The 1,153,433-nt window shown below is 45.2% G+C and overlaps 6 protein-coding genes, 3 long non-coding RNA genes and 2 pseudogenes across 19 annotated transcripts; 7 read left to right on the top strand and 4 right to left on the bottom strand.

The window, feature by feature from the left end:
- Nucleotides 1-46,601: 46,601 nt before the first annotated feature.
- Nucleotides 46,602-70,175, top strand: TVP23A (trans-golgi network vesicle protein 23 homolog A). Of its 2 annotated transcripts, XM_074322579.1 has the most exons (8): nt 46,602-46,909; nt 47,140-47,219; nt 66,220-66,364; nt 66,894-66,983; nt 67,172-67,300; nt 68,338-68,466; nt 69,116-69,175; nt 69,927-70,175. In XM_074322579.1, the coding sequence occupies exons 1-7, from the start codon at nt 46,901-46,903 to the stop codon at nt 69,173-69,175; spliced, it is 642 nt and encodes a 213-aa protein (XP_074178680.1). In that variant the 5' UTR covers nt 46,602-46,900; the 3' UTR covers nt 69,927-70,175. The 2 variants fall into 2 exon arrangements, with proteins under 2 accessions (XP_074178680.1, XP_019569628.2); XM_019714069.2 differs by lacking the exon at nt 69,116-69,175 and having other exon boundaries at nt 46,725-46,909.
- Nucleotides 68,397-88,671, bottom strand: NUBP1 (NUBP iron-sulfur cluster assembly factor 1, cytosolic). Of its 2 annotated transcripts, none has more exons than XM_019714065.2 (11): nt 88,579-88,671; nt 88,396-88,500; nt 85,835-85,968; nt 79,645-79,713; nt 77,413-77,445; nt 76,759-76,849; nt 75,944-76,098; nt 72,961-73,071; nt 72,538-72,640; nt 71,057-71,140; nt 68,397-68,535 (listed from the first exon to the last, which is right to left on the bottom strand). In XM_019714065.2, the coding sequence occupies exons 1-11, from the start codon at nt 88,595-88,597 to the stop codon at nt 68,429-68,431; spliced, it is 1,011 nt and encodes a 336-aa protein (XP_019569624.2). In that variant the 5' UTR covers nt 88,598-88,671; the 3' UTR covers nt 68,397-68,428. The 2 variants fall into 2 exon arrangements, with proteins under 2 accessions (XP_019569624.2, XP_019569625.2); XM_019714066.2 differs by lacking the exon at nt 68,397-68,535 and adding an exon at nt 70,047-70,333.
- On the top strand, nt 88,495-140,681 carry TEKT5 (tektin 5). Of its 4 annotated transcripts, none has more exons than XM_074322577.1 (10): nt 88,495-88,694; nt 94,112-94,159; nt 100,973-101,219; nt 104,881-105,938; nt 108,907-108,990; nt 109,611-109,681; nt 113,997-114,140; nt 118,437-118,659; nt 136,374-136,528; nt 140,305-140,681. In XM_074322577.1, exons 4-10 carry the CDS (start codon nt 105,363-105,365, stop codon nt 140,516-140,518), a joined length of 1,467 nt encoding a protein of 488 aa, XP_074178678.1. In that variant the 5' UTR covers nt 88,495-88,694; nt 94,112-94,159; nt 100,973-101,219; nt 104,881-105,362; the 3' UTR covers nt 140,519-140,681. The 4 variants fall into 4 exon arrangements, with proteins under 4 accessions (XP_074178678.1, XP_074178679.1, XP_074178677.1 ...); XM_074322578.1 differs by having other exon boundaries at nt 105,242-105,938; XM_074322576.1 differs by lacking the exon at nt 100,973-101,219.
- A 40,392-nt stretch (nt 140,682-181,073) lies between these two features.
- Nucleotides 181,074-191,002, bottom strand: LOC109439100 (uncharacterized). Of its 2 annotated transcripts, none has more exons than XR_002136458.2 (3): nt 189,773-191,002; nt 183,463-183,716; nt 181,074-183,157 (listed from the first exon to the last, which is right to left on the bottom strand). It is a non-coding gene; the product is annotated as an uncharacterized LOC109439100 (long non-coding RNA). The 2 variants fall into 2 exon arrangements; XR_012493176.1 differs by lacking the exon at nt 189,773-191,002 and adding an exon at nt 184,001-185,505.
- On the top strand, nt 187,262-220,863 carry EMP2 (epithelial membrane protein 2). The gene is made up of 5 exons (XM_019719311.2): nt 187,262-187,415; nt 207,832-207,968; nt 210,265-210,355; nt 214,251-214,397; nt 217,298-220,863. The coding sequence occupies exons 2-5, from the start codon at nt 207,891-207,893 to the stop codon at nt 217,483-217,485; spliced, it is 504 nt and encodes a 167-aa protein (XP_019574870.1). The 5' UTR covers nt 187,262-187,415; nt 207,832-207,890; the 3' UTR covers nt 217,486-220,863.
- Nucleotides 220,864-233,601: 12,738 nt separating this feature from the next.
- On the bottom strand, nt 233,602-287,651 carry ATF7IP2 (activating transcription factor 7 interacting protein 2). Of its 4 annotated transcripts, none has more exons than XM_019719313.2 (11): nt 287,556-287,651; nt 266,464-267,320; nt 265,277-265,401; nt 261,657-261,791; nt 260,503-260,601; nt 254,893-255,035; nt 240,998-241,068; nt 239,634-239,695; nt 239,135-239,204; nt 235,731-235,816; nt 233,602-235,118 (listed from the first exon to the last, which is right to left on the bottom strand). In XM_019719313.2, exons 2-11 carry the CDS (start codon nt 267,308-267,310, stop codon nt 234,705-234,707), a joined length of 2,052 nt encoding a protein of 683 aa, XP_019574872.2. In that variant the 5' UTR covers nt 267,311-267,320; nt 287,556-287,651; the 3' UTR covers nt 233,602-234,704. The 4 variants fall into 4 exon arrangements, with proteins under 4 accessions (XP_019574872.2, XP_019574871.2, XP_019574873.2 ...); XM_019719312.2 differs by having other exon boundaries at nt 287,552-287,646; XM_019719314.2 differs by lacking the exon at nt 287,556-287,651 and adding an exon at nt 287,205-287,538.
- LOC109439102 (small ribosomal subunit protein uS15) lies at nt 268,063-268,487 on the top strand (annotated as a pseudogene).
- A 398-nt stretch (nt 287,652-288,049) lies between the features above and the next one.
- On the top strand, nt 288,050-758,824 carry GRIN2A (glutamate ionotropic receptor NMDA type subunit 2A). 2 transcript variants are annotated; one of them, XM_074322873.1, is made up of 15 exons: nt 288,050-288,176; nt 352,176-352,300; nt 411,113-411,303; nt 412,705-413,136; nt 607,723-608,315; nt 647,981-648,095; nt 685,768-685,973; nt 691,713-691,881; nt 691,993-692,146; nt 696,792-696,917; nt 700,598-700,827; nt 707,112-707,272; nt 725,970-726,157; nt 750,236-750,474; nt 755,480-758,824. In XM_074322873.1, the coding sequence occupies exons 4-15, from the start codon at nt 412,723-412,725 to the stop codon at nt 757,277-757,279; spliced, it is 4,395 nt and encodes a 1,464-aa protein (XP_074178974.1). In that variant the 5' UTR covers nt 288,050-288,176; nt 352,176-352,300; nt 411,113-411,303; nt 412,705-412,722; the 3' UTR covers nt 757,280-758,824. The 2 variants fall into 2 exon arrangements, with proteins under 2 accessions (XP_074178974.1, XP_074178972.1); XM_074322871.1 differs by lacking the exons at nt 288,050-288,176; nt 352,176-352,300 and adding an exon at nt 409,677-410,523.
- Nucleotides 758,825-948,974: 190,150 nt separating this feature from the next.
- On the top strand, nt 948,975-997,352 carry LOC141569480 (uncharacterized). Its single transcript, XR_012493172.1, has 3 exons — nt 948,975-949,187; nt 995,303-995,427; nt 996,131-997,352. It is a non-coding gene; the product is annotated as an uncharacterized LOC141569480 (long non-coding RNA).
- A 38,895-nt stretch (nt 997,353-1,036,247) lies between these two features.
- On the top strand, nt 1,036,248-1,036,555 carry LOC109438770 (thioredoxin; annotated as a pseudogene).
- Nucleotides 1,036,556-1,092,058: 55,503 nt separating this feature from the next.
- LOC141569461 (uncharacterized) lies at nt 1,092,059-1,136,928 on the bottom strand. The gene is made up of 6 exons (XR_012493137.1): nt 1,136,448-1,136,928; nt 1,115,605-1,115,672; nt 1,115,089-1,115,270; nt 1,111,778-1,112,911; nt 1,106,504-1,109,337; nt 1,092,059-1,092,173 (listed from the first exon to the last, which is right to left on the bottom strand). It is a non-coding gene; the product is annotated as an uncharacterized LOC141569461 (long non-coding RNA).
- Nucleotides 1,136,929-1,153,433: the final 16,505 nt, after the last annotated feature.

Here is a 1,153,433-nt window from a genome sequence, read left to right on the forward strand (position 1 = left end):
AGAAACATACCCATGACCTTGTTTCCTCTCCTGGCCTCAGTTTTACCATCTATCAGATGGGAGCATTTACATTGTTCATTTAAATGACACAAATAAGAATTGCCACTTTCTGTATGGCTGAGTGGCTCCTGCCTCACCAACTCTACCACAGGTAACAACTATAAACTCTGGGGAAAAATATGAAAAACAACTACCTTAAGGCACTGGAGAGTGACCAGAGCAGGCAGATACTAGAAGGGAGTCAATGCATGGAAGACAAGAATATCACTGGTGAATTCCCAGCTTATGAGTTTAGCCTGAAGGCAGGTCTCAATCACTGCTGTGCCAGGCTACTCACACTCTTTTAAAATATGCAAAGTGTTATTGCCCTGAGGACTACTAGAGGACAGAATTTGGGGTGACAATAGCTGCTGGAAAGTGAGGGTGGAAATTCCAGCCAAGCAACAGAGAAGTTCCTCCAAATACTGTGTCTAAACTGCCAAATATCTGGCTGACCGATGAACCATGTATGCATTAATGGTCAGACTCCAAACAGCTCAGCTAAGGCTAAAGGAACTGAGTGAGATTTGAGGTGCAACATACTATGGGTGTGGGAAGCGGGTAGGAGACTTTGCATTCGATGCTGGCCAAGTTAAGAGCCTGCTAAAACAACATGAAATAAATAAACACTGTTCCTATTGTAACACAATCCAGAGTGTTATGAATCTATCATTCATGAGGCGCAGCACACATCCAAAATTACTTGACTCTAAAGAAACATAAAAAGGGAGTCATTTGCAAAAGAGAAAGACAGTCAATAGACACTGACCTAAGATGACCCAGATGTTGAAATCAGCAGACAAGGAGTTTTAAAGCACTGACTATAACCATGACCCAACAGGAAATAAAGGAAAACCCGTTCATGAAAATGAGAAGATAGGAAATTTCAGCAGAAAAACATAGAAACGACTTAAAAATTACCAAATGGAAATTTTCACAGGGAAAAGTTGAAAGTCCCTGGACAGGATTAACAACGAAATGGAAAATCATAGAAGAGTAACTTTAAAAAGGAACAGTAGAAATTATTTGATGTGACGAACAGAGAGAAAGATGGAAGGGAATGAGCTTCAAGGATCTGTGAGACCATGTCAAAGGTCCAATATATACCTATTAGGAGTCACAGAAGAAGAAAAGAAGGGATGGGACAGAAAAAAGCCTTAGAGAAATAAAGCCCAAAACACCTCACATTTGGTGAATGTGAAACAGATCCGTAAACTCCAAGCAGGATAAATATAAGAAAACTACACCGAAGAGCATCCAAGTCAAACTGCTGAAAACCAAAGATGAGGAGAAACTTGCACAAGCAGCCAGATCAAAACAACACATTACATACAGGAGAGGAATTGAATAATCACTGACTTCTCATTAGAAACCATGGAGGCCAGAAGACAGTGGAACGATATCTTGGAAGAACGAAGAAGGAAAGACACTGTTGACTCAGATTTCTAAATTCAGTGAAAATATCCTTCAAAAATGCAGGAAAAATAGATATTTTCAGATAAAAGAAAACGAAAGAATATGTTGCAGCAGACCTGCACCTCAAGAAATGCTAAAGTAAGTTCTTTATGTGGAAGACAAATGATGTCAGTTAGAAATGCAGAGCTACAAGGAGGTTTGAGGAGCACGAGAAATACTAATCTCTGGGTAAATATAAAAAAATATTCTTTCTAAAACATAATTGCTTAAAACAAAAATTATAGTATTGTCTTGTGACTTAAATATATATTATACAATGCATATGCTGACTATAGCATAATGGATGGTTACTGGACCGATACAGTTGCAAGGTTTCTAAATTTTATATCTAGTGGTGCAATGTTACCTCTATGTAGGTTGAGAGAAATGGAAAATGTGTATTATAATCCCTTGGGCAACCACTAAAACATAATGCAAAAGGGTATAGCTAAACAGCAATTAGAAATTAATACAGACTTTTAAATGAGATGAACTCTCAACTCTAGGTTTGAATAAGCCATGAACAAGATCATGACGTTATAAACTTTGTGCATAAAGGCAGAAGGTGAAATTCCAAAGCTCTTCTTACCTAACAAAGTGTCCACACTTTGAAGCAAACAGAGACATCGATGCATGTTATCCCCAAAGCAACAAATTATCAATTAAGATAATCAAAACCGCATACTTTGTAGGCATTAAAGCTCATAATTTCACAGGGCAAATCCATCATTTTTGCAGGCTGGGTATCTTAAAAGACTCCTTTGTACAAACTACACTTTAAAGAATAGTTTTATAATCATAAAACGAAGTTTTGTAATCATAAAGAATAGTTTTATAATCATAAAATGAAGGTTTTCACACAGGTCTTCTCTCATAACAGAAGAATAGGGTGGACACTCGTGTAAATGTTCTCAATTTGATCAGAACTAACTTTGTGACGCAGAACAGCGTCTGCTTTATTGCAGCTAGAGGGGAAGAGGACACTTTTGCCCCCTTTCCCCTCTTTCGCTCTGAGATTTCTTTTCCCAGCAGTCAGAAGACCATGCAGTTTCTTGGACAAGACAGTAATGCCCATCAATTAGCCCTGACAGAAAAAGAGATTTGAGGAGCTTAAAACTTAGGAGTTAGGAAAGACGGGGCCAAAAGAGAATTTGAACAGATGGAATAGATGGTACATAATCTTCAGCCGTGGCTATGGAGAAGCTGGCAGGGGGTCAGTTGCTGGGACAGATAAGGAACTTGTCTTCTTAAGTACCTCACCTCTGTGGCACTTGAAAGAGAGGACCAGGCCTTAGACCCCATCCCAAGCCTCCAAGGTGGGGATAATGGATAATGAAAGAGCAAACATTGGGCACACAGAACCAGGGATAAGAGTTAAGTGCTCCTGGTCACTTGTAAGCCTACCTTCCTGTTTCCCGTCAAGCAGCTGCTCCTCAGTCATGAGTTTTGTCAGAAAAACCTGAACGCCAGCCTCCACTCAGCCACTGACTCACTGTGCCACCACAGGCAAGGCATTTCCTCTCTCTGGACCACAATTTCGTCACCTGTAAGACGAGTGGTCAGATTACATGATCCCTACGATTTCTTTCAGTTCTGAAATAGTACCATCTCCAGGGATGTGTTGCTCAGGTGCAGAACCCACTGGCCTCAGAATTCCATGACATTCTCCTGTGACCAGTCATGAGTGCGGCATTTCCCCCGTCCCTAGTCATCCAGGACCCCTGTGTGATTTTATTTCTCATAATCACATGCAACCTGCACTCTAATTCACAGATATTTTGCCTTAATCTGGCTTATTCATTTATCATAAAAGGAACTGTGATGTTCCCGTCACAGTTGGAAAATCCTATGCCACACCCAGGAATAAGTAGGCAACTGCGACAAACACATGGAGAGTAAATGGATACTACAAACATTTACTCTTCTGCTTGTTGAAGGTTTTGACCCTGAGGTCCAATTTCTCTTTGTGATGAAGTGGGTTGGCAAGTGTTAGAGAGAGGTGTTCAAGGTGAGACTAGCACCAAAGCTGAAGTGTCTACATCAGCAAACGAGTAAAAAAAAAATTAAACTACCAGAAAGGATGTAGAAAAATGAGAACTCTCCTACTTTCTTGGAGAGTAGGATGGTGCGATCACTTAGGGTAACAATTTGGCAATACCTATGAAGATGGGAGAAGTACATACCTAGCATCTCCACTCCTGGGTATATACCCCAGGGAAATGCTTACACATATGCCTAGGACACATGAAGCAGTACTATCTGTGATGGTAAAAAATAAACACAAGAATAGACATAAATGCCTTTTATAAACATTCTGAAATATGTGTGGCTTTAATAAATTAAATGTCATGGACCCCCTTGAAGTGAAGGAATTTAAGGGTTAACATGAAGCTAGACAAATCAATTACACACTGGGGTGTAGTCCACATTTTAAATGTTTCCTGGTTGAGCCTTTATAATAATTTCTCCTTCTATTTCATAACAGTATGGTGTTACACATAAAAGTAAATCCATAAGCTGCTAAATCCATGAGAGTGTTATATTTCCAAGAAGACCAGTAAAACAGGTTGCCAAGGGCTCTGCATTCAGCTCCTCTCGAGGCGTTTTCCTCATGGGCTCAGCTGGTAATACAATCTCCACCCCTTCTGCGGCATTGGTCATTCATGGTCGCCCACCTGTAATTCCTTCCAGAATCATCACAAATTATGTATCATTAGGGCTATCTGACTGCACTCACACAAAAAATGGAAAATTTTAGAGAAAAGTGCTATTCACCTGCTTTGTGTATAGAAGGATAGTGTCTTCAAATGGTTTCTGATGGACAACCCCACACTAGTAAAACGACCAAATTAAACCTGCCTGGTGGACAGCAGCTATTTGGAGTAGAGTGAGATGTTGGAAAGTTTGAGTTCCATTCCCAATTCTGGTTATGTGCCTTAAAAGTGTTTGATTACTGTTATAAAATTGGACGGTTTTTGTGCTAACAGCAAATGTCTATATACTGTATCTGAGGCTTAAGAACGCCTATCTCGGAGAGGAAGGCATTATAATATTTATGAACAGTAACAAATGCACTGTGTATGCTTATAATTTCATCTTTGAATGTTTGTGACTTGATTAGCTTTCTCCTATCTGCTGTTACTATGTCTAGAGTCAATTAAACCCGTGTGGTGTTTTGTGTAACTATTGACTTTGGCAGCAAGAAAATAATGTGTAAAGCAAGATTTTATGATTACAGAATCAGAATTTCTGAATTTTATCATTGAAAGTTGAAATGTAACACATAGAAGCAGAAACCAATAAAAGAATACAGACATTTCACTGACTATAAAAGAATCACCCCCCAAGAACCTAGAAACAACTTAAATATCCTTCAAAAGTAGAAAGGGTAATCAAGTTGCAATATACGTATTCCTACAATGAGATCCTATACGATAGTTAAAATACACGAAGTAGGGCTACATATGTTAACGTGCCAAGCTCAAAAATGTAATGAGTGGAAAACCAACTGCAGTCTGAAAAGAACTGTCTAGGAGTGGGATACATACGAGGGGAAGATGGGCCTAAAAACGACCAACTGTCATTTCAGGAGACTGGTGATTTCTAGAGCAAAGCAGGTGTGGAGGTGGGAGGGATGAAGGGAATAGCGTCAGGGAAACAGTCACGGGGGACTTCACTAAAACTTTAATGTTTTATTTCAGTAGCGAAATTGCGATTACATAGCTGTTCATATTCTTCTTTATACCTTCTTGCATGTCTAAACCATCCTATTCGGCTGAGTCATATGAAATTGCTGATAGCTGTCTGTTTTAAACTACAAAAATAGCCAGTTCACTTGGTGTGACCTAATATAATGATAATGGTGAGGATAAAGAATTGAAAGGGGACCGGCTTTCTTGCCCCGCGATCCACTGTTATTTAAAGCCTATAGGTAAATGCTTCCTCGCCAGCTACCTGGTTACCAGCAGGGTGATGACAGAGCCACACTTTGGAAAACACTGATTTCATGAATGTTGTCATGGTTCTGTCACAAATCGAGACCTGTGGTCTTGTGGATGAGAAACTTGTGGTCTGAGACTAGAAGCAGAGGAAAGAGAGGGTTTTGGGGGGGTCTGCAGAGAAGAGGCAGTGCAACTGGGTCACACGCAAAATGGTCATGCTCTGGGCCCCCAGCTCAAGGTCATGACTCAGGTAGTTCTTGAGGTCACCTACCTGCTGAGTGAGAGGTAATCACCTTCTATCTCCTGCTCTCTGGTTTGGAGGTCAGTGACAATGTATTAAAATATTCAGATCCCATTTCTTGAAGCAGAGTAGTGGGGAGCTAGGCGCTTTCTGTACATGGTCTCATTGTCACCAATGGCACCCCAAAGCATTAATTATCTCCATGAACGGACGAGGCCCTGAGATGTGACATCACAGACCCTGAGCGGGAACCTGGGGAGGAACACCAGGCTGTGCGTTTGCAAAAGGAGAAGAGGACCTGGTTGCTTCCTCCTGAGGGGCCAGCAAGACCAATTTCCTAGCTCCCTGGGCCACGTGAACATGGCATGGCTGGTCCCTGGGAGCCGTGTGTTTGCCCACAGACCAGGGCAAACCGGTTGCTGAGTCTCAGCCTGAGTCACCTGGATCACCACTCAGGGACGTGGGCCGCTGCCTTTGCGTGGGTTTTCCCCCCAGGCACGTGGGGCTCATCCCTGGCTTGTGACTGCAGAGGTAACGGGGAGAGTGGGTGGGGACTGGCGTGCCATCTACAGAATGAGGACACAACTCGCTCGCCGAGGCTCATGTGGGCCAAAAGTGGGAGTCAGGAGACCTGGGCCAAGTGGGATGCTGGAGTCGGCTCCACTGTCCCCCCTCCACCACCACTACCATCTCCCCGGCAGCATCACCACCTCCACCATCACCCTCTCCACTACCTCCATCATTCATTCCCACCATTACTTCCATAATCACCATGACCTTTACCACCTTCGTCATTATCATTCCTACCATTTCTATCATTTCCACCTTCCCCACCTCTAGTCTCGGCACTTCTCCTAGCTCCACTGTTATCACGACCATCTTCACAAGCACTGTCACCTCCACCAGGTCACACCTGCCCCACAATGAGCCCTGTTCCCACCACAGTACGATTCCTATTTCTGGTACCATGTGTCCTCTACTTCACCTGAGAAATCTCTATACCAGCCTATACGGTGGGTATTCTTATTATCACCAAGACATAACGAAGCTTGAAGAAGATTCAAAACAAGATCTATGTGATTCCTCTTGATAGTCTTAACAAGGAGGTGTTGGGACTACTTAGTGACATTGAATTTGACCCAACATGAAGATGCCTGTTTCTCGCAGTGGGTCAGTACTGGAGATGCAGGAGGATCAAACAGTTTTCTACAGGCGAGTTAACACTTACAAAAGGCCTTTGGGAATCACAGGGACTTGGGCTCAGACACATCAGGTGTCCTGCTCAAGGTCACACAGCCAGTCACTGCCAGGATTTAATCAGAGAGTGTCCACTGTCAAAGTCTACAGGATCACAAGCTTAATCTCTGCCTTAGTCAGAGGTAAGGGGCTAGACGTTTCTTTGCAAACTATCAAGGCTCTGGCAGCCATGGAGATGCACCAGTCAGCTATCTTTAAGAGAAGACTTAACACGGCGTGTGCAGTCAGCTGACCGCTTCCAGCTGTGGATGCCTCTGGACTCTGCCTCAGTTTGTGAGTTCATGCCAGGTGCTTCCTAGGCAGTCCCTGGGCAATGGCTGAGCATGGCCGTGACACAGGGACTTGCCATTTCTGGGCAGTGTGGGATTCTTCCATGGGCAAGCTACATATCCAGACTCCCTGTTGACTTGGCTGAGCCGTCTCACAGCTGAACCACAGTCTGAGGCTCTTTCTACATAATCCTCTTATCTCCCCCTCTCTTTTCACCAGTGTTATACCTGTCTGCTTATTTCTGTTCTCTCTCCCCTTTATCTTTCGGAGGCCTAATCCCCTATACATATCTTATACCCCAACTCTATCTTGGTGTCTGCTTCCTAGAAGACCTCAAATGACACAAAGGTATAATTTGAACCATCATAACACAGGGAATTGTCTTCTTTCCTAGCCTTAAGGTCTGACTTTAGACACACACACTCTTTAGCCCTATGGAATGAGATAACTGTTTGGATATACTGATATAACTGTTCCCTGTAGCAACTACGAAATTATTATAAATCGAATGCAGTGTCATCACACTGCATTGATACACTCCTGGCCCATGCTTACTGAAAGGAAGTTGTAGACTAAGACGGAGTGGCTGATTTCTTGTTAGTACATATGGATTTTAATTCTTGTTCTCCACGTACAAACTTGACCATGACCTTCTACTTCTGTGTGCCTTAATGCCTCCATTTCCGCATCTTTGAAATGGTGTCAATCATCCTAAACTTGCAGGGCTGTTTTGAAGGCTAACTTATTTAAATCAGCATAAAACAGGTACATGTGGCCTGACACATAGCAGGCACCCAACAAATTCATTCATTTTTTTGAGTGCCTAACCCATGTATTAGCCCTGGGAATACAGCAGTGAACAAAAAAGACAACAATGCCTCATGGAACTTACAGGAGGAATTAGGTTTAGCTTTAGTTAAAGCTAAATCTGAATCTTGAAAGTATCTTAACAACTGGAAAAAAACAAATAAGATAAGCCTGTCCTTTGAGAAGGGAAAAATATGAGTGTAGAACTATAAGTAGGAAATAAATTTTAGTTAAAGGAAAACCAGGAAGCAATCATTTGGAACTTTTGATACCCAGTGCTGGGCAGTAAACTAGCTCTGCCCTGGAATTTTAATGAGGCACAGAATGAATTGTCCACGTGGTCTAGTTGGATTTAGTAAGCTAAAGTCAAAGGTTGCAGGTCAGAGTGCATTTTGTTACTTCTTATGAAGCCCCATGACCACAAGGTTCAAAGAGATAGATGTTCTTTGAATGTAGAGTCTGTTTTTAATTCTTCAAGTTACCATTTTATTATTTATTTTTAACTTAATAGTATCAGAGTATTTAATATTTATTATTAGTAGTAGTATTTATTACTTATTACTATTTATTATTTATTAATAAATAATAAAATAGTATTATTTATTTTAACTTAATATGGTCAGAGAACGTAGTGACAAATGGTGTTTGTTAAGGCTGATTTTACTATTTTGCTTATGGTCAATTTTTGCAAACATTCTATGTATGCTTGAAAAGAATGTGTATTACTCCACCTATGGAATGTAATTTTCTACAGATTCTTAGATTGAATCTGTTAATTGTGATGTTCATACATTATGTATCTGCACTGGACTCTGTCTGTTCAATCTATCAATTAATGAGAGGCAAATCTTAAAATGTCCTAAAAGGATGGTGGACTTGTCAATTTCTCCTGCTAGTTCTGTCAATTTTTGCTTTATATTTTTTGAGGCTGTGTTATTAGGTGCATTGAAGTTTAGAATTGTTACATCTTTTGATTGAATTGAACATTTTATCATTATGCAACGATTCTCTTGACCAGTGACAATGTTTTTACCTTAAAGTCTATTTGTCTCATACTAATATAGTGATACCAGCTTTATTTTGATTATATTTATCTGGTATGTATTTTTCCCATCATTTGACTTTTCATCTCTGTTGTGTCTTTCAGTTTTAAATACAATTCTTGTACATATTATATCCAGTCAAAAATCATTGTCTTGTACTGGAGAGTTCGATCCACTTACATTTATTGTAATTAGAGATCTATCTTTAGATAGTAATATGACTTGTGCTTTCTATTTCTTTCTTTTTCCTTCCCTCCTTTCTTTGCTTGTTTTGCATTGAATTTGTTTTTTGTTTTTTCCTTTTTCCTATTTCTCATTCACATTTTGGCATTAACTTGGAAGTTACACACCCTACGCACATTCTTTTAGTGGTCTCTATAGCTATTTTAACATAAATACTTAAAGTCTAAATCTAATCTATACTTTTACCTTTTCCCGAACAATATAAAAACCTTTAAATACTTGAACATCAATCATTCCCTCCTAAGGTAAATGATACTATAATCTAATCCTTTAGTTCTAATTCCATATTAGCCATTATAATTGTTCTACAGTTAATTTTTGTTTCAATTTACTTACATATTTACCAATATCTTTGTTCATCACTCCTTTTTGAATCTTGGGCCTTTCAGTTGGGATTTTCCTTCTTTCTTAAGTATCTTTTAGGATCTGCTTTAATGACGATTTTTTTTGTTAATAGACTATTTTTGTCTGAAACTACCTTCCTTTAGGTATTTTTCTTAAAAGATAATTTTGGCGATCACAAACTTCTAAATTGACAGCTATTTTCTCTCAGTACTGTTTTCTCACTTTTTTTCTGACATCCACGTTGCTGTTAAATAAAAAGTTGTCAGATTAACCGTTATTCTTAACAGATCTGTCCTTTATTTGTGTCTTCTTTTGAGATTTTTCTCTTATGCTTTGTTGCTCTGTAGTTTCCCTTTTTTATCCTCTTAGGATTCAATGAGATACATATAAGCAAGATTTAGTAACTTTCAACAGTTTGGGAGATTTCTCAGTGATCATATCTTTGAATATTACCTCATTCCCATTTCTTTATTATTCTGAAATGCCAATTTGTTTTATATTAGTTCTATTACACTGCTCTCCATGTCTTTTATCATATCTTTCACATCTTTCTTAAGAACAAGTGACCCAGAAAACATAATGATCTATTGTTTAATCTACTAAGCTTTAATTTTCCATTATTATGCTTTTTGCTTATGAAAGTTCTTTCTGTTCTTTGCGAAGTATGTTCAGTTGTTTATAGCCTTTTGTTCCTGTTGTAGCAGGTTATGGAGACGATGTGACTGCCCGTTTGATCTGAGAGCTGGCCCCTGGCCATCGGAGGCTCCTTACCCCTACGCTATGTTTGCAATGTGTGCTCTGCTTGCCTTCCCTAAGCTGCTCCAAGGACACAGCCTTGAGATAAAAGTGTGGTGTTGAGACTCTCTGGACTGGGTATGTGACTGACCCCAGTTAAAGGCGTGTCTGAACTCAGTGAGAACTCCATATAAACTTTTAAGATTTGGCGGGCAGGTGCGCAAAACTCTTTGTCTTCCAGTCGCCCAAGCCTGGTAAGTAAGTTCCCTTGCTTATTAAACCAGCCACCTGCCAATCTGGCATGGTCTGTGTTTTCCTTTGGTCTCTCCCTGCCCTTTGTGTATAAGGGCTGGTTTCAGATTTCACCCGGGATGCAAACCAACAATTCTCGGATTCTTTTTTTCAAGCTTCTCTTTTAATCTTTAAATATATTCAGTGGTCTTCGAGTCAATGTTTAACAACTTGCTCTTTCTCCAAAAATTTTTTAAATAAACAAACAAACAAACAAACAATAAATACCCTAATTTATAATGTTTGCCAGCTTCCACGGTGTAAATACACCCACCATGGCCAATCTCAAGCTACCGACATGATATCGCTGAATATGGAGTTGGGAAGACGCTCACCACCAGCTCTCGCGAGCTGGCAGGAGCTAGCTTAAGCAAATCACTGATTTTAAACATGTTTGTATTTATATTCTGACATCGGAAGTCTATGGGTCTGCTTCTACTGTCTATTGTGTCTACTCGTTTCCACTCATGGTGCTATGCTTCCTTTTCTGCGTGTGTGATAGTTTTGTCTGTGAGCTGTTCAGTTCTTTAGAACTTTATTATAGGTGATCTTCGAATCCTAGTAAAAAATTAAGTTCCATTAGCGACTGACTGACTTCTACTGGGGACCGTACTTTGAACTTGTACCATCTTTAAACTATTTGCTTGAGAACTTTCTGACTACTTAGGTAGCGTGAATTCAGGCCACAAACATGAGTGAGGACCTCCTAATGATGACAAATTCTCAAGTGAGACTTTTTTCTCTCCCTACACTCAGCCCTAAGATTGAGACAGACAAGTTTCATAAGCTGTCTTTTCTGTCTCACTCATCCTTACAGAGAGCGTGTAATTTTTTTGGGTCCAGCTCTATGAGGCATCTATTGGTAAATTCTCACCTTGACTGGGCCCTAGTGTCCTGCCCTTACACCTTCTGTAGTCTGTAACGGAAGTTCAAATTCTCCAGAGTTTGAAAGAAAACCTCAGGACAAAACTGGCTTTGGTGGGTGCTCACCACCCAGCATCCCTGACTTCATATCTCTGGGGGACTCTGTTGACCTTTGTGCTAGATCACGAAAAATAAAACTAAGAATGAAACTAAAAATTTATGATTATTCCAGCAAAGTGTTTAAAAGATGCATTCGAGTATTTTATCCAGCATTTCAGTTGTTCCAGTGGGTAGAGTATTAGGGGATCTAATCCTCCATAGTACGAGAATTAGAAGTCTCTTTATTACTTCTGTTATAGAATTGAATTCAAGATAAGTGAAATTTATTAAATGTCTTTCTTAGTCCTCCTCTCCTTTGAGCAAAGTCCACTGTTCCTCAGACTATAAAAGTTTGGCATAATACCTAATAGTTGAGATAGCCACTATAGTTACTATGGTTCCTTCTGGAACTATGTATGACAAACTTGCATTAAATAAAAAAACTTCTCACATGAAAATCAAGCTACTTCACTGTGATGCAGCATCTGAATCTTCTACACATGCTCAAAACCAAGCTCACTGGCTCAAAACCTGCTCCTGCCTCTTTGTTCCCTGAGTCAGCAAATGATAATCCTTCCACCTGGGCCGCCAGGTCAGTGACCAGGAGTCCATCTTCCTCCTGTACCACGTCCTCCCCTTCCATGCAATGTGTTCCAGAGTCCTTTGACCGTATGGCCATTGTATTTCTGGAGTCTCTCATCCACCTTCCTCTTTCACCTTTGTCCAGGCTAGATTATAATTCTTGATTTAAATCTTCCCCATCATCTCATCTAGCCTCCTTCATCTAATAGCACATTATTTGACAGTTAATCTTCCTGACAATCCTATGAGGAGCTACTGTTGTTATTCCCATTATACAGATGAAGAAGCTGAGGCTTACAAAGGTTAAGTGAGGGTCCCAGAGCTAGTCAGTGGGTGAGCCTGACACCATCCCATGGTCTAATCTGGAGTCTAGATCTTAGCCACCACTCTCTAAATGAGTTTTCCTTCCTTCAGCCTCACCTCCTCTAATTTGCTCTCCGCTCACAGCAGCTAGAGGGATCTTTCTAAACTGCAACACTGACCATGTCTTGTCTCAGCTCAGAACCCTCCAGTGGTTCCCCAGGGCCTGGGAACAGAGTCAGCTTTTCAATAAGGCTCATGTCTATAGCTTCTGCAGCCTCATGTCCCATTGCACAGAATTGCCCGACTCATTCCCTCTGCTGCTGTCACACTGAAGCCCACTCAGTCTCTGAAGGGAAGCCATGCATCTCCATCATTCTGTGACTTCAAATCACACTATTCTCTAATGGCATACAATACCTCTTCTTCTTCACTTGGTGAACTCCTACACATCCTTCAATACCCAACCCACATGTAACTTAGTAGAAGACTTTCCTGACCTCCCCTAGGTAGAACTAATCATTGTGTGTCCTTCACTCTATAGTATCTTTGCAGGAAATTCTTGATCTCTGACGATCATTAGGACCAGAAAAAGGCAAATTAGAACAGGACTAAAGTTTCACAGTAAATCAGGGAAGAAAGAAAAAAAAAAAAGATTTGATTGACACTCCACATTAAAAAAATGAAACTAAAATTTTATGGACATTATTCCATCTTTAGCTAACAAAATTACAATTGCAATTCTGTACCGATTCTTAGACTAAGCAGAGGATGACGCTAGGGCTGATATATGTATTTTTCTTTTTGGCGTAACCTCCTGACAAAAAATTTGTTTGAAAGCATGATATGACATCCTTTTCTTACAGGTGTCACACCATGATCATACAGAGAGTCAGTTTTGCAAAAATATACCCGTAAGATGCTATCAGTTTCCCAGCAGGCCTTTCTCAGTATTTTCATAATGAAATGATTCTCTTTTTTAAGCACCGGTCCTGTCTTCTTCACATCAATATCTTCTTTAGTTGTTTCTTGGTCTAAGACTTGCACCAGTCAGATGTTTATTTGTCAATAACTTTGGCGTACTTCTAGTAGTTCTCCCACGTCATTTACATCAACGTCAGGAAATTCTGTAACTTTGCAAGGATAGCAATTTTATTTTGCAAAGGGTTGCAAAGAGACAGGCTGACCAACACTGGAGAAAGAGGATGTTGATGGGATGGACAGAGCCAGACGGCGTTTGGCTGGTCTGGTTAATTCTATGGGGCCAATGTCAGTTTCCTGGGTCTGATAAGGCACTTTAGCTACATGAGATGTTAAGTAAAAACTTAATAAGTGAATGAATGAATGAAGACGTGAATAAAGAATCTAGAAGACTGGGTTTCTAATTTGGTCCTGGCAGGGCTAAGCCCTGGAAGGATGGGACCAGTGACATTTCCTGTAGAGATGATTTAGTTTGAGTTTCGGATATGATGAGAGTTGCCACAGTGGGTGGGAAGCCTGCCCCAAGGATATGCTCTCTCTGCTTGCTCTTAGCCGATGCCCACATACCTCGCCTGGCTCCTCTAATCAGTGAGGAATGCTTGGGAAAGCCCAGTTTTGGGTGAAGCCACTTCCACTGCCCCCTGGAAGGTGCCTGGAAGCTAAGAATCAGGGCTTTCACACTGCCCAGCCTGAGGCGCAGTAAGGGGGTTTTGGAGTTGGCCTTGTTCCCCTGGGAACTAGTAACTCATCTTCAAAGTGGTATCAATTCCTGCACTATCCTTGACTCCTTTCTTCTCTCTAATACTGGTAAAAAAACAAATTCTGCTACCCACATGTAGCCCCTCTTCCCAGAAGCAATTTAAGGGAATTTTCTAACATCATACTACACATACCGCTAAGCAACTTGATTTTCACATTTTTATCTTAAAGTGTCTTTCTATGTCCATGGATACAAATCTCCTGCGCTCTTTTTAACAGCTCTATAATATTTCACGGAATGAATATATCATTGTCTGCCTAACCAATTCCTCTTAATGAGCGCCATTGATGTGGATTTGTTATTGTTACAGACAACGCCGCAATGGTCATAGCCCTCGAAATGCCCAGATGTTACTGCCTAGGGCCAATGTGCCCCCCAAAATGTTGCATCTGTTCTCACACTCCCAACTATAGCACATGGCCGTGAAGCCATGTCTTTTGAAAGAAAAAAAATATCCCACTACCTACAATGATGACGCTTACCATATATGAGGTGTGATCAAACGATAGGCTGAATGTTTAAATAAAAAAAAAATTATTACCGTAAAAGACACATTGCCGTTAATCCCCCTCAAAACACTCCCCCTCACTTCGAACACACTTATCCCATCATTCTTGCCATTTTCTGAAGCAGTTCTGGAAGTCCTCTTTCGTGAGTGTCTTTATCATGACAAGGCTCTGTCACACATCGCTTCTGGTACGGCTATTTCTGTCAAATAAAAACATTACCTTGTGTCCTCGTCCTTATTTCCCAAATCTGACACTGTGCGACTTCTGGCTCTTCCCCAAAGTCAAAATGACCATGAAAGCAACATGTTTTGAATGGATTCAGGACATCGGGGCGGCCATGACAGCGTCACTAAAGACACTCACAAAAGAGGACTTCCGGAACTGCTTCAGAAAGTGGCCGGAATGATGCGATAAGGGTGTTTGAAGCAAGGGGGTTGTATTTCAAGGGGGATTAACGGTAATGTGTCTTTTATTGTAATAATTTTTTTATTTAAATATTCACCTTTTTTTTTTTTATCTCACCGCATATGAGAACCATGAACCTCACTTGATAATGAGTTTTCTTAGCTATTTTTGTTCTACTTCCAGCAATCTCTTAACAGTCTCGTGGGGACAATGCACCTGGTTACCGGCATTGTATTCTTATCATTATTTATTTTACAAACATTTAGTGCAAGTCCATGTGAGATGCCAGGTGGGGGGTGGGGCTGGCAACTACGAATGAGAAAAGGCAGCCCTCTGAGGTACTTGGCGCGTCTGCACATCTCACCCCAGCCCCAGCTCCACCTCCCAGCTCCCTTTCTTTCTATGTTTTCCAACTTAACGAGATATAATTAACATATAACACCGTGGAAATTTAAGGCGTACAATGCGTTGATATGACACACTTATATCTCGTAATATGATTGCCGCTGTAGGGTTGACTAACACCTTCATCATGCCACATAATTACCGCTTGTTTTGTGGTGAGAACCTTTAAGATCTACTCCCTTAACTTTCAAGTATATAGTACGGTATTATTATCTATGCTCACGGTACTGCACACAAGATCCCCAGAACTTACTCATAAATGGAAGTTTCTACCCTTTGACCCACATCTCCCCATTTCTCCCCACCCCCAACACCTGGCAACCACCATTCTACGCTCTGTTTCTATCAGTTTGGCTTTTTTTATGATATCCACATGTAAGTGAGATCGTGCAGTATTTGTCTTTCCCTGTCTGACTTATTTCACCTAGCATAATACCCTCTAGGTCCATCCATGTCGTTGCAAATGGCGGGATTTCCTTCTTTCTTATGGCTGAACAACATTCCATTGTACATATGTTATGTCTTTATCCATTCATCCGTTATGGGACACTTAGCTTGTTTCCATGTCTTGCCTACTGTGAATAATGCTGCAATGAACATGGGTGTGAAGAAATCTCTTCAAGATCCTGTTTTCATTTCCTTTAGATAAATACCCAGAAGTAGGACTGCTGGATCATATGGTAGTTCTATTTTTAATTTTTTGAGGAACCTCCATGTTGTTTCGATCGTGGCTACACCATGTACGTTCTCAACAAGAGTGCACAAGGGTTCCCTTTTCTCCATATTCTCACCAACACTTGTTATCTCTTGTGTATTTTACGATAGCCATTCTAGCAGATGTGAGGTGATAGTCTCTCTCAGCTCCCTTTAAAGCCAAACTCCTGGAAAGCATTGTCCACAGTCCTCTGTCTCAGATTCCTCTCCTCCTATTCTCTGTAACTATCCTGCAATCAGGCTGTCACTCCTCCACCCACTGAAATTGCTCCAGTCAAGGTCACTTGTGTCCATGCTGTTAAAACTAATGATCACATCTAACTTGAAAAACCAGCAGCGTTTGGCACAGTCCGTGACTGTTTGAAACACTTCCTTCACCTGGAGTTGCTTCTCCTCCTATATTATCTTCTCTCCGTTGCCTCCTCCACCCAAGGTTCTGTCCTCAGACCTCTTCTCTTCTCTAGCCACATTCATTCCCTGGGTGATCGCATCCAGTGCCGCGGCTTTAAATGCCATCCATATGCTCTTGACTCCAATATTTATATCACCTTCCCAGACCTCCTCCGTGAACTCCAGACCTGCCTGTCCAACAACCCTTGCATCATCTCCATGTGGGTGGCCGACAGACACCTCTAAGGTAACACACTCACACATGGTCAGGTGCTCAATATCATTAGCCATCAGGGAAATGCACACCCAAACCACTTTGCAGTCACTAGAATGGCTGTCATCAAAAAGACGGACAATAGCAAGTGTTGACAAGGAGGTGGAGAAACTGGAACCCTTATCCATTGCGGGAGGGAATGGAAAATGGTGCAGCTACTTTGGAAGACAGTTTGGCAGCTCTTCAAAAAGTTACAGAGAGTGATCATGGGACCCAGCAATTCCACTCCTAGGTATATGCCCAAGAGAAGTGAAGACATGTCCACACAAAAATGGGTACACAAATATTCATAGCAGCATTGTTCAAAATAGCCAAAAAAGTGGAATCAACCCACATGTCCATCAATGGATGAGTCGATAAACAAAACGTGATGTGTCCACACCATGGGCTATTATTCATCCATGAAAAGGAATGAAGCACTGAAATACGCTGCAACATGGATGAACCTTGAAAACATTATTCTAAGAGAAAGACACTAGTCACAAAAGGCCACGTACTGTATGATTCCATTTCCATGAAATGTCCAGAATAGGCAAATCCATAGAGACAGAAGGTAAATTAGCAGTTGCCAGGGGCTGGGAAGAGAGGGAATGTGAGTGACTGCTAATGGGGTTACTTCTGGGTCCATGAAAATCTTCTCAAATTAGATAGTGATGAGAGTTGCACGATTTGGTGAATATACTAAAACCCACCGAATAGCACGCTTTGAAAGGGTGGATTTTAGGGTTATGCGAATTTATCCCAATTTTTAAAAACAGATGTTAAAACTGCTTTCAGATTTTAAAACAATGTAACAAACTCACCACTTCCTCCTCCAAACCCTACGCGGTGGCCACCTTCTTCATCTCTGTTGATGACAGTTACATCTCTGATTCCTCCCACCATCCCATCCAAGCCATCAGAGTGTTGGCTTTACCTTCAGAACACATCCCAAACGTGACCACTTTTGAGCCACTTCCGCCATCTGTGTCTGGGCCACACACACTTTTTCCTGCACACAATGTATTCTCCATCCAGCAGGTATCTCTAAGGTAAGAGTCAGGTGCTCTTCTACGAGAGGCGGTCTCTCCTCTGCTTGGAAAAGCGCAACCCCTCACTGTGCCTGTAAGGCCCCGCGACAGTCCAGCCTCCGCTCTCTCTCTGACCCCACCTCCTCCCCGCCTCCCCCTGCCTGCTCTGTTCTAGCCTTGTTCTCTACCCCAGGGCCTTTGCAGTTGCTGTTCCCTCTGCCTGGAACATACTTCCTCTCTGTTATCCATATGGCTCTCCCCTTCCCCACCCTCCTTCTCGGCTTTATTTTTCGCCATAGCATGTGTCTCCCACGTGACTGCCAGCTACACAGGGACAGGGTTGTTTTCCGTCCTGTCCACTGTTGAATCCCTAAGACCTGGCACCTACTAGATGCCCAGGCAATGTTGGTTGAATGCACGAATGAGTGAAGTGTACCCAGGGCTGGAGCACCTGCAAGAAGACAGGGACCAGGCAGCTGCCAGTCTGGAATATGTTCAGGGCTTACAAGAGTTCGACACCTATTTTTTCACACAACAGCCTTGTGAGATAGGCAACTATCTAATCTACTTTCACAGAGGAACTGCAGTTGAGAGCTAAACACTTGGCCGAGTACCTAGCACAAAGCAAGCCTTCAATTAATAGTAACGCTGTTGTGTGGTTTTTACAATTTCCTGTCCCTTACCATTTTAACCACACCTCAGTTCATCCCACCCCTTTCACCAGTATCCGCCAATCAGACACAATGCTTCCCGACCCAGGCACAGCGCTTGGAATTCCCCTCTCCTGGCCTCACCCTCATGAATCCACTACCTGGAATTCCCTCACCCTTCCTCTGTATTGGTCAAAAGCCCTAAACCACTTCACCAACTGACTTCACATCTCCTTCCTCCGGGACGGCTTCTCAGATTAACCCTCCCACTGCTCACCACTTTCAGATTCTCCCCGCCCCTGCTCCTTGTCCACTTGCAACTGCTGACAACATCGTAGCTTTGCTTGAAAGTTGACATCTTACAAGTGTTTTCACAGATCAAATAGTACATGTTAGGGAGCCTGGTGAATCTCTCCCCAGCTGTGTGACCCTGAGGAAGTTAATTGACTTCTCTGAGCTCTGGCTGTGAAATGGAAGCAGAAATAAGTCCCTACCTCTTAAAATGAGACAAGGTAAATGAAACAACTTGGCCAAACACATAGTAAGAGTCCAATACAGATTAGTATTATTAATGATTATTGTTATTATTTCAAAATGATCCTGCAAAATAGATACTTTGATCTCCATTTTACAGAAGAGGCACCTGAGAAGCACATAACGGTGTGATTTGTGCACCTCACAGTAGTGAGCTGGAACTTCGATCCAATTTCCTGCCTTTCTGTTCTACTTCACCATGCCGTTTAGGTGCTGGTATTTTACTTGACACTCACTGGCGCTTGTCTCATGTATGAGTTTTGCATCATTCTCAGATTTCAGGTTTCATTCAATAGTGACACCAGTGCCCTGGGCTTCCCAGACCTTCATGACTTTTGAAAACACACTCATCTAGGTTTTAACACTCCGCGGGGTGGGGGTGGGGGGTAAAGCATGTTGTCATTTCACAGACAGGAAAACTGCAGTTCAGAGAAGCAAAGTCACTTGTTCATGATCTCACAGCAAAAAAGTGGAAAAGTCATCCTTAGAACTGGCCCAGCTTTCACCCTTCACCAACCACATGCCTTCTTTTTTCCCCCTCCCTCACCAAAAGGTTCTGCATTCAGCAGGCACTCAGGGCGTATGGAAAGCTGCCACCTGCAGAGTGGGTGACCATAAACAAGCACAATGACCATCCACAGAGACACTAAGGAAAACCCGAGAAGGGCAAGAGGGGGGAGCTGCTGCCTTAGACCTCCTCAGCCCTAGAAAATATCCTGTTCCCCAAGCCAGCACCCCTCCCCTTCTGCGAATTATCTGGACAGGGCTGGGGTAGGGAATTCTAAATATCCAATATATTTGGGGAGACAATGTTTCAAAACTGAGTTTTGTTTGTTTGTTTGTTTTCATGCAACTTCCTCCCAGGAGGGAGTAACCATAGGGGTGAGTTCTCCTTTCCAAATAAATACATTAATCTGCTTCTCTAAATCTGAACTATGTGGGGAACAAAGATTCACCCCAATTCCAGCAAAGTGCAGCTCCTGTCATCTAGGAAGCAGCCTCGCTTATTGCCCACTGTTCTTTAAACAAGCAAACACATTGCAGCAGAACCTGCAAACTGGTGTGTGTCGGGGTCGGGAGAAAGCGTGGCTGGCCTGCAGGTGAAAATATTTTATCGTGGAGGGAATGTTCTCAGAGAGGGTGTTATGGGCTGACTCGGGCCCCCTCCCTAAATTCATATATTGAAGTCCTAGCCCCCCAGGACCTCTGAATGTGACTGTATTTGGAGAAGAGGGTCTTTAGAGAGGTAAGTAGGTTAAAAGGAAGTCATTAGCATGGGCCCTGATCCAATGCGATTGGTGTCCTTGTGAGAGGAGATCAGAACACAGAACATGTGAGGACAAAGGGAGAAGGCGGCCATCCGTAAGCCAAGGAGAGAGGCCTCAGGAGAAGCCAGCCCTGCCAACGCCTTGATCTTGGACTTATAGCCCCAGAATGGTGAGAAAATCAATTTCTGTTGTTTCAGCCACCAGTGGGGTGGTGCTGTGTATGGCAGCCCAAGCAGACTTGACTCATTCACATTGCCTCTTCTCTCCTGATGGTGTTTGAGTTTGTACCTAGTAAAAGGCTACTTGTGCAAAGTAAAAAAGGTACTTCCCCCCGCCCAATATTTTTATTCTGGTAAATCCACATGACATAAAATGTGCCATCTTAACCATTTTTAAGCGTACTGTTCAGTGGTATTAAATACACGCATTCACATCGTTGTCCCAGCATCTTCACCATCCATCTCCAGAACTCTTTTCACCTTGTAAAAATGAAACTCTATACCCATTAAGCAGTAATTCCCCACTCACCACTTTGCCCCAGGCCCCAGGAACCACTATTCTACCACTATATCTGCCTCTATGAGTTTCACTATTCTAAGTACCTCATATATGTGGAATTCTAGAGTATTGGTCTTGTTGTAACCATCTTATTTCACTGAGAATAATGTCCTCAAGGTTCATCCACGTTGTAGCGTATGTCAGACTTTCTTTCCTTTCTAAGGCTGAATAATATTCCGTTGTATGGATAGACCATATTTTGCTTATTTACGGATAGACCATGTTTTGCTTGTTTACTCAACCATGGATGGACACAGATTGCTTCCACGTTATAGCTCTTGTAAATAATGCTGCTATGAACATGGGTGTACAAATATCTCTTTGAGACACTGCTTTTAATTTTGGGGGGGTACCTACCCAGAAGCAGGATTGTTGGATCATATGGTAATTCTATTTTTAATTTATTATGAACCGCCATACTGTTTTCCACAGCAGCTGAACCATTTTACATTCCCGCCAACAATGACAAGGGTTCGAATTTTTCCACATCCTCAGCTTCACTTGTTATTTCCTTCCTTCCTCCCTCCCTCCTTCCCTCCCTCCCTCCTTCCCTCCCTCCCTCTTTTCCTTCCTTCCTTCCTTCCTTCCTTCCTTCCTTCCTTCCTTCCTTCCTTCCTTCCCGCCCGCCCTTCCTTTCCCATTAGTAGCCCTCCTAATGGGTATGAGGTGATATCTCATTATAGTCTTGATTTACACTTCCTTACTGGTTGGTAGCGTTGAGCACCTTTTCGTGTTTTTATTACCATTGTATATACTCTCTGGAAAAATGGCTCTTTAAGTTCTTTGCCCATTTTGGATTGGGTTGTTAGTTTTTTTATTATTGAGTTTTAGGAGTTTTCTATATGGTCTGTATATTTCTCCCTTATCAGATGTGTGTATATGATTTACAAGTATTTTCTCCCATGCTGTGGGTCGCCTTTTCAATCTGTTGATAGTGTTTTTTGATGCACGTTTTAAAATTTTTCATTCAGTCCAATCTGTTTGCTTTTTTCTTTTGTTGCCTGTGCCTTTGGTGTCATACACAAGAACTCACTTCCAAATCCAATGTTGTGAAGCTCTACGTTTTCTTCCAAGAGTTTTATAGTTTTAGGTCTTGCATCTAGGTCTTTGACCCATTTTGAGTTAATTTTTGTAGATGGTGTTAGGTAAGCGTCCAGCTACATTCTTTCACATACAGATAACCAGTTTTCCCAGCACCATTTGTTGAAAAGACTTTCCCCATTGAATGTTCTTGCATCCTTTCAAAAATCATTTCACTATATATATGAGGCTTTATTTTGGGGCATTCTAGTCTATTCCATTGGTCTATATGTCTATATTTTTGCCAGTACCACCATTTTGATTACTGCAGCTATTAAAACTGGAATAAGTTTTAAAATCAGAAAGTGTGAGTCCTCCAGTTTTGGTCTTTTTCAAGATGGTTTTGGCTCTTTGGGGTCCCTTGAAATTCCATATGAATTTTAGGATGGATTTTTATATTCCTGCAAAAGGGTCTGTTGGGATTTTGATAGGGATTGCATTGAATCTGTAGATTGCTTTGGGTAATATTGACATCTTAACAATATTGTCTTCCAGTCCGTGAATGTGGGATATATTTCCATTTATTTATGTCTTCTTTCTGTCAGCAATGTTTCGTAGTTTTCATGGTAAGAGTCTTCACCTCTTTGGTTAAGTTAATTCCTAGGTATTTATTACTTGTGATGCTATTTTAAATGGAATTCTTTTCTTAATTTCCTTTTCGGATCATTCATCGTTAGTGCATAGAAATGCAACTGGTTTTTAATGTGTTGACTTTGTATCCTGTTATTTTACTGAATTCATTCATTGTAACGCTAATCATTTTTTTGTGTGTGGAACCCCTAGGGTTTTCTACATAGAAGGTCACAGCATCTACAAACAGAGATTAATATTACTTCTTTCTTTCCAGTTTGGATGCCTTTTATTCTTTTTCTTTGCCTAATTGACCTGGCTAGAACTCCCAGTATTATGTTGAATAGAAGTGGTAGAAGTGGCCATTCTTGCCTTGTTCTGATCTTAGAGGAAAAGCTTTCAGCCTTTCACCATCGAATCTGATGGTGACTGTGGGTTTTTCATGTATAGTTTTTATTATTCCTAGTTTGTTCAGTGTCTTTATCATGAAAGGTTGTTGAATTCTGACAAAAACTCTTTCTGCATGAAGTGAAATGACCATGTGATTTTCTTTTCCCTTTCATTCTGTTAATATGACAATTACATCGGTCAATGTTTGTATGTTGAACCACACTTCCAATCCAGGAATAAATACCACTTGGTCATGATGTATAATCCTTTTTATATGCTGCTGAATTTTGCTTTGGTTGAGGATTTTTACATCAATGTCCATAAGGGATATGGGTCTTTAGTTTGCTTGAAGTGTCTTTGCCTTTGGTATCAGGCTTTAAGGAATGAGTTAGGCAGTATTCCCACCTGTTCAATTTTTTAGAAAAGTCTGAGAAGGACTGGTGTTAGTTCTTCTTTAAAAATTGGGTACAATTCATCAATGAAGCCATCAGGTTCAGGACTTTTCTTTGTTGGGAGATTTTTGATTACTGATTTAATCTCTGTATTAGTTATAGGTCTATTCAGATGGTCTATTTCTTCACAATTTAGCCTTGGTAGTTTTGTGTTTCTAGGAATGTGTCCACTTTATCTAGCTTATCCAACTTGTTGGCATGTATTTGTTCATAGTTATTCTCTTACAATCCCTTTTATTTCTGTTGGATTGGTAGTAATGCCCCCATCTTTCATTTCTAATTTTAGTAATTTGGGTCTTCTTTTTTTCTTAGTCCATCCATGTAATGGTTTGTCGATTCTGTCAATCTTTGCAGAAAAACAATTTTTGGTTTCACTGATTTTTCTCTAGCCCCATTTTGTTTATCTCTGCTCTAATTTTTATTATTTATTAAAATATTTACTATTAAAATATAATGCTTTTATTATATCCTTCCTCCTGCTAGATTTGAGTTTCATGTATTTTTCTTTTTCTAGTTCCTTAAGTTGTAAACTGGTTGTTGATTTAAGCGCTCTCTCTCTCTCTCTCTCTCTCTCTCTCTCTCTAATGTAAACAGTTATAGTTACAAGTTTCCCCCTTGGCTCTGCTTTCGCTGTACCCCATAAGCTTTGGTAAGAACTACTTTTGATTCTCCACCTCATAGGACTGCCAAACGTACCGCTTTCAGGGTGCTTTCTCACCACATTCATTGGAGCAAGCTATTTTAAGAACCTCCATTCATCTGCTGCTCTGTATCCTTCAGTTCCAGGAAAGTTTCTTGCATTATCTCTTTGGTAATTTCCTCCCTTCTGTCTTTTCACTTCTCAATTTCTGGAACCCATTTTAGTTGGATGTCAGGCATTCTAGATCCAGCCTCTCATTATTTTACGTGTTTCCTCCTGTTGTTTTTGCATCTTTGTCTGTTTGTGCTACTTTCTAGGAAGTGAGGTAGAACCCCAATAGCATTTCTTCTTGTTAGTTCTCAGAAATCCTCTTTTCCTGCTCTGCTAGCCAATTACCATCTTTAGCTTTTATCTTCCAAAACTGTGTTGATTTCTCTTACCTGCTTTTATTCCCTCTTCCATTCTTTCTCCCTTCCTCCACCCCACCCCATCAATTCCTATATAAGTTATGCTGATAAAGTGAAAGGCCTGTTCACAGAGCTCTCCCCAGAAGAATGGGTAAAGAGGCCCACATGCCCACCTGCTCTGGTTTCCTGCCCCCACAGCCTGTCTCTTGCTGCATATATGCACAGAAAGAAATGAAGAGAGAGTGCAGTGCATTGAATTGTGTTGCCCCAAAAGATATGTCCAAATCCTAACCCCCAATACCTGTGAATTTGACTTTATTTGGAAATAGGATTTTTTTGTAGGTGTTGTGAAAGATCTTAAGATGACTCAGCCTGGAGTTAGCGTAGGCCCTAAATCCAATGACTAGAACCCTATAAGAGAAAGGGCAGAAAGATTTGAAACATAGGGACTCAGGGGAAAAGACCATATAAAGATGGAGGCAGAGACTGGAGTTGTGCTGCCACAAGCCAAGGAACACCAAGGATTTCTGGCAAGGAAAAACTGTCACCTAGAACCTTCGGAGGAAGCGTGGCCCTGTGGACACTTTGATTTTGGACTTCTGGCCTCTAGCACTGTGAGAGAATACATTTCTGCTGTTATTACCCACCATTTTATGGGAATTTGCTATGGCAGCCCTGGATGCTAAAGGTAGAGCTAGATTCAAATTGGTGTGACCTTGAGCCATTCACTCTACTTCTTGATACCTTAGTTCCCACCTTCAAGAAATGGAAAGCGAGACAAGAACGTCCTCTCACAGGGCTGTTGGATATTATAACAGCATGCCACAGGACCCCCTGGAAGGGTGCTGAAACCCAGATTGCTGGTCCCCAACCCCAAACTTGCTGGATCAGTAGGGTGTGGTTGGGCCCTGAGAACCTGCATTTTAAACAAGTTTCTAGGTGATGCTGACGGTCCCAGGAACACACACATAGAAACATGGCTGTAGAGGATCCAAGAACTGGGCCATTTAGCACAAAGTAAACTCCGGAAAAAACTAAGAAGAGCTAAGAGAAGAAACAGAGGGAACAAGCAGGAAAGCCATTGGATTGTGTGTTGGGAGGGGGTTTAGTAGAGGATTAAAAGAGTGGTTTTCAATCAGGGATGACTTTGCCCCCACAATGGCAATGCCTAGAGGCATTTTTGATTCATATAACGGGGGGATGGGGTGCTGCGGTCTAGTGGGTGGAGGCCAGGGATCCTGGTAAATACCCTTCAGGTATTTAGGGACAGGGCAGCCCTATGACAACGGATCACCTGATCCTGAATGTCAGTGATGCTGAGATTAAGGAACATGAACTTAGACCACTGGTTCTCACATCTGGCTGCACATTAGAATCACCTGGGGAGTTTTAAACGGTATGACCTCAGCCCATTAGCTCAGACTCTCAGGTATGGGACCCAGGCACCTGGTGATTCCAAACGAGCAGCCACGGTGAGACCCACTGACTCAGAGTTGAGAGCAGTAGTTTTCCACACCAAGATCTCGCAGGAGCCGTGTTGAAAGCAGATTCTCAGTCAGTGGGGCTGGTCTGAGAGTCTGCATTTCCAACAGGTGGCGCCTGGGATGAGAGCATTGGATACCATCCCAGGGGCTGTGGGAGTCACTGGGAGCTAAGAGAATGCTGGAGAAAAGCTTCTAAATCCTTTCTCTGCCTTTTGAGATGTAAATCTACCACTCCACACTGTTTCCTCCAGTGTTGTCTTTTTGAAATACACACATTCAAGAGCTGCTCCCTCTCCAGTCCCTGTGGGAGAAGGGCCTGATCTTGTGGGCCCCTTTGCTTCCCTGAGCACTGCTGCCTCGGGTCATAAAGACAGCAGAAGCTTGTTTTTCCTCCAGACAAGGGACTTCGATGAATGAATCCAGGTCGCCCAGTCACAGGGACAAACCCCCTCCCCACCCCTCAATGCCTTTCCCTGAGCAGACCCCAGCCTTTTATTTAAGGGGAGCGAGTCCAGTTCTCTGGCTGATTGCAACACCATGACTGAATAAAACCTGTCCTCATCCCTTTACCAACCAGTGTCCGGTTTTGTTGATTATTGGTGGAGGGAGCCAGAGGAATAACAGCCTCAAGCTCCATCTCATCCACCTTCCCACTTTCTGTCTGGATCCTCATTGGCCAATGGAAGCCAGAGGGCTCTGGAGGCTGTCCATCCCCCCACCCCCGTGAAGAGCAGGTGGGGAAGGATGCAGCGGGGGTGGGGGGGGACCATCTGGAGAGCAGCAGAAGGGCTTCCTCTGGAGTCTCCTCGCTGCAGTCTAACAGTCGGTCGTGTCACGTCATCGCCTGATCTTAGCACCGTCCTGAAAAGGCCCCACTTCTGGAGAATGTGTTCCCAAGGACCACACCCCCTCTGCCACTCAGCTATCTCAGCCACACTGAGACATCTGGGCTTTCGGGCTGACTTCTGATATCAACCTGAAGATGCATCATTCATGCCTCTCAGGCCCGCAGGTTAAGACTCTGAAGTTATTATGTCTGGCCCAAACCCAAATTTCAGCCAAGAGAAGTAGCAATCTAGTCCAAACCCCAGCTTTCAGTTCCAGGATGACTGTGGAAGCTTGAGGCCAAGCTAAAACAAAGGACTCGAAACGTCTCCTGATTCTGCAACTTTAGGAAACCCCCTAAAACTCCCAGTGGGTGACTGGGGGCTCTAGGTTTGGGGGTGTGGTTTCCCTCCTGGCATGTGCCCAGCCTGAGGCCCACCCAGCCTCCCAGTCTTTTTGTCTCCTCCTTCCGAAAAGGAAACAGGACTTTCTTGGAGAGGAGGTGGGAACAATGGGCTGCCCCCTTCATGGGGTGGAGAGTATTCTAAATCCAGAAAGGAAAACCAAACTTCGCTGTTAGAAGGTGAGACAGTGGTTCCCCTGGAGAGAGGGAACTGAGGGGACCAGCTGGGTGCTGGTTGTATAGGACTAGCTCAGTTTATGAAAATGCATTACATTGTACATTTATGATTTTGCACTTTTCTGCATGTATGTGATGTTATGCTACCATTATTATTATTTTTTTTAATTCAGTAAGGCTTTGGAGAACAGTCTGGCAGTTACTCAACAGGGACAAAAGGGACATAGAGTTACCATATGACCCAGCAATTACACTGCTAAGTAGTTACCAAAGAAAAATGAACTTATGGCCACACAAAAACTTGTACGTGAATTTTCATAGCAGCATATTCATAATAGCCCGAAGTGCAAACGACCCAAATACCTGTCAACAGATAACTGGATAAATCCAATGTGGTCTATCCATGCAATGGAATATCATCTGGCCATAAAAACGGAACGAAGTACTGATACCTGCTTCAACATGGATGAGCCTTGAAAGCATTATGCTCTGTGAAAGAAGCCAGACACAAAAAGACAAATATTGGGTGATTGCATTTATATGAAATACCCAGAATAGGCAAATCTATAGAGACAGAGAGTAAATGAGTGGGTGCCTAGGTCTGGGGGGAGATGAGGAGGTTGGAGAATAACAAATGAGGGGTACAGGGTCTCTTGGCTTAATGAAAACGCCCTAAAATTGATTGTGGTGGTGGTGGTTAGACAGCTGTTTATATACCAAAAGCCACTGAATTGTACGCTTTAGATGGATGAATTGCATGGTGTGGGAGTTATATCTCAATAAGGCTGTTATAAAAAATTCAGTGGGGCATCAGCGGTAGGAAGGATCCAGACCATCAGAAAGAATACTGACAGGGCTACACCAGTGCCGACCAGGTGACCCCAGCTATCAGGCCAACACAAATGGTCTGTTGGCTTCTCGGACCTGGGAAGACTTGGGATTGCAAACTGAGGTCGAGAATCTTGAATGTGGGAAATGCAGACAACATGGTGTCCAACCCATTGGCTCCCTAGAAAGGGATCCTGGGATATGGATGTGGGTGGAAATCGTTTATTTGGGAAGGGATACCAGGAAGGAAAGGGAACCAGGACAGGAAACGAGCAATGGAGACTCAGTCCCACCTCAGGGCGAGGGAGCGGGGTGTTTATACTCCATCCCAGGGTTGCTCCTGGGCCCTCACTGCCTCCCTCTCACCAGGCACAGGCTGAGAGCCCGCGGGTGAGGAATGGCTGGTGTCCGCAGTGAAACACTAGGCGTGTGCCACATGAGTACCCAGGGAAGTGGGAGGGCAGCTCTCAGGCACTGTGGAACGCTGGGTAAGCCCTGCCCCACAGGCCTCAGTTTCCCTATCTGGGAAGTACACAGAGAAGGTGATGAAGGCAGCGTTCTCCACACTGTACCCCTCGGGGGACACTGGCAATGTCTGCAGACATTTTTGGTTGTCACAAGTGGGTGGCGGGTACTTCGGGCATCTAGTGGGTAGAGGCCAGGGGTGCTGGTAAACATCCTACAATGCACAGGATGGAATTCCATGAGAGAGTTATCCAAAGTGTCTGCGGTGGAGAAACCTGGGCAGGGGGGAGCTAAGAGTGAGTTCCAGCTTGAACACGCCAAGCCCTGAGTGCACCCAGAGAAAGCTGACCTGGTGCCAGTCAGAAATAACAAATCCCTCAGCTGGCCCAGGGCCACAGGCTGCCCAGCTCCAACCCTGTTTAGACCTTTTCTTTTCCCACCCCCATGACACTAGAGCCCCCCCGATGGGCAATGTGGACAGAAGCTACGACCATCGCTAGGGCCTGGAGCTAGTCCTAGAGGCCCCCACTCCTCACCTGAGCCCCAGCTTTTGAGGCAGTGTGATTCAGAGACAAGAGCAAGCTTTGGGTCACACACACCTGAACTCAAGTCCCAGCTCTGCCACTTACCAATGGAACCTTGGTCAGTTTCTTGACCTCTCTGGGCCGGGGGAGAAGCAGCCCAGCTACAAAGTAGCACGTGGGCTTTGGAGCGTCTGCCCTTGTGGCTTTCAGGTGGGTACTCATATGGAACTCTTGGTTTTTCTGTGGCTAGCCCCTTAATACTGAAGGTCCCTCTCTCTATCTGGCAGTCCCAAGACCCTCTTCATCATGGCCAGCTTCTGCTCCCCTGGAGTCTGGATGACTGTCTCGTTACGAGGTATCCCCAGGCATGGGTCATGGAATCAACTTTTAGCTCAAACCATCCCAAACATCACCCCACAGTAGATGAATACCCATCTAGGCATTTTTGCAGGATGCAATGTATGAGAAAAAAATGTAGGTAGGGCTGCTATAACAAAGACCAGTGTAGAAGTGTATTTCTCTCTCATGTAAAAGTCCACGTATAATGTCATCCAGAATAGGAAAGGTGATTCCATGGTGCAGAAATCCAGAGACCCTCTCTTACTTGGCTTCGCCATCTTCACTCATGGCTTCCACCTCATGACCCAAAATGGCTGCTCCAGCTCCTGTTATCACAACTGCATTCCACCAGAGGGAAAGGCATAACCCCAAAGTGGCACAATTGACTTCTACTAGCTTGGTCACATGACCACACTAACCATAGGTGAGGCCAAGAAAGGCCGTCTTCAACTGACTGGGGCATGAGCCAACTAAAAATTCTCTTTCAATGTAAGAAGACACTGGGGTCAGCTAGTAGTTTTTGCCACATCTCACAGAAGAACAGAGAAAAATTTAATTTTATTTGTGTGCCTGGATGAAGACTCAGACCAAGCGGTGTGAGGAGAAGACCCCCAAACCCTAACAGAGTAATGGGCAAGAGGCTGGAATAAGGAAGAAGTACCTTTGGAAAAGCTGTCAATGTTTTTCTTTTGTTCCTCAACACACATGCATCAAGCATTAGCTCTGTGTCCAACTAAAGCAGGTACTCGGGCTGGCACAGAAGTGGGGAAACACCTGGTTGTTTCCAACTGACATCATTATCAATTTCTTGCATGTCTTTATTCACTTGACCTCTATTTACTGAGCACAGACTAATGTCAGGCCCAGGTAAGGATACAGAGAAGGATATAAACCCAGCCTGACCCTGAAAGACTCTCACAATGAATCTGCAGTACCCACAAGCCACACGGGAAAATCCTTCTGTTAGAATCATGCCTGCTGGCTGGGTGGTGGCGTATGGCTCTGCCCAGTCTGAGCCCCGGGGCCCGTGCCCCCACCTATGCTGTTCTGCTGTGCTCCCCCCTTTCTGACATCCAAGGCCTGGAGTAGGCACCTTTGGGCCTCTCCTAGAGGCAGTGGCATCACCTAGAAGAACTGCCCCTTGGCATCACCTAATCTTTTAAAAATGCTACTAGGGTCCCACCTCACACCAATTTATTCAGAGTCTCAGGGTGGGGCTGGGTGCCGGTCTTGTGAGAAAATGTCCAGGGTTGAGAACTCGTGGGCCTGGAGAGAATGAAGCTGTACCAAGGTTAATCGGGGATGAATTTTTGTCTTCTAGATCAGGTGGGAGCTGAGCAGGAGTGGACAAGGGCCACTGGACTGGGGTTCATTGGTGTTTTGGGGGGTTCATTCATCAGGTATGGATAGCGGGCCTATCATGGGTCACGCACTGTCCCCGGGGCTGGAGCGGGGTGCGGGAAGGGGACAGTGAGGGCCTGCTTTCATTCTGGTGGGGGACCAGACGGTAAACAAAGATGCCACCTGGACACTTTCAGAGGAAGATGCGAACTGAGTGATGTGCCGAGTAAACTGGGGCATGTGGGGTGCAGAGCTGCTCAGATATTGCATTTGTTCCCTAGAGCTGCCATAACAAAGTACCACAGGCTGGGAGGCTTCACACAACACCTCCCACGGTGCTGAGGCCAGAGGCCCGAAATCAAGGGGTGAGAAGCGTTGGTTTCCTCTGGAGGCTCTGAGAGAGAACGTGTCCCACGCCTGTCCTAACTACTGGGGGCCGCCATCGGTCCCTGTCATCAGTTGGCTTGTAGATGCATCATTCCAGTCTCTGCCTCTGTCTACACGTGGTCTCTCCCTGTATCTTCACATGGCTTTCTTCCTTCTCTCTGTGTATATGTCTTGGATATATTTGGGGTGGACCATGGACAAGGCTGGACCTCCTGGCACCCAAGCAGGCGGGGTCTAGGCCTACTGAGGTCTGGGCATTCACCAAAGTATGACCACACTTGGGATCTATCTGGGAAAACCCAAGCTCTGCAGTTCCTCAGCTCTCTAAGAATTCAGTTCAACGTTCCGATGTGAATGCTGAGTCAGCACCATGCTGCCGGTTACAGGGAATAAGCAGCCGTAGCTCTTGCCTCTCAGAGCTCTGAATGAGATGACCAGCGACCCTAAGGCTGGGTGGACGTGGCCAAGGTACCCCAACGACTCAGTCCTGGTTTCTCAGACTCACCTGGTCTTCACGCCTCTAGGACGCGGCATCCATCATTCATCATTTCAGCTGAGTTTTCTTTTGGAAAAACCCCCGCTATGCAGGGAGGCCTCACCCTGAACTTGATTGGTCCAGGCATGGCCACTTCTGCCTAAGGGACTCAAGACCCCGCCCTCTGCTCCCACCACAGCCAAGGGGGCTGTCACTCAACGTGCTTGAGGGTCCTCTGCACATGGGATCTCAACAGTCACCCCACGCCCTTCTGACGCGACGAGGCCAGGTTTGTCGGCCTCACTTTGTCAGATGGGAAGACGCTGAGGGCCAGAGAAAGGAAGGGAGCGGCCGGTGGTCAGAGCTGGATGACACAGAGCCAGGCCCTTCGCGGCCAGTGTCTCCACTCCACCCTGGACCTCCACTGCCTGCATCCCATCCCGTGACACTTGTCAGACAGTAACCACATCCTGTCGCATCCTGTTTACAGCTCTCCAGAGGCTTCCCATTGTCCCCACAATACAATCCAAGCCGAAGACTCAGCAGGACATAGCCCTGTGGACCCCAATGTGGCTCCTGCCACCTGTCCTGCCTCACTGATGGGAGGCCACACTGCCATTCTTACATGCTTACTCCTGCCTTGGGGACTTTGCTCTTGCTGTCTCCTTTGCCTGGCCTGGCATGCTCGCCACATGTGGATGTCTCTTTCTCTCTTTCTCTTTCTTTCTTTCTTCTTTCTTTTTCAATTTTTTATTTTATTTTAGTGGGGAACAGTGTGTTTTTCCAGGACCCATCAGCTCCAAGTCAAGTCATTGTTTTCAATCTAGTTGTGGAGGACGCAGCTCACTGGCCATGTGGGAATCGAACTGGCAACCTGGGTGTTATGAGCAACATGCTCTAACCACTGTGCCAACCGACCACCCTGGACATCTCTTTCGTATCCTTCATGTGGCACTTCCTGGAGCAGCCACAGTTGGTGTCCCACGAGAACCTCTCAGCATTCATGGTTCCCATGCCTGCAAACACCCTCCATTCTTTGCAGGGGACACTCTCCCCTCCAATATTCGTAAGCCCAGCAGTGGGCTGGTAAATCCCCTAGGAGCGCCCCACCAATGATTTTCAGGACTTGGTGTCTAAACGCCCCAGTGCTTTCACCCCCCCAGGTGGGTGGGTAGCTCTGAGGCTCCTCTTCTATGAAGTCTCCTGGAGGTCCCCAGCAGGACTGAGCCCCAATTGCCCACAGGTCGTCTGCTCAATAGCACACCCTTAACCAGCTCCCTCCCTTCCCTGTCTCCCAGCTCTGTTTCCTGTGATCCCCTCACATCCTTGCCTTGGAGTCACCTTCTGGAATGATTCGCAGCAAGATACATCCTCAGGGGCCTTCCCTGCCGCCCTATCAATAGCGGGTTGATTGTAGCCCCAGAAAACACACGTCCACATCCTAACCCCTGGAACCTGAGAATGTGAGCTTATTTGGAAAAAGGGTCTTTGCAGATGTGATCCAGAGACTAGTAGTGTCCTTATAAGGAGAGGAGAGGACACACGGAGAGAAGGAAGAAAGCCATGTGAAGACACAGGGAGAGGCCACGTGTAGACAGAGGCAGAGACTGGAATGATGCATCTACAAGCCAACTGATGACAGGGACCGATGGCGGCCCCCAGTAGTTAGGACAGGTGTGGGACACGTTCTCTCTCAGAGCCTCCAGAGGAAACCAACGCTTCTCACCCCTTGATTTCGGGCCTCTGGCCTCAGCACCGTGGGAGGTGTTGTGTGAAGCCTCCCAGCCTGTGGTAGTTTGTTACGGCAGCTCTAGGGAACAAATGCAATATCTGAGCAGCTCTGCACCCCACATGCCCCAGTTCACTCAGTACGTCACTCAGTTCAGCATCTTCCTCTGAAAGTGTCCAGGTAGCATCTTTGTTTACCGTGTGGTCCCCCACCAGAATGAAAGCAGGTCCTCACTGTCCCCTTCCCGCCCCCCGCTCCAGCCCCGGGGACAGTGCGTGACCCATGATAGGCCCGCTATCCATACCTGATGAATGAACCCCCCAAAACACCAATGAACCCCAGTCCAGTGGCCCTTGTCCACTCCTGCTCAGCTCCCACCTGATCTGGAAGAAAAAAATTCATCCCCGATTAACCTTGGTACAGCTTTATTCTCTCCAGGCCCACGAGTTCTCAACCCAGCTGCACATTAGAATCCCCTGGACATTTTCTCACAAGACTGGTGCCCAGCCCCACCCTGAGACTCTAAATTGGTCCGAGATGGGACCCCGGCAGCATTTTTGGAAGTTCTAGGTGATGCCAAGGGGAAGGGATGGCTTCAGACATCTGATAACACTGGATACCCATTTATCAAGGGTTTGCCATGTGCCACACACTGTGCAAAGCACTGTATGCATATGAGGAAGGATGGTTCTCATTCCCGTTTTACAGCTGAGGAGCTGCAACCCTAGAGACATTAATTCACCTTGTGGAAGATGCTGATAGATATCCATTGAAAGCCATCTTCTCCATCTTTTATAAAAATAGGGTTGTAGTCAAGCACACAACTGGACTGCATTTCCCAGCTTCCCTTGCACTTGGCTGTGGTCATGTGACCAAGTTCTCTGCAGTGGCATCTCTACCTTTTCTGGGTTCTTTAAGATAGTTCCATCTACCTCCTCAATGTTCTCCTTCCTCTTCCAGTTTCTGGGCATGGAAGACAACAAGGTCTCAGGGCATAGTGGGAACCACCTGACAGAAAGAGCCTGGGTTTTTCCAAGCGGAGAAGAACTGCCCCACCAGCTTCAACACCAATCCAGGGCCATTAAATGAGCAAGAGGTACATTTTTGTTATGTCAAGGCTTGGAAAATGTAAGGTGTGTGTTACAGCAGCCTGGCCCAGGCGATTTCGCAAGGGTCCGCGTGTGGCAGAGCAGAATTTGAACCCGGCTGTCAGACTCCAGGACTGTGAGCTCTGACTTGCTCTGGTGTTTGGCCATGAGGTTGGTTCCACAAGCACTGATGCCCCCAGCACATCAAGCTGTGGTTAGTTCTCTCACTTTGCTGTCTGCAGCCACGCTTGACTGCGGGTAGGTTTTGAGTGAGGGGTTCAGCATACTGCCACCTCTGCTGCAGAAGGTAGAGCCAAGGCCATTTCACTGCTGCCACTGTCTCTGGGGCTGGACAGGGCACAGAGACTCCTGGTGGTGCTGCCAGCCAGGCTGGGACTCCTCACTTGAACCGTGATGCTGTCAGGACGAGGCTGCCATCCCCCACCAGGCCACCCGCCCCACCCAGACAGCACTGTTACCCCCTCTTCATTCTGCTCCCAGCAGGGGACCCTCAGCAAGTCTGCCTGGTCCCCCAGGCACATTGCACACAAGCACGGAAGTGCCAAGCTGGCAGGGTGGGGACTGATTTGGGCATTGCTGCTCATGTGCCTGGAGCCACCACTGCTCCCCGCCCCCAGGCTTCGGTGCTGAGGCAAATCCCCCACTCTTGGACCCTTATTTCCTCCCCGTTATCCCCATTTCTGGCGCCTCTTCCCGCATACAGATGCTGCATTTCACGAGTTGTGTTTGGATATAACTGAGCACCCACAGGGAGGGGTTTCAGAGCTGGGGGTTCTGTTTCTCCCAGGGCTTCTCAGCCCCCCACAGGTGTGGGGGCTATGCACACCTCCACTGCTGCCAGTCCTTGCGTGCCAGCTGGGTCAGGGTCCACATGGATTGGGGCTGAGTGGCTTTGGTCCACCCCTGTCCCCTGCAGCTCCAGACCCAGTTAATGTGGTTTGCACATAGAGAAACGAAGGCACCAAGAGGCCAGGGACTCAGTTAGGGTCATTCCTCCCCAAACAAGTGGGTGGCAGGTGTGGGGTGAAGGTTCAGCCCTCAGTGCATCCAATGGATGGTGGGCAGCAGGTACCCACACCCCTCGGATCCCTCCCCACCTTCCTGCCCTCGACCCCACAACACCCCCAATGGCACCACCTGCGCCTCCTTGCTGAGGACCACCCTCTCACCTTGCCTGTGTGTTCCCAGAGCCAGAGCACCTGGGAATCCCTGTCCCTGCTGGGACAGCCACTAACCGATGGCTGATGGTGGGGGAGTATAAATACCCCACTCCCTCACCCAAGCAGAGACTGACTGATTCACTATAACCTCCTCTTATGGGTTGAATTGTGTCCCCCATCCCCCAAATCTGCACACATTGAAGTCCCAACCCTCAGTAGCTCAGAATGTGACTGTATTTGAAAACAAGGTCGTGGCCCATGTAATTAGCTATGGTGAGGTCACACTGGAGTAGGGTGACTCGTGTCCTTATAAAAAGGGGAAATGTGGGCACAGACACGCACACAGGGAGCATGCCCTGTGAAGGTGGGAGGGAGGCGGCCACAAGCCAGGAGCTACCAGGAGCTGCGAGAGAGGCTGGAACAGATCTTTCCTTCCCGCCTTCAGAGACAGCACGGCCCTGCCGACACCTTCATCCTGGAATTCTGGCCGCCAGAACTGGGACAAAAAGTATCTGTTTAAGCCACTCCACTTGTCATGGCAGCCCTAGGAAGCTGCCACACCTTCGGTGGGACTTTTCCTGATATCACATGCCTGTGTGGCCTTCCTCCCCCACAGTATACGTCCTCACCCTCCCCGGGGACACTGCCAGGTACCTCACGTTCGCCTGAATCATTGTCACAGGGTAGGGTCTGCTTCCGGGAAATCCCATCTAAGACAGTGGGTTCAAAGCTTGATGGAACATCACCAGGAGCAGAGAAACTGCAAATGGGCTGCCCGGTTACCGGGTCGACTGAACCCCATCGAAAGGGGGGCAGCCACTGTTCAGCTCCTGCCATGCGGGGTGCAGGCTCAGTGTTGCCTAAGCTTCCAGTTTCTCAAGAGAAACCAAAAACGTGGATCTCAAAAAAAAACCACCCGTGACATCTGAGTTTTAAATATTGGCAATTAACTCCATTGACTCCATTTGTTTGTCTGTTCTTTTAAGCGACTCGGGTCCAACCCAAACAGGTCTGGAGACCAGACGTGGCCTTTGGGCCCACGTTTTGCAAGCTCAGGTTAAGAGCTTGGCCGGGACTACACACCCCAACTGTACTTGGTGACAAGAGCTCTTAGCCAGGGATATACTCGTGCTTTTACCACTTTTGTTGGCAGTGTGGTAAAAGCATCTGCTTTTTAAGCAGTGTGCATCTGCTTAGAAAAACAAAACACCTCTCCAAGCCTCCGTCTCTTTTCCTGTGAAATGGGTACCATCTCGCGCACCTTGCTTACCTCCTGGGGTGGTCAGGAAGGTGGATGGACATAATTTCTTTAACAAACAATGTCCTGAGCATGTGGGCAAATGCTAACTCTCTGAGCCTCCCACCAGCCCTCCGCAGGAAGTGCCATAACCATCCCCATTTCATATACAAGAGAACTGAGGTTGAGAGGTTCAGCAACTCCCTCCCAGCGGACAGGCAGCCACCTAAGCCTGAGACCCAGGCAAACTGACTGCCCAGTCTGTGCTCTTAGCCACTGCAAGTGCCTGCCTGTCAGCTTGCATTAAAATAAAACACTCTACACACTGCTTTGTCTTTGCTTTGCTGCTGTTGCTTCTTTTTTTTTGGTAAATGGATTGGGAAGGATGGGTTGGTGGCCGTTGGTCTTCTCCTAAGGTGCACTCTCTCAGACAGCAGCTGTCGCTCCTGGGAGGAATCGAGCGTCTGTTGACATGGTTGCACAGGCTTCCTGAACCATCTGGACAGAGGCCAGTGTTGGGCCAAAACAAACCGCCACCCTTTCTCCTCAGCCAAGCATTTCCTGTAAGTGACGGCTCTCTGCCTGCTGGCTTGCAATACTGCCTGGCTGGCAGCCAGGGTATATGTGGGCGCCTCCTCCAAGAGGCCAGAGCCAGCCCAGGCCACCATCCCAATGTGTGTCTGTGGTGTGTGTCTGAGGAAAACCTGGATCCGGACCCCTGGGTGGGAACAGGCCTCTGTCCTGACTGGAAACGTCCTCATCTGTACAACTGGCCGGGTCGCTCTCTGCACATCTCTCCATTCTCTCACTCACCAGGCAGGTGCCCAGTGCCAGCACTGTGCTAGGTGGACAGAGGGGCACCTGCTCTTATAGAGACAATACCCTAGTGGGGGGAGCAAGACTGCTACATAAGAAAACAAGACAGAGATCTGGAAAGTGCTAGAAAGAGGACAATACATGTCTAGATGCCAGACCCTACAGAGGGACTGAGTCATTGGGTGGGATATGAGCAGGAAAGGCGTCTCAAAGGGAAAGCTCATATTTTCAGTCTTAAAAATATCTGGAGGGCAGGGGACACAGCAGGTGCAAAGGTCCCTGCTGGGGGGGGGGGGGCAAGGGGATTTCTGGAAATCTTAGAGCTTGGTCAGTGTTACCAGAGCATGACGATGGTGGAGGGAGAGGTGGGTCAGCTTGGCAGGTCCCCACCAAGCAGGGCCTGGGGAGGGCATGGTGGTGGGGGCCATCTTCTCTAGTGGGGGGATCACCTGACTGGACCTCCAGTTCCTAGGTGAGAGACCAGCATTGTAATCTTCTAGGCACTGGACTCATGGGCGAGACCTGCCAAGCTTCCGCTACTCCCAGTGGATGTGAGCTGCAAGAACCACGGCCCACGCTCCCAGCTTCCTGAAGAAAGGTGCAGGCTTGCTGTGGGCATGACATTCCTGCCCCTTGTCCCAGCCCTTGAGCAGCAAGAGGCTTTCTCTGACCCACGTACCCACTCCTCTTTGGCCTGGCGGATGCGTTTGCTGGGAGGCCCGGCAGGGCACATCAAAGCGTGGCTGTCCTTTCTGTTTCCTGGTGTGGAATTTCCCTCCCAGGGAAATGAACGGCCAGTTGGCCTAGCAAAGGCCTCCAGCACCAGGCAAGGGCAGACTGGAGAGGGAACCAGTTTCCAGCACAGACAGGAAGTATCACAGGGCTGCAGAAAGGGGGCCTCAGCTGGGATGGGCAGCCAGGACAGACCACACAGAGGGGACAGGAATGGCAACTGCAGCGAGGACAGTCAGGGCACAGCACCTCTGTGCCAGACACAGGACCCAAACCAGTCCATTAATCCTCACACGGCCCGACCAGGGAGGAGATCGTATCATTAAGACACCGCCAGTGGGGAAAGATCTGATAACCAACTAATTCCCAGGCCATGCCCAGCTCCCAGCCACACACGTTCTGCTCCTTATTCTGAGGGAAAAGGGCAGTTGGCACAGAGGATGAGGAATCGAGGGCAGGGTGTGTGTGATCAGAACTGGGGCTGGTAAAGGCCCTGAGCTGCTCCCGTTCCCCCATCAGGCAGGGTGGCAGCCAAAGCCCCCAGGCCTGTCATTCCCGGGTCAGCAGCCACCGCTCACCCTCAGCCCGGTACACGCATGGGTGGCACTCCCTAAGATCCCGCCAGTCCCTACGATCTGCCCATCTGGCAATGGCCCTGCAAGTCACCTCAGGTAGGGTTGCCAGATCTAGCAAGTAAAAATAGGGGAGCCCAGTGAAATTGAACTTGAGATAAACCACAAATAATTTGTTAGTATAAGTACATACCATGCAATATTTGGGACACATTTATACTAAAAATAATTACCAATTGCTTATCTCAGATTCCAATTAACCTGGGTGACCTGTATATCCTCTGGCAACCCTGTGACTCCAGGCCAGGGTGCACCCAGGCCCATGAGGCCTGTCACTGCCACCCTGGTGCTTGGGCAGCTGCCCCTGTCCCTCCCACCTCTTGCAGAAGCTGTGCCCATTGCACAGTGATCCTTCCACCTGTCCTCTCCACGCTGGCAGCCAGGGCAGGGCACCCAGGAAGACAGTGCAGAGGGCCAAGAAAAGAAGGTGGGGCCCTCCGTGGGCTGCCATCAGGGCTCCCATTCACCTTACTGGGGGCAGGTGGTGCACGGGTGAGCCCTGGGTTTCTACCCAGATGGACCTCAGCTGTGTCTGGGCCTCCATTTCCCCATCTGTGAGATGGGAGAGAACCGCTGGCCTGCACATTCCCAGGTCCTTTGCTCACTCATTCACTCATCCGTCTATCCTGTGCTGGATACACTGGTCCAGGCAAAGGGGTGCAGCACTTACAGGGGTACAGCAAGACACATAAGGCACCTGCCCTCTTTGGGCCAACATTCAAGTCGTAGATGGATAAAAACAACCAAAAAAATAAAGTCACAAGAGCATTTTGAATAGTGCACTACATGCCACCAAACAAAGCTGCCCTGTCCAGCCTGGGAGCCGTGAGTCACGATGGAGCCCTTGAAATGGGGTGAGGCCAAAAGGAGAGCAGCTGTCAATATAAAACACACACTGGGGTTGGAAGGCCCAGTAGGAAAAATAAAGTAAAATACCTTTTCATAATTTTTAAATCGCCTACATGTTAAAACAATCATGTTTTAGATATAGTGGGTTCAAGAAAAGTATGATTATAGTCAATTTCTCCCGTTTAGTTTTACTTTTCTAGATGTGGTTACTAGACAATTTAAAATGACACATGTGGCTCACATTACATTTCTATTACTAGAGAGTGATTGGATGGGAATTCGAAAGGAGGACAGGAAATGACTCTGAGCCCCAACATTTTAAAAAATTGTATGCACAAATTTAAACAAATGTAAACAGCCTAATAAACCCCCATATACTCATCCCAATTCAAAATTCTCAGCTCAGACAGCCTATCTTTTTGCATTGATACATTTCCTACTTCCCGCTTCCGTATGATTTTGAAGCAAACCCCAAGATCTTATCATTTCACCTTAATATTGTGGTATTTAGCTCTAAAACTGGACTCTTTTGAAAGTCCACAAGCAATTCCACTCCTAGGTAGGTACCCAACATGTCCACACAAAACATATGGAGTGTTTATAGCAGCATTATTAATTATAGCCAAAAGGGACAAGTAGTCCAAATGTCCATCAACGGATGAAGGGATAAACAAAATGTGCTACATCCATATGACGAGTATTAGGAATGAAGTACCAATACAGGCTACAACATGGATGGACCAGGCAAACATGCTCAGGGAGAGAAGTCAGATGCAAAAAACCATGAATTGTATGATTCCATTTATATAAAATGTCCAGAATAGGGAAATCCAGAAAGACAGAAAGTAGCTTAGTGGTTGCCAGGGCCTGTGGGGTGATTGCTAATTAGTACAGTTTCTTTTTAGGGTGATGAAAATTATCTGGAATTAGACAGTGGTGACAATTGCACAACGTTGTGAGTATACTAAAAACCACTGCTTGTTACTCTTTGAAAGGGTAAATTTTATGGTATGCGAATTACAGTAAGTCCTCACTTAACATCAATAGCTTCTTGGAAACTGTCACTTTAAGGAGAATGACGGCTCATGAAACCAATTTTACCATAGGTTAATTAATATGAAAAAGAGTCAAAATCCCACAGCAAGTTTCTGGTCACGAAACCATCACCAAACTGCTAAATAAAGACCCAAACCATTTCTAATATTAAACATCGAAATCAATATAAGCTATACATAAACTTAAGAAAGAGGGATAAAAACAAGTAAAATCACGATTTTCCAACATGCTTAGTTCAGTTCAAGGTCATGAGATGGGGGGAGTCTATCTCAGCAGCTCAGGGTGCAAGAAAGGACACACCTTGCATAGGACACCCTTCCATCGCAGGGCCAGACATGTCCACACTCAATCTGACTGGGACAATTGAAACACAACAATTCACCTCACGTGCACGTCCTTAGCGAGTTCCCAGAGAAAACCCACGCAGACACGGGGAGAAAAGGCAAGCTCCACACAAACAGTGACTCAGGCTGGGAATCCATTTTTTGTCTCATTGATGTTATAACAAAACGACGTTGCACGAAACGATGTTATTCGAGGAACCGCTGTATATCTCAACTTTTAAAAGGCACAATATCATATCATGCCTTAAAACATGAATAATAACCCTCAGTATTATCCAACACCCTGTCAGGGTTCAGTCTCTGATTATCTCATAAAGATTTTTATAACCTAGTTTGTACGAATAGCATCCTAACAAAGCCCATACCTAGCATGTGAATAAATCTTTTTAAACCAGAAGGTTCTTCTCTCCAATGCTTTTCTTGCAACGTGTTTGTGGAAGGACCTAGGCCCTTTGCATCTTCCCACGCTGCGTTCTGTTGCTTCCCTGGGTGAGAGCCTGCCTGTCACCCCACCTCACCCCACCCTCAGGGGCAGGTGGAGAGATGGCTGACAACTTGCCAAAGAAATAGTGCTGCCAAGTTGGGCCTAGGAAAGAATCAGGACGCCAGGTGAATCAGAAGGGCTGGGCCTTACAAACTCTTTGCTGATTGAGTGGGGGTGGTTGTCAGAGAGACCAGGAGGTCCTCGACAAAAGCGTCCCTTCCCATGCTCTCCTACCTTTCCACTTGGCACGGATTACGCAGAGCCCTTCCAGCCTGCAGCCAGGGCTGTCCCCGGCCCTGTGAGGCAGTGGGAGCAGGAAACCTGGGAATGTGCCCTCAGCCAGGTGGCCTCCATCCTCGCCCTCCAGGTGGACGCTGGACTCCCCTGCTGGCCCATAAGGCTTTGCGGGGGCGGAGCGGCTGCCCCCTGCAGGCTGGCTCCCGTGATGCTCTCTGCTAGTGTACGCTAGCCAGGTGCACCCATTCTCAGAGGCTCTCAGGGCCTTTGTACCTGCTGTTTCCTCTGCATCAATGCTCCCCCACCACACACACCAATTTTTCACAGGGCTGAGAAGGTGGAGGCTCCAAGCGGCCCTTCCTGACCCCCTCCCTAATGTCCCACCCAGCGTGAGTGAAGGACCCAGGAGTGTGCACGATAGCAAGGTGAACCGGGTCCTGACGGCAGCCCACGGAGGGCCCCACCTTCTTTTCTTGGCCCTCTGCACTGCCTTCCTGGGTGCCCTGCCCTGGCTGCCAGCGTGGAGAGGACAGGTGGAAGGATCACTGTGCCATGGGCACAGCTTCTGCAAGAGGTGGGTGAGAAGGGCAGCTGCCCAAGCACCAGGGTGGCAGTGACAGGCCTCGTGGGCCTGGGTGCACCCTGGCCTGGAGTCACAGGGTTGCCAGAGGAAATACAGGTCACCCAGGTTAATTGGAATCTGAGATAAGCAATTGATAATTATTTTTAGTATAAGTGTATCCCAAACATTGCATGGTATGTACTTATACTAACAAATTATTTGTTGTTTATCTTAAGTTCAGTTTCACTGGGTTCCCCTATTTTTACTTGCTAGATCTGGCAACCCTACCTGAGGTGACTTGCAGGGCCATTGCCAGATGGGCAGATCGTAGGGACTGGTGGGATCTTAGGGAGTGCCACCCATGCGTGTACCGGGCTGAGGGTGAGCAGTGGCTGCTGACCCGGGAATGACGGGCCTGGGGGCTTCGGCTGCCACCCTGCCTGATGGGGGAACGGGAGCAGCTCAGGGCCTTTACCAGCCCCAGTTCTGATCACACACACCCTGCCCTCGATTCCTCATCCTCTGTGCCAACTGCCCTTTTCCCTCAGAATAAGGAGCAGAACGTGTGTGGCTGGGAGCTGGGCATGGTCCAGCCGTGCCAAGCCCTCGAGACTGCCTGCCCCAGCTGTGATCCAGGTTCCAGCATCCAGCCATGTCAGTTCACACTCAAGCTCCTGCCTTCCAGTCCAGGGCTTCTGGGGTCCCATCTGAGGGGAAGGGCTATGCACAGTCCTCTGTCCCAGCTGCCATTTGTCCTGGGTACATGCAGTGTGGGCCCCACAGTACATGCTCAGGAAACAGCCAAATGAGCTGGCTGTGCAGCTCCTGTTCCCCCATGAAAACAGATGCCCCTCAGCAAAAGGAGTAATTCCAACATGAGGCTCACGTCCAGTGTTCTACACAGCCCATGGGGTTCCTAGGATCCCAGGCCCCTCTGTTGATGACCACAAATCATTGTCACCAGGGTCACTGTTTTCCAAGCCTCTACTCTGAGGAGATTGTTATACATGTGTTTTCTCTAGTTGTGGTATCATCCCTGCTGGGTAGGGGTAGGTGCAGCCCCATTTTATAGATGTGGAAACTGAGGCCAGAGTGGTGAAGTCCCCTGCCCAAGGCCACTCAGACAAGGAGTGGTGGGGCCACAGTCTAAGCCAAGCCTAGATGTTGACCTCCAAGGGCCACCCAGAGGCCAGGGGCTGCCTGAGCCTGGAGCCCCTTCCCCGAGGTTGTTCTGGCTCCAGGGCCACAGCTCAGAGATGAAGCTGCTCCTTACAGCTCTGCTCCCCAAACCCCTCCTGGGCAGAGGGCGACTCATGTCAGGATCGCAGTGGCCCATATTCAGTGGTATCAGTGTGAGGGGAGAAGGTCAGTGTTTCCCAAAAGTGTCTGATCCCAAGAATTCCCCAGAGTGCATTTAAAAGCAGATTCCCAGGCCCTGGGCCTGGAGATTCAGGAGCCTGAAGCAGGGTCCTGGGATCTGCCTTTTAATCAGCAGCCCCAGATGAACCCACTGCAGCTGGTTTCAGAGCCAATGATGAATTCCCTGCAAAATTTTCAGGCACTCTGCCCACCCCCACAGTTCTGCAAAGACCCCACAGAGGGCCATCTGGGTGTGTGTGCAGAAAGGACACTTTCTCCCAGGAAGGGAATGCTAGACCTTCCAGGTCTGGCCCCACCATCTGTATCCTCAGTGTGGGGACAGAGCCAGGAGTGCAGTTTCCAGGCTCTCGGCCTCACGTGGAAAGGTGCTGGCTCAGGTAGTAAATGGCCATCAACTGTGATCGAATGGCCATCAGCTGTGGCTAGTTGGCCGTCAGCTGTAACCAGTGAGCCACTGGCCACTAATATAACTGCCATGGCTATGCTAGCAGAAAATGGGGGGCTAGCAAGAGCGGATTGCAGAGAGGCGGATTGCAGCTAGCAAGTGAGGTTGGTTGGCAGAGAAACGGATGGCAGGTTGTGGATAGTGTGGCTCCTGCTTCCTGTGTCTCCAACCCAGCCACCAGCGAGAATATAGTGGTGTGACTCCCCTATCTATGGCTCCATGGGTGTTCCTTTTTGGCCTTGCCATATCCTGCATTCTTATGTGGGGAGCGGGACCAGAGACCCCACCCGCCACCCTGCATGACACTCAGCCTGTGCCCCAATGTGGATAGTTGGGGGGGGAGAATAATATAACCCCGCGTTTGTGGGGTGACCTCCACATGGTGGGATCTGTGGCTGTTTCTTGAGGCACCCCCAACCCAATGGCTGACAATGACAGTTTGTCCCCAAAGGGGGCTTCCAAGGGGACTTTCCTACCTCTTTACCCCCTTGGGGACTCTCTGAGCCCCAACTTAACAGATACCAACAGCTGGTGATTCTCAGGGTAGGAGAAAAAGCCCCTAAATATTCTGCAACGGCTTCTCACCTCCACCTGTCCGCCCACTCACCCCCCCCCCCCCAAGCAGCTGGGGCCCAGCCTCTCAGAGTGACACTCTTGTGTGCCTGGAGCTGGCTTTGGGCTGGAAGAGCCAACAGGCTTTTTTAGGAAACCAGGCTTTGGTGGTTTAGATCCGTACAGTTCAAAGGGTGGTCCAGAGGCCAGCAGCGTCAGCATCACCTGAGAGCTTGTTGGAGCTGCAGCATCCAGGCCCCAGCCAGACCTCTGATCCCCAAAGATGGCATTCTGTTGGCAGGAGAAAGCACACACCTGGCAGGCCTTTTGTGGGGTCAGTTTAGGGAAGGAAGGGGGGAACCCACCCAGGGAACAGAGCTTAGGCAGTTTTGTGCAGTTCTGCTTGCTACTCCCCTTCCCGCCCCCCACCCCGGGCACATCCCAGGCTGGTCACCCCGTCAGGGCCAGCAGTGGGCGAGTTGTTGTAGGGACCAGGCCCACAGGCAGCTAAGCTAGCAGGCAGTCAAGGTCTCTGAGCTCCATGGGAACGCTGCTTATCAGAAAGCCAGTTCTGTACACTAGCCAGCAGTCAAGGTCTCCCGGCTTCTCGGGATGCTGTGTGCGTGACAGCAGGCCTGCAGTGCCTGCCGGATGACTTCTCCCATGCAATGCTCTTTGTTTGCTGTACCCATATGACCTTGCTTCTTCTCTGCCTGGGTGCGGAGTGCTACCCCTCCGGCCGGCAGCCACTGGAGACTCTCCCCCATCAGTAAGTCTCAGTAAACCATAAACTCAGCCACCTGATGTGTTCCTCGGGCTTGTGGCTTCTCAGGCACACATCTTGGAGCAATACAGACCCTTTTCTGGTCACCAAGGATGGGGGACAGGCCCCTACTGCCTGTGGCAGGACTAGGGGCCTTGGCATTGAGATGTTCAGCCTTCTGCCTCTGGGTGGGAGGTCAGGAGAGGGAGTGGGCAGAAAGGAGGGGAAGTGACCTTGTTCTGGGCAAGGAAAGACTTTCAGGTGGAAAGCCTCCTTTCCTGGGAGATACCTGGGAAGGTTTTACATCCAGAGACACTATTACTGCCAATAATCGTTATTCTGTGTTCAATATGTGTCTGGCACCCGGATGAGTGCAGCTGTCACTGTGGTCAGCAGTGGTTCCCAAGGTGTGGCTGCAGCAGAGTCACTTGTTAAAAGGCAGATTCCGGGGTCCCACTCTAGGACTTCTGAATCTCCAGGGCCAGGCCTGGGGATCTGCTTTTACTAAGGGCCCTGGGAAATTCTTGGGATCAGAGACTTTGGGAAACCACTCACCTTCTCCAAACGCTGTATGAAGGTGCCCAACACAGACATTCATTCGTTCATTCGCTTGCTCATTGGACATTTATAGAACATTTATAAAACATCCACCTCATTCACCCCCCTCTCTTCTTCCCGGGATCACTGTTCACGGTCCCCAAGTCCGCCTCTGAGCCTGAATCGTCCCCTCCCTGCTGCAGCTCGGTCTGTGCCCTGGATCCCTTTCCTCCTGAGCATCTGCTCTTTCTCTCTCAGGCCGGGTCCCCAGTGAGCCCCTGGGCCCGGGGACCTTCTAAGCCCCGCCCCGTTCAGAGCTGCCGAGCCCACCTCCCCAGCCCGCGACTGCGCTCTGGGCCCCGCGCGCCCCGCCCCCACCGGGACCCGTTCGGAGGTTGCGCTGCGGGTCTCAGGCTCCGACCCTCCCGCCACCAGGGGCCAGCCGAGCATCCTCGCCCTTCGGCGGCGAGGGGCGGCACCGGCGCCTGAGGTCTGGGCTCCAGGTGGGCTCTTGGGAGAATGAAGCAGGTAGGGCCGGGGATGCTGGGAGTGGAAGGATGGTGGTGAGGAAGGGAGGAGCCTGCGGGAGCGCTCGGAGAAGGGGGGGCGGGGAGGAAGGATGCGCCAGCCGGAGCCTGGGCCTGGGCTGGACCCCACATGAGCAGAAGGGTGGAGAAGGCCAGGAGTCACAGCCTCAGGGGAAGGGCCCGCCAGCGGTGGGGGTGGGGTCTGCCACTGGCCTTTGGTGCCCCTGCCAGGCCCTGATGGACGACACTGAGGATGTGTCCTTGGACTTTGGCAACGAAGAGGAGCTGGCCTTTCGGAAAGCCAAGGTCAGGTACGTGGAGACTGGCTTTGGGGAGACACCCCCCAAAGCTGCAAATTCATCCATTCACGTTCACTCACGTATGCAGTCGCTCATTGATTCAGAATGTGTTCAGCACCCAGTGTCGCCTGGCCCGCGCTAGGGGACATACCCCGGACAGACCAGACAAGGCCCCTGCCCTCTTGGAGCCTGCAGTCTGGGTGGGAGGGGACAACATTGAGCAGGCAAACGAAGACGTTAAAAAGATAATTAGCAGGAGAAGAGCCGAGAGAAAATCAATTGGGTGATGCAAGAGAAATTAACTGGGGAAGGCTGCTTGCCTTCGCGCAGTCAGGGAGGGTCTCTCTGAGGAGGTGACATTTGAACGGAGACCTGAATGATGAGAAGCAGCCAGTTGTGGGAGACCTGGAGAAAGAGTGTCCCACGTGGAAGGGACAGCAGGTGCAAAGGCACCAAGGCCATGCTGGAAGGTCAGAGAAAGGCCTCTGTGTCTGCAAGGTGGTGGGAGAAGAGAAAGAGGTTGGCGGGAAGCTGGAGAGGTGTCCAACGACTGGAATTTTTATTCTAATCACTGCTTCAGCACTAGCCAGACAGACGTAGTGTCCTGGGTCAAGTCACTTGCCCGCTTGAGACCTTCAGCATCCCCCAAAGCGGCAGGACCCATAAATGTGATTGCTGATGACCCAGGCAGCTGCCACATCTAGAAACATCCATAGCTTAGCCACACTCACTCACCTGCTTCTGCCCCATCTCTCCTTCCAGCCTTCTAGGCATGGGGGCCTGGCACCTAAATGCCATTCCTTTTAAATTCTCTGATTCAAAGCCAATAAAACCCCAGAATGGAATAGGACAGTATTAATTTCCAAGGGCCACCGTAACGAATTACCATAAACTGGGTGGCTTAGAACAACAGAAATTTATTCTCTCACAGTTCTGGAGGCCAGAAGTCCAAAATGGGTTTCACTGGGCTGAAACCAGGTGTCAGCAGAGCCACACTCCTTCTGGAGGCTCCAGGGGAAAATCTGTTCCTTGCCTTTTCCGGATTCTGGTGGCTGCTGGCTTGGGGCCCCTTTCTCCATCCTCAAGGCCAGCAGTGCAGCATCTTCAGCTCGCTGCTCATTTTCACGTTGTCTTTTGCTCTGCGTGAAATCTCCCTCCCTTCCTCTTATGGGCCTACTTGTGATTGCATTTAGGGCCCACTGGGATAATCTGGAATAATCTCCCCATCTCAAGATCCTTCATCATATCTGCAAAACCCCTTTTGCCATGTGCAGTAACATTCGGTTCCCAGGGATTAGGACCCAGATCTTTTGGGGGGGCCGTTATTCAACCTCCCATAATGACCAATGATTGTCTTTCAGGAAAGACATTGTAAGAGAACTGGAATCCTGGGGAAAGAATCGTATAGAACATCTAAATTTGTGTGTTCAGTCTTTCATGAGCACCTCCTTTATGCCCATCTCTGGGCTGGTGGCTGGGGAGACGCCGTATAAGGCCACGCCCCCTGCCTTTATGGAGTTGCCCAATCTAGAGCAGAGATGGACAGTCACGACACTGCTGACATTCTGGGCCAGATGCTTCTTGCTGTGGGGCCGTCCTGTGCATTGCAGAATGTTCAGCAGCATCCCTGCCCTCTACTCACCAGCATCCCTGCCCGCTACTCACCAGATGCCAGTAGCATCCCAGCAATAATGTCTCCTGACACTGCTAAATGTCCCCCAGGAGGCGAACTTGCCCCCAGGGGAAGACCAGTGGTGTGGGGGTGTAGGCATGCCCCTGGCTGTTACAACTTGGGGTTTTACGTGCCGTGATAGGCACAAGCTTGGGCACTGACCCTGGTCAGCAGAGGAAGTGACAGCTGAGCTGAGACCTGAAGGATAAAGGATGGATGGGAGTTAGCTAAGCAGGGAAAGAGGGAAGGGGCATGACATGCAAAGGCTTAGAGATGAGAGTGGGTCACTAAGTGGGCTGGGCAGAGGCTGCGGCCACACCATGAAGGGCCTATAAGTGAAGTTGTGGAGGTGTGCTGTCCACTGGAACTTTCTATAAGGATGGGAATGTACTACGTCCGTGCTGTCCGATATGGTAGCCACCAGCCCCGTGTGGTTACTGAGCACTTGATATGTGGCTCATGTGACCGCGGGACAGAAACTTGGATATTTCATTTTAATTTTAAATAGGCACATGTTGGGGAGCACCGTTCTGGAGCTGGGATTTGTGCAGGGCGGCGCCATGATCAGAATCTTACATGGCTCTACAGAAGGAGACGGGGTGGCAACACAGCATCTGCATGTCATCGGGAGATCAGCCCCGACCCCACACAGTTCCCTGTGCTCTGTCACCTGCATGGGCCAGGTGCACTCTGAGTCGCCTGGAAGCACAGAAGCTGCAGCCTCTATTTCCTGCAAACCTTTTTTTAAAAATTTTCTGTTTTTGTTTAATTTTCTTTGCCTGCAAACCTTTTCTATGATTCTGTTCGCTGAGATCCATAGCCTGCTTGCCCGCTCACAGTTCCTCCAACCCAGGGGCCCTTCCACCCAGGTCACTCCCAAGCTGGCCTGATGTTAACCTTTTATTTTACTCACAGTGACCTTGAACAAGTCAGGGCACCTTCCAGGTCCCGTATGTTCTCATTTGTAAAATGGGGATATTAGCTCCATCATAGGGTTGTGTAAAGAGGACTAAATCAGGGGACAAATGTATGTAACGAGACTCATGGGGCCCCCCCTAACAGCTCATATGGGCTTCATAAATGGCACCTGTTATCTGGCCATAAGTGGGACTTCCGTGTCCTGTGTCTGTGGGCAGGACTGGGGAAGAGGCATATCTTCAGTTGGAACAGGATGTCCCAGTGGGGTTGTCCTTGGAGCTGGAGACCGACCCTCGGGGAAAGTTATGTTTATGCTTTCAAGGCACCGTCTTCACAAAATTCATTTGGACTCAAAGTAGGGTGATCTCTTCTTGCCCCGGACAGATCCGTTGGGTCTGACTTTGGTCTCGATTGTCAAGGCCGGTTTTATTGACGCGGTTTGGCCAGGGTTTCATGGTTGGTCCTCATTCAGCCCAGGGGGCATCAGATGAGAAGAACGCTGTCCTCTGGTCGCAGGTGTTAGTGGGATCCAGGTCCCAAGGCAACAAGCACATGGAATCAAAACTACCCCTGCAAATCCCTAATTAGTCTGTCCAGGAGAATAACATTTTTTCCTTTCAAGAAGTCTTTCACTGTCAATTTATCTTCCCATGTTGGATACAAAAGCTGTTTCTCAAAATGAGCCACGGATGCAATTGTTGGCTATGTTTTAAGGGAAGTTATATTGAAGGAAAAATAATTGTAGCAAACATTTAACCTAGCACTTACTATATGCAGGCAGTATTCTAGGTGTTTTACTTATAATTATTCATTTCGTCTGTCCTACAAACCTATGAAGTAGCTTCTATGATTTTTATCAGTTTCAAGATTAAAGAAATTGAGGGAAAGAGGTTGCAGAGTGACTTGCTCAGCATCACAGCTATGAAGTGGCAGGGTGGGGATTTGAACCCTTAGAGTCTGGCTCTCGAGTTCGTATATTACCCTGTGCTTAGGGGACAGCTCTGCTGTGGGACTAGCATTTCCAGGGATTCCATCTTATGCTTATTCTGGGGAGTACTTTACATTTTCCGTGCGTCAATGAGAATGCGAAATTACTTCTGCTATTTAGAGCACGCTTTCTCAGCCTTGGCACTGTTGATATTTGGTGCTGGGTAAATCTTTGTCGTGGGAGCCGTCCTGTGCATGTAGGACTTTAGAAGCATCCCTGGTCGCTGCCTACTAGATGCCAGCAGCACTGCCTTGCCCCTCCCCACCGACCCCCGACCCCCCAGCTGTGACTCCAGACATGGCCAAATGTCCCCAAGGAGCAAAGTCGCCCCTGGTTGAGAACCCTGACTTATACTCTCTTGCTCTCTGTCTGGGGTTTGGATTGGGATCAGTTAAATTTGCATTTGAAGGAATTCAGAGCCTTCCTGACACCTCTGTGTTTGGCACAGACCCCTGGGAAGCAGGTGGGCAGGGGAAGGATGGGGGGCAGGTGAAGGTACAGAGGGGCCTGGTGACCAGCCATTATTCTCAACAGTCAACACAAGCACATCTCAAACTGTGACACACAATCTCACGCTCCTACGCTCCTACGTGCCCAAGAGGAGAAATTTGGCTTTTTTTTGCTGTTGTTATTCCAGGAAGTCTGTTTGCCTCAGTCAGTGAGGACCCCTCACCTTTTGAGGTTCCCCTGGCCCCAGTGATTTTTGGGAAACAAGTCACACTGCCTCTCCCCACTCTAAAATCTGTTTTAAAAATACAGGAATATAACAACATAAGCAGGTCTCACCAAGAGCTGATTATTTAATTTTAAGGAAGGTCCACGATTACCAAGGAAAATAACCCGCAGAATCGGGGAACTAGACAAATTTCAGTTCTCTTTGATTAAGACACGGAATTACATATTTTGAAATTAACTCCTTCCATTTACAGCTGCTTAACTTCCCCTTATTTATATTTTTTCCTTGTTAACATGAAATTGGTTGCATAAGCCATCCCAACAAACCGATCACTAAAGGGAGATTTCTGCTGAACTATGACCCACACAATCAAGGAAGTGGTGACCAGAAGGGGACGTTGGTCAGGTTCCTTGATTGGACAGCTTGACTGCGCGGACCTGGAGGGTTTTAGTCACTCATTCATTTATTCCCGGTTTGACGCTCTTGACATTTGGGGCCGGACATTACTTGTTGCAAAGGCCGTCCTGAGCATTGCAGGCTGTTTAGCAGCGTCTCTGGCCTCTACTCACCAGATACCAGTGGCAGCACCGCTGCTTGTGACATTCTGGGGGGGCCCCCAAATCAACTCCCCTTTGAGAACCGCTGGTTTATTCTTTTGTTCACTCATTTATTCATTAAATCAACAAAAATGTTCGAGGACCTCTGTGTGCCAAACACTGTGCAAAGGGACACAGGAAAACCAAACAGGCCTGGTCCCTGTCCTCATGGAGCTGACATTTTAATTAGGGGGAAGGCAGTGAACATATATAAGCAAATCTCTAAATATTAAGGTAACATCAGAGAGTGGTAAGTGCCACGAAGGAGAATGTAAGAAAAAGGGGTCAGGGGGTAACTTTCAATCATGGAGGGCTCAGAGGAGGTCTGAGGAGGTGCATTTGGATTGAGACCCAAATGCGGAAGAGGAGCCAGGTATGGGAAGAGCCACAGGAAGGGAGTTCTGGAGAAACAACAAGTGCAAAGGCACTGAGGTGAGGCATATCCTAGGGATTGTTGGAACCAGGCCAGGCTATGGGAAGTGTGAGAGGGAAGAGGAGACACACTGGAGATTTGTGAGAGGAAAGAGGTGGAGGGCTTTGGAGATGCCAGTGGGGAACTTGGGATTTTGTTTGCTTTTGATGGGCAATCTTTGGAGAGATCGGAGCGGGGGACAGGTATGATCTGGTTGACACTTGAGGAAGCTGCCTGTGACCGCATGTGGCTTACAGGGCAAGCATGGAGGCAGCACAGTCTGTTCGCAGGCTGATGAGGGGGCCAGAGTGCGAGATGCTGGTGGCTAAACTCCAGGGACACACATGGGAACTTGACTTATAGTGACCTTTGTCCAAATTCTGCCAGCTGCAGGTCTGGGACTTCTGAGATTGGGGGGAGATGGTGAAAGGCAGTGGGTCCCAGATGTATGTCTCGGCGGTCTGCTTTCCCAGGGGAGCTCGAACGAAGGGCCTAAACGTGAGGTTCTCTATCCCTGAAGATGCAGCAGGTGTTGGGATGGGTGTGAAAGGCTTCTGCTCTGTGATTCTGCTGTGCTCTGAGTGACTGGGAATATTTTTCCAGGTTGTCCATTTCTGGATAATTAGGGAATGCTCACAGTGGTGTTTATGTGTATGAGTGTGTGTGTGTGTGTGTGTGTGTGTGTGTGTGTGTGTGTGTGTGTGATGTTCATTCAGGTGGGGTAGGTGTTGATACGAGGCGTAGCCATATACTCTGGCATGCAATGCCAATGGTATTTCCTTAGGAAGCACCAAGTTAATCAGTTTGGATTGAAATCCAAGAGAAAAATCCCCGGGCCTGGCCCTTTCCCAGCCTTAAGGAAATCCACGCAGGGGAGCAGCCTGGGGGTGTTCCGTGGCCCGTGACTCACTCCTTACTCATTACTGGAGCAAGGAGGCTTCCAGAATGACTCAGAAACAGCCACAAATCGTGTTAATGGATCCTCACATTTTTCCCAAATCTCAATACAGATGTGTCTCTCCCCTGGATTTTAAAATACTGTAGAATAGAAATTGCAAAGGGACAGTCAGCCCCTAACTCCAAGCCTCAGATATACTCTTAGATGGGGAGGTATTTTAAATGAATGTGAATTTAAAAAATTGGAAGAGATCACATTAGAAATCTGACTCGCTCAGACGAGAAGCCACACAGACAGAAGGCAGAGTGGTGGTCGCCATGGGCTGTGGGGAGGGAACAATGGGGAGAAACTGCCAGATGGGTATGGAGTTTCATTTTGGACTGATGGAAACATTTTGAAACAACAGTGTGAAGTACTAAATGCCACTAAATTGTTCACTTTAAAATGGTTAATTTTATTGATGTCAATACATTTTTTTGTTGTATTATTTTTTAGACTTCCTTTTTAAAGCAGTTTTGTGTTTGCAGCAAAATTAAGGGGAAGGTACAGAGATTTCCCAGATACCTTCCACCCCCTTCCCACACATAGTCTGTCCCATTGTCAGCGTCCCCCACCAGATGCAAGATTTGCTACAATTGATGAACCTACATTGACACATCATCACCCCAAGTCTGTAGTCTACATTAGGGTTCACTCTTGGTGTTGTAGGTTCTATGGGTTTGGACAAATGTATAATGATATGTATCTACCATTACAGTATCATACAGAGTAGTTTCACTGCCCCCCAAGTCCTCTGGGCTCTGCTTATTCACTCAGTCCCTGGTCTCCTTAGTTTTGCCTTTTCCAGAATGTTGTATAGTTGGAATCATACAGTATGTAGCCTTTTCAGACTGGCTTTTTTTCACTTAATAATATGCAATTTTAAAATCCTTTTTAAAAAGTCTAGATGGCTGACTTCTTTTGAGAAGACATTGGAGTTGGAAGCGTGGGCTGAGTTGAGTTGTGGGACCTGTCCCTTCTGGGTGAACTCCAACCATCAATCAACCAGGTGACTTATTTAGGAGCCCAGCTCAGTCCTATAAACAGCTGAGTTTGCAGTCCCCTAGCCCCACCCCTCAGGGACAATGGGGAGTAAACATTACTCCAACAATAGCATTTCTATACTTTCCAGGAGTGCAAGAAACTTTGAGTTGGAATTCCTCTCTAATGCTGTGGTTTGCTCCCCAGACGTGTTGAAGCCACCCCCAGGTGATGGGGGGGCCTGTCTGCGAGGACCCCGCCCTGGGGGTTAGGCTGCGGTGGCCATCCAAGGCCATTTACCCTGAGGCCCTGCGTTCCTGCTCATCTCCAGCCTTTGTAGACGCTTCACTTTCTGCTGCTTAAATTTATCCTTTAGATCGTTTTTAGATTCATTTTTACTTGAGATATAATTCACACACCATAAAATTCACCCCTCCGAAGTGGACAACTCAGTGGTTGTTAGTATATTCACCTAGATCTTAATCCTCCTTACTGCATCCCCGACCTTGGGCGAGGTCCCCCTCCTCTTAGCCCCCACAGACCCCAGGTCTGATGACCAGCTGCTGTGTCCACATCTGGGGTTTCTTAAAATATCAGCATGGATGCCCTGCCCTGCTCCTGTAACTGAAGAGTTAGCGCCTGGGACAGCAGGGGCAGCCGATGGGACCCGGCACCATTGTCCCTTCTGACTGGACAGTGGCCATGCCATGTCAGTTGTTGAAAATTTCGATCCTGACTGCTTACCCCATTGACACTTTTCACACTGAGCTGAAGTTGCCCGTTTGCTTCTCTGCCTCCCCCCGGAGAATGGTGACGCCTGTGAGGGACGGACTTCGTCCATTCTGTTCATGGCACTTGGCCTGCATCTAGCACAGTGCCTGGTGAATAGCAGGTGCTCAATAAATGTCGTGTCACCACTTTAAGCCAATGAATCCAACTCACCTATTGCTTCAACAATTTTGAAAATCAATTTCAGACATTTACATGTTGATTGTGAACTTAATTCTATGTCCTTGGACAATTTAAACTACAATTTCAGTTTCAGCATTAGTCATTGTTTTGGGTGCCAGATTCATCTGCAAACAATAAATATACATATACGGCAATTACAAAACTTTCTGCTTTCATCATGTCAGGGATTTTTGGCTGATGAAACCCCAGATGAAAAACATCATAAAACACAGCAACAAAATACCTTACGTTGGAAAATAATGTTTTGAATCAATGTCCTTAAAAGAATTTGAAAAAACTCTTTACTTTGAAATAATTTCAAACTTACTGGAAATAGCAAGAATACTACAAAGAACTGACACACGTCACTTTAACTCACCAATTGTCAACACTTTGCGGTGTGTGTTTTCTGAGAATAAATTGCACGCGCCATGTTCCCTTACCCCTACATGCTTCAAGGTGTATTCTAAGTACAGAACATGCTCTTATGTAAGCAGAGTACTAGTGACCCTGAGACATTTATCTATAGTCCGTCCGTATTCCACTGTCCTTTTTTTCCCAATTCACAATCCAGTCCAGGCTCACCCATTGCATTTAGTCCTTCGGGAACAGTTCTCAGCCTTTATGTTTCACGACTTGGACAGTTCTGAAGAGTAAAGGCCTGCTATTTTGAGGCATATACCTGAACCTGGGTCTGATATTTCTCAGGATTAGATCCCGGTTATGGTTTTAAGCAGAAATACTGTGGAAATTATGTGTTCTAAAAGGACATTTCCCCCCCAAGCTCTGTCACTACCAAAAGTGGCCCAGAAGTGGCTCTTTTTTTTTTTTTTTTCCCTCCACCTCCTCTTACCTGCACCTCAGCCCCTAGGTTTTGGTCTTTGATTCTCTTCACCACCCAAAGAACCCAGGGCTCCTTAGAGAGGAGCCACTGCCAACTCTTGAGGAGGAAAGAAACCAGTCTGGCTGGAGCTGAGACATCCTTTTGTTACCAGAAAGCACAAATATATATTTTTTAAATGTCACAGACTATTATAAAGAATGAAGACACCAGTTTAATGGGGCTCCCGCAGGCCAGGCTGTGGTAGTGACTAGTGTTTGCTGAGTGAATTAATATGATTTCACTCAATTCTCCCATTAAATACCAGTAAGTCGAGCTCTTTGTTTCTAAGATGCTAACATTTTAAAATACCATGGTTCTGTGATAGCTCTTGGGGGTGGGAAATAAATACCATATTAATATTTGCAACCATTAGTGGGTGCAGTCTGATTGCAGACGCATTAAAGTGGTCAAAAATGAAAATGCAAGCAAAGACAGGATTCTCTCCATTTTGCAGATGAGGCACTGTAGCTATCGGGAGCTAGGGAACAGACCCAAGTTCACACAAGAGCTAACATTTGATGCCTTCAAATCCTAGCAGCTCTTCAGAAACAAAAACACGTAAACAGGTGAATTCTACTTTCTACTTCTATTGCAAAAAAAAAAAAAAAAAACCACCCAAAAAACAAAAACAGCCCACTCACAGCAATGGTGCAAACAAACAAGAATCCAGGTTCCTTACCTGGATCAACCTCACCTGCTCTATGTAATTTCCTGTTGGCTGACTTCCGCTCCAGCCTTCTGGAACGTCAGTCCTTGGCTTCTCTGCTTTTCTTCTCTTCCTCAGTTAATAACTCCGAGTCTCCTGTTTGAAAGAGGTGAGTGTAACTGCAGCTGCCCTCATGGTCTCCCCCACACCCAAATGTCTCCAAATAAGTCTGAGACTCTTCATTTTATCACCTGGATTCTTGGCGGAACCTCATGCTGTCCTTCCTGCCCTTGGAAACCACCTGACAAACCATAACATGGGTTATACAGAGTTAAAACTCTTCAACATTACAGCCTGTATTAGTTAGCTACTGCTGCATAACAAATGACCCCCAGACTTAGTGGCTTCAGATAACAAACGTTTATATCTCATACTGTGCCTGAAGGTCAGGATCTGGGTTTAGCTGAGCTGGGTGGTTCTGGTGTGTTCTCCTAGTGCCTGGCTCTCCTCAGTTGCGACTCTTGAATTCATTAGGGGTTGTGGCACGGTGGCATTCTAGCATTCCATCTTCATTTGTGAGCTGAAGTTATCTACAAAGAGAAACTCTCCCCGCTTCAAATATTTAGTCATTGTAAGATATACTTTATAGAGAAAAGGCATAATAGATGCTTGATTCTTACCCTTCATGTTTTCTGTTTTCAAGTAATGAGGTCAGCCCCAGCACCCCCCACAGGTGACCACTGAGGGCTTCGTTTAAGCATCACATGACTCATGGATTAAGACATTCTTATTGCTACCCAAATTGTCCCACCTTTGCCAGTGGGAGCCTCTTCCAGCTGGCTTCTGAGTCTTTCTGCCCTGACTCGTAGGCTTTAACAGCTTCCTCGCTACCTGGGGTGTGTCGATGTCCCAGCCTCAGCGTGTGCATGTCTCCATCTGCACCTGGAATGGCCTTTCCTCCAAGGAGCCCTGGCTCCTTGGGAGAATGGAGTTTAGAAGCCACAGTCTGGGTTTGTCTCCTGAATCAGCTCTCTGGCTCTAGGGCTAGAAGTGCATCAAGCAGGGCCTCTGATCTTCTCTTGGCCACGTTTTTAGGAGTCACAGTTGTCATTGAGCACATGTCCCTTGCAGGTGACCTGTGGGAAACTCCAGGCTGAGATTGATGAGGACTTTGGTTCTCATGCTTATTCTGCCAGGAGAGCAGCTGCTAGCCTATAGGGTGCCTTCGTGCAAACTAGAGAAGACGCCCCTCGGGCAGACAGTTCCCTCCAGGACGTGCAGCTGGAGGGCGGTGCTGCCACCCCCACCCCCCGGGGCAGGTCACTTCACCTTTCTGAGCGACCTGAGTCCTCACCTGCAGAATGGCTCTCTGTCCCCTTCTAACCTCACTTATTTTCTTTGTCCCATAGCAGTGTTATGGGTTGACTTGTATCCTCCCCACAAAAGGTATGCTGAAGTCCCAAGCTCTGGGACCCCAAAATGTGACCTTATTTGGAAATAGGATCATTGTGGATGTAATTAGTTAAGATGAGGTCACACTAGAGTAGGGTGGGTCCCTACTCGGATATGACCGGTATCCTTATAAAAAGAGCCACGTGAAGACACGTGGAGAAGGCCATGTGACCACACAGGCAGACTCTGGAATGATGTGGCTACAAGCCAAGGAAGGTGGGAGAGAGGCCTGGGACAGAGTCTCACAGCCTTCAGAAGGAAGCAACCTGATGAGTACTGTGATTTTGGACTTCCGGCCTCCGGTCTGTGAGAGAGATTTCTGTTGTTTTGTGTTCCCCGGTTTGTGGTGCTTGTTACAACTCAGCTTTCCTCTATTCCCTCCTCCCTGCGGGTAGTGCCGGCAACAGCAGCACCGGCATTTTCTGGGTGCTTATTCAAACGCAGACTCGTGGGTCCTCCAGACCCCCTAAATCAGAATCTTCATTTTAACAAGCGATCGGTGATTTGCTTGTTAAAATACAAAAGGAATGATCACTCCCCAGCACAAATGCAGTTATTTCTGAGAATAGCTGGCATTTATGGCACCTTTGCTGCTGACCACCTTTACATGTACTATTATTCTCAGGTAATATTCCCAGCAACTCCATGCAGTTGGCACTGCCACCAGCTTACACGGCCATGCAGCCGTGTACTACACTACTCTAGGGAACATGACTGAATGGCGCCCCCTGGCTGTGTGCACTGCAGCAGCCCTGACTCATCGTCCCATTTTACAGATTCGGAAACTGGGACACACATACAGTGAGGTTAAGTCACTTGCCCAAAATTACACAGGTCCTCAGTGCGGGAGGCGGGGTTTGAACCTGGGCAACGGACAATTTTAATGTCTGAACTTGTACCTTGGACCCTCTATTCACCGACACACACACACACACACACACACACACACACACACACACACGCCTGGCTCTGCTGCCTTCTTTCCAAAGGAGGGCCAGTGAAGGCAGCGTCTCTCCTTCCCCCGTTTCTTTTATCTATTTTAAACTGTGGTAAAATACACATAATGTAAATTTGACCATTTTAAAGTAAGCAGTTCAGTGGCATTTAATACAGTCACAATGTTGTGTAACCACCACCACCATTCAGTTCCAGAACATTTTCATCTTCCCAAAAGGAAACCAAAAGCCATTAAGCCGTCAGTTTCCATTCTCCTCCCACTCGCTTTTGCCAGCCCCTGGCGACCACAAATCTGCTTTCTGTCCCTATGGATTTGCTTGTTCCGGACATTTCATATGAATGGAATCATACAATACGTGACCTTTTGTGTCTGGCTTCTTTCACTTAGCAGAATAGTTTCAAGGTTCACTCAGGTTGTCGCATGTATTCATTCCCTTTCTTCCCCCCTGTATTTTAAAAATTGTGGTGAAATACGCGTCACACACACATAACATTTACCATTCTAACCATTTCCAAGGGTACAGGTCAGCGGCATTAGTACATTCACGTTGTTGCGTAACCGTCACCAGTTTCCGTGTCCTGAACTTTTATGATCATCCCAAACTGAATCCCTGTGTACGTTAAGCCATAACTGTCCCCTCCCCTCCCCCAGCCCCTGCTGGCCTCCTTCCCACTTTCTGTCTCTATAAATTTGCCTATTGTAGACACCTCCTATAAGTGGAGCCGTGTACTACCTGTGCTTTCGTGCCTGGCTCCTTTCGCTTAGCCTAACGTTCTCAAGGTTCGTCCACGTTGTCACAGGTATCAGAGCTTTGTTCCTTTTTGTGACTGAATACTATTCCCTGGTACAGAGAGGCCACATCTGACTCATCCACTCATCTGTTGATGGACACTTGGGCTGCTTCCACCTTTTGATGATTTCAAGTGGTGCTATGAACATGTATGTACAAGTTTTTGTTTTGAGTCCTGCTTTCAGGTCTTTGGGGCTCCCATTTCTTTTGAAAATTCTGGGTCTTAAGCTAAGGAACCGGGTCCGTGATGGCAGCAGCAGGAGGACGTGGTCTGTAGCTGTGCCCCAGGGAGAGAGGTGAGGACCCCGCACAGGACGTAAGTTAGGCGGTGCAGCCAGGGGTCCACTGACTTGTCCCTGAGGATTCACTTTCATTGGACAGGCTGAGCGTGTCCAGCCTCTAAAGTCGGAATGTTTCTTTAAAAAAAAATAAAGAACAGAAACAAGAGGGAACACTGTGGTGACCAGAGGGAAGTCTGTTCTTTTAGGGTCTCTGCTTTCTTATGTGGGTTCCTTTGGTCCCTTTCTGCTTTGTTCCTGGAACTGAGTTTATCTTGAAAATAGAACAGAGGGGGAGCTTCTCAATTGTAGCAAGCACATGAATCACTTAGGGTCTTGTTAAAATGAAGATTTGGGCTCAGGAGTTCTGGGGTGGGACCACTGATCCTGCATTCCTAACAAGCTCCAGGACACCTGGGAAGCTGGTGGGTGGAAAAGAGGCTGAGGGGCATAGGTGTTGCCCAGGCTGTCTCCCCTTCACAGTGGGGGTCCACTTCCTCCCACATCTTTATAGTGGCATGTGGTTTTAGCAGAAGCTGTTAGCAGAAATGCCACCTGACTAAGTGGGTGTCAGGGCTGAAGGAATAAATAGTAGCACCCTACTCATGACAATGGAGCAAACCATGTCTGACAGAGGTCATTCAAAAAGAGCGTCACTGGTCAGGGCTTTTTCTCACTTTCTCCTGTTCTCAAAACTCTTGCTGGCCTAGCATTGTAGCTATTTTATTTCCTGGAAGTCTCAGACATCTGAGGTCAGTGTGCTCCCATTTTACAGATGAGTAAGCCAAGGCTCTGAGTAGTTTAATAGCTTGTCCAACATCATGTATGCAGCAAGGATGGGGTGCAAATGTGAACCTCGGCTCTCTGGGTTTCACTGTACCCATGTCTAGGTAGGGGCCGGGGTGGGGGCCACGTGGGCATTTGTATGCCATATACAAACAAATTTGTATTACATATTTGTATGTAAGTTCCAATATAATGGTGGCCCTTTTTTGCAGAGGGACTGGTAAGTCCAGAAGAAAGGACCCGCTTTCTGGAATTTTCCATGTATCCAACTGTAATGACCAATTACTCAATTGGGGATTTTTAGGTCAGAATTTTTTCTCTTTTTTTGACCACAGATGGACCCCAAGAAAATCAACCCGTGAGCTTGGTTTATTCTGAAAGGCGTCTTTTGCCTCAATACAAACTTGAGACTGCCTCTAATGACTTCTTTATTTTTCTACTTTTGAATTTAAATTTTCATAAAAATACAGAGAACAATACGCCGGAGTTCCGGTTGCCCAGCTTCAGTTGTGATGACACATGACCAGCCTGTGTCATCTCTACCCATCCTCTTCCCGCCCCCACATTACTTTGAAGCAAACTTTAGATATCCTTGCAGATGCTTTTTTTTTTTTAGTGGTAAAGTAAACCGAGGAGGAAAGATACTTTCTTTAGACCTTTGCCACAGGGAAAAGCAGAAAGCTTTTCAGGGTGTCTGAAAGATGATGGAGAATTTAAAGTAGGGTGATGAAGAATTCAAGCTGAAGACAGTCTTAAAAAACCATAGTACAGTTTTCAAAGTAACTTAAACAAATAAAGGGCAAGTTTGAAAGACAATGTTAGATTACTGCTGAATTTATGATTAAATCAACCTCCCCGCCGCAATCAAACCTGCCTTAAAAGCTTGTGGTGAAGGGGGTGTGTGTGCCTGTGGGACGTCCTCCCCGATTTCACGCTATGTACTCCGTCTAGACAGAGCACCCCCACTTCCACCCCAACCTGTGTCCATTTTTTGAGTGGTTTTAGGTTTACAGGAAAACTGAACAAAAGGTAGAGTTCCCATAAGCCCCAAAAAGTAGAGTTCCCATAAGTTCCCAATTTCCCCGGCTTACTAACATTTTACGTAACTCATAATTTGTCACAACAGATGAACCAATACATTATTATCAACTAAAGTCCACAATTTGCATCAGGGTTGACTCTTGGTTTTAGACACTGCAGGTTTTGACAAACGAATAATGCCATGTGGCCACCATTATAATTATCGTGCGGACTAGTTTCATTGCCCTGATAATCCCAGGCCCCATCTCTTCATCCTCCCTCCCCCATCCCTTGGCAACCACTGACTTTTTTACTATCTCCACAGTTTAGTTTTTCCCAGAATGTTGATATAGTTGGACTCATGCAGTAAGAAGCCTTCTCAGAGCGGCGTCTTTCACGTAGTCATAGGCATGTAAGGTTCCCCCATGTCGTCTCATGGCTTGATGGCTCATTTCTTTTTAGTGCTGAATAATATTCCATTGGGTAGATGGAACACAGCTCATCCCTTCACCTACTGAAGATGTGACATTTTAGTTGCTTCCAATGTTGGACAATTATGAATAAAGGCGCTGTAAACATCTGTGTGTGGACATAACGTTTTCAACTGATTTGGGCAAATACTGAGGAATGCGATTGCTGGATTGTATCACATGTAGAATTTTTAGGGTGACTTGCAAAGACTTTTCTTTGGTCCGTGGCTTCCATCAGAATTTTTTTTTATTGAGGTGTCGTGTACATACAGTCAAGAGTACTCACCTTAAGTGTATACAGTTTGATGAACTGTCATACGTGTGGACACGTGAGGTTAAGATACGGAACATTCCAGCACCCACAAGGGTCCTTGTGCATCTTCCCCGTCATTGCCATGTCAACCATCCCGAGATAACGCTCCTCTGACTTCCAGCATAATCCACTAGTTCTGCCAGGCAGGCAGCTCCCACCGTAAAGCTTTTGACAGGTGACTTTTTAGGGGGGAAGGAGCCTTTAGTGGCAGTTTGTTTCATTTCGGTTTGTTTGGAGTGGAGCCTGATTTCATCCCCAAATTGTTCTTGCTGGTCTGGAGCAGGGGTTAGTACTTTCTGGATAAATATTTTCAGCTTTGCAGGCCAGCGGATGGGTGAGCATGGCTGTGTTCCAGTAAAACTTTATTTACAGAAGCAGGAAATGGGGCCAGATGTGACCCTTGGGCCACATGTGACCCTTGTGAATCCAGTACAGAGCAGTGCTTTTCCTTTGTGAAATTCACATCAGTCCCCACTCCAAATCTGAAGCCACGTCTTGGCACAAGAGTAGCCTGTGCACATTTTAAGGCCTCCTCGTGTGGCTTTCATTCACATTCCAGGTTGAGAAGCTTCTGTATTTCCCTCCAAGGAGAAAGACAATTGGAGCCCTGCACCCAGAACCGTGAACATGGATTTAAACTTAAACAGAAGCCCATCGGGACTCTCTCCACCTTGACAATACTTTGATTAAATAGTCTCATTTCCCCCTTTCACCATGTGTCATTCTTTCCTCCTCTCCTGGAGATTATAGGCTTCTGCCTGTCGGGGTGGAGAGAGCCGGTTGGTTACCGAATGTAAATGCTCTGTGATGAATATGAGGAATGAAGGAGGTTCTTCAGTGAAAGCAGAGGGGCTGCGGGAAGATGGAGAGATCTGGAGTCCTGGGGGATCTTGAGATGAAAAGTCTGCCCCGGCCCAGCGAGTGAGAGAGAGAAAGTTGTGGTCAGAGGGGGATTTTCCAGTTTGGCCCCCTCTGGAGGCGGAACAGTTTCGAATGACTCTGGGGGCTGAGATATTAATAATAGCGGCTCACAATTACTGAGCATGGTCTGTGTGTTTCAACCACTTCATATGTGTGTGCCACCGTCACTTGATTTTTGAAAATATCCTAGGAAGTGGCTACCATTGGCATTCCCATTGCACAGAAGTGGAGACTGAGGCATCCAGAGGTTATGTAGTTTAGGGAAGGCCACGGAGCTATTCAGGGGTAGGAACCCTGGCAGCAGGCACCTCTGTACTGCTCACCTCTCAAGGGGCGACCAGGTGGGGGCCTGGGAGGGTGAAGTGAGGAGCCAGTGGCATTGAGAGCTGGAGGGGACTGTCGGTGTGTGCGCCCTGCGGCTGCAGAGGTGGCAGGAGAGAATGCTGTTGAGGACAGAGGACCCCATGGCAGTAGAGTATATAGGCTTAAGTCATAACCTTCAAAACTCAAAAACCTAGAAAACTAGTCTGAGACTACATTAGTGTCAGCTTGGGGCAAAGGCTGGGCAAACTCCAGAGAGGGACTGAATAGGTTTGGAGGATTGCCCAGAGAGCGACCTACATAAAACAGGATTAAAGCAATATTTGAAATGCAACAGGCATCCTTTCTGCTTGCTTTGGGCTTTGTTGGAATAACAATAATAATAATACCTTCCATTACAAGTTAAAGAAACAGTTAACCGGGACTCAACGAAGCAGAACTTCCAACAATTGGAAATTTTTCTGCATTTTATTTCAGGAAACCACAGCTGAAAAAAGTGGTGGGCAGGAGATTTATTCGAATGCATTGACTTCCAGGTTTTACCCTGGATCAGGTACACTTGAGTCTATTTTTTTCAGTCTATTAATATATTGTTCTACAGAAAGAAAAATAGATGTCCCAGTGATCCTTACCAAACTTGATGACAAGTTTTGACACAACAAATACTTGCTGAGAATCTTAAATTCCAGGCACTGTTGGGGATATAAAATTATCTAAAACATGGTGTTTGCCCTCAAAGACTTTCAGTTATAGATTCATTTATCTTCAGCATAAAGGGGCAACATTGTATGAAAACAGTTTGTTGAAAATCATCAATAAGATTTAAGGCAAAAAAAGGTATAATAGACTCCCAAGGGTCTGATCTTCTGGAACATTCCAGATGTGGAAGTTCTATGTGATCACGTCTCATTTTTACATGCTGGGTAGTCCCCAAGCTGGCTTTTCATCCAGGCTGCTGGGAGAGCTCAGTTTCTGGAAAGCACAGATCAGAAATATTCCGGAGAATGGCTGGTGTTTGGGCATGTCCCTTTCTTCCTGTGGGACATTAGGGTACATGCAGAAATCACTCCAAATTCACGTTCCCTTGGGAGTCCGAAACTGCACAATTCTATAGGAGCCCCTAGTTTGCTTATTCTGACCACACTCTTTGGGAAAATCCAGCAGGCTCGTCCCCCTGCAGGTTTGCTGACTGCGTCTTCAACATCCCAGATGCTGCAAGCTGGTGACTTGTGGGCCGGGAGAAAACAAAGCCTGTAGTATTTTATTAACATAATTAGTCACCATCATTTAAAAATCCAATTTCCCATTGCAAGTCTGGACTTCTGGCTTCCTGTGAAAATACTGTACCTGGCAGCACGAAGGGGAGGTTTGCAAAGCACAGTCACCGCTCTGGAAGGGAGGCCTGCCGCTCCCTCCTCTTCCTTGGCACTGGGTTGGTGCTTTAACTGCCATCGTCATCGGGCTTGCACTGTTGCTTCATGATTGTGCTTGAGTGTTTTTCTCTATCTGCTTAGGACAATGAAAAGCCATCTTCCCCTGGGTTAAATTTCATCATTGCAGTGCCACTTGTTATGAGCAACGACACATTAGACCTGCCCCTCATACATCAGGCTCCTCTCCCTCCATCCAGGAGCACGTGTTCCCTGATGACAGGACAGCACCGACGGGTTGCAGGACAGCACCGACGGGCTGCACGTGGCCTCGCTGCTCTGTTACTGGGGAATAACCTCACCGTTATCTTTAGGGAACTGGTCATTATGGCTGGTAGTTGGGAAAGCAGTGATCACTGTCACGCTGCACTTCAAAGGTGACCCAGTTTCAAAGAGGGCAAGTGATATTTGGAATTCAATAAGGGGAAAGTACGGGATTCTTCGAAAGGGAGAAAACAAAAGGCTAGTGTAGCAATGACTGTTGAGGGCTAATTTACTATCCTTGGAGCTGAAGCCTGACTGAGTTTGGCCTGAAATGCGCAGAACATGGAAAGTCAAAAACCACGGAGGGAGCTCAGCCAAGGCCCTTTGGGCCTTTCCGGTTCTCCCTTAGGCACCCCTTGGCCACCTTTTTCCACCTGTTTTTCCGAGTGAGTGCCATCGTCACCTATGTGTGCTGTGACTGGTTCAGCAGAAGCTTTGTGGGCTGTTTTGTCACCGTGCTTCTCCTTCTGTCCTTTGACTTCTGGTCTGTGAAGGTAAGGCCCCTCACCTGTGACACTACTGCTCCCGAGACACCTGGGCTGTGCTTCCAGATGGTGACTGTCCCAATGCAGGTAGCTGATTTGGGTCAAGAGATACTTTGGTTGAAACTGCTAATACATACTTAAGAATACTGAGCCAGAGTCACTTAAAATTAAAGGGAAAAGAAATATATTGTTCGGTGTGAATAAATGGCTTCTGGGTCTACCAATTATCACAGTTGCAAATATGTACCATATGAGGGGGACAAGTCCACATGGGTTTGGATTAACACTATGTAAATATTTAAATATTCTATATATGAATATATACAGTTTGGGAGTCTTCACTTTTTGAAGTGAGCATAGTTAAAACTTAGAAGCCTCGAAAACTGATTTGAGAAACCCCCCCAGTTCAATCCTCGCCTTCTCTGCTCCCAGCACAAGTTTAACCTGAATTGGTGACTTTCGTTTGATTCACCCATAAAAGCGAGAGGACCCTTTTTACCTGTGGCGTGCTTACAGTCATTCTGTCCATTTTCCTCAGAACGTAACTGGACGGCTCATGGTAGGCCTCCGCTGGTGGAACCAGATAGATGAAGATGGGAAAAGCCACTGGATTTTTGAAGCCAGAAAGGTATTCTCCATTACCAGTCAAACCAGAATGGAAAAAATGGCTGTGGGATGTTTCCGTGGTTTCCTTCTGGGCTTTGGGTGGATGTGATACACGCCCTAGACGGAGTCTACTGTCGTTGGTGCTCCGGCAAGTAACAGAAGCACGCGCAAGATCAATGAAAACGACAGCCTGAACCCCTTCCCACACAGGTCTCTCCGAGTGGTGCAGCTGCCACAGAGGCTGAGGCCCGAATATTCTGGCTGGGCCTCATTATCTGCCCCATGATTTGGACCGTGTTCTTCTTCAGCACCTTGTTCTCCCTGAAGCTAAAGTGGCTGGTAAGGCAACTCCTTGACTCTGACGTTGCTTTGACATCCGTACAGATCCAGGGGTCGCAGGAGTAGGTTTTCCTTATTCATTAATGATTGAAAGATGGACTGGAAACAGCTTTATTGAATTAATTCGCATACCATGCAATTCACCCATTTAATGTGTACAATTCAATGGCTTCTAGTATATGCAGTTATGCAACCACCACCACCATCTATTTTAGGATAGTTCCATCACCCCAAAATGACACCCTGTACCCTTCAGCCATCACCACGTCCCTCCCTGCCCGTTACCCCAGCCCCTGGCTCCCACTCATCTTTCTGTTTCGATATGTTTGCCTCTTCTGGCTATTTCCTATTAATGGGATCCTGCAGTATGTGTTATTTTGTGTCTGGCTTCTTTCACTTAGCTGAACTTATTTTCAAGGTTCATCTGTGTTGTAGCAGGTATCAGTACTTCTTTCCTTTTTAAGGCTGAGTAATATTCCACTGTATGGCTATACCACATTTTATTTAGTCCCATCTATCCACTGAGGGACATTTGGTTGTTTCCACCTTTTGGCACATACAAATAATGCTGCTGAGAGGTTTTAGAAAAGGCATATGACATCCTACCTTGGACAGGGAACCCTTCTTAAGTAGGAATAAGCTAGCCTTAAGCGGTCAGAAGTTTCATTTCAGAGGTACCATATTTTGTTGCCATTAGGTGGTTCACTCAATGAGAGAACAAAATATCCATAGCCAGTATCAGTGACAGTGTAATTAAAAGCACGGGCTCCGAAGTCTGGATTCTGACCCACATCAGCTCTGGGCCCTTGGGCCACTATCATTTCTCTGGGTGGCCTTCAGTTCCCTCCCTGTAAAATGGGATGCTGATGGCAGGGACTTCTCGGGTTGGTGATGGTCAAAGGTGTCCATGAGTATTTGTAAATGCTCAGTAAAGGTTCGCTGTTACTACCAGGTGGAGGCCAGAGCCCCTGCTACTTGGTTTGGGAGGAACGTTTCAATATATGCTCTCAGAAAACTCACTTTTGCTTTGCGCGCAGGCTCTCGTGATAGCCGGGATTGCTCTCCAAGCTGCTAATCTGTATGGCTACATCCTTTGTAAGATGGGAGGCGAGAGTGACATCAGCAAAGTCACAGCCAGTTTCCTGTCCCAGACAGTGTTCCAGACGGTGAGTTACTGAAGTCTAACTCCTGGACCCTTGCTTTCCAGACACGCAAGTAAGGAGACCTGTTGGCATCTGCAATTTTTGATGTTTTCTGTATCAGCCAGGCTGCCACTGTTAATTTCTTTAATTGTGGTAAAATATACGCAACACAGAATTTACCATTTTAACCATTTTTACATTCGTGTTGTGCAACCATTACCACCACCCATCTTCCCAAACGGAAACTCTACACCCATCAAACAGTAACTGCCTGTTCCCCGTCCCCCCAGCCCCTGGCAACCACCTGCCTACTTTCTGTCCCTATGAATTTGACAATTCTAAGGACCTCACATCAGTGGAATCATACAGTATTTATTCTTTTGTGACTACCATTGTTATTTTTAAGTGATTTTTTAAGACTACAGAATTAAGAACCATAAAAATTTTTTTAACTTCGCATATATTTCTAAAAGAGATCTTTTAGATTTGCCCAGGCTCATCCTGAAATGGTTTGAACCACCTTAAATTTGCACAGTGCTACTTTACACCAAGACATTGAGCAACGAGCTCTGCAGGCTCTTGGGACATTGTGGGTTTGCTCTGGCCTTGCATCAGCAGAATCAAACCACGCACATGTGGGAACCAAAGGGCATGGCTGACTTTCCCCTTGCAGGCCTGCCCAAGCGACTTTCAGAAGCCTGGCCCTGAGGGGCTGGAGATCCACAAGTGTTAGGTAAGAGGCGGGATCACAGCAGGGTTCTGGACGGTGCGGGCCGGGGGCTTCTGAAAAGTGCAGCTCCCCTGGGCTCAGCTGTGCCTGTGGTCTGGGCGGGCTTCCCCGAGTGGCCGGCTACATAGCCACACAGGAACCAGGCTGAGCATTGGGTGTCCCCGGGGCTTTGCGACCTCATTGCCCTTTAGAGGGGTCCCACCTTCCCACACTGGACACATGCAGATTCGACCGTATGTGCAGGTATGAAGCGGGTGGAAGGGAAATGAGAGAATGGGAGGGAAAGAACAAGGGGATTTGCCCACCATTCTACTCGTATGTCTGGAGTAAGATGGAAAACAGGAATTTACTCTTCCCTCAGCTGTCTCAGTTCCTGTGCATCTCACACACGGTGAGCATCTCACAGCAATGTGGATAATTTTAGAGTTCACAGCTGTCTTTCCTTTTTATGTAATTAAAAACAAAACAAAAACGGTACATTGTCTTGTGTGACACTGTAAATTACTGGCTATAGTGTATATGATTGTACAGGGTATAGACACAGACCCTCAATTCTGTCTACGTGGGTGATTTAAGGGCTTTTCAAGGGTCTTCTGACTCCACCCAGCTGCATCATATGCTTGCTCTCAGAACAAGCCCTAACATGAGGATCTATCACTATTTTAATTTTTCTTAGTCTGTGGACTATGCTGTTACGACCGTGAGTGTGTGTTTTGCAGTGAAGCCACACACCGTCCCTTTGTTTCCTTTTTAGGCTTATCTTCAGAGGCAGCAGGGGCTGAAGCCAGAGGTTCTCTACTCAAATAAGCTTCCAGGAGAGAAGAATTCCACAACCCACAAGCCATTGGTTATTCAGTGAAGCAGGCCTCAGGAAGAGGTTTGAGGAGATGTTTTTATTTTTAAAACGGCACATTTGTAAAGAACGCCCTTTACATATGTTCTAAAGAAAAGTGTACAAATATTAAGACGATTAAAGTGTCTCTGAAAAAGTGAGTTCACACCACACCAGTCTGGTCCCTCTCTGCCTGTGACCCCCACTCTGTCCCCGAGCTGGTCAGGTTGACTGGACATGCTGCTTGCGTCCATAATGTTCCCCCATGTTTCAGGAACCAATGAGGTTCTCTTCTTTTGGCTGATGGAGACTACAAAACTCTTGGATTCCTGGAAAACAAGATGGCAGGCAGAGGAGCTCTGACGGCTCCAGGGCGCGTCTAGACTGAGGTGGAATCCCCAGGTGGCTTAACTCGCCACAAAAACCCATTTCTGTTGCTGCCCTGCATCTTCGAAGTGACTGGAGTATTGCCCACTGCCCATCGTGGTTATAGGCACCAGCTAGAGGCCTCTCCCTGGTCCAGTCGCAGATCAGGAAGCCTGGGAACGGTGTCACTTAACCCTGACGCCGTTTTCTCTGGCAAAAAGAACCTGGCACAAAGCAAGACTCCAGCACTTTTTAAACTACTGACACCTCTGCAGCAAATTCAAGGCCTCCGATGGCTGCCCGTTGGCAGAATCAGGCCTGCACGTGGGTTTGGTTTGGCTCACTGGCCTTTTTTGTCCCCCTCAATCAATTTTCTATTTACAGTTTAATTGAGATGTATTTCTTATGCCATAAAATTCACCTTCGCTGTGTCTTTTACACGATGACTTAATTCACAACATTGACGTACTGGAAGATTTCTCCCAGACTCCTGCCTTCCTGGGCTGAGGGCGACACTCCAGGTCATCCCAGACCCCACGACCCCTGCCGTCCCCAGCCGACGCTGCGTGGCAGTGACTGTTTATGATCTTAAATCAAATCTTCCCACACCCAGCCTACTTAGCTCAGTTACGTTACTTCCTGGCTCCACAGCCATCTGAATTCACAAGACTCACATAAACACTTACTTTGAATTATACTTCTGTAGGCTAATGTGGCTGGCGAGTCTGGCGCGTCAATCAGAAAGGACCGGCCTTCATCACAACTCTTCCCTTAAAGAAACAGATGAAAGAAAATTAAATCCCTGAAGAAAGCACAGTGGCAACATGGCCTTGGGGTTCTTTCTGTGCTTCTGACGTTAAGATCTTGAGCCCACTGCACTCATAATGAAGAACAAAGCCAGGAAAGAACACTGGGGGGTCTCAAAAGACCTCACTTGTCTCCCCTCCATCCAGCGGGGACCCCGGCTAGCATTTCAACATGGCTCTGACCCTCCCCTGCCCAATGGTCTTTAGTGTGTGTGCCTACGAGACATCTGGGTGGTATATGGCAAATACAGGCTCAAGGGTCCCACAAAAAACGGATTCAGCAACCTCTGGGTGGGCCCAGGAACCTGCCTTTTAAAAGATCAGTGCGTTCTTTTGAGTAAAAAGTTAATAAATGCACATGGTGAAAAGGCATGGAATACAAAAGGTTATGCCATGACAGTGGGTCCAAAAGAGGCCACCAGTGTTTCAGATGTCTGTCTAGAATGTATGTGTATAACTATGGCATACGTATGCACATACATACTCGATACTAAAAAAAACCCAAAATGAATAGGCGCATCCAATACCCATGTTCTGCCCATTGCTTTTCCTCGAATAATTTCATCTCGAAGGTCATTCCACATTGCTATTGATCTGCCTGCTAGTCTTTCCCAAGACCGTCCACTCCAGCGTCCTCTTATGATATGCAGGTTGTTTGTAGGCCATGTCACCTCAGCTCCCAGGTGAGCACGAGGCAGGGGGTGGGGGGTGGTCTCGCCTCCTCTGTCAGCTCTGCCCACCCCAATCCGGGTGCCCCTGCGGGCGGCCTCCCACCGTCCCTCCCCAGACGCTGAGCACTGCTGGAGAAGCAGGCTCGCTGGTTCCACTACCCACAGCTGCTCCCCAACCTTAGGTGGATGCTGGTGCGGCCAACCGTGGAACTGGCATTTCCTAGACTCCCCAAGTGCACTGCCCTATGGGGCAGGGAAACCTGAGCGAGGGAAGGAGCCCGGAGTGAGAAGGGGATGGCAGGGGTGCAGCTACCATGGGGACATGGTGCAAGCAGCTAGGGAAGCCCCTATGTTCACGGGAGCTGGACCAGGTCTGGGAAGTACAGGTCCCAGAACAGTCTCCTAAGGGTCCCTTTGTTCCTTTCCTGGTACCCCCCGCTGCCTCCTGGCATCTCCCCGACCAATCTCTCCTCTACCCTTCTAGGCCCAACCCAATCACCCATCCTCCCTGCGATCTGCCTGCTTCCTCGGCTACCTGCCCACCTGTTGCACTGCTTCTCTGAGCTGGAAGGTGAGCTCCTGGATGGTGGGCCCAGGAGCCAATGCCCCAGTCTTGAGTTATGCGGTGTGGCTGAGCGGGGCGTGAAGGCCCCCCTTGGCGACAGAATCGGGCTGTTTAGACTCACCTACCTATGTGTGGGTCCAGAGGCACTTTGCCAAGTAGAGGAATCTTCAGATCCTGGCACATGACCTCCGCACCCCCGGTCGTTGGCGGGAATATCTGAGATTCTTTCTGTGAGGCAAATTAAAAGGGGGATGCATCATAACTTTGTTTTAGAATCATAAGAATGGACCACATTTTAAAGAAACCTAACATGTTGCGTACGGCAGGGTTTAAATCCCTCGTGAACCGTATGCAACGTGTTAAAAAAACCCACGGTACTCTGAATGGGAAACACTAATTATCACAAGGGCTTGCATGAAATCAGCAAGAGAGGATTTTAATTATGATCCCATTTCCAGGAATGATGGGGAGGGCAGAGCCAGCTGCGCGGAGACCCCTTCCCATTTCCTCAACTGCGGGAGGAGGGCTGGGTCAGACCGTACGCTCACCTTACACTTGGGGCAGATGAAACTGCTCATGTTCTCCACCACCCCGATGATGGGCACCTTCACCTTGTGACAGAAGTTGATTTCTTTCCGGACATCCTGGAGGGCCACCTCCTATCAACGTTCAAAAGACCAGTTGTTTCAAAGTCAAAGTACAAGAAAGGGAGCGTTAGTGTGGCTGAGGGCAGTTGCAGTGCTGTGGATTTTCTATCATGAAGCCTTAGAGATGTGCGCCATTCATTTAGTAAGTATTTATTTAGTGCCGACTATGGGCTAAGCTCTGTTCCGGGAGCTACTTCCTTCAAAACCCCAATAGAATAGGGGCGGCCGGATGGCTCAGTCGGTTAGAGTGTGGACTCTGAACAACAGGGTTGCCAGTTTGATTCCCACATGGGCCAGTGAGCTGCGCCCTCCACAATTAGATTGAAGACAATGAGCTGCTGCTGAGCTTCCGGAGGGGTGGCCGGGTGGCTAGAGGGCGAGCTCTCAACAACAAGGTTGCTGGTTCAATTCCCGCATGGGATGGTGGGCTGCGCCCCCTGCAACTAAAGATTGAAAACAGCAACTGGACTTGGAGCTGAGCTGCGCCCTTCACAACTAGATTGAAGGACAACGACTTGGAGCTGATGGGTCCTAGAGAAACACGCTGTTCCCCAATAAAATTAAAAGGAAAACAAAAAAACAAAAACAAAAACCCTGAAAGAATAAACCTGAACAGCCAAACGTCAAACATCCAATGAATCTACGAAACGTGACTTTTAACATAGCTGGATGTCTACTTTCTCGTTAACACACTACGCTATGCCAAAGTATACACTATTTTCTAGGTCAGGGGATGGCAAACAAGGGCCTGTGGGCTACATTGGGCTGGCTGCCTGTTTGCGTAAAGTCCTTTGGGAACGCAGCTATGCCCGACCCTGTACATAATTGTCACTTCTGGTAGCTTTCGTCCCACAGTGGCATAGCTGAGTGGCTACGGCAGAGACTGTATGATTCCCAAAGCCAAAAATATTTACCATCTGGGCCTTTACAGAAAAAGTTTGCTGAACTCTGATCTAAATTATTATGAACACAAACAACCTGATGGAGAAAATGAGAGATATTATCATCTTTGGAGCATGTCACAGTCACTTCTGAACTCTCTGCACTTTACGGTATGAGTACTGTGTATAATCGGTGCTTTGTACCCTCCCTCCTCCCCATTCAATGTTATTGCAGACACGTGTGTCCTAGCTTGCTGTTGTCAAGTATGGCTACTCCTCAGCATGTGTGGCTTTAACATTCCTGGGTTCCCAAAGGATCAGAGCTTCGAGTCATCTATATTTCTGAGACACACAGTTGGCTCTCGGCCTCTTGGAGGCCGGGGTACAGACAAGGCATTTAGCTAGAAAGTAAACTGGCTACAAATTAGTCTGTGCATCTCACTGCACCTCTGTGGTTCTCTCCTTGGGGTCCTGTAATAAAAGCCTTGCAGCTTCATCGAAAATGACCGTCCCCAAAAGCCACCTGCCTGTGCCTGTGCCAGGTGTGAAGGGCTCTGAGAAAGTAGGTGTCTCTTGCCTGAAGCCACATTTTCCAGAGGGGTTTTGTACAAAGGGCACACGTGTGGAGCACGCTGCCATGGCTTCCTTCCTGGAAAGGGCCAGCATCTTCTCGGTCTGTCGCCTTTTCTTAAACCCTAGGGAGACTCCATGTTTCCTTTCGCAACAAATGTCATATTGGAGAAGCTACCTTGTGCCGGCTACATTTCCGTTGTTGTTTCGCAACAGACTTTTATTTTTAGCGCAGCTTTATGTTCACAGCAAAATTGAGCGGAAAGTACAGAGACTTCCCATGTGCCACATGAAAAACCTTTCCCACCATCAACATCCCGAGTGGTACATTCCAACTCGATCGTTTTCCTTTTAGGTATTTTCGGTGGGACCTACTCTTGATAGTACTGCTGGTCTAGAGGGCCCCAACCACTTTTTAAAAATTCAGTAGAAAACACTCCTAAGGATGAATCCATCTTCTTTCCACCGCCACCCTCGGGCCATGTGCTCCCAGCCCCAAGCCACATAAATGGTGTCCTGCCCCTCGCATGCCCCCAACATCTTTCTCCACAGGGTACCAGAGTGAGCTGACAGACACGAATCCTGTCCTACCAGTCCCCAAGCGTGGCCCCGTCACGTGGCCTGCTGTGCCTGTCACACCGCTGGCAGCACAGGTGTGTCCAGCACCCAAGCTCCTCAGTGAACCATGTGAGCCATGAGAGAGGACCAGTCTACACCATGGCGCCTGGCCCACGTAGTAGGTGCTCAGTGAGGGTGAAAGATGAGGGGTCCCACTGACTGGTTCAGAGGGAGACGAAAATATACCCCCTTTTGGGTGGCTGGTTGGCTCAACTGGTTAGAGCGCGGTGCTCATAACACCCAGGTCCCTGGTTCGATTCCCACATGGGCCAGTGAGCTGCACCCTCCACAACTAGAGTGAAAACGAAAACTTGACTTGGAGCTGATGGGTCCTGGAAAACCACACTGTTCCCTAATATTCCCCAATAAAAAAATAAAAATAAAAATAAACAAACCCCCTTTCTTGTGCTTCTTAGGAGTAAAGAGAGCATAACTGAAGAGAATCATCTGTTGGTTTCTTGGGACCCTTCAGAGCAGTGGCAATAATACTAAAGCACGTCTCAGACCCAACTGCATTTGTTCCCTGTTGGATCTACTAAGTTTCCTCTCAGCACGGCCTCTATGTGGCTGGCATGGAAGGAGCTGGCCAGGACCAGAGCAGCTTATCCAGAAATCCCCGTCTACGCCCCAGGCTGGTTCTGTGGAAACCTGGGGAGCCTTCCTGAACTGCTCTGAAACACAATGGAAGCAGCACGGTGCATTGTGGGGACCCGAGGGATGAGCACGGCAAGAATGACGTGACCACGAGGACAATCTGAGTTGTAACAGCACCGGCACGGCACAGTGTGGACCCGGCGCCCTCCGCACGCGCTCACCTGAGGGGTGGTGATGACCACCGCCCCGTCGATGTGGGCCCCCGCCAGGTACTGCACTACCGACAGATGCTCGTCCGACGTCCCGGGCGGAGTGTCCACGATGAGGTAGTCAACCTCTCCCCAGTCCACATCGCGGAGGAACTGCTTGATCATGCCTGCGAAAAAGAACCTGCCTGAGGCCTTTTCTCTTCTCCCGCCGCTGTTCTCAGGACACCTTACAGAAGCACAGTGTGACCTCTATTACGGTCGGTCTGGACTGCAAAGCAGTGCTGTGTGGCAGCGTCTGGAGACAATTCTGGTTGCCACGACCAGGGTCGAGTACTAGTGGCATCTAGCGCATAGAGGCCGGGGTACCCCTATAGTGTAGAGCACAGCCCTCCCCTCCCCTAACCAACAATTATCTGGCCCAAAATGTCAATAGTGCTGAGTTTGAAGAACCTTGCCCCAAATGACACTGGCATTGTCACCCTAGGTCTCGGTGCCCAATCTATCTGCTATCAGTATTACTTCACACACTTCTCTCTGCACCAATAAGCCACTACAAAACCACAATACGAATAATTTCAGGGTTATATAGGTTTTCAGAAGAGAAAGAACCCATAGTAGATACTAAAATTTGTAATGGGAACTGGTATTTCTATTAGCTATCTTCAACCAGTGAAGAAAGAGGCACCTGGAGACTTAAAAGTACTGCCCTACGGAGCCCTACAGGCAGGGTGACTGCGGTCACCTTGACAGGACCGGACGCAAAGGAAACCCACAGCAGTTCTGCCCTCGGAAGAATGCAATGAAAGCTAGAAAGCAGAGTGGCCAACCGTTTTTCTTTGGTCCCCTCCAGATAACGGCGTCATCGGGACTGCTGAGCAAGAAACCCACCGACATCACCCCCAGGTTGTCTTCTAGGAACTGGAGAGGATGAGGCAAGAAACATTTTGCTTAAAAGCCATTTTGGGGGCAAATTTACCATGTGATCTATGAGTATATTCACTCTTTGAATCTTCAAATCACTTTTTTTGGGGAAAAAAACAAGCTTACCATACTGAGGGAACAGCAAGAGGTACTACTTATGGCCCGATGACACTCACCTTGGCTGGAGTGAGTATCATCTCCTTAACTATCTTAACCTGGGTTGGCAAACTATGGCCCCCGGGGCAAATCTGGCCCACCATCGGTTTTGGTACATAAAGTTTTATTGGACTACAGCCATGGTCACTCATTTACATATCACTGCTTTCAAGCTATAATGACGGGGAGAGTATGGCCCACAAATGGAGGCTATTTACTGTCTGGTCCTTTACAGAAACGGTTTGCCAATCCCTGGCCTTAATTGTATTCCCTGGGCCTAGAAAAGAACCTTGATAAATATTTGTTGACTGATGAACTGTGTTGCCAACCCACCACACAGCCACTATGCACACACAGACCATAACCCCCTACCTGGAAAATAAGGCACAGAGGTGAAAACTCACCACGGGAGACCAGCCTGAGCCACTCTGGTGAACCTGCGTGAAAATGGGCATCAAAGTTCATTTGTAAATTCGGCGCCCTGGTTACACTTCATACACCAACTTTTCACAGCAAGAAGGCAGTTTTATAAAATACAATTCATTGTCTACAATTCTACCACTAAACTCTTAACAGGGAGTGAGCAGCTAGGGGAGTAATGGAAACTATAATTCAATACCCTTTCCCCCCACCTAGCTGGGTTATTTTGAAACTCTGTTTAGATATCTAGTCAAAGAACCAAAGTTACCTGAGGTCAAATATAATCTGGGGTCTGAGGTATTTTCAAAGAGTGACAGAAATTGGTTGGGGGTTGTTGAGCAAAATGCAGGTAACTGTGGAGTAGTGAGGTTGCCTCTAAAAGTGCAGGAATGAAGGAAATACCTTTAGTGAGCCAGGTGATACAGCACCTGCCCTGTCAGTGGCCTGAGCTTCAGCTCTGGCCTGCTGACCCCAGGGGGGCAAAAACTGGGAGGCGGGGTGTCAAGGGGAAGCTCACTGGGGCTACTTCAAGATTCAAACTCTTTCCCGCAGTAGGTGTTCAACTCAGCATGGCTGCTTTGTCTCAAAGCTAGAACTTAGGCAAATCCCAATTATACGTTAATCTTAGAAATTAGAGCAATGCGGGAGCCAAAAGGGAAGGTCTATTTCTCCTGACGAAGTCTTACTTTTTAAAAAAGCTCTATTAAGATGTAATTCACATACCATACAATTCACCTATTTAAAGCGTACAATGCAATGGCTTTCAGGATAGTCACAGAATTATACATCCATCGCCACGATCAATTGTAGAATGTTCTCATTACTCCAAGAAGATACCCTGCACCTCTTAACTGTCACCCCCAATCCCTACACTTCCCTCCAGTACTAGGTGACCACGGATCTACTCTCTGTCTATAGATGTGCCTGTTGCAGACATTTCATCACAATGCAATCATATAATATGTGGTCCTTTGTGTCTGGCTTTCTTACTTACCCTCGTCCTTTACGTCACTGGTCTTAAAAGAGGGGTAAACATGATGACCCAATAGTGTAGGAAAATAAACTAGTGGAAACTCTCACCACTTAAACATTTCGATTTTTATAAAATATTTACGTACTGGTCCAGTGACTAGTATATGCGTGTAACTTACAAGTAAATAAATGCACACTCCTACTGTGGGCATGTGCTGCAGAGCTTGTTACCCACGGGTGTGTGGCCACAGACGCTTGATCCTGCACTTGACCTGACCCTGCGTGGCCTCATATCCCTTCCCAAGCCCTGAGCAGAGCCCGTCAAACAGGCCCCACTTGCCTCTGGCTACTCTCCACCACCCGCCCCCCCACATTCTACCCCAGCCCCACTGGCTACTTTGCTGAGGACATGAGGACACTCCCCTCAGGGCTCCTGTACTTGCTCCCTCAGCCAAGAAGGTTCTTTCCCAGCTCTCCACAGCGGGGTGCCCCAGACCACCTGCTCCCAAAGAGCAGCTCTCCCTGCCTGCCCTGCCCCACCCTGTCTGTCCCCTTCCCCTGCTTCAGTTTTTTTATCTTCATTTATCATCTGTCCTTCCCCATGAGGGCTGGGGTCTTTCTCCGCCTGGCTCACTATGCACCCCAACACCCAGAATAGTTCCGGCACTTAAGAACAAACCCATCCTGACAGCCCTGGCACAGCCTAGCCTCCAGCCCACCTTCGATGCACCGCCCCTGGAGAACCCTTCCCTGGTCGTCTTCTTCCCACTCAGAAGGCGACACCAGCACCTGCACGGACTCCGGGGGCCCTGCCCCCACCCCCTACACCCGACCCCACGTCACTCGCCTGCTTCACAGTCTCAGTTCCCCAGATGTAACCACAGGGCAGAAATATTCCCTGGCTTCCAGGGCACAAACCCCCAGCCAACCCTGGTCTAGCTTTCCCAGTCAGAACTAAGCTTTTGTACCTTACTTCTGCATTTTACTTGCTGTTTCCCTTCCCCTCTGAGAAGGCATTGAAACCAGCACTTCTCAAATGGTTTGGATGAACTTTATATATAATCCCACCCCCCAAATGCACAGCTGTTGGTCAGGTAGACAGACGGACTAGCGAACATTTACCTGGTTTCATCGTGTCCCCATAAAAACACATGGGCTCTGCTGACCCCTTGGTTTAGGCCGAGGGATTCATAACATGTTTTCTGCGAGAGACCACTTTCTGTGTTCTGTAATACGGCTCTTACCTGTTCTCCTTCCAGTCCCATTATCTTTGGAATTGACGGCCCGCATATATCAATGTCTAGAAGAGCCACCTGGGGAACAAGAAGACACCAGAGCACTGACATAACTGAATTCACAAGCCTCCTGATACACACAGGTAGGAGGGGCACAGGATTGGAGGAAAAGGAGGGAGAAGACGGAAAGAAACTGGGTCAAATGTGGACCAAGTGGAATCTCACGAGGGAGAGTTACAACATTTATCCTCCCGGCCCCTCCCGGCCCTAAGACGCCTAAAGAAAACTTGGCAAAGTACATCAACACTCTCCACCCCCAAGTCTGGCCTAGCTCCAGGGTGATCTTATGGACCTGGGTGTCAGGTCACTTGGCAATTCTGGGCTTGGCACTGTTTAGTTGGCCCTTACCATGTACTTGGGGAGTGGGGATCGTGATCTCTGCTCTACAGAAGAGGAGCCTGGGGTTCAGAGGGGCCCAGTGACTTGTTCGATGAGTGAGGAGCAGAGCTAGGACAGAAACCGAGGTCTCCCAAGTCAACGCCAGGGCTCTCTGCACCACCGCATGGGGCCTGGTGAGGAGGGCCAGGTGGACCCTCCAGCTGAGCTCTGAACAAGTCCCACTTCCCTGCGATCCTGAAGGTTAGGAATCGATTAGGCTCAACGTCCAGAAAAGAAAATGCAAATAAGGAGGACATTTAGAAAAGCTCCGTGCTAGTGGCAAGTGCCGCCTGGGATGACTCCCTCCACCCCAGACACCCTGCTCTCCCCATGTGATGAATGAGGTCTGAGACGGCCTTCCAGAACCTGCTGGGGAGACAGCTGGTACTCATCTTGAAAGCTCTGATGTCCTGGATCCAAAGTGCAGCGCCTTTGGGTAACTTTTTAACTTGTCCCAAATTCGCATCTTGTTTCCTTCTTCAACCCTCTCAACAACCAACAACCTCCTACTTCCTCACACACACTCGCAGACCCGTGGTCAGGCAAGCTCGCCATACATTTGACCGGCCGTTTGCTTCAAGCGCCCTCTGCTGGACGACGCGGGGAGTGCAACAGAATGACAATTGGACAACCTCACATCCTTGGCCTTTCCTGAGCTGGATACTTGGGGACAGATGCGTTAATAATCCACAGACATTTTACAGCAGAGCCCCACGATTTAGGCAGGCTTCTGTCAATACTCTCAGCTTTCCAGCCTGGTCTCCATGTTCTTTTGGGAACAATTTAATCCGTTTCCTTTTGAGGCATTACACTCCCCACAAACAAGAGGGTGAATCTTTCAGGGAAACGATGCAAAGATGCAAGACACAGATCGCATGCACTCACTCCCATGGTGGGACCTGTGACACGTTCCTGCTATCAGATCTCTGGAGTGGCCCTGTGTCCTGTCCCTTCCAGACTGCCTGTTGATCCTGTCACTATCCCCGATATCTGTCTAGTTAATTCACTTTCTGCTCAAGTGAAGCCAGAGCACCCTAGCTGAGAGAAAGCTGCCTGCACTAATACTCACCAGGGCCTCTGCAGAAGGCCCTAAAAGCCTGATGGGAAGAAGAGGCGCCTTGCCACACCTCTCCCAGACAGAAGATGGAGCAGGCTGGATCCCAACTTCCCCTTAGGAAGAGGTCACGGGGAAGTGGCTCCAGTCCTACGTCTTGGCTCTCCGAGGCTGTGTCACTTCACACAAACTGCTTCTCCTCCCCCAGCCCCATCTGTCTGAGCTTCTCATCTGTGAACAAGTGTTTCGGGGATGGTTAGGCCCCTTCCACCTCTAGAGTCTACAAGCCCCAGAGATGGGCCTAAAAGCTCTACAGTCCTGAAGGACCCAGCGTAGACCTTTCAATGGTAAGAGTTCACCTTTCAGCTCACAAAGCATGATGGTAAATTGGTAGTTTATGGGCGTTGGTGACTTCTGCAGTGGAAAGATGGCACACGATTCTTTGATAACAGCTCAGGGCTCCTCTGCCTCCCTTCACCACAACTTACACATCTTCCATGATTAGTCAGGGGTGTTTCCTGATTTTGCTGCCTCAATTCAAGACCTTTTGCAAATGAGTTATCAGACACCTGCCTGCCTTGAGCTCTAACACTGAACAGCCTTGCTCAGAGTTAGCACTGAGCTTTGCCACACGGCAGGCAGGAAAAGGACAGGGCGCTTCGCCGCCCCCCAACCCCCCCACCCCGTCCTGATGAGTTTAGGGCAGGGAAGAATGTGTGCCTCTTGACTGTAATTAACAAGATACACTGAGTGTTTACTATGTGCCGACACTGTGCACCTTTTGGAGACAGGGATGTGTTCAGTCACGAGTTAGCTCTGCCGGAGGGAATACACTTTCCTGAGTGCTGACTTACTTCTTTAAAGCACCACTGCATAAAGAAAGCGAGCTTATCTAGCCATATTTATTTCTACACTGGATGTGTGCTTTCCTTCAGCATACTGCAAAGTCTAGACATGTGTGCAGTGGGGACTTCCAAACATAATTATATGGAAGGGTAATTATATGTCAATAGCTGTCTATTCACACGTGGTTCCTTAACTGGCCTGGTTAAAGCCCATCTCCAGAGAGCTGTGGAGAATATGCTTGACAGCTTCTAAAAGCAACGATTATTCTGGGTAATCTGGATAATCTGAGAAAACATTTCTTGGCCAGCCAAGTGGCCAGTACAAATCTGACCTTCAAATGGCAAGAGACTGTTGACTAACAGAAGAACGAATTGACAAGTATATATTGAATCTGCTCAACACTGCGCTTAGGTAGGCTAGAAACTCATTATCACGAGAGCAGAAATATCACCCCTCCACACTCGTTAGCGGAATAAAGCAACAATGATGAGGGACACTCAGGGACACATCACGCACCGTGTTAAGCACTTTACATTACACGCATCATCTCACTCCGTCCTGAGCCCACTTTACAAATGAGATAACTGAGGCAGAGAGAGCCTAGTAATCTGCCCAGGGTCATAGCAGTGGTGTGGGCGGAGCTGGGCGGTCCAACTCCAGAGCCTGTGTTCTTGGCCTACCCGCACTATCCTGCCCCAACACTCAGATGACTCCGCCCTCTTCTCCCAAAGTTGGGAGGCCCTGCTTCTTCTGTCTCCACAACTTTGCCCTCATTTGTTCCCTGCCATTTTTTCCAGCCACTGCCCTAACTGGACCCTTGTGGCCTCTCATGGAGAACAAGCAACACCTCCTGGCCGACTTACCATTAGCGTCTGATGTCCTCAATCATACCCTCAGCTGGCTGTCCAGCGATGTTCCCATAGCAACACTCAAATCGTGCCTCTTTCCTGTCCAAATGTCAGACCAGGTCACCCATAGCCTCCATGGTCAGGGTCAGCCTCATCCTTGGCTCCCTTCACTGGAGCAGCCCCCCCAGACTGCCTGCCGCTCCACGTCTGCCCTGGAGGTTCCACATCTATACCTTTGCCTGAAGCCCCCCACTCATCTGTCCCCATCACACCTGAGCCCGCCTTCTCCAAGCCCAGCTGTCCTCCCAGAAGTCTCTCCCTTTCCCCAAATCCCTAGAGCACATCTTGGACGATGGATACCAGATTCCAGAGAAGCCCACGTCAGCCATGTAGGCCAGTGAATAGCTGCACGCGTCACAAAATGATCAGAAGAGAAATGAGGGACAAAGGAGAACTGAGACCCAGTAGATGACAGGGAGGCCACACTGCACAGATCACCTAGTCCAGCCTCTTCACTGTCCCAAGAAGGCTGTGGCCTGCCCAAGGTTTCAATCCTCCAAAGATGCTCTTGCCCAGCCAGCACTGGTGCTTTTGGTGTTACAAACCAAACCAGGGGCCAGCAAACTACAACCGGAGGCCAAATCCAGCCTGCCACTTGTTTTTGTACAGCCCACAAGGTTATTACACTTTTAGAGGGTTGGGAAAATAAAAATGAAAACACTACTTTTATTTTGTGATGTGAAAATTATATCAAATTCAAATTTCAGGGACAATAAAGTTTTATTTGAACGTGGCCATGTTCACTGTTTGGATTGTCTTATGGCTGCTTTCATGTTTAAGGGCAGAACTGATTAGTTGATGCAGAAACTGTCTGGCCTGCAAAGCCTAAGTTTGCCATCTGGCTCTTTACATAAAAAAATTACCAACCACTGAAGCAAACTCTAATTTTTAATGCAATGATTTAAGAAATGTAGTTCTGGAGTTCTTGCATACATACTGGTGAGGTACCTCAGGGGCCACTGTGTGTGTGTGTGTGTGTGTGTGTGTGTGTGTGTGTGTGTGTGTGTTTATGTAAGGCATATCAGAATGCAGGGCTTGATCTCCACTGCCCACTGTTGCTGGCTTTATTATTTTTTTCGTGGAGGAAATTAAGTCTCTCTCATGTTAAGATCTTAGGGTGAGGGGCCGGCCCGGTGGCTCGGGCGGTTGGAGCTCCGTGTTCCTAATGCCGAAGGCTGCTGGTTCGATTCCCACATGGGCCAGTCAGCTCTCAACCACAGTTGCCAGTTTGACTCCTCGACCCCTGCAACTAAAGATTGAACACGGCACCTTGAGCTGAGCTGTTGCCGAGCTCCCGGATGGCTCAGTTGGTTGGATGCGGGCTCTCAACCACAAGGTTGCAAGTTCGACTCTCGCAAGGGATGGTGGGCTGTGCCCCCTGCAACTTGCAACGGCAACTGGACCTGGAGCTGAGCTGCGCCCTTCACAACTAAGACTGAAAGGACAACAACTTGACTTGGAAAAAATCCTGGAAGTACACACTGTTCCCCAATAAAGTCCTGTTCCCCTTTCCCAATAAAGTCTTTAAAAAAAAAAAGAAAACCTTAGGGTGCTATTTCATACTGAAGTAGAATGTTTATCTTACACAAGTAGAAAGTGCTGAAATTTATCCAGCTTTTAGAGTTTTAAAATATAATAGACAATGTGTGGCAGTTTTGAAATTTCAATATTAAACAGACCTCTACAGGTCCCTTCCAGCACTATCTTTTAAAAAGAAAAGCAAACAAAAGTGGAGGACCATTTGTCACGAGTTAGAAAAAAAAACATGAAGTGAAAGTGTTAGCCCTCATAGATGAAAATAACTTTTAATATTCAAAATGCACGGAGAGAAAGCCAATTTTCAGAAGTAAATCAATGCATGAAAGAAGGAAGGCACATGCAAAGACCATGGAAAGACCTGAAACGGTCACAACTGGCTTTCAACATGAAAATAAAATAGTTTCTACCTTACACAGAACTCTTCTGCAGGCCCTCAACAGTGCTCTGATGGAGAAAACGGCATTTAGTTGGCAATGCAGTGACTAGCAGTCTCTAACCCAGAACGCACACAGCGCCAACACATTATGTCCACAGAGAGGTCCCATTTCAGGGGTCAATGCGCTGGCAGTTGGGTTCTAAGTTGGGTTTACCCATGTCACTCTAGCACTTCTGATACATACATATATATATAGTTTTTTTAATTGGAATTTTGAGCAAAATTTCTTTTTGGAGAAAAAGGTAGAATGTGTTCTATGTTAAAAAAAAAAAAAAAAACCCACAAAAATTGAAACCCACAATAGTCATGGTTTTATTAGGTAGAAAACGATAATCACAGTGAATATTAGGATATCATTTTGTAAGGTCCAAGCAAAATTATCATGAATCCCGATAAATAACCTAATGTATTTAAAAAATCACAGGTACTGCAAATTTCCATTTGACCTTTTTGGTAAAGAGTCTTTTTCTTCCTCACCTTACCATCCCTTTTGTTAACACTGAGACCAGAGGTCAGCAAATGTTTTCCTCAAGGGCTAAATAGCATTTTAGGCTTTGTAGGCAAATCAAGGATACTATGTAGGTGCTTATGTAACAATCTAACACAACCATTTATAAATGGAAAAGTCATTCTTAGTTCACAGGCCATAAAAAGACAGAAGATGGGCTGGGTTTGGCCATGAGTTGTAGTTTGCAGACCCCTGGCCTAGAAAAAAGCAGAAAAGGGTAGAGAAAGAAGTCTGAACTTAACGTAATAAATCATCAGCAAGCTAAGAGAAATGTACACCTGCCATCCATTTTCATAGCTGCAGAACCCAATGAAATACTTCCTTTCACTGCTTGACTGTTTCATGCTTCCTCCTCTGTGCAGGGACTAAAATCAAAGAGGCCGACTCAACTCAGTCTAAGGAAGCATTTCTCCACACGCCATCATGAGCCCTCAGACAGGAGCCTCTCCCAGTTTTTCCCAAGGTCCCACCTGTGTGTTTTCATCCTCCGCCAGGGCATGAGCAAGGTGGGCGCTGAAGGTGCTTTTCCCAACACCGCCTTTTCCAGACAACACCAAGATTTTGTGTTTCACGGTCTTCATTTTCTCTTTGATTTCCTCTATAGCTGCAAAGAAAGCAGTTCAGGTGATGACACCCCTGACTAAATCCCAAATGTCACTCTTCCAATGGGCTAGGAGCTATGTCCTTAGGGCTGTTTTAAGGGATGATGTGTGAAATACCACCTACTCAACGGGAGTAATAAGTGCTACAAAGACAATAAGGCTATTATCACATCTGACCTTTTATTTGTTGGTTTACTTATTTGTCTCCCCTACTGGAATATAAGCTCCACCAGGGTGGGACTCAGAAGTGTTCACTACTTTATTGCCAAATCCCAAAGAGAGCTTTGCATATACAGTCATGCGAAGGGGACACGTGCTGAGAAATGTGTTAGGCAATTTCACTCTGCGAACATTGTAGAGTGCATTTACACAACCCTAAATGGTGTGGCCTGCCACACACCTAGGCTGTATGACACAGCCTATTGCTCCTAGGACACACGCCTGTACAGCATGTCACTGTACGAAACATGAGGTTACGGCATGCACAAGAGAAGATGATGTCATCAAAAGATAAACGTGAGATGTATGGGGCTGCTACCTGTGTCACACACGTACTGTTTTACAGCAAAGTTTTTTTATAAGTAGAAAGAGTACATTCTAAAACAATAAAGTATAACATACAGTAGCAAATACATAAACGAGTAACATAGCTGTGTATTATCAAATATTATGTACTGTACATAATCCTATGTGCTGTATTTTTATACGACTGGCAGCACAGTAGGTTTGTTTACACCAGTCTCACCACAAACACGTAAGAAATGCTTTATGCTATAAAGTCAGGACAGCTATGTCACGAGGCGGTAAGAATTTTTCAGCTCCCTTATAATCTTATGGGACCGCTGTCATATATGCAGACCTACACTGACCGAAACTTCGTTATGTGGTGCATGAATGTGGCAGTGATTCCCAACCTGGGGCAACATCTGCCAGGGACATTTGGCAATGTCTGGGGACATTTTTGGTTGTCACAAGGAAGGGGTGCTCTTGGCATGTAGTAGGTAGAGGCTAGGGATGCTGCTAAATGTCCGACACTACTTAGTACAGCCGCCCACAACACAAAATGATCCAGCTTCCAATGTCAAGTGCCAAGGTTGAGAAACCCTGACAACACAGCAAGCACGTGACAAGAACCTGTCATGGAGGGCTACCACTTATCACACACTTGCTGTGCTTTCACTATTTCACCTTATTTCAAATCCTTCAAACAACACTGTGAGGTCACTATTTTTCTCCCCATTATTGATGAGGAAACAGAGGCCCAGAAAGGTGAAGATTCTTGCTTAAGGTAATACTGTTTGCGGGACCCAAGAACCAAACCCAAGTCTGTCTTCGAACTCTTTCAAAATTCTTCTCCCTGCTTTTCAAGTTCCTTTTAGTAGGTTCCCAGAGTCTTCCCCACCATCCAATTTGTCCCTCATAGCACTTTTTGCTGTGATGATTTATTTGCTTGCTTACTTGTTGACTGTGGGTCTCCCCTATTGAACCAACACCCACTAGAGCAGTGACCTCATCTACCTGTCACCGCTGTATCCCCAGCACAGAGCACTGTGCCTCGGAAGGAGACTGATTAATACATATTTCTGTCGAATGAATGAATGGGAGAATCACTCCTCAAAAGGAAGAAAATTCTGTCCAAAGAAAGCTCACCCAGCTAGGATTTAAGCCCAAACTCCCTGACTTCAAAGTTTTATACCTTATTACGTCTGCTGGTGGCCTCCTCCCTACCTTGTCACTTAGTCACTCAAACCTCTGGCCAGCTCCTCAATCCAGCCGACTTTCTCCCATGCCCGGTCTCTCTTAAGCTTTGCACTGCGTCGTTAACTGATTTCAGGTTTGTTCTCCAAAATGTGTCAAAAATCCACAGAAAATAATTACAGGATTTATACTTTTAAGTAACTACTGTTAAGGTGCTGCATTTTATTAAAATACATGGTTACTTTAAAGTATGAAAATTTCCTACTGTTATTCATTCTTGAAAAACACAAAAATACAGAAAAATGTACATCTGCTGTCCTTGCCTTCCTTTCTGGAACACTGAGCTCATGGGGTCAAGTCGAAGGCCACGGTCAGCGGCATGGAAATATCATTCCTCTGCAGACCAACGTAGCAGCGAAAATGTTAAGACCTCTTTTGACTCCAAGCTTGTCACTGGTCCTCAGCACCCCTATCCCGCCCCTTTTCTCCGAACCAGCCTTTTAAAGACCCAGCCCCCTCTGGGCCCCGCCCCCTCTGGGCCCCGCCTCTGTCACTCATTCAAGTCCCGCCCCTCACTCCTACCGACTTTTCCACGTTGTGCCTCCTCTGGCCCCGCCCCGGTCACGCATCCTTTAGGTCCCGCCCACCGTCACCGCCCTATTTCCGCCTACGCCCCGCCTCTTCCGGGCCGACGCCTTTTACTTCCCGTTCAGGCCTTGCCCCTTCTTCACCTGGGTCCGGAGCCGCGCCGACTCCAGAAGTGCATAACCGCTGGTTGGGACACCCCTGACATGCGGTCCCTTGTCCCGCCTGGTCGCTGCCGGTCCCGGGACAGTCTGCGCAGAGACAAACTCACAGTTAGAGTAACTCCTGTCCCTTCAGCCCCGCCACTCACACACCCTCTGCGCACTCACCGTGGGGCACCTCCTCCATTTTGCCGCCGTAGTCCCCGGAACCTACGCGGTCACCGGAACCCCTCGTTGCGTATTTCCGCTTTGTGGCACCGACTCCAACCCTCCAGCCGCGCGAAGTAAGTCTCGGAGATGTGCGCACGCGCGAACCTTGTGTCGGGAGTTGGGGGTTATTTCTGTCCCCGTTAGAACTGCTGCCGGTTTTAAGTACTTAAGCATATGTCTCCTAGAAACAAAGGCGTTATCTTACATGAACCTCCATACCGTTTTGATACCCGGAAAATACGGTGGTTAATAACGATGCAAAATTATTAACCAGTATGCATTTTATATTCAAATTTGCTCAATTGCCCCCAATGAGACTCCCACACACACCCTCGTACTGGATCCAGTCCAGAGTCGCACCTTGCTGTTTGTTCCTCTCTTTAGTCTTTTTTTGATCCAGAACAGCCTTTCTCGACCCTCACCCCCTTTTCTATTTTTTTGAGACATTCATACATTTGAATAGTTCAGGCCGGTTGTCTTTGAGAATATCCCATAATCTTGATTTAATTCCTCCCATCGTGATTAGATAAAGGTTGAGTCTTGGGCAGAACACACTTAAGTAATGTGCTGCACTTGTATCACATCAGGAGGCACAGAATGCCAGTTGGTCCCATTGTTGGTATTAAAAAAAACAAAATTCAACCGAGTCCATTTTAAAGAATCTTACGGGCTATCGTCAGTGATTCACGAATCATCCCATTTAGCAGACAGGAGACCTGAGGAGCTGTATAAAAAAAAAAGACGGAGATAGAAGGGAGCCGGTCAAGGAAGTGACACTAGCAAAAAGTTGTGGCAAAGTCACTGTCCTTCAGGGGACGGCAGGGGTCTTTCGAGCAGGTTACCCCGCTAGTGCTGACCAGGTGACTGGTTTAAGATTCCATTCCTGGGAGAGGCGGAAACTGTAATTAAGTCTCCGTTTGGTGATGTGAGGCTTAGCGTACATGCTCCATTTGGGGCCAGTTGTCCTGTTTTTAACATTGATAAGTGAAGCTTGATCCCTTGGTAAACATCACGTCTGCCCTGTTTTGCCAACGAGTGGTACCCTTTTCCATTTGTAATTAATAGTCTCTCTGGGGTGAGTCGATGACCATGTTCATCAACTTTTCCATTCAGTGGTTTTAGCACCATTCTTGCCTGAATCAGTTATACTGGTGTTGGCACAATAGTGCTTTTTTCCAACTCTATCTTTATCTATTTATTTATTAACTGGCATCCCTCTGTAAATACCAGCTCCCACCCCACCACCCCCTTTTTTGGAGAATCACTATGGATTCATGATTTTTTAAAAATTTTTGTGTTTTATAATGCATTATCACTATTCTTTCTGGTCAATTCTCCCCCCCACCCTACCCCCCAAACACACAGACTTTGAGCAGGGAAGCCTCTACACGCCAACCCCTGTGTTTTGGATACCAGTCCAATTTCTTTGAGCCCTTTCTCCCTTTCTGACACATTAAGATGTTCCAGGCTCCCCCTCTACTTTCCCTGCTTTAGCCTTTTCTCCCGGGAACCCAGCTGAGTGTCCCACAATTCAACTCACTTCTGACACTTCCCAGAGATAGCGTCAGGTTCTATAGGTTAAGGGCTCAGTCCCATAAGATTGACCCCCCCCACACACCCTCACTTCAGACACCAGGTTGTTACCTGTGCTTCTGACAAGCTATAAATTGGGGGTTCCAAGGACCCCCCTCCTTGGGTTTAGGGCATCAGTTGTAAGTCCAGGTTGTTACCTGTGCTTCTGACAGACTGGGTATACATCAGCGGTTCTCGCCTGTTTGGGTTCCATTAAGTTGCTAGAGCGGCTCACAGAACTCAGATAAACATATTACTTGCTAGATTACCAGTTTATTATGAAAAGATGCAACTCAGGAACAGCCAGATGGAAGAGATGCACAGAGCAAGGTATGGGGGAGGGGGAGGAGCTTCCATGCTCTTTCCAAGGACACCACCCTCCCAACACCTTCACATGTTCTCCAACCTGGAAGCTCACAGAACCGCCGTCCTTTGGGTTTTTACGGAGGCTTCATTACATATGTAGTCATGATTAATTAAATCATTGGCCATTGGTGATTGATTCAAGCTCCAGGCCCTCTGCCCTTTGGTGTGGGGGTGGTTGGGACTGAAAGTTCCACCTCTGCAATCAGCTGGTGGTGTCCTTGGCAACCAGCCCCCATTCTTAAGTGAGGGCCCAAAGTCACACATTAGCATAACAAGGACACCTTTATCACTCTCAACACTTAGGAAATTCTAAGGGTTTTAGGAGCTCTGTGCTAGGAATTGGAGGACAGGAGAAGACCAAAAATATATTTCTCATTATAAATCACAATATCACAGCATGTTTCAAAAACTCAGGGTTAGGGCAGATTACACAGATTACAGTTTAAGGTCTGAACACAGATTACGTGTTCAAATCCTGACCCAACCCTTATGAGCTGAAAACATTGGGCAAGTCTCCTTCCTGTCTCCAGCCTCGTTTTGCTCATCTGTAAAATGGGGATAATAAAAGCATTTGCCCGTGAGGTTGCTGTGGAGATAAAATAATTTACTTTATGCAAAGCACCAAGCACAGAACATCCAGAGAACAAAGCTCCGATACAGGCGTACATTGGAGATATTGCAGGTTCCGTCCCTGACCACTGTAATAAAGCGAGAATTGCTGTAAAGTGAGCCGTAATCATTCTGCTGGTGGAGGGTCTTGCCTTCAACTTGTAAAAAACACAACATCTGTGAAGCACAATAAAGTGAAACGCAATAGACCCATCCACCTGTACAGTTGGTAGGGTTGTAGGTGACACAGTTGCCGAGATGAGATTCTGCACCCTTATTTACAGGTGGGGGAACTGAGGCCTCGACAGGGAAAGTTGCCCCAAATCACACATCAGGTTATTGGATGAAACAAGACTAGCACGTGGGTCAAACTAATTAATTAATTGGGATGCTGATTCAGCAGAACAGCAGCATTTTAAACACATGCAGATGGTGAAAACAGAGTGTACAGGGGTTTCCTGCAGTTCTGTGTTTAACCACTCGATGGCACTCCTCCCCTGCATATGAACAAAGTCAGGAAATGGGAAAAAATTTAAGTTTAGGAATAGAGAATTTTCTATTTCTTCCCTTAGATCCAGCAAAAAAAAAAATCTAACAAAGAGTTACATACACCGCAGTCACTTAATATATAATTGAGTCGGAAAATAAGGTTCAGATCTGTTACATACAGAGAAACCAACTCGTGTTGGTTAAGAACACTAGGTGCTGCGTGTAGGTCCCAGCTCCCCATTTACGAGCTTTCTGCATTCATGCCTGTTTCCTCCTCTGTAAAATGGCAATAATAATAATAATTACCTCTGAGGGTTGTCTTTGGAAGGATTAAATAAGTTAATATGAGTAAAGCAGTTTTTAAAAAGTGCCTGGCCCATTTGAGCCCTCTATAGGTGTCCACAATTATTTATTTCTTAAAACAACTTTGTTGAAACCATCACCACTATCAAGATAGTGGACACGTGTCATCCCCCAAAGTTTCCTCATGACCTTTTGCAAACTTTCCCCGGTCCTCGTTCTCAGGCAATCACCAATCTGTTTCCTGTCCCTACAGATTAATTTGGATGTTCTAGAATTTTATGTAAATGAAATCTTAACAGCATGGGGTCTTTTTGATCTGGCTTCTTTTACTCAGCATGCTTATTTTAGATTCATCCATGATGTTGTGTGTGAGTTTCATCTCTTCTGGTTGCTGTGTAGTATTTCATTATCAGAGTACACGACTTGTTCATTTACCTCTGGATGGACGGTTGGATTGCTTGCATTTTGGGGATGTTAGAAATAAAGCTGCTATGAACATTGTTGTACAAGTCTTCGTAATGACATATACGAAGTGTGATCAAAAGACACTGTGAATGTTTAAATAAAAAAACTTTATTGCAGTAAAAGTCACATTGCCATTAATCCCCCTCAAAATACGCCCCCTCGCTTCGAACACACTTATCCCATCGTTTTTGCCACTTCCTGAAGCGGTTCTGGAAGTCCTCTTTCCTGAGTGTCTTTAGTTGCGCTGTTGTGGCTGCCTCAATGTCCTGAATCCGTTCTAAATGTTTACCTTTCATGGTCATTTTGACTTTCGGGATGAGCCAGAAGTCGCACGGTGCCAGATCTGGTGAATAAGGTGGATGAGGACACGCCGTAATGTTTTTATTTGACAGAAAATGCCATATACCAGAAGCAATGTGTGACACAGAGCTTTACCATTGTGATCAGGAAATATGGTGAATGCTGCTGCCGAGTGCCATCCAACGGGAAGGCAGGGATCTTCAATATGGGAAGTGGCACATCCAACCTGAGTAACAGTGTGTGACAAGCTTCAACTTATTTGGTGCCATCAGTTGGGTGTGAGCTACAGTTGAGAGAGAGTGTGTTTTAAAGTGTGCCGTAAATCACACTCCATCATGACAATGCTCCGTGTCACACATCGCTTCTGGTATGGCAATTTCTGTCAAATAAAAACATTATGGTGTGTCCTCATCCACCTCATTCACCGAATCTGGCACTGTGCGACTTCTGGCTCTTCCCCAAAGTCAAAATGATTCAGGACATCGAGGCAGCCACGACAGCGCAACTAAAGACACTCATGAAAGAGGACTTCCAGAACTGCTTCAGAAAGTGGCAGGAACGATGGAATAAGTGTGTTTGAAGTGAGGGGGAGTGTTTTGAAGGGGATTAATGGCAATGTGTCTTTTACTGTATATATTTTTTTAATTTAAACTTTCACTGTATTGTTTGATCATAACTCGCACTTTCATTCCCTGGAGTAAGTACCTAAGAGTGGATGGTAGGAAACTGCCGAACTATACGCTCCCACCTGCAGTGTGTGTGGATTTTAGTTGCTTCGTATTCTCTCCAGCAGTGGGTAATGGCCAGTTTTTTTAACATTCTAATAGGTGATAGTGGTCTCATTGTGGTTTTAAGTTGTATTTCCCTAGTCAGAATTATTTGCTCATTTGCTATCAGTGTGTCTTCTTTACCGAAGTGTCTCTTCAAATCTTAAGCCAATTAAAAAAACGTTTTTGGTTTTTTGTTTTACTGTTGAGTTTTGAAAATACTATACATATTATGAATGCAAGTCTTTATCAGTTATATGTTTGGCACGTATATTCTATTCTGTAGCTGGTCTTTTCCTTCTCTAATGTGTTTTGAAGAGCCATTCTTAATTTTGATGAGTCCAATTTCTCAATTTTTTTCTTTTATTTATTGTGTTTTGGATATCATATCTAAATCTTTGCCTAACACAAAGTACTCTTGGCCTAACAAGGAATTTCTCTTATGTTTCCTTCTAGAATCTATAGTTTTAGACTTACATTTAGGTTTATGACGCATTTGGAGTTAATTTTCATATGTAATTTTTTCTGTATGATGCAAAGTATGGGTTGGGATTCATTTTTTATATGGACGTCCAGTTGTTCCAGCACCATTTTTTGAACTGACTATTCTTTCTCCACAGAAATAACTTTGCACCTTTGTTGAAAATCAGTTGACCATGAATATGCAGGTATGTTTCTGGATTTTTTGTTCTGTTTCATTTGTCTTTGCTTATACGATAGCCAGTACCACACGGGTTTTATAATAAATCTCAAAGTCATAAGGTCTAAATCCTATCACTTTATTTTTCTTTTCAAAGTTGTTTTTTGGCTATTTTAGGTCCTTTGAAGTTCCATATGAATTTTAGAGTCACTTTATTGATTTCTACCCCCAAAACGCCTGCTGGGATTTTGAGTGGGTTAACCTTCAGTGTGGGGAGAACTGCCATCTTGACAGTATTGAGCCTTCCAATTCACATACATGATACATCTCTCTAGTTAGGTCCTTTTCAATTTCTCTCAGCTATTATAGTTATTATTTTTCTGTTTCATTTTGGATACTTTCTATTGCTACGTGTTAAATGTCTTCAATCTCGCTAATCTTTTCTTCCGCAATGTCAAATCTGCCTTGTTATGGCCTGAATGTGTGTCTGCCCGCCCCTCCCCACCCCCCGTCCCATCCCCAAATGCTTATGTTGAAGCCTTGACCTGCAACATGACGGCATTAGGAGGTGGGCCTTTGTGAGGTGATGAGACTTAGATGGGGTCCTGAAGGTCTCATGTAAGGATCAGTGCCCTTATGAGACACCAGAGAGCTTGCTCTCTCGTCACATGAGGAAAAGGCATGTGAGGACATAAAAGGTGGCTGACTGTAGCCAGCAAGAGAGCCCTCACCAGAACCCAACCATGCTGTCACCCTGATCTGGGACTGCCAGCCTCCAGAACTGAGAGAAATGGATTTCTGTTGTTTATAATAGGCCACCCAGTCTGTGGTACTTTGTAATGCAGCCTGGGCTGGCCGAGACATGCCTCTAATCCCATTTTGTGTAGTTTTCATCTCTGCAAGTTCAATTCAGCTGTGCTTTTTTGTTTGTTTATTTTTTATCTTCCATGTCTCCACTTGACATGTCCAATCTTTCCTCTAGCTTCCTGAACATATAGAATGCAGTTATAATAACTTTGTAGATGTTCTTGTCTACTAATTCTATTGTCTGTGCCATTTCTGGTTTGGTTTCAATTGTTTGATCCCCCTCCCCATTATGAGTCGTATTTATCGGCTCTTTTCATGCCTGATAATTTTTTATTGGATGCCACACGTGAATTTTACCTATCGAGTGCTGAAAATTTTTGTGTTTTTACAAATGTTCTTGACCATTTTTTCTGGGACGCAGCTGATTGACTGGAAACATTTTTATCTTTTGGGATCTTGCTTTTCAGCTTTGTTGAGTAGGACCAGAGTGGTGTTAAGTCTGGGGTAATGTTGCCCTAATCCTTAGGCAAAACCCTTCGGGTATTTGACTTGGTGCTACACAAATTATGAAATTCTGCACCGTGGTTGGCGGGATGGGGCGCTATTCCCAGACTCCAGGGAGCTCTGGGGATTGTTCCTGCTAACCCTACTGGGTGGTTCTTTCCTCAGCCTGGGGTTGCTTCCTCACAGGCGAGCACTGATCATGCTCAGCTGAAGACCGAGGGACCGGTCTGCAAGTGTCCAGAGCTCTCTCGGTAGTCCTCTCCTCTTCCCTCTCTGTCCTTCAGACTCTGGCCACATTGGCGTCCCCCCTTCCCAGCTCTGTCTCCCTAACTCAGGAAGTGCCCTCTCCCTGCACCATGGCCTGGAAACTTTGTCCCCATGGTGAGCTGGGGCGATCGTAGGCCTCACCTCATTTGTTTCCCATCTCTTAGGGGTGACTGTCCTTCACGGTCTGATGTCCAGTATCTTGAAAGTCATTGTTTTATTTTGGGGGGTTGTTTCAGACAGGAGAGTACAGACAATCCCTATTATCCCATCTTGACCAGAAGTGGAAGTCCTATTAGGTCACATATATATGTATGTATTCTGTATATTATGTGTAACATATAGAGTACTATGTGTTACTATATATAACATATATGCTAAGTATGCTGGGGGTGCCAAAAAATATATACACATGACTTGTATTCATCTTTTGTTATTGGTGTATATTATTACAATTTTAATACAGTTTTTTCCTTTCTTACAATGTGTATGCATTTTTTGGCACCTTCTATATACTAAAATTAAAAAATATATACATATCATTCTGAAAAGCTTCATCAAAAAGTAAGTTTCCCTCTATGCCCCGCATTCCACCCCCACCCTCACCCAAAGGTAATCACTGCACTGGTTCCTGTGTATCCTTCCGGAAGTATTTGTGTGTACAGTCGGCCCTCTATCCACCAGGTTCCATATTCGAGATTCCACCAACCACAGATGGCAACTTTTTGGAAAAAAAAAGATATTCCGTTATTGCTGACGTGTACTATATAGTTAGGCCTGTGATGGCTCGTGTGTGCCAATTTTTCTTTCTTGTCATGATTCCCTAAACAATACAGTATAACAACTACGTAGATAGCATTTGCATTGTATTAGGTGTTACAAGTAATCTAGAGATGATTTAAAGTACATGGGAGGGAAACATTCCAAGTGATGAAACGTAACGCCATACGACCAAGATTGCTCTACCCAGCAAGGCTGTCATTTACAATTGAAGGACAGATGAGGGGCTTCCCAGACAAAAATACCTGAAGGAGTTCATCACCACCAATCCAATATTACAGGGAATCTCAGAGGAACTTCTTTAAGATGGGAGGGGGGTTAAGGACGGGTGAAAGGGGAAGGGATTAAGAAGAACAAATGGGTTGTTACACAGTAGTCGTGGGGATGTAGGTTATAGCATAAGGGATAGAGTCAGTGATATTGTAATAACCAGGTATGGTGCCAGATGGGTGCTAGACCTAGCAGGGCGATAGATGGGAGTGGGGTTGGGGGCAGGGTGATAAAGGTGAAGCCATTAAGAAATACAAATTGATAGTTAATACAGTATGGGGAATATAATCAACAATGTTGTAAAGATCATGTAAGGTGCCAGACGGGCACTGGACGTATCAGGGGGATCACATCACAGACTGTGTAGATGCCTGACCAATGCACTACACACCTGAAGAGCTGAGGTAGAATAATATCGAATGTCAACTATAACTAAATACCTAGGTACATATAGTCATGGGGTGTGACTATAGGGAACATAGGGAAGACAGTCGACAGTACTGCAACAGCTATGTACGATGTCAGGGGTAGCAGATTGGGGGGTGGGTTATCACTTTATGGGGGGTTTAAATGTCTTGACTATTACATTGCTTTGTACACCTGAAACTAATAAAAAAGTTTAAAAATAAAGTACATGGGAGGATGTGCGTAGGTTATATGCAAATTACGCCATTATATGTAAGGTATTTGAGCATCTGAGCATTTTGGTATCTGTGGGGGGGGGTCCTAGAACCAATCGCCTGTGCACATCGAGGGACAACTGTATAGTTGCGATACATACAAGCTGCCTAAGTGGTGTCATTCTGTATAAACTGTTCTGTATCTTGTTTTCTTCAGTCACGTCTTAGAAATGTTTTCTTACTAGCAAGTACAGATCTAACTTCTTCTTACGTTGCAGGGCATTGAATGGCTGTGCTGTCCTTTATTTAGCCATCCTGTGCTCAGGGACATCTGCTTGGCTCCACTTTTTGTTCACTGCTGCAGTCAGTATGACAGTGAACACACACATGCATGCATTTTAGCACACATGTATGTATGTATCTGAAGGGAGATTTCCAGAAGCATTGCTAGGTCATTGGATACCAGCCACAGAGAGCGCTAAGCACCAAAAAGAGAGCTTCTGAAATTAAAAAAAAAAAAAAAAACTTGATTGTAAAATACACTTTTTGGTTTTCAATGACACAAACCAGCATGGGCGCTGAATAGAAAGCAGCTGCTTTGTGGATTTTCTCTCTCTTTCCTGCATGTGTCCGTTTTGCTGGGTTTCTGAGCACTGCTTGGAGTCACAAATTTTGGCTGCCAAGAAGGCCCAGGTGAAAGGTTCCTGCCTACCCACAGGGGGCACCCAAGGAATGCCCGCTGACTTGATGAGTAGATTCCATCGCTGCCCAAAGTTCTGTCAGACAGCGCTGCTGCAGCCATCACCTGACAGTCTCCAGGCCTTTCTTGTGTGGACTGATGGGTTTCTCATTAAGTTCATGGGCAGAGGTGGAGCCGTCCCTTCACAGCCATGGAAGTCAGGCAGCCGTCTCTGAACAGCAGAGTCCAGGCAGAGACTGCGATAAAATAGAGGCAGTGCAGTGCTGAGCCCGGAGCCTCCAAAGTCTGGGAGGCAGAGCTGGGTGGAGCTTTGGGAACTCCCCTCTAGGGGTCAGTCAAGTCTCCCGTCTCCCCAGCCTCCCCTACTCCACTTCCCACAGAGATTTCAGAAAGAGGATGCATTTTCCAGAAGCATGGTTTAGGAGATTGGGAAAAAAAAGTCTTTCAGTGGTGGACGAGGGATCTTTAAGCAGTGATGTACCTGGTATATTTGACACCCAGAGTGGATAATTCTTTTAACACACTCCTCCTCTATACAACATTTCCAGAATAATTACGTTCCTGGTTAGTTTTTTAGTTTTGATACAATTGACAAATACAAAGATTACATGCTCAAAAGGCCATACTTTCCACTTCCTAAATTTTCAGAAGTTGAGTCCTTGAGTCTTCTGGACTGAGTCATCAGGTTTTACTGTTCCTGTTTGGTTGAGCTGTGGACAACTGTTCCCAATTTATCTTTCTCATTCAATGGCATCTGAAGTTCTATCACTTCATTCATTCATCTCTCCATCCATCCATCCATCCATCCATCCATCCATCCATCCATCCACCCAGGTTTTCATTCATTCAGTAAACCCAGTTTTGTGTACCTACTATGTTCCAAGTCCTCCGCTAAGAACTGTGGGTATAATAATGAGCAAAATCACACGAGGTCCTTTCCCTCGTAGACCCTACTTCAGGGCCGTATCACTCCAGGTAGGAATGGACCAGCCTCCCCCAGGGGCTGGTGAGAAATGCCAGTCCCAGCCCTACTCAGTCAGAATCTGCATTTCCGCACACTCCCCAGGTCATCTGAAGCCAAACTGACACGTGTGAGGCACAGATCACATCAGGGCTGGATGGGCACTTAAGTCTGGGTGAGACAGAATATCGTTTTTTAAGACTTAAATGTATCATAAATGAAGGAGACCTTGGGAAAAGCAGTGGTTTAGGAGATGCTCCAACTTGCCGCTTCAGCCCTGAGTCTCTTCACATTTTGGACACTCCACAGCACCGTGCTTTTGGCTGGCTGTCTTATCACCCAGCATTCTTTTATACTGCTCACTATGGAGGACTGAATAATTGCCCCCCGAAGATGTCCACATCCTAACACCCGGAACGTGTGGGATGTTGGCCTTACGTGGCCAAGGGGACTTGCAGATGTGATTAAGTTACAGATCTCCAGGCAGGGAGATTATCCTGGGTGATCTGGGGGGGTCCCATGTGATCAGAAGGGTCCTTTAAAAGGGAGGCAGGAGGCTCAGAGGGGAGAAAAGATGCTGGGTTTGAAGATGGAGGACGGGGCCTCGAGCCAAAGCATGTAGGCAGCCTCTGGAAGCTGGAAAGGCAAGGAGACGGATTCTCCTCCAGAAGGAACTAGTCCTGCCCACACCTTGATTTGAGCCCTTTAAGGCTCTTTTGAGAATAAGTTTGTGTTGAGAATAAGTTTGAAGCCACTAACTTTGTGGTGCTTTGTGACAGCAGCCACAGGACCCTTACTAAACCCACAGCACACGACTCCAGATTTCACAGGATGCCTTGTGCTTATTATCACAATCAAACCGTATCTCTCATCATCAGTCTCACTTTAGAAAATGTGGACATGGAGCCTGGCTTTTGCAGTTCCTGGCTAGGTGACCTTCATTTGTGAAGCGGGGAGCGGGCGGACTAACTCGGGGCTTCCACTGAGCTCCGTGGAACCCAGGACTCACAGAGAAGGGCCCCCGCCACCTGTGCGCCCTCCAGCCCCAGTGCCCAGGGTACTTTGTAACACGTGCCCTGCCTCTGTGGGAGGGTTTATTTGAAGACAGCCTCCCACATCAGAGAACATGTCGGAAAACCACTGCATTTTAAAAACTGTTTATAATGTTGGGGAAAAAATAGAAACCCAACTTCACTGAGCTGTCCTCTGAGTTCCCTGCCAGCCCCATTGGAAGTACATCCAGGATTTTTATGTGGCTCTCCTTTCCCCCATGGGAAACAGTGCGTTACCCTAGCCATTTCCGGAGAGCCACTGTGTACCCTCGGCAAGCAGATTCACCTCTCTGAGCCTCAGTTTGCCTGTCTGTGAAATGAAGGAGCAAATAATGCCCACCTCCCAGTGGTAGCGAAGGATAAAATGAAAGGCTGTGGCAAAGTGTGGTATAAGAACGCTATCAATAGCAATTGTTGAACACCTACTATGTGCTCAAGAACCTTGCTGTGCCCTTATTTGGTTCTCACAGCTCCCATCTCAGGGCGGCACAGTAAGCATCATTTTCCAAGCTGGGAGAGGGGGCAGAGCTGGGACTCCAGGCCACCTCTGCCTGGACAGCACTGACCAGATTTCCCTGTTTTCTTCATCACGGGAGCCCCTCAACCCGTGGTCACTGACCCAGCCACTGACATTTTTGTAAACAGGCTGAAGTGGGAGGACAAGTACTTAACAAGTCTGCGAAGATGGATTCATTAGTATCAAACCTCTCCCCAGCTTTCCACCCGACATAGATTCTATGGGGAAAAAATGCTTGAGTCATATATATGTATGTACGTATACATATGCTTGAGTCTTATGTATATATAAGTATATATACATATATATGTGTGTATATATGTATACATATGAGGTCTGACAATTAAGTTTATGAACTCATCCTAGAAAAAGTGCTGCACACCTCATTGCTGAATATCACTACGGTCACCTTCGAAGTACTCCCCTTGGGAAGCTGTGCACCGACGCCAGCGCCTAGTCCAGCTTTCAAAACAATTTTGGAACTCTTCTTCTGGAATGGCCAGCAGAGCTGTCATCGTATTACCCTCGATGTCCTGAATGTCATCAAAATATCTTCTTTTCAGTATTTCCTTTGTCTTCAGGGAAAGAAAGAAGTCATTGGGGGCCAGATCAGGTGGGTACGGAGGGTGTTCCAATACAGTTATTTGTTTACTGGCTAAACACTCTCTCACAGACAGTGCCATGTGAGCTGGTACATTGTCGTGATGCAAGAGCCATGAATTGTTGGCAAAAAGTTCAGGACATCTAACTTCTTCACGCAGCCTTTTCAGCATTTCCAAGTAGTAAACTTGGTTAAGTGTTTGTCCAGTTGGTACAAATTCATACTGAATAATACCTCTGATGTCAAAAAAGGTTAGCAACATCGTTGCAACAAGTTCGCAAACTTAATTGTGTGTGTGTGTGTGTGTGTGTGCATATGCATGTGTGTGTATGTATACACTATATATGGCAAATATATATATATATAGTTTGGGCAAAAAAGGTGCATTGTAATAAATCTAACTGAAAGTAACCTCACAGGGTGCTGTGATCATAAATTTCTAGCTGGGCAGGTCATGGTGGGTAGTCACGCCCCAGGCCTATAACTTCTTTAGTAAAAGGCTTCTCTTTGCCTTAAGCCAGCCCTGTCCATTGTTTCTGTGCATCTAGGTTCACACACCTTTGAGATGCCACAGTAATCCTCTTTTTCAGACCCCTCTTAAGCTTTACCACCCTCAAGAAAGCACATAACCTTAACTGTCCTTAGTCCGACCCCCGCCCTGCTTTCTCCCACCTCCATGTAATCTTCCTCGCCTTCCCGCCTTAATTCCAAATGTCAGAAGAACCGGCAAAACTGTCATTCTCCAGAGCATTGCATATCTTGCTTCCCAGCAATGACGTCAGTTTGGCGCATAAAATCTTATAAAAATTCTCTCTAGGTCTGGACATTTCTTATGTTGACAGTAGTATTATATATGCAAAGTCAAAAATGAGGACTCCGAGATCCATTCTTTTCTGCAAGGAGTCCTGCCTTGCTTAGGAAAATCAAGCCAGAGCCCCAAAGGGCTGAAAGGCAGGCAGGTTAGTTTCTCTGGTGACAGTTTCACTTTGTGGATGGCTGCCTTTCTTTAGGGTTTGTCCTCGCACATTTCCCCAGATCATTCAACAAGTGACCTAGAGCCCAGGTAAGCAAGGCCACAGATGTTTTCGTCCTGCTTCGAGGTGTCCCTTCTGGAAGTCACCATGGGACCTATTTTACCAGTCTCTGGTTTTTTCCTGAGGCCCCACCCCCCTTCCACCGCAGCCCTGTAACTGACGCCAGGCGGGGGGTGAGGGGCCTTGGTGTTCATGTCTGAGCTCCCCACACCTGCAGCGCCGGGCTCCTGACCAAGACAAACAGGCAGGAGCAGCCACCCCTGACTAATGTTCCTCAGTGTCTGAATCAGAAGCCATCGCCAGGGTTCAAGGAAAACCCCGGCTGCTCCCCGCAGGGACCCACAGGCTGGGAAAAGCTTTGGGACAATACCCACACACACAGCAATCTAGTAATACAGTACATATCTAGAGGCCCCAGGAGGGAGAAACCTTCAAGACAATACATATAAAAAATATACATGCGCTTCCATCTAGTAACTTCCAGAAGTTATGCTCAGACATGCCCAGAATGTTTGTGGAAGGGTACTGGTTGCATTTAACATTATGCTAAGGGGAAGAGGCTGGGCTCCGAGGACTGCAGACTACATTCTCCTGGTTATATGGCATCCCCTGGGGACAGAGCGCCCATTAGTGGTCGCTCCGGATGGGGGCAGAGGGAACAGCGCAGAACAACTTCCTGGGTGATGGAAGTGTTCTCATCTTGAATCTGGACGGTGGCAATGGTGCTGTGTGCCTGTCAGAACTCAGGAGCCCGTGTGCTGAGAGGGTGAATTCCGCTGTGTGAAAACTGTCCCTCCATTAACCTGAAAGAGATGCACGTGAGAGGCCATGTAGGGAAGTACTGTTTGTAACAGCAAAAGACATGAAATAACTTAGATGCCCAGTCAGAGAGAATGGCCAAAAGAACAATAGTACCTCCGTGTAAGGAGGACCACGCAGCCACTAAAAGGAAGAGAGTTGTTTGTGTCCAAAGTGAAATGCTGTCCAAGAGCTGTGGTTATGTGGAAAGTGGTGTATGTGGTATTTACCTTTATGTAAAAAAAGATATAGATTCATGTGTGCTTGTACATGCATAGAATAGCTCTGGAAAAATACCAAAATCAGACAATAGTAGTTATAGCCAGGGAGACTGAAAGGAGCTAGGGGTGTTGAGAAATATCTAAATTTTTAAAAAAACTTTTATTTAAGTGTGCTTTTCCAGGCCCCATCAGCTCCAAGTCAAGTAGCTGTTTCAGTCTAGTTGTGGAGGGCGCAGCTCACAGTGGCCCATGTGGGAATCGAACCAGCAACCTTATTGTTAAGAGCATTGCACTCTAACCAATGGAGCTAACCAGCTGCCCTGAGAAAATCTAAGTTTTACTATATACCCTTAGATATTGCTCACATTATTTTTGCCGTGAACATTTAGTGCTTAAAAAGTACCCTGAGTGTTTTTGGTGCATTTCTTCACTGCCTTCAGTATGCTGACACTCCGTACGTGCGATGTCTCACCTTAAAGGATCCTTCCTGCAAGGTGAATGTTGTAGGTACAGAGGGGGTCCAGATCCCACCCTGTTTTCTTATCTCACCCTATAAGGTGGGTGGGTCCAGGCTTTCCTTATAGGATCACTGTGGAGATTAAATAAAGGAGTATATGTAAAGCGTCAGGTCTGAGGATGGCACTTAATATTATTTCCCTCTGCCTTAGTCCTCTCATATCCACTCCATTTTTCAGTTCTGGTTTTAGACAAGTGGGGAGAAAATTCCCACTCACCATCACGTTTCACTAACAAGGATCGTTTGAGGGTCAGATTCTTTTCTTTCCCATTTCAAAAGGGGAGAAAGTGCCCACAAATCAAGCACCCCTCTTGTTCTCTACCTTGAGATTTCATCGCCACTCCCACAAGATGAGGAGGAAGGGAAGTTTCTTGATGGGATGAAAATATTGGTATAGGACAGAGGGTTGAACACTTTTCTGGAATAATAAAATTCTCATTCTCGGTGCCCATTCATTCCTTCAGCGGTCGCCTGGCACTTAGTGGTGAGCCGAATGGACGTATGCCTCGTGCAGCTCCCAATCCCTCCCCACTCTCCTTTATTATGGTCAGACTTTTTATTTTTTAACAGGACTTTATTGGGGAACAGTGTGCACTTCCAGGTCTTTCTCCAAGTCAAGTTGTTGTCCTTTCAGTCTTAGTTGTGGAGGGCGCAGCTCAGCTCCAGATCCGGTTGCCATTGGTAGTTGCAGGGGGCGCAGCCCACCATCCCTTGCGGGAGTCGAGGAGTTGAACCTGCAACCTTGTGGTTGAGAGCCCGCGCTCCAACCAACTGAGCCATCTGGTACTGGCCCATATGGGAATCGAACCGTCAGCTTTCGGTGTTAGGAGCATGGAGCTCCAACCGCCTGAGCCACCGGGCCGGCCCCTATGGTCAGACTTATTGAAGTAGAATTTATATAGAGTAAAATTCGCCCTTTCTAGTGGCGAGTCCTACGGCTTTTGACAAGTACCTTGGTTGTGTAACCCCCATCACAATCAAGACACAGAACGGTACTATCATCCCCAAATTGTCTTGTGCTCCTTGTAGTCAGTCTTCCCCCCACCCCCAGCCCCTGGCAACCACTGACCTGTCTTCTGTCCTTACGGTTCTGCCTTTTCCAGGTCATCTAAATGGAGCCACACACGACGTGGCCTTTTGAGTCTAGCTGCTTCCACTTAGCTGAATGCATTCGAGATGCATCCGTGTTGTTTCGTGTGCCCAGGGTTTATTCTTTTTGGATGCTGAGGAATAGGACATGCTGTGGATGTCCCGCTCTGGGGCCACCTTAGAGACAAAGACAGAAGGAAAACAACTAACCTTGACCACCCTGGCCCTGAGCTGATTGTGTTTCCTGGAGCGGACTACATTACATTTTCTCTTGTGGGCAGAGTTAGGTCTGGAAAGGGAGATACGATGGTTACAGAAAAGTAGATAAATGCCATTCTTTGTACCTCCAACTCTAAGGGCTTTTCCATCCCCCAGGCTTTATGACAACAGTACGAGTCATAGAGGTCCGGCCAGTCCCTCAGAGAAGCTCTGTCCACTTGCTGTGGTGCCTTGGGCCCGTGGACAGAGTTCTGCCCGTGTGGGCTGATGAGAGAGGATGGAGTTTCTTGGAACCACTCAGACCGCCAATTACTGTGGCCCCAAGAGGGCCTGTGGCTTCAGGGCGCTGCCTCCGGCTGCGCCAGCCCCGGTAATCCAGGAATGTTACCAGCCCTATTACCTGCCTGGGTACCGCTACCTCAACTCGTGGAGACCCAGCCTCTTCTACAAGGTCTCCAGCGCCCAGACCTGCCAGGGTGAGGGGGCCACAAGCCACAGTGCCCTGACGCCGCCCACCATCCTGCCCTCGCTCCGTTCCACGCTCTTCTGTCGCTACAACCCCCGCGACTGGGACCAGTGCAACCAGCAGCAGATGCGCGGGGCCGAGGCCTCGCGGCAGTGGGCCGGCCGCGTGCGGGGTGACTGCCTGCGGCTCATGCACGACAAGGAGCAGCTGACGCACCAGATGCAGGAGGGGGCCTGCCGGAACCTGGCCCAGAGGCTGTCGGACATCGGCTTCTGGAAGTCCGAGCTCAGCTACGAGCTGGAGAGGCTTCTGAGCGAGAGCCGGAGCTTGGACACAGTCAAGAAGCGGCTGGAGTGCGCGGCTGACGAGGTGAACTGTCCGCTGCAGGTGAGTGTGGGCCGGGGACGGGCTGGCGGCCGCTGGCATTGCAGCCCAGGCACCTCCCTTCCGTGAAGATCACGGTCGCTCTGAGCTGCGTCACCCTCTCCAATCAGCTTTTTAAGGTAAACAATCAGTTCAGTGTAATCCCAGTCAAATCATGGAATCCCCTTCTCCTTGGGGCTCCATCAAAATGATAAGCGTTTCATGAAGACATTACGAGCACGTATGTGCCTGCGTGTGTGTCACGGTCTCTAGGGGACGTACTTAGAAGGACTGCTTTGCGTTGCCTGGAGCTCTTAATCCCTAACATACTCTGTCATTTACGTGTTTATTTACTTACTGGTTTTCTCCCTATAGTAAAATAAAGGTGCCATGAGGGCAGGGACTTTTGTCGGCTTTGTCACCAGCTGTGAAGTACCAGCAAGTCCAGGCTGGTCCACACCTGCCTGTTAACTAGACCAGTGTCCTCAGTGTCTTCCCAGCCTCACGCAGTGTGTGGCACACAGTAGGCAACTCAATAAATGGAAAATATCTGAACGCGGACATTCACACTTGCTCGGTCTCCTGTCATATCCTGGGCCAGTAAGGACGGCTTTTGGCTGCATGTAAACAGATATTTGACTTACAAAGTCTCAACCCAATAGGAATTTCTTTTTCTGTCGTATTGAGAATTCTAGAGAGAAGCAGGTCAGCTGCTGCAGCCTCCACTTGGTGCGGGAAGGGAGCTGACGACTCTTTTCCTGCTCAGCCATCCTTAGCGTGGAGCTGCAGTCCTGTCTCGCAAAGAGGTTTTGTGTCTCCAATTGCAGCTCCTGCTTGCAGGGAGCGTTTTGATCTTCTCATTTGTGGCAGGTAGACGGGGGTAGGACAGAGGGCAGATGTGCCACCTGTGTCTGTCCGTTTTTGTGGGGAATATCAGTTTTCCACAAGACCCATCATGTGCTTCCAGTTGTAGCCCTTTGGCCAGAACTCACCTGCGCTCCCTGGCTGCAGAGGCAGCTGGATTAGCGAGTGTTTTCCTCTGGGTCCTGGAGTGGACAGGGGGTGAGGAACAGGCCTTACTCGCCTTGTGTTGATGGTCTGCTGCTCTCTGGAGTGTGTGGGGACTCAGAACCTCCTGCAGACATCTGCAGCTATGTCTGCTCCATGTCAGGCGTGGAGGTCCTGCCTCCAGGTCCCCCGGGAGCCTTGGTGCTGGGGGGATCCTACTGTTTCCCTACACCCCCGGGTTTCTGCCCTGGGAGGAGAGTGGGCAGAAATACCACTCAGACCCAGGGCAGCATCTCAAATCTGTGCTCTCCTCTCCCACTGTCTTCTCACTCCCCCAGCCTGCCTGGGAAACCCAGCTCTGCTCATCGCATGTGGCCTCCTGGGACAGCTACAGGGTGGCACAGGGCGCGGACACATCAGTTCTATCTGCTTCATCTCCAGGGCTACCTCCTCAGTCCAGGCGCCTCTCACTGGACAGTGGTGACTGCCTGGCCTCCCCCCCTGCCCCCCCCCCCAGCCCATTTCCCAGACTGCAGCCACAGGGCTGATTTTAAACATTAAACTGGATCTTCCCACTTCCCTGCTAAACCCCGAGTGGCTTCCGAATGCACCCGGTTAACATCTAAATTCCCGGTCCCAGCCACTAGCCCCTCCCGGCCCACCCGGCCCAACACTCCAGCCTCGCTTCCTCCACTCCGGTCCCCGTGGCTTCCTGTCCGCCACTCCTCCTGCCTCGGCCTCTGCACCTGCTGTCCCCTCTTCCTGCCACTTATTCCCATTCATCTCTGCTGCTTCTCATGGTACAGGTCTCGGTCTGTCACCTCCTTAGCGATGTTCTTCCCGAGACCCTGACACCCTTACTCCCCACCTCACAACCCCTTCACCCTGTTTTCATCACAGTCAGAAATGGATGCGTTTCTTTATGTGTTTACTTGTGTGTGTTCTCTCTGCTCCGTGAGAACTCCAGTACAGCAGGGACCATCTGTTTAGCTCATTGCAGTATCCCCAGCACCTTGACCGAGGGAGACACAGAGAAGGGGCTCAGGAAATTGTTGTGGAGTCAGTGAATCCCTCCCTCTCTCTCCCAAGTTCCCGGATGTACTGGCTTCCTGACATCAAGATGTCATGCTCCCCTGTTTCCTTGTCACTCCCGCCGCCCTTTGTGACATCATAGGTTGGTGGCTCAGCCCCCATTCTTGGTTCTGTTGCAGGAGCTCCCTGAGCTGCCATTTTTGTCTTCTGTTCCGCTCTGCTCGTGTCCCCACATGGCTGGGTGGCAGGGTTACCTGAGTCTTGGCCCTAGTCACTTTCCAAAACTCTCCCCCCTTTTAGAGATCTCCAAAAAGGAGTTTTCACACCCAGTTGACCCTTGGATAACTAGTGCGTTAGGGGCCCTGACCCCTGCAGTCAAAAGTCCACGTGTAACTTTTCCCTCTAAAAACTTCACTGCTAACAGCCTGCTACTGACCACGAGCCTGACTGACAACATAAACAGTCGATTAACACATCTTTTGTTGTATGAATTATATACTGTGTTATTACAATAAAGTAAGCTAGAGAAAAGAAAACGTTACTAAAAAAATCATAAAGGAGAGAAAATACATTTCCAGTATTCATTGAAAAAAATCCACTTCTAAATGGAGCCACGCAGTTCTAAGCCACGTTGTTCAAGAGTTAACTGTATATTCATTGATGATATTTATTGACAGTATTCTCAGCGCTTTGCACTTGTCAAGCTGATGTAACCCGCACAGCAAAGCTATGAGATCTGCACCCATATTGCACCCTCTGCAATCATGACATCCAGTCCCCCACCTCTGAGGGAGTGGGGGGGCAGCAGCCCACCGAGATGCACAATGGTGAGGCCACATGAAGCACCCAGGTTTCCCAGGGATGAAACAGATCATGGCCCAGACAGATGTGAAGGCTCAGGGTCTATATACTACTGCAGGGAGAACACACAGTTTCCCACTGCTCCCTACAGGTGACCCTGGAGTGTCTGTACCATAGAGAGAAAAGGATTGGGATCGATCTGGTCCATGACAATGTGGAGAAAAACCTTATCCAGGTAAGGTTCCGCCTGGGTCTGCCCAGGTCCCCGAGGGAGGAGGGAGGGCCAGCTGGTCAGAGAGCTTTCTGAGCTGCCTGTCAGGAACATGTGTCACGCCATGCAAAGTTAGGGCTCAGAAAGCCTGGCTGGGGGCCTAGGTTGCAGTTTAGGTACAGGAAGGGAGGAAGGAAATCATTTGACCCTCAGTCTTTTCATCTCCAAAGTGGGTACCATTATCATAATACCAATAAGTAATAGTAAAAGTTAGTGTTTATTGAGCACCTACTATATGTCTCACTGTACCATTTTGTGTGCTTTATTCAATTTAATGATGAAATAATCTATAAATGAGTACTTGGTACATAGTAGATGCTAGATTTTCTTTTAATCTGGAAGTATATAAAAAGAGAAGAAAGTGGGCAAAGAATGTGGAACCTCCACAATTGACCCTTAGGTATCTGCCCCTGGGATCATGTGGGTTGAGGCAGGAAATGGGCCCCACCCTGACATTCCACCTTGTGGGGTTGAGGGTAGGCAGTGAGAGGTGAGAGGTGGGGACGCTGGCCTGGGAGACAGGCTACTGTGAGATACTGTGAGCTTCTAAGGGGCACCCCTCTTTCTGATCTTTTTCATTGCAGGAGTTAGATTTGTTAAAATGTTGCCAAGAACAGATGAGAAAACTAGCTCAACGAATTGATATCCAAATGCGGTAAGGGCTGCTTTCTCTCCTTCTTGGAGTTTGTTTTGGGTCCCCCAGGTTTGGGGGGGGCAAGCCAGGGGGACCCCCTGGCTCTAGGTGGTGCTTTTGGTGAATGGTGTGCTGGTAAGTGTTTAATAATTCTGTAGGAAAGGAAAAAAAAAAACCCTGGTGTGTAGCATTTGCCGGTTCCAGGGGTATAAATGCTACAGCCAAGCCTGACATATGATCTCAGTGAGTCAGCACATCCCTGGCTGTTCTTGTTTGCAGTGGGGGCCTCGACAAAAGAAATTGGCCTCACCATGGCCCCTCTTCACCTGTGGCTTCCTCATTCAACTTCTGAACCTTGGGAAATGACAGAGAAGGGGTGGCATTAGGCATCCAGGTGAGGGCCGAGGCATCTCCAGAAGGGAGCTGGTGGACGCCTGAGCCAAGAGTCTTCAAAAGGGAGCAGCTTTTAGTTCTTGGAAGATTATGTAACTGATATCCTGACAAGCCAGGAAGCTCCCCCATAATTAAAGAGAGGCTTGAGTTTTACAGCGCTTGGGGCCCACATAAGCCCTTGGCACCCAGCTCTCCCAGAGACAGCCTTTCTGCCTGGGCACTTGCCGAAAACTCTTGCAAGGCACGCTGCTCTGCTGGCCTCTGCATCTGCTCAGATACAGACAGCAAGAGGCAGACTGGCAACCTTGCCAGGGCTGCCCCTTCTCACTGTGTGAGGCATGTGGGCACCTAGATGAAATGCTGAGGGGCCAGACGGCTGGCAGATAGGCTCTGGGGATTAGTGCCCTGGCTTGCTGTACCCCAGAAGCAGCAGTCATACCTCTCCCCCGCCCCCCCCCCCCATCAGCAACCCCTCAACTCCACTGAGACACACTGGGCAGTGTGGAAAAGCCACCGGTACATCAGAGGGCATGGTCAGAGACAGATGAGTCGGGAAGACCCTGGGAGACTTCAGAGGAGGGGCTGTTGGAAATACAGCAGTGGTTGAAGCGACAGTTGAGTGATGAAAGCTGGGTTGAATTCTGTCATTTATGTGCCTCTGCCCTGATTTCTGACAATTCCACCTGCCACGTGGACTATTGCTTGCCTAATATTTGTCTATAAATTAATTCATTTAAAAACACACACACACCTTAAATATTTACTTGTATTTAAACAGGAATGTGTGGGCAGGCGAATGTCTTCATTGTATTTTTCTTGCCTTCTTTTTATGATCATTTATTTTTGGCAAGAGAGAATGGTTTCCTATTTGTGGTTGACATAGGGGTATGACAAAACCCTGTGTTGGGGTGACAGCAGGACTAAAGTTTGGGGAATGAGACAGTTTGAACCAGCAGAGTGAACAAAAGCGCAGACTTGAAATTGGGGAGCTGGACCCTGGATGAGATATTCTGAGACTGGGGTGAGAGAAGGCTGCTTGTGCAACCTCAGGTGGTGAAGGAAGAGGGGGGCGGGTTGGGAGAAGCAGAGAGATGGACGGACACAGGCGCACCAACGGGGAGATGCAGAATGAGCATCAGAGGGAGAGAGAGAGACAGAAAAAGAAAGACATGAAGCGATCAGCAGAGCGAAACGGGACAGGGAGAAGAGGGACAGAGAGAGTCACAGATGTGCCAGCTGAGGTGAGTTAGAGACGGAGAAAATCAGAGATGAAGAGGGACAGATGAACAGAAAGAGGAAAAGAGAGAGGCAGATGCTGGGATAGACACAGGGGAAGCCGCTGAGGCAGAGGGCGGGAGGGAGCGGGAGCAGGTGGAGGGGACAGTCCCCTTCGTGGGGACCACAGGCCGAGCACCCTGGGTATAGGTGCTCTTGTCAGAGGATGCCTGTCACCTTGCTGGAAGGCAGCTCCTGCAGTTGGGGCAGCCTAATTAACCTAGACCTGGCCAGAGCCTCCTTAGCGGGCAGAACTCAGTGTGTCCTGGGCCCCTTGGGGAGGCCGACCCGCTCAGGTGGCCGCCCTGGCATGAGCATGCCTGCACTGTTGACTCGTGGTTTTCTGGGTGAGGCCTGAGGCCTCCATCTGGGCCGGACCATGTCCTCACCTCACCAGGTGCCCTAACAATGCAGAAAAAGCTTCCTACCTGGGCAGGAGCCAAGTTCCGGCTTTCCTGGGTGGGCCGACAGCCTGGAGAGCCTTGGGACTGGCCGGGCTCTCCGTCATGGGCCGCGGAAGGGAGACAGGGGCTGCGCTCTCTGTCCTCAGGTGTCTTTAGCAACAGCCAGGAGGCTGGACTAGCTGACCGGGAGTTCTGAGCCCCCAGGTTCCCCTCTAATGCTCTGGCATGTTTCTTTTCTGCATTCTGGTCTTTCTTCACTTTCCAGCTCATTAGGCAAGACAGAGCCCCATGTCTTCATGGCTCTGCCAGTTCAAAGGCCCCAAGGGTCCCAGGATGGTTCCTCCTGCCCCAGCATGACCCCCTGAGTATCCTGATAGGTGGGGGCCACCGTCAGGATTTAATTTCCTTGCTCTTGGCCTGCTTGAAACCCCTCACCGGCTCCCAGTATCCACAGCAGAAAAAGAAAGTGGCAAAAAGATAGAGACAGACAGGTGGGGCGGGGGGGGGAGGGAGAGTGGGGAGACATGCCCTAAGACAGAGAGAAACCAAGAAAGATGAGGCAGGAAGAGAGAAAGACAGAGAGAAAGGGAGAAAGAAAGAGCAAATGAGAGTGTGCAGAAGGGGAAAGAGAGAGACCAGTGTGAGAGGCATCATTCACTTTAGTTGCTGGCTGGACATCAACTCTCTTAGACTTATTCCCTTCTCTGTTCTCTTTCAATTTTTCTAAGTACTTGAAGGTGAAATTCCCACTCGATGCTTTTGTGTTTTAACACTGACTAATCTTCTTTCAATCAAGAGAGAAACACAAAAAGCTTCAGGCTTAAACCTTCTAGAGAAAACAGATTCTAGCTAGGATTCTGTTAGTGCTTACTTAGTATTTATGTTTGAGGTGACCTTCTATTAATGGTTTTCCTTTAAAGACAGTGATGGAGATTTTCCTTTTAAAATACATTTATTTATACTTTAAAAGTGATTTAATAAGAAAAGAAAGTAGCAAGTAAATAATAGTATAGGCATTTTGGGAATATGACAGGAATCATAAAAGTGGTTCTCCAATGTCTAGGGTTTGGCAGATAGTGGCCTTTAAGTCTGAGCTTCTCAGCCAGGATACTTGCCCTATGGGTTCAAGTCCTGGACCTGCCCTGTTATCCTCTCCTCACCTCTACTTGGCCCCTCACTCCACCCAATCCCTGACTCCCTCTAATCCCTGACTCCGCCCAACCTCTGACTCCGCCCAGTCCCTGACTCCCTCTAATCCCTGACTCCGCCCAATCTCTGACTCCGCCCAGTCCCTGACTCCGCCCAACCTCTGACTCCGCCCAGTCCCTGACTCCACCCAATCTCTGACTCTGCCCAGTCCCTGATTCTGCCCAGTCCCTGATCTGCCAACCTTAATGAGCTGCTTATAGGTCCCTAAACACCTGAAGGTCTCAGCTCCTCTGCTTTTGCACATGTGGTGTCCTCAGGTTGGAATTCTCATCCTCCCACCCAACTTTGTCCATAATGTCTGCTCCTATTATGAAAACCCAGCCCAGACATCTCGCCAGGAAGCCTTCCCTGACCACCCCTTTACCCTGAGTTAATGGCTTTTTCCCTTATGTTACTTTGTATCCTTTAAAAACCTGCACAGTTGCCCTTACTATTCTGTACCATATGTAGCTTTACTGTATTTATTTACACAAATCTGTGAGCAATTCAAAGGTAAGTGACTGGGTCTTAGCCTTGTCTTTTCCCTTCGTGCCGGGCCCAGGGTGAGACACAATAATTTATAAACTGTTTTAAATGAATACTAGGCCTTGTCCAAAGTATGAATTCATATCTTCTAAATCATCCAGTCAGCAAACTACAGCGAGAGGGCCAAATCTGGCCCACCACATGTTTTTGTAAATAAAGTTTTATTGGAATACAGTCCACACCCATTTATTCACATATTATCCTTCCAAGTTAAGTAGTTGCTACAGAGACCATATGACCCACAAAGCCAAAATAATTAGTATTTAACCCTTTACAGTAAATGTTTGCCCACCCTGTTCTAAATGACAACGGGTCTGCTTGGAGTGGGGCAGGCCCTGCGTCTGTGGCGGGGGCATGAGGTGGGAAGAGGGCTGAGAAGCCACTGGGGTGGACAGAGCACCGTCCTGGGAGTCTAGAGACCTGTCTTTCAGTAGTGGCTCTGCACTGACCTCGCATGGGACTTTGGGTGAGGGACTCTGGGTAAGTGCACAACCCAGGGACAAATCCTTGACACCCCCCCTGCCCCCCAGGGATAACCGAGATGCTCAGCATGCTCTAGAGAAGGACCTCGAGGACAAAAACTCGGCCCACTTTATCGACGAGAAGTGCCTTAATCTGAAGAACACGTCAGACTGCATCACCTTCTTCCATGGCGTGGAGAAAGTCGATGGCTCGTAAGTGCTGGGCTCTCGGTCCCCATCTGGCCATGCCCGATGGGGATGGGGTTTCTGAGTCTGCTCCTGCCAAGCAACCTTCAAAGGGCTCCGTGTACCAGTCAAGTGAGAGGTGGTGTGGTTGGTTGGGGATCCTCGGTTGCAAGCCACAGCATACAATTCTGGCTAAAAGACTTAAGACAGAATTTACGGGAAGGCTGCAGGGAGCCACAGACTCAGCAGGGGGGAGGGTTGGAGGGGAAGGTTCTGGCAGCTTGAATGAGCCAGGAAGTGGGAGCTAATCAGCTGTTGTCAGAGCACCACCGCCTTCCCACTCCTGCCTCACTTGCCCAAGATACAAATTCCAGCAAGACAGAGCAAGCGATTGGCTCAGTGAGGGTCACACTGCTGCTGGGCCAGGCGTGCTGGGGCACCTCGGTTGGCAATTCCACCCAACAGATTGCACAACAGGGTGGTTGTAGCCTTGGGAAGAGGAATTCAGGCTCAGCTGGGAGAGCCTGTTGACGTCCACTCGGGTAGTGCCGGTGGTGGTTTAAGAGTGGGTTCTGGAGCCAGGCTGCCTGGCTTCAAATCCCGCCTGTATACTAACTCTTGGGAAAAATTGCTTAACCCCTCTGGGCCCCCGTTTTTTCATCTATACCACTGAAATAATAATAGTGCCCACCTCCCAGAGTTGCTGTGAGTATAAAAAGTGGCCATGTGAAGTGCTGAGCCTCGTGTAGGGGAATAACAACAGCTAACATTTATTGAGTGCTTGCTGTATAACCTCATTTTCTGGTCCCCACAGCTGTGTGATAGGTGCCTTCTGTATGCCTGGCACTGTCGTGGGCATGTCACAGTATCAGTATCACAGGACTTGGTGAAGAACTAGCATGCTTTCCCAGTTGGTAGTTTGAAGGAGAGGCAGACAGACAGACACACGGGGACGATCTAGGGTATAGGCAGAGGGTGTAGCGTCTGTCTTGGTCCCTTTATAAAAAATCTCTAGCACATAGAATTGTCCTCGGCACATAGTAGGTGTAAAATAAATATTTGTTGAATGAAAGAATGAATGAGGGGCGGGTAAGAGAGGAAAAGAAGAACGGGGGGGGGGGGGGGGGGCGGGGGGGGAGAGAGAAGGAAGGAAGGAGTTTCTTGGCAGTTTCCTGGCCCACGCCCAGGGTCACTTTAGTGTATATGGAAGTATTGAGAGGATCCTTCGGGGTTTTCAGCAGTGACAGCTCCTGGGGAGCTTTCTTTCCTGACAAGGTTGCCTCCCCCAAGGCGCTGGCAAGGTGAGCAGAGCTTCACGGAGCTCAGCGCCCTCAGCACAGCTGCCCACCGGGACAGGGAGTCCGCAGGGTTTCCTTCCCACCCAGAGGCCTCCCTGAAACCTGGGTGGCCAGGCTGGCTGGCAGCGACTCCTACCTCCATGTTCAGGAGGGCCTGACATTTAAAGAACCTCCACTGCTGTTTGTGATGACTAATCGTTCCCCAGATGTCCTAGCTCAGGGCTTTTATTTGGGATTTTCTTAAAGCAGGGCCATGTCTGGGCAGCTTAAAGGACGTTTGAGGCTCTGAATTGCAGTGTTTCTGTTCACTGCAGTTCTCATTGCCATCGATTAACCGATGATGATGGTGGTGATGGTGGTGATGGTGATAGTGGAGGCCTTTTACCTGATGTTTGCTATGTCCCAGGCACTGAGAGCTTTACACACAGTGTCTCACGAATAATGGACATTTATTGAGCGCTTACTATTGTAACATATCATTATAGAGGTTTCACATTTAGTCACTCAACAACCCCTGGGGATAGGCACCATTATTGTCCCCATTTTACAATGAGGAGCCTGAGGCTCAGAAAGGTGAAGTGACTGGTCCAAATTCATACAGCGAGTAGCAGAGCCATGATCTGAGCCCACATTGGACACTGGGCCTGTGTGTGTTTTTGTCATGGCAACTTCCCGTGTCCAACTTCCCGTGTCCCCAACAAAGCCTGCTGTCTCTGCCATCGTTTTTTCCTTTTTTTAGCAGACAAGGCTGAGGTTTTTTTGTTTGTTTGTTTGTTTTTTATTGGGGAAGGGGAACAGAACTTTATTGGGGAACAGTGTGTACTTCCAGGCCTTTTTTCCAAGTCAAGTTGTTGTCCTTTCAGTCTTAGTTGTGGAGGGCGCAGCTCAGCTCCAGGTCCAGTTGCCATTGCTAGTTGCAGGGGGCGCAGCCCACCATCCCTTGCGGGAGTCGAACCGGCAACCCTGTGTTTGAGAGGACGCGTTCCAACCAACTGAGCCATCCGGGAGCTCAGCGGCAGCTCAGCTCAAGGTGCCGTGTTCAATCTTAGTTGCAGGGGGTGGAGCCCACCATCCTTTGCGGGACTCGAATTGAACCCGCAACCTCGTGGTTGAGAGCCCACTGGCCCATGTGGGAATCGAACCGGCAGCCTTCGGAGTTAGGAGCATGGAGCTCTAACCACACATTCCTCCCACCTGCGAGGGGGCAGCTGCCTCTGACAAATTCACCCCAGAGACAATGTGATCAAGCCCATTATTTTCTCTGTGGAGTTCAGCTGTCTCCTCTAGAGGAGACAGAGGGCTGAGAGGTTGCTGCTCATGACATTGACATTCAGCATCGGGGTCTCTGTCTGCTGGTCTCTATCTGCTGTCCTGGGCTCACCTTCTCTTATCTGATGCTGAGTAGCTGTGTGACCTTGGAAAAGACATTTCATCTCTCTAAGAGACACAGGTCTTTGTTGGATGGATCAGACACAGTGCCCTGTCCCATGTCCAGAAGCCTGAGACCCCTGTTTCTTGCTTGATTTTAACTTTTGCAAAAGCCAGACAAAACAACTATGTATTATATGTGTTTTTCAAACATTTCTATTGATCATGCAGTATAAGAGCATTTTAAAAACATCTGAAAAGAGACTTGTATTTCAGATAATTCAGTCTCTTTTTTCCTACTGCCTGAGAATAAAAGTCAGCTTTATTTAAGAACTGCAGACTTCTTGGCTAGAAAAGGCCTTGAAAAGTGATCTAGTGTCATTTACCTGGGAACTGAAGCCAGCTCAAAGAAATGCATGTTCCTCCTTATCAAAGGCTTCCCAGAAGACAAAACTCGGGCTTGTTGGTTGCTTTTTGCAGGGGCTTCCATATCTACAAGAGCTATCTGTTGTCTACACTGAATCCCTTGAGTCACCACCTCCAAGAAGCCTTCCCTGCCTGCCCTTTCTGGTGTAGCCTGTGTCTCCATTCATCCCCTAGATTCAGTCCCTGGCTGCCTGCTGTAGAGCAGGCTGCCCTTTGCAGAACACCTCTCTAGTTCTTTGATAATCTGTTTCTAGTTGGGTTCAACCAGTAGGAGGGACATCATCAGGAGACAGGGAGGGAAGGAAGAGAAAAATGTTGGGGCTTTATCGCCCTCCCTCCTCTCTCCCTCCCTGTGATCCTCCAGCCCTGCTCCTCTCCTACCTGTCCCTCTTCTCTTGCCCGTCATAGCTGGGGTGGTGACAACTCCATGCAATTGCTAATCCATGATCACCTCCACACTCTCTGAGTATAAATCCCATTTGTTTCCTTCCGCGACTTTGAGTGACACATAGTGGCCTCACTGCATTGGTCTGTCCTCATCATCCTGCTGCTAAATTCCTTCCTAGAACGTAACCACGTTAAACATCTGTGTTGATTGCCTCTGTCCCTGCCCTGGAAACCTATCGCCACAAGGACAGGACTGTTAGCGCTCCTCTTGAGGGCTCCCTCCCAGGCGCCTAGACGAGGCTTGGCCTGTGGTAGGTGTTCAGAGAACATTCACCGAGCAGATAATTCAGTGTGGGGAGCATGGTCACAGTTCACCCCTGAACTGAAGGGACCCCGCAGCCAGCGTCATGCCCCCCTCTGCGTTTTTGGTGATGATGGCGGAGGAAGTGTTACGGAAAAGAGCTTTTTGGGGGAATGTCTCCTCTTACAACTCAGCAAGGGTCCTTTGGGAAATCAGCTGCTGTCTCTAGGCTGCAGTGGCCTCCCCTGTAAAATGAGGGGTTGGATTAGCCTGGCGGTTCTCAGCTGGGGGCCACTGTGCCTCCTTCCCCAAGGGACATGTAGCAATCCTAGAGACATTTTTGGTTGTCACAACTGAAAGGGAGGCATTGGTGTCTAGTGAGTAGAGGCCAGGGAAGCTGCTAAACATCCTACAGTGCACAGGGCAGCCCCCCCCTTCCAGAATGACCCCCACCCCAATGTCAAGCGTGCTGAGAGATCTCTAAGGCCTGCAGCAAACCCCTGCTCCTCGCCTGTGTGAAATTCACCTTCGTGCCTCTTGCAGGGTCTCCGTGCCCGAGACCTGGGCCAAGTTCAGTAACGACAACATCAGGCACTCTCAGAACACGCGGGCTGACTCCATCCGGCTGCGGGAGGAGGCCGTGAGGCTCTTTGAGACCTTGTCAGACCAGATGTGGAAGCAGTTCACCGACACCAACCTGGCCTTTACCGCCCGCATCGCCGAGGTGATGGATGTGAAGAATAAGCTGCAGACGCAGCTGGCTAAGGTCAGTAAGTGGGACGCACCTGACACCATTGCCACCCTCCCTTTCCTCCTATGGTCTCAGCAGCTTCTGGCCAAGCTGCCCGCCCCGCCCTGCTGCTGAAATGGTTCCCACCCGCCCCCATCCCTTGGTCTGTGAACTTGTCCAGTCCAAAAGGGGGCAGGGCTATGACCTTCATGGGAAGATGCGAGCATCTAGGGGTAAATTCCTTGCTTACTGGAAAATGGAGCTTGGAGCGTGGCTGTCACCACGGCACCGAAAAGGCTGTTGATGGCTCCCAGGGCCCTTCAGTCCATCCGAGGGCCATGTGGCTGAGCATGACCCGCGAAGGTGGGTGTGGATGTGGGAGCCCCAGGACCTGAGTCTGAGCAGCTCTTCTCCGCTCACATCAGCATCTTTGAAAAGTGACCTTTTGACCCTCGAAGGCTTTAACAGCATCAGAACCCGCCGTTGAGGGGTGGGGTGCTTTTGAATTTGAGGCGTAAAAACAACTGTCTGGTTGTGGCACTGTCCCCTGTTGCTCCCTTATTCAAATCTGCCCTTTTCACCACGTCCTTATTCCTGTGTGTCAGGCTGTTTCCCACCTGGGGGGGCCCTCTGCATGGAATTTGTCCTCCCTGCTCCCCATAAGTTTAGAGACCAACGGGGTGCCAGAGCACCACTCCTGACCCAACCTTGTACCCCCACTGTGTAGGATGCCGCCTGGCACACAGTAGGCACTCCTTACATCTCTGTGCAGCGAATGAAGGGAATCTGCAGTGATGACTGTTGAACTGATGTTTTTTAAACAATGATGTATGAATGAGTGAATGCTTTTCATTTCAAGCATTTTCTTTCTCTTTTTGGTAGGGAAAAATCAAGTTTCTATTGTGGTAAAACACACATAGCAAAAATGTTTTGCCGTTGTCTTAGTCCACTGGGCCACTGTAACAACGTACCACAGACTGGGCGGCTTATAAACACAAGAAATGTCTTTCTCACCTTTCTGAAGGCTGGGGAGTCGGGATCGAGGCGCCGGCAGATTGGGTGTCTGGGGAAATCCCGTGTCTTGGTTCATAGATGTCATCTTGTCATCTTGCTGTGTCCTCACTTAGTGGAAGGCGTGAGGGAGCTCTCCGGGGTCCCTTTTAAAAGGGGGCTCGTCTCATTCCTCAGCCTCCTGATGAGTCACCTCTCAGACACTCCCACCTCCTAATACTATGACAACGGGGATTAGATTTCAACATGTGAATTTGGGGAGACACGTCAGTCAGTCCATGCCAACCATTAGCGAGTGTGTAGTTCTGGAGTGTTAAGTACCTTGGCTAGAAGGTGCAGCCATCACCAGCATCCGTCCCGAGGACTGTTGTTCCTGCCATTAAACTCCATGCCCCTTAAACGGCAATCCCCAGTCGTCCTTCCCCAGCCCCTGGCAACCACCGTTCTGCATTCTGTCTCTATGAATCTGACTACTCTGGGTACGTCATTTAAGTGGAATCATGCAGTATTTGTCCCTTTGTGACTGGCTCTTTTCACTTAGTACAGTGTCTTCAAGTTTCATCCATGTTGTATCCTATGTCAGAATTTCCTTTTTATAAGGCTGAGTAATAGTCCATTGAATGTATAGACCATATTTTGTATGGTCCATCATTCATCCATTGATGGACACTTGATTGCTTCCACCTTTTGGCTGTTGTACAAGTGTTTTCTTTTAATGAGGTATTTCATTTGGTGGATCAAATGTAGTTCATTGTCACAATGTTTCATGGCATTGAGTCTGAGGCCTGGAGATGACTTGGGAAGGGTCCTTTGGTGGGTCTTGGTGGCTCATCTGAGACAGGGAACAAGAATTCCTGCTTGAGAATGTTATAATTGTGAGGATTAATGAGTTGTTCTCTGTGGAGTTCTTAGAACAGGACTTGGCACATGGTAAACACTCAATGAAAAGGTAACACGTATTATCACTGGAAAGAAAACGAATCTTTCGGGCAGGGGTAGGGAGCAAAACCTTTCCCTTTCCGAATTTCTCTGGGGAAGTTTTGAATTATTACTAACAGCCTCATCACTGCTGATTGGAGAGTTTTTGGAACCACGAGAGTTTTTATTAATAGTCATTATATAATCACCAGCGGCTTTGCAAATAAGCCGGCGCCCGTTTGAAATCCACCAAACCCCAACACGACACTGTCAACACTGCCTGAGCAAGAACTCCTCTTCTGGTGAGGGCCTGTGTCACACGGTGCTTTTCTAAGGTAATAGAAGAAGGAGTTGATAATAATGAAGATAAACATATAAGAGCCATTTCACCTTTCAGCAGTTTGCTTCAGCTGGAGGATTTGAAATGCTCCCTTTAAAATGTTAACTGTTAATTTTTGAGCTTGGCCTGATTCCCCATGGCAAGAAGCATTTCTGGAAAATTCTAGGTCCCCATCCTCACCTATGCCACGAAGCAATTAAATTATTGCCCAAGTGGTCATAGGAATCCACTTTGAAAGGCCAGGTCTACATGGCATTTCATGAAGACTTTGACTCTCCCAGTGGTTTGGGGCTGCATAGACGGCCTTAGCTGTCCACCATGATCCTGGGGTTCCATCCCCAGAGCCACACCCCAAACCTTTTAACTTGTCCTGCGTCCTCGTCCTTGCACTTTGGGGTACTCCTGGCCCTACTGACCACTGGTCACTTCTCTGAGCTGAGGCAGTTGATGACCACAGAGGGGGCTGCTGCCTTTGAGAACTGACCCCTCCTGAGAGCCGGGGCCCTAGGGGGGACGATAAGCATAAGTCCCATCTGCATCCAGTTACCCTTGAGTGTGCCTTTTAGGGGGAGGACTCAATGTGGGAAAAAGATGCACAGGCTTACGGGGAGCAGCGATGGGGGAAGGGACGCTGCAGTACAACAGCTCGTTGTAAGTTGTGGGAACTCGACCCTGGCCGAGGAAACGACAGTAGGTGGGCTGCATGGACGTAGCATTAATATCACTGAATCACACAATGAGAACGCTTTCCCTTCTTCAGTCCTTTTCAACACTTGTGATAATCTCAAGAGGAAAGCTAGAATGCCCCCTCACCTCTTTTGTCCCCGCCGGTCTCCCTTGTAAACAGACAACGTGGACCTCAGGCTGAGAACTTGGGGCAGGCAGCAGTATCCAGCCAGAGTCGAAATAACATGGTTTCACTTTCATCTCGTTTCACGCATTTTTATGGTTCTTTCCACTTACGGCAAATGATGCTGATTTTTCCATTGATAATAGTGATATCAAGTTTTATTTTTAAGTAAATGCATTTCAGGGTTTTGTTTAATGAATTGATTTGAAGAAAAGATGGTTAATCACGTTCCAAGTGGTGTGAGGGACTATGGCAGGAGTGTGAAGGATGATGGTGCAGGCCTGTGTGTCACGGCACGTGTGTGCAGGCATCACCAGTGTCGCCCGGGGACTGCGGCAAAACGCAGATCCTGGCGGAGCAGGGCTGGGGTTGGGCCTAAGAACCTGCACTTTGGACTCGCTGGTAGGAAGTAGCCAGAGTGCAGGTTGTAGAGTCCTTTGGCTTTGAAAAACATCTGAGTAAGCAGCTGTCTCCTTCCCCTCTGTCCCGTCCTCTCCGTCCTCTTCCCTCTTCCTTCCTCTCTTCCAGACCCAGAGTACTGGGAGAACCAAATCCTTCCAAAAGGCAAGCCTGGATCATCCAATTCTAATCAGATTTTCTCTAATTGCATTTTGCTTCTAAGCTTCTAAGCCCAGCCCAGCCATTCCTCCTGCGAGGGCACAGGCCAGCTTTACCCCGTCACACAGAACGTGCCGATGCAAACGCCCTCTGGGGCTTCTGTGCCCCCTCAGCCGTGCGGGTCCTTGAGTCACATCTCATCCCATATTGCTCGTTAATGTAGTCGGAGCCTTGGGAACTGGGGGCTCAGGATAAGCCAGAAGCACAGCCTCCAACAGGTCATCAAAGCTGCAGATAAGGTGGATTTCTTTGCTTCCCCTCAACGGCTCACCCCACGCATGCTCTGTGTAGTCTTTCTTATAGTCAGAAGCAGCAAACAGGAGGCGCCAACTCCTGCCCTACTGCCTGCTCCACCTGGAACTCTCCCATCTCAGTCGGTGGCCTTGACTTCCAGATGCTTCCAGGGGCTTCCAGGGGTTCTGACTTTCACTTGCTCAGTCCCAAACCTTGGAGTCCACTTGGGTGCCTGTCTTTCTGTCCCACCCCACATCCACTCCATCCGTAAATCTGGTTGTTGCTACTCTCAGAACGTCATCACTTCTCACTCCCTCTTCTGCTCAGCCCCCACCCCAGCCTCTTGCCTGGGTTGTTGCCGTGGTCTCTGTTTGCTTTTGACATTGCCAACCGATTAGCTGGCAGCTAGTTAAGAGGGCATTCGACCCTTGAGTAGCCCAACTAGATTTACAGAGGGAAGAAATTCAAGTACTTCGGTTCTTCAGAAAACCTTGAGAGTTTAGCTGGAGAGGGCAGGCAGCCGACTCTGTCTGGGTCATGCCTGCCGGTCCCTGAGGGTCACTGCCTTCACTGTGGCCGGGCTTATCTACAGCCCAGCCCGGCTGTTAAGAGGTTTTCCTCAGCCCCCGTCACCCCTGCAGCCATGGTGCCTCACGAAATGCATGGTGCTCACCGAAATCCAAGTGAATGTTGATTGTGTGTTTCCAATCAGAGGATCAACACTAGTAGTGCATGAGGTGAGCTTAACCCACATATTATTTGGCCCCTCACGTTTTTCTTTTGACAGCTTTATTTCTACTTGAGACGTCATGAGCTGCACGTATTTCTGGTGTACAATTTGAGAAGTTTGCACATACTGTATATACCATGAGGCCACCACCTCACTCAGGGTAGTGAACATATGAGAGGTTTCCATGTGCCCCTTTGTCATCTCCTCCACCTGTCACTCCCTGTTTCATTCCCGACACAAACGCTGATCTGCTTCCTGTCACTATAGACTAGTTCGCATTTTCTAGAATTTGCTATACAGGGAGACATACCCTATGCCCTCTTTTTTCATCTAGCATCTTTCAGCATAACTGAGATTCCTAGTTTATTCCTTCTTATTGCTCAGCAATATATATGGTATAGATATTATAGGCTAGACCCTAGCAGCTGTGGGGTCCACATACCACTTGTTTATCCATTCACCTGCTGATGTTAGAGTTGTTTCCAGTTTGAGGCTGCTGTGAACATTTGGGTACATAAACTTCAGATTTCCAGAATCTCTTGAAAACTCAGTAGCTCTAGCAACTCTGAGCCCACTTTTCTACAGGGGAACAGCGGGCAGGAGTTGAGTGACCACTGCATCTCTTGGACCCAGGCTCTCCAGTTCGCCTGCATTCTCTCCTCCAGGGCCCACTTCACTTATTTGCAGCACTCACCTGGTTCCAGCAGGCTTGTCCATTGGCACAGTCTGCTCTGTGCATCAGATGAAATGCAGGAAAGCAGATGTATAATAGCGGCCAGGCTATTATGCTGGAGAGAGTTTCACAGAACCCAGAGGGGCTGTGAGTTTTAACCTTGAAAGGCTTTGCACTTACGCTGAAGTTTCTTTGGGGTTTTGACTCCCAAGTGGTCATTAACAGCAGCAGAACCACCCTTTCCCCGGGAGGCACTGCCAGGGCAAGGAGGCACAGTATCTGAAGGGTTAGGGCCCACAGCCGGCCAGTGATCAGAAGGCCCCAGCGCCTGCCGCCAGCCCCTCTGTTTGTCCAAGGAGGTCTGGAACCCATTGTGGAATGGGAAATGCTTTTGTGCTTTGCAAGCAGCCGGATTGCGTCCAGCACCAGTGCCGCAGCCAAGCTACTGACTGGCTCTGGCTTGTTTCTAAAACTGGCTCAGCCCAGGGGAAGTGGAGCCGCCCTCCCTTCCCCGTGCCCCCGTGGACCGTCTGGTGAGGAGGGGCAGGGGCCAGGCCTTAAACACATTGCGCCTTGGTGAGAGGGTTCTTTTCAAGTTCTTTCCAACTGTCCTTCTGAGAATGTCCAGGAGCAAGACGCTGTGATCCAATGTGTCTGTAACCTCTGTTTCATTTGCTGTCTCCCTTTCTAACAACAAGGCATCAAGCCTCAGGCAGGCTCTGAACCTTTGAAAGAGAATAGAACCTAGTTAGAATTCACTGCTTTTTTCCATTTTCTGTATTGTAATGGTACCCGCTAGTAATGGCAAGGGATACTACCTTTCTTTCCACTTCCATATAGACGTTCCATTTCAAATACATTTGTCAGAGGCTGAAAAGGGAGTTGATTTGAAAACAAACAAACAAAAACATTAAATAAGTGTACAGATGGCGTGTGGGTTTGGCAAGCTCCCTCTCAGGAAAAGCCTCAGGGTGGCATGTGGTGGGTCTCTTAACCTGATGGTCACCTGAGTGCCAAGAGGAATCAAAGGCTCTCCAGTGTCACATGGGCTCAGGTCTCATCGTTGTGCCTGGGGACACCCAGCATGAGAGGGTCCATGACACCCTCTCAGGTGGTGGGGGGAGTGTGTCATCAGTATCTGTCCACAGCGGCACTCACTGTGCCAGATCAGAGAGGAGCTGCTGGAATCAGGGAAACGGAGCCAAAAAGTCCAGAGCTGGGAAGGTAGCCAACAAATGCAGGAAGTTGGAGGGACCAGACAGGAGGGGGCGGGAGAATGAAGAAGGGTCAGCATGGTGTGGGTGGGGTAGGAGGCACAGTACAAATGAGGCTGTACTGAGCTCATTTGGTGAATGCCACTGATTCTCAAAGAAGCTGTTACTCCCCTCTTCCCACTGTGCTGTACAATTGGCGTTAGCCAATCATATGCTTTGACTGGACGCTCTGGGCAGGGCAAGCACTGGGATTGGTTCCTGGGAAGATGAGAAGAATATAAGATGCAGCCTGGCTGAGGCAGAGGGCAGCCTGGGCACGGCCATGGCCCAGCAGTCTCCTAACATCTTCCACTTGTCACTTGGGTCCTTGGCTACTTGCCTGCTTGGGACCTGCTGCCTAGCCTTGCCCGTACCCCTGGCTTCTGCATTTCCTTGCCTCATCCTGGTCTAGCTACCCTTTCTAACTCAACATTCTCCATCCCCCACATGGGAGGCCCACGGTGCAGTGCAGAGGGCTGGGTTCCGTTCTGGCTCTAGCACTTTCTGGCTATGTGACCAAGGTCAGGTTGCCGTGCCTCAGTTTCCCCCTCTTTCAAATGGCAGTAAGAATGATTGGCAAATATTTGTTGTCACAATAAGAGCAGCAGCCCCAGTCACCTTACTATTGGGCTTCATATTGAATATTAGGTACAAAGATGGCAAAAGGCCATGTCTGATTTATGACCTGCTGAAGGGGCAGGACAAGCACAGTCACTGAAAGAACATGGAATCTGGAGTCCAAAGACCAGGGTTGACTTTTGGTACAGCTGAGGGATCTCAGGAAAGCCATTAACTCCGTTGAATCTCAGTGTCTTAATCTAGAAGAAAGGAATAGTCCCACCAGCTGTGAGGTTTGAATAAGAAGGTAAAGCTGAGCAGGTCTCAAGCTGGGCCGCACAGTGGACTCACCCAGTTGCCCGGGTACCATCTGTAGCGATTCTGGTTTAATTGGTTGGGATGTGGCCTGGCATCCAGGCTTTTAAACTCTCCCCAGCCAAGAGTGACAGCCAAAAGGTTAGAGTTCAGCCCAGTGGTTCTCCAGCTTTGGTCCTTGGACCAGCAGCAGCCTCACTTGGGAACTTGTTAGAAATGCAGAGTCTTGGGCTCCATCCCAGACCGTCTGAACCAGAAACTCTGGGGCGCAGCCATCTGAGTTTTAACCAGGCATGTAACCAGGCAGGTGTGTCTCCCACGTGTAGGCGTGTAACAGATGCCTGTTAATTCCCTGCCTCCTTGAAGCAGATATTTACTTTGCGCATCCTGTGTACTAGACTCTGAGTCAGGTGCTGGGATACACATGAATGGATCCCTGCCCTCAGGGGGCTTATGTTCTAGCGAGGGAGACTGGTTTAAACAAATAAGTCACTGCACAGTTAAAAATTGTGATGTGTTAAAAAGAGATCCTCGACGGCCTGATGTAGACTGCTGTGAATTTTCAGATTCATGCACGTGTCCTCTCTAGCACGGAGCCCCCTCCTGTTTCCATCCCCCGCCAGGACTTTCAGGACCCCTGACCCCAGACGGCCTCTCAGCAGCTGAGATTTGTATTGGCCTGGCATTGTCGGAAGGCAGCTGGCCACCTCTGGACAGAAACAGCTGGGAGCAGAAACCTCTGGAGGCAACATCTGTCCTCCAGAGCAGTAGTTCACACCCGGGATGAGTTTATTCCCTGGTGGCATTTGCCAGTGTCTGAGACATTTTGGTTGTCACAGCGCAGTGGGGGAATGGGGCGGGGGGACAGCACTGTGCTACTGACAGAGTGGATGCTGCCAGACACGACGAGGCACAGGATGGCCCCACAGAAGTTGTGGCCCAACAAGTGCCACGTTTGGGACACCCTGCTCCAGAGCATTCATGTCCTGAATTTCTGGCGAGGTCCCTCTGGAGCACTCACTCCTTTCCTTGTTCTCCTTGCTCCTGGGCATGGCTGCACTTGAAAACCTTCCACCATTTGACCAGAAAAAGGATTCTAAGCTGCCCTTCCTGAACTGGCGAAGCTGCGCTGAGCCAGGCATCTCCTTGGAAACCTCTTGGCTTCGTGCAATTTGGAAAACAATAAATTTGCAAGGTTGCACAAAGCATCCAGAAGCCGAAAGCCGGCTGGAACTGCTAAATCCATTTTTTCCCTCCACATCAAAAATCATTTCCTGGCCTTAGAGGCTTTCTCTGCTGTCACAAGACAAGACGTAGGCAGATAGTTTTACATGGCAAACTATCCTGCCAAACACATCCCCTCTTTCAAAGGCTTTTTGGGGTGGATTTCTATTCCAGCCAGGAGTATTGGTGCACTTTTCCGCTGAGCCAAGCTTGGTTTTATCCGAGGCAGTCCTGGAATTGTCTTTTACACTCCAGACTTGGCAAGAGATCATTTCCAGTGCGGACCTCACCCTTTCCCCACACCAGGGCCTGGGGTTTGCCCTCAGCGGGTCCCCAACAAGGGCTGAGGGTGAATAGTCACAGTCTAGTTTGCCATCCTGCTGCACATAGGAGAAAGAATTTAAACTTCCCCATAACCACAAAAGACATATTAGCCTTACTATGTGCAGCCAGAATTCCAAGTGCTTTCCTTAGGTTAACTCACCTTCCCTTCCTACAGCCCTATGTAGAAGGGATCATTATTAGCCCCATTTTACAGATGAGGAAACTGAGAACCAGTGATGTGCCAGAAGTGGGTCCAGCCCTCCCCCCACCCCAGCTAGTAAATGGCAGAGCCAGGATTTGAATTTAGGTGTCTTGCTCCAGAGTTCGTCCCACCGGCACAGCCTAATAATGACAATAAGAATAGGTAACATCCAGCTCAGTGATTCTCAACGCGGCAAGTTTGCACCCCAAGGGACATTTGACAATGTCTAGAGATATTGCTGGGGTGCTACTAGCATCTGGTGGTCACAGGCCAGAGATGCTGCTAAACACCCTCCAGTGCACAGGACGGCCCCCACCACAGAGAGTTATCTGGCCCAAAATGTCATTAGTGCCGAGGCCGAGGTGTCCTGGTCTCCTGGCATTGCGGTTTGATTTTAAGAAGAAAGTAAGGAAGAGAGGGAGGAGGGGAGGAAAGAAGGTAGTAAATACCGTGTGTCCCTGAAAATAAGACCTAGCTGGACCATCAGCTCTAATGCATCTTTTGGAGCAAAAATTAATATAAAACCTGGTATATTATATTACATTATAGGTATTATTATATTATATTATGTATTATATAAGACCCGGTCTTATTTAACATATGTTAAAATAAGATCGGGTCTTATATTAATTTTTGCTCCAAAAGACGCATTAGAGTGATGGTGCGGTGAGGTCTTATTTTGGGGAGAACACGGTAGAATGCTAGATGGACACGTGGGTGGGGGGATGGGTAGATAGAAAGTGCTGAGGTTGAGAAACCGAGATCTCTGTGTGCCGGCCACAGTGCTGAACACGGGCCCCTAAATCAGTGCTCACGGTTCACCCTCCGGGGTAGATGCTACCACTACATGGATGGGGAAACTGAGGCTCTGAGAGGTCTGGCGAATGGCTAAGGTCACATGCTCTGCAGTATGGTCCTGGCATTTGAACGCAGGCTGGCGGGTCCTAAGCCTTTCTTCTAGGAGGTTCCTCCAGATTTAGGGGCTGGGACGATTGAAATGTGTGCAGTTTGCCCTCACATAGCACACTCCATCGGTTACTGGTGCTCCCCGTTTTGCGTGTTGTAAACGCCTGTGACCTTGTTCCTTCTGCGTCTCTCCCCTCCCCTGCCCTCTGTGAGCCCGCGTCCCATCTGCTCATCATCCAAAGAGCAGCCAGTGAGATCTGCCTCAAACTACAAATCCGACCATGTCCTTCTCTGCCTTAACACTTCAATGTGCATACGATCCCCATGTTAAATCTTAAAACACAGCTTGTGTTGGTAGGTCTGGAGTGGGGCCAGAGCTTCTGCGTTTCTAACAAGCACTCAGTCCAGCAACACTGGTCCACGGGCCGCACTTTGAGTAGCAAGGTGCAGCCTTGTATGCGTAATGGGATCAGGACTTCCTCTGCAATGGGCTACAGCAGGGGTCTCAAACTACTGGCCCCAGCGCCAAATGTGCCCCGCTCCTGCCTGATTTTGTAAATAAAGTTTTATTGGACCACAGACACCCCCGCCCCATACGTTTATGTGTTATCTGTGGCCATTGCATTACAGTGGTTAAGTTGAGTCGTTGTGAGACCATGTGGCTCATAAAGCCTAAAATACCTCCCACCCAGCCCAGTACAGAAAAATGTGTCCACTGTGTAGCATATCTTCAAGATGGCCCAGAAGGCTGTGTATTGGGACTCCAGCCATCTGAAGGGGTTGACTTGAAGACTTACACACACACACACACACACACACACACACACACACACACACACACACCCATGCCTGCAGCTGACGGGTCTCAGGCTGATCTCAGGGGCCATGACTCTGGACATGTGTGGAAGATTGACGTGCCTTGGGGCAGATGTAGAGCGGGTTACCTGTCCAGGTGCACTTAGAGCAGCCCAGCCAGAGAGGAAGCACGGCCTTGAGCCCCCATTTGCTGGACAAGGAAACTGGGGCCCCACGCAGCCTAGGGCTCTGAGTGGGGCTGTGAGTTGCACAGCTGGTTTGTGTTAGGGCTTGGCTAGGAACTTGGGTCTCCTGACTTCCTGCCCAGGGCTTCTACCTCCAAGGCACCCTGCGTGGAGGCCCCTGTGGCTGGAAGCTGCCAGGAGGGGGATTGGTTAACAAAAAGAACTTCGGGGTGTGTGTGTGTGTGGGGGGAAGGGTGGGGGGGCGCCATAAAGAGAAAGTCCCTCCTCCACCGCACAGGCCACCCCTGCCTTGACCCCTTACACCCAAATAAGTGGGTTGATGGAGGTGAAGTCCAAGCCCTGGACTGGGAGGTCTGCGGGAGTTTAAGCTGCCTGCAAAGACAGATGCCATGAAATGAATCTGAGTTTCCTGTTGTCTCACATTAAAAAAAGAAAAGACCAGTGATCCCAAGGGAGAAATCTCCTAAGAGCCTGAACACTACAGGATAGAGGTTGGCATAGGATGCAGAAGAGCCCCGTGGCACATGCCAGGCCCCGGAGGGAGCTCTTTACACATTATCTCATTTAATCCTCACAGCAACCCTGTGGGTGAATTGTTATTAGGCCAGTTTTCCAGACAAGAGAACATGTGCCCCACAAAATGCCTGGCTCAGTAGACGCTGAGTACACGACTGCGTGAGGCACAGAGAGGTGAGGGGACCCCGTTCAAGGTCACACCATGGGGAAGAACAGGAGCCGGAATATAAACCTGATCTGTGTGATCACACAGTGCGCTGAGGTGATCTGTCCCCCCCCAGGCCATCCCCCTGTGCGCCCCCTGCTGGCATGTGGGAGGCTTGGGACTGCTTCTCCTCCGTCTCGCAGCCTTGACTGGCAGGCAGCCTGCAGCGCGGAGCACAGAGCTAAGGCCTGGGGAGTGCGTGCGGTGGGCGCTGTGCTCCCACCACCTCCTTCCCTGCTGAGTTCCAGCTCGGCCAAGGCTGCGGAGACTCCTCCCATGGGGTGACCCCCTGGGCCAATCCCCCAGCGCCCCGCCCAGCCACTCGGGTGAGCCAGGCTGAGCCCTGCGGGGAGGAGCCTCTCTCCCCCCATTTGGCTTTGTGGGAACAGAAAGGTTAACGTCTCTGGGGACTGAGGAAGGGGGGCGCTTCTGAGGCTCAGGGCAGCCTGTTTGGAACTCAGGGGGCAGGGATGGGCGGAGGGGAGGAGAGAGGGAGGGAGGGAGGATGGAAGAGTCACTACCTGGCCAAAGGGAAGGTGGGGAAATGGGCATATGACTTTCTTGTAGTTTCCAGGGTGTGTGTGGGAGAAACGCACACACATGCACAAATGCGCACACACGTGCTTTATGAAAAGCGGGACGAGGCATCGTTGCTCTGTGTTTGACTGCACAGGAGTGTGTGGTTCACCGGCTGTATGCCAGCAGCGAAGGAGTTTCTACTCCCACTGAGGTTTCCAAGATCTTGTCCTAGGCGGTTACTGCCTCATCTCTGCTCTGCGGTGGGAATGGTTATGAATCTGGTTTAAATCACTGTCTTGCCGGAAAGGCTCAGAGAGCGTAGGACACTTGCCTGTGGTCACCCAGCTTGTTTGTGCTGGGTCTGGGATTTGGAGAGACCCAGGCAGTCTAATGCCAGCGTCTGTACTGGTCTTAACCCAACCCCCGTGGTGTGTATTCCGTCACCCAGGGAGCAAGTGTTCATTGAGCACCTACTGATGGGTCAGTTACAAATTAGGGTCCCCAGTGGCGGCCCTGGGTGAAGCTATCCTACAGGATATACCCAGTGGGTGTGCTGGCATATGTGGGTGGCAGGCAGCCTCTTACACTTGGGGCTCTTCTCCCCGGGGAACATAGTGGAATTTGAGGTCCAGGGAGCTGGCTGACCTGGAGCTCAGAGCTCGCTGGGCCAGGATGGTACCTGGAGCCTGTGTTGACACTGAGCAAATCCTTAGCTTCCACCTGAGCATGAAGGTCAAGGCTGCTGTCTCTCCAGCCCTTGCCCAAGGTCAGCGCGTGGTCTCTGCCTCCTAGCCCTTGTCAGTCGCATTCCTCAAGCCTTTAGAGCAGGGGTGTCCAAACTGCAGCCAAATGCAGCCCACAATCCATTTTTTATTGGACCGCAGCAAATTCCAAAAATATATTTAGTTTCCTTCAATAAACCAGGTGAGGCAATACGTACTTCACTTCAACAGCCGAGTGAGTGGCCCGGCTGTTTGTGTATTTTACCGCATATGGCCCTTGGTGAAAAACGCTGAAAAAAGTTTGGACACCCCTGGTCTAGAGGCTGAGTCACAGCGCCCCAGGCTTCTGGAGGTGCATAGGCTGGTAGGACTGGGGTGGGCAGCAGGGCTGCCCCCAGGACAGAGTGTGTGTGTGTGTGTGTGTGTGTGTGTGGCTTTCTTCTTCCTTCTAATGAAGAGGACCCTGGCTGTGAGTGACAGGCTGGACGAGGGGTTACGGGAAACGTTTCTGGCAGATGATACACCTGCCTGAGCAGATTTGCCTTGGGTGTGAGTCATTGATTGGTTCTAGAACAGCCAATTCTGGAAATCCCCTACTGTTCTGGAAAATCCACAGGCAGGCTCGCTCAAGAAATGCCAGTGGGGAGGTGGGGGGTGAAGAAATAAGCAACAGTTGGTTCCAGCCTTCACCTCCCCCCCCACACACACACACATCCCGCCAGATGCCAACCGTGAGAAGATGGGAGGCAGGGCCTTCGCGATGTGCTCTGCCCCTCAGCATCCTCGCTCTGCCTGTCGCCACCCACCTGGCTCCCCAGTTGCCCCTTGTTTCTCTCACCTGCTATATCTTAAGTACGGAGGAGACACATAACGTTATACGGGGTTTCCGAAATTCAGTCACTTCTGGGCCACCTTCCAATTTTGCCATAGCCATGTGCCACGTCGGCTGTTATTTACTTTATATTTCTGTTTAAATCGAGTCACTGAAAAATGATAAGTCATTTAAAATGTATTTATATCTCTTCTATCAGTGGAAAACCAGTAAACTTGCCCTAAGTAGAGGGTAACTAGAAAGCTACATATAAGGAAAGCAGAGCAAACTGGTTAAAATGTAGCCGGAGCTTGTTCAGTGCAGAAGCCTCTTGATTCCACAGCTGCTCTCTGTCAGTCAAGGGAGATAAGCAGGTGTTAGAGAGGCGGTGCCCTCTATAGGCTGGCAGCACACTGGACTTCCATCCTGGAAGTGGTCAGGAGGTGTGGAAAATAACTGATACATTTCAGTTTTCCAGAAGCTTCCATGCATTGTGTTGCTGTGTCCCTGCTTGTGCGGGAGTTCCTGGAGAACTGAAATGAACAGGTATTGGATGCTTCTTAATGTGGCCGCATCCCTCACCTATGTCCAGCACACTACGTACATCCAGGATGTGTTTTTAACCGAGTGGGTGGAAGGAACTTGAATTTCTGTGATGCTGAAGAAAGCACTGTTGGAACCGTAGTGAGGGCTTGTCAGTGATTAATAAATGTTTGTTTCTACAAAGATGCAAATGACTGAATGATTTACTAGAATGTAAGCTCTAGGAAGACAGGGTTTTCCGTCTGTTCTGTTCACTTCTGTGTCCACTGCCCAGAGCAGTGCTTGGCACTTAATAGGTGCTCAGTGAGCATTTGTTGAGTCAATGAGCAAAATCAATGAATCCATGAATTAATGAGTGAGTGAATGAAGAAATGATTGAGCACATGAATGATTGTCAGTTTTTTCCCTAGATTCAAGAGACAGGCCTTTTGTAAAGCTGCAGGCCTCCACTGAGGCTGGCCAAGCCTTGAGATGGGAGCCAGAGGGTGGAGAGAGGAAACAAAAGAAACCAAGAGAAGCACAGGCTCAGGGCCCTGGCTGGGGCATCTGAAGGTTCCCCGAGCAGCAGCCCGTACTGGCAGATGGCTTCCATGGTCTGGGCTGGGGCAGGGCTGAAGGATGCAGCTAAACGCTCAGTGATGCTCCCTCCCCCACTCCAGCAATGAGCCCCCCGCCCCCCAGTAAGGACATCTAGATGGTACAGCGTGGGGCTCTTTTCCCCATGGGCAGTGTGGTGCCAAGAAGCATTTTTCATCTACAGAAGGCTTGATTTTCTTCTGTATCAGTTATTTTCCAAACCTGCTTCCTGAGCTTTGCATATCTGCAGCACCGCCCACCCCCCACCCCCCAAAGGGCAGGTGTCTGAGGAAAACCTCCAGGGTATCTAAGAGGTGTCCCCCATAGAGTGTTTATATGTCAGCTCACGTGCTGGGCACAGAAGATTTTGGGGGTAATGTTCAACCGTCGTGTTGCCAGCATCACTCTGGTTCTGTGGCTGGCTGAGGACCAGGTGAGGGGTCGGCCTTCCTCCTCGGTGGGCTTGGAAAGGGGCAGAGCAGCCTCCCCCCCCCGCCCCCCCGTAGTTCTGCGCCCTCATCTCAACCCCAGTGGGCAATGGGCATCCATTTGTCCTCTTGAAGTCCCAAAATGCTCTTTGTAGGCTTTTTTCTTACACTAATAGGGAAGCCAGGACTTTTAATTCTTTGGGGAAAAAATGTCTTTTAAGCAATTTCTTGGTACCTACAGAATATGAACCCAACCCAGCTAAAATAGTGATTGCAGTACCTGTTATAATTTGTGACTATTTCATAGCTCACGAAAAAGGGGAAAAATGAATGTAAAGCCCTTGAAGGCGGGGACTGGGTCTTATATGGGGGGTGGGAAAAAATGTACACACATGACTCATAGTCATCTTTTGTTATCGCTATATGTTGAGTATTACAATTTTAATACAGTTAAATACAGTTTTTCCTTTCTTAAAACGTGTATCCGTGTTTTTGGCACCCTCTGTATTTGCAGCCCCCACCACTCAGGAGCACTGGTGTGTTCAGGTGCCAGCAGTTTTCCCTGCTCTCAAAATCTGAGATGGACAGGACCATATACATATTAGGGCACCCTGTTCTCAAACCTTACTGTGCGTGAGGACCAGTGGGGCGCTAGCTAAAAATCCAGACTTCCAGATCCTACTGTGATCATTCATTCACTCATTCATTTATTCAATAAACGTTTATTGAGCTCCTGCTCTGAGTAGAGTCGCCAGATTTAGCAAAGAAAATTCAGGATGTCCAGTTAACTTTGAATTTCAGATCACGCAGTAGTTGAGACGTACTGAAAATGCTTTTTGTCAATCTGAAACTCACACATAACAGGCATCCTGTATTTTACCTGGCAGCCCTCAGTCTGCACCAAGCACTGCTCCTGGCAGTGGGGATACAGGGTGGACGAAACAAAGCCACTGGCTTCTCGGGGTGTACGTGCTAGCGAGGGAGACAGACAAGCAAACAGCCGATGGAAGGGTGTTGGGGGCACCGTGGCAGGTGCCACTTCGAGGCTTGTCAGGACCAGAGCACATGTAACCTGGCCAGTGGGTCCTGCCAAGTCTGGGGGGCATGCTGGCACCACCCACCCACGAAGACCCTTCTCATATCAGAGGGGCATGAAAACTGGAGCTGCTCACAGATCTAGGGCCGCTGGTGATGGTGGGAGGAGAAGGGGTGTTTCAGCTGTAGTGAGGTGACGTCGTTCAGTACTCTCGATTCTGTGTGTGCTTAAGGTTGGTTAAGTGTAAGGTCAGGTTCCTCTGGGAATGGACTGCGCTGGCCTGTCCGTTCTTTATTCGTCCTCTGATTCTTTTATTATGGAAAACTCCAAACACGCAGAAGTAGAGACTTATATTAAAGACCTGCGTATACGCAACATGTATATCAGCATTTTGCCGATCTTTGCTTGTGATTGACCTTTTTCTGATTTTAGCTTTATTTTCTATTGACATATATCAATCTCACAATAAAGGGTAAACAAAGCTTGATGAATTTTGAGGATGATTTTCTTCCCTACGTGTACGCACGTGAAACCTCCACCTAGATCAAGATGGAGAACGTTCCCAGTCCCCAGCGGGCTCCCTCCTGTCCCTTCCTGTCCTCTGTACTTTGATTTGTGGTGTAGAGCACAATGGTGGCATTATAAGGAGGGAAATACTGCTACAGATAAATAGAAAACTTTGAGTTTCTCTTCCTCCCCTTCTCCCTTTTTCGTTTCTCCTTCCTTTTTTTTTTTTCTTTCCTAGTTAATTTACTGAACTAGTTTTTTTTTTTTCTTCCTAGTTAATTTACTGACCTAGTTAATTTCCTGAACTAGTTATAACTAATCTACTGAACTAGTTATAAGGTAAACTCTGGATTGTAAAAGGATGTAGAAGAACCCAGATTAATTCAGGTAAAAGTGTGTTTAGAAATTCGCTGTTGCTTGGATTATCTGTGTTGGTCTTACAGGCCTGTCTCCCTCCCTTCCTGGCCTCCCTCCCGCTGAACACTAGTGGGCTAACTCCAGTGGATATTGGAGATTGACAGCAAAACCAACCTCGGCACCGGCCCCTTCCCAGAGTTCACAGGGTCCTGGTTGATGAGAGGAGCCGAAGCTGCTTTCCCAAGGTTCTTAGGAAGAGTGAGGCCCCTGCCCCACAGGTGTTTAACGGTGGGAAAGGAGTCATTTAAGCAGCTGCCCCAAGGCTGAGCTGATTGAGCCCACGCCTCCATGATTCCGGCATGTTTCCCCGCAGACGCTGCAGGAGATCTTCCAGGCGGAGAACACCATCATGCTGCTGGAAAAGTCCATCATGGCCAAGGAGTGCCCGCTGAAGGTGGCACAGACGAGGCTGGAGTGCCGGACCTGGCGCCCCAACGTGGAGCTGTGCAGGGATCCCCCACAATTCAAGTGAGTGGTGCAGACCCAAAGGGGAAGAGGTGGGTTTTGCGAGCTCCCAGGGAACTTAGGTCTGAAAACTGGCCTCTCCACCAATCAGGAGGTCTAGTCCCACAACTCAACAGGGCACTGGGCGAGGGTCTGGAGTTCTGGGGGTCCCACTGATAGCCTCCCATCACAGAGAAGGCCCTCCCCTCTGCACTGCAGCCTTCTCAGCTGCCTCCACCAGGGATGGTTCTGTAGCGCTGTTGCATTCTGGGAACCCCCTAGCTTTCCCTCGAAAGCTAAGGAGAGAGACCCTCTCAGGCCAGAGACGTGCCCTTTGGCCCATGGTTGCTTCAGCCTCTCTCTGTCTGTAGGCTCCCGTGAAAGAGGCACCCAGCCCACACCTCACTCACTCTCCATCGCAGCCTTTGTAAAGTTGTCACTTGTGAGCCACTAGGATAGCCTGATCCCACCTGTCCCTTTCAGCTAAGGAAGGGCTGTTTCTGTTGCTAAAGGGCCTCCTCACAGGAGAGGGGTGAAAAGCTCAGGCAGCCCCAAAAACAGAGTGTGTGAGCCTGGGGTAAGAGCTTGGATGGGACGACGGCCAGGCAAAGAAGAAACGTCAGACATGGGGGATTATTTTTCCATGACGTGATGTGTAACTTGGCAGGCCACTTGGCTGTTCTGTTCCCTCCATGTTACGGCACCGTATTCATTCTCTTTTGCTGCGTAACAAATTCCCCCACAACTCAGTGGCTTGTCCTCTTGAACCTAGATATAGAGAAGAGAGATGAAGTAAAGAGAGGGAGGAAAACTATTCTGATTGAAAATGCTGGGTGGTTCCATGTGACGGTGTTTGCACGGCCCCAGTTTATGCCTGAGATAATGGGAAACAAGCTGGGGGCGGGCAGGGACAGCGTCTTGAAAGCCTGGCTTCCTGCTCCTCCGCCTGCTGCGGGCCCGGAAGGTCTCACCCTGGAAGTGGGTGCGGTGCGGCCAGGGTCCTGGGTGAGTGGTTGGGGGAGGTGCTCCTGGCCCTTCCTCTACCTGTCCCTGTTTCTCAGTTGCTCAGGTTGGGCTCCGGCCCCCCTGGGCAGAGGGCTCTGATAAGCCCTTTGTCTACACCACGGGACTTAACGGGTTTAGGGGAGTGACCAGATGTTGTCCTAGAGGACCTTCTGCTCTTGGACAAGCTCCTTGCCTCCTGGTCCATGAGCTGTGCCACTGAGAGGGGTCGACAGGGGGCATGGATGGGCATGTTTGGCTCAGGAGCCCCAGGCAGCACGTGTGCACGTGTGTGTGTGTGTAGTATGTGTCTGTGCATATATGTATGTGTGTACACACTGTGCATGCATGTGTGGATGTGCGTGCGTGTGCGTGAGTGTTGGGAGTGAAGCAGATAACGGGACTCAAGCTGTCTGCATTCTCTGGCAGCTGCTTTGCCTCCTTGTGCTTTGCCTTCCTTGCCACCCATTCCCACCTCTGGGTCTTCTTTTTCCTCGTCCTCCTGCAGACGGCCCCTCTTCTCCTGACTCCCTCTAACTGCTCAGGTCCCACCCCTGCCCATTCCCCAGGATGAATGCCCATTTAAATTTGCATTTAAAGTGAAATAAAATTTAAAAGTCAGTTCCTTATTCTCACAAACCACATTTCAAGTGGTCAGTAGTCCGTGTGGCTAGGGGCGACTGTATTGGACAACACAGAGCAGTTCCGTCACTGGAAAGTTCTGTTGGGCAGCGCGGCTCTAGAGATCTCCAAGGAGAGAAGGGTTTCCAGGCCGCTGCTGTCACCTCTCCCTAGCTCGGGGTGGCCACAAGGAAGCTCACCATGCTGTCAGCTCAGGTCCTTGCAACAGTGCGTCCTCCCATCCTGGGCACAGCTTCATTGTCGCTTCCCCCCGAGGTGCGCCCCATGGGACAGCCCCACCATCACAGCTCACATGACCATGAACTGCGTGGCGTAAAACAGCAGATACTAATTCTCTCACAGTTTTGGAGGCCACACATCTGAAATCAAAGTGCCAGCAGGGTTGGTTCCTTCTGGAGGCTCTCAGAGGGTCTGCGCTGTGCCTCGCCTGGCTTCTGGAGGTGGCCTCTAAATCCAGGATGACCTCCTCTCGAGATCCTTAACTTAATGACCTCTGCAGAGACCCAATTTCCACAGGCACCAGGGGTTTGGACTCAGACACACTTTTGGGGGGCACTGTTCAATCCGCTCAATCTGGATCTCGAAATAACCCCTAACGTCTGTCCTGCCTCCACTCTTACCCCCTTCTAATCAGATCTTTACATAGCAGCCTGGAGTGCAGTCCAAAATTCTCATCAGCGTATCATTCCCCCATGTCAACCCCCTCCCCCACTGGCTTCCCAGTGCACTGGGAACAAAATCTGAGCCCCTCGACTTTGCATGTCCTCTTCTCTCTAGAACCTCCACTGTCCAGTTCCACAGCCACCAGCTGCCTGTGGCTCTTCCATTTACATTGAAAAGATTTGAAATGAAATACAATTAAAAATTCAGTTCCTCGGTTGGACATCATGAGTCTCCTGAGCCCCAGGTGGCGGGTGGCGGCCATGTTGGGCAGGGCAGGGACAGCGCATCGGCATGGCACAGAGCACTGCCACACAACACGTCCCTCACGGTCTCACATGGCCGGCTCCTCTCGCCTCTCTTCAGCTCCCAAGTGTCCTCCTCAGAAAGGCCTCCCTGGTGCCTTTAGAAGGTTCCACAGAAGCAGAGCTTCAGGAGCAGGGGAGTGGGAGTCAGCATAGGGGGCCCAGCTTCACACTGGTCCCACGGGGGACTCTGGAGCATGAAGGGCACCAAGGAGCTGGTCCCACCTTGAGGCAGGGGGTGGCCTTTTGTGACCCTGTGTCAGTGAGCCATCGTCTTTGGAGAAGTGTGAACCTATGAGCCATCAGTAGCCAACACTTAGAGCAGCTGGGGACAGTTGCCCGAGCCAGTGAGGGGGGCCTGAGCAGTGGACACTGCACCTGGCCATCTTATCAATATAAGATGGATAAGATGGCCGTTACCTGGTGTGGTTTTTTTAAAAAAAATAAAATACACATAACATAAAATGTACCATTAGTGATGTTTAAAATATTCACAGTGTTGTACAACCATCCCCACTGTCTGCCTCTGGAATGTTTTCGTTGATTTCACCCAAAAGGAGATCCCGTGCCTATTAGCAGTCACCTTCCCTCCAGCCCTTGGTCACCACTAATTTACTTTCTGTCTCTATGGGTTTGCCTGTTCTGACATTTCATAGAAATGGAATCATACGACATATAACCCCTTACGACTGGTTTCTTCAAGGTCCATCCGTGTTTTCACATGTATCGTGCTGCATTCCTTTTTATGGCTGAATAATATCCCGTTGTCTGGATAGACCCCCTTTTGTTTATCCATTCATCTCTGCATGGACGTTTGCCTTGTTTCCACCTATTGACTCACGTGGTGAGGGCTCCAGAAGTTTTCGTACAGGTATTTGAGTGTCTGGTTTGAACTCTCACAGGCAGGTAGGTGCCCAGGAGTGGAAAGGCTGGGCCGTACGGTAAGTCCCGGTGAAGTTACAGGAGCAGCCGGATTGCTTTCCAGAACATCCTGTCCGCTTCTCCCTCCACGCTCGTCACCCTCCGTAGCTCTGTTGTGCGTTCATGCTTGTCTTTGCTCAACGGCTGAGCCTTGCCTGTGTGGCTCCCTGCAGTCTCCCAGCGCCTGGCACAGTGCCTGGCGCGCAGTAGGTGTGTGTGTGTGTGTTGAACAGCGGGCTGAACTGTGCTTCCCCTCTGCTCTGGCCTCAGGCTCCTGAACGAGGTGTTCACCATCGATGACACTCTGCAGACCCTCAAGCTGAGGCTGCGGGAGACGCAGAACACGTTGCAGCTGCTGCTGACGACCAAGTGCCAGCTGGAGCACGAGCTGGCCATCAAGGCGAGCTCCCTGTGCATCGACAGGCAGTGCATGGGCATGCGCAAGACGTTTCCCAGCACCCCTCGCCTGGTGGGCTACACCTGAGCTGCCGCCGCCAGCCCTCGGCACCCTGCTCCGGGCCCGTTCCTCACGCAGCATAAAGTTTGAAAAGGCAGAAAAGCTAAAGAGTCATTTTTCTTCCTTTCCTCCTATCATGGAAACGTACATGTATACACTGAGAGTCAAATAAATGTGCCTAAACCAAAAATCCTGGTGCTCGTTTCTCGCTGCAGAACCGGCCTCGTGGCAGACGGTGACCCCTTGGGGACAGAGCATTGCGAGGTGGTCAGCATCCCCAGGAATGGAAGAGGCCGCATTTTTAAAAACCTGTCTGTCCCTTTAGGAGCACCGTGTAGACACCAGAGCTGAGAGACCAGAGCCCGCCTGTCACTTAGGAGCTGTGTGGCCTTGAACAAGCTCCCAGCCCAGCCTGAGCAACAGCGTCTATACAGTGAGGTGAGTCCAAGTTGGAGGTGACTGTCAGCTGTGTGGGACAGTGCAAAACAATAGGCGCTGGAGTCAGAAGTCCTGGGGTTAAAACCCAGCTTTGCTAGAGGGGGTGTTTTAGAAGTTGCTCTGGGAGAAGGAGGTGGCAAAATCAGTTCTGTGGTTGGGGCAGGAAGACGCAGGTAGGGGTTAAAATAAAGCCATACGAAGCAGTAACGTTGCTTCAAAATGTGAAACGTAGAATTACTATACAACCCAGCAGTGGTACTCGTGGATATGTAACTGAGAGCATTGAAAACAGTCACTCAAACAAAATCTTGCACACGAAGCTTCATAGCAGCACGAACCACAATAAGCAAAGGGTGGAAACCACCTAACTGCCCATCGCTGGGTGAGTGGGAAAATAAGACGTAGTCTAACCGTGCAATGGACTAGTACTCAGCCATCAAAAGGGAACAAAGCCCTGATACCCGCTACAACACGGATGAACCTGCAGACAGCATGCTCCTGAAAGAAGCCCGACACGATTCCGTTTGCATGAAATGTCCCGAACAGGCAAATCCATAGAAAGAGCAGATTGATGGTTGCCAGGGAGAGAGGAACAGGCAGTAACTGCTTAGTGGGTACAAGGTTATATTTTGGAGGCCTGCGCTGTTTGGGGACTAGATCGAGGTGGTTCCTCACTGTGTCTTGAACAGAGAGGAAGTTGAGGCAGAAGTGGGTGGGATTCCCGTGAGAGGAGTAGCGTGGTCAAAGGCAGGGAGCTCGTGTGGAGGCAGAAGCTCTTGGAGAGGCGTGTGAGGCTCTAGGAGGGTCCCGAGGCCACATCACGGATGGCAGATAGTTTTGACTTTCGTAAGGTCTGTGTTTCCCAAACTTCATTCACATCAGTGCTTCCGAGGTGTAATGTGCGTAGCAAGGTCACCCGGAGACCTTGTTAAAAGGCAGATTCTGGGTCGAAAGGTCTGAGGTGGAACCTAGATTCTGAATTTCTAACCAGCTCCAGAGACGGCCCAGAGACCACACTGCGCGTAGCAAATAACACCTCCCCAATTTTGGCCATAACCGAGTACCACCTTTACCGTTATTCACTCAATCTTTTAAGTTACTGCACTTTAAAAAAGATTTCCGATTTATTTTAAAGGCAATTGACAGCATGACTGCAGTCAGGAAGCCTGCTTTGCCTACGGTTGAACAAAACAAAATATTGCTAATGTCTGGCTAGGGAATATTATCTGAAACCTTCTCTTCTTTTGTTCAAAAGGGAGACCAGCCAGTCTTAACGAAGAGTTAAAGGGCGCTTAGCATCCAGGGGAGACTCTCCTTGAGGTAAGTTTGCTTGAAAGACGATGGAACAGTCACTGTACAAATGAATTTCAGTGCTACTTAAGGCCTGCCTGCACATAGTCTGGAGCCCACCGGTTCCCGGAAGTGGCGATGTGAGTGGCCAGATTGGTATTTTAGAAATAATCCCTCCATAAGGAGAAGGAAGGTGGAGGGAGGTGGGGAGACCAACTGTTAGAATTTCAGGCACAAGACACAGGACCTGGATTAGGACAGGTGCTTGAGGAATATTCCTGAGGTTGGAACCAGAATCCTTGGAGTGTGAGTTGTAAGGGGCAAGTGGGAGACCAGGTGAGGCAGAGACGCCAGGCTTGGGCAGCTGCTTCCTTAAGGAGGGGAGTGAGAAGGGTGGTAAAGGCAGAGAGAAGTGGGCTACTTCCCGTTCATGCAAGGAGTTTGAATCATCGCAGAGGGATGTCCTGGTGTAAATATCTGAAAGGCAGGTGGAAATGGGGTCTTAGAGCTCAAGGGGCTGCAGGAGAGACCCAAACCCTCAGCAATACATGGGCTGGTGCAGGGGATCTGAAGAGTGAAAAAGGTTCCCCTTGGGATGTGATGCTGGGTGGGCAGAGGACCAAGGGCGGAAGAAAGGGAGCATGGAGAGAGGCAGAGAGCTTGGCAGAAGCAACGTCGAGGGGATCTCGGGAACAGCTGTCAGAGTGGGGATGTTGAGATGGAGAATAAAGAAAGCCCTTGGCAGCGGGCATCCGAAGCAGGCCATTGACCCGGACACCCATGGGTGTCCACTTTTGGAAAGCAAACTGGCAACATGTGTCCAGAGACTTAAAAATACCCCTTCCACGTATGAATGTCTTTCTTAAGACGATGCCATTAGAAAACTATCCCAAATGCAGACCCAGAGGTGTGTTAAGGAGCTATTTATCATAGGAAGCCTCTGAAAGTTATTCAACAGTTGAGAGAAAAGCTAAGTAAAGTATAGCACAGCCAAGTTGAACTAGGAAGCTAGAAACAAGATGCTCCCCAAATACTTGGATGCCAAAGGAATATGCTTGTGAGGTTAAAGGATACAGGAAAAAAGATTGCATTGAAATCTACTGGAATGTTAACAGAGTTTAGTAAGCAACTGCTGGGTTCTTGTTTATATTATGAATTTTCTACAGTGAACATGTGTTCCTTTGTTAGGAGGAAATGCTTTTTTAAATAGACTTTTTATTTGGCAGTGGTTTGAGACTTAAAGAAAAGTTGCAAAGACAACATAGAGCCTTCTCATGTACCCTTCACCCACCTTCCCCTGATGTTGACATCTTATATAACCGTTTGTTACGGTGCATTTGTCAAAACGAAGAAATGAACATTAATGCATTGGGTAACAGACCCAAACTCCAGGATTTGTTTTTCCACTGGCTTCCCTTTTTCTCTTCCAAGATCCAATCCATGGTGCCACGTTTCCATGTAATTACTAGTCTCTGTCTGGGACCACTTCTCAGTCTTTCCTTGTATCTCATGACCTTGACAGTTTAGAAGAGTACTTGTATCTGCAGGTATTTGTCAAATGTCCCTGAATTGGGGTTTGTCTGATGTTTTTCTCCTGATGCGTCTGGGGTTACAGGTTTGGGGGAACACCACAGAGGTGACGTGCCCTTCTCATGCCCTCGTACCAGGGTGTTCATGATGTCCCTAGGTCGTCACTGGTGATGTTAGCCCGATCGTTTGCTTAAGGGGGTGACTGCCCGGTCTCCACTCTGCAGTTTCAGCTTTTCCTTTCCACACTCTACTCCTTTAGAAATGAGTCATTAAGTCCAGCCCACACCCAAGGAAATCAGGGATTAGGAGGCAGAGTATTTACATATATTATTTGTAATTCTTCTAGAGGAAAAATATGTCCCTTCCCCTTATTTGTAACTATCATTTCTTTGTATCAATGTGTATGTACTCATGAATATTAATATTAATGCTTTGCATTATAATCCAATGCTAATTTACATATATTGTTTATGGTGTTGCTCAAATTGTTCCAGCTTGGCCATTGGGTGCTCTTTCAGGTCGGTTCCTGTGTGCGTTTGACACGCACCCATCCTTTTGGTTTGTGATCACCCCCTTACTTTCTGGTACTGTAGGGTGCTCCAGGCTCATCTTGAATTTTTTTCCTGCACCAGCGCTACAATCAGTCATTTCTCCGAGGTTCCTTTTATTAGAAAACAGTATGTAGAAAGCGAGGTCTGGGAGGTGGGTGTGTTCATTGTTAAATTTCTTTTCAATTTTTCTTATTGTAGTAAAATTCACATAACATACACTTTACCATCTTAACTGTTTTGAACTATACAGCTCAGTGGTATTGGATACATTCACATTGCTGTGCAGCCATCACCACCACCCATCCCCATAATTCTTTTCATCTTATAAAACTGAAAGTCTATGCCCGTTAAACAATAACTTCCCACTCTCCCCTCCTTCCGGCCCCTGACAACTACCATTCTACTTTCTGTCTCTATGATTTTGACTAAGTACCTCGTATACGCAGAATTATATACCGTGTTTCCCCAAAAATAAGACCTAACCCGAAAATAAGCCCCAGTTAAGATCGTCAGCCAGGTGGACACATTTCGTACGTTATGACGATGTTCCAGAAGAAGATGACATGACTGTATTTGAATATATGTAGATTGTTGTACATGAAAAAATAAGACATCCCCTGAAAATACGCCGTAATGGGTCTTTTGGAGCAAAAATTAATATAAGACCCAGTCTTATTTTCAGGGAAACATGGTAGTGTTTGTCTTCTTGTGACTGGTTTATTTCACTTAGCATAATCTCCTCAAGGTTTATCCAGGTTTTAGCACATGTTAGAATGTCCTTTTTAAGGCTGAGTAATATTCCACTGTATGGATGGACCACATTTTGCTTATCCATTCATCCGTCGATAAACACTGGCTTCCACATTTTAGCTCTTGTGAATAACGCTGCTATGAACATGGGTTTGTACAAGTATCTTTTATTTTTTAATTTTTTTTAAGATTTTTTTTTTTTTAATTGGGGAACAGGTACAGGACTTTATTGGGGAACAGTGTGTACTTCCAGGACTTTTTTTCCAAGTCAAGTTGTTGTCCTTTCAATCTTAGTTGTGGAGGGTGCCGTTCAGCTTCAAGTTGTCCTTTCAGTCTTAGTTGTGGAGGGCGCAGCTCAGCTCCAGGTCCAGTTGCCATTTTCTAGTTGCAGGGGGCACAGCCCACCATCCCTTGCGGGAGTTGAGGAATTGAACCAGCAACCTTGTGGTTGAGAGCCCACTGGCCCATGTGGGAATCGAACCAGCTGCCTTCAGAGTTAGGAGCATGGAGCTCTAACCACCTGAGCCACCGCGCCGGCCCTACAAATATCTTTTTGAGACCCTGCTTTCAGTTCTTTGGGCTGTATACCCAGAAGGGGCATTGCTGGATTGTATGGTAATTTTATCTGTAATTCTTTGAAGAACCACCATGCTGTTCTTACTAATAAGAGTTCCAGTTTCCCTGTATCCTCGTCAATGCTTGTTATTTTCTAGGTGTTTTTGTTTTTGTCATTGTTTGTTTTTGGTAGTAGCCATCCTAGCGGGTATGAGATGTTCTCTTATTGTTGTATTGATTTGTACTTCCCTAATGATTAGTGATGTTGGGTGTGCTCATTGTTAAGAAATTTTTTTAATAAGGAAAAAAAGAGAGGCTGCTGGGTTTGGTGCCCAGGAGGCTTTGGATGGGCTGTAAAAAGTGGTATAGCTGGGTGATGGGGCAGAAGACAAAGTGGAGGGAACGGGGCTACCCTGAAATTGTAGTCACTTCCGTGCCCGTAGTCCCGGCACACAGTGGGTGTGTCCCACAGTACTTTATTCAGCAAAGAGTAAGTGGACAAACAAGTATAACACATGCGTGTATATCCACCTTGGACTGGTGGGTTATTTTTGAGTTTTAGGAGGAAAGGGTGTGGTGGCCTTTGGATGTGGGTAAGGTAAACCTCCCACCCATCTGCTGTTTACAACTGAGGGACCAGTAATGTGGGATCTCACTGTGGCTCGCAGAAGCTGGCACACTGAGCACAGCCACGCAGGGTGTCACCCCTGCTGTAGCCCAGACAGGAAATCCTAGAGTCAACTGCAAGTGCGGGCTCCCTGCCAGGCCTGGGAACACATTGGGAGAACTTGGAGGACCTCCCAGTTGACTTGCTTTCCTTGTTGGCTCAGGAGGGGTGCTGTCCAGCTGGCCCCGGGGAACACACCGCTCCCTAAGCGGGGTGTGTGACTGTGTGTGTGTGTGCGTGAGTGTGTGTGCACACGGGCGTACAAGCATGTACTCACGCTTCTAGCCTTCTGCCTCCATGGCCTAACCGAGCATTTCATCATTTTTTCAGAAGACCAGGTTTGTGCTAGAAACCCAGCAGGCTTTGGAGGCAAAGTGAGAAATGCCAAGAAAGGAAAGCGCTGAAGATGTAGGGACGGGCAAGGCTGATGGGCATATGCCTCGGTCTCAATCTGTAGGAAGCCTTCAAAAATACATTGAATTCATTGCCAACATTTGAATAATAACTTCTGCCTCAAAATATGTATTTTTTGGCTTCTCTTAAACATGGGATGACCTGGCCGCCCTGTGCCCACGTCCCCGTGTGGCTGAGGCCCTGAGCCTGCGGCGCTCACTTTGCTCCAGTCCCCACCACGCCCCGTTGCCACACACCAGTCCTGCGTCACTCACATGTGGTGCCTGATGACCCTGAAGGCAGCTAATTGTCTCCTCCGCCTTGTTGAGACTCCCTGAAAGACCCTTTGATCCAGCCTAGAAGATTGAGGCCCAGGGGTTACAGAGGAGAAGGGACTTCAAGGGGGGTCATGCAGCTACAGAGGAGGCAGCTTTGGGGTAGGGACCAGGTCACCTGACTCCTGTCCAGCTGACTTCCTGTGATGCCGTGCTTCTTCCTGTGTGAATTGTTCAGAGTTAATTATTGTGCCAGACGCCAAAAGGGACTCTCTGTCCTTGCAGTCCGTTTCCCAGTTGGGGTGCGTTAAAAGAAGGGGCATGGGGGCTAAGATATAAAGGCTGGAGCTGTTAGGGGCCAGGGTGCTTATTAATTTGAACACTAGTGTAATCTCTTTCCCAATTCCATTTCACTAATTCATCAAAGTCTAGGAAAAAGCATAGTAAAACTTCAGTAGTGACGCTCTAGGAATGCAAAAGTCCTGGGGATTTTTCATTTTCTGGTTAAGGAAGGGGATCCAGAAGGCCCCCTTTTTTTGGTTTGAACTTTAGAATCACATGATGTTTCTCGTGTGAGTGGATGAAAGGGTAGATGGAGCTGGTGAGGTCTTCAGGAGGTGAGACTTCCAAGGCCTCTCTGGAAAGCCCCATCCAGGGAGGCACTGGCCCTCGCTCGCCATCACACAGCAAGTCGGAGGTGGAGCCATGCTCCCCGTTCTCTGCAGAACTCCCAGGCCTGCTGCAGGAAGCCCTGCTGCAGGGTCTCGCCCGGTCAGGAGAGCTGAGGGGGCAGATTGAGTCCGTCTTTGCTGAGCATGACCTTGAAGACCCGCGAGTTGTACCTTCTGGTCTAGGCATGAAGGTGGCCGTGGATTAGGGAGCACAAGAGAGCTGTCCTTGGAAGCCACCGTACTCAATATGAAGGTGTTTTCATGCATTCATTCATCCATTCATTCATTCATGTCTTCATTTGAAATGTTCACTGAGCTCTTGGCACATGCCAACACCTGTGCTGGGCATTGTGGCCCCAGCAGGGACACACCAGGCCAAGTCCTGCCTTTGTGGAACTCACAGCCACAGTTGTTTGTCAGACGTCCCAGGGGCAAATAGTTCTGTTTCACTGAGGGGTTAAATGAGATTTTTAAAAATGGGCTTCAAACGTATATACTGTTCTCTTGTAAAAGGGAACTTGCGAGGCCTTCTTTTATTCAACAGCCAGGTCAGAAGAGGCACCTGGGTCTGAAATTCCCTGAAGGTGAGCTCCGCCTGCTCCACGGGGACCCATCTGCCCTTTGCTCTACCAGGCAGCGTGCACAGGCCCTGCTCCACCCCAGGCCTCTGCCGCGGGTCTGTTCACTGAGTCCACCCCAGTCCCTTCACCACAGGCTTCCTCCCATAGCCGTCTGTCCCGGCCTCATGGGCCTGTAAGTGATGCATTGCAAACTGCATGTACTTAGTCAGTAAGATCAGTTTTAACGTGTGTCCGGCCCAGAAACCGTATCCACAGTAGAGACAGTGAACGAATCCGTTCCCCCCAAAGCCTCCTCACTCCCCCTGTTGTCCCTCCCTCAGCTGGGCATCACTGGTTTGCTTTCTGCGGCGGGAGATTAGTTTGTGGTTTCTAGAATTTTCAGAGTTTAGTGCAGTCAGTGTAACTGTTTGGAGATGCTCCCCTGTTGTTGCAACAATAGTTTTTGGGTTTTTTATATTTTTATTGTTGAGTAGTCCCCTGTGTTTCCCATTATAATATGAGTAAAACCCAGACCTCATTCTATAAACCTGCAGGGAATGCTCCCTGCGTCCCTCCACAGCCACAGCCCTGTCATCTCCCCACTCACGATGCACCGGCCATACTCTCTTTGTGACCCATTCCTCAACACACTCAGCTGATGCCTGCCCCTGGGCCTTTGCACTTGCTGTCCCCTCTTCCTGGAATACTTTTCATTGACCGCTCTTCCTCCCCTCCCACCTCCGAGACTCTCCTATGACCTTGTCTTACATACTTCACAGCACTTAACACATGAAATCCACAAGAACGGGATGAGTGAATGAGGGAAACTATAAGCGACCATAAATCACTTCTGTCATGATGCTTAGGTGTAAGTTAAAAGCGCTGCTACAAACTCAGTGAGACAAAGATAGAATTACCATCAACTACAGAGCTTGAAGAAACCTCAGGACATCGTGTAAGATGCCCAGACTGGAACTGAGTGGTGCATTTGAATCCCCACTTCAAGAAACAGTGACTTGAGACTCGAACCCAGCTCCAGGGCTCTCTTTGTCCCCACTGCCTGCTGTCTTATCCTCAGAAGGCCTGGCTTGATTCCCTGGGGATGATCCCAGAGGGAGACCTTGAGCCCCCAGCACCCCTGTCCCTGGGTTCCTCACCCCCACCCCGCACTCTCCCCTCAGTTGTAGGTTTCACGACGTCCAGCTCGTGGTCCACACAGGGCTCATCAACATGAGGAGACTCACTCCCCACTCTGGGGGCTGGACCCGACCACCCCAGGGATTGGGGACCCTGGACATTTAGTTTGTTCAGATACTTTCCCAGCCTCTAACATCAGCAGGGCCTGGAGCGCAGTCTCCCCTTTCCTAGGCACCTCTTCCCCTGCTTCAATCCCACTCGGCGCCTACTCACTCCCACTGTCTCCCACTCTCAGGCTCCTGTATCTCCCTCCTGACAACACCACCAGCTTCCCCTGCCCAGAAACAGTGCCACCACCTGTCCCTCCCTAAGTAAATGCCACCCCCCACTCTCCACCCCACCTGGCAGTCCGCTTTGATTCCTCTTCTCTCACATCCCACATTGAATCCATAAGCAAGACCTTCATAATCTCTTCTGAACTTGACCGCTGCTCAGCTTCTCCATGACCCGCTAGACAAGCATCCACCGCCTCTCACCTTGGTGAGGATGGGGGATGAAGATGACTGGCCCCACTTACAGATGCCACCAGGAGAGAAAGGGCCCCAAACAATGGACACAACTAATCATCTGTGAGGCAGATGGGAGTCGGCGACCTTTCAGAAAAGGTCATTTTTGAAGTCACACAGACCTGAACTGGGAAGGTTGCCAAACTTCAGGGAGCCTCAGTCCCCTTATCTGTATAATGGTCGTCCTCTGTAAGGATCCCTAGGGAAGCCTCGGAACTAGGAGAGGGTCCTTGGGCCCACGTGAGCATCAAGACACAGGTAGGAAAATCATAACGCATCTCAAACAGAAGCTAAACTGCGATTTAAATGTTTGTAGATGTGTTCACCCGGTACATTATTGAATTGGTACTGGCCTTCTGCCGTGACCAATTTTTCTTGACAAATCCTGAAAAGAGGACTCTTTCATGTGGGGAAGGGGCTTCTTAATCAGTGTTTAAAAGGGGTGGTGGTATAATGTCATGGCTAAAAGCAGGGCTTTCAAATTAGACCTGGGTTCTAAATTTCCGCTCCCTACTAGCCGTCTTGCTCTCGGGAGAGCCACGTAACCATTCTGAGCCTTAGTTTACTCATCCATAAAATGGGGCCGATAATACTTTCATTGTTAACCAAACACCCTTTTGTAGGGTGATTGTTAAGACTAATCTGACTCTGCATATAAAGGTATCCAGTAGTATTTTTAAAATAACACCTCACATTTATTGAGTACTTTCTGTGTGCCAGGCAATATTTTAAAAGTACTATCTGATTTAATCATCCCTCAGCCTTGGAACATGGGTTCTATTTATCCTATCATTTTATGGACTTGGCAGTTGAGAAGTTAAAAACTTGCCCATTGTCACAGTGAATAAATGGCTGCTGAGGCAGGACTAAAGTCCAGCAGTGTGACTTCAAGGTCTGAACCTAACACCACAGCCTTCTAAATATAGGAAAAGCCACTGTTTAGGGTGGACCTTGAGTCCAAGAGGGGTCTGGCAAGGCCACTGGCAAAGGCCAGCCCCAAAGGGTGGTCTAAAGAGACAGAGGACCCCATAGCCTTATGCACCAAGCCCCTGGCTAGGAGAACAGCATTTCTCTGTTCTCAGCTAACAAATAGCATGAATAATAATGATGGTTGGAGAGAACATCTTGAATGCTTGTGAGATGCCATGTGCTTTACCCTCTATCTCAGGATCCTTTAAAGGAGCTGCTATGCTTGTCTCCACTTTACAGATGAGAAAACTGAGGCACAGAGAGGCTGGGTCACTTGCTCACAGTGACACAGCTATGATGAGCTGGCACTAGCCCCCAGGTGGCTCCCCACTGGCACTCCCACCCCCCCACACACCCACACCCACACCCACACGTACCAGCCAGCATCAGGCAACAAGGCACTGGGAGGGAGGCGGCTGCATTTTTCGCTTTGCCCAGAAATGTCAGTGCGTCACCATCACACAAAGTCCTGGCTGTTTGCTCCTGTGGTTCCTGGGGTGCTCTTGACAAGTGTCCCCTCACGCAGACTGAGGGGGAGGGGCAGGAATGGGAGGCAGGTTCAAAGCACACAATTAAAATTCCTGAGGAACTATGTGGAATCCTTCTATTCCTCCCCTAAAAACACACAGAACATTCTTGGTCTCTATGTATTGGGCTGGGGGCTGGGCTTTCAGCCTCTTGCACCTTCTCTGGTCCCACGTGACCACAGAAGGGCTGCCGGCTGGAATTCTCTGTGTCCCAGAGACAGCCAGCCGGTCCTTCCTCCTCCCCACCCAACTATGCTGCTTGGGATGCCTGGCGCTCCTCTGGGGGCAGGCACGGGTGCAGGCACCCATGGGGAGCAGATCCCAGGATAGCCTGAGTGGGAGGTGTCTGAGGGGCTGCTGGCCTGGTCCCTCCCCTGCCACATACCTGGCGGGCTTGGGCCAGGCTGTGTGTGTGTCCTGAGAGGAGTGCAGCCCCAGGCTGTTGGTGGTCTCAGAAGAGGAGGGAGACCGCCAGCTGAGGGTGTGAGTCAGAGAACTGGCCTTCCTAAGAGGTGTGTGGCCTCCTATCTTGATAAGGGGTCATCCTGATGTGGGCTGAGAAGCGGCCAGTGAGCCCTGACGTCCTGGCGGGGCAGAACTAAGACACTTCCACCCAGGTCCCCCTCACTTTTTGGCGTCTGGGGGTAGGAAGGCATGGGGAGTGATTGCTTAACAGTCTCCCCTGGGGGTGAGGGAAATGTTTCGGAACTAGTTAAAGGTGATGGTTATACAACACTGTGACTGTACTAAACACCAACGAATTATACACTTTAAATGGTTAATTCGTGAATTTCACGTGTGAATTTCATCTCCGTTTCTGAAGAAGGAGAAAGAGAATCAGCTATGGCTGGTGCAGCCCAACCCATTCCCTCCTCCTTCCAACCTTGTGTGTGGAACATTGCCATTAGATCCCAGAAAACATATCAAAAAATTGGAAAATAGTTCGAAATTTTGTGTAAAAGATCGAAATACACATCCAAATGTAAGAAGCCCTTGCGCTTGGGAACCTGTGATTTTAGCGTCCACTCAAGCACAGGGGCCACACAGCAGGAACCCAAGGGCCTCCTCGCATTTTGCTCCTCGCTTGCCTTACCTCGTCCTGGCCCTGCCCCTGGTCACCTACACTGTTTCCTGTCACCCCGTTTCCCTTCCCACTTTCGCCTTCTCTGTGGGTCAGCAGGAGAGTTAAAAGCATTCACTGCAAGGGGTCTGGAGCCCCTCTGCCTGGCTTCAATCCTTGCACTGTAGCTCTCTCTCTGTGTGACTGGGCAACACACTTAACTTCCGGGAGCCTCGGTTTCCTCATCTATACAATGGGGACGATGCTAACAGTTTCTGCTCACAGGGGTTCAGCCAGTTATTTGGGATAATGCCTATGAAGTGCAGGCTGCAGAGACTGGTTTGCAAGCTGGTTGTGACTGTTACGTGGTATTGCTTGTCCGGTATCCGTTAGCGACCCTCAGCCAGGCACAGAACTCCAGGCTAGGGGGACCCTTCAGAGGCCTTGTCAGTTGATCCACACAGACTTAGCAAAAAAGTGGAGTGAGCTTGGTGATAGGGGTCCTCACCGCTGCCCCTGGAACAAGAGGAGGGGAAGAGAGTTCGAGGCCCCCAGGAGGGAAACGAAGGGGCCGAACCACCGTTGGAACAGAAAGATGCAGAAAACGCTGGTGGGATGTGCCTTCTCACCCCACTTTCCCATCCTGGTTGCTCATAAACCCCAGTGTACTTGGCTTTTACACAATTGTCCCAAGGGCGTTTTCATCAGTTCACTGAATGGGGGACAGTTCTCCTCCCCTATTTCCCTAGATTCCAGGAACTGGTCCAGGAGCTTTAAATCTAGTGAAACAGAAGATAAAGATGCTGGGGGTGAGGAGAGGTAGAGGCGCCCCTGGGTTATGGAGGTGGTGAGCCTGAAAACTGTGGAGGTGGGGATATTGCAGACCAAGAATCAACAGTGGCCCGGCCCTGCCCCCTCTGACCCCGCCCCTCAGGGTTGTATGCAAATGAGACTCAATCTGTAGCCCCATCCCCACACCCCTGAGTGACGTCAGGGCACCTGGCCTGCTCGGTGCCAACCCGTGCTTGGCAGCCCAGCCCCCATGAGCACTGCCCACATTTCCCCACTGCCTCCTCCTACCCACCAGCCCCTGCAGGGTTGAGGCGCTGAGGAACCCCCTGCTCCCCATCTGGCATGTAGACTGCTGGGCGTCGGGATGGTGGTGGGAGAACGGGCTTAGTCAAGTCCGGTACAGAGATGAGGAGCGTCCCCTGAAGGGTTGAGTGTATGCTCTTCTGCATTGCCCTTGGCAGGTGACTCCAGAGGGCAGAGGAGGTGGGTGGAAAGTGGGGGTCCTGCACTGCCTCTTGAGGGGCAAGGGAGGAGGGGGTGAACCTTGGCGATGGACTAGAAAACAGATTGTGGAGCTGCCCACCGGCTGCCGAACCTGCGGGGACGCCAAGGTGGGCACAGCTGGTGGGAGGAGCGGAAACCAAGTCCGGAGCCTCTGGGCTGCCGAGGCAGGCCTGCAGGCTACCTGGGCCATCCCTCCTCGCCTGCCAGGCGTCCACGGAAGGAGGCGGTGGAGAAAGAGGCCTGGTTCTGCCAAAATCTGGCCCTGGGCCTGTAAGGCTCAATGTGCATCTGCTAATGGACAATCTCTTCAAAGCACCGGTCACATCAGCCCCTCTCACACAGAACCTCCCAGGGCTCCCCCGCCACCCCCCCACCCCCCACCCCCGCCCAAATAACTCAGACCCACCTGTCCAGCTCCCTCTCCCTCCCGAGCCCCAGCCACACTGGGCTTCCAGCTCCCACCACAGGACCATTGCACACGCTGACCCCTCTCTAGGAACGTGAGTTCCTCCCTGTTTCACCCAGCGAACAGCCTCGTGCGTTAGCTCCAAGCTCTCAAGCCAGTTTCCCAGGAAAGCCTCAGCTGATCTCTCTGACCAGTCCTCAGCTTCCTTCCTTCCTTCCTTCCTTCCTTCCTTCCTTCCCAGTGTGGAGCTCCTTCTGGAAATTCCTGTTTTCTTGAGCTTATGTTTCTAAGCTCCCTCAATAATAAAAATCATGTGGACTACGTTTTAAAAAATGCAGATTCCTGAGCCTAGAACCAGATTCCCAGCCTAGAACCAGAAACACCAGGAGAGGGGGCTGGGCACTGTCTAAGGAGCCCCTGAGGTGGGTGGGCGGTTCTCTCCTTCTCTGTGATGGATGTTTGCACCCTGTCCCCCAGCTCCACTCTTGCGTGCTGGGAGGCGGGCCCATCTTTTTCTTTATCCTTGCAACTCGTCCTCCTAACGCCGAGTCTGACGCATGATAGGGCTCAAGAATTATTTGGGAAATGAATGGATGACTATAGAATGAATGGAATTAGTTCCCGTGACTAACTCCAGTCACAAAGCCAGCACCCAGGACAACCCAAGAGGGATTGACATGTCCCCGGGGAATTCGAGCTGAGAGAGAATGACAGGGTATTAATAAAACCCAAGCTGGGGTCTGAGATAGAGATGAGTTTGAGAAGGGGACCCTGCCTGTGCCGTGCACCCCCAGCAGAGGACAGAAGAGTCCTGGAGACCATCCTGAGGTCGCTACACCCACCCCCTTTGGGAAGGCACCTTCCCCCTCACATGCATGTAGGCAGAGGAAATGTTTGCACCTGTGGGGAACTGAGGACCCAGAGAGAGGACAGAGTAACAACAACAACAATAATAATAGGAATTAAGGTATGCATTTTTGGCACCCCTATAATGCTAGGCCCTGTTCTGGGATTACACAAGTTAGCTCATGCAATCCACTAGCTCTTTGGGCACAGGCAGTACGCTGATTTCCTGCCCTGCACCCCCTTCCTCTCCCTTCCCTCCTAAACTCCCGCCAAGTGTTGAGCTCTGAATTAGACCCGCTCTGGCCCTCCTTCCACCCTGCTGTGTCCCGGATTTCAAACGGTCCCCCTCCCTGCCAGTGTCCCTGTGAGCAATGCATGCAGGATTTGGGGCTCTGAAAACATTGCCACTGCCCTGGGGTGGGGGGGGGCCCTTCTGTCTGATGCAAGAGTGTAGGGGTGAGGGGAGGAGGGATTGGGGTGCAGCAGAGGGAGCCAGCCGCACCCCAGCTCTCCTTCCTGGCTTCCCACCCTGCAGCTGGCACCCACGAGGTGGCAGCTTTCATGTGAGGATTTTGAGCTCGGCACGATGCCCGCAAGGTTCACTTCTGAGGGGGCAGGGAATGGAAAGAGAGGAAGGGAGGAGCCAGAGCTTTCCCCGTGCCCTGCCCAGGCTGGGATGGACAATATCTTTGGGATCAAAACCCATCTGGGCCACACCCAGGCCTGCGGGGAGTCCCTCCCCCTTGATGAGGGAGGGGAGGGAGGGGGATGCGGAATAGGGGTGGGTGGGAGGCGCCAGGAGTTGGAGGTGGGTTGCCCTGTAGTCTCTGGGACCCGAGGGGTTACTAACAGGCCCCACCCCCCCAGAAGACAGAAGGGACATGTTTCAGGGCTGGGTGGGCTGCGCTGACACTAAAGGCTTGTTTGCCTGCCGCCCACACTCACTGGGAATCGCCTGCGTGGCTGGGTACCCCGGGGCTGCCACTTATGCCAGGGCCTCTGCCAGTTGGCTCCCCTCCCCTTCCTTGCCTGTGTCCCTGGAGCAGCTCTAAGAGAGCCCCAAAGGGCAAGGACCTCTGGGTGGTGACCTTTGGGGCAGGGCAGGGGGGACCAGGCTGAGCCAGAACCCCTGCACTTTGCCAGGACAAAGAGGTGAAAAGGTCTGAAGTCTCCAGACTGTTGGTGGCCAACTGGGTGACTCAGGGGTGGGGAGTGTGTGGACAAGCTGGGACTCGTTCCTGCCCAGGGCTTCCTGGGGTGGGCATCCCCCCCCCCAGACCAGGAACGCTCATCCCACTCTTGAGCGCGGCTTCCAGAAACAATCTTAGCTCCACCATTCCCCTTTCCAAACCTGGCCCCCAGCTCTGGTGGGTCCAGAAAGGAGGCCCCTTGGAAATCCTGAGTTCAGGATTTCCAAAGGAAGCAGGCAGTAAAGCATTTCTTTGGCAAGGAGTGCATCTGTATTGGGGTTCCATGGGTCCAGGGGGTGGGATGTGTTCACATCCATGAGGTTAGAGTCCTCCCGGCCAGGTGAGCTGGAGCAGGCTGGACAGGGGAAGGGAGGGCAGGTTGGCTTCCTGGATTCTGACTTTGCCCTTGTGGTCTGTGGGTCTTAAGCAGAGCTGGCTTCGTGGGCATGTGACCTGTGTAGTCAATCCCCCAGGGCCCCGAATTCAGAACGGCTCTGTGATTTAATGCTCCGCCGGCACCACCTTGAAATTCTTACTGATGTTGAATAAGGGCCCCTGCATTTTTGTTTTGCACGGGACCCTGAAAATTACAGAGCTGACCCTGGTCTTAAAATTCAAGGAAAAAGTGGTGCCTCTCGAGTTTCTATTTAGGGGGAGCTTCCAAGTGAAAAGCTGGTTGGAAGTGAGAGCTGGGCAGCTTGTCCTGACGCTAAACTTGAATAATAATAATAATAACAATAAAAAGAATACTCTTACAGTGCTTACTATGCGCCAGTCACGGGTCTAAATGCTGTATGTGACTTAGTTCATTTCATCCGCACAACAGCTCTGTGTGGTCAGAACTATTAATATCCCCATTTTACAGAAGAGGAAACTGAGGCTCGGTGAGGTTAGAGAAGTGGCCCTGTGAAAGCTGCGCAGTTTGACTCCACAGCCCTTCACCTTCTGCTAAAGATCCCGTTCACTTATATTTAAAGTGGGTTTCTTATAGACAACATGCAGTTGGGTCTTTCTCTTTTATTCACGCTGACAGTTTCTGTTTTCTAATTGGTATATTTATACCATTCACATTTAATGTAATGGTATAGTTGAATGACTATCTTCCATTTGTTTGTATTCCGTGTATTCTTCCTCTTTTAAAACCTTCCCTTTTTCTGCCTTCTCTGTTTTTGTTTCCTATTATTCCAGTTTTCTCCTTTTTCAGCCTATCAGTTCTACCTCTACATTTTTTTTAATGGTTTCCCTAGCGGTTTTGCAATAGATACTTACTAATCTAAGTCCACTTTTAGATGGCATGATCGTACTTCCCAGAATCTTCCCAGTTTCTCCCTCCCCTCCCTTCCTACATGACTGCCATTCATTTGGTGTATTCATATGCTACAATCACCAAACACATTGCTGTTCATCATTTATTGTTACTCTTTTCCTGAATCCTCACAACGACCATATGAGGTGGGGCCCATTTTACAGGGGAGTCTTCAAAGGCACAAAATGTTTAACAAAGTGCCCAGGTCACAGCCAGCAAGTGGCAGAGCTGAGCTTTGAGCCCAGACATCTGCACTCTGCCAGGCAGGCCGCCTGCCTTTGTTTAGTGGGTCTGTTCCGTGTCATTCGATGGAGCAAAGTTTTGTAAAGAGACTTCTATTTTTCTTTTATATGGTGTTTTCATTTACTATTATTCTGGTCAGTGTACTATTATTATGGGGGGGCTTAGAGGGGCCAATGGAGATGGGGAGCCAGCAAAAGAATTTGGGTTCTGGTCTCATCCGTTGACTCCTCCTCAAATCTCCCCCACCCCCACCTCTGCAGGTTTAGAGTGAGAGGGAGGTGCTGGCAGTGCCCGCCCTGTGGCCTGAGGTGCTGGGGACCCACCACCACAGGGAGGTTGCAAAACCTCCCTACAGAAGAACCTGAACTCTGCATTCCAGGTTGTTCCCTGGTGACCCAGGGATGCTCGTGGTCCTTAGAAGGAGGACGAGACAGGCATTTTGGGGACCCTCCCTGCAGGAGCCTGACTTCCTGAGCCAGCTGGGGGGCAGTCCCTTTCCCCGGGACAGGCAGGAAGGAATCACTTTCTGTTTGTAAACAGTGGCCATGCCCTGCTGGCATCCTTCCTTCCTCCCACCCTCCCTGCACTCTGCCTCCTTAGGCAGGGAGAAGGGACCTGGCCAAGAGGCCTGGGCAGAGGTGGGCAGGACAGTCCTCCCCAAGCTTGTTGGGTTGATTTTCCAGGCAGAGGGGATCCCCCAGAAAGGGCATCTGGAGTTAGATCTGAATTCCTAGGGTAGACACAACCCTAGCTAATCTTTGAGGGGGAAGCCATGCTAGAACAGAGGGGACCTGAGGACCCCTCTCCCCCAAATGCCTGTGGAGCTGGGCTGTGGGGCACACAGTGACAGGCCAGGAGGGTACATGCCGTGGTAAGCATCTCGTCGTCTGACCAGCATCTGTCCTTCCTTCTGTCCCCAGCATCTCAATTTCCCTTTAGGACCTACCCTCCCCCCTTTCCTAGTGACCTCCCCCCTCTGTAGACCAGACCTGGTCAGTCAGCTTCATCCGGCTGCCGCGTCGGTTCAGGCTGTCTACTGAGTGACCCCGGGACTGCCGAGAACACCAGACCTCTATTTGCTGAGCTATTGAGCTGCTGACAGCCGACTTGCCTGCCAACGGGGAAAACTGAGCCTAAAGATGATTTTTAAAATGGCATTTCAAATTAGTGGGGAACGAATGAATTATTCACTAAATGGGACAATTGGCTACACATGTAGGGGAAAATTAAGTCAGCTCCCTTCCTCCCATCACAAACAGAAATAGATTCCAGTTGGATGAAAGGAAAAAAGGATTAAAAAATGAGTGTAGTGGAAGAAAATGCAGGATAATACTTTTTCATAAATTTGGGAGTGGGCAAAAGAATGATCTTCCTTGGCATGACGTAAAATCCAGAAGCCACCAGAGGAATCTTATTCCCAAACTGGCAGAATAAAACAGAAATCTGTGTAGCCGATGATACCATAGAAAAAATGGAAAGGCCAGTTGTTGCAACTGACAGATGCAAATACCCTTAACTACAAAGGGGTCTGCCAGCCAATAGGGCAAAAGGGAAACCACTTCAACCCAAACTGGGCAAAGGACCTGAACAAGCAGGTCACAGAAGAATAGTCAGCCCGATTGTTGTTCACTTCGAGAAATATCCATCCAAAGGTACACCAGAGGGAAGGGATTAGAAGTAATGTTATGTATGAACTGTCAAAGGAATGGAGAATATTTAGCCTAGAAGGAAATAGATCACTGTCCAATAAAATATAATGTCAGTCACATATGCAACTTTAAATTTTCTAATAGCCATTTAAAAAAAAAGCAAAAAGAAACCGGTGAGGTGAATTTCAATATTTTATTTAACCCAAATAATGTCATTTCAGCATATAATCAGCATAACAATTATTTATTGATTTTGGTACTACATCTGGGAAAACTGGTGCGTATCTGACACTGACGGCACATCTCGCGTCAGGCCAGCCGCATTTCAAGCGCTTGTGGTAGATGGTTGGTGTCTACCACACCGAGCAGCCTGGTGTTAGGGCTGAGAGGGTGAATCACAGACCTGGGGCCACGTCCTGGCTGGCTTTCCCCCTTCTCAATGGCCAAATGGCTTTCCCATTTGCTGGCTGTGTGACCTTTTTCATTTTCCATGTCTTCATTTGAAAAACGGCACTATAGGGCAGTGTGGGTTTTAAATGGAATCCACATATGGCGTCCAGCCCACTGGTTGGCACAGAATTAAGAGCGTAACAGTTGTTTATGTGGAGTTACTAATAATTACCAAAGAGCTGATAAGTCTGGCCAATATGTAAAAAAACAGCAGGGCGTGAGATTTTAGTTCAGCATAAGAAAAAAGTCCACGCCTGAGAGCTACACTGTCCAGTATTGGAGCTGCCAGCCCCACGTGGCCATGGCGCACCCGAGTAGCAGGTCCGATTGACAAATGCTAAAGTGCGAAATACACACCCGATTTCCAAGACGCAGAGAATGTAAAATATCTCCCTAAATTTTTTTAATGTTGATTATATGCTGAAATGATCACATTTTACAGATTGGGTTAAAGAACATATTAAAATTAATTTCACTTGTTTCTTTTTACTTTTAAAAATGACATTCATAGTCGCTTCTCGGCCTTTTGGCTAAGATCAAGTGTGAAAATGCCATTAATGTGTTCACATACTTCTGTTGGGTAGCACTGATTTAGAACGGCGCAGCAAGGGGCTGGGAGGCTTTGGTGAGTAGTGAGGCCCCTGTCCTGAGACTGTTTCAAGCTGAGGATGGCTGAGTGGAAGGCGGGGATGGTGCACAGTGACTTCAGAGTTGGAGATTTGTGGGTTTCTCCTAGTCATGCAGCTGCTTCTGGGGTCACAGCTAAGGGTGTAGCTAACTGTCAGCCCTCACTCCCCGGCAGCAGGACCCAGCTCTTCCAGACGAGTCCCGCATGACATACTATTGGCTCAGGGAACAAATGACTGGCCAGACGGAGGACCGGGCCCTGCTGCCTCTGTGTCCTTGTGGTGTCGGGTCAGCTTCATGCCTTCTCCATTCTCTCCTGCTCCCAGACAGTGTCTGGAGGGAGAGCCCCCCATTGCTCTCTGCTCAGCCCAGATCCTGGGCAAAGCGCCCACGTGAGGGAAGCTCTTGGCTGCCTGGATACGTGGAGAAGCCCTTAGAGTAAGTATTTCAGCAGATGTGAATCTGGGAGCAGCTGTTTCCACCATCCCAGCAGCCAGACAGCTTCCTCCTTGCAGCCTGTGTCTCATCCAGGAAGGGTCAACCCCGTACCGCGTGTGGGCTTGCCTGATGCAAGCCAGGCAACCAAGCAACGGCGTGGATTTTGCTTAATCCACAACCAGCAGGATGGTGTGGCAGGAGTCCGAGTCTGTCTTCTCTGTTACCATGAGATGTCGGGCAAGTTCCTGCCTTCTCTGGGCCTCAGTTTCTTCATTCCTCAAATGAGGGGGACACCAAGTAGCCCTTCCAGTTCCTAAATTCAGGCATCATTTGGTTCATCAGTGTCAGCCCCTCTCAGCTCTCGTCTTTAGCATCCTCTTGTTTTTCATTGCTGAGTTTTCTCTGTCCCACCTGGATGATGCTGACGCCGACGATGGCACTAATAATAAACCACAGCTAGCGTTGGTCAGTGTCTCTTTGACACATATTAAACTTATTCAGTCCTCCTGCCCACCTTACGAGATAGGACCGGTATTATCTCTGTTGACAAAAGCAGAACTGTGAGCCCCTTGTATTAGTCGGCTAGGGCTGCCATAACAGAGTGCCACAGATGGGTAACTTCAACAACGGAAATTTATTTTCTCAGTCTGGAGGCTGGAAGTCCAAAGTCAAGGTGTCAGCAGGTTGGTTCCTTCTGGGGCTTCTCTCCTTGGCTTGTATGTAGACGGTCGTCCTCTCCCTGTGTCCTCACATGGTTGTCCCTCTGTGTATGTCTGTGTCCTAATCTCGTCTTCTTAGAAGAACAGCAGTCCTACTGGATTAGTGCCCTGCCCCCAATAATCTCTTTAAAGACCCCGTCTCCAAACACAGTCACATTCTGAGATACTGGGGGGTTAGGACTTCAACAAATGAGTTTGGGGCGTCACGATTCAGTTCATAGCACCCTTTAAAGGCAGGGAGACCCTGTTTCTCCTCTCCCCCTCACAGGACTGGCCCACAACAGAGATTCTCAGATGGTCTTTGTTGAAAATCAAGATGAGGGAGGATGGAAGGGGGAAGACTGAGGGGTTAGGGGGATGAAACGTACCCCGTCAGGGTTCTCTAGGTCCACCTGACAGTACTGGGGGTGGGCTCAGCCCCGCTTTGCCTCTGTATGTGCCGACAGCCTAGATGGGGGAAGTGGCCAAGTGAACAGAAATTGCCTCCTCATCATAGAAGGGCGCTGCTGACTCCATTGAGGAGGGTCAGGAGGAGGCACCAAAAGGATAGCAAGAATCCTAGGCAGGTGAGAGAGGTTGGGAAGGGCTTCTGAGCAGAGGGAACAGCAGGTGCAAGCTGGTAGGTGTGACAGAGTGTCTTGTGAAGGGGGCTCAGGCAGCATCGAGGTCAAAGCTGGGGACAAAGAGACAGGAGGGGGCAGTCCAGGCAGAACTTGAATGCTAAGGACTGTGAACTTAACCCAGAGCTCCAAGACAGTGAGTGAGTCAAGCAAGGGGGTGGAGGGATGATTGTACCACGTTCACTGCATGGCGTGTGGGCTCCTGGCGGAGCCATGACTGCCCCCCAACCCCCCCCCCACACTCTGGTCCTTGCTATGCCTCCAGCTCACTCACAGCCCTTTCTTCCCCTTCCTCTGGGAAGCCAGGGCCCCTTCTCATCTGTTGTTCAGCCGGGACCCTGACTCATTCAGCCTTTCAGTCATTAGTCCTGAACAATCACTTTGCAAACACAGCTTGTGGGCCCAGAGTTGGGGAAGGCTGTGTCCCAACCATACGCAGGCAGGATGTAAATCTCCATCTTCGCAAGCACCATGCTTGCCTTGCTGGGCTCCCCACACCTGGTGGAAGTGGGCCAGGAGGCAGGCTCTCTGGTTGAGCCTCCAGACCCAGAGACTCAGAGTGGCCTAAATGGTGCTCCCTCTGTGACAGAACGTACCCTTTCTGCTTTGACTGATAACATGGCAGCAGTAATAACAGCAAATATTTACCAAGTGCTTACTCCATGCTTACTTTGCAAAATTAATTTGTTTGCTCTTCGCAGCAACCCTTTGAGGAAGGGACTGTTATTATCTCTATTTTACAGATGAGGAAACTGAGCTGCTGAAGTCACTTGCCCAGGGCCACTGCTTGAGCTGCTGAAATACAGGAGAAAGGAAACCTTTTGCTGAGTATAGACTAGGAAAGCTACCTCTGGCTTGGAAATAGTTATACCATCAGTTTCTGGTCAAATACTTCATAAAAATTAAAGGGCCCAAGCTGGCATCTCCAGTTTTTCCACAGAAAGCTCAGACATTTAGAAATTAGATGCAATATTTAAATTGAGAGATTTATAGAAAAATCTGGCTCCTGGCTCCCTCTTGGAAAATTAGAAATGCTGGCTCCCTGGGCCCATGTTCCCACACAGCAGCAGTTGCCCAGGCAGACCAGCTGCTGGAAGGGGACGTCTACCCCTTCTGGTTACACTGGCTGGGTCCCGCACTCATGGTGGCTGTTTGTCCCGGTTTTGGGGGCATTGAGTTTGCCCCCACTAGATAACATAGCCATGGAAAGCAGTGTTAGAAAATGCTTTAAAAATTGACTTCGATGCCACATACATGGAAACTGAGTCCCAGGAAGGCAACTGCCCAGGCTCACATACCATGTTTCCCCAAAAATAAGACTGGGTCTTATATTAATTTTTCCTCCAAAAGGTGCATTAGTGCTTATGTTCAGGGGATGTCGTCCTGAAAACCCATGCTAGGGCTTATTTTCTGGTTAGGTCTTATTTTCAGGGAAACACAGTAGCTGAGTACACAAAATCTATGCATTTTTGTATGTGAAATGTCATTGTCTCTAAATATCACTTGGGGAAGTAGTAAAAATGCAGATTCTTGGGCCCCATCCCCAGAGGTTCTGATTCGGTATGTCTTCCCTGAGGTCAAGAATCTATGTTCTAACAAACATTCCTCCACGACACACACACACACACACACACACACACACACACACACACACACACACGGGATCCCCTCACTGGTGGTGCTTGGATCATACATGGAGAAACACTGCTTTAGTCCCTGAGCACTCAGACTAACTGGATGGCACACTAGCAAACAGCCCTGAACCAGAGTCCACAGCCCGAGATTTTATCCTTGGTCCTGAGTGGCCACGACAAATCCATATTCAGCGTATTGAATGTGAACGTCTCCCAACACCGAGACCATACACAAGGCTTTTCTTCCCAGAGCACCTCGTCAGGGCTCACACAGCTGCATTTCAGGGCCTGGAAGCTTTAAGGACTCCTCAGCCCCTCCCCGTCCATCCTCACCCTCGCTACCTGCCCCACCCCCACCTATAGCTGAAGGCGCCAGGTCTGTGTGGAACCTGTTTCACTGCTCATTGTGCAGGTTTGGATGAAACAGACTCTGAGGTGGGACTTTAGAGGAGGGAACCTGGGTGCAGGCCACTCCAACCCCTTAGGACACAGAGGGCTGGTTGTGATCACATGAAGGCTTGCAGATAAGCGGTCAGACTTACCAGCCTGCTCCACTGGCAGCTGGGGTGTGGCCGCGTAGACAGGCAGGGAAAGAGAGTTGTCCTGTTCACACTGCATTTACGAAGAATCACATTGGATGTGTGAGTGGAGGGGTCCCAAATTGCAAGCTCCCTGAGAGGTGGGGCAGGGCTGTTGCACACAGGGGGCAGGTCTGGGCCACCAGCTGGAGAGGAGAACTGAAGATACCATAGGGCCACCTCTCTGCAACCCTTCTCTTGTTCTGGCTGCTCTTCATGCACAGGTATAAATCCCACCACAAATAAATTACATTTGTTCTGCCCTTCAGGGCTACAGACCCACGTTGTGCCTAATTCCAATCCTCATGAAAACATCTTGGGAGAGAGACTATAGTTAGCCCCATGTCGTAGGTGAGGAAACGGAGGCCCAGAGCTCATGAGGGGCCCTGCAGAGGGTGGCTGCTGGATTTTTAATTAAGGGAACCAAGATTCTTTTATGTCTCAGTGAGTTGATTTCCCCCCAAGACTCCTTCTCGTCCTCTGACTCCCAGCATCGGGCAAAACTCCCTGTGTGTCCCAGGAGGTTTAGGTAGTTTTGAACCTTAGCGTAAAAGACTTAGCAGTCCAGGTGTTAGCTGCAATGCCCAATATGGGGGGGCTCATGAGCCTCACATGGCCACTGAGCCCCTGAAAAGTGACTAGTGCAAATCGAGATGTGCTCCAAATGTACAATACACACCGGCTTTTGAAGACTTAGTACAAAAAAAAAAAAAAAAAAAAGCAAAACATCTTAATTGATATGTTTTATCTTGATTGCATGCTGAAATAATATTGAGGATCTATTAGGTTGAAGAAAATATAATATTAACATTAATTTCACCTGTTTCTCCATTTTTTTTTTAATATGGCTACTGGAAAATACAAAATTACCTATGTGGCTCCCATTTTATTTCTGTTGGATAGCATTTCAATCACTTTCTTCCCAGAAGGCCCCGAGCTCCTTATGCAAAGTGTCCTAATTGTACCGTAGCCACCTTTATGTTACCGTCACAGGGAGGAAGAGATGGGTAACGCATCTTCACTGACCTGCAGAGCCCAGGTCGGCAAAACGTCACTAGCATTTCCTCCTTCACCCTGATTTCCTCTTTGTGGGCATAACCATAGCAATTATAAAAACTGGAACTGCAGTAGTCGCTTAGGGTTGCTGTAACAAGTCATCACCATCTGGGTGGCTTAAAACAACAGCAGTTGATTCTCTCACAGCCCTGGAAGTCAGACGTCCAAAGTCAAGGTGGTGGCAGGGTGGGTTCCTTCTGGAGCCCGTGAGGGAGAATGTGTCTCTCGTTTCTGGTGGTGCCCTGCCATCCTTGGTGTTCCTTGGCTTGCCGCTGCTTCATTCCAATCTCTGCTTTTGTCATCACATGGCCTTTCCCCCTGAGTGTTTCTGTGTCCACATTTCCTTTATAAGGACACGACTCATTGGATTAGGAGCCAGTGAGACTTGGTCTTCATTACCAACAAATTACATCTGTAAAGACCCTATTTCCAAATAAGATTACATTCTGAGGTTCTAGGTGGGACCTATTCGACTAGGGCAAAAGAGGTCTTCTTACAGGTGACCTGTTTGGGTGAATAAAATAGGCAAACGGGGAGAAGCAGCACCGTGGGTGAGGCTCCTGACATGGGTTTATGCCAGTTCTTTCCATGACCAATGGGTCACTCTTAGAATGTCTGGGAGGCCAGTCCTGCCCCAGAATGGCTGTGTGGGGGCAGCCCCCAGGAACGGAAAGTTGGGAGACTAAACGGTGCCTTTTTGGGTCTGCCAGGTACTGGATTCTAAGACCTGCCCTCAAAAGTCCCCCATGGCTTGACCGTGAATATGGGAACTTGTTACAGCAACCCTAAGAGACTACTACAGTTCGTTTTCACAATTACTATGGTTATGCCCACAAAGAGGAAATCAGGGTAAAGGAGAAAATGCTAGTGACGTTTTTCTGGCTTGGGCTCTGCAGGTCAGTGAAGATGCAGGGCTGGCTGCGTCTCTGAATAGCTGGGCCTCAGGGATCCCAGATCCACTCTAGTACCGTTAGTCAGCCATCTTGGGCTGGGGACGTGCACCTGGTGGGGATCCTCAGAGCCTCTCAGTCTCCAAACTCCCCATGGGGACAGGGGCTGCTCCCAGCTGCAGGAGCCCCGCCAGCTAACAGGTGTTATTTCCATGCCAGACTCAGAGAATGGGGTCCTGGTTTTCTCTGGGGCTGGTGTAACTAAGGCTGACCCTGGGACCTGCTGTGCCCCAGGGGCTCCTGTGCTTCTTAAGGAAGAGGGAAAGCTCAGAGAGAGGCAGAGGACACGGTCCCCAAACCGTGCAGCTGGACACCTCAGCTACAAGGAAGACCCAGGCAGAGTTGAACTGACGTCCCCTCTATTTCCCACCGAGGCTGTCGGGGTATTTAGTCCTCACGACAGCCCTGGGAGGGAGATGCTGTTGTCTCCATAAGTTCATGAAAGGTCTTGGTTGCAAGTAGCAGAACCCACTCTGGCTAATTTATGCAGAAAAGGGTTTAGGTTGCATTCTGAATTCAGGCTGGGGAGACAGAAAACTGGGTTTGTATGGTCGATCGCTAGAGATAACACGTCCTACCGGGGTGCTCTAGCAAACATGCAGCTGCCCTAGTAGCAGAGCTCCTGCAGACACGAGCCCAGCGGTGCAGCCCACAAAGATCCAGTTGGCTCTGCCACCTTGTTCACCAAAAGCAAAGACAGTGCCCGAGTTGACGACCTCCCTACCCTATTTGCGCGGATGTCTTATGTGGCTGCATCTGGTTTATGATTCAAGTTTGGGGTCCTAGATACAAGGGGGCTGTGAAACTGACTTCTGACTTCTGCGTTAGCGAGTACGGGCTCAGATCATGGACATTTCCCCAGAGACAAAAAGGTGATTCGAAGATGATGGGCAGTCGTGAGTATGAGAAATGCCCTAACACTCCACTTAACAGATGAGAAAACAGAGGCACAGAGGGTTTGAGTGACTTGCCCAAGGCAACTCAGCTAGAAATGGTGGCGGTTGGCTTCAAATCCAGGCTGTCTAGCTATAGAGCAAGATCTCACGTGGACAGGGAGGATTTGGAGAGGCAGGGACAGGAGCGGGGAGAGTTCATGGCAGGTGGAGAGACCTGTGTCATCATCAAAGGCCCAGAAGGACGGACGACGGCTGCTTGGAGGAGGACCCAGCATACTTCACATCCTGCTAAAGCAAAGTGCAAGGAGAGATGGCTGGGAGCCTGGGCAGCGAGCGCCCATGAAGTCCCACCGCATGACACCCACCTGGTTACTCGATTCCATCGCCCAGAGTGGCCACGTGCCTGGGTTGGGGTCTCCAACATAGCAAATCATGAAGGGGGCGGAGGCTCCCTGGGTGGCCTGCTCCCATGGCTCAGCCAGCCCCCTGTCCCCTGGCAGACCCCAGCAGGCCTCTCGGAGCTGGAGGTTCTTGGAGTCAGGTTGACATTGATGGTAAACAGAGACATTCCAAACCTGGAGGAATTGGAACAATGTGGCCACCACGGGCTGAGGGCTAGGAGGTGACGCCGGACAGGGCAGGGTTCCATCCAGGCCCAGCTGCAGACCCGGCATGGCCTCGGCAAACACTCCGAGTGCCTACTGTGTGCAAGACGTAGAAGGAGAGGCATTCCTGAGCTCCCTGCCCAGAAACCGTGGCAGCCGGCCCACGGGCTGCGGGGTCAGCCCCTCTTGAAGGAGTGGGAGAGTTTCGATGAGATCTCCTCTTCTCTGCGTCTCAGGCTCCTTGAGAGCTCAGGGAGGGGCTGGGTGGGGCAATCAGAGCTGCCATCTCCCTGAACGCGGGGCAGGGACGGTATCGCCACCCCGCCCCTGTCAGCAGGGCCTGCCGCCCAGAGGACTGAAGCCAGCTGTCCCCGGGCTGAGCCCAGGGCCGAGAGGTCCTCTGACCCTGCTTTCATATCATTAGAACGAATTCCTCTTGAACTGGAGTCTGAACCACAAGGTACAAGACAAACATCTCGAGAGAAGTTTAAGGACTCCAGGCCACAGTGGTACTGGTGGTGCCAAGCGCAGAGTAGGGCAGAACTCTCCCTCCTCTGGAGAAGGTTCCTCTGAATTGTGGGAGGGTCCAGGAGATAGATTCTGGGCTGGGGAAGTGCCCCGGCACCCAGCCCTGCCGTCCTGCCTCTTGCTGTTTTCTTCTGATTCCCGCCCTGGCTCTCGTCTGTCCTCCTGTCTGGGGCACACAGCCCGAGTACGTCAGGGTCTTACCTTGCTGGTCCCCCCATCACTCCAGCGCCCAGCCTCTGCCCGGGTGCCTGGGGCCTTGAGCAGCCATACCCACCCAGCCGTCCGCTCATTGGTGTGTCTGGAGCAGTGCCACGCGCTCATGAAGAGCATGGGATGTAGGATTTAGAAATCTTCACAGCGTTAGCCACCGCTGTGACATGCAGGCACGTGATGATTTCTATTGCATGTTAGGAAAGTATGGGTCCCTGATGAAAATCAAAACCAGGCAAACAAACGGGTCCTTCACTGCAAATGGTGTGACAAGCACTGAGCTCCAGGAATCAGAGCAGGAAAAAGATGCGCCAGGATACTGTCAGAGGGCTGGCGGCCTCTTCTCCTTCCCTTTGTGTCTCTGAGCTCAGATGCCTGGCAGTATGTGGGGGGGGGGGGGCTTCAAAGCTTCCCTGAGGGGCAGGGGGTGGGCGTGGCTCTGCTGAAGTCTGGGGGACTCTGTCGGCTGTGCCCAGGATGCAGAGGGGACATCCAGCCCCTCTTGACCAGTACCCCTCCCTCTGCAGCCTCCTGGGTGCCTCGCTGAGACGCATTCATTCCCACGGATTTGCCCCAGGCGCTGCTTTAGGCCCCAGATTGACAGGCCGGGGACCTCCTGCAGCTGGTGTTCTCAGCGCTGCGTGGGCAGTGTGGCGCTTAGAGGGTGATTTCAAGGTGGGAATAAAACAGGTCGATGTGCTAGGGAGCCGATGGGGTGGGCTTGGGGAGTGCAGCATATTTAATGGGGGACAATATGCCATCCACAGGAAAGGGTGGTGGGATTTTAGACAGCTTAACAAGGCACAGGGGGTCTTCCCAGAGACCATCAAGGAAAGAGGAGGACAAAGAGGAGGGAGGAAGGAGACAAAGCAGTGTGCCTCAGGGGACTCAGCTCTGCCCAAGTGCAAAGTCGGCCTGGCCTCTGCTTGCTTGCTGCCTCTGTGAGGAGAGCAACAGGCAGGGCAAGATCGTCCCCCTCACCTGCTCCCAACCTCCCAAGTGCAAGAGGAGGCGAGGTCCTGCCCACAAGGGTCTTATATCCTACGGCCCCCAAATCTCACCCCAGGCATGGGGTGGGGTCTATGGAATGGTGTTATCGGTCTGTGTCAAGTGTCCCAAACTCCTGGCCTCGCCATCCCTCCTGCCTGCAGATCACGGCATTCGTGAGCTCCTCTCCACGCCACGAGCCCACGTGAGTTCTGAGATGCACGGAGACAGCGATGGGCTGGCCATGCTCCATGCCCACCTGTTCGCACCCATCCCCTGGGCTGGTCTGTCCTCTGGCCTCCAGCCTCACCCTCATTCTCTCTCCTTGGAATTTGCCTCCTTTGCGGGTGCCCTGGGAAAGCCTGGTTCTGAGGGCTGAGGGCCAGGACTCTGCAGCTCCTTCTTAGGCTATAGTGAGTGTATTGGTTTTCTGTGGTGCGTAACAAATTCCCACAAACTTCGCAGCATTAAACAACACACATGTATCGGCTCCGAGTTCTGTAGGTCAGAAGTCCAGACGCAACGGGGCTGAGTTCTCTGCTCTGGACATCAGGAGGCTGAAATCAGGCTTTTATCTGGAGGCTCTGCGGAGAATCTGCTTCCAGGCTCTCCACTCAGTTTGTTGGCAGAATTCAGTTCCTTTTGGCTGTTGTTCGAGGTCCCCATTCAATGCTGGCTGTCAGTGGGGCTGCTCTCTGTTCCTCGTGACAGCTACCTGCCTTCTCCCGTGGCTCCGCCATCTTCAAAGCAGGCAGCAGCTCACTGAGGCCGTCTCAGGCCACCAGCTGGACAAAACTGCTTCTAATGGGCTCGTGTGATTAGATTAGGCCCACCTTGACAATGGCCCTTCCGATGAAATCAAAGACAACTGATAAATTCCTTTTGCCTCGTAAGGTAATGGAACCACAGGAGTGACAGCTCCTACATTCACAGGCTCCCCTATATCTAAAGGGGGGATCATACAAGGACTAGGGTCACCGGGGGCCATTCTTTCAATTCTGCCTGCTTCACAGCAGCTGGTCCCAGATGTGCCAGGCAGACCCCATCTGAGACCTCCACCATCAGGGCACGCTGTGCCAACCTGGCCATCTGGAGTCTTGGTTCTAAGCTCTGTTTTTGCCACTAGCTGGCTATGTGATCTTGGGCCAGTCACCTTTCTCTGGGCCTCAGTCTTCCTACCTGTACATTGGGGAGATTGGACTATCAGAGGGTCTCCACTGTGACTGCCTTTTGGAGTAAACTGGGGGAGCTTTTCAAAACTATAGTGCCTGTACCCCATCCTCAGGGACCCTCAGTGGCTTAATCAGTCCAGGGTGGGGCCCAGACAAGGGTTCATTACAAAACCTGCCCGGGAGATGGACACCATAAGTCAGGGCTAAGAAACACAGAATTAGAAACTTCCCAAAGCACAGGTTTTCACCCTCTCTGCTCATTAGGATCCCCTGGGAAGATTTTTTTGTTAAAGACCAGTGCCCAGGCCCCACCGCAGAGCCCAACTGAGTTGGCTGGAGGTGAGGTCCCAGCAGCAGCATCTTTTAACAGCTCCCCAGGGTGGCTAATGTTCAGTCAGGTGATTATAATTCCTGACATCCTGTGTTCTCCCCCAGGCCACCTGGTGGGATGGGGACAAGGAAATGCCAAAGGGAAGGAGGAAGCAGGGACACAGGCAGGCCTGCATTCTGGGTCAGCCCCAGACTCCTTCGTGGCACTGATTTTCCTCCTGAGCCCACTTCACAGGACCAAGGATTAAAAGCCATCATGTCCCTGAGAGCTTAGTGCAGGGCTCAGCAAATGGCATCAAACCCAAACTCTTGGAAGCTCCATGGGGCAAAGGGCGGCAGGTGTGAACTGATCAGACCTCCACTGCCCTGAGAAGGCCTCTGGATTCCTCTGCCACTGGGATCTTAGTCCTGGAAACAGGCCCCCCTCCCCGCTCCACCCCAGCGTGGCCCTGCTTCCTTCTGCACCATTTCCTTCCAAACAAAGGGCTTCCCCTTTGGGAGGTTATCAGTGTACAGCCCAGGGTGGGCAGGGCCGGATTTCTGCGCTGGGCTCTCTCAGGACCTGGGAAGGACCAGAGGATGGGGCCCGGGTGGGGCTGCGTGGGCCTGGGTGGGGCTGCGTGACCCCAGGCTGATCTGGGAAGAGAGCTGCAGGCAGGGCTGCTTTAGCTCTAGCTGTCTGCTCAGGGCACCCCAGATGTAGGGAGTTCACTTGCCCTTTGGGACTAATGCAGCCTTGCAAACAGGGACCAGCCTGCCAGCCAGCGGGCCATGCTCTTCAATTGGTCTTGCCCAGGTGCCTGCCTACATGCCCTATAGGGAGGACTGGTCTCTCCAAACTCACCATTTCTCAAGAACTTCACAACTACTCTCTCCCCTTCCAGCCTTATCCCCTTTAATTTGTTTTCCTCACAGTAGCCAGAGTGACTTTCAGAAAACATGAGTTGAATCGATCATCCCCTGCTTGAACTGTTCACGGGCTTCCTGCTGCCTCGAAGATCAAATTCAAGCTCCAGCCACAACCTGTGAGCGCTGCTTAATGTGATCCCCGCCCTGCCTCTCTGATGCCTCCTCTCCCTCTTGCTCTTTCTGGTCACAACAGCCTCCTCCTTTTCCTCAAGCACACTGAGCTCCTTCCTACCCCAGGGCCTTTGCACTTGCTACTTACCCCACTATGTGAAATACTCTTCCTGTGGCTGGTAATTCTTCTCTTCTGCCTGTCACCCTTCCAACAGACCTTCCTAGATCGTCCTGCCGAAAACCTCAGCCCCTCCCCTATCACTGTCTCTGTGTTTCTTCCCAACACTTACCACTGTTAAAAGTGTCTTGTTTATTGATTTGGTTTTTTTCTTCCTGGCCTGTCTTTATCCCTAGCAAGTAAACTCCTTTTTTAGTTTACTTGCTGGCCTGTTTACTGCGAGTTCCTGGGCTGGGAAAATGCTCAATAAGTGTTGACTGAGTAAATGAAGAGAAGAAATTGACAAAGTTTCAAAGCATGAAGTGTGTACACAGCACTGTAGGGTTTAGAAATGCATATATCACCATCCCAAATGGAATACATGCCAAGGATTGTACTAAGTGCTTGAAGTATATGAACTCAATCTTCCAGCCACCCTAGGAGGTGGGGAGTAGTGGTATTGTTCATGTTTTACAGATGAGAAAATGAAGGCACAGAGAGGTTAAGTGACCTGACCAAAGTCACACAGCTGGTCCAACCCAAGCATAGTGGTCTTTCTATGAAATGTTGTCTATGGGGAAATGTAAGGTATGATACAAACTGCTTAGCTGGGTTGGTTGCACAAGACAGAGAAAATTCATTTCATTACACCCCCACATGGGTGTAATAAGGCTGCAGAGGGCAGAGGGCAGGGGAACAAGGGATTCCCTCACAAACCCTAAAAAACAGCAGAATCCTGTGGTGAGATAAATTACAAGCCCCACTGCTTCCTGCCACCTTAGACTCAGTTTCCCCATTTCCAAAGTGCAAAGGGGATGGGATGGTCTTGGGCATCTCTCCCTATTTTATGATTCTCTTAAGTGACAAATGAATGCCACCAACAGATGTCACACAAACTCCATGATGGGGGGCAGGGGAGATGACACTGAGTGGTACGCAGACAGCAGGGAACCATATGAGGATGTAGGTCAGCACGTGGGAGCTGCAGTGGAGCGGAGGGCACAGCTGTCATTCCTCTGGCACAGTGTCCAGACCCCCTTCCTCTGCAAGCAGCAGCCCACTCTCCTGTGGGAACCACCCCCTGGCCTCGCATGCAGAAGCAGGGGAGCAGAGCTTCCCCTCCAGCCCCCTACTGGGGTTTGGGCTCACTTCCCCCAGTTGTGAGTCAGGTCACCCCAACACCAGGGAATCCCCGTTCCTAGCTTCCAGGAAGGAGTGTTTGCTTTGCTTCTTTGTCAGCAACACAAAGCCTTTGAACACCTGGACCCGAGGCACCTGGGCGGTGGGAGGATGAGAGGACAGGCGGCAGGCGAGCCGGGTCCTGCTGTGCGCCCGTCCAAACGGATCCGGCTGGCATGTGGGTGGTGCAGTCCGACTGGTTGGGTGAGTACAGGGTGTGGGCTGGCAAGGGTGCCAGGCAGTGAGTTGTGACACCCCCACCCTGGAGCCAGGGAGGCATTCTAGGGAGACAGCTGGCCTCCCAGCATCTCTCCAGCCCCAGTCAGCGCTGACTCTGGGTTTGGGATCATCAGCTCAAGAGATCCAAAGATGCCCCGGCATCCTCCCAGGAGCCAGGGAAGTGCTGGGCCGAGGTCACTTAAGCAGGGCTTCCTGAGGGTACCTCACCACCTCATGGTGGAGGGCAAGCAGGAAGCTTTCCCGGGCTGGAATGGAGGAGAGTTGAGTATGGTTGTTAACAGTCTCAAGCCACAAAGACCTTTGAGTCTTGGCTCTACCACCTACTTAATGAGCCTGTCTGAGCCTCGGTTTCCTCATCTGTAAAATGGGGATCCTAGTACCTACATCCTCATGTTGTGAGGATTAAATGAGCTAGGGCATGTAAGGGGACTAGCACTTAGTACAAGCTCAATAAAATCAGCATAAGGAAAAGGAGGAGCTTAGAGGGGAAATACAGAGGACACTCTTGCTTTTTCTCCTGGCAGAGTTTCACTTTCCTTGCCTAAGAAATGCAGAAACGGGCCCCACCCCTCTGGACCCTTCCAGTTCTCTGTCCTGTCTCTTTAGAAAGCTGGTGGATAATAGCTCCAGAAAGAGTTAATGCTGATTGTAGCTAAACTGATAATGCCTCAATGGGGTTCCCCATCTAAGAACATTTACATTTTAATCAGTGACAGCTTGAGAAGCCAAAGGAATGTTTTCTGGACAGCCCAGGGTGTGGTGGGGGAAAGAGAGGGGGATTTGGGCTTGGGGGCTTCCTGGGTTCTCATATGTCTCCAGAGGGCATTTGTATCCAGCCCTGAGTGTATTAGATGAGTGGGCACTAGACACAGTTGGAAAGAGGAAAGACAGGAGACAGTAAAGCCACCTAACACGTTTTCTTGGGGATCCTGTGACCTCCTCTGGGGGGGGGCTGCAAAGGAGCAAGATCGACAGATAACGCCAGGAAAAGGTCTGGGGGCCGCGCATGGGAAGAGTCTCCAAGACTCGCCCTCTCTTCCTCTGCTCTGTGTCCTTGTTCTTCATGACCTAGATTTGTTCCAGAACGAGGCTCCCTGACCTTGGTCCGCTCAGTACCGCCTTCATCGTCACCGTCCTTTCCGTAGCTCTTACCTGTATTATTATTTCAAAGGTTGTTCAACTGTGGTTTGTGGGCCAAATTTGATTCCATGTCTGCTTTTGTAAATAAAGTTTTATTGGAGCATAGCCATGCCCATTCACTTATGGATCAACTTTAGAACTGAATAGCTGCGACAGAGCCCGAAAGTATTTACTATCTGGCCCTTTATAGGAAAAGTTTGCTGACCCTTGATTTTACTTCATTTAAAAAACAAAAAAATCAACTTGTGTTTTTGACTTAAACTTATTTAAATGAAACTTCATCACTGCTATACATTGAAAACTAGGCTCCCTAGCTATGAATAGAAGGGCACTAGAAAAATAAATGTGATGAGAGCAAAACAATGTTTTCCAGTTTTACCTCGATGCGCTTGCCGAACCAAACTTCTGAGTTGAGGCCTGAGTGCTCTTTCTTTAGAATGGATATTATTCTCTCATTCATTCAACAGATTATTGAGCACCTACTATGTGCTATGCATTATAATGACTTGCCCTTGTGGGGCCTACTGGGTGCAAAGTACTGTTCAAAGCATTTCATGTGCGTTAACTTGTTAAACTGTATAGCTCTGAGGTAGGTAGCATCATCCCCTTTAACCAGATGGGCAAACTGAGGCACAGAGAGGTTGGGAAATTTGTGAAAGTTTCCACAATTAGGGAGGTTGTTATGGGCTAAATTGTATCCACCCCAAAATTCATATGTTATGTCCTAAACCCAGTGTCTCCGAATGTGACCGTATTTGGAGATGGGGTCTTTGGAGGGGTAATTAAGGTTGAGCTGAGGTCAGCAGGGTGGGTGGTATCCAATATGACTGACATCCTTATATGAAGAAGAGATTAGGATACAGACATGTACAGAGGGAAGATGAGGTGAACACACGGGGAGGAGACAACCATCGACAAGCCACGAAGAGAGGCCTCAGAAGAAACCGACCCCGGTGACACCTTGATCTTGGACTTGGAGCCCCTGAACTGTGAGACCATCTATTGTTGTTGTTCGAGCTGCCAGTCTGTGCTCCTTTGCTATGGTGGCTGATGAGCCACAGCGGTGCAGACAGAGCCTGGATGTGGACCCAGGTACCCTGGAGTTCCTGTCATAACCAACAAGCTGTACCTGTAGGTGTTACAGGCCTCCTAACACCCAGCTGACTCTCCTTGTGGTCATCAGAGAATAGCATTCTTCATAATCCACTGTGATTCATTCCATGGCCATGTATCGCCAGAAACCATCTTCAGAGCTGCCAGGGGGTACGTCCCTTGCTCTGGGAAACATTACCCTGACCAGTTAGGATCAGCCAGCATCCATGGCACCCCATGGGTCCATTGATGCCCAGCGGTCGGCTCTCCCAGACCTTTGCCGGACAGCTGAGTGTCTTCAGTTTCCCCAGGCCAGTGCTCGCTTCTACTGATCTCCTTGGACCTGACCACCCTGTGACCTCACGGTGTAGGGCGAGGCTTCTCAGTTTACTGTGTAAGCACACCTTGGGGGGGGGGGGGTCCTGTTAAAATGCAGATTCTGAGTCAGTAGGTGTGGGCGGGGCCTGTGATGCTGCCATTTCAACAGCCTCCTGCGTGATGTCCACGTTGCTGGCAGGGATGGAGTGGGGTTCAGGAGCTGGCTCATGCGGAGGCTTCACAGACGTTGTGGGTTCGCCATACGTCAGAACCTGGTGGTTGGAGAGTACCCTTGGAAGTGGGAGCATTTAGACGCTGTCATGCAGGGTGTCATGCAGGGTCTCAGCTCCCGCTCCCCACATAAGAACGCAGGACATGGTGAGGCCAAAAAGGAACACCCAGGAGCGATAGGTAGGGGAGTCACACCACTATAGTCTCGCTGGCAGCTGGGTTGGAGACACAGGAAGCAGGAGCCACACTATCCGCAACCTGCTGTCCACTTCTCTCTGCCAACCAACGTCACTTGCTGTCTGCAATCCGTCGTGCTAACTGCAATCCGCTCTTGCTAGCTCAGCCACAATTTTCTTACTAGTCCCCATTTTCTGCTAGCGTAGCCACAGCAGTTATATTCATGGCCAGTGGCTCACTGGGTACAGCTGACGGCCACCTAGCCACAGCTGATGGCCATTCGATCAGTTGATGGCCATTTACTACCGAGTGAGCACCTTTCCACGCAATGGTGAGAGCCTGGAAACTGCACTCCTGGCTCTGTCCCCACAGATGCCATTTCAAGAAAAAAAAAAATAAAACCTCCTTACTCAATCTTTCACCAAAGGCTCATTTGCCAGCTTTATGGCCCCCACCTCTGGGATCTGCCATGCAGGGGCCCTGGGATAAGCGACAGGACCATCATCTAATACACTTTTATACTCCTGGAGCCAGGAGGAAGCTTGGCATAGCTTCTTCAGTGCCCTGTGGAACTGGGGCGAGCGAGGAGGACCCTGTAACTGCATGGGGACGGGACGAACTAAAACTGCTGAGTGCTCAGGACCTTCTCTTCCAGGGAGCTTACATTCTGAGCTCTGACACTCCAGCCTCCAGTCCGCTGCGTGATCCTGGACAAGACTCGGGCATCCAACTCCGTCTTGAAGGATCCCCCACCTCCAAGCTTCAAAGACACCTCTTCAGAGAGACCTTTCCCCTTTGTTCCCTCTGACTATTCTGTTTCCGACCACTCCCTCTCCAAGTCTGTTGTGTGTCTTACAAAGCTTTTTAAATATCATGATCACTGATATTTTTTCACTTCCTTAATCACCGTTGCCACAACTTGTCATTATGTTTGTTTTCTTTACTTATTTATCTCATGGCTCCTCGATCAAATTGTACTCTCCACTGGGTGGGGGAACCGCGTCATTTTCATTCATGCATATTTCATTCAGTTGCCCGCACGAGTCTGGGTCCTGGCCCTTGGGGGGCCCTTGTTAATAGTTGCTGGATGAAGAAATAAGGACAGCAGTTCTTCTAAACTTTAATATGCATGTGATTTACTTGGAGGTTTTGTGAAAATGCACATTCTGATTCAGTACGTCTGGGTAGAGCCCGAGAATCTGCATGTTTCGCAGGTTCCCAGGGGATGGTGACGCTGCTGGTGTAAGGACCTCACCTTAGGTGGTCGTGGCCGAGGGAGTCTGTCCTACTCGGCAGCCAGTCCCACCATCCACTGGCCCCGCTCTCATTGCTTACTACCTAGGAGAGGGTGCAAGCTTTTCAGAAACAAGGAAGGGATATAAGAAAGGATCAACAAAGAAGGAGAACCGATTGCAGGAGCACAGAATGAGTGGTGCTCCAGGAGCCCGGCTGAGCAGAGCACACTGGGGCATCACGGCCCACATGCCCAGGCTTCTCTAGGACTGGGGGAGAGGGGTGCTGGGGGAGACGGGTGCTGAATGAGGATGGTCCCACCCTGCCTGCCCACAGCGGCTCTCCCAGCAAGAAAATGGGCTATTCCAGGCCTGGAAGAGTTAACCTTTGCCTCTCTAGCTTGTCTCCATTCTCAGTGCCAAGTTCACTGTGCACGCAGGAAACACACCTGGACTGGTTCTTCCAGTGGTGGGTGCTTCACATTGCCTCGGTGACAACATCTGTCCCCCCCACCCAAGGACGCACATAAAGCCCTCTCTAGCAGCAGAGATGTACCTGAAGGACGGGGTACTTCAGCTGAGCTGACGACACTGTCCAGGGGCCCACCTCTGTGGGAAGGTAAGCTGGCCCTCCAACAGCCACGATAACAGCTCACCACGTGCTCAGGGTGTCAGGAGGCTCAGTGACGATGAACACGTTTGGTTAAAGGACTAATGCAGCGTTTCTCCAAGTGTGGTCCACACACCACAGGCATCAGAATCACTTTGCAGTTGGGGGTGGGGACAGAGCTGATTGCACATGCAGAGTCCTGGGCTCTAGCCCAGACCTGTGGTTCTAGCCCCTCTGGAAGCGGCGCCCAGGAATCCGCATGGTTCATAGGTTCTCCAGGTGACTGCTGTGCTTTCACCTTTTACAATCTCTGGGCTCATATGTTTGCTTCTTCCTCAGTCTGTATAGTGTTTAATATCCTTTTGTGGCATCTCTATTGTGTGCATGTCTTTGATCGTCAGCTGCCTGATGTCCGTTTGGAAGCCAGATAGAGGAGATACAGGAGGCTTCATACACAACTAGGTGCCCCAGGGAACCACTCCTGCCCTTTGATGCTCTTCTTGCTAACGAAGCCACCAGAAAAGTGCAGCCCACACAGCTGCTCAATGACCCTTCTTTGAATTCAGCCAACTGGTCGCCGAGTCCAGCCCATCCCCACTCTTTAGGACACATCTGCATCCTCAGACCCTCCAGTGGACCAAACCGTGCCCTGCACACGTGGCCCCCAGGAAAGTGTCCGTTTCATCTGAACCCCACACACTTCAGACCTCTGTACCATGTTATGTTCTTTATACATCTCCCCGAAGGGACTTCTGGGTCTCCTTTGGGTTGTTCTTCTCCAAGACCTGTGTCCTTCCAAAGTCTGAGTGGAATCTTGGATCCAAAGTTACTATCATTTTTCACTTCCTAAATTCTCTGCCTGAGACCAGGCTTGCCCTCCTCAACCTTCTCCAAGCAGCAGTCACACCCTGTTGCTACCTTTTTGTTTGTTTATGCGACTTTATTAAAGGACACTAAACCATTTATTAGCAGAGTGGCAACTTGCATCATTTACTCAGTGCTAAATTAAACAGTGTATTGGAAGCTAGATTAACTGACAGCTCCAGGCCTCCTAACAATTTAAATGAGATTTACAAAACGTCTGAGACCCTGTTTTGGAACGCAAAGGGTGTTTGACTTCCAGATTCCATTCTCTGTGGCACAAGAACAGGTCATTCCTTTGTTGACACACATAAAATACGTCACATTTTCTGCTCTGCTGATGCTATAAATGCAATACCAGCCCGCCGACCATATCAGGTTATGAGCATAAAGGATGCCGTGTAACCTCAAAACTCTACCCGTGGAAGGCGCAAACAGGAATGGCCGCTGCTAGGATAATGCTGCTTCCTGTCATGTGACAGGTGAGCGTCCATCTCCCTCCCCCTCAGACGATGTCTTCAGCTTCTTAGAGCCATGAGGGCCTGTGCACCCCACCACCTAGAATGAAGCCCCCAGCCCCACCTGAGCCCCACCGCCTTCCCCAACCTCATCCTCTGTCCCCTTTCTAGCCACTGGCTTCTTCCAGACCCTCCTACCCACCACATACCACCCCCCAAAAAGGTGTTTGAACCAAGTGCTGTTTCCTCCACCTGGGCCTCTCCCTTCCCTCTGGCCAAGCCAACGCCTCCTTCAGGCCTCAGGCCTCGTTCCCTCCCCGACGTCTCTGCCTGGCTCAGACCCCCCACTGCAGGCTCACCCAGCTCCCTTCTCCACACGGAGTTGAGTGATTCCTTCATTAATCCATTCTAGTGAGGGTGATGTGATTGTGCCTCTGTTCCCTGGGACAGTTCCTATTAATGATGATTGTCCCCCTGCAATTATGAATAGCACCCTCTTTCCCTCTCACAAGTCTCCTACTCCGGATTATATGGCCATTGCAATGGGAGTCCGCCCCCCCCGGCTGGAAGATCCATGAGGACACCAGCTGTGTTTCTGCTCATCACTGCCCAGCGCCTGGCTCCAGAGAACTTGACTGCTTGTGGCCTCGCCTTGAAAGTCACAGAGCATCACCATATTCTCTCGGTCGACTGGACGCCAGTCCATGAGCCTAGGCTCTCAGTGAGCAGAGTGTCAAAGAACTGGCAGGCATCTTTCAGACCAGCACACATCTCCAAGGACCTGCATTTCATTCACTCATTCTTTCATCAAATATTTATTGATTCCAGTACTCCCATCTCGTCACATCGTTTGCAGATGACACAAGTTTCTAGCTGAGAGCTCGAGGGATGCCACCGACAGACTGTTCACTTGCCTGGCCTGGGATGGCACTTGCCTGAGGAAGGGACATTTTTCTTCCTGTTCACGAAGATGCTGTCTGTATGCCAAGCTGTGTGCGCTGAGAGGACACCTTTCTCTAAATCATCCGTTCAGAAAGGGCACCTTCTCTCATGTTCATACAGGCACTGTGAAGACTAATGGAAATGCTGACGGATCACCTACTATGTGTCAGACATCGGTGACAGGGCCACGGGCAAGACAGAGGTGGACTCTACTCTCAGGGAGCTTGTGTTCTATCGGGGAATGAAGACAATGAGTAAGAAAGCACATGAATAAAAGATTTTACAATATAATTACCGATTGGAAACAGTACCAGTGGGACAAAAGCCCTTCTGCCGAGCACCTTCCCCGAGCTGGTTGCCAGAGACAGAGGCCAGAGTCTGGAGGGCGAGGCAGTGTTACCCAGGACATGCAGGGGAGGGATAAACAGCAAACAGAAACGAGCTGTGTCCGAAAGGACTTGAATCCCACAGAAGGAGGGAATTCCAGACTATTGGGTGTAAGGACTTTGAAATCAAGAGTGTCATTTGCCTAGAATGCCTTCAATACCTCTGGCCTGTGACCATGGGGACAGACAAGAATTTCTAAGTCTTAGCCCCTCCTCCCTGCCCTGTCATTCTTTGAATTTTGAACTGTGGGACCGAGGGGGGGGGGGGGGAGAGAGGCTTCCAGTGGAAAGAGAAGACATCCCTCCCCGTACCCCAAGACCCATAAGGATTTGCCAGTTTAGCCTGAGTCCTGAGGTTGGGGTTGCCCGACTAGGCCAAGGGTCAGTGAGCTCGGGGCTGTTTCCATGATCTGATAGCCTAAGAGACAACCCACATGCACAGAGATACCCAGGGATCTTGGGAAACCAAACCAGACCAAGGCCGTATCTGTGTCAAGCAGAGCAGTGAGGACTGACCAGTGTCGGTTAGTAAGTGCCATGAGATCGAAGGTTTTTTGACACGTTTGTTCACTGCTTCACTCACGCAGTGTCTGGCACATGGGAGAGTCACACTAGGTATACGTTAAATGAGTCATGGGGAAAATGTTATTTCCCCGAGCGTGTAGTAGGGAGGCAGGGAGGGAGGGAAGGATTTGGGGGGACAAATGAAAAATATCTAGGAAAGCACAAAGGAGGCTGTCATGGGCGGAAGGAATAGTACTGATGATTGTGTCCTGGGACGTTATCACTCACAGGGACTTCTCCTTTCCCGTTTCAGAGTTAAACTGTACTCCACTCTTTTCGGAAAATGAGCCAAGAGCACTGGCCTCGACTCGCCTTGCCACACTGGCAAACACCTGGGGACTTTCTCCTGCAACTTGCCAAGAACATCTCATGGTTCTCGGGGGCTCCAGACGTCTGGATGGTGAAAACCCCGGTAGGAGCAAATTCCCCTGCTTCCTGTTCTTTCTCACTGTATTTTGGGGAAACTGAAATCTGGGAGAACTCTGAAGCTCTGTGCCTATGGTGCCAAACCTGATGAAAATCGGGAGCTACCGTAAGCAGCCAGATGTTTGGGGTCACCATGGCAAACATTTCTAGCACGGGAAACACCCTGACAAAACCCCTGAGGTTGGTTCTACTCAGTACGCTCGCCTTCATTACGTGTGTTACCTTTAAAAGACATGAAAGCCGGCTGTTGGATCATTATGGGCTGTATCTCCAGAGGTCTGGGGATTCTGTGGCCGTTGGCTTTGGTGATTAGTGTGGTGAACTCTTGTACTTGCAGGAAGTTTCGCGACAGGGAGAAGCGATGCGACCCAGAGCTCCCAGCTTTACGTGGGAGGACACCAGGGCTTTTTCTCTGCTGGAAACCGTTGTCTCTGTCCCACCCCCAGCCCAGTCTGTGGAGGTGGGCGGCAAGGAGGAAATGGTCTCAAGAGACACCATACTTCTCAGGTCCCACTGTAGGAATTCAGGTTTCTAGAGTCTTCGTGCAGCAGGCACTGGGGCTTTCCCCGCTGTCTCTCTTATGGCAGGATGGGCAGCCAGCAGGGCCGTGTCTACATGTGCTGATGGCAGGGCCTTTGCTTTGGAGGATCCTGCCTCACATCTGGAAGAGGAGCCCAGAAAACTGGTTGCGTATGAGGCTTTTGAGTGTGTTTGCTCTATTCCTACATCCAGAAGCATTTAGTGCTGTAAGCCAAGTTCAAAGATAGAGGTGAAGTGACTTGCCAGCATAGCATGGCTAGTGGGAGATTTTTTTGCTGCTTGGCTTCATGACTTGCTTTGCCAATGAAATATGAGCCTGCAGAAACTTTTAATAGCCAGTGTGTGGTTCATCCTCTTAACTTCCCACTTCCCCGAGACCAGCGTGGTCTATACAGAGGCTGCTCCATCGGCCTGCCTCCTAAAGATGATATGGGCACATGGTCACAATCAACCCGTAATGGACACACAATATGAGCAAGACAGATCAACATTGGTTATAAGCCAGAGAAATTTGTTACCGCAGCAGAAGCTCGCCTATTGGGACTAATACAAAGGCTACAACTAGAACCAGCCCCTCCTAATCTCAGTCAGTGGAGATTCGTTTTTTTGTTTGCGAATAGTTAGCTATTGCTGTGTAACAAATTACTCCAGGATTTAGTAGCTTAAAGCAACACACATTTGTTATCACAGGTTTTGTGGGTCAGGAATCTGGGCGTGGCTTACCTGGGTCCTCTGTCTCGGGGCCGCTCACAAGTCTGCCGCTGAAGTTTAGGCTGGAGCTGGGGTCTCATCTGAGGCTCAGCTGGGGAAGGAGCTGCTTCCAAGCTCATGGTTGTTGGCGGCATTGGGGTCCTGAGGGGGCGCTGCTGGACTGAAGGCCTCAGTTCCTGGCTGGCTGTTGGCCAGAGAGCTTCCTTCCCTTCTTTGCCACATGAGGCTCTCTAACATGGCAGCTCACTTCACAAAAGCATGCAGGCCTAGAAGGCAATAGAGTCTGCTAACGACGCAGAAGTCACAGTTTTTATAACCTAATCATGGAAGTGACATCCATCATTTCTGCCTCCTTCTGTTCAGTAAGAGCACGTCATTATGTGCAGCCCAGTCTCAAGGGGAGGGGAGCCCACACGGGGGTGGACACCAGGAGGCAGGATCATAGGGGGGCCATCTTAGCAGCCCATTCACCAATTTGTTGTCAAAGGAAATGGCTATTGAATAGGAGGGAGTAAAACCGCTGGCACCTGTCAAGATTAAACTGAGCCACCAACCAAAAGCAGCTTTCAGTGGCTGAACCACATTTGCATTTGATCCATCTCAATCCTGACTTTGTGGATTTCGATCATGTTTTCTTTGAGCTCTCTGTCCTTCTTGGTGAGAGTCTGCGTCTTCTTCTCCGTCACATATTCTGCTACAGCTCCAAGTTCTGTTAGGTCCTTAAGGTTGGGACTAGATTTGCCCCCAGGCATGGACACCCCTAGTCATTCACTCTTTCTAAGAACAGGAAAGGGGCAACAGGAGCAGGTTGCAAGAAACTGGCAGAACCTTAAACCGTTCAAGCCAGGAAGGACACAAGAGATTACTGCATTCTCAATGCCCTTCTCAACCCACCCCAAACAGCGCCCCCAACCAGGCTTCTCCTGGCCTTCAGATGTCTTCCTTACAGTTCTTTCTCTCTCTCCCCGTGTAAGATGATCCTTTTAGCAACCAGTTACTACTGTAAAACAAACCACCATGTTGCCTCAGTGACATGTAGCAATAGATATGCATTTCTCTCTCATTCACGTGTCTGCAGCTTGGCTGGAGCAGCTCTGTCCCAAATGGAAGATCTGCAGGTCACCTACGGTAGCTCAGATCCCCGTCTTTCATTTTTCTGGGGCCAGTGGGCTACCAGAGGTATTATTCCACTTATGGAAATGACAAAAGCACAAAAAGGCAAGCCCTACCACCCAAGCACATTCCCAGCCTGTGCATGTATCAAGTCTGCTAATGTCTCATTGTCCAAAGCCAGTCACATGGCCTAGCTCAAGGTCAAAGGGGGAAGGATGCTCCAATCACCTACATCTGGAGTGTGAATATATACATTACTATGGAGGGTGAAGAACTGGGACCAGAATTCAATTGAACACTCTTTCTTTTTCCCCACACAATGTTGAGGTTTCAAGCTTATTATGAACCACCAGGAGGGGGATACAAGCAGTTAGAGGGCAGATTTCTGCCTTGAATCTTACTGAAGAGACAGGTGTATATTTAAAGAGAGAAAACTAAGAGGCACACCTGGCAGGTGAATGACACAGGGAGGTGGGGCTCTGGAGAGGGTTTTAAAACAAGAGAGAGTGGCAATCCATCCATTCCTTTCTCTGGGTCCTGGAAAGGCAAATGGTGTCTGGCCAGGTTCTTCCCAGGGTGGGGCACGCCCCACCAGTAGGCACGCGGGAGGTGGTTTTAGGTGACAGAAGGAGAAGGCATCGCCTAGTTTTGAATCACAGACTGAGAATGCAATTCCCTTTCCCGGTGATCTTGGCAATAGTTCTGATTACAAGAAGGAGAAAGTCTCCTGGGCTGGCGTGTCTCTAACACGCTCTTACACCTGCTGCTGTCCCTTTTTAATTGATCCTAAATGTCAAGTTCATGGCCTCTTGCAGGCAACGGTATCTGACTAGAATGTACTAACACCGTTTTCTTTGGGTAGTGTTTAGATTTGTAAGTTTGTCTTCTATTTCTGGTAGATGGCACTGGTTTCCTGTTTACCATAATGATATGGGGCTTCCTTTTAAAATAAATAGAATTAAATAAACAGAGTTGATTTAAAGGAAAATATTACATGAATGCTAATTCAGGTGCCGTGTGGATATGGCAGAAATAATGGCTTGACCATTTGGTAAAAAACTCTGTAATGGCAAGAGGAGAGTGGGCTTTGCAGCAGTGGGTGTGGGTTCAAATCCATGTTCCATCTCTCACACAAGGCCTTTGTGCAAGTTTCTTAGCTAGTAGCTTCTCAGAGCCTCAGTTTCTTCGTGAGCTATTGTGTTACATTGATGGTAATGTTTGTAAAGTAACTGGTACATAGTAAATGCTCAGTAAATGGCAGGACTGCTCCAGCCCCCCCCCCACCCTACCCACCCCCGGATTATCCACTGTGGGAGAGCCTTGTGGGTGTTCTGTCCTCCAGGTGGCCATGGAGAGGCAGGGGCCTCCATCCCTGCTGGTGTCTGGGCCCCGCCTGGCCCTCGGCTATTGCAGCCAGATCCCTCTCTCCTCCTTTATATGGGCCCCTGCCTCAGTTCAAATGAACACCTTTCTGCCCCCTCTCCAGCCCTACAAAGAATCTCTCGTTTGGGAGATGTATGTCTTGATTAGCCACGGAATTTCAGAATTAAAAGAGATGTGACACGGGAGACACTGGACCAACTGGGAACCTCAGGACCTGAAGGGGTAGGGTGGCCCTTTGGAGGGGGTCTCAAATCTCCTAAGGATCTCGAATGTAGACCCAGGAGTCTGTCCCCTTACAGAGTTCCTAACAGGATTCAAAAAAGACAGGTATCAGAAAAGTTAAACATCGCATCCCAGCTGGTCCAGATACTGAGTAATAAATTAGTATTTCTTCAAAACATTCCTAATTCTCTTCTTAGTGGCACAAATCTACTGCCTTATTTTTTGGTTGTGTGCAACTATCATTAACCTGATGAAACCTTAAAAATATACTATAATATGTTGTGGCCCTGTTTTGGAATTTCTTTAATTTTTTAGACACTGAAGTCTCCTCTCCTTCCCCTCCCTCCCTACCTACATGGGGCTCAGACCCCTCTGGCCGCCTTCTACGTCCCCCTCAAAGCCTCCAGGGCAGAGTAGCCTTCTCAGTTTCCAGATGGGGAAACGGAGGCTGGAAAGAAAGGCAGTTCCTTGTATTTATATGTCATATCCAGGGACAGTAAATTCCAGGACTGTGGGTTCAAAGGTATTTACCACTTCCCACCAAGACTGGGTTCCTGGTTGCCCCGACACTTCCCACCAAGGCCAGGACTCTTTATCAGAGAAAGTTAACAGTAGCTACTGTTTACTGAGCACTTACTATGTGCCAGGCACTGTGCATGCAACAACCCAAGGAAAGTGGTCCTATGTGACTTCCATTTCCAGAAGAGGAAACTGAGGCAGGAAAGATTAAGGACAAGATCACAAAATTAAGAGCCAGAGAAGGGGTCCTAATACAGAGATTCCAGGACCCAGTTCTTAACCTTTACCCTAGGGAAGAGAAGAAGGGAGGACAGGGAAGGCGGGCGAGCTGGGAACCTGTAAGGGCGCGCGCCGCGAAGGGAGGCGTCCAGCTCCGTGGAGTTTCCTTCCCATTTCTCCCGCTTTCCCCAGCTGCGCTACCGACTCCGCCCTAAACTTGGCGGCGCCGCGCTGGGAGGCGGGCTAGGGCTGGGGGCGCTTCCCAGGCTCTGGCTTTTCCCTCCTGAGCACCCCACCCGCCTCCAGCGGCCCCTCCCACTCCGCTCTCCTGGCTCCTGACATCACGCCCCGGGAGGCGGGATCCGGGGAAGTAGGGGAGCGTGGGGAGGAGGCTCCACACCGCCGAGAGGGAGGAGGGAGGGCGCGCAGTCCCAGCCCAGAGCTTCAAAACAGCCCGGTGGCCTCGCCTTGCGCCCCAGCCCATCGGTCGGTCCAGCCGCCAACGCCGGGTGAGTTGGGCTCGCGCTCCGGGTCCGCGCGCACACGTCGGGGGGGCTCCAGGCAGCGTGCGCCGGGGCAGCGGGGGCACGGGCCCTGTACGTGCTGGACCCAGGGGGTTCCCTGCAATTTGTCGGGGGCAGAGAGGCGCCCCTCTCTGTCGAAAATCCGCCGTTCGCCCGCCAAATTACGAGGGCGCAGACTTTCCGCCGGTGCCGCGCTCGCTTGGGACCCCGAATTCCGCCTCCCCACACAAGGGACAGCGTCCTTCGCCTTGTGCGCCGGGACGGGCGGGAAAAGTTTGGGGAGGAGTTAGGGCGTCTCCCTTCGCCCCCGCCAACTTCACTACGGGGCTCTCGGAGTCCAGGGCAGCCACCTCGTCGCATGAGGGTCCCCGGCGCTTCGGCGCATTGCTCCCGGCCTCACCGAGCGGACGGGACTGGCGGCGCCCTGGCTGGGTCAGTGGGTCATTCCGAGCAGCGCACACTTCTCTGCCGGGGCGGTGTCTCCTTTGCGCCCCCCAGCGGCAAGGAGCGACTGTTTTAGGTCGGGGGCGGTGTAGGAGCCTCAAGGCGCTGGTGGGTTGAGGTCTCTCCCCGCCCCACTTTGGTGGGACTTGCGGGGCTTTGAGGGTCCCACCCATCGGTTCCAAAGAAACAGGGAACTAGAGCTCAGGGTGTGGACTCTCCCAAATCCAGGATGCTAAATACACTCAGAGGAGGTCCTAATTGGGGGCTGACGTGGGGACCTTATAAATGGGGGCTGCTCTGGGGCACCTGGACCTGAGGGAGACCCCACAGAGCATAGCCGGCCCTCCAAGTCACAGAACCGTCTCCTTACTCTGGAACAAGATTGACATCCCAGTTTCAAGTTTGGGGAAAGGGACACTGCCCCTCCCAAGCTCCAAAGATGTGTGTGTGTGTGTGTGGGGGGGGGACCTTTTAATTTATCTGTGTCTAAAGTGCAGAGAGCAGCCTGAAAAGTGACAGGCAGAGTAAAGTAAAGGCCTTGGAGAAGAGCTTAAGAAGCCTGCAGCCCAAATACTGGATGGTTCCACTTACATGAGGTACCTAGAGTAGGCAAACTCATAGGCACAGGAAGCTACCAGGGGCGGGGGCAGGGGAATAGGGATTGTTGCTTAATGGGTGCAAAGTTTTTGTTGGCGAGGACGGAAACATTTGGGGTATAGATAGTGGTGGTGGCTGTATAACATTGTGAATGTATTTAATGCCACTGAGTTGTACACGTACACGTGGTTAAACTAGTAGGTATATTTTACCACAATTAAGAAAGAAAAGTCTTCAGCCAGCTCTACACTTCAGTCTGAATCAGTTAGAAATCCCAGGGGCCGCTCACTGTTGATGGCCACTTCTCCCTGGAATTGGCCTTGGGATGGGGAAGTGCAAAGAGGATGAGGAAGGGACAGGAGCCTGGTTTTCCCAGGAGTCCAGAAGCGGCAGCAGTGGAAACCAAAGCTGGTAGAGCGTGTGCAGTGAGCCAGGGCGCCCACGCTCTCCAGTTCTCCTGGGAGCCTCTCACTCCCAGGTGGGGGGAGCTGGGCCAGACACTGAAAGTCAGTTTCTCAAGGTCACTGGGCTAGAATGCTAAGAACCAGATTTTGAACCTCCATCTGCCTGCCCCCACGCCCTCTCCTTTTCTCCACTTGGAGATGCCCAGGTGGGCTGGAGGGACTGGGGTGAGACCCTCCTGGGGACGTGAGGGCCCAGATACCCGCAGTAGCCTTGGCAGATGCCAAACCCACAGCCGAGGGAGGTAGTGAGGGTGGCAGGAAGGTGCAAAACCTGTTTTCCCACTGCTGGTTTTTGGATCTGCCACCTCTACCCTGCTGGGGAATGGGGAGTGGGGGTGGGGGTGGGAGGCCACACAGCCTGGAGCGGTCTCTCTACCTCCAGTGGGCAAATTTCGATGCGCTTGAAATCCGGGGACAGGTGTTTGTGTTGGAAGCCAGCGAGGTGGCCAGCGGGGTGGGTGAGGGCCGGGCCAGGCTGGGAGACTCCCAGCTGACACTGCACTGCCCCACCCAGAGGGGAGGGGCCGTGCCCTCTGGCTGGCAGGGCCCCAGAACAGGGCATAGCTCAGGAGGGGCTGTCAGGGCTCCATGGCATCTAAATGGACAGGGCACATCTATTCAGTCCTTTCCGCCACCCCCTACACACACATACACACACACACACACACACACACACACGTAATTTATCAGGCCCTTTCTTCCTGGAATGGAAGCGAGCATTTCACCTACTTTCCTTTCCCTGCCTCTCACTACTGTCTTCTCACAGGCGCTAAAACCACACACATATGTGCACACTCTTCAGTTTGCCAGCAACAGGTAATTCACAGGGGTGCTTACCTGGCTAATTTTTCATCCTAGCCACATGCTGACGCCCCGTGTCCTCTGCGGTCTTCCTGCTTGACGGGGGCAGAGTGAAGGCCACCCTTTGTCATAGTCAACCCCGCCAGACATGACCAGGAAGGAAAGTCTGTTGAGACAAAAATATATGAATTCCTTTCCAGGCCAGATGGGATGGCGGTGGTGTGCTGGCTGGTTGGCGGGATTTGTTTGGGAGGCAGGAGTCCAGCCACCTTCCTGGGGGGCAGAAATTGTGTGTGTGTCGCAACATGTGGCCGCTGCCCAGCTTGTGGACAAGTGGGGCCTCTGACACAGGCTCCAGGGCTGAGGCAAGGTGGGGGTGGGCTCTCCAGCCATGGGGAACTCCAGAGCGAGGGTGGTGGCAGCCCTCAGCCGAAGGTGTGCTTGGGTCCCAGGCATCGGGACTGGGGAGCAGAGCCCTTTTAGAAGAGGCAGTTAAAAGGTCGCTGATGGGCCGCCTGTGTGGGAGGAGGGGCTTGGGACCGTCTTACTTGGTTTGGAAAAGCAGGCGATTGGCAGCAGCAGCTGGAATGGGGAAAGAGTGCAGCTGGCACCATAGACAGAACTAGAGGCCCGACTCTTGGTTGTTGGCTTCAGCTTGTCCTGGGAAGCAGTGGGGACAGGGGTAGGGGTGGCGGGAAGAGGAGGCTCCCCTTCTTGCCCCAGGAGTGGTAGAGTCTGGCTTCCTGCAGGAGTTACTTCAAGACTGCAATTTCGCAGGACCAGCTTTGGCGGGAATCGCCAGATGCATCTGGGTCTTGTTAGGGACAGGCCGAGGGGGGGAGTCTAAAAATATCAGAGGCAGAGCTGCCACCCAGTGTGAGTGCTGGGCTGGTAACCTGATACCCACGGCGGGGCTGGTTGTTCTGTACCAGAGTCCCTCGTGCTCTTCTTGGTGCACACCCGGAAGGGGCAAGCAAGAGCGCTCTGCATTCAGGGCAGCCATGGGCTAAGAGCGGAGAATTTCAGGGTCGTAACAGCCTTAGAACATCCCAGTTTGACAGCTAGGCACATGCAGAGAGGCGGAGTGACTCACCTGAGGCCACCCAGCAAGTTGGCTGCAGAACCAGCACTAGATCTGGGTGGAGGGACTCACTGCCGAGGAGCTGGGGAGTGATCAGTGGGTCCAGGGTCAGGGAGCCGTCTGGCGTGTGTCATCCATCTCGGCAGCTGATGGGAGAAAGACGGGCAAGGAGCGATGCTCAGGTAGTGGGGTCACTTCCCATTGGGCATCCAGGCGCTCGTAGGCACAGCTGTCGTGCTGTGAGGATGCTGACCCATCCTGGGCAGGATGTAGGGCGGGGGCGGGGGGGGCTGCAGGAGACGTCTTCCCGTTTGAAGACACTGTTGGCTTTGTGCACGCGTCTCTCCAGTGCTTAATGAGTAGTTGTTGACCTGGATGATTGCATTTCCAGGGCTCTCACCTTCCTTGGGAAGCGGGGCTCTGTTGCTGTCAAAGGGGACTAAGGGCCATGAGATCGCCCCAAATCGATGACCAACGTGGATGGCAGCAGGCCTGGTGATGTTCACACAGCAGTGTTGGGACGCAAAAGGAGAGATGAAGAGAAAGGGGGAAGTAACCTAAACACTCTACATAGCCATCAGTCATCTTATAGAACAACTCACAGAAGTTAAAAAGAACCAGGTTCATCTATGTGTACCAACATAGAAAGATCTGTAAGACATCGTTGAATTAGTGAAAGGGGAGGTAGCAACACAACAGGTGGGAAAATACGCTATTTATACAACAAATAAAAACTAGCTGTATTTCCTGTATATTCGTGTAATTCATATGTATTATGTGTATGCAGAGAAAAATGTCTGGAATAGATTGATGTGGTTGTGTCTAGTGAGGTGGGAGGAACTGGGACGGAAGGAGTGGGCAAAGGGGTTCCAGTCTCACCTGCAGCAGAGAGAACATATTCATGAGTTAAAGGGGTGCCTGAAGTTCAGTAACAATAAAATGGCCTTCCCCGAATTCAGTAAACAGTGGGAGTTCTGCAGGTTTGTGGGTGGGGAGCTTCAGGAGATGGGTGTCATTGTGGGGGCTCTGTGGACAGAGACCAGGTAGGGGGTGCTGTGCAGCGATCCAGGGACAAGTCATGGGGACTTCACTCATGCCATCTGTCCCCCATGGAACTGTCCCCTTGGAACATCCCCCTATGGACGTCTCGTGAGCGTAACGGGTTCCCGTCTGGGTGCCGTTAACAGACTAGTGGTGGTCTGGGAAGAGGGGGGCAACATGAGTGCACGTGGGGTGCGTTAATAGGGCCATCGTGAGATCCCACAAAGATGTCCAGGAGACCACTGGGCATGGGAGTTGGGGCTTTGAGGAGATTTCAGAGACACATCAAGACCTGGTCTGGAGCACTTGGGTTTGTGTTTGAGAATGGGCGGGAAGGACTTAGATTTTGCGAGTGTTCTCAGTAGCCGTAATAATAACTACCATGCTATTATTAGAGCATTTAGAGCATCTGATACTTATTACTAAAGCACTACTGGACCACATGCCTTACATCCTTTATCTTATTTAAAATGAACAACCCTAGGAGGTAGGGACTCTTATTATCCCTGTTCTGTACGTGAGAAAACGGAGTCTTCATTTTGCGTAAAACCACACAGTTGCTGTGTTCACATTCGAATCCAGATCTTGGGGACCCCACAGACGCTGCTCCATTTGGTGGACCCCATCGTGTCCCTCTCTTTAAAAAACAGACATCTGTGTTCCCCTCTGGAAACAATCCTGGTCCTTTGAGCCAAGGAATTCCTGTGCTGCTGCAGATGGTCGGTGGGTGTCCTGGAGGCCACCTTCTCCTTCCAGAGTCAGCTATCAGCACTGAAGTTCCCCTCAGCTGCTCTGTCACAGAGAACAGAGCCACCATACCCTGGCCCAAGCTGTCTTGATTCTCTTCTATTTCGGGTGCGTGTGGAATGGAGAAGGGCATTCTGGGAATCCTGCTTTAGGCGGGAACCCTCTGACTAAACGGTAATTCAATCCCGTTATTTCTGGCGGTCTTTGTTTTAAGCAAGGCCAGGGCTGCTGGGCACGGGGACCCATGTTGAGTTGCTGGGTTGTCTCAGCATCCAGCAGGGAGCGATGGATGCAGGAAGTGCCCAGTAAACCTTTGTCACGTGAATGCCTAAGAGAGGGAGTCGCCTTGGGGTCTTCACCTCTGACCCCAGTGAGGAGCCAGCTGGAGGTTGCAGGAGTGGGAAGGGGAGAGGTTTGGGGAACCCGAGGGATCACTGAGGCCGGGGCAGCTGCTCCCTCTCCCTCCTGCTGTTGGCTCTGCCTGGAGCAGCGTCAGGCCCAAGTGGCGTGGTCAGTGTCCATTTATATCATCATGACCCAGGGTCACATTCTTCTAGGGCCGGAGGCTTAGTCATCGACTTGCCCAGTGTGGCCCGCGCACCCACAGTCACTTAGAAACCCTTTCTATAGCATGCAGGCCATGCTACGGGCTATAATGCGCTCATATTTATTTAAAAGTGGATTGCGAAAATGTCAATCCCTTGGCAAGCAATACTGATTTTCCATTTATGGCACAATACACATTTAAAAATTGATCGAGTTAAGCTAAGGCGTTTTAAAGACAACCCTGGGTAGCGAGCGAATAGTACAGGTGGCACACAGACAGGGCAGAAATGATAATGGTGGTGCTGTTGACACGGTTGGTGTCCCAGCCAGGTCCCCTTTACTGGATGATGTGCACCCCCTCACACCCCAGCTGCGGTGAGTGTTAGCTGCTAAGGACACACAGCTTCCCCTTCTCCTGAGACTTTCCAGAAGCCCCTTGCCTGGCGGTGGCTGGGAAGTGAGGCTCCTCTTCCCCTGGGAGTGTGAGGAGACGCATGGAGAATCCCAGCCGTCACCTCCTGTGACCACCTGTCACCTCCTGCCCCCTCCTGCCCGCCCGCCCCAGGCTTCCTGGTGAGGCCCGAAAGGTTTCCACTGGGTGCCAGGCGTGACCGAGCACAAGTCCCTGCCCACGGTGGGCATCCTGTCTAGAGGGACAAGACAGAAAAGAAGTGAACTGACATCGGTAAGAAAATAGCCAAGGATGTTCAGTGATTTGAAGAAAAGAAAATGGGGGTCACTTAGATTGGATGGTCCAGGAACGCTTCTCCGAGGAGGGGACTTTGGAGTTGAGGCTGGATGGAGAGGAACCAGACACCCCAAGACCTAAGAACTTTCCAGAAAGAGGGAAGTGCTCATGGAAACATCCTGCTACCCTGACTGTTGGGAAGAAAGAAGGAAGGGGCACTGGTGTGGGGCACTCATCCATCCCTGAGAGTTCTGTGGAGCACTCGGTGAGGGCCGGAACCTGTGGTTCATATTCTCGTGTCCTCAAGTGACACCTGCTGTATACTGTGCCTACTCAGGACAGATGGCTGGGAGACGGGGTCACATGCTCTCCACCTCTTGGGCATCCTGGAAGGAGAGGCTGGCTCAGTCTGCGGCCCTGGGGTGGGTGGTCGGTTGAAGAGGTGGCTTGGCGGCTTCTTGGCCCTGTGGGGGCTGGGAAGGCTCCGCGCTCAGAAAGGCTCAGGGCCCAGGTTCCTGACCTGTGGTTTCTCCCTCCCGCCCACCCCAGGGGCCTCAGAGGGCTCTCAGGTGTCCCTGTGTGTCAGACCCGGGATCGGCGGAGGTATTGAAATTCCAGCCCCCAGTGAACTCAGAGCACCCCCATTTGATTTCTTTAATCCCTTTTTAAGTGAGTTCTTAAAACTGTACAATTCAGTGTATTTTTGTATATTCACAGACACGTGCAACTATCACCACAGATCATTCTGGAACATTTTCATCACCTCACAAAGAGACTCTGTGCCCTTCCGGTATCATCCGCCTATTTTCCCATCCCCCTCAGCCCTAATCAACCACTAATCTTTCTGTCTCTATAGGTTTGTCCGATCTGGACATTTTATATAAATAGAATTACGCGCTATGTGGCCTTTTGGTCTGGCTTGTTTTCACTTCACATCACGTCTTCGGTGCTTTGTTCCTTTTTATGACCGAATCATACCCATCATGGCTATAGCCCACTGTGTTTATTCACTCATGAGTTGATAGACATATGGGTTGTGCCCACCTTTTGGCTGTTGTGAATAATGCTGCTGTAAATATCCGTGCACACGCTTTTGTGGGACGTGTGTTTTCAGTTCTCTTGGGTTCATACCTAGGAGGGGACTTGCTGGGTCGTATGCTAACTCTGTGTCACTGTTTGAGAAACGGCCAGACCGTTTCCAAAGTGGCTGCCCCGTTTTACATCCCCACCAGCACTGTATAAGCGTTCCAGTTTCTTTGTTTTAATTCAATGCCCAGTCCTGCCCTAGTTTCCTAAGAAACTTCCACTGGTGGAATTCCTACAGGTCTAGAGCAGGTCCTGGGTGGAGGACGGGGGCGTCTAAGTGAGGCCCCACTAAAGGTTCTGGGACAGGCTGGGCCCAGCTGAGTGGGCTGGGAGGTGGACGAAAGGGAGGGCTCATGCTCTGGTTTCCTGGGTGGGAACCACCAAAGACAGAATCCGAACGAATGGGTTACTGCAGGGTGGGATTCACGATGCTGGAGTGATTTTAGGTGGCACTGGACATGACATCAAATTGCTCAGGGACAAAGTGGCTCCCTTTTCAGTTGTCTTTTAACTTTCTGGTTCCATCAAGGGGTAACTCTGAGTTGCTGCTAATGTGTTTGATGCTTCTCTGACTAGTTTCCTTTCTTTCACCAGACAGGGCAGGTCTTCAGCCCAGCCCTGTGGCGGACAACAGTGTTGAACCAGAATTTGTGAACTTTTTTTGGGGGGGGACATGGGGGAGCTATTTATTTTCACAATCTCTCTATTTGTGGCTAGTGATGCTGATTTTCCATTTCCAGGAGCCAGAAGATTTCTTGTTAAAATACGTATATTTCTGTTAGAGAGTGGATTTATTTAAAGTCAAAGAGGAAGTAAAATCCTTCAGTGGTACTCGAGAAGGTGGTAGGCGAACGACTGAAGTTTGGAAAACGTTGTTCTAAAGTTTAAGGCCCTGATGTCAGATGCAGTGTTGGAGGCAGTGAGGTCCCCAGGCCCAGAGCACAAACAGATGGAAACTGGGTGCTGTAAAAATAACCCAGCAGAGGCTGTGGGCAGGGGCCGTTCTGCCCCACCACGCAGCTGAGACTGCATGAGTCCCCGATTCTCATTGTGTGGGGTCACTGTCCCAATTCCACGGCTGGATAGTGTCATAGCTGCAGACACGTCATCAGAGGTGCCCCGGTCAGAAGGGGGTGGTGTTGGTGTTGCCTTCCTTGCTAGCAGGGTGACCTCACAGGACCCCAGGGATGCTGGTGGGGAAATGGTGTGATTCCAAGTTCATGGGGCTGGCTCCCCAGCTGGCTCGGCTTCTGCCCTGGTCTTGAGTGTTTCACGAGAGGAAGCACTTCCTGTTAGTGCCCCGAACCCCCAGTAAAGGGGCATGACCTGCCAGCTCTCAGGTTTGTGAGTCTGTACGGGCTGGGTACCCGACGGAGAGATGCTGTGTTATTCAGTGTTCTCAGAGCAACAGGACCAATAGGACGTGTATTAGATAGAGAGATTTATTTTGAGGAATTGGCTAACGTAATTATAGAGGCTGGTGAGTCCAAATCTGCCAGATAGGCTGGCAGGACCTAGGGAAGAGCTGATACTGCAGTTCAAGGGGGAAGAGCAGCCTTTCTGTTCCATGCAGGCCTGCACCTGATTGGGTGAGGCCCACCACACTGTGGAGGGCAGTCTGCTTTTCGCAGAGCCCACCAATGGAAATGTTAGTCTCAGCCAAAAAGCATCCTCCCAGACACACCGTGGCCCAGCTATGTTGACATATAAAATTAATGATTACAGATTCTTCCGGTGAGCCAGGCACAGAGCATTAAATGAAGTAGAATCCCTTTTAAATCATTCCCTTTTATATTCCCTGCCAACCCTTCAAGGAGAAAAATCTCAGTTTTGTGTGAATATGTCTTTAAAACTTCCCAAACATGTGTGACATCCTGTTTCAACAGAGAAAGCTGGCTTGAACTCTCAGCTTCCAGCAACAGCCGTTTCTAGCTGGAATCTAATAACATTGTTTTGTTTTCTTTGTATTTCTTTTCCCTAGCGCCACCTATTTATGGCAAGCAACCTGACTTTCCATTTCAGTCCTGTTAGAAGGTTTCCTTTTATAAAAGATGTGAGTTTAAAAAGTGAGTAAGTTGCTAGTAATACAGGTGTTGCACAGAGACACGAATTCTGAAGGCGGTGCAAGAATGACTGATTGGGAAAGCATCGACGTAAGCATAGCAGGGACCGTGCCTGAAATAGCCCCTAACTGTACCCACACGCCGAGCTGCCTTTTGTCTGTGTGCACTTGGTTCCCCCCCTGGAGACCGCTCTAGTGGTTTGTTTCCATTTGGTGGCTGCCACCTGAGAGTGGTGGCAGTGGACAGGAGAAGAGAACGCTGGCTCTGTGGAGAGAAGGGAGGACCTGGAATGGCAGTTCTAAGGAACTCCTTGACTGTCACATCGGTCGTAGTTGGTGACATGCAGATGCTGTTCTAGGCACATGTGCTCTACTATCGCCCAGCAGTCCTAGAAGGTAGGGGGACCATTGTCATCCCCATTTTACAGAGGAGGAAACTGAGGCTGTAGTCCCGTCTGGCTGTGTGGGCTCTCGCCATGTTTTGTACGCGTTACTTCCTAATGGTCTCCCCTTCATCCCCTTCCCGTGTTAACTAACACAGGAGTGGAGGCCTGGCTTCCTGGGCCTGACTGAGTTGTGCGCAGTGATTCCGGGCCCCTGACTTGCTGGCAAAATCCATCTATAGAAATGACAGCTCTTGTTACTTCTGAAAGCTTAAAAGGCTATTGAAGTGAGTGCCCCTGGGGATTACCTGAGAGTCACTGATGCGGGGTGTTCTGTAGAGGACACAGTATTCTTGACTAATGGCTGTGAGGATGGGACACCTTGAGTCTGAGCCCTGCCTCACCCCATGCTGACATGTTGCAAGCCTGCAGGTACCCTAACTACCAACGCCTGCCTGGGGTGTGGGTGTGCCGGGTGCATAATTACTGGGAGCTCCTAGGATGACAGCTGCCAGCAGGGAGCTCTTTAATTGAGGGGGCCAGCAGCAGTCACCGGCAGAACAGTGGTGATTAGCTCTTTTGCAGAAGCTGCCCATATGAGCAGGCATTCCACAGGTCTGTGCTGAGTAACCTTGGGCACTAGGGATATGAAGCCTGGCAATTCTGTCCTTGAACTTGGGGACTCATGCAGCAGTATTTCCCCTGTATCAGTCCGTGCTGGCTGTGTAACAAACCATCCTGGAATACAGTGACATTAAATAGAAAACGTTTATTTAGCTCATGATTCTGCAGGTGGGCACTATGGGCCGGGCTCAGCGGGGCTCTGTCACGTGTCTGGTCGGCTGGTGGGTAGGTGGAGGCTGGCTGGTTTAGGGTGCTCTTCGCCTGAAGAGCTCGTCTCTGCCCCATGGTGTCCTGCCCTCCAGCGGGCCAGGCTGGGCTGGTTCACGGCATAGCTGAGCACAGACAGACAGGAGGAGCAGGAGACCTCCTGGGGCTGGGGCTCAGAACTGGCAGTGTCACCTTTGCCACCTTTTAATTGATAAAAGAAATCACAAGGGTGGCTAGGGTTCAGTGGGTGAGGAAATAGATCCTACGTCTTCATTTTGTTAAAACCTTTTGCAGGTTTCCTTCCTTTTCAGTTTCCTGGAAGAGTTTGTAGAGAGTTGGTGTTCTGCCTTCCATGTTTGGCAGAATTCACCAGGGAAGCCCCTCGGGGCCCAGAGTTTTCTCTTAGGTGGGGAAACTCCTTTCCTTACTGCCAAACTTGAAAGAAGAGCTTAGCTCCATTTCTTGACTTTTTAGCTCGTTAGCTCCTTGAAATCTGGCTCCTTCAGGCGTTCATTCAATACATTTATTGAGCACCATGTATACGCCAGGCCCTGTTCTAAGTGCTGGGAGAACCATCCTGTAAACACATACCTGGTCCCTGACACTGTAGCAGGAAAGAGGGTGAACAACTGCAAGTGAACAACTGCAACGTAACCTTCAGGGCGTGAGAGGTGTTACCAGGAGAAAAACAAAGAAGGGCTTTAGTTTACACTACTACAATTGTTACCACGTTTGCCAGTGAGCTCATTTTCTGTCCTGGTGTTTTTTCTATTCTCCCCTCTTGGTTTCTGAGTCTCTCCATCCATTCTTGTCTTTCTCCCCACCCTGTGCCCACATCTGTCTCCTTTGTTGGCTTTTTCTCCCCCATCTTCTCTCTCCCAGCGCTTTCTCTCGGAGTAATATTTCATAACCACCAGTGGCTTTGTCGCCTGTGACACTAGATTTCTGTTCCCAGCTCCTGTTTCTTCTGAATGACAGTCCCGCCCATATTTCCCAACTGCCCGGCACGTTTCCACCATTGTCAACCAGACGTTTCTAAAACCAAATGAACTGTTTCCCTCCTTTTTCACATGCTCCCTCTGCTCCAATCCAAGAGCATTAGTGAAATCAGCCTCCTCTCCGGCACAAGCTGAGGGCCCCAGAATCCTCTGCCCCCCTCGCCCGCACCCATCTCCTGGTCCTGTTGATGCCACCTGCTGGAGTTCTTGATCTCTGTCTTCCGCCACCTCCCTGTCCTTGTCCGAGTCCAGACAGACCCTCGTCATTGCTCACCAGGGCTGTCCAGCAACTCCCCCAGTTTGCTTCCTTCTAATCCAGCCTCCTGACTGTGGAATGTTTTTCTTGTAGAGGTGGATCTTGTTACTTTCCTGCCTAAAAACCTTCTTCATCTCCCACTGCGTCCAGGATAACACTCAAACGTCCAAGGCCCGTTAAGTTCTCGCTCAGCGTGGATTCTGGCTCAGCCCCGGGCCCTGCCCAGCACACACCCTACTCACACTTGTAATGCTTCTGTGCCTCGGAGCACAGAAATATTGTGTGTGTGTGTGTGTGTGTGTGCCTGCCTGTGACACCCTGCCCCCACAGCCCTGACAAACTGCCCATCCTCTGACACCAGCTGAGGTGTCACTTCCTTTCGGAAGCCTCTGACGCTGCCCCCATCCCCTTACAGGGCCAGTCACCCCTTCTCTGTGTCCTCACAGCACACATCATCACGTCATGTTTATTTATTGGTGCACACTTGTTCTTCTTGGACCCGCAGCCCCCAGGGGCACGGAGCCTGCCTTACTCATCTGTGTGTCACCAAGGCCTGGTATGTGGTCGGCGTTCGATGAATGCTCATTGTGTGAATCACTGTACATGGGAAAACGATGAACAATGAGCCCAGGAGACTGGGCTCTGAGCCCGGCCTCCCACCCACTAACTGGACAAGGCCGCCAATCGCTTCGTTGTGACGTCTCACCTGCAGGGCGTCCTCGCCCATCCTTACGCCAGGGCTGTCGCCTCACCGGCAGGTGTTACCCTGTACACAGTGAAGGGAGGCACTTTCAGGACTCAAGGGTGACTTCATGTTCTCTGCTTCCCTTGTCCCCAGCCTGCTTCCCAAAGTGTGTCCCACTTTGTGGGGCCTGAGTAGTGACACATAGTGATGGCCAGCATCCGAAGCCACATGTGGCCCCAGGACTTTGGACCGGTCTCCTGATCAGGCCTTAAAGTAACAGCACCCTAAAAGGGAAGAGACATTCAGATTTAGGCTGGACAACACCGTGGTTGCTCTGGTGCCTGATTGCCTGAGTTCAAATCCCAGCTCTAGCTTTTACTAGCTGTGTGGCCTTGGGGAAGTCGCTTAACCTCTCTGAACCTTATTTTCTGAACCTTATTACTGTAAAATGAAGCTAATTATAACACCTACGTCATAGTATTTTCATGAGGAATGAATAAGTTAATCCACGTGAAGCGCTTAGAAAATTGCCTGGCACATACCGGGCAACAAATGTTGGCTATTATTATTGACGTTGTGGCTATTATAATTCCAATGGCCTGACAGACCGAGGGCTGAGCAGGCAGAATCATCCTCTGTGGCTTCTGCCCTGGAGCATTGCCACATCCCAATGTCCTGTCTCTTGTCATTTCTAAATGAAGCCAAGTGTTGGTCCAGTGCCCAGAAGCCCCAGCCACAGTGAACAGGAAGCTGGGCAACCCAGGGCCAAGGGGCTTCTGCCATCCCCAGTGCGTCTTGGACGCCTAGCTATTCCAGTCTGGCTGCTGTCTAGATACCAGGGCAGAAGGCTGAGCTGACCTCTGCCTTCCTGAACACAGAGTCCTTCCCCAGGGCTCAGCGCCCAGAGCCTCCCTGGCCCAGTGGGCTAGGGCTCTGTGGGCAGAGCACGTCTGGGTTGCGGGAACCGGCCAGAACCTCCAGATGCCAAACATCTCAGGTCTGTTTGGAAAGGTTCACACCTCGGGATTGTCCTTTTGCTTACAATTCCAGGAAAAGGCTCCAACTCTGGCTGAGAATGGGCCGTGGTTTAAATTGTAGGAAGAACTCCTGAGGGTGGGAATAGAATCGGGTGGGCCGAGGGGTCATCTTAACAGCGCATTCTCTCCGTGGGAAGGCAGCTGGCTCGCTCTTGTTCCCTTGCACATAAAGGAGCGTGCGTGTGCCAGAGCAGCTTCCTTTTAGCAACAGCAGGCAGGGGCTGAGCTCCCCGTGGAGATTTGTGCTTTTATGAAGGAGGAGAGGCGGTGACTGTACGCTGCCAGTGGCAGGCCTGTGGCCTTCTTTCTGTCTGTAAGGCCCTGATGGTGATGTCCTGCCATCAATGGCACATCAGACGTTGCTTCTGTGGGATGGAGGGCCTGGGAGTCCCAGCAGGACTTTGTCTATGCCCAGGGTTAGATGTCACACACACACACACACACACACACACACACACACACACACACTTCAGGCAAACACTGGACCAGGGCATAGCAGGACAGCACCTCTGCTGAGGAGGCAGCGAGGAGATGGCAATTCTTGGTGTATCCTGTTTGCTCTCTGAGGTCTGGGTGGGCATTTCTGGGAACACTGTGCCTCACCTGTCAACCAGCAGCCTTTAGAACTTGAAATGCACTGAGCCACAAATACCCCATTCTGTGTGCAGAATTTCTGCGGCCCCACCTACACCTCCCAGTACCTCGCCCCCTCCTCTCCCCCCTGTTCTTCCCCCCCCTCCTCCCCCCTGCTGGGTCCAGTTCCTATGCCCAGAGGAAGCGGAAACCCATTTGCTGCTCCTCCTATTCCAGTAACTGACTCTTTTTCCTTTAAAACAAATTTGAGTCGTAAGCTCTAATATCCTGCGCTCAATATCAATCCAGTGGTTACTTTATAGAATGGGGAGTTTGTAGGCCTTCAGTCCAAAGGTACTTTCCCGTGGTTCTTCCATGCTCCTAAGTCAAGGTCGGGATGGGGGGCCGGTGTGGTATTGTGCCAGATCCACCTGAGTTTCTGGGTGGGAAGGGACCGTGTTGTGATAAATTTAGAAAACAGAACTGAGTCCATTCTACTAGGTCAGAATGAATCCTTTTAGTGATGAAGGATCCAAAATCCAAACCAATGTCAGCATCGACCAATGAAGACAACACGTGCTTCAGCCTGGCCAGGGAGCTAATCGGCTCAAAAAGGCAGGACGCTCTACTTTTGGTACCAATGAAGCGTAGTTCTTCATCAGGCCCTCTTTTTAATGAACCCAGTCAGGCCTCAGCTTGAGCCAGTACAGAGAGATGCTGCCTCCCCAGATCTCTCCTGCCTGGTGCAAAGCTTGAGGGAAATCCAGCCAAAGCAATGGGTACAAAGATGTCGTAATGCTGCCTGTGCCCTCGTGCCTGATTTTAATTAGACCGCCGTGTGATTTTCGTTAGGCCCCAAGCATGTGCGCAGGGGAGAGGGTAGTAACAGAAAACTGTCCTGGAGTTGGAGTTGGAGAACCAGGCGTTGGGGCCCTAGCTCTGCAAACTTTGGCAAGTCACCTGAAGCCTTTCCTTTCTAAGCCTTAGTCTTCTGTCTGTAAAACAGGGGTAATGATCTCTTGCTCTGTCAACTTCACAGGGGTTGATGTGAAGACTGAACACAAGCCACGCTGTGTAAACTGCACCTTTAATCATAACTTTCTCCAACACCCAGCCGGGAGTTGTCTTTGGTTCAGTATCTCCAGAGAGGGCCCCGCGAATCCCTGAACAGGAGTAAAACACGAGTGTGGGTTGTGGGAAGGACAGGGCACCCCTGGGAGGAGCCCTGGGGATGGCAGAGGCTGGTCTGCGGAGGCCAGAATTATACTTCTGGGGAATCTCAGGGATGTTAATAAGTCGAAGGATGACATCAAGTCTTGTCCACCCACCCTGGCCGTGCATAAGATTTGGTCCAATCCTTTCCACCCCCTGAAGGCCCTCTGAAGATCAAGGCTGACACAGTGTTAACAGTATCCGGTATGCTTTGTAGTATATCAGATTTAAATTAAATTTTATTTAATTTAATAAAAATTAAAGTAAAATAAATGTCCACATCCTTTAAACCGGCACCTTCATACTTCTAGAAATCTATCCAAAGACGTGCAAACTACACTGGCAGCGTAATTTGGCAAAAAGTCTGGAAATGACCTAAATAGGCACCAGGAAGGCCCCAGTTGAGTAGCTTGTGGCATAGCCACACAGCGGAACACTACTAGGCAGCCACTCGAAGCATAAGGTGGAGGCCTATGCACTGGAAAGGAATGATCGGTGACGGATATTATGGTGGAAAAGGCTGGGTTGGCTTAGCTCAGATTTGTGGCCAGATGAGTTTGCTGTAGCTCTCAGTGCCACAGCCCTACCCTTCACTAGCCCGTGGGCCCCTCCAGCCAAGGGAAATTGGGGCTCTGGAAGAGCAGACACACTACTTCCTGGTTTAGGAGGGGATGTGGGGGAGGGCAGAGAGCTGCACGGTAGCCCCTTGATGGCTGAGCGCCACCCACCCAGGAAGTAAGCCCTGGATGCCTTCTCCAATCAGGAGTGAGAGGTGGGACATGAGGTCGGAGATGTTTCACTGGTGCAGCTGCCTGCACAGGGAAACAAGAGTGGGGTGTAAGTGTTCCTACCTAACAGATATCTCTGGACAGAGACATAGGAAACCAGGAACAGTGGTTGCCTGTCAGAAAGGAACTGGGAGACTGGCCTTGGGAAGACTGGCGTCAGGGAGACCTATTTTGGTATAGAGATGCAGGAGTACAGGGTCATTTCTAGTCCTTCTTCATGAGATTGCCTCCACTTAGGAATAATTTCCTCTGAAGTTTCTGGTGCGGTCACTAGATCTGAATTCCAGATGTCAGTATAGGAGAGTACTTTTCCCCGAAAATAAGACTGGGTCTTATGTTAAGTTTTGCTCCCAAAGATGCGTTGGGGCTTATGTTCAGGGGACGTCTTATTAAAAAATCATGCTAGGGCTTATTTTCCGGTTAGGTCTTCTTTTCGGGGAGACACAGTAAGTAGGTGACATTTACTTCTCTATTCCCAAATTTTCCTGGGTGCCCAACAGTTGAAACCAATCTCTAGCCACCTTGTATGCCCTCAGGCCTTTCTCTCACACTGGACTCAAGACCTTCCTCAACCTCTTGTGAAAACTTGCCTTTTTCTCTGCAGGAGCTTATTCCTTGTCTGCAATGCCAACTGAAACCACTCCGGGGTGTTAAAGCAACGCTTCCCAGACGTTAGGCTTCTGAGCACCATCCTCAGGGTTTTTGCTAGCCTGAAGACCACCTGTCCTTTTATTTACATAATACTTTTCGTAGAACATCAATACATTTGTTTTAAGGAAACTTTATGTCACTACTATAAATGGTATTACTTCCTATAAAAAGAACCTTAAAATAAACATTATAATTTCAAAACAACATTGTTAAATTCTAGCTACACGTTATGGCTTGCCCGAAGTTCTGCCTTTTGTTGTTAAAAAAAAAAAAAAAAAAAAGGCACCTGTTAGAGACAGACTAGCACCAAACTAGGTCTTTTTCCTTCATGGACGCAGAGGATTTGAACGGGGGCTTTCTCTCTGCTTGGTTCGAGTTACCGGCTGCCCTATCAGTGGACCATTCCAAATCATGCCCTGTAGCATTTGAATTACGGACTTTGGGAAAACCAAGTTAAAGCCTTTTTTTTTCCTTTTCTAGAAAGTCTTAATTGTGTGTCCATAGGCATTTGTGTCATGTGAGCTGGACAATATATGAAGCCATTACCACCCTGGAGTTTATGGCCCTGCCTGATGAGGTTGGCATTTTGGCATTCCAGCTGGTATTAAAGCAGCATTGCATTCACTGTGGTGCATGAGCCTGTGTGTGTGTGTGTGTGAAACGCATCTTTGGAGGCAGCGTATGATGATGGCAGCTAAGGATGACGCAGGCCTAAACAAAGGGGGATTTGTCCTTTTTAAAAAGAATTGGAAGAATCTATGAGCTGGTTTGCTGGGTTCTTCCAAGTGGTGAGGCATGGAATCGCAGCTCGGACCGCCCGGACTGGGCTCTGCAGCTGCGTGGTTCCTGGCTCATTGTTAATGAGTCCTGGGACTCAGAGAGTGGCCTTGGTCAGGGAATGACGAGTGAGAATGAGCACGGTGCAGCGAGAGCTGACAGAGAAAGGGTGGCGCGTTTGTGCAGTGCAGCTCTCTAGGTGGGAGAGTTGGGATGAGAAAAAGCCTTTTCAAAATGATTCTATTTCAGAAATATCAGTGGATGCTCAAACTGTTGGGTGACATTTTGATGAGAGATCAGATCTGTACATTGTCTAAAATATCTCTTCACACTGTGCTAAGTGAAAGAAGTCAGACTCAAAAGGACAATATTGTAGGATTCCATTTCTGTGACTTGTCCAGAATAGGCAAATCCATAGACAGATAGTGGATTAGTGGTTGCCAGCGGCTGAGTGGTGGGAGAAATGGGAAGTGACTACTAAATGGTTACAGGGTTTTCCTTTTGTAGAGATGAAATGTTCTGGAACTAGATAATGGTGATGAAGATGCAACATGGTGAATGTACTAATGTCACTAATGGTAAATTTTATGTGCATTTTACTATAATAAGAAACACCTCCCCACACATAAATTGCTTTTTCGTTACAAAGATGAAATATGCAATGGATAAATCCGGTGGCTTTTAACCAAAGTTAGCATCGTCACTAATGGGAAGACTGACATCTTGTGCCTCCTGGTGGGAAACGCCGAGAAGGACACATCACCAATGGAGTTCCTGCCGAAACATCATTCCCTGAATCCAGTCATCAGGAAGCAGCAAACAAATTGAGAGACATCTGACAAAATGAAAATACTCTTACATAACATCAGTGTCACAGAAGACCAGGCAGGCAAGGCTGAAGAGCCATTCTAAAGGAGACTGAAGAGAGATGACAGCGAAATGCAATGCACCATCTTGGATTTGTCCGGGGTCAGAAAAAGGAATAGCTAAGGACATTATTGGGATATTTGGAGAAATTTGAATGTGGACTGTAGATGAGCTAATAGTATTATGTGAAATTTCTTAATCATGATCGTCTTACTGTGGTTATGTAAGAGAACATTCTTGTTGTTGAGACATATATACCAAATTATTTAGACATAAAGAAGTGTGGTGTAGGCAACTTACGCTCAGATGATTGAGAAAATGTGTGTGTGTGTGTGTGTGTGTGTGTGTGTGTGTGTGTGTGGAGAGACTTAAAAAATAAAATGAATCCACTTAAACCTGGTACTAAATGTCATTGTAAATAGTGAAAACAGGGTCTGTATTTTCATAAGTGAAACTGAAAATTTTATGTTCTACAAAACTTCAGTAATAGTAACTTGTCACAAATTATTGGAATGAAAGAAGAATGAATCAAGTGTTCATTTGGGGGACTGGTAGCGTTCATTCTTCCAACGAGGTCGATTGATGTGACATCTTCACTTGACATTTGCATGTCTTTTGACCGAGAGGATGGTCCTATTTGTTCAAAGACTTTGCCATTTTTTCCCCCAGTGTCACTTCTAATCCTTTGATATTTAAGTCATTCTTTTGAATGCTGTTTTTTTCACATCATCCCTGTTTATCTTTTTCCTCTTTTATTGCTGACTAGTCCAGTTCGGACAAGTCTTTGCGTGTTAATGCCTTTAGTGCCTTCCGGGCGGTTCTCCATTGTCAGTCACATCAACTTTGTACGACCCTAGTTCTCTTGCAGGATTTCCATTTTCACTTTGCAGTCGCTTCCTGTTGTGTATTATGCAGACCGTCCAGCCATAGTAAAATATTTACTCTGAAATCTCAGTGGTTTAACATTCAAAGGCTTATTTCTCAATCACAGTGCCTGTCCAAAGTGTGTGGCTTCAGTGTGTTGTGGCTGCACTATCCCAGCTCTTTCATTGAGGGGAGGAAGTATGGAGAAGTTACACCTGCTCTTCCACCCGGAAATGCTTCCGCCTTCGCAATGACACACACCTATGTTGCTTACAGCCCATTGGCCAGAAGTAGTCACAAGGGCCAACTTAACTGCAAAGGAGTCCGGGAAATGCAGTCTTCCTGTGCCCAGAGGGAGGAAAATGACATGGCCGCTGTCTGCCATGCATCTGTTTGCATTTTGTGGTCAGATGTTGTTCAAATGAGGAGAGATATTAAGAGGAAGGGTGTTTGAGTGGAGATTCATTTTATAAATGGTCAGATCATTAGGAAATATTTTTGTGTCGTGATCACTTTTGCTTTGTCATGCAGCAGGGACCGTGATAATGAATTCTCCACTCCTTTGGTTCTGTGAGGTTCCCACGGCATTGCCCGGTGGGTGGGGGTTCCGGAACAGCATTTTAGCCCACACAGAGCTCCCCCTTCCTGCCCCAGTGCCCCTGGCAGGCCCAAGAGGTGCGATGCTTTTCTGAGTTAGAGTTTAATTGGTCCTTACCCCAACACACTCACAAGAAATATTTGGTGTCTGGATGCAACAAACAACAGCTTTGAAAAGAAAGCCAGACTTTGATCAAGTCTGTCAGGCGAGGAAAGGTGGGAAGAGCTGCTTTTGATTTTCTAAAACCCCCATTAAAAGTTGCTTGTTTGTCATGTTACTTTTGCTTTGTCATTGACAAGTTCGAATGTCTCTCGCCCCGTTCAGCACTTCTCTCTGTCTCTGGAGTTTCGTCGTGACCCCTCGCCCCACCGCGCCCTGTGAAAATGTTGGTGCTTCTGGCCTTCATCATCATCTTCCACATCACCTCTGCGGCCTTGCTTTTTGTCGCCACCATCGACAATGTAAGTTCCCTTTTCTTCTGACCGTCCCCAAACCCTGGATCCTAAAGTCAGTGGAGAACTCCCCCAAGGTGGTTATGACTTGGGGTTGTCCTCCCTCGCAAGCCATGCTCCTTCCCTCAGTCCAGGCCTGAGGGCTCTGGCCTAAGTGTCGGGGTTCAGAACATCCCATGTTTAGGTCCCCCCTCATCCCTGATGTCCCCACAGAGCCTGGCGTGATATCGTGGCTGTAGGAAGCCCTCTGAGGACGCCCTGCATTCAGCCCTGCTGAGCCCAGTGACTCAACCTTGGCACTGTTGCTGTTTGGGCTGCATCATTCTTTGTTGCGGGGGGCTGTCCTGTGCATTGCAGAACGTTTAGTCACATCCTTGTCTCTACCCACTAGATGCCAGCAGCACTCCCACCCGCAGTGTGACAACCAAGCATGTCTCCAGGCATTGCCAAATGTCCTTGGGGGGCAAAATCCCCCTCGATTGAGGACCACTGCCCTAGGTTCCCCAGGTGACCCGTCCCAGATGACCTCTGCCCGCCCTGCCTCCTTACTGACAGGGTCCCTTGTTGTCAGCCCACCTGGCCGTGCCCTCCCCAGCAGAGCCCATGCTTAGAACTTTCCTGACTCTGCCCGTGCCCCCGTGGGACATTGAACTCTTTCCCTTTGTATCTAGCTCTCAGCCACACGGCAGGAATGCGTTTAGTAAATAACCTACTGACGTAGATTAACATCCGTCCCAACAGGAAGTAAAGCTTTTTACCAGAGGTCCTCTGTGGCCCGTACCCCGACCCAAAGTCCTGGCTTCAGTGCTGATTATTTCAGACTGCGGAGACATTTAGAGTTAGAAACACGGCTCAGAAAGCCAAAGAGTACACCTCCTGAGTGGCCACCAGCTCTGTCTACACGTAGACTCCCGTTGAGTAATCCTTGTAATAACATAGAGCATCACACCCCCTGTCACTTAGACGCTCTGGCCAGGTCCTGCTCTAGGCCCACTTACGTGCGTCATCTTAGTTGAGCCTCACCTCAAGTCTACGGGATAGGTCCTCTCCTGGCACTGATTTATGACGAGAGAACTGGGCCTCAGGGCAGTGAGGGCGCCTGCTGGAGTTTACACTGCAGTAAGTGCCAGAGCGGGGGTTTGACCCATTCCAGCCCTCCTGGCCATAGATCCTATAAGGGGCAGCTGAGTGCAGTAATTGGGTTCCTGCAGAGTCTCAAAAAGCTGCCACGAGTGGCCTGGATAGGTGGAAGCATTTGCACCCTGCCATAACCCAAAAGGCCCACGCTCAGTGAAATACATGGTATTGAGAGTTCTTTTAGAATCTCCTTTTTCTATTTCTTGCATCTGGTCCTTTGGGAACCTGAAAAGGTTGCAGACATAGTGAGCGGGGTGTAGAGAGACATGAGGGGCAGAAAAGCCACCAGCCGCAGTACCAGTTAATCTGTGTGTTTGTGTTACTGTGGCACTTACTGAGAAGACACACGTGGGCGTTCTTGCCCATCAGTGAGTCAGGATATTCATTCTGAGTTAGGAGTTGTGCGTGGCACTGTGGCTGGGCACGCAGTGGGAGCTCAGTGGACATTTGTTGACGCGATGGATGGGTGGGGGAGATTCCAATCTCTGGGGGGATGGAAAGCGGAAGGACGGCCTTTTGGAGGTAGAGACAGTGGAAGCACAGAGAGAAATGAAAGCATTTGGACCGAAGGCAGGAGAGTCTCTGATCATTCATCCGTATCAGGCTGCCCCCCAACCAGATTTTATTCTTTCATTCATTCCCCTCTGCCGTTGTCCCTCTGGTTCTTGTAGGATTTACCACTGTCTACTTATTGCCACCAATCGAGCCTCATCTCCTCTCCCCCACCCCACCAGGGCCTGGACCATCTCTTACTTTACTCACATCAGCAGCCTGGGCACTACCTGGGTGTTCATTCAAAATGCAGAATCTCGGGCCCCACCCTAGACCTCTCGAATCAAAATCTGCGTTTTAACCAGATCCCCAGGCGACTCACGTGCACACTGCAGATTGAGAGGCACTGGTCCCGACTATTCATTTACCACCGTGCCTCCCACCCAATTAGGAGATGGTCCTCTCCTGGTACCTTTTTTTTTTTTATAGCTTCCTTCTTTTTCTTTTTAAGGAGGGTGCAGCTCACTGGCCCATGCGGGGATCGAGCTGGCAACCTTGCTGTTATTAGCACCAGGCTCTACCCAGCTGAGCTAACCGGCCACCCCTCCTGGTCCCTTTTTTGATGCTTTCACAATTAACGATTGACCTTCCCTTGTGTTTCCGTTTTGTGTTCCAGGCCTGGTGGGTAGGAGATGAGTTTTTTGCAGATGTCTGGAGAATCTGCGTCAACAACACAAACTGCACAGAAATCGGTGACGGCTTTACAGGTGAGTGTGAAGCTGGTTGAGAAGCACCGAGTGAAAAGAGAACGCTGAGCGGAAAGGCCTCCCTGTTCTCCGACTCCTCGCCTGCTCCTTCCCTCCGCATACTGGGGGCGGCCTGGCTGGGGGCTGCGTGCAGTCAGCTGGGGACCGGAGGGGCCACCCTCCCCCAGCTCCCATGGGCCCACCCTTCTCCTCTCTGTTTCTTGGCCAAGCAGAGCTTCCTTTCTCATCCTTTCCCAGCCTCCACCCTCATCTAGAATCTTCTCCCCGATCCTCTTTCAGCCAAGCCTCCCTTTTACATAGGCTCAGAGACCTAGTCGATATTTGTGTCACTTCCCCCCATCTCAGCGGCAGGAACTCAAGAGCCACGTTGGCTCCTTTATGAGCTGTGTGACCTTACCTTGGGGCATTTCACTTGAGCGCTGGGACTCTCAGTGTCCTCAGCTGTAGGTGGAGATAATAGCAACGCACCTGCCTCTGTATGCAGAAGGGCTTTGCAAATGCAGGAAATCCCATGGAAAATCATGCTACCTCCTAACTCTCCTTCATGCTGGAAAGGGTGGTTCTGTTTTCTGGTGTAGAACTGATGGAAGAGGCTCTTTGGGTCCCACTGCCTGATAAAATCCTAGGTGCCCAGTTAAATTTGATTATCTCTGATACGCCACAAATCATTTAGTTGGTTAGTATGTCCCAAATATTACATGGGACATACTTATACTAAGACAGTATTGTTTATGTGATAGATTTAATGGGCACGGATTTGTGTTTGTTTTTATTTGTTTGCCAAATCTGGCAATCCTATTTAGGAAGCAGGGGACCCTCCCACCCCTTACTGGCTCCTAGAGCCTTACCATTCCGTCAATAAAAGTATCAACATTTATAAGAAAAGCAGCAAAAATACCAATAGGAGGCATCACTTACTGAAAGTTTACCGCAAGGCATGGGGCTAAGTCCTTTCCACAGTGGACCTCAGGCCTATCCAGCAGGGACCATGGGCCTTGTTTTAAAATGGAGAAACTGAGGAACGAACAGAGCAGAAACTCAGTCACACAGCCAGGACTAAATGATGGAGCCAGGATTCCAGTCTAGATGTGACTAACTGTGCTCTAAACCAGATCCTGTGGTCGCTGCCACCTCCCTTTAGGTCTGTTTATCTGCCATGTTAACTCTCGACCCTGGAAACAACCATTCTTCCCTGTGCTCTGGGAGCCCTGGCTGTCACCAGCGTGCCTGGTCAGCTGGGAGAGCTGGCTGTGCTCCACGGTAGTGTTTCCAAGCCTCTATTGTTTGCATTCCGTGTCCCTTATGTGGAATTATTTACCTGTTATTTTTCTTTGAAATAATGGAGGTTGGCAAACTCCCAGCTAAATTCGGTCCATTGAGCTAAGCATGGCTTTTACCTTTTTAAAGAGCTGTTAAAACAAAACAAAACAAAAAAGTCAAAAAGCAAAACAAAGGAGAACATGCAACAAGGAACGATACGGCCACAAGCCTAATTTACTGTATTGCCTGTACAGAAACAGCAGTCGACCCCTACTTTAAAATAGTTCACTTTTTCCTTCCATCACTTTATTTTAAAGGGAACTTTACATCCCTACCATAAATGATAAGCTGGTATCACTTGCCTTAGAAGAAGGAAAACTTTTTCAAAATGCTACATTGAAAATCAAATGATGTTATTAAACAGTCACCAGACATGCCAGCCGTGACGGCCCTAAGCCTGTTTCTGGTTCTCTCCTTGTTAGAAACAAAACCACCACCAAACCCAGATAGTAGCAGGTGCTATAAAAGCGCCAAGTGGAGAACTCCTTCCTGAGGTTCGTAGGCATTTAAACAAGAGCAGAGCGAACATCCCATCGGGTGGGTTTTGTTGGTCGGTGCCCTGGTTGGACATGCTGTGCCCACCCCCCTAACCTTGAGGAATCCTTTTCTAAACACGTGCCCGTCTTTTTTCCTAAAGCCACGTCTTGTCGTTCTGGCTGGCGTAACAACCCCATAGTCTGGATGGCTAAGACAGCAGATGTTTCTTTCTCACAGGTGTGGCTAGATGCGGGGTCTGGTGTGGCTACTCCCGGTTTGCAAGCAGCCTGGTTCTCGTTATGTCCTCACATGGCAGAGAGCAGAGACAGGAAGCAAGCTGCTGTGTCTCCTCTTCTAAGGGCACCAGTCCCTTTCCTCAGGGCCCCGCTCTCATGACCTACTCACCTCCAAACACCGTGACACTGGGGTTAAGATGTCAACATACGAAATGGGTGGGGGGACAAACATTCAGTCCACAGCAGCCTGTGTTCCATCACCTGGGGTACCAGACTCCTGGCGTCCACCCCAGAACAACTGTATCAGAATCTCAGGCAAAGAAGCCCAGGAGTCTAGTTTTAATACCACCCCCCCCCCCAGGTGATTCCTGGGATCGGGCAAATTTGGGAAGCACAGCTTGCAACCAGAGGGTCAGTCATGGCCCACATTGGACTTGACACCCCACCTCCCATGCCTGATCCCAACACCGCCGGAGATTCCCATTGATTTCATCTCGATGTGGCCTGCCGGGTATTTTTATAATGGAGCTATAATTTGCAAGCAAGACATTGCTGACTTAAGGTTTCTCTCAGTTCAAAGTTTTGACAATTATGTATCTATCCACCTAACCACCATCCAAGGCAAGGTAGAGAACATTGTGTCACCCCAGAAAGTTCCCTCAGGCCCCTTTCCGCTCAGTTCCCACCACCCCCTGCCCCAAGGGCAACCACTTCTGATTTCTGTCACTATCGTTTCCTTCTGGCTGTTCTTGGAATTCGTATGATGTAGCCACTCAGTGGTGTGTATTTGTGTGTGTGGGTCTGGCTTCCTTCCCCACCATAAACAATGGGGGCAGTGGCTAGATGCTTTCCAGGTGGTCTTCATGTACAGCCAGAGTGAACTAAGAGCCATTGCTCTAAACACTTCAGTAAATACTTAAAATTATGACGCCCTCCAGTCACTTTCAGGCAAAATTGCAAAAATGAAAAAAACGGAAGGCTTTCCTTAGGTTTTCCTTTGCAGCTTTGGACACTGTCCCTTCACCCATCTTACCTGTGTCCTGCTGATGACATCCTGCCCTTCCACAGGGCTCCCTTTTGGGGGCACTCCCTAAAATCCTTCCATGCCTCGTTCACTCCACTCTCCCACCCTGTTGAGGTGGGAGCTACTACTACCCCCATTTCACAGGTGGGGAAACTGAGGCCCATGCAGGTGGCTCCAGTCCCTGCACTCGACCCCTTCTGTATACCTGCTGTGCAGGGATCCAGCTGTGTCCGTCCCCATGCAGCTCCCTCCCCCAAGACCAGCTCATTTCCCTGCTGAAACTCCCCAGTACCGAGCCCCAGCCTCTCAGCCCCCCTCTCTAAGGCTGATCTGAGAAAACCTCACTTTGCTTTTCCTAAGTAGTGATCACAAGGTTACTCCCTTATGCATATATTTCCGGAAGAAGGTCACTCGGTTTCATGTGCCCCAAGTCCCTAAGAATCCCTCCGGAGGTCTTGGTAAAGCACAGACCCCCACTCCTGACCCATCCCGACCTGAGCTCTTGAACCAGAATCTGCCACATTGGAACCTGAGAATTTGTCCTTTAAAAAATCCCCGATGCGAGAGCCACACACTGGGGCTCAGTGACCCAGACCAGGAAGAACGCAGAGCAGGTGGTTTTGCTGTTTCCCAGATAAGGGCATGGGCTGGTCTGTCAAGTGCACGCATGGACACTAGAGGGAGGGGGAGACTCCTGGGCTGCCCTGTGCCTCATACGTGCAGATGGCAACCCGATGCCCTGCACTTTCGTCTCCTGTCACCCCGACTTGAGCTGTCACTGCACCCCCGGGACCCGGGCCTGTGGTGCTCAGTCCTGTGCTCCGCTGCTTTCCCACAGACTACGCCACGATGCAGGCGGTTCAGGCCACGATGATCCTGTCCACCATTCTGTGCTGCATCGCCTTTCTGATCTTCCTGCTCCAGCTCTTCCGTCTCAAGCAGGGAGAGAGATTTGTTTTAACCTCCATCATCCAGCTCCTGTCATGTAAGTAAAACAACGGGTTTCCCTTCCCGACCACCCGTGGGTGGAAGCCAGGAGGAGGGTGGCAGGTGTCAGGACCTGAAAGGAGAAGCCGGCTGCTGTGCCGTGGTGCCACCGTGGGATGTTTTACATTGAGGCGTCTGGATTTAGTTAGGGGGTCAGGGACGGCGTCCTTCCTTAGCTGGGCTCTGTAGGCTGAACAGGAGGTGCTGTCTAGAATGTGCTCTCATGGCAGAGAGGGGAAGGAACAGTGTGCCAGGCAGAGGGAACAGCGTGAGCGAAGCCCTGTGATGGGGAGCCTGAGAGCTGGCCGGTGGGGCTGGAGTGTAGAGATGGGGGGGCTGGAGTGTAGAGATGGGGGGCACGGTGGGAGCTGCACCAGAGAGTCAGGGGGACTGGACTCCCTGGGGTGTTGTAAGCCTTGTAGGATTGGGGTTTTTTGTCCCAAGCTGGTGGGAAGCCATCAACAGGTTATTTTTGAGGCTGATTGGTGTCAGAAGTGCCCCCTTTGGGCCAGGCCTTTGCGGGTGCTGGCAGTGCAGAGATGAACAAGACACAGCCTCAGTCCTAAAGGAACTCAGAGAAAAAAGGTGTCTCAGAGCCCTTCTTTCTACTTAGGAATTTTAGCAGGGCTGAAGCTGGATGGAGACTTATGCCCCAACGCGGTCATCTGTGGTTTCTCACTAGCGTTGAAGCTTCCTGGTGATAAAAACCGGAAGCCCCTTCCATTGCACTTTCCGGGATTTAATGAGCAGCTTGATGAGGGTGGGAAATCTGGGCTTTATAGCTGACCCACTGCTTGGTTCCAACCACCACCTTCTTCCTTCCATCTACCTCCCAGACTTCGCTCCCCCCAGCTCGGGGTCAAGTCCAGACCTACCATGGCCTTAGCATGGCCCCAAGGCACGTCACCAGCACACTCGGGTGACCAATCCGTCCCAGTTTGCCTGGGACTGTCTCCGTTTTAAAACCGAGAGTCCTCCATCCCAGGAAACCCCTCTGTCCTGGGCAACGTGGGATGGTGGGTCACACACAGCACCCTCTCAGGGCACTTTACCTGCTCAGCAGGGCACCACACTACAGGGCAGACAGTGAAAGCATTTCAGGTGTGAACGGCCCGGGAAGGTCACTGGGTCCCTGAGCCCCAAATCCACAAGGATCCCTTGGGGACCTTTCTAAAGTGCAGACCTCAAGGCCCCGTCTTGACCTCTTGAATCAGAATCTGTCAGGCTAGAGCCTGGAATTTGTGTTCCCACCCAGGAGCCCAGCACTTGGGAGCAGTGACCCAGACCCAGTGAGGCCAAGAAGTGTAACACAACTTGCTCAAGGGCAGCAGTGAGGGGGCATCTGCTCGGTCCTTTACTTTCTCTGTATCCCAGTAGGAGGCACGGACATCCCACTACTCACCCCATTGTAAGAATTGAATCCCAGCACTTAACATGCAGAGCGGGCACTTGGGGAGGTCCCCACTGAAGTTGACTTTCTGTCATTGTCTCCGTTTGTCTGTCCACAAGGCCATTTAGTCAAATCTGATTACCTTGGGAAATGCCCCAGATTTTGATACGACAGCCATAGCCTGCGTTTCCCGGCTACAACTCCTTTGTTCCTTTTCTGGCCCAAGGACCTGCCCCTGCTCTTTCTGCCCCAAACCTGCAGTGTTTAGACGCTGGATCCGTCAGGGATGTTCGGGTGTGAGCAACAGATGCTCTAACTTACGTAAAAGACCGGATGCTGGGGTGGCTCGCCAGAGTCTAAGGAAAAGCTGAAAACCAGGGCTTGGGAAGAGGATTCAGCCGCAGAAATGGGTGGGCAGTCACTGCAGGGAGCTGCTGGCGGAGTCAGAAGACTGACTGCTGGAGATACAGGTCTCTGGGAGCAACAGTCCGTCCCATCAGCAGAGATGGGCTGGGTACCCTGATTGTCAGTCTCACCTGCCAGGAGAGGAAGTAGATCCCCCAAGGAAAACCACGGTTCTCAATCTCACCCTGACACTAACACAGTGGTACCTTGGTTTTCTAACGTAATCCGTTCCGGAAGACCATTCGAGTTCAGGACATTTTGAGTTCTGAAACATTCGAAAACCGAGGCAGAAAGTAATGCAAAACGGATTAATCCATTCCAGACCTTTAAAATCAACCCATAAAACTGCAAATTTAGCATGAATTTTACTATCTAATGATACCATAGATCCGTAAAATTGGTGGCATTCGTAAACCGAAATGTTTGTCAACAGAGACGTTCGAAAACCGAGGTACCACTGTATCTGTGAATGTTGGTGGTTCAATTAGGAATGCTTTTGGCTGCAAGTAAGAGAGAGTCCGATTAACAATGACTTCAGCCATAAAAACTTTTGCCTTTTGAATACAACAAATAACCAGGGGTTGGAGGGTGCACAGTGGGTTGGGCAGCTCAGCAGCCTCACCCAGAACCCTCACACTTTCCATCCTTCTATGCTGTCATCTTCAGAGTGATGACTTCCTCCTGGTCCCCAAAAGGCTGCTGCAGCTCCAGACACTCCACCTGGACCTAACAGTATCTAAAGTAGTAAGAAGGGAAAGTGCAGAGTTGAGTAGTTGGTGACAGAAACCATACGAACCCATAAAGCCTAAACTACTTACTGTCAGGCTGACCCCTCGCTTAGACCAATTAGGATGGATCTTCTGGGCCGGGTACACAGCTGCCCAAATAAAATAGTGTTCCGCTACCAAGAATGGGAAGGAAAAGGGCGACTAGAGGCAGTGATACTCTGCTGCAAAGTATTCGTTGCAATCTTTCCAATAGGCTAAAATAAATGCTTATGATAATAAAAGCTGAAGTGGGTCTTCGGCTCCGGCCATTGTCCCCTCAGGTACCTGGGACACACTGGTCTGTGGTTTATTGGCATCTTGGCTTTCTTCTGACAGGCCTGTCCGTCGTGATAGCAGCTTCCATTTACACAGACCGACGCGAGGAACTTCACCGCCAAAACGCGCACCTCTATGCGCAGACCTTGGAGGGCACGTACGGCTACTCCTTCATCCTGGCGTGGGTGGCCTTCGCCTTCACCTTCATCAGCGGCCTTATGTACCTGATACTGAGGAAGCGCAAATAGACATCGGGAGCTCGGCCACTCGCGCTGCAGTACAGAATCCACATTCAGATAACCGTTTTTGTATATAGTCATTTTTGTGTGTGTGGTTTTTCTAGCAAACGTATTGTTTCCTTTAAAAGCCAAAGGAAAAAAAAAAAAAGAGAAGCGTTTTTGCATTCTTGAGATCAGAGAATAGACTGAAGGCTGGGATTCAGAACTGCCCGCCCGTCCGGAACGCTCCACAAGACAAAGCCAAAAATCCAGCAGTGCTCAAATCCAAAAGTTCTCAGCAGGGTGTTTCTTAACCACCGGGATGGGATGTGATGACAAGAGACCGAAAAAGCCTGGTCTGGGGGGACATCTTCCCCTAGGTTTGGGCCATGCCAAGCCCCCCTCCTCTCAGCTTCCCTTCCCAAATCTCTCGGTGTTAATGGTGGAAGGTGGGGTGAGAGATGAAAGCTCCTCAGGTGTTAGCCAGGTTCCATGTGAGAAGCAGGTATGGCCCCTGGTGTTCTGTGTAATCCAGACAGAGCCCCCACCTGCCTATAATGGGCAGGGTCCAGAAAGTGCCGCCCAGATTGGCAGACAGCGTCACCTGCCTGCCTTAGGAAAGGTGATCTAGAACCTGGGGGTCAGATGTGAGCTCTCGCTGATGCAGTGTCTCAACCTGTGGCCCCTAGCGCTTCTTGTAAGATGCAGACTCTTGGTTCCCACCTAGACCTACAGAATCTGAGTCATCAGGGGTGGGGCCCAGCAGCCTGCATTTCTAACAAGCTCCTTGGTAAGGCTTACGACGTGCCTTAAAGTTGGGGACCGTAGCCCCAGGGTCCGGGGAGCAGAACTCTCTCACAGTTGTGAAAGGTCTCATCAGGTCAAGGTGGGGAGGTGGGTCTAAAACCCACTGCAGGCCAAAGCCCTGGCCTCCATCAGTTCTGAATCCTTCACTGTCTCCCACAGCTGCTTACATCTGGACCACCCAGACTCCAGTTCCAACCACGCACCCCCGATAGCCAGACACCCTGGTGGGGCGCAGCTTTCTTCCCACACTTAAGTCAGAACGCCTCTGCCTTCTTTTCCTGCCCTGCCCTCTAAAATGGCTGGCCTCTACTAACCCCATGTCTAGAGCCTTCAGGGCCCCAGCCACCATTCATTCATTCGTCCATTCATTCATTCATTCACTCAGTAGCATAAGTTATGGAATTCTGTGTGTACCAGACACAGTGATACCATGTTCAGACAATCTCTGTGCTTATGGGGCGCAGTGTTTAATGGAGGAGATGGATTATAAACCAGTTAGGAAAACTAATTACAAACTGTGATGAAGGCAGCAAAGAATGCAACTTAGGATTGAAAAGGGAGGCCCGTGGGCTGGGAGGGGCGTGCCTATGCTCACATGTCCTGGAGGCACTCAGCTCAGTCTAAATACGCTCGCTCCCCGTGCAGCTGGTACGTCCTGGGCCGTGTCGTCTGTTCCACCCGGAGAACATTGACTTCTGTGGGGCGTCCCCAGGGTCTTGAAAGCCGGGGAAGCAGTGAAAGGAACCCGATCACCACGATTCTGACGTCAGTGGGCACCAGTGTCACCTGGGCGAGGGGGCCGTGCCAGGGTGTGGGTGAGCGGTGCTGCAGATCGTTCTGAGAAATAGGGCTTTGGGGAGCTTGTCTTTAGGGGTGCACCATAGGGGTGTGGCGGTGCAGGCGACCTGGGGAAACGCCCTGTGGAGGAGCTCTTGGTGCCTCACTGCTTTTTCCTCCGCCGTTTCGAGCGTGCTGCTGGGAGGTGTGCCGGGCCCGTGTGGGACCTGCCCGCCTCGTCTCAGCGCGGGTGCGACGTAAATGCTTCTGCACTCGACCTGCTAAGTGGCGTGATGATTTGCCCTCGGCCCAATCCTTGTGGAGCTGGGAAGGCATCTGTTTTGAGTAGTTTCAGGGCCACCACGGACTCCTCTTTAGGGCAGGTCTAGGTGAGCTGTCCACCTACTCATTCAGTCATTGATTCCCCATCTGTGCATATTCAACAGAGTCCTCCATGCTTACTGTGTTCCAGGCACTGTGTGAGGCTCTGAAAACGGGGGAGCAAACCCAGACATCCTCTCTGAGACAGGAGACCCTCCCCACGGAGAGGCCACCAGCACAGTGCAGGCTGACATCAGGCCAGTGACGGGACCCATTGCCACCTCGTGCCTTGATGGAAAGCTGCCACTAGGCGTGTGGTAGGAGTCCGGGTCACATCCCTGGGGTTTGCAGCATGCTACACGAGCCTCTGGAGGAAGGTGGGTCTAAAGTGCCCTCAGCTTTCTGCCCAGGTGGGTCTCTATAGTTTCCTGGTGGCCACAGTGGAAACAAACAACCCTTTTGTTTCACAACCAGAAGTCTGGTAAGCCTAATCCCCAAGCAATGCATACATTTCCTTCCCCGAAAACTTCAGGGGTCTGTGAGAATCTGAAAGGACCCCGTGGATTTTCCTGGCTCGTTGCCACTACTGTACCACATTCACTGCCCACTTCCCTCTGCAATGCCAAGGTTCCGTGAAACATGAGAGCTGCCTTTCCCTGCGGTGGGACGTGCACTGGGGAGGAGGGCGAGGTGATGGCGTGAGGGAGAAAATCCCCAAACTTCTTACCTGTGGGCAGAAACCAGCCCTCACTCGGTGCTTATCGTCAGTTACTCAAGAACAAAAACAGAAAAGTAGCCGAGACATCCAAGAAGCAAATATTAGGACCAAATATATTACTGGTAACAACTGTGTTTGAAGGAGCTGTAGTTTGCGCATTTTAGAACATTTTTATAAAGTACTGTAATTCTTTCACTGAGGGGCTCTGGATGGAGACAGACTAACTCGTTTTGTTATTTGCATTAAAATGACTTTGGGTCTCTGTTCAAACGAGTTTGGAAGATTGATTTGTTGCTCTGAGTGAATGTATATATTTATACCTGGATACAGGGAAATTGGAGACCTCCCCCCACTCCGCCATTCTCTGCTGCAGGTTGTATGCCTGCGTCCGTAATCAACAGGCTTAAGTCCTACTATGCTCTGTATTAACTGTTGACAAGGACACCTGGACCTCCAAGCCCGTCTGTAAACACACTAAACACAGTAGCTTAGATGGAAGCTGTAGCATCATTTTAAATCTGCCTGGGTGGGGAATTACTAAACTCGCTAATAGCTGAAAGGTTACTTACAATACAGCATGTCAAACAGTTTTGTATATTGGGGGAGCCGTGGTGATGGAGAAATGCTAGGGAAAGGCCTAGAGGTTAAGTTGAAATCTTGGTTTGGGGACAAATGTGATTTTAGGGTAGTTAGATACTTTCTACTTAATGTGCCTTTAAAACAGTCCATTTTCTATGTTTTGTATAATCTGAAACTGTACATGAAAAATAAAGTTTAAAACCAAATTGCCCAGAGCAACAGCCTGTATAATGTTCCCAACGTCTAGGGTAAAATGCTGCCTGTGGAGTGGCAGGGTCTCAGTCCGTATCTCATCAGGAGGACAGTGTGTTTTTGATGGCGAGCAGCTGACGTCTGACAGTTGTTGCTGGGACGGGCTCCTACTTCCTCTACCCCTTTAATAGGCCAGCTTCCTGGACACAACCCCCCAGCTGCACAGGACCCCACGCGCAAGGCCCCACGCCTGGTTAAGGATCTGCTAGCACTGCCTCAACATTCTTAATATTTCAGCAAACAGCCCCACGTCTTCATTTCACAATGGGCCCCGCAAATTAAGTAGCCGGTCCTGTTCTTTAGTCTGTACTTAATGAAAACTTCTGCTTTGAAGGGTTGAGTGATGGTGAAAATAAGGCTTATGTTTACAGCACACTCCACTAAAAAAAGAAAAATTCGGCCAGAACGAGAGAGATGTTTACTTTTTACCTAAGGAATGCCAGAGGTAGTAAAAACTGTCAGGGAACCCATGTTTCCTCGTCTCCACACAGGAGTAGCAAACTAAAACCTTCCGGGGTCATTGTCCATTATTTGTGTTTCTGGGGGTGTTTTTGGTCTTATGTGGCAAATGGATGATGGTTACCTCAGAGGACTGTTTTATATTTCTTCCATTTGGGAAATTAGCCTATCATTCATTCATTCATTCATTCATTCATTCATTCATTCACCCATTACTTGTGACCTAACATATTTTATCCTGAAGAATGAAATTCTAACCCTGGTTTAGGATTTGCCCTGCCCAGCCCTGCAAATCTCCAAATCCTTGGCATTCTCCATCAATTGCGATTGCAGGCTTCAGGCAGAAAGAATCTCAGTAAAGCCATGTTTTCTCCCGTTTTTTGCCATTAGATGGAAGATCTTTGCCCCAAGATTGACTTTTTCTTGTAGGAACTTACTGAGGAGTCTGAGAACCTGAGCATGGGGCCATCCTGATGTGTTCCTACAACTTTCTGATGCTACAACATCCACAGGTATACGGTTGGTATGAAGTAGAGGGCAGTTTAAACCAGGGTTAAACTATGGCCCACCATCTGACTTTGTACATAAAGTTTTATTGGCATACAGTCCCACCCACTAATTTGCATATGGTTCCTGGCTGCTTTTGAAGGCAGAGTTGAGTAGTTGCCAGAGACCATATAATTGCTAAGCTTAAATTGTTTCTTATCCAGCCTTTTACGGAGGAAGTTTGTCAAACCTTGGTGTAAACCAAATGTTTTGTAAGAGCAGTGCCAGGGGCCACTGCTCCCCAGCCTGGAATGGTGGGTCCTCGATGCCCTCTCCCCCGCCAATTCCACATGAGAGCGTCTGTTGCTTGTAGCATCCAAATTTAGTATTAGGGTTCTTAGTTGCAAGCAACAGTGACGCCAGCTGATTCAGACAGAAAAGGTCAGAAGTCTCAAAGGAGTTTCACCCCCAACACTGGGCTGGGCTGAGCTGGTTCCTTCTGGAGGTTCTAGTGAAAGAACATTTCCTCCATTTGGGAGCATAGATCAGCCTTCTCCTGCTCCTAGAGCCCACCACATCCTTTGGCACACAGGCCCCCAATCCATCTTCAAAGCCCGCTGCCTCCCTGTCAAAAGGACTGTGATTACTCTGCCCTCCACCCCCGAAAATCCAGGATAATCTTCCCATCTCGAGATTCCTAACCACATGTGCAAGGTCCTTTTGTCATGTAATGTAACATATTCATTAGAATGTGGACATCCACCTACCATGACGCCCCCTCCAATCTCATCTTTGTTATATAGGTCCCTTTGGGGAGGACGTAAGTAATATTAAAAAGTGCAAACGTCCTCACTAGTGTAAGGGAATTCAGGTACGTGCTTGGTTCCTCCCTTGTCAGATTTTCCAAGTCTCTTTCTGAACTGGTTTCCTCTCTCACGCTGGTCTTGTAATGCTTCCCAACCCAACAGGAGATTAGAAATATGTATTTTGGTTTAGCCACACCTGGGTATGTGATCACGTGCTTCCAGCCTCCAAGAAAGCCCAGCACGCTTGTGCTCACCCCCTCCTGACCGGAATTCCCACTCTAGCTAGTGGAGTTGCAGGGTCCCAAGACTCCAAGGGATGAAGGAGGCCTCGTGCAACCTGGCCCCACAGGCCGCAGACGTTATGTCTGCGTGCCAATTACAGAGCATGTCTGGCTTGAAGGAACTGAGGTTTCTGACTCCTCACTGATGGGACTGGGACAGGAGCATTTTTTTTTTTTTTAAGATTTTATTGGGGAAGGGAAACAGGACTTTATTGTGGAACAGTGTGTATGTACTTCCAGGACTTTTTTCCAAGTCAAGTTGTCCTTTCAATCTTAGTAGTGGAGGGCGCAGCTCAGCTCCAAGTCCAGTTGCCGTTGCTAGTTGCAGGGAGCGCAGCCCACCATCTCTTGCGGGAGTCAAGGAATCGAACTGGCAGCCTTGTGGTTGAGAGCTCACTGGCCCATGTGGGAATCAAACTGGCAGCCTTCGGAGTTAGGAGCATGGAGCTCCAACCGCCTGAGCCACCACCAGGCTGGCCCCAGGACAGGAGCTTTGATTGGTCTCTTTCTGTTCTGATCACTGCTTTGCTTGCTCCCACCCAGACCCAGGGTCTGTTTCTGTGACGAACGAGATCCTCCCTGGGAGGCAGGGGCCTGCGATGTCAAACGCAGGGGCTTCAGTTCCAACCCGACTCTGCAATTAGGAGCTGAGAGGCTTGGGCGGGTGTGTGGACTCCTTAAACCTGTGCCCTAATCCGCAAAGTGGGGGTAAGGCTTAGCTCCGAAGGTAGTCTATTCTGTCTCCCATTCACCCTGAGTTTGTTCAGCACCTATTACTCAACAGGATGAGGGGGGCGAGGTGAGGATGGGAGCAAAGAATCGAGCCCATGAATGTGAGTGCAGGCCGTAGAACAGAGGATGGTGTGTGTGTGTACACGTGTGTGAAGCAATTGAGCCATTTAGGGCACAGATGGAATACTTGTGAAAATCCAGATTCTAGACCTGTTAAATCTTTAAGGGCATGACTCAGAATCTGAATTTTATAAGCCTTTTAGCTTATTCTGATAATCACAAAAGTTGGCAAACCACTATTTTAAGGGATCAGACTTATGTGCATAAGTCATACGGGTTTTCATTTTATATTTGGAGGTAAACATGGAACAAGAAGTATTTTATACCTGGACATGTGTATGAATTTTTATTCCTCCCTCCAAAAACTACGTATCCAAAAATTCTTTCCATGCATTTGCTGCATTTGCTTGATGGACATGGGAAGGCCAAGTGGCCAGAAAGTGAAAGAGCAAGTGACACTACCGCCCCCTAGTGGTGGTGTGTGGCAGCACAACAGAGCTGGAAAGCGCTGTGGCAAAGATTACGTTCTTGCACATCCAACTTAACCAAATCCAACACACGATAAAAGCTAATGTGAGTTATTTCTCATTACTTTACAGTTTAATCTATTACAACCAGAAAATTGCCATGTACCTATTTTCACTGAGCTCAATTTATTAATTTTCAGCCATGTGATTTTTGCACTCTTGCTTTCAGTTTCTAGGATATTACTACATTGAGATAAGACTTACAGTTTGCAACTGGATGTCAGAGTAGAATTTACTGTTCTTACATGAGAAAAAGGATCTATTTTCAGTGCAAAACCACTTTGAAATCATTTTAAAGAACTGTATTATGAAAAGTGCTTATGAATATTTCCTTTAAGAAGTTTTCCTTGTAAGAGCTCCATATTATATGCCGGGCCCAAATTGGCCCAAATGACATTTGGGGCCAGATCATTCTCTGCTGTGAGTCCGTTCTGTGTGTGTCAGATATTTAGCAGCATTTCTGACCTTCACCCACTAGATGCCAGTAGCACACAAACTTCCTGAATCGTGACAACCAAAAATGTCTCCCGGGCGGCCAGTTAGCTCAGCTGGTTAGAGCGCGGTGCTCATAAAACACCAAGGTCGCCGGTTCGATTCCCACATGGGCCACTGAGCTGCGCCCTCCCCGACTAGATGGAAAACAACGACTTGACTTGGAGCTGATGAGTCCTGGAAAAACACCTCAGTGTTTGTAGAAGGACAGTAGTGTAATTTCACCAGGGGCTTGGACACATGCGAGGAAAGGGATACATGTGACGTGACCTTGGCACAGGGTTACCTTAAATAACAGATTGTTTTTGTGGGGAGGGGGTGCGGGCGGAGAGGAAGTTAAACTGCCATGACATGTCACAGCCTAGTCCAGAAAGGAATGGTGGGTTAGGGTGTGAGGGAGAGACGGGAGTCCATCCACCCAGAGGGCACCCACCTTCCCAGTCGGATCCTGAGTTGGTGATGGGTTGGGGTATTGACAAGGCTGCCACCACCCTCTGTCCTCTGTCCTTTCAGTTGGGTTTGGGTTTGTGTTTTCCTGAAGCTGTCTTTTCCTCTTTGTCAGCCTTTTGTCCTGAATAAAGGATGCTGAAAGCCCCCTAGACATGAGAATAAGGTGTGACATCCGGATGGTGAGGAAACAGCTCCCTAGGACTCCAGAGACAGGATCCTGCTGAGCTGGCTGCCTACATTCAAATCTGGTCCCAGTGATTTCCTGCTGTGTGACCTTGGGCAAACTGCTTGATGTCTCTGGGCCTCTGCTTCCTTTAAAATGGAACAGCCTTGGCAGCAACAACAGGGGACATACAGTCAGGGCTCAGTGAGGGCTATTAATCCCTTACTATTGTCAAGTCATTGGGCCGAGGCCACCTACCAAGTAAATGGAAGATTCAAAGCCTGAAATTCGATTTTCTGACTCCAGATCCTGGGTTCTCCACCTCACCACATGCTGGGAAGCTTCTGAAGCCCAGATCCCACAGAGCTTGCCCTTTCGTTGATCTGAGGAGCAGTGGTCCGGGTGTGGAAGTTGTTAAGGTTCTCCAGGTGACTAACGTGCCGCCTGGGTGGGTGGAGAGCCTGTCTCTGCTCTGTGCTGTGACTCAGGTACAATTGCATAATAGACTCATGCAGTATGTGACCTCCTGTGACCAGCTTATTTCTCTTAGCGTAGTGTCCTCCGGGTTCATCCATGTGGTCACATGTAACAGGATTTCCTCCTTTTTTATGCCTGAATAATACTTTTTATGCTTGAATAATTGCATACACGTACCACATTTTCGTTATCCGTTCACCTGTCGAAGGATGTTTCCATTGTCCCCACCTCTTGACCCCTCTTACATGAGGAATCTAAAGTAGTCAGATGCGTAGAAACAGGAAGCGGAATGGTGGTTGCCAGGGGCTGGGGAGGGGCGATGGGAAGTGCTCACTGGGCACAGAATGTCAGTCGTGTAAGGTGAGAAGGTCCTAGAGAGCTGCTGTGCAACCTAGTGACGGTGCTTCACCACGCTGGACTGTGCAATCGATTTCATGTTATATGTTTTATTTTTTTTTTACCACAATTTAAAAAAAAAATGACAGTCAAGGTCAAAGGGGTGGTTCAGGGAACAGCTGAAGGCTCCAGGGTGGGCAGAGGTCACAACCAGTGGGAATAAGTCTGAAGGAGGTGGTAACTGAGCTCACCTGGAGAGAGGCTTTCAGGGAGGAGAGGCTCCAGGGAGAGCAGGAAAGGGTGGAGCCAGCATTCGAGCCCCTGCCCCAGCCCAGGAACGTTTCCCAGGGCATAGATGGGAGGCCCACGCCAGGGTTCAAGAGCGTCTGCCCCCTTCAGCTAGAGCTTCGGACTCCCAGCCTCCCACAGTTGCCTCTGCTAGTCAGAAGGTGTGGCCTGCCAGCTCCCGCCTCCCTGCTTCTGGGTGAGTTGACACAGTTACTAAAGTACCTATTAAGGGGGGGGGGGATGACTCAGCCTCCAGTTCCAGACTCCATCTTGCTTGGCTGGTTTTCTGGAAAAGGAGGCAGAGAGAGCCAGTGGGCAAAAGGCAGCAACTCGCTGCAGCTCAACTGGTTTCAAAGGTAGCCTCGAATTTTGTTTCATTGTATGGAAAAAAATCTTTGTACCTTGCTGGGGGGAGAAAAAGAGTTACTTAAAGTGCGGGGTCCAGGGATTTGCTCCCTTGGAATTGCCTAGGACGCTCTGCTGAGAATACAGATTTCTGGGCTGTGCCCCAGGCTTGTAGAGTGGGTCCCTCAAAGGGTGAGGTACAGGAACCTGCCATTTTAACAAGCTCCCCTGGAATTTGGACTAAACGATGGTGGATCACATGTGGGGATATTTCATGGGGCATTTAACCCTGTACACCTGGCCAGGCAGCACAAAGTAGGAGGTGGTGATGGCCCAACCCACCTGTCTCACTGAACTCAGGTGATTTGAAAGTGCAATGACCTGACTTTGTTTAGGCCAAAAATAATAAATTTTAAAAAGAAGGGAAAGCTTATCTCTTACGGTCTATAGGTTTTCAAAACACCTATTAATCATGTTGACGTGATGTTTATTGCTTTCTTTGGCCGTCGAATATGCAGTGCCCCTTGCTTTAGTAACAAAACCCCAAATTCCTTTTGGAGAGTCACCTCTCCCTCCCTGTGGGCAAGCTGGTGGGCAGGTCATCAAAGTGTCCGGTGATGTGTGACCCGAGGCAGGCGAATCAATGTTTCTCTGCCAGGCAGCTGGGATGGGGAACCCAGTTGGCGTTTATTCCCCGAGTAATTGCATCTTATCAAGTCGCCATCAGCCCCTAACCCTTTACCTCCTTGCCCCTCAGCTTTCTCTAATCTGTGCCCCAGTTCTGGGGCCCACCCCACGTCTCCCCCATAAATCTCCCTACTGCTTAAGTTCTGGTCCATTTGACAACTCTGAAGGTTTCTCTCTTTATGTCTGCATGATGCTACAATGTTCTGGAAAGCTTCCACCTGTGTTTATCTGTCATGGGGAGATGGGAATTGCTGAGGTGATGATGGTAACATGACTTATTTCTATGCTATTCATTTTGCCACGTTCAACTTAGTCCATCAGAAAAGCTCCACATTTTCATCACAGGCAACATAGAGTAAGTTGCTTCCATAGTCTCACTGAGTTTTGAGTCTTTTCCCACTTGCATTGGGTTTTCAGCTTAAACAAACTACCTTTAGTCATTCAAATCCAATTTGATGAAAGGGTAAAGAATGAATGAAGGAAGTAAGGAGGGAACAATTCACCTGACCATAATATCCCTCTGCAAGGGCTCTTGTTTCTAAGCAGAGCTGAAGCTCTAGAATCCAGAGCACAGTTGGGGAGAGCTTCTGACTCTTAACTTTAGGAAAGCCCACTAACTTCTAAAGCAATTCTAGTTACAATCTGTGAATCAAGTAAAGAATCAAACTCAACTGAGAATCAGTGTGGAGGTCTGGGAGGAAAGAACCATGGTGTACTACAGTATTGTGACAATAAATTGGCTTCAACAAAAAGGACCAAACGCAGTTTATTCAATTTCAGAGATGTGGAAACTAGGCATGACTGCCACCCTCGTGGCCATTCTCCAAATTGTTTGTTCATTCAGGTCTTTTAGGGATGAATTTGTGACATTGAATGCAGGTCAAACAAAAACATTCTAAAGCCCTCCCCATTTGGCTGTTGACCTTGACTGTATACATTTCTATATTCAATTAAAATCTCAATTATAAACCAAAACACTTTGGTTTGGTCTGGTCAAATAAAATTTCCTCTTTTTTTTTTTTTTTTTTTTTAAATCAGCTATTCTCTAAAGAAATTTTTTACTGAGCTAAAGGCGTTTGTGTTAGGCACGGCTGGAGGAATGGGTCACGGGAGACCAAAATTGGTCTATTAGAATTTATTTGGCGTGTTTGAGCAGTGGGAGGTCGGGTTAGAAAAGACCATAACCTCCCCGAGCAAGAGGGGTATGGAGGTTTCTAAGGGGAGGTAAGTAAGGCCGCTCTCCTCTTCCGTGCTTCAGGGGCTTTTCGTTGTTCATCACAACTGAGGGTTTGGGGTGTGGCTGTGTCCCCTTGCTCCATATCCTGGTTCCCGTGCCGTTGTCCGGGAATGTTCAGGTCCGTTGATCATGGGCTCCTGTGTGAAAAATACAAGCCAGCAGGTACAAGCAAGGAGGAAGTAAGGCAAGATGGCTTCCAAGATAAGATGGTTTCTTTTCAGCACTTGCCGGGCAGTTTCTCTAGGCCTAAGGTGGTTTCTGCTCCTGGCCTAATTGTCTGCACATATCAAAGCCAAATGAGATATGAACAGGAGTTTGCAGCGAAGAAAGTAAAGTTTATTTAGGGAATTGGTGCCAAACCCAGAGACACAGGTGAGCTAGCGCTCAAAGACCTGGCTCCCCAATGGCCTCTAGGGGATGGGTTTTCTAGGGGAAGGTCATTAATCAGGGTAGTTAAGGAAATTGGCGTCGTGGGTGCTACCGATTGGTCAGGGCTAGGGTGGGAGACAGGTGATCATTGCATGACGTCCTGAGGTCAGCCAGGCGGTGGCGTTCTGTCTGGTTTCGTGGGATGCGGTTGGTGGGGCCATCCCACTTTCAGGGGGCCGGGGCTGAAACATAACGGAGGTCAAGATGGTTTTTGTTTGGCCGAAACTTTGCTCTAGTTTGGGAGCAGGTTATTGTATCTTTGTCACGGTCAATAGCCCTGAGGCTGTATATTTTAACACTGACCAGAACCTCATGTCCAAAGGGTTTTGTGATTCAGGGAGTAGATGTGCCGTATGTGCAAAGGTAGAAGGTTCTGGTTGAAAGAAAGCGAGTGAGTCTGGTTCTGTTAGACTGAACAGAGCTAGTTTGCCTTGAGGGAAAAGTCATACTAAAGAAATGCAGTTCTTGTGCAGTTACAACCTCCGCCCTCCAGTCTGGTCCTGTCACCGTTTGGATTGAAATGGTCAGTGGCTCTCTATTCCTCCCAAGAGAACCCCCCAACCTCTTAACATGGACAACAGTCTACTAGCGTTCCAGGGGCTGTTGCTGCCTCATTCATGAGCCCCAAATTTAGTGGCTTAAAATAAGCTATTTTCACAGTTTTGTGGAGCAGGAATTTAGGTAGGGCTCAGCTGGGCTGTTCGTCTGCTCCACGTGGGGCGTTTAAAACCCAGGGTCCACTCCAAAGATGGCTTCCTCTTACTTCACGGGCACTGACAGATGGTAGTCCACCCCCAAGCCCCTGGCCCTACTTGTAAAATGATTGGAAATTGTTCCTCTCAAAGAGATTTGATATCCAGGTGTATGGATTATTTCATTGTCTGTCTGGAAGGGCTTGCTTATTGACTAGTGACAGACTGAGTTTTAACGAAGTTTTGTCCTTTTTCCCATCTAAACAGCTAATCAGTGAAGACCCCCTCCCACCTATTGTAATTTTGATGTGTTTGGATGCTTGTATCCCAGCAGGTGGGGTTCTTCACCCCAGTGCAGTTCTATCACCCATAGTTCCCACTGCAGGGAAGGAAACCCTTTTCTTCCCTCTCAGGTTCTGTGAATTTGCCAAAAGACACATTAACAGGTGAAAAAGCAATAAAAATTTAAAAATTTTTGCATGCACATGAATTCAGAGAAAATAAGTGAACCCCCAAAGAAGGGGTTAGACCTGAGGACTTTAGAAAAGGGGGTGATCAATTATGGGGAACTGACAAAACAAAGGGCAAGGATTTGGGGTTCCCAGAGGTGGTGATACAAGGTGTAAAGGGGAGCAGGAAATGCACAATAAGTAAGGGTTGTTTAGTAGGGTTTGTTATGCAGACTCATCTCTGGTCTTCCTGGTACTGGAGAGGGGAACACTGTTATACAGGCAAATTTATGTCACCCTTACAAAGAGAACTTTATGCCCTGATTTTAGGCGGAGTGAGGGACGGTGGAGAGCTCTTCCGGTGCCTTCTGTTTCTCAGTTGCCTTCAGCTCAACATTATCCTTATGTTGGATGGCATATTTTGGGGTGGCGTATTCTGATCCCCATCAACATGGAGAAATTAAAAAATCAAGTAGCTGCATCCTCCCTGCTCCCCCAAATCTCATGAGGCTGAAAGGTAGGAACCGATTGGATTGGTTGGATTTGTCTGCATTATAGGAATGTTTTTGGTTTGTTTGTTTAATTCTTTTACTCCCTCCACTGGATTTGTGGTAATGGGTAATGTGTCAACATGTTGGCTGTCTCTGCGCTGTTGCCACTTCAGCTGCCATCGGCCAGTTCAAGATAAGGCCTTGATCTGAATTCACGATGCTGGGCCCATCTCTGTGAGGGCAGCCCTCTTGAGGTGCCTGAGGAGGTTTGCGTCTTCCTTATTGGTGGGCAAAGCCACCTCCCAGCCAGGTGTGTCCAGAGCACCTAGGACCACCGTCCTCCATGGTCCACTGGCCAGGGGCCCATTGTCATTGTTTTGAACAAATCGTGGTCCCCAGTGAAGAGTGACTGCATTCGTTTTCCTAGGGCTGCTGTAACAACTTACCACGAAATGTGTGGCTTAAAACAACACAAATGTATTTTCTCACAGTTCTAGAGGCGAGAAGGCCAACATGAAAATGCTGGCAGGACCGGGCTCCCTCCAGAGTCTCTGGGGGAGGGTCCTCCCAGCCTCTTCCAGCCCCGTGTTCCTTGGCTTGTGGTTGCATCACTCCCGTCTCTGCCTCTGTTTTCATGCTGGGAATGTGCATATATGTGGTGATTTTTGAAAGGAGTTTCTTCTATCTCCATGGCCACCTCTGAGTGACATGCCATCTCCTGCCAACGCTCTTGCTCTAGTAAATTAGCAGTTACCTGGGAAATATGGTATTTCTCATTCCCCCGTCCCCTCGCAAGTTTTTTATTTTATTTTTTGCTTTCTACCATTTACTACTAAGGACTTGCTTTGTCCTCAGTACTTTGTTGTCTCATTAATTCCTTACAAAGGCCTTGCATCTACCGGGTTCTTGGTCTCATGCAGCAGAATTAGTTAAGGTAAGAAAGAGGGAGAGAAGAGGGAAGGAGGGAGGGAGGGAGCCTATTACAAAATGTAGGAGTCAGCACTGCCTTTGTCTCACACATTGAGAAAAAGGAGGTGCAGAGATGAACTACGTTGCCCAAATCACAGTTAGTGTTGGAGCTGGCTTTCAGACCCAAGGGTCTGTTTGTCAAATTCATACTCTGTGAGAACAATGTGTGAGACGTGTCACTTCCCAGGACAGTGGACAAGCCAGTGCCCTACTCAACTCCCCAGATTGAGGGGGCTCTTTCCCTGCATGGGGACTCCCCACAGCCTTAGGGAGGGAGCCATTGACCCGATAGGACAGGAATCCATTACAGGGCTAAACTTGGCCGCGTGTGGAAGGGCTGGTGGGGGGGGGGGCATACACACTGTGCCCTCTGGGTCTAGTTTTGAGCCTGGAGTCACGAGAGGTCAGCTAGGTGGCAGTCGGGAAGGGAGGGTGGATGTGTCTGAGAGCAGTACGCACTGGAAATGAGTCTGTCACCACCGCCACCCTTGAAACGGTGGAATCACGGGCCTCTGGAGATTCACCGAGTGGCACACGGCCGTGGCCTGTGCTTGGACAGGCCGAAGGAGTCTGGCTGCAGCTCAGGAGCTGTGGGTCCACGAGCCAGTCGTTGGGCAGCTGTGCACAAGCCGCCATGCTCCGATGCTCATGGCCACCATCCGAACATAACATACGACTGGTGCATCACTTCTGCTTCTGAAGCTCGTGCAGTGTCTCGTAACCAGTGCCAACCTTCAAACAGCCAGGGAAGGCCATCCTGCGAAAGGCAGTTCCAGCCTAGCGACATGGACACGATGCAAAGTCCCCACACCTGCCTGTGTCAGGAGCAGCAGAGTGCACCTCTCATTGACCCAGAATGCCAGGGGTTGGCTTTCTTGTTCACCTTGCAGTGCAACAGCTGCCCTGGGAGAAGCCAATCAGATGTGTCTCGGGTGCTGATTCTGAAGCCACAAGGCAGCAAGGACAGTGGTGGCTTCTTCCTGTCCTTAGTCCCCACGAGGCAGCGCAGTATGGTGTATACAATGGGGACCCAGGCCCAGGTGCTGGGTTTGAATGGGCTGGGTCTCTGACTTGGGCAAGCTAAGGTCTCTGGGCCTGTTTCCCCATCTTTAAAATGGGCTGAAAATGTCTTAACATAATCGTTATGTGGTGGAATGGGAATTGCATCCCTCAGGTTTGAAACGTAATGGATTTGCCGCCGTTTTTTTTTTCCAGCCTGTTTTCAAAGCTTGAGTCTCCCAGCTCCCTGGTGATTCCATGAGCTGCCCCGTAGCCTTTTCTCAGTCTAGTCAATGTTTGCTCCTGAGTTTGGTCCCGTTACTTGAAGGAGGCACACAGGTGTCCTACCAGGAGCACACGCAGCGTTTCATGGGGTGGGGTTTTGCTGTGTGGACTATGCCCTGGAGCTTTCTGGTCCTCAGGCTGGCTCTTTTGGTGTCACTGACAGGTGACAGCGGAGAACCCTGCCCCTCCACCATGAGTGCTTTTTGAGCCACTGGCTCTAAGAGGCTTGCTCCCTTGTCTGATTATTGTGAAAGCTCTTTTGATGAAGACTTGTGTGCCCATCAACACTGCAGATTTGCTGGCTGGGGATGCAGCGTCACTTTGGTGATGCCCACGATCAGCTTGTGTCTGATCTTTGGGCTTCGCTTGAGCCAGTGAACATCTGGTCTACGTCAACCCAAGGTACAGTCCTCCCCGAGGGAAGCCGTCCTGGCTGCAGGAGGGCCTCCATTCCTCTGAGCCCAAAATAGGACCTCCAAGGGCAGCTCCTCATTAAACTCAGTTCCAAATCTGGCTCTTTCACTCGTCATGTTTTAGAAAGACACTGGAGGCTGAAAAATAACAGCTTTATTTATGACTGAAGATGTGAAAGCATCCACAAAGTGCCAAGGAAAACCATCCCTTGTTCATTTTGAAAAATCTCAGTGCCTCTGAGGCCTGAACTTTCACTGTGTCCCAGGAGAGAATGCGTCTCTCAAACAGACTGCCTTGCACACTAACCGTAATTTTTCTGTTTTCTCAGCGTCCCCCCCGTTTGTCCCATTGGGCCCCGACTTACACCTGTCAAGTCTATTCACTCGTTGAGGACCTTGTGCCAGCCACGGCATCACCTCAAGGCTCCCTCCGACAGAGGGAGCACAGAACACCTCTGCAGAGCCCTTTCGTGTTAGGTTCTTTCTTCAAGTAATGATGGAAGCCAGGAAGTGAGCAAAGGGGCGCGTTAGGGAATCAGCAAACTAAAGCCTTTAATCTAAGGCAGACGATTGCATCTTCCTCATCTGAAATAGGGGGTTGGATGCTTTTATAACAGATGGTGTATGTTTTGTATACACAGCACACAATGCTTAACTCATTTTATTATATGTGTATACAAACAGATTGAGGGAAAACCTCCAGATTAGTTCCCCAAATGATTGACACAACAGGAGGTACGGCACAAATAGCCCTTAGAATTTGAACAGAACGGGAAGACATTTACTTTCGTAACACCTTGGTGGAGCTGCACCCTTGGGACCCCCTGGCCCAAGAAAAGTGCTGGTTTTTCCTGTACCTACACTGACCACAAGCGGGTCACCAAACACTGACTGTCAACAGAAGAAACGGTGGCTGCTTGAATCCCAGGGCTTCCAATAGCAGCAGCAGCTCTACCGTCACTAAAGGGATCGTACCCAGCACATCTTAGAGACATGGGTCCGTGATAGTTTTTGTTCTGGAACATATCCATTAGAAGTACGTACCGAATGCAAATCAGAGATTCGTGAGACTAGAGGCCACCACAACTCCGGGAAGAGGGCTGTCCCTGTACAAAGGACTCACAATCTTAACTGGATCTTTATGACGGCAAATAATGTTAGAGGAACATTGTAAACAAGACAACTTAAATACGAAAAACAAAGCAAAATGTAGTACGACATACAGTTAAAGAAGATTTTCTTTTAGGTAGGGGTGTCAGAAAACCCAGGGATCGATTTTATATCACAAAATGGTCCGTATCGCCCAAAAATGTCTTTTGATTGGACAGTAAAATAATATTTGTTGGAAGTTAAAAACTGAGATAAAGTACAGGCCATTGGGAGTGGTAAAGCTTTAATTTCTCCAATTTTCTTCCAAACCAGCTTGTTATTAGCGTTCTCGTGGCACAGGAAGAGGTGGTAGCTTTCCACAGGTGCGCACCTTGGGTTGATTTTGGCTATGTTCCAGGTCAGGGCGATGCCCCGCGGTCTCAGCACCCGCTTTACTTTGAGCTCGGGCTTCTGGGGAGGGAGTGTGTCTCGCGTCTTGTCCACCAGCTCGGGGAGTGGTGCTGGTGGTTCAGGGAGAGGGGGCAGGTGCTCAAAGGACTCAGGAACCTGAAACACATTGATAGAAAGTTAGTGAGATGAACTGCTAGGTTCTAATTACTTGAAAGTGGTCACCTGCAGTTCTACAAGCTGATGAGTTCACATTCCTCAATCCATGTAACAAAACCCCAAGAACAAAGTATGCTTCAAGAATGTGTGAGGCTGGATCCGGTCTTTTCCAGCTTAACGTCTTTTGGAGTAAAGACTTCTACAGACTGGAATATCCTATTCCAGAACGGGTTAGGTCCCAGACATGTTGGATAATAGTCCATCTCATTTCCGAATTGTATTCCTACACATTGTGCTAACTTACATGCAACGTGTGAGGGTACGAGAACACCCATTTCCCTCCATCGTCATCAACAGTGGCTATTACTCTTAAAACAAAAATCTTTTCCAATTTGTGGAGAAAAATGGTATTTGTTTTAATTTCTGTATCTTCTGGAAAAATCAATTATATTATTTTAATCGCACAAGTAGACTCACAATAGCACATTTTAAAAAGAACATTAAAGTGTTTTCTAAACTGAAATATGACCCAAATATTTCTTCATGAGCAAACTGGGTACTTCCATTGCCACTCAGTTGGAATGACAGTCCCCACGCATTTCGTATCAGTACCTGGGCTGCAGTTTGTGCCACTGGGGTTGTCTCTTTTGAGACTGAAACAGCTTTCATAGGAGACTCCAGGGTGGATACTGGGCTTTCTGTGAACAACACAAGGTTTAACACGTTAAACTGATGTGCAATAATCAATCCCTTAGCCTTTAAGCCAAGAATACTTTATGTCTTGGGTGGTGATTAAATGTGAACTAAAATTACAAAACTGAAATAGCAAAATAAACTTTTGATAAAAGTTTAAGATCCAAAGTTACCAAATATAGAGCATTTTCCTTTAATGTGACAAAAATTCCCCCCTTAAGGTAGTTAAGTCATCATGAAACTGGGAACTAGGAAAAGTTACACAGGGGAGGGGACTCCTGCTCCGTGGCCTAAGGGATAGATTCTGCTCTGGTAGGGTCACCAAGGATGACAGCAAACACAGAGCTATTTACAATCCCGCACGAGTATGTGAGACCACAGTTCTGGGAATTCAAGCTAAAAATCCCACAGGCTGGGGTTAAGAAACCTCTACTGTTTAGGTCTGTGTTAGCCTAGGGAATTAGGAATTGTGGACTGCGGAAAGGAAAGGGAGGGAGGAGGGACAGAAGGGAGAATGGAAGAGAGATGGAGAGAGAAGAAAAGAAAAGGGGGAAAATAGGAAAAAGGTGGGTGTGAGGAAAGAGAGGTTTAGTAGATTTGAGAGTGGCTGGAAAATAACTGGGAAGAGAACATGTGGGGATGGTAAGAAACGGGGCTTCATGGTGGAAAGTAGGAGAGCTGAGTAGAATGCTAACTTCTAAAAATCTCAGAAACTGGAACATATCTAATAAGTAGTAAAAAGCATTTTAGATTCATTGTGCATGTAGTGATATAACTGTTTAATATACTTTATGAATCTCCCCAAATGAAAGTTGTTATTTGTATTTTTTCTTTTGACGGACAAAAGGATAATTAAGAGTCTGCATTGTGTTTCAAAGTTAATTGATTAGTCACTTTATTTACTGGTGTTAAAAAACCTTTTTAGAAGAGGTGATGACTTTATGATTTTTACTTGTAAGAGTATGCACAGCGTTTTTAAACTGGTTTAATTAATTAGAACGAGATTTGTGAAAGCATAATCTGTAGATTATTCACCACACAAGAGCTGATACAAATAACCTTTAAATTTTCAAGTGAACAGTTGCATACAAAAAGATTCTAACAAACACGACTTTCCATAACTAACATTTTTTCTTTCAACAGTTTGTAGAAGATAAAGCTAGAAAAATTTGCAGGGTCCAGGTCATTAAGGATTTGTATATCTTGTTAAAGAGTTTAGATTTTATCCTAAAGACAAAAACATAACCAGATTTGTATCTAAGAAATAATATTTTAGTGGCAGCTTGGAACATTCATTAAAAGTAGTAAGTTAGGGCAGAAATATTAATTACTAAGCTATGGCAATAGACAAGGTTAAAGGTGATGAAATTCTGAAATATGGAAAAATATGAACCAAATCTGTTAGCTTTCTAGGACACAGAACTGGTGATGGGCTTGAAAACTGACTACGCAGTCAGTTTTCAGATCAGATGAGGCAGATCTGAGAGTCAAGTGACTCTTCCACTCTGGCTTGGGAAACGGGATGAGCTGGCGATAACCTAATTCATCCAGTCTGAGAATATGGGAAATGGTCCAAGTTTGACCTGACTCTTATTCAGGACTGGACATTCTACAAGACAGACTCCTATTACCATGAGTTAGCATCACAAATTAGCTGGTGTATCTTTCCGATTGCTAGATTTCAAACAAGCCCCTAAGTTAGGGGCATAACTTATTTATTTTGTTAAAACACTGAACGAATGTATTCTCTTTATTTTAGCGTATCTCAAATCCTATATCATGTAGTTTAGAGACAGTTGAGTAATCCTAATCATTAAAAAGTAACATTACTTCATTATGGACTCCAATTCATTTTTCAAATATATATTTTTAATCTTCATCTTGAAACTGGAAATTCAAGGGTTTTTAAATTCTATCATGAGGTATCTGGAGATCCCAATGGTTCCTACCCTTGTTGGATCCACAGTTGAAAGGGGAAAAGGAACTGGATTACTTACTTCCTACACTAATCTCCATTTTTAAATAGTACATAATTTACTAATGCTAATTAGTGGAATTCAACCGTTTCATCAAAAAAGTACCATAAACTTTCAATTGCAGTTATTAAGAGATGAAACCTTATGCCTGATTACCAGCCCAGGGACTGTCTTTTCCTTTTTTTGTGTAAATCTGAGGAGGGCACCACTGTCACTCTCCCTTTACATTTTCATGTTATGCCTGTGAACCCCAAGAAAAAGTCATCTATTGAGATGGATTTGGACTCCCGATGGTTAACTGGGCCTAAGTTCAAAATCAGTGTCTCGTGACCACTTACTGACAGGGCCTCTTACGTCCTCCGTGTGCAGGGAAGAACCACAGACTGAACTCTCGGTTTCCCACACTGTGCCCGGCGTGCGTGTTTATGCCACCGGAGTCGACCTCTACAGAGAAGTCCTTTTACTCTGTCAAAGCCATGTTATCTGTCACCCAACTGATAGACTGTGACCTGCCCTGACCAATAAGAACTGCACAGAATGTCCCCTTATTGGCATTTATACCGACCGATCCACTACAATTAGGAAACCTCATTTACATGAAACAGACTAACATGGAACTCTGGGTGGGAAGTTGTCCATAAAAGACAGTCTCTCCTTTATCTTGCTGGAGCATGCTTTCCGTTTCTGCCAGGGGCTGCGTATTCCTGGTTTGCAAACTATTAGTTGAATAAAGTCTCTCCTTTTTTGCTCCAGTGCCTCTTGCTGGATTGTTTACATACCCTAGCATCCTCTCACAACTGCTACTATTGTGGTTAAGGAAGAAAACATGTGTGCCACAGGTGGAAAAGAGATTCGGAACAGCCCCAAACAACCCAGGTGTCTCACCGAGTGCATGGATAAACCGTTATGCATTCATCCCATGGAATACTACTCAGCCATAAAAAGGAATACTACTGATACACCCAACTTAGATGCCCCCCACGGGGAATGAGGCTAAGTGATAGCAGCCAATCTCAGAAAGGTACACAGTGTATCATCACATTCATATACTGTCCCTGGAATAGCGTCATTACAGAGGTAGGAACAGATGACTGGTTGCCAGGGCTTAGGGACTGGGGGCAGGAGACAGGTGTGGCTGTACAGGGGGAAGCATGAGGGAGCCTTGGAGTGGTAAGACAGCCATGTCATTTGATTGTGGCGGCAGTTCCACGAATCTACATGTGATAAAACTGCATTGAGTTATAAACACATACACAGTAATACACTAAAACAAACTGCATAAACAGGTCAAGTATGTTTTGAGTTGTCACCCTTCCCTCCTTTTTAAAAAAGAAAGAAATCCTTTACCTGTGTTGCAGTCTGATAAGCCTTCTTTTGTCAGATCAATCACTGAATCAAGTTTCTTCTTCTTTACAGTCTGAAAAGTTATGTTAAAAAATATTTTGCCTCTGTAGCAGAAAATGTTTTTTAAAAATAAAATACATATTTAAAATTACTATATAGAAGCTAGACATTGAACATTCTCTGGGTCTTCATGGTTAATCTAACTCAACTATGAAAGAGAAACTCAGGAAATACTGTATAGTGTCTGAGAATATGACTACGCACAGTCTAAGCAAGTAAATTTCGTAAATATCTGTAAAATAGGTCTGTCAGGAGCTGTTTGCTTGTTAATGTGTAAGCTAGACTGGAACCTGGCTATGCTAACTAGTTAGACATTAATTTCTCAGAGAAAGAATCTCCCAAAGAATGAATAACAAAGTTTAGTCATCCAACATGTAGCCAACACTCAAGTTCCTAGGTAACATATTCAAATAAACATTCAAAGACAATATTTTCTACCTACCATAACTTCAGTCTCAGCATCAGGTGAATTGCTAGCATTTCCTGATGTCATTTTTCCAGTATCTGAAAGAAAATTATTAAAATATGAATATTTGACAAATTTATTAAACTATTAAATATTTATGGACTTTGTAATATATAATGCTGAAACGCAGTAATAATGGGAATGCTAATTAACCATTTATTATACAATAAAAAATTAACTCAACTGACTTGACCTATTCTGAAGACTGATGAGCAAGTTAAATGTAGTTTGAAAGATTTTGTCCTTCTGTGACTTTACAACTATATTTAATGCTTTTTTGAAAATCCATCTGTAAATTAATAGCATTTCAGGAAATAAACTTGAAATGTACACATTTTTTATTCACAGTATCTTTGGAGTAGGCTATCTGAGATGGTTGGGGAGCATTCTTCGTAAAACCAGCAGAAAGCCTCAGATAAATGCTTAATATCCCTTCAACTCTTTGATTCACAATGTAACTCCAAACCAGAGGAGCTAATAATTAAGTAGCTGTATAAGTGAACACAAAGCTTTCTGAAATTAAGATGCAAATACTCTAATATATAGTAAAAAATGAAAAGGAAATGAAGAATTTTGAATGAGAAATTATGGGCCAACAAGATAGCTATTTTGAGAGGAAAGTTATTATAAATTTAAGGTTAAAGATTTTTTTACATAAGTGTGATAAGACAGAAACTCTAAAGAGCAAGAAAAGTACAGTGGTACCTCGGTTTTCGAATAAAATCTGTTATGAAAGACCATTCGAATTCTGAAACGTTTGAAAACCGAGGCACAGTTTCCCCATAGAAAGTAATGCAAAATGGATTAATCCATTCCAGACCTTTAAAATCAACCCCTAAAACTGTAAATTTCGCATGAATTTTACTATCTATTGATACCATAGATCAATAAAATTTATGGCGTTCGTAAACTGAAATGTTAGTCAACGGAGACTTTCGAAAACCGAGGTACTACTATATTATGAAAACACCAAAACTTAGAAATCAAAGATACTAAAGAATGCCCAAACTTTAACTCTTAAGTATACTAAACACTTAATAGATAAAACAAAAAACAAACCATTAACACAGGCCAAACAAGTAAAAATGATGTATGTGAAAGGTAAGTAGTTTTATAACTTACAAAGTCTTAAAAAACAGTAAAAAAAAAAGGGCAAAAATTGATAAACACAAGGTTAAAAAAAAGCTCAATTATATTAGATCATTTATTCACGTAATATTAATCAAATATAAAAACATTTTTGAGAGAATTTTATTAAAAGATAACATTCAAATCTCTAAACAAATACTGATTTTAAGCTTTGTAATTTGATAGATCGTATTTTAATTGACTTAAGATACCTGTTAGATTTGATGTAACTGCTGTTGTCAAACTAGGGCTTTCCACAGAAATGAACATAACATCATCGTTACTAAAATGATAAAAAAATAAAAAAATAAACTGAACATGTATTATTAGGCTTAAACATACAATCAATGCTTAGAATTCTAACTTAACATTTCATAACTGACATGTTTTAATCTAATAATTGGGGGCAGAGGAATGGAAACAAAACCAAATACCCAAGAAACCCCATGTATTACCAATTAATTACATGATCAAAAGTTCATGGATATCCAATAATAATGGACCCTAAAAACTCAGTAGCGATCCACTTACAATGATCAAATATACAATCTATAAGCATACAATATACATAAATGTACAAAATATAAAGTCACTCTAGCATATATACTTGCCTTCAAGAAAATGAAACGTGTAACTGAAAGGAATCCATTAAGACACCTGGACTCTTATAGATACAGGGCTATAACAAATAAAGCTATTAAAAAATTCTGCGACTACATTATATAATTATGGTGGCAACATCTGCCACATTTACTAAACTGAGGCGTTGATTGTCAATGATACTGATTATGGTCACAGAATATCCCGAGTCAGAAGACTGTCTTCTCCCATTTGACCCTGATACTACTTTTAGGAGTTTGACATTTAAATCAAAATGTTAAAGAAAATCTTGACACAAATTTCATCAAGCCAATAAAATGACTAGATGAATTTTCTATACACAGGTTATAGCATTTTCTTATAGATGTTTTTAATTTTAGCTTCTGTATTTAGGTCTATAATCCATTTCAAGCTATTTTTACATATGGTGTTAATAAGTAAGGTTGAGGTCCACTTTCCCCTTCTGGTTATTCCAGCAACATTTGTTGAAAAGACACTCTTTTCACCCTTAAATTACCTTGGCATCTTAGTTGAAAACCCATGGACTATATGTATACTCTCTAATCGATCCATTGATTTGTATGTCTGTCCTTATGCCAACACCATTGTGTTACTTTATAGCTTTATAATAAATCTTGAACTCAGGTAGTTTATGTCTCCAATTTTTTTCTTTTATAATGTTGTTTTCCTCTTCTAGGTCTTTTGCACTTCACACAAGATTTCAATCAGCTTGTTACTTTCTACAAAACATGCTGCCAGGATTTTGATTGAGATTGCATTAAATGTACAGAGCAATTTGGGTGAAGTGACATTAATAATGAATTTTATGATTATTGAATATGGTATATCGCACCACATATTTAGGTCTCCTTTAAATTCTTTCAGCAATATTTTGTACTTTAAAAAATTAATTAATACACTTTTTTTATAGAGCAGTTTTAGGTTTATAGCAAAATTGAGTGGAAAGTACAGAGGGTTCCCATATACTCTGTTCCTCAGCCCCCAACTCCCCCACTATCAAAATCCTGTACCAAAGTGGTACCCTTGTTACAACTGATGAACCTACAATGACACATCATCATCGACCAAAGTCCATAGTTTACAATAGGGTTCGCTCTTAATATTGTACATTCTGTGGGTTTTGACAAATGAATAATGATATGTATCCACTATCGTAATATCATACAGACTAGTTTCTCTGCCCTAAAAATCCCGTGCTCTGCCGATTCATCCCTCTCCAGTAACCCCTGGCAACATTTCATCTTTTTGTCTACATAGTTTTGTATTTTTCAGAATGTCATATAGTTGGAATCATACAGTATGTAGCCTTCTCACATTGGCTTTTCATTAATAATATGCATTTAAGTTTCCTCCATGTCTTTTCATAGCTTGATAGCTCATTTCTTTTTTAGCAATGTGAATATTTCATTATCTGAATGTTCCAGTTTGTTTATCATTCACCTGCTGAAGGACATCTTGGTTGCTTCCCAGTTTTGGCAATTAGGAATAAAACAGCCATTTTATAGGATTCCATTTTCTCTCTTTTCTTAGCATACCAATTACACTTCTTTTTTTAAGGGTTGCCCTATAGTTTGCAAACACATTTACAATTCAAGTTCACTTTCACGTAACACTATATTGCTTCACAAGTAAAAGTACCCTATTAACAAAGTACTCCTAATTCCTCATTCCTGTTCCTTGAATCATTGCTGTCATTCATTTCACTTGTACACAAGTACACACACACGTGTACACACATACACACACACAGACACACTCTCAAACACACGTGCTATTATTTTGAACTCTTATCTGTTAAATCAATGAATAAGAAAAATCAGTTTCTAATTTACCTTTGCTTATTCCTTCCCTGATCTTTTCTTTATGTAGATCTGATTTTCTAACACATCATTTTCCTTTGATGTACTTTTTATATGATAAAATAATTTTTTATATGATAAAAGTTCTCTGAAGAATTTTCAACATTTCTTGCAAGGCAGGTCTACTGGCAACAAATATCCTAAATTTTTGTTTGTCTGAGGAAGTCTTTATTTCTCCTTCACTTTTGAATGATAATTTCACACAGTACAGAATTTAGGTTGGTGGTTTTGTTCTCACGGCACTTAAAATATTTTACTTCACTCTTCTTGTCTGCATAGTTTCTAAGGAGAAGTCAGATATAATTCTTATCTTTCCTCTTGTAGAGGTAAGGTATTTTTCCCTCTGGCCTCTTTCAAGATTTTATCTTTGATTTTCTGAAGTTTAAATATTGTATGTCTAGGTGTAGGGCTTTTTGTTTTTTGTATTTATCCTGCTTGGTGTTCTTTAAGCTTCCTAGATCTGTAGCTTGGTATCACACATTAATTTGGGAGAAAGTCTTAGTCATTATTGCTTCAAATATTGCTTGTGTTCCTTTCTCCCCTACCTCTGGTATTCCCATTATGAGTATGTCACTTCCTTTGTAGTTGTCCCAAGTTCTTGGATATTCTTGGGGTTTTCTGTTTGTTTTTTAGTTTTTGTTTGTTTTTTCATGTTGGAAGTTTCTGTTGTCATATTCTCAAGGTCAGTGATTCTGTTTCTATTCTACTAATGAGGTCATCAAAGGTATTCTTCAATTCTGTTGGTATTTTTGATATCAAACATTTTTTTCTTTAGAATTTCCATCTCTACTTACATTATCTACCTGTTCTTGCATTTTCTCTACATTTTCCATTAAAGCCCTTAGCATACTAATCATAGTTTTTCCAAACTCCTGGTCTGACAATTCCTGCCATATCTGACTCTTGTTCTGATGCTTGTGCAGTCTCTTTGTTTTTTGCCTTTTATATGTCTTGTAAGTTTTTTGTTGAAAGGCGGATATATACTGGGTAAAAGGAACTGTAGTAAACGGCCTTCAGTAATGTAGAGTGGTAAGGTGTGGGGGGCGGGGAGGCATCACTAGTCCTGTGGTCAGGCCTCAGCTTTTCACGAGCCTGTGGCCCTGGAATGTGAACTTCACTAGTGCTTCTCCGTGCCCCCACCATCTTAGGTGAGACAGGAAGGCTAGAAAGGAATCAGGTACTTCCTTTCCCCCAGGTAGGTGAAACTCGGAAAATAGTTTCTCCTTAGGGCACGGCCTCATTAAAAAAGAGAGAGCTCTGGTGTGTTTCAGAAGGCTCCTTTTACCTTCCCCCTGCTGGAAGCATGAGGGGATTTTTCTGTAATATTCACTGTGAGGACCTGGTAGAGCTTCTGGAGGTAAAACTCACAACACTGTGGGGGTCCACCACTAACTGCCTTCCCCCACCCCCAGAGTTTCAGATTTTCCTACCTCTGCACCAGTTCCTATGGTTTCTGCTTGTGAGTTTCTGTATCAATTCCAGTATGTTGTGATTCTCAGTTTCTCCAATTTTGGGAGCAGTGGTTTGATCTGTGACCCTACTTCTCTGATGGATCTAAGAAGAGTTGATATTTTCAGTTTGTTCAGCTTTTTACTTGTTGGAATGGAATAATGACTACTTACATGCTGTACCAGAAATCTGAAGCCTACTTTGCAGTTTTGAAGTTATGTCTAATAAATATTTTGGCCTACATTTTATCCCTATGTATACTGTTCTTTGATATTAATGTAAATGATATTTTAAATTTCAAATTCCAACTGCTTGTTGCCTGTGCATAGAAACACTATAGAAAAATAGTATGATATATATTATTTATACGTATATATGTATATCTCGTACACACAGTACAGAGGTAGTATGATAAACATACACATATATACCTTATAGAGAAACACAGAAAAATTTTTATATTTATCCATATATTCATAATTACCAGGATTCTCCTTTACTGTACCTTTGCATAGATCTAAATTTCCATCTGGTATTATTTTCTTCTGCATGAAGAATTTCCTTTAACATTTTTTGTACTGCTGGTCTGCTTCTGATGTATTCTTTTTCTTTTTTTAGTGTGAAAAAGCCTTTTTTCCCCTCGTCTGAAGTATATTTTCACTGAGAGTAGAAATTTGAATGGACAGTTTTTCTTTCAATGTTTTAGAGATGTCTCTCAATTTCAATACTTTAGCTCACAGCAAGAAGTCTCCTGATCTTAATTTTTGTTCCTTTCTAAGTAATGTGTCTTTTCTCTCTGGCTGCTTTTAAGATTTTCTTGTCAACACTGACTTTCAGCAATCTGATTATGTGGTTTTCCTTTATGGTTCTTCTGCTTAGGTTTTTTTCACATTTATGGTTTTAGAATTTTCATCAAATCTGGAAAAAGTTTAGACAGCATAGTTTTCTGATCTCCTTAACCCCTGCCTAGTGATACTCCAATGATATTAATATATATTACATTAGACTGCTTGATGATGTTCCATAAGTTGCTGATGCTTTGTTCATTTTGTTAGTCTCGTTTTCTCCTCATGCTTTTGTTTGAACGGTTTATTGCTATTTCACTGATTAAAAAAAAAATCATCTGTTCTGTTGTTAACCTTATCCAATATACTTTTCACTTTAGTTGTTGTCTTTTTCATCTCTGGAAGTTCAATTTGGGTTGGTTTTTCCTTTCATCTTCCATTTCTCTCACCATGTTCACATTTTTTACTATATTGCTGTACATGAAGAGCATATTGATAGTAACTGTTTTATGTAGTTGTCTAAGTCCATCAACGTATTATTTTTATGTATGTTTTAAGTATTTCAGTTTTCTCCTTGTTGTGGGTTATAGTTTATGCTACTTTGCATGCCTAGTCATTTTTGATTAGATGTCAGACATTGTAAAATTTACACTGTTGGATGATGTTTCATTCCTTCAAAGAGTGTTCTTCTGGTATGCAGTTGAATTATGCAGGATTAGTTTGATTCCTTGAGTCCCTTTAGTTTTAAGGGGTAGGCCCACTGCAGTCTTTAGGACTAATTCAGCCCCACTAGCTATACCCATCTAAGGACTCGACCTATTGCTCCATGATGTTGTGAGTCTCTTCATTATAGCAAGTAGGAAAGCAAACTGTTCTGAGCCCTGTGCAACCTCCAAGAAAAGTCTGGCCTTCTTCTTTTCGAGGGTTGTTTCTCCAGCCTCTTGTAGTTCCTACTTTGCATGTATGGATGCATATTCAGCCAAGATTCAGCGCTCTCTCTTTATGCAGTTTCCTCTCTACATTGTATTGCCTTACAAATTCTAGCCAGCTCAGACTCACCAATCTCTGATGTAAATGCAGCAAGACCAATAGACTGGGCTTCTCCTGCCCCTGCTCTTCAACCTGGGAAATGCCTCCATTTAGTAAACTGGGCAACGGTAGGGTTTCATTTGTTTCCCTTCTCCCAAGGATCACAGTCTTGTGCTCCCTGTTGAACAATGTCTGAACACAATTTTCTTTTTTAATCTGGTTTTCCAGTCGTTTACAACAACAACAACAACAAAATTCCTGTAGCAGTTAATAGGCAGAGGGCAGAAGAAGACATTTCTTATACATTCATTTTCATTTTGTGAAATCCACTTTTTTTTCATGTACATTTTAAAATACAGATTTAGTTCAATGATATTTTCCCACGTCAAATCTATCAATAAGAGATTCTGACAATAGCCATTATTTCTAAGTTCAATAAACAAAAACAAATGTTCAGATCTAAATTGTATTCATATCCTGGACATTATATAGCAACAATAATGAACAAATTATTGCTGCTAAGCAACAGCACGGATGACTCTCACAACACATAATATTGGGCAAAAGAGGAAAGACATCAAAGAGTTCATTGAATATGATTCCATTTATATAAAAGTGGAAAGCAAACAAAACCAACTTAAGTTAGGATGGTAGTACTTAGGTTGGTGTGGTAGGTGTGGGACTAGTGACTGGGAATGTGGCATAAGCCAGATGTTTTTGGTCTGGGTAATATTTCACAATGTATTTGCTTTGTCAAAATTCACCAAATAGACTTATTGTTTGTTTTCAGTAAGTATTATGTTAATTAACTTTATTAATAATTCTGTGTATAAAGCTGTTAATCTTTATCCTGAGAAATCGATCTATAAATCTGGAAACTATTAGGTTGGTGCAAAAGTAATTGAGGTTTAAAAGGTTAAAAATAATTGCAAAAACTACAATTACTTTTGCACCAACCTAATAATTGGAATTCCATGAGCATTTAAAGATATGTCACTTTCATGAAACTGTTCCACTGACTGCTACCAATGATGGCTCTTTTTTAAGTGAACCATGTCTGGGTGGAAAACTAAGGACACTGATGATTTTCATGGTCATCTGGATGTACTTAATATACATTTTTTATTTGCATTTTACCTTGGAGAAAAATTTCTGTGTCTAAAATTAGTAATTAAAATTCTCCAGGTAATATTATAATACAGTAGTTGTTTGTTTTGTTTTTTTAAGTACTATATCTTTATTTTTTTTTTACCTGAATTTTTTTTTTAAAATTAGTTTCAGGTGTACAAAACAATGTAATAGTTAGACATTTCACCCCTCACAAAGTGATGATAGCTCCCCCGCCACATAATGTAGTAGTTTGACAACAAGAGTTCTGGAGTCAAAATTGTCTGAGTCTAAATCCTGGCTCTGCCATTTACTGGCTGAGTGTTTGGGGCAAGAAACTCTGCCTTGGTTTCCTCATCTGTAAAACAGGCATAAGTTTATTATTAAGATTAGATGATGTTAACAAAGAATAAATAGGAAGGAGCCCATGCAAAACAGTAGAAAAAAATTTTTTTTTTTTTTTTAAGATTTTATTGGGGAAGGGGAACAGGACTTTATTGGGGAACAGTGTGTATTTCCAGGACTTTTTTCCAAGTCAAGTTGTTCTTTCAATCTTAGTTGTGGAGGGTGCCATTCAGCTTCAAGTTGTTGTCCTTTCAGTCTTAGTTGTGGAGGGTGCAGCTCAGCTCCAGGTCCAGTTGCTGTTGCTAGTTGCAGGGGGCGCAGCCCACCATCCCTTGCGGGAGTTGAGGAGTTGAACTGGCAACCTTGTGGTTGAGAGCCCACTGGCCCATGTGGGAATGGAACCGGCAACCTTCGGAGTTAGGAGCACGGAGCTCCAACCTCCTGAGCCACCGGGCCGGCCTGGAAATTTCTTAAAATACTGTGGCTGGTAACTGTTTTTTCCTCCTTTGTATCTCTGTAAACATTTCTTCATGTGAAATTCAATGCAAGACTTATTTTTCAGACAATATTAATGTTTCGCTCAATCAACACTGGCGAAGTGGTCTGCTCTCGGGTGCCTCAGACCTTGACATTTTCATCTTTGGAAACGATTGCACATAAAGACATTTTCTTCCTATCTAAGCAAGTTCCTTCTTTATCAAATATGTGTTCTGGTTCATAAGCCTTCTCTTCTATGAGCTTCTTCAGCTCAGTGGTTATTGCCTTTCGCATTTTCCTTCACATTTTAAAAAGAAAAATGCTTAAACTTCTAAATCCAATCATTATCACAGACTTATAAAGTTAGTAATGGCATTAATTCCTTGAATGCTTAGGGTGTCAGACAAAACATTTAAACCTCATGGCTTTCTCTAGATTCATAATAATAAGGGGAAAAACATATTTCTTTGATATATTTTTTGAAAAGTTCCTTTATTTTCTTAAATATTTTTTAAATTTTTAAATAAATTATATGTATAGAAAAGTACATAAATTGCTACATAGAACAACTATGATGGAGCCCCTCCCACACTTGAACAATTTGAGAAGCTATATTAAAATTTTTCTTTAAGAAATAAAAAATTAAAATATCTGTTTGAAGACATTAGAAAGCTGTGATGGAAGCCAGGACTTAAGGAACTAAGATCCCAGAGAGGAGGAAGGTATAGAGAAGTATGATAGACATTTGCCACTGGTGTTCCTCTTAAGACATCTGTCCAGTAAGCCATTCAGGAATACTAGAAGCCAAACAGAAAGTGGCTGAAATCACAGTGGAGTGCATGGGGGAGACAAAAATTGGAATATAAGACCAGCAATAGAGGGGAGCCACAGGAAACCCCCCAGGCTTCTTGGTGGAACTCTTGAAGAGCTACACCATAGGAATAGGAGAAAATCAGAATAGACTGAGTCTTATTTATAAAAACTGCAAATCAGCCTCAGTTCTGCTCAATTTCCTATTGCATTGAAATGTTATAATATTTATCTACTGCTATGTAACAATTTATCCCAAAACATAATGGCTTAAAAAAAAATAAAACATTATCTCACAGTTTCTGTGGTAAAGAAGTAGGGAGCAGTATAGTTGGGGGTTTGGGAATCTGTTGCAGTCAGGATGTTAGCTTGGCAGGGGCTGCACTCATGTGAAGGTGTGACGGGCTGGAGGTTCTGCTTCCAAACGGCTTCCTCACATGGCTGTTGGCATGGTGCATCGTCATCTGGGACTCACACAGGTTGCTTGATGTCTTCAAGTCACCTATGCTTGTTGCCATGCTATCATAGCAGTTAATGTGCCCAGAACAAGTAATCCAAGAGAAAGCAAGGAAGCTACTATGTCTTTTAAGATCTAGTTACATAATGTCACTTTTACCATATTCTGTTTGCTGTCACTAAGTACAGCCCATGAAGGGAATTAAGCTCCACCTTTTTAAAGGGAGGACTATCAAAGAATAGGTGGGCATATTTTAAAACCATCAACAGAGGCTGTGACCTTCTCTGTGCTGCCTGCCAGAGTATAGGATGAACCCACTCTGATGGGAGATAGCATCATTTAGAGCCTCTACAATTTTCAATATACAATGTCCAAGATTCAAAGGAAAAACTAGCAGATATAATAAGAAACAGGACAAAGATGAAAAATAGCAAATAGAAACAGAGCTCAAAGTAACCCAGATACAAATCTTAAGAAATGGATCAGAAAATCAGTGATAAAATGTGTAACAGATGGATGACAAAATGAAGAATTTCACCAGAGAAGTTGAATCTATAAAAAAGAATCCAACGGAGAGGGAAAACTGAAAAATTAAACAAAGTGAAATTAAGAACTCAATACATGGGCTTAACAGCCACTTGGACCTAGCAGAAGAGAAGATTATAAAACTGAAAAGTAAGTTAATAGAAAACATCCAGACCATAGCATGGAGAACAAAAAAGATGGAGTGTACAGCGAAGCAGGGGAGAAAAGATAGAATGGTGTAGAAACAATATATGAAGAGGTAATTGCCAAGAATTTTCCAAAGATGAGGAAAGATATCAAGCCACAGAATCAAGGACTATAAACCCCAACCCAGATAAACTAAAAAGCAAAACAAAATAACTAGCACCATACTGATGGAAACCAAAGATAAGTAGAATATCTTAAAAGCAGCTACAGAAATATAGACATTTTTTTCGAAGAAGCAACAATACGACTGCCTAACTTTTCAACAGAAATTATAGAAGTCAGAAGACAATGACATCTTGAAAGTGCTGAAAGAAAATAACCCTAACCATAACCAGGATGTTAAAATATCCTGTAAAAACAAAGTCAAAATGAAAGTATTTCCGGACAAATAAAAACTGACAATTTATCCTGAGTAGAACTGAAAAGAAAAGTAATAAATGGAGTTCTTCAGGCAGAAGCAAAATTATCCCAGATGGAATAATGACTGTACAAAACAGTGGTATTATTTTGTGAGGTTTAAGGTAATGTAAAATTAAAATGCATGAAAGATGGCAGGAAGAGCAGTAAACGGAGTTAAAATGTTCTAGGGTCAAACACTGCCTACAAAATGGTAAAAGTAGCAATTCATATTAGACTCTAATATTACAATCAAGAATCCCTATCATGATCTTTAGTATAACTTTTAAAGGAATAATGAAAGAATGTATAATTAACAGGTAATGGGGAAAGGAAAAAAAAAAGATTAATCCATAGGAATTCCAAAATAGAGACAGACACACAGAGGAGGAAAGGACCATAAAATAGATAGGACTGTAGTTACGAACCCATATGTTACAGTAAAATTATATTAAACATAAATTTTCTAATTAATAGATAATTATTTTAAAATTGAATTAAAAAATACATGTTCAGTTTAATAAATAAGTATAGCACCCACACAGCCACCACTCAGGTAAATGCATTTTAAATTATTAGCACTTCAGAAACCTATGTGTCTCTATCCTATTTCATAAATCTCCAAAAATAGCATTTGTGGTATTAATTTCCTTGTTTTACTCTTTAGATTTACCATCACTTTGCTTTCCTAAATAATATCCTTTTTTTTCCTGGCTATTTTTGAACTTCATCTGAATGGAATCTCACTATTCTTTTGTGTCTGCTTTTCAATAATGTTTTGTGGGAGTAACTCATACTGTTGCAAGTGACTGCCATTTGCTTTCATTAATGTACAGAATTCTACTACATGAAATTACTGCAATTTATTTTTCTTTTCAACTGTAGATGGACATACTTTTCCTTCCAGTCTTTGGCGATTACAGAAAATGCTGCTAAGGAACATTCCTATACATATGTCCTGTTGCAGGGCTGTGTATACATGTCTCTAGGCAGGGTGTATGTCATAGGTTGGGATATTCAGATTTTCAAAATTTCTAGATAATGCCACATTTTTTCTAGTTTTAATGTGGTAAAATTGATCTTTTTTTTTTTTTCTTTTATGGCAAGGGGTTTTGTGTCTTAAGAAATCTTTCCTTAAGTTCATGAAGACATTCTATGTTACCGTCTAAAAGCTTTATAATTTTCCTTTAGATAGTTCCTTAATCCTTAACATGAGATTGATTTTTATGTATAGCCTGAGACAGAGACCCAATTTCTTTCATATTTCCCCCAACATGAATAACAAATTAACACCATTTACTACAAGTCAATCATTTACCAAATAATCTGCCATACTACTTCCGTCACATATCACATATCACATATGCACAGGTTTCTGGACTCTGCTACACTACTCTATTTGGAAATATCGCATTATTCTACACTTGCCAATACCACATTATCCAATTACTGTAGTTTTATAATGTTCTGATACCTGATAGCAAATTCCTTTCATTTTGTTTCTCTGTTAAAGGATATCTTGGCCTCTTAACCTATTGCATTTACATATGCATTTTACAATCAAATCAGCTTGTCAAGTCCCATAAAGTTACACACTGGAAAACTGACTGAAAACATTTCATAATACTGCATTGTTCAAACCATAAAAATACTACTTTTCTCCATTTAATTCTTTTTTAATACCTCTCAGTTTTGTAATTTTCTTCAGAAATTACTATATGTTCTGTTAAATGTATTCCTAGGTACTTGATGTTTGGTGATTTTGGAATTCTTAAAAAAATCATTTCCTAATTGTTTATATCTTATATATAAAAATACAATTCATTTCTTGTATATTTGAGATTAGCAATCTTGCGAAATTCTTGTTAATCCTGATAATTTATTGGTAAATTACTTTGGATTTCCTACATACATACCATCAATCATCGAAGAATAGTAATATTCATTGTTACTTCTTTTTGAATCCTCTATATTTTTGGTTTTCTTTCATTATTTTTGCATCAGCCAAAGTATCGAGTATAATGTTGAAGTGGTGACAGCAGGCATCCTTTTATTTTGTACATCAAAGGGAGTTATTCCCAATATTTGACTATCAGATTCGCTTTTAGAGTTTTTGTAGGTTATCAGATTAAGGAAGTTACCTCTGATTCCAAGTTTGCCAAAAATTTGTTTTTAATCATAAAGATATATTATCAAATCCTACATTTATTGTGAGCTGATGATTCTTCTCCAGGCAAATTACATTAATTGATTTTTCTGTTGTTGAACCAACACTGCAGCATTCCTGGGACAAAACTTGACTTTTATGGATTGTTGAACTTGGTTTACTAGTACCTTATTTAGGATATCTGCATCTATTTCATGGGTAAAAGTAGACCATAATTTTCCATTTTTGTAAAATTTTTACATTGACTTCAATATCAGAATTACACTAGATTTCAGTATCTAGTCTCATAAAATGAACTGAAGAATACTCCCTCCTTTTTTATTCTTTGGAATACAGTAAGTTCTCACTTAACATTGTCAATTGGTTCTGTAACTTTAAGTGAAATGAATGTAAGGAAATCAATTTTACCATAGGCTAATCGATATAAACAAGAATTAAATTCCTGCATCTCACCAACATTATAATGAAACAACATTGAATGAAACCACATTATTCAAGGACCTGCTGTAGTTTGTTTAAAACTGGTGGTGTTTCTTCCTTAAATGTTTTATAAAATTTACCATTGAACCCACCCATGAGGGTCAAGCTACACATTTGTGACACCTACTCTCACACTCACCCCTGGGCTGAGAGTTTGAGAAACTGAGCAACTGCCTGGAACAGTTTCATAAATTTCAGGTTCTTTATTCATTATGGTGGAGTGAAGGTGGCTGGTTCACATCACAGAGATAAGCCACTTTTTCACTTTTGTCCTCAGTATTTTATTTTCCTTTTTGTCACTGAGGTTTAGCACATACATCAAGTGCTAACAACAAAGACTCACTGAAATGTGACTCTTGCCTTCACCAACTAAATTAAATGCCTTCTTCACAGTAGCTTCTCACTTAAAACTGAAATGTGGGCCTCAATACCATGGAATATTAGGGTTTTTTTCTAATTTCCAAAGATTCAAAACTGCACGTATATTCCCAAATACCCACAATCTACTACTGCAAATGGTGTTGATCAGTGCTGCGTCTCCGTTATCTTATAGCCTCTGTGAGTATGCAGTTATTTGGGGGAAAAGGTGTTATTCTTCGAACAATGGCCATCATTTAATTCACTTATTTTTGCTGATATATTTTCCTCTTTTTAAAAGCTGAGGTATAATTTAACATATAAAAGTAAAACCATAGCACATTTTAAGGAGTAAATGTTAAGAGCAAATAAATAATATTATAAAGCTCCAAAACTGTTGAGAAGCACCAGTGAGGAGAAAGTAATTCATCAAAATGCACCCCCACCTCCTGAACGTGAGTCTAGGCCAGGATAAACAGTCATGTTTCTTTGTTCAACTAAACTACTCCTTCCCTACTAGCCCCAAATCCTTTAGACTAGTAGGTCGGAGATTAGGTGTCTCAGCTGCTTTATGACTCAATTGTGCAAATAATTGAACCTGTTCACTCTAATTTGAAGTCACCATGATAGTACTTTCAACATGTGTAATTTTAGGGACTTTTCCCCTCGTTTTACTTACTTTCCTAGTCTTACTCTTCTGTGTAATTTTTTAACCACTGTGTCACAGTGCTTCGACTTTTCCATGTGTAATACTGGAAACCACTGGCGTGGCCCAGTTAATCACACCAGTCACCACACCAAAGATGGAAAGCATCACAATGAAAATCTGACACCTAACCAATTCAAAATTGCATTTAGTACTGTTTAAACAACAATGATAAAAGCTTTGGAGAACCAAGCCATTCCTCCATTCCTATATAAACTTCATATGATATGAAGCTTTAAGCTACTTTATGTCTAATTGAGAAAAGGGTATATGTTTACCAGTGTCTATGTATATGTGTAATAAGTGTATGCATTTTGTGGAAATGCCTACCTTTCAGAAACAGCCTCATTGTGATCCTGTGACAAATCAGTCTTTTCACTTGCTTTTCCTGAAGGGTTAGAAGATTCAGAGTTCCCAGAAGTCTTTCTTTCATCTGGACTATTATCCAAATTCAGAGTCTCTGAATTTGCAACCTGTTAAATGAGTTGGGAAAAAGCAATTGAGGGGAGGGTTACCAATTGTGCTCTTCCACACAAAATTGATGATAGGTAAAATTTCACTTGGAAAGTGTTCTCAAAATAGTCTTGCATAATATGGCAAAACATACATTAAATTATATGTATTTCAATAGCTGATGACCATGATTGCTGTTCTCTGTCACAAAATGAATTTTAAAAAAAGAACTTCAAAGAAATGAAAATGATAGTACAAATCAACTTCCCAGATTCCATGGAAAGAAGAAAAAACAAACATCTAAGTACTTAGACACATTTTATTAGACTAAGTTTTAGGAACTAATAAACATTAGAATTTAACAAGGAAACTTTTAAATTTTGTTATACTTTTGGAAATGAGTGAAGACTAGAAATAAATAAAATTTCAACCTGCTCTTCCATTAAATGAGTTTTGTTTAAAACTTTTAGTCCAAGCTTTGGTTGAGAATGTGCAGTATTTAAAATATATGTATATATTATACACAATATAAAAGGATCAGTTGATTGGCCAACTCATGGGCTTTTCTGATGAACAAAAATGCAAGTACACAAAGGCAGAATTCTGAAATGTTATTATGTTACATGTACAGAGTTTATATGCAGAAATAGGTTCAAACAACATTGGAAAACAATAGCAAAAAATACTGGCATTCTTTCAATTCCAGGACAAGGTAGCATATAATCACTTTTCCCTGCTCCTCCCCTCTAAAGCACAATTAAATACCTCGGAAATAATTCAATGGATAATCATATGCCTGTGAAAGGTGGAAAGAAGAGAGAGGGCAGACTTCCTGGGGACCTCAAGACTGAGGACAACACTACAATGAGTTCCCTGAGTTGTCTTTTTATTATCCGTATGTCCTACCCCTGGTGCCAGAAAGGCAGGGACCCCTCCTTCTCAAACCTAGAGTAGGGGTGGCTAATCCCTGACTCTATACCTGCAGAAATCAGCAGCCAGAGTCATTGCAGCCATAATGTCAGCTGGGTCCCCACCTGACACCCGGTTAGTAGTGGCCCTACTTGGCTGCAGTAGCAATGCTGGCCCAGCCCAGCCAGGAACCAATGCCCGGGACGCCACACCTGGAAGAGCAGCAGGCCGAATCACTGCAGTGTCAGTGGAGCCATCATCCCACTCTTGGGACAGGGGTGGGTGTGGACTACTGAAGCGTCAGCAGTGTCCCTGCTCCACATCCGGGGCAGCTGCAGACCCAATCTACTGCACTGGCAACGACCAGAGGCCAAGGTTTCCTGGGCTTGCCACCGCATCTCTGGGGAGCCCAGGCAGCACCAGCTGGGACTGAACAGGAGATCCAGGGAAGCCAGAAGAAGGAAGCCAACCAGGATAGCACTGCAAAGACTTTGAAGAATAAATTGTCATTGGAACTCGAACTCACAAAAGGAGTTCAGGGCCTACACAGTAAATCTAAACAGGTTAACTCCTGCTGACAGAGTGTCAAATGCCGAATCTCTTCAGAGAGCTCTCTGTGTTACTCAACACTTGGACCTGCTGATTTTTCCAAGGCACTAGCAAAAGCTTGTCCTGATACACTGTTGCCTTTCTCTCCAAATCATGCTTTTCTGACAGTGAACCTCATTATTTGAGGATCTTTTGCAATCTGGATAAGCTCAGAATTTCCCAAATCAAGTCTTCCTGGTTCCTTTTTCCTAAACAGTTTTCCCTTCAATTTATTTCTTTCCCCTCACATTTTACTATAAGAAGCAAGAAACCAAACCAAACCTTCACAACATTGCTCAAAAATCTTGTCAGCCTAATGAAATTCCAAGTTCCTCACTTACAAGTTCTGTTTTCCATAGCACTGTAGGACACAATTCAGCTAAGCTTCCTCCACTATGTGACAAGAACCCCTCTTTCTCCAGTTTCCAATAACACGTTCCTCATTTACTGTTGAGTCCTCACCAACTGTGCTTTTAAATGTCCATATTTCTACCAACAGTATTTTTTATGAAGATTGAGGTATTCTCTTAGACTATGTAAGTTTTCTCTAAGGTGCTCCTCATTTCCTTGTGAGCCCTCACTTGCAGCTTCTAACATCTACATTTCTACTAAGAGTCTGTTTAAGGCAATCAGGACTTTAAAAAAAATCATGCTTCTCAATATTCTTCCAGCCTCTACCCATAACGCCATTCCAAATCTACCTCCACATTTTTAGGTATTTGTTATAGCAGCACCTCACACTTCCTGGTACCACATTCTGTATTAGTTTCCTGAGGCTGCTCTAACAAATTACCACACACTGGGTAGTTTAAAACAGAGATGTATTCTATCACAGTTCTGGAGGCCAGATATTTGAAATCAGTTTCACTAGGCCAAGATCAAGTTGGTTGCAGGACTTTATCCCTTCTGGAGCCTGCAGGGGAGAATCTGTTTCCTGTCTCCCAGCTTCTAGAAGCTGCCAGCATTCCTTAGCGCGTAGCCCCTTCCTCTATTTTCAGTGCTGTCATTCCAACCTCTGCTTCCACTGTCCCATCTTTCTTCTGCTGTAACATTGTCTCCTTATAAGGACCCTTATGAGTATTGAGTCTCAGGATAATCTCCCCACCTACAAGCTTCTTTTACCATGTACAGGAAGATATTCACAGATTCTGGGGATTAAGTCACAGATATCTTTTAAGGGCCATTATTCACCACTATCAACAACCTTGGCACAAATAACACAAAGGTGACATTTATAGAATATTACAACCAATATTCTTTTCAAGTGTACATGGGACATTCCCCAAGGGACACTGTATTTTGGACTGTATAAGTGTCAATGATTGTCAAGATTGAAATTTTACATGGTATGTTCTCTGACCAAAATGAAATTAAATAGCAATAAAAATTACAGGTTTTGCACTCCAAATTCCCCCTTTTGCAAATCAAATTCACCTTTTTGCAAATCAAATTCATCCTTTTGCAGATCAAATTTTTCCACAAAAATGTTTCCTTAATCTTTGTGAAAAAAATAAATGCAATACTAAGTTATTGTTAAAATTAAACATTTTATTGCATGTATTTAATAATAAACAAAATATTTATATTTAACATCAGAAATACTTATTTACTTATAGCTTCATTTATATATAACAGTTTTCCTGCTGCTGCTCGTGGTAATTTCATACACATATTCATAAAATAATTACGACAATCTGGAGGAGTAATAGTTGCAATGAAATGATTAATAGTATCTACTAAATGTTCATGGTTTGATGGATCAGCCAAAATATTTCTTGCACAGAACTTAATTTTTGAAAAAACTTCTTCAATGGGGTTCATCATTGGAGAGTATAACAGTAGAAATAATAAAGTGTGGCTTGTCTGACCAACAAGATCATGCACTTCCTGGGTTTTGTGGGGGCTTACATTGTCCAAAACAAACCACACTTCTCCAGATTATCTTCATCCAATTTCTGCAATATTCTCTGATGAAATTCACAAAAAATATTTGAAGTAACCATAGAATGTACGATTACTTCATGCCACACCATTCCCTGAATGTTTATTGCTGCAATTAGAGAAACATTTAGTCTTCTAACCGTTGGCACAGTCACACAAGCTGGTATTATTACTTTCGATCGTGCCTTCATTTTTCAAAAATTAAGTTCTGTGCAACAAATATTTTGGCTGATCCATCAAACCATGAACATTTAGTAGATATTATTAATCATTCCACTGCAACTATTACTCCTCCAGATTGTCGTAATTATTTTATGAATATGTGTATGAAATTACCACGAGCAGCGGCAGGAGAACCGTTTACATAAATGAAGCTATAAGTAAATGTTAAATATATTTAACATTTCTGATGTTAAATATAAGTATTTTATGTTTATTATTAAATACATGCAATAAAATGTTTAATTTTAACAACAACTTAACATTGCATTCATTTTTATTACAAAGATTAAGAAAACATTTTTGTGGAAAAATTTGATCTGCAAAAGGATGAATTTGATTTGCAAAAAGGTGAATTTGATTTGCAAAAGGCTGAATTTGGAGTGCAAAACCTGTACCAAGAAAAGTACCAAATGTCTGAAAATTAAACACACATGGGTTATTTCTAAATAATCCATGGGTCAAAGAATAATACCATAAGGGAAATTGGAAATTATTTTGAACTGATGGAAAACAAAAATACAATATATCAAAGATTATATTATAATCTCTGCACTAAGAAGTGAAAAGATGCTTAGAAGGTGCTTAGGAAAAAGCACTGCTTAGAAGGAAATTTATAGCTTTAAATGTTTTCCAGTAGAAAAGAAGGTTAAAAAAATCAATGCCCTTTCTCATAAGAAGCTGGAAAAGAACAGATTATATTCAAGGTGAAAGGAAGAAAATAATAAAAAACAGAGAAAAGACAAGTGATAGAGAATTAATAAGATTTTAAAAACTCTGGGAAGACTGATTAAGGAAAATAAATATAGCTTACGAGTATCAAAAATGAATAGACTATATCACTACGTATCTACAAATATTAAAAAGGGAATTTATCAATAACAAATATTTTATCAATACAAATATTAAAAAGATAAGGGAATTTCTTATGCTAAGAAATTCAACAACTTAGATACAATGGACAAATTCCTTGCAAAGATAACTTACAAAACTGATACAAGATGAAACTTAAAAATCTGAATTGCCTTATACCTATTAAATTAATTGAATTTTCAAGAAAAAGTCTTCCTACAAAGAAAGCTCCTTGTCCACATAGTTTTCAGAGGTGGATACTATGAAACATTTAAGGAAGTAATAAAAATCTTACACAAACTTTCAGAAACCAGGGAACAGACTACTTCTAAATTCATTTATTGAGGCTAGCATAAATACGATGCCAAAGTGCATAAAGACACTACAAGAAAAAATACTCGTGAATGTATATTGAAAATTATATTTAAATTTTTAATAAAAAGATAAATACACTAAACTCTACTTAATGATATATTTTATAATATTTTATAAGTGTATAACTGAAATATTTTATAAGTGTACATTACAAAGTACAGTTTGATGCAAAATACATCTATGCACAAATATAACAAATATAAAGATGTAGTAGGGATGAATAGATTGACAGATATCGGACAAAAATAATTAAAATAGTAAAGGTATAATTTAGGTGCTGAGTATACAACTGTTCACTGTAAAATTATTTCAACTTTGTTGTATATGTTTTAAACTTTTCATCCTGATAAAATGGTAGGGAGGAGGCCCATCTAGGCAACCACAAATCACGTTTCTACTCACTATAAAAGTAATACAAGTTGCGTTTACTTTTGGCTACCTAAGGGTGTCTTCCTCAGAGATAAGTCACAAGAACATTCTAAATATCAATTTATTGTCTTTTAAGCCTTCTGTTCTAGTTTGGAAACTATTCATTTCTTATAACCCAAGTACTTATAATGTGGGTCAACTAAGTTATTAAAACACCTATGTGTTTATACCAACCTTACAGGCTGTATTACTGGATGACACATTTGGTTCCAAACAGTTCCTTTGAGATAACAATACTTTTTTAATACGTCTTTGAACTTTTGCTATTTTTGCCTAGAAGAGAAAAACAAATAAACATGGCACCAGAGTACTAAATAATACTATACAGAAATGGAGGGAAAACTATTTGCCAAAGTAGTTTTGTGAGACTCAAGCATCCACCGAAATAAATGAGAAATTTTTATATAAATCAAAGATTTAAATCACGTTTGATGCATCCATTGACTGATGAATAAAAAAAGCTGTTACACACACACACACATACACACACACAATAGAATACTACTTAGCCATTAAAGAGAGATGAAATATTGCCATTTGTGACAACATGGATGGATCTTCAGGGTATTATGCTAAGTAAAATAAGTCTGACAGAAAAGGACAGAATTGTGTAATTTCACTCACACAAACGAAAAAAAAAGAAACCAACCAAACCAAACCAAACTAAACTCTTAGATATAGACAACAGATTGGTGGTTACCAGAGGGGAAGGGGGCTTTGGAGGAGGGCAAAGTAGGTAAAGGGGTCAAATGTATGGTGACAGATGAAAACTAGACTTGGGTGGTGAGCACGCCACAGAGCATACAGATACTGCATTATAGTGTGTACACCTGAAATTTATATAATCTTATACACTAATATCACCTCAATTAAAAAAAAAATCATGTTTGATGCTTGTATGACATTTTAGAATGGAAGATAAAAACATCAAAGTTCTAACTGGTCCGTAATAAAATTAACGTTGATAGAAACACCGGTCAGCAGGTAACCTTAGAAGAGGATAACAGAACAACAGCAACAAAAACACCACAAAATAATTGAAACAGGTTGTACAGCTCTAATACAAAATATATTTTGAATTAAAAGCAACTACCTATGTATTAAGCCTGTCAACTGACACAGAAAGGCTGATATTTCTGAAAGTATTTGTCAAGGGCCAATATTGCTGAGATATAATAAATTCTATTACCTATAAAATCTGGTACATCTGGCTTGTGGCCAGGGATCATACTTAGGTCTGCCTTTGTTTTCCTGTTCTAACATAAAATATCACCAAATTCTATTTTTTAAAAAGACTCAAATGAAATCAAATGAAATTAGAAACTTACGAAGAGTTCATCAGCTATTGCTTCATGTTTATTCCTGCACTGTGTCTTCCAAATGCGTTCGGTCAATTCTTTCAGTTTGTTATCAAATAGTTTGTAATTTATACTACAGATCTCCTGTCGAATCAAATGTTTGACCTAGAATTTTAAAATAAAAACCAAAACACCCCATGTTTCAAATTTAAAAGCAGTTTTATTTTCTACTTCCTAAAAATAGCTTTGCTCTTTTCTGGATTTACTGTAATCACTAAAATATACTTTATATTATGATGTTTATGTTTTATATTACTATACCAGTAAGTTTTATAAAAGTTGAATATCAAATTCAACAGAACACACCTAGTATTTAAATATATGTGTATGGTAGAAATTAAATTTATTCTCCTAGGGGATTTTAGTTTTCTATAGTTTCAGTTGAATTCCATAATACATGTTAAAGGAACAATAAAAGCCTATATCCCATTTATATTTTTTAATGACCACTACTGAAACCTAGTATTCCATAAAAAGAACCCTACTTATCTGAAAACCAGAGCCCAATGAAAGTGGTTGGTTGGTCTGTGGTAGATATGGAGCAAATTATGAAAGTTTGAGCCTTGACCTTGCCATTAACAAGCTATGTGACCTTTGGGAAGTCACAACATCTCTGAGCTTCTTTTTCCTTGTCCACAAATGGTAGATGATACAATGTTGAATGAGTGACACTCAGAGAATTTTTATAAGAAAAAAAGATCACACGCAAAAGAGCTCCATAAGATGGAAAACACGGAATTAATATGAAGGAAATAAATACACAAGATAATCTCCTTTACTTGCAGAGTTTTTTTAGGGGTGACTTATTGTTAAAATTGAAATAAGCCTGGGACAATAGGTGGTGAATAATGTTACCTGGCATAATGCATGCTATTTTAACAGATCATAGTAGCTATCATATGAAACACTGATGCATTTCATTATCTGGCTGATTTTTAGAAAATAGACTGGCCTATTTTCAGGCAGCATAATTAATCTCAATGCCCACTGAGGTGAACAGCCCTGCTGAGCCATACATTCAGAAACATCCACTGTAGTTATCTGCTCAGTGTGTATCGTCCTGTAAGCAACTTTCCTAACAGAGTTGGTAGTCTTTCTTAGAAACAAAACCTAGCACAATACATTTAAAGTATTTATTAGTAATCACAACTTTCCCCTAATATCTTGCTTCTTTGGTGCTCAAAATTGGAACATAAAGTTTCTATGGTAAACTCTTTTATGCTGATATCACCTGGATGATTAGTCATATTCAGTAATTTTGATTATTCCCACGGTTTTTCCTTCTCATTTTGAATTGTTCTTGTTCTTCAACATTATTAGACATGATTGTCATTATTACTTTAACACTTTGAAATATTTGATTAAATTAATAAGTGCTTAAAATATGTGTATTATATAAGTAAATGCTCAGAAACACATACTATTTTTACTGACAGTCATTACCCATCACCCAGGTGCGGTTTTTACAGATTACTGCATGCTTGCCAGTTCACTGGCTGGGGTCAACATGCGAAGCTCATACCCAGATAAATCTTGGAGAAACATATCCAAGTGTTTTGAATATGGGGATACTGTTTTGCTAACAAGCAAAGATCACACAGTAGAAAGCTCAGTAATAGGAACCACTAATGATTCTTATGAGGTAAGTTTGAGAAAAGAATAGCCTAAAACAAGTCTTCAACTATTTGTGAGCTCAAGAAATCACTATTTAAACAAGTATGCCTGGTGATTTAGATGGTGGCAGACTCTTAAAACTCTGTCATTTTGGACTAAATCACCCAAGGGGCGATTCCTCTTGGTTAGGGCAGACATTTGTTCTGATTTAGTGGTGATGTTCCTCATATAGAAGGAAGACACAATAACCTCCACCAAATACCTCATGAATGTCTTCTGCCGATGGTAATATGTCCAAATTATGAAACCAGATGGATGTCCTAGATATAATTTACAGATGGCAGCCAAAGTTGCCTAAAGATTGGAGAAGACTGGTGGGTAGAGTGACTAACTTGGATCTTAGAAGAAAAACCCCTCTACTTCAATAATTTAATTGGAACCAACTAGGCCAAGATTCTTATGAAACCTCAAAAGATAAGAGTCAACAGCCCCAGGACCCTCTCAGTAGCAAAGAACAATGTCAGAACAGGAGGCCTTATTTTAACTGGGATTCAAGCAAGAAAAACAAAGATGTTGGTTGTTTATAAAATTTACTATTTGGACAGGAATCAAAATATCAAGTGAGGGAAAGCTAGCTATTTCAAGTTAGGTAAAAAGATAGGAATTAGCTGAAACCTAAGTTGTCTCTGGAGAACGTTCAAGAAACTTCTGGGTAGGGGATGGAAGGGTAGGGGGATAACAAAATAAACTTCATTCCCTAAACCTCACTGGGAAGGACCATTTCTGTGTCTAAGTACTTTGTGAGGCAGATAATAGTGAATGAAAACCCTGATTTTTCTATGCCAGTGAGATTAAAACTTTCAAAGATTAAATTTTGTCTTTGTATGGCCTTATCAGAACTTATTTCTGAATTCAGCTACTAATCACTGGAAATAAGCTAGACCTATCTTAAACTAGATCCATGCTAACCATAATCCTGCTACCACTTCCCTGCAAAAAAATAGAACATTTACATATTTTTAAATTAATGTCTCTTTTGGTCTTCCGAGAAGAAAACAAGAGGTAGAAAGGGAAAAACTGTTCATTCATCTGTTAAGCTGGTTCTGTAGGAGTCTTTCAAAAAGGTTTCCAGTTATAATTAAATACACATTCATGTAATATGTAACTATATAATTGTAATGGTCTATTTAAGAAAACAGTAGGGTTTTTGTTTCTGATACAGTTAGCAGGATAGTTTGAATTGGGACATTTTGTTTCATTACAGCTGACAGGCATTAATTTACGACTTAAGATTTTTAGTTGTGGCTTTCTAGTGGTAAATAAAGTAAAATAGCAAACATGATCATCAAAACCGGACCTACTAAAATTGAAGTTCATTCTCAGAGTTGATCAGACATGTATGGAAACTGTAATACAATAAGATGAAATGAGGCAAAAATGAAAGCAAAACATGCATTTAATAAAGCTATAAAGGAAAATGCAGCATATCTGTGTAAATTTACACATTAGGGCAAGTAAACCTGAATGTGTAATAATAGGACTTTGTAATGAACTTCGGGATTGTCTGGGCCTGTGAAGTATTGGTGAATCATAAGGTCTACAAATAGCTATAGATGTAAATCAAAGAACCCCACGAGCAGTACAAAATATTGTTCAGCAAACCTCAAGGTTATGCAGTATCTGACTCACAAAGAAATTTGAATGTAATATTGACTGAAAAGCCCCTTCTATTTCTACCATAACACTCTACCCAGGTTACTAGCATAGGATCATTCTCAAGAAACTAGCTGTATTTTGGTAATGCAAATCCTTGTCTTTCTCTCATACCGCCATCTGCTAATTCAGTTTTCATAAACCAGCTTTGCATCAAGTGAAGGTCATATGTACTGTCATTGTGGAGATCAGTGAACTTTATCATTTTTTATTAATCAAGAGTAAAATTGTCTAAAGCAAATAGTTAAGCCCCAATATTTTACCTGTTCCAACAATGCTGTTTGCTTTTCCAGAGCTACACAAATATTTTCATTAATTTTCTCTGACGTTTTCAGGCGCTTAACATTTTCTTTGTTTTCTGAAAACATCCTCTTCTTTTGACTATGGCCTTGGGGAGATGGAAAGATCAGAGATAAAAATATTACTTCTAATGAAGGAAACAGGGGAATTCTCTAACTTAGGGACTCTCTAAGCAAATGGAAAAACTAAAATGTGACCATAGCAGCATTTTTTAGAAAATTAAATTATATAAGAAATTGTGACAATCTAATTTAAAAAAAAAAAAAAGAAGAATATCTAAGGTAGGATTCTGGTGTCAGATACACATTCCCTTCAACCTCATTTAGTATACATTTAATACCTATTTAATACCAACAAACCTAAATTATAGCATTTAATCCTCTATTTACAGCTATTTAAGTGGTATTATAATATTTTTATAGGCAGTTACTTAGACAGTCCTACATATTTTTAATAGGTGACACTACTTTTAAGCAATTTTAAATTCATCTTGTTAAATGATCACTCTGTAGCCTAGACAAGAACATACAATTTATCCTATGAAATCAGTTTATTCTTATTTCATTAACTTACAAAAACATGCTACTACTAATGAAATATACTTTTACTATTTTAATGATTTTATAAACCTAGACATTCATTGGTTGATTATTTGATGCATTTCTCTCACTCTACACACACATGTGCGTGTGTATGTGTATATATTCTTACCTATCAGCTCATACTTGATGTGATTTATAGGTCAATTCTATGTCTTTCCATGGGTTCACCAACAATTAAAAAAATGCACTCTCTATTTCAACTAGTCTTCTATTAATCTAATAAATAAAACCTCAAAATAAAATATGCAGATGAAATAAACCAAACAATTGCCATTAACCACCTTTTCATTTTTTGTACTCTAAAGGGCAAGTGACTGATTTCTTCTTTGCCTGAATTTTCTTCCCTTTGGATATGTAGGATACTGTCACCCCTCCCCACCAAGAAAGGTTCAGAAATAAGACACTCTGAAATAATTATTGTTATTATTTACCTTTTTCCTGTCTACATGTACTCTACTGTTTCTATATGAGACTACTGAGACTATAAAATCCCCCAAAAGAAAGTGACTTTTAAAATTTCTCCAAAACGTATACAAATATACACTTACTATTATTACTATCCGTGTCAAGTGACGACAGGCACGCTGAGTCCATATTTTCACAATTTGAAATGCTGGAGGGACAGGTTCTGTCAGAGTCTTCACTTTTCAAAATATCAGTATCACAGTTACTAGTAATGACTGAATTCACCAACTTAGGTCTTTTATCAACAAGCACAAAACAGGTGCCTGAACTTAAAGTCAAAATGTCGTTTTGCCTTTTACCATGTGACGCAGAACTGGAGTTTGTTTCTAAGTGGGAAACCATCTTGTCAATTCTGTTATCATCCAAGGTATTGATTTCTGTAGACTTTGGCATTTGAACTATACCACCCAATACACTGGGTGGATGACTAATTGATTTCAGATTACAATCCTCTTCGTGTTGTTCAAAAAAGGATCTTGTTACATTTGCCTGACATTCACAATGGTTTTCCAAAATGTTTTGTGAACCTTTTGCCTCTTGTGTAGACAGTTTCCTGGGAGATTCTATTGTTTTACTTGGCTTTTGGTAAGGGCACACAACTTGTTCTTCAGTGGATTCCAGTCTTGTTTCCAAATTAACAATTTCTAGTGGTTTTACTAAATTCTGAGATAATACTTCACTTTTCTGTGAACACACTGAATTTTTGTTAGAGTCCAATGAGGGAGCATCATTTTCAGAATGTCTACATTTGTTAGTTATGACACCAGTATTGGAATTCTGATTACCACTTGAAATATTTCCACTTGCTGCTGTTTTCAGTGCTTCAACATTCTTTGACTTATTCAGAATCTCTACTTGCTTCCGGCAACTTGCAGGCATTGTTTTTTTGGCTTTTAATATCTTCCGTTTACTTCTATCTGGACTCGCCATCTTTCATGTCCTAGAATTTAAGATACCATATTTAAATGCATTTCTCAGCAGACAAAAGCTAGCATTTATTTACAACATTAAAACAATGTTGAGACTATCTCTCCAGATTTGGATAATTATTTTTATTGAAAATTACTTTCATTTTCATCAGTGTCACTAAAAATGTACAAATAATTAAAACTTTTTTCTATAAATCCAAACTATATAAGTTTTTATTATACTGCTAGTGAGCCTCTACTTGATACTTAAGCCTGATAATTTATCTGGCGACATTTTGTAATATCACCTCACTGCTACAATCATTAACTTCTGTTTTAAATAATCTAAGCAGGCCATGCTTTAGATAATCTAAAGATTAAGTTGCATTTCTTCATAAAAACAAAAAACAATGTTTTGCATAGAACATTCCGTTTTGTACACATAGTGGCACCTTTTTAAAATTTTCCTAATGTTCAAATTCAAACTTCCAAAATAAATGGTACTGCAGGAGTAATTTCCAATAGTTAAGAATATAAAGTGAGTACAAACATATACAATATGATGCCAGTTCAAATAAGAAAGCCAATTTAGGCTTTATAATGCTAAATTCTTAATTATTTCCCATAATTTAAAAAAAATCTACATAGAGAACTATTTTAGTATTTATTCTCAGTATCCACATCACCTTTGATCTGAACCGCAGGTAGGTAAACAGTTTAAAAGGAAGGAATTCTGATCTTTTCTGCTGCCTGTCCCTCAACATTATAGATCACATGTGTGATCCTGGTAAAGGCCTGTCCCACTCGGCTCTGCTCTATCACCTGGCTGAAGTTGACGTCTGATGACAAGAAGGAGCAGATTTATGAAGTGGCCAAAAAGGGATCTGACTCTCTCACAAATCAGTGTGACCCTGAGAGACTCACATGGCACTGCACAGTGACAGGCAATTAAGATCTTGGGAGTTCTTAAGTCGAAAGCACTTCCTCCTGATCTTGCTGAGAATCTCTACCATTTAATTAAGAAAGTTGTTGCTGTTCGAAAGCATCTTGAGAGGAATTGAAAGGATAAGGATGCTAAATTCAGTCCAATTCTGATGAAGAGTTGTATTCACTGGTTGGCTTAATATTATGAGACCAAACGAGTCATCCCTTGCAATTGGAAATATGAGTCATCCACAGCCTCTGCCATGTTTGCATAAATTTGTCTGTGTACTCAAGCAATAAAATCATTGTTTAATTGGGAGGGGGGTAGGAAAGAATACTGTGAGACTCCCGGTCAAGATGGAGTACGTAAACAATGTGCTTGCTTCCTCCCAGGACTACATAAAAATTCCAACTTATAGAACAGTCATCACTGAGAACCAACTGAAGTCCTATAAATAAGGATATAAAGAAGAAGCCATGACGAGACGTAAACAATGTGCTTGCTTCCTCCCAGGATTACATAAAAATTCCAACTTATAGAACGGCCATCACTGAGAACCAACTGAAGTCCTATAAATAAGGATATAAAGAAGAAGCCATGACGAGACGTAAACAATGTGCTTGCTTCCTCCCAGGACCACATAAAAATTCCAACTTATAGAACAGCCATCACTGAGAACCAACTGAAGTCCTATAAATAAGGATATAAAGAAGAAGCCATGATGAGACTGGTAGGAAGGCAGAGACGCAGAACAGGAAGGAACCACATCCATATGTGGAAATTAAGAAATCAGAGAGATTCTCTCCGCTATGGAGGTTCCGCCAAAGGAGTGAGAGGTCCCAGCCTCACATTTGGCTCCCCAGCCAGGGGCAAAAGTGCTGGGAAGAGGAAGTCCCCCCCCCATAACATCTAGTTGTGAAAACGAGCAAGGACTGCATCTGAGTGAGACAGAGAGCTGCTGGAATTCCAGGAGTTCCTCTCGAGGGACCTGTACACAAACACACTTGCTCACAAACTCACTTATTCTGTGCACCAATACAGAGACAGCAGCTTGAAGTGTGCCAGGGACATATGGAGAGGAACTGAATTGACTAGCTTCAAGGAGAGGTCTGGAGGGTGAGGGGTCAGGGCAGCTCTCTGAGTGGGGATAGAGGAACATACCTAACATAGTTAAATGTCATATATGACAAACCCACAGCTTAATCATACTAAACGGTGAAACCCTGAAAGCTTTTTAAGATCAGGAACAAGATAAAGCTGTCCACTTTCACCACTTTTATTCAACATAGTATTGGAAGTCCTAGCCACAGCAATCAGACAAGAAAAAGAAATAAAAGGCATCCAAATTGGAAAGGAAGAAGTAAAACTGTCATATATTTGCAGATGACATGATACTATATATAAAGAACCCTAAAGAATCACCAAAAAAAACTATCAGAACTACCGTGTTTTCCCGAAAATAAGACCTAGCCCGACAATCAGCTCTAATGCGTCTTTTGGAGCAAAAATTAATATAAGACCCGGTCTTATTTTACTATAAGATTGGGTATAATGTAATATAATATAATATAACATAATATAGCATAATGTTGGGTCTTATATTAATTTTTGCTCCAAAAGATGCCTTAGAGCTGATTGTCTGGCTAGGTCTTATTTTCAGGGAAACACGGCAATAACTAAATTCAGTAAAGTAGTAGGACACAAAATATTAAGAAATCAGTTGCATTTTTATACACCAATAATGAACTATCAGAAAGAGAAATTAAAACAATCTCATGTACAATTTCATCAAAAAGAATAAAATACCCAGGAATAAATTTAACTAAGGAGGTAAAAGACCTGTACTTCAAAAACTTTAAGACACTGAAAAAGGAAATTGAGCAAGACACAAATAAATGCAAGATATATTGTGCTCATGGATAGGAAGAACTAACATTGTTAAAATCTCTATCCTACCTAGGCAATCTACAGATTCAATGCAATTCCTATCAAAATACCAATGGCATTTTTCACAGACCTAGAACAAATAATCCTAAAATTTATATGGAACCCTGAGCCAAAGCAATTTTAAGAAGAACCATGTTGGAGGTTATCACACTATCTGACATCAAACTCTACTATAGTAATCAATACAGCATGGTTCTGCCATAAAAATAGACACACAGATCAATGGAACAGAATGGAGAGCTCAGAAATAAACCCATGCTTATATGGTCAATTGTTCTATAACAAAGGAGGCAGGAATATAAAATCGGGTAAATATAATTTCTTCAATAAATGGTATTGGGAAAAATGGACAGATACATGTAAAAGAATGAAACTGGATCATTTTTTTACACCATATACAAGAATAAACTTAGGGTAGATGGGGAGAGGGTTGATAGGGATCAAATATATGGTGATGGAAGGAGAACTGACTCTGGGTAGTGAACACACAATGTGATATATAGATGATGTATTACAGAAGTGTATACCTGAAACCTATGTAACTTTACTAACAATTGTCTCCTCAATAAACTTTAATAAGAAAGAAAACAGAAAAACAAAAAATTTAACAATTTAAAAAAGATAAAGAATAAATTTAAATTGGATTAAAGCCTTAAAGTAAGACCTAAAAACATAAAACTAGAAGAAAACATATGCAGTAAACTCTTTGACATCACTTTTGATAATATTTTTTTGGCTATGTCTCCTCGGGCAAGGTAAATAAAAGAAAAAATAGACAAATAGGACTACATCAAACTAATAATTTTTTGCAGTGAGGGACACCATCAACAAAATGAAAAGACAACCTACTGAATGGCAGAAAATATTCACCAATAATACATCTGATAAGGGGTTAATATCCAAAATATGTAAGGATCTCATACAATTTATCACCAAAAAACCAAACAATCTGATTAAAAAATGGGCAGATTTCTCTAACGAGGACACATAAAGATGAATAGACTTATGAAAAATGTTCAATATCACTAATTTGAAAAGATAGAGGCACCCCTATGTTCACTGCAGCATTATTTACAATAGCCAAGATATGGAAATGTCCATGAATAGAAAAATGGATAAAAAAGATGTGGTACATATATACAAGGGAATATTACTCAGCCATAAAAAAAATGAAATCTTGCCATTTGTGACAACATGGATGGGCCTAGAGAGTATTATACTAAGTGAAATAAGACAAAGACAAATCGCATATGGTTTCACTTATATGTAGAATCTAAAAAACAATACATATGGGGGCCAGCCTGGTGGCTCAGGCAGTTGGAGCTCCGTGCTCCTAACTCCATAAGGCTGCCGGTTCGATTCCCATGTGGGCCAGTGGGCTCTCAACCACAAGGTTGCCGGTTCAACTCCTTGAGTCCCGCAAGGGATGGTGGGCTCCGCCCCCTGCAACTAAGATTGAACTCAAAAGTGACTGTGAACCACCAATGTATCCTATTGAACCTATACTAAGTATATCCCCAATCACAAAATGCCTGACACCATTTTACTGCCAGGTGACACAAAGGTAAGGATAAATCAATATGAAGATAAACAGCAGTCTTAAATAACTACAGTTAAAACATCTTACTTTTACAAATCCTACAGAAACATCCAACCATGTGAACACATTGCTACGGTACTTTCTCAGGGCCTTTGGATAAAACCCAAACTAGTGAAAAGCCCTAAAATTTTGAGGTAAATATGCCTCTACATATGATGTGTTAATATATAAAAGATATGCAATATTCATTAATTATAAAGTATAACAACATGCTGAAAATACTATCTTTAAACCACCTACCATTCAACCAAATACTATCAGTAAGTCATATTTATGTATGTTTACCATACCGTACCCCGTCTGTCTTCCCCATTTGGAGATAATCTGTTTTCTAAAATTTTGAGTTTATACTTCTATTGCTGATTGTAAATTACAGTTTCATTATAAATGTCATGTGTAAACTACACACAGCTTAATTTTACTTGTTTTTGAGAAAACTATAAAGGTTTCCAATACTTGTTTTTTCACTCATATTCACAAAATTCATCCATTTGTTTGTGTATAGCAATAATTCATACACTTCCATGGCATAATAATCCATTGGGTCAATATAACAAAATCCGTATATCCAGTTATCTATGAAAGATATTTGGGTCATTTCCAGTTTACTCTCTCTCTCTCTCCCCTACCATCACTGCTGTGAATATTTTTGTTTCAGGGTGCATATCTGTAAGTATTTCTTTTTTAAATTTGTTGGGGGTAACATTGGTTAACAATACTATATAAATTTCAGGTGTACAACCTTATATCACATCTGCAGAGTCTATTGTGTGCTCACCACCCAAAGCCTAGTCTCCTTCCATCATCATGTATTTGACCCCCTTTACCCTCTATCCTCCCCCAACCCTCCTCCTCTCTGGTAACCACCACTCTGTTGTATCTATGAGTTTGTTGTTCATTTGTTGTTTTTTGTTTTATATCACACAAGTAAAATTGTATGATTCTTGTCCTCTTCCGTTTGACTTATTTCATTTAGCATAATATTCTCAAGATCCATCCATTTTGTTGCAAATGGCGGTATTTCATCTTTTTTATGGCTGAGTAATAGTCCATTGTTATACATACACTACATCTTCTGTATCTAATCATCTGTGGAAGGATACTTAGGTTGTTTCCATGTCTTGGCTATTGTGAAGAATGCTGCAATGAACATACATGTACATATATCTTTATGAAAAAGAGTTTTCAAAAATTTCAGGTAGATACCCAGAAGAGGGATTATGGAGTCACATGGTACCTCTATTGTTAGGGTTTTGAGTAACTTCCAAACTGTTTTCCAAAGTGGTTGTACCAATTTACATTCCTATCATCAGTGTGCAAGGGTTCCCTTTTCTCCACATCCTCTCCAATGCTATTTTTTATCTTATTGATGCCCATTCTAACATTCATGAGATGCTAATTCATTGTGGTTTTGACTTGCATTTCCATTATAACTAACGATGTTGAGCATCTTTTCATGTATCTGTTAACTATCTGTATATCTTCTTTGGAAAAGTGTCTATTCAGAGCCTCTACCCATTTTTTAATCAGACTGTATTTTTGTTAGAGTTGTATGAGTTCTTTATATATTTTGGATATTAGCTCCTTGTTAGATATATCCTTTACAAATATCTTCTCCCATTTAGTTGGTGGACATTTTTGCTTTGTTGGTTTCTTTTGCTGTGCAGAAGCTTTTGAGTTTGATATAGTCCCATTCATTCACTTTTCCTTGTACTTCCCTTGCCTTTGGGGTCAAGCTCACAGAATCCCCTGTGAGACCAAAGTCCATAAATTTAATGCATGTTTTCTTCTACATATTTTATTATTTCAGGTTGTATATTCAAATCTTTAACCCATTTTGAGTTAATTTTTGTGCATGGTATCAGACAGCAGTCGAGTTTTATTTTTTTGCATGTGGCTTTCCAGATTTCCTGCACCAATTTCCCTTATTGAAGAGACTTTCCTTTCTCCATTGTATGTTTTTGGCTCCTTTGTCGAAAATTAGTTGCCCATATAAGTGTAGGTTAATTTCTGGGCTCTCAATTCTGTTCCATTGGTGTATGTGTGTGCGCGTTTCCTGCCAATACAATACCATTTTGATTATTGTAACTTTGTAGCATAGTTTCAAGTCAGGGAGTTGTGATACTTCTGGTTTTGTTCTTTTATCTCAGGACTGATTTGGCTATTTGGAGTCTTTTGTCATGCAATGCAAATTTGAGGTGTTTTTTTTTTTTTTTTCTGTGAAAAATGCCACTGGAATTTTGATGAGAACTGCATTAAATCTATATATTGTTTTATGTAGTATGGCCATTTAATGATGTGAATTCTTCCAATCCACGACCACAAACTATCTTTCCATTTCTTCGTGTCTTCTTCAACTTCTTTCAATAATGTCTTGTAGTTTTCAGTGTATAGGTCCCTTCACCTCCTTTATTAAATTTATTTCTAGGTATTTTATACATTTTGTTGCAATTGTAAGTGGGTTTTGTTGTTTTTCTGATATTTCATTGTTAGTATTAGGAATGGATTTTTCTATATTGATTTTGTATCTGCAACTTGTATTTGTTTATTATTTCTAATAGTCTTTGGTGGAGTTGTTAGGATTTCCTATATATACAGAATCATGTCATCTGCAACTAGTGACAGTTTTGCTCCTTCATTTTCAATTTGGATGTCTTTTCTCCCTTTGTCTTGCCTGATTGCTCTGCTAGGATATCCAGTACTATGGTGAATAACAGTGGCGAGAGTGAGCATCCTTATCTATTTCCTAATTGTAAGCATTTTTTGCATGGGTTTGTTGGGTGTATACAAATGTAAGGTATACAAATGTAAGGTATACAAGTGTTCAAATTTTCCGGATATCCAAATTATTTTCCAAAGCAGTTTACCAATTTATATCCCTACTGGCAATATGTAAGAGTTACCACTATCCACATTCTCTTGAACCCTTCAATATACTTGGATATAGATATGTATCTGTTATAATTTGCATTTCTCTAACTACTAGCATTTTTTTCATATTTATTGGCTATACATGTTTCCTTGTCTTCAAAATTCCTGGTTATGTCTTGCTAATTTTTTCTATTGGGTTGTCTTTTCTCATTTATTTGGACAGCTTATTATGAATGATAATCCTTTGTCAATTCTTTGTTATATGAGGTACAGGTATCTTCCCTCATTTGGGGGCTTGACTTTGCTCCTCCTAGTTTTAATATAGACAAGTTCATTCGTTTTTGTTTTGTTTTTTTCTTTTATGGCTAAAGTTTAAACTCTCTTCTTTGAGAAATCCTTACTCCATGGTAGTGGGTGAAATAGTGAGGCCTACTGGTGGTAGAGAAACCTTCTTCTGGTCCAGGTTATCTGAGGGTATGGAGCTGTACCACAGCTGTGAAAGGATAAAAATATATAATAGGAATGTGGATCTCAGAGTGAATGTCTATAGGCTTACCATAGAGATAGTGTAGGTTCAGTTCCAGACCACTGTAATAAAACGAGTATTGCAATAAAGCGAGTCACATATTTTGGTTTCCCAGTATATATAAAAATTATGTTTATACTATACAATAGTTTAAGTGTGTGATAGCATTATATCTAAAAAAATGTACATACGTTAATTAACAAATACTTTGTTGCAAAAAAAAGCTAACTATCATTTGAGCCTTCAGTGAGTCGTAATTTTTTTGCTGGTGGAGGATTTTGCCTCAATATTGATGGCTGCTAACTTATCAGGGTGGGGGTTGCTGAAGGGTGATTTGATTGTGGCAATTTCTTAAAATAAAGACAAAATTAAAATTAAGTTTGCCAATATTGATTGACTCTTTCTTTCCCGAATAATTTCTCTGTAGCATGTCAAGCTATTTGATAGCATTTTATCCACAGTAAAACTCCTTTCAAAATTGGAGTCAATCCTCTGAAACTCTGCTGCTGCTGTATCAACTAAGTTTATGTACTCTTCTAAATCCTTTGTTGTCATTTCAACAATCTTCACAGCATATTCACCAGGAGTAGATTCCATCTCAAGAAACCACTTTCTATGCTAATCCATAAGAAGCAATTCCTCATGCATTAAAGTTTTATCATGAGATTGCAGTAATTCAGTCACATCTTCAGGCTCCACTTCTAATTCTAGTTCTCTTGCTATTCCTACCACATCTGCAGTTACGTCTTCAACTGAAGTCTTGAGCCCCTCAAAGTCATCCATGAGGACTGGAATCAACTCTTCCAAACTCCTGCTAATGTTGATATTTTGACCTTTCCCCATGAATCATAAATGTTCTTAATGGCATCTTAAATGGTGACTCCTTTCCAGAATGTTTCCAATTAACTTTGCCCAGACCCATCAGGGGAATCATCATCTACGGCAGCTATAGCTTTATGAAATGTATTTCTTAAATAATAGGAACTGAAAGTTGAAATTATTCCTTGATCCATGGCTAAAGATTGGCTGTTATCTTAGCAGGCATGAAAACATTAATCTTGTTGTACATGTTCATCAGAACGCTTGCGTGACCAAGTGCATTGTCAATGAGCAGGAATATTCTGAATCTTTTTTTTTTGTCCCCTAAGCAGTTCTCATCAGTGGGCTTAGAATATTCAGTAAATCATGTTGTAAACAGATGTGCTGCTATCCAGGTTTTGCTGCTCCATTTATAGAGCACAGGCAGAATAGACAGCATAATTCTTAAGGGCCCCAGGATTTTCAAAATGGTAAATGAGCATTGGCTTCAACTTAAAGATACCAGCTGCATTAGCTCCTAACAAGAGAGTAAGCCTGTCCTTTGGAGCTTTTAAGCCTTCAAATCAAGCACTGACTTCTCTCTAGCTATGAAAAGTCCTAGATGGCATCTTCAAATATAAGGCTGTTTTGTCTACATTGAAAATCTTTTGTTTAATACAGTGACCTTCATTAATTATCTTAGCTAGATCTTCTGGATAACTTGCTTCTTCATCTTATATTTTTATGTTGTGGAGACGACCTCTTTCCTTAAGGAACTTTTCTTCTGCTGTCCTCATCTATCTCAGCCTTCAAAGAATTGAAGAGAGTTATGGCCTTGCTGTGGATTACTCTTTGGCTTAAGAGAACGTTGTAGGTGGTTTGATCTTCTATCCAGACCACAAAAACTTTCTCCATATCAGCAAGAAGGCTGTTCCACTTTCTTATCATTCATGTGTTCACTGGAGAAGCACTTTTAATTTCCTTCAAGAATTTTCCTTCTGCATTCACAACTAGGGTAACTGGCACAAGAGGTCTAGGTTTTAGCCCGTCTTGGCTTTTGATATGCCTTCTTCACTAAGCTTACGAATTTCTATCTTTTGATTTAAAGTGAGAGTCATGTGACTCTTCCTTTCATTTGAACACTTCGAGGCCATTGTAGGGTTACTAACTGGCCTATTTCAATATTGTTGTGTCTTGGGAAATAGGACCAAAGAGAGGGAGAGAAACAGGAGAACGGCTGGTCAGTGGAGCAATAAGAACACACAACATTTATCAATTAACTTCTCTATCTTACATGGGTATGGTTCGTGGTGCCTCCAAACAATTACAATAGCAAAATCAAAGATCACAGATCACCATAAAAAAACATAATAATGAAAAAGTTTGAAATATTATGGGAATTACTAAAATGTGACACAGAGACAAAGTGAGCAAATGCTGTTGAAAAAATGGCGCCAATAGAGTTGCATGAGGCAGACTTGCCCCAAACTTCAAGAAACACAATAAAGTGAAGCACAATAAAATGAGGTATATGCCTGTAATAGGAATGCTTGCTCAGACTAAATTATTAAAGTTTATAAACATGAGATAATTGGTTATAACAGTGTGCAACTTGCTAGATGATAAAAGGGTGCTGAGGAGAGGTACTTCACCTGGAAAACATTTGTATTCAAATATTTAGGGAAAACAAGTAAAACTGCAAGTAAAAGGCTCAGGGAAGTTAAGTACTGGTAACTGTGTAAAAGGTGAAAGGACAGTTTATGTGCTGCAGTGGAACTGAGTGAAATTTAATTTAGTACTGGGAGGACAAAAAGCAACAACTTAGTCTCACTTGGGGATCCTTGGCAACACCAGAACTATTGACTCTCTTCAACCAGCTTGACTCCTTTGCTGTCAAATAAGCCACATTTCATAGAAATCTTTTGAATCATGGTACAACCCTAGAGCACAAGGTTGGAAAAATAAATCATCTAGGTTTTCTCAAGTTTTAAAGATTTGTGTTGTATAACTTAAGTCTTTAATCCATCTAGAGTTGATTATAGCATATAGTGAGAGGAAGGGATCTACTTTTATTTTTCCCCTTAGATGTATAATTCATTGATGGTATCCTGTTAATATTAAATTTTAAAAACATAATCTAAAACTTTAAAAGTATAATTTAATCTGTTCCTTCCACCTAATTGATGATATAACTCCTACTGAATACACTGTTGTCTATCCCAGCAATGTTTTAGATGTCTCCTGTAAAACTTACTGAAAATAACCTAATGAATCTGTCTTTTAATGGAATTTAATCCAATTAATTATAAATGGCAAATTAAAGCTTTAATTTACATTTGGTTTTATGTCTTCTGATTTTTACAACTTTGTTGCTGTTTTATTTTTTGTTATTTATGTTATCTCCATTATTACTTTAATATGACAATGTTATTTTTCTTTAAGGTCTACACATACTTTACAATTCCATGGATTCTAGTATACTTAAAGATTTTCTAAAAGCATTCTTCAGCCAACATTTCATTAACCACTGAAGTCAAGAGTGGAGCAGTATTATTTGAGTATACCTTATTATTAATATTTTTTTAAGGAGGGCGCAGCTCACAGTGGCCCATGCTGGGACTGAACTGGCAACCTTGGTGTTATTAGCACTTCGCTCTAACCAAATGAGCTAACTGGCCACCCTGAGTATACCTTATTTTTTTTTAAACTAACTTTTCCTTACTCTCATCGTTACCTTTTAGTGTCTTTTTTCATTGAATTTAGAATTTTACAACCTAGATTGTACCTTACTTTTACATTTTACACACACACACACACACACACACACACACACACTTTGCAGAATAACTTTGGATATTTACATTCTGCTATAAAGCCAAATTTGGCTATTATGAATAATGCTGCTATGAACATTCATGTACACATTTTTGAGCAGACATATGTTCCTATTTCTCTTGGGTATATGCCTAAGGATGGAATTGCTCAGTCATAAGGTAACACTATATTTAACCTTTTGATGAACCATTGGTCTGTTTTCTAAAGGGTCTGGGCCAAGTTACATTCATACCAGGAGTGTATAAGGGATCCAATTTTAACCTTTTCATCAACACTATCTTTTTTACTAAAGCCATCTTGATGCCAATGTTGTGGTAGTTTATTGTCATTTTGATTTGCATTTCCCTGATGGCTAATGATGAGCATCTTTTCATATGCTTATTGGCCACTTGTATATCTTCTGTGGAGAAATGTCTATTCAAATCATTTGCCCACTTTAAAACTGGGTTATTTTCCTTTTCATAATGGACTTACAAGAGGTCTTTATATATTCTAGATTTAAGTCCCTTATCTGATATGATTTACACACTTTAAATCACATTCTGTAGATGTGTATTCAATTCCTTGACGGTATAGTTTGAAAAACTGGCATGCTTGATTTTGATAAAGTCCAATTTATTATTCATTTGTTGCTTGTGCATCTGGTATCATATCCAAGAAATCACTGCCTTTTCAAGGTCATTAAGATTTACCTGTTTAAAAAAATTTGTAGTTTTAACTCTGATTCATTTTGAATTCATTTTTGTATATAATGTGCCGTAGGAGATCCACATTTATTCTTTTGCATGTGGACATACAGTTGTTCCAGCATTATTTGAAAAGGCCATTCCTTCACCACTGAATTTTTTTGGAATGCTTGTCAAAAACCAATTGACTATAAATGTGAAGGTTTGTTTCTGGATTCTCAGTTTTATCCCACTGATATACAGGTCTGTCCTTACGCCAGTACCACACTCTTCATTACTGTAGCTTTCTGGTAAATTTTGAAACCAGGAAGTGTGAGTCCTCTAGTTTTGTTCTTCTTGAAGACTGTTTTGGCTCTTCTGAGTTCATTGAATATCTTTATAAAATTTAGGATCAGATTAACAATTTCTGCAAAGAAGTCAGCTGGGACGTTAGAAGGGATTGTGTTCAATCTATAGATCAATGTAGGGAGTGTTGCTACCTTAATTCGATCAAGTATTCTGATCCATGAACGTGTGGTATCTTTCCATTTAGACCTTTATATCTTTATATTAAACCTTTAATTCCAATAATATTTTGTAGTTTTCAGAGTTTAACTTTTGCACTTTTTGATGCTATTGTAAATGAAACTGTTTTTCTTCATTGCATTTTTGGATTGTTCATTACAACCCTAATATAGAATAGAATTCTGTATATTAATCTTGTATCCTGCAACACTGTTGACCTTGTTTTTATCTCTAAATAGTTTTTTGTAGATTTCTTAGGATTTTCTACATACAAAAATCATGTCATCTGTCAATAGTCTTATTTTATCCTTTCCAATCTTGATGCCTTGTATTTCATATTCTTGCATAATTGTCCTGACTAGAACCTCCAATTCAAAGTAGAATTGATGTGGCTACAGTGGACCATCCTTGTCTTGTTCTTGATATAGGGGGAAAACCTTCAGTCTTTAACCATTATGTATGATGTTAGCTGTGACATTTTTACAGGTGCCTTTTATCAGCTTAAGGAATTTCCCAACCATACCTGCTTTGTTGAATTTTTTTTATCATAATTTTTTTTTTTAAATCTTTTAACAGCTTCCATCACTTTGTTCTTGTTCTTCAAGATCATAGCTATGATGGAATGGGACATACCTGATGGGCAAGCAATAACTATCATTGATTTTCCACCTTCTTAGTCCTTAATCACTTTTAATTTTGTTACCAGGCCAGTCACTCAGTGTGGTCACTTACTGGCAACATTATGAGTGGATTTTGTGTGCTTTTAGGGATGAACAAAACAACATGAGATTATATAGAGCACAAGAGAAATCATGCAGTTAAGAGACGTAGTAAACACAAGATGTATGAGGCTGGTGCCAGTGTAATATACCATACTATTTTATAGGAAACCTTTTTTTATAAGTAGAAAGGATATACTCTAAAATAATGATTAAAATTATAGTATAGTAGATACATAAACCAGTAACATAGCCCTTTATTAATTATCGAATATTATGTACTGTACATAATTGTATTATACTTTTACACAAGTGGTAGCACAGGTTTGTTTACACCAGCATCACCACAAACACATATGGAATGTGTTGTGCTATGACATTACAATGGCTACAATGTCACTGAGCAATAGGAATTTTTCAGCTCCATTATAATCTTATGGGACCACCATCGTATATGCAGTCCATCATTAACCAAAGTGTTGTTATGATCATCTAAATAGATATGAAAATGCATTTGATAAAATTAAAAACATTCATGATAAAATCTTAGCTAGGAATAGAAGAGTAATTCATTAATCCAATACAGAGTATCTACAAAAAAAGTATAGCGAAAGTCCTATTTAGTGGTGAAACAGTGAAACTCCACACCCTATCCAAGACTGGTAGTGAGAGAAGGATTCCCACTAATAGCATACCTACTCATATCACACTGGAGGTTCTAACTAGTACGTTAAGACAAGAAAAACAAAAAAGGATTAGCAAGAAAAAATTATGGCATTATCTACATAGAAAGTAGAATCTGTAACTTACTAGATTTAATAAGCGAATTTAATGAATTAGTTGAAGATATAATCAATAAAAAAGCACTGACTATATTTCTGTATAATAGGCAGAAAAATTAAACTTTAAAATGATGTCACTTGCAAAGCATTAAAAAAAACTAAAGCCTAGGGCAGCATAGCAATAGAGGAGCAAAATGAGATATACAAAACAAAAACTAAAATGACAGCCAAATTAAACAATATCAATATTAATGTCAAATGTGAATGGATTAAACAATCCAGTCAAATAGCAGAGATCGTCAGTCTGGAGGAAAAACAGCATCCAAATATATGTTGTCTACAGGAGACTCACATTAGATTGAAAGATACAAATTTGCTGAAAGTAAAAGCATAGACAAAGATATATCATGGAAATAGCAATCATAAGAAAGCTAGAGTGGCTATACTGATTTCAGACAAACTTTAAAACAAAAACCATTACTAGAGGTACAGAGGGACGTTTTATAATAAAAGGGTCAGTTCCTCAGGAAGTGATTAACAATTATAAATATATGTACACCTAATAAAAGCACCAAAATATATGAAGCAAATATTGACAAAAATTGAAGGTATAAATAGACATTTTAACAATAATAGTTGAAGATTCCAATACAGCTTCACTCATTTTCATAAGAGATAAAAAATCTAGGCAGAAGATCAGTAAAAGACTTAAAGAACACTATGAACCAAATAGCCCTAAAAGACATTGTAGAATAAGGATATAAAGAAAAAATATTTTTGTACAGATGTACAATGCATTTGTGTTTTAAGCTAAGTATTATTACAAAAGTCGAAAAGTTTGAAACGTAAGTTTATAAATTAAAAGTTATAGTAAGCTTAGATTAATGATTGAAAAAAATTTAAATAAATTCAGTGTAGCCTAAGTATACAGTGTTTATAAAGTCTACAGTGGTACACAGTAATGTCCTAGCCCTCACATTCACTTACCATTCACTCACTGAATCATCCAGAACAACTTCCAGTCCTGCAGGATCCATTCAAGGTAAGTGACTTATGCAGGTGTACCATTTTTTATCTTTCATACCGTATTTTTACTGCAGTTAACCTTTTCTATGTTTAGATACACAAATACCATTGTGTTACAATTACTACAGTATTCTATGACATTAGAATGTACATGCTGTACAGGTTTGTAGCCTAGGAGCAATAGGCTGTATTATATAGCTTAGGTGTGGTTTGTGTAAGTGCACCCTTTAATGTTTGTACAATGACAAAATCATTGAGCGTTTCTCAGAATGTATCCCATCGTTAAACAACTCATGACTGTAAACTCATTTTTTCAATGAATTTGTATCATATTCTTTTAAAATATTAACTTATTGCTGGAATAAAACTCCCTTAGTCATGCTGTGCCTTTCCCTGCCCACCACGTTCCTGGATTAAATTTGCTAACATTTTGTTTAGGATTTTTATATCAATGATTTGAGAGAGAGGAGTCGATGCATTTCCTTTATCAGGTTTTGTTATCAAGGTTTGCTGGCCTCATAAAACAAACTGGAAAGTCTTTTTCAGTTCTCTGAAGAGTTTGTGTTTGCAAATGGTATTACTTCTTCCTTAAATGTTAGAAATAATTCACCATAATGCCATCTGGGCTTGCAGTTAACTTAGTGATTAAGGTTTTCAATTATGATTGAATTTTAAAAAACAGATTCAGGACCCTTCATATTTTCTATGTTGTTTTCTATTAATTTTAGTTGTTTTTCCATTTCGACACAGTTTCAGATTTTTCAACAGAAATTCAAATTTATAAAGTTCTTCATAATATTTGTAATATCTGAAAGCCTTTAGTGCTGTCTTTTTACTCTTGATATTAGTGATGAGTTTTTCTCTTTTTTCTTGATCATTCTCACTAGAAATTTACCCATTTAATCAATACTTTCAAAGAAATGACTTTTGGTTTTATTGACTTTCTGTTGTATATAGTTTTCCATTTCATCATTTCCTGTTAGTATAATTCCATTTTCTTTGGGCTTGATTAGTTGTTCTTGTTATAGCGTGAGATAACTCTGATGTTTAATTTTCAGTCCTTTTTCTAACTTTGTATTTAAAGCTATAAATTTTCCTCCAAGTCCTGCTGTAGTTGAATCCCACAAATTTTGATAAACCCTATCATAAGTATCACTTGGTTCAAAATATTTTCTAATTTCCATTGTAATTTCTTCTATGATTTATGGATTTCTTAGAAATATATTAATATCCAGGCAATTGCAAATTTCCTGTATTTTTGTTGTTGAAAGCTTAATTCCACTGTAATCAGAGACTATTCATCCTCTGAATGATCTCAATCCTGTAATATTTGTTGAAGCTTGCTTCATGGTCAATTTTCCCGAAAGCTTCATGTACTTGAACAGATCATGTATTTTAACATGGGAACAGTGTTTGTCAATGCCAACTAGTTCAAATTTCTTAGTTGTGCTGTTCACAATCTTCCAGCTATTAAACAGGAATGTTAAGAGTGGCCCACTATGATTGTAGATTTGTCTACGTCTTTTAATTCAATCAATGGGTATTTTTTTTCCTTATACAGTTTGAAGCTGTAACATACTGATTGAGTTTATTTTCTCTATTCTGTGGTGAATTGGTTTTCCTCATTATGAAATGTCTATCTCTAGCAATGCTTCTTACTAAGGTAGTATGTTAATACATTATAAATACTAAATAAAGAGAAATCCTTGTTATATTTGGAAAAAAAATCTATTGAGCCAAATCGTTTTTTTACTGTTACTTTTTCTAAAACGTAAGAACTTAAAAACAACAACAACAAAACTTGAACCTAAGGTAGGCTATATAACTTGTTCAAGGAAACAGTTCAGAGCTAGTATTTGAACCCATGATCTTAACACTCCAAGAAATCTCATATCACAAGTACAAATCAGATAAGGTATTAAGAGACAGAGTTTACCTTAAGGGGTGTATAGTAGTCAACAAAGTGAAAAAAGTTGACCAATTAATACCATCTGGCACGATTTCATAAGCATAATCTAATCCTTACTACTCTAAAGGTGGTCTATGGACCAGTAGCATCAGTATCTTCTAAGTGCTAGTAGACTACTGTCTTTACTTTAAAAACTTTTGTCAATGTAATGCATAAAATGAAGTACAAAATGCTCATAATGAAATAAAATAATTGCTTGTCGGCACTCCTTAATACCTAGTTGCAATCATTTTTAACTAATTAAAACTTTTTAAAATCTCAGTATTTTTAAAAAATAATGGTCACACTAGTATTTCTTGAGTTACAAATTTTAGCCATTATCTATCATGTTCCTATACTTAGAGATGAGGATTTAGCCCTTTTCTATACCCATACACCTTTCCATCACATTTGCAGTTTAATCAATACTTAAGTTGTTATACACAAATATTCTCTATATAACCAGATTATCATGATTGCATTATCTTTCCTATATTTTGTTTTTCCTGAAGCTATCGAATTTATCTCCTAATTTCCTATAATCCTTTACTTTTTTTTCAAATTCATCAGAATTACCATATATCAACATTTTCCCTTTTTCTCCACTTCTTCATGTTTAACGATCACCTCTTCAAGAAAGTCTTCCTCCAAGAGAACTACTTCCTTACCTAAATTTCCCATTATAAATATGTATTTTCAGTCATGAACTTTGAGGAGAGATGTCTCATTTATTTTTTATATCCTAAGCTAGATGCCTTTCATATAGAAGCTTTATTAAATGCTGCTTAAATGAATACTCAATATAAAAATGAACTTCTGGAAAGTGACACAGGTTTATTCTTTCCTTAATAAGGAGTACCAAAACAGGCCTCAGCAACTTTTGCCATAGCCATCCCATAAGCTATTTCATATCAGCAGCACTATACACAGCAGAGCCTCAGAGGTATACTAATGGTACCACATTTAGTAGACACATACAGTGGCTGTATATAATTAATGATTAAATTTAGAAAGATTTGCATATAAACATCCCTTACTCCCTAGAACTTTAATCAGGAGTTCAAAAATTGAAATTGTATCTGATTATTTCCCCTACCCAAAGAATGGTAGTTATTTCTCCTAGATACTGCCTGACTACAATCTTTCTGTCCTGAGACTGGTAAAGCTGAAGAGGGATAAGAAGTTACCTGAGTCTGTAGTAATGCATGTTAAAGGTATGGGTTGAGGTTTAATAAAGCCTCAGAGAACAGAGTATTTAAATGATGTAAGAATATGAGATAGAATAAGATAGAAGAATATGGCTTTTTGCATTTTATATTTAATATAATCTCAACTTAATGAGAACTAATACTCCTGTGCATTTAAAGTTACAAAGTTTATTATTTTTAACAACTATCCAATATATTACTTAAAATATGGTTACATCAAATGAAATACATCTGTTCATACCCACTATAAAAGAACTACATGATATGCACAGACAAAGATGCAGGGATCATGCAGTATTTTCATACCATAATTAAAGATATTAAGCAGCAAGGAAGTACAGTGGAATTGAAGGCTGAGGTACAATATAAGGACCAATAAGATAAGCAGAGCTGAAATTCAAGATGTAGTTGGATACACCAGTTCTTACAACACAAAGCATTTCCAAAGACACTGTTAATGCATTTCTGTTGAGGCAGAAGTCAATTTTAGGATGTAGTCTGTACAAATCTGCAGATAAGACTGAGTTAAGTAGATTAATTTGATTAGGAATAGACTCAACGTTTGTAAAAAAGCGAACTGAAGGATAAACTTTGATGGCATACATCACAAAAGTTGAATTCAGTATAATTAGTCCTTCATTCAGGTGCTTGATTTTTGCATTTTCAATAGCTTTCCTGTGACATCTTTATCTTGAATGTTCTTCCCCATTTGTTTTGTAAAGTTATGTCGAAGGTCATTTACTGGCTACAAGTGAATATATGACAAAATCATCATGAAAAGAGTATTAAATCCCAATCTAGAAAAGTAGTCTCTTTAAGTAGATATGATGTGATTCTTCAAATTAATTTTTCAGTACAATGATCTTTTTCTAGACCTTGGCCAGGCATAAGTTTTCAGAGCAGTGAAAACTGGCTTGTCACAAAGCAAGCAACCTGTGCTGGCTTCTGTTAGCAACTTCATCTTCAACATAGTAACATGGAAAGGATGAGAGTCAGTTTTCCACGCATAGCAACATTTTCGAGAGACAAAACAAAAGAATTGCTTCCTCTGTACTGGACACTTTCTTGAACTTGCCGAAACAGGAGAAAGTAGGTAGGATAAGGCGATACAAAGGAAACGGTCTCTTTGATTTTTTTTTCCCTCCCTAATTTATAAAAATGAACTTCTATGTTAGAGAATCATCTCGGTTTGTACTCGGTTTTCATTGTTAAATTACAGCATCGCTGATACCGGGCGGCTCAACAGGTACACATGACAAGGGTGTGCTTCAGATTCCATCATTAAAAAAAGACATTTTGGCGTATTGCTCAGAACTTTGTATTATCCCTGATGTTCTAGTGCCTGCTTCCTCACAGCATATACCAAGGAACGCCTCCCCGCCACCTGGTGAAATCTAGCTAACTGTTCAGGCACCAGATTCCTCAGATAACTATGATTAAAACCACTCAAGGAAACCTGGCAACAGAACACAAGGGGCTGGGGACTACATTTCACCGTTAACGCGTAAAAATAGTCCGGTCGAGCCCCAAGGTTTACTTACTTGGCAAGTAGAAAAACCTGGGGAGGTGTCCCTCCGCGGCCCAGACTCCCACGCGGGACCGCTCCACGCGGAGCCATACACCACTCCCACTTAACCCAGCGATCCGCTCGGTAAGCGGTGTAGACGCGCGTCCTCTCGCCCTTCGCGAGCGGCTCCCCGGCCAGCTCGGCGCCCCGGTGCCTCCGCGGACGGCTCGCAGCCAGCGCTGCCGCAACCGCCCTCCGCTCCGGCGCAGCGCTCCGGGGCCCCCGTTCGCGGCCGGCCCTCGGAGAAGCGCGCGGCCCCCGCTCAACCGCCGAGCCGCTCATCCGCCGCGCGCCCGGGGTCGGCGCCCGTCCCCCACGTACCTACCGCGGCAGCGGCGCCGCAGGGACTCGGCCTTTTCTCTCTCCGCAGCCGCTTCCAACAGCCACCGCCGCGCACAATAACACTCCTGAGGGGGCTCGCTGAGGTAAGTCTCCCTGCGCCCACCCCCAGGGACTCCGGACCAATAGCAGCGCGAACGTGCGGCCTCCCATCCAATCAGAGACGATGGGGTGGAGGGGGCGGGAGGCCGCGCGCTGGAAGTTGGCTGAGGGGCGCACAGAGTTCGACTCGCCTCAGGGCTTTTTCCCGTCGGTTCTCTGGGCCGCCTCTCCGGCCACGCGCCTCAGGGAGGCCTTTATGTGGAGTGACTCGTGTGAAGATGGGAAAAGTGTCCGAGAATCATTCTTCGTAAAACTTTTATTTACAAAAGAAGGCGGCCCGCCGGCAAGGCACGATTGACCAATCCGAATTTTTACAATAGTACATTAAAATATCATTCGTCTTGATGACGGAGTGTTTTTGGGTCACTCAAACTTTGTGACTCAGGCGAATGGTCCCGGCCTGCTGGTGTTTTCTTGCGTTTGCTCAATTGTCCCAAGGACCCGCCATCCTAGGCCTCATCACATTCCGTGAGACCGACCTGGCTGCCGGGTGATCGCCGTCTTGGTGAGTCTCATGCCGTCTCTAAATAGTAATTGAGTACCTCGCCTTGGTACGTGCAGGACATATGGCCGTCAACTATTCCATAAAGCCCTCCTCATCACGGAGGGTAGAGCTGCCTGCCTTGCACTATAGACTACGAGGAACATGAGAGAAGGCCAGACAATCTACAAATCCAGGTCATTCACCCAATAACATACTGTAACCCAGTGGGTTCCCAAAATATGGGCCAGGGGATCCGTGATGGTCTGTAAGCTCACTACTATTTTGATACTAGGAAGACATTGTTTGCCTTTTTCGTTCTGAGGAGTGCTCAATGGAACTTTCCAGAAGGTTCTGGGAAATTGGCATGGGAGATTGCAACGGATTGAACGCAGGAACAGATTATGAGAATCTAGCTGTCCTACGTCAAACACTAAGGACATTGGCAAAAATGTACAAATACCAATCTTTGCACAGTTTTTGTTTTGTTTCAGAAAGTAATTTTGAATATAATCGAAAGGTATATATAGGGTTGCTGAGAAAGAAATGGTGTGGGAGAGGAGAGAGAAGCGAATACAATTAATTCTTGAACAACACGGTTTACTTGGATTTTTTTCACTTGACGGTTGTAGTACATTTGACCCTTGTAGTTCAGTTGATCCCTGTATTTCAATTGATCCATGCAGTTCAAACCCTCATTGCTCAAGGATCAACTGTAAATTGGAGCCAGATATGGAATTTGGATTTGATTCAGTCAACAGTAAGTAGCCTTTAGAAATGTCGTGTCTATTTAGGGTAATAGGATAACTTGCGTGTTATTTTAATAGTAGTAATAATTGATATTTATAGGGCGTTATGTTAACCAAGTACATTGCATGCAGTATTTTCCATTTCTATAGTTGAATCTATATTCAGAGCCATGCTGGGTCATTTATTAGTCATGTGGTCTTGGACAAGTTAGGTCACCTATTAGAACCACGATGATCTTATCTTTAAAATGGGAATAATAACAATAAATCATTTATTAAGTTCTTAATTGTCTTAGGCACCGCACTAAGCACTTATCCATCTTATTTAAATTAATTCAGTAACACACTACATGAAATATTATGAATTGTCTCAATTTGCTATTTGATTTTTTTTAAGAAATGGGATAACAGAGATACATCTACTTATAGTAGACACTTGGTGTATGGTAATTGTTATTAGTAAAATTGGTAAAGCTGAGTAACATGAATGATCTTGAGCAAATCTCTTAGCCTTTTGATTTACAATGTTGTTTTTGTTTGTTGTTTTCTTCCAATGAGGATTGTGGTAGGCAGAATTTTGACCCTCATGGTCTTTGTTCCCTGGTACTCCTCTCATGGTTATATTATATTACCATAGCAAAAGGGACTTTGCAAATGTAATTAAGGTTGCTAATTAGCTGACCTTAAGATAGAGAAATTAGCCTGGATATTCCAGGTGAGCCCAATGTAATTACATGAATCTCTAAAGGCAGAATAGCAAGTTAGAGAGATGCAACAGATAGGAAATTATAGAGATTTGAAGCATGAGGATTCAACCCATAGGTGCTAGTTTGAAGAAGGAAGTGCACACGTGAAAACTGCACTAAAGAAATGAACTCTGCCCACAACCTGAGCAACCCTCAAAGCAGATTCTTCTCCAGAGCCCTGGTGGTCTGACACCTTGATTCCAGCTTTATGAAACCCTAAACATAGTTCCCAGCTGAGTCCAGTGGGCTTCTGATTTGTAGAACTGTGAGATAATAAGTGGGTGTTGTTCTCAGTCACTAAGTTTGTGGTAATTTATAACGGCAACAGTAGAAAACTAATACTGTTATAGCATTTATTCTCATATCTTTCTTAGCTCTCCCTAACGCAGGGTGGAATCCTGGGAACTACATTTCCCAGAGGTCCTTATGTTCTGGATTCATTTATATTTTGCCAAACGGGATGCACTTCCTGAGATTTGGAAAGTGGAAGAAAAACATAAATTATTGTTCTGTGATTTTTGCTTGGGCTTTGGCTCTCTTCCCTTCTAGTCCCTGCCTCAGTGGTGTAAGGTAGCTGTGACAATCAACAGTGGTTTTCTGAACTTTTCTGGCCTCTGAGTGGTGGTAGCAGTAACAGCAACAGCAACTTCCCTATTCTCTGGAGCACTGAAGCAGTGGCACAAATGAAAACTAATGTGACAGTAGCTCATTGTTCAGACTGAGTCTGAGTTGTTCCAAGATTTGTGCCTGAGAAGCTGCAAGCCCAAAGAACATACCAGGTGGCTGAGTGCAGGACATAGGTTTATTGAGACTTACTGCCAGGGGAGAGTCCCTGGTGCTGGCTGGCCGCACATAGGCAGAGAAGAAGCAAGGCTACACAGATACAGCAAACAAAGAACATTCCGTGAGAGAAACCATCTGGCAGACCCTGATGGCCTGCTCTCATGCACACAGCGTCCCCAAGAAACCGGGAGACTTTGACTGCCAGCCAGCTTACATAACAGGATGTCTGATAAGCAGCGTCTCAAGGAGCTGGGAGACCTTGACTGCCAGCCAGATTACATGACCGTGGGCCAGGTCTCTACATCTTACCCCCCCACCCAATTCTTGCAAGCCAAAGATGTGCATTGTAGCCAAACACTACAGCAACAATATAGGCAAAGGAATAATCGTAACAGGCCCAGGAGGAAAGCAACAATACCCTAAAATGTTAGCTGTTAGGAGGGGACGAGAGAGGCTAACTAGAAAAGGGGTCGTATGTTAACTTGTCTATTGCCTTAATATGTTGTTGCATTTGAGTCAAAGCATAACTTCTGTTAGCACGTAGATAGCACTCAGTTCCTGTCAGGGCACAGGTGCCACCTTGGGCCACAGTGAGGATATCTAAGGCCATCCTGTTCTGTGGTACTACCTTATGTAATTGGGTACTTTCTTTAACAGGGTTATACCTTGTTGTGCAGAGGTAAGGGCTCGTGGGGTATTATTAGAGAGGACAGGATTTGTTGCTCTAAGTCAGGGGTATCGAAACTTTTTTCAACTTTTTTTACCAAGGGCGATATGCGGTAAAATAAACAGCTGGGCCAGTCACTCAAGGTGAAGTACGTATTGCCTCACCTGGTTTATTTAAGTAAACTAAATATATTTTTGGAATTTGCTGTGGGCCAATTAACAATGGATTGCGGGCCACAGTTTGGACACCCCTGCTCTAAGTCAATAGATGCCACCTGTGGGGGCAGAGCCCCAGAAAGTAGTTTCCAGGCTCTCAGCCTCACATAGAAAGGTGCTGGCTCAGGTAATAAATGGCCATCAACTGTGATTGCATGGCCATCAGCTGTGGCTAGTTGGCCGTCAGCTGTAACCAGTGAGCCATTGGCCACTAATATAACTGCGGTGGCTACGCTAGAGAGAGGGAGAGGAGAAGAGAGAAAGAATGGGGCTAGCAAGAAGATGGCGGCTGGGCTGGCAAGCGTGGATGGCGGTTTGCGGACAGTGTGGATCCAGCCTCCAGTGAGAGTATAGTGCCGCCAGAAAGAATATAGTGGTATGACTCCCCCATCTATGGCTCCGTGGGTGTTCCTTTTTGGCCTCACCATATCCTGCATTATGTGGGGAGCGGGAGCAGAGACCCCACAGGCCGCCCCGCACGACAAATGGAGCAGCGAGCAGGGTCTCCCGCATGACACCACCTGAGGAGAAAAGATGGCCAGAGGGTAAAACCACCATGCTGTGCGGGCTACGTGGTATCTGGCCTTCATTGCATCCCAATGGCATGGCAATATGGGAAGGATCTTTCTAATAGTTGCTGGTAAGAAGGGCCTGCCGCAGGTACACCTACCGGTCCAATTATATGGCAGATATGGCCATCCATGTGTGCCAGAGGTCCATAACCAACCCCAAGGGGAGACGTAGGCCCCAGTGTGCTTTGATGTATTCTGCCAACCCAACCGTTAGTAGTGATATTAGCGTCCAGTTGCAAAGGGGTGTTGGCGTCCACCCCAGAACCTGGGAGAGGTCAGCACTATGTCTTTGTATGCATACAGATTCAGGGGCGGTGTATTCTATCTCTGTGGCACTCAGCCAGCCTAGTTGGTCATGGATGGCATAGCCCAGTACTGGCCATGTCTTATTGACCTGCTCCCTAACGAGGGCGTAAATGTGGGAGTGAGTGATACTCTGGGAAACAAATGGATGACATTTTCCATAGAGTTTTCGTTCTATGATACAATATTGTTATAGTTGGATGCCCAGTATCGGACAGCATCCCATTCAGCCCAATTCCCTGCCCGCAGGCGCCATGGCAGGCCTGAAGCTGATGACGGGGGCAGGTTTGAACAAACCCAGCAGTCCGTTTGATTGTAGATGTGCACCACTGCTTGCGTCCAATCCAGGAAAAGGTTCCCTGTTACACGGATGATGAAAAGTTACGTGTTTTCTTGGGACTAGCAGCGAGAGCTCTTGCCCACCCAATAAGATACATGCAGTTTGCTCAGTAGTAGGTAACCCATTCCTGGAGAGGGTTGTCTGCCAGGCTTTGCGTACCAAGTTCTGTCTCCCACAGAAGTGGGCTCCGGGATTTGGTCTACGGTCAGGACAAGCATAATAACCGTCTGTAGGGTCACGCGTCGGGAGCCCTGGGTTTTCGTGGGCCTGGGCTTCTGAATAGTGACATGGGAAGGGGTTTTAAAGACAGAGGTTGGGGATATTACTAGTCCCTGTTCTATACCAATACCCCATGGGCTAAGATCTCCAACCACTGAGGCCTCATTTGCCAGCGCCATGGCCAAGGCACTGTGGTGTCCCCATGGGGAGGTCTTGGGACAGCAGCAAGAAGAGGTTGTTTTTCTTGGGTGGGCCGGTCCAGTGGCTCAGGTGGTTGGAGCTCCATGCTCCTAACTCCGAAGGCTGCCGGTTCAATTCCCACATGGGCCAGTGGGCTCTCAACCACAAGGTTGCCAGTTCAACTTCTCAAGTCCCGCAAGGGATGGTGGTCTCTGCCCCCTGCAACTAAGATTGAACATGGCACCTTGAGCTGAGCTGCCACTGAGCTCCCGGATGGCTCAGTTGGTTGGAGCACGTCCTCTCAACCACAAGGTTGCTGGTTCGACTCCCGCAAGGGATGGTGGGCTGCGCCCCCTGCAACTAGCAACGGCAACTGGACCTGGAGCTGAGCTGCACCCTCCACAACTAAGACTGAAAGGACAATAACTTGACTTGGAAAAGAAGTCCTGGGAGTACACACTGTTCCCTAATAAAGTCCTGTTCCCCTTCCCCAACAAAATCTTAAAAAAAGAAAAGAAAAAAAGAAAAGAGGTTGTTTTGGGGCCTCCCTGGGGCATGAGACTGTGTGGCTCAGTCACTTGAATTCGAAGAGCCTGACAGGTCCCAGCTGTCAGAAAAGCCTATGTGCTGCGCCTTTCTCTTTGAGGGGAATCGTTGATGAACCTGAGGGCCCAGTGCAGCTTCTGGAGGGAGCCAGTCTCCATTTTCAATTGTTTCTTTAACAGGCCATTGAATCATCCCACCAGACCGACAGCAGTTTGATTGTAAGGTATGTGAGATGTCCATACCATGTCGTGTTGTTCAGCCCAGATCTGGGTAAGGACTCCAGAAAGGCATGTTCTAGTGTCGCTGTTGATACGTGCTGGGAGCTCGTCAGCTGTGCTCAGGCGTTCAAGTCCCCTAACTGTGCTCCTTCGTGTGGCCCATGTGCTCGGGAAGGCCTGCAGCGGTCAGTGGCTGAGTCCACACAAGTCAGGGCATATTTGCAGCCCTCTGAAAGGGGAAGTGGTCCTATACAATTGACCTGCCAGCGACGGATGGGTTCATGTTCTCTGCCAGTGGTGGTGTTGACTAACCCATGGAACATTGTTGACAGACAGCTTTGAGGTCTTCTGCTGACACGTGAAAGGTATGTTGTGTAGCTAGTTGAAGGCGAGTACGTCGTCCTCGGTGGCCCCTCATTATGTAGCCGTTGCGCTATTTCTTCTTTTGGTGTTAGCTGGGCCCAGTGCAGGTGGGTGGGGCTGTCTGCCTCATGATTTCCAGGTGGGGTATTTAACCCTGCATGAGCTGGGACATGGGACACTGTCAATATTTTCAGCTGTACCGCTGCCCATGTGTCTTGCCATAAGTTCTTGCCCTACAGTGGTCACTTTGCAACCATCAGTCATTTGCAGCCCAGGCAGAGAGCCATAGAGTGGGGCCCTTGAAGACCGCCCAGCTGTTGGTACACAGAGTGACATTGGTTGCTGCTAAGACAGTCACCATCCTTGCTGCCTATAGTTTCACACATTGGCTGCTTTGCCCTGTTCTAGTGTCTCACCGTAAGACATCAGTGAGGAACTGCACAGCAGCGGAAGTCCACAGGGACGGCTGCCCAACTGCAGAGCTGTCTGTGTACCGGGCATCTAGTTGGATTGTTCCCCGTCCTTCCTTTACGGGGATGGTTGTATGTCCATATCGGGCTGTCAGCAGAGAGGCCGTAGTGATGTAGGTCAGGGGTCCCAGGACAGCATGCATTTCCTCGCCGAAAGGGCTGCTTGTAAATGTGCTCCACTGCGGTAAATAAGCATGCCATTTAGAGTCAGTTTCTGTGTAATGCCTGGGTGCATTTTCCGCAGAGTATCTTGAATCCACTCAGCGATCCGGAGGGAAGTCCTTACGATGACAGGGACCTTACGAGCTGGTGAGCGGCTCACATGTTGAAGGACGAGGGATACAGCATAGAGTTGTTTCTCGATGGGGCTGTACTGGTGTTTGGCTCCTTTCCATAAGTGCAACCAGAAGCCAAGAGGCACACGATGTCTGTTTCACCATCGCCACAAGCCCCAGCCAAAACCCTCCGTGACACTACACATCCAGTTCACAGGGCACATCAGGTTGAATCATGCCCAACGTCTGCACCTACCTGTTAGCCCATGTTGCTGTGACGACTGCCTCAGTATGTTGGGTTTCCCAACCCCCAGGTACCCCCTTCTTAACCAGTCTATATAGTGGCCTAAGTAAGGATTTGGGCCAAGTGGGGTATGAAGTCGCCAACAGCCCAGGAAGCCCCCAAAAGACTGTAAGTGGGGAACAGATGTGGGGAGGGGAGAAGCTTGTATTTTGTCAGTAACTGCTTCTGGCATGACTTTTGTCTTACATACCACCCAAGACTTTGACAGAGAACCCAGGCCTTTGCCCTTTGGTACAGTTCACCACCCATCCTAGTTGCTCCAGGTGGGGAATCAGCATTCCAGCTGCTTTTTCTAGATCTGTAAGAGACTCACAGGTTAACATTATGGCACCGGTGTACACTGACGTGCACTGAGACAGGCCTTTGCATGAGGGAAAAGTTTTTCTCCCCTACTCTGCCTCAAAAATATTATTTTAAAAGTATTTAGCTAGATCAAATAAACAAACAAACAAACAAAAAAACCAAAGATACTAATGTTGGTTATATAAAAGCTCAATTAAGTTTGAGTGATTCAGAGACAAGTAACATATTAGAAAAAGAGAGGATAATTATTTCTGTTTTTCCAACTGAAAAATTCATTATCAAAACAAAAAATTATTTGATATTGGGTCCTTAGCAACGAAACTCTAAAAAGGTAATTGAAAAAGAATGGGAAACTACATATTCCTCTATATCATGAAAGCACCTTTATCCAAAAACTATTTTTGTACATTGTGAATTCATAATCTATTTCCTCTTTTGAAAACAAAAGAAATAATGCAATTTTAACTTTTCCTCACTGAAAAAGTCAAGAAACAATGACCAATGTAATGGCAATGGATTCCCGTAGTGTTCAGTATGTATATTATTTCCAAAAGCTCTAGTTTTTTGGAGACATAGTTGATTCCAGGTCTGTGCAGGAAAGCCCAACTTAACCTGGAACATCTATATTCATGAGAAGGAGAACTAAATTTCTCTTAAATGGAAAAATATTATAGAATTTATGGGCATATTTTAATAAAACTACCACAAACCTATTGATTTTGATCTACCCAATTATTATCTATATGCATCCTTGTGAAACCTAAACCATATAGAAGCATATTTTATACAGTAAAAGTTAAAATCTGCTCTTCACAACTAAACTTACCCACACCGTCACTCTAACCTTCCTAGCATGATTTTACAGACTTTTTCTTATTTGCACACACACACAAACATACACCTATACATAAGCACATACTAATTTAGAGTTTTGGTTATTACATAAATGGGCTCGGCCTATGATTCTATTTATCAATCAAAACATAATATGTCTTGAAGTTCTTTTGATGTCCACATAGAACTAGCTTATTCTTCTTAAAAAGTGCACTATATTCCATTGTGTCAGTGTACAGTAAGTTATTACTGGTCCACATGTCCAACTGGAGGATAGAGGGTGATGCCCCTTCCTTTTTACTTTCTTTCTTTCTTTTTTTCAAAGGAAGGTGCAGCTCACAGTGGCCCCATGCAGGGATTGAACTGGCAACCTTGGTGTTATTAGCACCGGTGCTCTAACCAATTGAGCTAACCAGCCATCCCCTCCCTTCCTTTTTTCTATTAGAAACATTGTGTCCTCCTAGTTCTATAAATTAAAGACCTAGAAGTGAAAAAAAAAAGCTTTGTTAAATTGCAACTGTATTTTAAAATTTGACGTAATTACCAAACGGTGGATTCACAGGGATGTTGTTGCAGGAAGAAAGGACAGACTTTTATCAGTTAGGATGGCTCATGGGAAGGGGGAAGATATTTATTGAGAGAGAAATATAGGTGGGCTTTGGTGACATAAGGGAACATGATGAAAAGCTATCAGGAATCTGTCTCCTATCTATGCTTCTCTCTCTAGTCCATTTTTCTCTGTTTTCCTATCCATACAACAGATAGATGATTACTTCAAGACTTCAATAACCCTGTTCAAAAGACTCACCTAGACTAACTGGAACTCCAGATTCCAAAAAAAAAAAGAGAGCCTCCTTGGCTCAGGCAGGGTTTGGTGAGTGAAAGGTGGGGAAGGGTCTTGCAGTACAAACATGGCACCTCCCATTGCCAGGACGTACCCTCAAATTACTTTTAAAATATCAGAGTTAAGGGTAAACTGTATCCGAAGAAAGGGCATTGTTGTAATTTGACGGGGAAAAAAGAAACATCATAAATGTTCATCAAATTTACTGCTCAGAAAACTAAGAAAGAGCCAGATTAAGTAGATTAAACGAAATGTGTAGGACTTAAATTAGCGATTGCAAAATAGTGTTTCTTTAACCCTCCCTAGTGTAGTGACTAAGAGCTTGTGGATTCAGAGTAAGTGGAACGTGGGAGGCAGAAACTCAGGGTTACTTAGTGCTGACAACTCCAGCCGGCCTGTTACCTTTGCTGCAGTTAAAAAAGGAAAGGAAATGATACTGTTTTCCAGCAGACGGTGGGGTAAGAAGTGCGGCCTGCCCCTCGCCCCCCTTCCGACGCTCCACCTGAGCTAGAGGGTGAGCGGAGGTCTGGGATGGCTAAGGGGGAACTACTGTAGTCTAAAAATATTTTTAAGTGGAAACATTTAACAATGTCCACCTCTATGGGATAAACTCGAACAGTTGCTCTCAAGCATTGGTCTGTATGGTGGTGAGGGCAGCAGGACAAAAACGAGGGGGTTGTTTGCAGCACATCTGGTTCTATATTTCTAAGCAACTTGGGTGCAGGACTGTAGTTGTACCATATTGCTCTCTTAATGATAGAAATTGCACCATCATTTCTGAGAACTCTAGAAGCACGAAGGGGTTCACCACACCGCTGAACTTTAGGAAGTGGGTGCGAAGCTATCCAGTAGATACATGTGGCCTGTAAACCCAGTGGTTATTTCGCTGGGGGCTCACGACATGTCCAAGAGAGGACTCAACCTGGAGCAGCCGGGACTGGGTTCTTGTGTCCATGCACAAAAAAATTCAGGAGTGAGACAGATGCAGGAACGTGAAAGTGATTTTTTGAAAAAGAAAGTACACACCTGAGAAGAAAGTGCAGGTGAACTCAGGAAACGAGTTGTGCCAAGGAAATCATAAGTTGCACTGAGGAAGTCACGATTAGGGATTTTTATCCCTCCAGGGATAGGAATCGGTGACGTTCCATTGGCGTGATTTATTTGTCTCCTTCCAGAACCCACCATTTCCCGCTTTTTCTTCCTGATTTGGTTTCTCTGGAGCTGTCATGGCGTCAGATGCGTGATGGGAATCGTAGTAACTGCAATGCAAATGAGATTACAATGACATTTATAGTTACCTAAAGGTCAGGTCCCCTTCATAGAGATCAGCCTAGCTGGATGCGACTGCTTCTTGTTTGTCTCCAGCTGCAAATACTGGGTACAGTCACTTGTTCCTTTGTGTAACCAGTGAGGCACCTCGTGTTGTACCCTGCAGAGAGTGGTCAATTTCCTAGGATCTCTATCCTGCCATAGAGGTTTTGGGGTACATGTTAGAAGCTTGTGTTCTTTTGTGGGTTTGTTTGTTTGCCTTTGGTTTAAAGTTAACTTATTCTACTTTACCTAGCAATGACCTATAAACTCGTGAAAAGATAGATGCTCAATATAGTTGGTCATCAGGGAAATGCCACATAAAACCATGGTAAGATGCCATTATATACTCTCTAAAATAGCAAACATTAAAAAGACAACACCACATGTTGGTGAGGGTGTGCAGCAGCTGGAATCTTCTACACGGCTGGTGGGGATGTAAAGTAGTACCACCGCTTTGCACAACAGCTTAACGGTATTTTATATTTATAAAATTAAACATATGTTTACGAGGTCAGATAATTATGTTCTGAACTCATCCTAGAAAAAGTGCTGCACACCTCATTGCTGAATATCACTACGGTCACCTTCGAAGTACTCCCCTTGGGAAACTGCACCGACCCCAGCACCTAGTCCACCCTTCAAAGCAATTTTGGAACTCTTTTTCTGGAATGGCCATCAGAGCTGTCGTCATATTACCCTTCATTCCTGAATGTCATCAAAATGTCTTCCTTTCAACATTTCCTTTATCTTCGGGTAAAGAAAGAAGTCACTGGGGGCCAGAGCATGTGAGTAGGGAGGGTGTTCCAACACAGTTATTTGTTTACTGGCTGAAAACTCCCTCACAGACAGTGCGGTGTGAGCTGGTGCATTGTCGTGATGCGAGAGCCATGAATTGTTGATGAAAAGTTCAGGTCGTCTAACTTTTTCACGCAGCCTTTTCAACACTTCCAAACAGTAAGCTTGGTTCACTGTTTGTCCAGTTGGTACGAATTCATACTGAATAATCCCTCTGATATCAAAAAAGGTTAGCACAGCGTTGCAACAAGTTCGCAAACTTAATTGTCCGACCTCGTACTCTAGGATCTTCTGATAGTCTCAGAAGGGACAAAAATATGTGTTCCCTCTTACAGCACAGATAGTAAACTTGGTTAACTGTTTGTCCAGTTGGTACAAATTTGCAATGAATAATCCCGCCGATATGAGAAAGGTTAGCAATATTGTTGCAACGAGTTCACGAGCTTAATTGTCAGACCTCATGTCATTACCACTCAACAATTCCACTTCTAGATATCTGGCCAAGGGGCCAAAAATAGCTTTGTGCCCACTTCCTAAAGTTTAGAGATGTGGTGAACCCCTTCCTGCTTCTACAGTTCTTAGAAATGACTGTACAATTTCTATCATTAAGACAGCAATATGGTACAACTATCGTCTTGCACCCAAGTGTATCAATAATCAATAATATCGATTGCTATGCACAGACTGTCTTTAAATAAGCTCGATACGCAAGACACACCACCACAAGGCGAGCACTTAAGAGTAAAGGGTTCATTGAAAACCGAAAGTGACAGCCGAAAAAGAGAGAACGAGAGAATAGTGTATCATACCACCAGGGCCCAGTCAATTAGAGTCACAGAAGCCGCACCGGCCCTTCATCAGCACAAGCGAAATATCTTGCAGCAGCAGAGGCAGCCCGGGGAACAACTGTGCCTGCCCCTGTTCTTCTGGGCTTCCAAGGACTTCACTAACGACAGTGACAAGGAGCCAATAAGCATTCGTGTCAGAAACACAAGGAACTGGTCTCGGATCTGGCGAGGAGCCGGGGCCAGTCCTTGGTATGAGATTAGATGTGTTGGAGCTCGGCCCAGTTACGCTAAGGCGAAGGCCAGGCTCCACATCCTGTTGTTTTCGTGATCCTGGGGAGGATAGCCAATCCTCCCCAGTCCTAGCAAGTATCCCAGCCACTGTGAGAGTTTACATCCCCAAATGTCCCCAGACAGACCTTCTTATATTCTATCCCTTACAATTCGGCCCTAGGGCTGTGTGGGGGCATAAGCGTAGGTCATATATAGGTTTCGAAACATGGATGCAGTGTACACTTTTTGTATGCGATAATACATCCAACAGTTACGTATACATAATAACAGTAAAATGCTCACAGTGAATAATAGGGGAGTGAATATTGCATTAAAATCCTTATGCGTGGTTGTGTTGGTGAATAGAAAATCATACCAATGATGATTGGAAGGAAAGTACAGCAATGCTTGGAACTGCCAAACTTTTGTGGTTAGTAGTAGCTGACAAATACATGGTTACATTTCTTCCTTAATTCAGAAGAGTGAACTCTAATTAGTTTGTCTTAACCCTCACTTCCTTTTTTCCTAGCCAAAAACAAATAAACAAACAAAAAACAAGAAAACATAAAAACCCCAGCAACAACAATAATAAAAGCCTCAACAGAGCTCTTTAAAGAATCTTCTATAGGGCCCAAGGGAACTTTTTTTCTTAAAGATTTTTATTAAAAATATAATTAACATCTGATATTACACTAGTTTCAGGGATACACCATAGCTATTCAACATTTGAATACCTAAAGAAGTGATCACCAGCTACCGTCTGACACCATACTATGCTATCCCAATATTATTGTTTTCCCTATGATGTGTATTACATCCCCATGACCTATTTGTTTTATACCTGGAAATTTGAACCTTTTATTTCCCCTTCACCTTTTCCCTACTTTTAAAATAATAATAATAATAAAAAAATTTAGTTACAGTTGGCATGCAATATTATATTAATTTCAGGTGTACAGCACAGTGGTTAGATACACAATTTAAGAAGTTATTCCCCTGAGGAGTCTAGTACCCACCTGGCACTATACATAGTTATTATCCTGCCATTGACTGTGTTCCCTGTGCTTCACTTTACATCCCTATGATTATTTTATAACTACCAATTTGTACTTCTTATATCCCTCCACCTTTTACACCCTGTCCCCAACCCCCTCCCATTTATCACCCCAACAAATCATAGTTATTACAATGTTATTGACTGTATTTCTTATGCTGTACCCTACATCCCCATAACTACTTTGTAGCAACCAATTTGTACTTTTTAATCCCTTCCTCTTTTTTCACCCATGTCTCTAAACCCCCTCCTCTCTGGAAACCATCAAAATGTTTTCTGTATCTATGAGTTTGTTTCTGTTTTGTTTGTTTATTTCTTTAGATTCCACATATAAGTGAAATCACATTGCATCTATCTTTCTCTGTCTGATATACTCCATTCAGTACAATATGCTCCAGGTCCGTCCATGCCACCGCAGATGGCAAGAACCCATTCCCTTCCATGGCCAGCAATACTCCATTGTATATATGTACCACCTCCTCTTTATCCATTTTTCCATCAATGGACACCCAGGCTGCCTCCACATCTTGGCCGATGTAAACAGTGCTGCAATGAACATACGAATGCACACGTCCCCTTGAAGTAGCGTTTGGGTTTGTTCAGATAAATACCCAGAAATGGGATTACTGGGTGCTTCTTTGTCTCTTCTTATAGCCTTTGTTTTAAAGTCTATTTTGTCGTATAAATATTGCTACCCCACCTTCTTTGTTGTTTTTTTCATTTCCATTTTCATGAAATATCTTTTTCCATCCCTTTATTTTCCTGTCTTTCAATCCGAAGTGAGTCTCTTGTAGGCAGCATATTAAGCATTTTGTTTTCTTATCCATTTAGCTGTCTTATGTTTATTGAATGGAGCATTTAATCCATTTACATTGAAAGTAATTGTTGATAGATATGCAGGCTGTTAACATTTAATTCATAATTTTTTTTTTTTTTTCTGAAAGAAGTGCCTCTAACATTTCCTTGTCATACTGGTTTGGTGGTGATGAGCTCCTTCAGCTTTTTCTTGTCTGGGAAGCTCTTTATCTGCCTTTTGATTTTAAATGATAGTCTTGCTGGGTAGAGTACCCTTGGCTGTAGTTCTTTGCTTTTCATCACATTGAATATTTTGTGCCACTCCCTTCTGTCCTGCAAAGTTTCTGTTGAGAAATCAGCTGACAATCTTATGGGAGCTCCCTTATAAGTTACTAGTTGCCTTTCTCTTGTTACTTTTAGGATTCTCTCTTTGTCTTTAACCTTTGCCATTCTATTATAATGTGACTTGGTGTGGGCCTGTTTGCGTTCATTCTGTCTGGAACTCTCTGCGCTTCCTGGGCTTGTATGTACTTCCTTCGCCAAGTTAGGAAAACTTTCGTCATTATTTCTTCAAGTAGGTTCTCAATCCCTTGCTGTCTCTCTCTTCTTCTGTGATGTCATGGTTTCCCTGTGGTGTGAATGTCCGTATGCTTAATATTGTCTCAGAGGTCTCCATCCTCATTTTTTTGGATTCTGTTCTGATTGGCTGTTTTCTGCTTCCTTGCTTTCCAATCGCTGATGTGATTCTCTACTTCATCTAGTCTGCTGGTGATTCCTTCTAGTGCATTCTTCACTTGAGTTATTGTATTCTTCACTTCTGACTGGTTCTTTGTCTGCAGTTTCTATGTTCTTTTTTATGCTTCCCATCTCTTTGTTGAAGACCTCACTAAATTCCTTGAGCAGCTTTATAACCATTGTTTTGAACTCTGTATCTGGTAAGTTTCTTGCCTCCATTTTGTTTAGTTCTTTTTCTGGAGTTTTCTCTTCTTTCATTTGGGACACATTTCTTTGTTTCCTCATTTTGGCTGCTTCTCTGTGTTTATTTCTCTGTATTAGATAGATCTGCTATGTCTCCCAGTCTTGGCGGTGGCCTTATATAGTAGGTGTCCTGTGGGGCCCTGTGGCACAGCCTCTCTGGTCACCTGCTCCAGGTGTTCTGGAAGTGTCCCTTGGGTGTGTTGTGTGTGCCCTCCTGTTATAGTTGAGCATTGATTCCTATTGGCACAGTAGTGGGTGGGATTGACCCTTTGGCTCATTGGCTGTAGGGTTTGACCACGTTCACAGCTTACGGGCTGCTGTGCAGGAGGCTTACCCATCAGAGTGGGATTCACCCCAGTGGGCTTTAGTGCCCTTTGTATATGCCACTGTGGGGCTAATTGGGCGGTATTCTGCTATGGTCTGAAGCCAACCTCCAAGTACGTTGGTTCTAGGGCCTCTTGGGAGGGGCTCCAGTACAGGCACAGGTCACCCACTGCCTGTCACTGTCCAGGGACTACCTGGTAGGTGCTACAAAGTGATCCACGGTCGTTCGCTGCCTGTGCTAAACCTGGAGGCTCACAGGAAAGGCTACACTGTAAACTGAGGTCATCTGCCACCAGTACCAGGCCTGGGGTAGCTTTACAAAACGCCAGGACACCCCAAGGCCTGCTACCACCTGCCAGCGTCCTTAAGGTTCAGCCACTGATAAAGCCTCATGCGATACACAAGTTGGGTGAGGCAGGGTCTTAGGGACGCCCTAGAGTCGAAGAGTTGTGGTCACCAGGTTAATGTAGATTCTGGTTTGGTGCCAGTGCTAAGCCTGGAGCTACTCAGCAAAAGTCTCAAGAGCACACTGGGGCCAGTTGCCACCTGCCTGGGGCTTGGGGACTAAGATAGTTTTCCAAGAAAGAGTGCAATGCGGGTCGGGCTGGCTGCTCTCCGAAAAAGTGCCTCAGGCACTGGGGGAGTTGGGTGGGGCTGGGTCCCAGCAGAGACAACTGGGTGGAGCAAGCAGAGCTTATCAGACCAATCAGATTCAGATTTGGTCATGTGGGTAGAGGGCTCAACTCAGGAAAGATGGCAACCAGCAGCTTAGGAGGATGACCCCACACAGGGAAAACGGCAACTGTCCTCCAGTCCTGGCCCCACAGCCATGCACCTCAGCTGCCCCCTGTATGACTCCAATGCCCCTCCCCCGCGTCACCATCCCTCTACCACAGCCCAGGGTGAGTCCCTGCAAGTGAGTGAGTCTCTATGTGGGCACTTTCACAGGATGTCTGGGTTTTCTGCAGCCTACTGTCTCACCTGGATGTTTGGAATTCCCACTGTTTTTCACAGCCAAATGTCGGTGCTTCACTTCCTGGCACCAGTAGTCCAGGCTGTGAATCTTGTGTGGGCCTGGGGTCCCTAACCCTTCTGGGGGGAACCTCCATGACAGAGATATCCCTCCTGATTCTGAACTACCACATGGAGGTTTGGGGCCAGTTTGTTTCCTGTTTCCACCCCTCCTACCAGTCTCGATGTGGCTTCTTCTTTGTATCATTGGTTATAAAACCTCTGTTCATCTAGACTTCAGATGGTTCTACTGGTTGATTGTTCTATAATTTAGTTATGATTTAAATATGTTCACAAAAGGAATCAGGCACAATGTTTATCTACTCTGCCATCTTGGATCTCCCAAGGGAACTTTTTGAGGCAATGGAAATATTCTGTATCTTTACTGTAGTGGTGACTACACAGGTGTATACATTTGTCAAAACCCATCAAACCCATCAAACCGTACTTACAATAGGGGAGTTTTATTGTATGCAAGTTATACTTTATTAAAGTTGATTTTAGAGAGGAAATTATATACTTTAGGTAAATACAAAGGAAGGGGCACTTTGCACTGTTTCAAGAATGCAGGAAACTTATCAGAAAGGATAGTGTTGGAGCTGTTACTTGAAAAATGAGTGTGGTCGTTTCAAACAAGGTTTTGAAATTTTGTGACACTCCTCCCATCAAGATTGGTGACTGGTGACCTATCACTACTGTCAACGCAGAAAACATCCAGCCTAAGAGAAAGCTTATAAGAGTTCACTTGAGCCAAACTGATGAAAATTGCTGGGAAGCAAAGTTTCAATGGATTGAGAAATTGTTCTGGAAAATGGCCGTTTTGCTACTTATTTTATACATTAGACTCAAAGGAGGAGGGTTACATGAAATCCATTGGTTGTAGATTAAGGAAGTAGGAGAAAGCAAAGTGGGGAAATCTCTGGGATTGGATAAAAAGCAAAATGGAGACACACACACTTCTTTTACATTGGTGGGTACAGGATAGTTAATAGCATTTTACAGCACACGGAGATGGTATTTGGGGAACAAGATAACAATGAGGGATTTTGTAGTTTCCTGCTCTGGTGTGATGGGTTGTGCCCTCTGGGGGGTCCGGAAAAAGGGATTGCTCTGACATTCCAGGGGTATGTTATCTTAGATGCAAACAGACGATAGGCTCACTTAAGGTAGAGATTGACCTTTGTCAAGGAAGCTACAGGCCAAAGATGTGACTTCCCACCATAGCCCACCTTAGTTAGGAATTTTTCTGTTCTCGCCATTCTATGTGGTTATTTTCAGTCTCCTGAGCTTGTCAGGTTTAACATGTGACCCCTTTTCCGTCCACACTACTTAACCACCAGAATGAGGTGATTTCTGGGCCCAGCTTTAGAAATGAGCAACTTCCACTTCCTGCCCCTCAGATACTTTCCCTTGGAGCCCAGCCACCATGCTGTAAGGAAACCTGAGCAGCCCGTGGAGAGGGCCAGGCAGAGAGGCGCATGTGGAAAGGCACTGAGGCCCCCCTCCCCCCCTCAGCTTCAGCTGAATTCCCAGCTGACAGTGAGTCTCAACTTGCCAGCCATGTCAGTGAGCCATCCTGGAAATGTGTCTTCCAGTGTCAGTTGAATCACCCCAGCTGATGCCTTGTGGAGCAGAGATACGCAATCCCTACTGAATGCTGACCAAACAGCAGATGTGTGAGCTAAGTAAATGGTTGTTTAAACGTTAAGTTTTGGGGTGGTTTGTTGTGAAGCAATAATTGGATCAGTTTAGCCAGATAAAAAGGGTGGAAACACGGCAGATATTCCAGGTCAAAACCAATTCCAGTATCTGCCACAGGTCGACACTCAAATATTCCAAATCCGTAAGTGGAAATCTACTCCAGAATGCAGAATTTTTTGTAGTGGCTGCTCGCTCGTGGGCCACAAAAGAATTCACGAGTCAGATAGAAATATATAAGATTTATTAAAGTAAGAGGAGGGTCGGGTGGGCAGAGTCTGCTGGAAACTACTGCTTCCAGTCTTTGTTTGGTCTCCGGAGTTTCGTATTTTCTAACCAGGATGTAAGTGGCTTTGGCCTGTAGTTGGGGGTAGGGGAAGGTGCGCTTAAGCTGGTTATCACAACCTTTGCATCCGTTATGTAGATTTAAGTTGGAGCCAGGAGTGGACCCCATACAGATGCAAAATCTCTCCCTAGTCACAGGTCTAGCTAGCAGTGAGCAGAAGTAAAGAGAAACATTGAAACTGGTCTGCATAGTAAATGTATAGGAAGCAGAACCATTAAGAGGCAAAGAAAGAAAGCTTTTAAAAAGTCCCAAGCAAAATTACTTACTAATGTAAATTATACCAGAGATCCAAATCTCAAAATAGAAGATTTAGTGCCACCCTTACAATCTGTCTCATCATTTTTGATTTTACAATAATACAGTACCTATACCATATTTTCATAACATTCCCAGTGGGTAATGCAAAATATTAATTCCTCTGTAAGAAATATAGAAATATGCACACTAAATGCAACAAATTAATACATAGCCACAAGTCTATGGATTTGCAGCAAAATAAACTTGCTGCAAAAGAAAAGTTTTGGTTGTTTAAACTATTTTAGATTTTGATTTTGAAATCGCTCTTAAGAGATGATGGATAGACCTGTAGTTTGGCCTGCCTAGAAGTGGGGAAGAAAAGGTGTGGGGAGAGAGAATGTAGGAAAGGTAAACGAGAGTAAAGAACAGTCTTGGAACTTGATTTCCTGGCCTGTGAGCCTGAAGTTTATCCCGTGGATATCAGGGAAGTAGGGAAGTGCCTGGTCAGGGGAATTAGATTGGCTTCATAAAGCATGGAGTGGATGGGCAGGCCTGAAACAGAAAAATGTTGGATGATGGAGGGGACCACGGTAATGGTGGCAGTGGTGACGGAGAGGAGAGAACTCGTCTTTCTACGTGGCAGGACCCAGAGAAATATTTATCCTACACATTGGGGTATTTGGAGAGGCCACTACTCACAGATTGAGGCCACTGGCCCTGGGGGCATGTGCCCCTCCTCTCCCAGCTGTCCATTGGTAACAGCCCACCCTGACCAGGTCCAGGGCACAGCAGTCTTCTTGGCCCGCTGGCTGGGAAGCTCAGGATTTCAGAGCTATCCAGGAAGTAGAACATACCATGCTTGGCCATTATTTGATTTTCAGTGAGAGAGAAGGAAGAAGGCTAAATCAGGGGTGACACTCGAGTTTCTCTTTGGAGAATCGGCTGGATGGCGGTGTCACTCTTGCCAGGACTCAGCAGGATGTTCTTGGCTACAGGGTCGCATCCCAGGTGAGAGTTTACTGAGCTTGTCTTCTTTATCACGAAGGTGGGAATTGAAGCCTTGGAATTTGTGAAATTGGCCAGGAAGACTGTTTCCAAGAAGGGAAGGGACGGGAGGGGTGAGGAGGTAAAGGAAAGGAGAAGAGGCACCCTTAGTTCTCTTCATGTGTCAGAAGTCGTCTGTACAGGCCCAGAAATCTTAATCAGACCTTACCTCTTCACAGACCTTCTCCATCCATTGATCAAGCTGCTGAGGTTTGCAAAGTTTAACTTTCAGATAAAGTTCATTATAAATAAATTAGAATTCTCCTGCAATACCTGGCCTGCAGGCAGGCTTTGGTGTGAGGGCAAAACCCACCTTTGAGGTGCAAAAGGCCCAGGAAACCAGAGGAATCTCCCCAACCTGTCAGACCACTTTTTTTTTTAAGGTGTACAAGAAAAGGTCGGAGTCCCTTCCGGAGGGAGAAGTGGGGGGTGGGACAGGCTATTGGTGGAGGAGGGGGAAAAAGAAGGAAGTTTTATCTTTTAATTCTCTATACTTAGGCACTTTTTGAAAAATTTTATAGGAATATATTGGTGTATTACGTCTGTAAATGTATAAAAGTGTATACCATATAAAATAGATCCTGGCAACTTTTTATGATTTGCTGTACAAGATGACTAATGACAGTTGCTGTGACAGTAATTGTTGCTATACTATGTTTCCCCGAAAATAAGACCTAGCCGGACCCTCAGCTCTAATGCGTCTTTTGGAGCAAAAATTAATATAAGACCTGGTATTGTATTATATTATATTGTATTATATTATATCAGTCTTATATTAAAATAAGACTGGGTCTTATATTAATTTTTGCTCCAAAAGGCAGTAGAGCTGAGGGTCCGGCGAGGTCTTATTTTCGGGGAAACACGGTATCTTGACTCCTGATGCACTGATGAAATGCACAGTCCTTCCTCAGTTTCCCTTTCAGTAAACTTTTCTACCTGTACAATTGCCTCAGGTGACTGTCTTGAGTAGAGGCTGGGAAACAAGGAACGGTGCCTGGGTGAGAACAGCAGGAGAGGCAGCCGCCGGGTAAGGTGATCAAGCTTTCTTTTGGCACCTTGGCCTGACAATATTCAGCAGAAGGAGTTTTGAGAAAACAGCAGAGGCAGCAAGGTCACTTTGACCTACTTCCCCCGCCCGCTCTTCTCTGAAGCAGCCGTAAAACTCTGGTGAGAGCTGCCTTCCCTATACCTGGAGGAAAGGAGTAGCCTTATCTCTGGAGACAAAGCGACTCTGAGAAGAATCCTAGCGAACAGGCTTTGCTGTTCCCCGTTTACTACAATTACCTCAGACTCCTTAACCTGCCACATTCCTCCAGGGCTGTCCACTCTTCATCACACCTAGCATAGCGGGATACAGGTCAGTTGCTTTGGGTCTCCATTTCCTTATGAAGGCTCCCCTGTCACAAAAAATTTATATTAAATAAAATGCTTTTCTCCTGTTAATCTTTGTTGGTCAAATTTTAAACCTTGCCAGGGACTGACTCTTAAAAGAGTCGAAGAAAACTCTTTCCTCCCTTACACCTCTTTCCCTTTCCTTTTTTAGGATGTCTTTTTTTTTTTTTTTTTTTAATTGGGGAACAGTGTGTTTTTCCAGGACTCATCAGCTTCAAGTCAAGTCATTGTTTTCAATCGAGTTGTGGAGGGTGCAGCTCACTGGCCCATGTGGGAATCGAACGGGCGACCTTGGTGTTATGAGCACCGCGCTCTAACCAGCTGAGCCACCCGGCCACCCCTAGGATGTCTTCTTGAAAACATAACAGGCTCCATAAGAGGCCAAACTTTTGATTTTGCAATGTGCAGTTGTGGGCTTTCTGAACCTTAGTGCCTCCAGAGCTGATTTAGAAGTCTCTCACAAGGGAGATGGAAACAATCACAGAGATAAGTAGTGTTCATTATTCTCTCTTCCACTTTTGTGTGTATATTTGCGTGAAATTTTGTTCATACTTTGGGGTCACTTCCGTGTTACCTTCCATGCATGTAAATACTATTAACATCATGCTTACTTGATATTTAATTGTGTTCTCATATTGGTGTGTAAGGGTCTTTAGTTGACGGGATTATTTTATTTCCCCCCCAAATTGATAGACAAACTCTAAAATAATTAAAAGCAAGACTGTCAGGAAAAGTCACACAATAAATATTCAATTTAAGTGAATCGAGCTTAGGACAGTGGCAGAGTACCAGCAAGAGTACTGTAATGGTTGCCCATGATTCTGCCCCCTTTCCAGTCACTGACCTGTGCTCAGTCCGGTCTGAGCTTGAATGGGAGTGTAGGGGAGCAAAATTTGCCGCCCTAAAATGCGTCTCTTTGGCTTGAGTGTTTTTAAGGAGCAGAAGACTCAGGAATGTTTCTTTTTACCTCCCCCTCAACTGCCTAAAGGGAATTTAGATAGAGGGCCTGTTCCAGAAAGTTATTATCAGATAACTACAGAGAATGTGGTCCATGTGTGGAGGGCTGTGGGTGCCTAGGCAGGGCCAGGAGCTCAAAGCCCTTCGTTGTGTCCGGTTGTCTCTCCATGGCATGGCAAACATTTGCCCTTTTCATCTGCCTGTGAATCGCTTTCCTCCCGTGTGAAGTCCCAGACCCCGACCCCCTTCTCCTGAGCTCAGGATGTTATATAAGCTTCAGGTACCTGGCTGTCCTTAGAGCCCTCATGTTCTTATTGAGCCTCCGTACATAGGAAATTAATTCTTTTCTCTTGTTAATGTGTTTTCTTTTTTTTTTTAATTGGGGAAGGGGAACAGGACTTTATTGGGGAACAGTGTGTACTTCAGGACTTTTTTCCAAGTCAAGTTGTTGTCCTTTCAATCTTAGTTGTGGAGGGCGCAGCTCAGCTCCAGGTCCAGTTGCCGTTGCTAGTTGCAGGGGGCATAGCCCACCATCCCTTGCGGGAGTCGAACTGGCAACCTTGTGGTTGAGAGGATGCGCTCCAACCAACTGAGCCATCCGGGAGCTCAGCGGCAGCTCAGCTCAAGGTGCTGTGTTCAATTTTTTAGTTGCAGGGGGCAAAGCCCACCATCCCTTGTGGGACTCGAGGAATTGAACTGGCAACCTTGTGGTTGACAGCCCACTGGCCCATGTGGGAATCGAACCGGCAGCCTTCGGAGTTAGGAGCGTGGAGCTCTAACTGCCTGAGCCACTGGGCCGGCCCCGTTAATGTGTTTTATGTTAGAGTATCAGAGTAGCCAAAGAACCCAGATTATCAGAGCAGCCAAAAGCCTAGAAGGGTAGAAGTAAAATTCTTCCGCCCCGACAGGAGGCAGGAATCTGCTATTCTTCTAGGTCTCGTTTCCAAAGTGGTGCTTATAACAGAATGAGCATCTTGTTGCTCTCAGTGTGACAAGCAGCCGTTTGTGTTTGGCGTGCCTCTAAACACAAGCCAAGCACTTTGTCGGGTGTGCATGAAAGTACCGTCTAATCAAAAGTTGGAGAAAAGAGTTTCTGTGTTGATTGTTTTGAGAGGAGATGTCGGTCTCCAAGGTGGGATATCAGTATGTAACCAAATGTGGTCACCATCGCAGGGTCTGCTTCCAGCACTCCTGGCCCCTGGGCATACTTAGGGTGTTACCCTACCTACTGCCTGCCGGTGAAACCACCAAGAATAGTCCCAGGGCCTAGTGGGTCCTGTAGAACACCTGTCTCCTCTCCAAGCCATGCAGACTTCTCAGTCTCAGTTATAGATTCGGTCAACTACACTCAAAGCGTATGCCCACCAGTAGAAACACCTCTGACTATTCTGCCTGTCTAGACAAATAGCTATCTCCAGTCTGCCTTTAGTGAATGTAATCTTCACTCTGGGGTGGCCATTCCAAGTTCCCCGGGACATTCTCCCAGGATTCACCTCCATCTTTGGGCCTGGAAATGGTTGTTGTACATGGTACATGATTCCACAGCTTCACGTGGGGCTTCATTTCTGGGTTGGGAAATTAATGAACTGGTGAGTTCCATATGGGGTTTTCATCCCGTTAGACCAGATAGCCAGTGAAGTGGCTCAAGCCTTAGGGTACAAGCAAACCCATCTGGATGTCTTGGTCGGAGTGCTCTTAGACAACAGAATTGTTCCTTTCCATCTGCCGGCTGCCCAAGGGGTGAATCGTACTCTGACCAAACTGTTGTGTTCAGCTTAACACTAGGGCAAGGTAGAGTGATCAGACTCCTATATATAGAAAGAGGTAGGATGGCTGGCTGACGTGCCCTGATCAGCAGCCTGGAACCTCTTCTTTTGTCTGCTCTGGGATCCCTTGGTCCACGGTTTTGGGGAGGATGTGGGGTGTTATTCATGACCTTCCTTTTCCGACTTGCTTTTCTAACCATCTTTCAGTGTCTCCTACAAAGCCAGAGACTAGCATCGCCATTCTTATGGGGTCAACAGGTCCAGGGACAAGTCTCCTAGTGGAGTAGGATGTGACACATAGAAGCTATCCTGGGAAATTGGGGTGGACTGAGAGGCAAGATTAGCTTGTCTGGAGATCGCTCCCCTGTAGAATGGCCTCCTAGGGAGGAAGTTGGCTTCCTGTGGAAAGAGTCTGTTTGGGTTGTTGAAACTGGTTAAAGCTGAGAGTGAAAAGAACAAACATTGTGGTGGAACACTGATGCAGTAGAACAAGGCTGACGTGGTATGTTGTAGCAAATGGCTCTATCCACAAGACTAGGACCACAGCCCAAGACATCAAGGGGAGGCTGGTAAGCCCAGAGGCTGGGGTTCACCTCCCGGGCTGTTATCTGGCTCTGCTAAGTCTGTGTTCTGCCTCATGGCAGTGGGCATTGTAGGGGAGAAGGGTCACACCCCTGCCACTGCTCATCCCCATTATTTCCTCCAATAAGCACCGTTCCAGGCTTGGTGCATGTACTGTCAGCCACCCATCCCATCTGCTCAGTCATGCCCATAAAATCATTTGTCACTTTCATCCTGCATTCCTGGCATTCCAGAACCAGCAGAGACCTAGCTAACCTTTTTTATGAATGAGAAGTGGTCTGAGCTGTTTCTTCCAAATAAATTCAGTAACATAACAGTGAAAAGAGCATGTTCATGTGGCAGCAAAAAAAGATTTAACAGAGGAAAAGGGCACAGGGCCAGATGGGTCATTTGATGACTTAATAGAATAAAACCGACTTTGTTTCATTACCTGCATATTCTAGGAAGAAATGAGAGGCAATATGTGGTAAATACAGGGACAGCATTTCTCCCTCATTTACATGTTATATGAGCAGAAGTACTTTTGTAAGAATGGTGATGTATTTTTCAAGATTTAACAATCTAGTTTAATTGTCTTCTGTTTCCTTTCCCTCCTCCCCGATTCAATTGCTCTGTTTTTCCAAGGTTTCAAGCATACCTTGTTAATCTGGTTAATTGCTGAACGCAGACTTAAAAGAAACTGTTTCAGCCCTTAGACCTCTGGATGCTGATAACCAGGTTGCAACTCTCTTGCAATTTTCCACCAGATGACGCATAAATTGTCCCTAAGACTGGGTCCAAGATAACATTATCTTGAAGCAAACCAGACCCCCAGAAGGAGTTGTTGTTGTTTTTTTTGGACATACAGCACCCAGGAATCACCTAACTCCCTCTTTCCTTTATTCTGTTCCTTCTTACGTGCCTATAACACCTGGCTATTCTTGGAAGGGGGAAAGTGGTCTTTGAGACGGGAGTTCGCCGCCTTCCTGGAATGCCGGCATTTTAAATAATCCTGCTTTTCTTTCCACCAACCCTCGTCTCCCGAGCGTCAGCTCATGAGCAGCAAGCAGCCGAACCTGAGTTCGATAACACTTTTACAAAGTTTTCCACCAACATTTAAATTTTTTTGTTCCAATGTGTTTTAGAAGGCAAAGGTACAGTCTATGGAATTTCACAGTTAAAAGTTAAACCATTATATCATGAAGTCTTATTGCTTGCTGCCTAGTACCCATTCCTTCCCATTGGTATCAGTCCACTAAATTTCCTTGAACAAAATTAGCCGAACAATTTAGGTGGGACTGATCCCACCAACATACAGACTCAGAGGTGGTACCTGATCGGTTTACAGCAATCCGCAAAAAATAGTTTCATTCCCCGGGACTCGTGGTTATGTGAAGAATGTATGTGCATGTGACCAAGTTTGGGCCCATGAGAATCAATGAGATGCTAGCAAGTTCTAGGAAAGAGGTTTCCTCACTTTTCCAAGGAAAATTCAGAGAAAGAATTTTTAATAGGGACAAAGTGTGTAGGTAGCCCTGGAGCTCCTGGCAGCCGTTTTTGGATTACCCAGGGAGGCAGAGGTAGGGAGGAAAAACTTCCTTCTGTCCTTCGAGGATCTGTTGCTGAGCTTAAGAATTAAATTAAAATAAGACAGATTAACAGGAGAAAAGCACACATATTTTAAGTCATATTTTTATGTGTACATGGCAGTCTTCAAAAGGAAGATGAAGATGCGAAGAGGCCATTCGGACTCAAAAGCTTACAAAGAACAAGAAATTGTGGGGGAATTTAACCAGAGATAAAGTGTCGCGGAAAAATGTTGGAGACCGAGAAACGCAAGTGGCACGCAGAGAGCAGGGAGAACACAGCTTTATTTCGCTGGCGGGCTCAGCGGGATTGGTCCCAAAAAGACTGAGCACTCACTGGGGTCGGGCGCTTTGTTTTATAGGGTTAGGCCTCCAGGTTTGGGAGAATTCGCGCCATTGCTATTGCAGCGCTGAGGGATTGGTTAAGACTGGCCGGGGTTCTGGGAGGTCCGTCCCTAACAGCTGTGATCGCTTGAAAACTGCTCTAACGGGAAAGCCTCTAACGGCTGTGCTCGCAGGAAACTGCTCCGATAAGATATCGGAGGAGGGAGGGGGACGGGAAAGCCTCTAAGGGCTGTGCTCGCAGGGAAAAACTGCTCCAACAAAAGGGGCTTGGGCTAGGGGCAGTAAATTGTGGGACAGTGACTAGGAAATATATGGGTGAAACTAATGGAATATAAGGGTTATGTTAGTAGGTTGGTTTGGACAGATCCATTTCAATGTTGACTTCCAGTCTTTGGTAATAAGAATGTTCCCTTCCTGGTGCAGAGAGGGCCCCTTTCTCGTGGAAAATTTTATGAGTTGTCTTTAGGTAGTAAAGGGAGGTCAGAGAGCCGTCCCTGCAGCTGCTGCTTCTCAAGTGCCTTCAGCCCAAGATAATCAACATGCCAAATTGCATATTTTGGGATGGCATGTTCTGAACCCCTTTATAACCTTAGTTTGAACCCAATTTTAGAGAAGGTGAAGAGTGTCTGCAAGAAATCGGGTCATAGGTGACATGGATGAGCTGCTATATCAGGTCTCAGCGGAAGTCTGCTCTGCTGCTGGGCTTATTGATTGTGTGAGGCAATACATTCTCATTATTGTTTAGGACAGTGAGTATGGCTCTTCATTGCTTGCTACTCAGGATCCTAAGAGATATAGCCATTATGTTTGATGTAACGGTAAGGAAGCCGCTAAAAACAGACCAAGGAAAAAGCCAGAAAGACCAGGAAATTATGACTCAAATATGGATGTGTGCTGTTGTATCTGTGTTTTATTAGAGTAAAAAATGCCGCAAATAAAGTTGCTTGGTACGGAAGATTTTATATATTATGTGTTCAACAGGCTTTAGTTTTCACAGTGGTGTATTTATCCGAGAAGCCAGGATGTGGAAAGTGGCTGAGGATGTAAAGAGGCATATGTGTTGAGAAGATTAAAAATTGTCCAGAAACTGAGAAAAGGCCAAGTTACTCTGTGTAGTTAAGTGGTAACAAACTTGAGCAATTTGTTGACTGAAGTGGAATTTGTTGTTTGATGTCTTTGTTAGTTGGTATATCTGACTAACAGCCGTGTCTCTGAAGTTAGAATTGGTCCCAAACAACTAATAAAAATCATGAATTTTATGGTCTAACCATCTTTAACCAGCTTTGTGACTAGATTTACAATCTTTAACCAGGTATTTCTTTCTGGAAAATAATCTTGCAATATAATCCCCCCCACCCTATTTTTTTCTATTAAGACCGCCCTCTCTAAAAGTTAAAAACTATTCTGTGTCAGCAACCTTTTGCTTTTTTTTTTTAATTGACATATAATTGACATATAACATTATATTAGTTTCAGGTGTACAACATAATAATGCAGCATTTGTATACAGTGTGAAATATTCACCAGACTAAGTCTTAACATTGGTCACCTTACATAGTTTCTTCTTGTGATGACTTTTTAAAGATCTACTCTTACAACTTTCTAATATGTGATACAGTATTATTAATTATAGTCACTAACTGTACCCCATGACTTATTTTATAACTGAAAGTTTGTACCTTTTGACCGACCGCTCTTTCATTTCTCCCATTTCTTCCATTCACCCCTTATCCCCTCCGCTCCCCCTACCTCTAGCAACCACAATCTGTATCTATGAGCTTGGTTTTTTGTTTTGTTTCTGTTTTTTGAGATTCTACGTATAAGTGAAATTATACTTTATTTGTCTTCCTGTGTCTGACTTATTTTGCTTAACATAATGCCCTCGAGGTCTATCCATGTTGTTGCGAATGGTAGGATTTCATTCGTTTTCAAGGCTGAATAATCCTTTTGCTTTTGCTGGTTCCTCTTGCTAACGAGTCCACTGTAATGTTGACACGTGATTTGTAGTAGTTTGTAAGAATGGCTGCAACGGTTCCTCCCCTCCCTGTATGTGTATATGCGCGTTTGCCACAGGATACTCTTTGCATCTAAAGGTAGAGCCTCTTTCTCTTCCCCTAAATTTGGATTGGCCTGTGACTTGCCTTGAACAATATAGAATATGGTGGAAGGGATACAGGGCAACTTTCTTGCCCAGGCCTCAAAAGGTCTTAGCAGCTTCTGCCTCTGCTCTCTCGGAATGCTGGCCTGAGACCACCATGTAAGGAACTAAGGAAGTCTTTGGAGCCTGTGATGGGATGAGAGGCCATGAGGAGGACAAACAAAGGTGCCTCGGCTAACAATAGCACCGATTGCCAGACATGTGAGTGAGGTCATCTTAGACCATCCAGCTGAATGCAGACACATGAGTAACCCCAGGTGAGACCAGCCAAAAGAATTGCCCAACCATTTCACAGAACCATGAGAAATCATAAATCATTGCTATTTTAACACGTGTACGGCGGGGTTTAAATCCCTCGTGAAGATTCTCGTGATCCGTACGCAACGTGTTAAGCCACTAAGTTTTGGGGTGGTTACTAGATATGATTAAAACCTGAAGACATAAAACTGCCTGCTATTCAGTGTAATCTATTCTCTCAGCCCTTTAGGCTCCGAATTTCCTAGTTGAGATGACAGGAAATGTGGCCACGTCATGAGAATGGTCATCGGTATAAATAAAACCAGGTTTTGAATTGCAGTAGTCTCCTCTTTTTCTCAGGGGATACATTGCAAGACCTCCAGTGGATGCCTAAAACTGCGGATAGTACCGAACCCTACACACATGCTTCTTCCTACATAGTCACGTGCCGCATATGACATTTTGGTGAACGATGGACCCCATACACGACGGTGGTCCCATAAAATTATAATGGAACTGAAAAGTCCCTATAGTCTAGTGATGTCACAGTCATAATGTTCAGTGCAATGCATTACTCACGTGTTTGTGGTGATGGCTGGTGTAAAACAGCATGTACTGTCAGGCAGATAGACGTGTGGCACATACAGTTATGTATAGTATATAATACTTGATAAGGATAATACATGACTATGTTACTGGTTTATGTTTTCACTGTGCTATCCTTTTTATCATTATTTTAGAGTGTACTCTCTTTAGTCATAAAACAAGATTTTCTGTAAAACAGTTTACCGTGTTACCCCGGCAGCAGCCTCATACATCTTGTGTTTACCACGTCTCTTGATTGCATCGTTTTCTCTTGTGCTTGATTTAAGCTTGTGTTGTACAGCAACATGCTGTACGACTTGTAACCGAGGAGCAGTACGCTGTCCCACATACCCTCTGCGTGTCGTAGACTACACCATCTAGGTTTGTGTACGGGCACTCTAATGCTCACACAACGACGAACTCACCCAACAGTGCATTTCTCAGAATGTATCCTGGTCGCTAAGTAGCACATGACTGTACATACACACCTTTTTACTAAAAGGAAGCACTTGACAGCTTCTCTTTGGCATGTCCGAATCGCCATCATCACCGCGTGTCAGTGTCGTTACTAAATCAAATAAGAGTCACTTGAACACAAGCACTGAGATACTGTGACAGTCGATCTGATAACTGTGATGGCTACAAAGTGACTGGAGGGCAGGAAGTATGTACAGTGTAGAGATGTTGGACCAAGGGTGGGACAGAGTGGGAGGGCATGAGATTTCATCCCGTTACTCAGAATGATGCACAATTTAAAACTCATGAAGCGTTGATTTCTGGAATTTTCCATTTAACATTTTCAGATCATGGTTGACCGCAGGTAACTGAAACCATAAAAGCGAATAAAGGGGTCTGTGCTGTACGTGTTGCTTCCTTGTGCAGAAAAGACTGGATGGATTTTCACCAAGCTTGGAGGGTGTGTTGAAGATGGTCTGACTAGTGTAGGGGAAGAAAAATACCTTGACCCCTCTATCCATCTTAGAGTCTCTGGCTGGAGCCCCGGTAAATTAGACTGACAAAAGACAGGTTAACAAGAGCAAATCAAACAGAAGTTTATTTGCATGTGCGTCGCGCACACACATGGAAGTACCCAGAGATGGGTAGCTTTAAGGGTGGTTAGAATTTGGGGTCTATATTCCTAACTTAGTAGGGAAAGAGAAGGGGGAGAAAGGGTATTTATGGAAAAGCAAATGACTTTTTGGAAAGATAAATGGGCCATTAGGAGACTGGATGGGAGACAGGCTAATCTTGTGAGAATGTCTGTTTCGGTGTGGTGGCTACGTCTCATCTCGGGAGAATAGACAGGCTGCTGGAGAGCAGACTTGGGACAATTGAGGGGTTTCTTGTGTTTGTTTTGTTTTTTGGTAAATAAGGGATTTCAGGAATGCAGATGCCATCAACTGAAAATAATTCTTTTTTATTTTATTTTATTTTTTTATTGGGGAACAGTGTGCTTCTCCAGGATCCATCAGTTCCAAGTCAAGTCGTTGCCCTTCAGTCTAGTTGTGGAGGGCACAGCTCAGCTCCAAATCCAGTTGCCATTTTCAATCTCAGTTGCGGGGGTGTACAGCCCACCATCCCTTGCAGGAATTGAACCGGCAACCTCACTGTTAAGAGCTCGCGCTGTAACCAACAGAGCCATCCGAACGCCCCAATAATTTTTTTTAATTAAAAAATTAGTTTCAGGTGTACAAAACAATGTACTTTAGACATTTCACCCCTTGCAAAGTGACAAACTGCCTCCCCCAATCTACTATCCCTCTGACATTGCATATAGTTGTTACAATTCCATTGACTCTATTCCCTATGCTGTACTCCATATCCCGTGACTATATATATTAAATTATACTTGACTTTCAATATTGTTCAGCTTCAGCTCCAGGTGTACACTGCAGTGGTCAGGCATCTACACCGTCCATGCAGTGGTCTCTCTAATAAGACAAGTGTCCATCGGACACCCTACAAAATCTTTACAACATTGTTGATTATATTCCCCAAACTGTCTTTCGTATCCCTGTGGCAATACTGTAGTTACCAACTGAAAATAATTTTTATGCCAAAGTGGCATATTTTCGGGTGGCCTATCCTGATCTCCTTTACCTGAAAAATATAGACTATGAGGAAAAAATAGAATTTCCCTTTGGGAGGCCTTGGAGGGTACCTCAAAGAGTTGGTTAGTAATCCTTCCAATAGCTGAAATTGAGGTGCAAGAAGAGGATCCTGTGATGGCTGGTTGGCAAAAAGTGGGCACGTGTGCAACAGAGTAACGCCCACCGACCATTCCCTCTGTAAAGCGCACGGCCAAAGCGCGGCATGCTGAGGCCATGGCCAGCAGGCCTCTATACCTCAGTGTTCTCGTCTGTAAAAGGGAATTCTGCTTTCTCATAGAGTTGTCTTCACGTTTGACAGAGACTCTGTCTTGGATTGAACTTTAGTTGGTCTCCTGTGAACTCTCTTCCCAGCTACGCCATGACTCTGCACTTCTGTCTTCTTTGCATGGGCCAGATTTTAGCAAGAATCCTGTCAAGTCAGTTTAGCTGGAATCTCCTACCCTCGATATCCCATTACCATTAGTATCTGACCAAATTCCCCCCTGCTCCGCCCCTTAGCCTGCCTTCAGCAAGAACCCTGTTAGGTTGGTTTAGCCAGAATCCCCTGACCCCTGATGTTTCCCCTTAGCCATTTTCCATCCACTGACCCCCACCCAGCTCCTGGGCTGTATATTCCCACTTACTTTTCCCTGTTATATTTGGAATACAGTCTGGTTCTACACTGAGGTCTCTTTTCCTCTGCTGTAATAGTTCCTAGGTAAAGTCTGTTTTTGCCACTTTACTGTCCAGCTCTAGGATTTCTTTGACGGGGCTAAATGGGTTATGGTATGAAAAGCACTTAGAGTAGTGCCTGGCACATAGTAAGCCCTGTGTGTCTTAGCTTTATTATTAATTTTGAAGCCTTTTACATCAGTTTCCCAACTATGCGAGTGGAGACACAGCCCGGTTATCAAGGTCCAAGAAGCAGCTGTTGACAGGGCTTAGGGATCCCTGACCCCCCTCACATCTCCCCCACACACACCCCACTTCTCTAAGTTTCTCTTTCTGGGAACGCACAGACCCACCCCACCATTTCTTCCTCTTGCCCAGGGAATGGGGTCCTGTTTTCTTTCTCAGCCCAGGCTCTGAGTGTTTACTTATCTTGTTCTATAGTGATCTCTCTCTTTCCCAAAGCCACGTGGTATTTTTCAGCTCCTTATTCCTGTTTCAAGGGGTTTTATCTGCCCCACTCAAGGCCAACCAGTTTTGTTATCCTCAGAGACATGCTTGTTATCTATTTGCCCCTTGCAGAGCAGCTGACCCCTAAATAGAATAAATTCTCATGCAGCTTTAAGGAAAGAGACTTGAGAGAAGTAGGGACTGAGAAGGTATAAACTTGGGGACCCCTCCTATTAAGTCTTTGAAGTCTGGGGTCAGAGGGAAAGCCAAGGACTTTATAGTAATTCTATATTCCTTTTTGAGTTTTCAGCTGACAGGGTCACAGATTTCTCTCGTCTCCCCAAATTGCCCCCTTTTCCCAGCACCCTGTTTTTGACTACAAGTATAGCTGTACACAGAAAATCAGGATTGATAAAAACCTATAGTTATGACCATTGTCAATAACCAGTTCTGGAGAGTCTCTGTGGGAAGAGCCTCTAACCAGATGAAAAAACTTGCCTGCACGTAGGAATTCAATAGTGGCCATTTCAAAAGCAAAGTCTGTAGAAAGATATTACAATTGAAGAATGTGCACCACCACTACCACCACCACCACCACCACCAACAACAAGTTTAAAGTGACTTTTTAATGGCAAAGGACAGAAACACAAGCCAGGCTGGTTTAAGTAATAAATTTGACTCACAGAACTGAAAAACCTAGAGGCAACGTATTCAGGCACAATTGGATCCAGTTGCCCAAATGATATGACCGTATAACCTTTCACTCTCCCTCTTCCATTTATTTTTTTGCTGGCTTGACCTTTATCCTTCATTTTATTCAACAAATACCTATTGGGTTTCCATGTGGCAGGCACTGGGAGGTTCCAATGACTGAGAGTAACAGGGTCCTCATTCTCATGCGTGTCATGTTCTCTTAGGAAAGGACAATGAAGTAGTGAATAGCGAGATACATACCATACTTACAGCTCTGATGAAAACAAATGAGGCGCTGAGACTCGAAAGAGCAAGGGCTGGGGGAAGACATGATATCCAGAGTGTCAGGGAAGGCCCTCTGCAGAGGTGAGATTTTCTGACAGCTGATGGGGGAGGAGAAGTCAGCCATGCAAGTTTCTGAGGGGAGAGCATTCCAAGTGGAAAGAATAGCTACGTGGGAGTAGACAGAACCTTCCAATGATGCGAAACCGGTTCGGGGGAGCTGCTACAAGGCAAAATGGATGGGAGAGCTCGGGGCCAGGTTATGGAGTTAGGCTAATGCAGGGAGACGGCATCGATGGGTGTTGTAAAAGGGGAGAGACTTACATAGATAATGATTTCTCTTGTTGAAGATGGTGCTTGTTGCTGCATGAAGAATGAAATGGAGCAGCGTGGAAATAGAAAACTTTCCTGATTATAGTAGCAAAAGGATGTAAGGATTTCCACCCACCTTGCGATGTTACAGCAGAGGCTGACCTCGCCATCACGGTGCAGTTGTCCACTCTACAAACGGGGAGTGGTCGTCATAGCAACAAAGAACACACAGTTCGTCATCCGACCCCTGTCAACAGACAACAAAAAGTGTGTCACATTACGCAATTTTCTTGCTCACCGAGTGTGGCTTTTCATGTTTATTGACTTGGGACAATACAGCCATTTTTCAAAATGTCAGAGGCCATTATCTTAAACATTCAGGATCCTAGGAAAGCTACTTGTTCTGTGAGCAGTGCCTGAAGTCTCCTTCTAATTATAGCCCTTCTGAATTCCTTGTCCTTTCCTTTAAATAAAGTGTCTAGCCATATGTTCAAATGAGTAGTATTCTAAGTTTTATATCTTGCCTCATTTTCTTGGGACTCTGTCAATGTCAGAGCTTTTTACAGTGTTACTGTAAAAATGTACTGAACCTTGGTTGAGAAAACTGGCTTTGCTGCAGATTTTTAAAAGAGGTTGTGTGGGAGTCTTTGACCTGCTTGCAAAAATAGTGAAATCAGGCCTTTCAACTAATTCCCTACCTAGAATTGAGCTAGCTTTTTCAGTATTTGTGTTGACTGTTTTGCTTGGGTTTAAACCCATTTTTGTTTGCAGTTCAAAATCATCTCATGCTTTTAAAAAGTAAGGTCATAAATAATATTTCACCCAGCTGGAGACAGCAGGAGTTGGAGAGAAGTAGGGTCTAAATAAGACATACTGAATATATATGAGAACGGAAACTGACATAATTTCCTGTACATGAATTAAACCATCCTGGAACCAGGAATACTTTTCCATGCTTATATTAAGGAATACAGAGATCGCGTATAAAACATTTAGCTGTTGATTCCAGGAAATACTTGCTCCTGGAAGATAAGATTGAACCAGCAAAGATAGGTTACTCATCAAGATTTGCTTCAAGACTTTTGAATCACTGGGCTTACCTACCCAGAGCTATTAGGTCATAAACTATGTCCAATACTAGATGGCTCCCTACCTTGTAAAACCAACATTAAAATTGTCAAACCAAGGCCCCAAAATCCTACAAATACTCTTTGGTAATGAAGAGGATCAGAATGTGTCAGCCCCAAATAAACCACTTTACTGTAGGGATTGTTTTGCACTGAAGTCAATTAAGAATCAACAAAAGCAGGAAGAGTTCTCTCTCCCTCCCTTTACCTGACTTGAAATCAGGGCATAAATTTCCCTTCGAGGAACGTGACCTCCTCTCCCCCCAGTACTAGGGAGAGAAAAAGCGACTCTTATAATTATAGAGCAGGAGTCTACACCAAAATGAATTTGCATAAACAGACCTTACTAAAATAAATCTTTTCTCCCATTAGCTCTCTCTAGGTATGTCCTAGTCATCCCGCCACAATTCATTGTCCCTTCAAGCCCAAACACTCTTTCTGTTCTTAAAAGGGTATATAAGCCCCTGAGTCTGTTTCTTTGAATTTTCATCTTTTCTATGGACTCTCATACATGTAAATATTAATAAAAATTGTGACCTTTTTTTGTTAATCTATCTTTTGCTATAATAGTTTAATTCATAGGGTCCCCAGATAAAGAACAGAAGAGGGTAGAGAAAAAAATTTTCCTTCCCAATATTAATTTCCCCATTTTGAGATACTACCAAGACCCTGTCAAGGTAATTGTCAAGTTCTTTCTTACTGCAGTGAATCCAATAAACAGCTTTGCTTCATGAACAGATTTTATTGGAGGTCCTTGGAGAATTGATAGCCAGCTTTTATATTGTGTGTTGTGTGTGGTGTGTGTGTGTGTATATGTGTGTGTGTGTGTTATAAATGCAATAAAACTGCCACCAAGATACAGTGGTCCAAATGATATGATTGAATAAAATGTGGGGGTGCGTTATTATGAGGATAATGAATCTTCCTTTTGCACAATTCCTCTTTCCATCTCAGTCGTGATCCAATGGCTATGCTTACAAATATGATCTAGCCTTCTAAGCATGCTCAAAGTTTATACTAAAAATGTGGTGAATTGGTTGCAGAAACAACCATAATTCTTTATGTTTTCGTCTAACAGCCACTTTACAGTGTAACTTAGCAGCTCCTGCCATCAAGAGATAGAGTCCGTTTCCCCAGCCCTTTGACCTGGGCTGGCCTAATGATTTGTCTGGGCCAATGGAATGCAGCAGGATTGAGGGTGTGTCAATTTTGGACCTAAGGCTTAAGAGGGACTTTTAATTTTTGCTCTTTCTCTTGGAACCCTTACTCTCTCATTTGAATAAGCCTAAGTTAGCCTGCTGGAAAATGAGAGACTATGTTGGGAAATGAGTGAAGAGATTTCAGCCTATAGCCAGTCCACCTCCCGTCATGTGAGAGCCCAACCTAGATCAGCAGAGCCACCTAGTCAACTCACACCTGACACAGGTGTATGTATGAGAACAGCTGAGATCAGCAGAGCCACCTAGTCAACTCACACCTGACACAGGTGTATGTATGAGAACAGCTGAGATCAGCAGAACCACCCCACTGACCTATATAGACTCTAAATGCCTGTTGTTTTAAATTGTTGAGTGTTGGTGTGGTTTGTTATGCAGCAATAGCTAACTGATACATACAGTATGACAGACAATATTTATTGCTTCAGAACATCTATTTCCCTTTCTTCTTCCCAGATATCAGAATGTAAGTTTCGTTCAGATTCCTTGACCTCAGAGAAGGTAGGCAGTGGCCAATCACAGTGTCCCACGTTTCGGGTTGCATCCCTGTGGCCACTATGATGAGTCAGAGATGAGCATGTGAATCAAAGATGTGTCTTAGTCCATTCAGGTTACTATAGCGGAATACCATCAACTGGATGGCTTAAAGAACATTCATTCCTCACAGTTCTGGAGGCTGAGAAGTCTAAGGTCAAGGTGCTGGCAGATTTAGTGTCTGATGAGGGCCTGTTTCCAATCATTGTAGGCCCAGTGCTCACACGGCAGAAGAGAGAGGGGAGTTCTGGGGCCTCTTTATTTATTTATTTATTTATTAATTTTTTTTATTAGTTTCATGTGTACAAAACAATGTAATAGACATTTATCATTTATATCCCTCACAAAGTGATAACTCCCCTCCCCCAATCTACTACCCCTCTGACATTGCATACAGACGTTACATTTCCACTGTCTCTATTCTTAATGCTGTACTCCACTTCTTGTAAATATATATATAAACACACACACGTATATATATATATATACACACACACACATATATGTACATATATGTACATACATATGTATGTATATATGTGTATATATATGTATATATATATATAAAGTTATACTTGACATTCATTATTGTTCAGCTTGGGACCTCTTTTATAAGGGCACTAATCCCATTCATGAGGGCCCCACGCTCATGACCCAAAGACCCCACCTCCTAATACCATTGCATTGGGGTTAGGATTTCACTATGAATTTTTTAGGGGACATAAACATTCAATTGATGACAGTATGTCAATCAGAATTCTTCCCTTTTATATATGGAGGCTAGAAATGAGAAAAATGTAATATGACTGAGATGGGGGCTAAGTTAGATTGATCTGTCTTAGATTAAAGCATGGAAGATGAATTTTCCATCTGAATATTTTGGGGAAAATTCATATCTCTGTAATAAATTTACCAGAACAGTGACTGTCACCTCCTTCAACATACAAACTGCACAGCAAGTTAATAGTGAGCCCTTAGACTTCTGGGAAGAGAAATGCTGTATTAAAAGCAAGATAATATATTCTCATTTTTATGGCTCCCACTGAAATTTTCTTTTTTGCATGGATAAGAACAGTGGAAGCAATGGGTGTTTATAATGGGTGGGAGAATCAGGTTAAATGAACTCATCTCCAAGGAGATTTAAAGTGCTTTTGAAACCCTCTGTGATATAGCATGTTATGCATTTTCTTTAAATTCTATCATTCTGGATCCTGTTTGCCAACTTGTTATCTTGCATCCATATTTTAGGCTAAAGCTCCATCTTCTGGAGAAGAAATGACATATAACAACTGCTCTGCACATTGACTAATAGTCAAACTTGATTTGGAAGTTCCTGAGATGTCTTTCTTAGCCATCTGAACGATTTCTCATTGACAACTCATTTTTTTCCCCTTTGCAAAGAGCATCATCTCAGCGGGGCAGTGAAGCTAGATGTAAGCTATTGCCTCCCCTTTCTCAAAGAGAGATTCATAGCCTAGTTTCATCTTTATGTTTATAGTTTCTGCAACAGGAGACTGGAATAATTAACCCTTTCCCTGGCACTTCTTCCTTTGATCCCTCATATCATTGAATAGGTACTAGGTATTAGTTTTTCCTCTTAAGAGAAATCAATTTCTCTGCAGCTTTTGCTGTATTTTACTCATGTGGTCTATTCTGAAGTTCCTTCTTGAATGCAAATCTTTTAAGAAATATTGTACATTAATGTCATATTTTGAAGAGGTTAAAAAGTGGTCAACTTTTCTGTTTTTTAATAAACAATATTTTAAGAATAGTTTTAGATTTAAAGAAAAATTGTGGCTGTAGTACAGATGGTTCCCATACACCCTGCACTCTGTTTCCCCTGTTACTGTCTTGCGTTAGCATGGCACATTAATGAACCGATATTGATCCATCATTGTTAATCAAAGTCCATACTTACTGCAGACATCCTTGGTTTTTACCTAATGTCCTTTGTCTGTTCCAGGAGCCCATCCAGGACATCACTTTACATTTAGTTGTCACGTCTCCATAGGCTCCTCTTGGCTGTGACAGTTTCTCAGAACTTTTTTTTTTTCTGATGACAGTTTTGAGAAGTACTGATCAGGTATTTTATGGAATGTCTCTCTGTTGGGATCTGGCTCCTGTTTTTCACACGATTGGACCAGGGTTATGGGTGTGGGGGGAGGGAGATCATAGAGCTAAAGTGACATTTTTATTACATCACGACTTGTGACTGTTGACGCTGACCTTGAGGTAGTGTTTGTCAGGTTTCTCATTTAAAGTTGCCCTTATAACTTGAAAGTCACTGGAAAGTCTCTCTGCGACCTTGGGTCTCTGTTTTGGGGGAAAGGGAAGCAAACTGCTCTGAGCGTTGTCTGTTTTCACTGGGCGCTGCCCTGCTAGGCTGCTGTTGGCCCCAGTGGAGAGAAGCAGTGAGAATGACGGGGTGCATTTGGTTCAATCTACTTTATGCAGCCATGGGGAAAGGGTGACCTGGAAGACAGGAAAAAGGGAATCAGGAAGCCACAGTTGGCATCTGTCTCCAGGCTTGGAAATTCTTTTGTACCAATCACCAATATTCCTAAAGGTTCTTTGGGTGTCTTTGAGGAGGAAATGGAAAGGGACACGCCAAATTCGGGAAATCTGAGTTCTACCCTAAAGATTCAGGATGCCTTGGCCAAAACAGGAGTGTGGAAGAAAAACAGCAAAATGGAATGGATATTGTCAAAAGAGCAGTCTAAAATAGAGCCGGGAGGCCTCCAGGAAAGTGAGCTATTACACCCACTCCATGTGAAACTGAACTTTTGAACTGAGCTAAATCACAATGGCTACATCCTAATAGTTCCTGGAACTGGCTCTGCATCACTGAACTCTCTATTAAAAAATAAATTTTTCACCTAGCAATAGACATAGCGATTAATCGTTGTGAACCCCTTTGGAAGCCTCCCTTTTTATGTCTTTATAAACTGCCCCTTTCTTTCCCCTCAGAACATATTTGGGGTTTCTACTCAAATTTGTGCCCCCAGAATTTCAATTCCTAAAAGACTCCCCAAATAAAGCTTTTGTTAGCTTGACAATTCTTGGTCAAAACTGATCGACAGTAGCCTTCTCTGGACAGGTGGAGAGGATACTGAAAAATATTCATTAAATCACCTACTAAATGACTTCACACAGCTCATGTCACTGAATGAACTAGGTAACTCTTTGAGGTAGACCTTATGCTACCACTAATAAAACAGCAACCATAATGACAAGATTAATAAGACCAGCAGTTGTGTATCAACTCTTAACTGTGTGCCAAGAATTGGGAATTCAAAGTGACTAGATCCATGCCTTGGAAATTTGAAATCTAGGTGGGAAGAGAAACAAATAGACAAGTTGTGGTATGATAAGAAATATATTTGGGTTTTGTCACCTGTTGCTGACACAGAGCTCCTAAAAACGCTTAGAATTTCCTGAGTGACAGGAGTGTCATTTTTTAAATATTTAAAATTTTTTTTCCCAATTATAGTTGGCATACAATATTATATTAGTTTAAGACGTACAACATAGTGATTAGACATTTATGTAACTAACAAAGTGATCACTTGGATAAGTCTAGTACCCATCTGACACTATACATCGTTATTATAGTATTATTGACTATGTTCCCTATGCTGTACTTTACTTCTCTGTGACTGTTTTCATAATTGGCAATTTGTTCATCTTATTCCATCCCCTTTTTCACTCAGGCCCGCCCCCCCCGCAACCTTCCCCCTCATTTGGAACCATCAGTTTGTTTTCTGTATCTATGAGTTTGTTTTGTTCATTCATTTTGCTTTTTATATTCCTCGTATAAGTGAAGTCATATGGCATTTGTCTTTGTCTGACTCATTTCACTTAGTGCAATACCCTAGAGCAGGGGTGTCCAAAATTTTTTCAACATTTTTTACCAAGGGCCATATGCAGTAAAATACACAAACAGCTGGGCCACTCACTCGACGTGAAGTACATATTGCCTCCCCTAGTTTATTTAAGTAAACTAAATATATTTTTGGAATTTGCTGCGGGCCAATTAAAAATGGACTGCGGGCTGCAGTTAGCCCGCCGGCCGCAGTTTGGACACCCCTGCCCCAGAGGGTCTATCCATGTTGTCATAAATGGCAAGATTTCATTTCTTTTTTATGGTTAAGTGATATTCCATTGTATAATGTACCACCTCTTTATCCATTTGCTATCGATGGACCCTTAGGTTGCTTCCATATCTTGACTACTGTAAATAATGTTGCGAGAACATGGGGTGCATATGTCTTCTCTAATTAGTGTTTTGGATTTCTTCAAATAAATACCTAGAAGTGGAATTGCTGGGTCCTATGGTAATCATATTTTTAATTTTTTTTTGAGGAATCTCCTGTTTACCATAGTGGCTGCACCAATTTCCAATCTCACCAACAGTGCAGGGGGTTCCCTTTTCTCCACATCCTCGCCAGTACTTGTTGTTTGTTGGTTTATTGATGATAGCCATTCTGATAAGTGTGAGGTGATATCTCATTGTGGATTTAATTTTCATTTTCCTGAACTTGGGAGGGAAGGCAGAGCTAGAGATTGAGCTCTATAAAAACTCTTGAAGAGTGGAGTTCAGGAAGCTTCTGGGTTGGTGAACACATGGAGCTGCTGGGAGGTGACATAGCCCCAGAGGGCTTGGAAGCTCCACGCACCCCTCTCCTGTACCCGTACCTTGCCCTAAGCATCTCTTCCGTGTGTCTGTTCCTGAGTTGTATCTTTTATAATAGACTGGTCAACATAAGCAAAGTGTTTTCCTGGGTTCTGTGAGATATTCCAGTCATTATTAAATCTGAGGATGGGGTTGTGGGAACTGATAGATACCAGTTAGTTAGAAGTACAGGTGGCCTAGGATTTGGGGCTGGCATCTGAAATGGGGGCAGTTTTGTGGAATGGAGCCCTTTTAACCAGTTAGTGTCAGGATGGAATTGAATTGTTGGACCCCGGTGTGTGTCAGAGAGTTGGTTGGTGTCAGAAAGAAGATCATACAAGTGGGATGGGGAATAAAGTGTTGTGAGATGGAAACTCCAGGAGGCCAGGGAGCTCAGGGGAGTTGAAATTTAAAGGGCAAGTAGTGAGTTACTATTCTACTCAAGAATGTAGAGGAAGGCTATTTCAGGGAAAGGAAGCATGTAGACAATCCTTGTGCAAACACTGTTAATGTTAACAGTTTCAACATAACAGCATGACAACATAACAATAATTATTTTCCAGGTAATGAAATTAATGAAATATTGGCATTATAGCATTTTGTCCCCAAAGGAACCCTATGAAGTTTATAGTATTGGTTACCTGGGTTTTTCAGATGTGAAAGTTAAGTCTCAAAGAGGTTAATTGCATTAGATAGCAAGTATGTGACACTACCGTTATTTGAAACCATTATGGAAAGGATAGTAGCTTTGAGTCAGATAAATCTGGATTTATTTCCTGGTCCTTTAAGCCTCTTGGAAACATCTGAGCCTGAGTTCCCTGATTTATAAAATGGGGAAATAATAATAAGTCATCTCCTGAAATGAGGATTAAATAAGGTAAAGCAATCTATGTGGTGCCTGATAATAAAATCAATGCACGGCAGAGATAACATTAAAAAAATGATGATGTTGCTTGTATCAGTCAGCAATTGCTGAGTAACAAAAGCAACAAAGTGTCTGTGAGCATACAACAGTAAGCATTTGTTTCTCAGGCATTTGCGGGTTTGGCTGGGGGGTTGATGAACCTGGCTCATTGGCTCTGCTTCAAGCTGTGCCTGGTCTAGCTGGGTCTGGCTCCTTGCTGAGATTTGAGCTTAGGTCTTCTTCATGTGTGTTCATTCTGGGTCCCAGGCTGAACTGGCAGCAGCTACCTATGAGAAACCCTTTCAGGGTGATAGCAGAACTGCAAGAGGTGAGCCCAAGTGTGTAAGTGCCTTTCAAACCTTTACTGATGTGTTGTTTTTTTTTCAATATCACCAAGCAGTTTTCCAGTTCTCAGTGGACACTGAGTGGATGCCCTACAGTTTAAATCAGTTCTGACACAATCTGTCTGGAGATAGCATCAGATTCCACATGTCAAGGGTTCAGTCCAAAAATGCTCCCCTCCACCCACCCATCCAATCATAAGTCCAAGTTGTTACCTATGCTGGCTGGCTCTTCTGACTGACCATCTGTAAATTGAAGTGAGGAATAGACTGAAGAAATAAAATGGAGTCACAATGGCCAAATTGTTAAATTGTTAACATCAAATAGGCTGAGGAATGAGGAAATGATTATTCTGATTTTAACTGACTCTAGAAACTTAAACTTTTGCACTTTTCAGTTGTGCATCAGTGCCTGGATATACGTTAACTCCATAGATCACCATCTGAACAACTCAGGAAAGAATGTTCCATTATCCAGACCACTGGACACCTGAAAGATTGCCATCTTGGGCTAATCCAGAGGCTAAGCATACAGAACTGATTCTTCTCAAGGATGTACTTTTTACTATAAAACTCGCAGACTTTTCTTGTTCCTTTGGAACACTCCAGCCTAGTTGTGTTTATGGTTTACAAACCCTAAGACCCTTGAATAAATCTTTGTCATTTACGTCTAGCCAAAGCCTCCTGACTCTTGAGCTTGTTCAACGGGAGGTTCCCACTAACCCCTCCTTGGATTTGATTAATTTGCCAGAGCAGCTTACAGAACTCAGGAAAATAATTTACTTCCTGGAGTACCGGGTTATTATAAAAGGATGTAATTCGGGGATAGAAGAGATGCAGAGGGCAAGATATATGGGAAGGGAAGCAAAGCTAACATGCCCTCTTTGGGCATGCTACATTCATGGGTTCACCAGTCTGGAAGCGCTGTGAACCCCCTAGTTCAAGGCTTTTTATGGAGGCTTCCTTCCTTAGGCATGATTAAGTCATTGGCCTTTGGTGAAGAAAATTTCATTCTTTTGTCAATGTTTAACCAGAAATAAATTTGACCCTCTGTGATGTTTAGTTCTCGGTGTTATTTGCATTGATCATTACAGCTCTAATATTAATTATTAATTGAATAAAGGAATGATAGTTTGCATTTATTTCTTAGTCACTCCATGAGGAAATTGTAAGCTATTTTATAAGGCAGAGAGATAAAGAGAGAGAAATGGAAGGAGAAGGGGGTCAGGAAGAAAAAATTTTCCTCTACTCTTCTAGTTTCTTTCAACTGGTCTAATAATTAAAGTGAGATGAGACAGATTAATGAGAGAAAATAACCAAATTTAATTACACATGTATGTGTGGAAACCCAATCTACGGAAGCGATTCCTAGATAGAAAGGTAAGATGAGGTATATGTGACAGCCTGAGCTAAGGAAAGAGGGAAGGCACTCGAGTCTTCAGAGGGGAGGAGGGCAGATTGGAGGATAAGAGCAGAGGTTCAGTAATTAGAAATTTGTCCCGCCCTGTATATACATAGGTCATAAAAAGTTATTTGTGGCATTAACTCTTATTATGGGCAAGGCCCCGATTTGAATTCTTTAAGGCAGAGGTAAATGTTTCTCTTGAGCCCACAGAGTTTCAATTGCCTTCAGCTCAAAATAATCCACATGCCAACGCACCACATTTTGGGGAGGCCCGTCCTGAACCCCTTCGTGGGAAAGGAGTGCAGAAGGAAGGAAAGGCACAGAGTGCAGAGGGAGATGGGGAGGGCAACCAGCACACTCCAGAACTCATAGTGTCTCTGATTTAAGGAGCCCTAGATCTATTTTCAAGACGTCTCAGGACCAAGTCGGCCTTGGTGGTTCTAATTCTCTTTAGAAGAGAAAGAACAGAACTTCAGGCAGACAGATTTGGGCTCCAGCCCTGGCTCTGCTGGTTAACTCCCCGCTTTGTCCATGGCAACTCACGTAACCTATTTGAACCTCAGTTTTCTCATCTGTGAAGTGGAGCTATTATGAGCTTGGGCAATGTTTAGCTCTAGAATAATCATAATGCATCATATGATATAATAATTTATTTCTGGTCAATAGACTCCTAAAATGATCTTCTGTCTTGAGAACTTGCAGAAACCCTACTTGTGGTTTTATTCTTGTGGCAAATCTGTATGACCAGTATGCTAATGGAGTATGGTGTGCTAATAAATGTTTAACAGCTTGCTCTCTATGGGAAATAAAGCCTTGATTTGTATCATTGGCTAATTTCTGTGGTGTAAGTATTTCACCACAGCCAATTTCAAGTTACCAATATCATGGACTGAGGAGTTGGGAAGAAATGGGCAGTTGCAACCCATTATGCAGGATTTCTGCCACATATTATTAGGTTGGTGCAAAAGTAATTACGGTTTAAAAGGTTAATAATTGCAAAAACCGCAGTTACTTTTGCATCAACCTAATAGATACAATACACATAAATAATCTCAAGAGCACAGATAATAATAAAATATAGTGAAGTAACTAGAAACTGATAAAACTGATTATTTATATGTAAATATGATCTATAATTTTTATAATTTTATCATTTTTGGTAGTGACCATGTTTAACAATCAGCTAGCAAAATTTCTGAAAATTTGACTGTCAGCTCTTGTGAGCCAGTTGGAATCAGCTCCAGCACGTCATTGCTTATACGTCCCTCTGCCTCGTCTCCTGGCCAATACATCACTCAGTGCTGTTGATTTTATCTTCTAAATAGCTCCTTTAATCAATTCTCTTCTCCCCATCTTCATTGCCACGTTCTGACCCTGTCCTGCCTGGATTGCTGTAGACACCCTTCTAGCTTTTCACTTTGCACATGCGCCTCTAACCCCCACCCATTCTTTCTTGGGACTCTAGAGATACCTTTTTTTTAATCTTTATTTTTCAGAGCAGGTTTAGGTTCACATTAAAATTGAATGGAAGGTACAGATATTTCCTATATACTCCCTGCCCCCACAAATGCACAGCTTGCCCCGTTATCAGAGTGGTACATTTATATAGTCAATGAACCCACGTTGGCATAATTAACCAAGGTCCACCGTGAACATTGGGGTTCACTCTTGGTGTTGTACATTCAATGGATTTGGACAAATGTAATGATGTGTATCTACCATTCTAGTGTCATAATTCAGAAACTACAGAATAATTTCACTGCCTTTCAGCCATGACTTTGGCACATGCCAGTTTGCATTTCCTAATTGCCCTTCCTCCCTTTCTGCACCCGGCTAACTTGCATCCTTCTTAAGTATCATTCCTTCATGGAAGCCACCTCTGCTCTCTCTGTTTGGGTTAAAACCATCTATCTGAGACCCTTCCACTCCGTGCAGATGAAATGAAACATTTGTTTGTGTGTCTGATAAATGTCTCCCATAGTTGACAGTAAGTTCATTTATTTATTTAATAATTAAAAAATGTTCAATTCCAGTTGACACATAATAATATATTACTTTCAGGTGTACAATATAGTTATTGGACTTTCATATAAGTCATGAAGGGATCGCCCTGATAAGTCTAGTACCCACCTGACACCATACAAGTTATTACGATATTATTGACTATATTCCCTGTGCTGTACTTTACATCCCCGTGACTGTTTTTATAACTGGCTATTTGTATATCTTGATCCCTGCCCCCTTTTCATCTAACCCCCCCCAATTCCCCACCCATCTCGCAACCATCAAACTGTTCTCAGTATCTGTGAGTCTGTTTCTGTTTTACTTGTTTATTTTTATTTATTTCTTTAGATTCCACGTGTAAATGAAATCATATATTGTCTGACTTCCTTCACTTGGCATAATACCCTTTTGGTCCATCCATGTTGTCACAAATGGCAAGATTTCATTCTTTTTTATGGCTGAGTAATATTCCAACAGTAAGTTACTTGAGGACCAGGGATCAGGTTGATTTTTGCTCCAGCACCAAACACCGTGTCTTGCACGTAATACATACTCAATAAATATTTGTTGAGTGCATGAATGTTGGCCGAAGCTAATTAACTCTGAATCTTATAGGTCTGGATTTCTTTTACATTATTCCAGATGTCACCGTCCAAGGCCTGACAGTCCCCATTCCAGAACATCTCTGAATCTTCCTCTTTGGTTAAGATGCATCTTAACTCTTCTTACTGGAGTTTATGCCTTTTGCTAACTTACGTTCTCTTACAAGGATTATTCGGCTGAGATAAGAGACAAGAAATTAAGAAACTGGGGGTGGGGGTGTTGTTGTTTTTTTGTTTGTTTTTGTATTTATATTTCTCCTAGATTGAATTTTCTAGAAACATGATGAATATTTATAACAGCATTAACCAGCTCATCTTTCACCAAATGCCGGCTTTGCAGGCATCGCCTGGATCACACTACCCTTCACTCATTCTTTCTGAGTCATTTGGCCAGTAATTACCATCTAGGATTTTGAACGAGAAAGGAAAACTGCCATCTTTTTTTGATATAAAGCTCTCATTTGCCCAGTGTATTAAAAAAGACATTATCCAGAGTAGGAGGAGTCACTGGAGTTGTTAAACACTCCACGGCGTACTTTTTGCACCAGTTCCGTGGTTCTTTGGGGGCAGGCTTTAATCAAATTGGCAGAGGGCTGTAGGATATTAATGTCGGTGGAAGATTTGATCCATTATCTCCTTGAAGTGGGAGGAGAAGATACCATAACGCTGCCCAGCTGTCTGAATGAATCTCGTGGTAACTTAAATGAGAAGGATTGAACAAGTCCCCTGTATAGAGGATGAAATTGAAGACCTTTGAGGGGCAATCCCTGAGTGTCTTCCCGCTGCTCGTAGGTGGTTGAGCTGAGACTACAATTTAGGACTCCTAGTTCTCAGTTCAGATTTAGGAAATCTCAGGTCAGGGCTTCCCTTTCTTTGTCTGAAGGATCCAACTTTTAGATGGAGAGTGGAAAATCCATCTGTATCCAGATGGCACTGAGTATATGGGAGTGTGACTGTATTGAGGGACTGAAGAGTTCTTTATTCAGATAGATGGCAAAGACACTGGGCTTCCTCGCCTGAGCTGGCTGGAAGGTTACAGTAAAACTTCTCTTCTAGCTCAGAGGAAGGTGCCGAGAGAAAGGTGATGGGGAGACAGGAGGATTCCTTAGAGTATTATCTTCTCAGATGTTTACTTTTCAAAAGGGATGAATCCAGGACCTTTGAAAACCATTTCTGGGTTGTAAAACTGTCAAGGGGCTTACTTACCTCTAAGAGATTTATAGACATACCAAAAGGTTTTGCAACTGCTAGGTTTCTCCTGGAAATGTTCTGGCAAGGGGAAGAGGGAAATGGCCTCTTCACATTTCAACAGCCTCGAATTACCAAATGCCTCCAAAACTTTAGGAGTGATTAGAACAGAATAAATAAAATTTACAGTTGTTTTATTTTTCTTCAGTCTATTTTTTTTAAACGAAAGTATCATTATAGAGGTAACAATTTCACTGTAAAGAAATTGCGGTAGTAAAGAAAATTATAAGGCAACTCAAAATCACCCTTTGAGGTTCACTCTAAAAGGTGGAACTAAATTTGGGACTGCTTGGCAATTATGTAAATATCGTGTTATAATTAACAATAAACTCTTTTGTATTTTCCATCATCAAAGGCAGCTCAGTATAATTGAATCAAGGATATACCAAATGAAATATCATATCTAGACTAATTGCAAGAGAACCAAAGGAAGCGATTATAATGATCATTAACCTCCTAATCACCACACCAGCATAACACTGTTATTTTCATAGCAAAATACCAGTGAGTGGAAGGTTCAAGGAGGAAGATGTCACAAAATAAAGAGCAGTCTAAGAATTAGAGTTTACCCCTTCTCTTTTCCATTCTTCTCAGAGATTCAGTCCCGCATTTCCCACCTACCCCACCACCACCACCAACTAACCATCACGCTTGCCTTAGTTTTTCCTATCTCTGATCCTTACACTGCTAGTAGAATGACTGTTCCATCTGGCAAATCAGACTATTCGCATTTCTTGCTCCTCTGCTACTCATTTGTCCAATAAATATTTACTGAGCACCTATTATGTGCCAGCCACTAGTCTAGGAGTTGGGGATACAACCGTGAACAAGACGGGCATGGCCCATCTTGACAGTGCTGTCCTCTTGACTTTCCTACTCCTTGCCCCCCCTCCTCTTCCATCCTTACCCTCGTTTCATTACTTGGAGCCTCAATACAAACACCTTTTTGTGATTTATTTCATCTTTGTATTCCTGTGGCACAGAATGGTGGACCACATTTTGTACATTCTTTTGCAATGAATGAATGAATTCTCCTTTACTGAAATTATTTAACCAGAGCCTGGATGCTAGAGCTGTTGCAGGGGAATTAAAAAAATGCTTGGAATCTTACCATTTTTATCTATGTTGGATTTTTTCCCCCTGCTTATTAAGATATGAGTCAATATAATAATAAAATCATTGCTGAAATACGTAAAATAGGAAGTGAAACTCCTCCACATCTCTAACCTCTAGAAATAAATATAATTCACAATTTGATGTGTACTCCTCCAATTTGTTCTCTTTTTATGTAGCTATATATACACACACACCTACATATGTATATTTATATCCTATATAATTAAAAAATGCAAATAGGATTATAGTAGTCAACTGAATCTTCAACTGCTTTTTCCCCCCATTTGATAGTATATCTTGACTTGAATTTCCCCTAGATTCCTTTCCAACTTGGAATTGTATGCTTCTGAATCAAAGCCAGAAGCTCACTCATTTTTATTAGGTAGTTCTCATTATTGTAAAGGAAATACATCTACATGGTAAGTATAGAAGGGAATAAAATGGAATATAAAACCTCCCTCCTCTTCACGGCCTGTTTCCACTCTCCCAAGTTAACCATTTTTAACAGGCTCCTGAGTTTCCTTTCAGAAATTTCCAGGGCAAGTAAATATATATATTTAAGTAGATAAATATTTACCAAGTTTCCCCGAAAATAAGAACTAGCCGGACCATCAGCTCTAATGCATCTTTTGGAGCAAAAATTAATGTAAGACTCGGTCTTATATAGTATAAGAGCGGGTATAATATAATACCCGGTCTTATATTAATTTTTGCTCCAAAAGATGCATTAGAGCTGATGGTCCGGCTAGGTCTTATTTTCGGGGAAACACGATATGTACATACACATATATCCACAAAAGAAACTCACCTTTTTCACTTGTTATATCATTTAATGGAAAGAATTCCAAGTATTTAACAACTTTTTTCTTGGTCAAATTTCTCTTACAGAAACCTCTGGCAAATCAGTACAATCACCAGTCTGGTCTGGATGTTGTAAAACACTACCTAGCTATGGCACAAACTGCTTGTCATTCTCTAAAAGCCATTCTCCTCTTCTCTATTGAGGAGTCCGCCAGTGTTTTGCTGGACAGGCTGCCTAGAATGAAAACTACGTTTCCCAGCGTCCTTTTGTGATGTGTCCGTGTTACTACATTTTGTCCAATGGGCTATGAGCAGAAGAGCTTTGCACAGCTTCTAGGTTATGCCTGATAGAGTAAGATGTGTCCCTTCCTTTGGTCATTCTCCCCTTTCTGCTGTTTGGCATGTGGAGCTTGAACCATTGGAACAAGGACAAAACCTTCGAGATGAAAACAATAAAATAAAAGGCTCCTGGGTTTGTGATAGCTTTGCTAAGCAGAACTAATATAGGGAAGGGGCATGAGGACCATTTTGACAAAAGAAGGAACTAGGAGGTTGGATTCCAAGCCTACTATGTGCCACCAGACATAGAACTCAGGCAGATGTTAATTGGTCACACAGAACAGACCATCCAAAACCTATTGAGCAAAGAGATTCCATTGTCATGGCGATTCCTGTAATTCAACCTATTACAAACCAGCCACAGGTTGTGCCTTAGAAAAGTTAAAGGTAAACCTGCCCCTATTCTTCTTGTACTTTGCAGAAGTTAAAAATAAACTTAGCATTGTTCTTCTTCCCTTCTTTTCCCCATAACAAGAAAATTTCCATGGAAACAAGAAACACATGTAAACCGTACCCCATGAGTGGAGGGGGTCTCTCTTCCACTGGCGATTAGAGACTGTGCCTCCCTCTGTGACGTGGACTTTTTTTTTTTAAAGATTTTTTATCGGGGAAGGGGAACGGGACTTTATTGGGGAACAGTGTGTATTTCCAGGACTTTATTGGGGAACAGCGTGTTTTTTCCCAGGACCCATCAGCTCCAAGTCAAGTTGTTGTCCTTTCAATCTTAGTTATGGAGGGCGCAGCTCAGCTCCAAGTCCAGTTGCCGTTTTCAATCTTTAGTGGCAGGGGGCGCAGCCCACCATCTCATGCGGGAATCGAACCGGCAACCTTGTTGAGAGCTCGCGCTCTAACCAACTGAGCCATCCAGCGGCCCCTCCGGAAGCTCAGCTGTAGCTTATTGTTTTCAATCTAGTTGTGGAGGGCGCAGCTCACTGGCTCATATGGGAATCGAACCAGCAACCCTGTTGCTCAGAGCTCACGCTGTAACCAACTGAGCCATCAAGCTCTGGAGTGGCCTTTTCTTACTTAGTCTCTGCTAAATCAACTTCCTTTCACTTTAAAGACTATATCTGCTCACATTTGAATTCTTTCCTGTGTGAAGCCAAGAACCTTCGTGGCCCAGAGCTTCAATCTCCACTCGGGGGATTCACTCTGCAGGTATCAGAACCACCAAAACTGCCTGCACTGTTTCAGGGGGGGAAGAGAAACATATGTTCTTCTTTGCTCTTATAAGCCACTGTTATTTGGAGTTTCTTCTATACCAGGCGAGTGTCTGTCCTTACAATGAGCATTATTACAAGGTATTATTTCCCTGTGCTAAAGCCCATTTTCTGAATCAAAGGAAACACCAGGATTAAGTTCTGAATGTTTTACCATGATGGTTAAAATTATTCTGGGGAAATGAATTCTAAGGGGAAAAGGTGAACGTCAATAAGGGGAGAAATACAGACATGTAAACATTTTCTCCTCTAACTTCATCTTAGTTTCCTCTCCAGAAAACAAGGGCAGGACCACAGGGGTCCTTTGGAACAGAAGACTATTTGCTTATGGTACATTTTCCAATTAGCCAGCAGCAGATTTTCTGCTCGTTTGCCTCTGAACATGATGACTTTTCTTAAAGGCATTTGACTTTCCAATAGTAACTGAGGTTAATAGAGAAAGGCAGTGAGAAGAAGACATTTTAAATAGAAGAGCGGCCGAAGCAGAAAGGGTAAAGATACCTGGTACAGAATCTTCCCTGTGGTCTGTCTGCGTTATGAGTCACGTCCTTGAAAGCTGGAAGGAAGCTAATGTTCCCGGGTCCTGACCGAGTGTCAGACTTGAGTGTGACCTGGTGACATCTTGGTCCTCACCGGACTTGGGAGTAGTAGGGCGAAGGGACCACAGGAAAGCCCCTGGGTAGGGATAGTGGGGGTTCCTTAAGGGGACCAAGAGCAGGGTCTTATTGTCATCGAGAACAACACTAGGGAAGAAATTGTTGACCTTAAACAAAAAGTCAGCCAGACATTTTCTCCAGCAAAGATGGGTTTATTCGAGAACAGCAAGGAATTGCAGTTGGGTACACGCAACCATGGCAAACCACATACAAGTCCCCTAAAATAAAGGGCAGGAAACTTTTATACGGAGGAAGAAGACATTGGGAAGGCTGTTCCAAAGAGTTCCCCCTGCTGTGCTTTGGAATAGACATAGGCTGTGAGAGCTCCCCCTTCCGGCCCCCCTACTTCATTTCAGATGAGGTTTCTGCTTATTAATTTTTTTTACAAGGTTCAGACTTTCTGAGGCTTTAGAACCATGGAAAACTTGGATAAAAGGCAAAAAGATGATTACAGCATGCTAGAACGTTTTTTAACAAGCCCACCTAAAGCTTATTTGACTCTCTAGGGGAGTGCAAGTCTATTTGCACAACTGATAAGGGCTCAGGCATCTTATAATTTTATAAAATTAATATGGTGTGATGACATAGCCTTGCCATTATTTTGCTTCCCCCTTAAATGAGTTAAATAAGAGTTGGACACATACATGCATGCGATCTAGTTGAATGAGAATTAAAACTTTTTTTTTGGAAGAATTATGCTTTGATGGAGTGTGAGGTTTGGCCTCAGGCACCTGGTTTCGAGGACTAGATCTGACACTTATTTCAGCTCTGTGATCAGGAGCGTGTCATTTACCTACTCTCAGCCTTACTTGCCTCATTCATTAAAAAAGGGGATAAGAACAGAACCAATTTCAAAGCGTCACTGGGGTGACTGACCACAGGAAGGTTCTCAGTGGCTCCAAGTACAGATTAGGGAAAGGCAGTTGTGTGTGCCAGGAGTTGTGTGAGACAACGAGGCACACAGCTCCCTACCCTCCCTGTTTTTTGAGGCTGCATCTACCTCTTCACGGTAATAGGAAGTCTTTCTTATAATGCCACTCAGGAGAAAGGAAAGAGGCCCTTTTAGCGTGAGAAAGCCGAGGTGTTGTGAGGAGACCACGCCTGCCTTCCTGCAGGGTCTGTTTTGTAGATGGTTCCCCTTCAACGGGATCAGAGGCCTCTTTTCTTCCTTCCAAACCTCTGCCCCAGGGGTCCCAAGTCTGCTCCACATCTATTCTAGGCAGCCAGATGCCAGGTAAGCACTGAAAAATGGCCCAAGGCAGAAAAGACCTGTCACAGGGGTTTGGAGGTCAGAGTGCTCAGAGGAAAGACTCTGCCAGGTAGGTTGAGGGACGGCCTTCTTTGTGGGAACCCCAAGACAAGGAGGCCATGCCGGAGAATGATTCAAACCCACTCACTGAGAGACCTGAAAAATGCAGGAGTGGGCCTCTAGTTCCTTTTCTCTATTTGCAGAAAGTAGAGGGGAGAAAAAAAGATTTCCCCCTATCCCACTAGATTCTTCGCTGAGACACCCTGTAATAAAAAGACGGATTAACAAGAGGAAACCAAAATTATTTTTGCAGTACGTTAGTATGGGAGCCCCAGAAAACTCAAGAAGGGACCAAAGCAGGAAGCTTTTATATCTTTTAGACAAAGAGGCAATTTGTGAATTGACAAGACAAAGGGCTTTGGAGTAGGGTTAGTAAACTGGTGAGACAATAACAAGGTTGGTTTGTGTATATAGCCCTTTTGGCCCTAAATTCTCTGTCTCTGGTGATAAGGATGCCTTCTACCTTCCTGTACCAGGGAGGGCACCTTTCACCTGGGTGATTGGTCTTCTGCTTTCTGGGGACAGAGGAGAGTAGGAGTGTCCTTCATAACACTGGCTGTTTCCCAAGTACCTTTAATTCAAGATAATAGACCGAAGTGGTATATTTTGGGGTAACATACTCTAAGCCCCTACAAAAGCAACTGGATCCTCTGGAAAATAACTTTACATTCCTTGGATTTGAAACCATTATTATTTATTATTGTTGTTGTTAAAAGAAAATTTCGGATCTAGTTGACATTTATTAGTGTTGACGTAAGACACGTCCAAACCCGTACAGAAGTTTAATGAGTTTGAGTCAAACCGATGACAACTGCCGGGAAGGAAAATCTCAACGGATTAAGAAAATGCTCCCGAGAAGGGCAGTTTGCAGCTTATTTTATACAAAGGAGACGTAAGGAGGGTTACGTGAAAGCCATTGGTGGTAGATTAAGGGGTGGGAGAGAGCAAAGTGGGGGGAATCTCAGGGATTGGATAAAAAGTAAAATGGAGAGATCGATGCTTCTTTTACTTGGTGGGTACAGGATAGTTAACAATGAACGTTACAGCACATAGAGATGGTATTCCGGGTGTTGCAGAAAACAGCGGAGACCGAGAAACTCAAGCGGCACGCAGGTTAGGCCGGCGGGCTCAGCGGGATTGTTCCCAAAGACTGAGCACTTACTGGGGTCGGCGCTTTGTTTTATAGGGTTAGGCTTCCGGGTTTGGGAGAATTCGCGCCATTGCTATTGCGGCGCTGAGGGATTGGTTAAGTCTGGCCGGGTTCCGGGAGGTCCATCCCTAACAGCTGTGATCTCTCGAAAACTGTTTTGACAGGAAAGCCTCTAATGGCTGGGCTCCCAGGAAAACTGCTCTGATAAGATATTGGAGGAGAGAGGGGGGCGGGAAGCCTCTGATGGCTGGGCTCACAGGGAAAAACCCCTCCAACAGGGGGACAAGACAACAATGAGGGGCTCTGTAGCCTGGAGCTCTGGTGTGGCGGGTTGTGCCCTGAGGGGGCCATAAAAAAGGGACTACTGTGACATTCCAAGGGTGTGTTATCTTAGATGCAAAAAGACAATAGGCAGGCTCACTTAAAGTAAAGATTGACCTTTGTCAAGAAAGCTACAGGCCAAGGATGTGACTACCGGCCATGACCAGCTTTTAGTTAGGAATTTTTATGTTCAGACCATCCTTTGTGGTTAATTTCCGTCCCTGAGTTTGTAGCCTCCCCTGAGCTTGTCAGGTTTAGTATATGGCCCCTCTTTCATCCACTCTCGTGATTCATGAATCAGGAAATATCCATTCTAGAAAATAGAACGGAGTTCTGAAGATCAGTGCAAAACAGCAGGGTTTTTTGTTTGTTTGTTTCTTTTTGTTGTTTTTTTTTCCAGATTTTTTTTTATTGGGGAAGGGGAACAAGACTTTATTGGGGAACAGTGTGCACTTCCAGGGCTTTTTTCCTAGTCAAGTTGTTGTCCCTTCAGTCCTAGTTGTGGAGGGCAGAACTCAGCTCCTGGTCCAGTTGCCGTTTATAGTTGCAGGGGCGCAGCCCACCATCCCTTGCGGGACTCGAGGAATCGAACCAGCAACCTTGTGGTTGAGAGCCCACTGGCCTGTGTGGGAATCGAACCGGCAGCCTTTGGAGTTAGGAGCACAGAGGTCTAACTGCCTGAGCCACCGGGCTGGCCCCAGCAGCAGGATTTTATAGCCCAAGGTAAGCAGGAATAAGGAAGTTATAGAGGGGGCCAAAGTCACTTTTCTGAGTTCTTGCAGCTAGGAAGTAGAAGAGTTGGGATTTGAACCCATGCTGATTGCTCCAGGCATGCTTTGTTGACTATGGTGCAGTTGAAACTGGACGGCATCGGAATCTGGGGCTTGTGCTGCCTGCACCACTCTGCCAATAGACCGACACAGGAGTTGGGCCATAGACCAAGCATCTATTATCAGAGCACTGTGGTCTGAGAAGGCAGCGGTTTAACACCTCCAAAAGGTACCTTCACATTCTCAGACGGGCTGGGGGACTTAAGGGAAAATCTGGGCGTTCCTCCAGAGGCTACATGATGGTTCGGGGGTTTGCATGGAGCCTTCCCTCTGGAAACGTGGCTCTCCAGTGGTGTCAGCAACCCAGGAACAATGATGGGAGAAGCCGGGAAAGAATGCTGGACCATAGAGATTCTGATCAGTCAGCATAAGGGTATTAATGATAAGTTTCAGGGTAATTTTCTAAAGCAGGGAACTGGGACGGGGACATTCCAAGCTCAAGCCGCAGGGGGATGGTCTATGACTAAGCTGTAGGTGAAGGCAAGGTGAGGTGGGGGACACGGCGAGGCCTCTACTATGGGGGTCCCAACTGGGCCTGCTCAAAGTCATACAAATACCATGTGTAAATTCAGCTATATTCACTCAGGGGAAGAGAGGGAGGGAGAAAAGGAAGGAGAGACTTTAAAATCCATGTGGGGCATTCCACCCATCAGTCAGGAATCTGCACTCTGGGTGAGTGTGCAGTGGGGAGATATGACCCCTGGTCCCCTGTGCACTCTCAGGCCTCACGAGCTCTCCTGGTATGGGCAGATTGCTGTATATGAAGGGAGGGTTTTTTAGGGTACATAACCTGCCCCTAAATGCAGCTCCCCCACGCCATCCAACGCCTCACCAAGGGAACAAGTGATGGTTTCTCCTTTTACTTAGTGGAGGTAAAGCTATGCTGGCTGGGCTGGACCTCATTCGAGCTGATACAGGATAGAGGTCGCCAACTGGAGCCGTGGAGGGTAATTCTATCTACATGTGATATTCTCCTTAATTGCTGACTGTAAAACCTTGACTCACGGGGCCCAGGCTGGTGTGGTGGTGGCAGGGAAGCCCCACATGAGTGAATATTCTGAGATTTCCTGGAAGATACAGATTCTTGCCTGGGTGCTAGTGAGTCCTGGCAATCAGTGTTGGCTGGAGCAGCCACTGTGGGGCTGAGCAGAGCCCAAAAGGCTTGATGCCTCGATTACCACTGCTTGGTGGGCAGTACTTAAGCACGCCCTTTATACTGTGTGGGATTTGTTCTTGGATGTAAGGGTGCTGCCAGTTGGATCAACACAGGGTCCTTCTGGCCTGGGGAGGTGGTTTTTCACTGTGATTCATTCAATTGGATGAACACAGTTAGAGGGGTTGCTGGCTGATGGCTCTACCTTTTCAACTTCCTTTGGGATTGTTCTAGAGAGCTACAGCCAGGCCCCGAGCACAACCCAACTCACCCATCCTTCATTCTGTAAGCCTTCAGCATTGTACACTGTAAAGTAACATCCAGCTCCAGAGTCTGGCCTCCCTGTTTGTTTATCTCGTGTAAAACTCTAGGACTAATTACTGGGAGTCAAAGCAAACCGCCCTGAACATAGGATGTTAATGACTGAAGGCGGGATGACAGCAGACTAAACAAAGCTAGCAGATTGGGGGTCCCTCAGGCTGATGGAATGCCCTCTGGAGCTGGGGTGGGGCGAGAGGCAGATCCATACCCTTGAAGCCTCAGGGCTCATACCAGCTGGTCCCATCGCGTAGCAACTACTGTGAGCTAGTTGCTGTGCTAGGGTTAGAAATAATGTGCTGGCCCTACAGGAAGAGTCTTCCAGTGGCCGTCTCCCTCCTCTGGAGGGCAGGTGTCCAGGGAATGTTTTCACAGCCTCATCTTAACACCATTCTGCTAAGCAACAGTCTGCTTACTTCTCTGTTCCCTGAAGTTGTCTGCAAGTTCTTTGCGACAAGAGAGCACTTGTGTACTCTCGTCTCATAGCATCTTGTTTGGCACATGGTAGGTGCTCCCTAAGTCTAAATTAGATGTCTTAGTCTGTTTGGCCTGCTACAACAAAAATACCATAGACTGGGTGGCTTAACAAACATTTTCTTAAAGTTCTGGAGGCTGGGAGTCCAAGATCAAGGTGCTGGCAGATTTGCTGTCCGGTGAGGACCCGCTTCCTGGTTCATAGTTTCTTCTTGCTGTGTCCTCACATGGTGGAAAAAGGAAAGGGAGCACGAACATCAAGTGCCCCACATTAGCTGAGTACCTGAAATTCTGCCATTATTGACTCATTCCATTGGGTTATGTGTCACGTCCAAGAGCTGCGGGATTCAAGAAGGGCAGCGCAGGGTTAAGCAAGACAGCAGCCAAGAGTAGAGTGTAAGCGGTGCCGAGGGACTCAAGTCCCAAGGACTGAGCCCCGGATCGGGCCAACGCGAGCTTTATTAGTAATCACACAAGGAAGTAAAACTTGTTTTTTCCACAGTCTGTGAGTGACGTGCCTGACTGCTGTTTTCCCCGAAAGTCCCCATTGTGCTCCAACACGTACTGTGGCTTCACACACGCACATGACCCCAGGGGATGGAGTCAGTGTCCCGAAACCATCTGATGAGGGCGAATGACCCATGTCATTCCATGGGGTCTCAGTGTTCCAAGACACTCCCTTGTGATATCACGGGATAGGCGCGGGGTGGTGGTGGTGGTGGAACAGATGGTTCGGCAGCTGTAAGGCAACAGTTAAGCATTGCAGTCTTTCAAGGTGCCTCTTAACATGTAATCTACCTTAGTGACAACAATGCATTCAGATCCTGTGTCCTTAGTTATTTAATTTTGTGAATTTATTTAAAATAGGTGGTATATTCCCATAGTTCATAGCTGTGAGTGGTAGATAACCCAGCATCCTGACAATCCTGGATGCCTAAGAAAAGGAGTCTCGAAATAGAGAGGGATGGAACAGGAAGAGAGTGAGATGGGAAACAAATGGGGCTGTCTTTGTCACTCTGCCGTCCTGTGGTTTTCCTCCTCCTCTGTGTCTATGTCATATTCTGTGGTTAATTAACAAAACAGAACAAAACAAAACACTTGACTGTCACACCAAAAGTTGTTGGTATCACGACGTGATTTGACAAGGTGGGACACCTTTATGTTAGCCATCTACATAGATTCCTAGTTGATGACTACCGTGTTTCCCCGAAAATAAGACCTCGCCGGACAATCAGCTCTAATGAGTCTTTTGGAGCAGAAATTAATATAAGACCCGGTCTTATGTTAGATAAGACCGGGTCTTATTTTACTATTTTACGCATTAGAGCTGATTGTCCAGCTAGGTCTTATTTTCAGGGAAACAGTATTTAGTGTAAAGATTCAAAATAAATCGGTTTAATGCAATGGCAATATGTTTTGTGTTAATGAACGATTTTGAAATTGGGGCTCCATGGATGGGCTTCTAAAAGTCAGTGAATCTACCAGAATTTATAGGCTGCATTGTGTTTATGTGTGGGTATGTGGATGTACAATTACATAATTTAATTTTTTTGAGAAGAGTGTTCATTCAATTCTCCAAGTGGTCCCTAACCCCAAATTATGTTAAGTATTCCTCCCCACCCCCAGCACTAGACTGTAAAGTCTGTGAGGTCAGGAACAAGCCAATCTAGTTTCTTTCTCTATTCCGATCTCCTAACACAGTGCCCGACGCAGAATTCATTAGTCACTTAACAAATACTTGTTGAATGAAGAAAAGATGAACCTTAATTACTTTGAGCTTTAGTTTCCGCCGCAGTAAAATTGAAGAGTTGGCTGAATTGTCTCTGAAGTGTCTTCCATTTCTGACCTGTAGTCCCAAAGAAGTGAAATGTGTGCCCAAGAGAGCAAAAGCTAGGGCTCCAGCGCCTGGTCCAGGGCTCTGGTACCTGCAGTACCGGGAACTCTTCCCCTAGGCCCAAAGGTTTCAATCTGTTGAAAGTGTGGTTTCTTTAAGAGTTATTGTCTGGTGTGACTGAGATGGTCGGTCGGCAGGTGCCTACAATTAGGTCCTTTGGAAAGGCAGATACAGGGTGACATGGCTGGTAGACAGTTGATGTGTTGTTTTTCTGACCCCTTCCAAGGAAGTGGCATCCTAGTTTAGGGGGACTTGGCTGATTTTTTTTACCCCCAACATTGTCCAATCACTCCTATTCCAGAAATGAGATGGCTTTGTTTTCCACTGATCACAGTGGCAAAGGTGACACTGACCCCAGAGCTGGTACGTGGGTGTGTGCTCTGTTGGTGTCATTTAAAGTGGGTAAGGGAGAATCACTTGGCATTATGGGTCAGAATTTTAACGGTGCGTACCTTTTCTTTGCTTTCAAAATGGTAGTTTCCAAAACAATTTCAATTTCCAAAGTTTTCTTCCACTTTCAAAATTTCATGTAATTTTCACTTTGGGGAAATTTCCTTAAGAAATTTGTGTTAGCATAAAGCGTTGACGTGTCAAATCAGACTCATGTGAATCATACATTTAATCTAACACTAAGCCTAACCAGTGATTAAAAGTTACAAGTAAGACGTAGGCACAAACGTTGCATTCCTTTAAGGAAGAGCCCAAATCTGTCAGCTGTAGCTTTCTAATTGTTCTGCGTTTGTTCTGGATTAATCAGTGAGTCCCCCGTGATGGGTATGGATCGTCCTCAGAGGAAGCAATTTTGATTTTATGGTTTCCCAGTTTTATTGTCCATTAATTATATATAGACACAAATACCTGCCTGATTACTTCCTGTTCTATAGCAGGTAGATCCCCACAAATCCCAGGTTATCACAATAAGTAATCTAGACAGGCTAGGCACAGCCTGCTGGAAGCGTTTTAGAGATAAGATCTTCCCGGTCTCTTTCTGCTAGTAAATGCCTTTAGCCTGTTTTCCAGGAAGTCTAGTGGAGGTCATTCATTTCCAGGTGACCCCTGGCTGGGATGGAGTGAGTCATGGACTGTTGTGACTCCTTCCTTTCCAGAAATAATCTGAGAAAAGTAATATATAGGAGGGTGTTAATTACCGTAGCTCTAAGATGATTGTTAAAATGTAAATCTTAAAAAATGTTAACAAGCATAATTCTCATACAAATGCATAGTCAACACGTGTGAGAGTTTCATTTAACTTAAAGAGGGAAACAGCAGGGTGAAAAAGATGGTCCAAGAAACTGGACAAGTCAGAAGTTTTGTTTGGGGCTCATGAAGTTTGTGGTGACTGACACATCGGAACGGAGAGGTCAAACAGGCAGTCGTGTATACAAACCTCAAATTTAGAGATGGGAGATTAGAGACATAAATTCATGAGTCAGCAGAATACCCTTTAGATGGTATTTAAAGTCCTGGAAATGAATGAGATTTGCTAGGGAGTTGGTTAAATTAATTACTCGTAAAAGGGGTTAAAGTGTCAGTGAAAATAAGTTTATGGTTTATTGTGGAGTGAAAAAACATGGCGTACAGAACATGACGCATGATATAATTCTGTTTAACCCCCAAAACCATTCGGTGTAAATAATGAAGGTGGGCAAGGCGTTCATTCACCCACCAGTTAGCAATAATAGTCTGATATTTCTTTCACAATTGTCAGAGAATGAACAAAACCAACAGCAATGCTTATATCTCTTGCATTGAACACGTGTTGAGATTTCTTTAGAAAACACTTTTGCGTATGTCTTTCATGTAATCCTCAAAAATACCTTCTCAAGTGGGGGTGGGGTAACCTGATTGCACCTCTGTTCTCTCATTGCTGAGGGAGGATCTCCCACCCTAAATAGTATGAGATTGCCGAACACTCCACACTCAATACCCCACAGATGAGACAGACAGCAGTTTATTAGTCGCATATACTCAGCCCAGCGGAGGAGGAGGACACCCCATATCCTGCAGGGCCACATGGGGTTATACTCAGGAACAGAGTGAACAAGCTGGGGGACGGGGGCAGGTTTCATAGTAACAAGATGGTAAAGTGATCCGTGGTTCCTGTGGCAGGACGTCATGAACTTGTTTGAAGAATTCTGTGGGCTGTGAAACCCATTAGGTTGAAGACGAGGTGGGGTGCAGCTGTTCCAGCTGACAGGAACTGGCCAGGTGGGGAACCATTCCCCCAGGTGGGGACATACTTGGCAAGAGCAGGGGAACTCACAGATAGGCGTTTCTGTAAAGAATATCCATTTTACAGATGAGAGAACTGAAAGAGAACAAAGACACGGGCCCAACGTGACCCAGGGACATGTTATAAATATCTGCAAACATCCATGAAAGCAGAGAATACGTAAAGCCTTCTGTAGCCGTCATAGACCTGTGCCGTCCAGTATGGCACACACTAGCCACACGTGGCTATCTAAGTGTAAATTAATTGAAATACACTTTAAAAAAAACGTAGTTTCTCAGTCTCACGAGCTACATTTCTGGTGCTCAGCAGCCACGTATGGCTGGTGGCTTCTGTGTCACACAGCTTAGATACAAAGTTTTCCATTGTTACAGAAAGTTCCATTGGCTGGTGCTGTCTTAGATTTCACAATGATTAATATTTTGCCTGTTTTATTCCCCTTTATTTTATGCTATGGGATTTTCAAGCAACTTCCAGTCAATGTACTGTTTCACCCTTATCCAGTTGAATATTCATCTCTGTAGAATAAAGGACATTTTTTTTATATCACTACAGAGATCACATTGAACAAAATCAATAATAATTCCTTAATCTCTTTAATACCTTATCTGTAGTTCAGTTTTTGAATTGTCTTCATAATGCCTTTTTATAATGGGTTTTTGAATTGGGATCTGAATAAGATCCACACTTTTCATGTGGTGGTTACGCCTTTTGAATTTTAGAGAATCAAAAATTTCCCTTTTCTTTTTTCTTTTCTCCGCCTTTCCTTCCTTCCTCCCTCCCTCCCTCCCTCCTTTTCTTCCTTTCTTTCTTCCTGCCATAAATTTGTGAAAGAGACCACTCCCAGAATGTTTTAAATTTAAAAGCTTGTTTTTCTTTACTGACAGTCTCCTTGAAGGGCAGGCAGTGGGGCTCTCTCTGAGTTAGGTTTCAGAGAAGTAAGTGAAATTCCTCCAGGGTGGTGGAGAGGTGACAGGCTGTCAACTCCTTGGAAATAGTACATGTGTTAATCGTAAATCAAAGGTTTGGCTCCTGAGGCTGAGGTGGGGGCAGGGAGAGAAGGACATTGATACCCTTCGCAATACGAACCCTTTGCTGCACAGGGCCAGCAGACTGGGCTGCTGTGGGGTGGGGAGGAACAAAACTGAGTTTCCTGAAAAGAGGGACTTAGTTCTCCAAGTTCACCACTGTATCCTTTGCACCTTGAAGAACACCTGACCCATTGGGAGTGCTCAGTATTTGTTGGATGAATGAATGAATGGCGGAATGAATGAACCTCTCTGGCTCAGATGCTTCCTTTGCATGGGACGGAGGACCCCACCTCCCTGCAGTGTGTTTGAAGGATTCAGTGATTCAAGTGCGTTCGTTCCCTTGCCTTTTGAAAGTGAACTCTCTTTGACAGTAGTGATTTTACATTTTCTGGATTTTTTCTGAGACTGTCTGGATCAGTGTACTGGGTCATTGCTCTTGTAAGTTCAGTGGTGTTTACACCACTGTATTTGTATTTCTACACCTGTGTATTTGTAGTATTTCTACACCTGTGTTCATAGCAGCGTTATTCACAATCTCCAAACGATGGGAACAACCCAAATGTCCAATGATGGATGAATGGATAAACAAAATGTGGTCCATCCATACAGTGGAATATTATCCAGTCTTAGAAAGGAATGAAATTCTGACACATGTAACATGAGTGAACTCTGACAACATAATGCGAAGTAAAATAAAGCAGACACAAGAGGACGAATATTGTATGATTCTACTTACATGAGGTTGTCAAATTCAAGACAGAAAGTAGGACAGTAATTGCCAGGGGCTGGAGAGGAGGAGATCCTGTGATTTATTGTTTAATGAGTGCAGAGTTTCCGGTTAGGATGATGAAAAGTTTTAGAGATGAATAGGGATGATGGCTGTACAGCAGTGTGAATGTATTTAGTGCCACTGAACTGTACCCTAAAAGATGGTTAAAATGGTGAATTTTGTTATGTATATTTTACCACAATTAACAAAAAAGAAAACAACAGCGAAAACATTTGGCTTTAAAAGAACGAATTGATTCAACTGATATGTGTTGCGTGTTAATGTGTGCCAGCACCATACTAGGCACTAGAGCAGGACAATTCCTTCACAGAACTAGGCGTTTACGACAGTAGGCAGATAATAAAGAGAAAGCCATGGATGTGAAACTATCATGCAAAAGTCAGACCATTAACGCAGAGCCTTTTTGTCACCTGCTGCGTTAGGTCTGAGTGGCAGTTCTGGCCATTTCTCCCATGATTATGTTACTTTCAGGATAGCAAGCGATGTCTTTGGTTTATTCTTCACGAATTCAGAAATGCAGAGTCAGGTCATGTGGCTTCCTTGCTCAAAGCCTGTTGGTGAGGTCTCATCACGATGGAAATAGAACCAAAGTGCTTCCCCTGGTCTGCCAGGCCCCATGGATCTGCCCAGCCACAGCTCTGATCTCATTTTCTGTCACTTTCTCCTTCTCAGAGGGCTGTGGTCCAATGTCTCCTCCTCCAAGAAGGCTTCTGGGAATGAATGGTTGCAGCTCGTCCGTCTCCATCCTCTTTCACCTGGGGAAGCCAGGGGAGAGAAGACCATTGAAGAAAGACATGGTGAGTCAAATCTAGTAAGCGTGCGCATTGGTCTTCCTGGTGGTATTCACCACAGAAAGATAAGCGTCCTTATCGGTCACACAGGGCCCTGCTTTCAGCGGCCCCTGCACGTGGTTTAACACTCCGCAGGCACCGTCTTGAAATTCTGAATAATATTTGAACAAAGAAAGGGCCCTCATTTTCGTTTTTCCCTGGGGCTGCATTATGTGGCCGGTCCTGCTCCTTATTTGTGGTGTGGCATGCGTTTAGCAGGCTATACCTGGTTGGTTGAGTTTGCTGATGATGAACTTGGAATGAATGGATTTATGGGAAGTGTCAGTGTCGACCGTGTAATTAGAGTATAAAACGGAGGTGATGTATCACTGCACTAGTCCTGCCTGTGGCCGGTAGTCGCCATGTGTGTACATCTGGCCAGCATGTGTTTTAATGCACAAAGAAGTACAAAGGGAGTCGCACAGGCCACTTTTGGCGAAGAGTTTGTTATGGACTGAATGTCCACCTACTGCCGAATCGTAGGTAGATGCCCTAACCCCAGGGTGACTCTGTTTGGAGTAAGGACGTCATTACGGTTACAAACATGCACACAGGAGAGGTTCCGTGAGCACACAGCGAGATGGTGGCTTCCTACAAGCCAAGAGGAGAGGCCTCAGCATGGAACCTACCTCTCTGGCACCTTGACCTTGGACTTCCCGGTTTCCAGAAGTGTGAGAAAGTCTGTTGAGTTTAAGCCACCCAGCCTGTGGTATTTTGTCACAGCACCCCAGCTGATGAGATCACCTCTGAATCTTGTGGGACTGATTTGACAGTCCTATCCTGTGTCTTCTCACCTTCCCTTGATGACATTATCAAAACTAGCCCTTCTCTCCCCAGTCACTCTTCCTCCCCCTCTCCTGCTTTGTTTTCTTCAGTCCATTTATCACTCTCTGATATATTAGATGCTGTGTTTATTTCCTAGGGCCGCCGTGGCAAACTACCACAAACTGGGTGGTTTAAACAACAGAAATGTATGGCGGACCAGCCGCCACGAGTCGATCAGTACCTAAATGGGGGAGTGGGAATGGATAAAAAGACACTCACACAAATGCTGATGCGGCCGGTCTTCAGTGATGCTGAAGCCTCGAGTTTATTTCCCATCACCAATATATACCGTTTGAGTGCGTGCAGTTTAACAATGAAAATATGCATTACCTCAGTGAAAGTAAATCTTTAACTTTTACATAGAAACTATAAAATCACTGAAACTCCCAAAAGTAATTATCCCATGATAGAATCTACCAATTATCCAGATAGCCATCAATCCTCAGTGTCCGTTCTCACCACATACCTCAGCAACTTGTAAGCACCCTCTGGGTGCAGGCAGAGACAATGCCTTAGGAGCAGAAACAGGTTAAGCATTAACCGAGCCATTCTGTAAGGCTCAGAGTTACTTGCAACCATGGCTCCCCACAGAAATGTATCCGTTCACAGGTCTGGAAGCCAGAAGTCCGAAATCAAGGTGTCGGCAAGACCACTCTCCCTCTGGAGTCTCTAATGGAGGAGGCTCCTTGCCTCTTCCACCTCCTGGTCGTTGCCGGAAATCCTTGACAATCCTTGGCTTGTAGATGCATCACTCCAATCTCTGACCCTGCCTTCACATGGTCTGTGTCCAAATCGCCGTCTTCTTATCAGGACACCAGTCATTGAGTTAGGGCCCAACTGAATCCAGCATGAGCCCATCTTAACTTGACTATACAGATAGAGCTCTTATTTGCAGATAAGTTTGCATTCACAGGTACTGGGTGTTAGGACTTATCTACCCATTGCAGATGTTGGTTTAGTTTTTACCTTCCCTACTCCTCTCTAGGATACAAGCTTCCATGCAGGCAGGCCTAGTTGTCCTCTCTCCCTGCCTCTAGCTCCAATGCCATGAGCAGTGCTTGCTATACAAAGCAGTTGCTCAGCAACAGTTTGTTGAATTACTATATGACTTTAAAATTCTGATTCAGACATTCAGATGAAAGGTGTAGCATTGACATATCTCCAACCCCACTCTTACTCCCTCAGTTTGGGACGGGTGTCCTAGAAAACAGCAACGACCTTGTAAAAGCCTTGGAGGAAACGGTCCACCTAGGGAGTTTTGAAAATGTTCATCCAGAACAAGAAATAGCTTGTCGCAGCTGATGCATTGTTATTAGTCTTTCAAGAGCAAGCAAGAGTCTCAGAGATTTTTGTGTTTGAATGTGACAAAATGTATTTGTACCAAAAAGAAATGAAACCCACACAGAGATTTAATGTCTCCACTTGATCTGCACTAATGTGGGAAAAATTATTTAAAAATTGTTTTTACATGTCACATTCTCATTGACAGGAAGGATATCAGAAGTGTTACTATTAATATAGTTTTTACAAGTGTTGGCCTCTGAGCCTCACCCAAGTCCGATTATCTCGTCTTTGTCTTCCCCCATAAGATTCATGGCATTACACCTCAGAATCGTTATTACCATCACTCTGCTGACCTACCAGTCTCATCAATAATCCTGGTTGAGAATATAGTCAATAATGTTGCAACAGCTATGTCTTGTGCCAGGTGGGTACTAGACTAATTGGGGGGATCACTGCACAAGTTACATAACTATCTTACCATCATGTTGTACACCTGAAACTAATGTAAAATAATATTGAATGTCAACTGTAACTGAAACAAATAAATAATTGAAAAAAATAATCCTGATATAGCTCAGAACAGAGAAAGAGCTATTTAATTGCTTTTCAACTAACAGAACTTGAAGTTCAATTATATACGCTATATCTCCAGCTTTTGTGAGAACATTTGACCAAAAAAGCATTTTTTCTGGGGCTCGTTGGGTGAATTTACCTTAAACTACATAAGGCACCAGGACCTGGAGTTCTTGGAAACTGAGACCAGATTTAGGACCCCCACTGTGACCTTCACTAGCTGTTATGGCCTTGGGCAAGACACTCAGCCACTATGAACCTCAGTCTCTTCCTCTGTAATGTAGGGACTAATATCTGCTTTTCAAATTAAGCTAGGGTTTGAGATACTACAGGTGAAGTTCTTAGTCCAGTGTTTACAAAGGGATCAGGTAATTTTTTTACAGGGTAGGGAGTGAGGCTGGGAATTTGGAATGTATTTTGGAATTGATTCATTAAAATTATGCAAGTTGGGCTGCCATCCCAGAAGATTTTGGTTTGTTTTAATCCTTTTTGGCAAATCCAAGAAGCATGAAAGAAGGCATGAAGGGTAGATTTGGTAACCACCTCTTATTGCTAACTGGTAACTGTTCTTGCCTCCCATGTCATTTAGAGCGTGAGGGGGTGGCAGTTAAGCACCGGCAGGAATCTGGGGCGTCGACATGGACTCTTTCTGTACCTTTCATATGCCTATCAGATAATGAACTCCAGCATTAATAGTAGAAATGGATAACTGAAGTGCATGTTAAAACTCTTGTTAGAAATAAAAATAGCGGTCGGGCTGGTGGCTCAGGCGGTTAGAGCTCTGTGCTCCTAACTCCGAAGGCTGCCGGTTCGATTCCCACATGGGCCAGTGGGCTCTCAACCACAAGGTTGCCAGTTCGATTCATCGAGTCCCGCAAGGGATGGTGGGCTCCGCCCCCTGCAACTAAGATTGAACACGGCACCTTGAGCTGAGCTGCCGCTGAGCTCCTGGATGGTTCAGTTGGTTGGAGCACGTCCTCTCAACCACAAGGTAGCCGGTTGGATTCCCACAAGGGATGGTGGGCTGCGCCCCCTGCAACTAGCAACGGCAACTGGACCTGGAGCTGAGCTGCACCCTCCACAACTAAGATTGAAAGGACAACAACTTGACTTGGAAAAAAGGCCTGGAAGTACACACAATGTTCCCCAATAAAGTCCTGTTCCCCTTCACCAATAAAATCTTTAAAAAAAAAAAAAAAATAAAAATAAAAATAGCGTTGGTGATTACTGCAAATTACTGAGGCTGTGGAATGGAGTGTTCAAACTATGGTCCACATGCCAGCTCCTGCCCTTTCTGGCTGTGTGTCACGGGCCCAGTCCCTTTACCTCTCAGAGTGTAAGGGGCCGTCGAGTGAACTCCGAGTCTGGAGGCTTTGGCTAGAAACAAATGACAGGATTTATTCATGGGTCTTCGAGTTTGCACACTGGAAATGTAGTTAGGAATAAAGCCAGTAATGGTCAAGGAACAAAGGAAAATCCTTCGTTTTTATAATGTAACTGAGAGAGAAAGGAGCCCTGCCTTCTTAGCAATTTGATTGGCCCATTAGGCTGAGTTAACTACTATCAGTAATTATGATGCTGCGTTTCAGTTGGTTGTCAAGGGGGGCATTTGGCAGTCTGGTTACGTAGAGGTTTTCTTTGAGGAGGTCTTACCTTTGGCTGGAATCCAGGCACCGACGCATACCATGCTGATGAGAATCTGTATAATGTCTAACACAGGACTGGAGAGTTATAGGAAAAGTTTAAACATCAAAGATAAATTTATTGTTTTCCCTCAAGCTTCAAGGCTGGTTAATCATTTAGCGGTAAGGCTGGGAAGGGAACCCATTATTTTCCCCTAACTTCACTCTTTCCTCAGGGCTCATCCATAACATGGGAATGACACCAGGGCCCACTTCTTAGGCTTGCTGTGAAGATTAGACAGGTCTGCCCTTGTGAACCAGCCGGAGCAGTATCTGCCCGGCAGTGAGCACAGGGCAGATGCTAGCTCTCTCTCTTTCAACTAAGCCTCTCCCCTTCCCTGTTGCAAAGTCGTCTGTGCCTCTGGAGCAGTTACCGCCGTGGTTTATGTTGCTTTCTGGTCATCCAGATGGAAATTTCAGATGCAAACAAGGTGGGCATTAGCCTAAACATATGCTTGGGAAATCAGAACCTGGAACTGGGTTGCGATAGCTGGTTGTCTTGACTTTGCTCTAAGTGCCAGTGGACAGGGCTGCCACTGAACAGAACTCCAACTTGGGAAAGATTTAGTTCTTTGGGATGTCGGAGCTGTGGCCTCTGCAGGGACAGATGCTTCTTTGGATGTGAGGAGTGAGGCAGCTATCCCCATGGGTGACGTTTGCATCATAACTTCACTGCACGCAAGATGGCGCAGAGATTGCCACATTTCTTCATTTTAAAAATGAAGTCCCTTTGTCAAGAGTCCCTAAGAGCGTGTTTTCTTTTTCTCTTCAGGCTCATTTTAGAGTGAAAATAAAATGTTTGCAATTAATTTTAAATGAAGATGAAGTCACTGTGAACCATAGAAGCCAGGAATGTGTGCTGAGCCGTTCCTGCCTTTCAGTCAACCACTTTTGTGTTGCCGTCCCAGGGAGGGGCTATGTTTTCCAAAGTATGTCTGGGGGGCTCGAGTCCTAGGGGATGTCCATGCACAGTGGTCCAGAAAGGTTGGGAAACACTAGGTTAAACACAGCCAAACTGGCTTCTTTAATTAACAGGTTCATTCACATAGATACTCATTTCACGTAGTCATTTATCACATGCTTATTGAGTGTCCATTCGGGTCAGCATTGTTTGAGGAGTGGGAATACCGTACCATATCATACCATATTGTACTATAGTGCGGCTGACTCGGTCACTGATGTCCTAGAGCCTCAAGTCCAGTAATGATGATTGCAGGACTTCTCAGAGCCTTTATGAACTGAACATGCCTAATGTGCTCAAAAAGGAATGGGATAGCCTATATTTTCTGGCCTGAAATACCTTTGGAGGAGAAATACCTTTTGATTTAGTATTCCTTGGAACACACCTTTAGGAAACTCTTGGGTTGGGAGTGAGTTGCTGCCTCGTGGGCACCATACCCATCTGTAAACCTTTGGGGTGCTCAGAGATGAGGAGGAAATGCCCAAAGCGGCAAGTCCCTTCTTAGAAAGCAGGCACCCCCCCTTCTCGTTCCAACCTACTGACCTTCTTTTGGTGAGAATGTGCAAGACCCTTCCCAGATGCCAGTGGGAGTGCTTCAGATGCGAGTGAGAAATAATAATAGAAGCAACAGTAGCTGATGTTTGTTGAGCACTTAATGTTATGTCCAGCCTTCGGCTACGTGCTTGTTTCCTTAAAATATAATGCCAGTGACAGCTGACACTCACTATGTGTGCATTTCACACGAATCATTGTATTTAACTGTGTTGACTCCATGAGGTTAATACATTATTACCCCTACTCAATCGATGAAGGAACAGGCACAGAGAGGTGTAGTCGTCTGCTTAAGACACCCAGCTGGAAAGTGGCAGAGCCGAGACCGGGTAAAACGGCACAGCCCATTACTGTAACTCAGGGGTTCTCAACCAGGGGTGATTTTGTCCCTAAGTTCCGGTCGGCAAGATCTGGAGACAGTTTTCTTGTAACTAACTGTGGGTGGGTAGCACCTGGTGGGTGGAGGCATAGGACACTGCTAAACATCCCACATGCACAGGATGGCCTCCAGTGACAGAATTATCAGCTCAAAATGTCCTTAGTGCCAAGGATGAGAAACTCTGTTTGAGCCAACACATTATAGAGGTTTTAGTTCCACCCGAGTACCTCCCAAGTTAGCAGATGTGGCACGTGCACACTCTAATTTTAATCCAAGCCAAGAGACATGCTACACAAAGGGTATAAATTGCCTTTATGGCCATCGTTTGGGCCTTTTAATTTCTTTATAAACTTTTTATTGCCACAGCCACCTCACACCGCTGACCCCAGTCGGCTGTTTCTCAGCCAAGGGAAGCTACTGCAGCCAGCCCCCACCCAACTGGTCTCTGGGGCCTCCTGACAACCTCAGGAGAAACTCCAGCCTCTCAGAGAACCCACAAAGTCCTTCCTGTCTGATCCTCTCGGTCCCAGTTCCAACCTCAGCTACCCCCCCTTTCCCCCGGTGCCCCTCGCTTGCTCCCGACAGTATCACCACTTCCTGTTTGCGACCCTGTCCTTGCTGCAGGCTGGGGTCTCGGATGCAGGCTGCCCTATGTCTGGACCCCTCCCCAGGCCTCTTCTGCTTTGCAATCTCAACTCCTTAAGATGTTACTCAAAGATCCTCTCCTCCTCGACGCCGTGCTGATTTTCCCAGGAAGAGTGAATTGCAGGGTCTTTTGTGTTTTCAGCTCCTTGGACGTAGCTCTGGGATTCATGGTTGCGTTATAACTTAGTGACTTATCTGTCTCCCTGTCCATCTGTCTGTCTGTCTGTCCCTTGACCTATGGCTTCTAAGCCTATCAAATGTTCTGGCGGGGTTGTTAAGAAACTAGAGCCTTCACCAATGCATTTTGACACAGTAGGTTTAGGAGGAAGCTCAGGCATTTATTACATCCTTGGGGGTTCTGAAGTACCCTAAAGTTTGAAAACCACTTCATGTGTTTACATTCTGTCGTCACTCAGATTTTGGCTCAGGCGTCACCTCCTCAGGGAGGTTTTCCCTGACCACCCCTCATACCCTTGCCAGTCTCTTCCATGTTACTTTGTTACTTCCACACAGGGCACTCCCCATCGTTTGACGTGTTTCTTGTTTATTTGGACAATTGCTTGGTAAACAATATGGCATGGTGGTTAAGAGCCTAGGTTCTTTGGGGTGGCCAGTTAGCTCAGTTGCTTAGAGCGTGGCGCTTTTAACTAGGTTGCCAGTTCGATCCCCGCATGGGCCACTGTGAACGTCGCCCTCCACAACTAGATTGAAACAACTCTTTGACTTGGAGTTGATGGATCCTGGAAAAACACACTTAAAAAAAAAAAAAAAAGCCTAGGTTCTATGGTCTGGGTTAGGGTCTTGGTCCACGTGGTCCTTACTAGTTGAGGGATTTGATCAAGTTATTCTACTGTTCAAGTCTCAGTTTCCTCATCCATAAAATGGGGATAATAACAATATGTATAACATAAAGTAGTTGTGAGGATTAAATCAGTAAGATGTGCGATGTGCTTAGAAGAGGGCTTGGAGGCTAATTAGCCCTCCATACACATTAGGGGTTATTATTTATTTATTGTCTGTTCTCCCACTAAAATGTAAGCCTCACAAGGGCAGACACTGGGACTGCTTTTGTCACTGCTGTACTCTCAGCCCCTAGAACAATGCCTGGCATGCAGTAGGAACTCAGCCAATAGCTGATGGATGGATGGATGGATGGATGGATGGATGGACAGACGGATGGATGGACGGATGGGTAGATATAGATGGATGGATGGATATGGATGGACGGATGGATGGATGGATGGATGGATGGATATGGATGGATGGATGGATGGATGGATGGATATGGATATGGATGGATGGATGGATATGGATGGATGGATATGGATGGACGGACTTCTGGACTTGAGTAGGAGCCCCTTGAGGGCAGGGGACTGTGACTGATCCGTCTCTTTATGCTGAGCACCTGGCATGGGACTGGCCCAAAGCAGGTACTCAGCAAATGTTTGTTGAATGAATGTGTGAATTCGTGAGCAAGGATTAGGTAGAAGTACATTGGTGATTTGATGGAACACACACGCGCTGGGGATGAGCTGTAAAGAATTCTTGATAGATAAATTTTTGAGAAAGCTCATAAAGAATCTGAAAATTGAGGGCATTCCAAGCAAAGGCCCAGCTTGAACAAAGGTTCGCAGGCATAGAAATGTGGGGTATATTGTGAATAGGTTGTGGGCAGCCCAGTTGGCTGTGGCCAGAGTGCCGGGAGCTGTCCAAGGGAGCACAGTGGTGAAATGCCCGACTCCCGGACAGGTCAGCCCTGGTTTTCAACCCCAGCTGGGTGGCTGAGTTGAAAGTTGTCATATAGAGCGAGTCTCTGTTTCCTCACCTCTGAGGCTCGTCATGTGGATTAAATACAGTATAGATAATGTGCTTGTCACATTGTATTAATTTCCTCATCAAATATATATTGAGTACCTGTTATGTGCCGGGCAGGTGCTGTCACTGTTCCAGGGAGGCCTGCAGCCCCCACCTGGCACGTGGTAGAGCTCAGTATGTTTTCTGTCGTTACCGCTGTTACTCTCACCCGTGGTAGTATTGCAGTCACGGTTGGAAGAGGCGGTTTGAGGATTTATTACCGGGGGCGTTGCGTGCCAGGCTAAACGGCGCCTCGGGATGTGGCCCTGTGGACCTCATCGGATTTTTGTAAGAGGGAGGGTGGTGATACGCGGTGAGTGCTGGGGTATCAGTGTGGCAGGCGGGTGTAGAATGGATGCAGGAGAGCAGGACACCACATGTGTGGCATGTCTATGAAGAGACTTTTGCGCCAACCTGGAGATGAGGAAACGTGGGCTTGAACCGGCCTGAAGGCTGTGTGTCTGGGGCCTGGGGGAGAGGACGACGTGGACATATTGGCTTGGACAGGACTGGCTACAGGGAGAGTAAGTGAGTCAGAAACGACACCCCGTTTCCAGCCTCGGCGCTGGGAAACCAGTGCTGCGTCCAGAGTTAGGTCTGGGGAAGACTCCTCTCCCGAGGGTATGTGATGAGTCAGTTGGGGGCCCACTGAGTTTGGGATCCTGGCAGGTCACCTAAGAGGAAGCACAGGGGACCAAGGGGAAGGTCAAGAGAGGAGACTGGAGAAGAATCCGCAGAAACACATTTATTGAGGGCCTGTGAGGTGCCGTTTCATTAATTCAAGAAATAGGCATCTCGCGCCTCCTATACGCAAGCCCCATGCTAAGTGTTGGGTATGGAGTGATGGACTAAACAGAGGTGATTCTCGCCCTTGGGGAACTTCCCCCTGTAGTAGAAGCAACAGAGAAAAGTGTACCGAACATTTTATAGAAGGAATAATAAAGGTAAGTGCTCTGAAAGAAGCCACAATAAAGAATAAGATCCAACTTGTCTTACCAGGGTCTGGATTTTAGGCTTAGAGCGACGGGAAGCCTTTGGGTGGGTTTTAGTGAACAATAGGCAAGACCTAATCATTTATGTTTCAAGATCATCCTGGCTCCTGTACAGAAAATGGTTTAGCGTGGGGGAACAATGGAAACCCTCTGTACTAAACACCCCATAGGCATTCATGCAAATCCCACAATCGATCCCATTTTACGGAGGTGGTAATTGAGGCCCAGAGTGGGTAAGCAAGCTGCCCAAACACACACAGCTAGCAGGGTGGGGGAGTTGGGATTTGGTTCCAGGTGGCATTGATGCAAAGTCTCCTGCCGTAGGGAGCAGACTGTCTCCTTAGGCTCTGCCTTGTTCTTCATCTTGTCCCAGCAAAGTTCAGCTCAGGGTAGGAGCTCAGTAAATGTGTTGAGTGGAAGCGTGCAGGAGTGAGTGAACCTGAACAGGAAGAGAAGGACCCAGAAGAGCGGAGGGAGGAGGGAGTTAGAATAAGGTGTGGTGGTCATCAAAACTAAATGCTTCCAGGAGACACACGGGACCCCAGCAACGGTGCTGGGCTTGGTGAGTGGGACTCATTATGACCCTGGCTCGAGCCGGCTTGGGTGGCACAGGGAGGAAAGCCAGATTGCAGTGGATTAGGGAGTCAGGGGGTGGTGAGACTTGCTCTCCGGATTCAGCCACGGCAGCTGGGGCTCCCCACCCACAGGTGTGGGTTTGACATGCGGCAGGAACGCGTGCGCCCACACATGCCACACGTGCAGGTGGGCGGGGGAGGTGGTGGGGGGAGGACAGGCGGGGCCGGCATTGGGAGTGCACAGCCTGGAACGGAGAACAGAGCGGTGTGGGCTGCCTCGGGACCACGTGTGCCCACATCCACGCCAGCTTGGGTGGTGGGAGTGGAACTCTGTGCAAGGCGCTCGCTTGGGGTCTGGGCTACTTCTCTTTGGAGATGGCGGTGAGAAAGGGAATGAAGGGAGAGAGAAAATGGCTAGCGGGCAAGGGGGCCAGCCCCGAGGGCTTTTCCACAGGTGGTAGTAGAAGTAGTAATGTACACTAGCCAACGTTTATTGAGGGCCTACTGTGTGCCAAGCACTGTGTAAAATGTGCTTAATCTCAGCCTTAAGAGGAACATATTAAGAGTATTATCCTCACATTGTGGGTGGGGAAACTGAGGCCCAGGTCGAGTCACTTGACCACATCAGTCCCTAGTAGCACTAAGTTAGAACTCGGGATTGACAGGCTCAAAGCTCATGCCCCGAGCCCCTAGCCTCTTTTCAGTTCTGCTGCCTTCACCCAAACTTGTTGAAGTGCAGACATCTTCCTGGGATTGGTGACACGTGGGGTTTGCACTCAGGCAGACCTGGGTACCAGTCACTGCCCAGTGACTCTGAGTCCGTCTGATTCCATGTAGCTCCATTTCCCCTTCTGCTAAGTGGGGATACGGAGAGACTTACTTTGGGAAGGCTGATGTGAGAAGCAACTAGATAATGACAGTTCATTCCTTCTTTCAGTCATTCAACAACGGAGTTTATTGAGCAGCTGCTGTGTGCCAGGCGATATGCTAGTTGCTGGGAATACAGTCATGAACTAGACTACGTGTGAGCTAATGGAGCTTAAATCCAGTGGAGGGCGATGGATAATAAGTGAGTAAAGAAAGTAACTGGATAATTCTGAATCATAACAGCTGTTAACAAAGAAACTAACACAGGGTAATGAGAGTGAGAAAGCATCCTGGCTGGGGCCATTGCGATCTGTGGAGCAATTGGCAGTGGTTATATTGATGTACTGGCGTCTGCCCCAACCAGAGGGACCCAGAAACCTCAGTCCAAAGATGTTGGACCCTGGGGAATCAGATCAATGGTGCGTGCTTAGGTCTGGGGATTTGGGAAAAGACTACCTGCCCTTCCGTTAGTTATATTATCCTTAGCATGAAGAAACAGAGGCTCAGAGAGGTTAATAATCTGCCTGAAGTTCCAGAGCTAATAAATGATGAGGCCAGGAATTGAATGTGGACAGTTGGATTCTGGAACCTGGAACCTTCACCAAGAGACTGCCAGAGAGAGCAGACCTCTCTGGTTCAAATGCAAACATCAACCCTGGGAAGAGTAATGCATGGGGCCATTCATGGCTATTGCATGAATTTCAGAGTAGGCGGGGCCCTTAGTAGCCATTCAGGGGTGTGGAAGCTGGAGATAGGAGAGGAGATGTCCCTTCTCAAGGTCACAGAGCTAGGCAGCCAGGGAGCTGGGTTCGGAGCCTGAGGACAGATGTCTCTACAGGGTATGACACTGTCGGTCTCCAGCATTTCAGGTGGCACTTGTCAGCTGATCACCCTGGCTCTGTCAGCCACGCTGGCTGTACACAGCGGCGTCTTTATGGGCATGGACATTTTTCTGTCCTTTATTCAGGCAAAACTCATTCCGGAATTTGAGTAACTTTGCATCTGGGGACACGCTTCATGGAGGCCCCAGCAGTTGAGTTGGCTCTTGCTGGGTGACCATGACTCACTTTTATCGCTGCCCTGTAGCTTTCGAGCCTGTGCCTGCTGCAAATAACCTTGCAGGAGGCTCCAGCTGCCCTGGAAGGTTGGCGCTCCCCCATGCTGTCCTTCGACCCCTCTGCTGCAAAGGTGGCATCCAGCTTTCCCATCCCGTGCCCCCCTCAACCTCCCTTCTGCTCACCTCTCCTCTGGTGTCTGCAGTTTGTCGTCTCCTTGGGGAAGGAAACTCTCCATCATTTGGGCCTGGGATGAGTAACTGGTACTTAGAAGGAAAATAGACGCCAAACCTATCCATACATTTATCTGAGTTACACCGTTTTTTCACACCCTGTCTTCACGTGGCCCAGAGCCTTCCGACATGCTTTCTCAAGTCCCATTTTCCACACCCCTCCCTGGGTTGGAGTCTGGCTGGGGACAGGAGAGACCCAAAGCAGGTCCCGTGGCTTTGAGGCACCAGAGGATGGAACTAATCAGACAGAAGCAGAGGTGACTCCCACAGATGGCAATGACACCCAGATACTGGTAGGCAGCCTTGGTTTCAGCTTCGTCCGGGCATCTGAGTTTCTTGGGGTCTGGAACTGATGGTGCATTCATCACTGATGGTCTCTTACTCATTCGACCACCAAGTAATGAGCTCCCCCGCTTGTTGCTGGTGATGCTACAGTGAGCAGGCCACGCAGGGTGCCAGCTGTCATGATGTTCATGGTGTGGATTCTCTAGTCGGTCAGTGGGAGAGCTACTCCGTAAATGGTAATAGCAGTTGTTACTGATTACTACCTTTGTGACAAGGGCTATGCGAAGAGTGGGGGTAGAGAAAAAGGGGGACCTGACCCGATTTGCGGGGTCTTCAGGAAGTGTGTCTTCATCCCAAGTGTTCTGGGCCGCTCCCTGATCCTGTCCCCTCACACATGCCACAGAGGCAGATGGAGATGAGCCCACAGAATCATGGCAGCTGTGGTGACGTAAGCGGTCAGCCCTGTTCCCCAGCAGGTCTCTACTGTGGGTTAGCCAGTAAGCGAGCACGTTTGCCCCGTGCGAGGTCTTAGAACTTCCTTCGGGATGTGCCTGGTCCTCACAGTAAACGTGAGACGGAGTCTCTGTTCCAGGTGCAGACTGATCGTACTGGAGTGTTTCTCTCGCTCTCCCATCCACCCATCCATCCACCCACCCACCCATGCATCGATCCACTTATTTTATCTTTCCGCCTCCCCACCTCCACCTACTTTTTAAACAGTCAACCTGAGTGCTGGTAGAATATCGGCCAGGGTTATTCACACTTGGCGTGCTGACAGCTTGGGCCAGCTAGTTCTTTCCCAGCCAGGGGCCGTCCTGTGCCCTGTGGGGTGTAGAATACTCCTGGCCTCCACCCACTAGATGCCCGTAATGCCCCACCCCTCCCCGAGCTGTGAGAACCAAAAAATGTTGCCACGTGTCCCCTGAGAGGAGTAATTGCCTCAGGTTGAGAACCCCTATTTCAGGCCATTAACTAACCCCCACTCCCAGCCCAGACCACTAGTCTCACATTTGACCTTCTTTCCCAGGGAAGTGACTGGCATGGACCCAGCTGCCATTCCCTTAGCTGGTCTCAAACACTTCTTGTTCACATGAAGATACAGAGGCTCCAAATGGGTGTCGTCTTCCACTGGGCTAGGGACAGAGCCACGCCCGCTGTCGGGCTGAGCTGACCCCTGGGTGGCCTTGACTCATCTGCCCACACGGCCTCCTGTCCTGGCCCACGGTCCGGGGATGTCCCCTGGGATTTATGCACCTCTGAGACTTTCCCACCTACTGTTCTCCTCAGTCCCATGCCCCTCTCCCAACTTTCCGCCCTCTCCGGGAAGTTTGTCATTCCCCCTTGCCTCCTAAGGAGTGTTCTTCAGATTTCTCCAACTTTAAAGGGCGTTTATGTGACCACATAGTGTTCTCAGTAGAAAATTAACTGTAGACTTACAGAGTCGTGGAGCTTAATGGGACTTAGGCAAGAACCCTGTATTTCATGTATGTGGGTGATATCTCTGCGTGGGGCCTCATCCAGCCCTGAGCTCGGTTCCTTCTGGGTCTTTTAGATAAAGTCCAGACTCCCTCCCCTGCCCCACCCGACCTCACTGCCTCTCTTTCAACACACAGTTATCTACTAAAACGATTTTCACCTGCCAGCCTCTGCGCTAAGTACAGCACGTCCGTGAATAACGTTGTGTTGTTTCGTTCAAAGGTGTTTTGTTATAACGTTGATGAGATGCTGTATGGTAGGAACTTAGCTCCTGTTTATGTCAATTGGCCTGTGGGAAAGTCAGTTATTTCACTTAAAGTCACAGAACCTATTGATGACAGTAAGTGAGGACTTACCGGATTGGCATTCAGAGGTATCCTTACATTCCTGAGGCGTATAGTCTATTGGCTATCCACATATCTCATGTTCTTTCTCCTAAAATGCTCTATCTCCTGATGCACCGCCAATTTAAGAATGGCCTTTAGGTGGTGAAAGAGAAAGACGTGAAGGAAGGAATAAAGAAAGGAAGATAGTCTATATTAAATGTACATCCTTGAGATAAGAAGTTTCAGAAACATGAAAATAGGACGAACTTTGATTTTGGGGGGAGGGCTGAAAAAACTATGCCTGTAGCTGCAGAAAAGCAACAGATTTAGTAACACCGTCCCAAAGGTCCAGTAGGTGGGGCCTTAGGAAAGTAGGTGTGTTAGTTTGCTCAGGCGACAAACTGCGTGGCTTGAAACAACAGAAATGTGTTGTCTCACGTGTGTTTCTGGAGGCTGGACGTCTGAGATGGAGGTGTTTGCAGGGCCACGCTCCCTCTGAAACCTGTAGGGGAATCCTCCCTGGACTCTTCCTCGCTTCTGGCGGCTGCTGGCAGTGTTTGGCGGCTGTCTAGCGCCAGCCTCTCCCTCTGTCATCACATGGCCATTTCCCCGCTTGTGCGTTTCTGTCCAAATTTCCCTCTTGTAAGGACACCAGTCATACTGGATTAGGCCCCACTCTGCTCCGGTGAGACTTCCTATTAACTAATTCCCTTTGCAATGACCCTGTGTCCAAATAAGGTCACATTCCGAGGTCCTGGGGGTCAGGACTTCACCATATCTTTTTGGGGGACACAATTCAATCTCCCCAACAGTCGCTCTCCATCGTACTCTTCTTGTTCCTGCTTGTGATGGTCGCTCGCTGTCCTCTCACACTGTTCCTTTTCTTACCTCTCCCCTTGCAGAAAGGTAATCCAGTGCTGAAATATCTTTTTCTTTGCTATTTTGTGAAGCACAGCTTGCTCTTAAACTAAGAAGCCCATTGTACGCTTTTCCTAGGGCTGCTGTAACACATTAGCACAACCTTAGTGGCTTAAAACAACACAAATGTATTGCCTTCCTGTTCTGGTCGGAGCTCCAAAATGAATCTTTTGGGGCTAAAATCAAGGTGTCGGTGGAGCTGTGTTCTTCTGGAGGTTGCAGAGAAGCATTTCTCCTTCCTCATCTTTCCAGCTTCCAGAGGCTGCCTCTGTTCCTTAGCTCATGGCCTCTTCCTCTGTTTTCAAAGTGTATCCCTCTGCCTTCTGCTTTCTTCCTCACATCTCCTTTTTCTAACCTTCCCACCTTCCTCTTGTAAGCACATCAGGTCCACCTGGATAATCCAGAATAATCTCCCCATCTCAGCTACATTTGCTACGTCCATTTGCCGTATAACGTAAGAGATTTACAGGTCCCGGGGTTCAGGCTGTGGTGTGCCCCTCTGTCTTTCCCCAGCACTTGACCTTCCGGAGGCTCTCAGGATGGACTCCTGCTCACCAAGGACGCCTTCCTGGGCCAGCAGAAGGGTTGCCCCCATTTGAACCAGACCAGCGGTGCTGTTAGTACTCACGTAAATCTGTCTGCCCTGCCAGACTTTAGGCTCTGCGAGGGCAGCCTTGTCTCGGGCACCTAGTGCAGTGCCTGGCACATAGTAAACCCTTAACACATAGTCATCAAAACGAGACCCAGGAGTTCTGAGTTCAGGTCACTGTGGGACCAAGAATGAGTTTTATTCAACCTCTAGGAAGTTCAGCTGCCTCCTCCAGAAAAGTGGGTGGTAGAGATACGTTTTACCTTCATCACCGGTATTTCAGTTTTTTCTTTCTCCTGTCTGTCTGTGTATCTATGTGTCTATCAATCATCTATCTATCTAGTTTTCTATCTTGCTATTTTTTCTATCATCTGTCTATCTATCTATCTATCTATCATCTATCTATCTATCTATCTATCTATCTATCTATCTATCTATCTATCTATCATTGAGAAGCACAAGTGAATGGATTATTTGAGAGGCAGCTTCAGAAGGAAAGAGTTCAGAAGTCAGAGTAGCCTGGCTGTGATCATGATTCTGGTATTTTATTCCGTGTGACCTTGGGATAGTTACTTAGCCTATAGGAGTCTCACTTTACTCATCTGTGAGAATGGGGGTGCTACTAATACCAGCCGTTGATTGGAACTGCGTAGGTAAGGCTCACAACCAGGACAGAGTAATGGCTTTAAAAATGATAGCAATTTGCTATTATTAAAGACCTCCGACATGATCAAGTCCATGACAAATGCTTTTCCTTTATCGGAGACCTGTTATTGGCCAACGCCATGTGGTTTACTTCCTATTACCCCAAACTCCATCTCTCCGTGAGTTCCATATTCCTCAGCACTTGTCTGTTCCGGAAACTTGGCAGGTAGTCTGTGCAGTTATTTTCAGAGGAACGAGTGGGTAAGCTCAGCAGCGTCTCCCCCGGAGTGTCTGTGCCGGGAGCATGAGTCGATGGCACATCTGCTTTGTGTACGACAGCCTTGCTCTCCCCCGGCAGCACCCCCTCCTCAGAGGCAGAGGCAGCAGGACCCAGGCTGCTTCCTGCACGCCCCTCCCCTGCCAGCGGGGTGCTTGCTGACCCGCCACTGCATAGTCTCGGGGGAGGGAACCGGCAAGTTGGGCTTTGCTTCCCGGTGGCTGGATGCAGAGGAAGGTGGTCAGCACTGGAGGGTCAGAGGCTTTGGAGGGGCTTGAGAGCAGGGTTCAGCAGGTTCTCTCCTAACCTACAGCCCAAGCTGAGATGATGATGAGAATGGAGCATCCACACCCCCCGGCTCAGCCCAGAATACCCGGCTGGGATCACTTGAACGCCCCTTGCTGTCCTGCTAGGTGCCCAGAGGCTGCTTTGGGTCTAAGGGATGTCACGGGCGGTGGGGAAGTGTGTGCTCTTGCCACTCTGCTGTGGCAGGAATGAGGACTGTGACCTTGGGGCAGATGTCTCTCCTGCCCTAGCGGATCAGCTGGGGAGGGGTGGTCAGCAGGAGAGCCTCTGGCCCAGCAGAGACCTTGGGCGTCGGAGGGGTCTCTCTCGGCCCTGTGTCCAGGCCTCTCACCTGCGTTTCCCGGGCATCGGTCCCACTGAAACCACTTTTGGTTCAGGGCCCCTGGTACTGGATTCCCCTCTCTGTCCTCTCTTTCCTGCCCTGCCCTTTGCACCCTCCACACCCCAGTCCTGCCTGCCGTCTTGTCTCTCACAGAAGCCATTATGGCCGTTCAGGATGCTCCTCTCTGACCATTCCCAGCGCAGCCCACGTCACAGGAGCCCAGCAAGTCCATTCCTCTCTCCTTAGGGCAGGGAGGGCTCAATCTTCACAAAACACATGGTCTGAATTCTAATGACTGTTCTCCAGAGCTGAGTTTTCATAATTCAACAAATAAGCAAACAAACAGATTGAATCAATTACCTTAACTTGTATGGTAGTCTGTTTCTTCTTTTTTTTTGTTTGTTTTGTTCTATTTCTTTTTTTTTTTATAACTAATGAGTGTTGAATTTTTTTTTTTAATTGCGGAAAGGGGACAGGACTTTATTGGGGAACAGTGTGCACTTCCAGGACTTTTTTTCCAAGTAAAGTGGTTGTCCTTTCAGTCTTAGTTGTGGAGGGCGCAGCTCAGCTCCAGGTCCAGTTGCCGTTGCTAGTTGCAGGGGGCGCAGCCCACCATTCCTTGCGGGAGTCGAACCGGCAACCTTGTGGTTGAGAGGACGCGCTCCAACCAACTGAGCCATCTGGGAGCTCAGCGGCAGCTCAGCTCAAGGTGCCGTGTTCTACTTTAGTTTCAGGGGGCGCAGCCCACCATCCCTTGCAGGACTCGAGGAGTTGAACCAGCAACCTTGTGGTTGAGAGCCCACTGGCCCATGTGGGAATCGAACCGGCAGCCTTCGGAGTTAGGAGCATGGAACGCTAACCGCCTGAGCCACCAGGCCGGCCCTGTTTCTTCATTTTGCGGGAAAAGAAACCAAGGCTTGGGGAAATGACTTGCGCACGTTGGTGTGTGGTTACTAAACAGCCAGGTCAGGATTGGCAAGTTGGCAGTCTGATGCCAGAGCCTCTTGTTTAGAAGTATTTGGTTTAACCACAGTGCTTTCCTGCCTTCCTTGTGGCCTTGGGCAAATCAGCCTCCATTTGTCCTGCTCTTCCATGGAGATAACACCTATCTTGCAGGGTGGAATAATAGCAATCGTTGTAGTAATGATGCTGATGAAGGTGGTGAATGCTCACATATTGCCCCCTATTTGCCTCCTTCTAAGAGTCGTTTATGTGTTGACAACAGTCCTCCACACGGGCACACTGATAGGATTAAAGGCGATGTGTGTAAGGCAGTTATAACAGTGCCTGCTGCACCGTGGGCTATAAATGGTGGGTCTTATTATTGTTGTTGTTATTAACAGGGATACGAAGTGAAGCTAAGCTTGGGTCTGAGAAGCCTCGTGAAAACACTGCCTTAATCAACCCCGGCGTCCATGTTTTAGAAGCCGTTCTAGCCTATTCTCTCCAGTTTGGCTGTGGCATTCTCTTGGTACCTTCCCAAAGATAGGCATTCCCAGACAGTTAGCAGAGAGAAATTAGTTTTCTCTTCAAAGCATTCCGCTCTCGCCCTTGGCCACCATTTCCTTCTGTGTGTTGGGCAACAGAGCCTCGGAGGGCAGCGTGAATCTGGGGCAAGGCCAATACATCACTGTTTTCTGCATTAAAGGGCCCTGGTGCTTCTTAATGGAGGAACCGGGATGAACCAGCCCCCAGGACAGAGGAAGCTCTGGGGCCCACAGCCCCGAGCACGTGAGCAGCACGCCTCTTTCCCTCGGAGCTGCTGCGGCCTCCCGAAGCGCAGGCCCCCCCTTCTGCAGGGTGAAATCTGGCACTGGGGAGGCACCATCCCACCGGTCTCTGAGTGCCAGCTGGTGCGCTGGGACCAGCTACAAAACTGAGTGCTTGTTTCCTTAGGCTTGGGTGGGAGGGACTCTGGGCCTCCAAGGCAATGGGAATAATAATAGTGGTGTTGACGAGGACACCGTACTATTTCGTGAGTGTCAGACTAACTGTCAGGCACTTGACATTCATTGTGAGATTTAACCCTAAAACCACCCTGAGAGGTGGACGTCCTCCCCCCATTTTACAGACGGGAAAACAGAAGCGCAGATGGCTTGACAGATGGTGTGCCCAAGATCACGTGGCTGCCAAGTAGCCAAGCGAGGATTCCAACCCAGGCCTAACTCATGACAAACTGGGGGGTTCTCACAGTTCAACTGCATAAAGGGCGCACTGTCCCCCAAAATGTGGTAGCTCCTAAGAGCATGGGCTCTGCGTCAGGCCGCGTGCGTTTGAATCAGGTTTTCCCTACTTCCTGACAGTTTGCATAATGCAGCCTCCATTTCCTCATTTGGCGAACGGGGGTAATGATGGCCAACAGGGCCTCATTCAGAAACCATGGTGATGAAGGTTAGATGAGACAATACAGTGCTCCGTGTCTTGGGACATAACTGGGTTTCTCAACCTTGACACCACTGACATTTGGGGCTGGATCATTCTTCATTGTGACGGGCTATTCTGTGCACTGTAGCATCCTGGCCTCTACCCTAGATGCCAGTAGCACTTCCCAACACCAGTGGTGACAACCAAAAATGTCTCTAGACATTGACGCAGGTGCTCAGGGTGGGGAGAAATTGCCCCTAGTTGGGAATCACTGATACATAGTAAGTGCCCAATACGTGATGGGCATTTTATGATTATTATTATTCTGACTGGGGCTTACACTGCCTCAAAGCTGGTCTGGCGAGGAAGTCCTGAACCATTTCTGCGGCCAGGAGGGCAGCCTCTTGAGGAAATTTGGAGTTGTCCCTGGCTGGGGCTGTCTGATTGGAAAACCATCCCAGACAAAGAGCTGTGCTTTCTCCTTGGCCATAATAAGCAGGTTTTTTTCTCCGAGTTCCTTTTGGGGGATTATTTAAAAGTACCAGGTTCTCTTGTAGCACAATAATATTTAACCCCTGGGACTTCCTTTAGTTTGGGTCTCCTATCGTTTTACGAATTCAGGCAGAAATAACTGAGCACGCATTGTATGCCAGACTCTTGCAACACAAAGGGGAATAGCTAACACTTAGTAGGTCCTTAAAGTGTGCCAGCAGTGTTCTAAGTTTCTCCCAGGTGGCATCACAGTTCACCCTCACAGCACCCCGGTTATCACCCCCATTTTACAGATGAGGAAAATGAGCCTCCTGTCTGATTGCACAGCCAGCAAAGTGGTGGCCAGTGGTTTATACCCAGGTGGGTCTGGCTGTGGGGCCGCTTCGATAGTCTGAATTGGATGCGATGTCCTGTCCTGAGTGAGCGCGCAGCCTGGAAGGAGAACCAGACAAAGGAGCAAAGGGGCAACGAGAAAGGAAGCCCAGGATATTGGGGAGACTGAGGGTGGAGAGAAGCATCTGAATCAGTGTGGTCAGGAAAAGCATCCCCCAGAGGCAGGCTGAAACTCAGTCTTAAGGAGCACGTGATGTGTGGGACCAAGGCATTCTAGCTGCAGGGACAGAATGTCCCAAAGTCCTCATGTCTAGACACAGAACAATACAACACGTGTGGTGAACTACAAGTGTGCTGGAGCCAAGAGTGAGGCAAGGAGTGTTGGGGATGAGAACCGAGAGATGGTACCAACTCACTTGTGTGACTGAGGAACTGCATTTTCAATTAGATTTAATTTTAATTAATAAAACTCAAATTTCAATAGTGGCTACGGATTGAACCGCACAGCCCTGGAGTCTTGCGGTGCCCAGCTTGTGTGGCCGTTAAGTTGTGGCTTTGACTTATATGTTCTTGGGAAAACCAAGTGGAGAAACTAGAACATCAGAGAAAACTTTTATGCGCTGAAAAAAAATCCGGGATGAACTGGGTGGACAGAAACTGCTTCAAGTAAAAGGATAGCCGGTATATGTTGGTTAAATGGAAAGAACAGAAAAAGCTAGTGCGTTTAGGAATGTTGACCGGAAAGCTTGGCACAGACAGAATTGTGCCAGGAGACCTGAGCGGGACTTATCTAGGTCACTGGATTGGGACCACTGGGTCACACAGCTGCAGGAGGCGTCCTCCATGTCACAGTCGGTGTTGGAGTTACCATCTGAAGCAGCGCTGTCCGCCAGCACTTTCTGCAGAGATGGAACTGTCCTATGTCTGCACTGTCCCTTATGGTAGCCACTGGCCATATATGGCGTTGAGCCCTTGAAATGTGGCTTGTGTGACTGAGGAATTGCATTGTAAATTAGACTGAATTTTACTTAAAACTAAAATTTCAATAGTGGTTACCATTTGAACAGCACAGCCCCGGAGTCTTGCAGTGCCCAGCACGTGTGGCTGTAAGTTGTGGCTTTGACGTATATGGTCCTTGGGCAAACCACTTGCCTTTCAGAACACTGTTATTTTTCTTTGTGTCATCAGGAATGCTACCGTGAAACATGCAATGGAACACAGTACCTGGCGTCTCAAAGATAATTAATGGATCGAATGATGTGAAAAAACAAAACAAAACACAAAACAGCCACCAAATGAAACAACGAACAAACTCAGATGAGCAGACATCAAGACACTCAGCGCGCTTGATATCCACAGGACAAAAAGTATTGGCTGAGTGGCATTGATGGGGGTGGGGGAGGTGCGGGAACCTGTCTCTAGCCACATAGGATGACCTGCTAAGTCATGGTCTCCAACTCACACCACACGCACGCATCTATCAAGTAGGGTGGTGACAATTTGTAAATGGAATTGCTGGCCCCGGGTCTTCACATTCTTTGACCTGTGCCTTTGTTCCTCCCACGTATGAGGCAAGAATACCCCCTTGATTTTGGGTTTGGTCATATGATTCAATGTAGCCAATGGAATGACAACACGTGTGATGCCACCAAAGGCTTGCAAAGTGCCTATGCGATGGGGCTTGCCCTCTGCACCTCTCTCACCATCATGAGAAGACCTTGCATGAGCTCTTGTCCACTGGTCCCAGAGAGAGGATGAGACACAGGTAGAACAAAGCCACTGCAGCTCCAGCTCAGCCCAGAGGTCACGAGTGAGCTCAGGCTGGATCAGCTAAATCCACGCGACTCACAGACATGTGAGCTAAATGAATTCCTTCCGTCAAGTGTCACTAAGATTTTGTAGTTGTTCTGTGGCAGAGGTTAACTGATACATAGCTGTTAGTGATTTGGTTTGAAATGCCCTTATTTTCCCTGAGTATTTGAAATTCCAGTATTTAGGGGCCGATATTACCATCTTCTCCACCCTGGTTTCTCTTCATGGCATTTACAAGTTAACTTTTTTTTTTATTTTAGGAGCAATACACACTCTTTTCAGGAAGTGGTACAAGAAAGAAAGAAATTTTAATGATTAAGTGTAGTATCAATCCCTAGAGATAACCACTGTTAACGTTTTGCAGATACATACAGAGATAGATAGATACATACCTGTACATGCACACCCCCACCTGTACATGGGATCATATTATGTAGAGATCTGTGTTCTGCATTATTGTATTTAGTTCAACATTTATATACATCAGCAGTTCTCCACATCCTTAAATATTCTCTAGGAACCCGAATCTTAGCAGCTGCATATTAATATTCTATAGTATGGCTGTATCATATTTTATTTAACCATTCCTTACTTTGGGACATTTCAGTACTTTGTAATTTTTCATTATTACAAATGATGCTGCATCTTTGTACATAAATCTCAGTGTGCTCCTATGATTGTTCCCTTAAGGCTATTTTTCTACAAGTGATATTCCCTGGTGAAAGGGTCTGAACAGTTTTAATAAGGTATTGCCAAATTGGCCCCCTGAAAGGGCAATTGATAGCCCCCCCCTCAGAGTAGGAGACGGGTTGGTATTTGTAATTTATAAGGACACATGGGAAAATTTCAAAGCAGACAGACTGGGACAAGGAGCAATTTGAGTTTGTGGCTTACACAGGACCATCAACTTGGAATCAAGTGGCGTGCCATTAAACGTGACCTTGGGGACTCCCCGTATTCCTGGCCTGCCTGTCACCTCTAGCTGTGTGACTTCTGGCCGAGCGTGGGTCGTGCTGGTTAGGGAAGGTAGACACAGTCTGATGTTTTCAAGCGCAGGGGGAGGGCGCTGCAGGTGTCTTCTTCGCTGAGGGCACGTGCCTCTGTTGAAATTCCCTGTCACCCTGGAGGGCAGACTTCCATCCATCCACTCCAAAGATCCATCACTTTGTAATGCTGACACTTTGCCAGTCTACTTATTCTCGAAAATCCCAGATTTCCTCATCCGTAGGAAGAGGGAAAAACTGGGATTTGAACTGGCAAATCATTTAGCGAAAGGGCTTGACACTTAGAAGGTACTCTTCAAATACGAATTTTGTCATTTTGTTCCTAAAGAGGAACCGGGCCTACTGTAAGGTGGGAAATGGTTCCAAATTTGCAGTCATTTACAAGCTGCTTCTTTGACTCCTGTATATCCATCCCAGTGAAATTGCCACAGGTTTGTGACAAAATGAAAAAGAATGTTGTAGGCACTGATTAATAGAGACACATCCATCTCTAAAGACTTGTCCTTTATTACAAGATAATATACTTTTGATTTATTACTTATTTTTTAGAGCTTAAAATTCTTTCGTAAGTGAGTTGTAGAATTTTGTTCTGGTCATGGCCAAGTAAGTGCCAGTTGAACTGATTTCCCCACACATAGCAAATATAAACTCTGAAAAAGAAACAAAAACCAAAAACCACCCATCTCCCTCCAGGCAGATAGTGGTGGTTGAAACTCCAGTAAAAAACCTGCACTCTTTCTGCCTGAAGAGCCCGAGGACAGAGTAATGGACAACTGTTCTCACAGGAAGGAGAGGCGGAGATCAGGGCCTCAATTCTGGCTGACTTGCCCAAGTCTCCGGCTGACTTCTAAAGCATTCTTGCATGGGGCAAACCCTAATCAGCCAGATAAGGCTAAAGAGATGAACTGAGAATTAAGCTGCTGCCCAATTGGAAGAGTTTGCAGTTTGAGTCTCCTAAAGTTAATTGTCTCCTCAAACAAATTTAAAAATCAACACTACTTGGGGGAAATAGAACAGAATCCAGAGGCTTTACAACACAACACTCAAAATATCTAGGACACAATCCAAAATTACTTGAAATGCAAAGAAATAAGAACATGTGACCCATTCTCAAAAGAAAAGACAATCCATGGACACCAAGTACAAGATGACTCAGATGTTGGGATTACAGAGCAGGAGTTTTAAAGTAGCTATTGTATCTGTGATGTAAAGGAAAGTCTACTCATGATAAATGAACAGATAAGAAATCTCAGCCCAAAATGGAAATGATTAGAAAGAAGCAAATGGAGATTCTAGATCTAAAACATACAATGTCTGAAATAAGACATTCCCAGAAGGGGTTAACAGCAGAATAAAGATGACAGAAGAAATAGTGAATTTGAAAATAGATCGATAGTATTTTTAAAATATTAATCGATATACTGTTCCCCCATTTTCCTTTCTCATTCCATGACCCTTCCACCCCAATTGAAACACATAGCTGGGCTATTTCTAGGGGCAGGGATAGCACAGTATAAAAAATATATGGGACCAGATATTCCCAAATGGTTAGAGTCTGAGAAGTGTGGAGCTTCTCCCTAGAGTGAGGGGAGGGGAGAAGAGAGGGGCGTTGAGGAGAAATAAAGGTGCATCTGGAGAAAGGTCAATACAAAGGGAGCTATGGAAGGTCTTGCACCATCGATTAAATGTCCCAATCCAGAAGTGACACATACCACTCTGCTCACAAGTCATTGTGTGGAACTAGTCATGTGGCCTCACTCAATCACAGAGGGGCCAACGAGTGTTATTCCACCATGAGCCCGGAAGGGGGAAAGCTGAAAACATCTGGTGAAGCAGTGCTGACAATAGCACAGTAGGACCCAAAGCTGCTCCCCTGGGATTACTACAGATGCTCTCCCAGGGTCTCCCTGCCCCAGAACCTCCTCACCTTCAAGCCCTCTCCATCCAGTCAGCTCTCCACAACGCAGACTGACCACTTTTCAGAAGGCCATTATACGGGAGAAAGTGGGATGCTCCAAAGTGACACAGGTCGTTGGCTTTGTTTGGATCTCTTCTAAGGTGAGTGTGTTTGCTTGGTCTCGCTGGCCCAGACCCTTGCTGACCTGCACGTCTTTAGAGTAGCCAGTTCGCTCTTTCTCTGTCTTTTGCTTTCTTGGCACATGGGAGGTTTCTTCCGTTCAGCAGCCACAGAGATTCTTCCCTTATCCCAAGAGATCTTGGAAAAGCAAACCCACTCTTTGCTTCACCACTCCAAGATGCAGAATGTAGACAATATTGTAGGGACTGTCGAGTTGGCAGGGAAAACAGGGGTGATGGAAAATTTCATCCAGGCCGCACATCTCTGCGTCTCTTACCCATCTCATGTCTTTTGTCCTGGTGCACAGTATTCTCTTGGCACAGGAAACAATGTCTGGCTTCCCCAATGTACCATGGCTTATTCACTTTGCATAAGCTCTTAGCTCTGCTCTGGGAATGTCCTCCTCTGTCTTCCATGTGGGCTCCCACTGAAGTAGTCACTGAGAAAGATTGTTCAAACACCTACTATGTGCTAGGCAGTACCCTCGGTGCTGAGGATACAGCAGTGAGGAAAACACAGACTTCCAGGCAGAGAATTCCAGGAGAGTAAGTGCTGAGAATGACAGAGAGAGGATTCTGGGAGAGAGAACAGTAGGGATGACCTAATTTGGATGGAAGTGGGTCAAGGAATGAATCCTTGGCTGAGCAAGAGGCATTGAAGCTGAGGCCGGGAGTGTGGGCAGAAATTAGCCAGCTAAAGAAAGGAGAGGAGCTTCCCAGAGAGGGAGAACATCATCTGCGAGAGGCCTGAATCAGAAAGAGCTTTGTGCTTTTGAGGAACAGCCAGAACATTCTGAACGAGGCGAAGGCCACATGTCAAGGCTCAGCTCAGACACCCTCTCTTCTGGGGAACCTTCTCTGACCCTCCGTGCTCTTACAGAACTTGGTACATCCTTCCTTTATGGACTCTTATGTCGGCATCACTTGTTTATGCAATCCAAATGCCAGTCGGCGTTCCCCTGTCCCTCGGAAGCTCATTTTGTCACTCAGTAAGTGTTTATTGAGCATCTACTATCTGCCAGACTGTAGACATATTAGTAAAGAAGATAAAGTCCCTGCCTTCATGACGCTTATGTTCTGGAGCCAGAGAGATAATACACAAGTGAACACATGAGCCAATCGTGCAAGGTCAGATGATGGTTAGTGTTCTGGAGAAACGGATGTAGAATTATGTGGTATCGATGGAGGGGGGAGAGGCTGACGTACATAGAATGGGGAGGGAAGGCTTGAGTGATGAGGGGCCCCAGCCCTGGGAAATTCTGGGAGTTGAGAGAGGGGTCTAGGCTGAGCAAAGAGCCAGTGCGAAGGTCCGGGGATGGTAGCAAGATGGGTGTGTTCAAAGGACAGAAAGAAGGATGTACAGGGTCTTGAAGGCCTGGATAAGAACTCTGGATTTTGTTCTAAATGCAGTGGGAAGCCATCAGAGAGGTGACATGATCTGGACTCGGGGGCTTTATAGCCTTCCATGTTAAGACTTCTGCATTGCGAAAGCTCACTCTGGCTGCTGGCAGGGAATTGGCAGTGGGAGGGGGCAGGTGTGGCAGCGGGAGACCCCTTAGAGGCTACCGCAGCTTCCCAGGTGTGCACGGTGCAGCTGGCAAACTTGCCGCTAGCGTCCCCGATCCCATGGCCTGAGATGGTCCAAAGCCCTACCCGTGTTTTCTCAAGGGCATAGTTCCTCATGGTCTCCTCCACCTCCAGCTCCGGTGTCTGCGTGCTCGTTCGCTGACTTGCTGGAGAGGTGAGGCATCACGCCACATCACACTGCTCCTGGCCCCCCCGTCCCCCTCCCCATGCCCGACATGCTCCTTGATTTTTATGCTCTGGGGCACCAACTGCCTCCTTATGGTCTCACGCCGAGCAGTTTCATCCTCTTCTCTTGAAGTCTTGGCGCCAGCAGCACGCATGCCTGTAGGAAATCAATTCTGTCTCCGGTGAATTTATTAAGACATCCTTCCAAGCAAATACAGCACTTTCCCCAAAAGGAATCCTGGTGATTCAAGAGTTTTCCAGTTGGTGGCATGTCAACCCCTCCCCAGTGAGCTGGAGAGCTCCTTGAGGGGAGGGGCTGCGTGTGAACAATGCTTGTGTCCTACTAGGTCCAGTGATGCCAGAATCAGAACCTGGGATGAGGAGTCACGTGCCTGTGATTTCTTAGGAAAATGCTTCCAGGAGAAACAGACAGCACGGAAGTGGGAAAGCAGGACAAGGAAAGGGACATAGTCAAACAAGGGTGAGATCTCAGACCAAGTTCTGCCTGATCCAGCGGGGAGCTCTGGAGGGTAGATGACATTTTAGCATCTGTCCCACCTCGAGTCCAGGGGCAGCCAGGCTTGTCCACTCCTGCCCCCGTGAGTCATGGGAATGGCAATTTGCAGGTACTGCTACAGCCCTGAGCTATGACTGCTGGGGTTCCTGCAGCTCAAAGGCCGTCCTCTGGGGAAGGGAGCAGGCGTGAGCTGGGCATGTAAAGCCGGGAGATGGCACAGAGAACTGGTAAAAGGGGTGGGCAGAGCACCGGCGGTGTCCACTACACTGTGTAGCCTCAGTTTCCAGAACTACTGATGCAGGATTGGGTGCTCAGTGGGGTTTGTTGAATGATTAAATGAATTACTGTCTGGGATTTCAGATTGACGCGGATTGCAGCGGGTGTGAAGTGACTAGAAAGGTAGAAAACTCTTAGGAAGGAGGCTCTTCTGGGCTTCAGGGGCAAGGTGTGGACAGGCAGGGCTTGGAATCCCAATGACAACAGCAGGTGAGGTCTCAGATGCTGCGATGATGTTTCACCATGCCCTGTTCTCTGAGAATGTTCCAGTAGGCGTCATTGTTTGTGTGGTGTTTTTGACCTTTATGAGTTGCTTTTCCATGTTAATTTTTTCATCTGGCCCTTAAGACGTGCCCAGGAAAGAGATTATTCCCATTTCGGAGACAAGAAAACTGAGGCTCCGAGAAGTTAACTAAGTTTCATATAGTGGAGGAATGACAGAGCTTTGAACTTGAACTTGTTGTAAAGGTGTCTGACGATGATTATTGGATTCCTAAGTTTGCTTAAGATGATTTAGTTGATGAAGTCACTCTTTGCTTCTGAGCAGCATGGTGTAAGGCAGGGCTTTCAACATGGTGGCCCACATGCTAATTCTCAGAGGTGTCCTGACGAGCACAAAACTGTAGTCTGAATATTTGTGGCTTCCCCCACTCTCTGTCCCTGCCCCCATTCATATGTTGAAATCCTAACCTCGGCAGGTGATGGTTTAGCGTGTGTGGACTTGGGGACTTTGAGAGGCGGTTAAGTCATGAGGGTGGAGCCCTCATGAATGGGATTAGTGCCCTCATCAAAGATGCTCAGAGAGCTCCCTCACCCCTTTCACTATGTGAGAAGTCAGCCATCTGCACCCCAGAGGAGAGCCCTCACCGGAACCCCACCAGGCCAGCACCCTGTTCTTGGACACCTCGTCTCCGGAACTGGGAGAAATACATTTCTGTTGATTACAAGTTACCAGTCCCTGGAATTCTGTGACAGCAGGCTGAGCAGGCTAAGACATATCATAATCTTTTTTCATGTAATGGATCCATTGTTTTAACATTGAAAGACTTCACATGAAAATCTAGATTTCTGGCTTTTCTCGAGACCACCAGAACATTGGTCTCACTTTCCCTCTTGGTTGGGATTATGGCAGCTGTTCCCTGTAGAGGGCTCACCTCCTCTCCAGTTTTTAAATGCTCCCTACCACTCGCTACAGCTGCGCTATCCAGTAAAATAGCCACTAGCCACATGTGGCCCTTCAGCATTTGACATGTGGCTAGTCCAAGTGGAAAGCCTGCTTGAAAATTTAAAGTTACAAGCGTGGCTCCCATTGGATTTCTGTTGGGCAGTGCCAACCTGTAGTCTCCATGTCTGACCAGCTTCTTGCATTTCTGCTGCCTGTCTGACTTTGTGGGCACACGAATTTGTAATCCCCGCTGAATGAGAAGAAAGTATAACTTGCAGTGAGGAGACCAGAGTTCAAGTCCTGGCTCTGACCCTTGCTCTGTGATCTTGGGAAAGTAACCTCCCTTCTCTGTGCTTGGTGTCCTCATTTCATGATGAGGACTTTGGACTTCATTTCCAACTTTCTGCAGCTGAAACTTCCTCTCCCACACACCTCTGAATTTACCCTTTTGTGGTGGGATGCTGCCTGCCAGCTTTGATCTGAGCTCTCCCTGCTGGCAGCCCCTCCTCTTGCCCTCATTCCCGCCCTCTGGCTGCTTCTGTATCTTTGGGGAGCCCTGTCTCCATCAGGGGCCTCCCGCCTCACTCCACAGGGTTTGCATCCTGGATCCTTCCACTTGGCTTGTTTACAAAATGGGGGGTTGACCATGTTTCTCTTTCTTTTTTGGTTAGTATCTACAATTGGCCCTCATTTAATTCACATATATTAGCTGTTAGTCTGCTCCCCTTCTAAAATTATTTTCATGCACCCTTGGGCTCATAAACCATTGTTCCAAGTGGTGTGTTGCCTATTTTAAGAACTTAATTTGTTTGTAATGTGCACATCAGCTGCATGATTTGTTCCTTGCTTGTAATTAACTTCTAAGCTGATGCCATTCCCTAGCCAAGAACGAAACTCAAGGTAAAGTTGGTGAGATTAATCATTCTGGCTGTGTCCGACTCTGCCCACATCTTTTTCGGACTCAGCAAGTTTGGGGAAAATATTTTTCTCCTTCCACTTCCATCTGTTACCTTGCCGATCTTGGAGCCCGTCCATCCATTACTGTTGGAGTTAGAATCTGACACTTAACCAGTTTCTGTACCAAGATAAGCAAACGTTTCCTCCAATTTGGAACCCGTTTCTTCCTTCTAGAGAGGGCCCCTGGATACATGGGCACCGATTGGAGAAGTTAGGTCGTACTAGATCAATGCTTCTCAACTCTTACTGTGTGGGAGTCCCCGGGAGATCTCGCTAAACTATTATGATAGATAAACTATTATGACTAGATTCTGAGTTAGTAGGTTTAGGATGGGCCCTGAGAATCTGCATTTTAGTAAGTTCCCAACGAGTCCAAGGCCAAGTATGGTCTAGGACCGTACTTGGAGAGACGGGCACTAGACCGCACACATCATGAACACTGGAATTGTGTCAGTCTTGTTCTTCACTGGCACATGGAAGCGCTCAATTATTTGCAGCCGGAACGAGTGAATGAATGAATGAATTACACTCAGGCATATAGATTACTCTCTATCAGATAGATCTTATTGGAGTGAAATGATTTCCTTCTTATTGCCACAGTAGCCAAAAAGAAAAAAAAAAAAGAAAGTAATTTTATAGATTTCCCAATTTAGGAAGGGCTAAATGTCATACGCTGATGTAGCTCTTGCATATATATGGTATTTCTGTGTGTGCACACACATATGTTTGGCTTTTGGAAATGAATTTATAGTAGCAGAACTGCTCCTCGCCATGCGTCTCTTTCTAAGTATAGCCCGCCTGCCTTCATCCGAGAGGGCCCGCTTCCAGAGAACCCTGCAAACTGCGAAATCCTTGTTCCTGTTTTTAAAATTCTTCGCAGAGCTGCCTGGTTCTCCCTCTAAAGCACTGGCTTTTCCAACACCCTTCCAGGTCTCATGACATCAATGGAGGGGCTTCCGTTAAGGGCTGACTTTCTATAAGCCTTCTCTTGAACATCCTGACCCTTGTTATTTTTCAGCTACTATGGATGGATTGTTAATTTTTCATGAGGCCAAGATTGTGTATCTATTTATATGCATATAAGACAATTTTTTTTGAAACCGGAAGTCAGGACGTAGGCTCTGATCAGGGAGCTTATTTAAAGAGGCAGAGGGCAAGAATACTTTAAATGGGGTGCATTTCCTACCGTGTTTCCCCGAAAATAAAACCAGGTCTTCTATTAATTTTTGCTCCAAAAGATGCATTAGGGTGTATTTTCAAGGGATGTCTTATTTTTTCATGTATGACAATCTACATTTATTCAAATACAGTCATGTCATCTTCTTCTGGAACATCGTCATAATGTACTAAATGTGTCCGTCTGGCTGACAAGCTTAACTGGGGCTTATTTTCGGGGTAGATCTTATTTTTGGCGAAACACGGTAATACACCTGATTTTATGTTGGAATTTTGTGTTTGCTTTCTTCTGCAGGCCCTCTAAATTGTTTCAGCTTCAGGGCCGCCTGAACCTCTTCCTCCAGGATAGGCTGTGGGTTCTCATTTGCCCAAGGCCTTGTGGCTAAAAGGCAGTGGAGACACTTCACGACTCAGGCGGTCTGACCTAGAGCCTGCCGTGCCAACTACTCTGCTCCACTGTCCTGCTTCTGACTTAACGTGCCAAGGATTCTTGTGGGGACCTGGTTAAAGTGCAGAGTCTCATTCGATAGGTCAGGCTGTTGGGACAGTTTTTCCTACAGGTCCCTGCTGAGAGCTCCAGCTCCCCCTTATTGGAGCTGTCCCCGGCAAGCTCCCCCTAAGAGCTCCGTCCCCCTCCCCCTCCCGTACCTTATCAGCGCTGTCTCCCGCGGGCACCATAGTTAGAGGCCTCCTGGTCAAAACAAAGTTGAGGGATCACAGCTGCTAGGGATGGATCTCCCTGGCACCCCGGCCAGATTTCTCCCACAAACCCGGAGGCCTAACCTTATAAAACAAAGTGCCTGACCCCAGTCAGTGCTCAGTTCTTTGGGAACAATCCCACTGGGCCCGCTGGCGAAATAAAGCTGTGTTCTCCCTGATCTCTGCGAGCCCCTTGGGTCTCTGGGTCCTCGCCGCTTTTCCACAACAAGGCGGAGCCTGGGAGTGTGTCGTGCTAAGGAGCTTTCTGACGGTGCTGACACTGCTGTCCCGTGAGCCACACTGAGAAGCACTGATCTCAGCGTGGCAGGGGCTTTGTCCCAGGAAGAGAGCGTCCTGCACCTCGAGGTCACCTGGCAGCTTGGGTTCTGTAAAAACAGCCCTGCCACCCTGGCCGCACGTAATTGGTTTATTTAATAAATGGTTTATTTAATAATAAACCCATTTAATTGGTTTGAGGTGCAGCAGCCTGAGTATCAAGAGTGGAGGAGGCAAACACCTGCAGGGGCAGGAAGTCAGAATGCGGTGCCCTGTGGGCTCTGGAGGGCTGGCGTCGTGGTGCCACCCGAGCGAGGGAGAACCCATGGGGAGTGCATCCCCCCCCACAGACAAGGGCACAGTGACAGAGCCCCCTGGTGTCGCCGCAGCCTCAGATAAGAGCAGTGGGGGCTGGTAAGGGGCTCCCTGTCTGTGAGACCTCCTGCAATTTAGTTCTCTTCTCTGAGCCTCAGTTTCCACAACTGTAAGATGGGCATAAGCACCTATTGGGAAGAATGAAAGATAATGTATATAATGCTCCCAGCACTGGTGTATGAAGTAGGTGCTAATGTGTGTAAGATTCTCCTTGTTTCCTGTATGTGCACAGCTGGGCAGATGCCATGAACTTGCATATCACGTGGTCCTTTCCTGCTTAGACTTTCCGAGACTCCACCTTGGCAGCAGAGGTCCCCCGTGCCTGCATCTTATCCCTGTGGTCCTCTGCTGAGCAGAGACTCACTCTTGCTCACAGCTGCCCACCTCAAGAGTGTGTCTGGTGTTTTGTGCTTTTTGCCCTGAGGCCCTTTTGGATGCTGCCAGAACCTGCCGAACCTGTGCAGAAGTGCAGGGTGAAGAGCCCAGGGGTAACCATCCATCAGTGGGGAAAGGGATCTGGTGGATAAATGTGCCGCCCCCACCTCTGCCCCCTCCTGCAGGAGGAAATTTCTGGGAGGCTCATTTCTCGGAGGTCTGGCAGCATTGAGCCTCTGTTACCCCTAGTGGGCATTTTGATGGTGAAAATGGATATGCCCTTCCCTCCCAGATCTTTCCACACCCTCTCTTACCTTGTGAAATCACCTTGTGAAATCACCAAACCCATGTCTCAGGCTCTGCTCTTGGGGAACCAATTCATGACATCACACGTGGAATAAGATCTAAACTCCTGGCTGTGGCTGCAGGACCTGGCATGATGCATTTTCATCATTCCAACCTCATTTCCCACCACTGTCCCCCACACCTGCTGTCTTCCAGCCACACTAGCCTTCCAGCCACACTAGCAGTCCTTCCTCAGAGCCTTTGCATATGCTGTTCCCTCTAACTGGAATGCTCTTCCCCTTGCTCTTCATCATGTTTGTTCTACCATCCTGCAGGTCTCAGCTTAAATGTCAGTCCCTTAGAGACTGTCACTCTCTCTTGGCCTCTGATCTCCTGCAGGTTCCAAACTCCTTTATTCTCTCTCATGAAATTGTGTATTTACTTGAATGTTTATTGGTTAATTATCTGTCTTCCCCACTAGACTGTAAATCCCATGTAAATAGGGATGACCTCTCCCTAGTCCTATGGACTCGATAGCATGGCTCTGGACACATGGGGCACAGTTAATATTTGCTAAATGAGGGTGGAATTCAGGTTGGTCGGTTCCCCCTGCATCCCAAGCTTTCTCCCTCTGCCAGGCTATAGGATATTGCAGAGACCTTTAGTGGGGGGTGGTGAGACAGGATGCAGGAGTGAGGAGGCTGAAGAGGAAAGTCTCAGTCCTGACCTCCCTCCTTGCCACTTTGCCAGGATCAGAGTATCTGTGATGACTGAAAGAGACATTCCAGTCTGGGCTCAGGTTCCAGGAGGGCATACCCAATGGCTTCATCGTGACCGGGGATTTCTTGCACATTTGGTGCTGTTTTCCTCTGGAGCATGGCTGGGCTGTGACTTCAGGGGCCCCAGCAAGGCTCATTTTCACCGTTGGTCTCTGTAAATATAGGGCCAACGAGCAGCTGGTGTGTGTAATTCTGTGTGTGTCTCCAGAGACTCTGGAACCATGGAGCTGGACAAGAAGGGATGGGGTTTATTAATCAGTGATTTATATAGTGTGTTGTCTGAAGTCCAACACTGCCTGGAGGTGCCGTGTACCAACTTGCTACTCAGTTTATTGGAAAACGTAGATGGATGGTCTGCACCTGGTACCGGTTGTTATGCCAAGTTACTCAGCCTGGTTTTGGCTACGTGACCACAGGAAGGTAAAATGAACAAATGTCTCTTTGAACCGTATGGGCTGGCCTCCCTGAGACTGAGATCTCCCCCGTGCAGCTAGATGGTTCGTGGTCTGCAGACCAAGCTAGTCCTGTGTGAGTGAGAAGGGCCCTTAGCAACTGCTCCTGGCTGTTGTGGGTCTTCCTGAGTCGCTCATTTCCTTACGCTCTTGTCTGCGTCCTTTGCCTGTAACAAAACCTTTCCCGGCTCTTTGTTGGAGTCTCATGAGTCCTCTCAGTGATCTGGCCCAGCGTAATTACTGCAGCCTCTCGTGGATGCCGGGCTTTGGTTCCTGGCAATTTCCTCTCTTGACGCTGAGGTCACAGAATCCTGAGCTGTCTCACCCGGGAGGGCCCTCAGGGCTCCCAAGCTCTGGCACCTGGTTCTTAGGAATGAGAAGGGAGCCATGGAGACCCAACCTGCATCTTGTGGAGGAAGAAGTGGAGCCGAGAACTTAAGCTGCGTCTCGCAAAGGAGAAAGCAGAGCCCTGGACCCAACTTACGTCGCATGGAGGAGAACGTGGGCTGTGGGAGAAGATAGTCATGGGGGCCCCACCTGCCTCTCACAGAGGAGAAGGCGGGGCCGCTGGGGCCCAACCTGCAGCTCATGGAGCAGAAGACAGAGCAGCAGAGACCCAACCTGAACTTGGGAATGACCCATAGTCACCAAGCAAGTTATACTCAGAGGAAATAAATGGTACCTATACTCCCATTATTCAGCCAATGGCTAATATTTTAATACGTCACCTTCTCGTCTTTTTTTCCTCCATATATACAAACATAAACGACATATGTTGAGTAAACCACCACGCTATAGCCTACTCTTGACCTCAGTGTTATATTATGGGCATTAGTTGACGAGCTTATAAAATACTCAATTTCTTCATTTGTCAAATGGGGATAAGAATGATGATGGCCGTGACACCAGTACTGTATGATGTGGTCATTGTGGGGTTCGGTGAGCTAATGCATGTACAGGCTTTTATCCCAGTATGTGGTATGTACTAAGTGCTCAGCAAAATGATTATCTGATACTTTAAAATTACAAATGGCTGCAGAGTAGCTTATTGAGTGAATGTGTCATTATGCATGTCATTGTTCCTTTACTGAACCTGTAGGTAATAGTTAAGAAGCAGAAGTGAATTCTCAACTCTGTTTTATCTGTACAGATCCGTAGGCCCTTCTAAAAGGCACAAGTTCAATGCAGAGGCCACTGGAGCCCATGTGCTTGTTGAAAATGATAAAGGAAGGGGTCCCCTGGCCAGTAGGTCCTCAGGTGACAAGGAATCTTGCCTCGGAGTGAGTGGGGAGTGAGCTCACAGCCACGCCACGAGTGGGACGGGATGGGGTCAGCCACGCAGGTGCCGCACAGGAGACCAGGATCAATTCTGCTTGGGGGGCAGGTCAGTGAGGGTTTCCAGAACAGGTACAGAGGCGATGTCACCATAAGTTTATGTCCTGGTTCACGTTCCTTTGGAAGCAAAGCCTGAGACAGGGATGAGTGTGCAGGTCTTTTATTTGGGAGGCGACCCCAGGAGGCAGAAGAGAAGGAACAGGGAGGGTATGTTGTGGAAGGGAGGAGGCCAGTAAAAGGTATGTCATGGGGCTGTGAGCCACTGAGCCTCCATGCCTCTGGGACCCCACGGAATTGTCCCTCCAGAGCTCGCGAGCCTGGGCATTGATCCATGATGGTTGATGGTAGCCCCAGGGCATAACTCCTCTGCCATTCCAGGCTGCCCTGTGCATGGAAACCCAACTGAGTGAACTTCCATAGTTCTGGAAAAGCCCTGAAACAGAAACATGGAGGAATGTGGAAGCCTGAGGAGGGAGGGTGTCAGGGGCATAGGACGCAGACACACAGCTGCCACTGAAGCTGCTGGGTCGAGGGAGGCTAGAGTACAGGCAGGACCTGCTTCAGTCACGGGGACGACACGTGCGGCGGTGCCTCCGTCCTGTGGCTCCACGTCTTCCCTTGTAGTCAGGAAGTTTTCCCTTCTGTCCACCTGAATCTCTCTGCTGCATCTTCCGGTTTCCCTTCGTGCCAGCCTAAAAGGAGACGCACAGCATCTGGCCATGATCAGATGGAAATGCTAAGAAAACAACACACTCTTGGCAGCCTGACCTGCCCGTGTTCATTTCGGGCTAGACCGATGCTCTCAGAGGACCCCTCTCTCCTTTCCCGAGTCTCTTTCTCAATTCACTTACACGTGCTATGAGCACTGAATGTGACCAGATTACTTGTTTCATCAGGGGGCCCAGATGGCTCTGCTTTAACGATCGCTGTAGCTTACATTGTTTGCTGCAAACCAGGCCCTCTGCTAGGTGCTTGCCTTGTCTCAATTCTGACAACTGCCCCCTGCTCTGTTCTGTGAACACCCATTGTACAGATGAGGAGATCGAGACTCAGAGAGGTCATACAAGCATGAGATGGAACTGGGCTTCATGCTATAACCACGTCACCTGCTCCCCTTTCTTCGAGCAGGTGTGCACTCGCCTCCTTATAACACGCTGTGTGCTGAGATGCTCAAGGGGGCACCTTGGAGTTTCACTAGATCTTCCTTGGGGGGCCCTTTGCTTACCTGCATGGTTTTGAGTAGGAAACAATGCTTAGCACTTGGGAAAACAATCGAAGGAACAGTAATAGTCACTGTACATTGAGGAACACATGCCTGTTACTTCTGCACTTGTCCAAGCCCCATTGGACAGATGAGGAAACTGAGGCTCCGGGAAGTAGAGATTTACCCAGAGCCACACAGGTGGTAAGCATGGGAACTAGGTTTTGAACTCAGCCTGTTTGATTGCAAAGCGCATCAGATTTCCCACTGGCATTTACAGGGTGGCTTCCCCAGGGTAGCCATGGAGTCCAGAAACAAAGGTGAGATGCCTAACTAATGACTTATTGATGTTAAAATACCTGCCCACATACTCTATGGTACTGGACTTCCTGGCCTCTCAGTAAGTGCCTGGTAGGGGGAAGGATTGACAAATGACTGATGTCATAGGAAACTTTGACATGAGCACCGGATGGTGAAAACGATGGGGGCAGAGGGAGTCTGCACCAAAGTGCCCGTCTGGATCCCAGCCGAGGGTGAGGCTGGGGATGGGTCACAGGCGGTGCACACTTGTTTCCTTTTCGAGAAATGTGCCAGTCAGAGAACACTTGGCTCAGAGGACCTCTCAGGTGATTAATTCCTCTGCCCCTTTCCTCCTGGGGCAGTGGAGGCCCAGGTAGAGGAAAGAACCACCTAGGACCCCACCACTTTTCAGGGGCACAGCAGGGCCACACCCAGTGAATCCCTACTCTCTGCTGGGTATGCTCACCACTTCCTGGATCCGTTTTTTAGGATGCGAGCGGGATTTGTGGTGACCTGGGGCTCCTTCCCTCCATGGCTCTCACCCCGCACCCAGGGCTGCAGCCTACTCCCCGTTCCTCATTCCTCCTGCTCTCTGACTAAGAGAACCCCTTGGCCCTCCCTTCTGCCAGCCCCCAGGCGTCCCCTCTCCTTGGGAGCCCCCAGGCCTGAGCAGTGGCTCAGAGAAGCAGGGCTATGGGCTGGGTGACCGGGATCATTATAATCTTGGAAGGTTTGAATCTCAGGCAGAGAAGCAGGGAGGCAGTTCTCCCTGCCGGGTTTGGGCGCTGGGTCGGTGTCAGAAACCATCTCCCACAGCCCAGCCTCCTAGAGAGGCCATCCCACTTTGCCTGTCCACCTCTGAGCCAGACCTTGAACCTGTTCATTCATTCACACGTCCATTCATTTCTGAAATGCTGGTTATGTAATTATCGCTGCATGCCACCCACCGTACGGAGCTTGGGGACACAGATTGGAAGTGGGGCAGGGCCATGTGGCGTGGTGGCTAGGAGTGCGCCCTGTCAGTCAGACTCCAGAGGTTGCAGGCTTGTCACCATTTACTAGCAGTACAATCTTTCATGCATTGTCTATGCTCTCTGAGTCTTACTTTCCTCATCTGAGAAAGGGGTATTCTAAATGTCTTCCTCGTAAGGATTAAAGGAGAGAAGACGTATAAACCACTAGGCACAGTGCCTGAAGCATGTTAAAAGCATACAGAATGTTAGTTGTTGCTGATATTGTTTTTTAAAATTTTTATGAGAGGGTTGAATCACGCACAGCTCCTGCTCTGGAAAAACTCACCGTCCCGAGTAGAGATGTCAGAGAGGTTTTATCTCACATGTCGCTCTGACTGGCTGATAGAAGGGCTTGGAGTGCTGCATTAGGAAAGACTGTGAGGATCAGGTCAGACCCGTCAGGAAAAAGGGCGTGATAGATTAGCAATGTCTGCAACAGGCTTTAGACAAGGTGCCAGGTATCTCTGTTACTGAGTTAGTCCTGGAGAGGAGAAGGGGAGGGAACAGCAGGGGTATTAAGAAACAGGGGAGTATACAGTCAGACCTTATCAGGTGCTTGAAGCCAATGTTGGAGGGGTCAGGGCCGCCTGAGAGCTGTTCCGATGCCAGCATTTCTGAGCACCCACAAGAGATGTGGATTCTCCCTGGGGCAGCGTGCCAGGAACTTATTGTCAGAATGTACAGCTTTGAATCCTGGCTCTGGTACTCACAGGCTGTGGGGCCTTGGGCAAGCCTCAGACCTATCCCAGGTCTCAGCTTCCCCATCTGGAAAATGGGGAGAATGACCCACCTTTCACCACTCCCTCTGGATTTTGGTGAGGACTAAATAAGATAACACAAGTTAAGAATTTAGAGCAGTGCCTGACACATAGTAAACTCTAAAATCCTGGTGGTTAGCCATTAATATTTTGTCTGCCTTAAAGAAAGGGGGTGGGGAGACGCTTTCTTTCCTTTGTAATCCTTTATCAGTCAAATAGCTCTACTCTGTGTGAATGCTGGAAACAATGAAGGATTAGCGGGAACAATCACATTGCTAAAAAATAGAGGATTAGTAGGAAAAGCTTAACACTTCAAACAGTTGGTGCATTGCTCCAATTGTGGTAGGTTATACAACAGCACATAAAATGCAATTCCATTATTTATGAAGAAGTATTACTTCATAAATGACCAGAAAGAGATTGGAAAATTTGAACACCGTGGAGTTAACAGTGATCGCTCCTGAGTAGACGGATTGTGGGGGTAACAGAGTCCAACTAGTGCTAATTAAGCAGAAAAGGAGCTTGTTAAAAGTATGTTGGGGAGCCCCAGACCTCAGGGGGATATCTCCGCTTTCAAGAGCATGGCCTGAACTTGTTTGGTGGCTTGCCCTGCACCCTGTTTAGACCAGGAACTCGACCCTGCAAACACCGGGATTCCTGAATGTAATTAGCTCTGTGCCTGAGGGAGGGGTAAGAATCATCTTTATGACCAAATGGTCAGAACTGTGTTTCCCCAAAAATAAGACCTAGCCGGACAATCAGTTCTAATGCATGTTTTGGAGCAAAAATGAATATAAAACCCGGTCTTATTTTACTATAATATAAGACCGGATCTTATATAATATAATAATGTAATATATAATATAACATAATGCAATACCCAGTCTTATATTAATTTGTGCTCCAAAAGACTCGTTAGAGCTGGTTGTCCGACTAGGTCTTATTTTGGGGGAACACAGTAGCCCAGAAGAATGTACAATGAATTCTTTACCTTCAACTTGGAGTCTCATCTTCCACGGCGTCCACAGGTGGGCGGCTCCTCAATCCAGTTCACTTGGCCCCTGCTCCCTGGGGGACAGGGGCTTGCGGTCCAGTTCCGGGGCCTCCCAGATAGTTAGATCTCTTCATAGTGATTAGGGAGTCACGTCCCCCAACCCTCAGTCACCCCTTTGGGCCCTTTCTCTGCTCTCCTTGGTATAGGCTGTCAGTCTTTCAGGCCCAACCACTACCAAGACCATCATCAGACCCTTCCCCTACCATGCGGCTCATTTTAGTATGAAATGACTCTGGGTAGAAGGAGTTTGTGGGAGAGTGGTCCCGTTAGGGGTCAGGATGGATCTAGAAATCCTCGGGGAGGTGGAGGCTTCAGAGATGAACTCATAGGATAGTCAGGATTTCCACAGGCAGGCGTCGTGTAGGGAAGCGAGAGCGCAGTACAGGCCAGAAGACGGAAACGCGTGATTTGGGGAAAAGTGATTCTCTTGAAACCAATTCGGTGGACAGCATCATTGGTCTTATTTTCTGCTCTGTCAATGCCCAAGCAAAGTGCCTGACTCTCAGTAGGGATTTAATAGTGTGTAAAGCAATGAATGAATGAAGGGGAAGGAATCAATGAATACGCAGTCTGTGCAGGTGGGGGAGGGGTGATCTAAAGTGGGTGGTCAGTGTTTAGATTCCCTAGGTGGGTCACCATTGCCTTTGTTCAACAACATGGTTGTAATTCTCCCAGTTGAGCCAGAAGTGATGCCAGCGCAGTGGGGAGACGGGAAGGAGAAACCTTTTTCTTGCCCACCAGGATCGGAGCGCAAGTTTTCCAACCAACTAGTGCTGTCTCTCTGACAGCATCCGGGAGACCAGTTCTGGTGCCCAAGCCCTTAGGCAGCTGCCTCTTGCCTCCCTCTCCAGGTTTTCCTTGCTCTCTTCTTCACTTTGAACCTTTCTGAAAAAGACAAAAGCAGCCCCTGAGGCTGGGAGCTGGCCCGGTGCTCACAGCCTGGCCTTGGTGTTTTCCTGTGGAGCAGAAACAACTTCACAGATCACCCGTATCTGACAAGGCCACGCTGACCACGATGGGTGAAGAAGACAAAGCAAGACCCCTTTGCGATTATGTCTGAACACAGACAAAACAGGAGTGTTGTCCAAACCATAAAGGGGACCAACCGGCCCCATCCTGCTAGTGAAGGCTGCATCTTCATCAGTTCCAGCTTTAGCTTTTCCTCCGTTCTAGATAACATTAAGATACCCAAGAAAGGTCATATTATATTGGTTAGAAGCAAGTCCCAGAGGCCCAGTCCTTCGGAGAGGTGATTATTAGAGAACGGAACCCCGGGAGATGGAGAGCAGGGGGGACAGCTGAGAATTCTGCCTGCAGTGGCAGGTTGGGGGTGGGCCTGTCAGTCTTCATTGTGATGAACCCACACCCCCAGGCCCCTAGTGCTGTAGATGCAGCTGGAAGGTGAGGACCCATCCAGGAGACGATGTGTTGGGGTGGACAGTATGTGTGCTCTGCCTGGCTCCAAATCTTCTCATATGGGACTTGGGGAAAGTTACTTAAACTTTAAAGGTTTCAGTACCCCCATTTAAAAATAGGAATGACTGTAATAACAAGAGTAACTAATTTTGGGGGCTGTTTTGAAGTTTAAATGAGGAAATTCGTAGCGACTGCCTGGAGCAATCTACACGTGTTAGGTATCACCCTGTTGGGTAATGCTTCCTCCCAGCTCATCTGGGAAGTAAGGTTTCGAGGACGCTTCCCATCCAGTGCTTTGTGGCAAGATCTGGCATTCCTCTTTGGGACTGTCACAGCCCCTCTGCCCTCTACTGTCACAGCCCTGACCTGTGTGTTATGTCTTCCCAGTCGGACTGAGAGCATTTTAAGGCAAAGTTCTATGTCAGTTACACTAGGACAGGTTTTGCTGCAGTAACAAGTGACCCCCAAAGCTCAGTGGCTTCCACCTCTAAAGGTTTATTTCTTCATCATTGCATGTCCGTCGTGGGGTGGCAGTAGCTGTGCTCCATGTCGTCTTCACTCTGGGACCTGGCAGATGGGTGAACTTCTGTGTGGAACGTTGCCAGTCTCATGGCAGAGGGGAAAAAAAGAATTCGTGAATAACATGTTGGCTGTTAAATCTGCTGGGAAGTGACACGTGTCTGTTCTATCTGCATATGGAGGGCCAAAACAAGTCACATGGCTATTACTGAGTTCGATAGGGTGGGCATATCAAAATCTTTTTCTGGGAGGTAATCCAGAATCTTTGGTAAATTGTGTTAAAATCTACCATGTAAATCTAGTAAAATTCATCTAATGGACAATAACAATAGTAATATCGGCAAAGTACCAGGTGTGGTTCCAAGTTCTTTACCTAAATTAACCCATTTCATCCTCATAACAACCCTGTGAGGAAAGAACTATTATTATTCCCATTTTACAGATGGGGAAACTGAGGCACTGAGCAGTTAAAGTCTCATGCCCAAGGTTGCAGAGCTAGTTGGAACCTCCAGGGCTGGGGTGGGGCAGTGTAGCCGTGATGGGAGCCGAGTGGAGGACTGGAAAGGGGGGGGGACAGAATTCCTGGGTCCAGCTGGGGTCCCTCGAGGCCACTTTCCCTTCTGGCTGCTCCTCAGTGACCTCCTTTTGCACTGGGCTGCATGGAGCCCCTTCCCTCCCCGTAGCACACATTCAGCTCCCCAGCTGAAAACCCTGTGTTTAAGGCCTGCTGAACACCATAAAAATGTCAATTAAGTTGATTTAAAAATGCTCCCAGTCTCATTAATGCTAAACTGTTAGTGCTGGTGCAGGCAGGCAGGGCTAAGAATAAATAATACGAATATTAAAAGGTTTCTGCTGCCATTAATTATCAATACTACATTATCCCCCACCCCCAGCCTCTCTCTGCTGCCAGGGATCCCGTCTTCCCTGGGCAAGATGTCTGAGATTTGGCATACCATGTTTCCCTGAAAATAAGACCTAGCTGGACAATCAGCTCTAATGCGTCTTTTGGAGCAAAAATTAATATAAGACCTGGTCTTATTTTACTATAAGACAGGGTATAATATAATACCATAGCATATCATATCATATCATATCATATCATATCATATCATATCATATCATATCATATCATATATCATACAATATAATATAATGCCGGGTCTTGTATTAATTTTTGCTCCAAAACCCAGCTCAGCACCTGACCGGGGCAGGTGCCCTCTTTGGTGAACAAATGAATGAAATGAAAGGTGCAAGCTTACGTCTGTGCTTCTGAGTGTGAGTTTGGGCTCTGCCACTTCCTAGCTGTGTGACCCTGTCACTTATGTCTCCTAATGTCAGTTTCTTCTTCCATGAAATGGAGTTGATAATAATAGTAGCTACTTCATAGGTTGCAAAGATGAAAAGAGATGACGCATGTTTCCAGACACCTAGTAGTAAGTGCCCAATGAATATAAACCGTCATCGCTTTTTTCACCATCATCATTTTAATGATAGTTACAACTTTGTGGTGGAGGAACTTAAAGGTTTTCTGGTTCATCTCCTCAAAGGAATATTCTGCAGCCATTAGAAATGATGTTTGCAAACACATTTTAATAACAAGGAAAAAAGTGCCTATGATAAGGTAAAAAAAGCGGGCTGCAGAATTTCATGTGCTTTGTGATTGCAGTGATGTTAAAACAGACAAAAACAGAACAGAGATACATCAAACACTTGGTGATTCTTTTTTTCTAGTAGATGGTGGAATTCTTTTCTTCAGTGTATTTTTCTCTAGCTTTTAATGTTTTACAATAAGCACGTTTTGTTTATTATGAGAATTTCCCTACATACACAAAAATGGAGAGACTGGTATTATGACCACCCATAAATTCACTGTTTAGATTTAGTGATTGTTGACATTTTGCCATATTTGTGTCATCTTTTTTTTGCCTTTTAGGTTAAATATTTTAAAGTTACTGACATCATGATATTTTATCCCTAAATATTTCAGTGTGTATCTCTAAAAAACTATAAGGATATTTTCCTACCTAATCACATCATGATCACACCTGACAAAATTAGGGATAATTCCTTAATGTTATCAGCTACATAGTCACATAGTCTATATGTAAATTTCCCCAATTGTCCTTCGGAAAAAAAAATTTTTTTTCAACAGGATCCAATTAAAGACCATTCATTACATTTGGTTGTCATGTCGATCAACTTTCTTTCAGTTGAGCACAGGCTGGCCCTGCCCTTTCAGTCATCACATTGACTTGTTGAACAGACCAGGTCACTTATTTCATCGAGGATCCCAACTTCTGTACTTGCCATTTCTTTGTGGTTGCATCGCTTTTGTCATATGAAAACAAAGTGGTAAAAAATACCCCTTCCTGTAGTTATTAACCACTCTCCCAACTGTGTAAGTAATAATAACAACTCTGCTTTCTATGTGCCAGGCATGGTAACTAAGCACTGTTTTTGGGCACTATCTTATTTAATTCTCATCATAAACCCATGACACAAATACTTTTTTTTATCAACTCCATTCTATAAATAATGAAAATGAGGCACGCAAGGAAAATGACTTGCCAAGGCCCGATTGTCAGGCAGACCAGCTCTCAAGCCAGCAAGCTTAACCACCATGTGGGATCAAAAGAACTGCAAGAAATGCTGCAAATGAAGAAGGCAGGTCGGAAACCAAGTCTGCCTCCCCTTGGGGATGCTCAATGACAACCGGAAGCAGATTTCCCATCATGCCCAGGGAGAGGTCTGGAGGGAGGGTCATGGACTGCCGTCTGCAGTGATTAAATCTGTTCTGCCAGAGCTTGGAGCTGTTCTGGGCGTCTCCAGGGTTTCCGTCTGCTTTCTTTTCTTCCATTCTTAGCAGGTGGAGGGGCTCTAGGAAACTTGTGCTTTTCCTTCTCTGGGCTTGCGAGTTCCTGGGTCTGCTATTTATAGGCAAGGAGACATCAGACCCAGAAATCAACCCTCAAGGGAACCTCCACAGCTGCCAGGGAAGGGGACACGTGGGATTCACCAACTATTCCATTCTTGGGTCTTCATTCATGAGCAGTCTGGAAAGATTCGGCCAAGTGCACAATGCCTTTTGGGAGAAAGAGCCCTGGAAGAAGAGTTTAGGCACCTGATTCCTTAGCTGGATTTGCCTCTGCTGTGGACAGGTTGGGTGTCGTTGGCCACAGCACCCAGCTTCCGGGAGCCCAAGGGTCCTGTATTATATCAGACTTAAAGCTGTCAGTTCTATTTCCATTGTGAGGTGGTTATAAGAGTTACATGAGGGTAAGAGTGGGAGACTTAGAAAAGTGACAATGGAGACCTAAGAACTGCCCCACCCAGGGTGTATAACAGGCGTTGCACATTTAGAGGTGCACTCCAGTGAGGTAGACAGCAAGCAGTTCCCAGGAGAGCAGCCGTGGTCTCACAGGACCCCACCCCCAAGCCGTGGTGGATGGGTCAAGGTGTTGGGAGCTGACCCAGGCTGGGCCCATCACTGTGCTGGGATGTTTGGACTTGGGGAGGGAGGGTGGTCAGTTATTCTTTCCTGTGGGTTTAGGTCTAAACTGGAAACAGGGAGCATTGATACGAACGCTCCCTGACTACAGAGGAAGGCCGTTTGGAGAGGGAGGGTGAATGTAGTGAGCAAGTGAGAGGGGGAGAGACACGTGACACCCAGGGTCCAGCTGCTCTTGGGATCTCACTGCGTCCCTGAGGCTTTACTGCTCAACCCTCCTTTGGCTTCTCTGAGCCAAGCACGTCTTCCCTTTTTGGCTGAGGACACTCTCAGCTGTCCAAGGAAGGAGAAAGCTGAGGTCACTTCCTGTCCCTCCCCCTGATTTAACAACTAGAGTCCAGCGTTGTCAGCCACCTTGCCTCAGGTACCTGAGCAAGTCAGCAGCAAAACCCACACAAGAACCCGGGCCTGCTGGCTTCCATCCCAGGGCCCCCTCTACCTCTCCAGTCTGCCTCTTTTCTACCTGGGCAGCATACGATAATGACACATGTCAAAAATAGTAACTCTTGCTATTTACTGAATATGTGCTAAGTTCCTGTGCTGCGTGATTCTCATGCGTTACCTTAATAGTGATCCAATGAGGACGCTATTATGTTTTCCATTTTCCATAGTGAAACTCTGAAGTTCAGAAAGGTGAAGCAACTTGCCCAGAGACACACAGCTAGTAAGTCACAGAGCCAGGATTCAAATCGAAGCCCTTGTGTTTAATGCTGTCCCGTCCTGGGCTTCCTCTTGCACTGAGAGTGGTGGTGGCCACACACGTCTCGGGGCCAGTGCCTCGCTGTCTGTGCGGGGAGCTTGAGCAACCCCAGGAGCCCCGTCATTTCCTGAATCTTGTGGCTACTGGCATGGGAGTGTTGTTCTTGGACTTGTGTTATTTACCCACGCATTTGCAAGGCTGCTTCTTGCTTAGGTAACAAATACTTCTGCAAATATGGATGGAAACTTGGCTTTGCTTACCCAGAAGTGGGACGAGTTCCAGGCCTTCCTGGGAAAGATGTTGGAGCAAACATATGTATGTGCAGAAGAGGCCCGGGATTTGCTCACCAACCCCCTGGTAGAGAACGGGATTCTTCAAGTCTCCCTCTCAGGTCTGCCCTGTCATGGAGAGCGATGGTTCACTGCGGCGCCTGCCAGGGCCACGGAGACGGCAAAGAGCAATCTCTCGTTAAAAAATGCGGTGCGTCCGTTCTCTATTGCTGTGGAACACACTGCCCCACCTCTTAGTGGCTTCAAACAACAGAATTGAGTGTCCTGCTGAATCTGTAGCCAGGACAGGGCTCAGCAGCAATGGCTTGTCTTTGCTGCAGCAGCTCAGCCGGGGAAGGGAGAATGCCCTTTCGGGAGGACTCACGCACGTGGCTGGCAGGTCAGTGTGCTCGCTAGCGGGGCATCCTGCCAGGGCTGTGGGCTGGGGGCCTTGGCTCCTCTCCCTGGTAGGTCACCTCTGGATGCTCGGGCTTCCTCACAGCATGGTGGCCGGCTTCCAAGAGTGAATGTCCCAAGAGAACATAAACCTGTCAGGGAGGGAAGCAAGCCTGTCAGGGAGGGAAGCACAGCTAAGGTGGAATTATGTTGCTTTTTAATGATCTAGCCTCAGAAGTCACTTAACAACACCTCTGTGGTGCTATATTGGTGAAGGAAGTAAAAAAGGCCCACCTAGTTTCAAGGGTTCATAAACTGAACCCCTTGATGGGGAAGTGACAATAGTGGTTGCCTCTAGGGAGGTTACTGGTAGCAGGGAAGAGAGGGAGGGGAGACAGGGACCCTAGAGAGAGACAGGTGAGAGAAGGAGGATTACGTCTCACTCTAGAACTTGGTATGTTTTCGACACACACACATCTATTACCTTTTGTTTAAATAAAGAATGAAAGAATGCGATGGCAGGGAGCCTGTGTGTCTGTGTGTTCACAGTCTGGGGACAGGCGTGGGCAACACAGTTAAAGCAGCGGCTCCAATAGGAAGCACAGGAGACGGTGCCTCCAAGGCCAACCAGGGCCTTGGGCTCCAGCATGCCCGTGCCCTTGAGCTTCCCAGAGGTGCACTCTGCCTGACCTGGTCCATCCCTTCAACTGGAAAGAGATCCATCTGTCTGCCAGGGGCCGAGGACCCCCTGGTGACAGCAGAAACACACTCATAGGCAGAAATCACAAAAGACCTTCATCCTTCCACTAAGAGCAAAACAAAAGAAAACTCCAAAGAGACAACAAGAAAAAGTCCACCACCACAATAAAAAATTCAAACCCCCCACACACCTCACTCAACAAAGAAAGCTGTGAAGCGTAATAATACCTGCCATTTATTAAAGACCCAACATGTGCCAGATGCTTTCCTTAGCACAGAGACACCCAGACTTCCTGCCATTTCAGCCTTATTTATTCATTTTTTTCAAAACCAAAAGGTAATATATGTGCGTGTCAAAAACATACAAGCTCTAGAGTGACATAATTCTCACCCAACCGTGATTTTGCAGATGAGGAAACTGAGGCATGGGAGGGCAGAATGACCTGCCCACGCTCGCACGGAGAGAGGGAAGGTGCGGGACAGGGGTCCAGCCAGGTCTTTGGGTGCCAGGTCTGCTTGTGGAACTTCCGTCTTTCCTCGTCTCCCTGTACCCTGGCACCTCGGGCGGCTATGCCTAATGAAAAGAAATGTTCTTTATGCAGTTTGGATCTGACCGCTGGACTTGGCAACAATTTATTTTGTGACTTCCCAGTAAAAATGGAGTTCTTTTTTAGGAACAGTGACTCTCGGAGGGTAGAGCCAGGAATTTTAATTGGGTGAGAGGCAGCAGTGAGTGGTGCAGTGAGCACCAACTGCGGAGTCAGGAGGCGTCTTTTCCAGTCCTCACCGGCTGTGACCTGGGGCAATACTATTGATGCTCCTTAATGAGCATGATGGCCTCACTGATTTCTCACTATGGACCAGGTTTGTACCAAGGGACTCATAGGTGGCACCCCATTTCATCATCTCAGCAAGCCTGTCAGGGAGGGAAGCACAGCTATCATCCCCATTTTGTAGATGAGGACATTGAGGCTTTAGACATTGAGCAGCTTGCCCACGGCACACAAACAGGAAGCTATATCCAGGGTTCCAGGCCCGTGCTTTTACCGTTGTGCTATAATGTCGGTACAAATATGAATGTAATGCAGACACTGACAGTGGCTAGCATTTATTGGACATTTTCCACGGGGCGCACACTCATCCAACCACTGTATGAAGCATATCATTTAATCCCCACAGTGACTCTGTGAAATTAATATGATCTGCATTTTTCAGATGAAGAAACTGACTCGTGTGTTCAGTGATGGGTTATCTCCCTTTGCCGCGTGGTTCTTTTCTAAGAGCTGTGACTTTCAGAAAAAGGGTTAAGACAGGCATGGACTCAGGTCAGGTGGGGTGGGGGCTGGTTCTGACTGAGCCCCGCCCTCTCCCTCTCAGAGAAGCTGGGGGCGGGACGCTGGACAAGTGCCTCACCTGTGCCTTCTCTGGAGGCTGGAGGCACAGGCCGCTCCCTGGGGCGCACCACGCCTGTCTTCCATCAGTCAGGGCTGGGCAGCCTGCCTCCTTGGCAGAGCAGCCTACAGCCTGAGGCTCCTGGGCCCCGCGTGGCTCGGTGAACTGTGCAAGGAAGGCAGGCTCTGCCAGTGTGTCACCGGCCAGCTCCCCACTGGGCGCCATCTGGGAAGCACTGAGCTGGAAAGCTGGGGCTGGCCAATGGCTGCCTCCGCCACCCTGCCTGCCGGCCTTACCTCCTGGAGCACACCCCAGGAGCGCTCAGCCCAGGACGGTGTCAGAGCTTCTGGGGACAGAACATCTCAGGGGAACCTCTTCCTCCTTAGTTCCCAAGGGGCCCAACCGGCAATACCAGGCATACTAATAACTGACATTTGTTCAGCCCTTTCTATGGCTGGGCTCTATGCTAAGTGCTTTACCTATATGGTCTCATTTAATTCACTCCTTACACCCCCTCAAGTACATACCTACGTACTGTTATCCCCATTTTATAGATGAGGAAACTGAGACACAGGGAGGCTCAGAGACCGACCCAGGATCATGCAGCTGGTAAGTGTCAGAACCAGGTTTCAGATTCTGTTTTCTAAAACTTGGCTGGCTCATGAATCCTGGATTCTAAGCTTTGCTCAGCTGCTTACTAGCAGCAATTGTCTCCAGGCTCCTGCTCGTTATACGTCTTTAGTTCCTTCTTCTGCACAATGCAGCGGGGGTAAAGCCCATTTTAAACATGCGTTCATCAGAGTCCCAGGTTCTATGAGGAGCCATGGTGGGGGTGGAGGAAGAGCGGGGGAAACAGTGAGAAGCCGAGGATGAGCGTCAGATCCCCAGCTTCTTACGCCTTTTAACCTGAGATCAAAGTGCCAGTTTTCGCTCTTTCCCATAGTAGAGTTCCGTGTGAGCGCTGGCTCACAGAGGGCGTTCTGCTGTTTACAGTAAGTCTGAATATTGGCAGTTGCTGCTCCGACATTGGCGTGTCCTGAGAGAGGAGGAAAATGGGCCTTGGAGAGGGTAAGGCACCCATGTAAAGAGGCCCAGCAAATTCGTGACTGAGGCAGATTTTGTTTTGGTTCAAAGGGCAGGATCTGGAGCCAGACACGATGGTGGGTTCAGGTCTCAGCTCTGCCCACTGCTGGTGGTGTCCGTGGGCAGGGTCAGCTTGCGACTGGTGGGCAAGCCCTGTTTTCCTCCCACTAAGCGCTTCACGTGGGATAGTTGGTGCCTGAGTTATTTCTCTGATGGAAGAACTCAGTAACTGGGTCATGTTTCTCTCCCTCTTTCCCCTCAACCCCAACTCTGAGGCCAAAGGGCACAGGGCACCCAAATGCTTTTGGACCTGCCCAGTTAGGGTACCAAGGGTCCCCAGGGACTGTGCCCCCTCAAGGACTAATGTGTGGTGACTTTCCATCTGGAACTCGTGCCCAGCAGAGTCTGTAATCGTGTGTAGGGAAAGGGCTGTGCTTGTGACAAGAAGACATGAAGAAGAGACGGTGTCTGACCCTGCGTAGCTGTGTGACCTCCAGCCTCTTCCTTCACGTGTCCAGGCGTCAGTGACCTCACCTTTAAAGAATGGTGTTGGAGGTTTGCTGATGCCCACGGGTGCTGCAGCTTTGAGATGGCTTACTTCAGTGGTCCCGGGCACCAGGAAATATGCCCTTTCTCCTTGGCATCCAGACGTTTCCCTGAGAAGTCTTCTCCCACGTGCAGACGCATGAATCAGACTAGGGTCATCGCCCGAGTTGCCCTCTTTACTGTGGGGTGAGTGATGAGACTTTTGAGTACGCCTGGCCTTGGGAAATTGGTGAAATGGTCTGGCTGCAGGGCTTTCGAAGCACGGTCCTGAGGAACTGCTCAGACCTCGCCACAGCAAGTGAGAGAGCTTTGGGTCAGGTCCGCGAGTCTGTAGGCAAGTCTGAGCCTGTGAGGGAAGAGATTTCCTGGAGAGGCCTGCTCTCCTCTGGGCGCAGATCTGCCCTACATTGGTGCGTGTGAGAGGAGAACTCAAGGAACCTCCTCGGGGTACAGCAGTGTGAGCCGTGGGCACCACAGAGCTCTTCCTCCTTCTTTCTCGTAGAGGGGGATTTGCTGATTTGGTTGGTCAGATGCCAGAACGCTGATGGGTCATGTTTCCTAGTGGGCAAGGTGACTGGCTGTTCAAAGATGACGGACATGTTTGTCTTCCTTCTCTCGGAAGCCCAGGTCGGAAAAGGCTCAGGCTCATTTCAAAAGGGAGGCTGGGCCTTCTTCTCCCCCTCTCCGTTCGTTCAGTCCCACACACTTTGGTGTGTTCCCTTGATCCATGCCTTTCTGCTTTGTTAGGCAGAGTGGCCAGCACCCCACTCACATCTCCTGGGCGCACCCCATCTGTAGCATCACCTGTAGAAAATCCACGGGCAACCTGATGGCTTCCTGCATTTCTCTGCGCACAGCTCGGCTGAAGGGGTGGGAAGTTACGGCCTAGGGAGTGACCTTCAGTCAGTGAAGGATGAGGGGTTGGAGAAGTGCCCCTCCCCTGATTCCTTGCCACCAAGTGGGATAATTGTGCAGTGTCTTCTACACAGTCTCTCAGCCCATTTTTGGCTAGACGGGGCCTTGGTTGCCCCAGGGGCTGCCTTCCATCAACAGGCTCTGTATTGGCTTCGTCCCTTCTCACTTCCTGCTGTGCTTCCTGGATCGCCTCCCAAATAAACCCAGGTTCTCAGATCCTTATCTCAGGGTCTGCTTGTGATACGTGATTTATACTAAGAAATATACGTTTGGTCTTTGTCCCTTTGTTTCTGGCATAGAGCTCCTAAAACACTTGGAATTTCCCAAGTGACGAGAGCATACATATGTCTTCTGTTATGTTAATGAGGGAGCACCTAAGGTTGGGGTTTGGTTGGGGACCAGCGATTAGAGGGCTGGAGCTTTCAGTCCCACCCTTGAACTTCAGGGAGGGGAGAGGGGCTGAAGATTGAGCTCATTCACCAATGCCATGGCTAATGATTTCATCAATCATGACTATGTAATGGAACCTCTATAAAAACCCAAAAAGATGAGGTTTGGAGAGCTTCTGGGTTGGTGAACAGGGGGAGGTGTAGGGACAGTGGTGCACCTGGAGAGGGCATGGAAGCTCTGCGCCCTTTCCTCATCCCTTGCCATGTGCATCTCTTTATCTGGCTGTTGATTCGTACGCTTCAATATCTGTTGTAATAAACTGGTAACCTAGTGGGTAAACTGGATTCCTGAGTTCGGTGACTAGTCAGACCCAAGGAGGGGGTCGTGGGAACCTCTGATTTATAGCCAGCCAGTCAGAAGCACAGATAAATGACAAACTGGATGGGCAGTTGGCATTTGAAGTGGAGGGCAGTCTTGTGGGACTGAGCCCATAACATGTGGAGTACAATGCTATCTTCAGATAGATAGTGTCAGAATTGAGTTGACTTGTAGGACACCTAGCTTGTGTCTGAGAATTTCTTGGTGGTGTGGGGACCCCCACCCCGCCCCCCTGGAATGGGGAGTAGAACCTTACTGCTCTTGGAAGTACCCACACTAAGACATATCTTTCCACAACCTTCACTACAATGCTGGGGGAGGCTGGGGGATTTTACTCTCACTTTACTGATGAAGAAACTGAGGCCTGGAGAGGTTAATGGCTTTTCCCAAAGTGGTAGAATGTAGATTCCTAACTCCCAATTCACTGTTCTTTTCTCAGTGGTATGCCTTGGTGCCCCCTAGGCTCCTGTCTAATATACGGGAGGACACTGGGTTGCATTAGGTAACGACTGACGAGGAGCAATCTTTTGCCGCCTCTTTATTTTAGTTCTCAAGAGTAACAGTGGATTTGTTTAGAAAAAGCCTTGCCCTTTCAGGAGAACTGTTGATACTTGAATGGGTCATGGGAGCCAGAAGGGATTTTTAGCCTTTTGGATGAGATATTATGGAAGGGTAAACTAGCGCCTTGGTTGATCCCAGGGTCGAGACCTTCGAGAAAAGTCACAGAGTCCTAGAACATCAAACATGGAAGGCAGCTTTGAGGTCATTTTGGCTAGTCTACACCTTTCTTTTACAAATGGGAAGACTGAGGTCCACAGAGGAGAAAGTCCTTAAGGTTGCCAGGTAACATGGAAATTAGGATCTGAGAGAAAGTGAAGGAAATACAGGCAGTCAGAATCAGGTTGTGCTAAAATCAGGAGTCGATGAGAACTTGCTAAGTCATGCGTGGCCAATTGGAGCCAATTGCATTAATCAGTGACAGGGCTCCCCCGAACACCTAGGACTGAACAAGCTTGTGAAGTTCTGTCTACACCTTGAGAGAAATTGTTCAGGAATTGATTAGTGATGTCTGCCCTGGCACAGGTGAGTACTGTTGATCTGCCATTACGTACAGGACAAGGTCAGGCAGGCTGGAATCACGATTAGACCAAGAGTTGGAACCCACAGGCGAGAAGTTGGAGGGATGGTGAAGACAGAATACCAGTGAAAATCAATGCCTAAAGGTGGTAGCTGGTCTGGTATTCAGGTTACCCATCCCTCCACAATTACTATTTTGCTCTAAGCTTCTCAGGATTCTATCATACTGCTTTGAAATCGCAGTAACCACGTAAGCACACATACTCTATTTTACACGGCAGAGCCCTGAAGCAAAAATTATGGTTCCTGCTCCAAATTTTGCCTTTAGCCCTTTGTCTCATAGTCCAAAAGCTGATGAGTCCCACTTAAGTCTCACTCTCCCCAGATGCAAAATAAAGGTGTTGGGCCAGGTCAGAAATTCTCCAAAAGCATTAAAAGAAACCAGCTCCATGGGATGACAGCAGCTATCGTGTGGAATAAAATAGGTTTCCATGATCAATTTCTTCCGGAATATTGCTGGATTCATGAAAACATTTTTAAATGCAGAGCTTCTTGGATCCTTTAAAATAAGAATTCACCTTAACGTGACTCAGGTACACAGGGTTTCCTAAATTTACTTGGAAACAGAAAATACACCATACAGGATAGTCTCTAAAGGTCTTTTCAGCTTCAGAATGCTATAATTCTTTCCCAGTTTTGTTTGAGAATAGAGATATAAAGAGAAGCATAATCAATGACGGGCTCATTTCAGTTGTCTCCTGTCAACATGACATGGTGGTTGGTTTCTAACCACAGTGTTTAAGTGGCTCAAAGCAAATGGCCACCATGGGGGTCATTTCTATAGTAGAGCATTTGAAGGTAAATCAGTTGGATTGAAAACAACTGAAACAACTTGTTTCTTAAGAGCAGACTAAGTTATTTCAGTTACTTTATCAATGTGACTGGCAGTAAAACCAACTGGCAAAATTGCAGAACAGACTAAAGGACTTTTTTTTGGTGGGGGGGGAGGGAGGGACATCTAAGGTCAGACAATTAAGTTCGCGAACACATCCTAGAAAAAGTGCTACATAGCTCACTGCTGAATATCACTACGGTCACCTTCAAAGTACTCCCCTTGGGAAGCTATGCACTGACACCACCACCTAATCCACCCTTCAAAGCAATATTGGAACTCTTTTTCTGGAATGACCATCAGACCTGTTGTTGTATTACCCTTGATGTCCTGAATGTCATCAAAATGTCTTCCTTTCAGTATTTTCTTTATCTTCGGGTAAAGAAAGAAGTCATTGGGGCCAGATCAGGTGAGTAGGGAGGGTGTTCCAATACAGGTGTTTGTTTATTGGCTAAAAACTCCCTCACAGACAGTGCTGTGTGAGCTGGTGCATTGTTGTGATGCAAGAGCCATGAATTGTTGGTGAAAAATTCAGGTCGTCTAACTTTTTCATGCAGCCTTTTCAGCACTTTCAAATAGTCAACTTGGTTAACTGTTTGTCCAGTTGGTGCAAATTCATAATGAATAATCCCTCTGATCTCAAAAACGTTTAGCAACATCCTTGTAACAAGTTTGCAAACTTAATCATCGGACTTCGTAGTCTTTCGAAGGTTTTCCACCTGAAATTCTTGAGTAGCAATATCCCGCTCAGCATCCTAAACTGTGTGGAGGGACTAGCTTTCCAGCACAGCATGGGGTAAAGTTGTCACAGTAACTCATGCGCGGTAGAGTCTCCACTTGTGTGATGGAGTTTTAGGTCCCCGCCCCTAATGGTTCTCCACACTGGGGACACGTCGAGCCTGGGGAAACTCCAGCTACCTGTGTCTGTCTTCAGAGACAGACTGTTCCTTCTTTCTCTGTTTAAAAGAGGCCACACCTGTTTGATGTATCTTTCCACAAGTCTGGTCATAGATAACTTCAAACTCCATATCTATAGTTTTGTTTTCATCAGAGACTATTTCCAGGGTCAGTATAGATATACAAGAATGAAGGTGCAGTGGCTATTAACCAGGGTATCTCAGAATGGAATTAACACCAATAAACATGCTTGGCCCACTGGAGATTTGGATGGAAAAGATCTAAAGTCGGTCCAGGCATCTGTATTTTGAAAAGCTCCACAGATACCACCCACATGTCCATCAATAGGAGATGGGATGCATAGAGTGTGGTTTATTCACACAATGGGAAGCCAATCAGCAATAAAAAAGAAAAACTGTTGTTACTTGTAGCAACATGGATGATTCTCCCAGACATTAGATTAAGGGACAAAAAGCCAGTCGCCAAAAAAATACTCAATGTAGAATTCTATTTATATGAAGTTTCAGCATAAGCGAAGCTAGTATATGGTGTTAGAAGTCAAAATTATAATTTCTCCTGGAGGGAAGTGGGATTAATCACAAAAGGACACAAATGTACTTTCTGGGGGTGATGAAAATATTCTATATCTTGTTTTGGGTGGTGGTCTACACAGACGCATACTGTTTCAGAACCTGAACTGAATCCTTAGGCGATGCACATTTTAATGTATATAATTTATACCTTATTTAAATACTCAGCCTAACTTCCCTATGAATCCCCAAATTAGGGTCCTGTACCTGTGCCCATATCCAAGAAATGACCATCTCCCCCACAAGGGAAGGGCTTAAGCCAGCTCAGCCCAGTTAGATCCTCAAGAAATGGAACACTTCCCTGTTCTCTACCTTATATCACAGAACACCCCGTTTTCATTTACCGCCCACAGTTCTCCCACCTTTTCTCTGTCTTTTCGATGATAAAACCCTAGAGAACTTAACATACGACAACCAACTTCATAATAAACCCACAGATGCCCGGGAACTGTGTCTCTTTCCTGTCTCCATTTCAGTAGCCTTATCTGCATTCCTGGAGGAATCCCTTCCCTGCTAGGCCACCTTGTAGGAACTTCATATGTACTGAGCACCTACTATGTGCTGGACCTTGTTGGCTCCCTTACCAACACTGTCATTTTCTTTACAAAATAACCTGAGAAGTAGGTATTTTTTTTAACTTACCTCCCCATTTTCCAGGTTAGCAATCAAAAAGGGAAGATAAATTATGGGCCCAAAGGTGCTATCAGGCTGGTAAGTGGAGGATGCAAGAACACTGATCGCAAAACCTTTTCCAATTTAAGGCCTCTTTCCTTCCAGGGCCTGAGCGGAGAAAAGTGGAGATGGGTGTTGGAAGGAGAGATGCAGCTTAGTGTAAAGGGGGCAATGGTCCTCCCTGGATGATGTTTGTCAAGCCCAGTTGCTACAATTCAACCTAGCCAGGCCCCACACACCCACGCAGTCCCATGCTCTCTGTCTCGCCCCTACTGGTAGCTTAGAAGTGTCGGCCTCAGGGCGACTTTTGTTTGGTATAACTTAGAAAACAAGAACGAAGCGAGTGGGGAATGTAAAAATGTCTTTACTTTTAGGATTCTGGCTCTCTAAGATCAGACAAGTGGCTTCCCATACGGGGGTGGCGAGGCACAGGGAGAAGCATTGGAGCAAATTGTGTGTGTGTGTGTGTGTGTGTGTCAGCATGTCAGCATGTCAGCGCGGTTGTGCGTGGAGGGGGGACTGCTGCACCCAGAGTGAGGCACTGGGGGAGGAGGAAGCAGTAGCAGAGCTCTGAATAATTGATTTCTTCAGCCGCACTAGACGCCGGGGAGCGGGCGGAGAGCGTGGTTTCAGCACCACGAACAGCGGACGCAGGCGCCCCCGCCGCCAGTCAGCCACCTATCCTGGCCTTGTCACCACCGTGCGCTCTGGGAGCGGGTGGCCGCGCTCTGCGCCTCCGCCCAGGGACTGCGGGGTCTGCTTTGGCCCGCCTCCTGGGAGAGCAGCTGCGGGCGGGAGACGCTTTCGCCTGCTGGAGCTCCAAACCTCTCCAGCTTTCGCGGGGGCTGCTGCGTTTCGCAGACTGAGAACAAGTCCCTAAGTTGGCGTGGGGGCGCCCCTGCCTTCCTCCTCCTCTTCCTCCGAGGCAACCGCAGCAGAAGCACGCCTTGGGAGCCCGGCTTTGCCAGTGCTGTGAACCAGGGTGGTCAGGCGCTCTTGGGACTCCCACCAGGACGTGGGGGAGCTGAACGCCGTGCGGAGCTGGCCCCGCAGCGAAGGGCCGGGAGGGAGCTGCCTTTCCCCGCCCGCGCCTCTCGGCCGGGGACCGCGGGGATCCCCGGCTACAAGCGCGCGCGCTCCCACACTCACTCACACACACACACTCGCCCTCACACCAGCCCAGAACCTGGGCTGCGCAGAGGGCTCTCGGGTGCGTTTAGAGGACCGGGCAGCTGCTGTTGGGAGTGGGGTAGGAAGCCGAGCTCCGGCTCTTGGAGGGAGGCGCCGAGGGCTTAGCTGGAGCATGGGGCCAGGTGAGCGCTGAGAGTCGCGGCCGCAGCCATCAGCCCTGGAGATGACCAGGAGCGGCCACTGCTGAGAACTATGTGGAGAGAGGCTGCGGTGAGTGGTGGCGTGGGACGCGGGGCCTGGGGCGGCCCCTTTGGGAAGAGGACGGTGAAAGGCCTGGCTAGGAGGTGAAGGCTGGACCGCAAGAGGGTCGTTGCGTGGGAATGATCGCGCCTCCCTTGGGGATCCGGGACCAGAGGAGCCCGAGTCCTTCCCTCCCCCTCTTCTGCCGGCTCATCGCAAACTCAGCCAGCCCCCACCCCTCAACCCTCCCTTCCCTCCCCTTTTCTCTCCCTACCCCCTTCTCTCAGCAGCTCCTGGCCTCACAACTCCCAGCAGCCGGCGCTGGGGAGGTGGTAGGGGGTGAGGGTGGAGGTGCCCAGTTAGCTTCTGGTGGGTGGCCAACCTGGGGCTCTGGTTCTCCCGTGCGCCCTGGAGCGGAGCTCTCCGTATGGGCCATAGGGTCTGAGGATCCGCACTAGGAGCGTCTGGGTGCGGAGCTTCAGCTCCCCCTCTCCGGTCGAGCCCCCCTCGCACAGAGGGGCTGTGAGCATTGCAGACTGCAGCCTGCCCCCCACCCCCAATCCTGCTTCCCTGGCCGGTGGGCTGACCCTGCTTCTCTGTCTCTTCTCCGCTCCCGTAGAGCCCTTCTGCAGAGCCTCCGGCTGGGATAGCCGCCCCCCGTGGGGGCGATGCGGACAGCGCGGGACAGCCAGGGGAGCGCGCGGGGGCCGCAGCATGCGGGAACCCGCTAAACCCGGTGGCTGCTGAGGCGGCCGAGATGCTCGTGCGCGCAGCGCGCCCCACTGCATCCTCGACCTTCTCTGGCTACAGGTACGTCTCCGCGGGAGACCTGGGCTCGGTGGGCAGGGTAGGAGGAAGACTCGACCGGAGGGAGAGCGGGAGAGGGACCCAGGGAGAGAGGGAGAGAGAAAACGGGAGAGGGAGTATCGGTAGCGAGGCGCGGGAGAACCACCAGGGGGCGCTGCAGCCCCGTAATGCTCACTTGAAGAGCGCGGAAGCCGCGGTGAGTTCGCCCCAACTTCCCTTGGCTCTGGCGGCAACCGGCCCGAGGGGCGCGCGCCTGTGCACGCGTGCACGACTGTCCTGGTATTTGCAGGCACGCGCGGCTGTGCACCTGGCGTGGTACATGTGTGTGCACCGCCTTAGCACCTATGCGGACTCCGAATGGCCATGGGCACCGCTTCGGCGGCCTGCGGTTGTGCGCAGAAGTGCGCGCGTGCCTGTGAACGTGGGCAACCCACTGCCACGTGTACCTGAGACTTGATAACAGGACCTTAAGTGGAAAGCCTGGGGAAGGGCTATGCAGTTCTGGGGGTCGGAGAGCTTCTCGGGAGCCTACCTTTTCCCCCCACGCACGTTCTTTGCCAGCTCCCACGCACTGGTCCCCCGGGGGACGCGCCTCCAGAATTCTGCAGTGCACGGCGCGCGTGAAAGAGGGTGTATGTGTGTGTGTGTGTGTGTGTGTGTATATGTATGCATATGTGCGTGTGTATGAACGCACACGTGCTGGGGCCACTTGCAGTTGAGTGGAAATCGCTTCAGGGCCCCTCGGAGCTAGGTGGGGTGGGCCCTAAGTTCCCCCATACACCCCAGAGCCTGGGGCGCACAAGCGAGTGTCCTCGCTCCCATGCGCTTGGGGTGTACCTTGCAGGAGAGGAACGGGGTCTGCGGTGCGGCGGGGAGCCATGTCTGTGCAGCACACCGCGCGTTCGCAGGGGGCGGGGTCCATCAACTCACCCGGCGGCGGCGCGGGCGCTGGGCTGCCTTGTGGCTGCGCCGCCTCCGCACGCCGGGGCTCGTCGGTAGTTCGCTCCTTGTGAACAGGGGGCGGGGTTAGTAACTTGGTCTGCGTTAGCTGGGGTGGGTGGAGGGTTTGCTCTGGGCACCTACGTTCAGGGGCGGTGGTCTGCAGCTAACTTGGGGGACGCAGTGGGAGATGTGGGCAGAGTTGGGCATGGAGAACAGGTTGGAGACAGAGGATGAAGAGGCTGGTTGCGAACATGGATTTACAGCTAGGGATGGAGAGTTAGCTCGGATGGGAGTTGTGCATTGCGTTGGAGATGGGTGAGGCATGTGGATGCCGTCGGAGGATGGGGAATGGAGTCGGTGACCCTGGCAGCTCGCCCTGGGGATGGGCCCTCTACCTGGCTCTTGGAGGAAGGGGCTGGGTCGGGAATCCCTTTTACCTGACGCTCCCTCTCCACCTTGCAGGGACCGCAAGTGGCGACTATGGGCAGATTGGGCTATTGGACCCTGCTGCTGCTGCCGGCACTTCTGGTCTGGCGCCGGCCGGCGCAGGGCACGGCGGCGGAGAAGGGTCCCCCGGCGCTGAACATTGCGGTGTTGCTGGGCCACAGCCACGACGTGACGGAGCGCGAACTGCGAAATCTGTGGGGCCCGGAGCAAGCGGCGGGGCTGGCGCTGGACGTGAACGTGGTAGCGCTGTTGATGAACCGCACCGACCCCAAGAGCCTCATCACGCATGTGTGCGACCTCATGTCCGGGGCACGCATCCACGGCCTGGTGTTTGGGGACGACACTGACCAGGAGGCCGTGGCCCAGATGCTGGATTTTATCTCCTCGCAGACTTTCATCCCCATCCTTGGCATCCACGGCGGCGCGTCTATGATCATGGCTGACAAGGTAAGGCCGGGAGGTGATGGGCGGCCAGGACTCCGAAGTGTGCCGGTGATACGGTGGCCACGAAAGGTCTTTGGGAGGCCCTGGCATCTGTCTCCATGTGAAAGGGACCGCCACTGGCCCTGGTGAGAACCAGGTCCTGCCTTTCCAAACCAGAAATGACTGGAAGTACTTTTTGCCTTGGATCTGAAAGTGGGGTACTCAGAGGCAACTTGGGTGTGCCAGGAAGAAGTTGGCAAACACGGAAGTGTGATGGGGTGGTGAAACGCTTGCACAGGCAAGCCCAGGGTCACTTGAAATAATATATTCCTATAATATCAATTTTACCTGATTGTTTTGTGGGAAATGTCCATTTTTCTTTTGCGGTAACCAAAACTATTTTAGAAAAAGATGAAATGTGTGTATGTTATGGAGCAAAATGCAAAGTTTTTAGGTAAAGCACAACAGGGTAGGGAAATGTCATGCTTCCACATAGTCTCAGCAGTTCAGGCAAGAGGGGTGGAAAGTTTGAGAAGCTCTGGGCTAAAGGCTACAAGAGTGTGTTCCTCAAAGGGAGTGGGTGTGACTGGAGAGAACTGACTTCGACGCAGAGCTTGGATGGCATGGCCTTTTCCTACGTGGGGTGGGACTGGCCAGCTTTCCAAGGACCTCAGATGGTGGGGTTGGTGCCCAGGGATGGATTTTGGTACTGACATTTGAGAGTGTCAGAATGAAGGTAGGTATTTCTAAATTTCTTGGCTTAGAATGAGAGGGAGGGTCTTTCTGTGGACCAGCTGGGAGTGTTGGTTGGGAGAAGAGGGGAGATTTTGGGGGTGACAATTGTTAGTAAAGTTACATAGATTTCAGGTGTACAGTTCTGTAATACATTGTCTATATCTCTCATTGTGTGTTCACCACCCAGAGTCAGTTCTCTTTCCATCACCAAATATTAGGCTCCGTTTACCTTTTTCTAGAGGCCTCCTCCCCCCTTACCTATGAGGGCCTGTTTTGAGAATTGCGCAGAAGTGGAGGGATGGAAGAAGGTCAGCAGGAGAGAAGGAAGAAGCAAAGAGAGGAGTGAGAAAAAAGGGAAAGATTAGAGTTGTGGGTGCACTGGACCTTTGCCTAAGCCCCAGGAAGGGATTGGGGAGTCGAGAAGGGGAGGAAAGGGTCAGTGTACTGTGTGTCATGGTCCCCTGTCCTGAGACCTTCTTGGAGCATGTTTCTTAGGTAGCGGGAGACATCCTAATGGAGCAAGCAGACATTTGTCAGAGCCTTTTCCTCCTGATGCTCTCAAAGCACTTTTATATTCATCAAATCAGATTCTGCCTCTGCCTCAGCAATTCCCACCAGCCCCTTTGGGAACCGTATTAATTCTTTCAGGTCTCCTGGGCTGCAGCACATTCAGCTGAAGTACACAACTGATGCAGTATCTTATTAAACATTCATTTTAAATGGTTTGCAGCCTAGCAGAATTCCTGTGTGTCGTTGAGCATTTTCTCAGCTGCCTCTCAGTTTGTGGGGGCTCATATCTGGGACGAACAAAGTGGGGAACAGCTGTGCCCTGCCACCAGTGTATGGGCCATTTCAGAACTAGATGGAGTCTGCAAGAGCATCCTCTGACTTTCAGATGAAGTGACCGAGGCCTAGGACACTGAAAGACTGGGTCAAGATCACACAGTGGGTGATGGAACTAGATCTCTGGTTTTCTGGTCCCAAGCTGTGATCTCACATTGCACCAAAGTCAAGCCTGTCCTTTCACTTTGTCGTCCCATCTTCGGGAGGGTCAAGGAATCAATCTCATCTTATGGGAGGTTCTGAGCCATGGAGAGGGACAGCACATGAGAGCCTAGGGGGCTTGTGCAGCAGGAGTGACTGGCCTTCTGCTGAAGGCAGGAAGGAGGAGAACAGCACGGGGTTTGGAGTGTGATTCTAGGATCTAAATATTACCACCGATCTGGCTTCCCTTCGGAAGTTTTGAGCGAAGGAGCGACACACGGAAAACAGTAGCCATATTGAAAGTGACATTTCTGGATTACCTAGGGCCCAGCGCCGTCAGTGGTGAAATCTGGTAAAATTGAGTTGGAGAAGGTGGCTTGAGGCTCAGGCCGGGAGGTTCGAGCTGGTGGGCATGTGGCTCAGGCACTCTCCTGACTTACTCATCTACTCAGAAAGGGCTCCTGGTCCAGCACCCCCTTGATGTGCAGTGACCCTCCCCGCTGTGAACGGCAGCCTGACCTACTAGACCAGCAGCCGCTCCTCCCTTCAGGGGATGTTAGAGGGGAATTTTGAGAAGTCCAGGGCGTATGGCTGGAAGCGTCCTCCTCTCCTGGAGAATGAAACTGCCTTCTGGGGACTGGACAGGAGCGTGACCCCGCTTCAGAGTAAAGACGTAAAAGGGAATCAGGAAACGGCAAGAGGAAGATGAGGAAGGACATTTCGGAGAAGTCAAGACTAGAGAAAGATGTAAGAGGGGATGGCGAGGAGAGGAATGAAAGGGTTCATTGGCTCAAACGTGGTGAAGGAAATTGGATGCGCCTCTTTATTCCTGGGGCTTTCCGAGGTGGTCTTGATGGCAAGGGCTCCAAGAAGTCAGAGGAGGTAATGTCGGGGCGTGTGTTGGGCCCCACGGATGGGATAGGCAGGGACGTTGAAAGGAGTTGGGTTAAATGGTGGTATTTTGAAAAACCCGCATGTGTCAAAAAAGGAAAGAGATTGTCTGAGATGCGAATGGCCCTTGCTTCCATTGGTAACACATCAAGTTGGCTAGTGCCTTTGCCACCTGTTTCTCTTGGAGCTGAACGCTGAGTGCAGTTTGTTTGGCTCTGAAGAAGCAGCCATGGGACGTTGCCTAAAACTCCACTGTGCTTGCCGGGGTGAGCCAGTGGTGTTAGAGCCACAACACCTGAGTCTCCCCACACGGACCAGGCTTCTCTGTTTTCCCCGAAGATGAGGTTCATTTGATAAAGTCCCGGACATACCTGTGTTTTCACTTCTAACTTGGTAACGTGATAGTGCCCTGTGGATAAGGATGGAAGTTTTAATGTGATTATCAGTTAATCGAACACCCCTCCTCCCGTTCTTACTTTTCCCTCCGTCTAATTGGCCCTTGAAAGAAAGAACAAGAACAAAGCTCTATAATAATTGAAATGTGTTAAGTGACAGATTTTTGTGGTGTTATTTAACTTGCAGTGATGTTAATTTTTGCTTCTATCAGTGGGTGGTCATGAGATATAATTAATTTAGAGGTGAAAATCGTACTTGATGCAGATAAATTCTAGTCTTCTCTTGGTTTGGCCATCCATTTGATCCTGTCCAAACAGAACACACTCCGGTTGCAGTACCAGCCCCTCGTAAATCAAGTACATGCACTAGAACTTTGCGTTTCTGCTCAGTGGCCTTACCTCCTCCTCCTGGTTCTCCCTTATTCCCAACTGCTCCATGGGAGAAAGGCAAGCCTGAGATTTTAGCTACATTTAGCCATCGGGATTACTGCGTGGGTTTTGCTTTATATGGTATTTCTATACATACCTCGTCTCCTCTTCTAGAGTGTAAGTTACTTGAGGACAGAATTTCTTTTGAAGTGTGTTTATGTGTATATGTATATTTGAAATAACAAATACTCCCTCTCTGCAGACAGTTGATAAAAACGAAGTCTTTTCATTGCAGAGCACTTAGAAAGTACATTAAAGTTTAAAGAAGACAATAAAAATCTCTGTCTAAATCCTATCACCAGTAGTAACCACTGTTGACACTTGGGTCTATTTTCTTCTGAGCGCTATTTATTTAGTTATAACTTCAGGATCATACTGTCTGCATGGCTTTGTTTATTGTACTTTGCAGTTTGTGGGCTTTCTTAGAAGATCCCAATTTTTCTTCAATTCTGGAAAAATCTCAGCCATTATCTGTTGGATGTTTCGGCTCCAACAGTATCTCTGTTCTCTCCATATGTGGTTTCTCAGCCAATTCTCCATGTATCTTAGACATTGTTTTCCTCATTTTTTTCTCTGTGCTATGTTCGGGAAGGTTTCCTCAATTTTGTATTTTTAAAAATTTTTTATTTAAATTTTTTTTTTGTTTGTTTCCTCAATTTTATATTCCTGTTAATCAGCTCTTTTCATTTGTGTCTAATTTGTTATCTTGCCTAAGTGTTTTTAATTTCAACAATGGTTCATTTTATTTCCAGGATAAATAATTGGTCCCTTTCTGTACCTTCCTGCTTTTTCTTGTTTTATGAAAAATAAAACAGCTCTTCTTTGTAAATGTAAATCCCTCCTTTGTCCCTTTGAGGATTTAAAAAACAAACAAACTTATTATAAAGTCCTTCTCTCATTGCTCTAGCATCTTTCTTTCTTCAGGTATGAATTCTCCCATTTTGCAGAGTCTGATCATTGCATGTCCCCTATATTCCTTAATTTTTCTTTGTGAACTGATTTTCAAGGCAGTTTTATGATTTCTTCTGCCCTCTCTCTGTAAGGCTACGTGCTTTTAAACCAGAGCTCACGTGGGCAGCTCAGCTCTGTTCCTTCTCTACATACCCTATGGTTAGTTCAGGCTTGGGTCCCATCTCATGTAGGTGACTTCGTTTTGGCTTCTTGACGCAGACGGGCATCCTATTTGGCCGTGACTCACGGAGGATGGTGCAGGTGTTCCGGCCCCATTCACAGCTAATTGTGTGGTTCTGGGTCCAGTTTCCCCCTTATCCCGTAGGTGGGTATTGGGACGTCTGTTCCCATGGCTCACATAGGACTCCTTGCCCCAGGGACCAGGTGGCTTTGATTCCTACTTGAAATGTAGAGTCCCATCTTTTGATTCATTTGTTTTTAGGGAGTCCTCTCTAGTTTTGATCTGTGATTCCCTTTTTCTTATTTCTAAGCAGTACTATGTAAATTTTAAAATATCTGAAGATTTGTCTCTAAATTCCATGTTTTAGAAGCAGAAGCGTGAGGTTCCTGAGTACATTCACTTTGATTTTGACTCAGTGATATTTCACAGCTTTGATTTGTTTTCAGACTTGATTATATATTCTTGGAATGTCCCCTTCTCATTAAATAGATTTAAATATGATTGTAAGTGGCTGCAGCGTCGTCTGTTTACACCACAACTATTGTAAATAGCCTTCTGGTTTTGTCTCTTTAGTAAGTTTAATTTCCAGTCCACGTGTGTGGCCTTTTTGGCACCTTGTGCTGCTCTTGCCTTTTGTAGATGTTTGTTGATTGAATGAAGCAAGTCCTTGGTTCTGGGGCGCACGTACCACTGTGGTTCCGGGCCTTCCATGCAGTGTTTGTCCCCTAAATGCTGACTGATTTCATGTGTGTGCCAGATCTCTTCTCTCTAGTGGGCAGATCATTACCAGCCATCCCGGGGGTTACCAGAAATTGGGGGTTCCATCCCAAAGGCCCCTGTGACACTGCTGCATAATAACAGCTCATCAGCAGTGGGTGGAAGCTGGTGCCCTTGGAGCCTGGCAGCTCTGGAGTTCGCTTGTGAGTGAGGGGCCTTCCTTTAAACGCAGAGCTTACAGAGAGGGCAGACACTCACTCCGGAATAATGGTGGAGCCCACGTAGCTCCTGCTGCGGAGGCACCAGGTAGTTCCTGAGTGGGGAGGCCTATCTTTAGCCTCCCCGATGAGGCATGTCAGATGCCGTCATCCACTCCTCCTCACGTAAGTCATGGGAGAGCAACAGGTATCACCCAGAGGCATGACTCACTTTCCAGATGGCCCCCGGGGTCACCGGTGATCTCCTGGACCCTTGATAGCTGTTCATCTTCTCCCTGGTAACATCATGTGGAAAATGCTTCTCTAGGTGGAGGGAAAGGTGGGAAGGGGGAAAGGGAGGGAGAAGGGGAGGGAGAAGGAGAGGAGAGGAGAGCAGAGGGGAGGGGAGAGATTAAAATAGAATCTTGGGTTTGGAATAAAGAGCTGATGGCTTCTCGTAAGGCCGTATCATGACAAGGAGAAGTTATGATGTTGTTAACGAGTGTGTTTTGTCTGTCCTGCACGCCCCCTTAGTTTTCAAATTTGAATTAGTTGCCAGTGTTTTAAAGTTAGGAGACAGCACTTTAAAAAAAAAAAAATCAAATGTGATGTTTCTTTGAGACCATCAGAAGGCCTGGTTACAGGGGGCCACTTTGCCGGGTGGCGCCTTTGCCAGGCTGGGGAAGGCGAGCACCCCTCCCCCCAGGCAGGGCAGCGCCTCCTCCTGCAGGCTTCACCTTGCCCACTTTACTCATTTATGTTACTGACCTTGTCCTGAAGGCGCTGGGGTCTGAGATCCCCGATGTAGGTGAAGGAAACAGCTGGTCTTTGCTAGGAGCGCCTTTCCCAGGCCGCCTCTGCCTCCTCCTCCTCCGTCTCCTTCTCCATGGGCTGCTCCTTGGTACTAGGTGGCAAATTCATGGTGTGCGTGTGACTGCACTGCTATGTCCACTGCCGCCATCATTAATCTAAGGCCCCTTCTGGCTCTGAAAACTGTATGGCCTTCAGGAAAAGACTGGCGAGAAGCATACCGAAGGGTCAGCAGTGGTTATCTTTACGTGGTAAACTCATGCCTGTTTTCATTCTGTTTTTAAAATGTCATTGGAGCATGGCTAATAAGTTGAACCTTGAGTCGGAGTGTCTGGGTTTAAATTCAGGCTCCATCACTCACCAGCTGGGTGATCATGGGAACGTTCCTTAACGGTTCTGAGCCTCAGTGGCTTCATCTTTAAAATGGGAACAATAATACTATCTATTTCATAGAGTTGTAAGGTTTCAATGAGAAAATAGATATAAAGTACATTGCTCAGTGCTTGGCTCATAATAAATACTTACTACGGGAGTGCTATGTTATTGTGTCTATATTTTGTAGTTTTTATTTTTCTCCAATGTACATGCACTTTGAACAACCAGAAAAAATGGTGAAAAAAACGATATGGTGATATGAGGGTATCCTCTGCAAGAAACGGAATGAACCCCCCAGAAACCTTAGGCGTGGACAGCCCAAGATGTTAACTGGCACAACCAGAAGCTTCCTTTGAGTTCTTAGGACTTGTCATGAGCATTATCCTGGCGAACTGAGGATTAATTGTGGCTAATGTGAAAGGGACTAAAAGAGGAGACTGTCTCAGTGACCTTTGCAGTAAATAACTCCACCAATTGGATCCTGTGTTTGCACCTGGCTTAGTTAGGGCTTCAGGGTATGGACATACATAGTTTCTCATTTTATCTCTGCCAAGGATTAAGTAACTCAGTGATGGCCCAGGGAACCTGGCGTCCACAAATGTATTTGATTAAAGAATCCCCGTGTTCAGAAAAGGAAGTAAAGGTGCAGATTTTTGCAGTGATTTGTTGAGTCACACACCCAGAAGCCAGGTCTTTGGGGGCTTATTCTTCTACTTGTATTTTATTGACGTTTCCAATGAATGATTCTGAATCCAGTTGGTTTAGGGAAGGGGCTTCGATTCAAGAGAGACAACAGGTTTTGATGTTAATGTTTTGGTTGTCCTAACTAAAATGATGAAGGTGTAGGATGCTGGAATTCAAATGTAAAACTGCCTTTCCAGATGGAAATGATGAACCCATACCACAGACTTCACTGGCGGGTTTAAGAAGAATTTACACTCTTGCAGGAAGGGCAGGGGGATGTGGCTTTCTCACTCACTTGAGAATGATTTTTGCAAAGGTCATGAACTTGTGGCCTACCGGCTAAATCTGGCTCACAGATGCATTAATATTTTATTTACTAGCATAATACTTAAACTGCTTGAATTTGAATGTCTTCAGATGAGGCCTGCACTTTCAAGTTCACTACAGCCCACCTCACTCCCTGTTATTTTACATCCAGCCAAATTCACACATTTACGTTAATTGTGCAGTCTCGGCTGGCGTTTGAGATTGGGGTCCCCAATCATAGGGTTTTTATTAGTTTATTTGCTTGTTTGTTTTGCATGGACCAGGTGCTCGGCAGATTCTAGGTAGTGATAATAGCTCTTAAAAAAGCGACGGCCACATTTCTAGAAATATAATGTCCAAATCAGGAGTGCTGATATCTCCATTATAACTTGTATGTTGTTAGGAGTGCTTTAGGTGGCTTTTAAACCATTAAGCTATTTAATTCTTTTGTTTAACAGAGGGCTTCAGATCTGGTTCAGTGACCCAGTAATCCATCAAGGACTCAGGTCCTTTCCAATCTTGTATTTTGCTTTCCTCAGCTTCTGGTTCACAAGATGGCTGCTTCTGTGCCAGCCATCACATCTTCACATGCCAGCATTCAAAACAGGAAGAAAAGGGGGAGAAAAGAAGCTTTCTTTTAGCCCCTCTATCCTTTCATGCGAGTAGACTTCCCTTACATTTCATTGGCCAGAACTGGGTCACATGCCACCCCTTGAACGTCGCTGGTAGAGAATAGCAGTCAAGATTCTTCTCTAAGCATGGATATTTGCCACTGAGGCAGAATTTGCTTCTGTTAGCAGGGGTGTCAGAGTGTTGGCTAAGTGGTACAACTGACGATGCCTTCAGCAACACCATTCTCTGTAGACTTGACTTCGTTCTGGGGGATAATATTTCAAGATGGATATTGAAAAACTGCAGTGTGTCCAGAGGAAGGGCCTCCAGCATTGCGTAGGATCTCAGTGACATATGATGAGAATCTCAGAAGAAATACTGAGCGAAGTTTGGTCTGGAGAAATCTCAGAGAGAATTTGAAAGATGGGATCAACTACCCCATTGGGCTGTGAGGGAGAGGAAGGTTTAGTCTTAATTGTTTCTGTTGTTTATTTTGAGGACAGAACTGAGTCCAGAAGATGAAATTATAGAAAGATTCAGCTTGATATGAGGCATATGCTTTGGCGATTTGGTATCTAATAGAAGACTGTGGTGTCTCACAGACTAAGAGGTGTTTGTCAGTTGTGACTGAGCTCATCTGTTGGGACAGGCTGGAGAAATGGACTCACTTTGGCAAGATTGGACTGGGCCATCTCTAGGTCCTTAACTCAGAGAGACTGCACCTCTCAAATCCTGGCATTTTTTTTTTTTAATCCCCCAGTCCTGGTACTTTAGGCCCTTGGATTTGGCTGAAAACCAACATCCTCACTTTCTGCGAGTGTATGAGTAATTCAGTTTAAATTTGCCTGGCGTGGGGGAGGAATTGATGAGCCCTGCATTATCACCTGAAATCCCCAAAGGACTTGGTATCATCCTGAAGGGGAGATGAGATTTGAAAAGCAGAAAACCTATGTATATATCAACTCACACATACACATATAAATATAAACATAAGTAGGTCAGCCGACACCATATTTACTAGTGGAAATGTTTTTGGCTAAGGAGCAGTTCTACAGAAAACAATGTTTGGAATAATTACCAATGATCTCCAAATGGGAAGTGTTTGCAGTTGCACCCCTGGTGAAGTATACTCATATTTTTGCACATCTTATTATAATACTAATGCTTTTATATTCTAAAGAGATAGCTAGAACCCTCTCAGATATTTCAGTTGTCGAATTATTCTTTTTAGCCCGTTGGACTCCCCTGTGTGTTGAATATTTGCTTATGGCAGAAACAGCTCTGGGTCTTATTCTCACATTTCTATTGTTTATCTATTTCTCCTATTTTCTCCTCACGTCTCTCAGGGAAAAACAAAACCCGAAATTACTTTTCAAATGCTTTATCTCTCCACATTTTACAATGTTCCATATGATGGAAATGAATATGTTCTTTCTAATTATTTATTTGAGATAGGTAATCATGTGCAGAGTAAAAAAAAAAATCTCAATAATACAATACAGCATTCAGAGAAAGAATATATGCTCAGACACACATTCCTCTCCACGGAAGTGACCATGTTACCCAAATAAAATAAAATATTAAGTTGCAATGGTACTTTGTTTCTATTTGTAATTTTTGTTGAAGTTGGCATGTTACAAGAACCTCAGTCCTCTTTTAAATCTCACTGACTTGAAAGAGGTTAATGATTTTTCTACTGGTCCCCAGCTGTGCCTGTTTTCTCAAAACAAAACAAAGACTCATTCTAGAATATAAGGTCAGTTCTGAAAATCACTTGTTCCTCAAAGCTAGGCCCATATACTCACCCAAGGAATTTAAGCTAATTTGGGGGAAAGTCATGATTACTTTATACGCTAATAAAAGCGATGGACTCTCCCCAGAGAAGTGTACACTCATAAGCATGCATTCAATAGTATGTGCAATTTTAGGGGCTCACAGACCCTCTGAAACCCATTCATAGATTGCCTTGGAATGCGTTCATTTATTGGGTTGTTAATATGTTCATTCTTCAAACATTTATTGAACCTATATCTGGGCCAAAATGTTCTGTAGCTTTATCTGTGATCAAATGATTTGCTTTGAAGTAACTCAGAGTCTCGTTGGCAACTTGCAGGTAAAGCCCAGAGTGGTGCATCTCTGCCTGGAGTGGTCTGGAGGGCTGTGGGGAAAAGGAGGGGCCCCTCATTGGGAGGCCTGAGGGTGGGGAGTTGGGCAGAGGAGCCGCCCTGGAGGGCTGGGATCCAGCGTGGAATTGGAGCGCTCCTGACCCAGAAGAGGCCAGCCTACCTTCCTTTGGAGTGTCCGCCCCTGCAGGCTGCATCCAGCACAGTGCAGGGTGAGCTGCAGAGAGCAGGAGATGGGCTCCAGCCCAGGCCTCTCGCTGCTCTGCCCGTGCTCCTCAAGGCTGCCAGGCTTGAGTGTTGTTTTGATCGTTCCTGAGTTTTCCTCTGGAAGGCAGTTCTCACAGTCAAAACATTGAGCTTTTTGCTGATTTCTGTTTTGTTGTCACAGATAGCTGAATGTCTCCTGCTCTCTCATCTCTTCCAAATTGGAAAAGTCTAGCCAGAAAGAGGGCAAGGCATTGGAAATCCATATTGTCCTCCATGTCTGTTGGTCCTAGGGCTGAAAAAAGCTACGTGTTTTCCAGATGAATTGTTTTTCAGCAAAGATACTTGTAGGGCTGAGGAAACACAGGATTGGTTTACTTGGGTGAATAGAGCCAGGACCACGGGAAGAGGGTGCCAAGTGGTACAAAATGACAGGCTGGCCATGGCTTTGGAGCTGCGGGAGGGGTGTGGCTTCCTCCAGCAGGAGTTTGAAAATGGCAGGTTTGGTCAGATTGCACTTTAGTTAATTGCTGTTGGTTTTGTCTTGGTTAATTGACATTCGTTTTCTTTTTTTTCTTCTTCTTTTTTCTTTTTTAAAACTGTTTGGAAGCTTTCAAAGAAATCCTTTTATCATGGAAAATGTCAAACACATTCCGAAGTAGAGAGACTAATCTGATGAGCTCTCATATACCCATTACTCAGCTCCAACAACTGTTAACATATGACCATTCTTGTTTCACCTATAACTTCACCAGTCTTCTTACCCTCTCTTTACCCCCCAGCCCCCGATCATTTTTGGATCATTTTAAAGCAAATCTAAGACATCATTATATTTCATCTATTAATACGTCAGTATAAATATGCATAGTATAAATACGTCATTATAACTATATCAGCATATATCTCAAGAAGATAAGGATTTTAAGGACTGTTACAAAAGTAACTTCAGCTAATATAAAAGTAATGTAACACATGCACACTTTAGAGGATTAATGAGATTCAGAGAAGTATAAAGAAAATCAAAATCACCTTTGATCTCACTATCCACAGACAATCTTGATGTATTTCCTTCTAGTCTTTTCCATGCCTTATATACAAATACGTGTATAAATATTGATAATATAATTTTACACGTAGCTTTACTTAACATTTTATCATAAACATTACAAATTATTTGTAAGCATTTTATGTGCTACATCACGATTTACTTGACAATTTCGATTTTTCAAATTTGTTACTATTAAAAACAACACCTCAGTGAACATTTTCATAATGAAATGTCTGAATTGTGGATTATAGGTTTTAAATTGAACCCTATGGCTGAACTTACTGGGTCATTGGACATAAAGAATTTTAAGCTTCTTAATGCATACTGCTAATTTGTTTCCAGAAAGATTGGGACACTGGACACTTCCAATGTGTTAAAATAAAGTACCTCTGTCGCTGAATTCTGGCCAGCCCTGGAAACAAAAATTTTTCTAACTGGTTCATTGAAAATGTTTTTTCATTGTTTTAATTTGCATCTTTGTTTTATGGCACCTGCTGTGGAATCTATTTTAATTTAGTCACACTTTTATATTTCCTAGGTGTTGCATATTTTAACCTCTTCGATATTTCTCCCTGTGCAAATGGAAAATCTCAGAAAATGATGGATTCCAATATAAAGTACAGTGAAATAATTTGAATTTCTAAAAAATAATAAATATTTTGAAACCTGGCAGGGAGCTATGGTTATTCATTCTTAGTCACCAGGCATTGCTCAACAGGTTGTGTCTACATCAATGTTACTTCAAGACTTGCTTTAAAATGTAAAATTTCCCAGCAGAAAATCGTTCTGTGGGACTTGACTATTAGGATTGGCCAGGAGGCGGTAGAGAACCGTACGCTAGTGGTTTTGAGGTGTGCTTGTCTCACAGGCTTCGTGTGAATGGTCAGGATGGGAAGTCATGGGTTTCTCCTTTCTCTAGAAAAGCGAAAGCAGGGTGAAGATGTGGTAATTCGTTACAGCAGCCACAGGAAACCAGCACACGGGAGCGTCTGGTAAACTCGTGCTGTGGGTCAGGCTGTGCCCCCGGGGCCTCCTCTCTGGACTTGACCTTAAGAGCTCATGCCGAGGGTGCATCCCATCTGATCATGTAACTGTGTCGGTATTAAGGCCAAAACAAGTAAAAGATGACTTCTCAGGTAGATGTGTCCACTTTTCCCTTCACCAAATAGTCAAGCGAAAGTAATGCTGTAGGGAGTTCTCCCCTGTTTATTCTGCATGTGTGGACTGCTGGGCCTGCAGGCCTCTGTCTGAGAACCCTCTGAGAGTGCATGCTTTAAATCCAGACAACGCAAAACCCGGCTCCTCGACTTCCTAGCTCTGTGTCCTTGGGCAAGTCACGTAATCATTCTGAGCCTCGACTTCCCCATCTATAAAATGGGTTAGTAGTAATGTCAATCTTGCAAGGTTGCTGTAAAAATCAGTAAGTATCTGTGAAAAGTGTATAGCACAGTGCTTGGCATGTGACACGGAACATACTATGCAACTAGCACCGTTCTCAGACTAATAGGTTCTATGTGTTAACACTTCTCATCTTCACAACAGCAGGAGGAAGTAGGTTTCATTATTATCCCCATTTTACAGATGAAGAAATGGAGGCCCAGAGAACTTAAGACGTACGTCTGAATTCACACAAATGGTAAATGGTAGAGCCGGGATTTGAAACTCGCTAGTTTGGCTCTTGGTCAGGGTTTCTCAAAGTCGGCTCTACAGACATCCTGGCTGGAGAATCCTTTGTTGTGGGGACCATTCTGTGCAGCGTAGGATGTTTAGCGACATCCCTAGCTTCTACCCGCTAGATGTCAGTGGCACCCCCTCCCCCACACCCCCAGTTGTGATAACACACAGTGTCTCCAGACACTGCTACATGTAGACAAGTGTCAGTTGATGTTCTTGCCTCTTCAGCCAGCACCCAGCGGACTAACCCACTCCCCTGTTGGGAGGCTGCTGTCAAGACCAAGTGGTGTACGGGGATCTCAGCACTTTTTGGTGGCTTCTCCGGCAGCTGAGGAACCTGCTGCAGTTTGAGCACCGAGCACATTGCAGAAGGCACAGGCGCTTGTGCACAGAGGTGCTTAATATTGTTTTGAGAAGGATGATTCCTGAAGCTCACACATGGCCTTACGGGGAGTTGTCTGAGCAACTAATGCGCCTCCACCAATTTCTTTGCCAACAGTTTCCCCATCACTCTTGGACCTGGATGGGAAAAAAGGGTCAAGAAATTCAGGATTTCCCTTCCCCGAGGCAGGGAAAAGAGGAAGAATAAATGAATAAAGAGCTTTCTGTTCATTTGGGCATTTCTCCAAAATACATAGAGATCAAATTTTATTTCTTATACGAATCTGTTAACTTGTGTGGCTGACTTAGGTTTGTGCAACGGGTTGGAAGAATTCATTAAAGCAGCTGAAATCTCTGCTTCAGCAGCACCCACAAAAGGCTGTGTTCCCCGACAATACCTCAGCCTCTTAATATGAACCGTCAGCCACATCGGGACCATAGGAATGATCTAGATGGATGTCTGACTCTCCCTGTTACTAGGAGTCCTGTTTAGAATATATGTTCTAATGAGGCCCCCCTTCATGCAGCCTTCTCTTGTTCCCGATGCCTTGTGTGGTGTCCTGACTGGGGCAGAATTTGGAAGCTAAATCCAGGCTTCATCACATCCATGTCCCCTTCCCAGCTCGCCTTCCCTTGGTCCACCGCCCTGTGTGGTGTATGTTCCAGCTGGCTGAGTTGGTGGAGCCTGTGTCCCACTAACGTTTAGGACCCCATGTTTCCCGATTCCCAGCTCCTAGAACCCTGTTTTGAATGGAGTAGGTACTCAATAGAGGTTTAAGTAAAAGACTGGGTTGGTAGAAAAGGCTGGGTCCAGGACTGTGTTCTTTTCCCACAGCTGCTGTAACAAATTGTCGCAAACTTGGTGTCTGAAAACACCACACTTTCACTCTCTGGCCGCTCCAGAGGGCAGACATCTGAATTCAGGTTCCCTGTGCCCAAACCCAGGCATCGGCAGGCCCTGCTACCTCTGGAGGTGCCAGGAGACAAGCATCCTCGTCTTCAGCAGCTTCAAGAACTGCATCCCTTGGCTTGTGACCCTTTCCTCCATCTTCAAAGCCAGCCGTGTAGCATTGTCCTTCAGTTGTCACACGTCCTGGAAGGATCCTTGCGATCACATTTAAGACCCACCCAAGCATCCAGGATAATACCCCCAGCTCAAGATCCTTAATTTAATCACACCTACAAAATCCCTGTTGCCATTTAAAGTAACATTTACAAATTCTGGGGATCAGGAGCTGGATATTATTGTTCGGACCACAGGGGCCGTTATCACTGTCTCACCATAGGGAACATGGCAAGATTGTGCCAACAAGTTTAATTCCTTCACCATGTTAATAGGGTGAAGGTGGTGGGCAGGCCCAGCAAACTCTGGACCTCAGTTTTCTCATATGCATGTGAGCAGTTTGGGTTAATCTTTTTTCCAGCTTTAACACCTTTCTTTCTTTGGGTGCGTTCTATGCAATGAGAAGAGCAGGTTGTGTTGGAAAAATTTGGAGCTTTGAGTTAGGCAGACCTAATCTAATCTGAGCTTCAGTATTCTTCTCTGTCAAAGGGAAAAATACAGACAATAAATATATGTTCACATATGTAGAAGTAGCACATGTATCATATGTGTGTCTTCTTCCTCCCTTTCTCCTCTCTGGGCCTCACCTTTCCTCATCCGTAAATTGGGTTGGGCTAAGGTCCACTCCTTGGTAAGGGGTCCACTGCTTCTTGGCGCTCAGGAGTCACTCGGGCTTGTCTGATGATGACCCGCCCTCTACCTGCGTGGTGGGACCTGTGCCCCTGTCCAGGTGAGTCAGGGCTTTCCTCAGAGCATCCCTCGTAGCTGCACTTCTCCCGCTGTGGTCCTTCTTAGCCGGAGCTGTGCAGGTGCCTTCACCATCTGTACCTTTGTCCCCACCTCTGGCCCTGGGTCCCTCCCCACCCCCTAGCCGCTCGCCGTACTTCCCCCCGTGCCGTAAAGTAGGACGAGCTGTGCAGTGAGCCCTGAGCACCTCTGACTGAACCTGCCCCGGCTTGTTGCCTTCTGATGCATCCCATCCTGGCTTTCCTCTCTCTGTCAATGATGTCCCTGCTCGTCGCGTCTCCACACTCAGAAGGGAAAGGAAGGGTGGACATATGCTGAGCTGCCACGTGGGAGGCCCCATGTCACTGGCAGGGAGTGAAGGAGCAGCACCTTCACTGCAGAGAAGGAAAGTGAAGCCAGAGGGTCACAGACACTGGCTCTTGGTCACACAGCTAGTAGGTAACAGACTTAGAACTTGAACTCAGGTCTCCTGACTCCCGAGTCTGTGTTTGTTTTCACCACAAGAGTTTCTTCAGGTGTTATCATAAGACCGTCACAAATTTTTTTGTCCCTTTTGACTGCTTTTTTAGAAAAAATTGTGGTAGACATAATATCATATTTGCCATTTTAACCATTTTAAAGTGAACAATTCAGTGGTGTTCAGTGCATTCACGGTGTTGGGTGACCATTGCCTTTACCTAGTTCCAGAATATCTTCTTCAGTCTAAATGGAGACCCCACAACCACTAAGCTGTCACCCCTCATTCTCTCCTCCCTCAGCTCTGGCAACCACTAATCTTTCTGTCTGTATGGATTTACCAATTCCAGGTGGAATGGAATCATATAATATGTGACCTTTTGTGTCTCGCGTCTTTCATTTAGCATAAGTTTTTCAAGGTTCATCCATGTTATAGCAGGCATTGGTGCTTCATTCCTTGCGATGGCTGAGTAATGTTCCATTGTGGGAACACACCACATGTAGTTTATCCACTGATGCACATTTGTGTTGTTTCTACCTTTTGGCTATTGTAAATAATGCTGCTGTGAACATTTGCATACATTTTTTTTTCTTTCTGAACACTTCTTTTCAGTTCTTTTGGGTAGATACCCAGGAGTGGAATTGCTGGGTCATATGGTAATACTAGGTTTCACTTGTTGGGGACTGATCTTTTAAAAATTTTTTTCCACAATGCTTTTCTTTACACTTTAAAAGAAAATAATATATTTTAAAAGGAAATGCTATATCACTACCAAAAATAGAATGCAGTTTCCCTTGCCATAAATAGATGGCAACAGTAAACTAACGAACAAACAGAATCACACCGATTAAAAACAAATCTCGAAAAACAAAAAGAGGAAACACAATAGCGTCATTAAAATGCAGCTAGCTGCGATTTTCTGCTAACGCTTAGCATATTACACTCTCCTTAAAAAGGAGATTAGCAAATGTTAGAAAGGTGTTGAAGATCTATTAGCACCAAAAGGAGACATTCTCATTAATTAATTAGAAAGATTGAAAGAGAATCAGGACTTTATCCTATGTGCTTTAGTGTCATTTCATGCCTTGTCTATCAGACAAAACCATCCCTGGTACCACATTTGGCAGCTCTGGTTGTGTCCATTCTTCCACTGCCCAACTGGCGGTGACCTTCTTTCTCTCTGTGTCCCCAGCGCTTGGACTCTGATTCCAGTCTTCTCACTTCCCTGCTCATATGCTCACACCACCATCAACCGACCGCTCACGCCACCAAAGCCGAGCTCTGAGCATGTTACAGCCCAGTCTTAAAGCTCCATGGTTTCCAGGGTAAAGTCTAAGCCCTTAGCCAGGTACCCAACGGTCATCACAGCCTACTCCCCTCGCTTTCCAGCTCTTTCTGTCTCCCATGTTGTATCCATCAGGTGGACTGGAGAGCTCGCCCTCTCTTCCACATGCCCCGTCGCTCTGACTCTGTTGCTGAGTTCTTCTGTTCCTCCTCCAGCGTCCCCTGTTTGGTCATCTTGGTTGATCTCTCAGGATTCTTACAAAGATCAAATGAGCTAAGGCATACAGAAACCCTGACAACTCTAAAAAGAAATACAAGCGCCAGACAGGTCATTGCTATGCCTGCTTTGTCTTAAGTTCTTTGCATTTTGAATCTGACTGAACAGATTTCTTTTCTTTATTTTTGCTGAAGCCATTTTCAACTGCTCACCCCTCAGTGCCTAGTACATGTAGTTTGAAAGAGCAAATCTGTGCCGAATTGTGGGCGAGACCATCTTATCCTCGTAGACCAGGAGTGGAGAAAGCCGTAGTCTCACCGGCTCTGCCAAACCTACTTTGTTTCCTGATTTCTCTTCTCCTATTAGTTGCATGTTTGAATATGGTTCCTCTAATAGGAAGTGACAGTTTAATTATTCGAGTGTTTTAAATTTATATTCTGCTACACAGCTGACCACATGTGATGAGCAGACAGTCTGTCTTGTGACATGATTCCTTCCCTCTTGCTCTTTGCATCAGAAGATTTGGGAGGAGCCATGAAATGGCTGAGCCCAGGAGTAACAAGCACGTTGAAAATCACTTGAGGGGACAGGAGCTCCCCTGGGGAGAAAGGAGACAGCTATGCTGCAGGTGCAGAGGTGGGGCAGGAAAGCTGGCAGTTCTCTCGGCCTGAGGGCTAGGCCACCCTTTTCACCATCCTTCTACTTAAAATGGCTTTTCTGCATGATTCCTTGCTCTCTTCTCTTATTTTGAAATCTCTGGAGCCTTTGAGCTCTTTCAGTGGGAAAGATGGTACCTTAGACCTTAGACTTTATACCCAGCATCGTATCATTAATAGTATCGACGTTACGTTATCAAACTTAATAATTGACGGAGACCACAGACAGGATATGTTTAATGCGATCCATTAAACAGATGTGGACGATGAGGCTCTGACAGCGTCAGGGACTTCCTGAAAGCACCCTCCTTCCTGAGTCTCAGTCGACAGGTCTTCTGGCCCATCCGATGTTGATTCTGGTGCTATTAAAAGGCCAGCTGGGCCTTTTTTTTTTTTTCTGTGATGGAAGATAGTGATAAAACTTCTCCTCTCTGCACACCACGTTGCTTTCAGATAAAATGTAAACTGCTGGCCACACAAATCTTTTACCATGATTTCTGACCCCTGCCCGCCTCTCCAGCCTCTACTTAGTTCACTTCCCCTTTTGCAGTTTCCCAATGAGAGTTCTGAGGAATACTAGTCCTGGGAGATGTTCCCTCCAGAGAAGAGTTTAAGCAAAAATAAGTTAGGTTGAATGTCAAGAAACCCTTCGCTGTTTGTAATACATATTAGCCTACTCAGGGCTCTGAGAAGTCCTGCACTACAGACATCATTGAAACTGTTCAGATTATTTCCTAAATCAATTCAATCACACAGCGCCCCTTTTGTGTGTGTGTGTGTGTTTTATACAGTTCATGTTCTAATTGGCTTGATAAAGTATAACAAAAAACATTGCTTTGGTTGCTTCCACACACCTGGGTTCTTTCACCTTTTCTGGTTCTTACTGGTGCTGTGGCTCTTGCCGCCTTTGTATCCTTCAAATCTCAGAAGTCATGCCCTGTGGGGAAACTTGCAGGACCGCCCCCCCCCCCAATGGCATTAGGTGCCTTTTTCGTGCTTTCGTGCATTTGTAGTTTCTGCCAAACGTGTTCTTGTTGAGGCTAGGAACTGCGTCTTACCTGTGTCTCTTCATTCCTTCATCGAGTCATTTCATCACTATGGAGTGTGCCTCGTGGCCCAGGCGTGCTGTTGAAGGTACTGGGGATTCTGGGCGACCAGACAAAGTCCCTTCCTTCACAGGCTTACGTTCAAGGGGCTGGGGCAAAATAGGAACTTAGGACTAATGTATAGTGTTAGATTGTGTTAAGTGCTAAGATAAAGCAGGATAAGGAGACTGAGAGTGGTAGGCATAGAGTTTTGGGGCGGGGGAGCTCCCATTAGCTAGGATAGGTTAGATGCTGCTGCAGAAACAACAGTCCACGTATCTTAATGACTTCTAACAATGAAGGCTTCTTTCTCATTCATGCAGCTTACCCAGCAGGGCTCAGCTCAGCTCGGAGCTCTGCTCCGCCTCCATTCACTTGGGGACCCAGGCAGACAGGGCCTGTGTCACACGGGGCATGGCTGGTTGTCATGGAAGGGGGGAAAGGGGTGTTATGAGTCATGTACTGGCCTTTAAGGCTTCAGCTCACATTGATTGGCCACAGCTAACTCCAGGGGCCAGGAAAGAGAGGGAACTGGACTGGGTGATGGGTGGCATTACTGGATACGTAAGACACCCTCTCTGGTATGGGGACAAGTGAGCGGACAGCTTAGTGAGAGGGGAAAGGACCCATGTGGACACGGGGGAAGGCCCTTCCGGGTGGAAGAAACAGGACAGGTAGAGATGCTGGTCTGCAGAGTCCGTTACCCTCCAGCGTGCAGAGTCCTTTGCCCTCCAGCCTGCAGAGTCCTTTGCCCTCCAGCGTGCAGAGTCCTTTGCCCTCCAGCGTGCAGAGTCCTTTGCCCTCCAGCGTGCAGAGTCCTTTACCCTCCAGTGTGCAGAGTCCTTTACCCTCCAGCGTGCAGTCCTTTACCCTCCAGCGTGCAGAGTCCTTTACCCTCCAGCATGCAGAGTCCTTTACCCTCCAGTGTGCAAAGGTCCCAATCCTCCAGCACTCAGCACAGATGACCAAGCAATGTTTGTTGAATGAATATCTTGAATTTTAGGATGTTCTGCACTCATAGATCTTTCTATTCCAGTCGCCCAAGTGGCAGATATCATGGAGTGCACATTTGCAGGAACAGACCACATCTAACAAGCCCACACAAGGGTTTTTTGATAGGGAGTCCCTCAATTAAAGGACTTAGAATCAGTTTACTGAACGTATCTCTGGCTACATGATTATTTTGACCTGTCCTTGGACTGAGGGCTTTTCCCTCAAGGATCTTATGTTCTATCCAAGAGTGGGACAGAATTATATAATGTCACTCTAAGCATATGATGTTTATAAAATGCATATAAAAAGGAAAGGGAGTGTGTGCCCATGTGTTTACCCGATGACTTTATCACTGTCCCTGTTTCTTGGTCCACTCCAGGAGGGCAGGGCTGTGTCTGGCCCCGTCCCTGAGCACCTTCACTAGTACCTGGAAAGTACTGGACGACCAGTGCATCCAGTACTTGTGTACTGGTCGGCCAAGGGAGGGGAAGGCGATGCACCTTTTAAGATTTGGGGGGATTCTGACTTCAGCACCACTGACTGTCAAGAAAGTGAAATGAATTTGACAAGAAGAAGAGTGAATTTCTCTGGTAAAGGCAGTGGTGGACTGAACACCAAGCCAAGAAATGTGGTAAAACTAGAGAACAATTGGCTGAGGCCACAAGGAAAGGAACTGGGTCCGAGTGAGTGCTGGTGGAGAGAAAGAACAGGCTTGATGGATGAGTAGGATTTCAGTAGTGGAGCTGGGAGAAAGATTGCCACATGCAATCCATGGCTTTCAACTATAATTATGTCCATATTAAATGCTAACTTTGGCAAAAAGAAGCAAATTCCCTGGGCTTGTCCAGCCACAGAGAACAGCATGAATAAAGATGTAGACAGCCAAATACACGGTGTGTGTGGGGAACCCTATGTAGGCGGTTGTGGTTGCAGCTTGGAGTGTTTGCCTTTTAACCCTAACTCCTCTTGACTTTGATGCTAATTTGGAGCAAATGGAAATGGCAACAGCCACATTCTTGGGTCTGCCAGGTGTCTTGATTTTCAGGGAAGGTTTGCTCAGTCCTGTGGTCCTCTCTTGTTCAGACCACCCATTGCACTGGCTTCCCTGGTGGCCACGGCCATGAAGAGGGCGTCCGAGACCGGCTGCAACTCCTCAGGATGAGTGACAAGGTCAGCATCTCTGGTGGCAGCGTGCTAAGTCAGCAGAAGTTTCTGAGTGTGCAGGCTCAGCATTTATCTTCCTGCCGGTTTGAATGAATGTCTTACCTGCAGCCGCCTTGAGAAAAGCTGCAGTGTCTGATGAGAAGGGTTGAGGGTGAGGCAGAGGCTGGACAGTCTTAGTGACTTTGAAGCTTTTTTAAAAAAAGATTTTTATTAAAAACATAGCTAACATACAATATTATATTAGTTTCAGGAGTACAGCATAGTTATTAAACATTTATATACATAAAAGAAGTGACCAGCAACCATCTGACACTGTACCACGCTATCGTATATTATTGACTATATTCCCTACGCTGTACATCACATCCCCATGACTTATTTGTTTTATACCTGGAAATTTGAGCCTCTGATTCCTCTTCACCTTTCCCCGCCCTTTAAAACTTTTAAATTATAGTTGACATTCAATATTATTTTATATTAATATCAGGTGTGGAGCATAGTGATTAGACATTTATATGACTTATGAAGTGATGCCCCTGACGAGTACCCACCTGGCACTATACATAGTTATTACCATATAATTGATTATATTCCCTGTGCTTTACTTTACATCCCCATGACTGTTTTGTAACTACCAATTTGTACTTCTTTATCCCTTTGCCCTTTTCACCCTGCCCCCAACCACCTCTGCCACTAGTGCTGGGCCTGGGGTAGCTCTGTAAAAAGCCAGGACACCCCAAGGCCTTCTGCCACCTGCCAGCTTCCTTAAGGTTAAGCCACCGATAGAGCCTCATGTGGTACGGAAGTTGGGTGAGGCAGGGTCTCAGGGAGTCACTAGAGTGGGAGGCGTTGTGGTCACCAGGTGGTTTGGTGCCAGTGCTGAGCCTGGAGCTACTCAGTGAAAGTCTCAGAGCTCACTGTGGACAGCTGCTGCCCACCTGGGTCCTGCATGCTCCTACTATAGTTTTGTAAGAAAAAGGGCAATGCTGGTGGGGCTGGTTGCTTGCAGAGAAAGTTGGGGGAGTTGGGTGGGGCAGGATCCCAGTGAGTCAGCAGGTTGTAGCAGCAGAGCTCACCAGACCAATCAGATTCAGATTTGGCTGTAAGCGTAGGGAGTGGGCTCAACACAGGAAAGATGGTACCTAACTGCCCACTGCACGGGAGGATGACCTCACACAGGGAAAATGCTGACTGTCCTCCAGTCTTCCCCCCAAAGCCACGTACCTCAATCTGTCCCCATCCCCCATATGTCTCTGATGCCTCCCGAGTCCCTGTCCCTCCGCTGGAGCCCAAGGTGAGCGCCTAGAAGCAAGTGAGTCTGTACGTGGGCCGTTTGGCTTCCCGCAACCTTCTGTCCCACCCGGACGGTCGGAATTTTCACTGATTTTCACAGCCTGATGTTGTGGAGGCTCTTCTTCCTGACAGCAGCACTCTGGGCTGGGGAGCCTGGTGTGAGGGGCTGGTGTCCCTTGCTCCTCTGGAGGGAACCTCCATGGCGGAAATATCCCTCCTAATTCTCAGCCGCCACCCGGAGGTGTGGGGCCTGTCCCGCGTCTCCCCCCCTCCTACCAGTCTCGACGTGGCTTCTTCTTTATATCCTTAGTTATAAAACTTCTGTTCAGCTACACTTCAGATGGTTCTCCCGGTTGATTGTTCTGTAACTTAGTTGTGATTTTAATGTGTTCACGGAAGGATGCAGGCACAGGGTTTACCTACTCTGCCATCTGGGATCTCTCCAAGGTGTTTTTGTTTTAAACGGGTTGGTATTTTCACCTGGAGAGCCTTTAATGCCTCAAACTCGGAGACTTTGGGGGAGTCTCTGTGTTAATGTCCTTGCAAGTTCTTTGAAAAGCTGAACTTAGTGAACAAACACGAGAGGGTAATTGCCATTATAGGAATTATGATAAAGGTGGCAGGAAACTTTCAGTTGTCAAGCCTGATGCAAAAATGGAGGCTGCTGTTGGCCAAGTATTGATCTTACAGAAAATGCCCTGTTACCCTGTAGCGAAGAGATGCTCTAGGAAAATAGGTCTGTAACTTGTGAACTAAATGTCTAGGGAGTTCCAGAGTTTGGGGGAAAACACGTGTGTACCTTGAAGGAACATTTGATTTCCATGCCCCATCGTTTACTGCGGGTGTCACGCTTCGGTGCCTTGCTCAGGGTGGTCACCTGCACCGGGAGTGCTCCTCCCCACCCACCTGGCAAAGTCAGGAACAGTTCTTCCCTGACAAGCACCAGACCCGTTCTCTGGCCAGGACAGGAGGGAAACTGAACACTGAGAGACTAAGGTGAAGGGCCAAGGCAGCTCCTGGAGGTCAGGGATCGGAAACTACGCAGGGCTCTTGGCAGGAACTGGGGGACACGCCACTCAAACCTAGAAAGGCTGTCAGACCCAGCTCACATCCCCGTCTCAGATCGTGACCTGGGAAGGGCATTTGATAGATTCACCAGGATGGTGACTATTAATAATACTAATGACCTTCACTCTGAAATAACGTTATCAGTTTACCCTCCGAGGAAGAGCCCTCATTGCCACACTGGCTAAGCACAAAGGGAGGGGGTGTGGGTGTGTGAACCGGTCTCAGCAGGAGCCGCAGATGACAAGGGGCAGATCAAGCGCCGCCCGTTGCACCATCGCCTGACGCAGGCTGACATGACGTCCTCCTCCTGGGGATTTTGTAAAATGTTGTTGGGTGAATGGATGATTGGCTATGCTTCTCTGTCCCGCCTTCTCCCACCTTCCTTTTCTCTGTGTCTTGGTCTAGCGCACAGCCTGGCTGGCAGTTGCCTCTCTGAATTGATAACAACTTATTACTCTAAAGGAAGGCGTCTCAGGGACCCAAGAATTGAGTGCTTTTCTCCCTGTTACAGTCTTTCCTATACCATCTTTATGGTTTTTGCCACATCAGTGTATTACCTACCTCAAAGGTCTGCAAACTATGGCCTGCCCCCACTTTTTGTAAATAAAGTTTTATTGGAACTGAGCAATGCCCATTCACAACGGGATGCCACCCATTCGTGTACATACTGTCTAGGCTGCTTTCATGATATAGACGCAGAATTGAGTGGTTACCACAGAGACTGTACGATCCCCCAATCCTAAAATATTTGCTGTTTGGCCCTTTACAGAAAAAATGCCGACCTCTGACCTACATTATTATTTAACCATTTTTTTTTTCTTAAAATTGACTCAAGTTTTAAATTTATGGTGGAAATTATCAAGCATACAAGAGTAGAGAGAAAATGTAATGAACCCTCATGTACCCTTAATTTAGCTTCAACGCATGGTCTATCTTGTTTTCTTAATATTCCCTCCTCTTTCATATCCACTGTCTCGATTATTTTAAAGCAAATTCCAGGCATTGTATCATTTTATTATAAAATTTCAGTAAGCATCTTAAAAGGTAAGGGCTCCATTTGTTGAATATAAACATAATTTTATTACATTTAAAAAGTAATAATTTCTTAATATCATCAATTACCCATAAATTGACTCAATGTTTTTAAACATACATACCTTCTTAAGCTGCATTCCAATAACAATTTGCTTGAAATTATGGTTTGCATATGCTATTTCTATTTTTTCTCATACACATTAGAATAACTACTGAATTATTAAAAACTTTGAAGGGAAATGTATCCATTGCGCGCTCCCTTTGGAACACGCCATGCTAAGGAGGCCCTCAGCAGACGGTTCTGCCGACTTTCTATTTTGCTTGTGTGAAAGGTCTTAGTGTGTCCTTGTTTTCACTATGCCAACAAAGCCAGTCAGTGCCTGGAGCGAACCATGAAACCTGAAGGAACAACAGCGTTATAGCACCTTCATTAGCCCAACACATTTGCAATACAAGCAAGATCGACAGATATAATTGGATCAACAGAAAATAGAATTAAGGTAATGTACCCTAAGTGTACCAAATTCCTATAATGAGTTGCTTTCAGCAGTTGTGAAAACATATAATTACCAAACAAATTACATGTTATTTTTATCTAAGAAGCTAATTAAGTGTTCTGTGTAAATTATTATGTGGTGGCATAAGGATCTGAGTTGTATTAAGTCCCTAATTGGAAAGGGACGGGACCCGAGAGTTTTACATGGGAGCACGATTGAGGGAGATTGTAGCAAGAGGGTCCGATTCCAGGGCAGGGAGTTGCGTGAAGCAGGGCAGCATCTGGAGAGCTTTGGGAGAGCCTTGGGGCACCTACACTTGATTGAACTTGAGGTTCGGTGGGTGAGGTAAATCAGGGCTCTTCCCTTTATGGAGCAAGTGTATGCATTCTGAGGGTGCCCCAAAAATGTCTCACATGACTGGCATTCATCTTTCGTTATCGGTATATATTGAGTATTACAATTTTAATACAGTTTTTTTCCTTTCTTAAAATGTGTAAAAATCAAAAAAAGAAAAGAAACTCCCCTTTTCCCCCTCTCCCAAGTCCCTGACAACCAAGCTCACACTCTTGTTTCTATGAATTTGACTGTTTTAGACACCCCATTGAAGTGGAATCCTGCATTATTTGTGCTTCTGTAACTGGCTGTTTCACTGAATACAACCTCGTCAAGGTTCCCCCATGTTGTCACATACAGCAGGACCCCCCTGCCCCCGTTTTTAAGGCGGAATAGTGTCCCAGTGTATGTATATACCACAGTGTCTTCATCCATTCGTCTGTAGATAGACATTTAGGTTGTTTTCACATCTTGGATATTGTGAATAATGCTGCAATGAACAGAGAAGTGCTACTATCCCTTTGAGATCCTGATTTCAATTTTTTGGATAAATACCCAGAAATGGGATTGCAGGATCATATGGGAGTGCTATTCTTAGGTTTCTGAAGAACTTCCGGTCTGTTCCACAGTGGCCACACCACTCTGCATTCCCACCAACAGTGTGCAAGCGTTCTGATTTCTTCATATCTTTGCCAACACTTGTCTTTTGTGTTTTTGATAATCGCCATCTTGACTGGGGTGAGATAATATCTCCTTGTGTCTTTGATTTGCATTTCCCTGATGATGAGTGACATTGAGCATTTAAAAAATGTATTTGTTGGCAATTTGTGTATCTTCTTTGCAGATAGACCTGATTTTAATGCAGTTCCATTGTTTGAGCAAAGTACTTTTTCTTCTCTGAGTCTCAATTATTTTTTCTCTAAAATGGGAGTAATACCACCTGTTATTAGGGTTGTGTGCTGCTGTGCTTGCCCACATCTCCCTAGTCCTTAGCTCTATATATCAACGGCTGCTGACTCTGAATACTCATCCTGACAGGTCTTTTCTGGCTCTGGAAGAGGCTTTAGCCCACCTGCATGATGAGTGAAGGTGCTGGGAGCAGCCAGTGATACATAGAGCGTTCTGGATAAGTACTCCACTTCCTGTCCTTTGAGGTGGGATGACTGTGCTGTAGGTATTTTATGCCAGACCCCAGATGTCCCCAGTGGTAATAAAGTTCAGTTGCCCGCACTCGTAACGTGCTTGAAAATACAACATTTATTGTTTCCTTTTCTTTCCCTGTCTCACTTCTTCTTTTCCTTACCTGCATTTCCTGGGTTCATTTTTCAAATGAACTACTGGGAACTCGAATCCTCGTCTCAGGGTCTCCTGCTGCGAAAACTCCAAGTATGACAGGTTATAATAATGATCAAATTAAATACGGTAGATGAAGTGCTTAGCAATAGGTACGTCCCAATAAATGGTTGCTGCTGTCATTATCGTCATCAGTCGTCGTTGTCATCGTCAATCATCATTATTCTGAAGGTAGAATAACTCATTCTTTTAGGACATTTGTACTGACAGATAAGTTCATCCAAAACAATGAAGAAAATGTGGAGGATAAGGTCGCCTCGGAAATATTGCAATAGTTTCTTTTTTAAAGGAAGACAGTTTATTAACATTAGTCAGTATTTTTAACCTTCAGTCCTGTCTGACACCACAGATCACAGGTCTGCAGTTGAGAATGATTAGTCATGTGCCTCTTGCGTCCTAAATTGGCTGTTCTGAGTTACCCATTTCGATTTTCTTGGAAGAAGAACTGGTTTTGTTAGAACCTCGTGGCAAGTGAACCTCACCTTTGAAGTTTCTGTTGATGCTTGAGCTTGCCTTCTTTGGCATGGGCTGGAGAGAGTTACTCTTGGGTTTCCATGGTTTTAGCCTTCATCTCCTGAGGAGGCGGGGTTGTAAGATCAGTGCTGTGGCTTATGATGCTCCAACGTTTACAATATTGGCTTCCCGAAGCACGAGGGGCTTCCTGGGAGGGAAGGACAACAGGGAACCTTCAGAATCAGTGGGGTTGGCTGGTGGAACAGGAGGGGAAGGGGAAGAATGATAAAAAGGAGTGATGAAAAGATGAGCCCGTTTGCCTGTAAACTTGCCACTTGACTTGTGGGTGCTTGCTCTGCACCTGGGCCCTGGGGGACGGGAACTAGAAATGCACGGAGGGCTGCCTTGAGTGTTATGAAAGTAGCATGAGTGTCACACCTGTGTGATGGTCAGTTTTATGTGTCAACTTGGCTCGGCTGATTTGCCAGTTATTCAATTAAACACTAATCCAGGTGTGGTTGTGAAGGTGTGTTGTAGATGTGATTAACCGTGTTTCCCCGAAAATAAAACCTACCCTGAAAATAAGCCCCAGTTAAGTAAGATCATCACCCAGACAGATGCATTTAGTACATTATGACGATGTTCCAGAAGAAGATGACATGACTGTAATTGAATAAATGTAGATTGTTGTACATGAAAAAAATAAGACCACCCATGAAAATAAGCCCTAACGGAGCAAAAATTAATATAAGACCTGGTCTTATTTTCAGGGAAACACAGTAAAGTCTAAAATCAGTTGACTTTAAGGGAGATTATTCTAGATAATCTGGGTGGGCTTGAATCAATCAGTTAAAGGCCATAAAATTAGAACTGAGCTTTCCCTGAAGAAGAAAACCCACCTGAGGATAGAAGCTTCAACGCATGCCCAGGAATTCCAGCCTGCCCAATGGATTTCAGGTATGTCTAGCCATTCCTCGGTTATGTAAGCAAATTTCTTATAATCAATCTCTTAATATCTATTTCCTACGGGTCTGTTTTTCTGATTAAACCTGACTCATACAAGTTTTGGTGCCAGGAGTGGGTTGCTGCTGTAACGAATACCTACAAAAGTGGGAGTGGCCTTGGAATTGGGCAGTGGGCAGAAGCTGGAAGAATTTTGAGACACATCATAGAAAATGCCTAGATTTCCTTGAACTTAGTGTTAGTGAAAATGTGAATGGTTGTGAAGGTGTGTTGTAATCGCTCTGCTATTGAAGACACAGGAGGAAGTGAGGAGGCTTGTAGGGAAAACATATATTAGAGAATATCTAAATCCTCGCGAACAGACTGCTGGTAGGAATATGGACGTTAAAGGCACTACCAGTGAGGGCTAGCTAGGATGGAAATGAGGGATATGTTACTGGAAACTGGAAGAAATGGGGTCCTTGTTATGTTTTGGCAGGAAGTTCAGCTGAATTGAGTTTTGTGGAAATCTGAACTTGTAAGCGATGAACTTGGATAGTTAGTTGAGATTTCCAAGCAAAGCGTTGAAGGTACAGTGTGGTGTCTTCTTGCTGCTTTTAGTAAAATGTGAAGGGAAAGAGGTAAATTGAGGGAAGAACTGCTAAGCAAAAAGGATGACTTGGGAAATTCTTAGCCTACCCAAATTGCAAAAGATGCCAAGTTAGGAGACTCACTGTCAGAAAAACTGCTCTAAAGAGAAAGCCAATGGTGTGGCTCGGTAACCTTTTCCTAGGAAGGATTAAAAAGTCTCAGTATTTGATTATACAGAGGGATCTTTAAAGAGATTGGGTGTGTGACTCATGGACTCCTCAGCCATCTAAGCAGAAGCCAGGGATAGAGAGAGAATTATCTCGGAAAGATCTATAGACGATCTAATCTCATGTCTAATGGAATGAATCCCTGTGAAACACATAGGAGACCCACAAGGATTTTGCAATTTCATACCAACAGAAACATTGCCAACTTGGACTGAAAGGAACAGAAAGAGGATGAAATGAAAGAAGGCCACCACACTCCCCAAATTCTCCAGGCAGGAAACAGACTGCTAAAACTACTAAGCTGAAAACACATGAAAAAGGAAGGATTGCTCTGGAGGCACAATCACAGCACACAGGACTCTTCCCAGGCCTTGGAGCCTCGTGTTTGTCTGTGGCTGGATTTCAGAATTGCTTGGGTGTGGTTACTAGTTTTTTCTTTCCATTGTTTCCCTTTTAGATTACGAATGCCTATAACTGGTATCCTATGACGGCCCTACAATTATATTTTGGGAGCTGAGAATTTGTTTTCTAGTTTCACAGGTTCACAGATGGAAAAAAGTTTGCCCCCAGGATGGATGATACCCAGAGTCTCATACATACCTGATTTTGGTGATTGAGATGATAAGATTTAGATGAGCATTTTGGACTTTGAGTTGGTGCTGTATTTAGGTTGCAACTTTTGGGGATGAGGTGAATGTACTTTGTATGTGGGACAGAAGTGAATCTTTGGGGGCCAGAGAGTCACGTGGTTGGTAGAATAATACCCCCCCACACACACACACAAAGATGTCCACCTTCTAAACCCTGAAACTTGAAAGTATGTTATCTTTTACGGCAAAGGGACTTTGAAGACGTGATTATGTTAAGACTCTTCCCATCTTGAGATGGGAAACTTATCCTGGATTATCTGGGTGGGGATGTGATCACAAGGGGACTTCAGAGGGAAGCAGGAGTGACAGAACAGGAGATGTGATGTGGCCATGAGCCATGGAACGCAGGCACAATCCTCCCCTGCAGCCCTCGGAAGAAAGTTCTCGGAAGCCCTGCTGGTCCACTTGAGACTTCCAATCTAGAGGCCTCTAAGATGATAAATTGTTTTAAGCCACGAAGTTGATGGTACCTTGTTACAGCAGCCACAGAACCATGAATACCACCGTGTGCCTGGCTCTCTGCAGCACTCTTTAAACACAGTATCTTGTTTAGTTATTTCAGCATCCTTCAGGATATTGGTGTGGTTATGCCCATTTTGTGACTGTGAAAACTGAGGCATTGGAAGTTCAGATACGTGCCTAACTGGCAGAGCTGGGATTTAACCCCACATCCAACAGATTCTAGCGTCTAGGGAGCAGGTCTTGGATGACACATGCGGCGGGATGTGAGGAAAACAGATAGGTTGGAAAGCCAGGAAGACGTGGCTGAAGGTGAGGCTGTACGTACGGCGAGTGGGATGACCAGCGATAAGTGCTATAGCAGATGCTTAAGTACCCTGGAGTCATGTTACCTGTGCTCAGATCCAGCTTTGCCACGTGTATTGGCTGTGTGACCTTGGGCAAGTTATCTCCCCTCTGTGGACCTCAGTTTCCTCACCCATCGTAGTAGTAGCATCTTATAGGGATATGGGGCTTACACGAGAATTAGCACAGTGCCTGGCACATAATACGTGCTCAGAAATAAGATAGTAATAATGGTCACAGTAGTAGTGGTCATACCAAAAGAACACAGGACTAACAGCAGTGACGAGTTATTCTTCCTGTTGTGGAACTCTAGGCAAAGTCATAGCGAAGGAAAGAGCCCAGATGCATGGTGCCTAAGGGGTACGAGCATGTTACAAGTGAGGGAAGAGCCTGTTCTCTGAGCCTTTGCACATGGTTCTCCCCCCCCCCCCCCGGTGGATCACTCCTCTCTGCATCTTTAATTGTCTATTCCTTTCTGATTCTTAATGTCTCTGTTCAAAAGCCACTTCCCCCAGGAAGTGTTTCCCGACCTTGGCTGGTGTGGACGCCCTTCCTCTGTGGGCTCATCACAGGAAGTACTCCCTGCTCAGTTGTCAGTATGCTCAGTGCTTCACCCAGGTGCCTGGGCACTCTGAGGATAGAAGTCCCCTCTGTCCCTCTTATTTATTGTTGCGTCCTGGGAATTTGTTTTAATTGAATGAATGGTGTGATGAGATTGGAGCTCTAGATCTGAACCAGCCCAAGGAGGGTCCCCTCAGCTTTCAACTTCCCCATAAATTTCCCTGCAGTTGGTTTGCTTGCTTTTTGAAACTGAGAACAACCCAGAGAGAGGCGGGACGAGGGACTTGCAGAGATGAGGCCGGTTGCTTAGCGTCTCCGTGGCCCTTCACCACTATAGCCCACTCTACGCTGCTCCTGGTCTCATTAAAACCTGCCCTCCACCAGCCTCAGTGCTTTGTATTTATCGATTGCCCACAGCGTGCAAGAATAAGGGTGTGCAGGAGCCCCCTCCACGCCTGCCCGGTCAGTTCCTACTGCTGCTTCATCAGCCCAGCTCTTGCAACCTCCTGGATGTGCCTTGGCTTTTGTCATCAGCGCCTTTCTAACGGGCTTCCAGATACAGAGATGCAGTAGCTGCAATTCCATTTCGTTTGCCTCCACAGCCTTGAGGACATTGGTTTTTATATAGCTGCCTCCTTCCCACTTATCTCTTCATTCCCACTCTTCTCCCAGGGAATGGCTGAAGGGGAGGAAGGGCCTGCGATTATCTCTGAGTTCCAGCTCCCAGGTAGCTCTGCCTGTGTTAATAGCATCTCTATTAGTCTAATCCTTTTGGCTCCCCCAGCTGTTTGCTTTCCTGGGGACCTGCCTGCGCCACCAGCTCCTGAGGTTCCTTAATGAAGATATGACAGGAAGTCGGAGGAGAAGGGAGAAGGCGAGAACCCCTTGGGTGATCTCCCTGTTACTCAGTGTTGTTGAATTGGATTCTCAACCTTCTATCATGTGATATTTGGATGCTGGGAGGGGAGTTAAATATAGAATTGCTCCTTTTGGCATTTCAGAAGATTTATATAATGCCCTGTTTCTTTGACAGTGGGGAGGAAATGGATAGGGTGGCTTGGAAGGTGGGTCTGCGTCTGGAGCTCCATTCAAAGCGAAGTCTACTCAGCAGCCTGACCCATCTGCCTACTCAGGGGGATGTTCTGTGAATCATATTTGCAAAGATGCAGGTGCCGTTTGGAGCCCGAGGATCTGCTCAGCTTGAAAATTCTATTAACTTGATGATTCTACAAGTAGCCTTCCCAAGAGTGGGGGCTGGAAATAGATCAGCCGCCTGGCATGTCCTGAATTTGCCTGGGTTCCCAACAGGATTTTTCCTCCACCTCCTCTCTGAAGCTGGCTTGGAAGCTCGGCTTGCTTTGCCATTTGAATCCTGTCCTGGAAACCCAGGGAGCAGCGTTCAGACCCTGCCCCTATTAGGTCCCAGCTCTGTGACTTTGAGTGAGTCGTTTGGCTTCTCTGAGTCTCATTTTCTCATCTTTGGCGTGTCCCCAAATCTATGCCTCCCCATACCTTTCCTGTCTTAGTTAATGGTCCACTTTCCATGTAGCTGTTCAAACCACAAAGCTAGGAGGCATCTTTGATTTCTGTCCCTCTTTCCGGTGCGTCCAAATCATCAGCAAATGCAATGATCTCTATCTTCAAAACAGCTACAAAGTGTTTCCCCATCTTCACTGCCTCTCCTTATGCAAACTGCCATCGATGACGGTAACATCTTCCAGAATATTCTCTGCTCCGTCTTTGACATCCTACAACCAATGTGTGACCTCGCTGCCCGAGTGATTAAGAAAAACAACAAAACCCATAAATCAAATCATGTGAATCCTTCATAAAACCTTCATACAGCTTTTCATTTTACTGAGAATTGAAACCAGTTCCTTGCCATGGTCTTGAAGGTGTGTCATAATCCGATCACATGTCACACCACGTCCTGTGCCCCTGTCCCGTGGCCCCTTCTCTCGCTTCTCGGAACAAACCTTGTCCCCACCTCAGGACCTTTGTACTTGCTGTTCTCCCTGCCTGGGATTTCCTTCCCCCAGACCTTCCAATGGTTGGCTTCTCATCATTTAAGTTTTATCTCAAACGTTGCTGCCTCTCACCGGCCTTTGTGGACCACTCAAGTTCAAATTGCCTCTACCCCCAGCATTACTATGTTATCTGTTGCCTTTCCTTCTGTAGCATAGGTCTATCTAAACATTATTTTGTTTATATTTTTATTTAACTTCTTCCACTACAGTGTATGTCCTTTGGGAACTTATCTTGGTCACCCCATATCTTGTCCCCTAAGGAGAGAGTCATGTACATAGTATGTGCTTAATAAATATCTGTTAAGTGAATGGATAAAGCGTGGCTATAGGGATGAGAGAAGAGCGCACGTGTGTGCGGACACACACACACACACACACACACACACACATATATTTATAGGTGTTTTGAAACTGCCATGGTAAGAAATGCTATGTAAACCTGGGAGCCAGACTTTCCATAGCTCTCTAGCTAGCTGTCTTGGGCCATCTTTGATCATATTATGCTCCCAAGAAACTTTTCCTGCCTCTCGCTGAATAAAGATTCTTTAACTTCTCAGCTACCTCAAGGGCCTTTGCATCTGTTCTACATCTGTTTCTTAGTAGACCAGCTTGGCACATGGTTCTTTTTAGAGACATTTAGCATGCACAGATATTTATACAGGAGGAATTCTTTTCTATTTTGGCCCACTCATCTGTTGGAGAGAGGGGGAGCAGCACACAGGCACTCATGATTCATTCACTTGCCTGAAGCGTGCTGCCCATTTGATCATGGAAGGGTAGGATGACAGAGAGGGACATCCTGCATCCCAGGCTGGGTTTAATGAACGAGGAACCCACAATGGTGGCTTGGCCAGTCTTGACGGCCCATACATTGGGCCTGTCTTTTATGTTTCACATTTCCCAGATGAGTTGTTATTATATCCATTGCCTTCTGAATGCCCTTAAAAGTAGAACTGCTAAGTTAGGGGCCCACAGTCCATAAAACCACCCTCACTTCTGGTACCAATTGCAAGTTTGGGGGTCCCCACCACTCTTAGCATTGATAATTCACTGGACACTCATGGAACTCACTGGAAGCTGTTATACTCATGGTCATGGTTTAGTACAGCTAAAGGATACAGACTAAAATTGGCCAAGGGAAGCACGTGGGGCGGAGTCCAGGAAAGTTCCAAATGTGGAGCTTCCCATGGAGCCGTGAACAGCGCTGCCTTCCCAGCAACAACGGGGACAGTAAGCATGGAGTGTTGCTAACCAGGAAGCTCGCTCTAACTTTGGTGCCCAGATTGTTGGGGTCCATGGTTTGCTGCCCACGTGGTTGGTCTCAGTCTCCAGTTGAGCTAATACTGTGTGACTCAAGCCCCTGCCTTAAATCCAGTGTAAACCGGCCCCCAAGCAAACAAAACCCCTCCTGTGACATTCCATGACATTCCAAGGGCTTAGTGAGAAGCCAAGGGAAAGATCAGACCTCCTTTTGGGCAAGATTTAATTCTCCACTTTATAAGAGCTAAACCTGGTCCTCCTGTTACGGAGTTTTGCACATGGCAGTGGAGCTAGCAGCCCTTTTCTTGTTTTAACACTTGAAATGATCCATTGATTCCACAAATACGTATTTATTATGAGTTATGAGCCAGGCTCTGTGCTAGTTGTGAGGGATGCAGTGGTGAAAGACAGTCCAAGCCACCAGAGGCCGTGGAGACAGATGGGTCAGCAGGCAATAATACCTAATTATACAACTATGGTGCTAGAAGTGATACTCAGGGTTCTTGGTGGAGTGTGTCTATTCTAGCTTGGTTGCTGGGGAAAGCTTTCCAGAGGTGGTGATGGTTTAGCTGAGACTGGAAATGTGATTAGAAGTTGGCTAACCTGGGTGGTGTGTGGGGGTGGGAGGTGGGGTTTAGGTAGAGGAAGAGCACTTGCTAAGGTAGAAGGTGAGATAGCACATGAGGAGCAAAAGGATCTCCACGTTTCTGGGTGCCACAGGTGGTTCCTATCGAATGTACAGTCAGTAAATACCATCAAGGGTTCCTTCATCTTGTAGCAATGCGGTTGGGTTTTGAAACCAAGAAAATGGGGTTTCCGTGAGGGATTCTTGGCACGTGTTGCTGCCAGGAAGTCTTTTAGACAAAAAGGAATGGAGGCGAAGGAAGGGGGTTGAGTGGAGCAAATGAGTGTGAGTTCCATCTTCAGTGGATGAGGGCAACTCCAAGCCATCAAGAGACTGTTCTTTGTTTATGGTGACCTCAGGACTCACAGAATATGACTCGAAGTTTCTCAAATCTGGTCGCGGCCTCTACAGAGGCAGAAAAAGAGTAAATGGGTACTGCAGGCCAGATGGCATGGTTTCTAAAAGAGAAGGATTTCTGAGACATTTTGGGCACGTGGCAGGTGATTCATGGAAATTCTAGAACCCATACTTCAAAGGCAGAACATAGTTTTGGTAGAATTAGATGGCTGCTTTGTGGTCCTTTTATTTAGTGAGTTCAAGAAATGCCATTAAAAATTAATAGAAACCAACAAACAGGAGGAAAAAATGTTGGCAGTATTTGCCACAGGGTTACTATCATTCATACAACAAGGTTACTTAAGAAATTAAGAAGGCAGCAAATGCGCTAAGAAAAACAGACCAGGAAAATTAACAGGTGGTTAGAAAATAAACACAAAGGTTAATAACCTCCTGAGAAAATGGTAAAGCCTGTGGATAATACAGAATACTCAAAATAAAATAATAAAATGAATCAGCAAACACGAAAGTGTTGTAAGTGGAGCTAGGTATTTATTGTTTTTATAATTAAGGAAAGCAAAATCGCAAGTAAGCCATCAGATGGGGCCGGGGGTTTTCTCGGAGGCCTACCTACTTCATGTTGGTGGAAAGCTGGGGAACAGAGGGAGGTCTGGGACCCTCCCTTCTGCATTTTGGCTGCTTCCATGTTCTCATTTTGTACCCCCCACCCTGTTTCTCTCTAATGTGACTGTGTCAGATTTCTTTCTGTTCGGAGTGGAAGATAACCGTAGTCTAGTGAACTGAGGACAGGGAAAGACTTGCATTCAAGCATCCTCACACCCCAGCTTCTTCCCCGAGACCCCCTCCCTACAGGAAGCTTGATTTTCTTGACCGAAGAAGAAGGTGCCCTCCTCTGCTTTCCCAGGGTGCCCGAGACATCGCTGTAGCAGGTGAGGCAACCCCCTTGCCCTTGGCCACCCAGCCTCCTAGACGGACCTAAGGCTTAGCTAAGCACTGGGGGGGCGGGAGGGGGGCGGGAGCAGGTGACTCGGGGAGCCCTGCTTCCTCGGGCTGAACGAGGCGTGAGGATTATATCTTAGCTCCTTCACTTTGCTCTCAGCTTTCAGATTGACTGGAGGAGAATCTCAGCCGCTGCCTGTCATGTCTTGGATTTGTGTAATTGAGGGAGGCCGCCTGGCAATTTATGTTGGATTTACTTCTTCGGAGTGCAGAGCGTGTGGTGGGGGGACAGGCTTGTCAGTAGTGTATTTACTCAGCTCAGTCTCCCCCAGGAACTTAACAAGCTTTTGGTGTGGCTCTGCCCAGCGCTCCTGGGACTGCCAGGTGAAGCTCAATGTTTTGCTTTGCTTCCTCTGTGCTTTTGGCAGCGAATACAAAAGCGTTTAAGAAAGTCTGTCTGGGGTGGTGTCCCCAAGGGCAAAGACCTTCAATTTCTAGTAGGAAGCAGAAGGCTTTTTAGAAGACAAGTCCTGACCCCATGGTCTCAGGCCACTGTGAGGTGTGATTTTTGCAGTGTTCGATCTGTCCTTTTGCAGAACAGGTATGTGGCAGACAGTCCTCCATTTACAATCCTTTTTTGGTGTCTGTGGACTTCAGAATGAAATCCAGTATCCTCACTGTGGCCTGCAGGGCCCTGCATAATTTGGCTGCTACCTGCTTTTCTGGCTTTGTTTCCTACCATTCTCCTCCTCCTTGACAACCCCAGGGCCTTTGCACTCACTGTCCCCTCGGACTGTAATGCTCTTCCACTGCTCTGCACTTGATTGGCTCCTTAGCTTTCAAAACTCAGTTTAAATGTCTTTTCCTCGGAGAGGCCTTTCGTGACAATCCTGTTTACTGCTCTCATAGGAGCCCTCCCTCCATGAACTGGACCACTACTCTAATTTACACCTTATCTGTTCGTGTTTGTGGTGCTGTCTCCTCCATGAGGTGGGCACACCTTGGGGGGAGGGCCGGGCTCTGGTTCATGCTGGGTGTTGACTAGAGCAGCTGACACGTGGGCTGCCTTACAAGTACTAGGAATGAATTTATGGAGAACTCTAGGCAGGCAATTGTGATCGCATCTTTCCTGCCCTCTCCCAGCTCAGTCACACCTGGGCCACATGGAAAAACCTCTTGCTTCCAACACTTTCGGTAAACCTGTATCTAAGGCCAGGAGAGCTCTGCACCCAAGCACCGGGCAATCTTGCCCTCGTTTAGCATCCTCCTTGTTGGCCAATAGCCTCTGCTTGTCCTGGACGCAGAAGCATCCGGGTGAGTTGCCATTTAGGTTGCCTTCCTCTCCTGTTTGTCATTTCACAATGGAGTTTTGATGGCAGCACAGTAACAGCCTCCCTTTCCCGCGTGCCTGCTGCCCACGGGGCAGGCGCATGGCATAGATTATCACTGACCCTCAGAGCCTCCCTGTACAGTGCGTTGTGTGACCCCAATTTGACAGGTGAAGAAACAGAGGCGGTCAGAGGCGACTTTGCGTTCTGTGTTGCCAGACTCCAAAACCTGTATTCTCTTTTTCCCTCCACAGCAGCGTGGCCTCGTTTGGAACACATGCAGGCACGGAGCCCGCCTCAGACTGTGGTGATGTAATCATCTGGCCAGAACTTGCTTTAAACAGAAACAGCGAAGCTGCTGGGTTGAGTTGTGAGGGTCAGAACCTTGCATTTCCTCTGCATCTAGGGACTCGCCTGGGTTTCCTCCCACTGGGAAGGAGGTGGGACCCAAGGGAACAGGGAGAGGATACCAGGACAGCCACAGCTCACATCTTGGAGGCTCATTGCCACACGCTGTGCTGCGTCCTTTGCAGGTATTGCCTCGTTTAACCCTCATAGCCACTCTAGCTTTGCTGTTATTTTGAGGGCCATTCTGCAGATGAGGAAACTGAGGCGCAAGGAAAGTTCAGTGTAGTGGAGGGTGGATCTAAATGCAGGGAATCTGACTGTAGATCTTGAGGGCTCAACCACCGTGTCCCTCCTAAGCAGCTAAGCAAAGCTTCCCCAGAGCCTCACTGCCCGAGGTGTGATTCCAGGACCAGCAGCTCTGTCATCCCGTGAGCTTGTTAGAAATGCTGACTCTCAGGCCCCGCCCTGCCCATTTTAATGAGACCCCTTCCCCCAACCGTGGCGATTCGTGTAAAGTTTGATGTGCGCTGCTCCAGGGGCTGTGAAATAAGCGCTATTTGACTGAAGTCAAAAACTGGAGATTTAGGGCATGTGGGTTCTTGGAGAAAACCTGTGATTTCAGGGTTTTACAGATTATGGCGTTAACAAGCCGTTGCTACCTCCTTTTACGGCGGGATGCATGATGACTAATTAATTTAGTACCGTCAACAAAAATGAAAGCAAGTTGTGCTTGCAGAGTTGATCAGTGCTTGGAAAAATAAAAAAACTAAAGGGGCTGCTGTGGTCTGCAGGACACTGTTGACGTAGTATCACATCTAAAGAACCAGGGAGCTGGGATTGCCGAGGGCGGCAGGACTGCAGGCGAAGTTTCGGCCAACAGCGTCTGTGGGTTGGGCAGGTACCGCATTAGGTCTGCCCGTGACGCATCCATCTTCAGGGGTGGTGAGGACAGAAGGAGCCTTGGATCCAAGGCAGACGGGCTCCCGCTTATTGTGTCGGGGGAAATACTTGGATTTCCTTTGATTCCGAGCATTGGTTTTGCGAGCTACGGGTTTAGTCCTTGTAGCTGTAACAGCTAGTTATTCAGCTCCAGTGCATGTCATTTGGTCCTTGTTGGTGCTTCCTTAGACGCCTGAATCCATACAGACAAGGAGATGTGTTTTAAATTTTCCCACCTTGTAAATTCCCCACGGGCCATGAGGTGCCCAGGTATGTGGGCTTTACCAATGATGGACGTGACCATGTTTGAGTCAAAAGGATGAGCGGTTCCGGAGATCATGTGTGAAGTCGTGTGTCTCTGCGTTACCTCGTTGTTGGGGGAGGGGATATGCTGACCGTGCACCAGTGTCTCTCAGGTTGGCCATCCAGCAGGAGGCCCGCAAGAAGGTCAGCGCCGTTTTCCTGCTTCTCTGCTCTTTCCGTTCATCTTGCCATGTTACAGGTAGCAGTTATTCATCTAATTCCTTTCTACAATGTTTAATGCTCCTCATTTCTTTAAGGGGCAAAAAGAGCCTTTTCGGAAATAAGCATCAGGGAACTAATCAAAGCAGAAACTTTATGGGAGGAACCTGACAGCAGCATGTCTGTAGTGACCTTCTAGAAGGTCTCATGCTCCAGGCACTTTCCGGATTTGGGAGAAAAGAGCACAGTCTAAATAGCCTAACCTGCTGCAGAGGTTCTCCCCCCCCCCAGCACCCCGCTTTTGTCACTTGCATACAAAGGGTCTCCTGAAAGAGATTTCACGTGGATTAAAACTTCTCCAGCTTGAACGAACTGCAAAGGGGACAGCCAATGCTAAAACGGGGACCTTTCACACAGTGCCAGGTTTCTAACAAGGTTCTTGGCTCTGGCTACAGGAGGTGCATAATGCATTCTGACTCAGGGCCAAATATTATTCGTAGATTTTGCTGCTGAAGCTCTTGAGTATGGAAGCAGCTGGAAAAGTAACGTATTTGTCAATAGATTACCAATTTCACAGCTGGAAGAAAGGAAAGGCATTGAATGAACTCCAGCCAGACACAGGCTGCTTGATGAATGAAGCTGCTCTGACATGAAGCCTTTGTGAAAAGTGGAGTTAGGAGCCTAGAAGCCACCTTTTCCTTTATTTTAATTAAATCCCACTTCCCCCTTGTTTGCAGGAATGTATGTGATTTCATGCACATTCTGCCTTTTCCCTCTCTTTTTGCCCGACAGTGTTTCCATTATTTGAAAATTTTCATATTGAGTAAAATTAGCCAAGGCCAGTGCTGTATTAAAATGTCAAAAGTTTTAGCTTTTGCTCACTCTCCTTTCCCAGGGAGAACGCGTTTCTCTTCATGTATATCTGTATGTTTTGCTATGAGTCATGTTTAGAGAAACCCCCACATTCCTGTGCAATGAAAGAAATAGCATAATGATTTCAACTCAGGCAGAACGGCCTGGAAACTCTCGATGTGAAGCTGTGCCTTCACTTGCATTGGTGTTATGGAAACGCAAGCCTGTGCCTTTGCATTCCTGAGTTTCTTCAGTGCTGCCCCATTTCCATGGTCACAAGGACGGGGAACAAGGTGTACGGACCCCTAGGCTCTGCTGGACTCTATTGTTGTGAGTGCTTCCTGAGGTGGGAGCTATCCATGGGGTAATGGGAATGATACTGGGAAAAGCCCCATCTTTTCCTTCACTGTCTTTTCCTTCTCTGAGTCTGAGAACCAGGAATTGTGACCCTCGAAAAAAGTGTTGCCATGTAATCGAAAGATTAAAAAATTGTTAAAATAAATTGTTCCCAGACTCTAGATGAACAACCCTCCCTCAGGAGGGGTACAAGCCAATCCGAAGGTCAAAATGATTTAGGGGACCTCTTGGGGCCTTGGAGGTGGTTTCATCCTGCTGGTGGCTCCATTTAACTCTGTCTGTGGTTGATATCACTAGGGACAGAAGGTAGGAGTGTGGGGGGGACAGTGTCCCAGGGAGGTCAGTTCTCATGGTCCTCCCCCCTTCTGAGACCCCGCAACCCCTTCTTCTTGTGCAGGGCTGATTGGCTCAAGGGTTTGGACTGATGGAAAGAGAGCCCACCCACAGGCTGCCTGATGACCTATGACTTTTGTGGCTGGCCTTGAAAAGGTGAACTTGAGTGTGGGGTTGTGAATTAGAAATCACATAGGATTTTCCAGTTAGCTTGGTTGGTGTGGGAGCTGAAAGGATGTTATGACAAGCTGAAGTTAGGAGTGATCAGGGGCAGTCTGTGTGTGGGGACAGTCGGGTGAAGACTCTAGAGAGAGGCAGACATAAGAGACCAGGGAGACAGGGAAAGAAACAGACACACAGAGAATGAAAATAGGAAGGCTTTCCAGTGGCAATATGCATGTGTCCTTATAATACCGCTTTTGTTTTTTTTTCTTGAGCTAACTGGAATGGGTCTCTTTTCTTGGAAACCCAAAACACCTGCCCAGGAAGAGGGAGACAGAAAGAAAGAGATCATGAGTGTATTTGAGAGAGAAGAGCTGTTTTCCTGTGTGTTTAAATGCGGAATCTATCTGGTCTGCTCACCACCCTCCTACCCACCCACATACATTCTCTCTCTGAATTAAAAAAGGGAACTTTAATTAAGAGGTGAAATTCTAAGACACATCCAGAAAACTGATATTTCATGAATTGGGAAGCTGAGATAAAGGTCCACTGGCTTCAGGACCCAGCAGAATTAAGAAACAGAAGGAGGGTTAGCAAAGGGATAAAATGATTAATTGATCAAGTTGGGGTAGGAACGTCAGGTTAGACCAGGGTTTCTCCACCTCAGCACGACTGACATTTTGGGCAGGGAATTCCTTGTTGCACAGGCCGTTCTGTGCACTGTAGGACATTTGGCAGCATCCCTGCCCTCTACCCACTAGATGCCAGGAGCAATCCCCAGTTGTGGTAACTAGAAACGTCTCTAGACAGTGCCAAGTATCCCCTGGGGATACACTCACACCCAGTTGAAAACCACTGGGTTAGACAAAAGGAAAGCCTTCTTTGAATGAGTTTTTTATTTTGTTCCTTTTCTATTGAATTTACTATTTGTGAAATGCTGTGGAAAATGCAGAAATGAATAAGGCACAGTCCCTGACCTGTATGGAGTAGCAGATTCCTGGGAAATATTAAAGATGAGAACAGCTATCACATAAAGCTGGAAAATCCCTTTCTCTTGGCTTTGAAGAATACCAAAGATTTCCACCACGTGGAATGGGTAAAAAGCATATTATAATTCAAAGGATATATAGATTATGGTAGATGCTGTAGCAAGCCCCAGAATTTAAGCGGTTTAACACAGTAGACATTTGTTTCTTGTGAATGTAATTGTTTGGTGAACAGCTTTGGTGACGCATGTGCTCAAGGAGGGTTTTCTCCATGTGGTGACTCAGGGACCAGGCGTCTGCCATATTGTAGCTCTTCCAATTCCCCAGATCTCAGTGTTTCCAGTAACAGAAAAAAGAATAAGGTGAAGGCAGACCCTCTTCTAAAGAGTCTTAGCGTGGATATGACTTTATTTATGCTCACCTTCCATTGGTGGAAAAAAGACTACGGATGGTTTCTAGCCCAGTGGAATGAATGAACTTTGAATTGCTATTCTTGGCTCAAACTCTGTGACGCTCGCTGGTCATGAAAATTTACCATCAGGAGCCTTTTCATTAGAGCGATTTCTTCAGCCGTGGGGAGAGTTTTGCATAGAATCCTCTTATACTAACAGTTTGAGGTAAAGCTGGGCTAAGAACGCTCATCTCCCTGTCTAGCAATCTGCCCACTCTTTGAATTTCTTTTTTTCTTTTCTACCAGGATTGGAGACATGGATTGTGCCAAATTAATTTCTGTCCCCAGTGTGTGGTACAGGGTCGGGCACATGTAAGGCATTCAGTAAATGTTTGCAGAGGCGATGAATGGATGAGAAATATTGTTGAAACAAAAACAGTAATTCAAAAAGATAGATGCACTCCTGTGTTCATTGCAGCATTACTTACAACAGCCAAGATGTGAAAGCAACCTAGATGTCCATCAACAGATGAATGGATAAAGAAGATATGGGATATACATGTATATGTATTTCATTATATATATGTAATGGAATATTATTCAGCAATAAAAAAGATTGAAATCTTGCCATTTGCAACAGCAAGGATGGACCTAGAGGGTGTTATGCTAAGTGAAATGAGTCAAACAGAAAAAGATACGTACCGTATGACTTCACTTATATGTGGAATCTAGAAGAAACAAAACAAAATAAATGAATAAACAAAAACAGAAAGACCCATAGATGCAGAGAACAAGCGGATGGTTGCCAAAAGGAAGGGGGTAGGGGATGGGAATTAAAAAATATTTCAAAATAAAAGGTTAAAAAGAGCTAGTAACTAAAAGAAAACAGAAATACCGTTCACACCTTCGGAAGCGTGCCCTCAGGAGGGTTTCACTTGTTAACCTGACAATTGCAGTGTGTGCATATAGAGCTGTACCCCAGCTGTACATTGATGCTTCAGGCATCGGGGCAGGACAAACTCCAAGGACGGCATCGGAGTGATCAACGTTTCCTTTATTAGCCAGGGAAATAAGTGACGGAAGCCTAACTCAGAGCCTGAAGCCACAGATTTATTTGCTCCTGTAACTAAAACGTCCAGGGCATCTGGCTTTCAGCGGGACTGAGTACAATGTCATCGGGAACCTCTTTCTCTTCGTTTCTTGGCTCTGCTTTCCTCTGCGTCAGAGACTCACTCTTTGGCAGACTCCCCTCCATGATGGCAAAGAGGCCACCAGCAGTGCCACATTCATCCTGCAGCTTAGCTACCTCAGAGGGAAGGCCTCCAGGGAATGTCCCAGGGTGGAGTTTCATTGGCCAGTCTGGTGTCATGTGCCCATCCTTGCTCCAGTCACCATAGCCTGCTTCTTATTGGCCAGACCAGGTTATGTGTACACCACTAAAACATGGGCTGCCCAATCCACAGGGACTGAGAGGCAGGGTGGGACAGTTCTTCAGGGAAAATCGGGAATGCTGTTACAAAAAGATGGGGAAAGGGGTGCTGGCTGGGCAAAAATACCCAATGTCCACTATATTTCCAATGTCCTTATGTAGTGGACCTCAGTATTTTTGCACCTAATACTCATTAATATTCTTCTGGTAATTGTATCTGACTAACCTCTGTTAAGTCCCCTCCTCTGCTGTGGTCCCTGAGCTTCTTGTGGAGATTTTGTTCCAGTTCAGAAGTGGAGCGCACGGTTCAGGCTTGGGCCATTGGTATCAGTCTGTCCCCCTGATCTCTGTGAATGGTTCAGGGGCGGTCACCTGGCCCAGGAAGAGCCAACAAGGTGAAATCAGACTTTAGCTGAAACGTGAGTGAAAGAGGGTCTTTTAAAATCAATTTCAAAATTAATTTTTTATTATGAAAAATTTCCAACATACACAGAAACAGAGATAACTGAGAGGAAGCCATCAGATACCCACCATCCAGCGTCGGCATTTAGCAACTCAAGGGCAATCTTGTTTCATTATAGCACCATCCACAGTGAATTATTTTGGAGCAAATTCCCAACGTCATATCGTATCATCTATATATTTTGCAGTACGTGTCTCTAAAGATAAGAGCTCTTGGAGAAAAGGACTTGGTATTTCCTATTAGAAGGGAATCTGAAAAGATGTAGGAGGTAAAGGTGCTGCCACCATCTTGCTTCCACTTGGAGCCAGCAACTGGAGCCAATTAGAGGATAGCAGAGCAGCAAGAAGGAGACAGAAACCAAGTCCTGATGACAAATTTTTGGCCCTGAATTCAGCTGTGCATTAAGTAAGCTTTACCACTGTTTTTTTCCAGTCAGGTGAGCCAGAATATCCATTTTAGCTATGTTGTTGGTGGCTTGCTCGTGTCATCTTCCCCCACTCTACGTGTCACTTGAACCTTAGGTGGACAGTTCCCAACAGTGATGGCTTCTCAACTGAGCATGGGTATCCATCTGCCTGAGAGCTTTCTCTGGCCATAAGATTATGCTTGGTTCTTGCACACGGCAGACCAGAAGTGGCAGGGAATAAATGCCCGCTCGCCCCCCCACCAACCGCAAGGGACAGAAATTGGTATATAAATGTCCCAGCTTCCTTGCGGCTCAGTGAGATGACAATGAGGCAGGTACTACACTGAGTGTCAGAAGGCCCCTTGTGGGATTGAGGCACAGTTGCCCCCAGTAGTAACCCTGCCATTAATGATTGCTTTTTTCCCCTTCCCTGTCTTACTTTCCTGCCCCCTCACCATGCTTCCTGTGGTCACCTCCCAACTAAACCATGTGTCCCCAGTTTCTTGTCTTAGGATCTGGTCTAGAGAAAACCTACCTAAGACCTTCCCTTTTCCCCTAGTTCTCAAAAAACCCCAAAACAACAGCAACAACAATAAAAACCCTAAGTAATTATGGTGTATGTCTCCCACCCCAATATGCCAATATTTGTTTAGGAAATAACAAATACTTCTGAGAAAACTCTGTTCCCCCAAGTACCCCATTATTCACACAAAATGTTCGTAGCCTGTGGATCCAGTTCCAGCAGAAGCCAGTCAGTTCTTAAGGATACCTGGTGTGTCCTGAATTTCACCTGCAGAGTAATAAAAGCCAGGTGCTGGTGACTTGCGCACAACTGCCAGACTGTAAGTAATACGGAGACCCCGGCAGCTCTGCTTGGTGGTTCACATGGTGATTTATGGGGGAGCAGGCCCCTGGATGTGCACCTGGAAGGTTGCTCTGTGTATCCTCCTGGAGACGAATTCCTGGCACCTACGACAAGGGACTAGGGGTACAACACGGCCTGCTGCTGTCTCTGTGGGGCCATTTTAAGTGTCTTTCTTACTATTTACAGATGAAAACACACAAGCAAACAACACTACGTTGATAATGAAACATGTAGCTTCAATACAGGATCCTACCAGTGTGTCACGTATCTGGAAACCAGTTATCCAGCATCGTGAACCGTTAAGGAAATCACACAGTAAGCGGAGAAAAAGTCTTAGATCCAAAACAACAATCTTGAAGCCCATGCACTTTACTCAAAGGAGACTCCTCTGGGACTCTCACTCAGGGCCATGTTACTTTTACTTTACGCACAATGCTAACAGGATTGGAAACGCCACCTTTTAGCAGGAAGGAATACCTTTAGCAGGCGGAAAATGAGTGGAACCAGGCAGGAGTTGTACATGAGTGAGAAGAGGCCAGTCAATTGATCAGTGCTACATGGGAACGTGGGTCCAGGGTTCAGTTCTTCCAATTTTTAAGGAAAGACTGGAAGTTGGGATTTTTAACACGTTGCGTACGGTGGGGTTTAAATCCCTCGTGAAGATTCTCGTGATCTGTACGCAACGTGTTAAGTGAAATAATGTTTTATATCAAAAAATATGTAAGTAAAAAAGTTTTAAAAACAATGTGCAGGTCTGATGTGTTGGGGGCCTGACTTTGCCCCATCAACCAAAGGGCAAAAAAAGGATTCTCCATTTTGTCACTGTTGCTTCTAGTTGGCTTCTGTACGACACTCTAATGTGCGTTTCCTTGGTTAGATAACTAGGTATTTGAGCACGGCTCTGGGTTTTATTGGGGAAATGCTTGTTGGAGAAATCAATGGATGCGTAATGATTTCGAAGTCACTCTTATTTGGGTTGAGTGGGCAGTGTTGTTAGTTCCCCAAAACAAGCTAGCTGTGCACATCCTGGGATCCATGTGGCTGGTGCCTAGGGACTGCTGGGGACACAGAAGGTACACCTTCCTCTTTCCTGTCATGTGTTTACACAGTCGGCTTTCATAGGTTATGATTCCTCCGTGGGCAGCTGGCCTGCAGCAGTCTCTCTGCTTTTCTTGATTCGGTTCACTTCCTCCAGCCCGGAACCTCTGAGCTAGAGTTCTCCTGGCTTTGCGCACCCACCCGCTATTGGGCAGGTTGAAATAACTCCTTCAGCTCTTCTCTCAAGTTTCCAAGCTGGTTCCCCCACGGGGTTTCCGGGAGTGTATTTCAGCATCAGCATCGCAGAGCATGGTGTTATTAAGTCCTGTTGTGTGGTTTTAGGAAGGATTGAACAAATTCTCCTTCTTCTTAAGATGCTCTTTAAGACCCTACTCCTCAAGGTCATGAGATGCTCTTTAAAAAAATTTAAAAATGCTATTCCTTGTATTTTTTAAAATTTATGTTTTTCAGTTGCAGTTGGCATTCAATATTATTTTGTATTAGTCTCAGGATACGATATAGTGGTTAGACATTTGTATCATTTAGGTAGTGACCCCCTTGATGAGTTTGGTACCCACCTGTCACTATACATAGTGGTTGCAACATTGTTGATTATATTCCCTGTGCTGTACATCACACCCCTGTGACTATTTAGTAACTACCAATTGTACTTAATGCCTTCACCTTTTTCACCCAGCTCCCCAGCCACCCTTCCCTCTGGCCACCATTAGTTTGTTCTCTGTATCTATGCGTCTGTTTCTGTTTTGTTTGTTTGTTTATTCTGTGTTTTAGATTCCACATATAAGTGAGATCATACGGTATTTGTCTTTCTCAGCCTGACGTATTTCACTTAGTATAATATTCTCTAGGCCCATCTGTGTTGTTGTAAATGATCCCGAGTGTTATACACCTATTGTTTTGTCAATACAGAATGAAATTAAAATTATCAGTAATCCTGTTACACATATCAAACCCGAATAGCATTTTCCCTTCTATATCTGTACGCATTGGTGTGTGTAAGTACGTGTTTTCGTTCATTGAGGCTGCTAACAGAAATATCATAAACTGGGCGATTTATAAACAGTAAACATTTATTTATCACAGCTCTGGAGCCTGGGAAATCTCTGGTGACGACATGCTTCCTCTCTGATGGCCACAGTCCTCACACACGGCAGAAGGGCCCAGGGAGTTCTCCCGAGTCTGTTTTTATAAGGGCACAAATCCTAGTCCTGAGGGCTCCACCCCCATGACCCAATCACCTCCCAATGCCCCCATCTCCTCACCATCACCTTGGGGGTTAGGATTTCAGCATAGGAATTTTAGGGGGACACGAACATTGAGTCCATAGAAGTGTGTATGTATGTGTGTGTTTATTGCCTTTTGGTATATTTTTAGATTTGATCTGCTAAATATGGGTCATTTTGGCATTTATGTTCATGAGACTTACTGGTCATAGTTTTATGATACTTTGGAATCTGTTTGGCTTTGGAGTCAGGGTAATACCAGCCTCATAAAATGAGTTGGGAAGTATTTGCTTCTCTGGTGTATGAAATAATTTGTGTAGCGTTGTTGTTGTTTTTTTTTTTTCTCTTAAACATTTGATGGACTTCTTCAGAGAAAACTGCTGGGAATGTGGTTTCCTTTGTGGGAAGATTTTGAAATGTGAATTCAATTTCTTTAATTAATATGGGGCTATTCAGGTTTTCTTCTTCTGGGGAGTTTGGTAATTTGCATCTCCAATGTCATGATTTATAATAAGAAATACATATTTGGTCTTTGACTCCATTCCTGGCACAAATTCCTAAAACTCTGGGAATTTCCTAAGTGTTCAGAGTGATGAAGGTGTCTTTTGTTATGTTAATGAGTGACTTGTTGGAAAACATCTAAGGATGGGGGTTGGTTGCCATTGGAGCCAACCACTTGATTAGAGGGTTGGAACTTTCAGTCCCACGTCTACCTCTAACTTCCAAGGAGGGGAGAGGACCTGGAGGTGGAGTCAGTTGCCAATGGCCAATGATTTAAGCAATCACACCTCTGTAATGAAATCTTCATAAAAACCCAAAAGACAGAGTTCGAGAGCTTCTGGGTTGGCGAACATGTGGAGGTTCGGGGAGAGTGGTGCACTTGGAGGGGGCGTGCAAACTCCGTGCCCTTTCCCTGTACCTTGCCCTGTGCATCTCTTCATCAGACTGTCGATAAGTATCCTTTAATATCCGTTGTAAATAAATTGGTAATCTAATAAGTAAAATGTTTCTCTGAGCCACTCTAGCAAATTAATCGAACCTGAGGAAGGAGGAGGTGGGGGGGCGGGACAGTCTGGAGACTGATTACTTTTCCTGTGGAATCTGATACTATCTCTAGGTAGATAAACTCAGAATTAAGTTGAATTCAATTCAAGTTAAATTGCTTTTTGGGGTGGGGAAGTCCCCCACTCCCCTCAAAAAAAAAATTGGCATTGGTCTCAGAACACCAAAAGAGCGTCTTTCAAGGAAATTTTCCGTTTCTTTTAGGTTGTCAGAAATAGTCTAAGCTTTTCATAATATTCCTTTACTATCCTTTGACTATCTGAAAGGTCTGTAGTAATGTCCCCAATTTTATTTCTGCTATTGTCTCCTCTCTTTTTTCTTGACTAATGTGTTTAAGTTTATCTATTTTATTGATACATTTTCAAAGGTTCATCTCTGAGTTTCATTTTTTTCTATTGTTTTTCAGTCAGTTCTCAGCCTAAATGTCTCTTCAGAAGGATGTGTCCATTCTCTCTAAAGTGGTCTTCCTTTCTCTTGTCCCCATTATGTTCTGTCTCAGCCCCACATGTAATTATTTTTTAATTTACTCATTATTTGTTTATGTGCCTTCTTTACTGTTAACATAATTTTCAGATATTGGTGAACAGTAATAATTCTACCCAGCATGCTCCTCTGCCTTGCGACTTTCCAAGAAGGGCACATAGAGCGTTTCCTAAATGTGTTGGAGTTAGTAGAACCTGTAGTGGCTAAGAGTGTAGGCTTCAGGCTTGGCCAGTTTGGGCTTGAATCCTGGTTCCCCCATTCACTCGATGTGTGATTCTGGACAAGATCGTCAACCTCACTGGGCCTCAGTTCTCGCGTTAAGTAAAATGGAGGTAAAATGGCGCTTATCTCATGGGACTGTGGGAGATATATGAGTTAATATGTGTAAAGTGTTCAGCAGTGCCCGGCACACAGTAACAGCTTAATAAGACACGCAAGCTGCCTTTCTACATAAGCTGTTTGAGAAGCATATTGCAGAATAGAGTTCTGTGGAGAACATTTTGGGAAACTGATGTATTGCCGGGATGTTCATGATGATGACATAAATGGCATGGGATCATCTGAGTCATTGCTGCTAAGAGATTGTAGCCGATGGCGGTCAGCAGAGCACCCAGAGCACGCCACACTGGTGTGCTTTGGGGATCTCATGGGAGTCCCCCGACAAGCTACAGGTCCGGTTATTCCCATCTGGCAGAATGCTGAGACCAAGAAGTCTATGCTAGGGTCATGGACCCCTGTTAACGAGGGTCACAAATACCGGGAATGACAAAGTGCTCGGAATGAGCCTGATCCGTCTGGAGGGGAGGGCTGTGCAGGGTGGCAGCTCTGAGTCCTGGCTCTGTCATCTGAAGGCCTGGGGCTTGAGTCTAGCTCTACCATTTGCCAGCTATGTGACCCTCGAGGCAATTACTTAACCTCTCTCTGAGCCCCAGTTTTCTCTTCTTTAAAATGCTCGGCTACAAAGAGTACTTCATCACGGCGTTACTGGGAGGACTGGTTGAGCCCAGGGTCTGTCTGCGGCATGTGGAGCCTTCCCTCACACTGTATGTATTATTATCCCAGGAACAACAGCTCTTCTCACCAGACGGTGAACGTCACCAGGGTGGGCACGTTGTGTGTTTGATCAGCTCTCTATCCCCACCCCCTAGAACAGCTGCTCAGGTAGCAGGCACTCAAGACAACTTGGGAAATGGATTCTTCTTCTTTATTAAATCTGTGCCTCTGACTTCAGTGCCCCGAAGCTCAGCAGGAAAACAGTAGCCTCAACAATCTAACCTGTGGTTATCTCAGCCCTGGATTATGCTTGTCTCAGGTGAGCTGCTCATTTCCCTCTCAAGAAGCTTCTCGACTGCCAGGATCCCTGGGGAAGGACAGGACCTTCAGAAGAACAACCGTTCTCTTTCACCAGGATGGAGCGTGGCCATCTTCCTTCAGCCCTGGTTTAAAAATTCCAGACGTGACACTTTGCTGTTTGCTAACCCAGCCTGGCAGGAGAACAGGCATTTGTTCAAAGGCGACAGGACTCGGTGATGCAAAGTAAAAACAGACCCAGCAGGATGCAGCTATCTGCGGTGAATTAAAAGTTGGCGCATGGTGGTTTCCATACCAGAGCTGGAGGACAGAGGGGGTAGCTGTCATGTCCCCTGGGGGCTCCTGCGGCTGTTTATGCCCTGGGGTCTCCTCGGGTGCATGCAGATCCATGCAGATCCATTTTGCAGTTCTCTGTCTTCCTGCACTAGCGTATCCAGTTCTCTAGTGACCAGGGGATAGAAACAGCCAGTGCCATAGACTTGTGCTGAGAGGGCCCCCTTGCCTTGCAAATGCGGAAGGAACTTCCCTCCGTGTGGTTAGGATTGGAGTGTGCGTGGATTCAGCATTCCTTCAGGAGACGGCGGCTCCCCACCACAGGCTGTCCCATACCATCCCTCTATAGATTCACGGTGGCCCTTAGGGGTCGAGGTCCCTGGATTTGAAGCCAGTTGACCTGGGCTCAAATTTCCACATGTCCATTTGTGAACATTGTCTTTAGTCCCGTTTTCTTGTGTGTGCATGTGTGTATGTGTAGTTTTATTTAGAATGTCATAGGTATTCCTATGCCATTAAAATATTTGTGTTTATAATGGCTGCTGAATGCTCTATCATATGGCTTGTTTCATATGCATTTACCACTCCTCCCGCCCCGCCCCCTGTTGTGATTTTTTTTTTTTTTTTTTTTAAGATTTTATTGGGGAAGGGGAACAGGACTTTATTGGGGAACAGTGTGTACTTCCAGGACTTTTTTTCCAAGTCACGTTGTTGTTCTTTCAATCTTAGTTGTGGAGGGCGCAGCTCAGCTCCAGGTCCAGTTGCCGTTGCTAGTTGCAGGGGGCATAGCCCAACCATCCCTTGCGGGAGTCGAACTGGCAACCTTGTGGTTGAGAGGACGCGCTCCAACCAACTGAACCATCAGGGAGGCAGCTCAGCTCAAGGTACCGTGTTCAATCTCAGTTGCAGGGGGCGCTGCCCACCATCCCTTGCGGGACTCGAGGAATTGAACCGGCAACCTTGTGGTTGAGAGCCCACTGGCCCATGTGGGAATCAAACCGGCAGCCTTTGGAGTTAGGAGCACGGAGCTCTAACCGCCTGAGCCACCGGGCCGGCCCCCCCTGTTGTGATTTTTAAATGTGGTTTCCTTATGCTTGTATATTTTCAGTATCCCTATTAACACTGGATCAGCGTGTCCCATCGCCAAGGCCTGCGGTGATGCCTTCAAAAGTTCTCCTGGCTCTGACGTGACCCTCAGACTTCCCCTCTCATTTTTCCGTGTCTGAAGAAAGACAGTGCAAACTGTTAACTTCGGAGGTTTTTGGCAGCTTCACTAAAGGGCAAGGCTTTTTTCCTCTCCGGGGGATTCGGCTTCCGGTTGTAATTGTCATGGTCAGCATTGCTGGGGAAAGATCCGTAGGCTTTTTGTCAGGGTTTCGGAGCCTGTCCGCTTTTGCTAAACTCCTCTGAGATTCCATTGACGGGGAAGTTTCGGGATGAACTCTGGCTCCTTCGGGACCGTGGCTGTAGGCACAAGACCCGGAGCAGCGCTGCCTTAATCCTGGCAGAGAAGACCAAAGACTTTTCTTGGCAACTTGTTAGACGTTGACTGCAGGCTTTGATTTTGTGTCTTCTCTGTGCTCCTGTAACAGTAACATGTACCTCTGTCAGGGCATTGAACACACTTGTCGTCTTTTATTTGATTTTATTTTGGCTTTCCCACCAATCTTCCTTGCAGACTCTGAGCTCATGAAGGATGCGGAAATCTGACCCATTTCTCTCTGTGTTCCTGGAACCTTCTGGAACACCTGCACACACTGTGGCGTCTAAAAGGTTGACATGATAGGAACTGAGGGATCATTTTATTGATTTCAAGGCTGGGTATTTGTTTATAGGTATTCCTTGAGCTTTTCTTCTATGGAGTCAGGAATCAGTGTAAAAACATAGCATTGTCGTGTGGTGACCCAAAGAATCCAGTAATTGGGAAAAAAATTATATATATATGATACTGTTCCTCTCTAGAGTTAGGTAAAATCATGCTCATGCAAGCTCCCCAAATAAAAGAATGCATTTAATCAAAGGAAAACAAGTGGCCCAGGAGAATTAATGTAACTTATACATTCATTATTTAATTGCTTCTTTCAATCATTTCTTTCAGGAATATTTATTGGATTCCTTTGATAGTCAGGGTCCTCTGTTAGGCACTGGGGATACAAAGTTGAGATGTTCTTATGCAACTTGCACATCTGAAATCATTCATTTAACAACTATTTATTGACTGTCTACTACTGTTGGAGGTGGAGGGGATGTATCAGTAAACAAAACAGACAAAAAAAGAAAAAATACTGGCTCTCACCCACAATGGGAATATGGGATGATAAAGGTATAAACAATACTGGCGTGCCTGGCTCTTGGCGAAAGAACAAAACAAAACCCAGATCTGACAGCAAAGCTCTAAACAAACATCGTGCTGTGGGTCCGCTTCTTCCTACTTGCCATTTCTTCCATTTTTCTTCTTACCCATCTCCCACTCTCTTTCTGGGGATTGGGAGAGGATGGGGAAAGACAGTTTCTTTAGGTCCTATGAAAAAGGACGATGATATTTGGTGAGATGCCTTTGGGAGCCTAAGGTTGGAAGAGCAATAGTTCACGTGTCTGAATCACGAATCAAGGTGGTATCTTGCACAGAAGCTGGTTGAAAGGAAAAGTTCGAACTCGACTTTCTCACCCAGTTTCTGTGCGCTCGCAGAACCATTTCTGATGGAATTCAGTCATACTTTTTTTCTTGTCTATTACCTATTTTTTTCTGTCTTTATCTTTTTATTGATCACTGTTTTCTACAATGCAAGGTGTTGGCTACGAGGGCTATATAGGAATGCAAGACAGACAGTCTCAGGACTTACAGAACTCACAGTCTCATCGGAGAGAAACACCAAATAATGAACAGTGCCACAAATGATTCAGTTATAAATGCCATCATTGCAATGACTAGGAATTACAGGCTGATGGAGGGGGGGCTCAGCATGGGGGATGGTGCTCAGGGAAGGTGCTGTAGGCATTAGCGAGTACGGAGATGGGTTAGAGGAGAGAGTGGCAGAGGAGCAGAGCATTCCAGCAAATGGAAAGGCCCCATGGTTGCAAGGACTGTGGCCTGTTTTAAACACCTGGGAGTGGGAGTAGAGGAGGGAGTGGTGCCGGTGACGTCAGAAAAGGCCAGGCCATGCAGGGGTAAGTAGGCTACTCTGGGAGATCCATCAAGGGTTTTGCTTAGACAGGAAACAGGCGTGATCAGGTTTTTGTTTACTAGAAAATCCCTTTGGCTGCAGGGCAGAGAATGAACTCTCGGAGGCAAAAGTGGTAGCGGGAAGAATGGTTAGGATGTTATTGAACTTGTCTAGGGGAGGGGTTACAGGGAGTTGGGCCAGGAGAGAAAAGAGAGAAGTGGAGGGATGGATATTGTTGAGACAGTTTTCCTGCAGGCCCCCCTAAGAGCTCAATCCCCCCCTTATTGGAGCTGTCCCCGGCAAGCTCCCCCTAAGCGCTCTGTCCCCCTCCTCCTCCCATACCTTATTGGAGATGTCTCCTGTCTCCCTCCCACCTTATCAGAGATGACTTCTGCAGGCACCATAGTTAGAGGCCTCCCTGTCAAAACAAAGTTGAGGGATCACAGCTGCTAGGGACGGATCTCCCTGGCACCCCGGCCAGACCTCCCCACCTCAACCCGGAGGTCTAAGCATATAAAAGTAAAACACCTGACTCCAGTCAGTGCTCAGTTCTTTGGGAGATATCCCACTGGGCTCGCTAGTGTAATAAAGCTGAGTTCTCCTTGCCCTCTGGGTGCCGTTTGTGTCTCTGGGTCCTCGCTGTTTTTCCGCAACAGATATGAATAGTAAATACGAGGTAGAGGGACGGGGATGTGGGCGAAAGGAAGGAGGCAAGAATCCCACAATTTTCGCTTGGGCATCTGGGAGGATGGTGGTGCCATGTACTGAACGCAGATTTAGTTGAAGAAACAAAGTGATGAGTTTTTTCTTCAACATGTTGGGTTAGAGGTGCTGCAATCTGGAGCTGGGTGAGGCAGATGAGCCTTCGGGAAGCGTTGGCCTTGGAGATAAAGGTCTCCCTGGAAGAGGAAAAAGGGTGGGAAGAGAAGAGGGCCACAGACTGAGCCTGGAAGGTGATCATTAAAGAGTAAGGATTGAGTTTATTTACGATGCTATGCCCCGCCCTTCTCTTAGGTCACGCTTTTAGAACCAGCACAGATCTGTGAGATGAACGAACAAATGAATGAATGAATTTAGTAGTTTTTTTCAAATTGGTTTGTGTTAAGAAAATTGTAGTTGATGTTTTTGCTTGGTCTCGGGAAAAAATTCCTTTGTTTTTGCCTAATATAGTCTTCCCAGGCCCTTCCCAAATATTTGTATCTCTGGCTATGCTCATTTCTAGGTTCCGTATTTTAAGAAAGACGTTGATACCCTGGGCTTGTTCAGAGGAACATGACTACCGTGTTTCCCCGAAAATAAGACCTAGCCGGACAGTTATCTCTAATGTGTCTTTTGGAGCAAAAATTAATATAAGACCCGATCTCATATTATAGTAAAATAAGACCAAGTCTTATATTAATTTTTGCTCCAAAAGATGCATTAGAGCTGATGGTCCAGCGAGGTCTTATTTTCGGGGAAACACAGTAGGGAAGGTGGAGGCAGCTGGAAGTGCTTTCCTAAGAACATCAGTGGAAGGATACATGTGTGTGTTTCTGGGAGCAGAGAAAAGTGGGAAAGGGAGCGGATTAGTAGCTTGCTCTACTCTCCTATTACTTGAAGAGCGTCCATGGTGAACATGGAGCAGGTATATTCTATGTTGCTCTAGAAGCTAATGGAAGATTAGAACCCAGAAGAGATAGAATCTGGCTCCAGAAAGTATAAGAAGAGCAATGGGTGGACTCCTTGGGTTTAGAGTTGTCATTGGAGCATCAACAGGCAGAATAGACACCTGTCCCAGAGGCCCTAGTGGGAATCCGTGCCCTGGGCTTGACTAGGATGTGTCTGAACATTCTTGCCCCTCAGGTCTGTGAGGTGTTAGGACTTCTGGCAACATAGAAGTTAGGACTTCTATGCCTCACATAGGCAGGTATTGCTTCACTGCCCAAACTAGGATTTCCTTGTACCCTCCCCCAAATGCTAGAACCACGTCCATAGAATTTTAAGAAGAAATATTCTTGAGGTTAGTTAATACCCTTGGCTGTTGGAATTGTGTGGGGTTGTGATTCTCTTTGTATCTATTCTGGTCTCACTTAAGATTGTTGAAATGATTGATCACTGTCCTTCAGAGAGTCATATATTTTCGGCTCTGCAGAATGTCTGCAAATTGCACTAACGTATGCAAGGAGAGCCCTCCCCCATCCCCAAGTGTGTTGTTCCTTTCAGCAATGGTGATTCAGAGGCTGTGATATATTGTTTTACCTGGTCTGGGTTTCAGCTTTGTTATGACTAACTGTACGTCTTTGGACAAATCTACTACATTCTGTCATCTTCTGTTTCTTCATCCTCAAAAAAAAAAAACACATAGGTGTTGCTGCTGATGGTACCTACTTCCTCAGAGTTTTGGGTGGACCCCCCATGACAGAACTTAAGAGGAATTGCTACATCGTATCTCCTCCACTGGCCTGTGGGCTTCTTGATATCAAGGGTCATCCATTCCTTTCTTCCGTGTCTCGCACAGGGTGCGGCTCAGAGGCGACCGTAAATGCTTGTCCATTGATGCAGCAACTGACCCATCCCCTGCATGTCTGTGGTGGGTGCATGTCTTGGAGAATGAGTGACCCCGGGAAAGAGTGCCCCAGACGGTGGAGGAAGGATGATAAAGACAGCCTTTGATTCTGCAGAGACCTAAGTTTGACTCCTAGCTCTGCCACTTACTAGCTCTGTGACCTCAGACAAGTGATTTAACTTCTCCAATCCTATGTGCCCACATTGAAAAAATGAGTGATAGTATAACCTTTGTCATTGAGTGCCTATGATGACTATGTGAGTATATAAGTATATGAAAATATTTCACCTCGTTCTAGAAACATAATGATCGCTCCATAAATACTAGTTGCTGTTATCCTCTTTTTTTAAAAAAAAAATTTTTATTGGGGAACAATGTGTTTCTCCAGGTCCCATCAACTCCAAGTCATCGTCCTTCAATCTAGTTGTGGAGGGCGCAGCTCAGCTCCAAATCCAGTCGCCGGTTTCAATCTTTAGTTGCAGGGGGCACAGCCCACCATCCCATGCGGGGATTGAACCGACAACCCTGTAGTGGAGAGCTCACGCTCTAACCAACTGAGCCATCCGGCCTCCCCTCCAGAAGCTCAGTGGAAGCTCGATTTCTTCACTTTAGTTGTGGAGGGCGCAGCTCACTGGCCCATGTGGGAATCAAACCAGCAACCCTGTTGTTCAGAGCTCACGCTCTAACCAGTGGAGCCATCCTGCTGCCCTGTTATTATCCTCTTTAAGATTACCGCCGTGTTGTCAGTTTTGCCTGTCACTTTAAGGTGGCTTGATGTCCTAGAGACTGAGGCTAAACTTTGAGTGGATTCCCCCAAACCTCCTAAACTATCGCCCAAATTATAACAATAGCTGTTATCTCTTAGAGTGGAGCTATCACTGCAACAAAAGATTTGAAATTTATATTAGGGATGCGGATATTTTATGTGTATTTTTTTTTCTTATCTCCATTTGATTTTTTAATCCTGAGACCCACACTGATTCTCAAGGTGGGGAGAGGTAAAGTTGACTGATATCCTTGGTTTTCCTTGTTGGAAGATTAGGCTCTTGTCCCAGGTTTATAATTAGTACCCAAAATAATGGATTGAGAGGTGTTGGCCAGAACGGGAGAACTGGCTAAATCACAGCCCTAAATGATCCCTGGGCTTCCGGCCAAAACCAGGGAGCAATCTTTCTTGGAACCCCAACATCTGTTATTACTCAGAAAGCTTCTTGGTAATTTGAGCCAATTTAATTAATTAGACCATTCTCTTTTATAACTCTTGGAGTTTTTAATCTTTTGAGACGGCAGACAGCTCTGAGTTACTTAACTTGCTTAATTCTTTTAGATGCTTCTTCATGTTGTAGCTTTTAGTTTTAGCTTTTCCCCAAGGTAGGCCCCTCAGATCCTCCAGGAAACAGAGGCTGAGTCTGAGTCATGAGAGCAAGAGGTTTATTGGGAGAGGAAAGAGGAGGTGTCAATGCCTGGGAAAAATAAAATGAGGGAGGGAGGAAGCAGGATTGGGCAAGGGAGACCCTCAGACTAACATGCAGATCTGACAAAGTCTCTGCCAACCCAACAGAAATGTCTGGAGCAGAGATTGCCCATTAGAGGATCCCCCACTCGGCAGAAATGGCCAGGCCCCGGGACCCCCACCCAGCTCTGTCATTGGCTGGGAACTGCAGGGAAGGGCACGGCCTCAGCTCCCAAGCTGAAGTGGACTCTGAGGGAGCTGGAGTCGGAGGCTGTCAGTGAACTGGGCCCCTAGTGGCTGAGCGAGCAACATGTTCTATCTTGAAGGCAGATCCTAGTGGTACCTCTAGAAACCAGACCTGGAGACCAGCATGTCTGTGATGGGCAAACTCAGACAATGAGGGAGCCTTGCTGGGTGCCACCGTCTGGGCCCGTCAAGTAAGTTCTCTCCACAAAAAGTTATTTACACTTTTGGATACTAGACACCCTGGTGGGCAACCTGATTTGGGATACAGTGAATCCAGCAAGGTTGGTGCCTTCAAAGAGCATAAAGCCTCGCAGATGAAATGAGAGGTGTGGCTAAGCAACCATGTAAAAAGTATAAATGGGTGAGGGTCTTACGAGCAGTGCAAAGAAGACCGACATATAACAATGGCTCTCATTTCTCCAATCCTCCATAGGGGGCCAGGGCTATCCACATCATCTCGCGCCATTAGAAGGTATGAACATTTTACCCCATTTTACAGATGAAGAAACGGAGGTGCAGGGAGGAGTGGTGACATGTCAGACACCGCACAACCTGCGGGAAATACTTGTCTCCATCTCCCATCACTCTGGCCCAATTCTCGGGGTCTCTTGCCAGGATACCTGTAGGTCCTCAGGATGCTTTCCCTCATGCATCTTAGCTCCACTCACAAATCCATTCTCTTCACTGAAGCCAGTGGGATCCTTGCAAATGCAAACCCAATCATGCTGCTCCCCTGCTCAACCCCCTTGGATGGCTTCCTTTGCTCTGCTGATTGCAATAAAAATGATCTCTGTGGTCTTCAAGGTACTGCCTGGCCAGCTGCATCGCTCCCCTGCGCCCACGTTCTCCGCACAAGTCACTTTGGCCTTTTGCGGTTCCCCGCATGTCCCCCTGCTCCTTTCTGTCACAGGTCCTTTGCACCTGCCGTTCCTTCCAGTATCAGTCCTTGACTAGCAAATTCTTTTCGCGTGCTTCAGTAGTGCTTGCTGTGACCTGGAATGGTCACTGATGTTTTCACTGTTTGACTGCTTCCTGTCTCCCTGCACGCGAGGCCCCTCAGAATAGAGAACAAACCATTTGCCTTTTTTTCTTTTAATTAAAGTTTATTGGGGCGACAGTGGTTAGCAAAGTGACATGGGATTCAGGTGTACAATTCTGTAATACATCATCTATACATCATATTGTGTGTTCACCACCTGGAGTCCCTTCTCCTTCCATCGCCATGTATTTGATCCCTTTTACCCTCATCTACCACCCTCCTCCCCTCTTACCCTCTGGTAACCATTAAACTATTGTATCTATGAGTTGTTTCTTCATTTGTATGTCTTGTTCTTTTGTTGTTTTCAGTTTTATAGCCCACATATCAGTGAATGAAATCATGTGGTTCTCAATTTCTTCTGTCTGACTTATTTCGCTTAGCATTATAATCTCAGGATCCATCCATGTTGTCACAAATGGTCCTATTTCATCTTTTCTTACCACGAAATAGTATTCCATTGTGGATATATACCACAACTTCTTTATCCAGTCGTCTATCGAAGGAGATTTTGGTTATTTCTATGTCTTGGCCATCGTAACTAAAGCTGCAGTGAACATTGGAACACATATGTCTTTATGGATAAATGTTTCCAGATTTTTTGGGTAGATACCCAGGAGAGGGATTGCTGGGTCATCTACTAATTCCATTCCTAATTTTTTGAGGAACCTCCACACTTCCATAGCAGCTGCACCAATCTGCATTCCCACCAACAGTGTATGAGGGTTCCTTTTTCTCCACAGCCTCTCCAACACTTGTTATTTGTCTTGTTGATGATAGCCATTCTGACTGGGGTGAGGTGATTCTCACTGTGGTTTTTATGTGCATTTCTCTGATGATTAGTGATGTTGAGCATCTTTTCATATGTCTATTTGCCATTTGTATGTCCTCTTTGGAGAAATGTCTCTGCAGGTCATCTGCCCATTTTTCAATTGGGTTGTTTGTTTTTTTGTTGTTGAGTTTCATGAGTTTCTTGTATACTTTGGCTATTAGCCCTTTATCGGAGGCACTGTTTGCAAAAATCTTCTCCCATTCGGTTGCTTGCCTCTTTATCTTGTCAATGGTTTCTTTTGCTGTGCAGAAGCTTTTAAGTTTGATATAGTCCCATTCATTTATTGTAGCTTTTACTTCCCTTGCCTTTGGAGTCAAATTCATAAAATGCTCTTTGAACCCAAGACCCATAAGTTTAGTACTTATGTTTTCTTCAATGCAATTTATTGTGTCAGATCTTATGTTTAGGTCTTTGATCCATTTTGAGTTAATTTTGGATACGGTGACAGATAGTCTAGTTTCAGTCTTTTGCATGTGGCTTTCCAATTCTCCCAGCACCATTTATTGAAGAAGCTGTCTTTTCTCCATTGTATGTCTTTGGCTTCTTTGTCAAAAATTATCTGTCCATATTTATGTGGCTTTCTTTCTGGGTTCTCAGTTCTGTTCCACTGGTCTGTGTGTCTCTTTTTCTTCTGATACCACACTGTTTTGATTATTGTTGTCCTGTAGTACAAGCTGAAGTCAGGGAGTGTGACACCTCCAGTATTGTTCTTTTTTCTTAGGATTGCTTTGGCTGTTCGAAGTCTTTTGTGGTTCTATACAAATCTGATGATTTTTTGTTCTATTTCTTTAAAAACTGCCATTGGGATTTTGATAGGGATTGCATTAAATCTGTATATTGCTTTGGGTAATATGGCCATTTTAATGTCTTTTCATTTCTTTGTGTCTTCTTCAATTTCCTTTAAAAATGTCTTATAGTTTTCAGTATATAGGTCTTTCACATCCTTGGTTAAGTTTATTCCTAGGTATTTTATTCTTTTTGTTGCAATTGCAAAAGTAATTTTTTTAAAATGTCTTTTTCTGAGATTTCATTGTTAGTATATAGGAATGCAATGGACTTGTACATTGATTTTGTAGCCAGCAACTTTACTGTATTCGTTGATTGTTTCTAATAGCTTTTTGGTGGAGTTTTTAGGGTTTTCTATATATAGCATCTGTGAAAAGTGACAATTTAACTTCTTCATTCACAATTTGGATGTCTTTTATTTCTTTGTCTTGCCTGATTGCTCTGGCGAGGACTTCCAACACTATGTTGAAAAGCAGAGGTGATAGGGGACAGCCCTGTCGTGTTCCTGAATGTAGAGCAAAGGGCTTCAGTTTTTCACCATTAATTATGAGATTAGCTGAGGGTTTGTCATATATGGCCTTTATTATGTTAAGGTATTTTCTTTCTATACCTATTTTATTAAGTGTTTTAATCATAAATGGATGTTGTATTTTGTCAAATGCTTTTTCTGCATCAATTGATATTATCATATGATTTTTTTTTACATGTTCTTGGAAGAATACTTTTTTTTTTTTTTTTAAAAGATTTTATTGGGGAAGGGGAACAGGACTTTATTGGGGAACAGTGTGTACTTCCAGGACTTTTTTTCCCCACGTCAAGTTGTTGTCCTTTCAGTCTTAGTTGTGGAGGGCGCAGCTCAGCTCCAGGTCCAGTTGCTGTTTTTCTAGTTGCAGGGGGCGGAGCCCACCATCTCTTGTGGGACTCGAGGAATCGAACTGGCAACCTTGTGGTTGAGAGGACATGCTCCAGCCAACTGAGCCATCCGGGAGGCAGCTCAACTCAAGGTGCCGTGTTCAATTTCAGTTGCAGGGGGCGGAGCCCTCCATCCCTTGTGGGACTTGAGGAGTTGAACCAGCAACCTTGTGGTTGAGAGCCCACTGGCCCATGTGGGAATCGAACCGGCAGCCTTCGGAGTTAGGAGCATGGAGCTCTAACCGCCTGAGCCACCGGGCCGGCCCTAATCATATGATTTTTGTCCTTTATTTTGTTTATGTGATGTATCACATTGATTGATTTGCATATATTGAACCATCCTTGTGTCCCTGGGATGAATCCGACTTGGTCGTGATGAATAATCTTTTTAATGCATTGTTGCATTCGATTTGCTAGAATTTTGTTTAGGATTTTTGCATTTGTATTCATCAGAGATATTCTATATTTTTCTTTTTTTTTTGTTATTCTTACCAGGTTTTGGTATCAGAATAATGTTGGCCTCATAAAATGAGTTAGGGAGTATTGTCTCTTCTTTAATTTTTTGGAAGACTTTGAGTAGGACAGGTATTAAATCCTCTTTGAATGTTTGGTAGAATTTACTAGAGAAGTCATCTGGTCCCGGACTTTTGCTTTGGGGAAGGTTTTGGATGACTTATTCAATTTCCTTCCTGGTGATCGGTCTATTTAGATTTTCCAGTTCTTCATGGTTCAGCCTAGGAAGGCTACATGTTTCTAAGAACTTGTCCATTTCTTGTAGGTTATTGAATTTGGTGGAATATAGTCCTTCATAGAATTCTTTGATGGTCCTTTGTATTTCTACGGCATCCGTGATGACTTCCCCTTTTTCATTTCTGATTTTGTTTATTTGTGTCTTTTCTCTTTTAATCTTAGTGAGTCTAGCCAAGGGTTTGTCAATTTTGTTAATCTTTTGAAAGAGCCAGCCCTTTGTTGCATTAATTTTTCCTATTGTCTTTTTGCTGTCTATTTCCTTTAGTTCTGCTCTGATTTTTATTATTTCCTTTCTTCTGCTGACTTTGGATTTCAGTTGTTCTTCTTTTTCTAGTTCTTTAAAGTGTAATGTGAGGTTATTTATCTGGGATTTTTCTTGTTTCTTGAAATAGGCCTGTAATGATATAAATTTCCCTCTTAAAACTGCTTTTGCTGCATCCCAAAAATTTTGGTAGGATGTATTTTCATTCTCATTTGTTTCTATGTATCTTTTGATCTCTCCTCTAACTTCTTCTTTGACCCAGTCGTTCTTTAAAGTATGTTGTTTAATCTCCACATATTTATGGTTTTCCCTGCTTTCTTTTTGCAGTTGATATCCAATTTCAAAGCCTTGTGATCAGAGAATATGCTTGGTGTGATTTCAGTCTTCTTAAATTTGCTGAGGCTAGTTTTATGTTCCAATATATGGTCTGTCCTTGAGAATGTTCCATGTACACTAGAAAAGAATGTACAGTCTGATGTTTTAGAATGAAGTGCTCTATAAATGTCAATTATGTCCATTTCATCTAATGTGTCATTTAGGGCTGCTATTTCTTTATTTTCTGTTTGGATGATCTATCCATAGCTGTCAATGATGTATTTATGTTCCCTACTATAATTGTGTTTGGGTCAATTTCTCCCTTTAGTTTTGTTAGTAGTTGCTTGGTATATTTCAGTCCTCCCTGATTGGGGACATAAATATTGATGACTGTTATGTGTTCTTGTTGTATAGTCCCCTTTATCATTATGAAATGTCCATCTTTGTCTCTTGTTACCTTTTTTATCCTGAAGTTGGTTTCATCTGCTATCACTACACCTGATTTTCTCTGGATACCATTTGTTTGGAGTGTCAGTTTCCACCCTTGCTCTTTGAGTCTATATTTATCCTTGTAGCTGAGATGTGTGTCTTGGAGGCAGCATAGGGTTGGGTTTAGTTTTTTGATCCAATCTGCTACTCTGTGCCTTTTTATTGGTGAGTTCAGTCCATTTACATTTAGGGTGATTATTGATATGTGAGGATTTCCTATCATTCTATCTTTGGTTTTCTGGTAGGACTGTTTATCCATTATTTCTTTGCCTTTTTGTTGTTGTCTATTATTCAGTGTGGTGGTATTCTATGATGTTTCCCTCTGTTTCTTCTTTTATTAAAATGTTGTATATTTCAGTTCTGGATTTTTTTTTTTGAGTGGTTACCATTAAGTTTATGTAAAAGAAAGTTTCACATTTAGAGTGTTCCATTTTCTTCAGCATACTTACTTTCTCCATTCCTTTATGCTGGTTCAGACCTTTACCCCTCCCCCCCCTTTATGTTTTTGTTGTCACCAATTATCCCTATTTATGGTGGTCGAATAGCCTCCTTCAGTATTTGTTGTAGTGCAGGTCATGTGTTAGAAAATTCCCTCAGCTTCTGTATGTCTGGAAAGGTCTTTATTCCGCCTTCATAGCTAAAGGATATCTTTGCTGGATAGATTATTCTTGGCTCATAATTTCTCTTTTTCAATAGTTTGAATATCTGGTTCCACTCCCTTCTGGCTTGTAGAGTTTCTGCTGAAAAACCTGATGAGAACCTAATGGGCTTTCCTTTGTAGGTTACCGTCTTCTTTTCCCTGGCTGCCTTGAGGATTCTTTCTTTGTCGTTGATTTTTGACAGCTTCAATACAATGCACCTTGGAGAAGGCCTGTTCTGGTTGAGGTAATTAGGTGTTCTATTTGCTTCTTAGATTCGAGGATCCAGTTCTTTCCACAAGTTTGGGAAGTTCTTATCGACTATTTGTTTGAATATATTCTCTGTTCTTTTCTCTCTTTCTTCTTCCTCTCGTATGCCCGTTATTCTTACATTGTTCTTTCTGATGGAGTCATAAAGTTCTTGTAGAGTTCTTTCATTTCCTTTAACTCTCAAGTCTCTCTCTTCTTCCATCTGTGTCATTTCCAGATTTCTATCTTCGATGTCACTGATTCTTTCTTCCACCTGGTCAACTCTACTACCTAAGCTGGCTATTTCATTCTTCATTTCTTTTAGTGAGTTCTTAATCTCCAGAAATTCTATTTGGTTCTTTTTAAAAATTTCAATCTTTTTGGTAAAGTTTTCGTTTTGTTCTTTGATTGTGTTTCTAACGTGAAAAAGTTAGACAACCTGAACTTTTCGCCAACAAAGCTCTTGCATCACAACAATGGACCAGCTCACACGGCACTGTCTGTGAGGGAGTTTTTAACCAGTAAACAAATAACTGTATTGGAACACCCGCCCTACTCACCTGCTCTGGCCCCCAGTGACTTCTTTCTTTACCCGAAGATAAAGGAAATCTTAAAAGGAAGACATTTTGATGACATTCAGGACATCAAGGGTAATACTACAACAGCTCTGATGGCCATTCCAGGAAAAGAGTTCCAAAATTGTTTCAAAGGGTGGACTAGGCGCTGGCATCAGTGCATAGCTTCCCAAGGGGCGTACTTCACAGGTGACTGTAGTGATATTCAGTAATGAGCTATGTAACACTTTTTTCTAGGATGAGTTCGCAAACTTGAATGTCAGACCTCGTAGAATCCAAGATCTTCCCACAGTGGCAGACTTGGTCAAGGTCTCTTTCTAGCCTGAGTTTCGGTTTCAGGGACCAGAAGAAAGGGCAAAAGTAGGGTCTGCTGGTCCCTTTTTTGGAACTGGTGTTCCAATCTGGCTGGAGGCTCCTTTCCTGATGCCCCATAGCTTAGGTGTTGGGAGAATGCATCCCCAAGGTGATGAAATGGTATGCGTGGTGTGGGAATTTCTCAGAGAAGAGGCCTGGGTCATCCTCCCATCAGATTTCCAACTTCAAATCTCTCTGTGATTATTTGTTTAATGTGTAATTTAAATGATTTGCTTTTAAATTGAAGTGTTTCTGGAGAGCAGGCCCTTCTCTGTATGATGCCTGGGCTTGGCTCCCATACTGGGGGTCGAACCTGGGCCTCCTGGAGGAAAACCAGGAATCCTAGCCACTACATTGCCGGAGGGTGGGCCCTCCTTGGTGTGGTGTCAGGTTCTTGGTGTCTCGGGCAAGGAATTGAATGAGATACAGAGGTAAAGTAGTGAAACAGCAATTTATTAGGGAGAAAAGTGCACTCTAAAGAGGTAGGAATAGGCCCGAGCAGAAGGCAGTGGCTCAGGGACCCTTTGTTAGAAGAGAAAGTCCACTCTAGAGGGGTAGGAGTGGGCCTGAGCAAAAGCGTGGCTCCAAAGGCGCTGGACTTGGAGTTTTTGTCCCTTGTTTTCTTTAAAATGGGCTGTTCATCCCTGGGCGTGGGACCACTTGATTGACACCCGTGATTGACAAGAAGCTGTTACTTCAACTTTTTAGACGGTGCATGTTCCTTCCCAGAATTCAGTTTGTTATAATGATATTAATGAGCTTCTGGGCATATGTATGATATTATAATGATGGTAAAATGAGGCCCAGGTGAAATGAAGGTCGTTGTGGCCTTTATTGTGCACGTGTGAGTGAGTGGTCTAATCTAGTTGGGTATTTTGTACCCATTTATTTCCTCCTAGGGGTAGATACTTACAATGGAAAGGGGAAGTTTTGGGCGGAGAGGGGAGGTCTTTTGGGAGGTCCCATTCTGTGGATTGTGTGGGACGTGCAGAAACGCAGAGACCCCATGCGTGTCTAACTGCCTGACTTGTCTTCCCCTTGAGAGACATGATCCCCGTAAAATCTCTATGGGAAGTCGAGGGACTTTTCTTCTGTATCTGCTTCCTGCTGGGGAAGGCCGTAGAGCTGTCCCTACCTATTGGGGGTTCCCGGAACTCTCGCCCTATCTGATCTTAGATGAGAGGAAGGGGTCTCGAGATCCTCCTGGAAGACCGTGCTGGCTTCTTTGGTCAGGACTGGTGATCTTACTGGAGCATCCTCTGTACCCCCAAGTCACCTAAATGAGGAACAATAGATTTTGATTAATAAATTTGAAAGTGTGGGATTAACAGGCAGAGCTCAAAGCTGTCGATGTGGGGTGGCTACATGATGGAAAATCCATTAGCTTTATGGAGCCTGTGGCCATTCAACTGGTCACTCAGGTGGCATCAAGTGTCCAGGAGCTGGGCCCAGAATGGGTTGGAAAGAACATTAGGCTTCAGTGATTACAATCAACAAGCATAAATCACAAATTTCAGGGTAATTATCTAAAGCAGGGGGTAGAAACACTTCTTATGATTCAGGCTAAAAACAATCTGTTGCCTAAGATTAAGAAACTGGTTTACAAAATAAGAAGTAGGGAGGTAGGAGCTAAGAAACTGGGGGAAAGGAAACTTAAAATCCCTACAGGGAAGAAAGCTTCAAGTTTTTCAGTGGGGGGACTACTCACTTGGCCCCATATCATTACATTTATTTTTAAAAAGCAGCTTGACTTTAGAGCCATAAATGGGAAACCAGTATCACTCCCCAGAAATAGAAAGTAAGTGGAAAAATAAATGCAACTGAAGACTCAACAGTGCTTCTTCTCATTTCTAGCTGGAGACTGCTGCTTGCTGAAGGCTCTGAGCCGCAGGCCTGATCTCTGTTAAAAAGGGAGATTAGCAAGTATTGTAGGGTGTTTGGGACTTTTTTCCTTGAAGTTTTCAGAAGCGTTAAACAGACTTGCAAGGGAGCCGCTTTCTCACCTTGTGATTTGATGTGTTCAGTGCTGTGTCCTTGTACCACCTGACACCAGTAGAGCCGCCTCTTGCTTGGGAAAGGGTTCTAACTTTGTCCTTGAACTGGTTAATTCCCTAGATCGATTCTTTGGTTCCTGGGCCAGCTCAGGGGGCCTGGCATGACAGTGATGGAGAAGACTGGTCAGTTTCAAGGAGTCAGTGGTGGCGATTGTAGCAGGTGGTGCGTGGGTGGTGACCAGCAGGGAAAGTAAAAGAGACAGGGTACCTCACATGGGTTGGAACAGTGGAGGTAAAATCCATGATTTCACTGCTGTCCCTGGAGTTCGCCCTTTGGGGTCATTTGGGAAAGGTGATCTGGTGCTTGAAGTCTACTCTGATTGGAAACTTTTCTGAGTTCCTTTGTCTCTTCTCATTGGGTGTAGACCTTTGTTCTTCAGCGTCGGCATTACCTGGGAGCTTGTTAGAGATGCAGAATCTGAGAGCTCCTCACCTAAGACCCCCTGAATCATAATCTTTATTTTTGACACTATTCATAGGGATTTGTATGCCTGTTAAAATTCAGATTGCCCCCCATGATCATGGCAGCATTATACACAGTAGCCAAGACGTGGAAGCAACCCAACTGTTCAGCCTGAATGAATGGTAAACACAGTGTGATATACAAGGCCAGACAATTCAATTCAGGAACTCATCCTAGAAACAGTGCTCCATACCTCACTGCTGAATATCACTACGGTCACCTTCGAAGTACTCCCCTGGGAAGCTATGCACTGATGCCAGCACCTAGTCCACCCTTCAAAGCAATGTTGGAACTCTTTTTCTGGAATGGCCATCAGAGCTGTCATCGTATTACCCTTGATGTCCTGAATGGCATCAAAATGTTTTCCTTTCAAGATTTCCTTTATTTTTGGTTAAAGAAAGAAGTCATTGGGGTCAGATCAGGTGAGTAGGGAGGGTGTTCCAACACAGTGATTTGTTTACTGACTGCAAACTCCCTCATAGACAGTAAGCTGGTGCATTGTCGTGATGCAAGAGCCATGAATTGCTGGCGAAAAGTTCAGGTCGTCTAACTTTTTCACGCAGCCTTTTCAGCACTTCCAAATAGTAAACTTGGTTAACTGTTTGTCCAGTTGGTACAAATTCATAATGAATAATCCCACTGATATAAAAAAGGTTAGCAATGTTGTTGCAATAAGTTCGAGAACTTAATTGTCAGACCTCGTATCTAGATGATGGAATATTACCAGCCCTAAAAAAGGAAGGAAACCCTGTCACACGCTACAACATGCATACACTTTAAGGACATTATGCTAAGTGAAATAACCCAGTCAGAAAAAGGCAAATACTGGACGATTCCACTTCTATGAATTATCTAAAGTTAGCAACGTCATAGAAACAGGAAGTGGAATGGTCGTTGCTAGGGCTGCACCAAGGCGGACTGGGGAGTTGTTTATTGGCACAGTTTCACTTTTGCGAGGTGAAGACGGAGGTGCATTGCACAGGAATGTCAATATACTTGACACTACTGAAGTGTGCATTTAAAAGTGGTGACGGTAGTACATTTCAGGTGGAGTGTTCTTGACCGCGATGAAAAATAAATTCAAAAGGCAAAAGAGGAACACTGCTGGTCACCTTAGAAATATTGAGGACCAGTGTCGACGGTGGTTCTGAAACGTGAGCGGGCATCACGACTCACTTGGAGACTTGTTGAAACATGGATTGCTCCTCCCTCCAGTGTCTGGTTCATTTGTACGGGTGGGGCCCAAGGATTTGCCCGTCTGACAAGTCCCCCGGTGCTGCTCCTGCTGTCTGGGGACTGAAGTGCTACGAGTCCAGAAAATGGCAGAAGGTGACTCCTCTAGGACCCGTAGGCGTTCTCAACCCAGGAAGCACATTAGAACCACGGGAGGAGCTTAAAAAAATAAAAACAAACGCATGGATGCTTGGGCCCCTCACCCAGTGAATCTGGTTGTATTAGTCTGGGATGGGACCTGGACCCTTATATTTTTAAAAACTGTATAGTTACATGTAAGTCAAGTTTATAGAAAGAACTCCTACATACTCTTTACCCCAGATTCACCAACTCTTTCCATTTTGCCCTGTTTCCTTGACACATTTTTGGCAGGAATATGACTTCAGTGATAGGATACCCTTCTCATTGCGTCACATAAGGAGCACATGAGGTCACTTTCTCCTGCTATTGGTGTATTCATTCATTTTGATGAGTCGGGTAAGGGAGTGTTTGCAGCCTCTAGGTACAGTCACTATGTTCTTTGTGACTAGTAAGTAATTTATGGGGAGATACAGTGAGATTACGTAAATACCCTGTTCCTCACCATGTTCTTGCGCCATGGACCGTTTTCTAACTCCAGCGTATCTCGTCTTTATTAGCTGCTGTTCTGCTCCAAGGAAGAGTGTGTTTCTTTCTCCTTTCCTTATTCTTATCAGTATGGACTCATGACTTCTAAATTTTTCAGTGGGCTATAATCCACTAGTATCATTATTTTTATGCTTAAATTGTTCCAGGTTTGGCCAAGCAGCACCGGTTCCGACTGGCCCTTGTGTTCTTTTGACATGTTCCTATCTTAGTTTAAGCTGCCGTAAGAACATACCATAGACTGAGGGGCTGAAAGCACAGAAATGAATTTTCTCACAGTTCTGGAGCTTGGAAGTCTGAGCTCAAGGTGTCAGCAGGCTGGGTTCTGGTGAGGGCTTTTTTCCTGGCTTGCAGAGGGCTGCCTTCTCGCTATGTGTTCACATGGCTTTTCCTTGGCATTTATTCCCTGGGTGACACCTTACTTCTCCCCTTGGGCCTCATTTCTCATTCATGAAAGGAGAGGAACCAAGCTACGTGAGCTCTGTGGTGATGTCATTGTCAGAGGTCCCTAGGGTCATCCCCTCCCTGGACTTCTTGGGCTCCCCCAAGCAAAAACTACATTGTAGCAAAGTATACTGGTTAACTATTGCCGCATAGCTGCATAAGATTATTCAGAGAGAGAGAGAGAGTTTAGACTCTGTCAAACCTCAAAAGACCTTTCCATTGATTACACTCTTCAACCCCTGTTGAAAGGACGGGGTTGATTGTAAGCCAGCCACGCAGGGGCCTAGACTGTTGGTTGGGTGGGCGAGTGGGACTTCATTACTTTATTTCTACAGCTTTACTGAGATACAATTTACAAACTATAAAATGCACTCATTGTAAATCCAATGATATTTTTTCTTAGATTTACAGAGTTTTGCAACTATCACCACAAGCCAGTTTTAGGACATTTTTATCATCCCTACAAAATCCCCTCAAGCCTGTTTGTGTTCAGTCATTGCTTCCATGGCCTGCCTCAGGAGGCCACTGCTGTGTGTTATCTATATATAGATTTCACTTTTCTGGACATTTCACCCAAATGGAGTCGTAGAATACGTAGTCTCTTGAGTCTGGCTTCTTTCACTTACGGAGCATGTTTTTGAGGTTAACCCATGTCGTAGCATGTGTCAATGTTCGTACTTTTCTATTGCCAAACAATATTCCATTGTCTGGACATAGAACGTTTTGTTTATCCGTTCACCAGCTTATGGGAACTTGGGCTGCTTCCATTTTTTGTCTGTTGCAAATAACACTCCAATGAACACTCATGTACAAGTATTTATGTGGATGTATGTTTTTATTTCTCTCGGGTAGGTACCTTGTGTTGAAGCTGCCAGACTGTTTTCCAAAGGCTGTATCGTTTCACATTCCCATCAACAATGAATGAGCATTTCAGTTTTTCTAGATCTTTGCCAATACTTGTCTTTATTAAGCCTTTCTAGTGAGTATGTAAGTGGTATCTCTCTGGGATTTGAGTTTGCATTTCCCTAATGACTAATGATGTTGAGACCTTCTCATGTGCTTATTAGCCATTTGTACATCGTCTTTGGTGAACGGTCTACCAGATCTTTTAGTTGAGTTGTTTTCTTATTAGAGAGTTATAAGAGTTCTTTATATATTTTTGGTACGAGTCCTTTGATCAAATATATATGATTTGAAAATATTTTCTCCTAGTCTGTGGCTTGTCTGTTCTTTTTCTTAATGGTATCTTTTGGAGTGCAAACATTTTTTATTTTAATGAAACCGAATTTACCCGTTTTCCCTTTTATGTAGCTCATAAAAATGGTGCTGTGTCTAAGAACTCTCTGCCTAACCTAAGGTCATGAAGATTTTCTCCAATCTCTTTTCCTAAAAGCTTTATAGTTTTAGCGCTTACATGTTGAGTTAATATTTGTGTGTGGTTTGATATAAGGATTTAAGTTCACTTCTTTATATAAGGATATTAAAATTTCCCGGCATCATTTGTTGAATATCCTTCCCCCATTCAGTTGTCTTGGCATCTTTGTCAAAAATCAATAGACGTAAATGTAAGGGTTTAATTCTGAACCTGTAGTTATAGTCCATTGATGTACCCATCTGTCTTTAATAACACAGTCTCTTGATTAGCATAGCTTTATAAGAAGTTTAAAATTGGGTAGTGTAAGTCCCCTAACATTGTTATTCTGTTTCAAAATTATGTTGGCTATTTCATATCCTTTGCATTTACATGTAAATTTTAGAATCGTTTGTCAGTTAAAAAAAAACAAACGTCTGCTCCTGGAATGTTGGAGATTGTATCGAATCTAATAGTCTTCCAATCAATGAACATGAACTGTGTCTCATTTTATTTAGATTTTCTGTAATTCTCCTAGAAGATGCTTTGTAGCTGTCAGAGTACAAATCTTATGTTTCTTTTGTTAAATTCATTCCTAAGTATTTTATTCCCTTTGATACTATTGTAAATGGACTTGTTTTCTAAATTTTGTTTCTAGTATTTGTTCATTAGTTCAACTAGCATTTTGTGGATTCTTTAGGATTTTCTACGTATAGGATTATGTCACCTTCGAATAAAGACAGTTTTTCCTTCCTTCCCTACCTGGGGGGCTTTAGTTAATAAACCAGTTAAGTGATTTATTTGTTTACTAAATTGCACTGGCCAGAATCTCTAGTATCGTACTGAACAGAAATGGTAAAAGTGGGCAGCCCTTGCCTTATTCCTGATCTTAAGGGAAAACTCTTTTACCATTGAGTGTGATATTAGCTGTGGGTTTTTGGTAGAAGCCCTTTATCAGGTTGAGGATGTTTCCTCTTTAAAATTCCTATGGCATTTTTCACAGAAATAGCAGAAAACCCTTCATATGGAACCACATTACCCAACTTGAACCACTTCTTTCTGCTTCAGAGGAACAGTGACTTAAAGGTGGGACGGGGCATCTTCCATCTCATGGGGAGACAGTTGTCCCGACCTCTTGCCCTCTTCCAACTGCCTTTAATTTTATTTGAAGGCTCCCCCTGATCTTTACTTTAATCTGATTGGTTGCAGCTGTTGGAGACAGTCCCCCAGCACCGGCTGAGGGTTGGGGATAGGTGTGGTACAGTGGGGGACCGTGCTACTTGACACGGCCCCAGAGAGTCCGTGGTGGCAGTTTCCATGCTGACACTTAAGGATGACACTCAAGATGACAAGATGATCTTCTCAACTTGGCGCTTCTCCCAGGGGCTCTGAGCCCGGGATGTCTGAGCCACCTGTAGTTACAGACACATAATTCTGTCTGTATGTAATTTCTCAAGAGAGAGGGTCCAAAGCTTTCATTACTTTTTCATTGAGCTATGCAAGTGTCTCTAAAAGGGTGGGAACCAGGGATGACAATATTGATATTAGTAAAGTAATAACAATGAAACTTCATTGAGTGCTTAGAAAATGCCAGTATGTGTTGAGTGTATCACATAGATGATCCCATTTAACCCTTATATCAATCAGTTTAAGCTTATGTATGCTGCAGTAACAACTCCGAATTCTCAATGGCTTACAAAACAAAGGTTTATTTCTTGCTCACAGGTTATGTGAGGTCAGGTGAGGCTCTGCTTTGTTCCTTAGAGCCAGGACTCCGGCTGAAGGAGCAGCCCCTGTCTGGGTCATTGCTACTCGCATAGCACAGAGAATAAGGTGTAGAGCATGAGATGAGTTTTAAAGGTTCTTCTTGGAAGTGGCACAGATCATCTCCTCTCACGCTCCGTTGGCTGCCGTCAGTGGGGACTCCAGTTGCCCAGTGGGGAGGGATCCTGCAGAGAGACGCCGGGAATATTTGAACAATAATGTGTTGTACTAAAATCCTTACAAAAGCAATGAAGTAGATGGTGGTGATTATTAATATTGTTCCAGTTTTACAGATGAGGAAACTGAGGCTCAGCGAGATGAGCCTCCCCCTCCCCCACAGTGCTGCATAATTATTAAGTGGCAGGTCCAGCACTGGAGTGGACTCGGTCTGACCCCAGAGCCTGAGGCTTTAAACATTGCCTTGTACTGGCTTCCACTGGCTTAGCAGCGGCAGGCGCCTTCTCTCCTCCTTCTCCCTCCCTCCAGTCCACGCAGCCCAAACACACCAGCCTCTTCCCGCTTCATCAGCCTCCGACCATGCTCAAGAGAAAACCGCTTCTGGAGCTGGGTTGCACGTTTTCATAGTCCCCAGCCTTGGGACTCACTCTGGGTGCCCAGCGAGGCTTAGTGTGGCGGGACTCCTGTTCTCCAAGAGCTGACCATTCGTGCCTCGGTGGGACTGTGCTGGGTATTTTTAGAGCTGGGCAGCCTTGCCGTGCTGCCTGCTTTTCCCCTGCAGCCTGTGGATTAACCCAGGAGTGGCATATGCCCACGCTCTGCCTGCCTGGGCCTGCTACACATTCTTCTCTGCTGTTGAGAAAACAGATTGTCCGAGGTAGACATGTAGCCAGATTTTTTTTTTTTTTCTCTCTCTGCTTCCCTCTTCTTCTGAGCTGCGCCTCCCATTTGTATGGTGTCGCTTCTCCTGGGGAGCCACCATGGCTCTGCAGCTGCTTCTGAGCCAGCAGAAAAGGTGGGATTTGCTCACTTGCAGTTAAGTCCAGCCAGGAACCTGCTGGATTTTGCCGTAGACGTCGTATGTGTTTGCCCTCCTGGGCAGGCAGACTGCACGTTTCCTCCTTGGGGAATGAGAGCATTCAGAAGGCTCCAGAGTGGTGATTTCTTTTCAAATCATTGTTTTTCTGAACTCATTATTAATGTGTATGGAACACTCTCAAGGCCAGAAACCAGTGGCAGTGGCACTGTGAGGCACGGTGGCTTTGGTTTACTTATTGTCAAAAGCTCCAGATAAGCAACAGGAACATTGCAATTCATTGTAGAGCTGTTGGGAATCTCCACAGGCAGGAAAGCTGGGATTGCATGAAAAGGTAGTTAGAATATCTGGAAGCGCTAACTCTGGTGATCTAATTCAAGACACACTTCCTGAGTGCCTACTGTGTGCGAAGCATAGGATTGCAATTCATGTAGAGGTTACAGTATCCTGAAGACACCTGGGGAGAAGGTAAGCCCATCCCCTAGTGTAATCTCCAGCATTACATTTATGGGGTGTGATAGACATTAAGTCATTCGTTCATTCATTCAATCATTCCTTCGTTCATTCCAGTGTTGTGGTTAAGAGCATAAACTTTGGAGCCGGGCTGCCTGAGGTTGAAGCCTTATTCTGTAACGCACTGGCTGTAGGACAGAACAGGTGACTGAAGTGCTCCATGCCTCCAGCTTCTTCCTTGCTAATAGCAGTACCTGGCTCACAGCGTTGTTGTGTGGAGTCAATGAGTTGATACACAGAAAGCACTCAGAATACTTCCGGGGCGCAGGAGGCGCTCTCAAAGCACTGGCTCCTCCTCCCATTTGTTCAACAGGTATTTACTGAGTATTCCTATGCGCCAAGGACCCACCTAGGTCCTAGTCACAGAGCAGTGAGCCGCATCCAAAGCCTTGCCCCTGAGGCGCTTACATTTCAGAGGATGGAGGCAGAAAATAAACAAGGGAATGTATAATGCATCAGCTGGTGATTAAGGCTGGGAAGAAAAGGGCCTCAGAGATTCAAGGCAGACTCTAGAAAAGTCAGAGGAGGGACAGATTAATTCCTAATGAGCAGAGATTATGTAAAACCTCCCAGAGGAGGTGACATCTGCTCAGGTGAAGGTGTCGTCATGTGAGGTACGCACACGACATTCAATCCTGATAGGAGATTCTGCCAGGACGTTGAAATCTTCTTCTCAGGAGGCACATTTGTCATCTCTCCCTTTTTCTTGTCTCCTATAAATAGGTATCCAAATGAGGTCACAAACCAGAGCTTATTTCTGATCTTAATGACCTTGGTGTTAGGTTCAGGGAGGGTTCCAGGAAGGCTTTTCTCCCAGTGACAGATTCCAGGAGAGGACTCATTTACTTGCTCCACTACTGTGAAAAGGGGCTTGCTCTGTAGGAGGGACTATGCTAAGCCCCACGCTTACGGTGCTGGGAGCAAAGGCAGGATCTATGCCTGTTCTGCACTCTAATAGCCCGTATGCCATTTGGCACTTAGTAGGTGCTCAGTGAATAGTAGAGTGTTTCTTATGTGATGAAGACATGTTGCCAGGTTCTAAGCACTCGATGTGTGTTAACTTATTTCCTATATACAACTGAAGTGCTATTTTTTCTCCCCATTGAACAGATGAGGAAATTGAGCATGGGCTGGGATCTCTAATGTGTCATAGGAACAGTCCGAGAGGCTTCCTGGAGGTGGTGACTTTAAAGTGAGACAAGCAGTACCTCTCCGGTAGGAAAGGGGGAGCAGAGAAGGGCACTGCAAACAGAAGCATCTTCATGAGAGATTTGGTGTGTCTGCAGGACAGAATGCAGACTGGGGAGCGGTCAAAGACCAGGGTGGAGAGGGGGGCAGGTGGAGAGGGGAGCATGAGGGGCTGCATAGGCCTTACTCAGTAATTCAGATTTTCATCTTGACGGCATTGGGTAACCATGCAAGTAATTTCCGAAACAGGAGTGTCCCCTGATCAAAGTGGCTTTACACATAGGTTCCCACTTGCACCCAGCAACCAACAGTTTAGCACCTGAGTAAATACTGCCTCACAACGTTGAATCCATCTCCCAGCAGCCAAGCATGTGTGTCATGTGCTTGCCATGGGGATTGTTGTGTCTTGCACACCTGTCAGAGATTTGCACACCCAGAATCAGCTCCCTTTGGCATCGTCTCTCCTCTAGCTCCTGCAAATGCTAAATGGTGGGAGTTTCTTTTTGGCTGAAGTTGTTGTTTTTTTAGGTTTCAGACTCAGATGTTTTCTTTGCAAACATTTTTTTTTGTTTTTCTCAAAGGGCAACCTGTTCGTCCTGTGCTAACAGAGCCTTTCCCTCCTTAACTCTTACAGGAAGCTTACCTGACCATGCTGTGACCCGGTCAGCCCAGGGTCCCCATACTGGCCTTTAATTTTCACAAAGAGAATGGCAGGCAAAGGAAATGGGCCAGTTAGGTTTTGAAGTCTTTTCTGTTTTCTTACTATTAAAGAAGGGCCACATCAGGGAATGCCTAGCGCTAGTTCCTCCTTTTGGTTCGTGACAGCATTGCCACCTTGACCTCTTCAGGAATTGTGAGTGCTGGGCTGGCGCGTTAGCTATCTGCTGCTGTGTAACAAGTTACCCCCAACTTAGTGGCTGACACCTGTTCATTATTTCACAGATTTTGTGGGTCAGGAGTCCAGGCATGACTTAGCTGGGTTCTTTGCTCAGGGTCTCACAAGGCTGCAACCCAGGTGTCAGCTGGGACTGGGGTCTCATAGGGGGCTCGGGTCCTCGTCTAAGTTCACATCGTGCTTAGCAGAATTCATTTCCTTGCAGCTGTAGAACTCATAGAGTCTTCCTGTTCAAAACCAGCAATGGATAGAAAGAGATAGATAGATAGACAGACAGACAGACAGAGAGACTGACTCCTGCTGCTTCCAATCCCTGAGCACACAGAAAGTCTAACCCGTCTTTAAAGCCCTCGCCTGATGAGGTCAGGCCCACCGAGGATAAACTTCCTTTTGCTCCACTCAAAGTCAGCTGCTTAGGGCCCTTCATGACATCTGCAAATCGTTCCGCCTTTACCATATGACATACCGTCACCACAGGAGTGATACCCGTCACATTCACAGGTTCCACCCATACTGTGGGGGAGGTCAGTTGAGGGCACGCACCGCTGATGGTCCTCTTAGAATTCTGCCTGCCACAGCTGGTCACCCACATCGGAGAGAGACGCTGCCCTGTTCTTCCCAATCTTTGGGTTAAGTGTGTGCCTTGGAGGGCAGCTGCTCTCCAAGCCCTCTCATGATCCCATTGTAAGACCAGGTGGCACGTGACCATACAACATTTTGGAGGTCTCATGTGTGGGTGAAGTGGCGCCACTGGATACAGAAGAGGCAGCCCTTATCTGCCGAGCAGGTCAGAGCCACCTGTTCCTAGGAGGCTTTGTTAGGACTGATTTCTCTGCTGGATAAAATAGACCAGCGGCTTTATAACCCTCTGGGAAAATCAGGGTTCTGGAGGTTGACAAGTTCTGGGAGGGAAGCGAACCTCAGGCCTCCTGACTCCAGATCTTTTTCTGCTTGGCACTGTTGAGTTTACGCTTTTGTATCCACAGGTCTCAGCTTCCCTCTCTGAACAATGAGGGAGTAGGGTCAGGGGTTCCCTGAGGTCCCCGCTCAGCTTAGTGTCACAGTATGACCACAGATCTGGGGAGCCAGCTCAGGTCAACGTCCTCTATGGAGCGCATGACCGTTCCGAAGAGGCAGGTGTGAGGAGAGATACCTACGAGCACATCTCAGCTGTTTCTCTTCAAAAACAACCAGTTCCAGCCAGACGCGCTGCCTTCATGAAGGCAGAGAAACGCTCTAGGTGGAATGAAGCTCTGTTTGTATCTGCCACTGTCCCCAGTTGTACTTGAAAACGGCAGAAAGTCGGGCTTAGGGGCCCCGGGTTCACAGGGGGTGCCTCAATCTTAACGCCTCAATCATACTTTTAATCAGAACAGATTCCGAGCATTAATCTTCAGTGCTTGTTCCTGCCATGTCCAGCCACTCGATGCTTTTTCATAAACAAAATGACAGTTTGATCGAATGTGGGTTTTAATTACACTGCCTTCACTTGGAGCAACTTGTGGGGAACATATGTAAGGAGCCACGCTTCAGAAGTGCTGGCTGAGACTGGCTTTTGAGAAACCTGGCCAGGCACTGGGGAAGGACAAAGGAAACAGGCACCTTGAGTGAACTGGGCGCCTGTGTCCTGGGCAGCGGCTCGCGCCCCCTCCCAGCTCCCTGTCCCTTGTAATATGTGTGCAAAGGCTCAGCAGTGGGTGTCGATGCCTCACACCAAACTCAGGACAAAGCATGTGAAATCTTAGGAAATTGCCCCATGGTGGCTATTTTTATTATCGGCATTTAAGCTGTTCGGGGCTTGTCATGCCTTCCACAGTTGAGACTTTGCAAAGACCAAATGAAATAAGACCACTATTAGCTGTGCCTGCAGGCACAACTCAGCGTTTTACGAGCAATGGTGAACTTGGCAACACACGACCTTCCAAGATCTTAGGGAGGCGAAGACATTCATGGGGACCAAACACGCGGCTAGGAGTTGAAGAGTGGGCAACCCGAGTGTGGAGGGTGATGAGGCTGGGACCACTTTGCAAGCTCTTCAGGGGGGCTGTTCATGTATAAGGGGGAATAGTGTATCAAAGAACAGCGTTTGGCCGCCTTGGTATGGGCGTTTGCATGGGGGAGGGTCCCCGGCGTTCTCACCTGGATGCAGGGCAAGGATGCAGCTACGGCTGATGCTGTTTTGAGCAGCATCCTATCAGAACCCACCCCTCCCCTTGTGTTCTGTGGGATACAGATCTCCCCTGATAAATAGCTGCTGCCTGGGAGAAATCCATCAAGCCTTCACCCTCTGCATGACTCATCTCCCTGTGGCGGGCGGGCGGTGCTCAGCTTCCAAGAATAGCCTCGCCTGAGGGATCCAAGCTCGGAATCCCTTCCAACTTTCAGGGCTCTGAAGTTCGGCACCCACAGAGGTCTGTGCTTAGGTAACAGGGTGCAGATGGCTTGGTGTTTGCAGAGACAGTGGCTAATAACCAGCTCCCCTCCACCTTGCCTTTGTGCAAAATTCCAGGAACACAGACTTCCAAGCCAGATCACGTAGCTTACCCAGGAAGCCTGATCGTAAGGAGGCCTACTGGTGCATTTCAGTGGCTTAAGGAGAAGGTAATCAGGAAGCCCCCTCATTCATTTATTTACTCTTTCAACAAATATTTGCTGACAGCCTGGTAAGTGAGAACCACAACAAGAAACCTGAACTCACTCTCCGGTACTGAGTCCTGGCTGCCAGGCAGGGGAGTGATAGAACTAAGAGCTGCCATTTATTGAGCACTTACTATGTGCTGTGCTCTAAGCACTTGCCACGAACGAGCGAGATTAATCTTCACAACAGGTCCTGATAGAGGGGTCCATCGTCGCCCCCTTTGCTGGTTGGGAACTAGAGCCGGCGCAGAGAGCTAGCTCAGGGGGTTCCTTGCCCAGGCTCACCCAAGCTGGTAGGTAGGGGTGTCAGGAACTGAACTGGGTGCTCTGCTATGAACCAGAGGTTTACACCATTCCATCACCACAGTGACCTTCTGTCACTTCTTCCCAGAACTTGCCAAGCCGTTTCTTACTCCAGGGCCTTTGCATATCCCTCTGCCTGAAACATTGCATTGGCTCTTTCTCATCTTGCAGGTCCCCGCTTGAAGGCCAGCTCTTTCAGAGGCCTTCCCTGTCACCCTAGTAAGGTCTTCCCTCTTATTCTCTAGCCCAGCACTTTATTTCCTTCCCAGCCCTTATCATCATGTGGCATCACCTTGTTTGTTTGTTTGCCTTTATCTGCGTGCCCCCCCCCGTCAACCCCCACTAGAATTTAGGCTCCTGAAGGCATGGACTTTGTGTAGCTCTGCCGCCATGTCTGCAGCCTGGCCCTTGGCAAGTCCTCAAACTGTTTGCGGGATGGTCAGCAGTGAGACCCAGGTGCAGAACACACCGTGGCCGTTGTGGATCCCGTCTGTTAGAATGAACGAGGCCATGAGTGTGCGGCTGCTGTTAATGTCATCACCAGGGCTGGTGAAGAGGAAAGACAGCGGGGATAAGAGGGCACTACAGAGTGTGGGGTCAGGATGAAGGAGCAGCACCCTGAGCGGCTCTCTCAGTGGGAGCTGCAGGTCGGCAGATTCTGCACGGGTAGCGCAGACCTCAGCTCCCGACAGCTCCCCCTTTCTCGCCCACCCCACAGCTTCTCCCTTCTCTCAGCTGAAGGGTACTGTGCTCTTGGTTTCCGTGCAGCTGCTCCAGGCAGACAAGGGAGAAGATCCAGCCTGGGGCAGTGCCTCCGCAGGGCAGTAGTGACTGAGCAGAGGATTGAGGGTGCAGGTAAGGCCTTGGGGACCTTACCTGTGGCCTGACTTCCCCTGCTCCCAGGACCTGGACCTGCCAGGTGCTCAGAGCATCCCCAGCTGTCGGCTGCCTCCCCTTAGATTTGCTTTCTTCTGTGCCTGCCACTTGTGCATACTAGAAAGAGGAATGTTCTAGCACCTGCACTGCTTACTAGCTGCGTGATCTTGGACGAGTCGCATAATCTCTGGACTCTCCATTTCTTCAATGGGGGTCGTCACCGTGCCGAGCACATGTGCTTCTTAGGTGCGTTACCCACGGTGGCACCCGGCAGGGGCTCAGCACGATGCCAGTAGCAGAGCAAAGCACCCAGTAAACATGGAGGCCGCTATTGCTGCTGTTTTTGGTATTAATCCCACATGTTGCTTAGCGGGTCCCTCTTCTTGGACTGACCTGCCCTTTTTCCTCCTCCTCCTCCATATGACGATGTTATTACTTACCCTTCAAGATATCACCTCCTCCAAAAGCCTTCTCTGACGTGACCCACTTTTGGGGTGAGACCCCCTCTTCCGAGGTCCATTCACTCATTCATTTCTTCAACAGATATTTATTGAGCAAGTACTGTGTGCTGGGGAAATGAACAAAGTGGACAAAAATCCCTGACCTTGTAATGCTTCTGTTCTTGAGTGGGACGTGAGGAAGGGGCAGAGGATAAACAAGGTCAATGAGTGAGATATATAGTTAGAAAGCAGTAACTGCTGCGGAGAAACATAAATCCGGGAGGGAGGTTTGGGATCTGTCACAGTTCAAGTGTGTTGTTTCAGGGTCATTACTGATCGTCTCGGGAACATGTCGGTTGGGTTGGTAATGTATTCACCTTAGAGACACCTCATGAACACATTCGGCGTAGAGACATGGAGGGTCAGAGATGAGACTGCAGTTCTAAATGTGATGGATGTCAAGACAGGTCTGGCTGAGAAGATGTCTGAATAAAGACCTGAAGGAGGCGAGGGAGCGGACCATTCAGAAGAGCATTCTAATAAGAGGAAGCAGCATGTGCAAAGGCCCTGAGGTGGCACATTTTACGTGTGTTTGAGGAACGTGAAAGAGGCCGGGATGGCTTGGGAAGGAAAGGAGATGAAGGTGACCGGAGGCCGGCTGGACTGTCCAGGACCTTGTGGGATGGAGTGAGGTCTTTCCAGGGAAACCATTGCTGGGTGTCGGGCAGAGAGGGAGGTGGACTAACCAACAGGGCCGATGGCCCCTGTGTTGATACTAGATCCTAAGAGGGCACAAGTGGAGATGGGGACAGTCATCCGGGGAGGTGACAGTGGCGCAGACCAGGCTCCTACTGGTGAGACTATGAGTTCAGTTATTATTATTATTTGAGATTCCATGTGTAAGCGAGATTATGCAATGTTTGTCCTTCTGTGTCTGGCTTAGCTCACTTAGCATAATGCCTTCCATGTTCATCCATGCGGTCGCAAATGGCAAGGTTTTCTTCCTTTTGAGGCATGAATAATATTCCATTTTCTTTCTTCATTTATCCATTGGTGGACTTGTAGGTGGTTTCCATGTCTTGGCTATTGTGAATAATGCTGAAGCGAACGTGGGGTTGCAGTTAGCTCTCTGAGATGCTGATTTTATGAGATTTTAACCCATTTGGTCTGGTTCCAGGGCCATTTCTCAACTACTGCACTATGCTGTCTCTTAGCAATAATAGAACCTACTTCCTAGGACTCTTTTAACAGTAAAACAAGATATTTGGTCTACGTTTAGCACTTAACCCTGTGAGGACGGGTTGGTTGGTAAATGATACCTAGTATTTTTTGAATGTTTTAAATTTTTTTCTCCATTTTCAATTGAGTTATAATTCCCAGAACATAAAATATGCCATTTTAAAGTTTACAGTCCAGTGGTTTTTAGAATATTCACTATGTTGTACAACTATCTAATACCAAAACATTTCCAAAACCCCAAAAGAAACTTTCTTAGCGATCACTTCCCATTCCAACCCTCACCCCGGCCCCTGGAACTCATTAATCTACTTTCCGTGTGTATGGATTTGCGTATTCTGGGAATTTCATATAATTGGAGTCATGCAATATGTGGCCTTCTGTGTCCGGTTACTTTCACTTAGCATCATATTTTCAAGGCTCACCCACTCTGTGTCATGTACATCAGTGCTTCCTTCGTTTTTATGGCCTAATCACACTCCATCGTATGGCTAGCGCCCGTTGTGTTTAACCATTCATGAGCTGACAGGCACCTGGGGTGTTTCCATCTTCGGCCGTTGTAAATAATGCTGTAACATTCATGTACAAGTTTCTGTGTGGACATGTTTTTAGTTCTCTTGGGTCCATACCTGGGAGTGGGATGCTGGGTCATACAGTAATTCTGTGTTTAGGTTTTTGAGGAACCTCCACTCTGTTTGCCACAGCAGCTGCACCATTTGACGTTCCCACCAGCAATGCCCAAGGGTTCCTGTTTCTCCACATCTTCACCAGCATTTGCTATTTTCCATCCTTTTAATGTTACCCATTCTAGTGAGTATGACGTCATGTCTCATTTGGGTTTGATTTACATTTCCCTAATCACCAATGATGTTGAGGGTCTTCTCATGTGCTTATTGGCTATTCATGTGTCATCTTTTGAGAAATGTCCTTTGCTTGTTGTTTAATCGGGTTGTCCTTTTATTGTTGAGTTTTAAAAGTTGTTTTTTTATATTCTGGGTAGTGGATCCATGTCGGATATATGATTTTCAAATATGTCCTTCCATTCTGTGGGTTGTCTTTTCACTTGTTGATAGTGTCCCTTGAGGCAGAAAAGTTTCATGCTTTGATGAAGCATCCTTAGGATTATTGCTTATGATCCATTTCCCCGCAGGCCCATGTTTCTATCCTCAGACATCATGGTGGCTTAGGCACTTCTTAGTGCTATGCTGGTTCCGGGGGTGACGAAGTAAAGACCAGCCCCCTGTGCTTTGTCAGAGCCCAGACTCAGGATGAGATGGAAGGAGGGGAGAGGACCCTCAGGGGATCAGTGAAGGCCAGCACGTTCGTGGCCCCATTACGTGCCCCCGCTTCAGAATCCCTTCCGCAGGCCAACCCTGAACGACCAGCATGTGATAAATCGGCTCTTTCGAATCTTTAGAGGCATCAGCCTATGAACATGGGCTCTGTCTCCCGCGGGCCTTGCCTGCAAGCACCTTCCATCTCCCCGTAGGTGTCAGGAATGCTCAACAATTATGAAGACTCGTCCCTGAGTTTCTTCAGCCTGTCTCAGCTCATTTTCCCTTTTGTTTGTTCATAGCTGCCTTGATGAAAATCAGCTTCAGGCTCTGACTACATGCAATTCTGTAGGGTCCAAACTTCAGTGTGTGTCAGAGCCACCCAGGAAGCTTGCTCTTAAATGTGTGAATTCCTGGGCCATTCCCCAGACCGACTGAGTCAGGGTTTCTGGGAATGGGACCCAAGGATGCACGTGTTTAACCAGATCCCTAGGTGATTCGGTGTTGGCTGTCCACAGACCACATCGTGAGAGGCACTGCCCTATTCTAGAAGTATACCCACCCAAATGTGTGCTGAGATCCCAGAGGGGGAGAGCCCCTTGGTTCTCACACGTAGCTGCATGTTATCATCACCCGGGGACCCTCAAAACCTCTCGGTTCCCAGGCCACAGAATCTCTGTCAAATCAGTATCTCTGAGCATGGGACCCAGGCAGCAGAGGCATCGGTAGGTTTTCAAACTCTCCCGGTGACTCCAAGGTACAGCTAGGACAGAGAGCAGGAGGTTATATAACCTACCTGGAACTGGCAGCCATAACATTACATGTGTTGTTTCCTTTTGCTAAGTCCTCCAACCCACTCAGGTCAGCTGGATTCGGCAGTTTCTCTCTGCTCTTTTATCTGAGCAGCAATTTATTCTTTATTCTCATGCTGCGACTTGAAAACACAGAATCGCAAGGGGTACACACACCTCCAAGTTCCCTACAACAGGGGTTGGCTAACCATACAGGGCAGCGCTTGAGACATCTTTACTCATTCTCTCAGGATGGAGCCACATCGACGCACTGATGTCCCAACCCCCCAGATAAAGGAATTGTCATCTTCTGGTCATGAACCTGTGACACCAGGGTCTTTCTTGGGAAGATTATTCTACAAAGTAGATAAGAGTGGATAACAGGTCAGGCTTTGGAGTCAGGCTGCCTGGCTTGAATTTTAGCTCCACCACTTGGGTGGGCCAGCTGCTGGTCCTACCTGACCCTCTGTTTCCTCATCTGTGCAATGGAAATACATAAAAGTACTCAAGAATTGTCTTAAGCAGATGAATGGATTAAAAAAAAATGTGGTCTATACATAGAGTGGAATAATAGCCTTAAAAAAGAAGGACATTTTGCAATATGGGGCAACATGGGGGGAACCTGGAGGACGTTACACTAAATGAAATAAGCCAGTCACAGAGGGACAAATACCGCATGATTCCACTTATACGAGGAATCAAAAGATAGTCAAATTCATAGACTCAGAGGGTGAAATGGTGGCAGCCAGGGGCTGGGGTGGTGGTGGTGGAATGGGGCCTCAGGTTTCAGTTCAGCAGGATGGATGGCTCTAGGAATCAGCTCTGCAACATTGTACCCACAGTTCACAAGCCTGTAATGTGTGCTCAGGAATTTGTCAAGAGGCTAGACCTCACGTTCAGTGTTCTTACCGCAATAAAATACAATTAAATGCAATAAGTAAGTAAATAAATAACTAACTGTGACTGAGCTTCCCGAAAGAAAGAAAATCAGCTTCAGAATGAAATGAGATGATCCGTGCAGACTAGTTCGTCCCGCGGCTTGTGTCAGCTCCCCACCCTTCGTCCTCTAGGGTTGCCTTCCAAGCAGCCAGGCCGACAGGCAGGGCAGGTGCTTGGGACCAGGCCTGCGCTGGAAACAGTGGCCAGGCTCCTCGTCCAAAAGGCTCTCCAGTGCACAAGTGCTGTGTATTCCTCTCGTGTTTGCCTGGTGACACTTCGTCACGTATCCCCTACCCAACACCTTCCCCAAATCCACGTGAGTCCCTCTCCACAGGCACAGCTCAGGAAAACACGGTGTCGCTCCATCCTGGTCATTTCCTGCACTTGGAGTTGCGCTCAGTACAAGGTCATTAGTAGGCGACCAGAAGAGATGCACATCTGTTTTCTTAGCAAGAGCCACGCGTCACCTGGTGACACGCAGCTCTCCTGCTTGACTCTGTCATTGCAGTTGTGGAGTGTAGACTTTTTAGTTTTCCTCTTCCCTCCCGTAGGTCTGTATCCGGATGACTGACAGTGACACGTTCTCCTCAAATTTACTACATTGCATTTCTACTACCAATTTCAGAATATTTCCAAGTTTATGGGTCACGTGATTATGCCTTTATTACACCTCTAGCCACATCCCCCAAGTTTTCATTCATTCCCCCCAAGTGTGCGGCGTGGTCCTTTTATTTATGTATTAAACTGATTTCCCAGTTTCCACACACTAGATTTCTCCTGATCACTACCACCCATCGCCTGGCGCCAGTCAAGTGCTGAATGAATGATAGTCGTTCCTCTGGGAGGACATGGAGCCCCATGAGCTCCAGGTCTGGGGCTCTGACGTAGCTGCCATGTTGATGCTTGCCAGCTGCTCTCCCCAGTGCAGAGAAATGGGGAGAGGAAGAGAGGAAAAGAAACCTAAACAAACAGAAGGGAGCTGACTCCTTGGAGGGGAAGGCGCCCCTGAGAAAAGCATGAAGGAAAGAGGGTATTTACTTAGAACTGCCTCCTCTATAAGCAAACAAGCCCGGGGCTTGCACAGGAGGCAGCCTGCAGAGCTGGCTAGGCCAGCCACCCGAAACAATTCACAGCCAGTTCACGAAATCGCAAAGAGGAGGCTTAGAGGTGCAGATGGGAGTACAGGGAAAACAAAGGCCCACTTAAAACTTACTAGCTGGAAAAATCTGATGATGAGAGGCCAGAGAACACGAGGGGGAAATTCATAAACATCTCTGTCTCACCAGGCTCTTGGGCCCTGGGCGGCCCTTGAAGTGTAAGAACAAATCATCTCAGGTCACGCTGGTAGCATTTCCCCCATAATTACAAATAGCTGACTTACAGGAATAGATGGCTGCCTTCTGAACTGTACACTAGCACTTCTCCAAGTGTAATGTGTGCACGAATCATCCGAGATCTGGTTCAAATGCAGATCTGGTTCAGCAGGTCAGAGGTGGGGCCCGAGACTCTGCATTTCTCAGAAGCTGCTGGGAGACGCTGAGGCTGCTGGCCCGTGGACTGCACCGTGAGCAGTGAGGTGGAGGAATGCTTGGGAAGCAGATGCAGGGGGCCTGAGTGCAGGTGCTTCCCTGTGGCACAGAAGCCACTGGGGTACTTAGGAAGCATTGCTGGCGTCTCTGGGGCCCATGTGCAGGGCAGGGCTTGGGGACTCCCCAGGGAAGGGTGAAGAGTCAGACTTTCTGACTACCTCTCAGGTAGAGACCAGGAAGACGTTGCTATGGAAGTCCCAGGTGTGAATGAATTCTAGAGCGGCTGGAGTTGGGAACATTGTCAGCAAGCTTAGAGAAAGGGAAGGGGGGTAAGAGGAGACAGGCTAGGGGGAGCCCAGGTACTGTTTCTTGGTTTTCTTTCCTCTGGCTTTCCGCCCCCAAGCGTCTCTTCCCAAGTCGTTCTCACCTCAGTAATTATACCCACCACCCCCACAACTGCCTACGCCCAAGATGGGAGCTGTCCTTCAGTTTTCTTTCTTGGGAAAGGCAGCCCTTTGAAACGTGCTCCACCCTGCACGGACGGCTGCATAGATGTGGCTCGCGTTGGACAGCTCCCCTGGCTTTGGGCACCGCTTTCCCTGCTCTGGGCTTCATGTGTCCTTTGTTCTGTATGGCAGCTGCCCACCCCACTGCTGTATCTGTGCCTGGTGAGGGTGGTGGGGAGCCTTGCACCGCAGTGCAAAGTGAGGTGCACGCAGCCACGTAGCAGCGTCAGCTGTGGCGTGGATTCCTGGCCGTGGGAGAGCTACACTTTGCAAGGGACTGGATCTTGTGCCCTCTCTGTCTCCTCTTACTGTAAGTAAACGCTGGACCACGTGAGCCTGGTATGGATGTTGTCTGTTTTCAGCGATCTTGAGTCATACGCTGGTTGCATCCCTGGGTGGCCGTTATCTGCCTTTCAACCTTGACCACACAGCCTGACCACCCAGTGGACAGTGACACTTCCCCTTTCCCTCTTCCCCCGTCCTCAGACTAGTGCAATTGATGACTACTCTCCTTCAAACAAAGATTGCAGATTCTCCCCCATCCCCACACCTCCACCAGCCTCTCTTGCCTGGACCTCGGAAGCGGTCTTACTGGTCTCCCTGTTTCCACTTTCATCCGTCTCCAGCCCAGGCTTCTCTCGCAGCCAGCTCACTTCTCCCCTTAATAGCCTTCAAGGGTTTCTCCTGACATCTTGGCCAGACTCCCGTGGCTCCGCAGCGCCCTTTCTCTCCTCCTCCCCTTTGCGGTCTGTGCTCCCCCACGTGACTCTGTCAGTTCTGAACACACCCTATGTGTTCTTAGAGTCTGCATATTCTGCCCCGTCTGCCTGGATCCAGTAACACCCCCCCAAAACAAAAACAAAAACAAACCCAGAACCCCTCTCTTCTCACCGCTGGCTCCCAGCGTCCTTCAGATCTCGGCCTCACTGTCCTACCCTCAGTGAGTTCTTCCCTGTCCACTCTGCCGGTGGTTTGGGTCTCCCACCTGTGCTTGGTCTTCGTGGCACTCAGCAGAAGTTTGGTTTATATATTATTGATTGCCTGCCTCTCCTGCTTGGGTGTGAGCTCCATGAGGGCAGGGACCCTGCCTTTCTTATCTACTGATGAGTGCCCAGCGCTCAGACTCACGGGAGACACTCAATACGTATTGGTTAAAGGAGTAAATGAATTAAAGAATCCATACGTTTTGGAAAAGCAGAGGACAGGGAGGAGCGCATTAAAGCGGCTAACATTCGTTGAATACCTGCTGTGTGCACCGTACACCTACCATCGCATTTACCCTTTCCCACAGATTGCTCTCACAGCCCAGAGAGTTTGATTAACCTGCCCAAGTCACACAGCTGCTGAGCCGCAGAGCTGGTTGGCCCTGTGCTTCCCCTTAGCCTGGGGTGCCTTGACCTTGGCCCTGCGATATTTGGGTTTAAATACTTCTTTGTTGTGGGCTGGAAGGGTGGCCGTCCTGTGCACTGTAGGGCGTTTAGCAGCATCCCTGGCCTTCTCTCTGTGCTGCCCTCCCCAACTTATGGTGACCACAATGTCTCTAGACTTTGCCACATGTCCCTCTGGGGCCAAACCAGCCTCCAGTTGAGAACCAGTGGCTTAGCCTCTGGCCAAGTTCAGCCCCTCCTGTGCCCCTCTCCTCCGATCCCTGCGCACCCCAATTTTTTTGGAGAGCTGCGCTTCTTCCTGTGGACTCCTCCTCGTCCCACCATTTCCCACAGTCCTCCTCGCAAATCCCTCTGGGATTGCAACAAATGGGTGATGATGTCCCGGGTGTTGCAATAAATGTTTGCTGTTTTGGTTTATTTAACACCAGCCCCATGCTCAGATGCTTGTATCACTGGCGTGGATGCTAACAGGCTGAAGAGAAAAATGTGCCATATTTTTTTTTCTTTGCCTAAATAGCACGTCTGATTGTTTAGTGTGAGATAAACCAGTGTGTTTATGAGGAGATAACTTGTCAAAACAGACTCATGGCTCCATGGCTGGAACAGACTAGCCTCCTAGCCTTCCTTTATTCAGAGATGGAGTGTGAATTTTTCCTGGGTGTTTTATGTGGATGTAAAGTAGAAATTTATTTCCTGCCTTTTTTTTTTGGACAGAAAATAAAAACCCCAAATGCAGGTATTTTTTGAAGCACAAGGGATGAAGAGAGAGAAAGGAATAGAGAATGTGAGTAAGTTCCTTGCCAGGGGATCCAGTTAGTGGGAGGGTTCGCCTTTTGGCTCATCCATCCATCCATCCATCCATCCATCCATCCATCCATCCATCCATCCATCTACCCACCCACCCACTCATACACCCATCTTTCCATTCATCCATCCGTTTGTCCATCTGTCCATCCATCCGTTTGTCCAACACATTGTGAGCTAGGTAGTGTGCTGGTGCCGGGGGCTGGGTACAAATTTGTCCCCACTCTCAGGTGTTTTGTGGGAGACACACACGTCAACATTCATCACATCATGACATACCTAGTATGTCAAGTTCTGGGATTAGAGGGGAGCACAGGGGTCGGTAGGCAGAGGAAGGCCCCTGGGCCCAGTCTTGGGGGGTGATCAGGGAGAGCTCCCTGAAAGGAGTGAGCTGGGCGTTCGCTAGCGGTCCTCACGCCCCCTTCTGGCTGCAGCAAATGCCTTGAGGGAAGTCTCTCACTTTCAGCAGGCAGCTTAGAAGAGGGCAGCATGAGGTTCCCTAGTGCTCTGCTTGCTCCAGATCACCTCCCTGAGGCCTCATAGCTGCTGGTGGGGTCAGCACGATCGTCAGGTGAAGCTGGGGCCCAGGGAGGTCGGGGACGACGGTACTTAACTTCCAGGGTCGTTACAACAATTAGGAGTCACATATTTAAAGTCTCCAGTACCCAGTATTTGCTCCATGTCATTATTATTACCCATGGAGACCCCTGCTGCTAACATAGGGACAGTTCCTTGGTTGCTGAGCAAAGCTGGTGTCCACGTCCTCTGTCCTCTTCCTGCTCGGAGGATGGAAGCTGCTCTTGTTACACCTTCACGGCGCAGCCTACGGATCTCTAGGCTAGAGTTTTGGGTTGTAACTGATTTGCTTGTGGGGGCCTGAGCCATCCAGTGAGTGGTGGTCGTCAGTTTTGGAATAGTGACTGTGCTCTGCTCCCCCCAGTGCTGGCAGCAGGCTCCGCCCCGTTTAGGTTTGCTGAGTGCGCGTTTTTGGTGAGGGCCACTTGCCCGTTGCCATGGAGCTCAACGTGGGAGAGGAGGAGGAAGAGCTGTGTCTGGAATGCTGGCCCCACCCCCAACTCCCTGCCAAAGTCGGGGGGTTGTTTTCTATCCCTTGGACTTTTCCCCCCTTTGGGACCATTTAAATATTTCCAAGGGCACAGGTCAGTGGCATGAAGTACATTCACACTGTCGTGCAGCCACCTCCGCCATCCATCTCAGGACCTTTTCATCTTACAAAACTGAAGTTTCACGCCCGTGAAATAGCACTTCCCCATTCCCATCCCCCAGCCCTTGGCACCCACCTTCCTGTCTCTTTGAATTTGACTCTTCCAGGTGCCTCATGTAGGACATGGTATTTGTCCTTTTGTGACTGGCTTATTTCGGGTAGCCTGATTCTTCAAGGTTCATGCATGTTGTAGCAGGCGTCAGAACTTCTTTCCTTTTTAAGGCTGAATAATATTCCATTGTGTGGATCCACCACGTTTTCTTCATCCATTCAGCTGTCGGTGGACATTTGGGTTGTTTCCCTTTTTCAATATTGTGAATAATGCTGCTATGATGGGCTGGTCTTATAAATCAGTTTTAAAGCCAACATCTGCTCAGTGCCTGCTATGTGGCAGGCACTGCACTGGTCTCTGTGCATATCTTCTCTCATCAAATCCTTTCAGCCCCAGGTGAGGGGGACCTTCTGTTATTATTCTTAACAGACACTGGGGAGGAAGGCTTGACACGGTTCTGTCGCTCTGCCCATCTGTAAAATGGGCTCATAGTAGCTCCTACCTCATAGGATCGCAGAGTGATAGATCCTGGGTGGGAACACGGGCTTCTTTGTGGCTCATCGTTTTTATAAACAGAGTTCGCAGTTGTGAGTGAGGAAAACGAGATGCCCATAGCTTTGTCCAGCGCTGTGATGCTCTTACGTGCCTGGCTGCCTTTTCCAGCATACGTCTACCTCCAACATGCCATTTGTACTCCACAAACTTTGGCAACCTTGAAACTCTCCGCTGCTCCTTCCCTCTCTCCTTCTTATGACGGAGAGAGAAATAAGTTGGTGATCTTGCGGAAGAAGGGTATGCTGAGACAGGATGAGAGGCTGGGAAGGCCCCGGGGGCCGTTTCCTGATCTAGGGCTCAGCCAGTCCTTTCCTCCCCAGAAATGCAGTGCAGCAGAAGTAAAGGCCCCCGAGAAGCACAGAGAGGGAGACACGCTCCAAACTTCAGAGGCTGTCAGGCCCCCGCGTCGATGCCGGGAGATATGAAATCCCATGTCTGGAAAGTGCATCGTCTGCTTTCTAAAGCCTGAAGGATGTTTCTACTCAGTTTCTAAGACAGGGCGGGGTGAGAGTGGCTGTGGAAGGAGTCAGGAGCACAGGAGAAACGATTTCCTGGTTGTTGAAGTCATGGTGTCCAAAAGCTTTCTTTCCAGGAACAGCCTGTGAGTTACGGGCAGGTGACCGTCCGCGTGCTGTTAGTATAGTGTGGGATGGGGCTGGAGTCAATGACGTATCCAACCCTCCTCCAGCTTCGCGTCGGTGGCCAACGGGATCTTCGATAGTTATTAACACCACTGAAGACAGGCTACACATCAAGCCCCATGCCGTGTGCTTCTTAGCAATGATCTCCTTGAACCCTTTAAAAACCCTATGAGGTAGGAGCTACTATGAGCCCATTTTACAGATGAGGAAGCCAGAGGTCACACAGGGAGCAAATGGCCGCGATCTAAATATACGTTAAATGCACTCCGCGTTGGGTGGCTCGTGGAGGCACCTCAGAGAGATGGGCAGCCGTTAACCTGAAGTTCAAAGAGAGACTCTCTGTGGCACATGTATTAAATTGTCATAGTTGGAGAAAGAAAAGCGTGGTTTTAACAAGGAACCCTAAATAAAAGTCATAAGGGTAGAGGCTGTGAAGTGCAGACGCATTATTTTGCTAACCAGTTGTTTCTCGTGTGGGTACCTGTCCATTCAGTGGTTCCTGGGTAGGCAGAAGCAGGCACATACTTATTTAACGATGGTTAATAAGTCTCCCAGCTAATGCCGGACAGGTGGGTTACCTTAAGAAAAAGCACAGCACTTAGGGGCATGTACGAACTCACAGGCGCACCAGGGGTTTGTTACATTCCTACTTTGTGTGAGATGCTGTGGGGAGGGCTTTTTATGTTATCACCAGACTTTGCTAAATGCCCACTCATTTTTTTACATGATCTCAATGCTTCATTTCTGCTATTACGGACTCTCCAGGTTGTTACCTTCTGATCCCTGTAGGTAGGTAATACTCAAGAAGTTTAACGTTTGGTCAGGCATAGGCATCGGTCACGTTGGATGGATGCACTGACCAAATGAATGGATGCCAGCCGTCAGCCACAGGCCGGGGCTCAACCCTGTTCTGACGCATGAGAGATTTTTCCCCCAGGTTAGTCTGCGGGATTGAACTAATTTGTGTTTTCATAAGTGTATGGAGAAGTCAAAACAGAGACTGAGCAAGAAAGAGTCAGAGACTAGCACGTGAAACAAGGATGTTCGGTTGAGTCGTGTGTGTGTGTGATATTCCTGGGGAAGTGATAGCATCTGCTCTGGAAGGAACAGGGTGACATCACTGTTCCGTTTTTATGTTTTAATTCACAATAGTATTTCATTTTGAAATTTCCAATAACGTTAGAGGAATTTGCGAGTTTAAAAATGTTTATCAAGGTAAATGGATAAAGCGAAGGTGGTCTATACATAAAATGGAATATTATTGAGCCTGAAAGAAGGGGATCCTGTCACTTGTGACCACATGAATCTGAAGGACATCATTCTAAGTGAGCCAGGCACAGAAGAGCACATATTGCCTGCTTCCACTTATATAAGGTACCTAAAATAGTCACACTCATAGAAGCAGAGACTAGAGATACAGTTGTCAGGGGCCAAAGAGGAGGAGAAAGGGAGTGTTTTCAATGCGTGTGAAGTTTCAGTTATGCCAAATGAAATACTTCTGAAGCTCGGCTGTACAGTATAATAACTCTAGTCAATAATTCTATGTTACGCACTTAAGAATCGGACAGGGGACATCTCATTTTAAGTGTTCTTACCATGAGCAGAACAAAGCAATACACACAAATGACCACAGAGAGAGACAGGGAAACTTGGAGGTGATGGCTATATCTGTTACCTGCATTTTGTGGTGGCAACCAGGCTAGGCCTCAGTCCTCAGAAAGTGAAGATGAGGAGGGGCAGGGCAGGGAACGTGCCTGTGGGTGCAGAGCTCGTGCACATTTCTGTGGCTACTGGGGTGTTGTTCGACAAATAGAAAAGTCAGTCCCAACTTCTCAAGGAATTTTTATGCTATCAGGAGAAACGAAACACTCACCAGTGAAGTCAGTTCAGTGCCACAGATATCGACGGAAAAGCTACCATGGGTATGAAAAGCACTCTGCTTGAGAATCGTTGCAAAATGACCAAGCCGCGTGCATTGAATGAGGCAGGACAGAACAATCCTATATCTATTGCTGTGAGACACAAAGCCCCAGAGTGCTACAAATGCTCTAATTAGGAAAGGCTTCCAGGACGAGGTGACTGGGGCCATGGCTCCAGTGGCTGCCTCCTCAGGGGCGCCTGAGAAAAGGGCTTGTGCGCCATTATCAGTCTGGCTTTGACAGTGCAAGAAATGATGGCTACCATATGTCTAGAAGTTTCCAATGTTTTCACCACCTATGGTGGTTCTCTTTATTATTTTGGCTCCTGTGGACCCTGGGTTTTGAGGAATTGTTTCAACGAATCAAATGTATCTATAACTTGTGATCTAGACCTTTTAATTTGCTTTTTATTGGATTTGTTCATTCAACAGATATTCACTGGAGACTGAACCAGTTTGATTAGGTTTGGTGGTTTATAACAGAAAACCGAAATTAACAATGGCTCAGTGAGACAGAGTTTTATTTCCCTCTCACATAAAAGAAGCCTGGCACTTGCCAGCTCAGTACCTGTAAGGTGGCTACACAGTGACAAGGACCGTTTCTTCTAGGTTGTTGTTCCTTCCTAGATGGCTTCTATTCCCATGGTCACTTCAGGAAACAATATGGCTGCTGGAACTTCAGCCATTGTGTCTACATTTGAGAAACCTGGACAGAAAAAAAGAAGAGAAAGCAGCAATTGGTGTATATAAGGTGTCCTTTAATGGAATTCCCCAGAAGCTGGCACACAATACTCATTTTACATCTCACTCTGGCCAGGATTTTAGTTACAAGGCAAAACTTAGCTGCAAGGGAGCCTGGAAAAATGTAGACAGAAATGTAGGCTTTATTCTGGGTAGCCATAAGTCCAGCGGAGACTTGGGATTCTAATAATAAGGAAGGAGAGGAGAATAGCTTTTTTGGGGTGGAAGCTAGTAGTTGCTGTCACCGGCACCGACTGGGAGTCAAACACCAGAATAGGTACTAAAATTGTGCTGTGATTCTAGCCCAGTGGTTTTCAAACTTTAGAGGGTGTCAGCATCATTTGGAAGGCTTATGAAAGTAGATTTCCCGATGCCATCCCTGGAATTTCTGACTCATTAGGTTTGGGGGTGGGGGTAGCTGAGAATTTGCATTACTAGCAACTTCTAGATGCTACAGATGCTGCTGGTCCAGCAACCACACTGATCCAATGATTTAGGTCAGAGGGTAACAACCTGTGGTCCATAGGTGATCCAGCCAGCCACCTATTTCTGTAAATAAATTTTATCGAAACACAGCTACACACCCATTTGTTTACTGTGGTTTTGTGCGATAGCAATAGCAGTGTTGAGTAGCTTTGACAGAGACCCTGTAAACTGTAAACCTAAAATATTTACTATCTGACCTTTTACAGACAAGTTTGCCAACCTCTGCCTTAGGTAAAAGCTGATTCTCACAATCCATGAGGATGTGTGGACATCAGTAGAGAAGTCAGTAAGGCTAGGACCGGATTCCTGTTCCATCCCAGCCACTGAGTTTTCCTGTGACTTTCCCTGAAATGCCTCACTTCTGGAATGGGGGCATTCAACACGTCATTTCAAAAGCCCCTTCGAGCATGTCCCTGATTTCAGCAGAGAAGCTGATGGAATGGCCTTCCAAACGATAGGCACTAGTGGAATGTAGTCCATTTTGCTGCCGAGTTGGAGTTGCCTTTGTGTTCTGTTTGTGAAGGTGTCCCCTTCACCACTTGTGGAGGGAATGCCTTCCTTTCTTCACTTGTGGTTGACAACTGACATTTGTTGGGGCTGACGTTCATTGCTTCCTTCTTTTCAAAGTTACTTTCCAACACATTCTATTCATCACTAAGACTTTTTGGTGCCTTTGCCACTCTCACCTTCTCTTAGAGTCAGAAAAGAGGCACTTAGAAGTTTGTAATGACACATAGAATGTCACACTACTTCTCTCTGCCCCAGAATTATTTCACTGTGGGTTTGAGAGTCTTTTTCAGAAACAACAAGAGAGAAAAGTGTCCTTTTGATGGCATGTGGTCAACCACAGTGAGACACACACACGATTGTGTTTAAATGAGAGTGAAGGCGTGGAAATGAGTACCTAGAGGCATCTATTCATTGTGAGTGTTGTAAGCATTGTGGGCAGGTTTCAGCAACTTCCAATTGGTTAGGGATTGTATTTGCCAGTAGATAGGCCTGGACTCAGTTGCTGAAGCAAGATAGAAGTTGATTGCCTCTTAGGTGAGGACAGTCTAGAGGTGGGTGGCTCAGGGCTGGCGTGGTGTCATCATAGCTCTCGGCTCCTTCTGTATTTCTGTTGTGTCCCTAACCGTGTGGTTTGTGTCACTGTAGTTGCTTCACGGTCCAAAATGGCAGCTGCAGCTCCACAGTCTTTTGTCAGGACCGTGTACATAATTCTGTTTATTTAATTCTATGGCTCTTCGTTAGCTCCGGGAGAAAGTCAAAAGTCCTTTCTTCTTTATTAAAGACCCCCCCCCCCCCATGATGTATTGCATAAATTCATTTCTAAAATTATTACTCACTTCTTGAACTGTAGACATTTTCAGAATACATTTTTTCTGTCTTGCTCATTACCTCCACAATATATCTTCAAACTGCCCACATCCTTCTGTCTCCGCCACCAGAGCAAGCCGGGCTTAACTGAACCCTGCATTTGCATATCCCTGGGAATCAGTGCTTCCTTAAATTTTGGACCCTAGATGCCTCACTCGCCTCACCTTAACCCCAGCCCTGGCCCTAGCCACCACCTCTTACTTGGGTGAATGCAATGGCCTCTAAGCTGGTTTCTCTCGCCAATTATCTTTTCCTTTACAACCCATTCTCCAGTCAGCATCCAAAGAAATCTCTTAAAACAACAGAATCATATCCTGTTATTCCCCTGCCTAAGCTGCCTCAATATCTACCCATTGCCCTTAAAGTACAACCCAGAGCCGTTCCCATGGTCTGTGAGTTCCAACCTAATCTGGTGGCTGTTCCATCTTTCCTTTAATCTTCAGCCACAGGAGCCTTCTTCCTGTTCCATGGTCAGCCACGCCCCTCTCCTGTCCCAGGGCCTTTGTGCTCTGATGTCCCCTTCGCTGCACTGTGATTGCCCAGGCTCTTGGGCGGCGTACTCCTCGTGGGTTCTCACACAAGTGTACTTCCTGTCTCCCCACCAGAGTCTGTCTCTACTATGTCACCCGTGGATTCCCATCCCAGCAGTTATCACAGCCTACAACTGTCTTGTGTATTTGCGGGCTTCTCGGCTATGTTTCTGCCCACTAGAATAAAAGCTTGTGAGGGCAGAGACCACATCTGTCTTTTTGCCCCAATGTGTTCCTAGCGCTTACTATTAGGTATGTATTTTTAGCCTTTTAAACTGCAATGACTTTTGCACCTACGTAATATTAATACAACGTCAAGCATGTCATAAGCATGAGGAACTGGAGAAGGAATGGGTGAATAAATGAACGGATCAGTGCATAAATGCCTGAGCACAGGAATCAGGAGGTCTTAACCTGGGGTGATGGGCTCCCAAGGGGTGTGCGGAAAGAATTCAGTGATCTGTAAACGTGGATGTGGGAAAAATGACCTATTTTCACTCATCTCTAACTGAAATTTTCATTTCCTTCTATTTTGAATGGTAGCAACAAACCACAGTAATATTACAAGTTCTCTGACTTTTTTCACCAAATCACTTACATTTTCATCTCAAACTACCATTGTTGCAGATACGTTAGGATTATTGTTTACTTTCATCAAACCACTTTGAATGACTGTAGTTAGTAAACATAGCGTAGATCTTGTTATTTAATGTAATGTAGACTTAAATACATATCGCAGATTTATTTTTAAAAGATTATTATGACTGTATTTTGATATAATTAGTTTCCTTTGTAATTCAATATATTTAAAGTCATTTAACGTGTCATTTTTAATATGTCATATTTAGCATGTCATTTAACATCTGTGTTCTGAGAAGGAAGCCGAAGGCTTCATCAGCCTGTCAAAGTGGCCCTTGGCATAAAAAAGTCAAATCCCTTGGAATGAATGAATGAATGAATGAATGATTTGTGCACTTTTGGTTATTGAGGACCACCCTAAAACTAGGAACACCCCTACCCCCCACCAATTACTTAAATCCCATTAATCCTTCGGTGTCTGGGCAGGGCTTTCTCCCAGAAGCCTTTGCAGCCCATAGTGGGCTCCTGGTCCTCTGAGACTGTGTAGCACTTACTCACTTATTTGACAATCCCAATAAAGCCCTGACCCTGCATTAAACCCCTTTGTGAGGTGCTGTTTCACTTAGGAGTTTGTATCGTTTCTCCGACTCATCGAGGCCTTCCCAATTGTAACTAGTCTTCTGGCCCCTGCAATGTTGTTCTCTTCTCTGTTTAACTGAGGTTTGGCCTTCATAGAATTTAGCACAGCTTAAAATATGTATTTATTTGTATTGTTATTTGTTTAATGTCCATATGTCCATCAGGCAAGAGAGTGTGGGTGTTTTTCTCGTCACCTGGTGGAGGCTCAGGAACTTCTATATCAGAAGGGCCTGAGTGCCACCAGTGTGGTTGTGGGTGGCAGGGATGGCTAGGGCACTTGCCTTGAAGCTCGGTTTGCTTAGCGAGGCCATTGTATTTACTTAGACTGCACTTGGAATCTGGTGATACTAGTGGGGATATTAGCATGCATGGGAGGCAAAACCCATGACATCTTGCTACTCTCACTGTTACCTTGTAGACGTAGCACACAGAAACCAATGCCTGGCACATAGACCCTAAATAAATGATGGATGGATGATGGATGGATGGATGATGGATGGATAATTGAAATGGTAGAATGAATGGTGGATAGATGGAGGGAGGGATAAATGGAATGAATAATAAATGGTGGATGAGGTAGCTGAGTGTAGGGTTGGATAGTTAGAAGGGTTACTGGTTGGGGGTTGGAAAGATGGAGAGCCGTGTTTGGTGGGAAGAGTGGTGTATAAGTTTCCTAGGGCTACCTACCGTGTCTCCCCGAAAATAAGACCTAGCCGGACAATCAGCTCTAATGCGTCTTTTGGAACAAAAATTGATATAAGACTCGGTCTTATTTTACTATAATATAAGACCCTGTATAATATAATATAATATAATATAATATAATATAACTTAATATAAAATACTGGGTCTTATATTAATTTTTGCTACAAAAGATGCTTTAGAGCTGATTGTCCAGCTAGGCCTTATTTTGGGGGAAACACGGTAAACAACACATTACAAATACAGAAATGTATTGTACCAGAGTTCTGGAGGTTAGAAGTCCAGAATCAATATGTTGGCAGGACTGTGCCCTTTCGGGGGACTCTAGGGGGGATCTTTCCTTGCCCCTTCTCGCTTCTTGCGGTTGTCAGCAATTCTTGGCATTCCTTGTCTTGTAGATGCATCATTCTAATCTCTGACATAGTTATATGGCATTCCTCTTGTGCGTGCCTCTGTGTCTCTGTGTTTTCCTCTTCTGTGAGCACCAGTCATTGGAATAAGGCTAATCCCTTATGGCCCCCTTTTAACTAATTACATCCGCAAAGACCCTGTTTCCAAATTAGGTCATATTCTGAGGTTCTGGGTGGACATGAATTTTGGGGGGGGACACTTTTCCACCCAGTACAGGTGGTTGTAGAATTGAAGGGATGGATGTGTAGGGAAGATGTAGGGTTGAACGGATAGAGGGTGGAAAGTGGGGTGGGTGGAAAGGTAAGTGAGTGGAGGGATGGATGTTTGACTGGTTGGGTAGACATATGGTTGACGGTGTAGATTCTCACCTTCATTGAAGAATTCGTGGCAGATATGTTTATCTTTTCCTTATTACCTAGTATGGCACTTTGCATTTCAAAAGTGCTTATTAAATATTTATTGTGGGTTTTTTTCTGCGTTCAGAAATGCTGTTCCCTGGAATGACTTAGTGACAAGTGTCCTAGGCTGTGAACATCCCAAGGAGAAGGGTGTATGTGTGAGTTCACTTGGTGCCACGTCCAGCCTGGGTCTGTGTCTAGCCAGGCATGTGCTTCTGGTCCCTGAAATAACTCCGAGCAAGAAATTACATGTTGGGTATAATTCCCGCTGTTTAGGAACTAAAAAGTATATAGATGCCACTATTGCATAGCCCATTCGCCTTTAAAATCTTAAATGTGATGTCAGCTAAATATGCCGTAGGCTTGCACAATTGCTTTCATTGTTTCCGATTGGACAGGGGTTACATTGCAGTGTTGGTGACTCTCAAGTTTAACTCTTGGCTTCTGTTGAAGATTTTATTTTGTCTAAGGAAGGGCTTAGTTGAATTTAAAAGCACCTGTTCTGGTGTTGTCTGTTTAAGTGATTGAGTTTGTCATTGCTCTTTTAATAGGAGGTTTGCAGGTTGGTGCCAGATGGATTAACTTCACCAGTTGCCAAAGATCTTCTCAGATGCCGGGTGTGCTCAGGGCCTCCTTAGCGCTGGTCCAGACACCTCCGATGAACTCAGAAGTCTCGGAGAAGCAGTCATATCATTGTACTTGAAAACTTTCCTTTTTTTCTCCTGAAAAAGAAAAGATTTATAAATGCTAGAACCTTTCAGACATACAGAGAATAAAATAACAAGCACCCATGTACCAACTATTCAGGTTTAACACATTAAATTTTTGTCACATTTATTTCAGATTTTTAAAGTATAAAGGAAGACATTGTTGAATCCTGCCACCCTCATTCCATTCCCCTCTCTCCCTCATCAGAGGAAACCACTAACCTAAGCTAACAAACATGTTTTTCTATATGTGCATGCAAACCTAAAGAGTATATGGTATTAATGTTTTTAAGCTTTTTATAAACAATCATATACATATACATATATACATATACATACACATACATATATGTGTGTGTGTGTGTGTGTGTGTGTGTGTGTGTGTGTGTGTATATATATATATATCCTTCTACTTTTTTTTATTCAATAGTATGTTGAAATTCATCTATGTTTAGCTCTAGGTGATTTAACTGTTCCACAGTATTTATTATACAAATGCATAAAAATTTTAGCTATCTGTCAACTGAATGATGGTTACCGTTTTGTTATTACAAACAAGGAACCAGTAGACCTACTTGCACCAATGACAGATGTTCGCAAGAGTGTATACTTGTAAGTAGAATTTTTGAGTCATGGGGTGTGGGCTAGATATCACTCAGCATTGCTAGAGATTGGCAGTTTGTTCTGCAAAATGACTCTGCCAGTTTATATTCCCACAGCAAAGAATGAAAGACACAGTTTTCTCATATTCTTTCCAAATCTTGGTATTGTTAGTCTTGTCCATTTTTGCTTATATGATGGGTATGAAATGGAATCTTACTATTGTTTTCAATTTGTATTTATCTTTTTTCTTGGGAAATTGAGCATATTTTGTGGCCATTTGGGTTTTCTTTTCTATTGGGATGATTATTTTTTCTCTTTGATTTGTGCGTGCTTTTTCAATATCATGGATACTAATTTTTGAATCTACTGAAAGTACTGTAGAATTCTTTATCCCAGGTTTCAGTTTGTCTTTTAAATTTAAGTATAGGGTCTCATAATAAAATAAGAAAATTAACACATGAGAATTTGTCAGACTTTTTTTTAGTAGATTTTCCTTTTTGCATCTTTTAAAAGAACTCATTCCCTAACCCAAAGACAGAAAGATAGATCCTTTAAAATTTAGAGTTTTGCCATTCACATATAGGTGTTTATACCATCTGGAATATCTTTTATATGTGTTGTGAAATATGGATATAATTTTATTTACTTTTTATGTGGAGAGCCAATTACTTCAGCACTGTTTGTTGACTATCTCATCATTTTCTCACAAATTTGCAGTAACTCCTTGGTGATATTATTCTTACTGGATTCTCTGTTTTGTTCCATTGAACTACCTGTTTATCCTCATACCTTTTTCATACTGTTTTTTTTTGGGGGGGGCATTAATGTAGCTTTATGATAAGATTTGATTTCTGCGAAGATAAGTCCTGCCTTTCTGTCTTATCGTAATTTTTTTCTCTCTTTATGGGCCTTTATCTTTAGATGTAAATTTTGTACTTAGCTTGTCACATTTTATAAACAACTGCATTGATTCTACAGATTGATTAAAGTTCTATTGAATTTATACATTAAAGCAAATCAGTATTTGACAGGGAATCTTTTAATTCATGAAATGCTGCAGCTTTTTCATTTATTTGGGACATTTTTTATGATACTCAGTGAAGTTATAAAACTTCTCCATACCTGACTCCCAGACCTTGGTTGACACTCCTGAGTGCTTTATAATTTTTGTTGTTGGTATTTTGAATGTGCTGGATGGCTGTAGCTGTGGCGAGGCTTTGGGTAGCCAGACCCCAGCTCTGACCTGGTCCACGTGGCTCACCCTCCTCAGTCGTCGTCGTCGTCGTCGTCTTCTTCTTTTAATTTATTTTTGTTGAGCTATGATTGACATGTAACTTAACTTTAGGTAAATTTAAAGTCTACAATGTGTTGGTTTGATACATCTATGCATGGCAATATGATTTCCACAGTAGCATTAGCTCTATCATGTCACATAATTATCATTGCTCTTTGGTCGTGGGAACAATTAAGATCTAGTCTCTTAGCAACTTTGACGTTTACAAGACAGTGTTATTGTCTATAATCACTTTGCTGTGCGTTTGATCTCCAGAACTTATTTATTTACTGGCTATGGATTTGTACCCTTAAACAACATGCCCCCATTTCCCCCACCCCCAGCTTCTAGTGACCACCATTCTACTCTCTCTTTTTAGGAGTTCAGCTTTTTTAGATTCCACGTGTAAGTGCAATCGTACAGTTTTTGTCTTTCTCTGTGTGACTGATCTCATTTAGCACAATGCCCTAAAGGTCCATCCATGTTATTGCAAATGGCAGGATTTCCTTTTTTCTGATGGCTGTATAAAACTTAAACATACATTCACACACACACACACACACACACACACACACACAGTCAGACAATTAAGTTCGCAAACTCATCCTAGAAAAAGTGCTACACACCTCATTGCTGAATATCACTACGGTCACCTTTGAACTACTCCCCTTGCGAAGCTATGCAGCTAACGCCAGTGCCTAGTCCACCCTTCAAAGCAATTCTGGAACTCTTTTTCTGGAATGGCCATCAGAGCTGTCGTCATGTTACACTTGATGTCCTGAATGTCATCAAACTGTCTTCCCTTCAATATTTTCTTTATGTTTGGGTAAAGAAAGAAGTCATTGGGGCCAGATCAGGTGAGTAGGGAGGGTGTTCCAATACAGTTATTTGTTTACTGGCTAAAAACTCCCTCACAGACAGTGCCCTGTGAGCTGGTGTATTGTCGTGATGCCAGAACCATAAATTGTTGGTGAAAAGTTCAGGTCATTTTCGTCTTACTTTTCCACGCAGCCTTTTCAGCACTTCCAAATAGTAAACTTGGTTAACTGTTTGTCCAGTTGGTACAAATTCATAATGAATAATCCCTCTGAAATAAAAAAAAGATTAGCAACATCGTTTTGACTCTTGATTTGGACTGACGGAACTATTTTGGTCATGGAGAATTGGCTGACTTCCGTTGTGCACTTTGACGCTTTGTTTCAGGGTGGTATTGGTACACCCATGTTTCATCATTAGTGATAACACTGCCCGAAACATCGTCTTGCCTCTCCAAAAGGTCTTGGCAAACTTCGACTCTCCTTTGCTTTTGTTCATTGGTGATCTTCTTCGGGATGAGTTTTGCACATACCTTTCTCATGCCAAGATTTTCAGTTTAGATTTTCCTAACTTTCTCTATGGATGTTTACCTGGTCTGCTATGCTTCTCACAGTCAGCCGACAATTTTGACACACAATTTGATGAATTTTTGCGATGTTTTAGTTCTGTTCATTACTGGCCGCCCTGACCTCTCTTCATCAGTGACACCTTCTCTCCCCTCAGAAAAACATTTAATCCATTTGTACACTGCCATTTTCTTCATGGCATTATCCCCATAAACTTGGACTAACATGTCCCTGATTTCACTTCCATTCTTACCAAATTTAACAACAAATGTAATGTTTCTTCGTTGCTCTAATTCAAGCTCAGACATTCTCATGACAGTGCACAAAAACACACAACAATAACGAACGCCACTCAGCAAGACACTGCCACACGTCGACACAAACACAGCTGTGAGCACTGATATACCAAGGTTATGAAACCTCACCGAGCTGTTTGTACAGTGCTGCCAATGTAAATGCACAGGGGCAAGTTCGTGAACTTCACTGTCAGACCATCTTTATCCATTCGTCTGTTGGCAGACTCATAGCTTGTTTCTATGTCTTGGCTATTGTGAATAATGCTGCAGTGAACATGGGCGTGCAGGTATCTCTTTAAGATCCTGTTTTCATTTACTTTGGATATATACCCAGAAGTGGCATTACTGGGTCATATGGTAGCTGGTTTTAATTTTCAGAGGAGCCTCCACACTGTTTTCGGTAGTGGATCCTTCGTCTTCTTAAAGTGGTGATATCTGTGTCCACCTCACAGGCCTTGAGGGGGCAAAATGAAACAGGACAGGCTCTTTGAAAATGAGTTTCCTCTTCTCTCCCATTCCAAATGGGGAATACCTTAAATTATCCGAAGAATACGCCTGTCATTACCTTTTTGTTGTTTTCCTCCACAGTAAGATTTAGGAACCACTGGAATTTTCTGACGACATTGCTTTCTGCATGTGTGACATTGTCTTCTGACCTCAATCCTAGTCCTTTTGGAACTTATCTTTCAAGCCCATCATGAGTCTGTAGTTTTCTTGCTAAAGTCTTTGTACAACAGGTATTAATAGCATGGGATCTCGTAGCACAAACAAAAGAGATGTTTTTGTTTGTTTGTTTGGTCGTTTTTGTAGTTGACAGTGACCTGAGAAATGAAAACACGTCATTTAGGTGTCCACACTGCTGCAAGTGTCGTCCCTACAAGACCCCTGTGTAACTATGTCACCCTTCTTCTTGAACGTCCGAGCTGGCCCACGTGGCTGGCAGGAGCAGGTCACCCCGCAGGTCAGGTTGGACCTGGTCAGTCTCTCTCACATCTTCTGAGTCGCCTGCCTAGTGCTGCACTGGCCGGGAATGTTCTGCTTTCTCTAGTAGTTTCCCATTTCTAGTATTTTCCTCCTTCTTGGCTCTGGCTTATGCTGTTCCTCTGTCTGGAATGCCCTTTCTCCTTGAGGAATCTTAGGAATCTTGCCAGGTTCAATGCAAATGGTCCATTCTCTGATACCTCCCCTTCCTGTCCCCTCTGCCAGCCGCACACACACCCAAGGCAGAATCAGTCTCTTCATGCTTTGTATGCCTAGAGCACTTTAAAAAAACACTTCGATGGGTGAACCTGGAGGGCATTGTGCTAAGTGAAATAAGTCAGACAGAGAAAGAGAAATATTGTATATGGTACCAGTTATATATGGAGTCTTTAAAAAAAGAATAAAGAACAAAGAAGTTGAACTCACAGACTTAACTGTGAGAGAGGAAGGGGAAAGAAATGATTTGTGCAGTAAGGCATTCTGAGGCCCTTAGAGCGTCAGCCCGGGGAGGCCCCATGTGGTGGGTGTTTGTCTTGCAGGATGGACTATTGCTTACTCATTTCATTTCACGGCCTGGGGATGCCCATTTCTGCAGGGCACAATACTGGGTGTGTCAGCATCTGGGGCCACTGATGTCTCAGGTCTGTTTCCCAGAGCAGAGGGATTGTTCCGCAGATACAGACCTATCCAGACACACTTCCTGAGTGTTAATTGAAATTCAGGAATCCAGGCAGTTTGCAAGCAACCTGTCCCCACATATGTCTTCACCAGCGAAGGCTGGGTTTGTGCCTGGGGCCAGTGGGAGAAGTTTCCTTCTTGCTGTTGACTGTTTGGAAATCAGATTCTTAAACAATTCCTGGGTGCTGGCTTGAGATGGTGGGCAGCCATGCCAAGTCCTGGAAACTTGACCCAGACTGCCTAGGAGACTGGGGTTCATTAGGAAGGAGTTTAAAGGAATGATTTCTTCTATGGGACTTAGCAGGTATCCAGCACCATTTTAAGTATTTAATGAATATAAACTTAGCGCTCGTAATAACTTTGTGAAGTACGTATCAGTATCTCCATTTTGCGTAAAGGAAACTGAGTCATAGGTTAAATAACTTGCCTGAGCTACAAAAGGAATAAATGTGGGACGTGGGATTCTAACGGACAGAATAGCTCTAGTCTAGAATCTCAATCACTAAACTAAATGTATCTTAGCTGGTTTCCCCTAGAAACAGACTCTGACTCAAGACTGAGTACACCTGGTTTACCTGGGGCCACGTTGAGGCTCCTGAAAGTTAATCCTGCAGGAAAGCGCGAGGAATCGATGTAGAACATTTGCGGAAGAATTTCCCTGCCAAAGAATGAGGGAGCTGGGGTATTTATACTTCCATACGCACTGGTCACCACTTACAGGCTGTTCCAGGGTGCAGGGTGCAGGTGGGTCACAAGTGTCTGGACAGCGTGGGGCCTAATATCTGCTCTCTGATGATGACGCAGGTGCTGGCTGGTGGAAGTCAAACTGGCCTTCCCGGAAAGGTAAGAAGATCTGAGGGGATTTTGGTGGAGCAGCCGCCGTGTCTGTGTCAGGTGTGAGACTCTGGTCTGTGAAATCAGGGAACAGAGGGAAGCAGGTTAACAGGAGCTGAGATCCTAATTCCTAAAAGCAGACAACAATGTTTAAACTAAGAGCACAGTAATAAGCAAAGTCAGCATGTACCGTCGTGCACTGCTCAACGACGGACATACGTTCTGGGAAATGCATTGTTAGGTGATTTCATCATTGCGTGAACATCCCAGAGTACACGTGCACAGACCTAGAAGGTATAGCCTACGCCACACCTGGGCCAGCTGGTATACCAGTTTCGTATGCGGCCCACTGACTGCCCTAGCGTCACGCGGCACGTGGCTGCCTTGGGTGCTAATTGCATGCGAGGCGTTTGGGTCGGTGTTTCACACTCATTCTCTTAAGTCTGGAAATGATCCAGAGAGGTAGGCTTGCTAACTCCCATTTTCTGGATGAGGAAACTGAGATTGAGACAGTAACGTTCCCCAGCTAGGGGAGAGGAGTCAGCATTTGAAACTAGATCTTTGTCTCTCTGCTATCAAATAATGGTTGTAGTTTTATGGTATAAAAATAAACAGTTGTTTATACAAGAATGTACGTTCCTTGAGGTCAAGGAATAATTTTTATTTTTTTATCTATATATCTTCATTATCTACAGCTGTGGTTTTCAGGGAGAGGCAATTTTTGTCCTTCAGGGACAAATGTCCCCCGTTTGGCAATGTCCGGTGACGTTTTTGGTTGTCCTGACTTGGGGAAGGGGTGGTACCAGCATCTAGTGGGTGGAGGCCAGGGATGCTGCGAAATTATCTACAACGCACAGGACAGTCCCCACAACAAAGAATTATGCAGCCTAAAATGGCAACAGTGCTGAGGTTGAGAAACTGATCTACCCAGTTCATTGTCAGGCATAATAAATGGTAGAGGAACGTCTGACTGTCGGGTGGTGAACGTGTAGGTGTGCCACTCTGTAAAGGTGGTAGGGACTGAAAATAAACCAATACTCAGGAAAAATGTAGAGTTCCCCAAGCATTTTCATATGCGCTGCCTCATTTGGCCATCATAAGACCCCAAAGGAGTGCAGAATCGATGGTATTACCATTGTTAGAGATGAGAGAAGTGAATTCTGAAGTGACAGAGGTGTGTGTGTGTGTGTGTGTGTGTGTGTGTGTGTGTGTGTGTGTGGCTGCTTGAAGTTAGCTCTGTCTGACTCAGAATCCAAGACTCTTAAACTATCCAATGTGGCTTCTGAATGCATTTAAAGATGATGTTTGATCGACTTATGAGAGGAGAGGCAAAATGGCTTTGTTAGAGAGAAGACAGGAAAGTGTATCTATTACAGCTTTTGGCTGCGAGTAACAAAATCCCAACTCAAATTTGTTTAATCAATAAGGACATTTATTATCGCTGTGTAACAAAATAATCTTGAGGTAGGGTGGCCCTAGGGTTGGTTAAATCGACTGGGGAGCCATGGTTTCTGAGAAATAACTTTTTCATCTTTTTCATGCTTTTCATTGGCTGCGACCTCAAGGTGGTTCTAAGAAGTGTGCTGCCTTTCCAGATGTCAGATTTAGACATTTCAGCAACCAGAAAGAGAAAAGGGACCTTCTATTTCATGTCTTCTTAGGAGAAAAAAGGAAAGCGTATCTCAGAAGCCCTCAAGGAGGCTTCCCCTCACGTCTCATTGGTCAGAACTGGATCACATGCTCGCCCCTAAACCAATCACTGGCTAAGGCAGTGGGGCTACCATATTGGCTTAGAGCAGTGGATCTCAACTGGGAGTGATTTTGTCTCCCTCTCCCCGAAGGGCAATGTATGGAGATATTTTTGGTTGTCACACTGGGTATGGGGAGGTTGTTACTAGTAGTATTTAGCATGTAGGAGCCGTGGAATGCTGCAAAATGTCCTACAATGCACAGGACAGTCCCCACAGAAAAGAATTATCTGATCAAAATGCCAGTAGTTCAGAGGTTGAAAAACCCTGTTGTAGGGCTAAAACGATTTAATCCTATACTTTATGGGGACTCTGTCAGCATGGGAGAGGTGGGGCGCAGAAGTGGGATGGGCCACCAGGACAGTCTGCTACAAAAGGACTTTGCACATTTTTGACGACTGATGTCGTAGGAGACACATGCCGCCCTTTTCTACAAAATGTCTCCGGATGCCTGTCAGACTGTGCCGCGGCCTGAACGGGCCATCGGGCCGACCCAGTCTGGCGTTTCTTATCTCCATCAGGCTTGCTGCCAAACCCTGAGGATAGGACGTCACCTCTGGCAGGAGATCAGTCAGGATTAATTGATGGTGACGCTGTGTCCCCCTTTGAACCTTTCTCTTCTGCTGCCTGAACGGGGCAGACCAGTTTCCAAGAGGTCTGAGATGGAGCCTGCTGTGCAAAAGGCTGTGAACTAGCCAGAGACCCCTGGCGACCATAAGGGGCAGGAACAACATTTGTAACTTGCTTCCTTTTGGGGAAGGAAATACTAATTTCCTGGGCAAGGGTATCTGTATTGTTAAATATGCCACTTTGTAGTTTTCAGCTCCCAGGATACGTTTTCAGAGGCAAACCTTCTCAGAAATCCTTGAGTCACATCTGTAACCTTGCCATGCGGGGTACCAAGGAAGGCTTTGGCCACTCAGCAAGAAGCTGTCACCAACTCGAGAAAGCTTATGACATCAACTCATTTTCTCCCACAATTTTTTTTAAAAAAGGAATCCTTTTTGAACTGTTTTCTGCCAGGTTGTTATGCATAGTAAATGTTTATTCAAGACCAGTTTCTTTGCATTGTTCAGTAATTCATTGGCCATTGGTTGAGGAACAGTAACCTATTTAATGCTCAGCTAAACAGATAACAGTCATCACACATTTACATGCAAATATTTGAATGCTTGTCTTGTGCCCTGTGCTCGATGTTAGAGGGACAATGACGAAAAGGAGCCATTCCTTGCCCATGGAAAGTCACAGTCGGAAAGAGGAGACCGTCTCAAACGTTTAATTGCAATGCAGTGGGCTGAGACCCGTGATAACTGTTACAGAAGCGCAGCAGACGTTGGCTGTCATTTGAATGATAAATGTGTTCATCCATTTCACAAACACTTATTGAGCATCTACTGAATACCAGCCATTGGTACTTGGGGAATTGAAAGCACAGTTTTTCACATACCTGATTCCCCTAGAGCTTTTCAAGAGCAGATGGTCATAAAGCACTAGGAGGCTTGTTTTATTAAAGATAAATACAGAGCACACTGAGAGCTTGGAAGAAGAGTTACTTGGTTTGGGGGCTTGGGGATGGCACAGGGAAAGACTTCACAAGGACTGAGCAAAGGCATGAAGGGCAGGCAGGTCAGACTTCTCAATACAGTAAAAACCCACGTGCCCATGACTTTTAAAACAATTTTCAGCCCTTTTCCATTGATCAGACAGTGTGAAAGTGTATCATGCCTAATACTTTGATATCTAGACTCAGGGCTGAACAAGAGAAGCATTTGGCACAGGAATCTGATCTTAAGAAAGAGCTGGGTTAATAGGGGCAGGTTCGGATGACTGAAACCATTTGAAAACCTTTCGGCACTGAACTGTGTAGTTATCAGTACAGTAGGGGTTCAGATCAGGGAGCCCTCACCGTGGGCTGGACCGGTTGCAGAAGCGTTGCCAGCTGAGGTGATTGGCGGTTGGTGGTGTCTTGGTAGGATGTTGAGAAATAATACCTTACATAGTGAGCAGTGGAAAATCACATCAAGACCTGTCCAGCTTTGGGAGGCTTTGTGGCAGAGGGCAATGTCCGTCTCTCCACAAAGATAAGGAGTCAGCGTTTATCCCCAGGAGCTCTCTTAACGTGCCGCTTTGCTCCTCAGCGTGGCGCGTTGTGCAGAATGTGGACTGAGTTCAACAGGCAGGTACTGCATCCCAGCCGTGTCCCTCAATAGCTGTGTGTCCTGGGACAAGTTCCTTATCCTCTCTGACCTTCAACTTCTTCGTCTTTAAAATAGGGATGTTAATGCCGACATTGTAGGATCCTGGCAAGATGAGAAATAGTCTGTGGGAAGTGTCAAGGAAAGCGCCCGTTGGGAAGAGCAGGCAGCCCATTAAATGTCGCTCTTGGAGTGAATTGGGGTGTCTTTAGCAGCAATAGAGAACTTTGACTCAAAGTAGCTTATACGATGTAGAAGTTCATTATCTCACATGACTGGAAAGTCCGGAGTAGATCAGGCTTTGGGATTGGTGGACTCAGTGGTTCAGGGTCGTCATCAAGAACCCCGCTTCTTTCCTTCTCTCTGCCCTGCTCTCCTTGGTGTTGGCTTCACTTGCAAACTGGTACCGGAAGGATTTCTGAGGTTTGGAGCGTCACATCCAGACACAAGCATCTTCCGGCAGATGAGAGACTTGACCTTCCTATGGCCCCTTTAGGAGTCAGTAGGCAAGCCTTTGCAGAATCCCCTCTCCCTTAGCCGTGTACCGTGTTCAGGACTGGATCAAACTCCTGAGCCGTGTACCGATGGAACGTATGCATAACAAATAATCCCTAAACTTAGCAGTTTGAAAGAACCAGCATTCCTAGCTCACAGATTCTGTGGGTCAGGAATTCAGGAGCAAGGGTGTGGTCAGTATAGTGGCCGGTACACGGCTGTGTCATGTAAAGGCCACCCCGGGGCTGGAGGACCTGCTGCCAAGCTGGCTCGCGCACACGGTGGTCAGCAGGAGGCCTCATGTATTGACAACTCTTTGAGACCCTCTCCGTGGGCTAGAGTGTCCTCCTGTTACGGCAGCTGGCTCCCACCAGAATGCGTGATCCAAGAGAGAGACAAGGAAGCCACCGTGCTTTTGTTGATCTCATCTCAGAAGTCAAATTCCACTCATTAGAAGTGAATGACCAAGTGCACAGGAGGGGGTCAGGCTTCTCCGTTTGAAGGGTGGAGGGAGTTTAAAAATGTTTGTGGGCATATTTTCAACCACCATGTGGGCGGTGTACCAGAAATTCCATGACTGCCTTAGAACGATGGTCAGGGGTGGTCAGGGGTGGCGTGCATATCGGGGAGCCCACCATAAGGTCGGCCATGCTGTTATCACAACTAACGTAAATTACCCACGGGAAGCTCCTACTATGTGCATCTCATTGTTCTGGGTACTGAGGGGGACATGGGGTTGAGTTAGACATGGACCCTGGTAATTACGGGTAAGAGGGAGCAAGATGTGCTGGAGACTGTAATAGAGAAAGCTGCAGCTGCCCCCGAGGGTGGGTGCAGATTACAGGACGACGCGGTTTGCATCCAATGAGCACAGTTAAGGAGAGACATGAGGAGGTGGGATTTGAACTGGGCTCCATGGAAATGGTTAGATTTACACAGTCGGAGGTGGGAATTGGGAAGAGCATGATCATACCAAAGGTGTCATCTAGTGTTTACTGAGCACCTATTATGTACCACTCACTGTGTGTGTGTGTGAGTGTGTGTGTGGGTGTGTGTGTCTGTGTATTTTTGACTCTTATAACCCTCCCGGGAGACATGCAATATTATCCTCATTTTACAGATAAAGAAATAAGCTCAGAGATATTAAGTGACCCCCAGAAGACCTGTAGCTCGGAAGAGGCCCCCCTGAGTGCTTGCCTAAGGGATACTTGTGTTTCAAAGCCCTTGGGGGACAGTGTCTTGCCTTAAGAAACTTGGCTAGCTTGTTCAAAGTCAAGCTTTTGCATAAGAATTTAGCTTTAGGGAGTAGGTACAGCAGAGTGAGTAATCTCTTTACAAAAGAATTTGTCATTTTATTGAAACTTCACTGAAGACTCTCCCTAATTATCAAGCCTACACCCCACCCAGTGCATTCAAAATATGATTCAAAATTTATTAAGATTTACTTTGCACACCTCTCCCCCTGGAATTCCCACTCTGCATTATACCTTTTGTAGGCTGGTTTGTTGGAACAATTAGCTTATAAAAATTAGCTTGTAAAAGTGGGAAGGTCTCACAGAAGAAGTGAGGTCCTAAAAATTAAATTCACTTTTTAAATTATAAAGGTGATAAGGTTTACGGAAGAAAAAAACAAACCCATTAATTGTTGTTAATTAACACTTGTAACTCTACCCACCCAGGTAATCACGTGTGGAGGGGGAGTGAATACTGAAGGGAGAGGGAGGTGAGTCAACCATTGGTTACTTTGCCAAGACGCTTTGGTGTCAGGGAGAAGCTGGGAGGGGCCGGGAGGAAGCACTGAGAAAACCCGCTGCTAAAACCTGAGGCAGAAGTGAAAGTTACAGGCTGTGATAGCTCCCTCTAAACAGACACCTCACCAGGAGCAGTGTGGGACCTCTGAGCCTCCCCCCACAGATTAAACTTCCCACCGCTCTATCTCCTCCCACAGCTGCGTCTCCCCCCACAGCTGCATCTCCTCCCACAGCTGCATCTCCTCCCACAGCTCTATCTCCCCCACAGCTCTATCTCCTCCCACAGCTGCATTTCCCCCCACAGCTGCATCTCCTCCCACAGCTGCATCTCCTCCCACAGCTCTATCTCCCCCACAGCTCTATCTCCTCCCACAGCTCTATCTCCTCCCACAGCTGCATCTCCCCCCACAGCTCTATCTCCCCCACAGCTCTATCTCCTCCCACAGCTGCGTCTCCCCCCACAGCTGCATCTCCTCCCACAGCTGCATTTCCCCCCACAGCTGCATCTCCTCCCACAGCTGCATCTCCTCCCACAGCTCTATCTCCCCCACAGCTCTATCTCCTCCCACAGCTCTATCTCCTCCCACAGCTGCATCTCCCCCCACAGCTCTATCTCCCCCACAGCTCTATCTCCTCCCACAGCTGCATCTCCCCCCACAGCTCTATCTCCCCCACAGCTCTATCTCCTCCCACAGCTCTATCTCCTCCCACAGCTCTATCTCCTCCCACAGCTCTATCTCCCCCACAGCTCTATCTCCTCCCACAGCTCTATCTCCTCCCAAAGCTGCATCTCCCCCCACAGCTCTATCTCCCCCACAGCTCTATCTCCTCCCACAGCTCTATCTCCTCCCACAGCTGCATCTCCCCCCACAGCTGCATCTCCCCCCACAGCTCTATCTCCTCCCAAAGCTGCATCTCCTCCCACAGCTCTATCTCCCCCACAGCTCTATCTCCTCCCACAGCTCTATCTCCTCCCAAAGCTGCATCTCCCCCCACAGCTCTATCTCCCCCACAGCTCTATCTCCTCCCACAGCTCTATCTCCTCCCACAGCTGCATCTCCCCCCACAGCTGCATCTCCCCCCACAGCTCTATCTCCTCCCACAGCTCTATCTCCTCCCACAGCTCTATCTCCTCCCACCGCTCTATCTCCTCCCACAGCTGCGTCTCCCCCCACAGCTCTATCTCCCCCCACAGCTCTATCTCCTCCCACAGCTCTATCTCCTCCCACAGCTGCATCTCCCCCCACAGCTGCATCTCCCCCCACAGCTGCATCTCCTCCCACAGCTGCATCTCCTCCCACAGCTCTATCTCCCCCCACAGCTCTATCTCCTCCCACAGCTCTATCTCCTCCCACAGCTGCATCTCCCCCCACAGCTGCATCTCTTCCCACAGCTGCATCTCCCCCCACAGCTGCATCTCCCCCCACAGCTGCATCTCCTCCCACAGCTGCATCTCCCCCCACAGCTGCATCTCCTCCCACAGCTGCATCTCCCCCCACAGCTGCATCTCGCCCTACAGCTGCATCTCCCCCCACAGCTGCATCCCGCCCCACAGCTGCATCTCCTCCCACAGCTGCATCTCCCCCCACAGCTGCATCTCCTCCCACAGCTGCTCTCCCCCAACAGCTCTGTCTCCTCCCACAGCTGCATCTCCCCCCACAGCTGCATCTCTTCCCACAGCTGCATCTCCTCCCACAGCTGCTCTCCCCCAACAGCTCTGTCTCTCTCCTCCCCCACCCCCTTAGCTCTATCTCCTCCCACAGCTGTGTCTCAACCTCCAGAAAGGCTTTTTGAAGAGCAGAGGGAAATGTAAAGAGAATTAGAAGCACAAATGTTGGGGGGGAGGGGTGTTGTGTGTATATGTGTCTGTGTGTGCAAAACTGTCACAGTTTGCCTGTGGGGTGTGTGTGTGTGTGTGTGTGTGTGTGTGTGTGTGTTTGAGAGAACGTGTACAGTTTACCTGTGGTGTGTGTTTATGTATGTGGGGGGTCTGAGTGCGTGTGTTTCTGAGTTTGTACGTGTGCTGAATGTATAGGGTTGTCATCTCTCTCTCCTTCAGCCCAGCTCTCTTGTAGCTGAGAGAGGGGACCAATCTTGCTTAGCACCCTGTTCTCAGAACTTCTGTGACACTCCCCTCCCACGAGCCGAGGGGCCAGGAGCCGGTCCCTCCATGGCGCTGACCCCAGGCCCTTCTTCAGGAGGGTCCCTGCCTGGCCCCTTCAGCCTGGCCCCTCTGCCATTCAGCTCTGCTGCCACGCAGCTCTGTAGGTGGCAGCCTTGGTAAGCCTTGCTCTCATCCTGCGTCTGGGGAGATTATTAGCTTTAGCAATCTTTAGCTTCGTGCCTTAAAAAAAAAAAAAAAAAAGACCTCTTTCTTTTAAAGTTTAAAAAAGAAAAGGAAACCTAGGAAGAGACCCCGGGGACAGAGAGCATGCTTGGTGCTGAGTTGCAGTGCAGTTTATTTACGTGATCCTTCTACGTTTGTATCTTTCTTCTCATTCGTCTTTGAGTGGTGAGCCTGAGCACAGCTGGGAAAACATGCTGGATGCAGTGAAACCTCTCTACATCTGGCATCAGGAGGCAAGATCAATCCCCCACCCCTCTTTTTCCCTTTCTTTTCCACTCACTCACTTTTTCATTTACTTGATCTGTAAACACCACACAACATGAGTGTTTGTCCCTGCTAGGCAGGCACTGTGCTAGCAGCAGGGCCACAACACAGAAGCAGATGTAGTCCAGTTTAATTTGGGGGAGACCCAAAGTAAATACATTTGCAGTGTGGGTGATGTGGTGAAAACATCGCACTGTGGGGTCTGAAGGAGGGCCAGAGAGCTTCCTGGAGGAGGTGAGACCAGTTGGAGTTACTTAGGCCAGGGACATTTGGTGTTATCTAGGGACAACATTTTTGGTTGTCAGAACTGGAAACGGAGGAGCTGCTCCTGGCAGCCAGTAGGTGGAGGCCAGCGAGGCTGCTTGCCGTCCTGTGTGAGGACAGCCCCTCAGAAGGCAGAATTACCGGACCCCAGATGTCAGCAGTGCCGAGGGCGAGAAAACCTGATGTAGGCAGAGCAGAAGGGAAGGCATTCCAGGGCGTGTGACGGGTGCTGAGAGGAGCTGCAAGGAGCGGGGCCTGTCTGGAAGGGCAGCCAGGTGTGGGGAGGGCTTAAAAAAGGGACTGGAGAAGTTGTCATATACAGGTTCCTGGAGACCTTTGAATGTCCTGCCAAGTTTAGACTTTATCCTCGAATGGAAGGAGGAACATTTTATGCAGGGGAGTGACATGGTCAGATACGCTTTTCCTTTTTACAGTGATCACCTTGGGTCCTGAATGTGTGTGAGACGGAGGGGGGCAGGGCTGGACCCTGGGTGGGGGGCTTCAAGTGGGGGGCTGTTAAAACAGGCGAGCAGAGAAGCAATCATTGTGATTCCCAGAAGGGCTTAGAGCCGGTTTAGTTAACTCAGTGCAATGGAATGCAGTTATATAACAGGGCCGTTTTTATCTATCAAGGAGAAAGCTAGGGAGAGAAAAACACTGGTGAGATGAGATCCAAAGTTTTACTTGGCTACCAACGCCCTTTCATTTAAGTTACCAACCAGGTCAGCACATTGCATAACGACATGAGCAATCCACTTTTGCTAACCTGAGCAGAATTCTCCAATAGCCCCAATTCTGAGGCATGGACCGGTGACGAGGGACATCTATGAGATGGTGTGTCATCAGGGCAAGTGAGTTGTTTGTCTCCACAGCATGGATCCTCCTGAGACTGGTGGTGTAACCTGACAGGGTGTTATGGGTCGAATTGTATCCCCTCCAAAAAAAAAAAAAAAAAAAAAGAAAGAAAGAAAGAAAGAAAAAAAGAAAAAAGAAAAAAAATACATATATACACATATATACATATATACGTGTGTGCGCGCTCCCTAACCCCCAGGACCCCAGAACGTGACCTTATTTGGAGATTGGGTCTTTACAAAGGTAATCAAGTTCAGATGGGATCTTAAATGGGCCCGAATCCTAAATGACTGGTGTCCGTATACAAAGGGGAAATTTGGACACAAAGTCGGGTGCGTACAGAGGGAAGATAATGTGAAGACACATCTAATTTTGAAAAGAATAGCGAGTGTTAATATTTTTATTCTGGCATAAGTGGGAGAGCGCCATGTACAAGCCAAGGAGTGCCCGAGGGGAGCAGCAGCTCGGAGAGAGGCAGGGAGCAGATGTCTCCCAGCCCTCAGAGGGAACCAGCTCTGTGGACACCGTGATTTTGGACTCTAGCCTCCAGAACAAGTTTCTGTCGTTTAAGTCCCCCAGTCTGTGGTACTGTTACATCAGCCCTAGGAACCAATAGGGCAGGGTAAATAGAGTGATTTACAAGGGGGAGGTCCTGGTGTATTTCACAGAGAGCCCCTGATCTCAGTGACACAATGAGGGGTGTTCGTGGGGAATCTAATAGCCGTCCAGACACCACATTTCGCTGGAAGCAGGAGGCAGGGTCCTCAGATGTGGCCCCAGACAGCCGCTGAGTGTCACCTGGGAATGCAGATCCCTGAGTCAGAAACTCCACGTGATGCTGGTGGACGCTCAGGTCTGAGAGCCCCTGGCCTGGGTGTGACACCTGGAGAAGGCAGGGGAGGTGACACATGAGACGTGACCTGAAAGACGGGTAGGGCTTGAGGAGCAGCTGGGGAAGGACATTTTCGATGGAGCAGAGGCCAGGAGACGTGGAAGCAGGAGACTTAGAGGACGTGGAGAAGTCCGGTTTGCCCGGGGGCGGGGCGGGGAGGTAGAATAATGAAGCGGGACATGACAGAAAGTACAGGCACGCGGTGGGAAGTGAGGGTGAAGCCAACCAAGCATGTCATATTGTAAAGGGTCTGAAAGCCAGAAAGAGTTTACACTTACGGGGTGCCCTGGAAGGAGTTTCGGGATGGTTCCGACAGGCTGAAGCACCGACGTGTGATTTGCGTGTGTGACACTCACATTGCTTGTCCCCAGCCACCAAGCCACTGAATGCTCACCCACCGTTTCTCCAAGTGTGGGCTGCAGCTGGGGGTTCTTGAGATGAATGCAAGAGGCACACCAGCAACAGGTTCAATCAACAGGATGATCGAGCTCCTTCTCAAGTCCTGTTCCCGTTTTCTCGATGGTGTCTACGCGAAAGTCTTCGTTGGAGGCATCACGCCCCCAGCGCCAGCTTTTCTCTCTTCTTCACAAAATGTCAGGAGGTCTCTGGTTAAAAGTCTGTGGCAGGCTCCTGTCCCCAGCGGGAATTCGCCGGCGTGATTTTGTTTACGTATTTTTATGACTGCCTTTACATCATGGTGAATGAGACTGGTGTTTCCTTTATGGTGCTGTGCATAAAAGCGTCTTCCAAAATGAATTTATTAAAGGGAAAACTAAGCTCATTGAAAAGATATTGAGTTATTCATAAAATAGGTGGTTCACCGGTAAGGCAGACATCACAAAGATGGCTTTTGAATGATGAAAGCTGGGGAAATACCAGTGTAAAATATGCAAAGAAAATTATAAATGTGTAAAACAAGGAAGTCATGGGGATGTAACGCAGAGGGAATAGAGTCAGTGATATCGTGACAGCGTGGTACGGTGTCAGATAGTTGCCGGACTTATCATGCCTTCTTTAGGTCTATAAATGTTGAATAACTATGGTGTACCCCTGAAACTAATGTACTATTGTACGTTAGCTGTATTTTATACAAATCTGAAAAAACCAATGCAATCGCTTGAATAGATAGACCAGTTTTCTCCCTCCGGACGCTGTTCAAATAGTAGTGACTCCTTTGTTTCTTGACCAGCAAGTCACGATTCTCTTCCCCAGAGCCCGGCTCCGTTATATCTGAGCCAATTTTGACCCAAGTTGCAAAGCTCTCCTGATCGTTGACCCGTCCTGAAGGCGCAGAATGAATGGGCCGTTGTCTCTGGGAACGATGTGATTTGGTCAGATAGGACCCAGAACTGTCTGGGCTGCACACCACTAATCTCAGCTTTCATGGCAGCCCGGCTTCCTGAAGACATCCATCTCTGTCAAGGTTCTGGCCCTTCCTCCAAGGTTTTCCAGCAGGTGTTCCTTGCTGATTGTCTGGCCTGGGGCGATCGGAAAACAGAGAAAGAAGAGGCAGAAAGTGGGCCCATCTGCCTGTCTCCTCTTTGGTCAATGACCCCATGACATGGGAAGAGGAAGATGCTTCTTGCCTGCCTTTCTGACGTTGGCTGCTGGGCTCGCTGGGGCTGGAGGAGACCCCTCTTTTGGGGTGGCAGTGACTGAATAAGCCTGGACTCAGTGCCTAGAAGGCTGCGTCAGGAGGGACAGGACAGGGCTCTGGAGAGGACCGATGGTGGCCCCTTCATGCTGGTGGCACATGCCCTCAGGTCGCCTGTCTCCCCTCCTGGATTGCACACGATGTGTTGTCCACACTTGAATGCCTAGTGCCAGGCTTAACAAAAGTGTAGCTTTCATTTCTGAGCATTTTACACGTGCTGCAGGTATTACCGCCGCCTCTCACAGATTTGGAAACTGTCGCTTGGAGGGGTTAAGAGACTTAGCCAAAGGCGCAAAATGTGTCAGAGACGGATCGTGGTCCTATTTCAAAGATCTCTCCAACCCCCCACTCTCAGTTTCATCCTACGACACCGCCCTGTTTACGTCCGTCATTGCGTGTAGCACAATTGCCAATTTTCTTGTTGTGTGTTTAGTGTCTTAGGGTCAGTCTCTCCCAGCAGGCTCTGAGTTCCTGGTGGCAGCGTCCCTGTCTCTTGGGTTCACCTGGGTATCCTGAGTGTCTAGAGTAGGTCCATCATAGAGCCAGGGGTTCGCAGTATTTATTAACAGAGTGCGGTGGGGGGAGGGAGGGGAGGGAGAGAAGGAGGGAGGGAAAGGAGGCGGGAGGGAGGGTTGATTTGAACCCAGCCTGTCTGACTAAAGCCTCACTCTGTGACCTCTGCTCTCTGCAGAGTTCCATGTGGTAGAATCTTGGTAAACGTGGATGAAATTGGCTACCGCCCAAGGTTGGCATGGCATTTGGTGGCACCAGATATGTGTACCTGAGAAAACTCCAGAAACGCATATACCTGATCCAGGTATAAACTATGCCCAGACTGCAGGGTGAGCTAGGGCACCAGCGGTGTCTGGGGAGCTGGTGTGCAGGGCGTGGCATGCTGAGGGGCGCGAGGGGCAGAGACGTTGGACATTGTCTCTTTCATGTGAACGAAGACCTTGTGTTAGGAGTTTGGGTTGGGAGTCAGGCAGAACACGTGACTAAGCCCCTCCAGGCCTCAGTTGTCTTATTTGTCACTTGCGAGTGTGTTTTACCACTGCTGCGTGATGGTTCAGAGCATGGACTGGAGTTAGAATGCCTGGGTTCAAATCCTGAATCCATCACTTTCTGGTTGTGTGGCTATTGGGAAGGCCTCTTGGTCCTCCATGCCTCAGTTTCCCCAACTGTGCAGTGGGGATAATGATAGGTTGCCAGGGCTGGATGTGTTAATTCATGTAAAGCATTTAGAACACACAGTAAATGCCCAACTTGGTAGAAAGATCCTGAGATTTGACCTTTAGTAAAAAGCTACTAAAAGAAGCTTAGCAGGGATGGGATTTGAATTCAAGTGTCACTGTGGAAGGTTTCAAGTTCAGTGGCTCAGATGGGAGACCCAGAGGTGGGCGGGCCTGAGTCTCGAAAGGAGCACTTAATTTGTACAGCGTGTGCCCATTTCTGTGTGCAAAGCGCTGTCGTAAGCGTGAGCTCGTCGAGGCTTCGCATACCTGTGGCTGAGCTGTCGTTGCCCGAGGCTCAGCAAGCTTTCTGTGGCATGTTTGCAAGACAGGTTCCTTCGGTTATTTACTCATGTGTTTCTTGAAAGCCTGCTATGTGCTGGGCTCTGAGAGTAAAATGGGGAGCAACACATGCTCTCTCTGCTTGCCTGGGGAAGCAGATATGGAGAAAAGGTATCACCAAAATAAATACGAGGACTGACAATTAAGTTCGGGATCTCATCCTAGAAAAGGTGCTATATACCTCATTGCTGAATATCACTACGGTCACCTTCGAAGTTCTCCCCTTGGGAAGCTATGCACTGATGCCAGCGCCTAGTCCACCCTTCAAAGCAATGTTGGAACTCTTTTTCTGGAATGGCCATCAGAGCTGTCATCTATTACGCGTGATGTCCTGAATGTCATCAAAATGTCTTCCTTTCACTATTTCCTTTATCTTTGGGTAAAGAAAGAAGTCACTGGGGGTCAGATCAGGTGAGCAGGGAGGGTGTTCCAACACAGTTATTTGTTTACTGGCTAAAAACTCCCTCACAGACAGTGCCGTGTGAGCTGGTGCATTGTCGTGATGCAAGAGCCATGAATCGTTGGCGAAAAGCTCAGGTCGTCTCACGTTTTCATGCAGCCTTTTCAGCACTTCCAGATAGTAAACTTGGTTAACTGTTTGTCCAGTTGGTACAAATTCATAATGATTAATCCCTCTGATATAAAAAAAGGTTAGCAACAGTGTTGCAACAAGTTTGTGAACTTAATTGTCAGACCATATATACAATACCCTGTAATAAGTACAGATGGTCCCTGACTCACGATGATTTGACTTACAATTTTTTGACTTTACGTCGGGGCAAAGGGAATATGCATTGAGTAGAAACGTACTTCAAATTTTGATCTTTTCCTGAGCTGGCGATACGCAGTATGATACTCTCCCATGATGCTGGACGGCGGCTGCGCGGTGATTTTGCCCAAGTGGAGGCTAACGTCCGTGTCCTGAGCGTGTGTAAGGTGGGCTGGGCAGAGCTCTGGGGTTCAGTAGGTTGGGTATATTAAATGCATATTCGACTTGGGGCATTTTCAGCTTATGATGAGTTTATTGGTGTGTTACCCCATCGTAACCCCCAAGCGTCTGTACTGTGAAAGCACCAGGCATTGTGAGAGCAGATGATGGGGGGTTTGTCCCACTCGGGAGGTCGGAGAAGGTTTCCTGAGGACGTGGACAGCAACTGGAATGTGGAGACTAGCAGGGGTGACTGGTGAAGAGAGACGAGTGTTCTGGAAAGTGGGAAAAGCCTGGGCAAAGCCTGTGGCAAACATCAGAAAACATGCCGGAGACTCTGGAGCTTGAGCTGGAGGGTGAGGTTGGGGTGGGAGGAGGGCAAGACCGTGAAGGGCGTTGCAGGTGCCGCTGGGAGAGCCTGTTTATCTTAAGAGCAGATAGAAGCCACTGAAAGTTCCAAACCATTGGGGGTGGGAGGTTGGGGGTGGAGGGTGAGCATCAGATTTACCTTCTGCAAGTATCTTCTGCCTGCCACATGGAAAACCAACTGTGTCAGGGTGCGATATGGGCTGGGAAGACAAACGGAAAGCAGGTGTCTTCGTCTGTTTGGGCTGCTGTAACAAATTACCTGAGACTGGGTGGTTTAAGCAACAAACATTTATTTCTCACAGTTCTGGAGGCGGGTAGTCTGAGATAAAGGTGTCAGCGGGTTCGGTTCCTGGTGAGGACGCACTTTCTGGCTGGCAGAGGGCCGTATTCTTTATGTGTCTTCACAGTGAAGAGGGGAGAGAGAGAGAGAGAGAGAGAGAGAGAGCGCGCGCGCGCGCGCTAATATTTTTTTATAAGGGCACCAATCCCTTTCGTGAGGGCTCCACCCTCATGACCTAATTACCCTCCAAAGACCTCACCTTCTAATACCATCACACTGGGATTGGGATTTTAGCATATTAATTTATTTTGGGGGGCGGCATTCTGTTCATAGCGTCAGGACAAAAAATAGAGAATCTCTCGGCTGCTGTTTAGAAAGAAAAGGCTTGTTGAAGTGCTGGTAATTTGAGAGCAGCAGGGATATGAATATCCAGGAGAAGAGCATTCAGGGCCAGCAGGTACAAAAGCCGTGATGTGGGAACAGGCGCCGTGTTTGAAGAACAGCAAAGAAGCCAGTGGGCTGGAGAGACGGAATAAACGATGTGTTTAGAGCAGTAGCAGGGACTCATCATGTGGGATCTTGAAGGTCTCGTTAAGGATTTAGATTTTATTGAGCCAGTTACAAGAGGTCATTGGAAGCTGGGGAGCTGGGAAACGACGTGAACTGAGTGGCAGAAAGATTCTGGCCTAGCCTTTTTCTCTCTGATTCCAGGTTCCCAAGCCACTTTCTCAAGGTCATATTTCTCCCTGGCCCCATGAGTGTTCGCATATTTGTCTGTCAGCTGCCGGTATGGCTGAGCCCATCCCCAAACAACACACGAGACACAAAACCAAAGAGGCTTTACTTTAGGAAAGTTTTTGGGGAGCAGATTCTAAACTTCTTTGTTGTTTTTCCCACTAGATTGCAGGAACCTTGACAGCAGCGTCTGTATTTCACTCCCTGCTGTATCTCTGGAGCCTTAAATAGGATCTGAGATTGTAGATGTCAGTAACTATTTGCTGAGATAATGGATGATCACCCTGCCCTAAGTCTCCGTGTAATGCCTCTTGGACTGAGAGTAGAGATTCAGCAAAGAAAGAGGAAAGAGAAGATTAGGAAAAAGAGGGAGATGGGAGAGGCCCCTTCGTAATTCATCAATATAAAAGCACAAAAGAGAAAGTCTTGGGCTTAAGACACAATGCAAGTAGAAAGTACCAGTGACAAAACAGTTCTGTCTGAGAATGCCTCATCCTTGTGTGAGACCTTCCTGGGATTGGTAGGTGTTAGCTTGATTCCTCAGGACGGGAGACAGTACAGGTTGGAGACCAAAACTAATACCCTCCTGGATTTCCCACCTCCCTCCCCACGGTGGTGGCAGTGGTGAGGCCTGAGCTCATCCTGGAGGGAGCAGGAGGAAGGCCACACCACCTCCGTGCCTGCCAGGGAGGCAGCATCTCCCTGTAAAGATGCTGCTCATGTGACCACATCAGCATCTGCAGCAGACAAAGCCGAAGGAACCCCAGCACGTGTCTGTTACGTTTTCTGCCAGAACTGACAGTAGTACTGAGTGACGGGAGAAACGCCACTGTCTAACATTTAATGATCAAAACAGACAAACAAACAAACCAAACCCTAAGAATGTGAAATTACTTGGAAGTTCTCTGAAATTATTTCTTCCCGCCCATGGGCAGCCTGTACTTCATTTCTGTCACCAGCAGTAACCGCCTAAGACCCCGTGGCCTCCATGGAGTTTCTACTTTAACTGGTTGCATTATGCAAACAACGAAAAAAGCCACTGCACGAACAAGGCAGGGAACTTTTTAATCACAGATGAGGTGAGGCATATGCTTCATCCTAAAAACAAATGTTGAGGCATTAACTTTTAAGGTCTGCGTTGGATTTTTCTATTTAATGTTTTATTCAGCATTTCCGTCCTGTTTTTAAAATGCCATTTTTCATTTTAATCTCCAATGACTAAAGCCTTTGGGAAGCTGTGCAATTAGGCTGGGAAACAGAGGGTTCTCTTTGGGGTTTGCCCCGTCCGCATCTTACAGGCATTGATGCCTGGGGCCTGGATTCGTGGTCTGCTCAAGCCTTGGGGAGGAAAGATGGGGTGGGAGCCTGAGATTCCAATCTGTTTGCGGATTGTTTATGGAAGTTTTCATGCTACAATGGTCGAGTTGGTTCATTGTTACAGACTGTATGGTCTGTAAAAGCTGAAAATATTTGCTCTCTGACTCTTGACAGAAAAAGGTTTGCTGACCCTAACTTAACAATAAAGCTTATTTCTCATTCATCCAATGGTCCAGTGCAGGTCAACAAGCAGCTGCCTGTCACGTGGCGATTTAAGGACCCAATCTCTGCCAACTGAGGCGCTGCCATCCTCCAGTACCTCACAATGTTCTGCAACCAGGTAGTGGAGGAAAGGAGATAGAAGGTTTCTTACCTCTTAAAAACTCTGGTTTACTTCCTATTAGTAAGAATTACTGACATGGCCATACCCAGAAGCAAGGGGTGCTGGGAAATGTAGTCCTTGGCTGGGCAGCTGCCTCCTAGCAACAACAGTGCCACACTATTTATGTTAAGGGGAACCCACATTCATTTTGGATAGATAGCCGTCACCCTCATGCTCTTTTCCCTCTCTGCTGGATGCCTGGTGCAGAATCATCGCCCTGCCACATACTAACTGTGCGGCTTTGGGGAATTTAATTAAAACCCTCTGCCTTGATTTTCTCATCTGTGAAATGGGTATAAAAATAACGCCTGCCTCATAGAGTTGTGAGGAGTAAGTGATGCTCCATGTATGCTACATGGAGTGTTTGGCACAGGTCTGGCATGGGGCATACAGAAAACAAATATAGGTCACCAATGATGATGTTGGCATTTCCAGAGACTCCACAGAAAACCAGAGGCACCCCAGCATATCCTTTAGACACTTTGTAATAAATCCTCCACCACCTGCACTTCTCAGGGAGAAGCCATGTGGATGTGAAAGGGGATGTCTCCTGGAGAGGTTTGTCCAGGCCTAGACAGTGGGGACAGACGAAGGGTGGAAAGGGTCCTCTGTTCAAGCCACAGGGGTGTCTCTAGAATGCCTGGAGGAGAGGGAGGAGAGAGGAGGAACATGCAGGCAGAGAAAGTGCTTGGTCTGTGGGTGCAGCATCTCTTGTTCTGTCCTTGGCTGAGACAGCAGCCCCTCGCTTGTGGCAAGTGGCAGGGGGGCATATGGAAGGGAAGTCACAGAGGCATCGGGCCAGCCCTCACTGGGGGCATGCCGACCTTAGCGCTCCCAGTAGCACGCCGGCGAGGGCTTCTCGGCTCCCTTCCCACTCTGGAAGCCAAGAAACTTCCCCAAATATTCTACTGATGCTCAGAGCAGCACTGGTTGATGGTAAGCGCAGGATTTATTGTTCCATTTTACAGATTGAATCACTGAGAGGCATTTCAACCTCACACAGCTAGTCAATGCAGACCCAAGAATGGCAGCCAGGTCTCACCCTGCTTTGTGATTGTGGAGGGTGTTTCTGAGACAAGACTAGATAAACATTTCCTGGAGCATTGAGAGGAAATTCATTATATTCTAACATTGATACGCGAGTGTTCTTGCCAGCTGAACTGCTAAACTTTGCTGTGAAATCTTGAACAAGTCCCTTTACCTCTCTGGGTCTCAGTTTCTTCATCTGTGATATGGACAACTTCTTTATAAAGTCTCTTACACCTTCGTCAGATCCCAGGGGATGGGGGAGCTATAAGCTACTCACCCTCTCATGTAACAAATACAGCAGTCAACACAATCAGCGAAACCTGTCTTCTCTGTGGCTACTGTCTAGTGAGGGGGAAAGCAGGCAGACACACACAAGTGAAGTATGCAATTTGTCAGCTGGTGATGAACACCAGGAAAAAATAGAACAGGGAGAGGCAGGAAGGGAGGGTTTAGGGTGATGGTGCTATGGGGTTTCAATTTTAAATAGAGCAGACCACGAGGGCTTCACTGAGAAGGAGCCATTTGAGAACAGACAGACCAAGTAGGAGAGGGTGTGACTCCTTCAGGTACTTGAGGGAAGAGCATCGCAAGAGAGGGAACAGCATGTGCAAAGGCTTGGAGGTTCCTCCACTTGATAAGAAGAATCTGAAAGGACCTGCTTTCACAGTTCCCTAATTTTTTTTTCTTTCTTTTTTTTTTTTTTCAGTGGGGGAGGGAAGAGAGAGACAAATAGACCAGGTTCTTGTTTGACACGACTCTAACTGAGTGAAGTGGGTAGTTTTTCCTGGGGCCACTGTGAACAGCTGTCGTGTCTGCTGGTGGTGGTCCTCTTTCTGTGTCCTGCGCAGTCTGTCCCAGCTGGACTTGCAGCTGAGCCGAGCATCTCCATGCGTCCGTTGATTGAAAGGGAGAGTTGGAGGTGGTCCCCACTGCTCTTCTTGGATCAGAGGGCAAAGCGGTCTGAAGATTGAATTTCCTAGGAAGGGTCATCATTTTTTTAATGGGCTGAAAAAATCCTTCTCGCTCTGTTGGGTACAATCCAGAGACCATATTGAAATGCAGAGAGAAAAACAAAAGACCTAAAGGAAATCGACCCAAATAACAATCATAAATAATAGCAATAGTTTTCCTATATATGCTGGACAGTGCAGCATTTTCCTTTTTCCTCTTTTGTTGTTTCTGTCATAGCGCTGAAGAAACCAAGGTTCAGGAAGGTGCAGTGACTTGCCCCACATCATCCAATTAGTTAGATACCGAGGCTGAATTTGAACCCAGCTCTCAACCACCAAGCAGTCCTGTCCTAGTGGTTGCCTCTGGGTGAGGGATTCTGGAGGTCTCTGCATCCCTCCCCTTTCGCCAGTTTTTTCCATGGCGAGTGTACAGAGCTTCCATAACCAGGAAGAAGGTTGGGCTGAGAACAGTGATGATGTGAAACCAGACAGCGTTGTGCGCGTCAGAGAGGCTGCCTCGCGGGGACTCCAGACCCTGGCCACCACGCTTGCTTTGTTTGACTCCACGCCTCTTGCCTTTCTTTTTCATTTGGAGGAGACTTCCACTGCTTCAAATACATAAGGTCATTGCAACCGTGTCCAAAGCCCCGATCGGAAGTCTCCAGGGTTTGCAGCAGGATTTCTCCAAAGCCAGGCAGTATCGCCCTGTGAGCCTTTGCATCCCCTAGCCAGGGGTACACCTAGGGGCTCTTGTCCATACCCTTGGGTGGACCCTGCCCAATATGCGACCTCTTGTGTATTTCTTTTCACCCCTGAGGCAAATTGCTGTTTTCCTGGAGTCAAATCAGAAGGCACTGTGGCCTCCACACTTAAACATATTCCAGAAGCTCTGCTGCTTTCCCAATCTGGCAAGTTTGAACACCTTTTGTTCAAGCCTGGAGCCACGAGTTTCCTATAAACATGAAAGTTTTATGATTCAGCTACGCCACTAATAATTTCCTTCTCTCATCATCATTTCTCATTCCCCCCTAATCTCTCTGCCGCATCTCTCAGTTTCCTCCTTCACGCTCTCCCTCCTTCATTGCTCCCTTCTCCTCTCCATCTTCTGCCATTTCTCTCTCTAGTCCTCTCCCTTCATCTTCCCTCTTTCTCTCCCTCCTCTCTGGTCCTCCCAGCCGTATCCCTCGCCTCCCCAGCCTCTCTCCACCTACCTGTTACCTCCTTCTCATTCGCTTTTGGATTATTTTGTTGGAGGCTCTGTTTGAATTAAAAGCTCATTTCATTTCCTCAAAAAATGAACAACTAACTAACCAAATAGCTATTCTGTGTCGACAAGTGGTCTCTCCAGTCACTCAATGACTCTTACTGGACGTAAAATAATAGCTAAGCGGTGGGAAAGCTATTGTTCCTACCTCTTCAGTGAGTGGTGAGTAGGGGTTATGCTTGAACGTGTGCCTTCCTGGTATTGTTTAGGCTTTCCGTCTCGATACCACTCTAACTCTGTGGCTTGAGTGGGATTGCAAATGAGAATCTCTGAACGGCAGGCCCACCAGGGTTATTTGCTTTTCAACAGGCAATAGGAGACAGAGAAGGGGCAGTGAAGACATAGTTTGGTGGAGACCCAAATGCATTTTGGCTCAGAACTGTGTGTGGCCTCAATAAAGACTTCACGAGAGTGTGTAATGAGCCCCAAATCCCAATGACCTGGCGATATCTGATGGGCGTTTGATGGGCTTAATTTGAGTCCTTGTCTGTCCTGGCGAGAGGCGGGAGGTCATCGTGGTTGAGAGCATGTGTTTGGGTTTGAATTCTGACTCTAATGACCTTGGATGAGTCATTTAACCTCTCTGAGCCCCAATCTGCTCTTCTGAACAATGGGTACCCTGGCAACTTCATACGAGTAAGTGGCAGAATGGACAAAGTGCCTGGCATAAGGTGCGTGCTTCATCGTAGCAAATATGCGCCATCACTGTTTTCACTGGATCATTTCACTGGATCACTTTTTCATTGTATGGACAGTGCACCAGTGCCCACTTCCCAGGGCCGTTGGGGGTTTCGCTGAGACCCCATATGTCAGAGACCTGTCTGGAAGACCTACGGAAATGTGTCAACTTGTTACCGCCCGTATCATTTCTGTCTGCAGGTTCAAGTAGCAAGAGAGTAATGTCCATTTATATCAACATACTCTTAGAACTTTCATCTCATAAGAGGTCCTTGAACCCGGGCAAGGGGAAATACCACCATGCTCTCTGGTATTGTAATTCCATCTACGATTTCTCTCATCCATAATTAGGCAAGATTTTTAACGCTCATCGTCGGCGGTAATAGTAGAAAATGGGCTCCTGTTGCTGTTCAAATCCTGGTCCGTCCTCCTACTGGTTTTAAGGTTTGTGTCAAATGACTAAACAAGTCTTGCCCTTGGTTTCCTCACCTATAAAGCTGTAATCATAATTCCGACTTTGAAGAGCCGTTATGAAAACCACACTTTGACGCACCGAGACACAGACACAAGTACTGCAGAAAACAGCATCCGTCCAGTACTTGGCTTCTGGCTTCTGGTGGTGTTTATAGAGCCCCTGCCTCCGTGTTTGGGAGTCCTCATTCTCTACCTTTGGGATGCAACTGGAATACTAGGAGCAGCTGGTGGCCATCAATTTTGGTTGTTTACGATGTGGTTTGAGGTTCGCCTGGGAGAACTCAGTTGGAATTGACCGTCTCCGCGTCTGTGGTTGTTCATCCTGCAGCCGATGCTGAGGTGAGAATCTCGGCTTCACCACTTACCAACTGCTGGGATAATGGGCCAACTTCCCGGGCCTCATTTTCCTTTTCTCTAAAATGGGGATAATCATAGATCTTACCCCATCAGGTCATCCAGGAGGGAAGAGCCTGACCCACAGTAAGCGCTCAGTAAATGCTGACCATCATTGTGATGAGTTTGTTCACTCACTTCTTGCTACACCTCTTCCCCGGGGCTCCAAGCTCCATGAGGGCAGGGAGCCATCCATTTTATTCACGGTGGTATCTCTAGCACCTAGCCCAGGGCCTGAAACATAGAAGGTGCTCAGTAAATATGTGTTGAATGGATCCATGCTCGATCATTTGGTTCATTCAATCCATCATTCAGTGCCTAGGTCTGGTGGCTGCCTTACAGCTGGGACTCAACTCTGGTCTTGCCTCTCCCACCCGTCCAGTGGCTGGTCCCCAAAGGCCATAGGTATGCTTCTGTGGGCCTTCTGGCAGCCACCTGCCCCTGAAGGGACTTCTTCCAGAGCGCAGCCTGCTGAATCGCAGCCAATTAGGACTGATTAGCTGTTAATGAGTCTAAAGCTGCTTGGTAAGCTGTTTTGCACACACACGGAAGTGAGAGCAAGAGGCTCATGGGAAATAGTGGCATCGTGCGCAGGCTGCACAAGTGCAGAGGCCTGGCCGAGAGCCGCAGCAGCCCAGTGACGTGTCCAGACCCTGTGGCCTTGATCCTTTGTGCTGGAACTGACACAGATAGGAGCCCAGCAACACCTGGCAGGAGAGTAGCAAGGATAATAATGACATTATTCTTATAGTAAAGTTAAGCTGTTGACTGAGTGCTTAACCAGGGGCAAGCACCGTGCATGGGGCATTATGTGTATTTAATTTTATGCCGTCCTTACAACGTCATGGGCTACACCATGGTTATATACCTCACATCACAGCTGAGGATTGGGGCTCTTCGTTAATTCACCTTATATCATGGAACTAGTAAGCACTGTCCCCTCTTGGCTCCAGAATCCATGTTCTCCATGGTTATTCAGAAACCCAATATGGAAAACTCTAATCTCGCATTTAATGAGCACCTACTGTGTGCTCTATGCGTTAAGCTCCCACCTTGGCCTGAAATCATAATATAAAGAACTTCAATTTTATATTTATTCCTCACCTGCATTGTAAAAGGTGCTTTCTACCTAGTTAACTTCTGGACTTGTTGTAAAAATAGCACAGGGCAGGTATGAGGATTCCCATTTTCCGGATGAGGAAACTGAGTCTGAAGAGTTTCAATGCGTGTACAAATGCGTGCAGCTAATGAAGGATGGAGTCCGGGCCTGGGTAGAAGTACACCTGACGCCAAGGCTGCTCCCTTCCCACTACACCAGCGCTTTAAAAACAGTAGCAATAATTCTTTTAAATTATGAATCCTTCAGTGTCAGATACCTTTGTAAAATACAATAAAAAGTGGTTACTAGAAAAGTGACCCTATCTTTGGGCATTGCAGCAATACCAAAATGGCTGTAAACGTTTCTCAACACTCGCTTTCTGTACTGATCTTGTCTTGGACCTGGAACCACACTTTTTGAGTAACTGTCCTTGAGAAGCACACACTGCTTCTCCACTGTGTCTCTTTCTTGCCTGGCGGCTCCCAGCCCTGGCTGCACATTAGCATCTCCAGAAGGCTTCCTGATTGAATGGTTCTGGGCTGGGATCCGGACGTCTGAATTTTCAAAAAGTACCCTGCGTGGTGTCAGCATGCAGCCAGGGTCGAGGCGGTCTTTGAATATTTATGTCCATTATTTCACTTGAAACAGTTCTTTAAAGGAGGCAGTTTGGGGTTATCCCCTATTCTCCCCGTTTCTTATAGACAAGGAAGCTGAGGGCCAGAGAAAGTGGGTTCATGGTGGAGCCAGACGTCGTGTTAGTGTCTCAAGTCGCAGCTAAGGGCTGTTTCTGTTCTTCTGGTGCCCCAGAGAAAGCCTCCTCCTTCCTACGGGATAGGCAGCCCCTCTGCTTCACTGGGAGTCAGCCTGCATTCCCAAGACCCCTGCCTGGATGGGGCGAAAGAGAAAGGAAAAGAAGTCTGGAAGTCAGTACCCAGGCAGGGAGGAGAGGTCTGCGCAGTCCCTGGAGGCCTGAACTGCACTGAACTCGTACGGGACGTTAGCGTGCGTCCTCAGTGACTTGCCGGGCGGCAGGCCTGGGATCAACAAGCCTGCCAGGACCCCATCCAGCTGCCAGGCTGTGGGATTCCAGCGTCACTGAGCTCAGCAGCCTGGGTGGCATGAGCCTCCTTGTTTTTATTCTTTATTTATGAACTGTCTCCGACATGTAGAAAAACCAACAGAGTTGTTTTACAGCACTGCCCGGCCTGTCTCCTAGACGGAACATTTACCCAAGTTTCTGGCCCAAAGTAGAGTTTATTAAAAAGTTTCCTCGAAGACCAGAGACTAAATGTTCTGAACCAAACCAACCATTGGGAAAAAGTACCCTTTTGTGGTTTCACATCATGAGCACCGAGCTCCAGAGCCTTTTTTACTTTGGGGGTAATTTCTGATCAGCCTGGATGTCAGTGTGATGCAAACTCAGGAGCCACTTCACCTGGTGCCCTTAGTTCTGCATCTTGTCGGGGCTGGGCTGAAATTGACCAGGCCGCAAGCTCGGAAGAAAGCTCTCACCACGCAGACGAGCAGCACAAAGAAGTGGGGCGTGGGGTGGGGGTGGTTTAATCCACTTGAGAACAACCCGCTTTCTTGCCTTGGGTAGATAAATAGTTTAGGTGGCCACAGTGCTGCTAATTAGAAGTGCATTTGATCTTTACGGTGTGCTTACAGATTGGTGCTTAGAAACATTATTTTAACTTTTGTCTTTGAAATGCCTCACAGGCTTTCCCATTTCCTCACTCCAGCCTTGTGACAACACCGACCATTTATTGTGCTCCTGCCGCGTGCCAGACAGTGATGGATGCGTTACACGCACAACCTAATTCTAATCCTTACTACCTAATAATGATGATGATGGCCATGATTATAAAATGGTAATAAACAGCAGCTCTCAGACACCCAGCGCTTGTCATATGCTAGGCTTGGTGCCGAACACTTGCTTTATTCTCATTTTATTCTCCTACCTGTGACACAGGAGGGTACTGTTAGTGTCCCCATTTTACCAATAAGGTGTCAGCAGTGGGCCGATCCACTCTTTATTGATAGGGTAACGGAAGCATAAAGAGACCCGGCAGTTTGCTCACCAGCTTAAACTGGGATCAGCTCTTTCTTAGAGATCTCTGCTTCCTTGGACCAGTTGGAGAATGAATGGATCCTTCTTACCTCACCGCATTTTGTGAAAAATATGTTTCTAAAAACGGGGATTTTTCTTGGGGTTTGGAGGGACTTGGGAGAAAACGTGGGGTCTGAGCCGTGGCTGGGCCCACATCACTGAACGCAGAGTGCAGCAGTGCCCAGACCGAGGGATTGGAGACGTACCTCTGGGTGTGTGCTCATTACGCCTCCAGGGCGGCCACGGTGTCTGCGGTTCTGAGCCTGGGGTCTGGACAATCAGAGCAGCCCAGAGCTGAGAGGCACGTTTCTTGTACTCACCCTCCTGGACAAGCAGAGCTGGGCTTCACAGTGTGTGTGGGTGCATGGCAGAGACAGTGTGCCCAGCTGAATGCTGCGGCACCAGGCTGCTCACCCCTGGCCGCTCACCCCTGGCCGAGCTCCTCTCCTGCAGCCTCAGCAAAGCTGGATCAGAGGCTCCCCACGTCATCTTTGAAAGTGTCCCCTGTGTGGCCTGCCTGACGTGGCCTCCAGGACCCTCTCACCTGTCTACGGGCAGGTGTGGCTGCTGAGCTGAGCCCTAGGCCCCAAATGCAGTGCACACATGCTGTTGTCCCCTTTACGTCTTGGTGAGCTGCTCTGCAGGGGCTGCTGGGAACGGCAAGTGCAGTGGGATTGCAGCCCCATGTGTGCTTTCCGGTGCTACTGGGCCAACCCCAGCTTCTCTTCTGATCCTTTCTGGAAAATCCTAGCTTTCCCTTCTCTCACCCTGATCAGAATTCTTATAACACCCACTGACTCATTTAAGAGGTACTTTATCGTGTATTGTTTTCTGGTCTTGTACTTGAAATAGCCCACATGTGTCTAGTTTGCCTTCCAAGCTAGACTGAATGCCTTCCGATTAAGCCTTGTTTTAATAATTCATCTCTTTAAAAGTCAGCGTATCTTTCTTTCTTTCTAATTACAAAAGTAACATATACTCATTGTAAAAAGATTTGAAAGAAATGTATTAGGGGCAGAACTAGGGTGAGCTAGTGAAGGCATTCGCCTTGAATACAGATAGATTCAAGGGGACACTAAAAACTCAGCTATCAAGGTAAGTGCTATTTTAATGCAATATTTTAAAACACGGATATTAAAGCAAAGAACTCCACGATGAAGAAAATATTGAATTTTTAAAGAAAGGTAGGACGAGGGTGACAGGCAAGGCAGGATCAGGGAAGCGCAAGGTCGGATCGGCCTTAATTTCAAATTTTGGTCTTTCTTTCATCATGGATTTAGTGCATTGATTTTGACTTGTAAAGATACTGCATTAAAATATTCCTTATCTTTATTGCTTAGCCTTTTGACACCCTTTCCAGTTTTGCACCTATAACAAGAGTCTCGTTTACCTCACCCTTGTCCTAGCCTGGTATTAGTGGCCAGTGTTAACTGAGCACCTACTGTGTCCCAGGCTCGCTCTCATGCCTTCTGTATACAATCCTTACAACAACCCCATTAACTAGGAGCTGTTACTGTTCACATTTCCCAGAGCAGTTAAGACCCCAGACTATAAGTCGCTACTAATGCAACTCAAAAAGGGCAGAGCCGAGACGCTACCCAAGGCTGTTCACTCTAGAAAATGCACTTGGCTTACAATACCCTGAGCAGAAACCATGTCTAATCCCACCTTTGGCCATTAGACTTCTGTGATGCCCTGACTCACCAGACGCCCCACGATGACACCATCATGGCACACACGATGGCATGTAATTATTATCCATTTACTTGTCCATCTTCTTCGTGAGGCCTCTTAAAGATGGCTGTTTCCACATCTTCCCGTGGTTACTTTGTGACCAAAAGATGAAAGGTTCATAGGCTGCTTTGGGCTTGCTCTCCATCAGCTCTGGACTCAACCTCCTTGGCCCTGATAGAAACATGCTTCTCATGGAGGACAGAAAGGAGGCATCTTATCTCTTGGTCAGTAAATACAGCCTTGCTCTGCATTTGTGCTCATTCATCATGGCCCATTAAGCAGCGGTGGCATGGAGCCTTTTTCCAGCTTGACTGATGATATTTGAAGACTGGTCTCGCGTGCCAGGTCCCTCCTGCTGCCCCTTGTGAATAATGAAGGTGGGGTGAGGGTCGGTTCTGGTCAAATCAGAGATGCTTCAGACCACATTGCCCTAATGGGGAGGAGCAATGTAATCACTCAGAGGCAAAGAGAAACTATTGCAGAACCTCAACTCAACTCAACTGGCCTCTCAGTTACCCATCCAGCCCCTAGTCACTATGCTGGACCCCGGGGGTTCAGCCACGATCAAGGACAAGACTCCCTGCCCTCGTAAGACACGTGATTTGGTGAGTGCCTTCTGCGTTCTGCACTAAAATGGGTATGAGATTGGCAAGCAGCCAATCCTAGATGCAATGTATCTGGGGGGGGGGGGGGGGCCTTTCCTGTTCCTTGTGTTAACCTGAAAATAAAAGGCCAAGTAAGAGGCAACAAGCACTTATTTGAGAACAAAAAATAATAGCTAATCGGGAAGCACTGATTCAGGCAGAAACACAAATAGTGGTCCCATTAGGAGACAAAGGCGGTAGTGTTTCTGAGACAGGGAAGGGGAGCAATGATACCAATAGAAGGAAGGCATCTCTATTGGTGCAGATGACGGAACAGAGGGATGTTAATTCTCAACAGTGTTTTCAGTCCAGTGGGCCTTGGTCCCGTAGTCATAATATTTGCCTTTTTGTTATCCTTGCAAACAGTTTTTTTGGGCATAATGTTGCTTTAGGGCCACTCCAAAGGTGATTTGGCCCTGTTTTAACATTCCAAAGGTTTGAGGCATAAGACATGCAAAGCAGTTGCTCTGGGATGGCAGCTCCAGCCCCATTGTAAAGTGGCTTCTTTCATGTCATTATTTTTTTTTAACACATGCATGTATGGATATCCCATGTGCCTTACTTAAGTAGAGGTCCTACCCCATCCTGTCTGAGTTGCGAGCTGAGAGCTGCAGGGGTGACAGGGAGCGCTCACCATGGAAAACAGAACAACTCTCAGATTTTCAAGGTGTCTTTCCTGACTGTTCCCCACCCCATCACAGGCTGAGTTAGGTGCCCCCATGCCCCCCACTTCCTTTGGCCAGGACACACCCACCATGCTGTTGAGTGAGTCTGCTTGGGTGTCCGTGGCCTACACGGACCCTGATCTCCCTCAGAGCAGGGACTGAGCTGTTTCACCCCCCTGTCCCCTGCTCTTGCCAGCGCCTGGTAAATAGTACGTGCTCAGTAAATGTTTTTCAAAGGAATGAGCCTCGGATGGATGTTTGCACAGATGAAGATGCTTAGTTAGACGCATGCTAATGCAGCCCTCTTAAATGAGTGCAAATTAATCTGGCGCACACTGTGTCCTCAAGGGCACAGGGATGTTTCAAATGTAAGGATACTCAGAAATCGCAAGTGCTTTCCGAATCGGGAGGTCTCTCTCTCTCTCTCCCTCCCTTGCTCCCTCCCTCTCCCTCTCCCTCCCTTCCTCCCTCCCTCCCTCCCTCTCTCTTTCCCTCCATCTCCCTCTCTCTTTGCTTGAGTGAGTTAGCCATGTGTCACTGGCTTGACGTATGTCACCTGGAAGCCGGTCTCTGGCGGTATGCCGCAGGTCTCTGTGCTTCCGTCTGTATTACGTTACCGTACTCGGCAGGAAGAGCCGTGAGAGGTAACAGGGATGAGGATGTGGACATCTTTGGGGGGCCATTATTCTGTCTGTCCCACACAGCCACCCCTTTAGACTCTACTGAATGGGTTTATAGATTTCCTTTACCTGTCTTTCCACTGTAGACATTTGCATTTGTGATGCGCGAGTTAAAGGGCTTGGCTAGATTAGATTGAAAATAATTCACTGGGAGGTTTCAGGGATGCTCCGAAAAAGCAGGCCTCTGCAGGGGCAGGAAGACAGGCCTCTCTGGGGATCTAGGAAGGAGACTCTGGGGGCAGTCAGGGTGAGTCAGCTCTGACCTTGTGTCTTTCCCCTGGAGATGGAGATCCTTGGGGGAATGAGTCTGACAGCTTGGGCTGGGTCTCCCTTGTCCTGGGGAGGGCAGGTGCCTTGACTGCCGCTCTGACCAGTGTGACTCGGGAAAGGTGATTCCCAAAAGGAGAAAGGACGTTGCCACTAGTAGAAAAGGGTTGGGTACTGATGTCAGCTGTACCTTTTTACTGGAAATGATTTTTTAGAGTTGAGGCCCAGGTGATTCCACAGGTCTTGTAGCATCTTACTACGCACTTAAGGGTGAACTGGGGAAGTGGAATAGTAAGAGAGCTGCTAATGGGCTGAATGAACTTGGTCCAGTCTGTTTTCCTCTCTGAGCTCAAATTCTCCGCTTAGAACAAAGGGGGGAAGCCTAGAGAATCTCTAAGTGCCCTCTCACCTCCAAACCTAGAATTCTTTCTTGTTTATTAAGGCCCTCGGCACATAATCTTAGTATTTAAAGAGTGAGTTTAACAGTTGCCTGCAATTAATTATAGCAGCCGTCTTCACAGTAAAGATACAAATATTTCTTGATAATTTCAAATGGATTCATGAATCAAAAAAGTGGGGGGCGGGGTAGGTGAGTATCTCCCGAGTTGCTTGTGGGGTGACAGTTGCTAAGGAGGAGCGTGGCATTGGTGGCTGTGCACATTGGATGGCCATAAAGTGTTAGGGGGAGATACCGTGGAAGCAAATGCCTCAGCGATAACCCGCAAACCTGAAACCTCACACCTGGCGGCCGCCATGTCGCACAATTCCAGGTGCCAGGTGCAGTGGGGGCACTATGCTCATGGAATACGATGTGAGTGCTGCCTCCTGGAGTTGTGCAGAGGGACAGTCATGGCTGAGAGACCAGTGCATCCCTAGAGAGACAAGGTTAGACCCTTTCCTACCTGGGCGGGTGCCTGGAGTTCAAGGTCATCGGCGTCAGTTCGTTGTCACTTGCTGATGCTGATACCCATGGTATTCGTGGGTGGATAATAGTGATGGGAAGCATTTATCGAGAACCTACTCAGTGCTGGGAACTGTGCTAGATACTTTCTATACATTTTCTCATTTCATTTGACAATAATTTTCCAAGGTAGGCACCATTGCTAATCCTCTCAAGAGTAAATACTGTCTTATCTCTGGAACAGGCTGCATTCCTTTTTTAAAAAAAAACACTTTTATTTATTGAAGTGTGTTTTCCCTGGACCCATCAGCTCCAAGTCAAGTAGTTGTTTCAGTCTAGTTGTGGAGGGCGCAGCTCACAGTGGCCCATGTGGGGACTTGTTAACCTTGTTGTTAAGAGCACCGCGCTCTAATCAACTGAGCTAACTGGTCACTGTGGCCCCATTCTTGAAAGTTTTGGAGGACTCAGAAAAATAAGGAGGTGGGAATTTGTTTAGGTGGGGAGTATTCTTGTGTAAGCATACAGAGCAATATAGAAAACTAGCCAAACATGCCGAAAGGAACAGCTAGGTAATTAATAATAAAATAAAGACACCGACCAGGAGGGCCTTGTTTATATCTGCCTTTTAGAGACCAGAGGATGGAGGCTCAGATACGTTCATCGATGTGCCCCAGGGCACAAAGCTAGAAGGTAGAGAGCAGGAATTCACACTGAGTTCAAAGCCTTGTGTGTCTGCCCAGCCCTGGCGGCCCACTCCTAGAGCAGAGGGGCCGGAGCTTGGGGCTGGCCCAAGATAAGTGGCTGTTCCATGCCAGGCCACATCTTCAGGAACTTCAGATCCTGTCTCTGTGTGCGTTTGGCGGTCGTCCCAACTGATTCTGCCTTTTGCTCATCTCTGTGCCACATGACCTGTCCCTGCGGAGGTTGCCTCTGGCCACGTGACCTAGCTGCCTGGATGCTTCTCTGTTCTGTGCTGGAACAATACCTTGGTTTTCATTTCCTGCAGGAAAGGTCAGGTTGGCAGGTTTTGTTCATCGGAGGGAGGCACTCAGAACACAGAGGGTGATAACGGGAAGTGTGTTTTGCAATCCGTGCTTGTGTAGGGACTCGAGAGCAGGTAGGAAAGACCCATGAGGATCACCTGGGGCTGGAGCACTGGTGAGCTGAGGCACAGATTCCACAGCCCCCCGTCCTGTCCAGGCCTCTCCCCAGTTCCCACGGGCCTCTCCTGATCTGTGTCTAGGAATTGAGTTGAATCACAGACAAAAGACCACTCTGGTTTCAAGCTGAGCATACCTTTCTACAGTGTGTCGCTGTCACCTGCCTACTTGTGCATTTAAAAAAATTCCACCTCCTCTTAGCTCTTAATCTTCATTCCGTCCCTGGGTACCTTCTGGCTCTCTCTGAATGCCAACTCTATTATGCTCCTATGTGTTACATATTTAAATCATTTGTGTTGAATGGGTAATACATGCACGGGATAAAAAATATTAACCAGTCCAAGCATTTCCCTTCCTCTCTTCCTCCCTGGAGGAGCCACTGTCTATTTTTTTTTTTACATCATTTCGTCTGTGTATGTACTAGGTTAGTTTAGACCTTATGAAAGTGCTTGTTAATAGGTCAGAGTAGTTATATATTGGCAATTTCATGTGATTTAGCTAAATTGAAGCGTAAATATGTAACCTGTATTTTATCACCACCTGATATAGAACCTATTTTCATGTGTGTTGTCTCTCTGTCTCCATCAGATTGCAAATGCCATGGAGGCAGGACTTGCTTTGGTTATATCTGTATCCCCAGTTCTTGGGACCAAAAAAAAAGGCTGCCCATCAATAAGTGAATACACCACTCACTCTCTTTTCAGAAACGAAAGCCAGCTCTGTTTACCGTCCTGCATCTTTCTCTCCTCACTCAACACTATGTGTTTCTAGCTGTTCTTTGTCAGTACATGTAAAGCGGCTTCACTTTCTCATCAGCTGCATAGAATGTGCCTCCGTGATGAGGCTGGACCCTAATTGATGGATGTGACCGGTCCCCTTCTGATGCCCTGGCCATCCTTGCACAGACCTCCTTGTCTACAGGTTTCAGTACCTGTAGGAAGTTTCCTACAAGTGGAACTGATGAGTCCGAGGTCGTCTTGCTACCTTGAGTAGACATTGTGTGGTTGTGTCGAGTATGCCTGGAAAGGAATCGCCGTTCTCGTGGGCTGGGTGTTTGCTCTTTGGTTTTTCGGTTAGAAACAACCCAGCCCCTTTCTTGGGCTTGACAGACTGCAAGAATGATGGGGTGAGCCATCACACACTGCTCAGCCTTCTAGAAGTCTGTCTTGCTAACCCCTGCCGTCACCAACAGTCCATTCTTTGTGTGCTAACCTGTCACGTGTACTAGAGGATAGATTTCTCAGCATGGTACAACCAGATTAGTTTTCCTGTTGGAAGCCACCATAGGATGCTAGTTGGGGCTCAGCTGCAGCCCAGACGTGAGACATCAAATCAAGGTGCAGGGAGGCACTGCTATGGCATCACGGTGTCTCTGAGGAGCGGGAGCGGTCAGGGCTCCGGAGAGCAGGTTTCCTCCACCATCTGCAGCCCCTACGCCTCTCTGTAGAGCTGTTGCTTTTCCACCTCAGCTTGTTCTGCTTCAGCTCACTTTCTGTGTGCCTACTGTATGCCAGGTGCTTTCTGCTCCAGATCCAGTTAACGCTCTGAAAAGTCCTGCGAAAAAAGGATATGAGCATCTTAGAAAGGGTGCAACAGAGACTCAAAGAGGGTGGAATGACCTGCCAGAGTAAGCTTTTGAAAAGGTAAATAGGACTAAGTCACTTCCTGCTTAAGACCTTCCCGTTAAAAAGCCCTTCCGTGCTCTCACCTGGCGCCTGCCAATACGCCCTGTTTACTCATAACCCAACTCCGTCCCTCTCACATCTGGCTCCAGCTACCATAGCCTTCTGCCCACCACTCAGTCTGTGAGCTCATCCCCACCGCAGGACCTTTGCATTTCTACTTCCCTTTGCTAAGAACGTTAGCCACCTGACCTTGGAGTGGTTGGTGTCTTCTAGCCACAGCGCGAGTGTCACCTTCTCAGGGTGATTCAGCTTTCTTGACTGCTCTCACTCATCACATTTTATCTCACTGCCCTGTTTCATCTTGCACACAGCGCTTCTCACTATCTGAAGAAATTGTTTTTGTTGTTCACACATTTTATCTGTCGATGTAGACTTTGGAATCACCTTAAAAACAAACAAACAAACTGTGTTTTAAAATCGAGGTGAATGCTTATGTGTCTGAGGTGGTTTCACTCAAGTCTTGACTGTAGGCCAGGAGGACGTGAACAGTGACCTTTCTGGCTGCAGTTAAGATGGTGTCCCAGGTTCCAATTTTGCTTAGATTGACCACTGAGGCAGGTCACACGGCGTTTGGGAGGCTTGCTTTCTTTCACTTGAAGTAGGCTGTTACTACAACAACCTGCAGCCCTACATAGATCTTCACAGAAGGGAAAATAATTATTGGTCAGTGCTGGCCAAAGCTGCAAGATGAGGATGAAAGCTATCCTTCAAGAATTTATAGTTTCAAAAGTAATTCATTCCAACAGTCATAGGTTTATGTAGGTGTTGTGTGTGTGTGTGTGTGTGTGTGTGTGTGTGTGCATGTTCATGCACATGGTTGCATTAGAAATAAACAAAGCCAATATAAATACGGCCATATCATGCCATTGGGTGAAACCTTCCTCTTTTGTCCTCAGGTTAACAAGTCAAAACTACTTAACAGAATTTATAATGGAGTTTGCAAGCTACAGGTTGCATAAGCTTTACTTGACCTGCATAGTATTTTGAATTAGTCTCCCACATTTAAAAATGAGGCAGTATTACATGAAATTCTGAGTTTTTGACTTACCTTGAAAATTTAAAAGTTCCGGTTATACTGTCTTTTGAAATGGCAATAATGAGAGGTGAATAGTGGCTTCTTACTCTAGGTGGGGCATGTACCCTCCGGTTTGCCACCTTTCCCCATCTTGACCACTTGGTCACTATGTCATACAATGGCCCTTAGAGCATTTGGTTTTGTGACCTTCATTCTGAAATTTCTCATCCATTTTCCTTCAGAATGAGAAATAGCAGGTAATGTGAGTAATAAAAAGTGTTATGTCCATGTTTGTTAGTTGGTGTAATTGCCCCAGCTTACCAATACAAATAGTAGATGTCTGAAAGAGAGGGAGAGAGAAAGAGAGAGAAGGTGAGGAATCAATATTTAAGATTACGTTTGCTCCAAATATAAGTAGCTTTTGAGATCTCAATTCCCTGCTGCTTTGCATATCAATACCCATTTAAAATAAGTGGTGTCAAAGAAGTAACAACTTGAAATTATTACTTTAAGCGATGCATGTTGCCAGATGTAATTTCAAAAAATGATTATTTCAATCGATGAATGCTTGTAACCTACATATGTGCTGGTGCCCCTTGTGGTCCAGTCTCAGAACTGTGTCAAATTCAGAGAAACATAGTTAACAGTTATTAAATAGAAATTTCCATCTTGTATCGTTCCAACAACATTAATGGGAATCTAATTTATAATACTCCTCTTAAGTTGCAATTCTTAAACTCACCGTTCCTCTCCTCTTCTCCGCTCTCTTGTCCCATGCAGCAGGCTGGATAATAACACCCTAAAATAACCATGCCATAATCCCTGGACTCTGTGAATATATTAGTTTATATAGCCAAGGGATTTTGTGGCTTGATTAAGTTAAGGGTCTTGAGATGGGGAGATTCTCCTGCAGTATTCAGACAGACCCGATGATGTAATCACAAATAGCCTTACAAGCGATATACAGGAGATTCCACAACAGGAGAAGATGAAGACATTTGATGACTGAAGCAAAATGCCATGCTCCTTGCTTTGAAGCTGGAATAGGGGGCTCCTGGCTAAGGAATGCAAAGACTACAGCTCCAGGATCCAGAAAAGTCAAAGGAACAGGTTTCCCCCTGGAGCCTCCAGAGCGCGTGCACCCCTACTGACACCCTGATTTCAACTCAGTGCCACTAACTTAGGACCGCTGACTTCCAGAGCTGTCAGAGAATACATGTGTGTGATTGTAAGTCATCGAGTTTGGGGTAATTTGTTACGGCAGCCTCAAGAAACTATCACTGGTCTCTTTCTTCATGTATTCGTTCACAAGCCTCTCCATGAAAAGTTTCCAGTCCCCTTTCGGCTTGCCTTTTAGGGGCAACTACCGAGGCAGCACACACAGGGAAAGAGGATAGTAAACCGCCATCTTTCCCTATTTTATGAGTCCTTCCTAGGAGGGACACAGAAAAATAGAACCGATGAGGGTCTGTGGGTAGGTGGCTGCATAAGCTGTTACCCATAATGATTGGACCCAAACCAGGGGGAGAACCAACAAGTCAGTAGGAGTCCGTTTTCTCAAGCACTTATTCCCTTTCCTTCATAACTCAGTTTCTTTGCTTTCATGACCTCATTCTTTGCTGCACAAGCGCACCCAGAGTACTCCCTGAATTTCCCTCTGACATGGCACTATCTAGACTGCCTGTGGCTCCACCTCTAATTACTGTGCTTCATTTGCATGGGGTTTCAGGCATCCTAACGTGTCATTCGTATAAAGTAGGAGTCTCATTGCCAAGGTAACCAGAAGTGGGAGCGTGTATGAGTTCAGCCTCGTCCCAGTGCTCCGGCTGGCTTGGTACGCTCCGTCTGTGTTCTCGGTCTTCCCATCTTCTGTAGCCAAAACAGTGCAAACCATTCCACGGTCAGCCTTGTTCGTGTTTTACTCTTTCTTTTCATGTGTTAGCAGTTTTCTCTTTCTATTAATGTGTTAGCAGTTAGGTCTATGCAGTTTTCCCTGAATTTACTGACTTCGTTCTTTAATTTCTCCTAGCTAATCATGATGTCCTTTACCTTTCCTTTTCCTGTGTTAGGTTTCCTCTCTGAAATCCCTCTGTGATCATTACTGCCTTCATCCCCTTCCACACGGGTTTCTCTCTCTGTCTCTTTTTTCCCCTCACTCTACTCTTGACTACTCTGTGCCCCCACCATTGGAAATGGAATCCAGGATCTCTGTTTCTTCCCTCCATCTGGACAGGCTCCCTGCTCCCATATAGAAAGACAAACAGAGGCCTCCAAGAAATGTGGTTCTAATTTCACACTGACTGCTTTATATTCTCTTCCCCTTAAAACATTCATCAAGAGCTAGTTTGGGTTCTAATGTCCACAATTGTTAGTCACTGCAGTCATACCCTCACTCAGTGGCAATGTGCCAGGTATTTCTAGTACTTAATGCTTAAAAGGTTATTTCATCAAATGCTGATGGATTTTGATGTGAACAAAAAAGGCCTCATGGCGTTCCTGTAGAGGCCACAAGATGGTGGGCCCGATGGGTAATTCTGATTCATAAATCAGAATGGGTCCTCTTTGATCCACACAGGTTCTTCAATGTGAGTGAATTGCCAAGTTTTAAAATAGGAATCACACACAATTCTGATTTCTGTATTATCTGGAAATAGTATAAGATTTGGCAACATTTAAGCTTTAATTAATTCTCTTTGGCCACAGACAGCTGGATTGAGTAGTTGCCCCTAGGAATGAGATGGCAATCTTTGGTTCCTCCAGGTCTGGTGTGTATCCATCCTGCTTTGCTCAGTTGTGTTACCTGCACGATTTCTGTAGGCATCTGAGTTTGCAGTTTCTCTCGTGGCGTTCCAGGCTTGCAGGAGGAAGGCACCATATAGAGATCTACACTGGCCCCTCGCTCACCCATCTGATCCATGAGTGTCCCTTTTCTATGTCTCGAAGCTGGTCATTCAGCCTCCAGAGATGATTCTCAAAGGCCATTGTGGTGGAAATTGTGTTTGTCTCCATCAAATTCATTCCTCTGGCATAATTTTCCTTTGGATAGCCACTCCTACCCCATGCGGTTCGAATCCTTTGGGGAAGGCAGGCCGTGCGACTCAGGCTAAGCCAGTCAGTACAATTCCTATTGACTGACCACAGTCATTGGTTCGTTGATTAGCCTGAGTCACAGTTAAGAACAAGGAGATTGGGGAAGGTTTGGTTGGGGGGCTTCTGAGACCCTTCTGAAGAGACTCTCTTCTTATTATTCAGGATACGGAGGAGCAGGCAGGTGGCTCCTGGCATGGTTGGCATGTTCCCATCTTGTATCCATAGGACTGTTCTAACATTGGAAATGCAGGCCAGAAAGATGAAAAGAACAAAATCTTGATGGCATCCTTCGTCCACCAACTCAAAATAATCCTGAAGCCAGGGATGGGACAAGCTTCCTGGGGACAGCTGGGCTCTGCAGTGAGTTTGTGAAGCCTGCCCTCCATGTGACAACCAAAACTAGGAGCAAAGCAACGGGGATGCAAAGCTGAAGACCCATCAGTTTCTGGAGAGCGAGAGAGAAGGGAGTGAGGGAGGACAGTGAGGAAGGGAAAGAAAAGAAAAAGGAGCGAGGAGGAGGAGAAAGGTGCTCCTGAGATGCTGTCCAAAGCAGAAGTCGCATGAGGGGTGAAGGAGCAGAGTGTTTGCCTTTCTCCTGCTTCTCACAGTAAATCAGTCCCGTTCACACAGGCCGAGGTGCCCAGAACGCGTCTTCTGTCTTCTCTGTTTCCTTCCGTGATTCATGCCAAAGTATCTTCAAGGACTTTAGGGCCACTTCATAGCACTTTAAGAACATAACTCAGTGTTTAGTGCTTCAAGTGGCCCATTGGTGGTACAGGAAAGAGAGGTTACGTTAAGTAATTTTAGAGGAATTTCAAGAGAGAAGGATATTGGATTTTTATCTTTTCTCTTGATAGCTGAGCCATTTTTTTCCTAAGGGGACAAGAAGTTTTCTTTCTCTGTATTAGTGGGCGTAACAGAGAAGCCGCTCAGCTAATACGTGAGTCTCACCGTATGTGGAAGGTGCAGTAATGGCTTCCCAAAGCTCCTCTTGTCCCTGATGCTCAGAATCTGTGCATATGTTACCTTACACGGCAAAAGAGAGTTGGAAGTTGTGATGACATTGAGCATGTTGAGCTGGAGAGATGATCCTGGATTATTCAGGGGGGCCCAGTGTCATCACAGGGCTTTTTATTCATGAAAGTCGGTTTCAGGAGGGTCAGAGCCTCTTAGGAAGATGTGACGACAGAGCAGAAGAAGCGGAGGTCGGAGTAATGAGGTAGCTGGGAGGGGACATGTCCCCCAAAGAATGCAGTGAATCCTAGAAGCTGGGGAAAATCAAGGAAATGGCTTGTCCCCGAGAGTATCCAGAGGAACGTAGCCCTGGAGACACTTGGATTTTAACCCTGAGAGGCCGATTTAGAGTGTCTGACCACCGAAACTGTAGGAAAAGAAATGTGTTGTTTCAAGCCACAAAGTTTGTGGGAATTTGTTACAGCTGCAAAGGCAATCTAGTAACCATGTGACAGGACCTGTGCTCAGTGTTCTGTATACATTCTTGCCTGATTCTTAGCAGTCCTTCCTAGTCAAGGTAACAAAATACTGTTCAGAGAGCTGAGTGGATATGTGTAGGACCACTTCACTAGCTAAGCGGCTGCGTCAGGATTTGAACCCGGGTAGTCTGGTATCAGAACCTGGGCCCGTAACCACTGCACTCGACTACCTCCCTAGCAGAGCTGGGAAACCTTAAACATCAAAATATCCTTTCCAGTCCAGCAGTGCCTGGAAGCTGCCTTACGTGTAAAGTCTTGTGCTGTTCTGAGGGAAATACTTCCCTCGTATAATAGGAATTGCGATGCACGGGAACCTCTAACTCACCGTTGGTTGTTCGCTGATGCAGGGCTCCCGCTGGGTGTACGGGGATCAGGGTTTCACGCATCCTCAGACCCCATGCCCCACGTCCCAGCATATGTGCCTTAACTGGCCGTCCAGGAAGTGGGCCAGGAGCAACAGGGAGGGGAAGGCCAGCATATAATGGGAACTGATGCATCACTTGATTTTCTTCTCAGGAGGGGGAATATTTGTGTCTATCGTCAGAACCATCCACAGAATCAGAAGGAGTTCCACACTCTCCTGAAAAGGAACTAGAAAGAGCACTGAAGGGGCAGGGAGGGAGCCAGGGAGAGAGAAAGAGAGAGAGGGAAGAAGAGGGTGTGGGGTGGGGAGAGGGAGAAAAGAGAGGGCGGGGGAGAGAGGCAGATATGAAATGAATTGAAAAAGACACATAGAAGAGATGTATACAATAATTCAAACAGAGAAAAGGAGTAAGACTTTGCAGGGCAATTTGCCAAGCTTTAATACAATTAAAAGAGCATGTGCCACTAAAAGTGCAGGTCTACACTTGGTTTAGTTGAGTAAAATACTCAGAAAGCTGACTATTTTAACCAGTTTTACGGTGTACAATTCTGTGGCATTAACATTGACAGTGATGGTTGTGCACCCATCACCACCGTCTAGTTCCAGAGCTGTTTCACCACCTCAGATGGCAGCCCCATACCTGTTGGTTGTCCCACTTCCCGCTTAGCCGCTACCAAGCCCCAGTCTGTGTCCTGTCTGTGGGTTCACCTATCCCGGACATTCCCCATAAATGCACTCGTACTCCGTTGTGTCTCGCTCCTTGTACTTAGCGCAACATTTTTGAGATGTATCCGTGTTGTGCCATGTAACCATGGCAACAAGAACAACTAGCCATGCCCTAAATATTTATTTCAGGGTCATAGCTAATCTATGATACATCTGTACCATGGGAAAAAAGAACGCAGTAGAATCAAATAGTCTTGTACTGATGTGGTAAAGTCTTTGAGACTTTATTTTGGGCGAACACAGCACGTTTAGAACAAAAAGTTATGAAACGGGGTGATGTCACTCTCTATATAAATAAAGGCATAGAAATGCACAGGCAGAGATTTGGATGGAAAGACGACCGTGTGGCTGTTGGGATAACAATGGCGGTCAGGGGACTTCAGCTTTGTCTCCCAATGTTTGGATTTGCCAGAGGAGAATAGACTCATATTTTGAATGCGTACATGTAAATGAATTGAAAGAAAACAAGAAAAAGGAGTCAAAGTGAGAAAGAGACCAACGATGCCATGAAAAGGGCACAGAGGGGAGTCCACAAAGGGGTGGAGATGCTCTGGGGTAGAATTGGGGGGAAACCATTCGTCACATCACGACTCCCCTCTTTGAGCGGAGAAGCGCCAGTGGGCGAGTGCCCAGCAGTGAGGGCCTGTAGACCCAGCCTTCTCCTCCTGATAAACTGACTGTAATTGTAGCATCTCGAACGCTGGTGATTACTGGTTCGTTCCAGTGTGGGAAACTCTAGACGCCAGTTCAGGATGAAGCTATCGTTTTGAGGTTTCCTTGGCAATCAATGTTTCGATTTTAGAGAAAGTTTTCCAAGCTTAATCTAGTTGTTCTTTCTGTGTTGTCAGGATGATAAATTTGGGGGGTGGTGGTGATTAAAAAAAAAAAATTGGCGTTTGCTTAAAAGAATGGAAGAGCATAGCTTAAGGAGTTGTAGAAAGATTGGTGTCTTTTGTTTGAAACTTCAAAGGAATTACTTATTCAATGTGTGCGAAATCATTTTATGGTTTTTAAAAACCCGATAGAGGACTCAGACCAGAAAAATGAATAGTGTTACTATTCTTCTGTTTCCCTTATTAAGAACTGTGAGTTCTGGTTGGGGAGCCCCACCCCATTCATTTTCCCGTTCTTCACCATTATTTACTGAGTGGTTAGTGTGCATCAAATACTACCTAGGGGATTAAAAAATAGGCATGGCCTGTTCCCATGGATGGAGCTTATAGTGTGTTGGGGAGACAGATACTTTACAACAACCACGACAATTACGTGTATGTGATTATAAATCCTGACGAGGAAATTCTGTGTGGACAAATGCATTTGGAATGTGCCTCACAGGTGTGCCCACCCCAATTCACTCAGGGCCAGATCACCTGGGAGGAAATGTCTAGTTGAATTTCCGTACTCTGTACTTAAGCAATTAATTTTCTCTCTTCGTGACTGGTAATGGGTAGGAGCTGGCCTTCTGGGGTTCGGTTTGCTTTTAGTAGAACTCAGTTTGCACATATACCCAAGTCTGAGAGAATCACTGTTTGGGGGAGCACAGAGCGTGGCTCGGGGCACGGGGTAGTGGGAGTGGGAGCACAAAGGTCAGTGTTGTGGAAGAGACTCAGGTTTGCCCTTCTGCAGCTGGATCGTCGAGGCAGAAAGAAGCAGATGACACAGTGGGATGTGATTGTTGACGACCTTTCACCTTGCATACCCTTTTCTCGGTGGTTTTGTTTTTTCCCTTTCTGGCGTCCTTGCCTTCCATCTGTTCATTACTTGATTGCCACACTTGTTTCTCTTTTACTTTCTTTCCATTCCAAACCCTGCTTTCTCTTTCTATTTCCTTCTGTTCTCTACCTTTCTTCTTTCTTCCCTCTTACCATTTATTTTCTCTTTGACCCTCTCCTTCTACTTCGTCCTTCGTCTATTATTTTATGTCTTTGATCACTCTCGTTCAGTGTGCTTCCGATTCTCCCTGTTTCTTTATTTCTCTGCCTACCTGCAAGCCCTCCCCGATTATATCTTAGATCCACTGAAGGTGCCAATGGATCCTACAAGCATTACTTCATTATCCCTCTTTAAGTGAAGTGAGGCTTATAGGGACCACTTATTCCTTGCATTGAAAAAGACATTGTGAGGGAGTAGGATTGGGGGAACCACTCAAAGGAAAATGAGTGAGGACACAGGCCAGGGGAATGTACAGTGCAACGATCATTAACGTTAGAAGCACAGTACACGTTTGTGTGTGTGTGTGTGTGTGTGTGTGTGTGAGTGTGTGTGTGTGTGTTGGGGGTGGAGAGGGTGGGGAAGTGGGGAAGAAGACCAGGAAGTGAGCGCGGCCCTGGGTTCATTTCCTTACTGGAGCAGATTTCATGTTGAGTGTGGATCAGACTGATTTGTACCCCTCTTCCATTTGCTCACATGCCTTCCCTTTGAATCTGTGCCACTGTACCACTGGAAGAGAGGGCTACCTCATGATGTTTTGGCCAAAACAACAACAAAATTCTTGTCTTTATTGAACATCCTGAGTGGGTGAGCTCCTAGGAAGCTTTTTAAAATCCTGTTTCTTCTTCCATTCCCTTCATGAACCTGCTTAAACATCGCTCTTGTCTGTCCCCCAAATTCTCTTAACCATCTCTTTATCACCTCGATCAGTTTAGCCTTACTTTCCCTTATCTTTTCCTCAACCCATCCCAAGTCTTCACACGCCCGGTTTCTTCTTGCATTTGGGTCCTCAGAGTGGCCTTGCCTAGTGACATTCCTAGCTGTTTGTAGGGGGAAGAGAGACCTTGAGGAATTTGATGAAAGCCAAAGACTCTCTTCACAGGAACATACACATACACGTAGCAGTTTGTATTTCCCCCAATTGCAGGGACTCCCTCAGCTCCCTGAAGACCATCCCTGGACCTTTCGGGCACATGTATCACCAGAGCAGTCTCCAAGAGTGCCCCCTCCTTTGTCACACCCTAGCACATCAACTTGCATTTGTTTGCCTCTTAACCGTTGTTATAACTAGTTGGAATTAGATTATTTGCTCGGTTGCTGTCATCGGGATCCTGGCCAAGAACACCTCTATCGCCATAGCAACTGTAAGCAAAAGGCTAAAGGAAAGCCAATGACATGGAGATATTGGTTGAGCCTAGAATTTTGCTTCATATTTCTTCACCTCTGGTGCTACAGCTGCCCTGGCTTGAAACTTAGCCCCGAAATGCTCAGTGTTATGCCTGGTGGTTTCCATTTGTTTTCTGATCCTTCTCTGTCCGTGGTCTTCCATTTGCTCTTTGTCTATTTCAATGGAAATCAATTGTTCCCCTCATCTTGCCCCTGTATTTAGAATAGCCAGTCAACTCTCCAGTCTCCCTGCTCCATTGACACGCAAAGGTTAGCGTCCTGGGGAAGTCAATCCTTGGGGCAGAGCTTAGTTAAGAGAATGTTTTCCTCCTAATTGATTGGATCCCGTTGCTGAGCCTCCTCATTCCACCTCTCACCGGGGATGTGGAGGGCTCCACAGTCCCCCAAACAGTGACATTTTGCTTTATTACCTCAGAGAGAGGGACATAGAAGGCATGGCTACAGGCAACATGAGACAAGTAACCCAAGTCGTCTCTTCCAATAACTGGAAGGAACTACCCAGGAGCCGATAAGTGGGTTTGTATTCTGATGAGTACAAGGCCCTCTTCACCAGTCTGCCTTGGAAATTAGAAAAATGATGCATGTAGTTGCAAATCTGGAGTTTTTACTTTGTTTCCTAAGTGAGAAAGGAGATATTTTGGAGCATCCCTTTTCCTGCTGAGCGTCTGTGCCAAAGATGTAAGATTATAGCATGCAGGACGATATTCCACATGATGGATTTATTCTTCCCTTGCTGCTGCAGAACGTTCGAGAAGAAGTACCCATCTGCAATTCCTGTAATTTAGCAAACAACTCTTTGCGACCGAATCGGAATGGTAGTGTAATGGGGACACCAGGACTTCGCACTGATGCTTCTGAAATCTGGGACAGTAGCAAAACGATGACTGCATCCCCCTTTCCACAGCCATCTGCACTAACTCATGACGTACCCTGAGGCCTCTTGCCTCTGTTGACTTGGAAGCTGGGTCTTTGCCAGACGGGGGTTGGAGATGGGGCAGATTGAGGTTTTGGCCTTAATTCTCCCTTTGACATAGTTGTTTGGTGCCTTTGGGGATGTCACCCAATTACTCTCTGTCTTTGTTTTCCTCCTGCAATACAAGATGGAGAAACGTCACGTGCATGGGAGAGATTCAAAATGGAAGAATCTCAACTCTTAGGGAAAACGAACTATTTTTTTAAAATATGAGAGTTATCATTATTTATTGCAGGAAAAGGTAACATTGGAAGCAAGATGGAAAGGAGATAAATTGGGGCCTGAGTATGATTTTCATGGTACTTCCTGTTCAGTTACTTGGCTGAGAGTGGCCTCTTGGTCTCAAGTTTGTCCAGTGTCGACATTTCCCTGTGAACTGCGCTTCTCATGGCTGTTCTGATTCCTCTTTGTCTTGATTTATTAGCCCTGGTTGATGCAATGTGAACCTCTGTGTGAAATCAAAAACAGTATATAACCTGCCCCATCAGCAAGTACTCAGACCATTGTTCACAGTAAATGAGTTAGTTGGTCCTGTTCTTTACCTCTGTTTGAAGGCACTAAAGCCGGGCAGTTTATTTTCACCACAGAAACCTTCTCTTTTACTTCAGGAACTGAGACCTACATGGACTTGTTTCTGGCCTTTGATGGCCAAGAAATAGCATGCAAGCAATTTGCAGTCAACTGGCGGAGGGTGAAGCGGGTCCTTTTTCTGCTGAGCAAATAGAAAATCTCTTCCCTGTTCCATCTTTACATGGGAACGTTGGCTCAAACAGCTTCTCGACGCACAAATCCATCTCTTCCCTCCTTCCAGCTTTTTCTGCAAGCTATTGTGTCATCTGAGAAGCCTTCATATTAAGAACCATGGTTGCAACTTGAAATTGCATCATTTATTTTACCATTTGGACCATTTAATAATTCAGAACTAGACTTTGGGGTCAGATGAAGGTAAATATATTCTCAAAAGCCATTGTGGTGGACATTGGATTTGTCTCCCCCAAATTCATTCCTCTATCTTTTGGTAACTGCCATCATTTTCCTTTGGGTCTCCAGATGACCAAGATCCACTTGTTTCCTCTCTGGGACCTGTTTTCCCAGTTTGGAAGTGGAGTTGATAATACCTGGTCGTAGACTGTTGGGAGTATTAAATCTGGTAACTCCTGCAACTTGCCGAGTGCAGTGCCTCATTAAGAAATGCTAGACATTTGCTTTTTCCCGTTTTCTATTTAATGAGGACATTGGCGTCTTCCAAATATCAGGTTACTTGTTAAAAACAAGAAAACTCTATCATTGAAAACCACCTCTACAAGCTCTGTTAGCCAAAATTTCAGCTCCACTTGACCTTTATGAGAAAGAGACAGATGTAAGGGGCGTCAATATTAAGAGTGTAGTCAGAACTCTGTTTCTAGGCAGAATCTGGGGTCAGCATTCATGTGTACCTCAACCCTCTATTTCTGACTCCTGGGCGGAGATTCCTGACGTGCAGAGAAAGAGAACCAAAGCTCTGCAGAGTCTTCAAAGTTCAACACACATCAAGATTCCATCTCCTTATTAAGGCAGGAAAATGGACCAACTTATTAAGGTTTCAACATTGAGGGCAAAATAAGGGCTAGTTATAGGACGAAACTGTTAACTAGGTAGATATACAGATTACATCCTTCTTCTTTCTCATCTTTCTGCTTGATGGCTTTGGGTTCTGGGAGAGCTCGGGTTACATTACATCGGAACTGGGAGAACTGGGGGCTCTGTGGTGTTGTGGAAAGAACATGGGGTGGGAGTGAGTCTGATTTGAGGTGAAATCATGCCTTGGCTGATTTCTAGCTGTATCAACTGGGGGAAGTTACTTGGCATCTTTTCCTCGTCAGGGAGGTAATAATGGCTTCTTCAGAGGGTTCTTGTGAAAATGAAATAAACTGAAGGTTAAAGCACCTACCACAGTGCCTGATGTACAGAAGGAGTTCTTTAGATAGCGAAGGGCCTCTTTCTGTCAGTGTCTGGGACAGACCCGATCCCAGAGCCTCTCGGGGACTCTCCCTCCACTGCTGATTCCTGCTGCCCCAACACACCAGGCGTGACTTCGGTCCATATTGGTCTCTGGACCTGATGTTCTTCCATTGCCTCTGGCGGCAGGTTGGTGTAGTGGGTGTCGTATGGATCTTGGAAGCAGAGATACTAGATACCAGGGTTTGAATACCAGGTTTACTTTTCACAAGCCTCCGATTTCTTTTCTGCAAAATTGTTGATAAGAGGATTAGAGATGATCCAGGTAACCAGTTAGCACAGTGCTGGGTGTGTTGACGCATCAGCCTCACACTTTTTGGATTCATATCCGGGGTAGAGACACCGCCCTGCCCCCAATCCGGAAAGACACTGACTTTTGTTGAGCAACCTCTTGATATGAGGTCTGACAATTAAGTTCGTGAACTCATCCTAGAAAAAGTGCCGCATACCTCACTGCTGAATATCACTACGGTCACCTTCCAAGTACTCCCCTTGGGAACCTATGCACTGATGCCAGCGCCTAGTCCACCCTTCAAAGCAATGTTGGAACTCTTTTTCTGGAATGACCATCAGAGCTGTCATTGTATTACCCTTGATGTCCTGAATGTCATCAAAATGTCTTCCTTTCAGTATTTCCTTTATCTTCAAGTATAGAAAGAAGTCACTGGGGGCCAGATCAGGTGAGTAGGGAGGGTGTTCCAACACAGTTACTTGTTTACTGGCTAAAAACTCCCTCACAGACAGTGCTGTGTGAGCTAGTGCATTGTCGTGATGCAAGAGCCGTGAATTGTTGGCGAAAAGTTCAGGTCATTTTCATCTAACTTTATCACTCAGCCTTTTCAGCACTTCCAAATAGTAAACTTGGTTAACTGTTTGTCCAGTTGGTACAAATTCATAACGAATAATCCCTTTGATATAAAAAAAATTTAGCAACATCATTGCAACAAGTTTGCAAACTTAATTGTCAGTCCTCGTGTGTATTAAATTGGTTCCATGTTGGGAATTTTCCCTTCCAAAAATGGCTGTACCAATCTAGATCTGAGTTCAGCCAGGTCCTCCTGGACCTGTTGGAGCCCCTTACCTGTGATGGGGCTAATGAGCAGAGTACACAGGTCTTATGTGAATGACAACCTTTCTGTCTTTGCTTTTATTAAGCCATTGTGTACAACCTGAGCGCCTAATAATTTGTTTCTCTTTGGTGTCATTGGCTCTGTGCTCTCAGCTTAGCTCAAGGCAGAGGTGATTAGATATTTTTAGTGTGCCACTTTTTAAATATGTGTGGGCATATTTATGGGTTTACTTTTGTATGCCCTCATTTATTTTACTGCGTGTGGACGGGGCACCAACGAGCAGTCATCAGGTAGACACTATCCTTAGTTGACAGGTGAAATCCCACCTGTGTGCCTAATGGCATCCCAAGAACAACACATCACCCTAGCTGCTTTCCTTTACTCCCATAGATTCTGAATTACAGATGAAAGTAAGTAGGCTTATGCTACGCAACTCCATAATGAATGTGTTTTTTTGAAAAAGGAAGAGGTAGCATGGCTTCAGGTCACCTTTATTGCCCAGAATCACTTTAGAGGGCTCTGGGACAAGTCCTGGCTGTTTTTCCATAATTAGTAACCTGGTTGCATGCACCGCAATAACAAACAGCCGGAACAGCAAGTACCAAATTATGTGCCCAGTGAAACGTCAAATCCCTAATACAGTGTCTCAAAGTGGTGTCCAGGGAACACAGCATTAATGACGCCAGGTGTCTGGTTCCTGGGATCGTATTCAGAGGTTCTGATTCAGTGGGGCTGGAGGGGACCTCAGGTGCTGCCTTTTAATAAGCTCATTTGAGTGATTCTGACGCTCATCCCCAAATTATCGAATTGCGGCTGTGAGTGAGTACTCTAAAAGTGTGGAGAATGGAAAATCCCTATGTGAGGTTGTAGGATTTATGGAAGAGGGAGAGTGACATCCAGATCTTGAAGGATGAACAAAACATTGGCAAAATTGGCATGTTTTCTTTAATAAAGCCTTTTGTTCTAATAAGTGCATAAGTGTTTGGTTCTAATAAGTGTTGTTAAAAATAAAAAATACTTCTATATAATATAATAGAAAAAGATCACTTGTAGCCCCATCACTTTTGTAACATTTTGGTATAATTTTTCAGTGTTTGTATGTTTCTTGTGAGTATCTTTTAAGGTCGTCCTGTAAACACATTTTGTGTCCTGCTTTATTCACTTAATCTCATAGCTTAAGCATTGCCATGTTGTCATAACTTCTCCATAAACACCTTTCTATTGGTTATAGAATTCCTTTTTGCGTAGACTATTCTATCAGGTGACTCTCCTTTCATACGTCTCTTATCTCTATCTCTATTGGTACCCAGGTGGAAGGGACAGTGGTGTTGATGGTTTCGTTTCTGTTTTCAGAGGAAGATGGATACTTCTATTTTCCTTCAAAGTTGTTACTCCAGTCAGATGGGTAAGAACGCTCCATTTGCTGAAATCCAGATGACTGTGATTCTGTATGATTTTAGGCCAAGAAACAACCTCATTCCAATGCATTTTCCTTTTAAAACACTGACTAATAAACATCGCTTCCTAGCGATAAAGACAGATTGTTACCAGAAGGATAAACTGAAATTTCTTCCCAGGCCATACGGAGAACCATATAGAAATGAACAAATAAATCATTTGGCCCCATCACTGGATGTTGTAATAACACCATCTGATTTATTCTGAATGATGGCAAGGGAATTGGTCTCTTCATCTCCCTCGGTTTGGGCCCAACTTAACTGAGGAGCATAATTGGAGAGTTGGACAAATCAGGCAACTTTTGTCAATAGTTTAGTTGCTGGCAGAGCCTCATCGGGAGGCAGGTTACTGTGTAGAGAGTGTGTGCATTCACGTACACGTGTGTCATGTATGTGTGTATATGTGAGAGAAGGGGCTCATACTGTATGTCTGCATCGTAGCTGAAAGTGTCACATCATGAATAAGCCGATCAGCTCGAGTTTCATCAATCCTTGAGGTTGGCCTGCGCTGCATAGAGTTAAAAGGCAAACAAGGACGGGCCTCTATACATTAGATTGGAAAGTACCTTTGAGAACATTTAGATTCTGACAGAACTGCCCCCTCCAATATAAAAATTGAACTGATTTTCTCCTCGGAAATGCCTCAAAGAATTTTAAAACCCCTTTTCAGTGGTTTGTGATTCTTTGTGCATGCATTGCTCTCACTACCTCAGTTTCCTTCTTTTTCATTTAAAAATGTGGCAACATTTGTGGGGAGAAGAAAAGGACAAGTGTGTCAGGGAAATCTGGGAAATAGTAGCTATTGAGCTTTTGAACATCTTTGAACCCACTCGTTAGTAAAAGAGCAACAAAGGAAATAAAACAAAACTCATGGGTCGTATCTACAAAGAAATTATGAGACAGGATGTCCCCATCAAGCCCCAAAATGAACTTGTGGATAAAACCACGAGGAACTATGATTTCCTTGTGGCATAGAAACCGTGTGTGAGAAAGTAGAGGAAAGAGAAAGTTGCTAATGATGACCCTGACAGTTTGGTAAGTCCAAAATCACCATCAGATCCTCCTGGAAAGCTAGGCAGACCATTCTAAGGGTGACAGCAGAAACTGGAGGGAGTGGAGGAATCGGGGGGAAAGGGGTGTCCTGCGGGCTCTAACTGAGTGTTAGTGCAAGGGGGCTACAGGAAGCGCTGGTGGTACTGGAATAGCCTTCAGGTGCGACCTTATGAACCCTCAGAACTGAAAAACCGGAGTGTTCTCCCAGGACAAAGCCCTGCAGTGAGGAGCTAAAGCTGGGAGTAGAAACCAAAGTAGGCAGGGCATACGAGTGGACAATAGGGGAATATGACCGAAGTCCAGATGAAAGGGGATGACAGCAGCAGACGAGGAAGCTCTCAAAAAATTCGAGGCCATATTTTTAATCACTTGATGATGAAAAACAGAACAGGTAACACAGAATCATGGAGAGAAGCTGTCTTGGCCCAACCTCTTCCGCCTAAAAGGAGAGGAAAACTAAATTCACTTAAAAAAAAAAGAGCAATGTAAAAGGATCATAGTTGAATCCTGTACAAAGTGATTATGATTGAAAAAAAGAAGGCAAAGTAGAACGCTGAATGAATGTATTAGAAAACTCTTGGGAACTATCAATGTAAATGTCTCCTGCAAAAGGGTGACTTCCCCTAGGTTTTCAGAGTCGCTCCAATGTCTGCTGATTCTTAAGAATAACTTAAAATACAGATACTCTAAAACAGTAACCAACCTCCTGACAATAAGCTTCCCTAGCACTCAGATTTTGTTTTGTTTTAAGATTTTATTAAAAATATAGCTAATATACAATATGATATTAATTTCAGGTGTAACCATAGATATTCGACAATTATATACCTACAGAAGTGGTCACCATGATAAGTCCAGCAACCATCTGGCACTGTACCACGTTATCACAATATTACTGACTATATTGCCTGTGCTGTACGTTACATCCCCATGACTTATTTGTTTTATCCTTGGAAATTTGGACCTCTTATTCCCCTTCACCTTGTCTCCCCTTTTTAAAATTTTCAATTACAGTTGATATTCAGTATTATTTTATATTAATTTCAGGTGTACAGCAGAGTGGTTAGACATTTGTATAATTTAAGAAGTGATCTCCCTGACTAGTCTAGTACCCACCTGGCACTATACATAGTTGTTACCATATTGTTGACTATGTTCCCTATGCTATACTTTACATCGCCAAGACTATTTTGTAACCACAAATTTGTATTTCTTAATCCCTTCACCTTTTTCATCCTGCCTCCCAACCCCCTCCCATCTGTCACCCTAACAAATCTAGTATCCATCTGACACCATATATAGTTATTACAATATGATTGACTATATTCCTTATACTATACCCTACATCCCCATGACTATTGTGTAACAGCCAATCTGTATTTTTTAATCCCTTCCCCTTTTTTCATCCACACTCCCAATCCCTCTCCCATCTGGCAACCATCAAAATGTTTTCTGTATCTGAGTTTTTTTCTGTTTTGTTTGTTTATTTTGTTCTTTAGATTCCACATATAAGTGAAATCTCATTGTATCTGTCTTACACTCCACTCAGCACAGTACTATCTAGGTCCATCTATGCTGCCGCAGATGACAAGAACCCATTCCCTTCTATGGCCGAGCAATATTCCGTATATATGTACCACTTCCTCTTTATCCTTCTTCCATCAGCAGACACCACCACATCTTGGCCATTGCAAACAATGCTGCAGTCAACATATGAATGCACATGTCCCCTCGAAGAAGCATTTTGGGTTCCTTTAGATAAATACCCTGAAGTGGAATTAAGAGGTCCTTCTTTGTCTTTTGTTATAGCTTTTGTTTTAAAGTCTAGTTTGTCTGGTATAAGTATTGCTACTCTAGTTTTTTTGGGGATTTTTGTTTGTTTCCATTTTCATGAACTATCTTTTTCCAACCCTTTACTTTCAGTCTGTGTGTGTCTTTCAATCTGAAGTGAGTCTCTTGTAGGCAACATATGTAAAGGTTTTGTTTTCTTATCCATTCAGCCCCCCTATGTCTTTTTCTTCTTCTTCTTTTTTTTTTTTTTAAAGATTTTATTGGGGAAGGGGAACAGGACTTTATTGGGGAACAGTGTGTACTTCCAGGACATTTTTCCAAGTCAAGTTGTTGTGCTTTCAATCTTAGTTGTGGAGGGTGCCGTTCAGCTTCAAGTTATTGTCCTTTCAATCTTAGTTGTGGAGGGCACAGCTCAGCTCCAGGTCCAGTTGCCATTGTTAGTTGCAGGGGGCGCAGCCCAACATCCCTTGTGGGAGTTGAACCGGCAACCTTGTGGTTGAGAGGACACGCTCCAACCAACTGAGCCATCCGGGAGCTCAGTGGCAGCTCAGCTCTAGGTGCCGTGTTCAATCTTAGTTGCAGGGGGCAGAGCCCACCATCCCTTGCGGGAGTCGAGGAATTGAACTGGCAACCTTGTGGTTGAGAGCCCACTGGCCCATGTGGGAATCGAACCAGCAGCATGAAGTTCCAACCGCCTGAGCCACTGGGCTGAGCCGGCCCCTCCTATGTCTTCTGATTGGAGTATTTAATCCATTTACATTGAAAGTAATTGTTGATAGATATGTAGCTATTGACATTTTATTATTCATAATTTTGATCTTTATTTTTCCATCTTAAAGAAGTCCCTCTAATATTTCTTATAATACTGGCTTGGTGGTGATGAACTCCTCTAACTTTTTCTTGTCTGGAAATCTCTTTATCTGTCCTTTGATTTTAAAATGATAGCCTTTCTGGGTAGAGTACCCTTGGTTGTAGATCCTTGCTTTTCATCACGTCGAATATTTTGTGCCAGTCCGTTCTGGCCTGCAAAGTTTCTGTTGAGAAATCAGCTGACAATCTTATGGGAGCTCCTTGATAAGGTACTATGTGCCTTTTTCTTGCTGCTTTTAGGATTTTATTTTTGTCTTTAACCTTTGCACTTCTAATTATAGTGTGTCTTGATGTGGGCCTGTTTGGGTTCATCCTGTTTGGAACTTTCTGTGTTTTCTGGACTTGTATATTTATTTCCTTAGCCAGGTTAGGGAAGTTTTCAGTCATTATTTCTTCAAATATGTTCTCAATCCCTTGGTTTCTGTCTTCTCCTTCTGATACCACCATAATGTGAATGTTGTTACACTTGATGTTGTCACAGAGGTCTCTTAAACTATCCTCATTTCTTTGGATTCTTTTTTCTTTTTGCTGTTCTGATTGGGTGTGTTCAAATAGCTTGCTTTCCAAATCGCCGAGTCAATCCTCTGCTTCATCTGATCTGCTGGTGATTCCTTCTAGTGCTTTCTTCATTTCGGTTATTGTAGTCTTCACTTCTGACTGCTTCTTTTTTATGGTTTCTATGTCCTTTTTTATGCTTGCTCTCTCTTTGTTGAAGTTCTCACTAAGTTCCTTGAGCAGTGGTAGGTTGCTTATCTCCATTTTGTTTAGTTATTTTTCTGGAGTTTTCTCTGGTTTTTTCATTTGAGACACATTTCTTTGTTTCCTCATTTTGGTTATCTCTCTGTTTGTTTCTAAGTATCACGTAGATCTTCTATGTCCCCCAGTCTTTGCCAGATGGCCTTATGTAGCATGTGTCCTGTGGAGCCCAGTGGCACGGTCTCCTTGGTCACCTGCTCTGAGTCCTCCAGGAGTGTCCCTTGTGTGGGCTGTGTGTGCCCTCCTATTGTAGTTGAGCCTTGATTGCTATTGGCATATCAGTGGGTGGGATTGACCCTCAGGCTGACTGGCTGTGGGGTTGGGCCATGTCCACAGCTTATGGGCTGCTGTGCGGGGGGCTTACCTCATTGAGTGGGATTTGCCCCAGTGGGTGCCTGATTAGACTGCCCTTTGGGTGTGCTGCTTGTGGTGCTAATTGTTGTAATTTTCATGTTTTCATGGAAGGAATCAGGCACAGTGTTTATCTACTTCACCATCTTGGATCTTTCCCAGATTTTGGGTTTTAAATAATATTTTCCACAGAGAGAAACCATTAGGAAAGTGGCTGTTTCGAGGTGAGGGGTAGATCCTTCCTGCGGCACCTTTTCAGCAAAGCAGTTACCAAACACCACAGGTCAAAAGAACTCAGAAACTAACCTAAGGTCCCCACTGGCCAAAGATGGCACAATTTGGGCATCAATAAGGATGCTAACTGCAGTGGATTGAAATAAAATCAATGAGTTTATAATAATATATTTGTGAGCTTATAATAAAATATTTTAAAAGATAACTCATGGGGAACCTTTGGAGAGGCTAAGAAACCAACTCATTGTTTTAAAGACCTATATAAAGGGAAAGAATCAGCATTTATGCTGCCTTTCTTACATAAACTGTCCTTTAGGCTAACCAAATAGTTGAGAGAAGATTTCTCTTTTTTGGCATTATTCCAGGTAATAAATGAAAAAGCAATAATAGAATTGGAATATCACTGCATTACAAAATCTAATGAATTAATGGATCTAAGCAATGACCATCAATGCCTGTAAATGTTACAAAAAGAGACAACTAGAAATTTTTATTTCTCAAAGAAAGTATACACACCACCTATGGAATAGTCTGGGAAAAAGAAAGGAAAGCTGTATCTGAGCAAGTTGTTAGATTAAGCTACCAATTTTCCATGAATATAGGGATATAAGTCTGGTAATGACACCATGAGAGAGTCATTAGCAAAATCCAGACTGTGGGAAACTGAGGCAAAAGACCCAGTTTTTTAATCAATAATGCAGTGAAATAAAATAAAAAAGTAGAAGGGGAACCTATATGTTAAAAGAGACTTAAGAGTTTTAGTAACCAATCATAATATGTGGACCTTGTTTATATTCTAATGCAAAGAAATAAAATGTTGAAAAGTCTATAGGACAAGCAGGGAAATGTGAACACAGATCAGACACTTGATAACATTAAGGATTTAAAAAAATTTCTGAGTGTGATGATGGTTTTGTGGTGATATTTGAAAAAGAGTGCCCTTGACTTTTAGAGATACATACTGTAATATTTACACATGAATTGATGTGATGTCTGGGGGTTTGCTTCAAAACAGTTCAAGGAAAGGAGGATATTGGTAAGAATATGGACAAAACAGGATTGGTCGTGAATGGAAAATTGTTGAAACGGGTGATGTGGTACATAGGAGTTCATTATAATATTCTTTCTCTATTCTGTGTTTGACATTTCACAAGTTTTAAAAGAATATAGTGACCCAAGTTTATGTAAACGTTCCTATAAACGATCTAATTGGGTCATAATGAAGCCTGGCAAATGGGTAAAAATTTACCAGCCCAATTTCTTTTAAACATTGTGGAGTGATAGGCGGTGTTTAGCTAATGCTCACGGGTAATCATTGGTAATCATATCGCAACATACCAGTATCAAATCACGTTGCACACCTCACACGTACACAATGCCTCATGTCAATTGTATCTCAAAAATAAATTAGGAAAAAAGAAATAACAGAACGATAAAAAAATTATTGGAGGCTCTGAGAGCACACGGGCCGGGCTGCCCTTGAGATTAGTAAAGGAGGATCCATTAGGTCAGGAAGTTATTACAATAACAAGCAGCGGGGATGGCATTTTCAGTTTATTCCAATGTTAATTCGTGCACTTCCTGTCTCGTAGTTCTCTCAGCACCTTCTGGGGGCCTGACAATCACCATGACTGATACCTTTTCAGTCTGGAGCCCACGCCAGCTTCTTTTCCTCTCGAAGTCAGCTGTGGGGTGTAGGGACTATGGCGTGAGAAGTTCTGTAGTTACAAAGGGGAATGTTCCAGTACCATCAGAATGGGTCTATGATCTCACTTTCTGTATGGTGTGTGTGTATAAATATACACAGATATATTCATCTATGTGTATAGAATGTCTCCTCTATGTATATAGGTCTTTATAGTCCTCAAGTGTTTTCTAATACATTCATTCATTCATTCACTGCATATTTATTAAATGCTTAGATAGCTGGCGCTGCACTAGATGAAAAGACCAGATTGTAGCTTGCGTTCTAGTGTAGGGAGACATCCATGCACACACAGGTCAAAAACCTAATCACAGATTATGAGAAGTGCTGTGGGGAAACAGTAGCAGAGAGCTGTGGTGGAGACTAATGGGCTAAGGGTCTCAGAGCAGGCGGCGCTTAAGCTAAAACCTGAAGGATGAAAAGGGGCTGGGGGAACAGCATTCCAGACACAGGGAACAGCCAGTGCAAAGACGCTGAGGCCAGACAAAGCGGAGCACAGCCTGGAAACTGTCGAGGTCGATTGTGGTGAGAGTATAATGAGCGAGAGGGAGTGGCCAAGGACGGGGTCTAACTCGGTCCTCATAGTAGCCAGATGGAGCCGTTCTCAGTGTCCCCCCATTTCAGAGATGGGAGCACACGCAGCCCTGTCGTGTCATGGCTAGTAAGTTGCAGAACAAAAGCTCAGATGCTTTTCCTCAGACTCCAGACTGGTGTTCTTTCCAGACAGATAAACTGTTACAGTCTTAGTCTGTCCTCGTGTCCCTTTTCTCACGACCAGAGAGGTCAGTTTAAGCTGTGCCTGGTGTGACCAGAGTGAGGGACCTGCATTGAAAAGAGAGGGCAAGATCCCACGGGCGCCTCCAAGCGACGTCAGGATTTCTTCACAGGTTTCGCTGTGGGAGTAGGAAACGTGGGCACAACGTTCTAGTGTCTCAGAAGTGTCTGTGGGTACATAGCAGGATTTACTGTCACCTCCATCTGCTGCTCTCCCTCTGTCTCGCTGAGTAACCTGCCATTTGAGATGAAGAACCGGAGCCGCGTCGTGTCATCAGAACCGAGATTAAGCCATCACTCTGGTTCCGGGGGCATCAGCTCCAAATATGGAGCAGCTTCTGCGCGGTGGTGCCAACTGTTGGTCCCCTGCTTGCTCTTCCTCAAAAAGAAAAGGAATGAAAAATTCCTTCTGCCGGAATGTATCTATTGGCAGAGTTGTTTTCGTGGTGAACTTGACCCAGGTCACAGAGAGGGAGAAATTGGATGTTATCTCTGAAGGCAGACCCTTCATTTATGGAACAGGAGGAGAGAAAGAAAGGGGAGGGGAGGGGGAGGTGGAAAGCGAGGAGGACGCTGAAGCATTCTCTTCAGCAGCTCTCCCGGAAGCACACAGCTTCTCGGTGGATGCTTTGAAGAGGGAGCGGTGGGTGCTTTGCTTATGCCATAGCGTCATAGTCTAGAAACAGCCTCCAACTGTCTCATGTTGCACATAAGAGGCTCAGAAAGGGGAAGAGTACTCACCCAGATAATAAGCAGCAGAGCCAGGGTCCAAATTCCAACTCCAAGTTCACTGCCTTCTTCTCAGACTGTTGCTGCCTTGTTCTCGCTAAAGGTCGTTTTCTTTGTTACCTCTGTGCTCAAGCTCTAGGGTCAACCTAATTGAGAACGTACTTCTTTCGTGAATTGGGATTTTGGATTAAGGCTAAGAGAGGTATATGTTCACTAACGTGTACTCCCCTGAGGAAGCCAGTCATCTGAACTGAGGGGTGTGTGTGTGTGTGTGTGTGTGTGTGTGTGTGTGTGTGAGAGAGAGAGAGAGAGACAGAGAGAGAGAGAGAGACAGAGAGACAGAGAGACAGAGAGACAGAGAGACAGAGAGGGCTGGTGGGGAGGGATGCATTTACATACGTTCTGAGTAAAATTCAGTGGCAGAGTTGCCTAAATGTGCTTGAGTTCTGCCTTCATCTCTCAGCCCTGGAGTGGGCGGTACCCGACACTAAGTGCCTAGATTTGTGTGTCACTCTGATTTCTGCATACCTGCTCCTGTACCCAGACAGGGCTTAACCATAGTGTCTGCAGATGGCATACAATGAATGCTACTAATTTTTATCCTAATTTTCTCATTTAGGGTGAGGTAAGTGGTATTTCTTCAGTGTTGCCAATTAGAAAAGAGAGATTTAGAGCCTTACCTAACTTTCCCAAATCACCCAATTAGCAAATGGCAGACCCAGGACTCAAACCCAGCTCTTGCTTGGTTTTGAAACCGGTGTCTTGCACGCCTGCTTCATGCTGGGTGGGAGCCATATAACCGGCTGGTTGGTTAGAGATCAATCACAGTGATCAATCAGAGAGTTAACCCCCTTTTTGTTGTTGGAAACAGAAGCAGAATTGTTTGTGGCCATCCTGTTTCTGGCCTTGAACACAGTTCCTTTACAGCAGAACACTGAGCATGAGCAGGGTAACCATTTGGTATTCCTCCAGTATGGCGGCGTTCGCCTGACAAGACTTGGATCCCAAGATCTCATTCCTTACCCAGTGTGGTGCCAGGCTGGCCACCTGAAGGACAGTGGCTTCCCTCCAAGGGATAAATTTACAAGTTGCCCACTGAACAGCTTTAGTGGACGTACATCATTGGCAAAACTCCTATGGGTGGGGGTTGCCTGCCTGATTCCATTACTGGAGCTGGAGTGCTTATTCCCCGTTTTCTGGAATCCCGTGGATGGCATCAGTCCTGTTAGCAAGAAAGCTCAAAAAAACTTGGCTCTGAGGTTTCTTGGATGCTGATAGCCCCAGCATACTGTTCTGTGTCCGGGTCTTGATTTATAAAGGTGACTGAGTGACCATACAAAAAGGTCAATGCCATTGAAAGAAAAAGTTTCATGTTACTCACAATTCCCCTAAAAACGAGAGACAAGCCACAAAGGCCAACGGCTTTTATTAGGGTTTCCGAGGGCAACCCTAATAGACAAGGCAAGCAGCACAGGCTGTTCAGTTTAGGATTGGCTAATCTGAATAATTCTGGAGGGCTCTAAGCTATAGGAATGCTCCCTAGTGGTCTGGTACCCGGTCCCTAGATGGTTAAGGCAGAGGAGTTTTGCCTCCTACCGTGTGGGGGTCAGATTGAGGGGGAATAAGTCTGGATTGGTTCGTTTGTGAATCAGAGGCATGAGTCCTTTGCCATCTCAAAGAATTGGCTAGTTTCAGAAGGGGCAATCTTTCCCCAGCCAGAAAGGCTTTTTAAGATGTCAAAACATCATAATGTATGGAAAATTAAAAATATTTACAATATACACCTGACTTTTTGAGCTGGTTCAGGATTCTGGACCTTGGGGTTTTCTGTTGGGTTTTAAATACCACCTTCAAGGGGGAGTCTTGGGTTCCACTCTTAGTGCTAATAGGAGACTGAGCAGAACAGAGGAAAGGGACGTTTGGCAAAGGATCAGAAGATGGGGGTGTGGCAGTAACTGGATTTGGACGTGAGACCACACACGAGAGAGTTGAGGTGCATCAACGTTTCCCAGCTTGTGGGATGCGCCGGGTGAAGGAGGTGGTTTTAGGTGGCACGTGCCCACACTGAAGAACAGCGCCTCACAGAGAAGGCATAGTAACACCAGGGTTTCCTAATACAGTGCGTGATCATTTATGTAAGTGACACAGAGTTATGCAAGCTATGAAATTTCCCTAAATGGCTTCATTTCATGTTAAAAAGTGAGTTGGTTTATGGCCAAAGGATAACTAATGGCAAACATTGGTGATGGAGGTTGAAGGGAAACTGTGGAGTTGTGTGTCTCCCTTTACACTGTCATGTACTTGGGGACCCTATTAAGTGCACACGCTTTTATGATTGTTACATCTTCCTGAGGCATTGACCCTGTTGTCATTATGAAAGGTCCCTCGGGTATTACTCTCTGTGTGGAAGTCTATTTCAGCTGGTCCATCTCTTGCTAATTTCAAGATTTGCTTTTTCTTTTGATTTTCGTCAGCCTGACTGATGTGCCTTGCGTGGTTTTCCTCACATTTATTCTGTTTGGGGTTTTCTGAACTGTTTGCATTGGTAAAGTCAGTCAGGTCTTTCACCACATTTGGGAGTTTGTAGCCATTATTCTTCAGTTCATTTTTCTCCCCACTCTCTCTCTCTTTCACATGTAAGTCACGTGTGTTAGACCTTGCTCTGCTCAATTTTAACAGTCTCGCTTTTTCAGGTTGACTACTTTCTACTGAGCTGCCTTCAAGTTCTCTGATTCTTTCTTACATCATCTCCGTTTTCACATGAAGTCCATCCAGTAAATTCGGTATTTCAGACACTTTCTATTGGTCCCACAGTCACAGCACCAGTCGGATTCAAGAGGCGGAGGAAGATCCCACCTGTTAGTAGCGGGGATGACTGACAAGAAATGTGTGGCCAGCTTTAATGTCCCCACTCCATACTGACTGCTCCCCTCTGTCCCTACCACCATGGCCTTTGTTCATGCCCTCATCACCTCTTTGCAGGACCCCTGGAATAGCTTCTAACTTGCCTCCTTCCCTCCATTCTTGCTGCTCTCTAATGTCTGTCTGCACAACTCCTTGCCTTCCTGTAAAAGCTTTTATCTCCTAGACTTTCTATCTCCATGATATTTCATGGCCTCTTGTACATACTTTAGTATTTATTTGCCACATTGTCCTACAGTTATAAGACCTGTTTGTCTTCTCACCACCTCGTCTGAGTTTCTCAGGGGAAGGAACTGTATTTGATACATCGAATGCCTCTCCCGTTGAGAGTTCCCAGCCTGTCTTCCTAAGGCTGGCGACCTGGCATGCTTTGTTTATCATGTCCCCAGTGCCCAGCTGTATGCTTGGCTCAGCAGAGATGCTTAGTAAACATTTCTCGAACTGGAATTTTTTGTTTGTTTGCTTTGTTTTGTTTTTAAAGTCCCACAGTCAGGTAAGGCAAAACCAGAACTGGATTCCAGATTTATATGCCCTTTACGTGAATTCTTTCTAAGGGTCTCCAGCAGCTGAGTGAAGTTACACAATCTTTAAGGCCTCTTTTCCTTGTTATATCCAGCTCCTATCTTCGTCCCCATATCTCAAAAGCACTTTTTTTATGTTTTAGAATATACACCGAGTGCATTGGGTACAAAGGGCTGAATATCTTCCTGCATTGATCTTTACTCCAATTTTTCTGTAATGGGCAATGTACCAAGCCCTATTTCTTGGTTTCAAACTTGGAGAAATCAGCTCCAAGCTCCAGGACTAAGAAGCAGTCTGTGCACCATATACTTTTTGCTTTGCACATGAACTTTACAGGTTTATTTCTTCTGGAATCGTGTAATAAAGGAGAAAAAAAGAGAGAGTGAAATGATTCACCTGGTGGCCTAGGAGGTTGGATCCTGGAAGCCAAAGTGATGTGCTCACTCACACCTTGAACTTGAGCTTCCTTTTCTGTGTCGACTATTCTGATGCTTGACACAGAACAGGAACGCAGTGGCTGCCTTTGACATTGAAGTTGTCTCTGCCCAGAGCAATGATTCACAAACTTGAGTGTGTGTAAGAATCACTCGGAGAGCTTGTGAAAACACTGGTTCTCGCAAGCTAGAGCAGAGACTAGTTCACTGGGTCTGGGGTGCGGCCTGAGGACGTGCCTGTCTATTAGGCTCCATGTGATGCTATTGGAGCAGATCTACGGGCTATTCTTTGAGTGACAGGGCTTTAAAGCAGTGTTTCTCAGTGGTGGGACTCTTGACATCTTGGGTTGGATAATTTTTATTATTATTATGGTAAGAACCCTGACCATGAGCTCTACCCTCTTGACAAATGTTTAAGTGTACAGTACACTCCTGTTACCTGTCGGCACAGTGTTGTACAGCAGATCTCAGAGCTTACCCACCTCACTTCACTGAAACTCGGTACCCATTGCACCGCAGCTCTACGTGTCCCGTCCCCACGCCCTGGCAACCAGCGTTCTGCTCTCCGCCTCTATGAGTGTGTGACTATTTCAGATTCTTCCTTTAAGTGGTATCGTGTAGTATGCGACCTTCTTATTTCACTTAGCGGAGTACCCTCCAGATTCATCCATGTCATTGCAAGTGGCAGAATTTCCTTCTTTTTTAAAGCTGAATAATATTCCATTGCATGGATAGGCCCCGCTTTCTTGACCTATTATTCATATGTTGACGGACATGTGGGTTGTTTCCATATCTTGGCTGTTGTGAGTAATGCCGCTGTGAACACGGGAGAGCAGATAATCTCTTTGACATCCTGTTTTAATAATTTCTAGAAGTGGGATTGTGGGATCACATGTAGTTCTATTTTTATTTTTATTTTCAAAACCTCCACACTGTTTTCCACAGTGGCTGCCCCAATTTACATTCCTATCAACAATGTACAAGAGTTCCCTTTTCTCCACATCTTCATCATCACTTCTTGTCTTTTTTTTTTCTTTTCTTTTTTTTTTTTTTGATATTAGCCATTCTAACAGGTAGGAGGTGATCTCTCATTGTGGTTTGATTTGCATTTCCCTGGTGATGAGTGATGTTAAGCACATTTTCATAGAACTATTGGCCTTTGGAAAAACCGTCTTCTTTGGAGAAATGTCCATTCAAGTCCTTTGCCCATTTTTTAATTGGGCTATTTGGGTTTTTGTTGTTACTGAGTTGTATGACTTTCTTATATATTTTGGAAATTAACCTTGTATCAGATATATGATGGCAAACACTTTCTCCCATTCTGGAGGTTTCCTTCTACTCTGTTTTTCCCCCCTTTGCTGTGCAAAAGCTTTTTAGGTTGGTTTAATCCTGCTTGTCTAGCTTTGTTTTTGTTGCCTGTGCTTTGGTGTCATATCCAAGAAATGACTGCCAAGACCAATGTCATGAAGCATTTCCCCATGTTTTCTTTTATGAGTTTTACAGTTTCAGGTCTTATATTTAAGCTTTTAATTCATTTTGAGTTGATTTTTGTGTGTGGTGTGAGAAAAGGATCCAGATTTCCCAGATCATTCTCTGTTGTGGGCAGTTTTCTCGTGCATCGTAGGACATTTAGAAGCATCCCTGGTCTTCCCCCATTGGATTCCATCAGCATTCCCTATCCCAAAGCTGAGACAACTAAATATTGTCCCTGTACATTGCCACATGTCCCACAGGGACATCATTACCCCTTGTTGAGAACCACTGCTCTAGGGGTTCTGGTTTGGATGGCCCAGCGGTTGATGTCTCTCTCATTCACTGAGCAGCTTTGGGTGGCGGACCATAAAGTCATTTTTAGAGTCTGTGGAGCTCAGTTGGCATATAGGGCGCCACCTTACTTGGATATAGAAGCCAAGTGGAATGGTCAGGCCTAACCACATGGATTTGAGATCTACCAGCATATACTTAAAATCATAAAGAATGGATAAAGTTTCCAAGAAAATGATGTACTGAGAGAAAAACAACGCACAGAAGACAGAACCTTTGGGAGCGCCAGCTCTTTAAGACGTGAGTGAAGGATGCGGTGCCCCTCAGAAGGAATGATCAGGGATGTAGGAGAAGGTTGAGGGGAAAAAAGTGTCAGAAAACAGTGGAGGAGCGTGGGCAAGGAGGAAAGAGAGGTGACAGCCGGCAGAAGAAAGATTCGCTAACCCCAGGCCTGAAAAGGGCTCACGGGATATGTCGGCCACACCGTCTTGAATACAGAGACCTGCCTACACTGTGTTGTATGACGACTCCTGACCACGTGTGGCTAGATGAGCTGAGATGGGCTGTAAATGTGAAATTCACACTGGGTTTCAGATTCACGGTGAAAGAGAAGGGACGTAAAAATCTCATTCATCATTTTATAGCGGTTGCACACTGAGGTGGTAATATTTTTGCTGTATTGGGTTGGATAAGGTACAGTAGTCGAAATTGATTCCACCTGCTTGTAAAATGTAAAATGACGTGTGTGGCTTGCATGATGTTTTCAGCGGCCAGCACTGGCGCAGAACAGTGTCTGTGGAGGGGCGAGGACTAAGAACAGAGGCTGGAGTGTTAAGAAGTGAGTGGAAGGGGAGGACGGAGAGAGCTGGAGGGCGACCGCTCTTTGGTCAAAAGAGAGGTCACGTGATCACATTGGAGCACACGGCCTGCTTGCTTTTGGGCAGAAAAGGGAAGATGGGCGATTGCATTGTTACCTAGGAGAAGAGGCAGCGCTACAAAGAGCTTATTTTTAGGAAGGGAGAGATGTGGGCATTTTGGAGCCAAGTGTTAAGAGAGTCAATAGAGGGGAAGAAATGGTACCGTGTTTCCCCAAAAATAAGACCTAGCCAGACAACCAGCTCTAATGTGTCTTTTGAAGTAAAAATTAATATAAGACCCGGTCTTATTTTACTATAATATAAGACTGGGCATAATATAATATAATATAATATAAAATAAAATAATCTGCATTAGAGCTGATTGTCCGGCTAAGTCTTATTTTGGGGAAAATACCGTAGGTAGAGAGAGAAGAAAGAAGGAAGCAAGACAGGGCTTAGAGAGATTGTTCCTGAATGGGTGGGTGGAGTGGAGAGGGGAGGAGCTTCTCTCCTTCTTTAAGCCCTTTGTGCCTCATTGTTTTCTCCTGAAAAATGGGCATGAGGATCGTGTTGCAATAGTAATGCCTCCCCATCGGGTTGTCTGGGATTTAAATGAGATAATAGATGAGCACCAGCTTTGTAGGTGATGAAACACATTGTATGCAAGTATTTCAGCCACATCACCAAGTGCCTTTCTCTCTGTCACTGTGCTGCCTTAGCGTCCTGTTGCATTCATAGTTCATTATTGCCACAGAGTTACAGGAAGAATTTACTCCAAATTTCAAAAGGTGGGGCCTACTCAACCCAGAACCTACTGCCAACAGGTGGATCACGAGTGACTATCAGACAGTGTAGGCACTGGGTAACCCTGTGCAGTGGTCATCAAAGTGTGGTCCCGGGTCAGCAGGACCAGCATCCCTTGGGAATGTGACCACAAAGTGGACATTCTCATACGAGTCTTGCTGAATCAGAAATTCTGCCGGCGGGACTGTCAGTCTGTGCTTTAATAAGCCTTTTGGTGATTCTGGTTCAATCCAAATGGTTAGAACCTGTTCCTAGTGAAACCAGACCACTACCCTTTTAGTGCAAGGATTTCAGTCTTTTAGATGCTAGTTAACATTCAGATCCTGGGTTTAGTAAGCTGCGTATAAAAGATCCCAGATTATTCGGAGTTGCTACCATAATATATTGTAAAGCAGTTTTCTGTAAAGGGCCAGACAGTAAATATTTCAGTCTTGGCAGACAAAGAGGCCACATGCTCTGCTGTTGGAGAAGAAAAACAGCCACAGACAATACATTCAGGCATGAGTTGTGTCTGTGTTTTGGGGCCGTATAAGGTAGGCTGCATGGTGGATTTGGCCCGTGGGCCATAGATTGTCAACCCTGCTTTAGAATCTAAATATCACCCTTGGTTGTGATACTGGTTTGCTCATCTGCCCGTCAGTAATTATCCATCCATCCATCCATCCATTCTTTTTTCTTTTTTTCCATCCTTTAACGCAACACCTTTTATTGGGTCCCCACTGTGCCAGGCATGGGAGATCGACTCTTGGCTTCCAAGCAAGGTCCTTCCTCTCACGTCCCAGCAGTCTCATCAAGTGGCGGGGGTAGGGGGTTGGGGATTGTTAAGCTGCGTCAGAATCTACTGCAGTGTCTGGTTCACGTGGGGGTGGGGGAGAAAGTTTACTAGCCATCCAAAGAGCCTCTATTCCGTGACCCGGCCCAATATGATTGGTGTTCAATTTCCTGGCTTCCTAGTTACCCAACTTTTAATGAAGTGGAGGCAACTTTGGGTCTCATTTTTGGTTCCACCCCACCAGTTGCGAAGAGTTCTTTGCAAATGGTTTATAGAGCTCTCGTCACCCACCATCAGGCGATAGTCGTTGATGAGTCAGCCCCGACCAGCTGGTTGATACAGCACAGGGGGTTAGGAGACGAACTGTTCTAGCTGTTGGTATGGAAATGCTGAAACCCCATGCATGCAGTATTTGTCCTGCCAGCATGACACTGGGCAATGGCTCGTGTTTAGGGAGAAAAATCTGACTTCATTAGAAACTTTCGTCCAAGTGGAAACTAACTCTAGGTTTGTGCACCTGTTGGAGCAGTTGCTTACGACCTGAGCGTTCTCAGGATTTACAGCTGATTGAGTTCAGATTTGCATGCCTACTGGCCCCAGAGGCTCTTTCATTTCTTTCTTATGCTCCTTTGAATCTGATGTAATAATAATAGTAATATCATAGCGACTAAACATTCTTAGGTACGGGTTATAAGCCAGGCACTGTGCTAAGTCAGATCTTCTGTGGTCGGCAGGATAATGGCTCCCAAAGGTGTCCACATCTGGAATCTGAATATGTTACTTTACATGGCACAGGGGACTTTCAGATGTGATTAAAGTTAAGGACCTTGAGATGGAGACATCATCCTGGATTATCCTGATGGGCCCAATTTAATCATGTGAAGCTTGAAAAGATTTCCGGTGCCTCAGAGAGCACTCCTTTGCTCCCTTCCCATCAGTCCCAAGATAACCACTATTCTGAATTCACTCGCCACATAGTAGTTTTGCCTGTTCTTGAACTTTATATAACATTTCTGTCACGTATGCTACATTGTAAATGGGATTGCATAATGCGTATTCTTTTGTGGCTGGCTCATTTGCCTCGCACGTTTTTGAGGTTCATCCATGACGCTGAGTGTTGAAAGGTCTTTGCTTGCCCAGCCCACCAGTGACCCATATCACTAGATGAGTTCCCAGCCTGGAGAATGGGCCTCCGAGTGGATTATGGCTCCTTACTGACATCTGCGTGGTACCTGGTGATTCAGGCTTGGAATGTCCTCCTCACGGGCTGCAGCTTCGGTGAGACGGTGGTTCCTGGTACATAGAAGGGGCTGAATGAATAAGCACACAAACAGGTGCTTCTCTACACAATTTCTGTTGGGTGTTTGCTGTATACCAGGCACGATAGTGCTGACCACTTTACATTCATTGTCTCATGTAAATGAAAACAGTAACAACAACTCACTTGAATGGTAGATGTTATTATCTCTAGTATATAAATCAGGAAATTGAGACCAAGAAAGGTATTATGTTGGGCCCAGGTCATTTGATTAATAAGGGATAGACTGACTGATTCCATTGACTATGTCCCTCTCACCTGTCTGGGCTGTCTATTTTAAAGTAAAGTTCATTCATTTTTCCTTCATGAAGGAAATATAGCTTAATTATAGAAAATTTGAGAAATACAGAAAAGCAGAAGGAAGGGAAAATAAAGGCCCCCATATGTCACCATCCCAGGACAATCACTGTTAATATTTTGGGGTGTATAATCTTCTTGTATTATTTTCTGTGTATAGTATATTATTGGTTTAATATAGCAATGATCACAGGACACCTGCAAAATTGTGTCTTTTTATTTAACTTTTCCCTAGGTTGTTATAAACTCAGTGGCTGTGATGCATTTCATTCAACATTCATTCAGCTGATGTGTATAGATTACTTACTGTGTGGCATTATTTATTGAGCCCCTCCTGTGTGTGGGGACCCATGCAGAGCTCATATTCTGTACCATTAGCTTCTGCTGTCCCCTACCTGATCCACCTTAGTTGGGTCCCAGTCCAGAAGCCACACCGTCACCTACCCCTTAGGGTGTTGACATTGTTGGAATGTGTGCCCTTAATGGATCCCTAGGTTTGCTGGGATGTGCTACTTTCTTAATTAATAAAAGGAGAAAACCACAAGAACACCCTGAACAATTCTCTGCAGGTTCCCCAGGGTCCTTGCTTTATCACAGCGGGAATCCTGTATGATACATTGGAGCAGGGATTTCTGGAATTCATTCTCCCAGGTGAGGAGTTCACCTAGAGCAATGCCAGAGCCCAGGTTGCATATTTAAACACGAACGAGCCTTGCTCTGCAAATAGATTGAAGGGATTCCAAAGCCATAACTTGATTTCCAGAATCAGGCGGGACCTGCAAACCTGTGATGGGCTCTTACTGGGGGATGTGCGAGAGCTTGAGGAATTGAAATCGGAGGAGGAGATGCCATGTCAGGTGATTTCACCCAAGGTTCAGAAATGAGAGCCTGTGGGTGGGTCAGGGGCAGGCAAATAAAGGTAGCCTTTTTGTCTCTTAGGTGGTTGCAGATATTTTCAAGAGGGCTGTGAATCATTTGAGGCAGACTTTGGGGCATTGCAGCAGGTAACTGCAAATCCAGCCTATTTCTTTGGTCTGGATGGTTACTCACCTTTGTGATGCTCAAAAGCAAACATCTGAATGGAAATGAAAGCTTACGGGGACGCACAGAGGCAGACCACGCCAGAGCAGAAGCTCCTAGCGTTAGTTCAGTGGCTTCATGGAAAGATGATTGTAAAAACGTGTGCTGTGTAGCATGGCAAACATTTGCCTATCTCAACATAAATTAGCATCGATTGTCCTCGTTTTGTGCATTTCTATACCACCTCCTCTATATTCATGATTAATTAATTCAACATATATTTGTTGAACACCTTCTGTGCACCCATACAAGTAAGACAACAGGGAGCAAAGGCCATGCTTGTATGGATTTTATAGTTTCTTGTGGCAGTTGAGATGTTTATTGAGCACCTGTTGTATGTGGCTTGGGGAATGCTGGAAATAGGAAACTATTTAAGTTCTAATTTCTGTCCTCAAGTAGCTTGCAATCTGCTGTGAAAGTTAGGTTATGCAATGGACACCTAGTACACGATATATGAGCAAACATTCTTTCCTCAGCTCACTGTAATTCTTTTTTCCCCCAGTTTTTCTTTTAAGTTTTATTTAAGTATCGTTGATACACAGTCTTATGTTGGTTATATTAGTTTCAGGTGATTTGACATTTTTATGCCTTGCAATGTGATCACCCCACTAATTCTAGGAATCATCTGTCACCATGTGAACTTATCACAATACTATTGATTGACTATATTCCCCTTCCCTCTTTTCACCCATCCCCCTTCCTTCTCCCTTCTGGTAACCATCTCTTTGATCCCTGTTTCTGAGTCTGTGTCTATTTTGTTTTGTTCTTAGATTCTGCGTATAAGTGAAACCATACAGATTTGTCTTTCTCTGTCTGACTTATTTCACTTAGCGCAATACCCTCTAGATCCATTCATGTTGTTGCAAACGGCAAGAGTTCATTTTTTATTGTTGTACAATACTCCACTGTCTGTGTGTGTGAGAGACATTTTCTATTTCCGGTCACCTATCAATGGGCACCTAGGTGGCTTCCTTGTCTTGGATATTGTAAATAATGCTGCAGTGAACACAGGGGGTTTATATATCTTTTTGAATTAGTGTTTTTATTTTCTTTGGATAAATACCCATATATAGCTGATTCAGGGTTGTATATCCAAAATATATAAGAAATGCATACAGCTCAATAACAAAAAACATAAATAATCCGATTGAAAAATGGGCAGAGGACACGAAAAGACATTTCTCCAAAGAAGACATACAGATGGCCAATAGACATATGAAAAGATGCCCTACATCACTAATCATCAGGGAAATAAGTTAAAACCACAATGAGCTACCACCTCACACCCGTCAGTATGGCTATTATAAAAAAGTCAACAAACAACTTGTATTGGTCAGGATGTGGAGAAAAGGGAACCCTCATACACTGTTGGTGGGAATGCAAACTGGTGCAGCCGCTATGGAAAACAGTATGGAGGTTCCTCAAAAAACTAAAAATGGATGTACCGTACGACCCAGCAATTCCACTTCTGGGTATTTCTCACTGTGAATCTTAACAGCTATGTTGGCAAGATGCTTCCACCCCGTGGGGTCTGTCCTAGGGCCAGTTTGAGACCAGCTTGGAGCTGGCGGGTGGGGACGCCTCCTTCCTAGTATAACCAAGAGGACAGCCTAGAGAAGCACAACACCGTCACTATGGAAGACGAACCCATCTGTCCTTTGGGAAGGACCTTCATCAGCAAATGTTGCACATGTCGGGGACCCAGGTGACACTCTGGAACCCTGAGAGTGTGGTTGTCGGAAGCCTCCAGAAAGAGGCTCAGGCGATGCTGTCATGCTCAGCTCCACAGAACAGTCCCCAGGGGAGGTTCAGAGAGGTCCAGCGAGTGCCTCTCTCGGCCCCCTAGCCCTTCATTGCTCATCTTTGTCATTGGTCAGCGTCCTGGTTGAGAAATCGCCCAGTTAACGGGGAGTCGACATTGCCCCATTCCTTGCCCCCTTTCCTGGGTTGGTAATCCTGGTCCCCTCTCTAGGCGTGATGTGACAGCATCATTCTAGTGACCGCCTTTCCTCTAGCAAACTGCCTCGCAGGCTCTGTATGGATTTCATTTCTGCTGCTCTGGCTGCCCGAAGTAAGCAGATCACAACTGTGGGTTGCAGTTTTGCTCCTTATAATGTCTGTCAAGACCAACTGAGGGTTCACAGGGGAAAAATGAAAAAGAAGGCCCTTCAAGGAAACCACAGTGTCTGGACCCAAATGCTGAGGAGTGTTTTTAGAAGGGAAAGACTGCGTTCTTCTTTGGGGGGCCCATGGGGCACGCAGCAGCTGGGTGATGCAGCAAAAGCAGCCCTGGGTTTGCAGTTCCATTCTAGATCCAGCATTTGTGAGCTGACCATGTGTGGGGAGGTCCCTTAACTCATCTTCCCCAGGAGTAAAAGTGGGGTCTGGCGCTAGGTCGGCTGGTCCCTCTAGCTGAGGACAGGACTAAGACAGGGCACACTCACGGCTGCCTGCCATGGTGGAGGAAGAGCATTTTGTGGTCACAGAGAAGCAAAGCCATGCTAATAAGACAATTAGCACCTTTTCTCTGAGTAGCAGCCAGAGAATTATTGAAAGAGACTAAATGGCAACTGTGAAAAGATCCCCGGGCAACCGAGAGGTGAGAGGAAGTTAGTAGCCTGTTCTCTATGTATAAAGGAATCAAAATACATTTTCTAAGCAGAGAATGGGTGTTTCCCACTCTCGCCCCAGTGGTTCCTTTCAGACCCTCACCCTGCCTCCTACCGACGGGCCTTTGCACATGAAGCTCCGTCTTCATGAAAGACACTCCTTCCTCTCCTGCTGGCCTAGGTCACTCCGCCAGCTTTCCTTCCTCTGGGCAATTTTTGGCTGTCTAGATTGTTCCGTTTCTTTCATTGTCGGTTCTTAAAGTACCACATACTTTTCTTTTAAAACACAAATGTCAATAGCAATTTTACATTTGCATGGCTGTTTGGTTAATGCTTGTCTACCCCATCTAGACCCCAAGCACCGTGGGTATAGGTTCCAGCGAAGGACAGACACTCAGAAAAGCCTTCACATTAGTGCCACCCTCCTCCCACACCCCGTATCCGTGGTTTCACTTTCTGTGGTTTCCGTTACCCTGGTTAACCACGGTTTGAAAATATTAAATGGAATACTCCAGATATAAACAATGCATACGTTTTAAATTGCATGCCATCTGAGTACCCGTTTCATCTCATCACGTAAGCATGTATCTCTCATCTTACATCATCACAGGAAGGAGGGTGTATACAGGACAGTAAGATATTTTGAGAGCGACCACATTCACATAACTTTTATTACAGTATGTTGTTCTACTTTATTATTGTGGTGAATGTCTCGCTGTGGCTAATTGATACATTAAACTGTATCACAGATGTGTATGTCTCGGAGAAGACAGAGTCTCTGTAGGTTCAGTACTGTCCGCTGTGTTAGGCACCCCCTGGGGGGCTTGGAACAGATTCCCTGCCAGTAAGGGGGGGCAACTGTAAATAAATGTTAATTTGTAACCACGTTAAGTGCTGTGAAAATACGAGAAGGAGCATAGAAGAGAGGACATGTACTTAATCAGGGAGGTCGGCGTCCCTTAAACAGTGATGATCCAGCAGTGAGATGAAGGATGAGTAAGACCGGCAAGGAGGGAGATGGGCCAGCACAAGCAAAGGCCCTGTGGCGGGTACACGGGGGCTGAGTGGTCACTCCAGCAGCATGTGGTCTGGGACGAGCCGACAGAGGCACCAGGGCCCAGACTCTGCTGGCATCTCTAGGGCCTGCTGTGCTTTGTGGCGTTTGTCCTGGGAGCCATTTGACACCGAGTGGTCAGCGGCAGAGTAGAGATAAACTCGGGGTGTCGAGAGGGTGAAACCCTCTTCTGACTCGGGCAGTTGGTTGCAGGGATTTATGGAATGCCCTCAGGGATGAGACCACACTCATCCCCAAACCCCACCTGGCAGCCGCAGGGTAAGTTCATCCATCATGATGCCAGGTGAGGTGAGGGCAGCACGTCAGCAGGGCTCTGTTTGCATGAAAACCACGGACCAAACCTCCCACCACTTACTACGAACGTATCACTCGTTGACATGATGGACATGGAATGGCCTGGAGAAAGGAGGATGTTAACTAATAGGGAATTCTGGGGCTCGTGGGGAGAATTTGAGTGTTGGACACATAAAGTCATTCAGAGGCAAAGGCTCATTAAAATCCTAGTGTGTGTGTGTGTGTGTGTGTGTGTGTGTGTGTGTGTGTGTGTGTGTTTTGTACCTGCGGTGCCTCTAATTTTCTGATTTGTGACCTGAAAATTTTGCTTGGCAAGGGATTAAAAAAATGAAGAGAGTTGGGGTTTTATGCCGGGGTTGTCCACTCCCCATCTCACGCGAGCGTTAGGGAAAGAGGCACATGTGCGCGCCGCTAATGAGCTGAGTGTGCAGTGGCCCCTCTGTTCTCTCTGTCCTTTCAAAGAAGAGGGTGTTGGCAACCTCCATGGAGATGGCAACAGAAAGATGGTACGGGGCGTGAGAGCTGGGAGGAGCAGCCCTCTCTGCTCCAGAGGGTGTCGGCAAGGCTGTCTCAGCGGCCGGCCACATTCAACCCTTACTTCATGCTTGTTCCTGGGAGCAGAACACAATTAGGTTTTATAGGCGTATTTGCTCTGCAAAGAGAAAGGTATGTCAAGAGTGAAGAACTAAGGAACCCCATTCTTCAATATTCAAGCGTTCATTTTGGAATTAAAAAGCATCAACCCCATTGTCGTTTAGCATGTAGGGACTTATTTTAGGACTTCCTGTGTTTCCTTGCATATGTTTTTGCTCGTCCAGCACAGGGACAGAGAGATAGATGACCTGGTGAACGGGAAAAGAGAAGAAGGCCTCCTGCCAGCTGGCCCGGGTTTGATCCCAGCATCAGAGGGAGTCTTCTCTCTGCCTCAAAATACCTTTGCGTTTGAAAAGCAGCAGAGTTTGGGTGGAACGTGTCGGTGCTTCTTCCACTGTCTGCTTCACTTCTTGTGTCTCCTTCACGTATCTGGATCCCTGAGTTCTGGCGTCTGTGCCCTCCACTCATGCGAAAGCCCCCAGTGCGCCTGTCACTGGCCTGGGCAACAATCCCTTCCAGTCTTTGTCTTCCTGGACACTTCGGACACCTCTCATCCCGCCTCCCTCTTCAGTCTCTCTGCTCCCACAGCGGCTAAGACTGCACACGCTCCTGCTTTCTCCTGGTACCTCTCCTGCGTACCTTCTCTGTCTCCTTTATGTATCACTCCTTCTGCTAGCACATACTTTCTAATGTTCTCCTGACGTTCCCAAGAGTCTTCTCATTCCACACGCGAGGAGATGCCATCCACAGCTGTCAGTAACTCCCTGCACATGGATGACCCCTAAGGCTCAAATCCCAGCCCTAAACTTTTTCCTGATCTTCAGACCTGCATATCTCGCTGCTGGCTGGGCCCCCCTACGTGGAAGTCTCGTAACTGGTTGGTCCAAAGCTGCCTTCTGTATGGACTTCCCCCTTCTCCTACCGTATCTCCTGGTCCCCCTTGGTCACTCATTCAGTCAACAAACATTGACTCAGCCACTACTGTGTCAGGCATGGTGCTAGGTGCCAGGGAGACAACTGTGAGGAAGAAAACAAGGTCCTTCCCCTGTTCTCTACCTTTGTAAGTGACATCCGTTCACCTGGCCATCATCCTCTAGTCCCCTCTGTCCTCCACGCCCCAACCCCCCGCCAGTCCCATCAATTGGTGGCCAAGGCCGGTAGCATCGATCTCCTAAGCGTCTCCGGAATCTTTCTCCTCTTGTTTATCTCCATGGCTCCAACCCCAGTTCAGGGCTTTCCCCCTTTTCTGGGATGACTTCCGTGGCCTCTTGACCTGTTCTTCCAGCCTCTGTTCTTTCCCTCCTCCAAGCTGTTCTTCGTGCTCTAGCTCCTTTCAGGAGACAAAAATCTGATCATGTCATATCTCAGCTTAAAATGTTTTCAATGGCTTCTTCTCCTAAATCACAGAAAATCTTAGTTCCTCATCTTTTATTTTTCCCTCCTTTTCTGGGTCTCTCCATCTTCCCTCCTTCCCTTTTCCCTCCTTCCCTCCTTCCCTCCCTTTATCCTTGCCTGACTTTCTCCCTTCCTTCCAACAACTGGAATATCGTCAATTCATTTCCACAGACACATGTATTAAACTTCATCATATGGGAGGCTCTGTTACAAATACTTGGAATACATCAATGAGCAAACAAAATATCCCTTATACTAGATCAGGGATCATCAGACACGAAAACAATAAACACAAGTAAATCATATGAGTTGTGTGGACTGTGCAGGTGAGAAGTGCTCTGGAGCCGGCACTCCACATGGAGCGGGAAGGCATGGGTGGACCCAGCGTTGGGCACGTCTCCTCACACCCTCCCACCTCAGGTTTCTCGTGTATAAAATGGGAAGAAACAGAGCCGTCTATCAATTTCCCATGGTTTCCATAAGAGTTGAAACAAATACGAACGATCTGAGGGTGAGGGGTGTCGTTGGAGGCTGGGAGGTCTCGGGTGACGTGTGTCAGGGCTCCCCTCGCCTGAGGCCCTGAGGAGGCGTCCCTTCTGCGTTCACCTGCACTGGAGAAGACACACCTGCCTGACCCTCAGCGAGTCAGCTGACTTGCGCCCCTGCCTGAAGCCGGCACTGAGAGCGGCTGCAACTGGGAGGCCTTCACTTGTGCTTTTCCTCGCAGGACCCCCATCAACTGTGTTTTTCTCCTTTAAATAGTAACTTGGAACCTTTTTCAGAGACTGACATTCAGTTTTCTCTTTTATGTCACTTCTCAGGAAAACAGTCAAACCATCATTTTTTCCATTAAAATCTCTCTCTTCCCGCCCCTTGTTTACGTTCCTAATTCTTTTTGTGCTCCGAGTTCAAGTGTGATGGTGAACTCTGGTCACAATTAATTCATCTTCGGTTTTTTTTTTTGGGCTCCAAGTGGGTCTCAGCTTAACACTTGCTGGAGAAAACCAACCAATGTTAGCTTTCTGACTTGCCGAGGACACACACACACAAATGCCCACATGAGCAGTTAGAGTTGCCTGTTAAAGGAGCCAATCATCTTCTGTACTTGGTCTACTAGTCCCCAGGAGTATGAGAGAGGAATAAATCTGAAGCCCCGAGATGCCTCAGTCTACATAGGACATAGCAAGCTCTGTACTCTGTTAGTTTCATGGGCAAGTGATGAGGCAGCAGAATATTAGCCCCAAATGTAATGGGGCACATTAGCTTGCTAAATCCTTTGGTTCTAGGGCTCGAATGTCTGCTACGGAGGTGTTACTTCCGGAGGGAGAAACTGGCAGCGAGCGGCGCTGTGCTAAGCCGTGATCTTGAGGCAATATTCGAATATATGCAACAGGAGCCGGCGTTGGGTCAAGTAAAGGGAGCAAATGGGTAAAGACCAATGAAGGCTGGGCTGCCCATTGCCCAGGGGCGGTGAGCGAGGGCTCTGGAATCCAACAAAATTCAAATGAATTCACTTTGCCATTAATATTGCCTACTCCATGGGGCTGTGCCAGTTAAGGTTCCATGAGATAATGTGGGAAAAGCGGCTGGCGTGGGATACATACCCCGTAGGCTGGAGTCACTGGGGTCAGGCCCGGTGCTGGCACATTTGTGCCCATGACCACATCTAATCCAGGAGGTGGGTGGCGAGTGCTTTTCTTGTCTCACAGCAGAGGAAACGGAGGCTTAGTTTCCCAAGGCCACAGAGCTGGTACGCGGCAGAACGGAGGTTTGAGTGGGGGTTGGAACACAGGTATGTCTCATCGCAAACGTGTGCCCTCCACTGCACCAGCGCCCCTTCCGTGATTCTGCTGGAGCTATTCTCTTGCAAAGCCATCATACCATCCTGTCTGAGTGTGTACAGAACAGGAAGGGCCACATCTGCCTGGGAGCCCTGCCTAGAGAAAGCTGCTGTCCCAGCCACTCAAGCTGTAGGTTCTGCGAGGTCAGGGAATGACTTCTGACTGACTGCAAGGCTGCTGGGGCCTCCAGGGGCCCAGGAGGAGCAGGAACGTGCGTGCAGCCTGCTTCTGCAGGCCCCGGCAGCTTCTTCCTCCAGCTGGGTCGGTGCTCAGGGCCATGAGGTCCAAGGGCTCCCTATGGGCCCCCTCATACCAAAGGGACTGAAGGAACCCGGGGGAAGCATCCAGCCTCAGCGGTCAGCCCTGCTTGCTTTATTTATTTATTCTTTATCTTTTTGTGTGTGTGATAAAATACAAATACAATTTACCATTGTAACCAAGTTAAAGTACAATTTAGTGGCATTCAGTACATTTACAATGTTGTGCAACCACTACCTCGTCCCGAACTTTCTCATCACCCCAAACGGAAACCCCACATCCATTAGCAGTTGCTCCCATTCCTCTCTCAGCCCCTGGCAACCACAGGTCTGCTTTCTGTCTCTATGGATTTGCCTGTTCTGGACGTGCCATATAAATGGAGTCGTACATTATGTGGTCTTTTGTGTCTGGCTTCTGTGCTCAGGATATGTTTTGGGAGGGGAGGGCATCAAAGGGGGCTTGGGAGCGAGGTAGAGATTGGAGAAGGCAAAGCGTGTGTCCTGTGCTGCCGAGAGCCCCGAGTCAGACTGACAACAGTGTGCACACAGCTTCTTGATGGAGTCTGTTCCTGGCTTTGGATAGAGAGGAATGCCATTTTGTCTGAATCTGTTTGGTTCCTGAGTTCTGGAGAGCAGGCGGAAGAGTTCAGACAACAAGGAATATCAGCCCAGTCCCCCTAAAACTGTATTTGTTTCCAGCCTTCAGATCATGAGAGTTTGGGTAGCAAAGGATTCCTGTGCTTCAGACCCTCAGATTCGCCTCCTACCTCCCTCATCTCACAGCCCGACTCACACAGCACTCACTTGTACCCCACCTTCCTACTAAGTCCTGGATGCGCCCCTGACTGAGCCACTCTCACTGAAGCGTCATTCATTCCTTCACTTTGTCACAACATATTCCATCCATCCATCCATCCATCCATCCATCCATCCATCCATCTATCCATCCATCCATCAGCCTTCCATTCCTTTGCTTACAGATACCTGCAGCTCAGGTGTTCTGAGCTCCACCATGTACCAGGAGCTGGGCTGGGTGCTGTTGCTGCAAAGATGAATTAGTGTTAATCTAGTCGCGTGGAGAAAGATACTGAAATAGGCACTAAAAATACCTGGTGACGAGACCCACAGTACAGGCCTGGACAGCATGTTCTGGGAACATTGGGGTGCAGGGGTGGGGGCGAGGAGGTGGCAGCACTCATTCTGTACTCAGAGAGCTGGTACATTGGCCCCCACTTTGCGTTCATAGAGCACTTGTACGTCTCCATGTCACTGATGCCCCAACTCCCCTCCAGGTAAGCAGTGTCCCGCTGGGTCCATTTTCAAGATGAAAACACAGAGGCTTAGAGAGACTCAGCGACCCCCTCAAGATGAAAGCCAGCACACAGGAGAGAGGGCAGCTGTGAGCCCAGTGCAGTCATTTCTCACCTGGCAGATGGCCATTGCCACCTTCTGAATGACGGCCACCTCCAAACTCGCTGGGCTCCTGGGTGGCTCTGGGTCTCTCCCGGGAGTGGGGTGGTTCACCCTGGGCGGCCCCTCTTCTTTCTTTTCCACACAGTGCATTCTGACTCACAGTCTCTCTTGAAAGCACTTTGTCACATAAGCGACAGGACTGACAGGCTGTGACAGGCGGCTGTCGCATCCAGGGAGGCCCAATGGAAACACACACAGAGGTGAGGGTGTCAGACAGCAGACACTGTCTGTGTCACTCCCCACTCTTCCCTGAAAGACAGAGGGGCCCTGGCGTCATGGCTGATCATGGCTGAAAGCCGCTGTGGGGTCAGACCCCTAGGCCCAAGTCTCTGCTCTGCCAAATGCTGCACGACCCTGGTCACGTGCCCGAGCCTCCACAACGCTGCTCAAAGCTCGATGCCTGGACCAGCCACAGCGGCGCCAGCCGGGAGCTTGTTAGCGCTGTTTTAGCCGCATCCACTGAGTCCAGTCCACACAGAACGAGGCGTCCTCCCCCGCCCCCCTGGCCCTGCCCTGCGCTTCTTGTGCACATTAAAGAAGCCCCTCTCTGCAAGCCTCCACTTCCTCAACTGTAAAATGGGAATAGAAATGCTTCCCTGAAAGGTCAGTGTGAGGATTACATGCACTTACAGCTCTGTGTGGCCAGGGGGTCTCCGGGGATGTGGGGCTTTCAGTTTTGACCCTGGGCCAGTCTGTCAGCCGTTCTCAGTTGATACGGTAAGCTCCTTCGGAGCTGTGATGTTGTTATGGGAAAGAGCCACAGGGGACTCTGTGTTTGCACCCGTGCTGTGTTGGTGGGCTGTAGTGTCTGGGCTGTCTTGCTGCCTTTGTGGTTGACTCTTTTATGGTGACAGCAGCCACAGTAGTCCCAGCTCCCATGAGTCAAGCTCTTGCCATGTACCGAGAGCAATCCATTCATTATCGCAATCACTGCTGCCTCCTTAAAGCATAAATCGGAGGGCTGACATTCCCTCCGATTTAAAAATGAGAAGATGGTGTCTCAAAGATCATGAAGGATTTTGTCCAAGGTCCCGACGATAGTACCGTGTTTCCTGAAAATAAGACCTAGACAGACCATCAGCTCTAATGTGTCTTTTGGAGCAAAAATTAATATAAGACCCGGGTTAGATATTAATTTTTGCTCCAAAAGACGCATTAGAGCCGATGGTCTGTTTAGGTCTTATTTTCGGGGAAATACGGTAGAAGGCGGAGCCAAGGCTTGAACCCTTTATTTGGCACAAACGTCTGGGCCGTTAGGAGCAGGACTCCCAAAGAGAGAAGCAATTACCTCGCAGGCTGAGCTCTCAGAGTGGTTTATAGACATTTCTTTGAGGACAACGGGACATTTTGAGAGGACATTTCTACTATAATGTTTACCACCAGAGCCTGCCCCTCGCAAGTGTTATGGGAATGCCCAAGACTCTCCTTTTTCCAAAAAGAAAGCTGCCTCCTTCAGATCAGCAGCGGCCCCTCTGTGTGTGACAGCCAGAGACGAAAACTTAATGAACAGGACCTGTTTGCTTTTTCTCCTTGCTGTAACAGCTTAATGACAAACAGTTATTATTGGTGGCAACTTGTCATGTCTTTTGTCTGGGTTATGGCGGCTGTGGCTGTCAGACTCTCAGAGAGGAAACCAATCTCAGCAGCACATTGACAAAAAGCAACAATAACACACACAAAAAAAGGAGGGATGAAGGGCTCATGCAGGGAAGGTGGATGTATGTGGAGAGCGGCAGCTGCCCTGGGGGAAGAGGCATGGATAAGAAAACGGAAGGATAGTGAAGGGAAACCCTCCACTCTGTAGCTTGAATGCTTCTAAAATTTGGATGTGTGAGGAACGAATCACATTATCCTCGATTTTTCTCCCCTAGCCAAAGTGGCATCAGGAATCTTTGCTTGCCAGTGACAGAAAAGCTAATTCAAATTGGTTTCAGCAGAATGAGATAATTAATTAATTAATTGGGACATGCAGTGACAACAAGGGTAGGTTGGCTTCAGGTGTGGCTTGAACAAGGTGCTCAACAAGGATGTTAGGATTCGGTAATGCTGCATCTTTCAGCTTTGCCTTTGGCTCTGATGGTTTCCTTCTCCGGAGGGTGAAAGGTGGCAGGATGGCTGCCAGAAGTTCTGGCTGAACGTCCTTTCAGGTTCAAGTCTACCAGTGAGAAGACTGTCTTCCTACGTGCTTTCTCCACAAATCCTGAGAGTCACTCTGACCAGGCAAGGACACGTTCCTGTTCTTGCACTGACTGCTGACACTGTGGGGAGTGGAGGGGCCAGTTGGCCTGACTGAGAGAGAGAAAAGCTGGCTCCCAGGGGGGATTCACTATTGTCAGGAAAGGAAGAAAGGGTGATGCGTGGTCAGAATAACAAATGCCTATGAGGTCTCTAAGAAAAGGGATCTGGAAAAAAAAATGGCTTCAGGTGCACAGAGCAAGGCCAGTGACCCAGTCACAACAAAACAAAACAAAACAAAACAAAAAAACACAAAAATCAAAACCGAAACAACAAACAGTGCTTCCTGCATAGCCTCAGACAATCTATAATTGCTAACAACCCTGTTTGGAAGCCTTGAGTCAGAAGCTCACCTGCAGGTTGACAGAGCACTCGAGGAAGCCAGCTTGGGCCTTTGCTGCGTCCTTGCCTGGAAATAAGGGCCTGAGTCACAGTAGGTGTTCCTTCTGGGCCAGCTCTGCTAACGACCCCGAAAGCAGGGCTGGGGCCCAGAATGTAGGCATCCTGTGGTTCTGATGAATGCAGAGGATGCTGGGCTGGAACTGGAATCCAGGAATACGTCTCTCCCCGCGTTGCTGAGTTCTCTCTGCCAGCATTGCATGACTCGCTAGACAGAGAGCCTGGCTCTGGATGTTGAACTGGGTACAGGGCTGGAGTGCCCAGGCAGACAGAGGAGTTCCAGCCTTACTACTCGAGGTGAGGGTACCAGTGGACTCCATGATACAGCAGACAGTCCCGTGCCTTGCTGCGTCCCCTCTTGGCACAGATCAGAATCCCAAAGGGAAGACTAGGGCTGGCTTGCATGAAACCCCAACATTCCCAAAGTTCCAGGTCCCCTCCCAGCTTCCCTGTTGGGAGATACTACTGGTCCATTTAGCCGAGGAGGTGTTTGGAATGAAATTGATCTAGGGGTTAAGGCCAGACCCTGTACCATGACCTACAGGGCACTCAGTGTGTGATATGGCCTCTGTTTCCTGTCCTAACACCTCTCTTACCACTCTCTCCTTTGCTCATTAAACGGCCGCTGTTCTGACCTTCCTTTTGCTCCCGGAACTTGCCAAGCCCTTTCCTACCTTTGTCTGTGCTGCTCCTTCTGCCTCAATGGCTCTCCTTAACCCCACCCCACCCCGCAGCTTGGCCTGGCTGATTTTTCTTGGTATTCTTTTGTTTAGCTCCAATGTAGATGACCAGATAATCTAAAGGGGAGCGCCTCTCCTCCCGTCCCCTCTTCTCCTCTCGCCTCCTCTCCCCTCCTCTCCCTTCCCTTTCCCTCCCTTCCTCTCCCCTCACCTCTCTCCCCTCCTCTGTTCTCCCCTCCCCTCCCCCTGAACTATTACATCACCCAATTTCCTTGAAACTGTTCTGTGTATTAATTTCCTTCTTTCTGGTCTATCTCCTCCCATAAGAATGGAAACTTCATAAAAGCAGGGACCTTCACTTTGGTAACCTTCTTCCCTCGATGCACATCCCCTGAACATAGCCGAAGTTTGTTAAATTCACTGAACGAATGAAAGGCAATCAATGGATGAATGTTTCTTCCTAGAGCAGCAGATCTGGCAGTTCCGCTCAAATACATGAAGCACAGTCTCCCTTTGTGCCCACTGGCAGCCTGTGGACTCTTCTCCCACTTTTATTCCCAAGGCTGTGGCCCGGTGCTATGCCCGCTTTTGGGGAGAACCAGAAGGGCATGGTGCCCTGCCCTCGAAAATTCTAGCCCAAGGGGCAGGTGAGAGACAACTAGCCAAGGTCACACAAGTCAGGGCTGATGGGCGGGGTGGGGGGAGGGGGCAAGACAAAGGTGATGGACATTCAGAAGGTTGGATAAGCAGGAAGTGGGGGCACTGACACGTCTGTGATGGATGTGGGACTTGGGGCTTGACAGTCAAGGCTACCATCTTCACCACTGTTAACACCAGCTGCACTTGACCTAGCACGTCCTGATGCCAAGTGCTTTGTGTGCATTGTCTCTCAAAATACGCACAGGGACACCTCAAGGTGGTGACTGTTACTATAGTCCCACTTTTCAGATGGGGAAACAGAGCCTTACGTTAAATAACTCCCTTGCGGTAAGAAGCAGATCCCAGGTGGGCTGTCAGCAAAGCCCACGTGCCTCCTATAGACTCCCGTTCCTTGTGGAAAGCATTTCATACCTGATGACATCACAACACAGCAAAGACAGCACTGAATTAGATGGCAGGGGACCCCGTGTCTGTGCGTGCGGTACCACAGACTTACGTGAGGTTGGGAGCAACGTATCCAAGGTTCGGGGGCCTCAGTTTCATCAGCTAGAAAACAGGAACGTTGGACTCGCTGTCCACCTGCATATTCTGGGGGAAATCCATACTCTAAGGTTCCTCCTTGGAGATTCTGATTCAGTGGAGATGGCATGCAGCCTGGAAACCTGAAGGCATAGAAAATTCCCCAAGTGAGCTGATGCACAGCTACCGGGTTGGAGACTGAAGGCTTAGATGAGTCTTTTCAACCCTGGCTGCACATTACACTCTCCCAGGGAATTAAAAAAAGAAAGAAAGAAAGAAAGAAAAAAAGAAAGAAATCCTGGACCCTGTCTCAGACCAACTGAATTGGCATGTTTAGGGCCGACGAGGCTGGAAGGAGTAGGAGAGCGTCAGCTTGAAAGTTCAAAGACTGTCAAGCTCTTGAAATGTGGCTGGTGTGACTGAGAAGCCAACCATTTCATTTTAGTTAATACTTTCCGTTTACATTTAAATAGTCACATGTGGCCAGTAGGTGCTGTGTCGGAAGCCCAGGCTCCGGTCTGGCTCAAGGCTCGGGAGCTGTGTGTGGCTCTTGTCCCTTGCGCCCCCAAGTCGCAGAGCTCTTCTTACACGTTATTTTACTTAAGAACCATTTCTTCCATTCTAGTCCTTGGACCCAGTGCACAGACTCCGAGTTAAGACTGGTGTTTAGCTCCTGGTCTCGGAATTGGAGCAGTTCAGCCACCGAGAGCTACCCTCCCTGGAAACCCACCAGTCACCAGACGCTTAAGCTTCACCTTCTCATTTGCACAGATTCAGCTTATCTGTGTGTGAGAATGCCACTCGCGGGAATCCTGAGGCTGACCAAGTTTGATGCCTTTACTTTTCCCTCATCCATGGAAACCGAAAAATGTTTAAAAGCTCGATGGGGAACCAGTAAGAGTGGCAAAAAGTACGTCAGGCCTCACCAAAGCCACCCTTGGACAGGAGAAAGCAAATTCCCCGGGAGCCCCTCCCGATCTGTGCTGGGTCACCTGCGTCATTATCCTTTCTGCTGGTACCCACGCCGGCAGGCAGGGGGAAAAGAAGCTATGGGCTGGGGGCTGGGTTTACCACAACAAGCGGGTCTCTCATGCTTCCTGCTCATTTATTTCCTCACCGAATATTGTTGGGGGCCCCTACTGTGTGTCAGGCATTGTGCTACGCTTTGAAAATATTAACCGGAAGAGCACGCGTCCTGCTGTTGAGGTGCGACTGAGAAAAACAAATAAAGCGGCGCTGGAGTTCATCTACTCAGGACACAGGAATTCAGTTTCAATTGGACTGGCGTGGGGCGCAAACATTTTTTAATAACTTTCCAAGTGATTCTCTTGTGCGGTCTGCGAGCCACTGGTATATGCAAAGGAATACTGGATGACAGCTTGCAATAACTGAGCTGTTGTCAGCATGGGGCCACATGGATTTTAGGGAAATCATGTAACCTCTCTTCCTATGTCTTTATGAGAAATGCATCCATGAGGGTTGTGACCACTTGCAGTTCCTCGTCTCCTGGGTAGTTAGACTCAAACAGATAATGGGTGTGGGTGTCCTTTATAGCCTTTGTGAATGGGTAAGTGAAAATGAAAGTTGGTATTAGACTCCATTAAACATTAGGCTTTGATATCCATGGAGTCAAGTCTCACCCCGAGCACTCAGTGAAGCATTAGAACATTCTAGAACATCAGAGCGAGACCTCAGTCCTGATGGGACTGAGACAGAGTTGAGAGCAGACATCCAGAATCCCACACCATCCTGCCTCCCTCGCTCTGTGTTTAAAACAGTTTGTTCTGTGTTCTGCAGAGCAGGGAGCATGGGGAGCGAACTGCCTTTGCTTCAGAACCGAAGTGGGTGTCTGAAATCTGTTCCTCTCCCCCGGCTGCACGCCGCTGAGGAAGCTGGTGCCAGAGGTGGTCAGAGAGTGATCTGTAGAATCTGCAAAGGACAGGCTGAGAGGTGGCAGGAGAAGGTTAATTGCGGGAAATGCAGCCTCTGCTATCCAGGCAGGAAGCGAAGAGCGTTCAGGGCCTTGAAAGAAAGGGCCATTTGGCATATCAGCTGCCAGGCCCCGGGAGTGTCGCCAAATTCCCTCGTCACCTCCTGCCAGTCCAAAAACCACCTTAGAAAAACCCAAAGCTGAACGTGAGCCTCTTCAGTGCCTCGCTGTGCAATTTTGTTTCACAAATAACACTTGCTTCCGTCCCTCCTCCGAGGGGATTGCGATGCCTTTGGTCCACAGCCATGTTTGAAGTTTGTTTCCGATGTCAGTGGAAATGAAAGTGATGTGGGGTAACGGCGTGAGGTCCTGAAGGACATGGTGCTGCTTTCTCCCCGAGCATTATTCAGCCCTGTGAGCAGAGACAGTTTCTTCTCTTCGTGCCGCCTCCTCGGGCTCAGAATGAGTGGGCTGGCTCGCAGGGGGATGAAACTGGCATGCCGGTACCTCTGGAGGTACCAGTTTCTGAAACAGCATGCGATCCCCTCAGGTTTCCGGTGGTGTCAGAGGACGGGGAGAGGAGCCCCCAAACTGTTGGAGTCCCCGTGAGTTGGTGAGCGTCTCACTCCTACCGTTCATCCCATGCTCACAGCAGCCCGTGGCGTACTGCTCACGATTCCCATTTTGCAGGCAAACAAACAGACGCAGGAGGCTGATGTTGTTACCCACCGGCACATGGCTACTTAACGGGGGGCAGGACTCGAGCTCAGATCCCATAGACCCCAGAGTCCATGCTAGCTCAGTGATAAAGTTTGACTAGTATGCACACAGGGGTAAGGTTAGAGAGTCTAAACTTGATGTGGCAGGTCCAGGGGAGCCATCGATAATTAGAGGAGCGGAGGGGCATGGTTCAGTCAGGCGGCCATGCACAGGGTGAGTGGTGCAAGAAGATGCTGGGCCCATTGCCTTTTGTGGTCCCAGTGTCACTGGTGACCGGTTTCCTCAGAGTCTTCCTTGCTCTATAGGGATTATTACATTTCTTTGGTAATGAAGTTGGGAACTTTTCAGTCCCATCCCCTGAGGCAGCTGACAGTGCACGAGGCTGAGGCATATAATTGCCTTGCGATTTCATTTCTGTGCCTTCTTCTGTGGGTGGGTTCTTACTGTTGTTGCCTTTTTCGGTATTTAACGAGGTGCTGTGGACACCTGCAGAGGCTTCCAGAGCTTCTCTAGTCTCCTCCTTATCAATAAGGACACACTAAATATATTTGGGGCATTTGATTGGTTCCTCAGGATAGGAGGGTGGTGATGGTACACATTTTTTTTTTTTTTGGGTGTGGTTTTTGTTTTTTTTGACATGACCTCCAATAGCTGTACAAAATACAGTCCCAGGTACTGAATCGTTCCCTTTCACCTTATATTTCAACCAAGGTCATTGCTCTTAGGCGTCACTCATGCATTCATTCACTCAAGCATTTCCTCACCCTCCGTTAACTGATGTGTCATATGCCAAGCCTTCTGCCAGGTTCTGGGGGCAGAAAGATGAGGACAGCAGAATCTTTGCCCTTGAGCTGTGCACAGTCCTGTTGAGGATGATTTAAAATGATTAATCTATCCAAGAATATTGGATTTCTCCAAAACCTACTGTAGGGAAAAAGATAATTATCCAAAGTCTTTAAATCCGTTTCCCACTTTAATTGATTTAATTAGGTAAAATTCACAGAACTGTAATGTTGGAAGGGGCCCAGAAGGCATTTGTTCCTGTTTTCTCTCTGCCTTCAGACTCTCTATGCTCGTATTATCCCCAAACCCATGCATTTTGGGAAAGGGGAGTATTTCGAAGAACTATAGCTTTTGGCCCATTCAGATAAACCTTTCTGTTCCATGAGCGCCCACAGGAAAAACTACGCAGGCTTTTTGAAAGAGCTGACACGCAGAGCCGCAACGTGTTGTTCTGAAAAACATGAATGGAACCATCTACTCTTAACACACACACACACACACACACACACACACACACACACACGGAAGCCCCATATTCATATGAGTTTTTGTTAAGTGCACCTGGTGAATATAGAATGCAAAAAATGAAAGCATGGCTGTGCTATGGTAATGGCCCTTTGAGAATTCTTTCAGTTCCTAGAAAAAAGTGTATCTCAGTATTTGTCAAATCCTGTTTTGTTACAACACAGAGCCACACCTCCTGTTTTGTTGGCACTTTTGCACCATGGTTTAAGCATGTGCTATATTGCATGTCGTCAGTGATCCCGAGACAGCCGAGCTTCGTGTCGCAAGGGGGGGCTGGTCGTGGAATCATAGCCTAAGTTCAGATACTTACTGGCTACGAACATTTGAAGCCTCTTTCTCCCCTGCTAACAATATACCAACCCCATAGGGTTATTGTGGAGATTTGATGAGTTAAGGGGCATGAAGGTAGTTTGTAAATTGTACAGCTGTATGCATCACCTGCCTTTTCTAAATGGAAATCTTTCTCATGATCAGATCACAGACTTGGGGAGGACCTTCCACCCAGCACGAGTTACTGTTACTGTGTCCCTTTCCAGGGTAAGACTATTCAGCAGCTCCCCATTGTGCTCTGAACATAGCCCCGGAGGCCATCCGTGATGGGGTTCCCACCAAGCTCTTAAACATCGTCTCATCCCCTCTGCTTCACAAACCATAATGCATTGCTCTGCAGTTCCTGCAATAGTCACAGTGGATCCGCAGGCCTCCTCTGACCGTATGTCCACCCATTTCCCCTCCTCCACACCTGGCTTCTCCTTCAGCGTCCCCTTACGCCTCTCTCAGCCCTCAGTTCATGCAAGTCGCTCTGCCTCAAATTCCCACCTGATCTTTGAAGGCAGAGACCATGCCTGTGTCTGCCTTCTAGATCATTCTTTCTCCGAGCTCTTACGTGGTGTTGCTGCATAGTTAGGTGTTCAGCAGATATCTGTTGATTAAACAGATAGCTGTCCACCCAGCGTGTATTATACTGTATATTAACACGGACGTCTAGAAGTCAAGTGACAGAAATCCTACTCAGCCTGACTCAAGGGAGCTAAGCGGGAACTTGCTGGCGTATGTAACCAACTGGTCCAGAATAAATGGCTTTAGGCGCTGCAGACTCCAGGTGGTCCAAGTGTGTCATCAGGAATCTGTCTCTATTTTCAGATGTTGTTTTGTCTCTGTTGGTTTCATTTTCCAGTTATGAGCCACAGGGCCAGAGGGAGTTCATTCTGTTGGAACCATATTGGGTGGATGGGATGAACTAGAGGAAAATGAGGAGAATAGATGACGGGCCGGCCAAAATAGCAGATTTTCTTCACTGTACCAGGTTGTGGGCTCCCGGTTCAGGGGCCTCTCTCATCTTTGTATTTCCCATGTGTGTTCCAGAGTGTGGCATATAGTCGGTGCTCAGGAATATTTAAGAAGGAATGGATGTCTGATTTCTTTTCCCTCACTTTTAGGAAGGAGCTTCACAAGCCTATGAAGACAGATGGTGCTGTATAAATCGCTTTCTGCCTCATCCTCTGTTTTCCTTTTGTTTTCTGACCTGTTGGCAGGACCCGACGTCTACCTTCTTCCAGTTCGGGGCGTCCATCCAGCAACAGGCCACCGTCATGCTGAAGATCATGCAGGATTACGACTGGCATGTCTTCTCCCTGGTGACCACCGTCTTCCCTGGCTACAGGGACTTCATCGGCTTCATCAAGACCACGGTGGACAACAGCTTCGTGGGCTGGGACATGCAGAACGTGATCACCCTGGACACGTCCTTCGAGGATGCAAAGACACAAGTCCAGCTGAAGAAGATCCACTCTTCTGTCATCTTGCTCTACTGTTCCAAAGATGAGGCCGTCCTCATCCTGAGCGAGGCCCGCTCCCTCGGCCTCACCGGGTATGATTTCTTCTGGATTGTCCCCAGCTTGGTCTCCGGGAACACGGAGCTCATCCCCAAAGAGTTTCCATCAGGACTCATTTCGGTCTCCTATGACGACTGGGACTATAGCCTGGAGTCAAGAGTAAGGGACGGCCTGGGCATCCTGACCACGGCCGCGTCCTCCATGCTGGAGAGGTTCTCCTATATCCCCGAGGCCAAGGCCAGCTGCTACGGGCAGACTGAGAAGCCAGATGTCCCGCTGCACACTCTGCACCAGTAAGAGGGGTTCTTTGCTTGTCTCTCTTTGCTTAGGGTCAGAGTTCGCTGTTGTTTGTTTAAATCTTAAGAGCGATACGTGCTCTGTCGAAAATGTGCGCTGAAAATAGAGCATGTTGTGTGTGTGCTTACGGGGTGTTTTGGTTTGATTCTGCACCTCTCTTCCCTCTCACTCTCTTCTCATCTTTTGTTTTTAAGTAACTTCATACTTTATTTTCTGCAACCTACTCTTTTTCCTCAAGAATATACTTTGGAAATGTACACTTGAGATCTAGCTATATCTGCCTGTCTGTCTGTCTGCCTGTCTGTCCATGCTCTATCTGTAGCTATATCTCAAGTACACAGGTATATATATGGAGATATATGTATGCATATACACCTGTGTGAGTATATGTAGATATATGTATACATATGTGTACGTATAAATGCATACACATGCACATACATGTACGAATATATGTAGATATATGTGTATGTAGATATACGTATCTATCTGTGTATGTAGATTATACGTATACATACAAATGCATATATATGAATCTCTACATTCTTTGTGACCTATATATTGCATTCTTCAATAGGGACATACCATTCTTTATTTATCCAGTCTTCATAATGATAGAAATTTAGGTCGTTGCAGATTTTTTTTCATTAGAAACTAACCTGCAGGGACAATCATTCTACATGTCTCTTTATGCACACGTGCAAGTATTTCTCTGGACTGATTCTAAGAAGTAGAATTTGGGGGTTGTAGAGCCTGTGCATTTTAAAATTAAGTATCTATTGCCAGCTTCTCCTACAAAATAACTACCAATTTTTATTCGCACCGGCAGTTTGTGAGATCAGTTGACTTCCCACATCCTCACCAACATGTTACACTTGGGGAGAAATGCCCACACGGGGGCCCCTACTCTCTGTTCAAGTGTGTATCTGAATGTCTTCCCTTCTTATGTCCTAGATATTTCTGTAGGTCATTGGCAATCATGGCAGACATCACTTTTAACACGGTATTCTACCCCATCACATGGGTGTATCATAATTTATGTAACTGCTCCCATTCGGTGGATGCTTGTGTTCAATTTTATGTTTGTGAGAAGTGTCATTGCTCTTTGTGGCCTGTCATCCTGGCTCAGCCGTTGAGTTTTAGGGTGCTCACACTTGAGCAGCCATTTTGCATGTTTTTGCCTGATGTTCGCTGATTTAATCCACGCTCATCCCTGAGATAATGAGCAGGGTAGGACCGTGGTGCAGGGATGGCTGGGATCTGGAGTTGGACTTGTCAGGGTCTGAATCTTGTGTCTTCCGCTTTCTGTGTGACTTGGACAATCATTTTACTTTTCCGGGCCTCAGTTGTTCTTGGCAAAACAATGATAATAGCGCCTACCGTGTTTCCCCAAAAATAAGACCTCGCCAGACCATCAGCTCTAATGCGTCTTTTGGAGCAAAAATGAATACAAGACCCAGTCTTATTTTAATATGATATAAGACCAGGTATAATATGGTATAATATAATATAATACTGGATATAATATAATATAATATAATATAATATAATATAATATAATATAATATAATACCGGGTATAATATAATATAATACCCGGTCTTACATTAATTTTTGCTCCAAAGGACACATTAGAGCTGATGGTCCGGCGAGGTCTTATTTTCAGGGAAACACGGTACTTTCTAGGCAGCGGTTCTCAAACTTCCGTATCAGAATCACTATTGAGAGGATTTGTTAGATCAGATTGCCGGGGCCCACGCTCAGTCTCCAATTCAGAAGCTCTGGGTGGGTTCCAAGAATCTGCAATCCTAACGAATTCCTGGGTGATGCTGACCTGGGACCTTGCGCTAAGAACCAGGTTTTTCTGGGTGTCGTGAGGATTAAATGCGGCGATGCATGAAAAGGGCTGCTTCGCACAATACCTGGCAGCTGGTAATTCTTTAGTGACTGTCAGAGGGATCCGTGAAGTTGTGTTTTGGTCGTCAGACATTACAGTCAGCAGGCTACTTTGTTTGGTTTTATTGTTAACAGAGTAACACGTCACTCTAGAATGTTTCTGGAAGGTTTTAGAACTTTGGATCTGCTAGAGTTCAGGAATTATCTCTGGGCTGGAGATGTGAGTGTGTGTGTGGCACACCCATGAAAAATCAACCCTCAAATTAAGAAATCATGGTCCTTTGAAATTTTCCCTTTCCCTCCTCTCTTCCCCTCTTTCGCGATCTTGTTTCGACATGGCCATTTTCAGCATTTTAAATAATTGTTCAAATACCAGGAAGGAACTCAGATCAATCCGTAGGAAACGTGGAGCCTCTTACAGAGGCAGGATTCTGCCAACCCGAAGACAAAGGCTGGGATAATGAGATGGTACTTTCCATAACAAGAAGGGCCCTGAAGCCGGAATATTCAGAAATGTATAATTTGATGGAAACATAACTCAATTTTAGGGCAATTGAAATATAATATATACAGGAAAAGGAGTTTGAGACGGAAAATTGGCAAGACATTCAAATTTCCTTCCAGCGAGCACCCCAACTTCCATTCCTAAAAAAGACAAATCCTGCTGCGGTGAAATGCTCTTGTGCTATTTCCAGGAGTTATGCTTTTGAGTGCAGCAATGTGGTAGATGGTTTTCAGTCCCAGAGAAGTAATGTGGCGTGTGGCGAGCCGTCATCCACTGCCTGGTGTTGAATGAAACCCCTTTCCGTTTATGGGGTGCGGGTGGTCCTCACCCAGTGGGAGAGGCTGGACTCTGGCACGAGCAAAGCCTCCTTACCACACTTCCCCATTATTACAGCGTTTCTTAAACACGTCCCAGGGAAGAGTGGGACCTACCCAGGCAAGGCAAGAACTGAGAGCTCGAGAAAGCCCTAAGAAGGCAGTTTTTAAGAAAAGGGTTAAGGACACTGTATCTTTCCATCCTCCACCTATCACTCGTACCGTCTAACGGACCCTGTGCTACTTCCTGTATACGAGGAACTTCTTTCCTCAAAAAATGTACAGTCTGATGAGGGCAGGGGAGATTTGTCTAATGACAAACTCAGATAACAACACTTTGTAAAAAAATATTGGAAAAAAAAAAGGAATAGTACAGAAAAGCACAGAGTCCACTAAAACACCCGCCCGATACTTACCACAGATAACTAAGGTTAACAGGTCACATTTGTTTCAGAATTTTAAAAGAAGTAAGACGTTACTGAGAATGTAGAAATCTGGGTTATACCTCCGCCCAGCCCCACTCTTCTCCCGTTCTCTCCCTGGGTAGAGGAAAGCACTACAGTAAATTTGACATTATCAAAATCCATGTACATGTCTTGTGTTTCAATATAGATGTATGTGCAGCCTTAGACCCAATAGAGTTCTTCTTATGGTTCACAAATGGTATCGAATGTGTTAGAGTGTACTTTTCCTCAACCTGAGTTTTCCCGCGTTGATCCGTGAAGATACATATAATTTGAGCATGTGTCTGTCAGTACGGTTTTGTATTCTGTTGTATAAGTGTTCCATCTTTGATTCGATCATCCCCCTTTGCTGGACATGGAGATTGTTGACAGTAAGGGATCTCCAGCCTGGATGACCAAAGGCAGAGAGCAGGCATATCTGCAGCCTGGGTGGGACCCAACAGCGTGCTCAGTGGAGCCCAGGACTCTACAGTTAGGGGTTCTCACTTCAAGCTTTAAAAGTTCTTTTTCCAGCTGGATTAAACCGTCTTTATTTGCAAAGCACCCAGGAAACAAATAGCTCTGATTACCCCCACTATGTAGAGGGATGTAAGCGGCTTCAGGAGAGGTTCAGACAAAGGCACACCTGGTGGTTTCCTGATGTGTCACCAAATGGAGCTGCAGTCCAGCTTTGAGTGGTCAGATGCCGCATCTTGGGGCTAGCTGGCTGTGTCCCTTAGCGGTCTGCGTGGACATCACTTGGGATGTATGCACAGAGCTGGTACAGTCAGGAGCCCGTAACCAAGACTTATTGCTTGTGATGCTGGAGCGGGCGAGGGACGGTTTGCTGAGGATGACATGGTAACGATCTTACCGTGGACCTGTTTCTGTTTCTGGGATGTCAGGACTTACAAAGTGGGGGAACTGTTCTTCATGTATAATATTCTTGGTTTTACAGAAGGCACTTTGAAAAGAGCAGTCAGCATTTTCCAAAGTTCAGAAATAGCTCAGCCACGTTATGTAACCTCCTCCTCGCTACTGCAAAGTTATTAAACATCTGCTCCTTCGCCAGGCACAGAGCAGATCACCCCACCTCCCCGCACTGTGAGGGGAAACCATTACCTGTGTTGCTGGTGTGGAACCAGGCTGTTTTGTCCAGTTCACTGGTGGATGGGGCCCCTGGGAGGCAGTGTGGCGTCACGGGGAAGGGTGTGGGCATGGCAGCCAGGCAGCCTGGTTTGAATCCCTGATCTGAGCTCTCCTGGATCTAAGACTTCAGGCTAGTTCCTTAATTCCTGTAGGTCTGTTCCATCGGATGAAACATGGGGATAAGAGGAGTATTTGCCTCTTAGCCCACAGCCTGGCATATGGAAAGCAGCCTGTAAACGGTCACTGTAATTGATAAAATGTGCGTATGTGTGTGCGCGTACGTGCACCTTTGTGTGTGTTTCCTCTTCTGCATTGGAGGGAACGCATTTTACACTTACTGAGGAAGAGGTTATAGAAGGGAGAGGCAGGTGATTTTTAGATCTAAACTGTCTTGCCAAAGGATTGCCTTGGGAGGAATATGGCCCCAGGAAAGAAGGGCCGTGTAGTGTAGAAACATTCATGGGTTGGGTAACAGGACAGAACTGGTTTTGAATTAGCCACAGACTGACCAAGTGTAAGTAAGTAACCACTCTGAGCCCCGTTTTTTCCCCCTATAATGTGCACGCTTGTGTGTGTGTGTGTGTTATAGTCACCTCTTCGTATTGTGGCAGAATTAAATGTAACTATGTATGTATAACACTTCTCATCATGCCTGGCAGGTAGCAGGCACTTCACAAATAGCTGGCATTATTGCCTTCTGGTCATTTTTATTCTAATAATAATGATAATGATCATCGTTATTGTTACTTTAATTTATACAGGTTATACTACAAGCCAGACACGGGCGGGGAAGTGAGACATGGAAGGATATTTCCATCTTGTTTTTTGACAGCCGATTACAACTATATGTCCTGTTGCTCCCATTTCCGTTAAGGGAGTAGGCTGAGGAGACGTTAACGGCATTGGAAGTCAAATAGAGGCACTCAAGTAGATCTATCGTCCAACCGAGTGGGAAAAACAATCTTCTCCTGGGAGAATTAAGCATTAGTATTGAAGGGAGGTTATTGGGCCTTAATTGATGACACCTGACGGAACCACTTGTGTGTTTGACATTCACTTCTTGGCTTATGAAGTCAGGCCTCTGCTTTAAGAAGCGACCACATTGTAAATTATTACCCCAAGTGGAAGGAAATGGAAGGAAGGTATGTAAGTGAGAGTGAGTGTAATTCGTATCCATTACACTGATGCTTTTCTCAGTCTTTGTTTCTAAAATAACCACTAGGAAAAGTTCCGGGTTCAGTGACTTATTAAGAGAGTGCCCTAAACTTGGTGGGCATATTTTTCTTTGATAATCAGAATACTCACTGTTGGTTCCTTTTTCTCATGCCAGTAAAAGAGCCTGCTCAATTAATTCTCTGAGCTTGACCGGAGTTCAAACTTCCCTGGGTAAATGGGATAACTTTTTGCAAATATTTATCTGTTGGATCACCATATGCTTGACAGACATTTCTGGCAATGACACCAGGCACCCAGGAGACCCAGCCATCCTGTGGGCCTGTGCTGTAAATCTAATTGGGCCTCTGGACTCAGGAATGGTGGGGGGAAAGGCTGATAAGCCTTGAAGAGAATAGCCAGTAAGGATCCAGCATCATGTACCACACTGGGAACCCAAAGGGCATCCTGTGAGCCGGCGTGACTTTGTGGGATGTGGGTTTGGACAGTGTTGTGTTCCTGTCCTCCTTTTATCGGGGTTGTTCTGGGCAAGTGACTGCATGACGTTGGGCCTTCATATCCTGGACTGAAAACAGAGATAATTCTAACCATAAAGGATTATGATAACATTTAAATACGTGCAGTGTACGTAGCCAAGCATCTAGGGTATAGTCGGCACCCTGCAGATGTTAACTCTCCTCCTTCCGTGGCCCAGAATCACAGCTTGATCTGGACTCCTCATGTGTCGTGCTGAACCACGAGAGGCGTGCTGTGCCCCCTGCGTGCCCAGCCTGGGAGCTGAGTCCACAGCCTCTGTTCAGCATCATCTCTATTTGTGGCAGCTCTCCTGGAACACAGCCCTCTCTCTTTTGGCTGGAAGTCAAAAGCACCGTATGCCAACCCTGCAATGCAAGTCAATCATTTCCAACTGGCAACCCGTGAATAGCTTGACAAATGGTAGGAACCCAAATTTGGGCAACTTGGAAGGACCAGAAATTGGCTGTGCCTTTACCTTGAGGGAAAGGTGGTTTGGGTTGTTTTGGGGTCATGCATAAAACATAAGACTATTCAAATTTGCCTTCATCCAGTTGCAAGTCTTTGGATCTGGGGACTAGCATACCCAACAAAAACACACATTGATCTGTTTCCTCTAGGGTGTGAATACTAGGAAAGTTTTCATTTTGAAACATCTTCATTTGGTGACATATACTAATAATTTGCTGTAATTCTCTTCTGGGAGAAGGTAAAGCAAAGAAAAACACCATCTTGATTACTCTGATGCCTGCTAACAGTGAGGACATTGCGAGCAGGGGGTCTTAATGTGTAAACACAGGGACCCGTTAGGAGACCATGACACAGTCTAGGAGAGAGAATCAGCGTGAGGCTGCATATGCATGTTTTGGAGGTAAAATTAGCAAGACTTGATGGATGAGTATGATGTGATAAAGGAGATAATAATCAGTGATTTTTTTCACTTGTATGGCTAAATATTACAAAACGGTGGAAGAGAACAAATTTGGGGAGGGACAGCATCTAGTTTCAAACATGGTCAATTGAACACACGTTCGAGACCCCCGTGTAGAAATCTCAAGTAGGCAATTGAGAAAAGGGTCTGAGTTCAGACTGAAAATACAATACATAGGCTTTGAGCTTATTGGTGACAGTGAAAGCCCCAGGACTGAGTGAGAACACACAGGGAGAATGAAGAATCAGAGGAGCGATTGGGTTCTAACCATGAGGAACTTCCCATTAATTGGTAATCACCGTGGGGGAAGGAGAATACTGGAGAGGAAGAGTTGGCTGTGAATTTCAGTCATTGTTTTCCCTGTGGAGACACACACACACAACCAAGATTCCCAGTGGAGACTTCCCAGTCTTGGTTGTGTGTGTGTGTGTGTGCAGCCAGGTGGGTGTCTGTAGAGTGTCTGCTGTGTGTTAGACATTGTGCTAGGTACTATGGACCTTCCAAAGATCTATCATCTATGGCCGTTGCTAATCTATCTGGGTTTAGTGCAACCTAATAGTAAAGTAAACTCTATCACATGAGGAACTGCCAGGCAAAGGAAACCAATTGAGTCAAAGGAAACCAATACCACACTGGGCCGGAGCCGTGACATAGATACTGAGCCAAGCTTTGGATCTGGAGAGGTGAGGCGGTGATACTTCAGGAAAGGGGGAAGAAAAAAACCTCTGCTTTTTATTCCCTTCTCTACATGATCTGGGAAACATCTGATTTCACACAAAACAACAAAGTTAAAAATTATTTCCACCACGAGGGAGGGCCATGTGGCACTGTGGGAAGGGCAAGTGCTCAGGGCTGGTTCATTGACAAGCTGTCTTGTTTCCTCTCCTGGAAGAGCATCTGTCTGTGCACTTCCTCATAGGCACATGTGGGAAGAAACCCTCCTTGTCATCCCTTCTAGGTGGGGGCACGACAGCCAGAATGGGCCCGTCCACCTGTTCTTTGTCTTGGTCCTCTCGCTTCTCTGCTTTCCCCATCTCCTGCCTCCATGCGAATGCTGGTGGCTCGCAGGTGTGACTGAGCCCCTGGACAGGCTCCTGATGCCTGGCATGGACCCCAGGAAGGAAGGCATCACTTTATCTTGGTGACGCTAGCTGGGTTCTGCGTGGGCACGGGAGGCCAGCCACATTTTGACACAAGCCCTAAAGCGTGGTGAATGAATTGGCCGATCTGCTGATGTTTGGTGTACACTTGCCCAAATCCTCCTAGCCAGTTTCCTGAGGATTGGCTTCATTTGGTTACGTCCTGTCCAAATGCAAGGAATCAACTGCTCAGTTTCCAGCTTGATGGAGAACAGCTCTCCTGAGACCTGTGCTTATTTCCTTTTCATTTCCATCACTATTAGTAAAAAGAAACTTCAAATTTAATTAATACATCATTATGTGCGTGAGGGAGGGGAACTTCAAGTTTCATAAGTTACATTTTGGAAGCATATATACTTTAAAATTTGATATAATGGAAATGTTAAAGTATTCCGGTGACACAACCTACTATGTATTAAGTGCCTCCTTTGTGCCAGTCACTTTAAATACATTATCTTTAATCCTTTGGTGTGGGTTAGGATATTTTTGCTTCAGGTAATGATCAACTAACTCAGTTATGTGATTGAATTATTTGATTGAGATTCCAGAGGTAGGGTGAACATCAGGTGCAGTCTGATCAAGGTGATAGTTCTTTTCCCTGTGATCTCTTGACTCTATTCTTTGGGAAGTGTGGTTTTTCTTCTCAAACTGCTTCCTTCATGAATATAGGTTTGCTGTCAGCAACACCTGAGGTAACTTCTTTGTTTGTGACCAGATTAGGTCATGTGCCCATCTTTGGGTCAATAACAGCCATTTTGAAAATGCCATGTACTAACTGGCTTAACTGTGGACTCCTGACCCATTACTGAGAAAGAAAATAGGAGTGGGTTAAGCCAAAGCAGACCTACTCTTAGAACTCGGGGTGGGGTAAGTCCCTCCAAGACCCATAGGTTCTTACGGGAGGCATGAAGTTGCAACAAATGTAAGTTCTGTTAAGAATAAGGAAGAGGATTTGCGACGATATGGACGGACCTAGAGAACATTATGTTAAGTGAAATAAGTCCGACGGAGGAAGACAAATACCATATGATCTCACTTATATGTGGAATCTAAAGAATAGAACAAATGAACAACCTAATTAGAAACAGTCTCAGAGATAGAGGAAAAACTGAGGGTTGCTAGATGGGGCGGGGGTGTTGATGAGGGAGAAGGTGAGGGGATTGGAAAGCACAATCGGTAACCACAAGATGGCCACGGGGATACGAAAGACAGTTTGGGGAACATAATAATGTTGTAAAGATTTTGTAGGGTATCCGATGGACACTTGTCTTATTAGGGAGACCACTTCAGGGACGGTGTAGATGCCTGATCACTGCACTGTACACCTGAAGCTGAAGCTGGACAATAATGAATGTCAACTATAATTTAATATATATCCATAGTCCCAGGATGTGGAGTACAGCACAGGGAACAGAGTCAGTGGAATTGTAACAGCTATATATGATGTCAGAGGGGTAGTAGATTGGGGGAGGGGGGTTATCACTTTGTGAGGGGTGTAAATGTCTAACTATTACATTGTTTTGTACACCTGAAGCTAATAAAAGAAAAGCAATAAAGAACAGAGAAAGGGATGCTGGGCAGATGGCCAGCAGGTCAATTATAAATCATAATAAGTCATATTACCAGTGAAGAAGCTGAGGACCAGGGAAGTTACATAACTTGACAAAAGCCACGTAGCTAATATTTAAAGAAGCCAGAATTCAAATCCAGTTTTGTCTGGATCTAAACCCTGTTATACTACTTTCTCAACCCTATTGTACTATTTACTTTGCAAATTGACCTGAAGTTGCCGTTGTTGTTGTTGACCCACAGAAGGGTTTTTACTGTTTTCAATATTGTAAGATTTTCATGAAAAGTTAATATTTTTAGCTAATCTTGGGAAGTACGAAGAACTGGTGTTAATCCCACATCCCTGCCTTGGAAATCTTAAGAGTCGGGGTACTGCCTTTGGCTACAAACCTTTCACTTCTTAGGGAGATGCTGGGAACTGTGACGTCCCTATTCAATGTATGTCACTGGGCTACAAATGAAGTTTATGGAGAGAGCGTCCCAGCCGTTCCTGTCCATTCTGCTGTGGATTTCCCATTCACCCAACGTACAGGAGTTGCTCAGCTAGTGTCGGGATTTCTTTCAGAGGGAAGTGTCTGTGTGTAGCTCATGCATCTCAACTGCTCCATGTGTAGCTGTAGATTTGGTGTGTCCCTGGGAGGAAGTGAGTTCAGGAGCCTCCTATGTCACCATCTTGTACTAGAACCTTCCTCTTCTTCCTGGAGATGGTCAACTGGGCGTGGGAGGAGACCTTTAGGTCAGGAAGGGCCTGCCCAGTGTCCCTAGTCCCCACCTGGACCATTTGCTCATCTATATTACCTCCATGGGCTCGTTAGGCATTTTATTTGATCATATGCCTTGTATTTCCTGGATTAGCTTGTCAGAATCATCATTATTTATAATCATGACCAAAACAAGATCTTGAAAGATCGCTATTAGAATGAGTGATGACAGGAAGTTTTGCTGTCTCACCTCCAGGGAGCTACATACCTGAGTCAGTACAATGAGATCGCTGGCCAACAAAGCTGTCTTTCTTTCTGTGTGCTCGCAGCTTTACTGGTCAAACGGGAAAAAAATCACAGAAAAAACTGCTGATCTGTGGTATTCTGGGAGGAGAGGCTCCACAAGATTGGAGGGGTACCTCTAATGTTTTATTCACATTTTCTCAAAATAAAACTGGCTTTTAAAGTTTCAACCGGGGGTGTCTGTGACATAGTCAACTGAAACTAAGTGGTCATTTTATGGGGCCTGAGGTCATAAAATAACTTCTCTGTCAACTTCCAGGTGAGAATTTGTGTCGTTTGCACCCACTCTTCAGGAGGCATGAGCTTACTGACTCAGCCAAGGAGAGTTCCCACTCGGTTGTCAGGTTGCTTTCATTTATAGGTGTTCTTCTAAAGCTGGGAGAAAAATGTTTGTTCTCGAGTCGGTGGGGTGGATGTCCAGCTTTTCTACAATCTCCTGACGTTTGTTAAATGAACGGCAAGTGACGGAGTCTCACGGAATCTATGTCACTCGTTAAGGGTCACTCACTGCTGAAAATGTCAGTTTATTGTCTAAACCTAGGAAAGTGTATGGTTCCAATCTGGTTTTCTTTCTTTATGATGCTGAGGTTTTCAATATTAGCTACAAAAATAACTTTGGGGGTTGTAAATTCTAACTGCTAGGGGTATGTTTGATGATTCAATGGTCATATAATTATCTGCATTAAATTTTATCGTGTTGGCTTTTACTGACCAAGATGGGGTAACAGGGACTGGATAGATCCTACTGACTAGAACAACCAAAAATGGACAAAAAGATGTAAAGTGATGAGTTTTAAGACACTGGATCTCAGGCAAAAGAAGGTAGGAAATAAACTGAGTGAGACCCAGCTCACTGTCTTGAGAGAGTTTCCAGGCTGGAACTTATGGATGGGGAACCCAGGGAAAGCCCGGAAGACTCTCTGAGCTGAGCAGACGAAGATGAGTCCAGGACACAGAGGCAGCCAGAGTTCCCAGGACAGTGCATGAGACAGGTAATCTGCACCAATGGGGAGCCCTGGAGCTCTGCCTGAGGTCCCCCTTGAGTACTGAGCTAAGTACTGATCAATACATATGGGCATGGAAACCAATCGGGGCCAGGGAAAGGGTCACCCCCAAAGTTTAGAAATAACAGTGCCCAGCACTCACGTGGGCCCAGGAACAGTGTCTGTCCCCAGCAGCCAGGCTGGAAAACCTTATTCATGGAGCACTGGGGTGAGTACAGGGTTTTGCCTCAGCAATGGGAAGCTGTTCATCATTTAGATGCGAGGTCCATCCTCAGGTGACAAAGTCGTGGAGCGTCTGGCTCTTTGCTCATTCGTGTTTGCACGGGACACTCTGGAATTGACGTCCGCACAGAGGTTGATGAATGCGCGGGCATAAGGCACGGGTTTACTGACAAAAGAACAGAAAACTGGGTCCAGATGGCTGTGGGTGTAATTCTCAGGCAAGCCACCTTCCCTGCCATCATCAAGTTTTATGTGATGGTGGAAATAGAACATGTATTAGTCAGGATTCTCCAGAGAAACAGACCAGTGTGTGTGCAAGTGTGTGTGCGTGTGTGCGTGTGTGTGTGTGTGTGTGTGTGAGATATATAACACACACATATGCACACACACTGGGGGTGCCAAAAAAATGTATACAAGTGAACACTTTGGTCAACGTTGCTCAAGCAGTAGTTCATCATAATCAGAAGTGTCTGGACGCTGATGGGAACCACTCTGAGCACCTCTTGTCATTGCAGAAGTCAAATGTGACTTGTATTCATCTTTTGTTATTGGTATCCTCAATATCAATACTACTCAATAGAGCACTACAATTTTAATACAGTTTTCCTGGCTTAAAATGTGTATACATTTTTTTGGCACCCTCTGTGTGTATATGTGTATGTGTAGACAGAGAGACAGAGATGGAGTAAGGAATTGGCTCATATGATGATAGAGGCTGAGAAGTCTGACGATCTGTAGTCAGCCAGCTGGAGACCCAGGAAAGTCAATGGTGTAAGTTCCAATCCGAGCGTTGGCAGGCTTGAGACCTAAGAAGAGCTGACGTTTCAGTTTGACTTGTTCCAACTCAAGGCATCAGGTGTCAGGAGTTCCTCCTCCCTCACGGTCAAGTCACTTTGTTGTTGCTGTTGTTGTTGTTCTATTCAGGCCTTCAACTGATTGGACGAGGCCCACCCCATTGGGGTGAGCAACCTGCTTTATTCAATTTACTGATTCAAATGTTAATCTCACCTAAAAACACCCTCTTAAACACACCTAGAATGATGTTTGACCAAATGTCTGGGCAACTCATGGCCCAGTCAAGTAGACACATAAAATGAAGTATTGTAGAACCCACACGATGATTTAGGGCATTGGGTTCTAATCCAAGCTTTGCTTTTATATAGGGCTGTAGTCTTTGGAAAGACACTTAAGTTTTCTGGGTCTCAGCTTCTTCACCTGTAGATTGATGGTGTTGAGAACTATCATTTGGAACTGAATTTCATGATGTCAGAGCAGAAAGAGACGCTGGACATCACTTAGATCAATAATTTATAAATATTTTTCTTTCTTTATACATAAGAAGCTTCTGGATGCTTGTGCAATATTATCATAGTCCCTAAGGTATAAGTGGTAATTCCACCCCCCTTTTCCCATGTAAGAAAACGTTAGCAGGCAAGTAATGACAGTGACTCTAATTCATATTTTTAAAATAAATAATCTATCGCCTTTGGCTCATGTTCGTAAAAGATATTATTAGTTGTAACAAGTTATTTTCGACCCGTTTTACAACATCAGAATCACAAATTACTTCTCTGTGTTTTATTGCTGATAAAGAAATTGAGGCTGAAAAGACACAGGTTCATTTTTTTACTAACGAGAGTGGTTAAGGGTGTGCGAAGAGCCCAGTGTGTTTTCTGCCAGACCTACGTGTGTTGCTTCCACTCTGCCATTCCTCTCCTTCTGGGTCCTTTGTGATAAATAAGAAGAATAATGTGGTGATGATGAACTCCAGGGCCCTTGTCCGTTTTATCTGTAGACACCACTACCTGGTAGCGCAGACACTTAATACACATGCGCTGGATGAGTGAATAATGAAAATTTCCAGCACAGCATTTACTCTGATCTAGATGCTATGTTAAGGATTTTCACAGGCGTAATGACGAGCAGGGAGCACAGACTAGAAAGGGACTAATTAATTTATTTACCAATATCCAGTCAATTTATTTAGCAAGATACAATAGCAAAAGACAAAGGCACTTAAAAGAATGTGTTCATGACAGAAAGTAAAGGCGGTTAAGACTAAACTATACGCATTGATAGCAATGTCACGTCAAAGGAGTACACATAGGTACAAGTTTAAGAGATCCCAACATGTGTTTACTACTGGTCAAAAATTACTTGGCTAAATACACAAATAACATCAATAAGGAGTATCTAAAAGCAATAATAAATTTTATGGGATAGCAACTATTACAGTAGATGCCGAAAGCTCCCCAAACTATGGGAAAACAACAGTGGAAAGGTCAGGAATCAAAACCTTGCCAGATCCGCAGCTGGAGAAAACTGAGGCGTCTCTTGGTGTTGCAAGCTGCATACAAGATTTGAAAATGTTAACAAGTTCCCAAGAACGCTGCTGCTGCTGCTGTTGTTGTTGCTGGAAGTTAGGGCATCTCCTGATGTTGCAAGCTGCAAGCTGCATACAAGTTTCTAAATTTTAACAAGTTCTCAGAAAGGCCAACTGTGGGGAACAACACTGGAGAGGCTGGGAACCAGCCAGCCCTCACCAGGTCCCCCGAGGCTTGAAGTCAGGCGTCTCCTGATGCTGTAAGCTGCACGTTGCATACACGTTTCCAAAATGTTAGAATAATGAAGAATCAACAATGACAAATGACGATATTACACAGCCAACTGAGGTCTGTCTTATATATTTTTTCAGATGTATGTTAGAGCCAGGCTCCTTGCTCCTGCCTCCCCTTCAGGGAAAATGACCAGTTCCGGGAGGGTTCAGCAGTTACTGTGATAAAAATATTGCTTATCCGGCTGAAGGGCCAGTTTATTTGGACAAACAATACCTACTATTCTCTCCTGGGACCATCAGCTCAAGGCCTTCCAAAGCCTGGCAACATTCTGACAGGCATGTCATGTCATTCTGATATAACTTAGTTACTTCTCTACCTCCTCTGCGGTGAAAGAGACATAAAGACTCTTCATCACCTCATATCTCCCCTGCCGGGAATGAGGCGAGGGAGAATTTTCTTAACCCTATGCTAACCTTCACCTCACTTGCAGTCTCTCATGTGAGGAAACAAAAAGCTAACAGACAGAAGCTAACATCAGATAATGAAGGCAAATTTTCCTAACAGCTTTCCCACAACATGTATTATTATCTTAGTTTATTCTCACAACAACTCCATCAAATAGGTGGTATTAGTATTCCCATTTTCACATGAGAAAAATATCTCGGAGCGAACAACGACTTTCCCGGGGCCAGTCAGTGGTCGAATCAAGATGAGGGTTGACTCCCTGATTTCAGCATCCGATCCTCAGATTCTTTGGCTTCTCAAGGAAAGAAGAGTCTCTGGTGTTCCCATGAGGCCCTAGAAAGTCTCCCAGGGCCACAAAGCCCAGGCACAGACCCTCCCATTGTGGGCCAAAGTCATTTGCTTGTCTTTCGAGTTAATTTATCACCCAAATGCAATGGATGGATGGGAAATCGTTTTGTAAACCACAAAACCTTTCTGCAAATGTTACTCTTCATCAGTGTTAGTTATAATTTTTGTCAGTATCACGGAGATCGATGTTTGGCATTGTCAAGACTAAAGCAAGTGGAGAACAGAGGGAGAGAAGCTGGTCTTTCCTGGGAGACTTTTCATGAGAATAGTCAAAAGCTCAATTTCATGGCCGTCAACCCTCTTTAAATTATTCTAGAACGAGTCCCTTCAGATTCTGTGCATCCCTGAGGTGTGCTAATAAATGTTAACTAGAGTCCAAAAATTGAGTAAAAATGTCAGCAAGGGTATTTCAGGAATTCTGACTAAGCAGAAGGAAGGAAATAAAAGGTAGAAAGGAAGAAGGGAGCCAATATTTAATTTTGATACTGAGTGCGAGCCAGGTCATGTTAGGGTTGTCTGCCCTGATTTTCAAAGTGTTCTAGTCACATGTATGTGCAGGGAAGCCAAACCTTTGGTAAACATCTTCCACTCAGTATAGGAGATGGGGAGGGAAGCCATCATACCTCTGAACCATTTACAGATCTTGAGTTTAATAAATCTTCTGCTTTCAAAACAGCGGTTCTTAAATAGACTCTGACTGGGAGAAACACAGGACTGGGAGAAAGTATTTGTCTTCAGCTGACTAGGTAAAAAACAAAACAAAACAAACAGAATAAAAACAGTCCCCTGGCATCTGTTACCCAAGTTCATCTCCTGATTGCTGGAATCCATTCATTTGTTCATTCATTCATTGATTCATTGATTCATTCACATATGCATTTGTTTTCATTCATTTACCCTTTCATATGTGCAGCATTTAATATGTGGTGAGCAAAACAGACACCTAAAGTTCCTGTTCTAGTGGGGAGACCAAAGTCAATGATTAAACACATATTGTCAAGATGGTATTGACGGGGGATGGGGAAGAAATAGGGCAGAGTGAGGGGAGAGACAACGAAAAGGATTCTTTTAGATGGAATGGTTGAGAAGGTGAAGTTTTGGAGATGTCTGAATGACGTGAAAAAGACAGTGATGTGAAGATCTGGGGAAAGAATGTTCTGGAAAGGGGACCAGCAAGTGCAAAGGACTGGACTTGGCAAATTGCTTGGACAGTTTGAGGAGCTATAAGATGGCCAGAATGGCAGAAGCAGAATGGGCGAGGGGGACGTGCATTGGGAGAGGTGGACCACGTTCTGTATCATCTTGGGGGCCATGATGAAGGTTTCGGATTTTGTTTCGAGTGCTGTGGGAAACCACTGACGAGTTTCAGCAGGGCAGTGAGGAAGACTGCTGCACGGACCCCCACGCTTACACACGTTGTGTCTGCAGTCTCATTTGCTATTACTTGCCCCTGTGTCATTTCATTTCCTGTTTAAGTAGATCTAATAGCGAGAAGTTCAGGACTCTTTGATATATGGCAAGTGTGCGGGTGTGAGGTCTGAAATTTCTGCTTCCTTATTTCTACCACGGAGGAAGTCAGGCTGATGATAAAGGTGACTCACACAGGGGACAGCGCTTAGAGAATGATGGCATGGGGAACCAGCCAGAGCCGTGATCAAACCACACCTGATGTCCACCCTACCCCTGATCGTTTCAGATATTAATCACCAGACTCCCTTCATGGCGTAAGTTGGTTCAAGTTGGTTTCTGCTAATTGCAACTGAAAGGATTTTGATGGATATGCATATTTGGCAGCCAATCTGTAGTATTATCCTAATTAGTTAATGTATAATACCCTTTAAATTGACCTGGTTGCCTTTAATAAAGCCCAATTTGACCAACAAGGGGATATTATAAACAAAAATTTTAGAAAGCTTGTTTTGCACAAGACCGCTATGGCCCTTTAATTCCCGACAGAAAACTTGATATACATAATTTGTATTCAGTATGTTTGTAGCCGTTGGAGAATTCCAAATTATTTGGAATCAGATTCTAGCTTTTTCTGCCACTTATTAGCTGTGAGACCTTGAGTAGGTAACTAAATACATCTAGACCTCATTTTTGTCACTTGTAAAATGTAGAAAGTACTGATCCCTTCTCATAGTGGGGAGTTTGTGTGCATTTAATAGGCATGAAAAGCAGTTTGCTCAGGGCTTGGCATGTGCACAGTAGCCTATGAATGTTAGTGCTTGTATAATCCTACCGTTCTCAGAACGACCGAGGAAAGTGGGACACACAGAATGTCACCTAGGTGGCAGGATTGCTCTGCATAGCTTAATTGTGTTTCATTATTCTAACTCCCTGGGGCTTTCGAAGGGAAAATAGATTTTTAAAAATTTAGAAAGGTAGTCTCATTAACTAAGAGAGTAGGATAGAGGCAGTCCTTAGAGAGGAAATGAGAGGGAGGCAGTGGTGACACTGGGGAGGAAAATACATTGGTATAGACGTACCTCCTCCTGAAACAGTGAATGGACATGGGGAGCCATGTAACCGTGCCGTTCCAGTGGATGTTTCTTTTTCTAATGTAAGAAGAACTTGGGCCCTGCAGATGAGTGGCATGTTACCATAGTTTACATAGCCGAAGACTCCAGCAGTTATAAAATGATCTTTATTTCATTAGGTTAAAATGCAAAAAAGATGGGCATCTTAAAATGGAGCAATAGAGTAACAGGGCCTGTCATGTCCAGTGCTCTAACTACCTACAAAATAGGTGAAAGCCTCATTTTATATATGAGAACATTGAGGCTCTGGAAAGTTCAGTGACTTTTTCGAGGTCGTATCATTAGTGGGCAAGAGTCACAATTAATTGCAATCGTCCATTCGTTTGAAGAATGTATCTAGTTCAATGTCATGCCCTGCAGGGGATGTACCAAGAGCATCAAGAGATGGGCCCTGTTTTCACGAGGTTACAGTCTCATAGGGAATTTAGACAAAAATGAGAAGGGAATCCAATACATAAAATAATTACACTTTATTATGGTTGCTGCAGAGGAACTGAGATGGAAAACATCAAGAATGGGAGGCATACGTCTCTATATAGGATGAAGACAGCATGTGTGTCTGTGGAGGTAACATTTCAGCTGAAACCTGAAGAACCAGGCGTGAAAAGAGCCAGAGAAGATCATTCCAGGCAAAGGGAACCGACTGTGCAAAGTCTTTGAGACTTGGGTGTTTATAAGGAAATGAAAACAATGTTACTGTGGTTAGATCGTGGTCTCTCTGATCATTACACAGCACTGTCTCTGCAGAAGGGATGCGTGAGTGCTTGAAGGGTAAGAAAAACCATGAAGCCGTGGGTGGCAAAGGATGCTAGTCACCTCCTCACATCAATGACTTAATCCTTCAGAGGACAGTTCCTTTTGGACATCATGTGACCGACTCCATTCCTGTCCTCTTAAAGCTGGAGGAGATATTTGGAGAGCTTCCCTTGGAGATCTGGTGGTGGAGGGAGGGCCACCTTCAAGGGACTGAAAAGGGAAGATGGGAGAAGAGCTGGGGGTGGGTGATGCTTGTTGAACTTGAGCCAACCCCTAGTCAAAGCTGCGTCCCGGGCGCCTCCCCTCTGGAACACGTGACGGAAAGCACATTGCACTTGTCCCAGTGTCACAATAGCTCTTAAGGTTGGACTCTGCAGTCCAAATGGTTTCATCTTAGCACCTTTCTCCCCAGCAGGAGACACTGAACATAAGGGAAGAATGAGAAGATCTCACTTTATAAATGTCTACAGATTTAGGGTGTATGAAAAGCTCCCGTTCTCAACTTCTTGGTCCCCTTGAGAAGTTGGGTGGCACTTGACTGTCACTTTCTCTTTTTACTTGTCCCAAGGACTCATGTCATGAAGATGCTTCGGGCTGTGTGGAAAGATCTGTGGCTAACAGGGCCATCATTTTGCTTGTTTCCCTATACATAGAAATAATAATTATTACAATGCGATACAGAGGGTTTTAGATTCAATTACTAGATGTCTTAATCCTTGTGATAATTCCGAGTCACACGAGATTATTCCCATTTCACAGATAAAGATAATAAAGTTCATGGAGGGGATGTGCTATAACCAAGATCACACACAAACATTGACCCGACTCTTATTCCTCCAAATCCGGAGGATAACAGTTGCAAAGGATTGGAAGTGCCATATTGTTCCACCTCTCTCAATAATCTCAGAGAGGACGTAAACATGTTAATGACAACTAGTGGGCTTACGATTTCTACGACAATTAGCACTTATCGAGTGCGCCTGGCACACTGTACCAAGTTCTTTCTATTTATTAACCAGTTTAATCCCCACAACAACTCCCCAAAGTGGGTGCTATTATTATGCCTCTGTAACAGATGAGAAAGTTGAGGCTAAAAGAGGTGAAGTAACGATGTACCCCACTTTACATAACTAGCAAGTTGCAGAAGAGTTCACAAACCCTAGCAGATTAACTCCAAAGCCAGTACTTGCCTTCACAATTTAAATTGCCTCTATAGATGACGTACTTCTGATATTAATAGGACTCACAGCAATTTATTGCATTGAGCATATTCCTAGTTGTAACTGTCTTACTGCTGGTAAAAAAAAAAAAAAAAAATTTAGGAACAGGCTGCCATTATGCTGTCTCTTTCCAAACAGGCAAGTAGAAAAGAAGAAATTGCAGCAATTGCCTTGATAAATAACCAGACTCTAAAGCTTCCATCACAGATAAATTTGTTCCTATGTATTTTCTACTTTAATCAGAATGTTTGAATAGTTGCCATTCTTCCTGAGACAGGGGGTTGCCGTGACTGGCGACACCAGACTCAGTTCCAGCTCTCCCAGTTTCGATGTGCTCCTTAACCAGTTGATTCCTGTTTTCCTGACTTGTATTTTGCTGTCAGCTTCAGCTTCTTCCACTTGCCTTATTAAGAATTCTGCATAGTCAATAGGATGCAAATAAATGGAAACATATGCACCTCCCTGCATGTGGGAAATGTTGCTGTTGGCTCTGGTGCCCCTTAGCTGCCTTTGCAGCGCGATGTTTCAGCTTCCAATTGAGGCTTCATCACCAGGGGAGGCGCGGGGCTGGTCTGACTGCTACTGTCACATCCAGGTAGCGAGGCATTAATGGCACGTTCGCGTCGTTGACTTCTCCCCCAGCTTTGGCTCCGAAAGCCCCTTAGGCTCCAGCTCCTTTGACTCTGGAGCCATGTGTACGTCTTCAGGAAGCCTTACTTCTGTGCCACAGCAGATCGTAAGCACTGGAACTAGTTCCAGACCTTGTACCTCGGGACCTTGTCTACTGCGATTTAACACGGTGAGAAGAACCCGGATGAGCTGTGTTGTGCAGAAGCCAGATTTGATATTGTAAGCAGGTGCAGAGCTGTCAGCCACACAGCTGGTTGAGTTAACTCTATTAGACAGTGTTGGACAATTTTGTTGTCTGAAATAGAAATCAGTATGGTGGCAGGCCGTCCATTTGCCAAATGGTACCCCTGCTAGGCGGGTTTTGGTCTGCCTTTCTTGTTGGTGCATCTGTTGGGTTTGGCTGCCAGCATGTTGGAAACGGGCCGTTCTGTAAAGTTTTATTGTCTTTCTAGGTGATTCTGTCAAGCGGAGAAATACTAAGACTGGCCCTTTTTTTTGTTTATGATGACTTGGCATTTTTGTTTCCTGTCTCCACTTCAACTAGAAGAAATTAGTCTCTGATTTTCTGTTAATATTAGAAGTGTATCGTCTTTTCAGCTGAGGATGATTTTCTACTTCTCTTTCAACCATGGATTCTCAGGAGCCTGTGTCCTCAGCTGTTTTTTCACATTCGATTCTAATGCCCTCACATAATGAATTTTGTAATTTTTTTTCATTCCTTTCTTTTTTCTTTTGAAAATCAGCAGCAAGTAGAAAGGACCCCTGTGGATGAAATACAATATCCTCCCCAAAGAAGAAATGGGAAAAAAATGTTTCCCTGATATCATTTGCCTTCTCATTTTAAGCAGCCTGAGAGCCTTTGAGGATTGAGTTGGGGAATGCAAAACGTGACCTCCTAGTTAAAGGCAAAAGCTAAAAAAGGGACCATGTACATCAAATAGCTCTTTCCCAGGGTGTTTTTATGAGTGGAGTGCAAATGAAGCATAGAAAAGGCTTCTTTCCAGGATACAAGACACAATTTCCAAAACGTATGAACACTCTCTAAATTGATTGCATTAGCTGCTTAGTTGCAGAGCTGTTTCGGTATGAAATGGGATGACTTGTGTTAAACACACAGCACTATACCTAACACATGCTGGACCCCCAATTTAATATTGTTATCAGTCATCCCTATATATAGGGGAAACATAAAGAAACTTGTTTCAATTGCTTCTTTGACCCGACATACAAGATTATACAACTCACTGTAACGCATGCCTGTACATAAAAGGTCCCTGGGATACCATCTCATTCTGAAAATGTTCTGAAAATTCCATATTCTGTCTGGAGAAAAGAAAGAAGAATCTACAGGTGTGTTTTTGAATGGAAAGGAGCGCCTGTGTCTAATATGTGTCTGTAGGATGAATGGTTGAAGGATCCCACAAAGGTGCCTTCTCAAGGGTGAGACAGACATTTTCAAGAGTTTTAAAGGTTTGCCATCTGGAAATAGGAGTAGAATTAGTTTCTTTTGCTTACAATGGAGCACTAGGGACAGTGGGTTGATGTTCTAAGGAAATAATTCTGACTCAGCGGAAGTCTTTGCTAAACACTATGAACAGCCAGTGAAAGGGACCCTCCTAGGAAGTAGGGAGATACCATTCAGACAGTGGAAACTTCCCATCAGATGGGCAGCTGTCTGTCAGGAAGGGTTGTTTTTAATGGGTGGTGGGGTCAAGTGTGGATTGAGGTAGTTCTGTTGATTTAGATAAATAACATTAAAATCCTCTATGGAGACCATTTGGGTCCATTGCTTTCTCTGCCTTAGAATGTTCCCATCCCCTTTTGCTGAACAGCACATCTAGTGTTGCCCTTTAGATACGGAATTCTGTAGCATTTGTTCCTTGGTCCAGATGACTCCATCTTTCATTGTACCCATTAATAGCGTAATTAATGTTTATTCTTCACGTACTCTGTTCCAAGCTTTGCACAGAGTGCTTTGTGTGCATTGCTTTTTAAATATCCACAGCAGCCCTATGAGATGAGCATTTTTTTCTATTGTGGTGTAATTAACATATAGCATTATATTAGTTTCAGGTGTACAATGTAATGACTTGATATTTGTATGTATTGGGACATGATCACCACAATAAGTCTAGTTAACATCCATCACCATACAAGTTATAATTTTTTTTTCTTGTGATGAGAACTTTTAAGGTTTACTCTCTTAGCAACTTTCACGTATGCAATACAGTATTGTAAACTACAGTCACCATGCTGTACATTATATCCCATGGCTTATTTCTTTTATAACTAGAAATTACCTTTCAACCCCCTTCACCTTCCATCCCCTGCCTCAGGCAACCACCAGTCTGTTCTCTGTATCTATGAGCTTGGATGTTCTTTGTTTTGGGTTAGTTCTTTTTTGTTTTGTTTTGTTTTTGGATTCCATTCCATATATAAGTGAGATCATACAGTATTCATGTTTGTCTTTCTCTGTCTGACTTACTTCATTTAGTATAATATCCTCAAGGTCCATCCATGTTGTCACAAATGGAAGGATTTCTTTCATTTTTTTTATGGCTGAATAATAGAGTGTGTGTGTGTGTGTGTGTGTGTCACATTTTCTTTATCCATTCATCTGGGTATGGACACTTAGGTTGTTTCCATGTTTTGGCTATTGTGAATAATGCTGCAGTGAAGTTGGGAGTGCAGATATCCATTTGAGATCCCCTTTTTCATTTCCTTTAGATAAATACCCAGAAAGTGGATCGCTGCACCACTTTACCTTCCCACCAACAGTGCACGTGGGTTCCCTTTTCTCCACATTCTCACCAACATTTGTCCAGTTGTTTCCAAAATATCTTTTTTTTTTTTGGTTTTTTATTAGTTTCAGGTGTACAAAGCAATGTAATAGTTAGACATTTAAACCTCCCATAAAGTGATAACCCACCCCCCAATCTACTACCCCTCTGACATCATGCATAGCTGTTACAATATCATTGACTATTTTCCCTATGTTGTACCACATCCCATGACTATGTATACCCATATATTTACTTATAGTTGACATTCAATATTACTCTACTTCAGCTTCAGGTTTGTAGTGCATTGGTCAGGCATCTACGCAGTCTGTGACGTTATCCCCCTGGTAAGTCCAATGCCCGTCTGGCACCTTACATGAACTTTACAACATTGTTGATTATATACCCCATACTGTATTAACTTAATGCCTTCACCCTTTTCACCCTGCTCCCAACCCTATTTCCATCTATCACCCTGATAGGTCTAGCACCCATCTGGCACCATACCTGGTTATTACAATATATTGACTGTATCCCTTATGCTATAACCTACATCCCCATGACTGCTGTATAACAACCAATTTGTTCTTCTTAATCTCTTCCCCTTTCACCCATCCTTAACCCCCCACCCATCATAAAGAAGTGCCTCTAAGATTCCTTGTAATACTGGTTTGGTGGTGATGAACTCCTTCAGCTTTTTCTTGTCTGGGAAGCTCCTTATACGTCCTTCAATTCTAAATGACAGCCTTGCTGGGTAGAACAATCTTGGTTGTAGGTCCTCACTTTCCATCACTTGGAATATTTCCTGCCACTCCCTTCTTGCCTGCAAAGTTTCTGTTGAGAAATCAGTTGACAGTCTTATGAGGGCTCCCTTGTAGGTAACTAACTGCTTTTCTTTTTCTGCTTTTAAGATTCTTTCTTCATATTTAACCTTTGGCATTTTAATTATGATGTGCTTGGTATTGGCCTCTTTGGGTTTGTTTGGGATTCTCTGTGCTTCCTGAGGTTGTATGTCCATTTCCTTCACCAGATTAGGGAAGGTTTCTGTCAGTATTTCTTCAAATAGGTTTTTAATTGCTTGCTCTCTCTCTTCTCCTTCTGGTACCCCTATTGTGTGAATGTAGGTATGCTTGATATTATCCCAGAGGCCCCTTAAACTCTCCTCAGATTTTTGGATTCTTTTTTCTTTTTGCTGTTCTGGTTCGGTGTTTTCTGCTACCTTATCTTCTACATCGCGGGTTGGATCCTCTGCTTCATCTAATCTACTGTTGATTCCCTGTAATATATTCTTCATTTCTGTTATTGTAGCCTTTATTTCTGACTCATTCTTTTTTATGGTTTCCATCTCCATTTTTATGCTTCCTATCTCTCTGTTGAAGTTCTCCCTGAGATCATTGAGCATCCTTATAACCAGTGTTTGGAACGCTGTGTGTGATAGATTGCTTATCTCTGTTTCGCTTAGTTCTTTTTCTGGAGCTTTGTTCTGTTCTTTTATTTGGGATATATTTCTTTGTCTCCCCATTTTGGCTGCCTCCCTGTGTTTATTTCTATGTATTGTGTAGGGCTGCTATGTCTTCCGGTCTTAGTAGAGTGGCCTTATGTAGTAGATGTATTGTGGGGTTCAGTGGTGCAGTCTTTCTGGTCACCTGAGCCATGTGCTCCAGGTGAGTCCTTTGTGTGGGTTGTGTGTGCCCTCCTGTTGTAGTTGAGCCTTGGTTAATAACTGCACATCAATGTGAGGGACTGACCCTTGGGCTCACTGGATGTGAGGACTGGCCTTGACTACAGGGGAAGAGTTGTGCAGGGGCTGACCCTACAGAGCAGGATCTGCCTCAGCAGGTCTCTGGTGCCTGCACAATCTGCCCCTTGGGTGTGTTATATTAGAGGCAGCTGGGTGATGCTCCAGCTCATTTTGAAGCTGGCCACTGGGGCACCAGCCCCAGGACCACCTTGTAGGGGATCCACTGTAGGTCTACTTCAGCCACAGCCGGTGCCCCACCTGGGGCCACCTAGCAGGAGCCAGAAAGAAATCCTCAGATGGTTGCTACCTGTGCTTTGCTTGGAAGTGTCTTGAGAGGCCAAGCTTTGAACCAGGCCAGCTGCCACTAGTGCCGGCTTAGGCTGCTCAGCTAGAGGTACAGGACATGCTCAAGCCAGATGCTGCTTGTCTGGGTTCCATAAACCTTTGAGACCCTAGGAAAGTCTGCGGGTTGAGCCAATGCAGGAGGTCTGCATGAAAAAGCCACTGAAAGCAGCCTTGGTGTGCCCGAAAATTGGGCGGGGCCAGGTCTCAAATTGCCAGGGCTTGGTGAACCAACAGCGGAAACTCAGAAATGGCGGCCACCTGTGTGGCCACCGGTGTGGCAGCCACACTGGGAAGGGGGAGGGCTCAACAAAGAAATAATGGCCTCCACCAGCTTTCCCATCCAGGAGAAAGCCACCTCTCCAGCACCTGTCCCAAGCCAGACAACTCAATTCCCCACCATTTGTCCCTGCTGCCTTTCCAGCTGCTGCCCCAGGGCTGGAGCTCAGAGCAAGTGATTCCATCGGTGGGTAAGTCTGTGCACAGTCCCTTTAAGAGGAGCACCTGGGGGGTGCCACCACCCTCAGTCTCACTCGGTCACAATCTCTGCTGGTTTTTGGCCAGAAATTATGGGTACTCTCCTTGGCCCTGGAACCCTGGGCTGGGGTGGGGCTGGGACCTCTCACTCCTTTAGGGGGTAGGGGGGCCTCTACAGCCAAAATCTCTCTCCTGATCTTTAATGGTCACATGTGGGTGTGGGACCAGCTCATTCCACGTCTCTGCCCTTCCTACCAGTCTGGAGGTGGCTTCTTTTGCAAGTCCTTAGTTGAAAGGCTTCGGTTCATCTTGATTTTAGGCGATTCTCAATAATGGTTGTTTTGTAGATTAGTTGTAATTTTGATGTGGTTGTGAGAGAAGGTAAACACAGCGTTTATCTATTGCGCCATCTTGGTTGTCCCCCTTGTTAGCGCTTTTTAACAGCCATTCTAACAGGTACGAGGTGGTATCTCATGGTGGTTTTGATGTGCGTTTCCCTGATGATTAGTGATGTTGAGCACTTTTTCATGTACCTGTTGGCCATCTGTATGTCTTCTTCTTAAAAAATGTTTGTTCAAGTCCTTTGCTCAGTTTTAAATTGGATTTGTAGAGTGTTTGCTGTTGAGTTTTATGAGTTTCTTATATTTTGGGTATTAGTCCCTTATCTGTTATATGATTTGCAAAGATTTTTCTCCCATTCCATGGGTCGCCTCCTTATTTTGTTGATTTTATTTAATTTTTTAATTTTTATTTATTTATTTTTTGCCAAGCTTTTTTGTTTGATGTCGTCCCACTTATTTATTGTTTGCCTTTGTTGCTTGTGCTTTTGGTGTCAGGCTCACCTGGCTGCCAGAGATGTAGAAATGATTCTTGGATAGAAGGTTGGCTATTAAAAAACTCTGGGATCCCTGATAAACCTCATGCTCCAATTTAAATTACTTATTGTATCATTTGAATGAGCTCAGTCTGTAGTCAGCCATTTATTTACTTTATTAACTTTTTAAAACAAATTTTCTTTGTGTTAAATACATAGACCATAAAATTGACCATTTTTACCATTTTAAATGGTACAATTTCGGTGGTAGTAAGTACATTCACAATGTTGTTCGGTCATCACCACTATCTAGTTCCAGAAATTTTTCATTACCTCAAAGAATTCCATTCCTAGCTATATACCCAAAAGAATTAAAAACAGATATTCAAACAAAAACTTGTATGCCAATATCCATAGCAATACTACTCACGGTAAAAAAAGGTGGCAAAAACTCCAATGCCTACCAGCAGATGCATGGATAAACTTAATACGGCCCATCCATACAAGGGAATGTGATGGAGACATAAAGGAATGAAGTATTGATATATGCCCCAACATGCATCAACCCCGAAAACATTATGCTAAATGAAAAAGCCAGACACAAACAGTCACATACTGTATGATTCCATTTATATGAAATATGTTTATTGCTTTTTGTCATATCTGTAAACCCTCTGTGATATTTTTCACATAGTACTTTTTATTTACATTGATTTAGAGATATAAAATTCCACTATGATTTCTTCCTAGGCAATGATATCTATGAATTAATGGATTTGATATACTAGCTCCATTTTTCCAATATACATTAAAATAAGCAAATTTAATTCTAAAAATTAGGTTAACCCATGCGCCATCTAAATGCATCTACCTGTGTATCATCTGAAGTACATTGATGACATTTTGGAAAACAGTCTTTTAGTTCCTCTTGACAATCAATTCCTTTTTGAATGTGATCCACACAGCTCCTTGACTTAGGTTATCCAATATGGCAGCCAGTAGCCACATGTGGCTGTTGAAATTTAAATCAATTAAAATGAAAGAAAATGGAAAATTCAGTTCCCCAGTCATGCTGTCCACATTTCAAGTGCTCAGTAGCCACAGGACATGAGTGGTTACCACACTGGCCATCAGAGATGTCAGCCACCGTGTCAGGTATCACAAATATATTACGTTTCCATCTTGGGGGAAAGGTCTATTGGGCAGTGCTATCTAGAATTGGCTTTCATTCTTTTAACTGTCCCAGGGAAGTGCCCCATTTCCCAGGTGCCATGCTTGGGTCAACCTCTCCCTCAGCATCCTCACTTCCCACCACTTGTTCCTGGCTGACCATTCGTTTCCCAGCCAGCTCGGAAACTGACCTACTTTTCCAATGTCACCATGGAGGGCATGGTGCCAAACCACAGCATGGGACCTCCTCGCTCCCCTCCCCTTCCTGCTTGCTGCTTGAGCAGCTCTGGACTCCCTTCATCTTGTCACTCTCTCGTGCTCCCATCCCTCTGGGGAGGACCCCTCCCCTCATAGCCCTCTCCAGCTTTCCTGAAGGGCCCCGCTCTGCTTCCGTCTCCGTTTTGTGGTGTTTTTCAAGTGCGACAAGGCATAACCCCTCCTTTTTCCTCACTTCTCTGTCCAGTCTCTTATGTCTCTCTTTCTCTCCCTGACCCAGGCTTTTCCTTATTTTTAACTTCTCTTCTCCTTTCTGCTCTTTTGTTTTCCCTTTTTCTTCTTCCTCCTCTCCTTACAACTATTTCCCTGGAGTTGTAAAATTAACCCTTTAAAGCTATTTGAAAAACAAACAGGAAGAGGAACTATAGAAAATAAAACACTGTATTCTTTCTATCATGTATACTAGGACAAAAACCCAAATCCTCCTTGATCGAGTGGTTCTTCTTTGCTCTTTAGGAGGTAAATACACAATTTTCTTCCCCACCAAGAAAGCAGCCTAGCAATTATGGACAAAGTTATGAATGTCAGGGCAGTGCCTGGGACGGCACAGTGGAGTCTTCTGGGGTACACATTTCCACGCCAGAAATCCATGGCAGGATGTGAAACGTTATTACTGCTGAATTTACACAGGGCTGTCAAGTTCCATTAGGAGACTGGGCAGCATTTAGACTGCTATTTAGGCCGGGACATATTTAACTCTGGCCTGATGGTTCTGAGGTGTCATCTTGCACACTGGGACATTCTCCCCGCTGCTGAGGACTCCAGCTCTGGCCAGATGAAAATCTGCTCCTGCTCGTTCAGCAAATGGCCACCCATCACCTACCATATGCTGGATGCTGTGCCCCAGTGCAGGGCACATGGCAACAACTCGGACACGGTGCCTGGGCCTCAGGAGTTTACCCTCCAGCAAAGGAGATGGTGTGTGTGTGTGAGAAACTCTGTAATAACAAGGTGGGACAGGAGATGCAGAGGAAGTGATGGAGGGCGTGGAGGCTGAGCGCTCAGGGAACCGTCTGGAAAGAGCTGAATTCTGTACTCCGTTTTGGAAGCGCTGAACGTGTGACTATTTAGGGGAGAAAAATCTTTATATTAATTTAGACTTTTGTGATTTTAAGTGATAGAAAACTGATTCTCGTTAACTTAAGCAAAGACAAAACAAAAACAAAAGGATTCATTGGTCCTTTTAAGTGGAAAGGATGGGGTGTGCTTGTTACGTGGCATATTTGGACCCCGGGTCAAATGATGTCTTCAGTTCTCTCTCTCTCTCTCCCCGCCCCTCCCTCCCTCCCTCCTTCCTCCCTCCTTCTCACTTCTCCCCATTATAGCTCGTTGTCTCCATCCCACACCATGAGGTGGGGAAGAGCGTCATCTAAAATAGTTATGAATTCACATACTTTCGTCTCTGTGTCTCCTTAGGTCGAGAGAGAGACAGTTATGCCCTTTAACTGCAAGAGAACATTCTTAGAGAAGGAAACTGATTGGATGAACTTGAGTCATGTGCCCGTCCCTGAGCCCGCCCCTGTGGCCAGAGGCACTCCCATTGGCCAGGAAGGGGAAGATCTATTATCAGGAACTAGGAAGAGCTAGAAGTAGCTATTATTGCTTTCCCAGTGGAAGAAAGGAACTGGGAAATCCTAAGGCTTTAGCAGGACACCGTGAGATGCTTGGGGTGGCTCCAATGTGGAATACATAAAGAACAGTTGTAGGAAGTAAGATTGGAAGTTAAAGTTGGCTAATGAGCATGGATTTTATTTCTGGACAATAGGGAGTCATTACAGCCTTTTGAGCAGAGTTGTGTAAAATCAGAACTAAGGTTTAGGATCATGTATCTGGCAGGCGGACTTACTGAGTGTGAGGGATGCTATATAGGAAATCTGGAGACCAAGTATGATGGTCTGACAGTCCAGGTTGGAACAAAGTGAATGTCACCTAAGGTATTTTGGTAGTAAGTAACAGAAATTAACTCTGACTGGCTTAATTTAAACAAAAGGAGGTAGTGAAGAAGGAACAATAGAAAATATATTGGGACTTTACAGAGGTATCTTAAAAAGTAAAAATTGAGCAGCTAAGGTCTGCAAAGGTCTCAGGTGAGGCGACATGCACTGATGGGGGAACATTACTATCACCGTGGTCCAGATCCAACAATTCCTGGTCCCTGTCTCACCCATCAAGTTTCAAATTCCCTGGAGAGAGAATCTGATGCACCCCTTGCCCACCAGGTCTGTTTTTTTATGGCCGGGGTAAGCCCCAATGTTCAGGGATACATAGGGGAGGTCTTTTCCCAAGAACAGGGCTTCTCGTATGTCAGTAAGCCCCTCCGAGGGGTGCAATCCGTAGAAGAAAGCCTGTGAACATGAATATTCTTAAGTTTGAATATAAAACAGGATTCAAAAGAGTGGTCAGTAGTTGTATTTTATTTCATTTAAAATATTGTTTCTAAATGCATTTGAATGCCTCCCCACTCTCTATCACCTTGCACCTGGCCCGTTTTACTCATTGATGTTACCTGCCCTGTCCTGCGAAGTGTGAGAGGTTTTGATTCCTTTTGAGAACTCAACTTAGTGTTTACGCTGAGGGAAAGCAAGTAGAAATGGAGTAATGGAAGACTAACTAGTATTCTGATGTGTTAGTTCCCCTGCTAATATTCCTATAGCATCATGGGCTTTAGCAATAAATGTATTACCACTTATTATAATTATTTATATTATTGTAATTATTTCTTGATAATAATTATTTGTTTTCCCTTAAATTTAAATGACTTTGGGGAAAGAACCATAAGTTTTTTTACTTACCGTCTTATCTCCTGCATGTTGCTGGCATATAGTAGGTACTCAATATTTGTGTGAATTGATGTGTTGGCTAAGAAATGGATTTGAAGTGTTGCTTAGTAGACCAAACTCTTAATTTAGGCGCCATAATTTATGGTCCTGGTTTTCACACTGAATGTTCCACGCCCCAGGAAACCCCTCAGTTCTGGGAAAACGGGGATTAACACTTAGGGGTGTTAATCAAGAAATGTATTTACTATAGGCTTTCCTCTAATTCTTAGCACTAGCACCATGAAACTTCTCAATAACATTGTGTGGTTGCCATAGACTGAATGTTTCTGCCCCTCCCCACCCTCGCCCCCAAATTCATATGTTGAAACTCTAATCCACAATATGAAGTTATTTGGAGGTGGGCTTTTAGAAGACAATTAGGGTTCTAGGAGGTCGTGAGGGTGGGGCCCTTGTGATGGGATTAGTGCCCTTGTAAAAAGAGGAAGTACATGAGCTCTGTCTCTTTCCACCATGTGAGAACACACAAGAAGATGACTTTCTATAAACCAGGAAGTGGGCTCTCACCAGAATTCAGTTCTTGGTGATGGCCTTCCAGCCTCCAGAATCGAGAAACAAATGCTGGTTGTCTAAGCCGCCCAGCCTGTGGTACTTTATCATAGCAGCCAGAGGAGACTCAGACGGTGGTGCTTCCCCATTGACCCAGGAGTGAACTGAATCTCAGGGAACTTGGGTTATGTTAAGGTATAGCGCCAGTAATGGTGGACTTAAAACTCAACTCCAACTTGTCTATTCCTAAATCTGCTCTCCTCTCTACCGGAGAATGTTCCCAGAGTGTAAAGGACTGGTTCAGGAACTCTCGTCCCCGAGGAGATTATGATGTAGCAGAGGTTGTGCAGGTTATGACTAACACAAGTCCAGGAGTGTCTCTTTGATCATATCCATCAAAGGTTTGTATTTTATTTCACAGTTCTGACTGATGGTAGTATCGGGTTGGATTAGTCAGGGTCCTTTGGAGAAACAGAACTATTAAGACATCTATCGTATATCATATTATATATGACAGACAGAGAGAGAGAGAGAGAGAGAGAGAGAGAGAGAGAGAGAGAGAGTTTATGAGGGATCGGCTCACATGATTATGGAGGCTGAGATGACCCACGATCTGCCATCTGCAGGTGAGGCCCAGAAAAGATGGTGGTGTAATTAATTCACCACCCCTAGTCCAAACCTGAAGTCCTGAGACCCAGGAGCACTGATGTCCAAGGGTGGGAGAAAATGGACATCTGAGCTCAAGAGAGGGAATACATTCACCTTCACTCAGCCTGTTTTTTCTGTTCAGTCCCTCAGTGAATTGGGTGACGCTCACCCACACTGATGAGGGTGACCTTGCTTCCTCAGTCTGCTGATTCAAAGGCTAATCTCTTACAGATGCACCCTCACTGACACCATTTTTTTTTAAATTGGCCAGTAAAATTTTAGTTGAAAGAGTAAATACCACCACCCCCTTCATTTTTAACTCAGTTTTTTCTTTTTCTTTGTGCTGTCGTTTCTGAGCCCATTTTGGATGATGTTGGGCTAGAATATGCATGTCTGTGTGTTAGAGGGATTACACTTCTGTCCTGACATTTAAGTCTCAGCTCTGCGGTCCTGCCTTTGGTAATTGTTCAGAGGACATGGGAAGCCATCGATGAGTATCAGAAATTGAGCCCTGGGCAAAGAGGAAAGTGAATTCATTCAGAAACTTGCTGAAAAGAAAAGGTGCCCAGGGTGTATTTGCGGAAGGGACAGGAAAGGGTTGGGAATTGAAATCTGGTAACAGCGCCATGACTTTGTTCTAAAGAGAGTTCATGTCCATAAGGGACTGAAGATGAGGGAGCGCTAAGACCTCAAAGTTGAAGGGATTTCAAACCACCAGGAGAAAACTGGGAAGAACAGAAACATTAAAAAAGAAAATGTGAGTGCCTTGAGAACTTCAAAGAGGTTAAGAAAAGAAAACAGGTGACTCTGTTTTGAAAAACATGTAAATTAAATGACAAACGAAAAATGGTGACACCCAAAGCAGTTCAAAGAGGTATTTAAGGGATAGTGTGATTTGGGAAGAGGCTCAGGGAACATGGGAAATGGCAAAGCAGATGGAAAATTAACCTACAATTGAGAAACACTAAGTGGGTTATGGTGGCATTTATAAAACAGTAAGAGAATTAAAGTCTGAAGGGAAATGGGGAGTAATAAATATGTCTAGAGAACATTTCAAATAATCAGATTTGGGAAGTTAAGGGAGACTTACCAGTGTAAGGCAAAAGACAGAAAATAGAAATCTGGGGGAAAGAGACATTTTAAGTCAAGTTAAAGGAGATTATGCAGCCCATATGTGATTGGCTTTTGAAAAAAGGATAGAGGAACCCTGGAAATGACTGTACTGAATGGCAACCATAAGTATGGCTTTAAAAAGACCAGTTTGCATTGGGGTGGAGTGTTAAAAAATATGGCAGGGTAGAAAAATAATTTAAAAATGCATAGAAAATGTACGTAAATGTTAACTGCTATTTATTAGGCAGCAGCTGTATACTATGCATTGTGCTGGGCATTTTATATGCACTAGAGCTAATCCTACCCACAAACCTGGCAGTTAGGTAGCTGCTAGGTTAAATAAACCACATGAAACTGTCATGGCTAGGTGATATGGTTTAACGTGATCCATTTTTACAAAGAAGGAAATAGAGGCTGAGAGAATTTCATATACAAGGCCCAAGATGACACAGCTGGGGAGTGGCAGAGGCAGGCTTTGATCAGGTTCTGTCGTCCGCAATGTAGAAATTGCAGTTTATTCTTTCACTGATTGTGCACGTACTTATTCAGCACCAGCCATGTGCCAGACACTCTGTTTGGCACTAGAAATACAGTACTAACCAGGACAGAGGCTGTCACTGCCTTCATGATGCATATTGTCTACAGGTTTAAAAAAAAACACAACACCGACAAAAAAAACACACACACCAGAGACAGTCCAGGACAGCTGTCTATCTTACACTTTCTGGCCGCACATTAAACAAATTAAAAGAAGCAGATGACGTTAATTTGAATAATATGTTTTATTGCACCCAACATGTCTAAAATATTTCAACAAGAAATCAATATAAAATTATTCATACACTCTTTTTCACTATTTGTTAATCCAAAGTCTTCCAAATGCAGCGTGTACTAAGCCCTGATTGGCACATGTCCGTTCAGATGAACCACGTTTCACGGGCTTAGTAGCCATGTGCCGCTGGCAGCCACCAAGTTAGCACAGGTCTTAGGGAGAACATGACAATCCTGACCCAAATTCTGCAGTCATAATTATATAGGAAAAATGGCCTACCTGTTTTTCAGGGTTATTCCTGATCCCCACAGAACATCGAGGGCACAAAATAGAGGCAGTAATGTTTATTTCACCTGAACTTTAGCTGCAGATGCCTAAGAGTAGATACCAAAGGAAATTTGTATGTACGTCATATACACTTCCGTATCTTCTGGTTTAGTGTTGTGTATATCACTGACAATAAAAAAACAACTACTTGACACTTTACCATCATTGGATGATGATAACACAGAAATGGATCCTCTGTAAACCATTACAGCCCCCCCTTGTACATTTCGCCAGCATGCCTTCGTGTATTTATTGCTCTTGACTGAAACTGTAATTTGAAGCTTAGCAGCAGCCAGAATTTCTAATATTTATCTGGTCACTAAATGTTTATAATCAATTTTCGAGAGATAAACAAACAATGATAAGATTTTACTGTTTAATGCAAGTGCCCAGCAGGTATTAATGGGGACCAAGCAATGGGGTGTATAATGATATTTCCCTAGGTAAAGAATTTTGCTCTGGAACAAGTTTAAATGGGAAGAAACCCCGAGGAAATATGGATTGTCCTTCCTAGAAATTGGATGGGGGAATTGAAGGTAATAGGTATTTGCTCCCTGCCATCTTCATAATGAAATTACCATTCAGCAAAAATTTCTGTTAGGTTTATTTTTCTCCCAAGGGACTGAAGACTAATAGAAAAAAGAAAAAGAAAAAGAAAAAGACAATATTAATATTGAGTATATGGACTCATTGGTCCAGAATATTGAATGTTAAAGGAACACAGAAAAATCTGGAGCATGAGAGTTTCCATATAATTGTTCTCATAAAATCTGAACAAGAGCACTTGCATCTAAATAATCACTATGCTAATTCCATCTAATTTCACTACAAAATGGGAGGAAGGGAATGAGCAGAGGAAATAGAGATGGGGAGTTAAAGGAGAGTTAAGTAAATTCAACCGGCAAAGCAAAAGGGGACTTGGGGACTCGACACTCCATGCCAGCTCCTTGATTAAAATGGCTATGGGGACTTCCGGTTCACATAGCATAACCCTGTGTGTGGCTCTCCCCAGGGCCATGAGTCTTAAGTCAAACCCAAAACATATGCCCTCTGGTCTGCCTTTTCCAAACAGATAACAATTGGATATTTCCAAACCTCTTGATAATTAACTAAATTTTTCAGTTTAACTCACATTTGAGGCATTAGGTAGATTTAAGCAGAGTTCTATTCACCCCAAATTGTTGTATAATCAAAATCTGACTTGCGAGCCCATTGGATTCAATTGAAGGAGGAAGGAAGGAAGGAAGGAAGGAAGGAAGGAAGGAAGGAAGGAAGGAAGGAAGGAAAAAAGTGAGGGAGGGAGGAACTCAGTGAATCAGTTGGCCTAACTCTGCATTTAGGCAACAGCTATAGAGTGACTTGGTAACAGATTTTCTACTAGCTCAGGTAAAAGCCACTGGTGGTCTTTGTCTGTAATCTTTACGTTGAAATTTCATGAATGTTTCCATCATGTGTCATGGTTTTATGCCTTGGGCATTGTTGTGTGCTCCGTGCAGTGCATTTCCTCCTTTTCCCCTTGCTATTTACTTGGCCAGCCTTTCCTCTTCCTTCCCAGACACAACCCCAGAATCTTCCACTGTTTCCTGATTCCCGCCCTGCCTTCACAGTAGAATTGGCCACTCTTTTGCTTTTATACTCTTCACCAATCTATGTACTTAGTATATAGTACAAGGTCGGCCAGTTGAGTTCGCGAACTCATCCTAGAAAAAGTGCTACACACCTCATTACTGAATATCACTACGGTCACCTGCAAAGTAGCCCCCTTGGGAAGCTATGCACCAATGCCAGCGCCTAGTCCACCCTTCAAAGCAATGTTGGAACTCTTTTTCTGGAATGGCCATCAGAGCTGTTGTAGTATTACCCTTGATGTCCTGAATGTCATCAGAATGTCTTCCTTTCAATATTTCCTTTATCTTTGGGTAAAGAAAGAAGTAATTAGGGGCCAGATCAGGTGAGTAGGGAGGGTGTTCCAATACAGGTATTTGTTTACTGGGTAAAAACTCCCTCACAGACAGTGCTGTGTGAGCTGGTGCATTGTCGTGATGCAAGAGCCAGGAATTGTTGGCGAACAGTTCAGGTCGTGTCACTTTTTCACGCAGCCTTTTCAGCACTTCCAAATAGTAAACTTGGTTAAGTGTTTGTACAGTTGGTACAAATTTATAATGAATAATCTCTCTGATATCAATAAAGGTTAGCAACATCGTTGCAACAAGTTCGCAAACTTAATTGTCAGACTTCAGATCTCTAATTTTTCGTGGGCTTTTTTCTTTATTGTAGAAATGTTTTTGTGTTGTTTTCCTAGCACAGTTCTTGGCATAGGCCATCACACATAGTCGGTACTCAAACATGTCTATTGGATGGATGGATGGATGGATGGATGGATGGATGGATGGATGGATGGTGGATGGTTGGATGGCACTTCTGGTGATGAACTCTCAGTACCCTCAACCACCAGACATGAACCCCTCCCATGCAGTGTGCCAGACAGTGTGATAGAGCTAAAAATAACTGTAGGGGAACAAAACCAAAAAGTCAACTTGAAAATATAAACAGCTTAATTTAGACCCCAATTAGTTACTTTGAAAGCTGGTCAATAATGAGGAACTTGACTGAAATGTAGTCCTCTAAACCCCCCATCCATGCAGATGTCTTCTCAAGAGTCTCAACAAGGGACTGTGAAGTGGGACACCCCTTAGATGTGCCTGGACTGCATCCGTTTAGTTCACCAAACACCAGCCAGGAAGCATCAAAAGAAAGCAGGAAAGCAGGAATTGGATGAAAAACAAAAACCAAAAAGCGGTTTCAGTTGTCAAGATAATGAATGTCCTTCAGCCATAAACAAAAGTGTTGAAGTGGTCTTCGGATGCAAAGAAGCATTTTGACTTCAGGTTCTATTGGCAGCAAATTTGAACCCATCACCCCACTACCTAAAACCTTTCATGGATCCCCATGGCCTTCTGAACAAAATCCAAACCCCTTAGGGTATCATTCAAGGTCCCTAGTAATGTGTGTGGCTTCGGGGATCCTCTCCAGATAAATCCCACTACCCACCAGCTTCACTAAGCTATTTTCTACTCTTCTTAAGATTGTTCCTCTGCTCAGAATCCTTTTCTCCCACCTCTTCTCAACCCCTTCACTTTTTAAGATTCCCCAGGAAGCCCTCCCTAAATCCCTTAGGTTGAGTTAGGTGCTTTTCCTCTGTGTTCTCACAGCTTCTTGTACTTTCCGCCCATTAGTGCACAAGCGGCGTTCTGGTGCCATCATTATTTACGTGTCAAGTCACTGCATTGTAAGGATGCGGGTAAGAGGGCAGACAGGCAGTGTTTTTTTTATTTCTGTATCCAAAGGACCCACCAAAAGGCCTGACACATAACAGACATTCAGAAAATAGTTGTTGAATCAATACAATATCTTACTAGGAAATGATCCAAGATGCCTCAAATGCACCAAATAGAAGACTGATTACTCTTTGCTTCTTCTAGAATAGCGATGTTTTATGTTTCTGCTTTTTCAACAGTATTTTTGTTAAAAATAAAAAGCTTTTTTTATGCAAAAAATTTGCATAAAATTTGGAGACTACAAAGATACACAAAAGAAAATCAAAGGTACCTGTAATCCTTCCATGCATAGATAAGCCCTATCTTTATCCTCTTTTCTGTTTGTTTAACGTTAAATAGTGTGCATTGTCTCCTTGCCATTAACTTGTCTTCAAAAACATGACTTTTAATGATCCAAATAGTCCATTGAGTGGATATACAATGCTCATTCTTTGACTTTGCCCCAGCTTCTTACCTTGTCGTGGGAGACCTAATTCTCCCCGCTACCATCACCACCACCACCAGTCAGGTCTTCTGCTCTATGGTAGCCCAGGGTGAACAAGTGGCCAGTTAGGCTAATCTCTTTTTTGGAATGTTTTTGTAGTCTAGCCATCTTAATATTTCACTTCTTCTGTTGCTTTTGGTGTTGCAGGAATATAAATCACGAAAATGCTATGGCTTTGAGATAGCCTGCCTTTCAGGGGAAGTCTTGGAATGCTGCACTCCAACACGCTGTGTTTATTGAGCGTCTGCTTAGTGGTGTGTTTTCTTGGCAGTCTTCAAGATCATTGCCATTTTTTCAAACTGCAAAGGGACATGGACACCCAGGAGGACTCTCCCACCCAAAGCCTGAGCGATGAGCTCTGCCTTGCCCCCCCCATCAAGGTGGCTTCAAGTGTGGTGGAGATGAGAGTATTGTCAGACAGACAGTTGTCACCTGTGATGAAAATGCCTCGGGCCAGAAGTTAACTGCATGGATGTTACATAAGGCAGAGACTGAGGTGTCGTGTTTGATACCTTTCCCCCTCAGCTTCACATCTAATGCATCACTAAGTCCCTGCTAAACATGTCCCCACTTGGTCCTGTTTGTTGCTGCTCCTACGCTCTCTTCTTCCATCTCCTCTTCTTTTGGGGCCATAACAGGACCAAAGCCAACATCATCTCTCACCTGGACAATAGGAACACAGTAACCACCCCCCGTATCCACTCTGGTCCCCCTCAAACCTGTTCTTTACACAGCCTTCATGGTATGTAAGAAAAGTCTGATTCTGTCACCTCCTTAATTAAAACCTTCAGTGTCTTCCATTATTTTAGAACAAGCTGAAACTCCTTAGCCTGGCCTGAGAAGCTTTCCATTATCTGCTCCTGTTTGCCCTCTCACACAGCACGTCGGACATCCCCCCATCTCTTGTCTCTCTCTCTGCTTCACCTCACTGGTTTGCAATCATCCCCCCATGTGACTCCCACAGTGCTTTTGCACATGCTGTCCCCTTTGCCTGGAACGTGCTTCTGTCTTTTCTTACCTAGTCCACGCCAACTCCTCCTTCAGGGCAGACTTCTTCCTCCCAGAAGTCTTGCCTGAGCCCTGATTCGCTTTCACCGAGCACACCCACCTCTCTATTGTAACACTTGTCATTGATCTGTAATTAATCAATTACAGAGTACTTGATTCTTACTCTGTCAGCCTCATGAGGAGAGGAGTGATCGTGTCTGTTTCTTTATCCCTGTCCAACTGGCTGAGTCCTGGCATGCAGCAAATGTTTAGTAAATAGTAGTTGAATGAATCATGAATGGATGAAATATCACGTGGTTTATGAGTGAGTAGTTTCCTTTAGGGAAGCTTGTTAAACATATTAGAACATGGTTTCGGAGACCTTTTGAACAAAGGTCTCGATCTGGCGGGACAGAAATGTTCCGTCCATGTGCTAATTGCAGTCAATGACTAACGCCTGTGCAGAACTGGGGGTTCTGAGAGTGCAGACAGGTTCATGAAAGAGAGGGCCTGTCGGTGAGCCGGGCCTGCATGGGTCCCAACACTTCCCCAGGTCGAGGCTGCTGGAGCTGGGTGACGGCCCTGGAAGCTTACACTTTGGTGTGACACTGACCGTGGCATCCACTCGCTTGGTTGATACCTATTTAATGCTTCCCTAACAATGTTGTCTTTCTCTTCCTTTGTCTAGATTTATGGTCAATGTGACATGGGACGGCAAAGACCTGTCCTTCACGGAGGAAGGTTATCAGGTGCACCCGAGGCTGGTGGTGATTGTGCTGAATAAGGACCGAGAATGGGAAAAGGTGAGTGTCCTTCTGCGTGCTCTCCACGGGTGGGGGGGGATGAAAGCCTGGCCACACAGATTCCTCGTCCCAAAACATTTCCCACTGAGCAGCTTCAGACCCCATCCCATGGCCAGGGGCAGACCGTTCTTGGAACAAGGCAGACAAATCTTGTCAGATGCAATCGGAATGCTTTCCCCAGCTGAACTGTGGTAATTGTGTGCTGTTCTCTACGTCAGCTTCGCAGATCTCAGGAGGAAGGGTTCTTGAAGGTCTTAGGATAATGTAAAGGCAAAGTTTGGTTCCGTAGTAAATGTTGACTATGTTAGCAGTGATTACACCAGCTTGCCAAAACCTCATAATTGTGTACCTTGTTTACACACTTTGCCATATGGCTGAACCCCTGTGGTTTCATTTACTTAGTATTTTACTTTAAATCAACTATTTCCAAAATTTAAGTCTGTCACTTCTGTACAGCATAGGTTAGAGATGGGGGTTATATTTCTTGTAAAGTACATTTTCTAGTACATATATATTAACTATTAAAATAGATGAAAAATAACAGTGCAGGAAAAAAAGCATCCCACGTACCATGCAGGCCATGTCCTGAGTCAGAGAGGGGGACTTCACAGGGATTTACAGAAGATTCCGTGCGTAGAATGACAGGTACTGTCCCAGTTGCACCCTTTCCTCCCATATAATTCAACTCTCAAATTAGTCGCCACAGTATCACATAAAGAGCAGAATAAAAAAAAAAACGGGGAAAAAAAAAGCCTATATTGCTCTCTTATCTTTTTGACAAGCACTGCATGGCCTCCAAACTCCTTCAGCAGCTTGAGATTTATCTTCATTTTGCACATTACATGGAGGCCTGACAGACCCTAAAAGTGGAAGCCAGCGGATATGGTGTGGGTGCCATACTGTAATTAACTAGGGTCAGAAGAAAGTACTGTGCGAACAGAAACATTGACTTTCATGGGGCGGGATCGGGGTCAGATTCCTAGAAGGGAATGATGAAGCCTTGGAAGATTTCGCATGCGACATCCAACAGCTACAAAATGCACTTTCCTCCAACTGCACTTGGAAAACTCACCAAGTAGACTAATTCTGGAGCATCAAACAAGTCTCAATATATTTAAAAGGATTGAAACAATGCAGGATGCATTCTTTGACCACAACAGCATTGAAATAAAAATTAATAACAAAAATGTACCTGAAAAATCACCAGATGTTTGGAAATTAGGTAACGTACTTCTACATGACCTATAGGTCAAAGAGAAATTCAGAAAGACATTAGAAAGTATTTTGAATGGAATGACACTGAAAACACAACATACTAAAATTGGAAGAGTAAAGTTGATCATATGTTAAGAGGGAAATTCATAGCTTGAAAAAGACAAGGAAAGTGTAAAGTCCATTGATTTAAGCTTCTACGTTAAGAAGCTAGAAGAAGAAGAGCAAAGTAAACCCAAATTAAATAGAAGGAAGGAAGGAACACACATTAACAGTAAAAATCAACAAAGTAGAACACAATATATAGAGAAAATCAACAAAACCAAAAGCTAGTTCTCTGAAAAGATTAATAAAATTCATAATTCCTAGCAAGAGTGATTGTACAAAAGAAAGAAAACACAGATACTTAATAATCAGTGCTAAAAATGCAAAAGGTCATATCACCACTGACATTGCAGATCCTATAGACATTAAAATTATTTTTAAAAATTATGAAACATTTATGCCAATGAATTTGACAAAGTAGATAAAATGGGCAAATTTCTTTTTAAAAGCCACAATTTTCCAAAACTGACACAAAAAGAGATAGACAATCTGAATAGCCCTAAATTTGCTAAGAAATTGAATTTATAAGTAAAAACCTTCCCATTTAACAAACAAGAAAAACTCCTGATCTAGATTACTTCACTGTGAATTCCAAGCACATTTTAAAGAGAAATAACACTAATCACAGGTTTTCAACATATTAGTAATTAAAATCTAGGAATATGTTAAGAAAGGGTAATTGTGGATGAGTGAGGTTTATCCTAGGAATACAAAATTGGTTTAACATTCAAAAAAATAAGTCAAGGTAATTTACCATATTAACATAATAAAGGAAGAAAGTACATGTCCATTTCAATAGATGCAAAAAAGCATTTGACAAAATCCAATATCCATTTATGATAAAGAAGGGAGATTTTTCAATTTGATAAAGGTTATCTATGAAAACCCTATAACTAGCATCTGTATAATGATGAAACAATGAAAATAGATCCACAAGTACACATTCAAATCATTTTTGTTGTATAATTATGACATTGGAGGAAATGAAAGCCTTTTTACTAAGTGGCACTAGATCAGCAGGATATCCACAAGGAGGAAAAATAAACCTTGACCTCACACTGTACACAAAAAATAACTTACAATAAAATTCAGACTTAAATGTAAAAGCTAAAACTACAAAGTTTGTAGGAGAAAATATGGGAGGATATTTTTATGGTCTGACAAAGCAGACCACAAAATCAAAAGGCATTAAGCATAAAGTAAAAACAATAAACGACTCCATCAAAATTTAAAACATTTGCCTGTGTATAGACACTGTTAGAAAGTGAAAAGGGCAAGGCACAAATTGGGAAAAAATATTTGAAAAAAAAAAACATACGTGAGGCAAAGGACTCAGATCCAGACCATATAAAGAACTTCCATAAGTCAATAATGAAAAGAAAAAAACAAAAAACACAATTAAAAGTGGGAAATTGACTTAAGCATGAAAACATGCCCACCATCATTGTTGTCAGTGAGGTACCACTTTACACCCATCTGAATGGCTAGAATGAAAAAGAATGACAAGTGTTGGTAAAGCTGTGGAGCTACTGAATATCTTATCTATTGCTGGTGGGAACGTAAACTTACAACCACTGTTGAAATGTGTTTGACTGTTTCTTATAAAGTTAAACATACACAAACCTTATGATCCAGCAGATCCACTCCTCGGAATTTACTGCAAAGAAATGTAAACATAAACCCCAAAAGGACTATTTGTGTAAGGATGTTCATTGCAACTTTATTCATAATAACAAAACATCAAAAAGAACTCAACAAGGACGTGGATACATGATGGTATCTTCTTAAAACGGAATGCTGCTCGTTAGTAAGGAATGAACTACCGGTAGTGATTCTCACAATGGGGACGAATTTCAAAAACGTGGAACAAAAGAAGCCAGACACAGAAGGTTATACTATATGATTCCATTTACATGAAATTCAAGAAGAGGCGAAACTCATCTGTGAGGTTATGGAGGAGGGTCACTGACAGGAAAGAGGCCCAGGAAACTCCAGATTGATGGCACTGCTCTCTAACACGAACACTTGTCAAAATGCATCTAACTAACACACAAGCTGTTTTTATTTTATTTTATGTCATTGTACTTTAATTTTTTAAAAATTTGAAACCCTTCACATTGAAATAACCCGGTACAATGAAATACCAATGTTTGCTGAGTTTCATATTAAACTCCCAGCCATGAATAGTAATTATAACAATACTTGTTGTTTCTGCATATTGGACACCTACTCTTATTTTTCCTTTAGGTGGCACACCCAAGCACTGAATAAATTTTGTTTATTCATTTATCCCACAAATATTTATTCAGGGTCTACTATGTGCCAGGGGCTATTCTTGAGGCTTGAAATCTGTCAGGGAGCTAGAGAGACAAAAAAAATAATTTCTGTGCTCACAAAGGTTCAATTCTTGTGTGTGTAGGGAGGGGGATGGGATTCCGTGTATTTTGGTGATGCTTGAGGAAAGCATTAGATTCTCGCTGATTCTCCCAGTGTTACCCCCTCTCTTCTCTCTGGTGTACCCTGTCGCCGCCATACTAAGTGGGTCCTTTTATGCATCTGGGACTCGGAGTTTCTTTACTGGCCTGTAAAGCTTTGCTGTATCCTCACCTTCTTTCACCCATTCTGCAAATTCTGGTTTTTCTTTCGTCTTACATATGCAAAGCCAAAATGCAGGTTATTTTTTTCTTACGCTTAATAGGAGGTAGAGAACTTGAGCCTTTCTGCCTATATTGTGGCGATTGGGGTTATTTTTCAGCCTTTTGAAGTTCTACAATACGGGGATCACTTTAGGAGCAGTAAAATCATTCTCCTTGGTTGGATTTAACCAGGCCTGGGTCAGGCTTGGCTCACACCTGTGAATTTTTCTTTCGTGCTGCCTTTGGACCTAGCTTGTTTGCCAAGGAGCCTGTTTACGGAGAAGCCACCTGCAGAGCAGGTGATAACGTTGCGTAAACTAAGGCTGCCCTTGATAGCCTCCATTACCTGATACAGAAAATGCCCTCTTACTATTTTGTGTGTCGTCCTTCAAATTCCTGTTGAAATACAGCAATTTCCCAAAAAGACAGCTCAGGGAATTGCTACCGAGTTGAGCTTAGAATGTACAAATGCTTCCTGTAGTTGATCTATTCTCTTGGCACTTGGGGGATCCAGTGTTTCAGAAATAACTCCTGTGCTTCTGTCTGGAAGAAAGTGGAAGCCAGTGGCCAGGTAAATACCAGTCATGGTTTCCTTAACTCTGCCCCCCAGCAGCACACACTGCTCCAGCAGGTCAGCAGAGGGGAAGGCCCGCAGAAGTGGGGAGCTGTTATTTTGGGACTCAGAGGCCATTTCTTTTCATCTCTGTGTCGTCACTGGGAGCAGCAGCATGTAATAAGGGTGTTTTGTAAAACATGACAAGCCCTCGAGGGGCAGCTGCTTTGTGCTGGGCCTTGGTGTGTGGCCGCCGTGGGGTATTCCAATACCATGCACGGTGCCTGCCTGTGTGCAGCAGACACAGAACTCCATTTTGCGCAGGCTTTGTCTTGCAAATCAGGGCTTCTGTGTCTATTGCCTCTCCTTTTCTTCAGTCACTTTGCTCTGCACTGGAGCTTGGTGGGTCCAAAGCTTCCCAGAGATGCTTGAAAACAATACCCTGGGTACAAGCCAATTGGCAGTCTGGGCCAGTACAACCAACCAGTACGTTCTGTGTGCCAACTCTATGGCCAACATTCTATCAGGCACCAGGGTTGCTGCAAAGATGAGTAGGAAACTGTCCCTCTCCCCAGGTAGCTCCTAATTGAGCCATCTCTGGGGAGAGAGGGTGAACTTGACTCATCCATTAGGGAGGAAGTCTTCATGAGGGTAGGGACACTGGCGCTGGGCCTTGAACAATAGTTATTTCTCCAAGCCGAATCCATTTCTTATTAACCACCTGGAAAAAAAAAAATGCTTTGGGGATAATCCTATTTACCGTTTTAGGGTTAAAATGAAACTACATATGTGTATATACTGTATGTGTATATATCTATGTACAGTATATACAGTATATATCTGTACACATACAGACAGACTTTAAAAGGGATGTATATTTAGAGAGAGACAGAAAAAGGAGAGAGATTTAAAGAAAGATTTTAAAAAGCAGCTTCGAAGTTTCGACTCCAAGCATAGACAGGACAAAACCCATAAATATTAGAGTAAAACAACCCTCTTATTTCTGTAGAGAAGTGCTACTGAAAGATGATAAGATGCCCCAGAAGACATCAGGGAGACCCATCGTCATGCCTTCCAGGACGACCGTTCCCCTCGCTCTGATTTGTCTGCTTCCTTCTTTGTTACCAGCACTCTGCTTGCGTTTTCATTGTTGCCCTTGGTTTCCGCGCTGTGATGACTCCCGGGTCCCTCCCCCCAGCCCAGATCTCATCTCCAGACTTGCCTGCAAAACACGCCCACGTGGTGACTCCACAGACCTCTAACTTCATCTTGTCCAAAATCAAAGTCATCAGACTCCTCTCACAACGATGGTGATTCTCTTGTGTTCCAGCAGAGAAGGCGGCGTTTTTATTATCCCAGTATCCTCCAGACCCTCATATTCAATTGTCATCTGCTCATGCGTGGCGTGTCCTGATGTTCCTGTCACTTTGAACATTTGCCCCTCTTTGCCAAGGACATCCTTTCCATTGATTCTATATCTGGGGAATCCAAAGAGAGTTGGGTCCTTTCCACTTCATTTCTACAGACCTGTGTACTAACTCCTAAGGGTGTTTAACAGCTTGCATGTTAATTATTTGCTTGCATATTCATCTTCACTTAGAGTAGAGACCCATCAGGAGTAAGTCTGTTGCTTTCATATGTTTCTTTGGCTCCACCACAAGGCTTTGTTTCTGGTGCGTAGAAGGGTCCCCGTACATTCTGCAGGTACCGACATCTGCAGGGAACGATGACGTCGGCCACCATTTATTAAGAGCTCCTCAGCACCAAGCATGATGCTGAGAATTTTATACCCATAATCTCGTTTAGTCATTTCAACAACTCATCTGAAGTCAGTGTTTGTACCTCTGCCTCATCTGTGGCAACAGGTTCAGAGAGGCTCATGACCTGCTTCAGGTCCCATGGCTCGTATATGCTGGAAGCAGGGTGTGAAGGGAGGTCTGCCCGACCCCAAAGGCTGCCTTCCTACTCACTCCATCATACTGAGTGACGGGTAGGCAGAGAGGATATTTTGAAGGAGAAATTAAGGGCGTTCTGCCTCCCCTTAGAATGATACACACCTCCTTTTTGTTGTTGGATGCAGTAGATTGGCACCCAAACCCAACTAATTGGAACGTGGGGTAGAAATATTTAGCACATCTCACAGGCCGTGTCTTTCTTGTTCTAGAGCAGTCCCACCTTTCAATCTGTCTTACTAAAGAAGGGGATTGTAATCTGTCCCTTGTGTCTTGTGCATAATGAAGTAGTTGCCAGTTAAAGAATTCCTAAAACAGATATTGATAAAGGGGCTCTTACAAAAAGCTGAGGTTGATCTCTGGACTGTATAGTTCTGACTGGCATATCCCCGTCTCATCAGATCTAGTAAGGCTTTCACCAACAATGGTGTGTGCGTGGGGTACAAAGTACAGGATGTGATTTCTAAGTATAGAATGCGCTAACTCCCTCTCTTTGAAATCGTCATATTTTAAACTACCCCTGCATTGCTTTCCCACCACATTTTACCTAGAAGGGCCCAGGGATTCGCCACAGCTCAAGAGAATGTGCAGAAGATTTCAAGTGTGTGTGTTTGCTGGTTTGTGTGTGATACCAATAATCTGAAGAGAAAGGTTCATCCTGCTAAAGGATTGACGTATTTATGCAAACATTGTACTTGGCTTCTGCACCCACATTACAATGATTATGTAAAAAAAAAAAAATTTAATGGAGGAAAATTATAATTGAGAGAACACCAGTAAATGACGACTGCTAGAACACTTGTGTGGATTGCTAAAAAGGAAATGCGTTGTTTACACTTCCTACAAGTGGACAGAAACATATGGCTTCCACTTTGTGCTTATTTTGCTTAGAAAAGAAACAATGGCAGTGCATTGATGAAACCATGAGTTCTGGCTGTGGCTGAAAGAACACTGCTCATTTGCTTTCAGGTTTTCACTTTTTCCTTTACCGTTTGATCTCTGGTGCTCAATAGCCAAACTCAATAAATATTTGTAGGATGGATGTGAGAATGAATGGAAAGATTTTTTTTAAAAAATAAACTTCCCCAAATGAGGAATATCTTTTAGCGTGGTCATTCTGTAAGTGTGGTTCATTAGGAGTCCTGTATCAGAGTTGCCGTGGGAAAGATGTAAAGGTCTTAGCCCTACCTCAACCCTCCAGAATAACCATTTCTGAATCTGCTTTTTGATTAGCTCCCCTAGTGATTCTCATGTCCATTAAAGATGTAGAACTAAATGCTTTAGGGCATACAGTTAGTTTTTGTAACCCTGACAAAATGATTTCATCTAGGTCATCCAAGTTATCAAGAGTTCTTGCATTTTAGTCTTTGTGCCTCCTTATTCCTTTGCAATACACTGCTTAATAGCAATGCTTAAAAGAAATGATATGGCAGAAAAGGAAATAAAGAAATTGGAGTCTTGTTTCACCTTGAATAATCTCTGGTGAATGAGACAGTAACAATGCCAAACAGAATGTTGTTTATGGATATAGTGCAGTTCCCATCACCTGATAAGTCCTCAGTAAATATTGAGTAGTTAAATGATTTTTTTCAGTTAAATCTGTCCCCCATATACAGAGGTGGTTGAATTTTGGGTATACAAAATTTATTGACACATTTATTCCATCAAACAAAATTTCCTGAGTTCCTACTATGTACAAGTCATGTAGAGGGCTGCGGTAAGAGATGGACCAGCCTTTCAGACAGTTAGAATCTAATAGGGCACTAGAAGATTCTTATAACTATAAGACAGTGTGAAATGTGCCACATGTTCCAATAAAACGCTATGGTATTTAGAGAAGAGGTATGTTCTGTGTAGGCAGAAGGATCAAGGGCGTCTGTACAGAGGACTTCTCATTTGAACAAGGTCTCGGAGAATAAGCATGACCTGGACTTCTGAACATATGTGAGAAGGCCATTCCATGCAGGAGGAACATTAAAGCAAAGTCCAGAGACAAGCGCCACAAGGCCCATTTCGGGAAGAGTTGAGTGCGTTTGAATCACAGCTCGTGTGGTGACAGCTCGTGTGGGAGGCAGAATTCTAAGAAGGACCCCAGTGACCATCATCCTTTTACGGTCCTCTCCCTTGGAAGGTGAGGGGGACCAGTGAATATGCTGAGATGCACCTTCTGTGATTGTTACATTAGATAGCAAAAAGGGTTTTTCCGTTGACTTTGAGTTAACCAAAAGGAAGATTATCGAGGTGTGTCTAACCTAATCAGATGAACCTTTTAAAGTAGAGTTTTCTACAACTTACGGCAGAAAGGAAGTCAGAGAGATTTGAGCATGAGAAGAAGGATTTGACTGGCTGCTGGGAATGAGGACTGACGAGGACATGTGACAAGGAATTCAGGGAGCCACCAGTAGCAGAGGGTAGTCCTACCGCCTCGAGGAGCCGAGCTCAGCCAACAACCTGGATGAGTCTAGAAGTGGATTCTTCCTAGACCTTCAGCCATGAGCCCAGCCTTGATTTTGGCCTTGTGAGAGAGACCCTGAGCAGAGACTCCAGCTGAGCGCCCCCTGGACTTCTGACCCATAAAACCATGAGATCATAAAGGGCTGTTGTTCCAAGTAGCTAACTTTGAGGTACTTTGTTACATGACAATAGGAAATGAATACAGATCGTTTGAAGGGAAATTATGAGAATGAACAACCATGCTGGAATTGGAATTATAAACTACAGGACTTTATTCAGTCTTCTTTAGGGCACTGTTGAAGAGCTTGAGAGGAGAGATCAACATAAAAATAATAATAGGACTAGCTAACCTTTGTTTAGTATTGATGTACCATGCAGGGTGCTAAGCCTTCAATTATACAAACTCATCTAATCCTCATGTGAACGCTGTAATACAGATGCTACTATTGCTCTTACAAATGCACGAAATGAGGCCCAGAGAAATTCAATAACTTGCTCAGGGTCACAGAGCTTGTGAGTTGCAAAGCCAGGATATATGAACAGCATAAACATAACCAGACTGCTTCTTTTAAAATAAAATGGGGATTGGCAGGAATCTTTGGGAAATTTCTTCAGGGGTCATTTAAGTAGTAGCTCAGGTTAAGGGGCATGAGGGTGTGAGCTAGAACCGTGGCAGTGAGACATTTCAGAAACAGAATTGAAAGCACATGGCATTGACTGGATGGTTTGCTGAGAGATTCATTGCAGAGATGAATCAGTCAGATTCAATTTTTTTTTTAGGCATGGGTCTGTGCTTAGGCAATTTCTGGATTGAGTATTTCCAGAAGAAATTTGTCATGACTATAAATGGTATTGTTCATCTCTCTTGCCTCTTTCTCCCCCTCTTTCCCTTCCTCCCTCTTTCCCTTTTTTTTCTCCCAAAACCACATCTAAAATCAAATGCCCTTTTGTAAAACGGGTTTGGTAATATCACTACCTTAGCAGAGTCTGTGTGAAATTTAACTTGTTTCCTTAAATAATGATCATTAAGTGTCTCAAATTCTGTGAGCCACAGAGAGGGGACGTGAAGGCGTTATGAAAGATTTCAAATGATCGTTGGACTTCCCTAGAGTCGTGCCTAGTGACTGTTTTAAATACCCACACAGTACAAACGTTAGGTCACAGTGTGGAAAATATGGTAGGTCTCTAGCAAATTAACACATGACATAGAAATAAATGATTGTGTGTGTGTGTGTGTGAGAGAGAGAGAGAGAGAGAGAGAGAGAGAATGATGGGTGTCTCTGTCTTGCACTGTTTTGTTTTGTTTGTTTTGTTTTTAGTTGTAACATCAGCCCAACTCCAAAAAGAAGAGCAATTGAACCAGTGCTTCCCTGCAAGGCAATATTCTGCTGAGATTTTTCTAGACTTCAGAAATGTAAAAAGAAAGCAATTCATAGAAAAGGCAGCTGTATGGGAACATACATTGATGGGAATGTTAATGATAGAAATGGCCGATGATGGTGGTGGTGGTGGTGGTGATGGTGGTGGTGATGGTGGTGATGGTGGTGGTGATGGTGGTGGTGGTGGTGGTGATGGTGGTGGTGATGGTGGTGGTGATGGTGGTGGTGGTGGTGGTGATGGTGGTGGTGGTGGTGGTGGTGGTGGTGATGGTGGTGGTGGTGGTGGTGGTGATGGTGGTGGTGATGGTGGTGGTGGTGGTGGTGGTGATGGTGGTGATGGTGGTGATGGTGGTGGTGGTGGTGGTGGTGGTGGTGGTGGTGGTGGTGATGGTGATGGTGGTGGTGGTGGTGGTGGTGGTGGTGATGGTGGTGGTGATGGTTGTGGTGGTGATGGTGGTGATGGTGGTGATGGTGGTGATGGTGGTGGTGGTGAATGATGTGAAAATCGCGATGGCAGCAGAAGTCCTTAGTTCAGCTCCTATTATATGCCAGACACCCTCAGAATGTCTTCAGTGCATTCAGTGCTTACACGGCACAATAGTCTCTGCATTTTCTCATATCTAAAAGGGCGATGATAATAGTAGCTACCTCCTAGGGTTGTTGGGAAAATTAAACAAAATAACATATCAAGTGCCTAGAACACTGACTGGCACATAATAGATAAATGCCAACCCAATTATAGTTGGGGTTCCAGGTTATAGGAGAGAAATTGGAAGCTGTGGGGCATAAATGACTTGTCCAAGGTGATAGTAGTAAATGCATAATTGGAGCCCAAGCAGCATCACATTAGAGCAGAGTCGATGGTTCTGCCATCTAGAATATCCATCTCTACCCAGCTCACAAATGCAGTTTAATAAGGAAGCTGTCTGAGGGGGGTGGGGGCATGAGTAAGTGGACAGATGGTGGAAATGTAAGACAAAAGCTGCACCCTTGACAGTGTGCCATTGCCATCAATTATGAAAACAAGGGAATAGATTATTTAAATGATTTCAGATGAGTAAATTATTCAAAGAGCCTCTCAGAAGTATTTCTAGAAACTCCTGAACAGACAGATGAAAACCATTTTCATTTTTCCGACAGGGTCATCAACTCATCTGTGCTGTAGAGGAATGCAAAGTCCTGAGCTCCTCTGCCAGAAGGAGGAAGAGAGGGAAGAGTGGGAGGGAGGGAGGGAGGAAGAGCAGTGGGCTTTCGGCCCAGCCCTGCGGAACACAGACTGAGCCTTCTGTGTGTCGTAGAGGCTAAGATTCTTCCAGAGTGCCACAGGGATCTCTGAGTGCATAGGGGGGATTCCCGAGAGAGTATCCAACTTTAACCAGAGATGGCAAAGCTTTATCTGATGGCTGAATCGGTGTTCTAAGTGAGCTTTCATTTGGGGAAAAGCTATAATATGTATAAACGAAGTTTGAAACTGAGTAAAGGGATTGACTTCAGGGATCCTCTGAATATAATGCAAATAAACAGTAAGCTCGAGTTGGTTGAACACCTGTTATATTATGCCACACCTTACAAGGTTGGCTTTCATATTTGTTATTTCACTTAAGCGACATGATAGCCTTGTGAAACAGGTGGTAGTCTCTGATTTTTGGTGGGAACTTGGGGCTGTTCAGAGACATTTTTTATCAAAAGCTGAGAAAAGATTACAATTTGGGTCTTGGGAGTCTCCAAGTCTGGTGCTCATTCCACCACTTTGCAGTTTTTATTAAATGTGGGTACTTACCTCAAGGTATCAGGTATGAATGATGGAAATTTTCACTTAGGATCTAGAGAGTCTTGTATATAGTATCTGCCTTGGAAATTGAGTGGAGGGGAAAAGTGACAATATCTAGCCCTTTCTTCTTCTTATTTTTTTAGCCCTTTAAATAAACTCAAATTTTACTCTTTAGGATGAAAGAACTGCCAACTATGAATGTCTGGTGAGATTGAACTGTTTGCCCATCCATTTATCCACCCAGCCACCCAGCCAATCATTCAGTGATCAGTCATCTACTAATAAACCATTTGTCCATCCATCCATCCATCCATCCATCCACCCACCCACCCACTTATCCATTTGTCAACCCATCTAACCAGCCATCTTTCATCCATCATCTAGTCTTCCACTCTTGAACCCATCTACTACTAATCTGTTTGCCAAGTGTTTACTGATTTACCTACTCTGTCCCAGGCCTGTGGTAGGTATCGGTGATGCACAGATGAATCATAGACCCTGTCCCTGCCCTCAGGAAGCTCACAGTCCAGTGAGAGAGATGGAGGAATGAACTTTCAATTACAACACAGTAAGATGAGTGCGCATAGTAGAGTTAAGCCTAGGGCACCGAGGGACACCTACCCAGCCTGGGTGTTAGGAAAGAAAGGGACAAGAATCACAGACATCTGAGGCCCCTCATTCTGTCCCTACATTTCCCGATTCATCTGTGCTAGCAGCAGCTGGATTGCTTCCCACCCCACTCCAACCACCAGACCTCAGTAGTGTGACGTCTGGACCTGCTCTCTACTTTCTTAGCCTTGTCTCTGTCAGTTTCTGTTGGTTCCCCATTTGCAGGCTGATGTGCAGATAGAATGACATCTGTCTGTAAGGAAAGAGACAGCACAGTGAAGCACGGTACCCCAGCAATCTGCTTCTGGCTACAAGTGGCTATGTCAGGTTGCCTTCTGGGCTGCGTTTTGGGTTTCTCAACTGTGCTATTGGCAGCAGAAGCTGTGCTCCCCACTATGCTGTTTTTCTTGGCATTAACCAGAAGTGGGTTGGGCCAGAGGGAAAAGCAGAGACAGAGAGGGATTAAATATTCCCAGTGTGGGTCTCTAAGCTGTGGAAGACTTACTGTGCTTTCTAGATTCTGAAGACAGAGGAACTGGCTACCGGATTGGTACCTTGAGATAATTACCCACACTTGATCAAATAATTCATAAAAATAATAATTACTGTCTCCTGGTTATATCCTAGGGGCTGTATGTTAATTACTTTGATCCCTTTTTAACAGACATTCAGCATAAGTACTATCACCCCTCCCCCCAGCTTATATATAGAGAAACTGAGGCTCTGAGAGGATTGGTGACTTTCCCGAGGTTACAGAGCAGGTGACAATGTCCATATTCCAGCTCAGGTCTGTCAGACACTAAAGTCCATTTTATTTGGATGACACCATATGGTAGAGGTGGGAGTGCTTTGTATGTTAGTACGGAAGGCTGTCACTGCCTTAATTATGGAAACCGGCATTGGGAGCCCCATCCCCGCTTGGGGACAGGCTCCGTGTTTGCAGGAAGGGCTATTACAGGCACAAGATTCCCCTCTGAGCCAGGCAACTCTCTCTTCCTGGGGTGCCGGCTTAGCTCCGAGCACCCCACTGAGCTGCATGCAAATCTGCCACCTCATCAGTCTCTTGCATCTTTGTGCGAAGCCAGTCAGCATTCCTTTGCAAACCTGAAGATGTAATTCACCCCCAACTCCTGGAATCAGCTGCTTGTTCAGTCTTTATTACTCCACCATATGGTTTGTTATCTGCAGCCATTGTCTCTGGAAACCGTATTTTAAAACTCATCGCAAGCATAGCTCTAGAATTCTTGAAGTCTGTTTGCCTTCCATTTGAATTATAATTGTGCAAATTAGAAAGACTGAATGGACCTATTTGAGAAGGAAGGAGCTAGGGACTGAACCATCATGATTTCTCTGAATGTGCTAAGACTGCATTGGAAATGCACGTGAGGGAAAAAATCCACAGTTGGGAAAAGACAAGAGAATCAACTCGTCTTCCCCTGACGGGAGTTGTAGGATTGACTTGAAGACACCAATGGCTTCTCTCTTACGTTGTGTTTAACTTTAACGTTTGGATCAGATCATCTGAGTTGGGAGAATCTTGATTCTTCCTCTGGTCTCCCACCGTGCTGACCTCTCTGTGCCCCAGGAGATCATAGCTGATTGCCTGTTATTTTCCTTTCCTGATGAAAGTGTGTTTGGAGAAAATAGGACAGGCAAGGAGAGCAAGAATCAGATTCGGGGATTGGGTCCTGACAATCACCGTTTCTGTAGGGAAAGCAGAAACATTAACCTCCTTTTAACAGGTGAGGACACTGAGATTCAGACAGGATCAGAGGTCATCCAAGCTTCCTCAGCAAGGACTGTGCACATCTCTCTCCACAGGTAGCACGTGAGTGGGCAGCTTGCATCAGCATAGCGAGATTTGAGTTTCGTTACCAAAATGACCCCCTAGGTTTTGCATTCAGGAATTGTCATCTCTTTGAAAATGGGCAGGGATTCAGAAACGAGGGACATCCATCAAGTTATGCTATAAATCAATCAGGACAGAGGTTGGAGACAAGGGTATGTCTCAGCCAGAGCCCCAAGTCCCAGGTCGATGTCAAAAGCTACGGGAGTGGTCCATGCCGCCGAAGAGAGATTAACCCATGGTCACGGGAGATGGGCTGGGCTTCTGCATGGTCCTTAGTAGCTGAGGCATTTGGGGGTATAAGGGGGGTTGATCAACTTTATAAGATTGGGTTTGGCCGTGGGGAACACTTAGTTCTGGGATCCAAGCCAACCCCGAAAACTTGTCATTCGTTGTATTTCTCAGATAATTGGTGTTTCCAGATGGGGTTTCTGTGAAGATAGTAATGCTCCCATTTATTAAATGCTGTGGGTCAGAAAGCGCTTTCGATACGTGATCTCTCTTAATTCAAAAACCATATGTGATTTGTGCTATTATTACATCCATTTTGTAAACGACAAAACTAAGTCATAGAGGACAGGTTCATTTCCAAGAATCTCAGCTGGATTTTGAACCTCCGTTTGTCTGATTCTGAAACCCACGCTTTGACCACTAAGTTCTGTTATCTTCCTGAATCAAATTCCACAATACAGTTGACCTCACCCAGTGTAGAGGATTCAAGAGGGAAAAACGTGGGGCTTGTTTTTCCTATATAACTCCAATTCCAGAGAGTGAAAACAATTTCTGAATATGTGACTGTGTCATAGGCCCTGAGCCAAATATATCACATACATTATCAGATTTTTAGTTCACCAAGGCCTTAAGCAGTGGGTATTATAATTATTTTTAGTTTACAGATGAGAAAATTGAGGACCAGAGAAGTGAATTAATGGGAACGTGGCCACCCGGCCACTTCATAACATTATTTATACATATATGATAAATAATGTAATTCATCTAGCATAGGGCCTGGTACATAATAGAAAGAGCTTAATCAATAGGACCTGTTATGCAAAGTGCAATATGGACTTTTAAATGATAATTTTTTAGGGTGTTTTTTTTTGTTTGGGGGGATTTTGTTTGTTTTGCATTTTGAGTGGATTGCTAGAATTTTTTTTTGCATTTTGAGTGGATTTCTAGAAGCCTACTGCTGGCATTCTCTTTTCTCAGAGGGGTTAGGCTCAAAGTTGAAAGTTGAATATACTCAAGAATCATTGTCCCTTTTTTTCTCTTTGAGCCCCACACAAGGAGATGAGTGCTGAGACATACACATTTAAGTCCTGTGCCACCAGCAGGGAAACTACATCCAATTCTCTGCCATATTTGCTGTACTTTCTGGTCCAAGTTACTTGAATGAACATTATTTTATGGCTGAAAAATTATAATAATATCTCTCTCACCTTTATGTGACTCTCTGCCATGAAGGTTAAATGAAATGAGACAATGAGTAGCAACTTGTAACCCATAAGTGCTCTGGGGATTTTGTATTATTAGCCACATAATGACGTAGAACACCCTGGCAATACAAAGCATGTGTATTGTCTGAAATTTCCTTTTTCTCTTTCTTTTCTTCCCCCGCACCCACTACCGATTCTTAGCCAGTTGAACCCTAACAACTATATCCAAGAGGTCGCACTTTTTGGCATAAGGATCCAAGAAAGTTTGGATTTCGTTTATAGTTACGAAATGAATGGGCTGCATTAATTGTGCAGAACCTCAAACCAGCAAATGGAATTAAAAGTAATTGTCTGGCCTTTGAATTGATTGATAGAGCTAAAGTAATGCCAGGCGGCTCTTGGCAGGACCTTCTTCCTCTGTGCACAGAATTATATTAATAGGCAATATCAGTTCTATCTAAAGTAGAAAGCCATGAGAAAAGAACATATCTGTCTCTCCTTAGGGGCAAAAAGAGCAAATGCATTTCCTAAGAGTCATTTTGATATACGCGCCCTGGGCTTGGAGTTTTGATAAAATCAATGCCATGCTCTATCCTGTTCTGGAGTTACAGCCGGTGTCCTACATCCAGAGGTTAACGTCAACCTCATACGGACCTGCACACGGTACATGTGACAGAACTAACCTTGGTTGAATACCTACTATGGGCCAGGCTGGGGGGTTCACATAAATAAATTAACGCCAGCCTCACAAGAGCCTCGTATTGAATAAAACACCTAATATTGTTTGAGCAGTGACCATGTGGCAAATGGAATAAGTTCCTCATAGGCATTATTAATTCTCACAACAATCATGGTTACTTGTCTTATGCCCACTTTACAGAGGAGGAAACTAAAGCCCAGAAAGTAAACTTGGCCAGGGTCACACAGCTAGTAAGCAGAAGAACTGATATTTAGACTCAGGTCCACATTATTTTTAGTACTTATTGTCAGAAGAGACCAAATAAAGGTGATAATTGATTACAGAGAGATCATGGCTATGGTACACTTATTTATTCAACTGTTTACTTAATAAACATTTATGCATCTGCTATGTAAGGGGCCCTGGGTTGGGTGTCAGGGATTCTAAAGCCAACAGAACAGCCCCCACCCTCAGTGAGTCAGCGAGGGCAGACAGGTGAGTATTGGGGCACTTAGAATACTTGTGAGACAAGCAAAGAGGGGGTCACCGGGCCAGTTTTATGGGGTCAAGGTCTGCTTCCCAGAAGAGTTGTCCTCCACGTAGAGTTCTGAAGGTCAAGTAGAAAGGTACAAGGCGGAGAGGAGGAAAGTGTTTTCTGTGCAGGGTGAGGACCGGGTGTTGTAAACTGACACTGAGAGGAGCACGATGTATTTGGAAGCCTGTGATTGGTTCTCTGGGATTCGTGAGTCCACGTGGGCAGGGCAGGGGTAGAATGGGACGATGGTTGACAGAAATGAGGTTAGCATGAGCACCGCGAGCTAGAGAGGCCAGAGAGTGGGCTGGGTCACTCAGAGTACGGTCAGGCACTGTCATTTGATTCCAAGTGCGGTGAGAAGCCACCAGGAGGCTTTACGGGGGAGAGTGGAATGGTGACATGTGCAGAGATATGTAAAGTGATGGCTCGGGCTGTTGCTTGGCGCGTGGGGTGAGAGGAACACTGTCTGAGGCGGGGATGCCTGTCAGAGGCTGTCGCAGAAACCAGAGGTGAAGGCCTGGACTAGGGTGGTGGTAGCTAGTGAGGGAAGACGTGAACAAGAGCAAGTGTTCAAACCTTAGGACTAACAAGCCTCCGCGATTGATTTCATGAACATGGCGGTGGAGGGAGACAGATGAATGAAGGAATATTTGGGGGTTGGGATTTCAAGAACTCATAGGTGGCACGTGGAAGAGAAATTGTGCATTTTCGCTGTTTTGTTGTTGTTTTTTTTTTTTTTTACTCAGTTGAAGGTAAGGTGATGAGTTCCACTCTAAGCCTATAGAATTTGAGGTTTTTTGGAGACAGTAGAGAGGAGCTGGTGAAAGACAGTCAGGTGTGAGGGCTGTCCACAGAGAGGTGGTAAGTGACGAGTGAGCAGTGGAAGCCGTCTGGGTGACAAGTGAGCAGTGGAAGCCGTCTGGGTGACAAGTGAGCAGTGGAAGCCGTCTGGGGACAGCGCGGAGGGGAAGAACATGCAAAACACTTACAGAGCAAGAGGAGTGGGAGATGCCAGAGAGGTGGGAAATAGCCTGGAAGGCAGGATCCTGACGGTCTGGGGCAGGGAGACTCAAGGTAGGTGGAAGGCGCCTCCATGTCAAATGTGATGCCACTGTTGGGTTTAGTGATGAGAAAGCTACTGCTGGTCTTGGTGAGGCCAGTTTTAGAGGAGAGGTTGGTACAGAAGGTGACTGAGTCCAGAGCACAAGTAACGGGACTGATACTAGGCTTGAGGAGAGATGCCTTTTTCGTTATTGAAGGAGAGGAGAAGGAAGACGTGTGTGCAGAGGTAGGTAAGTTTGTTGGGTGTGTGGGTTGTCCGTAGACTCTGAAATAAGAGAGATTCATCAGTGTGAGGACGGAGCTGGCAGAATGGCAGTCTTGTGGGCAGGTGCAAAGTCTAGAAATAGTTTCTAAGAAATGGGAGCTAGCCAATCAGGAAGAGAGAGAGAAGGGTTTCCGGCCAAAGAGGGAGTCCTTACATTTGAAGTGATATTAATCTACGTGGTTATGTGACATTCTCTGCCTGTCCTTGGTGGTTTGCAGGTGAGGAAGTGGTTGGATTGACTCAGAGTTGGGGGAGTGGGGTGTGGTGGCACCAGGTGGGTGTGACAGGAGGACGGCGTGGGAGCAGGATCATTATGGGTGTGCCAAAAAAATCTCTTGATGTGATGATAGATGAAGAGGTCTCGGTTGGAATGGGGAGCACGTGGAGGCGTGAGTGAGTAGATCAGTTGGGAGGAAGGAGAGCCGCACGGGGACCAAAGGCCAAATGATGTTGGAGAAGAGACGTGAGAATAACTGCGTGAGAGGATCTAAATTTGGAATCGCTGAAATCAAGCAATTCTAAGTGAATTTCCCCTCCATTGGAATGAATGGCTAAAGTGGACTGGAGGTGGTCAATGCAGAGAAAGTCCAAAGACTGCTCTCTAATTTTATCTAAATAGTCTGACATGTATGAATGTATTTATAGAAGAAATGATACAATGATTGGAAAATGGGACAATTCCAAAAGATAGGGGAGATGGTAAATATCAGCCATATATGGATGAAATCACCAACATTATCCTCAGGTGTTGAGTAAACCATTAAGGGATCCCAAGGCCAAGTGACAATATGAATTCAAATGCCACCAAATTCCAGTGTGCACATAGGGATTTCAGCCCAACATCCACAGGGCTTGTGATCTTAATCTCAGCATATCTTTTATTCCCCTTTTGCTCTCAGTCCCTTTGTATGTTGTGTGTTTCATCCAGTTTGGGCAACTTCCTAGTCCACCAATATGTCCCTTAAACTTCTGTGCTTTTGTCCACACTGTTTGTCCAGCCTAGAAGTATGGCCCTTCTGTCCATTCTAATTTTTCAACTCCTTTGCGTGTTCCATAACCCCCTTCAACTGCCACTTCTTTCATGATTCCCTCCCTCAGTCGTCAGATTGGCTCTCTCATTTCTGATACCCTCTGCATTTATTTCACCTTTCCTCCTTTGGCACTTGCCACTTTCTGTTTTATTTTATAAATCTGAGGGCATTTTATTTTACTTTCCCTACTAGTGGGTGGGTCCCTTATAGACAGAAACTTAGAGCAGGGGTTGGCAAACGTTTTATGGAAAGGGCAACTAGTAAATATTTTGTGTGTATATGTCAGCTGTGATCTGTGTGTGGCAAGTACTCAGTTTTGCTGTTGTAGCACAAAAGCAACCATAAATAATGTATAATGAAATGAGTATGGCCGCGTTCCAATCAAACTTTATTTATGGGCACTGAAATTCAAATCTCAATATAATTTTCCCATGTCACAAAACTATTATTCCATTTTTTCTCAACCATTTAAAAAATGTAAAATCCATTCTTAGCTCATGAGCTATACAAAAATAGTTGGGTGGCCTTGGACTGAAGTTTGCTGACTCCCCCTTCCCCAGCTTAGAGTATTTACTGCTATATCACCGGTGCTAGAACAGTTTATGGCATGTAGTAGGTGCTCAATAAACATCTGTTGAAATGAATTAACCAATGACTCAATGTCATCCAACCCTTAACTGACCAAATACCTAGAGAATATCTTCGCTTATTGGTTGTAACACTCAAGAGTAATCAGGAATCTTGGGATTCTAGCTTAGGCTACAATTTGTGTGAATCTGAAAAGTTTTGATTTAACTAAGGTGACGTAGCTCATGAGCATCATAGCTGAACTCGAACTTGGGTCTTCTGACTCCAATTCTAGGGTTCTTTTACCCGACTGAATTTTCCAGTGTAATTCAACAGAGACGCAATGCCGAGTATCTGCCTGGTTGGTCACCAAGATAGTCATTTCCTCCCAGTAACTCTACAGGGCTCTGGGATTGTTAATTAGCACCCAAGATGAGGTTAATCAATTTGGATGAAATTAGACTGACAGTAGAGGGTTACTTAGGCTTTTTTTTTTTTTTTTTCCCCATAGCAGTCTTACCTGGCAAGGGGATCTTTGTCTTTCTCACCCCCTTCTGATTGTGTTCTTATTACAGTTTCCTCCCCGTTAAATCTTCTGTTGGCTTTAGTATTTCAAAGGATCCTCTCCCTGGAATACTTTAGGGCTTAGACAAGCCTGGAGGAAAGTAGCTTGGTGCCAGAGCTAAGCAAAGAAACACGATTGTCTTATCTACAGAGGATTGAAATTCCGATCAGCGTGCATTTTGTCACAGCCATGGCTGTCACCCCAGCACAAGGGGTAGCATCTTCATAAAAACCGGCAGAGCCCTGGGCAGCAACCCCTGCCTCACCCTTTCGTCAGGAAGGAGCAAAACGTCCCTCTCAAAGATGTAAATTTATTGTTTTGCCCCAGATATGAAAATTCAAATGCCCATCAGAGACCTGACACCAAGTTCTAACCACTTCAACTTTCACAATCCAGTAACTTTGCACGGGTGAGGGATGAAATGCTTTGCATCTGATCGATACCCTGGGTCTTATAACCTTATTTTAAAACTCTGCAGACACCATCAATGAGGTTAACATTGAATGCTCAGGGCCAAGATCCAGATGAAATTGGCTGTTTTACATAACACCGAGGAGGAAATCCTGCAGCTTCTGGCCTGTCGTTCCTCAAATCAGTTTGATGGCGTTGAAGCCCCCCCCTCCCACCCCTACTTCCTAAGTGTGCAACTTAATTACCTGGAACTTATTTCCTTTCATAAACGGTTACACACTCAGCCCAAAATTGTTGCCTCTTTTCAAGGTTTTCATTTAAAAAAAAAAAAGAAATTGCCCCAGAGTAAGAGGAGAGGTCCTCTCTCTGTTCACACCCAGCCTTATCATAATTTTCAGGCCAGGGAGAAAGACTTGATAGTCCCAGTAAACGAAAGGCCTTCTCAGCTATCAGCCCAGCATCGGAGGATGCCACTCTGGTCTACATGCTGGCTCTTACTGGCAACTCTACCGAGGGAACAAAAGCTGCTAAATATCATTCAGGTAAATACTCCCAGAAAGAGCTATTTACTCTGCCAGATTGGAAATGGCATTTCATTTATCTTCCAAGTAGAAATGACATGGATCTTTGAAATTTACCCAGAAAAAGTACATTAGAAGGTCAAAGAGAAACCTTTACAGTATTTCTAAATTGTCTTTGTGAAAGTGTTAAAAACAATCATGGTTATCACTATTATCATTAAAGAGGATTGACCTGAGGTCAAGTTCTGGTCCAATAGAATGTACTCCCCTGGGGGAATAGAATCCTCCCCTGACCCCATTTCAGTTTCTGTAATTGTCCCATTGTTTCTCACGTCTCCTCCTGAAATATTTTTGGTTTTCTTCTCCAAGTTAGCAGCCTTGGAGAAGTAAGAAGTAAAAAGTTCAACCAAGTTTATGTTTGAGTTTTGGGAATAACAGATGTAGCAATGTAAACACAGTCGCCTCGTTTTGGCCGTCAGCATTTCAGTACAACATGATACAAAGGGAAGCTGGAACCCCCCTTCTAAGGCCCTTTACGTAAGGAATGGCGATGACCACAGAGGCGAAGAAAAAGGCTAATCAGCGGTTAGAGCCTTAATTACATTCCTCTTGGTTGAAATCCCCAAATTACCTAATTGTCACTCAGTTCACATTTGAGCAGTGGATTTTCTTCCCCAATTATTCTAATCGCCTTTTGGATGTTGGTATTAGTACCATGTTTCCCCGAAAATAAGACTGGGTCTTATGTTAAGGTTTGCTCCAAAAGACGCATTAGGGCTTCTGTTCAGGGGATGTCGTCCTGACAAATCAGGCTAGGGCTTATTTTCCAGTTAGGTCTTATTTTCGGGGAAGCACAGTAGCAGTGGAATTCAACCTCAAGCCAGCAAGGGCTCGCTGCAGCTCTGCTGGCAGAGGCATTTTCAAGCTGGAATCCGAGCTCTTTGGAAGAATCAATTCATAGGTAAACTGAGGAAATACAACTGGCACACATGAAAGAAAGTGCAAGGCGACCACCTCCAGTTGTGCTTCAAAGCAAAAAGAGCTGCCGGCCGTTTCCGAAGTGGAAAGGCTGTACATGCATGTTGGACGCTGGCCTGAGGGGCCTGCACCCCAGGGCCTCACTCTTGGTGTGGCTGGGTCCTTCCAATTGATCCATGAAATATTAATTCCCTCAACAGAGCCAGCTGCTCCTGTTTGCCTTAATATTTCCCAAAGCCAATCTGATGGCAACCTTGGGAATATCAGGGAGTGGTCATGGCCCCAGGCTCTGAAGTCAGAAGGCCTGAGCCCAGACTCTGGATGCTCTCACTCACTGTTTGATCTTGGGCAAGTCACTTAAGCTCCCCGTTTCCCAATCAGTAAAGTCAAGGTTCTAATGGCCTTTTTCCTAATAGGGTTGTGAGGGTGAAACAAGAAAATGCATGTTGAGGTGAGCACAGTCCTTCAAGAAATGCCAGTTATTATACTTATTAATTATTTAATAATCACTGTTACAGCCCGTGGAAGATTGACTGATACAGAAGGACAATGAAGGACCCCCAAGAGCATGTTCCCACAATTAGTTAGTAATTAAGAGAGGGCTCCTTTTTGTGCTGTGCTGATATTTCAGGCCTCTCATGTTATATCATTGCAATGTGGCACCAAAGAAAGAAAACACTATTAACTGTTTAGCTAATTACCAAGACACATCCCTTTTGAGAGCACACAAAGAATTGAAAGAAAACCAAAGAAATAGAACTTCTATCCATCCTCGGGGACCCAGCAACAGAGCCTCTCTGGAGGACTGAAGATTATAAATGAACTTCTGAAGGAAATAGTGGCAACTTGTTCCAGAGACTTTCACTTTTAAATCGGAGGTTGAACAAGCATTGAGTTCTGTTGGCTGAATGTCAAGAGGAGAAGGGAAGCAACTATGACGGTTGTTTGTGGAAATAACGATGATCAAAACACATCTCCAGGAATTACCAGATCAGTGCTGGGTTCTAAGACAGTTGATGCTGTTATCTGTGAAGATATTAGATTTTCCTGAGAGCAGTTATTATAGGAGAAAAAAAAATCAACTGCTCCAGTGTGAACTGTGTAACAATTAGGCAATTCTGAAATTTCAACTGAGAGGAATTTAATTAAGGCTCTAATAGCTGATTAAACTCATTTAGAGCTGCTGGCAATTGCCACTGGTTACATAAGTAACCCAAGAAGAAAGATGCCCGCCTTACGCTGTAGTTAATCCTGCTGGGAGCCAGAGGCGTGGTCCTTCAGGTGCTTCTCCAAATGTGGTCCTTAGACCACCTAGAACAGAATGATGCGGATCCTGGTTGAAAAGTCAGGTTCCCAGGCCTCATCACAGACCTCCTGATGCCAACACGCCCGAGATCTAGGAGTCTGCTTTTTTCACCATCAGCTCCCAAGGAGAGTTTCTTATTCACGCCGAAGTTCACAGCCCTACCACCTTCCATAGCTGCACCTCAGACAGTGCGTGCAAAGGCTGCAGACACTTTACCTCGGTAGCTGAAAAGCAATTCTGAGTGTCCCTCTGCCAGTGGCCATCTGAGGCATTGGAGACAAAGTAGGTTCCACCAAACCTGCCTTCCAGCAGTTTCTTTGTAGAAAAAACTGGTGGATTATACCATACAGGGGAAAGCTGGGTTCCAATGAGACATTTCCTCTTAGCACTCTCTAGCTGTTTGCAGTGAACTTGAACTTGCGTGTTGGTTTTCAGGGAAAAAAAAAATCACCGAACTCAATTGCAAAGTACTCCAGAAAGAGCACAGTTCAACTTAATATCAAACCGTGGCTCAAACATCGGTGTTGTAGCTCCCAGATCAGTCAAATTCAGATTTGCCTTTGGTTTCAAGCAGCAACCCCTGACACAACATGACTAGTGTGTAAAGCTGCTTGCTTGTGTGTTAGACGTCCATGCAGAGACATAACGTGATGCTAATCGGTGATGCTATTTATGCTAAACATGGCCATTCAATCATTTTAAATTTCCTGCACGGCCATTTATCTCGTGTCCTTTGGAAGACTTTATTTTTCAGGTGGAGAGAAATTGGCTTTCTGATTGCTTTGTTTTTCTCCTTAAGTTCATCTTCCTGAAGAGTTAATTACTCATATTTTCTCCAGCTTAGGAGTAAATCACTGCTTATTATCCGGAGTGACATGTTTTCTGGTGTTTTGTACACGTGAAGTATTTGTTTTAAGGCCTGTTTCCCCTTTTGTTATGAAATCTCCCAGTGAGGTAACCAGGGCCAGTCAAGCTGGAGCACAGGCTCGTGAACTCGGCTTCCATAGTTGGTTTTAATAAATCTCCTCTCTGATTTTTAATTTTGCAATCCCTGGTGTCGACTGCAAGGAGAGGAGCTGAGTAAACAGGCCATTCCCCTCTTTTAAGTTTGAATTCTAAGGAAAAATTGATGTTATTCTACCATGTGAATTGAGCTCAGTTTAGGAAAAATTTATTGAATTGGCTTGTGGGTGAAGGCTCTCCTCTGTCCGGTGTGGGTCACGTGGTGGTAGGAGGCTCGTCAGGCTGGCTACTCACCAGAACCCTAAGTCAATGCAAACAGGGCCACCATGCCTCACACTCATACAGCCACACAATCGTCATCTAAGTTCTGTTGATTCTTTTTTTAAAAAATTAAAGTTTATTGGGGTGACAATTGTTAGTAAAGTTACATAGATTTCAGGTGTACAATTCTATAATACATCATCTATAAATCCCATTGTGTGTTCACCACCCAGAGTCAGTTCTCCTTCCATCACCATATATTTGATCCCCTTTACCCTCGTCTCCCACCCCCCACCCCCCTTACCCTCTGGTAACCACTAAATTATTGTCTGTGTCTATGGGTTTTTGTTTCTCATTTGTTTGTCTTGTTCTTTTGCTGTTTTTGGTTCATATACCACATATCAGTAAAATCATATGGTTCTCTGCTTTTTCTGTCTGACTTATTTTGCTTAGCATTATAATCTCAAGATCCATCCATGTTGTCACAAATGGTCCTATTTCATCTTTTCTTACCACCAAATAGTATTCCACTGTGTATATGTACCACAACTTCTTTATCCATTCATCTATCGAAGGACATTTTGGTTGTTTCCATGTCTTGGCCACCGTAAATAAAGCTGCAATGAACATTGGAGCACACGTGTCTTTATGGATAAATGTTTTCAGATTTTTTGGGTAGATACCCAGGAAAGGGATTGCTGGGTCATGCGGTAATTCTATTTTTAATTTTTTGAGGAACCTCCACACTACCTTCCATAGTGACTGCACCAGTCTGCATTCCCACCAGCAGTGTATGAGGGTTCCTTTTTCTCCACAGCCTCTCCAAAACTTGTTATTATTTGTCTTGTTGATGATCGCCATTCTGACTGGGGTGAGGTGATATCTCATTGTGGTTTTTCTTTGCATTTCTCTGATGATTAGTGATGTTGAGCATTTTTTCATATGTCTATTTGCCATTTGTATGTCCTCTTTGGAGAAATGTCTCTTCAGGACCTCTGCCCATTTTTCAATTGGGTTGTTTTTTTGTTGTTGAGTTGCATGAGTTCCTTGTGTATTTTGGATATTAGCCCCTTATCGGAGGCGCTGTTTGCAAAACTCTTCTCCCATTCAGTTGGTTGCCTCTTTATTTTGTCAATGGTTTCTTTTGCTGTGCAGAAGCTTTTAAGTTAGATATAGTTCCATTCATTTATTTTAGATTTTACTTCCCTTGCCTTTGGGTCAAATTCATAAAATGCTCTTTGAACCCAAGGTCCATAAGTTTAGTACCTATGTTTTCTTCTATGCAGTTTATTGTGTCAGGTCTTATGCTTAAGTCTTTGATCCATTTTGAATTAACTTTGGTACATGGTGACAGATAGCAGTCCAGTTTCATTCTTTTGCACGTGGCTTTCCAATTCTGTCAGCACCATTTATTGAAGAGGCTGTCTTTTCTCCATTGTGTGTTTTTTCCTTCTTTGTCAAAAATTATCTGTCCATATTTAGATGATTTTATTTCTGAGTAGTCAATTCTATTCCATTGGTCTATGTGTCTGTTTTTCTGCCAATACCATGCTGTTTTGATTATTGTAGCCCTGTAGTACAAGCTGAAGTCAGGGAGTGTTATACCTCCAGCATTGTTCTTTTTTCTTAGGATTGCTTTGGTTATTCGGGGTCTTTTGTGGTTCCAAACAAATCTGATGATTTTTTTTTTTTTGTATTTCTTTTAAAAATGCCATTGGGATTTTGATGGGGATTGCATTAAATCTGTATATTGCTTTGGGTAATATGGCCATTTTAAGTATGTGGATTCTTCCAATCCATGAGCACGGAATGTTTTTCCATTTCTTTGTGTCTTCTTCAGTTTCTTTTAAAAATGTCTTGTAGTTTTCAGCACATAGGTCTTTCACATCCTTGGTTAAGTTTATTCTCAGGTATTTTATTCTTTTGGCTGCAATTGCAAAAGGAATTGTTTTGGTTTTTTTTTACTTCTTTTTCTGAGATTTCATTGTTAGTATATAGGAATGCAATGGACTTTTGTGCATTGATTTTGTAGCCGGCAACTTTACTGTATGCGTTGATTGTTTCTAATAGCTTTTTGGTGGAGTCTTTAGGGTTTTCTATATACAGCATCATGTCATCTGCAAAGAGTGACAATTTAACTTCTTCATTCCCAATTTGGATGCCTTTTATTTCTTTCTCTTGCCTGATTGTTCTGGCGAGGACTTCCAACACTATGTTGAGAAGCAGAGGTGATAGGGGACAGCCCTGTCATGTTCCTGAACGTAGAGCAAGGGCTTCAGTTTTTCACTGTTAATTATGAGATTAGCTGAGGGTTTGTCATATATGGCCTTTATTATGTTAAGGTATTTTCCTTTTATACCTATTTTATTAAGTGTTTTAGTCATAAATGGATGTTGTATCTTGTCACATGCTTTTTCTGCATCAATTGATATAGCCATATGATTTTTGTCCTTTATTTTGTTTATGTGATGTATCACATTGATGGATTTGCGGATATTGAACCATCCTTGTGCCCCTGGGATGAACCCCACTTGGTCGTGATGAATAATCTTTTTAATGCATTGTTGCATTTGATTTGCTAGTATTTTGTTTAGGATTTTTGCATCTGTATTCATCAGAGATATTGGTCTGTAGTTCTCTATTTTTGTGTTGTCCTTGCCAGGTTTTGGTATCAGGGTAATGTTGGCCTCATAAAATGAGTTAGGGAGTACTGTCTCTTCTTCAATTTTTTGGAAGAGTTTGAGCAGGGCAGGTATTAGATCCTCTTTGAAGGTTTGGTAGAATTCACTAGTGAAGCCATCTGGTCTCAGACTTTTGCTTTTGGGAAGGTTTTGGATGACTGATTCAATTTTGTTACTGGTGATCAGTCTGTTTAGATTGTCCAGTTCTTCACGGTTCAGCTTAAGAAGGCTATATGTTTCTAAGAACTTGTCCATTTCTTCTAGGTTATTGAATTTGGTGGCATATAGTCCTTCATAGTGTTCTTGGATGATCCTTTGTATTTCTGTGGTGTCTGTGATAACATCCCCTTTTGCATTTCTGATTGCGTTAATTAGTGTCTTCTCTCTTTTTATCTTATTGAGTCTAGCCAAGGGTTTGTCAATTTTGTTAATCTTTTCAAAGAACCAGCTCTTTGTCACATTAATTTTTTCTATTGTCTTTTTGTTCTCTATTTCATTTAGTTCTGCTCTGATTTTTGTTATTTCCTTTCTTCTGCTGACCTTAGGTTTCATTTGTTCTTCTTTTTCTAGTTCTTTAAGGTGTAATGTGAGGTTATTTATTTGGGATTTTTCTTGTTTCTTGAGATATGCCTGTAATGACATACATTTCCCTCTTAAAACTGCTTTCGCTGCATCCCAAAAATTTTGGTAGGATGTATTTTCATTGTCATTTGTTTCTATGTATCTTTTGATCTCTCCTCTAACTTCTTCTTTGACCCTGTCGATCTTTAAAGGTATGTTGTTTAATCTCCATGTATTTGTGTTTTTTCCTGCTTTATTTTTGCAGTTGATATCTAATTTCAAAGCCTTGTGATCAGAGAATATGCTTGGTATGATTTAAGTCTTCTTAAGTTTGCTAAGGTTAGTTTTATGTCCCAGTATATGGTCTGCCCTTGAGAATGTTCCATGTACACTAGAAAAAAAATGTGTAGTCTGATGTTTTAGGATGAAGTGCTCTATATATGTCAATTATGTTCATTTCATCTAATGTGTCATTCAGGGCTGCTATTTCATTATTTATTTTCTGTTTGGATGATCTATCAATAGCTGTCAATGATGTATTTATCCCCTAGTATAATTGTATTTTGGTCAATTTCTCCCTTTAATTCTGTTAGTAGTTGGTATATATCTGTGCTCTGAGATTGGGGGCATAAATATTGATGACTGTTATGTCTTCTTGTTGTATAGTCCCCTTTACCATTATGAAATGTCCATCTTTGTCTCTTGTTATCTTTTTCACCCTGAAGTCTGTTTCATCTGATATCAGCATGGCAACACCTGATTTTCTCTGGACACCATTTACTTGGAGTGTCAATTTCCACCCTTTCACTTTGAGTCTATGCTTGTCCTTGTAGCTGAGATGTGTCTCTTGGAGACAGCATAGGGTTGGGTTTAGTGTTTTGATCCAATCTGCTACTCTGTGCCTTTTTATTGGTGAGTTCAGTCCATTTACATTTAGGGTCATTATTGACATGTGAGGATTTCCTGTCATTCTATCTTTAGTTTTCTGGTAAGATTGTGTCTCCATTGTTTCTTTGCCTTTTTGTTGTTGTCTGTTATTTCTGTGTGGTGGTATTCTATGATGTTTCCCTCTGTTTCTTCTTTTATTACGTTATATATTTCAGTTCTGGAGTTTTTTTGAGTGGTTACCATTAAGTTTATGTAAAAGAAAGTTTGATATTTAGAATATTCCATTTTCTTTAGCACGCTTACTTTCTCCATTCCCATGTTCCGGTTCAGGCCTTTACTCTCCCCCTTTTTATGTTTCGGTTGCCACAAATTGTCCCTGTTGATGGTGGTCGAATAGCCTCCTTTAGTATTTCTTGTAGTGTAGGTCATGTATTAGAAAATTCCCTCAGCTTCTGTATGTCTGGAACGGTCTTTATTCCTCCTTCATATCTAAAGGATATCTTTTCTGGGTATATTATTCTTGGCTCATAATTTCTCTCTTTCAATAGTTTGAATATTTGGTTCCATTCCCTCCTGACCTCCTGACTTGTAGAGCTTCTGCTGAGATATCTGATGATGATCTAATGGGCTTTCCTTTGTCTTCTTTTCCCTGGCTGCCTTGAAGATTCTTTCTTTGTCATTGATTTTAGACAGCTTCAATACAATGTGCCTTGGCGAAGGCCTATTGGGGTTGAGGTAATTAGGTGGTCTATTTGCTTCTTGAATTTGAGGATCCAGTTCTTTCCACAAGTTCCAAAGCTCTTCTTGCACCAGATTCAGAGCCCGTGTGTTTCTGCAGTTCTGTTTACTCCTGCAGGGATCCACCCAGATAGTTGGGGACAGGGGCGGGGTGAGTTGTGCGAGGTGGCCCAGAACGATGGTGGCGACCACCACCACAGCCGGTCCTGCTTCCACAGCTCCCTCCCCTTTGCCGGAACTAGTTGGGCTGCGAATCTGTGTCTGCTGACCACCGTTCTCAGAACAGCAAATATTCTGCTCTTTTGATCTGACACTGCTACTGTTCTGCTTCTAGCACCGGGCAGATGGGGGCGGGGCGAGCTCTGGGAGGGGAAGGAGGGGGCGGCTAGTCTCAGTGCCTAAGGCTTCTGTTCTCTGCTTGGCAGTGAGGGCTTAAACCACGGTTTTCAGCCTTCTTCTCTCAGTCTTTTCTCCGGGGTCTCTGCCGTGAGCGTTGGGTTCAGCCGTGTTATATGCTGCCCCCTCAGCCCTGTGGGCCATAAACGGAACCCTAGCAGTCCGAGTTCTTCCCTGTCTCGCATCTGCAGTAGTTCCGGGAAGCAGCGAGCTCGGAGCACTGAGCTAGGTCTGCGTCCTGCTCCTGTGTGGCTCTGCGTCCTGCTCCTGTGTGGCTCTGCCTCTGCACTTCTCCCTTCCCTCCTCCCTCGCTCACGCGATTCGCCCACCTTTAGGTGAATTCTGTAGTGGGCCTTTCGTTTTGCCTGTCTGCTGTGCAGGGAGTCCTTTGTGGAGTTATGGTTGTTCGATTAGTTGTAAATTCCAGGGGAGATTTCCAGAGGCTCACCTCACGCTGCCATTCTGATGACGTCTCCCAAGTTCTGTTGATTCTACCACTTGGAGATCTCGTGAATTCATGCCGACCGCACAGATGTGGCCTGGCAGGTTCATCCAAATGAAAGCAGCTGCCTCCTAACCTACCTCTGCCTTCACAGGGTTTTAGCCACAAGCCCTATCTATCTCTGCATTGCATTGGGAAGAGGTGTTCTAATACATCAGACTGATTTATCCCTGATTCAGAGTCTCCAATCAAGCCCCTGCCCCCGTCCCTGCCCCTCCACACACTTCAGTGGCCCTGAGAATAACGTCAGAACCCCTAAGAAGCCACACCCCAGCACTGCTGGTCTGGTTCCTAGCTGGAAGCCACTTCCCCTAGGAAGCATCTCTGGTTCTTTCCAGAACAGCAAGCTGCCTGCTTCAGGAGCATCCTGTGCTTATGGCATCTCACTTTCTTGCCATTGACCTTTAACTTCTCCTCTCCAACCAGAATGGAAACTCTAAGAATAGGTGCCAGTCCCGGGTTGGTCACACCTGAAGCGCCAGAGCCTCCTGCAGCATCTGGAGCAGGGGAGAGCACCAGATACACATGTGTTGAGTGCATGAAGAAACCAGTGAGGGAATTCAAGGGAAAAAGAAAATGTTCTGCAGGCACAGAAAATGCCGATATGAAATCCCGCTGGAGAGTTCCGTTCCATGTGAGAAGTGCCATTTGAGCTGAACCGGGAAAGAATGGGGAGGATTTCAGTTGGTGGAGATGATAAGGTGGGGAATTTCGAGTAGAAGAAACAGTGCAGGCAAAGGCAGGGAAGTGGGTGTTGCTCACAGTGTGTGCAGTGAGAAGTGAAAAGCAGATGCATCCTGGTGGCTTAGTAGTGTGTGTGCTAAGTCAGTGTGTATGTGTAGTTGTGCATGTATGTGGGGGGTGTATGTGGACATATGTGTATTGTGAGTTGGGGTCTGTATGCGTGTGTGTGTGCCAGCGTGTTTTATACAGGTTTATATATGCTGTATAGGCATATGATATATACATACATTCATGTACATATGTGTACGAATACATGTGTAAGTGTATGTGTGTTTGAAGGTTCACATGAATATGTTTTAGTGTGAGAGTATGTATAGGGTGGATGAAAAAAGATTGAGAAAGAGAGACAGAAGTGAGAATGTAGTGAGGTTGGTTGGGCCGATATTGTAGGGTCCTTTAATGTAAAGGGGAGTCTGGATCAGATTCTGTGGGCAGTAAGCGTCATGCAAGGATTCGAGTAGGGATAGATCTGATTTTGGTGTTTAGATATATGTTTTTAGAGAGTGGCTTGGGAGACCAGGAGACCCATAATGAGGTGATTTTATTTGTCTCCTGTAAGCATTTCATGAAGAGATCAAATAAGATCAAACACTCGTCTCTTTGAAAGGAGAGCCACACACATCTATTCACCTGATTTCTTCCAGCCACTTACAGCCTCTGTGACCTATCTCTCAATTTATCCAGACATGAAGGGGAGCATATTAACTTAAGACAGACAGTTTCTGGAGATGAAATTATCTCTCTGTGCTCTGAGAAAATATTGGCTGAACATTTCAAGAAGTAGTCACTGCCCTTTCACAAAACAGTTTCTAGGATTTGAAGAGCAATTCACTTTCTAAAAGCACTGTATTTAAATTTTATTAATAAGAGCAAAGTTAAATTCCCTTTTTATATTCTCTTAACAAAATAGCGTTTCTCCATCAGTGGTCAATTATTTTTCTTTGTCCTCAAAACTTCAGTATACTTGCTGAAAATACTCAAAGGTTTATCATCAAAATTCAGTTTATTTTGAAGGTAGCGCTTTCTTTTCTCCTCCCACACAGTTTATTTGGGTGAGTTGGGAGCTGTTTTTAAGGACAAAAAAAATTCATGATAGAGATAAAAACCATCTGTCCTCACCTTTTATCTTGTGTATAGGGTGTTTATAAGAATGAAAATAGTGCTAAGAATGGGACCTAATACATAATAAGTGCCCAATGAATGCCAGCTTTTATTGTTGTAAGAGCTCACACAATGCCATCCTGACTTTATCGCTCGCTCTCTTCTCTATTTCTTAGCTCCACATTCCATCTTTGTCTGATTGGTTCTTCTGTTGTGACCACCCTGTCGTAATAGTCCCAGCAAAACTCCTTGGAAAATTCACATTGGCTCAGCCTAGGTCATTCCTTAAGGTGCAGAATTCCACAGCTGAGGTACCTATGGGCACATTGATCGATCTAGCATTTTCTGACTCATGGACATTTAAAAAAATTCAGGCTGTATATTCCTTCATTCCATCAACAACTATCCATTAAGTGCTCCCTTGTGCCAGGCCCTGAGTAAGAAACTGGAGACATAGAAATCAATCACCGTGTAAATCAAACCCCTTCTAAACTGGGGTCTCATAATTTACTTCCTGAAACATACATTCGAAGTGGGACAATGAAGTTGGCGAACTTATTGCAACAATATTGCTGACCTGTTTGATATCAGAGGGATTAATCATTATGAATTTGCACCAACCGGACAAACAGTTAACCAAGTTTACTATCTGGAAGTGCTGGAAAGGCTGCGTGAAAAAGTTAGATGACCTGAACTTTTTGCCAACAATTCATGGCTCTTGCATCACGACAATGCACCAGCTCACACGGCACTGTCTGTGAGGGAGTTTTCAGCCAGTAAACAAATAACTGTATTGGAACACCCTCTCTGCTCACCTGACCTGGCCCCCAGTGACTTCTTTCTTTACCCGAAAATAAAGGAAATATTGAAAGGAAGACATGCTGATGACATTCAGGATATCAAGGGTAATACGACAGCTCTGATGGCCATTCCAGGAAAAGAGTTCCAAAATTGCTTTGAAGGGTAGACTAGGTGCTGGCATCAGTGCATAGCTTCCCAAGGGGAGAACTTCAAAGGTGACCGTAGTGATATTCAGCAATGAGGTTTGTAGCACTTTTTCTAGGATGAGTTCACGAACTTAATTGTCCTACCTCATAAACACAGATTATTGAGGTATAATATTGTTAAGCAAATGGAGATTAGATATTTAAATAAAATTAAAGATTTATCAATGAAATGTTACGCTGTGTGGGATTTCCTCCAATATAATATAGGAGAAGTGGGCAGGAGTATAAATGAAACAATATTGGCCACAAGCTATTAATTAATGAAGCTAGATTTTGGAAATATGGAGATTCATTCTACTCTACTTTTGTATGAGTTAAATTTTTTCCATAATAAAAAAAAATTGAGAGGGCAAAGAGCTTCCACCTTTGGGCAAGTTCTGGACAGAAATATGTTCACAGTGACTTCTATGTATCTTTCCGTTCTGACTAACAGATTAGATTAACTCTTAGGGTAAATGTCAACTCATTAGCAGGACCTACAAGGCTTTGCATCATCTGTCCCCTGCCTGCTTGGGGTGCTCTCCCGCCCTCCACTCCCCCTTCCTTCCCACCCACTCATCTTGGATTTGCAATCTCAGTTTAAGGGTCACCTCCTCTGGGAAACCTTCTGTGATTTCTTTTCCCCTAATTTCTCTCGCAGACCCATTTTTTTTCTTCCTCTCAGTTTGCATGATATATACTTTTGTGTGATTATTTGATCCAGGCATGTCTTACCAATTAGCATAAAAATTCCATGCCAGTAATTTGTTGTTTGCACTACAGTGTCTGACGATGCTTGGCACCTAAGAAATACTTAGTAAAATACTCAGTAAATATTTAGGAATGAATGAGTCTCTCTTAAACCTATGCACAAACACTGGACTCAATTCTAGTCCTTTGTAAATGGGGATGTGGGAGGGGAAAGGGAAGGCTATCTGTGCTTCTCTGCCTGGTATATAAAGCTTGGCGTTGGCATATTTTGTGTTTGGGGTGGGAGCTTATCACAGGAGTCTGTCAGACTCAGAGGAGGAGGTGAGAACTCGCAGGATCTAGGTCAACATTCGCACAGCACCTGCGGCTCCTGATCAAGTTTTTCCACCCACCACGTACTTCCCTCCTCCTTGACCAACCCGTGGGTGCTTACTTAGACATGCTGGGAAGTGAGAGAGAGAAGATTCAGGAAGTTATTGCACCCTGGGGACTCTTAAACCTTTTTCCACGTCTGTCCCCATGAGTCAGCGTGGGCTGGAGCTCTGCCTGCCAAGGGTGTGTGACGTGGTCACCAGGGTCTGCTGGCCTCTGTGTCGTCTTGGGAGCTGACTCTGCAAGGAAGGAAGGGTCTTGGGGCTGTAACGTGGTGAGTGCAGGTCAGTTCATAGAGGCTGCGGTGGGAAGCACCTTTGGATCCGCACAGCCCCGGGCGGTACACCTGCTCCCACCACTTACGCGCTGTCTGGCTTTGGGCAGGTGACATACCCTGTCTGTGCCTGAGCTCTCTGCCTGGTGACGTTGGAGTAATCCTCACCATGTAGGATTTGGGGCGGGGGGAAACTAAGGGGTGATATTGGCACGTTTCTGACCACAGGGCAGTGCTCCAAATTGACAGTGTTATAATTGTGGCATCAAATACTCTGGTGGAGATAGGTGCGGAGTCCTGCATTACTAGGGAAGGCAGGAATGCCTCTCAAGATTAGGTGATATTTGAGCTGTATCCTAAATGCTAACTACAACAATAATGAAATAACAGCAGCTACCAAGGATGTTCTGTCCTGAGTTCTGTGCTTGATGCTTCATGTATATGTTTGGCTCATGAAATTTCACTACCCTCCTGAAAGACATATCCTGTTATCTATTTTACAGATATAGAAAGTGAAGCTCAGAGAGGTAAAGTGACTTGCCCCAGGCTACTCAGCTAATGGGTGAACCCAGGATTAGCCCTTAGTTCTGTTTGACTCCTAACGCCATTCTCTTACCTACTGAACTACCCAACCTCCGGGGAAAAGGGGCAGGGCCAGTTTGTATAACATGTCCAAAGTCAATTCTGGAAAGGAAATTTTATACTATGAATAAAACTCCCAATGAATCTTTTCTAACACACATATTTTTAAAAGTTATGTGCCAGTGTACACTAATGCTATAGATTCTTGGAAGCGTTGAAAGCATTCTGTGAATGCCCATTGAAACGATGGGAACCAAAAAGTTACAGTCGATAACCAATGACAAAAAATTATAATCTGATTACCAAGTGAAACAGGTATTGAGAAATGAAAATTCTCTGCCTTGTTCACTGGTAATTTCTTTCCAGTGGTTATTATAGAGAAGGCCCAAAGTAATTCAGACAGATGTCTGTTGGTGGTGAATTATAATACTTCAGGAGGGCAGAGCTAATTAAAACTTGCAATTGTTTAAAAATCCAAAGCCTTGTTTGACATAAAATCGGAGCTAATGAGATGAAAGATATCTCTTTATCTATGCATATTTACTACTATCTTCGACCCACAGCCAACTGAGAGGTCCAAGAAGGCAGGAACCACTCTGTTTTTATCTTGGTCGTTCCCAGGCTGGTGTCAGTGCATAGTTGGTGTTTAATAAATCCGTGTTGAATGATGAAGACTTTAGCGGGCTCAACATTCCTTCCAGCTTGTGTTACACGTCACAGTACAGGAAGATTGATATGTTTGCTTCACCAAATGGCTCTCCTTCCTGTCTTAAAAAGGAAGGTATACGTGAAGTGGACAATTTTGTAATTGGCCACACGGGATGTTTCTGTACAAGCAGCAAAAAATTTTCCAGTCCAAATGATGAGGTCATCTTGGAGAGCACTGACTGCCATCTCTTCCCCCACCCCATCCCCTTTCCTGGTGTCCAGCGAGTCTGAATTCTGTTTAAGGGCCTGTGATTCATTTCTGGTGACACTTATGTTCCAGGAAGAGAGGGGAGTGGGTCATGTCAACACAGACAAGCCTGGACTTGGTACTTAGCTTTTCAGATGAGGTGTTTTTCTTGAGGTTGGTATTACACATGGAGAGCTGACCTGTGGTGTCAGGCAGTTGTGCGTGGGAGTGGGAGGAGGAAGGAGAAAGTGCGATGCTGGGGGCAGCTTCCTCCCCGTGTGTCTGTGAATGGTGCCAATAAGCTGTCAAATGAAATTAAGGTTCAAAACATACAACCTTCAATTTGATTTCACTCAGATGTGGACTGCTGCTCAGAGGGAACTCATCGATTCTATTTTGACAGGTCTTGAAGTACAATAAGCAGTACAAGTGTCCACTCAGGGCCGGATTAACGAAAGTTCACCTTAATTTGCGGCTTATATGGAACCATATCTGATACTTTTCTCACCTGCTTGGGCCCCTTGGGTTGTTTCTCCTGCTAATCTTCCCGCCACTTCCTCTTTCCTCTTTTTTCGTTTTCATAACACTTAAAAAAAAAATCTTCCTCCTTTTCATTGTCTTTCTTCCATATTTAAAAGAAAAAGTAGGCAGTCCTTACTAAGTGCGGGCACTGTGCTTTTCACTAATGCCGACGACACCTTCATGAAGTGGGTAGACTCGTGCCTGTTTTCAGATGAGAAAACAGACACTCGGAGTGCTTACTAGCTTGCCTGGGGTTGAACGGTGGCAGAGTTGGGGATTGAAATCCAGACCTCTGTGATTCTAAAAGTCCACGCTGTTCTCAGAGTGGCCCTGAGCTCTGGCAGAACACTGGAGAGTTCTGATATAGTCTCGGTGCTTAGGCAAAACCCCCATCAGTTAACTAGCCTGGGGAGTGTCCAGACCATGGGCGCTGCCCAGTGTTCTGCTTGCTCTTTGTCCCCATTTTTCTTAGCCGATAAGCAGATGTGTGTGTGGAGACAGGAGCAGAAAAGCCCCTCAGACAGATGGGCTTCTTCTCCCGCACCTCTCGTGGGGAAGGACGTGCCTGTCTGGAGGTCAGTGGTGCAGGAAAGCACATGTCTGCTTTGTCTTCATGGTGCAGGTGGGCAAGTGGGAGAACCAGACCCTGAGCCTGAGGCACGCCGTATGGCCCAGGTACAAGTCCTTTTCGGACTGTGAGCCGGACGACAACCATCTGAGCATCGTCACCCTAGAGGAAGCCCCCTTTGTCATCGTGGAAGACATCGACCCACTGACTGAGACGTGTGTGAGGAACACGGTGCCATGTCGGAAGTTCGTCAAAATCAAGTGAGTCCACGGGTGCTGTCAGGTTGAATGTGCCCAAACCTTTAAAATAGCGTGTACCATGAATAAGAACATCTATCCAATGATAGAACAATGTACGATAGAGCATACTCTATTATAATACGTATACTATAATAAGTAAAACTAGATTTTTTAAAAGGCTTACACTGGGGCTACTCGAAATGGTTTGCATTATTTACTTCCAACCACAGCAATACAAGGTAAGTGGTTTTGACATTTTAAACATGGTTAAAACTGAGTGGTGGGAAGTTTAAGAAACACATTTAAAACCCTGCAGCTGGTAAATGGAAGAGGCAGGACTCAAACGGTGGTCCATTCTGCTGCATCAACCCTCCCCTTCAATCTTTCCTTAAATAGTTATTTGTATCTTTCTGGCTGCCCTCCTCCCCCAGCCCTGTACTTTCCACTTCCTTCCACCTTCCCTCCATCAGGGGGTCCACCTACACCTTACATATGACTTTCTGATGACATCATGGTACAGTTGATCTCCTGGCGATTTCTGAGCTCACCAGCAGCAAGCATGCACCGCGTCTATTTCCTCTCATTACAATTGAGGAAAGAACTGACGTTTTCTTATCAGAGCCTCTGGTGCAGGATTCCCCCTAAGCTGTAAACCTTTGGATGAAACGTAAGGCTTGATGGCCAAGTCCAAGTTCCTGATCATAGTCTTTGCTAAAGCAAACAAACAAAAACACCACCCTTCGGGGGGGTTCTCCAAAGGATGAAATCTACCATTGGATGGATATCTCCCTTTTTTTTTTTTCCTGAGTATTTTCTGATCCCCTCCTTTCACCTGGCTAATTCTGGCTTGTCCTTTGAGTCTTGACCACTCCCTCCCCAAGTTGGATTAGTTCTCCCCACTTCCACCGAATGCTGGCTGTGTCTCTGTGTCTCAGTCTGCTTGGGCTGCGACAACACATTACCACAGATTGAGTGGCTTAAGCAATGGACATTGATTTCTCACGGTTCTGGAGGCTGGAAGTCCAAGATCAAGGTGCTGGCAGATTCAGTCTGCTGAGGGCCCTCTGCCTATCGTCACCTTTTCCTCACAGCCAGAGAGAAAGCCAAGCCCTCTGGTCTCTTCTTATAAGGGCACTAATCCCATTTCTGAAGGCTCCACCCTCACCTCCCGAAGGTCCCACCTCCAAATGCCATCCCACTGGGGATTAGGTTTCAACGTATAAATTGGAGGGAACACATTCAGTCCATGCCTCTCTGTCTCTATCTTTGTCACTGGTTTTATGGCTTATAGTTTGTCTGTATTTCCCCTTGGATTATTAGCTGCCTCAATTTAGGGAACGTGGCTTATTAATCTTTGTACCCCCAGTGACAAGGACAGGCCACACCAAGGTTGATGCTTGAACGGGATGAGTGAAAAGGACACCTTTCCTCCCCGTTCCAACTTCCAACCTAAGTTATCAGTATACAAGATGCAAATCCCCAGAGCTCAGCTCTTGGGATAAAGATAATCTTTTAAAAATAAGATTGCTAAATATATTTTGAAGGCATAGTTGGTTTGGAGAAAAATTGTGTCATCAATAAGCAGCCACTTCAGAGTTGAAATTCTGAGTAGGTTATTCATCAAATAATGACCGGCCTCTTTGGAGTTGTCGGCCTCTTTGGCGTTGAACTTTTGAATGGATTAGTCAATAAATAAATAACTGCACCGGAAGCACGGTTTGTGAGGTATGCACAGTGCAGGGCTTGGGGGGCTCCGTCAATGATCAGGGAAGACAAAAGACAAACGTCTTGCAGTCAGGAGCATACAGAGTTCAAAAACACAGCAGCCAATAAAGGACCAAGGCAGCTCCATGTTACAATAAACCTTGTGAAGATTGTAAGAAAGTGGTGTGATAAAGAGAGTCGCTTGAGGGATGTGGGGCTCCTTCAGCTCACACAGGTAAGACTTCAGGTGACAGATAAAGGAAGAGAAGAAGCCAAACACGTGAAGAACTGGGAGAAGTACCTCCCAGGTAGCGAGAACAGCAGGTGCAAAGGCCCCGAGGCAGGGCTTGGTGAGTGGGAAACAGATGGAAGCCTCGTGCAGGGCTAGAGAGGGACAAGCGGTGGGAATGATGGATGGAAGGTTAGCTGGGAAAGTGGCCACAGGGTGTTTTGATTCGGGTGGGTGTTCTCTGAGCAGAACTTGGTCAGATGAAGAGAGCAGAGCGGCTGGCACAAAGCGAAGAGTATAACCTGAGTGGGGCGCCTTCCTTATGAAAACAATGCCATCTCTGTTTCATTCGGGCCCATAGGTAGGGCCTCTTGTGCTTCACAATCAACGATAGGAGTTTCAAGTCTAGAATCAGAAGCCTTGACGCTAAAAACAATAGATCACCAACTCCTGAGTCGCATTCATATGGATGAAATGAACCCTCAAATAAATTACTCTCTTTGAAAGAATTGACTTTTCCACTGAGGATATAAACAGATTAACAGGTTCAAATTCACAGTTTGGTTCTTGTGGGAGGCGGTGGCTTGCAGCTTTCCTTTTTCCTTGGGGACAGAAGGTTACCGTGCATCTAAGTCGAGTGAGTCTTTGATTTACCTGAGAGAGCAATAGAAAATTACTAGCAGCCACTAAGCCCAACGTTAACACAGATTAGATCAATTGCATTTCTTAAAGATAATATCCTTGAGGCAGGATGGTTGGTTCCAGAAAGGATTCGGGTTAGATAACGTGGTTATATTTGTTTTCTTAATGACGTCTCCCAGAGCAAACCTTTTGTCTCTCACTTCTGGTAAAGGGTGGGGTCTTGAGGGCACACATCAGTCTTCTAAAAACACAGGTAATAGAAAATGAGCAGAGATACCAGGCTTTCCTTCAAGCCTGCTAGTTGAATGTTATGGTATGAAGAGAAAATTGAGGAAAAATTATCCAGCTTGCTATGTCGGGAGAAATGGCTATACCGTCAATAAATCCCCCAAACTGTCAAATCATTGGTGAGAAGAGAGATGTATTTTTAAGCGCTATGGGAGACGTGCTTTAGGTCCTTGGTTTACTTTTATCTTCCCCACTATCCTGCAAGGTAAGCATCAGCCTTCTCAGTTTACCAAACAGCAAACTGAGGCTGTGAATGAAGACACGTCTGAGTTTTCATGGTTGTTAGCAGCAGACCAGGCTCTCAGAGCAGCTCTGTCTGACTCACTCCTAGCCACTGGCCACACTGGGAAACTGCAGAGCCAGAGAACTGGATTTATTGGATCGTCTTTCCTATATGTGTTTTTATGAGTCACCTGTTATTTTGGGCGATGGCGGAGAGCTGAGAGAGCTTGCAAGGGCACCATTTCTGAGGTGTCTGTGTAGTTAAGTCATTCTCCCTACACACACACACACACACACACACACACACACACACACACACACAAAGGCCATAATAGGAACCAATGGAAATTCCCAATTACTGGTTGGTTGTGTTACCATAAACCCCATGATAAATTCAACTGTTGTATTTGTTGCATGTCTTTTTCATCCCGTGTCCCCAGGGCCTAGTGCCATGTCTTACACAGGGTAGGTACTTGGTGTTCATTGGGTGACAATGCACCAATGACCATCAGTACCCAGAAATACATCTAGTAGGGTACATACAGAGATAATTAACTCAAACTGGCTGAGGTGCCCAGTGAGACCACAGAGTCACACGAGTCACTACCTGCCGGTGACCCTGAGTCTTAAGCCTGGGGCATATGTAACTCCTGTCTTAAGTCTCCCAGGAATCTTGGCCAGGTAAAGGAAGAGTCTGTGATAGAAGAAGGGAAGGAGCAGAGAGTAAAGGAGACACAGATGGGGAGAGGGGGAGAAGAGGCGTCCGTGCATGGCCTGTATTGGCCGGGAAGAAAGAGAATTTGATTTTGACACATTTTTCAGAGAGCCACAGATACAGGAAGGGAATCACATTTGGACATGCCATTAATTGAATGTATGTAGGACGCATTTCCATTATGTTTATGGTAGTTGTAACTCCAGCCTGACCCCCTCCACTCTGGGGAATTGGTAGCAATAGGGTAGGTACCTACTTCCTGTTATACTATGGAGTTGGGCCCACCATTCATCACGTATAAATACATACAGATTTATTTATGTGTAAATACATGACGTGTAAATACATACAGAGCTCGGGGACAGGATAGGAAGGAGGCAGAGGTGAAGACAGCGATTCAGAATAGCTGATCTGTGATCCTGAGACAAGGAAAACACTGACAAAAATTCATTTTGCAACCCACTTCCATTACTCAGTTATATTGTCAAATTTACCTGAATATAGATGGATATTCCTGGATACAGATGTCAGTATACTCAAGTGGTGCTTAATGTGTGTGTGTGTATCGAGTTATATATATAGTATGTACTCACTGCAGATAATTTGGGGGGAAAAGACTGAAAATACGAAAAAGAGAAAACAACATTTCTCACCATTCAAAAATGGTTGTTTCCTATTTCATTGTTTTTCCATCCTGATATTTCATAAGCTTACCTGTTTTTATATAGCTATGATCATTCTGTATGTATCACTGTGTAACCTACTTTTTTCATATGATGTGGAAACATAGGTGTTTTCCCATTATGATGCTGGATTTCCATAAACATAGTTTTAGTGCTTAGATAACAGTTCAATGTGTAGATGTGCCAACAGTGGAATATTCGAACAGAGCACCTATCTCATGACACACGTGACTCAAAGGCAGACCGTTGCTGATGGAGTGGCCCAGTGCAAGGTGGAACCAAGTGCATTGCCCAGGGACGTCTCTATCTTCCTACATGAGTCGTCTTAAGTACTTTTTGCTATCACTTGGCAAGGCCCCCGTTTCCCTGCCTTTTAAAGTCATTTTTGATTTTGGTGGGTGTCCTTTGAGTATGACTTGGTCAGGAGCGTAAGGCAAGTTGGCTGGCACAGAGCAGCGCATGTCACCTTTGTAGGTTATGACAGCGTTTAAGGCAGCTTTGAAAACACCCGGTATTTTCACAGAGCTTTTTTTTTTTTTTTTTCTGCTCAAGGACATTGTTCTTTAATAGTGTCACCTTTTACACTTCCTGCAATGGAGGGATGGAGGGAAAATATTATGAATGGGCCCTCATTTGACGGATGACTCGATAAAGGGACATGAGATCCACGGACTCAGGTGGAAAGTAAACCTCAGGTGTCCTAATTCTTAGCTGAGCTATTGTCCTCAGTGAGAAAAGTGCCTTTCCTAAGTCAGATTCCCTTCCTTTCATCCGTCTGTTGCAAACCTCCATCTGCAACGATAGGGGACAGCGAAAGTCTCCTCCACCTGCAAATCGCACGTCGTCCTCTTCCATTTTCCAGTAAGTTTTTAGAATTCAGTTGAGATCAGATGACTAAACGCTGGTCTAAAGCGGGGATATGTCTTATAAACTTTTAAAAATAAGAGGTAGTAACTCTCGCTGTTTAATGGGGATACGAATAGCACCTAATTAAGAAATGTCATGGAGATTAATCCAATAATTAGCACCAAGCATTTAGCAGAGTGAAGCGCCAATAGCGATTGCTCAAGAAGTGTTAGCCGTTGTCCCAATGACTGTCATAATTAAGACACTTTGTACTTTTGCTGTCATACATGCACTGCATGTCCTTGGAAAAGCCACTTCCTCATTTTTGAGCTGCAATTTCCCAAGTGCAAAGTGGTGGGAGAGCGTAGCTAATGACTGTGAACACATTTTCCAGCACTAATAGTCTGTGGCCTTGGGATTTTTCTCTACAGTAATTCAACCAATGAGGGAATGAATGTTAAAAAATGCTGCAAGGGGTTCTGCATCGATATCCTAAAGAAGCTTTCTAGAACTGTGAAGTTTACCTATGACCTTTACCTGGTGACCAATGGGAAACATGGCAAAAAAGTGAACAACGTGTGGAATGGAATGATTGGTGAAGTAAGTGACCTTTTCAACCCATGGGCTCTTGTTCGGACTTAGGGCCTGAGGTCCCCGGGGGTGGTGGGGAGGATGAATAAAGTGACTATTCTTTTCTCGCCTGGCACCCAGGTGGTGTATCAGCGGGCAGTCATGGCGGTCGGCTCACTCACCATCAACGAGGAACGTTCTGAAGTGGTGGACTTCTCGGTGCCCTTTGTGGAGACGGGAATCAGTGTCATGGTTTCAAGAAGCAACGGCACCGTGTCGCCTTCCGCTTTTCTAGGTACCTGAACTTCATAGTCGCTGTTCCTTTCCTACCAGGAATTGTGGGTGTTTGGTCTTGTTTGCTCCAAGGATGGAGCCACATACGACTTGGTTCAGTTCCATTGAAACCACATCCACATATTCTAAAGCATGTCCCATTTGAATTATCCCAATTTACTTTCTTCCTCGCTGAACATCTTTCGTTTAACTTGGAAAAATCTGCTGAAAACACAATCACGTATTCAGATACTGGTCTTGATTGTGTAGAATGTTGACTAGGAGATACGTTTCTTAGAGCCTTGAAGACATTTAAAAAATAAACCTGTCTGTCCACAGTGAACTTAAATCCGCCCATAAACCTTTATGCAGTATCTGCATCTCCGTTCTCCATCACTCACTGAATGACAGTCATTTATTTACTGGATGTAAGAGTGAAAATAATGATGACTGCACAGTGATTTATACCAGTACTCTAGAAAACAAAATAGAAGTAGTCTCAAGAATATATACTGATCTAAAATTAATAGAGTCATATTTTAATGTGACTATCCTTTAAGCTGAATGGCTTATGAAGGAGATTTTTTTTACTCTCCTTTTAACTATTTCATAAATTTATGTTTTTACATAAAATTTTTGTAAGGCAAAGTAGACTTACATTTTCTATCATCTGGTTTTCTTTAGCATCTATGCATTAGGCAGCCTGGCTAGAGTAGTTGAAACTGCATGGACCACAGGCAAGCATTATTTATTTTTTCTTTAAAAGAAAGCGTTGTGTCGAGTGTTTGGTTATCATACATAGTTTTTGGTAGTGGTTGTCTTATAGATCATGAAATTAAAATTAGCGTCCCCTTGGTACTCCCCTGTTAGTGGGTTTGTCCCACATTTGGGCAGGTTAAGACAAACATTGACCCCTAGAAGAAAAACGTATGAAAGGAGGAAAACAGATTAAGGTCAATAAATTTGTTACATGTTTTTAAAGACAAAAAATAAAATAAAAACCTATGTCTAATTAGAGAATTCAAAGTGCAGACTAGAGCCAATCTGTGGACACCAGCTGCAAGCCCATTGTCTTATTCCTCCATGATCTTCATTTACTTGGAATGTCAGCATCCAGTGACATTTTTTATGCTTCATTCGCTTGAGTGAAGTGTGGGCTAACAGGATTTTGGATACTGCCTTCCTCACAGAGACATACGGATTTACTATTTTCACTTTTTGATAACCCATTTAAGCTGTTGAAATCCTTACCACTCACTAGATTTGATTTTGTACTCATTGCTTCAGATTTCGTAACCTTTGTTGGCATAACGTGGACCTTGCCAGATACAGACCACACTGCGTTCCTTCCGGGCCGTGGTCTGCAGGGGGTAACAGTGCCCACGACTTGATAAGGAAGCCTCACTATACCATGAAATGTGCAACCAACTGATCAATATATGCGATATGGGCAGCATCTGAATAATTATTGGGTAGATTCGCTTATTTGTCACTCCCACTCATTTCCCCCGCATTTCCTACCAGACCCTTGAACAGGGATCTTTAGCTCTGGAGGTTCAGAAAGGGTCAGAGGAAGGGAGTTCATGGAAAGCGATCTGTTTCTTTTCAAACTGTCCACATATCTCCTTAGTGAGCTGGAAAGAAATTTTTCCCCAGTTCAATCAGAGAGAAAAAAATAATATCGGTTGGCTCGTTTCATAAAAATGGGTTGCTGATATTGAATCTGGCTTCAACCCAATTTCCCTAGATTTTTATCTTACCTGCATTAGTAGAACATTCCCATAAAAAGTCAAGTACTTTTGCTAAATTTAGCCAACCCTCCTTTCCCCCTGAATCTTCCTGCTGTGTTTTTAAAAATAAAGCAACATAAATTGTACCTAGAGGAAATGATTTTCAAATCTGTTTTTACACAGTAAGCTTAATATTTTTCCTAGTCATTAAATTATATCCCTACGCGATTGACTATGCTCCCTTTTATTTGCGGTCATTATCCGCAGGTTTTGAAAGTCATAATGAACCATGGTAGGCTACATTGTTCCATTCACCGGCTCAGTCATCTGGAAGAGCCAAAACATTCAGAATCTGATTGTATTGCTTTTCATTATTTCTTCTTCTCTCTCCTCCGCAAACCCCATTAACTCACATTGGAAACTCTTGAAGGTAATGCCTCTGAGCTTTTGTGTGAAAATGTAACCAGCAACAATTCAAGGACAGAGATGACGTCTCTTGCAACATTTCCATTCAGTTAATTCTGAAGACTTTTCTAAGCAGGTTGGATTCTTTGTTCCAAAGAAAATCTGACCCAGCGTCTCCTAGATTGAAGTTCCCTCATGGACAAATGTTGAATCTGTTTTAAACCAGTAAAGGATATAATCCAGAGTTATCTATACATATTTCTGGGTCACTCCTTAGACATGATAGGTTTTTTTCACTATTGTTCTAATGCTTTTCTTCGCCATGGTGTGTGTGTGTGTGCAGTGTCTGACAGGTAGCAATCCTTCAGGGCATTAGTAGGTTCCTAACTTACGAAAACCAGAACACTGCAGCTGAACCCTTTTCTCTCTGGGCCATGCTCTCAAGGCAAGATACAGATGTTGTCACTTCCAAGTGGGAAAACATCTGGCATCAGTTACTTGCTCAGCTTCTACCTGATTTTCTGCCCAGTTACAGACTAGGATCAATCAACTGCCCAGTGAAATCCACTGCAGGTTTACAGATTCCGACAAGTGAATGGAAGATTTCAGTAAGGATTTCCCCTAATGTTTTTATAATGTTATCACAAACTGCAGAAAAAAGGAAGCTACCAGATTGATAAGTGTGCATGTTTTATAAACCAGGATGCCTTTTTCAGGACCCCGAACAGCACCCCAGCACCACCAATTCCGGCTTTAATTGTAGAATCAAACAGCTGTTTCATTTAATTTATTACATGTGTACAGTGTGCAACATACACCACCAAATTCTTTACATGTATGTGTTCATATATTCATCACCAGCCCCTCTGGTAAGACACACTGTGCTACTTGCAGAATTCCTCTAACGTCTCTGTTCTTGAATATTAAGTAATTTTTAGTCTCCTCATTATTAATTAATTTCCCCTATTTTTTTTGGATACACCTCATCACCAAATTGCTATGATTTCAGGGACATAATATTGTTTACTTCTTAAGCCAAGTGTAACTAAGATAAATTTCAGTTGTAGTCTCGCTGATTACTTTGAGCTCCTCTGGTGTTATTTCCATCAAGTAATTTGTGTTGTCACTTGTTGCTTTTTAACATACTTGCTGCTTTGCAAAGCATTCCTTCTGGTTTTTAAATTATCTATGGTTAAAGCTTCAGATATATTAGTTTCTTGTTATATATTAAGCTCATTAAATTGGAATTGGTGATGACCTCTAGCTGTGTTAGGTAGTCACAGACTCTAAGAAGAAGGTGGCCTGCTATCAGCTTGGTCTTTATAATTATTTGTAGCCTCATCAGAAAAACAATTTAAAAGTAACAAAACGTCTGCTATTCAAGAGGTATTGTTGGGCTTCTTATATTTTACCCTCAGAAAATTTTTGTCTCTGATGAAAAGGATTGTAAGTTCTTTGGTGTCCAGGGCAGTTTTTTTTTTTTTTTTTCAATGATGCATTCAAATGGAGATGTATTCATTGTGTCTAAATTTTAGTCTCTGTTGGTTTTCTAGCAAATCTGTGTCACACATGGGTAAAATGACTTCACTCAGCTCATTTTCATAGCCTTAATCAGCTTGAATAGAAATGTTAATTTATTTTGCATAAGATCTCTTACCTTTCTGAGAGTTTTAAGATTTAGATCCTTGTGACTTGGCTTGCCCTTCTGTGACCTCCACATGAAAATGAACTGATGGAAACTCCATTCAGGGGAAATAATCATCTATCCAGCTACTACTTCATTCCCTCTACTCTTTAAGCGATGCTTTTTCATTGAATTATCATGGGAATGTAATATTCTCAAATGACTTTTCAATTGCATTTAAGCTCATTACCAACATCAACACAATTCTAAAATTGTAGCGATCTCATCTGTCTGGAGCAGAAGGGGAGATGGAGAGAGTGGGAGCAGGGGTGGCAGACATGACCTTCCAATATTCCTGTAACCCCACGATTTTATGATCCTTTTCTAACAGATTATAAGTCTTCCTTAGCTTCTGGAATTCTCTGCACACCATCCCTCCAGCATGTAAAAATGAAAATGAAAACCACAATAAAACCCATGCTGATTTGCAGGAGCCTTACGGTTGATGGAGTCTAGCCTTGTTTCTCCCTAGCTTTGGTTCCCTGCATGAGTCTGTGATTATATAGGACCCTGTGGCCTCTTCATTTGCATTCGAGCTTCCTCCCTGGGTCTTATCAATCTTATTTTATTTTTCTTATCCTTGACCTGGTTTGTAAGATGTCATATGCTCTTCTCTATTTTTATCCTATCCTACGCAGTCTTACAAAATACCTCCAATATTTGGTAGAATAAAGGATGGTTCAAACATCTGAATAAATAATGACTATCTCCTTTTGAATGAGCAGATGCACATCAGAGAACGTTTCCTGGTGAGCCAGCAGGTGGCCCCTCCCGGGCTTCCTGTCGGCCATGTTTGTGAGGTGAGCACACTGACCCTGTCTCCATCCCTCTGGCCCGTTTCTCTGCAGAGCCGTTCAGCGCCTCCGTCTGGGTGATGATGTTTGTGATGCTGCTCATTGTTTCAGCCATAGCTGTTTTTGTCTTCGAATACTTCAGTCCCGTTGGGTACAACAGAAACTTAGCCAAAGGGAAAGGTGAGCGCGCCTTCACAAGCATGACTCAATATGGGTGCTATTTAATTGACCTTCCATGGAGAGTTCAGATTTAGAACACATGATCCTATATTGCCCTGCTTCCCACAGTCCACGCTGTATGAATGGAGCTGGGTCATATACAACTGTGGGAGATTGACTTCAGCTGAAAAAAAAGGATAAAATGAAACATTTCATCTAGCTTTTTAACATGGAGTTCATAGTTGCAAGGTAAAAACTACTGATATTCAGTCTGTTGGGAAAGCAGATTTGAAGTTTTTCAAGCAATTAAGTTTAAACATCTCTGTCAAAAGAAATCTTAAAATTGTAGTGAGTCTCAACTTCAATCTATGTGAGAAAATGGCTTTTATATAATCTCGTTTAAGAATAGTCCCCATAGTACTGAATTGTAATTGCATTTGTTTGGCAATAAATGTAATTATAAAATAGTACTTTTCCCTAAAGCGTTACATCTTTGTGTTGACAGTGCCTGACCTTCGTGCACTGTGTGTATTTGATAAAGTGGTCACCAGTAGACAGGAGATTGAATTGGGAAGTGTTCATTGGCTATAACTTATTAAGAGGCCCCCATGCAAGCCAATATTCATGTCGTCTACATAAGCACATTACATCATTTTAAGTGAGTTTTCTTCGCCACGTTCTAAGTGGATGGTATCTCAGAAGGGTGCCAGGACGAAGCCTCTTTCCTGAAAAATGACTTGAGATTGTAGAAGACAGCAGATCTTCCAGGCACAGTTATTCAAAAACAAGACACTTTCATTTGCCACCTGTCCTTTGCACTTGGACGACCCAGTGCTGGAAACAGCCAGCAGGTCATGGGAACCTGTTAGAGACTTAGTTGTAGTGAACGCCTCCTATAAAAATGCCATTAAAAACCATGTGTTTAAATGGGAGACTTGCCAGCCTTCACTAAAAGGGCATGCAACTAACCAGTAAGGAGCTTTCCAGCAGAGCGGAACCTGAGACAATTTTCTGTGAGTGAACATACCGTGGTAGAGTAGAGCTTTACATTTGTAGAATCGGAGTTTGTGCTGCGTGTGAATTCACACATTTATTTGATTCATCCAATGGTTACTATGTGCCAGGCACTGTACTGGTGCAGGGGGATAATGTGGCAAATCTGATAGACACTCCCTGACCCTCAGGGAACCGAGAATTTAGTTACGGAGACAACATGTAAACACATAAGTTACTAATCACAGATTGTAATCAATCTCAAGAAGAAGGAAAAAAAAAATCCAAAGTGAAGTGATGGAGTGGGGGTGCTCTGATACTTAAATAAGCTGGCCACACAGGGAAGGACATTTGGAAAAGGTGACGTTTGAGCTGAGACCTGAAGGATGAGAAGGATTCAGTCATGTGAAAAACTGAGGGAAAAGGATTCCATGCAGGGGGGACAGCCAAAACAGAGACCTTGACATGGACTTGATCTTGATAAGCTCAAGAAACAGAAGATGTGAGTGAGTGAGGTGGATAGTGGCATAAGATGAAATCACTAACATAGGCTGCTGACCGTGGTAAGCATTTCAGATTTTCTTCAAAATCCAGTAGAAGAGACAAAGGGGGGATGAAACACAGACAATGTGAAAGGTCACTGGGGCTACTCTATCACGACAATGGGAAGGGTGGCAGCAGTGGAAGGAGGGGACCAGTTAGGGAGCTGTTACACGAGAAAGGATTCTCCAAGAGAAAGGATTACAGTGGTTTGGTCTTAGATGGGGTAATGGAGGTGGAGATGAGGTGGATACTTTTGAGATATATCTTGGAAAATAAACATTTATCCAAAGACCATCATGTGCAGTCATTTCTCCTTTGGCTGAAGCCACATTAGAAGACTTGGAAAGACAGGACTCTAGCATGCAGACTCGCTAGCCGTTCCGTCACGACAAGGCTTTCTATGTCCTCCTCAACTGCACATGGAAACTCAGGAAATGATAGCTACTTGTTTCTTTGTGCAATCTGGTTTTCGGTTCCATTTCACTACACTTTATCGGGAAAATGAGATGGCCCAGTAATTGTATTCATGAATCAGGAATTCCCAAAAGTCTCTGACAGATCCTTCGCAGCTGCCTATTTCTGAGTCCCACGTAGCTGTCACCTCTGATCAACGTGCACTCCTGGTAAAATGAAGTAGTTCATGAAGTTAGCTGGATTGACTCTCATTATTTTTTTCTTAAGAGTTCTCAGCCTCTTGGGACTAAGCCCAGATGATCGTAAAGCTGGTCAGAGAGAGCAGGGGAGCTTGAGGTTGAGAAGAATAGAATTAATTGCCTTCTCTTTTACTTGTGGTGAATAGATATTGTAAGCATTGCGGTAGCCTGAGTTCGGCCCCCAATGTGTGAAAAGTGTGCTCCTAGGCTCCCTGCCCAGACTTCGTTACTTCCATCAATCTGAATTCACTCGGCCACTTTATTTATTGCCCATGCTCCTTGCATCTCCAACGGAAGCCTGAGTGATCATTTCTCCTATCTTCATTTACTTAAATGACATAAAAGTTAGCCTTCTGTTAAGGGAAGACCTTTCTTCACCGTGAAATGAGGGCATACATTGATTTTTCTTTCCCCTTGTGCAAAACGGACTTGAAAGCCCTAACGCGTGTTTTACAGCCTGCATATTCCCCACCTCAGTAAATTTTGCCATGTTGTCCTGCCTCTCTAGTTAAGCCTGTTGCAAGGAATCTTAAGAGGGACACAAAGTTGTTGCAAGCACACACGGAGGGGAGGAAAGGCCTATAACACCAGAGTTCATTTTCTGGGACCCTGCAACCCAGTGTCTTCCATCTGTGAAGTGTTGGAAGAATTCAGCTCTATTGTTCTGTTTCTCAGTCTCCATTTGGAGAGGATTTTAGTTTGGTGTAATTCCTATATCGTGCATGCTTTACATCTGAGTTTGAACAGGAACAATTGCTAGCGACAATTGGATTTGAATACCAAACACCAGTCCCTCTGATGCCACGTAACATCCAGTGAATACGGAAGCAGCCCCTGCACCCAGGGGCTCTCTCTCCATTTATCAAGGAGATTGGCTCCCCCAAATGGAAATCAAATCCAAATTGAAAACAGGTCATAACGCAACTCATTCAAACCTACATTTTGCATAATCATTCTTCCTTTCTATTTATTTCTTTTAAGGAACACAGCAAAAATTCAGCTACCATGTTTCCCTGAAAATAAGACCTACCTGGACCATGAGGTCTAATGTGTCTTTTGGAGCAAAAATTAATATAAGACCCAGGCTAAAATATAATATGATATAATATATAATATAATATATAATATAATAAAATATATAATATAATAATATAATATAATATAATTAATATAATATGATACCGGGTATAATATAATATAATATAATACCCGGTCTTATACAAGACTGGGTCTTATATTAATTTTTGCTCCAAAAGCTGCATTAGAGCTGATGGTTCAGCTTGGTCTTATTTTTGGGGAAACACGGTAGATAGAAAAGTGGGACAAATGCTAATTTTTAAAGAAAAGAGGAGGTATCGTGGCCATGGTTCTGGGGCGAGGCTGGGACACAAGCATGATGTATTTCTGTTTCCTGGCCACCACCAGCCTTACTGGTGGACGCCATGGATTATGAAACGCTCCCAAGTGAGCGTTTTGCGAAGATGCTGAGAATGTCCTCCCTGTCGTTCGCAGCACCCCACGGGCCTTCGTTTACCATCGGGAAAGCAATCTGGCTCCTCTGGGGCCTGGTGTTCAACAACTCGGTGCCCGTGCAGAACCCGAAAGGCACCACCAGCAAGATCATGGTGTCCGTGTGGGCCTTCTTTGCCGTCATCTTCCTCGCCAGCTACACCGCCAACCTGGCCGCTTTCATGATCCAGGAGGAGTTTGTGGACCAAGTGACTGGCCTCAGTGACAAAAAGGTGAGCTCACCTTGCTTTCCTCTCCGCCTTGGGGGGTTGATCTGAAATGCTCTCCCCTCAGAAGGGAGCTTTCCGGGCTCCTGTCATCAAAACCTATCGACTCTAAAGCACAAAGCCAGAGGATATTTTTCTCTCTCTCTCAAATTGGCGTATTTCTAAAGATTTCGGGAATAGCACCATCTGCTTAGCTCTCCTAGGTCTGAAATGTTCCAGGTCTAATTTGGAGGCACAGTTTCCCCAAGTGGCCGTTTCTTGTATTTTTGTGATGTTGCTGATGACGAGGCTCTGGGACCCGGGAATGTCCTAGATCTGGCTGGAGCTCATCCTTTCAAGGACAGTGTGACGTTTGAGGAAGGTCCACTAGCTTGGACAAGGAGAAACTTGGGGTGAAGTGGGGTGCGCTAGGCTGTAGGTACCTCCTGGTCCTGTGACCTCGGAGGAGTCTCTTAGAGGCTGCATTCCTCATCTGTGACATGAAAAAAATGTCACCTCTAAGCCCTCCCCGGAGGTAAAGCCGAGAGCTCCTTTTTCCTGGGTGGCCAGTCAACCCCATTGTCAGCTCGCCCGACTCATCTGAAATGTCTTCAAGGGACACAAAAGCAGCAGAGTTTTTCATTTCCCACCAGCTTCTGTCACTCAGACACTTCTGTAGCCCTCCCTCAGGGGGGCTGTGCTTACATCAGTAAGACAGGCATGGTAACACCTGCTCTCTCCATTCTTCCCTGAAATTGCAAGGAGGGCTGCGGGCGGTGAGTGGCGAGTCAGAAATGCACGCACAGGAAGAAAAGAGGGAAATTGGGTGCATCCTATTGAAATTCTAGGTTCGGGAAACAAATCCCAACTTGCTAAGCTCAGCAGTGTGGGGGCTGCGCCGCTGCAAAGATTTTCCGTCTCGTGCGTGTGGATAATTTGTCTCTCTTTATAAAATCTATCGTGTCTTGCTGACATAAGTCTACATATATGCTTTTGGCATTCATCAACAAACTGCTGAATAGAAAATCAGTCCGTGAAAAGCCTTTAACAGCTTACCCATGTTATCTGCTGTGGTTGGAAGAGGTGCAGAGAGGCCTGTCATCAGACAGATGACGAGGGTTTGGAGTGAGTCACCTTCCCAAAAGCGCCATCACTCTTGGGGGTGGTTTGGCCTCTCTCTGGTGGCTTCCTACTGCAGCTTGAGTAAATGCCACCCTACATACCGTGGGGACAAAGACCTGTGTGATCTGGCCCACCCTACATGTCCTCTCTTTCTCCCTCACTGTGCTCCCCTCTCTGTCCCTTAAACACTTGAGTTTATTTCTAACACAGTACCCTTGCATTTGCTCTGTCCTCTGCCTTGAATATTCTGCCCCCTTTATCCTCCTGGCTGGCTCCTCCTGGACGTCCAGGTCTCAGGGCAAACATCGCCTCTCGGACAGGTCTTCCTGACCACTGTGGTAAGCTTGGCAGCCTGCGCTAGCACTCCCAGAAACTTTAATTCTAGTTGGGAGAAGTAAAGAGCAAACAAATAAATGTAAAGGGAGAAGTATAATAAACTCCAGGCACAAGTAAGTGTTATAAAGGAGATAAAACTGATGAGATTCAAACCGGCTTGGGGGAGGCGGCTATCAGGAGAGTGCTTATGCGTTATCTGGCACGTAGTGGGTGCTCAGTTCGCACTTGTTGATTGAATGAAGAAATGCATGATGTGTAGGACCCTCCTGGGGTCTCTTTTCCAGCTCTGCACCCAGCCCCTCCTTTGCTGACAAAGGCTCATGCCAGGGACCTTCAGAGAATGATTATCTTGGGGCACTGGGACCGTAGATGCCTGGGAATTTAAGTTCTCCCCGTCTTTTCAGCCTATAAGCACCTGCTAACCAGTCGAGAGTCCAAAAGCCCAGCCGCCCCACTGCTTCTCCGCAGGGCCGGCGCAAGTACAGTTTATCCCCCAGAGCTCCCCGCAGCACCGGGCTGAGGCTGAGACTCCGCCGTACATTACACCCTTGGTTGGCTTCTTCCCCTTCCCTCCCTGGTTGCTTCTGGAGCCCTTCCCTAATAAATCACAGTCCCCCGATTCCTTGGCTCAGGGTCGACGTTTGGCCAAACCCCACCTAAAGCACAGGGCATCTGTGAGGCAGATAAAGCGCTGTCCTCAGAGTTGGGAGAGCTGGGTTCCCGTTTCCGCTTTCCCACATACATGGGTGCGAGGTCTTTATGGTCATGTGACCTCCTCTGCCTCCCTACTCCTGTCTGTCAATTTGGGAATCAGTTGGAGTGAGGGTGCAAGGAGACTGTAAACATGAATGTGCCTTGTAGCCTATAAGTCCCCTCCAGACACAACGCCCTGTCATGTGGTCCCATCGCTGTATGGGAGCAAAAGGAAAGCTTCTAGAAGAAGCAACTGGAGGAGCAGCGGAAGCACCGGGCAGCCATCGTCTCCTGGATAAGAGGATTTTGTTCGAGAAAATAGCTGGCAGCATATTCTGCTTTTTATTGCTATTTTCAAAGACTAGGGAGAAAAACCCCTTGCTACATAGTTTTGGGTCTAAACAACATGAGCATTTGTGGGAAAACTAATTAGAGCCACTAGTAATTTGACTGACCTTCTCTGACTGGGAAACACCTAGTGACAGACACAGCACGTCCTCAGGAGACACAGCTCTGTTTCCAAGCTCAGACATTAGCAGCAAGCAGATAGCTCTTTTAATTAAATGTTTGATACAATTAGATAAACAGCAAAATTCTTGGAGTAAATAAGCTAAATGCTCCCAGAAGATTAATAGCAGAGATACACCAAGAAAGTTTGCAGAATAAAAATCTATATTGAATCAATTTATTTTAATACTGTACATAAGTGGGTTGTTTTTTTCCCTTCTTTCTTTTGTATCACGAGTACTTGTGTAACAACTCAGGTTTACAATACTTTAAGCCGTTTTCAGTATTAGTGCTTGCTGCAAAAAAGTACCTGTGGGGTCCATGGTACGCTCAGATGAGCTTGGGTTTAAATGACAAGTAGGTGAATTCATTGGTAGATGCCGCCCTAGGTATTATTAAAGGAAAGCTGGAGTTCCAAAATGTTGGGAATCACGATGGTAGGGCAAACCCATCTCTGGGAGGCAGAGTAATGTAGTGGGAAGAACACTGTCATATTTGAGGTCAAATGGACCTGGGTTCAAATTCTGACCTTGCCCTATCACGGTCGCATGGCCCTCAGTCTGTCAGCGTTCCCAAGGCTTAGTTTTGTAATAAAGGGTGAGGGGGGCAGTTCATTAATACCATTCTGGCAGGGTTGATACGAGGATTAGAAATAACCTACTGCCTCTTCCTCCCCCTTCGCATCGTCTCCCTCCTTTTCCTCAATGTCACCACTGCCTGATTCAAACCCTTCCTCACTTCTGGAGACTGAAATGGGCGTCTGGGGCAGCAATGAGGGAACTCGGGAGCTGCCCTGGCAGATGGACCCATGAGTATGTCCTCACGGCGTCGTGTTGCCTCTGGGCTCCGCGGTTCCACAGCCGGCGGACCTGGTCCATCATAGCATTGGCTGAACAGAGGCCTGGAGCCTCCTCCCTCCAGGGCCACAGCTGACATCAGGAGGGGTGTGGCGACATCACCAGGGGAGAAGACTGTGCTAGAAATGGGGCTCCAGTGCCAGCGTCCCTCATTTACAGCCAGAGAAGACAGACAGATATTTTAAATAAACATGTAATTTGGGTTCATGAGGGGAACAAAAACATGTCCTGGTCAATGGCCACGTTTTCCCCAAACAAGTTGTTTCCTAGGTCTGCATCTCTGCTTCTTGCGTCATAAGGCGCTTGCCATGTCTCATCCACTTGGGTGGCCTTCGGACCTGTCCACGTAGTGAATGGAAAGAAAACCTAGAATATAATTGTGTAATCCTCGGTTCTCCATGTTGGAAGGACACTGGCTCCCTTATTTGGTTCCAGTCACTCAGGGCAACCACAGGTGATGCGGTGACCATGTGTATCAAGCATACAGCTGCCAGGTGGGCTTTCACGCACTCTATGATTAATCGCAAAAGCAACCCCCAATTTACAGATAAAGAAACTGAGCCTCAGGGAACTTACGCAGCTGCCTGGAATGAGTCAGTTCCAGTTCCTGAGTGGCGGGCCAGAGGCCGAACTCTCTAAGCCCAAGGCCAGGGGAAGCCGGGTGACATGGGCAGCGAGGGCCGCCTTGGGAAGGAGAAGCTGGGAGGAATGCCACTGCCCCCGGGCACCATGGTTACGAGCTCTGTGGGCCCGCCCGGCAGTGGGAGCCTCTGGACCACGCCCTCCTTTGCTGAAGCCCACGTTTCCACTGCTTGCTCGTGGGGGAAAGCTGCACTGGAAAGGATTCCTGTGAGAAACAGAGTGTGCTCAATGTTAGGGCCTGGGACCCAGGATGAGTCGCGCTTGCCCCCTAACTGTGTCTCACCCTGTACGTGGTGACTCTTCAGTGAGCCATGAAATTAATTTAAGGGTTGTGACCATTCAAAAAATAGAACATCATGGATGACAGCAGAGTTTACCACATGTAGAAAGAGGGCGGGCTGTGAAGTGGGGCGTGCGTGCGTGTGTGTGTATGTGTGTGCGTACACAAGGTGGCAAAGGGAAATGTATTGTGAGTCATGCTTTGAAAAGGTTTGACAGCCTTTAGTCTACTGGGAAAGGTTCCTGGATCTTGGGGCTGGGCTGAATTTCTCTGGGTGATGGTACAATCGAGGCCAGAGAAGTCTGGACACTCATCGCGGAGGCTGTCGGTCTTTTGCTGTGCAAATCAGAGGCAGGGAAGGAAGGGAATCTAAAAGAGCTCTTGGGCTCCCTTGCAAAAGATGGGGAGTGAAGTGGAAGGCAGCCCGTGGAATTGGCCATCTCTGGATGTCTCTGGAGATGGGGCGCGGCTGCTGCGACAACTGGATTCATACACTGGGCCGTGGCCTCTGTCTCCCAATTCGGCAGCTGCTGTGCACACGAGCCGGGCCTGGGTCCTCCTTCGCTTGTGGTGAGGGGTTGAGGAGCTGCTTGCTAGAGGGAGTTCAAAGAGCATATTGCTGTGCACACTCACACACACACACTCACACACACACACACAAGGCACCCAGCAGGAGGATCTCATTTGCACAACGTATGGCCACTGCCCTCATATCCAGTTGTGACTGCTTATTAGGCAGCCGCATGCCTAATTTAGGGGAAATGGTTTTCAACTGGAAATTTTAATTAGCAGTAAAATGAAGTGTGAGTCTGGCAAGAGAAGAAGAATGTTTCTGGTTGGTCTGACTCTTGGGGTAACCCGGACGCTCTCTCCGGCAATTCTCAGTTCCGCAGGGGGCATGCTGGTCTGGAAGTGTGAGCGACCTCTGGATCCAGTCCTGGTTCCGCCGTGGAATTGCCGAGAATGTCCTTCCCGCACTCTGGGTCTCCAGGCCCTCACCTCTAAAGGAGGAGGGGACCACTAGCATCATCTCTGAGGCACAGTGGAGTCACACCTCAGCCTGTGGGCTTATTATCATCACTTCCTAGAGTCAGAATTGCATATTTCATAGCAAATTGAAGCCCAGCTTTCTTTTTTTTTTTTTTTGCCCATAATGATTTAAGTCAGTTGCCTTCTCCATTGGTAAGAATTTCTAGAGATTTAAGTCGCCTTCCTCTTCCTGGTACAGAGAGGGAGACACCCTTACAAATGGAGATTTCCTTTTATAAAAGAAAATGACTCTCACAAAAAGGGTAACTTCTACTGGGTTTTCAGAGCTTCTCCTGTATCTGCTGCTTCTGAAGACTAACCAGCCCCCAGTAATCCTTATGCCAAAGAGGCATATTTTGGGGTGGCAAATTCAGCTCCCCTCTATCGTTTTCTGGGTGAGGTGAAGGTCATTGTAAATGGAGTTCAGAGAAGGGAGTGACTGGTGGGGATCACAGACAATTTCGTCATTAGGTAAGTGAATGAACTGAACTGAAGTAAGACCTTCATTCTAGCTCCATCAACATTTCCTGAGCTCTGCCATTCCCCAGTGCCTCCCACTAGGCTAGTCTCTCTAATGGTACTAAAAAACTCAGTCGGACAAATACCTATTGCGGACCCAGCCAGCATGTACCGGGGAACAGTACAGAAGGAGACAGACCCTGTTTCCGACCTCCTGGAGCTCCCAGACCAATGGAAGATGTCATTAAGTAGAAAAATGAGGTGCAAAATCGAATGTGTTCTTGCTGCCCTGTGTTAATGCGTATGTTTAACTCCTGACCCAAGATAACATGATGGCTGACTTTCTTCTCTCCCTCTTCCTCCATCTTTCTCTGTCCTCTCTCCAGTTTCAGAGACCTCACGACTACTCCCCACCTTTTCGATTTGGCACGGTGCCCAACGGCAGTACTGAAAGAAACATTCGGAATAACTACCCCTACATGCATCAGTACATGACCAAATTCAATCAGAAGGGAGTAGAGGACGCCTTGGTCAGCTTGAAAACAGGGTAAGGATGGCGGTTCCTTTCTCTCCGCGGGCCTGCGAGCTGATAAACCTTCCAGAAAAATGACTCTGCGTGCCTTGGTGCTTCTTTGCCCCTGTAGCAGAATCCAGGACCGGAGAGAACCCAAGCCGCACTCAGAGAGTTAGGAGAGTCAGCTTGATTACGCCCGCGGGCTCAGCGGGATCCTTCCCCAAAAAACGGAGCCCCTAGCAAGGTTTTGAGCAGGTTTTTATGGGTTGGGAACTTCCTTGAGTTGGGGAAGGGGTAGGTGTTGTCTGGTGATTGGCTCGGGGTGTGGCTTGGAGGGGGTTATGTGGAAGTGGGGTGGGACTTAGGCTGGGGACCTCTCTCTCTGCTCCAGGCCACCATTTTAGGTCAGTTCCACGTGGCAGGGAACCATCTTAGGTCAGTTTCTCCATCACCCCCACTGTGGTATTTTCCCGAAGAGCTGTGCAGTCAAGATGGGCCCCAGTTAAGAGCTGCTTTTGTTAATCTGACCAGTGAGTATCAGAGGTTTCCTTCTGAGTGGCGTTAAGGAAAAGCAAATCCAGGACACTTTGAAATGCAGAGAACCAGTGGGGTTTCTTAAACTGATAAAGAAGTTGGTCTTAAACTCCAAGGGATATTTTAGCCAAATAGAAATGTTAAAAAGCAAAATTGAGCTGAGGATGTTGGGGATGGTGAAACTTTCCCCTTTACCCTCTTAGTTCTTCTGGCTGGTAGAATAATTAAAATGGCATCAGGCAGATTAAGAGGAGAAAATCAAGTTTAATACGAGTGCCCAAGGAATCCACATAAGCATGAAAATTCCAAAGACAGTAAAGCAAAATGAGCAATATGTGTCATTCCCTCGGACTAAAGAGGGGGACGTCTAAGGAGGGGGACGTTGGGTTCCAGTGCTTCAAAGGGAAGTCAGGCAATTTACAAGGGGATGAAAAGTTAATGTTTAGGAAACAAATGTTTGCTGGCCCATCTTGACACAACGGGATACAAGGAGGATTTGGATCAAATGGGCATTCCTAGGTTCCTCCCTGCCTACCACTGAACTAGGTAGTTCAGATTAAACTATAGTTATCTGTGGTGATAGCTCCTTTCTGAGCAGGTTCTCTATCGTAAATTCTTTTCAGCAGGAAGGGGGGTGGGGAATGACAGTTTCTTCCTGAGTCTCCTGGGCCTGGGTTGTTTTCAGCTGGAAATAATCTGCATTGCCAGAGTGGCACATCTTGGGGTGACTCGTTCTGAACCCCCACGGTTCATTTGAAGATCTAATTGGCTTTATTAAATGCTTCATAAATTGGGTAGCATTCCATCTAGCAAGTCGAAAGGAGTTCTGAGGAGCTGTACAAAATGGAAGACTTTTAGAGGCAGAAGGGGGCAGGGAAAGAAGTTTCTAGCATTGAGGGGGTTATCAAAGAAGGTCACTTTCCTTTGGGGAGGGGCAGCTAGTCAAGCACATTTCCTTGGTGCTGAGGACCAGGTCATCCCAGGTTAAAGGTCACTTCCCTAGGGAAGCTGAAAATGCAGTTACGCCTTGGTTTGCTGAAGTGGAATTTGACCCAAGCGACTCCATTTTGGGGCTGCTGTGTCTTTTCATACAAAGCTCTAAGGAGACTGAGTTTATTTAAAGTGGTGACAGCAAAGTGCTATAGATTTTAATCTGATTTTTAGGTAGGAATTTGGGGGCAATAGCTTTATGTGAAAACTAACGGTATAACATTGATAAAAGAGAAAGGAAATACGGAGAGAAAAGCAATGAGAAGTCATTCTGTCTACAGATACAGGTAATATTCTTGTCTACCTGTGGCATTGCGGCGTATAGCACACGCGAAATAACTGAAGCTGATAAGAAAAGACGGCACAGTAGTTAGGAGCTCACGTTGTGGGTCTAGCGTGTGCATCTCCTCCCCTGCCGTTACTTGTTGTATGAACTTGGACAGTTTTGTAATCACCCGTGCCCTCGTATAGAAAGTGGGAATAATAATAGACCTAATTCATAGGGGTTTTATTAGACTTAAAAGAGAAAGTCTGCTGGAAAGCGTTTTGGAAATTTCCTGGCACTAAGATAAGATCTAATTGTTAGTGTTATTATTTGGTGTCGAGGTTAAATTCTATTCTGTGGACTTTTCAAAATATAAGGATGTGTGAAATGTATTTTTTAAATTTCAGGTATACAAAGCAACGTAGTGATTAGACATTTATACACTTCAAAAAGTGGTAGCCCCAATAAGTCTATTACCCACCTGACACTGTACATACTTATTACAGTATTATTGACTCTATTCCCTATGCTGTACTTTATATCCCCGTGACTATCTTTTTTTAAACTGTAGTTGACATTCAGTATTATTTCATATTAGTTTCAGGTGTACAGCACAATGGTTAGACATTTATATAATTTATGAAGTGATCCCCCCGATTAATCTATTACCCATCTGACACTATATGAAATGCATTTTTGAAAGGGTTCCACTAAAAATGATTCTGTTTAAATGAAGGAGTTGTTTAATGAGGCAAGTTTTGCTTATTGAGAAAATTAATTTACCTGGATTGTCCCCATCACCAGGGATCCCTGCCGAGTGAACCATGACCTACCGCAGTGCGTTCTCCCGAATTCACAGCCTCTTCCTCTTGGCTGTTCCACAGGCCCATTGCAAAGGCCTTGCTGCTCCTTTGTGTCTGGGGGCGCAAAGGAGGGCCTCCTCTAAATCACCAAGCCCAGACCTCTGCATAATTTCCTGGGCGCTTTGGTTGATAGCATTTTGTTCTTTCAGTCTCTTTGGAATCACTTTGGTATCTCAACAGGAGCTAGGACACCATTTATTTTGAAGTTCAGTTTGTTCCTTATCCAAAACTCATCGACACACAGCTCATTCTGATTTGAAATGTTTTTCTTTTGGTTTTTTTTAAACATTTTCTAAATCTAGCAATGATGCAGAAAATATGCAAATACTAAGTATATTGCTTGATGACTTTGTACAAGCTGACAATCCAGGTCAGTTAACAAGATGTGACCCACCCAAGAACACTCCCCCCAACCACACCCTCTTCCAGTGACTATCTTCAGTCGACTAGTCTCTCTTCTATAGCCATAGATTCTTTTTGCCTGTTAATTCTAACATACAAATAAAATCATACCGTATGTTTTCTTTGTTTGTCTTCTTTCTGCTCAACATTTTGTTATGAAATTGTTGCATGTCATTCTAGCTGTTTCATTCTCATTGCTGTATAGAATTTCCTCAAGGGGGTTTACCACAAATCCATCTAGCTCCTCTAATCTTGATGAACATTTGCAAAGTGTCCCGTTTGGGGCTATTCTGAGTAATGCTTCGAAGGGCGTTCTCATGCATGTCGTTTGTTGCACAAGTCACTGCATTTCTCTTGGTCTACACCTAAGACTGAAATTGCTAAGCTATGGAATGTATGTTCAATTTTAGTAGATATCAGAAAAAAAAGATGGATTTCTTAATGACTTTTCATCTTAGCCATGGCTATGAGTTTTGTTTGTTCATTTGTTTCCACTGTGGTCTTTTCGTCAACATATACGGTTGCTTTGGACAGACCATAAGTGCAAATGTGGATGACAATGGTTAGAAACAAGGGTTGAAGCCTGGTTGGCCCCCTTTTCATCCATCGGTCACCCAGAGCACAAAATGGGTTTCTTTTCCTTTACTATTTTATTTTTGTTTTTGTTTTTAACAATGTGAACCAAAAGGAGACGATAAATGGAAACCATTCATGGCCATAAATTGTGCAAACTGTTTTCTGGAAGCCATATAATAATTATAACATCCATCTTAGCAAACTGGGGCAGATGGTGGGTTTACCCTATACTCAATCTCCCATTTGGGGGATGCTTTGCCCTGTTACTGTAAACTCAGAAGCTAGAGCTAACGAGGTACGTACGAGTCTTTTTGAAGAAATAACTTCACCCCCCTCAGGGGTGAGGGCATAGCAATCCTTAGTCTAGAGATTCCATTTCAGTGGAGTTGATGTTGACGGCAACCACTGACATGTTTAACAGGCTATTCAGTTAATTATTTAAATTAGTTAAGTTAAATTTAAATAGACAATTTACATAATTCAAAAGTCAAAAAGTATTACATAAAAAGGTAATCAATGAAGAGCCTTCCTTCCACATTGTTCCTCATTTGTCTAGAGCCCCCCCCATAGTAGCCACATGTACTAGTTTTCTGTATGTCCTTCCAGATCTTTCTCTATTATTACATAAACAGCTACAAAGTTATCATTGACAGATTCATAGTCTTTCATTGTGCGAATGTACCGTGCAGTATGTGTCAGTCCCCTGTTGAAGGCTATTTAGATGGTTTTCAATCTTTTGCTGTTGCAAACAACATAGCGATGAATTTCATTGTATATGCGTCATGTGCAATGTAGAATAAATTTCTTGGTGTGCTCGGTCAGGGACTACGCATAATCATAATTTTGACAGACAATGACGGATTTCCCTCCCAAGGAAATCCACCTTCACCCCGTCTGTGTGTGTGAGTGCCGAGCTCTTCAAAGTCCTTGCCAGCCGGGGTGTCATCAATGTTATGCAATTTTGCTAAGACAATAGGTAAAACACGCTGTCGTATATTTTAACTTGCATTTTTCTTATTATCAGTAAATTTTTACCACATTTTCATATGTAATTGAAAGCCTGCCATTCCTTTTTGGAAAACATTATTTTTTTTCTATTGGTTTGTTGTTTTTTCCCTTAGTTTATATAGTACAGAAATGAGTTCTATACTTAAGGTGTGATTACAAATGTTTTCCTCAGGTTTTGGTTTGTCTTTTGAGCTTGTGGATTTTTTTTCCTATGCAGATTTTAATTTTGCATAGTCAAGTATTATCAATTATTTTTGTGGTTTCTGGCTTTTGAGTCATGATTCAAAGTCTTTCTCATGCTGAGGTTACGAAATAATTTTCTCCTGCTTTTTTCTAGTTTGGTTGCATTTTTAATATTTGGAATTTTTCTGGGTGTACAGTGTGAGCTATGTCTCCAGCGCCTCAGATGATGCTGAGAACTAAAATATGACGACGGCCGCTACAGAACTGCACAAAATCTGACAGACTCTGTGCTGGTCAGGTCTGCTCATCTCCCACTACAAGACCTTTGTCCTCCAACTGTCTACTTCACCACATTTAGTGGTCTTTGTCTTCCCTCTCACATCCTGTTTCCTCTTTCAATTGTTCATTGTGAAATCCATTATTTTACAATATGAAGTGTTTTATAAAATAATTTTACAAGAGTAAATATCATGCGGGCATACTGTTTAAGGGATAATAAGTAATAAAATGAACTCCTCATGTACCTACCATCCAGCTTTAATAGAATAGCCCTTCCCCTCCCTCGTCACGTACAGCGTGCCTAGAAGGTTTCATCCCCCTGGAAGGTAGAGCGAGGTGCCCCATCTGCTCCTCATGTTAAACTGTAGGACCTGCCCTTTATGTTACCCGCCATAGCCTAAAATCCAATGAGTCTTGAATTAGAAAACTCAGAGCATGTAGCTCAGCAGTTGGGTTCCACCCCTGTACCCACAGGTCTCAGCGACAGGCCTGTGCGTACACACCAGGGTCAGTGAAACGGGGAGGCTTCTTTATAGATTATCGCTTCCTGGAAGAGCCTGGAACACAGGAAGGCCTTTGGATTATGGGTGAATGAGAGTTCCAGCGCGGCCTGAGTCAGGTCTCTGTCATTAGCTGGCTGTGGCCTTGGACAAGCCTTGTCACCTCTTGAGCCTCAGTTTCCCCATCCAAAAAGTGAAAGGGCTGGATTCTTAGAGCTCTGAAATAGTTCTGAGATTCTTTTGTTTGTTTCGAACACTTGAACACGTATTTAAAATTTCCAACGTTCAAAATCCAGGCAAACTTCATATATGAACAGCTGTCAGTTTTACAGAAAGTGTTTAGACCAATGCTCCAAAGCTGGGCCTCTCCAAGCCTGGTCAATGGGCTAACTGTACGTGGAGCACGTGACTGACTACTTGTTAAAATGCAATATCTGGGCCCAACATAGAACCTTCTCTCCAGTGATGGAGCCTGTGAATTTGCATTTTAACAAGCATCCCCCCGCCCCTCATCCTGGTGATTTTGATTCATGCTAAAATTGGAGAAGTACTGTTCTAAAGGAGTTCAGTAAATACATTGTATTGAGACAACACATAAGGAGTAAATGTTTATCTTTGGGATCCAAAATTGCATAGCCAGAGACAGACTTGGAACCAAGTTGTTCAGTTTCATTGTCCATTGAAATGTATAATAAACAGAGACTAGGCAGTCTAGAAATTGTCGGGTCAGTCAGTGAGAAAATAGGATTTGACCTGCAAACATCGGCAGAGAGAGGATTTTTCAGGCATAGATGAGCCATGCCTGACCCCAGGTTTCTAGACCAGTGTTTCTCAAATCCTAGCCTAAGTCTGAGTCGGTGGGAGGTGCTAATAAAATTATGGGTCCTGAACCCCACTGAGCCAGCGATATCGGGACCTCTGGGGCCAGGGGCTGGGGACCTACAAGCTTTCACAAGTTCTTCCGTTGATGCATGTACGCGAATCAGAGGTTAGAACATCTGCTCTAGAAGAGGGAACCGAAGCTGAAATGAGTGGAGACGGATTTAGATTTACAAATGCTCAGTCATCAGAAGCCAGTGTTCTCCAGGAAGTTTTGGCAAGTGGGCAAAACTGCAAACAGTGCACTTACGCCAGATTTAAATTCAACTATCAATGTCCCCAGGACTCCAGAGAGCCTATATTGTAAGACATAGTGCAATGTTTGATTTTTGAGCTGATTTCACGTACAATTACGTGTACGCAAATTTCTGAAAAAGTCCCAGTTTCTTTCAGAAGCATTAGTCTTTGGCCCTCAGGCCACCCAGCTGTCTATCTGATTCCATTGCCAGCCCCACGATATTGGGAAACAGATAAGAATCTTCTGATTTCCTTTACATTGAGTAGTTTGAGAGAAGAACGGGATAGGAGGGTTGCCTTTTGAGCAATAAGCATTTGTTTTGCAAGACTCCAATTATACTCACTGATGTGCCTATAAACGTAAAGGGAAGGGGGTGGTCACATCTACCAACAAGGGTCAAAACTGTCTTCAGAGACAAGGCGAACACTGAACCCTCGTCTAGAGCACTGATTCTGAAAGCCGGTGGGGTTCCGGAATCCATGTTTTTATTTGCAGTTCTAGTGATTCTGACCCAGGTAGTGTACCTCCCGGCTTTGAGAGATGAGCTAGTTGGCTGTTGAGAGATGGTGTTCTCCCTGGAGTGGACAGAACAAGAAGAAGAAGGGCATTTCAGGAGGAGCAGAGGCATGGAGGAGCATGGTTAGGTTTGGGCGTGTTAAGTTTAAGTGCTGTTGGAACGTCATCATATTGCCGTATCATCTTTGCATTTATTGAAAAGTGAACAATTTGTGACATGCAGTCCCAAGCACTTCACATGCATAATTAATCTCATTTAATCCTCACACTACCCCTGCGAGCTGGGTACCATCATTATCCCCTTACAGCGTCGGGAACCCTGAGGCCCCACAAGGCAAACTTATTCCCCAACAGGCTGTTTAACTAAGTAACCGCATGATAGCATTAAATGTAGGAGTCAGGCTTGCCTCCCCACTTGGCCAGGCCAACTAGGCAGTTGGATGTGTGAGATTAGCACTCGGGGAGAATTGGAGACTGAAGTTACATGTTATATGCATTTGTATAGACGCATATTTAATAGTGTATATAATATACATATAGTACATAATATGTACTTATTAATTGACGATCCGAGAGTTGATAAGATCACAGCATCCTCATTTCCATCCTCAAAACAAACTGGTCCAGAGAGGTAGAAATTTCCAAGGCAGAGGTAGACCCAGGAAGGTCGAAGGATCGTCAATGAGTTTAGTTGCTACGCAGAGCAAATTCTTTCCAGGTTGCCATTGGTGCAGCTTTGATTAGCTGCATTTTATCAGTCAAGCAGAATCAAACTCGGAGGGTTCATTTTCAGCTGCTGACTTCAAAAGCAGGCATAGACACCGGGGCTCCGTGAGCTGTTCTCCTAAACAGGATAGCATCATCTCCGGAGAAAATCAGATCAACAATGACCTGGTTTCTGAGATCCACCCCCACACCGCAAATAAAGCTTAGAAGTAATTGCCACCACACCATAGGCTGAGGGATTTTTTTCCTTAATAAAATCTCAGGAAAGCACAGACTTCCTTTTTTTTTGGACTTGGAATTATTTCTTGTTAAACTCTGTTGTTAAACTCTATGAAAATTATTTCTCGCTAAACTCTATTAAGACTATAGTAACAGAATTTGAAGGCCACTCATAAAGTGTTAAAAATAGAAAAAAAAAGTGTGTGTTGTGGGAGCGGGGATTAAATAAAGTGAGACCCCAGTTCTGTAAACTCAGAAATGGAGAGAGAGCGGCAGAGAGAAAGAAAGGAAATTAGAATGAAATACATTAAAATTTTGTCAGAGATACTGATGATTAGGCTTATGGTTCTTTTCATATCCTTTTATATTTAACATCTTCTGCAACAAAAGCATTACCTTTAATAATCAGGAAAAAGGTTTCTTCTCAACCCAATTCTTGATCTTGCATTTCCTTCAGGTATTTGTCCCCTTGTTTACACACACTGAATTGGTGTGCGTGCAGATCTGCTCTGCTTTTCTCAGTAAAATCTATGCTGTTTTGTTGGACAGTTTTCACAAATAACAACGAGGGGACACTGCACTGAGCTAGCGGAACATTAATTAACTTTTACTGCTCTGCGTGTTCATCATCACTTGACTGGCATCGGAAGGCCCCACCAGACACGGTTCTTTCTGGAAGCTTGCCGACACCGTGCCTGTAGCGCAGGTTGTGGAGAATGTCATCCGACGTCATCTCTCAGATTTCTGTGCCGCAAAGAGCATTGTTTTCTTTCACTTTAAGGCATGCTTTTGTCTTGGGGACAACACAATTCCTGAGACTACTGACAGTTTTCCTCTTGCGTGGGCCAGTGCCTAATTCAGAGCTCCACTTACAATCCTGTCAGCCACCGCTTATGGGACAGCTTATGTCCCAAATGTCCGCCTCCCGATGTTCTCAGGCCTCCGCTGCTGTTCCCCCTTTGATGTCAGGAAACGCGAGTTGCTTTATCCACGTTACACCTTATTCTATTGCGATTTGAATAAGCTACCTGAGTTGTTCTGAGAACTTAGCGAGCTATTTGCAACGAACAGGTGGCATTTATTGGGACCTTACCTATATTAGAAATTCGTCCTGGGGAGACTGAAGAAGCAGGAACCCATCTCCTTAGGGACGGACTCTTCTTACTGACTGCTTGACATGAGGGGACTTTAAACATATGATCTCATTTCATCCTGACTGCCAAATAGGCATTCTTTCCATTTTACAGAAGAGAAAACAGGCTCTGGGAGCAGAAGCAACTTGTCCAAAGGATAAGTGAGCATTCAAACTCAACCCAATATCTCTTTCTATCCAGGATGTGTGAGCTCTCTGTGTGTCTGACAAGTGAGCGATTCTGGGAAGGGTCGGACCCCTTTATTGGCGGGACTTGAAGCCAGGAAATGATGCTCTTACCCACCAGCAGATCCAATTTGGAAAATCTCAGTAGTATGATCCTTTCTCTCCATTACTGTATGAAAATTGTAAGCCAGTTCCCACTGACCCTGGTGCTGAAATGTCATGGTGCTAAAAGCATCAGCCTGTGCGTTCTCTTCCAGTCTTGCTCCAGCAGGAGGGGGAGGAGGACGGTTCCCTGGGGCTGGGCTGGCTCAGGCCGCGGAGGCCTCAGCACACACGGGGAGACACGGTTCATACCCCGAGTAAGTACCGGCGGCCAGCCCTGAGCAGCTGCCTCTGCCCTGGCAAGTCCAGCCTCCTTCTGTTGAGAGAAGTGCAGGTGGAGGAGTGATAGAAACTCGGGTGCCACCCCTTCAGGCTACCCCAGTAGGGATTCCGTAACAAATTACCGCAAACTTGGGGGCTTTAAACAACAGAAATGTATTCTCTCACAGTCTGGAGGCTAGAAGTTCAAAGTCAGCGTGTTGCAGGGCGATGCTCCCTCCGAGGGCTCTCAGGGAGGCCCTTCCTGCCTCTTCCAGCTGCTGCTGATTCCAGGCGTTCCTCGGCTCTTGGCCACATTGCTCCAGCCCACCCGCCCATCTCTGTATGGCCTTCTCCCTGTGTGTCTCCTCTTTGCATAAGGGATTCTTCTTTGTCGCTGGAGCTGGGGCCCACCTAAACCCAGGGTGGTCTCATCTCGAGGTCATTGACTAGTTACACCTGCAAAGGCCCAATTTCCAAGTAAGGTCCCATTCTGAGGTTTCAGGTGGACCCAAATCGCGTGGGGGAGACCTCAGCCCACTGCATTCGCCTCAATTACAATGGGGTTCGCCCAGCACCGTCTTCTGCCAGGCGTCCAGCCTCCGCACTGGCACAGAAGGCTCTCTTCCCGTGTCTCGGTCGGGCACAGGCCCCGCTGCTCGGTGCTGCCCTGACGGTGTGCTGCCACCTGGATATGCAGTGTACACCTATGTGATACGGGCTCTTGCGTGTGAACCCCCACCATTGGGCAATGTGACTGTTGAGCTGGTTTCCTGTCCCTTCTCCATCCCAGCCTCTTAATGTCCGTTGTTTAGTGGTCCTCACTCTGTGCCAGGCGCTGTTATAAGCGCTTTACCTATAATTCCTTATTTAATCTTCACAGCCGCCTCCCTGAGGTTGGCACGGCCAGCAGCTCCATTGTATATGCAGGGAAACTGTCACGCAGAGAGGTTAAGTCACTTACCCAGGCGAGCGCGGATCAGCTGCAGAGCTGGGAGCTGAACTGACTCGAGCATCTATGCCCTAACTGCGCTGCATTGCTTCTCATGAAAAAATATATTCTCGTTGTCAGAAATCAAAAATACAGATAAATAAACAGCTCCTGACTGCGTCCCAATCCCAAACCACCACCCCGACCAGGTAAGCACTGTTATCTGTTTGATTTCATGCCATGTCTCCTAAACCTTTGTTATGTGCGTTTGCATATGTTTATATGTCTGCACATAATTACAGAATTTCATTCTATGGGATGCTATCAAACGGCAATATGTCAGTGCTTGGTTTCCAGTTAATCTTACGTTTTGAAGAGTCATCCTTCTGTGTAGGTGTCTGCCTCATTCTGGAAACAACCCCACGGTGTGCATATGTCACAGTTTATTTAACCACTTCCCTCCAGGGGGGATGGTCGTTAGGTGACTGTATTAAAAATCTTGGTGACTCCTCTGTGCTCCTCTGCAGGTCGTTCTCTAGGAAGGCTCGCAAGAAGTAGACTTCCTGGGTCAAAGTATTCATAGTCTTGAAAACTTTAGTCTTGTTCAGCCAATGGATTGCTTGCTTGACTTATTTATTTTCTGAGCGGCCTCGGTACAGACGTTGACTTTGAGTGAGAAATACCTGGCTTCGTATGCTGGCTCTGATCAGTGCCTGCTGTGTGACCTTTGGCAAATTAAATAACCTCTCTGAGCCTGTTTCCTACATCTCTAAAATCCTGTCTCCGAGAATTCCTTTGAGAATTAAATGAATTCACTTAGGGAAAATGCCCAGCACTGTATCTGAGCCATAATAGGGTTTTATCAAATATTGATTCTTTTTCCCATTCTTTCTTTCATTTTCATGTTTTCTGGTCTTTGAGATTCCTTCTCTTTCAGTCCTGGTGTGTGACAAGTTCAGCAGTATCATTATCTCTACCAGCAGTATGATGTGATGCTTAAAAGTTATCCTAGATTCTCATTCCCTCTCTGCTAACATCCAGCTGTGGGACTGAGGACAAGTGACTTAACCTCTTAGGCCCCAATTTTCCCTTTTACAAAATGATGCTAATTTTGGGTCCTCCACATGGGAGCGTGTTATATGGATTAAATGTGACATGCAAGCCCAGAGCACAGTGTCTGGCCCATAAGAAATATTCAAGAAAAGTCTGAACAAAGAAAACCTTTTTGAGCATTTTTTTTTATTATATACGCAGCACCTTCAGATTTTCAGTAAATGGGTAGCTCTGAGCCCAATCCTTGAAGAGTATATTCTAAGAAATTCTAATAAATTTACATTCCGGAAGAATTCAGTACTTTTTTGATGTCAGACTGTGAGTTGTAGCATGAAGAAAATGTAGTATTTGCATAGTGCTTTATAATTCACCGAGCAAATTTACAGCAAATTTATAGCAAATTCGTAGCAAATTCCTTCAATTCCTATAAAACCACTTGGGAGAGGTTGTTTCCCTTGGTGGGAAATGCAGGCTTAGAGGAGCACAGACTGGCCCAGGACCCCCAGATTTGTTCCTCTGAGGATTTGCCCTGGAGTGACGCCCAAAGGCTGGTCTGGAATCCCTGCCTCTGTGCAATGCTGTGGGCAGACATGTCTGGGCCTCAGTTTTCTCATCTGCAAAATGACAAGATTGTGTTACATGATCTATAACCCCCTTGCACATGGTTAATTTGGGACTAATGTTAAATTTAACAGAAACAAAGCAGGGGTTTGCTGTATCATTTTAACTCTTTTCTGTTTTTGAGGTTATTAGCAATAAGCAAATTGTGTGCACCCCATCTCGAGTATTTGCTCTCATTTCTCTCTCTCTCCCTCTCTCTTTCTCTCTCCCTCCCTCCTTTTCCCCCACCCTCCCAACCTCCCACCCCCTATACCCCTTTGAAATTTCAATTAATCAATACCTCCCTCGCTCTTTGTCCCTTAGTCACTCCCTGTAAGTCCATCTCCCTCTTTTTATTCTCTGCCTCTGAGTCTTACTGTCTTTCTCCTTCTCTGTCTCTTTTCCTCACTCTCTCTGTCCTGTTCTTTCCCTTCTAACTGTTTTACTGAGTGCCTGCTTCCGCCTATGTCTTTCCCTCCTTGCTCTCCCTCCCTAGTTCCCTCCTTCCTTCTCTGTCTCTGTCTTAGAAAACTGCTCAGAATTTTAAAAATAAATATTAACCATCAGTCTTTCTGTAGCCAATTCAATTCACAGTGACTATTGCTGGTAGAAATAATTAACACAAATTAAACTCACAACAGCTAAAAGCACACAGGGTGAAATTTGTTATTGACTAAAAATCCATAGATGGGTCTAATTGCCAGTTAGTTTTGTATCTCTGCACAGTTTGACCCAGGAGAATTGGACTCAATGGAAATAATAACCACAAAAGGAAACTCAAAAGCAAAAGTTATAAATCAGTAAAATTGGTTGTGGTCCAGATGCTGATCAGTAAAATCAAATCCTTATAAAACTTAAACACCAAAGCATTGATCCCAGTGGAAATAGTTTCCCCCAAATGGAAACAGTTTAACTCTGTGTTGCGAGGCATCGATCTAGGAATTAAATCAGCTTAATGGAATTTGCTCTGAAAAATGCTACCTTGGTGAAAATGCATCAATGTTGGTACAATTCCGACTTTAAACTTGGTATTCACAAACTCAGAGTCAAAATGTGATTCTAGGCCACTTTCCTAAAGTGACTTTTAGAACAGCCTGTGCGGGTGGCACATACGGTTTCTGTGCACGTCTGTCTCTTGCCCAAGCAGGCACTTGCAACACTCAGCGTGCCTCAGTGGTACGACTTCTTGGGCCCACGAATGCCCTTTACCCACGAGTAGCCCTGGGTCTGGGCGCTTCTTTGCACAATGACGTCATTGCTGCCAGAACAATCTCCTGGATTTGCACCAGGACCTGCAATTTACAAAACTTCCCGTCCACCTTCACTTCCTTTTTCATTCATCTAATAGGCAGCACCATGAGAGAGCTGTTATTTCCCCGTCTTACACATGAGAACACCAGAGCTCACGGGCCTCATTCATAGGGCTCACAGAGGTGGAGCTGAACCCATCCCCTGTTCCCCAGTTGCCCAAACATGCTCACTGGCCTAAGCTGGGTGACATGTTTCTCTTTCTATAGCAAGGCTTTGATGTGACCTAAAAAAAAAAAAAAAAATTACAGTTATCATCAAAGAGATGTTTTAATTTTCAGTAACACTTTAGACCTCCAAAACACATGCGCGCGCGCACACACACACACACACACATTTCATTTATTCATCAGAAAAAGTCAATGTCTTCTTAAAGGCTTCTCAAATGTAAATCAATGAATAATTAACTTTAACTATATAATTAGCCATAAATGTGCTAAGACCGCAGAGAGCATCTGAAAACATGCATTAGGAGATGATGAGCTAAAACCAGAAATTTTGGCTTAGGAAATGGCAAGCCCTGGACAGTCAGTACAAGTCCCCATCCTCAGAGGGGACCACGGTCTTCCTTTGTGGCCAGGAGTCAGAGTTGTTGACAGCCTTGGGGTTAGGAGTGACTTTTCAGGCCATGATGTAGGTACCAGAGAGAGCGACTAAAGGAACGGGATCAGACCTACACACTCCAGCAAAGCTATCGCAGCTCTTCAAAGCTGTCGAAAAATCTGGCAGGAAGCCGCCAGGCTAAAGTAGCATGGGGCACACGTGACAGTCTTCCTTACTTTGCTTCTCTGCACATTTGCAGAAAGGAGGTCTTATTTCCCCCTCTCATTCTGAATTACTATCATTTTTAATCATGTTTTCCTTGAGGACTGCAGGTGTCAGCGAGAGGGTGATAATACCCACACAGCCTCTGTGTGTCATGCGGCCTGGCTCTGGTCCTGTCTCAGCCCTCCTGTTGGCATTTCACTTGTCACAGATGTTTGGAGAAGAGATCCCCCATCTGTAGGATGTTGAGCTGGGCTGGGTCAGGGCTCTGTACCCATCACAGTTCTCAGATCCTGTCCTTGGAGCCTCGTCCTCTGCCCAGTGGGAGAAGCACTTAGGTGACCACCACGGGCCCTCAGCAGGCGCTGAGAAGGTGGGGACAAAGAAAACTTCCTCTTGAAAAGCAGAAGAAAACACCAGCATGAAAGAATAGCTAGCTGGCTTCCTTCCCTGTGCTCCCTTAAGCTTCCAACTGACTGCTCTGACTTCTGAGGGCCGCTTTTCCCCCGGTGCTTGCCTTTAATCTCGGTGACATTCTAAACCCAGAGCTGCCAATTACCACGCAGCGGCCTAACATGTCACTTATCTCCAGCAATCGCAACTGCAGTCCCCCAAGTGCTTTTGGTCTAAATTGGGCTTCAGTTTCAGGTGACTTTTTTCTCTTTCTTACCCTTTAACCTCCAGCAAGAAGCTATGGCCATCTGTGCCTAAATGTCTACTGAAGAAACGGGGTAAGAGGTGCTAGGGGCCAGAGACGTTTTCTGTGGGGGGGACTCCAGACCTTACACTGTTAAGCATCTGTTGGAAAAGAGACATGTGAAGCTGAACAACCCACCAAATCTTTTTAAATTCTGACTATTCTGGTCTCATCCTCGCTTCTTTTTATTTTCTTTATAACATTGGGTTTGATTTATAGCTGCCACCCTTCCACCCCCCGCCCCCCCGCCAGGCTGAATTTCCTAAGTCATAGAGCTGCCTGTGGTTATTCTACAAGTCTTATGGATCCTGTGGTCGTAGAGGGTATCCCATGGCCTTGGGCATCAGACTGCATCAGTTCAAATGTTGCTCCAACACTTCTAAGCTGGGTGGTGGTGGAGAGTCATTTTACCTCTCAGTGACTCAGTGTCCCAGCTCCCAATGGCGGTCGTATGTCAATTGGTGCACAGTTAGAAGGAGTCAGTGACATGAGATAATGCATGTGAAGTGTTCAGGGTTGGACTTGTCTCAGAAGCATATACATTGTAAGCTGCTTTGCTGTAACGTCTGAATTCGGGTGCACACACCTGTGTCTTGAGCGTTCGCTGCACGCCAGATGCTGTGTACACGTACTTACATAACGTCGCTTTATTCCCAGCAGCCCTCGAAGGGCGGTACTATTCGTCCCTTGCTCAGAGTCTTTAATCACAAAGCCCACTCAAGGACGTCAGCGATTTCTTTTTTCCTTTTTATCAATGGGAATATTTTTTCTTTCAATTGAGAAAAGACTCGTCATGAAATATGGTAATGATTTGCAGAAATCCATGCTTAACCATTTAAACCACTGTTGGATGCCTGTTAGGTGGTTGCCAGGTACAGTTCTAGGTTTCCGCCCTAGAAATGCATCCATGTGTAATGGGTTAACAGGATGGGGAGAAGTTTCACCTTGTGAATACCAACCTATAGCCTTCACATTCAGACGTCCCCGTGTGCACACACATGTGTGTATTTTTGTTTATTTTTTGAGGACTTGAGAGAAAAGAGTTGCGTGAGGCTTAGAAAGTCTTACTAAAACCCAGGGTCTCAGCATCTCCATGGCAACTTTGATATGTGAAGTATCGACATGGCAGGCACCCTGGCTTCATTCATCAAGAGGACAAATGCCGCCCATGGCCTGAAGTCCTCAGGATATACGTGCTATCCAGAGCCTCAGTTTCCCTATGGCAAGTGACAGAAGGTGACTATTGGCTTATAGAATCATACGAAGCCACAGCTGGACGAGTATCTCAGCAGATCCACACAGACGACCTCACCTCACAGATGTCGAGCCAGTAATCCAAAAGAAGGAAGTGACTTTCCCAAGGTCACACCATCATCCAAACTGAGACTAGAGCTCAGATTCCTTTAACCTGCTCCTGCACTGCTTCTGACACATGTCCTCCTGCCATCAAACCTTTGAAAAGTCCCCATGCCGTATTTCCACAGGTCTCAGCATTGCTGGCAGTGCGGAAAGACTGTTATTTCTTGGTTTGTCAGCTCTGGTTGGCTTTCACCACTGTTTTCTTCCTCTTCTGCGGGGGTGACCTGATCCCCTTTTAATACTCTCAGAGTATAAAACCCCATCACCAGCCCTACAGCCTTGGCATAAAAGCTTCAGAGTCTCTCTGTGGGCGAGACCAGCCTTGCAGTCTTGCCCCACCTCTCACCATTACAGAAACAAACACACAAAATTAAAATGAAGAACGTAACCCGTAAACCTTCCAAAGAGTTTTGTTCCCCGAGGGGCTGTTTCTGACGGGATGCAGAAGTTTGCATCCTCTCCCTGCCACTTTTAGTTTGCTTTGCTTCACTGTTTTATGTGTTCTTGTTAAAGAAAGGCAGTAAAGTTGAGAAAGTGTCAGGAAGTTGAGTAATATCCAACTTCATCTTCCAACCTTCTTTAGATTTGAGACATCCATCTCCATGTTCAGAGGCGATCATTTCAGCCTTGTTAAGTGACTTTAAAAATTGGAAACAATATGCATTCCCACAATGGGGATCTACAGAATAGCATAGCACAGCCATGCTATTGAGGGGGTACGTGGCACTCGCCTTTTGGGGGTGCTGACTAGGAGGGTCGTACCCCTTCTGAGTTGACAATAGTGTCTTTTACCGTGATCTACGTGGTGATTTCAAGGCTGTAACATACGTGAAAACTTATCTAGTACGTCCTTTCGCATAACCTATAACTTAATAAACATAAAGTATCAAAAAAGAAAAAAAGTGCTGTATTTGTTGACAGGAAATATGTTCACTACGTGTGGTGTGAAATGAGAAAAGAAAGCAGTTTGTGATATCTTGTATGGTTTCATCATATTTGGGGAGTTAAAACAAGGGCTGAGAAACAACGGCCCGCGGGCCAATCTGTCAGTAGCCTTTTACTGGAGCAGAGATGAGTTCGTTCACTTATGTATTAACTATGGCTGCTTTCCTAGGGCTGCCCTAACAAAGTACCACAAACCAAGAAGCTTAAACCACAGGAATTTGTTGTGTCACAGTCCTGGAGCCTGGAAGTCCGAGGTTAAGGTGTCGGCAGGGCCGTGCTGTCTCTGAAGGCGGGAAGGAAGGGTCTGTTCCAGCCTCTCTCGTAGCTCCTGGTAGCTCCTGGCTTCTGGCAGCTTCCCTCCAGCCTTCGCGTCTGCGCCCACATTTCCCCATTTATGAAGGCGCCAGTCATGTTGGGTTACGGGCCCACCTATTCCAGTGTGACCTCATCTTACCTAATTACATCTGCAATGACCTCATCTCCAAATCAGGTCAGACTCTGAGGTTCTTGGGGTTAGGACTTCAACATATAAATTTGATGGAGGGCGACACAGTTCAGACCATATTATGTTACAATGGCAAAGTTGAGTCCCTGCAACAGAGACCACATGGCCCACAAAACCCAAACTACTTATGATCTTGCCTTTACAACGCTTTAAAAGATGAGTGTGTGTGTGGTTGCCTCTGAATTATGGAATTATGGACATTTTTAATTTTGGTGGTATTCTTAGTATTTTTCTATATTATTTGGATTTCTAAAAATTATTCTGTAAGAATTTTTGTAATATAAATACACAGTATGCATGTTTCTTTTGGGAGGAAGAACCATCATTCCTCGTCAGTCCCTCTCTCCTTCCCACCGGCCCCACCAAAATCTCCTGCCCCTTTACTTGTTGACTTTGCTCTAAATCAGCCGCTGCCCTCGCTGTTGGGAGCGTTAAGGGCAACACTTAACAAACCAGCAAACTCGCCTGTTTACTCACTTGGGCATAAGGATTCTTCATGTCTTTATTTAGCTGCCTCTTGTACCTTGGAGAGAAAAGGTTCTGGCTTTTATCTCCTCATTAAAAATAGATCCTTTTATGACGACCGGATGAAGCGGCCATGAGTCATCATTTTCAGTGTGAAAGTATGTGATACTGGATCCGGCCTCGGGAGCTGGGCCCCAAGATGGGACCCCACCATCCCCGTGACTTCCTGGTTTCTTGTCATTGCAGGAAACTGGACGCTTTCATCTACGATGCGGCGGTCTTGAATTACAAGGCCGGGCGGGATGAAGGATGCAAGCTGGTGACCATCGGCAGTGGGTACATCTTTGCCACCACTGGTTATGGAATTGCCCTCCAGAAGGGCTCCCCTTGGAAGAGGCAGATTGACCTGGCCCTGCTCCAGTTTGTGGGTGACGGTAAGACCTTGGGTTACCTCGTACTTTGGGGGGAGTTGAGGGCCTCGCACTCTCTCTGTTTCCTCATTGGCTTTCCTTCCAGTGGACCTCTGTGTGATGAATTTGTTCCCTAGAAGAATTAATTGAGTGCCTGTCACGTGATACCATGGTTCTCTAGGTTGCTTATAATGGAAACCAATTATAGACAACTGAATTTTTTAAAGGAATTTATTTTAAGCCTGCAGAAGTGTCCATCTCAGTGAATTTAGGAAAGAGTTGAACAAATAGATTTAGAGAAAGAAACGGGAACCCTGGCAGCCCTGGGGCCTCAACAGCAAGAATTCACAGGTCCTCTCTCAAAAGCAGTGGTTCCCAGCAGGAAGGGGATTTGCTTCCTAGGGGACACTTTGCTATGTCTGGAGATATTTTTTATTGTTAAGACCTGGAAAGCTGTTTGCTACTGGCATCTAGTGGGCAGAGGCCAGGGGTCTGGGATGCTTGCTGGCTGTGCCCAGGACAGCCCCCCCATATTGCAAACACAGAATGATCCGACCCCAAATATTAGTGGTGCTGTAGCTGAGAGACTCTGCTCCAGAGCAGTGACATTACACACCAGCCTGACGTAAGTCCCTCATCTCTAAACTCTACAAATTTCAAATTCCGGAGGAAGCATTCCTGGTGAATTTTGGGTCAAGGGCTGTTTCCTGGACCCATCAGGAGCGAATAAAGGGTGAGGTTGTGTTGTACTAACACAACAGCTTCTGTTATTATCCTGTGAAGGAATGAAAGAGGCAACTTCCAGAAAAGGAATAGTGAGCAGAAATCTCATGGGTTTTTCATTATAGTCCACCCCTTGACTTTCTATCATGCACAAAAATATATCTACAAACAGTTTCCACCCACATGTGGCTTACCGTCTAATGGCATTGTGGCATTTATGGGACGGTAGAGCTAATTGGACTGACATTGTCTCCAGCAGCATTTCCTTCTGTCTGTCCTGCTCTCACTTCCTGGTTGGTGATCTCACCATCGCCTGGAGGTCCAACGCATTGTTTGTAGAGTCCTGCTCAAGGGGCAAGTTGGTTTCCCTCTGAATTGCCAGCACTGAGATAGGAAAAGCGAAGCCCGCAGAGATGGCAGGTTCATGCTGAAAACTTGAGTAAGTGTGAGAAGGATACAGAAACGCAGGGCAGAGGGCACAAGCTCCACTCAAAACAGTGGAGGCTGCCTTCAGAGTGGCAACAGAATGTGCTAGGCCTGTCTAGAGCCTGGAGAGGAAAATCTGGCAACCACTATGGCCAGATGCAGTATTGGAATGGGCAGTGGTCTGCACAGAGGGTTGCTGTGAATTTAAACAAAGTACACAATCCCTTGTAGCTTCTCCTCCTTTTTCTACTCCCAGAACTGAACCCTAGATTGTCTCAGTGCCATCAAGAAATCTAAATGTGTTTTGCGTTTGACTCCCAAAGAAGGACCTCTGATTCCGTGAATTCCCTATTGGGCATTTGCACTGTCCTCAGATCACGAGTCATGTTCTCCGCTGTGTAATAGAGCTCTGTGGCTGTGTTGGTCAGCGATGGTGTGAAATCTTAGAGGCATACATTTGTTTGGCTCACGGGTGCAGGCTGAGTGGAGAAGCCCTGCCTCGGGCTGTGGTGGCTGGTGTGGCTCTACTCCCTCTGTAAGCCCATGGATCAGCTGTGTGCTCTCCATTCCACATGTGTATGTTCTGGGTTTCAGTCTCCAAGGGCAGCAGCCACATAGGAGAAGCTCTTGTCTTGGCTGTGTCTCAGGAGCTGAAAGGAACACCTAACTACACATGTCCATTTCACATCTCGGCTTTGTCATATTCACATCCACTAACTTCTATCTAAAGCAAGTCAGATGGCCAAGCCAAAGGTCCAGGGATCGGAGGTGCACTCTACCTTTTATGGGAGGAGTTTGGGAGTTATGTGACAAGGGTGTGGACACCGAGAGGGGTGAAGAATTGGAGCTTATTGTTCCATCTCCCAGAGTGGTTGCCTAAGCTACCCTACATGGGCTGAACTGTTCAGTACATGAGAGTCTTGTGTCCTGCAGTAAACACCACAGAATCCTAAGCATAACAGAGAACTGGTCAATTAAGGATTGCATGAATAAATACACACATGGATGAATGGTTGGTGTTGGGATGTATTTCATTTGACAGGAAACTTTAAAGCATGATGGTGGCTGTTGAATACTGACTTCTAACTCTACTCTTCCCTACCATTACTGTCATTTTTGCAGCATCTGTTATGAAACAGCAATATATTTAGGTAATAGGATATGTCAATTACCAAACTGAATACATTACACATGTTCTTTAATTTAATACTTAGAGCAACCATATGAAGTGAACTATCACTTATACCCATTTCATGGAGGAGAAAACTGAAGCTCAGAGGGCTTGTGAGTCCCCTAGCTAGTAAGGGGCAAAGCCTCTACTTAAGAGGCCTTACTCTGGAAGGGGATCAATTATGTGAGACTCTTGTAACATTTCATTCTCTAAGATGTCTGTCAAAATTGGCTAATTAGACACTTGAGATTTATAGACCCTTTAAGAAGGAGTGCTTTAGTGCATATCTGAACTAAATGTATTATCCCATTTATAAATACTTCTTTAAAAGAGGTGATTTTCATAGCCTCATCTGTGACTGAGTACAAAAATATTCACCCGATAAGGTTGGTGTGAGGATGGAATGAGAGAACGCATGTAAGGATGTTAGCTCAGCACAGTACCTGGAAATAGAAATGATTTAATATTAATAAATGCTAGCTGTTACCATCATCATCACCAACACCATCAACAGTATCATCACCACCATCACCATCATCATCATCGCGATCATCATCACCATCATCACCATCACCATCATCATCATCACCACCATCACCATCACCATCATCATCATCACCATCATCATCACCACCATCACCATCACCATCATCATCACCATCATCATCATCACCATCACCATCATCATCATCATCACCATCATCATCACCATCACCATCACCATCATCACCACCATCATCATCACCATCACCATCATCACCACGGTCATCACCACCACCATCACCACCTTATTTAGTGTTGTATTGGCGATAATATGGTCAAGTTGTATCATGGAAACAGTCTTCGTGGTGCTGAACAGAAAATTTCCGCTTTGTGGCAAAGAAAAAATAAAAAGTAAAGGCATCCAGATAGGCCAGAGATGTGTTGCTTGTACTAGCAGAGCATCTAAATTCTTATGGATATTGTCTGTCCTGGCCCATTGCTTTCCTGGTCAGACTGTTGGGGTTGGAAATGTGTCTTCTTGGCTTCCTCTTTGGAGACCATCTGGAGGCAAAGACATCGGAGAGAAAATGATGTTGCTCCAGGGGGCATCTTAACATCATCTTCCCGGAAAGTCATGTCCAAATCTGAATGTCTCTCTAGGAGTAAATACACGAATTAACAGCTGCATAAATATTTCACTTATCTTATGCAGCTCCAGCAGGATTAATTGTGCTCTAAAATTAGACCTGTGAAGAGCACAGTGTGGAGCCGTACCTAATTATTATTCATCCTCTAGAATGGAGTGTTTGTCTCTTGTTATAGAGTAGCTTCGGTGGACGATTACAAGTCTAATGAGTGTCAAAAGTATTAAAAAAAAAAAAGAGTTCCGAATGAGCTGTGTAAATATAACCTTTAAGGGGAGTATTTGTTTATTGGGGGAACCTCTTACATGCAGCCCTCCAGGCATTTTTTTGGTTATTGGGGGAACCTCTTACGTGAAGCCCTCCAGGCACTTCCCTAGAAAAGGGGCTATTGATCTGCCTAAAGAGATGGACAGGATCCTAATAAGAGCCTACCTTCCTTTTCCTGTATAATCGTGTCCTTTCTGGAATAGTGGTGTGTGCCATGGGGATCATTGCTCTCAGTAGTTTAGTAATAACACACAATATTTTTCAGCCTTGGTCAGGAATATCTAACATTTACTGACACATATACCTTCCTAGGCAGTGATGTTCCAAAAAGGGGATGTCACAGTCTTTTTCTTCTTTCCTTCAAGGAACTCACAGTCCAGTTGGCTGGTCATGTATAAACTTAAAATATCCAATCTGAAAATATGAACATGTTAATAAGAATTCATATTTATAAAAATTAATATATACACATACATTCTTAGAAGTCTTGGGCAGGGGAGAGAGTACTCAAGGAGAAATATGAGATATACTAATTTTCTATTTTTAAATAGAATAAAAGGACTGCAAAAGTCACAAAGAAAACAAGTGCAGTGACATTTAGACCAAGAATAGACGAGGCCAGTGTTCATAGAGCCTCATTCATGAACTCAGCCAGCAAATACCTACTGAGTACTTGGTATCTCCCTGGCACCTGAAAGGTGGCGCTTGAGTGGGAACATAAAAAATGAGTAAGTCTGGGACCTAAAAAATGGCATCCAAAGGGGAGGTTGAACAGCAGATCTCATAGGTCCCACCAATCTCATGGATTTTGTAATTTTTTGATGTGATTCTGGGATTTGAAGAGATAGAAGGGAGATCATAGGGGGAAATGCCTTTTGATGTATAGAGGCCAGCAAAAAGGTATTGAGGAGAACAGATTGTCTAATAATACTATTCAGAAGCAAGTGATGCTGAAAAAAGGGAAGGGAACGATTGTTTCTGAGCCCACGCTCAATGGTCCAGCTCCATGCCAAGGACATCACAGATGAGCTTAGTAACTTCACACAACATTCTGAAATTAACCTCATTATATCCATTTTGCAGAGCAGGAAAATGAGGCTCGGTTGGGTTAAGTGGGCTACGTCAGGGCTTTTCAAACTTGAATGTGACTGGGAATCACCCGGGGGTTGTTTCAGTGGGTGGGGGAGGGGAAACCTGAGCTTCTGCATTTCCAACAAGCTCCCAGGTAACGCTGACATTGCTGGGCTATGGACAACACCCTGGATAGATTTGTATAGAGTTAAAAACTGAACCAAATTCATGTGACTCCAGTTCTGATCATCTTTCCATTAAACTATGCTGCTGGGACCAAGCTTGGTCGCCAGCGTCCCGAGCACCTTAGCTACAAGTAATATGCTTTAGCATTGAGACACATTTAAACTTCCATTTTGTACTTTGCTCAGTTTTCATGGTTTTTGGCTTATCTTTAAACTCAGAAATACATTACTCGTCCCTGGTATCTAGTCTGAGTTCATTGAACAAATAAAATTAAATATATGTATTTATCATATACTTTTATAAATTATATGGTACTGTGTTTCCCCCAAAATAAGACTGGGTCTTACATTAATTCTTGCTCCAAAAGATGCATTAGGGCTTATGTTCAGGGGATGCCATCTTGAAAACTCATGCTAGGGCTTATTTTCCAGTTAGGTCTTATTTTTGGGGAAACATGGTATATCCCATTGTAATTACATCATATTTAGATGTATACCATGTTTCCCTGAAAATAAGACCCAGCCGGACCATCAGCTCCAATGTGGCTTTTGGACCAAAAATTAATATAAGACACGGCATTATATTATATTGTATTATATTATATTATTATAGTATAGTATAGTATAGTATAGTATATATTATAGACCCAGTCTTATTTTAATATAAAATTATATTAAAATAAGACTGGGTCTTGCATTGTTTTGCTCCAAAAGACGCATTAGAGCTGATGGTCCAGCTAGGTCCTATTTTCGGGGAAACACGGTAATATGATAGGTATCATATGGGACATATTTGAAAGGTAATGACACTTGTATCTTTTTTGTTAATATTGTATTAATAGGTGACCAACTCAATGCAATTTGCTGGGGTTCTCCCAGTTTTAAAATTAGCTAGAGACCCCAGTTATATTATATTGGGGCATATAAAATCGATACCATATAGTTGGAGGATACCATGTGTCATTTCAGTTGGATAGGTACTTTGGGTACCTGTCCATTCCTTTTGTCCTACAACTTTGCAAGCAGTCATTTTAACATCGGAAGAGACCACACACTTTGCTCTTGTATTAATAAGGAACCTTGATGCAATTGACTTGAGCTTTGGAAAGCACCAGTCCAGGATAACGACGCTCACGGATCTTGGAGTGGAGGAAAACTGGAGGGGGTCCATAGAGAAACCCACTCCCTGCTTCCGAATGCGTCAGCGCTAATGTCCCTGGTTCCATTGTTTGTTGGCTGCTCTTTTCCCAAAGCACACAGGATAGCTTTCGGTGGCGTGGGATCCCATGCTGCCAGCCAGAGTAGAGAGTGTTTGTGTGATTACAAAAGTTGTCTGTGTACCTAATTAGGACTCTCATCAATGGCTCTGAGCTACTGGATGGGTTGCTAATGTCCTCGGCACTGCCTTTGTCAGCTTCCCAGCTTCATATGTTTGGGCTGATGTCTGAGTCTCAGGAGAGCTGGACACCCCTGCAGCTTGGGTGCGCATGACTGCTGAGGCTTCCCCTCCGAGGTTGGATACATTTGTGAGCAACCTTTGTAGCCCATCTTCTTACGGCCGACTTAGGAATGGTCTGGCAGTGTGGGTTGTGGAAATTGCTGAAGGCCCCCTCACTCGTAACTGCTTTCCCCTTTCAACTTTCTGGAGCATCTGAAATTCCACTCTCTGAAGTTGTTTCTGGTAAACATGGAGTCTTCTATGGAACCTCCTTTAAAAGTGGCGTTCCTTCTTCCCTCTTCTCCTAACCCTATTTCTTGATTTGACATCTGGCCCATCATTCAGCTCATATGGCCCCTCCACGAAGCCTTCCTTAAAGCTGACAGCTTCTAAACTAGATACCCTTAGACACTATAAACTCCTTTCGCTCCATGCTTATAGTTTTCTTGTGGCATATAGTTTTCTTGTACCAAAGCAGGACAAGTGAAGGGGTAACCCAGAAGGTTCTGTACTTTCATAGCTGTGTGATTTGGGGAAATTAATTTCTGAGTTCCGTTTTCCTCCTCTTTAAATCAGAGTGGTTTAAGGATTAAGTGTAAGAACGAACATGCAGACAGTAGCCCAAGTGCTTGGCACTTATCAGATGTCTGCTCATTGCTGACGTGTTTATGTCCCAGCCTGGCCTTCTGCAGGGCAGTCCCTTGAGGGCATACACTGTCACGCCCGTTCTCATTGCCTTTCCTTCCCCCAGGACTCACTGCTGAGCCTGGCACACAGTAGGTGCTCAAATAAAAGTGGTTGAATGAATGAATAAACAAATGAATTGATTTGAAAACACGACAAATGTACTTTTCCCGGGCTTAATCCATGAATGGAATTATCTTCTCTGATGAAGAGGGTGCTATTTTCTTTAGAAAGGACATTAGCTGTCTCTAGGGAGAGAGAGACACAGGCTTTAATCACTAGATCACTGTCTGATCTGACAGTGTTTCCCAGCCTCTGAGCCTGTATTCACTGCAAGGCAGTGGCAGATCCCTCCCTTATCTACTTGGTGTGCAGGAGAAATCTGTATCCCTGTTTTACTTGCTCTTTCTAACACAAATCCTCTGGGATGGATGTAACCAGCAAGGTGATATATTTCCTGGTTTTTAGAACTGGAGCGGATCATAAGTTATTACTGAGCTTATGGTTTGTGACCAAGTGGGTAAACAAGGAAGAATGTTTTCTTAGGGGATTGGCAGCCTATGGCCAAAACTCTGGCCATGGCCCAAATCCAGCAACTTTCTGTTTTTGAAAACAAAGTTTTATTGACACACAGCCAAATCCATTCATTCAGGTACTGTCTGTGGCTGCTTTCACATGACAGTGGCAGAGTGGAGTGGTTGCAACGGAAACCACATGACCTGCAAAGCCCCAAATATTGACTATCTGGCCCTTTCTAGCAAAAGTCTGACAACTCCTGGTCTCAGACCGTCTGGAGAAAGGAGAGTAGAGAAGCCTTCAAGCTGTACGTCGTCCAGTTCTCCTAAGGGACGGGAAAAGATTCAGATGAGAAAGGAAGTAGGAAGGGGTAAGGGGGACGGGGAGGGCGAGAGGGGCAGAGACATATGAGGGGAAGAAATAGGAAGGAAGGAAGGAGATAAGAGGAGGGGACACGAGCAAGACAAAGAGAAAAGAATAATGAGAAAGGAAGGAAGGAGAGGGAAGGAGGAAGAGGTAGGGAAGAAAACGGAGGAGGAATGAGGAGGCAAAGAAGGGAAGGAGAGGAGAGGAGAGGTTCGAGAGAGATGAGAGCCAGGTGACGAGTCAGGCAGCGATGCCCAGCCTGGGCATCCACAGAGCAGAGGCTGCATTTGTTCAACGGAGCGTTCGCCACGTTGCCGATGAGACTGAAGAAGTCTGAGATTGTCCACTGCCCCATCTCGGCTCCGTGGTGGAGCAAGACACAGACCACCAGCTGACTCACTCCTGCCTCGGGAATGTCTAATCTATCACCGGCTGACTTCCCCGGCCAGCAGTTCTTCGTGACATAGGTCCCCGTGTCCTCAGATGACTCAGCACCACCCTATTGCAACCAGTATCTTTGGCCCGTTTAAAGAGATAAACACCAAATTAAGGATGGGGGACTTGGGGGAGGGGAGGTGCTGAGACTCTGAGAACCCCTTTGAGGGGAAGGGGCAGTTTTGTATTTCTCTAAATGGAAGTCTTTCAACAGCTACCATTATCATTGTGATTTTTTATTTTTTTTTAAGATTTTATTGGGGAAGGGGAACACACTTTATTGGGGAACAGTGTGTACTTCCAGGACTTTTTTCCAAGTCAAGTTGTTGTCCTTTCAATCTTAGTTGTGGAGGGTGCAGCTCAGCTCCAGGTCCAGTTGCTGTTTTCTAGTTGCAGGGGGAACAGCCCATCATCCCTTGTGGGAGTCGAACCAGCAACCTTGTGGTTGAGAGGACGCACTCCAATCAACTGAGCAATCTGGGAGGTCAGCAGCGGGAGGTCAGCGGCAGCTCAGCTCAAGGTGCCGTGTTCAATCTTAGTTGCAGGGGGCACAGCCCACCATCCCTTGCGGGATTCGAGGAATTGAACTGGCAGCCTTGTGGTTGAGAGCCCACTGGCTCATGTGGGAATCGAACCGGCAGCCTTCGGAGTTAGGAGCATGGAGCTCTAACCGCCTGAGCCACCGGGCCGGCCCATTATTGTGATTTTTATAGACATTTATAATAATAGGTAACACTTATGGAGGAATAATGATGGGTCGCAAATAATCGTGGTCCTTAAATGTATTAATCATTTAGTCCTCGCAATGATTAAATGGCATGAGTTATGATTTTTAATCCCTGCTTACAGGTGAGGAAACTGAGCCACGAGTAGGTTAAGCAAGGTGTCCAGGCTCGTAAGTGGCAGATTTGAGACGGGGACCTAGGCAAGTGGGCTCTAGATCCCAGTTCTGTATTGCTTTAACCATTCTGCAGTACAGCTTCTTTATCTGTTATACCCTCATAGACATCCAAGGCAGGTTTTCTCATCTGGAAAGGGGCAAAGCTGCGGTTTAAATGCCGATCAGTGAGAATCCAGACTCAGTGTGCCTTTCTCCTTCACGGAAGGGACAGCATTAGTCCCCTACAGATGACGCCAGGCCAAATCACATGGCAGCAGAGACTGCGGGTGGGAAAATGACCTATACTTGTTCCATTTGTCTACGGAGAAGGAGACGCGTCCATGCCCTGGGCCACCGCACCGCGGGAACAGGCTCGGCCTCATTTTTGAGACCATCCAACCCTGGCAGTTAGGGGAAAACTCAGGACCCAGAAGCCAGAGATGAGAAGGAATGAAACAAGGACAGAATGTAATTAAGAGGAGTCAGATGCTCGGCCCGATATAGGCTTGCAGAGCAGCCTTTCCAGGCTCACAAAGACCCAATTTAGTTGCCCAAATTGCTTGTTCCCCACAGAGCTCCTCAGAGCTGCATAATCCCTGGCATTTCAGAAAGTTATTGTTCCTTGCTAAACATGTTTTAATCAAATTGAGACTTCAAAGGCAGAAATCACAGTTTGGGCTGAGCTAGGCTAATCTGCAAATCGTGAACTTTCTAATCAGGTTAAGCAAAGACTGGGTGCCATTGACAAAGCCCCCCAGTATATTTACCCATTTGCTCATTCATTCCTTCTCCCTGCAGACATTCATTCAACGAAGAATAGCTGAGCTGCTTCAAGGCTCCAGGTGGTGGGATATAAACATGACGAACGACCCCTGCTGTACTGCCCCTAACAGTTACTTTACTTAAGAGACGCTGTGAGTTTCTGTGCCCATCAGACTCACCTGGGGAGCCTGTGAAAAATGTAATACCTAATTTTCTCCCCCCTAGGGCATTATTACACCCTGTCTTGGGGATTTTAGTACACAGCAAGATTTAAGAACTACTCTTTAGAATAACAATATTTAGCATTTAAAAGCATTTATTCTCTGATTGGCAAGTAAGTCATGGATACAAATGTCAGTGGCCAACGGATCACTGATGGTGAAATTAGATGTTTGCCCGGTGTTTTCTTCCTCCTCCTCCTCTTGGGGCTGCTCACTGGGTCTCCATATCCAGAGCCCTTGATGATTGTGGAAACCTGAGGAATAAATACCGTGGAACCCACACAGCAAGGAACGTGGGCGATGGGCAGTGGACTATGAATGGCAGAAGTCGTCCAATAGCCTTCAAGGTTACGCTTCCTCATTCAGAAAAGAACAAAATAGACATGAAAGTGTTTGTTACTTCCAAAGATTTCAGTTTCATAAAATAACAGCATCAGAATAAAGCAAGCAAGATGGAAAGACCCACATTTGGGCGGACGAGGATTGAGTGCTTTGATTGATTAAGTTCTATCTGGAACCAGATTTGGACCCGATGGCTCATCCCTTATGTGTGTGGATATGGTCCCATTTGAAATCCCCGGGAGTGTGGCTAGATACCATTACTGGTGATGGGTTGACTGAGTCTGAGTTTTTCCTATGATTTCATTATTGCTTCCTCTCTGTGTGGATGACTTTTACATGCACACAAACCTCATTTACACACAAAATAGCAGCTTTGATGATATAAACCCAAAGCGAGTGATAATGACCATTTTGGTGCCCCAGCAACTGTCATATCCTATGACCTAGAAACTAAGTCCAGGGCAAACTACTCATTCGGAAATCAAATGTTTTCAAAGGAAGAAAGTGTCAATCTTAAGCATAGATTAGCGATAAAGAGCTTAACTGCTTCTACACTGGCCTGTGACCAGATGGTACCATAAAAATTAGACTTGTTTATCTCCCTCCTAATTTTAACTGGAGACATATTTGGAATAATAATGGAAAAAATGAGAAACAGATAAAATCCATAAATATCCCAGAGAGCCATTGACTCTCCTCTGACTTAAAGCTTGGAGGGTTTTCATCTGCGTCCGTTTGCAGTCACTTTCCCCACAGGTCCCTTGAGATCCACAGTTGCAGCGTTTGTTACCAATCTGACACCAGGCTTAGCACAAGGTCACAATGCCAAACTCGCACCTGACAAGCACTGAATTGCTCCAACTCGGGAAAGTCGAATGCCCAGAGCACCATCAGAGTAGAAATAACATCATGAATAGCTTGCTGGTAAGTCAAACACTGATATCTCAGAACCTCATGTAGGATTTACGGGGTGAACAGTGGCCCCCAAACCCCTCCCCATTACATTTTTTAAACACTTCAATTTGGAAGGGCAGCATAATATACATATAAAAGCACCCCAATGCACTACCTTAACATAATTGTTTTCAATATATATATTATCTCCTGGTCTTTGTCACCTGCAGGCACATTTCTTTAAATAATTATTGGTTTTGTACACTTTTATCTTCTATTTTCACTTACCAGTAGATATGTTGTTACATATCTGGTCCTCAACGATTATTTTAATTTTTGCATAAAACGTCATAATCATTATTAAACCATATTCCATTACTTTATTTTCCTAATATTAAACATTCTGTTGTTGTTGCTAGTATAGATAATGATGGAAGGAACGTCTTCATGCTGTTTTTGTTTTTCTTTTGAGTTGTCTATTTGTAACAAACTCTTAAATGTAGAATTTGAAAAGTTAATATCTCAAGGGGTCTTGATTTATAGTGTCGTATTAATGCCCAAAGGTTTGTTCCCATCTAAAAGTACAATTAATAATGAATCACTGGACCAAGTTTAAAACAATCTAGCAGCATTGAGCATCGTTGGTTATTTTTGCTATTTTAGGAGCTGCAATGTGCTCACTCAGGGTTGCCTTAATTTGCATTCCTTTGAATACTATGAAAGTGGGGATGGGGAATATGAGTGGTCTTTTCATCTTTTTTAGCCTTTTTACTATTTTGACATTTAAATTTTAATGAACATTTCATGTATCTTAATAATTTGTTAAAACTTTGGTTGTAATATTTCACACAAAAATGGTGATAAATGTAGCCGCATGGGCTGTAGCTAAGAACCAAGGCTTTGGGTTCAAATATAAGAAATGACCTTTACTTGCTCCATGACCTTGGGAAAGTTACTTACCCTTTTGAAGGGCCAGTTTCCTCCTCTTTCAGTTGGGGGTTGTAATGGCGCCAACCTCAGAGTGACTGGTGATCTGTACAGCTGGATGTAGTACCCCTCCAATCAGTGTCATGGGTGATATAACAACAATAGGATCTCCGTAAACTGGGGTTTATTCTTGTTCATATTGTTATTTTAAAAAGTCCTTCTGTTTCCTTTTTTGATCGCTTACGTCAAGATTCTGCCAGCCATGGCTCACGGCCCATTTGGTAAATAGCATTTTGTAGGAACACAGACACATCCATTTGTGCTCTGTGTGTGCCTATGGGTGCTTTTGTGCTGCCAGGCCAGAGTTGAGCAGTTGTGACAGAGACCATATGGCCCGTAGAGCTGAAAAGTTTTGCTAATTAGCCCTCTACAGAAAAAGATGGATGGCCTCTGCCTTAAATTATAAAAGTGAAAAACAAAATGCATTTTTAAAAATTATTTTTAAATGATTCCAACAATATGGGGCATTTAACATAGCTCATACCCTTTTATCCTTGAAGACTCTGCTTTCTGTTTAAAGAGTTTATATTTCTTTTTTTTTTTAATTTATTCTTTAAGTTTATTGGGGTGACAATTGTTAGTAAAATGACATAGATTTCAGGTGTACAATTCTGTATTACATCATCTATAAGTCCCATTGTGTGTTCACCACCCAGAGTCAGTTCTCCTTCCATCACCAAGTTTATATTTCTTAAAAAAGTGTTTCTTTATCTGTTTAGAAACACTGTTTCTATCCACTTCCCTTCTTATTCCCTCTCTTGACCCCAAAATGGAAGAATACCTTACACCTTTAGTGTGTCACTCATTCTTTTTTGTTGCCTTCTATAAACTGTAACATACATTCATTATATTTCACAAATCCCAGTGTCCCATTAATTTCTATACAACGGTATAAGTGCCACCCAGATCAAGATCTAGAACGTGACCAGCACCCCAAAAAGCTCCCCGTGGTCCCTTCCAGCCACTCCCCACCCTCCCAAAGGTAACCACCATGCTGTCTGCCACGATCATGGATAGGTTTTTCCTCCCTTTGAATGGTGGAATCATACAGCGTTCTATTCATTTGTATCTTTTACGACCTTAATCCATATTAATGCATTCATTCTTTTTCATTACTGCATGGTATTGCATTGTATGAATATGCTACAATTTATTTAAACATTTGCTGTTGATAAGACAGTTTTGTTATTTCTAATTTTTGTCTGCTTTGAATATTCTTGCACATTTTGGGTGCAGGGAGGCACTTAGTTGCTTGGAAACATACCTCGGAATGAAACTGCTGGGTCATAGAGTGTGCATGCACTCCACTTCAGTAGAAACTTCAATTTTTCAGGAAAAGTACAACCCGTTATGTTCCCACCAGCAGTGCATGTGGTTCCTGTAGTTTCCGAGTGCCATTTCTACCCTCTAGGAAAGAGGTAAAGCAGGCGCGTATAACTGAGCTCCAGGTGTGTTCCTCAGTGGCTGTGTGGCTAGATGTTGTGGTACGATCAGCGCCAATAATTTAGGGATACAGATTCCTTTTCCAGCTTCCTTATTTCGTGTCCCTTGGTTCCTCTAACTTGACTTCAGCTGCGTCATCAGTAGAATGAGACAAGAAGACTGTAATGTCTACCCCACTACTTTCCTGAGCTGGAATCTGAATGCAGCTCCTCCCCGCCTCCATGTGCTCTGCCTGCCTTCTTAGCCAGGGTCTCGCCCCGTCTGCTACTTCTGACTTGGGACAAAGGGAGAGGCGGCCAGAGGAGAACCACCACCCCGTTTTCCCTTTCTGTTCTTTTCCCGTCTCTACAGCCTTTTAAAACACAACAACCCCTTTGTGATACTAAAATTCCTCGTACTCTCACCTGATAAGTCACAGGAATCTGAGGACTGTTGATTGAGAAAATGTTCATTGTCGAAAAGTTACTCTGAATTCATTTATACTCACAGATGTGTATGCGTTTTAAGTCATGGCAACTTGACCCTCTCTCTGTGTATGAGACAAATTGGTGAAGCAGACTCCGGAAGTGCCTGTTACACATAGCATTTCCTGGACTTCTTGTAATTTTTCTACAGTCATACTCCTGAGAATTATTTCTTGCCAACTCCACCCTCTCATGGGAAACTGTGACCATGGACATTGTCTGACGTGGGAGGGAGGTACCCAATTCCCTCTCCTCTTTTTCCTTTTTCTTCTTCAAGAGACACAGGTTGGGGACCTGTATGCATAACCTTCCCCGTCTCCGACTGGCACAGCTCATCACGTGGCCTATGTAATCCCAGCCAGATGGCGACAGCCCACAATGAATTCTGCAGCACTTGAGCTCCATTGCCAGAACTGAGACCTCAATGGGAAGGTGGAACATTTATGCTGAAGATAGCCTGTCTCTGCATCTAGCTGGATACATTTAAGCCTAGCCCTATTTTTATTTTGGTTTTGTGACTCCTCAGCAGTATACAGAAATGGAATATTCTGACATTTAAATAAGGGAGATTTAGCTTCCAATTTTAGTCTGTTTGTGTCCAGAATCCTGTACTGTTCCTCTCCCCCCACCCCCCATACCCAAAGTATTTTTTTTCCTCTCCAGCAAATTGTTCAGTGAGCCTCAGAGGTCATGGATGCAAAGGCCTTAGGCTTCAAGGGCTCTTATTTCTAGATCCAAGGTCACCTGACTTAGACGCGAGAGTTTAGAATTAATCAAGCTAAGCCTCCAAGATCAGTGATCAGATGGTCTGGCTGACCTTACTCTGTTTCAAGGCGACAGACTACATCCCGGATCTGACCAGCAGCGTCCGTCCAGGGCAACCGGGCAAGGAGAAGAGTTGGCCTCAACCCTGCAGACCCCAAGCTGTCCTCACTCCCAGGACTGCCGTTCAGAGCTCACAGTGGCCGAATCTGTTATTGAGAACATGAGCCTCCTGGTGACGGTGCCCTAGATTTTCTACAAAGAATGTTGTTCCTGTGCCATTCCGATTCCATTCGGGCTTCTGCGAAACCCAGAGTGCCCAACCCCTGGGCAAGACATGAAACATGAAATGGGGTCAGCTCCCCTCTCGGTGTCCACAGCGAACCCTCATGGGTCAGTAGGAGCATCACGCTGACATCTTTCGGCTGCAGACGCAGGCAGTGGCCCCGTGGGGAAACACCGGACTCGGTGCTAAGACTTTGATTAGAACTTGCTCACCCCCGCGTCGGCCAGAAACTCGTCCTGAGCCCTTTGCCTGCGGCTTCACGGATTTCTTTCTTTCTTTCTTGGGCTCTTGCTGATTCTCGGAGCAGCGGATCACAAGCGAATTAGGGAGAGAAGCCTGGTGTTTTATTTAATCAACACACTTTTATGGGTCCACCTACTGTGTGCCAAGCCCTGCGCCGGGGACTGGGACTACAGTTAGAATAAGGCAAGATCCCCACCCTGAATAAATTCACTTCCCAATGGGAGGATATAAAAGCAATCGACAGTTATACATGCATATAAAAGCAGTGTGACGGAGTCTCTACTGACAAGATACCCCGATATCATGGAAGGAGAAACTGTGGTCTCTTACCAATATCCCTGTGCATTCAGGGAAGAATTCCTAGAGACCGAGACCTCTGAGCCAGGTTTTCAGCACGATATCTTGTGGCTGATAGTCTATCCAGAGGAGGTTGTCATGGGCCATGGTGATACTGATGACAATTTACAATGGACCCTTGTCAGCCATTGTTTTGCAAGTGGGTTTCTCCCAATCATTACGTATCCTAGGAACAGGAGAGTTTAATCTGCATGTTCTGCCTGCCTCTGGGAGCAGGACTGATTGATAGCAGTTGTGTTCCTGGGGTAGAATTTCCTGGTGACCCTCCTCTACCCTGGAGCACCATGGTTCAAATATGCCACCTGTAGCAGCCGGCCTCATGTCACATGTGAGGAGACGCTCGCACGTAGCATGGACAGCAGCTGAAGGGCCTTGAGTCCACCAAGAGTTCAGCTCGTCTCACCCAGTGGCCCCACTGTTCCCAGGACACCCCCAACTCCTTAGCATGAAAGCTGAGTCCTTTGCGACGGGCTCCTGCCCTTCAGGCCCCTCCTTTGATCATTTCTTCTATCGGAAAATTCTGAGCCACACTCTGATCTCAAGGGGCTTCATGGTTCTTCCTGCCTCCAGCCCTGCGCACATTCAGTCATCTCAGCTCGCCTTACTGACTGGTTTGCGTGACTGTCTCCCACTGGACTCTGAGCGCGTAGGGGCCAAAGACCGTTGTTCCCATCTCTGCACGAAAATACAGAGATGCTGACCACATGCAAAGTGCTTTAGAAATGTTCTTTTCTTCAGCGAATGAGTGACTGAATGAACGCGTGAGGGAATAAGGCAAAACCAGATGAGGTCTTCAGAGAACCAAAAAGCGTTCGTTTTCTTGACTAGAAATGAAGCAGGACCTCAACCCCTGCTTCTCAAAACCACTCGCTATTTCTTTCCATACCATCCCTCCCTAGGGTCAGGCTCTGTGGCCAGAAACCAAGGGAACAAATACGCAGATGTGTGCCTGCAAGGGTGCATGTGGGGCTGATTTTAGGAGCTGGTTCAGCAAATTGTCAGGCCCTGAATGAAGCTTAAAGGGTACAGATTCAAAATGGACTTTATTTACAAGCTACCTCAGGGAGAAACGCTCAGAAAGTCTGAAGGCTAGCCACACTGCATGCTGTAAAATCCTTTCCCGAAGCAGTCCCCTCCGTGCTCAGACAGTCTTGCAGAATAGAATGAAATCTAATCTGCAAAGCAATCGCAGCCCCTGGGGAGATGCAGAGAAAGAGTCTGAGGGCCAACTAAGGAACTGGTTTCTCTTAATGGGACAGAACAGGTTCTTCTTAGAGGCCTAAGCCTTCTCTCGGGACATGCATCCTTGGACTCATAGACTCTGTGAGTTGTGAGGGGACAGGAAGGGGCATGTGACCCACCCCACCCCCAGCTGCCCTGGCATCAGGCAGGAAATACTGACTGTGCAGTACGTGTGTGCCAGGCACCGTGTGTGTGCAATCTCATTGACTTCCAACGAAACTTCTGCGCCACAAATGCATTTGGTACGCGTTGGAACTGGCGCTCAGAGAGACGGCACCAGTTCCCTAACGTCTCTGTGCCTCATCTATGAAATGGGTGTGATGATGGCACCGGCCATGTCAAGTTGGTAGGAGGGTTACTCTTTTGAAAATTCTAGAACACGCCTGAAAGGGAATAGAATTTGTGTAACTTTGTTAAATAAAAGAATAGAAAAATAGATAAATGAGTGGGTGAGTGGATGGATAGATAAGAGGAGTATCCGGATTAAGAGCAAGTGGGTAACAAGTATCGCGGGTGGGAGTGGAATGCAGGCGGTCTCCTTCGCATACTACCGCCTGTGGCTGTCGAGGCCTTACAGGGTGATTCGACATGCTCCCCAAACCCTCAGTGAAGGGGCACTCCCTTTTGTCACTCATTCTAGTACTTTCCGCCTGAAATATTCTTTCTTGTGATTTGCTGATTTACTTGAATTTTCATTCATTGCCTTTTGCGAGTGTGAAACCCATGGTTTCTATAATACCTTGTAAATGAGGGGATGGATAACGTGAGAAACTTCTTGCTCGTGCACCGTCTGTATCCTTTCTGTACAGGATTTGGTCTGACCCATTCTGTGTGTTTCATGCTGCGTCTTGCAGCGTCGTCCAAGCAGCTAATGGAAGCCGGTCTCAGACACACACACACAGTGCTGTCTCAATTACTCTCTCCCATTCCCTTTTTGATTTTACATCTTTCTGGCTCCTACCTCTTGAAGCCCCACCACTCTGCCTTTTAACTGACACTCGGGAAGGGAGAGACCTGACACCTGCCGTGCGCTCTGGACCTCACAGCCTTCCTAGGGACGGCATGAAACTCAGAGGCCAGCAGAGTCTTCTTGCGGCTGGCAATGTCTTCTTCCCTGAGGACAGATATAGGAAGAACTTTGGAACAGGTGTAACTTCCATGGATGCCAAGGTGTTCTCAAGTACGCATGAGCGTCCTGTCACTACAGGCATAAACAGAGAGGGAGAGAGCTCTCAGATAGAGAGAGGAAGATGATAGGGGCCTGTCTGCAGACCCAAAGCTGCCCAGGCTCTGTCTGCTTTCCAGAGAGCTTTTAGCTTTCGTCTTTCCAGCAAGGGAAAGATGTCTTTCTGCTACAGGAAAGACATTTAATTGTCCCATTACCAGCTCCAGTTCACAAGACCACACCAACCACGATCCTGGACTCTTTGTAATGGATGAACTGACAGTGGAATAAACACCATACTGCTGCTCCTTGGAAAAATGACATTTGCTGCTTCATGCTAGCTGAGGACATGCCTACTTCCCAGCCTTTTACTCTCCAGTCCACTGCAAGTGCCCTTTGCTCCGTGTTTCCTCTATTTATATGGCACAAAAACTCACCCAGCATATCCGCACATTTTTGCAGTGCTGCCCACGTTAAACCTGGGGATATAAGAAAGAAACAGAAAATATGATTCAATGCTTACGATGTGCTGCAGGCCATGAGAAATATCAAAATCATAAAACATGGTCCTTGATCTCCCTCAAGGAGATTACAATATACTCGAGTAAATTAAAAAAGAAATAAGGAAGTATTTGAACTACAGTTCAGTACACGAGTAGCAGAAAGCCACAAGGCAGGAAATGATTTAGTGGAAAATGATTGGAACAAGCTGTAATTGGGATTGAGAAATGTGCATGTTGTTCTCCTTTCAGGATGTAGATATGGTTTACCAGATGACTTATTCAAAGAGAGGTATTGTTTAGGCAGAGGGGAAATCTTTATATTTACATCCTGAAAGGGGTCAGATGATGTTTCTTTTACCCAGACAGACCCTGTTACAGGCAGGTGAATGTGCCTGTCTTTGGGACAACACCAAAAGGAAGAGGTGCTAGGAACTGGACCAAACATGGTGAAAAGACCCATTTGTTTTTGTATGTGTGTGTCGTCACCAATTCCAAAGGGAGTGGGAAAGTCCACAGCACACTGAATTTTTTAAAGGATGACATTAGTGTTTCTGTGAGAAGAGGAAGCAATAGTGTAGGTCTTGAGGCACAGAGCCGGCAGAGGAATTTGGACACGTTGGTGATGGTGTTGGGGAGACAATGAGATGACATGCCAGAGTCTCCCGTGACATTTGTGACTGTGAAAGCACTGGAGGCTGTTGGAAGGAAAGGACTTGAAGTCAAGATATCTCTTCTCATCCCTTTGCCTGCATCACTGATTAACCAGCACCCTTCCTTGTGGGTGAAGAACTTATAAAGGAATGTATTTCCTATTATTTCTTTCCATAAATCTGTATGCTTTTAAAATCCTGATGACAAATGTTACACACATATATATGGCTATAGTACAATGGAAAACTGCTGACACGAACCTCTTCATGCTGCAGACACATTACAATGCAAGATTTAAAGCATGTGCACACACACACACACAAAATGCACAAAGTAAAAAAAAAAGAAAAAGGAAATTTTTAGGTGCCAGAAACAGAGGAGGAGGTGATATTCTCATGGTGCTTTTGAGCTGAGGTGTGGCAGTTAAGGGGTTATAAGCAGTAGGGGTGGAGACCAGGGCTCTAACGTCCACTTGGGGTCCCTGAATCATGCAAAGAAAGTAGAAAATGATACCACTGCATAAATCTGAGAGCTTCAATGAATCAACACATCTGTGAAAAGGAGATTAGAAAAAATGTCCATCAAAGCAAAGAAAGTACAAGAAGCCTTGCCATCTGTTTGAAGCTCTGAGTGAGAAACTAAAACCTTAGTGAGTGTGGAGGTCTAAAGGCATACTACTTAAATGGTGCAGTAATTACAGTAAAAAATTTTATACCAAAACTGGTACATTGAAAGTCCCTGGAGCCATGGCAGAAGCAAACCCAGAACCCTGCTGTGGGGACATTTCTGTAGCCCAGTGTGGTTGGACCACCCCTGGGGGTGAGGGAGAGAACAAGTCAGCTGAAGATTAGCCCATAATCAAAAGTTACAAATGTCACAGGGAAGTAATCCACCATGAGAGCCGGCACACAACATACAGAAGATTTCAAACCCCCAAAACTAAGGGAGAAGGGAGGGGGGCAACAGAGAATAATCTGAAAGACTGAAGGTTTGAAATTATGCAATGTATGAAAGCTTTAAAAATCCTAACAAAAGAAGAGATTATGATAAAAAGAACAGGCAGAACTTTAAAAGAGCCAGATGCACGTCACAATTAAAATAGATGGAAACTGAAACACGAAGCTAAATATTACTAATGAAAGAATAAATGAACTGGAAAATAGCTCTTTGGGAATCATCTAACTGCAGGAAAGAGAAAAGAATGGAAAATATTAAAACAAAGTTAATAACCTGGAGGAGAGGATGAGGAGGTCCAGAATATTTTAAACAACACTTTCAGAAGAAAAAACAAAGATAGGATTATTATGTGTCATTAGGGTGTTGCCGATGAAAACTATGTCATCCCACTACCCCCCGTATTAGAAGGGCCCAAATCCAGAACGCTGACAACGCTCATCAATGCTGATGAGGACGTGGAGCATAAGGAACTTTCCTTCGCTGCTGGTGGGAATGTAAAGTGGTGAGACCACTTTGGAAGCCAGTTTGGTGGTTTCCTACGAAACTAGAACACCGTCTTACCATACGATCCAGCAATATGCTTCTTTACCCCAAGGAGTTGAAAAATGATGTCCACGCGAAAACCTGCACGTGGATGTTTATAGCAGCTTTCTTCCTAAACGCCAAGACATGGAGCAGCCAAGATGTCCTCCCGCAGGTGATGGATAAGCAAACTGTACATCTGTGCAACAGAATATTATCCAGCAATAAAAAGAAATGAGCTAGCAAGTCATAAGAAGACATGGAGGAACTTTAAATACATACTGTTAAGTGAAAGAAACCTGTCTGAAAAGGCTACATACGAGGTCGGGCAATTAAGTTTGCGAACTCATCCTAGAAAAAGTGCTGTGTACCTCACTGCTGAATATCACTACGGTCACCTTCAAAGTACTCCCTTTGGGAAGCTATGCACCGATGCCAGCGCCTAGTCCACCCTTCAAAGCAATTTTGGAACTCTTTTTCTGGAATGGCCATCAGAGCTGTCGTCATATTACCCTTGATGTCCTGAATGTCATCAAAATGTCTTCCTTTCAATATTTCCTTTATCTTTGGGTAAAGAAAGAAGTCACTGGGGGCCAGATCAGGTGAGTAGGGAGGGTGTTCCAATACAGTTATTTGTTTACTGGCTAAAAACTCCCTCACAGACAGTGCCGTGTGAGCTGGTGCATTGTCGTGATGCAAGAGCCATGAATTGTTGGCAAAAAGTTCAGGTTGTATAACTTTTTCATGCAGCCTTTTCAGCACTTCCAAATAGTCAACTTGGTTCACTGTTTGTCCAGTTGGTACAAATTCATCATGAATAATCCCTCTGATATCAAAAAAAGGTTAGCAACATCGTTGCAACAAGTTTGCAACAAACTTGTCAGACCTCCTACGGTGTGGTTCTAACTATATGACATTCTGGAAAAGACAAAACTGTAGAGACAGGTAAAAGATCAGTGGTTGCCGGGGTTTGGGATGGAGAATGGGGAGGGAAGAATAGTTAGAGCACAGGGGACTTTTAGGGCAGCGAAACTGTTTTGTGTGATCATACTGTAATGGTGAATACATGACAATAAGCATTTGGCAAAACCCACAGAACTATATACAACACCAAGAGTGAACCCTAATGTAAGCTGTGGACTTTTGTTAATAATAATATATCAAGATTGGTTCATAAATTGTAAAATACGTACCCACCAATGCCGGATAGTAATAGGGGAAACTGAGGGGGATGGAGAAAGGGGGTATACGGGAACCCTCTGCACATTCTGCTCAGTTTTCCTGTATATAAAAAACTACTCTAAAAACATAAAGTCTATTATTTTTTTAAAAAGGATGGGAGAGTTGATATGCAGAGTGACAATGGGTAAGATTTTTCCAGAATTAAAGCTATGAGTTATCAGATTGAAGAATCACACTGAGCCCAGAGCAGAACAAATAAAACAAATCCCCACCTAAACTCCGCACCAAAGGCAAAATGAAATTCTCAAAAGCAATTAGACAGAAAATAGAAATTGCATAGCAAGTAATGACAATTAGATTATTAACCGACTTCTGATAACACCTGCAGTCTCAATCAGAAGAAAACTCATAGCATCTTCAAGGGAAAATAATTGTCAACTTAGATTTCTGTGTTCCCAAATCAGTCAAGAGTGAGAACAAACCCAAAGCAATACACACAGATTTCACAAAAGTTAAAAAAGAGCAACATGAGAACAATCATTAAATCATTATATTAACTTCTTCAAAAGAGATCAAATGAACGTGGAGTATTGGCTTTTTTTTTCCCTCTGTATGTCTCTTATTACATCTTACAGATCATATACACTGGGGGTGCCAAAAAAATGTATTCATATGACTTGTATTCATCTTTTGTTATCGGCATATATTGAGTATTACAATTTTAATACAAGTTTCTCCTTTCTTAAAATGTGTCTGCATTTTTTTGGCGCCCGGTATATATAGTCCTACCTTCCATTTAACACTAGATGCATCTTCCTTGATTTTCACTGTCCTCGAAGGATAGTTTTTAGAGGCTGAATTATAGTGTAAGTGCCATAGTTTAGTGAATTGCTAGACATTTAGTATAATTGCTAGACATTTCGATTAGAGAATTTCCTCCTAAATGGTAACTGGATAAAGTGCACATAAAAGAGAGACAATATAATGCTAAGCATGCCTACTACTTCTTTCTTTCCCGTTGAGAACCCCACCTGTTTCTTTAAAGGCCAACTGAAGTGGGGAGGTATTCAGTTTGCAAAGGGCCATTCATTGCTGGTTGGGCTGCCTCTTTTCAATGAGCGCTTTCTGCCCTAAGAGCACCGCTTATGGGTGACTTTTGGAATAATCCTGGATGTTCTAAAGGAAGAGGAAAGAAGAAACTAACATATTTGCAAGCGACGGTGTGCCTGGCACTGCCCCGGGCTTTTCTCCTTCACAGCAATCCGTGAAGGCTGCTCTTGACCAGAACCTCCTGCATTCGGGAATTTTGCATGCCTGAGCTCATTTAGTCCTCACCGCAGACCTAGGAAGTATGCAGTGCTATTATACCCATTTCACAGACAGGATAACTGTGGTTCTGAAGTCACACAGCTAGTGAGGGCTAAAGCCACAACTGGACTGCAAGTCTTCCCACTGTCGCACGCTGCCAGTTTATCCCATGTCCCGTTCCAGGCTTGGGTGCGTGTTGTGGGTAGGGATAAGAAAAACAGCATGGGCAGAACATAATCAAAATGACCCAAAAAAAGCAAAAAAAAAAAAAAAAGGGAGGGGACTGTGTTCAACGCTCTATGCATTATCTCAGTTCATCCTCCTGCAACAATATTACGTAGATATTGTTCCATTACTCCCTTCGCTCGACAAGTGAGCGGACGCAAAGCAGGGCGCTCTGTGATTTGCCTTAAGGTCACTCAGCCATGAGGAGTCACACCCGTCCACCCCCACACCACACACGTGTCTGCCCCGAGTGCACGCCCTGCTGCTCACTGCCTGTGGGTCTTGTGTTCTGTTCAGGTGAGATGGAGGAGCTGGAGACCCTGTGGCTCACGGGCATCTGCCACAACGAGAAGAACGAGGTGATGAGCAGCCAGCTGGACATCGACAACATGGCGGGCGTGTTCTACATGCTGGCGGCCGCCATGGCCCTCAGCCTCATCACCTTCATCTGGGAGCACCTCTTCTACTGGAAGCTGCGCTTCTGCTTCACGGGCGTGTGTTCCGACCGGCCGGGGCTGCTGTTCTCCATCAGCAGGGTCAGTGCCCTTGGCGGCTACATCCTTATGTGGCGAGAGGTCCAGGAAAGAATGGGGCTTCCAGAGAACCGGGGTGTCCTGACTCCTGGCCGGGGGTGGATGGGGGGGTAGACGGGGGTGGGGATCTGTGCACCCCCCCTTGTGTACCAGTCCGCCTTGGGCTTATCGGAAGGGCATCCAGATTCTGGGTATCCGTAAGCCAGGGCATGCAAACCCAGGCGACTGTGGAAAGCAGACAGGAAAGGGGAATGGGTGACGCAAGCTGGGCCTGAGAAAAATAGCAGCGATGAGATGAAAAATGGCAGCTGAGTCTGGGTGTCACAGTGAGGGAACAGGACGCAGGGAACGCTGACAGATGACGCAATGCTTACCTACAGCGGGCCGCCCATCCTCAACTCCTGCTCAGTTTTGTCTTAGGGAATGCAGAGCCAGTATTATCAGGTCACCTCCTGTGTAAGAGAGAAAGTGGTCATGTGATTTTATGTGAGACTTTTCGATTTTTAAATATTAGTAACTGATTCCATTGAAAAAGCACCACAGAGCACCATGTGGCCGAACAGAGCAGTCTGTGGCTTCCATTCCCAACACTCAGATAAGCTATAGCTACCACATGACTAAAATTCTGATGCAGGACGTTACAGTGTATGCGTTCCAGCAGAACGCACATGACAAAACAACCTACACACAACGCCATGCTATGTGTACGCATGCCTGACAAAACACAGTCAGCCTGGGCAATGCAGCAGAGCCAAAAATGAAACACAGACACGAAGAACCATGAGAAAATGTGCACACATCACACAGAAAACAAAGCACGCGTTCCACCCAACATGCCATAGTGAGCTCACGTGCAATACAAGAAAAGCTCTTTTCATGCTGCACAACATGGCATGTGTGTGTTGCCATAAGAAAGGCCCATGTGACGTAATTCATGGAAAATGCTTATCTTTATAGAGCTGGCACCATGTAAGGGCTTTATGCTTTCCCTCTCATTTAACCTACAGACCAACTCTGTGATGTACGTACTGTTACTAGCCCCAGATTACAGATGGTGAAACTCAGAGTTAGGAGGTTAGGTTAGGGAACCTACCTGAGGACGCACAGTCTTGGGGGGCCCAAGTTTTGAACCTAGATGGTGTGGTACCAGCGAGAGCCCACACTCTCACACAGCAACAAACATCAAATACAGCAACACAAGAGATGTTATGTAAACCATACTGTACAACATATGCATGCATGCAACTCACATAATATGTTTCCATTTTCAACACAATCTCGTCATTTACTTGCATCATAATAAAAGCACATATATATTGTTTACTTCTGATATAGTGTAACATTATCCATCCATCCATCCATCCGTCCGTCCGTCCATCCATCCATCCATCCATCCATCCATCCATCCATCCATCCATCCCTCTATTTCTCCCATTTATTCACGTTGGAGTTTTTTCACTCTGAAAGCACTTAAATGATTAGGATTTGAAACATGGTGAAAAATATTTGGTTAAAAACATCTAATTTTATATATTTTGTAACATTTTCTGGGAAAACTAAATAACTGAATTTGTATGTTCTTAGCATTTGGTGACTTTAAGAACTTTGGAGGTTCAGAAGGTCCCCATTAGCTTGGGGAGGAGAATTTATTCTCTCCATCCAGTGGCACTCTCAACTTGAGTTCTGTGCAAATACATGGTTCCTAATTAGCTTGATGGCATCTAAACACACAGATTGCTTAAAAATAACAAAATGCATGCCTACCACTAGGTATTATGCCAACTTGAAGTTAATTCTCTCTGCCAATTCCTAAAGGCTTTCCATATCCAAATGATTCTGGGATTATCGTGAGCAATAATCCCGACTGGTGCATTTACTTATAACTCCTGCTTGTGTTTGGAAGAGCGTTTCCTCTGCGATACCATGAAGGAAGCCAAGTTGAAGGATCAGTATTATAAGAAAGGAACTAAATCCCTCACTCCCATTCCAAACATCCCGAGGAATGGGCGCAGAGGGGACACTGGGCACACAGGAGGCGGCATTGTCGTGTGGTGGCTTGACAGGCTAGAATTTGAAGTTCAGCCTCCCTTCCTTCAGGGAGAGAGGATCCCTCATCCCATAGGCGCAGTGAAAGGTCTTCTGTGACCCCTGGGACCTCCCAGCCACCATCAGTCCAGCATCAAAGGCTACAGGGAGCCCTGCCTGAGCACTGACCCTCCTTCTCGCCAGATAAGATTTGTCTTTTAAAATAAGTCCACCCTGATACGTGTGAACAGAAAGATCTCAAACTTCATGTCCTTTTCTCATTCTGAGTTCCCTTAATAAATACCTGCCTCATTTGTTAGGGGAACTCAGGATGGCTCAGCCTCTGATGCTACGCACGGCAGAGCTTCTGGGTTGCGAAAAAAGTGCTCTTCCTTTCTGGTCCCGGGCCACCACACACCTCTGAAGCTTGTCTTACTGCAGAGTCACACACACACCACCTTACATACGTGCTTGCTCACACTGTGCGGAGAAGGTGCAGCAAAACAAAAGTTTTCATTGTGTACACACAATCACGTTCTTTAACAAAACCTACAGTGGGGAATTTCCAGGCAAAGATGCTGCTTTCCTACAAAGGCAGGATCACAACAGCACAATGAATTACGCCCTGCATGTAAACGAGAAGCTGGGCCCGCTATGTCTCCTCCGTCTCTAATCCAAACAACACCCTGTGACGTTGGTACAGTGACACCCATCCTCTGAATAGAGAAACTGAGGCCCAGCAGGTTAGAACAGCACCCTTTGGGGTTCACTTCATGCTTCCTTGTAACAACAAGGCTCTTCTCACCTCATCTCTCATGTCAGAAAAAGGCATGAAAGAGGGAACTTGTCTGTGTGTAGGGCCGGGTTGCATGCATTCTTCAGTTTCAGAGTTGAGCCTCCTCGCTAAGGGACAGTGGTCCAGGGTGCTCTGAAATTCACTTCTACCCCGAAGGCAGGTTTGTTCTGCATATAAGCCAGGTAGGTCTCTCTGCTAACAGTGCTCCTTTTAGCATGTTGACCATCCAGCCAATAGACGTAAAGTGATTGACAACAGCAGACACATACAGACCTCGTGGTGGGCTCATCGTCCCTTGGGAAGCTCCTGGATAACTCGACACAGATCCAAACCTGAGCTATGTGCACTCCCGGCACTGCCCAAGAACAAGCCAGAGCTCAAAGAAGTCATTTATTTAACATTAGCACCAGGCTTCTGCCACAGCTGTGGCTTTGACGACTTACAAAACTGTGCCCTTCGGTCTGCAGGATGATGCCCTTTTGTTTTCCCTCCAAATTGCTTTCCCTCTCATGTAGCAAGGAATGTTCACTGTCACCAGCAAAAAAGAACTGCCTTGCTTGTCTCCTGAGACCTGAGGAGTGGGAGACACAGCAAAGACAGGGCCAGGGAAATGGAGCCATGGTAATGACAAACGGGTGGGGCTGGCCCTGGTTAACACAGAAGGTTCAGAGCCACTGGCTATGGGAAATACCTGGTGCACTTGTGTGACTGCAAAGGGAGCCTTAGCCATGCGGCCTGGGCTTGAGAGGGTCAGAGGAAGATGCTCAGAAACACACCTGTCGGCGTCTCTGTTTACCTCTCCCGAAAGGCCAGAGTGGAAGCTGTGTCTAGAAAACTACAAGAAAAATGCAGCAGAGTTGAGGCTGTCACAGTTGCGTGAGCATCTCTGTGGGCTAAGCTCGTCTCCACATGGGGAGCTGATGGAGCCTCTATTATCAGAGTCCACAGTTAATCACACTTTCCACCCGTGTCTGCCAAACTCAGCAGCAGCTGCCGTGCTCACTTTTACAAGCCCCTTTTTGGAGCTGGCTCCCATCACTGGGGAGGAACAGGTCAAATCCCGCAGGCTTGATTGTTCCCTTTGGGTACGGCTGCCGCAATCTGAGGGCAGGCGTGGGGGAAGGAGACGGGCACCACCAGTGTCACTGATGCCCTCTTGCCTACCAGTGTAGCATGGCTCCTGAGCGCTTCCCTTGAGTTGCTTTTAAATAAAAGTAAACAGTTATTTTTAACAAAGAAAGAAGGTGGAGTGGAAAATGAGACGTAGATGGAAATGCCTATATTTGAGCTACCCGGGAGTCCGTATGTCACTCGGTCCCTGGATGTATGTAAATATGGCATCATGAGTCCTCTGTCCCTAACAACTAAAACTCAACTCTATGTTGAGCAAACTCACACCAACACACAAAGAATATACTTAGTGGGGGAAGTGAAAAGTTCAAGAGGGTGGTCCCAGGGGTTCAACCCATAGCGTGTCTCTCTATCCCCTGGGCTGTGCTTTTTTCTGTGATGGCTTCACTCTCAGGCTAATGTCCCCATATGGTGGCCAGACTAGTTCCCTTCAAGTGCTCCTTCTATCCCCACATCTGTACCCGTCCCTCCAAAAATCATTGGATTGTCATAATAGATTTCATGCCGACCCTTAGAATAATCAGAAAGGATTTCCCGACTGACCTGCTTGGGTCTCATGATTTGATCGATCGCTTCAGTGTGTGGGTAGGGGAAATCCCCTCAAAGAATTATTAACAGGTGGTCCTTTTATGCCAACTTTGTTAACAGCTGACTCTCTAGTATCCAAACTCCAAAGATGAGTCTAGGAAACTTAAATAAAAGCAGACATTGGTGACCTGGGTGTCGGGAGGGTCGATTAAGTATCCTTGCATGGCAGCACGGAGGCACGGAGAGTCTGCTAGTCATAGGAGCATTTGTTCAGACCTTTTCTCAAACTCTGTGTATGACTATTTGCAAAAGTGTCAGATCACCTTGAGTCAGAGAGACAAGGTAAGCCTGACGCTTTGCCACCGGTCTCATCCATTCAATAAACATTGTCAGGCTTCCAATCGGATCTCACGCGTTCTCCAGGGCTCCCACAGGGAGGCAGTATCTCACCTTGGCAGGTAGAGTTCAAGTACAAAGTGGTTTCCTGTCCTTGCCGCTGCTGATGGTGTGTTGTCTCCCTCCCCACAGGGCATCTACAGCTGCATTCATGGGGTTCACATCGAAGAAAAGAAGAAGTCACCAGACTTCAATCTGACCGGCTCGCAGAGCAACATGTTAAAACTCCTGCGCTCGGCCAAGAACATGTCCAACATCTCCAACATGAATTCCTCCAGGATGGACTCGCCCAAAAGAGCTGCCGACCTCATCCAGAGAGGTTCCCTCATCATGGACATGGTGGCAGATAAGGGAAATCTGATCTATTCAGACAACAGGTCCTTTCAGGGGAAAGACAGCATTTTTGGGGACAACATGAACGAGCTCCAGACCTTCGTGGCCAACAGACACAAGGACAACCTCAATAACTACGTGTTCCAGGGCCAGCACCCTCTGACTCTCAACGAGTCCAACCCTAACACGGTAGAGGTGGCTGTGAGCACGGAATGCAAAGGGAACTCCAGGCCCCGGCAACTCTGGAAAAAGTCCATGGAGTCTCTGCGCCAAGATTCAGTGCCCCAGAACCCGGTCTCCCAGCGGGACGAGGGAACAGTGGAGAACAGGACCCACTCCCTAAAGAGTCCGAGATACCTTCCAGAAGAGGTGGCCCACTCGGACATTTCAGAAACTTCGAGTCGGGCCACGTGCCACAGGGACGCTGACAACAATAAGAACCACAAGACCAAGGACAACTTCAAAAGGTCAGCGGCCTCTAAGTACCCCAAGGACGGCGGCGAGGTCGAGCGCTCCTACGTGAAAACCAAAGCGAGCTCCCCCAGAGACAAGATCTACACCATCGATGGGGAGAAAGAACCCGGCTTCCACCTAGAGCCTCCCCAGTTCGTTGAGAACATGGCCCTTCCGGAGAACGTGGACTTGCCAGACGTCTACCAGGAACGCGGCGAGGAGTTCCCCCAGGGGAACTGCACACTGCCCATGAACCGGAACAGCCTGCACAATGCGGACGGGCTCCCCAACAACGACCAGTACAAACTCTACTCCAAGCATTTCACTTTAAAAGACAAGAGCTCACCTCTCAGCGAGGGCAGCGACCGTTACCGGCAGAACTCCACGCACTGCCGGAGCTGCCTCTCCAACCTGCCCACCTATTCGGGCCATTTCACCATGAGGTCCCCCTTCAAATGTGATGCCTGCCTGCGGATGGGGAACCTCTACGACATCGATGAAGACCAGATGCTGCAGGAGACAGGGAACCCCGCCACCCAGGAGGAGGTCTACCAGCAAGACTGGGCACAGAACAACGCCCTCCAGTTCCAAAAGAACAAGCTGCGGATTAGCCGGCAGCATTCCTATGATAACATTCTCGACAAACCCAGGGAGCTAGACCTCAGCAGGCCCTCGCGGAGCATCAGCCTCAAGGACAGGGAGCGACTTCTGGAGGGAAACTTGTACGGGAGTCTGGTTAGTGTGCCCTCCAGCAAACTCTTGGGGAACAAAAGCTCCCTCTTCCCCCAGGGTCTGGAGGACAGCAAGCGGAGCAAGTCCCTCTTGCCAGACCACACCTCCGATAACCCTTTCCTCCACTCCTACGGGGATGACCAACGCTTAGTCATTGGGAGGTGCCCCTCGGACCCTTACAAACACTCACTGCCGTCCCAGACAGTGAGTGACAGCTATCTCCGGTCATCCTTGAGGTCCACGGCTTCGTACTGTTCCAGGGACAGTAGAGGCCCCAAGGATGTGTATATTTCCGAGCATGTTATGCCTTATGCTGCAAATAAGAATAATATGTACTCTACCCCCAGGGTTTTGAATTCCTGCAGCAATAGACGTGTGTACAAGAAAATGCCTAGTATTGAATCTGATGTTTAAAAACCTTCCATTAATGTTTTATCTATAGGGAAACATACGTAATGGCCAACGTTCTGGAGGGGAAAATGTTGGATGCCCAATAGTGCCCTGCAAAGAGGAAGAGGATTTAGGAAGGTATTTTATTTTGTTGTTGTCGGTTCTTTTGCACATGGCTCCATGCCATAATTTTACACTCAAGGAATCTTGTGGGGTGTGTACTGAGCATGGCAGATACCTGATACGTAGGTGAGTCCATAACCAAAAATCAATAAACACATAAAAGGGCAGGTCTCCCGGACGTGCCCACTCGGTATGCTGGCAGTCACGATGCTTGGATGCCAGTGGTGATGTTGTGATTTCCTATATTCCAAATTCCATGAAGACCAGTCCACCATGTAATTTCCTCATCAGAAATGCCTAACGGTGTCTCTAATCACGAATAAGCAATATGGTATGCATGTGAGTCTGACACAGACCAAACAAAACCGTTAAGAATGCATCTGTACTGTAGTGAGACCGACATGTGCAAGAGATTAGGGAGTTTAGCTTTGTAACCGTTTCAGCTTTATTGTTATGCCTCCCATCACAGCCCAGGACCAACCCCCGAATTCCAGGCTCCCCCAAAGAATAGCAGATCAGTGTGTTTGTTGGTAGCTAGGCTACCTTCATTATAGTCCATTTCCAAGACACATCCAGCGTGAAAGACCACAAAGGCCCTCGGGCAGAGAGCTACAAGAATCTCCTTGGATGTCCATTTGTGTTTCACAGACACTCTCTCACCCTCGGCTTCGATGGTCTTGTTCCGAGCTGCATACACTAACACATTTACGTATGTGTTCGGTATCTAAGTGTGGATCTTCTGTCTGTGACACAGCAGCCGTTGTATTCTAGTTTCTCCCGAAGACTCCTGTGTACGTAAGTGTGCGTTTCCCCCCTTCTGGTGATGACTCAGGGTTGTATAGTATCTGTTATCTCCTCCCTCCCGGAGTAGCCATCACTCATTCAGTCCCCGCCGGCCATGGTGGCGTCTGACTAACTATGTGTTGCTGTTCCCGGGCTTGTTACTGTGGTGGCATGCACCACCAGCCATATGTGTCCCATGACCTGTAAGAAGTGCAGTGCCATCTGTCTGCAGAAGGCTACGGTGGCTTTAGGTTCATCTTTCTTAATGTCACGTAATTTAGTTGGACACTCCTTACCCCCGCCTTCCAACCTCCTCGAATCAGAAGCCTTCAAACACATGAGAGACACTCATGCATCTACCCTGAGCATCCTCCAAATTGTGCATAAATTTTAGTGGGACAAGTGATTTCTCTCTTCTGAAATGCTTACTCTGTTGGAGGCTGTTTCACCAACAGAGATATATGGAAAATTCCTCAAAACATTTGTCATTTCCGAGTCACCTTTGTTACTCATTCTTTTTCTACTCAAATCTGTGCAAATATGGTAAGAGACGAGACTAATTTAACAAAATTTGGGGAAGGAGGACAGTTGTTCTGCGCGGGAAGCTCTGAGCACAGTCCCTGGCACGTGTAAGGTGCCAAGAAGAAAGAAGAAAGGGAAGGAGATAGGGAGGGAGGGAGGGAGGGAGGGAGGGAGGGAGGGAGGGAGGGAGGGAGGGAGGGAGGGAAGGAAGGAAGGAAGGAAGGAAGTTGTTATGTTATGACACTTTATCAGACCAGAGATTTCTAGTTTGAAGGTTAAATATTATAAAATCCACAAATAACATTAAACATCTCATATAGTTCTGATCTAATAATTAGTGTGTTTTAAATACATTAATACCCCTGAAATACTTGGGAGAAGTAGCCATCGGTTTTTGCAGCGTACCTTGGTCTGTCTGGGTGACGTGCTGCAGAAACCCTAAGTGAATGTAAACTAGTCTGGCCGTTTCCTAATTTCTTCCCGCATTTTGCTTTGAGTTCTGAGAAAAGGGGGCAGAGTAGCAGGTTGAAAGGTTACCCTGTTTCTTTTATTCGTGGGGTGTTGTGTTGTGTAGGTAGTGTTTTCCTGTGAGTGGGCAGTAGCCAGGAATACTTTTCTTGGAGTCTGAGGGTCCATTGAATTGGTCCATCTTTGGGGAAGTGCACCCGACTTACACTCGTCCCATAATGGTGAAAAGTGCTTGCAGTCACTGGTAGAGAGGAAGAGGGAGGCCACGGGTGAGGAGTCCTCCCATCACCTCTGAGGCTGAAAGGCAGAAGGGGCCGATGGGACGCTGCTGGCAAATGTGCTAGAACGTTGCATTTTATGTATTGGACACCATAGCTTTGCTGCCCAAGACCCAACAATGGAGAAGCCCGATCGAAGTACCTTGACCAGTCACCCCAAATACTAATCTGAGGCACACCTGTGACTGTACTGTCTTTTAGGACTTGCTGCCTTTGCCTTTCCATTGCGTTCCAGACCTGTATTCCCCCAGCCAGGGTCACCCCCAGCCCCTCATGAGATTGGCGTGTCTTAACAGGACATGAATTTTAAAAGTCTCCCTATAATACAGAGCAGTGGTGTGTCATCAGTCCAAAGAGGCTTTGTCTTCCTCCAGTGTCCTTGAAACCCATGGGGCTGCCAAATGTGACAGAGATCTCCGGGGCGGGGGTGGGGGGGGTTCACAGGTAGGAGAAGTCCGTGGATCGAAAGCCTTCTAATAACAGCATTACTTCTGCTATTAATGCTATACTTGTTCTGGGTAAGAAATTACAAATGTGGCTTTTGCAAGAACCAACCGGAAAATCACACCCAACAGTAAATGACGCCCACAGTAGGGAAGGTAACAAGAGTTCACTAGAAAACCCTGCACTATGTATCCAACCCAAAGGATCCATCCCCAAGGGTTCCTCTGACATATCCCAGCTCTGAGGTCTTAATTATGCCAAGGAGCCAGAATCTCGAAACTCAAATTTGTGCCTGAGTTTCACCTGACTCCGGTCAGAGCTGGCATCATACTGATGTTTCAGTAACTCCTCATGGCGTCTGCCACTGGAGCCCCGCTGGTACCCCCGAATGCGACTGCGTGTGTTTCTGCCACTGGTTACATCCATGCAGCCAACTTAAAATGTTCTGCGTGCGAGGAGAGTTTTCTAGGGTATGAGTTCTACTCTGGGAAACCTGTGGGCTTCTGGAAAATCGTTTTCACTGTTCTCACACACTCAGGTTCTTAGGCCACATGTGGTTTCAATGCTCTGAGAAGGCAAGTCGCTAATGGGTCTGTTTATTCTGCCAGCAAGGCTCCCATGAGAGGTGTGGGGTGACCATCTTCCCATTCCTTACACCCCCATCCTTTGCACGTCCCACTGCGTGATTTCAGCCAGCACTGTGACTGAGTGTCTCATGGATCATACTTGGTTTTCTCTTTCCTGTTGCACAGGCTGCCTGAGAAGTTTTCATACTTAGCTTTTCTGCTGAAGCATGAAAATTCACCCAGTGCAGCAAAAGCAGTCAAATCAATTCATGCTTATTTTCAGGGGAGACCAAAAGAAAACTACACCTTGTTTACAAATGAGCTAGTTTCGCTTAAATGGGACTTGAGCCAAGGCAGTTAATTAGTCAAAAGATCCACGGCAGCCATCCAATCCCACATTGTTTATTCTATTTGATATGCCTGCCACTGATGTGTAGTTAATATTCTGCATCCTTCTCCGGAAATGACAAATGCCCTGAAAACTTTGCAAATAGAATTGCTAATGAAAAAGAAAAATGTTGATATTAATTAAATGGTGATTAAAAATTTATCTTCTTTAAACCTAAAAAAAAGTGCAGCTTTCATATATCAGTTGTCATATAAATAAATCCCTTGCACTAAAATCCCTTGTGGAGACCTAAATAAATACTAATTTGAGAAACCTAAATATCTTTCGGAAGAGCTGAATGTACTCTTTCCCTTCCCTTCGTGCCCATCTCTGTACTGTTTCTTTGTGCACGAATCCTTTAAAAAGGGGCCATGAGTTGTCTCTGCAATACAGCCTGTTTGTATTAACCATAGCTGTAGTCGACGTAGTCGGACTTCAAGGTAAACAAAACAAAGCAAAGCTGAATAGGTAGACTCTAAACTCATTGGTTGATATTTCATATGAGTTAAGGTTTTCCCTGTAAAGGCAATTTTCATCCCAAAAGCGGTGTTTAGTTTTGCTTGAGACAAAATTGGACCTTTCAGATAACCCCCATCATCTTTTGGTAAACAGGGTTGAAAGTACTTAATGAGAGGTCAGGTGGGGTCTATATTTGAAAAGTTCTCCCCATAAGCATCTGCCCTTTTCGATTCAATTCTTTTCCATTGTACTGTGTTCCTATCTCCTTGTATCAGGTGAGGTCAGCTTGCCACTTGATAGAGGTCAGAGGTGATCCAATGCACTTATCCTGTGAATACAAATGCTTGTGTACACATGTACATACTATACATGCCTGATTTCTACAATTCACACGTAAGCGTATTCTCCAAATAAAATTGTATATAATGTAAAGTTTATGTTAAAAAATTAAAAGGTGATGATGGTATTAACACATGGAAAACCCATTCTGGTTATTGATGGGACTATATTTATGGAGAGAGGGCACTATATTTTTTTAAATCTCAGTTCTAGGGAGGTTGACAGAGCCAAATAGGATTTGGGTGTTGGTATACTTGGCCCCTTCATATATATATATATATATATATATATATATATATATATATATATATCTGGGGTTAGGGTATGGAATATATTCTGCTTACTTTTGCTTCTAAAGACAATGCTGAAATGATCATGTGTGTAATTTCTGTAAACCCATCAAAGAGTACATTTCCTGTCAAATTCCTTTTCCTCTTCCCCCACCCGCACTCTTTCTATGCCCATAAATATTCTCAGTAGAGTATCAGCTAACAGTGCCTGCCCAGAAGGGTCTTAGAAAATCAGAACTTACAGAACGACACCAAAATTTGGAGGAAAGGGGAAGGGAGATGAGAAAACTAAGAGGAAATGAAGTTCCCAAAGGGGCAGTAATCTAGACGATCGTAAGGTTGACAGTATCAAAGCCAGGTCTAGAACCCACGACTTCATGGGCCAGTTGCTCACTTGGTTTTGTTTGCCAAGCATACTCATTTCTAGGTTTCTCTCAAGAGTGTTCTCCTGAGTGCCTCTGGGAGAAGGGAGCTTCTTGGGACGGCTCCGTCTTTCTTTGCCTCTTGCCTTATATAGACCCAAGCATCCCCTCTTTGAATTTGGTTTTCCTTTAAGCTTCCCAACGTTCCGTGCCCCAGAGTCCTGGAAGAGACAAAACATTTTTTCAAGGGCCTATTCCCTGGGAAGGGTCAACAATGGGGATAGTTTAAAACCTCAAACCAAAGATGGAAGTTGGCAGTGGTCACTGAGATGATAGAGTTCTGTTTCTCATGAGCCAAGGATGAACAAAGGAAACTCATCATCTGATAGGACGTGACTGAGTACCCTTTTAAGGCCGATTTGGGATGGGGGAGCTGCAAAGGGAATAGAAAATATAGTCGCTTCCTGTAAATAACTTACAGCCTAGAAATTGAGTTCCCTAGTACAAAATATAACCGAGGACCTATGAAATGCAAACACAGGGTAAATGTAAAAACTAGAAATGATAAAGATAAACTTCTTGCCAGGAAATAAAAATGCATCTGATTCCACGATCAAACAAACAAAAAAGCCCACCCCTAGACCTGCAAGGAACTTTGGAGACTATTAATTGGTGCGCCTGGCGATACCCTTGATTATTTTAACCTTCTAAGATGGTATTTAGAAAACCTAGGAGCATCTAAACAGGTGAGCAAACTTGCCCTTCTACATTTCGCGAAGACAGGCTTAGACCTGCTTCTACCCAGTTCTCCGGCCCTTGCCAAATCATGCCTCCTTCCAGCTCTGCTTTATGACATGTGCTTCAAGGAAAGGTTGAACAATATATATATATATCCTCAAAGGATTAGAAAAGAGACCATGATGTGAAAAGACTACTTCTTGAAAGCTTTGTTGTTGGGTTTTGTTTTTGATTCATGAAGAACACTGTTGCGAGTTCAAGGTCTAAGTGCATGAGGGGAGGGAGTCGGGAGAATTCCTTGTTGAGTCCCAAGTGCCTACGGTTGTGGCTGAAGAAGGAGACGCCTCAGGTGCCCTCTAGAGAAAATGGAGCGAGGAGGTGACCAAAGAAATCAACGTGTATTTCAGGAAGATGGCGGGGTGGGGAGGGAGCTTAGTTTTTCTCTGTCCATCCTATTCTTGCACTACTGGAATGTTCAGAGTCTTTGCTTATCCCAAGTACACACCTTGGGTCAGCAGCTGAATTTGGAAATATCAAAATATATCGACGATGTGTGTGGACAACATTCTAGGCATATCCTAGAGTGCAGTTCTAAAAATAACCTTGGGATGTACATCGGATTGCTTCCGCTTTAGATCAGGACAGGAGACTCAGGTTGGTCTGAGCTCATCAGCAACAGGAATTTGCTAATAAGTCTCTCACGTGAGGCATATTCTTAAAGTGCCTGATCTCCTCCAGGGAGCTCAGAAAGGAAGTCAGAAAGAGAGAGATGCTGTTTTGAGGTTCCTTGGATTCTCTCTTGAGTTTCGGCCTCTGTGGTGAGGAAGTTAGTTACTGTCCTCCCCTCGTCATCTAGTTTGCGGTGCATGGGGCACCCCTGAGGATCTCATCTCTGTTCTCAGTCCTTCCTGAGACTTGAATGCTGTTTGTATCTCTCTCCCCCCTGTATTCTTGCACTCAGAGTTTACTTTTCTGGTTCCTGGAGAGTTCTTTTCTCTACTTAGCATGTGCCTAATGGTAAATATCCCCTTCCTCTTTTTCTCAGTAGAGTCAGGGCTAACTCCATTAAACATATGCAAATAGTATGCTCTCACGTGTGTGAACACACGCGTGCATGCACACACACACACACGCATACACAAACACACACTGCCTTGTGGTCCCCAATCAAAGCTCTCCTAAATATTTTGGCCCATTTTCAAAAAGGTCATGCTCTTTACAAGTGACTGTCCCTTCCATTTCATCTATATGTTTGGTTATTTTTGCCAAGCAGACAGAATGAGGGTCGAGGTCCAACGGGGAATAGGAAATAAAGAGTTTTGCAGTCATTATCGAGAGCTTTGGTAGTCACAGTGACTGAGGGCCAGCTAGTGAGACTGTCTTTCCTTCGTGGTCCAATCTGTTCTATTATTGTCGTTACTGTTGTTTTTCAAATCATCTTAGAGTTACTTTCTTGGTCACTGGCATCAAGATAACTATTGAATCAGTGAATGCTTGTTCAGTTGTCTCATTAAAGAGTGTAGAACTGGAGTATTTCCATTAGGCGTCCTAAGAGTCCAGAATAACGTAATGCTGGATGCATTGTGCCGGCAATGACACTGAGCCCACGCATTCTTTTCTCGAAGCCCTCTCCCACGGTCTAAGCCACACTTCTCTCTCCTGGCTTTGATTTACTGTGAGGGGGCGTACCTTAGGTCCATTTTATAGATGCGGAAACTATCTGGAATCTGAAGGAATGTTTTTCTAGAAGGTTCCGTAAATCAATCCTCCTTGAATGGTCAGTTCACCTAAGTTGCAGCCTTGTTCTCGTCCCTGAGAAATTCTCTAGCCATTTACATCTTTCATGCTGGCAGTAAAAAGTCTCTTTAGACAGACAGGGTATTATTATTTAATAGCTACTTGGAGACCCTGTTGTTGGTTCTACAGCATACGACCACATTCTCCCAGGGATGCTGATTTGTACAGAAACCAGAACACTTGAAAGAACAATTTGGCCAGTGGTAGTTCTTCCCTGGGACCGTATTTCAAAGCACACAACTCTCGTGGGAGCAGGAACCAAATTGTTTAAAATGGAGTCATTTCTCAGATTAACTTCCTCAAATAAAATGTCAGTAGTATGCAGAACACAAACAAGGCCAGCCTAAGGTTATCGCTCATAAACCGCTTCTGTGTCCTACATCCATGAAACAATGAGTTTGCACTTTTGCAATTCTAGAACATTCCTCATTAGCTGTAGCCCTAGGTCACCACCTCTTCCAGTTAATTCTCTCTCACACCTTTGGAAAGGATTTTAGATATGAGCCTTCAAAAGGGTGTTAACACGTAGCCAATACCACAGTTGCCTTTTAAATTAATAAGGTTAATTGTTCCCCAGCAAACCTAAGTTTGTCTTTCACATTTTAATTACTTCTCATTGATCTGACATTTTGCTGTTTTAAGCTTTTAAAGGGCTCTAATCAAAGACTATTGATAGCTGAGCAAATAGTGACGGTCCAGATATATTAAAATGTCGGTTTTTCCATGGAAACAATCATAGCCTTTTGAATTCATTAAGGTTTTTATATGAGCTATCTAAAACTTACTGAATTATTTTTATTCTCAGTTAAGCTAATTCAAACAAATGAACAGTGTTGACTTCTGAACCCTGTTTTATTTTTCAAAAAATCTTAAATGTATTAGGTTTGTAGACGGCTTTGGGGCACCATGACCCCTAAGGAAATGTTCCAGTTTAGATTCAGATGGCTATTTTGGGGTCAAATTTGGGTGGTCATCTTTGAAAATTCCGATGGATTGGGGAAGATGCACTTGTGACACTTGTGACATTCCTGTTCCCAAATTTTTCACTGGAAGAGGATGTCAATTGCCTACTTTTCTTTTTCAAATAAGAGGTTAGGGCAAAATAACATTTTCACAGACAATCCAGTGAACTCCTTGAAAAACTATTACATGGCTAGATGGAGCGCAGATGGCTTCTAAGCCTGAGAGTCCCCAAAGATTTCTTTATCAGTTGTTTTTGACTATGAATCTTAATCTCGTTAATTTCCCTGCTAAAACAAAGTTAGTTTGTTACTTGACGGATTATTTAGTCAGGATAATTCAATGTCATTTATCATGACAGAAGTCTGTGTGTATGTGTTTATGTATAGTATATATATTTCAAGCTGAAGATTCAGAAAGAATTCAGTGAGTTAATTGGTAGCTTCACAAAGAAGTAGATCGTTAAAATCGTAAATAATGGCTTTCTCAGACAGAAAAAGAGGGTAATTATTCATCTTTCACTCCTGTTAGAAGACTTGTCACATGAGACACAAACTGGTCATTACCCAGGAGAAAGAAATTGAACGAAGCATCTCGAAAGGTCCGTGTCTGAGTCCATTTTAACCCATCACGGATGGGATTGAATTCCATCTAGAGGGTTTCCATTCACAGCTACATTCAAACACAGCCCAAAACCCCCAGCAGAACTAGCTTGATCTCTTGGATGGTGGAGCCCAAAGCAAGCTGTGTGCTCGACTCAGTGGTTTCCATTTGGGAATAGAGGTTCACTTACCAGTCACAGCAGCTTGTTCCTGTCATGTTTTAATCCACTGCATGAGGAAGTGCTACTAACTGTATTAACTATTTCCAAGCATAGCTACAAAATTACAACGTTTGCTTAACACCTTTCTACAATAGAGGAAGTATATACTATGGGTGTCTTCTTGTAGTATGTTCTTTTATTTTTGTTCAATGTGTTATCAACTGTGTTAAGGAATGGGGTTTGAAATGTGTGTTAAACTGATATGTATATAACTCCCAAGGCAACGAACGTGCCCAGGCATATGGTGTAAAAATGTAAATACAGGAAAATTTCATTTTTCTAATAAAGATAATTTCTGCCAATTGATATGAAAACGACAACTGGAGTTGTGGTGTTTGTTGCCATCATCACTGCCGTGGTGGGCATCACGGATATTTCAGGCAGGCTTCATATTTGTACAAAGGGAGATTCACTTGACTCCCCCGCTTTGTGCACTGAACGGGTGTAGAGGGAAACGTGGGATGGAGAAAAACCCACGGCTTGGCCTCAGGATTTTAGCTGCACTTTGCCCCCGGCCCGTCCCTGGACCTCCCCTTCCAGCGCAGCTCCCACACTTGCAGTCTCGACTCTGAGCATGTTGAACTTTATTTGCCAAGCCCTGTGAGTTATGACGCTGGACATAAGTGATGGTCAAAGACCTCCCCTCCTTTGTGTGTTCCAGGAAACCGTTTACTGCAAAGAAACACCCTTCTGTATGTGACTTCGGTACGACTCACGAATATCCCCCTCGTATACCTATGTCAAGGCCAGACATAGACGCCACCCCTAATTCCCTTTTTTTTTTTTTTTTGCCTCATTAATGATTAGCTGAACTTCTTGTCCCCACTGATCAAGGGGAGCAAAATGCTTGTTGACCAAACATCGGTAAAGCTTCTCTCCTTGTTCTGCTCCCTGCCTTTGGCCGGTGCCAGCACACAGTGTATCCTTAGCAGCCTCTCCTAGAGATAGGCAGGTCTCAGATGCTCTGATCTGCTGTCCAGGCGTGCCACTCCCCTTCATCTCACGTCCCCTCATCCTGTTCTTTCTAGCTTTGTGTGCTCCTCCCTATAAAAGAAAAACTCTTTTCACCTAACCCGAGAGATACTGGGTGCCAGCGTTCTCTCTGTCCCAGTAGCCCCCACTCCCCTATTGCCATAGTGTCTTTCTCCCCCTTGAAATAATTTTCCTGAACAAAACCTCTCCTTCCTAAATCCAGGTTTGATTGTTATTTGACAACCCCGGTCCCCAGATCAAGTGACATTTCGAAAATCGAAATCTGACCATGTTCCACTCCACGTCTCCTTTGCTTAAAGCCTTCAGCTTTAAACACTAACCCACAGGAACAGCCTGGCGTCCATGGCCCAGCACACAAAGCTTTCCAACCCCCACCATCCCCCGTCCTACCCCGTACCTTCTGCTGTAGCAGAGATCTTTCTGTTCCTCTGCAAAGACACCAGAAGCTCACACTCCCATGCCTTCACTCACACTCTTCTTGCCTCCAGGAGAGCTGGTCTCCCCTTCGTCTCCTTGTCAACTCTTCATCATCTTTTAAGATGTATCATCAGTAGAAACCTCTTCTTAGTCTTTAGCAGCAGAGTTAACAGCTGACTTCTTCATGACCCAGCCCCTTGTCCGCACTCTGTCAAGTAAGTTAGCAGGCTCTCCCGGATGTGGTGTGTGCGCTCTCTCTGCTTAGAATGGGAGCTTTTCCAGGGCAGGGGCCATATCACTTTTCACCTTTAAATCCTAGCACCCCAGGCAGCATCTGACATAATGTGGGCCTTTACTAAACATTTTTAGATGGATAGAAGGGTGGCTATTTGGAAAGATGGATGGCTGATGGGTGGGTGGATGGCTGGATGGGGAGAAAGATGGGTGCTTTGAATCTGTTGTTGGTTTACCTCTCTCTCTACCTTACCTACCATATCCCACCCAGTCCTTTGACTTTAAATGCCACTGACTACCCCCAAACTTTTATATTTGGGTCTAACTTCCCCTATAAGCTCTAGAACACATATACAAATCTACGTTTTATATCTCCACCTAGAGAAGTTAAAGACATCCAGAACCTACTGTCTTAAAAAGTATCTGGACCACCCCAAACGCACCCCTAATCTGACCTTCCCCAAGGTTTCCTATCTCAAGAAACGGCACCACGACTGACCTGATTTCTCAGGCCAAATATCTATTCGTCACCCTTCACTCGTCTTCCCCTCCTCACATCCAACCCATTGGCTAGCTCTGTCTCTATGGTGCTTAAAATACATTCAGAGCCATTTGCTTCTCATCACTTCTACACCTGTCGCCAGTCCGTCACCTCCCATTTATACTGCTGCAATAGCTTTCTAACCCATCCACCTGGTTTTCCTCTTGCCTCCACGTTCTATCCATTCTCCAGACAGAAGTCAGGGTACTCTTTTAAAGACATTAATTAAATCATATCCCTTCCCTGCGCTCAAGCCATCACTACCTTTCCATTATGATCAGAATAAACTCAAAATTCTTCCCATTCTAACTCCAAATCCCACAAGTAACTCTTACACCACAGTACACTCCCAAGAAAAAGGATAAATTTTCCCCGTTTCACTTGCCTCATTCCTTGTCTTTCAGGTCTCTCCTCAACCCCAGCTTTTTCTTTCATTTTTTGTAGCAGCTGAAGATGGGCCATTTCCAACACATTTTCCATTAACTGAAGTGGCACTAAATACCATCACTGCTATGAAACTAATCGGCAATTTGTGAGATGCCTTTACGTCTACGTAGCCCCACTTGGGCACATAATTATTTCCTAATTAGAAGAAATTTATACTTGGGACTTGGGACCTTTGCTTCTGCCGGGACGTGGCTATCCAGAATGGTTCATTTCTTCTCTGCTCCCCCAAGATTCTGCTGGCTGAAGCCAGATGACCAGACAGCCGACAGATTAATTAACAGAGAGTTCTGGTCCTGTGAGAGAGAAAAGCTCTCACCAGTCACATTTGCTATAATCCCGAGGATAAAACCAAAAATGTTTCTCTTGGAAGACTCTGTAGTCTTCTGCTAGTAAAGGAGTGATTGGGGTCATGTACCTTCTTTTCCAAGAGTTCTGATGAAATTTGTCCAAGTTCTTCTTTAACCCATCTTGGTAAAGAACCCTGTAAAAATTGTTAAAGCACTTCTTTGCAGCAGGAATTATAATCTCCCTTTCACATATTTGGAAACCAATGGTCAGAGAGCTGAAGCGACTCAGGTGTCTCTGAAACAGAGGTCAGGGGTTAGCACGTGTCAGCTGGACTCCATATCCCGTGATCTTCCTTCTCTGTTGCCTTGCTCGCTGATACCTGGATTCCAATGGCGTACAGGCAGGAAGTGGCCTGAGCCACTATAAATGCTCCATAAATGTTTTTAAAATAAATATGTAGCAGAGAGGAGCCAGGAAGTCTTGGTTTCTTGGACAGTCACTCTACCTTTCTGATTGTTCTCATAGTCTTCATAGGCATATATGTAACATGGATTTTACAGATATGCTCCAACTTGGCCCTCTTCATAGGCTTGTGCAGAGGCATGGTGAATCATACAATACGAAAGATAATTCGTTTTGTACTTTATCTTTTTAAAAAAAAGATTTTATTGGGGAAGGGGAACAGGCCTTTATTGGGGAACAGTGTGTACTTCCAGGACTTTTTCCAAGTCAAGTTGTTGTCCTTTCAGTCTTAGTTGTGGAGGGTGCAGCTCAGCTTCAGGTCCAGTTGCCGTTGTTAGTTGCAGGGGGAGCAGCCCACCATCCCTTGTGGGAGTCGAGGAGTTGAACCGGCAACCCTGTGGTTGAGAGGACGCGCTCCAACCAACTGAGCCATCGGAGGCAGCTCAGCTCAAGGTGCCATGTTCCATCTTAGTTGCAGGGGGCGGAGCCCACCATCCCTTGCAGGTGTTGAGGAATCAAACTGGCAACCTTGTGGTTGAGAGCCCACTGGGCCATGTGGGAATCGAACCAGCAGCCTTCGGTGTTAGGAGCATGGAGCTCCAACTGCCTGAGTCACCGGGCTGGCCCTGTACTTTTTTTTCAGTTCCAAACTTAGAAGTTGTGCTCAGGGTATGTCCAAAGGAAAACAGCTTCGTTATGGCTGGAAGTCCATGCTATCTACCCCAGCTTTACTGGGGACAGAGAGTGTCTTTTCCTGGAAGTGAGAATGGTTCGTGAATTAGAGGTCACAGATCAGGCTTTTCTCCTCAGGAAGCAGGTAGAAAAGTGGCCACAGGCTTGTTTCTGAGCTCTCCAGGGTACTGAAAGTTCTAGGGATGTATGTGCAAAGACTTCACTACTCTCCTAAGACATCAGATAGAAACGAGTCCACATTTCTGCTTCCGGAATCTCCATGGTGCTAAAATTTCTAGGTATGTGTATGCAAAGCTTTATACACTCTGGTTCAGCAAAAACTTGCCTTCAACCTACATGCTGACAGAAGCCAAGAGCAGACGGTGCTGTGACTTTCCATTTGAAATTCTTTGTTTTGTCTTGAGGAAGTGTCCAACTCTCTTCCATTCCCCACCACCCGCTGACATGCCAAGGGGCTTCAGAAGTGTTCTCTTTCTTTCTCTTGCCTGTCTCTCACTTTGTCTCTGTTAATGCCCGAGGAAGAAACAGCAGCTTTGTCCTTCTTAACTCAGCAGTGCTACTGGCAGCCCCGTGTTCTAACAGATAGCCTCCTCCTCTTTCATTTTTTTCCATAAGAAATCCTGGTCACTGTTTCAGAGACTGGGGTCCCAGGAACTAGAGGCATCAATTATGCTCACTGCTTTGGTTACACGTGTTTGCTTGGGGCCTTTCATGAAAACAAGAGCCAAGAGACAGAAGGAAGAGAAGGTCATTGCCTATCAAATGACACCCAGCTCTCACTCTGTCTCCCCCATCACCAAGCACGGTGGACATGAGAGCTTATAATACTGTGGCTCAAGAAGCTGATGACCTGTGGCCTCCCCAGCATGCTCAGAATAATGTAAAGATGTCAGGGTCCAGTTTGGTGCATGGAACCACAGCACATTTTATTGACTTCAAAATGTACCAACACCGTCAGAACAAGAAATATGGTGACACAGGCCTATTTCAGTGCCATCACAAGAGGCTTCATAATGCAGGGCACCTCGAATCCACTATTGTGGGTTAAACCGCAAACCACAGTCAACATCGTTCCCAATACTCTCCCATCATCTTAACATCTCACATTCCATCGTAAGCTGCAGGGGAGAGTCATTGACAGGAAGAAGTGTGAGCAGTGGTATTGCCTTCAGACCTGGAAAGCACTTCACTGCTGTGGGGCATTTTTGGTATATTTGTCCAGAAGAGAGAAACCTCAGGGTCATAAAGCTCACATTTACTCATCAAAGATGAAGTAAAAACTGTGACATAGAAACACATACGCGGCTGTCTCTTGCATATCTTGAAGGCACTGCAAACTCAATATATTCAAAACAAGATGCGGCCTCCTCCCCCTGCCATCAGCACTTGCTTCCTTCAGCACAGAGCATCGTCGGCTCCCACTCACCAGGCCCAAATCCTGACACGTTCTGTGACTCCTCTCTCTCCCCTCCCCCAGTTTTAATGACTTCCCATCTGTATCCTCCTCCAGGCTTCCGACTCCCCACCCCCACTCCCCGGTTGCCGTGTCCCATCTCCTCCTCCGTGGCTTATTGTGACAGTCTAGTAACAGGTCTCTCTGCCTCCAATATTGACACACCTTTCCTTGTTTCTCCACATACCTGCCACAGTAATTGTTCTAAAATAAAATTCAAACCATGTCATCCACAACTGAAAGTCTTTTAATGGCTCCCCAATGCCTAGACTATAAAGACCACGGTCTTTGACATGTCTCACAAGGATTTTTCTGGTCTCTTCTTGTTGTCACTGGTTCTTTCATTTGGGATGTATTTCTTTGTTTCCTCATTTTGGCTGCCTCTCCGTTTGTCTCTATGTATTAGGTAGATCTGCTACATTCCCCAGTCTTGGCCGGGTGGCCTTACGTAGTAGGTGCCCTGTGGGACCCTGACACAATCTCCCTGGTCACCTGCTCTAGGTGCTCCAGGAGTGTCCCTTGTGTGAGTTGTATGTTTCCTCCTGTTATAGTTGAGACTTGATTGCTATTGGCACATCAGTGGGTGGGATTGACCCTCAGGCTAATTGGCTGTGGGGTTTGGCCACAGCTCACAGGCTTCTGTGCAGGGGTCTTACCCCACTGAGTGGGATTTGCCCCAGTGGCTCTGGTGCCTAATGAGACTGCCCTTTGTGTGTGCTGCTTATGGGACTAATGGGGCAGTGCTCTGCCTTATTCTGAAGCCAACCTCCAAATCTATGGGTTCTGGGGCGTCTTATGAGGTGCTCTGGTGCAGGCCCAGGTCACCCACTGCCTGTGACCAGCTGGGGGCTACCTGGAAGGAGCTACAAAGTGATCCCCAGTTGTTCGCTGCCTGTGTTAACTCTGGAGGCATGAGGGAGAGGCCATGCTGCAAACTGAGGACGTCTGCCAACAGTACCAAGCTTGGGGTAGCTCCGCAAAAAGTCAGGACACCCAAGGCCTGCTGCCACTTGCCAGCTTCCATAAGGTTCAGCCACTGATAGAGCCTCATGTGGTACGGAAGCTGGGTGAGGCAGGGTCTCAGGGAGTCACTAGAGTGGGAAGAGTTTAGAGTGGGAAGAGTTGTGGTCACCAGGTGGTTTGGTGCCAGTGCCGAGCCTGGAGCTACTCAGCAAAAGTCTCAGAGCTCACTGAGCTCAGTCGCTGTCTGCCTGAGGTTTGTGGACTCTGATAGTTTTCCAAGAGTGCGATATGGGCGGGGTTGGCTGCTCTTGGAGAAAGTGCCTCCAGCATTAGGGGAGTTGGGTGGGGCGGGGCCCTGTGAGTCAGCAAAGCGGAACTGTGGAGCTCACCGGCCAATCAGATTCAGATTTGGCCGTAAGTGTAGGGGGCGGGCTCAACACAGGAAAGATGGCGTCTGCCTGCCCGCTGCTCGGGAAGGCCTCCCACAGGGAAAATGCTGACTGTCCTCCGGTTCTTATTCCGAAGCCACACAACTCAGCCTGCCCCCACCGCATGTCTCCAACACCCTGCAACTTACGGTCCCTACGCTGGAGCCCAAGGTGAGTGCCTGGGAGTGAGAGAGTTTGTGCGCCAGCCATTTAAGAGGACATCTTGGTTTCCCGCCGCCTTCCGACCCACCTGGGTGATTGGAATCCCCACTGATTATCGCAGCCAGATGTTGTGAGGGCTCCTCTTCCCGGCACCAGTACCCTGGGCTGGGGAGGCCAGGCTGGTGTGGGACTGGGGTCCCTCACTCCTCTGCGGGAACGTCTGTGGCCGAGATCCATTTCAGTTCTCAGCCGCCACCTGGAGGTTTGGGGTTAACCAGTTCCACGTCTCTGCCTCTCCTACCAGTCTCGATGTGGCTTCTTCTTTATATCCTTGGTTATAAAACTTCTGTTCAGCCAGACTTCAGATAATTCTCCATGTTGACTGTTCTATAATTTAGTTGTAATTTTGCTTTGTTCACGGAAGGGAGCAGGCACAGTGTTTACCTACCCCACCATCTTGGGTGTGATCCCCAGTCTCCTTTTCATCATGGTGACTTCTTGAAATTCTGTACCTTAAACAGGGCAGGCCAAATGTTTCTGGGGTGGTTGCCTTGGCCAGAGTCAGGGTGCCCTTCCCTTTGGGGCAGCCACAAAGCTGAGTCTACCAGGGCCAGATGGAGTGTGTGGGACCTGCTCAAGGTGAGATGCCGCAGTTAGTCAAAGATGGGTCAGAAGGACTCTTGTCAGTTTTCTGCTCCTGTCTGGCCTTGTGACACACATGAGGATGAGTCGAAGGGAAGGTGACATACACAAAACCCCAACTCCACCTCCTGACTTTACTCTGCGGCTATTTTTGGAACAGGTGCCCTAGATTTACTCCATGTCACCACAAAAACTGTCACGTTAGAGCAGGTGAGGGAGACAGAATCAGATTTCCAGTTTAAAGGGCCACCAGTGGTTGTGTAACTCAATTCGATGAGCAGGTCTATGTGTTTCCCTAACTGGTTGTCTAGCTTAGATGTGGGCAGCCTCTGTGACGGAGTGTTAAAAGACTCCCTTAGCTCTATTGAGACAAACCAACTTCTTTATAAGTCACCCACGTGCCTTCATCTTGTCTTCTGGACTCATCGAGAATAAATTCAGTTTCCTTTCGATGATGATGATGATGATGATGGCAATAAAAACTGACATTTCTGAAGGACTATGTATCAGACACAGGACTAGGTACTTTACTTGCATTATGTGTTTCAGTCCTAAAATAACCCTCTGAGGTTGGTACTGTTATTATCCCTAGTTTACAGATGAGGAATGTGAAGCAAGTATCAGAAAATAAATATCAAGCTCCACCAAGTCTTTAGTTTTCAAGGCTAAACATCCTCTCATTTTATCAGCTTTTCCTCTTTTGTCTTGAGAGACAGTACAGTATGATGGGAAAAGCAGAACCATTTGAGTCAGACTGACCCAAATTAAAATTTCTTCTGTCTCTTGAGTTGCGCCACCTTCAACAAATCACTTAAATATCTGAGCTGTCATCCCCTTGTCAGCAGATTGACATATTATAAGATAAGGAGAAGTAGAGACTATGTGTGTTAAGAACCCAGCAAATGCTTGGTACAAAATAAATGCTCAGACACTGTTTTACGTTTCCCTGTCGGTATCCTGGACTCCATCAAGACATGGTGGAGTCTGTCAACTCCTTGAATGTATGACATGCAGAATTACGTGTGTCATACGAGGTCTCACAATTAAGTTCATGAACTCATCCTAGAAAAGTGCTGCATACTTTTTCACTGTGGTCACGTTTGAAGTACTCCCCTTGGGAAGCTATGCACTGATGCCAGCGCCTAGTCCACCCTTCAAAGCAGTTTTGGAACTCTTTTTCTGGAATGGCCATCAGAGCTACCGTCATACTACCCTTGATGTCCTGAATGTCATCAAAATGTCTTCCTTTCAAAATTTCCTTTATCTTCGGGTAAAGAAAGAAGTCATTGGGGGCCAGATCAGGTGAGTAGGGAGGGTGTTCCAATACAGTTATTTGTTTACTGGCTGAAAACTCCCTCACAGACAGTGCTGTGTGAGCTGGTGCATTGTCGTGATGCAAGAGCCATGAATTGTTGATGAAAAGTTCAGGTCGTCTACCTTTTTCACGCAGCCTTTTCAACACTTCCAAACAGTAAACTTGGTTAACTGTTTGTCCAGTTGGTACGAATTCATACTGAATAATCCCTCTGATATCAAAAAAGGTTAGCAACAGCGTTGCAACAAGTTCGCAAACTTAATTGTCCGACCTCGTACTCTAGGATCTTCTGATAGTCTCAGAAGAGACAAAAATATGTGTTCCCTCTTTTGGGGGTGGTGGGGGGACAATCTGAGATAATGTGAGTCTTTTCGGTGACCATGTCACACAGATGATTCAGACCGTATCTCCCAATGACTGAGACCCACAAGTCCTTCTTGCCCGTGTGCTTTGATTAAAAATAACATCCCTCTCACGTTCTTGGACGGTAGATATTTGGGGCCCAATGGCAAGAATTTGTGCTTATCCCAGTTAAACTATAACCTACGCAGTCAATTTAGATCAGAAGCTGTTGTCAGATGTCTCCCTCTTTCTTTCTTTTTGGACCAGCCTTGGGTTGGGTGAACAACTCACTGTGCCCTTGATCCAATGAGCAAACATTTAATCTTCCTTCTCCCTCTCCTCCAGGGCTAATTCATCATGAAATCCTCTCTGTTTTGTCTCCTCGGTGTGTTTTTTTTAATTATCACCTCTGTAGTCCAGTCCTCTGTCACCTCATCCTGGACAATGACAGAATTCTCCTAACATTGGTCTCTCCCCTTCTTCTTCTCTGACCTCTTCGACCTATAACTTCACTAAGCCGCCAGTGTGAACTTCCAAAAAGACGGCAAATCATGTGTCCTCCCCATTCAAAAAACTTCCTGGGTGTCCATGGTTCTTAAGTTAAAGTTGAAAACCTCTAACATGGCCCAGAGGCATTTTATGGTCCATCTCTACCTATCCCTCCAGTGCCCTCTCATGCTGCACTGCCTCCAAGTCCCTGAGCTCTAGCTTGAGCCAGCTGCACTCAGACCTGAGCGTTCTCCGTGCTCTGTCCTCTGCCGGGAGCACCCACCCCTCCCTTTGCCGGGTTAATGTCTCCACATCCTTCAGACCTCTGCATGGTCAGGAGAATGGACTCTAAAGCCAGCTGCCTGGTCCCGCTCTGCCATTTGCTCGCTGTGTGACCTTGAGCAAATAAAGCACTTAACCTTTCTGTGTCTCAGTTTCCTTATGTCTAAAATGGGCATAATAGTAGCAATATGTCATAGGGCTGCTGTGAGAATAACACGTAAAGCATGATACAAAAACTCGGTGCCTGGCACATAGTAATGTCATAAAAGCATTCATAATTATTATTACACAGTGATGGTTATAATTACTCAGGAGAGCCTACTCTGAGCCTCAGACTAGGTCAGGGAACCAGACTGTGTGTGTGTGTGTGTGTATGCGTGTGTTTATAAAATAGGGCCCCTATGCTTTCCCGGTGTAGAAATTATCTCCCTTGTAATTTTGCATTTATTTGGTGATTGCTTGCATTTATACCAGCCTTTTCCACCAAGCCGTGAGCTCCATAAGGGCAGAGAGTGAGCCGCCGTTTACTCAACACCTGTACTCACTTCAGTGTCCAGCCCAGTTTATGGCACTTCCGTCTCGGAGCTCCGTCAGTATTAGGCGGATGTGTGAATGTGTGCTGCTGAACACAGCTGGCACGTCCTCAGGCTGGTTTGCTTCTTCGATCTGTCTCGTCACCATCTACCCACTCCCTCCCGAGAATACTGTCAGCTCCAAGTCCTCGTGGTGGATGGGTTACTAGTTTCCCGTCACATGTCCAAGGTTATGGGTGTAACAAAAAGAACACTGGCCTCTATTAGGGAAGGCTTCGATTAAATCCCACATCAGGCACCTGTCTCTTTGCATCCTCAGCTCAATCCTTTATCCTCTTGGAGCTTCGATTGGGGTAAGTTGGGAAAAGAGAGGAAGGGAGAAAGATAATATTAGCACCTCCTTAAATAATAAGATGGTCATGAAATAAGACGGTAAAAACTGACATTTATGGCGCAGTCACCACATTGTAACTGAAATCCTTATTCTTTTACACAATTGTCCCACTTAATCCTCACCATGAAGCTCTAAGGCAGGTGGCATTGTTTCCCCCATGCTATGAGGGGGGACATGGAAACCTGGAGTGCTCAGTACTTGCCCCAGGTCACCTAGGACATGGAAAAAACCCCAGGAACCCACCTGTGTGGGCCGAGACTCTGAGCCCTTGCTGTCGGCCTCGTGCACAATATGTAAGAAGTGCCTGGTGCGGGTGACATGTTCGAAGTACTGGTTAAGGGAGGTTGATGTTGCAGATGGCCTGTGAGAGAGACAGAGACAGAGACAGAGAGAGAGATCTGCTACGTGCAAACGTTTATTCTCCTCTGTCTCCTAAGCTTCCCCCAAAACACCCACTGACATCGGCTCAAGATCACCTACTGATGTCATCAACTACCCAATAAGCATCAGGGTCTCGTCAAAAGAGAGACTTTCTAAGAATAGCACGTATTTTCTCCACACCACTGGCTAATATTGTCTCCCATCCACACAATCTAATCAGAAGTTTTGCTGATTTGAAAGCAAATATAATAAGAATAAGAACATCATTTGTTAGCACGCAGCTTAGAAAGTGGATCTTCCCAAACAGTCTTATTTGTTTTCCACATGAGAAGTTTGGAGATTGCTCACATGAGCTGGGTATTACTCGGAGGCAGGAAAATAGAGGGAAATCTGAACTCAAAGAAACCCCACAGAGAGTTATCAGTGATCTGCCTTTTGCTGCTGGAAGTTTGGAATGAAATTAGGGAAGGATGTGGTAATGAATCAAGGAATTGCAGAGCTGGGGGACATAGGCTGGGAGACCAGGGAGGGCTCGGAGAGGAAAAGCCGGCCCCAGCCAGCTGTCGTGCGCCGTGGCCTTAGGATGTACCCGGGGGATTAGCTCACATCATTTCCAATCCTCACCAAAACCTTGGGGTATGACATTGTCCTATTTTACGGATAAGGGAGGTGGGGTAACTTGCCCAAAGTTACAACATTGTAAAGGCAGAATTCAAATAGCAGTGTCCCCAAGATCAGTGTCCATTGCGTGTGTGTACAGAGCACAAAAGTCTCCCTCTCCTTCTCTCCCCGTTTTCTTACCCGCCTCCCCGCCGGGTTCTTCGTCCCCACTCAGTCTCATGGTATCAGCACAAGCTGTAAGCTGACAACTCTCAAACTCCTGTTTTTTTTGTGGAGACCTCCCTTGAGAGCTTCAGACTTGTACTTTTCATTTCCCTGCTTGACATCTCCATCTGGGTATCTAACAGTTATCTTCGACTTAACAGTCCCCAAACTAAAACCTTGATCTTGTCCCAAAGCCCATTTACTCATCCTGCAACAGAGCTTAGTATCATTGTCTTTCAAGCTCAATATAGACAGCAGGAAGCCATTCTTATCACTTGGATGGGATAAAACAGAGTCCAAAACTCGGAGGAAGAACTTGGGGAGGGGAACCTGCCTTCCCCTGGTGCGGGGTCTGTTGTGAGCACCCTTGGATTCCTTGCTCCCAGATTCAATGCATAATCACAAATATTCACGTGGATGGATACACACTTTCCAGAGTTTACATTCTTTTTGTTCCAGAAAGGGGGTGGAGGGACTTGATCAGAATCTCCCAGGCAGAAAACTATGGCGACCATCGTCTGGTTCTAATAACGGTTTGATGGTTCAGTGTCTCAGATGACCAAAGCCAAATTGAGCCTGAGCACGTTCATTTCTATCAAGCTATATTTCAGACACATTGTTTGATAGGAATAATTGCTCTGCAGGCCATTCCCAGCATGATTCCGCACAGGTAAAGTGTTTCGGGAATGCCGAACCCATCTCCTCAGGTGTGTTTGCTGCCTAGCGGGTGAAGTGGAAGGTTAGCCAACCCTCTAGCACATGTTCCTGTGCCTGTACACTCACCAGAGAGCCCCATGAAAAACCACAAATTATATCTGGCCAGGTGTTTTTCCAGCTCCTTCAGGTAGCCTTGGCTCTGAAGCTGGACTCCTTGAATCGTCAGCCTCCGGCTCTCTGGGTGGAGATGTGCAACGGCCAAAGGACCATTGCCTTTAGAGTCAGACATTTGAGTCTGAATCTTGGCTCTGCTTCTTTCTAGCTGTGTGACCTTGAAGAAATTGCTGAACCTCTCTGAGCTCTGTGTATCAATGTGTAGCAGGAAAAAGTGTCCTTGCCGTCCTTCAAGAACCAGATGTGTTAGGTGTTACTTCCCAAGCCCATGTATTGTCAGAGGAGCCCAGGTTCTCTAAGTCTAAGAACAAACTAGTACGGTTGCGTGGCTGAGCTACAAATAAAGTTTTACTCTTCGTTATTTTTTTTCTTAGGGGGGCAGATACTTATACAATGGTGTAATATATCGTCTACTGATAATTAGTTAGAAACACAGATTTTTAAAGAAGAAAATAAAAATCACCTGTAATCTAACCAGCCACTGCTTATATGTTGGGGTGTTTCCTATTTGACACGTTTCTATAAAGACGTGAAGTGAAAATATTATTTTAAGATCTGGCCATGAATTTCTTTCAGTGTCTGAATGAATATGTGGGAGAGCCATTTGGTGTAGAAGATGGTGTGGCTCAGAGACAGACAGGGAGGGAGGGAAGGAGGGAGGGCTGCTCCTTGTGTAGGAGGGAAAGGTCCACCAAGCTCTTGAGAGGGCGGGTACAGGAGAGGAGACAGGAGTCACCAAGATGGTGTCAGGCTAACAGAAATTTTCTGGGGAGAGAACGGACATTTAAAAAAAAAGGATACGCATGTTACTCCATTTAAAGTTGTTTGAACAGTTGTATGTACTTGTATTCAGTCAATTTTATTACATTCACAAATGCTGTGTGTGTGTGTGTGTGTGTGTGTGTGTGTGTGTGTGTGTGTTTGGCTTTGTACTTCAGGAAGATCTGAAGCTCACTCTGGTTCAGTAAAGGCTGGAACAGAGGCATCCTGAGAGAATCAGGGTCCTGAGGGCAGAGGTGACCGCCAGACCCCTTGAATTTGGGCTGGCCTCGGGGTTTGCTTTAGTCAGTCGCATGCATGGAAGTAACCACATGTGCCAGGTCTGAGCCAAGCTCCCAAACGGCCTCGTGTGCTTCTGCTTTTATGCTTGGAAAGGTACTGCCGTGTGAACAAGCCCAGGCTAGCCTGCTGAATGATGAGTGACATGTGACCCAAGCACTCTCCCCCCCAGCCAACAGCCAGGCACCGCACCAGGCACATGAGTGAGGTCCTCCTAGATCAGCCTGCCCTGGCCAACCAGCCCGCTGCCCACAGCGGTATGTGCGAGATCCGTCAAAATCACCTGAAGGCATTAACATAGAACTGACTCTGGGTGGTGAACAAAATGGGATTTATAGATGATGTGTTACAGAATTGTACACCTGAAATCTATGTAACTTTACTAACAATTGTCACCCCAATAAATTTAAAAAATAAATTAAAAAAAAAAAAAGAATGAGAATACACCAAAAATAAAATAAAAATAAAAAAAATAAAGAGAAAGCAAGCCTGAGAGACACTTAGGTGGCTGAGAGAACAAAGTAAAACCATTTCCTTCTCATCCCCACATCTTATTTTGAGCCTCACGTCTGAAGGCTGAGGCTTCCTAGCCAATCAGGCTTAGCCTATCGATCAAAATGACCAATATTTCAAACTGGCCCCCACCAACCCACACACTTCCATTTTCCCAAATAAAGCCCTCATTCACATCAGCCCCAAGAATGGAAGTCTGTATGCTTTCCAGTCCCAGTGAGCCCATGTCTTAAAAAATAGGTACATATTTAGGGTTTCCGAAAGAGGTAACAAGCAGTTGCTAATAATTATTGCAGCCATTAAAGTTGGAGCCAGCACAATGAATGCGACTGTTGAATTTTGATAATACCAGAAAGATAATTTCAGCTCAGAGCAAGGGTGTCTGCCAAGACAGGCTCGACAATCGAACGGAATCATCAAACATACAGATGTAATCTTTTTAAGTGGCATGAATTCAAGCGAATTGAGTTGCAATGCAATGCTGGTCTCTTGTATATTTCTCAGAACACTCAGAATCGCAAGGCAGATATTTGCAGGGAGGAGGCAACCTTGTAGGAGGCATCTGGCCTGGTTCCTCGGGAGCTGCACAGGGGTGCCGACACCCCTAGTTCAGAGCAGAGCAATGGAGGGCTCTTTGAGTCAACTTTGAGTCATGACTTCTATATTCGTTTCCTGTGGCTGCTGTAACAAATTACCACCATTTTGATCACTTAGAACAACAGAGAGGTATTCCCTCCCACTCCTGGAGGCCAGAAGTCCAAAGTCAAGGTGTTGGCAGATTTGGTTCATTCTAGAGGCTCTGAGGGAGAATCCATCCCACGCTTCTCTCCGGTTTCTGGTCCTTGACACTCACTGGCTTCTAGATGCATTGCTCTCATCTCTTCCTGAGTCTCCGTATCACCCTCTCCTCTGTGTATCTTTTCCTCTTCTTTTCTCATATAGGAACACTTGTCATTGGATTTGAGGAGGCCCACTGTACTCCAGGATGATATGATCTCAAGATAATTAACTCATACCTAAAAAGACCCTTTTTTCAAGTATGGTCACATTCATAGGTTCTGGATGGACATATATTTTGGGGGTCACCACTCAACCCAGTACAACTTCTAGGGCAGTGGGCGCCTGCCTACCTCCAGCTTCATCTCCACCTAGTCTCCCCATCGCTCATTCATTCCTGGCACACGGGCCTCATGAGTGTTCCTTAGACACACCAGTCTCATTCTTAGTCAGGAATGCTGCTTCCTCTCCCAAGCATGTCCTGCGGCCTTCTAGACATTCAGCCTCCGTTGCAGTGTCCCTGTCTCAAAGTGACCTTCCTTGAGTGCTCTACATAAATTGGCACCCCATCTCCAGTCTCTCTCCATGACATTCTTCCATTTTATTCATTTAACACCATCTGAAATTATTGCAGGTATCTGTTTATCCTGTTGTTCCCCTTCACTTAAATATAAAGCTCCCTGAGCTCAAGGACGTCTCTGTCTTACTGACTAAAATCCCATCTCCAATCATCTGAGCAATTTCTTCCCCATTGTAGATGCCTAACGAAGAGCTTTTGAGCAAATGATTGATTATACGTGTCATCTTGGGTATCACAAAGTCAGGTTCATAACGTGAGAAATTATCTGACCTTCCAAAATGAGGGGAGTTTTCTGGAATCAAGACCACAAGATATGGGACAAGGAGAGAGAACTCTGGTCCACAGGGAGAACCGGTTTGCAGTGGAGCCCAGACAGCACCGTGTTCTGTAAGCCTAACGGCGTGGTCCTGATGGGAAGACCACTGATCTGAGACAGTTATGGACATTCTACTCCTTTTGTCAAGTGACTGACACCGTAATCTGGGCATGTGACATAGACCTGACCAGTAAGCCATGAGGCTAAGTCAGCTGGGGACATTCTGGGAAAGTTTTTCTTCCATTCAGAAAAAGAGACACACAGAGAAGTATTGTTCTCCATCCCTGGGTGGCAATGTCCTGGTGGAATATGGACCAGACCCCCCTTGTGTGACTATGGAGAGATTACACTGCATATATCACTTCCGTAACTTTTCTAGCAAAGTGTTCTACTGGCAGTCAAATCTAGTCTGTTTTGCATCATCCAAGGATATGGGGTCTTCTGAATGGTTCCAAGGTTGAAAATTAAGGAACATAATGACAAGAGTTCATATTCTTTCCCTCTTTCTGATATGCCATCATCAGATCAAGTTTCTTCTTGCCTCCTGACCTCAAGATGGCTGCTACGGTTCCAGGCATCACACAAAGGCAATGCCAGCCAGGGTCAGAAAAGAGGTTGTAAATATCTGGGGTCCTTTTTCTCCATGGAAGGAAAGCTTTGCCAGAGTCCACTTTCGGCAGACTTAGCCTTCAGGGCTCGTTGGGCAGGTTTATGTGTGTATACGATGCCATTAGACAATGATTTACAAGAATGGGAGAGTCAACAAACGAAGACTCCTTAGTATCAGAAAAAAAGAGCCCTGGATCCAGAAACCACAGTGTTTTGCGTTCAAATCCCACTCCTGGCTGCTTAGGCCATTTGGTGGCCTGATGTCTCCTGCAGGTTCCCCTTCATAAAATGGATAAACAGCTGTCTGATATTAGTTCTCTTTATCACTGCACAGCCTCTCACACCCAGGAAGTTAGAACCCAGTGAATTGCAGTGTTCTCCGGGCACCTTTGCTTTTTGTCTTCAACAAGCCACTCTGAGGTGCCAAAATAAACCAGTCATTAAAGAGAATTACACCTGGGCAGTCTAAGCATGTGCTAATTTACTAGTTACAAACTGGAAAACAAGTTCACCCTGATGGAGAGGCCCGGCTCCTGACAGTAGCCACCAAATTTTATTTCCCATTTTATCTCTCGGGTGGACCCCCTGCTATAAGACATCGGAGGGGAAATCAAGGGTCTTTTCGACCCTTTGCTCCAAACTCTGCTCTGGCTTAAAGGCCTTAAATATTTCCAAGCAACTTAAAAAATAAAATAAAAACCTTTTTGGAGGGACACTGTGAATATATCTGTGAACGTATGCCACACAGAGGAGATAAGAACATGTCACGTCAAGTGAAATGTATAAATCTGAGTTGCAAGCGTCTGTTCGAAGCACTGACATGCTAACGTGTTTGTAGTTTTTAAAGGAAAAGCATCGTTGACTTCCTCCTTTAAAGCGACAATGCCCCGTCAACACCTGCACGGCTGAGCCGGTCAGCAGCATAGCCCCCAGCTGCCAGGAGAACCCCTGCCCCAGTCAATTCTCAGGGCTCTCTGGTCTCATCCACTGGACTTCAGCAAAAGTTAGTTAATCATGGCAAATGTAAAGACGTATTTACTACACGCCAGGCACTATTCTACGTTAACAACCATCACTGAAATTTACATCAAAGGCCACGTGTAGGACATACTTCCCGTGCTTTATATAGTAACCCCCTGAGGTCAGGGGTCACCTGCCTCTGTCTGCATGACTCTCTCCAGCTCCTCCAACCCACAGAATTCAAACTGCACCTTGTTCTATGAGATTCCATATTGGCCTGCGTTGCGCTCACGGATGGTTGATTAGATAACGTCAATCATCTCTTCTAGCTCTAAGAATCCAAGAAAGAAACCCAGACTCTTTCTCTGGTAACAGACACGACAGATCTGCCTTTCTCTCCAGTACCTCCTTCTGGAGCAAGCACGAGTTCAGCAATCCTGTGTCACCATTGCCCGGTGACAAGGCTGTGTGTGAGCTGTGTCAGTCCCACCTCCATTAGCTCTGTTTGCCTTCCTTTCCGGAGGCACAGCCTTAAAGCGGTGGCTTTCCAGCGAAAGCTGGCTGGAGAGTTTCTTTTGTTTGGAGATGTGGCTGTAAGTTTCTCTTTCCTTCGAGGGTGGAGTGGGGAGTGACTGAGCGGTATTGCTCATCTTGCCTGCTTCCTCAGTCTCCCTCATTTCTGGTGAGTAGCTGGCAGTATCTCCATTGCTTTGTGAAGGAGACTTTCCTGACTAAGAACACAGCATTCGTTAGCCAGACAGCCCAGGAGGCAGAGGGGTGACAGCAAACTCTGGAAGGGTTGCTGAGCTGTGAATGAAATGTCGCCAAGAGGCTGTGGAATTAATGGAAAGAGGAGCGTGCTGGTTGAAGGGCTGGTGATGTGTGGTGTCCTCCCAGCTCACTGGGTACTGGAAGGGTCTGCCCTGCCCAGTCGACAGACCCAGAATTTCCTCATGGAAAGGAGAAACAAAGCTCTTGGAGGAGGCTTTTTTCCCCAGTCTGCTCAACGATAATAATGAACGTGAACGCCCTCAAAGTTTACAAGAACCACCATACAGACAGTACTCTGCTTTGAAGACGCCTTGGTCATCTATATTTTTCATAATCAATGGGCCTAAGCACCTACCTGAAGGATGACTGGAAATGGCATCGGTATTTTAAAGCAATTATTGGGCCAATAGAAATGCCCATGGGAATGAAAGTAAACTCGATTATGTAACACCTGGCCATTCACGGCCATTTTCCTTGACAGTTCCTTGAGATATGGTCAATGTCAAATGCTATGGTACCAGAATGTTGGCGAGTTGGGGGGGAGGGAGAGGGACAATGTAGGGGAAAAAGTTTAGACTCTTTTTTCCCGTGCCAAACTAAACTGAACCTTAATGTAAGTAATGTTATACCCAGGTAGCCCCGACTTATTAATATCCTTTAGCACATGGCGCCTCCAGGAACTTCACCGAGTTCGGTAATACTGTGAAGCTTCAGAAATACCCACGGCTGTGTGGGCTGGATTTTAGGAATAACGAGCTTTTTGAGCTCTGTCTGTTCTTCATGGTTTTCTGGCTCCCCCACGGTGGGGCTGTCACCTGCCCTTCCACCTGCTTTCCCATGCTGCTTGTCTCTTTCTTTATGGAGCTGGGTGCAAAGTATGAGATATTTTTGCCTCCAATGCAGACTTCAGAGGCTAGAGTTGGCTTTGAGCAGTATCGGTGACAGTGCTTTGGAGCGTCTTGTATTTTCATGTGGAGGTTGCTGACTGAATCCCTGGTCCTCACTGGGGATTTGAATACCCACTGTTGCTGTAGAAACCACCACGAGGATCTGAACAACACATTTTATTTGTATAACAAAGGTCAGGGGTTTTATTTCATTCAAGATTTGCCCAAGAAAGGACAAGGTGACAAACAGCCCAAAGAGGCATTAGCAAATCCTGTGTGGGCTCCATGACTTTGACCTCTGGATTGTGTAGTCAAGGAGCAGCGGGATACTGTGGGACAAACAGGGGCTGACAGCCAGACAGAACTGGATTCCAGTTCCAGACTTAGCTCCTCACCCAGACAATGGGGGGGCTAGTCCTTCAGCCACTGGAATTTGGGGCTCATAGGTTTCTGGATTTTACGTGCGTGTCACTCAAGGAAGCTAGACATCGTCATCTCCTCCCACTGGGACATAGCCTCTTTCCACCATCCCTTCCTTTCCCCTCAGCTGCCCAGTGGAGGGACAGAGCCCAGACACCCAAGAAGGGGACCTCCACGAGGGCAGGGCCCACTCTGTATCCCCAAAGCCTGGACCTGCTGTGTAGCTGGTACTTCACAGTTAAATGATTGAAAAGTCCTGGCGTCTGGGACCAGGCCGAGATTATGCTAGTACTCACGGTAGTATATGATTTTTTATTTTTTATTTTTTTTCAGTTGTTCCAGGCCTAATTAAGACTGTGCTTGATTGAAATTCACAGCCTCCTAAACACATCTCACCACCTCTATTTCCCCTTTGCTTTTTCCTTGCAAATGCCCACATCATTTTTGTTCTCCACCGCTTTGTGTGTCTGGTAGAAATGGGCCCAGCTCTGCCTCTAACCTGGGTAATTACTTCTGTCTGAGCTGCAGCTCATTACCTCCCGGCAGGTGTTAAGTGAAGCAGAGCTGACCTCTTAGGAGTTCATTAGTCAGATGCCAACGTAGAACGTGGACTTGGATTTCTGGGTCCTCCGTGACAGCTCTGTGGACGAGAAGTGTCTCTGTTGGAGTAGTTTTACATCAGCACGTTTAAAGAATAAAACAGTAATGACCCGTCATGTCTTGGGTATCTCCCTGTAGGGTGCCTTCGTGCCAAACTTTACCTTGGCATGATGCCACCACTTCTATTTAGGGACCAGGTGAGACATAGCCCTTATACTTGATTGTGGGTTTGCACGAAAGCTGTTGACAGCCGTGCTCGTTACGTAACACTGTGCCCTCCCTCTGAGACGCCCTTAGAAAAATTCTTTACTGTTTTCAGTTGTTCTTTGGGGGGAGATGGGCAGTGCAGAGCATTGGGCAGGGGGTAGGTCTTGGAGAGGTCAGATCTGGGTATGCATTTCATCCTTACCACTTCTTAGCTCCGTAAACTTGGACCACTCTTTCATCTTCAAACATGGAGAGTAGTACTTAGCACTTAGCTTGCTAATAACGCTAATACGTAGCTTACAGGTTTGTTGCGAGGATTAAATGGGATAATACATGTCGGGACCTGGTACTTAATTGTGCTCCATAAATGCTCATTGCCACTGTTTGTTTCATTGCGTAGGCCTGTAATTCTTGTAACGGATCATCTTTGTTTCTTCTAGTTAGATGCTGGGAGATCACAGAAACCAGTCTGTGGCCACCCTCCAGCAAGCATGGATTTTTGTGGAACCATCTTACTCCCGATCCTTACTTCATTGTTTATGGGCTTGGGGTATTTTTATAGTTAAAGCTTCTTAATTCATTCATTATAATTTATTATATCTGAAATATTATATTTACCTTTCATAACTGCCTCAAGTCCTGTTTGGAACAAGCCAGGATAGAAACATTCTAATACAAAGTGAATTTTTGAAAAAGACTCTGGCAGCCTCTAGCATTTCAATTTTCAGTGGTCAATTAAAAAAAAAAAAAAAGAAGAAAAAAATCAATATAGAGGCTACCACGAAAGTGATGAATGTCCACTCCTTAGAAGCGGAAGGTATCTTTTGGAAATTAACTCTTTATCAGAGATATGATTTGCAAATAATTTTTCTCCCATTCTGCAGATTGCCTTTTTACTGTATTATTTCCATTGATATGTAAGAGCTTTTTAGTTTGATGTGGTACCACTTGTCTATTTTTGCTTTTGTTGCTTGTGCTTTTTTAACAACTCAATTAAAAAATGGGAAAAGAACTTGAATAGATATTTCTCCAAAGAAGACATGTGAATGCCAAGAGGTATATGAAAAGACGCTCCATGTCACTAGTCAACAGGAAAATGCAAATCAAAACCTCAATGATATATTACCTCACACTTGTTAAGATGGTACAACAATTATTAGTGAGGACAGGGAGAAAGTGGAATGAAAAATGGTGCAGCCACTATACAAAACAATATGAGGTTTCCTCAAAAAATTAAAAATAGAATCACCATCTGATCCAGTAATGCCATTTCTGGGTATTTATCCAAAAGAATTGAAATCAGGGTCTCGAAGAGATATTAGTTCTCCCATGTTGGTTGTAGCATTATTCACAAGAGCCTAAATGTCCATAGATGGATGAATGGCTAAAGAAAATGTGATCTCTACAGACTATGGGATGTATTCCTCCTTTGAAAAGACGGAAATCCTGCAGTGTGTAACAACATGGATGAACGTTCAGGACTAAGTGAGTTAAGCCAGTCACAGGAAGACACATACTGCATGATTCAACTTACATGAGGAATCTAAGGTCAGCCTCAGAAAAGCCAAGAGTAGAAAGCTGGTGCCAGGCGGAGGGGACATGGAGACATGCTAATGAACTTGCAATCGTGCAAGATGAGTATTCTAGAAATCTGCTGTACAACACGGTGCTTGTAGATAACAAAACTGTGTCGAACACTTAAAACTCTGTTCAGGGGGTGGATCTTGTATTAAGTGTTCGTATCACCGTCAATTTTAAGAAGAGTGAGGTATAATATCTGCTTTTTATTTCCTCTCTCCCACGAGGAGGTTAAGGAGTGGCTATACATCTGCTGTCTCCCTGAAGGTGTTTTTGGTTTTTCGTCTTTCTTGGAAACATTGTTTGGCACACGTTGAGCCAAATGTCAGAGTTTTCAAATGAAGATGGTTTGGCCCCTGTTCCTACTCATCCATCCTCTTTTCCCTCTTTTGCAGGCAAGATTCTTTTCAGATAGAAATATTACAATCCCAGGACGGTAGGTTCCAAGGACTCTGCCAAGGTCAATGAGAGGTGTGGACGATACCCCGGTGACCCTGAGTGTGTCACTTACCGTCTCTGAGTTCACCTTCTTTAACTCCACCTCTTCACTTGTAAGATGGAGAGGAAAATGTCTTTCCTATAGACAATTCCTACGAAAGGGCAGCAACATGTTTGGGACCATCTGGCAGGTGCTCAATAAATGCTATTTTCCTTCCTCTTCGTTCCAAAGCCTGGCTGAACCCAATTTTAGAATTTTAAGCTGAGGTTGTTTGAAACACCTGTTCCTCCTTACCTGAGCTCACCTCATTAGTGGGTAAGTGCAGTACCTTTCCAACACTATTACTCTGAATCAGTCCCATTATGCCAGTTTCTGCTGAAATTGGATGATTATAAATTGTGTTTCCAACAAGCGATGCATCAGACCTCAATTTTCCTTGGTCATCATTTGGCTGTACAAACATCTGCAAAGAGGGCATTTATCGTATGGAAGCTTGTCCTCAGGTTAGAGCTGACACAGCCCACAAGGTTATCCGTGATGGACACAGGGCAACTTACAGCTGTGTACTGCCTTGAATATGCGATCCCAAACTCTTTCCTTACAATATTAAGAATAGCTAATATGGGACACTTAACCAGGCACCATGCACGTTTAAGTACTTTACATGTGTTATCTCGTTTACCCCTTCTATGAGTTCCTATAACAAATTACAACTAATGTAGCTCCTTAAAACAACAAACATGGATTATCTCCCCTTTTCCGTGGGTTAGGATTCCAAGCACGGCTTAGATGGTTCCCCCACTCAGAGTTTCGGAAGGCTGCACTCACGGTGTCAGCTAGGCTGCCTTCCAAGTTCCTTTGGGTTCTTTGGTGGAATTCATTTCCTTGCAGTTGCAAGACTGAGGTCCCTGTTTTCTTGCCAGCTGTCAGCCAGCGCCCTCTTTAAGAGCCTAGAGGCTGCCCTCTAGCTCTCGCCATGGTCCCGCCTCAAAACGGGACAGCTGAATTCTTCAAGATGAGCACGGAATCTCTAGCTCCAGGTGACAAAGATGACGTCTTATACCAATAATGCAATCATGGGAGCGGCCGTCCCTCTATTTTGCCGTATACTGTATAGTAAGTCGCAGGATCGACCTTACTCAGAGGAGAGGATAACGCAAAGATGCGGAGGCCAGGGAATGGGGCTCCTGGGGCCACCATAGGCTTCTGCCTGCCACGTGCTTTCTCACAGCTCTACAAGGTGGGAATTTCTATGGTACCCATTGTCCATGTCAGGCACTGAGGCTTCAATCCTTGCCAAGGTTGCTCCGTCATCTGACATTCAAGCCTGACCAGTAGGCCCCAGAGTCCGTGTTCTTCAAACGACAAATCCGGTGAGAAAGCTGGTTCTCATATTTGTCCTAAAGCTGCCTCTTTTAAGCTCCAGGAGTGGTGTTCCTTTGCGCTCCCAGACCGTCTGTGATACGGGATTTGAGGAGCATTGAGTGTACATGATGCCCAATCAAAGAATTCTTAGGACTGGAAAGGACCTTCAACACAGTATCCACATCCCTCATTTTCTGTACGTGAAGAAACAGAAGGTCAAGGAGAAAAGGCATTTGCTTAAGGTCACAGAGAACTAGTCAATGCCAGGTAGCACTGGACAGCAGATGTAATGGGCATAAGCTTTCTTTCCCTTCCATCCTTCCCTCCTGCCTCCTTCCTTCCCTTCATTTTCCTTTTCCTTTATTTTCCTGCCCATCATCCATTGTCCTCTCCATTCATTTGGCAACAAGATCTCAATTTTCCTTTGTGACACCTCTTCTTGCCTCTCAGACCCTGTGATTCAGGTTGAGCTGGTCCTTCCTAGGAATCTGTAGAAATGACCAAACACTCCAGGCTTGACCAGTCAGGGGACTGCATCTTATAACCACAATGATGCTAGAAAGTAGCCACGTAACTTGAGTTTGGCCAACAGGAGCCATTGAGGATCTACACAAAAGCTTTCTCTGGGATGGTTGAGAAAGACATGCATCCTTCTGGTGGTGTTACTAGGATGGGAGTCAGGAGCAGCCACCATATGTGGACAGGCCGCTTTAGGATGAAGCCAGCTCAGAGGAAAGTACAGAGCGAGAGAGATGCCTGGTGTTGCTCAGTGCCCTGCTGGACCCACACCTGAGCTAACACAACTCCTAGAATTCGAAGAAACATAAGCTAATACATTATTTGAAGCCAATACATTTTTGTACCTGTCCTTAGCCTAATTTGAGATGGTTTCGGACACCACCAACTACAGGAATCCCGACGGATGCAGTCTCCTGACTTCTCTTTTAGTCTTTAACCCTTGCATTGTGATTTTAAAAACTATTGATGGTTAGAGACTTCAGAGCCCCACTATCTTCTCTCAAAGGTTAGAGTTTTCCATCCCATCTCCTTAGTCATCTGAGTTACCTCTTTCCCTGTCGTCTGAATATAATGGGACATTCCTTACATCACATGAAAAGTTATCAAATCACTGAGATATTCCAGAGGGTCAGGAAGATGCTTTCGTGAATTCACACTTTTTCTCCTAAAACTGACCAATATTTATCAGACACTTTGGCTCCCAAGGGAGCCGAACTATTGGGTAAATGTCTTCCAGAGACAGAGTGTATAGTTAATTACTGAATTCCAGTCTGGGGCTCAGCTGCTATTAATAACTACATGTCCCTCATTTTCACAAGTATGAAATGGATCATTTTTTTCTGAAGTGTGTTACTGCATTTGACATCAGTAGCCTGAGCTCTCTCTCTTTTCCAGAATAGTTATCTGCAAAATTGGAGTGAAGGGTCAGGATTCTAAGGCAGCTGTGTTTTCAAAGGATAAGGCAATAAAGCCAGAGGAGGTGGCCATTCCCTTCACAAGTCACCATGAAAGAACAAAGGCTTAGAAAGCAATGAATTGTCTTAGGTTTTTATTGTTTTATTGAACAAAATTCCATTGGGACTTGATGCTCTAATTCCAGCACTTAAGGGCTGCCGTCAATCAACATTATCTGAGAAAGGAGAGCATATAAGTAAGCCCTATGCTTTCGGGTAATAAAATGACCATATGCTACCAGCACATGGCACTGCAAGAATGGACGTTACAGGGAACGCAAACTAGGTTCAAATCCAGCTGTGTGCTCTTAGGGGACTTATTCAATTTATGTAAGCCCTCACAAAAAGGGATGCTTATTTCACAAGTCCTTTGGGCAGACCTATAAGGTAAGAACCAGTTTTCAAACTGGAGTTACTCTGACTTATTAATGACTCAGCCCGTAACTATTTCTAGTCTATAAGGATGTTGCTGTGTTTCAAAAGCAGCCAGATGGTCCCAATTATGGGTGAGATGGGGTAGGTGCACAACAGCCCGCCTCTCTGACAGAATAGAGCCATGAAACCTGGGCACAATGTATGAATCAGCCTTTGAGATCTCTGAAAAGTAAAGAGCAGCAGGCAGATTGGAGGAACGACTATACTTTGAAGCCCCACAGGATCACCAGTACGTTTCGTGTTTTTTCTCTGGCGTCCCCTGGCTGGGATTCAAAGTGGCCCCCAAACAAAGACCTGAGCATCAGTGAAGACAAAGACAGCTCCGGGAGAAGTCCTTTAGCTCAGGCTGTAGGGACAGGACAGGGATATTCTGGGAGTGACAGCAGCAGCAGGGAGCCTGAAACAATTTTTTTATTATTTTTTTTTATTTTTCAATTACACTTGACATTCAATATTATTTTACATTAGTTTCAGGTGTCCAGCATAGTGGTTAGACATTTATAGGATTTATGAAGTGATCCCCAATTAGCACCCACCTGACACCATACATAGTTATTATAATATTACCAACTATATCCCCTGTGCTGTACTTTACATCCCTGTGACTAGGTTGTAACTGCCAGTGTAGACATCGTAATGCCTTCACTTTTTTCACCCATCCTCTCAACCCCCCTTCCATCTGGAAACCATCAGTTTGTTCTCTGTATCGATGAGTCTGTTTCTGTTTTGTTTGTTCATTTACTTTGTTCTTTAGATTCCACATATAAGTGAGATCCTATGGCATTTGTCCTTGTCTGATTTATTTCACTTAGCCTAACCTCTAGATCCATCCATGTTGTTACAAATGGTAAGATTTTGTTCTTTTGAATGGCTGAGTAATATTCCATGGCATATACGTACCACTTCTTTTTGTGTGTGTGCTGGTATGTTTATTATTAATTTTAAAAGATTTTTATTAAAATATGGCTAACATACAATATTAGTTTCAGGGATACACCATAATTATTCAAGATTTATATACCTGAAGAAGGGATCACCATGATAAGTCCAGCAACCATCTGACACCGTGTGATGTTATCACAATATTACTGACTGTATCCCCCATGCTGTATATTACATCCCCCTGACCTATTTGTTTTATACCTGGAGGTTAGAACCTCTTATTCCCCTTCACCTTTTTGTCCCTTTTTTAAGTTTTCAATTACAATTAACATTCAGTATTATTTTATATTAATTTCAGGTGTCCAGCGTAGTGGTTAGACATTTATATAATTTAAGAAGGGATCCCCTGACTGGTCTAGTACCCACCTGGCACTGTACATAGTTATTACCGTATCATTGACTCTGTTCCCTGTGCTTTGCTTTACATCCCCATGGCTGTTTTGTAACTACCAATTTGTACTTCTTAACCCCTCCCACTTTTTCACTCATCCCCAACACCCCTCCCATCTGGCAACTATCAAAAAGGTTTGTTTCTGTTTCGTTTTTTTTAATTTTATCCTTTAGATTCCACTTATAAGTGAAATCATATGACATTTGTCTTTCTGTCTGACTTTCTACACTCAGCACGATACCCTCTAGGTCCATCCGTGTTGTTGCAGATGGCAAGATTTCATTCTTTTTTTATGGCTGGGTAATATTGAACATCTTTTCATATGTCTGTGGGCCATCTGTATGTTCTCTTTGGAGAAATATCTATTCAGGTTCTCTGCCCATTTTTTAATTGAATTGTTTGTCTTTTTTGGTGTTCAGTTGTATGAGTTCTTTGTAAATTCTGGATATTAAACCCTTAGCAGCTGTATCACTGTCAAATATCTTTCCCCTTCAGTAGGTTGTCTTTTTGTTTTGTTGATGATTTCCTTTGCTGCACACAAAAACTTTTTAGTTTGATGTAGTCCCATTTGTTTATTTTTTCTTTTGTTTCCCTTCCTGAGGAGAGATATAAAAAAAAAAAAAAATTACTAAGAGCAATGTCAGAGAGTTTACTGCCTATATTTCTTCTATGAGTTTTATGGTTTCAGATCTTACATTTAAGCCTTTAACCCATTTTGAGTTTATTGTATATGGTATAAGAAGGTGGTCCAGTTTCATTTTTTTGTATGTGTTTATCCAGTTTTCCCAACTCCATTTATTGAAGAGACTGTCTTTACCCCATTGTATATTCTTGCCTCCTCTGCCATAGATTAAATGACCATATAGGCATGGATTTATTTCTGGGTTCTCTATTCTGTTCCATTGCTTTATGTGTCTGTTTTTATGCCAGTACCATGCTGATTTGATTACTTTAGCCTTGTAGCACAGTTTGCTATCAGGTAGCATGATACCTCCAACTTTGTTCTTCTTTCTCAAGATTTCTGTGACTATTCAGGGTCTTTTGTGGTTCCATATAAGTTTTAGGATTATTTGTTCTAGTTCTGTGGAAAATGCCATTGGTATTTTTATAAGGATTCCATTAAATCTATAGATTGCTTTGGGTGGTATGGACGTTTATAACGATGTCAATTCTTCCTATCTATGAATATGGTATATGCTTCCATTTATTTGTATCTTCAATTTCTTTCTTCAATGTCTTAAAATTTTCCAAGCACAGCTCTTTTATCTCCTTTGTTAAATTTATTCCCAGGTATTTTTTAGGCAATTGTAAATGGGATTGATTTCTTAATTTCTCTTTCTGATAGCTTGTTATTGGTTTATAAAACTGCCACTGATTTGTGAATATTAATGTTGTACCCTGCTGCTTTACTGAATTCATTTGTCAATTCTAAGCATCTTTAGGTGGAATCTTTAGAATTCTCTTTATATAGGATCATGTCATATCCAAATAATGACAGTTTTACTTTTTTGTTTATAATTTGGATGCCTTTTATTTCTTTTTCTTGTCTAATTGCTGTGCCTAGGACTTTGAAGACTATGCTGAATAAAAGTGGAGAAAGTGGGCGTCCTTGTCTTGTTCCTGATCTTAAGGAAAACACTGTTAGCTTTTCACCACTAAGTACAATGTTAGCTGTGGGTTTGTCATATATGGCCTTTATTATGTTGAGTTATGTTCCCTCTATTCCCACTTTGCTGAGAGTTTTTATCATAAATGAATGCTAGATTTTGTCAAATGCTTTTTCTGCATCTATTGATAAGATAAATCTTTCATTTTGTTTATGTGGTGTGTCACATTAATTGATTTGCGGATATTGCACCAACCATAAATCCCAAGGATAAATCTCACTTGATCATGGTATATGATCTTTTTAATGTATTGCTGACTTCAGTTTGCTAATAATTTGTTGAGGATTTTTATATCTATGTTCATCAAGGATATCGGCCTATAATTTTCTTTTCTTATAATGTCTTTGTCTAGTTTGGAATCAGGATATGGTGACCTTGCCAAATGAGCTTGAGAGCCTTCTCTTCTCTTGAAGTTTTTGGAATAGTTTGAGAACAGTAGTTGTTAATTCTTTGAATGTAAAATTCATCTGTGAAGCCATCCGGTCCAGGACTTTTGTTTAGTGGGAGTTCTTTTGATTACTGATTTGATTTTGTTTGTAGTAATTGGTCTGTTCAGATTTTCTGTTTCTTTCTGACTCAGTATGAGAAGATTATATGTTTCTAGGAATTTACCCATTTCTCCAGATTTTCCAATTTGTTGGCATATAATTGTTCATAGTATTTTCTTATAATCCTTTATATTTCTGTGGTGTCAGTTGTCACTTCTCCTATTTCATTCCTGATTTTATTTATTTGTGTCCTCTCTCTTTTTTTCTTGTTGAGTCTCATTGAAGGTTTATCAATTTTGTTTAACTTTTCAAAAAACAAGTACTTGGTTTTATTGATCTTTTGTAGTTTTTTAGACTCAATTTTATTTATTTCCGCTCTGATCTTTATTATTTCCTTCCTTCTACTCACTTTGGGCTTTGTTTGCTGTTCTTTTTCTAGTTCTTTTAAGTGTAGGATTAAATTATTTATTTGATAATTTTCTTGTTTCTTGAGGTAGGCTTGCATTGCTATGAATTTCCCTCTTAGGACAACTTTGTCTGTGAGGGAGCCTAAAATTATCGAGAAGGGAACTTTCTTTCTGATTGAAGAAGCTGTGGCACAGATTTGCCCTTTTTCCCTCTGTCTTCATACTGATTGACCCCATACATAGGTATATTCATGGGGATATTCAGCAGAGTGAAGAAAATAAGGGACCAAAATGGGTAGAACCAAGGAATCAAAAAGAATTGGGAAAATCACAGAAGGGTAGAAGGTAGAAGCTCAGGAAAATGTCTCTACAATGTTTGAATTACTGGGTTCATCCCTGAGCTGTACGTATCATACATCTGGTTCTTCACAGTGAAATAGACCACTGACTAGATTGCAGACTGACTCATGGGTGGCTCACGCAGGAGTGAAATCCAGGTAGCACTGCAGTGGCTTTGAAAGTGAAGTTGACCTTGAAACCACAACCTAGAAAAGGGCAGTAGGAACTTGTGGCCTCCATCCAACAGGGTCAGTTGTCTGCTAAAGCAAAAACATCAACATTTTTGATAAGATTTAAACATTCAGTTTGGTAATAAAATATGAGGATACAATCCAAAATTACTCACTATGAGAAGAATCAGGAGAAACTCAACTTGCATAGGGAAAGACAGTCCAATAGACGCCAACACCAAAATGACACTGATGTTGGAATTTCCTGAAAAAGACATTAAAGCATCTATAACAAAAATGCTCCAATTGACACACACTCTTGAAATGCATGAAAATATACAGAGTTTCAGCAAAGAAACAGAAGCTATAGAGAAGACACAAATGGAAATATTAGAACTGAAAATACAACAACAAACATTTTAAAAGCTTACTGGAAGGATGCAACAGCAGAATGAAAGTAACAAAGGAAAAAGCCAGTGAACTTTAAGACATATCACTAGAAATTGTCCAATCTGAACCACAGAGATGGATTAAAAAACAAACAAATCTTAGCAGTCTCAGAGACAATACTAAAAGGTATAATATTCATGTCGTGAAGAACAGAAGAAGGTGTGTGGACTGGAAAAAATACTTCAAATAATATTGTTGAGAACTGCCCTCCAAACCACATAAACCCACAGATGCTTGGTGAACTCCAAACAGGATAAACCCCAAAACTTCATGCCCAGGTATATTACAATCAAACTTCAGAAAATCAAAGACAAAGAAAAATCTTGAATGCAGCTAAATGTGAGGGAAGTGGAATATTTATAAGACAACGGCCTGGATGACTCAATTTCTCATCAGAAACTAGAGGCCAAAAGGCAGTAGAAAGATATTTTTAATGTGGAAGAAAAGAACTGTCCACTCAGAATTTGATATACAGAAAAATATCCTTTCAGAATGAAGGTGAAATATAGAAATTCTTACATGAAGGAAAAGTAAGAGAATTTATTTCCAGCAGATCTTCTCTAAAAGAAATGCTAAAGGAAATTATTTGGGCTAAGGAAAACTATACCAGAAAGAAATTTTGAACATTGGTAATGAAGAAGAACTGAAATGGTAAATATCTGGGTAAATATAATAAACTGCTCTCCTCTTGAATTGTTTAAGATAGATTTATTGAAAGCAAATATAACATTGTGTAGTGGAAATTTTAATGCATATTTACATATATATTACATATTACACTGTGATAGTAATCTTTCTATATTCTACTTGAAATGGTCAGCATTGACTCATGAAAAGTTAAGCATTGTTAGAGCAACCATTACAAAAAAAAAAAAATTCTATACGAGAGACACAGGCAAAACAACAATTTGTAAACTAACATGGAATACTAAAAAAGATTCCAAGGTTCAAAGGACATTGCAAGGAAAATTACAAAATACCTGGAACTAAAGTAAATAAAATAGAGCATCTAACAGTTTGGGGAATGGAAACAAAGTAATGCTTAGAGGGACATTTATTAGCATCAAATGATTGCATTAAAAAAAAAAAAAAAGGAAAATTCTCAAATCAACAGTCTAAGCTTCCACTTTAAGAAATCTGAAAATAATGAGCAAAATATTCCAAAGTAAACAGAACAATGTTATTATATTTACATTCAACAAGGAAGTGATGAAAAGAATAGCAAATCCGTGGACTTGAAACTAGAAAGGAGTGTAGAAAAAAATTAATAAAACCAAAAGATACTTGTTCTTTGAAAAAAAAAATCAATGCATTTGATAAATTACCAAGACTGAAAAAGAAAAAGGTGAGAAGACACAAATTACCAATGTTAGGTGCGAGTGAGGGGATAACATTACAGACACTGCAGCTATGAAAAGGAGAATATGACACCCTATAAGCAACTCTATATCCATAATCCCTAGCACTTAGATAAAACGGACCAATTTCTTAAAAAGTACAAACGACTAAACTCACCAAAATGAGGAAGATAACCTGAATAGATGTAGACGTATGAAAGAAATTGAATCCATAGTAAAAATGGCTTCCAAAAAATAAAATCTCTCGACCAACAAAATAATTTAATAATAAAGAATAAAGTCAGAGGAATCAAACCACCCTGTTTTAAGACTTATTATAAACTACAATAACCAACACAGCATGGGATTGGCAGAGAGATTGGCATGCATACATAGGCCAATGGAAAGGATGAGAGTTCAGAAATAGAACCATGGAGGAAGATGGAAATGGGGGTGCTTCTGCTTCTGGAAACACTGTAGCAAGAGAAAAATGTTACATGATCAATAGCAAACCTTTATTAAACACCTACTTAGCAAGAACTGCAATGTCATCCCATCTTATCTGCTTTGATCTTCCTAAGAACACTAAGAAATTGGTCCTGTTATCCCATTTTGTAGATAAGAGAAACTGAGGCCCAGGTGAAATGGCTTGCCCAAATTCATGGAGCATTTGAACTGAGTTCTTGTGAATCCAGAGTCAGGGCTTTGTGCCAACCACAGTCTCGTGCTTCTGGGGCTGCAGTATTCGGCTTCTTTTGTTTTAAAATCCTGCATGTAAACTGGGTACGGTCTTGCCCGTGATGACCGCCACCTTCGCTATGCGATAGGCACTCATCTCACCACTGACCTGTGGTCCATGAGAAGTGCTAACTGTTTGGCTGAGGAAATTCTGCTATATCGATTTCCTTTGTTCTCTTCCTTTAATACAGCTGTTACGTTCATTTCAACACTGCCATTCATCACGAGGTGGCCAAACGTGGGTCTTATTGATGCAACAATTAACTGGTTAGCTGCCCGGTCCTGCAAAGTTTGTTCTGGATGAATGGCTGGCCAGGCCATGGCTGAGAGCCATGATACAAATCCAGCAGACACACGTTGCTGACGTAATCACACGGTAGGTGTTGTTGTGGGCTGATGCCGTCTTGCCTCGGGTGACTGTCGTCGTGCCCAGAGCTATTGCCTGTCCTGCACAGATGACGGCTAGTCGTTCCTGGTCGTTTTCAAAGTCGAGTACCTGGACCCCGTGAGCAAAGGTTCTGTGACCTCGTAAGTTCAGAATTGACTCTCCTACTGGAGTAAGGGCGTGCTGTGCAGTAGATAAGCAGGTGGGATCAGACTGCTTGGGGCCAGTGGTTGACCCTCAGTAGCTTCTTTACATACCATACAATTCATCTGTACAATTCAGTGCTATTCAGCGTAGTGACAGGATTATACAACCATAATCATAACCTAATTTTAGAACATTTCCATTATTCCCCTAACAAAACCGTATTAGGCCCATTTGCAGTTTCTCCCCATCTCCTCCTCCCTCGCCCTGTCCCTTAGGCAACTACTAACCTACTTTTTGTCCCAATAAATTTGCCTTTTGTGAAAAATGTAAATAAATGGAACTATACACTATATGGTCTTTTGTGCCCAACTTCTTTACTTAGCAAAATGGTTTGAGGTTCATCCATGTCATAGCCTGTATCGGTACTTTATTCCTTTTAGTGGCTAAATAATATTCCATAGTACATATGGGTAGATCATGTTTTGTTTATTTGTTCATCAGTTGATGAACATTTAGACTGTTTCCATTTTTTGGTTATTATGGATAATGCGCTGTAAATATTCATGTACAAGTTTTTGTATGGACATGTTTTTAATTAACCTCGGAATGACATTGCTGGATCATATGGTAATGCTATACTTAATATCTTGAGAAACTGTCACACTGCTTTTCAAAGTGGCTGCATCATTTTACATCCCTACCAGCAATGTGGGAGGGATCGAATTTCTCCATGTCCTCTCCAACACATGTTATTATCTACTGCTTTATTTTAGCCGTCCTCGTGGGTGTGAGGTGGTATCTCATTGTGGCTTTCATCTGCGTTTCCTTGATGATAAGTGACATTGAGCATCTTTACATGTGCCTATTGGCCATCTGTGTGTCATCTTTAGAGAAATGTCTGTTTAAATCCTTTTGCCAATTTTAAAAATCAGGCTATTTTTCTTCTTATTATTGATTTGTAAGAGTTCTCTGTCTATTCTGGATACCAGTTCCTATAGACCAGTCATTTAAACCCTCAGTCTCAGTTTTCTCTCTAGGCTGCAGATCAGTGTTTTATCCCAGGAAATAAATATTTCTGTTTTCATCTTGTCTGTCCCTTTTTTTGTTGTTCCATAATCTTTTCCCATGAGAGAAGAGATTTGATGTGATGAACTCCCTTCCTCAAGGGAGTAAAACCCCAGACACGGCAGACCTGGAGCAGAATCAGTTTTCTGCAAGCTCAGACCTATTGGTGTTCACATTCAAAAGACAGATTTCCCCTCTTCTACTTTTCATCCATTTGAAATACTTTACTTGTCCCTCTCCTCTGCCCAAATCTCTAAATTTGGAATGAAAATGACAGATTCTCAAGCTCTACTACAAGACATCACAGGTTTGACTGCTCTGCATTCAAATCCCAATTATGCCACCTTCCAGCTGTGTGTCTCCAGGCAAGTTGCTTAACCTCTCTGAGCCTAACTTTCTGGCAAACATCAGAGAAAATAAAAGTTAAGTTAGTGTTGAAATGAGGAAGAACATTTTAAAAATGACTGGGAAATTAAATGATTACCTCATGTGTGTACTAAACGTTCCACAAAGAAATTTCCTCTGCTCTTGGCTCATTTACTCTCACAGCAGCTCCATGGAGTGGGTGTTATTGTTCCCATTATACAGGCAGCAGAACGGAGGTGAACTCACATGGCCTAAGGAACACAGCTTGTGAGGGGCCGAGCTGGGTTTTCAACTCAAACCTCACTCTCCAGAGCCTGTGTTCTTCTTAATGAGTTGCAAATAGAGGACCCCTACTATAAACTGTCACCCCATTAGAGTTGTTCAGAGAAACATGAATGACTTCAGAGTCAAGCGCATCATCTGTCTGTGACGTGTTTGTTTTGTGTGGCTGATTTAGTCTTTATTGAGCAAAAGCACTGTGCTAGGTACAGGATACAAAATCGGAAGAACTTTCTGCTCTAAAGCAATTAAAAAATAATAAATGTGCAGGTTATTGCTTCATTACACTGGTGCTCAATACAGTGCCTAGGTTGGGATTCCAGCTCCACAGTTTCTTGAATTCTTTGAGCGTCGGTTTTCTGGTCTGTACAATGGACGCGCTAACTCCTTACCTGCCCACCTGTGGTAAAGATGAGGGATGTTAGCAAGAGAAGGTCTTGCTCAGAAGCTGGCATCCAATGAAGTGCTGCAGCGGTGGGCATTGTCTTGAACTCCTGTTTTCCAGCCATCGACTTGCAAATACTCTGAGCTTGGCTCTGCTGCTGCGAGGCCCGTGGCAGCTTCCCTCTCCCCATGCCGCAGTGGCCCAAGCAGTTCAGGGAAGCCGGTCGCTGTGACTTCATTAGGAGAAAAAGCAGACCTGACAAGCATGCATCAAGAACATTGTGCCTCCACAAGGAGCTGCAGAGAAATCTCTGCGCTCAATTAGAGCTTCAAGGAGGTCTCCTGATACCGAGCACACTCAGACTTGATATTCCTTCTGCAGAGAAGGGAAAACCTGAAGCCACGTGGAGAGACGTCCATTAATTATATTTTAAGGCTCTTTCTGAATAAAGCGGGGTAATTGCTCTTGCCTTTGCATTTAGTAAGAGGTCCCAGCTTGCCTGACTCGGGGTAGCTAATATGATGAATGCACTGAAAAAGCGTTGCTGTGTCTTTGCTCTGTCTCTCTGCTTACAGATAGGAATTTTATTTGACTCCAACACTCTATTTGTAGGGCAGAAGTACTCTAGTGAATGAGAAAGTGGAAAAAAATCTATAGATGAAAAATAGTCCAAACTCTGTCACATGGATCAAGGAACTTCACAATGTGGCCAATGGGTTTCTCCCTTGTCATACTTAGCAGGGAGCTGGAGCGTGGCTGCCTGAGTTCAAATCCCCACTCTGCCTCTTCCGAGCTGTGTGATCTTAGGCGAGTGACTAAAGCTCTCCAAGCGTCCTTTTCCTTGTCTGAGAAATGGGGATAAATCCTTGTAGGGCTATGATAAGAATGAAGTGGTTTAAAGACTATGAAATGACCAGCACGAGGTTGGCACCCAGCAGGGTTTCTCGACCTCCGAGGCACGGGCGTTGGAGGGAGAGCAGTCTTGGGCACTGAAGGGCGCCTAGCAGCGTCCCTGCCCTGTATTCCCTAGATGCCAGTAGCACCCCTGCCTCCCTGCACTGTGGTGAACAAAAGCCATCTCTAGATATCGCCAAACGTCCCCAGGCACACGGTGAGTACTTGCTAAGGGTTATCATTATCATCTCCCACCACCTGCTAGAAAACCCTCCACCTAAATCAAAAGACTTAAAATTCCCTGGACTGGAATATGCTTTCTGACCGTCCCCGATGCATTTGCCCTCGCCCTCCCTTCTGCTTCAAACTCCCCTTTGTGTCTTCTTTTCCGGAATACTCCTGTGTCACCTCCTCCAGGAAGTCCTCCCTCTTCCCTTCTCCCCCTGCCAAAAGTGGGGATGCTCTGTGTCTGAGCCCAACGAGCATCTTAGGCTTCGTTCCCTCATCCTTTTATTCTTCCATTTGTTCATTCAAAACAGTACCCTGCCTGGCACATAGTAGGCCCTCAAAGAGCCACTTCTTAGCATTGTCACTGTCTGTGTGTCTCACACAGGACTGTCATCCCCAAGGGTAGGGATTGCTGGCGTGTAGTAGGGCCAGTGGAATATCCAGTGCAGGGGGTGGGGAAGGGAGGAGCGTTTGGCTGGGGTCCTTTCCAGCAGGACAAAGAGAATCACAAGCCCAAGTTCAAGCCTCCTCCCTCCTGCTTTCATCTGGTTCCCCAGGAAGCAGCAGGAGTTGCGTCAGACCAACTAAATAAGACCTGCTGTTTAAAAACATCATTAGAAACTCATTTACCGCAAGCCGCCAAAGCCACGTGAGGCAGAGAAAATCGGCCTGCTCCCAACCGTCTTTCTCTTGTTCCATGTGCTCTCTTCTTTTGTCTATTTTTTTCCTCATGTTTTGCTGATTTTCTTCATTTCCAAAGAATTATTTCCACCGCTCCTTGCCGCCAAGTCCCAAACAGTTGCGCACACAGATCTGTGTTGCTGACGATGAGAAGAATGCTTCGGGTGCCGGACACGCTCTCTGCAGTTTGCAGGGGATTTTATTCCAACTGCCTGACTCGTTCCCATATGAACAGCCCCCCTCCCCCGTTGGATTTACTTTCTCTGCATAAAAAATCACATAGGGCTTTTTTATAGAGTTTAATAGCTTTTGTTACCCAAAGCTTTATCTCTTCCGTTCCCAGTCCTAGTCTGGGCTATCGGTTGGCTCTGAAAACAATTATTTTTAACCGATTTGAAAAAATATCTTCCATTCATGCAAAAGTTTTCTTCGCTCTTAGCAGGGAGACTTGCTCAGTGTGTCTGCACCTGCAGCTACCCTCTGAGAAGAGGAAGGAGGCAGAGATGGGTGGTGGTGCCCAGGGGTCACCATGTGCCAAGCCCCGGGAGAAGCTCTCCGGAGCCCACAATTACCATTGAAGACTCTGGGGTGCAGAGAAGTCACACAGGTTACCAGCAGTCACGCTGCTCGAGAGGTAGGATGTCTAACAGAAGCAGTTTCTGGAAAACGCTGATGCTGCCCTCTCCGTCCTCTTGCCCCGCATTATTTGTCCTGATATTATACTCCTGTCTCCTGCAAGGACCCATCCTGAAGCAGCAGTGGAAATCCTTCTGATCTGCCTGTTGCAAAAGGAAATTGCAGTCCCCATCTTCCTAGGGCTGCTGGGAGAATTAAGTCTTCCAAATCGATGTTTGCTCAGCCAGGCACCCAGAAAGCACTTTATAGTTATAATCCGGAGATACTATTTCCTCCTTCAAAACTTCCCCATCTTCTGTCCCATTCCCAGACTCTGCCTCTATTAAGATTTCTCACTGATGACTTCTCTGAGGATTGGGCCACATCAGACCTTATCCCGGCTTTGAACGGGCTCCTGGCAGGGAGCTCGGCTCACGCCGGTTGAATTGGACGGCGGCGCTGGTACCTGGCTAACTAACTAAGTAGAGCATCAGCAAATGTCTTACCCTCCTAGGCAGTCCAATGCCTTGGGCTGTTACAAACGCACCTCTAGAGACCCAAGTGGATCAAGCTCCTGGCAGAAACATTAGACATGGTAGCAAGTGAACAGAGGAAATACTTGAAGGTAGATAGCAATTGTTGTCTCCTCAAATTATAAAGAGGATCATGTCTTCTTTTCCACTCATTGAAACTGTTCTATTTTTAAAGTTAGACTTTCTAACATTTCGTTTCTAAGTTCTACCTATCTGCCAGACAGTGTGATCAGTGCTTTTGTGGATAAAGGATAATTTCCCCTTAAGGGGAAATGAGGTTTGCATTAATAGAAATAATATTATGAGTGCCCACAAGTGCGTCTCCCCTCTTCAAGTACATAGGAGGCTTTTACCTCCTGTTCCCTTGGTGGGATCATGTGGCTCATTCTGGCCAATGAGTGGGGAGCACAAGTATCCCAGTTCATTTCTGAGCCGGACCATTCATTTGCTTGGTGGGACCCCCCTGGACTCTTTCTTCATCTGCCCAGCAACGTTCAACGTGATGCTTGCTCCATCAACCTGTAATCCTAAGTGTTTAAAACGCACAGAATTCTTCTGCTAACTTTCAGTGGGCACACAGTATGTGGAAGAAAGACATGCTTGTTTTAAGCCAGTGAGTTTTCCCAGGTTAGGGGCTGTTTGTTACTGTAATATAACCTCGCCTGTCCTGACTCATACAAAATAACCATACACTAGACCCTTGCTGTGAACCAGACACTGTTAGCTGTGTTACAAAAATTAGCACCTTCGATCATGATAATAACCCCACCCAGAGATTCTTCTGCATGTTTCTGCTTGAGCTTTGAAAGTTGGGTGGCCCAGGCTCACTGTCAGTGAGGAGAGAAGCCGGGATGGACCCGGGCAGCCTAACTCCCAAGTTCTGCTTTTACTTCTGTGGGGGAGAGGGGCATGTCGCTGCCTCCTAAATAAATCAGTTAGTACTGTAAGTGGGGTAAAAATGAAACCCCCGGGAATTAGGACAAGGGAGAAATGACCCAGCTGGATAGGAACAGCAATGGCTTTAAGGGGAGGTAGGTGGGGAAGCTCCCCTTTGAGGTGCAGGTAAGAGTCTATGACCCCAAGATTCCTGCCTCCTGGTTGCATGTCCTTTACAAGCTCCCCACCCCCAATACCCTTTGAGTGTGGGCAGGACCTGTGAGGTGTCCTGGGCAACATAACGGAGCCAAGGTGACTTTACCAGTGTAATTAAAGTCTCAGTAGGTTTTTGATTTGGGCTCATTAAAAGGATTATCATTCCAAGTGGGTCCACCTGAATCAGGTGAAAGCTCTTAAAAGGGAGACACGGCCCGCCCTGAGGTGACACGGAGGTGGGAATACCTGTCTGCTGGCGTGGGAGAGTGAGTCCTCACTGGAGGAATCCTGGAAGGCAGGGACCTCAGTCCCACCCCTGCAAGGAAATGAATTCTACCAACACCTGAATGAGCTGGGGGGATTGTTCCCTGGTCAGACCGCGATGAGAGCACAGCCCGCCCGACCCCTTGATGGTGGTGTTGTGAGCCCCTGAGCGGAGGGCCTGGCTGGACTATACCCAGACTTCTGCCTCAGAGACGATGAGATAATAACTGCATATTGTTTCAAGGCGTAGCCTACGTTGGTGATAATTTGCTCTGCAGCAACAGAGAACTAGTAGAGTCCAGGATGGGAGAGTGGACGGAAGGATGTCCCAAGAGGCCAGCTGAGAGAACAGTGGGCAGCAGCAGCCCGGCGCCAGCACAGGGTGCACGAAGGGAGGATAAGTTTGGTGCCCCTTCTGGGACGGCCCGGATGGGAGGCTAATGTGCTTGGAAGTCTTTTAGGTCGAAAATGAGAAGGCTGTGCGGACTTTTCAGCCTGGGAGCAATGTGATGCCAGGTAGACAGGTGTGTTTGGAGAAGGTTGACCATGAACTGGGGGTCTGGGGCTTGGGATGTGTAATTGGTTGAAAGGTGACCCCCCCCAAAAAAAAAAAAAAACAAAGATATGTCCACATGCTAAACCCCTGGAACCTGTGAATATGACCTATTTTGGAAAAAGGGTCTTTGCAGATATAATTAATTTAAGGATCTCACGATCAGATCATCTTGGATTACCTGGGTGGACCCTAACTCCAAAGACAGATTTCCTTATAAGGGCAAAGCCTAGAGAGACAGAAGAGGAGAAGCCACAGAAAGGAGAGCAGAAGGCCGTGTGAAAGCTGAGGCAGAGACGGGAGTGAGGTGTCTGCAAACCAAGGATGGTGAGGGTGCTGGCAGCCACCGGGAGCGGGGAGAGACGTGGAATGGATTCTCCCTCAGAGCCTCCAGAGGGAACCATCTGCCCACACCTTCATCTCATACTTGTAGAGGGCACAGAGCTGGGAAACAATAATTTTATGTTGTTTGAAGCCTCCAATCTTGTGGCAATTGGTTACGGCAATCCTAGGAAACTAATACAGAATGATTTGGAAAGAGAAGACAGTGAAGGAACTGCAACCAGACAGGAGAACATTGCACTGGTCCACACAGGAGGTGTGAGGCTCCAAGCCAAACAGTGGTAATGGGAATGGATGGAGCAGAGAAGAATCTATACCCCGATTTTCATGTCTGACCTCCCATTTCTTCCTTGTGTGTTACACATACTCACAGAAACTCATTTATTGAACACTTACCATGTGGCAAGTACTGCCCACATCGCATTCATTATTTAATTCACATAATAAAAACACATTAGAGATTATTATTATTCCCATTTTATTTATCAGAGAGGTTAAGTAACTTGCCTATGGACATAGCTCTTGTAAGCGGCAGAGTTGAGCTTGAAATGCAAGTCTGTCACACTGGAAGGGCAATGCCTGTCACAAATGCTATACTGTCTCTGAGATCTTTCTTTCCTAAAGAAGCTTCGTAAAGGGTTTTCAGATGTGAGAGTTCAAGGAATTCTGGAAACAAACATTGGGCTTGGGTCTATGCCTGTGGCATCCTCTGGGCCCACCCGGAGTGCTAATTAGCATTTGTTTATTGCCTCTAATTACCCGAGACTCTCTGACAGTTTGAGTTCATGAATGGTAATGTGAGGGCAAAGTCATGAGACGTGAAGACAGAAGCCTCAGGCTTACGGAAACAGAACTTTGTGATGTAGCTGACCCAGTGGCTTTCAGCAGGGCAGAGTGATAGGAGATTGGGTTAAAAACTGGGATTGAAATGAAGAGGGCCATTTGCCATGTACCTCCCATCCCAAGAACTCTCATCCTGGTGGAATTAACTCTCTAAATAACCCAGCTCAAGGGCTAATGAGTTTGAAAGATTGATGTAATTTTAACATTTGTGTTGCCAAAGGTTGTAGAGCATGTCTATTATTTTTTGCCTGCCTGGAAACCATTTCTGTCTCTTCTGGTAATAAGCCCTTGACTTTGGGAAGCCACCCACCCCTCCTTTCAGTTTGCGGGATTCTGCTGTGGTTGCTCCCCGCTTAACCCAGCTCACACCCCCACCCTTGTCTCCAAAAAGGGTCATGTGATTCAACCCCGGCCAGTCAGCATGTTCCTTTCCTTTGCCCCAGTGATTGACTCAGGAATAAGCCAATGAGACTCCATTCTGATTTGTTGGTAATGTTGGGGAAGTATGTACGTTGCAAGTAGATCTAATTGACTTCAGGCTCAGCTGTATCCATAGGCTGAATTGTATAATCAACACTGTCCTTTTCCATCTCTGGTCCTGTTCCCTTGACATTGCTTCATTTTCAGGTTCATTCTCTATCTACGTCGGGAGAGCTGGCTGCCAGCATGGCCCCTCTCAGACCTGGCATCCATACATCACATTTTACAGAAGAACTCTCGGTGGTTCTACTTGCCTGCAAAGTCCACCACGTAGGCCAATCAGAGCTGGGGAAACGGAGTTCTGGGACGGGTCCAGTCCCCTCACAGCTGCAAGGAGGCGGGGCAGGCAGGCACCCTAAGTTTACCCCAAAATAGGCAAGACCCAAATGGTCTCCAGAGTTCCTTGCAACGATGAGTGGTCCCCTATCCTTTGCAGGTTTTCAGAAAGTTGGCTTTATCGTTAGACTTTTCAGACTTGGAAGGCCATACTGGCTTCTCTGTCAGTGGTGCCACCTGGCTAAAGCTCCTTTCTTGGGTGCCTTACAATCCAACTTACATGCAGGTGTCGATTACGTACTAGCTTGCTACTGCCAGGACACAGGCTGATGGGCCACTTAGGGTGGGGAGGTCCGTAGGGCCCCACGTCCCTCTGAAAACAGGAAGCAGAGGAGATGGTGACTCCTTCTGTTCTCTGTCACCATCCTAGACCAGCCTTCCTCACCCTTCCTGTCTCCTTGAGTCTCCCTCTTAGACCCATGGTCCACACTATTGCCTGAAAGATTCTCCTCAACTCTAAGCCGCTCATGTCTTTCCCCTTCCTAAATGCCACTGGGTTCCCAACTTACTAGGTCAAATCTGGGATTCGAACTTGGCATTCGGGGCTCTTTCCAGCTCAACCAGAACCCACCTTTCCAGTGACATGCCTTCCACTTGTCTCCATCTTCTCATGTCCCCCGGGCCTTATGCTCCAGCTGCAACGAGCTGGGTTTTGTTCCATGTATGTGCAGGCTTCGGGGCACCGCAGGGCCTTTGCATGTGCGATTGCCTGCCTGGAATAGCTTTGTCCGTGAACCATCTTGAAAACTCGCCCTCTACTAAGTCTACACTCTATTATAGTTATCTGCGAGAAGGTATAACGTAGTGCGTAAGTGCACAGACGCTTGACGTCCAACTTCCTGCTTCTACCACTCAGTAGCCATGATTTTGGACAAGTTAGTCACAGTTTCCTCATCTGTAAAGTGGAGGACAAGAATAGTAGCTTCCTCTTGGAATTATTGTCAGGTTTAAACGTGGCCAATTATCTAACACGCTTAGAGCACATCCTAAGCACTCTAGAAACGATTGCTGTTGTTTCATCCACATTCCTGCCTCTTTGTAACCTGTAGACCCTTAGAGGGCAGGGACTGTGGCTTTGTCCCCTCTGTTCCCCGAGTACTTATTATCTGCTCTCTCTTCTTCCCTCTACTGCACTGTGAGCCTTCACAACCCCCAGTTTCATCACGGGTAAAACGCACCCAGAAAACAGGTAAACTGAGTCAAAATAGGGGCTGGAGCTGTGGCAAAAATCACCACAATGTGGGGCCAGTCAGGTTGTCATGTCAACTGCTAACCTAGGGGCTGCGATTGATCATTTCAACAGGTGACAGGGCAGTGTTGACAACATGTTGTCATGGAAACCAGCACCTGTGCAGGGAAAGGCGGGGCATGTGGTGTGATTCAGGAGGCCACACCCCGGGAAATCGGTTCGGGAAAATGGTGCTCCCAGGAGCTTTTCCCACTGAGCGTGTGCTGGACGCCTGGCCGAGGGCCGGGGCGCAGAGCAGCGTGTAACGTCTCTGCTGTTGCTCGCGTTTCTGTTCTCGCTCCCAACAGCTGGGCTGTGAATGCTCACGCCTCAGACAGAGAACAAGCAATCTCATGTGAAATTGTGTTTTGGTAAAAATAAAAGCAGGCTGGTTTGGATGAGAGAGTTGTGTTGCGTTTTCTTCCCCCCTACTCACCCCCACACACTCCCCTTTATTGCGGGAACTGTATTGCTGCTTCTCCAGCTGTGACAACTCTCTCAGGAATAATGAAAGCTCTCTTCTGTCTTAAACAGACCGACAAAAGTACTTATTCCTTCTGACCTACCTGTTTGTGGATATTGAATGCAGTAATAACTGGCATTTATATATTGCCTTAAATGCAATATCTTTGGACCCGCCAGGGCAGGCGTGGGAATCATCTTGATTACAGACAAGGAAACAAAGGATCAGAGAGGTTAGGCAACTTGTTCAAGGTCACACAGCCAGGGTGTAAGGCAAGTTGGTATAAAGGAAAACGCTCTCTTTTGAGGTCAGAGAGATCTGGACTCTAATCTCTGCTCTGCTACTTAACATTTAATAATAACCATTTCCTAGTCATTAAAATGGTACAGTAATGCCCATTCCATAGAGTCATTCATGTAATAAATTGAATGAAACTGTTATGTACAGAGGTCTTCACATCAGGTACACTGCCTACTGACCCCTTTTCCATTTGCTCCTTTCCCCCCTTTTTCAGTGTTGAATGGAGTTTGAATTTGAACCCAGACTAGGTGATCCTCCGACACATGTTCTTTTCTGCCATTGTATCGTCATCTGCATCCCAACTTTGTGTCCTATGACACCTAGTTACTTTAAGATGCTAGTGATCGCAAGGTACTCCGTTGGTTTGTTAACACTGTTTTGCTAAATTGGGAATTAAAAAGGTAGCCAGAGCTTCATGACCATAATTAAAATATATAAATTATAATACATCAGTTTCTAAATAAACTTTTTATTTTAGATTATTTTATTTTATTTTATTATTGCATAAATATAAATTTTATTTTTTTTATTAGTTTCAGGTGTACAAAGCTATGTAATAGACATTTATACCCCTCACAAAGTGATACTACCCCTCTGACATCATAAGGTATATAACTGTTACAATACTTTACATTCCATGACACACACATGCGTGGGTTAGGACAATTAAGTTCTCGAACTCATCCTAGGAAAGGTGCTACATCCCTCACTGCTGAATATCACTACGGTCACCTTTGAAGTACTCCCCTTAGGAAGCTGTGCACTGACACCAGCACCTAGTCCACCCTTCAAAGCAATTTTGGAACTTTTCCTGGAATGGCCATCAGAGCTGTCATCGTATTACCCTTGATGTCCGGAATGTCATCAAAATGTCTTCCTTTCAATATTTCCTTTATCTTCAGGTAAACAAAGAAGTCATTGGGGCCAGATCAGGTGAGTAGGGAGGGTGTTCCAATACAGTTATTTGTTTACTGGCTAAAAACTCCCTCACAGACAGTGCCGTGTGAGCTGGTGCATTGTCATGATGCAAGGGCCCTGAATTGTTGGTGAAAAGTTCAGGTCGTCTGACTTTTTCACTCAGCCTTTTCAGCACTTTCAGATAGTCAACTTGGTTCACTGTTTGTCCAGTTGGTACAAATTCATCATGAATAATCCCTCTGATAGCAAAAAAAGGTGAGCAAGGTTGTTGCAACAAGTTCTCAAGCTTAATTGTCCGACCTCCTGTGTGTGTATATGTACACTATACACTGTACACTATATACTATATACTATATGTATAGATACTGTATATATTATATGTGTGTATATATTATCTATATATATTTAATTATAGCTGACATTTGATAATATTCTACCTCAGCTCTTCAGGTGTATAGTGCATTAGTCAGGCATCTACACAGTCTATGATGTGATCCCCCTGATAAGTCCAGTGCCCGTCTGGCACCTTACGTGATCTTTACAACATTACCGATTATGTTCCCCAGACTGTATTTTATATCCTGGTGACAATATTGTGACGACCAATTTGTACTCTCTAATGCCTTCACCTTCTCCCGCATCCCCACCCCCTCCCGTCTAGCAACCATTTAGATAACTTTAGACTGACAGAAAGCACATCCATTTTAAGATGCATTCTGAACTTCAAAATGGGCAGAAGATGCATCTTGCAATTGCAGCAATTTCTCTGGTTATGACAGTCATTGCTAACACTTTTTGAGTTTTACTGTGTACCAGACACGGCGCTGAGCACTCTTGATTACAAACTCAGAAAATACAGATGGGGAAACTGAGGTGGAGAGAGGTTAACACGCTTTTCCAGAGTCACCCTGTGAGGACCGATCAAGTCAGGACTTGAATATGGCCTCCTGGCCCCAAAAGGTTCTAGCCTCTACCTACGGCCCGGCTTGATAACCTTGGCCAGGCTCCCATGCCCAGGACGGACTTGTCTGCCGTCAGTTGCTGTTGGGGATAGTTGAGCTGAGGACTCAAGGATGAGGCTGCAGGGGGTCCTACCCTTCTGAGAATGCCTCTTGGCCCTCTGTCTCACTTCTCCCATGCCAGACCACGTGCGACATAGAAACATTGTAACCCCCTGGCCCCAGAGGAGAAGGTCACGTCCAGGCTCAGCACACTGACCACACTGGCTGCTCAGATCTGCAGTGTTAGTACCCGGAGCTTGACCTTGCAGTGAGCAGGAGCCCGGGGCTGTAGAGACCCACGTAGTTCACGTTCCTGCCCAGATGGTCCGTCTTCCTTCAGTGCCATTTATCTTATTCACTCTTGGGCATCGTGAGAGGAAGACAGCCATTACTCATTGACCTCTTTTGTTAATTAGTTCGTTGGTGTTCTGGCAACTTTGGCGGCAGGTAGGAAAGTAACTAAGAGAGTTCCGTTCTCAGAAAAAGGAAGGTTCTCTCACTCATTCTCAGCCGTAGGAGGGACCCTGCCACCAAGTACACAGCTAACGGTCAGCTCTCAGGTGTGAGCAGCGCAATGTTCTTTGCTTGCTTAATGCATGCGTTTCCCATCGCTAATTGTTCCTTTGACTTAAGACATTGATGCATTTCACAGTTCATACAGAGCCCTGTAGCCTGTAAGGGTTAGAGCTTCAAGGTGTGCCTCTGTACCCAGACTGTCTGAAATTGAACCCTGCTCCATTGTTTTCTTTGTGAACTTACGAGGTCTGACAATTAAGTTCACAAACTTGTTGCAACGACCTTGCTCACCTTTTTTAATATCAGAGGGATTATTCACTATGAATTTGTACCAACTGGACAAACAGTTAACCAAGTTTACTATTTGGAAGTGCTGAAAAGGCTGCATGAAAAAATTAGATGACCTGAACTTTTCGCCAACAACTCATGGCTCTTGCATCACGACAATGCACCAGCTCACATGGCACTGTCTGTGAGGGAGTTTTTAGCCAGTAAACAAATAACTGTATTGGAACACCCTCCCTGCTCACCGGATCTGGCCCCCAATGACTTCTTTCTTTACCCAAAGATAAAGGAAATATTGAAAGAAAGACATTGTGATGACATTCAGGACATCAAGGGTAATACGACAACAGCTCTGATGGCCATTCCAGAAAAAGAGTTCCAACATTGCTTTGAAGGGTGGACTAGGCGCTGGCATCGGTGCATAGCTTCCCAAGGGCAGTACTTCGAAGGTGACCATCGTGATATTCAACAATGAGGTACGTAGCACTTTTTCTAGGATGAGTTCATGAACTTAATTGTCAGACTACATAAACAAGGTGCCTATGTTCTCAATGCCTCAATTTCCTTATCTGTAAAATGAGGTTAATAATAGTACCTGCCTTATAGAGTTGTTGGAGCTCCTCGCCCATAGTAAGTCTTCAATTAATGCCACTTTCTTCCCCTTTCTCCTCATTATTATTACTGTTGTTCTTATTTCCGATAGGCTGTTTCATTAGATCTTTCCAATCAGCCTGTAAGAAAAGGAATAGCATCACTGTAAAGTAGCATAGCCCACTCAGAGAGGCACAGGACTTGCACTTCTAGCACCCTAATAAAGGGGGGTTCTTATCTGTTCTATTGACTTAATATCCTAGTATCTTTTTTAAATCAACCTTATTGATTTGTAATTGACGTAAAACAAAATGCTCACATTTTCAGTGTATTGTTCCTGGGCTTTTATCAGATGTTTGTACTCATGAAACCTTCCCCCCCAATCAAGACACAGAACCTTTCCATCACCCCCAAATGTTCTGTTGTTTCCTTTCTGGACAGTCCCCAGCCTCCAGCCTCAGTCAACTATTGATGTGTTTTCTGTCACTACAGATTATATATTTTATAGAAATTTCATAGAAATGGAACTGTGCAATATGTGCTCTCTCTTGTGTCTGGCTTTCACTCTGCATAGCGCTTTGGAGATTCACTTGCGAGTCTGTATCAGTAGTTGGTTCCTCTTTATTGCTAACAAGTACCACATTGTATGGCTGCAGCACGGTTGTTCATCGTTCATCCGTTGATGGCCTTTGGGGTCGTTTCCAGTATTTGCGGGGGGGGGGTTGAGACTAAGGTTGCTCAGTAATGTGTGCGCGAGCCCAAATCCATGCGGGCAGTTTTTTCCTTTCTCTTGGGCAGATACAGAGCAGAATTGCTGGAGAACCACAGAATCTTGACCACAATGTATTAAGGCTTGCTCCTTCAACCACTCACTGTACTAATACTTATAGATTTTTTTTTTATTCAGGACTTTTGAAGAGATTATGAAATTAGAACTCTATCTAATGTATCCTAAATTGACCTGATGTAATAAGGCCCAACTATGAGTATTAATGCAGTGGCATTCTGCTGCCAACCTCTGGTCCTTCTGCCCTAAGACACGGTGACTCTCATAGCCAGAACTAGGAAGGTGTCTGTCTCCTGGTGTAGACAGTGTCACTGGTAAGTAACTCCCTGATAGCAGGACACAGAGTACCCAGGAGACACACAGACGGCAGCAAACAACTTCAGTCGCTGCTGCACAGTCTTTCAGAAGACAGCCTCATGCTCATGTCACCAGAAGCTGCAGGAAGCAGTGGTACCTGCTCCATCCATTCCTGGATGATGGTAAAGCTTGCCCTTGGTCAGATGCCACCACTTCTCAAGGTCCTGCCATCCTGACTTGTCTCTAGTGCCTTTTGGTAAAAGACATAACAATGCCAAATTTCCCCACCCTCTTCTGTTTTATTTACGTACCCCACTTAAATCCCACTTCGCATGTCACTTACTCTTTCCCACAGAGAAGCGTTCCATTTAACGTGCATCATTTATCTCTCTGTTCTTGCAAAATACTATTTTGGTGATGTGTCATTAAAATTTATAAATGTGCCATGTCTCATTATGTTTCTTCCTCTTTGATTTTCCCTGCCCTGTTTTTAGCTTCCGTCTAGTTTGCTAGGTGTGCAGCTCGCCCACTGCTTCTAACTACTGTTTGGTACTCTGTGATGGGCCTCCTTCACTGCTGACCTGTCCACTTCCCCTGCGATGGGCACCCCAATCCTCTCCAATTTCCTGTTACCACAAATAATGCTTCTGTTTTCAAGCCTGTTCCCTTAGCGACCAAGGAGAAAGTTGGTACGGGACATATCCTTAGGGACTGCACTGCTGGCCCGCAGGCTATGGCTACACGTACTGTGACCGAGCAGTGCCAGATTGCTCCAGAATGCCCGAAACACACCACACTTCCTCTAGCAGAAGGATACCCAGACTCGTATCTCCTGCAGCCAACACTGGGCATTATTCAGCTTTCTGTTGTGAGTCTTATAGGTGTGAATTGACATCACATTGTTGTTTTCATTCACATTTCTGTGATTACTGAGCTGGAGCATCTCTTCCTATGTTTGGTGGTCTTTTGGGGCTTCCTCTTCCAAACGCTGGCTAATCATCTACTTTGTGTGCTTTGTTTATTGAGGTCACCAACATTTTCTGGTTAATTTCCAGGTAATATAAACTTTAAAAGGCCAGCACCTTGCCCCGGACAAAGCAGGCCCTCAAAGAGACTCGTTTAATAGTTGAATGAAAGCACAGCCAATGCAGATGGCCCGTCTCCCTACAGAATTCATGAAACATGCCAAACAATGGATGATACAATGCTTGTGATTACAGATATGCTTTGGTCGCAAGCAATGAAAACAGACTCTCAGCCATAAGTAAGGATGTGGGGAAACACACTGGGGTGAATTGGTTCCAAATAGTTTTGATCTTTGCCCCACTCTGTGTACTTCTGAAAGTCCTGGGACATACCGTGTTTCCCCAAAAATAAGCCCCGGGTAAGATCGTCAGCCAGACAGACGCATTTAGTACGTTATGACGATGTTCCAGAAGAAGATGACATGACTGTATTCGAATAAATGTAGATTGTTGTATATGAAAAAATAAGAAGACATCTCCCGAAAATACACCCGAATGCATCTTTTGGAGCAAACATTAACATGAGACCTGGTGTTATTTTCGGGGAAACACAGTGTGAGCTGATGGGCTCAGCCTGTTGCTCAGCCGTAAGTCGGGGTCGGAGTGGTCACCTTGAGTGACATTCCCAACAAAATCACACTCAGCGGGTAGCTCACCGCATGTAATTTTGGAGGAAAACAAAAGTGCCTGTAGCCAAAAGAAGGGGGAATGATTCCTGAACAGACGGAACCAATAGATATCACTACTGTCCTTGCCATCCCAACACGATCCCTCTCGCAGAGGCCTTCAGAACTGTAGACGCTATGGCCAGGTGTAGTGACAGGCTCCAGGTAAGTTGGGAAGGAAGAACTGGAACAAGGGAAGCCTTATTTGTATCTTTTCATCAGACTTTTATTGAGCACTTACTGTGTTCCAGATACTCTGAGGTGCTAAAGACAGGAATCCGATACGCTACCTTCCACCTTTCTTTTTCAAAGCCTGTAGTTGAGTGGAAAAGATTGACATGTAAAAAAATATCTCTCCTACCAGAGCGATTATTATAGGTGCTACAATACATGGACAAACACCTAAGAAATGAAAATGAGGGAGAGGTTAATTTTAGCACTGGGGTGAGGAGGGAGCTGGGGAAATCTGGAAGGGGATGCGATTTTTGCTGAGCCATTTATGGCACAAATATCTATGGAGCATCTATCATAGATGCTGGGGATGCTGCAGTGAGTAACACAGACAAGTCTGTGTCCTCATGGGATTTCCAGCAGATTCAGCAGATTCTAGGGAGCTTAGTCTTACCTGCCCATGTCTATCCCTCCGAATCAATGCCTCCCCCAGCCCTCACCACTACCGTTTCCCCGAAAATAAGACCTAGCTGGACAATCAGCTCTAATGTGTCTTTTGGAGCAAAAATTAAGATAAGACCCAGGCTTATTTTACTATAATATAAGACCGGGTATAATATAATATAATATAATATAATATAATATAATATAGTATAGTATAGTATAGTATAGTATAGTATAGTATAGTATATAATACAATATAAATATAATATAAACCGGGTCTTCTATTAATTTTTGCTCCAAAAGACGCATTAGAGCTGATTGTCCGGCCAGGTCTTATTTTCGGGGAAACACGGTACTTCTCACATTGGTTTTAGCCACGTGGTGACTATTCCTTACCAGATAAGTGGCCCATGTCCTCTCTCACATCCATGCTTGTGTTCATGCTGTTCTCTTGCCTGGACCCCTCCCTGCCCCCTTCTGTATATAGCCAATGGCTGGTCGTATCTTTTCCAGGGGACTTACCTGGAGCCCCTCTGTCTCTCCTGCCTGGACTAGGTCCTACTTCTTCTGCACTCTCACAGCCCTGTGGTCTCCTCCCTCATTTCATCAATTCCAATATAAATCTTGATTCAACTCTCTGTCTCCTTGAGGGCAGGGACTGCATTGGATTCAACTTGTTTACAAATACATGTTCACTATATTTTTGATAAATGGATGAATGAATATTGGGAGAAAACTCACACTGAGATCCATGTCTTAGTTCTAGCCTTGATTTAACCATCAAATTACTATGTGACCTGAGGTAAATCTGTTGCCACTCTGAACCTCTGTTTTTTCATCTGTGTTATAGAGGCTTGGACTTGAAGACCTTTAGGGTATCTTCTTAGCTCTGAGCTTCTATACTTTCTCTCTCTCTCTCTCTCTCTCTCTCTCTCTCTCTCTCTCTCTCTCAAGAGAATTATTACTATCTTGGTGGAAAAGATATGTGACTGTCATAAAACACTTAAACAATTCAGAAAAGTACAAAGAAGGAATGCCAAATGTACCCCACATCCCATCACCCACAAATAACATTTCATGATCATTTCAGATAGCTTTCTAAGCTTATCTACTAATAGGTGGGAGATCAACAGATAGAAAAAAATTACAAAAAAGGATCACAATATCCTGACTTTTTTGAAACTATGATATTAGATTGCTTTTCTCTGCATAAAATAGAAGAAAAAGAAATTGAAATTGATTAAAGGAATTGCGAACTTCAAACACCATTATTTTGACATTAAACACTCATGAGGCTACAGCCCAATAAATACCAAAACTTTAGATACAAAGAAATTTCATATCAGAGGATAGAGCAGGCCCCTTTTAATTCTGATGGTGAAATCTGGGGCCCTAGGCTGGAAGAATAGGCTGCAGGGTCCCGACAATTTGGTTGCAGTGCGCTGCGAAGGCATGATGGATTACTAGCTGGCCAGCCTTGAGCCATAATTGATGACAGCGCAGTATTGACCCAAACTATCCAGCATGAGAAACCCAGTACCTGAGGCTGTCAGCGGGGGCCCGTCAGCAAACCAGCAGCACTGCGGCGGACCCTGTAAGCCCCATCCTGGGGAGCTGACATATCTGATTGCCTGACAAATGCTCCCCAGAATCCAAATGATTGAGTGGTGTGCTGGCAGATCTGGAGACAACGTTCTGATTTGACAGCAAGGGGTCTTCCAGCAATAAATTACACATTTGACTGAGATTGGCCCGTCCCTTCCCCACCCCCACCCCACGTCCCAGTTCCTCATGGCTTCTGCAGACACATGAACCACAGTCGATTTTATCTACTCAGAAGATAGGGGTGGCTGTGATGACAAACAGAGATGTCATGACTGGTGACGCAAGGACGTAGAAGGCACGGAGGGAGGACACCAGTTGTGTTTTAGGGCTGAGCTGTGGGACAATGCAAGTCCCACACTTGTGGGTTTGAATCCAGTGTCTGCCCTTTCTAGCTGTGCAAACTCAGGTAAATGTCTTAACCTCTCTGTGCCTCTGTTTTCTCACCTGTACGTGGAGATGAGAATGCTAATAACTGCTAAAGTTTACTGTATGTATAAGGCTGCTAGCATATGCAGGGTTCTCACTGAAGGAAAGCTACTTGTATGACCTTAAGCAAATCAACTGGCCTCTTTGTATCTCAGTCTTATAACAAACATAACAACAATATGGTAATATCAGCTAACCGTGAATATCATGCTTTGAATTTTAAGTATGTAGTAGGCACATGCCAAGGAGTGTGGGTACTCTACTTAAAACCAATTATAGGTGCCAGCCGCATCTACAAAACACCTTCACAGGAACACCTAGGTTAGTAACTAATCTGTGCTTTAAGTAACTGAGTTCTACAGCCTAGCCAGGTGACACCTAAAACTGACCATCACAGCATCCCTTCATGTTCCATGCCTTTTTGAAAGATGCCCCCTCTGCCCGGACTTCCCTCCCAGCCCTCTCAGTTTTGCAAGCCTTGGAGGCACAGTCTAAATGCCCCCTCTTCTGTGAAGCCTTCCCGGGTTTCCTCGGGCAGGGTGACACCCCCTCCCTCATGCTCCCATAACACGCCAGGCTCCATTCTACCATAGCATTTATCACATTGCACAACAAACATTTACTCCTAGCCTCTCCACCCCCAACAAGGCTAAGAGTCAGAGAGAGGCTCGGTAGTTTTTTCAATCCAGTGTCCCCAGCATCTAGCACATGAAAGGGGCTTGATAAGTATTTGGTTAAATGAGTCACTTTGTGACAGATAAGAATGTGACTTGTCTATCACATTGTCATAGATAAGAAGGAGAATGTGAAGGAAGAAACCCTGAAGCTCAGTGAAGGCATGGAGAGATTTTACTACACGTAAAACCCACATGTATAAAATTTTACCCCCACTCAGTCCTGATTTCGATGTCTTTCCCTCCCTACTCCTTAAAGCCAAGTAGAGGCAGGACTGCCGGGGGCCTGCTGAGCCCTTTATTAAAAAGTGTGTATCTGGGGGGGAAGGGCAGGACCGAAGGCAGGCAGGTCTACAGAAAGTCACTAGTGGCTGCTTTCTGTGAGAGGCTGTGCAATTGGTATTCCACAGTACGTGACATTTTCTAGCTTCTTGCTGGAAAACACCAAGTGGTTGTAAATCATTCCACGGCAGCTGTCCAAACAATAAGTGCCTGGGAATTGGGAAGGGATGTGGGGACGTGCTCCCGCCCTCAGGAGCCATGCAGGACTATTTCTCAGGCCATTTATGCTGAAATGCAAGGCTCTTGGTCCCTTAGCTCCCAAACCAACAGGAGTCAGAGCAACACTTGTTCTCCTGGTGGGGTCCACAGAGAGAAGATGCCCAGGGGGCCAGATCCCCTGGGAGAGTCGATCCTTCAGCACTCTGGAGGTGTAGCCTCTTTAGCAAGGAATCCACTTCCAAGCTCGGTCAACCTTGGGAAACTTATTTAAACTCACTGATCTTCACTCTACTTATATGTAAAGTGGAGATAAAAATAGTAGCTACCATGTAGCTACCATATGAGGATTAAATGAATGCTTTGTAAAGCATGTATAACAGTGCCTGGAACATAGCAATTGCTATATAAATGGTTGCAATCATCACCTTTATCACCACCTCCACTGTCATCACCACCACAACCATCATCACCATCATCACACCATCATCACCACCATCACCACCATCACCATCATCATCACCATCATCACCATCATCATCATCACCATCATCACCATCATCACCATCATCACCACCACCATCATCACCATCATCACCATCATCACCACCATCACCATCACCATCATCATCACCATCATCACCATCATCATCATCACCACCATCACCATCATCATCATCACCATCACCATCATCATCACCATCATCACCATCACTACCATCATCACCGTCATCATCATCACCATCATCACCACCATCACCACCGTCACCACCACCATCACCACCATCACCACTATCATCACCACCGTCACCACCATCATCACCGTCATCACCACTTTTGTTGTTATCATCGTTATGGTCTTGTCATATATTTACATAGGTTCTGTTACTAGGTTCTGTACTAGGTTACGAGAATTTCTAGAAATTGAAAGAGATGAATGGTGCTCTAACAGGAAGTTGGTATGCAGACATCCAGGTGCTGCAACAAAGTCTTGTTCAAGGACACAGAGAAAAAAATAAATGAAGACTTTCAGAGGAGCAATGTTTGAACTAACTCTTAAAGAAGGTCCAAGAGAAGAAGAAATTGGTAAGGCAGATAAGAGGACGCTGTTTAAGGTGCAAGATAGCGTTCCAGGCAGAGGAAAGGTGTGGAGAGCCAGACCGCCAGGGGCCATCAGGGAGTTCCATGACCTGGCACAGAGCCTGGGCAGGCACACGAGAGCGGAGCTGATGACTCCTCAGAAGCTTCCTTCCTCAGGTGCCTTCCTGGACCTCAGCACACTCGCACCTGTGTTCTAAGTAGGTGAAAGTGTCCACAGAAGGCTGTCTGCACAGCCCTCCTCCACGGTCTCCAGAGGAAGGTGCATCATGTTCGATGGATAAATCCCAGCTGCCGTAGTCCTGGATTAGCGTCTTCAGCCCACGAGGGCTCAGAAGAGGGAAAAGTTGCCACTCAAGTTTCCTATGTGTTTTGGAGCTCCTCACGCATGCCAGTGTAAGTGTCCCAGGTGACACAGGCAGAGAGCGGTAGCACTGGGATTTGAATCTCATTCTTCAAAGTCAATCTTTTGATAACTCGAGAGCTCCGCAGTCCAGTAGGGGCGCCACCAGCCACCTGTGGCTATTTACATATACATTTAAATTAATTCAAATTAAATAAAATTTAAAACTCAGTTCCAAGTTGCAGCAGCCACACTTGCAGTGTTGAGTAGCCACATGTGGTCCCCAGCTGCTGTAGTGGATGGTGCAGCTGTCAACCATGTCCCTCACTGAGCAAGTTCTATGGACCAGCACTGCTGTAGAGCGCACACAACACCCTTCCTGTATCTGTGCTTTTTAAAAATTAAACTTATTGGGGTAACATTGGTTAATAACACTATATAAATTACCGGTGTACAACTTCATAATACAATGTCTGTATGCTCCACTGAGTGCCCTCCACCAGAAGCCTGGGCTCCTTCCGTCACCACGTCTTTGGCTGCCTTTCCCCTCTTGGGCCCTCCCCCAGCCCCCTTGCTTTGTACTATCAGATCATGGCTCATTTCTCTGTCGCTTTGCAACATCATACTTAAGGCACTCCACAGACCATCCTCCGGTTACCACCCAGGAATGCCCATTTGGAAGGCAATTAGGCAATATGAATCATGAAAGGTTCAATTAATCAAAGGCATAGAAAGAAGCCATGGCATGTGGCAGCCGCTCCAACTGTGGCAACTGCAGTGAGAAAGAGCGGGCAAGCCCAAAGGAGCATCGGCTCACCCACACCATGTACCCTCCCCTGGCCTCAGAACCACAAAACTGTGTTTCATAGTGTTGTTTGCTGGCTTCTTGCCACGGCCCTGGAGTTTGCCCTCCACAGCCCTTCGTGGGATATGAATTTGTTTAGTGGCAGCATAGGTCGGTGGCACTCTGTAGGCACTGAGGACGAGAGTCCATTTGGGAGTTTGACTTCACACGTTGGTTGTAAGAACTGGGTTCAGTTCTGACTCTGCATCTCTCTGAGGTCTGTCACAAGTCCCTTTGTGACGCTGGCCCTCAGTGACCCTCTGGAAACTGAGATCTCAAAAAAATGTTTGTGATGACCGAATACAGTGATATTTCTGCCAGCTGAAAAGTGCCACTCTGAAGGTCATCGTTTTCATCAATGTGCTTGTCGTGGCACCAGTGGGTGTCAGATGACAGACTCAGAAGGAGAGGGAGCATTAGTTCCATGCATTCAAGTCTTCATTTTACATCTGACAACAGGTGGACATGGAGTGAAATGACTTACCAGAGAGAGCACAGGTAGCCAGAGAGACAGAGAGGGCCTGGAATCGCCAATTCCCACCTCTTTCTTCTTCCACTTTGATTATCTTTCCATCCTCAGCCAAACTATGAGCCCGCCTCGGCTTTCAGGACCCACAGGCCCTAAGTGGACATTCGTTTATCTGAGGTCAGTAGTAAAGGCCCTGGAGATCATTTATTGAGCACTTATTACGTGCCCGATAATTGGCACACACACTGCTGTTTAATCCCTGTGTACAGACCCTTATTGTACAGAGGAAGGAACCATCAGAGAGGTTAGGGTCAGGGTCCCAGGTCACACCACTGACACTTAGCATAGCAAATGATCCAGCCCGTAGTTTTCTGAGTCAGGAGGTGTTTCACAACTCGCTGTCCCCTTGGGCAACAGAATTTTGTCATTGCGAAAGGCTGCAAAGGTGGTGAGAAGAAAGATGCTTCAGCTGTCCATGCCAGGGCAGGGCCTGCTATAGCCCCTTTTTCCACTGCTGGTCAAAATGCCCAACAGGACTGGTCACCCCGGGATGTGCTGGTTTGCCAAGGCCGTTTGGTCCCTCCATTGGCTGACAGAGAAAAGTCTTGGGAGAAGCACTGCTTCCCAGAGAGAGGGAGGAAGGTGGGTCGCTGGGAGCCTCCCAGGGCGTTGAGAAGCTTCCTTCACTCCCAAGCCTGGGGTTTCTTCCTCCATCGGGTTCTGAGTGCTTATCTTTTAAATTATACTTAACTGAATTTCTCAGCGAAAACACGTCTGGAAGAATTTTCTAATTAAAAGAAGGAGCAATATTCTCAGATTATTTGGGGCAAACTCTATCTCCATTTCCTGCTTAGAGGAGAAATTAAAATTCCACACTGACCTTTAAGAAAGATCAAGGCCAGTTTTATTCCTGTAGTATATGCATTCTAGCTGCCTCTTCCTCCTCTACCTCCTCCTTCTTTTGAAAATTTACATCTCCTCCAGGGTTTCAGACAAAACAAGGTAGGAAACATAGCCAGGACTAGAGGATAGAATTTACAAGAGTTTTTGTCGCAGCCCTCACTTTTTGCATGTTTTCGCTTAACTGGTCGGTTGATCGGCTTGCCTGTGTTTATTTCTGTGCTGTGATAGTTTTGATCTTGCAAACAAAAACTGCTCATCACTCTGGGTCACAGCATTAGTCCAGCTTGTAATGCCACTTGTGTTTGCAGCTGGTGGCCACAGCTCCAGCCTCCACAGCCCCTGATGTCTCGTACATGTCCCACAAGTACCGGTTAATGTTGCTTTGTACGCGTATGTCTTTCATAACATTTAACACTGCCTGGCCTTATTGTATGTGCCTTTTATTTTCTCTACCCCTAGAATTTAAGCCACAATGAGTCAGACTTTGTTTCTTTACTTCACTGCTCTGTCCCCAGCACCAGGAAGGAGCACATTAGTGTTTGTCCGAAAAGTCAAGCAGGGAAGAGCCACTTACAGTTCAGCTTACAGAAGGAGCTGCCCATCTCCAATTCCAAATTTAAGTTGAGAAAGAGAAGGGAAGGCTTCGTCCGTGGTATCAGCAGAGAAAACAAATGAGGGGCTTGTGAATCTGAGCGTGGAAAATAAAGCTGCCAAGTAAGAGAGCTGTCATCAGTAAACATTTCATACGCAACTTGTGAAAATAATACCGAGCATAGCTTGCCAACCGCTCTAGGTGTATTTTGTACACATTATCTCACCGAGTTCTCAGCTGCTGCGTGTGGTAGGTGAGTTCTCTTAAAGGACACTCTTTGGTGAAAATACGTAGAGATGAGAAAAATCAAAGTAGGCAAAAGTTAGGGAAATTGTCAGAATCACAGAGCTGGCAAGTGGTGGGGCCAGATTTGGTCTTTACTGTCCACCCTGTTATTCCACCTCCTTTGGTATGAAAACTAGCCATTGACACAGTTCTAACAGCATTAACCAGTCAGCAGCTTAATAGTCAAACATAATTGAAACGACCTAGGTAAAGGACAAAAAAAAAAAATATATCTCCCTCTCTCTTTGTGTTCTAACAAGCATCTCTGTGCTCCTCAAGAACTAATCCCTTCATTTCCATAATTGATTCTCTTTTTTTTCCTCTTTGCTTTCCCAGCTAAGTGCTTTCAAATATATTTTACCACTGAAGGGGAGGGCAACTTTTCCTTTCTTCCCACCGAGGTTTGTTGGCTCTTCTAATAATTAACTTGACTTAGGGCAGATGAACAGAAGAAAAAAACAAATTTAATTTCATCCCTACAGGAATCCCAAAGTGTGAGGCTCCTGGACAGCCAGGCAATTGAGGCTATATGCCATCCTGAGCTACCCACAGACTTCAAAGGGGACAAAGACAACCCACAGGGAGGTATGAAGAGCAGATGTTTGGCAAACAGATGTTTGCCCTGGCATGCAGATAGGTTTTCCGGTGTAAAAAGTTATCTGTGGTAACAGCTGTCTTCCTGGTACAAGCCCCCATCTGAATTCTTTCAGGCAGTTAAGAGGAAGGTTCAAAGCTCCTCTTGAGACTGTTGGGCCTTGATTGTCTTCAGCTAGAAATAATCCCCATACCAACACGGCATATTGTGGGGCGGCCTGCCCTGAACCCCACTGCTTCCTTTGCTTTTCCTCTTATCTACTATGTTAAAGCTCTCTTGACAGAGGCCTAGATTTCCCCTCTTTGTTATTTAAAGTCTCACTGTTGTAGGATTTTTTTTTTTTTTTAAGATTTTATTGGGGAAGGGAAACAGGACTTTATTGGGGAACAGTGTGTACTTCCAGGACTTTTTCCCAAGTCAAGTTGTTGTCCTTTCAGTCTTAGTTGTGGAGGGCGCAGCTCAGCTCCAGGTCCAGTTGCCATTGCTAGTTGCAGGGGGCGCTGCCCACCACCCCTTGCAGGAGTCGAACCAGCAACCTTGTGGTTGAGAGGACGCACTCCAACCAACTGAGCCATCTGGGAGGCAGCTCAGCTCAAGGTGCCGTGTTCAATCTTAGTTGCAGGGGGCAGAGCCCACCATCCCTTGCGGGACTCCAGGAGTTGAACTGGCAACCTTTTGGTTGAGAGCCCACTGGCCCATGTGGGAATCGAACCGGCAACCTTTAGAGTTAGGAGCATGGAGCTCTAACCGCCTGAGCCACCGGGCTGGCCCGCCTTTTCGTTTTGAGGGTGTGGTGAGAACTACTATATGTAGCAGATTTATTCCAACAGGAATTCTCACCACACTCCTGTAGGTTACACTGTACTATCCTGAATGTACAGAAAGGAAACTGAGCTTCAGAGCAGTGACTTGTCTGCGATCACAGCTGAGAGTAGGCGCTGGCCTCCCCTCAGGACTGTCTGCTCTGCCTGCTGTGAATCACACAGAATGAGCGTAACCTCCTTACAAACAGAGACCTTCTCTCCCATTTTCCTGTGTGTTTAAAGGCCTGATAGTGGAGCTATTAAAAGTTTGGCGTATGAAGCCAGACAGCTGCATGAGACTCTTAGTTTTTTCCTCCACACAGTGGAAATGAGGGTAATCACCTTTAATGGTTTGTTGTTGTTGTTATAAATAAATGAGATAATCTATGCCAAAATGCCTCCACAGTCCCAGACACTAAGGAGTATTCAATCGATGTTAGTTTCCTCTTTTCATTTCATTCCTCATTCTTTACCCCTCAAAAGAATTCCAACAGGTACTACAAAAAGGAACTATCCTTCAGGTGTGTTTTTTTTGTGAAACTCTGGCTAGGGAACATGATCTGAAGTATCCAAAATAAAATTTAAAAGAAGACCAGTGTACTGAACACTTACCTTAAAAGCCTGCTTTGTTTTGTCCTAACCAGGGGTGCTGAGGTGGAGACCAGGAGTTTAATTCCAGATTTTTAATCTAAATCCTAACCTGCTGTGTGACCTGGGGGAAATCCCTCATGTCAACCCCTGCTTCCCAGATATCATCATGGGCCTATAGATAGAAAAGTTGGGTATCTGTGCCTTGAAAAGTTGTAGCTATCTGTTTTCAGAACTCATGCAACTAAGACTCATGGGAAGCCATCTCAAACTAAGCACAACAGAGACTGGCTTGGCCAACAAAACAGAAAGTCCAGTGATAGCCTCAGGCATGGCTGGATCCAGGTGCTGAAATGATAGCAATAGGAATATTTATCTGTTCATCTCTTGCCTCTGGTATCTTCTGTGTTGGGTTCAATGCCAGCTTCCCAGATGGTGGCGAAAAGGCGGCTGGCACCATGTTTACTTTCTTCTAACCTAATCGTCCATGGGCAGCTGCAGGTTTCACTATAATTAAGTTGGCTCATGATACTTTCAGGCCAGAGCACTTCACAATCTAGCAAAGCCCAAGATCCCAGCACTCCTTACCTGCCTCTTGGCTTCTACCCACCAGTAGATGGTTCTTCCTCTTTCCTCCCCACCCCCACAGGGTGCAAAGCCACCACTTCTGACTCTGTTTTACCTCCCTCCACTCTGCCTCACCGCTGTGCTTCTCTATTTTCTCACTGGTGACAAAAAAGAAAAAAGAATAAAGGTAATAAGAAAGTCCATCCCTCAGGGTTTGCTGCAGAGATTCAGTGAGTGTCTATGGAAGTGCCTGCCAGGTAACAGGAACTCGGGTGATATTAGGCCTCTCCCCTCTGTATCTTCTGTGAGTTCCTGGTGTTACAACAGAGAAGAACAACTTTGTGATGAAAGGCTCAGACTTACAGGGCAGCAGCCTTTGAGTTCTGACTTCTCCCGTGCCAGCCCAGTGGCTCTGAGCAATGTGGCCCATCTCTCTAAGCCCGTGTCCTCATCTGTAAGATGGGGCTAATAAGAGCACCCCGTCTTAAGTTTGTGTCACAGTTAGATGAGAGAGTAAATATGCCCAGTAAACCACTGAGTACCCAGGCTCCTTGTACGCAATCCCCAGGTGTCAACAAACTTTTATTTCTAAGCCCTTGGAGTTGATGGGAAGGATGGAGGGAGAGTTTACTCTGTTTGGGTATATGAAATGTGTTTCTGAAAGCCAAACAAATGATCATGGTCTAGAAAGTGCTTTTCAGTCTTATTGTGGGAGCTTGGGACTTGCTCCTGAGATCCCATGCCCACTTGCAGTGGGATGAGGGAACCAGACAGAGCATCCTAAAATACAAGCATGAACAGGAACCTTCGGTCATTTACCACATTTAAGTATTTCACAGACACCCGAGGCGTGCTCTCTGGTCCATGAAACATTGCATGAGACTTTTTAGATTTCACACTTTATTTCCAACAGGCACGTAACCGACACACTTCTGACATCCCAATTCCTATAGAAACTGCCAGTGTTTTGAATCTTTAATATTTAATATTTTCAAAGAAAAGGAGAAAATAAAACTGAAGGTGCAGTCGCTTAAATGTCATCAAGCAATTTCTATTTCCGGGATAGTGTGGAGTTCCATGTTGTAACCTCAAACACCTATTTTGCTAATGTGCAAAAAGCCTGAACAAAAAGCATTTAGCTACCCTCTCTACTTTTCAAGGAGTTCTCACTTTCTTGGTTTTGTCTAATTTTCCTAGCAGTCTTGTGGACTGAGTATTATATCCCAAGGTGAGGGATGAGAAAACTGAGACACAGGAGAGATTAAATAGCTTAATTTAGTCACACACCTGGAGAGTGTTGCAAACAGAAGCAGAATCTCTATGTTAACCTCCTTTCATCTTGAAACTTTGAACCACTAACGTGATAAAATCGAAAACATGTTTTCCTCTCTTTTTTTCCTTCTTGAGCTTATGCTCCTCTTGGGTTTTGGAGAAAAGCATAAGTAATGGATAGAATGGAAACATGTTGCATAAACAGCATCTGTGAAGCAGACAATTTTGATCAACCCATTGCCTGGCATTACTTCCCCTCCTTTTTTTTCATCTCATTCAGGGTCCGTATCTTATATTTCTTAGCACTCTCGGAGTATTCACGAGCGACTTTAGTTTAAAAAAACGTATTTTAAAATCCACTTTAGTATGTATTTTTTAGAATGTTTTAAAGTCATATACATAGTCAAACATCAGGATAAAAGGTTTTATAAATGAGCAGCCCCCTGCCCGTTCCCTACCCACCGTGCTCCCCTCTCCCAGATCACATAATGACAAAGCACCACCCTTGTCACCTTTCATTGTTTTTTATGGTAATCTCATATTTCTAAATAATGGGATTAGTCTCGTATGAATGGATCAATGACTTTTATAAATTATCAACTTCTTGCTATGATAGATGAGAATTTGCTTCCACTTAAACTCCTTCACCTTCCTCGTCTTAAATATATCACATTTACAAGTTCCTCTATTGTAAATATTCCTTTGGATATCTTCTCTCCTTGTTCTTTCAGAAAGAGATAAAATCTAAATTCTACCCATCCACTCTGCTCCCTCTTTTACTTCCCAATTTCTATTACCTATGGTTTTACATTATCAAGACTGATCGTATGTATGTGGTGACGAGCGATTACCACATATCATCACATCAAAGATGCTGTAGATTGCAAAACACATCATTTTATTTGCCACTAAGAAAAAAAAAAAAAAAGGAAATGTCTGTTCAGGTCCTCTGCCCAATTTTTTTTTTTTTTTTAAGATTTTCTTGGGGGAAGAGAACAGGACTTCATTGGGGAGCAGTGTGTACTTCCAGGATTTTGTTTTTTCCAAGTCAAGTTGTTGCCCCTCAACCTTAGTTGTGGAGGGTGCAGCTCAGCTCCAGGTCCAGCTGCCTGTTGTTAGTTGCAGGGGGCGCAGCCCACCATCCCTTGCGGGAGTCGAGGAGTCGAACTGGCAACCTGGTGGTTGAGAACCCGCTGCCTCTGCCCATTTTTTTTTTTAATTGGATTGTTTGTTTTTTGTGAGTTGAGTTGTATGAGTTATTTATAAATTTTGGATATTAACCCCTTATCAGATGTTTCATTGGCAAATATCTTCTCCCGTTTAATAGGATATCTTTTCATTTTGTGGCTGGTTTCTAAAAAAGTAATTAAAATAATAATAATAAAATAAAATACCTTGCTAATCAATAAAAATAAAAGAAAGAAAAAAGACATTGCCAATTCTAATTTTAAAGTGCCATCAATTGGGGCGGCCGGTTAGCTCAGTTGGTTAGAGCGCGGTGCTCTTAACAACAAGGTTGCTGGTTCGATCCCCACCTGGGCCACTGTGAACTACACCCTCCACAACTAGACTGAAACAACTACTTGACTTGGAATTGATGGGTCCTGGAAAAACACACTCAAATGAGTAAAAATTTTTTTAAAAAGTGCCATCAATTAAAAGACACATCCCAATTTCAGAGATGTTAAAAAATACGTGATGTAACCCTCAGATATTGCTGATGGCATTATAAAATGCTGCAGCTACTTTGAAAACAGTTGGGCAATTCCTCAAAATGTTAAACTCAGAAAGTTACCATCTGACCTAGCAATTACACTGCTAAGTACTTACCCAAGAAAAACTAAAACTAACTATGTCTACACAAAAGCTTATACATGAATATTCATGCAGTATCATTCATAATAGCAAAAAGGGGAAATAAACTAACCTATATCGACTGACAAACTGACAAACAAAATGCTGTGTATCCATACAATGGAATAGTATTGAGCCGTAAAAAGGAATGATGTACTGATGATACCTACTAACTCAGGGCCTGGGAAGTGGCACTGTGCTAAGTTCTCTGGGTTTTCTTTTTGTCTCATATTCCCAGATATGGAGATGAAGAAACTGGCAACCTAGAAATGTAAATAGGAACATACTAAAAAGTCTCCAACCAGAGAATAATTATATTATAAATGGAGATGGTAAAGGGACACAAAAGTAGGCAAGATTTCTGTACTTGGCTGGAACTCGTAAAATGATGACATCAGTAGACGGTGATAAGTTGTGTATATATAATGGAATAACTACGGCAACGCTGATAAAGCATATAGTACAAAAAGTACTATGGATAAATCACAGTGGAGTTCTGAATGTTACAAGTAACTCACAAGAAGGCAAGAAAAAGAAAACAGAGAAATGAAAAACAGAAAAAACAAGCAGAGGAAAAAAAGCATACTTAAGCCCTTATAAATCAGTAATTATATTAAATGCAAATGATCAACTCGTAAATACACCAATTAAAAGACACAGACTGGCAGAATGGATTAAAAAATACAACCCAAATAAACACTGCCTAGCAATAAAAAGGAACAAACAATACATCCAAATAACCTGGATGAAACTCTAGAGAATTATTTTCAGTGAAAAAAGCCAATCTCCAAAGGTTGCATACTGTATGTTTCCATTTATAGGACATTCTTGAAATGATAAAATAGTAGAAATGGTAATTACATTGTGGAAATAGAGATTGTAACAGATTAGAATTAAAGACAGGAGTTAGTGTGGCTATAAGAGGTGACATGAAGGATTTTTTATGGTGAGAGAGATGGTCTGTATCTTGGCTGTATTAATATCCTAGTTGTAACATTGTACATAGTTTTTTGTTTGTTTGTTTGTTTGTTTGTTTTTGTTTTTAACAGGACTTTATTGGGGAACAGTGTGTGCTTCCAGGACTTTTTCCCAAGTCAAGTTGTTGTCCTTTCAGTCTTAGTTATGAAGGGCGCAGCTCAGCTCCAGGTCCAGTTGCCGTTGCTAGTTGCAGGGGGTGCAGCCCACCATCCCTTGCGGGAGTCGAACCAGCAACCTTGTGGTTGAGAGGACGTGCTCCAACCAACTGAGCCATCCGGGAGGCAGCTCAACTCAAGGTGCCGTGTTCAACCTTAGTTGCAGGGGGCGCTGCCCACCATCCCTTGCGGGAGTCGAGGACTTGAACCAGCAACCTTGTGGTTGAGAGCCCACTGGCCCGTGTGGGAATCGAACCGGCAGCCTTCGGAGTTAGGAGCACGGAGCTCTAACCGCCTGAGCCACCGGGCAGGGCCTGTACATAGTTTTTATGGCAAGATGTTATATTTGAGGGAAACTGGATAAAGGGTACACTGGATCTCTCTGTATTCTTACAACTTCCTGTAAATTTACATTATTTTGAAATGAAATTTCAAAACGAGAGTGGTACTGAAATGGTTGAACTCAGGAAGCGCCATGCCGCACTAGGTGGCATTAAGAAGTCATCATTGCCATTCCTCGATTGCCCATCCATTGACTTCAAAATATTTCAGAGGGGCTGAGGAGTCAATCAAAACCATTCGCCTTTTAAAAACTGGTGAGCAGGGAATTCAAGTAGCTCATGTAAATACTTAGAGCGTCACTAATCAATGCACCAGCACGGCCCTGGAAGCAGGTGCAAATCGTAAGGCTGCTTCTTGTGGGACGTGAGCCTATTTTTGCATGGAATGAAATAGTGGGAAGCAGCTATGAGGCAAAGGCCTGGCTGACATTTGGTGATGGATATTTAACCGTGAGTGTGTTGTAAGTTGCCAGAAATGAGGCATCGCAAAGGACACGGAGATGGGGCTCCCAGGTGTCTGAGCAATAGACTGAAGAGGCTAGGAAATTGTGCAGCTGTTCATTCAGACTGGTAAGGAGGCCATGGACAGGGACATGAGATGGTGTCACTGTTCCACAAACAGCTCAATCTGTGGCCACGGTCGCCGCAGCCAGATCCGTTGCACACGGCAGAGTCTGGGAGGCAGAAGGCAGCCAGCTGAGACGCTAACAGGCTTTGTGGGATTAGTTGTGGTGGAGAGAGCACAGCACCAGACAGAGGGACTGAAGCCATGCTGAAAAATGAGGCAGACTTTATTATTATTATTATTATTATTATTATTATTGGGGTTAGAATCTCCCTGTCCCAGATGTAGGGCCAGAGCTGAAAGCATTTGGCCGACGGTGGGGTGTGCTTGGTTTGTGTGGAGCTGGCGTCCTCAGATTCTAGGCGCTGATGCTAAAGTCGGTAGCATGGAAGAGGGCTCCAAGAACTGAGAGTGAGCGCTCTTGGGAAGGTGTTCAAAGGCAGAATTAATGGAGCGTTTCTCCTGATAGGTCTAAGAGCAATCGGACATGCTGGCCTGTGATTTCCCACCCACATTGTCTGCCTGATGCTCGTCAATGACCCATCATGATGGTTTTGCTTCTCCGCTGCCTGAATTCAGAGCTGGAGTTGGTGATCTTCTCAAGAGCAGAGCCCCGTGAAGGTCAGGTAGGTGAGCGTCGCCTCTCTCCGGAGAGACAGGTTACAAACCACAGAGGTTAAATGTCAAGGCTGAGACTTTGTCTTCCTGAGCAAATGTTTCCTCCTCTTATCTGCTGGAGAAAATGACACCAGGAAGAAGCATAAAGACTCGAGAAGCATGGTAACGAGGGTATGGCAGAATTCATAGTTCTAGAGATGACATCAGGGCCGGAGAGGCAAGTGGCAGGAGCGGGCAGTCGCTTGACTCTATTTCGTCTAGACCAGTGCTTCTCAATTTTAATGTGTATGCATATCACCTAAAGACCTTGTTAAAATGCAGCTTCTGGTTCAGTGGGTCTGGGGTGGGGCCTGAGAGTCTGCGTTTCCATCAAGCTCCCAGGTGGTGCTCATGGTCAGGGACCACCCTTTGAGAAGCAGGGTTCCAGAGTGTAAATGCTGCATGAGGCATTCATCTCTCCTTCTCCTCCTGCCCACCTCTTGCCCCCTGGAAAAGAAGCTAGATGGATGGCAGGCCATAGACATGGCACTAGAAAGGACACTTTTATTCATCAAACTCCTATTCTGTGCTAAGGGTTTTCCATGCATCCTCTTCCCTAGTTGAGAGATGAGAAAAGTCAAGCTCAGAGAAAATTTTGGTTGCTCCCTGTTATGGGCTGAATTGTGTCCCCCAAAATTTGTATGTAGAAGTCCTAACCCCCAGGACCTCAGATGAGACTATATTTGGAGACAGGATCTTTAAAAAGGCGATTAAGTTAAAAGGAGATCATTAGCATGGACCCTAATCTAATATGACGGGTGTTCTTGTGAAAAGAGATTAGAACAGACATACACAGAACAGTGACCATGTAAGGACACAGGGAGAGGAGGGCCATCTACAAGCCAGAGAGGCCTCAGAAGAAATCAATCCTGCTAACACGTTGAATTTGGGCTTCTAGCCCCCAGAATTGTGAGAAAATAAATTCCTGTTGTTTAATCCACCCAGACTTTGGTATTTTGTTATGGTCACTATGGGGACAGAGTCCCAGAGAGCAGTTTCCAGGCTCTCGGCCTCACGTAGAAAGGTGCTGGCTCGGGTAGTAGATGCCCGTCAGCTGTGGCTAGTTGGCCATCAGATGTAACCAGTTAGCCAATTAGCCACTGATATAACTGCCACGGCTGCGTTGGTTGGTCGGTTGGTTGGCAGGCAGAGAAGCAGACGGCAGGTTGCAGGTCATGTGGATCCAGCCTCCAGAGAGAATATATTGGTATGACTCCCCTATCTACAGCTCCGTGGGTGTTCCTTTTTGGCCTAGCCATATCCTGCGTTCTTATGTGGGGAGCGGAACCAGAGACCCCGCAGGCCACCCCACATGACAAATGGCGGAGCGAGCAGGGTCCCTTGCACAACAGCCACCCTAGCAAACTGGTACATCAGGAGATGAGGAAGAATATTCTAGCCCAGTGGAACAATGCGCTAAGGTCCAGGGTAAGAGAGAGCTTCACACTGTCAGGAATCTAAAAGTGAATCTGAGTGGCTGGAAGGTAGTCAGTGAGCTGGGTGCAGGGGAGGAAGCTGGAGAGGCAAGCCGGCCTGTGAGTGCAAGCAGAGTCTGTCTCTCTCAAAGGCATTGTGGCGAGCTCCAGACAGGGAAGTGTCATGAGCAGACGGCTCTGGAGAATGAGGAAGCGCTGGGGTGGACAGAGACCCTTAGACTGTTTCTGTAAAGCAGGAGCGGGGAGGGAAAGACAGCCATGGAGGCCTGCTGACTTCCTGATTGACAAATGGACACTGCCATTCTGAATAGTTCCTGGGATGGGGGAGGAAGAGCAGGGTTTCTCAACCTGGATGTGATTGACACCTAATACTTGTTGTGCCCCCCCCCCCCCCCCCCCCCGCACTGTAGGATGTTAACAGCATCCCTGGCCTCCACCCACTAGATGTCAGTAGCACCCACCCCAAACCCAGTAGTAACAATCAAAAATGTCTCCAGACCTTGCCAAATGTCCTCTGGAAGATGCAAAGTCAACCTCTGACTGAGAAACCACTGAGGTAGACTGGAGTGGTGATAAAAAAAAAAGTCCACGAGTCTCACAGGTTGGTCCTCAGACCAGCAGCATCTGGGAACATGTTAGAAATGCAGCTTATTAGGCCCCAGCAAAGCCCACTGAATCAGAAACTAGGGGGGTGGGGCCCATTGATCCGTGTTTAAGCAAACCCTCCAGGTGATTCTGTGATCGCCAGGTGATCAGACGCTATCGGACCAGGTATGGAGTGAAGTTCATGGGTGCTGGTGAGAGGGTTTGAGAGTTCTACTCACTTCGGGAAACAAGGAACTTACATCACGGGCTCCTTGTCTCGCAGGGCCTCCCCCAGTTTTCCTCTCGTTGCTTCACACACTGGGCACTGCAGGTTCAGAAATGATTAAAACATGGTCCTTAACCTCAGGAGTTAAGATCCTGTGGCTTGTTATGAATAAGCTTTTTTTTTTTTTTTTTTTTTTTTTCTGATAGAATAAAGGAGCAAACATTTGTTGAGTGTTAATTATGTGCCAGGAATGTCTGCTCAATCATTACAACTGTATGAATGAGTTACCTCATTTAACAGATGATGAATCCCAGCTCAAGGGGAAAAGGAACTTGCCAAAAGCCAAACAGCTGCCAGGTACGCGGCATTCAAATGCACACCCATCTGACCACAGAGATTTTAGACTTTTCTTGGAAATGTGAGACATGTCATGAAAATGAGCAGAGTTTTAGAAGTCCTTGCAATTGAATCAGAGTAGAGGAAAAGATACAGGCAGCAAGAGGATTCAGGAGGATGTAATGGTCCATATATACAGCTAGAGTATAGTCAGCACCAATTCTTTATCACAGGCAGATAAGCAGATTGGACACGCATTTGGAGAAGTCTGGAAGTAGAAAAGGCAAGTAGCTGGAATCAGGGGACATTAGAAAGTCAACTTTTCCATAGAACAGGATAGAGTCTTCCAGGGAGGCTGAGAATGGAGGCTAGAAAGAGAAGGTCTTTGCTATGGCTGCACAGTCCAGGACTCTAGATTTAGGGGACTTTGCAGCCACCGCCTCGGCCAGTCAGTAAGGACGCATATAACAAGGCATGACACCAGAAAATACAGCTCTGCAGCTGAACATAAATTGGGCCTAACAGAACTGTGTGATTCATGGTCTCCGATGTAACACCAGCGTGTTACAAAGCACGGTGGCACAAATGAGCCTCAAGCCACATAATTCAACATGATGGCTGAAATGTCCAGAGAGGAGGCATCTGTATCTCCATCAGTTGTGTTAATTTGGATGGTAGCTGTACAAAGCGATGTTATAAAGAAAGCAGCCCCAGCCAGAGCTGGCAGGAAGCTGGCCAGGGAAGGAAATTAGAAATATGCAGGACAAAATGCCAGGATTGTATCGCTGGGCCATTAATTATCATAAGAGCTAGCCTTTACTGATGCCAGGCTATGAACCATCAACAGATAGATGTTCGCTATGAACAATCAATGCATTGTCTCATTTAATTCTCCTAACAACCTAGAGAGTTAGGATTAATCACCATTTTACTGATGATCTGAGAGGTAAGAATATTGCCCAATGACACAAAGCTGGAACATGGCAGAGCTGAGAGTCAAAAGAAGGCTGTCTGATTGCAAAACCCATAGTTGCAAACACTCCACCCCACTTCCCCCAAGCTGAGGTTTCCTTCAGTGTCTAGCATGGATGCTTTGAATGCAGCAGGAATGGATATGTGCATAATAAATTAATGACTGTGTGATTTTTATGAGCTGATTCCATGGTCAGGGGCCTTTGCCAGTCAGATGTCCGTAACTGTGTTTTGTTTGGCCCACAGAATGTCAGCTCACATCACGTTAAAAAAAATAAAACAAAGTTACAACATTGAAATATTGGAATAGTCCTCCATAGAAATTCAGATTTCCTATGTCTTTGCAAAGATTGGGAAATCTAGCAAAGCTAGGCCACTTGGCAACCATCAGTTGAAGCTGACAATGTCTACACTCTTTGATTGGCAGCACTCCCCACCATTCCCTAGGGCCTCTCCGAGTCTGAATCCAGATGCCCCTTGACATTTACAATTGCATTTGGGTTCATAGCTCTCCATCACCATGAAATCGATAATAGAGAAGAATATTCAATGACATGGAGAAAAGTTCACAGTATGTTGTGAATTTGAAACATCAGATTATAATATACAATATAGTCTTAATGGTGGTTTCATAGAAGATACGTACTGAAAAAGAACTGGAAAGGCATGCGCAAATGATAATTATCATTATCTGTGGATGCTGGGAGCTGAATGAAATAGTTTTCATTTTTTTATATTTTTCTGTTTTCAAATTTTTATAAAACTATTGCTTTAAGCAGAAAAATACAGCTATTGTAAATGAACGCACATACAAACAATTATATTTGGGTTGTTTCCTTCTCAGGATAATTAAGGAAAAAGTGAAACATTGAGTATACCATCTCTATCAAATGCCAGAAAACAAAATATAGACTTGACAGGATCACACCTTTCAAGAAAATTTGGAATTAAGGACTTGAAATAGATCCTGTGATTAGTTAACAATACCAGTTTGTCTGTATCAAAAGCAGACGTCTTACCCAGATGACTTCATTCATTTTTATTTCCAAGCTTGGTCTCTGTATGGATTTGATTTTCAGCCCGTGGTCTGGACAGTCGATTTCAATAGCTCAAAATCATGTGAGGTCTTGTCAATATGAGGTTTGCTCTCTTCATGAGCAATCAGGGTTATCAACAACAAATGAGAACCAGTCATTTGGTCGTTGCTTTATATGAATTGAAGGATTCATACAGAATTTAAGGATGTAGACCTTGAAACCATCAGTGATCTACTGTATTTGTTTTTTGGAACAGAAACCTACTTTAAGAGAGTAATAATTAAACAACAAACAGAACCCTATGTTGAACTAGCTGCCATGAGCCAGGATATTTAGTTAAGTTTTATACATACGCTATAGCATTCATTTTAATTATCACAATCACCCTGAAATGTAGGGATTATTGAATCTCCACTTTTTCCATAAGGTAGCTGAGGGTCCGTCAAGGGTAAGATATAAACTCAGATCTAAGTGCAAAGCCCAGATTCTTTGCATCACCACATTAAACTGCTTTGTCTTTGTCTGATTGTAACATGGCCTTTATCTTTTTAATTTTTTCCTTTTTCTTTTAATTTTTCCCCTGAAGTTCACTTGCTGATTTTTCTTTCTTTCTTTTTTTTTTTTTTTTTTGATGTAACCTTTATTTGTCCTTTAAGACACTTAACAAGCAACATAACTTGGAATGTTAAGACAATTTTTACAAGGAAGTTTTGCCTTGTAAAAGAGAACTATATTTATATTTATTGTCATAACTGATACACTCTGGATTTATGTGTATTTGTTCTCCCTTTTATTTCTTGTGTATCTCTATGTAGTGAAACATGTCAGAACTCTGTGTATAGTAGGCAATCAATGAACGTTTGTGGACCCAAGGAGGTACTCAGCATCAATCGAGAGAAAGGAGTTTAAATTAAACAAAATGAGGCTGTTCATTCCTTAGCTCCCGGGACCTGTAAAGATGAGGCAGCCTGAGGTTTGCATCTTTTTCTTCTTATTCTCTCCTCTAAAAAGATTGAAAAGGTTTCTTGTCCAGAAACCTTAATAGATGTGGTGGAAACTTCAGGGAACATTACAGTGTTGTACAAGCAGTCTGCTACCCCCAGCCCCTGGTAACCACCACTCTACTCTCTGTTCCTATGAGTTTGGCTTTCTTAATTCCACGTATTAGTGAGACTATATGGTATTTGTCTTTCTCTGTCTGATTTATTTCACTTAACATAATGCCTTCAAAGTCCATCCATGTCATCACACGTGGCCGGATTACCCTCCTTCTCATGGCTGATTAATATTTCATCCTATATGTATATATATGCTACATCTTCTTTACCCATTCATTCATCTTTCACACTCTTTCTTTCACGCTTCCTAGCAACCTTCTCTGCTGGACATGACGATATCAAGGATAGAGTGAGACCAGGGGAGAGGATTTGGGCGTAGGAGAAAGCAGATCTAGTTTCTACAATCCATGTTCCCTGCTCCCCACCTCTTCTTTCCCTCTTCCCAGTTACTGTCTCACTTTCTCTTGCTGTCGCTATTCTCTCACCCTCTCATCCCGTTGCTTTTCTTTCCTCTGCCTTTCTCCCCCCCCCCACCCTTCCCCTGCTTCCAACTCCCTCCTCTCTCCCTTATGCAGGCCCTGAGTACAGCGTATGGTTTTGTTTGAAATGCTCTGTGAAAAATACTCTCTAACTAAATCATAAATAACGGCTCTGAGAGGTGGAAGAGGGAGCATCGACCGAAACTATCCACGACAGCCTTGGATTACCAAGTAGGAAATAAAGGAGGGAGAGGGAGGAGGAGAGAGGACGTGTGTTGGGTGCAGCCATTTGACAGCTGATTGTGCCCAGAGCTGATTTTCCTCAGGGTCGCTCCACCGTAGTCTGTATCTGGGGTCTTCCACTGGGTACTCTCTGATCTCATCCTGTCCCTTCTGACCAGACTTGCTCTTTGTGGAATTCCATCTAACCCTGGCATCTCCTTTCTCTCCTGCATCATTTCTTTATCTTAATTGGATCATCCCACTGGTTTATAAATATGACCTAATAGAGCCAATGGGAAGTCCTTCCATTGACCCCCATTCTTTCCAGATAATGCCCAATTTCTCTTCGGTCCTTTAGAGCCAAGTTCCTCGAAAGAGTTGACTTTACTCACTGTCTTCACTTCCTCATGTCGCATCCCCTCCTCAACCCACTGCACAGCAATGACTGTTACCAAAAGGTGACAATGACCTAGATCTTGCCAAAGCCAACGGGGAATTCATTCATTCATTCATTCAACGGCCACCTATTGAGCGTTTCTTCGAGCATGTTTGTTCTGGGTTCGGACACATATCTCTGAACACAGTCATAGGCACAGATCCCCGTTCTCCAGGATCTTACCTTCCCCCAAAGAGTAAGGAAGTAGAAAGACACCATTTTCTTTCTTCTCTCTGTATCACTCCTCCTTCTTGAAACACTTTCTAGCTGTGTGACTTTGGGCGAGACAGACTTTCAATGTTTCAATTCCTTCCTGGTTGAAGGAGGTCATCAAGAGGATGTGACCACCAGCTGACGCTCACTCGAGCTGGACACTCTCTGTCCTTGGAATGTATGTTCCGTCCATCCCACTCTCACAGCTGAAGCTTTGTCAAGGACACAGCTGTGAGACAGTGGTTGTTGAGACCATCTGGACAGTATAGGTGACTGGGCCTCAGTAAGGCCTCTATATAAACTTTTAAGATTCTGGCGGGCAGGTACAGAGATCTCTTTGGCTTGTGGCCACCTACGACAATTCTCTTAAGTAAGTTCCTTTCCTTATTAAAACTGCCACCTACCAGCCTGGAGTGGCCTGCCTCTTTCCTCAGTCTTTCCTTGCCTTCCAGGGACGGGACCAGTTTGCAAACCAGGACTTCTCTGTAAGATGCAGAGGAAAACATCCACCTGGGAGGGTTGCTGGGAAGGTCCTAGGAAATACTGTGTGCCCAGTGCCTGGCACACACAGAGGCAGAGAAAGGCCAGCTCCACTTCCTGATGCTCTTTCCTTACCCCACAAAATCTTTAGTAACAAAGTATGTAACTTTATATTAGTTATGCTTATAATTATAAAGTAACTTTCAGAATAATACGTGCAAAGAGATTCAATCGCATCCAGCTCAACATGAGTTTTTCTAACTTCTAGTTTTATGGTCTAAACCAGCTCTCTGATTTTCAAACTTGCAAGCATCACTTTCTGCCTGACAGTGCCTGCCAACCTAGGGATGGTCTGGGCTTAATGAGCCAAGAACTTACATCGCTTAACAGGCTGGAGCAAGGCCCTGCTCTTCAGGAATCTCATTTGGGTCTCTCTCTCTCTCTCTCATTCCCTCACCTTTTGGTTTTGATATATAGTGGTACCTCAGTTTTCTAATGTAATCCATTCCGGAAGACCATTCGAGTTCTTAAACGTTCGAAAACCGAGGCACGGTTTCCCCATAGAAAGTAATGCAAAATGGATTAATCCATTCCAGACCTTTAAAATCAACCCCTAAAACTGCAAATTTACCATGAATTTTACTATCTAATGATACCATAGTCCCATAAAATTTATGGTGTTTGTAAACCGAAGTGTTCGTTAATGCAGACGTTCGAAAACCGAAAACCGAGGTACTACTGTAATTTCAAACTTACGGAAGAGCTGCAAGAGGAGTCCAGGGAAATCCCAATATCCTTTAACCATACGATTTGCCCCATTCTATTCGTCACTCTGCATATGTATCTTCTCCGAAGTATTTGAGAAGTTGGAGATCACACCCCTTTATTATTAATATTAGTGTGTATTTCTTAGGATCAAGAATATTCACTGTCAAAAAGACAGTATTGTTATCAACTCCAAGAAATGTAACACTGATATATAGTACTGTTAGGAAACCCAAAGTCTGTCTTCCAATGTTGTCAATTTTCTCAAGAACGCCTTTTGCAGTCCCCCACCCAGCTCTGCACCACCAGGCAATCCAGGATCCACACTGCATTCCCTCCTCATGCCTCTTTAGTCTACTTCCTTCTACAATGTTCCGCAGCCTTTCTTTGGCTTTCTTGAGCTTGATCCTTTTTTTTTCTTTTTTTAGGTAATGTATGATTTTTTTATGCTTTATTTATTAATTTTGACATTCAATATTATTTTACGTTAATTTCAGGTATACAGCACAGTAGTTAGACATTGATATAATTTAAGGAGCGATCCCGCTGACTAGTCTAGTACTCACGTGGCACTAAACATAGTTATTACCATATTATTGACTATAGTCCCTGTGCTTTGCTTTCCATCCCCATGACTATTGTGTAACTACCAAGTTGTACTTCTTAATTCCTTCCCCTTTTTTCACCCACACTCCCGACCTGCCCCCCAATTTGGCAACCATCAAAATGTGTTCTGTATCTATAAGTTGTTTCTGTTTTGTTTGTTAATTTTATTCTTTGTATTCCACATATAAGCGAAATCTCATTGCATCTGTGTTTCTCTGTCTGACACTCCACTCAGCACAATACCCTCCAGGTGCATCTATGCCACCACAGATGGCAAGAACCCATTCCCTTCCCTGGCTGAGCAATATTCCACTGTATATATGTCCCACCTCCTCTCTATCCATTCTTCCATTGATGGCATTGATGGACACCCAGGCTGCCTCCACATCTTGGCCACTGTAAACAATGCTGCAATGCACATACAAATGCACACATCCCCTTGAAGCTGTGTTTTGGGTTTCTTCAGATAAATACCCAGAAGTGGGATTACTGGGTCCTTCTTTGTCTCTTCTTATAGCCTTTGTTTTAAAGTCTATTTTGTCTGGTATAAGTATTGCTTCCCCAGCTTTTGGGTTTGTTTGTTTTTCTTTCCATTTTCATGAATTATCTTTTCCTATCCCTTTATTTTCTGTCTCTGTGTGTCTTTCAATCTGAAGTGAGTCTGTTGTAGGCAGCATATATAAGGGTTTTGTTTTAACCATTCAGCCCTCCTATGTCTTTTGAATCGAGCATTTAATCCACTTACATCGAAAGTAGTTGTTGATAGATATGTAGCTATTGCCATTTTATTATTCATAATTTTGATTTTTTTTTGTTTTTTTTTCCATCTTAAAGAAGTGCCTCAAACATTCCTTGTAATACTGGTTTGGTGGTGATGAATTCCTTTAGCTTTTTCCTGTCTGGGAAGCTCTTTATCTGTCCTTCAATTCTAAATGTTAGCTTTGCTGGGTAGAGTAGTCTTGTTTGTAGATCCTGGCTTTTCACCACTTTGAATACTTCCTGCCAATCCCTTCTGACCTGCAAGGTTTCTGTTGAGAAATCAGCAACCAGTCTAATGGGAGCTCCCTGATAAGTTACTAGTTTCCTTTCTCTTGCTGCTCTTGGATTCTCTCTGTCTCTAACCTTTGCCATTTTAATTATAATATGTCTGGGCATGGGCCTGGTTGGGTTCATCTTCTTTGGGACTTTCTGTGCTTTCTGGAAATGTGTGCCTATTTCCTTCACCAGGTTAGGGAAGTTTTCAGTCAATATGTCTTCAAATAGGTTCTCAATCCCTTGCTGTCTCTCTTCTCCTTCAGGTGATATGAATGTTGTTCTGTTTGATGTTGTCTCAGAGGTCTCTTAAACGCGCCTGATTTTTTTAAATTCTTTTTTCCTTCTGCTGTTCTGATTGGGTGTTTTCTGCTATCTTGCCTTCCAAATCGCTGATTCGATCCTCTGCTTCATCTAGTCTGTTGGTGATTCCTTCTAGTGCATTCTTCATTTCAGTTATTATAGTCTTCACTTCTGACTGTTTCTTTTTTGGGGTTTTATGTCCTTTTTTATGCTTTCTCTTTATTGAAGTTCTAAGTTCTTTGAGTATCCTTATAACCATTGTTTTGAACTGTGTATCTGGTAGGTTGTTTGCCTCCGTTTTGCTTAGTTTTTTTTCTGGAGTTTTCTCCTGTTCTCTCACTTGAGATGCATTTCTTTTTTTCCTCATTTTGGCTGCTGCTCTTGCATTTGTTTCTATATATCAGGTAGGTCTGTTATGTCTCCCAATCTTAGCCGGGTGGCCTTATGTACTAGGTGCCCTGTGGGGCCCTGATAGTCTCCCTGGTCACCTGCTCCAGGGGCTCCAGGAGTGTCCCTTGTTTGGGTGTTTTGTTCCCTCCTATTATAGTTGAACCTTGATTGCTTTTGGCATATTAGTAGGTGGGATTGGTCCTCAGGCTGACTGGCTGTGGGGTTTGGCCACATCTACTACTTACGGGCTGCTGTGCTGGGGGCCTTATCCTTCTGAGTGGGATTCGCCTCAACAGGCTCTGATACCCTTTGTGTGTGCTGTTTGTGGGGCTAACTGGGCCGTGCTTTGCTGTGGTCTGAAGCCAACCTCCAAGTATATTGGTTCTGGGGCCTCTTAGGAGGGGCTCTGGTGCAGGCCCAGGCCACCCACTGCCTCTGACCAGCCGGGGGCTACCTGTGTCTTGCGGGAGACCCTGCTCACTGCGCCATGTGTCGTGCGGGGTTGCCTGCGGGGTCTCAGCTCCCACTCCCCACATAAGAACACAGGACATGGTGAGGCCAAAAAGGAACACCCACGGAGCCATAGGTAGGGGAGTCATACCACTGTAGTCTCACTGGAGGCTGGAGTCACACGACGTGTGACCTGCTGTCCGCTTTTCTGCCAACCGACCGACTCCCCCCCTCCCCAGTGCAGCCGCAGCAGTTATATCAGTGGCCAATTGGCTAACCGGCTACAGCTGACGGCCAACTAGCTACAGCCAACGGCCATCTACTAACCGAGCCAGCACCTTTCCATGTGAGGCCGAGAGCCTGGAAACTGCACTCCTGGCTCTGTCCCCATACCTGGTAGGAGCTACAAAGTGATCCATGGTTGTTCACTGCCTGTGCTAAACCTGGAGGCGCATGGGAGAAACCACACTGCAAACTGAGGACGTCTGCTACCAGTACTGAGTCTGGGGTAGGTCCACAAAAAGTTAGGACACCCCAAGGCCTGCTACCACCTGCCAGCTCCCTTGACGTTCAGCCACTGATAGAGCCTCGTGCAGTATGCAAGTTGGGTGAGGCAGGGTGTCAGCGAGTCACTAGAATGGGAAGACTTGTGTTCACCAGGTTCATATAAATTCTGGTTTGGTGCCAGTGCTGAGACTGAAGCAACTCTCAGAGCATGTATCTCAGAGCACACCAAGGCCATTTGCCACCCATCTGGGGCTTGACGGACTCTGATAGTTTTCCAAGAAAGAGAACAATGTTGGAGGGGCTGGCTGCTCACAGAGAAGGTGCCTGCAGTGTTGGGGATGTTGGGTGGGGCAGGGTCCAGGTGAGTCAGCAGGTTAAAGCAGCAGAGCTCATCAGCCCAACCAGATTCAGATTTGGCCGGAAGCACGGGGGAGGGCTCAACACGGGAAAGATGGCGCCTGGCTGCTGGCTACACGGAAGGAGAACCTCCTCACAGGGAAAATGCCAGCTGTCCTTCAGCCGTTGCTCTGACGTCACACACCTCAGTCTGCCCTTTGTATGCCTCCAACATCTCCCGAGTCACCATCTCTCTGCTGAAGCCCAAGGTAAGTGCCTGCGAGCGAGTGAGTCTGTGCACGGGCCATTTAAAAGGACAGCTGGGTTTCCTGCAGCCTTCCATCCCACCCGGACAGTCAGAATTCCTACTGGTTTTCACGGCCAGATGTTGTGGGGTTTTCTTACTCACACCAGTACTCTGGGATGGGGAGTCTGGTGCAGGACCAGGGTCCCTTACCCCTCTGGGGGAAACTCCACAGCTGAGATATCACTGCTGGTTCTCAACCGCCTCCTGGAGGTTTGGAGCCCATTCTGTGTCTCCACCTCTGCCACCCGTCTCGATGTGGCTTTTTAAAAATATTTTTAGGTATAGGACTTTTGTCCGGCTAGATTTCAGATGGCTTTCCAGGTTGATTGTTCTATAATTTAGTTGTAATTTTAACGTGTTCATAGAAGGATGCAGGCACCATTTTATCTACTCCACCATCTTGGATCTTTTCTGAGCTTGACATTTTTGAAGCGTTCTGATTAGTTATTTTGTAGAATGTTCCTCAAAACCATTTGGATAATTTGTCTCCAGGTTTCTCCACTGTCTAGTCACTATTTTCCCTTTGTAATTAATAAATAATTTGTCAGTAGATACTTTGAAACTGTACATATCCTGTCCCTTTATCAAACTGCCCCAATACTGGCTTAGCTTGAATTGATGATTTTCTAATTCCATCAACCTTCCTATATTTATTAGTTGACATTCCACCATAAGGCAGAGCTTTTCTTCTCCACTTACTTGTGTATTCAGTTACGAACTCATGGATTCTTATTCAATGAATTATAATCTAGTATCATTATAATTTTCATACTCAAATTGTGCCCAACTGAGCCAATAGGAACGCCTTCGTGTTGCTCTCACGTCCTTTTGACAAATCCACACCGTTCTTGAGCACTTCTTTACTTTCCGGCACAATACGGAACTCAAGACTCGATTTATATTCTCCCTTCCCAACTGTTGGATTTGGCCTTTTCAACAAGGAATCTTGGTTCCTTTCAGAGGAGAATGATATTAGGAAACAAAGATCTGGGTCTAGATGTGCTCACTGCTATTACTATGTCGTTACTTCCTAGACCTCAGTAGTGTATGCATATATGTACACACACACACACACACACACACACACACACACTCACACACCACGAGTTTTACTAATACCTCTAATTCTAATCCAATGGCACAAGAAACATTCTAGTTTTCTCCCCTTCTGTATTTGTAACTGCCTTTTCTAACAGTGACAAACCTAGATCTCATTGTTTTCAGAATATTTACTCTTTTGCTCAAGCCCCGGATACACAAAAAGTAGTTTTAGAATTACTAACTCATGACACCGTAAAAAACAAACCAGTTAACTATAGCTCAAAATTTGTTTTTAATTTTTTTAGGTAAAATTTACACAAAATGAAATGTGTACATCTTAAATATATTGGTCATGGGTTTTGGCAAATACATACAACTCTGCAACTCACAAGTCTATCAATATAGACAGCATTTCCACCACACTAGAAACTTCCCTTATGGGAAAAAAAAGAAACTTCCCGTATGCCTCAGTTTCCAGACAGTTCCCCACAAGAGGCAATGATTTCATTTTATGTTTTTATTTTTTCACCATTGACAAGTTTTATTTGTTTTAAAACTTTATATAAATGGAATCATACAGTATGTTCTCTTTTGTGTGGGGCTTCTTTCACCCAGTATAAGATTGAAGTGATTTATCTATGTTGTTATATGGTCATTCTTGTTTATTGTTGAGTTGTTAGTTCAGTGGATATATATGCTATATATTGTTTCTTCATTTTTTTTTGTTAATGCTTATTTTGGTTATTTCCAATATTTGGGTATCATGAAGAAATTGCTATTAGCTTCTTGTACAAGCTTTTTGTTGTTGTTGTTGTTGGAAATATGGTTTTATTTCCTTTTGGTATATACCTAGGAGTGGAATTGCTGAATTACTGGATAGAAGCTACCAACTCTTTCCAAAGTAGTTGTAACATTTTACACACAACAATGTATTAGAGTTCTAGTTGCTCCACATTCTTGCCAACATTTGATGTTGTCAGTCATTTTTAGTTTTAGCTATTCAGGTGAGGGTATAGTGATATGTCATTGTGGCTTTAATTTTGCATTTCTCTGATGACTAATGGTGTTGAGCACATTTTCATGTGTTTATTTAAAATGTATATATCTTTGTTTGTGAGAGCGTGTCCAAGGCTTTGTCCATTTTTAATTGCATTGTTTGTCTTTTTATTATTGATTTTCACATGTTCCTCATATATTCTGATGTGAGTTATTTGTCAGATATATGTTTTGCAAATATTTTTTCACAATCTATGTTTTCTTGGTTAATTTTCATAATGGTGACTTTTGATGAGCAAAAATATTTAATTTTGGTGAAGTCTAATTTACCTCTTTTGTGTGTGTTCTACTTAAGAAATATTTAGCTAGTCCCAGGTTGTGTAGACATTCACCTATATTTTCTTCTAAAACTTTATACTTTTGACTTTTATGCTTAAGGCCATGATACATCTCAAATTGATTCTGCGTGTGTGTGTGTGTGTGTGTGTGTGTGTGTGTGTGTGTTTGTATGCGATGTCAGGAAGAGATCAACGTTTACTTTTCTTTCCCCAATGAACTGCTTTGTCTAAAATCATTTTGATCCTATACGTTTGAGTCTATTTCTGGCCTCTGTAGACCATACCATTGATGTAGTAGTTTCACTGTGTGAGTATACAGTGTGTTAATAAAGTAGCTTTGTAATAAGTAGGGTAAGTCAGATAGCATCAATTCTCCAACCGTGCTCCCTCCGTCAGCATTCCTTGAATACGCCATGTCTTCTGCACTTCCATTTAAAATTTTAAAGGCTTCCACTTCAGTTCCGTCATATATAAAACTGGGGTTGGGATGGTCCCTACTTGGTCTTTTGTGAGAAGTAAAGGATTTATCATATATAAAGCACCCAGAACAGTGTCTAGAATATCATAAAAATCCAATAAATGCTTATCACCATAGTTCTTCTCTTGTCCACTTGATTGAACTAATCAAAAATGGTTTGAATAAAAATCTGTAGCTCAAAAAAAAAGGGCAACTGTCCAAGTTATGTCTAATAAGTTTTAGTTGTTCCCATTTGTACAGCAGTCTGGTTTGCTTATCGACATCTGTTCTTTCTGGAAACTGACACGTAATTTTTTTACCAGTTAGCCACCAATTTCTCATATGCGGCAAATATATAAAAGTATCCATCATTCATTGTGAAGCTGACTTTGAGCAAACCATGAAACTCAATGGCCTGTTCAGATTATTTTTAGAATCCGTAGGTGAATTTAGATTCATTTGCCTTGCGTTTCATGAAAAGCTCATCTTTTATCATCATCACCTGTCAAGTTGGCCTTGTGGTAGTTGCTTTAAAGTATGATAAAATATGTAATTATGTATATATAAATGTGTTATATTTAAAATACAATTAGAAAAATAACAAATGTGCATAATTCCCCTAGCTTCAAAAACACTATATCTATGGTATATTACATCATGTTACATATTCTATATTGAATATTGTATATTGTGTACTACAACAGAAAGGTTTTTGAGTTAGACAGCATAGCTTAAAATGTAGGCTGTGCTATATACTAATTCTGTGACCTTGGGAATTCGTGTATCCTCTTTAAAATTCATTTATCTCATTGTGAAATGAGGACAGTGATGTCTAACCCACAGGATTGTTAGTGAGGAATAAATGTGAAATCATAGATAAGATTCTAGTATTGTGCCTAATAGACAATTTGCTCCATAAATCAAACATTTTATTATTATGGAAAATCATGTTTCTGTTTATCAGTTTAAAGTGTAATGGATAGACCATCGCTTTATTTCCCCCAAAGAGCTGTATCTGGAAGGAGGAACTGTGAATAAATAGAAAACTTTGCCATTGGAAAGTAGCCTTCACCAGGAAGGGGAGAAGTGTGAGCTAGGACCCGAGGACATCTTCTGGACACTTCTTATTGCACCGTGGTCTCTAACTGAATGTCACCTATGCCACGCTCCTTGGAAGACAGATTTCCAGGGAAGGCCTGTCACAGCTTCCTTGCCCACACGAGCTCTCCGGGTCATATTTCTTCCATTTCTCATTGTCAACCCGAGGACTCAGGGACACTGTAATCTCCTTTGGGTATCGCTTCTCAGGATGAAACGTCCATGGGCATTTCACACGTGCAAAGGAGTAAGGCCAGAGAACAATCGAGAGAAGGTCTTAAAAAGTCAGCGTTAAGAATTAGCAAGCTCTTTTCTGTCTCATCTCCTTCAGAGGATGAGCTGAGGGACTAAATTAAATCAATAGATAAAAAGTAAATGAAATATGAAAAGGTACGGGAAATGGATTTTGTTATCATGGTCCCTGGGACCAAACTCTCTACTACAAAACACCCAGATAAGAAGATGGTATTAAATCAGAGCCATGAGTGGAAATAATAATCATAGTAAATATAATAATAACAATGGCTAAGTTTTTTTTAGTGTTTTTGAGAGCACGAGCTCTTAAATCTTCAAAACAATTCTATGAAATAAGTACTATTATTTTCCATATTTTTCAGATGAGGAAACTGAAGTAGGGAGGACAATAAAGTTGCCAGGAGGCACACAGTTATTAAGTGGCAGAGCTGGGATTCAAACCCAGGCAGCTAACTCGTGCCTAGAGACAGCAAGCCACCAACCCTAGTCTCTCTCCCAAACAAAAATGTGCCCTTGCTGATGGGAGTTTAGTACAATAGCAAGGAGACTCAGGTATCAAGAACCATCCCTTTAAACAGAAGCACATGTGTTAGTTGTGTAAGTTACTCTGGGAGGTGCAGCGATTTCTGTAAGCCCCAAGGAAAAAAACAGCGCAATGAAAATGTGCTGCTCTCCTCTTGGTGGGGACCTACCTGTTCAGACATTGTCGTTAGTAGCCAAGTGTCTTGTTTGGAGGCCCGTGACCAGGAAAATCCCTGTCTGGGTGATACTATGACCACTCCTTCCCTCTGTATTCACGCCACACCCTTGAAAAGTCCAAGAACTTTGGCTAATAAAACTTGTAACCTGTAGTAGGTCTGTGTGTGCATCCTGGTGATATATAACCCACCTGAAACGCTGCGACTAATTGATCTTGTGGGTCTTTTAGAACCTTGTTTCTGAAAGTGTGGTCCGTGGACCTGTAGGCCCAGCACAATGTGTTAGAAATGCAGAGTCTCAGGCCCCCCTGACTTTCTGCAGTAGATAGAATTGTGTCCCCCCAACTGATAGGTTCACCTCGTACCTCAAAAGGTGAAGTTTTTTTTTGTTGTTTGTTTGTTTTACAAAAGTCATTTCCTTGCTTGTTATTGGAAACAAGAATCTTTGCAGATGGTACTGGCTACAGGACCTCAAGATGAAGTTATATACCCCAAGGTCCTAAGAGGAGGAGAGGACACACAGGAGGAAGAGTGCCAGGGGAAATTGGAGGCAGAAATTGGGGGGATTCGTTTACAGCCCAAAGAAAGTTCAGGATTGCCAGCAGCCGCCAGAATCCAGGAGAGAGGCCTGGAACAGATTCGCCCATAGAGTCTGTAGCGGGAACCAACCCTGCCGACATCTTGATTTTAGATAACGGGCGTCTAGAGCTCTTAGTTATCTTTGAGAATTTTAAGTTTTACTGGGCACAGGAGAAGCTTCTAGAGATTGGTATTAGTGTTGCCTTTTGCAGTGGTAGCCTTCTCTTTGAAGCTGGATGCACCTGGGAACATTTCTCTAGCTTTGTTTTTGTTAGAGATGACGCCTACCTAGGACCATAACCAGAGAGAAGCTTTCTCCTCCATAGAATGTAGTCAGCGGCCAAGCAGAGTCACAGATTTTCAGTCTGTTGGCTTCAAGGTCCTGTTTGAGTGGAGGTCATTCTTTGATTAATAGCTGGATACAACCCAAATGCCCCAGCCAGGGTGGATCTTTCTGTAGCCGGCAACAACCTTCACCAGTCTGACTGCTGAATGCCACCTGGTACCCACGTAGACCTGTTTTGAGCCTAAGCTGTGACTCTAATAGATGTACCAGCCCCTCCACATTCCTTACAGCAGCCGTGATGAAGGGCAGGACCTCTGGACCCAGCAGCTCTGACTCCCCACCCTGCCTTTGGTTATCTCTGTGATCTTGGGCCACTTAGTTCCCTATAGCCCATATAATGCCTGTGCTGCCATTAGAGGTGATTGTCAAGAGTTAACGCACGTAACATGCTTACGACAGGGTCTCCATACAAGCACAAAAGAAGCTCGCTGTTCTGACATGAGTTTTTTCCCTTGCGTTGGCAAGTCTCCATTGGCAGCATTTTATGGATGAAGGATGTCGACCTTTCCCAAGTCCTGCCCTTGTGTAGCACGTGCCTCGTCTCAAAGCACAGGCCCTTGTTCAACCTATAATTGCAAATCCATTGAACTCACCATTTCATCTGATTTCTGTGGGTCTGCAATTCCTCAGCCGAAGCTCTCATTATGTCCCATAAAAGAATAGTCGCTATTTTAGTGTGTCTTTCATCCTATTCACCTATAAGTGGTTCCTCTGATTCTGTCGCCCTTTTTCAGCCTCACACCCACATATTCCTAATGCCTGTCTACCTGCCTTGATTTCTAAGTGGCTTCACGTCTCCGTGATTCATCTGTGTCCTACCACTTAGCCCCAGGCATTAACCAGAATTATTTGGGGCTGAAAGGAAACTTAGAGACCATTGAAGTCAACTGTCCATTTTAAGATGAGGAAGGGAGAGGGGAGGACAAGGGGAGAGAGAGTCGACATGTGTGAACATTGGTACCAAATGCTGTAGCATTTTGCCTAGTTTATTTCACCTCATCCACAAGGCAAGTCTGATAGGTCGGTGCTTTCAGTCTTCATTTACCAATGACAAATGCAAGATTCTAAGAGGGCTGGATAATTTGCCCAAGGTCACCCAATTGGAATGTGGCAAATCCAACCTCTGAACCAGACCTTTCTATTACCAAAGCTTATTTTGGTCATTTCACTAAATCATGTGACTTAGCTGCCAGGGGATTTATCTAAGGTCACGGAGAATGTCTGGGATTTAGGTGCACCCCGCGCCCTCCCCCCCCCACCCCAGTTTGGTCGATTTCAAGGCCTTTTAAAATATATGGTTTCCTAATCTTCTCAAGTCATAAAAAATGCTTGAATGCAGACGCCTCATTTCTATGGCAGAAATAGTAAATGTTCATGCACAAGGCCTCATCTGATAAACCAGCTACTTACAGTTTGTGAAATTCAGGCATTGTGATAAACTGCTGCTTACCATAAGAGAATATATTGCTAAAACCATGAGAGTATATCAGAGTGGATACTAAATCCCATTTCTCTTATCTTTATAGAAGTGTTTCCCTTCCCAGCAAACAGAAGGGCAGAAGGGGGGGGGGTGATGCTGCCCCACCCCCACCCCCCGGTTTAGAGGTCATTTCTGTGAGCTAGCCATCCCCTTCCCGCTTCTTTGGCTCCGAGACCATCAGGCCAATAGCCAGGAAATCGAGTTGGCTTTTTCCTAGCAGTCATGTCTGCTGACCTTCACTTATCACATATTTATAAGCTGCATCTGTATTCCAAAGCTGCGAGAGAGATGACCAAGGGGCCCTCGTTGTGTGAGCCTCCATCTGTTTCTGTCCTCCTGGCATCCACTGCCAGACACGTGAATAAAGAAGTCTTCAGAATGGCCCCTACCCCAGTTACCATCTAACTGCAATTTCGTGAGAGACCCCCAAGCCAGACTATACAGCCACGCTGTTCTGTAATTCCAGATCCACTGAAACTGTGAAAGATAATAAACTATGATGGAAAGCCACTAAGTTTTTTAGTGATCTGCTACCCAGCCATAGTAATTAACCATGGACTGTGCATGGAATTAGAGCATCAAAGGCATTTGCTAAAGCTGAGTTCCCCAGTAGACTGTAAGTTTCATGAGGGCAGGGGCTAGCTCTTGGTTTTCTGGTTTCTCTCCAGTGCCTGGTGCTGTACCTGAGACAGAATGCACTCTCAATAAAGGTTTGAGTCCTGCGTGACTGAGCCAAACATGTCAATCTGTGCATGGCACTCGAGGCCAGGGATGGGGAAGAGACTTGTCTGAGGTCAGAGAAAGGCAGAGGCCTCTAGGATTGCAAAGACTTGGGCAGATGGGAGTTCCACTGTGATGCCCCAAGCAACATCCATTCAGGAGTGTATTCTGATCATCCTCTGGACCCTGTGCCAGGCATGCAAACAAATCACGCAATATTGCCGCGTATGGAAAACAGAGAGGTGGAATTGTGGGTATTTCATGAAATAATTGGAGTCCTGAAATATTAGTGTCTGGCTGGCACATTTGATTTATTCTGGTAGGGTCTGTGTGGTTCAGCAGGGATAAATTTGGGGGTATTTATGCAAGTGTGTTGGAGGGAAGTCTAAAAATGTGTAAGTCTGTGACTATACGGCTCAACACTGTTGCCAACTCATGTGTGGCCTCTTCTATTTAAATTGATGCATATTAAATTAAAAATTTGGTTCCTCATTGACGCTAGCCACCTTTCAAGTGCTCAGTCGCCTCATGTGGCTAGTGGGAAGAATACTGGGCCACATCAGTATAGAATGTTTCCATCGTCACAGAAAGTTCTATTGGACAGTGAAGGTCTTGTCACCCAGTCTCATCACTGTGACAGTTCACCTGTTGTCTGTCGAGCACTAGAGATAATGCATTCCATATATTATTTCCCTCAACCCTCAAAATTCTAGAGGTGAACAGTACCCCTGCCCCTATTTTACACCGGGGAGGATTATTGCTTTGCAAGGTCAAGTGACTTACCCAGTGTCACGCTGCTTGGTTGTGGGAGAGCTGGGAGCTCAGATCAAACCTATTGGATTCAAAAGCCAGGGCTCTTTCTGCAGTAATCATTTGCTTCTCATTAGCGCCTTGCTATGGATGTGTGGAATTTCCCAAAAAGCATCCTGAAATCTTTGGAATAAAGGAGTGGTTCCGTCCTCTGCGTCCCAAGTGAGTGGCAAGAGACAGGCCAGCTTTCTGCCTCGCCATCTTGACTCTTGCGTACATCTGTGTCTACACATCTGGTTTTCAGATGAGCGTTTTCCAGTGCGAGAGATGGATAAACCATCTTTAGTCTTTTTCCTAATCCATAATACCTCTTACTCATAGAAATAAATGACACAAACTAAAACTGACAACTGTTCAATCTGCACTTGGTAAAATTTGTTCTAGTGGAAAAACTGATGGAAGAATCACAGCTTTTGGATAACACTAAAATATGCAAAAGAAAAATGACTCAAGGAAAACACTAGACTTGGTAAAAGGCTTAGCAGAAAGTAAAACTGATAACAGCTAAAACTGTACTGACTGGTAAAGTCTGTAGTTGACAAAAAATTGTCGGACGATTCAAATATTCTTGACCAAATTTAGACATACAACATTTTACCTGAGGAAATTTGATTTGGTTAAAAAAATAGTGATGATGTTTCTAAAATCGCTAATACTATTCAGAGCTGTCTATGGAGCAGTCAATAGGATAAACATGTTGCATGGTTTATTTTACTCAATTCTCAAATAAGATAGGGAGATCATATTAATATTAATGTTGCCCTCATTTTACAGTTGATGAAATCGAGGCAAAGGGAATTTATGGAACTTGCCCAGATAGATCATACAGTAAACAAACGCAGAGAGGAATAGAACCCGGGAAATTTGGTTTGTGCTTTGCAATATTTATTTTACCTTACCATGCGTTTTATTTCGTTTCTTTTTTGTCTTTTCTGTGACATTATTTTCTACACCTCTCCAGTGCCACGTGGGGTTTATACCAGCTTTCTCCCTTTCTGCATTTATAAGTCCCTTATCCTACAGAGAGAAAAACTGGCCTATATTTTGCTCAATATATTTACTTCTTTGATCAAACTCCCTGTATGTAACCAGTCTCCCACCATCACTGTGGAGGTGGCTTTCTCACCCCATCCAGCTCGGATCCACATGAGGGCTGCTGCCATCCCCTCACTATATGCATGGTCCCCTTGTTCCATCCAAATTAATGTTCTAGGGAGGAAGACAGGGAGGAACGGGGCTGGGAAGGAAAATAAGGTAAATTGATTTTAGAACAAAAGAATTGCAATGTATAGAAAATTGATGACATAAACTGATTTAATGCAATTTAGATCAGAAAATACTATATCCGTATAAATTAATCATTTGGGGATAATTTGTAATTGAAAGTCTATATTTAAACACACAGAGTAAAAATTTCCCAGAAACCAGAATTGTTGAACATTTACCAGATATGAATGATGGGGTTAAATATTCACCAAGTCAAAAAGCAGCATCAACACCATGGGTTAAAATATTTTAACTGATATATACGTGAAAAGGATCTGATGACAATACATTTAGCAAAATTAAAATAGAAATAGGAGGAAATGACATTACTCTGTATCATGTAGGTAATGGATCAAAAATTAAATCGGCTTAATTAAGTTACTAGCCTCGAGAACAGCCCGTTTCCTAAGGCTGTGTATTGTGGGAGTGAGTGGATTGAAGGACAGAATGTATGTGCGATACCGAGCTCACAGTAAACGCTCCATTTGTGGCAGTGCTGATGACGGTAACAACGAAAACTCCCAAGAATGAGTCCCAGGTTGCTGCTTTTGCCCCTGGAAGTGGCAAAGAGAAGAGGTTAATACGAGGTTGTAGTGTACACACAGGAAGAATTCCGATTTGATGTCTCTAGATCTTATGGGGAATCCAGCGCGGGCACTGGTTTGCCAAAGCACAAGCACACGGGTGAATGTGTTCACTGCCTCAGCCACTGTGATTTGGTTGAAGACCCTGAGCTGTACAACCGGTGACAAATAAAGACATCAAAGGGATCTTGCGATATGAAGTCGAGAGGCAAAAACCACGTTGGCCGAGAGCGATTGAGCTGTGTCAGATGGGCACTGATTAAAGGTACCTGCTGATGAAAGAGGAGAAAGTGGAAAGCAATCTAGCTTTGTCCGGGGCTGGCATCTCCCACATGGGTTTGAAGATTTGATCAACGGCATTTCTCCAGCTGAAGGAAAAAAGCTTCTCCATACCCATCCAGGCGATTTCCAGAAAAGGCCATTTCAAGTGGATATTATTGTTGCATGAAGAACTTCCCTGATGATTTTCTTCTTTCTCGTGGCCCCAGGGAGAAGAAAAAAATCATAGCAATGACTCAAAAATACTAATGATTGTCTGGAGTCAGAAAATAGGGAAAGAGCTAAGATAATACACCAGACATTGTCCAAACGTACACGATTAAAACCAAGACTCACTGCTCTTTGAAACACAACTTAGCACATAATAGATGTCAAGATATATATTTTTTTCCCCTTTTTTAAATTATTAGTTTCAGGTGTACAAAACAATGTAATGATTAGACATTTACACCCCTCACAAAGGAATAACCCCAACAAGACTACTATCCATCTGATATAATAGATAGCTATTATAGTATCATTGATTATATTCGCTATGCAATACTTTACATCCCATGATGATACATATATATATATATACATATATATGTATATATATATATATATATATATATATATATATATATATATATATATATACACACACACATATATATGTATATATGGTGATCCCCCATCAAGTCCAGCACCCATCCAACATTATACACAGGTTTACAACATTTTTCACTATATTCCCCATATTGTACTTCACATCCCCGTGACTATTTTGTAACTACTAATTTGTGCTTTCTAATCCCTCCACCTTGCTCACCCATCCCCCCAAGCCCCCTCCCATCTAGCAACCATCAGTTTATTCTCTGTGTCTGTGAGTCTGTTTCTGATTTGTTTGTTAGTTTATTCTGTTTTTCAAATTCCACATATAAGTGAGATCACACTCATATGGTATTTGTCTTTCTCAGTCTGACTTATTTCACTGAGCATAATACCCTCCAGGTCCATCCATGTTGTTGTAAATGGTAAGATTTCATTTCTGTTTTATGGCAGAGTAATACTCCATTGTATAAATGGACCACAATTTCTTTATCCAATCGTCTATTGATGGGCATTTCGGTTGTTTCCGTATCTTGGCTAATGTGACTAGCGCTGCAGTAAACTTAGGGGTGCATGTATTTTTTTGAATTAGTGTGTTGGATTTTTTTTTGGATAAATACTCAGGAATGGAATTGCTGGGTCATTAGGTAATTTTATTTTTAATTTTTTGTGTTTGTTGATTTAAAGACTGAATGAATGTCTCAGATACTGAAATTGTTTTTGCTTTGGTGTATTGCTAAGGTAAATAGTTAATCCATTGTTCAAGCACTACAGAGTGAATAATCCTCAGTTCCACACCCATTTGAAAGAGGACCTTCATCGTGAATGTGCTACCTTATTGTGTGTGTGTGTCTGTGTGTGTGTGTTACACTAGCATCTGTTGCTAGTCTCGCCCCTTCATTCCATTTAAGCTGTCTCTTTTTGCAACAGTGCCATACTTTTAAATTTATTGCCCTCCCAGCACTCACAGATATTAAACATATCATAATCTCACTTTGTTACCTTCCTTAATACTTTTTTTTCTTGGCTCTTTTCACCCATTTGTTGGTCCAAATGCATTTTCAAATCACTTTGTCAAGTTTCCCAAAAAATGTCCTCCCAGGATTTATATTGTAATTGCATTAAACCAGTAAATGAATTAAAGAGAGAACCTCTTTGTAATATTGAGTCTTGCCTTTTAAGAATATGACGTGTTTCTCTCCAAAGCCAAGGTATTTGTCAGTGTTCCTCAGTAAAGTTTTGTAATTTTCTCCATATAGTTAAGTTTATTCCTTAAGGGTTTCAAAACAAATTATTTTTTTGCTGCTATGGGGGAATAAGATTGCTTTCCGTTGTGTTTTCTAACTGCTTATTGCTCACATATGAGAAAGCTATTGTGTAGCCATATTACTGCCCTTATTAGTTCTAAGACTTTTTCAGGTGGCTTTCCTGAATTAGAGAATCCTATTACCTGGCAAAAGTGATAGCTCTGCATCTTCTCTCCAAGTAAAGGGATCCTTCAAAAGCGTGAAACTGGCGGTTTCCGTCCCCTTGCTCCCCAATACCTGTAGTGCAAGATCCAAAACCCCCAAATTGGAAGAGAGAATACCTTGTGACTGTCCACCCCTCCAAAAGCCTGTTTTCTGCCTCCACCTAGCACACATCCAAGAACCAGCCACCCCAGGTCCTGGCAGCTCCTGAAACATAGGCCGAGCTCATCCCTGGCCTCTCACCTGGCCTCTCCCTTTTTTGCTCATCTGGCTCCAATTCATCTTCAAGACTCAGCTCAGCTGTTGGATGCAGCTTCCTAAAACCCCCCACCACCACCACCACCACCGCAATGTCCCTCAGGCTCCCTTGTGCTCCTAGGGACCCAATTCACATTATTTGTCACCACAGTCTTCTCACAGCACAGACTGTGGGGCTGGTTCAGGACACAGCTTTGGTGTGAGAAACCCTGAGTCTGTGTCTTGGATCCACCATTTCTAGATGGAAACCATGGGCCAGTGAATTCATTCTTCATTTCTAAAATGGAAGCAGTAACACCTGACTCACAGGGCAGCTGCGAGGATTAAATGGGATAAAGTATTTCGTACAATCCCTGGTTCATAGGTAGCGAAGCTTTTATTGTAGTTGTGATGTTATGGTTGTTTGCAAGCTGTTATTTTTTCCCAATAAATTAACAAGTGTTTATATGACCCTCTAGACTATAAGCAACTAGAGGGCAGCCTCTACTGTTATTATTTTGGGTTTTTCAGACGACCCAGTGTGGTTTCTCAGGTGTGTTCCACGGCTACCAGCATTGCTCCTCTGGGACCCTTGTGGAAACAGTGGCTTCTCAGACCACCCCCACCTGCTTAACCAGAATCCCCAGAGCCTGGGCCAGAAATAAGGATTTTTAGCAATCACCCCGCAAGTTTTCTGTACCCTAACATTTGAGGACACTCTTTTGGTGCTCAACTTTGTGTGGGTTTAGCCAATGTTGATTGACTGAACGAAGGTCATCAAAAAAAAATTGTACTGGATCACAGAGCTGGTTAAGTAGCTTAGCGGAAAGGAGATTCCTAAGTCACTTTATTATGAGGGACAGCAGCAACCTTAGGGGACATTGTTGAGACTTCCCAATCTGTCTACGATTCACCATTGAAATTCAAGGGCTTTAGGCAATATTTGGAGCACAGTAGGGGCTTCGCACATAGTGTTGAATTGGCAGGTGGATATGAGGAAAGCAAAGCTAAAGTGCCAGCCCCTGAACCCAGCCAGGCCCTTCTGTTGCTCGGGAAGAAAGGGCAGAGTAGCCCCATCCCTCTCACTGTCCCCAGCCACTCCTGTCGCAGCTTCTCAGCCCCCCTTTTAAAGGTCTCAGCCCCATCGTTGCACATGCATCCATTAATTTGGTAACTAAAGATCCATAATCAGGATTGGTCTTTTCCACTTAAGGAGGTTCATCCAACCCCAAAATATGCGTGGTTTTTACTTGTTCTTTTTTGAAATGGCAAAAGCAATATATGTCTATTGGAGAAAACTTGGAGGATAGAGACAAATATAAGGAATAAAATAAAACATCAACCACAATCCCTCCATGTATTATTGTTATCATTTGAAGGTTTTATTAGGACATGTATTTTTTTTTACACAGCTCATAAGTTGCAGAGCTCTGGTAAGCACTGCCAACATCATAAAAAGGATTTGAAATGTTATTTTCAAGAGCTAAATAATACTGTCATATGGCTATCCCATAATTACCATTTTATTCTTCCATTGGACATGTAGATTATTTCCAAAATCTCATTATTACAAATAATGGTTTATTTCAACATCCTTATATATGTCTAATTGGTTTTTCTTAATTTTTTTATTTTTTATTAGTTTCAGGTATACAAAACAACATATGATTAGACATTTATACCCCTCACAAAGTGGTAAACACCCTCCCCCAATTTTTTTTCCTTTCTTAAAATATGTATACATTTTTTGGCACTGTGTGTATGTGTGTGTGTGTGTGTGTGTGTTCATTATGATTATTTCCTTATGATAAATTCCTACAAGTTTAATTACTGTATCAACAGGTAAGAACATTTCTCCAGCTCAGGACATGCTTTGCAAACTGCTTTTCAGAAAGTTTATAAAAATGTATGTCCCTATGGAGAGTCTGATGGTGTCTGTAAATGATATTCCCTGATTTTTTTCTTCTTTTTTTAATGGGAATGGTCCCTTCTGCCTGCCCTTTCTGGCATTTCCCTGCTGTCTTCCTTGCCCCCTACAACTCACAGTGTACCCAGTGGCTTGTGTCATAGAAAGAGCCTGGCCACTCTAGAAGGTACTTTAAATTCTTTGCCTCATTAAATAACCCCCCGTGCCATGAATAGTAGTCATTATTGTCCTCCAAGACCAACAAGGGGACTGAGGCACAGAGAGGTTAAGCAACTTCCCTTGGGTCACACAGCTCATAGGCAGCACATCTGAGTTCAAGCCCTAGGCCTCTCTTCTCTTGAAGCCCTGTGTTTTTCACTATATCGCATTGCCTTCAGAAAAGTAAAAGAAGATTTGCTGGGCTGGTTAGCTGTTCCTCCCTTTAGAAATGGAGGTGCAGCTGTCAGAACCTGGATTTCAGTAGAATGCCATTTTTAATGTTCTCTACTGACCTCATTTAAAACCTCTCTCCTATTCTCCCCACTTTCCCAAAGGCCAAGGTCACAGTTCATAAAACAGCATTAGCCCGTGTGACACTTTCCTCAATGTAGGGGTCAAAATCCTTGTTCCCTGGGAAATAACCTGCTAAAGCGAGTCTTCTTCTAAAATCCAGTGGATAATAATAATGTTCTGTCCTTTCCCTGTGGCCCCTGCCACCTTGGTTTGAATCAGATGGCAGCAGCCCCTGATAAGGGTCTTGAACCTGCTCTGACCTTCCCACTCATTTCAGGAGGAGGTGGGAGACCAGAGGACCTCTGTTTCAGCTTTGCTGCTTGCTGGCTATGCAGCCTTGGGAAAGTCACTTTCACTCTCTGAGCCTTACCTGTAAATCTAGGGATCATTTAGTCATTCAGAAATAGGTCTATGAAGGTCCACCAGGTGCCAGGTACCAAGTGCCATGCTGGGTGCTGGGATTCATTGGTGAATAAATACCTCTCAGAGGTCATCTCAGAGATGCTCTCAGGCTGAGGGTGAAGACCACATCTCTCTTTGGGCAAGGTTAAATTATTTAGTTTCTTTGAGCCTCAGTTTCCTTACCTGTAAAATAGAAATAAAGATAACAACTTCACATAAATGTTACGGTAATAATATAAGAGAACGGAAATGAAGTCCCAGTAATCATAAGTGCTTCAAAAATGGTACCCATGATGGTGATGGTGGTGATGGTGGTGATGGTGGTGATGGTGGTGATGGTGGTGATGGTGGTGATGATGGTGGCATCCCTCTTGATCATAGCTTCACATAACTGTCCTCCCAAACCATTTGCTTATCACAGTCTCCCTCCCCACAATTCAGTGGCAGCTCAGCCAACAAAAGGCAGCTCCGAGAAATGCCATCTTGTGCTTCTTCATGGGCATATTGTTCCTTTCCACCAGACTAGGTTATCATGGCCCATTGTGTGGGGCCTCACAAAGGAAGCCTTAATGAGAGACACACTTGGCAGAGGGATTTGTGTCCGAATGGTGTGTTTCTGTTGTTTTAAATGGTTTGAGAAGTTTCAAAGCTCTTCATTCACCGACACAAACACCAATGGGCTCTAAGTCTCTGTCTTAGCTGTTTTCTGAGACTTCTCTCCAATGATAGTAAAGCCCTATCAACTCCCAACATCCCTTCCTTGTGGCTCAGAGGAGGTCCTGAGACCTGAGCAGGGAGCACAGCACAAATGAGCATAGAGACAGCTGAACACCACACAAAATGCTTACACTATAGCCCATGCCCCAGACAGCAGCTCTACAAGCTGGGGGGCAGGGGCAGAGCGGGGGGGGGGGTCCAGAGAGAGGAGGAGAAGGAGGAAGCAGAATGACATACAGGAGACATTACCAGCTTCAGAGTTCAGATATGGATGGTTAGCTTCCCAGCTACATTCTGCAGATAACTCAGTGGGTGACTCAGTTTCCTCATCTGTCAAATATTAATGTTTCATAGCACTGTGCTGAATGCTTTGCATGAATTCTTACGTTTGATCCTCACATCAAATCTATGATGAGGTAGGTGCTATTATTAGTCCCATTTTATAGATGAAGACACTGAGGCCAAAAAGCTAAGTGACTTGCCCAAAGTCACAGCCAATCAGTGGTGGAATCAAAATTTGAACCCAGAACTGTGGGGTTCAGTCAATACCCATTAGTTCTCACCTTTATCCATCTTCCCTCATAGCTGTAACTCCCATCAGTCCCGCAAGTAAAGAATGCCACGTCAGGTCAAGCCACCAATTAGAACACACTACCCACCCTCATTTTAAGCTCTGAGTCTGCAGGCCTTTTGGCCAAGGTCAACAGGGACATCAAAAGCCAGTCAAAGAAAGATTTTCTTATTAACCGACATCTCCAAAGAGGGATTAAAAACTATGGTTTATTTGTTGAACGAAACCAACCATAGAGTTTAAGCAACTTAAGTCACATTTTAAAATTTGTTCCAAAGCCTGATAATAAAGGAACCCACACCTATTAGTACTTGAAATTTTTCCTTTATGCTTATTCTCATTTTAAGCAGATTTCTGACAACATCTTGTTCGGGCCTTTCTTTCTTTCTTCCCTTCCCTTCCCTTCCTTCCTTCCTTCCTTCCTTCCTTCCTTCCTTCCTTCCTTCCTTCCTTCCTTCCTTTGTTTCTTTCTTTCCTTATCCTGTAATATTTTTCAAGATCAGAGGGGTTTTTGAAGACGTTCATTATCTAAAGTTAAAAATCAGTGGATTGGGTCCTATGGAAGGGGGGTCCTTGTCATAGTGGGGGACTCTAAAACAGTGTGGGCAGTGGAAAGAACAAAAGAAATCCATGCCTAGATGCACAGCCATTCCATCTATTAAATTCCAAACACTCGGGGATTCTGCTAGGATTAAGCTGGGTTTGAAGTGTTTAGTCTGAGCTCATTTCCAAATCTATTTTAGTGGCAGGTCTCTATGTGCTTAGTTAGAACCTCTCCTCTGAATTTGAATTAACACTGTTTCCCTGCCCCCCAGTTCCCTGGAGAGTGGTGTCACACCTGGGTGTCCCGCCCCCAGTAGCTGAGAAGAGGGGCAGGTCTGGGAGGGAGTGGGGGTGCAGTCTCAGCAGCTGGTGCTAGAATGATACACGAGATCTAAAAGACACAGGCCCAGCCTCCCAGGAGCTCTGATGTCTCTCCTCCACAGTCCGCAAAGTGTTCATGGCATTGCTAAAACTAAATTGCCAGCATTTATTATAATACTTTTTATATGCCATGCCTGGATTCAGCATAGCCTTATTTAATCCTCAACATAACCCTAAAAGGCAGGTAGTGCTATTATCCCATTTTACAGATGGGGAAACCAAGGTACAATGAAGAGTAAGTATGTTGCACAAGTCCTCATGTGTCTCAGACAATTGTGATGTTGTGATTTATGAGAAATACGTATTTGGCCATTCATGACCTTACAGGGGAATGGCTCTTTCTAACTTTTACAATCAAGTTAGACGTCTACTTTTAATAATAAATAGTAAGAGTAATTTATTTAGTACCTAACAGATGTCCACATGCTTTACTAACATGATCTAATGTGATTTTGACAATAGCCCCGATGTGGTAAATACTGTAACTTGCATTGACGCAGATGAGGAAACAGTTTTGGGAGAATTAGCAAGTAGGCGGCGGAGATGGAATCCAAACCTGGTGGGCTAGAGAGCCAAGTCACACCCTTTCCGCTAAGATGCATTTCTTTAAACCTATGGGTCTCATCTTTGGCAGCACATTACAACCTCCTGGGGAACTTTTAAAAATAACCAATGTCTGGACCTCTTTTCAGACCAAAAGAATCAGATTCAGTGGGGCAGAGAAACAGCTGGTCGTCTGGCATCATGTGATTTTTGTTTTTAATTGGGGTGAAATTCACATAGCAGATGAGCCATTTTAAAGCGTACAATTCAGCGGCACTTACTATTACATTCACCATGTTGTACAGCCACCACCTCTGTCTCGTTCCAAAACATTTCTATCACCCAAAGAAAACCCCTTTACCCCTTTGCAATCAGTCCCTATTCCCTGCCCCTTCATCCCCTGGAACCAGCATTCTCCCTTTTATCTGTTCTGGACATTTCATGTCAGTGGAATCCTACCACACGTGACGTTTTGCATCTCACCGTCATGTTTTCAAGGTTCATCTACACCGTGGCATGCATCAGAATTTCATTCCTTTTTACGGCCGAATAGTGCAATAATTATTGAGAATTGGCACTGCATACTAACCCTCGCAGTTACCACGTGAGGTTTGGGGGAAGCACATTTTTGTATTTCCGTTTTGACAGGTGAGCAACTCAGGACATTCCACGTGCACAAAATCTCATGAAATCTGTCTACTCTTCCCCCACCCACCCACCCCAAGCTTATGACATTGTCCTTACATGATTCTTGACCAAACCCAACAAGTAAATGATTTCTATAATTCCGGGGCTTTGTCCACACATCTAGTAAGTGATAAAGCTGAGATGTGAACCCAGTGTGCCCAACTGCAAAGCTATCCTCTGTGCAAGACATCTACTATCTGAATCTTTCTTCAGGCGTCTGCTTAATTTGGAGCCTCAGCTTGGTGAGAACACCTGGTACTGGGACAGAAGCAGCCAAGCAAGGGGCTGGCTTCATGCATGAATTACAAAACACTCTCCTACAGAGTCCTCTTGCTGCAAAAACTCTTCCCATATCGTGTTGACAACTTCATCTGGGCTTTTTCAGTAGCAAATTTAGAAGAAAATTAAAAACAAAACAAAACTCAAATGAGCTTAAGCCATGTCACAGAGTATGTGGCTCTCTCCCTGTCCCTTTCGCATCTTTCCTTGTTTCTACTTGGCTTTACATCTCTTGCTGTCAGCAGCCTGTATCCAGGAAAGCCATGCCAAGAAGCTTGACTTTTACTTTACAGAAGCTATGGATCCGTTGTGTAATTTCTCCCTTATCCCAATCCTGGCAAGCTTACAGGCAATTGAGTAAACTGGTTCATTTATTAGGAGGTCCATGACAGCAAATCAGACCGTTGGAGCTGATGCAGAAAGATGGAACAGATTCCAAGCCCAAAATTGACCCTCCAGAAAAGAGGGTCCCTTCTCAAGCCAGTAATCTCTGGGCCAGCTTTGGACAAAGGAAGCTGGCCATTTATCATGGGGCAGGAAAGGCATGTGACATGTTAAAAAATCAGAACTCTAAACTAATAGGGGTCATAGTAATTGCTTTGGGTGGGGATGGTCAATTGATTATTCTGCTTTTTAATTTCCATATTGTCTGGTGTCCAATCACGCACCCAACATAGTGACTTTTACCCCCTTTAATGTGTCTAGAGTCTGTCCACCTGTCTCCACATCCACTGCCAAGACCTTGGCCCAGGTCACCTTCATCTTTTACCTGGACGACAGCAGCCTCCGAGCTGGTCTTTGAGACATGAGGTCTGCCCTCTCCAGCCCGGCTCACATAACAGCCACAGGGATCTTTATAAAACATGCCCATGACTGTGTTACTACACCCTTTCTAACCCCGCTGATGGCTTCCCGAGGCCCTCAGGATAGGGTTTGGACTCCATGCGGCACCCATTTCCCTTCCCAGCCCGAAGTCATGTTCCAGCATTTCTCATCTCTCTGTCCATTCCAGCCCCGCGGGAAGTTGCACAGTCCCTCTGCCCTAGCGTGGGTCCCAGTCGCGTGGCGTTCCTCCTGCCTGGCACACCGTCCCTTCGCTTGGCTAACTTCGGCTTGTCCTTCTCGTCAGCTGAGCTATCACTCCCTCTCGCTGGCCTTCCCTGGTCCCTGAAACTAGGTCACTGCCCCGCTTTGGGGCTCCCACACTCCCACTTCCCCATTCGCTGCCCTGCTTCTATTTTGCTGTAATTATCTATTCTCATGCCCGGCTCTCCCATTAGAATGTAACCTCCATAGAGGCAGGGGCAGTGTCTGCTGGAGTCCAGCCCTGAGCACCAGTGCACTCAGTAGGCACTCAGGTTTGCTGATGCAACAGACAACTCAGGAGACTGGTTTGGGGGGTCTAAATTATTCAGCTATTCGAAGGCAAGTCAACTCTTGAGGGCAGTTTATGTGATCCATATCTGTTGTATAAAAGAAACTTTCCGCTGAAATGTAATTGTATTGTCTTCTGTGCTAAAGGGATTCAGTCCCTCCATACTCTGATATGCATGAAAACCACTCTGTGGTCAAAGAAACATTTAAAAAATACAGATGCCCAGGCACTACCTACAATAATTCTAATTCAACAAGTCGAGGGTGAGGCCCAGGAATCTGTATTTGTAAGAAGTCCCATGGGGGACTTTGACACGCGCGCACACACACACCCCTTGGGGTACCACTGGAAGATATATAAGCCTAGTCTCATGCTTGGCACAATGTAGGGACTCTAAAAATGTTAGTGCTACTCTTCTCTGCCAGTTGGGAGTAAGCCTGGTGTCTCCTAATTCCTTTCTTCTCGGGTCCCACATTGTCTACTTATTGAGTGACACACATGCAGTGGCCCCCAGCGCTGCAAATCCATCCTGCCTCGAGCGGCTTCGGAATAGAAATGTATACCAAGCCCATAAAACAGTAGAATGGACGATCCTTCCTGCTTATTAACTGTATTATAGAGGCAGCTGGTCGACCACGTTAGTATGACAGGTCTATTTTCATAAGGAAAAGAAAATTATAGAGAGGCATAAACATTTGCTAAGTAGAGAGATGTTATTATAGCTTGCAAATTGCATTCAGATGTTCAGTAATACTGGAGTTAATGGATTTCTGAGAGTTTTTCAACAAGCGAGCCCATCTAAGAAAAAAACCTTTCTCTCCTTAGTTTTTATGAAAAAGGTGTTGCCCAGTCTCCCGATCTGATCTGATCCAGAGTGAGGGTTACGAACTGCGCGTGGGGAATCCTGAGTCTGCAGGGGTCAGGGCTCTGTGGGAAGACACCACTACCTCAGCTTCAGTTAAGTAGGGGACTGTCCGGGGAGCCCCTCCTGCTCCCTCACCCTGCATCTTTGAGGGGAAATTAAAGAACAGAACAGAATTTCTGAACACTTACTGCGTGCCAGGCCCTATGCCAAGCATACTCCACTCACATCTCGTTTCATCCTCCCAGAAAGTCAATGGAGTAGCATTATCTTCTTTTTATAGGTAAGGAAACCAACACACAGAAAGTTCAGGGGTCTTGCTTCAAATCTAACAGCTGGTAAGCCCAAGAGGTGGCATTGGAACACATACCATTCAGCCTCAGAACCCACACTTTCAACAACTAAATTCTAGAAGCTTCAACAACCTTGCAAGGCAGCTATTGTTGTGCCTGTTGTACAGACGTGTCTCCAGAGACTCAAAGAGACATTTGTCTAAAAGATGAAGCCAGAATTGGAACCAGATCTGTATGACTCACCCAGCCAGTCAGTCAGCAGGGACTGTTTGAATCCTGCTGTATGCCAGGCTCTGAGCCACACAGTGGGGAACACACCAGACACCATCCCAGTCCTAGGACGTTACACTCCCTGTGGCTCTGGGATTCCCTCTGGCGTGGCGAGGCCTTGGGAAAGATGGTGAGCACCTTGTTATTTGTTACATTGTGTTCTCTCTCCTCACTGCTTATGTTGACCCACATCCCTTGGCCTCAGTATGCCCTGGCCTGGCCCCACTCCACCATTAGGGCTGCTTTCCAGAACATGAACCTGTAAAATCTAGTGTTGGTCAACTACCCATCACCCATTATGGAGGCCACTGAACTTTTGAACCAGAAGATTCTAGGACGTCCTGTCCACTCTTCACATTTGCAGATGAGGAAACTGAGAACAACATGATTAGTTTACAAACCAAGGGACACCAGGGATTACTGGCAATGACCAAAATCCAGGAGAGGCGGGCAATGGATTCTCCCTCAAACCTCCAAGATGAACCATCCCTGCCAACATCTTGATTTTGAACTCCTGGCCTCCAGAATTGTGACAGAATAAATTTCCGTTGTTTCAAGCCACCTAGTTCATAGATATTTGTTATAGCAGCCCTAGGAAATTAATATATCTGCCTTATTCCAAAAGGTTTTTGTAGGGTTTATTTAATACAAGACAAAATAAATGTAAGGAAAAAGCCGTATAGAGTAATAGAAAAGGTGGAGATAAGAGTCACCTACATAGACAAAATGAAAACTGCTAGAAACAGATGGCACAGTTGGGCTCTGAGCTTCCTGGTAGCTAATGCAAAAAAAAGAACGCAGCGTCTTACATGAGCCACTATATCTATAAGAAACAGAGTCACACAGAATGAGCAGTAGGACCTGAGTGAGGTGAAATATTCCTTAGAGAGAGAAAGGCTGTATGGTGATTTCGCGAACAGCATTCTTTGTCAAAGTGCCTGGTAAATACCTGTGGAAACAATCAAGACTTTCTCCTGGTGAGGCAACTGTTCCAGATCATAGACAAAACCCTCGGGTTTCAAAGCATATAATAAGAGTAGGGAAAAACTGACTAGTGTATCCTGAAGATATACTTTAAAAACACATAATATTAAAATATTAAACAGGCCTCCTAGGGACACACTATCTGCCGTTTCCTCATTCAGACCCTGGGCTTGAATCGTGAGTGGTGATTGCACTCTTTCCCAGAGGCAGCTGTTAGAAAAACCAATTTTTGTTGAGCTGCCCTTAGCAGCTCAACAGGGACTCTAGGCCGCAGGCTTAGCCGAGAGTTTGCCCTCCCACAGGCCACTTGTTCCCTCTTCCTGGAGGGACCGTACATCGAAATTCACTCCTTTATTATAACTTCAATCATCCATTTGCTCATCAGATGCCAGCCCTGATCTAAGTGCTAGGAATTCAGTGATGAGAAGAGCAGATTTGATGAGATGCTGAAGAGAATGTGCCCAGCACAGTGGCTAGAAAACAGCAGGTACTCAAAGAACGTCATCACCTTTCTCCTCCGCCCTCTCCCCAAAACAAACTTCGGGAGCTCCTACCCTTGCCAGGTGGTTGTAGTTGGGGAGCATTGTCAAAGGCATATCAATCTGTTCAGCTCTCTCAGTGGGTGAATATTGGGTCCCATTTTTTGAAGGCAGGACACTCAAATCTCAGTTCCTAACAGGTACTCAGGAATTTAAGTAAATGAATTAACAAACAAATTTAAGAAATTAGTGCTAATTTTAAAAATGAATTCCTTGTTTTAAAAAAAATAACAGTCTTAATTGATAAAAGTAATACATGCATGTAGTAACAAACAGTATAAAGTACATACAATGAAAATTAAGTATTAATCCCATCCCTGACCCTTTCCCCAGTTCTCTCCAGAAGTAATCATTACTAATAAGTGTATGTGCATGTGTGTGTATGTTTAGCCTTCCAGAGATACTCCGAGTACATATATATTTCGGGGGTGCCAAGTAAATGTATACACATGACTTGTATTCATCTTTTGTTATTGGCATATATCGAGTATTACATTTTAATAGTTTTTTCCTTTCTTAAAATGTGTATACATTTATATATATATATCCTGCTTTTCATAATTATTATAGAAGTACACACTAAATACTGTTTAGCATCTTGCTTTTTTTCCCACTGGAAAAAAAAGTATATCATGGGTATTACTCCTCATGAGGACATATTAGACTATTTTCCCCTTCCCAAATGCTGCAATGAGTGCCATTGTGAGGATGGATTAATTATTTAGCCAATCCCCTATTGTTGGACACTTAGGTTGTTTCCAGTCTCTGCTGTTATAAACAATGAACATCTTTTTTGTGCAGTTATGCACACATATGTAGGAAATCATCTTAAAACTAGAATACCTGTGTCAAAGGATAAATGTTATTTTGTTGTTGTTTTAACAGATATTACTAAATAGCTCTCGAAAATATTTGTATATTTCACCCTCCTTCCAACAGTATGTGAAAATGTCTGTTTCCCCACAGTCTGGCCAAGCCACACATTTCTGCCATTTTCAATTTTTTGCATTTTGCCTCCCTAGTGATTTGGCAGTCAGTTCTTCATCTTGTCCTCTTATAAATGCTTCTGAACAAAGACAGACACTCTAAGCTGTATTAATGATATTAATACCCCTTCACTAAGGGCCAGGTTCAGGATAAATTGAATTCTAATTTTGTTTCACCTCAGCTGTTAATTTTTTGACCGCTCTGGGCTGACCTCTCTAGATTGGGGCTTAGTGAGTCCCCCTCAGAGCAGAGGCTTGGGTGCTGTTTGCATAGCATATGGCACTGAAAAAACAAGGCTAAGGGCTTGGCATTGCAATAAATTAGGTTGTTCCAACACAGAGCTCTGTTTGCTCATCCAGATGTGAATCATATTTTACACTCACATTTTCCCCTACAAGGCTTTTGGAAGGAAAGACTCACATGTCATGGCGAGGGTTGAAGATAGGAAGTGTCTGGAAAGGTTATTTTATCAATATAGAGCCAGTCCCTGAGGCCACATTGTGTATAGGTCAAGGATTCCCACGGTATATGAGACTTGGAGAACGTCAGCTGGGCCATGCTCCTGCTTCTCAAATTAGAGAATTTCAATTACAATCCAATTCAACAGAAATGCGTGCAGCCCCAATAAAGGTGTTAGGCTCTGTGATATATCCTAGGAATATATAGTAAGCTAAAACAGACAGGTGCAACCCCCCAGGCTAGAGTCTGTGTGTCCTTTCATTGAGTTCAAGGGGCTCCATTAACTCTCTAAAATTACACATACAACTGTGATGGATGTGCGTGCGTGCTCTTTCTGGGGAGAAGGCCCATAGAGTTTATCCTATTGTCAGACACCCACTTCAACAAAAAAAACTTAAGAATTTATGAATCCAGAAATAATGGTACATCTCTCTTCACTTTGAGGACTTTGGGAACCACTTCCGGGATTTTTATCATTTCTACACCCATGAGGTTCTAGCTTTTCTCCAACTAGGGTACCTCCCGTTTTGACTGGCCTCCATGATTACTGCTTTACCATAAGAAACAAAGTTTTCACTCCTTAGAGAAAGTAATTGATCTTAACGATGCAAAAAACGATGCAGTGATTGGTAGAGACAGGGAATGCCCAAATCTGGTGGCAAAGGAACTAAACCATTACAAGATCAGAAGTAAGGACTGACTTCCAATGTCTAATGCTGACTCAGACGTCCCTTCATCTGTCGCTCATCATCTTCACACTCGATGATCAGCACAGGTACTCACTTACACACCCTGTCACTCACTCTCTCGTTCACCCGCCACTCAGGCAACACACACACTCTTACTCATCCACTTTCATACTTCCTCTGTCACATAACCCTGCAGGAGTTTAGTTATTCTTCAAACCCTTACCAAGGACATGTCATGTGTCCAGCCCCATGTGATTGTAGGGACAAATAGCCCATGTCCCTCCCCTAAAGGAGTTCAGGATCTAGCGGGGAATCAGATACTCGGACTAAGAACTACAATACATTAATACCAAGCGAAAATGCCGTAGAAAGTGCCCATACAAATTGCTGAGAAGGCTCCAAGGAAGGGGAAACTGACTCACCTTTGGGGAAAATGGGGCTGCTTCCCAAGCTGGGTCTGGAAGGACGACTGGGAGTTTTCTAAGCATAGGAAAGGGACAGGCATTCTAGGCAGATGGAACAGCATGTGACAAAGTCCAGAGGTGGGAAAATATTGGAACATGGGATAGAGACCGGCATTTTCTTTCCCTGGTTATAACCTGATTTGTTCTGACCTGGAGTATGGCTGCTATGCAGTGAAAGTGCTCAGCTGACGAGCCTCTAGGGAATTCTACAGCTCTTGGTGACACATTCGCTTCAGAGATAGGACACCAAGAGCCAGGATGTTTGCTTCCGTCAACTTTATGTTGATTGATGTCTAGATGCTGCTTTTACTTGATGACACACTGTAGACACACACTTGGCCTTCCATAGTGACAAAAGCCCTGCCTGCAGGTGGCTGATGTATTGTGAATGAAATAATCTCTTTCCATTCTTACGACGAAGTTTATGGGACTCCTGCTGTAATTGGGTGCCTGACCTTCTTGCCTTTTCCATGGCCCTTCCCTTCCTCCTTCCTATGACTCCTGCGGCACAGGCCTGGGGCACAGAAAGGCTCAAAAACAGAAATTAAAGGTAGAAGAGGTGCCATGAAAGCTACTTTATAAACATGTGGAACAGAAATATGTGGAATTCAGTGCTCTTGGCCATGACCCACATCACCTTATTTTCAAAGTTGTAGACACTTGAAGATCTTATCTAGAGATACTTCAAGTGACTCAGATACAAGGAAATGCTATTTAACTGAGGAAACAACATGACGTATGGAGTAAAGTCATGGACTCTTGAGTCACAGAGATCAGATTTCAAATCTTGGCTTAGTCACCTACAACGTGTAGGTACCATCAAGACGCATTGGGTACACGTGACAGAAAACCCACCTGAAGCTGACTTAGGGTGGAGAGGAAAAATGTCACCTCTCCATTATGAGAATACACCATGCGCTTTGTCATATACTATTTCGTATCTTTTGGATGGTCTCCATTTTCCCAAACCTTCACTGGGATAACTTTTACTTATTTCTTTAGATCATAGCTTAGACAGCGCCTCCTGTAGGAGGCTGTACTTGCTGCTGTGGGAAACCAGCCAGATTCTCCTCTAGCCACTGGGAGGTCAGTGGCTGACAGCCCTCATCTAAGTCTCTCTCCAGGAAATGTCTTCAACCAAAGAGAACTGTCCCACCCAAAGTTACTCTACCTTTCTGGGGCCAAGCCACATTCACATGTTCCATGTTGTTTCACATTGACTGTACAGCAACCTGACAGCTTTGAATCAAGGAAGTACAACTGTTGGCACCGTCCCAGCTCCACGCTCACTGTGGGACCAGCTGAGGCCTTGTTACTGCATCATAAGCCAACTTCTCCTTCACCTCATCCTGCTTCCCTCTCTTCTTAGCAGGCGCTGATCTCAAGGACATTCCCTGATAAATCTCCTGCATGAAAACCTCCAATTCAGAGTCTACTTCTTGGGGCATGTGATCAAAAACAGGTCACATTTCTTGACACCCTGGAGGACTAGATCAAGGCAACTTTCAGCTGTTCATCACCAAACCCTTACTCAAAATTACCTAAAAATTAGAGATTGGCAGTCTCCCATGGAGAATCCTAAAGTAGTTCCAGCTACGTAGTGGGTCAGTTTATCAGTTCAATGACACCCTCGGAGACCCAGATGCTTCTCCTCCCTCTGCTGGACCAATCTTAGGTGCTGGCTTCATCCTCAGGCTGTCACAAGATAGCTACAGCAGTTGGAGACACCACATCCATACATAACAATGTCTCAAAGCAAAAGAAAGACCCTCTCTCCTTTTAGGAAAGAGTACAACTTTGCCAGAATCCCCTGGGTAAGCCCTCCTATTGGCGCGAGTTGGGTCACATGCTCACTCCTCAACCAATCACCGGCAAGGAGAATCAAGCCCATGTGGGGATGGGGTCTCTTCCCCATGAGGCACTTGCCTACAGAGGGGGAGTGGATACCTGAAGAATCTTGGGATTCTGGAACTAAAAAAGAAGGTGAAAGGATGGAGGATAAACCACCACCAACGGCATCCTTCTCTGCATCTCTTAGCAGGCTCTACCTGCTCTCTGTAACCATCATGCAGTGAAGAAATCTGCTTATTCCTCTGTGTCCCTCATGAGGCAGCGCTCTGTGCCAGCTGGCAGTTCACCTACTTATGCCAGTTCCTGGAGGATCCAGTGGTGACTAAATCAAAGCCCCTGCCCTTTGGAATTTACATTCTGGGAGGAGAGGCAGAAATAAATAGACAAATTGATGTACAGTATAATATCAGTGGTAAGTACTATGAACAGAAATAAAATAAGGTGATCAGGCGTGATTAGGGTTCTTCTCTAGACAGTGTGGTCAGGAAAGGCTTCTCTGATGAGATTACAGAGTCCTAGATGAGGCAAAGCGGGGAGCCACGGTCTACACAATCCTAGTGCAGTGTTTTTCCAAGGTTAGTGGACAGCAGGTGCCAAAGCCCAAAAAGTGATTTCCTCATTCAAGGACAAATAAGAGGCCAAAGTAGCTGTTAGGAAATGAGCTGGAGTTAGAGCAGTGCTGCCTAATAGAAACACAATATGCTCATAGATGTAACTTAAAATTTGCTACTGACCATGTTTTGTTTTGTTTAAAAAAAAAAAAAAGGTGAAATTAATCTTAGTATAATTTAAGTCAATATCTCTAAATATTATCATTTCAAGGGCAATATTTAAAAGTATGAGTGAGCTATTTCACATTATATTTTTCCATGGTCTTCAAGTAGGGGAACACAGAGCCAGTGTGTGTCGCACGTACACAACATACCTGAGTTCAGATTAGTCACGTTCTAAGCGCTTAGTAACCACATGTGGACAGCACACAACAAGATCACTGGTTTTTGTTCTTTGGGTTTTATTCTTAATTAGATGGGAAGTCGCCAGAGGGATCTGAGCAACAGCGTGCCTTTTGTTTGTTTTAAAGGGATTGCTGTGGGTTTTAGCAGAGATTTTTCTCCCCTAGGCATCAAAAGGAGAAATAGAACAGTTAAGAGGCTGTCCTGGAGTGACAACAGGCATTTCAGGAAATAACCCCAGCCCCCAAAATGCAGAGGTGACTGGACTCACAGCTGGGATGAGCTCCCCCTAGATTCCTTCCCATCCTGTTCCTCCCTCCAACACACAGGGGTGGCGTTGGGGGTGGCTTCCCACAGATGGAATTTCCATGAGGGAGGCTGGTCTGTCCCGCAATTCGCTCAGCTGTCTTCCTCTCCGAGTTTTCATTTGCCTGTCTCTAGGGAAATCACAAATGGTAATTACTACAATTTGTGGAAAGTATAGAAAACCAAACCAAACTCTGTGATGGTGGTGTCCACCCTGCATATTCTAAACCAGTGGATCACAGGCTTTTGTTAGCTTAGGGAACTTGCTCTCCGATGAAATCAGCTGCCATAGTCCAAATCAGATACCCCTTAACCTACAAAATGGGTCAGATTCCATGAGGCTCTCTGTTAGGTCCATCTGTGCCAAGGTCCTGAGACCCTGGATAAGTGACAGAGGCATACCCATGTAAATAAAGTCAAGTTCTATATGCTGACTCATTAGTTCTGTGCTGACTCATTTGTTCTGTGCCCATAGAAGGTTCATTCAAAGATGTTTACGTGTTGGCCTTTTTATCATAAATAACACATGAGTCACCTTCAAATATAAATTATGAGACCTACTCTTCACATGGCCCCATACAATGGTTCATGCCATCAGTTGATATGGGGCAGGGCAGACCCACCTTTGCTCCGGTGGGTGGCTTTGTTCATTTCCAGCAATTTCCACGTCTCTAAGTTGACCTGTTTACAAAACAAATGAGGACAGGTCCAGGTGTTCTTTCACAAGCACTGATTGGCCATTCTCATACCTTTTCCTTCATAGTGGCAGCTCCGATGAACGCAGTTTGAAAATCATCCTGCTGTTACTGTCCAATGTCTCTGAAACACCAGGCACTCATAGGCGTTCTCACAATGTTTAAACGGCTTTATTGAGGTATAATTGACATACCATAAAATTAACTTGTTTTAAGTATACTAGTCAATGACTTTTAGTCGATTTATGGAGTTGTGTGCAACCATCACCACCATCTATCTTTAGAGCATGTCTGACCCCCAGAAAGAAATCTCACAAGCATCAGTCCATCTAATCTTTCTACTCCCAGCTCCAGGCAATCACTAATCTTACTGAGATTTGCTTTTTCTGGACTTTTAGATCGGTAGGTTCATACAATAGGTAGCATTTTGTAGGTGGATTCTTTCACTTCGAGTAATGTTTTTGAGGTTCGTCCATGTTGTAGCATATGTCAGTAGTTCACCCCTTTACGCTACCCACTTTCATAACTGTTGACATATTCAAGTGCTACCTGTGCTATTCTTCCTATTTTCTTTTTTTGTTTTTTTTTGTTTGTTTGTTTTTAATTAAAGTTTATTGGGGTGACAATTGTTAGTAAAGTTACATAGATTTCAGGTGTACAATTCTGTGTTACATCATCTATAAATCCCATTGTGTGTTCACCACCCACTGACAATAGTTTAGTGGTTACCTATTCTCTTTAAAACCATTCACTTTTTAAAAAGCCATAATAAAATAAATCTTGACCTTAGTACTACAAGTGGAAAAGCAATACAATAATGGAATGGATCTATAAGTAAAATGAAATAAAATGCTGTTGTGAATTATAGCTCAAAAGGAATCAGTGAAACAAACATTATTTAATTCTAATTGGTTACCAACCTCTTTGAGCTTCTAAGCCTGAGATCTGGTTTCAACCTGTTAAAAGAAGAGATTAATAGGTGTCATTTGACCTGATTTAGATGTCAAAGCATCAAAAGGAGAAATAGAACAGTTAAGAGATTAATTGTTTCTCTAAACAGATGAAAATTTAGGGGAGGGAGGATCTTGAGAGAGTGTCTATTTTGCCTGTGGGAGAAATATAAATAATTCCTGGCCAGAGGGTGGATTGGGGTGGGTTTTAAGATGTGCCCACAGGTTTTTGTCACTTATTATCAAGGGGTTGAATTCCTCCCCCTTTGACTATGGGCCTGGCCTCTGTGACTTGCTTCTAATGAATAGAATGTAGCAGAAGTGATGAATGAGACAGAAGTGACACTGTGTTACTTTTGAAGCTCGGTCATAAGCGTGATATAGGTTCCAGTCCATTTTCTCTCTTGAGATTCTCACCCTTAGAACCAAGCCACCACGTTGGGAGGAAGCCCAAGCCACACTGGAGAGGCTACAAGTAGGTGTTCTGGCTGACGGCCCTGAGGTGCCAGCCACAGCCAGCACCTACCTCCAGATGTGAGTGAATGAGTCTTTAGATGATTTCTGCCCCAGCCTTGGAAATACCAGTGCTGGCACATCCAAGGGGAACATAGGTATGCTGTCCCCACCGAGCCCTGTCCAAATTATAGATTTGTGAGTAAAAGAAATGTTGTTTTAAGCCATAAAAAAGTGAGACAACTAGGCATTGCCCTTCATCTATAAGGGATGCTTAAAGATCCCTGGAGGTAGAACATGATGGAGTGAAATGCATAATAGAACTCCTATCCTGGAAGTAATGTTTGGGGAAAGTACTTGGAAAAATCAGGGTGAGTGGATGACACCTACTCTAGGAAATGTAAATGGTCACTGAAGAGCGAGTCTCAATTACTGGAGAGCTCTTTTGTTTAATTGTTTAGGTTAAATGGAGTGTTGGGGTTCCCACTCTAGTTGACTTCCTCAGGCAGTAGAAATGAGAGCGCCCCCTACTGGAAATGCCTCGCCTTTCCCTCATACTACTCACCTTTCTCAATAAATACTAAACAATTTGGGAAGAATATTGGCTTGAAGGGCCTGCTCTGTGCCCCCATACGTCTCGATCTGGCCCCCTTTCTGCAATTGTCTCCCCACATTCTAAGAATAGCTTGTCTTGAGGTATTCTTTCATTGTCCATTTCATCTAATTCAAAAGTGTACCTTAGGCAATAAAAAAAGAAAGACAGAGAGGGAGGTATTAAACATCCATTAGCATCAAACTGAGCATTTCTCATTGAAGCATCCAAAAGGACTGCATGACGACCAAAAGGGGAATAACTTTTTCATTCTGTCATTCTATTATATAATGCTCACCTGTGCACTTCTTAAAATAAATTTAGATGCATCCGAGGTATGCCTCCCACATTTTTAGGGGACTCCCAGATCACACCTGTGTAGTAGGTATTATGTTTCCCCAAAAATAAGACCTAGCAAGACAATCAGCTCTAATGCATCTTTTGGAGCAAAAATTAATATAAGACCCGGTCTTATTTTACTATAATATAAGACTGGGTCTTTAATATAATAAAATGTAATGTAATGTAATGTAATGTAATATAATATAATACTGGGTATAATACAATGTAATATAACACCAGGTTTTATATTAATCTTTGCTCCAAAAGATGCATTAGAGCTAATTGTCCAGCTAGGTGTTATTTTCGGGGGAACACAGTATTTGCTTTGTCCATAGCAGATGTTTACATGGGTGTCACTGGGATTAGAGGCCCGTGCTTAGAAAATTTTGGTTCTTAACTCTAACTCTTAATTTGGAGAACAGCTGTTTCACCATTATGCACAAGACCTTGGCTTAGTACATAGTCGTGAAACAGAAAATCCTTCCTCCTCCTTCCACACCTGCCTGTAGACCCCCAAACCCTGGATAGCACTACAATTCAACTACGCCACAGGACAATAGGCTTGCTATTCATTCCTTGAGGGAATGCCTTTATCCTGACCACTTTTACATTTCTTCTATGTGCTGAATTCTAAGCATGTCCACCCCACGTGGAACACCCCAAGTGTTCCCCAATTAAAATATTTCAATGGCTCCTCAGGAGAAAGCCCCAATTCCAGCCACCCTGAGTTCCTTGGGGTTTCCTGAATGTACACTGGTATTTCACACCATGAAGGGTTTGCACATGCTGTTCCCTGCGTCAGAAGCACACGTGTTCTTCCCTGCATAAAGCCTACTCCTCCTGATTACTTACTTGCCTGTCTTGCCTCCTTTAAACTTACCTGGTTTCCCAGCCCTGCCTGCTCTGTGCATTCAAAGCATTCACACCTAAGTCTCTCCAGACACTTAACATGGGATGCTATCCTGTGAACATCCTGTGTTAACTAAAACCTTACTGGATTGCCAGCTCCCTGACCACAAGAGCTTTCTCTCCTCTCTATCTCCAAGGTCTCACCCAGATCTCAATTGACGTTTGCTGCATGAATGACCTGGAAAGAAACTACTAAATAGCTGCTGTTTTTAAGTTGGAGCGACAGTGGTAAATGCCACCTTTTTTGTAAACTTCTTAGATCATTTTGCCCCTTACATTTTAGTGGTGTTTCTTAATGTTGTCTGGACTTCCTTTTGAAACTGCCTCCCAAGCTTAAAAACAGCCCCAGCAAGGTGATTTGGGAAGGACAGTCACAGTTCATGCACCTAAATTCAGCAGCGCAGACAAAGTCTTCTGTCACCTCCTGTTTCTCTCTTCTCTCTAATTCATGGTTCTCGGTAGCAGAAATAGCAAATGTTCCCTCCTAGGCTTTGTTCTCTCAAACAGCAGCATTCTTCAGGAAGTTTGCAGTGGTCCTAGTGAGAGAAATCAAGGATTGCCTCATGGCAGGGAGAGGCCACCTGGCAGAACAGAGAGAGCAGGGGTTTGGACTCTAGGGCCCAGTACCCCAGTTGTGCACTGAATCCATCCCTTCCCGCCTGCTCAGGGACACTATTCCTGCAGTTCCCCTCCCACCCTTTTTTTCCCCTTGGATCATAAAATTGTCCCGCCCTGCTCTCTCATTCCCATCAGAACCAGACATGCGCAATATTTCTCATCGGGAGAAAAATCATCTCCTTTACTATAAAAAGAGCTGTGTCCACTTGCCTGCTTCCCATTCTCTCCTGCTTTCTTCCCCACCTCCCCATTAAGCTACTCCTGCCAGGGTCACTGGTGACAGAGGCTAAAACCAACGTAAATCCTCAGTCCTAACTTAACCCAAGTTAGCGGCAGCGCTTGATGCAATTAATTGCTCCCTCCTCCCTGAAAGACCTTCTTCACTCAGCCTCCATGGCCTAATTCTTGGTTTTCATCCTACCCACCAACTACGCCTTCTCAGCCTTCTTTGCTGGTCTTAGCCTCCTGCCCTCTAAGGCTGGAGTGCTCCAGAGCTGTCCCCTAACTCATTTTCTGCTCCATTGTCATACTCACTAATAGTTTCACCACCCCTGGCGTTTAAGACTCTGTGATAATGAGCCCATCCACACTGTCATCCCAGCCCCACCCTCTTTTCATAGCCAATTATCTCTCAATATCTCTTCCTGGGTGTTTAATAAGCATCTTTAACTTAGCAGGTATGAAACTGAACTCTGACTCCACCCTGCTCAAAAATCTGCTTTGGCCAACGTCTCCCCATCTTAGTAAATGTCAACCTCTAGTTGTTCAGACAAAAAATGTCGGAATCACTCTTGGGTCCTCCTTTTCTCTCACGACACACGGGCAGGATAGCAGGCAGATCTTTGCTCACTATGTGGATGAAATAGGCCAGATCTCAGCTGCCACACCCACCCACCCAGGCCCTGGTGGGGCTGGCTGCGTGCCACTGCTGCCATCACCACCCAGCTTCTGGAACAGGGTTAGGGAGGAATGATGGAGGGGATGGAAATCCCTTTGGGGAAAAGGAGGGTGGCATTTCTGGGGCAGGGCTTCAAGGCTCTCGCAAGGAGAGCAGAAAGGACCCCTTAGTCTTCCTTCTGGGCCAAGGCTGCCTACAGCTATTTGCCCAGTTGTAAGACTCATTGCCCAGTGATGGATCACAAAGACCCCTGATGAGACGTGGCTTGAGGGCACAGCGGGGCCTGCGCTGGGTCTGGGAAACAGGCCCCGGACTTGGAGCCATGAGCCTGAGCAGTGCGTCCTGAGCCGGCCTCGGGTTTTGTGGAGCATGAAGTCACCTAACTGGGAGTCAGCTGACTTGGGGTCCCAGTTCCTCCACTTGGGGCCAGGCTCACTTCTTCACCTCTGAGGTGCTACTTCCTCATCTATAAAATGAGATTGTACTTTACCAGGCTGTTGGGAGGATGAGTGAAAATGGCGTTATCTGCCGTGTTTCCCCGAAAATAAGACCTGGCTGGACAATCAGCTCTAATGCTTCTTTTGGAGCAAAAATTAATATAAGACCTGGTATTATATATATTATATTATATTATATTATATTATATTATATTATATTATATTATATTATATTATATTATATTATATTATATTATATTATATTATATTTATTATATTATATGACCCAGTCTTATTTTACTATAATTATTTTAATATACAATTATATATATTAACTTTTGCTTCAAAAGACGCATTAGAGCTGATGTTCCGGCTAGGTCTTATTTTCGGGGAAACACAGTGTTGCTGGTTACTGGCATGTGGTCGGTGTGCCTCCTTCCAGAGCCTCCACTCCCTTACCTATAAAATGTGGGGGATGTTGCATCTACTGTCCTAGACATCGCTCTGAAGGTGTTCAGGGACTTTATGAAAAGAATATATGGTGTTATTTCATTATCCTTCTGTCGTCTTGAGTGGTCTAGACTGCAAACGAGAATCTTTGTTCTCACATCGACTATAACACCCATGACTCTCCAATAAGGCTGCTTGTGTGTATTCTGCCCACCAACACGACTGTAAGCACCGTGGCAGGCAGGCAGGGACCATGTTGTGTTAGTCACTCAGTCAAGAGCTGGGAAAGGAAGCACTCTCTGGTGCCTTGGAGGTTTCTTTTTCCTTCCCCTTTACATGTTCAGTTTCACAAGGAATCTCCCAACTTTCTGTCTTCCAGAAGCCCCCAGCTTAGAAAGAGAAACAGACTTACACGTGACCTACTGGTGGGGGGCGTCTGCGTCTGCACTTCCTCTAATGAAAGCCCCTAGACGTCTCTTTGGAAAATGCCTTCTCCTCCAGTCTTACAGCACATCATTTGGGGCAGGGCTCACCCAACAGTTAGCCAATCATCATATTTCTCTCCCAACCATAGTCACTGGTTTGAGGATGGTCACATGACCTGTTTCAGACCAATGAGATGGAGTCTTGAGATTTTGACTTCATCTACTGGAAGCAGAGTGGGGAAAAGGGAAGAGAGACTCTGAAGAACTCTTGATGACATCGTTTCAGTCTCTAGATCTAGCCATGTCTGAAGTCCCCAGGCTGTTTTTCCTCTTACAGAAGCCAGTAAACTCAAATTCCCTCTCTGTGCTTAACCCACTTTGACTAGGGCTCCCCTCACTTGCAACTGAAAGAATTTTGACTAATTTCTAGCTGGGACCACAGTGTAAGGGGACGGCCAGCGACAGGTACAATGTCAGAGTGAGTAATTGTATTTGAGGGCTCTGACAAACACAGGCAAAAATCACCCTTGAAAGGACAAACAAATGCAAGCAGGCGGCCTCACCCTGACGGCGCCCCTGCTGCAATCCAGGCTCTGCTCACTTACACGTCGGATGTAAACTCCCCAGTTCACGATTTGAGATGCACCCAGTATTGGAGAAGGAAAGAAGAGAGAGAGGAAGAAATGACAGCCTTCAGGGGAGGGATAATCATTTCAAATGCAAAATTGCTGAGTGTTGACTGCACAGTCTGTTGAGGGAGTATGCAAATTATTCAGAAACTATATGCATGTTTCCATTGCACATCCCTGTGACCTTCCTACGCTGTCTTCCACACACCTGGGATGAGGTCCCAGGGGAAATCCTGGCGGGAACTTTCAATCAACAAATATTAATGTAATAAACTCTGATTCTGCCTCTCTGCTAGTTGTTCAGTCTGTAAAACTTGGTCTCTGCCCTCGAGGAGTTAGCCAACCCACGGAGAGAAAGGAGGAAGCAGGAGAGACCATTAGCGCATAATAGAAGACAAGATGTAATTAAGTACTGAATGCCGGGCTGTGGACGGAAGCCACAGGGTGAAGTTGCAAGGCCAGTGTCAGCTCCTTGCAAAGGAGCCCTGTCTGGTGAATGACCCTGTCCCTCAAGGATAGTGCAGAGCCAGCTGTCGTCATACCAGAGCTTGATGGAGATTTGAAATCATGTGAATAATGACAGCAATCATGGACCTCGGAGCCATCCTAACTGGGTTTGAAGCCTGGCCCTGTCAATTAACAACATGACTTGGGGCAGGGCCTTTTGTTTCTTCATCCTCAAAACGGGCCTTAATGCACCCACCTTACAGCTTTGTAAGTGTTACAGCCCTACAGGTGAAGCATGCAGAAAACCTGGGCTCATCATAGAGGTCCCTGGTGTGGGCCCTAATGTGACATGACTGGTGTCCTTAGAAGAAGAGATTAGGACACAGACACACACACAAAGAGAAGACCGTGTGACGACACAGGGAGAAGACCTCCAACTACAAGCCAAGGAGAGAGGCCTCAAGGAACCAACCCTGCCAACACCTTGATCTTGGACTTCCAGCCTCCAAAACTGTGAGACAGTCCATTTCTGTTGTTTAAGCTGTGCAGTCTGTGGTACTTGGTCATGGTGGCCTTAGCGAGCTAATACAATGGCCAAGGAAAAGAAGTGCCCATATTGCCTAAGTGACTTACACTGTTCACGGCAGCTTTATTTATAATAGCCCCAAACTTGAAAAAACTCAAATGCTCGTTGCTAGGAGAATGAATGGAAAAAGAAAATCAACTGTTATATGTTCATGTCACAACATACCCTACCGCCATAAAAAAAGAATTACATATGCATGCAACAACATGGGTGAAGCTCACGGGCATGATTGAGTGAAAGAAACCAGGCACAAAGGGGTACATTTGTTTGGTTCCATTTATATGAATTTTCAGGCAAAACTAACCCATGGTGATAGAGGTCGGAGTGGTGATTGTCTCTGGGAGGATGCTAAGAGGGCCAGAGAATACAGATCCTGCTGCAAGCTGGAATGTTCTATGTGTCCATCTGGATTTGGACTACACATTATATATGTGTGTAAAAATTAACCAGGTGTGAGGGTTTCAGAGTCTCTGTTTGGAACGATGAAAAATTTTGGAAATAGTAGTGGTGATGGTTGGACAACATCATAATAGTAATTAATGCCGCTGACTTTTACACTTCAAATCGTTAAAATGGCAAATTTTAGGTTTTCTATACCTTACCATAAAATTTTTCCCAAAAAAAAGGAATCCAACTTTACGCTTAAACTGTGTGCCCTTTACTGTATGTCATGCTTCTGTGCGTAAGTAGCGACAAAACTGTCAAGGGCAGTGTCCCAAAGCCTACATAATACAGCTGTGATGTGCACATTTCTTTTTTTCTATTTTTCTTCAGGAAACCTCTCTTTAATGGGATGTTATGACCTTGAACCAGGCAGGGAGGTTTGCTTGACTTCCTTCTAGATTCTCCTTCTCTGAGAATCTTTTATACGCTCCTTCCCCACTTTTCTTTTTTCTTTTTTTTTTTTAAGTTCAATGAATCAACTTCCCTGATGATCTGGGTGAAGGCTTTTCAGTCTCATATAACTGAGTACATAGCGGGACTCATGGAAAATGTGACGATGTGATATGAAGATAAAACCCTCTCTTCTAAAACACACACCCTCCCCCCACACGCAGTTTGGGGTTGGTTAGCTGGAGACGATGTTCCTAAAAAGGGCACAATTAACCCGGCAGGTGCCTTTGTTACATGCAAATAAGAACAGTGGAGAAAACAGACATATAATTACTTGGGCTTTTTTGGTGCTCAAGTGTTACTACTGCTGATATTAAGTAAAGAACATGACACCCGATAGCACTTGGAGGGTGGGGGGTGATTCACTTTCAGCTGGTGGAGATGAGGGCTTTTGGGTGGATATGGAAAGTGGACTTGAATTTTAAAAAAAAAATAGAAAACAAGATTAACCCATTAACGACACATCAGTGAGTGGTTGGGCCCTGTTTCCCTTTGTCCCTTCCTTTGGGAGATGTTCACAGGACCATCCCCCTGGGGGTACCACCCACTCTTGCTTGGAAAGTAGTGCCTTATAGTCTCTTCTACAAACTCTCACTGTCACACACTTCTACTGCTATCTCTCGTCCCTTCCTACTCAGCAAATTAAGCAGGCAAGAGACAAATGAAGCCCAAATCTCTCACTCAAGTGAGCAGGGACTGGCAAATGACACACCATGGCTTACACAGACAAGGCTTTCTTTTCCTTATGTAACGGGAAGCCCAGGGGTAAGCAGCTGCTGGGGTGCGTGCAGTGGCTTGATCTGCCAGGGCTGGGGTCTCTGTGATTTTCTGAGTCTCTCCTTCATGATTATCTTGCATTCCCAAACGGCTGCCCAGGATCTAGTGATCTTGTCCATGTTCAAGGATGAAAATAAGGGGGGCGGATGTCGAATCACTATATTGTATGCCTGAAATGAATATAACCAATATAAGATTGTACACCAACTCTACTTAAATAAAAAAATTAACTGAATCATAAAAACATATAATGAAAAAAGGGGTGGGAAGGGGAGAAGTAGTGCTGGCTTCGTCTTGCCTTCTTTTATCAGAAAAGCAATCTTCAATGCAAAGAGGCCAGGTCATAAGAATTTGGCTTTTCCAGGCTCTTTGTCTGAAAGAAGCAAGGGAGCGGGTGGGAATAGCTGTGCAGTAGCCAGTCAGCTAGCCGACCTTCATGCCATCCTGGACAGGCCCTCCTAACGGGGGTGAGACCTCCCGTCTTCTTTGAATACTCCTTGCTCTGCTCTCTTTTAATTCCTTCCTCCTTTTCCTAAAAAGCCCATGCTTGACTCCAGTTGCTTGAATTCCCAACCGGTAAATTAAGTGTAGATTTAGGGTATCAGAAAAGCAGGGAACCAGAGAGACAGAGAGTAAAAGAGAATGAGGAAGGAAATCTTAAAGGAGAGAGTGAGAGCAAGGAAACAAGAGAACTAATTTATTTCCGCATAATGCAAATGTGTATAATTTTGAAAACAAAAATCACATGTTGCAGCCTACCATTATTTTCTTTTAAATTGCATTTGGTGGTGGTGTGCTATCTTCAGGGCACTGGGCCCCTGAATATCCTACCTGTGCCTTATTGCCTATACCTCTCTCTAACCCGAAATGCCCCAATGCACGTTCACCAAAAGAGAAACTAGCATGTGGAAAGGTCCTGTGGTAGAAGAAAGGGTGCAAAATCAACTTGCAAAGGGCAGGCCAGTGTGACTTGACGGGGGAGACGGAGAAGGAGGCTGTTTCAAGACAACCCTGTGAGCCCTGGGAAGGATTTTGTCTTTATCTGGAGACCAGCAGAAGCCACTGCAAGGTTCTGAGCAGTAACATGACGTGACTGGGCATTTTTAAAGATCCCCCCGGGCCTCTGGCAGCGTGTGGAGAAAGGCTTGAAAGGAGCAAGCACTGATATGAGAGACTGCATCCCAGTTCACAGCAAATGAAGGGACTCACCACTGATACTTTTGTGACTTACAAACAGAAAAGAGAAGAAAAGCCCAGTCCTTCCTTTCATGTATGCCCCCACAGACAGGCTTCAGCGTGCATGGCCTCTGCACAGGAGCCAGCCCAGGACAAGCAGAGGATGGTAAATGTCAGAATCAGGCAATTTGCAAAGATGTTAAGTCCCCAGCCCCAGAACGAGCCACAGCTCCGTGTGACAGAAGACAGGAGTGTAATTTTCTATAACCTGGAGCTGACGTGAAGTGTGAGGGCAAATCTCAGTGCAGGTACTTGGTGACTGAGGGCAGCAGCTGGGCAGGAGGAGCAGAGAAGCAGGCATGATTGGGGGACAGTTCTGTGCCCCCTCACTTATCCTCTGAGTCAACCTGCAAGGACGCTATTGTTCTCCCCATTTCATAAGTGAGTAAACTGAGGCCTAGCGGCCTGCATGCCTTCACCAAGTGGTGGAGCAATTAGGGCCGTGGCTGCCTGTTCATCAATTTCTGAGTCTTTGATTTCTGACCTTAGCCGCAGTGCTAGACAAACACTGTCATGGGGTTGCAGAGACCTCCAGGGAAGGACTCCATCCCGTGGTCAAAGCACAGGCCTTTGTGACTCCCAAGGGGATTAAGGACTGACAACTGGGTCATGCCCACCATATGTAGGTGCCCAAACTACATGCCTGCGTCATCGCGTTTAATCCACACCAACATGCTCTGATGGAAGCACCGTCGACATTATTGCTCCAATTTAACAGACGAAGAAATGGTTCAGAGAGACAGAGTCACAGGAGAGCAAAGCTGCTAAGTATGGTTTCAGCCAGTGCTGTCCTATTATGCCCAGGGTGGGGACGGCCTCGCGTAGGCAACACGAGTGGTGACATCACGCTGCTCTTTTACCATTTGCACATCGATACTGAAGAATGGCGTGACAATTAAGGAATGTATGGTTCTTACATCTTCTCTTTCCCTCTCTCGCCACGTCCAATTTGTCAAAAAACCCCGTTGATTCTTTTTTTCACAGTATAAAGAGAATCCAACCACTTCTGGCCACCTCCAGGGCTCACTTTCTGGCCCATGACCCCTTTGTCTCTCAGCTGATTTATCACAGCGGCCTCCTAACTGGTCCATCTGCTCCCATCCTTGCCCCAGCCCCAACACACACACACAGCGGCCAGAATAGTCCTGTCAGAATGCAATCGGGTTATATCACTCAGCTGCCAGCTTACCCAGGACAAATCCCAAGTCCTTCCCAATGGCCCACAGGCGCTGTGTGATCCGCCCACCTCTCATGTCCTCTCTGAGCTCAACTTCTTCCCCTAACCCTCTCCTTTCTCTGCTCCAGGCCCCTGCCCCCAAGCCTGCTGGTGCCTCAGAGCATTCCTTCTCTGCAATGCTTTTCCTCCAGAATCGTGCAGGCCTCCTGTCTGTGTCTCTTTTAGGCCTCTACGCAGCTGCCATTTCATCAGCATGTCCTTTCCCAAACATCGTCCATGATTTATGCACCTCCCCCCTGATCTTCCGTACTCTACCTTTCTTTTCACCATAACCTTGACGTAGCACACATTTACTTCTGGTTTTCTTTCATTGTCCACCATCCACACTGTAAAGTAAGCTCCACGGGGGAAAGGAGGGCAGGGGCTCTGCTTGGTTCACTGCTCTGCTCTGTCCGCGCTGCCTAGAACAATGCCTGGTGCTCAACAAATATGTGTTGGATGAATGCAGGAATAAATGAATGCTCAAGATAGAATGGACCAGATGAATGAAAAGGCAACCTCCAGAGTGGGAGAAGATATTTGCAAACCATGTATCTGACAAAGGGTTAATATCCAAATATATAAGGAATTCCTATAAGTCTAACAAAAAAAAAAAAAAAAAAAAAAGCAAATAACCTGATTTAAAAATGGACAAAGGAGCTGAATAGATATTTCTCCAAAGAAGACCTACTAATGGCCAACAGACAGATGTAAAGGTGCTCAACACCACTAATCATCAGAGAAATGCAAATCAAAACCATGAGCTATCACCTCACACCTGTTAGAATGGCTGTTATATATATATTTTTTTTAAATATTGGTAAGGATGTGGAGAAAAGGGAACCTTTGTACATTGTTGGTGGGAATGTAAATTGGTGCAGCCACTATGGAAAACAGTATGGAGGTTCCTCAAAAAAATTAAAAATAAAACTACCATTCGATCCAGCAATCCCACTTCTGAGTATATATCCAAATGAAATGAACTCAGGGTCTTGAACAGATATTTGCCCTCTCATGTTACTGCAGCATCATTCACAATAGCCAAGATACGGAAACAACTTAAATGCCCACTGATTGGATGCAGGGAGAAAGAAAATGTGATCTATGCATACAATAGAATGTTATTCACCCTTAAAAAAGCAAACCCTGTCATTTGCAACAATACGGATGAATCTAGCGGACATTATGCTAAGTGAAATAAGCCAGACACAGAATGACAAATACTACAGAATTTGACTTAAATGCAGTATCTAAAGTAGTTCAATTCTTAGAAGCAGGGAGTAAATGATGGTTGCCAGGAGCTGGGAGAGGAGGAAACGGGAGGTATTTGCCAGAGGTACAAAGTTTCACTTACACAACATGGAAAAGTCCCAGAGAGCTCCTGTTTAGCATGATGACTGCAGTTAACAGTCCTAAATTATATGGTTAAAAATTTGCTAAGAGGGTGGGTCTTATGTTAAGTGCTCTTACCACAAAATAATACTGATATTAATACTAACACTAATAGAGTGAGAGGAAACTTTTGGTGGTGATGAATGTTTATGGTATAGATTGTGGTGACGGTTTCATGGGTATATACTTAGCGCCGAACTCATCAAGTTGTGTACATCTAGGATGTAAAACTTTTTAAATGTTAATCATACTCAGTCAAGTGTTTTTTTAAAAATATAATCAGATGATGAGGGTATGAGATTTCTCCTTATTAAAAGCCCCCATGTAGCAAGAGAAAAGAAAATGTGTTGAGAGTGTACATGCCATTTGCCAGCATAGCAGTTACGTGGTCAGCTCTGATTCAGACCGACCTGACCTACGTCCAACTCCTGGCTCTGTCACTTGCTGGCTGGGTGACTTGGGTAAGTCATCTGCCCGCTCTTAGCCTCAGCATTCTCACCTATTCAGAGTATGTGATGACAGCACTCCTACACAAAGGTGTTTCCGGTGGGAAATGTAAGATTTTCCCCCAGTGCCTGGCCCCTGAGAAGTGGCAATAAATATTACTGATTCAGATTGTTATATTGCCAGATGTCCCTCAAACAACAAAAGGACCTATTTCCTGAAGTACCATTAAAACTACTTTCAAACCTTTTTTCACAGATGAGGTAATGCAGAGAGGAATTCCATTAGAGAGAAAAATCCAGGAACTGGCCTAAATGAGTATTCCTCCCTAGTGTCATTTTTGACCTTTGTATTTAATTAAGATGACGTAATTGTGGAAGCTGCATTTGAGTCCAATGGACGGCAATCACAGTCATCGTTTTATGTCTGATTCCAGCCTTTGATGGCCCCAAGTAATTCTGGAGGCTGTTTTCCCTGATAAGACGATGATCAGTACTCGTGCTGTACATAAATCGCATTTGGGCTAGAATGGCCATGGAAAGAGGGCAGCTGGAACCACGTTTGTCTGCGATACAGATATTTGGCTGGGTGGGTTCTGGTCAAAGGTTCCAGTCTGTCACGTCCAGGGATTTATCTCAGATTCCTTTTCTTCTCACATGAACCCCCTGGGGTTAGCGCTTACATTGAGGTTGGGAACCCCAAGCTTGTATTTGTCACTCTAACAGAGGACAAATTTATTCTCCTAGTCTGGTTCTGCTTTACTTGTCCATTAAAATCACCATCATCTGAGTGAAAAGGCAACTTACAGAACATCTTGTATCATACAATCCCACTCGTGTAAATTATAGAGCTGCATGTTTCTTTAAACACTAGATGTCTTATCTGAGAATATGCTCTTTAAAATTTTGAAAGTGGATAACACGTTATTTAGGGCTGATGGAAATTTAAGTGAGTTCTTTGGTTTTTTCTTCTTTTCTGTCTTATTTGAAGTTTTTAAAATTTCTACAAATTAGTTGTGTGATAAAAAATAAATGAAGTGATTTTCTCTTCCAAAGAAAAAAGATCATCATCATTATTGTCATCATCATCAGCACCATAATTATTGTCATCTCATTACCATCAACACCACCACCACTACCATCATTATCACCACCATCACCATCACCATCACCACCACCACCACCACCACCACCAACATAACCACCACCATCACCACCACCATCACCACCACCACCACCACCACCACCACCATCATCACCATCATCACCACCACCATCACCACCACCATCACCACCACCACCACCACCACCATCACCACCACCATCACCACCACCATCATCACCACCACCACCACCACCACCACCACCACCACCACCATCATCACCACCACCACCACCATCACCACCACCACCACCACCACCACCACCACCACCACCACCACCACCACCACCACCACCACCACCATCACCACCACCATCACCACCACCACCACCACCACCACCATCATCACCACCACCATCACCACCACCACCATCATCATTATCACCACCACCACCACCACCACCACCATCACCACCACCATCACCATCACTACCACCACCATCATCATTATCACCACCACCACCACCACCATCACCACCACCATCATCACCACCACCACCACCATCATCATTATCACCACCACCACCACCACCACCACCACCACCATCACCACCACCACCACCACCATCACCACCACCATCATCACCACCACCATCACCACCACCATCACCACCACCACCACCACCACCACCACCACCACCATCACCACCACCATCATCACCACCACCACCACCACCATCACCTCCACCATCACCACCACACCATCACCACCACCACCACCACCACCATCATCACCACCACCACCACCACCATCACCACCACCATCATCACCATCACCACCACCATCATCACCACCACCACCACCACCATCACCACCACCATCATCACCACCATCATCATTATCACCACCACCACCACCACCACCACCATCATCATCACCATCACCATCACCATTATTATCATTGTTATCACAAATAAAAGCAGGTTGTTTCCAGGCTAGAATGCTTGAGCTCTGCCATATTTGTGGCAGGGCTGTTGTCTCACATCTAGTGGTGGCCACCCTAGGAAGACCAACTGGGAAGTCAATGAGTTGACGGTTTGGTTTTCAAATAAGCAAAAGCTGAAAGTTATTTGAGCATTTGCATTGGCATCTAAAAGCCCTAAATTCGTATGTCAGGTGGGGCAGGTATCTATGTTCACCTTTCCCTCTTCTACCTGTATTTATAAAAGTGGGCAACTCTCTGTGGGCCCAAGGGCCAGGAATCTGTTTAATAAAAGTTTTCTAAGTCCCTTAGCATGGAGGGAAAGGGCATAGAAAAGGCAGTGTTTGGGAAAAGGCAGCAGTTTTAAAATTCTCACATCCATTTCTTTATTTAATCAGTGTCTGTCAATCATCCTCTGTGGGCAGACACTGGACTAAAGTCTGGATGCTCGATGCTGACCAGAGAGAAAGTATCCCTCATGGAGCCCACAGTCTAATGGGAAAGACAGGCAATAAATATATAATGAACTTGGGAGAACTAATTTGAGAAGGGCAGTGCTGGATAGAATATGAACCAGATGCTGAAACAGTCAAATGAAGGGTGTGCAAACCATAAGCTAAGAATGACTTTTTACATTTGTAAAAGGTTCTAAGCAAACATAATATGCCACAGGAATCTCTGGAGGCCCACAAAAGCTAAAATATTTACGGTCGGGCCCTTTGCAGAAAATTTGCCTACCGTTGGAAGGGAGGAGAAAGACACAAGGAGAGGACATTTGTAGACAGCGTGGCCAGAGAGGCTTCTCTGAGGAGGCAACATATAAGCTGAAACATGAAGGAGCAGGAGCCAGTCATGGGAAGAAGCTCATCAGTGCAAAGGCCCTGAGGCAGAGACCAGGCAAGTGTGTGGTCTGTTGCAGCTTCTGCCCCACTGGGAAGGCCTCATCAAGTTGAGCCAATTGGGAACTATTGAGGTACTACAGTCGTTCTTCCAGTGGACAGAAGGAGAGGAAACGATCTCATTCTACCTCCCAAGTTGCCTGGGATCTGGCTGGCAGGGAGGCTAAATTAGAACTCAAAATAAGGGTTCCTGTTCATACTTCTACTCCTAACAACTGATAGAGGAGGTTAGAGATGGAGCCCAGAAAATATGAATTGTTTGGGGGGATTTTATTTATTTGTTTGTTTATTTATTTATTTATTTATTTATTTATTTAAATTAAAGTTTATTGGGGTGACAATTGTTAGTAAAGTTTCATAGGTTTCAGGTGTACAATTCTGTATTACATCATCTATATATCACATTGTGTGTTCACTGCCCAGTCAGTTCTCCTTCTGTCACCATATATTTCACCTCCTTTTACCCTCATCTACCACCCCCCTCTCCCCTTACCCTCTGGTAACCACTCAACTGTTGTCTGTGTCTATGAGTTGTTGTTCTTCATTTGTTTGTCTGGTTTCTTGTTGTTTTCAGTTTTATATACTACACATCAGTGAAATTATATGGTTCTGAACTTTTTCTGTCTGGTTTATTTCGCTTACCATAATAATCTCAAGATCCATCCATGTTATCACAAATGGTCCTATTTCATCTATTCTCACTGCCAAATAGTATTCCATTGTGTATATATACCACAACTTCTTGATCCATTCATCTATCGAAGAACGTTTTAGTTGTTTCCATGTCTTGGCCACCGTAAATAAAGCTGCAATGAACATTGGAGCACACTTGTCTTTATGGATAAATGTTTTCAGATTTTTTGGGTAGATACCCAGGAGAGGGATTGCTGGGTCATATGGTAATTCTCTTCGCAATTTTTTGAGGAACCTCCACACTGCCTTCCATAACGGCTGCACCAGTCTGCATTCCCACCAACAGTGTATGAGGGTTCCTTTTTCTCCACAGCCTCTCCAACACTTGTTACTATTTGTCTTGTTGATGATAGCCATTCTGACTGGGGTGAGGTGATATCTCATTGTGGATTTTATTTGCATTTCTCTGATGATTAGTGATGTTGAGCATTTTTTCATGTGTCTATTGGCCATTTGTATGTCCTTGTTGGAGAAATGTCTCTTCAGGTCTTTTGCCCATTTTTCAATTGGGTTGTTTGTTTTTTTGTTGTTGAGTTGCATGAGTTCCTTGTATACTTTGGATATTAGCCCCTTCTCGGAGGCACTGTTTGCAAAAATCTTCTCCTATTCAGTTGGTTGCCTCTTTATTTTGTCAATGGTTTCTTTTGCTTTGCAGAAGCTTTTAGTTTGATATAGTCCCATTCATTTATTTTAGCTTTTACTTCCCTTGCCTTTGAAGTCAAATTCATAAAATTCTCTTTGAACGTAAGGCCCATAAATTTAGTACCTATGTTTTCTTCTATGCAGTTTATTGTTTCAGGTCTTATGTTTAGGTCTTTGATCCATTTTGAGTTAATTTTGGTACTTGGTGACAGATAGCAGTCCAGTTTCATTCTTTTGCATCTGGCTTTCCAATTCTCCCAGCACCGTTTAGTGAAGAGGCTGTCTTTTCTCCATGGTATGTTTTTTTGTGTCTTTGTCAAAAATTGTCCATATTCATGTGGTTTTGTTTCTGGGTTCTCAGTTCTATTCCATTGGTCTGTGTGTCTGTTTTTCTGATGATACCATGCTGTTTTGGAGTATGATACCTCCAGTATTGTTCTTTTTTCTTAAGATTGCTTTGGCTATTCGGGGTCTTTTGTGGTTCCATATAAATATGATGATTTTTTGTTGTTTCTTTAAACAAATGCCATTGGGATTTTGATGGGGTTTGCATTAAATCTGTATATTGCTTTGGGTAGTGGGATTTATATTTATTTATTTTTAAATTTTTATTCAATTTATTGTGTGACACTAGTTAGTGAAATTATATAGGTTTACGTGTGCATTTCTATAATACGTCATCTCTATATTGGATTGTGTGTTCACTACCCAGAGTCAGTTAGCACTCTGAACTCTGAATCTGATTTTTTTTAAAGTTCCTAGATAATTGTGATAATCAGTCAGGATTGGGAACCACTCAAAAAGGCATATAAAGCACCCTGCAAGGTATTTGGCACATAATAAACACTCAACTAACTAATGTTAGATGTTTTGTGACTTAATAAAGCAGCGTTGCAGTTAGTATAGGACCCTAGCAGAGCAGTCAAGAGTATGGACTCTTGAGCCAGAACACCCAAATCCAAGGATTCATAGCTGTGTGGCCTCAGGAAGGTTTCTTAACCTCTCTGAACCTCGGTTGCATTGATTATGGGGTTAATATCCATACCTTCCTCATAGAGTTGTTTTATAGTTTAAAATGAGTTGATGTATATAAAATGCATGGAACAGTGACCAGCAACTGACAAAGTAAATGCTGCATTAGCTATGACAATATTTTCCATGAAATACATTAGGAGCTGCCAGAATCAGACTCAAGATTTTAGTAAATTATGGTAATATCAGATTCCTTTTCAAATGGCCCATAATTTAAAGAACTATGCACAAATTCCAAGAATTCGTGACAAGCCAGAGAAATGTAATTTTTCCCCCCATTTTCTCAGAGAGAGTCAGATAAGACAGTTCTATAGGATTCTTGGACGATTACACAAGCTGTTAAGATTCTGGAGCTGGATTAAGAAAAAAAAAAATCAGAGGTAATGCAGACTGTCACAAGGTTGGGACAGAAATGTGGTTTGCTTTTCATTATGGCTACAATGGGAATGAATCCGCTTGACACCGAACAGCAATGAAGTTCTTTTCCAAATGACAGTAGTTAGTGTGACTCTAGACAAGGGAGCTGATAAGACCACGTGTTTGTGTGCACATGTACACACACACACACACACACACACACACACACACACACACACACTCGCTCCTCCTCGGCTCCAGTCTAATGAATCAGCCAAAATGAATTCCCAGAAAAATCTGGACCTCTGTGTTGGCATAAATCCACATACAGAATCACTGGAAACTATTAGCATTAGCATCAGCCTTCTGTGTAGCAAACAGATCTGCCAGATATGAAGTAAGAGGACACAGGCAACACGGCCCCCAGGTAGATATGCCTGGAATACCTTCCCCAGTCTTCAGCCAACTTGGAGGAAGCTAGTAGAAATCCAAAAGACCTGAGTATAAATCTTGGCTCTGCCCCTTCGGTTCTGTGACGTTGGGCAAAGTCACTGAGCCTAAGATTCCCAGTTTGTAAAAGGGTCTTTTCCCTTAGAGTTTAAAGAGTATCTAACAGACATAATTTCTTAGTACCGTGCCCCACACCTGTAACAATATTCCACATTTGTTAACGGTTATTTATGCATCATGACTTGTTCTGTCCCATCCTTAGTCCTCATAGTATTTGCTCCAGGAAGCTGAATTCCATAAACAACTTTGGCTGCCTCTGCCTATCCACCCCAGCTTCGTCCTTAATACAGTCTCAGCTGATGGATTTGCCTGGATAAAACCTCAGGAACCTTCCTCGTGGCTGCCAGTTTCCTCCAGATCACGCAACACTACTCAATCCCCTGCTAAAGTCTAAAATGCTCAATTAGAAAGTCTTCCCTCTTTGAGCTGAGCTCATTCACTCTTACAGTGCATGTGTTCCTAGGAGACCAAGAATTCACATTCTTACTGCAAATGGATTTATTAGAGATATTTGCTGCAGTGCAGGAAGGATGAAGAAAGCTGCAGACAATAGGGGTGGGTGCTTCCCATGGCTGTTGTAACAAATGGCTACAAACTTGGTGGCTTAAAATAACGGAAATATACTCTCCCACAGTTCGGGAAGCCAGCAGTCCAAAATCACTGTCACCGGGCTAATGACAAAGTGTCGGCAGGGCCGGGCTCCCGCCGGAGGCTCCAGGGAAGGAGCCCTCCTTGCATCTTCCAGGTGGCTACTGGTGTCCCTTGGCTTGTGGCTGCAACCCTCCCGTCTTCAAGGCTAGCATCTTCAAATCTCTCTCTGCCTCTTTGGTCACGTTGCCTCCTCCTCCCCTGTGTGACTGTGGAAATGGACTCGCCCACAGTTCCCTTTGCCTCTCTCTTACAAAGACACTTGTGATTGCATTTCGGGCCCACCTAGATAATTCAGGATAGTCTCTCTATCACAAGTTCTTTAGCTTTATCACATCTGCAAAGACCTTTTTCCCAAATAAGGTCACACTATAGGTTCCAGTCATGACGGTCTGATATCTTTGGGTGACCATTATCCTACCCACTATAGTGGGTCATCTAAGGCTCCAGGTGAGATGGGAAGTAGCATCTATTAAACACCTATGTGCTGGATGCTTTCCTCAAAGCAGCATGCCTGGCAGGCTCCTTACCCTAATTCCCATCGTATCAATGGTGTCGGCATTAAAAGTAAATAGAACAAGCTTAGAATAGCAGCAGCAATTGGGGTTTTGTTTTCATTATAGGGGATGTGGTAAGGACATCAGCCTGACACAGAGCACCCTCTGTTTTTCTGCTTCATCACTTGTCTCCCACCACATCCTGAAGCTGGCTAATGCTTCCTTGCCTTTCAAGTCTCCGTTCAGTCCATTTTCCCGGGGGTCTTTCTTTCTGACTTTTCTCTAGGGCTCCTGAGACCTGGCTTGTCTGTGCTCTCAGATCAGTGTCTTGCTTTCTGTCCAGGATCCCACGGCTTCTCTAAGGACAGGGGCCCCCAGCTTGCACAGACAGGACAGGAAGAAGTAACCGTTTGTAGAATTATAAGGAGACAAGACTGAGGCTCAGAAAAGTTTATATCATTGTCTGAGGTCGCACAGCCAGAGGTTTTTCTTCTTATAATAAATGAATCCATTCTCCTTTTAGAAAATCCAAATCGTGTAGCTAAAATCCCCTCAGTCCCACCTCCAAAAAGTGTTAAGAGCATCAGACCTCCCCTTCCAGGCCCCTTTTTATTATTTTACATGCATGTAAATGTGTCCATAAGACATTTGCTATTTTCTGTCATCTTTTTTTACATAGATGGTATCACACTGAATGTATTCCTAAGCAACCCACATTTTTGCTCAAAATACGTCTTTGAGATCTCCCCCTCCAGCGGATATAAATTCAGTGCTTTCGACAGCTGTGGTTTATGTAGTCCATCATATCCAGATACCATATTCTATTTATTATGTTCCCCATTTATGAACTTTCAGGTTGATTTAAAATTTTATATTACATACGAAAAAAAAAAAGAAGAGCAGTTTTTCAGGACGATTCCTGTGTATGTCCCTTATTGCATACAGACAAGCGCTTCTCCGAGGTAGGTATTTAGAAGCACCACTGGGATTTGCTCCCTGGTCTTCCTGATTGAAAGTCTCTCCTGCACGCCGAGCTTCTGCTTACAGTTCTAGCAAGAGATTATAGTCGAAGGTGCTAGAAGGGCTGAGCAGGAACTGAGCAGTTCCACTTTTTAGGGCAGATGAGTAACCTGGAATCCGGAGGATAAAGAATCTGACAGGTCTAACAGAATCGCTAAGGGAAGACTCAATTTCAGCTACTGCATCTAGAATGTCTGGTCCCACATAGGCCCTGCCTCTACCCGTCTGGCGTGTGACCTGGGACAAGTCCCGTCTGGGCCGGCTTGCTCCTGTGTAAATAGAACGTGTGCAATGAGATGATGGTGACCGGGGCCATATGAGGCCATAATATTGGCGGATACTCAGGAAGCCTCCCCCCGCCCACTTCATTACCGTGCCCCTTGCCGTGACCCATCACCAAGCCCCATCATTTATTCCTTTGCTTCCCACATACATTCTACAGCAGCCTCTTCACCCCATTGCGGCTGCGTGGGTCACCCCAGGCTGGTCCCCGTCATTTCTTGTCTGGACTACAGCGATAGCTTCCACAGTCCTCTTTCTACTTCTGCTCAAGCTACACCTGCCTCATCTGTTTAATTGATCTCTTGGAGAGATCTCAAAATTCCTTCTTGGTCTTTTCACTCCTCCTTTGCTTAAAACCCTGCCATGTCTGCCCACTGCTCTTAAGAGAGATGTAGCCCCACAATCCTCGTGATTTGACCCTGCCCATCTCTCTGGTTTCAGCTCACACTCCCTTCACCCTCACCGCTTTGCCTCCTTTCGTTTCCTGAGTGTTCCAGGCTCTCCTGACCACAGGGCTTTTGCACAAGCTCTTATCTTTGGCTGGAATGCCCATTACCCCTTTAGCGAAATAACTCCTACTTACCTTTCACATATCATTTCAGAGTCAAACCCACAAAGAAGCCTTTGCAGAGTCTCTTGATCCAATTCCCCATTTTCATAGTGACCCAAGTTACCAAGTGGCAGTTTTTTGAGTGAAAGCACAGTACAAGGCAGCATTTCCCTTCATACTATGTCAAGCAAAGGAAAAACTCCATCCTCGTGAGGGATTTTTTTTTTTTTTTATGTCGCCATATCTGCTTTCTCTGCTTAGCCTTATAGCATTCCCATGAGAGGGGTTGGAAGAGCTATTGCAGCTTAATCATAAAGAAACTGAGGCATAGAAGGGAATAGTGACTTGACTAAAATCATGTGACAAAGTGACAAAGCTGGGAGAACTAGTAGTAATAATAACAACAATAGCACCTACCTATTACCAACAATATCATAAGCCAGGAGCTTTGCTGACATTCTCTCGTTTAAGTCTCTCATCAGCGACAGAATTGGGTATCGTTTTTGTGACAGTCGTATAAATGACTTGACTGAGTCTCAGGGGTGTTAAAGATTTAGGGAGAACCATGCTCGGAGCCCAGGTCCCAAGACAGCAACAGGCTGGGATGACAGATGTGGCAGCCCCGAAAGCCAGCTCGGTCTCTCACTTCCCAAATCGAAACATGCCTATAATTATATCAGTTTAACTCAGCACAGGGAGGGGTCTGGTGACAGATGATCTGAGTCTGCAAGTGGCAAGCCTTTTCACGCTGCGTGTCAATGCCCGTGGTGCCCTTTGTTCCATTTGTCACCTGGTTGGCAGCTGTCACCCAGTGATGGAGCTGAATAGCTGACATCATGCATTTAGACAAAAACATCAGGTTTCCATGTTTTGCTTTTCAAGCTTATTGATATCTAAAAGAAAAGCAAGGAAACCTCATCTCTCGGGATCAGAGTTTGAACCTGCTGGGCCAAGGAGGGAAAGAATTCACTTTCATTGGCCACCTGCTATAGCACTGCACCATTTCATTAACTTGCAGGGTGAGACAAATAGGCATCAAATGCCCCAGCACCATGCCTGGCAAAATGCATGAGCTCAAAAAATGGAAATCCGCATCAAAGGTATTGTTATCATGAGGAACAGTGTAAATCTGTACAACAAATCTTTATTTTGCAGCTGTAGCCAATGCCTGGCACATAATAGATGCTCAATAAATACTTGTGGAATGAATGAATGAATGAATGAATGAATGAATGAAACCGAACAGATGGCTATGATTATTGCAATTCGTAGGGAGTATTTGTCATTCTCTTGCCCAAAGCTCCTTCCTTCACCTGGAGCATGTTCCCCATCTTTTGAGGCAGAGCCCCCTAATAAGGTAAAATTGTCAAATACCCACTTTCAGGGGTCTCACTGACTGCCAGGCTCTGCCAAGCTGTGTGCCTGCTCCAGAGTGAAATTGGAGCTACTGGCACCAAGAAGTGGGGCACAAGTGAAATTCATTTTGAAAATGCATGATGATGGCCATGGTGGCAGCTTCTTCTAATTTCCTGGGCATGAAGAACTGCTGGGCTGTCAGCATACCCAACTTCCAGGGCTGGTGCTAAGGACCAGGCAGGCTCACATCATGCATTTAGACAAAAGCACCAGGTTTTCATGTTTTGATGGTGACCAGTTCTGCTAACCCTGTGCTGCTGTGCCCCTGACTCTGGTCCTCAACTTCTTTACGACACCCAGGCTTAGCTTCTTTTGCCTGCAACCAAAGTCCCCAGTGACTCATTCCATCACTGACAGATGAAATACATGCTGCTGAGAAAGTGAAGTGACTTGCCCAAGATCACACAGCTGCTAAGTGGCAGAGCCCGTTTACAAGCTCAGGTCTGGAGATTCTAAAGCCCAAGTACTTGGAGCTTCACTGAGCTTCTGAAAAGCAACACGTTCCCAATAAACCACTTGGCTGTTGAGAATGCAAATCAAATGTCTGCTTGCAGAAGTCGAGTCTTTTCTGTGATTGGCGCACAGACATGCCACGTCATCACATGGACAAGAGGGCATGTGTGGGGCCACTTTGCCAACCCCTTTGTGGATGCTCTGTATAGAAGCCAGCCCGGCCATCTGGACCTCAGAGTTCTGGTTAAAAGGAGAAGTCCATTTGTCCAGCATCAATCAAAAGAATCCCTCAAACTCAGGCAGAAAGGACTCAATGTTTGTTTGTTTGTTTAATTTATCTTTGTTTTATTTTTTATTTTTAAAAAAGTTGTTAGTAACGTTACGTAGATTTCAGGTGTACAATTCTGTAATACATCATGTATATATATATATATATATATATATATATATATATATATATATATATATATATCACATTGTACATTCATCACCCAGAGTCAGTTCTCCTTCCATCACCATATATTTGATCCCCTTTACCCTCATCTACCACCCCCCCATGACTCAATGTTTTTAATTGGGTTCAAGTCAGATAATTCTCAGCTGCCCATATTTTAATTTATTAAATAGAGTTTCCAAAATAGCATTGCTATGGAGTGTAGCCAATTGCGTGGGCAATTCATCTAAAGAAAAAGTGTTTGTGGCTGAAACTGGGATCCTTTCTTGCCTGGCAGATGAAGAACTTGGGCAAGTGACTCAACCTCTCTGAACTGCAGTTTCCTTGTCTCGAAATGGGTATGATATTTATATCTGCCCCATGGCAGTGTCAAGGATAGAAATGAGATGTTTATCTAAACTATGGCTTGGTACACAGACAAGGTACTCGATAAACGGTATAAAGATATAAGGGTTCCCCCTTAGGATAGATTCCCAGAAGTCAAATTATGGAGTAAAACAGCATGGAACAATCTTAAGAATTCTTGATTTATATTCCAACTTTTTTTTTTTTCCTAAAAGCTTGCACCAATTTTCACAGCCACTGGCAATTTATAAAAGCACCCATTTTGTAAAGGACTTTAACCAGATCCTTGCCAACTGGCAAGGGTCGCCGAGCAATGGCACGTCAGGAGTCAAAAATGAGAGTCATGTGGCGAGTCAACTTGAGTGATTCTTGAACTGATAAAGGATTGGCATGCAGGTCACGTTCAACCAAAGAGCTGGGGGCAGGGCGATTGTCAAAACACTCTGCCTCCAATGGTCGTTGCAAAAAGTGCTTCTGCGGTGAGATCAGTAACTTAAATTTGCAAGGGACCTTGAAGGCTTGATCCAGCATCCGCTCAGTGCAGAAAGGACTGAGACTGAGGTCTGTGCACAGAGGAAAAGACAGGCCAAGTGTTTGAAAGACAGAGCACACGCAGGTGGGTGGTTGCCTTTGTTGGAATTCCCAGAGCAAAAAAGCTTTAGAGGAGCAGGAAAAATAGAAATAGAAGAATGTGGGATGAATTCCGTCGTCACAGAAATCTTCTAGAATGGAGAGGACGACCATTCATTTGTCCACCGGCAGTTAGTTGGGACCATGAAATAATTTACAACGAAACTCCTGGCTGTTTGTGGATTGATGAAGCTCATCTTGTTTCATCGCATGACCTGTGTCCTGCGCAAAAGGTTTCGAGAACTTCGAAGCCACACAGGCCTGTGTGTATATATGGAGCCACACAGGCTCCATTACTTCCCGTCGGTGTGTCCTGGCTGTGCCACATTCGTTAGATTTCTTGTTCTCAGATTTCTCACTCAGACCACTTTGCTCATTCCCATCGTGGGCCTGTGGATATTTGAGGTTGTGACCCTGGCATTGGGGGGGGCACTCTGAGAGCAATGCCAAGAATCAGTCTCCTTCCATCCTCTGCCAAGTCCGCAGAGTGGGGGCAAACCATTTGAGGTGCCCAGACCCCCAGCTTGTCAGTACAAGTGAGCACGGTGCCCGAGTGACACCGCACTGGTGATTTGCACGTGTACAATCCAAGGGTCTCTTGGAGGTGCTAGTCAGTCTATGCTTTGGAGAAATGCACAGCGCCCGCGTGCTTGCACTCAAGCCAAGTGAATAAAGACGTGTAATGTACCCGGGCCACCTGTTAATTCCATCAAGAGCAAAAGTACCCACCTAATGGAATTTGTCTGGCAGCCTCGCAGTAGGAGATGCCACAACTCACCGAACACTAAGTGTATTAATGTCCCCCTTTGGAGGAGGTGTTCACTTTTACCCGATGATGAAGTCTTCGGCAGCCAAGTTCTGGCCAGGAAATCTGTCCCCACCGTGGGGGAAGGGATCCAAGTGTTCAGCTGAGCAGCCCTTCATGAATAATTTTAATTTCTTCTAAAAGGGAAAAACAATCGAGTTTTATCGCTGTTGGTGCTCAGCGACCACACATCAAGGTTCTTTGAACTAATTGTGCCCACTGGGCGGGGGAGCACACTCCCGCCCTGAAAGGATGGTACTAAATGATTTATGGCTGTGGCCACACCCCTAATGCTCTGGAAACAAGGACCGTGGCAGGAGAAGATCGGGAAAGAATGATCTGATTCAAGCCCCTAATTAGTGTATGTTTTATTTATGCTGATGAAGCCTGAAATATTAATAGAAGCAAGTGAATGCATAATTGATATGCCCCACAGAAAATATGTATTACGGTGGCGTGAACAGGAAGCCCCATTGTCCTCTGTCAAAGACGTCAGCAGCCTTCTGCAGCGACTTGCCACCTTGGAGGGCTTTGTGCTGCTGACAGCCTTGAAATCTCTGTGCGCTCGAGCAGCTGGTCTCGCAAGGATGTTCTTTTTAGCATCCTGTCTGTCTGCTGAATAAACCTTTTCACCATTTTGTTTGGGGGAGAAGACAGGGGCTGAGAGAAGATCTCGTCTTCATGGAGTCCCCACTGTGGGACAGGCATTTTCCCAATGCTCTCATTTACCATCATGATATTACCAGCCCCATTATAAACCCTATTTGATGGACGGAGCACTAGCATGCGGGAAGGTAAAGTGACATGCCCAAGGTCACACAATAGACTGCAAAACCTATTCCTTTTACAGCACACTGACCACTGCTGAGGGCAGGATCCACTAGTGAACGCTAAAAATAGTGGGCGACCAAGAATGTGCAGGTGTGAATCCTGGCCCATCACTTCCAAGAAGTAGATTGTAACCAAGTCATGCCATCGCTCTGTGACTCAGTTTACTTATCTGTAAAATTGGGATAATGACAGTACCTACCTAGTAGGATTATTACGGGACTAAATGAATAATACATATAAAACCTTAGCACCTGGCACAGAGTAAACCTATGATAAACTTTAGGTATTATTATTATCATGACTGCAGAGAGTGGAAAATGGGTCAGAGAGACAAGAAGACACCCAATGTTGTAAGAAATTAAGTTTTTACACTGAGCAAATTGGGCCACATTGCAAGGTTGTCAGTTAAGATGTTAAGAAAGATGTAATGTGACATGTTTTAAATGGTTCACTCAGGTTGTTGCACTGAGAATAGACCATGAAGGGAAAGGCAAAGAAGGAAGCAGGGAGAGCATTGGAGGCTTCACGGGAATCGAGGTGAGCGATGACGGCGGGTGAGAACAAGGTGGGAGCAGAGGAAAGAGTGAGAACTGGTTAAATTCTGGATATGTCTTGAAAGCGGAGCCAACACTTTCCGATGCGGGGTGTGACAGAAAGTGAAGTCAAGGACAAGCCCAGATAACTGGAAAGATGGGGTTGCCATCCATGATGGGAAGGAGATGGAGGGGCCGGGTTACAGTCCTTATACTTGAGACGCCTGTCAGACCTCCCAGGGGAGCTGCCAAGTAGGCAGCTCTGTACATGAGTCTAGAAAAGGCATATGACACCCCTTCTTTTTGTTCCTAGCTGCCATTCACTCTCTCCTTATACACACTCAGGAGTGAAAGTGGAGCAAATGAAAAATGCAGCAGCCGGTTCATTCAGGTCATGCCCCACGTTTTGGATGTGCCTTTTGTAAAGAGTATTGAATTGTCATGTGACTCCCTGAAAAATGTTCCTGAAGGAAACATGCACAGGATGGTGAGATGATGACGCTGATGACGATGAGAGAGACAATATTAGTAACCAGCTCAGAGAGAGAGAGAGAAAATGACAAAGAAGAGAAAAGGGAAGGAAGGAAGGAAGGAAGGAAGGAAGGAAGGAAGGAAGGAAGGAAGGAAGTCCCCTTCACAAACACCCTGCCATGTAGGGACTCAACCTCTTCCTGCTAATGAAGAAAATACAGCTTAGAAGGTCTGCGTGACTTCCCCAAGGTGACACCTGGGAAGAGGAGACTAGACAAGGAGCCATTTCTTTTCTGACTTCAACTTGAGCCTTTTGCCATGGTCCCAACAAGATACCATGGCCTTGATAATCAGGCATCAGGAGAGTGGGGCTTCCCTGGGCGCCTCTGGGGGACGTTAGGCTCCAAGTGGCCCCTGAGCCTGGTGTCAGCTGCAGGGACCAGGAGACCCACCCAGTGCAGCCTTCATACAAGGTCTCAGCTTTCAGAACTCCAGGGGGCGCCTCCATCCCAGACAGTCAGCTTTGTCTTTGAAGACCAGGGTGCTGTGTGTGACGTCACCACAGTGCTTGGCAAAGCCTGGCATATTGTAGGGGATGGTGAGGTAAAGAGCCGTTACACAAACAAGGGAAGCAAGATCCCGAATCACCAAATATTTCATTGTACTCATTATCAGTTTAGTACCATGAAAACTTTATTGTATTTCTGAGGCAGGATCCATGTGTCTGTGTTTGTGGGGCACCTGCTATGTACAGGGTACTGTGCTGGGTACTGGAGATCCAGTAACGGGCAGTGCAAATTTAGCCTCTGCCTTTCATGAACCTCACATTCCGGAAAGGGAGAAAGAGATCAAACAGCGAACTGCACTACTCACTGTTTAATTACTGTTTGGGATGGGGGAGGTACTACAAAGGAAAAATTCCCAGAAAGAAGAGAGCCTACAACATAGAAAGATGAGCTGGTGTTGGGAGATAAGGGAAGGTGTCTATGTGAGATGATATCAGAGCTGAAATTAAAAAGGAGAGGAAGGGAGGAAAGGAGAGAGAGAGAGAGAAAGAATATTGTTCAGCCTAAAAAACCTGCCATTTATGACAGCAGGGATGCCCTTGGAGGGTATTTTGCTGAGTAAAATAAGCCAGTCACAGAAAGACACGTACTACATGACACTGCTTACATGTGGAATCTACTCTCTCATAGAAGGAGAGAGTAGAATGGTGGTGGCCGAGGGTCCAGGTGAAGGGGAAATTGGCGAATTAAAAAAAAGACGAGTGAAAAATTTTTTTTTAAATGTAAAAGGCAAAGTCCTCTAATCTCTTTGATGTCTGGCTCCAGCCATAGCAGGGGATAAGTGCTGTAAATAGTCAAGTTCACAGTGTGAAAGGCACACAGTGTTAGTTTCCTTCCCTTTCCCACCCACCTGTTCTCATGCCATTCCCAGGTCGAGGATGGGGACCGCCTCTTCCACTGCAGCATTTAACAGAGACCCCTCATTTTTTCTGCCCTCCCCCCCACCGCCACCCCAGCCCTCACGAGAGGTACTTCCCTTCCATCAGAGAGCCAGGCTTCGCAGAGGAGATGCATGGGGTCTCCCCCACTCCTGCCAGCCCTTCCAAGACTTCACCCAGATGGCCTTTCACATCAGCGTCCCACCGGAGGCAGAAATGTCTGACGGTGGCAGCTGTGTGCTGTCATCTGCTTCCATTGAGCAGAGAGTGGTCTGATGCAGTACAGCTTTGGCCGGAGTGCGTAGCAGAAGTGCGGCCTCGGAGTGTGGGGCCTGGCCTCCCGTGCAGCCTCTCTGTCTGGCCATTCTGTCTCCCCACCCAGCGCCTACTCACCTCATCTCTGCTTTAGTGGTGGCTGTGCTCTCCAGCAATGAGTCATTTTCTCTCAGACCCTGGACTATTCCCAGTGGACACCACAGGATGGTTGGAGGTCAGCATGGTGGAGGATACACACACTGGCTTGGGAATCAGGCAGACCATGATAAAGTCCAAGCTCCAATGAGTGGCCTTGGGCAAGTTCCTTCTGGCATCCCTGCTGCCATTTTGGAAAATGGAGTTCTACAGTAGCAGGGCTTGTTTCCTGGGGCTGTTGTCAGGGTTCAAGGAGGCAGTATTTGTAAAGTGCATGGCCTGGTACTTGGCAAATGTTTGACCTAATCTTTGAACATCTGCTATCAGTTTGGAGTACATCTTTCCAGATAATTTTTCTCTTCATTTATACAATCATATATATATTTGTGTGTTTTTCCTCCTTTTCTCATATAAAAACATATATATGTGTGTGTGTGTATATATATATATATATATATATATATATATATTTCTATTATATATATTGCTATTATTATAGAGAGAGATATATCATACAGAATTTATTATTTTGCAAATTATTTTAAAATATCATGCTTCTCTCTCAACCAAGGAGCTCTTTGGCACCTCTCCACACTTGTACGTAAATATTTCCTTCGTTCTTATTAACTGCTGCCTAGTATTCTATAAACTGGAGCCACATAAGATGTTGATGGACACTTCGGTTGTCCCGTTTTTCACTGTTATAAATCGTATAGCTCTTAGCATCTTCTCACATGCTCCCTAGTGCATATGTGTGAGGATTTCTCTCGCATAGGTCTTATTTCTAAGCAATGAGACCTGGGTAGAGAATTTAGACTGCCCTCCCTCGTTTGACAGTGGATTATATTTGTTCTTAGTATATAAAAAAACGGAATCAGATATAATTGTGATTAAAGTATTTTTTCTTGGTTTTTCTTCTCGGTGTATTATTTATTATTATTATTATTATTTTCACAGTTTACATATTGTATTGTAGCGTTCCTGTCATCTAATAGTGTGTGAATATTTCCTAATGAATTAACTCTATATCTTGAATTAATTATGGAACCACAGGAAACAGAAAATCATGTCCCATGTACTTTTCATCCCGTTTCTCCCAATACTTGCTATGTATAATCTTGTAAAACTCTAGTCCACAGTGCAACCAAGAAATTGACATTGGTGCTATCCACGGAATTTATTCAGATTTCACCAGTTTTGTATGGACTCATTTGTGCGTGGGTGTGTGTCTGTGTGTTTTATGCAATCTTATCACACGTGTAGTTTTGTTTAACCACCACCACAATCAAAATACTGTTCCGTCACAAGGCTCAGCACAATTCTCTTGAGAGCCATTCAATTTGGTTGCAGGTATCAAAAGGTCAATCCTTTGTATTGATGAATAATATTCCATAATATGAATGTACCACAGTTTATTTAATCATTCATTCATTGAGCGACATTTAAGTTGTTTTCAGTTTGAGACTAATATAAATAAAGCTTCTACGAGCATTCATGTGCAGGGTTTTGTATAGACATAAATTTTCATTTCTCTAAAATAATCACCCGCTCATATGGCTGCCGGCCACTGGCCGCCGGCCGCTCATGGCAGCTCATGCCAACCTCCGGCTGCTCACAGCAGCCCAGCTCCAGGGAGAGCTGTTGTTCACAATCTTAGCTGTAGAGTGCGCAGCTTACTGGCCCATGTAGGAATCGAACCTGCAACCTTGGCGCTCCAACCACCTGAGCCACCCGGCCGGCCCCAGTAATTCTATTCTTAAGAATAGAATCACCATATGACCCAGCAATCCCTCTCCTGGGTATATACCCAAAGAATCTGAAAACATTTATCCATAAAGATATATGTGCTCCGATGTTCATTGCAGCTTTATTTACGGTGGCCAAGACATGGAAACAACCCAACTGTCCTTCGATAGATAATTGAATAAAGAAGATGTGATATGTATACACAATGGAATACTGTGCTGCCATAAGAAAAGATAAAATACTGCCATTTGCAACAAAATGGATGGATCTTCAGATTATTATGCTAAGTGAAATAAGTCAGACAGAAAAAGTCGAGAACCATATGATTTCACTGATATGTGGGCTATAAAGCTGAAAGCAACAAAGGAACAAGACAAACAAATGAAGAAACAAAAACTCATAGACACAGGCAATAGTTTAGTGGTTACCAGAGGGTAAGGGGGGTGGGAGGTGGTAGATGAAGGTAAATGGGGTCAAATATATGGTGATGGAAGGAGAACTGACTCTGGGTGGTGAACACACAATGTGATAGATAGATGATGTATTACAGAATTCTACACTTGAAGCCCATGTAATTTTACTAACCATTGTCACTCCAGTACATTTTAATAATAAAATTATCGCCCATGAGACAGTAGCAGGGTTGTGTGGAAAGTATATGTTTAGTTTATAAGAGACTGCCAAACTGTTTTCTAGAGTGAAAACATTCCCACCAGCAATGTCTGAGTGATCCAGTGCCTCCACGTCCTCACCAGCATTTGGTGTTACCACTATTTTTATTTCAGCCATTCTTCTTGGTGTGTAGAAAGACCTCATTATGGTTTTAATTTGCATTCCCCTACTAACTAATGATGGTAAGCATCTTTTGATGTGCTTATTTGCCATCTGTATATCCTCTTTGCTGAAAGGCCTCGTCGTGTCTTTGGCCCATTTTCTAATTGGATTGTTTGTTTCTTTGCGGTTGAGTTTCAAGAGTTCTTAATAAAAGTTTCTCTACTCAGCATGCGTTCTGGAATACCAGATGTGCTAAATCAGAATTCTGATCAGATGGGCGCAGTCTATGGAAACGGGGAAAAATGAGCTTGAGCCTCATTTGTAGAATTATCATATTTCTCGGTGATGTAGAGTTCAGACTCACAATCTCTTTTATATCCTATTTTAAACCAACAGGCCATTGTGGGTGTGCCTTGAAAATGGTTGAGAAAAACATAATTTAAAACTACAATGGCCAAAACTCTCCGGTAGCCAGCAGCATATTGCTAAGTGGTTGGCTACCGGGTGACAGAGTAGAGAGTCCTTCATCTGATGTCCTCTCTCTTCCATGCGCACCCACCTGAGGTGCTCTGAAGGGCTCCCATATGTCTCCCTCGAAGGAAAAGAAAGAAAAGTGTATATTATTTTTACATATTGCCAAGAATTGAAATTTATTATGGTCAAAAGCATAGTTTCTGGAGTCAGAAAGCTTACGCTCAAACCCCAGCCTCACCACTTAGTAGCAGTATTAGGACAACTCTGTGTGGGTGTTCAGACTGTCTGCACACGGGCACACAGACGGGTAGGTGAGTGGGGGTGGGGGGGCTAATCCAGCTTGCCCTGTGTTTTCCAAGCTATATAAGCCAGCTTGGGGTTGGATCCATCTGGATCAAGGGCCTTCTTCCTTATGTAAAGATGTTAATCATTTGCCAAGCTATACAGCAGTGGAGCTGTATCTGTCCAAAAGGACATTTTGTTCTAACTCCAAAGGAGTGCCTTTTTCTGATTTGCACATAGGCTGTTGCAGGCTGGCAGAGGTCCTATGCTGGGCAAGTTACTTAACCTCTCTGGGCCTCGGTTTTCGTATCTTTGAAATGTGGATGAGAATAATAGCATTGGTGCAAGGATTCAGTGGTTTAATTCCTGGAAAAGACTACGCATAGCATCTGGTGTAAGAGAAATGCTCAGTAAATCTTAAGTCACTGTCATTGTTATTACTGTCATTTAATGATGTGGATGGACAGGCTCACCTCTGTGAACCAGTTTGCAAACCAACAATTGGAAAATGACAGTTGAGTGTGTTGTATGGATCGGGACAATACAGCTTTGGATGAAACTGCAGCTTTGTTATAGTTGCAAAACACTACGGACAGGCTCCTCCCCTGCATTATGGGCCAGGCAGATGCGTCAATGTGGAGAGGCTGGCAGACTGTCCTTGGTCCTGGCGTCTGGCTTTAACGTTCTGGGTCAGACACCCAGCCCTATCTCTCCTCCTAGGCTGATGTGGTTCTTCCTCAAACAGTTCACTTTTTTCTTTCTTGCAAGATATAAGGTTTTCATTTCTTTTCCTTGGGAAAAAAAAAATTCCGTCTGTTCTCTGCCAATATTTTCTCTCCCTGAATAATAGTCGGAGTATCTGAAAGGGACTTCAGAGGCTGACTTGTCCATTTGTTTCTAAACTCCAGAGGGCTAAAGAATTACGTGGGAAGCATATTAAAAATGCAGGTTCTTGGACCTTATCCCTGGAGGTTCTGTTTCAGTGCTTCTAGAGTGGGAGCCAGGCTGTTTTCTTTTTAACCAATACTGGCAGGTATTTCTAAAATTTAGCTGGCTTAGCCCAGCTCCTCTAAAGCTCAGAGAGGGATGTGGCTGGTGAAAGGTCACACAGCAATGGGAAGCACAGCCGAGACTTGAGCACAAAACGTCTATCTGGTGCTTCTTCCCAACAATGCGCTGCTCCCATTGCTTTCTCTCCCCCCATTAGCTTTTGATTCTCGAATGTGAAATGGCAACTCTTGTTAATGGCTTTGCAATTATGAAGAGCCACGAGGGAGCTTAGGGGCCTCAGCTAAAGGGCCTCAATGCTTTAAAGTCCACCTCTCACTGGGGTGGGGTGCTCAAAGGACATAACTTTCCTGGATTCAATGGCAGGGTACTCACCACTTCCTAACTGGGGATTAGCAAAAAAAAACCCCAAAGGCAAAGTCGCTTGAGCCTATCTGGGGCACAGCAAAGACAGGGGGACAAAATGGTTCATGCTTCTAGACAACACCAGGAGGCGAAGAAAGGTCTGGGCAAGGGGGATGAAAGCAGTATCTGGGAGGCTTATCCAGTGGGCAGCCCACTGGCCATCTGGTTACTTCACGCAATGGGTTGGTATCATTCCTGGGCAAAGTCCTGGTTGAGACCAACTGTGACTATGGCTAAAAAAGAGGAAAGCAGCTCATCTTTGGACAAAGACCACAGAACATTTTGAAAGACAGATAAAACTTGAAAATGCACATGCCAATTGCACGTAGATACAGACCCTTGTGTGGACCAAAGCAAACGCACGTGGATTTGCACAGCAAGCACGCACACATTCACACACAGACAGGCAGGTGTGTACCCTACATTAATAGGTGCGTGTGCATACAGGTGCAGCCCTGCAAAGTCACACGCGTAGTTACAGACGTACCATAGATGCACGAATGTGCTTCAAGCGACCACAGTGCACTCCTGTCTCTGGACTGTGAGTTTCTAACAGTGGAAAGCATCTTATGTATCTCAGGAGCCCCGAGGCTCCAGCTCAGGAACTGGAACAGAATGGCCATTCAGCAAAGTTTCCCGAACACGGGCCCACAGTTGCACCTGAGCTGAAGCCGTCTTCCTACAGATAGGCTATGGAGTACAGACGTGTGTTCTTTCAGAGATTGTTCCTTGGATCAGCAGAAATCATGCGTCACGGCAGATGTAAAATAGGATTGCCTTCCTTGCATTCCTGTGTGAGAAAGCAGCAAGAATGTTCCCAGGCACACAGTAGATATGCAGTAATTATTTACTACAGTAGCCATGTTAGCTGTCATTACTTGAGTGCTAACTGTTTGCCAAGTGCTGTGCTGAACACTCTTCATGTATCTCATTAAAGCTGCACAACATTCCACGTGGTTGGAACTCCTGCCTTCCCACTCGACAGATGGGGAAACTAAGGCTTAGTCATTCAACAACTAGCCCAAGGTCATACATCTAGGGAGGGGTGGGGCCAGCCCTCAAGTGTAGGTTTGGAAGACTTCAAAGACAACAGTCTTTGTTTATTTTTATTAGATTTATTGGGGTGACATTGGTTAGTAAAGTTACATAGGTTTCAAGTGTGCAATTCTCGAATAGATCATCTCTATATTGCATTGTGTGTTCACCACCCACAGTCAGTTCTCCTTCCATCACCGTGTATGTGACCCCCTTTACCCTCTTCTACGACCCCCTTCTCCCTTTCCCTCTGGTAACCCCTAAACTGTTGTCTGTAAAGACAACACTCTTAACCTCTGGGCTCTCTGCCTCTCAGTTGTCCAGCTGAATCTGACCAGAGGCGGTCTTTGTTGTCTTTGGCCTGCATCCTCTTCTTGACACCACCCTGGTTTATGAATCCTCTTTGTTCCTTGGGAGACTTCATCATACCTCACTGAAGAAAACAACCTCTTGGCAAATTGAAAACAATGACTCTAAATCTCAGAAACAGAGGGATTTTATAGCCACCAAATAAACAGAAGGTGTTATAAATCTCCCCGTGTGTGTGCGCGCGCGCGCGTGAGAGAGAGAGAGAGAGAGAGAGAGAGAGAGAGAGAGAGAGAGCTAAAAAGGAGTCATTTTGCATCAGTCCAGACTTTCCAGCAGCTACTCTCTCCCTCTGCCTATACCAAGATGTGTCCAGACAAAGAGAATGTGCTTCCTACCTGTCAGCTCCCTTTAATTTTAAGATAGGTATCTTGCCTTCTCTTTTGTTTAAAAAAAAAAAATCCTTCTCACTTGATGTGAGTGCTTCCCCAGCACAGCTTAGCTTTAGGTGCTTGGTGACGATTGTCACATCCCCGCTGCTCTCTGAGGCCTGCGGTCCAGATGCCCAAGGTGATTGCACACAGATCACTCAGCTGCCTCGAGCTGGAGAGCAGAAACCCCAGGGTGGGCATTTATCACACCAGAATCTCTTCAAGAGCTTGATTCAAGGGTCTTGTCAGAAGGGAAGGGACGCTTTCAGATGGAGTTCGTTAAAACATCATCGGTGAAAAATCCCATGTGTTTCTCTTAGTAAACTAAAAAGAGTTGCCGAAAAGGAGCTGGATATTTAACTTGAACTTCTGTTCAATTTATCAATGAACACATTTGAAGAGAAAAGGGGGAATGAATACTCACTGAGCTCCTATTAGGCACCCCAAAGAGTATTCACTTTCATCTCATGATAACACTTACCGGGTTTCCCCGAAAATAAGACCTAACCAGAAAATAAGCCCTAGCATGATTTTTCAGGATGACATCCCCTGAACATAAGCCTTAATGCATCTTTTGGAGCAAACATTAATATAAGACCTGGTCTGATTTTCGGGGAAACGCAGTATGCACCATGTGTCCAGACATATTGTAAGGGTTGTGTACATACGAACTCATTTAACTCTCACACCAACTTGACCTAGTAAGTACTGTTATTGTTTACTGAGATAAGGGAAAATGGGGCATGGAGAGTGTATCAGTTACTTTTTACTGCTAACAAACATCCCCCATCCATAATGGCTTTTAAAAATCACACATTTATTTAGCGCATGATTCTGGGAGTCAGTTGTGGGTTTTCTGATCTGGGTCAGCTCAGCTGACCTTGGCTGGGCTCGCTCACGCTCCTTTGGTCGGTTTATGGATGAGCTGGCGGCTGGATGATCTAAGATGGCCTCACTCCCGTATCTGGGGGTTGGAGGGCTGTGGGCCAGGGGATAAGGCATCCTGTCTCCCTCATCCTTCAGCCAGTTAGACTGAGCTTCTTCACATGGCATCAGTGTTCCCAAGCAGCGAGAGGAGACGTGCACTTCTCAAGTCTCTGCTTGCATCACATTTGCTACTGTCCCATTAGCCAATCCTAGAGACCCTGAAGAAGAGACTGTCTAACTAACAGCATGGAGAGAGAGAGAGAGAGAGAGAGAGAGAGAGAGAGAGAGAGAGACCTGACTATATTGGGGCCATCCCTGCGTGCGTCTCCCACAGAGAGGTTATGGCACTTATCTGAGAGCTCACAGCTAGTAAGTGGTAGGGATAGGATTCCAACCCACATAGTCTGACTCCAGAACCTGCGTTCTTAAGTACCATACCATCTGACAATGCATTAATTTATTTAATTCTAAACAAAAAACAAAGAAAGAGAGAGGGAAGGTTTTTACTAGCCCTATTTTAGATTTTAAGAAACAAACAAACAAAATCAGGCTCAGCAAAGTTAAATCATCTGCCCCAGGTCACACAGCTAGGAAATACAGAAATCTGGCTCACCCGTAAAGGCTCTCTCTGGCCACTGCATCATGTCAGTACCCACCTGAGCCTACTGAAGCACCAACCAGGGACCACTTTCAAAATATGTATTCAGAAAGTAAGAGCAGACGTATGTGGTGTTGTCGACACCAGCTGAAATCTTCCCCAGCCACTTTTCCAAACAATTACCCTGAAGTTTTACTGCCATTCAGGAAATTAATTTCTGCCTAGCAGAGTGGTAGGTGTTGTGGTATTCCAAAGAAATTAAAAACAAATTTTCATCTCCCAGGAAGCTTACCAAACGCACAGTTATGAAACAGCAGATGCCAACACACAGTAAAGTAGGTGGATATGTGGATAGATGAAGGCAATTATGGGCAACTGGAAGATGAGCATGGATGAGATTAAGCAGGAAAGACCTCCCAAAGGTGCCTAGAAGCTCCCACCCAAAACAAGTTAAATCAGAATCTTTTGGTGGTAGAACCCAGACATGGGTGGTTTGTTTGTTTGTTTTATTTCTCCTAGTGAGTCCAGTGAATTGCCAGTTTGAGAAACATAGGACTGGATTATAAAGTGTCTTGTTACCAATCTAAGGTGTTTGGACTTTCAATTCTAAAAATAAAAATGAAAAAAGGACATTGATACTATGGGGATAATTAGATCCAAGAAAGAAAGAACATTAAATTTTTAGATGGGTTTAAATTGATCTCCAGGCCCATTAATGCTCGTTTAGCTCTTTGAACCCTGCCCATCAACTTCTATGTTAAGGGCAGAGCTCGTGTGAAACAGGGCTGGATTCAAATCCTGGCAGACAATTCATGTTTCTCTGTGTGCCTCAGTTTCCTCATCTATAATATTGGATTAGTAATATCCACCTATTTCATGAGGGTGTTATAAAACATTTATTGGAGATTTACTGTACATTGGGCTCTTTGATAAGCTCCAGGAGTATCATAGCGAGGAAAAAGGACACAAGATGTGTTCTCATGGAACTTGACTTCTAAAGAAAGAGTTGGACAGTAGTCAATAGCCATACAAGCGATCATAAGAAATTACATAATCAAACACACTCATGCATGCACATTTATATACACATACAATTGATGCCGGAAAAAAAAAATACGTAATCGCAGTTTTGTCATCACAAAGTGATACATCTACCTAGGAAAAAATTCTGGAAGTAAGAAAATGTGTAATAGGAGTGCTCATCCAGGGAGACCAGGCTGGAATGTGAAGAAGTACCAGCAAACCCGGTGAAAATGCAAAGGAAAGAGAACTTAAGGGAAGTGGGGAGGAAAGGGACGTTCAGACAGAGGGAAGTACTCGCGTATAAGTGGAGGCCCTGGAGATGAGACGGGAACATGCATCAGTGTTTCCCCGAAAATAAGACCTCGCCAGAACATCAGCTCTAATGCGTCTTTTGGAGCAAAAATTAATATAAGACCTGGTATTATATTATATTATATTATATTATATCATATCATATCATATCATATCATATCATATCATATCATATCATATTACATTATATTATATTATGTAAGACCCAGTAGTATATAATATAATATTATATTTATTATATTTTATAAGACCCGGTGTTATACTAAAATAAGACTGGGTCTTATATTAATTTTTGCTCCCAAAGATGCACTAGAGCTAGGGCTTATTTTCGGGGAAACAGGGTAGTCAGCAGCAAGTGTCTTTTCTGGATATAAACTGCTGATAGGTGAGAACTAGAAATGGAAGACGAGATTAATTGGATCCGATATTTTCTAGTTTTAAAAACATTTTTAAATATTTATGATGTGGAAGGGAAAAATGCGCCCCTGCCCCCAGCAGTTGAAGACTTTGTGCTTTATTAAGGTCTCAAAGAAGAACGGTTGGCTTGCGTTCAAACCCGGGACATATTGCTCTCTAATGAGTGGCACATTCATCGTCAAAGCACTCTCTTGGCTGAACGCTGAGAGATTTTTTTTTCTAAAGCACAGTGAGTGTTTTCAGCCAGCCTGCACCTTGGGAGAGTTTCAGCTGCTCTGGCACATGGATGGTTGTTATTCCAACCAATATGAAAAAAGTGCTTGAAACACCCCTGCCTCACCACTCCCCCAGTCTCTCCAGGAGTGGCTTGAGTGACAAGATGTATGGATTTCCTTGGTGTTCCCTCTGGGGGCTCCAGCTGAAGCGGTGAACTATAGACAGTCACTATCACTGGATAGTCCAGAAGCTGAAAATATGCATTTGATCGTTGTTTTAATATAAGTTGCCTAAGGAGCTTCATGCATTAGGGCATTGGATTTCGTGCTTCCTGCCTACAGACTTTTTCTTTTCTTAATCTCTTGTTTTCTCAATCTCCACAGCCTGAGTGGTACTTCCCTCAAAAGAGAAGGCACGTGCGGGCGCCCAACAGCGTAAGACCACATCTCTGGTCTCTCTTACTCTTTAACTTGTGCACCAGGAGACTGTACAGAGTGTCTTTGAAAGAGGGGTCTTCGACTCAGGGCTGGACTCAAATGTGACTAGCTCTTATAGGTTGGGTGGGATTCATTAATTCTCTGACCCTTGATTTCTTCAGCTAGAAAACAGAGCTCATACAGTGGGATCATTGTTAAGATGGGTGTCAACTGGGGGACCCCCGGGCCCAGGCCTGTGTAGTAATAGACAGCAGGTTTACAGAAGTGATTATTCGCGTGGCTAACGTAACAGCATTTTCTCACTCTTATTTCTCTGTGTTGAGTGTTCACCTTCTTTCTCCCAGCACATGTCGGAAAGTTCACTTGGCTTTGAGGAAATGCTGTTTTGACCATGGATATGGCGGTAGCTAGAAGTCATCGGGGTTCTCTTTTCTCAGGGATGGAAATATTCATCATACATTGGTTAAGGCAAGAGTGCCCAAAGGTCCAGCTGCTATTCACTGCGGGCATGGCCGGAACCAGATGCTCAAATAACAGCAAGAATCTGCTTCCTGTCATCTCTCATCTCCACTCTGCTGGCTTTTGGCTTCATTTTCAAGCAGGTTCTCCCCTCGTACTAACAAAGATGGCCCCCAGGAATTCTAAGTTAAACAAGGCTAATGGGAAGAAAACAACTCTTTGCCCAGTACTTCCAGAAGGATTCCTGGGTCTAACTCTCGGATTGATTTTGATCAGGTAGCCAGCCCTCAACAGATCTCGGTGGCTAGGGATGCAATGTTCTGATTGCTCAGACCTGAGACAGGAGCCACCCCTGGGGTGGGAGAGGAGGGGGTTCCCAGAGGAAACGTGACACTCTTACCTGATAAGTGGTACCTGGAAACGCAGACGAAACCAATCCATTCACTAACTATCGGTATTTTTCCATTTTTTCCTTTCATATCAACGCCCTTCCCCATAAAACAACTGTTGACAGTAGAGGCTCACTGAGATCAGCTGCCCAACTCATCCCCTGCTCCTAGCCTCGGCCTCGCTCATCCCTCATCTAGCCTTTTCCTCACCCTGCGAAACACCGGGCCACTGTCCCTTGGCAGCATTTATCCCAGCCTGCACAGCAAGAACACATGTCAGCAAGGGGGACGATTGTGGCCAATCATTTGGCTTCCGATTACCCACTGTCAAAACACGTTAAAGCCCTCTCATCAGCATGGCCATTTGATCACTAGGAACTACCAATTGAAGAGAAATCAACAATCTTTGTTCCTTCTTTGATTTCTAGCCTCTCTCAAAAAAAGACATATTCTTTACCTTACCTTGACTTTACAGGGACTTAAATAACCAACAATAACAGGAATTTGGTTTCCACGGACTATTTACTATGCAGCAGAACCTAACGGGAGAAACACCAGGGGCATACACCTCCCCTCCGCATGCCTGCACCATGACAGACATCACTAATCGATCAGGCACTCTTCCCTGATGAACTTGGCCCCGATCTCTGAATCTTTCCCAAGACAGCAGCTGTCATGAAAAGAATGGAGTTGGTTTCATTCGTAAGACAGGAAACCATTTGCTCTCTCAGGGTTTGGCAATAGCTGAGTTTGTGTCCATGGCTAACAAGCTGTAATCCTCACCTCAACCTGCCACGTTATACATTATTATTCCCGTTTTACAGGGGATATGTGAGGCACAGAGAGGTACAGTAGCTTGTGCACTATCACACAGCTGCCAACGCCGTCTGATTGCACAGCCCATATTTCATACCATGGTTCTCCCTCCTCAATTTATATTAAAAACAGCAAGCTCTTCATAACTGCCTGCTCACCCAACAGCATGGGGAAGAACAAAAGCTCAGAGCTTCCTGTCAGCCCAGAGGAAAGGCTGGCTCCCACTTCTGTCTTCAAAGGCTGCCGGTGACTCACTCACTCACTCACTCACTTGGCACTTGCCAGCCAGCCACCACCCAGGTGCCCTGGAGGCCCCAAGGAGCTGCTCCCTACTGCTGCTGCTTTACAAACGGTGCCAGAACCGGTGCCAGCCCTGCCTCCTCCGTGGGAAGCACAATCAAGGTAGTTTGTTCTCATGAAGCCCTAGCCGCTCTCCGCTTCGGTTTCCCCAGCAAAGTAGGTAACAGTGGCTAACGTGTCAGAACAAATCGCACTCACGGCCCCTAATGCGCCTGCAGTGGAAGAGAGCAGTGAACAGCTGGAAGGAAGACCCGGATGCCCATGGCAATTTGAGAGAACTGAACTCTAGGCCGGGGCTCAAAGGAGTAGAAAGGAGCTGGCCTCATGGCGGGGCAAGGGAGGGATGGTCTGTTGTAGGTCCAGCAAGCAAACACTAATAACAATAATGACTCACTGTAGCTGCAACCTGCCTGTTGTTTCCCAGAAATTGTTCTGAAGCCCCCGTTCTTCCTCTCCATCCTCCCTCTTACCTTTCTGACTAAATACAAGAGGCTGTGTCACCACGGAGGGTATGCACATGCGCTTTGGGCCTGAATGCAACATCAGCAATTTACTGCCTGAATAACCCCGAGAAAGTGCTTCAGCGTCTCCGTGCCTCACTTGTCCCATCGGTATAATGAGGGTAATAGTATTTCATACTTTATTGAAGTGTTTCTCAACCTTGGCACTAGTGACACTTTAAACCCGATAATTCCTTGTGATGGGAGCTGGCCTGCACATTGTAGAATGTTTATTAGCATCCCTGGTCCCCACCCCCTGGATGCCAGGAGCACCAATCCACCCACCTTAGTCATAATAACCAAAACACTCTCCAGATATTGCTAAATATACCTGGAGGGAGGGGGGAGGGCAAACTCGCCCCTGGTTGAGAACCCCTTATCGGACTCTTATGAGGATTAACCAAGTTAATATTATGTGGGATAAATCACTTAGACAGTGCCTGGCATGTCACAAGGGTTTACTAAATGTTCCTTATTATTGCCACGCCTTTGCCGTTGCTGTTCCTGTTGCCCGGGGCACCATTTCCTCCTTTCCCACTCTCCCCACACCCCCACTTATGACAGACATTGCTAATCCATTGCAGCACTGCTCCTAATGCCCTTGAGTGTGACTTCAGAATCCTTCTCAACACAGCTACCGTCTTCCAAGATCCAGCTGTTTGTCACGTATTCTTCAAGACCCAGGAACAGGGCCCGTCCCTAAGAAGTGGCTCTGGGCAGCTATTTCATTCTGACCTCATGACAACCCTATGAAGTCCCCATGTCCCCTTATGAGTTGAGGAAACCGGGGCTTGGAAAATTTAAATAATTTGCCTAAGGCTACGTGGTTATTAAATGAAACCACTGGATGTGAACCCCAAGTTTTAAAGTCCTTGAGGCCCATTTTTTACTATCCCTAAAGCTAGATGTCAAATCCACACAGTTTGATTCCAAAGTTCATAGTCTTTTTATTTTTAATTAAAGTTTATTGGGGTGACAATTGTTAGTAAAGTTACATAGATTTCAGGTGTACAATTCTGAAATACATCATCTATAAATCCCATTGTGTGTTCACCATCCAGAGTCAGTTCTCCTTCCATCACCATGTATTTGATCCCCTTTACCCTCATCTACCATCCCCCTCCCCCCTTACCCTCTCGTAACCACTAAACTATTGTCTGTGTCTATGAGTTTCTGTTTCTCATTTGTTTGTCTTGTTCTTTTGTTGTTTTTGGTTTATACACAACATATCAGTGAAATCATATGGTTCTCTGCTTTTTCTGTCTGACTTATTTCGCTCAGTATTACACTCTCAAGATCCATCCATGTTGTCACAAATGGTCCTATTTCATCTTTTCTTACCGCCGAATAGTATTCCATTGTGTGTATATACCACAACTTCTTTATCCATTCATCTATTGAAGGACATTTTGGTTGTTTCCAGGTCTCGGCCACTGTAAATAAAGCTGCATTGAACATTGGAGCACATATGTCTCTATGGATAAATGTTTTCAGATTTTTTTGGTAGACACCCAGGAGAGGGATTGCTGGGTCATATGGTGATTCTATTCGTAATTTTTTGAGGAACCTCCACACTACCTTCCATAATGGCTGCACCAGTCTGCATTCCCACCAACAGTGTATGAGGGTTCCTTTTTCTCCACAGCCTCTCCAACACTTGTTACTGTTTGTCTTGTTGATGATAGCCATTCTGACTGGTGTGAGGTGATATCTTATTGTGGTTTTTATTTGCATTTCTCTGGTGATTAATAATGTTGAGCATTTTTTCATATGTCTATTTGTCATTTGTATGTCCTCGTTGGAGAAATGTCTCTGCAGGTCCTCTGCCCATTTTTTAATTGGATTGTTTTTTGTTGTTGAGTTGCATGAGTTCCTTGTATATTTTGGATATTGTCCCCTTATCAGAGGCACTGTTTGCAAAAATCTTCTACCATTTAGTTGGTTGCCTCATTGTTTTGTTAATGGTTTCTTTTGCTGTGCAGAAGTTTTTCAGTTTGATATAGTCCCATTATTTATTTTAGCTTTTGGAGTCAAATTCATAGAATGCTCTTTGAACCCAAAGTCCATAAGTTTAGTACCTATGTTTTCTTCTATGCAATTTATTGTTTCAGGTCTTATGTTTAGGTCTTTGATCCATTTTGAGTTAATTTTGGTGTACGATGAGAGATAGCAGTCCAGTTTCATTCTTTTGCATCTGGCTTTCCAATTCTCCCAGCACCATTTATTGAAGAGGCTGTCTTTTCTCCATTGTATGTTTTTTGTGTCTTTGTCAAAAATTACCTGCCCATATATATGTGGGTTTATTTCTGGGTTCTCAATTCTATTCAATTGGTCCGTGTGTCTGTTTTTCTGCCAATACCATGCTGTTTTGATTACTGTTGCCCTGTAGTACAAGCTGAAGTCAGGGAGTGTGATACCTCCAGCATTGTTCTTTTTTCTTAGGAGTGCTTTGGCTGTTCAGGGCAAAGCTCATAATCTTAAACCCAACCCTCGGTAGTTAATGCATGGATATTCTACAGTGAGGGTGTGCTAGTAAACCACATTTCCCACAAAAGCTGGAAAGCCCTAATTTATAGCGTTCCCCAGTTCTCATAATGTAAATACTCTCACCATGGCCAACTGGAAACTACCGATGGTTTAACTGTTGGACTTACCAAATTCCTGACAAAGCAACAATTGGTTCTTGTGAGTTGGTGCAGGAAGGTGTCAGCACACCACACAGTGGCTTCCAGTCCATTCTGGAACCAGGCAGAGCACCAGCAAATAAGTAAATCCCATGAAATCTCAAGCTTTTGAAGGCAATGGAAGCACTAGCTAAGGTCCAGCCCATTCCATCCCTAAAGTTTGACCTCTACACACAAACCCGTGCTTGGGTTTGGCCCCTGTTGCATTTTCATCATCTCACATGGGAAACTAAAGATCCTGTGTCCAGAAAATTAATCCAGGCCAACATTAGCTTTGCAGGCTCTTTAATTGCCTGTAAGTTTATTATTATTAATTTTTTTGTAAACCTACAAACAAAAAAAGCCATCCCTTCTTAGGCTGATTGCTTCTAGCAGACAACCCGAGAAGAAATATTAGCAGCAGGACAGTGAGTCTGGGTGGACCCCCTCCAGAGAGGCCCTGCAAGACATGCTCCAATTAGCACGGTAGCTCCGGGCCAGTAAAAGAAGCACCGGGATCCATGTTGCTGGGCTCTGCATAAAGCGCGCAGCCGGCTGTGATTGGTATGGAATTTCTACGCTTAGTTTACCTAACGAGCATTAACCACATGCTCGCTCTGGACCTGATGAAGCAGGGGCCTCCCTCCTGTCTGCTCTGCACCCCAGCTGCCCCATCCCGAAGGCAAAGATGAATGACTTCATCTCGTCCCTGTCAGGCAGTTTCTCTACCACCCTGGTGAGCCCCGTGCTCCGCCAGACTCTCCAGTGAGCGCGGACAACCGTTTTGCCATCTCTGAGCATGGGGTGCAGACAAGCCCTCAGTGGCTTTCAGGTTGTGCATCCAGGAAGTGGCTTCCCTGGAAAACACTCCTAGGAAGCATGGAGCTTGACACCAGACGTGGCCATTTCCCTTGTACAGTGGCCACCAATCTTGGTTTCTCAAGTCTCCCCAGCAAAAACCCCCTCACTTCAAAAAAGAAAAAATCAGCCACAGTCACCAAGAGAGTTCACTGGCATTTAAAACTCTCAATGTCAAAGGTACATGCAGCTCTTTTCCTGTAGATTCCGCCCCCAGGTCTTCATTGGAAGAGTCAGAGAAATATCTGGAATGTGGTTAATGTGTAAATTACAGAGAAGCAGCCAGGAAGAGGGAAAAGAACATGGATTTTGGAATCTGACAGACACATCCGGGGTCAAAGTCTGCCTCTGCCAAGTGCTGGCTGTTTCTCATTGATAAGTTATTTAAATTCTCTGTGCCTCAGTTTCCTGATCTGTAAAATGGAGACAGTCATATTAACCTCACAGGGCTCCTGGAACTAGACAAGAAAACAGGAGGAAGGTCCCTCGCCCAGTGTGAGACATGTGGTGAGTCTCCATTGGATTTAAAACAAAGCAAAACCCACCTCAAGGGAATACAGTTTGAAGACCCAGAGGTCAGCAGTCAGACTTCCTTTTGTCCATCCTAATGGTTGGAGTACGTCCCTAATAATCTTCAACATTTTTTTTGCCTGTAATATTTTATGACCCTGACAGCGACCTAGATGGCTTCCTGGCCTGTAAAAGTGTGTGTGTGTGTGTGTGTTTAATGAGATCTTCAAAAGCTAGGTGCCTCTCCTGGCCCCAGAAAGGTGGAAATAATCAAGAGAGGTGCTGTTCGCCATGAATAACATAAAAAAGATGTGACTCTGCCGAGAATGATTTCAAATTCTCCCCATCTTGGCATGTGTGGACAGGGGCTTCAAATCCATATAAGCCTGCCTGGAAATGCTTTCCCTGAAGACATCTCATGGCTCTCTCCGGAGACTTGACAGAGATATTAAATTTCCCCCCAGGAATTGTGAACCAGCTTTGTCTTGGCCCTTCAAGTCCTAAGGGACCCCTGGGAGTCCACTTAGTGAGAGGAAAGGTCGAATATATCACAGGCTGCAAGCTGACAAACCCCCTCCCTACTAGCCATCACATTTGTCATCTTACTCTCATCTTTTCCGGTTTCTAATCAACTAATTTCTGGGAAATCTTTCCCTTCAAGCTTTGTCAAGATGTGCTCCTTGGTTCTTTGTGCTGGGACACAGAGAGTGGGTTGGTTGTATGTCTGGTTCCAAGTAAGGACGGAGGCTGGATCAGAAATGTCTTTAGGCCCATCTACCCTGGCCCCATGGGCAGGCCTTAGGGAAGACGATGGAAGTGGGGAAGTGTCACAGCTTTGTTCCCAGAGATGCAGCATTGGAAGTCCCTGTCTGTGAGGCCGGGAGGACACCTTTACTAAGCCTGACCCTAAAAGACAGATTTCCTTTCCCTCCTCTGTACGGACTCTAGAAACCTCACGCTACAGAAAGAAAAACATGTCTTGTTTCAAATATGTAAAAGATTGTTCTGTAAAGGTAGGAAATGACCTGATTCATGTTATGTAAAGAGTAGAAACAAAAATAATGAAAAATACACGGGAGAAAAATGTCCACGTGATATTAAGGACACGTGATATAAATGTCCACGTGACATTAAGGAGACTAATATAACAAAGTGTCTAAAAGAGGATTCATGGTTTATGCATCTATTAATTCATTCAAACAACATTCACTGAGCACCAACTATGTGTCAGTTACAGTTCTAGATGCTGGGGGCATACCAGTGAGTCAAAATGGGCATATTTCCCATGGTCCCATTCTCCTTTTCTTCTCTCTCTCTCTCTCTCTCCCCCCTTCCTTCCTTCCTTCCTTCCTTCCTTCCTTCCTTCTTTCCTTCCTTCCTTCTTTCCGTCCTTCCCCCATTCATCAAGAATGTCAGTGCTTACTAGTACTGAGAACTGTGCAGGGCGTTGAGACCCCAGAATATTGTAAACAAATCAATGGACAATTGCAAAGCAGTGCAGAAAATAGCTGGTGTGTATAGAGCCCTTTCCATGGACCAAGCACCACGGATTAGTTCACGTAATCCTCATATAAACCCTATTTGGTGTAGAACTATTTTCCCCATCTCACAGGGGAGGAAACTAAGGTTCAGACAGGCTAAGAAACTTGTTTAAGATCACAAAGCAAGAAAGTAATGCAGCCAGACACCAAACCCACAGAGTCTGATCCAAAGTTCATATTCTTAAAACATGATTTTGGATAATTAATGCATGTATGGGGTGAGGGGAGGGTAGCTAAACCATCTCTTGAAGAAAAGAAAAAAGCCCTGATTTGTAGCATTTGCCAATGGTATAAATATTCCCACTGTGGTGACTTAAAGTTACCAGTGGTGGGGCCGGCCTGGCTCCTAACTCTGAGGTCGCCGGTTCGATTCCCACATGGGCCAGTGAGCTACACCCTCTACAGCTAAGACTGTGAACAATCAATCTGGAGCTGGGCTGCAGTGAGCAGCCAGAGGTCGGCATGAGCTGCCTGCCATGGGCAGCCGTGGGCTGCTGCGACCGGCGACTGCCTGCCTCAGCTGGGGGAACACAAGGCTCATAACACCAGCATGGGCCAGGGAGCTGTGTCCTACACAACTAGACTGAGAAACAACGGCTTGATCCGGAGTGTGTGGGAGGGAGACAGAAAAACGGGCGGGAAATTAAAAAAAATTAAAAAAATAAAGTTACCAGTGGTATAACAACAAATTCACAAAATTCCTGAAAATCTAATAATTGGTTCTTCTGACCTGGTACAAGTCAGGGTCAGCACATGACTGAGGATATGAAATGCGGGTTGATCCAGAAAGAGACCTACGTGACTCAGCTTTGGGGACTTACTTGCAGAACTCAAGAAAAAGGAGCCATAAACTACTTTTATTTAGGTCCCTAGAACAGCCCATCGCCCCCCCCCCCACCTTATTTTTTATTTTTTTTAATCTTTGAAGCCTGGTTGTTTCTCTCTGAGATGCTCCAATATCCTTCTTGCCCAAGATGATTCAAGTTGAGCTCCATTATTGAAAAACAAGAATCTTGTTAATGAATGCAGAGGGACCTCTCCGCGGAGGTCCTTTGTTACTGGAATCAGGAAATTGATCTTCCATGGAACAGCAAATAGCATATTCATGTCAATTAAATGTGGCTTCAATGGATAGACATGCTTTTCTGATAATTCAGGGACCTGTACTCCCCGAATAATGGAAATCGTCACTCCATCAAAGGAAAACCTAGCAGCAAGGTCCCTGGGTGCACTTAAGCATGTGTTTATACACCATTAACTACTTGGCAGAGAGACTGAGAGACCATTGTGACCACAGATACCCTAAACTGAAGTTGGAGACGCTGGTGCCGACTGAAGAGATATCAGTGATGAAAATGAATTAGCTCCAAAATTAGGAGAGAAGCCAACAGCCAAGTACAATTCAATTTCAAAGGGAAAAGACCTACAAATATTGTACAGATTCAGCTAGAGAGTAGAGCAGTACATAAGTGTGTATTCTAAGGTCTACCTGACCTCTGCAGTCAGGTGGATCTGAGCTTTGCGCTCCACTGTTTTCCAGCTCTGTGGCCTTGAGCACGGTACCTTCCATGTTGCAGCTTCAGACTCCACTTGTGTAATAAGAGATAAGTAATTCCAAATGGCTCTGAGAAATAACGTAGAATGTGGCTCCTTTAGTGCCACGCTGGCCCATAATTAATGTCCCGGAGGTGGTGGTTAATGCTGTCAACAGTGATGATGACAGCCACTCACCCAGAAAGCCCTTCCTGACCACTCTGTCCCCACCCAATTTTCCTAACCTTTGGGGACAGCCTGTTGTGGGATCAGAGTTCTGAATTCAGGTATCTATACCTGTACCTCCCAAGACTGACTGTGTGTCCCACTGCAAGTTCTTTAGTGCGTTTCAGTGTTTCTAGAACGTGAATGATACTGTGAACGGAACAAAACGAGGAAAACAATGCGTCTCAGTGTTTGGCACATGATAATCCCACAATATGTGCTACTGTTGTTCCCAGATAGTTTCATCTGATATGAAGGGATAGTGTTCTCTTGGCAAAAGTCCTGTGTGTGTGTGTGTGTGTGTGTGTGTGTGTGTGTGTGTGTCTTTGCCTCTCTCCATTTCTCTCTCTCTCTCTGTGTGTATTACTTATCTTAGTCTTTTTCTTCATATTTCTTTACTCTCTTGTTCTCAGACACTCTCATGTCTCACTGTCTTTAAACCATTATCTGTACACACAGAGTGTGTGCACACACATGCATGCATCTCTCTCAATTTCCTCCTTCACTCCTCTCAGTCTCTCCCTCCATCTCTCCCTCCAACCCTCTCTCTCTCTCTCTCTTCCTCTCTTTCTGGACAGAGGTTCACTAAAGCGCCTTTCCTACATGTATTTATCCACATCACACTCTTGATAGGTATAGATCTCAGGCCCCCCACAAAAACTTTACAAGTAACTGTTGTGGTGCTGAGGGGGGATAGATGGTTTGGGACCTTGCCAGGGTGCTCAGGAGATGCCCCAGGGGTTCAGTGACAATGCGCCGAACGCCGGCACTGTTGTCTTATGTCACGGAAACCACTGCTATGCATCGCTGAGGAAACACGGTGCTGGAGGTGAGCAGAGATCAACAGCATATAGTGTGGAGTGTGAGCTCCCCAAAGGGAGCAGCACGTTCACCGATCATTCATCCAAACTCCCATTTTTAACTCAAAACACAAATTCAGTTGCCAATAGAAGTTTAGAAAGAATTAATTAGGGAATTCCACAGTCGAAACTCATAAATTTATCACTGTCAAGAAGAATCAGTTCCCTTGTCAGACATGAAGTATGGCTGTCAGAAGATGGAAGTAAAGAAAACACCGAAAGACGCAGGTCTGCTGTCTCTTTTCCTTCCCCTAGTTAGAGGGAAAAATATAGTTAAGGATTTGGAGAATTCAGAGAGAGAAGCGGACAACTTCCTAGACCATAAACTCCGTGAGGGCAAGATGGGCCGTGTTGGTTGTGTTGATTGCTGGAGCCCCAGTGCACATCTCGGCGCTTGGTACATAGTAGGAGCGAAAAATACTGTTTGAATTGACTAGAGATTCAAAAGAAGGCAGTTGGCAAGAATGAAATTGATGGCCCAGACTTTTGGCACTGAGTCCAGCTTCCCTCCTTTGCTCTCGGCCACTTTCTGTAAAACCCAAAGTGACGTAATGGCAGCGTGTCCGTTCTGAGCACCCTGCCTGCTCCTACCCAGTGTTACTATGGCAACCCCAGTAATAATGAAGAGCATGACTTTGGAACTCCAACAGGCCTAGCTCCATCCAACTTCTGTTAGCCTGTTTCTTCTTCATATTTAAGAAGCTAATGATTACATCTCTCTGTAGCATAGAATTTTTATGGAAATTAATAGGAAATTCGTTTGATGATAGAATTTAGCTACTGCTATTACTACTATGACAGATGAAGGGGGGTGCCGTATTAATCGTCTAGGGCTGCAATAACAAAATACCACAGAATGGGTGGATTAAAACAGAAATTTCTTTTTTTACAATTCCAGAGACGAGAAGTCCAAGGTCAAGGTGTTGGTGAGGTTGATTTCTTATGAGGTTTCTCTCCTTGGCTTGCAGATGGCCTCCTTTTCCTGTGTCGCCACGTGGCTTTTTCTGTGTGTTCAGCCCTGATGTCTCCCTCTGTGTCCACATTTCCTCTTATAAGGACACCAGTCAGATTGGATTAAGGCCCACCCTAAAGGATTCATCTTAACTTAATTATTTCTTTAAAGGTCTTATCTCCAAAGATATTTTTAGGTGCTGGGATTAGGGCTTCAACCTATGGATTTTGGAGAGAAAAACACAATTCAGCCCATAACAGGCGCCTTCAGTATAGTCATGCTTTGGTTTAATCAAGCTTCCCAATAGCACAAGAGAAAACAAAAATGTACTTTCCCACTGGCCCTGAACTGACTTCACCCTTGTAAAATGTTTAACCTAAAAGATGTTTTTCAAACCTGATGTTTCGCATGCAAAGAGCCGGACAGACAGGAGATCTAGACTCTAGTCTGGGCTCTGCCCCCAGCTGGCTGCTTAATAAGAGCTCAGTCAGGTATTTTGTTCTCTCCCGACTCCTCATTTAGAAGTAGATTGGACCACATGACGCCCAAGAGCCCACCTGCCATCATTCTAGCTGTATGGTTGCTTAAGGCACTAAAAACATCTGTAGTTGTGACTACAAAGTAGGAGTTCCTTTGCAGAATTGTGTTCCCACCAGTATCTTGAGGAGTTGGTTTCTGGAGCTCTCCATGGTAGTAGCGATGTAGTAAAGAAGCCTAAAACCATGTGAGGAAAGGGGGTGGGGGGGGGAAGACCAGGGTATCAACATAGTGAGAAAACTCATGAAAACCTCCATCGTTGTATTTCTTCCATCTTGCCCGGCATCCAGAAGAGGTTGCAGGTCCAGGTTGTTGCCAGAAAGAAAATCTTGTCTACTCCTGAGGCGGGGCAGATGGTGCAAAGATTTCCCTTGCTTTTCTCTTCAAAACGCCTTTCAATTCAACCAGGGTCAACCTCTGGGAGCGTCTAGGAGTCTTTCTCGTCTTTAGCCTCTGCCTCTTTCTTGTCTCCTTACTCGCATGCTCTTGGTCTTTACTGTACCGCTTGCTCCATCATAAAGGAAACTTCTTAACAAACTCCTGAACATCATGCCTGATGCCTTCCTCTGTCATAGGAAGAGGTTCAAGCCTTTCACTGTCCTCAGGTGAGAGCAGACGAGAGCTCGGATACTCAGGTAAGAGCTTGAATCATTGATCTTCCACTTTTTAGCAGTGTGACCTTGGGAAAACTACTTAACCTCTCTGTGCCTTCATTTCTTGATCTGTCTAGTGGGAATGCCCCTCTTAGGGTTGTTATGAGAGCTAAATGAGCTGATACGTATGAAGTCTGAGAACACTGCCTGGCACATAATAAGTGCAACATGTGTGAACTGTTTTAACTCAGAGGTGAGCATCTACGGTAGTGGTTGGGGTTGGCAGGATAATTTATTGGGGTGCATAAAGAAAATATGTCTCATTTCCTTTTTAATGTCTTGTATCTGTTTTATAGGTATATATTAATTTGGCAATACATGTCTGCAATTTATAAATAAATAAACGTATGTATTGTAGAATGCTCCAACAATTCTAATGTCGTGCACAATCAAAAGAGTTTGGAGACCCTTGATCTATAAGCAAGCAACGCTTTCTTTTAAAAAAAGAATTCGTAGAATAGTGTTGTTCAGAACGCAGCTTTCTCCCTGAGTTGTCACTATTATGCTAATGAAACCTCAGTCTTTTTATTCTGTCTTCCCAAAGATGCCCCCCCCCCGCCACCAAAAATAGAGAGGGAAATCTCCCTGCTACTAATAAATTTTTACACTCACCAAAACACAACAATGAAGACAGCTTCTGAGAGAGAGAATGAAAGAATGTCAGGGACGTTTAACTTGTAATAAATCAGTATTCATGGCTACTGTACAACTCATTTCCATCTGCCACCACCCGCTCATTCGCCCCCACCTTCAAACCCTGGTTTTCAACGATATATGTGTCATTTTGTTTTGTATTCATTCCTTTTATTGTGCATTCTCAGGGAAAGGCTGCATTTTTCTGTGTCTGCTTCTTTTATTTTCATACCCACTGCGTGTCTGATTTTAGATATCGTCTTCCAATCCTTGAGACCAGTCATGTTCCCAGAGAGTCCACGTAATTTGGATACTTGCCTTGGAAATAGCTTTGGGCGATCTTGTTCCAACCTACTATTATCACTGGCAGACATTTCTTAAATCCCATTGCCAATACCCAGAATTGTGTAATCTTGACTCTCTCCAAATAAGTTTGTACCAAAGCCACCTGCCTCTCAGACACCTGCCTTTCTTTTGCTAACCAGAATAAGTTGAAAGTAAAGGGGACTGCTCGTGGGTGGGGGAGGGGATTGGTGGTGAGTTCTGTCCCTAAAGGAAGGTTTCTCAACCTTGGTATTATTGACATTTGGGGCCAGCTAATTATTTACAGGGGATTGCCCTGTGTATTGTAGGATGTTTAATGGTGTTCCTGGTCTCTACCCACTAGATGCCTCCTCAAATCATGACAAACACAAATGTCTCCAGATATTGCCAAATGTCCCTTGGGGCCAGAAATCATCCCTGATTGAGAATCCTGTCTTAGAAGTAGTCGAGCAAGATGTGAACACCCACCTCAAGTTCCTCAAGTTCAAGTGCTAGATGGGAACTTGAACCAGATTCCAAAGTCCCTGGATTCTATAAAATTCTTGGATAAAACCATGAAATAGTTTTAAGTAGTGTTGGTGGGATGAGGTGGGAGAGAGAGGAAAGAGGCAGCAATAGGAGAAGTTCAGAATCCAGGCCAGATGGATTTGGGGTCCCCCAAGGCACCATCTGAAATTGTTCCCATTCACTCACTCCCACATCCACCCTGGCAGGGGTTCACCAGGAGGCAGGAGGAGGGGCAAGAGGCAGACTCAGGAGTTTGAGACTGAAAACACACCAGCTGGCTGAGATTCCCCCACACGGCCCTCAGGGACGCTTTGCCCTTTCGTTCTAAGGAGCAGGTGCGTCTCTAGAACTTTCCACCCGCCTCTCCTCTGTGCTCCCACATCTCCCAAGCTCTCCTTTCTGCTTTGAGACAATCAGCTTCCTCTGTGAAGTGCTTGAGGGCTGTCAGGAGACGTGAGAAAGGGGGACAGCCACGACTTCGCCCTCTCCCTGCCCTTAAACCTACACAATCCTCAGGGACATTCACATTCCAAGGTGAGGGGTGCAGACAGACACAATGCATCATTCTCATATAAAAGGTTATGCAGTCTAAGAGGCATGTACTGATTGCAAAGCTATTATAAACCTTTGCTGATTATTTCTCTTATTATGAAATAGCCATCTCACTAGAGCCTGGGGATTGGGGTTTTTTTTAGGCCAGCCCCCTCCGAAATCGACATGGCCAAGATCATTAGGCCTCACCTCAAGGACCTCATTCCGCCTACCTTCCCGAACAGTTTGCCGTTGGGTTTCTTGACCTTCCCATTAGAACAGCTCTTGTGCTTAGCTGGGCCGTATTTCAATTTAATTGTCCTGCCCATGACACACTCACTGTCTCGAATGCTGGAAGCAGAATGAATTAAAAGTCTCCTGTTCTGCCTCATAGAGTCTTTCTCTCCCATATGCTATGTTTAGCACTTGTGTGGGCACTTGGCTGGTGCCAAATACAACTTATTGTTTTAATTCCTGTTTTGAAGAGACACTCTTCACTGAGGGTGACGCTCAGGGGTAGAAGAGCTCGCTGAGCTGTTCATTCCATTGTCTTCCTCCCTCCCCGACTGGCAAGGCTTGTTCTGTCTGGGAAAGGAGGGAGCCTTCTCTCCAACACAGAGGAAGTCCACTTCATCGGAAGTATTGCACACAGTTAAAGGAACTCCGGTTGGCTGTCCTGCTGCCATGTTTTTCATTTAAGAAACATCTGCATACCTACCGTACGTGCCATGCTCTGTGCAGCGCATGGGTACACAGCCAAGAATAATTCACAGCCCCTGCCCTCAAGGAATTACCGAGTCAGATGAGAAAGCCAATTGGTAAATGGATTTTACAATATGAGACAGTAATTAGAAACAAGAACAATGGAAAACAAGCAGCTCTCTTTTGAGACCTTACTATGTGTCAGGTACTATGCTAAAAGGAGTGTCCCAACTCAGGACACTGACTGGTGATACAAACTTGGAAAAGTCACTTGCTCTCTCCTAGTTCCCAGATGTGGAGCCTTGGGCCAGTCATGTAACTTCTCTGGGCCTCAGTTTCCTCATCTGTAAAATGGGAGCAACAATATTTCTTCCCCTCCAGGGCTGTTTGAGGATTAAATGCAATAATATATATAATGTGATCATGCTCAGTAAACGCTAGCTATTGTCATCTTAATAACCCCATGAGCTAGATCTTATGATTCCCATTTTATGGATGAGAAAACCGAGGCTCAGATAGGTTATATTGCTTACTGCCCAATATTCATTCCACATCTAATTAGTGGCAGTTTTTGGATTTGAACCCAGGTTTGTAGGGTGCCAAAGTCATGCTTTGGACTAGAGTTCAATTGGAAGGAACTAGAGTCTTTTTTGAGGAGGATAAGGAAAGGCATTTGAGGGGACAGCTTAAGTCTCTACCCTGGGTCCTGCAGCATGAAGCTGAGGGGGAAAGTACCAAGTACTACAAGAAAAGATTGGAGGAACCTTCACGTCTCTGCTTTATCTTCTCCGCTCCCCTTGTCTCTGTGACTCCATCACCATCATTCTGTTCAGCTTCCCCACTTGCATGTCTACTTGGCATCTTGGTCTTAAGACAGCCAAACCACACTCGGAAATCCCACCCACCCCATCCAATGGGCTCTTCTCCCAGCTATCCCCACCGGCCTACATGGCTCCACCATCTTTTGCAAGCCAAAAGCTCACAAGCCCTCTGGATTCTTCTTCTCATCAGCAAAACATGACAAGTCCACCTTTTTTTTAATTGAACTACACTTGACCTATCACATTATGTAAGTTTAAGGTGTACAACGTGTTGATCTGATACATTTATGTGTTGCACTATGACTGCCATTGCAGCGTCAGCCAACACCTCTATAATGTCACATCATTATCATTTCTTTTTGTGGAAGGAACAATTAGCATCCGGTCTCTCAGCCAGTTTAATGTTTATAATCCAGTCTTGTTGTCTGTAATCGCTTTGATGTGCATTAGATCTCTGGGACTTACTTAGCTACTCACTGCAAGTCTGTGCCCTTAAATATCTCCCCATTTTCCCCACTCCCAGCCCCTACTAACCACCATTCCACTCTCTGTTTCTATCAGTTTCAGCTCTTTTAGATTCCACATATAAGGGATATCATACAGTATTTTTCTTTCTCTGTGTGGCTTATTTCACTTAGTATAATGTCCTCAAGGTCCATCCATGTTGATGCAAATGGCAGGATTTCCTTCTTTCTCATGGCTGAATAATATTCCTGTGTGTGTGTGTGTGTGTGTGTGTGTATCTTAGAAGACATCCATGGATATCATCTTTATCCATTCAGTTGATGGACACTTAGGTTGTCTCCATGGCAACTCTACCTTCAAACCAGTGACGACGACTCCCTTCTCTCCATCGCCTCTACCATCAGCATCTCTCACCTGGACGGCTGCTGGCGTCTCCTCACCGTCTTCTGCTTCACCCTTGACCCTCCACAGTCTGTTCTCCACGCAATATCAAAGGGAGCTTTTGGAGACAAAACAGATCTTGTTATTTCCCAATCAGAAAGCTTCTAACAGTCTCCTCTACCTTTACAATAAAATTCAAACTCCTTTCTCTTCCAAAACCCAGCCTCATCACGTCCACTCTTGTGCCCACTCACTCTGCACTGGCCACGTGCCCTCCTTACTCAGGCACTTCTGTCCCTTTGCATCATTGGGCCTCTGCAGTCACTGTTCCATTAGCATCAAATGCTCTCCTTTTGATTTTTAGGTGTCTGTCTCTTTCTTGTCACTGAATCTTAGCTTAAAAGTTACAACCTCGGGTGTGGCCGGTTAGCTCAGTTGGTTAGAGCGCGGTGCAAATAACACCAAGGTTGCCGGTTCGATCCCTTCATGGGCCACGGTGAGTTGCGTCCTCCTTAAAAAAAGAAAAAAGTCACCACCTCTGAGGGGGCTTCCCTGACCACCCAGCTCCCTCTGACCCACTCCTTATTTTTATTCTTGCATATACTTATCACCAACTCATGTGTTTTCTGTTTCTCCCAACTCAAATGTAAATACATGAGAAGAGAGACCTGGTCACAACCTGGCACAGTAGGGTCTGTGGCATAAGTACTTAAATATTTATTCCATAAACTCATAAATGAGTTTCTTTCTCCCTCCCTCCTTCTTGTCCCTCCTTCTCTAGTTTCTCATCTCTTAAATTCATTATTCAGAAGAAGGATAAAAGACATATAATGTCTCATGCTTAGTCATTTGTGACCAGCAGGTAAAATCCTAGAACTCTTAAACTGTAATGAAGAATTCTAAATTCTAAAAGGTAACACACGGATGGCTCCTCTGAAGTGTTTACCAACCTCATGAAAATGGATCTTTATCTCCATGAATACAAATGAAGAAGGGTCGTTCAACAATTACCTTCAAAGGAGCCACCCCGTCTGTAATCACCGTCAGATTCTCTGCTCAGTCTCTGATTCACACTCCCAAATTCACTCCATTAGTTTTAATTATCCCCACCATGAGCAAGTGACGACGATAGAGCTATTTTAGAAATGGAATTAGCGAACTTGGAGCCTGGATGACTTTCTCCAAGGTGTTTAGCTGTAATTGTTCTCGTGTTGAATAGAAACAAAAGTAGCATCCGCTTATCCAGTTGCTGAATTTATATTGCATTTTGGGGGGAGAGGCCATTTGATGGGTTTCTTCATTTTTTAGTTTCATGAATGTCAAGTCTACCTGGATAACTCTAGCGGTGGCGGAACAGTCCCTGCCTTCTCCGGTGACATGATTTCGAGTCCAGTCACATTTGTCTCTCCCTTTCTTACACATACACAGAGAGAGAGAGAGACAGACAAACAGACAGAAAGAGAGACACACATACACCATCACTAGCTGTAGCAGCAGCGAGCAGCAGAAAACCACTGCATAAGACACACACATGCACATTCACACAAAACAACACAAGCCACATGTCTAACCTGACCACTGCTTGCCATCACCATGGAAACACGGCGGCATAAGCCACCATCGCTCTTGCCCAGAGCCTCCATTTGGCTTCCATGTTTCCACTCAGCTCCCTCTGTCCACTCAAACGCTCACGTGCTGCTTCTCAAGGGGGAGGCCCACCGCGTCACTCCCCACCCAACGCCCTCCACTGGCCCCTCCTCACCTGTGGACTAAGTCTCCACCGCGTCCTACCAAGTTCTAACTGATTTGGCCCCTAACTTTCTTTCTGACATTGTAGCACTCATTTCACTTCAGCCCCCCAGATGTTTCTGGAACCCACCACCTCCACTTCTGCCTCAGCACTTGTGCACAAGCTTTTCCATCAGCATGAAACACACTTGAGGCAAATATCCGCCCAGCTTTTTCCCTCACTTCATGCAAGCCTTTGCTCAAATGCCGACTCCTCTGAGAAGCCTTCCCTGACCACTCTGTGTAAAATGCCACCCTCAGTCTTCTCTGTCCCTTCACCTTGATCTCTGTTCCATTGTACCATCAGCTCACAACATTATATTATCTGTTTGTTTACTTGTCAGTTCTCTGCATTACCCATAAAACCGTGTCAGCAGGAGGAATGAAGTGAGGAAAGTAAGACCTGGTTTTAACACAAATAGACAGACAAAGGCTCTCCCTATGCAGAAAACTCCAAGTGGAGAGAAAACATTGGGGGAAAACCCAGCCAGAAGAATGTTGTAAAACACAGAGATAAATAAACAGATAGATAGATATAGACAGATAAACAATAATAGTAACATCAATATCAATAATTTAAAAAAAAAATTTTTTTAATTTATTGGGGTGACAATTGTTAGTAAAATTACATAGATTTCAGGTGTACAATTCTGTATTACATCATCTATAAATCCCATTGTGTGTTCACCACCCAGAGTCAGTTCTCCTTCCATCACCATATATTTGATCCCCCTTTACCCTCATCTCCCATCCCCCACCTCCCTTACCCTCTGGTAACCACTAAACTATTGTCTGTGTCTATGAGTTTCTGTTTCTCATTTGTTTGAATATCAATAATTAATGCCAGATCCTCTGCTAAATAAATTACATTCATTATGTCAAATCCTTATTGCAGTAATTCAGGATGTGAACAATTGTCCCCAGCTTAGATGTGAGGAAACTGAGGCTCAGAAAGATTAGGAAATTTTCCAAAGGTGCCATCACTGGGGATTGACAAAGCCATCCTGGATCTAAACCTGTATTCACTTCATTTCAACTACTTTTTATCAGGCACAGGTGTGATCTACCTGATCCCATTAGCTTCGCTGACTCTCTTATTGAGACTCTGCCCTTCCTAAGCAGAAACACCTAGGAAGTAAATGAAAAGCACTTGAAAAGTCTTTCACCCATCACCGACTGCTGCACGCTTCCTAAAGAGAAGGATTCATATGTGTTAGCAAAATGCCAATGCATGTGGGAGTCTTTTGGTTTTAGGAAAAGAGAGTGCTGTGTCATGCACCTGTGGTCACACCAATTATGACTTTAGCTCTTTGGGTCCTCCTGGTATTGGATGCAAAGGAGTTGAAAAACTTCCAGAAGCTGTCATGTACCTTGTTAAACAGGAAGCTTTAGACTATGCAAAAATAATAATAATAATAATAATAATAATAATAATAATAATAATAATAAAATAAAAGCATGGGGCTTATAAAGGCATATGAGTGAGCCTGTCAGGTACTCCAGCAGGATTCATTTCACATATATTATAAGGGGACTACAATGTGCTACGTTAAGTGCCTACTATGTGCTAGGTACTGAGAATATAGAAATGATAACACCCAGCCTCTACTCTCAAGGAAATCAGATGGGATACCCTCTAGCAGACCCACAGGTAACAATACAACATCACTCAAAGACCAAGTAAAGAGAGGGGGGCAGCCCTCTACCAGTTAACCCAATGCAGGCTGAACCGGGGAGTTACCTTATGGGCAGGCTTCGTGGACCAGCATGGGCTGGAGACAAAAGCTGAGTCCAGTGCTGTTGCTCACCTGCCAGAAGGGTAGTATTCTGCACACTGGATAACCTTCTCCAGGTTTCAGCCTCCCTGGACGTAAAAGTGGGACAGGGATGACCAGCTGGGACTTTGTGGAGAAGAGTAAATGAATCGTGAGGCAAAGAGCCATGCGTGGTGCCTGTCCCATCGTAGGCACTCAAGACATGGTAATTATTGGAAGCAGATATGGAAGGAAGGAAGGAAGGAAGGAAGGAAGGAAGGAAGGAAGGAAGGAAGGAAGGAAGGGATGAAGGAAGGAGGGAGGGAGGGAGGGAGGGAGGGAGGGAAAAAGGGAAGAACGATATTTTGTCAAGATTCAGGGAGAAAAATGGAATGACTACAAAAGCGATCTGACACACACACTTTGGCTAATACCACTGCAGTGGAGGAAACTGACAAGAAACCAATTTCAGGAAATCATTTAGCCAGGAATGAAATGCACTTCCACAGACGACTTCAGTGTCTGGCTGTACTTTCCATTAAAGAAGCGTCCAAACATCTCTCATCCAGCATCCCAATGCCTACCTTTCTCTTCATCACCCCTGCTCATCCAGTCCCTTGGGAAATGGAACCAAAATATCACAACATCTGTACAAGACAATACCCACCCATATATCAAAATGTGAGCTTCAATTTTGGCAAAGGCAGCAAGACACTTAACAATGTCCAACTCTTTAATCCAAAAGTCCTCCTTCTAGAAAACATCGTAAGGAAATACCATGAAACATGGACAGATTGTATGCAATGTTATTTACAATCTAGAGAACAGGAAACAATCCGCTGCCCCGTATTATGGCACTAATTAAACAAATGAGAGCACAGGAATATGACGGACTGTTATGCAGTCATTAAGACGATGATTATGAGTGTTTTTAATATCATGGGGAACGACTTACTACACAATGAGTAGCAAACTAATGAAGATGCAAGGTTGTATTACTTTGGTCCCAACTATGTAGAGGCAAGAAAATATACTGGAGGGAATGTACTGGAGGGGCCTACCCTTTGTGTTGTATTTAAGAATTTTTTTTTGACTTTGTAATATTATGCATATTCTTCGAAGTTTATACAGTGGCACGATGGAGATTTCTCCCCACCTCATTCCATTCCCAGTAAATAAATTTCTAACCACTGCTGTTCTGAGATCCTGGCCTTCTTCAAATGAAAATAAGAAGGTGTGAATTGGTGGAGAAAAGACAAAGAGAGACTCATGTAGAGTTACGCTAAACTGGAGTTACGCTAAGAGATGGTCAGTCGTTACCAGGAGAAAGCTTTGTCTTAAAGTTGCTTTCCAAAGCTGAACCTGAAAGACCCTTTCCTTCAGCCTCTCCTCTCTAACACAGAGCTTGAAGGATATCAGATTTCCACCCATCCCCAAGCCCAGCCAGGTGAAAGTTGGGTAGAACTTAAAAACTGACATTCTGATGAAAGGTTGAGAGAAAGAAGTGCTCGGGAGAAGATCAGAGAAAGTAAGAAACCAAGGGAACCATCAGGGAAGAGAAGAAAGAGAAAGAAGATCACAGAAAAAAAATGAGTCAGAAACGCATCTACCTACAAGGGTCAAACCATGCTGTGTGTAAGAAGTGATAGGGAATGGTGGGGACTGAGGCAAACTGGAGAGTTCAGCCCCTTGAATGGGAACAACTCAGGTCCAGGTAAATATTACCACCTACAAAGGCAAGCCCAGTTTTTGCCTGGCTTTTTTGCATTTTTCAATCCAGAAATCCACATTGTTATGTTAAAAACCTCATATTTTTAAATATTGGGAAATAATTAAACATTTAAAGTCCATTTATAAAAATATGATAAAATGTTATGAATTGGTTCTTTTTGGTTGATGGACACTTGGGCAATGTTACTGTTCTGTAGTTTTTAAGTAAGAATAAAAGAAACAAAGACAAAATTAAAAACCCCTCTACACAGACCAAGTAAAATATGAACAAACCATATTCAGTTTTCAATTGTACTATAGCATAAGAATTCTCTTTTAAAACTAGATGAGGTAAACTTAATATGAACTACTAGACAATGTAAAGGGAAACACAGAGGCTTTTACTTATTTTCAATATCCTCTACAGTTTTTGAGGAATGGATGTCACGATCCCAGGCTTCCAAATTTTAAGGGGTTACAAAACAATGAACATCCTTTAACCATGGGAAAACAATAAAAGCCTGGGGAAATCAGACATGGAGCGAAATGTGGCCAGGCTGTCCTCTCCCAGCCTGGAGAAGGGACATCTCTTCCACCCCGCCCGTCCTCAGCTCTGTGAGTGAGCGTCGCTGTGTGTTTAAATGACACATCCAGATTAATTTGTTTGACAAATGGAAAGTGGTGTGAGGCATGTCGGGTCACAGAGATGGTTATGTTGGCGCTGCCTTTATCAGTCATGTCTCCTTCTCCTGAGACCACGCCAGGTGAATCCGTGGGGGCCGCTGACTCAGACGACAGACGACAAGAGCCCTCTCGCTGAAGAGCTCAGTCAGACAGACTGTGGTGTATCCACTGGGCCAGAAATGATCAGGCTTACAAACGTAACCAACGTAATCACAATTCATTCGTGTGCCCGCCTTTTTCCAAGGATTGGCATCTGGTAACCTAGGGGAAATGAGAACTGGGCTATCTCACACCTTGGCTTGTGAGATCCAGGTACCCTTGGCTACGACGAACTCACCTTCCATCAGCCCAGGGCTGTCCTAGTCCAGCACGTTGATGAAGGGATTCTACTAATAACTGTGGAATTGATGAAAACCATTAACTGTAATGATTGCCATTAACAGTAGATTAATGATAATGAATACCCATGCGAAGCTTCCTCTGTGCCTAATGTTGGCCCAGCATTTCCACTTAATATTTGCAAATGTTGAATCGGTATTGGCAGTCCTGTTTTACAAGTGAAGAATTCAAGACCAGATGGGCGTAGCCGACTTCCTCAAAGCCACCCACTGGGATTTGAGGGGGACCCAGCCCACCTCACCCAGTGTCCTAATGACCACAGATGTGAAAATGGTAAATTTCAGAAAGATGTCTTCCAGATATTTGCTGTTCATTTCCCAGAAGATCATCTCTCATCAATTTGACTCTTGTGAGAAAATGCAGTTTTAAAATACAACATCAAAAGAAACTATGGGCTATGGTAGAAAGAGGAAATTTCTAGCATCAGACAAATCATAAATTATATCCATGCTCAGCCACTTCCTTGCTGTGAGATCCCAAGCAAATTCCTATCTTCTCTGAGCTTTGGGTTTCTCCTCTGTGAGTGAGAGATAGTCTAAGAGTTAAATGGAATGGTCCAAGGAAAGCTCCTGGCGCAGCATTTGGCACCAGCATAGGGTTTTGTTGTTGTTGTTTCTGAATGGGAAACTGACAAAGCTATTCCCCACAGAATCCACAGCACAAGAGCCCAGTGTCATTCCCTAAAATCATAGCGACCACGGGCCAAAATGCCAACCTCATGCCTCTCTCTCCTCTCTCTGATCCGAAGGAGGAAATTCCTCAGAATCTTGCTACTGAAATTGTGGTTTGGGCGTGGTAGCATCAACGGCACGTGGATCGAGGGAGAGGGCTAGAGGGAGGGAGTGATGGGGGGGTTGTGGGGGACGTCTTCACATGCGGGGCTGTGGATCCTGGCCGAAGCATTTGGGACAAGACCCAATGGCAAGGGGAAGCCCACCATTTAAAGATCTGGTGGAGGGTGTTCCAGACAGAGAACAGAATGTGCAGAGGCCAAAGTCAGGACTAGCTTCAGTGTTCAGGGAACAGAGAGAAAGACGGTATCTAGATTCACAGGGAGTGAACAAGGGTGAAGGGTGAGGCACAAGATGAGGCTGGAAAGGTGAGCGAGGGTCAGATACAGATTCTCCCAGTCCTCAGGGGAGACGTCCAAACTGACCAGGTGGGTCTTAAACACACACACACACACACACACACACACACACACACACACACACCATGTACTTTCATTGCACCTTGAAACTCTTCTTGCACTTATCATAATATAACCAAATAAGTATTAGTATAATCATCTGTTTACTATCTGGCTACCTTGCTGGCCCATAAGCTCCTTGAGGGCAGGGACCCTAAGTGTGATACTCACTATTATATGCTCAGCCCCTCGCAAAAATATAGGTTCTCGTAGTGCTCAGTTACATTTGGGAGGAGAGAGAGAAAGAAAAAACTCCTGGCTTACAATAGGTTTCATCAAATCATAGGTTTACATTATTTTAAGGTTCTTTACTAAATTCCCTTTGAATCGTATTTTTTCTGTTATTTGATGGAATTGGGTTCCATTGCCACAAAATTTAAGAGGATTTATGATACATGAACTTGGGTCTAATCTAGCTACAATTTTTCTAACACTGTTATGACAGTGAAAACAACTCAGGGAAATTTGTGAAAATTCCAAGGAAAGCCTAGAAAGGTTTTAAAGTGCCCTGTATAAAAGCATGGAAGTGTTCCAGATCCCCTGTGTCACTTTTAAATCACCTCTTTTGAGGTATAGCTCTCGTATACAAAAATGCACACACTTTACGTGTACAGTTTGATAATTTGGACAAATACATACACTTATGTCATATAAGGGCAAATACCCGCTTAAAAAAAGAAGCTTAATTCTTGGTGTTGGAAATAAGGAAAGAGACTTCTCCCCAGTCCCTTTTCTTAGAGCGTAAATTTACTTGAGCAAAGTTATAAGTTTAAGTTATTTCTCTGTCTCATTGAAATATGTGTAAATCTTTTTTAAAATAAGTCTCTGGCCAGCTTCAGGAACCAGTCACGTCTTTCTCATGGACCTGCAAGCCATCTCTTTGAAATGTAACCAAGGAAGATAGTACCTTTGTTTCCCAGTGTCTTATGGGAGGGTGGGAACCTAACTCCAAGTTGTAAAACTACCTGTGTCATAAAAACACGAGATGCTTATTTTCCCTTTGGATAAACCCAACTAGCAAACATACGTGGCCACCCCAATTTCCAGGTGAATCTAGGGTGGACCATGTGTGACGAAGGGTGCTGTCACGTCCTCTTACTTAGGAACTAGTTATCATTTATTTCCTTAAATTGGTTGGGGTAACATTGGTTAGTAGCATCACAGAAATTTCAGGTGTACAATTCTATAACACCTCATCTGTGTATTGTATTGTGTGCTCACCACCCAAAGTCTAGTCTCCCTCCGTCACCATATATTAGACCCCCTTTACCCTCTTTGACCTCCCCCCACAGCCCCTCGCTGCTGATAACCACCATACTGTTGCCTGTGTCTATGAGTTTTTGTTTGTTTGTTGTGTTCTGTTTTATATCCCTCATATGAGTAAAATCGTATGGTTCTTGTCCTTTTCTGACTGACTTAGTTCATAGAGCGTGTTACTCTCAAGATCTATGTTGTCACAAACAGCAATATTTCATTCTTTTTCATGGCTGAGTGGTATTCCATTGTGTGTATGTACTGTATCGTCTTTATTCAATCATCCAGTGAAAGAAACATGGGTTGTTTCCATGTCTTGGCTATTGTAAATAATGCTGCAATGAACATAAGGGTATATATATCTTTCCAAATCAGTGTTTTCAAAGTTTCCTTTACCTTGAGGACACGTAATGGGCTATATTTGCTTGGCTATAGAGAAGGGAGAGCTTATTTTTTTGTAATCTCTTGGTAGGTCGCCTGTGATGAGCATCGCATTCTGGTTTAATGCTTTCGCAATAATAAAATTGTGTTTTTTCTCTTCTACCTTTGTGGAGAGGTTTTCTGGATTGGGAGAAGATTTTGTTTTCAATTATATTTCCCCAACAGTCACCATCCCTACGGATGATATGTGACATTTTCACCACCCCAGAAAGTTGCCATGTGACCCTTTGAAATGAATCCCCCATCCTCAAATTCATCAAGTAAATCTTTCATTTCAATTACCGTACTTTTCCATTCAGAATTTCCATTTTGTTCTTTTACATAATTTCCATTTCTCCATTGATATTCCTTAACGGCTTACTCACAAAGACTAAATTTCCCTTTAAGGTCTTGAACATACTTAAATTGATGCTTTATCTTCTTTGTCACAATGTCCATCATCTGGACTATCTTGATGTTGGTTTCTGTTGACTACTATTTTCTAGCCTCAGTTCACATTTTCTTGATTCCACTGACAGCCCAATTGCCCTAAGGAATTCAGTAGGAGGAGAAATGCATTTCATAATTACATCTGTCCTTTCGATCTCTGGAATTGATGGTCTCGACTACTGACATAGCTTGGCAGCAATAAGGAGAAATGGGAAAGAAGAGGTATTTGGGCTTGGGCGAGCGTGGCAATGGATGGGGTTCTCCCATGGTAGGTCCCACAGACAGGGAAATAACGTTTATGCTTAGAGTTGGGGCCTATTTATACCCCTATACTGGACTGGCCTGAGGGGGAGAGCACACTACCCATTTTAGTTCACAAACTGCTTTAGAATACGGACACGTTTAAGATTGGCAGTTTTGATCTGCCCACAGCACGGGCTGTTTCCATTCTTGTCTATAATAAGAAATAGAGGTGCTGACCTATAAGAAAGAGGCTAACACCCTAGTCCAGGAAGTTTGCTTAAACCCCTATTAAAACGTGCCATCGAAAGAGATACAATGTTAATCAACTCAATCCCAACATGACAAAGAAGAAGGAGGAAGAAGAAAAGGGGGTGAGGAGGTGGGGGTCCCCCTGGTACACACCCAAGCCTAATACCTACAAAACAATGGAAAAGTCACTTGCCTTCAGATTCAACTGCAATGCCACCAAGCTGTGGGGTCTTAGAGAAGCTTTATCACTTTTCTGAACCTCCGTTTTGTCATCTGTAAAATGGGAATAATGATGGTTCCTAATAGCACAGCATCTGTCAAACCTGTGAGCAGCTGTAGATGCTCAGAGAGGATCTCTGTAAGTAATTAACACTTGAGGAAGACTTAAAAAATGAGACAGGCATACAAAAATCACGTAGAAGACTATCCCAGGCAGGAGGGGACAGCAAGTGCAAAGGCCCTGGGGCAGGAAAGAGTGTACGCATTCAAGAATCAGAAAGGATCGTGTTGCTGAAGTGTAGAAAGCAGGAGGGAGGAGAAAATTAGTTTGCAGCAGGGTCAGATCGTGTAGAACTGTTAGGACATGGTTAGAAATGTGGATTTTGTTCCAAGTGTAGCAGATCATTTTTAGACCGTTTTTAAAGGGTTTTAAAGCAAGAGGGTGCCAGCATTTGACTTAGCCCATGAAGGACTTGGTTCTGTAATGCTTCTTGAAGGAATTAGTACAGCAGGTGGAGGTGGAAATGCACACAGAACTCAGTAAGTGGTAGCTGTCATGTTGATTTCACGGTTCTATCAGTCCGGCCTTGTCCAGTGCACAAGTTATCGCGGAAAGGGTTCACCTGCAGCCAGAGGAGAGGACCAGTCAGGCCAGTGACACCAGCCCCACTGGCCTGGGATGGCGGACTCAAGAGCAGAGCCATTTGACCCAGCTGAGCTTATTTCATCTCCCCAGCTTTGCTGATGTGGTGATGAGGGTTAGTGATGACAGAACGTCATTTACCTGGCCTTTGGTCACTACCTGCTGCTGGGATGTGCCCGGCTCCCTGCCCTCCCAAGGAGTGAGGGGGCTGGTTTTGCCTGCCTGTGCTCACCTGGCGGTGTTTTACATGGAGAAAAGCCCTGCTGTGGCCCTTTCAGTAGCTACTAATGAGGACAAGTACCAGCAAGTGACCTGCTTCTGTTCTGAGTCATAGAGCCCTCCCGGGTCGGCTGCGGGCCACCCCCTCATTTCATTATAATACCGGAAATAAGCTACTATTGGTTGAGCACCGACTATGCACCAGGCAGAGCATAAGGCAATTATATTGCCGCTTTCAAGCCCTCAACCACTATTTCAAGGAGGCATTTTTCTCTCCATTTTACAGAGACTCAGAGAGGCTAAGTGTTGGCTAAGGTCACACAGCAACTAAGTCATGGAACTCGCATTCAAACTTAGTGTTTCTAACATCACAGCTCGTGCTGTGCTACTTCCATATCCCTCCCCCACCCCCATCCTATAGACGATAAAGTGAAGGCAAGAATGGAAGCATTTGTTTTGTAGTAAACGCCCCCTGTGTTTCTTAAAAGCCATTGTCACAGAAGGTAGAACCTGGTAGCACAGTGTGTCTTCAAGGTCCTCAGAGGGCAAGACAGGTTAACCTTGAAGCTTCCTTCCAACTTTCAAGTTCAGAACTTCCATTTCTGGGGTGGTTTCTGAAAAACTCTACAAAGCAGGTTGTAGGAAGCAGCCATGGGAGGAAGAAGGCAGACAAAACTTCCTGGAGTCTCTGAGTTGGGGAAATGGAGCTGTGAGCCACAGAACCCAAAATTAGCTAGTTTGCCGAATAGAGTACCAGAGAGCAGAGAGTAGTATGTGGATGTCCCGGAGATCAGCAGAGGGTCCCCTCGATACCGAGCCCCTGGGTGTAAGGAAGCGACCTTAGGCTTTTAAAGAACCACCCAAAAGATTACAGGAAATGGTGCGTGCAACCCACACAGGGCTGGGAATCGTGCCTGTTCCTTCAGCCAGACTGGAAAACTTCCTGATTCGTGGGGCTTTGGGTAGAATCTTTCAAAAACTTCTTGCCTCAGTATTGGTGAGGCTATAAATTGTGAATAGTAATGGCCAAAGGATTCAAAGAGACAAAATAGCATCATAAACATTTCCCCCCTTGGATTGCCTCAAATTGGAAAGAGATTGGGGAAGCTTGTGACATCGCATGTAAAATCTTAGTGACTATTTCTCGTTTGAGCCAAACTTGGCCTAGAACAAAGGTGGCTCTTGGAGAAGTAAACAAGCATCTTTGGAAGGTGAATCACAAACCCAGTCATTAAGTTATAGCTGGAACAACTTTTACCAAGGCTTCACAAAGATTCATTTCTATAGAGCAAGTGACAAGAGAGGCTCCACGTAATTTTTTACAGAGTAGCTTGTTCATTTCCCCTTATTTACCCTTTGAGGAGAGAGTTGCATAGGGATGGAAGTGTTCTAAACTTGTTCTTAACATATGCCACTCCAAACAGAACACAATGTTATAAATACTAACTAATCCTAATTGCAAAGACAGTTTTTATTTGATTCAACAAACATCCATTGGGCATGTAAGAGTTGTCTGTGTGCTGGAGATAAAAGGGGAATAAATATTTTAATAATTATAATCACTAATATTTCTAATTATTAATGTTAACAAATTTAATACATTGTTATTAATATTTCTATTAATAAGCAATAAATATTGTTTTGATCCCTGCTATCAAAACTAATGAGGTAGACACACCCAAATAATATTAAAGCTTGTAAGTGCTCAGTATTAGAACTCCAGCTGAAATTCTTTCACCAGAGTCCGTAAATTCACAAACGTTACTGCACCTCTGGTCCAAATCCATGGCAGGCATCTCTAATTGATCGCAGACTCTTTGGATGAACCAGACTAACAATTGATTAAGGAGAAACCATGGGCACCCCAGCTATCAGATGGTTCTCATTCTGTTGGTTTTCTTCAGCCTAAACTCAAGCCTTTAAACAGTTTCCACATCCAAAGTACCCTGGTTGATTTCATGCCATTTAATTCTTTGTTTGCTGTAGGCAGATTTGACTGTGTGTCTCCCTGCTTTTCTTCATCCAATTATTGCTGTAATTGTCAGTATTGCCATTGTATATGTCATCACTGTCACCATCATCACCATCATCATCACCATCACCATCATCATCATCATCATCACCATCATCATCACCATCATCATCATCACCATCATCACCATCATCACCATCATCACCACCATCATCATCATCACCATCATCATCATTATCATCACCATCATCATCATCATTGCTGCTGTTTTCTGAACACAAACTATGAGCCAAACTAAATATTAAGGGTGTGTTAAGTATTTTCCTTGCTTTGTTTCAAGTTCTTAGAATATTCTGAATGGCTAGTTTTATTGTCATCTTATAGATTTTAAAAAACTGAGATTTAAAGGGTGAAAGTGACTTGTCTAAGTTCACCTAGTAAAAATTAGAATTCAAACCCACAGGTTATGACACCATAAGAAAAATTCTTTCTACGTCATGATGGAAAAAAAATTTGTTTTTTCCATCTCAGTCCAAGTTTCCCAAACCCCCTGGACAAACACTGGCAGAATGATTATTTATTTTCTATTATTGTGACTTGAATTAGTGCAACATTTTGCTCATCAGGATTTGGACCGTAAGCCTAGAAGTCGTTTAAGAATATTGAAAAATCCCTTTGTTCCAATTCAGAAACATTCAGCCAGGATTGAAAATATGACTATAGCTTTGTGTGGATGTGTATTTTTTTTTCCCATGATAAATTCTGGGTCATGAGGGTTTCCTAACAAACTGGCTTCCCAACGAGCATTTCCATTTGGGTTTCTTTTGTGGTGTGCAGATGGTAATAAAATAAAGCTGCCACTCCCATCCATGCTTTTAACTTTCATCACTACACATCATAAATAGTGAAGGAGTTCTCACAAGGGACTCCTGGGGTATATATAAATTGCTGTTATTTCTGTGGTTTACCACTTGGACCTGGAGTGATTTATCTTTGCACAACAAGGGGCTGCTGTGGCATTCATCATCCAAGTGGAGGCAGAAAGCCTGTGTTCACTGAGCAGCTAAATGTGATGTGTGGGGCTGGAGCATTAAGCAGCTAAGTGTGAAAGGCATGGTACGCATGGAGGTCAAGGTAAGGCTGAGCAGCTCATAGGTGGGTGTGCCCACTGTGTGCATCCCTGGAAATCACAACCGCGAATGGAACACTCCAAAATGCAAGCTTCATGAGAATGGGGACTGTTATGGACTCAATGCTTGTGTCCCCCCAAAATCCGAATGCTGAAATCCTAACCTCCAATGGGACGCCATTAGGAAGTGAAGCTCTTGGGAGGTGATTCGGTCATGAGGGTGGGGCCTCATGAATGAGATTAGTGCCCTTACGTAAGAGCCCAGAGCGCTCCCTCACCCCTTCCACCGTGTTGTGGGTTCAGTGAGAAGGTCCCTCTATGACCCAGTCAGCAGGCAAAGCTCAGTGTACTGCCTTCTAAATACTTGAGCACACACATCGTTAACTTTGATCTTTGTTCTCAGTTTTTTTTTCCTTTTGATTGATGGAAATGTGCATACAGTATAGTATGCAAATCTTAAAAGTATATTTGCTGGTTGTTATGGGCTGAGTTGTGTCCCCCTCCCACCAAATTCATATGTTGAAGTCCTAGTTGCCAGCACTCCAGATGTGACTGTGTTTGGATATAGTGTCTTTAAAGACGTAATTTTGTTAAAATGAGGTCATTAGAGTGGACACTAACCAAATATGACTGGTGTCCTTTAAAGAAGGGAAATTAGGACACAGACACGTATGGAGGGGAGACCATATGCCTAGACTCTGCCCGGAACTGCTGTGGGGACACTGCCAATGGAAGAGCCAGGTGTCTTTGTCACAGAGGAGAGAACATGAAATAATGAGACTATGAGCTTTGGAGACTGGTCATCTGTGTTCAAATCCCAATTCTACTACTTAATAGCTGTGTGATCTGTGCAAGTCCTTTAAATTCTCTGCTTCATTATCCTCATGTGTCACAAGGATATAACACTAGCATCACGGGATGGTAAATATTAAGCAGGAACTGTATCTACCAGCGCTTAGCACGTAGTCTGCTCATGACAAAGTCAGGAGTTGACACAGGATACATACAGATCAGTTATGTCTCCTTTCACATCTTCTCTCAGAGCTTCTCACTCTTTTCTCCCATCCAATTTGCCCCTTAAACTCCTTCTTGCCTTCTGTAGAGAAATAGACTCACTGGCTACAACAGGGCACACCTGTAGCCAAAGGTATCCTTTGAAAGGCTCAAGGGAACCAAGTCTCAGGATAGACCGAAATTTGAAATCAGCTCCACTTCTCATCAGCTGTGACACCGGGGACAAATAAGTTTTCTTCTCTGTAAATTAGAGATAATAACACCTTGCCCCACGGGGTTGTTGGGTGAGTCACGTCAAATGTCTAAAACACCTAGTGCCCAGCATAGAGTAGGTGGTCAGGAAAGGGAGTCCCTTTTGCTCCCCACGGCCTGAGGTCAGAAGGCATTAGGCATACCTGTCCCTCTGCCCACTGTCATCTCTGCCCCTGACTCATCTGGGACCAATGAAAGCCTCTTAGTCTTTTGCTCTCACTCTTTAGACCATGCGACTCAGTCCTTTGACAGTCTGTTGAGCATTCAGGAGTCATGACTCCTTGTGTGTGATCAGGCCCCTGGAGAGTGTGGGCAAAGTGTAAGATGGAAAAAATGACGGGAAGAGGAAAGAGAGGAAGAAGGATCCATTTAGCACCTGTTTCCATCCTAAGCCTCAAAGAAAAATACCCAGAAAGCGCCCTCCTCAGTGCCCCTTCCCTGTCATCGTGTCACTAAGGCCTTCGAGATACATCCTGGGCCTTCCTTCTCTCTTCAGTGAAAGATAAAAGCCACTTCACATTTAACAAATGATTCCTGTGAAATGAAAATAAAAACCTTTCATCCAGTAATCATTCCCTTTTATTATTATTATTAACCACTGGTTGACTCATGCTAATTGAGCTCCTCTGGATAAACGGTTAACATGTCTTATTACAGGGCAGCCACTAACCCATTTAGCAATTCTGAAACCATGTTCTCTGTGCTTTGCCTAATTAAGGGAACCTCGGAGAGAGGGGCTCATGCATTGTCAGGGGTCATCTCGGAAGGGGGTAAGTGGCCCACCACCACTCATTGCTCTGAATTCCCCATGTCCATTCTAAATGAGTTCTCAAACCTCCACTTCTTGAAGCTGCCCAACTTAAGACTTATGCAATGATGACAGCTTGAAGTCTCCCACGGATTTTCACTGGATAACTCGGAAATGGGGCAGATGGATCTCTTCCAAATTGTACTCTTGGGTAGCCCCGATAGTTTAAATTGCTGGAGAATTGACATCTGTGGCCGGGCGGAAGTTTTGAAACGCAAATAAAACTACCTTTGAACTTCACCAGCTGTGACTTTTCTAGCTTGTGACCTCAAGCATGTAAGCTCTCAGAGCCTCAGTTTTCTCATCCGCAAAATGTAAATAATAATGCCAACTTCAAAGGCTTGTTATGAAGATTGGAGATGATACATGTAAAGCATCCAACACAGTAGGTAACAGGTACTCTCAGTGGAGATGCTATCGTCATCATCATCACCATCATCAGCGTCACCATCATCACCATCACCATCATCATCATCATCCAGCAGTGAGTTCATGGGCTTTAACTGGCAACCATGTTGAATCCATGACAGTATGTAAAAACATTCCTTTGGGACTTCTCTCCAAGAGTGGGCCGAACGCCACATTTAATTCAAGAAAGGTAGAGATGTACATACACGAAGCATCTGTGTAAGGTTGATTTCTTTGTCCTTCTGCCTCCCCAAGGACTGGAAAGCCTGCGCAGCGACTTAATACGATTTATACATTATTTATGTGTGGGAAAGACAATGCTATTGTAAGCTGTAGCACATGGAGACATAAATAAGCCTTGTTAAGTCAGAACTCTGCAAAGGAGGGCGCTTGAACCTGGTTTTGCTCCCTCTGGGCACCAGAATTATGGCTGATAGTCAGGGGGGCTGACCCAGACCTGACAAGTAGCGTAATAATACCTGTAGGAATTCTGAAATTTGGGACTTTGAAGAGCTAAAGGATTTAGAGAGAAGGCCTGAGCCTTTTCACTGGCTTGTAAGGAGGTCCTGATTCCTGCCTTTTCTACACACCTCAGGGCACAGTGATGGGCAGTGAAGTCTCACATCCTTGTGGCCCAAGGAGGAGCTGGTCAAGTTCAAGGTCAGATTGGGTCATATTGCCCACGAGTAGAGGATTCAAAGGGAATAATGTTCATAACACATGTGGGCATTGTTCTCTCTTCTCTCACTCCTCACGTGCCAGAGTGGTTTTGACCAAAGGTCAAAACCTCAGTTACCTACAGGAGCCAAGCAAGTCACATAAATGAGTGACAGCACTATCCAAAAAGGGCAGCTATTACTCAGCGTCAGCCAATTGTTGCCAGGTGAGAATTTGCAGCATTACCAGATATCTTTTTTATTATTATTATTGGGGAAAGAGTGTGTACTTCCAGGATTTTTCCCAAGTCAAGTTGTCCTTTCAATCGTAGTTGTGGAGGGCACAGTTCAGCTCCAGGTCCAGTTGCCATTGTTATTTGCAGGGGGCACAGCCCATCACCCCTTGTGGGAGTCGAACCGGCAACGTTGTGGTTGAGAGCCCACTGGCCCATGTGGGAATCGAACTGGCAGCCTTCGACATTAGGAGCATGGAGCTCCAACCGCCTGAGCCACCGGGCCGGCCCAGATACTCCTATTTTTTAAGAAGAGTGAAAAGATCAAATTTTTGTAAAATCTTAAATTTTTTAACTATTGGCAAAAAAAATTTTTTTTAAACATGGTACAGGTCAAGCAAACATATTCAAGTGCCAGATTCAGCCTTTTAGACGCCAGTTAAGAGCTTGGTCACTGGAGTTCATCAGAAGCAGTGTCAGATCTCAGCCGTACACCTTATTTACGCGGTGAGCTTGGAGAAACTGCTTACCTGCTCTCAGGCTCAGTCTCCTCACCTATAAAGTAAAGGTAGCGGTGGGGCCCACTTCATCAGCTGGTATTCAGGTCCACTGAGATTATACTCACAAAGCCCTTCGCGTAATGCCTGGCACATAGAGTTATTAAACAGTTGATTAACACTAGTTTAATAAATCACATACAGCAAAATGGGGGGACGGAATTCAAGAACACCAGGCAAAGGGAATCTCCCTAGACCATACACGATGATTACTTGTGGAATGTCCAGTTTTATTTCTTAGTAACTTGACTCATATATCTCCAAGGTGGCAGAAATTCTGCGCCAGCATTGAGCCCAAGAGCTGCCCCTGAAAAATGATCTCTCCCTCCTCAAATCGAATGCAGTTCCACACCAATCAATGTGGCTTATATCTGCTCATTTGGTGATAAAATGAAGGAATGAGTCAGTAGGGGGTTAGCTTGAAAGGGCCCCAGAGTCCTGGATTTCCTCCGGGAGCCTTTTCTGTCCGTGTTCTCATTCCTATTTGTCCCCCTACCTTCATTGACCTCTCTGGAAGCAGAGGTGCTGGAGTTGGAACAAGGGACAGTCCCCATGGCTGTCCAGGCTCCTCTGCAGACACAGAGAAGAGGCATGGCGGGGAGAGGCTGCTCATGGGTCAGGCAAGGGGAAGAATCTCTGTCCATCAGAGTTCCTGAACCTCAGTACTATTAACATCTTGAGCCAGATAGTTCGCGGTTACCAGGGCTTCCTATGCATGTGGGATGTTTAGCAACATTTCTGACTTCCACCCACTAGATGGCAGTAGCGCGCGAGAGAGCGCACAGACACCAGTCATTACAAACAAAAGTGTCTCCAGACATTACCAAGTGTCTCCTGGGGAGCAACCTTGCCCTTGGTTGAGAACCATTGCTCCAGATACACACTCCTGCCATTCCTGAGAAATCACTGGTCAAAAAACCTCCCTGCAATAAAACTACCCCGCTGCGTGTGCTCCCTGTGGAGACTCTGCAGTGGAGTTCCTTCCAAAAGGAGACAAAGATCATAAGAGAGCACCTTGGAAAGAAGGATGTAGGAAAAGACGTAGAGTGGGCTTTGGGGTGAGGCTGGGATTCTGGTTCCTCCTCAGCTGAGTGACTTTGAGCAAGTTCCTTCACCTCTCTGAGCCTCACGTCCTTCCTCTGTAAGGTGAGGATGATGGTTATTGTCTATACCGGATGTGATCGTGTCAGGAGTATGAATATCATTATATCATTGCGTCCTATAGTCCTGCTAAATAAACAGAAATGACTATACCCTTCATGGGGAAGGTGCAAAGGCACTTTAACCTTCAAAAAGAAGTTAGAGGGTTCTGTTCAGTGTCTTATGTATTGGGGGATTTAGACCTGGTCCCACTGAGTCAACAAATGTCCTAGTCACAGCTAACTTGAAGGGCTGTCTCTTCAATGAGATACCGGGGGTGCCAAAAAAAAAATGTATACACATGACTTGTATTCATCTTTTGTTATTGGTATATATTATTACAATTTTAATACATTTTTTCCTTATAATGTGTATACATTTTTTGGCACCCTCTGTGTATGTGTTATGCACACTAATCTTACTTCTGACTTCCTCTTCTTTTGCTTACATTTACTTTTCATTTCCACTAATTTACTCACTAGCCTAAAGTTGTAATCTTATATTGACTCTAATCATCTTTTTCAGCAGAGGGTTTTTTAATGATCATAGTGTATTGTAATTGACATTCTACTTATCTGTTTTCCCTACTGGTTAGTAACTTTATGAAGAGAAGACAGTGACATCTTTTCATTTCACTGCCTCAAATGCCTGGCAGATAGTAGCTCCTCAAAAATACCGGGGGTGCCCAAAAAATTGTATACGCATGACTTGTATTCATCTTTTGTTATCAGTACATATCGAGTATTACAATTTTAATACAGTTTTTTTTTTCTTAAAATGTGTATACATTTTTTTGGCACCTTCTGTATTTAACAGGTTACTGGTAACCTACAAATGGAACTCTGAGCTTCCTAGTGGCCAAAGCAAAGAGAGAAATAAGAAGTTACTGGACAATTTGTTGTGGTCAGCAGAGAAAGAGTATATAATCCTTCAGGGGACTCAGGGAAGACATCCTATAGAAGGTTATGTCTGGGATGACTCCCAAAGCACAAGCAGGAGTTATGCATCTAGATAAAGCAGGAGTGGTTGATGTAGGCAGACATCATGGCACGTGCAAAGGCCTGGAGATAAGGTAGAGCATAGCACACTCTAGGTTTGTGAGCAAAGCTCAGGATTCTCTTGCTCTTGTCCTTTGCCTTCGCTTGATGGGATGGGGTTAGTACCAAAATTCCCTAAAGAATCCTGCCAGCAATCTGCCCTTGCTGTTCCCACAGCAAGTCACTTAAAAAGGTGAAATTCAGCAAGAGCTGCATTGGTTGCAGAAGAAATGCATATTCTGAAATTTTGATTTTTCTTTTTTGTTCCTGGCTCGGCAGAGTAAGAGTACACAAAAATCAATTGAGAGGGAAATGTCTTGCTGACGAAGCATTAACACTAAGAGAAAGCCACTGGCAGGCTCCTCTGACTGTCCCCTGTGCTACCTGGATCGCAAGTTCCCATCGTTACTGAGGGAAACATCTACATGGGTCTGCGTGGCCCACTGACTGCCCTGCGTGTCCTCTACCCGTGCCCCTGAGAGCCCCTGAATGAAAGCCGTGCTGATCGTGTGATAGAGACTTCTGCACCTCACTTCATGTACGTGCATGTTGCCCCAGCCAGCCAACCAGCGAGTCCACCCCTGGAAGTCACTGACGCCTCCTTTACGCCAGGTGTAGAGCTGTACCTGGATCATGGAATCCTCATGTCATGGATCAGCTTCCCCAGGAAACAGACTCTGAGCAGAGATTTGCATGCAGGTTAATTGGGGAGTGCTGTCAGTACAACACCTGGGAGGAAGGGAGGGGAGCCAGAGGGGAGTGGGGAGCAGGGGAACAACAATGCAGTCACGACAGACCTCAGCTGACCCCACACGGGGCGCTGGAGCTGTTCAAAATGGGAGCAAGGGAGCCAGACCTTTGTACCTCCACACTACCGGTCACTGGGTGGGGTCTTCCCCTGCTGAGGGCCATAACCTTGGACGAGGCAGTGCCAAGGTTATGGAGGGACTCAGCTGTGTGCTCCCAGCAGCCAACACTCCCAGCAGGTGGAAGAACGAAGGCCTTGGTCTTGCAGGCATGTGGGGCAGCACGCCACAGCGTCCATTACGCCATACTCAGGAGCTGGGATCTTACGCTCAGAATAAAGAGGTCATTGGGGCCGGCCCGGTGGCTCCGGCGGTTGGAGCTCCGTGCGCACCCTAACTCCAGAGGCTGCTGGTTCAATTCCCACATGGGCCACTGGGCTCTCAGCCACAGGGTGTCGGTTCAACTCCTGGAGTCCCACAAGGGATGGTGGGCTCTGCCCCCGGCAACTAAGATTGAACACGGCACCTTGAGCTGAGCTGCCTCCTGATGGCTCAGTTGGTTGGAGCGCAGGGCTCTCAACCACAAGGTTGCCGGTTCAATTCCTCAACTCCCGCAAGGGATGGTGGGCTGTGCCCCCTGCAACTAACAACGGCAACTGGACCTGGAGCTGAGCTGTGCCCTCTACAACTAAGACTGAAAGGACAACAACTTGACTTGAAAAAAAGGCCTGGAAGTACACACTGTTCCCCAATAAAGTCCTGTTCCCCTTCCCCAGTAAAATCTTTAAAAAAAAAAAAGAGGTTATTGATGTGTTGTAGGCAAGCAAATGGCATGATCTGATGTTTGTTACTAAAAGATCACCCCAGCTGGGAGCTGAAGTGGAGGTGGGCAAGAGTGGCAGCAAGGAAACCAATTAGGAAGCAACTGGAGACGTCTGCCCTGTGTCCCCGAAAATAAGACCTCGCCAAAACATCAGCTCCAATGCATCTTTTGGAGCAAAAATTAATATAATATAATATAATATAATTAATATAATATAATATAATACCGGGTCTTATATTAATGTTTGCTCCAAAGGACGCATTAGAGCTGATGGTCCGGCTAGGGCTTATTTTCGGGGAAACACGGTGACCAGAAAGGGTGATGATGCAGTGGGAGTGGATGGTCTGAAACAGCGGGACACAATGAATGGTTCACTGGGCAAGTGGGGGACGCTCTGGCTTAAGCACCTGGGTGGATCACAAGATTGTTGACCTTGAAAAGTCAGATTTCAGAAGAAGGCTGTGTACGCTTCTGGGGCAGACTGAGCCTGAGGTCCCTGGGAGAGGTCCAGAAGATGTCATGTAGTTTGAGTATGGAGCTCAGGGGGAAAACCTCGGCTAGAGACATAAAAGAAGGGAAGCCCTCAGCACAAAAATGATACCTGAGGTTCTGGTGGTAGATGAGCCTTCCTTGGAAGAATGCATAGCTTGAAATGGAAAGGGAGCCTGTGAGAGAACCCTGGGGAAGCCCAGTTTCTAGGGAAAGAGCAAAAGAGGGGAGGCCAGAAAAACCAGTCTAAGAAATAAGCTGTTGATATCAGTCACACACCAGGAAAATGTGGCAATAATACTTTTTTTTTTTTAAAGGTTACCAATCTTTTATTTTTTTATTTTTTTGAGATTTTATTGGGGAAGGGGAACAGGACTTTATTGGGGAACATTGTGTACTTCCAGGACTTTTTCCAAGTCAAGTTGTTGTCCTTTCAGTCTTAGTTGTGGAGGGCGCAGCTCAGCTCCAGGTCCAGTTGCCGTTGCTAGTTGCAGGGGACGCAGCCCACCATCCCTTGCGGGACTCGAGGAGTTGAACCGGCAACCTTGTGGTTGAGAGGACGCGCTCCAACCAACTGAGCCATCCGGGAGGCAGCTCAGCTCAAGGTGCTGTGTTCAATCTTAGTTGCAGAGGGCGGAGCCCACCATCCCTTGCGGGACTCGAGGAGTTGAACCAGCAACCTTGTGGTTGAGAGCCCACTGGCCCATGTGGGAATCGAACTGGCAGACTTTGGAGTTAGGAGCATGGAGCTCTAACCGCCTGAGCCACTGGGCCGGCCTGGCAATAATACTTTTATTGAATGCTCTTATGCTGGGCAGGTGCTGTGATCCTTGCGAGGATTATTTCTTTTTATGTTTGAATTAGGCACAACTCCAGTCTTAACCTGACAACGGAAGTAACTGAGGTTTAGACGGGTGAAGGAGCTTGTTCAGGATTGTACCCGCAGTGAGAGTGGAGTGGGAGTGTCTCTCAGCCTCCATATGCAGGGCCCTGATTGGCTCCTATACGGATGCGAAGACCGTGCAGTTTCTCAGGAAGGAGGGCACAGGTGGTTCAGTGAGGGCACTTCTCCTGGGATGGCGGACACAGAAGCCAGACTAGACTGGCCAAGGAGGAATGAGGAATGACTCGAGCCTTGTTTGGGCATAAGGTTCTGAAATGTGTTCATCCATCTTAGTAGATTTCCCAGTCAGTCTTTTACTTTTGTTTCTGGTTTCTCTGTACGTGTCTATCTTGTTGGCCAGAAAGTTCATATGAAGCCTATAGGTTCATTTAACAATGTGTGTGTCTACTGAGCGGACGAGGGTGGGCAAAATTAGTTCAGAGGACGGAAACTAATGACGACATTCAACCCCTCCATCCTTAGGATAAGGTTATGAACTGGCCCACTGGCAATGGATTTCATAATAATATTCAGGCTCCCGTTCTATTGCATCTACTGTAATATTGCTTTGTTGTTTTCAGTTTGGAGAAAATTCTTATTGTTCTAATAATAGTAATAACACCACCATATGTGTTAATTCAGGAAATATTTCTAGAACTCCAATTGTATGCTCGCTGCCGGGATACGGGTTAAATCAGAGAGACTGTCCTGGGTGAGCTGATACTCCTTTTGGAGCAGAAAGGAACAGCAGCAAGTAAATGTAATACTAAGTGATAAGACACGGTGAGGTGAACTACGGGTTTGGCGGGGAGCTCAAAGAAGAAAATGAAATCAACTCTATTACAACAGGGAGTAGCTGGACGGAGAAAGTTTGTTGGGGAACCAAGCTGGGTCTTGAATCATGGAGATAATAGGATAGATAGAAAGGGAAAAGTGTGATGTATTTGGAACCTAAGTGGATCCACGTGGCTGAAACCCAGGATTGTGTAAGGAAATACCAGGAGATGAGGGCCCAGAGAGATGCCCCTCCCTGAGGAATAATAGGGTTTCCCAGTTTGAGAAGTTCCTTCCCCTCCATTGTGTAAATGATTCTCCAAGGAGGAAGGAAACTTACATGGATTGAACGGCCTAATATACACCTAGCATTGGGCTTGGAATTTTTAAGGTGCCCTGCATAAATCCCACCACATGCCTAACATGTAGGATCTAGTGGTTCTGCTTGAAAATTAAAGAACTTGAGGCCCAGAGAAGGTAAAGCCTTGTCCAAGTTCTGAACATGGAGATTTTAACCTAGGTCTCCCTGACTCCGAAGTCTGTTCCCTTTTTATTGCACGATCCTGTCTCCTTTCTATGCCTAAATATTCTTAAATACAGGAGGGAAACATAGTATTTTATGCCTAAAGAGCGCAGTGTATCATTTATGGAGCTATAGCTGACCCATTCTTAGCACAGCTTGATTTCCAAACTAGTCTCTTTCGACAGGCTGATCTAGGAAACAAATGTTACTTCCACATTGATTTTTACCACCACTGAATATGAACAGTCAGGGTAGGGGCTGGAGGCAAGAGGAGGCAGGAGGGAGACTAGATTTCAATCCCCCCCTTTTTTTTGTTTAATTGGGGAACGGGAACAGGACTTTTTTTTTATTGGGGAACAGTGTATTTTCCCCAGGACCCATCAGCTCTACCCAAGTCAAGTTGTTGTCCTTTCAATCTTAGTTGTGGAGGGCGCAGCTCAGCTCCAAGTCCAGTCGCCATTGTTGGTTGCAGGGGCTGCACCCCACCATCCCTTGCGGGAGTCAAACTGGCAGCCTTGTGGTTGAGAGGACGTGCTCCAACCAACTGAGCCATCTGGCCACCCGGGAGCTCAGCTGCAGCTCAGGGGCAGCTCGTTGCCTTCATTCTAGTTGTAGAGGGCGCAGCTCGCTGGCCCATGTGGGAATCGAACTGGCAGCCCCGTTGCCCAGAGCTCGCGCTGTAACCAACTGAGCCACCCCATCGCCCTTCAATCAGTGTTTGAACCTTGAATCTGAACGTACAAACTTGTGATATGGACTTTTAATGATACGGACGTAGGCCAAATTCCAAAATCTTTTCATTTTAATAGTCAATTTTGGGGGGACTATTTCTGAACAGGTTTGTTACATTCAGTTTGCCAGCCGAGAAAGAGAAAGATTGGTCAGGAGAGAGGACTCCATTAAAATGTAAAGTATTCCTGATATTATAACCAAGTCAGTAAGGAAGATTCATCATTCATTCATTCATTCACTCATTCATTCATTCTTTAACATTCATTGTCTCTGAGTCCTCCTGTGTACCTCTCAAGGGATCATTCAGTGGACAAATCAGACAAAAGTTCTGCCTCCCAGAAGATATACATCATGGCATTGCTGAAATGTGATGCTATGATTCAAACAGTGGAAATGAGAATTAATGAGAATTCAGGGTTTCTTTTTTTTTAATATATATATGTTCCCCCCTTTTTTTTCCACCTATCCCCCTCACTCCGGTTCAAGTAGTTGTTTCTCAGTCTAGTTGTATAGGACACAGCTCCCTGGCCCATGCTGGTGTTATGAGCCTTGCGCTCCCCCGACTGAGGCAGTCAGTCGGTCACCAGTCGCAGCAGCACACAGCAGCCAGTGGCAGCTGATGCCAACCTCCAGCTGCTCATGGCTGCCCAGCTCCAGGGAGAGCTGTTGTTCACAATCTTAGCTGTAGAGGGCGCAGCTCACTGGCCCATGTGGGAGTCAAACCTGCGACCTTGGCTTTAGGAGCACTTGGTTCCAACCTCCTGAGCCACCAGCCTGGCCCTCAGGGTTTCTTATCTAGTTGCTAACTAGCTGCTGCCCTCTCCTGGTAAGACTACCTAACGTTTCCACTAGTGCATTTCCTCATCTGTACAGCAGTAACAACGCAATTTCTCTTTCCTATTGCACTGACTTGTCCGGCCACTAATCTACTTGAAAAACATGGATTGCTTTAGTCCTGAAGGTACCAGACAGAAGGAGAAGGCGGAAGAAGGAACAGTGGTAGTAGTAACTACACGAGCAGCAGAAAGACTGGTCATAATGGTAAATGCTCATCTTAAATGTCACAGGTTTAAACCCCCAACTTGGGCTTGGTTCCCTTTCATTTGTTGGACGACTGACTGTCTCCCAGTGCCAAGAACAGGACCTGGCAAAGGGCACGTTGTCAACATGTTTTGTGAGTGAACCAACAAGTAAATAATCCCCATTATGATTGTTGCAACATCATTTGCCCTCCTGGGGTCTCAGATCCCCGATACTAGCACCCCCTTCTGAGGGATTTTGTTTTGTTAAAATTTCTGCTCTGCTGTCTTGAACCTAGCTTGTTTAAATTTGACTTCCCTTCCACTGTCCCCAAACTCGTGTGGGACAGAGCGTAATGAATGTACTGGACTTGAATAAGCTCGATTCCAAAGCAGCTGAGGTCCCTTCAGTAGCGGGGTAGCCGTGTTATGAATGGAGTCACTGTGCTGTAACAATTAGTAGTGCTGTTATTACCATGTGAGGCAGAAGGCACCCAAGCCATTGCTGGGAGTACGGCAGATAAAGAGCCTAGAATGTATCTGAGTCTGGTCCTGGTTTTTAAATTTTGCTCCGAAGCCTTCCGCTATCTGATTGCCCTGAGATGACAGAAGGGCCCTTGTGAAACCTTGTCAACCCTGAGGTGCCTCATGACTGACAGCTCTTTGCAGATAAGGACCAGCAGCCATCTGCCAAGTGGCCTGGGAGGCCTCCTGCCAAGAGAAGAGAGTCTCGAGGGAGCAGGAATTGAAAGGAACTGAGTTTACACACACACAAACCCACACACATACAGTCTTACCAATACCCTTTGCAGGACTGAGATGTTGAGCTATAGAGACAAAATCCTCAAGGGTATTTCAGAAATAATTGCACTGAAGCAAGTCTGTTGGGTCCATGCCCCTTAAAGATAAAGGATACGTTGCCCCATCACGTACATCCTTATGCATAAGCAGTTGGCAGGGAGCTCATAGAAACCCAGCCTATATTTATACTGATGCTTTGCTCTTAACAGGACTCTCCATTCCCTGGTAGCATTTTCCTTTCCATTAAAATTGACTCTTGGGCTTGGGATGTCTGAGAAACAGCAGGAAAGATGGACAGGGCTTTCTCCAACCCTTCTGTGCACTGTTTCCAATTCCCCTGGGCCCCACTGAGGTGCCCACTGCAAATGGATCATGCTGAGTGTTTTACAGATGTCCTCGTGGCTGCCACCAAGACAGTGGATGGGCCAGGTCTCTTGGGCTCTTCAGACAATGCTGAGAACACAAACGAGTCACTTTCATATTTTCTGCAGAGTTACTGACCTGCGTTCAGTACTTCCTAAAATCATGGAGGCAGACAATTCCCCTTCTCCAGCAAGACCAAGAGAATCAGGAAAATAATATTATGTACTTAATGCTTCTAGGGTTCAAGCAGTTTCCTAAGCACTTAATAAACTTTGCCTTTCGTTCAAAAGAGCCCTGCAAATTGTATATTTATTGTTGTTAATGTTGTCATTTTATAAGCAGGGAGACTGAGTTTCAGAGCAATTAATTAACTTGCCCTTCCATTGCCACGCAAATGACAGAGCTTTATTAGAGCACATATATTGTGACTCCTTAAACTGAGCCCTTAAAAGTATCATAAATAACAATAGCTGACATCTAATGTTTACTTTACTATATGCCGGGTGTTAATCTAAACAACTTCACATGCCTTTCTCACTTCTTACCTACAATTATCCCAGGAGTTATGTATCACTGTACCCATTTTAGAGATGAGGTCACTGAGGCCCAGAGCCGCTAATCATGTGGCCTAAGGACTCATGACTGGTGAGTAGGAAAGCAGGTCTTCAGAGCCCCAGAATCTAAGCTCTTAACCACAGCACTGTGGAAACTTTTACAAAGGTTTCACAGAGCAAGTCTGGCCCACACTGAGGGGTTATCTCAAACTGTCTCTTCATGAGGCCCAAATCCTATCACCAAGAAAGTTACATCCGTTAAAAATATCAAGTCAATAGCAAGGGAGGCAGAAAGAGTTTGATACTTGTATTCTCAAGAGAACAGTTCAAACCCTTGTCTTAATCTTAAAACATTTGACAATATTCAGTACCCTCCAACGGAGCTGTCTAAGCCCCCAACAGACACAGCTATTTCCATACTTCTGCCTTCCAACTATAAGTCTCAAAGATACTTGCCTTTTCCTCCAGCATCTCCTATGAGAATCCCGAATGACTCAAGATTTCTATAACACTCAGGAAAGCAAGGTACCTCTCTTCTTTTTCACACCTATTACCCAATCACAGGTTCTAGAACCAATTCCCAATTGAAAGAAGACACCACATATCTCCAGACCATGTCTTGGGTGAATAGATGTCAGCCTCATGCTGTGCTCCTCAGAGTTCTAAGAGCCCCCCAAAGGTCAAGAATGGGTACAAGCCTTGAGAGACTTGAAAAGAAAGGAAAGCAGTTTAAATATCACAGGTCTGGCAGTTTCTTGGAGCAATGGAAGTCCTTTGCACTGACACAGGTCTAGTGCCAGCAGCTGCCTCTGCTCAGGCTGCTCGGCAGGTCTTGTCTCCCTCTTCGCCTCCCCTCCTTCCTCATCCACTTGTGAAAGCTCCTGTCCTTGCACTGAGGAGCAGGGACCAAGGTCTCCACCATCAGACAGACCTGGGGTCAGTCTAAGGCTCCACCACTTCCCACGTGTGCATCGTTGAGTTAGTTACTTCATTTCTCTGAGCCGAAGATGCTCAGTGTAAACACACAGAGCATAATCATGGCATCTCCCTCTTGGGTTGTTGTAAGGATGAGATAAAATATGACTGAAAAGTTGGTCCTTCCTAAGGGTTAGTTTCCTAAGCACCCCTCCCCCCCCCCGCCAGCACAGTGCTCGGTAACCATGAGAGTGATGATAACAGCAGTGTCACTAAGTAGCTCCTGGGTGCCAGGCTGTGCGCTAAATGCTTGTCTTACTAATCCTCTCCCCAGCCCTGTGATAGAGGTGATATCGGTGCACTTTTAGAGGTGAGGACACCAAGACCCAGAAAGCTTATGTAATGTATCCAAGGACACAGTTGGAAAATGGCTAAGTGGGGCTTCACACCAGCTGTGTAATTCCAGACCCCTGCTCTTCACCACCAGCATCATGGCCCACAAGGAGACAGGACTCTTTTCTCAGCCCTTCCTTCATTTTCTTTCATCCTGGTGATTTCCTCTAAGCTTCCTTCTTTCCGCATGGTAACTATTGACCTAGTAGTCCTTTATACCTATAAAGCAATTTGGGATTTTTTGTTTTTAATGTAACATTACCTTATTCATCATTCATTCAACATACGTACTTGAATTAAACATCTCCACGCTGCTGGGTGCTGTCCAAGGTCCTTAGTGCCATCTCAGCCCCCACAAGTCTGTCAAGCAAGCAGAACCAAGCTCAATATCCCCACTGAACAGAATTTAAATAAAAGCTGAAACTCAGAGCATTTGAGTGTCTTACTCAAAGCCACACAGCTAGAATTTGCCAACTTTATAACAAACCCTCTCGGCATTTGTCATATCCAGGCCCACACAAATGAGCAACAGCAACATAAACAACAAGGTCAGCTAAGCATGTTCAGCATTTGCAACGTGTGAGAACTGTTCTAACTACTTTAAATACACTATTCTCCCCCAAAAGAATTCCAGGAGTTAAGTACTCTTTTCATCCCCATTTTGCAGAAAAGGAAACAGGCTCAGAGAGGTTAAAAGCTAATAGGTTACATGGCTAATAAGGGATGGAGGGAGTATAGTCAATAATATTATAATCACTATGCATGTAGATGGGCACTAGCGTTATTGAGGTGCTCACTTCGTAAGGTAACAAGTATAACTGTCGAATCACTACATTGTACACCTGAAACTAATATAACATTGATGTCCACTGTAATTGAAAAAATTTAAAAATCAATAAATACAGTACATATGAATATTTTAGGTCAGAGTAAAAAGGTTTTTTGCATTGTCGATAAAATAAAAATAACTAAGTATTTAACAAAAAAAGGAACCAGGGTTCAAACCACATCTGTCTGATTCAAAAGCTTATCCTTTTAACCTCTAAACTCTGCTGCCTCTCCAGAGCAATTAAATAAAAGGTAAGGCTACCACTTAGTAAGTGCAAAATGAGGAAAGAGGCAGTTTATACTCTGAAAGTTCAAAGAAAGGAGACATGAATGAAAGATGGAAAGAGCTGGAGACTTGCTCCATTCCCTGGGAAATTTTATTTCACCTCAATGATCCTCAGTTTCCTCAATCAAGAAATGGAAATAATAGTGTCCATCTCAGAGGTGAAGTCTAGGACTTAGGAGGATAAAATAGGAAAAAGCACAGAAGGGCCTGACGCATGATTTTTACAGAGAAGATTGGCATCGTTGGACCCTCGCTCTGGTGTAAGGAACAACTTTCCTTTCGCCCTGCCTTTCCCATCCTGTGGTTGAGTCCAAGTTCAGGATGAAAGGAACCCTAAGATGCGTCTGAATATATAGATGTGCCGATTGACTTTCTCCGCTCGCCTGCGGGAACAATCTGAAGGCCTCAAATAATTGTCTCGAAAGAACCAATTCAGAGAAAGTACATTACAGGAGGCAAGAGAATTGCCTAATCCCGGTGCTGCTGAGTCCTCAGTTTGCAGGCGCTCAGAATCAAAATAATGAGGAAATGAGCACCGGGGCCTTTCCAGGCCACTTCCCCTGTGAATGCCTGACTATCAGTCACTTACTGGGGGGCTGCACCCTTCAGGGTGGAGAAGTCCTCAAGGCCACCTGGGAGCAGATATAAGGTTAAAAAAAAAAACAGAAACAGAGTGAGAGAAGCACACATAGGGACAGCAGAAAGATTCGGAGTCCTGGGGGCTAAAAGTCATCCCTCAGCCACTCCCCAGCTGTGCGGTCCCCAGATAATGCTCTCCACCTCTCTGGGCCTCTCCTAGAAAGGGTTCTGGTGCTAAAACAAACGAGGACCCCTAGCACAGAGGGTTCTGGTGGCTGCTCAGTGATTAAGAAGAGAGGCTCTCAGGGCCACATTCTGTTCCACCCCCGATTCGTTATCAACTTTGGGCAAGTCACAAACCCCGCTGTGCCTCAGTTTCCTCATCTATAGAAGGAGGGAATGATAGTACCTACCTATGGGTTGTTGACAGGACTAAAGGAGAAAATGCCGGTAAACAATTGATCGCAATGCCTAGCACATTACAAGCAATCACTAGACGGTACTTACTGTTGTTGCTGTTGTTGTTTTCATTAACCGCAGCATCTAAATTTCAAGTACGTTCAATTAGTGGTAAGTACACTGATTTTGAGATCAGATCAGCCCAGGTTTGACTCATCACTTCCTAGCTGGGTGGATAACTTGGGACAGTTAGCCTTTTGGGACCTCAGTTTCCTCATCGACAGGGGTGGAAATGATAATATTCTTACTACATTGTGGGGTTGCTGGGAGACTTTCATGGGACAATCTGTGAGAAACCCAGTGTCTACGACATACTTACTGCTCAATAGAGGGTGGCTGTTGATGAGAGACGGGCTGCCGCAGGCGATTCAGACCTCCTAAGCGAGGTTCCATGATGAGGGGAGAAAATCCGAATGGCGTTGGGGTTGGACTCGGGAGGGCTGATAACAGGGACAGGGCCGGAGCGCCTGTGCTTTAGGAAGTAACCACACTGCACGGCGCATCTGCAGCTCAGGTCAGCAAACATGTACTGAGCCCTGACTGTGCTTGGGTACAAAGACGGAAACAAGAAGCTCTCAAGGAGTTCCCAGAAGCTTATGGAAGCACTGAGACCACTACAGACTGCAGGGCGGAGGCAAACCGGCACATGCTGGGGCCACTAAGTGCCTTCACCCTGCGAGGTGCTTTGTGTACTTTGACCCCTGAATTCCCATCACAACCATTGATGATGGTGAATTCTTCTCTGGGGCTGTCATAACAAAATATACCTGGTGTGGCTTAAACAACAGATATTTATTTTTCCACAGTTCTGAAGCCTGGAGTCTAAGATCCAGGTGCCAGAGGGTCGGTTTCTCCGGAGGCCTCCGCCTTGGCTTGCAGACGGCCATTTCTCATGGCGACTTCCCGTGATCTTTCCTCTGTGTGTGCATCCACAGTGTCTACTGTGTCCTCTTCTGCTCAGGACACGAGTCAGATTGGATTAGGGCCCACCTAAGTGACCTTGTGGAACCTAATGACTCTTTACAGTCCCTGTCTCCAAATACAGTCACAACCTGAGGTCCTGGAGGTTAGGACTTCAACATGAATTTGGGGGATACATATAATAGATGCATCACAGGAGATGGTAAATACTGTTATTCCCCCATTTTACAGATTGAAAACTGAGTCTGGGAGATGCATAGGAACTTGCCTACAGTCACACGGCTGGAAGTCATAACCAGGTTTTTTGTTTGTTTTTTCCTAACAGCTAGGTCTTTTCTGGATGATTTCAACTCTCAGAATTATTCTCTCACTTCCTCACTGTCCAAGTATGAAGGTGAATGGGATAAATGTTCTAAGAGATGTGTGAAGGGCTCTGATCTGAAAGGGACCTGAAGAGCATTTCTTCTCCCCAGTGGCTAAACATGGGACCTCAGACACTTCCGTTACTGTATTTTCAGGGACTTCTAATTCACTGGGTGATATCCCAGAGGAGGCACCAGAGGGCTGTCCATGATTACTCCACGGACAGAGAGCTCATTTCCTCACAAGAAATAGTTCTGCTATCTTATCCCAGAGCCCCCTGAGAAATTATAGCGTTTAACTAGGAAACTCGCCACCCTCAGCAGGTTGTCACTCATCAACACCCCACACCTCATTCAGCAATGGTACTTTGTCATCTACCAGGGAAGTGTGGCCCCAATAAGATTGTACAGAGCTGACCATCAAGCCCTCCTCATGTGAGAAAAAGCAGATGCTTGGGAGCCAGAACCACTTGGGACCAAATCCTAGCTTTCATCCCATGACCTTCCTAAATTTCTGTTTTCTCACCTGTAGAATGGAGCTCCTACCTCCTGGAATGAGAGAGTGAATTAAATGATCTATTGGAGTTAAAGAACTTGGCAGAAAGTAAATACTTCCGCCTCCCCCACCATGCAGGCTCTCTCCCTCCCCTCTTGCTCTTTTCTTTGTTTTCTCCCCACCCCAGGCTCTCTCTGCCATCACTTCTCTGCTCACACCACACGTGCGTATTTCCTCAGCAATCCTATTGCGTTTCTACTTTCTACTCTCCGATGCTATCTGAACATTGTGCTTGGCTCATCGAGAACCATTTTAATCTCTCTATCACAGGTACCTGGGCTGAGATATGAATTTTGGAAAGTAAGTGGAAGCAACGGGGATCCAAATCACAGGGGTTTGAAGGAGGGTCTTATCTTTTATCATGTCACAATGACAGACATTTGAAATAAAGCTAGGAATGTATTTTTTAATTCCGTCAACAGAGATATGAAAATTGATTTAGTGTCCAATTAAAACCCCATATGTTCAAAGTCCTACTCTTTACGGGGAAGTTTTTCAGATGTGTATTTAATGCATAATTTAAAGAAGAGTGGTATGATTTGTTTGTGTTTATCTGTGAGAATAGGCTAAGAAGGAGCTACTTTAAACAGTTTTACGGCCTTGAAAAATAAAAGAAGCTCAATTTATATATTCATAATTAAAGGGTGACCGATGGCTGAGCATAATAGAGACACAATTCAGCCCATTCCTGTGGTTTGTGAGGAACAGACCTTCAGGATTCCTAGGAGTTCGGAGACAGGTTCCAGAAGGCTCCAGGCTGACAAGTTACCAACGGACATCTTGTGGTGCCTTGTCAAAGCCTCTTTACCAAGAACTCTGGGAGCGAATTTCAGAATCTGAGGCAGGCAGGTATGGTGGTTAGAAGTTAGGTCTGCAATAGTAGTGGTGCCTGGATCTCGTAGAGCAGTGGTGAGGATAAATGGCCCAGCCTAGGCGACGCACCAGTGAGGAGCAAACATTCGGTAAGTGTAACATAGCACTTGCAAAGCTGATGGCAGTACCAGCAGCACCGCCCCCTTACCCCACCATCGTAGCATCATGGTCAAGGGCTGTGAATATGTCCCTGGACCTGAGCAAGTCCGGGACCCTGAGCCGGTCTTTGAAACTCCCTCAGTGTCAGTTTACTCATCTGTTCAATGGGGTAATAATAGCACTTGTCTTGTAAGATTATTGCAAGGCCTTAATTTAGGTCCCCCAACAGCACTGTTATTATCCCCACTTAGCAGAGAGTCAAGCCCAGCTCATGCCCATGGTTCTGGAATAATTTTTAACATGGTACGCCTCCTGCCTCCTGTGCCCCTGGCTGGATGATAAATCATATCATATGAGTGTCCTCCAGAGGAGAAATCTGAGGTGAGAGAAGTAACTTGCCCCAAATCACATGTCAGAGCCAAGGCCACACCCTGACATTCAATTCCACTCTCTCCCCTACCCACTAGACTCTCCTGCCTCCGATTCTGACATTACCTCCCAGGGTTCTCGGTACAGAAGCTCTGGCAGGGGGCCATGCAGTGCCAGTCACCTGGGAGCCACGCAAGGCCATTCTCAGAATGGCTGGGAGTCTAGACGTTTCAGTGCTCACAAGCTACAGGGATGGGCTGGGTCATGCCTACATGATGCTCCGCCATTTCTCACCATTCAATTATGGACATGCAAACCAACCCTGAGACAGGATCTGGCTGCAATGCCTTTATTTGCGGGATGGTCTCAGGAATCTCCAGTGGGAAGTGAGGAAGTGACATGAGGAAAAGAGAAAACCAACACAGGGTGCGTCCGTGTGTGAGCTGTGATGGGCCTCTGGGGCTCGTCCCACTGGGGAATGTCTGAAAACCACATCAGAGTGAGCCCACTGAGCCATAAGGGAGCCGGGCTGTTTATCCACCAAACTCCCATCACTCACCCATTGGGAACCGCTTTTTCTTTTTAAACAACCCGCATTGTTCAAGGGTCAACTTCCAAAGCCATACTTCAAGCGGGGGCAAAGTTGCCTAACCCCTCGGAGACATTTGGCGATGGATATTCGGATATCGTTGGTCATCACAGCTCTGAAAAGGAGTGCTGCTGGCATCTAGTGGGTAGAGACCAGGAATGCTGCTAAATATCCTACAGTGCACAGGGACGCCCTCCTAGCAACGCATGATCTGCCCAAAATGTCAATAGTACCAAGGTTGAGAGGTCTTTCTCTACAGAATTATAGACCACAGGCCACCTGCCCTGCAGTCCCCAGACTCCCGAGCAGAAGGGATCTGAATGGTATGAGGCAGTGGGGTGTGACTTCCTGGTCAAGAAGACCTTGGCAGGACTAAAAGAGGGGGGTGCCATACAGAGTCCCACAAAAGGAGAAGGAAGGAGATGAGTGTGAGATAGAGGTGGTCAGGGGTCCCCAAGTCATGGGTACAACAGCAGCTAACAGCCATGATGGGACAGAGGGACATAATGCTGGATGGGTGACAGCATAAGGTAGGACTTGAAATATCCTAAGAGGCAACCTGGTCTTTTTCTGGGTCCAGCAGAAGGCAAATTGCTTTCATCTCCATTTGATTCGTAATGACTGCCTGGCTCAACGGTTGAGGTCACCAGGCTAGTGCCATGATAGATTAGTGATGCCTGTCACAGGCATTGTGCCATTTCCTTGGCTCTACATTCTTAAACAAAGTTCATTTTCCCTCTTTGGGCAAAGGGCATGGGTAAGAGACGGGACAGTGGTGATGACTTCACTGATTTATTGAGAGGATCCAATGAGAACATGCATGGGGAAAGGACACTGTAAGCTGGGCTGTAGAAGTGCTGAGTTATCCTTACTAGGAACATTCCAGAATCTCCCACCCTCAGATATCAGGGCAAATAACAGAAACTGGGAGCCGTCATGGTTCGAGATGAGTCAGGGTAAGATGAGCATGTCTGCATCTCTGCCTCTGTGCCTTCTGAATTCTGCAATAACACGGAAATGCCACCTCACTCCAGGCTTAGGAGAAACGGTACCGCTCCTGAGGAACCACTGAACCTCTCTTTCCCCTGCTCTCCCTTTGTAACTGTCCACTGCATCGTCTCTCCTTTCTCTGCCACAATCGCTCCCTCCCCTCCTCTCCCACCTCCAGTAGCAGAATGTTTATCATAATCTCCCTGGGCCCTCCTGGGACAGGATCATCTCTGCTTCTTTTTGTCTAGAATTAGATGCAATACGTTTGGAAAGATAGTCTGTTTGATCCTACATACGAAATACTTTCCACTCACTCGTTAAGTTCAGAGAGTGTGAGCGAGAGAGAAGGGCTTTTTTTGTTTAATTGCTTGCTGAGTTCCTAAAGTGTCATCCACAGACCACCTGCCCCCTGCACCCCAGACTCTCCAGGGTGGGACTCTAAATGATTTGTCTCTGACTTTTCTGGCAATGTCCATGCCCCCCACCTTTCCAGAACACTCCCCAGGTTGAGGATTTCCTGAGACCATTCTGACTTCATTCATTCATTCCTTGTTTCCAAAAAACAATATATGTATCCCATGCTCCATTCCACACTCCCTACAGGGTGCTGGCCTCAGACTGGTCCCAGCCAATTCCTCCTCAAAGAGCCCACAGGTCAGCAGGGGTTCAGAAGCTGACACACCTCCCCCCTGGGAAACGTGCTATGGCAGACAGAGGCCCAGCGGCTGTGGGAGGAGGACGGGGAGCTGGGGACGGTCCCTCGAAGAAGCAACTACATCTGGCCCTCAGGCATGCCCAGCACTTATCCAAGTGAGGAGAATCAAGGAGGAAGGAAGTTGAGCAGGCAGAGGGAGTGGCACGTGTAAAGGCTCTGGAGCATGAAACCCCGTGGCATTTGCTGCCTCTCCATCACTATGGGACACTCATATGCGGAAGGCCATTCAATATACACAGTCGCCAAGGGTCCGAGGGCTCGGGGGAGTGAAACACCTGGTGAGGACCCCTGGACACTCACACCTCCACCCTTGGCAACACACTCGCCTTCCTGGGACCCAAAAATCAGGAGGGTGAGTTTGGGCCTTCCAGGACCTTCTGGAGAATTCATTCGTTCATTCATTTAGCCAATAAATAAATATTCACTGACGTTCTCCTTCGTACCAAGCCCCATGATAATTCTGGGGATACAATGGCAAGATGTGTCTTCAAGGAGTTTACTGTGTGTCCTTGCGTCCCATCCAGGACAAGTGCATCCGCTATGCCAGACCCCTCTGAGCTCCCAGGAGAGGGGAAAGGGCGATGGCCCTTTGGGAACAAACTGCTGGTGGCGCTAATAGGCTTTGTGTCTCCTGCTTCGGCAGCATATCCTGCTGACTCAGCATTTCGGCCAGGGAGGGATCAAAGGCTGCCACAGTGGGACCAGGCGTGAGGGACAAATCCTGCCTCAGGGGTGTCCTCTAGGTGTCCTGTGTAAATGCAAAGGGCTCAGGACAGGCCCCTGCTCCGAGTTCAAGCCGGAAATAATTAGTCAAGTCCCAGGCAGCCCCCAGCCTAGTGAGAATGCAGAATAAAACTGCCCCGAGGAAAATAAAACAGCACATTCTAGCTAGTTCCAGGAGTGTTCTCAGCTCCAGAGAACCATAAACCCGAGATGGTTCAGACGCAAACGGCTTTGTTCAAACCTCTGTTTCCAGCGTTTCTCGCTTGCCCCTTCAAAAGCAGAATGGTTCCTTTGTTTGCAGAGTTGGCTTTTTTAAGATGCAAATCTACTGTCAGCATCTCTGCGATTAGAGGCTTTGCACAGGCGGCAGAGGCAGCTGAACTCTCCAAGGATTGTTATTTCCTAGCAATTCCCTAAACCTTAAGGTGGCTTGGAAGACACTCGTGGCTTCCTTTTATCCATTGAGGGAACTCACTGGAGGGACTCATGCATGCTTCTTCACAAATATTCTTGAACTCAGAATAATCATAATTATCATAATCATAATAATATCATCAGGGACCATTTATTGAGAAGCTAGTATGTGCCATGCTCTGTCAACCACTTGGTGTACCTTATGGCACTGAAGCCTCCTAAGGACCCTGGAAGGCTGGTATTTTTCGTGGATACTGTGGTGTGTGCTCAGATCTCTCCACCAGGACCAAGACACCCATTCCTCCAGCTGCTAGGAGAATGGCTGGCTGACAACTCGCAGTCAAGTTCATCCCTGGCATTACACCCACCTGGTAGAAGAGAGCTGCCTCTCCCACAGGCACACGTTTCCTCCCTGGGAGCAGCCTGCTCTCAATGCCTGGCCCTGGCCTCTTGCTTCCATGCAGGACAACTCTGCAGTCATGGCAGCCACAGGCAACTGATGATACTGGGATTGGCTGAGGTCTCAGTTGCAACTGCCCAACAAGTCCCGCAAGGGATGGTGGGCTCTGCCACCTGCAACTAAGATTGAACACGGCACCTTGAGCTGAGCTGCCTCCTGGATGGCTCAGTTGGTTGGAGCACGTCCTCTCAAGCACAAGGTTGCCGGTTCGACTCCCGCAAGGGATGGTGGGCTGCGCCCCCTGCAACTAGCAACGGCAACTGGACCTGGAGCTGAGCTGCACCCTCCACAACTAAGGCTGAAAGAACAACTTCACTTGGAAAAAATCCTGAAAGTACACACTGTTCCCCAATAAAGTCCTGTTCCCCTTCCCCAACAAAAAATCTTTAAAAAAAAAAAGAAAATGCTCTGCAATCCTCAGGTGCAAAATGGTCACCGAGAATGTTTAGGGCAGTGAAGTTACTCTGAATGATACTATGATGGTAGGTACATGTCACTGTGCATTTGTCCAACAAACCCAAAGAACGTCCAACACCATGACTGAACCCTGTTGCAAATGTCAACTGGCAAAAATAACTCTCGAGAAAATCCACCAAAAGGGTGGTTTATTCGGAAAAAGAAAAAGAAACAAAAACCACCACCCCAGTGTGGGAATGTACACCTCCAACCTGGGACTCCGCCGGCTGCCCACATGAAGAAGAATAATCCCAGTTCCAAGATTGCTACTCTATTTATTAGCACCCCTCCCCCGGAAGTTACCACAAAGTTTAACAGAAAGTCAGGGCTAGAGGGTTAACAAGGGGCCCAGCTCTGCCCATAGTCCTCCAAGCTCTATGGCTAAGCATCTTAAGATGCCAGTTTACTTTTATCACAAACTATGGACTTTGGGCAACTATGATACATCAATGTAGGTTCATCAATTTGTAATAAATGTACCACTCTGGTGAGGGACATTGATGGTGGGGGTGGCTGCGTATGGTGGGGCAAGAGGTGTATGGAAAATCTCTGTACCTTCCTCTAAATATTGCTGTGAACCTAAAATTACTCTGAAAAATGTCTATTTTAAAAAAAAAAAACTGTAGAAAAAAGAATGAAGGGTATTTCATTGATAATGTTTTTATATGTTGACTCCATGTGGAGATGATACTATTTTGGATATCTAACGCTAACTAAAATACATTATTTAAATTCATTTCATCTGTTTCTTCTCACTTGTTTTCATGTGACTACGAAAACTTTTAATTATGTAAAATTATATAATTGTATACAGTTATATTCCTGTTGGGCAGCACGAGTCTGAGCCATTGGTTTCTGCAGAGGCTTTCTAACCACCCCGAGGCCCTGCAGAATGCTGGCTGTCTCACTCATCTGTCACCCAGATTCAAGCACAGTCCTGGGCACATAACAGATGTTTTAGTCATTACTTGCTGACTGAACGAGAGTAAATGGGCGAGCGCTTGACCAGGTTGGGAATGGCTCTAAGATGCTGCAGCTCTCGCCCTCTCCCCTCTGAGCCCTCGGTCCTCAACTCATGTCCTCTCTGCAAAATCAGCATTCTGCATCCGGGGGGATGGACGGATATGTTGACATCCTCCTCAGAATCCATCCTGGAAACATGTCCCCCACTGCTCTGCCCCAGGAGCTTCCCATGGACATTGCTGAAACCCACCCCCCACCTCCAACAAAGCAGCTCCCCAAATGACTGTGTAGCCCCTTCATACTCAATATTCCATCAATGGTCCTTTCCATTCTCTTTACCTTTATCTTTAACTGCATAGAATTCATAGCTCTGCTTATAGTAGGTAAAAGGCCTAGGAAAAGAAATATCAAGGAGCATACTGCAAGATCACAGAGGATATTGATTTCCCAGACCCCCCGCTCCACTTAGAAATGTGGTCATCTTTACTCATCCAGAGAAGGTAGAGTGTAGTAAAATCAAGATTCATTTTGCTTTATTGGATTTGGATTGATTTTATTTTTCTGATTATAAAAGTAAGACATCATTCATTATAGAAAATTTGAAAGGTAAAGAAAAATGTAAGAAAGCAAGAAAAAAATATACCCTCAATCCCATCATCCAGTCACAGTTAAATAATGGCATATTTCCTTCCAATCTTTGTGTTTGGGGCTTGTTACATAAAGTATTTTTCACAAAGCATTTTTCACAGTTTCCCTGTCCTATTTTTTTCATTCACTAATGTAGCATAAATATTTAGAATAGCATTGCACATTCTTTATGGGACATGTGAAATGTGGAGGAATCACAATTAATATCATTTCATCAAGATTGTGGGTCCCAGAATTGTTTCCAGCTGACCAGCTTGATGGAGCCTAGCTCAGCACCTTTATGGATAAATCTTTGTTCCAGTTTGTTCTGTTTTTTCAGAATAGAGATTGAGAATTAGAATTACTGAGTCAAACAGTAGTGATAAGTGTGAGGCCCAATAAGCCTTACCAAAATCTGCTGGTTGTCACTTTCTCGCCTCCATTTCCGTCGTGGAGGAGGCCCTGGAGCCTCAGAAAATGTGTAAGAAGCCACTAATTCTGCCTTGTCACAGGCCACACACAAGTCTCCTGAACTGCTGGGCTCAGAGCAGATCCTGAGCAGAGAACAGTGTGGGAGGCAGTGTCCAGCCACTCTCAAAATCGACAAGGAAATTTGTCAGAAAAATCATCTTTTTGCTGCTGGGAATAGAACAGTTAAGTCAAACCATCCAAAGGGGAATGGAATTTATTGATTCAAGTGGTTTGAAAAGGATACTTTGGAAAGAATTGAAGGAAAAGCTACAGGGATGAGGCCCCCAGGCAATGACTGGGCCTTGGCATGCCAACCTCTCTCTCTCTCTCTCTCTCTCTCTCTCTCTCTCTCTCTCCTTCCCCCATCAATTTGTCACCTCCCTTTCCTCTCCATAGTTTCATTTCATTATCTTACCCTGCAGACAAGTCTTCTCTACACGAGGGGAAGAAAGATACCTCCCAGCACCTGCAGCTTCCAGCTTCCTTTATATTTCCAGCCAAAAGCAAGAATGTCTTTCCTCCAGCATATACATCAATTCCAGGGAAGAATGCTCATTGGCTCTGCTAAGGTCACATGCCCACCCATTCAGCCAATTACTGATGCCTGAGGAATAGAGTTCAATGATTGACCAGACATGAGTCATATGCCAATCTAATTGGCCAGATCTTTTGTCAGAAGAAGCGACATGCAAAAACTTGCTGGATAGTCTTTCTTAAAAAAAAAAAAAATAGCTATTTCAGTTTAAAATGCTCATCTGCCCCCAGAAGCTCCAAGAACACCAGGTTATGAAAGTAAGGGCATGGACATTTGGTGAGAGCTGTCAAACCTAGAAGCCATTTTTTCAGGTAAATCTGAATTTCTTCTAAAAACAAGAAGATGATGGGGAGATAACTGATAAACGTCAGGCCACCTACCTTTGATTGATTCCAAACAGATACACATAATTATGTTTTTACCTAGAGATCTCATATGCCAGACGACAAATGTTTCTCTACAATTATCTGAATTTGCATTGCCTAATTTAGATGTTCAAGTTGTCAGGAAAGAGCACTTATCCATAAATGTAAAATTATGTATGTGTATCATCCGGGTATAAGGCAATCAGTAAACAGGGTAGTTAAGAAAAGTGTACAGTAATTACTAAGGCACACTGTTTGGAGCAAGTAACCTAACCAAGTAATGAAATAGCTGAAAACTAGTCTCTATTTAAATGTCATTCATCAGCGGATAGGAAGATATTCTGCAATTTTTAATTAAGTCATGGAGAGCTCAGCTTTACTGTGCATTAGGTGGAAGGTAGTTTTAGTTCTTTCTCTTTTACAATGGGATGAACTGAGGTTTACTTCTCTGGCCTGGAAACTGGAAATAAAGGTTATGAAATCAATAGAATTTCCCACATCCCTTTCACATCTGCCTCATATGTCAAATGAAATAAAACGTATAAACATAAAAATTCACTTATAGGTGACCTCAGAACTTAGAAACTAATGTTTATTGAGTGCCTACTATGTGCTAGGTTTTGTGCAAAGCACTTCCAATATTTTATCTCCTTATAACCACCCTGCCTTTTGTAAATGATGAAACCAAGCCTCAGAAGCCTAGCTTTGTGTGCCCAAGGTCACACAGCTTGAGTAGCAGAGCTGGTATTTAAAATCAAGCCCGTCAGACTCCACAGTCCACGTTCTAGCTGCTACAGCATGAACTCAGAGGCTGGCAGCTGAAAGGGAGAGATGCCAAAGGTCCCTTCTAACTGTTGGGTTCCGTGATGACAATTTTTGTGGCTCTACTCATAAATGGCACAAAAATAGCATCTGGTGAATCAGTGCTCAGGGGAAACAAATTCTGTCAGATAGTTCTGTCGTCTGTTGTATTTTGCAAGGCAAAACCTGTAGGAGATATTTCATTTGCTCCTTCCATTGAGGATGGCAGGAAGCACAGCCTACTATGTGGACCAGAGTCCATAGAGTATGGATTGTAGACTCAAACCATCCAAATACAGATTCCCCTATTTCCCAGCTGTGGCTACAACTGGGAACACAGGCAAGTAATTTATCCCCTTGAAGCCCCAGAACTCTGGCCTTTAAAATGAGATCAAATATATTGGCTCACATTACTACTCTGAAATTACTACATTTTATTAAATATATTATGAACTTGTCACAGAGCACAGTCCTGTCTTCATGAAGCTTACAATCTACCTGGTGAAAGAAATGTATTGGTTAGAAATGTATTTGGTATTTGGGGGTTTTTTTAAGTCTAACACTGTCTTAAACTATAAGTGCATTTGTGGCTTGCAAAACTAGAAGTCCATAATAAGGAGACGTAGATTTGGTTCAATGGATCAGTGATATCGTGAGGATCCCTGGATCTTCCTGTCTCCTGTTACTCTCAGTGTGAGAAGGGTATCTTGCCTCTTGGTCACAAGAAAGCTGCCACAATGCCTAGCATCACATCTCCACATAGGAGCTTTCCACAAAAAAATAATCTTTCTTTCATGAGGGAGAAAAATCTTTGCTAGAAATTCCTAGTAGATTTCTTCTTAGATGTCACTGGCCAGAAATTAGTCAGATGCCCCCCCCCTAAACCAATCCCAGGCAAAATGAAATGGGATTTCCACAAATAACTTGGACAAATTTAGATTCATCTTCTCTCTCTCTCTCTCTTTTTTTTTTTTTTAGCAAAAAGAACAACAACAACAAAAAGATGGAGGAATGTTTGTTGGGTGAAAAAAACCCAGCCTGCCACAACAGGCTGATGAGAGGTGTCGGATGTATCCTGAGTTGGGAATAAAGAGTTTACCTGGAGATTCTGAGAAATGGGCTGGCTGAGGTGCCAAACGCCCAGTGAGAAAAGGAGCCAGAATAGGTACGTGGCAAAAAAATAAAAATAAAAATAAAAAGGTAATGAGACATAGAAGCAAAAGAATAACACATGAAATCTCAAACTGAAATGCCCCCAAGGGGTCAGATTAGTAATTAAAATGGCAAAGCCTCCTGGGTAGAGGTCAAGACCAATGGGAGGGTTCATGCCCCATCTGTGTAAAGGGGGCAGCCACTACTCAATAACGGGAATTCTGACTTAGGGCTGCTAGAACTTCTGAAGTTTCAAGAGAAGTCAGAAATCTAGATATCTAAAGGAAGTCTCCCAATTTTTCGATGTTGGCAATGAATTTAAAATAACGTTAATCAAATGGTGGCCCAAAGCAAATACGTGCCAGCCAGCTTCTCTGTGGATCTCCAGTTTGCAGCTTCTGGGGTGATCTTGTCTTATCTTTTCCAGAAGGTACTCTCACAGCAGAGCTGAGTGTGTGGGCGCTCATTCCTGCTTCCTAGCAACTTAAATGCCTCGTCGTGTTCCTGCCCCGATTGATGGCCCTGCGGTGACCTATTTCCACTCTTTCTAGCACCTTCCAGCCACAGAGCTACAGGTCGGACAATTAAGTTCGCGAACTCATCCTAGAAAAGGTAGTACATACCTCATTGCTGAATATCACTACGGTCACCTTTGAAGTCCTCCCCTTGGGAAGCTATGCACTGACGGCAGCGCCTAGTCCACCCTTCAAAGCATTTTTGGAACTCTTTCTGGAATGGCCATCAGAGCTACCGTCATACTACCCTTGATGTCCTGAATGTCATCAAAATGTCTTCCTTTCAATATTTCCTTTATCTTCGGGTAAAGAAAGAAGTCACTGGGAGCCTGATCAGGTGAGTAGGGAGGGTGTTCCAATAGTTATTTGTTTACTGGCTAAAAACTCCCTCACAGGCAGTGCCATGTGAGCTGGTGCATTGTCGTGACGCAAGAGCCGTGAATTGTTGGCGAAAGGTTCAGGTCATCTAATTTTTCACGCAGCCTTTTCAGCACTTCCAAATAGTAAACTTGGTTAACTATTTGTCCAGTTGGTACAAATTCATAATGAATAATCCCTCTGATCTCAAATAAAAAGGTGAGGAACATCTTTGCAACACGTTCACGACCTTAATTGTCAGACCTCGCACTCCAGTTCTGGATCTTGCTTATGCTTACACCCAGAAGGTCCAAAAGGAAAGTCCTGGAGGCCAATCATAACAAACTCCTGAAAAGCAAAGAAGTTTTTTTAACTGTGTTCATCATTCATTTAACAAATACGTATACTTGCAGTGCCCACTGTGTACCAGGCACTGTCCCGGGGGCTGAAGAGGCAATAAAACTGAGACAGATGGCCTCTTCCCCAGCAGAGATTTCCTTCTCTCTCTGTTTGGGGTCCCCTGCCTCCGTCTCTGCTCCCTCTTTCCCATGTGGTATGGTGCCCACCCCGGAACCCCAGGCGCTGGTCCTGACTGTCTCCTTGCTATCCCAACTTGACTTCCTGAGTCTGATTTCGCGGAGAATTCTTCACCTTCCCGGACACCTATCTGTTCTCTTCTTCCTATCTGGGAAAGCACGAAGTGAATGTTTAGGCAGGAAGAGAAGTTTCTTCCGTCCACCAGGCCTCACTCCTGGGTGATGCCAAGCCACGGGGGCCATCGTTATTCTGAAAGGACGTCCAGCAGAGTCTTCGGAAGAGGCTCCATGGTGTGTGCTCCGTGCCAGCACCGCTACAGCTGTGCGGGTGTAGACCTGCCACCCGCTGTCGATTTAGTAGAGTGCTGCTGGCAGAGTGTTTGCATCTCATTGGGGGCTTCTCCTAAGTAGGCTTATTCCTAAGTACTTTATTCTTTTGATGCTCTGGTAAATGGAATTATTTTCTTTATTTCTTTTTCAGATAATTTGTTGATAGTGTATACAAATATAACTGATTTTGTATATTGATTTTATATCTTGCAACTTTACTAAATTTATTAGTTTTAATAGTTTTGGGTGGAATCTTTACTTCTAGATAAAAGATGATGTCGTCTGCACGCAGAGATAATTTTATTTCTTCCTTTCCAATTTGGATGCCTTATATATTTTTTGTTGTCTAATTGCTCTGGCTGGGACTTCCAGTGTTGTGGTAGATAAAAGTGAAGAGAGAGAGAAAACACATGCTTTCACGTCTTGTATCTCATCTTAGAAAGAAGCTTTCAGCTTTTCACTGTTGAGTATGATGTTACCGTGGGGTCTTTATTATGCTGAGGTTCATTTCTTCTGTACCTAATTGGTTGAGAGTTTTTATCATAAAGGGATGTTGAATTTTTGTCAAATGCTTTTTCTGCATTTACTGAGAGGATCACATGATTTTTATCCTTCATTTTATTGATTTCCTTGTGTTCCAGGGGAAGATCCCCCTCATCGTGACGTACGATCCTTTAATGTGCTGTTGAATTTGTTCTGCTAATATTTTGTTTAGGAGTTTTGCATCTATGCTTATCAGGGATATTACCCTGTAATTTTCTTTTCTTGTGTTGTACTTATCTGGCTATGGTATCAGAGTAATGCTGGCTTTGTAAAGTAAGTCTAGAAATGTTTCCTCATTTTCAATTTTTTGGAAGTGTTTGAGAAAAATAAGCATTAATTCTTCTTTAAATGTTTGGTAGAATTCACTAGTGAAGCCCTCTGGTCCTGAACTTATCTTTGTTGGGAGATTTTTGACTACTGATTCAATTTATTTACTTGCTTAACTATCAATATTTTTAGATGGTCTGATGTTGGGTGCATATATATTTTAAATTTTTATATCCTCTTAATAAATTGACCCCTTTATAGTTATATGATGACCTTCTTAGTCTCTTCTTAAAGTTTTGGATTTAAGGTTTATTTTGTCTGATATAAATATTGCCACATCTTTTTTATTATTATTATATTTACATATTTACACGGAATATCTTTTTCCATCCCTTACGTTTATTCTATGTGGGTCCTTTAAGCTGAAATGAGTCTCTTGTAGGAAGTAATGGTCAAGTCTTGTTTTTTAATCCATTCAGCCACTCTATATGTCTTTTGTTTGGATAATTCATTTCTATTTAAAATAATTATTAATATGTCATGACTTACGATTGCCATTTGTTAATTGTTTTCTGGCTGTTTAGTAGTTTCTTTTTTTCTTTCTTCCTCTCTTGCTGTCTTGTTTTGTTATTTGATGATTTTCTGTAATGGTTTGCTTTGATTTATTTATCTTTTGTGTATCTACTATAGGCTTTCGTTTTGTGGTTACCATAAGGCCTACATAAAACATTAGTTATAATAGTCTTTTTTAAACTGATGATAACTTTGATTGCATACAACAGTTCTATCCTTTTTCTCCCCACCTACATTTTATATTTTCTTTTTTATATATATATATTTTATTAAATTTATTGGGGTGACAATTGTTAGTAAAATTACATAGATTTCAGGTGTACAATTCTGTATTACATCATCTATAAATCCCATTGTGTGTTCACCACCCAGAGTCAGTTCTCCTTCCATCACCATATATTTGATCCCCCTTACCCTCATCTCCCATCCCCCACCCCCCTTACCCTCTGGTAACCACTAAACTATTGTCTGTGTCTATGAGTTTCTGTTTCTCATTTGTTTGTCTTGTTCTTTTGTTGTTTTTGGTTTATATACCACATATCAGTGAAATCACATGGTTCTCTGCTTTTTCTGTCTGACTTATTTCGCTCAGCATTACACTCTCAAGATCCATCCATGTTGTCACAAATGTTCCTATATCATCTTTTCTTACTGCCGAATAGTATTCCATTGTGTATATGCATCACAACTTCTTTATCCATTCATCTATCGAAGGACATTTTGGTTGTTTCCATGTCTTGGCCACCGTAAACAAAGCGGCAATGAACATTGGAGCACACGTGTCTTTATGTATAAATGTTTTCAGATTTTTTGGGTAGATACCCAGGAGAGGGATTGCTGGGTCATATGGCAATTCTGTTCATAATTTTTTGAGGAACCTCCACACTGCCTTCCATACGGCTGCACTGTTTGCAAAAATCTTCTCCCATTCAGTTGGTTGCCTCTTTATTTTGTCGATGGTTTCTTTTGCTGTGCAGAAGCTTTTAAGTTTCATATAGTCCCATTCGTTTATTTTAGCTTTTACTTCCATTGCCTTTGGAGTCAAATTCATAAAATGCTCTTTAAACCCAAGGTCCATAAGTTTAGTACCTATGTTTTCTTCTATGCAGTTTATTGTGTCAGGTCTTATGCTTAAGTCTTTGATCCATTTTGAATTAACTTTGGTACATGGTGACAAATAGCAGTCCAGTTTCATTCTTTTGCACGTGGCTATCCAATTCTCCCAGCACCATTTATTGAAGAGGCTGTCTTTGCTCCATTGTATGTTTTTAGCTTCTTTGTCAAAAATTATCTGTCCATATTTATGTGGTTTTATTTCTGGGTTCTCAATTCTATTCCATTGGTCTATGTGTCTGTTTTTCTGCCATTACCATGCTGTTTTGATTATTGTAGCCCTGTAGTACAAGCCAAAGTCAGGAAGTGTGATACCTCCATTATTGTTCTTTTTTCTTAAGATTGCTTTGGCTCTTCGGGTCTTTTGTGGTTCCAAACAAATCTGATGATTTTTTGTTCTATTTCTTTAAAATATGCCATTGGGATTTTGATGGGGATTGCATTGAATCTGTATATTGCTTTGGGTAATATGGCCATTTTAACTATGTTGATTCTTCCAATCCATGAGCACGGAATGTCTTTCCATTTCTTTGTGTCTTCTTCAATTTCTTTCAAAAATGTCTTATAGTTTTCAGCATATAGGTCTTTCACATCCTTGGTTAAGTTTATTCCTAGGTATTTTATTCTTTTTGCTGCAATTGCAAAAGGAATTGTTTTTGTATTTCTTTTTCTGAGATTTCATTGTTAGTATATAGGAAGGCAATGGACTTTTGTGCGTTGATTTTGTAGCCAGCAACTTTACTGTATTCGTTGATTGTTTCTAATAGCTTTTTGGTGGAGTCTTTAGGGTTTTCTATATATAGCATCATGTCATCTGCAAAGAGTGATAATTTAACTTCTTCATTCCCAATTTGGATGCCTTTTATTTCTTTCTCTTGCCTGATTGTTCTGGCAAGGACTTCCAACACTATGTTGAAAAGCAGAGGTGATAGGGACAGCCCTGTCGTGTTCCTGAACGTAAAGGGCTTCAGTTTTTCACCATTAATTATGAGATTAGCTGAGGGTTTGTCATATATGGCCTTTATTATGTTAAGGTATTTTCCTTCTATACCTATTTTATTAAGTGTTTTAATCATAAATGGATGTTGTATCTTGTCAAATGCTTTTTCTGCATCAATTGATATAATCATATGATTTTTGTCCTTTATTTTGTTTATGTGATGTATCACATTGATGGATTTCCGGATGTTGAACCATCCTTGTGCCCCGGGGATGAACCCCACTTGGTCGTGATGAATAATCTTTTTAATGCATTGTTGTATTCGATTTGCTAGAATTTTATTTAGGATTTTTGCATCGGTATTCATCAGAGATATTGGTCTGTAGTTTTCTTTTTTTGTGCTGTCCTTACCAGGTTTTGGTATCAGGGTAATGTTGGCCTCATAAAATGAGTTAGGGAGTACTGTCTCTTCTTCAATTTTTTGGAAGAGTTTGAGCAGGATTGGTATTAGATCCTCTTTGAAGGTTTGGTAGAATTCACTAGTGAAGCCATCTGGTCCTGGACTTTTGCTTTTGGGAAGGTTTTGGATGACTGATTCAATTTCGTTACTGGTGATCGGTCTGTTTAGATTTTCCAGTTCTTCATGGTTCAGCCTAGGAAGTCTATATGTTTCTAAGAACTTGTCCATTTCTTCTAGGTTGTTGAATTTGGTGGCATATAGTCCTTCATAGTATTCTTGGATGATCCTTTGTATTTCTGTGGTGTCTGTGATAACTTCCCCTTTTTCGTTTCTGATTTTGTTAATTAGTGTCTTCTCTCTTTTTATCTTAGTGAGTCTAGCCAAGGGTTTGTCAATTTTGTTAATCTTTTCAAAGAACCAGCTCTTTGTCACATTAATTTTTTCTATTGTCTTTTTGTTCTCTATTTCATTTAGTTCTGCTCTAATTTTTGTTATTTCCTTTCTTCTGCTGACCTTGGGTTTTACTTGTTCTTCTTTTTCTAGTTCTTTAAGGTGTAACATGAGGTTATTTATTTGGGAGTTTTCTTGTTTCTTGAGATAGGCCTGTAATGAGATAAATTTCCCTCTTAAAACTGCTTTCGCTGCATCCCCAAAATTTTGGTAGGATGTATTTTCATTGTCATTTGTTTCTATGTATCTTTTGATCTCTCCTCTAACTTCTTCTTTGACCCAGTCGTTCTTTAAAAGTATGTTGTTTAATCTCCATGTATTTGTGTTTTTTCCCTCTTTCTTTTTGCAGTTGATATCCAATTTCAAAGCCTTGTGATCAGAGAATATGCTTGGTATGATTTCAATCTTCTTAAATTTGTTGAGACTGATTTTATGTCCCAATATATGGTCTATCCTTGAGAATGTTCCGTGTACACTAGAAAAGAATGTATAGTCTGATGTTTTAGGATGAAGTGCTCTATAAATGTCAATTATGTCCATTTCATCTAATGTGTCATTTAGGGCTGCTATTTCGTTATTTATTTTCTGTTTGGATGATCTATCCATAGCTGTCAATGATGTATTTAAGTCCCCTAGTATAATTGTGTTTTGGTCAATTTCTCCCTTTAGTTCTGTTAGTAGTTGCTTGGTGTATTTCAGTGCTCCCTGATTGGGGGCATACATATTGATGTCTGTTATGTCTTCTTGTTGTACAGTCCTCTTCACCATTATGAAATGTCCATCTTTGTCTCTTGTTATCTTTTCACCTTGAAGTCTGTTTCATCTGATATCATTATGGCTACACCTGATTTTCTCTGGGTACCATTTTCTTGGAGTGTCAATTTCCACCCTTTCACTTTGAGTCTATGCTTGTCCTTGTAGCTCAGATGTGTCTCTTGGAGACAGCATATGGTTGGGTTTAGTGTTTTGATCCAATCTGATACCCTGTGCCTTTTTCTTGGTGAGTTCAGTCCATTTATATTTAGGGTGATTATTGATATATGAGGATTTCCTGTCATTCTATCTTTAGTTTTCTGGTAAAGCTGTCTCTCCATTGTTTCTTTGCCTTTTTGTTGTTGTCTATTATTTCTGTGTGGTGGTATTCTATGATGTTTCCCTCTGTTTCTTCTTTTATTACAGTATATATATATATATAATTTTGAGAATCAGAAAACAAAATTGCTTGCCACTACATTTTTAATTTAAAAAGCTTTGTTAGACGTGATTTGAAAAAATAATGAGCAATAATAATAGTAAATGAAAAGTCCCAGAGCATAAAAAATATTCCTGTAAAATTTAAATGTGCATAGTCATAACATTACCCAGATATACAGTTGGAGGAAGGATGCATTTTGACAAGAGAAATTTAATTAAGTGTTTTTGTCTGGAAAATATCCTGCAAAATAATACTTCTACTGTGTCATTCCACCTTGCATTTTTGGGAAGTACATGATAAATAAAAGTTTAAAGTTTCGCATGATTTATGTCATAATATCCACAAACATTTTTCACTCTATTTTAGTTTAAGTCCAGAAACACTCATTCCATCTTCAATTAAACAAACGTGCATGCATAATGCAATGGTGAATCTAAACTGAATTGAGCTCCCTTAATCTGAAAACATGCCTCTTATTTTCCCAGTTAATGCTTGAATATTTTTCTGAAATAAAAAATTGAGACTAATTTATAAATTTTAATGTAAAACCATATCTGGAAGCTTTTTGTTTATGTTTTCCCTAAACATCCATTTTCATTTTTCAAAGAAGTATGATTCTCCCGACGCATTCTCTTGCCTAAGGATGTAATTTATTAGTTTATCAGTAATTGTTCTAATTTTCCATTATAGTTTCCTCCTCAGGATGCAGCTGTATGCAATGGCATCAATTCTTCCATGACCTCAAAGCATCCTTCCAAACTTTCAGACTACCCCTCCTACAAAATGGTAGCTAGAAAAGTAGAAATCGCTCTCTGAAGAATATTGAAGCTATCATTATCAAATCATACACTGATGTGAATATGGATACAGACCTGTTTATTCTTCCTTCATACACAGCTAGATTCAATGGATTTTAGGCATGGCCATGCACTGTGAGTGAGTCACAGAATATGAGTAGAAGCGCTGGGCACTATTTCTAGGCTTGACCCGTGAACCTTCCTGTACACAATTCTCCATATTTTTTTTTCCCTTTCTTTGGACATGATCTAATGTACATGAAGCCCAAGGGCCAAAAATCAGAGACTCAAAAAGGAAAGAAACGCTGATTTGTTAACCACTACTAGGAAGAAAGACACAGGCCATGCTAGAACACCAATTTTGGAATTTACCTGAACAAAAAATAAACTTTGCTCACATTTTGAGCATCTGCACATTTATTTATAAGAGTGGCTAGCATTGCATGAGCTTGTACCGAAACTGGTAACTGGAAACGGCTCGCTGCCTTTACAGGCACCTAGAATATGTGACATTGGATTGGTGGTTGGATGAAGGAGATTGCAAATCGTAAAGCTGAAGATCTGTGTTATGTAATGGCAAAATACTTGGTAAAACGATTGCTCTGAATTGTTGGAAATTTTGAAAACAGGCTATGTGCCAACCAACCCTGACTTCAGGGAAATATAGTTCAAACAAATATACTGTGTATTAGCTATGATTGGTAGTTTTTAGCAAGGCATTATGAGATAGGAGATCAAGCAAGGATTAACTGGCTTTCAACTGTACATGTGAGTATAGAAATAAAACAAAGTTGTGGGTTTTAAGAAGGCTTAGCAATCGAGGTGCAATAAGATTCCTTCGTTGGACAAGTGTCTCAGTCCTGAGATAAAGATAATTCAAGATAACACTGCCCCACCTGAATATTTTCCTTCAGTTTCCCTCAAATTAGCAATTAAGTGCGAAAAGAAACATAACATTAATGAAACAAGTAAATAAAGCAGTCCTGAGAATTATACACTGAGATAACTTTTTTATGAATTTACTGGCACATTTGAAATGCCTGCAAGCATACAGATCAGAAACATACCATATTTTGAGGGAATTGTCACTGAAACAACAAATCCAGAATAAAAAACACCCCTTTGACTTTTTTACTTCAAATTGATTCTTGATGTTCAGTGTTGCACAAGTAAGAAGAACACTGTAAAAACTGGACACTATCAAATAGGTCATTTTCTCCAAATTACACCCACTTCAGATGTAGCTTTGGAGAGGAACAAACAAGGAAGAATTTGCCAGAAAGAAAGAAGGTTGAGAGAGAGAGAGAGAGAGAGAGAGAGAGAGAGATCAATAATCATGAAAAACAATATACAAAGAGGAAAATTAGGGTCTGATTAAGGTAATTCTCTAATAGTAAAAGCAGAAATTCTTACAATGCCTGGTCTGTAGGATTTTATTATTTTATTGCTCCAGAAAAGTGATTTCAATGTGTCTCTCATTCTCTACTTTTCCAGATGAGAATTTCTATCATGGTTATCCAACCCCTGCTCCTTAGTTATATAAACTGAGACATGTAAAAATCAGATATCTTTTGTTTTACAGGTTGTCAGATAGTTAGGAACTCACCAAGGCCAAATAGATAGCCTAGATATCTTGAACTTTGAATTGGGTGCAATAATTGGATGTTTTTGCTTATCTTCTTTGAAAAGGGATTGATTTTGTTCTCTATTTGGGAACAAGGGTGACTCTGTTTTGTGACCAGTTCGGTTGTCTGGTGGCAGAGAGAAGATCTGTGTTTACTAAACCCATTTCCTCCTCTTGGAGAACCCATTATAGAATATCTGCTGGACTTCTTTGCATTTGGATGTAATTGGAGTATAGCCAATGTAATATACACAGCACTAATGTGAATCAATTTTAGGACTGGACTATCGAAACCTCCTGTGTGCATTCTCCATAATTTTTCTCTTCTTCTGTCAGGTTAAGTAAGAAAAACATAACAACCTTGAAAACCACAGGTTGAAAATGGTGGGCCTAAAAAATAGAAACACCTTGCTCCTTGAATTATTACTTTAAGAAATACCCATTGTAGTCTTTACACACATAAAGATAAATAAAAATAAAATATAAATGCATAATTAAACAAATTATAATTTTTAAAAAAAACTATAGTTCTGTGTTCTTACCTGTGATTCTATGTTCTTATACATGTTTAAGTGTACTTACAATCTTCTTGCTTTACTTAGCTAGCTTACATACGTAACTGCCAGACATATGAAACATAAAAATGTAATATATGATGTGTAGTTATGTCAAAATTGCCTCCTGGTAAATGTATAGATTTAATCTAGTTTGTTGTTCCATAGATTATCTCACGTTAACCGATGCAATGAAACAAATAACTCTGAGTTGCTATTTATGTCTGATGCCAGGATAGTACTGGAGATAAAGCACTGAATAAGACAGAAATCTTATCTTGAAGAAGCTTAGAGACCAATGGAATTCAGAAAAATAAAAAATAATAATAAAATCTGAAAAATGCTACTGTGAAGTGAGTAGGAACAGCATCAGAATAAGTGCGAGACGGTAGAAGAGCTTCAGAGGGAAATGACTAAACCTGAGCATCAAGAATGAGTAGAACGGGGGCGGCCAATGGCTCGTTGGTTAGAGTGGGAGCTTTAACGACAAGGTTGCCAGGTCAATCGCCGCATGGGGTGGTGGGCTGCGCCCCCTGCAACTAAAGACTGAAAACAGCGACTGGACTTGGAGCTGAGCTGCGCCCCCCAATGTTCCCCAATTAAAAACAACAAACAAAAAAAGAGTTTAGAACAAAAAAAAAAAATGAGTAGGAGTTATCCAAGCAAGGTTAATGGCGAGTAGGAGGGAGACAGTAGGTGTAAACACCTGTAAATATAACAGAAAATTAGATCATGACATATTTTATGCCTTATTAAAGAGTTGTGATAATTTCTAAAGACAAAGACACCATTTGTAGGTTAAAATCAGAAAAGTAACAATATTGAATTAGTACTTTAGGGAAAACAATCACTTAAACTTTTTGGATTAAAATGTTAAGTCTGAATTCTGGATACAAGAGAATGTTAAAATTCCATGTGGGAGAATCTGCATCTAAACTAACATAAGAGTAGAGGGTAAAAGGAAAGCAGCGATATTCAAGAGTTGTAAGGAAGAAATATCAATGGGACAAGGTTGTTGTGTGTATAACTGACGGGCATGCTCAGGGTGGAAAGTAATTAAGCTATTCTTTCTGGCATGATGTTACTCACTGAGTTAGAGAAAACAAGAAGTGGAAATGGTTTTGGGATAAACACAAGTTAAGTTTGGGGTATACTATGGAAGTATGTATTAGCACTCTGGAAGAGCTTCTGGAATTATTTTACAGTTGCTCTGTGTGGGGACAGAGCCCCAAAGAGCAATTTCCAGGCTCTCGGCCTCATATGGAGGGGTGCTGGCTCGGATGGTAGATGGCCGTCAGCTGTGGCTGGTTGGCCGTCAGCTGTAGCCATTGAGCCATTGGCAACTAATATAACTGCTGCGGCTACAGAGGAGGAGAGCCGAGGAGAGCCGAGGAGAGTGGAGGAGAGTCGTCGGTCGGTTGGCAGAAAAACAGACAGCAGGTCGCTCGTCCGGTGGGCCCAGCCTCCAGTGAGACCACAGAGGTATGACTCCCCTACCTATGGTCCGTGGGTGTTCCTTTTTGGCCTCACCATATCCTGCGTTCTTGTGTGGGGAGCGGGAGCAGGGACCCCGCAGGCCTCCCTGCATGACACTCTGGAACTCAGAAATTGATCTTGATTGAAAATAACTATGACCAGAATTGAGTACACCAAGGGTATAGAAAACAACAAAAAACTTTCACAGTATATTATCCTGTAATGTAATATATGTGACATCCTCAAAATCAATGTTACAAACGGTGCAACTAAGATGATTTACTGTTAAATTTAATACTTTAATTCTCATTCCTCTGAGGTTAATTCCATGAAAGTGTCAAAGTTGAAAAAGTACATTTTTTTAAAAAAGGAATGATATAAAATTATGCATTTCTAACGGTTTACAGTTGTGGACCAACCACTTGAGGCATTAAATATTCTCAGTAAGCAAATTTACTGCTCTCACTCCTGAAATTTCTGTGTTTCAAGTCCACACTGTTTTCTCTCAACTGGGTACTTCGTGTTCTCTTGAAGTCAAGTGCTAGATGATCTGTTAGAACTGTGATGCAGAGTTGTTTATTTGTATGTATAATAACCTCAAAGGAAAACCCATGGAAGTGCAGTTTTCCTATCTTGTGAAAGAATTACTAAAATTAACAAAGTCACTGATTACATGTAGTAACTGTGGTAGTCACACAGTATGTGTGTTTACAAAAGGTTCATATTAAATGACAATAAGGAAAGGGACAAAATTGTGAAGTTTTCATTGTACAAATGCTAACAAGTCTACTTTGATTTGAAATCCAGTAATAAAAATATGTAGATATAGTTCAACATATTTTTAAATTAGATATCATTAAAGTAACTGTCCATGCACAGCGCAGGTATTACTTATTTAAAAAGCCTAATGCATTAATCAATTTCAGATATAATACACAAATCTATTGAATGTAATTTTGAAGCCATGTAATAGTCTAAAGACAAATCCTAGCTAATATAACATGTGTGACTGCGTTCAAACCGTCAGAGAGTTCAGATAGATCTATGCTGACTCCCCCCTTGTCTGGTTTCTCTTCCCAAACCAGGGGAAAGATTTCACCATTAAGATTTATTTTATGTGGCTCTAGAGTATTGTACTACTTATTTATTGCTGTGGTTCTCATTACTGTACATTTATTATTATCAACATATGCTTTTGCAAGTACTGCATTTTTATGTTTGGGAATTCTCTATGTACGTAACTAATGACGTTTCTCAGGTATATTATTCATAGGAATTTCTATCCTTACTGAATGGCAAGAGGTATCTCTAGGAAAGATAGAGACATGTTTATTGGTATCATTCGTAGAGTTGCCTCCAAAGAATGTCAAAGTAAGGCTAGTCCATGTTGTATAGACTACAGGAAAGCCTTTGACTGCATAGCTCATGGAAAACTATCAGTTGCTCTGAAAGAAACGGACAGCTCTCAGCATTTCATCGTCCTGACGCATAACCTGTACTGTGGGCGGGAAGCCACTGTCAGGACAGAATATGGAAACAGAATGGTTTCCGACAGGTATAAGTGTCAGACAAGGGTGCATTTTATCTCCCTGTTTGTTTAATCTGTACACAGAACATATTATATGAAAAAGCGGGCTAGACTCAGAGGAAGGAGGAGGGTAAATTGATAGAAGAAATATCAATAACTTAAGATATGCAGATGATATCGTCTTGCTGGCAGAAAGTAGCAATGATTTGAATCAATTTCTGATGAAAGTGAAAAAAAAAAAAAAAGGAAAAAAAAGATGCCAAAGCAGGACTGCATTTAAACATGAAGAAGACAAAAAAAATCATGATTACAGAAGAAATACACAACTTTAACATAGACACGAAGACATTGAAATTATTAAAGGTTTCGCTTGCCTGGTTTCATTTATCAATTCAAGTGGAGACTGCAGCTAAGAAATCAAGAGAAGTCTGAGGCTTGGAGGCGAGCGATGGAAGAATTGAGCGAGACCACCAAGAGCAAGGAGGTGCCATTAGAAACCAAAGCTAAGATCATCCACACCCTTGTATTCCCAACTAGTATGTATGGACGCAAAAGCGGGACTGTGAAGACAGGAAACAAAATAATTCACTTGAAATATGGTTTAGGAGAAGAGCTGGGTGGATATCCTGAAGCACCAGGAAGATGAACAAGTGGGTCCTACAGAAAACTAGGCCCGAAACATCACTGAGGCAAAAATGACAAAACTGCAGGCATCCTACATGGAGCACATCATGAGAAGGCAGGGTTCTTTGGAAAAGACAGCCATGCTGGGAAAAATAGAAGGCAGCAGGAAAAGAGGAGGGCCAAATATGACACGGATTGACTCCATGAAAAAAGCCAGAGGAGTGCGTCTCCAGGAGCCCAGCAGGGCTGTTGAGGAGAGAACACGCATTCACAGGGATGCCAGCAGTCAGAGCTGACTCAATGGCATTTAACACACACACAGTTGCTGAGAAGTTGCGATTTTTACTAAATCCAATTTTTCAAAATAATAGAATGTAAGCTCACACTGTATTTGTGCAATTGAAGGATTCTAGAAAATTCCTGAAATAACGTATACTTTTAGAAACAAGTATGAAATATGAAAATTATAAATATTAAAAGAGTTTTAAATTAAAAATAAAAGTTAGAAAGCTGTATGTCAGACTCTGTACTTTGTTTATATCTGATTTCACTTTTAGGTACATTAACTGAAATGTATTATTTTCAAAGCTACAATCATCGATATCGTTTCATTATTATTTTAAACTACTCAATTTGTTTCCAGTTTTTTCCATCTTTGTGTGATCCAACCTGAAGTATACCATAAAGTTTTTAAATGACCATATTAAATGTAGAACAATAGTGCGTCAGTTTTTGTGTCGTAACTATACATTTTGCATTTTTGAGATAGCTTGATATCCTGTGATGATGCTAAACTCAGAAGTTAGAATAATGTTCAAATAGCCCTATAATGAATTCATAAATTACTATTGGACATTTTCCTAATAATGTTTCTCTTACCAATGTTACAAACATGCATATTCTTTTGTGTATCCATCATTATTTGCTATTTAAGCTATAAACTGATAGTTTCTACAGGTCTTCTCTCAAACTTGAATCTGTATAATAAAAATTTAAGAAATCAATACAGAATCAAAAGACAGGGCCAAGTGCTCGCCATGTTGGCTGATTTGGTTGTGAACGTTCTTATTTGCTGAGCCTCATTTGTCAGTAACAGTGACAATTACTGGACTTAGTGAAATAGAATATCAGCATGAAGATTTCTTCCAATTCTAAAGTCTCTATTTTTTTTTCAGCTGGAACTCTCCATACATTTGTTTTTAATCTGTTAATTTATGGACACATTCATTATTTTTATAATTATGATTGTTATTTATTTTCTCAGTTTTATCTTTCATGAGATGATGCATATCAATATTATTTTAGATGAGAATACATACCATGTTTCCCCGAAAATAAGACTGAGTCTTATACTAATTTTTGCTCCAAAAGACGCATTAGTTCTTATGATCAGGGGATGTCATCCTGAAAAATCATGCTAGGGCTTATTTTCCGGTTAGGTCTTATTTTCGGGGAAACACGATATTATTCTATACTGTATAAGTTATGTAATTATTTTACTTCTATATAAATTTACCTGTATGAGAAGCTGTATGAGAGAGAGGGAATCTCCAACCAAATTAGACATGTGCTCAAGGAGCTTCCACAGTAGCAAAAATAGATATGGAAACACAGCACACGGAATAAAGTATATTTATGTTGAGTATGATGCTAGTCTACAGCATACACTATAATCGTACTGATAACACAGAAAACAGTTCAAATATGACTGAAATCGCTGAAACTATTTTATAGAGGAGAAGATAACTTTTGAGCTGCAACTTGTTGATAAACTTCTAACATGCAGGATTCTTTGGGACAGTATTTTAATAAGAGAAAATGACTATGTTCAACCTTCACTTGGTCTTTCATTGCCAAAAATATTGTGACAAACTTCCTAAGTGCAAAGTCACTAATGACTTTATATATTTTTGATAATGTCAAAACATTGATAAGTGTGAGATTGTTTATTAAGATCTGACAAGCCACACCTAAGTGAACTAAGTTGTCACAATTTTCAATGTAGGCAAATACAATGAATTTACCTGGGAAAGGTAAGCATGGATGGTTAGAATTGTAAGAAACCAGAGAAATCACCAGGTTTAAAATTCTATTCTTTAGTAAGGAAATCTCCACACCCTTGACACTTCCATCTTGTGTTCCTACTCTTCTCACCTTGAATATTTTTTCCACTAAACGTAATTGTTCGAGGTCACCATGCAGTTTTCTGACAATTTCGTGCTGCTTTATGACTCCATATCTCTAACAAACTAACTCTTTAGAACATAGTAGTAACATGGAGGCAGAGGCTCTCGGGAAAAATCATAAAATTTTACCGGGCACATTTTGAGCATCATACCCATAAATGTCACCCAATGGACTAAATTTGTCACAGAGAGTATGATTGTCTTCTCTAACTTCCTCTTAAATACTGTTCTCACCCATCATGGCAAACCTTTATGAAAAGTGGGGGGAAATTTCTTTTACTGACCACTATATTAAATAGTAGAGAGCTTTGTTTATTTTATTTCTTTATTTTTTTCCAGGAACCATTCCAGGAAAGTAATGTCCCCTTCTCCTCCCTAAGGAAGATTTGTTTTCCTTCCAGCATAAATATAAGGCCTCTTTTTCTCATTTGTGGGGAGAACAGATAAGTCACCAGCAGGTCTAGGTAAGACCAGCATTGCCTAATTCCTGAGTTCTTCTGTGATGCACCCCACTTCATGTGCAGGTACCATCAGTCTCTCACCGTGTCTCTGTGTGGAGATCCAGGCTTTAAAAAACAATGTCAGATATTGCTCTGGCTACTGCTTTTATCAGAGTTATAACTGGTCTTTGTCTCTGACACAGGGTTCCCATATTTTTTCAGTACAGTTGACCCTTAAACAACACAGGTTTGAACTGTGCATGTCCACCTATATGCAGAATTTTTTTTCAGTAAATATATTGGAAACTTTTTTAGAGATTTCCTTACTACCAATAAGCAATCGCATCAATTACACTAGGCAAGCATTAAGCAATCATATTGCTGCTTTTTCGTTATCGGCTCATGAATTGCTATACTTGTAAATAAATACGAATTTCTTTTTCACAATTGTTTTTACTTTTCATGTCTAGTGTTTGTAATAGTTGTAACATATATAGTGTTTTGTGTCATATAAGACAATATTGACGTAGGTATTGGCAGGCAATTCCTCCTCTAAACAGGTGATGTAAACCTGTAGTATCAATAAATATATACTGTACATGAATGTATTTTCTCTTCCTGATGATTTTCTTAACATTTTCTTTTTTGGAGGGGGCATATTGGGGAACAGAGTGTTTTTCCAGGATGTCAAGTCATTGTTTTGTGTTTGTTTTTTTTTTCAATCTAGTTGTGGAGGGCACAGCTCACTGGCCCACGTGGGAATCAAACTGGAGAACTTGGTGTTAGGAGCACCGCACTCTAACCACTGAGCAAACCAGCCGCCCAGCATTTTATTTTCTCCAGCTTACTTTATTGTAATACAGTGTATAATACATGTAACAAATAAAATATGTGTTAATTGACTGTTTATGCTATCAGTAAAGCTACTAGTTAACAGGAGGCTATAAGTGGTAAACTTCTAGGGGAGTCAACAGTTAGTTATACATGGATTTTTGGCTGCACAGGGGATCGGCACCCCCACTCCCCACATTGGTCGAGAGTCAATTGTATACATATATATCATTCAGACAGGCTCACGTGTTAACTTGCAAATAAGCCAAAATCTCAGACCCTTCAGTTTTTTATTTAATACCTACCTTCAGGATGCTTTCCAGATCCTTCCAGGTGTGATCTTTAAACCCTCTGGGATTTTCTCTCTTCATTCGCTAATCTATTTTTGTTGTTGTTAGTATACTCTCACTGAACCTCTTTCCCAATAGTAAGCTGCTGGAAGACAGAATTATATTGATGATGAGAAATGCATCCTTTCTCTTGTCCTGTACACATTTTCTGCCCCTTAGGAAACATTCAATAAATGTTGAGTTTTCTTAATATAAATTGAACTTGACTTCAAAGTGTTTTTAGAAGTCTGAAATTTTCTCCTATGTTTTTTCCTTATTTTCACTTTTCTTTGAGTTTTAAGCATTTCAATGTTATATTCAATGTTATATTTCTTTATATCGAGTACTTTTTCCCCAATTAAAAAGTTAAAAACAAGCAAGGAGTTTTGCATTTAGTAACATTTGTTTCGGAAGATGAATGTCTGGCACATTTGTTCTTGTTTTAAATAAAAGTTAATGGTTTTTCATCCTAATCAATGTTTTCTGATGTAGCTGTAATGTGGACCTGACTTGTATCATTTTTTAAATTATCTAAACAGGTTATATGTTCTAATTCTTGTATTGTATGCATTGTTTAAACAATCTGAATAAAAATCCTCTTATAAACCAATCTGTTTGTATGATAAGGGATTGAATTCAATCATTTATGACAATTCTTACTGACTTCAAATGCTTTGTCATAACATTTGACCAGAACAGTTGGCTTTATGATCAAATATATCATTATGCAGAAAGCCTCTGAAAAATAAATAAATGTACTTAAAAGTATTAAAATTTCCTCTCAAGATACTTTTTGTTTCATTTTTAAAGGAACCATTCCTTATATCAGGTCTAGCAAATCCAGGTCTGCTGAAGTTGTTTTTTTTTATTTTCACTGCCCAAGGATGTTCTAATCCACTTTTGTAATTGTTCTCAAAAACAGAAAAATTTCTAAGTCTCATAAGGTAGTCTCAATTTTGAACTTGCTCCCAAAATGAGAAAGTAATTTTTTCCCCCTTTTCCCCCCTTTCAAACTTGCTCGCTTTTGACTTGCTCCCTTCGAACTTGCTCCCAAAATGAGAATCAAACTCGTTTTCGAACTTGCTCCCAAAAGTGAGAAAGCCAATTCCAAAAGTTATCTTCTCCTCCCCTTTTCCTGCCTCCCTCCAGTTCAGGGCCGTTGTTTCAGTCTAGTTGTAGGACAAGCTCCCATTATGGGCCCAGCCCAGCCGGCCATTTGCTCTCACAGAGCCACCCACGCCGCCCAGTGGCCGCCCCGGGTAGCACAGCAGGCCCAGGCCCAGCACCGCACACGATGGCTGCCGGGCCGGCCGCCGGCCACTCAGGGCAGCACACGGCAGCCCCGGAAACACACAGTAGCACAATGAAGGCTGCGGCCGCACGGGTTGCCGGCCACTCATGGCTGGCGCACGGGAGCACTCAGCAGCCGCTCAGCTGCATACGCAGCGACACACACTGGCTGCTGGGCCACTCGTGGCAGTGCACAGTAGCTCACAGCTCCCCGGCAGCTCACGCAGCTCACTGGCTCTGTGGGAATCGAACCGGCGGCCTCGGCACCAGGAGCCGGAGCTCCAACCACTGAGCCACAGGCCCGCCCGGGTACTTGGGTCCTTTTTTTTTAACTTTTATCATGAAAGAACAAGCAGAAAATGAGTACATAGGGCTCATATTTAAATGTGCGACCTCTGTTGTCTTTATATCCTCCACTGTTGTGAATCTAATGATAAAATAGGATCACTGAGATGTGATTGTGAAAGCATTCTGTAAACGTAAATTATTATGGAAATATGTTTACTGAGAGCAACAATAAGCTAGTACAAACAATGCTGGAATCGAACCGGCGGCCTCGGCATCAGGAGCCGGAGCTCCAACCACTGAGCCACAGGCCCGCCTGGATACTTGGGCCCTTTTTTTTTAACTTTTATCATGAAAGAACAAGTAGAAAATGAGTACATAGGGCTCATATTTAAATGTGCGACCTCTGTTGTCTTTATATCCTTTACTGTTATGAATCTAATGATAAAATAAGATCACTGAGAAATGATCACTTGGTACGTTCCCAAGCAAAGAGTCAAGTGATCCATCAAATTAGGGATGGAAGGCAATTCCCCATAGTCCATGGTCATTCACCAGGGCTGTCCTGGGGGTGAGGGACGACCTTGACCTCACCCGCATCTCCCATGGAGGACTCAGCAAGCCTTTCCTCCTGGGACAAGTCCCGCTTCTGGGCTGCCTGAGCAGGAACTTCCCGGCCCACAGGGTCGCAATGACCTTTGCTTTCTCCGGCCTGTGCTGGTGGGAGAACCGTCCACGTCCTCCCGCCCCTCCACGGGGGTCCATCTCTCCAGCAGCTGCATGGCTTTTCCTGTGCTGGTGGGAGAACCGTCCACATCCTCCCGCCCCTCCACGGGGGTCCAGCTCTCCGGCAGCTGCTCCTCCTGGTCTTCCAGAGACTGAGTGTTCATACACACAAACTGCTCCACCGTCCTTTGGAGAGCTTTGGCTGGCACCATACCCTGCCGACTATGCCATGTGTCATGAGGGAGACCCTGCTCACTGCACCATTTGTCATGCGGGGAGGCCTGCGAGGTCTCTGGTCCCGCCCCCCACAAGAGAAGGCAGGATATGGTGAGGCCAAAAAGGAACACCCACGGAGCCATAGGTAGGGGAGTCATACTAGTATATTCTTGCTGGCAGCACTATACTCTCACTGGAGGCTGGATCCACACTGTCCGCAACCAGCCATCCTAACTGCAATCTGCGCTTGCCAGCCCAGCCACCATCTTCTTGCTAGCCCCCATTCTTTCTCTTTCTGCTAGCATAGCCACAGCAGTTATATTAGTGGCCAATGGCTCACTGGTTACAGCTGACGGCCAACTAGCCACAGTTGATGGCCATGCAATCACAGTTGATGGCCATTTACTACCTGAGCCAGCACCTGTCTATGTGAGGCCGAGAGCCTGGAAACTGCTTTCTGGGGTTCTGTCCCCACAGACAGCAAGAGCCCTTTCATGGGTGGCTGTCCCCTCTGGATGTGACACAAAGAGTCAAGTCATGCATTTTGGGGCCACAAGGTCTTTTAACCTGGAGTACAGAGTATCCACCCTTAGAAGGGCAAGTGAAAAATGGAAGGAACATGGGTCCATTTTCATGTTGTTGAGTCACTGAAATAAACAACCCTGGAAATAAGTGATCCATCCCTTGTTCGGTGACATAATATACAGCAGGTCTTTGGATAATGTCATTTTGTTTAATGTCATTTTATTTTAACGTGGATGAGGCGCTGTAGGAACTTAATGGGTGTCTATATAAATTAGCTTGTGGGAAATGGCTCGTAACACGTCGTGTCTGCATCTCCAGGAACCACGTCCTGGCTGCAGGACGTCCTGTGTGTTCCTTACCACTTCTGATCGGAAATTCAGTTTTCTGCTCCTTTAAACCTAAAGAAGTTCCAATTTTTTGCACTGATGCTGAAAGCTTGTCCTTTAGCTACAGTAGAGTTTCTTTTTTTTTTTTTTTTTAAGTAATTATGACGTGAGCAGTTTACAACCCTGGAAATACTCCCAGGCAGCTCCTATGTGGGCTGGAAGCCCCAGCTTTTTTAAGCGCAAGAGAAGAGAGAAATGCGTTCATTTGTTCATTCAAACACAATGAGCTGTTGAGCTTCCACTGTGTCCCAGACACTGTTCTAGGAGACAAAGAGACAAAATCCCCTGTCCTCACGAGAAATAAAGCAAGGAAGACAGTGTGATGCGGAGAAAGTACGTTACGTTTGACGTCTTGGATGAGATGGTCAGTGAGGGCTTCACTGAATCGGAGACTCGATTTTGTGAAGAAAGAAGAAAGCGAAGGAGACAACCACTTAGGTTTCCGAGGAAGGACATTTCAGGCAGGCCAACCCACGTGGCATATTGCTTACTTTTAATAATTTACTTTAAAAGCAGCCAGTGCCAAAAAGGCACTCTGACCCTCCCGTGCCTCTGAAGGCAGGAACGGGCCCCTTCCCACACCAGGAGGAAAGAGAGGATTATCGCCAGGCAGAGGGGATTCAGGACGAGACGCCAGATTTACAACCTTGTTACCTGTTACCAATTCACTACTCAAGCCCAAACTCTACTTAAGTCCTTACTATTGAAGCACCTGGACCTGAGTTTCTTTATCCTGTCGAATCCTCACGCATTTACTGTTTCTGCGTCTTAATGTATAAAAGCTGCTTGCTTCAGTCATTTTTGTTTTGTGTCCATTTAATTCTTAGGCTAGCCAGAAGAACCTAGAAGGTAGAGGAAAACTTTCTCTCCTACAACGGTCAGTAGCAAGTGTAAAGGCCCTGAGGTGGGCATATCCTGATGCCCAGGCAGAGAGAGACCACAGGAGCCGCCTCAGGTTGGGCTCGGAGGTCGGTCAAAGGACTCTGTTTCCACTCTGAGAAGGAAAACTATGGGAGGGTTTTGTGCAGAGAAGTGATAGCTCTGACTTCTGTCTTAACAAGAGCACTGTAGCTGCTGCATTGAGAAGAAACAGAAGCGAGACGAGCAGAAGCCGAGGCCAGTGAGGGGACAGTCCTACTGTATAGCGAACGCGACAGTGGTGTGGCGTGGGAGGCAGCCGGGGGGCCGCGTACGTTCTGGTTACCCTTTGGAGGTAAAGCTCATAGGATTTCATCTAGAGGAAGCAAGAAAGACACCAAATTTCTGGCCTGATCTAAGGAGGTGCCAGTTCTTGAGCTCGGAACCAGTTGTCAGGGAGCAGGTTTCGGCAGAGTATCACCAGCTCGGGTCTGGATGTTTATTTTGAGATGCCTCTTGGGTCTGCACTGTAGATTTCAAGTCAGGCAGTTGGATACCTGTGTTTGGAGATTAGGGGAGCATCCGGGCTGGAGGTTTAGTTGAGTCATTAACATAATTGAACGCCACTGAGATTGGATGCAATTATCACGGGGAGTGAGTGACCATAGAAAAAGAGTCCCAACATTTAAATCAGGCTGATGAAATGGGAGCAGTTAGAGTGGGAGGGAGTGTCTGCCATTGCAGGAAGAAAACCAGGCGAGCGTGTTGTCCGAAAGACGGGAGAAAACAGTGTGGACAACCGCGAGACGCTGCTGAGACAGCGGGACACGGGGACTCGGTCCTTGGCATTTGCATGGCGGTTCCCAGTGAGTCGGGGGACTGTTTTGTGATGTGTGGGCACCTGGTGGGAAGAGAGAAACTGCAGACGGCCCTCACCGGGTCCTGAAGGAGAGAAAAGAAATGGGCCCTGGGGGAGAGGACAGTCGCCATAGACGCCGTGACCGGGGTGAGGGGCGTGTGGCCTGTGCTGGAGCAGTGACCTTCCGTCCGCAGCCAGAGCAGCGGGAGCCAAAGGCGCAGCCTCCCTGGAGTGGGGATGCGGAGGGCGTGCTGGGTGCAGGACAAAGGCAGCCTGCACTGGTCACTCGTGGGCAGGCGGGGGGCGGCGTGGCCAGGAAGGCAGCCGGCGGGGCGGGGGGTGAGGTGGGGATGCTTGGGGTGTAAGGAGGCTGCGGCTTTCCAGGTGAGTGGGGAAGGGGAGGACGCAAGGCGGAAGCTCTAACCACGGGGTGCAGGGCTCATCTAGGTAAAGCCCAGACTGTGTCCTGTGCTGGCGGCTGCATTTGGCGCCGCCCCCGCCCGGGGGTCCCCCAGGTCCGCCAGCATCGGGCTGGAGGCAGAGCGTTGCCAGCCTTGAACAGTTCACCCTGTGTGGCCATGTCACGCCTGCAGGAAACATCGTGACAGTTTTCCGGTGAAGACTCTGAGGATGGCATTTTACAGTCATTTTCCATGAAAACTGCAGCTGATCTTCCTTTAACAAATCGAAGGGCACCTCACAACATTTTGTGGTTTGGGTTCATTTTTGGGGATCTCAATTTTCTTATCAAAATGGAGTTAAAATACTTCTGGGCCCTTTAGCCGCACAGGCCCAGCAGGAAGTCAGCGGCCTGAGTGTATGCATGACCCAGGGGTACTCGGTCTGAGAACCAAAATGCCCACGGTGCCAGCAGCAAAGTTGAGAGTGAAGCTTTTGGGGTCCGGGCCATACTCTCCTCAAGGAGACATGGGCTTTTCTGATTGCTGCCATGGGCACACAGGACCAGTGTGGCTGACCCTTTTCAGATGAATTAAGCCAGAAAGCATGACTTTTATATGAACTATCCAATTTTAAAATGTTGGTGGCAATAAATGAAAGCTAAAAACATTTTTTTTTTTTTGTTTTACGAACACACCAGAAATTTCTGTTGTAAAGCATTTATAAAAACCTTTAAAATGCTAATCCTGGGGTGAGATTGCTACTTAATCTCGGCAATGTTTCCTCCTAGAGACTTACTTCTGAGAACTGGCTCTGCTTGGTGGAAAGTAGGAACACCATGACACTTTGTGTGGCTGTCCCAAGCCCGGTGGGCTGACTGTCACGTCCTGGACACAGAGTCTGCTGTGCTGACAAAGGAACCCAGGGAAACGCCCCTACAGGCCAGCAGATTTTATTTACAGAAATCCCTCAAAGGTTGTGCTTCTTACGTTCACCCTTACATTACATTTCATTCTTTTATTTATACAGAGATTCAAAATTTCAGTTACGTACAATGAAGCGTCCTGAGCATTTTCCTAGAACAGACTGACTGCCTCTATTTCCTGTGCCCCACTTTGGCTAGAGGACTATCTCATTTTCCCGCTGAGACATCTGATCACCAGTGTATCCTCAGCAGTGTGAGGACATTAGAACAGCTCCCAGCAAAAGAGTTCCATGCTCCCCGAGTGGGAGTAAAGAGCAATGGGCATATGAAGGTGAGAGGCCAGGCGGCTACAGCTGCAGCCCATCCACGCGCCAGAGGTATTGCATGTGGCAGACCGCTTCCTTAGGGTACCTGCGTGCCAAGTCCGCGTAGCTGGTGGGCATGATGGCTCAGGGCGCACTCGTGTCACCACAGCAGGCCTGGCAGTAAATCAGTCTTTTTGTACCAAACACGATGCTTATTTTCATATCATGACTGGCAAATTCTGCTTAACAGCACTGGCCTAGGGGAAAACGTACCCTAGTACATGTCAAAAGAAATAAGACTACTTACTGCACTAGGTTTTAAGGACATTTACTCATGTACACTGCAAGAAATCTCCTTTAACACAGAAGAGAACTGCAGTGCAAACAGGGGAAAGGCACCAGCAGACGTCACGTCACAGAAGACAAGGCTGGGAGCGTCTATGAAACGAGCCTTCATAGCCTCCGCCTGGCTTTCCAGACCTGGCACACAGAGGTGCTCAGTAATCCTTAGAACACCTGGGCAAATCCAAGTGTTTCGTGTAGAGCTCTCCTTGGTGGGCTCTCCGCGCACTGCACACACCTGGACTGTTCTGGACCTGCTCACGTGCGACTGTCTGTGGCATGTCATTGTCATGTGTGTGCTTAATGCACATGTCATCCCTTGTCTTAGAAGTAGCTGGACACTGGCCAGAAACCAAAGGACAAAATTAGGATGTGCCTCAAAAGGTGGGAAGTAGGACGTGAATACGTGGCCTTGGAGAAAGAACACGGTGGACGTAGCCGCTTGTTAAAGGGAAGCTGGGAAGCTGTCACAAGGCCCTTGGGACACTGTGAGCTTGGAAAGGAAAATGTGATTGTAACCAAACGCCGGAGGTTTTTCTGAAAAACAAGATAAAGGATATTGAGACGTAAAATCTCATGTTTTCATTAAGTCTTCTGGATGTTTGCAGAATTAAATAGGAGAAATGGCTAAGTCATAGCCTCAGGGATGAAGGACGGACAGAAGGCTTAAGACGAGCTCACAAGAGCAGATGTGGCATCTGCAGACGGCACACACTCACTGCACATTGCTGGACGGAGGAAGAAACAGACGGCCCGGAGCCCGGTCAGGAACAGCGCCCAGCTCGGGCCTCCTGAAGCCACAGGCCACCCCACGCTCCCCAGGCTGGCCCCTGGGAGCAGGAGGCCCCGACTTCCCACAGCGTCTGTGCTCCTTCTCTGAGCGAGGTGGCCTGTCTCCCTGCCCCCAGAAGACGCCTGAACAAGGTCCTGTGCTGTTGGTCCCCCTCCTCCTTCCTCAGGTATTAATTTTGCCCGTGTTCCTTGGCAGCGAGACCAGGGAGACGCTACTACTGGCTGAAGCTTGTGCTGTGGTACTCGTGGGGTCACGTGGAGGTCGGGTGCTGGTATGAGGGGGGACAGCCAGCAGGAGGGGGCTGCACGCAGCAGAGCACGGCAGGCACACACCTTGAGAGAGCGCTGAAAGTGTGGTTTCAACCGCACAACAAGGTCACGTGGGGGTGCGGGTGGGGAGCGTGTGTGGAGCCCAGACACGCCGTGCTTTGGGTCGGGTTAAGGAACAGACGGTCTCCGTGAGTTCCTAGGCGTTAGGTCCTGAGGTCAGCCCACGGTCTAGCAGAGCGGGGTCATGAACACATCCCGACCCAGCACCAGAGCGACAGCAGACAGACAGCCGCTCCCAGGCAGGAGTGTGCCTGGCCCAGTGGATGGAGAGGTTCCCGCACAAGCAGACCAACAGCCTAAAAGTACGCTGAAAACACCGATGACCGTTCTCTGTGCCACCCGTCCTGCAGTCAGGACGATGGCCGGGGTGATCCTCAGAGAGTCTCGAGGCCGCAAGCTTCCTGCTGTCACTTAGAGTTTCCGTGTGAGCTGCCCAAGGCGGCGTGGATCGTAGAGAACACACTGAGGCTTCGCGTGTCACACGTGTCACATCGGACTCTGATCACGCCCACACACGTAACAGCAGCAGACACTTACGTCACCTCTTCACTGACCTCAAGGGAAGAAGCCACAGCACAGCGGGCTCACGGCCAGCTGGGCATTTCTCTGAGCTCAGGGTTGGGCTTTTGTTGGTGTCGACACAGTGCAACTATAAAGGCCGACGCCTCCCAGTCTGGGGTCCCCGGGGACATGGGACTGAAGGGCTGCTTCTGACAACTGCTGACCTAATCTCCCTTCACACACACACAAAGCACATACTGTTAGGTGTGAGTGGCCGGGCTGCTGTGCACAGTGACACCCACAGCGGCCACAGGACTCGTTCTGAACCAACACTCAGAGGAGAGTCGAGGTGGCTGGGAACGGCCCTGCTGAGCCTGCTGTGGTCACCAAGGAGCAGGCTCACGCCCTGGGTGCTGGCATTCCAGTTCTGTCCAGTTATTCAGACACTCAGTCTCTCCAGCGGATAATACACAGGTTATTTCCTCTTTCCAATTCTTGCTCAAGGGAAGATGTAAAAATCATATAAATACACTGCTCGGCTGAAAGAGCTAATGAGTGCAACGTACGTACAAAGATGATTCTTCCTGAATCATTGGGAAAGCTTAACGGCACACATGCTTGTTTGGTTAAAAAAGGAATCTCTTTATCTAATGGGGCTAGAACCAGTGATGCACGAAATTTCTTTAGTTCAAATTTTAGCTCCGGGGCAAGTGTGTGGTGAATAGACCTACTAAACAAAGGCCTGACACAGCTCCCACTGGTGGAGGCGACTCGGGTCAGGGTGCCAGCCTTACGGGAGGGCGCCTAACAGAATAAAGAATAAAGTTGGCAGCTGGCCAGCAACTTGGCTCCGCTGCCATTTTTATTTCCTATATTACCTGTAAGTCTCCTTGAGCTGAGAGTTCCTAGGTTCTTTCTTCTGTGATGTGAAGGCAGATTTTCAAAACTATCTTGCTAATGACACCTATGTTTATACCATTAGGTAAGTAATCCTTCCAGGGGAGGTTTCATTAACTGATGCACCAGTTCTCTGAGTTTCTTTTATACTTCCTTTCCTTTCATTCTTCTGCTTTCCCTATTGTGACAAGTGGCCTGTACAAGCTGTTGCTACAGACACTGATTACAAAAGGCGAGTAAGACCTGCAGAAGCAAGTGAGGGGAAACAAGCCGCCCTGGGACGGCCACGGCCCCAGAGAGAGGGGCGCTGGGGGGGGGGGGGGGGGCGCTGCACAGCACGGGGGCCAGGGCACATTAGGAAAGTACACGAAAACCCACGATTAAAAGGCTGCCAAATGCAAATCCACTGACACCCAGGACAGATGACTGGAAGTTTTTAAAAAATAGTTACCGTCACACTCCGTTCTTGAACATAAAACTGTTTTCTAGAAGGTTTCAGGAATGTGCGCAGTGCACATGCATTTCATGTTTCCTTTTGACCGACACACTTACAATTGGGTGTTATGTTTCTAAGATTACGTCATTACTGGTTTCAAGTCACACTGTGCTCCAATAACCACAAATGCACAGTTAAAACAGGTACATGGTGTGTGCTCCGTGCCAGCACCGCTACAGCTGTGCGGGTATAGACCTGCCACCCGCTGTCGATTTAGTAGAGTGCTGCTGGCAGAGTGTTTGCATCTCACTGGGGGCTTCTCCGAGTCAGCAAAGACTTAACACAATAGATTTCAATGCTGACTGCGCGTTGGAATCCATAACCAATGCCCCCAGCCACACCAGTGAAATCAGAACCCCTGAGGGCGGTGCCTGGGCATCAGCATTGTGCTACAGCTCCCCAGATTGAGAAGCAGGTTGTACACCCAAGAGAATGAACCTGGGATGAAGCAGAAGCTCCAGTACGAAGGAGACATTGACAGACTGGAGGTTTTCCATCACCAAGTGCAGTTATGAGGTCTCCGCTGGCTTCTCATGGACTCAGTTTTACCATCTGTAAAGTGGGGATAGTGATAAATACTAACTACCTTGCCAGATTAAATGAGATGATGAATGGAAAGGTCTTGTCTCATGATGGAAGCTATTATTAATTGTTCATTAATTGCTTATCTTGTTATTCTCTTTATGAGGAATTATCTGCTGGGTAAGACCACCCCTGATTCCCACCCACATGACTTAGGTGTGAGTTCCAGATTCTGTGTGTGTGTGTGTGTGTGTGTGTGCGTGTGTGTGCGCGTGGGGGGGGGGCTTTTATTCCTCTCTCTCTCTCTCTCTCTCTCTCTCTCAGTCCTCAACCAAACTTTCATGAAGTCCTGTCACAGGGAGATGTTTTGACAACCTGGACGATCCTCGTAATTTAATATGGCCACTGAGATACACAGCAGAATTAGGAATGCCTGTTCCCCTCCATTCGAAACTCTTTCTAGACTGTGATTGTGTTGTCTTTAAAGTGAAAGGTGTAGAAAATAGCAGCTCAGTTATTTGTAGTCACACCTACTGTCTGGAGAAACCGAATGCCTTTGTCACCTCCAAGCAGAGCTAAGAGAAACTGGTCCTCTTCCAGAGTGTCCTGTGGTGGCTGGAGCTGACAGTTTATAGCCAACAAGGTCTCTGCAAGTGTGTACTGAGTGACACAGTTGGGAAAAAAGCCGTTATGAGAGGCCTGGTGAGGGAATTTTCAAAAAGAAACATAACATTGTGAAATAAAAAGAGGAAAGGCAAGACTAATAGACAAGTTTTCTGGACTCCCCACTGCCTCCAACGACGACTCAGTCCATTTGGTGAAAAAAAAATCAGAATTTGAAGTTGGCATTCCAGAATTTCCATAGTCTAAATGCAGAATGTCCACATCCCAGAGAGCCACATGGGGTGGTGAGAGGCAAAAAGCACGCTGCCCTTGGAGATAGACAGGCTTGGATTCAAATCTCAGCATAGCCATGGACTAGGCCAACCAACTCATCTCTCCAGACTCAGTTTCACCATCTATAAAATGGGGTTAGTAAAGGCATACCTACTTTCCTGGATTAAATGAAATGGTGAACATGAAGGCCTTGGTGATTATTAACTACTCATTTGTTCATTTAGTCAACAGATAATATTGTGGGCATACTCTACATTCAGCACTGCTCCGGAAGCTGGGGCTTGCAGCCATGGTGACAGCACAACTGGGGGCAGGGGAGGATTTAGCTAGCGTGGCCACAGGGAGGTGGGAGTGGGGGCCGTGCAGATGTCTGGGGAAGAACACGTCAAACAGGGAGATCAGCAAAGATGCTGAAGAGGGAACGGCCAGGAGAGTGTGAGAAGCAGCAGAGGCCAGGGTGTCCAGATCCGAGGAGGAGACAGTCAGAGGAAGAGCAGGAAGGGGGCTCATGAAGCCAGTTGGCCCTTTATAAAAATGTGGGCTCTGCTCTGAGTTGGGAACCAGTGGAAGAGTTTCAACATAGGAGCAGCGTGATCTGCTTACATTTTCATGTGGTCTCTCTGGCAGCTTTTGGAGACTAGAAAGAAGGTAAGTACGGGAGGAAACCACTCCAATAATCCAGCCGACAGACGGTGGGCTGGACCAGGGTGGTAACCGAAGAGGTGACAAGAAGTGGCCCAATCCTGTCATCTCTTTGAAGAGGGAGATGACAGACAAAATATGAGAGATAAAAAATAAAAATTAAAAAAAAACAGAATAGTCAGAGATACAGAGGAAAAACTGATGCTTGCTTGTTGCGGGGGGAGATGGGGGAAAAGGTGAAGGGATTAGAAAGCACAAATTGGTAGTCACAAGATTGCCACGGAGATATGAAGACAGTTTGGGGAATATAATTAATAAAGTTGTAAAGATTTTGTAGGGTGTCAGAGGGACACTTGTCTTATTAGGGAAACCACTTCATGGACAGTGTAGATGCTTGATCCCTGTGCTGTTCACCTGAAGCTAAAGCTGAATAATATTGAATGTCAACCATAATTTATTATAGTCACGGGATATGGAGCACAGCATATGAGTAGAGTCAATGGAATTGTAACAGCTGGATACGATGTCAGAGGGGTAGTAGATTGGGGGAGGTGGTTTATCACTTTGTGAGGGGTGTAAATGTCTATTACATTGTTTTGTACACCTGAAACTAATTTTTAAAAAAAAGTTAAAAAAAAGAGAGAAGTCAAGGTTTAGGGGCTGTTGGTGTTGTTGTTGTTGCTTTTTAAAGTATTATTCAGAAAATGCATAACCTCAAAATAAAGGACAGTCCTTCCCAAAGAAAGTTGGTAGTCTTATGCTAGCATCCATCTGTTCATCTATCCACTTACATACTTATCTGTCACCTGTTTATGTATCTGTCAATCTATTTATCATCTATCTATCCATTCATCTATTTATCCGTTCATTCATCTATCTATACCTATCTATATCTATTTGTAGATATAAATTATTTTTCTAGTTGAATTGTGAACTTCCTGAAAACCAACAGTAATAAACTAACCTTTAATAAACTAAAATTAATCAACAGACCACCCTTCTCCTAAACCTAACAATATTTTTTTCCTTGAGCAGTAGATTCTAGGTGGAAGAGTTGAGTGGTTTCCCCTGGGTGTAGCTTTCTCTCTGAGTGTGAATTTCCGTAGAACTCCCTACAGGAAAGTCAGAGTTCTCTGCTATTCCAGTAACACCTTTAGAAACCCTCATGAAATAGTTCTGAGTGGAAGAAAGGGCACCTCAGAAGGCAGCCACAGGCCCATATACATCTCATTGCACGACTCCTGGGTGCCTCACTCAACCTCATGCCTCACTCTCCTCTTTGGTAAAAAGGTACCAATGGTGTAATTCCTCATCTTAGTGGAAAGGTAGTCAGCCTCCAAGATGGCCCCAATGAATATCATCTCCTGATAGTCAGGCTCTTGTGGAGTCCCCTCCCACACTGGATAGGCTGGCCTGTGTCACCAAGAGGTTATTGCAGAAATGACAAGTGTGACTTCTAGTGTTAGGGCATAAGAGACCTTGAAATTTCAACCTTGCTCTGTCTTCGATCACTTGCTATAGGGGAAGTCAGACATCATGTCATAAGGACATCCAAGCAGCCGTAATGCGACGGTCCATATGATAAGGAACTATGCCCTCCAGCCACGTGAGGGCGCTCTCTCGGACGTGGATCCTCCAGCCCAGTCCGGCCTTCAGATGATGGCAGCCCTAGCTGACATCTTCACTGCAGCCTCCTGAGAAACCCTGAGCCAGAACCACCCAGCTGAGTCAGTCCCAGAGTCCTGACCCTCAGAAACCCTGAGATAATAATAAAGGTTGATTTCTATTTTAACCTACTAAGTCTGAGGCGTAATTTGTTAGGCATTAATAGAACCAATATAGGCTTCCATCAATAAGCAATGAAGACACACTTGTTAGCCTGAGACAGAAGCCTCGTCCTGAATCACAGCCCCTGCCCTCTTCCGTGGCCTCATCCCCCAATGCTCCCCATGTGTGTCCCCTGTTCCTGCGCCACCACACTTCCTCAAATTTTCTGAATGCAGAGAGCATGTCTTACTCACTTCTGTACTCTCTCAAATGCTACTCCCCACCCTCTGCAACTCCGTACCCCAAGCCAGGGAGCTCCAACTCTTCCCTCACAATCCAGCTCAAATGACACCTCCCCAGAAAACCTTTTCCAGGAGAAATGCATCTTTCCGTGGTCCCCTAGCACTCTGTAAACACCTCTATCATGCCCTGATCACTGAATACCGTAATTATGCATACCTGCTTTCTGCACGTGATAAGAACTGTGTCTTACCCATCTTGGTATCCCTCCCCAGGCCTGAGGAGTGATAGCCAGCCGCATAGTGGATTCTCAGAAAATGTCAAGGCTAAAAATATTCAGTTACCCCTTGCTGAACACCTACTGTGTGCCAGCACATAGCATCTCCACCCCACAACCCTTTGAGGTAAGACTCTTACAGGTAAAGAAACTGAGGCTCAGAGAGACTAGCACTTTGTCCAAAAACTCACAGCTGCATGTGTGATGCATCCAGAATTGAAACCAACCGAGGGAACAGAATGGATTTTCTCCAAGCACTCTCGGCTTTCAGGATTTTACTCTGATTCATCTCTCTCCACAACAGCCCTACTGTTAGCTGGCAATCAGATGAGAGAAATGTATGCACAAAACATTTGCAACAATAAAACCTGGGCAAAGGCAAGGGGTGATAATTGCCCTTGACAATCCCAGCCTTCTTGGTACAGACCCAGAGGCTGGGATCTGAATTCCCCAAGGCCTTGTGTTTCCAAATGTCTTCAAGCCCCGTCAGGTTCTATGTTGCAGCGACCCCTTAAAACAAGGCACTGTGACATTTCGGTGCCACCCGTCAGATGAGTTCTCTGCCTCCACGCCATCTGCAGACAAGCAAAGGGAGCCAGAGGGAGGCGTCCCGTCAGGGCAAGCACTGTTTGTGTAACACTAATTTATTGTCCTGCCACTGTAGTTTTAATTGGTATTCACCGTGATGGCCTCCGTCCTAATGGATTCATCTGGTAATAATGTGGATGTCATCTGCACCTATGCTCCACATTGTTGCAGCATTTCTGCCAGCAGCATGGTGACACGCTCACCAGGAATGGGGCCAAATTTACAAGAGGTTTTGGAGGGCTTTTTCCACCTTTTTCAGATGATGCAGGCATTTCTACTGAGCAGCTGCTTCTTCTGCCTCTCTGACCCATAACCATTTTTATTTTCATCTTTTGTCTGACAAGGCCCCTGTGCCCACCTGTTGGTCCACAAAGAACGTACTTTGGGTGGCTTCTTCTAAAACAGTGCCACCTAATAGAACTTTCTGGAGTGATGGAAATGTCCTGTATCTACATCATGCGAGATGGTAGTCAGTGTCCACCGTCTGTGGTTACCGAGGATGTAAAATATGGTTCACGTGACTGACAAGCTAACTTTCAAAATTTATTTCATCTTCACCAATTTGAACCTAAATAGCCACATCTGGATAGTAGTTACTATCTTGGACAGCACAGTTCTAAACAGAGAGTAGATCCGAGCTTCTCAAACTTAATGTTTACACAGATCACCTGGGGACCATGTTAAAATGTAGGTTCCCATTCAGTATGTCATGGATGGAGCCTGAGATTTGCCTCTCAGGTGACGTCCATGCTCCTGGTCCACCGACCACACTTTGAGTAGCAAGTAACCTGGGTGGTGGTTACACAGGTGTTCGTCAGTGAAAATTCATGAAGCCATACAGATGACATTCACGCACTTTCCTATTTTTATGTTGCATCTCGCTCTCTCTGAGGTTGCAGTATCTTCATATCCTAAGTTCAATGGTTCTGAGCATTGAGTGCACATAGGTTTGAAAGAGAACATTCTATCACTAATAGGTCCCAAATATTGTGGGAGATATACTAACACATTGTTCATTGTTCATCTGACATTCAAATTTAACTGGATGCGTTGTTGTGCTTGTCACTGCCGATTTGCTAAATTGAGCAATCAGCCTTGCGCATTGAAATCACCCCACCCCATGTCAGAGATCCCAGTTGGTCTGGGTAGAAGGATGTTTGAAAGCTCCCAGGTGACTATAACTTACAGCCAGGGTATGAAGCACTGGTCTAGGGCAGTGGTCCTCCAATGTTAGCAAACATTAGGACCCCCTGGGGAACTTGTTAAAGTACAGACTGCAGGGCCCCACCCCAGAGTGTCTGAGTAAGTCTTGGGTGGTGCCTGAGAATTGCATTTCTAGCCAATTCCCAGGTGACTCTGAGGCTGGTGGGCCAGGGACCACACTTAGAAAACCCCTGGGTTCTCTGCTGACCTAGGGATGAAATTCACCCAAACTAGAAGCAACCTAGTCCTCAACCCCTGATTAATCAGCAGATACAGAAACAAACGTCCAATACAACCTGAGCTGCCTGGAAAGTCAAGGGCCGAACTCTCCTAAGGAACTCGCTCTGCTTCCTCCTCCAAGGTGGTGAGAGCTGACCAGAAGCTAAGCAGCCGTAGGGGCAGATGGACCTGGCCCCACCACTTAACCTCTGGACCTTGAGAGGTGTATGTCCACCCTTGGAGCCTCATTTGTAAAATGAGCGCCTACGGCTTGCGTTTCTTGAGAAGGTGAAATGGGCTATGGTGTGGCAGGTGACCATCTGATCCAGTGGGGTCATCACTCGGAGGAAACCTCAGCTCTTGGGCAGCTCCAGCCAGAACATTGTAGACCAGCATTATCCATCCTCATAAATCTACGGCTGAAAGAGAACAAGCTTGGCTAGACCTGAATCTTAACCCAGGCCAATGATACCCAACTTGGGCTGCTGTTAGGATCCTCTGGGGAGACTTTTTCAAATACTGACCACGCAGCCCACACCCAGAGTTTCTGTGTCACTTGTTCTGGGATAAGGCCTGGGCATTGTTGTCTTTGAAACGCCCCATCTGTTTCTCGAGGGCAAAAAAAGACTGAGAAATACTCATCTGGGGCTTGTTTGATTCTCAGTCTTTCGGCAAATTGCGTGACCTCTCTGCATCTCTGTTTCATCATTTGCTTTCATGGCACATAAACAAATCTTCTGGACAGTGGGAGAAAAAAATGCTGAGCTGACATCCAAAGAAGTCTTGGAGATCGTCCTCTCCAGCCTCCTCGTGTCACCAGAGGATAAAGCTGAGATGCAGAGAGAATGAGCAATTGGTCCGAGGACACTCAGCCGGGTATTTAACTCCCTCTCTGAACATGGCCCAGTTGTGGTTCAAAATCGATTTTTATTGAACAAAAACTTCTAAGCTTACTATATTCAAGACACTATTCTAAATGCTCTACAAATATTAACTCCTCTAATCCTCACAATAACCCTACGAGGTAGGTAGTGGTGGTGGTGTTCCCATTTCACAGACTAAGCAACTGAGGCCTGGAAAAGTTGCATAACTTGTCTGCAGCCATGTTGTATATGGGAAGCAGTGGGAATTCATTCAGAACATTGAGATCAGGAGTTCTTTTATAGCCCACATTTACAGGGATGCATAGCTTAGCGTCTTCGTTGACAAAGGACAGAGATCCTAGAAGGCAAAAATATTGATCACTTTCTCCTCTTCAGCAACAAAACCAACTATAAAGTAACTGGGATGAAGGTCTCTAACTTTTCCAAGGACAGAAATGTCACGTCTCAGTATGCCTGCCTTCTCAAGTCATGGCTTTGAAATGCCCTTCTAATAAAAGAAACCATAAATACTTCTTTGTACCAACAAAGCTTTGTACCAATAGCTTATCACTGTCTCTGTTGAGATGATTGTCTAGCTAGTTCACTACTTTTTACTCTTACTGTTTTATAAGAAGTGACTGAAAAAAAAGTCCGAGCACTAATATTAATGATAAAAGGGAACGAATCTTGACTGAGATGGAAATGAATGGGCAGGCCCCCTAAGGGGAGTGTTTAACTTCCTCAATTTTATTTTTTATTTATTTATTTTTTTAACTTTATATTTTTTTTTAACTTCCTCAATTTTAGACTAATCGTGCCTTCAATTGTGCAGGAAAAGACAAAATTAAAGTATATATTGATGCTGGAAATATTGCTTCCAAGGGTATTTAATGGACAAACTGCAAAACCATCAAGCTAAGTGAAAGAAACCCAACACAAAAGACCATGTGGTATTGTATGATGTCATTATATGACATGTCCAGAAAAGGAAAATCTGTAGAGACAGAACGTAGATTCGTGGTTGCCTCAGACTAGGAGAAGGAATGGAGAGTGATGGCAAATGGGCATGAGTTTTCTTTCTGGGGTGATGGAAATTATTTTAAATAAAATAGCGGAGATAGTTGCACACTTTGTAAATATACTAATAGCCACTGAAAGGTATGCTTTAATGGGTATATTCTATGATATGTGAATGATAGCTCAATAAAGCTTCAAGGGGGAAAAAAAAACAAAAAAAGCAAGGAGTAACTGAAAATGTTGTCATATTTATAAATTCTTTAAGGCGTGCCCTCTACACACACACACACACACACACACACACACACACACACACAAGTCCATAGTCCTATAACATGTAAGTCTGCTGCCAGATGTCTACACACAAATGTTGTGTAGGGAAGTATTTGCATTGTCTTGGGCTGTGAATTTCTGGAGGGCAAGAATCCAGCTTCTTAAATTCTGCACCCCTATCCCATTGCTGGCACGCTGGTAGTGTTGTCGAACTGATCTGCAGATAAAGGAACTCCCTTCCTGCCAAGAACTGCTGGCAGAGAGGACACTTGCCTTCAGGTCTTTCCGTAAATGGTGGGTTTGCAAGCACAGACTCCTGTGGTCACTATTTGGTGTCCACATACTTATTCTCAGTGGTTCCCGAAACTGCTGTGGACTTTGGGGGGCCTTTAGCGTGCTGTGTTCATTTTTCAGGGGCACCCACACTCCTAGTCAGGCCAGCATTACCCTGAAAAGCCCATCCACAGCCATGCGTGCCCCATTGAATGGTGACTGGTTATAAAGGGACCCAGCTTAACTCTCCACACCGTGCACCATGAATTATAGTCAGAATGTGCTCACGAGGGCTTCTGGCCTTATTCTGTGGGAACTGCTCTAACTGAACATCAGGCTGATGTGGAGGGCAGAGCAGTTGGTAGGAAGAAGCGTACAGAGTTTACTCGAAGGATTTACAAATGTTAGCTCAATGTAAGGAAAAGGCCTCGAAACAAACAGATCTGTCTAAAATCTCAGGAATGCAGTGCGGGGACCAGGACCCCAAGACGTGTGTTCCCGAGGCAGTTTCCAGTGTGTGTCCCACCAGGTGACGGTGGAGCACGACAGTTCACATGACTGAGCCTCGTTCTCCTCCTTCTAATGAAGGTGACGTCACAGCCTCTGGGGGAGGCCTGGCTAGCTCTTCATTCCTTTGTTCAAAGTGGGGCAATGTGTTTAGCAACAAACCAGTTACTTCTCTCAGAGGATCAGCAGGGGATTTAGCGCCAAGAGATTTATAAATGTCACGGCTCTATGCTCAGCAGGAAAGAACCTGGGCCTGAAATGTGACATCTACAGACTCCGTGGGAGTCTATTCCACACATGTGTGCAAGCAAGGACTCCCGGGGGAAAATATTTGACTCAAACTCAGAGTCACTTCAGAGAGACAATTTGCCAATTAAGTAGCTTATTTGAAATCAATAATGATAATAAAAGCAAACACTGATTATCCCCTTTGCACATGCCAGGCCTTGAGCACTTAATAAGCATTCTATCATTTAAACCACCCAGGTGACAAATACTCACAGAGGGCCTACATTGTGCCAGGGCCCATGGCTGAGGGTGCAGCCATGAATACAATAAATAAATATTCCTGCCTTCCTGAAGATTGCATTCTCCTGGTGTATTACAGGAACAATGGAGGGAAGAGGAGGAGGGAGCAGATAATAAAGGAAGTGCATATAAAACAGGTCAAATTGTTACAAATACTAGAGAAAATAAAACAGGAGAGAGAGACAGGCAGTGAGAAGTGCAAGTTTAAATAGGGTGGTGGGGCAGAGACCTGGCGGAAAAAGACTCCAGGCAGAGACACTACAGATTCACGGAGTTGTGAGACCATCATCACAATCAATTTTAGAGCATTTTCAACACCCGAAAAAGAAACCTCATATTTAGTAGCCATCACTTCCCATTTCCTCACTCCCATCCAGCCCCTGCAACCACTAATCTGTTTTCTGTCTCTATAGATGATTTTTAGATTAAATGATGACTCTGGCTGATGTGTAGAGAAGAGATTACAGGAGGTGCCAGGTAAAAAGTAGGGCACCATTTACAAGGTTGATGTAGTAAATCAGGAGGTCCTGACTGAAATCCTATGGGATGGGGGCTATTATGCCCATTTTACAGATGAGCAAAATGAGGCTCAGAGAGGTTGACTTACCCAGTGTCATGGCGGAAAAGGGAAGTGCCAGGAACTGGAAGCCAGTCTGTTAACCTGGGACACCCAACTATCACTGGTCCTGCCTCAAGGGCTGCAGTGGACTAGATCTATGCTCCCTATTTCTCCCTCCCTCCCTTGGTCATGTGACTTTGCAGTACCTCCAGCTAAGAGAAGTGGAGTATGTTCTCTTGCCCATTAACTTGGGTTTGGCAATGTGACTAAATATGGCCGACAGGCTGTCAGGATTTACAAATATTTGTGTAGTTGGTTTGTCCTCTTAACACTTCCCGCCGGCACCATGAAATGAAAATTGCAGGAAGCCACTCCTCAAGGAGAACAGTAGAAACACAGACAAGACTTGGATCCAGCCTCCAGGACGGAGGCAGGCCCAGCTGAATTCAGCCTCAATTCACCAAACCCCAAACGACCTATTCACTCAGGAATGAGAAAAATTTTCAAGGTGCTAAACCACCGAGATTCGGGGCATGTTTGTTACATATTGTTATTGCAGTAGACACTGACTAATCAAAGAACCAACCCCAAATCTTTGCAGCCTCATCTGAATAATAAAACTACCAGCTTGCTAGTGGTGTTTTGTTTCCAGAGAGCTTTGGGGCCCATTTTCTCATTTAGCCTTCACAACAAACCTATGAAGGAAATGCTTTATTCCCTGTTTTATAGATTTGGATGCTGAGGTCTCACAGAGCACAAGAGCTTGCTTCGGCTCATACAGGTGGAATGAGCGACCCAAGTCTTTAACTGCACATCTTTCAACCTCAAGTCCAGCCCTCTTCTGCTTTTCGACCCCTCTCACCTCTCCTGAACTGTTTATGCTAATTATTTTACAATTAGTGAACAAACACACCACAAGAAATCCATGAGCACTGTCAGATGGCTCAGAATTTAACAGCTCACACTAACCATCATCATTGAATGGGAAAGTCACCCCCCCGCCCCCGCCCCACCAAGCTCCCTCAGCTCCCTGAGGATTTCTCAGCACAACCCTTCCTGGGCTGCATTTTAATTGCTTCCATATCCACATGCCCCATCAGACTGGGAGCTTTTGCAAAGAAAGGCCAAGTACACTTCATCTCCAATAACCTGTGATTTTCACAGTGCCTGACCCAGAGAAAGGACCAACTATGATTTTTTAATAAATCCACACAAAAGCAACAACTGGTTTTCCAATATTCGATTCATCTCAATATGCATTTAATTAAGTATCATTTATAAGATGGTGAGGGGGAGCTGCACACACCATCCCAAAATGTGCCACTTTGGCACATGGATTGTATTTGAGCTGAAGGCAATTAAGACCCAGCAGACTCAGGAAAAATCTTTTTCCTGAGGGAAGGAGGGAGGGAGGGAGGGAGGGAGAAAGGGAGAAAGGGAGAAAGGGAGGGAGGGAGGGAGGGAGGAAGGAAGGAAGGAAGGAAGGAAGGAAGGAAGGAAGGAAGGAAGGAAGGAAGGGAGGAAGGGAGAAAGGAAAGAAAGAAGACAGAAATCCTGCCCTCACTTGCATTCTGGTAATTATTTCTACCATAGATTACTGGTAGAAAATAATCAGCAACAAGCAAAACTAACACGGCAAATGACACACACTAGAATTGGTAATGGACTGAAAATTGACAGAAGAATAGTAATGCTGATAAAACTTAGATCTGCACACCTTGACCTGGGAAATTTGAACTTGACAGAAAAAAAAAAAAAAAGGCCAGAAAAGAAACAAAGAAAACCAACAAAAACCTCAAAAGAGCAGAAGTTACCATGTTTCCCCGAAAATAAGATCTAGCCAAACCACCAGCTCTAATGCATCCTTTGGAGCAAAAATTAATATAAGACCCGATCTTATTTTAATATAAGACTGGGTATAATATAATATAATATAATATAATATAATATAATATAATATTGGGTATAATATAATATAATTAATATAATACTGGGTCTTATATAAGACATATTAATTTTTGCTCCAAAAGATGCATTAGAGCTGAGGTCCGGCGAGGTCTTATTTTCAGGGAAACACAGTCTAATCACCAGAAAGTTGGTGTAAGGAAAAAGATTGATGAGTCAAATGTCTGTTGTAAAATTTAAACAGAAAATAATCGATGCTATGAAAATAATTCTGTTATGAATAAACATGTTAATGGAAAAAAATGGAAATGATTTAGTTCAGCTGTATAGCAAATTAAACCCTGGATTAAAAAGACTTAATGGAATTTGCTCCATGAGACAGTTTGCTGCAGAAAATCAGTGTCCTGAGAATTCTCTCATTGATGTGTGCATTAAGAATGTACACGAGGTTGAAACAATGAGGTAAAGATGGGGGCACAATATTCTTTCTCCGTGTCACATAATTCATTGATAGACTCAGTTCTAGGTCACTGAGCGAGGTGCAAGAGATCCTTGGAACACTCACAGCGTCAGACTGGAGCCGGTCAGAGGCTGCAAGCTCAGCTTCTCTGTTCAGCGCTTCTCAAACATTATTGTGTGTTTGAGTCATTCAGGGACCTGGTTAAATGCAGATTCTAAAGCAGCAGGTCTGCGTCCAGAGTGAGGTTGTGCATTTCTAACAAGCTCTTGGGTAACGCAGACTCTGCGCTGCAGACCACTCTCTGAGCAGCGAGGTCTCCGCAGGCACTGCAGCTCTGGGGTGAGAGCATTCCTCTCCCCTCCCAGGCCTCAGATGAGCTGTCTGCATTGCATCGTCCCTTCCTGGAAAGGTGCTGCTGTGTGGTCTTGCCTGCTTTGAAAAATATGCACTGCGACTTGGTCAGCATTGACAAAGCCTGGCTGAGCCTGCCCCTGGTATGATTGTTGATCCAGCCATTTTCCTTGGTTTAGGAACCCTCACACATCTCCCAATTAGAGAACTTTTAGCGTCACTAATGAAATCCTCTTGATAATTCCCCAGGGAGAGATGGGGCTTCATCCAAAGGAAGGAATCGCTAAGAGTAGACGCTGCCTGACGAGATGGAATAAGTCTAAACTCTGAAAGCTGAGAGTTGTAAGTTCAAATGCTGACTTACTGGTATCTGGCAAGCCAAGTGTCCCCTCTGGGCCTCAGGGTTCTCATCTGTATAATGGGAATCTGAGGCTAGAATGAGAACTGTCATGTAAAACACACAGCCCCAAGCCAGTACAATGTTCTGTACATTGTGGAATTCCTGTTTCTGCAGTGCACAGGGTGGGATATTTGGGAGGCTGGGGGTTTCCTGGCACCCTTTCAACTGCATTCGGAGGCAGATGCCAGTGACTGAACCCTCGAGTCCCAGAGGTCAACACTGCAGAAGAACAGGGCACAGAAAGGCTTTTAAAGACAGGACTCACTTGGTCTTTGCAAGGGCAAAACAAAGCCAGACTCAGCAAACATCAGTGGCCCCGTCTCCAGAACGGAACTGACTGGTCCGGGGGCCTTGCGCTTGCCACCAAAATGCCTTTGGAGTCTCCTTAAGAAAAGAAAAGTGAAAGAGCAAGTCAAGCACATTTCCCCCTTTCTCAGCTGCCAACGAATCTCAAATGAGTTTCAAAGTACTTAGAATTCAGAAAGGTGGGAGCCTCAGAGCCCTTGGCCGTGGTTCTGAATCTGTAATTTTAAGACACCCGTCCCAGGGGGCTGGCCCAGGCCATAGGTGCAAAACAAAGGCCGTGCTCCCCTGTGACACTCTTGCTGAGAGTATCCTCTATGGCCCAGAGAAGGACACATCCACAGCACAAACTGGAATCCACTGGGCACTGATGGTGACATGGGACTCCAGGCAGGAGAGCAGACTCAGAGCAATGCCTGTGGTGCTACACCTCCTGGGGCGCAAACCCAACCCTGCCATGTCCAACCAGTGTGACTTTGGCCTACTCAATGTTGAGCCTCTGTCCCCACATCTATAAAATGGAGAGAATAGATTCTACCTCGTCTGGATTCCAGTTTGTGCTGTGGATGTGTCCTTCTCTGGGCCATAGAATTGGGGATTAGAATTCAATGGGTTATGACCATAGACTGAGTGTTTGTGTCCCCCACCCCAAATTCATGCATTGAAACCTAATCCCCAATATGATGGTATTTGGAGGTGGTGCCTTTGAGATTAGGTCATGAGGGTGGAGCCCTCAATGAAAGGGATTAGTGCTCTTATAAAAGAGCTCCCAGACAGCTCTCTCGATCCTTCTACTATATGAGAAGATGGCCATCTATGAACCAGGAAGTGGGTCCTCACCAGATACCAAATCTGCCAGCACCTTGAACTTGAACTTCCCAGCCTCCAGAACTATAAGAAATACATTTCTGTTGTTTAGAAGTCACTTAGCTTACGGTATGTTTCTTATAGCATCCTGACGGGAGTAAAACAATTATTATGCGTAAAATGCTTTGTACAGCACCTAGTCCATGGAAGAAAGCTGCCTTAGCCAGGGTTCCAGCTCCACCCTGGGCAGTAAACCCTGAGACAAGAGCTTTTGGGTAGGTAGTCTGTTTGGGGAAGTGACCCCAGGGGACAGAAATGGGGGACAGGGAATAGTGAAACAGGGAAGGAGAACTATCCATGAAGGGTGTGTCCCAGGTTGATCACCACTGTGAGCTGATGGAGCTCAGTGTCACCAGACCAGGCCACTTACTGCCAATTAAACCCCCCATCCATGGATACAAGCCTAGTGTCCTATTACTTCTTGGAGCCTACAGTTTCACTCACACACTTGATCTTGCTATCGGCTCACCTCCAGAATCTGCCTGAATTCCAACAAAGATGACAAAGAGGGAAAAGATAAATAATGTGAATTGAGCATATGACCATGTGCTAAGTACTTTATGTGTTTAGCAAAATGATATGAACAGATCTGTCATGCATGAACAGACATCTCTCTAAAATCCCTGCCAATCCTTCCTCCAGCCCAGGAAGCTAGGGCTTTCCATGTACACTGCTCCGGGGAAAAGAGGTGATAGCAGAAATCTGGGAAGGGGAGAAGAATTGGTTCTCTGCTTTTGATTTTCAAGACAAGCTTTTGAAACCCATGGCAGAAACAAGAGTCTGAGAGAATCTTTTTCGGAGTTTCAGAATCCTAACTTTGGAGCATCAGAAGCTAGGGTTCTGAAAGATTCTGGGCATAGAAATGATGCCATTAATAATAGATTTGGGAGAATCTGTAATCAATCAGAGTGAGTTTGCCTGTCTTAAAGGAGCTGGAGATCTCCAGGATTGAGGGGTTCAAGGAAGAACTTTACATCGCTGTTTCCCTGCCCATCACTTGCCCAGGTCAAGTCCCAGGAGAATATGACCAAAAGAAAGAGGACAGGTTTGGGGAACTGAGAGCAGAGACCTGAATCTTGTTCCCCAGGTGAATGATGGTTAGGGGAAAGCAAGTCCTAAAATGACCCCCAATAATTCTTGCCTCCTCAAGTTCATACCCTTCTGTTAACCCCACCCCTTGAGTGTGTGTTAGAATTTACTGACTCTCTTCTCATGAACAGGATATGGCAGAAGCAATGATATTGCCACCTCTTATGGCTGGTTACTAAAGGACTGCAGTTTCTGTCTTGTGTTTTCTCTCTCTCTCTCTCTCTCTCTCTCTCTCTCTCTCTCTCTCTCCCTGCCCCCTGCCCCCCACCATCACTTGCTCTCTTGGGAGCCAGCTGCCATGTTGTGACCTGACCTATGGAAAGGTCCATATGACAAAGAACTATCTGGCCAATAGCCAGCAAGGACTTGAGGCCCTTAGTCCAATGGCTACATGAATGGATTGGAACAGAAGTTTCTACAGCTCCAGCTGACACCTTAATTACAGCTTCTTGGGAGACCTTAAGCCAGAAGCACCCAGCTAAGCTGCATGCAGAGGCCTGACCCACAGAAACCATGAGATAACCACTGTTTGGGTTTTTTTTTAAACTCATAAATTTGATGCAATAATTTATACAGGAATAGGGAACCAATACAGCATGAAAAGTATCCAGAGGCCCCCCCAGAGCAGCCTCCAGGCCCCCACCTACCACAGTTTGGCTCTGGAAGTAGCCAAATCATATCCTTTGGAATGAGGTCAGCATAAACATGTCTATCAGAACCGGAAACATGGAGAGACTAGTATAAGAAGTATGCGACAGAGACTAGATTGAAATATGGAGAGAGAAAAGGGTTGTATTTATTGCATGGTCAAGGCATGGCCTTAGATTTCCCCCTGCCACAAAGATATCATTTCTTTTAACACCCACAACAGTCCAAGGAAGTCCGTTTTATCATTTTCACTCTTTTAACCAGAGGGAACTCTGCTCAGAGAGTTAAAGCAATTTCTCTAAAGTCATACAGCTAGAAAGTGAAGAGCTATGATTCATCCTGAGGTCACGTGGCTCTGAACCCAAGCTGGGACCCATTACACCATGCTACTCCACTTTCCTTCCCTGTTTCTCTGATGCCTGAGGGGTGAGGCTCAGATCTGGCTTCCCTACTTCTGTTTCTCAGGGTTATGCATGGACTCAGTTGGGCATCCCTTTTGGGGGTACCAGCTTAGATCCAGGCCTAAGACTCCCATTCTAGCTCGTCTTTTCTGGAATACTTATTTACTCACTTGTTAGCAAAATGACAACCCCCCCGCCCTTGTTTAGAAAGGAAAAATCAGCAACTTCCCAGATGCTTAGAGATAAGCAGTTGCCTGGTTAGAATAGTAGTGGTCTATGAACTCATTAACAGGGGACAGATCCAAACTGTCTATACGAATGTCAACATCACAGAGAACTCACTTGGTCCCTCTCTCCAAGTTCTTTTCTTGCCCCTTTATCAAAAGCTGCCTTTTCTAATTTTAGCAGTTTGCTGATGGAACATGGTGATAGGCTATCAAGGCATTTTAGCGCTACTCTAGCTGCAGAATGAAACATGCAGAGCTTTCAACTTTGTTGGACAAGAGCCAATATACCAGAGGACATCATAAAAATGGCGGCGTAAGGTGAGCCTCTTGAAATCTCCCCTGGAATTTACAACAAGTTGAACAACTATAACTCCACAAAGGACTCCCTGCACAGCAGACAGGCAAGACTAAGAGACCCACTACTGAATTCACCTAAAGGTGGGCAAATCGCATGGGGGTGGGAGGAGGGAAGGGAGAAGTGTGGAGATGGGGCCACGTGGGCACAGAACACAGACAAAGGAAAAGGAAGGAGGAAGACAAATATACGATGCAGGATGAACAGGAGAAATTTGGGGAAGGGATAGCGAGTGAAGTTTTTAAGAGAAATAGGGGTGGGGCAGGCATTGCAGACATGGGGGATCGCATGGCCATGTTCAGATAGCAAAGATTGTGTTCAGACCCATGGTCAGACATACTGCATTCGGGTCTCTGATACTATGTTTGATAGCACCTCCCCTACATCACAGGGTCTAGCACAGTGCCAGGTACGTAGTAGGTGTTCAATCAATACACATTGAATTAAATGAATGTGTCTCCCTGTGTCTCATATTTATCCAGAAGGTTCTGATGAATGACTTTTGTGTTATGGCCACATAAAGGATCCTGAAATCTCATGAGTCAGGCCTTCACTATACTGCAAGTTGTTTCCTCAGGTGTTCTCAGCAGGTGGGATCCGGGGAAGGAGGGGGACACAAAGTGCTCGTGTGAGCATTTCACAGCATTCTGAGGCCTCACCTTGGGCAATCTCCCCATTCCCAGGGCCTCCCTTTCAGAAACTCAGCACAGAGCATTAATGTATTTTCCTCCTGCAGAAAAGTGATTAATTTCTCCTCACCTCAACCTGCATGTTAAGCCTTTTGTATCTGTATTTGCTGCAATTAAACAGAGAATGTATTGTTTAAACAGTACTGCGATTATGATACAGACAGGGGAAATATTCTAAATTCAATCACACTTAATCTGGTTATCCAGGAAAGAAAAGAAAAAGAAAAAAACAGTTGTCCAAAAAGAAAGAAAAAGTGTTTTAGCTGCAGAGGTTAAGGAAACCGTTTTCATCAATGATTTTTTTAAAACGTCTTAAAATTATCCTTATCAGGAATAAACCCAGTTATTTCTTTGGTGCCAGGAGTAGACTAGAAAGTCTGCTTCACCTTCTTCTGGACAATAGAGAAAGGCAAACACATCACTTGATTATTTAAAGGAAAAATATGTTACCCTCCAGACCAAAGGGACCCAGTGAATGTCTGTCTACCTGAGCATCCAGATAAGGACTAACCTCTGCTAAAGAAGTTATCAATTTATAGCAACAATAGATGTAACGGTGAGGGGAAGGTTTATTTCTTGTTTAGAAGGAAAAGAAACCCCGGCCCTCACATCTTAATAAATTAGGAGTGTCTCTGTCTCCCATCCCACCACCCGCCCTCTTCCTTACCTTATCTTTGCCATTTCTGGGCCATGTTCCTTACTCAGATTGTCCAGTACAGGTGAAAAGATGTCACTGCTTTAAAAGAAAGAGATGGAGGGGAGGGAGGAAGGAAGGAAGGAAGGAAGGAAGGAAGGAAGGAAGGAAGGAAGGAAGGAAGGAAGGAAGGAAGGAAGGAAGGAAGGAAGGAAGGAAGGAAGAAAAGAGGAAAAGAGGAAGGAAGGAAAACAGAGGAAAAGGGTGGGAAACCTTACCATTTTTTAAGACCTATTGAGAACCTACCAATTCAGAATAGAGAGATAGTTCTTGGCCCAATCTCCAAATGATCTGCCAATTTCTAGTTGGTGTCAAATGAGTCAGTAGCATCAAGGCTATAAATGTTTGATGGGTGTGCGTGCACGGGCACCGCACACACACTTCTTTAATAAAAGTGGATACACTTAACACCGAGCACAAGATTAGCGCTCTGCTGTCACATCCATCTTTCTCACAAGAATGGGAGCTCCTGGAGAATGAGATGATGGTCTGTCTCTCGTATCTGCTTGATTTCTCTGAACATCGCCTCCAGTCCACATCTCCGTGTCTTAGCACTTGCTGATGCCCCTAGCTGAGCTGATTTCCTTGTTTCTTTCTTTGCTGCTCAACTTTAAATTTCAGCTCAGGCATTGTCAGTTCTTTGGGGGAAATCCATTCTGAAGTTGAGGCTGAAAAGTGGACCTTCTTCTGTGCTCTCATCCCACATAATGCATCAGGGTGATCTATTTGTAGCTCCATTACCCTAACAGATGATGTTCTCCGTGACAGCAAAGGCTGAATTCTAGTTATCTGTGTGTGCATCACTCCTTACCAGTTTGAAGCATAGGCAGATGCCTGATAAATATTTATTGAATGAATAAATGCTGTTCTTTTTGGATGTTCTTTTTCCCCCCAACTTTTATATTTCCCTTCCTCTTTTCTCCCTCTCTTTGCCTCATCAAAATCAACCTAAAATTATCTTTGTTGCAAAATTTAAATTTGAGACACCTTCTCCAATATCTTTAGGACCCCGTCATTGGGGAGCTGGAGGCCTTGTTTTTTCACAGGCTTCGTTCATTCCATGAAATACTCTCTGTTCAGGCTGATTGCAGGAAACTTCTTATCACCAGCCCACTTCTGCTTAGAGGTTCCTCTAGCACTATAATTACTTTACAGCATTTTTCTAATCAACCTGGGACCCACTGAGGGCTCATAAGTGAATGGTGCTTGCCTTCATGTTGCTACTTTTCTGAGTTTTCAGAATTAACTCCCTCTTGGAGCTCCAGACCCTCAGACCTTCATGGGGAAGAGATTCCCCTCCATTGAGTGAGAGAATAAAGGTTAATCAGTAAGTGGTTTTGCGAATTAAGAAGATACTCACATGGAGAAAGAAAACAGAATCCACAATACAGAGATTACATTTCTAGATTTATAAACTCCTGCACTTGCGAACGTCAGAGAAATGGTGATGTCAGTAGTCCTTCCTGAATGTGTCTGAGAGATTTGAATGTAGAAATTGTAGTAAAGTTAAGGGGTGAAGGAAGGAATTGAGTGGCTACTAGGTGCCACACTGAGTACAAGCTTATGGACACTATTTTATCTAGTTATGTGTGCCAGCCACCGAGATGGCCCCCAATGATTCTTTTTTTTAAAATTAAAGTTTATTGGGGTGACAATTGTTAGTAAAGTTACATAGATTTCAGGTGTACAATTCTGTATTACATCATCTATATCTCACATTGTGTGTTCAACACCCAGAGTCAGTTCTCCTTCCATCACCATATATTTGATCCCCTTTACCCTCATCTCCCACCCCCCTTATCCTCTGGTAACCACTGATTCTTGCTTCCTGGTATTTAGGCCCTTGTCTAGTCCACTCCCATATTGAATAGGCTGACCAATAGGATTTTGCAGACATTATGGTATATGACTTCTGAGGCTGGGTCATAAAAGGTATTGCGGCTTCTCCTTACTTTATCTTGGATCACTCACTCTAAAGGAATCCAGCTGACATGTTCTGAGGACCCATAGCCCTGATCCCCTTTCTATAATGATCACACCAGGAATAGAGTCAAGCTAGGCCAAATGGATTCTCTCCCCCAGGAATCTGGATTTCGGAATAAGTGACTGCAGGAGCGGCCATCTTCTGCTGATCGTGAGAAGAGAAGAAAGAGCTGGTCTGTTAAGAAAGGAAAGAAGGAGAGCAGCTCATAAGGAGGAACAGGGCAGCAGCCAGGAAGAGAGGCCCGCTGGGTCCACATGCCTTGAGTTCCTGGCCCCAGACCCTCGAGAAGCCTTGTTAGGCTGGGGTCCAAGAGATTTCCTGGGATCCTTCTTTGGATGGCAAGTGATAAAACTCAAACCAACTTAAGCAAAAAATGAGAGTTACTGATTTGCATATCAGTCAGTAGGGAAACGGAGGTGGCCTCAGGCATGACTGGGCCCAGAGAGGAAACAATATTATAAACTCCGTCACTCACTTACTCATCTGCCACCTTTCCAATACCTGTATCTGTGTGTGGGCTTCATTCTCTCTGCAAATAGATATGCTTTTCCCACATGGTAAGAAACAGGCTGCAAGCAAAAATTCTTCATCATATTTGCTCCAGGACCCCAAAGGCAAGCCCCTTCTCCAACTCCACATCAAAAATATCCCAGGAAAAGTCTTTAGGCCAAAATTGAATACATGTTCACTCACCCCCCCGCCCCCCCCCCACCAATCCCTGTTAGCAGGGAAATGGTTTACTGTGATTGGCTAGGCTTGGGCTACCTGACCGATCTCCATGGAAATGGGAGCAAGGTCTGTGATTGACAGCCTCACCAGAGTCACCTAACTGAAAGAGAGGAAATGGAACAGGAGGTGATGGACAGGAAGCGTTCCGGGGTTTAATTCATTCCTTACAATCATAATACTTTAACTGGGGGGGGGGCTATGAAAGGACATCAGGACAACAGGCAGAATCCTTGTGATGAAGAAACTGTTCTACATCTAGATTGTATCAGTGTCAATATCCTGCTTCTGATATTGCCTTAGTTTTGCAAAGTATTACCACTGGGGGAAGTGGGGGGAGGGTATATGGTATCTCTCTGTATTATTTCTTACAATTGAATGAGAATCTAAAATGATCTCCAAGAAAAGTTTAATTTAAAAAAAGAAAGCTAGAAAATAAAGGAAAACAAAATCTTGACGAAAGATGACCCTGCCACTGAAATTAAATCTGAGCAGGGGTTAGACGCTTGATGGAATCCAATGGAAGCCAATTCTTAGGCAATAGAACACCACTAATTAGTCATTCAGCCAATATCTTCAGAAAAGGCACATCCATTTTCTCCTAAATCTTTATTTTAAAAATGAATCCTGACAGGCTCCTTGAATAGCAGCCTAGTTCACATCCACCCGGCAATAATTAGAAAAGTTCGAGAATGTCCTGAAGGCCACAGTTCCCATACCATAAGACATGCCAGAATATGATAATCAGTTCAGAATTAGCACTAATTCTTCAAAAGTTTCTAAGCATATCAAATATTAAAATACAATTAGGCACTGTGTAAGTGCCTAAAAGTTTTGACATTACCTTTTCCTTTAACTAGGTCAAGGACCCAACTAATAGAAGAAATTTAAACATTGGTCATGAAGGACCAATTTGTCCTTTTCCAATTGGGGGGGTTGGGGGATTGGGGATAAGTGACAGCTTAGTAGTATGGAAAGGCTTTGAAACCAGAGTCCTGATTCAAACCTCAACTCTCCCCTGAATAAGTCACTTCTATGACTCTCATCCATAAAATAGACGTGATAATAGTGCTATCATATGGCTATTGTGTGCATATAAAGCAGTTAATATATGTAAATCACCTGGCACACAGTAGGTCCTCAGTGACTGTTAGTGTCCTTCCCACTGAGAAAAAGCATGAAAAGTCTTTTGGTGTGATGAATGTTTTATGAGGACATAAAAACTGGGATTGCGCTCCCCATCTAATTAGGAAAAAAAGTAAAATGTTCCTGTGGCAGATATTCAAGTATATGACATGAAATATTACGGCAATTTGGTCCCCTCCTCGTGAAAAAGAATGAAGGAGAATGTGCCAGTTAGAAAAATTAAGGGACTATAAATCCTTCCAAATCCCTGAATAGCCATACAATTGGCCAGCGGAAAGGTTCTTAAGTTAATATCCTTTTAAGAAATTAAATGGTTGATGGATGATAGAGATATCTTTGTGGCTGACTTATTTACAGGGGGAGAAGCCACAGGTAGAACTTCTACATACTTTTGTTGTCCCACAATTTTATTTGAAGCACTACAACTGAAGCAGTAACACTCCTTTTTACCCCAAATTAGTAAAGAAAGGAAAAGAAAAGGGTGGCATCATCCACAAACTATTTTCAACTCCTTGCAGCTTTGTGCTATAAGAAATATAATGAAGCAGCAGGAAAGAAATGGCTTAATGCAACATTCATTCCCCCCTTTCTTCTAATTCACTAATAAAGCCCCCATTTTCTTCCGATTGGCCATCTGCCAGGTTTAAAACTACATTTCCCATCCTCCCTTGAGGATGGAGTTACCATGTGACACAGTCTAACCAATAAGAAGTAAGCAGAAGTTAGTAGGTGGGTGTGTTAGTTATCTATTGTTGCATAACAAATTACCATCAAAACTTAGCATCTTGAAACAACAAGCATTTATTATTTCACAGTTTCTGTGGATTAGGAATCTGGGAGGAGCTTGGCTGGTTCTTAAGTGGTTCACATAACTAATAAGTTAGAGAACCTGGATTCCAACTCATCCATCTGACTGCAATGTCTGTATTCTTCTACCACACCAAGCAGTTGGTTTAGGGTTGAAATTAGCATTTATCAATAATCACAATAATTGCCATTTGTTGAGCCCTGCTATGTGTCCAGTTTAGTGATTCATTGATTGATTTAATGCTAACCACGACCCTGTGAAGCAGACACTATTTTTATCCCTATTTTGCCAATGGTCACAGAGGCTCAGATGGGTTAAGTGAATTTCCCAGTTTTCACAGCTTTGCAGCGGTGACTCTGGGATTGGATCCAGGTCCAGAATGCTCATGGACCATGACTCGTGTCTCCCTTATGTATTTGGGATGTGGTAGTGAGAGAGGGACAAGAGGAAGTGAATGGCTGCCTAGTGTACAAGCTGCAGCCAACGGGGCTCTTTCTACATGGTGACCACCTGTTTACTAAGGACCAAAGCAAGAGGTCCAGGTGTCCAATCCAGCCCTAGACCGTACTGGGAAATCGCCAAGACCAAATCTTAGAATATGAATTTGTATAAGGTAGGAAAAGAACTTGGCTATAAAGAGCTTTGGGGGTGGGGGGAGGGCTGGTATTGGCAGCCCTGAAATTTGACCTGCCATTGGCCACCCATATCTAAGCAGCACAGAAGTAGACCCCTGAAGACACTGAGCAAACCCAGGAATGAATTCAGCTCCTCTAAAAGGGCATTTGAAAGTAGGCACTTTAGCAGACATTCGTCTCTGGCTTTTTTTCTAGCCCATCCTTTCCCCATGATCTACTGGAAGCTTGTTGGGAGGAATTCCCAATCATGTATGAATTCCATCCCATTACAGAATCCTGAGATGGGGTGCAGATCCAGCTGGCATGTCCAGGGGTGGGCTCTTAAACCAAGGCCAGACAATCTTATTCTTACCCCTGGAGACAAAAAGCACATCAAGGGTCCAGGATTAGGAGCGTCTCCTGCACCTACACATTACTGTGGCCTCCGAAGCATCCTTGGTTCCCATGTATGTCTCCACTTGTCCCTCCCATTCTATAAGCCCCCAGTATCCTTCCAACGGATACCCTCTGTGCTTAATTCAGCCAGAAGGTATTTCTGTTGCTGGCCTCCAAGGATGCTGGCTGACAGACTATTGATGATGGACAACACACTTCTTCCTTCTGGAGAGTTAATTCCTTCTTATTGGTGATGACACCGCTGCCACTCTCCCACATGAACGAGTGGCTGGGTGTGTTTTTCAAGGCTCTTTGGTTGCACAAACTAGAAACCAATCCAAGCAGGAATAAGCACAAATACACAAAGGGAACGGTGGTATATCACGGATGCCGAAGAATGGCAAGTCTTCGAAAGCTGTTCAAATAAGACATCACTTAAAGGGGAATTTCACTCAATGTTTTGCTTTGGTTCCACCACCTCCAGGAAGTCTTCCCTGACCTCAGAGGTTCTCTTTTCTCTGTCATGCTTTGGATACCTCCCTGTCCATTCAAGGAAGCACATGGTCTGTTAACTCATATGTATATTGTATGTGTGTGTGTGTATGTATGTGTGTCTATGTCTGTATGCATGTGTGCATGTGTGTATGTGTTTATGTGTGGTTGTGTTTATGTGTGTATAATCTCCATCACTCACTCATCTGCCATCTTTCCAATATGTGTGTATATGTGTATGTGCATATTTGTGTGTGTGTGTGTGTGTGTGTGTGTAGCTTTGTGCTTGCATTGTCCAAATTACCCTGTGACTCTCTACAAGCCAGTTTTCATGAGAAGTGTTTCAGGCCTGTGACACACACATGAATAGCATTATAAACTATGCAAAGTATGGCGAGGGAAAGACACAGTGGGCTCTGGGAGCCTATAACAGGAGGCCTGGACCAGTCTAAGGGCTGAGGGAGCCTTCTAGGAGGAGGTGAGGTCCCTACCGAGCTTGGCACACCAGGTGGCGGGGGAGAGGATTGTTTCGCACAGAGGAGATGAATGCTGCAAAGGCTGAAGTGTTAGCGAGAGAGCCAACTGCGTGTTTCAAGCTGGAAGCAGTTTGGTGAGGCTGGTGCCCAAGGGAAATAGAGCAGATGGGGAGGGAGGCCAGCCTGGGAAGGGTTATAGGTGCCGTCAGGGGAGTTTGGACTCTATCCCGGGGTCCATGAGAAGCCTGCTTAACTGAGGAGCAGCACACGAATGTTGCACCCACCTGCCATTCAGAGGGTGGGTGAGAGGGGAGCAAAGCTATAGGGACCCAGTGGAACATGGCACCTCCCAGGACCCAGATTGGAAACCCCTGAAGGGAGGGCAGGGACTGTGGCCCCCGCTCTGCTGGGTTCCATTAAATATTTGCTGCCCCTGTTGTGGAAACCCGTAGCAAATGTCTGCCTTGTCCAGAGAGAGAACAGGACAAGCCCTGCCCCTCTTGGGAGAAAAATTAAAGTCGATGCCACTCATTGCTCTTTCCTGAGCATCTCTCATTAGGGACGGGAATGAACAGCATCTCTCCTCGGCTACCGCTGGTACCCAAGGGAAAAGGAGAAGCAGCCTGCCTGCCTCCCCCACGGCTGAGGGAGAAGCTCTCCGAGCCTGCTGCTTTTCAGCATGCCTCTAATCCTCCACACCCACCCACAGCCCAGGCTCAGGGGCCCCGATCTGGCTGCCGGGGCCCAGGCCTCAGCTGCTCAGCTGGTTGCTTTTCACCTGAACAGCGTATGTGATGTGAAGACTGTGGGAGGAACTGGGGTGGGAAACGCAGTAAGTGATATGACAGGAACATGTGTCAGAGCACCTGGGTTCCAATCCCAGCTCTGTCACTAATTTGCTGAGCGGACACCCTTTCCACCCCTCCATTTTCTCATTTATAAGATGGGGATGGTGACGGTACCCACCTGCGACATTGTTGTACAGACAAAGCAGGCTGTACATGGAAAACACTTAGAACAGACCTGGCACTGAGTAAATGCTCAGTAAATGCCATCTGAGGGAGGGAGATGGGGGGAAAAGCAGAAAGGAAGGACACATGAGGATGATGTATATTGCACCAAAAAAAAAATTACTTTTTCCATCACATCAGATGTTCACATTTTAGTTCAGTGAATACCTTATTGAATATCTACTGTGTTTATAGCTATTATTTAAGTTATCCTTCTAAATAACACCTGTGGAATGCGTTTTATTATTTCTATCTTAACCCATGAGCAAACTGAGACAGGTCAGGTGCCCAGGGTCCCACAGCTTCATGAGATTACACGAGGTGGCCACGACCTGCAGAGCTTAGTTTGTGTCCTCTGTGGCATAAAACAGAGAACTGACACCTAGATGGCTCTCAGCTCTCAGCAAATGAGCAGGCATATATTCTAAACCTGCGGTTTGTCACCGGGATCGCTGAGCACCTCCTCTGCCCACTTACTGAGCTGCATTGCCCATGAGGTCTCTCAAACCCCACACCCAGACCATGAGCAAGGCAGGGAGCTATGATTTTTCCATCCTGAATCCCCTGGGATCTCATACAAGGTAGTGACTGAATCAAGGTGACAGACTTGACTTGAAACGATCTCTTCAGAGTAAAGCAAGCAACAAGGTCCACCTGTCCGTTTGCCAATTACTGTGATGTGACGACTCCTACAGTAGCCATTTCAAGCCACTTGATTTTCATATTTACCAAGCACCGGTCGTGTGCCTGGTTCTGAGACACAACAGACAGGTGTCTAGCTTCAAGAAGACACTGGGTGACTAGGGAGGGGAACCTGACTTGTAGCATTTGCGTTTCCATGGCGTAAATGTCACGATGGCCATTTCAAGCTACGCCTCACCAGAAATGGAGTTAGGAAAGATGCTCGTTCCAGCATAGATCTGCTTTCCAGCCTTGTGGGAGGAGACGGACAACAAACAAGCAAGCGAGGAAATTAAATTAAATAACAACTGACTGGTTCTATGAAGGAAATAAACAGGGTGATACGACAGAGAGACAGGGACATGACATTTAGGCTAAAACCTATGCATATGACTCTACTTTTCAAAGAGGCCGTAATAGAGTTTTTCAACCCACATGATGCCCTGGTATTTTTCAGAGACTTATTGGAACTGACAAATCCTTCTCGTATCCTCCCTCCAGGGCCATCTCTCTAGGAGCACTGTCATTGAGGACCTGCTACCTGGGGGCTCTGTCCTGCCAGAGACACTGTCGCTTCTCCACAGGACTTGGCAGCTGACGTAGGTTAAACTGATTAAGTCCCCCCCCACCCCCTTGCTCTCATCCGATAATGTCTTCCTCCCTGATGGCCACTGTCTGGGGCTCACAATGGATCCAATCAATAGTGTCACCAATTAGGCTGATGTCAAACGTGGGCAGAGTTGGTTTTTCTTCCTCCACTTTATGTAGCTGTTGGGTCCCAAAAAAACATCTCGTGCGATTTATGTATTTACTAGCACTGGGAAATGTCCCTGTTGGCCTTCTTCTGTTCACATTAATCCAAAATGGAGACTCGGAGAAACAGCAGAAACGCTGGGGTTCTTAGTCTACTGTGAGAGTCAAGGGCATGAGCAGCTGTTCATAGGGACGCTGCACCCGACTATGTGGGTTTCATTCTGGCTCTACCCCTTGCTCACCGTATGAATCGGGGTCATCGTTTCATAGCCCCACGCCTTTATTTTTTTCATCTGCAAAATGGGAGTAATAAAATCCACCTCATAGGACCTGCTGTGAAGATTATATAATACATGCAGACTCCTTGAAAGAACCCTGGACATATTTTGCCCTGTTGTTATTTTCCATTCTTCGGTTTCATTTCTTAAATACCTACTATGTGCCAGGTCCCAAGCTAAGAGCTTTGCTTAGGGGATCTTACTTAAAAGTTCAGTATTTTGCTTATCCTGGATAGTTCTGCATTAACTTTGATTTGTCAAAAATATCACATTAAAATGTCGTTTATTTTGATTGCTGAGTTTTGGGGCACCCCTTAAATTTCGCACCCAAGGCATGTGCCTCACCCGCCTCACCCTCGGCCCCGTAGGTGTACAGGGAATGTGAGTCCTCGTGTTGGTGTCTCTCCCCAGCTGCTGTCTACTCAGAGTTTTATTAATCACACCGAGTTCTGGTATGAAAATAGAATCAGCAGTGAAATTAGAAAACATTCATCTTTGGTTCCCTGCTCCCAATTTGTTGCTAGGAGCTGCAACCAAGGGTGGCTTTGAAGGGACAACCCCTGCTTAAAGAGTCTCCTCTGTTCTGATAGAGGTGGACCTCACACAGAGAGACATTCCTGGGGTAGGAGTGGGGCACAGCCCTCCCTCCACGGGGGTGCACGTGCAAGAGGCTCAGTCATCTCTTTTCCCCTGTCAGTTATAGATGGCATGGGGCCAAAGTCATGGCTAAATTAGGAACATCAGACTTCTTAGGAGGAGAAGCAATGGTCGTAGCCAACAGTGGGGGCTCATTCATTCCTTCGTGCTTTGTTTGGTCCTCCGTAGAATGTAGGTTTTGAAAGAACAGAGACTGGGTCTGTCCTGTTCACCGTGGTAGCCCCAGCCCCCCTGTGACTATCTAGCCAGTGGCATGGAGCAGAAGCTCAGATAGTTCCTGAGCCAGTGTTGAATGAATTCGTTCATCAACAGAAAGTAAAGAGTTAAACAAGGGCTTAGATCATGCAAGGCCACTGAGTGGAGGGCTCAGATGGTCCCTCAACATCCCACCACACACACCTCCTGCCATCTCATCATAGGGTCTTGTGTGGAGAAGGGAATGGAAAGGTGGGAGAGGCCTTGGGAACTGATTAGTAATTAGGACATGTCTAGTCCTTGGGAAAGCCTCCCTCTCTCTGAAGTTTAGTCCAGAACACTGCTTTGATTTCCCCGGTTGGGAAGGTCATCATGCAGCCATTAGACCTAGGATTCTGCCAGGTCTGTGTTCCATCGATATCTAAATTCTTCTGGGGAAATAATCTGTCTTCATTTTTGAGACTCCACGATCTTGGGGCCAGAACCATAAGACAGAATGGGAAGCTTAGTACGGCCCTTGGCATCCACTTCCATCGCTTCTTGCTGTCACTCGTCAGACGTCAGCCACCAAAATGGTGAAGCAGATCAAGAGCAAGCTGGCTTTTGAGGAAGCCTGGAGCAGCGCAGCAAATAAGCTCGTAGTCGTTGACTTCTCAGCCACGCGGTGTGGGCCTTGCAAAGGGATCAAGCCGTTCTTTCATTTCCTGTCTGACAAGTGTTCCAACGTGGTCCTTGAGGTAGATGTGGTAACTGTCAGGATGTGGCTTCAGAGGGTGAAGTCAAATGCATGCCCACCTTCCAGTTTTTTAAAAATGGACACCCGGCGGGTGAATTTTCTGGAGCGAATAAGGAAAACCTTGAATCCACCATCAATGAATGAATCTAATTATGTTTTCTGAAAACATAACCAGCCATTGGCTCTTTAAAACTTGTAATTTTTTTTTTATTTACAAAAAGAAAAAATCAAGTAGAAAATTATGCTCAATTGCCATCTAATTATAAATGAGAATAAAATATTAATGATACTGTTTAAAAAAAAAAAAAAGATTGATGAGGCTGGCCGTTCACACTCTCATGCAGACAGTAGGTGCTCAGCAGATGCTTGGGGAATGTATGCGTTATGAGTTCAGTCATATCCCCACAAAAGACATGTTGAAGCCCTAACTCCCAGTACCTGTAAATGTGACCTTATTTGGAAGTAGGGTCGTTTGGGATGTAATCAGATTAAGATGAGGTCATGAGGGTGGGCCCTAATCCTATATGACTGGTGTCCTTATAAGAAGAGGAAAATTTGGACACAGACGCGCAGGAATAATAATGCCATGAGACGACAGAGGCAGCGATTGGAGGGAGTGATATGTCTACCAGCCAAGGAACACCACTGATTTTCCAGTGATATCAGAAACAAAAAGAAAGGCATGGAATAGATTCTCCCCCAGAGCCTTCAGAAAGCGCATGGCCCTGATTTTCAGAAAGTCCTGGCCTCCAGAGCTGACGTGAGCGGGACGTGGCTGTCAAAGGAGCAGTCTCACACATGTTGGTGTCTTCCCACAATGTCAGACTTTATTAGAATAAAGCCTTGGATCTAGTCCTCTGGACATGGTGTACCGTGGGCAGTAACCACGGCTCTGGCCAGAGGAGTCTTCAATAGTCGGGGTAGAGCGATTTCACACAAGAGGGTCACATAGGGTTGCAAACAAGAGTTAGGCAAGGCAAACAGACTCTCACAAAAGAAGGACGAGAGACCAAGTCCAGTGTTCAGCGAGAGTCCCTCGGTGCTGGGGTGCATAGCATTGGGACTCAAGCTGGGCTGGTGAGACCGTCAGGACGCGAGGTTTCAAGTGCTCTGTCTGGGACCAGTGCAGCTGTCAACTGGTCAGTTGAGGCCCAAGCAATGAGCTGTCAGAGAGCTCTGGTCTTATGCGCGAGACTAGATGCAGTGCCCCCATCTGCGGTCTGATCAAGCTCATCTGTAGTCCAATGAAGCCGTCCAGGTGGTCACACTTCACTCTGTGTCTGGAGTTATCTGCTTAGGGCCTTCACTGGGTATGCCTTTCACGTGACACTCTGGCATGACTGTCACTTTGTGACTGACACAGCTATCAGAATTATTAGAGTCCATTTTGTGTTCATAATTAATGCTCTACATAATAACTCTGAGAGAATGCAGGTCTGTTGTTTTAAGCCACCCAGTCTGTGCTCATTTGTTACAGTAGCCCTGCGAAACTCCTAGAGTGTAGTTATTATTATGTTGTTATGGGTTGCATGTGCAATACACCTTTGCTGCTCCAAATAACACCCACAAATAGTAGGACACAAATATTCACGTCTCCAACTCCCCACTCACTTCGCCCACCACCTCGAGACTTCGATTCCTGACACCAAAGTTAATTTTACCTTTTAACCTGCATGAAGCTATTTTTATTCCAACCGCCTGTCCAGGTTTTGTTGAGCTGCGATTAATGAGGTGGCTGAGGGCTTCCGGAAGGTCTCGACAGAAGTGCATAATTAGTCTCCTGTGTCTGCTCCAAGCAGCAATACACAGAGACAGAGACTCTAGCCTCAGACTAGCTCTCGTCTGCTGTTCCCTATCTTGGGTCGGGGGCCATTTATATCAGCAGCCTCTGGGGTACACACTGAAAGGGGAGACCACTGTCTGGATTCCCTGAAAGGCAACTGCATTTTCAATGGATTTCCAGGGAGATTCTGCTGCTGACAAAAGGACCATGTTATTAAACCCTTAGACACAGAGGTTCCTATGCCTGGGGGGATCTGGGCTCTGGCTACAGCTAATGCACCTATAGAAAGGGGAAGTCTCCCCAGTTTTTCCTCCCTCCCTGTGGTTCTGGAGTGGACACAGGGATAGGCTATTTCTGAGGTGTGACCAGAGTTCCCATCCCAAGTTACATTGGGAGGCTAGGGAGTGTTCAAGGTGAGATGGAGGGAGATGGTAAAAATGGGCAAACGTCAGCAAGACCATCTCCATTCCTGTCCAGCCTCCTTCTGGGAGGTGAGGCCTCTAACCCCAAGACGATGCCTTTGCCCTGTCCTTACAACCATCCAGTAAGACTGCTTTCCAGATCTGGCTGATTCTTTGACCAGATCTCCCAGTATTTGAAGGTGTTTCTAGCAGTTGGGAGGCTGTTTGTTTTGGTGTCATGTCTATATGCTACTGTCTACATAGGGCAGAAGAATCCACTCGGTAAATCCACTCACTTAGCAAATACTTATGGAGGATTTGACAGGACTGTCCAGCTACTGTGGAAGGAGAGTGAAAGATGGACCATGCCCCTGACATACTCGGCTTTTCCATTGTTTGGAAAGAAAGACAATAAGTGTGGCGATATATGAATGGCCTGATTTCGGTGAGTGATAAGGGCTGCAAGAGGGGCTGGGGTCATGGGAGGGACAGTCTAGACAAGCTGGTCAAAAGGGTCTCTCTGGAAAAGTGGCATACAACAGAGACCTGGATAAATTGCGTATGGGGCCCTGGACATACCTAGTTGAAGAGAATTCCAGCACCAGAGAACAACCAGTGTGAGGGCCCTGAGGAGAGAGAATTCGGCATGTTTGCCAACCACCAAGCAGGCCAGTGTGGCTGGTGGGGAGAGAGCAGTAGGAGGTGGGAGTCAAGAAGTGGCAGAGGTCAGACCGGGTTGGAATGTGCACTTCTCCAGGCCACAGACTGTCCTGGACGAGGCGAGGATGCAGGTGGTGGAGAGGTGGCCAAATGCATGGGTTCAGGATGGTTCTTGATTTGACAGGATGACAGGACTCACAGATTGAATGTGGGAGGACAGCGAGGGAAGAGTAAGCAATTATAGTTCCTAGACACTGACAGGACGTTGGAGATATTGAAGAATTACTGATTTCTTAGATGTGGCAATGGTCGTGTGGTTGTGTATTCTTAATCGCCCTTACATTTTAGGGATCCATACCGAAAGCATTATAAATTAAACAATATAATTCGAGGATTCTCTTCAAAATAATGTGGGAGGGGAAGCCTTTGGTGGGGGAGGGGAGATGAAACAAGATTTGCCAAACACGGATCATTGCTGAAGCTGGGGGATGGGTTCGTGGGTTTTCAAAGCACCATTCACTCCTCTGTTGTATATGTTGGAAATTCTCCATTTCTTCTGGGATGCTCAAGCCTGAGGAAGGACCAGGTGTAGGGCAGAAGATGGTCTCCTGTAGCATAAATTCAAATGCTAGCCCCAGACCTGAGACGTCAGAGAAAGGATTCCTGTTTTCAATCCGCGGTGGGTTAAATCCACTGATGTGAAACCGCAGACAGGAAGGGCCGATCGTATTTTGGGGGGAACAAAATCCACCTACAAGTGGACGTGTGCAGTTCAAACCCGTGCTTTTCAAGGGTCAGCTGTATATAGAAACATGTAGGGGGGGAGCTCAGGTTACAGAGCAGGGAGGGGTTTACTATCAGAAGAAGGCTACACAAAGGACTCAGCAAATTTTTCAAGGACAAATAGATATTTGTCTGGTGAACTAAAGGGATGTGTATTCGGACCGCAGGAACACCAACCTCGAAGGCGCAGAGGTGAGAAACGGAGGTGCACAGGTGAGCTGGAGGGGCGGGCACGCCAGCCTGGGGGCCTTGAGTGCCAGGCAGAAGTACCTGCTCTGACCTCTGTAGCACTGGGCCTCCGGGAAAGGGATCTGAGCTGGGCCGGGTCAGGTGGGTGCTGTGTTTGTAGGGAAAGCCCTCTGCCGGTCACGTGTGGAATAAATTAGAGAAGGCGAGTTGTAGGCAAGCAGATAGCCTTAAAACACAGCTTCACGGGACACGGGACTGATGGACAGATGTCAGCCCTGGGGCACGCGGCTTCCCCTCCCTCCCAGGCCACGAGCGCGCGGCGTGGAGTTGCGCTGGCATCATCATTCACCAATCACAGTAGGGCCTGTAACCAGCGATCAAGGTGTCCTGTCCAGGTAAGGAAGCACTTTTTGCTGGACACCGACAGTCGCCATAGGCTGCTGGGGCAACCTCCAGGTGCATCTGATACAATAAATAGAGAATACAGGTTTGGAACGGCGCACAAAGGCGAGCAGTGGGCGCGGTGGGGGGGTGGCTGTCAGGCTGTGCCTTCCCAGGAAGAATTCTTGCTCCCCACCCACATTTAACCAGCCCTCCTGACTATTCTGCGCCTAACCAGCAGCACTTCCAAGAACGGTCTGTGATTCAGGGAGGGGCTCCCAACCCTCCTTGTAGCAGCTGTGAAAATGGAGGCCCAGTTGCTCATTTAGGTGGTGATGTGTCATCCGAGGTCGTGGAAAATGCCACATGTAGCTATTTGGCACAGAGGCCTCGAAGAAAAGCCAAGATGGAGAAGTGTCAGGCAGTGATTTTTTCCGGGAGAGGCATTGTCGGTGGGAAGCTTTGCTCTGCCCTGAGACACGCTAACTTCATGAAGTCATATCTGGTGGCCCTCGGGGTGCGGGGGTGGGGGTTCTTGCTTGGAGCCACCAGTTGAGAGGGTGCATAGGGAGGGGCCCACAAGGATTAGACTGGCAGTGTCCTATGTTATGGGCCTGGATAAAGGGAGGAAGGAGCGGGTGCCAGGGAGTAACAGTCATCCTGGGAATGGCGACAATACTGCTCTGTTATAACACCTTCCATGAGTCCAGTGCAATGCTTACTGGTGCCAGATACCCGGACAAACACTTTACACAAACCCTCTGTCTTGGTGTGTTCAGCTGCCGTGACAAAGTTCCACAGACTGAGTGGCTTAAACAACAGAAATGTATTGTCTCACAGTTCTGGAAGCCAGAAGTCCAAGATTAAGAGGGGAGGAGGGTTGGTTTCTTCTAAGGAGTGCGAGGGAAGGATGTGTCCCAGGCCTCTCTCCTTGGCTTGCAGATGGCCGTCTTCTCCCTGTGTCTTCACATCGTCTTCCCTCTGTGTCTCCTCTTTTTAGAAGGACACAGTCATGCTCGATTAGGGCCCACCCACATGACCGCATATTAATTTGACTCCCTCTGTAAGACCTTATTCCAAATAAGACCACACTCTGAGGTCCTGGGGATTAGGGCTTCAACATAGGAATTTGAGAGGACACAATTCAGCACATAATGTCCTCTTATTTCATCCTTACAATGATGGCAAGAGGAACCGCTTATCAGAGTCATTTCAAGATACGTAAATGGAGGCTCAGAGAGGTTGTGATGCTGGCCTGAAATCACGCCAGTCTCACTTCCCTGCTTTATTTTTTCTCTATGTACATAGTACATATGCTACTTGTCTATTTTATCATATGCTGCACACACACACACACACACACACACACACACACACACACACAAGAATTCAAGCCCCATGAAAGGAGAGGTTTTATCCATTTTGTTCACTGATGTGTCTCTCACACCTTGCACAGAGTCTGGCTCATAGAAGGAGTTCAGTAAATAAATATTTGTAGAATACAGACATCACACTTAAAGACCAACCTCCTCACCAATGACAATTTGACATTTTCCTCCCACCTCAGCTGCATTCCTCACCGTGTCCACAGTCACGGGCCCCTCAATACTTCTCAAACACACCAAGAGCGTGCTGACCTCAGGGCCTTTGCACCTGCTGCCTAAACATTCTCTTCCCCTGGTATCCTCATGGCTTATTTGCTCCCTTCATTCAGGCCTCTAGTCAAAATCATCTTGTCAGAGAAGTGCTTCCTGACCCCCATATCTAAATAGCCTCCCACCCACCTCACTTCTTCCCCTTTCCTGTTTTATGTTCCATTCTAACACTTACCTTTCCCTAACCTTATGTCATATACTTAATATGTTTGTTTACCATGTCTCCCCTTTCATTCTGTACTGGAGATACTAAAGTAATAAGCTTGCAGAATTTCTCATAATAAAGTGTAAGATGCCAAGACTCCAGAACACCCCAGATAGGGCTTCTGACCTTACCATCACTTCCGTAAATGACATCAGGGAACAGAGTGTCTGAGCTTTGCTGCACCAGCCTCTCCTGGGCACTGTTTGACCCACCCCATTTGACAGATTAAGTCAGCATGGTCACATGGAAAGTGATCCAGTGCCTTTTTGGCTACTTCTGCAAGATTGCCCAAGGGCCTCTGGCAGCCGCAGTTCAGCCCCAGCCATGCTGAAATGCGAGCACAACATTGCTAGATCTTTTGGTTTGTTTTTTAAAAAGAAGTTGTCTGGAGTTTTAGGTAGAAGTTCCTAGTTTTTAAGGCAGAGACTATACCCTGGATAGCACCAAACAGCTGGAGCTGAGAGCTGCTACAGCCCACTATGAAAAGGACGTGAACTCTTCAGTTTAACACAAACCTCACCCAGAATGTTTTGCATATTTGCCTTACCTGTCTGGCCTCTGACACTATTTGGCTTTTCAGCTCCTGGTTCAAGGATCTTAGTCAATGCTAAGCTATACATTAGTAGCAGTATAAAGTGGCAGCCACCAAAAAATTAAAAATTAAAATATTTAAAGACTTATGTTATCTAAGGTTGTATCAACAGAGGTACATTGCTCAGAAGAAAGGAGGTGATAGTTCAAGTCTGGTTCCCTGGGTGCTCTCTCACGCCTAGAGTGAAGGCCACTATTTTTAAAGCAATAAAGATTATTGGAAGTTGTTTGTAGGAAAGCAGACAGAAAGGTTGAAGAACTGTCTTTACTTTTTTACCTCCAAAAAAAAAAAAAAAAACCGCTAGGATATCAGCACTGTATTCAAATGTCTGAGAAGCACTCATGTAGAAGAGAGACACGATCTATTCTGTGGGGCTAGTAGGGAGTACAGTTAGATCTAATAGATGGGAGATACCGAGACATACATTTCACATCAGCATTTAAAATGTGAATTTTCTCATTGTCAGAGCCAAACTGGAATTCAGTGAGGAGTGACTTCCCTGTCGCTGGCAGTATTCAAACTGAGGTTGGACAACATTTAGTGGGCTATTGTAGAGATGATTTAGGCATCAAAAATAAGGTTGCGGGAAGGACAGGACAAGGAAGAGGAAGAAAGGAAAGAATGTGGGGAGAAGTACAGAGGGATGGATTTATTGAGTGCCTACTACATACGTGCCTAGCATTCCATCTATAGCTAGATAATCTTTCCTTTCCCTTCCAACATGTAAACTCTGGATCAGATCTTTTCCCAACTGATTGCAATTAACTTACAATCTCAAGTGAAAGCACGTCCCACATAGCCCATCAAATTGCAAATACAAATTATACACAAATTCCAAAGGGGTTGCAGTTAGGTTTCTTTCTCAAAGGGCCATGGGAACCAGAGCAGGAAGCAGATCCAAAAGGTCGCCTCTGCCTCGCCCCCTATTCCCACCTCTGCCTCCCATGACAGCAGGAAAATTGTTGCTCGCTTGAAAACAGGGCTGGCAGAGACACTGTCAAAATGTTCCATGATGGCCACACGTGGTCCTCCTCTCACTGCAACCCTGAGCTACATTAATGGGGGGGAAATTGTCTTGTTTTGTAAGACAAGCTTGACAGCTGTTCATTGTCTGTCTGCAAGAAGAGGTAATGAGAATTACTCGGCAATTGAGTGTTAACTAAAGGAGTCTACAGCATAACAAGAGGTCCCCGCGATTCAAGGGGAGAAAAATTGCATCTTGCCAAGCCTACTGTGCATCTCGCTCCATCCCCAGTGGAGACCTTAGCCTCAAATCATGAATTATAAAAAGGAGGCGGACCACTGCAGTTGTTCTCCCTGCAACTGTTTCACCTCCCTACAAGCCATTCTCCAAATCACTGCCAATGGGATCCTTGAAAAATGACTATCCGATGTCACTCTCTGCTCTAATTTTTTTTCTGTGACACTCAGGAGTAAACCCAAACTCTTTCATCTGTCTATGAAGCCTTTCCTGCCAACGTCACCAACATCACCCCCAGGCTTTTTCTCCCAGGCCACCACTGGCTTCAATGGCGTCTGTCAGAGTTTGGGTTCCCACCCCCGCAAAGCAGACCCTGAGAGAAGGATGTAGGCATAAGTTGTTTATTTGGGAGGTGATCCCAGGAAGCAAACTGAAGGAGTGGGAGAGAGAGAAGGGAGAACAATCCGCATAGGATGTGTGAATGAGGAGGTTACCCTGTGAGTACCTGGGGCTCAGTCCTGCTAGAGACCATCGCAGTGACTAGGGGACATGCCCTGGAGTTGCCCATTGAGGGACGAGAAAGCTGGGATATTTACCCACTGTATCCTTTCCTCCGCTGCCACAACCAACAGGGGCTTAAGACAACAGATAGTGTCTCTCAGTTCTGGAGGCTAAAAGTCCGAACAAAATCAAGGTGTTGGCAGAACCTTCTGAAGGTTCTAGGAGAAAGTCCGTCCTTCCTCTTCCAGCTTCTGCTGGTTGCTAGAAATCCTTGGTGTTCCTTGGCTTATAGCTACATCACTCTAGTCTGTTTCTATCATCACATGTGCTTTTTAGAATGACATCAGTCAGTAAATTCCAGGCCCACCCTATTCCACGATGACCTCATCTTAATTAATTCCATCCAAAAAGAACCTATTTCTAAATATGGTCACACTCGGAGGTTCCAGATGGACATGAATTTTGGGGGGACACTATTCAACCTGGTACTTCTACCAACTCCCTTCACCCCTCATCCAGGCAACGTCATACAATGCACAAGTCCAATGACCCCAGACGGACCCCCTCATCCACCTGCTCTAGCCGGACTGGCCTCCATCAGTGACATCGAGCTTTCTCTCACCTCAGCCCCTAACACACACTGTTCCCTCTGCCTGCAACACACTTCCTCCCAATAGCTACATGGCTAATTTCTACTATTTTTTAGATCTATAGTCAGATACTTGTATATGTAACGGAAACCCCACTCAAGTGCACTTAGCTCCCCTGAAGCAGGAAACCCTTCAGTCCATGTAACTAAAAGGTCAGGCTGGTGTGGGATTTCAAAGCATGCCAGTGGGGCTCCGACGCAGGCCCAGCCTCACACGGCTGTAGGTGGGACCACACTGGAAAGGCAGCAGCCTCCCAGTTGGCTCTGGAGAAAGTGCTCAGGGAAGATTCTGGTTTCTCTCAGACCACGTGCAGACCGCTGAACCATCGCTGTGGCTAGAAGATTAGAGGATTCTGATTGGCCAGGGCTGGGTCACATGCCACATCTTTGACTAGGGGACAACCACATCCAACCCACATGGAATGAATGGGCTTCCGCCCAAAGAAGCTCTATTATCAAAGTAAGGGGTGAGGGGCAAGCAACAAAAGAGGTGTCAACTAAAAAGTCTCCACTCATGCAGTATTTCTTCATAGGCCCTTCCCTGAGCCCATTTGTACACCCAAATTAGACTTATGCTAGTTTGCTCTTGAATCCACTTCTTTGCCCTCACAGCATTTGTCATTTTCTTATTATATGTGTATCTATCTCTTTAATATTTGCCTTATCCACTGGGCTATGAGCTCCCTCAGGGCAGAGACAATGCCTGTCTTGTCACATCTGGACCCCCGCATCTGTCAGTACATGGCTTGCCCACAGCAGCTGCTCAATAAATACCACTGAGTGACTTGTGCAAAGGCATTCAGTGATTATTCATTCCATCGAGTCATGAAGCTGGGAGTGGCAGGCCAGAGAGGGGTAATTTTCAGAAACAGCCCTCCTGATCATGGCGATGGTCGGCATAGCTGGAGTCATGCCAGAAGCCAGCCTGACGGACAGCTCAAAAGCCCACCTGCGACTGTCGCCCGTGAGGTTTGACCTCCAACTTTCACCTGTCTCTTCTCGTTGCTCAGCCGGAGTCAGTCCGGCTTAGCACAAACATCAGAGCTTTCAGCAGCCAAAAGAACCAGGTTCAAACAGCCGCCCTGCTACGTAACACTCCCATGGTTACAGTCAAGCCTCTTAAAATGCAATGAGACTCCATTTCTGCACTGCTTTTTAAAAACTGTTTTCTCTACCTTTACCTTTCATTGCGATGCTGTATTTTATAAATCCTTATAAATAAAGCCTCCTATAAACTTTCCTGGAACATGGTGGGGGGGTATAAACAAAATGTATCTGCAAAACAGAGATAGTATTTACCACGCCAGGCTGCTGAGAGGATTAGAGATGACATAGGCAAAGTACCTGGCACCAAGTAGCTGCTTTTGTCGTTGTTGTTATTTCTCGTGAGGTTGAACCTCAACAAATAACCTCCACAGACATCAAGCAGGAAACCAATTTCCTTGAAAATAAATGTCACAAATATGAAAGGCGTATCCAGAAATAACTGAATAATCTCTAATCGGGATGGGTCGGGGTCTAATACGGTTAAGTCACTGAAGAGGCCCCTCAGGGTGGTCACGAAGGGGGACTGAAGGTGAAACTCACCTACCATGCTCTTTGAATTGCCTGTGACCTAGCCAGAGAAACTTCTAGACTGAAGGTGCACAAAATGAAACAGGAGCAATCAACATTGGCAGGTGACCACACAAAAAGGTTGAGAATGAAATTGCTTGGCTGTCAGCACAAAATATGATGGGGAATATGCCTACAGAGCAAAAAGATAAAAATTAAACCAGATTTGGCAGCAGCAGACTGGCCCAGCTCTTCAGTAAATGTCTAGGTGGATTCAAACTTATAATTAATAAGAAAATAAAGAGCATGAGCCCTATTTCCCACAAAAAGTGGGGGAGAGGAATAAATGGAGCGTGATGGAAAGGTACATATTTTAAATATCAATTGCAAGAGGAATCAACCAAGGAAACAGAAGATAAGTTCTTTATAATCACCAAGAAGTAATGGAGACAAGAGATCGCTTAAAATTAAAAATAAAGAAAAGTTTATGGAACAGCAAAAGTGGAAAAAACAAAGGATCAGGAAGAATTTTTTAGAAAATGGTAGATCACATTTTATCACCATGATAAAAGCCACTTGAGAAAAAATTAGAACAATGTGACTAAAAACAAAGTCAAGGATGTAAAGGAGAACTTGGATGTGACAAAGAGGAAACATGCCAAAATTTTAATAGCTGTATGTGGGCAAGCATGGAGACTGAGATCTGTGGGCGCCAGACCCTTTTTCCCACCTACTGGACGTTTTCAAAGTAAGGAGTGGCACGGGAAGTTGGGGACTTGGCTGGAAAGCAGCTAGATCTTGCAGTGTTCAAGTTCTTAAGTCACAAATATCTTCTGGTCCCACCTTCAAGACAGTTAATCAGAAGTGAGCTGAAACTAACTAAAGCAGCAAACCAGCCCCAACTAGCTCAACTTCTGACTAACTGAAGAGACTAACCCCTTCTGCTAGCTGCCTGAAAGAGAAGAAACTGAGCCATTTCTGGTATAAATTATTATCAACTTCAGTCTAGTTCTTATACCCAAATTCTGGTATATAATAAAAAATGTCAGGAAGTGGTTTTTTTAAGGCCAAAAAACAGTGAAAGAAAATCAAGACAAAAGTAGGTGACTAGACGCACACCAAGACATGGTACCAATAACGAGAGTAGTGGACAGGACTTTGAAATGACTATTATAAAATATGTGAAAGAATTTGGAGGAAAATATTAACACTATAGGTGCAAATATGGAGAAAAATTCTAAAGATAAATGTAAACTCTAGAAAAAGAATCAAAGGGAACTTCTAAAAATGAAAAATGCAATATCTGAAATAGGAAATTAATTCAGCGGGCTTACAAGTGGACTGGACATGGTAAAAGAAAGTGAAAATCGGTAAAGGGAAATTATCCAAACTTAAAGAGACAAAAGGAATTTTTTTAAAAAAACAGAAAGTTGCTGGTTATATAAAGAACTCTCAAAACTCAAAACGAACAAAAAAACCACTTCCAAAAATAAGCAAAATAGTTGAACAGACACTTCCATAAAGAATAAATACAGATGCAAATAAGCACATGAAAAGATGCTCCATGTCATTAGTCATTCAGGAAATGCAAATTAAAACCACGAGATGCCACTATTAGAATGGCTAAAATTCTAAAAACTGACCATATCAAGTGTTGGCAAGAATATAGAGAACTGGAACCCTCCTATATTGTTGGTTTAAAATGCTAGAAGTTTAACATGCTACAACTTTGAAAAACCGTTCCTTACAGGGCGACAATAATCAAAACAGCATGGTATTGGCAGGAAAACAGAAACATAGACAAATGGAATAGAATTGAGAACCCAGAAATAAAACCACATAAATATGGACAGATAATTTTTGACAAAGAAGCCAAAAACATACAATGGAGAAAAGACAGCCTCTTCAATAAATGGTGCTGGGAGAATTGGATCGCCACATGCAAAAGAATGAAACTGGACTGCTATCTGTCACCATGTACCAAAATTAATTCCAAATGGATCAAAGACTTAAGCATAAGACCTGAAACAATAAGCTACATAGAGAAAACATCAGTACTAAACTTATGGATCTTGGGTTCAAAGAGCATTTTATGAATTTGATTCCAAAGGCAAAGGAAGTAAAAGGTAAAATAAATGAATGGGACTATATCAAACTGAAAAGCTTCTGCACAGCAAAAGAAACCATCGACAAAATAAAGAGGCAACCAACTGAATGGGAGAAGATTTTTGCAAACAGTGCCTCCGATAAGGGGCTAATATCCAAAATATACAAGGAACTCATACAACTCAATAACAAAAAAACAAACAACCCAATTGAAAAATGGGCAGAGGACCTGAAGAGACATTTCTCCAAAGAGGACATGCAAATGGCAAATAGACATATGAAAAAATGCTCAACATCACTAATCATCAGAGAAATGCAGATAAAAACCACAATGAGATGTCACCTCACCCTAGTTAGAATGGCTATCATCAACAAGACAAATAGTAACAAGCGCTGGAGAGGCTGTAGAGAAAAAGGAACCCTCATACACTGTTGGTGGGAATGCAGACTGGTGCAGCCGCTATGGAAGGCAGTGTGGAGGTTCCTCAAAAAATTAAGAATAGAATTACCATATGACCCAGCAATCCCTCTCCTGGGTATCTACCCAAAAAATCTGAAAACATTTAGAGATAAAGACAAGTGTGCTCCAATGTTCATTGCAGCTTTATGCAAGTGGCCAAGACATGGAAACAATCAAAATGTCCTTCGATAGATGAATGGATAAAGAAGTTGTGGTATATGTACACAATGGAATACTATTCGGCGGTAAGAAAAGATGATATAGGAACATTTGTGACAACATGGATGAATCTTGAGATTATAATGCTAAGCGAAATAAGTCAGACAGAAAAAGCAGAGAACTATATGATTTCACTGATATGTTGTATATAAACCAAAAACAACAAAAGAACAAGACAAACAGATGAGAAACAAAAACTCATAGACACAGACAATAGTTTAGTGGTTACCAGAGGGTAAGGGGGGTGGGGGGTGGGAGATGAAGGTAAAGGGGATCAAATATATGGTGATGGAAGGAGAACTGACTCTGGGTAGTGAACACACAATGTGATATATAGATGATGTATTACAGAATTGTACACCTGAAATCTATGTAACTTTACTAACAATTGTCACACCAATAAACTTTAATTAAAAAACAAAGAAAAAAGAAAAACCATTCCTAAGTTCCTGAAAAAGTCAGACATGCACCTAACATATGACTCAGCTATGCCCCTCCTAGGTATTTACCCAAGAGAAATGAAAACAGACGTCCATACAAAGATTTTATACAAATGTTAATAGCAGTGTTATTTGTAATAGCCAACAACGGTAAATGGGACTGCACCACTGATTCACATCGTGAAGAGTCTTGAATCTCAGGGTGCCTCAGTTTTGTCATCTGTAAAGTGGGGGCAACACAAACACCTAATCCTTTGGGTTGAAGTGGATTGAAATGGGATGGTGTGTGTAGGTGCTGAGCCCAGTACTCTGGTAGTAAAGAGCCCACTGGGCCGTGAAACCCTAGATGAAAATGATGCCAAAACTTCCATGACACTCAGCTCACAACACACGAGACATAATCAAATCGTATTCAAACGTAAAAAGAGGGGCTATGGGCAACTTAGTGAAAGAAATATCCACCTGGGACCAAGAGCATCTTCAGAACGGCGTCCCATCCACTTGGGGGCGCCAGAGGTGAAGATCCCCATTTTCTCTGGATTCTTATTTCTTGGATCATTCGCAGACTTCTGGGAGTTGTCATGTGCACACTTCAAGCTAGGGTGTGACAAGTTCCCAACATGGGTGACTGGCCTTGGCATACGCAGGTATTTTTAGCAGCTGATTTCCAAACACAGCCAGATGTTTCTTTGATGTTCACAGTGGGCTGTCTCTTTGAAGACTGCCCTGGAACCCACACTGAGTCTCCAGAACAACTTGGAGAAGAGTGACAACCACTACCTTAGACAATTGCAATAATTTTGACTTTGGAGCAAACTGATTTTTATTTATCTCCATATAGGTTGCTTGTTGCCTTAGCAAGTTGGTATATTTCAGGAAAATGATCCATAAAGTAAATCAAATTCTTCATTTACTTTCTTATACAATTGTAGATAAGTTTGCCCTGAAGAAACAAAGCAATTCAACACTGGGGGGAAAAATAGCATGGGTGACCAGGTCCCAGGCTTTCTGTTGGCCATGTTATTAGAACAAATAATTTTTTGACGTTTTTAGAGCTTTGCAGCACTTTGCATGAATTCCAATATCCCCTTTTCCCCTCTTCCCAGGCAAGAATTATCTTCTTCAGGCAACAAAATAATCTCCCTGGCCACATAATCTCCTGACATTCCGTTTTCAAATTTTGAAGTTCAGCTCTATTTCTTGATATGAAAATTGCTAGTGCGACTAGAGGTGGGCGGCAATATTATACTTTGCCAGTAGGGAACACCTTGTAAAAACGTGTTCCAGTCCCAAAAGTTCTTCAGTGTGTAAAAAGAATTCTAGGGCTTAGTTATCAATTTCACATGCTCAGATTTCTGTATAACTGGTTTTCTTGAAATTAGGAGTATATGTGCTTGAAAATGTTAGTAAGAAATTCAACAGAGGCTTAGTCAAATCAAACATGGTAATAGCAGGCATCCAAGGGCCTGCTCTAGCCCAGGACTGGGCGTGCCAAGAGAAGCTAAGCAGAGACTCTCCAGGAAGAGAAAAGATCTCAAGAGCTTCCCGAGTCCCTTTGGTTCTGCAAACAAGCTGTTGGACGCCTTCTGTGGCAGGTGGAGGGGCAAACAAGATGGCAGGGAGACAGATGGTGAACTCACGAATGGAAACTCTGTATGTTGTCATGGGGAAGGTAAGGGTGTTATGGATTGAGATACCAGCTTCCAGTGGCGCCAAATTACAAGAATGGACAAAACTACGAACGGGGTGTGATACAACAAAGGAAGACTTCTTGGCCCCAAGTAATTCCCCCACCGACGGGCCACAATATTTACAATTCTGCCTTTCACGAGGCAGAGAGGAAACCAGGCACTGAACCACACAAAAGACCTCAGAAAACAAGTGAAAGGCAAATACCAGAAGGGAAAACTACCTTGTTCACACACCACTATGCTTCCTGACTTCATCCTGGTTCCACTCCAGTTTGAAACAGTCTCCATTTCTCCAGCTGAGATGGTCTCTTATGAAAACTCACTCCAAACTCATGCCAAGGGCCACATGAAAGGTGCCTGGCTGTGCTCTTTTAATGGGTCATTTCCATTCCTTACTCACTCTTCCACCCTCATCAACTTTCTTCCAGTCCCCTGGATTCCATGTGTCATGTGTACGAGCCGTTCTCTCTGCCTGGAATGTTCTACCCTCCTTCCCTAGTTCCACTCCTTCCTCCTCACATCTTCCCTGACCACGCTTCTCACTGTCAGAGATACACACAGCCAGACAGGAGTTGAAGCGGTGAAAACAGAATTTGCTCGGTAACCACTGACAAAAGGGGAAACAGAGTCGAGAGAAGGGATGGCAAGACCTTGAGCAGAGACGGGGAAGTAAAAATCTACAAAAAGTGAAACTCAGGGTTGGTCCGTGTGAAACCCTGGGTTTGCTCCATGGCGCTTAAGGAAGTCAGCCTCCTGCCCTCCCACGGAGGCTGGGAGATGGTGGCCCTCTCTTCAGTGGTGGCTGGAACAAAGAGCAAATTCTTTTGGCCGATGTGAGTTCTCCCAGGCAGTACTTTCAAGAGGACTGGAGTCATCCGAGGAATGCAGCCTGGAGCTATTAGAAACTAGATCACTGCTTGTTCAAGTCCAAGGCCAAGGTTGCTCAAGTTCAAAGCCAAGGTTGAGGCCTAGTCCAGAAGAGGGCTCAGAGGAGACTGGCTAGAGTTCAGGGAGCAGAGGTCTTTGTCACCATCTCATCTGGGTTCTCCGCCTCCCCTCACATCCCAGCCCTGTGTTCCTCTCCTGTGTTGTTTGCCCTGTTCCCATCATCCTGGGCCATGATGGTCTGTAGACATTGCAGGCTTTTTACTATACCTTAACCCCGGGGAGTGGGGGTGGGCGCGACAGGTGGCGGGCACTGGGGCTTGTTCACTATTCAATTCCCCACTGCTTGGCCCATTAAAAACCTTCCTTCATTTCTCGTTGAATATACCATCAAGGTCACACACACAACCAATGCATACTCCCCAGTGTTGCTACAGGAATTTCCTTTCCCTCAGCCCCACACCCAGCCAGCTACACAATTTCTCCTTCAGTCCTTCCATTGTCCCCACTTGGGTCCCACTCTGTTGACAGCAACTTCTAGATGGAATGGTCTGGAAGAATCGAGGCCAAGTATGTGTCTTGGGAAAATTACAGCTTTTTTTTTTTTTTTTTTCCAGCTGAGATGTAAACATTATGGTGAAACTGTCTGATAGATCCAAAAGGACCCAAGCTCAAGGAGCAGAGAGGGGCTTTCTGCATTTTCGAAGACCCTGAGACATCCACAGGGGCAGACTAAAAACAGGTCTAAAATAACACCATATGTCTCGGTTGAGAAGGGGGACTTTACTGCAAATTTCAGGAGCCAAAGCTGAGAGGCTCTCCAAGGTTTGAAGCCCTCAAAAGGCACATGTTCATGCTGCCTAGAGGACAGCCTGGGAACAGGAGCTTAGGCTGAGCCCTAAGGTGACTCTGCTGTGCATTGTTAAGGTGGTCTGCTCTGTTAGCCTCCGTGCCCCTCAACGGGAAAGAGACCAATCATTATAAAGCTGCGTGGTTGGGAAGATGTTAAGAAATGAAAAGTATAAGGCACCCAGCACAGGGACGTCACTCACCCTCCATCCTTCCGTCTGCCCCTCTGTCTCTTGACAGATTCCCAGACCCAGCTCCCCCATTCCTTCCTCTCTAGAGTGCCTGGGAACTCAGCTTACCTTCTTTTCCTTTAAGGAGAGGGCAAGAAAGAAAAGAGGGAGGGGGAAGAAAAGAGAGTAGAACAGAGGAGAAGTAAAAGGACAGACGGAAAAGAAAAAAACAACGAAGAAATGAAAGTGGAAAGATTGATTTATTGTGTTTTCCCTGGTTTTAAAATATCACATTGCTTATTTGAAAATTAAAAATATACTAAAGAAAACAAAGTCACATATAAATCCTTTATGTATTTTTCTGTACTCCCTTCCCACCTTTCTAGTCACATGTAAGACCTTTAATATGGGTTTTTAATTTGCATGTAGCTTTTTAATCCGTTTGCAAATTTATTTTCTATGCAATGAAATGGAGCTCTAAATTTTTTCTAGCAAATAACTATATGTCTGTACTATTTGAATATCTTTTCTTTTGTACTTTTTACTTTCCAAAAAAATATCTATGGTGCTACCTTGAGCATCAACTGCATTCTTATGTCCCCATATTCTTTTCTGGTTTATCTCCTCTACGTGGTAGGCTAGCAATAAAGAACAAAACTCTAGAATCAGATAAGCCAAGGCTGGAAGCCCAGCCCACTTCCGAGCTCTGTGGCTTTGGGCATCTCCTGTAAATTCTCTGAGCCTCTGTTTCAATACTATGTAAAATGGAGCTAGTGATAATTCTTCATAGGGTTACTGACAATTAAGCATTTTGTACAATTCCTAGCACGTACTGAGAATTCAATAAATACCTAATTCACTAATGCTCTTATATCCCATTGCTCTATTCTAATCATTCATTCAAAAAATATTCTTAAATACCTACTATGTGCCAGATACTGTGCTGGGCACTGGTGTCACAGGAAATAACAAAACCGTTCTTGCGCAAGCTTGGTGTCCATTATCCTTTTATTATTTTAGAACTGCCCCCACCCCCCACATACATACACTCTATTCCTTGGTAATTCTGCTTCCTACTGGAACTTGGCCAAAGTGGAACTAGGGTGTCCCAGCTATTGTGAAGAACAGTAGAGGTTTTGTTGCCAATCTTTTTGGAAAAGCAGATGGAAAGTAACCATAAGAGACATGGGCAGTGGTAACGTTTCCAGAATCCTAGATATTATTGTTACCATTGTCCTGTGTGTAGCGTTTCTGGTGCCCTGGCTCCATTGGAGCCAGAAGCACTAAAAATAACTTCTTCCCCTTTCACTACCTCCCCCCCCCCCCCCAATAAAAACACCTTCTCCTGCAAAGATTCCACTCTCTGGTACCTATGCTGAAAGAAACGGTACAAAATGAGCCTGATTCTCACCACCCCCAGCCCCAAAGGAGTTCCGGCCTGATTGAATCCCTTCTGCCTGCAACCCTGAGACCAGGAACTTATCTCTGGGTCCCAGGAAAGATGACTGAATGGCACTTCATCCCACAGGTACCCACAACTCACACACACGGCATAGGTTCTCTTCCTCCTTTGGGAGAAAAGACACCAGCTCTCGTCTCTTCCTGTTGCCATTTTCCCAGGAAATGGCGCCCCAGCACTAGTTCCCACCATCTGCTATAAATTGACGCTTAAAGTCAATGCAAATATGAAACCCTCCCGTGCAACCTTTCCCTCGGCGTCTCGGAAACTCACAGGCTCCCTTCTCTCCCCGTGAAGCTCTTGTTTCATGGAATGAAACAAGACTGGAAAAGCAGTGCACGTCCCCAGAAGGAAACCTCCATTGTTCTGATTCATAGTCACCAAAAAGCCTAGTGGAATAAGGCTCAAACTTGCCGTCAGATTGACAGCTGCTGAGCTCAAAGGCACAAGCTGGACACAGGTTGTGCACAGGTCCGGTCATGTGTATGGGCCCCAAGAATTTGGATCCAGAGCAAATTTCTGCCCTACCCAGGACATACAAAAGAAATAAACAATTGAAAAGAATCAATTGAGTATCTTCTGTTTTCCCGTTGTAACTTTTCACGTTATAGCTCATGTAGAAACGTATGGTGCCTGGCAGTCCTGAAGCCTGGGGGAGTGATAGCTCAGGGTGAGATTGCAATGTCCTGGGGCATCAAGAGAGGGGCTCTGAATACACCAAGAAGGAAGAGAGAGATGAAAAAAGATGTGTGCTCAATGAGATTTATAGATGATGTAATACAGAATTGTACACCGGAAATCTATGTAATTTTACTAACAATTGTCACCCCAATAAATTTAATAAAAAATAAATAAATAAATAAATAAATAAATAAATAAATAAATAAATAAATAAAATAAAATTAAATAAAATAAAATAAAAAAGATGTGTGCTACTACTCAGCCTCTCCCTCGAGCACCTGGAAGGAGACATTTACACTTATGTTTTCTCATGTATTCCTCTTAAGGACCTTACACCATGAGAAAACGAAGTGCAGAGACGTTAAATATTAGTCCTCCTGTGCCCTGTTTGGTCACCTGGAAACGTGTACTCATCTTTGAAGAAATCAGTTCAAACAGCCCTTCCCGGATTTACCTGTCGTCCTTAACTACACCTCTATCATAACCCCGGCTGTGTAGTAGGCTGACCGCCTGGGTTTGAATCTCAGCCTCACAACTTCCAAGGGATGACTCCTTGAGCGAGTTACTTAAACTCTGTAGTTTCATTGTCCTTAACTAGGACGAGAGGTGATATTGATAATTCCTGTCTCGTTGAGTGCATATGAGGATTTGTTACATGTAAATTAACTAGTTAGTTACATGTAATTAATACATGTAAAGTATTTAAGACAGTGCGTGGCAAATAGTAAGCATTCAGTAAATGATGACGATGATGATGGAGGAGGAAGAGGAGACGGCAGCCTCCGTCATGCTGAGTTCCCTGAAGCTAGGAACCATGTCTTATTCGTGAGTATAAGACCTTGTCCATCTTGCAAGTGCCTGAAACAGTACCTCTCAAGAGAAGGCATTAAATAAATATCTGTTGAATCATTGGACAAATGAGTTAATGAATTTATCTCTTCTGCTCCAGCTCCCAGCTCGATCAATGTCAGTTGACTTATTAAATACATTCATAAATGACCAATCCCATGTGTGCTTTCAGCTCCTATTCTCATCCTGGTAGTTTCTGGTCAAGAAGGGTACAGACCTCCGTCCCCTGACAAAGCATTCAAAAGAAACAACAGGCGAGATTTATGGATTTCCAAAGACCCAGCTGTGAAGAGCACCCCCGTTTTAATAAGCACCCTTGAGTCTAGCTCAAGTTCCTCTGTGAAAAGCCAAAGCTAATTTGGTGCTCTTTAGCCTTCTAAATACACTTTCAATAGAAATAAAAGCAACTTTGATTTCCCCTCAGACCTATAAATAATTCAGTCCCATTTGTGTGTCACTGGCTCTCTTTTCGCAGGAACCGTACAAAGGTCAGGGCCAAATAAATGTCTCTTCCATGTTTGTGCATAATGTCAAAGACTATTTTTAGGGCAAATGGTGTTCCAAAAAGAGATGAAGAGAAACCGTGAGGTAATTGTGTTCATGCACAGATATTCCTAAAGGGATTAGTGTGGGTTCCCCTGACAGCCCCCGGAGCCAGACAGCTCTTGCCTACACTGCCGTTCTTACAGCGGAATGGTGCGGCTTAAGCTTTTCCTACACCCACAAGTGGTGCCAGCACAGCTTTCATCCTAGTTTCTTAAGCCTACAAATTTCTAGCAGGACTTTAAAAAAAAATAAATATAAAAAACAAAATAAAATAAACCAGCTCTTCCTGCGTATGATTTACTGCAACAATTAACTACCTAGAGAGCACAGTAGACAAGGTCATGGGTTTGAAGCCACACAGCCAGACATCGTGGCTCTGTCACTCCCTGGCTGTGTGATCTTGGGCAAAGTACCTGAACCGATGGGCTTCAGTTTCTCCATCTGTAAAATGGGGGTAATAAAGGAATCTACATCATGACGGTTATTAGGAGGATTAAAGTAAATAATGTAAGTACAAAGCTGGGCATGAGGTCAGCACTCCTTAAAACTGCAGATTCTTTTCAGTATGTTTTAGGAGGTGATTTCCAATGGCTGTTTCTCCAAATATGTGATCTGGTTTTGAACTGTCGAGAATGCCTGAAGAATTCTGGTTTTGTTGATGCCACTCTTTCTTGTTTCCCCGTCTGTTGCTTTATATATTCTCATCTATGGCCTCTGTCTCCCTCTCCCTCTCGCTTGTCATTTCACGGGAAATTTGGCCAAGAGGAGAGGCAGGTGAGTGGGCTTATTCCTCTACCTGGGTGCTATCTCTTAAAACCCATTATCCAGGAATCAAGGCCCCACCTCAAGGTAAGCAAATCCCATGCCTGGAAAGAACATCAAGATTAAGGCACCCACTTTGCAGATGAGGACATAGAAGCTGAGAGAAGCAATGTGACGTCCTTAAGACAGTCCAGCTAGTGCAGGGTTTCTTATCTTGGGGTCCACAGACCCTCATAGTGTTCTGATAGCATTTAGGGAGTCCATGAACTTGAATAGGAAATAATGAGAAAAAGATCTTCAATAACCTCTAGCTGAAAGTTTTCATTTCCTTCAACTGAATGTGGACACCCAAGTACAGTGGCACTTAACCTTATTGGGGCTTTGTCACTGAGGAAAACCACAGATATTTTCCCATCACACCACAACTGTGGTAGACCTCACAATTCTGAAATATTGATAATGTGAGCTCTGCTAATAGATTTAGTGCACTCATAAAGTATGTGTATTATCCTATCACAAATTTGTGTTTTTTAATATCTTGCCAACAATAAAATCAATTCCCTTTGCAGTGCTAATTATTTTGTTTTAGGCATTTAAAAAAAATTTTGGAGGAGTGATCTATGTCTTCACCCAACTTTGCTTTGGCTCATGCTGCAAAAAAGTTCAAGAGAGCTAGAGAATGGCAAAGCTGCCATCCAAATGTGTCTGCCAGAAACAATGAACACAAGTCCCCTCCCTGGGGAAGGCTGGAGTCTTCTCAATCTCCAGGCACATCCTGTTGTGTTCATGTTACACGTACCATCTTCCACTCTTACTCTGCATTCAGGCCAATGAGCAGGAGAAGGTCAAAGAAGAGCAGGAACAGGAGGAAGAGAAGGAAGGCAACAGGTCAACAATGGAGCTTGTTCTTCCATATGACTTAGTTCACAACAACCCTCTCTAGGAGGTACCGAGGATTAGAGAGACCAACGCTTTTGTCCAAAGCCACACAGCTAGTGAAGAGCAGGTCCAGGAGTCAAGCCCAGCCTGTTGACTCCTAGACCACTGCTCCACACTGTCCCATGCCCCTTGTCCCTGACAGCCATGCCCATCTCCAACAGCCCACATAGTCTTTTCCCTTAGCAGCCACACTCCCAACACACAATTCCACTGAAATTGTCTTATCTTTACCCAAGATAGTTTCTACTGTGCAGTTCTCATTCTTTCAGTTTTATGGAGAAGTCTTAATGTCAAGAGGCTCCTGCCCATGGGACTTGGGCAGGAGACTCCCTTGCTGGTTGGGGGAGTGTATCAGTTAGGATGGGCTAAGTTATGCTGCAGTAACAAATGAGCCCAAAAGCTCAGTGACTTGACAATAACAAATATTCATCTCTCACTCATCCTACATGTCCATCAGGGCCAGTCGTCGCTGTGCTCCATATCGCTTCTCTCTGGGACGTAGGCTGCTGGAGCAGCCACCATCTGAGACATTGCTTTGGCAGAGGGCAAAGCTCTTAAATCTTCTGCTTAGAAGTGACTCATGTCACTTCTGTTCACATTTCATTGGCTGAAGCAAGTCAAAAGTATGATGTCACTGAGGGAGGAAGCAGCATTCTCCTTCAGGGAGGGGGAGTGGATACTCCAGTGACTCATTTAACAAGTGTAAGGAAAGGCCCATCAAAAGGTGCTGCCTTTTGACTACAGTCTCTAAATGTCTGCAGGTTTGACTCCTGATGCATCAATCACGTATTTACAAGACTGCCCCTTGTCTCCTTTCACTTGTATGCATCAGAATCTTAACAATTGTTATGATGAGAAATTACCTTTTTAAATTATTGAAAAGGGGCCATTTTAGAGAGTGTGTTTAGAGGAGAAACTACGCTTTCCTGTTCCCTTCTCCCTGCAGTTCTTGCCTCCAAGACTCTGTCACTCTTCGATCATATTCTCCATTATCCCAACCACAGCCAAGAGCAGCTGGTCGGTATTCAATGGAGACACAGCCACTCGCTCTGAAATGCTGCTGAGGAGGGAAGATCATGTCTGCTCAACCAATGCAGGGAACAGCAAGGCAGCCTGAAAACATTTCCCGAACCCTGTTCCCTAATGAAAGGACTGCTCTGGGCCAATCTTTGTCCCCTCTGAATTCAAATGCCATGTGAAAAGAGACTGCCGATGTGGCAAGATGGGTTAGCAGAAGGAGCTAAGGAGCTGTGTCGCCAAAATGGTTTTCTTCTTTCCCTTTGATTCATGGAAAGGAGGCCAGACTCACTTTTATTTCTGACAAGTCATGTTGGAGGAATGTTAATGATGTTATCAGGTGATGAATTTTCTCATGCCTTCCCTCACTGCACCATGCCAGATCTATCAAGCCCTGTGCTAAGTGGATGGAAGAGCAGAGACTGACTCCAGGAACAGAGCCCTTCTAATCAACATGCTGAGATGACACCATGTGGTGGGGATGGTGGGGAAGCATGACTGAGGAATGCAAAAGGCAGAGACGATGGAAACTGGGGCCTAGGAGTCAGCTAGCCCCTGGGTGTGTCTGTGTGTGTGTGTGTGTGTCTTAAGCCCATACACAGGTTTTTATTATTTTGTTGTTGTTTTGCTTATTTTCTCCAACATTTTATTATGAAAATGTTCAAATGTACAGCAACACTGAGTCACGAACATTTCATCAAGGTTAATGTATCACATCTCTCTCCTTCTATTCATTCCTCTACCCATTCATTAATCCATTTTATTCTTAGTTCAACTCAGGGTAAATGCAGACATCAGTAGACTTCCTCTTAAATACTTCAGCACGATTGCCATAAACTAGAGCTCAATATTTGTTCATAGGTTTTTTGTGTACAGTTTATATACATTGAAATATATGCTTTTTAAGTAGATATTTGCGAGGTGTGGACAAATGCACATACCACTATCATCCAACCCCCTACAAGATGTAGAATATTACTACCATGCCTGCAAGTATCCTCACTCCTTTCCCAGTCAATCCCTGCCTCATTACGGGTTAATTTTGCTTGTTCTAAAATTTCAAATAATAGAGGCCGGTCCAGTGGCTCAGGCGGTTGGAACTCCATGCTCCAAACTCTGAAGGCTGCTGGTTTGATTCCCACATGGTCCAGTGGGCTCTCAACCACAAGGTTGCCGGTTCAATTCCCTTCCAGAGACTCCCGCAAGGGATGGTGGGCTGCACCCCCTGCATCTAACAACGGCAACTGGACCTGGAGTTGAGCTGCGCCCTCCACAACTAAGACTGAAAGGACAAAAACTTGACTTGGAAAAGTCCTGGAAGTACACACTGTTCCCCAATAACGTCCTGTTCCGCTTCCCCAATAAAATCTTTATTAAAGTATTAAATAAATAAAATAAAATAAAATTTCAAATAATAGACATGTGCCATATGTGCTCTTTAGTGTCTGGCTTCTTCTGCTCAGCACAGAGTTTCTAAGATTCATTCATATTTTATGCATCTATCAGTAATTTGTTCCATTGCTGAGTCATAGTGGGTTGAATAAATATCCGTTTGTTTAATGTACTATCTACAAGGAAACTTTTAGAATTAAGTGCTGAGTAAAGAACACATACTGATTGCTTTTATAATTTATTGTCATTTAAAAATTAGAAAGTTTCACATAAAAATCTGGATTCTTGGATCCTTTTGAAAATCTGAAGATTGGGCAACACTGGACTCACCTTTCAATAACCGTCTGGGCTGAGGCACAGGTACCAACTTCAGACATAACATGTGCTCTTTCATTTGCCACCATCCTCGCCACTTCCTAGTGTATCCCTTCTGGGCAACTTCACTCATTTATGTCATTTGCCTGTCCCCAAAGGTATTAAAAGGATTTTGTGATTCCTGTTAATAGTGACCAAGTGCTCAAAAGTAATTATGGAATGAAATAATGAAGGAGAGAATCAGTGGACAGAGTGGGATTTCATTGGCTGTCGTGTGCCTGAGATGCTGCTCTACAGAATAGAGAAAAGTCCTAGCTTTGGAATCAGTTATACCTGGGTCCCAATCCCTTCTTTATTTTGTATTATCCCATAAGTTCCACTTCCCTCTTACGTAGTATAGGGATAAAAATGCTAAGTTTTCAGTTGCTGGAAGGATCAATGAAATAACATATTTAAACTGCCTACCTAGCACCAAGAGTATGGTAGCTATGACCATCAATATTCTTATTATCACCATCAACTGGTTCTCTACTAGAGAGGTCAACTCATTTTTCATTCCATCTTTGCACTGGAGCAATTTAAAATCACTGAATCTTGAGGGAGTATGATGACGCCTAATAGTGGGGAGGAATTTCCTGATTCTTATGTCCATCTTTCTAATTAGTCACCTTCTCAAGCATAAGTTTAGTCCCAAATAGAACCATCACAAAAGTCTAGACTCTTGTCAACTGAGCAGGCACTTCATTTCTCATGTTTTGGAGGACCTGGGACAAAGAGCATTGGAGATCTCCAAAGACCAAATATATGCCCCAAAGGGTAGAGAATTACAGAAGACAAAATCCAGAAATAGATCCAAATACATACATGCTGTTAATATATAAAGGCATTGCATCCATATCAGTGGGAGAAAGACAGATTACTCTATAAATGGTAACAACTGGGACTCCATCTGGAGAGATAGAAAGTTGAATCCTTATTTCACACCTTGCACTAAAACAAATTCCAGATGGATCCAAAATTTAAACATAAAATAATAGAACCATTAAAATACAACAAAAAAAAATAGTGGCGATTTTTGTTTAATATAAAATCTTGATGAAGAGAAAATTTAAGGTCTACTTAAAATTCAGAATCCATATATGTCATAAAGGTATACTTGAACAAATAAAATAACCAATGTCTGCCTTTAATAACCACGAAGTTTAAAAAGCTACAACACACTGGGGAAAATATTTGCACAAACCCGAGGAAAAGGTCATTTCCTAAAAATAAAGAAATCCTATAAATCAATAAGAAAAAGACCAACAACTCAATACAAAAAGGGGCCAAGTGTTCACTGTATATAGACCACGTTTCCTTTATCCATTCATCTGCTGATGGACACTTAGGTGGTTTCCATTCTTGGCTATTGTAAATAATACTGCAATGGACATGCAATGGATAATGCACGCATGCATAATGAAAGTTCACGTTATCTCTTTGAAATAGTGATTTTATTTCCTTCAGATATCTACCCAGAAGTGGGATATCTAGATATATGACAGTTTTATTTTTAATATTATAAGGAATCTCCATACTGTTTTCCATATTGGCTGCACCAATTTACATTTCCACCAACCGTGGCACAAACTTTTAAAATGCAGTGTGCACATACTATGCGACCCAGCAATTCCACTGGAAAAAGTTATGCTACAGTCATCCTTGGACTTGTGTGAAATGCTGTAATACAAAGATTATTTGCAGTATTCCTCGCAATAGTGAAACAATGGGGATAACCTTATAAATAAGTGATTGGTACGAGAGATTACGGTTCATTCTTAAAGTAGACTGCTGCTTTCGTAGCAATATAGAACAGTCTCTGAGATATATTGTTAAAATTGACCAGGGACATGGGGGCAGGTACAGAATGGTAAATAGAGTAAGCTAGCACTGATACAGGGGGTGGAGGGAGGGAAGAAGGTAGAGCAAAAATACATAGATTACATCTGGAAGGACATACAGGAAACCAACAGCAATAGTTAACTCTGGAGAGGGAAACTGCATTGCAGAGGCCTTATACCCTTTTAAATGTTACCCCACATACATGTATTACCTGTTACTTTTTTTTTTTTTTAATTTAAAAGGTAGTGCAATTGCCATTCCTGGGCATTTAAACAGGGATAACTATGTTAGAGAATACTTAAGCATCATTAGAATGATTCAAATAGACTCCCTTTTAACACAGGAATTCTAGGAATTTCCTGAAATACATCCTCTCTAGCTCATTTCATTGCGTTCAAGATGACGAAAGTATTTCTATTAGATTTATAGAAGCACAACATGCTTTTGACCTTCAAGTCCCAAGTCTATTCACAAACAGCAGAAGGGAGACTCTTTGGGTCATCCAGCCTCCTGTCATGGCCTTGGGGACAAACAGGCTTCCTTCCACCTGGCACTTGATGACCACCCAACTCCCAGAGGCCGTCACACACACAGGAATGGAGAACAGAATGTGGTTCTTAACATAAATGGAATTTGGATCTATTTTCAAAGCTAGAACGCATTCAAATCATAATGTGAAGGCATATTTAGCTTCCAAATGGTAACTGACATTTGAGAGTTTACTATCTGCCAAGTCTTCACATGCGTTTTCTTCTAATCCTCATCAGGACTACAGGAGGCCGCTCCTGCTATTATTTCTATTTACAGGTGAGGAAACTGAGGCTCAGTGATGTTTGTCCAGGGTCACAAGGGGAGACTCAAAGCCAGGCAGTCTGACTCCAGGAAACCTCTCCTCTATCCAGCCTGCACTATTTTTCAAACCACAAAGCCTTGCCTCTCACCTGCCACTCACGCTCCACACACATGAATTATATTTATTTTGCTGTGCTTTCTTCTTGAACATTAGATGGTGTGGTAGGCAGACTAATGGCCTCCCAAAGATGTCCACATCCTAATCCCCAGAACCTGTGAATATTTTGTTACATGGCAAAGAATTAAGGTTGTAAATCAGGACCTTAAAATAAGGGGTTGTGGGGGTGACCGGTTAGCTCAGTTGGTCAGAGCACAGTGCTAATTATACCAAGGTTGCCAGTTCAATCCCCGCATGGGCCACTGTGAGCTGCGCCCTCCTTAAAAAAATAAAATAAAATAAAATAAAATAAAATAAGGGGTTGTCCTGGATTATCAGGATGGGCCCAATGTAATCACAAGGGCCCTTAAATGTGAAAGAGGAGGTCAGAGAATGCCCATGGCCAGCTTTCAAGATGGAGGAAGGGGCCACAAGCCAAGGAATGCAGGCAGCCTCTAGAAGCTGGAAAAGACCAGGAAAAAGATTGTCCGTTGGAGCCTCCAGAAAGGAACACAGCCCGACTGAAACCTTGTTTTGGCCCACTGAGACCTTTGCAGACTTCTGACCCCCAAAACTGCACGATAACAAATTTGGTTTTCACCACTAAGTTTGTGGTAATTCCACCAGCCGTAGAAGACGCGTACAGATCGTGACAAAGGTTACAGAGGAAAAAGTGGGGAACTATGAAAAGACCACAGGTGAGTGACTTACTAGACAGCTCCATAAATAAGAGAAGTGATTACAGCATAGTTACCATCTCCATAAAGAACAGACAGGATGTTGAGCTAGGACCCATTAAGAACTTGAGGTTGGAGGGTGATGTCATAAAAATGGCTGCAGCAAGGTGGTCTTCTTGAGTTCTCCTCCGGAAGTTACCACAAATTGAACATCTATAACCCACCAAAGGACTCTCTGCTCATCACACAGAACAGCTAAGAGGCTCATGCAAGGATTACTTGAAGGTGGGCAAACCAGGAGAGCAGGGGACTAGGGAAGGGAGCGGAGTGGAGACGCAGCGGGTCCCAGGACAGAACAGAGACCACAAAAGCCAGGAGGTGGGCGCTTTCCCTGCGTCCCACAGCTGATCTCTCCTGCCCAGAGAGCAGTATATCCCGCATTTGAGGCAGTAATCTCAGCTGAGACCTCCAGCAGGGCCCTAGGTCAGACAAAGGAAGTAAACACCATACCTGGGCCCCTCCCCCCACTCTCCCAATCCTACCTCCACCCTTCCAGAGATTCAAGCTGGCCCCTGAACTGAGAAGCAGAGTCAGATTACAGAGGAGCCCTGTGCTCAGGATCTGGGAAGACCCTACTTGCAGCTCTGACCCAGGGAAGAGGCTGGGAAGAGTGTGACATGGCTGGGCTGGGAGAGACAAGACTCCTCCATCCCCAGCCACTTCCTTTTCTGGCCTGCCTAGGGCAGGGCAATTACAACTGCGGAGACACTCCCAGGGGTCAGCAGCAGGGCAGAGGCAGCTCTGGGCTTTCAGTTTAGCTCAGAAATCTCACCCCCTCCACAACCCCCCAACGGAAAAAGTGCCCTAAGACTCAGGAGACCTGGGCACAGGCTGGCTGTGTTACTCTCAGTGCAACAGAAACTGCACTGACTTTGTAAAAACTACCATCCAGACCCCATAGCCCCACTCAGCTAGAACTGCAGTCCCAGGGTCACTCTGGGCACCAGGTGGCCAGCTCTGCCTGCACAAGACACAGAGGACTCTTTGTACAGCAGAGGACAACCTGGACATTGCTCTGTGGACTTAAGCCAAGACTGGTGCTGCTTTTTTTGTTTGTTTTGTTTTTGTATTTTTGCCTGTGTTGAGTGTGGGTTATCGATGTTTTTACATGTGAATGTATTTGATTTTTTCTTTGTTGTTGTTGTTGTTGTTGCGCTTGGTGATTTACTTTGTTCTGAAATTGCCCCACCAGGGCCCAGCTTAAGAGGCACAAGATTCAACATACCCAGAGGCCAACTTCAGACAAAACCAGAATATTACCAGGTTTGACCTACAAGTGACACACCCAGAGGGCATTCTCTACAGGCACAAGAGCCCATAGGTGCCAAGCCTCATTTGAGCGGTCACCCCTCACACAGATCATCCACCATGGGCAGAGCCAAATCTCACAACTAGTCAGCCTCGGAGTTAACCCCACCTACTCACAAGCCAAAAGCAATTAAAGCTCAACTTTAACAGGACAATATACACAACACAAGGGTCACCTTTGGAGCACATGCACGGGAGAATAGGGAAGTGGTGCAAGTCAAATATAAAGGACACATATTCCATAAGATAACCCAGCAAAAAGCAAGAACCCTAGAGGAACTACCTAATACATCGAAGCAAACACAGAGAGTCAGCCAGAATGGGGATACAAAGAAACATGTCCCAAATAACAGAAGAAACCTCCAGAAATGGAACCAAATGAAACAGAGGTAACCAACCTATCAGAGACAGAGTTCAGAACACTGATGATAAGAATGTTTAAGGAGCTTAGAGACGACATAAAGAAGGATAGAGAAATCACAATGAACAACCAGTTAGAAATAAAGAACTCACTTGAAGGAATTACCAGCAGGTTAGATGAAACAGAGGATCGAATCAGCAACTTAGAACACAAGTTAGCAGAGATCACCCAAACAGAACAACAGAAAGAAAAAAGAATAAAAAACAATGAAGATGGTTTAAGAGACCTCTGGGATAACATCAAGCACAACAACATGCGCATCATAGGAATACCAGAAGGTGAAGAGAGGAAGCAAGGGATTGAGAACATATTTGAAGTAATAATGTCCGAAAACTTCCCTAACCTGGTGAAGGAAACCAACATACAAGCCCAGGAAGTGCAGAGAGTTCCAACCAGGATAAACCCAAACAGGTCCACACCAAGACACATTATAGTTAAAATGGCAAAGGTTAAAGACAAAGAAAGAATCCTAAAAGCAGCAAGAGAAAGACAGCGGGTTACATACAAGGAAATTCATGTAAGACTATAAAATGACTTTTCTACAGAAACTTTGCAGGCCAGGAGGGAGTGGCAGGAGGTACTCAAAGTGATGAAAAACAAAGGCCTGCAACCTAGATTGCTTTATTCAGCAAAGCTATCATTTAAAATTGAAGGAGAAATAAAGAGCTTCCCAGAAAAGAATAAGCTAAAGGAATTTATTACCACCAAGCCTGCATTGCAGGAAATATTAAAAGGGCTTCTATAAGCAGAAGAAAGATGAAAACAAGCTAACTACAAATAAAAAATATGGCAATAACTATGTACCTATCAATAATCACTTTAAATGTAAATGGATTAAATGCTCCAATCAAAAGATGTAGGGTGGCTGAGTGGATAAGAAAGCAAGACCCTTGCATATGCTGTATACAAGAGACTCACCTCAGATCAAAAAAAAAAAAAGCTGAAAGTGAAGGGTTGGAGTAAGATATTTCATGCAAATGGAAATGAGAAAAAAGCTGGAGTTGCAATACTTATATCTGACAAAATAGACTTTAAAATGAAGAATATATTAAAAGACAAAGATGGGCACATAATAATAATAAAGGGATCTATCCGACAAGAGGACATAACTCTAGTAAACATCTATACACCCAACATAGGAGCACCTAAATATATAAAACAGATATTGACTGACATAAAGACAGAGATCAACAGTGACACTATCATCGTAGGGGACTTCAACATACCTCTGACTACAAGGGACAGGTCTTCCAGACAGAAAATCAATATGGAAACAACAGCCTTAAATGATACATTGGACCACTTGGATTTAATTGATATTTTCAGAGCATTTCACCCCAAAGCTGCAGAATACACGTTCTTCTCAAGCGCACATGGAACATTTTCCAAGAGGAAAGTGCACATGTTTGGCCACAAAACAAGTCTTGATAAATTTAAGAAAATTGAAATCATACCAATTGTCTTCTCTGACCACAGTGCTATGAAATTAGAAATCAACTACAGGAAAAAAACTGGAAGACACACAAATACATGGAGGCTGAATAACATGTTACTAAATAATGAATGGGTCAACAATGAAATCAAGGAAGAAATCAAAAGATATCTCAAAACAAACAAAAATGAAAACATGACAACCCAAAATCTATGGGATGCAGTGAAAGCAGTCCTACGAGGGAAATTCATAGCAATGCAGGCCTACCTAAAAAACAAGAAAAATCAATAATAAACAGTTTATCTTTACACTTAAGGGATCTGGAAAAAGAACAGCAAAATAAGCCCAAAGGGAGTACAAGGAAGGAGATAATAAAGATCAGAGCAGACATAAATGAAATGGAGATTTAAAAAAATAGGAAACCTGGAGATCAAAATGGCGGCATGAGGTGAGCCTCTGTAAATCTTCCCTGGAATTTACAACTAATCGAACAACTGTAACTCCACAAAAGACTCCCTGCATAGCAGACAGGCAAGACGAAAAGGCCCACTACTGAATTCACCTAAAGGTGGGCGAATCTAAGGCACATTGTATTGAAACTGTCTAAACTCAACGACAAAGAAAGAATCCTCAAGGCAGCCAGGGAAAAGAAGACGGTAACCTACAACGGAAAGCCCATTAGATTATCATCAGATTTTTCAGCAGAAACTCTACAAGCCAGGCGGGAGTGGAACCAAATATTCAAACAATTGAAAGAGAGAAATTATGAGCCAAGAATAATATATCCAGCAAAGATACCCTTTAGATATGAAGGAGGAATAAAGACCTTTCCAGACATACAGAAGCTGAGGGAATTTTCTAATACACGACCTGCACTACAAGAAATACTAAAGAAGGCTATTCGACCACCATCAACAACAGGGACAATTTGGTGGCAACCAAAACATAAAAAGGGGGAGAGTAAAGTCCTGAACCAGAATATGAAACTAATTTTAACAAAATAAAAAAATAAAATAAAAAGAACTTGAGGTTGGACAAAAGGTCTAGATGTGTGTTGTCCACTAGAACTTTCTGGAATGATGGGAATGTTCTACATCTACATGTGGCTACTGACCACTTGAAATGTGGTTGTTCTCTCCTCTTCACCATCCTAAGTGTTTGAATAGAATTGAACCCATTTAAGTCTGAATACCTTTAAATGCTTAATGTAATACGTGTGACTTGAGATATTAAGTGAGCTGTTGGGAGAGATGACTTTCTGTAGCTAAAAAGCTGAATCACGTGAAGCTAGGGGTAGGGTGATTCAAAGACATCTGGAAGCTCTCCAGTTTCCTCTCACAGCAACCCCACTCCAAAAGTTACCTCTCCTGCAAGCCCGTACCTATAACATCTTTAACAGCAACAAATGTAAACCTTTTATTCCACAACTAGCAAAGATTATTGAGCACCTACTATATGCTCAGCATTTTACTAGGGGCTGTGGATGCAGAGAGAGATTAGAGGTTGTCTTAGTCCATTTGGGCTGCTGTAACAAAATACCATAGACTGGGTGGTTTAAACAACAAACATGAGTTTCTCACAGTCCTGGAGGCGGGAAGTCTAAGATCGAGGTGCCAGGAAATCCAGTGTCTGGTTTTTATGCAACTGTCTTCTCTGCGTCCTCACCTTATGGAGAGAGAGGGAACTAGGCCTCTTCCTCTTCCTCTTCTCTTCCTCTGAGGACACTAATTCCATCATGGGGGCTCCACCCTCATGACCAATAGGCCCCAATACCATCACATTAGGGCTTCAACATGTGAGGCTAACAAGCATTCGATCCCTCGCAGAGGGAGCCCCTGGCCTTGGCAAACTCACAGCCAAGAAGAACACAACCTCCTGTCCTTTCTGATGCAAAGCACGCCCCTCGCTCCCACTTTGTCCCTCACAGGGAAATGCAGTCGGTGTTGTGGTGGGGAGCCCCTAGGCTCCCCCTTGAATTCCAAACCCATGTTCCTGTCTGACACAGCTTCCTTCTCCACCTCACTCACAAAGAGGAATGATTTGTTAGGGCCACAGTTCGTTGGATCTACAAATCACTGCCAATCTCAGCCCCTCACCCTCCCCACAAAGCCTCTGAACGTTAATTCCAGGCAGATGGGAACTGGTCAGCCTTCAGCCATTTTCAATCTTGGAAACCTCCAAAAATAGCTCAACTCTAATGCATAGTTCAGGTTAGACTTGTTTATTTTCCCTCTCTTCCCAGCCAGAACTAATTTCCCCAGAGGAGGGAGGTAAGAAAAGACTGTTGCCAGAAAAAAAGAATAATCGGCTTTGGTTTCTCCCTTGATTGCCTGTGAGGTGACGCCCCCTGGCTCCATATCTCAGTGCTCTCAAAGAGGCCCAGCCAGCAGAGGCTTTCTTCTCCGTGGGCAAGATGTTCAAAGACACCCAACACCAAAGTCCGGCAGACATCTGACTCTGGACACAGACTTCCAGTTCCTCTCAGCTTACAAGGGGAAAGCAGGATGCAGCAGCTGGATGCCAGCCTTGGTCCTTTCTCAATAGCCCAGAGGGAAAAACAGAAAGAATCACTGTGGTTTAAACTCTAAAGTGCAGAAGGCCCCTGCTTTTTCCTGCACAGTCTCTTGAATTCACAGAGGTGAAAAAGCAACCAAAGAGATCTAGAGCTTTCTTTTTTCTAGAGATGTCCTAGAAGGCATGACCTCTGAGAAAAAGTGCTCTAGGACCTTAAACATAGGAGCAAAAAACGGGGTAGTCTTGCTCTAAATGGATGTGTCCCTTCTGAATTCATATTGTGGAGCACACACTATGGGGATTCCACATAAGAGGTATTAATATTCTACTTTTGGCAAGACCTTGTAAGTTAAGAAGCTTTTCTATTTTAAGTTGTAATTTACACTTGAAGAAAATTAGGCTCAGAAAGTTCACATGACCTGTCCAAGGTGACTTAGGTAATAAGGGATGGAGTCCGCATTTGAATTTACATACAAAGTTGAATGAACTCATTCTACTACGCTGCTCTAGAAGAGATGGAAATCCCAAGGGAAATCACTGCACATGGCCATTTCTTTTATAGTTCTGCCAAAAGGAGGCATTTGCTTTTCTCTCTCTTGTCTTTCCTCTGCCTGAAACACTCATTTACGTGAAGTCTTCAACAATACCTCAGGCTTATCCTTTTAGGAAACAGTGGAAGATGGAGAGCCTAGCTTTTTCTGGAGCCTGCCGATGTTCAAGTCAAAATTTTTTCCCCAGTGTTAGGTTATCAGGACGAACCTTGTCCAATTCTTTTTTTACTTCCAGGAAAGTTGGTGTCTGTTCCACCTGCCCTGTTTTTCTAGACAACTTCCTCTTGCAGAAGGGATGACACATAGGTGTGTGTACGCTTTCTTCCCCTCTTTGCCCACGGCAGACATTTCTAATCAATCTTGGCATTCCCCTCAATCTTCTCTATTTAGTTAAGTTCCAAGCATCCACTACCAACCCAAGGAAATCTGCTTTCCATTCCTTTTTCTATAGCGATACTTCATCTTACTGAGTTACTAACACCAATCTTTTGTACTGGAAGAATGCTATCAACCCTTTCCCAGATGATCTGCTGAATGCAAGCCTCATTTCAGAAAAGCCACTTCCTATTATAGAATCTCAATGTGGTGTACACTGTTAAACTGTTTAACCTGACGTTGTTAATTAAATATGAGCAGGATTGGTGAATTCACCATTGCATTCCATGTGATGTCACCTAAGTGTTTGGATTTCCTTTGAAAATTTGAGGAGAAATTCAAAACATTTCATGAGATAAAAGATGATTTCCAGGGGTACTTTGAAATCCAGGGTACCAATTATGGGTTAAATTAAAATATGAGTTGTGTCTGACTCTCCCTACCACACAGGTCTGCATTAAGCATCAGTAAGTTATGTGATGCAGCAAATTCTACACGAGCTCCAAAACTCAAGGGCAGAAGTGGCTGCATTATTTATAGTTTGTGTTCAGTATTCCTCACAGGCGGATGCACCATTCATGGTGACCTGTGTGGGGGCTCCCTGCCTCCTCTCTCAACTGTAGTAAGTTGAGAAAACAAAACTCCAGCAATCAGGACTTGCCACTGCGACTTAGAAGAGACCAAGAAGCCAGAGTTCCTGGAGATGGAAATCATAGAGTCAGAAAAAGCTGTGACAAGACTCAGCTTCATCAAAGCCCACCAGACACAGGGGGGTGCCATGACAAAAAAAGAAACAAAGAAAGAAACAAAGCCACTCCTCTCTTTTGAGTGTTCTGCTCAGTAAATTGTGTGCTTTTTCTCTTCCTTGCCCCTAGGGAGTTCTAATCAAGCTATAATTTGCATATTGCCTAGATTTAGCCACATATGTTCAAATTAAAGATAAACTCCCTTCAAGGGGAAAACATCCTTTCAAAAGTAGAAGCTTGCTTGGAATGTATATGTTGCTTCAGTCCTAACTTAAATAATTCTTCTGCCTCATATTGGAATTTAGTCTGTTCCTCCATGTGGCACGTGTACCCACACTCCTATCGTGTGCCCCAGGCAGACATCATTAATCAATCATGACTCTCATACTGAGGTGAGAAGCAGCCTCAGAATTGCCCTCTACACGTGGCTTTAGAAAGCCACTGTTAGTACGTTGGCATATAAAAGCTTTTTGCCATTCTGCCATCTAGAATAATTTATGTAGATGACATATAAGCTCTCTTCCTTCTTCCACACTTGTCTATTGCAGTCTTTGGCTACGCCGCAATACCAAGCACCATACATAGACTGCTGAGGGAGAGACCCAGATCATCCTGCTTTTTCCCAGCTTATCCTTGAATCTGTCCAGCCTCATCCTATTCTATTGACAGATCTCCCTTGTCCCTAGCCTTGACACTTTCCCAATTTCCTTTGGTCCCTTTGCATCCTAACATTAGTACTCTCTAAGTGTCCTGTAAGACCCCTTGCAACTCAAACCCTCGTGGACTTGTCCTAACATTCTTGGAAAAAAAAGATTTCAACAATGTCAGCCCATTCTAGGAACATGGTAATGACCATTGAACTCCTAATCTTTGCAAAGCATCTTTACATCCACGATCACAGGTGATAATCCAAATAACCTTGGGAGGCAAGGATTTAAAGACCATGAGGCTTGACATCAAACAGGAATAGGTCCCAACCTTCGATCTGCTAATTACCAGCTGGGGGACCTTTAACACATCATTTCATCTGTTTGAGCCTCATTTTCCTCGTCTGGAGAGCGTATCAGTAGCTACCTCGTAGAGTTGTAAAAATTTGCCTTGCACGTGGGACAAGTACGCTACCTGAGACCACAGGGCAGAGCTGCAGGATCTTTGCAGACCGAAGCTGTTGGCAACATGAGCCGAATACCAAAGCCTCTGCCACAGATGCAGGAAGTAGAGGCCGGGAGGTCAGGTGGCAAACCCAAGCTCATACGAATACAGAATGGCAGGGCAACAGGAAGAAAAGGTATTGTTCCAGGTTCAGACTGGAGCTGCAGCACTTGCTCGAGGATAAAATGCTATCAATACCTGCCTGGTCCTTCGTTTTAGGGGGAGTGAATTGTACAATGTATGTAAACCGCCTAACACAAAGTGAATGCTCAAGAAATATTGATGGCACCAATACTGTTCAGTGAACTCTTCCTTTGCTTCTGACCACAGCATTCTCCCACTAGGACAGGCAGCATCCCTAACAGGCAGTGGAACTTGTTTTCTCCAGCCAGCCATCTAGTAGCTGTTGAATATCTCTTCTATACCAAGCCCTATGTAGGAGACGGAGATACATTGGTGAGTAGACATGACCTTGGGTCTTCTCCTGGTCACAGACAAGCAATCACATAAATATAATAAAGGATTGGAAGTGCTTTAGGAGCAGTTTCTACAGCAGTGGTTCTCAAACTTTCATATGCCTGTGAAAGACCCAGGAATATTACTAAAATACAGATTCTGACTCGGGGTCAAGGATGGGGCTTACAGTTGTATATTTCCGACAAAGTTCTCAGCTGATTCTGAGGCTGCACAGTTTGAGCAGAGAAAATTCTTCAGAACTCGTTAGGAGAGCAGAAGAGGAATTCATTCATTCTTGGGGAAAGATGCCTGCTTGCTCAGGTTGTCATAACATGGGTCTCTTCTCCTTCTCGGAAGAGAAAATTATGGAGTCAAAGAACTGGCAAGGCTCCTTCGAGATGATTTAATCCAAACATACTGGAAGATGACTCTCTTACTATCCCCAAAAGAGAGATGTCCAGTGTCTTCATGAAGACACCTTGCCGCCTCTGGGTAGTGTATGAATACTTGAATGGCCGAGAAATATCTCCATGGTCCCACCTCTTACATGGAAGTGAATAGAGAAAACTTTATAAAACCAGCATGCCTCCTAGAAACCTGCTGTAGTCTCTTACCCGCAACTGCGGGACCAGAATCAGAATGAAACAGTTTTTGTAACGGGCATGCTGCTGAGGTTACAGCTACTAAATATGTAAGCTGGGTAATGAGGTGAGCAGAATTCACCATGCAGATTTCTGATTCATCCCATTTTTTTCTTCCTGAGAAACTTTTCAGTGCCGTCCCTTTTTCTTGAACACATTCATTTAATTAAGCCTAAATGAGCGACCAGGAAGATCATGCAAATGGGGTTAGATTTCATTTGAAGTTCCCGCAACCCAGACATAAGACAAATGTGAGCTACCAGACAGGTTGCAGAGGCCTCAAGGGTCAATGGGTATTTTCAAAAAGCAATGGGTGTATCATTATTAAACACGTAGTCATATAAGACCGTCATGTGTGGAGAATAAGGAATGAGATCAAGAATTCTATACCCTTAGAATAAATCCCCTCCTCTTTTTCTTTTTCTTTTTTTGCTCAAACTAGCTTGTTTACGTTTCCATTACTTAAAACTAAAATACTCTTGATTAAAAGACAAGTTTCCGAAAGATCTAGGCCAGACGACATTCCCAGCTCAAGGAATATCTGTTGATGAATGAATGAGCAGTACGCTAACCCAAAAGAAAATAATTACGTGGAATTTCTGGTATCAGGAGACAAAGGAGGACTTCCCTCACGCCTATTATCTTACTCTGCTGATGGCCTCCCAGCTTCTGACAAAAGGAAGATGAGAGATTCAGCACTGGCAAAGAGGAGAATTTGATGTTTGGAGAGAGCTTTGAGTACACAGGTGTCAGCCTGGGTTCCAGTCTCTGCGCCACTACCGAGTAACCAAATACCCTTCCATAAATCACTCAGTCCTCGGTTTTTCCTATCCATCTGGAGTGAAAATGCACTGGCTGCCTGGATAGCATCTGTATGTACCCTCTTCCCTCTCCCTAACAGCATGAATATGCTTTAGGGAAAATTGACCTCAAGCTCCGAAACAGGTGTAAGCTCTGACTGGCTAAAGCCAATGAGCATCTTGTGGCCCCCCAGCCACAGTCCCCAGTTCAGGAGTGGGCATTTGACCAATGGAGGTGCAATTGAGGCAAATCTCTAGACTCGTACATGAAATGTAGAAACAAAAGTGCTCCTTCTGCCCCGTGGATGTGAATGAGAAGGCATGAAGCATTGTTTGTTGTAATCATAGTGCAATCATGAAAAAAGCCAGCTTGACCAGGAATCTGAATTGCAAAATAAAGTTACAGAGAAATTAAGCCATAGCAATGATCATATTGCACCCAAAACTTGTACATATTTCCTGTGGATGTTTCTGTTTTACGTCAGTAAGTTCCCTTTATTTTTATGCTCACTGGAGTTGAGTTTTCTCTTACTTGAAAATGAATACATCCATCTATGGATTCCCGGTTTGTAAAAGTGCCCTTCCACATCGCAGGATGGCTTGTAGTGTGTGAACAGAAATCCTATGATTTGTATGAAAGTACTTTGCAAATCCTAAAATCCTGTGGAAAGCTAAGGGAGTATTGCCATTGCCCTGAAAACATCTGGAAGTAAAAGAGTTCACCCTTCTCCTGAGACCCAAAAGGCAATTTAGTTAAATGTAATAAAAGAGGCAGAGGGAAGGATTCGTTTTGATAACAACTGGCTTTGAGAAGCAAAAGTCAATTATTCCGAGCTTCCTGCTTATTTATTTGTTTCGTTTTAAGAGGATCCACCAAGCTGAGCAGAATTTGCCCTAACTGGATGGGTTCACAGAGAGCCATGAAGCGGCAAGTTCGCTCTCTGGAAAATTCCATCTCAGTACAAGCATTGGAGTAGGTGAGGAAGGTGAGGAAGAGTTCACGCTCGGAGGAGGCCCCCAGGGATGGCCCATCATCTGTGCTGCTCGGGGAAGCTCTGGTCTAAAGATGGGGCAGAGAATCAGTGGGAATGGGTTTGCCGTCTGTCCTCGTTTTGGTGGAAAGGATTTTGGTCCAAGTCCACACTCTGTCACTAAACCTGCCTGACCTTGGGCCTCTCTGAGCCGCCTCAGTGTCTTCATCTGCCGAGTGAGAAGGACAGCAGTTACAGCGGTACCTCGGTGTTCAAACATAATCCAGTTTGGAGGATCGATCGAGTTCTGAAACGTTCGAAAACCGAGGCACAGTTTCCCCATAGAAAGTAATACAAAATGGATTAATCCGTTGCAGACCTTTAAAATCAACCCGTAAAACTGCAAATTTAGCATGAATTTTACTATGTAATGATGCTATAGATCCATAAAATTTATGGCGTTCGTAAACTGAAATGTTAGTCAACGGAGACGTTTGAAAACCGAGACACCACTGAATTCTGCTTGGGTACAGGATGGGATGTCTTAGCTGGAAGTGGGTGTAATTCTTGTTGCCGTTCCATGGCCACCAGACGGGGGCAAGACGTACAAATAAAATTCACACGGGGAAGTGGAGGACACAGGTGACAAATGGGTGGGTTTTGCATCGTACCTTGAACAAAACTTTCTGCCATGGCCTCTTATATCATTTAGGCATTTGAGTCATGTGACAAAATCCACTGAGTGCCTACAGTGTGCCAGTCACTGAGTATAGACAAGGTCCCTGCACTCACAGAACACATTCTAGAGGGACAAGACAAACAATAAATATATCAACAAATAAAAAAGATTATTTCATATATTGAAATCATCCTTGCTCACATCTCATCTCTGAAAGAGACTTACCCCCCCTTTAATATGCACCCCTGCCCCACTGGCACTTTTAATCCTCTACTTTTCTTTTTTTTTTTTTTTTTGGCCATCGCTCATAACGCCTTCCAACGTACCAGAAAATTTGTCCATGTGTGTATTGTGTATGTCCTGTCTCTGCTGTGAGAATGCAGGTGCTATAAAGTCAAGGACCATTGCTTTGCTCATCGATGTAGCACAAGTCCCTAGGACAATTGCTGGCACATAGTAGGTGCTCAGTAAGCAGTTGTTGAATGGACTGGTTTAATACAAAGTGCTACAGAAAAATAAAGCAGGGTAATGGGATGGAGAGCGATGAGGGAGAAGGGGGATTGAGAGCCTAGTTTAGATGAAAGTCCAAGAAGGCTTCTCTGAGTGGGTGGTCTTTCAGTCGAGAACTGTATGGTGAGAAGCTGGCAGCAGATATGAAGATCTCGGGAAGGCATCCCAGATGGTAAGGGTAGTGTATGCGAAGGCTCTAAAGCAAGGAGGAGCTTGGCGTGTTGGAGGGCTAGAAAGCCAGGGAGGGTGAAGAAGGAAGGTGAGAAAGTCTGTGTGGTGAGTAAGCTAATGGAGACAGGGCTACACAGGTGCGGAGTCGACGTGAATTTGGAACCATGCTAGTTGAGCAATCTACAAATTCTTATGCTTATCGAAGTGCCTGGATTATAAAGAGAAGGCTCTTTGATAAATATTCATTAGGTCCAATTGACTCTCCTTTTCTGCGGTGGGCAGTTGGCGAAAGAATCAGGAGATAGTTAGCCTTTCAAAGAGATGACCCAGATGGGTTATGATCACCATCTTAACATAACTAAAGGGCTGTCATGGAGAAAAGGGATCAGAATTGTTTCATGTAGAAACTGAGTCCAATGGGTAGAGACCACACAGTGAAAAATTTCAGCCCATTATGAGATGAGCTTCCTCAGAAACTCCCCAAAGGTGAAATTGGGGTAGTGAGTTCCCCATCATTGGAAGAGTTCAAGATTGAACTCTCACTTGGTTGAATAGGTAGAAGCAGCCCAGGCGCTGGGTGGACTAGATGACCTCCCAAGCATGAAGTCTGATGATTTTATAGTAATCTCTTAATCTTGCCATCTAAACACACTACTGTGTGATTTCACCTTTGTTTACAAACCCATCATTAAAATCCTCACAGAACACATTTAGTAAGAAGGTAGCAAAAACTGGAATGCCTAATAAGGGATGAATGCACCCATCCTTTGTTCACTAATATGTACAATATTTTTCTTGAATAATGCATTAGTTGCTTTTCATCTCAGAAATGAGAGAGTCTATAATCCCACTGTGCGTCAAGTGAATATTTTTAAACATTTATAAATGGAAGGTGAAGACAGTGGTGAGAAGCCTGGGGACAACAAACACATGCGTAGGTTGGTACCAGCATAGGCAGGGATGCTTCCATTAGACTCACAGAGGAAAGGAAAGAAGCTGGGAGGCCACCATTCCATCCCCTGCTGTTACAGTACCCAAGGTCATGCAAACAAAGACAAGAATCCCCCAGGCCATGCTGATTTCCCATCTCCAAAGAGAACTGGAAGAGAAAAGTTGAATATCAGCCCTGAAGTTCAGCGCTTGGTTCCCAAAATGTTTTAAATTCTCTCCCTAACCTGCACCCGCCACCCTGGCTTGTCTGTGTGTTGGGTAAGCTTGTGGGGACAGTGGAAGAAATGCAAGTATCTTTTGATTTCCCCCCATTTGCTAGTATTGAACCTAGAGTCAGCACTCAGCGAAAAGACTACATTTCCCAGAGGCCCTTGCCAGGTGTGGCCCATGACCACATTCAGGCTAATAAGACGCAAACAGATATGGGGCAGAGAATGCAAATGGGAGACTTCCAGGAAGGCTCTCTTAAAGGAGTTGACTACCCCCGAGCAAGCCCTAGTTTGCAATATCCACCCTCTCCCTTTCCTGCTCTGCGTGCCCATAAACAGGAGCAGAAGGCAGGAGGCCAAACGGCAAGTGAGAGACAGATCATGAAAGATTTCGATACAGGAAGCCAAAGAGTTCGGCATTTATTTTTTGCTGGTTTCTTATACTAATGACACCTGCCATCCCATCGGAAAGCATTGGCCCACCTGAATCTTCTTTTCTCAGTGAAGAAGATGGCAGCGTAAGGTCCTGGTCACCCTGGGGCTCCCAAGGCAAATGAGAGTGAGGCATTTCACTTTGAATATGTAAGCCTTAAGCTAAGACCTTGTCTGACATGCATTTCATTTCTTCCTTACAACAATGCTGTGGAGAGGTGGGATGGTCTACCTCTTTTTACTGCTGAGAAAACAGGCTCTGAGAGGCTCTGTGTAGTAACTGAGAGCACACAGGTGGGGCTGGAGAGCTGAGATGCAAACTTGGTTCTGTCTCGCCCTACAGCCCTTTCTTCTAGCCGCATGCCCACCTCTAGAGCTCTAACTTGTCTGTGTGTGAGCAGAAGAGCTGTGTGCAAGAAGAGAGACAAGAAGACGGTTGGGTTGGCCAGAGAGAGGCTCACGCATCACCCCTGAGCCAAGGTCTAAAGGAGCCCTAACCTCTCAGAACAGCAGGCGGCAGAGTCCGTACCTCCAGGCTACAATGTGGCCACAGGAAAAATCAAGGTGCACAGTGGGAGAAGGTCTTCAGCCTCTGCTTTACACACATGGCATCATTTCAGGCCTGCTCACTAATATGACTCCGGTACAGGCACCGTGAGGTCTGCAAGTCCACCCGGTGGTTTGGTGGCCCAGCAGGGAAAGGATGTAACATCATTTGAGAGCTGAGAGGTAACCAACCAATATTCTCCAACAGAAAAGCCTGCTCTATAGTTATCAAGTTCTTCTATAGCTATGAAGATGCCCCCCACAAAATAATATTAATAAGTTACGTACTGTTGAGTAATGCAGGCCCTTCATATATTCATTCAAGCTTCTGAAATCCAGTACATTGGGTAGTATTATCCTAATTTAATGGACAAGGAAGATGAGGCATGATGAGGTTAAGAACCAGTGGTGGGTGAGGGATTCTAACCTGACATTGAAGTGACAGAGCCATGAGCTGGACAGAGTTAACATCTCAAAGCAAGTGAGAAGTGAGAAACTGGAAATCAGACAAAAAAAAAAAAAAAAAAAAAGAGTGGTCCCTTGAGCATGTTCTCAACAAAACCTTTTTTCATTGGAGGGGCCCAAAGTCAGCAACACACCATTTCCAGGCGCACTCGATGGGCCCCACCCACCCTTCCCACAGCAAGGTCTCCTGTTCAATCTAAGTTAGCATTTTAATTAACAGAATTTGTATGGTATGTGAAGCCCACAGCAAGCATAGTTCAGGGACCGTAACGACAATGAGAGGGGGGAAAGAAAATCAATAATGTGATTGATGTTCATTTTTAAAAGCCAAATCTCAATCCTCCTTCCTTCTAAAGCGTTTGACTTCATTAACCCCAGCAAGCCTTGTGTGGATGTCTGAGCTCTAGTCTTTCATCTACCTGGCTCTGAGGTTTTACTTCTTAAGACTAACACCTGCGTATCTGAAAGCAAGAGGTTGAGGGAGATGATTTTTCAGCCCAAACTCTAGGACATCCATTCAGCGAGAACGGAGGGTTGCAGGTGTCGTGTCAGCTCAGTGAGAATCTTATATTTGGATAAGGAATGAAATCATATGAAACCAACTTCATAGAACAGAATTCGTGTTTCCATAGTGCTGGCTCTTCCCTGGGTCAGGAAACCTGCCTTCAACTGGCACAGAGGTTAGAGTGCCTTTATCTCTGGGCTCACAGAGAATGGAAGGACACACCTCTGGTCATTCCTTGTTCCCCTGAACCCCGATTTCTTGAGGAGACATAGACTGGTTTCCCTGGATGGTGGCCAGCCCATGGAAGAAGGGTGCTCTGGAATGACACAACTTTGAAGTAGACCACAACGCCTCGTATCAGCTTTGTGACTTGGAAAAGTTATGCAGCCTATGCACACCTCAGGTACCTCATCTGTAAAATGCCCAGAATAATCTCATTCCCCAACTTGCCAGGTTAAATGAGATACCGTTTCTTAAACATCTAGCACCATGCCTAGAACACAGTAGCTGCCCAATTAATAGTATGTATTATTACAATTATTCTCTGTATAATCTCCCCTTTTGCTTTATTTCCAAGCTGGTTTGGCTTAGAAAACATGTCATAAATAAGCCACATATGTAAAATAATTTATAAACTATACCATGCTGTGCACACATAATGTCTTTGTACTGTTTCATGTGAATGGGGGAGATAAGATTTCCGTCAGGATAATGGGAATGGACTAAGCATGAAAGACAACCTCCAAATTTTGCATCATTTATTGGAGTCACTCACATCTGACCTAAGATCCCTGGGCACATGTTCTGCTTGAGTTGAGTTGAGCTGAGCTGAGTTGAGTCGACTGAGTTGAGCTGAGTTGAGTTTAACTGAGTCAAGTATTTGAGTTGAGTTGGGGCAGGTGATTCCTAGGGCTGCAGTCTTGTGGGCAGCATGATCTTGTAGCCAGCCGACAAAAGGGTGGGCATAGAAATCAAGGTCAGGAGCCCAGCCTGCCATCCTGAGAAGCTGTCTCTGGTAAAGCAGTTCAGAACAAGGAGCTGGCCACCAGACTACCAAATTCATAATCCTGGCTCCACCAGGATTGTGCAATCCTGGCACAATAACTCTATGAGGTCTGGACACAATTATTTACCTCCATTTTTACAGAAAAGCCATCTGAGGATCAGAGAGATGAAGTCATTTTCCCAGGAAGGCACAGCTTACAAGTGGCTGAGCCAAGATCAAAATCTAGACTTGCTGAGCTCCTGCCTTCCACTGCCCTGCCTCTCTGAATCAAAGCTCATAGTTCCATTTTGCAGATGAGAAAGCTGAGGCCAGATAGCATTAAGCAACTGACAGCAGTCTCCAAGTCTACTGGTCTCTTCCCTACACCCCAACTGCTCCACATATTGGTGTAATGCACCCCAACCCAACTCTCAGAGGCATGGGTGATGTTTATTCTCCGCCTGGGGTTTCTGAGTGAGAGTGGGAGGCTGGGGGCATGGAGCAAGGCTCAGAGAGAGTGGTCAGCTTGCAGCTGATGAGGCTTCTATCCCCTGCCATGCATAGTGGTGCTCCAGGAAGCAGGACCTCCTTTGCAGTGAGAAGCTGTAGCCACCGCCTTGTGGGCTGGCTGCCGAGTAAGCTGGTTTCTGCCGCAGGCTAGAATCCTGACCCCGCCTCATCCACAACCTTGCCATCTCAAAGCTTTTTCTCTCCCTTTCTAGAAAGATCCATGGGACCCCAGAAACCACTGCCAGAGAATTTAGTGAGTTACAATCCGGGCCACTGCCTCTAAGTCTCCTACACACCAGGTACCTCCAAGGCACTTAGCAAGCATTCCCTGGCTGAGCAGCTGATGCAATGTCCATGCGTCTCCCATATAAAACGCCTCACGATGGTACAATAAGTCTCAATTTCCAAAGCACTCTCAAGGGTCTTCAAAGCTGGCTACTCAAAGTAAGGACCAAGAACCTACAGTATCAGCATTACTGGGTTCTCATTAGATAAAATGTAGAGTATCAGGCCCCACACCAGACCCACTCACTCAGAATCTGCATGGTAACAAGACCCCCATGTGAGTTATATGAATGTTAGAGTTTAAGATGCATGGTCTTAGAACCCTTGGTCCAATCAGCGGGGAAGAAAGTCCTCATTGTAACCAGGGTTGTTCAGTGACCTGTCTAAAGACACAGAAAAACAGCAAGGTCCCCTGGCTGCCCTCCTGGGCACGTGTTGCATTGAGAAACTGACTCATCTAGTTGAGCCTGCTCTCATCTTCCAAGTAGAAAGAAGCAATATTGTTTCTTGGGGGACGATCAATTAGCCTCATTAGCCATCGAGGAAACAAAATAAATGGTGGCACTTAGCAGGACACGGTGACCGAGGCTCTCCAGCAAGACAGGCAGGGGCTTGGTCATTAAAAGTTCAGCTTCCATATTTCCAGGTCTGATTGTATGTAATACAGGCGTATGTATCATAGCAACACAGAGATAAGCTGTGTCAGCATTTCTCAGGGAACCTGCTTTCTCCAGGGATTATAATGAACCCAGCATGGGACAAAAACAAACCCACCCTCCCTTCTCCGCACCTGCTGCTGAACTACTTAGGACTGTTTATCTGCAGAGTATGGATAAGTAGCATTTTTCCCCCATTTTATATGTTTTTTTTCTATTTGTAAAAGGAAAAGAAAAACTCAGGGAAATTTTTAAGTAGAGCAAGAAGTCTTGTGAGTGATTTTGAGTTTGACTGCTGCTTGGAAATCAGTCACAGGATTTTCAAGGTTTTCATGCTGACTTGGCTGTAGGTCAAGCAATGAATTTGCAGCTTCCAACTGAATAAGAGAAAGGAAACTGCCCCTTACAAAACACCTGGAAGGAGCCTCATACTTCATTATTTTTCATGCATGTAATCAATCCTCCCAATAAGATCCCTTTTTTTTTTTTTTTTTGCAGATGAGGAAACTGAGGGTCAGAGAGGTTACGTAATTTTTCCTAAGGTCGTTTCCCTATCTTCATATTCCTCCTCAGCTTTCCATTTCTTTCCCCCACCCCACTCACAGCTGCCTCAGCCAAAGTCAGCAAAACCCCATTTTCCACTTGTTGCTTTCCTGCCTGTGGAGACGGATCCCAAAGGGCAATTCCACCTTTGAGATGGACCTAAATGACTGATAAGGAGACACAGCCACGAGAAAGGGTTCAGCGAAAAAATAAAGCAATTGAAGCCTTAATATATAACAGAGCCAAACGCCCACCTTCCAGCCCCCAGGTCAGCCCCTCCACGTTGTGCAACGTTGGGCAAGTCATGGAACTTGTGGGGGCTTCGTTTTTCTCATCTCTAGAAGGGCGGTGGCAACGCCTACCTTATGGCATTAAATGAGAACCTTCGCGTAAAGGAACCACATGGCATTGGGCACACAACCATCATTCCCTGGACACCAGCTCTCTTCCTCACTGACCAAAAGCCAAAGCATGGGCTCACGCTAGCCCAGCGGCCAACACCGACCATGCAATTGATCTCCGCCCTTGCAGTGTCATCTCCGCCAGCCCATCATCCAAGTCTATTCCAGCCTATAAACCGATGACTTACCCAGAGCAGAAGAGGTTGGTGGCAGGAGCACGACTGGGACATGGTAAGATGGCCTGGTTTCTGCTGGGCCCCTCAGCCTTTCCGAAGGGATGGAGTGCTGGAGCTACCAGGCAGCAAGCCCGCACATCAACACAGCGCTGAGATGTGACCTTTGACCTCTGCTTTGATAGGCCCTGATCTCAAGTTCAGCTGGCATAGCCGTTGGGACTCACTTCACCTGTGTTCAAATCCCAGCTTTGCCTCTTACAAACTGTGGGACTATCAGCAAGTCACGTGGTTTCTCTGAGCCCTCATCCGTCACATCTGAATCCAGTGAGAACGTCACGAGAGCTATGTGAATACTGTAGCCACCATTTACATTTTAACTCATGAGAATTAAAGAAAATTTAAAATTCCTTCCTCATTTGTACCAGCCACATGTTCAGTGCTCGGTGGCTCCCATATTGGACAGCACAGACAGAATATGTTCATCCTTATGGAACATTCTATGGGACAGCTCCGCCTCAGAGGTTATTGTGATGAGCACAAGTGAATTGATGAACGTTTTGTGCTTAGCACCCTGCCTGGCAGACAGGAAACACGCGATGCGATGTAACTATTATATCTTGTCTCCCTCTGTAAGGCAGGTGGCTTTGCTCCCACATAGCAGATGAGAAAGCTGAGGCTCAGAGGAAACTAAAGAACTTGTGCAGGTTCTCACAGCTAGTAAGGAGTAAAACCTGATCAAAAGCAGGTGTGTTTTACCTGAAGCTGACGGAGAGTAACATTGTATGTCAACTCTAATTAAATATACATATCGTCACGGGTTGTAAAGTACAGCACAGGGAATAGAGTCAATGGAATTGTAACAGCTATATACGATGCCAGAGGGGTAGTAGATTGGGGGGTGGGTTATCACTTTGTGAGGGGTGTAACTGTCTAACTATTATGTTGCTTTGTACACCTGAAACTAAAATTAAAAAAAAAAAAAAGTGTGTTTTCTACCAGGCAAGGGCTTTCTGTGCTGTGGGAACAGAGGTTGGCAATAAGAGGTAGTATTGAGGCAAAATGCATCAAAAGCTGTATCCTCAAGAACCAAAGAGGGTACAGTACAGTTCACTCAGCCTCATGGAATAGACATCCAATACCAGCTCCCCTCCCCCAAGGAAGTTTGGCTTCCGTTATAGGACCTTGAGTAGGTCCCACCTCCTCTCCCAGCCTCAGTGTCCTCTTCTGTGAAGTGGGTTGCTTTGAGGGATGACAGATTTCCAAGCACAGACTAAGTACTACAGAAATGTTTTTTTGAATCTGAACAATGACCACCAAGGAACTGAATTTTAAGAATGGCTTTTGGGTCTGGTCCTACCCGAGAACCCACAGCCTTTTTGGTCTTCTGTACAAATCGGAGAGTTGTTGGGTCTGCACTCTCTGAGAAGCAGAAAGCTCACTGCCTCTTTGGGCTGGAGTGTGGCCCTTTAATTTGCTAATCTTTGCAAATGAGGATTCCAGAGCTTTGCAAAGATGTGGAACCATCCGAGGTCTATACAAGAGACAATCAATTCCTTGATTAAAATCTGACAGCTTAATTAATTAGTGCTTAATAGCTCAACCTTAATTATACTCTACATCATTATTTGATAATATTCGTAGATTTCCCACATGGGTGCCCACACATGTCTTTTATCAACTGATTACAAATGCCTGAACTTGACCTCCATACTCGGGAAAGTGTCGTTAAATAAAAGACTTCATTAACTAATGCCACCTCACCAAGGCCCGCTCACAACCAAGAATTCTCTGATTTCAAAGTTCTTTGTGATCCACTGTAACGAGTTCCCTGTGTGGTTTGTTCCCTCCCCACTCAGTACTTTTGCAAGTTTTATGAAGTAGTAAATAATATCATTGCAGCTTACTTTCACCTGAAAAAGACACTCATGGATGTTTTTTCTTTTTTTTAAACCCAGAGAACGGGTTGGTTTCTAAACTAGAGTAAGAGTCACCGAAGTTCTTTGGCCATGATGGGAAATACATGAGGAGCACTATATAAACACAGAAAAGGATATGAGCCTTGAAGCCACAAAGACCTGGGCTTGAATCTACGATACTTTTTTTTAGGTTCCTTTTTTTGAGATATAATCAACATATAACATTATATTAATTTCAGGCATACACCATAATGATTCGATAAATCTCTGGTACTTTCAAGTTGTGTGATCTTGGTTGACCTTCTTCACCTCTCTGAGCCTCAGTTTTGCAAAAGGGGCCTCTTCATTTGTAAAACGGCATTAATAAGTCCTAATACTTGGGATGTAGGTGTGAAGTTCTAAGAGATAGAAAGGTGCCTGCCACGTAGTTAATGTTCCATAAATGTTACATGATAAATCATCATGTGCAAAAAAAAAGGGGGGGGCTTCATCCAGTTGCCATGGCGACCACTCCGTGGGAGGAGGGGATGATACCTCTGCATTTAGGAGCTTCTGGGGAGTGCCTGTTTAAAGGGCTATCAAAGTTGATAATACCGTTACGATCTGCCAAATAAGCCAGCTCTTCCATAGTGTTTTTTGGGCTTTGTGAAGAGTGGCGTAAAACTTTCGCAGAAGTTTCCAGAACTACTTCACAAGCTGTGGCCTGGCCTGGAGCAGAAGGTCCAGGCCCTTTGAGTCTAGACACAAGCCTCTAGTTATGGCCTTGTGGGGGTGGCAGTAAGCAAGTCCCTTGCATCAAGGGACTCAGTTTTCTTGCTTGTAAAAGAGACTAGCCCCATTTTCCCAAAGACCTGCTCCTTCTAGAGAATCACCTGGAATGTCTATTTAAATTGAAATATAACATACAGTATACCTATATCACACACACACACACACACACACACACACATCACGTAGGTAATGACTACTTTGACATAGGAAATCTTTTTTTATATACTGATTTCTGGGCCTCAACCTCAAAGACATTGATTTAGTAGGTCTGAAAGAATTTCCAATCATCTCTTTTTCAAATTTTCTAAGAAATTCTGAGGGGCAACCAGGTTAGAAACCAAATGGGATTGCCAACCTCTAGTTTCCCATACAACTGGAAATCTTGACTCTGATTCTTTGCCTGAGACTAACCCACACACTAGCCCCCTCAACTCACAGAACCTGCCAAGGGAGTGACATAAGGTAATTAGCTGAGCTGCTAAAAAAGGCGGGAATGGTTTACCCACAACCCCCCTCTTCCTAGGCTCTGTGACTAGACAACTATTTAGACTTCTTTGGCATTCCCAATTATTGTCCGTGTTAACCATACTAATCATTGACATTATGGAAAAAATCTACCCAACACAGCCATTTCCAGAACATGAGATCTCACTTATCGGGGATTATTTTACTCCCCAATATTATTTCCCATTAATTTTGAAAAGCATTTTTTACCAGATTTTTTTCCATTGTTTTCCCAGCATGGACCTAATAACCAAGAAGTAACTTTAAAAATCCCATTAACTTTATCTAATGGAAATTCTCACAATATCACAATTGCCAAAGGTCTTTTTTCTTCTGGAATTAACCTTGGGGAGCTTTTAGGTGTTCTCTGGGGCATGCACAGCAGACTGAGGAAAGCTTTCATTTCTGCGTCCTCGGAGGGCTCGACACGCTTGGCTAAGTACGAACGGCTCATTCCTAATTTGTTTCTTTGGGTGAATATTGATTTGATTCCTGTTGTGTATCACAAATGCACACCAACCTCCAGCAATGTGGGGCGCTGAGAGTTTTTGTTTAATATCCAGCTTTGAGCAACTAGAGCACTCACACACATACAACAACAAAAATTTCTTTTTTTTTTGGTCGCTTTACCTGTTGCTCCCCCAAATGCCTGAGTTGAAAATGTTGTGTAAAGTCATGACTGTGGCTGTTCAACAATGCAGGGCCACTTCCCCTGTGCTCGGCCAGGTATCTTCAAAATCCCTTGGAAGTCAAGCTTGGAGAAGTTGCCAAGGGGAAGCGCTCATTTGGAACCAGGCACATACAATTACCTCTCTGGGTTTGTAGCAAAGCTGTCCAGGTGATTCTGATATACATGTTCTTTTGTGCTTTCGCACTGGTTCAGTCAACACCCGGGGACAGCTGGTGTGCCTTTTTCTCTTTTTCAGCATTCTCCATGTTTACTAGGCAGCCGTCTGTGCTGCATATTGGAGAGAACCTGTGTAGTTCTGAACAGCGTCTCTGGTGCCTAGATGTTTGCAGTCCTGTGATCTGAGTGGAGGGTTTGAAATGATAACAGTCAGGGACATTCTAGTTTAAGAATCCAAGAATGTATTTTTTTAAAAAAGGTGATATCCTTAAGGACAAACACGTTTGATTTTGGGTTGGGGGGAAGATGGGAAATCCCTTGGATATTAGGTACTCCCCTCTTCCCTGTCAATATCCTATTGATTATCATGATGGTTCAGATTTTAGGGTGAGGGGAGGGATCCAGCAAAGATGTCACAGTAAGGAGAAGGCGTTGCCTACTTCCCTGGTGCTACTGGGAGGTATTAAGAGGACAGTACGTTTCCTAAAAGTCTGAGAACCAGGTGGGATTCCTACTTTGTTCCTTCCTCCCAGGGACCCCAAGGAGATCTCAGCTATTGGGGTGGAGGCAGGGAATTCCAGCACCAGTGGCCGTCTGCAGTGCCATGGGCATTTCCAAAATGGAACAAACGAGATGCTGACAGCACCCAGGATTGCACAGGCAAGAAGGAAGCAAAAAGGCAGGTGTCAGGAATTGAAGAGGGCGCAGGATGCGGGGACACTCCTGTTCTGATTGGGGAAGCGAGAGGCGTCTGAGATGTTGGGTGGGGCCTGAGGTGAGGAGGCTCAGGTTGGGGTCAAATGACAAACCATCCTACCTTCCCCGGGATGGGGTGATTTCATAGGATGCTGGACTTTCCATTTTAAAACCAGGAAAATCCCCCAGAAAACAAGCTTGAGTTGGTCACCTTAGGTAAGGGAGACAGTTTAACACAGTTTCTAAACCATGTACTTTAAAGTCAGACAGACTGAGCTTGAACCCCTCTTGTCCTGTGCTAGCTAAGTGACCTTGGGCAGGCTACTTCACCCCCCCTTGTCTGTTACAGGGGCATAAGTCACTTGCCCCCTTAATCAGGGGAGCGAAATTTGCCACCCTGAGATGTATTTGTTTGGCATGAGAATTATTTTAGTCTGATTATTTTTAGGAAACAAAGACTCAGGAAGAACCTTTGACCTTCCACTTGCCCTAAAAGAATTTAGACAGAGGATCTGTTCCTGAAAGGGAGCTATTACCATTGATAACTATCATATAATACGAACTAGGATGTGATAGACAGCGAGGAACCTAGCAAGTCTGTTTGTTAAAATTCCTCTCTGTGTCCCACTGTTTCCGATGGCACAGCAAACATTTGTTTATGAACCATTTCCTCTTTTCATCTTCCTGTTCCCATGTGGGGTGGTGGGCTGTGCCCCCGGCAACTAAAGATTGAAAACAGTGACTGGACTTGGAGCTGGGCTGCGCCCTCCACAACTAGATTGAAGGACAACGACTTGGAGCTGACGGGCCCTGGAGAAGCACACTGTTCCCCAGTATATTCCCAAAAAAAAAAAAAATTATAAAAACAATTCATAATTTATAATTAATAGGAGATTTTGTGGCAAAAAAGGGAAACAAAAAGGGCTTGCCTGAGGTCACTCATCTGCTGAGTTCCAGAGCCAGAATTGAAAACAGCTCCATTTTTAACTCAAAACCCATCTTCCTGTGCGCCTCACACCAGGCCACCTAAGACAACGCCAAATCTGCCAATACCCAAGGTTGTCACTATATTTCAGGAGGGCTAACAGGACAGGTCTGGGCAGCAGACAGCAAAGCCAAACTCCTCCACGTCCAGGCCAACCAAACAAAATCACAGCCCAATAGGAAATTAGTGTCACATGAAAGCTGAGGCAGAAGAGTAAACCTCATAAAAGACACGACAGTGTTGAAAACAATGAGAGATGTGAAAATGAGCAGAGTTGGAGTTGCCAAAGTAAGATTTATGGAAGAAAAACAAAACTCATTTACAGCCGATAATCCTTTATCAGATGGGCAATAGAAGTTATAAGCGGGGGATGATTTGGGAAAAGATAAAGACCTAATAGACGTTCTCTCTCAGGAAATTGTACTTGTTTGGTTTATTTTAAACATCACAAGAGACGCATGCAACTCAACAACAACAGAAAACAAACAACCCAATTGAAAAATGGGCAGAGGACCTGCAGAGACATTTCTCCAAAGAGGACACACAAATGGCAAATAGACATATGGAAAAATGCTCAACATCACTGATTATCAGAGAAATGTAACTAAAAACCACAATGAGATATCACCTCACCCCAGTCAGAATGGCTATCATCAACAAGACAAATAGTAACAAGTGTTGGAGAGGCTGTGGAGAAAAAGGAACCCTCATACACTGTTGGTGGGAATGCAGACAGGTGCAGCCGCTGTGGAAGGCAGTGTGGAGGTTCCTCAAAAAATTACGAATAGAATTGCCGTATGACCCAGCAATCCCTCTCCTGGGTATCTACCCAAAAAATCTGAAAACATTTATACATAAAGACATGTGTGCTCCAGTGTTCACTGCAGCTTTGTTTACAGTGGCCAAGACATGGAAACAACCAAAATGTCCTTTGATAGATGAATGGATAAAGAAGTTGTGGTATATATACACAATGGAATACTATTCGGCGGTAAGAAAAGATGAAATAGGACCATTTGTGACAACATGGATGGATCTTGAGATTATAATGCAAAGCGAAGTCAGACAGAAAAAGCAGAGAACCATATGATTTCACTGATATGTGGTACATAAACCAAAAACAACAAAAGAACAAGACAAACAAATGAGAAACAAAAACTCATAGACACAGACAATAGTCTAGTGGTTACCAGAGGGTAAGGGGGGAGGGGGGTGGTAGATGAGGGTAAAGGGGATCAAATATATGGTGATGGAAGGAGAACTGACTCTGGGTGGTGAACACACAATGGGATTTATAGATGATGTAATACAGAATTGTACACTTGGAATCTATGTAATTTTACTAACAATTGTCACCCCGATAAACTTTAATTAAAAAAAAAAATCACAAGAGAAAGTCAGGGCTGGCTTTTAGGTTTTGTCACAGCAACTGATGGGGAAACTGACCTTAAAATGGTTCCCTGCCACGTGGAACTGACCTAAAATGGTGGCCCCACTTCCACATAACCCCCTCCAAGCCACACCCCAAGCCAATCACCAGACGACACCTACCCCTCCCCCAACTCAAGAAGTCCCCAACCCATAAAAACTTGCTCAAAACCTTGCTAGGGGCTCAGTGTTTGGGGAAGGATCCCACTAATAAAGCCTAACTCTCTGAGTGCCGCTTGGATTCTTTCCGGTCTTGGATTCTGCAACACAACCACAGACTAAAGGATTCTGAGCAGTAAGGTCCCACAGGGCAGCTCCCTAACCTGTTAAAAAAAAAAAATTAAACCATTTAATCAAATGGAAAAAGAAATTGCAGAGCATAGCAGAGCGGTTCCAATAAGAAGTAAATAGACACTCTCCGAAACCTGTTAGACAGGTCGGTAGGAAGTCAGGGGTGTCTGTATACACATTTGTTCTTTGTTGTAAGTCATTCTACACACACACACACACACACACACACACACACACACACACATAATCATGAAATGTACAATGCAATGCCCAGCACACACAAAAGTACACATGCAGAGGCCCATAAACATTCGCTGAGACACTTGCATAGCCTCTTATCCAAAAGCACATGGGCTCACCTACGCGTGCAAACACATTCACTCCTGCACACATGCACACACACTCACCCTCATCAACCCCAGGCAGGCAGAGGGAAATCCTCCTGCTACTGGGAATAGGTTTTCCCTTCCAGGATTTGTCCTCAGAATTGGAGCTTTTCACCTGCAAATTCTGCCAGGAAAGAATCTTCCAGCTGATAGTTTGACCCCAGCAAGAAAGCTCAGCCCTTCCCCCACCTCCCACCCAGGTCAGGGCCAGTCCTGACCTTGGCAAGAAGGGATTTAAAGAGCCCTGGGCCCACAGCTGGGGCTAATCATAAATTCAGCACTTTGGGCTCCCCTTGGGAAATGATGCTTGCACCCCATCCTTGGGCTGAAATGGGAACAAAAGCAGTTGTGATATCAGGAAGATCAGGGTTCAAATTCTGCCTCTGCTACTTCCTGTCTGTTTGAACTCGGGGCTTATTACAGAATTAAGCTGAACTTCAGTGTTCTCAGTTGTAAAATATGTTGAGGGATTTGTAAGGATTAAGGGGTGTAAGGGCTTGATTCAGTACCCGGCACATAGTAGGTGTCAGTAATTGCTGGAAAAGGGAGAGGAAATTTTCAAGGACACACGCTCCATCCATTGAAAGTCTTAGTTTTTTATTTCCTCTTCTTCCAAGTATAACATAAACCCAGGCTACTTTGCATTTATATTCAATAACTTTTTATGTATCATTATTACACGTTTCATCCAAAACGATTCTTTTTCCTTCAATCCTCTCCACATAAATGTCTCTGGTATGAACAAAGGCTAATTTCTTCTCCTGTCTTTGGGCGCCATCTTTTCCAGGGGAACCATGTATCTGGCTATGATCATTTACACCATTCAGCAAATCGATTTTGTTAAACCCAAATTCTCCGTATAGGCAATGTTTCAAGGCCCAAAGCCTCCTGAAAACAAGAGCTAAAAAGCTGCCATCTCAAAGTCAGAATCAGACTTTGCTCTTAAGAGAAATCTGCATTTAAAGGTGGACCTTGAAAGGGCTGATTGTGAGTTTCCATTTTAATTCTCATTCATTCTGCACCACAAACATTTCTGAGCACCTACTACGCACGGCACCGTGATTGGAAGCCAGCTCACAAAGACAGAGTCAAGTGCAAAAGCAAAGTACCTAAAAAAATTGTAATTCAACACGGCCCGAGAAATTATTTGCCAGATAGTAATCTTTTTTTTTTGTATTACGAGCCCGCCTTTATTTTTAGTACTACCATAAAAAAGAACTTATGAATGTTCATAGCAGAATTATAGCCAAAAGGGGGAAGCATTCCAAATACTCATCAACTGACGAACAGATAAATAAAAGTGATCTATCCATACAGTGGAATATACTTTAATAGTCCAAAGAACTACAGCGCGGATGAACCTTGAACACACTATGCCAAGTGAAAGAAGCTGTCCAAAAGACCATATATTGTATGATTCCCTTCATATAAAATGTCTAGAGTAGGCGTATTCATAGGGACAGAGTGTATTAGTGTTTGCCTAGGGCTAGGGGTGGGGTGGGGTGGGGTGGGGTGGGGTGGGGTGGGGTGGGGTGAGGTGGGGTGGGGTGGAAAAGTGGGTAATGATAGCTAATGGTATGGGGTTTCCTTTTGGATGGGAAAAGTTTTCTAAAATTAGATTGTAGTGATGGTTGCAGAACTCTGTGACTATACTAAAAACCATTGAATATATATATTTTAAAAGTCTGAATTATATGATATGTGAATTATATTGCAATAACGTTGTTAAAAATAACTCATTTCTTTTAGCAGATAAAACATGTTCTTTGTAGAAATTTAGAAAATTCAGATAAAAAAATTAAAAATTACTAATAATCTAACCACCCTGAAATAGATACAAACTCTACTATATATAGATTTATGTATGTGTGTATACATATATGTATTCTATGTATATCTGTATACATATCCTTCCCATCTTTTTTATTTGCATGTATATATTTTTATTTTATTACAGTGGATCATTCTGTACCTACTACCTTATAACCCAGATATTAATCTTTTAAATGTGCAAAGACCAGAGGAAGAAATCATTAATTCAGCAGCAAAGGTCAAAAAGGTACGGGAGGTGTGTTATCTTTGTTTGCCCAGAATCATTTCCCCTCTTCATTTGTAAAAGAATCCTCATCTCCTATGGAGAATTCTCCCTCCCTGATTTTCCGAAGTCTTTCTGAGGCTGTCAGTCAGGAGGCATTCCCCAGGGGCGGGCACTTGACTCAAGTCTAACCATCAGTCTCTCACGCCTGGGAATGTTAAACAAAGTGAATAGACAAGGTGATGGAAAAGCAACAAATAGCTGGCAGATGGCAGAGACTCATCCTTAAATCTCTTTCCTAAGATGCCCCAGAGTGGCCCTGGCTCTGTTATTCCAGGTTTTCCATCCCATAGTCTTCTAGTAAATTCACTTTTCTCCTCACATTATGCAGAGTTAAATGATTGTTAACAAAGACATAGAAATCTTCACAGCGAGAGCAATCTGACTTGGGTTTTGAAGAATGAAAAGGCACTGGCTGGATGGAGAAGAGGAAGAAAGAGCAGAAAGACTGGTACACAGGGGTGAAGGAAGGAGGTGAAATCCCATTGCAGCCATTAGCATACAGAAGTTGTCTCTGCACGATTGAAAAACGTAAGACGAGAGCTGGCTGCACCTAGAAAACAAAGACCACTTCCCTCCATATCCCCAGCACCCGACAGAGAGCCTAGCACACACAGGCACACAGTAAATGTTTGTGGAATGAAAAAGACTGATGGAATGGCAGAAACAGGGCCAGATAGAGCGTCTTGGAACCCACACGGGACTTTGCAATACCCACCAAGGTGGAACGACCCGAGATCCTTTTAGTCAGGGCAGAGACATAATTCAGAAACAAATTTCTTAAATATTCATTTATAATTATATGACAGGATAGAGGAGTTAGCGAATGCTATGTTGGCCATCATTTTGTAATATATAAGTCTATCAAATCAATATGTCATCCACCTTACACTTACACATGACATAGGTCATTGTATCTCAATAAAGCTAGAAAAAAAATAAAAGTTCCTTTTTAAATCCAACGCTGGTTTCTGAGTGAAGAGCAGATTGGACATGACCAGGGCTGGAAGCAGGGATCCCAACTAGGACAAAGGCAAGAGGGCCTGAAAATTGGCCCCTGGCCGTGGAGATGGACTTGACTGGTCTTAGTGATTGTTTGGATGTGGGTGGAGACGGGGAGGGAAAAATTCAAGGATGACCCAAAATTTCTCTCCTGGATGGGTGACAGTGCCATTCACTGGTAAACAGAGCGTGAGAGGAGAAACAAGTCGGGCAGAAATGAAGACCAGGTCTTATATTAATTTTTGCTCCAAAAGACGCATTAGAGCTTGTGGTCCGGCTAGGTCTTATTTTCGGGGAAACATGGTAGTTGTTGCAACATTATTGACTAGATTCTCTATGTTTCATTCCATTGACTTTTACAGCTGATCATTCTCTGTGGGAGGGGCTCTCCCGTGCACTGTAGGATGTTTAGCAGCCCCTCTGGCCTCCACCCACCAGATGCCAGTGGCAACTCCCCCGAGCGGTGTCAACCAAAAATGTCTTCAAGCATGACCAAGTGTCCCCTGGGAAAGGGGTCACAAAATCACCTGGGTTGAGACCCAGTGCAATAAACCAAAGATTTGATATCCAGGCAGCCTGACCCCAGAACCATCTCCTCTAATTACATGACACAAAGTCCTTACTGCAAATCCCCACTCTTCAGCCTGAAACAGAGGTTCGAGAAGAAAGCCAGTCCCCACTGTCACACAGCATGTGTGGGGCCCAGCGGATGTGAATTCAGGTCTGACCCCAAACCAAGGTCTCTTCCAACCCACCATGCAGCAGCATCTACTTCAAAAGAGGGCTCCTTGGTGCCTTTACCAAATCCTGGGTTTGAATTTGGGCAGGAGCTGTGAAGGCCTCACTCCTTTAGCTATGCTCCAAGTCACGTGGCCAGGAAGTGGCCAGTCCTGGATCCACACCCAGGTCTGGCTCCAATACACAAACAGATTACACTCTGCTCCCCTGCCCCCCACCATCCCATTTTCTTCCACGGCCAATTACAGTCAAGTTTCGCATCTAGCAATGCTGCAATCGTCTTTTCTTGTGCAACAGCTAGTTCCAATTGGCAGGACCTGATGTGGGTGGTAAAAGAGGGTGACACGTGGCTGCAGAGATTCAAGTATGGCAGATTGGAAACTTCAATGCTTTGTTGGGTTTTTAGCCATGGTCTGCGCAGGAGGAAATCTGTGGCTTATCAGCTCACCCTGAAGATGGTGATGGATAAAGAAAACGGGCTTGACAGTTCAGTTAGCTCTTTAATTACATGGAAAGCAGAGCCCTCACAAGTCAGTCAGTCAGGTGGGGAAGAAAGAAACAAGTCTGGCTTCTAATCAATGGCTGTTCCAGTCTCTTTCATCAAAGGCTTCATCTGTCATTTTCTATTGTGTGGAGGTAATGAGTCCGTTTGAATTAGACCTTCCAAGGGCTATCTTGGATGACAAGAATTTGCTTAACTCTGGGGACTGCTGTCTCCATGACAATGTTGCTCTGTATATTTTCGGGAGCAGTTGTAACTACAATGGTTGCCATTTACTGAGTATCTACTATGAGTTGGCAGGGCATCAGGAACTCTGCTTGTCTTCGCCATTCTGATCTTCACGTCATCTCCAGGAGAGAGGTTCTTCTGGCCTCCTGGCCCTGCCACTTATCAGCTGCAAGGCGTTCAGCCTCTATGTACCTCTGCTTTCTCATCCGTAAAATGGGGATACTAATAGTATCAACCTCATAGAGTTGTTGTAAAGATTCCATGAGTGATTTTTGTAAAGTGTGTAGAACAGTGCCTATAAATGTTGGCAACTTGTATTATTGTCCCCATTTACAAGCAAGGAGCCGAGCCAAGGTTCAGAGTTGGCAGCAACAAAGCGAGGACTTAGCCCTGGTCTGTTTGGCTCCAAAGCTAACTTCTTACCACTGGACTGTGAAAGACAGAGGGAGGGGAGAGAGGGAGGGATAAAAGAGCGGGCTATATGCCATGCCAAGGAAGTGGGAACAACAGAACTGGCTGTCACACAGAAGCTACGAGCAGATTCCCAGCAGTTGGTACTGCACCCAACTAACTGGGAGGTTTGTAGCCCAGAGGAGGGCACCCCCACCCCAGGGTCAGGGTGACCAAAAGGGCTGCCACAGGAGCTCCACATCCCCCGAATAAAGTCTGAACCCCAGCTTGGCATGAAGCTTCTCCTGGATGCCTCAACCTTCCTAGCTTCATCCTAGGTACCTCCAAACACACACATACACACACACACTGGACCTGCCTTCTGTAGTCAATTTCCACCAGTCTTTTGAGCTCTAGGTCTATTTGTACATCCTCTCCATTCCATCTGAAATGCCTTCCTATTCCCCATCCCCACCTCTCACCCATCCTCTGAAACTCAGCTCGTGTCACCTCCTCCAGGAAGCCTTCCGTGACCACCACCACCCCCAGTTTGGCTAGGCACTGCTTCGGGGCTCCCACAGTGCTCCCCTTATCTGTTCAGACTGTAATTGCAAATTGTAATTGCACTTCCAGATTTCAATTGTCTGTCTCCTCAACAGGCCCTGGAATACCTCCAAGTCCCAGCCCAGAGGCCAGCCCCTAGGAGGTGCTCAGGAAGTGTTTGTGGATGAATGCATGAATGAGTTCTTAAGGGATGAGTAGCCTACCTGGGTGCCCTTCTGTGTGAAAGAGAGACTTCACTAATTCTGTGGCTCCATTCAGAGCATAAAACCCAGCCGTAGCTAGAGTCTCCCAGGAAATACACTGACACATAGTAGGTACACTCGACCACATTGAAAAAGAGGAGGGGCTGCCACAGCAGTCAGTGAGCTCCCTAAGAATGGGGGTATCCAAGTAGAAGGGACACCTGTCAGAGAATTCAGTTAACTTCTGAATTACCAGGATGATGGCTGACGTTCTAATGCCTTCAATCTATACTCAATTAACTCTAAATCTTCTGAGACAAACTTACGGATGAAGATGAGGGTGATGATGGTGGTGATGGTGATGATGGTGGTGATGGTGGTGATGGTGATGGTGGTGATGATGGTGATGATGGTGATGGTGGTGATGACGATGGTGATGATGGCGGTGATGGTGATGATGATAGTGATGGTGGTGATGATGGTGATGGTGGTGATGACGATGGTGATGTTGGCGGTGATGGTGGTGGTGATGATGATGGCCATCACTTAAGAGACACCTGTACGTCTCATGCCCTGTGATGGGCCCTTTACATACAGAGCAATCACCATCCCTCCTTACATATGATACACCACTGCAAGCACGCAGGAAAGTTAAATAAGCAGTTCCTACGGGGTTGAGGGAAAGATCATCTGTACATACTATCTTTAATGAAACATGATTTTTTTCTGATGCTATCTTCAACCATATATTTCTGGCATCTTCAGGCACTTCTTCCATTTTATTCTTTTATTTCCCAGCTGAGTGACAGGCAGTCAGCTAAGGCCAAAAGGTCTTCCAGCTGAAGTGAACGATTTGCTGTGCGAGGTGGCTTTTATCATTTCACCTTCTTTTTTTTTCTCTCTTTCTTTGGCTCAGTTGTATTTGGTTTATGAGACTTGCGCTCCTTCCGGAGTCGTATCAGCAGTTCTTCTGTCCTCTGGGTTTTTGTGCAGTGATCACAGCAATGCAATAAAACATTCAAGTCCTTCGCACAGACATTGCTGCACAGACCAAGGTGGAGACCCTCCTGGAGAGGAATTACTTGCCAAGAGGCCTCATCATACGCATGTTAAAATGGCCTTCCATCAGCTGGTGTACAAAGTCACCTAGAAGAAGCAGCGCACGGGTTGCAGTGTAAATGCCCCAAAAGCACAATTTGTCCCCAAGATGGCTATGTGAAAACCAGAACTTCCAGTATTGTTCTTACATTCGTCTCATTGGATATTGTAGTGCAGAGCAGTCAAATAACTTATCCCAAGTCACACACGCAAGGAGAAACACAGCTAGGGGATGAATCAAGGTGAAATCCAGCACCTGCATTTACTAAAGAGAGATGTTGTTTATTGAGCATTTACTATGTGCTAAACACTGTCGTACGCACTGTTTGTCTTTGACTCACAATAACCCTGGGAGAAGTGCTCCCATCTTACAGATGAGGAAACTGAGGTGCAGAGAAATTGAGCGACTTGGTCACCCAGCTACCAGACTTTAAACCTGAGGGACCTGGCCCCCAAGCCTCTTTCTCTCTCAAGTGCTTCTCAAGATGCATTAGCAAGCCAAGTTCTCGGAACAGACCCTCAGCATAAAAAGTTCCCTCTCAGAATATGGACTGAGGATGAGCCCAAGGGGGAGTATGGGCCCTGGGCCTGGGTTTGTTGTAGGAGCTGGTGTTTTCCTGCAAGGAAAGGTTTGTGTTTGAGAAGCTGACCTTGCAACACAAGGACATCTGAGCCAGGGTCAGAGCTGCTTTTCAGGAGCATTGCTCTGAGAAACCCCTTCTGAAAATGCTTTTCATGCACGCTCCATTCTTATGAGATGCTGTCAGGCCTCAAAGAGCTGAATCAGGAACTTAATTTAATGCTGCAGAATGTGGTGTTGTGTGGGTCTCTATAGGTTCAATTCAAAGAGCATTTGTGCTTTGATGCTAAAGCACAAAATGCAAACCACTGACCCCTTCATGTAGGAAAAGGAACAAGGGCTTGGAAGTTGGCAGATTCTGGACCAAGTTGGGGCTTTGCTACCAATTCCCTGTGTGACCTGCGACAAGTTACTTAACCTCTCTGAGCCTCAGGCTTCTTTGTGCATTGAGGGTGATGCATTAGCATTTCTCTAAGTTTCCTGCTGCCACCAACATCCAGGGTTCCTGTGCACATACTGAAGGAAATACACATCACGAACCGGCTTGAGCTGCCCTGGTTACACTGAGGTTCAGACCTATATGGCTGAGACCCCAATGGGGAGGGAATTCTGAGGAAACATCAGCGCTCTGAAAGAGAGTCTAGAAAAGGCTCTCATACAGTAGTGCCAGTGCAGTTACCTCAATCGCCCACCATCTCTGATTATTTCCGTGAAACGATCCACGCCAGGGCCTTTTCCTAATATTATTAATAGATGCTGCCATAAAGAGAACAATGCAATTCCAGTAAGATACAATTATGGTTCGAATGCGAATAAGATGTTGGCAGACACACAGGAAGCATTCGCTTCCATTCCCATAAAAGAGGACCCTTGGTTGGTGGCGGTAAATGTGTCACAGGGTAGAGCAAAAGAAAATTGTCTTCAAGCAGCGTCCATGGATTTACTGCAAAACGGAAAATGTTTCTGAATGCAATATGCGCTAAAGATAGGAAATCGAAATTGAATCACAAACACAAATCATCCCTGAGTTTCAGAAAAGTTTGAAGGTTATCTGCATAAAATGCATCTGGAAGATGGGGAAGATGGGGACGAAGTAGAGAAATATGTGCGTTTACGTGTCAGCATAGAGTATTTATTTCAAAAGAGCACAGAACCTAAGAGCGAATATTTTGAACACATTATTATGAATATTTTACTCAATCATTCCACAGACACTTATTTTTTTGGGAAAGGGGAATAAACAAGACCCAGTCTCGATACTAAGAAGCTCAGAAATGGACGGGGGATACATACAAATGGATGTACGCCAACTGAAATTGGAAAAAAATGTATTAACAAGAAGTGGATGGGAGAGGGGCATGACATATATACTATCATAATATTTACAACATTATAATATTGTAAAGACTGTGGACTCCGAAAGCAGGAAGCAATTAATTCCCACCTAGTGGAACCCTATAAGTTTTCCTGGCAGTAGAGTCACGTGAAATGGGCCTGGAGGGTGAATATGAGGGTGTCAGGGCAAAGAGAGAGAGGAAGAGAAAGAGTGATCTAGCAAAGGGATCCAGAGATGTGAAGATGGGACAGCATGTTCAGAAAGCAGTGAGAGTCGGGGCGTGGTGGATAGTGGACAGATGGGATCGGAGCAGTTTCTCACGGTCAGCACTACTGACATTTGGAGCCTCGTAATTGTCTGTGGTGGGGGCTGTTCTGTGCATTGTAAGATGCTTAGAAGCATCTCTGGTCTCCAACCACTGGATGTCAGTAGGATAAACACACACACACACACACACACACACACACACACACACACACAACCAGTTGTGGCAATCAAAAATGACTCCAGACATTGCCAAATGTCCCCTGGAGGGCAAAATCACCCCCAGTTGAGAATCGCTGAACTAGAAGCATTAACAGGCCAGATTGGGGATAGACCTGAGGGTCGCACTGCACGTGTGGGCATCACCGTGTCATCGATATTGTTTATTAAGCAAAATACAGAGACCATTCTGATCTTGTAGGGTGATCAATCTATCCACAGTTGAGTGGATGGATGGGGTGTGAGGAGACTGAAGGCAGGAAAATGGGCCCTGATGGCAGGTTCAGATAAGGTATGATGAACCACGTTCATGGCAGCAGAAATAAAAGAGGGACTCGGATTGGAGGGATTTTAATAACAGAACCCACAGAATGAGGGAAAAGAGGTCAAGGATGTAATGGGGCCACCTGGATTATACATCCAAGGAGACCTGTCCTATAAGCATATGCCAACCAGCAAACTGAAGTTTGTAGTTATGTTATCTAAAAATACTATGTTTTGCACATGGCGGAAGCAATCGTACAGCCATTCAACAAACATTTGCTAAGAGTCCCTCCCATGTGCCAGGTCCTGAAATTTAAAACAAATAACAATGTCATGCCAGGCTCAGTTTGGCATGAGTTATCTCAATAAACAAGGCGGGAGGTATAAACATTACCCCCATTTTAAAGAGTAAAAACCTGGGTCTTACAAAAGTTAAATAGCTGGTTAGTCAATACCACAGTCAGCATTCAAACCAGAGTTTGTTTCTCCTTGAGGCCCATATCTTTCACAGCACTTTATACCATTTTGTTCCAAAGGTTCTAGAAAGCAAAGAACACTCCTCAATCCTAGCTGACAAGGCCAGCGTAAGGAGAGAGGAGGGGGACGAGGCTGGGAGGGGAGCGAGTCGCAAAGGACACGGACGAGAGAGCAGAGTGGAGGAACATTAAAACGTCTCAGCTTTTATGACACGTTTACAAGGGCACAAACTCGTACACATTATAGCATTTGATCCTCTCCGCAATGCGTATGGCGCTTTGGCCTCTGTACCTATTAATTATTCCAGCTCCATGTTAAGGCCTCTTTTGGTTTCGTTTCTCTTCTTAAACTACAGCTTCTGTTCTGCAGTTAAAACATGACACATTACCTTCTCCAGGCAGAGTCTTCCCCACTGTCCAAGCCTGGGTGGGACTCTGCTCTGTGATCCCAGAGAATGCTGTGTTTATCCTCAAGGCAATGACTATCACACTAGTTTATCATTGCCTAGTTACTTCTGTCTCCCCAACTAGAAGAGGGGTCAGCGAATGAGATTGGGGGCCAACTCTGTTTTGGTAAATAAAGTTTTATGGGAACACAGCCATCCCCCTCTTTCACATACCGTGTTTCCCCAAAAATAAGACCTAACTGGACCATCAGCTTTAATGTGTCTTTTGGAGCAAAAATTAATATAAAACCTGGCATTAGTTTACTATAATATAAGACCTGGTCTTACATAATATAATCTAAGACCGGGTCTTATATTAATTTTTGCTCCAAAAGACGCATTAGAGCTGATGGTCCGGCTAGCTCTTATTTTCAGGGAAACACAGTATTATCTAAGAACTGATTTACAACAGCAGAACTGAATAGCGGCCACAGAGATCGTATGGCCTGCAAAGTCTAAGATATTTATTACGTGGCCATTTGCAGGAAAAGCTTGCTGACCATCGCACTAGACTGTGGACTCTCTAAAGGCAAGAACCTGTCTTGTACGTCAGCGTGTTGCCTTCAGCATCTAGTGTTAAGCCCACAAGATAGAGAGAGCTTAATGAATGTATACTGGATGGATGGATGAAGGGATGGATGGATGGATGGATGGATGGATGGATGGATGGATGGACGGGTACATGTTGAATATGTTTAAGTGTCAAGTTCAATTGGCAATGTGGCAATGCTAGCACAAAAGAGACACCTTTGGCTAGATAGTATCAAATCCTAAGAAACAGTCTGATGTCTGAAGCAAAATCAGCTTAGAAACACACACACACACACACACACACACACACGGCCTCTCAACAAAGTGAATAGCTAGTAGCTGGTTTTCACTTGTGGATACCACACAGAGAGACGTTTGATTAAGGTAACTTCCTGTTATGAGCTTCTATGATTTTTCCTTGAATGTGGTTTTTTTTTCTCTAATGTTTTGAACAAGAACAATCAGGTGTTGAATGAAACTTGAATTTCATCAGCCTAGAAATTTGAGTTGAATAATCCAGACTTTTTTTTTAAGGCTTGGAAGGAGGGAGGAAGGGAGTAGAGCTTATATTATCTGCAAAGGATAAATATGGCCTCAAACTGGCAGCACCCACAAAAATAAACCCGTACCCCACTTGTCTAGCCAATAAACTACACTGCCTCTCTCAGGTTCTCGTTCATATGTCATTGCCTCCTTGGAGCCTTCTCTGATTTGTCTCCTCAAATAGTCTCTTTCTCTCTTCCAAACTCTAATAGCACTTTGCTCCCCCTAGATTACAATCCCTCTCAGAACTGCTTGCATATCTGTTCACAGCATTGGGACTTTGAGAATGTAGGGGGAAGACTTCAGGGGAAGAGTTCATTCTCCTCTACACTCCCAGGTACATAGTAGGTGCTCAATAGATGATTATGCGATGGTCAAAAGAATAGATGAATAAGGCAGAGAGGAAAAGAGAAAGTGGTTGAACCAAATGGGTGAACCAGTGGGTAGGTGAATACAAGAGTGGAGAAATGAATGGATAGGTGGGAAGGTGGGTGGATGGATGGATGATGGATGGATGATGGATGGATGGATGGACTGGGTTGAAGTGACAGGACTGAAGGTATGAAGGAAGTGAATGATACACTAAGAACTTTCAACAGGTGGTATCCTAAAGAGGACTGTCCATGTGTCACGTGGGGTGTTATGCAGGGTCTCAGCTCCCGCTCCCCACCGAAGAACGCAGGACATGTTGAGGCCAAAAAGGAACACCCCTGGAGCCATAGGTAGGGGAGTCATACCACTATAGTCTCGCTGGCAGCTGTGTTGGAGACACAGGAAGCAGGAGCCACACTATCCGCAATCCACACTCCGCCGCTTACTAGCTCAGCCACCACCTTCTTGCTAGCCCCCATTTTCTGCTAGCATAGCCACAGCAGTTATATTAGTGGCCAATGGCTCCCTGGTTACAGTTGACGGCCAACTAGCCACAGCTGATGGCCATCCAATCACAGTTGATGGCCATTTACTACCCAAGCCAGCACCTTTCCACGTGAGGGCGAGAGCCTGGAAACTGCACTCCTGGTTCTGTCCCCACACCATGTACCTCCCCTATCCCTAACCCCAGGCTCCTCTCCTCCAGGTTTCATTGTTCCAAGCCTTAGAGTGTGTCTTCCTAGTCCCCTCACTGCATCTCCATCATTTCCTTGTTCCTCTTCTCTGAAGGTTGCCCCAGCTCACCCTGACTTAGCAAGTCAGCTTTGCCCAAGGATCCAAGAGGCCAAAGGGGAGTTTGTTCATGGGAAGCCAGCCGACGGCTAGCTTCCAGCCCCCCCAGGAGGACTGGAGGGAGGCCCCTGCTCACTTAATGGGTCCAATTAGAGCAGATGCTTTTCTCAGTGACCTACAAAGCTTGGTCCGCCTCCCCCGACCCCTGCACTGGTGCAAAACAGTGGGGTCATGACCTTTCTCAGGGACATAGCTGCAATTGTCTGCCCCTAAAGCTCCTTCCTGTCCTCTAACCATCTTTCAGTTCCTGGCTCAGCTGACCCAAAGACACAGCCCCCTGTCTCCAGAGTAAACCCTGAAAGCCCAGGCCTCTGGGGAAAACAGATTAAAAATCTTCCCTCTGACGAGAGAGCATCACTTGAAAGGTGGGAAGACAGAGAGGGGAAGTGACTTCCCCGGGGTCACCCCAGGAAATGGGAGCTGAAAGCCAGGCTTTCTCCTTCCCAGTCTAATACATGTTACCACTATATCACCTGCACATGTTCAACTTTGCATGATTCCCCTGAGGCCGCTGGATGAAATTCAAAGTCGTGTCCAAGGGAGGTGCCCCACTTCAAGCTCACTGAACATCCAGCATCAATTGGAGCTGATTAGAGATCTGATTATAATACTGGAATTTTTATTTCCAGGCTTTGGTAATTTAGTATCAGGTGGGCATTAGTCAATAGGGATTTAAAAGTTATTGTAAGCAAACCATAGCAGGAAGGAAAGTTATCCCCTACACACAGACAGACAGACAGACACACACACACACACACACACACACCACCTTTCTTTCATTAGCTTTAATTAGGTTAACCCAGATGATCTGAAAAAGTTTCCAGACCCAAAATGAATTTCTCTTTTCTGATTGTGAAAATCATAAGGTTTTTCAGAGAATGGGACTCCAGAGATAGAGTGGGGTGGTAGCTTTGCAGCTCCTCCAGCATCAGCAGGTCGACAAAGACGTTAATTAAACTCAGAGATAACAGCCAAAGCCAGGATTTCCGAGTCAAGCAAATGTGCAGTTTGGATCCCATTTCTGTCCCTCTCTAGCTGTGTTACCTCGGGCCACTTACTCACCTTCTCTGAGCCTCCACTTCCAGTCTTGCACAATGCCCCACGTCACAGTACATTCTTTGCCAAGTCGCCAGGAGATTTATCCAAAACATAAATCATCTCCCTGCTGAACTTAAAATAAAACCCACACTCTGTAATAAGCCCAACAAGGAATTCCATGCCCTGACTTTGCCTTAGATGGTTGTATATTAAGATTGCATTTGGCTACATATAACAGAAACTTAGGTATACTTACATAACCAAACGATGGATATCTTTTTCACATGACGAGACGTCCAGGAGGGGTCCAAAGAAGCTCCACAATGCCCTTGGAGATCCAGGCTCCTTCTGTCTTCCTGCTCTGCCATCCTCAAAAAAGCGGAAACCTCATGATCACAAGATGGCTGCCCCACCTCCAGGCTTTGTGTCCAAGTTCCAGGCAGGAACACGAGAAAGGAGTAAAGGAGAAAAGGCACATGCCAGTTGGCTCTGTCCCTTTTTATCAGGAAAGTGGTAACTTTTCTTTAATTGCTGCTTATAAGTCACGGGCCAGAGCCACGTCACCTCACCAATGAGAGCCTGGGAAGTCAAGCCTTCTTAGATGGGCTCATTGCCTCCTGAACAAAATCAGGGTTTATTGATAAGGAAGAAAAGGGCATTAAATACCGGGCAGGCAACCTGCCAGAGAGCTCGCAATCTTACTCACAGTGTACCCAGGGGAGGTACAATTCTAAGACAGGCCTTGTGCCAATGCCCACAGGCTGCAAATCTCCTCCCTTTGAGCATGAGTGGGACTTGCCTTCGCCAACAGAATATGGCAACAGTGAAGAGATGTTGCAGACGTAATGGAGGTCCCAAATCAGGTGATTTTGAGTTCCTCAGTAGGGACGCTCACCCAAGGTGGGCCTGACTTAATCAGGTGAAAGCCCTTCATAGAAGGACTGGGGGGGTCCCTGAGCTGAGAGACCCTCCTTGCTGGCTTGATGAAGTACACAACTCATGTGCAGGAAGCCCATATGGCAAAAGTTTGCAGGGAGATTCTAGGAACTTCAGACTAGCACCTGAGAGCTGCCTCCATCCAACAGCCAGCAAAAAGCCAGGGCTCTCCGTCCTGCATCCACCAGGAAATCGATTCTGCCAACCACCTGAATGAGGTTACGAGCAGATCCTTCCCCAGGTGAGCCTGGAGGTGAAAATGCCATCTGGCCGACACCCTGACTGCAGCTTTGTGAGCACCTGAGCAAATTGCTGACTAACCCTCTCGCCCTGTACGAGATCCTACGTCTGGGTAGTTTCCCGCTGCCAAGATTGTAGGAATTTGTTAGTGAGCAACAGATAACTAACACGGTGCCAAACACACAGGTCTCCTTTCTGTCACTGTGTGTCCTTTCGTGACACACAGGACTTTGGAATCATCCAGTCCCTTGGCGTGCAGGGAACCTAAAGGCCAGAGAGGAGAAGCAGCACAGCTTGGGAGGCCAGGCTCTGTCAGCAAGGTGACGAGCATCTGTGCGTCTTGTTCCTCACTGGGTTTCAGTCCGACATTTTCCATGAGCTTTCCTTCGCGCAAAGAAAGAAACTCGCATTTACAAATGACCGCTATTTGTTTTGACCATGCCTGGAACGTTTTCTAAGTAAATGAAGCATGTAACGTTATTTTAAGGCGTGTTCCTTGTGACGATGTTGTACAGATTTGTTATTATGCATTTTTATTTCAAACTATAAAGTCTAACTTAAAATTGAAAAAGAGGATGAACAAAGATCCATTAGGCAAATACGAGCAAAATAAAGGTGGGGTGGCCATATTAGTGCCAGACATAATGGTCTTTAAGTCAAAAAAAAAAAAAAAATTAGGGATAAGAGAGGGGCACCATGAAATGATAAAACATTCACCTCACCAGGAAGATACCGTTCTGAGAATACAGACTCCTAATCAAATAACGTGACAGTGTATATGCAGGTGCCTCCTCCACCATCACCTGAAGGATCGCAGCCGCCCGTGGGTCTTGATAAGGACACCAAGAAATGACTGTGGGTGTCCAGGTCAGTGCTTGGATGCTGGGTCCCCAACCCGTGAAAATGGACCAAGGAAGGATAATCCCTCCCCATCTGTCCAGTTATAGGAGCTCAGGCTCAAAGCTGCTCCCACTCTCCCCTGAGAGGGCAGGTGTCTTAAGATAAGTACTTTAAGGGCCGGGCAGAAACAAAGAGAATAAGGGAGCAATTGGTATTGTGAAGACAGAAGTCTTGATTTCATTGACACTAACATCCCTCTAATTTTTTTCTTCACATTTAGGACCAGCTACAGAATTTTGGCAAACAGCCACCTCATCTAATCCTTTCATTTCAAAGACCAGGAAACAAAATGAAGGAAGGTGATGTGGCTTGTCCTAAGTCACACAAACAATGTCCCAGCCTGTGCATCTCGTCATTAATATTCACACAGTGACCCGAGAGAGTTTGAAAACAAATGAAGCTAAATGTTAAAATGGCAAATTCCCCCTGAATAAAGGAAAAAAAGCCTCCATCAAACAGCTAAATTAAAAAGAGCACGCCAGTAGGTCTGTGTTCCCTCCGCATCAGGCCAGCAAACAGGAACGCAGTAGCACGTCGTGCACGGCATAGAAATGTCAGATAACCACTGACTCCGGTAATTCATCATTGAATTGAAGGCATTACATAGGGGAAGAGCAAAAATCTAATCCCAGCTCATTTCAACACGAATTGAGCGAAGAGTTCATTACATAAATTAATTTTTACGAACATAATTTCCGACGTGTCTTCAAATGACAATTGGAACCTTTCCCTTGATAGCTGAGACTCATAAGGGGACATTTGCACAGGCTACGTTGCAGATTCCTTGCGTTCAATTTCACAGTTGTTTGTTTTTAATGTTTGCTTAATGGTGGAGATGAAGGTTAAAGAGAGCTAGCTGGGAAGCTAGAGTTTGTGGTTATTTTAAAAAGGGATCTAGGATCTCAAATCCACGTTCATTTGTCTCCAAGAGCTGTGTGAACTTAGCCATGTCACTGTGCTTCTCGGAACCTCTACTTGTATATCGATGAGAATATCTGTATCTCGTGTCGTCATCTGATAAGGAAATGGATGGAAAGCACTTAGCATTTAAAAGTTAAAGTTCTTAATGAAAGATAGCTTTAGAAAAAGCTCTCCCAACCCCCAGTTTACTAGTCTGTGATATCAAGATAATGACACCTACCTGGCCAGGTGTCCTGGGTGGAATGCAATTCCTGTTAGATCCAACCCTCGCCCCTTTGGGTGGACGCTTCCAAGATTCAGATCCCCCCAGGATTGTGTCTGGTTGCCATCAGCGATGGAGCTCAGACAGCTAGACCCAGAGACACCCAATTCTTTGAGCAAAGGAAACAATTCTTCCATCTCTCATTAAATAAGCTTTCTGGACCCAAAGAACAAACCTCCGGCCAAGTTCAGAAGTTCTCAAATTTAGCAGCTCTTTGGGTTGGGATGCTTTTAAAAACCCTAGTGCCCAGGACACCCCCAAACCAATTAAAACAGAATCTCTGGGCATGGGACCCAGATCTCAGCATCTTTACAAGCTCCCTGGTGATTCCAATGAATGGACAGGGCTCAGAACCACCGGAGCTGATGGCTGGGAAAGAGAAAACTGGAGGAAGGACTCAAAATCGTGTGAATGGGTTCTCCCCATGCTTCTGCTCCAAAACTTCTGCTAGGAGCTTGATGGGTCATGTGAATCAGATGTAAAGAAGCCAGAGGTTTTTCCCCAAAATACTTGCCAATGACAGGGGAGTTTTGGAGAGCTGCACTTCCTAGTTAGCCCAGAGAAGGTCAGAAAACTCTTTTCAGATCATAAAGAAAAGACTTGACGTCCGTGTGTGCTAACAGAGCACACCGCGTGAAGAATAAGGATTTCCCTTCTTTGACTTTCGTCCTTCCAGACATATGGGGACCACCTAGAAAGGGTCAGATCTCAAAGAACCTTTCAACGCTGCCGTGGGTGTGCGGGCAACGGGGAGCCTTGGAATGCTGTAAGCAGATGAGTAAGCTAGTCAGATTGACATTTCTGGAAATTCGCTAACACTACAGAATAAAGAATGGCTGACGGTTCTAGGTTGGGTTTGATGCTGGCTGCACATTAAAATCTCCCCACCTCACCCTCCTACATCGATTCAGTTGATCTGGGGTAAAGCCCAGACGTGGGGAGCATTCAAAAGCCCCACATCACTCCCAGGGGAATTCAGAGGCGCGAATCAATCCTTGCTACTCAAAGTGTGGTCCGGGGATCCTCCAGGAGCGGGATGGAGTCCGGCCCCCAGGGTGACGACCCAGAAATGCACACAGGGGGAGAGAAATCCACTGACTTATTCAAACGGACTCTATCGATTCGCACTGTACGCCCGGCTCTGAGCTGAGTGCAGAACCGCGAGGCAACAAGGACCCGACAATAATAACAGGAGAGGCCTCAGCTGTTGCTTTAAAACCCAAGAGGACTTTCTGATCAGCAGCTGGGCCAGCCGCTCATGAGCTCCCTGGGAGCAAAGACATAACCCAGCACACGACATGCCAGGCCCCTGCCAGTTCCTCCATGAATGCTCACTGAAGGAATGCCGAGTGACGCTGGTAATTTAGGAGCTGGGCCCTGAGGCGGACAGGTCTACTCCCCGCAGAAGTAACAGTCGAGGGCCCGGGAGATGCCAAAGGCTGGCATGTGGGTCAGGCACCAGCAGCACATAGGGCCGTTGGGCTGGATCCAGGACTGGGAGAGTTACCATCTGAAATGGCCAGATGGTAAATACCTTACACTCTGCAGGCTGTGGGGTCTCCATCACAGCTACTCAACTCTGCCCTTGTAACGTGACAGCCGCCATAGATAACCTGTCACCAAACGGCTGTGCTGTGTGCCAGTCAAGCTTTCTGTACCACAAGCTGTGGGCTGGATTTGGCCCACCAGCCGTGGTGTGCCCCCTGGTCTAGAGCAAGAGGAAGGAGACTGATGGAGTCGCAAAGGTAAATCAGAGGTTGTTGGAAGGCCAAAAGATGCCATAGCCACCCAGCAAAGGAGAGTGGGCCTTGACTCAACACTGCAGGATTTTGGACAGCAGAGCAAAATGGTCAGAGGCCAGCGGGGGGAGAAGAATTTGGCAGAAGTGTGTGGTTGGAGATCAGAAGCTGGAGAGAGGGGAGATGGGAACAGTGAGTGGGACAGTTAGGAGATGTGGGTGGGGATGGTTCCCAAGGGAGCTGGACAACCAAGAACCAGAGTGAGGTTACAGAGGAGGCCTGGCGTTTGAGACATTTTGGTGGCCGGATCCACAGGGCTCAGGGTATGGAGGGCCAAGGGGGAGTTGCAGACAAACTCCATTTCTGGTCACTGGGGTGAAAGGGTCACTGGGGTGACGGGGGAGATGCTGTGGCCAGAGACAAGGGAGCCAGAGGTGGGAGCTCAGGGACACATGGGGAGCACAGCCAGACCCACTGCAACATGTCACCCTCCACCACCCTCCCACCTCCACCCCCCTCATTCCTGTCATACCTGAGTACCCAGGCAGCTGGAGAAAACATTGGAGAAAAGCAGGACAAAAGGTGAAAATGCAGCGTCTGCTGAACGCGGCTGTTCTGATGGATGCAAATCTGGAAAATGGAGCTCACCCAGCTCTCCTGGGGCCAGAAGGCCTCAAAGCATCACTCCTTGTAGTTCAATGTGCAATGAAACCCTTAAAGACACTGTGAAGGAAGACTCTTATCTCTAACAAGCTCCCCTGTTGCTGGTGCTGCCAGGTCCTTCGGGAAGTGAGGCCTTGGAGATCATACCAACCACCCCATCGTCTCCCAAACAAGGGAAGTAAGACCCAGTAAGTTGCTGTTTGCTGGGTGGCTACTATATACCAACCGCAGGAAACATAACACACATTGGAGTGCTGGTTACATAGCAGGCACTGTTCTAAGAAATTCACATCTGTGACTCATCTGTCCCTCGCTATGGTCCAGGAGGTGGGTCCCACGAGTGCCCTGTTCCACATACGATTTAGTGACCTGAGAACTAAATCAAGGCAGCCACACTCCAGAGCCAAAATTCCATCCCCAAGGCCCAGACAGAGAAGCAACTGGCCACCCACGGCAGGCTGCTTATAAGCACAGATATTCAGCGCATGCATACAGCACATGCATTTCACCCCACTCTAGCCAGCCTCCCCTGGAAAAGTCAAAACTTCAACTACGACATTGGGCCCAAGGCATATGACCTCCTAAGTCGGTTGAGCTGGAGCGAATACTTCTGTAACAGGCTGCTCAGACAATTCTTTACCTTTGCTTCAGAGGCACTGAGACACCCCTTAGAAGAGATAGTTCCACGGAGCTCCTGCAATGCAAACAAATGCCCCCCACCCACATAAAAGGGGAATCATTTAGTGGAGAATTTTGTGGCTGGTACGTATTTTATGGGCATCATTTTCGGAAGCAGTCCTTTGTTACGGTCCTGGGGCGCGGTCCCCGCCGCGCGTTGCGATGCTGCCACCTAGTGGTGATGGAGAGCGCTGCTGCGGAAGTCGAAGCGTCCAAAGCCCGGTACCGACAGGGGAGGCGGCATCCTGTTAACACCAGTCTGGGCGGTGGCTGTTTTTAGCTGGGTCTCTCCTTCTGTGCCACTTTCATCATGGAAACCGGCTCTCTAGACCCAAAAAAAAAAAAAAAAAAAAAAACCTGCGACGTGCTCTGCAAAAGTTTTTCGAGAGCCAATTTTAGCTGCATTTCTTGGAATTTGGGCTCCCGAGAGCAACGAAGGGTGTGCGTTCCCAGAATTTGGGCTCCGTCTTAAAACCTTTAGAACCTGGAATCCCTTGGGTTCCAGCTTCTGCACTGGGCTCTGCAAAGGAATATAAATTGGGGGGTTTTAGAGGCAGTAGGTGCTGTCCTGAGAGCTTTACCATGTACACTGAAGAGCTTTCTTTATATCAGGGGTGTCCAAACTGCGGCCCACGGGCCAACTGCAGCCCGCAATCCATTTTTAATTGGCCCGCAGCAAATTCCAAAAATATATTTAGTTTACTTAAATAAACCAGGTGAGGCAATACGTACTTCACCTTGAGTGAGTGGCCCGGCTGTTTGTGTATTTTACCGCATACGGCCCTTGGTGAAAAACGTTGAAAAAAGTTTGGACGCCCCTGCTTTACATGGACCGTCTCATTGTTGACTCGAAATCACCCCAAGAAGTGTAGAAGTATACCGGTTTACAGATGAGGAAATTGAGACTTGGAAAAGTTAGCGATTTGGCTAAGGTCATAGAGCTGGACCTAGTAGAGCCGTTTGAATTTTAGAGTCTGTCCGTTAACTCGGAACCCAAAGAAAGCAATGGATCAAGAGCTGAACGTCTTGCATTCATGTACACACTGCTGCCAACTTGCTGTGTGACCTTGGGCAAGTCACTAAAGCTCTCTGAGTCTCCGTTTCCTCTATGCTAAAACAGGTATGGTAATCATAGGTTTTGTTTCACAAGGTTGAGTGAGGATCCAAAGAAAAATCTGATATCCTTCATTCCATTGGTTCTGTTCCCTGGTCAGGAGGACCACTCAGACCCCCAGATTCTTCTATAGATTCCAGGAGGTGGATGGGGATAGGTACAGAACCCCCACAATGGGAAAGAGCCTGAAGGCCCATTGTCCCCTAAAATGGGCATTGCCTTTATTTAGTCACTGGGAATCGATACAGCAAATCAGTCAGGCCCTCCTGTTCTGACGTTCTCATCCCAGCTCTGCCCCTTACTCACCTTGCACCCTTCATGCCTGGACCTCACATGGCAGAGAGGATATAACACTGATACTGACTCTATAGGGTTGTTCTGAGAATTAAATAGTGTAATACACTGTAAATCTCTGAAGCTGGTACCACCACTAGCATAACCAATTCATCCATCTACCCAGGATTTTCCCAGTTTTACCTGGACATTCTGCATCTCAAGAAACCCCTCAGTTCTGGGTGAACTGAGATCATTGGTCACTTTTCCGGGCATGCAGCTCAACCCTGACCACCAGACTAGATTGTCCCCGTTCTGTCTGTGCTCTGACACGCTTTGTGGCCTTTTCTGGGGCTGGAAATGATGTAATTATGTGTCTGCCTCCCCCCAGGAGACTAGCTCCATGAGCTGGGGACTGCATCATATTTGATCACCGCTGTGCCGGACACAGGGCTTAGCCCCACGGAGGTGATCAGCAAACCACACTGAGTGAAGAGATGACCACCTACTATGTGTCAGGCCCTTATGCTAGTCACTGGGAGTACAAAATGAACAGACATCAGAGGTCATGGCCATGAGGCAGAGACTGACAAGTGACCAAGTAGAACTCAATGCATTAAGGGCTGGGATAGGGTAAGCGTAGGGGGTGGTCTCGGAAGGTCTCTAACCCAGCTTAAGAGGACAGGTGTCAGAGCAGCCTTTCTGGGGGGACTGGCCCAAGTTGGACCCACAGAACTGAGTTAATCAGTTAAGGGAAGGAGAGAAGGGAAGTTCTGGGAGATTTTGCTGACCACATGACAAGCCAATGCCCTGACTGTCAATCTGACCCAAAAGAGGGAGTTTTCACCAGACGACACAATCTCCAAAATCACAGAAACCTCCATGTCTTCCCTCTTTCCCTCCCCCACTCAACACAACCCAGTCACCACTCACCTGGTAACACAATGGGAACATTACATTAGCTGGGAACTACCAGCCTTTGTCTTTATCCCCCAAGGGCCAAGTTCATGCCTTAAGATTTTGGATAGGTCATTGGAAGAATTCCTGGTACCCCCATACCAGGTCTCAGAATCCTAAATTATTGATTTAATATATAAACGGAATGACAGACTCACCTTTCCCAGCTTTTTCTTGTTTACAGGTGGCTGTCACCCAGACAGGAATTGCAGGCATAGCTGTTCAATGGAGTTGTGACCCAGTGATTCTCAACTGGAGTAATGTTGTCTTCCAGGAAATATTTGGCAATGTCTGGAGACCTTTTTGTTTGTCACAACTTGGGGGATGTCACAACTGGCAACTGGTGGGTAGAGGCCAGCAGTGCTGCTTACAAGCACATATATTCAGTACATGCACAGAGAAATACACAGACATACATATACATACACACAGATATATACATACAATACACACCTGCGTATGGACACACATATATACACACAGAAACATATACACACATCTTCACACACATGCACATACCTATGCAAACACATACCCATATACTCAGAGACATGTAGAAACATGTATGTACACACATGCAAATATACACACAGAAACAAAGACACACATACATTCAGAGACACACAGCAGGGCCTATTGTATAAGCTTCTGTGGAAAAAGAAGCCTCTACTCACATCACCTGGAATGATGACCCCAAACACATTTTGGTCCTTCCCTCTACGCAGTTTTAGGTCCATTCTTCCTGCAAATAAGACCCCAAGTTAAAAAACCAACCATGTGTTATTTTAAAATGACTGGGTGAAAGAAGAAATAAAAGGAGAGATCAAAAGTTACATAAGAACAAATGAAAATACATTGTATCAAAATGATTGGGATGTGGTGAAAACAGTATTAAGAGGGAAATTTATATCATTACAGGCCTATGTCAAGCAACAAGAAAGACAAACAATCTAACATTTCAGCTTAAAGAAATAGAAAAAGAAGAACAAATGAAAGCCACAGTCAGCAGAAGGAAGGAAATGATAAAAATTAGAGCAGAATTAAATAAAATGGAGAATAAAAAGACAATAGAAAAAATGAATGCAACAAAGAGCTGGTTCTTTGAAAACATTAATAACATTGACAAACCCCTGGCTAGACTCAGTAAGGGAAAAAGAGAAAAGAAACAAATAAACAAAATCAGGAATAAAAGAGAAGTTATAATAGATACCACAGAAATACAAAGGATCATCCAAGAATACTATAAAGGACTATATGCCACCAAATTCAATAACCTACAAGAAATGGACAAGCTCTTAGAAATATATAATCATCCTACACTGAATCACAAGGAACTGGAAAATCTAAATAGACCAATCAACAGAAAAGAAATTGAAACAATCACCTAAAACCTCCCCAAAAGCAAAGTCCAGGACCAGATGGCTTCACTAGTGAATTCTACTAAACATTCAGAGGTAATTTAATACCTGTCCGCCTCAAACTCTTCCAAAAAATTGAGGAAGAGGCAATACTTCCTAACTCATTTTATGAAGCCAACATTACCCTGATACCAAAACCTGGTAAGGATAACACAAAAAAGAAAACTACAGACCAATATCTCTGATGAATACAGATGCAAAAATCCTAAACAAAATACTAGCAAATCAAATACAACAATATGTTTAAAATATTATATGTCACAATCAAGTGGAATAGAATTGAATACCCCGAAATAAACCCACATATATATGGGCAGATAATTTTCGACAAAGGAGCCAAAAACATACAATAGAGAAAAGAACGCCTCTTTAATAAATGGTGCTGGGAAAATTGGAAAGCTAGACTGCTATATGTCACCAAGTACCAAAATTAACTCAAAATGGATCAAAGATCTAACCATAAGACCTGAAACAATAAATTGCATAGACAAAAGCATAGGTACTAAACTTATGGACTTTGGGTTCAGGGCGGATTTTATGAATTTGACCTCAAAAGCAAGGGAACTAAAGCAAAAATAAATGAATGGGACTATATCAAACTACAAAGCTTCTGCACAGCAAAAGAAACTATCAACAAAACACAGAGGCAACCAACCAAATGGGAAAAGATATTTGCAAACCACACCTCCGATAAGGGGCTAATATCCAAAATATATAAAGAACTCATACAACTCAACAACAAAAAAACAAACAGGTGGCCGGTTAGCTTAGTTGGTTAGAGCGTGATTCTAATTAACACCAAGGTTGCTGGTCCAATCCCCACATGGGCCACTGTGAGCTGCGCCCTCCTTCAAAAACAAAACAAAACAATCCAATTAAAAAATGGGCGGAGGACCTGAACAGACACTTCTCCCAAGAAGACATACAAACGATCAACAGATATATGAAAATATGCTCAGCTTCACTAGCTGTTAGGGAAATGCAAATTAAAACCACAATGAGATACCACCTCACACCGGTTAGAATGGCTATTACCAACAAGACAAGTAATAACAAGTGTCGGAAAGGCTGCGGGGGGAAAGGATCCCTCAGATACTGCCCGTGAGAATGTAAATTGGTACAGCCACTATGGAAAACAATGTGGAGGTTCTTCAAAAAATTAAGACTAGAATTACCATACAACCCAGCAATCCCTCTCCTAGGTAACTACCTAAAAAATCTGAAAACATTTATTCGTTCAGATATATGTATCCCTGTGTTCACTGCAGCATTATTCACAGTGGCCAAGACATGGAAACAACCAAAGTGTCCTTTGATAGACGAATGGATAAAGAAGAAGTGATATATACATACCATGGAATATTACTCAGCCATAAGAAAAGATGAAATACTGCCATTTGCGACAACATGGATAGATCTTGACATTATAATGCTTAAGCAAAATAAGTCAGACAGAAAAAGTCGAGAACTATGACTTCACTCAGATGTGGGAAATAAAACGGAAAACAACAAATGAACAAGACAAACAAACAAAAACTCATAGACACAGACAACAGTTTAGTGGTTACCAGAGGGTAAGGGGGAGGGGCGTGGTAGATGAGGGTAAAGGGGTCGAATACATGGTGATAGGAGAACACACATGGGTGGTGAACACACAATGCAATATACAGATGATGTATTAGAGAAATGTGCTCTTGAAACCTATATAATTTTACTAACCAATGTCACCCCAATAAATTTAATAAAACGTTTTTAAAAAGATTCAGAAAACCAACCATGTTGTTACTAACTGCCCACCTCCCAGCACAGTCAGTGCTGGCACTGGCTTCTCACATCACCATGGAAAACATGCCACCCCTAGTCCTAGCCATGCAAAAAATGTTGTGGCATTCAAGAATTTGAAATGACATTGCTACTTTGCAGACAGGTGACCCTAATTTTGAACGCAGTTCCCAGGACACTTTGAAGAGAGAATGCAGAATGACTTTGCTTGCCACAGGGTGAGTCGCCAGGGGGGAAAGTCAGTGTTGTCAGTCCATGTGGCTTAAATTTCTATTTTCTGATGCCTTGGGCAGTCCGGCTCATGGAAGAGGAAAAGATGCCCCAAAGGAAACTGTCACCTTGTAGCCTTTATAATAAGTGCCTCGCTTTACATTCTCAACAGATGTCTGTAAAAACATATACTAGAGTCCTATTTTATTTTATGTTCCTGATCAGGCAGAGCATCTTAGGTTATACAATGGAGTTTAGGAATAAATTCTTGACTGATAGCATGGTGCTTTTAGGAAATACAGGAGCTCTGAGGCTCAGGGAAGTTAACGAAGCAGCCTAAAACACACGAGAGCCACGTTGTAAACGCAAGTCTGACCCCAAAGCCCCCACTCCATAACTCTCCCTTCCTGTGATTGGGCAATTGAAGTTTTAAACTTAATGCAGGACTGTTACCTCTTCATTTATGTCCTTGAGATGCCCCCACACCAAACTCGGCACTCCACTCTCCCAAACTGCTTGCATTTCTCTGTGTATTAGTGTCCTAGAGCTGACAGAACAAAGTACCACAAACAGGTTGGTTCAAACAACAGAAATGTGTTGTCTCCCGGTTCTAGAGGCCGGAAGTCCAAGATCAAAGTGTCAGCAGGGCTGGTTCCTTTACCAGGCTTCCAAGGTAAAGACCTCTTTGGGGCCCCAATTCAAGAGAGCCCTCTGGGAAGACCTCCCGGGAAGGAGGCCCAGCTGGCAGCAAAGGGAGAGCCCTGAGGACACCCAAACGACATTGACTCTTGGAGAGTCAACTTCCAAGGCTCCAGAATCTCTTGGGTTGATGAGGTGACTTGAAATGGCTGGCACCTGAGAAGTAACCTCACGGCTCTCAGGGACGAAGGCAATGAAATGAGTCTGCTCTCTCTAACTCATTCACCACACACACACACACACACACACACACACACACACACACACACACTGCCACTGCCCACACTCTGCCAGCAATTCTCAACCAAGGCATGGTATGTTGCAATCAGTTGTGAGCTGTATTACAAAGTAACCTATTGCTAATGACAAAGTACCAAAGGTTGCAAACATATGTACAAGTAGATGCAAAATTATCCCTAGGAAGCGTCAGTTTCACTCACTGCGTTCTGCTTAGGGTTCTCCAGTGGGAGACAAAAGGAGGGAATTTACAGCAAAAACATAGATGTGTCCACACATGATGGAATAGAAAGCCTGGGACAGCCTCTTTCTACCCCATGGCCTATGAGGTCCATATAGAAATATCAGGCTTTCTTCTTTGTAACAGACATAGAGACACATACCAAGGGTAGGTCCTGGAGGTACATAGGGCCAATTGAGATCAGGAAAAATTCCCAATCTCACCTAGGATCCAGAAATGCAAGTTAGAAAAAGGAGGCAGCATTATTCATCCATCCAACTGATAAAACATGTTGCATTTGATCCTAAAAGGCATTGGCCAGGGTGGGAGGGTGGAAAGAGGGGTTCCACAAACATGGTGGAGAAGAATTTAATTGACACAACCATTTGGGGGGCTTTGCAGGATATGGATGCCATTGCCTTTCTGACCTCAATTCCTATGACTCTCCCCCTCCTCACTCTGCCCTAAAATCTCCTTGAACTCACCAGGCATGTCCGTGCCTCAGGGCCTTTGCACTTGCTGTGCCCTTTCCTGGAATGCTCTTCTGTATGGCTCATTCCTTTCAAGTCTTTAGTCACATGTGTTCCTAGCCACATGTTAATTCCCACATACATACACACACAATGTCCCACTGTCACTCTGTCCCTCTTCCCTGCCTCCTCTTTTTCCACAGCACCCACAAATCACCGAATATACATTTATTGTACATATTTCTTTGTTTACTCTCTACCTCCCCAAAACACACCCCCACAGAATGCCAGCCCCAAGAGGGTACGGAGTTTGTGATTTAATGGTTCCCTGCTGTGTCACCAAAGCCTGGAATGGGCCTGGCCCAGATGGGCAATACGTATTTGTTTAAAGGAATTAAGATTTTAAGGGCAGTTAACCGATTCCGCTTTTAAGAAACCATCTGTATTCATTTTCTATCACCGTGTAATGAATTATCAACGTACACAACTCCCACTCGTGAGCTCACAGTTCTGTAGATCAGCATTTCAGCTAGTGTGGAGTCCTAGCTCAGACCGAAATCACACTGTCAGCCGCTGTTCTTCTCGGGAGCTCAGGATCTTCTTTCACGCTGTTCCCGGTCCTGGCAGAATGCAGTTCCTTGCAGTTCAGGACCGACGTCCCTGCTGGCTTACTGGTTGTCAGTCGAGAGGCCACTTGAATTCCTTGTCGCATAGACTCTATATTGAAGCCAACAGCAGCATGTTGTACCGTCTCGTGCTTCCAATCTTTCTGGCTTCACTCCTGCTCCCAGCCAGAGAAAACTCTGCTTTTAAAGGGCTCCTGCAATGGGCCCACCTGGATAACCTTCAGATCCGAGGCTTGGGACTATAATTACATCGTGCCTTCCTGGAAACACCTCGTATAGAACAACCCAAGGACTGGACTCTTGAGGGCATCTTAGGATTCTGCCCACCACACCATCCTAGACAAACACTCTGCAATGTGCACTAGGAGACAGACATATGCATGGATGTCGCAGAACTATTCATCCCAGGAAAACATGGGAATAACCTACACAACCATCAGGTGAAACTAGTGGAATAAGCTACGATACAGCCATGCTATGGGATCCTCTGCACTCAGGAAAAAGAATGAGACAGAACCCAGGGCGCATTTTTACCCATGAAATTCACACAATGGGCTGTGTCCTTCTGAGGGTAAGAGCACCAACCCTGGAGAAAGGCTGCCCGAGTTACAGGCTCTGCTTCGTCACTTCCTTGCTCTGCGAGCTTGGCAATTTTGAAAACCTTTCTGCGCCTTTGTTTGCTCATCTGTAAAATGATGATAATAATATTATTACCCCACAGGAATTGTGTGGGTTAATTAAGGTAATACACATAAAGTGTTTAGCACTATGTTGGAATGCAGTACACGCTAAATACAGAGCAGTTATTATTATTATTATTATTACTATTACTATTACTATTATTTCAGATGTGCCAATAGAGTCTCTTTATTCTGCCTGATATATGCCAATGTGCCAAGACTTAGTATCTCTGTGCATCCAAATATGACACTTGTTACTCTGCTGTAGATAGAGATATGGGTTTTCACTCTGTTATTTATAGCAATCAGGCAACTGTCATTGTTGGTTACAAATACAGCAAATACAGTTGGTTACAAATAAGGCACCTTATTCTGTTATTTTTAGGCAAAGGTTTCTGGATATTCTGTATGCAGTTTGAAGAGGTGTGTGCTCACTCCTTGCAATCCATACAGACCTGGCATGTTTTGCTTGATGACCTAGGCTTGACTCATATACAGAAGAGACTGGAAAAGACTGAGGCATACCTAGGGGGATAAGAGGTTTCCTTGGACATGAGACTTTTGGGTTTTAAACTAGTCCCAGGCAATATGGGGCAAGTTGGTCACCCCAGACACAACCCTAGCCAATGTACTGTAAACACCGCTCATTGGTACCCCACATGCATAACCACTTAAAAGTCAGGGGTCTGGGTTCAAATCCAGCCTCCATCACTTACTGGGCATACCACTTGGCAAGACATCTAAGTCTCTGCACTTCCATTTGCTCCATTATAAAGTGGAGCTAATAACAGGACCAACCTCACCTCAATGGTTGTGAGGATTTAAATGAGTTAAATAGAAAGTGCTTAGACTCATGCTTGGCCCCTCATAAGCATTCAATAAACCTTGGGAATTAATGGTATTATCATATCTGCCACCACCTCTATTATCTATTTGAATGCTTTTTATATCTACACAATGGTAAAAAACTTAAATGCATTTATTGTAAAATGAAATTGTACATCACTACCCTAATTGGAAAGCCAGTATTGTCCACTATAAAGACAAGGTAATCATAAACGTAAATACATAACTATTTCCCAAGCAGAGGCAGCTCAGACCCCATTTATGGGCGGCTGACCCTTTGGAAGCCCAGCTTTTCTGTACAAATGGAAACAAGCTCAGAGAGAGAGGGACAAGATGGGGTGGAATCAGGGCTCAGAATTGATTTGTGACTGGTCTATGGACTCCAAGCCAGCTCTAACCATATCATATCATTAGGGCCATTAAAAAAGCCATTAGAGGCAGTAATTTTCCATGGCGTGGCCCTTCACAAAGCAGGTATCTAAAATGCCTCTGCTTTGTTCTCACCTAATTTGGTCCTCAACGGGCAGGTTAGGGTTATGGTAAGGCAACGTTCTGCACCAGCTCTTGCCTTTTAGGACAAGTCATATCACTTCTCTGAGCCTCAGTGATACCATCTGCAAAATGGGCATCATAACAGCAGCCTCTCAGGGTTACTACAGTTACTAAGATGGGACAAAGTAAACACACTCTGTGACCTTCACGCCATTCAAGAAATATATATGCTCACCATCTGGCCTTTTCAAATACCAAGAATTCCTTTCTGGAAGCATGTTATCACTTGGGTGGAAATGATCTCATTCCCCTAGCCTCAACTGCCTGGATGAACGATGAAGGATAAATAACCAGAAAGATCTTTAGAAGGCCAATGAAGTGATGTTAATTTTACCACTTTCAGGTAATTGTTCTGTTTTTTGGTTGTTTCTTTTCCTGTACTTGAAACCCTGGGCTCTCACTTAAAAATACTTCAAACATTGAGCTCGAATCACTGTATAAACTTCAAGTGAAAGGTTCATAATACAATTAGAGCAGCTGCTTTTTATCTCCTGATATTGAATAATATGTCCATTAATATGAGTTCTCACCTTCCTTACCATAACATTCCCCTACTAAAAATAAACATGAACAACAAGCCCCAGGATAACTGAGAGCTGAACTTGACCTCAGAGTGGCCAGACGCAACACTGGGTAGGACCTAAATGGTGTGCAGTAAGCAAGACCAAATACAGCCTGAGGCCAACCCTCCAATCCACTGATCTGGGAGCCCTCACCCACCAGGCCATGTGGAGACAGCAAGAAATCAAAGGCCCCACCTATATTTTATCTGGTGTCATCTTCACCATATCCCTGCACACCAGGTATAATTACCATGACTCCCCATTCACAGATAAAGAGACTGAGGGTCAAAGAGGTCCCCTGACTTGCCTGCCGAAGCCAGAATAGTGAGGAAATATCAGAACCAGGATACAAACCCTGCTTTTCGCTTTGCAAATGGTATGTCTATGTTCTTTCCCACAAAATAGTCATCTGTATCACTTTACTTCCTTCTTCTTCTTCCTGTCCTGCCTCCCCTCTCCCTCCATTGTGAGCCTCCAAGGCAAACAAGGGGACCTCTCCGTAGGATTATAAGACTGTGCATCTGTGTGCTCAGAGCTTCCACCATGGAGGCCGTGGTTTCTTCTTTCTGGGGCTGAAATCGTCTTCATGGAAGAGCTGGAAAGTCACACACGTATCTCCGGCACATGCCAACAGCCACCTTCAAGCTCTGATGTTACGTTTTCCTCCGCTGAGATAACTCAGGGGTTCAGGGAACAGAAGGCCTCGATTTGCAGGGCCTTCCACCCCACAACAGTGAGGACTCTCTGTCCAGAATCATCTCCATCCTGCTCCTGAGCCTGCCCTCACTCACCCCTCCACACTCTCCTGGTCAGTTATTCCCACTTAGAGAGGAGAAGCTTGATGGCCAAGGCAAGGCCTGTTCCACAGTTAACAGATGGGAAACTGAGGCCCACAGACACTGCATCAGCAACTGTGATGGTTAATTTTGTGCGTCTGCCTGGCCTGGCTCTGGTGCCCAGCTGTCTCGATCAAACACGGATCTCGACGTGGCTGCGAAGGTATCGAGTAGCTCTGACTAACTAACATCTACAGTCCGCTGGCATTAGGTAAAGGAGACGTCCCTCCATAATGCAGGTGGGCCTCACCGAGTCAGTTGATGGCCTTAAAAGCACAACAGAGGTTTCTTGAAGAAGGAATTCTGCCTCAAGACTGCAACATAAAACTGCCTGAGTTCCCAGCCTGCTGGCCTGCCCTACAGATTTTGGACTTGCCAGCCCCCATCATTGCGTGATCCAAGTCCTTAAAGTATAAAAATTTAAATATATATATTTAAATATACATTCATATATAAATTTATATAGAAATATATTTAAATATAAAAAATAAATATTTGACACACACGTAGTTGGTTCTGTTTCTTTGGAACACGCTGACCGACCAATAGAGCAAGTAAACACTGCCTTTATGGGTGGAGAAGACGCGAGGACCCACATGCATGAAGCACACACTGTGTACAGAAGCTCTTGCCTGTGTTATCTCATTAAAACCACACCCACCACCCAGAAAGGCAGTGTCAACATTTCCCCAGGATTCAGAGGGCTTAAGGGACTTGCCCAGGGTCACCCAATGGGGAAGCAAAGCCACGCTATCCGCCTCTGTCGTCCATGCTTTCCATACACCAGGCTGAAAGCCGACAGACTGGGGACATCAGTCCTTTCCAGGATCCCAAGGGGAATTCTTCCTCCAGTCCTTCTATGAAAAGTCATTGAAAAGGCAGGTTAGAGTTATGGTTAAGGCAATTTTCTGCACCAGCTCTTGCCTTTTAGGACAAGTCATACCACTTCTCTGAGCCTCAGTGATACCATCTGCAAAATGGGCATCATAACAGCAGCCTCTCAGGGTTACTAAAGTTACTAAGATGGGACAAAGTAAACACACTCTGTAACCTTCAAGCCATTCAAGAAATATACATGCTCACCATCTGGCCTTTTCAAATACCAAGAATTCCTAGATGCAAACTATGGAAAACCCAACTCAAACTCCCTTAAGTGTAAAAGGAACATCTTGGCTTGTAGGTCAGAGAAGCCCAGAGAAGCCCAGAGGCAGATCCTCGCGGGTTGAGGACAGGGTGCCACCCGCATTAGCAGGTCTCCCCCAGAAGGCCCCACCTCTCCTCCAGGTGGCACAGCCTTCTCCAGCTCTATGCTGTGGCCATGGAAGCTTCTAGCTTTCATTACCTGAACTTCCGGTGGTTCCTGTGGAAAGAAACGTCCTCCACTATGTTCTGAGGCTTGGGATGAGACTCTTGGGACTGGCTTGGCTGTCTTCTCTCTTACCTGAACTAATTGAGAGGCAGCCCAATGTGATGTAGAGCCGTAGCACCTACGTTCAAATCCCTGCTCCATCATTTGTCTGCTTGGGGCCTTGGACAATTTGTAAAATAGGGAGAATCATTCTCAAAGGCTTGTGGTGAAGAGTAAATGGATTAACATATGTTTGTAAAACAGACTAGTGCAGAGGACACAGGATAAGGAAGTGGTTGTTAAATAAATTACTGGAGCTGGGGTTGAAATGTGCTAAGTTGACCAGCCTGAGGTTTATACCTTTATCTGGGAGGCAGAGGACAGTTCTCTGAAAGGAAATGGATGTGCTGTTAGCAAAAGAAAGGTGAAGGGAGAGCAGAAAGGCCTGAAAGAGAAGCTGCCTAATACCTGGTTATTTTCTTTCTCATTGTGTGTAAACCTGAGGTGGAAACTGCCTTAAGTTGGAAAAAAAATTTTTTTAAGTCTCCTAATTATGTGCAAGAATAAAATGGAGCAGGTGGTTCTGTCCAACTGCTACGTCTTTCTTTGTGTTTGTACCCAAGGAAAAGGAAACCAGTAAAATTAGGCATTTAAAACCTACCTTTGACTCCTTCATTCATTCAGCAGATATTTAGTGAGCCCTAGAGATGGGTTTTCCCGACATTAAAGAGGCTTTAGCTTCAGGGACCCTGTGTTAGATGGGTCGCTTCCAAGGCCTTGATTTTTGTAATTCTGTATTCTTTTACTTAAAGAAGCCTCGCCCCAAATTCACAAGTTTCAGGCTCCAAAACACCCAGATTTGTCTTCTATGAATTCCTATTAAATACCAGGGGAAGATGCACCGCAGGTCCAGAGATGAATAAATGATGGTCCCGTCTTCAAGAGCGCCCTCTACCGAGGGAGACTGAGAAGGAGCATGAGAATCATTTCCCAGGCAAAACACTTGCTATTTATACATTCACCCATTGAACCAGTGTGTAATGAGTACCTGTCATGTGCCAGGCACTGGGGATCCTGGGATGAAAGGCAGGGAAAGACTCTGTTCTCAAGAAGCTGATAATCAATGAATCAGTCAATCCACACCAAAAAATTCAGTACAAAAAATAGAGGATGGTAAAGAATGACTGGGGGGGTCCTTTAGATCATTGGTCAGAAAAGGCCTAGTAAAATATACAGTAAGGACAAAAAAAGATCACACACAAAAAAAAATCTTTAGGATAAAAAAAAAAGGGGGGACTGCAAAAAAAAAGTTTTAAACTGTTTTCATGATCAAATCATTAATGGTGGGCCGGCCCAGTGGCTCAGGCGGTTAGAGCTCCGTGCTCCTAACTCCGAAGGCTGCCGGTTGGATTCCCACATGGGCCAGTGGGCTCTCAACCACAAGGTTGCCGGTTCAACTCCTCGAGTCCCGCAAGGGATGGTGGGCTGTGCCCCCTGCAACTAACAACGGGCAACTGGACCTGGAGTTGAGCTGCGCCCTCCACAACTAAGACTGAAAGGACAACAACTTGACTTGGAAAAAAGTCCTGGAAGTACACACTGTTCCCCAATAAAGTCCTGTTCCCCTTCCCCAATAAAATCTTTTTTAAAAAATCATTAATGGTGTTATTGATTTTCTGGGATCATTCTCTATGTGTTAGGGATAAAGAAAATGAATGATTATGTTGGTTTCTTTGGGAAAGAGGAGTTTGGATATGGAAGAAAGAAGACACTGGGATAAGAGTGAAGAGGTTACATAAAAATCTACTAGCACTGATTCTGAGTTGGAAGCCTCTGTATAAACTCAAGCTGTATTACATCTTTAGAAAGAAGGTCACTAGCTCTCACCAACAAAAGGACTAGAAATAATGTCCAGCCCAGGAAGGATGCACCCAGCCTGTGGTCTCTAAGCACCAATTCCAACCAGGAGAAACCAAGGATCAAGAAATGGCAGCTCCATGTCTGGGGCAGAGGACGGGAAAAAATCAGAGAGGTAAGGAACGGAAATCGTACAGCAGCTGCCGATGAATAGGAGGAAAACCAAGAGAGTGAGTGGACACCAAAGTGGAAAAAGTGTTCTCAGAAGGCGGGAGTGATCCACTGTACTCAATGCTGCTGCTGTGAAAAGTAAAATAATAGCAATGCTGACCACTGAATTTGGCAACCTGGAGGCCACCAGTGGCCCTGACAAGTGTGGGCTCAGTGAAGTGGCCGAAGCCTGATTGGGGTGGTGAGAAGAGAATCTAAAGCATAATAATCAAGAACACCAGCAAAATTACAAGATTGTTCAGGGAACTTCTTTGGATGAGATTAAAATAAAACACACACACACACACACACACACACACACACAGGCAAAGGAAACAGATCCAAAACCTGCCATCTGCATACTCACCTCTAACAGGAACCTGGCATTTAGAAAAGGTAAATGAAAAAGACATGTGCTTTTCCTTATGCTCCTGATCGAAATGGCGGCATCATTTCTGCATGTGGTGATGTGTAAGCAGGCGTTCGCCATCTTGGCTCCCCTGACCCCGGTGGGCACCCATCTCTGAAGATCAACTTAAGGAGGAAGGTCATTGTTCGGGGATGCTGTAGCGCTGATCCAGCCTTGGATATTAAAATAGGGCTCTAGGAGTTATGGGCTCCCCCGAGCAGTAAAGCAATATGGCCTAGCAAGCCCCAGGGGTATAATACACGTTCCAGGCTGACCTGCCTCACATCTCCTCCAGCTCCAAGACCTTATAATTCCACGGTGTTTGCTTTGGATAAGGGGACTCCGATTCCCTTTCATGAAGCATCTCTCCAGGTATTTCTCTCCACTGGTATCTCCTCCCCTCCATCTGCCAGGGTGTCTCCTGTGCAATCCGCTGCCAGGATTAGCCACCAAAAAACACAAGCAAAAAGAGCCTTTATTGATACCACCAGCTGCACACTCCGGCCCCAGGCCCTTCTACAGACCTCAGCCAGGGGATGGTTGTGCAGCAAGCTGAGCACGTCTGTGCTTCCCTCCCCTCTTTACTCACAGAGATGGAAAAGGGAAAATGAGCAGTTCTCCAGCACGACCTCCATATTAGGCAGGGTCCTCCAGAGACACAAAACCAGTAGGAGATATATATATATATATAGTATGTATATGTGTGTGTGTGTGTGTGTATAGAGCGAGAGATTATGAGAGATTGGTTCACATGTTTGTGGAAGACGAAAAGTCCTGCCATCTGCAAGCTGAAGACCCAGGAAAGATGGTGGTGCAGTTCCTGTCCAAACCCAAAGGCCTGGGAACCCAGGGGACCAACGGTGTACGTCCCAGTCTGAGTCTGAAAACCCCAGCAAAGGGCAGGAGGGTCTCATTAGGGTAACAGCCACAGGTGCACGACTTGGTAAACTGACTTAAAAAAAAAATCATTGAATTGTACACTCGCAATGAATGGATTATGCAATATGTAAAATATGCCTCAATAAAGTTATTTTTAAAAAAACAGTTTTGGCACCAAGGGCCAAAATGAACACCTGGGTTCATCTAGACGTACCACTCATTCACACTTCGCCCTATCTGTTTATCTCTCTGTATGTTTTTTACTGAACTATTTGAAAATAACCTTCAGCGTCGTGACCTTTCATCCATAAGGACTTCAGTACATATTTCCTAAGGACAAATACATCTTCCAACATAGTCCATTGTGTAACAATACCACTGTCACACCCAAGAGACTTAACAGTCATACAATAATACAATCTATATGCAGCCCATATCAAGGGTCATGTATTTCACTTAGTTGTCATGTCTCTTTAGTCGCCTTTAACCTAAAACGGTCCCACTGCTTTAACTTCCATGTCGCTGAGGCTTTTTCAGAGACCAAGCTAGATGTCTTGTAGAAGGACCCTATCTTTTTGAAAGGGGCATAGCTCTTCAAAAAGGCTTTACTATTTCGATTTCCCTGTCATATAAAAGACTCTCCCTCACGCTTCTGCCTGCCATTATGAGATTTCGGTAAGCATTCTATGCATGGCTGATTTAATTCTGATTCTTCAGTTAAGAATGGATTTGAGGCACCTATCTCTTCTCTACACATTTCCCGTTAAATGTGGTTGCCAACTATAAGGCAAGCCCCACTAGTTTAGTCCAAAGTCAAGTTAAGGTCATCTGGCTGGCCACCGCCTACCCAAAGAAGAGAGAAAATTTTGCTTAGGTTTGGGGCTGTTGATACAGTTTTGATGCCTTCCTAAAATAACCTTCTCGCTGCCTTATTAACGCCAGTGGATGTTTCATAACAGGTGACAGCTTTGCCCTTTAATTGTTCAGGGATTTTAATCGTGCACTGCTGTTTGCTGTTCAAAATTATTTACCTTGGTTTATAAACATTTGAATCATAGGGACTTCCTCTACTGTTAGAAAAGTAAATTGAAAAAAAAAAAGTAAACATATAGGGTGTGTGATTTGAACACACACACACACACAGACACACTCGTACCTTTAATTAAGGCCATATCTCCCAATATCAGAATATCTCCCAATATCACCTTTACCATTTAGGGTGAGATCTGTAATTGCTTAATAGTTTTCTTTTAACCAAATTGCTTTTCTTACCTAAATAAATAACTTTTCCAATAAGACCTTTTATCACTATCAATGAAAAACTGGCATCCTTTTCTATAGTCAGCTGTAAAACGAAATTTAACAAAAACCTAGGTCCTGGGGCCCCACTGAAAACTCTGAGCCTGAGGCCCGTTCCGTCTAAATGGAAGATCAGTGAGAGTTAAAGACTGATGGTGCCACACTGAAACATTTGGCTTTGAGAGGCCAGAGGAATGAGAGGAAATTGAAAGAGGATTGATTTTCACTATAGAATTCCAAGTTATTTAATGTCAGGTCTGGTGACCCTCGAGAATGATCTCTCATGACCACAGAATGGCACACACTCTATACTTTAAGAAACATTGGATGTAGGCTTCCCGTTTTGGGTGTTTGGGTTTCTTTTTTTTTAATATTCTATTCAAAGATCAATTCCTATGTTAGAGGGCATATCCTAGGGTTTGTTTGGAAAACCTGGTTATCACATTAGGTTAGCTGGATAGTTAGCTGGTAAAACCCTCAGCAAGAAGTAAGGTTGAACTGTATTGAACCTACCATTTTTGGAGACTGAAAATGGTCTAACATTAGCAAAGTCACATAATCTAACCTAATAACAACAACCATCGCCACGATCATCATCAGTGGTGTTTGCCGTTTCCAGGTGCCTTCACAAACATTACCTCCCTTTGTCTCAACAGTAAACTTTGGCACAGGTTTCGTTCTGTCTTCCTTTTTTTTCATGTCCCTTTTACAGATGAGAAAATTCCTCAAAGCAGGAGCGGGGGTGGGGGGGTGGGGGGGGTGGGGGGTGTCCCAAGTCCAGGCAGGAGACCAGCGGGGGGGCCCTGACACTAAAATCAGTGAGGCTGATCCCAGACTTTCCTTTCTATCGCAGCCTCTGTTGTCTCCCTAAGTTATTGCTGTAAATATCATGTTAAATAAGGAATGGGCATGAAATCAGTCATGACGGTTTTCCTGGGGCTCGAAGCCCTTTGTTCTGGACTATTTCTCACAGTCAGAAATTGTGCCTGCTTTGTATCCACACTGCCCGGCATGAGTAAATATCTCAGAAAGGGAGGGACAAAGTGACAGAGAGAGTAAAAGAGCAGGGGCAACCTGAAACACAGAACTCGATTTCCAGCGTGACGTCTTTGGATACATACGGGAGGGAAATGTGGGTTTGGGATTCAGACAGATGAGTAGTCAGTTCACAGCACCTCCCTTGCCCAGGTGACTTGGGCAAGCTACTTCACCTCTCTCAGCTGCAATTTCGTCATCCATATAAAGCAGAAAATAACACCTATTCCAAGGGGTGTTGGGAGAATTTGAAGGGAAAGTGAGTGCATGATGAGTGTCTTGCTGTCCCTGTCATTGCTGTCATGGCTGGACTTACCGCCTTCTTTTTGTTCCTGAAACGAACAACACAGCAGTATCTTTATCCTTTGAGCAACCCTCCCAATAGAAGGGCATTTGACGCCGGATTTGTCCACAAAGAGGAGCTGAACAAGAGCCACAGAGATGGTGCCCCTGGACTTGCAGAGGCCACCTGTACCAGGTGTGTCTTAGGCTCTAGTCTGGACAATGTTTCTCAGAAAATAAACTTAAGCCACAGGCATGATCCTTAGGGCCTGAGAGGAGAAAGCGCCCTCCACATCTCTGTCTTGGTATATCCTCCTTCCAGGCAGTGAGCCCAGCACGGCGGGAGCTTGATAAATGTTTGCAGAGCTGAGCCATTGATTCTAGCAGGGCGGACGCATTACACACCCCCATCTTGAAGCTCCTGCAGAGCTGTCAGGGAGAAAAGGTTGCAGGCTTGTTCAGCCCAGAAGACAAGAGGAGAACCCATTGCCTGGAGCTTAGAGAGAAGCATCTTCCACTCTACATAAGAAAGCACTTTCTAATAACAGGGGTTTCCAGAAATCCAGTCTACTGCCTTTTATGGCAGAATGAGTCACAGTCAAGCAAGACTCCCTGATCATCTAATTGGATGTCCCCTGGATTGCAAAGCAGATGACAGCAGCTCTTCAAAGACCTCATACCAAAAAAGGATGCAAAATACCTTGTTAATTTTTATATTGGCTGCCATGTCAGAATGACAATATTTTTAATATATTGTGTTAAACAAATATATATTATAAAGATCCATCTCACCTTAGCAAAGCCTGACCTATGGAAAGAAGAATAAGGGTCAACTCACGTTCCTAAACATAAAAGTACGCGCTGGGTTACAAACAATACGTTCAAAGTGTTAAAACGCTGAAATGTGACAGTTTTGAATGTTTGCTTTTTTTCTCTCCGTGTTTTATAGAGATGACCACAATGAAAATCTCAGAGAAACCATTCAAATAAGAAGAGAAATCAAGTCCATAAGGTTTTGGAAAAATGAAAAAGAAGGTTAACAAAGTATGTTGATCTGTTTTATCTGGGGGGGGGGGCGGGGACTAAAAAACAAAAATGAATAAATATTGATAAGCGAAAAAAAATTGAATGAATAGTAACAAATCTCTTATGGGTTCTGTTCTCTGGGGAGCCCTGACTAATACATCTTGCCCCAGGCCTGCTCCTGGGAGCCCAGCCTGAGACAGCTGGCCAGCTGTGACTTTAGAGAGGCATCTCTACTTCAAGGCCAAGCACTGTGAAGCCTTTTTCCAGGGGATCTTGTCCATAGTGGAAACGGCTGGGCAGCTGGAGAGCAGCAGGAGAAATACCGTGAAAGCCAAGTGGCTGTTCCCATCCTGGCATTGCCTCTTCCACCTGTGGAAGGTCGGGCACTGGCTTCGTCCTGCCCAGCCTCCGTGTCCTTCTCCATAACATGCAAGGAGGAACCTCTTTCTCACCAGGCTAGAGTGAGGCTCACAAAAATACAACGTCTTTGTATGTGAAAGGACTTGGGAATTGATGAAGCAGGCGCAGCGTTATTTTATAACTGAGCGTCCCCTTGACTTAGGAGAACAGCAGTCTTTGGGGTCGAACTCAGATTGACTCAGAGCTACTGCCTCTCATCTGCTCTTGGTCAAGTAACACGACCACTTTGAGACTCGTCTCTTCCTCGGCCAAGTCGGGAAACTGAGGCACAGAGAGGCAAAGGTGCTTGTCCGAGGTCACACAGCAGAGCTGATTAGCACGCTGGCCACAGTCTGGCCCAGAGTGTGTGCTCGAACCATTGTGGCCCAGTGTCACAGTCCCACCAGCAAGGTCTCCTCCTTCTCTTTAATTTTTCACATTCCATTTAGCATGAGGAAGAGAAAAAGGTACTTGTTAGAACTGGCTATGAGCAGATGTCAAAATATTTTCTGGGGTACCAGAAAGGAAAGGAAAGGAAAATCGCAAGGTCTGCAATGTTCAGTGTTTGCCTTTGCGGTGACCACATAACGGGAGTTTTGGCATCTCGCCCAAAATGGTCTGTGTGCTGGAGGCTGTGGGGACGAGCTGGGGAAAGCAGTTTATGACAGTACCGGACTCACAGGGTTGCTGCAAGGTTTACACGAGGGAATATATGCAAAGAGCTCAGAACTATGTCTGATACCTAGGAAGGTCCACATAGGCATTTGCTATTTGCTGTCCTCAAGAGCTGTTCCCAAGGAAGAGTCTGAATTCACAGCAATATCTGACTCACTACCGTGTTTTCCCGAAAATAAGACCTAACCGGAAAATCAGCCCTAGCATGATTTGTCAGGATGACATCCCTGAACATTAGCCCTAATGCGTCTTTTGAGCAAAAATTAATATAAGACTCAGACTTATTTTTGGGGAAATAGAGTAGCTTTTCTCTCAGCACCTTTGCCTCTCTGTTCCTCAGTTTCCCCACCTGGCCGAGGAGGAGACGAGTCTCAAAGTGGTCGTGTTACTTGACCAAGAGCAGATGAGAGGCAGTAGCTCTGAGTCAATCTGAGTTCGACCCCAAAGACTGCTGTTCTCCTAAGTCAAGGGGACGCTCAGTTATAAAATAACGCTGCGCCTGCTTCATCAATTCCCAAGTCCTTTCACATACAAAGACGTATTTTTGTGAGCCTCACTCTAGCCTGGTGAGAAAGAGGTTCCTCCTTGCATGTTATGGAGAAGGACACGGAGGCTGGGCAGGATGAAGCCAGTGCCCGACCTTCCACAGGTGGAAGAGGCAATGCCAGGATGGGAACAGCCACTTGGCTTTCACGGTATTTCTCCTTCTGCTGCTCTCCAGCTGCCCAGCTGTTTCACTATGGACAAGATCCCCTGGAGAAAGGCTTCACAGTGCTTGACCCTGAGGTAGAGATGCCTCTCTAAAGTCACAGCTGGCCAGCTGTTTCAGGCTGGGCTCCCCGGGAGCAGGCCTGGGGCAAGATGTATTAGTCAGGGCTCCCCAGAGAACAGAACCCATAAGAGATTTGTTATTATTTATTTGTTCTTCTTTCCTTCCTTCCTTCCTTCCTTCCTTCCTTCCTTCCTTCCTTCCTTCCTTCTTTCCTTCCTTCCTTCCTTCCTTCTTTCCTTCCTTCCTTCCTTCTTTCTTTCTTTCTTTCTTTCTTTCATTATAAGCTATTGGTTCACGCAATTACAGAGCCTGAAGTCCCACATCTGCCACCTACAAGCTGGAGATTCAAGAAAGCCGGCGGTGTCATTTGAAGGCCTGGGAACCAGAGAGCTGACTGTGTAGCTTCCAGTCCTGGTCTGAAGGCCTAAGAGCCGGGAGCGCTGCGGGCAGGAGCAGAGCAATGTTCCAGCTCAGTAGTCAGGCCCAGTCACGTTGACACCCAAAATGAACCATCACACAGGACTCTAGGACGCAAGGATTTTCATTGGGAGGGGATCCCAGATGTATCAGCAGGAAGAGTAGGAAAATGAGACAGAGAAGGAAGGGCAGGCAACCGAGGATGCATTAGCAAGCAAGATGCCCTGTGTGCAAACTGGAGCTCAGGACCACTGGGGATCTCTGGGCAGACGGTGCAGAACACCCCTCAGACTTCCCCACCAAAGAGGTAATGAGTCTGCAGTATTTTCCACCAACTCCCAGCCTTTGTTGGCTGAGGGGCTGCTTCCAGGGTTGTTTGCTTCCTGACACGTCTAGCTCTCGCCGTGCACAGGTAGCTCCTGCTGTCAGCCCAAAGGGCCCTCAGAAAAATGAACCAGCACACAAATCACACTGACCAGCTTAAAACTGGTTCTTCTCCCTTAAAGCAGATTGGTGATTAATTAGTTTTTTACAGAAACAGCACTGGGTGTGTGCCAACCCTGTCTTCAAGATAACCCCAAAACTAAGAATCTTCAGCCTGGGGGCCGGCCCTGTGGCTCAGGCGGTTAGAGCTCCATGCTCCTAACTCCAAAGGCTGCCGGTTTGAGTCCCATGTGGGCCAGTGGGCTCTCAACCACAAGGTTGCCAGTTCGATTCCTTGAGTCCCGCAAGGGATGGTGGGCTGTGCCCCCTGCAACTAAGATTGAACACGGCACTTTGAGCTGAGCTACCTCCCGGATGGCTCAGTTGGTTGGAGTGTGGGCTCTCAACCACAAGGTTGCCGGTTCAGTTCCTCGAGTCCCGCAAGGGATGGTGGGCTCCGCCCCCTGAACTAAGATTGAACAAGGCACCTTGAGCTGAGCTTCCCGCAAGGGGTGGGCTGCGCCCCCTGCAACTAGCAACGGCAACTGGAGCTGGAGCTGAGCTGCACCCTCCACAACTAAGACCAAAAGGACAACAACTTGAAGCTGAATGGTACCCTCCACAACTAAGATTGAAAGGACAACAACTTGACTTAGAAAAAAGGCTTGGAAGTACACACTGTTCCCCAATAAACTCCTGTACCCCTTCCCCAATAAAATCCTTTAAAAAAAAAAAAAAAAAAAGAATCTTCAGCCTGTGGAATTCAAGTAACAGAAATGTGGCCACCAGAGACCTTTACGAAGTGAGAGGTACTTTCAATAAGGACAATCGGTGCCTAGACCAAATATGGACAAATATAGAACTGACCGATTAAACCCTGCCAGATTGGAATTCCTTTCTGCTTTCTCTGGCCCCTTGACACAATACCGTAACTGGCCAAGTCCCAAAACTCTCCAATCAACACTTGCCCTGCCAGCATTCCCTCATACCACCCTGGTCTTCCTAATCCATAAAACTTGGCCAGACCCCAGATTCGGGAGACAGCTTTGCGTGGTACCTCCTAGCTCCCTAATCTGGGGTCTCCTGCAAGTCGACTCACCATTAGATAAATAGCTCTTTCTTTTCTCAAAGGCCAGTGTCACCGTTTTGGCTGCTACAGGCATCAGGCAGTGGGCTCTTGCTCAGTAACAACAGACGCACAAAAAGAGGGAGGCACATGGAGATAGACGCTGAGGGATTCACAGGGTGATGACATCTCCTGCCATAACAGAGCAAGGACACGGAGTGGTCAACTGGTCTACCTCTTCATAGTACAGAAGAGACCACGGAGATCTCGTGTGGACTCACCATTGATTTGGGCAATGTCAGCTCTGATTCCAAAACCACATCTGCTTGATAGATACCACTGCCTGTAACATGCACACTGGGTATCATAACAGCTTTTCCAGGCTTTAAAAGAAGAAAAGAAAAATGGTACTAAATCCACACAATAGGCATTCTAATTTCAGATATTTTAAGAGGTTTAAAAGAAAGTATCTCAAACTCTAAATGCTATGGCTTTGTCTTGCTGTCCCCATAAGAACACTTGTCCCCTTCTGAACTTCTGTCCCAATTTGGGCTAAGAAAATGGAGTTATTTTGTTTGAAAAGCTATTCTGGCTCTGAAATTCTGTGATTTTCTGTTTCCTTGCAACATCTTTGTCATGACAACACAATGCACATTTGCATTTCAAAATTACCTCGGCTCCTCCACACCTTAAAACAAGAGTGAGGATCCCACCTTAACAACAGTCAGTGCTTTTGGGTCCAGGTACCCTCCTGCAGGCAACCAAAAGAGCTGCAGTGCTTGTTCGCTGTGTCAGTTATCTTTAAAATGCACATTCATTAATTAGATGCATTAGGGGCTGGCTAATTTAACAAAATTAGTTGCAAGGGGGAAGGAGAAGCGCTCACATTTAATTGACTGCTGCACCGAGACACTGCATTCGTGGCTGTATCATCTCATACAAGCCCCACAACCCCTCCAGGAAGGAAAGGAACTAAATGCCAGTGAGTTTATGTCACTTGCCCAAGGTCACATAGCTGACAAGTTGCAAATATGAGATGATGTTGGTAAAATCAAAGGAAGAAGGGGGAGGAAATAGGGGGAAAGGAAGAAGAATTCCAACCCCAGAAGATCTACCCTCCCCCCAGATGTTGGACCACCTGCCGTTGCTAAGAAACAAGGACATGTACACTCTGCTTTCCAATCCCTGCAGACAGAGACTGGATCCCCCCAAGAAAAGAGGGAGAAACGTCTCTTTTCCTTTCCTTTACTCATTTCTTCCTCCCTTCAATAGTCTCCAGTTCACATCAGCCAGGCAAACTCCCTGGTTGCGAGATTTATTTTGTTATCTGTTCTCCGGTTGGTGCAATTTAGCGTGTCGTTTTTATCAGTCTTTTCCTTTCTCCTTCACTCTGAAAAAGTTTTAAAGAAGAGTCAATCTCCCCTCTTTATAATCCTACATGAATATCTGCGCCTTCGTTTTCCCACTTTGGGATAATGAAATCGGTAACTGTACATTAAGCTGCATTAGCACAGCTGTCAGGCAAGCGTGGTGTGTATACGGCTAGTTGAGGAGGTCCCAGGCTGCTCCAGGCCCTGTTATCTGTGCAAACCCCTGCAATAATTCCACCGTTCATGATTCATTCTTTTGACTATTTAAAAGCCATCTGTAAAATCAGACGAATCTGGGAGAAGTGACAGATAACCAATACCCAGTGATCTTTAACCTTCTTATGGTTTGAGAATGTTGGTGGCGGAGGAAGGAAGGTATGGATCCTCTTCCTAGAAAAATGCAGACAAATGCAAAATCCTACAGAACACTTGGACCCCAGCGGGAGAACCCCGGCTTGAAACTGTTGTCTGCTGACACCTCAAGAAGCTGATGGGACTATCTCACTGTGGCAAGAATGAAGGCTCCGTAGAGAAAAATTCTGATAAGTTCAAGGAGTTAGGGAGATGGAAGGGAACCAGAGCTTAAGGAGCAAGGAAGGCAAGAAGATAGGAAATAGAAACTTAGTTTGTTGAAAGACATTCCTGGAATAAGGAGGGAGAAGCAGTTACCAGAATCTGGAGACAAAGTTGCAAGGAGAGGGCTGTCAGGCAGGAGCTATGACCTTCAACAAGACGTTCAGTTGACACTGATGGACCCTGCAAGGAGGGAAGAAGGGAATAAATATCTTGACCTCATTCCCGCCTCCTCCTAATGCTATTATTTCCATTTTAAAGATGAGGCTCAGAGAGGTGAAGCCACCTGTCTAAGGCCACACAGCTGGAAAATGGAAGAGCCAAGTTGGAACCCAGTTCTCCTCTCAGCAAAGCCACAGCCTGGATCTTTGACTATCGCTCAGGCCGGCCAAAAGGAGGCTGGGATGAATAAGTCCCAAGAAACCTGGATAGCTCTGGTGTGTTGTGATGCAGCCAAGGCCATTGTGCTAAATTTAGCTAACAGAGCCTTAAAATACTGGAGCAATGTGCTACCAAAGGGGACTACAGGAGAACTAGATCTTACAAATGAGGTTGACCAATGGGGTAATTCGCATTTGGTTTCCATTGGTGTGGTTATCATCAATCGCTAAGCAGAGACTATTCCCTGGCAAGTCTGTCTCAGGAGCATAGTAGAATCTACTGAGCTTTTACCAATTGTCCCAGTCTCCCAGGATTGGAGGACGGGAACAAGCCCACCCAGGAGTCTGGCAAGGGACAAGAAGCCAACATCGGTAGCAGGGAAACTTCTTTCTTCTCCCTCTGCTCTCCCCAAGCCGCCCACATCCCTGCCTTCAGTTTCCAAGTGTGCACCCTTCCCCAGGATGGGTGCAGGCTCACTTCACAGCCTCTGTGGTCAGCAGCCACCAGTCGTCACCTTGGACCCACGTGGGGATACCTCTCCCCACGTGGAAATGCTGCAGAAGCCCAGACAATGGAGCCTGGCTGCAATCGAAAGCCACCCCCAAAAAGCAAGCATCCCTTCAACTTGGGGCCATTCTTCCCCTAAAGGAAGTGCAACTAGCAGAGGTGGGTTAGGAGAGACAACATTTTCAGAAACAGCAGATACACCCAGTGGTAATTCTCTGGGCTCGAAAAGAACTCAGTGGTTCATTAATATAGGCCTGACAATCAAATCTTTGTTTCCGGAAAGAAAGGCCTCAAGTCTTACTCAATTTCCAGTAATGATGTTTCCACAGGTCAATTTAACAATAAGGGGTCTTTCAGCCTGATTTCAGCCAAGCTGTGAGGGGTGCAACATCCCCCCTCTTGGGGACCTGGAGAGGCCACTGGTTTCTGCCCAAGGAGAGCCATGCATCCTGGGAGTGAGGCGGAGTCCACACACCTGGGGCAGCCTCAACGAATGGGAGGTGGGGATGGATGGATGATGGCCCCTGCCTCCCATTCTCTGGCAAATCCATTATAAAGTACGTACGACACAGTTCCTCCAAGAACCCCCAGTGTAACTGTGCAAAAACATTTCACTTCTTTAAAATGACTTTTTATCTTTTCTTTCTCCTTGGTTCAAACTGGCCTTGTCTAGGCTAATAGCACTTGCTTTTCTTTCCTTATTCTTCCACCGCGGCACATACTACCCTGTAGGGAGCGGGCTGTAAGCTGACAAGGGCCTTGCAGCCTGCAAGGTCATTCCCATGGGAAGCCTCACCTCAGCATCTTCCCAGGAAGAACAAGATAACACTAATGCAGCCACAGACATACAAACTTGCCAACACACAAAACAGAATGTTCTACTGATACCTGCTTGTTCTGCTAATACTTGTTTGTATGGACAACTGTTCTAAGACTGTATATGAACCGTATGTGAAATAAAGACTGCACCACTGCTCCGCCATCTGTGGACCGTGGACCTCCCGAGCCCAGCTTTCCTGTCTCCACGTCTTTTCTCAATCTCCTCACCCTTCCCCCTCAGGCTGTGGCAATACACGACCACTCCCTTAATCACTAAGCCCCTAAATCATCACAAACAGTCTTAGGAACAATGCCTCAGGTCTGTTGACGCAGAAACAGTGATTTGGTCAAATTAAAGAACACATCTCAACCTCAGTGGTGTTCCTGCTCCAGACCCACAAAAGCGGATGGCCCCTACGGCATCCCCTGGAAACCAGATAGGATAACGCATGGCTGACCTCAGGGCCTGATGCAATGACCGACTACCTCCTACCCTAGCCACCACTAGTCAGCAGCGCTCACGACCCTGAGTCCCTTAACTACCCTGATTAATGAGCTCCCCTAGATAACCCATCCCCTAGAGGCCATTGGGGAGCCAGGTCTTTGAGTGGTAGTTCACTTGTGTCTCTGGGCTTGGTGCCATTTCCTTAAATAAACCTTTACTTTCTTTTCGGTAAACCCCTGCTGGTATCTGGTTTGCCTTTGATACGTGCAAGGCAAAATGAACCCCTTTTATTTCAGTAATCCCAGCAAGACCCAGCTCCAATGCCTGTGGCATTTAACCAGCTCAAAACACACGCCCACTCTATGGTCTTTTCTGCCTTTCCGATCAAGGCTTTTAGGAATATCCAAGCCGAGTGAGGCTGTTGTGGTAGAACAGGAGAAATCAAGGGGGGCTTGGAGCGAAGTGACTACAGGGGTTCACCAGTGTTGCTTACTCACTGGCTCACACACTAACTCATCCATTAGTTCTCTTGATGACTCATTCATTCACTCACTCCCTCACCCATTCATTTCTCCGTCCATTCTTTCAGTGATTAGAGAACCCATGGAAGGGTTAAAGAAACTCTCCCTCTTGGTTTCTTTTCTTGTCACTGGAGGACACTGTTCCCTTCTGTAGAGGGCGTGAACTAGACATTACACCTCCATTTTTATACGGAAAGATTCCATCCCACTTCCAAGACAATGGAAGTCCGCTAAGGAATCCATTAAGGAGCCTTTGAGAGAGTGACCTAAAAGCACAGGTATCTCCAGGCATCACTCTCCTGGGGAGACCCAGGGGTCTGGAGGGATGTTTTAGCCCCAGGTAGCACGTCTAACCTCAATTAAATAATCAAGCACATTCTTCCACTTGCCTCCTTCCACAGGAGCAGGCTGTTTCTCAGAGGTGAGATTGCATTTCGTACTTGCAAGTCTGCTGTTCACCTCATCTCAACTCTGAAATGTCTCAAAAATCTGAAAAGACATGTCTTGGTGAGATCAGAAAATCATTTTGTTTCTCAGCTCACCGTGTTTTCTATAAGCGTCACTGGATTCATTCTGTCCACCGTCCCTAACTTCTCCTGCCCCGTCCACTTCCAAATCTTGTAAGAGCTGCATTTAATGAGCACCTACTACGTGATAAATGTTTTATATTCATTAATTCACTGACTCTGCAAAACAGTTTCATGAGGTACATACCATTATTATCACCCCTATTTTTGAAATGTGAAAATGGAAACCCAGAGAAGTTGTATGTCATCTGGTCGACCCAGCAAGACGCTGGTGTTTGAACTTAGAGTTCAAGGTCTTAATCATTACACTGTATAACCGCCCTACTTACCTCACTCAAAACCTTCAGGGGCTTAAAGAAAACTGCCAACAAGGGCAGTTTACACGGAAACTGGGAAAAAGGGGTAAGGTTCCGGGCTGGGGGTCAGGGAACCCAGAATTAGGAACCAATCCCACCTGAGTTCACTGTATGATGAGGGACAGGTCATCAGTTCCTTAGATCTTCTGCGCCTGCAGCAGGTTCTCCAGGATGTGGCCCCTACTGTTCATCCTTGTCCTCAACTTCTCTGCCCTTCCTCTTACATGTCAGAATCACCTAACTGCCTCTAGCTCCCCACGCCCACCAAATTCCTTGTGCTCTGATGCCTTTGTCCAGGCAGGTCCTGTCGCCTGCAGTGCCTTTCCTACCTTTCCTCATCTGAACTCACTTTTCACGTCTCTGCTTGGGTGTCACTGTGGCGAGCTCTGACGGAGCCTAAGGTCTCATTTGAAAACAGAATTGGAAGTGCCCATGAAGAGGTAGAAAATCCGGGAGCATTCTTCCTCCACAGAGCAAAACTCTTCTTGTTGGGACATCCATTTGTTTGGGTTATTTATCGCCCAGTAGCAAACCACCCCAAAACTTGTTGACGTGAAACATCAATTATCCTGGATTTGATATCATATTATAATTATGTAAGATGTAATCAAAGGTTAAAACTTGGTGCAGGGTATACAGGACCTCTCTGTACTTCCTGTGATTTAAAATAAAAGTTGAAAAGAAATATTTGGAAAAAAAAAAACACCACTATTCTTTATTGTACTCACCATCAGTACCACTGGGACAGCTGGAGGAAGGGCTGGACATGACTCCCATGACTGGCAAGTTGGGGCTGCCTACCTACCAGCTGGGATCTCGGCCCCGGCTATGGGCTGGGGATGTCCCTTCCTCCTCCCTGAGCTTCTCCACAGGAGGCTTGGACCTCCTGACAGCATGGTGGCTGATTCCAAGAGTGAGCACAGGTCGATTGAGTTTCTATGACCTGACCTCAGAAGTCATATACTATCACTTCTGCCATGCTTGTTGCTCAAGACAGCCACCAAAGCCTGTCCAGATTCACAAGGAGGGGACAGAGACTACAACTCTTTCTTCGTGGGGAGGTGATGACAGAGCTTTATTTACACGATGGTACGTGGTCCCCAGGACAGCTGGGAGGGAGTGCCTGCAGTCACTGAAGAAGTACATGGAATGCATTACCTGCTCCAAGTTGAAGGTCTCTGTCTTGGGTACCAACAGCAGCATGTCCAGCAGCCTGGCAATTCAGACGTTCTTGGACCTGGGGCCACGCAGAACCACTCCACCGGCAACCTGGGTAGGTCGTGCAGGATGGGTTGTCTGTGCAGGAGGATGAACTGCTCACGGCCCACCTGGTCAGAGACTACAACTCTGGATGCGGCTGGTAAGGAGTAAGCAGAGCACGTGGGACAGGAGCTATTGTGACAGCCATCTTGGAAAAAATACCATCTGCCACAATTTGCATAACGGCTCTCCTGTGATTTCCAGTTAATTGCTTTAGAATGTCTAGTTCTTTCCCATACCTTTCTGATAGAAATCAATACCACAAAGGAATAAATTCCAGGTAACCCAAGATATTCGACACACAATGCTGAACTTTCCTAAGAAGTTGGGTCTCAGGGAATATCAAAGGATGTGGCAAACTCCCAGGCAAGATAAGATCAAACACCTTTCCTTCTGCCCTTTTTGTTTTGTGAGTTGCCATGGTGATGGGAAGGGTAGGCTTGAGAGGAAACTAGAGATATGATCATAATATCGGAGCTTATAAAATTTATGCCAAAGTTCTTTCTCTCTCTCTCTCTCTCTCACACACACACACACACACACACACACACACACACACACACACACACTTGCCCAAGGCATGTAGAACTGGGTAATTGCAGGGACTCAGGTTGTGAAATCAATTATATCTTTTACGATTCTGCTAGTAACTGAAAGGCCTCTCTTGGGATCCCAAGCAAGCAGCTGCTGGGATGGTAGGTGACCTCTTCCAGGTTTTCCCTAGTCCTCCAGAAGACACTGTGCTTGCCTCTCTGACTCCAGAAGTTGCTTTCACCAGCAAATGTATCCAATTAGAATCTGACACCATTGTTTCCTATTTCACTGTATTTATTTTATTTTTGGTGTTGCTACAGTACACTTCTGTTTTTCAACTGGCAACTCACTGTTTCAATGGTTCATATGTATCTAATGATCAAAAGGCTTACAAATATGTATCCACAGTAATTGCATTTTGATTGTTTGCCCATTTCTATGTGTATTTTACCAAGGGGTAAAAAGTCAGCTATCAAGTATGTGTAAACCATTGTATTTATTTTCACTTAGCATTTATTTATTGTTTGTGATGTTGCCTTTCCATTTGTACTAGTGTTAGAAAGTTTCCTGTTTAAAACTAAATTAATATATTAATTTAATTAATAGATATTATTTATGTTATAAAGTTTCCTGTTTAAAATTAAATTAACATGTTAATATAAAGACAACTCCTTTTAAAATTAAATAAATTAAATAACAGAACATGGCTACGGGTATGACAAAAATACACAGGTGGTATGTGAATGAATCAGGTGTAGGTCACCCTAGGATGCTTGATTCTTTTTTTAATACTTGGCTTCCTGAATTTTCACTTTTGGAAATTGGAGCCACATCCCCTCTCATGACACGAAGGCTCAAAGGCTGGAGTTGGAATTGGAGTTGGAGGTAAAAGAGGTGTCGTGTGAGCAGAGGGTGCATTACCCCCAGACTCCCAAGTTTCTAGGCCCCTGGAGCCAGCAGCCGGATTGTCAACGTCCCTGCTCTTGGTTCATAAGCAGAGAACAGACGGAGACCTACTGTATAGATTAAAATGGGCTATTTTCAAGGAAGCAGTTCAATGAGCTGCAATTTGAATTGAGACCAATTTTAATGTCTTTTTTGTTTTCCACCAACCCTCACAGAAATTGCCACAGATGATGTGTTCTGTTCCCTAGCAGGTCTCTGATATGGCAAACAATGAATTTTAAATTGTTTGATCAGAATTAGCAACATTAGTCACTGCAAATAGCCTTTTTGTTTTCCCAGAGCTGCCAAGGGGAGCAAAAATAGAATGGGCAAGGAAGGTTCCAGCAGGCAAATGTGTCGGGGGTCCATGAGGCCACGTGACTTGGCTCCTGGGAGGTCCTGGGCTGGCTCTGAGCCCCAACTTTGACTTCCTGCAGGTGGGATAGGTGTGCCCTCCCATGAGCTCTGGAGTTTGAAAATGATGCCTCCTTCCTCGTGGAAGCTACAGTGGGCTTGCCACTCCTGCCCGAACCCAAACGCCATCCTCCCACGACTTCCTGGGTCCCCAGAGGCATCTACCACAAGCCCCTAATGAGAGTGCTCCGTCTCACTCAGCCCACCAGAGTGACCTCTGAACTCCTGAAACAGCAACAACACTCCTCTGCTTAAAACTTTCCAAACAGCTTCTCCTTGCACTTAGACTAAAAACTCAATTCCTCGCCTTGGCCCACAAGGCCCCACCCGTTCCACACTCCCCCTCGCTCATTCCACTCCCCCAGTCTGGCCTCTCTGCTCCTTCTAGGACACCCTGAGTCGTTCTTTCTACAGAGATTGTTCACTGTATAATACCCCACCCCACCACCATGCTTCCCCAGCGGGTTCCTCCTCTCCCTATGGGGTCAGCGTAAAAGCCACCCTCTCAGAGAGCCTCCCGGACACCACCCCGCCAGCCCTCCACACACCTTCCAAAGCAGGTAGTCTCCTTGCCTGCATTGCAGATGAGAAGATGGAGGTTCCAGGAGGTTATAGAAGTTGCTTGGCACCAGTGGCAGAGCCAGGATTCCAACTCGGGTCTCTCTGACCCCAAAGCCCCAATTTTTTCCAAAGTGTCCTTTTAGAAAAAGGCAAGACAGGGCTGCCCGGTTAGCTAGCTCAGTTGGTTAGAGCGTGGTGCTGATAACACCAACATTGCCAGTTCGATCCCCACATGGGCCACTGTGAGCTGTGCCTCCTTAAAATTAATTAATCAATTATAAAAAAAATGTGATTTAAATAAAAGGCAAGGCATTTCTGTGTGAGGTGAGACCCAGTGCATCCACAACCATGAAAGTACATCCACGTTGCAAGTCATGAGGTACCAGCTTTTTAAGTAGCTTCTGGGTATCCAGCACTGACCTCTATGAAGAGGGAGATGCAGCTATCGGAGGTGTCATCATTTTTCTCCTTTTCCCAGAAAGAGTGACCTCAGCAAAGCTGCTCTGGGCAGTGGTAGCTGCTGACCGTTATAAACCCCAGCAGTTTCCAGCTCTCCCCAAAACAAATGGGGAAATCCGTCTCGGGCCCTGTCACAGTTACCTGCTGCCTCTAGAGTCACCTGGCTCTAGAGGTGACTAGAACCGAGATGTGGCAATGGCCCCAGTTCCCTGCCAGGTGGCTGGGGGCCTTCTGAAGGCACAGGCCACCTCCAGCCCCTAAACAGAGCCAGTCAGTCAGGAGGGCTCACCCCACTCCCCATGCACTCACCCCAGCACCCAGCACCCTCTGCTTTACTACATAATCTGCTTATCTACTTGGCTCATGGTCTGGTGTCCCCTCTCTAGACTGTAAGCTCCACAGTGACAGGGTCTTTGCCTGTTTTGCTCACCAACGTACCCGTCTGTGATGCATAGTAGGGGTACCAGTAGATATTTTCTGAATGAACTAAATGAATGGTCCTGGGGTCCCACCATTATATCCAAGTATGGGAGTGTCCATTCAGAAATATCTACCTCGTTCCCACCCAGCTGGCAGGTAAGTGGAGGTATCACTCTGTGAACACAGCTTTCCCGGGAGCAGTGGTAAGAGGCCAGTGACACAATTAGTAACCACTAGTTGGATCTAAACCCCAGCTCCTACAATCCCCACCTACAAGGTGTGCAGCTCTGAGCAAGTCACCTAACCTCTCTGGGCCTGGGCCTCCTCACCTCTAAAATGGATATGGTAGACAGAATAATACCCCCGACCCAAAAATGTCCGCATCCTAATATCCAGAACCTCTGACTACATTACCTTATAAGGCAAAAGAGACTTTGCAAATGTGATGAAGTTAAAGATCCTGAGCTGGGGAGATTATCCTGGATTTTCCTAGTGGAATCACACGGGTCCTTCTAAGGGAAAGAGGAAAGAGGAGGGTCAGAGTCAGAGGAGGAAGAAAGAAGCAGAGGTCAGAGAGGAGAGAGAGATTCGAAGATGCTACACTGACGACTTTGAAGATGGAGGAAGGGGCCCCAAGTCAAGGAACACAGGCAGCCTCTGGAAGCTGGGGACCGTGGGCCGGCCGGGCGGCTCAGATGGTTGGAGTGCTGTGCTCCTAACACCGAGGTCGCTGGTTCGATTCCCACATGGCGCCCCCTACAGCTAAGATTATGAACAACAGCTCAAGCTGGGAAGGCCAGGAAACAGACCCCTCCCGCAATCTCCAGAAGGAACACAGACCTGCTGAAACCTTGATTTTAGCCCACAGAGACCATTTCAGAATCTGACCTCCAGAACTGTAAGAGAATCAATTTGTGTTGATTTAGGCCCCTGAGTTTGTGGCTTTTGCCACCACAGCCATAGGAAACTAAGACAATGGGTATAAATAATGGTGCCTGCCTCTGGGGGGGGGGGGGGGGGTTGGGGAAACGAAATGAAATTTAAGCCCACAGAGCACTTAGCACGGTGCCTGGCCCAGAAGCTGCTCAGTCAGAGTCACTCAGTAGTTTCACACCAAGACCCTGCCTTCTCAGCCCACCTGCCGCCACCCACCATGGACGATGCCGTTCTCCAAGGATGCTGGGACCTACCTTACATGCCACCTGGGTGCCTGTGTCCTACAATTAATTCACGTAAATAGACACCAGAGCTTGGAAGGCAAACAAGGCAGGGTAAGCTCCTGACTGTGCTATTTCCTCACAGTGCGACCGTGGGTAAGTTTCTGGATGTTTCTCATCTTCATCTTCATCACTTGTAAAATGGGACCCGTCACAACCCCCACCAGCTGCTGCTAGGGGGCCAGGAGGCAATAATGCCTACGGAATGCTCAGCATCCTGCAAAGGGTGCAGTTACCAGTACCGTCATCAACCACAGCAAAGCTCGCAGCTGTGCAAAGCTGAGAAGGTAATGAGTTCCCTGTCAGGAGAAGGGGCCAAGCTATGTTCTAACGATTACTCATTCCAGCACCCATGCATTGGATGGCAGGGGCTGGGGGGTCAGACTGATATAACCTGTCAGAGCAGAACAGGCGAGGGGGGTTATCTTCTGAATCACTGATTCCAACCCTGCATGTTATAGAGAGTTAGACTGAGGCCTAGAGTGAGTAAGTGGAGCCGCCTTCAAGAACCTTGCCCCACAGCTCTCTGAACTGTGAGCAGCCTTTGTTCCGTGGGCATCTCCCCCACAACTATACCCAGAGCCAACTGTCCCCTGTTAATATTAATGCAATGGAAAATTACACCAGGCTCACACATGCCGCTTTCCAGGCCATCGTCCCTGGCTGTGCAAGGCACTTGTCGACCACCAGGTTCCACTTGCTCAGGACAGATTACAAAGTCCTAAGGCAGAGAAAAGGGTGACATCTGACTGGTCTGTGGCTAGGTGAGGAGGCACAGATCACACAGGGAGAAAGCTCATGAGCCACAGCCGAGAGGGCTGTGCTTTCTCTTGAGAGCATCCGACAGCCTCACCCCAGGCCCTCCGCTCCCTAACGTCCAGGAAGAATCATCATCACATCATTGCTGCCACCACCGTCATCGTCACCATCATCTTCACCCATCACTATCATCATGTCAGCCTCTCTCTCAAACGGTCACTATCCAGTAGGGAAGATTCTGGGATAAATAAAGAACAGAGCAGGATCACGAGCCCTGTGGCAGAGCCCCAGCGAGGAATTGGGAGCACAGGGAGCGGAGGGACCGTCTACCTGGGAGAGGCAGAGATACCGTTGCGTGGAAAGCCAGTAACCTGCCTTGGCACAAACAGACCACTTTTGCTCGGAGTGAGACAAGCCCTGTGCTCGGCGACTGGACACCAGAACACAGGTCCTGGCTTGGCTCTAAGCACGTGACCTTCACACAGGGTTTCTCAACATTTGGGGTCAGGTCTGTGTAATGGGGACCGTCCTGTGCACTCCAGGACGCTTAGCACATCCTTGGCCTCCATTCACTAGATGCCAGTAGCATCTACCACCTTCTCCCCAGTTGAGACACACCAAGTTTCTCCTGATATCGCCAAATGTCCCCGGTTGGGGCAAAACCACCCCTGGCTAAGAACTGCAGCCTTAGGAAAATAAGTCACTTAATGTTGAGTCTCGGTGCTTCATCTGTTAGATGGTGGTCAGAGCTCGGGTCCCACAGTCAGCCCGCCTGGGTTTGAATCGGCTCCACCAACTGTTACTTGCGTGTCCTTTGTCTCACTACCCCGTGGCTTCCTCCTCTGTACGGTGGAGACAGTATCGTGCCTCCTGCTAAGAGTCCTTGCACGAATGAAATAAACAGCACGTGGAAAGTGCTTAGCACAGAACTGGTATGCAATCGGACTCCATAAACGTAAGCTATTATTCTCATTAGTATTACCCCACTCACAGACATGAAACAAGAATTGATGTAAATGTGCTGACTCTCCTAATACAGGCTCCCATTTCAGTTATTGGTCTCTCTGCCCTTTCTCCGCTGCTCCGCCAAACCTTGGTGGGAATGAAAAAGTTCCCACAGCAGGACAGAGTCTCTGAGAGTAGGTCAAAGGCAGTCACCTAATCTGATTTCTAGAGTCCTGCTGACGGCAGACCTGAAAGAGTTAATATTGCAGTATTTTCCAGTCCTAGAAAAGAGAGAGGCACAGCAAAGAATTCAAGGGTTTTAATATCCTTCTGTCTGTTCATGATTATTGTGATGGTACATTTGGCCGGTGTATTATGCTTTTTAATCAGAGACCTGACATTTACCGAAGCTGAGCCCAGCAAAGAGAGTCTGTCGTGTTGAATAGCATATAGAAAATGACTGCAAAAAGTGAACGATGAAGAGAAAGAATGCACATACTCTGGAAAGAGGAAATAATTATTCATAGACAAAAAAAAAATAATAATAATGGTGCTTCCTTTTTCAAGGTCTCAAGAAATTATCTCTAACAAGGATGGATGGGTGTTATAGAGAGAATGTGAGTTTGTGCTCAAAATAATTGGGTTATATGTTAATCATATACATATTTTTTTTTATTCTATATTTTCGATGCTTTGACATCTTAGAGCCTTGCTGACCCAGGAGGGACTAACCCTCCCTGGGTTAGCTGATTCCAAAAGGAAGCAACTGACTCACCTGAGAGCACACATTTCCTATACAAACCAACAAATCCAGAGCCCACACCCCAAACACCTTCTTACACTCTGTCCAGCCACTACGCCCTTGTCCGAATCTCCCCAGGGTCAAATACGGGACAATTAGGGGCAGTGCCTATGGCCCTGGCCCAGAGCCCACTGAAATCATTCCGACTACTCTCCCCTAAGCCTGCTTTCCCTGCCCCCCCCAAACAGGTTCTGATCCAGCGAAGTGACTTTGGATAACCATCTTCTAGTGATGCCTCAGTCTCCCCATCTACAAAAGAGAAGTAACAGCCCCTTCCTGTCAGTGATGCGGTGAGGTGTGAAATGGATATAGAGCACTTTTTTTTGCACCATGTCTGGTCCATGAAGGGGTTGAGGTCAGTGATTCCCCAAAGCCCCACTAAGGAAAGGTGGCGGTACAGGGTATGAGGAGGTGTGGAAGGAAAAAATGAAGGTGGAGAGAAAAAAAATGAACGGCTTCAGAGACGGGACCACTGACTGGCAGGAAAGAGGCATCTGAGATGTGAAGTCACCGCAGGGAGGTGATTCTCGCCCCACCACCTGATTCTGACAAAGAGGGCTCCTTCCTGTGAATCCATTCTGAGACCACAGCCAACACCTCCTCCCAGCCCACAGGAAGGCGCCCCAGCGTGCAATCAGGGCACAGACAGGAAGAGCCCTGTGTTGAACCTGGGCTCTGGAACAAATGCCCCATATCATCACTAGAAACGTCTACCATTTCTATAGTATCACCCCTCTGCATTTTCTTGTCCCTAGAGAGAACCATGAAACATGCAGCTGCTCATATTGCAGAGATGCTGCAGGGCCGAAGGGGATAACACGTGCAAAATCAATATCTTGGTCAACGGCGACGTGGTCTCCAAATGAGGGGTATGCAAGCGCGTTGTTATCAAGCACTCCGCCTTCCCCAGATGACCCTCAGGCTGGGCAGTACGGCTTGATTCAACACCCCCAAATTCAACTGTCTTGTACGTGCACTTTCTCCAATCGTGCGTGCTCAGAAAGCATCTGTCTACCCACTTGGCATTCATTTTCTTTCAGGCCATATCTCAAGCCCATTTTCATGAATTAGGTCTGTCTTTCCGACACCTGGAATAGTCATCAAACAGGCACCTGAAAATGGCACAAAGGAATCAGCCACAGCTTAACCGTGTGGCACCCAGCGGATGCCCAGGAAATATTGGATTTACGGGCCTGAGTCCCAAACACAGCCAATAATCTATTAGGTTCCTTGTCAGGGCTTGGCAAAATCCACAGAGGGAATTTCTTTTAAAAAAAAATACAAAACCAAAGCAAGAATTCATATTCTTGAAACTTAGGAGGACAACAGATGTCTCCCTGTGCCTACAAACTACAAAAAATGGTGACAGAGCAGAGCAGAAGCAAGACTTATAAAATACATATTTACATGCATACATGTATATACATACGTTCCTACATACCCAAGGCCTGGAGAGGGACATCGTGGGGGGGAAAAGATCCTTGATCTCCTAGAGTCATTGCAGACGTAATTAGTTAAATTAAGATGAGGTCACACTGGAGTAGGGTGGGCCCTTAATCCAATGACTGGTGTCCTCATAAGAAGAGGAGAGATGCAGCAACATAGCGGGAGAAGGTAGCGGGTGGTGATGGAGACAGAGTCTGGAGCGATATGGCCACAAGCAAGAAGTTAGAAGGCAAAGAAGGACCCTCTCCTCGAGCCTGCAGGAAGAGCATCGACGGCCCTGCTGACACCTTCATCTTGGACTTCTGGCCTCCAGAACTGTGGGACAATACATTTCTGCTGTTTTAAGCTACTGGATTTGTAGTAATTTGCCACGGAAGCCATAGCAAACAAATACAACATCTCACAGTTCAAAAGGTCAGGCAGAAACTGCGTGTCGTAGTCTATACGTCGTAATCACAGTTCATCTACCCTTTCTCGCCTCCCTGACTTTGCATATCATGTTCCCTCCACCTGGAACACCTCTTTCTCCCTTAATCCACCCAATAAAATTCTGGTAGTTTTCCAAAGTACAACTCAGATGTCACCTCCTCCAGGAAGCCTTCTCTGACAGCCCGCGCTCCCCCACCACTATTACTGCCCCTGTGCATTCCGCTGCTGTGGCATTTGTCCCAATGGGACAATTGTCTGTTCACAGTTTATATTCACTGGTCACGGATCTATGAGCCTACAGAAGCCAGACAACTCACTTATTCATATCAGTATCCCTGGTACACACAGCCAACCTGGCACAGAACCACTCACCTGAACCAAAATTCTGCTACATTCTTCATTAAATAGCTTTGTCTTAACTGTAACTGTAATATTTACTGCTCTTGTAAAGGAGGGATCGGAAGCAAACATGACAAAATGTTAACATCCATTAACCCCAGAGGGTGGGTACACAGGTGTCATAGTATTTCCTGCACTTTTCTGAAAACTTGAATTATTTCGTAACGAAAATCTTAACCTTAGAAACAGAATGTAATGGGCCATCTTGGGAGGCCACCAGTCCATTGGATCCTGGCTTCTATTGGAGAAGGCAGTTTTAGTTCCAAGCATGTGCCTTCAAACACAGTTTAGGATTCAGCCCACTCGTGTGTTAGGGAGGAGTAATATTTCTGGAGTAACCGCTACACTCCCTTAATCATGTTAGTCTTGTGTTTGTTGTTACGGCAATCTTATGAGATTCTGTGATTATTCCCTCTTCTCAGAAGAAGAAATCGAATCTCTGGGACTTGTCCGAGGTCATATAGCTAATCAATTTTGGATCTGGGATTGACACTGAGTCTGTGTTATTCCAAAGCTAAATAACAGTAGCAGAAACGTACACGGTCTTACTATGTGCCCAGCTCATATTAGCGCATTTTAGCCTCACGGCAACGCTGTGAGACAGGTCCAGTCAGCATCAGCATTCCATCTCACAATACCAAGCACAGAGAGGGGGGGTAGCTTCCCAAAGGCACAGCTAGTCCGTAGTGGAACTGGGATTTGAAATTGTGCAAACCGCGTAGCTTAAAACAACAGTGCCATACGCTGCTGTCCCAGTAAGAAGAGAACAGGGAATTGACCACTGGTTTTTCAAGGTGAGGTCCCTTTCAGGAAGGTCAAACGCCTGATTGGAGTGGGTGAAAGAGCAGAGGTGAGAAAGTAGAGACCTATGAATATAATAAGCATTTCTTCGGAGAAGACTTGCCAGGAGAAAAGAACAGGAAATGGGATTTTTCACTGAAAATGGATGAAGAATCAGAGAAATTGGAGCAGGGGTTGTAGTCTCTGTGTTCTTTTAGGTGGGCTGTCTCGGGCATGACGCTGATGAAAATGATCAAAGAGGGAGGAGCAAGCCATCAACGTAGGACGGAAGGAATCGCTGTAGAAAAGATGCTTTGAGAGGATGACATCTAGGGTCCATGTGGACGCGTTGACCTCCGATGGGAGTACGGAGGACATGTCTCGCGTTGTCTGTCATA

Source organism: Rhinolophus sinicus, linkage group LG18, assembly GCF_036562045.2.
Source record: "Rhinolophus sinicus isolate RSC01 linkage group LG18, ASM3656204v1, whole genome shotgun sequence".
NCBI classification, from domain to species: domain Eukaryota; kingdom Metazoa; phylum Chordata; class Mammalia; order Chiroptera; family Rhinolophidae; genus Rhinolophus; species Rhinolophus sinicus.

Excerpts from the sequence above, each read along its gene's own strand:
- GRIN2A (XM_074322873.1), top strand. The coding sequence starts at position 412,723 with ATGGGCAGATTGGGCTATTGGACCCTGCTGCTGCTGCCGGCACTTCTG. Across the intron at positions 700,828-707,111 it reads CTGGCCTCAGTGACAAAAAG|TTTCAGAGACCTCACGACTA; the intron begins GTGAGCTCACCT and ends TCCTCTCTCCAG. Across the intron at positions 750,475-755,479 it reads TGCTGTTCTCCATCAGCAGG|GGCATCTACAGCTGCATTCA; the intron begins GTCAGTGCCCTT and ends CCCTCCCCACAG.
- ATF7IP2 (XM_019719313.2), bottom strand. The coding sequence starts at position 267,310 with ATGGCGAGTCCAGATAGAAGTAAACGGAAGATATTAAAAGCCAAAAAA. Across the intron at positions 241,069-254,892 it reads AATGAGGCTGTTTCTGAAAG|TAACGATGATGTTATGTTCA; the intron begins GTAGGCATTTCC and ends TTATCATTTTAG. Across the intron at positions 239,696-240,997 it reads AGTTACATCAAATCTAACAG|ATACTGGAAAAATGACATCA; the intron begins GTATCTTAAGTC and ends ATTTTCTTTCAG.
- TVP23A (XM_019714069.2), top strand. Across the intron at positions 47,220-66,219 it reads TTTCGGAAAGCCAAGGTCAG|GCACCCCTTGGCCACCTTTT; the intron begins GTACGTGGAGAC and ends GTTCTCCCTTAG. Across the intron at positions 66,365-66,893 it reads TTGACTTCTGGTCTGTGAAG|AACGTAACTGGACGGCTCAT; the intron begins GTAAGGCCCCTC and ends CATTTTCCTCAG.
- EMP2 (XM_019719311.2), top strand. The coding sequence starts at position 207,891 with ATGTTGGTGCTTCTGGCCTTCATCATCATCTTCCACATCACCTCTGCG. Across the intron at positions 207,969-210,264 it reads TTGTCGCCACCATCGACAAT|GCCTGGTGGGTAGGAGATGA; the intron begins GTAAGTTCCCTT and ends TTTGTGTTCCAG. Across the intron at positions 214,398-217,297 it reads CATCATCCAGCTCCTGTCAT|GCCTGTCCGTCGTGATAGCA; the intron begins GTAAGTAAAACA and ends TTCTTCTGACAG.
- NUBP1 (XM_019714065.2), bottom strand. Across the intron at positions 72,641-72,960 it reads TCATCTGCCCCAAGTGTAAG|AAAGAATCTCAGATATTCCC; the intron begins GTGAGCGTACGG and ends TTTGCCTCACAG. Across the intron at positions 68,536-71,056 it reads CTACAGAAGTATAATTCAAA|ATGCCAACAGGTCTCCTTAC; the intron begins GTAAGTGTTTAT and ends CAAAAATTGCAG.
- TEKT5 (XM_074322577.1), top strand. The coding sequence starts at position 105,363 with ATGGAGTTTCTTGGAACCACTCAGACCGCCAATTACTGTGGCCCCAAG. Across the intron at positions 118,660-136,373 it reads TGCAGACGCAGCTGGCTAAG|ACGCTGCAGGAGATCTTCCA; the intron begins GTCAGTAAGTGG and ends GTTTCCCCGCAG. Across the intron at positions 136,529-140,304 it reads AGGGATCCCCCACAATTCAA|GCTCCTGAACGAGGTGTTCA; the intron begins GTGAGTGGTGCA and ends CTCTGGCCTCAG.